The 1,151,725-nt window shown below is 46.1% G+C and overlaps 16 protein-coding genes, 1 long non-coding RNA gene and 10 other non-coding genes across 58 annotated transcripts; 18 read left to right on the top strand and 9 right to left on the bottom strand.

Moving 5' to 3' along the window:
• The first annotated feature begins 148,910 nt into the window (after nt 1–148,910).
• TNR (tenascin R) lies at nt 148,911–282,475 on the top strand. The gene is made up of 22 exons (XM_075002332.1): nt 148,911–148,993; nt 213,464–214,031; nt 219,139–219,615; nt 223,303–223,566; nt 226,970–227,085; nt 231,597–231,747; nt 238,280–238,549; nt 242,253–242,438; nt 256,055–256,144; nt 257,073–257,336; nt 258,681–258,947; nt 259,962–260,081; nt 264,309–264,452; nt 265,566–265,685; nt 267,155–267,298; nt 268,969–269,099; nt 270,539–270,671; nt 274,391–274,542; nt 276,686–276,782; nt 277,874–278,035; nt 281,146–281,309; nt 282,356–282,475. The coding sequence occupies exons 2-22, from the start codon at nt 213,533–213,535 to the stop codon at nt 282,473–282,475; spliced, it is 4,071 nt and encodes a 1,356-aa protein (XP_074858433.1). The 5' UTR covers nt 148,911–148,993; nt 213,464–213,532.
• A 25,588-nt stretch (nt 282,476–308,063) lies between these two features.
• KIAA0040 (KIAA0040 ortholog) lies at nt 308,064–324,867 on the top strand. Of its 5 annotated transcripts, none has more exons than XM_075002602.1 (3): nt 308,212–308,240; nt 319,189–319,367; nt 321,196–324,867. In XM_075002602.1, exon 3 carries the CDS (start codon nt 321,306–321,308, stop codon nt 321,618–321,620), a length of 315 nt encoding a protein of 104 aa, XP_074858703.1. In that variant the 5' UTR covers nt 308,212–308,240; nt 319,189–319,367; nt 321,196–321,305; the 3' UTR covers nt 321,621–324,867. The 5 variants fall into 5 exon arrangements, with proteins under 5 accessions (XP_074858702.1, XP_074858703.1, XP_074858705.1 ...); XM_075002603.1 differs by lacking the exon at nt 308,212–308,240 and adding an exon at nt 318,573–318,657; XM_075002601.1 differs by lacking the exon at nt 319,189–319,367 and having other exon boundaries at nt 308,064–308,240.
• A 9,729-nt stretch (nt 324,868–334,596) lies between these two features.
• On the bottom strand, nt 334,597–365,818 carry TNN (tenascin N). Its single transcript, XM_075002820.1, has 17 exons — nt 365,766–365,818; nt 359,586–360,058; nt 358,233–358,604; nt 355,793–356,056; nt 352,717–352,899; nt 351,344–351,433; nt 348,658–348,921; nt 346,521–346,784; nt 345,594–345,857; nt 344,633–344,896; nt 342,305–342,435; nt 341,583–341,715; nt 340,524–340,675; nt 338,535–338,631; nt 337,564–337,731; nt 336,665–336,828; nt 334,597–334,743 (listed from the first exon to the last, which is right to left on the bottom strand). The coding sequence occupies exons 2-17, from the start codon at nt 360,010–360,012 to the stop codon at nt 334,597–334,599; spliced, it is 3,384 nt and encodes a 1,127-aa protein (XP_074858921.1). The 5' UTR covers nt 360,013–360,058; nt 365,766–365,818.
• A 5,693-nt stretch (nt 365,819–371,511) lies between these two features.
• MRPS14 (mitochondrial ribosomal protein S14) lies at nt 371,512–377,175 on the top strand. Its single transcript, XM_075003142.1, has 3 exons — nt 371,512–371,632; nt 372,269–372,427; nt 376,885–377,175. The coding sequence occupies exons 1-3, from the start codon at nt 371,570–371,572 to the stop codon at nt 377,065–377,067; spliced, it is 405 nt and encodes a 134-aa protein (XP_074859243.1). The 5' UTR covers nt 371,512–371,569; the 3' UTR covers nt 377,068–377,175.
• A 1,644-nt stretch (nt 377,176–378,819) lies between these two features.
• CACYBP (calcyclin binding protein) lies at nt 378,820–387,506 on the bottom strand. 2 transcript variants are annotated; one of them, XM_075003139.1, is made up of 6 exons: nt 387,327–387,506; nt 385,186–385,381; nt 383,680–383,776; nt 383,021–383,120; nt 380,356–380,450; nt 378,820–379,150 (listed from the first exon to the last, which is right to left on the bottom strand). In XM_075003139.1, exons 1-6 carry the CDS (start codon nt 387,345–387,347, stop codon nt 378,991–378,993), a joined length of 669 nt encoding a protein of 222 aa, XP_074859240.1. In that variant the 5' UTR covers nt 387,348–387,506; the 3' UTR covers nt 378,820–378,990. The 2 variants fall into 2 exon arrangements, with proteins under 2 accessions (XP_074859240.1, XP_074859242.1); XM_075003141.1 differs by lacking the exon at nt 387,327–387,506 and adding an exon at nt 386,849–386,964.
• Nucleotides 387,507–392,646: 5,140 nt separating this feature from the next.
• RABGAP1L (RAB GTPase activating protein 1 like) lies at nt 392,647–761,213 on the bottom strand. Of its 10 annotated transcripts, none has more exons than XM_075003254.1 (26): nt 761,099–761,213; nt 730,413–730,580; nt 726,006–726,198; nt 724,810–725,020; nt 721,939–722,113; nt 720,565–720,725; nt 718,423–718,533; nt 708,290–708,356; nt 702,995–703,097; nt 699,883–700,049; nt 696,512–696,656; nt 675,439–675,532; nt 666,517–666,667; nt 544,882–544,995; nt 530,050–530,124; nt 524,044–524,169; nt 521,822–521,965; nt 502,066–502,107; nt 472,901–473,029; nt 415,715–415,807; nt 407,136–407,246; nt 405,064–405,168; nt 403,800–403,883; nt 402,995–403,066; nt 400,835–401,032; nt 392,650–399,452 (listed from the first exon to the last, which is right to left on the bottom strand). In XM_075003254.1, the coding sequence occupies exons 2-26, from the start codon at nt 730,545–730,547 to the stop codon at nt 399,297–399,299; spliced, it is 3,162 nt and encodes a 1,053-aa protein (XP_074859355.1). In that variant the 5' UTR covers nt 730,548–730,580; nt 761,099–761,213; the 3' UTR covers nt 392,650–399,296. The 10 variants fall into 10 exon arrangements, with proteins under 10 accessions (XP_074859363.1, XP_074859364.1, XP_074859365.1 ...); XM_075003256.1 differs by lacking the exon at nt 761,099–761,213 and adding an exon at nt 741,674–741,750; XM_075003257.1 differs by lacking the exons at nt 392,650–399,452; nt 400,835–401,032; nt 402,995–403,066; ... (1 more) ...; nt 405,064–405,168; nt 407,136–407,246 and adding an exon at nt 414,960–415,421.
• GPR52 (G protein-coupled receptor 52) lies at nt 629,152–630,265 on the bottom strand. The gene has a single exon (XM_075003265.1). The coding sequence runs from the start codon at nt 630,235–630,237 to the stop codon at nt 629,152–629,154; it is 1,086 nt and encodes a 361-aa protein (XP_074859366.1). The 5' UTR covers nt 630,238–630,265.
• Nucleotides 761,214–771,334: 10,121 nt separating the features above from the next.
• On the top strand, nt 771,335–858,806 carry RC3H1 (ring finger and CCCH-type domains 1). Of its 4 annotated transcripts, none has more exons than XM_075002706.1 (20): nt 771,335–771,495; nt 806,021–806,383; nt 815,762–815,882; nt 817,463–817,702; nt 819,254–819,429; nt 822,316–822,516; nt 823,155–823,281; nt 827,053–827,171; nt 829,889–830,001; nt 835,630–835,911; nt 836,195–836,412; nt 838,527–838,915; nt 840,263–840,427; nt 841,445–841,597; nt 844,891–845,104; nt 845,874–845,964; nt 846,066–846,201; nt 848,157–848,327; nt 848,808–848,923; nt 851,058–858,806. In XM_075002706.1, the coding sequence occupies exons 2-20, from the start codon at nt 806,153–806,155 to the stop codon at nt 851,206–851,208; spliced, it is 3,414 nt and encodes a 1,137-aa protein (XP_074858807.1). In that variant the 5' UTR covers nt 771,335–771,495; nt 806,021–806,152; the 3' UTR covers nt 851,209–858,806. The 4 variants fall into 4 exon arrangements, with proteins under 4 accessions (XP_074858807.1, XP_074858808.1, XP_074858806.1 ...); XM_075002707.1 differs by having other exon boundaries at nt 823,149–823,281; nt 848,184–848,327; XM_075002705.1 differs by having other exon boundaries at nt 823,149–823,281.
• On the bottom strand, nt 848,392–912,855 carry ZBTB37 (zinc finger and BTB domain containing 37). Of its 5 annotated transcripts, none has more exons than XM_075002712.1 (5): nt 912,791–912,852; nt 906,003–906,152; nt 903,472–904,430; nt 901,660–901,759; nt 848,392–848,840 (listed from the first exon to the last, which is right to left on the bottom strand). In XM_075002712.1, the coding sequence occupies exons 3-5, from the start codon at nt 904,398–904,400 to the stop codon at nt 848,802–848,804; spliced, it is 1,068 nt and encodes a 355-aa protein (XP_074858813.1). In that variant the 5' UTR covers nt 904,401–904,430; nt 906,003–906,152; nt 912,791–912,852; the 3' UTR covers nt 848,392–848,801. The 5 variants fall into 5 exon arrangements, with proteins under 5 accessions (XP_074858813.1, XP_074858811.1, XP_074858812.1 ...); XM_075002710.1 differs by lacking the exon at nt 848,392–848,840 and adding an exon at nt 879,955–899,215; XM_075002711.1 differs by lacking the exons at nt 848,392–848,840; nt 912,791–912,852 and adding exons at nt 879,955–899,215; nt 911,621–911,742.
• On the top strand, nt 859,847–876,313 carry SERPINC1 (serpin family C member 1). Its single transcript, XM_075002721.1, has 8 exons — nt 859,847–859,896; nt 865,286–865,352; nt 869,185–869,560; nt 872,467–872,682; nt 872,956–873,093; nt 874,135–874,528; nt 875,043–875,107; nt 875,783–876,313. The coding sequence occupies exons 3-8, from the start codon at nt 869,189–869,191 to the stop codon at nt 875,954–875,956; spliced, it is 1,359 nt and encodes a 452-aa protein (XP_074858822.1). The 5' UTR covers nt 859,847–859,896; nt 865,286–865,352; nt 869,185–869,188; the 3' UTR covers nt 875,957–876,313.
• Nucleotides 912,856–913,125: 270 nt separating the features above from the next.
• LOC142018028 (uncharacterized) lies at nt 913,126–925,787 on the top strand. Of its 6 annotated transcripts, XR_012646661.1 has the most exons (17): nt 913,141–913,158; nt 914,262–914,422; nt 914,763–914,810; nt 915,370–915,402; nt 916,006–916,072; nt 916,465–916,494; nt 916,608–916,722; nt 917,158–917,265; nt 918,256–918,281; nt 919,957–919,998; nt 920,530–920,557; nt 921,100–921,146; nt 922,395–922,430; nt 922,711–922,750; nt 923,417–923,468; nt 925,043–925,084; nt 925,277–925,787. It is a non-coding gene; the product is annotated as an uncharacterized LOC142018028 (long non-coding RNA). The 6 variants fall into 6 exon arrangements; XR_012646662.1 differs by lacking the exon at nt 916,608–916,722 and having other exon boundaries at nt 922,399–922,430; XR_012646658.1 differs by lacking the exon at nt 916,608–916,722.
• Nucleotides 914,330–914,409, top strand: LOC142018086 (small nucleolar RNA SNORD74). Its single transcript, XR_012646686.1, has one exon. It is a non-coding gene; the product is annotated as a small nucleolar RNA SNORD74 (small nucleolar RNA).
• Nucleotides 915,225–915,291, top strand: LOC142018096 (small nucleolar RNA SNORD75). Its single transcript, XR_012646696.1, has one exon. It is a non-coding gene; the product is annotated as a small nucleolar RNA SNORD75 (small nucleolar RNA).
• On the top strand, nt 915,855–915,936 carry LOC142018139 (small nucleolar RNA SNORD24). The gene has a single exon (XR_012646737.1). It is a non-coding gene; the product is annotated as a small nucleolar RNA SNORD24 (small nucleolar RNA).
• Nucleotides 916,298–916,381, top strand: LOC142018090 (small nucleolar RNA snR60/Z15/Z230/Z193/J17). Its single transcript, XR_012646690.1, has one exon. It is a non-coding gene; the product is annotated as a small nucleolar RNA snR60/Z15/Z230/Z193/J17 (small nucleolar RNA).
• On the top strand, nt 916,628–916,712 carry LOC142018089 (small nucleolar RNA snR60/Z15/Z230/Z193/J17). Its single transcript, XR_012646689.1, has one exon. It is a non-coding gene; the product is annotated as a small nucleolar RNA snR60/Z15/Z230/Z193/J17 (small nucleolar RNA).
• Nucleotides 919,816–919,880, top strand: LOC142018087 (small nucleolar RNA SNORD44). Its single transcript, XR_012646687.1, has one exon. It is a non-coding gene; the product is annotated as a small nucleolar RNA SNORD44 (small nucleolar RNA).
• On the top strand, nt 920,376–920,439 carry LOC142018095 (small nucleolar RNA SNORD78). The gene has a single exon (XR_012646695.1). It is a non-coding gene; the product is annotated as a small nucleolar RNA SNORD78 (small nucleolar RNA).
• LOC142018085 (small nucleolar RNA SNORD47) lies at nt 920,612–920,688 on the top strand. The gene has a single exon (XR_012646685.1). It is a non-coding gene; the product is annotated as a small nucleolar RNA SNORD47 (small nucleolar RNA).
• Nucleotides 923,235–923,316, top strand: LOC142018140 (small nucleolar RNA SNORD79). The gene has a single exon (XR_012646738.1). It is a non-coding gene; the product is annotated as a small nucleolar RNA SNORD79 (small nucleolar RNA).
• Nucleotides 924,812–924,891, top strand: LOC142018091 (small nucleolar RNA snR60/Z15/Z230/Z193/J17). The gene has a single exon (XR_012646691.1). It is a non-coding gene; the product is annotated as a small nucleolar RNA snR60/Z15/Z230/Z193/J17 (small nucleolar RNA).
• Nucleotides 925,788–925,902: 115 nt separating the features above from the next.
• Nucleotides 925,903–931,532, bottom strand: LOC142018027 (heme-binding protein 2-like). Of its 4 annotated transcripts, XM_075003468.1 has the most exons (6): nt 931,297–931,481; nt 930,488–930,809; nt 929,129–929,213; nt 928,453–928,588; nt 927,530–927,695; nt 925,903–927,007 (listed from the first exon to the last, which is right to left on the bottom strand). In XM_075003468.1, exons 3-6 carry the CDS (start codon nt 929,201–929,203, stop codon nt 926,818–926,820), a joined length of 567 nt encoding a protein of 188 aa, XP_074859569.1. In that variant the 5' UTR covers nt 929,204–929,213; nt 930,488–930,809; nt 931,297–931,481; the 3' UTR covers nt 925,903–926,817. The 4 variants fall into 4 exon arrangements, with proteins under 4 accessions (XP_074859569.1, XP_074859570.1, XP_074859568.1 ...); XM_075003469.1 differs by lacking the exons at nt 930,488–930,809; nt 931,297–931,481 and adding an exon at nt 931,501–931,532; XM_075003467.1 differs by lacking the exon at nt 930,488–930,809.
• A 132-nt stretch (nt 931,533–931,664) lies between these two features.
• On the bottom strand, nt 931,665–962,922 carry DARS2 (aspartyl-tRNA synthetase 2, mitochondrial). Of its 3 annotated transcripts, none has more exons than XM_075003464.1 (18): nt 962,789–962,922; nt 959,491–959,675; nt 957,089–957,188; nt 955,231–955,297; nt 954,602–954,703; nt 953,531–953,626; nt 952,482–952,605; nt 951,704–951,750; nt 950,476–950,582; nt 948,221–948,290; nt 947,361–947,540; nt 945,562–945,666; nt 943,498–943,560; nt 941,909–942,061; nt 941,277–941,495; nt 940,028–940,138; nt 938,880–938,955; nt 931,665–936,858 (listed from the first exon to the last, which is right to left on the bottom strand). In XM_075003464.1, exons 2-18 carry the CDS (start codon nt 959,615–959,617, stop codon nt 936,671–936,673), a joined length of 1,935 nt encoding a protein of 644 aa, XP_074859565.1. In that variant the 5' UTR covers nt 959,618–959,675; nt 962,789–962,922; the 3' UTR covers nt 931,665–936,670. The 3 variants fall into 3 exon arrangements, with proteins under 3 accessions (XP_074859565.1, XP_074859564.1, XP_074859566.1); XM_075003463.1 differs by lacking the exon at nt 962,789–962,922 and adding an exon at nt 960,811–961,381; XM_075003465.1 differs by lacking the exons at nt 955,231–955,297; nt 962,789–962,922 and having other exon boundaries at nt 959,491–959,627.
• A 5,233-nt stretch (nt 962,923–968,155) lies between these two features.
• Nucleotides 968,156–973,764, top strand: CENPL (centromere protein L). Its single transcript, XM_075003320.1, has 3 exons — nt 968,156–968,305; nt 969,256–969,507; nt 973,453–973,764. Exons 1-3 carry the CDS (start codon nt 968,156–968,158, stop codon nt 973,522–973,524), a joined length of 474 nt encoding a protein of 157 aa, XP_074859421.1. The 3' UTR covers nt 973,525–973,764.
• Nucleotides 973,765–975,842: 2,078 nt separating this feature from the next.
• On the bottom strand, nt 975,843–1,006,004 carry KLHL20 (kelch like family member 20). The gene is made up of 12 exons (XM_075002812.1): nt 1,005,948–1,006,004; nt 1,003,054–1,003,119; nt 994,232–994,805; nt 988,932–989,090; nt 987,655–987,749; nt 984,686–984,801; nt 984,029–984,212; nt 983,110–983,253; nt 982,608–982,741; nt 981,744–981,952; nt 979,680–979,786; nt 975,843–977,695 (listed from the first exon to the last, which is right to left on the bottom strand). Exons 2-12 carry the CDS (start codon nt 1,003,074–1,003,076, stop codon nt 977,611–977,613), a joined length of 1,830 nt encoding a protein of 609 aa, XP_074858913.1. The 5' UTR covers nt 1,003,077–1,003,119; nt 1,005,948–1,006,004; the 3' UTR covers nt 975,843–977,610.
• Nucleotides 1,006,005–1,011,930: 5,926 nt separating this feature from the next.
• Nucleotides 1,011,931–1,023,827, bottom strand: NPHS2 (NPHS2 stomatin family member, podocin). Its single transcript, XM_075002551.1, has 8 exons — nt 1,023,527–1,023,827; nt 1,020,503–1,020,606; nt 1,019,208–1,019,280; nt 1,018,063–1,018,145; nt 1,015,463–1,015,666; nt 1,014,664–1,014,719; nt 1,013,893–1,013,971; nt 1,011,931–1,013,065 (listed from the first exon to the last, which is right to left on the bottom strand). Exons 1-8 carry the CDS (start codon nt 1,023,795–1,023,797, stop codon nt 1,012,790–1,012,792), a joined length of 1,146 nt encoding a protein of 381 aa, XP_074858652.1. The 5' UTR covers nt 1,023,798–1,023,827; the 3' UTR covers nt 1,011,931–1,012,789.
• Nucleotides 1,023,828–1,030,972: 7,145 nt separating this feature from the next.
• Nucleotides 1,030,973–1,065,877, top strand: TDRD5 (tudor domain containing 5). Its single transcript, XM_075002874.1, has 17 exons — nt 1,030,973–1,031,204; nt 1,033,953–1,034,348; nt 1,034,837–1,035,015; nt 1,036,476–1,036,559; nt 1,039,510–1,039,566; nt 1,040,825–1,040,981; nt 1,042,249–1,042,358; nt 1,043,798–1,044,018; nt 1,045,229–1,045,441; nt 1,046,017–1,046,083; nt 1,047,855–1,048,055; nt 1,053,763–1,053,927; nt 1,058,732–1,058,905; nt 1,060,159–1,060,362; nt 1,061,773–1,061,922; nt 1,064,598–1,064,814; nt 1,065,332–1,065,877. The coding sequence occupies exons 1-17, from the start codon at nt 1,030,973–1,030,975 to the stop codon at nt 1,065,586–1,065,588; spliced, it is 3,084 nt and encodes a 1,027-aa protein (XP_074858975.1). The 3' UTR covers nt 1,065,589–1,065,877.
• The last annotated feature ends 85,848 nt before the right edge of the window (nt 1,065,878–1,151,725 follow it).

Raw genomic sequence — 1,151,725 nt, 5'->3', positions numbered from 1 at the left:
GCCTGCAGTATTCAAGATGGTGTATATATATGAATTTTTCTGTCTTACTACCTATTCCCTTTCTTAATAATTCCTAACATGGTTGCCTTTTCTGACTGCTGCTGTACAGAGTGGGTGTTTTAGACACCTGCCCACAATGATTCCAAGAGCCCTCTGGAGTAGTAACAGCTCATTTAGGCCCCGTCATTTTAGATGTGTAGTTGGAACTATGTTTTCTGGTGGGCAGCACTTTGCATTGTTCAGGACTGAGTTTCGTCTGCCATTTCGTTCCCCAGTCACCCAGTTCTGAGAGATCCTTTTGTAGCTCTGCACAGGCTGCAGGGGGCGTGGCTGTCGGTTAGTTGTGTATCGTCTGCCAGGTTTGCCCCTTCACTGTTTTGTCCCTTTATCCAGATCACTTGTGTTGAATAGGATTGGTCCCAGCACAGACGCGTGGGAGACCCCACTATTCACCTCTCTTCATTCTGAAAACAGGCCCTTTATTCCTATCCTTTGTTTCCTGTCTTTCAACCAGATACCAGTGCTTGAGCGTCCCATGACAGCTTACTCTAAGAGCCTTGTTAAAGGCTTTCTGAAAATTGATGAGCGTGACATCCACTGGATCACATGCTAATTGAACCCACCACCCCCCCACTCCCCAACCTCCCAGAATTGTAGTAGATTCTGTCTAGTGCAGACACACCTGATAACTTTGGTCTAGCAAGTAGTATAGGCAGGGCTCTGGCATAAAACCAGTGTGTCATGAAATCCTGTTAGGAAGCTACAGCATGGAGACAAACATGCCTGAAGGCTGTCCGTTCTAGCACGTGCATATGCTGCTAGCGAACAGGTATGCTGTGTGTGCATATATGAGTGCGTGCAAGGGATGGACTCGGCGTATAAGCACACCTGCGTAGCTTATACTCCCCGGGGGGCAGGAAGTGGTTTACCCCCACGTGCTCCAAACTAGGCTGTGGACCATCTAAAATGTGAAAAGGGCTACGAAAGGCTAATGAGATGTTACGAATGCCGTGTGACACCTGGCAATCTGTTTGCTTTGTCCTTCCACTTCTATTTGTTTAAGCAATCGGTTGGAACAGCCCACGGTATTACTTTGACTGTGAACTAAACTCGGGTGTTTCCCCTAGTAAATGCTCTCTCAGCACAAGCAACAAACTTCAACGTCCTGTGCTGCAAACCTGTCTCCTTGATTTGTGTCAGTCAAAAGGAGGCATCTGTTCCAAGAGACGTTCATTACTAGAGGGAGGGTGAAGTGATGGTCGAGAGGAAGTGTCCATTAGTTACATTGTGTGCAGACTCTTAGACCATGAGTGTGGACGAGATGTTAATGCTGGCATTTTGCCCCAGAGTCTGAGGTCCATGTTTTTCACAGTAATTCTATTTAACGGCGGAAGATCCATAGACTGCAGTGAATTATGGGAAAATAAGTTCTCTTACTTTTCTATCACATTTCTGTGTGTGCAACCATTCTTCCCTTCCTCCTCCCCTGCAGCCTCATCTCCTTCCACTGCCCTAGCAGATGCCCACCAGGACCGCCAGTGGCCAGAGGGCAACATAGTGGCTGTATTCTATCGGGGCGGGGGGCTTGAGCAATCCTTTTTCTTGTTTTGACAGCTTCTGCATGCACACAGGGGCATCAGTGCTGGTGTCGTGGCTGATTGCCAACTTGGGTAGTCAAGGCCTGCCGACCTAAACTCCCCCGGCGGTTTTAAATGAAGAACTTTGTTGTTTGAAGGCGCGTTTGGTCTTGCTAGAATGGAAGAGCAGCTGTGTTCCACTCTGCTGCTGACTGCTTCAGTGGGGAGTAAATGATTCCTGTAATGCAGTCTAGAAAGAGGTTTGTTGTCCTTCAGGATCGCAGCGTCGTAGGGTTGGGATTGACCTCAGAAGGTTAAGTCCAGCCCCCTGCTCAAAACAGGACCAATTCAGCCCAGCCAGGGCTTTGTAAAGCTGGGACTTGTAATCTCCATCCCTAGAGGTTTTTACCACCTCCCTTGATAACCTATTGCAGTGCTTCCCCACCCTCCTAGTGAAACAGCTTTTCCTAATATCCAACCTAGACCTCTCCCAGTGCAGCTTGAGCCCCGGGTTCCTCATTCCACCATCAGTCACCCCTGAAAACGGCTTTTCTCCATCCTCTTTGGAACATTATCACAGAAGGGTGAGGCGGGACTGCCTGTGTGTGACTTGTATAGTGCGTTAAAGGATTCACTTCCTCTGCTTTTTGCATTTTTACTTTCCACTGTGTTTCTACCTTAGACGCATCAGGCATACGGCCTTCTCTTTGCTGGAGAACTGATTGGAGGTACAGAGGCACTTATGAGGCGTCCTTGACATCTTAATTGAAGGGGCGAAGCTGTTCAATCTTTAACAAAGGCTTTGTTCAGAATGCTAATTAAGCATTGGAGTGAAGTAAGTTAGGCCAAAACCAAGATTTTGAAACAAACAAAACATCCCTTCCCCACTTGAGAGCTCAGCTTTCACTTAGAAAGTCCTTGGGATGTTGTGTATCTGTACATTACTATAGTTCTCCCAGTCTCAACAGTACCTGAATTTCCACAGTAACAAGCATTCAGGAGAAAAACTTTGGGAGTCAGAGGAACTTTTCAGGCTTTTTCTTATGCATCATAAAAAGGCACAACCCTGATGCCTTTCCCCTTGCTGGGCTTGTTTAAAAGGTGCTGATGGAAGGCGTGTAGGCTGAAGGCCAGTTACATTCAAGCTTTTCCAAAATTGTCATCAGACTGCAGAATATTTTATTTCCCGAATTCCCTTGTAGTCCATGAGACCATTGCCACCCTCTAGTTCTGCTGTCCATGTGTACGCTTTGAATTGTGGCTGATCCGCTTTAGCCAGCAGCCCTTTCTCCCGCACATAGTTATCATCTTCCTTAGGCAAGCCTGACTCGAGTCGCTAGTTGTTTAATAACTCGGCCATACCAGGCTCAGTGAGCAACTCCTCTTGTCCCATAGTCTGCTCAGTGGAGGTGTTGTTGGGGGGAAAGGGGAAATAATTTGTCAAGATCATAGACAGATAATCTCCATGGACACTGAGATGCACAAGATGCGATGTGGCTGTATCGGTCTCTCAGGTTGTGCTTCTCTTCTGTTAGCCACAAGGCAGAATGGTCTAACCCCTGGTGTGCCAATTTTCGGTGACAAGCAGAATGTCGGGGGGTGTTATTTAATGTAACAGGTTTGTGAGGATGTAGAATTTTGAATCTCAGATTAATCCATCGGTTCAGATGAGAATTTTTTTCCCCTTAATTCTCCTTTTTAAAAGGCTCGCAAGTGTTTCTGCCCTGCAGCCACTTTCAGGGAAGTAATTAACCATTGTGATGCTCTGGTAGTTTTATTTCTCACAGTTGGGCTTGAATTTGCATCCCGCCCTTAAAACCTGGCTAACTTCAGCGGTGGATGGGCCATGCCGTAAGCATTTCCATCCCCCAGCTCTCTCTGGGATCCTTTTTCTCTTCTGCGTCTCCAGCCTCACCTCTCAACCTTCAAAGAGGGGCTGAATTCATCTGGCTTTTCGTGATGGCCGGAAAAGGGCTGGGGAGCCAGCAGTCAGGTCAGGCCTCAGAAAGGAAAATAAGGCAGAGATTTTATGAAAGGGTAAAGCCCATCCTGTGTAAACAGCAGCATGTGACCGCTCCTATTAACCCCATTCTGCAGGTGCGTAAGTACCTGCTGGCTTGTACAAAGCTCCGCTACATTATGCGCCGGCCTTGTCTTCTCCATTGCTCTGACACAGAGCTTTGTACACCCCTGCCATGTGCTTGGAGCTCCCACACCCAGAGGCGAGGGGTCACACGAATGCCAGTCACCGGTGATCAGAGTGCCAACAAGGCATTTTCCATCTATCCCTTGGTCCCTCAGGCGCAAGGACTCCCACCACTTCTCCCGGGAAGACTCTTCTGTCCTCTCTCCCCCGCCTCCCATGTAAAAGGGGCAAATGGGGCAGAAAGGTTTTGCAAATCAACCTCTTCGGACCAATGAAAATAGTCAAACGGTGCCACCGAGGAGCAGGGGCAGGGCTTGTCCCTGGAAAGCCTGGGGGCCAGCGCCAGGCCTCGCCGGAGGCTGCTCTAGAACTTGTGGAGGTGGGCAGAGTGACTTGGGGCAGAGCTCTGCTCGTCACCTCCCGCCCCTTTTCCTGGGAGTTTGTGCACAGTGCGTGCCTTGAGCCACCTCCTGCCCCCTGAACCTGGGCATTGCACCCTGCAAGGCCCAGCGGTTACAGATCTCTGATGGCCTCCTGGGGTCACCTTCCCCGTTTTGTTACCCACCCTCCCATACCACTACTGCCTCTGCTGACTGCAGGTTACTAATAATCTCTTAGGGTCTTGCCAGCTGGGCAGCCCGAGAAAGAAATGGCCTAGGAACGATATAGCGCCCACCTGGAGGGGGAATGCCTCTCGTCTCTCCTCACTGGGGAGTTGTAGGAAAGCTACAGCCTGGGCCAGCTTTTCCGGTGCTCTTCTGGAGCAAACCAGGGTCATGCCACAACAGGGCCTGGGCCCTGAGCAGCCTGAAAGTTCCCCAGTCCCACCCGCTCACCCACCTGGATTCAGCGCAAAGCCACATCTCTGTCTCTCTCTCCCCTCCCCTTTCCCCCACAACCCCTTGGAGTTCCCACAGCTGCTGCCTGACCAGGCCGAGGCTGGAGCTCTGCTTCTGTAGCCCACCTACCTGCTGGCTGTGGGGTTCTGTCCCATCGAGTGAAACTCAGACCAAGCCACAAAATTAATGAGTCTCCGCTGCAGCCTGAGCAAAGGGCCATGTGGCTAGAGGCTCAAGCGCCAAAGGCCTGTCCGGTGCTACCAGTGGCCTCTGTGCCACTAAATGGGACAGAACACGACATTGGCCTCTGCTCCGGGCTGTGCCTGGGCTTTCAGGACCTTGTGGTGGCATCCTGGGGTGGCCCCTTTCCTTGCACTGCTGCCAAAATGGCCGGATGCAGGGACATCCCCCCCAGGCGTAGAAGCTGCCCTTTGTGGCCTGGAGAGGGGGGCCCCGTTCCAAAGTGCTTTGGCTAGGAAAAGTGCCCCGCGGGCTGACTGTCCTGTTCCCATGCCCTGCAGGGTCAGGGTGTGTGCAGTGCTGGGATTCTTCCAGCCAGCAGCCCAGATCAAAGCCTTCCTCCCCACACCGGGCCGGGAGCTGCAGGTTGGGGCCAGAGCAGAGGCAGGGCTTGTGAATAATTCCTGCCCTGCAGGAGGTGGTAAGCGCTGCTCCTTCCTACACGCCAGGCCTGGGAAGGGTGTTGCCCTTTACAGCTGGGCCTTGTTTGCAGGGCTGCGGGAGAGAAGTTAACTGCTCCTGGCAATCTGCCACTGCAGAGCAGCAGCCCTCGCCCCTCTGGGGGAAGCCTGACATGAACGCAGCAGAGCTGCCTTCCAGCAGCTTCCCATGATCCCAGGCACCCGTGTCCCCACTAATCAGGCCAAGATCTGCCGGGCAGTCTGGCTGAACTCTGCTTTCCGCTGGCTCGCTCCATCTCTGCTGGCACGTAGTTCTCCCCGGCCTGTTAGAGTAGGGGCCAAGCAGTGTTGGCCTCGCCCCAGTTTAGCTGTTCAGCCTGGGATGCTGGATCCCCCCACCAATGTGCTGCAGGCCCTCACACAGCTGCTGCAGCTTTGCCTGCTCACCAGACGAGATCTTTCCCTGCCATCCCCTTTCCCTCTAACCTGCCTCTCAGCCCCACTGGGAACCCAGTGCTTGTAAACCCAGACTTCCAGTTGCTGTCCCCCTGGGCTCTCAGCCCTGCTGAACACGGCAGTGCAGCTCTGCAGACCTGCAATGACCAGGCTCGGACCTGCACCTCAGCTAACCCAAGTCCAGCTGGTCCGTGCAGGGGCACGAGAGGTCTGGTTCACGCCTAACTCCGAGCCTGGGTGGAGTGCGCCATGCAGACGTACGCCGAGTGGCCCACCCCAGGCGAGGGCCCGTTCTGCATGTCGATCGGGGCGTACGTGTTATAACAAGTACTGTGCCCCTGAGGGCCGTTCACCGAAGGCCCTTCCCTGTTCACGGGCAGGAAGGCTGGTTATTTGTGGTGGAAGGAAGTAATTCTCTGGCAAGTCTTAATTGGCCAGCCGTGGGCAGAGCAAGGCACAGACGAGACAGCTGCTATGCTGACCATGGGCCCTACTCATGTCCTGCCCTGTCCCCTCCAGGGCCAGTCCCTGGCCCCTTCTAACGCACCTTTCCCGGAGCTTGCTCTGCCCTCTGCGTGGCTAGCGCAGGCCTTGCCCCAACGGCTCAGACCCTGCCTGTCCAGTTTGCGCATACGTCTGCTATCCCAGGCTCAGATCTGCTGCTGCAGCTGCATCTCGGTGCCAATCCGCAGCTCCCTGGTTCGTTCCCATCCTGGGTCTCTGTCGCGCTTCCCACGCCCCACCATCCCTCATATTCTTGTGTGGCCTTCACCTGACCCAAGTGAGCCATGATCCAATCGCATAGGACGAGCACAGCCTACGAAGCGCCTCCTATTTGCAATGTTTTGTACGGGTCTGGGATGCACCATTACCGGGTTAGGCCCCTAACCCCACAGCTTCCCACTCGTTCTGTGCCCTTTGTTTCTGTGCCGCCAAAGGAGGAGTCAGCTCCTGGAGAGGGGGGAATAAGTGCAGTGGGTCCAGAGAGGCCCCTGAAGAATGCGGTGTCAGGAAACATTAAAAATGGATGAGCCAGGCACCACAGCTGACAAGCTGGAGAGGTGTGTATTAAAAACCCCACAGCCATTCCCAGGAAGCCCCAGCTGAGGAATGCCTGCCAGCAAGCACAGGTGTGGGAGCCTGCCTGTGTCCACAGAGGCTGCCTTTAAATAACTAGTTTATCTTGATTACCACATCTAATTCAATGTGTCAAAAAACCCAACAAACGAAGTAGGTGTTGGAGGAAAGGAGGAAAACAGTAACCTTGCAGCAGGCAGCTGGGGGCGTGTGCATGAGCTGTAGAAATCAGCTCTCAGGCTCTGGCCATTAGCAGGACAGATGTCACGTAAAAGTAACCCCAGGGACTTGAGTCAGAGCCCCCAAAGTGGAGAAGCTGCCCCACAGCAACTCGTGTGCTCTGCCCTCAATTGGCTCACTGGTGAAAAGTCTCTGGGCTCTAGCAGACGGATGCCACTTGCCTGCTAGGTGAGCTTTGGGCACGTTGCTGCCCTCTCTGTGCCTCAGTTTTTCCCATCTGTAGAATGGGGATAAAAGATACGCTGATCTTTGCCAAGTACTTTGAGACCAACTGAGGAAACGCACCACAAAGGAGTTGGTCATTTCTTTATGGTGATTATTGTTCTTATTGGAACAAGTCCCTCAATGTGTTGTGTTTTTTCAGGGGGTCTGATCATTCTGTTCTCTACCAGGGTACTGAAGTTAGGAAGACTGGCCTGTAATTGCTGGAATGGCTTCTGTAGCCTTTTAAAACTACTACTGTTACATAACTCTCCCTCCTGTCAGCTGGGCCAGAGGCTGGTTTAAATAACAGCATACACATCGCAGTTAGGAGCAATCTCTTCCACATCCTCTGCCATGAAGACTTATGCCAGAAATGCATTCAGCTTCTTTGCTCCAGGCTTTTTTTTTCCTCGAGTGCTCATTTAGCGCTGCAGATGCCCAATGGCCCCACTGTTATTTGGGGCTCGTATCGTGTGTCCCTGGATGACCTCCGCATGTCCTCTCCAACGTGACCCCCTTTCAGCTCATGGAGGTGGAGGTAGCAGAAAATATGAGGCAGATTAGCCCCATAGGATCCCCTTATCCCACCCCTGGAATGGTTCTGCCCAAGATAGTTCGGACCTGCAGCGCCTCTTGTCTGACCCAGTTTGGAGCTGCCTCACGGGGGTTTAGCCAAAGCTGGAATATTTAGTGTTCTCGTCTTCTGGCTTCAGGATCCCCATCTCCTCACTTTGCACTGGGTTGTTGAACTGGGGCAAGCTTAGGCAAGGGGAATTTGTGTCCACAGACATTCTTGAAATTTGACCCACTGTTTTTCCATGTCATTTCCACGTCCCCATTGCTCCGGGCAAGTTCGACAGCGTGAGCAGTGCATTGTGGGTGCCTCTCCCACTGTGCCTCAGCCCTGGTTGCTTGTGGGTGTTTCATGTTAGAATCCCAGAATGCAAAGCACTGTCCCAGAATTCAGAGCACTCAGTAGGAGAATTCAGACCTCCCCCAAACCCGCCCGGGTTCCTGTACTGCGTGTCCTCTGTGGGCGTTGGTGTAGCGGCGGGCAGCTGTGCCCATCAGTCCTCTCCAACCCCACCCGGTTCCATTAGCCACATGTCCAAACCTTTATATTTGCAGGCCTGGGTGCTGCAGAATTCCATTTCTAATTCTGATTCAATCGCATAATTTCAGGCTTCCTGTGACCTTCTTCCTGCACACCTGGATGGAGAGGAGTGGAGAAGGAAGCAGCCATACATGGAGGGTCACCTCATAGCTTTGTGGGATACATACTGGACACTCCTAGAGGCTAATTAATTTGAATTAAGGACGTGGCACTTCCACACTGGTCTTTTATTTGAAATTTGAAGTTCAAAATTGATGCTATACCCGTCTGGCAATCTCGACTTTTTGTTATCATTATTTGGGCTTACTAATTTGAGCTAATGGTGTTTACAGTGAAGACGGGGACATTTTAATATCGAGGTAGCTCCTTTAAATTCCATTTTGTCTCGTAGTGTAGATGGAGCCAGAGTCAGGATTTCACTCACAGAGATTGGGGTCCAATTCCCATGCAGTTCTAGGTTCCTCCTCCTTCAGTCCCAGGCCAACCAGCTCCTTCCTGGGCCTTCCCTTGAGGGTCCAGCTCCCCCAGCAGTAACCTGGAACCCCTCCGGGCAGGTGTTTTATCTCCCTTTGATTCGTAAGCCAAGTTTTCACCTTTGTTTTGCTGGTTACTTAGTGCAGCTGGCCACAGACTTGGCGTTTTAATGAAGTTGGTGACAAGGGACATCCAAGATGCTTTGTTCTCCATACAGACGTTCCCAGACTTACAGGGGTTGCATAAGAAGGATGATCCCCATTAAACCCACCAGCCCCAAAGGGTGGGTAGGCACAACACTATTTACCAGTAAGGATAACTGACATTTCTCATTCTCCCAACATCCTCCACCTGGAAATGCTCCCAGCTGGCTAACTATGCGCCTGGAGCATTTCTGATCTGACAGGGAAGTGCTGTTACATTCTGCATTGATGTGTTGACTTTAACTCTCTGGCCTGCATGATTTGCATGAGATGGAGGGCCACTGGTGTGACCCACTCCCTAACCTAAGTTGCCCATCTCTGCCCTAAGAGATCTTACCGCCAGTTCAGCCCTTTCCTTTTGTGGCATAAACCTGGTCCAAGTAGGAGTATGACATCATGAGCTGAACCCTTCCAGATGCAGCGTTGCCTGCCTGCGTCCGCTCAGCCCTGCGGCAGGCAGCAGAAGGGAGATGAGCTTTCAGAAGGGACCAGCCCAATGCACAGCGCTGGAACAGAGCATAGGATGTGCCAGAAGGGGAAGAACAATGGAGAAAATAGCTGGCAAAGAATCCAAAAGATCAAAGACGGGGAAAGAAGATGGACTGGTAAATCCCCCTCTGCGTTTTGAGACTTGGCAGTGCGCTCCTGGAGCGCTTTGAGTGAACTGGGCTCAGAACAGGGTTGCGTCGTTCACCTTTACGGTAGCCAATGCACGATCATTTTCTGATGGAGATTCTCCAGTCGAGAACTCCAATAGCAAAGTTTTTTCCACCTCTTTCTTTCTAGCATCAAGGAGCTGGGTGCCTTCTCTTGCTGTCCCACGCGCCACAGAAATCCACAGAGCAGGCCATTTGATATAAAAAATAATGTGATGCTGGTTAATGCGGAGAGTCGTGGCTACAGAGAGAGAGAGCTTTCCCCGGTCATCGGGGCTTGGAAATTATTCAGGAATAACAAATACGCAGAGATTATTTGCATAAACAAGCAGTGAGAACAATGCCTGTTATTTACACAATTGTTCCCTGCCAAAAGGCGCAAACAGCAGCTGAGATAAATCTGCAATGCAAATCAAGCTTATTTGGAGCAAGTGCGACTTGTTTATGAGCTTGCCCAGTGAGACCAGGGGGACATCTATTACATTCCTCCGCTCTTCCCCTTTACTGTTTTCCTTAAGAGATTAATGGTAACGCTTTGTCTACTAATGTGACGGCAGCTTATTAATTCTCTGCCTCACCCACATCCTTTAAATTACCCACATAATAAAATATGTAGTCAGTGATTTCAGGTCATAATTTGATCTGCTTAGGAAAGAAGGAGCATGATGGAGACGATATGTGGCACACTTGACTGTCCTTCATTTGTCTTTATCATCTTTTCCTAATAACCCATGTGTGTGGCGCAACGGAATTTGCAAGTAGCTGGCGGATGTGTTTTTCATGCACAAGCCGAAGTCCCTGATTCAGTTCATTTCCGATTGAAGAAGTGGTGTCACTGAAGTTTGTATCAAACCAGGATGACTCTCTTCCCTCTTTCCCCACCCCTGCCAGGACATAAACACTGTCACTCTCCCCACTTAGAGAACTGCGCGCTCCCTCTGCATCCAATACAAGGGCTGCTACGGATCAAGGGCCACACCCCATGAATTCTAGGAACGTGAGTGCAGCGACCAAAACTATCCTATCCCTGAAGAGCGTCTTGGTTATGACGATCTTGCAGCCAACTGAGAAGAAAGAGAGCCATTGATGCAGCCCCCTCCCTAGCCTCGCTACCCTGAGGCCAGGTCTACACTAGACATTAAAGTCGATTGTAGATACACAAGTCTAGCTGTGTCAACTGTGTAGCTAGAATCAACTTATCCACAGTAGACTTACCTGGCCCTCATCCCAGAGGGAGGCCAACGGGAGAAACTGTGCCATTGACCTCCCTTAGTCCTCCCAATACGGAAGAGTATAGGGGTCTACTGTTGACCACTGATAGTTTGATTTCACGTGTCCGTACTAGGAGCACAAAATAGAACCCCCCAAAGACTGACCCTGACCGGGTTGATCTTCCATGTAGTGATGACGCACCCTAAGAGATCTCACCAGATTGAGGCATTAATAACCATATGTCATTACTAAGCACCACAGAGTGATTCTCAACAGAAACTAAAAATCCAGTTCTGGTCAGTTGAAACGTGTTGTTTTAATTTTGACTATTTTTAACTTTTTTTTTTTTTTACTAGAAGTACCTTACGTTAGTAGACAAAAGGGTTTTGAACCCAAAATTGGAATTGTTTCGAAAATGTTGAAACAGTTGTTTAAAAATTCCAAAGCTTTTTTTAACTTTATAATCCAACAGTTCATCAAAACTGACCCTTGTGGAAAGTTGTGGGTTTGGTAAAGCAGAATTTTCCAACAAAAAGAAGACTTTTGCTGGGGAGGCAAAAAATTCCAACCCACTCTGCTTGTAGTCCTTCCTTTGTCCACCTTGTCTAGTCAGATTGTAAGCTGTTTAAAATAAGTCCCAGTCACACAATGCTAGGCCCACTGGGGCTACGGTCTCAGTTGGATCCACTAACATTACTATAATAACCCTGATTTTATTAAACCACCCCATCTTTCTTCTGCCAAATGTCTGTGTCTCCCTGCCCAGAGGAAGGCTCATCATCAATGGAACTCCCAGAGCCATCCAATTTTAATACCGGCTTCTAGATTTGAACACAGGTTTTAATTGCTTTAATATCCTCTTTAATATGCTGTAACATTTGAATGGATTGCACTTGACAATAGCAGCAATAAAGGGTGCTTTGCATTTTTAAAAACGGAATTGATAATACCCTGCTGAATATTGATGTCTCTCCAGGATATTTCCAGTCTCCTGAATTTTGAAGCTGCATTTTCCCTCAATATTGAAAACTCCCCAAAACTTCTGTAAATTCAGGATTCTGTCACCAGGGAATGTTATGTTCTGATCTACATGTAGATGCCCTAATAGCGATGCTGATACAGAATTTGTCTCACAACGTTATTACTAGGTCTGTGTTACCGAACCATGACCATTAATACCATCTCCCCGAACGAAGAGTAAATACATTTCAAAGTGCAACCTTGGGTCCATCCTGGTATTTCTTTCTGTACTTTCTTTCCTTTGGGTTCTGTCATTTTTTTCAAGTCATTGCTTGGGGTTTTTGGGGTTTTGCTTTTTTGTTTTTTGGCCTTTGAAGTCCGTTACTATGGAAACGATATCATTAATACCAATGGCGTTTGGTGCAATCCGAAAGTGCAGATTCACATCACTTGAAATAATTACCTGAACTTTATTTTGTGGACTGGGAAGTGAACACGGGGAGGGAATGTTTTGTGTCACGGCAGTGGGGTCATGAGAAGGGTGGTCGAGGAGTGGTTGAGTTTGAGACAGAGTTGGGTGGGGGCTGACATGAAGAGGGGCAGGGCTGAAGGCTGAAAACCATCTTCCCATCCATGGATGCTGTCCCTTTCAGAGCACAAATCCATCAGCACTCCTTGGACTTGCATCACAAGAGACGTCCAATGCGTGAGAGCCACCGCCATCAAAACCTGTGTTTTGTGGAGATCCCCCTATGCATTATCCATGGGCCTGTCAGTGCAAGTCACACATCTCCATAGCGTAGCATAACGCAAGAGTGTGATTTTGAATGACGCCTGCAAATAGCTATAAAAAATAATTTTACTTGATGCTTTTTAGAGATCGACATCTCTAGTAAAAACCAATTACAGGAGCCGAGAGGGAGGATCGTGGGTGTTGAAGGGTGTAAATATATAGACATGAATCACATGAGTTAGAGGTGGAATAAACTTAGTAAAACCTCCCAGCCCATCTCCCTACCAGTGAAGGACCATTTCCCATTGCACGTTTACCGAGCGCTGTGGCCAGACTGGTGTTTAAAAGACCCGACTTCTGGGTGTTCCCCAGCAGATCACCCCCATTTTCAGAATCGCCATTAGGAAGTTCTTCCAGGCTGACCAAATGTAGCTGTAGCTGTGAGGCCTAAATCTATAGCTACTGGTCCTCCTCCCCAATTTCCATCTGGTAAACCCTGTTAACAGAAGCTAATCTATACTCCATCCCTTTCGAATGGCATTGTCTGCTTGTGAGGTGTGCTCAGGAATGTGACTGGCTTGGTTTATCGCAAGAGGTATGTGGGAGAGAGGTGAGCATGCTCTGGTCTAACTGCTTCTCGCAACTCCATCTCATTCTCCCCAGTTTTAACCCCCTTCTCTGGCCCCCTCTGGAGTAGTCGCACGCTGGGAAGTATTTCCAAGCTGTCATCACGTTTCACCTGCCTCTGAGCTCTCCCCCAGGCCGTGCTTTCGCTCACGGACTCTGAGGGGGGCTGCTTGGAGCTAGTCATATTCTTAAGAACATGGCTCAACTGAAGCCTTCAGCCTACCTCAGGAATCCATCTCTGATTGTTTGGGTAGTTCAGCTCCAGTCCTTCTCCGACTTGCCTGCCTCGAACACCTCTTGACAGCATCTCTTGAACTGGCCGTGCTATGATTCTGGCCCTTTGAAGCCCTCCCATCTCTTCCCATGGTCGCTCCCGCCTCCCTCCCAGCGCTGCTGCGTGATCCTCACAAAGTTCAGTTGATCCCTTGGTGATCGTGGTGAGGGCTCTCTTCTGCCTCCCCTTCTCCCTTCCAGCCAGTCAAACTCTGGTTTATTGACAGGGCCGAGGCAGCCCCTGGTCTTTTCCAGCAAGCCGACCAAAGCGCGCAGCAAAATAATTAGTTGCTGAGGTGTCAGGAGCAGCTGGTGAGCTGACATCTCTCGTATGTGGGTGTCAGCTTCAGCCGGTCTCTGCCTCCCGCTACGTTATCAGCAGCTTGCTTGATGCTGTGATCGTCTGCCATGAAACCTGGCGTTTCTCCCATGGAGGAGCAGCAGAAACCTTCTGCCATCGCCCTTTGCCTTCAAAGTGGTTTTTATTCCCTTCCCTCCTTTCTTTTGTGGAAAGAGGTGTGGAGGATTTTCAAATCAGAACTCCTAAGCCTTGGAATCAAAACTCCCTCCGTTACCCCCAGGCTGGGACCCAGGTAACCAGCCTCAGCTCTGGGGAGTTAACCGCTTGGTGTGGGGTTGCCCTGTTGCTCTCCCTCATGCATCAAGCTGGGCTTGGAGAAGAGAAGGAATTCTGAGGCAGTGCTACTGAGCAGGGAACGGAGGGTTCCTTGTTCCTCTGCCAGCTGTTGTATTATCAGACAGCTTTTTTTGTTGGACCCCCATACTTGTCACTTCTTCAGTTACGCACATCTTGGGCTGAGAGCTCCGCCTTCTTCTATGTCTCTGCCCCACCACGTGCAGGGTGGTGGTGCGCTTAGAGCCGGAGACGGCTCTCTCAGGCAGAGGGTGCTGCAGAGAGACGTTCTGCAGCCAGGAGAATGATTTCCCTCGCAGGACATCTCTTCCAAAGCTGGAGCAATGTTTGTCCTGGAGGTGGTTGGAGCTCTGTGGAGGGGCTGATATTGGGAGCATCCAATTATACGGCTGCATTACAACTGCATGCTTCCCCCGTGGCTTTCTCCTAATGGCCTCCGAGATCTTTCCTCTGTGTAATGGGCACAACTCCCTGCCACGGCGCCTCCTGCTGGTCACCGGAGAATTAGCTCTTCTGGCCTCTGAAGCGCCCTCTTCTGGACAGGGTCTCACCTGCTGTGGCCTATCAGTTTGTTCTCCACCTTATAGCTGAACCCACATCCCTCCCTGACCACGGAGCCCTTCTCTCAGGGTACCAGCCTGCCGCAGTGCCCCACACTCTGGGGTCCTCCCCTCCTGGGGAACCCCACGCCCCCCTGTACCCACCTCGCCTCTGTGACCTAGTGCCAGTCTTCAGCTAGCCCTTTACCATGGGCAAACTGCAGTCAGAAATGGCCACTCATCGCTGGGCGGGTGTTGGACCTGCTGTTCTTGCTGCCTCTCTGCCACCCTCGAGCCCCTCAGGCCTTGTTTCAGGCCCTGCAGCCTGGGGCTTGCTTGACCAGAGCTCTCCTGGCTCACCTTGCCTGTCCCCAGCATCGCTCTGGCTGTGGTACCCAGCACCAGCAGGCAGCTACATCCCTCTCCCGCCAGTGCTGAAGCAAGAGTGTCCTCAGCCTGGCCAGCCATCTCTTTTATACAGCCCTCCTGAGCTCTGATTGGCTACCACAAGTCCTACCCCGATTGGTTCCCAGGACAGACCTCTCCCAGGGCTATTTTTAACTTTTTCTCTACCAGTGGAGGACAAGAGCCCCATCACACTGGCCTTGGATCAGTTCCTTGCTCTGCAGATTTACTTCACCAAAGCACCAGAATGTCTCCTTAGTGGGTTCTCTCTAGGGGGAGTAGGAAAGATTTAAACCCCACAGTTGTGAGTGGATCTCTCCCCTTCTCCATGGGGTGCTTTATCCCTGTGAGGGAACTGCCTCTGGGTGCCGTTTGCTGTAGGAGTCCTCAGGGCACTGGGATGGCCAGGTACCCGATGCAGAGACTGGCTCTGTGCTTTCAGTGGCGACCAGAGAGTGTGGCCTGCCTGTGCGTATTTCTCAAAGCGTCCTGTTGTGAACTCTGCCAGGCCAGATCCTCAGGTCAGCTCCTGTGAGCCCAAGAGCCTGGTTCAGACTCTCTGTTCTCCTCCCAGTTATGACCCCATCCCATTAGCCTCTATGACTCTTGTCTCTCCAGTCTGGTGTCCTGGCACCAGCAAATCGCCCAAACTTGCTGAAGGGAGGGTGTAAGAGCGCTCCGGACGCAACACCGTGAATATTCCCCCCATCCCCTCCTCCTCCTCACCAGACTGCCCTCCTGGCTGGTCAGCCTTCGGAGGGGCTGGGTGCAGTTCACGTGAGCCATCTGAGCTCCAGGAGTTCTCCAAGTCCCTGAGCAGCCATGCAGGGCAGATGATGGACAAGTGCAAACAGCCCCAGAGCCCCGGGACTGCTTGTTGCTTCTTCATGCTGAATGTGGCAGTGGGGCTGAGGCTCTGACTCCACCACCCCATCCCCACCAAAGGCTGCAGAAGAGGGCCAGCATGCTGGGGAGTAATCCCCATTGCGCCTACAGGGGCACGCTAGGATATAGAGGAACCCAAGGGAGACTGTCAGCTTGAGGGGACCCCAGAGAGCAGGACATAAATGGGGCTGTGACTTGCCAGCTGCAGGGGAGCCCTCTCTCTCTCTCTCCTCCGTCCCTGCAGCTCGCCTTCTGAAGGGCAGAGCAGGAGAAGGCAGACAAATCTCACTGCCACGGACAGAGTAACATTCCATCCGTCTTCCCCACCCCAGGACGTGCTGCCAGCACCTGGGGGAGGAGTATTTATTTTTCTCCTGCAGCCCATGCTGCTTCAGACAGCACAAGGGGAATGAGGAAGTGCCACAGCGGCCAGAAAGCAAACCCAGGAGTGTGCTCAGCTGCCAGCCTGCAAAACCACCACGATTTTGTCTGTTTGCGATCTGACTCGGCTTCTGTCTTCTCTCCTAGCCCACGTTTCAGGCCCCCGAGGAGATTTTTATGAGCACCTACGTAGGGCGGTGCTGTGACGGGTGTCTGGGAACAGGGTGAGCCAGGAGTTCTCTTCCGGGATCTAGCAGGCGGCTCAGAGGATGTCCATTGCCTGGAGGAATCTAGGACAGGCATGCCTAGCATAGGAGATGGGAGGTTCGGTGGGTTACTTACATTCACAGTCTGCCAGGCCACAAGGCTGCTTTATCAGGTGGGATGATAGCTGCCATGCTGGAGTCAGTGGAACCAAAGCCTGAGTCAGAGGGACCTGCACTGGGCTTCTCCAGGACAGCCACGATGGGAGCAGAGTTCCCCGCCCCAGGCCATGCAGCACCCCTGAAGCCACCTCAGGACTGCCCTCCAGCCCTCTTACACGGGACGTGCGGCCATCGGACCTGCCTCGCTGTGCAGCTATGGCTGTGCCACAGCCCAAGATCTCAGGGACGGGCTCTGCAATTCTGGGCCCCTCTCTGTCCTCAGCATAACTGCAGCCGTTTATTTGCCTTTGGGGGTCCGTTCCTGGCTACCGAATGCAGCTGTGGTCGGTTGCCTTCCATGCTGATGGCTCTCTGGTCATTTTCTGTGGCATCGTTGCCACAAACAGGACACCTGTCGAGCCTGAGAAAAACCCAACCCGTAACATCCTTTGAACCCAGGAGGAGGAGCCTATACCACGCCTGCCCCCTCATATCTGATTGGCTGATAACTGTAACCATGAGCAGAATGGTGAGGAAAAGATTTGACCTCCAAGCCCCACACCAATGGTCTGCAAAGTGCACCGGATCAGAGTTTTTTTTCATCACATCACCAGAATTGTGGAAATCCCTACCAACAATCTGCACCAGCCCTGGCTCCTTAAGCATTCGAGCATTCAGGAAAGCAAATCCGAAATTGCCCCTTTTGTGACAGGGTCAGCTGGCTCGTGGCCAGGGGAAGTTCTGCAAGACGGTGTTCCCTGTAAACTGGGCCCTTCTGTGGAGAGATTCAAATGCTGCCCAGGTGATTAGCAGAGTGCCCAGGGCTAGGTGTTTTTGTTTCTACTGGTGGTGCACAAACACACACGTCTCAGTGCGCATGAACAAATTTATTCTGCAGCTGGGTGGAAAAGATTACGCCCCTCCCTCCATCTCCCTTTTCAGGGCTCCTTAATAACCCCGCACATTTTTTCTCATGGCTAACACTGCCCCTCCCTGGTTTAACAACAGAATCAGCTAAAAGCCATTCTCAAGGTTCCCAAAGAACATCCATGGCCACCATGCAAACGTTCACACACCGCTCTGGCATCATCTACCCCAGCCGGAGCTCATCTTCTGTCCCAGTCTGCTCTTCACAAAGCCACCACTCTGGCTGGACTAAACCAACCTTTATTGCCAGCCACCGTCTGCGGCAAGAGCCTCCAACTTCTCTGCAACTGCACTCTGCCACGTCTTCTTCCCCCTGTTCCCTATAACGAGCCAGAGATCTGCTCTCGGTCCCATCTGCTCATAAGGCCCAGGTTGCCTGGAGCATTCTGTCCTGTGTCAAACATCCCCTGGGCTTTACTCTGGTTCATCCTCAAATTGTTAACTGCTCTTAGCTGGATTCTTGTGGCATCTGCATCGGTATACCCAGATCATTAGAATACCTTGGATCTCAGCCAAGAATGAGTTGTTGCCTTGAAATCAAACTAGGTTTAAAAAAAAAAATTATTCTACTCTTTGCATTCCTGTCCCTTGCAAACAGAACAACTTTGCAGATAGGCTCAGGTCCAGGAGCTGGGCTGTGCAGGTGCTGCTAAGAGATGTAGATCAACTGACCTGATAGAACATTGTGCTCTCCATCCAAGGAGAAGAAGTCAGTGAATAAAGCCGCCACCACCACACCCTGCTCAGGGTTCACACAGTGGTGCAAAGGGATCAAGCCCCACCCTTCGTTGGAGAAAGGGTGTTCTCATGGCTCAAATGCTTCACTATGAGTTGGGAGCTTTGGATGTTAACTTCTAGCTCTGCCACAAACTCCTTGAGGGACCTTGGCAAAGTCACTTAGTCTCTCTTGGCCTCAGTTTCCCATCTGGGGACTTGGGGATGATAATACTGTCACCGCCTCCCCCATGCTTTATGAAAATTGGTGCATGAATGTGCATATCTCAATAATGCTTTATGCAAAATGACACCATGTGACATTATTTTAAGAGTTGTAATCTGCTGAATGTGTATATCCTAATTGTGCACCTGTATCTTTCTTGTATGTAACGTTAGAAATATGAAGTGGCAACCAGTTTTATTAGTCCATGTGGTCCAGTAAAAGCCATTAGTGATATTTTAGGAGCTTAATGACTGAGTGACCAAATCAACAACCTGTGAATGGGTTTATTTTTTCCATAAGCCCAAACTGTGGTTGGTCCTACAAAGACGAATGGCCAGGCCCCCAATGCTGGAATCATTTTGGATCTGGTACATTCAAGCTGAGAACAATTTGGACTGAACACAAAGGGGGCAAAAGGGAATATAAAGGGGGAAAACAACAAGAGGGAGTAGCCAGATGCCAGGAGACCCTACTTACGACCCAAGATGCCTGCTGGGAAAAATCTGACTGATCGGGAAGGACTGAGAAGAGAGAGATGAGTTAAAACAGCTGTTAGGGTAAGACTTTGCATATAACCGGTTCCTTAGTGTATTAGGATTTGCTGATATTTTTGTTTATTTTGTCTTAATAACCAACTTTGATCTGTCTGTTTTCACTTGCAATCACTAGAATCCTACTTGTTATACTAACTAAAACACTTTTGCTTATTATTGAGCCTGGTGTAAATAATTGTTATCTGTGGAAAGCAACCAATGTGCATATCTTGCTTTCATTGATGAAGAGAGCAATCTTGTGAGCTTCTGCTGTGTAAAATCCTTAGACAAATAAGATGGATTTATGTGGGGTTTTGGTCCTCTTTGGGGGCTGTGTGCCTAGGGGCTGAAAATGTCCTTATAGCTGAGCTGGTTCAGTTGCTCTGCTGAGGGGGCTAATATCCCAACTCTGTGCCTTGGCTGGGGGCGACCAGAACTTCTGGCCCAGCAGAACAGGTTGGCGGGTGCTGTAGCATGACCAGCACACTGGGTGACAATCAGAAAAGTGACCCCTGTGAGCCAACCCCTCACAAATACTAGTTAGATGGTAATTTTTGTGGCAGGAGCACCAAGTCCAATTGGGACGTTTTAGTTCCATGGACCCTTGGATTGCTCACCAGATGGAAATTGCCATCTTTTTGATGATTGTATCACCACGACCCTGTTGTGGGAGGGACTGTCTGGCTACACAGCCAATCATCTCGCCACCTGTGCTGCAGCCTGAAATTCCGCAGCAGCCCGATTGTCATCTACTGCACATCAGAAATGTTGCTTTGAAGTCAGCGCTGGCTCACACCAGCCAGGGACTTGGCCTTTCCTCGGCGCTGCGGTATGTGGAACGAGTGAACAATTCTCTATTATTCAGCTGCCCCTAAGGCTTGCGAAAGTGGATATTAAAATGCGAGAGACCACGAAACTGGATTACAGTATATTAAATCTCTAGCTCCGCACAGCTTAGATTTGCCGGTAATAAAATCAGTGTTGTTTTAAATTTCTTGCTCTTAATATGCTTTTGGAAAGCCACCCCATCCCCCCACTTCCCCCTCGGTGACTCTTATTAGTTGTTTGCATAACTGTGTGCCTGCACCATCTCTCAGTTGTTTTGGTACAACTCCGTTGATTGCAATGGAGAGGCGATGGATGGCAAGGGAGGTGGCTCTTTGGCAAGCTGACTCGCCCTTTGGCAAAGGGATGGGGATGCGATCTGACCACCCTCCCCACTCAGTATGAGCCTGGATGTGCCCTCTCCAGGAATCCTCCCTTCTCTTCTGACACACACCTGGCTGCCCCCATCATAGCACTGGCTCAAACACTCAGGTGAATGGTGAGGAACCATGGGACTCCAGCTCTGACTCCATTAGTCAGGCTAAGAGGCTCCCAGGCTAAGAGGGTGGAGCCTGGCCAGAGCGTGGCCTCTGTCTTTCTGAATGGTCCCTCCTACACGAAAGACCCTGTCCTCATTCGTCATTCAAGCTGTGGCTGCTCTTGCATTCCTCTTTCGAAAGAGGCATGCGAATGAAGGAAATCAAACATGCAAATGAGGCACTGATTTACATATCTGGAGCCACATTTGCGTAATCTCTCTTCAGAAGAGCTTCTTTGGAAGGAAGAAAATCAGTGTAGATGGGGCTCTTTGGAAAATGAACCCCATCTGCGTAAGGAGCCTTCGTCCTGAAACAAAATAGGAAGGAGGGTTCTTTCGAAGATGGGGTTTATTTTCCAAAGAGCCCTGTCTAGACTGCTTTTCTTCTTTCAAAAGACGCTCTTTCGAAAATAGATTGTGCAAATGGAATGCCAGATATGTAAATCAGTGCCTCATTTGCATGTTCAGTTTCCTTCATTTGCATGCCTCTTTCGAAAGACGAATGCAAGCATAGCCACAGCTTCAGAGACTCCAGAGGAACTGCTGTGAATGTCCCTTCTCTGGGAACAAAACCACCCCACCTGTGAGTCCTCTCAGGAGAGGTCAGCCGAGTCCACTCATCCTTCTCTTGGTCCCACAGCAGCAGAGACCTTCTCGAGAAGAGGGAAGACAGCTGGCTACTTGCCCTACCTCAGCCTTAATTATGACTTTCTAGAAAATGCGAGGAGGTGGGGAGGGGGGTCGTGAACATTTTTGACATTGAATATGGGGTCACCAATATGCACGCACTGAGGAACACTGCTCTCGGGGCTAGGGTGTTAGCCTGGGGGCCAGGGGACTTGGAGTGGAGTCCTGGCTCTGCCACTGACCTACTAGGTGGCCTTTGCCATGTCACTTCCCGTATCTGTGCCTGTTTCCATTCCCAGCACTTCAAACTCTTCTTAGTGCTCACCTCTGTGCAGGGTCCCCTAAGGAAACCGCATCCCCAGCTCATGTAAATTGGGGTGGCTCCAATATGGGCCAAGGCCTGATTTATGATTCTTGTTTTGTGCTGCTGCCGGGGAGGGGTGCCGAGAGGGCAATTTAACCATCACAGCCTCCAATGGGAAACAAAGAAAGAAAAGGAGGCTGGGGCAGCAGAAGTCTGGGGTAACTCCCTACCCCCAGCTCGTTAGCTCCAGGAAGCCACATCTGGGCCTGCCAAGAAACACAGTCACTGCCTCTCAGCCGGTGCAGGCTCCAGTGTCCCTCCTTCAGGCTGTTTTCCCTCTGCAGCATCCAGTCCCTGATCCATTGGGTGCTCACAGCATTGCTGCTGGACCCCAATAAAGAGAACACCTCAAATTCCTATCTACACCTTGGTGCTGCACGTAGACATGGCTATGGAGAGAGCAAGGTGAAGTTTAGTGGGCACTGGAAAAAGATTCCCGTGACAGCACTGGAAACATCAGAAACAAAAGGGTTAAGTGGAAGTAACATCCTCCCAGGTCTTCTAGCATCTCAGGGTAACTGATAAGACACCTCTTGTCTATCATAGGTCCTGCCCCGCCCCCTGCCAACAGCTCTTCTGGCTGGGGTTTTCCACTCAGATGGGCATCTGGTCTCCCCCGACGTAGAATGCCAGGGCTCTCAGCACCTCTACCTACATTGCACCAGTCTGTTGTGCTCCACCTGAAAAGTAGCTTAGAAAAAAGACAACGGAGCTGGGATGTGATAGAGATGCATAAAAGCCTGACTGGCGCAGGGAAAGTAGATCAGGAATTGTTGGTTGCTCCTTCTCATGCTACCAGAAGTGAAGTCACCAAATGAAAAGGTTTAAAAACAAGCATTTCTTTTGGTTTGTGTATTTCTTCACACGGCACACTGCAGGCCTGGGAAACTCCTTGCTGGAGAATGCTGTGAAGACAAGGACTTCAACAGGGTTCACAAAACAACCGAAGAACGTAGATTAACAGAGGTTAGGTTCATCGCTGGCTGTTAGCCAGGATGGTAGGGGTGGTGTCCCCACCCTCTGTTTGTCAGAGGTTGGAAATGGATGACAGGAGAGGGATCATTTTAATCACTGTTTACTCCTTCTGGGGCATCTGGCGTTGGCCACTGTCAGAAGACCAGATACTGGGCTTGATTGAACCTTTGGTCTGACCCAATATGGTTGTTCTTGTGTTTGTAGGGGCTCCCTCACTGCTCACCTCTCTCCCTGTTAATTTTCCCTTGCCAGCTCTCCATTAGCATCTCACTCCATATGCTACTTGACATCAATTGTATGACCCATACACAATGCTCAGCTAGAAAAGTAAGTGCCTCCCTTCTCTGACCGCCTCGGTGGTGGAACCTGTCTGAGGGCAGCTTACGTTGGGGTGACCTGCCTTTAAGAACAAAATCTCCCACGTGCAGACCTACCGTACCCCCCGGCTGCTGGCCGGTGGGGGCCAGACTTTCAGTACAGACCACACATGACACTTTCATCTGCGAACTCCACACCCTGTAATTCCAATGCAGCAGGTGTCCTCTGCCAGTTGGCAGCCGGAGGCTCTTGGGGGCCAGTTCCCAGCCTTATCTTTATGGAGCTGCACTCAGTTCTGCTTACGAACAGCATGGCCTGACTTGTAGCATGTGAGTAGGTGTCAGTGGTCTGAAGGCAGTGGGATTAAAATTAGACTGGGGCGGAAATACGTTACTGAACCAGATCCTGAATTCCCCCAAAATGTGGCTGTCAATAATTTGCTGGAGCTCCGAATGTGCCCCGACTACCCGCCTCATATGCACATAATAAGAGTCAGTGAGATGGTGGGGCGGGGATGGCTGTGATCCTCTATCTAGAAAGAGGAGCACGTCGGTTATTTCATAACACGGCCCTAGATGTCTCCACTATCTCACCCTGGAGAGGCCGCCGCCGTCGCGCTGAATGGAGAGATACGCCAACATAGCGGCAGATGCCATTTGAAGTCTGTGTTTTGTCTATAGCCTGCAGCCATGTGCTGCTCCTAACTGAGAACACATTAGTGGTTTGCATTCCAAATCTGATTGTCTGAGACAGACGGGAGCCCTCGGAGAACAACGGTGAAAAACAAAAACAGAAGAGAGAGAGACTTCAGGAGTTTAGGCTGCACAGAGCCTTGCTGCCAACGTTTCCTTTCAGCATCACAGAGCAACTCTTTCTTTAAAGGTTTTGCATCATAGGCCTAGAAAACGCCCCCCCACGGTACTGTACCAGAGCCGAATGAAGGTCACCTACTGCAGCGCTTCCAAGTTAGGAAGCACGCAAATTAAGGTCGCCAGTGTAACCTAAGTCTGCCCCCATGTGTGTACGCAGCATCGGCCAGGCTTGAATTGCGTGGTCAGAGTTTTCCAAGGTACCCTCACCTAGCCCGGGGGGAACAATGAGCAATGAATGAGCACCTGGCCTGTATCCTGCTTTTGTGTTCAGTGAGTAGCCCCCGAGCCTTATTTACTACATGTTGTTCCAGTCCTGCTCTGATAAAAGAATTGTTTTCTTCCTGATTTTTCTCAAGTCCACATCACTGCACTTGCCTCACAGATATTAATGAATTGATCTTCTCAGCAGCCCTGGCAGACGTATGGGGTCTTATCCCCATTTCACAGATGGGGAACTGGACTTGATGACCTCCCAAGGCCCCTTCCAGCTCTATGGGGTGTGTGTGTGTGTGTGGCACCTTATAGACTAACAGAAATGTATGAGCATAAGCGTTCGTGGGCAAAGACCCACTTTGTCAGATGCAGGTGACCCCCGACCCTTTTGTTGGTTCTTGGGCATTTTTTCCCCAGTAACTTAGGTGACCTGCCTCAGACGAAGTGGGTCTTTGCCCACGAACGCTTATGCTCATACATTTCTGTTAGTCTATAAGGTGCCCTCATTGCTTTTGCAGATCCAGACTAACACAGCTACCCCTCTGATCTATACAAAACAGGGAGATTTTGCTGCACCATCACAGCTCCCCACTGACTCTGGATGTAGCTGTGAGCCCGGGGCGTTTGCAGATCACAGGCTCAAGTTGGGCAGACAGATGATGGAGATTGCACCCTTCATGACCCGGTGGGAAAACCTGGGTGGAACTGGCTTGCCCTGTGTCACGCAGGAACTCTGCAACAAGGGCAATGGGATCGCGTTGTGCAGGGCAGCATTCGACGATCCCTGGTCCCAGAGCAGGCCCGCCCTGTTTCGTTAGCAAGGAACGAAACTAAGTGCAAATGAAGTTGAAGCTGTGAGACTGAGACGCTTCCAGCCACCACAGAAGTTCAGCTGGTTCCCCTGCTGGTCTATCAATAACCATTTCTTCTGGGACCATGGCCCTCTGACTCCATTTCCACTGGTGATGGTACATGGCTTGGACAGAACCCCTCTGGCTCCTTGTCTGATCTCAGTCTCTCCCTGCCTGCTACCTCTGTCTTCTCACCCATAGAGGGCACCCGCCAGTCGGAGCGACTGCCGCGAAAGTTGGCTCAGTTGCTCCGGCGGGATGGTGCAGCCTCCGTTCTAGCAGCTGCAATGGGCTGGAACATGGTCAGTGCAGGTGGACTTGTCAGAGAGTTAATTGTCAGATGCTAACGAGTCTCTGCGGAGTGTGTGCAAAGCCACGCCCACCTTCCCCCCAAGGTGCATAACCCAGCCACATCTGGGTGTGTTTTCAGCTGCAGCCAACTAACTTCATCTGCCACTCTTACAGCTGGAGGTTTCCCCCCAGGTCCCTGCTCAGCTCCAGCGTGGCACTGCCAGTCCACCAGCTGTGGCCTTCTTGGACAATGGCTCCCCACCTCTCTGGAACACCCAACTCTAGCTCCTCCTGCTGGGCTGGAAGTACAGATCAGATCCAGATGCAAAATTTCCATCTGGGTCCGAACTTACCAAGTGCAGGGGTGCCCCGATCCAGTGGTTTTTGTTCTGGTGCTTGTGTGTATAGTCAAGGGCAGCTGGTGCTCAGAATAATTGGTGGAATGGCAGGTAGGAAACTGCATGGAGAAGGCATGTGCAGACAGCCACAATGTCAATATTTCACTGCCAGCTCCCTGAGAATCCCCTGGTGGCAGGAAGACACCCTGTGGGAGTGAAGTCACTGGGTTTATCCCCAGAAGTCCCCTCCTCTGGATACAAAGGAGAAAGCCCCAAGTAGGAGCTGCAGGAAGAGAAGCAGCTGGTGGGAAATGAAAAGGTGGGAGGGGGAAGGAACAATGGGAAGAAATTCACCAGGGTTTCAAGGTCACCAAGCCACTGGTTCATGGAAAGCAAAAAGAAATGGGAAAAAAAACAGCTCAGGATCTTTCCTAGAATTCAGGGATCTTCAGAGCTGGGATCCTACAGGTCACACACATCCTAGAACTGGAAGGGACCTTGGGAGGTCATCTAGTCCATTCCCAGGCCCTCTTGGAAGAGCCAAGCACCATCCCTGACATATATTTGCCCCAGATGGCCTACCGCAAGGATTGAGCTCACAATCCTGGGTTTAGCAGGCTAATGTTGAAACCACTGAGCTATCCCTCTCCCACCCAGAAGAGGGGCTTCTCTGGGACATGAACCCAGGACCTCTCCCACCTTTGGCATCGGTTTAGTCTGACTCCAGACCCAAACGTCGCCCCTGTTTGGGGTTGCCAGAGGATGGAGTATTGCTTTGGATCCATCTTTAGCTGTGGGCTCTCTAAGTGTGAGGTGAACAGGCTGCAGAGTTACAGCCCTGCTGGGTAGCATCTGCTTGTGTCACGACCCTGGGGAAAGTCTCCTTCCTGCTACAGCTGTTAGATGGAGCTTTTTTCCCCCGCTTGTGCCGCCACAAGCTGTGAAGTCCCCACTCTGCAGATAAACGCGTTGTGACTCTCCTTCCTGCTGCATCAAACCCGCTGAGTCTTAGGATAAGACATAAAACCAAGGCTCTGCAGCCTCACGCGTAGTAGAGATCCAGGGGCATATTTTGCAAGAGGAAGAAGTGTAAGGACCACTCCCTGGAGGAATGCTGGCTGGGTAATTGCAGTCTGCTGGCCTGAATCAACCCTGCAACGTCAGCTGAATTCTTCTCCACTCCCTCTCCGAAATGGCTGTGTAGTATTGCTGTGCGCTGGGAACCAGCTGCTGTATTCCAGCTCAGACGTGGTCATGTTCTGGGGTGGAAGAAGCGATCCTTTGTCTTTGCCTTGGGACCATGGGAGGGGAAGGGTCAATGAGAGAAGAAGGCGCTAACCCCTTTATGAGTGCCCTTCTTCGGTTGGTCGCCTCTGCGTTCTTTAGTACCCCGACCCCTTTTGTTGGTTCTCACGCATTTTTTTCCCAGTAACTTAGGGCTCAGGCCAAGTCACACCCGGTGTGTTAACCACAACCGACCCTTTCTGGGAAATGCAATTCCCCAGGGCCTGACTCTCTCTCTAGCCTTCCCTGGGCTTTGGTCTAAGTAGCCCAGCCCTGGTATGGGTCTGTATCATCAAGGCTCCTCCCCGCAGACACTGTTTTCCTCCAACCTCCCCCCAGGCTTCGCAGCTGCAGCCAGCCACCAGCGTCTCCCTCCCCCAATCCCTGCAAGCAGAGTCTCTTTGGCTCATTCCCAGCAGCCAGCCAAGAAAATCTCATTCCCTGGATCTCTGCCCACAGCCTGGCTGTTCTTCCAGGCAGCCAGGCCTGATTTCCTTTCTTCTCCAGCTCCAAGCAGCCACTAACTACTGCTCCCTTCTGCAGCTCCTTTTATATGGCCCTCCTAGGGGAAGATTGGCGGTTTCCCTCTGCAGCCACTCTAGCCGGCTGGAAGGACCTCTCCACTGTTTCTTTCCTGGGATGTGTGTGGCAGAACCCGGAGGCCTTCAGCAGGGGGCCTTTGGGTCTCGTCCACCCCATCCCAGCCAAGTCTAAACTTCACTGCCGAGCCTGAATGTGCACGAACGTGGGGTCGTCATTCTGATGGCGGCGAGAGCTAGGAACTCCGTCTTGGTTCCGATAGCTTTCTCCCCGACCCGAGGGAGGCAGGTCCCTTTGAACAGGCTGGTTCCAGGCTCTTTCAACGTGTCTAAACATGGCCAAGTGAGGAAGGGAGGGTGCTGGGGAGGCGCACAGGGGCAGCAGGAGGGGTTGAGGGAGAGCCTCAGCCCTAACACTGGTGGAGCCAGGCCTTGGGCCCTCAGGTCAGTGAAGCCCAGGCCCCACGGACCCATCCATCTCTCCACCTCGGCTGGGCCCTGCCTCCGCGGAAGGGCGGCCCGTTAGCTCTCAGAGGAGGGGGATCTCAATCGGCACACTGTGGGCAATGCCCCCTGCACCCCTCTGCGCTCAACCCTGCCTCACGCTCGGGCACCTTGTGCTGCGCTAGCTGCTGGCACCTGGACCACTGCAGAGGAGCAGCGGCTGAGAAGAGGAGCGTCGAGCTACGAAGCATCACACCCTCCTCTGTCTGGCTTCTGCAGCTCTGCATAGGGCAACGTCGGACCACAGGAGTAGAACCAGCTGAACCGTCACCCTCCTTCCTTCAGCCTCCCATAGATGGGCCCTGCTGGTCTTCTCACTCCTCAGAGACTCCACTCTCCTTGGCCTGAGAGATGCAGCCTGCCTTTCCGGGGCTCCCTTTGGCCCTCCACCCCCAACCTGGCCGTGAGCCCCAGGGCAGCTGGGCCCTCCATTTTTTCCTACCCTCAAGCAGAATGGATTCCTCTGGTGGGAGGGGGCTCAGGCCTGGGGCAGAGCGTTGGGGTGCACGGATCTGAGGGCTTTGGCTTGGGGTGTGCGGGCTCTGGGGTGTGGCCAGGTTGAGGGATTGGGGGTGCAGGAGGGTGCTATGGTGAAGAGAAGCCCCCAGTTTTCCTCACAGCAGCACCTGGGCTGGGGGCAGGGCGGAAAGCATCTCTTCCTGCCCTGGCAGATGTGGGACTGGGGTGCAGAATCAGCACCCCAGCCCCAGAAGGGTTCCACCAGGGCTGGGGTGGAGCTCAAGGAGGGCCGCCTTGGCTGCAGCACATCCTAGTGCCAACGCCGTCAGGTACGTCAGTCCTCCAGGGACTACAGCCCTTAGCTGTGCCGTGCCTCAGCTTCCCATTTATAAAAGGAGGATAATGATGCTGCTTCTGTCTCCTCTGTGTCGAGTGTAAGCTGCTGAGGGCCGGGGCACCTCTTACTGTGAGTACATACGTCACCCCGCATGATGGGGCTTCACTCTCTCTTGGGGTGCTCGGTGCCACCACGAGATAAATAACGGCAGCTTACATGTGGCTGGCACCACAGCCCAGCGTGCCCTCCTGACTTTACCCAACCCCCTGTGCGCCCCCAACCCCGCCCCCCAAAGGCAGCTAGCTCTGGGTGAGCGCAGCAGCTGTCTACCAGCGCAGAGCAACGGGCTGTGATTGGCCCATTGACCACACAGTGAAAATGTGAAGGAGGAAAAATATCACACGATCAGGGTGTATCCTCCCCACCCTGATTAACCAGGACAGGCACCTGAGCACCAATAGGCCCGTCGAGGGCACCTGGAGGGATATTAGGCATAAGTGGTGCTCAGACCCAGCTGGGGAGGAGCTGGGCCTTTACAGAGGGTAAGGAGAGGCCCTCAGTGTGGCCTGAAGTTAGAAGCAGACAGTCCTAAGCCAGTCAGCAGGAACTGTGGTACCTCTTGGAGCTGTAGGGAACTGCACAGAGAGAGCAAATAACTCTTACTCTCTTGGCAGGAAAGAGGAGAGAAGAAGCCCGCGGGGAGCAGGGGAGCTCAGGTGAGGAGACAGCCCGGGGTGGGGTTTGGTGGGAGGAAAACCTGGCCGGGGGCAGCCCAGAGTGAACTGGGGTCCTTGTACTAAAATTGAGTGCCTGGATCTGGGCTGGGCTGCCCTGCCAGCCACTGGCAAGGGGGCAGGAAGCCCTGGAGGTAGTGAGGGCCTATGGGTTATGTTTTAACCAGGCTATTACTCCTGGAGGAGTGACACCCAGTGTAACCTGGGCTGCCCCCAGGCTGTCAGGAGAAGGTGTTGGAGGAGAACAGCCTGCCCCTTCATGCCCAGACTTGGCAGGGGTGGCCGCCAGCGAGTCCACCCTGCTGCAGGAACGAGCCCACAGCCATAGCAGGAAGCGTGGCCGTGATGCTAAGGCTCCTTGTTGGGGAGTGACCCTGGCACCTGAAACACAAGACAAATGACAGCCGCATCCCCCCCAGGAGTGAATTATGCGGAGTACAACTGGACAGGTCCGCAGCAGAGCCAGGGAGTAGGAAGATGCCACCTGTATGGAGACAAGCCCAGCAAACTTGTAAGTGCGAAAGGTAATCACACCCTAAACACTTGGGGCGGGGGGGATGTTTCCAAAGCTGCCTAGGGCATTTGGGGGATTCCTTCATGATTATTGGGCCCGGGCGGCCAGTCCCTTCCAAAGGATCCATAGCAACTTTATATTGGTTGGCGTGTGTGACAAACCAGCCGTGCTAGGTCCATGCAGCGAGTGAGAGTCCCAGCGGGTCCACCTTTTGAAATCAGCAGTGTCTGCTGTCGTTAAGGCTTCCCATCTTTAGAGGTCTCCGTTTTGTGGCCAACGGGGTGACTGACAATTGCATTAGAACATGGACTGTTCCCATCCCTCCAGTTACCGTCCCTGATGGTTAACTCCCAGATACTGGGAAGCAGGTGTTGTGGTCAGAGCAGGAGAGTGGGGATCAGGGCCGTGTGATTTCTCTCCTAATTCTGAAACCGAATTGCTTTGTGGATGTGAGCAGATTATATTGAGCTCTTGGGCCTCAGTTTACCACAGACAGATGGCTAGAACAGCCTTAGTTACACACTGGCCTTCTGATGAGGGCTTCCAAAGCACGTTGAGAATTGCACGTGGTCTCTGTCATGTATGTGGCAGTATCCTCCTGCAGGTAACTGACTTTGATAACATTTGCCCATGGCCACAAAGGCTGGATGCAAAAGTGAGCAGTTAGATGCCTAACTGGGCTTCTCTTTTATGGGCTGTTCTGCTAGACAGGAAGTAGTGACCATCTCTGTGGTCTTCCCTGGTCACTGTGGAAAAAGGTCTAGAAGCAATCAAAAACCAGAGAGACCTGGTTGTGGGGAATCTGAGAACCAAACCGCCCAAGCTTGCAGGGCTTCAAAAAGTCAACACTGCTAGTGATCTTCCTGCTGGTCCCTGTGGCAGGACCCTCCCTCTGACATGGTTCTCTATCACAGCTGGGGCCAGTGGCAGACAGTGGCTTGTGGGAGGTGTTTCTTGTTCCTTCTCCCAGGAATCCTAATGCATCTGGAGTCACTTCCCCACCTGCTTACGCTGAGAAGGGGAAGAAGAGACATATCTGCTCCTTAAGACCCAAAGCCTCGCTAATGTCAATGGAGCAGAGGCAGCATGCGTTGGTTAAGGGGCTTCCCTGTGTGCCCAAACTCCACGTTCTTCCCAGAGTGCTATGGAATTATCAGCTATCCAACCAACAGCTTACCCTCTGGGCAATGTCTTGCTACACCCTGAGTGCCAAAATCCTGCAGTGCTTTGAAAATCAGGGTTTGATACAAGCTGAACCTAAAGAGTATCACTCAAGCCTCTCCAGTGCATTGATTTCTACCCGAGATAACCGGTGAAGGAACCGCAGCGCATGGATTTACTCGGCTGCCGTGCAAAATCTAGCTGGCTCCAGGAATGATGGCCCTGTGTGGCAGGGTTTTGGTCCGGTTTGCTTCAGTGTGCGTGGCGTTCTCGTTGGCAGTTTTGCAGCGCTGCTTTCACCTTGTGAGAAACCTGACCTGCACAAAGAATAATGTAGGTTGTGGGTTTTTTTGTCCTCACCATTCACAAATTGGCCTATCATTCTAGTGCAGCAGTTGGCAACCTTTCTGAAGCGGAGTGCCAAACTCTGACCTTTTGATGTCTATGTACGGTCCAAGTGCCAGTGAGACTTTTTAAAGTCACTCGCAGTCCTACTTACACTAGCTTCATTAGTAAATCAATGAGATGCAGAGCTTTAGTGCTGATGTGGTGGTTGGTGGCATTAGCTGCTCTTTTGTTAATCCACAGGCAGCCTGACTCTGAGCAAGCTCCTGGCTGTATGGGGAGGAGGAGCAGGGCTGAGCTCCCATGTAGTGTGCCGGTGAAAATAGGCTCACATGCCATTGGGTTGCTGACCCCTGTTCTTGTGGGTGTGTGGCTGTCTGCCTGAACCTACACTAAATCTGCCCTGTTTATGTTCTGTGATGTTAATGGTGGTCATGATTTGTGTCACTTATGTAAGACACAATCAAGCTGGAACTTGTACACCGTGGACCCTTTCCAGACTGGGAACAGAGAGGACCCTTGTTTAGTCTGTGTTCTAACAAAGCAAACCAGCACCATGTAGCACTTTAAAGACTAACAGAATAACATATTAGGTGATGAGTTTTCGTGGGACAGACCCACTGCTTCGGATTTGGAGGTTGTTATTAAACCATCCGGCCATTTCCAGTACAGCACTATCTCCGGATCTGAAGCAGTGGGTCTGCCCCACGAAAGCCCATCACTTAATATGTTATTTTGTTAGTCTTTCTGGAGGGTTTCACAATGGGCCAGGAAACCTGGGTTTGAGTTAGACATGAGGATGCATTGCCCCTCGCATGTCTCAGGACCTCCTAGGAACATAAGGATTCCGGCCTCATCAACAGGTCTAAACAAATCTGGAGTTGGAAGTGAATGATCCTTTAACAATGCTCCTGTATTAGACATTCTTTGAGACATCTCAGACATTACCCAGATAAGTAACGTTCGACTAAAAGTCTCTTTCGGGCTAGTTTTAAGGCAGACACGGAAAAATAGAAACCAGCCTAGCATGGCAGCAAAGCTGTGTTCGTTTTGCATTGGGGGGCGGTAGTTCTTATTTCAGTACAAAGACAGCTGCTGTTCTGTGACCACTGCCTGCCTTGCTGACCACATAGTGCACCCAGAAACAATGAGATTCCCATTTGCCTGCAGCCACATATGATATCTTTTAGGGAGGAACCAACTTTCTTCTTCTGTTGATCCAGGGCCTAGCACAATGGACGCCTGATATGTGTTTAAGGTGCCTTGTCTTCACTGCCACAGGAATGATCATACTAGACTGACCTGTTCTTATCAGGTTGGTGGGGGTAGGGGGCCGCTTTGTGCATTATGGCCCTTTAAAGCTAATGCAAGTTCTGTAGTGCCCAGCCGGGGCGATATTCACCGCTGTGAATGGTGGTACCTGTCTTGCGTCTCTGCATGCTTGAAACATCTGTAAATAAATGCAAGCTGCCTTTTCCTCCCCCCCCACCCAAAAAAAGAGAACAAACCCTACCTCCCCATCTGCAATGATGTGTTTCAATCAGTGGTGACATTTAATGATTTAAAATGCAACCGATGAAAATTCAACACGTTATCACATGCTTCCCTAAGTGCAAACTCACTCGTGTTGGTTAAATTTTCCCGACATCTGGTGGAATAGTATAGGCATATTAGGCACTGCCACATCCTTCTTCTTAGGTGCAACCTCCACCTGGCTACTTGCCTTTTAAGATAATGCTGTACAATAACCACAATATTTAACACACTATATGTGTATTTCATATGAAAAAGTCACATGTCCTAGAAAGCAACCTCCCTCGATTCCCGCTGCCCCCAGCAAGGCCTCTGGTTTCCCCTGGGTATTGGGAATATAAGAACAGCCACACTGGGTCACACCAAAGGTCCATCCAGCCCAGTATCCTGTCTTCTGACAGGAGCCAGGTGCCCAAGAGGGAATGAACAGAACAGGATATTCAAGAGATTCATCCCCTATTGCCCATTTCCCAGCTTTTGACAAACAGGCTAGGAAAACCATACCTGCCCATCCTGGCTTAGAGCCATGGATGGACCTAACCTCCATGGCTTTATCTAGTTATTTTGTGAACCCTGTTATACTCTGGGACTTCATGCCATCCTCTGGCCAGGAGTTCCACAGGTTGGCTGTGTGAAGAAAAATGTCCCTTGGTTTGTTTTCGACCCACTACCTATTAATGTTGTATGGTGACCCCTAGTTCTTATGCTCAAAGAACTAGGAAGAATTAACGGTCTAGTACAATGGGGAGTGGAGGATGGTAACAACTCTATCTGGAAACTGCAGGTATAACCTGCACGTGAGAGTGACTAGTATAAACAAGCTAAAGCAGTGAATTGTTTGCTTGTATATTGCAACTGGCCTGCAATGCTATGCAAAACTTAGCTCCCTATGTAGGACCTTTGTACATCCATCCAGAGTAAAGAGTCCCAGGTCGGACAGTTCTCCCTGTCCCTAGTTACAGGACTGCTGAAAGCTGCCTAGCACATGGGAGCTAACTGTCCTCACAGCCGAGTTAAAACACCCCCTCAGCCTGAGGGGCTAAAAGCTGGATCAGCCTCGCTGGTAGTACAGCTTTCACCCACATCATAGCCAGCCCCCACCTCAATTGTAGTAGGGGCAGGGTGGAGCCAATAGGGTCAAATTGTGGTCGAAGTGGTCTGGGCCAGGCAGGGACTGGTCTGGTATGGTTCGATGCCATCCACAATGGTTGGACATCCGAAAACTTAGCTGGTCACAGCCCTACTTTTAAAACGGGAATGCTGCGGTCCTGTAGGCAGTCCCGTGCCGGGCTGACTTGTGAAGGTTCTTGTGGCGTTGGACGCTTTCCCATTCCTCTCCTATTGCTGGGCTTGTCAGGTTACCTAGCCCTTTCCCAAATTACCCGCAGCCCGACAGGCCTGCTGTGGAGGAACACTGAATACCAGGGAGAAATGCCGGAAACTCCACAGGCTGTATAGCAAAAGCCTTGGGAGAAATTACTCCCACCTCATTTAGAATTTCCAGCTCAGATCACTTCATCTGTGTTAGTCCTTCACTTTGGGCCACTTGTCCTTGCGGGATTTTCTCTCCCCCTGACACTCAAGGCCATCTCTTCTGGCGACTGAAGGTCTCAAGCCCAGCCACAGAGAGAGGCAGGAGGGAGAAAGGAAGGCTGCTCTGACCTGGATAGAAGGTGGGGCACCGAGCTCAGTAAAGGGCTGCTGGTGACCTTCCACAGATGAAACCTCAAAGGGTTCAGAAAGTCTATCTGCCCCTCATTTATTCCATCCACAGGCAGAATAATTTTTGTTACATGCATCAAAGCCTGTGCAAATGTGCACCACCAGAAGACGCACCCGTGGGCGCTCTGCTAATTGGCTGGCAGCACCTGAATCTGTCCAGGGCAGCCACCCAAGCACTCAGCTTGCGGGGGATGATGCTTACGTCTACAGCACCATCTAGCAGGACAAGCCTGCCTGAGCCTCTCTATACCCAGCATTTATTTCCTGGTTCCATTGGCTGGCTGCCATGGGGTGCTTACTCCCTGGCTGGCTCACTCGCCCTCCCCTCTCTGCACACCTGACGGTGTGGGCTGCTTATTCAGCTGTTATAGGATATCTGATAACATGGTGGTTGATTGTAGGGCATTAGATGGATTTAAAGATTTGAGTTTATTTCTTTCACAATTCTTGTCAAACCTCCTTAATATCACTCCTGGTTTAACACGCTCCCTCTGGTTATCCACAAATCCCAACCCCCTGAGCACTTCCAATGCCACAGGAGGTGACGCTGGTAATTATGAAGTACTCTAGGAATGCTGGTGTGCCTGCAGCCCCCTGCGCGTGATGCTGAAAGGGCCTGACAGCATTAAGCCAACGTACTCTGCAGAGTCTAATAAGCTCTGTCTGTCTTCCATCTCCTCCTCATATATCAACCTTTCCAAAGTGAGTAAACCCTTCCAAAGCTGGCCGCACTCAGGGAACACCTGGCTCCTGGAGGGTTAGAGGGTTGACCATGGGGGGCCTGAGCGAAATGAGTCCATGGTCTCAGCCCGTTTCCGAGGGGGCAGGTTTCGACATCACCATCCCACCAGCGGTGGCGGCGTTGGGCCCTTTGAGGGAGCTTGGCTCAGCTGGAAGGGGCTGCTGCTCCAGAGAAGGGATGAGCACAGCTGAGGGGTGGGAGTAAGTTCGCGGCAGGAAGGGATGCCTGCTGCTGAGACTGAGGAAGCCCCCGGCGTGTTGGAGAAGGGTCCACAGGGAGGCCCTGCAGGGAGTCAGGGCAGTGCTGGGTTTGAGGGTGGGCAGCTCACCGCACAGGGTCCCATCGGAGAAGGATGGCATGGACCCACCAGCCAGGTGACCTAGAGAACGGGGACAGATCCCCCTGTCGGCCCAGGGTAAAGCCATTGTCTGGGGAGGGCTAGGAATGATTCCCACCCTGGAGGGGGCAGCAAAAGGACTGAGCCCTGGGGAAAGACAACGTGGTCCTTTGTCGATAGAAGCTGTGAGCACATCCCAGCAACACCAGAAGGCAAAGCCCTAGAGGACAAAGCAGCTGCTTAGCTAACGGAGGGCAGAAGCCCTCTACCTGCTGGGGGTGGGGCTGTGTTTGGCATGAGGGATGAACCTCAGCTCTGGTCCCTTGCGGGGATACCAGAGGCCACCAATGAGAAGGGAAAGGGAAGCCAGACAAGTGATGGGATGATGGAATGGGTTCTTACTCTTCCCACAGGCCAAGGGCTGGGTGGTCCGTGAAGATCCCATTCTCTTCCTGCTTGTGGGCTTTGTCCCTAACAGGACATGGCTCTGCAGTCAGTGTGGCTGGGAGCTCTTCTGTCCGGCTGTGAGCAAACACTGCTGCAACCATGGGGCATTGCCATTGGAGCCAGCGGGAACCTGGTCATTGGGGCGTGCTAGGAAAGTTCCCATTCTGGCTCTAAGTAGAGGTCTTTGGGCAGGGCGCTGGCCTCGATGGCCTCCTGAGGTCCCTTCTGGCCCGGAGATTGTATGACTTACTGTCTGAACTGTCGGCTTAGCCCTACACTAGCGAGAGAAGGCAGTGAAAAGCCACCTGGGAAGAGGTGACTTTCCTGGTCTGGGACCCCCCTCCCCACCATTCTTGATGCTTAGGATAAACACCCCTTCATGTCTAGGGAGTAAAACTTCACAACTTCGCTAGCCCCAGTGCTTTACTTTTACCTCTTTACAAAACCGTCCAAAGCTGCCCTGTTTCTCCCGTGTTCCTTGTGCAGGTGTGAAATCTCCCCTTTGGGCTCTTCCACTAGGAAAGCCCCTGAGAAGCCACAAGCTGCTGCTGCCCCGCCCTGCCCGGCAGAATACAGTGCTACTTTCTCTTGAGCCATTTAGTTTTCCCACCCTGATCCTTCAGGGTGGCTCACTAGAATACAACCCTTGGTCTCCTCTTCCTCTGTGAAAGGGGATCCTTGTGTCAAGGGCATGATCCCCCAGCCCCTCATTCACCCCTTGCCTGCTGCTGTGATACACTTTGTGCAAAATGTGTCTCGGTATCACCTACCCCACTGATTATTCCTATGCTTGTGTGATGTAAACATGCAGCGTGTACTGGGTTACACTGGAATCACTGCTGAGGCGTGTTTGAACCAGGCATGTCAAGGGGCATGAAGCCGGGTCTGCCCTAGAAAATGGAACTTGTTTTCCTCTGTGACCAGCCCGATCATCCAACAGGGATGATGAAAGTCCATATTCTGAGATCCTGGGTAAACCAAGCTGCCAAGCTGGGGCAGAGACACCCTGGCATCTGTGCCCCAGCAAGAGAGAGGAGATTGCTCTAGGTGTTGCTTTTTAAAGACTACATTACAGATCTGCACTGCTCAGTAAAGCCTGAGGGAAGGGCTGAACCTTAAGTGAGCAACACTCAACTAATCTATGACAGTAACTTTATATGAAGTGTATAGAGAGATGTCTCTCGACAGTGGGATCCTTGTGAAATATATTAGCACAGAGAGAAAGAGGTTCCTCTCCAGACCTGAGTGAAGATGACTGACTACCTCTCTTCTGTGTAAACCAAGTACGGTGTGGCAAAACCATGGAAGCCCTATGTACACACAGGGATGGGAAGCACAGACCAGGGGAAACAGTATGAGGTCATCCTGCCTCTTCGAGAAGGAACATTGGACTTCAGAAGACATCAGCGAGGACAAAGCCACCTGAGTCCATCACAAGACAGACACAAGGGAACAGGTTTCTGCAAGCTAAGAAAGATGGGGGCTTGTCCTTTCTGGAAGCTGAATTTAGGTCAGAAACACTCTTGACCAAAACTGTACTTTGCTGGGATTGTTTGACTTTCAAGTGAACACACTTGGCTAAATTTTTCTCGTAACCTTTTCTCACTTCCTTTTGGCATGGCTGAACCTATGTCCTACGCAGCAATGTGTGTTTGAAGCCTTTTTGGTCCCAAAATATCAGAGCCCAGGTTGGCGAGGTAATTCCTTTTGTTGGCCCAACACGTCTCTCTTGAGCTAGCTAGTTTTGTGGTTTTACTATACAGCATCTCTGTGGTGTGTTTGGGGAAGGGTGGGTTCTCCCCATGAAAGTAAGCTGTGACCTGCTTTTCTTCTTGTAAAGATCCAAAGGAACCTTATTTCTCTGAACTGCCCAGAGCAGGACAGGCTGCTGCGGAGCAGATGGCTTTGGGAAGATGGGACTTATGGTGTGTTGGTTACAACCAAGGCTGGTGGAAGCCAGAGTGGGGCTTCAGACAGGCTGCTGGCCTCTGAGACACTGGCCTGTCTAGCACCTAGGTGCTTCACAGTTGTGACTGGCCTGCTTGGAGGCTGGCTGGCAGGTACAGAAGCAAACTGTGCTGTAAGGCAGGTAGGGTTGCAGGGACGGGCATGCCCAACCCCTCACTGCTTTCCTGCTTTGTCCCACACGGACCCATTGTTCTGCAGAGCCCTCTCCAGGCAAAGCAACTTAGAGCCAAATTCCTTGTTTACCAAGAGATGCAGGAGCCCATCCTGTGATGCCGCCTAATAATAATACCTACAGCTGCAGGGACACGACTAAATATTCACCTCCCCCTGTGAGCAAAGTTCTAACCCCCATTTTGAGATGGTGAAACTGAGGCTCCAAGGACCGTGATCAACGATGATCCACTGTTCAGGGTTGGGATTGGTACTTGGAATATGGTTCCCAACCAGGGCTCCCTCTTTTTCATTTCCATCCACGTGGAATAAATTTTATGCATCCCAAGGCTGTGCAGATGTGAACCACTCTTAGACACACATCCTGCCAGCTGTGGGCGCTCAGCTAATCAGCCAGGCTGCACCTGAATCTCTCCTGGGTGGCTGCCTGAGCGCTCAGCTTACAGGGAACACTGTTTCTAATCCTGGATGCAGTCCCCAAACCCATACAGCACCTCTAATAGCACCTGCTCCCTGTATGGTTTTAAGTACATGTGAGGTAACTCTTCATGACAGCAGGGGGAGCTCTTGTTACTCTAGATAGATAAATCACACCTGATTGCTGGGGTGGGGAGCTTGCAAGTTGCAAGGGGGATCTCCCGGCTTGGTCACACTTAGGTGACGGTTATTACAAGCTGCTTTGATGGGCAGTCCGCTCTCCTAATCCTAGCCCTGCTGAGGCAGGCACAGCCATCCCACCCGGGACACACACACAGCTCAAGGCAGTCTGGATTTCTACAATAGCACAAGGAGATCTTGACCCAAGACACGGGAGGGGCAGGGCTGTGAATTAGCCTGCTCCCCACAGCTGGCAGTGGGGCAAGCACTGGACAAGGCAGAGCCTCCAAGTTCAGGGTCGCACAAATCCCGGTTCTAAGACTAGCCCGGCCTGGAAGCCGGGTGACAAGCGGGATAACCAAGGATAAACCGAGTCTTCAATCCAACTAGATGGAATCCACATCGAGCCACATGAGTCTTTACCTTGGTGAAGGGAGCCCTATCTTCTGCTAACTCAGCTCATTCTCTAGCACACAAGTAACGAACACCCCCAGCAAGAGGCAGCCCTGCTTGGGTTTGTACCTGGGCTTTCTGCAGCAATGGGAAAAAAATCCAGGCCCTGGGTCAGACTCCTCTGCCGACATAGGGTCTGTGACTCTCTGGCTTGTGGGCCCACCCTGAGCGCTGCATTGCTTCCGGCTGAGATACAGCGTCTCTGCTGTGCCGCCTGCCTGCGTGGGTCCGTTCCTCTCATTTACTGGAGGGAGTCGGTGTGTGAGGGGCAACCGATGCCCGGTCTGAGCTGACCGGTGTGTGTGCTTTCATGCAGCTGCTGCTGTGTACGGAACGGCAGCCTTCCGCCCGGACTGACCACTTGGGACCCACAGCTGTCTGGCCGGGACCTTCCGAGCTGGCTGTGTGGCTGCCAGCGGGGCAGAGTGGGCATGAAGCTGGCTTTGTGCACTGTGCTCTGTACCACTGTCCTCGGTGGGGAGCGAGCTCCCTTGAGAACAGCTCTCTGTGCGGCTAGCGAAGCTGTTCATTTCCCTGGCTTTTGTTTAACCCCATATTGTCTAGTCCAGGGGCTGGAGGAACCTGGTGTCCTGCTCCCCATCTTCAAGTTCTAGAGAGGCTGTCACAGATTGTGGGGGTCCCCAGGCCCTGTGCCCTCCATCCGCTGGCGCATGTGACTCCCACTCGGCAGGGAGAACAGACGGGTTATTAGGCGACAGGGACACAGTGTAGAACAGACTCGTCAGCATCGAAACCAGAAGCTGTTGGTACAAGCCATCTTGTGGGTAATGGAGTCCAGAGGGGTCCCTGAACCTGGGCCCTGCCCCTCCTGCCTCCATCCAGAATCAGCTGTGACTGCCCCCAACTCACCTGCCCTGTTGCAATTCAAACCGGCCTGGCCCCTCCTTTGTCCAGAAAAGTGCCACCTGGTTGCCTAGGTTACAAAGGGCATTGGGGCCCATTGTATACCTGTGAGAAGTCACCACACCAAAACTCCCATCGCCACCTGTGCACCGATGCTGCGACTAGGGAAACTGAGGCAGCCACCTGGTCCTACCACAGGCCAGTAGGAAACACATGCAACCGAACCCGGGGAATAAAATCCTCGCACCCCACTTCATGACAGAGGCCTCCACTGCCCTCTCTCCTCTCTGCTGGCAGTACTGCCGGGTGTCATTTGGACGTCCACAGTTGTGACAAGGCAACTGCCAATCAAATGATTTTTTTTCCTGAGTCAGGAAGTGCCTGCCGCTGTGCTGACGGGCGACTCCTCGGTTACTGGAGCCTGTAATTAGCACGCTGAGCCTCCTGGTTGAGCGACAAGAATTAGCAGCTTTGTTTCGCCCCTGGATAGGGACTCCGGGTACAACGCTGCAAGGGGCCTTCCTGGCATGGGTCAATGTGGGGCCGGCTCTGCTTAAGCTATTTAAAAATAGCATCATGGTCCAGCTACCCAAACACAAGTCCACCTCCTCTCCTGGGGACACAGTCAGGGGGCTAGCCTGCCCCTCCGCCTGTGCTGCAGTGGTCACACTCAGCTGGAGAAAAGCTGGCATGTGTCTGTGCGGGGAAGCACCCTCCAAGCGACCTGCCCCAGGAAAATATAGGCTGGACTACGCAGGAGCTGTGAGGGTTGGACACTTCCAAGCGGAGTTCCCTGTAAGCTGAACACTTGGGCGACTGCCCAGGAGAGATTCAGGGGCTGCCCGGCTGATTAGCAGAGCACCCACAGCCGGCAGCATGTTTCTATTCATGCTGCACATCTGCACACGCCTTGGTGCACATAACAAAATTTATTCCACCCAATGATGGAAAATGCTAGCGGGAACCCTGCTTCCAAGTCCTGATTAAGAACGTGAAGAGTATATTTCCCAGTCCATTTAAAACCCAGGCACACTCTTACAAAGAGCGTTAGCGGTAGAATCCTAGCCACGATCAAAGCCCCGCTGTGCTTTGCACAAGGTCAGACACTCTCTGCCCCAAATGTAAGTGTGTATGGGAGGAAAATGTCCAATCCCCGTCTCTCGGGGTGGAGCCAGGACACGCACTCTGAAAGCCAGTAGAATGCTGATCTGCTGAGACCCAGAGTCAGGGCTTTAAGTTCAAGATGATCCATCCTCTCTGAAACTCGTGCAGTCTGGAGAGTTGAGGGTGGTTAATCCCATTTTACAGCTCTGGTCACCGAGACTTACACAAGGTCTTGGAAGAGCTAACACCAGAACCCAGGGATCTTGAGGGCCTGTCCCTACTCTAACTGCTGCACAGAAGTTGCTTGGTGCAAACTGGCTTCCAGTAAGTCATCTCCCCAGCTGGGCCCATACAGCAACAGCTGGCTGCTGTGACTGGAGACTTCTCCCAGCAAACTGCATGAGGAACTGTTACCAGAGCCTCTTGTGCCCTGCTTGTTCCATGCTACCAAAGAAACGACTCACTGTTTAACTCGCTCGCTGGGGTGTTTGCCTACCGAGACCTGCTCTACCTCATTCAGAAGGCTGATGCTGCCTTCAACATGATTTTCCTAATTGCCACAGCGTCGCACTGCTGTTCGGCTGCTGTCTGTTTGTTTACAGGGCCGCGTGCATAAAATCCTCAGGGCCGTGCACACCGGGAGCATTGCAGGGAAATTTTCTGCTGCAATGAGGTGTGAAGATGCACCGCAGGCAGCTCACTCTTCTGCCACCCAGCCCTTATGCAGGTGCTTCACCTTGCTATTGGGCAGCTTCTCCTCTTCTCCAGCAAAGCAGGCTCTGGTGTTGGTCAGAGGAGTGCCAAGGGGCCTCAGTTGAGATCTGGATCCCTTTGGACTTGGTGCTGTGCCTATGCATGGTCCCTGCCTCGAAGAATTTAGTCTGCTGGGTAAAGCACTTGCTTGGGACAGGGGAGAGACACGTTACCTTTGAAAACGCACAGCAGCAAGTTTCCAAGCCCAGGTCTGCAGACTCATGTTGAAAGCCACTACTGGTGCTGCAACATCTTCAGCTCATCTCTTCCCCCCCTTGGCTTTCAGAACCTCAGCCCTGATTAACCAGGACTTAAACCTCTGTTTCCATATCCCAGAGAGGGTGATCTGAGTTTCCTATCAAACTTGGCCCTTTCCCACGGAAAGCTTTGGCTTATACAAAGCAGAACGTTCCAGCGGTCCAGAGTTCCAAACAAGCTCTTCCTGGAGGTGGGTGATGCAGCATTCGACCCAGAGCCAGGCTCTCTGCCTCCCAGCTTCACTGAAACCCCAGCTCCAAGCAGGCTTCAAAGACTCTCTTGATGCAGTTCATGGCCGGGCCTGATCCAAACTCTACCTTCAATGGGCTTTGGATCACCCCCAAGCAGCTTTGGTGGAGGCCCCATCTGACAACAGTGTCTGCTCCGTAGCTGGACTCTGCAGGATTTAAGTCCCAGCTTGCGAAGGTCCTGGCTGGGATGACCTAGTGGGGATTTATCCTGCTGGAGCCAGGGGGCTGGACTAGATGACCTCCTGAGGTCCCTTCCAGCCCTCGGATTCTATGATTCCCAAATGATCTCTAGGTGCAAACCAGTGGGGTTTTTCTTTTCTGGAATCTGTTTCCCTCTTAAAATGCTTTGCCATTGTAGGGCCTGAAAATTACTGTGGTCTGTCAACAGCAGCCTAGGCCAGGGGATCAGCCAGGGTATTGCAGGGGGTCTGCGGAAAAAAATAAATTATCCTAGAAAATAAGTTTGAAATAATTTGCCAAGTTACTATCAATGAAACCACAGCCAGAATCTCACTAGGTGAGCCACATGCGTATTTTTCGTTGCCGCGTAATTTGTTGTGATATGTTCAGTTGAATTGTGATGTCAGAAATGAGTGTGCGTCATTTTGTGTTATTTGTTTCCTTTTTCATTTAATGTAGTGTATGTCACAGCTGGAATTGGCTTTGATGGGGGTCCACAAACAGTTTTGGGGCCGGGGGGAGCAATTGGCAGTCCGTAATCATGAAAAGGTTGGGAACCACTAGTTTAAAGCCTGTCCATGATTTGGTACAAAATGAACTACTAGCCTGAAGGGATCAGGGAGGGTTTATAGTCCAACAGGTTAAAGCACACCCAACTTTGAGGTTGGTTGTACAGCTTATTATTAGCCTGGAGAAGTGGCGGGGGAGGAAATGGAAAACAGCATAATTTAAACTGATCCACTAAACCGAGTTTTCATCGTTGCCCTCCCCAGTTAATTTGGGAACGGGCCTACTCTGAGCAGGGGGCCTGGCCCTCGATAACCTCCTGAGGTCTCCTCCAGCCCTAGGACTCTATGATTCAATGAGAAATAGGTCGGGGCTGTCTGTATTTCAAGTCAATCATCTATATTCCCTATAGCCATGGAGTCTCCTGGCTTTTCAAGGGCACAAGGTGGGGTCCAGCATCTACCTCCATCAATGGTTTTTCCATTGGTTTCAGTGCGGGCTAGCACAGGACTCTGTGAAAGAGCTAGGAGAACAGTGATATATATATATTGTTTCTCTGCCAATGCAGAAAATTACATATAATTTATTTGCCTTTAATGGGGTGGTGTGGGTGTAGATTTTGAGCCTCCTTTATCTTTAGCATTTTGAAAAACCAAATCAAAGGAAATGTGGAACTGCAAAGCCATTTTTGAATTGAACAATGACAACACTTGAGCGTGACAATGTCTTGAAACCTTTAGACTTCATGTTGGTTTAAAACTGCAAGAAAATCAGCACAAATTCCCATGGAGGCAGAGATCAGGTGGGGCCCCTACGGGGGCGGGGGGAGAGCAGCTCAGTCGTTCTCAAGTTGCTTTCAAGTACCTTGGGTCCAAGGCTAGTCAGCTATTAACCCTGTGCCTTTGTGTCCCTTCTGGGGGCTGGCCCAGCCCGAGGGGAAAGAACCTACCTCTATCTCGCTGCCCCTCGTCGGCAGTGTTTGAGTATCTCCTAATGGGTTCTAGCTTCTCCCCACCCCTCGGAGGGGCGCTCCCATTTTACAGATGGGGAACACTGAGGCAGCTGTAGCAGTTGCTCCCGGGGAACGAGCCAGGAGTCGCCCGCGGCAATCTAGAGCCGGGCAGGGCGTTGGCTGCATCATCCCCCGCGAGTCCCTGGGCTAGCAGCCCGGGCACTTACTCTAGGAGAGTCCCAGCTGCTGTTCCCCGCGCCCTGGCCAAAGCCAGGCGGCTCTTTGGCCCTCCTCTGGCTGGCGGCGGGCGGTGCAGGCCCCCCGGTGCCCGCTAGGGGCCGCGAGCCGGGCCGGGCCGGGCCGGGCCGGGCGGGAGGCGGGCGGGCGAGCGGGCGGGGAGGGGAAAGCCATGCTGCTGAAATTTAAGCCAGCGCCAGCCCCAGCCGAGCCATCGCCGCAGCCTGCGCCGGGGCTGAGCGCTGCGCGCCGGCGGGCTGAGCAGGGCCGGCAGCCGGGAGTAGCGCGCCCCCCTGGCCGGCCCCGCTGGCTGCCGCTCCCCGGGAGGCGACGGGCGCCGGAGCCGGGCTGCAGCAGCGGCCGGTAAGTGCGGCGCGTTCAGCACCGCGGAGAGCGCCGGGCGGGGGGCGGGCCGGGCCGGGCCTCCCCGGGGCCTTCCCTTCTTCCAGGGCCGGCGGGGCGCTGGGTGGTGGCTGCTCCCTCCGAGCCTGGGCCCGGCCCCGGCCCGCAGCAGGGAGTCCTGGGAGGCTGGGCTCCGCCCTGGGGGTCGCTACCCCCCCCGGGGACCCCCCATCCCAACTTTCCAACCCCCCCCCCCACGCCCGCTGTGGCGCCCTTCCTCCGCTGCGCTGTTGGGCAATGGTTCTACCCCGCTGCCGCCTCCCACCCCAGAGCTGGCTGCATTCCGGGACCGGCAGAGGGCTTGGTTCGGTGCGGCTTTCCTGGGGCGCCTGGCGTGGGGCCGGATCCTCCGCGGGTGTCAAATCAGTGGAGCCCCATGGGCTGAGGAAAGCAGCTGTCAGACCTCCCTGATTGCGAGGTGGGGAGGCAGCCCCTGGGTGCAGACAGTGGGTGAAGAGTGGGGTGGATGGGGCGGGGAGGAAAGACATGGATGCAAGGGACGAGCCCAGGCAAGAAGCAGCCCAGAATGTGCCCCTTTGTCTCTCTCCATCTGAACTCTGGGCCTTCCAGGGGACACCTGCCTGGCTTGCCCACCCTGGCCGTGAGCCTGGGGCACCTGCAGCTGCCACTCAGGAAACTGAGCTGTTTGGCTGCCCTCCTTCGGCAGGTTTCTCCTGGTGGGGTGGATCTGGGCGTTTCCCAGGCAGGAAGGAGTTAAATGCACTCCCTGGGCAGTTGCCTGTGACGGGGCAGGGACGGGGCCTGATGTAGGGCGATTACTGGAGAAGGGCAGATCTTGATCCGGGCCGGGTGCTGCAGAGGGCAGAGTTCTGGTTTGGTTGGGTTTTCTAATCTCCCTTGTGACAAGTGTGTTCCTGCTTCAGGATCTCGGCCACCCGCCTGCAGTAGGGCTGAGCCAGAGTGTTGGAGGACTTAGGGAGGCACATCCCTTCCCTTCTGGGCCGGGCAGCTGCCCTTAACCTGGCACTCCTTTAGGCAACGATCCCCTCTGCGTTACACAGCTGTCCTCCACCTCTACTCACGGCACAAGCTCAGCTGTCCCCCAGAGAGGCTGTCTGCTTTCGGCTTTCACTGACCAGCTTTTTCGCTGCAAATGCCTCATTTTTACAAAACCGGCTGTTTGGTTTTGACCAGCTTGTTTTCTCCTCCCACGTTTCCGTACCGGACTTTACTGATAGTCAGGTAGATCCAGTAAGTTACAGTGGGCAGCTCTGTTCTGTGAGTGAGTTAGCATAAATAGGAGGCCGGCAGTTAAATTCAGACAATGCCCTGGGAGATCCCAATGCCTGAGCGTACAGACCAAGCCACGGCTTTCAGCTGCTTTTGCATTTCACTGTTTGTTGTTGTGGTATTTTTTTCCTCCTGTCCTCCCCGGTATTTCCAGGTTTCTGGGTCACTATTGGGATAAGTTGCTGGGTTTGGGGGCAGTGGTGGGTAGCTCTGATTTCTGCCCCTTTAACCTTTTAAATAATCACTGATAAATGTCATGGGAGATACGAAACTAAATAAGAATCAGACAGACGGGCCTGCGGAATAACTAAGTGCCTTCTGCCTGTGGCTCAGCCTTTTGGGCTGGGGAGTGCCTGGCTCTGTGAGAACTGGGCAGGCTCCTGTCTGACTTTGCGCTCTGGGGCTGGCATCGCTGAAGGAACGTCTGTTTTCCCCTTGGATTTTTGGACACCTCTCTGATTGCTCACTCCTCGCAGCGCATGGGCGCACCTCTGAGTTACACGGCTGGGCAGGGAAGCTGTAGTCTAATGAACGCACGCAAAGGCTGGGCAAGGACAGACAGCGAATGAAGTGCAAACTCTGGCGATAGACAGCCACTGCAGCTAGCCCCACAGCCTTGGCAGGACGGGGCCTCCAGGCTGTTCACTGAACACGCAGTTGTGTTGCAACCACGTGTCGATTTGGCTGAGACAGGCAAGGGACAGCAGCCTCGGTGTGCATGCTCCTAAACTTCCCCTCCCCCGGGCCCGGGGCTCGGCGCAGGACCTGAATCTCTGGAGCAGATGAGCAGCGGCCCTGAGTGGCCTTCTCCGCACTGCTTGTCCTGTCGAACTGCACACGGCTGTTTGGGAAGAGCTGTCTGCATTGCTTGAGGGCTGCTCCTCCTCCTCGCTGCAGAGCAGCATCTCCCAGGGCCTGCTGCTGTGACCCTGCAGAGCCAGCTGGACCAGAAGAGACCCGGGGGTTGGGCATGCAGGAAGAGACAGTGGATGCTCTAGCCAAAGCTAATGCTGTCATGGAGGCTGATGCTGCCCTGTCGAGCCCTGCAGTGACCTGGGCCAAGCCCATTTTATTTGGCCTTGTGATCTTGGGCCCCTGAATAACGGCTGAGAAATAAGACTTAATCAAAGGCCGGAGACAATGGTGTGAGGAGCTTTTATCTCCCAGGCTCCCAGCTAGATCCTGCTCCGTGGGGGTTGCTGTCTGTGTGTGTGAGCAATGCACTGGGGTGCCTGAGAGCCGTCCCTCGGGGCTGGGTCTCCTCCTTGCATGGACCAGCCTTGCAGCTGGCTCCTTCGGTGGCAATCCGCCGCAACAGGTGCCAGGTCCGGGAGCACCCCTTGAGGAGAGGCCGGTTCACCAAGAGGGGGAAGGCCGCCCTGCTAGCTAGCGGCCACGCTGGCCTGTGGGATCGTGGATGTGAGTGCCGGCCCTGTTTTATGCAGGCAGCACCTCAGCGTCCTGGTCCAGGACCCTGCCAGGTATGGAAAGGCCCAGCTCTGCCGTGCTTCCGACTGGGCTTGGTGAGGAGGGGGTGAGCGTGTGAGTGGCCAGGGCCGGCCTTACCAAGTACGGAGCTCCCTGCAACTGAGGGGCCCCCACCCTGCACAGCTTCCACCTGGAGCGTCCTTCCGCACCACATGCAACTTCTACTGCGGGTCTGGGGCTCAGGGTTTCCCTCCTGCCTCCCCCCACCCCGTGCCGCTCCCCTCACTCCCCCTCCTCACCCTGCACCTTACGAGGGCTTCCTGGGGGCTGGAACAGAGATGCCAGGGACCTCTTCTTAGCCAGCTGCCGCCCCAGAGCAGCAAGAAGGGGAGGGGCCCTGCAGCCACCATGGGGAGAGGCCAGAGAGGAACCGGCGGAGCAGGCTGGTGCTTTCCTCAGGCACATACACAGCTGCCTGGGGGCACCTGACACCTGGGAGCCCTGGGAGGATGCATACCTAGGGCGATCCCTATGAGAGGAGAGATGGGCCCTATGAGAGAGGGAGTCCTGTCTACTCGTCCTCAGCACTGGCTGTCTCAGCGAGGCAGTGATGGCTGGGGCCCCAAGCCTGGAGCGGACGTAGGGTGGGAAGTAAGGTGCTCCTCAGAGCTGTGAGAGCCAGGGCAAAGAAGCCACCTCAGCCCGAAAGCCACTGCAGCTCCAGGCTCTTTGGGGCGCAAAGGATTGTGGGTCAGTGGCTAGAGCACTGCAGGGGGAGGACGTTGTCCTGGGCTCTGGCTCCCTGGGCGATTTTGGGCGGGTCCTAGTAAGGGCCTGATTCTGAGCTCTTCCACCTCTGTCCAGCAGAGCCCAGAACCTCTGAGAATTAGGCACTCGATGTCTCTCTGCCCCAGAAGGGGTGGAAAGAGGGCAGTGATACCGACTACCTGCTGCCCAGGGCGGTCATTGGGGCGCGCACACCGCTTGGTGCTCCTTGGGGGGCAAGTACTGCCGAAAAGGAGCCATCCTAAGCGGTGCTTCCCCAGCTGGCCATACCATGCAGTGTGGGGGTGACTGTGCCAGCCTGGACCACGCTGAGCTTATGCCTTCGGGCAGCGTACTCTTCCACTAGCAGTCACGCCCCTCATCATGGCTCTGTGCCGCCTGACGCCCTTGTCTAGGAGCCTTTCGGCTAGGATGGTTTGTGTTTGGGGGGGAAACGGCACGGTAGAACTCTTGCCGGCATAAACCGTGTCTCCTCCCAGGGGGGTGGGGGGTTACCAGCCTAAACACCCCAGAAAACCCTTTGTAGCATAGATAAGCCCTCGGCTTTGAACCTGGGCTGTGGCCTCTGCACCCAGAGGGAACGCTGGCTTTTTCCAAATGGTCCAATCCACTCTGTACCCAGCGTGAACCAAACAAAGTCACCCGGGGCGGGGAGGTGGGAGTGATGGTTTTAGACCTGCTTGCTGTGGCTTGCCTCTCAGCAGTGCAATATTAGGTAGGCAGTCGCTCAGGTTAGTCCCAAGCTTGCTATTCCCCCAGGTCTATTCCTGAGCCACCATCTCCTCTAAAAGCACAGAGCAGGCTATGGAAAGAACGGCTGAGAAGGTAAGAAAGCTCCCTGTGCGCTCTTCCCACTAGGCCTCATGGCTTTGTCCCCACATCTTGGGCCCTCCAGCTGGGCCCCTTGCAGAGGGAGGGGGATGTGTGTGGATCGCTGTTCAGGGTGAATTTTGGATGGGGGAGAGGAACAGCTGTGAGCCGTGGAGAGCAAAGGTCCCCTGAGACCTCCCCAACAAGTTGCACCACGGGGCTGGCATCATTCGAGCAGAACAGCCTCTCTGGCACGGGTGATGTCTTGGGTTGAAATGCGCCTGCGGTGCACAGCTGTGGGAAGAGGGGTAAGCAATATACTGGTATACGGCGCACCCTTCCTGGGGCAACTGTTCCCACCATGGGCCTGGTGCCAATAACTAGGTCAGTGAACTATCCCACCTCTGAACCCGCTCAACGGCTATGCATGGACCAGGTCTCACCTCAGTCCCCAGACTACCTACAGGGCAGGCAAAGTCAGCACAGGCCTTCCCTCTACTACTGAGTCTTACCCCAGTGATAAGCTGGATCTCGGCGGTCCCCTTTGAGACTGTCACCCGATGGGCTGGTCAGACCACTGAGCGCCCCCCCCATCCTGCAGGGTAGGCAGGCTCAGGGGGACGGCTGTAATGCCATCCATCAACACTCCCCCCACTACCATAGAGCATGCTTTGTCTCTATAGCCCATCAGACCCCAGCATGTTGACTGGGAATGGCCAACGAGGCTGGAATCAGTGTTCCCTGTAAGCTGAGCACGTGGGCGGCTACCCAGGAGAAAGTCAGGTGCTGCCCAGCTGATTAGCCGAGCACCCACCGCCATCAGCAGGTGTTTCTATGGCGGTGCACATCTGCACATGCCTCAGGGCATCTCATAAAATTTATTCTGTCCATGGATGGAAAAAAATAGCGGAAACCCTGGTGTGAATTGGAACCAGCTGGCGCAGAGGACTCAAACTCCCCGCCAAGAGGCCACTGTCGGGTGAGCATTTGCTCGTCGCTGCTCAGGGGCGGGTGGCCCAAAAGGGAGAAGGCTGCATCTCTGAGTCGTTGCCCTGTTGCTGGCAATCTCATTACGGTCAGTGCGTGTAAATAAACAAGCTGTTAGAAACTGAGCTACTGTGTGGTGAGGTGCAGTAGAGGTTCTGTTGCCCAAAAGCGAGGGATGGTCTTTGGTACTGCCTGGGAGGCCCTGAGCTCCAGGACCGTACCTGTGGAGCTTGGCTGCCTTGGGAAGGGGAGTACTTCTCCGGGAAGAGTTTCTCCAAGTGGCGCTGGGCAACAGCCATCCGTTTATTCCCCAGCCTTTTCCTCTCAGCCCTGGAGAGAGGCCTGAGTCTTGGGTTCAGGCCACTTACCATGCGTTGGCTTGAGTCCCAGTCAGAAAGTGCCCATATTGAGGTTCTCCTTTCCCGACTTGGTTTGCCGTAACAAGGGGCAGATTAAGACAAGACGGGCAGTACCTGGGCCCCGGGACCAGCTGTGTCCTGGAGAGAACCGCGAGTGTGAGGTGCTGCAGTCATGGACACTGTTGCCAAACTCCCACCGTCCACCAGGCACTCACGCGGTCGTTGGGAGGAAGAGTTTATCAGCTGAGAGGCTGGAATTTGAGGTGCTACATTGAGCCTCAGGAGGAGCGGTAATTTCCAGGGGCTCCTGGGCCCCAAATTCTAAATGCAAAAAGTGTCTCTAGACGTTATCGGCCACCTTTGCTCCCTGGCAGGCAAAGGGCTGCAAACTTCAGGGCTCAGCTGTTTTCAAAGCTGAGCTGCGCTTTCCCATTGAAGGACCCCAGGCATCCCCTACGTGACCTGCGTGAATCCACAATACTCCTGTCTGCTGCCGAGAGCACGTGGCCAGATTACCACCAAATGCACCAGGTAACTGGGCAAAGTCCCAGCTTGTGACAGCCTTTGACGTATGGCAGCTGACCAGCTGGGTCCGAGCACCGAACCCTGTACTGTGTGCTGCTGGGGCTGCCAGCCAGCCAGGCTTCCCAGCATACCAGGAACAAGGCTGAATCTACCTCTCCATCATTTTAAACCCAGGCAGAGAGGTCGCCAAGTTCCGCGCCATCGCTGGAACTGACACGCCACTCCCCGCGTCAGCGGCTCAACAACAGGATGCTGTGACGTGGTCCTAACCCCGGAGGGGGGCATCGGGCATCCCTGCTTCCCTCTGCAGCTGTACCCTTCGGGGCACGGTTCTGCCAGCCATCACCCGGCCGGACCGCTCGCCTCCGCCACAGCCGCTCCCGCAGAAGGCCGGGGAGTCTGTTGGCAGAGCCAGCTGCTGTTTGGCATCAACAGGAGTGACAGAATCTGGCACTTAGCCATACGCCTGCTTCTTCATTCACGAGCAGTGTCCTTTGCTGCCTTCCCAGCAGCTCCTTCCTGTGCCCTGAGACACTTGCTCATTCAGGTGGCTTGGCTTAATTCTCCTTGGTGTTCATTCACAGCTGGTATCTTATGTCTCGCAGCATTAAGGCTCCAGCTCGGCTCGCATTTTGCATCCCCCTGGCATGAACAGCATGGCTTGGCTGGGGTTCTATAGCCCTGGTCTGCCTGGCTGATATTCTAGGTCTCCTTGGTTCTGGCAGCTTGTGCTGACTGGTCTTTCATACCTTGGGGGCTTTAATAAGCCCAAACCAGTTGCTTTTTCATATCTCATTGGGCGTGCACAGCTTGAGCATGTAGGAGAGTGGAGAAGCTCTGGAATGGGTTCCCTAGGGAGGGGGTAGACTCTCCTTCCCTAGAGGCCTTTAAGTTCTGGCTTGACCAATCCCTTGAGGGTATGATTAGCTGGGATGTGTCCCGCTTTCAGCAGGGGGTTGGACCAGATGGCCTCCTGAGGCTGCTTCCAGCTCCTGTGATTCTGTTTCCTTTATCCTAGTGGCTCTGGTGCTATTTGGCCCCTTGCTAGTGGCCTGGAAATGACATTTTAATACAGTTAACCAGCGTCCTCCCCGATACTAATTTTAACTAGATTTCCCACACTGGGTCTGTATTAGCTGTTGCTCTCTCAACCTGGGGTCAGGCTGGTCTCTCCACTCTTGCATTTAATCTTTTCACGCACACACCCAATTCTACCTCATCTCAGGCTTTTATTTCCAAACCTTCCTCCTTGCTCCACAGTGGTGTTTTCTATTGGAACAGACTCCAGGGAGGAGAGGAGAGCAGGTAATTGTCTGAGCTCTTCTTCAGTGCTTTGTGATGTCAAAGCCTGGAGTTGATCTAGATTACAGTGAATTTCTCTCAAGCAAATGCAGCCAGGGAGGGGGGTGAATGGCTGGAGCCTGCCGTGTAATGCACAATGAATGCTGAGGTGCAGAGAACTGCAGTACTTGGGTATTCTGGGTTCACCGACGTGGATTTCGGTAAAACACACACTTTAATGAGCCCCTTTTGTCAGCCCTGCCTGTTCAAATGGCACTGGGGCTCTCCCTGCCAGCTGGTAAAGATCAAGGTTAGCCTTAGCTGGTGAAATAGTGAAGATTCTAGGATATTGGGCAAGGGGGTGTTACAAGATTTTTCTCTTCCCCCTGTCCCCAATGGGTTCTGCAAATTCAGAGAGAAGGGAGCCCTTGGGGTGAGTGGGCATAAGGACAGCTGCTGGGGACCAAGTGATAATGGCCACCAGAAACCTGCTTGGAGACGTACCTGCCTTATGGAGCTGGATGGGACCTTCAGAGGTCATTGAGTCCAGTCCCCTGCCCTCTCAGCAGGATCTATCACCATCTCTGATAAGCTTTTTTTTTTTTTTTTTTTAATCTGTTTGCCCTAAATCCCTACCTCAAGGATGGAGCTCACCACCCTGGGTTTAGCAGGCCAGTGCTCAAACCACTGGTCCATCACAAGTCCTCTGTAAAAGTCTTGTCTCTTTCACACAGCAGTGTCTCTCTGCGAAGAGGGCTAGAACCTGTGAACTCCGCAAATCAAACCTCCCATTCAAAACCATCCATGTTTATAGACGTAGGAACGAAGTTTAATGTGGCTCAAAGCCATCGTGAAAAGCAAAAGGCTTAGTTTGTATCTCTGCAGCAGGCGAGGCTCAATAGACACCCAGCGTGTCTGCATTTCTCGGCCACAGAACGTGGGCGTGTCCTTTCCACAGCCCAACCCCACGGGGAGGAGAGAGGCCTCGGGGGCGTGATTGGGAAGGATGACGAGGCTGAGAAATCCTCTGCTCTCCCTAAAGACTTGTGATTTAAGAAGCAAATATTTCTCAACTCTGTATTCACAGCTAGAGGTAGTGTAAAGTTGCCTGATCGTGAACGAGCCTCATGCCAACCAAGGCGAAAGTAACAACATTTCTTATAGGTACTGTCCTGCTGCTACCCAGGCCCTGCCAGCTCTTTTGCCATGGCGCAGCCATCTCTTGCTGGAGCTGTGCAACCACTTACTTTCTCCTTTGGTGCTAATATACAAGCCATGATGTATTCTCTTTATCTAGTGAGAGGCAGAAGGTGAAAGCTTGGGCTTAATGGCTCAACGAGGCCACTGGCTGCTTCTGCCACAGCTGCTGAGGTTCAGACTCTGCAGGAATGTGCTCGAGTTTGAAGAAGGATATTTCAATGCTGTGGCCAGATTTAGCCTTTGTAGAAGGCTTATAAAAGTTGTAAAACTTGTATTTCACCAACCCACACAAGGCAGCAGAAATGAAAGCCGGCATGCACTGAAATCTGGGCTTGCACAAGCTGGTCTCTGCTGTACAATCAGCCCTGTTTTATTTGCGTGTCTGCCTTTACAGCTCTCCTCAGTTTAGGTTGGACATTTGGAAAAACGTCCTCACTGCCAGGGTGGTTAAACACTGGAACAAATTGCTCGGGGAAGTCGTGGAATCTCCATTGCTGGAGATATTGGAGAACAGGTTAGATAGACCTCTCTCAGGGATGGTCTAGATGGTGCTTGGTTGTGCTGTGAGGGCAGGGGGCTGGAGTCGAAGAGCTCTCAAGCGCCCTCCCTGTTCTAGTGTTCCATGATTCTAAGACCACCAGGCCTCACTGGGAAGGAACAGCTACGCTGCAGCTCCTGGGGCCACACTGCTGTTCATTGACGCTAGCAGGTGTACATCTACCTGAGCTGGCAATTACATCTCCCCGTTGCAGGGCAGACCTACCCACTGTGTTCAGACTGAAAGCAAAACCCCTGTCTCTGCTTGGCCTTCTGTCGCGCAGACACACATCCTCATTGCCTTCTTTCTCCTGCTGCCTGCGAAGGGAGAAAAGGCAGTAAATGTCTTTAAACAGAAAGCCTTGGGTGGCATTCAGCTCCTGCCGTGATTGCATCCCTGTAGGTTGCTAGCTGGGAGAAGACTCCTTCTGCTGGGCTGCAGGAAATCCCTTCACACTCCAAGCCTGCCTTGGGATGCTTTCGGGGCTCCTTAGGCTGCATTTAGCTTGCTTATCCCATCTCCTGGTCTTTCATTTCTCTCTTTCAGTTGACATTATTAATTGTGTGTGTGCATCATTAATTAGAGCCTCACATTCAACAACTGAGCTGCTCCTTGGAACAATTACTGGGGTTGCTACCTGGAGTCCCTCTAATTTTTCCCCATCCATGGATGGAATAAATTTTATGAGGTGCACCACCTATAGAGAAACAGGCTGCCAGCTGTTGGTGGCTCTGCTAGTCACCTGGGCAGTACCTGACTCTCTCCTGGGTGGCTGTCCAAATGCTCACCTTACCAGGAATGCTGGTTGCTACTGGCTGGTGAGAGCATCAGAGAGAACAAACAAGCTGCATCCCTGTTGCTGTCGCAAGGTGCTTTGCTAACTAATAGGCAGGTTCATTAGTTTGTCAGTGCCTTGCTTCCCCAGTTCCTCTCCAACAGCTCCAGTGTGGAGGAGAGAAGGTTAACAAAGATATTGTCTGACGAGTGTAATGGGGGAAGCGGACGCAGCTTTATTTAAGAAAATTTTCTGCTCTGTTTGTTCAACCTGCTTCCATCTCACAGGCCCGTCTCCACTGCCAGCGCAGGGGGCTAATGATTTCGGTGTCAGCCATTCAAATGGGGACCGTTAGAGTGGAGCTGAGCACCTAATGCACATTCAAATTATTGTTAAGAAAACAAACGAAGGAAAGCAGCCGAGCAAGGCCACAGGCAGTGCAAAATGCCGATCTCCTCCACAAGGCACAGAGGCACCCTCGCTCATCCGATACCTGTCAAACTCCAGAGACAAATTGCCACCCCCTCAAGGGCCAAATCTCTGGCTGGGGTAATGCAGCATTGTCCCACTGGCCTCAGTGCAGAGACGTTGCTTTACACAGGCTGAGGCTCTCCGGTTCGGTCCTAATTCTCCCTTCCAAGTAAGAAGCAGTCCCACGGCCCCTTAGAGACAAACAAATTTATTAGGTCTTGAGCTTTTGTGAGTAAAACCCACTTCCTCCCGTGGAAATGGAGTGGAAAACAGAATCCAGAGATTAGACAGCACAGAAGCTACAGACCACCCTGGCTGACGCTCTGAGACGTCTCTTCGCGCCAACGCGTGCTAGCATTCGACTTCCTTCCACCCGTGGGGCGGTCCCTGCAGGCAAAACCGGAGGAGGTCTGGATTTTACAAGCTGCTGGCTTCTGCAGATGGGCTGTGCCAAGACTGGAGGAGTAGCCAGTGCAGCAGTAAGAGGGTGCGCTGGGGCCCAATACCATCTGGACGAAGTGGTTGTAGCACAGCCACGTGCAAGACAGTGGGGCTTAACAGCCCTGTAGAGCCATTCCGAGGGCAACCAAGACTCTACGGCCATGCTGTTGAATGGTCACAAAATGTTGCCTCATCCGCGTCCGCACAAAGGGCAACACCCTCCTCTCTGTAGTGCGGCTGTTGTGCGAATTCCACCTCTGTGCAGCCACGAGAAGACAGGCACCTTAATTCTGTGTGAGAGACGCAGAGGTCCCTCGTGCTCTTTTACGTGAATAGTCCTCCTGTGCTTTGCTACTTACTCGAACGTCGCTTCACGTCTGTTCCAATCTCCTGCTCTTTCCAGCACACCCCTCATTAAAACCACCCAACACCCGCTTGGCTCAAGGGATGGGCCCTTCCTGGTATTTTTAGGGGCAGCTGGCTCATCTCCCCAAAACACAGGAAGGTAGGAAAACGGTTTGAAAGTGAACTACAGGCACATTTGTGAGCTAGTCTGGCCAGAAAGCCTCTGGGATTTACTTGAATATTTTTGCATGAAACTCTGGACCTGGAGGTGACGTTTCAGGATACTTGGGTTAGGCAGTAGTCCTAAGAGTTGAAAACGGCCCTTAAAATGGGTGCCTGCTTTTTGATCTACACTATGAAGGGAAGGGCACCCATTCATGCTTAGCAGGGATATTGTCCTAGGGACGAAGGATGGCCCACTAGCTGAAGAGCTGGGAAGTTTGTGTTTTAACTGCTGGTTCTGGCTCAGATTTGCTGTGCGACCCTGGGCAAGTCACCTTGGGCTAGACTTCCAAAGAGATCTGTGTGCCAGTCAGCATCCAAATACCCCTGCAAATCTGGCCTCTGTTCCCCATATGTACAATGGGAGGGACTGCCCTGCCCTGCCTCACGGGGGTGTTTGCAGGATGAATCCATTGGCTCGGAGGGGCTCAGACCTCAGGGTAAGGGAGAGCATAGAAAGGCTGTCAAAATGCCGTACAAAGACGGTTAACAATCATCATTATCCCTGTTGTTTCACGTAGGGAGACTGAACCCCAAAGAGGCTAGGTGACATCACAGTGGCACAGTGGCAAGGCCAGGATTAGACACCCCCACCACGCCCCCGAGGCCAGAGTCCCAGGCCTTTGCTCTAACCACTGAGCACTCCACCCTCCTGGACGGTTTTGCTGTCTGCGACGTGTTGTTCTCAGCGATCCATGCAACATTGCCTGCTGCTTTTCTCCTTCGATCTGTAACTAGAAATCAGGGCATGGTGCTCAGTGATTTGGAGGAAAAGGCTGCAGGGAGAGGTACTCGATTGATGTTAACTGGGGCATGCGACCAGGTGACATAATTACTCTTTGTAGGCTGGCTGCCTGGAATTTGAAAATTGATTGCCACATCAATACCAATGCATTTGAACAGGCAGGGCTGGCTGCTGGAAGCCGGGCCGATGCCCCTCCGGTCATGAGAGGCTCTGAGTCAATACGCTGAGATCCAGCAGTAAGGGGGCAGCTTTTTTCAGAGCTCCCAGCTGCCGAGGAGGACAGCACAAGGTGGGGCAAAGGCTCCTCATCGGTCTCGGTTGGCCGGGTCCCATCGAAAACCCGGGGACGGTGATTTGGGAGAGGTCTCTCTTGGTTTTAAAGGCCTGTTTGGGAGCGGGTAAGGGCTCGTTAGTAGGTTCAGCGTGTCAGCCTCCATCTGTCCTGCAGGAGAGCAGCAGGGTGCTCCCAGTGATGTCTGGCTGTTGTGTCTTAGGAAAGTTGCAAAGCAATACGCTGATGAGTTGTGGGGCCCCACGCAACCAAGGACCTCCTACCCTGCGCGGCTTCTGCCGGGGGCCAGGTGTTTCTGCACCCCCTGTGTCATCTGGCCAATGGGTTTGCTTCTACCTCCTCCGTGGCTAGTGCGTTTCCCTAGCCGCTGGCGTCCGTATTCGCTCCGGAATTCTCTGTCGTTCATTGTCTTATCGTGTAATTGACCCGTCGAGCCAGTCAAACCCAAGAGTCACAGCACAGAGTCAGTGGGACGCCTCGGGCACGGGGCCCCCAACCTTTTCGCTGGTATGGACCGCCAATCCCACCATCACCCCAAAACCATTCGCGGGCTGCCATCAAAGCCAACTCTAGCCCCTGCGTGGGCTTCATTGGATGAAAAAGAAAACCTAAACAATTAACCTTTTAAACGATGCACGCTCATTTCCGACGTGTTGCCAATCCCATCGCAGGCCTGGCCTCCGCAATAAATTATCGCAACGACTGGGCCTACACAGCTACAAATAATACGCGTGTGGCTCACCTAGCGAGAAGCCGGCTGTGGTTTCACTGATTGTAACCTGGCACTTTATTTAAAACTTATTTTCAAGGATTGTTTTTATTTATCTTTTCTTTTTTCCACGGACACCCCTGCAATACCCTCATGGACCCCGCAGGGGTCTGCAGACCCCAGGTTGGGAAGCCCTGGTCTAGACTCTTGCATTGCTGTACACCAAGGACTTGGGCTGGGGTCCCTGCACGCATCTGTGGAGTTGCGTAGGGGCTTTCCAGGGGATGACCCTGACTGGGCACTTGGATTGGACAGGCTGGACCTACACCAGTTTGTCTCCTCTGAGGCTGCTCGGCCACCTGAAGCCACAGTCGGGCGAGACCCCAACGTCCGCAGTTCTGAGTGAGGTGTTGCATTGATGAAGGGGATCTCTGGGGAGCAGGTGTGGTGAAGTACTCTGAGCCCTGGGCAGACGTTAATTGCAGAGGCCTCTGGCATTGGTGCCTGTGACATGTAAGAGTTAATCTCCTCCCGGCTGTAATTCCAAAGCCTCACTTTGGCAGGTTGGGATTCGTGTTTGGGTGCTGTGGGTCAGGAGATCAGACCAGACCTGGCGGTCCCTTGTGGACAACTCTGACTGCTCAGGCATGTCTGCCAGGCATGCTCTTTTTTCGAGTCCAGGCACAGGGAACGCCAGTAGAGGGTGGGGAGAGGTGTAAGTGACTTGCTCAGGGTTGTAGAGCGAGGCAATGCCAGAGGAAAAGACTTCAACTCAGATCTTCTAACTCTCACGCTCATCCCTCAACTGCCAGCCCATCCTTCCTCCCCACCCGCGGCCTAGCTGATGAGCTCTCTGATTGAAATAGAGCCTGTTTACAGAGGTGGCAGATGTCCCTGGTGAATAACAAGGGAGGTGAGACAGAAAAGGCCGTGTACATTAGAGCTGTATCGCCTTTAAACGGCTTTGTGTGGCTTCCCAGGAGCTGTCGGCTGATGTTTAATAATGCCGAATCCTCAGCGATGCCTCATCTTTAAGTACGGTTGGGTTTCCTGGCACCTTTCCAGTATCCTGACATGCACAGAATAATTACAGCTGAGGCCCTGATGAATTTGGGGCCAGTAATTAAAGCGCCTATTGATTTTCTGCTTTGGAGTTCCCTGTAGCTACAACCGATGAGGGGGTGGGGCAGGACTAAACAGCCCCGAGAAGGTAATTTCTGGAGAGAGGCTTGTTCCGTTTGCATGGGCCAGGGCTCGCGAATGGCTGAGCCGCCGTCGTTTTTCACAGGGCCTGTCTGCCTGGCATTTGCAAATTGATCGTCCAATCGATATGGGTCTCGCTCCAAGCACCAGCTGGGGAACTGGGTCACCTCGCCAGGTTTGCTCAGCTGGCAACGTGTCTCCTTCCAGGGCTCGGCCATTTGGCTGGTTGTGAGTGTGATACCGCGAGTAATTGGCTCCTTTTTTATCCGCTGGGCAGATCAGGCAACGGTGGCCTAGTCCTTGGGAGTATGGCAGCAGTCAAACCGTCCCTGGACAGCCAAACTTCTGAAACTCAAGGAGGGAAGGGACAGAGGAAAGCGGGGAACTTGCGGAAACGGGTGGGGTGTTGGCGGCACGCAGGCAGTGAGGGTTAGCAGCAAGACTATAAGGAAAGGTTTGTTTTTAACCCTCATTTAAAGACCCTTTAAGTCATTCGGGGACATTCAAGCCTCCGCTTCCTTTCCATGCAGCTGTTGTGTAGCCCTTAAAAGACAGGCTGATCAGTAAAGGATCTATCCGCTTACTTTCCAGGCTACACCCGAGGTCCATTCCCAACCAGAGCCCCCGTCACTCTAGATTTATACACTTTCATTTCCCAAACTCCGCCCATCTCAGTCCTTTTCTCTCCTGTCATTTCTACACGTCAGCTGCTTCGTGGGCTTCCTTGAATGAATGTTACGGGCCGCGTTGTTGATTTATGGACGTGCTGAAACCACACGGGGAAAGAGCGCGGCAGCAGTGTTGACGCTTGGGAGATCCTTGCCCAGGACTGTCCCCAGTGGAGAGCGATAATCCATGAGGGGCTGGTGCGATTTGAGAGGTCCCACCACTGTGCAGACGAGGAGAGGAGGAGGAGGGGGGAAGAGCAGTGAAAACTGCCCAGCACCAGCTACCAAAACGTGTCCCTCTCTGTGATAAGAGCTGCAGCTCCAAAATCAGGCTGACCAGCCATCAATGGACCCACCAATATGAAGACGTCCTACTTGTTATCGAGTGACCGCCAAGACGAGTCGAGGGCTCTCCTAGCCATACAGGACTGCCCTGCCTTGCACAGAACAGCGAGCCAAAGTCTGCAACTGAACGAGGAACGCTTAGAGCATTAGTCTCCTGAGGAACAGCAAATCCCGCAGGCCTGGTTGGGTCTGAGGCTGTTCTTTGTCAGAGTCTCCTCTCTGCATTTGTTCCTTCTGGCAGTGACGGGGCAGGACCAGGGACGTGCTGGACCAAATATTCACAAGTAACCCTGAGTTTGGGTTTCTTTATTTTTTGCATGCCCGACTGGGTGTGCCGCAGGCCTGATTTTCATTGGGGCTGAATGTGGACAATGCCAGGTGGAGTCAATCGGAGCTGCGGGTGCTGAGCACCTCCTGAGACTTTGCCCAAGGTTTTGTAAGTTAGAGAGGCGAAAAAAGAGGCAACCAAAATCTTTAGGCGCTTCTGGATGTGTCGTCTGCTCTGCAGCGTCACCCTGGGCATGCGTCGTAGGCTGGACAGAGCTGGTCTGGGGAGTACCCCATGCTCTCGCTTCTGCGGGGACACAACCTGGTTGCTGAGCAGCTTTTGCTTTCGTTTTTAGCCCCGACGTTCCGGCGTTGTGGCTGTGAATGAAAACCAGGCGGTGCCTCTGTGCCGTCTGCCTGAGTCAGCGTGCACAGAAACAAGGGACTGCACACAGCCCTTGTGTCAGTGAATGCAAGCTCTGGGGATGTTACCCAGCCAGACTGATTGGCTGGTGACGTAAAGGCCCCCGCGTCCCCATGTGCTATCTGTGGGGAGTCCCCTATGCAAGAGAATATTCCCAGGGGGAGCATGTGTCTTTGTGGCATCTTTTGTGCTGGAATCCCACCTGGAGATGCAAACTCAGTGTAAGTCCCACATTAAGAGGCAGTACGGGAGATGAAGCAGGAACAGAATTTGCCCTGGGGTTCTGGGTGTCTGTTCCAGGCTCCGGACAGCTGCCTTTCTAGCAGCAAGTTAGTGAAGGCTCACCAGGAATACAGTGCTGCAGCTGCCACTCAGAACGCAGGATGTGGGGGGCTTGGCTGTGGGAAAACAACTGCGAATTGGGCACACTCTAGTGTCGCCCTCTGCGTTGTAATTGTACAATTGCAGCTGGGCTTTGTTGTGTGCCCGTCTCCTGAGACGTCGCCTGCATTCCCGTCCACCCCAGCAAGCCACTCCTAGAGAGGAAAAGCAGAACCGAGGCTCAGGGAGGGTAAAAAGAGAAGTGTTATCGCTCTGCGCCATGCGCATCCCGGAAGCTAATCGTCCGAGCTGGTCGGGTGCATGCCGGCACTTAGCCCCTGTGATATCAATCTAAGGGCGGCCTGAATCAGGTGCTGGTGTTGAGACCTCCGTTGGCAGCTGCTGTGCTCGGTGCCGCTGGGGGAGCACTCCAGGAGCTGCAGCGTTCCCTTGGGGAAGCCGGGATTGGGATCTGGGGACCAGCAGTGTTTGTTAGTACTGGGGGGAAGACGACGGAGCGCTCAGTGGAACCCGATGGGCCTGCCGGACAGACCGGAGAGCTGCCCTTCCCAGGCACCTTGCCGTGACGCCTGGCACATCCCCTTTCCAGTTGGGCTGGAATTAGCACAAGAACAGGCCGTCTGATGCTACGTGGGTGCTTCTGGTCCCAACCAGAGATGGACAGTGCAGGGGTGAGAGTTACAAAAGGGGGAGAGGGACCCCCATTTTTCTGATTCCCTTTAAAGGAGTTGGGTTGGGGGGAGGCGTCCAGGCATGGATGGGGGGAGATCCTTCAGAGGACAGAGTCACCGAGCCCTAGACTCAGCTAGAGAAATAATAATTAAGGCTACAAGTACATTACCATGGAAGAGTGACACACTCAGGGTCGATCTTACAGGGTTCAATTTGGTGCATCTAGTGTGGACGCACGAAATTGAGCTGTCAGGTCGCAGTCAATCCCGTGCCACTCGCGAGAAGTAAGGGAGGTTGACAGCAGAGTTTCTTCCGTTCACCTTCCCTGATGTAGACAGATGTGTTAGCCGAGCATAGATATGTCAATTTCACCTTCACATGGGGTGTGGCTAGAATTGTGTATCTGCGGTCGACTTTCTTAGTCTAGTGTAGACGTAGCCAAAGAACCGTACCTCTCTTAACCAACTTGGTTGAGGCCTGTCATTTTTGATCAATCTAGTGGTGCTTGGGAGCCTTACATCCGTACAGCATTAAAGATGGCCCTGGGAATGTTGATGTGTCTGAAAAGAAGGGGATTCTCAAAAGTGCAGAACCCAGGAACTGGGCCAGAAGAAGTGTCGCTTTGGGCTACCATTTTATGATGGCTTCTGAGGGACTTGGAGCTGAGGATCTCAGGAGAACTCCGTTCGCTTCCCTGCTCTGCCACAGGTCCTTGGTGTGACCAGGGGCAAATGGCTTTCTCTCTCTGTGCCACACCTGGGGGGGAATAATCCTTCCTTTTCTGTCCGGTCTCTTGAGAGAGTAAGTGCAGGGAGCATGTCTCAACAAACGTACAGCTCCTAGCACGACAGGGACCTGATTTTGCACTAGTCCTCTGATTTTTATTCTAACATAAGTAATGGAGGTCTCTCACTGCTGCAATATTGTAATTTAAAAAGTGGCGTGTGTGTGGACGTGTTTTATTTAACATAAATTATACATGTTATTTTAAAATAGACTTCTACTGGCTTTAAGTTTTTTTTAAAAAAACCCTTTTATGAAGCACTAGCATTAAAGTTATCTCTAATTACACAGTTAATTTATTATGTTGCACAGGTAACAAAGTAAACCTGACAAACAGTGCGACATCTCGGAGACAGCTCCCGAAGAGTTATTTCATTTGGTACAGAATTTTAACCAGACTAATTATTTACTGAAGGGAAGAATTTACTGGAGCCCCTCAGGGGATGGCTGGCCACCTCACAGGCACTCTGTGTAATTCCTGATTAATTACTTTACGTGAACAGCACATTGTTTACTTTGAACGGTAATGAGGATTAAAAGAAAATGCGTAGCACTTAAATTACTTCTTGCCTTCCTGACCTTTCACTCCTGACACGCTCACACCTGTAGTACAGCCTCACATGCAGTAGGGGGTGAGCTTGGCGCAGGCTGCCACCTGCCCCGCCCGAGGCCGACGGTCCAATCCTGCAACGTGCTGACTGCTCTAGGCTCCTAGTTCAGTAATTCCTTGAAATGCGCAATTTCGAGTTGTGCTTAATTCATGTTAATGCCAGTTAAGTGCAACTCAAAATTCGGCTCTCCCCAGCCCTGGCTCAAGCCCCCGGCCTGCACAGCCCTGGTTCAAACACCCCTGGCCCCTGCTCGCTCCTGCATAGCTCCAGCTCAACGTCCCGCAGGGCCACGTGGCCCCAGCTCACCACCCCCCGGTCCCCTCTACAGCCCCTGACCCACCCCAGGCTTAATCCCCCTGACCCCCACCATGGCCCCAACCCGCCTCCAGGCTTAACCCTCCCTGACCCCAGGACTGACTCCTGCTGACTCCTGCTGCTTCCCTGGCTGCAGAATGTGTGGCCCACTGGGGAGAAAGCCATCCACTTCCCGCACTTACATGAAATTCTAGTTATGCAGGGTGCGTGGGAACACAACCCTCACGTAACTCAAGGGACTAATGTAAGCTCAGCGGGTGCAGCAGGTCCTTTTGTGAATAAGAGGAGTGCTGTGCAAAGGAGATGGCGGTGGGCGGGTAAGGTGTTGAGGGGAGCGTTTGAGAACAGGAAGGTGTTGCTCCTATTTTGTCTAAGACCAATCAAAGTTCAGTGGCTTGTTGTGTCCAGCACTTTCCGTGGAGCTTTCAGCAGTGCTCAGGACCGGTGTTCCCTATGGCTGAGCGCTTGGGCGGCTGCCAGCAGCCTGTTTCTGTTGGTGGGGCACAGGCACACAGGCCTTGGTGCATATAACAAAATTTATTCCACCCCCAGGTGGAAAAAAATAGATGGAACTAAGCACCTTGGTGGAGTGAGTCCTGCCTGCCCTGCACTGCCCCCGTTTCCCGCTTGTGTGAGCCCCTCGGGCTTTTCCTGACACAGTTGGCAGAGTAGGCTTTGCAAAGCCCATTGAAGCCAACAGCCAGACTCCCCACCCCCCACATTGTCTTCCCTCAGGATCGGGTATTCTGTGACCCATCCAGCTGATGTGGCAGTGCACCCAGAGCACGACCCATTCCTTGGATGGGATAGCCAGGGGGCGTGGGGAAGACCAAGACTTTCTGGCTTGGAAAGATGGGTCAGGCTTGGCCATTGGCCTCCCGGCTGCCAGCTGAGCTTTGGCAGACCAGATGCTTTGATTATGGAAGGATGTGTTACAAAGAGGAGCTGGCTGGCTCGGGAAGCAGGGAAGGAGACAGGGTGTGTATGCCTAGACAATCCAGGCCAGCTACAACTGGCGGTTCTTACCCTATGTCTGCTGGCCCACACACAGCGCACACTGTGCTTTCCATGCAGTCCCCTGTGGACAGGTGTCCCTGTGATCAAACCATGAAAACTGGCCTTTGCAGCCTGCCCTGGTGGGACAGGAGACAAGCCAAGAACTGGCTGGATATGGAGGCAGACCTCCTTCCCTCTCCTCTTTGGATTGCCCCTCCAAAGTGGACCAGTAGCAAGGCAAACTGCCATGGCTATTACTTGGGCTGTGTTTGCTTGGCCACTATTAGAAATCTTACTCAGGCAGATGACTCAATGACAGGTTACGTGGCCCGCTCTCTCCTGCTCCCCACGCCCTGTTGTGTGCCAGCCTCTAACAGCCAGCACCAGGGGGAAGGATGAATGAGCTCATTCGTTAGTGGTGGGAAAAATCAGCATGTAACACAGGCACTTGTGAAGCACAGTCCCCTGCCCCCAATGATTGGTCAGTGTGTGTGTGTGTGTGTGTGTGTGTGTGTGTGTGTGTAATTGTATTTCAGGACCTCTGGGAGAGACGGGAGATGAATTCTCACAGCCCACGTTTAACAAGTGCATCTGCCCAAACATGTTTGCAGTTGCACTGATTTGCACACTTCCTGTGAGCGTGCACAAACCAAGGGGGTCATGATGCAGGCACTATTAACTGCATAACTGATCATGGCCACGTGCATTTGCCTGCTCCATTCACGTACCAAGTCTCCAATTCAGTGCTCAGCTCTCAGGGGTGGACCTCTCTCCCAGAATGGCATGCAAGGGAAAGTCCACGCAGCTTTGCAAAGGCAGGGGGAGCTGCTTATTTCGGACTAATTGCAGGATCAGGGCTTAGACGCATAGGTGTAGTTCTTCCCCACCTCCAGACCAGCTGTTTTGCAGCTGCCCAAAAAAAGCATCCCCCCCCGGCAGGGTCCCATTCACATCCCCTCCCTTTTCAAATACAAACATCAGTGGTAGCATCTTTGGTGAAGTTAAAGCAAGACCCTGCATGGCCCCCAGGAGCAGGACACAGTGTTCCTCTAATGTTTTCCATATGTGTGTGGAATTAATTTTGTTACATGCACCAAAGCATGGTCAGATGTGCACCACCAATAGAAACACACATTGCCAGCTGTAGGCGCTCTGTTAAACAGCTGGGCAGCACCTGACTCTGGCGGGCAGCCACCCAAGTGCTCAGCTCATAGGGAGCAGAAACTAGCCCAAAAAAGAAGGGAGCTCTTGATAAGTCTCCGTAGGTGGCTGAGCAGGCAAGTCTCCGTCTGAGTGACAGCTTGTCATGCAAACAGCCGTGGCTCATGAAAATAGTTTTTTAATCTATTTGGAAAGCCTGTTCACCGAAGGCAATGGAGGTCCGTCCTGGTGGGGATGGGGCTTTCAAAGAGCAGCTGCCACAGCAATGCAACCTGGTACAGGGAGTCTCCTTGGATTGGCTGAGATTCTCCTCCACACCCCTGCACATGAAACCACCCTTCAAGTTAATTTGGGGAACAGGGGGAGCCAGAGGCAAAAGTCTGGGGGAGAGGAAACCATCTTTTTCTATTTCCAGCTGCACCCAGAGCTGATCGTCCCTCCTCTGTGTGTGTGTGTGTGTGTGTGTGTGTGTGTGTATGAAGGGGGCGGGATTTGTATCAGTAGTTACCAACTCACGTTGCATCAATGTGGTATAGTTCCCGCTAACTTTTTCCATCCATGGGTGGAATAAATTTTATGTGCATCAAGGTGCGTGCAGATGTGCACCACCCAAAGGAAAACCTGCTGCTCAATCTGGGTGGTGGTGGGTGCTCTGCTAATCAGCTGGGCAGCACCAGAACCTCTCTAGGACGGCCACCCAGGTGCTCAGCTTACAGGGAACCCTGCAAGCCGGCACACCGAATGTGCAGAATCCACTGCTGGTGAGGTGGTCTCCAAGCCAGACCTGTCTCGATCCAGGGCTCCGCTTGGAGACCAGCTGCGGATGAAGTTAACGGGGGGGAGAGGTTGCGCGCGACGTAATGTTTCCCACTGAATGCGTGTAAAAGTCCAGGCCACCGCGTCCTGTGCGCTTGGGTGAGTTTATGACCGACTTGCAACAGGTGGCAGGAGGCCGGTCCATTCTACGCGCTCTGTGTACAGCTTGGGATGCAGCATTGTTACTACCCTCCTTCACACTTCCCCCAGAGTCCGGCTCCTGGCATTGCAATGGGTGGGCAGCAGGCAGGGTGCCAGCGATGGGGACGCAAGGGGCTCAGACACTGGAGCCTAGTTGGCAGCAGGTGGTTTGGTTGGAGCAGCCGCCAGGCCACCTCGTCGTGGATGCCTCTGTAATGATTTCCATCCTCTCCGCAGCTTGCCGGGAGATGGAGCCGCAAGGGCAGAGCTGTTGGGAGCTCATGTGGCTCTTGCTTTGGCCCGCAGCAGCCCGGGGGAGAGGGGTAATTCCTTGCAGCCTTTCCGCACGCGCTCTGATTCCGGCTGGTAGGATGCCCGGTGGATGCTCCCCCATCCCTGCTTCTGTAAACGTGCTCCGGATTCCCAGCAGGATCGCTGCAGCAAGGGCTGGGCCCTCTGCGCCCCCTCGGCTCTTGGTGAGTTTGTTCGCAGCATAGCCAGCGAGAGGAGCAGGCAGAGACTGGACGCCTCTGTGTGTCTGCAGCGGGGGAGCAGCGGGAAGCCCATGAAGTCTGTCCAGCTTCTCGTTTACACCTGCACAACAGAGGCGCTTCTCCATTGCTCTGTGCAACCACTGTTCAGCCCCACCGCCACCCTCGCCTCTCTCTCAGGTGTTCACCTGCTGCTGCTCCGAGCCAAGAGCCCTCGGCACGGTCCCTGGCAGTGACCGCAAAGGGGCCTCCTGGCGCCCGGCGTGAGAAGGCAGTTGTGTCCTTGGGGCATGTTCACCCCTTGCTGCGTTTGCGAGGCTGCCGGCAGAGGGGCAGTGGCGGTTCTCGTGTGGACACCTGTGTGCTACAAATCTCCTGAGGCCTGGTCAGCACCTGCCACTGTACGAGCAGCGTCCCTCTGAGCTTTTCCATCCATGTGCAGAATAAATGCACCACCCCATAGCAGCCCCATTTGGCTAGGCTAACAGGGAACATCGTTTATGGGTTTCCAGCCCCTTGCAGGATCCAGCTCTTAGACCTGAACCTTTCATGGCATGTTCTCCGTGGCCTCTCTTGTCCACGCTCTCTCCTGCACCAAGCTTGTGCAGTCAGGTCTTCAAGGGCTTCTAGCAGGGTTCTGTCTAATTTTTAACACCCCCTGGGCAGAATGAATTTTATGTGTGCCAAACCATGGGTGGATGTGCACCACCAGTAGAAATATACCCTGCTGGTTCTGGATGCTGTGGGTGCTCTGCTCATCAGCACCTGAATCTCTCCTGGATGGCCGCCCGAGCGCTCAGCTTACTGGGAACACTGGTTGCTAAGCTACCGGAGGAAGGCAGTGTTACCTAATGGCTGATGCTGAACAGGGACACCGGAGGAGTCCTGGGTACTGCTTTGAGCCCGTGGATATGTCACTCCCGCTCTCTGCCCGCTGACAGCAGGATGGAACTGCTCCTCCTCACGTTTAGGTGTCTTGTCTGCTCAGATTGTCAAGCCCTTGGGTGGAATTGTGAACCCAGGACACAGCCCAGTGGTAAAAGAAGCACAAGCATCCCATAATAAGGGCAGCTGAAGATAAAGACTAAGACTAACGAAGCAGGTTTTGCCTTGTAGTCAAGTGGGTGGTGTGAATGAGCACCACTGCCACCTTCTGGACTGCGCTGGAAGCATTCAGTTGAGTGTCATAGACTCCATACTGCTTATGGCTGAGCATTTCTCAGGGGGCTCAAGCCACAAAGGTCTTTTAGAGCTGAGTTGCAGCCCTGCTGAAGCCTTGGAGTTTCAGATAGCTGGAGAGTGCTGCACTGTGACAGCCATGAAGTTGCTAAGTGGTTGCGGATTTATCATCGCAGTGCTATTTGCTGACATATCCACAGAGCCGTTGCATTATCATTTCTGCCCCATTAGCGGCTGGGTCGTGGTTCTGATTCTTCACTGGGGTCATGAATGAGTCAGAGACAAATCTGGAGAGAATCTTGCTGAAATGCTGGCTTCCTTTTGTTAGTTTTGCCTAATGAAGACTAATCGCAGGGTGGCAAGGATTTACCGGTGTCCTGATTTCTGGCTGGATGAGTGGCCAGGAGAAATGAGAATTCAAGCGCCTGAGTTTGAAAGCAGGTGAAATAAACAGTGTACCAGCAACCAGCCCCGGTGCTAACCAACACAGTCAGAAAGTTGCATCAGTACGTCTCTATCTCTGCATGAGGAAGAAAAAAAAATGTGCTGGTGGAATGGAGTAACCCACTGTAGGCATGATTTAAGTGAAGGGGGAGGTTTCCCATAAGGAAGCTGCAATGTATACTCCAATACTGCAAGAGTATCGTCATTGACAGCTTTCCAGGGATGCGACCGTAACTACAGCAACCGGTTAAAACAGGAAGGTTCTGTTATGCACAGCCCAGAGACTGGGGCAGCTGATAGGATCAGCAGAAGGGAGCAGACAAACAGAGCGTGGAAGAGGAACAGAAAATGGGAAAAGCAGTCCCCGATCCCGGACGAGATTACAACCCGTCACAGCTGAGACAAACCCCAGGCAGAGAGAATCTCAGCTGATTTGTAGGTGAAAACCGCTGCATGAACAGTATTATTCTGGCTGTACTAGTGCATGACTGTTAGCTCTGGGGTGTTGCTCTTTTGTCCTGATGCAAATGTGGGACAGAGCGAAATAGAGGAAAAATGTCAGCCCTGCAGAGCAACGATTTTTCTGAGCCTGCTGTGGTCCAGCTGCAAGAGAGAAGTCGAAGAAAAGAGGTGGGAACATAAGTGGCTTGCACAAATCTTTGCAAAGGGAGAAACTGTGGGACAGGTGCTCCCGTTCTGGGCTCTCTAGTTTGTTTTTCTTTTGGGTGCAGAAAGAGCAAACTTCTTTGTTCAGTCGGAATGAGCTTTACTTGACGCTAGTAAGGCAACCTTGGAGGAGAGGGTTGAAAGTAAAATCTCAGTGAAAGAGCGTAGTGTGTGGGTGTGTCTTCTAACAGTCTGCACTGAATTGAAAACAAAATGGCCGCCTGTCTCTGTCTCAAAATGCAGCATGGCTGTGCACAAAGCAAAGCACAAACCAGAGCAGTTCCTGTGCGTTGCTCCATCCATTGCACATGGCAGTGGGCCACAGGTAGGAAGAAGGGCGGAGGCTGAGGATGGGGCACTCTGGTAATGTCTCTGGCTGGAGGAGACTGAGGAGGTGGCAGTGCGGCTGTCTGCAGTTGTCATAGGACTGGAGAGATGGGGGCATTGTACGCTGAGGCTGATTGGACATCCCCTTCACTGACCCATGTGGCCACGTGACCGCCCCGCTTCTCCAGCAGAATCTCCACAAACTGCACTGGCCTGAGCCCCTTCCGCAGCCCCAGGAAAGGACACGGCAGGGGTGGGGCGGGGCAGGGCTGGGCTGGGAAGCAAGTCGGGATTGGCTGCTGCTTCAAGCCTGGCCCAGCTCACTCCAGAATGCAAATTGTTACTGACTGGGGGCAGTTTCAAGAGTGCTGCTAATTTGGGTTGATCCTGATGTAAGTGAGAAGAGGACAGGGCTGAAGGTCTGTTGCTCTGTGCATGCCAGGCGGGCCTGGGTCCTCTGTACAGGCCTTCAGTAAGTCGTGGCTTCATCCCACTCACATACAACAGTTACCTACTTGCTCTCCACTAGGGATTCCTCTGTCTCCGGGTGAAACTGCAGGGTCGTTTCAGTGAACAGGATGCTGGGCCAGAACCCTTGGGCAAAGGCTTCGGGCTTGCTAGGAAAAGGGCAATGAAATCTTTAATGACCAAGGTCTGCTTTATTGCCCTTACCGCGTCCTAGCACCCCATAGCTGGACCCTGCAGTGTGAGATCTCTACCGACTCTAGAGCAGAGCTCAGCAGCCTTTCCGAGGCGGAGGGCTGAAATTTGACCTTTTGACGTCTACGTATGGGCCGAGCGCCGGTGGCACTTTTCAAAGTCACTCATAGTCCTGCTTACAACAGCTTCGTTAGTAAACGCAGAGGCCGAGCTTTACTGCTCGGGGGTGGTTGGCGGCATTAGCTGCTCTTTTGTTAATCCACAGGCGGCCTGGCTTTGAGCGAGCTCCCGGCTGCATGCGGGGAGAGGGGTGGGGCTGAGCTTCTGCCTCATGGGCTGATGAAAATCGGCACCTGTGCCGGGGAGTGCTGACCCCTGCCGTAGGCTGTCCAAAGTTTCCGCAGCAGATAGATCTTCCCTAGTGCCGCTGCTTAGTTTGGAATTCTTGCCCAGGCTGGTGAGGTCCCAGCCACGCCCCGGCTGCCACCACTTCGAGCGCGGCTGGCTAAGTTGATGAATGCGTCCATCTGCTGGCCCGCGGTTGGGGCCACGTGGGTGGATTTTTCACAGCTGACCTGCAGCTGCTGCATCTGCTTCCGCAAAGACCAGGCATTGGAGAGGACTCTGGATTAGCTCCTTAGCTGGCGTTGAAGCAACACAGCTCCATTGCAATCAGTGGGATGACATCCCTGTGCTGCGGCTGAGCGGCCGACCCTCTGCCTTGGCAGAGGATGGTGGGAAGGCTCTCAGGAGCAGGCTGAATACAGCTGCTTTTATCTCACACCCCTGCTGCATCCGGAGGGTGGAAGGTGGAAATAATTCCTGCCCAGCTGGTGCAAACAGGCAGGGCCTCACTGACTTCAGTGCTGACTCTCACCCCAGCAGGGCCTGGCCCATGGTTTCTCATGTCCTCTCCCTCTCCCCTTCATGCTCTGTTTGCATTTCTCAGGGCCATCTTATGATCTCCAGCAACCGAGCTCTTTCTCCAGGTGGTTTGTGCTGCCTCCGTAGTGTTTCCCACCCGGGTTCTCTGCTTCGCCCTGTTACTGCTGCTGTGTTTTCTGAGGCCAGTTCTGGTCTGTTCTACCTCCTCCCTCTAGAAGAGGGGCTCCCAAACTTTTCTTTAGTGCAGGTTCCCAGCCACCCCCGCCCCCAAACCATTCACAGTCCCCCAATCATCCCCCCGCAGCCATTCCTGGACCCCCCTCAAAGCCAATGCTAGCTGCCACGTGCACTTCCGGAAATGAAAAAGGAAGTGTAAACAGTTAACCTTTAAAACAGCACGCACATGTGTACGCTTCTCACCGTGGCCCTCGTCTTGGCCACGAAGGCGCCGCCGCGTGGTTTTCAGCCAGCCATTCCTAACGTGCTGGGGAGGTGCTGAATGGAAATGTAAGAATTGGTTGTAACTTTGCGATTTATTTAAAACTTATTTTCGATGATCCTTGTTGTTGCTGGTCTGTTTTTTTCACTCACACCCCGGCAATGTCCTCAGGGCCCTGCGGGCCCCAGGTTGAGAACAACTGCTGTAGAGCGTGGGGGCCCTGGGGCGGCAGACACCACCCACCCACCCATGCCCACACCCTCACGCCGTTCCCAGCACCGCTTCTGCGCGGTGTGTCGGGGATCCATGTGCTTCTCCCATGCCCGTTCCCCTCTCCTCCTCCACCGCTTGCTGGTTCTTTCTCTCTCATCCTTCCTCCTGTTCTCTTCTCTCCTGGCTCTGTTCGTTGTCTGTCTCCCCCTCACGTGCTTCTCTTCTCTCCAGCCCCCTCCCGCTGCTGCCTCTCTTGCAGCCTCACCTCTGCTCCCCTGGCTCCCCTCCGCAGAGCTGTGGGCTCCTTTCTCCCTCTGCTTTCGCGGCTGGCTCTCTGCCTCCCAGCCCTGCTCGCTTGCAGCCTGCCTCCCTCCCCTCTTTTGTCTCCCCCTCAGCTTCATTGAAAAGTGCTCTTTATTGCCTTGCGCCCTTACACGAAGCGTCTCTCTCTCTTTCGCCACTGCAGATGGGATCCTCGTTCAATGCAAGGCCTGTTCTCTGCCAGAGAATAACAATGAACTCGGGAGCTGCCGAGAGGCTGAGACAGCCCATCTCTGTGTTTTGAGAGACATCGCTGTCTCCTGGGCCAAAATAACTTCACTTGTTTTATTTATGAACTCACAGGGACCGGGAGTGACTGGCATACAGATGTTGCTGCAGCTGGGACTGCTGATTGTACGTGATTTAGGGGGTGTGGGTGGAGGGGTTGGATTTTCCATTTGGTGCAGTCTTGCAAGCTTTGAAAGAGGGAGGCTCTGCCCAGCCAGGGTTCTGGCAGAGGTGCAAATGCTCGGGGCTGGTGTTCCCTGTAAGCTGAGTGCTTAAGCAGCCACCCAGGAGAGCTTCAGGTGTCGCCCAGCTGATTAGCAGAGTGCCCACAGCCATTCACAACCGGCAGTGGGTGGTTCTGTTGGTGGTGCACCACCGCACGTGTCCCGGTATGCACAAAATTTATTCTGCACATGGATGGAAAAAAATCAGAGAGAATGTTGGTCGGCGACAGCTAGGAGGCAAACTCTGGGAAAGGAGAGGGCTACCCAGGGACTGCCTAGTGGCTCTGATTGTCAAGAGCTAGGGAGGAAGGAGATGGGTTCTGGATACATAAGATCCAGCCCGAACGTTTGGGAAAAAGCATCTTTGGGAGGAAGGCCAGTGATGTGAGTAAAGCCAGGAGTCCAGTCTCAGCTCTGCTCCAGCTCACCTGCCTCCTCTGTTCCTCAGTTTCCCCCTCTGCCAGAGGAGAAGGGTAATGCTCATTGACATCATGGGGAGGCCCTGAGGCTCCCTTAATGGTTGTGAAGCACTTTAAGATCCTCAAAAGGGGAATGCTCTAGTGATGCCAAGTATCTATAAGACAAATCCAAATCAGAACTTCTTTAAAGTCTTACAAAGTTCCAGTAAATCCTTCTCCACCCTAGCCCCTTTCCTGCCCCTCTGCAGGTGGCTCAGGCTCTGATGGAGTCTAGGGCGAGGGTCCTTTTCACCACCGGTAGCGGCACTTAGTCCTATTGGTGTCATCGGTCATGTCTGACAGCCAAGGACCACTGAGGGATCCAGGCCTCGCTGCGTTAGGTGCTGGGCCAACACGGACGGAGGGGCAGCCCTGCCCCACAGAGCTTCTAGGCTAAACAGATGAGACAAAGTGAGGGCGAAAGGAATTATCCTCCCATTGCATCGGGGGGACTCAAACCCAGAGAGGCGAAGGTCTTCAAATCAGCAGAGCTCCCATTTTGGGAGGGAGATTTTCAAAGGGACATAGCCCCCCACCCACCAGAGCTACAGACAGGGCCTCCTGGCATTCTCAAAAGGGCCTAGACACAGTTTCCATTGAGATCACGGGGTATGGCTGGATGGTGATAGACTTCAGGCTCAGAAGCTCTCTACTCGGGTCGCCTGCGTTCTGTACCTCTGTAGGCACCTCGGCATCTCTACAGATCTGGCCCCAAAACCGGAGCCAGGTTCCCGCATGGGTTCAACATGCAGTTGTGCCCCCCTGAGACGTCATTTCCCCTACCCGAGAGCCACCTGCTGTGGTGTGAGGAGCACTTCAAACGACCGGTCCCTTCGTTCCCCTCCCAGGCCAGCTGACGGGAGGGGTGGGGGAAAGGGGGCCCCTTTGACGTGCCAGGAGTGCTGCTCCATGTGGTCCCACCCCTTCTGGGGAGCAGAGCTGGGTCTCGCTTCCACCAGGGCCCATGGCAGCCGCAGTCCCCTCCTGATATAAGAGCTGGGTAGGGTATTTCTTTTTGGCTGGGGGAAGAGATAGGCCTTGAACCTGGAGCTTCAAAACCTCCCCACCGCTGCTATCATTGAAATCTGCAGGAGGTGCAAGTTCCCAGTGATTTCCTGTCCCCTCCTTCCTTGTGTTTCGCGCCCAAGCAGAAGCAGGTGTTTCCGGTTCGGAGTCCCACAAGCAGACCCCCAGCCAGCCGCCACAGATGACCCAAAGCTGCCATTTGCAGAGGATTTTCCAGCAATGGCACGAGTGGTCTCCTCTCGTCGCTAGAGCCCAGATGGACCAGCCCAGCCATAGCATGGTTACTGAGGGGGTGCCTGTTATTCTCTGATAGCTGAGTCGGACCGAAGCTTCTCACGGATCCCTAAGGTAAATATCGGCCCTCGTTTGATGGCCTCGCCCTCTGTTGCTCTATTCCTCCGTCAGTGCCTCTCCCGCTCTCGCTGTCCCCTCCCTAAGAAATAAGCAACCGGAGAATTTTTCGAGCCATTTTGCAGCAGCGGCGGAATGACAGCCGTCTCTTCAAACACCCTCACAATCTGCATGTCACATCCAGGCCTCAGAGCAAGCCAGATCTGATGAGCGCCGGCATTCTCTCCCCTCTGCAGGTGCCTGAGTGGTCGGCACTGCTTCTGAAGTAAAACCAAATATATATAATATGTAAAGGAAAATAAAAAGTGCTCCTGGAAGAAATTAAATAGCCAAGAAGGGCAAAGGAATGGGCAGGGGCTGGAGAGAAAAGACGAGCTTGAGCTCAAAGCGTCTGACCAGGACTCGGTAGAGCTGCATGACATTTCCAGCTGACTCTCTGTGGATTTGGGCAAGTCTCTGAGGCTGGTGCCCTGCACCCACCATCACATGCTGAGTGGTAGGACTGTCAAAGCCTGTTGCCAGGAGGAGCATGTTTGGGAAGCAGCAGACCCGTTTCTCAGACAGGCCTTGCTTCGCCCGCTGCTGAAATGCAACCAGCTCTGGGGCAGGACTCGGCCACTGTTTTAAAGCACGCAGCAACGCCGCATAAGAATTTGGTCCAGACGATTAAGGTATACAGCAAAACTGAAGCCACAAAGTATTGTGTGCAGGAAGAATGTAGGAACAAGCTCTATTCGGAGGCTAATGAAGCAACCCCACACATAGATCGGTTGCCTTAAAGATTGTCCGTGTGCGTGTATGCCCACAAGCACAAGTAAAACTAAAGCCACGTACAACAATAAGCAAACCCTCTTTTGTAGCAGGGCAGGAGAAATTATTGTGCGCTTTATGGTCATAAGATTTAATCTTCTAGCCTTGTTCAGTTGGATGGGAAATCAGAGCTGGTATCTACCATAAAATGTTCATAAAACTCTGCAGGTTTGAATGGGATTACTCTCCCCCACCCCCGGCCTTTTGTATGCTTTTGAGTGCTGGTTGTTTGGGGCAGATGCGAGGTGGGTAGGGCCATTTTATCTGCTAGTGGAATGTTACAGGTTGAACCTCTCATCCAGCTTGACCGGTGGTGGACAAGAGAATTTGCTGGAGCGCAAGAGGTTAATGTTGTCTAGCGCATTACCAACCCTTCCACTGCTTACGGGGCTTTTAGAAGACATTTGGGATAAATTAGAGCTAAATAACAGCACAGAACACCGAGAGCCAGGGCTGGGGGCTGTAAACAAACCTTGTGGGACCTCAGGAACCTTGGCCACAGCTGTGCTAAGCGGTTGTCTGGCGGACTAAAATCATGCCGGATTACAGATGTTGCCGGACAAGAGAGTTCCAAATTACAAAGGTTCAATTTATACTGAGGCTGCATTGGCCAAGAGTGAGATGAAATCAGTGAATTATCTTTCCCGCCTCTAACGTGTGTGAGAAGACAGCTGAGCCCGGGGTGAAAGCCACCCTAGACGGCACCTGAGAGGAAGTAGCATGGCCTGGTGCATTGAGGACCTGGAGTCTGCTCCTAGTTTCCAGTCCTAGTTCCTAGTCTCCTGATTTCTTTGTTCCCCACCCTCTATTTTGTTGGTTTTCATTGTAAGCTCTTGGGGCAGGGGCTGTCTCTGGCTCCATGTTGTACAGCACCAAGCGCAGCGGACCTCCAATCCTGGTGGGGCCTGGGACTGAAATATTAATAAGCATCCACAGAGTTCGCCGCCCAGCTCCCCGCAGGAGGCCGTTCCACACGGCGGCCCTCTGTTACTCACGTCCGGCAGTGGCTCCCGTACAACTCAATTGGTCGCCTCGTGAACCAGCTCAACAATGCTGCCGGTTGGTAACGAGCCAGCCTGACAGGGTGTAGAGAGATTTGGAGCTGAGAGAGCCTTGCTGTGCTTCAATTCAGCCAGGGCTTCCTGGGCTCTGAGGAGGCAGCCCTTCCTCATCATTTATATGCCCTCAGACACGCACGCACAAAAATCAAATTAACTAGAATAGCAATTTACCAGATTCTTCTCCCCAACCCTTGGGTATGTGTCCCCCGCCCCACCACACACAATTCCCTTCTCCTCCTGCTCTCCCACTAGCGAATTGGATTAGTCACATTCTTAATTAACTGTGCCAGCGCGAGCTCTATTAGGTATTAAATGTTTGTCACAATCCAATTAAAAAATCCATCTCAGCAGAGCAGGGTTTGCAGGCGGCTGCTCGCGGGGCCATGTTTACAGCTCTCCCCGCAGGCTGTGGGCCCAGGAGGATAGGCTGCTTGGGTCAGAGGGACAGGTTTCATTTCCTCCCCAGATGATGGGCACAAATGTCTGTCCCTTACCCCCCCCAACACACACACACTCTTCGAAGCACTTGGCTGGCACATAGACAGGCGGCTGCATGGGACATGGGAACATGGCATGGGAATATGGCAATCCCCCACTGATCAGGCATCTACTCCTCCCCGACTTCTGCCATTGCCCCACATGGAAGCCAGCCTCAAAATCCTCCCTTGGACCCTGGCTTGGATGCTGTTACACCCATTGTTTAACAGCGGGAGATGTGTCCGGGCATGTCGAGGGAGCTTGGCAGACAGGAGAATGGGCTAGATGGACCTTTGGTCTGACCTAGTACAGCCCATATGTTCTTATGATCAGCTGCCTTTCGTAACTGGGGCGGCCTACCTTTAAAACGTCCTGGGCCAGAGCGTTAGCTGGTGTAAACAGGTGTAGCTTCACTTAGTGTAAATCGGCATAACTCTCGCGACAGGAGACGATCTGGGCCCTTGTTCCAAGAAAAGGAATAACCCAAGGTTATCCTAAATGTTCAGAATAGCCTTGCCGCTCCATCCTTTAGTGTTCCTTTTCCACCCTCATGTATTCTGCTGACTTGTTCATGGCCAGCTTTACCATATTTACCCACCTGCATAAGACAAACCAGACCCAGTTCCTTTCTTCCTCTGACTCATTAAAGCTGAGCACTTTTAAGCTGCGTCTACACGTGCACGCTACTTCGAAGTAGCGGCACCAGCTTCAAAATAGCGCCCGTCGCGTCTACACGCGTCGGGCGCTATTTCGAAGTTAACTTCGACGTTAGGCGGCGAGACGTCGAAGTCGCTAACCTCATGAGGAGATAGGAATAGCGCCCTACTTCGACGTTCAACGTCGAAGTAGGGACTGTGTAGACGATCCGCGTCCCGCAACGTCGAAATTGCTGGGTCCTCCATGGCGGCCATCAGCTGGGGGGTTGAGAGATGCTCTCTCTCCAGCCCCTGCGGGGCTCTATGGTCACTGTGGGCAGCAGCCCTTAGCCCAGGGCTTCTGGCTGCTTCTGCGGCAGCTGGGGATCTATGCTGCAGGCACAGGGTCTGCAACCAGTTGTCAGCTCTGTGTATCTTGTGTTGTTTAGTGCAGCTGTGTCTGGGAGGGGCCCTTTAAGGGAGCGGCTGGCTGTTGAGTCCGCCCTGTGACCCTGTCTGCAGCTGTGCCTGGCATCCCTATTTCGATGTGTGCTACTTTGACGTGTAGACGTTCCCTCGCTGCGCCTATTTCGATGTTGGGCTGAGCAACGTCGAAGTTGAACATCAACGTTGCTGGCCCTGGAGGACGTGTAGACGTTATTCATTGAAATAGACTATTTCGATGTTGGCTGCACGTGTAGACGTAGCCTTAGTAAATCCAGATGGAGGACAACACTTCCATCTTATAGGAACTTTGGAGGGTTTGAAATTTGGTTTCATTCCATGTGGGAATCAAACCAAAACCTGCCCCAAGAGTTTGCTAGAAAAAAAAATGGAATTATGTCAAAATATTTATATTTCACCTGGGGCCTAAAGTAGAGTCCCCTTACAGAACTGTGGGGAGGCGAGATTAAGGCACTTACCCAAGAGGTAGAAAACCTAGTTTGAGTGCCTTGGGAATCTGACCAAGGCGGAGAGGTTTTTAATCGCAGAATCAGGGGCATTTTTTTTCATGTTTTCATCACTGGAATTTTCAGTAGGAAATTTTCAAGTTCTTTGTGTTGAAGAACCAAACACCTCCAAACCACTTTGTACGTCCAAAGGCAGCTGGAAAGCTTCATTGTGGAGTGCGCTGTTAGAAAGAAACCAGACACGCCCCCACGACCATTTGCACTGGTGTTGTTTTCAACCCAATTTTCCATTGGTGAGTGGGGAGGTTTTTGGGACACAATTTGCAACCAGCTCCAGTGGGTTCCTGGGTGTGTGAGGAGGACACCAGGTCATTCGTTGGACAGGGTGGTGGCCGTGGGTCTGTGTAAGATGTGTGAAATTTAATGGCTCTTCTGACTCGCTTGAGGAGAGACCTGAAAATAATCACAAAGATGTTCCTTCACTTTCTGTGTTTGTCATCCACTTATGATGGAACTGATCTGCTCACATCTCAATATATGGTCATGGTCATAACAGTGACCATATATCCACCCCTGGGGTCCATCTGCTATCCAGTTTCTCTGGGCAAATTTCCTCTTTCTTGTTCTGTTCTTGTTACAAATGGCACAAAGGTACAAGGATCTGGGTGCAAACTTCCTGAAACTGTAGAGCTTTGCACCCAGGTTGGTTTGGGGCCAGTTTCTAGCTCTGCAGGTTATTACAGGTGGAGCTGCTCTGTTTGCACTCTCTAGCTTTAAAATTGAGAGCAAAAAATCTCTTTCGCCTTCATGCGGCTGTTGGTCTGAGAAATTGTAGCATTCTGAGAGTTGGTAGTCTTTGTGGTGGCAGGATTTGAAACATAATATAATAATTGGAGATACACATCTCCCAGAGCTGGATGGGACCTTGGGAGGTCATCTAGTCCAGTCCCCTACCCTTTTGGCAGGCATCCTTCAGTCTACATAGACTATGGATTGCACCCTTTGTAGTTCTATTTGGAATCATCATTTGCAGCATCAGCTGGGACAGTGAAGGCCCCCCTGAGAGTGACGGTCCTTGCTGCATCTGTAATGGGTGTCTGGCAGGTCCTTACTGTAAGCTCACTTTTTCTCTGCTAGCTGTCTGACCTCATCTCACCCTTCTGAAGGCCCTTGTGTAGTTCCTGCCTCTATCTGCTGCAATCATCTGCCAGCTCCTCGGCTACCTCCCTGAGGTCCCTCTTGCAAACATCTTTGTAGTGCAATTGGGGGTGTCCAGGAGGTCTTTTGCAGAGGCTAGTTTGCCATACAGGATGTCTTTTGGGATCCTTCTGTAGCATGCCAAGCACCATCCCTGACATCTATCTGCCCCCCTCCCTAAGTGGTCTTCTCAAGGATTGAACTCATAACACTGGGTTTAGCAGGCCCATGCAGAAACCCTGAGCTATCACTCCTCCACATGCATTTGTGAGCTGAGGAAATGAGTAAGAGAACTACTGAGGGGAAGGCAAGTGAGCACCTAAGGTTGCTCTGGGCTTGGCTTTCATAGAATTATAGAAGAGTAGGACTGGAAGGGACCTCAAGAGGCCATTGAGTCCAGCCCCCTGCCCTCATGGCAGGACCAAGCATTTTCTAGACCATCCCTGAAAGCCATCTAGCTAACCTCTTCTTAAATAGCTCCAATGATGGAGATTCTACCACCTCCCTTGGCAATTCGTTCCAGTGTTTGATCACCCTGACAGTTAGGAACCTTTTCTTAATGTCCAACCTGAACCTCCCCTGCTGCAATTTAAGTCCATTGCCTCTTGTTCTATCCTCAGAGGCAAGGAAGAACAAGTTCCCTCCCTCTGCCTTATGACACCCTTTTAGATACCTGAAAATTGCTATCATGTCACCCCTCAATCTTCTCTTTTCCAAACTAAACAAGCCCAATTCTTTCAGCCTTTCTTCATAGGTCATGTTCTCTAGACCTTTGATCATTCTTGTTGCTCTCCTCTGGACCCTCTCCAATTTCTCCACATCCTTCCTGAAGCGCGGTTCCCAGAACTGGACACAATACTCCAGCTGAGGCCTAACCAGCACAGAGTAGAGCGGAAGAATGACTTCTTGTGTCTTGTTCACAACACACCTGTTAATGCAGCCCAGAATCATGTTTGCCTTTTTCACAACAGCATATGGGGAGAGGCTAGAGAGACTGGGACTTTTCAGTCTGGAAAAGAGGCGATTGAGGGGCGATATGATAGAGGTATATAAAATCATGAATGGTGTGGAGAAAGTGAATATAGAAAATTTATTTACCTTTTCCCATAATACAAAAACTAGGGGACACCAAATGAAATTGATGGGTAGTAGGCTCAAAACTAATAAAAGGAAATTTTTCTTCACACAGCGCACAGTCAACCTGTGGAACTCCTTGCCGGAGGAGGCTGTGAAGGCCAGGACTCTATTAGGGTTTAAAAAAGAGCTCGATAAATTTTGGCAGGTTAGGTCCATAAATGGCTATTAACCAGGGGTAAAGTATGGTGCCCTGGCCTTCAGTACAAGGGCAGGAGATGGATGGCAGGAGATAAATCACTTGATCATTGTCTTCTGTTCTCCTTCTCTGGGGCACCTGGCATTGGCCACTGTCGGCAGACGGGATACTGGGCTGGATGGACCTTTGGTCTGACCCAGTATGGCCGTTCTTATGTTCTTATCACACTGTTGACTCATATTTAGCTTGTGGTCCACTATAACCCCCAGATCCCTTTCTGCTGTACTCATTCCTAGGCGGTCCTTTCCCATTCTGTATGTGTGACACTGATTATTTCTTCCTAAGTGGAGCACTTTGCATTTGTCCTTATTAAACTTCATCCTGTTTACCTCAGCCCATTTTTCCAGTTTATCCAGATCCTTTTGAACTATGACCCTGTCCTCCAAAGAAGTTGCAACCCCTCCCAGCTTGGTATCATCTGCAAACTTAATACGTGTACTTTCTATGTCAATATCTAAATCGTTAATGAAGATATTGAACAGAACCGGTCCTAAAACAGACCCCTGCGGAACCCCACTAGTTATACTTTTCCAGCAGGATTGAAAACCGTTAACTACTCTCTGGGTACGGTTATCCAGCCAGTTGTTCACCCACCTTATAGTAGCCCCATAAGCTTTATCTTCTTGTATTCAAGCTTCTTGGAGAACTGTAGCTGCCCCACCACATGGGCGGGGAGACACACTGAGGACCAAGCCCAGCTAGTACTGAGTCTGTGTATTTTAAAGCACAGCTGTCTCCTTTCCCCCATCTATTCTCAGTGCTGTGACCTGGCCCAAAGGTGGTGGCCGAAGGGCTTGGTGGATGCAGGAGAGCTGGCGTCAGCTAAGTTCACTGTCACCATTTTCTCTTTCCAATTAGCCGTATTTTGGGCAAGTCCTTTCCAAGCCCCTCTGTGGCCAGCAGGACCGCGCCGTCAGTGGAGATGTCCAACATTTTTGCCATCAGCCTCCCCGTCCCCTGACTTAAAAACACCTTCCCAAAGGAAACTCAGCTATGTTAGGGAAAAAAAAATCATTTCCTTCCAGCGCTTTGGGAGGTTTTCATGAAAAATTAGTTTGGGGAATTGGTAAAAATTCTCCATCTTCAAAACAACCCAAACATTTTCAGGGCTTTTTTAAAAGGAAAATCTCTCTCACGCACACAAGACAAGTAAAAGAAGAATTCCCATGAAAAACAAGCGTAAGAGGAGCCTCAAGTCCAGGTGACTTAATTTTAGCTCCCGTCACAAGTGAAATGAGTTTGATAGTCAGTGTCCTAGAGCTCCATATGCAATAGCAGGGACCAGTGGAGCTCAGGGCTGAGGAGCATGAACCGAGCCGTGCAGCTGACCGGCACTGGCGTGGCAGGGAACTCTGAAGTGCCACATTCAGAGCCCTTGACGCAGGCGTGTGCGGGTCGGTTGTGCTGTTTGTTTTTCCTCCACGCAGCCCCAACATCACTTTCCAGGACATGCCGCAGTTGGCCAGCCCACTCGTGGGGCGTATGCCTGTGACAAAGTGGGATGTGTGAGGATTTTATCCCCCTGGTTCGGTGTCTGCGTTTCCTATTGTCCTGTGATAACATCAGGTGGGTGCCTCAGTTTGCCTGCGCACAGCATCAGTGCATAGGTGGGGCGATGGGAGTTTTGGTGTGATACATCTTCAGTGGCCCTCATGCCCTTTGTAACCTAGGCAACCAGGTGACACCTTCTTTCCCTGGGAAACAGGACACAGGAGGGGCCTGACTGGTTTGAATTGGAACTGGGCAGTTGAGTGGGGCCGTCTCATCTGGCTGGAGAGGGAGGAAGGGGGGGCCAGGGCCCCGGTGTGGGAACACTCTCTGGGCCGCCTCTTCCCAGGATGGATTGTACTGACTGCGTCTAGTTTCTGTGCTGACAAGTCTGTTCTACGCTGTGTCCCTGACACCTTATAACCGTTCTGTTCTCCAGGCGGACTGCGAGTCACGTCTGACTGCGGATGGGGTGCAGGGCCCGGTGACACCCATGCTCAGTGACAAGGCCTCACAAGGGCTCTTAAGGAGGGGGAAAAAGCCAGTTAAGGGAAGTTGGAGGCAAGAGAAATCTAGTTCATTGAGTTAGGGACTACGGTGTGGTTACAGCCCTGCCTCATTTTAACTTTCTTCTTTCAAGCTGGGCTCAGTTGCCTTCTCTCCAGCCTGTCCTGGTGACGGGTTCCATCCATACACTGCACCTTTTTCACTTAGCTTTTCCCCACCCGGGGGAGACTGTTTTATTTAACACGTCAGCAGTAATATACCAAACAGGCGTCTGACAGGACAGCCTCTGATGCAAGCTACTCACTAATGTAAGTAGAATCCAGGGAGATGACCCGAAGCCCTGGAAAATGTAACTGCTTAAAATGAAGGTAATTGGGGGTGGTGAAAATTATTTATTTTACCCTGGGTGGAAGAGATCTCCCCACTTGAATTATGCAGCCCAGCTACTGTGAGTGTGGAGATTTGAGCTCTTCAGCCAATGTTCCCTCGAATTCTTTTCCATGCAGGGGTGGAGTAGATATTATGTACACCGCTAATCAGCTGGGCAGCACCTGAATCCCATCCCACCCGCTGGGTTGACCTCTCAAGCATTCAGCTTACAGGGAACACTGTCTCCAACCAATGTCCCTTGTAAGGGTACCGAGAACTCTGTTAGGCACCAGTTGACTGAGCCTAGTATTGGAGATGTTTCCTTTATTTTCACAATGCATCCACAGCCTGATTCACCATCCATTGAAATCAGCGAGTTTTAGCTCAGACCTGCAGGTGCTTGAAGCTTGAGCTCTCCCCATCCTGGCTGTACTTGGGTTGAGCAGATGGAATTAACACCTGTAAAAGGCTCCAGACTCCTGGCCTCTTTTGGCTGTAATGTTATCAGAGCCCTCAAATAAAACAAGAGTTGTCATTCTGGGCCAGTCTGATTGCCCATCAAGTCCAGCATCCTTCCTCTGGCAGGCACCAGTACCAGCAACTTCAGGGGAATGTGGAAAGAGCTGCAATGTGAAAGAATTTCGTAATTGGCTCATGCCCTGAAGCACGACACCGTGGTGATCCATGCCCTATAAATATCTCAGACAGTCAGGCAGATGCATAAAATAAGGATTACTCTCCTTTATACATTTTATTACCCTAGTCTGCACAACTGCGAACATGATTCATAAATTCCTTGACCTGTTTTCCCTTGGCCGAGTTCTTACCCTCCCTAAGATCTCGTGTCAGTGAGTTCAACCGGTCAGTTACGTCTTGGGTAAATGTTTGTTTTAGGTGGTTTGGTTTCCCAGGGAGTTCCCTCATTTCTTGATCATGAGAGATGGCAAATGGGAACTACCGATTTCTCTTCTATACCTCTTTATTGTAAATATCTCAGTCCTGTTACCACCTACGCCTTGCAACTCTCAGATGCTAATACTTTTTGCACACTCTTCATATGGGAACTTTCCTGTCATTCTGCTAAAATTGCTGGTTTCAGAACTTTGCTATTCCTGCCCTTTTGTTTATGGAAAGGGAGGACTGAGATCATACACGCTAGGCACGGTGATGATTTGTGGAATAACATCACTATTTTTCACAATTATTCTGTTTTCCCTTTTTACTTAATGCAGCCAAATATCACGCTTGCTACTGCATGGCATTTCCTGCCCCCCCAAGCAGTTACAGCTCATTTAGAACCCATCAGCGTGTATGAGTAGCTGAAATTGTTCCTTACCTTGCTCTTGCTGGCGCTGAATTCCATCTGCATCATGTCACCCAGTTTTCTAGCTTTATCAAATCCCTCAGCAGTCCCTCACCATTCTGTCTGGACACAACTGCTCTGAATTACGTTCAGACCGACTGCAGATGGGTGGGGTAGCCCACTGTTAGCATAGTTCCCTGCTGGGAACTGATCGTTAACCCTGTTCTTTGTCTCCTGTCTCACAAAGACAAGCTAGGTGAGGTTGTGTCTTTTATCTGCTGTCTTGTAGTCAGTTTCTGATCCAAGATGGAATTTGACCACTCACCTTCATTTTCTCTATAGCCCCCTGAGAAGGTGTCACGGGGTCAATCTGCTTGCAAGCACCCCTCTGTGGCCCAGAGGCATCATAGAAGGTCTTTGCCTGGTCATCTTTAAGGTTCTCAGGCTAGGATCCAATTAGACCTGTCCTCAGTGCTGCTGGTTCTTGTATGAGGATTGTGGCCAGTCTTCAGCCACTAGACCTGGGCCTCATGCAGATCTAGGTTCTGCTTGCACTTGACACTGTGCAAAGTGCTGCTGGTCTCCCAATCAGTACATGGACCTGCCTAAGTTGAACTCCTACAAAGAACTGCCAGCCCCTAGCCTAGCAGCTTCTTTTATACCAGCCTGTGGGGTCCTGATTGGCTGCCACCGCAGCAGCCATTCTATCCTGCCTGGAGGACCTCTTTTCTGCTCCTCTCACTGAGCTGGGAAGTGACAAGGCCTTTGGCCTCCTGTAGGGGGCATCAGGGCTCAATTTGCCCCATCACAGAGGGACTTTGCCAGAGCTTTTAGGAAAGTTCAGCTACCGGGGATCTCTCTGTTTGCCACTAGGCACTCTTCCGCTGATGCCCTCTGTCACGACGTCACAGGGCTCATGCTCTGGAAGGGCATCACCCTTCCCTGGGCACTGCCCCCTGCAAATCTGCCTGGCCAAAACTCCTGGAGAAGCTAAAGTACCCCTCACCCCAGCTCTGTCGTCCACCGGGACGCTCAGCCAGCCTGGGGAACAGGAGGTTTGTTTTTCAACATGGCGCCGTGCAGAACAGATCTCATTAGCACATAAAACAAGGTCAGTCAGTAAAGTCCATCTTGGGGGAGGGGAGGAGAGCCCAGAAGGACCGCTCTCTCCCCCTCCTGCCCCCCAAGCCAGCTCAGACAGGTCCATTTCCAGGGGCCCAACCTCAGAAGTGCCCATTGCATCACCTTCTGGTCTTCGTCTCACTTTCTGGGTCACCGGGTCCCAGCCCTTGCTGTTGCCAAGGGTGCTGGCCATAAGCTATGTGCAGATGGCTGGAGCAGTTTGACATGCCCCCGAGGGTCTCACCCTTATTCCAACCACCAAGGCTGAGGTGGGCAATAATTTTCTCCCAGGATATTAATGGCAGGGGTACAGGTTGGGATTGGGGTGCAGGGGTTCTGACCTAGGACAGAGGTGCAGGGAGGGGTCAGAGAGGGAGTCTGGGTGCAGGAGGGAGTTGTGACCTGGGATGGGGGTTAGGGTGCAAAAAGCAGTGAGGTGCCAGGCACAGGCTCTGGCAGGGAGGTGCTTACCATAGGCAGCTCCCAGCCCAAGTCCGCCTGGGCTCTCAGACAGGCTCCCTGGCAGCTGCGGCTGCACTTGCTGCTCAGAGGGGCCAGTCTGTGTGTTTCCACACAGTGCAACCCTTGGGAGACGGTCTCTGCACCCCATCCCCAGCACTGCCCCTGCAGCGTGGAGTGGTGTGTGCGGCAGTCTGAGGATCCCGCTGGGTGGGATCCGAATGTTTGATGGGCCAGACTTGCCCCATGGGCCAAATTTTGCCAACCACTGCCCTGGGCGTTGTTGCAATACAGAGGGAAACTGAGGCCCGGAGTACTGCTCACATGCAACACAGCAAGGGAAAATTCTCCTTCCGTAACGCTCCCAGCACCCCACTGCCGACAACGTTTGCCTGCTCCTGTGTGGGGCTGCCTTGTCCCTCTCCTCTTCCCCTGGCTGTTATATCACCCTAGTCGTTTTCTCAACTCATTGTAAAGCTCTGGGCTGGGCTGTAACGCCCAGCATCACCCTTGGTGCTTTACTGAAGGCAAAGAGACTCCCCAGCCCAATGAACTGATTTTAATAATCAGCAGCTCATTGTTTTAGCAATGGGGCTCTGGCGTCCTTGTTCTTCAGAACTCTTGGCCAAATCCCATGCGGTCCGTGCATCACGCTTCCCCGGAGCCAGTACCACCTCTGCCATGGGCCTGCTTCTTAGGAGGTGGTTCTGCGCCCATGGGTTGATCTCATTCTCCCTCATTAGATTAAAGGTCCCTGAGCTCTAGTTGGTGGCATGTTAATAGGCAGTGAGGAGGCAGCTGGGAGAAGCCCTGTTCATAGACCAAGGACTGTGGCTCAGGCACTGGCCCCCCGCAGGGACTCTCACACATATTTGAATAAACACCCGATGCACCCAGATGTTGCAGAGAGGCCTGGAGAGCACCAGTAGAACTGAAAGGGTCAAAATTCTGCTGCCCAATGGGGTCTAGAAAAAAAACCCAATGGGAGCAGCTCATTTGCAGCCAAGGCAGAAAGCTTAATCCCTTTAAATTTTTCTGTATTGATTGTGGATTTCCACCTAAATCACTTTCTAGAGAAATGCATTAGCTTCCTTATTCTGAGCGTATTAATAGACCGAGGGAGTACACCACCTGCCTGGCACCAATGCTGCTGGCCGAATTAGGGAGTGGTTGGCACACAGCCGTTGGCAACATCCAGGGGAAATCCCAGAGCGCCTCATCTGACATGGATGGGGCTTAAATGGGCCTTAAAGAACTGCTGAGTCGACCATTGCAAATATTGCTGGGCAGGGAAGGAGGGTTTTTTTGAATGCTGGAGAGCAGAATCAAGTGAGTGTGGAGAGGAAATTATCTGAATACCGCCCCCTGCGTGAGCAAGCTCACATGCATAAGCCCCTTCCAAGTATGTCTACGTTACAGGTCTCAGCAGTTCTCAGAGTTGGGGGTCAGGGTTGCACTGTGGGTCCAAAAATACCTGTGTAGAGTCTCCCACTTGGGCTCTGAAGTCTGGCCAGATGGTGGGGCAGTGGCAGGGTCTCCTGGCATTGGGGCAGCCTTTCCTAGTGTAGTCACAGAGACCAGCTGGGGAGCATAGGTCCAGAGCAGCAATGCAAGCGTCTGGCCAAGGACAGACATGGCAAGCCAAGAGATCGGTGGCGGAAGATGCAGCAAAATCGACCCAGGTGACTTACTGCCAACCCCGAACTCATATAGACCCGTTTTTTCCGTCAGCCTCCTCGCACGGGCCCTTCAGCACCATGGCTAGCAGCACCCATGCAGGGAGGGCGGGCAGGCCTGGTTGGTGCTAAACTCTGAGACCCGGCACAACTGCACACTTCCCAGGCGTTCAGCAAAGGACTCTTGTGGCAGGTGGAAATCCCAAGCAGCTGTCAATCAAGCACCAGATCCGATGCATTTGAGTCCCCAGCTGCAAACACCCCTGCTTCCCACCCTCCTGTAGCATTACCTGTCCTGTTCCTGACTCTGCTGTGAGTGGAAACTTAGGTGTCATCACCATCCCTGGCAGGTGGTGGGTACTGGGCCTCCTGCAACCTGCCACTGTCTAGGAGCCGCTAGGCAGGGGCGGGGTTCCCTCTAATTTTTTTCCATCCATGGGCAGAATAAATTTTATGTGCACCGAGGCCTATGCAGCTGTGCACCACCAACAGAAACACATGCTGCTGGTTGTGGGTGCTCTGCTAATCAGCTGGGCAGCATCTGACGCTCTCCTGGCAGCCGCCCAAGCGCTCAGATAACAGGGAACGCTGGGCGGGGGTGTTTGGGTAGCAATCTGGAGAGCAAGCTCCTTACAAAGGGCCTGACTCACCAGTGCCCGGCCTCTTGTGCAGCCCCATAGATTGTTGAGATGGGTTAAGAACCAGGCAACGAAGCCAGCGTTGGGCTCTGGGGACAGAGTGACCAGCAGCAAGGACAGCCTGAGGGCTGCAGTTGTGAGTTGTTTTGCCCAGGTGGAGGAGACATCAGGATGCAGCGTGATGGGAAATCCATCCCAAAGCTCTGCCAGAGGCTTCCCGCACCTCGGGGATGCCGGCTGTCAGCTGCCCATCGGGTGGGTTTGATTCCATTATAGAAGGTACCAGCTCGAAGCCAGTCTCCAGCTCTGCTGGCCTCTGTCTGTGGTCGTGCCTGGTGTACCTGGCTTGTATCTTTCAGACTGGCACCTTTGGATTGTGTAGGGACACAGCAGGGAGTGAATTTCCTTGAGGCAGGGGCATGGCAGATCCAATTTCCCTTCTAGGTGCAAATCGGCCACTCTTCTTCTGCCTGTCCCACCTCTGGTGGTTGTTTGGGGCTGGGTCGTCCCAACAGGCTGCCTCCAATGCTCTCTCACCTCTCCCAGGCTGATTCCCTGCAAACAGGGGACCAGGAGGAAAAGATCAATGTGGTGTTTATCCTCGGAGCAGAGCATCTGCTACTTTGTGAGGGTTTGCTTTTGAGCGATCAATGAAAAGTGTTTATCAGGAAAGCCATGTTTGCTGAAACACATGGGTATCGGGAAAAACTATTTCCCCAGGCGGGTGGTGAAGCACTGGAATGCGTTACCTACAGAGGTGGTGGGATCTCCATCCCCCTGAGGTTTTTAAGTCCCGGCTTGACAAAGCTCTGGCTGGGATGATTTAGTTGGGGTTGGTCCTACCGCCTGAGGTCCCTTCCAGCCCTAGGATTCTGGGTCAAAGTCTGCCGGCCAGGCAGTAGGGAGGAGGAGACAAGGTGAGGTGAGAGGACAGAACCCCATCAGTACAAAGGAACGTGAGCGGAGGAGGTGGCAGGGGAAGAGCTCCAGATGCTCCGAAGAGAGAGCCAAGCGAACGTTTATACAGTGCCGGAGAAGCATGCAACTCTGTGGTAGCGCTAGGGGTTGCTGTTGCAGTCTGAGATAGAAGAGAGGAGAAAGGAGGGAAAGTGAAAGGGAGGTGGAGGGAAGAATGCAAAGGATGGGAGGGGAGTTTAAAAGGGGAGGTGTGGACCCTGTCCACACGGACGCTTTGTACTGCTCTACCTACCCTGGTAGTGCAGGCACGGTTCTAGCAGTCTAAAGACGGTCACTTCCCACACCGAGCCCACTCCTGTGCCTCTCATCCGTCCCCCTAACTTTTGATCGCGGTTTCCTGTGGGCTGCTGCTGAGAGGTGGAAGGAGCTGAATGGCGGACACCATCCGCTGTGCAGGCAGTTCTCGTAAACCCGAAAACAAGACGCCACTTCGCCGTGTGCCCTCTCCAGGTGCGCTAGCTCCAAACGCTCTCCAGGTACACAGGCCGCTCTGCTGCAGGTCACGTGGGCTCTCCTCCGTAGCCTGGAGGTGAGCTCGGCCAGCGCCTTCCTCTCTGTGCCTCACGGCTCACAGCCTACGTCTGCACGAGAAGATACACTCAAATTGATTGAAACCGATTTTATACCACTGGGTTGTATAAATTCGAATTTGAGTGTCCTCACCTCCCCACAAATCCGACTTGGTGCTGCCACACGCAATCGCCAAACATCAAGTGTTGCAGCAGTGCATTGTGGGAACCTAGCCCACAGTTCCGTCAGCCCTGTAGCATTCTGGGTATTTTTGCTGGTGCAGCATGGGAGAAAAAAATGCCCATTTTTCCGGGAGGAAGGAAGGAAAAGTTGTGTGTGGCTTCAGCAAAGAGCACCAAATTCACTGAAATCTCTTGCTCCTGTAAGTGAATTGCTTTTCTATAACTGGGGGGAGGGATAGCTCAGTGGTTTGCATATTGGCCTGCTAAACCCTGGGTGATGACCTCAGTCCTTGAGGTGGTTGTGTATGGAGCAGAGACAAATAGTTTTTGTTTAGTTTTTTTTCAAATCTGTCTGGGGTGGTGATAGGTCCTGCTGGGAGCACAGGGGACTGGACTCAGTGACCTCTGAAGGTCCCTTCCAGTTCTATGACACAGGCAGATCTCCATGTAAAATTGTTGGTGTAACTGAATTCTCAAAGATTTTACAAAAAGTAGCAGGTGTCTTCAATGGGCAGCAAGGTGTCTGTAGTCTTCTCAACTGGCCTTTCACCCACTGTTCGCTGTGTTTATGGTGGGGAGGGGCAAAGCAAGAAGAAAGAGGATAGGACAGGTTAGGAAAAAGATTTTGGGCTTCCCATTGCGTTATGTCTTTCCAAAAATGTGCTGGCAGTGAAATCCCTTACCCTAAACTTATAATGGACGCAGGAATCTCAACTGGCCCTCCATCCACTGTTCCCTGTGTTTTCAGGGGTCCAAAGCATGAAGAAAGATGATAGGAAATGTGAGGGAAAAGATTTTATAACTGAAATATCATTTTGCAAAAAGGAGCAGGTGTCTGCAATGGGCAGCAAGCCCCCGAAAATATGTCTGGGGGCGGGGTCAGGGTCTGTGGCTGCAGATCCAGTTGAAACATTCCCCCATGCCCTGAAAATCTTAGGTGCTGGGGGAGACTTCTCCCTTGAATATATATTTAGAGCAGGAGGTTCTGGAGTCTGTAACTGCAGAGCTAGGTGAAGAGATCCCCGTGGCATCTGCACAGTATTGCAAGTCTTGACCGCCGGGGGGAGACTTCTTCCACCAGTGGTAGCAAGCCCCCAGATACGTATTTTGGGCAGGTGAGTGAGTGCGGAGCCAGTTGAAGAGATCCCCCAGGTGGCAGCAAGATGCCAAAAATCTTTCCCACCCTTGGAGCCCTCACCTCGTGCAAGCCACGGTCAGTCCTGAACAGCCAGCACATCCTTTTATTGGGTAGCCATGTGATGCAGCTGGATGCAGGAAAGACCCTGACTTTGTGGGCCTGTTCCTGAGGGGGGGGACCCTGCACAAATGTAAAGTGTGAAAAAGAAGTTTCTCAGCCTCTCCTACAAGCATGACCCCCGCACCCAACAGCTAAGCTGCCGTGTGGTGTGGCGGAGCAGGGAACGGCGCCAGTGCAGGAAAAAAAACACCCCCAAAACGCTCAGCTTACAGAGATAGACGTAGAACCAGCGCTGAGCTAATAGCAAAGAAAGAAAGACGTTTCTCAGCCTCTCACACAAGCATGATCCACATCCACCGGCTTCCTGGTGCCAAGCTCAAATTCGTGGGCTTCCTGTGACCTGATTCCTGGGCCCCTGAAGAGCAGCGGAGATGGAAACAGAGAGAGGGGAGCACTGTGGGGCATTGTGGGATACATACAGGCCAGACACCTCTTGAGGCTAATAAATTTGATTCAGACATGGCACTTCCATGCTAGCTTTTATTCGAACTTTCAAATTCGAACATGATGCTACACCCAGCCAGTTCCGACGGTGTTAGGGTGTCAGTATTAGTGGTTCCTAATTGGAGCTAATGGTATTTACAGTGACGACAGTGACGTTTTAATATCGAGCTAACCGCCTTAAATTCAAATTTATCTCGTAGTGGAGACATAGCCACAGTGGTACTCTCCTGTAACCCCTCTGACCCTAAACTTCCCCCTCTCTGCATTTTTGTCTCCCCACTGGATCAGCCCTGATCTGCTTTGGGTCCCTCCTTTTCGTTGTCTCTCTCACGGGCTGATTCTCCCCACCGACGGTTAAATAGCCGGGTGCCTTTTGCAGTGTCTGCAGGTGTGTCCAAGTGTGAGTGGAAGGGTGTGCGTCTGGAGAGAGCAAGAATCGTCTCGTGCACTAGGATCCGTTTCACAAGGAAGTTCCTTTTGGGATCACAGCTGTAGGCTTCCTTGTGCTGGGGAGCACCGTGTCTGAGCCCGCCCCTCTAGCACACTGGGCATTCTCTCTGTTCTCTGAGGCACAGTTTAGGGAAGGCAGGAGTGTGTCCTGAGAGAGGCCTGCGGGGCCCAGTTCATCCCTGCTGAGGTCAGCTGTCCTGATAGCAGGCGTCAGTTTCACCCACTGTGTTGTCAGACTGCAATCTTTTACTCCCTGCCTTCAATTTTGCTCGAGCTAATTTCTCCCCTCTCTTCCCGCGCATGTCTATCAAATCCTCAGCAGAGCGGAATAGGCTATGGCCTCTCTCTGCAGGGACCAGGCCTTGCAGAAGCCCTGTAATCAGTTCTCCCTTGCAAGGTGCAAAGACCTAATGATCCCTTTGTGGTTGTCCTACCCTCTAAGGTTGCTCTGTGATTGTGTCACCTGAAGACTCGTGATCAGCGGACCTGCTTGTCTTCGTGGTGTTAGCTACTTTTTAGGTTATTTCCTGACCTTTTGGGGTAGCTGTTTTCATGCCAGGCACTTTTTAGTTATGGATTTTTTTTTTTTTTTACTGTCTCATATCTGACATCATTTACCGGTAAGGGATCCCACTGAAATTTACAATGAAACATACAGAAATTCTCATTCCACACCGAAAGGCATCCACCGCTCTAAAAGCTCAGAACAACACCACACATCAGCGGAAGGCACAAGGAAGAGAAGTGCTCTCCACCCATTTAAACCACCAAGGGAATTCAGCTAGACTGAGAATGTAGCTCTTCCGACAGGAATGCCATCTGTTCAACAGGCCTGCCCTCTGCAAAAGGAACTTGGAACCTTGCACACTGGTCTAGCATGTTATCCAGAGGACTGAGGGTGAAGTCCCAGCTCAGTTAAAGTCAACTGGAATTAACTAAAGCTTGGCACCCAAATCCAGGTCAAGGCTCTGATCTTTCACAGCTCTTATGAACTCACCTGCCCCTGGCTTCCAGTTAGCCCCCGAAGCATGCAGCCAGCCAGGGTTCATCTGGAGTCCATCTTTCCAGGAGTCAAGGAGATTTGAAGCCAGAATTCCAGTAAGGGCTCCATGGAAAGGAAAGCAACTGATCCACAAAGTTTGGGTCCAGATCCAGACTTTCCCAAAATTTCTGGCAATTTGGCTCAGAAATTAGAACCCTAAATACCTTTGTGCATATGGGCCTTGGCACCTCATTTTTTGGTGAGTTCTTGCTCCCTAAGCAGTTAACCAGCGTAGCAAGATGTACAGCCTGGTGAAACCGGATCTCAGCCACATGAGACGTCTGCAAACCTTTGTCCCTCAACGGCAATAGAAAGCACCTAGGCTGGGTCTACATGGAGTTCTGCTCAGCGCTGCTGCGGGCAGAGCTATGCAAAGGGAGCTTCTCGGGGTTGCAAATGGCTACTTATTTGCATGCTCCCGAAGCTCATTACTGTAGCCCCGCGAGAGTTCAGTGCCTGCAGAAACGGGTGCCGGCACTGCAGGACCCGTGGAGACGTGCGTCTCCTGATTGAACGTTTCAGGCATAAGGGACGGGTGACGGGGAGGCGTTAGCCAGCAGAGGCACATCCACATGTCCTCTGCAGTGCTGACACCCCCTCTGCCAGCACTGAACTCTCACCTGGTTATGGTAATGAGCTTCAGGAGTATGCAAATAAGTAGCCATTTGCAAGCCCGAGAAGCTCACTTTGCATAGCTCAGCCAGCAGCCGGGCTGAGCAGGACTCCATGTAGATACAGCCCTAATGGAGCTGGGGCAAGCCCAAGCAGTAAACCAAACTATGCAGTTAAGCAAACAGGCATTTCAGTAGTGAGCGCACTAGGGGCTATTGGCTTGACTGGAGCTACGTGGATTTTCACTAGCTGAGGATCTGCCTGCATGGCCAACGGGCTTGGGCAAACACAGGGTTTCCTTGCCCCACATAGGTTTGATGTCTGATATGTAGAAGGGCTAATATGATCGGGCTCCAACAGTCCCATAACCAGACAGCCCTGCTTGCCATCTGCACGGCTGTCAGAGCGTTTAATGCCAACAGCTGCTGATTTGTTGAATGACACCAGCGCTGCAGCTTGGAGGTGCCAACAGCTGCCTGGCTAGCACAAAGCCAGGACCAACTAATGCTGTTGCACACATCTGTTCTGCTGAGCTCCTCGCCTGGAGATGCTGTGTGTGTTCTGTCTCCTCCTGGCAGGTGGCCTGAGTCAGCCCAAACTTGGAGGATCCCAACTCTGATGTTGTGACGTCAGGAGTGGTAGAGCTGAGCGGGTCAATGCTGGCGCCTTTCACTTCTGGGCAGCTCGTCTCAAGGTGACTCAAGTTGTAGTTGGCTTGAGTCTGGTTTATTTTGGAGGTTTGTCTGCCTCACAACACGACCAAGCAATTTGATGCAGCTGGTTGGTCTTTATCTAGGAGTGCCCCAGGCTGGGAACAAAATGGGATCCTGCAAACAAGCCCTGGGAGACACAAGCATGGGTGAGTGTGGACTGGGTGTGAAGGAGCTGAGTTTGTTCATGTTTCTCACAGCTCCCTGCTAATGTAAGTCATTCCTGAAGTGGGAGAGCCCCTTGCTGCAGCACATTCATCTTTTAACCAAGATTGCAGAAACTACCAGTGACTTTTGGAGGCCCATCATGACACACCTTGAATGGGCCCGAGGTCCAGCAACCAAAGAGCCTAAGAACTAAAGCACTCAAAAATCACTTTGTTTTGGAACATCTTGGCGTCCTTTCAATCCTTGTCCTCGGTGGTAATCAACCCTAGACCATGGCACAGATTTGATCCAATGATGTAGAGTTAAAGTGTGCTGTATCTCCCAGCTGCTGCTAGTCTTCAGAGTTACCCAGTCTGTAGCTGTCACATGTGTCCTGCTGGGATTGGTGTATCATCTTTGTTTTGTATTGTTGGTGACTGTCTGTTGCTATTTAATGCGTCCTCTATGTCTGCTAAACAATACTAGATTTATTGGAGATGGCGAGTCATTGCAGCGAGAGGTCTCCAGTGTCAATAAGAACTTGTCTTCGATGTGTTCTTCCCAGTGAAATAAAGAGCTCATTATTGGAAGGGTCCATATGTCCAGTGTCTCCCATCAACACAGTTATCTGAGTTGTGGCTGAATCTTAAGGAGTACATGTACACTTGCGATGTAGATGGGGAGACCTGGGGTATGGCTAAGTTATGTGGAAGATCGACCAGGTCAATCTTCCAGAGTTCAATTTCACACGTCTGGTATAGACACATGAAATCAAACTAGGTGGGATTGGCAGTCGACCCCTGTAGTCCTCGATGTCACAAGGAGTAAGGGAGGTCAACAGGAGAGTTTCTCCCATCAACCTCCCTCTGTGAAGATGCCCTGGTAAGTTGATTGCAGATACACACTTCTAGCTATGATAATTGCGTAGCTAGAATTGACTTATCTTCAGTTGACTTACCTGCCTAGCATAGACCAAGCTTTGGTAGACTTCTCAATTCTCAGCCTGCAAAGACCCAAAGGTGGGGCAGAGCTGCATGAAGATCACCATGCGGCAAGATTCCTTTCTTTAATGTAATTGATTCTGTCGATAGCCCCAGCTTCTTGATTCTTTGCTTCTGGAATAAACCATCCTCAACAACTGAAGTGAGGGGGTTGGAGAATTTTAGTAGCAAAAAGGGGGATGCCCCTCAGAACGAGACATTTGAAAGGGGAAGCTTGATGTGTCTTACAGAAATCTGCCACTCACTCCTAATCCAACAGAAATTTTTCCTCCAGCCATGGAGAGATGTGCTTGACTTGCATTTGTTGGCTGTTTCTCATTGCTTTGTGGCTGCAGTGGGATTGACTATGTAGATCACCAGGAAAGGGGAGAGAAGAGGGCCTCCGATTAGTTGGGCCTTAATTCAGTCTGTGACCTTGGGAAAGTCATCACTTTGTTCCTCAGTTTCCTCATACTGCTCGCATGGATGTTGAGACGTAGTTTGCTAATATGTGTAAAGAGTTGTCATCATTTATCATCATTAACCTTGTACTCTGGGCAGAGCGTAGATCATCTACGCATCTCCTCCCCTTAATGCTGTCTCAGGACAAAACTTCTAGCTGGGCCCAGGAGTACCCCACTTGTTCTTCAGTCTCAATAGATCTTCTCCACGTTGTCCGACGTCTTCCTCTTTTGTGTTTTCCTTGGGGGTTCCATGTGAGAGCTTGACGGACTTTGCTGGAAGGTGGTTTTTTAAGAGCGTGGCCTGGCCATCCCCACTTTCTTCTGTTGATTTGAACGCCAAGTGGTTCTTGTCCTGCCCTGTTCTGTAAAGACCTGTGAAGGTGCATAAAGAAAGGGGTAGAAATAATACAGAAAATATCAGAAAGCCATTATGTAACTCAGTGGAATTTCTTGAAATACTGCATGCCAGTCAAAAGATACTTAGCAGAAATGGAGCAGGGCCAGCAACAGATGGTTTGAGATGTGGGTGACTTCCATATGAGGAGAGAGTGAAAAGTTCCAAAGCATTTACTTTGACAAGAGGTTGAAGAAGTGAATGAGAACAGCCATACTGGGTCAGACCAAAGGTCCATCTAGCCCAGTATCCTGTCTGCCGACAGTGGCCAGTGCCAGGTGCCCTCAAGGCAATGAAGAGAACAGAAAACCATTAAGTGATCCCTCACCTATTCCTAGCATCTGGGGAAAAAAAAAAACTAGGGACACCATTCCTTCCCTCCTTGGCTAAGGGCCATAGATGGATCTATCCTCCATGAATTTACCTAGTTCTTTTTTGAACCTTGTTGTGAAGGCCAAGACAATAATTTTCTCCAGCTGGGAGTTCCACAGGTTGATTGTGCACTGTGTGAAGAAAATACGTCCTTTTGTTTCTTTTAAACCCTCTGCCTATCCTAGCTCCTAACACAAGAACGAACTGATGATGAAATTGAAAGGTAGTGCAGGTAAAACTGATACATGGAAACATTTCTTATTTAATATTATCATTTCTTAAACCATTCACTGTTCACCTGGAGAGCATTCTGCCCAGGCCTGCCAATAAGGAGGGAAGGGGGCAGTTGTCCCAGAGCCTAGTGATTCAAAGGGGTCCTGGGCTCCCAGCCACCACCACTGCTACTGTGGTGGCTGAAGCCATGGGCGCTTTTGAATTGCCAGTGGAGATCCAAAAGCAGGTCTTTGCAAGGGTCTGAGGACTGGGGGGAGGGCACGCCGCTATCCAGGTGGCGCTGAGGACTGGCAATCCCCAGCCCCGCCCCTTCCACCTGAGGCCCCACCCCTTCCGGGGTCATAGAGCCTCCCACACACACCTTTCCCCAAAGCGCATGGTGGATGCCAGCCCCACTGACTCTGCCACAAGGTATCTTTTGAGGCCAAGAGAATTCTTCCTGAAGCTAAGAGTAGGATTTGAGAAAGGATTCGTAATTGGTATGATTAATGATGCTGTTCAGAGCTGTAGCCAACAGAATAAAAAAGGAATTAGGAGAGGTTATAAACCTTCATGCCTCAGGGCATAAATGAACCTCTAACTACTTTTAGTTAGGAAGTAACTTTTCCTATGGGGCAACTTACTCCATAATTGTTCAATGTAGGGTTTTCTTCTTCTTCTGAAACACTTAGTAATGCTCACCATTGGAGATACTATATCAGACTAATATTTCCTGTTCTTAAATGGAACGACTGCTCCTGTACTCAGATGTGTGGGAGACCTTCAAAAAACCAGGACTGTACTGAATTCATATGTTTTTATCCAATGCGTCACAAATACATATAATGTACGGTCTGACTCTCTGTCCGTAAATCTGTCCATGCATCTATATTGTAGTCACTTACAGCATCTACTAGTTATGGCTGCTAAAACATTTTTCCAAACCTGTTTTAAATAGCATGCAACATCTTGCATTTGAATGTCCTTGGGTTCCTGCCTGAAACTTTTTTTTTTTTGACAGCCTGAGCAAAATTTCTTCTTCCATTGCTCAGTTCCAGATTGATTTTATTTTTAAAGGCCATTTTTCCTGCTTAAAAACAAATTCTAACCCAGTCATTTTGAATGGGAATACGTACAAAATTGCTGCTGTTAGAAAGTGCAAATTTAGCACGGTAAATTTAACAAGGAATAGATCTCTTGCTAGATTTACAAACTAATGGTTTGATTTTTAGCAAAGTTAGGAAAACCTGAAAACAGCGTATTTTTCGTCTAGGTCCCAATTTAGCAAATCTTTGAGCTCATGCTTAAGTGCGTTCCTATTCAGCACAACATTTCAGCATCTGTTTGACTTCAGCGCGTTCTTGGAGTTAATGTCTCGCTCGGTAGGCACAAGCAGCTCTGTTATCACCTTATGTAGGGGCCTCCATGACCCTTCTCACTGTAATATGTAAGTACCTTTAAATATGATTGGATAAGCCTTGTTTAGAGCCCCGGTGAGGCAGGAGAGTCTGATTTTTGGAAGTGGGGAATGAAGGCTTCTGTGATGGAGCCAACAGATGAACTCAGCTCCTGAACCTGTGCAGCGTCTCACCTACTAGATGGGGGCAAATGACAGATGAAATTGACATGGGGGTGAGACTGGATAACTGCGCTGGATTAACACACCACGCTCTTGGCTTGGGTTCCTGGGCCGTGGCTTGGAAGGCAGCCATCCCAGCCGACAGCAGGGGAGCCTGCCGGGCATTGTCTTTATAGTTTGTTTCTGGCCTGCAGTGTGGAAGCACCTCCTGCAGCGACCTGCTTAGCTCTTGTAAAGCACGGGGGCTGCTCTGGAGGGGTCAGGGCTTCCGTAGGGGGTGGCTGGGCGTGGCTGGTCCTTCAGGAGGCGAAGCCTCTTTCTCCCGGCACAAGGCCCCAGCCTGATGCTAGGGGGTGCTGAGCTGCTGCCTGCACCATGGATCTAATCAACAACATTGCAAGAGTCTTGAGAGCGCAAGGCCCACCTGTGCAGCATTGCCATCTTTTGGCCCGTCCAGAGCCAGTCTTGCATGGACACCAGAAGCTCCAACCTTCAAATGTTGGGCCTGGCCGGGTGAAAACTTCCTCTGTCTGGCTGGGTTCCCCACTCCTCTGCCCCCTGAGGGGAACAGCCCCCCCACAATGGCTGCAGGAGGCAGGCAAAGCTCTCCCTGATCCTTGGGAGCTGTAGATGTTTTTGCATGGAGAAGAGAAAGCAGCTAATACCACTGTCCATAAGAAGGAGCAGAATGGGCCGACAGCCCAGGGCAGCTCTGACCCTTTCTCTTTCACCCCTTCCTGTTCACAGCTCCTTCCCTTCTGTTCTCCTGCTCGCTAAGGCCTGGAAAGCAGGAGAGGAGACCTTTGGAGCTGCCTCACCCGGCCTAGCATGTGGGCAGCAGCAAGAATAGCCTCAGGGGACCAGAGGCAGGTGTGGCGCTGGGGACCAAAGAAGAGAGCAGGGTTGTGGTGAGGTCAGGTGGACGGAATGGATACGGGGCTGAGAGCTGTGAGGATCTGGAGGCACAGAGGGAATTGGTGGAGGGCTGGGAGGCAGAGTTAGTGCGTGGGACATAAGTACCAAATAGGCTGACACAGAAGCACCACATCCAAAAGAGTATTTCTCGCTTTAACCCGGCCGGGCTAATAGTCACACACATTGGCAGGAGGGCAAGGACGGGGTTTAAAAATCAGAAGACTGCTCCGAAAACAGTTGTTGGTTTTGAGCTTTACTCACAATTTTTGGGACAATCTCATTCATTTCGAGGGCACAGGGTGTCGGTCTGACTCCTGGTTTGTGGACGCGCCCTGGCTTCTCCCCTCGAGGCTGGTGTGGTGTGTTGGTGAAATTCTACCTGCATTCTGCCTGCTTGCAACGCTTCCTGTTATTTCAGTCGAATAGGGTGTGCCTCCCTTCCGGGCCCAAATGGGTGTGATGTATTCCTGCTGATTTAAATCACACAATGCCTTTCAGTTCAGAGACGGGCGTATTTCTGAGGTGGGCGGTGTGATCCTTATCTCTCTCTGAACTGAATCTGATGAGGTTGAACAGCTTCACTAATTGACATTCGTAAAGTGCTTTGAGATTCACAAACGTAAGTGCTGGCAAAGGGCACTCTGTTGTATTTGCATCCCTCTCTTTTGCTCGGATGAAATCACTTGCTTCCGTTGCCCTGAAGCTGTCGGGGTTGGTGGGTAAGCAAAATGTAAGTATCACACTAACCAGAGCCTTGCATGTTGAATAATTTCGACACACTAACATGTGGTTTGAACCGGGATGGGAATTTTCTGAGTCACTATAGGGGTTCGTTTGCATACTTGGCTTAATCTAATTCTTGACCTTCCCCCCCCCCCGACCTTCTACCCCTCCACTCTCTGATTTGCTCACCTTGATCATTTTTTTCTGATTTGTCTGCCTTGATTACTGTTTTTGGTTCTCTGTGCCTTAAATATTGAGTCTGTTCTGGTCTGGCTATGGTCTGAAGAAGTGGGTCTGTCCCGCAAAAGCTCATCACCTAATAAATTATTTTGTTAGTCTTTAAAGTGCTACTGGACTGCTTTTTTGTTTTAATACCGACAGCCTTTTTGCAGGCAGGGAGAAACGCTGTATCTAAGGGTGACTTAACGGAGCAGGTGGAAAAAAAATACTTTGAGGCGCTAGGGAGCTCATCATACTGCAGGAGATGTGTAAAGATTCAGAGCAAGGTGTAATTCCACTCACTGAATACCCTTCCCAGACGGGGAGCTCCTTTCTCACCCAGGGCAGTTAGTCCTGGACTTGGGCCCCGACACATAAGGGCTTTTGTTCTTTTTACGTTTTTTTTCCTCCCTTTAACAAAGCTGAGATGTTCTTCTGATCTGCATCCATGTCTCATCCTTCTTGGAGTCCACCGAGCTCCTGCAAGAGATGTTCGCAGCCTCTGATATTGGTACACAGATAACTTCCTATTCGATGCTGAGCGATTCAGAGCTGCTCATAAGCGTCCTGAGTGCTCCGCTGGTCAGATCAGAATGCAGCTGGGCAGGGGCCTCAGAGCGGTAGCGTGGCTGGGTGGAAGGGTTTAATAGCGGGACCCCACCCCGTCCGTTCCCCGCACCCTGTTCCGCCTCCCTGCACCTTTGTCTGGAATCTTGTGCCCCGCGGCTGTCAATGGACGCAGAGAGGGGGCCACAGCCCTTTCCAAAAGAACAGTGCGCAGTGCGGAGGGTGAGTTTGTCTGGCAATATGGACCCGTGAATTCAGCAGGGCCTGTTTTCCGAGGCGTCCTGCAGACAATTACCTCCTCTGGGGATGGCTGGGGATGCAACGTACTTGCGCTAGATTTTCCTCTGTGTCGTTCACATTACACTAGTGCCTAGAGGCCCCAGCTGGGCCGGGGTCCTGTTCTGACACATGGTGTAAGATACAGACAAGAGTGGGGGACCAGAGCTGTTACTCCAGTTTCCAGAGGAGGAACTGAGACATGGAGCAATTAAATCACCTGCCCATAGAATCATAGAACACTAGGACTGGAAGGGACCTCGAGAGGCCATCGAGTCCAGCCTCCTGCCCCAATGGCAGGACCAAGTACTGTCTCTAAACCATCCCTGCTAGACATCTATCTAACCTGTTCTTAAATATCTCCACCGATGGAGATTCCACAACCTCCCTAGGCAATTTACTCCACTGTTTGACCACCCTGACAGTTAGGAACTTTTTCCTAATGTCCAACCTAAACCTCCCTTGCTGCAGTTTAAGTCCATTGACTCTTGTTCTATCCTCAGAGGCCAAGAAGAACAAGTTTTCTCCCTCTTCCTTATGACTCCCTTTTAGATACCTGAAAACCGCTATCATGTCCCCCCTCAATCTTCTCTTTTCCAAACGAAACAAGCCCAATTCTTTCAGCCTTTCTTCATAGGTCACATTCTCTAGCCCTTTGGTCATTCTTGTCACTCTTTTCTGGACCCTCTCTAATTTCTCCACATCTTTCTTGAACTGCGGTGCCCAGAACTGGACACAATACTCCAGCTGAGGCCTAACCAGTGCAGAGTAGAGCGGAAGAATGACTTCTCGTGTCTTGTTCACAACACACCTGTTAATGCATCCCAGAATCATGTTTGCTTTTTTCGCAACAGCATCACACTGTTGACTCATATTTAGCTTGTGGTCCACTATAATCCCTAGATCCCTTTCTGCTGTAATCATTCCTAGACAGTCTCTCCCCATTCTGTATGTGTGACACTGATTGTTCCTTCCCAAGTGGAGCACTTTGCATTTGTCCTCATTAAACTTCATCCTGTTAACCTCAGACCATTTCTCCCATTTATCCAGATCATTTTGAATTATGACCCTGTCCTCCAAAGCAGTTGCAACCCCTCCCCAGGTCACACGGAGTGTGCATGGTCATGCCAGGCACTCATGTCTAGAGCTCCTAAAACTGAACCTCTCCCTTCCAGAATCCACCAGGGCAAAGAGTCTGTCCCCGTCCCAGTCTGCTCAAGTGCTCAGCTTACAGGGCACAGCGCAGCTGAGCAGCCGAGTGCAAACTGCAACACCCGCTTGTTGAAGTTCTGCCCTGGCGCCCAGCTCAGGTCCTGCTGGACTGCGAGTTGGGCTCCACTGTCTCTCCAATCACCTCCAGGAGATCCTGCACCTCCGCATTGCACCAACCAGCGGTAACCAACTGCCGTTCCCCATCTCCAGGCTTTGCACCAACGTGCAGGTAAGTTACTTGCCGCTGTGAGACAGCTGACCCTTACATGGAGGCTTCACTGCTTCTTCCTGGGGGCTGCCCAGTTCTACAGCCAGCCAGGGCAGCAGCTGTTCCTGCCCCTGCCTGCTCCTTTCTTTTCACGCCAGCCAGGTTTGTTCCAAACGTGCAGGGCGAGAAGATCCCCTTTGGAGCGTTTCTCATTTTTATACCCCGCGTGATCAAATCAACTCTGCAACTGCAGGGAAGCCCTGGTAATTAAATGATTTGGGCTACAGAATATTTAATGAATGGTAATTACTCAAGTCACCTGGCAAGCCTCCCATGGAGCGCTGGCTGGATCGCAGCACCCGGGTGCATTTTTCTTCCTCGCGTGGCAGAGATGATGGAGAGCTGCGTTCCCTGCAAGCTGAGTGTTCGGCCCAGGAGAGAGTCAGGCGCTGCCCAGCTGATCAGCCACCATCCGCAGCCTGGGTTTCTGTTGGTGGTGCTCATCCATGCGTACCTTGGTGTGCGTGAAATTTATTCCCCACGCAGGTGGCAAGAATGAGAGGGAACATTGACGGAGAGGGTCGTGATGAAGCCAGCAGCTGAGTTTTGGAAACTGCAGGCAGACCTCGCCAGAAGGAAAGTGATTTTGAATGCAGGGTGGTTCCCCTTAACCTCAAAGGGAAGCAGGGTCAGAGCACAGGTGGCTGGGTGCAGGGTCCTGCCGCGCAGAGACGTGCGGCTACTCAGGGTCTCGTGGGCAGGAATGGGGGAGGGCCTCTCTTTGTTTTCCCAGGACCTAGTACCCGTGTGTGTCACAGCAACCTCTGGCACCTAGGGCCAGGCCCGGGCAGAGCCAGGAGTCTGCCCTGGTGCCTAGCGGGGGACTGGTCTGTGTCTAGCGCCCGCCCTGGCACAGGGCTGCTGCTCATTGTAGTGGTGGTAATGTTCCCTCTGACTTTTCCCATCCAGGGGCAGAATAAATTTTATATGCACAACATGCGCGAAAGTGCAGCACCTCTAGAGACACACCTGCAGCCGTGGGCGCTCTGCTCAGCAGCTGGGCAGCCCCTGAATCTCCTCCCCACCCCGGCTTTCCTTCATCACGCACCACGAGGAGGCCAAGTCCCTACCAAGCCCAGGCCTGCCAGGCGCTCAGTCCCTCCCTGGTGAGCTGGGCCTGGCCTCGCCGGCGTGCCCAGGGTTCGCGCTCCCCCAGCTCAGAAGGCCTCGCAGGTGAGCGCTGCTGCCCGTTGTGGTGCGTACAGCGGGGCATGGAGCTGCCTGTGCATCTTCACAGCACCGGCCCCTCGCTGCCCCCGGGCTGCCAAATGGCTCTGCCAGGCCCCCGGCTGCCTGGTCTCTCGTCCCACCCATTGACGGGGGGTCTGAGCCTCGGCTGCGCCTGCCGGGGCCCCCCACACCGAGGCTGGGTGCTGCTGGGATGTGGGAAGCCCCCGCTGCCAAGGAGCATGTGGTGCGCAGCAGGTGAGGGTGGCAGAGATCAGCCGCGGAGCCAGAGCTGGAGGCGAACCGCACACCCCGAGCCACACGTTCCCCGGCGATCTTTGGCTGACCTTTGGCTGCCTCCTTCCCTGGCACCCTGCGCTTGTAGGGGGAACTCCCACTGGCCGGGAGCCTCCCACAGGCATTGCCTGCTGCATTCCAGGAGGCTCTGGCACGTCCCCCTGCCAGGGGGTTCCGGAGGTCCCCCTCCATTCCCCCCATCCTAGGGCCCCCCCACCGGTGGCTACAGAGCCCCCAGCCCTGGCACCTCAGCCTGCGGCAGCAGCAGGCCCCATGGCTGTATTTGCCATAGGGCAGCGTGGTCGCCCTGCCTCCCATCCCTCCCTTCGGTGGTCCCCAGCTGTGCCCCCGCCGCCCACCAGCTGCGTTGCCACCGGCCGCTCAGCCTAGCGCTCCGGGTAGGTCTCCGGTGAGCGGCCCCTCAGCTGCTGTGGCTCCTCTGCCTTTGCGGCGAATTCTCTTGGGCTCCCCAGGTTCTTCCTCTGAGTTTGGAGCGAGCCCCGGGGCGCGGACAGAGCGCGGCCAGCTGGGGGCGACGCCTCCTCCTTTGTGGGCTGCTGGGGCCGAGGGCTGAGAACCGAGCTTGCTGCGTAATGCGGGGTCGCCTTTCCCTGGCACCAGGCCAGCCAGGAGAAGCGGGGAAACGGCCCCCTGGGACCCGCCCGCCAGAGCAGATCCCACTGCGCATTCTGAAGGGGGCACAATGAACCCCGAGAGGAGCAGAGCTCTCTTCTCCTGCCCTCGTCCGGCGGGATGGATTGGCCTTGACGAAAGCCCGGTGCCGGGCCCAAAGCAGAGCAGCTGCACAAATGAACTTACTGGGCTACCTTGGCTCAGTTCCTGGGCCTCGGGGACTGCTGCGGTGGGGAGCCGGCTAGCTTGGCTAGAGCTTCTTTTTACAGGGCATCTCCGGGGTGCAGTGGGACAGGGCCTCCTAACCTGGGCCCCACAGCGCCTCCTGCTGGCAGAGACTGGGGCTGCAGGCAGCCTGAGCCGCCCCCACCCTTGGTCCCACGGAGGAGCTGATACCCTTGACCTCCTGTAAGGGCATAAGACCGGCCAGAGGGAAGCTCGAGCTAGTCCAGTATCCTGCCATCCCACAGCAGCCCAGGCCAGGTGCCCCAGGAGGAGCAAACAGAACAGGGCAAATATTGAGTGAGCCACTCCATTGCCTGTTCCCCGTGGCCGGCCGTCAGGCACTCGGGACCCCCAGAGCGAGGCTGGGCCTCTGATCGTCATGGCTCTTTGCCATAGATCAGGGCTTCTTAACCTTTTTGCTCTCACCCCTCCCCTGAAAGTGAACTTAAAGTTTACCCCTTCCCCAAATAAATCAACGAACCAATCAAGCCCTAATTAAGATGACAAAGGGATTTTATCTTCAGCCAATGCCTCACATGCACAAAAAATATAAACATGAATAAATTAAAAAGTTCTTCAGGGGCACATTAATGAGATGGCTGTTGCTGCTTTGGGTGAGTGAGGACCGAAATTCGAGCGGCAGTCTTGGACAAGGCAAGGCGCATGTCCAGCCGATTCCTAGCCTTTGTCTTCACAGTGATGGATGTTGAAAATCCAGATTCGCAGAGGTGGGTTGTAGCAAATGGGATCAAGGCTGAAGGAGCTTTCTTGGACCAAACTGGGTAGGCAGCTATTTGAGAGCACCGAAATTCATCAAGATATTGATTGGAGAATCCTTGCTTCAGCAAAGCTTTGCTCTGCAACCCCTTGAGGTCCTCCTGCATGTCAGCCTCATCCACCGAGTTCATCGTTTTAATTCATAATATTAATGATCAAGCATTCTAAACCTTAGAATTGTATACAGTGAGAGAGCAATCGGGATGCATTTTCTGGGAGTCACCTCACCCCGCCCCGTATCCCCTCTGCACCCCCCTGGGGAGGTGCGCCCCACAGGATGAGAACCCCTGCCAGAGATGCTGTGAATAGGCAGAAGTAAAAACAGGTTTCGACCTTCCTCATGAGATGGACGAGCCTGAGACCCAGCAGCCAATGGCGCTGCGCCCCCTTATGACACTTCCCCCAGTCGCCCCCCACTTCGTGCACCCTGCCCTGCAGCTCCCAGCCAAGGACAAGGCTTTCTGGTGCTCCAAGCAGCGAGCTGCAGCCAAGATTTCACCCAGATCAGAAATCCAGCCCACCTGGGCCTGCAATCCCCCTCCAGCGGGGGAGCGCGCTCGGCAGGGGGGCAGGGAGTCACTTCTTTAAACGCACAACCCAGCAGCTCTTTCCCAGCCCTCCCTGGGAAGGAGGTGGCGGGGCACAGCAAGCCAGCTTCCATTAACTGTGTTTCCCTAGGCCTCTCTGCGTATCATCCCTGGGAAGCAGGTACATCTCCCCCCATCTACTGACAGCCTGGCCCCGTGTTCCGCAGCGGTAAATTGAAACGGGAGGAGGGGTGACGCGCTTGGGAGTTCACCGAGATCATTCCCGGGGAAGCTATGGAGGGAACAACCTGATACTTGAGCAAAGTGGAATGTGCCTCTGGGAGGCTTTCTAGGCACCCCGGGGCAGTGCATGGGATGAGACGGGCCCAGTAGTATGCAGGGGCAGGCAGGAGGTCTGCTGGCAGCGTTTGAATAAGGGGAGCTCTGCTCAGACCCCTGCCACACAGGGCTAATTCCCTGGCTTTGCGCTCTACAGCAGACAACGGCTCCGGTATTCGGCACTATGGCCCGTTCCAATAGCAGAGGCAGATCCGCAGAGAATGGGGAGGTCGGTGCGGAGCTGGTCTGCGGGAATGAAGCCACTCCACGCTGGACAGGCAGAGATGGAAGGAAATAGCGAGAGAGGCATCGGACACCGAGGGGCGCTGAGCCCACGGTTATTGATGATGATGCCGCCAAGCTCCCTGAACACCAGGTTGGGGTTGGTGGGAACAAGTTCTGCTAGACAATCCCCTGCCCAGTCCTGGGCGCTCGGCTCAAACCCCTGTATCTGTCCCTGCTTTCATAGGTGCACAGCCTCCCTCGCAAGGGAAGGGGAGGAGAGGCGAGGCACAGCCAGGGCTATTAGCCATGAATAGCTCCCTTCTCCCCCAGTGACAGGTAACTTCCTTTCTTGGCTGCGATAACACAAACTGAGTGCTGTCACTTCCACTCCACCCCATCTGAGGAAGTGGGTTTTACTCCTGGCAGCTCACAACCTACTTAACTTGTTAGTCTCTCTGGGGGGGTGCAGGACTTGTTGTTTTTTACATATCACCGTGTTTTAAGTTCTTGCTTCCCCATGCTGAGCTGGGTTCCTCTCTTGTTTTTCTGAGCGCTAAGAGCCTGTCCGGACAGCTGTGCTCTGTGAGTTGCCAAATGCAGCTGTGTAACACCTGTCTCGTTACTGGAGAAGAGGTTTGGCTGGAGGCGTAGGAAGACTTCCAAGCTCGCCTGTCCTTTCTATCCAGAGAACAGAGCTGGTGAAGCAGGTTGGGTCGAAGTCTGAAAGCACCCTCCCTCCCCGTGCAATGGATACGCTCACTGGGAAGTTAAATTGGCCTCTCCCCATGCTGTGCTGAGTGCTGGGGCTGAGATCCAGGCCGTGGCTCTCCGTTTGAACTGACAGAGGTAATCATCCATTAACTACCCACCCCCAGCGGGCCGTGCGAACCTGCCATCTCGCTCCATCTCTTTGCTCCGTGTGGGAGCAGTGGGAGAGTGGGCGAGCCAAATGCCAGTTAAAGGCCTGATAGAGGCTAAGCAAACGTCTCTGTCCGCACGAGAAGTGGTGCCCCCAGCGAAGGGTGATTTATTTGACAGCAGAGCTCAGCGGCCCTGGTGGAGATGTGGGCTCCCAGGTGTTAGCACTGCCAAGACCGTGAGGGAGAGGCCCTGCTCCCAAGAGGCTCATAGACTAGGCAAAGGACAGTGCACCCAACCCATTTTACAGATGGGGAACTGAGGCACAGGGACACAACACAGCCACGGATGAAGCCATAGTGCCTGAGTCCCATCCAGTGCCTTAACCCACACCCCGGTAGTGCTGGACTTGTCCAGTGCGGCAGGGAGGGGGGCCTCAGCCCACAGGAAGAGTCACTGGGGGAGTGGGGTTGAATTTGCCATTAGCTCCCTGTAGTTTGGCCAGTCTTGGCTGCTCCTCTCTGACCTCTTTTTTCCTGGCCTCTCCCCACAGGAGAGGGGAACACGGAGGTTGGCTTTCTCTTGTTCAGTTTGGAAAAAAGAAGGTTGAGGGGCACATGATAGCGGTTTTCAGGTATCTAAAAGGGAGTCATAAGGAGGAGGGAGAAAACTTGTTCTTCTTGGCCTCTGAGGATAGAACAAGAAGCAACGGGCTTAAACTGCAGCAAGGGAGGTTTAGGTTGGACATTAGGAAAAAGTTCCTAACTGTCAGGGTGGTCAAACAGTGGAATAAATCACCTAGGGAGGCTGTGGAATCTCCATCTCTGGAGATATTTAAGAACAGGTTAGATAAGTGTCTAGCAGGGATGGTCTAGACAGTACTTGGTCCTGCCATGAGGGCAGAGGGCTGGACTCGATGGCCTCTCGAGGTCCCTTCCAGTCCTAGTGTTCTGTGATTCTATGACTCTTCCTGGCCTGCTTTCCCCCGGCATGTGCGTGCGGAATAAATCAAGTTAGATGTGCCTCTCCAGGAGGCGGGGGATGGTACTGAACACTCAGGCTCTGGGACATACTCTGGGGCCTTTCTGCCACAAGGGTAGCATGCAGGAGGGTGGAGAGGGCCCCCTCCCGAGAATGCCCGGGTGCAGGGGCTCTCCTGGGCTGGGGTAAGGTCTCTATCCCAGCCCTGCTCGCGGTCCCTGGCACGCGAGGTGGGGAGAGGATGTGGATAACAGCTCTGCTCTGTGGCTGCTCTGCTGCCCAGAGCCAGCAGGGGGTGTGGGAAAGAGACCAGAACGTAGAGCAGGCCCGAGGCTGCTCTAGCAGCTGCTGGGAACTACGCTGACGGCTGGTTCTCCCTACACATCGGGGGCTCTAAGAGCTGCCCTCGTGCTGTGGCAATAACAGACCGCCCCTCCCCCTGTGTTGGTGGCCTCTGGGCGAGGGGTGCCTCGTGCGGTGTCCCTCCCGTGCCCATCACTCCCTGGGCGGCAACGTGGTGGCAGAAGAGCTGGGAGCGGCATAGCGCGTGCAGTTAGGAACGGAGAGTGGGACCTGAACGTACGTTTCCCCAGAGCGCCGAGCAGTGGCCAAAGCTGACAGGCTAAGCGGACACCTCAGCCGGCGGAGCCCAAGGCTGCTGCACCATTACTTGCTGAGTGACTCTTCTTTAGCGGGGGGCTCCAATGAGCCTTTTAGCAGAGCCACAGCTTGGAGTTTCCTTCCCCTCAGCCTGCCTGTGGCCAGGCTCCCAGTGGGAAATGCTTCTCAGAGGGGCTATAAAAGGAGCAGACGCTCCACCCTGCTGACCTCATGCTCTGCACCTGCACACGCAGGAGGCAGCTGTTGAGTTCAGGGAGAGGACGGGAGTTTGGTGCGTCTACACTTGCATTCCTCTTTTGAAAGAGATATGCAAATGAGGTAAAACAAAAATGCAAATAAGGCATGCATTTGCATATTAGACACCTCATTTACATGTTATAATTTTGAAAGCTCTTCTTTCAAAAGAAGGCGGCCAGTGTAGATGCTGCCTTTTCAAAAGTAAACCCCATCTTCGAAAGAATTCTTCTTCCCATTAAATAAAGGGAAGAAGGAGTCTTTCAAAGATGGGTTTACTTTCAAAAGAGCAGCATCTACACTGGCTTTCTTCTTTCAAAAGAAGCTCTTTTGAAATTAGAATATGAAAATGAGGTGCCACACATGCAAATTTATGCCTCATTTGCATTTTTGATTTACCTCATTTGCATACCTCTTTCGAAAGAGGAATGCAAGTGTAGACACACCCAGAGTGCTGACAGCCTTTGGTGAGAAGCTTCGCTTGAATCTAACAGTTTGCCATTAGTAAACATGTTCTCTTTATTTTCCTAGCAACCATTTTGGACTTTTATGCCTCGTGAAAGGTGAGGGGCAGAGCAGTACAGGACAGCCCATTCTCGGGGAAAGCTAGGTCTAGGAACGTGCTGGGGTCACCCTGTGGGCTCTTGAGGGCTCGGGAGAAGCAAGGTGTGCCTGGCTGGCTGGCTGCAGCTCACGCAGACGTGGCTGGGAGTGACTTGTGAGCATCCCATACTGGAGGCTACAGGAGCAAGACGCTGTAAGGGGCACCTCAGGTTACAGGGTAGGTGCGACTCACCTGCTCATCCATCTGGATTGCACCTTTGTATGTCACACCTGTCCACTCCACATGTGACCCAACCACAGGCATGGAGCACCTGAGTCTGGGGGTCCAGGAGAGGGAAACCTTTTTGGTTCTGACTGGGTGCAGCACTGGGATTAGTGGTTACTCCATGAAGGGGGCAGGTGCAGATACCATCACTTTAAATTGCAGGGTACGAGTTCTAAACAGCCATAGTTACTCTTTAATTACACAGTAACTACAAAGTTCGTGTGCTCAGAACCCCTCCTTGCTGCATGCTGATCACAGGTGCCTCTTGTTATTCAATAACGAGCGCACTTAAAACGAGTCCAAAAACAATTTCCTGTAATTTGCTCTGCGGTAGGGGAGACAGAGCGAAAACCATGCTGGCTTTGTTATTGCAGGGCTAGTTACCCTCTAATTACCCTCTGGTTTCTCCTGTCTGAGGGACCTGCCATCTGATTAGGCAGTAAGCAGTTACCTGGCAAGGAAAGAGCTACCCTGAGACAGCCATGTCCTGCAATTTCCAGGGAAGCCACTGACTGATGTGCTTGGCGAGCAATGCAAAATAAGCCCCCGTCCTGCAGCCTTGGCATCAGCAAAAAGTCCCATCAAATGGCTAATGCTGCAGGATCAAGCCCATCATGTGCTCCCTGGAGGTTTCTCCTCCATTCTGCCGCATCTGTTTAGCTCCCTGCCAGGAACAGGTTTGTGTGTTGCAGAGCCAATAACTGCTGGGGAAGGACACTGAGCTGCATCCTGCGCTCTGAGTCTGGGATAGCGACTGGGCTAATGTGCAAATCTGGGAGGACGTTTGATTTGCAGATACTGGGGTGGAGCCGGCAGGGCTGGAGGGCACAGACAACCCCCTCTTGCTTCCCCCTGCAAGCGGAGCAGCTCTGATGTGGGAGCCAGGTCTGCAGGATGAATGGGGCCTTTGCAATTCCTTATTTATTCAGCAAGAGAAAGTTCGGTGAGGGGTGACCAGCACTAGGTGGAGACAGGCAGCGTGGGCGCCAGTTTCCTTTGTGGTATTCCACCAAGCCCACTTGATCTTCACCTCCAGCGTCCACCGTGCTCCCAGCCTCCCTCCCTGCCCTGCACGTGCTGCGCCAGGGAGTGGTGTTACACCTCAATCATGACAGGCAGCCCCTGGGCTCTTCTGGTCCTCTCGCCTCACGGCACAGACTTGTGCTCCATAGGGAGCAGCACCTGACAACGGGCTCTTTGGTCAAGCAGACAAAGGTGTCACAAGATGCAGGAGCTGGAGGCTAACTCTAAACAAACTCAGCCTGGGCACGGATGCAGCTGTTTAACTGGGAGCAGCATTCGCCATGGGAACGGTGCACCGAGGCTTGTGGGAGATTCCATTTTCCATCCACAGAGGCTGGTTTCTTTGTTTCTCCCCCCCCTCCCCCAAAGACAGCTCTGATTCACACAGGAGATAATCCAGGGAGGGCCTGTGGCCTGTGTTACAGCAGGATTCAGACTAGCTGATCCCAGGGGGGTCTCTTCTATGTTGGTGCCAATGCTCCATGCTCCTGGGCTGGTGCTCTCCTGTGATATGCTCTAGTGCCACCGGAGTCCTTCAAGCCTCTCCTTCCGCTCTCAGGGGCTACTGCCAAGTGTTCTTCACCTCACTTCAGGCCTGGACTCCTCCTACCTTGCCAGCATAGTGCCACCCTAAACCACGAACAGCATGCAGTCCTTGAGCGCAGACTGCCAGCCAGACCCTGGGATCCTAAGGTGGAGGAGCATTTTCCCGGCACCGTTGACTCCAGCGTTGAGCCTGGGCCTCTCGAATCAGCTTGTGAGAATCTTCTTCCCGGGCAGAGCCGCAGCTAGGAAATGCTTCTAATGCCAGGCTGCAGAGGGGCTCTCGTAACTCACACTGGACACGAGGCTTGTGGTTGCAGAGTGAATTTTTTTTTTTTTTTTTTTTTTTGCATTCCCTCTGCGCCTCTGTCTGCGGTAAAATGTCGACGGCAATCAGCAAAGAGTTAGTGGAGTTTCTCTGACGAGGGGATCTGCAGCAGGTGGCTGCACTGATACTGATTGGCACGAATTGCATTTTCAGGCTAGAGCAGAACTGATTCCAGGGCCCACAACCGGACAGCCAAGCCACTAGGGTGATGCCTGCGCTCCCCCACACACACGTGCCGGCTCACCGGTCTAATGCAACTCTGAAGCAGAACAGGCATCTTCTCTTTTGCTTCCCTGTGTCTCTTTAGCCCTCTGGGCCCTATGCTCTGCTGATGCGAATAGATATAGCCCCGCTGAAGTCAGCGGAGCTGCGGGGCCAGCCCAGCTCTGCATCTGTTGCTGTGTTCAACAGCATCCCCAGCAGCTCAGGAAGGTTGTCCCAGGGATGCAGCTTCTGGCTTTTTTCCCTCGCGAGCATTGGAAAAAACACTGGCAGCGCCAGGAGTCTGGGCGTAGGTCGGAGCAGGAAGAAAGCCTTTCAAATACCCGATTAAAAGCGCAAGGCATTAGAGACACTGGCCAGCCAATTGTTACTTAATGAATTTATTAAGGCTGAAAAGGTGCCGCAGACACAGTGCTGAAGACCTCTCCAGAGCCACCGAGACAGGCATTAACAGAAGCAGTGTCAGCTTCTCCTGTACAGCACTTCAGAGCAGATACAGGGGTGGCGGGGGCCGTTCTCAGGCAGTGAGGGGGGAATTTGGTCTTCACGGCCCCTGGCTGGGAGTTAAGTTGGCCTTAGTAGTGGAAACTTGGGGATAGAGATACCTGTCCTCGTGGAACTTGCCTGAGACCCACCAAACTCATTTCACACACCCGCTTCCTGCCTTTCTGCTGGTCCTGCCCTTTTGTAGGGCGAAGGGGCTGGGAGCCGGTCATATCTATGGCCCCATTGTAGCTGTGTCCCTGCCGGCATCCTGCCGTCAGAATGGGGGTGTGCCCCAGGGAAAGTCCCAGATCCAAAGACTCCCAGACTTCGAGCAGACTTAGATCCAGTACTGAATACTTTGGCTCAGGCCTGTCTCGAGATAAGACTCAGACCGGCTGGGCAGCACCTTCTAGCCAAAGGAGGTCACCCACATTAACAGCTGATTAGCTTCATAACCCCACCGTGTGGGAGAGGTGAGTAACGGGCTTCCCATTGTTCTGCTGGGGAAACCAAGGCACGGAGCAACCATGGGCCAGAGTGTGTGATGTACACCGCATCTTCCATCAGGAGACACCGGGCAGCACCACCTGAGAACAGGAGACCTCCCCGGAGCACACGGTGCTCAGACTGCATAGTTCAGATTTTAAAATAAGCTTCCCATTCACTGGGAGGCACAGAGCCATACGAATTCCCTTCTGTCGTGTTGAGGGCTTACCTGCAATCCTCACATGGCGCAGGCGGTCTGGAGGAACATCAGCAAGAGATGGGGCAGCTGCTGATAAACTGGTGCCGTGATGCTCACCCTAACCAGCTCTTCCTAGGCTTGCCAAGTGTGGTTGGATGTATTCCTGGAGGTTTCTTCACAGGATAACCTTTAATTCTTCAACGTTATTCTTTAAGCTCCTGGAAGCTCCAGGACCAGCCTGCAGCGTTGGCAAATCCAGCTGCTCCCTGAGCACAGCCCACAACAAGTTTGTCCCTGGGGGAGAGAAATCGCAGCCACGGTGATATGGAAGTGATGGAAGGTTTAAAAATTTTCACAGGGGTGGTCGGTCTTAAGCTCCCTGTTCTCTCTCAAGAGGAAGACTCTGGAGCCAAAACTGCTGGACCAAGAGCCCAGTGTTAAGATAGGAAGAGCAGTGTGTGTAAAGTGCTGTGTTTGTGAGCAGAATAGTGGCGCTGAGAAGAAGGTGTCTGAATGTGTTTTCCGTGTTGCTGAGGGAGGAGTGCGATTATTTGAAGCTTGGGTCTATTTCTCAATCAGATGGTTTAATGAGATTTATTTTTCTTGTTGGATTTTCCATTCGCTGGTGGTTCCCTCTGAAGGCTGCCTCTGAGCAAGCAGCGTGGCCCTGGGGCAGGGTGGGGTTGAGGGGAGGCAGCAGGACATGGCCTTCACAAATGTTTGCTTCCCCCAGGATGCTAACAGCCCCTGTTCTTCCGCCCACACCCAGGGAGTTTTGATGGTGCCTGCCCCTTGCATGGGGACACGTGGCTTCTTCCCACCCCGCCCTCCAAACTCAGTCCCCCAGGCACTGTCCAGCTCTCAGGGATTTGCACAAGGTTACAGCCTGAGAGAATAACAGCACTGCATTTAGATCCTCCCCCACCTAGCTCTTCCCATTAGGCCACAGGGCTGTAAGTGAAGACCTGAACGTCCAGAAGCCCGGTAATACCGTGCCATGGTTGTCCTTTCTGGCCCTGGAAGTCCCAGGGCTCACGCAGGCCTAAAGGGGCTATCTTTATTGCCTGGCTTGGGGAAAAGCATTTGGACAGGCACAATGAGGCATCGGTGTGTTTCATCCAGAAATACAGAGAGAATGTGTCGTTTCTCCTCCCCACTCATGAGCAATGGGGGATTTTGAGAGACCAGCTAGAGGATTACAGCATGCTGGCGAAGCAGCCAGGTCATCAGGACTCCTAATCCAATTGTAAATGTCAATGTAGTTCTTTGTCTCCCAAAGGTTTCTTTGCAAAGCAGTGTGGAAAGCCCAGGAGCTGCGGAAATCAATGGGACTGACGAGCCTAACGACCTCTGTGTACTAATGAACTATCTACAAAACGGAGATAACGACCCTTCCTTTTGCTCACCCTGCATTGAGGTTCAAAGCTCTTCAGGAGCAGGCTCTTGCCAGGGTTTTGGAAAGCAGCATGTGGCCCGGGATTTGGTTGGCACTTCTAGGCTATTTTTTTTTAAAGATGTCAGTAGCCCCCAGGACCTATCGGCAGACAAGGGAACAGAAGGTTTTTGCTGAAGTTGCTTAGTTATTGAGCAGGACAAACTGAATTGGTGCGACTTGTTCATTTCTAAAATGTAGCTTCATCCCACTGGTCACTTCCAGTGGCATGGAATGTGCAAGCACACAAGGGGCATTCCTGCTGCAGCCTGATGGTCCATCAAGTATTTGCATAGCCTGTGAGGTAGGACGGTGGGCAGGGGACTCCCCTGCTAAGTCTGCGCAGTGCAGCTGAAAGATGAATGCGGCAGGTACCATGAGGCAGAGCAGGAACTCTGGAGATGACACATTTTGACAGATCCTTAGTGCCAAAAGCCTCTCATTTCCTGAGCGATGCAATAAACAGCAACCCCCCTCCAGTGCATTATTGTCTATTCTAGGCCACGTCTACGCTTGGAGACGGGTAGGTGATTCCCTGCTGGTGGAGACAAGCTGCTGCTAGCTCAGTGAGGGCTGGTTCACTCAAAGAGCAGGGTAGGCAGGGTGATGAGGACAAAGATTAGCTGTGTTGAGACAACTGCCCCTGCCCCAGACCAAGTGAGTATGTCTTCAGGGCCCCTAGCGGATGCCCTCACAATCCACTGCCTGTGTTTCATATGCACCTGTTTTTACTGAGAGTGCGCAAAGGTGTCTGCTCGCAGTGGGGTTCACCTCCCGCCCAGCTCCGAGTGTGAACGGAGCCTAAAAAAGTGAAATCAGATCATCAGAAAACAGCAGAGCCTCCCCTCTCTTCTCGCTCACTCCTAGTGCCCGACTCACTGCTGCTGCGGGAGTCAGGCCAGCCGGCACTTGAGGAGAGTGACTTTGAGCAGTACTGAGGGCTTTGGCGGGAAGGAGAGGGGAGCGGGAGGAAATTGACTTGGCATTTAGTAGCAGGAGAAGACTGACTGATGGGGTTACCATAGCAACGTGGAATTATCAGGTGGGATAACCGATCAATCAGTCAAACCAGCTGGTAAATTCCTTCAGGGCCAGGTGCTGTGAACTCTGTTTGCAGTGACTGCCCGGGGGAGTAGAGAAAATCAGATGGCGAGCAGAGAAGGTCAAAGACCGCTCTACTGGAAGCCATCTGGATGTGTTTAATTGGTCGCTTAAGCCAGGGAGGCTGGCGGGGAGGGACAGCTCTCACTCACGGAAAGTCAAGGGCATGAAATGCTACTGCAAAGTTTGCAAGGACCCTTTTAGCATGAGGAGACAGACAGTGCGGGTAACTGCAAACAGGCAGCCTGTCGGAAATAGACCCATCTGGCACAATTAACAAGGGTGTCATGAGCAAGATACCAGAAGTGATTCTTCCTCTGCTCTGCGCTGACGAGGCCTCAGTTGGAGTATTTTGTCCCATTCTGGGCACCACATTTCGAAAAAGAGGTGGGGAAACTGGAGACAGTCCAGAGGAGAACAACAAGAACGATTCAAGGTCTAGAGAACAAGAGCTATGAGGGAAGACTGAAAGAACTGGGCCTGTTTAGTTTAGAAAAGGGAAGACTGAGAGAGCAAGTCACAGTGGTTTACAAGTACCTGAAAGAGTGTTACTAGGAGGAGGGAGAAAAATTGTTCTCCTTGGCCTCTGAGGATAGCACAAGGAGCAATGGGCTTAAACTGCAGCAAGGGAGGTTTAGGTTGGACATTAGGAAAAACTTCCCACCTGTCAGGGTGCTTAGGCACTGGAATAAATTGCCCAGGGAGGTTGTGGAATCTCCACCGCTAGAGATATTTAAGAGCAGGTTAGACAGACAGCGATCAGGGATGGTCAGATAGTGCTTGGTCCTGCCATGAGGCCTTGAGGTCCCTTCCAGTTCTAGTGTTCTAGAATTCAGAAAAACCCAACGTTCCAGGTATCGGAATCAGAGGCTTCATTTGGGCCTGTGTGAGAGCACGGGGCCGGCTGGGAGATGCAACTCTGAGCTCATATTCAAGTCCCAACCCCCACAGCAAGGGAATCTCTGGCTTTGACGCTTGGGCTCAGTCTACGATCAAGACAGGGGCCAGCTGTGAACTTTGGCACCAGCCTTCAAGGTTTTGAGGCTGGTTCTGGGTGTTTGGACCAGGCTCTGACGCTGGTCTGCAGTGATCTGATGACATGTCCTTGTTCTGCCAGAGCCTCCTCGAGTGAGTCGTGGAGGGGCAAAGGTTCGCCGGTGCCCAGTGTTGGCCTGACTTTGCTCTGACTCCCACAGACAGTGGGAGCACAGTCAGGCCAATGCTCAGTGTCCCATTTATAAAAATGATGGTAGGACGCCCTGTCTCCTGGCGGTGGGAGTTACTGGGAGGATGCTGGAAGCGCAGGGGAGCTCTCGTGACAAAACCCAGAGAAGTACATAGGCAGGGTGCAGATTGCTGTATGAACATGTATCTCGGCGTGTGGGGTCCCCAGGCCCTGCACCCCATCCGCAGTCAGATGTGACTCTCACTCAGCAGGGAGAGCGGAAGGTTTATGAGGCGACAGGGACACAGCAGAGAACAGATTTACCAGCACAGAAGCCATCAGCACAATCCATTTTGGGGAGAGGGGCCCGGAGGGGATCCCCTAAGCAGGGCCCAGGCCCCACTTCCTCCCTCCCCAGCCAGATGAGACTGCCCCACTCAACAGCTCAGTTCCCATTCAAACCAGCCAGGCCCCTCCTCCCGCCTCTGTCCTGTTTCCTGGGGAAGAAAGGTGTCACCCGGTTGCCTCGGTTACAAACAGCCTGGAGGGCCATTGCCTGCGTGTGAGAAGTCATCACACCAAAACTCCCATCATGCATTGATGCTGTGCCTAGGGAAACTGAGGCACCCACCTCAGGTTACTGCAGGGCATCAGGAAACACATGCCACTTAACCAGGGGAATAAAATCCTCCCACACTCTACTTCATCACAATGTGCCACAGTGACCACAGACCACCCTGGCACATGCCCATGGGGCTCTGCGTAACTTCTCCGTTAGCCCCAGGTGGGTGGGAAGGTGGCCTACCACCAGCTCCATCCACACCTGTGAGTGAGCCAAGTGGGAACCAGGGGCCTGCACCTGAGCAGCAGGTGTTTGAGGGTTCATCCACCTCCCCTGCTCCCGGGGAGGAGAGGGGCTTTCCCAGCAGCTGGCGCGCCTGTCTGCTGGAGCCACCGCCTCTCCCTGGGTGGGAAGCATGGATGCTGCCCTGATTGTCCCCTGCTGCTGTGGAGAGAGAGAACCACCAGCCCTGTGAATCCAATATTCGCACTCAGTAGGAGTGAGAGAGAATCAGCCAAGGTGCTGGGCTCCTGCTTGCCGGCAAGACAGAGGGAGAGGCGAGTGTTAGCTAATCCCTCCTTAAGCCCCCCGGGTTTCAGTGAGAAAATTCCTCACAGGCTTCACCCTTGCACAGCCCGCAAGGCCTTCATGGGCCAGTAGCGGCTATTTCTGTGCTCTCTCCTCTGCCACCGGTGGAGGCCACGGGTCTGGCCACAGAGTGCTTGGAGGCCAGCCGGCCGTTTAACTCGCTTGATGGCCACACCCACCCACCAACCCCATTCTCTGTCAGGGACGGCGGGCGCCCAGCAGAGTGGGGTGGCTTTCCACTTCCGCGAAGAAACAGGAAAGGAACCCCCATGGCAGCCGCAGGATGGGTGCACGGTGAGAGGAGAAGGACTTTGGTGGGTCCCTGGGCTGAGCGAACCGCAAGCACTCCAGCAGGGGGAGAGGGTTTCACAGCAGCAGTGTGGGGCATAAGGGTCACCTCATAACCCAGTTAGATTGTGAACTCCGTGGGGCAGGGGCTGTTTTTTCATCCTGTGGTACAGCGCCTAGCACAGCGGGGTCCTTCTTTCGCCATACCCCTACTGACTCATTTCCTCTTCAGTAGAGGCATCAATTTGCATGAGGCAAATGAAGCCTATACCCAGTAGGCAAAGTTGGAGATTTTCAAAACTTCCTAAGGGAATTAGGTGCCCAACTCCCATTGGAGTTAGGCTTCTTTGAAAATCCCAGCTGGGAGCCAGTAGATATCCCTAGTTCCATCTTTTAGCACGTCCCTCCCCAGAACCTGCCTAGCCTCAGTTACCCCGAGCCAGAGCTATTACCGTGTTCCCTGCAGAGTAGTAACGGCGAGCTCGCCGTGCTCGTCTGTATTCTAGCAAAACAAACCAGCTGTCAAGCAGCACTTTAAAGACAAACTAGATGATTTATTAGGTGATGAGCTTGAGCTGAAGAAGTGGGTCTGTCCCATGAAAGCTCATTGCCTAATCAATCATTTAGTTCCTCTTTGAAGTGCCACGTGACTGATGTTCCCTGTAAGGAGAGCAGGTGGGCGGCCACCCAGGAGAGATTCACGCGCCACCCAGCCAATTAGCGGAGTGGCCCCAGCCGGCAGCATGTGTGTCTACTGAGGGTGCACATCTGAGCATGTTGGGGTGCACGTAATAAAATTTATTCTGCCCAAGGATGGAAAAAATTAGAGGGAACCTTGCAAGGGACTCTCTCAGCCAACAGGAGGGAGCATCCCTTCCCCTTCCCAGTGTCACGAGATGCTGCAGAGATGCCCGTGTGAGCTGAGAACTCCTCCTTTGGGAATCACAGAAGAAGAAGGAACAGGACCTAGGAAGTCACCTGCCCCATCTTCTGCCAGGGCCGGATTCTACCCTGTAATTTGCCCTCTAGTCTTTTAAACATCCCAGGCAGTGGGGCTTCCGTCACTTCCCCATGGAGGCTGAATATATTTCACCCTGTCGGGAAGGTTTCTCTTATCTTCAGCCTGCTTTGCCTGGCCTTCCCCTCTTCCATACCCCACTTCCCCTCTTGGTGTTCCAGCTGTTCAGACAGTTGTAGGCTGCTAACAAGCTCTCTAGTTTTCCATCATTTTTCCTTCTCCACACCGCCCTCTGATTTGTCAACATCTTCCTGGTCATATGGTGACTGTGGTGTTGACAGAGCACCTATTGGTGCCTCTGGAAATGTCATGCTCAGTCCAAGGCAGCCTGTGGCCAACGGGCTGTGTGTCTTTATTGGCACCCATCACTGTAGTATGCAAATGCTGCAGAGTCCCTTCGAGCAGAGGAGGGAGGGGCCTCTGGAAGGAGTAGAAAGGGGATCCTTGACCGAGGCTGCCCGCTGCAGACAAGCGCGGGTCAATTGTCATTCACGGCACAGCATGTTCTGAACCCTTGTTGGTTGGAAGGAGGGTTTGCATCATCCCTGTCCAGGTGGTGATGGATTCAGGAACTTGTGCCAAGTCTCTGCATGAAGAGGCCTGCGCTTCATGTCATGCACAAAGAGAAAGCACAGGGCCAGGCTGGCACCAGGAGCTGAAAGAAAGACTCTTCTGTGGCTGAGCAACAACCGAGGCCTTTCTCTCCCCTGCAACAAAGGGCTGTGCTACCTTTCTGGTCCACACTTAACTATCTCAGATCCAGGGCCTCTTTGCCCCTTGGATCAGAGTGACGGGATCCATGAAAGGGGATTGGAGCGGGCTTATAACCCCAACCTCTGTCACATGGCAGCGGCCAGGAAATCAAGGTCTCAGCACTCCCATGTCACAGACCTTCACGACATCTTCCTCCTTCCCTCCCTGTGTCCTGAATGACTAGAAAGGCGACAGTCAGTGTTTCCCCTTCAGCTGAACGCTCGGGCAGCTGCCCAGGAGAGATTTAGGTTCCACCCAGCTGATTAGCGGAGCGCCCATCACGGCTCACAATGGGCAGCAGGTGTATCTATGCGCGGTACATCATCAACAGCCGATGATGGGCCTATCTGCCATGCTTTTGTCTCACTCTTTTCTGAACCTGTTAAAGTTCTGGCCTTCGCAACGTCCTGTGGCAAGGAGTTCCGCAGGTTGAATGTACACGGTGTGAAGAAGTAATTCCTCTTGTTGGTTTTAAATATGCTGCTTAGTAATTTCATGTGTGGGCCCCTAGTTCTTGTCTACTGGGAAACAAGTAACTTTTCTTATTTATGATTTTGCCCTCCAGGCCAGCGTCAAACCAAAGGCTGTGAAAATCTTGCTTCAGGGCATGGGAGACAGGTGGAAAAAATCCACTTTACACCCTAGCAGCTCGGAAGAGACCACAAGGGAGGATATGGCCCTGCCAATGACATGCATAGACACTTCATGGTCTGAAAGGGTGGGTGTTGCTTTTATTGTAGCTAATAGGGATTGCTCTCACACAACCCGAATGCCAAAAAACCTCCTAATGACCCTTCCCCCAGCAGCCGCTGTAATTTGGGTGAATTATCCATTATCCTTTGCAATGTCTTATGCCAAGGGCCTGATTCTGTTACTATGGCAACTCTTTGCAATGCTCTGCTGAGCCCTGTACTACCTGAGGAAACCATATGCCGTGGGGCATGTGGGAGGGTTTTTTATTTTTAATTCCAGGTGACTATTTATCCTGCTGAAAATAAGCGACTGTAACAGGTTGACTGTGTTTGCCTGACGCCCCCCCTCCTCCTAAGCAGCTGTCGAGCCATCTGGGAAAGGGTTAAGTGGCTTCTGCTGACTCACAGAGGCAGGTGACTCAGAGCCCCAGTTGGTATGAAAGAAGTGGGAATGGCTCAGCGGGGGAGAAAGGATTGAGGGTGTGGGCTGGACAGTTTGGAAAGAGGAACCTTGGGAACAGCTGAGCCGCTCTCTCTGTAGTAATTGAGTCACACTGGTTGGGTTTGGCCTTTTACACATAGCAGGGGTTGTGTGCTGGGTGTGGCTCCTGCTTGCCTTCTCAGGGCCAGGAGCCAGCCAGAGACCAACACAATCTTCTCTGTCCCCAGTTCCTTGCTCCAGCTGAGCTACGGAAAATGCCCGCTCGGTCCTTCCCAGGCACTGAAGCAAACTGTTTCTGGCACCAACAGCACCCGTGTAAGGGAAACAGATGAAGCAACAGGGATGTCACCAGGGAAGAGGACAGGTCCTCCGGTGTCAGGAAGGGAGCCCTGGGAAGGAGATCACATCCAAACCTGCGCAGGGGCAGCCCCTTCCGAGCTCTGCTCGGCAGCTTTAGGGTGGGTAATTAAGAGTTGGTGTCAGTACAGTTGCTCAACCACCAGTGTGGAATATCCCACCGCTCGAGCGGTCTGCTGGGGTCTGGTTATACACCCCAAAGGAGCCGTTTGTTCTCTTGGTTATGGGATAGCAAATGGCTCTTCCCACCCAGGCCGCCCCTGACAGTCGCCCTCTCGGTCCTGATGCATGAGCTGCGGTTGTTGGTTTTCCTTCCTGGGAAGGGACTGAAGATCAGTAACCCCACCTCCACATCCCGATAGGCTTTCTATCTGCCCCCCCCCCCCCCCCCCGGCCTTCCTGCTCTTTCTTTACACTTCTGTCTCTGTAATGGGGATTGTGAAGAAATTTGTGCAAACAAAGCAGGAAAACTCCGGTGAGCTCTGCACACAAGCTGAAGGAGGCTCAATATAGAAATAGGCACAAACTCACCAGTTACTCGGCAATGCGTTTTAACCCCACTTGCAGAGCCCTGGCTACCTTCCTTCCGTGCAGCCTTCGGTCCTCAGCATCCTGCTGAAATCAATGCAACGCTAAACACCAAGGTCGGGAATCCCACCTGCGTGCACCTGGGCATTCAGAAATAAGGGAAGTGAGCTCCATCTGGGGGTACCTGGAATACACAGAATCAAGGAGGGTGAGCCCCACCTGCTTGCACCCGGAAGCAAGGCAGGAGTGCGCCCTGTGTGTGAACCCAGCGTGTTTAGAAGCAAGGCACGCATGCTCCACCTCAGCTGTAATTAGGATGCTCAGCAGCAGCACCATGCTTAATACGTCCAGCTGTGGATTGCTGCTATTTATCCACGAACCTCTTGCGCTCCCCTTCACCTTGCAATGAGATAATGCTCACAAATCCTGCATGCTAATCCTATGGTGCAAAGTTCATGCACTGCAGATACGCAGGGTCTCAAGCTGCACCCTGAAAGAGGAGAGATTCTCAGGGAAATCTCCAGCAAGATCTCTGGCCCCCTCAGCTCCCTGAACATTTCATCCAACTTGTACTTGGTCAGTGGCACTTTGACAGCAGGGTGTCCGGTGTGCTCCACACTGGGTCTGATAGGAGCAGGGTTTCCTGTAGGATGGGCACTTGGGTGGCCAGCCATGAGATCCAGAGGCTGCCCAGCTGATTAGCAGAGCACCCACAGTGCCCAGCATGTGTTTCTATTGGTGGTGCACAGAATAAAATTTATTCCACACATGACTGCAAAAAAAAAATTAGCACAATGGCTATAACTGCAAGGTGGGAGACACTTAAATCTTCTGCAGTGTATTCCCTGGGGGCAAGAAGATTTCCCGAGCCGCAGCAGAGTCTGATCATCAGAATCCAGTCGAGAAGCAACGCAAACCCAAGGGCTGCGATGGGAGCTAACAGCTGCCCTATTGTAACTGACTAGGGAACATTTGCTGCAAACTGCTCCAGGATTAACCAATGTAAACTTGATCAATGCTAATTAAGGAGACTATATATTACTGCCCATTGATCTGGCAAAGCTCACTGCGGCATACCCCACAGTCTGTGAAGCTGGCAGGGCCCCAGCTCAAGCCCTTGGAAATGGGGATGCTGAAGCCAGCTAAAACCTATTACTGCCTGTCAAGCACAGATGGGGATCTTGGCAAGCAGGTTCGGTGTGGTTCTGTGCTGGCGATGTGACGTGTCCGAGGCAGGTGGTGACGTCCCCGAGACCCAGATCCAGGTGGTGGTACAGAGGATGCACCAGGGTACTGGAAATCAGGCCCAGCAGCAACACAGTGACAGGGAAAGTGGAAGTCTGCCTCAGCCAGCTGTTGCCAGACAGAGGTCTCTGATCCACAGCAAATTTGCCAAGCACTTGCGCAGGACTGTGGTGAACACTTCAAGCAGAGACACGCTCTGCTCTTTACAGCCTAGTGCAGGAGTTTCATCAGGTTTCCACAGGCCTGACTGACCAGCTGAGGCAGAAAAGCCAAGCCCAGCTCTGGCCCAGACTAACCCCCAACCCCAGCCCCACTCCCCCAGGGCCTGCGTCACAGCTCTCTGTCAGGTGAGCAGGGAAGGGGTAGTGATTTAGCATGAAGCATTGGTCTGCTCAATCCCTTGAGGGGGCCATTTAGGGATCTGGGGCAAGCAGGTTTAAAAAAAAATGTGGGGAAATTTCCAGCTGGCACCAAAATAAGAGGGGCCAAGGCTGCAAAAGCCAAACTGCAGAGCAGCCTGGAGATCTCACAGCAGGGGGTGGGGAGGGAAATTTGATACCATTGAATGGAGCTCTGGGCAGCAGGAAGAGGAATAGCAACCCCCAGATCTTTCATGTCTGAGGGTGTATCTGAGCCCCTCTTGCACAGAAGGGTGTTTGTTTCCCTCTGGCTGACAGTGTGCTGATCATTAAGCGTGGCCCACGGCAAGGTGGTGGTTGAAGAGGTCAGGAACACAGCCGTCCGCAGAAGTGCCTTCAGCTTGCGAGCGGCACCGTGGCCTGATCTCAGAGTCACTGACTCTCACCGGATGCCACGATAATCCCCCACCCCATGTGTTGACCCTTGGCAAAGCCCCTCCAAGGCTGTGGAACCCTGGAGCTGCTTTAAAGGAGTCCAGAGCTGCCGCGGAGCCCTGGGCTGCCCCGGCTTCCCAGGGGCTCCTATGGCTTCTGGAGGGCTCCCACGGGTGGGAGGGTGCGTGGGGACTCTGTGGAGTTTGCGCCACGTAAGGCTCCTCCAGGAGACGTTAGTCGGCAGGTGAAGGAGGGTCGGAAGAGGTCGTGTGTGGCAGTCCGTCATGGCCTCATTGTCCCTCTATGGCCGTGAATGGTTAGCGTGCGTGCCCCTGTTGCAAAGAGGGCATTTCTGGCAGGCAGCAAGGCTTCCTGGACAGTAAAACTCTGGTGTTTGCCCTTCATGGGAGCGCCTTTGGGTGTGGCTCCCCTGCTGCCGTTCCATACGGATGCGGGGGGGGGGGCGGGCAAGACCCCTGGGCTCTTCCGACAACATGCTGCCAGGGGGTAGGACAAAGCCTTGGACTCCCCAGCGGTGCCACCTGCCTGAATTCAGGCCAGGTTCACGCCACCCACAGAGCCCTTCCAACGGCCCTCTTCTGAGGTGCCAGGGTGTGCCGCCCCCCGCTGAGCTTTCTCCTCCAGGGCACAGTCCTGGTGCGTTAGTAGCTCTCATGGTTCTGCTCCCCTGGGAGCAGGGCATTGTCCGCCCCAAGACAGCTGCTCCTAAGAAAGAACCCGGACCGCGCCGAACACTAGCCACCTGGCAATCCTGGAAATAGGAGGCTGCTGCAGCCGGGGCCCTCCCCAGTTCTCCTCCACAGCTGTGCACAGCCAGTAGTAATTGCTCCGTGCAATCTGGTTAATGCTCAGCACAGGGGAAGGGAAGTGCGGGGAGGTAGAGATATTCATCAAGAGCAGCAGCCCGCCCCTGCTCCCGGGTTTGTCTGAGCAGCAATGAGCGTTACAAGCCAGGAGCTCCCATGCCTGCAGTCGCTCCTGTGGGGGTAATCGCTCCTGTGCAGCTGTGTAACCGGGCGTGAGTCACCATTGGGGCATCTGCTGCTGGCCACACTGGGCATTGGCTTGGTCCTCAGCAGGGTGCCCTCACTTCCCTGTGAGCCGGTCCTGCACACTCCCAGGTCAGGAGGTCAATACAGTCTGTGCCCAGCTGATGCCCCTTTGCTGAGCAGCTCCTTATATACAGGACTACCCCAGCAAGGTGCCGCTTATAAGCCTTTTCTGGATTGGCCGGGGCTCTGCACAGGCTCCTTCCAGCCTGATTTAACCCCTTTTGCCTCATTCTTCTGGAGTGCACTGGTACGGCTCAGCAAGACAGCTCCGGCCTACCTTTGGTGCTGGCTGCACGGGGTAGATCTCTTAGAAAGCAATAATTTCCCCTTCGGTGCAACATACGTCTGCTCTGGGTCATGGCTACACATGGAGATGAGGGAAGATGAAGCCACCTGAGCTCACTGGATGATGTAAGCAAGGTGATGGAGGGGATAAATGTGATTAACACCTGGACTAATGAGACAGAGCTCAGCAAAGGTTCAGAACAGAGGCAGGACAATCCAGAGAGGTGGGTAGGAAATAGCAGGAAACAGAGGCAGGAAAAACAAAGGGCTGCCGTAGCCGGAGGGTAGGTAGACCTAGCATATGAAAGTGACAGTGTGTGTAGAGAAAATACAAGGTGGATAAATAAGCAGCAAGAGAAATGGAGAACATAACCGGGCAGACAGGACCCTGGAGAGACTTATAGGAAGAGGAGGAAGCAGGGTGAGGACACTAAAGACAGACACTGAACAGGAGAAAAGCATCAGGCTTAGAACTGTTAGTTAACAATTTTTGGCTAGCAGAATCCAGTTCCTAATGGCTCTGGCAATGTGGTTCTAATGATGAGATCCCCAGGGCAGAACTGAACACACATGGAAGCCCTGCTGAGAGCTGGGTACCTTCCCTGGGCTCGTCACTGGGAGGAATTTCAATCAGAAGCCCCGTGGCAATTAGTATTTCATCCTGCGGCTCGCTGACCAGAATCTAGGATTCCCAGTGCTCCCGGCTAGGCCCTGTGAAACATGCACAGAGAAGGAGGGAGCTAAGAGGCAGTCCTGGGGACCCATTGTGTGGGGCAGCAGGGAGCAGGAAATCGGGGGGTAGAGCACTGTGATCCCTCTGATCTCAGGTGTCGCCAATGGGGCAAATCGGCAGACATGGCATTGGAGCTGGTGTTGCCAGGACTGTCGCTCCAGGACCTCAGGCAAGTCATGGCACTGCTTTGTGTGTCAGTTTTCCTATCTGTGAATTGGGAATACTTACTTAAATAAACCCTTGTAGTCCGGGGGGAGCCTAAGTCATCCGTAAGGCTCCTCTGTCTTGAGACGAAACTTCTAGCTGACCCCAGGAGTACCCTTCGGTCTCAATAGACCTTCTCCACGTTGTCTGAGGTCTTCCTCTTCTGCATTTTCCTTGTCGGTTTCATCTGAGAGCTTGATGGACTTTGCCGAATGATGGTTTTTATGAGCGTGTGACCTAGCCACCCCTAGTCTTTCTTCTCTTGATTTGAATGTCAAGTGCTTCTAGTCCTGTTCTGTTCCAAAGCTCCTCATTTATGACCATGTCTGGCCATTTGATGTGCAGGATGCTCCTCAGGCATCTGTTTATGAATGTCTGTAGCTTGTAATAAGAAGACTTTTTAGTACGCCAGGTCTCACATCCATGCAAGAGCACACTCCTCACATGCATAGTACTTGTTCACGGGGAACCCTCTTGAGTGAGTGTAAGGAGGCTGAATTACTCCAGAGGTTTGGCTTGCTGAGCTGAATGGAGCTGTAGATGTGATCTGGGCATTCTCCATCCCTGGGCGACTGAACCTGTGGGATGGCACAATTATGGAGGGAACACGGTTGTGCTCTTCTGATTGTGCCACAACAACGCTCGTTTGGTTCCAAAGAATTAGGGTGACCTCATCACAAAGTGTCTCAACTGGCTTGGGCTACAGGGACCCCTGTGGGTTGAAGATTATCACTGAACATCTCTTCCCCAGAGCCTGGGACTCAGAGCACTCACAAAGACCTGGTGGCCTCTGGAATGGTTCACTGAGGGAAGATTCAGATCCATTGAAATCAAACCCTTTTACAGAGGTGGGTAAGTCAGGGTCTGAGGGAACCCAGCCGTGGCTCCCACTGAGCCTCCCCTGGCTGCTCTGCAGCCCAGCTTTCGGGTTCTTCAGCACCACCCCCAGCAGGGTAACGGGAAGCCAAGAGACTCAGTCCTGGTGCTCCCAGGTCCTCTTCTGCCCACCGGGGAGATTTCTCACTGGGAAATTATCCAAGCAGCACGCTGGGGGCTCGTACTGCATTTCAGGTTGTGTCTGTGGGAGAATTTAGAGGACTTTCACCCCAAAACGGAATCAAACCGCACCTGGCCATTCCAAAGCTCTCCACGAAATGCCCTTCCCCTTCTCTGCTTCCATGCATTCCAGGAGAGGCGCCCGGACTTCTTTCTGTGCCTGGACTGCCCTATCTCCTCTGTCACCGTCCAGATTCACTGCTGTCCCATGTTCTGCACCCACTCCTCACTCATCAGGCCTGTCAGTTCAATCCCACCTGAGCCGATTGGTGCGGCGAGATCTACACATGTCAGCAAAGGATTGGAAAGAGACACCCCCCGACCCCAGCATCCCTCCGTATGGGGCAGCACTGTGCATCTGGGGCTTGATAGCAATATTCCTTGGTCCTGACCCGGGGGCAGGTTGCTAGAGAGAACGACGCCTCTCTCCCAGTGCTAGGGGCAGCTTTTCGCTCTCAGTCTTGGCAGTCGTTGCAGGGAGCAGGGGTGAAAAAAGTCCTATTCCCTGGCCAAGCTCAGAGTTACACCCCGCTGCCTTGAGCTCTGCAGCCCACATGCCAAACTCTCCGCCTCAGAAAAACAAGCTTTGTGTAGGCCCTTGTTTCCCGCAGGGGAAAGACACCATAAACAAATACCAGGAAACTAATGAGGCCTCCCACGGCTCTCTGCGCCTGCAAAGAGGCCTGCCTATTCATTGCACTGCCTTTCAGAGGCCAGGAGTCACTGCCGATTCCCAGGGCCAGCCAGGGCTGCTTTTGCTCAATGGCAGCTGACCAGACGCTCGTTTATGGCTCTCGCCGCAGAGGCTTCGGAGGGGCAAAGCTGCCATCCCTCAGGGAGCTGCTCTTCCCACTTGCAGTGGGAGCAGACGCCTCAACGGATCTGCTAGCTGGGCTCAGGCATAAATAAGGGAAGCGTTAAACCCTCCCACAGCTTCACGGGGGAATACTAAGGCAGAAGTGAGCCCACTAAAGTTGTTAGCCCACAGGAGTCTCGCTGTGCAATTGAACTAGCAGAAAATGCCTCTCTTGCGCTAGTCCTTTATGACCAATCATAGAATATGAGGACTGGAAGGGACCTCAAGAGGCCATCAAGTCCAGCCCCCTGCCCCAATGGCAGGACCAAGTACTGTCTCTAAACAATCGTGCTAGACATCTATCTGACCCGTTCTTAAATATCTCCAGCGATAGAGATTCCACAGCCTCCCTTGGCAATTTATTCCACTGTTCGACCTAACAGTTAAGAACGTCTTCCTAATGTCCAACCTAAACCTCCCTTGCTGCAGTTTAAGCCCATTGCCTCTTGTTCTATCCTCAGAGGCCAAGAAGAACAAGTTTTCTCCCTCCTCCTTATGACACCCTTTCAGATACTTGAAAACCACTATCATGTCCCCCCTCAATCTTCTCTTTTCCAAACTAAACAAGCCCAATTCTTTCAGCCTTTTTTCATAGGTCACATTCTCTAGACCTTTAATCATTCTTGTCGCTCTTTTCTGGACCCTCTCTAGTTTCTCCACATCTTTTTTGAAGTGCGGTGCCCAGAACTGGACACAATACTCCAGCTGAGGCCTAACCAGCGCAGAGTGGAGCGGGAGAATGACTTCTCGTGTCTTGTTCACAACACACCTGTTAATGCAGCCCAGAATCATGTTTGCTTTTTTTGCAGCAGCATAACACTGTTGACTCATATTTAGCTTGTGGTCCACTATAATCCCTAGATCCCTTTCTGCTGTAGTCGTTCCTAGACAGTCTCTCCCCATTCTGTATGTGTGAACCTGATTGTTCCTTCCCAAGTGGAGCACTTTGCATTTGTCCTCATTAAACTTCATCCTGTTAACCTCAGACCATTTCTCCAGTTTATCCAGATCATTCTGAATTATGACCCTGTCCTCCAAAGGATCCTTTAGTGTGTCCCACAGCATGGGGACCAGCTGGGTCTGTAAAGCACCTGGGAGAGTGTATCAGGTACTGAGTGGGCGCTGCTCCACCAGGGGGTCCCCGCCCCAAAAATGCACCTTTCCCCATAGAGGGAGGAGGCCCCAACCAAGGGAGACATTCTCTCTTCTTTCTGCCCCATGGGGAGAGGGAACGTGTGCGTTCCCAGTGAATACAGCAATGCCGGTTTGCCACACGCAGCCCCGTTCTGGCATTGAGAGGTCCTGTTGCCATTATACCAGGGAGCAGCCGGGTTGGGCTAAGGCTGTGAGGCCAGGTGCCAGTCGTGGTAATACTGGGAGACCGGCTGGTGGGATGCAGGGATATCAGAGGCTCTGTCTCCGGCGTACGGCAGTGTTGGGAAGCTAAACCCAGAGCCGGCTGGCCAGCGTGTACCCTGCTTTCCAGGACGCCTGGCGGTGAGCTGTGCTGACTGCATTGTGCCCCAGCTCCTGGGAGCAAAAGCTTTGGGCTGTGGGACGTGGCCCCAGTGTGCTGCATGAAAGGCCAAGTTGTGGTGAGCAGCGGGAGGAGAGCGAAAACATGGGCACCAGCGGGACAGGGGAGTTTGAGGGAGTTGTCTGGGAACCCACAAGGAGGGCAGGAGCAAAAGGCGAGTTTGGCAGCAGAGAGGTGTGTGCTTGGGACAGGGGAAGGTCAGTCATGGTCTGAAGATATTGGGGGGTGTGACCCCAAATTCCAGGCTCAGGTAGAGGTCTGGAGGTGTTGGGGTGCATGACCCCCAAATTCCGGGCTGAGGTAAAGGTCTGGAGGTGTTGGGATGTGTGACCCCCAAATTCCAGGTCTGGAGATGTTGGGGTGTTAGAACCCTCCCCTCACACTCCAGGGCTGAGGTGAATAGTTGGAGGTGTTGGAATCTGAGCCCCCTCCACACCCCACCGACTCCAGAGCTAACAATCCAGAGGTGGTGAGGTGTGAGCCTACCCGCTGTCAGGGAAGGTAAAGACACGGAGGTGCTGACTGTAGAGACAGTGCGGTGCCGTGGTTAAGGAACTGGCCTGCGACGAAGACGACCTTGCTCCCATTCTTGGCTCTGTCACTGATATGCTATGTGACCTTGGGCACGTCTCTTTTCTGGCCCATGCCTCAGTTTCCTCTTCTATCCATTGTCTGACTTGACTAGTTAGTTTGTAATCTGCTCAGGGCAGAGATCAGCCATTAGTATCTGCATGTACAGGGCCTAGGAGAATGAGTCCTCTGTGTGCTGCTCTAAGCATGGACATGTTTGTGTTTCCTTGTGGTTTGGAGATGTCCCCTCCGAAGCCGCTCAGCCGGCTCACTACTGTCCTCAGCTCTGGGGAGGAGGAGCCGAGTGGGGATTTCCTGCCTCCTCTGTGAAGCTTTGAGGGTGTCCCTGTCTCCCCTTCTCTCTCAGCCCAGTGGGCTGCTCTCACAGGCTGTCCCGTTACCTCAGGTGCGTGTGACTTAGGGAGGTAGCAACAGAACCACTTTCTGTCCTGCCCTTCAGGCGAGAGCACCAACCCCCAGGCCAGCCTCAGGCCTCTCCCTCAACAGGCCTTTGAGAATGGCTGTTGACCCAGCTCTGCAGAGGAGCTCCCTGTGGCTTCCAGGCTGTCCCCCCGCCCCCGGATGCCTGGGTCACTTTTCAGTCCCACACTCACCAACCAGGAGATGGGACCCTGCCCCTCTCACAGCATTTCTCAGATATGGCGTTGGAGAGGTATCATTCTGCCCCAGCTGCACATCGAGCTGGCTGCCCCTACACTGTCACCTTCCGGCCTTCCTTCTCCCCAGGCATCACCCGCATTTCTGCTGGGGGAAACAGAGCCAGGTGTGACTTTTGTTCAAAGGGAGTTTGGTGCTGAGGAAACAGGAGGGCGAGGAGATATCCTCTCCCCTCAGGGAAGCAGCCTCGCCCACTGCACTGTATTCACAGGCTTCCTCTGAAGACTGCATTTGGAATGGAGCTCCAGAGAGACGTGGACCACTGGACCATGTCTTGGGCATGGAGACAGTTCTGGGCACCCTGGGAACGTCCTCTGTCAAGCCAGTTCGCTACTTGCTTTACACCACGGAAGCTGCGCAAAGGGGACAAAATCTGCCTCTCAGACTTTGTATCGGAGATTATCACCACTGCCGGGAAGATCTGGCTGCCAAACCCCAGCTGAACGAGGCGGCTCGGAGCCATGTATTTTTTAAAAGTTTCAGGGGTGTCAAAATCCAGCACCACCTACCGAGAACTTCACTGGCAACAGCATTTGCAGCTGCCTGCTGTTCTCCAGCGTTGAAGTGCTGAGTTGCATTTTCAGCATCTTAAAATAGCCTGTCATTAAAGTGTCAAGACGGCTGCTCACCCGTTGACTGTTAATGATTCTTTTTTTATTATGATATTTGAGGCACTAAAAAAAGACAGGGTGATTTACTCCCCTTTGTAATTCGACGTAGTGATTAGAAGCTCTCCCATGTGCCACTGCAGCTTTTCCTTTGGAGAAGCGTTGCCGTAATGAATTTTCCTGGCGGGTACACAGTGCGGCGTGCGAATTTACTGTCGCTCCGGTAGACCTGCAAACAAGCAGATTTTCTTATACAGCAAGGTGCGCTGGCTGCCAGCTGAGCTCTGGTTGAGAGCACAAGGAGGGCGCATCATCTTCTAGCCAGGCAAAAACGGGGGTTCATCTCGGAGAAGCACTTAGTGGGGTTGACAGTCAAGGTGGCAGGGGCAGCTCCATGCCCCAGGAAGGGGCGGAGCCTTAGGTAGAAGGGGTGGGAACAGCAGCCCTTGGCACTGCCCCTACCCAGCCCTCAGGCATCACATGGAGCAGTGAAGTGATGCTCCTGCAGCATTTCAAAGGGGCCCCTATGCAGTTATGCTCCTTATGTCTCCCCAGCCCGGTTGGCAGGCCCAGTAGCACTCAGCCCTTGACTCACAGCTTTTAAGGCTGGAAGAGACCATTATCCTTATCCAGTCTGACCCAAGAAATGCACATTAGAAAACATAATCCCAACTATATGTACAAAATGATGGGGACCAAATTAGCTGCTACCAGTCGAGAGGGCTCTTGAAGTCATTGTGAATAGTTCTCTGAAAACATCCCCTCAGTGTGCAGCAGCTGTAAAAAAACAGACACACAGAATGTCAGGAATCATTTAAAAAGGAGTAGAGTATATAGCGACACTAAGATATTCCCTGTCTTAGTCTCTACTCGGTTGATGCAGAGAAAATAAATATGGAAAAGTTATTTACTTGTTCCCATGACCCAAGAACTAGGGGTCATCAAATGAAATGAATAGGCAGCAGGTTGAAAACAAAGAGAAAGAAGCCTTTCTTCACACACACACACACACACACACACACATACTCTCTACACTGTTAACCTGTGGAACTCCTTGCCAGAGGGTGTTGTGATGTCCAAGACTATAACAGGTTTCAAGAAAGAGCTAGATAAATTCATGGAGGCTAGATCCATCAATGGCTATTAGCCAGGAGGAGAAGGAATGATGCCCCAGCCTCTGCTTGTCAAACGCTGGAAATGGATGACGGCGGATCGATCACTTGGTGTTCACTTGTTCTGTTGGTTCCCTCTGGGGCACCTAGCATGGGCTGCTGTCAGAAGTCAGGCTACTGGGCTAGATGGACCCTTGGTCGGACGCAGTGTGGCTGTTCTTGTAACACAGGGCATAAAACCTCACACACTAATTAATTAAGCTGGGGACCCAGCTAAGGCAGCCAGTTGAGATCAGTGTCCCCATTGGAGCAGGATCCGATGAGCTGGGTGCATGACAAGGTCCCCAGAGTCTTTGCCACATTGTCGCTGGGTAGGGCCCTTTCTTGGAGCAGAGGTATTAGCATCGGGTTATTCTGGAAGCACCGGGAGGTGTCCGTCAAGGTCAGCTTTCTTGCACTGGACTGTTTGTGAACCCACAGGCCTTGTCTACCCAGCCACTTCCCTGTACTGTAACTTTCTCACTCAGGGTTGTGAAAAAACAACCCCCTGGTAAAGCATGGGTGTGAACAGCTCCCTGTTCTGGGAGCTCTGCTCCTGGGGGAGGGAGTTTCCCTAGAGTGCTGCGAGAGCTGTCTCCCAGGGCTTTGGTCATGCTGCCAAGGTAAATTGCCACAGTAAAAAACAGTGCCCGCCACACAGAATTTGCCACCTAAGTGATGATGACAGTCCCTCTGGGACTTAAAATCTCTTGAATGCGTGTGTGATGGGGTGGACTAAGCCCCACTGACCCCTACAGGAGATCTGAGGCCTTGCCACACCCCAGCCCAGGGAAAGAAGCAGAATAGAGGTCCTCCAGGAAAGACAGAGCGGCTGTCTCAGCCGCAGCCCATGAGGACCCAGCAGGGCTGGTATAAAAGAAGCTGCTGGGCTAAGGTCTGGCAGTTCTTCTACCCAGGCAGATCTCAGTGCTGCCTGGGGTGGGGGACCAGCAGCACTTTGGACAGCTCTGAGTGCCAGCTGAACTCAGACCTGGGCAAGGCCCAGGCCCCATGGCGGAACACTGGCTGCAAACCTGACCCAAAGAGCTGAGAGCACCATGGACAGGAGAAGGCAGATCCTCGCCCCAGAGCTTTGGAGATGATCAGGCAAGGACCTTGTGCAGCCCCCCTTGCTACAGAGGGGCGCTCCCAAGTGGTGGCCTTGTTGCACTATGATAAATGAGTGCTGCTGAGGCATCATTAACAATACCAGAGTTGTTATGAGTGGCAAGTATAGGTGTGAGTAGAAGGGGGCCCTCAGAGTGCAAAGTTGCCAGAACACCCAGTGTAGGCACTTTCCAGCCATGTTCATGCAGTTGCCTGAACGCCGCGTGGGGAAACAAGATTTCACAAGCTCTTCTCCCCCTACCCCCGACGTCATTCAGCTGTCAAGGAAAGGGGAAATTTAATACTTCCCGTTCGCTTTAAACCCTTCCAGCACCTCCCAACCCAACATTTCTCTGCTGAGTTGTATCAGTACTTCCAAATTTGGCATTCTGTCTGTCAGGGAGATGAAAATGCCTCCCCTCAAGGAATGGACCAGAAAGCTTCCTGCTTACGGCCCCAACACACCTCCCTTGGTTACTCGTGCGCCCGTGCAATTAGCGAGATAATGGTTAAGAGAATTGGAATCCCCAAAATGTGCCAGAAACCTAAAGGAGAACTTTTCCATTAGACGGGAGCAAAACAGGGAGAAATAAGCATTAACACTGAGCAATTAAGAGGGAACTTGATTGATTTATCGACTTCAACATGCCCCAACTGCCAGGACCGGGTATTACAGCTCAACAGTTGCTGGAGCTGTATAGAGAATGCTGGTTTCATACATATTTTATGGGATTCTCTAAAGCTACTAAGGGGAAATATACGACTACTCAAGCGTGATGAAAGTTCGTCACTGGAACCTGGGCTGGTTCTGCTGGGACTCCCTGGGAAAACGATGAGTTTGCTGCTTCTCCCAAACAGACAGCGCTAGGAGTTCTTTAATTTGGTAGGATTGCATTTATTATGCAGCAGGAGACATCCGCGGGGGCCCCGGTGGGGCAGGAGAGACACCCATACAGATAAAGGACAACAAAAACAAAACCGGAAACTGGTTCCATTCAATGGTCTTTCTTTCCTGGGCTTCCTTTCGGTTCAGTGGCCCTGGCCAATGTCCTGCTCCCACAGCTGGATGCAGGGGCGGTGGGCTGCTGCCTCGGGCTGCAGAAACCTCCAGGGTAGTGGCTGAAGCAGCTACACACGCTCCTCACACGCCCCCCACCCCTGGGTAGAGGACTAGAGAACCGCTGCAGGAGAGGATTCCCTCTCTTCTTTAATCTAGCCCACCTGCCCCGAGCTAGCCCAGAATGGGGTTCGAGCTCCCAGAGAGGCCCAAAGCAAATCCAGGAGAGCAGCTACTAAAAGCCTGGCAGCACAGCAGCGCTAAGGCAGGTTCTCTGCCTGCCCTGGCCCTGTGCTGCTCCCAGAAGCAGCCAGCATCCTTCCCTGCAACCCCTAGGTGAAGCAGGGGGTGTGCTGGAGGTCTGCGTATGCTGCTCCTGCCCTGGAAATGGCAGCCAAGGGCTACGTCTACACGTGCAGCCAACATCGAAATAGCTTATTTCGATGAATAACGTCTACACGTCCTCCAGGGCCGGCAATGTCGATGTTCAACTTCGACGTTGCTCAGCCCAACATCGAAATAGGCGCAGCGAGGGAACGTCTACACGTCAAAGTAGCACACATCGAAATAGGGATGCCAGGCACAGCTGCAGACAGGGTCACAGGGCGGACTCAACAGCAAGCCGCTCCCTTAAAGGGCCCCTCCCAGACACAGTTGCACTAAACAACACAAGATCCACAGAGCTGACAACTGGTTGCAGACCCTGTGCCTGCAGCATAGATCCCCAGCTGCCGCAGAAGCAGCCAGAAGCCCTGGGCTAAGGGCTGCTGCCCACGGTGACCATAGAGCCCCGCAGGGGCTGGAGAGAGAGCATCTCTCAACCCCCTAGCTGATGGCCGCCATGGAGGACCCAGCAATTTCGACGTTGCGGGACGCGGATCGTCTACACGGTCCCTACTTCGACGTTGAACGTCGAAGTAGGGCGCTATTCCTATCTCCTCATGAGGTTAGCGACTTCGACGTCTCGCCGCCTAACGTCGAAGTTAACTTTGAAATAGCGCCCGACGCGTGTAGACGCGACGGGCGCTATTTCGAAGTTGGTGCCGCTACTTCGAAGTAGCGTGCACGTGTAGACGCAGCTAATGAGAGCTGTAAAGGTGGTGTCTGCAGGCAGGTGCAGCATGTGGAGCCACCCAGTCCCACCCCCCGGGGCTGCAGGGACATGCTGGCCACTTCTGGGAGCAGAACAGGGCTCGGGCAGGCAGGGACCCTGCCGTATAGCCCCGCTGCATTGCGGATCAAGGCTCAGAGCCTCTCAGGGTAAGCACTGCCCATGTGGAACCTGCACCCCACATGCCAGCGACCTGCCCCAGCCTCGAGCTCCTTCCCCAGTTGCCTGCCCCAGCCCGGAACCCCCTGCCGCACCCAACTGCCTCCCAGAGACCACCTCCCAAGCACCCTAACCTGCTGCCCCCCTACTCTCCAAACCCACTGCCCCAAGCCAGCGCCGCCTCCCCAGCTGACCTTGACTGCCTGCCCCTTCCTGCTGCAAGTGGACAAAGACGGGGCACCCCCTACCCATGAGCACAGCCAGCCAGCGAGAGCCCCTTGCAGGGGCACGTTCGCCCTGGGCAGCGCTCCCCGATTGCTGCCCTTCCTGCAGAGAGGCGATGCACACATTCCTCTGCCAGGGACCCTCCCTAGGCCTGGACTCGCCCTGTGTTTGTAACAGAGCCTATGACCCACTCTTACAGAGTGATGTTCTCTGATGCCCGCTAGTGGCCGGACAGCATGGGGAGGAGGCATCTTTGGCTAGGGGAGCTGAGCAAGTTCATGGACCTCGATTCCCCCAGCTCTGCCTTCCCTGCCGCTTCGAGTTCAGTGGTAGAGAATCAAAGCAGCAGTGACTGGCACTGAGAATGATCCTTTCCGACTGTGGCGCTTTCATCCCGGCTCCCAGACACAATATGTCAGTGATGCATGCTGGCTAAATAAAATATAATAGATTAGATTAGATGCAACGACCCTTCAGGTATTGCCTTGCTGCTTGCTAAGCAGACTCTGGCTGTTAAACTCTATGCATTTTTCTTTAAGCACTTTTTTAAACTGGCAGTTAAAAAATAGGCTCATAAAGAGGGGGCAGCTCCTAATTGCTCCAAACAGTTCAGCCCAATCTTGTGCAAACTGCCTTGTCCCCTGTGCAGTGAGAGTTAATATCCCCAGGAAACACTACAACCAGCTCAGCGGGGGAAATTAGAAGCGAGTAAACAGGATTCAGATTTGCCCCCGCGGTCCTAGCCAGCCTTCCCTGGAAGCTGAACACTTGGGCGACCATCTAGTAAAGCGTCAGATGCCATCTAGCTGGTTCGCAGAGCACCCACAGCCGGCAGCCTGTGTTTCTATTGGTGGTGCACCTCTGCACATGCCTTGGTGCACATGACAAAATTTATTCTGCACATGGATGGAAAAAAATTAGCAGGAGCATTGATCCTAGCTTGCTTTATCAGGCCACCTGCTTTGCAAGCTCTCTCTCTAGAAGACAGCCCTGCTTTCTGGACTCAGTGGCTCAATACTGTACACGTACTTAATGAATTTCAGTTTGTTTCCATTATCATATCTCACTCCTTCCCATCCATAGTGCCACAGGCCCTGCTTAGTTCTAGGGTCATTGGCTGTGTCTCAGGTTTCAACCCAAGCATGGGAATGTGCCTGAGTTGCAACCATGTGATGGAGTCTGGATCTGGAGCCTAACTCAGAGGTAGTTGAATTCTCGAGGGTATTACAAGGAGGAGGGAATAAAATTGTTCTCCTTGGCCTCTGAGGCTAGGGCAAGGAGCAATGGGCTTAAACTGCAGCAAGGGAGGGTGAAGGTGGCCATTAGGAAAAATTTCTTTAACCATCAGGGTGATTAAACACAGGAATAAATTGCAGAGAGTAGCTGTAGTGTCTCCTTCATTGGAGATATTTAAGGACAGATTGGACAGATACCTATCATGGATGATCCAGACGGTGCTTGGTCCTGCCGTGAGGGCAGGGGGCTGGATTTGATGAACTCTCGAGTTCCTTCCAGTTCTAATATTCAGTGATTCCAGTTCGTACCTGGGACAGTGACGGCCAAACAGGGAAGTCCAGGTGGGCAGCCAAAAGGGTTGACTGCATGACTCTGCTTTCCACCCTGGGCAGACCCCGTGCCTGGCATAGGCAGCCCCTGCTCCAGGGGGTATTCTCAGCGGACAGATCTTACACCTGCCCTGCAGATCTGAGGGGCTGGCTTAGCCACTATGTGCTACTGGAGCAGGGAACTGGTACAAATGAAACCCTACTCTTGAGAAGCTGCATTTCCCTGCCCTCCTCTGGGGGGGAAGTACAGTGGATTCCAGAAGTCCATCAAGGAAAGTGCGTGGACTTATCCTGCTTGTGAAACCCTGACATCTGTACCGAGTCCGTTTGCAGAGGCTGACTCGGCCTAATCTCAGCTGCAGCTTTTTTTTCCTTCAGAGGGAGGTTTCAGCTCCAAACGCCTTCCAAAGAGCTGTGAACTCCAGCTCAGCTTCTGCTTTAATTAATACCGAAACCCTGCTAATTAGAAACAAGGGGAAAGAGTGCTGGGGATTTGTTGGCAGATCAAAGACAGAGCATTATTTTGCATCAGTGGTTAGCAGCAAGTCAGCAACTTGCAGCGGAGGATAAGAAGATCCTGCAGGATTATTACACTTGTACATTTTTGTCGACACTTATCAAAAGGGCTGAAAGGAAATTAGATACCTGGGAGTACAGTTTCTAATAAGATGTCAGAAGGATGCCTGCAGCCACCGTGTCTTGTGCTGTGATCCCTTGCCTAGTGCAGGCAGGCGGGGGTCTCCCAGCAGAACCCAGGGAGGAATAACAGCGTATGATGTGTTCTTTCAGCTCTCAGGCTGGTGCCAGGGGCTTTGAGTCCCTCCCTGTTTATCTGGCGGGGGCCAGGTGCCCCCTGGGAGCAAGGAGTCACTCTGCCCTCTGGAGCTTTGGTGCTACTGAGCCATTTGGCTCTTGTCCAGGCGATGGGAAGGGGGAGAAGGCTCCTTTATGCACTCACTCCCAGCCCTGCTGCACAAATGCAGAAGGGCCAGAGAGACGCCAGCCTTTGTGGCTGATTCGCAGAACCCCAAATGGGTCGTCAAAGAGCTTACGGCATAAGGGAGAGACCCTAAAGCTTCAGGGCCTGATCCTCTGAGACACAGGCACAGAGACGAAAGCTTCAGGGGGAGCTCTGGCACCCCCAGACTGTACAGGGGGCTTTGCTGCTGGTCCCCATGTGGTGTCCCAGCTGCTGGCCCTAAGGTCAGGCTCTGCTCCTAGCTTGGCAAACAGGATACTGGCCCTGTCTTGCGGGGCTGCTTATGGCCCACTATGCAGGCTGCTGGCCCTGCTCCCAGGGCTCTGCTCCTGGACCCAAACAGGAGCTCCCAGAGCAAGACCCGGAGCTCCATTGTCTCCTCTCTGCTCCCAGGTGTGACCCAAGCCTCCCCATTTCAGAGTAGTCCATTTCTCCCCTTTCCCTTTCAATGGGCACTGCCCTGAACCTCTTAATATCAGGTATAGCTCTTGGGGTTTCTGGGCTAGTGACTCTGGAGCGACTGTTACCCCAGCCCTGACGTCAATTTCCCTTACATGCACACGGCATTTCATGGTAGTTCGTTGTGCGTTTCTCCTGTGGCTCCGAGGTGCCCACTCTCGGTATCACTGAGGTCTTCTGGAACGAGGGCCTTTCGACCAGGAGACTGCTGCCAACTACCCTCTCGCTCAGCTTGTTTGTGCAGGTGATGTTCTTTACTGCACGTGTGATGGTGATCGGTCACAGCCTGGGCACTCCTGTTCTGCTTCTTTGCTCCAGGCGCTCTCCAGATCCCTTTGTCAGCGCTGGCCTGAAGGAGAATTGTTTCTGGGGATCACCATCACCACCGCCAATAACCGGGGGCTCAGCGCCCCTTGGTGTCTGATGACTCTCTCTCTAGTTCCTTCCATCTTTGCCTGTCCAGTGCGGAGTGGTTTAGTTTCTGCCGAGTAGCTCCGCACCCATCTGCTATATCATCTACGCATTCTCTGTGGGGTCTGCCTCTGCTATTCGAACCGTCCATTTTGCCGAATACCAGGGTCTTGATTTTCCGTTCGTCGTTCATTCTGCAGATATGTGCAAATCGTTGTAGCTTCCGTTTTATAACCTTCTGCAGCAGGTTCTCTTTCGGCTGTGTCTTCCTATCTAATACCTCATTGGTGACCTTCTGCATCCGTCCTATTCTCAGCGTCTTTCTATAACAACTCCTGTTGAACGCCAGTAGTCTTCTCTTTGAGTCCTTCGTTATCACCCATGTCTCACGTCCGTACAACATGCTGCTGAACACACACGTTTTCAAGACGCCCAGCTTCGTTCTGCAGCTAATCTCTTTGCTTTTCCAGATCTTATCCTTTGCCTTCAAACTCACTCTTGCTTTCGCTATTCTAGTCGCTATTTCCTTCTTACAGTCTAGATCATATGTTACGTTGCTCACCAGATATGTGAACTTCTGGGTATCCCGAGTTATATTTCTCCCTGTATCCATAGTTTCTACACTGGGCCCTCCCTTTCCGTACTCCTGAGGAAGGGCTGTGCTCCTTCACACAGTGGCTATGAAGGCGATCTCTAGAGGGATTATTTTAGCGTCTGTCAAACAGTCAGCAGTTCCCCAGCCCTCCAACACCTGTCTCTGATCAATTCTTCGCTCATATCCCCATGTCTGGACTAGGATGGACAGGGTCACAGGCTCCTCCTCCTGCTTTTGCAGCTAGGAACCACGTGCTCTCAAAAAATCCCATAGCAGCGTGGCATGAAATGCTTGCCCTGTTCTTCTTTAACTGTGTGGAGCTGCTGCATCTGGGTGGCTGTGAGGACTCTGAAAAGGACAATGTCCTCTGCTGAAGGTCCCATTGCGCTGAGCCAGGGATTAACTTGTTTCCTCTGCGTGCTGATCTCAACCAGAAGCTGGACAAAAAATCTCTGGAAGCAGCTTACCCAGAATGGCCATCCCTCAGTGTGCTTAAGAGGGGAAAAAGCAGGTTGGGCTTCTCTTCAATATTTCATATTCTCTTATCACTCCCTGTTACAGCTTTGGGCTCTCTGTGATTTTCAGCATCATCTCGGATTGATTTGCAGCGTGCTAACTCTGCTGCTTTCCTGGCTGGGCTGGAGGATTGCATGGCTTTTCCTCTCTCCCTCCCTCCTTTTTGCAGGGATGCCGCCTGATCTTTCGGGGCCCCATTCTTGCCTGTTCTGACATGAGGTGGATGTTACAGAAACTTAGTGGAAGGGACTGCCTTTGTCTCCCGTTTATGCAGGCTCTGTGCGGCCCAGCAGCTCTGTCTCATTACAGCTAAGCTGCAGGCCTTAGAAAGGGGACGGGCAGATTTTGGAACGCTCGCAGAGGACGCAGGCATGGAGCAGAATGCTAGTGACGGGTATGGAAAGGACACCGGCGCACTGTGGGACAGGGCCAGGCCTGAGGGCTAGCATAGAAGGGGAGAGAGACAGCACCAAACAAGTAGAGATGGCCTGGCTGATTAGCTGAGGGTTACTTGGGGGCAGCGGGGAGCTGCTGACCTGTGGAAGCAGCCGAGCAGGGGGCTGCTATAAATTAGGGCCAGCTGAGCTCACTTAAAGCTGCCAGGGGAGTGTTTAAAAAGCCTCCCCTGTCGGGGAAGGGCAGAGAGCAGAAGTGGGAGTCAGACTGAGGTGCGGGAGAGGAGAACCGAGAAGCTGAGAGCTGGAGAGCTGGGCAGAAGACACCAGCATTGCCAGAGGCAGCAGGAGAGGTGAAGAGTTCCCACAGGAAGCGTCTGGGCTCCCCCAAGGTGAACCCGTGGCGAGCCAGTGGCTGGGGAGGATGCTTACCCCACCCAGGCAGGCCAGGGGGCCCTACCCCAGCCTCCTTCAGCCAAGGGACAGAAGCCCAAACCACCTCTCAGGCACGTGGGGCTGAGACCGCAGCACCCAGATTACCTGCGGGCCCATGAGCCGAGCAAGGGGTTGAGGCCCAGGAGCAAGAGTGACTGCCACAGCGAGTAGAGCTGGTAATGTTGGCAGAGAAAGGAGCAGACAGAGCAGGGTTAGGAGTAAGAGGAGAAGCTGTTTGGGGAAAGCCAAGTCTGAGACGGTGGGACGCCCACTGGAGATGTCTAAGGGCTTAGCTGCACTACAGAAAGAAATCAGGCCAGCCACAGCCACTGCAGTAACTATCCCAGTAAATCCACTGTCCCAGTCCGCACGACGCTGCCTCTGTCGGTGGGGCGCGGCCACACCAGCAGCACTTGCACTGCCTTAAGCAAGGCTCCAGCTGGCGGCCTCGGGGTGATCGCGCACCAGCTGGCGGCCTGGGGTGCCAAGGTCAGCCTGGGCGGTGTCTGCACCAAACTGTGCTGGCCTAATGCAGTGCAGCTCTCGGGGAGGTGGAGTTATTGGGTAGCGGGAACAGCACTGCAGCATGGGCACGTACAAAGTTAGGTCCCCGTAAGCGGACCTTCCCCTGTGACGCCGACCGGGCCTGAGAGAGAGCAGGAGTCATGCAAAGAGATGCAGATTGCAGGACAAAGGTTGGACAGTCGTCTGCAGACGGGTGGCGGAGGGATACTCAGAGCATACACACGGAGACGGAAAGGAGCTAAGGACAGGACCTTGAAGGCTGTCAACCGCTCCGAGGAAGTGGGAGATGAGGACGAATGACCAGTCATCATTACAAAATGGTTTTAGACGTTCTGTGTGCAGCCGGGTGAAACAGACTCAATATTTTATAGTTCATCAGACTAATGGCTCATCTGACCTTTACTACCAAATGGTTCCGGCGTCCCAGATGTGCCTACCAAATGCCACCGCGGCCCGACTGCTTTTTTTATCGCGTTTCCAAGACCTTCGCTTGGGGTCAGAGAAAGACCAGGCACCAAGAAGCCTGTGTTGCCATCATTCTCGTGGGCAGCCCTTGTGTTCCCAGATGGGGCTTTGTCTCTGGCAGCCCGGCAGCTCTTCCTGCTTCATCCTGCAGCAACGTCATAAATTCTGATTCAACATTACCGTCTGCTGCTGCACCACTGCTGTGACTCTCCTGCCTTATGCCTTGGCTTTTAACTGAAGAGGCGCAGCAGACAGAGGGTGGCCTAGGAAGCGGAAAGCTACAAATAATTAGCAAGTGTAGCAAAAAAGGTGGAGGCATGCTTCCTTGGGGTCTCCTGATGCCTAGGGAGGTGAGGTTAGCAATACGCAAGGAGGAAGAGAAAAAGACTTAAGGGGAGAGAAGACGGAGTGTGGTTCCTTTTTGTAGCTGAGCTCCAAGAATCATCATGTGAATTCCAAAGCTGCTTGGATTCCTCTTTATATCTGGCTGCATGGATTCTGCGTTCTGTGAGCTTGCCCGCCCAGGCACTTTGCTTGTGCAAAGCCCAACCCAGCACAAATGACTTTGAATCTTCAGTCATCACCCAACATGAATTGTGCATATGGGCCTGTGAGAGAATGGAAGCCCTGCTGAAGAGAGCCTGGCCGGAGCACAGCTTGACTCTCCCAAACTTTCTCATCTGCTCTCTGATTTGCTCATCTTGATCATTTTTTTTCTGATTTGTCCACCTTGCTTACTGTTTTTGGTTCTCTGTGCCTTAAATATTGAGTCTGTTCTGGTCTGGCTATGGTCTGAAGAAGTGGGTCTTTCTGTCCCATGAAAGCTCATCACCTAATAAATTATTTTGTCAATCTTTAAAGTGCTACTTGACTGCTTTTTTGTTTTCATCCCATGACAGTTTGACAGCTGCAGAGATGTTGCGAACAGCGTATCCCAGAGATACAAGGAAAAAAAATACTCACTGAGGTTATTCTGAAATAACTTTGCGAGCGTCTACGTGACACACAACCACTATTTCAAAATGACTTTGAAATAGCGGATGTCTTATTTCAAAATAGGTAAGCCTCGTTTTAAAAGGAATAGCGCCTATTTTGAACGAGGGGCTGTGTAGATATGGAACAGAGACTTTTTTGAAATCAGCCACAGTGCTTCCAATGGCTCTGTTTTGAAATAGCTCTATTCTGTCTAGACGCACTATTTCAAAGTAGCTGAATCTTGTTTTGAAATGCATGTTGTGCGCATGATTTTGAAATAAGATCTCTTCGGGAATAGCTTATTTCGAAATAACTCAACTGTGGAGCTATACCCTATGGAATCAGACTGGAATTAACGAGATTTGGAGGGATCTATTCTTCAGGCTGCTGCTAGGTGACCTTGAACAAGTCACTTCCCATACCTCAGTTTTCCCATCTGTGAACTGGGTATAATGAAACTGCACTCCTTTGTAAAGAGCTTTGAGATCTCCTGAGCTCTCACCATAGCTGTTTCATTGCTTGTATTCATCTGTGTTCTCATGCACCGGTGAGTTCATTGGGGAATTGTAGGCTTACATTGTGTAGTAACTTGCATTTGTGTGCTCTCTTTAATACTATCGAGGGTTTTTGTGTGCTGAATTTCCCAGACGAGGCAGTGTTCCGAACGAATTAATTCCGTTTTAATCCATTGAGTGCAATGGTGTGTTAAAAACGCTTGCTGAGCAGAGGTTAACTAGCACTGGCACACCCTTTTCGCACCCTGTTATTTAGAGGGGGGATTTTTTTTTTTACAGAAATGCTGTTCAGAGACCTTCTTGCAGCACGTATTTGTTTTCCTTGCACGCACAGTTTTCAATGGGCATCCCAGAAAGTAATGCCAAGGCATTTTATTTATTTGTGGCTGTTTGTGGCAACGTGAGGCCGGCTGAAAGGTACCAGATTGGTAGACTTGGAAGCTGCGGCAATCAGTTCATACCATCTGGGTTCAGTGACAGAGGACTAATGCAGCCCAGTGTAAATTAAAAGGGAGGCGCTGTTGTTCATTCCAGTAGCCTCTGGGCTCCCTCTTCTCAGCAGTCTCAGCATTCTACAGGGTGGCAATTCTACAGTTAGGTGGGGGGTCCAGAAGCTCAGCAGAAGTAAACTGGTATTGCTCCATTGTTTTCCAGCTGAAGCACTGTCTTTTAAACCTGTCCCTGACACAGGGGTGATATGCCCCTAGTTGGCACGTGTGTTTGTAGCACTAGACATACCACTGTACACCCCCTAACTCCTATCAAACTAGCTTGGGTAGGGGGTCAGGGTGCCCTCTAATTTTTAATCATCCATGGGCAGAATAAATTTTGTTATGTGCACCAAGGCATGCATGGCTGTGCACCACCAGTACAAGCACAAAGCCTGCCAGCTGTGGGCGCTCTGCTGCTCAAGTGGGCAACACCTGCCTCTCTCTCCTGGGTGGCCGCCAAGTGAACACTGGCCCCCACCAAGTTCAGAGGTGCCCTGCAAAACCATAGTGAGAGGCAGTCCCTGCAGCAAAGAGCTTAACCCTGAATGTATGTATATTTCGAGCACACCAGGCAATGCAGCCAAAGGCTGCAGCCTCCCCATGTCCTAGGGAAATGGCACAACATGCCCCAACTGTATTCATTTCAGGGGTTTGACTCATTTGAGCGAGCAAAGCATATGTCTCCAGATGCTAAATTACCCCCTCGACTGGTGTGTAACTAATCTAATTAAGCTCCATTTAAGAGCTCTCCGACGTGCGCCCTTTCCAATGCAGCAGTTCACATTTTGGTCTCGCTTAACCATTATCCACCAGAGGTCTTTCTGCAGGAGGAGGCTTCAAAAAATCAGAAGGCATTACAACCAAGTTTCCATTGAAATCCCCGTTGCCAGGCACCCGTGATGGAGCGTGTGGGATTTTTTTTTTGCTGAGGGGTTGTTCCCCCTGGACAACAGATGGACAGCGTAATAGCCTGGTTTAACAGCGGCCCCGGAGCAGCCATCAAGCCAGCAGTGGTCCACTGCTGAAAAGTCAGGGGCCTGTGCCTAGCGGACCAGCAAGGTTTGACAGGTTTGGGCATTTGTAGCCCACTGAACCTCCCCCATAGAAGGGAATGAAGGAATTGCATTCTGCAGGCATTGGTGCGGCATGGAAGTTGTCCACTCATAGCGCAGGCCAACAGGATCCCAGCCAGACACAGAGGAGGGTAGACAGGCATCCAACTCATCCCTGGGTACTGCGTGACCATTCGTTCGCTATTAGTTGTTTGAGTGATGGTGAGGCCTAGAGGCCCCACCCAGCGCGCACGTGGCCCCTTTGTGCTAGAGAGCGCATGCGCATGGGGAAAAGGTGGTGCCTGTCCCCAAGGAGCTTGCTAAGTGTCTGACAAGCAGGTTCAATGCGCGGCCAGGGAGAGTGCGAGGCATGACTGTGTTTGGTCGAGCAAGCAGCCGGGATGTGAGCCCAGACCAGGGTTCTACTTTTTTTTCCTCCCCATCCAGGGGCAGAATAAATTTTGTTATGTGCACCAAGGCACGTGTTCTGTGCACCACCAATGGAAACCCATGTTGCTGCCTGTGGGTACTCTACTGATCAGGTAGGAACCATCTGACTCTCTCCTGGATGCCCATTTAGCTTCAGTGGGGCCAACAGGTGCCGTGGGCCCTGGGGCATGATGGGGGGGGGGGGGCATCTGTCTTGTCATAAGAAGGGGTGGGGCCAAGAGCAGAAGAGGTGGGGCTTAGCACTCCCAGGACCACAGCACTGCCTCCCCTGCCTCACAGCCAGGGCCCAGCGCCCAGCTGTTGTGGCTGCCAAGGTATCAGTGGCAACGGCCAGCGCTCTGGGCCCTTTGAAGTGCCAGGCCCTGAGGTAACTGCCCTCCCCACCCCCATCAGTGGGCTTGGACCTGCCTAAAGTGAGTTAGGACAGGACCCGAAATTGCGAAGGGGCTCCTTGAGGTTAAAGTCCCTTTTGACGTGCAGTACGACAGCTCGGTGCCTAAATCACTTTTGAAAAGGGGACTTGGGCACTTTTGAATAGGCTACCTTTTGGCTCCAGCCCGTTGCATGGTTTCAAAACATCGGTCCAAATGTTACAGCGCTGCCCCGTCTACAACATGGTTTACATCACAGTTCTGAAATGCAGCCGCCTCTGAAGCAGCGCCCAGACTTGTTGCAGCAGCCCTCTAGAACCATCAGCCTACCTCCACGTAGAGACACCCAGGCTGAGAGGCCACCTCAGACAGACAGCCCGTTCCCATCAGTCCCCCGGCGTGAGTCTTTCAGACGGCTTCAACTGTGTTTTATTTTTAAAGCCCATTCCAGGCACCCGTACAGAAAGCCCGACATTAAAATTAATTATCTTTTTAATGGATTGCCAAAGGAGCGCATGAAAGAAATGTGACGGCTGTGAAATGTATTTAGAACTCAGTAAAGCCTCGCACAAGAGCCCTTGAATAATTCATTCCTGAGCGCTGCAGAGGCGTGTGCGCCCCGGCCAGAAAAAGTGGGCTTGGAGGGGAAGGTGGTGTCGGGGGTGGCCGGTGGGTTCCCACCACCGGGCCACATGGGCAGGCCGAGTTGCATTTAACATTGCCGTTAAGGAGCGGGCGGCGGGGTGGTGACTGGAGCGTTTCCAAGGCAGAGTGCCAAAATTTGACCTTTTTGTCCTCTGTGTACAGGTCCAACGTGGTGATACTTTTTAAAGTCACTCAGTCTTACTCACAACAAGTAACTAAAGAGGCAGAAATTTACCGCGTAGGGGGTGGTTGGTAACATTAGCTGCTCTTTTGTTAATCCTCAGGGGTGCTGGATGCTTCTGTTTTTATCTTTGATTTTGTAAGCAAGTTGGTTTCAAGTGAGCTGTAACTTGGGGGTGCCCAAGCCAGATCAGACATCGGAAAGGGGTACAGTAATCAGGGAAGGCTAAGAGCCACCAACCTAGTCCTGTTTTGAGACCAATGGGAGGTGATTAACACAATGAAAATCAGAACCTTACTTTAATGTACTTCCCCCCACCGGAGCGCTGTAGCAGCTGGCTGCAGGCTGACTTTTACAGCCTTCTCTTTGACGCTAAACTGCCATGGGCTGGTGTATCACTGCAGAGGACAATGCACTGACCTCCCACAGGTGGATGGGAGCTGTAAGGGGGGAAACAGGCTTGACAGGTGTGCATCACAGGAAGCTGACCTCTGCCACACGCGCATGTTGCTGAGATGCACCTACCTTTCTCTCTACAGGCGGCTACAGCATCTTTCCTTGGTAAACGGGCTGCTGCCATTTGAGATCTGGATCCAGGAGAGGACACAGAGGAGGGAAGAACCAAACCACCTACTCCAGCAGGTACCAGACCTTCTTTCTTCATGTTTTCCCCTCCTGCTCAAATGGGTGGGGTTCATTGTCCCTCACTGCTTTTGCTGAGCATCCAGACAGAACTTTCATGCCAGCTGCCGCAGCCGTAATGAAATGGCCCCAAAGGGTATTTTTTTTTCTTGGACACCTCACAAGCCAGAGCTCTGAATTGATGGGGCCGGTAGCAGCTAGTACTAACTTTGTTTTTAGTCATGTACTCAGGCAGTGAGTGATTATGTGGCTGGTAATAAAAGCGTGCGACCATGTTCAGCGATGCCAGGGATTTGTTCCTTACTCCTGCAATACCTGAGCGGAGAGCAGCCAGCGCAAATCATTTTTTTTTCTTTTGTAATTATTTACTCACCTAAACAAAAACTTCCAGCGCCTCACAGCCTGTCATAAAACATCTCTATGTCCCTTCAGCATTCACAGTAACTCTTCAAGGAGAATAAGAAAAAGCCTGTTTCCTTTTCATTCCAAAGCTCTCCAGATGGCCTCATTTTTCTGCCACGAAATGCATAAAGAATCAGTCAGTGAAAAACTTCTCAAAGAATGAGTTATTTATGCTGTTATTTCCATTTTCTTGGAATTTCCCGCTTTATGTACTTTCCAAAGGAGAGTCTTTGCTCATGTTTATCAAAGAATAAAGGGTCTGGGCCAGGTACCCAACCAGCAGGCCTGCTGACAGGGGTGGGATAGAGAGGGCGGTTGCCCCAGGGCTTGGCATTTCAAAGGGGCCCAGAGCTCTCTCTGCAGCACCAACAGGCAGAGCTCTTGTGCCCTTTAAAGCGATGCTGCTCCACGCAGCCGTGTGGGGAGGGTGTCCAGTGCCATGGGCCTGGATGCCGCTAAGGGATGATTGACCTAGGCCCGCCCCCTCTGCCTTTGGCCCCGTCCCTTCCAGGGAGCAAAGCCAGCACCCCCACCCCCACATCCCACTTTGCCTCGGGGCCTGTAGTAGCTGTCAGCCCTGCTGGCAACTGGTGTAAAACACTACCATGCTGCAGTGGGTGTAAATTGCTACAGCGCCAATGACTTCCATTCCAAGGCAAGCCACCTGAGCATCCGGGCCTTTGGGTTTTTTGAACGGACGCTGTGGGTCAAAACATTCCCGGAAAAAGCTGGCAAACTATTCCTTTTTTTTTTTTACATTTGTGAAAGAATTATTTTGCCGTTTTTCGTGAACATTTATTCGCTTCTCTAAAACAACAGCCTCAATGAACAGCGAACGGGGGAAAAAAAAAACCATAAAGCAGCACAACACATGCACAGGCTGCAGTAAGAAATGTGTTAAGGTGTGGGTGCAGCTGTCAAACCGATAAGCACAAGTACTGAGTAGCCAGAAGAACTTCTAATGGGGAGGAATCAATACAGCCAACACAGCCTCAGCATCCGAAAGCTGCCGGGGAAGTCAGAGGTATTTTGGTATGTAATCGCTGGTCTCTCTCTGGCATGCGCCATGTTCTGATGAGACGGTAATAGCACACTTCCTGGTTTCGTCGGGAAAGAGCTGTACCCGCTGCTGAAAAAAACATGCCAACTAGTAAGGGCTAAGCAGGTGGTAAACTAAGTTCCCCATAAGCTGAGTGCTTAGGCGGCCACCCAGGAGAGATTCAAATGCTACCTGGCTGTTTAGCAGAGTGCTCACTGCCTCTGTATGTTTCCATGGGTGGTGCACATCTGCATTTGCCTTGGTGCACTCAACAAAATTTATTCTGCCCATGGATGGACAAATTGGAGGGAACCCTGGTGGTATATAGTTTCTAGTACCAATCTGCTCAACTATCGCCATTGGAAAAAAAAAATAGCTTGTGCTTATGTACTGTGCACACAGCTCTTCTGTGCAAAAACCACATGCATGCCCTGCCCGTTGCTGGTTTTATCTTCCTGGTGCATCTTGTCTTAGGATATTGTTTTATTACAAATGAAAGCCACTGCACTGGGGTTGCCGGCTCTCTCCGTTTCACCTGAAGGCTCCTGGCGTTGGGCTCGATCACCCAGAGACACAAGGCTAAGGCAGTTTCCTGCCTGCCCGGGCCCCGAGCTGTTCCTTACTGTGGCTCCTAGGAAGGGGATTGGACCGCTGAGTGCTGCCTGCCTCCAGGCCGGGACGGGCAGTATCGTCAAGCAGGGGAGATGCTCAGAGTCTCTGTCCCGCCCCCCCGCAGGCCACAATGCTGGGCGGCTGCTTCTGGGAGTGGTGCACAGCCAGAACAGGCAGGGAGCCTGCCTTTGATCTGGTGTGTCACTGACAGGGAGCTGGACCGCCTGAGGTAAATGCACATTGGCCAGGGGGCCACACCTCGAACCCATCCTGCCCCACGACCCCCTGCCCCAGCCTGAGCCTGTGCTGCAGGCAAACGCGCTCGCAGCGCTCAGACGCCCTTCTGCACCCTCACCTAGAACCCCTCCTACATGCCAAGCCTCTGGGTCCCAGTGCAGAGGCTGCACCCACGCCCCCACACACCCCCTAACCCAGGGAAAGCAAGTGGCGGGTGGGGGGAGTGCAAGAAACAGAAGGAGGCAGGGGTGTGAGCAGAAGCAAGGCCTCAGGGTAAGGACCAGCAGCCACGCCCCTCCAGTGGAGGTGAGGAGCAGGCCAACATCTCCGCTCTGATACTGTGTACGGGAGGCAAGCCTTCCTCGAGGCTGGCTGATAGCCCTAGTCCTGGTCAGAGGAGGTCTGAGCTGCTGCCCAGCTCTGCCACTGGGAGATACTCTTGGGCAAGCCACATCAATGCCTCACGCTTCCACTTCCCCAGCTGTGAAATGGGCGCACGGCACACGCCGGGGCTAGCTCGTCTGTGGGGCAGGACTGTGCCTGGGTGTAGGCAGAATTTAGTGTCGCAGGCTCTCAGTTGGGGTCCTTAGATGCTACTCTATGACCAAGACATAATCCCATGAAGCTGCGTGCTGGCTTTAGCTTGGCTTTCTTTGGGGTTCGTTAAGCAAATCCAAGCTTAGGAACACCCGCAAAAGAACCACCCTGGTGTTCTGGCCATTGAACTTACAGCCTGGCTTCTATTTATCTTCCATGCGCATCTTGCTGTGCTGAATCGCATCAGTCCTTTGCGCTTTTCTCTCCAAATCTGGCTCATGCTTGCTTAGCTCCTTGGACCCAGCTGCTCACGCAGACACGGGCAAGCAGCTGCGTGTTGGCTGTCGGTGGGACAGGTGTCCCACCCCTTCGGGGGCGGGGCGGGGTGACTTCATGCACAAATGCGTTTGCAGGCAAGCTCTAGTTGCTACCAGTTGTCCCAGTGGCACGGGGAGGGTTAAGCAGGTAGGACTATTCTATGCATGCAGATTAGCACCCCCCTGCTTAAAAGCAGTGAAAGGGTCCATTTTTTTTCCAGCGTGAAACTCTGCAAGTGCTTCAGACAGCCCTTGCAATGGTCTGGCTGTTTTCCAGTACATCATTACGCAGCGCTTCAGGTCTGCAAGATGCCTTCTCTGAAAACAGGGCAGGTACAAGAGTCCCACACAACTGACACAGCGCTAGCTGTGTCTAGCGGCAGCTCAGTGGAGGGTGCCTGGCAGGCAGTGACGAGGGTGTGGAATACGCAGCATTTGCGAAGTGTGTGGCTTAGCTCCTTGTGCCAGGCTAGAGCTTATTGCAGGGTCCCCCCCACCCCCAGCAACAGGCTCCTTTGAATCCCCCCTCCGCCGGTCAATGAATTGTTTGCACAGTGTCAGTGTTGGTCTCCTATTGCTTTGTCTAGCAATCAGTCCGGCTTGGTGTGAAATGAGTCCTGGCCCAAATGGGGGACAGTCCCAGGGCATAGCACAGCTGGCTTGACCACAAACAGGTCTCAAGTATTTTCAGCTACCCTCTCCCCATTCTGACATGTAACAAGGTCTTGCAAACAAAAAAGCAACAGGGACTAGTTCTCCTTGCTCTCTGTGCACGCTGGCCCAGGGATATCTCTCAGCCATCACTTGAGGCATGAACTAGTTCTGTACAGCTGACACTGCAGAAGCAATCTGGTGAAGTAGATGAGGAAATATAAGATACAGGCAAATATTCGTTAGCAATGGGCCAGGCTGGAAAGGAACAGGGAACTTCTCACTTTGGCTGAGCCAATGACTTTCACTCGCAGCCAGAATCAAATTTGCTTTGAAATCCTGAAAAATCGACATAACGTGTCACAAAAGGGAAACGTGGCAAGTCTTCAACTATCTGAAGTATTATAAGAAGCTGGGTGATCAGTTGTTCTCCTTGTCCACCACGGGAATGACAAGGAGCAACTGCCTTAGCTTGCAGCAAAGGGAATTTAGGGTAGATTTTTAGGGAAAATGGTAAGACTGTTACAAGGAGGAGTGAGAAAAAATATTCTCCTTAATCTCTGAGGGTAGGACAATGTGCAATGGGCTTAACCAGCAACAAGGGAGGTTTAGGTTGGACCTCAGGAAAAACTTCCTAACTGTCAGGGTGGGGGGGTTAAACACTGGAATAAATTGCCTAGGGAGGTTGTGGAATCTCCATCATTGGAGATTTTGAAGAGCAGGTTAGACAAGCACCTGTCAGGAATGGTTTCCAGATGGTGCTTGGTCCTGCCAAGGGGCAGGGGACTGGACCTGACCTCTTGAGGTCCTTTCCATCCTATTTGTCTATGATCCTATAGCTGCCCAGTGAGTCAAATGATGTCGTTCTTCAGCCAGTTCACCTAGCGCAGACCACACCTTCTGCCTCAGCTGCCATCCCTTCCTGTATGATGCCTGAGGCAATGAGTACACACCCAGAATTTGCTGCACAAGTTTTCCCCTCCACCCTTCCATCGTGTTAGACCTGTGCCTTTCAGCACCTTCTATGTACACGCTATGGAAAGCAGACAAGGTGTGAACAGTTACAGCAGCACGTTCTACCCACAGGCACGTCCCAAGGGGGGAAGATGGTTCCATGCGATTGTGGTGGTGGTAAAGCATCCCTGCTAATTCCAGCAGTACCGTCAGCAACGACCAATGTGTGATTAGACTGTAATTGAGCCATTCTTGGAGACAACAGAATTATAATGTGTAGGTGAGCCTGTGCAAACTGCCTTAAACAAATTAATCAAAAAAGCAGCGCTGTAATCAAGGAGATAATGACAAGAACGGGGCCATAATGGAGGTCCTGGCTGCAGTAGAAATGACAATTAAGACAATTAAGATTTTAGCAGAGGCGATGCCGTGCTTCTCACCACACTAGAGAAGTGGCTGAGGGGACTGGATGGAACAGCCTTCAAGATGTTGCTAGATGGTGGAGGAGCCGGCCACAATGACTGTAATGTCTGCACTGGAGATAAATCTGAGGATAATGGCAGTGTAATGGAGATAATTACGACGGTAATAGAGGTGGTGACGATAGAATTGTAGTTGAGGGTGTTAGCAAAGATGGTGGCAGTGAACTGGAGAGGATGGGCTCTTTTACAAAGCTACCAGTGAAGGAGGTATCAGGCCAGGTCTTCAGCTAGTGTAAACTGGTACATGTCCATTGGCTTCAGTGTCAACTTACCTTCAGTTAATCATGTGGCCTGTGCCACTGTAGTGGGAAGAGAGGTTGACTGGTGAAGGGCCTGAAAATGACAGGCAATAAACATGTAATGGAAAAAACAAAGCCTGAAAAATGGGATGGAGACAAGTACAACTATCGTAAAAGGTGGTGACAGTGAAGCTGACTAAATTATCTAATGGGGCCAATGAAGATAACTAACTGGTGATGCCCTGCTGCTAACAGAGGTGAAGATGAGATGGCGTTGGATGGGTGGGGATGCAGCTATCAAAACTGGAAAGGGCATAATTATAACGCTAACAGGGGGAGTAATAACGATAATGGAATGGTAATTGAGGAGATGATGATTCTAAAGGGGGAGGTGCAGAGAACTACAATAAAGAAGAGAAGGAAGATAAGCATTTGGAATGGAGTTGTTGTTCAGGCTAATGGGATTCTAATGGAAATGCTACAGAAAGGGAGTGGAGGTGTAATGAGGTAATTGCTCCCATGGTGGAAAAGATTATTGGTGTAATGGAAGGAATAGGGGCTGTGATGCAGGTGGACATTATGCTGAGAAGTGGTGGTAGAGGCGACTGTAGGATAACGAAGAATGGATGCTCTGACACAGTCAGTTTCTGAAATAAAAGTAAAACTGGGCTAAAGACACAGGGAGTTGACTGTATTACTGGAAGCACAACAGAAGTCCAGACCACTGCCATGCTGTTCAGAGCTGTACAAGCAGAAGACGGGGGCATATGGTAGAGGTCTATAAAATCGTGACTAGTGTGGACAGAGTCGCAAAGGAAAAGATATTTAGTTGTTCCTATAACAAAAGAACTAGGGGGTCACCAAATGAAATTAATAGGTAGCAGGTTTAAAAGAAGACAAAAGGGAAGGATTTCCTTCACTCAGCGCAGCGTGGAGCTCCTGGCCAGAGGCTGTTATGAAGTCCAGGACTTTAACAGAGTTCAAAAACAAGCTAGATAAATTCCTGGAGGATAGTTGTTGTGTTCATTCCTCTGGGACCTCTGGCCTGGACCACTGTCAGAAGACAGGGGGCTGGGCTAGTTGAACTTTTCATCTGACCCAGTGTGGCTGTTCTTATGTTCTTGCAATAGGTGTGCAAACAGCTGTGACTGCATATTAAGTGACCCAGGTGGCTGTTGTTAAGCTTTATGCCCTACGGATACACTTCCCATGTGAGCCTGGAGCCCAACAAAGGTACAGTGCCGGGAAGGCTTTGCTAAGGACTGGGGAGGGAATGATGATGATGAGGGCTCTGGTGATGTGGCAGCAGAAATGCAAAGCATGATGGGAGCAGGGTGCAGGTGGCTGCCGTGAAGAGGTGGATACCTGTAACTACTCCATAATGGGGCGCAGATCGTTCCCTTGGAAGCAGCCATGATGTCAGGTGACAGGTTCATAATTTAGCCTTCCCAGAGTTGTTCAGTGACGGAGGGGGATGGGTAAAGACTTCAGGATTTCTGCTCTACGGTGGAAGAATATGTTACTCCGACTCAGTGGGAAACCTCATACCAAAATTAGCCTTCACGGTAGCAGTTGTAGATGTCTGAGTACACCCAGCCCACAGCATGGGGAATGCCACATGGCTCATGCATTGGGAGGCCGCTTCTGGCTTGGTTTACCCAAGGGCCCAGAGGTCACAGACGTACCAATACGAATAGGCTACATTTTTCAATAGCAGTAGTAGTATCTCTCGTGCTTCCTGTTAATGGGGATCTGGGAGAGACCGTCTGGTTCCCCCTGCTGGACAGAGGAAAGCAATACAGAGTTATTTGGGGGTTGAGCCATGAAGGGAAGTTAGGTGGAACAGCAGAATGACGACATCCTTCACAGGGAGAAATGGGTCACAGAACAAACTCGGGGGCCCTGAGTCCCACTGTTGTCAGAATGATTCACCGAGAAAAAAAAAACTAACCTCCAGCAGGGCTCTGCTCTACTCTGTACGACTCCTGATTGTGTCATCAGAACCCTTATTTCACGTGAACAGTAAATACACCCAAGCTATAGAAATGAACTGTTTTGTTGCTAGCTAGAATCGATATTACACTTAAGGAATAAACAGGAAGAGAGATGTGGGTTCCAGCATAGGAAATAAAGTCTTGCCATGATCTCCTGGCCCTTGTCTTTTGCATGGTCCCTAATCCAGCCTGTAACATATGTGTGCTGTGATTCCATAGCTTGCTTGGGAGGCTTTATTTATTCTCCCAGCACCAGCTCACACCACGTGAATTTTACTAAGATAAACGCGCTCTGTGCATAACTATTTCAGGCCAGCTACCTCAGCACCAAGAGTCTGAGGCAGAGCAAGGCTCCTCTTTCCCTTCTGAAGCCACTTCAATGCTTCGAGAGCGCTCCCCTCATCCGTGGGGCTAGTTTGGTGTTCCTCCCACCTGGATTAACTTTTTTCCTTGCTCGCTTGAGACAGCAGAACTGAAGATGCTGCCTCCAGCCCAGCTCTCCCACAACCCCACATGACTCACCATTGCCACTAGACACATTGGCCAACGTCTTCACATGTGAGGGACTTTCCGTTTCAGGCGCTGGATTCAGCTATTTAGCCATTTGACTAAACCGCTTGGTTTTTTTTGGCCAAAGGTGATGAGCACCTGCTTCTTGCACTGAAATCGCCGGTGGGGGGGGCGGGGTCAGAGGTGCCGGACCTCTTTGAGTATCTGAACCCTAGTAACAAACAGCCTTAAGAAGAGTGGGTCCAACACAGCTGTATTCCTCACTGCTCCTCAAGCACCACTGTTCCCTGGTTGAAGGGCGAGCTTGCAGATCATTTTGGCAACAGTAATTCATAGGGGCTTGATGAAGGTCACCAATACCCACCAGAAACCCGCAGGATCAGCTTTAGTTGGCGCTGATGTCCATGGAGGGACTCTCAGTGACTACAGGAGAGGTTGGATCAGGTCCTATGGCCCAATTCTACAAGGCTTCGTCATGTCCAAGGCCCATATGATCCAGCCTCCTACTTGTATAGCTAATCCACTGAAGGGGATGTAACCAGCAGCAGCCGGCTGCAGTCTGGGTTGGATGGTAGGGGTTGATCTGAACACCACTCTGGTCATTTCTCTGGAGCATTTCTATCTGCAGGGAGCTAATATTTGAATAGGCAGAGGTTTAAGGAGCTGGCTACACCTGTCTGAGGAGCAGCTGCATTGGCCTTTAATGCTCAGGCAACTGTGAAATAAAGAATAGGAGATAAGCGCTAACAAAATCAACGAAATGGAGAAAAAGTGGAAAGAGACGAATGCAGTAGATTGAATGTTCCTCTGAGATAACCCAGGAACGTCCTTTATCACCAAAAGCCTATTTGTAGCCACCGAAGGGACTTCGTTATTTTTAATCGGTTTCAAAACCAGAAAAAAAAAAAGGTGAAGTCAAAATAACCCAGCATACCAAAGGCCAAAGCTACTGGAACGTCAACTCTCCCACACACCGGGAAGTTAAACAACTTCAGTTTAGGCCAGGTCTATACTAGGGAAATAAGTCGATTGCATGGATGCAATTCTAGCTTGGCCAACTGCATAGCTAGAATTAACTGAGCTGCAATTGACTTACCTGGATGGCCCCACTGAGGGAAGTAGATGGGAGAAACAGTGGAACACCTGTATGCCCTTGTTTCAGGGTCAGATGGCCAATTCATGAGGAGCCTTGCCTCGGGCCCAGCTAGCTCCTGGCTGGCCTAGAAAAGGAACTAGGTTTTTTTATGCCCCCTGGCCTATACACACAGTGGGAGTATGTGAGATTCTGGCTTGAATCTTAGCTCAGTATAAAAGTTTCCAGCAGCTTGCACAGCAGAAGAGAATTGTGACCCTAGCTGTGCAATCAGAACACAGAAATCACTGCCTACAACATGTCTTGGGGCAGACATAGGTGTCATTCCATGCAGGGGGGGAAAAAGATCACTTTATAGTTCACAAAGCCCTTTAAGAGTCGCCACGGCTAGCGAGCAGAACCACACGGCCCCCCAGTCACATTACGTGGCTCAGCCCCCACCCTGCTGAAAAAGCAGCGGCCAAACTGGTGTAGCCGCCCAGCCCAGAGCTGAGGCTTCCTGTAGGCTCAGCAGCCATTGCCTTGCAAGCTGTGTGGCTCCAGCGTTCCTAAGTGAACCTGGGCAGGACGGATTTGGCTGGAGCGGCTGTGCAGACGGCCCAGCGGCAGGGAGTGACGACTCAGTGGGGCACAGCTGGAAGGGACCTTACCAATGTTGCTGCGCTTTTGTCATGCGGGGGCCAAAAGGCAGCATTCAAAGCCCAGTGGGGATCAGGCCATTGTGCCAATGCCAAGCATCTCTCCACCCCCAGAGGTAGTTATCACTGTCCTGCCTAAGCTGCTGCGTTGCCAAATAGCCACACAGCCCAGTCATGTTTGGTGAGCGCCGCACCACGGGCCAGGCCATCCATATCCACACCCCTGTACGCCAGCTGGAGTAACTCAGGCATGCAATCCATGGCGCCATGCCGACTTGCACCAACGGGGGTGAACCCTGGCCACGGCCCCTGGCTGAAGGGTGCGCTGCAAACGTTGCTATCAGGCATGGACAAGGACCTTCCTGGTGTCGTCATTGTAGACAAGCTCCACCAGGCCAGGCGAGGGTGCCCCACAGGTCAGGGGTTACAGGCCTCTCGTGCGAGGTGGGAAGGTGCCCTGGTCACGCTGTCTCTCCCCCTTGGGAGAGGGTGGACTTGAACCCAGGGTTCCCACACCCTGGGCGAATGCTCTGACCCCTGTGGGCCAGCCTCTAAAGGGAGGAGTTAAGCCAGCACCTCACTCCCTCCCGCCAACAGTGGCACAGGCAGCAAAGCCCCTGCACCAGTTCCTGTTTGGGCATCTCTTAGCACAGACCATAAGAACGGCCACCCTGGGCCAGCCCCCACAAGCCATCCAGCCCGGTGTCCTGTCTTCCAGCAGCGGCCAATGCCAGGTGCCCCAGAGGAAGGGCCCAGAACAGGGACTCATCGGGTGATTCCCTCCCCTGTCAGCCGTTGCCAGCCTCTGACAGCCGGAGACCATGCCCACCCACGCCGCACTGAGCGCCCTCTCCTCCAGGAAGTGAGCCTTCTTTTCTGAACCCTGAGCCAAAGAGTCACAGCAAGGGCTTGGCTGGGATTCGCACCCAGGACTTGGAGGGAGACGCCTACCCACCCCCAACCAACAACCAGGTAGCCACTGAGTGCTGAGGTGAAGGGGGGATGGATGGATGGATAGACAGTGTGTCTGTCTGTCTCTCTCTCCCCCCCCACCCCCACATTGGCGCCTTAGCCCATGAACCACAAAACATAGTCTGTTCGATGCCCCCCACCCCCCGCCCCATTCCCTGCCTCAGCAGCTAAGCCAGGCTATGTGGACTGCAGGGAGCCAGTAACACTTACAGGCATCTAACTGTTCAGGGCCTGTGCTGGAGCCCAGCCTCAGTCTGTCCGCTGCAGCTCTCGGGGCTCACGCTTTCAGAGCCAGAGGTCTGGGATTCAGTCGCTGCAGCACCCCGGGGTGTGTCTCATCAGACACGCACATGCGTGCCCATGCTAACGACTTAGAGGAAACGGCCAGTTCTCTAGGTCACCTGCTGCTGCTGCTGCTGCTGCTGCTGAGCCAACTACTGAATGGAGAAGTGAATGAAAAGCCCTGACACAAATGCCAGTGCAACGTTCCAGAGGCTGCCGGCTCTGCCTTCAGGTGCTGTGCCTAGGCCCCTGGTCCAGCTCCAGGAATGCCCAGACTAAAAATACTTGTGAGCTCCCACCGCCACAGCAGCGTGGCCTGGGAAATCCTGCTGCGTGCTGGCTGGCCTCCTTTGCAACCAGGCCCTGCGTGCTCGCCCCTGTGCACGTCGGCAATGAGAACACACACTTAGCAGCCGCTGTTCCGCTGGCTGGTTTGACAACCCTCATTTGGAAGCGCTTAGCAAGATTAAGGCCAAGCAGCCTCTCAGTCATTCATTCAGTCAGTCCCCCTGCCTGCGGAAGCCTGATAAATCCTTCAGCAGAAAGTTCTGGCGGGGTCAGCCTCCTCCCTGGCACGGAAGGGAAGGCAGGCAGCTGGCTGGCGGGACTGGAGGAATACAGAACGCCAGGCAGTGCAGAAGAAAGGAGAAGGCTGAAAGGACAGGGCCTTAGCTGAAAGATGAGCCCTGTCTGTGGCACTGATAGGGAGCAGGCTGATAAGCAAAGGGTGGCTTGCCATAGCCCCAGGAGGATAGTGAAGGCTCCTTTAATTGTTTCATTGGGCAGCAGAAGTTGGCACATGCTTAGAAATGAGCTGATGCCAGCTGGGCAGCAGGTTTAAACTCAATCAGCTTAATGTGCCGGCCTCCTGGGAGGTCAGCGTCACTTGATTGCTGTTCCTCGAGGCAGCGTCCCACCCCCCGCAGGGTGCTGCTGAGCGTTCTCTGCCCATGATGGGGTTAGGATGGGAACTTCCTGGCTTGGGATAGTCCATGCCTGGTTGGCACATCATGTGGATGTGATCAGCCAGACTCCAGTGATGGCCATGCTGGGGGAGCAGGGTTGGGTGCAGGTCCATGGACGAGCAAACACCAGGGCTCGCTTTTAGCCCAGGAGCAGGATTCTGTTCTCCAGTGCTAGCTTGGCTGCTCCTGTCTCCAAGCCTCCAGGACTGGAGACAGAACGGAGGATGGCTCTGCTCGTCACAGCCTCAGCTCCCTGGCCCCGCACAGCACGGGACTCATGCGTTTCCCAGAACACCGCCACCGAAGGCCGTGTGTGAATGGGGCTGGGCAGTAGGGTGGGGGGACAAGTATTCTCCTGCCATGATGGAGACCATCGTTCCCTCTCTGGAGCAGAGTTAGGCCCAAGCCACAACCCCAGCACCAAACACCTCTGAACGTGGCTGGAGACAAATGTGGATCTGAACGTGTTTCCTAGTGGGTAGAGCATCGCACCAGCTTCTGCTGTCTGCGCTGCCCTTTGCCTGCTGGGGGACCCTGAGCAAGTCATGTCATCTTACTTTGTGCCTCAGTTTCTCCTTCTGGAAGTGGTGGTGGGAGGGTTGGCACTGGGTTTTCTCTAAGTGTTTTAATATCTACCGATGAAAAGCACCGTGTAAGTGTGAGTTAGTACTATATACCAGGGCCAGGCTGACCGCTCCAGGGCCATTCAGATGTGGATGATCTGTCATGGACCTTGATAGCAGATGGGTCAAAGACTCTTCTGAAGAGCAGACTGCTGGCTTTTGGGATGCAGCTGCTCACGGGAGAAGGTGCGTATTTAAGCCCAAGTCTCAAGGAAACATCCACTTGGCCTATGCGTCCATGGTACGCCCCTATGTTGGATTCTGCATGCAGATGTGGGGGCCTTATTTCAAAATGACATGCTGGCATTGGAAAAGGGTCAGAAACAGGCAACAAAAATGATTTGGGGTTTGTTACAGCTGCCATACGAAGAGAGATTAAAAGACTGGGGCTTTCCCGCTGAGGAGAGAGGGGATTAAGGGGGGATATGATAGAGGTCCACAAAATTATGATTGGTATGGAAAGAGTGAAAAAAAGAAAAGTTATTTACTTGTTCACATAACATAAGAAAGAACTAGGAGGTCCCCAAATGAAATTAGTAGGTAGCCGGTTTAAAACAAAGGGAATTTTTTCTTCTCACAGTACACAGCCAACCTGCGGAACTCCTTGCCAGAGGATGTTGTGAAGACCATTTCTTTATCCGTGTTTCAAAAAAGATCTAGATAAATTCATGGATTCCTATTAGTGTTCAATAGTCCTATTAGCAGGATGGGTACAGATGGCATTGCTCACCTCTGTCAGAGGCTGGAAATGGATGACAGGAGAGGGACCCCTCCATGATTACCTGTTCTGGTCATTCCCTCTGAGGCACTGGCCACTGCCTGCAGACAGGACACTGAGATGGATGGACCTTGGGCTGATCCTGTATGGCAGTTCTTATGGTCTTAGGACCTTAACAGGGTGCAGATTTAATTTCATGGTTGGCTCCAAACTCAGTCCTGGACCAAAAGCCCAGAACCCAAAAGACATTTGGATCTGGATTTCACTGTTGTCATTCCCAGGCATCTCTTCACCAACTAGTCATCTACACTAGCTGTGCTCTGCGTTGCAGCGGGTGTGGCTATACACATCTTCTGGGTATACTGGGTGTAGATACATCGACCCATTAAAGAGACAAGCTATTGGCCAGCTGCTCAGGGAAGTGACGTTTCCTAGAGCAGCTCTACTTACCATTCAAACAGCCATCAGAAGAGCACATCAAGAAGGACGAAGGTGCTCTGAATTTCCAGGTAACAGGACACTTAATACTTGTCTTCGGCTGCAAAGTCCCTTTTCCACTACTGTAGCTCTCGGCTCTGATACGCTCTGCTGCTTTCCTGGTAGTCTTGCTTCACTCTGGAGAACAGTAGCTTTGGGTCATTTGTTTTCCCCTGCAAGTCCTCCGGTCACAGGCAGCATCTGGTTCCCTACAAAGGTTGCCTTGCTCTGTAAAATAAAGCCTACAGCAACATTCGGCCAAGCAAAGGCAGGTCTCTTCTGAGGCCTTCGGGGCAGAGAGCAATTAGTTACTCTCTCTTCTGCTCAGTGTGAGGTGTGCCCAGGGTCTTGCTGATTACGTAACACCGACAGGCAGAACTGAACCTGTATCCTCTGGACCTTAGCCGGTATTGCTCGAGCAAAAAGCCAGGTGGCTCTCAGCTAGAAGAGAGTGAATCTAGCTTTCTTTTATTGTGACCCATGAGTGTTCACAGTGTCACTAGGTAGGTTGGTAATTAGTTTAGCTTTCAAGGGTAGGGGGTAGACATCCTGACACAGCCATGCCAGAAGGAAACAGTTGCACAGACAACTACAAACACCCTTCATCCGCACACACCCGCAGGTACAAACACAGCTCCATGTACACCCAGAGACATGACAGACACACACACATCCCAAGCCCCACCAAGAAACAACCAGATGGGTGCATCCAGAGACCAGGCTTGTACACACACACAGTCCCAAGAGTGCAACAGGAGGAAGGGAGATAAAGAGGGCCCTGGAGAGAGAGAATGAATGGGATGGAGAAAAGATGGAGATCTGCAAAGCAGTTGTCTAGGTTCTATTGATTTTTCTTCCCTCTCTCACCCCCACAAAAGCTCCGGGTAACTGATCAAGTCAGTCTCATGAAGCTGTGTCTGGTGCCAGCTGCACTCTCAGAGCCAGGAAGAGATTAGAATGCTTAGCCCCTCGAAGGAGCTGTCGCCTCCTGACCCATTTCGCCCCACACAGGGATCACAGACTTGCCTGGCAGAGAAGCACAGCCCCTGCCAGATCTGAAAGTCAAACGCCAAGTTAAGCATCGTCTCGGCGTCTCCTGCTGGTGGCTGCAGAGGGGGATCAGCCCCGAGCCAGATGAGGGACCAGCTCCCGTCCTGGATCAAAATTCAGACAAAGTCCCTTCCTGCATTCATAAAATCTTGGCTGTTGATGATCAAAAGAACCTGCAGCTGCTGGCGCCACCTGTGTCCAGGAAATTCCAGCCTCAGTCATCTCCTCACCCGAGTTTCCAGCTGCAGAGCATGAAGGGCTGGCGACAGAGAGAGCGGGCGAGAATCCAACAGCAGCTGAGACTTGGAGGCAGCGCTGGGGAGCAGCGTGGATCTGGCGCAAGGTTGTATGTTAGCTCTGCTTTTGGACTGCCCAAAAGAGGGCCAGCAGGACCTGCCTCTGGACAGTTAGGGTTAATACCTACTACAGCTGCACGGGGACCAAGCTTATGTTCTGCTATTAAGCTCCGGAGTCAATCTGAATGAAGAACTTTTTTTCTGTTCACTGAAAAGTTGAAAAAAAGATTAATTTTTGGGTCAAGAAAATATATTTATTCCCCCCTTAAAAAAATCGAAGTAAAATTCAAGGAAAAAATGTTGTTGTAGGTTAAAAAAAAATCCAAACATGTCATTTCAACACTGTCAAAACTCAACTTTTTGCTTTTTTTCCTCCTGAATTTGTTTATGGCGTTTTCCCCAACCAAAACAATTTGGCAAATTTGACACAAACATTTCACGAATTTCAGCCAATTGAATCTACATCCTTGGCAAGAACAGCAGCAACAACAACATCAAAAAATGTCCAAAACCTGCACCCAGCTGTGCTCCAGAGAGCTGGCTCTAGCTCAGCAAATTTCTCTCTCCATCTAAGCCTCAGCATCATAGAACATGGACATGGCCTGTTTGCTCAACCGAGTCATTTCTCAGCCCTCGGAGGCTTGTGCTTTACAGTGGTTTCTTTAATAGAGTTTTAAATAGCCCAAGTTAATCAGAAGTGTTCGTCTTTGCCATTGGAAATCTAGCCCACAGCGTAGCCTGACACTCAGAAATACATTTCAGCCCACATTTCCCTTTAATGTTCACCTGTTTATACCCATTTATTTCCCCCGGGGCCTTCTCTAGAGCGGTTCCTCCTTAGCACAAAGTTTTTCTCCTGGTGAGACTATCCCTGTAAATCCCTGTACGTCACTTAAGATATCCTGCAGCTGTCACTATGTCACACACAGGCTAATTCAGCCTGTTGATACCTTCCTATACGTGTAGCGCAATTCTTTGTAATCAAATTCACTTCATCCACCGTCTTCCATTCTTTTTTCTCTCCTCACACTATTATCAAAATCCCCAGCTATCAAGATCTCGTTTTTCTCCCCCTCAGAAAGTTTGTGACTTGTGTAACTGCAGAATTTTTATGAGTATTTAAGCTTTGATTTATTGCCTTGCTAAGGGATGCAGGTAACAATTGGAGGTGATTTCCCATCACCCTCTCCACAAAAATCATCTTGCCAGCCGACAAGCTCATCATTAAACACCCTTGCCCAGATGTGGGCAGCTGTAGGTGTTTAATACTGCTGATCCAGCTACAGGCTGCCTTACAGGGATGAAAACTCAGTGTACTCAATGGGAATTGAACTATTTTGGTTTGTTGAACTGCCTTCCTTTTTTTTTAGTAGAGTCAGTTCAACATCAAACTGCATTTCACTATAGCGATTCATTGCCTGTTGGAGGCTGTAAGTTTAGGGTGCCTGATGTCTCCCCATTCTGCCCTATGGGCTCGTCTTCCCTGATTGGTGTCATGGGAAATGTAGTCAACACAACTTCCCCACCGCCACATGAGCAAAGTGCACCATGGGAGAGTCAAATGGTTGCAAGACCAAGGGCATTACAGGACTGTGGGGAGGGATAGCTCAGTGGTTTGAGCACTGGCCACCTAGGGCTGTGAGCTCAATCCTGGAGGGGACTGTTTAGGGTTCCAGGGCAAATACATTTTAAAAAAAAAAAAAAAAAGGGGATGCTGCTTGGTCTAGCCAAGGGACTGGACTCAGTGACCTCCTGAGGTCCCTTCCAGCTCTATGAGATGTGTCATCAATGATGTAAACAGCCCATGGCGCTTTACCCTCGGACATCTGAATGCAATATTCCACCACAGAGCAATGCAATTTATTGTTGATCTGACACAAAATAGTTTGGGCCAGATCAGTAAACACAGGTGAAAGATTTCAACTCAGGAGTCACATGCTGTTTTGTTGTGATTGGACATACTAAAATGACATATTTCACCATTTTGCAAGTTGCATTTTTGGGAAACTTTTTGTGCTGTGGAAAAAAAAAATTCAATGTTTTTCTCCTGATTTCGGGAAAGAAAAAAAAATCAGGAAACATCACAATTTCCTGCAAGCTAGAAATTCTGCTTTTTGCTCAGCGCTAAGAATTATGTCCTTTTAAATGAGGTTCTTGATGTGACGCATCACACACCGATCACATTCAAAAGCAACAGGCCAAATAAACTTCAAAGCGTAAACAAAAAATAACCCTTCTTTCTTTCGCCTGCCCTCTTGCCTTGGCTGCGTGAGCAGAAACCCAGAGCTGTTTGTTAAGCGGAATGAGAGCACCGTTGTCTCCCCTTGTTTAGTGCTCTCAAGCAATACTGCGCAAATCCAATAATGACTCTCCTTCGTTTGTCTGCAGAGCCTGCACGCATCCACCAATAAATCAATTTCAAGCTTTTTCAGAGCTGGAGTCATAATATTAAAATTCTATATTATATACAGTCTAGTGTTTTTCATGTCAAAGGTTCCCAAAATGCTTTATAAAAGAAACAATATAAGCTCGCTTGAAAAGCAAGCCCCCCTCTGGGGTGGAATCCATCAGCTGGATGATTGGAATGTTATCAAATGGCTTAATAAAGAAAGCGCCATGCTCTAGCCAATAAGGACCTATAGGGACCTTGTTAAATACGCAAAATGGCATTGCCCAAAAATCAGAGAGGGAGTCGTGTTAGTCTGCAGCTTTGAGAACAACAAAAGGTCTTGTGGCACCTTATAAACTAACAGATATTTTGGAGCATAAGCTTTCGTGGGCAAAGACCCACTTCATCAGATGCATGGCGGGGGCGGTTCAGAGGGGTATTTAAAGAGTGGAGTCCCAGTAAAGCGGGAGGTTCACAGCTGACAAGGTCTATTCAGCAAGGTGGAAATGGCCCAGTATCAACAGTACTTATCGAAAGAGGAAAACACAAGTCAGATCAGACGGGGATGTGAGCCATTGTCAGCGTCTAATTGTCAGCTCCCCATTAGACGCTGACAAAGGCTCACATCCCCTGTCTGATCTGACTTTTTTTTTTTTCCCCTCTTTTGATAAGTACTGTTGCTACTGGGCCATTTCCACCCTGCTGAATAGACCTTGTCAGCTCTGGGCCTCCCCCTTTACTGGGACCCCACTCTTTAAATACTCCTCTGAACCGCACCCACACACACTCATGCGGCTGATGAAGTGGGTCTTTGCCCATGAAAGCTTATGCGGGGTCTGTCCCACGAAAGCTCACCTAATTAAACTATTTTGCTAGTCTTTAAAGTGCTACTTGATGGCTTTTTGTTGCAAAATATCTGTTAGTCTATAAGGTGCCACAGGACTTTTTGTTGTTCTCATTGCCCCAAAAAGGGATTTGGAGAGTGAAAAGCACCACCATCTTTGTAACAGCCACGTCTGACGAAGACCTACGTTTTTGCCGCTTGTCAAAAAGGCAGCCCCTTCAGGAGAACAGTGTGTGCACTGCCCTTCATTTTTAGTGTTAGTGATTTGTTCTGGGGGGAAAAAAAAATCCATATACGCAATAATTTTTGTTCCATGCACCAGTAGAAACATATGTTGCTGGCTGTGGGCTCTGTGGACACTGGCTAATCTCCTGGGCGGCTGCGCAAACACTCAGCTTACAGAGAACACTGGTCAGTATTCCATCTTTTCCTGATGTTCACCTGAATTTGGCTTTTTTGGGGGAACCCAGGAATTTTTTGCAAAGGACGTGGACACAGCCACACTGCAGGGCTGGGACCAGCAAGGGGCTGTGTTGAGCAGGGGAAGGGGAGGCGACTTGGTGCCTTGGAAATCAAAACTGGCAGGGGGCTGGGTGGGGGTGGCCAGAATGCCTAGCAGAGAGCCCCATCCAATTCCCCTGATGTACAGAGCCTTTCCTGCACTCAACTCTTCCTCACAGGGCTGTGCAAAAGGGCTGGCGGGGGGGGGTGCAGAATCTGACCTGCGGGGGGACAGTACTCATGAGATGCGGCCTTCTGCTCCCCTGGGCTACGTCTACACGTGAACGCTACATCGAAATAGCTTATTTCGATGAATAACGTCTACACGTCCTCCAGGGCTGGCAACGTCGACGTTCAACATCGACGTTGCGCGGCACCACATCGAAATAGGCGCTGCGAGGGAACGTCTACATGCCAAAGTAGCACACATCGAAATAAGGGTGCCAGGCACAGCTGCAGACAGGGTCACAGGGCAGACTCAACAGCAAGCCGCTCCCTTAAAGGGCCCCTCCCAGACACAGTTGCACTAAACAACACAAGATCCACAGAGCCGACAACTGGTTGCAGACCCTGTGCCTGCAGCATAGATCCCCAGCTGCAGCAGCAGCAGCCAGAAGCCCTGGGCTAAGGGCTGCTGCACACGGTGACCATAGAGCCCTGCAGGGGCTGGAGAGAGAGCGTCTCTCAACCCCTCAGCTGATGGCCACCATGGCAGACCCCGCAATTTCGAAGATGCGGGATGCGCAACAACTACACGGTCCCTACTTCGACGTTGGTCAGGCTGGTTGGTCAGGATACAGCCTTACTCCGATGGCAGTGAGTTAAAAGACACCAAGCCCAGGTTACTGAAGAGCTGCACTTCAAAGGGAGTTCTACTGGAGATGCAATTACAGCAGGTCTGAGCCATGGCACCTTAAGGATTGGCGGCAGGATAGATACTTGGCAGTGTTTCCGTTGAGGACAGCTGGCCTCCTGTCCAATACCAACCACTGTTTGGAGGTCAGCAGGACGCTAGGTCCTGGCAGCCCAAGCCAGACCGAAGCTCTCCTGCGGGGTTGGTTCTGTTGGCCCTCACTGTTTTTACATGACTAGTCACCCAGCATGGCTATGCCCAGGGGAAAAAAGTCTCAGGGCCTCCTCTGCTTGACCTGATATTTCCAACACACCACACTCCTAACGCCGCACCCTCCTTGGGAACGCAACACTGAGCGCCTGCTGGAACCGGACTCTCCCCCCATCGATAAAAAGGGCAGTGCGGGGAAAGTCACATAGCTTACAGGTACTGCCCTATCACAACCTCCTCTCAGCCCCTGGAGGGATCGGAGGGGCAGGGTGAGGGGTTGTAAGAAATTGGTGTGTGGGGGGATCTCAGAGCAGGGCATGGGGGAGCTGAGGACAGGGGGTGCCATAGTCAGGGGAGCTCGGGGTGCAGCCACCATGCTGCCTGGCAGCTAGGTCCCTGGGGCAGCAGAGATTGTATTGCCTGGCTGCAGCTCAGGGTGCAAGCAGCATCCATAGCCCTGCTCCCAGCCAGCCAGTCTCTTACCAGCGTGCAGCACCAGCGCGCGCCGGTTGACCTGCCCCTTTGAGGGCAGCGCTCTCGTCCAAAATCTCTCCCAGCCTCTCCACTCCCCATGACACAAAGAGGCTTATTTCCCTCACACTCCGAGCCAGTTTTATGAACAGCTCCCCCCAGACCGATACCCCTTCTGGGCCAAGTTCTAACAGTCATTCCTCAGCCACTGAGGAACCTTCTAACTGAATGCTGCACTCGCTCCACCATTCCCGGAAGGGGCTGTGGAAGTATAACAGTTACACTGTAAAAAAAAATCACACTATGATACAATCAAAACAAAAAGCAGTCAAGTAGCACTTTAAAGACTAGCGAAATGTTGCTTCTGAGCTCAAGAAGGGTAAGTTCTGTTGATGTTGTGTGTAGGAATGTAGGGTGGGTTTGGATGGATGAGTGTGCCTGGGAAAGCAGGAACCAGAGCAGTAGGTGCTAGACAGTAATTAATTAAGGTAACCAGAGAGTCATAAACAGGAGACTGCTGAAGGTGATATGGAAATGAAGATACATGACTGGTCTCAGGGCCTATGTGGGGTGTGTGTGTGTGTCTGGTTTTTCTTTGTTTATTAACTTGCCTTCTTTTGTCTGTATAAATTGAGAGACCTGAGCCCTAGGTGGGGGGCTCATCTTTTTCTGAAAGTATTAGCAGAGCAGCTTTGCTAATAAACAGAGTGGTCTGACAAATTGTGAGTCTCGAGTCTAACTTTGACAGGGCGAAGGTCCCCAGAGCCTGGGATACAGATAACAATACCTAAGGGAGCAAGGAGGCCCGCACCAGGGCCAGCCACCTTGAACATGACGGATCAGAAACCTGTTTCTCCCCCTCCATGAGCCATACCGCACCTTGTCATTGAGGCTTGAAGCCTCGGCCTTCATAGTAATAGACAAGCACCTCTTAGTCTCTGCATCTCATTCCCAGCACTGGGGCATCGTTCTTCTGTTCTGCTCACAGAAAAATGTGCCAGATCCCCAGCTGGTGTAAGTCAGTGTTGTCATCAACTGAGCAGCTGATTTACTGCAGCTGAGGAGTCAGTCTGATACTTATGATTGCTGATTGGGTCTCATGCCTGTAAGAGCTAGCTGCATAGTATTTAAAAGAGGTGTCTGTTCCAAAGATGAATTTCAAAACTGTTATTAGAAATGCCTGTCGTTCTCATGGCACATCTCTAACAGTGAATGGCGAAAGGGTATCTAGGAAACTAAACCTCCTGCTGAGCTATCTAGTCGTATATTAGAATGATGATAATACTTTGTACTTAACACAGAGCCTTCCGTCAAAGGACCTCCACGTGCTTTGCAAGTATACATGAATTAAGCCTCATAATGCAGCTTGGAAGGATTCATTTTTTAATGGGTAAATGTTGGCAAACCTTGATTTCACTGCACATGCACAAAGCAACAAAGACATCCATCTATCTGTCATCGACATTTAAAGATGGGCAAAAGGAGAAAAATTCTGCTTGTGAATTTAGAGGCAAAAGCCAATAACGTAGGGCTGTTTCCACTAGGAATGGTCATCAGCTTAATTACATCTCCCAGGGATTTTTCCTGCCCAGAGAGACAGCTATGCCAGTCTAACCCCTAGTGTAGACAATGCTAGGTTGCCAGAAGAATTTCTCCATTCACCTAGCTACCACCTCTCTGGGAGGTGAATTGCTAGACCAATGTGAGACCACCCCCCCTCCGATCAGCACTGGTAGAGTCCACACTGAAGGGCTGTATTACCATAAGGGCCTAAACTTTTGAATTAGGCTTGTTACAAATGCACTAGTGAATTAACAACCAATATGATTTGCCAGTTTAAAGCTACTTACTTCGATATGGGAAATTGACAAGCTGTGCTTTAATGCTTAGAGGACATTAGCTTTTTGAATCTCAATATCTGGCATTAAATAATTTTCTGGCCCTGTCCCATGAATTCACCCAACGGTGAAAATGTAAGTAATAAAACTGCTTAAAATAAACATTGATCTTATCTGCCACCATTATAAAACACGAACATCAAATTCCGTCAAGCCTAGTCATAAACCTCATCAGGGAGGTGCCCCAGCCCAAGTCTTTTGTGGCCAGGGTATCGAGGTACCAAAGTAGTAAATGCCAACACCTTCTCGAGTATCCTTGTTTGGGTATCCAACTTGAGACACCTAGGCTGTGTCAACATGTAATCAGCCTGATCGGAGCATACTAATGAAGGCTAATTCTCTCCGTGGCAACTTGGAAGTGTCAGCGTGCCATGTAGCCATGAGGAATAACACTTGGATGTTGCGCCGGTACTTCGAAGTACCCGCGGCTACACAGCACGCCGGCACTTCGAAGTTGCCGTGGAGAGAGTTAGCCTAATGAAGTGCTGCATATTCATCGCAGCACTTCATTAGTATGCTCCGATCAGGCTAATTACCATGCTCCCTTCGAAGAAGGGGGCGAGTGTGGGGACAGTCCTGGTGGCCTATTTTCAAAGACGCTCAGCACTCACAACTCCATTTGAAGCCAATGGGCCTTGTGTGGGTCTGCACCTCTGAAAATGAGGTCTAGGAGTCCCTAGGGGCTCACAGGGACAACGGCTACTAATGGTAGACATTTTAGAATCAGCAAGCTCAGAGACCTAGCATCCAAGAGTCTTAAAAGAGCTGGTTGAACCATTTATGTTGATATTTCAGTAAGACTTGGAATATGGGTGGTATTCCAGGAAGTTAACATTGTACCACTATTTCAGGACAGTAAATGGGATGATCCAGGTAGTTATAACTTTTAATTAGAACTTAATTATATTTCTGTCGGTCTGACATCACTCCCAGACAAGATAATGGAGTGTTTGATATGATATTTAATATATTTAGAAATGTGCATATGTCTGTCCATCCATGAGTCCACTTGTTAAAGAATTCCTCCGAAATGATAATAGTTCAGACCACCAAATTTAGTATGCAGCATCCTAATGTCCTAACTTAAACCAAGGTCAGGGTTTGGTTGTGCCAGGAAAACAGGATGTGCCTGAACTGAGATTGTTTTCCCTAACTGAGAGGGAGGGGGCTGCTTGGAAGCACAGTTATACCATGTCATGGCCACGGGGGGCAGCAAGGAGCCAGAGATGGAGACCAGGACATCTATAAGGCATTGGGGCAGCAGGCGGGCAGGTAAACTTCCCCCTGCCACTCAAGGAAGTGAGGTCCCCACTGCAGCTAGCCCCATGGAGCCCCCCAGCCCAGCCCTCAGCTGCAGCCAGCCCCAGGGAGTCACCACCCTGGAAGTGCAGGCCCCACCGCAGCCAGACGCCACCTGGGAAGTGTACCCCTCACCTTCTCATTCACCCCCACATCCCAGCCCCCAGCTGTGAGCCCCTTGTCACTTCAGCCCCACTCCCCACACCAATCCCAGGCCCTGAGCCTCTCCTCACCCCCACCCCCCCAACACACACACACAGGCCCTGCCCTGAGCCCCTCCTCACCCCCAACCTGAGTCCTGCAACCCGCACACTCCAACGCCCTGTCCTAAGCCCCTGCTGACCCCTCCATGCTGAATTCTGCTCACCCCCACACCTCCAGCCTGCTGCCCTGAGCCTCTCCTTAACAGCCTGAGCAATGCCAGGTATCTGTGCTACTTAATAACTAATTAAACTAGGATAATACAATCCATGCTGAGCAACATGAATTTAAGAAAGACAAATGCAGCCAAATAAACTTGATATCTTTTTGGATAGGAAAGATGATAGGTTGATGTAATACACATTGACATGGTACTGCGTGACATTTTAATTAAAAAAAGCTAGAACAAGCTAAAATTAATGTGGTACATGTTGAGTGGATTAAAAGCTGGTTGATAGGTCTCCAAATGTGACTGTAGCTGGGGCGTGGGTGTGATCCCAGCAGCGTCTGTCGGGGACAGGTCCTTAGCTCGCTGTAAGTTGATGTTTTTAACCAATAACCCGGAAGACAACACAAAATTGTGAGAGACAAAGGTTGCAGATGACACGGTTTGGTGATAAATTTTGGAGTATTAAATAAATGAAGAGAAGAGGTCATGGACAGAGGGAGGCCTGGATCATACAGTAAGCTGAGCGCAAGCAAAATAATATGTTTTAATACAGCTAACAATAAATATATAGAGCTGGGAACAATAATGGGCTGTTTCCACCCTGACTGGATAGACCTTGTCAGCTCTGGCCCTCCCTTTCACTGGGACCCCCCTCTTTAACTACCCCTCTGAATCAACCGCCAATCAGGCATCTGATGAAGCGGGTCTTTGCCCACTAAAGCTCATGCTTCAAAATATCTGTTAGTCTATAAGATGCCACAGGACTTCTTGTTGTTCTCCTTGATACAGACTGACACGGCTGTATCAGCAGCGAAGGGTCCTGTAACAGCAACGAAGGGTCCTGTGGCACCTTATAGACTAACAGAAAAGTTTTGAGCATGAGCTTCCGTGAGCACAGACTCACTTCAGAGAAAATTCTGAGCTACAATTCATCTGCAAATTCGACTCCCTCAGCTCAGGCTTAAACAAAGACTGAGAATGGCTGGCTAAATACAAAAGCAGCTTTCCCTCCCTTGGTGTTCACACCTCCAGATCAACTGCTGGTAGCAAGGCTCACCCTTGCTGACTGAGCTAACCTTGTTATCCCCACCCTTGCTCTGGCTTATTTATACCTGGCCCTGCAGATTTCCAAGACCAGCATCTGATGAAGTGAGTCTGTGCTCACGAAAGCTCATGCTCAAAACTTTTCTGTTAGTCTATAAGGTGCCACAGGACCCTTCGTTGCTGTTACAGATCCAGACTAACATGGCTACCCCTCCGATACGGCTACCTCTGTGATACTAGTCTCCGGCTGTAACTACCTGAGAACATTTCCTCTGGGTAATGGAATTTAAGGCTCCCAGCTCAGACTTAAAGAAAAGAAATCCTAGAACTTCCTTTCCAGCACTTGGAAAAGCTGAGATTTCCCTGCCCAAGAGGCGGCTGCCAGCTTGAATCACCCGACGATAGGGCTGGCGGCTCTCGCTTTGGTTAGGCTTTTTAAAAATTAATTAAGAGGTGTGTCAAGGTCTTATTTTAAGCTTCCAACACAGCGCGGGGAGATATGATGGGCTACCCCCAGCTGACAGCAGGGCTTCATTGACTTCAAAGGAGCCACCCAGACTCCCAGAAGCTAACCTGGCCTGCTTCACGTCAAATAAGCAGCCGGACCGTCCAGCTCGTGCCCCCATATCACCCAGATAGCGCCTAGTGCTTTGCAGCCACAGGGATGCGTTTGCCTTGACTACACTGACACGCTTCTTCTCCTTGCTGCAACACAGCTATGGCTCTGATAGCGCAGTGGGAGGCAGCCGTGATGAAAGCCGACAACACAGCCAAAGCCTGTCATCCCCATGTACTGCACAAAAAGCCACGTTCTTATGGCAAAGCTCGGCACAACACAGATTAGACAAAAATGCACGTTAAGCTGCTGTTGATCTTCCAGTGGAGATCCTGCATTAAAAGAGCCTTCATGCCCAGTGTCCCTGCTTTGCACATAAAAGGAGGTGAGCTATCAAAGCCGATGTGGTTCAGTCGTATCTCTCAGACAGCAGCCAGACAACCGACTAGAGCTGGGTGGGCCGCTGGAGACATGAGGATCCACCAAAAGTGCAGCAGTGTCTCAGAAATAGTGAGATGGCTCAGATAAAGGACCCCCGCCCTTGGTTTCCCTGTTCAACAGGCTACCTACATCCAATCGGTGTGCCAGGTGGTGTCCTGTCTTCATAGCTCAAGTATTTCATGGGACGGTGCTTTGGGTGACATGCAGCACCCTGGAATAAGGCCTGTGGGCCTTGCAACACTCCCTGAAGCCTCCAAAACAGACTCAGCACAGAGGTGAATTGCACTCTATAAGTATTATTGTTCTGTTTTCCTTAGTAAAGCTGGTACACGATCCCCTGTTTATGCAGCGTTAGGCAATCCCCATTTTCCAGCTGGGCAAACCAAGGCAGGCCACAGAGACACGACTTGTCAAAGGTCACCCAGCAGTCAGCAGTAGAGCTGGTAACAGAATGCCAGTCCCATGCCGGTTTCATAGGGTCCCACTGCCTCAGGAAGGCAGCGGATACCCCAGGGATTTCAACTGCAAGGAAAAAAAAAAGTAATTACTCTGAAATTTGTACAAATAACAGGAGTATGGGCACTCCACCCGGTTTGCCTACCCTGTCTACTGTGGCCAAGTGCAAGCAGAAGCATTGGCTTGTTTTAAGAGAAATCACTGGGGGTATTTTCCCCCTCCACAGTGCCAAATGGCTAGCTGCTCCTTCAACACCTGCACAAAAGCTTGCTGTATGCGACAGTAAGACGCAAGCAGCAATTGTTACAAGCCTGCCCTTCTCTCACCACTGATGAGCGGCACTAAAACAAGGCTACATCCCTGAAAACTAAGAGTGCCCCAGATCGCAGGGTCTGCCTCCATGCTCTGTCAGCTTCAGAGCAAGACTTTTATCCTGGTCTTTATAGACCTTGGTGGGGTCAGCCCTCCTGAAGAGCAGCAGATGAAACCAAAGACAGGCTGGGCTGAGCACAGAGCATACACCTCAAGAAACACTCTTCACTGGGCCTGGCATATGTTATGACAGTTGCATTCTGAGATGCGCTGAAGGGTCTGTTGATTTCAGCTGCTCGGCCCCCTTTAAAGGCTCAGCTGCAGCCGGAGGGCACTGGGGAAAAATCTTGACCATCGTGCTCTAGGGCAGCCGAGGCGAGGAGGGGTGGGGGTGTCAAGTAGCCACTCATCTCATCGATCCATTGCTTACTGCTGCCTATCCAAAAGTCCATTCTCTGCCAATCAGCCCTACCCTCTCTCCCTGTACAACTCTGCTCAGCCTACATATCTTGACCTGCTAGAATCCCCACCGAGAGGGATTCCACCCCCAGCATCCAGCTAGAGGAGCAGAACAACAGGTGGGGCCCTGGAACCCAGTCACAAGGGGCCCCTCACTATATTAACGTCATTATTTATGCTTTAAAATCTATTCCTGCTTATCATTACTCATGATGCATAATAAAATGACACACATTTATTTTAAAAGAAGAATGACATGACACGCTTCTTCTGTTCCATTAACGCAAACTGTTTAAACACAGTGGAGGTATGGAGCCCCTGGGGCAGCTGCCGTTACGTTAATCTGCCTCTGGCTCCAACCCTTGCTGACCAGAACTATGGTTTGGGCTGCCAAGGTCCCAATGCTTCATGCTGGGAAGTACTGGCATCAAAACAGCCCAGGATCTCCAATTGTTTCAAACCTGCAAGGGGAGATTTTCACAGGCCCATATTAGCTGTCGTCCTCCCTCTGACTTTCAGGGAAGACAGCCATCATGTCAGACCATACACCCAATTTCTGATTAGTACTGTGGTATTCAGGAGGTACAGGCTATAGTGGCAGGGCTGCCAGCAGTCAGTAAATGTATGGACAGGCCATAAAAAAATTAGCCAAAATTGGACGTGTCCGTAAAGTCCATGAAAACAATTGAGGTGTCTAAAATTTCATAAAAGTGCAATAAAATTTCAAAAAAACAGCCATTATTCTATAGCAATTAAATTTCTGCTGTGCTGCTTCAGCCATTTTACTGTGGAGCAGGGGAAATTGGACATTTTAGTTGCTTATTTAGCTCAATGGTTGAGGTGACATAACATGAATCACATGATCTGACCATCCTTATCCCACCAAGTTAGTGTCAGCACACTGGCAACATGACTGACTAAATGAAAGTGAGTCAGATAGCATCTTGTTCTTGTGATGTACGAATGACAATGATTACTTTTCACTTTTGCCCATTTATGTCATCTTAATATAGTATAAAAATTATGTCCGTAAAAAAAAAAAAAATGTCCGTCTGTAAATTTTTCCCATTTTGCCCATAAGTGAAATTTCTGTGGGTTGGCAACCCTGAGTGGTGATCAGTTTTGTTTGGAAGATTTCTGCCATTGCTCAAATGTTACCAGGCAATACAAGTATTTTCCCTAGCTTTTAGGACTGTACTCTGCTCCCCTCAAATTCAAGGGGCATTTTCTCATTGATTGTAGTGGCAGCACACTTTTTACTTTCCTGAGCTCCCTGACAGTTACCAAATTTCTCAGTTCAGCAAACCACACATTCCAGGCCAGAATTTATTATTCATCGCTATTTCTCTATCAATAGCTCATATCATGCGCATAGACGAAAATACAGGCACCATCCCCAGTTCCTCACTTGTAAACTGTCCCCTATCCGTCCCTGAGATACTGTCTAGCGTTCTTGAATAAGCAAATAATAGCTGTGCCTAGGAAATAAAGGGGAAACCAATATATTGGCTTCCAAATGCCTTCAAACTTCCCCAGCTCCAGGCTCAGTGAGACCACGGTGCACGTTTCGCTGTGCTACTCAGTTACAGATCTGTGTTTCACCCCAAGGAGATCGTAAGTTCTGCTCTAGAGCGACAGCATAGCTCCACTGACTTTGGTGCTTTACAGCTGCTCAGGAGCTGATCCTCTCTTGCCAATAAAGCACCAGACTTGTTTCTAACGGTTACATAGTGACAGTGGGCCAAGAGCCGCTGTGGGCCCCAGGGCAAGGAGGGCTCCAGCTCTGTGCCCTGGAAGGGGCGGAGCCAACAGCAGAAGGGGCAGGGCCTAGCACCATCAGCCCTTAGCGCTGCTCAGAGTGTGCAGCTGTCCTCATCCCTCCCTTCCCACCCTGCATGCCTCCTCAGACAGGCCTAAAGCTCTGGCTGCTATCCCACGCCTGGGCCAACTGCCCTCCTTGCCCCCTGCACACTGTTGGCAGGCCTGCATAGCCACGTAAAATGTGGCTGGATCAAAGCAGTTTCCCACTTGCTGTGGGCTACAGGGTGACCAAAGTCTATCAGGAACAAACCAATTTTTTTGTAATCCAGTCACTCCAACAAAAGGCTCTACGCCTGCAACACACAACGATTTCAGGGCAGATGCCTTTCCGCATACCTTGATTAGGGTCATTTGACTTCCAATTCCATGCTAGAATTTCTCATTTATTTGCAACTGAATAGCACCTTGGACCCGCTTCGCTGAACAGAACAGACAGAATCTCAGTCCTCTGAGTCGTCTGTGGCAGAGGGTTCCAACAGGTTTTCAGCTGCAAATATGCAAGAAGTGGTTTGTTGGGAAGGCAGAACTCTACTCTTACTTCCAGGGAGATTCAGGGACCCCCCTCCCGGCCTGCTCTAGGATGCCCCTGCACTGTGAAAGAAGAATAAAATATAAAAGGGTGCTTTTTAATTTTTCTTCACTGTGCTGTTTATTTTCAGAGGAACGGTAAATTGTAGAGGCAGGAAAGCTGCCATCATGAATGCCTCTAGGTTCACGCTATTATAATATCAGCATGAGATCAGGGAGAAGGGACTGTGCACTGAATAGTTTATACAAACAAAATAGGAGTTATTTAGGTTGCTTTCCAAAATGGCCTATTTTCCCTCTAGAAGTATGTCACCAGTTTCTTGGCTGCAGTCAGCTTGCGGTCTGCAGGAGGCAGCTAAGGCAGGGAGAATTTCACATGCCCTTTACAGAGAGCCGCATTTCACCTGTGCTTAACAAAGAATGCGTCAGTTTTGAATGGAGGCTTGGAGCTAGATGAAGAGAAGAGAGAAATGCTGCTGTCTCTGGTTACAAAACGGGGCAGGCAGGTCTGCACTGTAGTGAATGAGAAATAATGCTACAGCCGCCTGGGCCATAGCGCTGAGCTCTACTGCCATCTGTTTACAAAGGAGATCTGTTTTACAGCAGGGGAAACTGAGGCACAGAAGTGGGGATGTGATTTGCCCAAGCTGTGGCAGACCCCAGAATAGAGTCCGAGTCCCCTGGGTCCACGTCACTTTTGTCTGGCTTGTTGGGCAGTCTGAGATCCAGGTGGTTTCCCTACATCTACTGGCTAATACAGCCTGTGATCCTGAGGGTCACCCCAGGGCGTTCGTAAACCCTGGCCTGAAACATGCTGCCATGAAATGAGCTAAACCACCTGACAAAGGGGAGAATTAGAGTCACCACGAAAGCTTCTTCAGGCGTCTCTGCACCTTAGAGATGAGCCTGTCTTAGCTGGCTACGATTTCTGCTTGGCCAGTGCTCTATGCGTGTGCGCCCTAACCTCTGGCCCCAGCCAGACTCACCCCAAGGCTACACCTCCCTCCCCACCTTCACCATTCACTCAGGCTGCCTTGATGTCCTGTATTAACCTCACGGCCTTTCCTAACTGCCTAGCGCTCTGCACGCCACACATCCCCATCTTTCCTGCCAGCCAACAAAGCCCTGGCCCCAGCCTCACTGTTTCTGGGAGAACTCCCAATTAACCTACCCACCCCGAGACAGCATGTTAACAGCCTGCATCTTCCCTTCCTAACGCAGGAGCAGGCTCCAATCATTCACTGTCTGCAAGGAGCACATACAGTAGGTGTCAAAACTCACCCAAGCCGGCTGAGTGGGGAAAAAGCACTTATTACTGCAAACGCTCCATACATTATTTATCAAATGAAGTCTCTGCAGCAGAATACAATTCATTTTCACTCTGCCCGCCGTGTGCGTGCTCTCTCCCTCCGTTGTTTCAATCGAAGATGAAAGAACCCATTTATGGGCTCTTTCTGGGCCCAAAGTTTTGCTAAGTTTCTCTTCATCCTTATTAGTTTTCACATTCGCTCCCGCTGCCCCCACGGCACTTCTTGATTCCAGACGTGTCAAAAATAGTCAGTCTCATTTCCCTGGTCAGACGCAAGAAACCAGCGGGGTTTAATCCAGAGTCTTGCTGCGGTCAGGTTGGGGGGGGGGGGGGGGATGGATGATAAAGGGAACCGTAATACAAGCAAAGCCTTAAAAGGATTATAGTTTAACACTGATCCTGTGGTATCCACTTTAGGAACTGTACCAGCGATAGGTGGGTAGCCTTGGGATAGCAGCTATTGTATTAGGGCTGCCTCCCACTGTCCACAGCTGACTGGCAAAGCCCTAATGCCACATTTCTCCTGTGCCAGTGCATTCCCCTCCAGCACTGACACAGCAAAAGTCCCTCTGTGGTGTCTGGACACTGCAGTGTTGAACAGCAAGTGGCCAAGTTCATTGCAGGGATGGGGTAAAATTCTGACTCCTTTTAAAATCAAGAAGGAGTTTTTCCCCCCCGACTTAGACAGGGCCAGGATTTCACCCCAAATGCACACCTGGGAATTACAGCAGTAACATCCCGGCACAGGTCCGCCACCCACCCACGAACACAGTTGGGCAGCTGTGGTGGTTCAGAACCCATGGCAGAAGAATACCCTTGATGGACCCATGCTGTCAGGCAAGAGGGAAGTCCCACAAAGTGGTAGTTGTGGGTCTGATCCAAAGCCTCTGGTCACTTACTGGCTTCAGTGGGTTTTGGATCAGGTTCTTGGCTTCTGCGTGCACGTACCTTCTTTCAGCAGGCGTCCTCAGGTCTCTGGGTTCAGAAGGCAAGAACCACTTGCCAGCCTATCTGGAGGGAAACAGTGGGGCTTACTCCAGCCCCACCTCCAGACAGAAGGAAGATATCTGAAGGGGGGCAGCCAGGGCTCGCCTGCTGGAGGGATCTCATTTTCCTGCTAGATGACAGAGACTGGGAGGGGGCCTACCTGAAATAAAAGGCCTGTGAAAGGTCACCACTAGCTTATCACTCATGTCAAGCTATGATCACTACCTTTACGCAGTTTTAAATTCCAATACAGACTAGTGCGTTCAGCTTCTCCTCCAGATAGAGATCTGCCTTTCCGTCACTTCACCCTAAACAACAACTGGGGTCTCCATAACACTTAGAAACAAGAATGCTGCTTTCCCAGCACTGAATCATTAATCTGTTTAATTCTTAGCAACAGACAGTCCCGGCAGGATTTAAGCTTTGAATAGACAGCAGGCACTTGACCCACTGGGATGCACCATCGCTTGTTACAGACCTCAGTTGAAACACAGCTAAAATAACAAATGGAAAAAGTAACAATAAGCCTCGAAACTAATGACAGTTCTGGGATGTTCAGACTGCCTGATCCCAGCTGGTTTATACCAAAAACGTCTCTGCACACAAATCAACCACAATGCGTATGTTGATAAGAATAAGAATTTCCCACAAGTGGACCACACACAGCTTAAGGAACACGTCTTGTGGCCTGATGCAAGATAGCGAACCTCTCTAATCCAGCACTCTTGGGACTTGACCAGTGCCAAACCAGCCAATTTGCCAGACCACAGGAGGTCAATATTGTCTAGCACCGTTACCAACACTGCCACCACTTGCTGGGCTCTTAGAAGACATTTAGGGGTAGATTACAGCTAGATAACAGCACAGAGCACCAAGAACCAGGCCTGGTGGCTGGAAATAAGTTGTATGGGACCATGCGTGGGGCAGTCTGGCTTTCTGTTACCTATTCTCTGCCTGAGATGTTGGAGAGCTTTCCTCTGCGGGGCTATCAGTCCAGCATCCTTTACCAGCACTGCATTAAAAAAAGAAAAATCACAAGTGATGGCTACGATAGGGAAGCTCTTGTGTTATGGGCTTCACGTGAAAGGAAGAAGAAATGCCACGTTACAGCTCTCAAGGGCAGTGGATTCACATACCACCTCCAATCCCTATTTGGTGCACGTACACACAGTAGTAGGGCGACACTAGCCAGGGGCTCGTGTCCTCTTGTTCCGGTTTCATCGAGCTGCATGGCACAGGGTCAGTGCATCCACTGTTGTTGCTCTTCAACAAGGCTGATGGGCACAAAGATGGCTGAAGGAAGAGTTTAAGGAGCGTGGCAAAGGGGATGACAAGGTCACCGAGTCTGGGTCCATAGGGCACAACGTCAGTAGAGGCATGCTGGATGGAGTAGGTAATGGTAGCAGCAGAGACATTTAGGGTACCATGTGGAGGCTCAGGTGGGTGATGTGAGACACAACTGTGCTGTGGTGTGTACAGAAGAGGAACTGTGCTCTGTGAGATAAAGCTGCCCATGGGCCCATTAGGCGCACGCAGCCACCTTAACATAAGTGTTGTGAGCAAGACACGAGAAGTCCTTTTCCACTCTACTCTGCACTGATTAGGCCTCAGTTGGAGTATTGTGTCCAGTGCTGGGCACCACACATCAAGAGGGATGTGGAGAAATTGGAGAAGGTCCAGAGAAGAGCAACAAGAATGATGAACGGTCTAGAGACCATGAGCTATGAGGGAAGACTGAAGGACCTGGGCTTGTTTAGTTTAGAAGAGAGAAGACAGAGGGGACATGACAGCAATTTTCAAGTACCTGAAGGAGCGCTACGAGGGAGAAAAATTGTTCTCCTTGGCCTCTGACGATAGGACAAGGAGCAATGGGCTTGAACTGCAGTGAGGGAGGTTTAGGTTGGACATTAGGAAAAAACTTGCTTATTGTCAGGGTGGTTAAACGCTGGTATAAATTAGTTAGGGAGGTTGTGGAATCTCCATCCCTGGAGATATTTAAGAGAAAGTTAGACAGACACCTATCAGGGACGGTCTGGGGGATTGGATTCAATGACCTCTTCAGGTCCCTTCCAGTTCTAGGGTTCTATGATTCCATCATACAGTAGTTCCTTACCTATTGCCGACACCAGAGTCCCTCCTCAGGAGATGGTAAAGCATACTCAGAAACCAGAAATTTCAGGGATGAGACAAGCAGATCCACTGAGCATTCCACCCTCTTGATCCCGCAGATCTCCAGCCCTCTGACATTGGACACTACCTGTTGTGGTCATCCAAGAAGTTTTGAGACAGTTCTTTACTGGATTCTTCTCTTCAGCTGCAAGCCCTCAAGCATTGGTCTTCCATCCATAGGGTCTCCTATCGACCCAACGTTGGAGTTCTACCTGCTAACACCCTGTCATTGGGCAATCAGTTTGGGCTTTGCTACAAGGGCAAGTCAGATGAGTCTGAGGATGAAGACGATTAAAAGGCTACTTGTTTTAGCGAACGAAGCAGCAGCAAACAATGCTCTCTGGAACGGGGCAGAATACCACAGACGTCATCTTCCTTTATTGCAAAGGGAGAACCACAGTGGGAGGCCCTCATGAATCCCTACATAGATCAAATAGGCTGGCACCTATCACTGGAATGAAATATATATTTGTTTAATTGTGAAGTTAGACCTCCATGTCGCCAGTATTTAGAACCTTTTTGAGTTCCTAGTGGTGAAGCTGAAGGTGTAAGGGATGAGGGTAAGAAGGCCAATCAAGGGTAACATCAGCCGGCGATGCAGTTCCCTGCTCCGCCACAGACTTCATGGGCAGGTCACTTAGCCCCAGCACACCCCCGTATTCTAATAGTCCTACGCTTCCTCACAGGGGTGTTGTGAGAGCAAATACATAAAAGATTGTGAGGCGCTCAGCTACTATACTAACAGGGGACACAAAAGTGCCATACAGATCTCCAGACATTACAAAAGAGCTCCAAATATGACCTCAGAAGTCAAACCGTTTTGCAAGGCCTCTTCAAGTTTGCTCGTCATTTGTACAGTAGCTACACAATAATTACATGTGTCTGTATTTGACTAGGTCATAACACCTTCCAATTAATTACTCCCTGTCCCCTGGAGAGGATAAAAATAAAATTGTATTTGTTTTTGTTCTTACATTTTACTTGCCATGCAATTAAAGAATCAAGTACTACCACATAATTAAAGAAGATTTGTGGTGTGCTTATGCCCTGTGACTTTACATAATTACTGTGAATTCCTCCTTTATGATTTCAGAGCATTGTTGACTAAGCTATAGTTGGTTAAACAAAGGAATATAGGATTTGTCACTCCAGCTTATGCCATAGGTCCATCAAGACTGTAATCCTAGCTCCAGTACTGACCAATAGCCAAGACTGACTTAGATATGTGGATCGCACAGTTTGAATCTGATAATTAAAGGAGCTCCCATCAGTGATGCTCCCAGGATATCAGTAAGACAAAAATGGGGGAATTACTCTTGCTCATTGGCCTATAAAAATATTACTTCACTCGCTTTGTCTGACTAGGGGAGCTAAGTAAACTCACCTCAGTGGGTTACTGTCACTTCCTGAGTTGACACAGGCTAACCTGATGATTCTATTCCCATTGGCTCAAAGTGCCTCGTAACAATAGGACGTTAGATGCAGTTACAACCAATGTTTTAGCCTGCCTGCGGGTTTAACCTATTAGTAGCCCTGAGCAAAGCAGTGTCATGCTTTTCATGGGATTTCTTATACATATTATCCCCATTTTGGTCTGGCCAGCGATGCAGCTGAAAGCCGATTTTTTTTTCCAGTGACACTGCAGATGAGTTGGAAACACACACGTCAAGTGTAGTATGAAAGTTTGTGCTGACAAAATGTTGGAGTGGAGTAACATAGGCACCTATGTCCAACTTTTAGGCACCACCAAACACCTCAAAGCCATCACTCAGGCTGTTGTCCAGCATCACTATACACCTGACCATCCCCAGTTAATGTCTATGGGACACGTACATTCCTGCCATAGAGTCTGCATACATCCACACAAGTGTAAGTGTAACACCGGCAGGTGGAATCCAACCTAGAATCTCTGGAGCCTTCACAGTTTGAACTAAAAGCCAGGCGGCTTGCAGCTAAGGCTGTAGAGGAGATTTGGGCTTGGTCTATACTAGGCACGTAAGTCAATTGCTGATACGCATAGCTCAAATCAACTTATCCGCAGTTGACTTACCTGGCCGTCCACACAGAGGGAGGTTGATGGAAGAGTTTCTCCCGTGGACCTGCCTTACTCCTCACGATAGCAAGGAATGCAGGGGTCAACTGCAGTTCAATTTTGCATAACTCTGCTAGGCGTGCAAAATCAAACTCTGGGGCCATGTCTACACTAGTCTGCTCATAGGAATAAGGGGACTTCGAAGCAGCCGGGGCCCTTTCGAAAAGGAGCCCTGTCAGGATGAGCCGCGCGGCTGCGAGCCGCATCAATTTCGAAGTGCCGCGGCCGCCCGCATGCTGATGAGGCGCTGTATATGTATTTCAGCGCTTCATTAGTAAACTTCAAAATGGCAGTTTGCATGGCCATTTCGAAGTTTTTGGCTAGTGTAGATGTAGCCTGGAAGATCAACCCTGAACAGGCTGATCTTGCGTGTTGTCTAGACAAGCCCCCATTCTCTCGCTCTAGAAGTGGTCTAGGTGCCACTTCATAGGGCCAGGAACCAAACCCAGTAGGTGTGTGGGTTACATAGGTACCAGTCTCATTCTTAAACACTGTGAGGTTCTCAGCCTAACTCCAAGTGCAGGGGCCCAACTGGGGAGGCGTGCTCGGAGCCTTAAGCCCAATCCTTTGGTGGGGCTAGCTCCACAGTGACCACCACTGGTGTTCTTCACTTGGGCACTGCTAGCAAGAAGGTGGAGATGGAAAGGGAAGAATCCATAATGGTGCTGGTTACAACAAGCTTTCTCCTCTAAAGATCAGCCACTGAGCAGCTGCTCATTTACAGGGACTAGGTAGGCTGGATGTTAGTAAATAGCTAGGTGTGGGATGAATTATCTTATCCATCCAGCTCTCTAGGTCAATGCCAGTCACGCAGGAGCAAAGGTCTTTACTGTCCATGCATTATGGGAGTGAAGCCTAGGTGAGCTGCCTATGATTGGATGTAGGCCACAGCAAGCAGAGATCAGAACAGGCGGCAGCAAACGCAAGCAGCAGGACAACTGAAAAAATAATCTACCGGTCTGCACAACCGCACCGCTGCTACAAGAGCGGCAGGAGCAGCTGATAAGCAGACGTGGCCTCCTGGCCAGCTCCTGTGCTGTACGCAAAGTGATGCTGAGTCTGAGGACGGGTAAACAGCACACAGGCTGTTGTTACGGGAGCAATAACCACAATATACTAAATGTACCATGCAGCCAAGGCAGTTGAGCCGCAGTTACAGATGCGGTTTCCATCACGAGCCTGATTTTACCTGGCCCTCCTAAAATCCACCCAAAAATGTCACATTGGCAGTAACCAGCTGGGCCTCACCGCTGCAGCGCCTCCTGCTGGTCACTTGGGAGAGGCCACTCTAGCAGTTGGATTGACCTATTCCCAAGCAGCACCTCACTCACTGTTCCCCACCACTGGGCAGACCTGCACCCCTCCCAGAGCACAGAGCCCTTCCCTCATTGTACTTCCCTTAGCAGCACCCCAGACTCTGGGGCCCTCTCCTCTTAGGGATCCCCAAGCCCCAATACCCACCTTGCTTCAGTGCTCCACTGCCAGTCCTCATCTCTGCCCGACCTCAAGGGCAAACTGCAGTGTGAAGTGGCTACTCATCACCGGCAAGGAGCGTGGACCTCCTGCCTTCTACCCTGGCTGCCTTAGTACCCTCAGGCCTGGTCTCAAGCCCTGGAACCTGGGAGCTTGCCTGCCTAGAACTCCTCCAGCTCTGCCTGCCTTTCCCCCAGCCCTGCTCCATCTCAGGAAGCCTCTGTAGCTACCCCACAGCAGCCAAGTCCCTCCTGCTTCACAGCTGAGTCCTCTCCTGGAGTGTCTATTTATACAGTCCCAGCTGGGCCCTCATTGGCAGCTAATTGCCTCAGCTGCTGGCTCCTCAATCTCACCCCCTCCCAGGGCTGGGTTTAACCCTTTATCCTCCTGAAGTAGGGTGTCTGCCCCACTACACAGCCTCACAACAGGTAGGTGGGGCACAGGCCAACATGGGATTTTTGCTGTGGTGTTTCTGATTATGAACCCCCTGATTACAGGCTCCTCACTAGAGTCCAGGAAGTATTTTTCCCTTACGACAATAAGGATGAAAAATACAGTCTCACTTTTCCAACAGCCCCGGCTGATGGGGCACCTGAATTTCCCTTAGCTCCCAAATGTGGAGTGTTGCTACCGAACATCTGCTTTAGGAAACCTGCTATAAGAATGGCAGACTCCTTGCAGTACATGGATCTATTCTGGAGCACTTGGAAGAGGGGAAGTGATCAACAATAGTTGACATGGATTCACCAAGGGCAAGTAATGCCTGACCAATCTGATTAGCTTCCATGATGAGGTAACTAGCATTGCGCACATGGGGAACTCCGTGGATATGATATAGCTGGACTTTAGCAAAGCTTTTGACACAGTCTCCTACAATATGGTTGCCCAGAAGTTAAGGAAGGATGGATTGGACAAATGGACTGTAAGGTGGACAGAAAGCTGGCTAGATGGTCGGGCTCAACAAGTAGCGATCAATAGCTCAATGTCTGGTTGGCGGTGGGTTTCAAAGAGGAGGATCCCTGCAATCAGTTCTGGGGCTGGTATTGTTTATTAATGACCTGGATGAGGGGATGGATTGCACCCTCAGCAAATTAGTGGATGGCACTAAGCTAGGAAGAGAGGTAGATACACTGGCAGGTAGGGTTAGGGTCCAGCATGACCAAGATAAATTGGAAGATTGGGCCAAAAGTAAGGTGATGAAGATCAACAAGGACAAGTGCAGAGTCCAGCACTTGGGACTGAAAAATCCCAAGCATTGTTACAGGCTGGGGACCAACTGGTTAAGTAGTAGTACAGCAGAAAAGGACCTGGGGATTACAGTGGATGAGAGGCTGGATATGAGTCACCAGTGTGCCCTTGTAGCCAAGAAGGTGAATGGCATATTGGGGTGCATCTGGAGGAGCATTTCCAGCAGATCTAGAGCAGATGGAGAAGATGGAGAGAGCCTGCTCTCAGAAGTGACAGATGGCAAAACAAGGAGCAGTGTACAGACATGTCCTCTGAAACCAGGTCTACGGTAGCCCTTAGCTCAACATGTTGGTGAGGCTGTGTTGGCTAGCCACATTCTCAGCCTCACCATGAAAGCAAGCCTGTTTGTGCTCAGCCATTAGGGTCACGACTAATGCAAACAGTGGGCACATATATCCCAGGCATGGGTGTAAGAATGCAACCGGCTCCTTTACTTCTTACAGACTCTGAGGAAGCAGATCTGCCCAGCTTCAAAAACCTCTGCCTAAAGGGCCCCGTTTGCAAGCACTCTGCACCCTATAGAAAGTGCGCACGACCACCCCCCGCCATACGGCTGGCTGTGGCTCTCATAAGAGCTCATCAGTCCTAGGTCATCTGGGTTTAGGAGCATCTTCCTTACTTGCTCCTGGCAGGGGGTAGGGAGGGAACACAGGCAGTCCACCCCTGTGAGATCCAGCGTAGGGCCTGTGTTTGGAACAGCCAGAGCCTGTCCTTCTCAACTCCTTCATGCCCTTGGAGCTATGGCCTACCTCTACCTCCATTGTCTTCTCCAGCCTCCTGCCCCGCTTCTCCCTCCTTAAGTGTCAGTTTGTCTGGCAGCTGCTTACCAGTCTGCCAGAAGGATCCGTCTGTCCTTCCACCCATCCATCCATCCATCCATCCCCCTCCCGCTGCCCCTTGCTCCTCAGGAATTCCCCCTCTAAACTAAGCTCCTTAACATTATATCGTACCCAGACAGCCTCCTCTCCAGTTCGCTGCTTCCAGTTACTCAGCGACTTAATTACTCCTGTGCGAAGATGAACTCCCTCATTCTCCCTTGTGGATGGAGCCTGTCAGAGGTAGGGGCTGGGCCCCTGGCCCTCCAGAGGGGCAGCTGCCCTGGGACATGCCCACAACTGGGACTCCATTTTAAAATGAATTCATTTCCCATTAAGCACCTAAATAAGGGACAGATTTTAAAAGCAGCCAGCACCTCCCGCTGGGATGCATGTGCTCAGAGGAGCTCAGCATCCACTCTGGCCTCTTATTTAGGAACTTAAGAGGGTGCTTGAACTCACAGGACATGGGGCTAATCTTGCAAGGGGTGGGGTACCCCCCCACACCCTAAAGTTGTGCTGACTCAGCCTGGATTGGGCCCTACATAGTGCTGGCAGCCTGGTTTTCAGACCCTGGCGCCCAATTTACAGCAGCAGAGTCTGTGTTTAGGGGCTTGAATCCAACTCCTTGGGGCAGGGGCCATCTTTCAGTTCTGTTATAGTTCAGAGCTAGGCACAGCTCAGACATTGCTGCAACCCAAATCAATCGTCGTCGTCGTCATCGCGAATGGGCATGGCAGGCGTTACGTGCTGAACAGATTGGCCAGTCATCACGGTGTTCGGGGGTCCCCGGGCTCTGCACCCCATCCTCAGTCAGATGTGACTCTCACTCGGCAGGGAGCACAGACGGGTTCTTAGGCGACAGGGACACAGAGTAGAACAGACTTGTCAGCACAGAAACCAGAAGCCGTCAGCACAATCCACGCTGGGGAGAGGAAGCCCAGAGGGGGTCCCCGAGCCAGGGCCCTGGCCCCACTTCCTCCCTCTCCAGCCAGCTGAGACTGCCCCACTCAACAGCCCAGTTCCAATTCAAACCAGCCAGGCCCCTCCTCCCTCCTTTGTCCTGTTTCCCAGGGAAGAAAGGTGTCACCTGGCTGTGTAGGTTACAAAGCACATGAGGGCTACTGAGTACGTGTGAGAAGTCATCACACCCAAACTCCCATCATCAACTGTGCACTGATGCCGTGCCAAGGGAAACTGAAGCACACACTTCAGCTTACTACAGGACAGTAAAAAACACATGCAACCCAACCAGGGGAATAAGATCCTCTCACACACACCCCCACCCCCACTTTGTCACATCATTCCATTGTTGCATGAACTAAAGAAAGTGTTGACATCTGAAAAACCAGACTATGGTGCCTCCTCCCTGGACACCAAACCATGGATTTAAGAGTAGCCGTTCTTCTCCAGCAGATGTTCACCACAAGATTACAGAGGGAGACGTCTGAACTGGAAGTTAGTTACAAATTTGACACCTTTTACCTTGGCCAGAACAGAGATTTGAACGCTCTTATGCATTACAAGGCCAATTTCCCCAGCTTTGATATTCACAGGAATGAGACACATCCAGTTTAATTTTTTTCATTAACTGGTCCTCCTAGTGACAGGTAACCCTCTTATTTTCTCCCATCCCCTTTCCCTGAACACCAGCACTCTCCCTGCTGTATAACACCTACATTCTGTTTTCCCTCCCCATTTTTCATCAGAGGAAAGGGGTTTTACCCACCAAAAGCTCATGATCTAATCAATTTGTTAGTCTCTAAGCTACCATGGGACTGCTTGTTATTCGTTAACTCTCCATGTGCTGTTTTCCCAACAGAAAATCAAGCAGGCAGCTCTCAAGCTGCACCAGGAAACGTAACCTTAATTAACAGGGAAGCTAATGGATGTCTGCTTATTCAGCCTGTAGCTCTACTGATGGGGAAGGCAGGAAAACCACAAGTCATTCATTGTAGAGCTGCTAGAATGCCAGGATGGATTTGGATTACAAGCCGCAAAGATCAAAAGGCAATATCCCCTGGGGGGCAAATTTATACATAAGAATATGGCAGCCTGTCTTTGGGCTTCACACAGGAACAAGCTTTAGCTAGCGCTCTGACAAACCATTCTGAATTTCACTGTAAGAAGATTGGAAGGCGAACATGCAGGAGTCGTGCTGTACCTGTTAAGGTGCAAATGAAATGCTACCACACAGAACCTTCGCATTAAGTCACTGACTTCTTTCCTGCGGGAGCTTATAGAGGCCATTGATATATGCTGTGAAAATTCAATAAAAAAAAGAATACATAATGAAAGAAAAAAATGTACTGTAGAGCTGCCATCACAATGACATGCATGAATTATTAAACCTGGAGAATTTACAGTCAATTCTGGGAACTATAGATTTCTGCTTCCATATAGAACTAGAGAACAGCTTTTAAAAGTAGCAAAGTATTTCATCTTTAAACATGCATGTAGTCAGCACATATAAAAATCGTGAACCAGCTAAGGGCTAGTAACAGAGAGTTAGCTGTGTTAGTCTGTACTCCAACAAAACAAAACAGCAGAAATGTAGCACTTTAAAGACTAACACCATGATTTATTCAGTGATGAGCTTTCGTGGGACAGACCCACTTCTTCAGATCAATTTAATTTCAGTACAGACTGACATTTATAAGTACAGAGGACCAAAAAAAAATTGCAATAAAAACTGACAAATCAAGTACATATGACAGAAGAAGGGCGGTAAGGGAGGGGGGATGTTACTTGTCCTGCCTGAGATAATTACGAGCATCAAAGGAAGGGAAGCAGTCCTTGTAACACGTGAGGTAATTGATGTCTCTGTTCATACCACGTATTAATGTGTCGAATTTGAATATGAATTCCAATTCAGAAATTCCTTGCTGTAATCTGTTTCTAAATTCTTTGTTCTAGGACACAAATTCTCAGGTCTTTAACAGAATGGCCCACTCCATTGAAGTGTTCACTTATGTTACCGGCTTACATGTATTGAGATTCCTGATGTCTGCTCTGTTATTCTTTGGCGAAAGTTTTGCCCAGTCTGACCAATGTACATAGTGAAAGGGCATTGTTGGCACATACTGGCATATACAATGTTGCTCGAAGTGCACGAGAATGTGCCTTTGATTGTGTAACTAACATGGCTAGGTCCAGTGATGGGTCTGTTTGGTAGCCTCGAGAAATGCCTTGCTGATCTCAGTCCAGTCCCCATGCTATAAGATAGGTGGCTGAGTCACACCCTTTCTGGGTACAGACCCTCAAAGACAGCCGCCCATTTGAAGTCAACGGGAGTTGTCAGACTTCAGCAGCTTTGAGGATCTGGGCCATAGGTCCTCACCATTACGAAGAGACAACAGGCCCAATTTGCCATTATCTCGATCTGCTTCTAGACCAGGGTGTTTGTCCTTTACACCCACTTACTTTTACTTTGATGTGGGGAGGTGATAGCTGTAGGGGGCAGCATTAAGGTGTATTTTCACATATGTCTATTTCCTATTATTTAAGAGCTGGTCTGAATTGGGAGTATATTTAAAGGTTTCCCTTTCTTCCCATACATGTTCATTTCCTTACCTTTAATTGCTTTGGGATTATCAATGGTACACATACATAGAAGCAGCCTTAATTTAAATTAAACAGAGGTTTTTGACTGCTGCAGACGGGTCTCGCCCTGCCAGGGCTAGACACACTGAACTCTCTTCTAATGGCCTGAGAGGTTCGGTCTGGGTCACTGTGGATGTGCAGTGATAGGACAGTGTAGATGGGGGAAGGATTACACTCATACACCTCATCCTGTAGCTGCTCTCCAGACACAAAAGGGATTCCCATTTCCAGGGCTTTCAGGCTGTCTCGTTTTGCCAGCTCTCCTCTCACTTTCGACTCATATGCAATTTGTATGGGATGCAAAATGTCCCTCTGGGAGCCCTTTTATTCAGGCGTGATTTACAGGCACTGAAAGCAAAGTTTTGTTTGTATATGTGTAACAGCTTTCCACAGCATACACCTTAGAGAGACAGGGTGGGTGAAGTTCATATCTTTAACTGGACTGACCTCTGTTGGTGCAAGAAACAAGCTGTCAAGATACCCTGTGTGCCAGCAGAGTCTGATCCGGTAAAAGACACACACACATCTACAACCCCACTAAAAACAATAATGGCAGGATCTACCTTATGGAATGGCTTTCATTCATGCATATAATTTAATCTTTTAAAAATTATAATATAAAGAAAGTGCTCAATAGATCGCTGGTTGCTTACTGCATTGTTCACAGAAATGAATAATGGGTGAATATGTATCTGTCTTCACGAGCCACTGCACACCTATTACAGCTTTTCAAAAGCAAGCCCATTTTTCACCCACAGAAACATGGGTGTGCATTACACAGAGTGGCTGAAAAGGGGATTGCTCATATAGTCATCCACATGAGTTTTAAGTTAAGTCATTAACATCCTAGCTTCCTTTGAAGGTTCCAGCCATGTCGGTGGCTAGACAGACAATTCGTAACTGTTGGCATCTGACTCAGGTACCTGTCTCCACCCTCTAGTTTTTTGTACATCTCCGTTGGGACTTTTGTTTCCTTTGGATGTCTTGGTTGGGTGATTTTCAGGCTCATTCTAGCAGCAAAGGCTACAATGTGGCAGATTGTTGGCAGGCGCTAACGCAAAACTCTGCCAATATAGCTCCATCCTGGCCTGCACCATCTGTCTGCAATCCCACCTGTGCCACCTCCATGCAGAATTTTCCCAGTGTCCCTCGAGCCTAGTCTGCAGCACACTGCTACTCCTGTCTTCAGGCAATTCTGCCAATGCACCTCCATTTTTACCAGCAATATATACCCTGATATTGAGTCTGCCGCCATCCTGGCCCACATCCTGCCGATCGGGGCTATCCCACCCTTTCTCTCGCATGAATAACTCTTGGCCTATGTGGCTAATCATCTCTTCTGCAGTGTAACTCTACTGCCAAGCCTTAGTCAGTCACACTGATGAACTAGCTTTGCTCTGATTTATTGGCCTGTTTTATGCCTCTCAGTCCCTGGTGTTTCACAAACCAAGTGGACTCTGCTTAAAAAAAAAATGGAGAATGGTGTGAAAAAGTGATGCAGGTTTAAATTTAGTGTCCCATGCATCTCCCATGCTTTATCCAGGGCTCAGAGTAAATGCACTGGCTCCTCAGTGACTCAGAAAAATAGCTCAGGAAGCCGAGGGAATCCACCTTCAAAGCCACAGATGAGAATTGCCCCTGTAAATCCACGTGCGGCTGGCACAAAGGCCATTTGTGATGGCAAAGGGACAGCTGCTTTAGAAAGGGGCCTCGGTTTTGATTCTCCCCACAAGCATCTTTCACAGGGCTGCACATTTTACACCTTCTGACTCAGTCTTCTCTCGGCTCAGAGAAGAAGGGAACATGAGCTCCCCTCCCAAAGCCCAGAACCACCACAAGAAGAGGGTCAGACACCTTCTGCCTCTGGCACTAGGAGTCTCTCAATAAGGCAGGGCACTTACCTTGGGGTGGAGTCTCTGGAGCTTGTTACTCCAGCCAGAGGTCTGCAACCTGCAGCTCCAGAGCTGCAAGTGCTTCTTTAAGGATGTTTTTGTGGTTCCCAACGCTGTAATGGCAAAGTGTAAAAATAAAATTAAATTAAATTAAATTAAATTAAATAAAAAGGTGAACGTTTTAAAGCCCAACAATGAGCAACTCTTATCTAAATAGCAAACTATATGCAATCTCAAAATGTTGGATAACTGTCCCTTTAAGATGTGCAGTGCATTGTGGGATATGATTCTCCTTCTGTTTTTGATCTTGTTGCTGATAACGTCTTGATTTTGAAACGGAAACGGAAGCTTGCGGCGTTCCTGCTGTGAAGGCAACACGCCTTTTAGGAAAGCAAACGGAAATTAAACAGGAAGTAAAACTGACATAATTAAAATAGGTTCAGGAGGGAAAGTCAGGAAGCCAGCAGTACAAACACACACACATAAAGTGTGAGGAAATAGAATGTGTAAAAAGTACTTGAACGTCCTGCAGTAAATATGTATTGCTTGACAATTCGTTGCATGCGCTGTTCTTAAAATAGGGGTTACAAAAAGTACCGTTTGACGTTATTTATTAAGGGCCATCTCGTATTTACATGCATTGCGGCTCTGGAATTATTGAGCTTTTTAGTGAATTTGAAAAAAATGGCTCTTCTTGCTCTTTTGGTTGCTAACCCCTGCTCTAAATGCTGCAGTGGCTGCAAAGGAGTGAAGAGTTAGGACTGCTTGTACCCATTGGGCTGGGGAGCTGTAGAGGGAGGATCATACAACTCTTGACACCATGATCAGCAAATGTCCCCCACCCTGCTACCTTGCCCCAGGAACAGGGTTGCGAACCTCCCAGTTTTGCCAGGAGTCTCACAAAATTTGCCATAGGCTCCTGAAGCCAAACTGGGAGATTGGTGGCTAAAATTCCAGCCGCTCAGCAAAGCTAAGGCAGGCTCCTTGCCTGCCCAGCCTTGCACTACTCACAGAAGTGGCCAGCAGACACCAGTGGCTCTCAGGCGGAGAGGGTCTCTGGGCTCTTCCCCCCATGACTTTGCAGCTCCCATTGGCCACAGTTCCTGGCCACTGGGAGCTGCGGAGGTGGCGTCTTCAGGCAGGGGCAGCTTGCAGCATTTCCTCTTCCCCTCCCTCCCTGGTGTCTAGCAGGCTGGAAAATTTCTCTCTTGGCGTTAGGAAAATAAACTTTCCTCTGGGGATTAATTAACTAGCTATATATACCTCTACAAACCCAGGACACTGTCAGTGCTCTGGCCTAGGAAACAGGGTGACGATAGACTGGAGATAAGGGATTTGTGGGGTGACTCTGCAAGTCATGTAACTTGTGTACCTCATTTTCTCCATCTGTGAAATGGGAATAGTCATAACCACTGTACTTTGTAAAACATTTTGAAATGTATGGATATAAAGAGACAGGGACTGGAAGCTCAACTGTTACCTATGCAGACCATTCTCAGGCCCATAAGAGTAAGATGCAAATTCAAATATATGGTAGTCCACATAGCTGCTGTTGGGTGAGGTTGTTCCACATGTTTCAGGTTCTTTTAAATCTTTTTCAAGCCTTGCTTGGAAGGAGATTGGCTGCTTCAGGTGTGGGACTCACCCACCAAAAACTAACATGACTTGCAAAGCCTTACCCCATTGACAAGAGACTATATCATAACAACCCTTTGCTCCTTGCACCAGTGGAGCTCAAAATGCTTTACAAAGTGCCACAGCAATCATTACCCTCATGTTACCGATGGGGGTAGCTGAGGCACAGAGCAGTTACATGACTTGCCCAAGGTCACTCAGCATGTCACTATCAGGGGGAAGCAATGGAACCCAGGTCTCTCGGTGCATGCCTCAGTTGCCTATATTCTAGGACCATAATGAGAATCAGGCCCATATGCAATGGAGGTGCGAAGGGTGTCAATGCATCAACCCCCATACCCACAGTTTCTCTCCCTGCTGTGCTGTGCAGGAGCAGCCTGCAAGGCATGATAGGAAAACCAAAGGTGCCTTGGGAGCTATAGTTCCTTGGTCAGCTCCCTGCCCAGAGAGCTGGTCCTAAAGCAGGGAAGGGACTACATTTCCCAGCATGTCCTGGGCTGCTAGAAACAGGAACAGGAGTGGGACGAGGAGGAAGCTGTGAGACCCCTGAACAGCACTTACTATGCCTAGAGAAGGCTGCTGCCAAGGGATGGCTGTGAATGGAGAACGTGAAGTAGGCGGCTTTGGCCCAGATCTCACCCTCAGAAGACTGAAATATTTTAGAATATTGCTTTTCACCTGCGCTATTACAGCAGGATCCCAGAAGGCAATTTCTATAAAACCTTTATTATAGTATACATTTTTAGTATGCTGTAACAACATCATTTTACCCATCACCGTTTCTGCTCAGATTTTCATTAATCTCTCATATGCCCACTCATTGCACAATTATTTTGAACTCCTTTATGTTTAAAAAAAAAATTGCGGTCCACCTTTCCCCAGAAAGCAACCCCAACAGAAATTCCTGCACAAGAGCCTGAGAATGGTCTGCACAGGAAATGTCTGAACTGCCAGTCAGGGGTGCTCAAGAACATGGACCATGGTTCCGCAGATTGGGAAGACTCATAATGCGTCGTGCACAGCAAAAGGCTTCCTCTGTGCAGGTCATCTCAACACAGGCTTCCTCCCGTCTACACACTCACAACACTAAAGAGCCAATACAAATATATCTGATAAGGAAAAGAATTAAGTTGCATGCGCTGGATGATTTACTAAGTCTTTTCTATCTCAAACCTCAGTGGTCCATAAGACGCAACCTTGGACAGAGAGGAAGCATGAAGAATGGAGGAGAGGGGAGCCTAATTTTGATATGGGGTTTGCAAGATCTCTTGACTATAGTTTTAAGTTGCACATCATGTGCCTTTTTACAGAGTTTTGTGCAAGTAATTGGAATCCAGATCCATATTTCATTAAAACCGGGGAGTTTGGTTCATGCCCATTTTTCATTTAAAGAATAGGGTCTTTTTTTCTTAGGGAAATGTAATAATAAGTTTGTTTTTTCACAACAAATGAAAGCTTGTGCTTGGTGAGGAATATGGATTCTTGCTGAGCATAATTTTTGCCCAGCTTCTAGGCTATCCGGGGAACAAAATTATAAATCTGAGCAGCTTGCACTTTGCCAGAGGCACTTGAAAATTAAAGCTCAAACGTTTCCCATCCTGTTCTAACTCTGGAAGCCATGATTTCCATGAGGGTTCTCCATGCGACAGAGTGAATTGTCACATCTCGAGCAGTGAAGCTGTCCAAAGCCTTTTACATGTCTTCCTCAGAATAATCTGTTGCTTTCGTGTCAGATCAAACCCAGGTGAAGCGAGCTATCCTCACTTCAGATAGGCAGCAGAGAAAGAATCCCTGTCTCTATGTCTCAAAACAAAGCAAATTTCTTTTGGTGAGATTTAAACCCACCAGAAGATGCCTCAAAATAGCAGGCACGTTTGACTTGCAGTCACCCAGCACTGAGTCAACACAGTATATGTCCTTCCCTTTTCCACTCTTCCATCACCCCATCCTTTCATCTGCCACCTGCTGTCAATGCCCCTCCTCTGCCTCCACCCCTGTCTCCTGTAAGCTGCGGATTTGGGTGGCTGCCCAAGAGACATCTGGGTGCCACTCAGCTGATTGGCAGAGCAACCACAGCAACCAGCCCATGTTTCTATGGGTGGTACACATCCGCACATGCCTTGGGGCACATAAAATTTACTCTACCACAGATGCTAAAAATAGAGGGAAGACTAATCTCCACCCTCGGTACACGTGAAGAACTCAAAGCACTGACTAGAATCTGAGAACCGATGCCAATCATAAGCCTTCCATGGGAATTCACTAATGTACTGTGTACGCCCATCCTCCTTTAAACTGCCAGTACAGCCAAGGTCTACTCTAGTCTATCCTGCTCTAGCTCTACATTAAGGAAGCACCGAGAGAAAGCCACTCCATTTCGCTTCTGCCAATATAGAGCTACTGAGCCGCTCCAATCCGCCTTAACACTTAACTAACCAACTAACCTTAACTAACCATGGGAGGTTTAACACCTCTGTTGTTGAAGGAAGCACATTAGAATAAAATCCGCGTGAGAAAGAATGATAATGCCTATAGCGAACCCTCTGGAAAAATAGTAGGTTTCGAAATCAACACAACTTTGATTTCGCTGCTGGTTCTGTCCCACCTTCCTGTAAGACCTTCAGCTAAGTGTTACTGATACAAGATGTTGGGACAGATCAGCTAAGTACCCCATGATTCCCTGAAATGAGCCAAAACCAAACCTCTGAACCGTAGACAAGTGTGAAACCAGATCCCAGCTTGGTGACTTGCCCCTCTCCACATAACACACCAAACCCAAGTTCCGAACACAATTCCAACTTTGGGTGCGTTTGGAGACAGACGTGAACGAGGAAGTCTGCGTCCATGTTTATTCCATACCTTCTCCTGACCTTCACCCGCCCAAGAGAGGAAACCCTGATATCAGCACAGCCCTTTACCATGACCGCATGGGGCAAAGATCAGTGGAGCTGAGCATCAAAGAAGGATGCAGCAGGAACACCACAAACAGATCTCCCAGCCATTGAAGGCAATAACTGATTGCCAACAGTCCTTATTTCTTCATTTCATCACAAGGCTGGGAGTTGCTGAGCTCTGCAGACAGCAACAAGAAATAACTTTGGTGAGTATAGGCAAGTACTGCTTGTTGTTGTTGTTGTTGTTATTATTATTAACTGATGATGATAATAAGGATAATGATGATGATGATAATGACAACAACAGTAACAATATTAGCAGGAGTGGGACAGGTGCACTCAGAAAACAGCCTCTGATTTTTGAAACATAACCCTACAGAAAGCATTTAGGAACAGCTCTGAACCTCTGGTGGGTAAATTTAGCCAGATGTTACTAATTCTACCCACAAAAGAATGCAGAAACTTACTGCTCATTCCCACAGGGAGTCTGTTGTGGCTCCATTAGCTGAAGCAAGGTTCCAAGTGATGTTGGGAACAGATAAGAACATGCCCTCTGAAAGCCACTGCCAGGGATGGGAGAACATCCCTTGCAGCTCAACAGGACAGAGGGCCAACCCAAAACCACACAGCACCCCACATGCAGGGGGAGGCAGATTGGCCAGACCAGTTCTGGACGCAGGAAGGGTGGAAGAGGATGCTGAAAGGCAGGAAAGGGGAGGTGCCTGGGAAAAGACGAAAGGGGAGCAAAAGAGATGGCCGTACCTCAGAAAGGGCACACATGGACAAAGTCTAGTTACATGGACATGCCAAGCCACCAAGGGGGAGGGCCTAGCCTCTTTCTGCCACACCCCCACTCCTCCCCAGGCTCCGCCTCTTCTCACTTCTGCCCCACCCTTCCTTCAAGCCCCGCCCTGCCTCTTTCTGCCACACCCCCCACTCTTCCCCATGCTCTGCCTCTTCTCACCCCATCCCACCCTTCCTCCAAGCCCCACCCTTGCCCTGCCTCTTCCTGCCACAGTTCCACGCCCTGTTGCCCTTCAACCCTTTCCTCCCAACCCTCCTATGAGTAGGAGGCTCGTAGGCAGCCTGGCGCAGGCTGCAGGGGTCTCTCCCCCAGAGCACAGGCAGCAGTGGGGGCGAAGCAGAATGACCCGGTCCCAGCCTGCCCCACCCCCCACACTGCCAGCCACATCCCAGCACTTCCCACCACCATGAGCGCCGGGGCAGTTCTGCCCCTTCCTCCGAGCAGCACAGCAGGGACAGGGGTGTGGAAGAGAACACATCACCCCCGCGCCTTTCCACACTACAGTCAGCTGTCCCAGCTACACGCTCCTGTCAGACAACAGACAGGCCCACGGAGAAAACAGCCCATGGCGCACTAGCGGTTAGAGAGGAGACGCAACAAAAGGGACTGGACAGGATGGTCCATGATATGACTCCAGCAACAGCTGGCATTTCCTCACCATCAGGAGCCCAGGGAGGGGCAGGACTGCAGAGGGACCCAGGAAGAATTCCAGCTGGCCTAGCCAGAAGTTCCCAGGTACTTGCAGGACTGGCAGTGATGTCACCCTGTGATGGGGTAAATTAATAAATAAAATAAAATAGCGTTTGCTACGCCTCCGGCACCTGGCTGCTCTGGAGGGAAGACAGGCAAGGGTTCTCTGAAGCACTGTCCAGCAGGTATAAATCAATCCTTCTCGTTACTCTGCCCCACTCCCATTTTTGCAGGAGTATAGAGAGCAGTGAGCTGGGGAGAAACGACAGTGGTCTCGGTAGCTTCTTTTTCCTGCTTTGTCCTCTGCCAGCTTCTCCAAACAGGGCAATACTCAGGCCAAGCTGGGAGCAAGTGCCACAGCTGTCCATACGACGACACAGCTGCTTGCAGAAAGCGGGTTCTCGGCCACACTCAGAGAACCTGGCAGAAGGAACTCACCATTAGTGGCTACACATGTTTCTTCAAAACCAAGAGATTTGGAAGAGGTGAGCCAGAGTCTTCCAGCTGAATCAAGGCCAGGCAGGCCTATTAAGAGTAGGTGGCCCCACAGAAGATCAGTTGTGAAGACCGGCCAGAAAATTTTGCTAAAAACCAACCCAGAATGTGATGGGAGTGTGCCACCAGGTGAGCCGCAGAAGAGCATGCTGGTAGCTTTGGACTGCTGTGGGAATGAGTCCTTCAGCTCTTCGCTAATGAAGCAGAGAACAGGACAGCCCGATAAGCCGAGTGCAGATACGTCAATTCTAGCTACGCCGTTGCATCCGCTAGAATTGCATCTCTGCGGCTGACTTACTTTGCCTAGTGTAGACGTAACCTAAGGGAGGTAGCATGCAGAAGGATCTAGATGTATCCATCCTTGATCGTGAGGCTGCAATTGTTCTTGCTGATCATATTGGGTATGCCTTGGAGCACCTTGGCGATCATGCTGGATGCATCTAGCCAAAGAAGTGACAGTGACATTCAGGTTTTCTACCCTAACAGACTTTAACTGGGGATTAAAGCCGAATCCCAAAAGTTAATAGAAAGAGCTTCTTAAATAGCCAGCTAGGAGGAGCTGACGGCCATAATTATTCTCATAATGTCAGAGGCTCCTCCTCGCTGCTCCCCAATGCCCAGCAGCACCTAGCCTTTCCTTCGTCATTGGATGACTTTCTAAAGAAAATGCCTAGTTCCATGCCAAGTTACTGAGCTTGGTGCTGGAATCCGTGGGAGTAATGTGATGCAGGAGAGCCTTCCCCTTCTGGCCTAAACATCTGTGGCTCTCTGAAGCACTGCTATTCTAAAACCAAAAGTCAAAGAGCTCAGAAGTAGGGACGGTTTTTAGAGTCCCCCAGGTTCATTTCATCTCTGCACAGTATGACAGCTCCTTCATCAGTTCCGAGTTTACAGCAGGGATACTAAGCTCTCCACAACGACAGCAGAGAGAGAACACGCACACAGACACAGACCCTTACAGAGTAAAGGAGTCTCTCTCTCCCTTTAGTTGTAATGGATCCAATGGCTGGCAGCGGCACCGACTCAGGCTAGAAATAAGACACAGATTTGTTACTGTTATGGGGATTCCTTGTCACTTACAAATCTTCGACTCCAGATGGGATATCTTCCCAAAAGATTCACCACGGCTCAACCCAAAGTTATGGGCATGGGGCAGAACTTACTGGGTGAGGGTCTATGACCCAGGTTATTCAGCAAATCAGACTAGATGCTCCTGATGGTCCCTTCTGGTCTTAAAATCTGCAAGGCTGGGCGGTTTGAATTCCACTCAGCCCGGGGCAGTGGTGCACTCACCAGTCCCAGCTTGTTGCACAAGAATTTCCGGAGAACAAATGGCTTGTGCAACAGCCAAATCTCCGTCTGGCATCACCAGCCCGCATCCCGGATACATTCACCTTGTCGGATATTTGCAAGTCCCCGTTTTCAGGTGTTGCCATTTTCAGCAATGAGTTAGTAGCTGGCTCCACATTAAGCATGGTTGGACGGCTCTGCTGATCCTCTCTGATGCTCTGCAAACCTTTCTGAAGAAGAACTCCGCAGAAACTCCAACGCTGCTGCTCAAACCAATCAACACTGGTCCAGTCAAAGACACTGTCTCCCTGCCTTCTCTTCCCGATTCTTGTTTCTTTCAATGTGCATGTTAATCCACTGCCCCAGCTGCAGTAACACACTCATTGCTGGCCTGACTCATCACTTCCTCTCTCTCTCTGGCTGCCGTGGGGTGGGATTCCTTGAGGGAACGCTTTTCATTTCAACTCACGGCTCCTTCAGGCCTTCGCAGAGGGCTCTCGGAAAGTGATTTCCTTGTTCTTCTCCTGCCTTTGATCCTTTCTTCTTGGTTGTCTTTGGTTCAGAGAGTTCCACATAACGATGGAGTCTCCTCTTTCAAAGGATGGAGGAACTGGTGCAGAGGTAAAGGAGGGGAGAGCGGTCTGTGGGTGGATATTAAGTCCAGACCTGGAGGTGTCTGATATCCAACCCAATTTAAGGGAAAAGGGCTACCTTGGAGAACTGGTTTCTGGGCTTTGTGGGGAGGGTCTGTGTGTGGGGGGGGTGCTACTGGCAAACCATCCCCTGCGGCCACTCAACGTCTTCACAGGGACGAGGGCTGTTGTTAAAGGCAGACAGCTGAGGAGATGCTTGTCTGGAGGTGGGGCACCAAAGAGAATGTTGACCCAGTTTTTGCAGAAGCACTGGGGAGTTAAAGGGGTGTAAGGTGCCCCCTCCTGCCGGCTACACAGGTTGAAGGTAGCAACGCAGGGGACAGAGCAGACTCTGCAAGGCAGCTATCTGCCTAGCCAGAGCAAGTGGGCAGGAATAAGCAGGATGGGGTGGGAAGCAAACGGATCTTTTGCTCCCCTCAACACAACAACTAGTTTAGCTACACAGGCACACAAGGAGAGGAACCATACCCCAACCATCAGCTCGGCACGGAGTCCAACCCTATCCAGGCGCTCCAGGGTGAGCACAACCAAGGACTGTTTCCTTGCTTGGGGCTGCTCAGAAAGCTACATTAAGCTCACAACTAGGGCTAAGGGAAAATTTTTCACCAAAATATATGTCAAGTGAGAAAGGCCGATTCAGCAACAATGACCTATTTTGCGACTTCAGGTCCGCTTCCGAGGGTGTCAGAAAAAAGCAAATTGAAAAATTCTGAACACGTCAAAACATTTCACAGTTTTTCAGTTCGAGCCACTTTTGGTTCGGAAGTTTCCTTCCGTTTTTATTTCCAAAACCAACAATAAAAATGCTGCAAAAAAAAAAATCATAAAAAAGCTTTTGTTCACTCCCAATTAATTTTTTTTCTGCCAGTTTGATTCGCCCAGCTTAAAATAAATAAATAAATAACTCTCAGGTTTTTTGGCATTTCCCAGCAAGCCAAAAAGCGTCCGTGATTCACCCGGCTGCACTCATAAAACTTCGTGAGGCCAGGTGTGTCCTGGAGATTTGCTGCAGTTATAACCATCAGCAGCCAGTCACCACGGTAGCTGCACCAGTATAAACCTCTGCCCATGGGCAGACACTGCTACTGTTTGCACATTACACCCTCTACAGCTGCTCGAAACCAAGAAAAGCTGCTCAGGGGCAACTTGTGACTTAGAGGGTGTGTCTACACTGTATTTAAAGATCTGCAGCTGACTTCAGCATGGGAGGCAGCAACCTACACTGTAGGGCCCCGTGAGCAGGAGGGTCCTTAAATTGGAGGTGCTGCCTGAGTGCGAAGTCTACATGACAGCCAGCAGGGATGATAGAAGCCACAGGCCCTGGAGCAAGGTGGGAGGGAAAGCCTGGCTCTGCACCCCTGAAGGGGTGGGGCTAAGGATGGAAGGTGGGGCCAAGGATGGAAGGGGCGGGGCCTGGGTCATTCAGCCCTGAGTGCCACCCAGACCGTAGTGCTGGGCCCCACCCCACTCCCTCACAGTCCTGCACAGCCAGAGCTGCACTATACTGGTGCTTCAAAGGTTCCTGGAGCCTTGGCCGTCACCGCTGCCAAAGTAGCGGCTGTGCTGACTGGAGCTCCAGCAGGGATGGTCCTAGCCCATTGGTGGCCCCAGGCAAATTTCAGCGGCCCCTTGAAAATGGCAGCCCCCACAGTAACCCCAAGCCCACGCTCCGCCCCAGCTCTGCACCCAGCAGCCGGCCCATCCTGGAGCGCGCAGCATGGCGGGGGCTGCCTGGAAGCAGAGCACCCGCCCAGGAGCAGAGCGCAGGCAGAGCGGTGGGGGCTGGTCCGGGAGCCAAGTGCCCGCCCAGGAGCGTGCAGTGCGGGGAAAAGCTGCCAACACAGCAGCCGAGCCCAACACGCCAGACCAGCTTTTTGGCGGACCCTTGAAAGTGGCGGCTCCAGGCAACCACCTGGTTTGCCAGCCCCGAAGCCTGGCTCTGAGCTCCCAGCCCCTTTGAAATGCCAGGTCTGGGGGCAACTTCCCTCTTCGTCCACCCTCCCCTCCATCTGTGGGTCCGGTGACAGTTAAACACCTCCTTAGCCTAAGCTCTCTGAGCCCAAGTCAGCTGGCAGAGGCCAGCCCTGGGTTTATACATGCAGTGTGGACAGAGCCCAAAGGCTTTGCCTGCACTAAAGATTTGCCTTAATGCTGCTGCATCACCAGCTGAAAGTGGGGAAATCCTGAACACAAACAGCCCGCTAGAGCCGGTGGGAAACCAGCAGGCGGGATGGAGATCTGGGGGGAATTCCAAAGCATTTGGAGTCCTTGGTGTTCCCCAGCAACCTGCTTGTTCTCGTGCTACCTTTTCAGCTGGTCTTCTTTAATCATAACCGAATTGCAAGTGATTTTTCCGGGCGGGAGGCCGCAGCGTTTCGTGACTAAACTCCCAAAGGGACCGTCGAGAAGGGCTGGAGCGAGACAGCCTTGGATCCCGATTGGAAGCCAGGTGCTAACTCTGTGCTGAAGACACTGGGGTTCCCAGACTTTCGGCAAAGGGTCTTGGGCTCCGGGCTGTAGCAGGGCGGCATCCACAATACCACATTAAGAGTAATGGGATGGAAGCAAGTTCACGCCCTCAGGATCTAATCACTTGGGACCTGTCGTCACTTACAGCACCACAGCAGTGAAGTGCAGGTGCCTGGTGCAAATACCACTGAGGCTGACAGGAGAGCTTCTCCCATTGGGGCCCTTGCTCAAGCTCCCCTAGAGGCACTAGCTGGGACATCTCCCAGCAACCTAATCAGTACCAGTTACCACAACCCTGAGTAACATTCCCCCTAAATTTTGCATCCATGTGCAGAATAAATGTTATCTGCACTGAGCAAGTGCCCCGCCAGTAGAACCATATGTTGCCAGCTCTTGATGGCTGCGGAGCACTCTGCTAATTAGCTGAGTAGCACCAGGGAACTCTGTGTCGATCTGCTCTGGGGTTTTGTCTGGTGCATGCACAAAACGGTACTTTCCTGGGTCAAAGTCGACCCCGGAACTCCTGGCGAGCCGTGAGGATTAAGGAAGGTCGATGGGAGAAACGCTCCCATCGACCTTCTTCCATGTAGCCGGCCACAGCATTCGACTGCTGACCATTTTTAGCTCTGCAACTGGCGCAGCTAAAATTGTGTCTTAACAGTCAGCTGCTACGTTTAGCCTAGCCATAGCCGGAGTGATACAGGTCGGTAGAACCGAGCGAGCTGCACTCTCCACAAACTTGGCTGCTACATTTCTGACTCTTCACGCTCTAGTACTTGCAAAACACGAGCTGAATGAAAGTAAACAGACCTACTGACAGCACTGGCGAGCAATTTCCAAGAACAGGGGCTAGATCAGAGACCGGAGGCACCTTCGATCCGCAGGGCACATCTCTATCATTTCCAACCAGTTTAGACGCAACCGCTGAACCTTTCCCATGGGCAATTTCCTGCCCTCTCCGCATTTTCTGAAATATGACAAGCCCATTCCTTGTCGAGGGAGGAGAGGAGAGACCCGGCTTCTTATGGAAAGCTCTCGGCTGACACAATGGGGCCAGCGCAACCGCATTCCGCCCTCAGCCTCTGCAATTACCAGCTGGCTCAGCCTGACAGGGCGGGCGAGCAAATGAAGAAGCCCATTTTTAAAATGAGTCCATTTAGAGAAATAAACAAATAAATCCCCAGCTAGCGGAAGGTGGCAGCTGCTGCGATGTTTTTACCTGGAAAAGCTAAAAGCCTCCACTGGCCTATTCCTCGGCTGCAGACATGGATCACGCAGTGCAAAGGGGCACAATCCCTGGGCTCAGGACCAGCTGCATGCCCATGGGCTCCCCCGGCCCCAGAACATCTAACAGCTGCTGTCCCTTACGACAGCAGCTAAGGGCCAAATGGGCAGTCAGGGATCAGTACCATTCAGAGCCATCCTGGCTACTCCCAACTTCACTTTGGCCACACCCTGCATGTCAACAGCAGATGGGTAGAGAGGACAGTTGGGACGCTAAACAATCCTTCTTCCGTGGCTGGTTACTCGGCCAGAGTAATACGAACCAGCTGGTTCTGGCATTCCAGCTGACTCTGCCATGTTCTCAATCTCTCATTACCACCATATTAAATTGGAATTACGGGCAATACCATCGTCTGCCACTTGTAAAGGACTACAGGCCACTGACACAGGCCTGCTGAGGTCTGCTGTGATAATTATTCTGATAAAGAGGATGGGATCAATGAGGCTGCACAGATTTCTACAGTATCGGTTCGTCAAATTACTCTGTCGCTTTGTCGAGTTGATACAGGCATTGACTATCTGACCTGCTTATGGTCATTACTTAGTAATCTCTGTCCTGCATCAGTTCTCTCTCTGCTGTGTCTATCCATCTAGCCACTGTATCCTGGTTCTGTTAGTCTAGTTCTTTCATATCGCAGGGTTTCATCAACCTCTCTCTCTCCCGCTCTCATTGCCTTAGCTGGTGGATTTCTGTTTGCTCCTGTAAAACAACTCTTGTGTTCCTACTGAACCAGATTGAATTCTACTCCAGGGAGAAGAGTGGGGAAATTTTATATTCACACATCTAAGCTGTGTCTATAACTCTGCAATAAGGTTTTATTTGACGCTCCAGCCTGGCTGTGTGCAGCTAGCTCAGAGTAACAGCCACCACCCTGACATCTTCTGTCCCCACACACAAGGCAGAGAGGGCCAAAGGGCAGGTAGTTAGTTTCTAAAGAACGCAAGTCCCTCAAAGGCAATGAGTGCTAATTAGTCCCTGGGTTCCTCCCCCTATTTTCAGCCATTGCCAAGGAGAAATTTCCCTCCTGGGGACCATGAAGCCTCTGTACAATCATTAGAGACCACAAAGATACAAGGGGCTACCTAAAAAACGCACCTCAAAGCCACGCCGGCAAACGAAGTCGAGATCAAGTGAAAGAGGAAAGCTGGGTTGTTTCCCTGCTGGGGAGGCCGAAAGCAAGAGCAGTGGTTTGCTTTTGAGATGTCTTCAAGAACTCAGGAAAGGAGGTTAGAGAACCACAACGGGGCAGGTCAAGGTGACGACTGCTCATTCACAGAGTGAGCAGCAGAGTTTCTCCCGTCGACCTCCCTCAGTGAGGACAGCCAGATTAAGTTGACCGTAGATACACTGATTCCAGCTACGTAATTGTCATAGCTGGAATTGCATATCTACAATTGACTTTAAGGTCCAGTGTAGACCTGGCCTCATTCTTGCACTCAGTAAGCGGTCCAGGTGCCACCACGTGGGACCCCACATGCTCTGTAGTCACAGGCGGCGTGGGCCCTGCAAAGAAAGGAAAAGCACAACAGCAATATTTCGATAATACAGGATAACGACCCTGTAGGCTGCAGAGGCAGCTGAACAGTTGTGCTTTCAGGTACGTCACAGAAATGTAAGGGAAACAAAGCAGTAAATGGGCACAGAGGAGGGGGTGCAGGTATGCGCTACCATTCCCACGGGAAACAAAGATACGCTGCAAGGCGCAAAAATAATCATAAATAATATAGGGCAATTTCACATGATTACTGCACCAGCAGTTGCTGGTACAGCTCAGACTTCAGTAACAGTCCCCCGTTTGGATCAGCAAATGAGTTCCCAATTAATTTGTCCTCTGCTTCCTTTCCCCCAGTGGCTTCATGGCGTGACACCCAGGTACAAATCCTGGAAGAGTGGCCTGCTGGTGAGGTCACCGGGTTGCTGCTGGTATGCATTCCAGTACAACAGTTTTGCTACTTCTCATGATTTTCTCATGAGCTTTCCAACATTTGGGGCTTTCCTTGAAGTTGGGGGATTACATGAGAATTTTGCCTTTTATTTGCAAACAATTTCATTTCTAGCTGTCCTGGTGGGGAGGAAAACCTTGGAGACGTGACCTACGTGCACCCAGAAAGCAGAAGACAAATGCAACGAACCCAAAGCGTTTTAAAAAATTCCCTTGTGATTTTTGAGGCTGGGCTCGTGATTTCTGAACAATGCCTGTTGGGGGATATCATGCCCATCTGGACAAGGCTCAAATCTGCTCCTTTTCCGTTCCTCAGCATTGCAAGGCCTTGATCAGGCAATACAAGGAAATTACAGTTGCATTCTTATCCTCAGCTTCCCTGGTTCCCCTTAGGCTGCTCGATCTTGATTGCCTAATAAGACGGGAGGAGTAAGGGAGGTCAACAGGCAGATCTCTCCCGTTGCCCTTCCCCAGTAGAGACAGCCAAGTTAGCCAAGCGTAGATACGTCGATTCTAGCTACGCCATTGCCCTAGCTAGAACCTGTGGTTGACTTACTTTGCCTAGGACAGAGGTAGCCTGGCTGCCGTTGCCTTGAAACACAGGAGGGGCGAATGGTATCCCTGCCACTTCCCCATTGCCTCTTGAGTTGTGCCTGGACTTGCCATCACAACTGTCTGCTTAGCAAGCACATTTGAGCTAGGGTGACCCCCCGCCCCCCAGGAAAGCCTGGTACGTGCAGATCTGATGCCCTTCCATCAGACCATAAAAAACAACAATCCATTAATGCTGTATTCAGCACGAAAGTGAATTTTAACCCCAAAGAGCCAAAATGGATCATGTTGATCACTCTGCCAGTCACCAAGGCAGAATAGGCGGTCAATTGCGGTCTTTTCCAATAGCAACTGGTGAGGAGGGTTCTGGAGGGCACCGGCCATGTGCCCCCACCCACCCCTGCTCTACCCACACCCTGCCCCCGAATGCGCCTGCTCCATCCCAACCTGCCTTTTCCCTGTGCTGCTTTCGGGCCGTGCCACTCCAGGAGAGGGGTGGGACTGCCCCCCTCCCTCCGCTCAGCAGAAGTGGTGCAACCCTGAGGGTGAATGCAGGAAGGCGGATTCTGGGGGGGAGGGTGCATGTGACCCCCTGCATACTGCCTCGCATCACCCCTGTCTCCCCCACCCATGAAGTTCTTCCTCCCAGTTCATCTGCTGATGTCACATTACAGCTCATTTACACCCTGGCAGACCTAAGTAATCAACTAGGGGCACCAACTCAGTGGGCTATTTCCTGCCCTTGGATTTATATGCGCAGTTGCTATGAAATCTATCATCCTTTGTTGCCTCTTCCTTGTGTGGGATGTTGTGCTGACATTTGTAATTGCTTGTTTTTATACTGTATATTTTATGGTGCTTTACAGGAAGTATTTATTACAGTATATCAGATACGTGCCTTGTGCTGGTTATGCCCTAATGATGGAGGGAAAGAGAAAAGATCAGGCTGGAGATAATGTGTAAAATTTTCGAAAGGGCCTGCAGGCTTTTGGTCTTGAGGTCCCCTTGAAACTCAATGGGAGTTTCAATGACACCTCAGTCATTTAAGAATATTTGAAAACATTATCCTTCATATTAAACATTATTAGGCCCCGATCCTGAGCTGAGCTGAACTCCAATTAACCACCCTTATATCCACTGACTTCAGTTCAAATTCACAGTAATTACCACAAGAGACAATGCTTACAATTCAGTAGTACTTTGCATTTCTATTGGACCCTTCAACAAAGAACCACCAGCGTTTTACCAGTGTTAATTAATTCCAGCCCTAGAAGCCCTGGGGGAGGTTAGATGAATAACTACAGCTGATCAGGAAATTTTCAATACACCATTTTTTCAGCTGCAGACACTGATTGAACAACACTGAAAATGGTCACAGGACAGGAGCTTTTTTGAAGAGTTTTAAAATTCCAAAATATTTCTGGGGAAAATAATAAAAAACTTTCATCGCAACATTTTCTAAATGAAAAATTCCATTTTTCCTGTTCACAATGAATCTTCTGTTTTGAATTTTAAGCGAATTACAGTAAAAAATAAAAACAGTCCACATCAAAATGGAACACTTAGAAATTGCTGAAATGAAATGTTGCGATTGACAGGAACTGAGAGCTGGGTTTGGATTTGGTTTGTAAAAACCATTCGAGATTTCTGCTTTCACTCCCAATTCGAGAGAGGAAATTTTTTCAATTTCTCAAATTCTTATGGGATGGGCGGGGGAAGTTTCCCACCCAGCTGCAATAAAAAACACTACAGTGACAGTTGTCCGTAAAGAAGAGGGAGAGGGACACAAAAATGTATTTCCAGCTACCCTTTATTATGATCCCTCTTTTACAGTTGGGTACACTGAGGCACGGGGAGGTGAAAGTGTATTACCCCCATTGTATATGCACACACACACACACACACACACACATAAAGTGAGCGAGACAGACCTGAAAATAAACCGCAGCAATTCAGCTGAACTATCCTTCCTCCAAACAACTGCACTCCAAGTATACAATATAAACCATAAACTAATGATCTCCTGCCTTGCCCCCACCCCCAAAAAAACCCCAAAATGCAAGGCAAATAGATTAGCAGCTGGTAATCAATGTGCAATTAAATTGTCCTTTCTGCTGCACTAGTAGCACTCAGAGCCCTTGGGCTCCCGGTCGCAGCCCTACCCGTCTGCCAGCTTCATCTTCCCTGTCAGGTTACGCTGCATTTCTTTACAGCAGAACAGGTGGAGTTAACTGTTGGTCAACATACAATAGTCCCAGCAAGAGAACTAGAGCCAAATTCATCCCTGAGCCATTCCACCGAAGTCAGTGATTTTTACACCAGGGATAAGGACAACCCTGAGCATCGGGATTACCACCTGGAAACCATAAATCAAAAAGAAAATGAAAAGTTGTCTCGTTCCAAATAAAGACACTTTACCCTATAATCCAGAGCACCGGTGGGGAATGAAATGACTTCAACAGGAGATATTGATTTGCCCAGAGCATAAACCTAAACAAACTTAATATTGTATTGTCTAATTCAACAGTGTTACTACAGTCACTGCATTAAAACCTGGCGATCTAGTGCTCAGTATCTGGGGCACGAAATGCCGTCCTGAGATACTGATGGTGTGAATATGCTTTTAAACCTTATTTGCCCTCCAGTGCAGCGTTTGTCAGGGCACTGGGAATTGAGCCCCCATCTTGGAATTTATGCCCCACCCCTATTAGCATATTAACAATAAGTTGCTACCAAATGAGCAGTTGCACTACCAAAAAAAAATCTGCCAAGCAAGATGCAAAATGTTCATGTCCCTGTGTAAAGGTATGGAGCAAAACCCTGGAAGGGAAGAGCAAAACTCCTATTGACTTCAGTCAGCTCAGATTCCACCCTGGGGTTATGTGACAGCTCACAGAAGCAAGGTGCTGATCCTGGTCACCTGGCTAAATGAGACCAAGTATAAACCATTCTCACCAGCCAGCCTCCCTGTATACCTCTGCCAGGAATGGCCATATTCCTTCTATTCTGGTATATGGAGTTTCTTGCGGGAAAACACTTCCAGTATTGGCAAATTCCACCAGCCTTTGGCCCAGACCTTTGAGGTCCTGAGGGCCACCTCAGAAATGCTAAGCACTTTGCAGGATCTGAGGCCAGGTCGATAAGAGATCTATCAGCAGTTGATTTAGTGGGTCTTTACTAGACCCACTAAATCAATCCCACAGTGCTGATCTTCCAGTAAGTATAGACAAGGCCTGAAGAACCCTTATTGACCTCAGGCAGCATTAGTGCAGGCCCCTGGTGATGAGACATGCAAATCCTAGGGTGCATGACAGGGCAAACTCTGCTTTGATTTATACCCCAGGCAGCCAGAATTTGCTCCCTCAGTTCTGACCTAAGACCTCCAGCTGCGCAAAGCTAGTGCGTGATCAGACTGCACCACCATGACCGCTGATGACCAGGGTTACCTGTTAGCTGAGCACTTGGGCAGCCACCCGGGAGGGATTCAGGTGCTGCCCAGCTGATTAGCGCTGCTGATGGCTCACACTCCAGCTGTCCTTAAAAAAAAACACATAACTATTTCCTTGCCAGCAATGGGTGTGATCCCAGGCTGATTTGCGCTCTGTGCAATCATGCTGAGGCTATTGGGACATCACTGGGTTACCTGTATACAGAATCTAGCCCCTGTGTAGTGGGGCCGACAGCTACCATGGGTCCTGGGGTAAAGGGAGGGGGGCAGCTCTGTGCTCCAGAAGGGGCAGAGCCGAGGAGCTAGGTCAGTCAACCCTTATCACCACTCAGACCATGGTTCTGGCCTACCCCTGCCTGCCCATACGCCACACTGCAAAAGCCCCTTGCTGTGATCTAGAACATAAGAACGGCCACTCTGGGTCAGACCCAAGGTCCATCTAAGCCAGCATCCTGTCTTCTGACAATGGCCAATGCCAGGTGTCCCAGAAGGCATGAGCAGAACAGGCAATCATTGAGTGATCTTTCCCCAGTCATCTAGTGCCAGCCTCTGGCAAACAGAGGTGAGGGGCACCATCCTTGCCCACCCTGGCTAACAGCCATTGATGGCCCTCCATGAAGTCACTTAGCTCTTTTCTGAACCCTGATAAAGTCCTGGCATTCACAACAGCCTCTGGCAAGGAGTTCCACAGGCTGAACACGCCCTGGATGTAGAAAAACTTCTTTTCCTTAGTTTTGAACCTGCTATTCGTTAATTTCATTTGGTGTCCCTCCCCGCCCCCAAGTTCTTATGTTATGGAAACAAGTAAATACATTTTCCTTAGTCACTTTTTCCACATCAATCATGATTTTATAGACCCCTACATATCCCCCTTTAGTCTCCTCTTTTCTATGCTGAAAAGTTCCAGTCTTTTTAATACAACAGGAAGTCCTGGGGCACCTTATAGGCTAACAGATATTTTCGAGCATAAGCTTTTGTGATCAAAGTGGATCCCTACCCACAAAAGCTTATACTGCAAAATATCTGTTAGTCTATAAGGTGCCCCAGGACTTCTCGTTGTTTTTGAAGATACGGGCTAACTTGGCTACCCCGTGAGAATTTTTAAACTCTCTTTATATGGCACCAAGATCTGAACCTGGCAGTCCCAGTTAAAGGCTAATATCATTTCTGTTCTTCTCATTCAGGGTCTCCAGGTTGTCAGACGGCGCTGCTGGCCCAGGCTGCCTTTGAAGCTGCTTTTCCTGATCAAGAAAATGGGGGCTGACAATGACAATTTAGTCTGGAGAAACATGGTTATTGGGCTCAACTTGCTTCTGCTGGGATCAGTCCTCAAGCCCTTTGAGTGCCGGCTAGAGGTGACAACAGAGCGGCTCAGGAGGGAGGTAGTGCACGAGGAAGGCAATTTGGCCAACTACAGCCCTCCCGTCAAGGAACAGTCCATGGTCTTCAACCATGTGTACAACATTAACGTCCCCCTGGACAGCTTCTGCTCCTCAGCGCTCGAGGCCTCATCTGACCAGGAGGTGAGTTCAGAAGACGACAGGATGACGGAATACACGGAGCAGACCTCAGACAGCGAGAGCCAGGTCACCTTCACCCACAGGATAAACCTACCCAAGCAGGCTTGCAAGTGCTTCACCTCCGCCCAGGTCATGCAGGAGCTTCAGAGCAGGATTGAGATGTTGGAGAGGGAGGTGTCCATGCTACGGGATCAATGCAACTCCAATTGCTGCCAAGACAATGCAGCTACAGGTAGTAACTGATGCTGTTAGAACTTTCTGGGGATGCAGGTCTCAACACAGAACGGTGTCTGAGTTCGGGTGAGGTGATGCTGCTCAAACCAGTGATGGAGGCAGTTTTGCATTTGCTAAGGATGCCCTGACAATGTGTATACTCAGCACTGTCCATGCGATTCAGCAGCTTAAACAGAGAGGACCAGCTTCACTGTCTAGAACCCCACCCATGGGTGCTGGGAGGTAGCAAGTCCATTTGGAGCTGGGTACAAAAACACAATTTCCCACGCTGCTGGGGATCCCAAAGCCAGCCTCCGGAGCCCAGAAGGAGGGTGGGACTCACTGGGGAAGAGGCAGAGCCCGAGCCTTCAGGAAATATGCTGATTTAAGGTTCCTATGGAGCCCTTGATGGAATATTAAACTCCTTCCCCCTGCTCAAAGTAAGGGAGCATGGGAGCAGTTCGTCCCCAATAGAAAAAGAGATCCAATCACCAGGATCATTTACCCTTGAGCGTCCCAACCTTTCATATGGGTTTTTCAACATTTAGACACGGGGGAAATTTCTTCCTCTGGACTGACTGTGAAATTCAGTCGCTAGCCCTGGTGCAGCTCGGTGAAAGCAGGCACAATTCCTAGGGAAGTCTGGGGCTCAAATTCAGATACAAAAGGTCCTGGATGTAAGTTACATGTGAGGTACAAGCTGGTCAAAAGGTGGGCGTGAGCAGCAAAGGGGATCCACTTGGTACTCAGCCGACGTGCAAAGTGAGTGTAACCTGCCTGGCAGAGAGGCAGATGGTGAAGGAAGAACAGCTAAGCACAGGGTGTAAAGGATGCAAATCCTGTTGGCTTCTGTGGAATGCCTTCTGATTTGCCCACACGTAACAGACGAGAACTAGGCCCACAGGTTGAGTTCGGTCATCACAGGAAACTGAACTAGTGTAGTATCAGAGAGGTAGCAGTGTTAGTCTGTATCTTCAAGAACAACAAGTCCTGTGGCACCTTATAGACGAACAGATATTTTGGAGCATAAGCTTTTGCGGGCAAAAACCTGCTACATAACTCATGCATCTGATGAAGCTGGTCTTTGCCCATGAACGTTTATGTTCCAAAATATCTGTTAGTCTATAAGGTGCCACAGGACTTCTTGTTGAACTAGGGTAGGTTACGCTTGCCCCTGTTTAGTACACTCACACTGACAGCCAGATGCATGCAAGTTACCCGACTCTCTGCGGTCACTTGAGCCCATCTGCTGACCAGCTTAGACATCACATGCAACTTACACGTACATCACCAGTGAATCCGTAGAGCCCTGAAAATCCACCGAGTTCCACTTTATAGCCGCAGGCATCCACATCCACAGATATCCATGACTCATTGTGGATATGGACATAAATTTTATATCTGCACCGGGCTCTGTGAATCTGGCCCTTTCTCTGTGGTCAAGAAGTGTCAAGCTTTCCCCAGGCTCTTCAGTATATTCACTGGTAACCTGGAGGTATCACTCTGGGCTCAGATGAGAAGGGAGCTGAACTTCATTGCTCTCTGCATCTTGGACTTCTCGCACTGCTCCACCTTAACCAAGATCCACAAACTTCTACCAATGCACCTCTCCATACGGACCTAGGAAGACTTTCCTCTTCTGGGGAGACATGGGAGTCCAGTCCCGCCACTCATTCCATCCCAGGCTTCATCACTAAACCATGCCTGGCCTAAAGAAATTGGCTTCTCTTGGCATAAAAGAGGAAAAATTAAGACCTAGATTTGACTTTTAGGCACAGGAGTGGTGTTAAAGTTTCAGCCATCCTGGAGTAGCCCCGGACGCCTTTGTGACCCCAAGACACACCACTGAGTCACAATTCCTTCTCTGCTTCCTACTTGTTCATAGCAAGGGAGCGGTTTTTGCTACTAGCCTCTACCCAACAGTGGGTGCAACACCCCTTGAACTGACTCTGGAGCTCTGCTCAGCAAGTGGAGGGAAGAGACAAGACCTTCCACCTTCCTCATCTCTCTGTAGCTAACCATGACAATTTACTCCCTTCTTAAAACACTGTGTCCCAGACCCATGGTTTGGGTAGCCATGTTGGGAAGAGAGGTGAGGGGAATGCTTAATGCTCCTTAATCCCCGATATAGGCATACAGACCAAGTCATAATCTAACTCTAACTCTCTGCAGTGACCCACCAGGGGCTTTTCTCTTGTGTCACCTGTGAGGTGCCAGCTTTCTAAAGAGCAAGACGTAAACAAGAACTGAACTGAACACAGAGATTCCCGCCAAGAACAGCCATTTATGATAGAGCAACTCAAGGCCTTTCACCAATATTCACAACCAAAGCTAAGGCCAGGTTAAAAAAAACAATTATACAATGCTAGCAAGGTCATGGTGCATCCAGGCCATCACATACACCCCCAGCTCTTAGTAATTATTAGGGCACTTCTGTAACTTATCATGGGATCTGGGGAAGAGAAATAGCTGATTTCCTAAATAGCCCCTTCACACAACACAGCACTACAGGAGTCAGTAATAAATGAGTTCTCTGTCTTGTCCCTAGACGAGCTGAGTGGATACGAAAATTACAGTTAAAAAAGAAAATCTGTGGGGATAACTTTAGCTGCCATGAAAGACAAACAAACCCTTTTCTAATGAAGGCACAAAACTATCAACTGAGTATTCCATCTGAATAATAATGCACCAGCTTTCTGAGGCTCTCTCTAAACCTGCCATTAGGGTTACGGTTTCAAAAGACAAAGTTCAGTTCATCATCTCTACAAGGCAGTTCTTCAAAACCCAGGAAATAGCAGGTTGCTGTAATGAGATGGGTTATGAAGGGGGTTGTTGATACAATGAATTTCAACAGAATGAGGAACTGGAGCAGAGACAATTTTTTTACATCTGAGGGAGTGTCATAAAAAGAGGAATGTTTTCGCAAAGAGTTTCTGCTTGACTCCTTAACAGCATGTGTCTGAGCCCCTGTGAAGGGTAAAGAGCAGAAAATGAAAGCTGTAATAGGAGTGTATGGCAATGCCTCTTGGAAGGAAATGTCAAGGTATCCAAAGACCTTTCCCAGGTGCAGAAAATTGCTGTCCTTGTGTGGGTGAGAACACAGGAATTAGTGCCCCTATGTCTTCTATTTTTTAACTAGTTATTTTGCAATTGGCATAACACGGACACATCCATCATGCTTTGGACCTCGGAGTCACTCCAGAGTGCACAAAATGAGAGAGCATGAAAACGTTATTGTTGAACTGATGTATGCACATAACACGTAATTACATTGGCCCTGATCTGCCTCTGAGTTACACAGCAAGGAAAATCAGAATTAATACCGCTGAAGCCAATGGAGTTATAACAATAGATAAGAGGAAAACTGAGCTCATGAAATCTGTATGTAGAGGGGGATGATATGTATACACCATCTTCCTACAGCGACAACACAGTAACGCAGACAGAACTGCGTATGGCTCAGCATCTGGTGTAAATTTGCACATCCAAAGCACGAGACAACAGGTTGCACCGAGAATCTAGACCGATATCCTGACACTCAGACATACATGCTAATAATGGCATTAGGTAAAAATAAAATGCAAACTATCCCATTGTTAAATCAAAGGCTGAACAATGACTGTTAAAATCAAGTAGTAAAATTCAAGAAATAAAACATGAAAGGAGTTAGTCGTAAAAACAGTTGACGATCTAGTTGGGTTGTTTATAATGTATGCAAATGATCTTAGTAAATATTTATCACTCTGCAGCAGCTCCAGACCAATCTCAGATACACCACAGTGATCTCAAGTGACTTCATTAAATTCAGTGGAGTCACTCTGAATTAATGCCAGTGTCAATCAGATGAGAATTGGTCAGTCTCCCACTCCCCTCCAACGCAAGTTATTTCCACTTTTTGGCCACTATTCAAGAATCTGCGTCATCTACTGACAACTTAACTAGCCTGGGATCTGACGGTAGCACTCAAAATGGTCTGGTCACAGTTTATAACTAAACACTTGTGTGGTTGTTGATCATATTTATGATAGGTGAAGCTGACAGCACCATCTGTAGTTAAGAATGTTTAACATTTACCATGTAAGACTCTGCGTTCGGGTGTTTATAACTTTGCCAAACTTTATTTGAGCTGAAATTTTCCCCACCAGGTGTCTGTCTCAGCTGAATATTTCAGAAAAGTGTCAGTCAAATAGGTCTGCCGTTTCCACGAATTAATTAAGGGGAAAAAACATTGCTTTGTCCTCCTTAAAATGCATTCCCACAACCATGTCACTGAGAAGCTGTAGCGCCTCCATGGAGGAAAGAACCGAAATTAAGAAACAAGGCTGCCTGGGTGGCAGGGTCGTGCTTTTTGCTGTCTCTGTGAAAATTTGCCCAGATTTAGCCAAACGATAAGCCTCCAAAAAAAAAAAAGAAATCTCATTTTGCATTTACAAAGAGGAGACTTGTTTGGCAGCTAAAGTCTCCAAAAATTCTGTGTGCCCGGTGCGTGCTCCACACCCACTCAGCTCCGACATGCTAGCCAGATTGCACATGTCGAGGGAGGCTCTCTCTCCTGTATACGCCTGGCTGACACTTGGGGGACCTCATGTCCTGCTATTATAGGGCCAGTCTCAGTACTTGGGGCTTGTCTTATATGGGCACCTATTTCCCCCTGAGCAGACCAATGTGGAGTCAGATCATTGAGGAACCTGGAGGAGGTGGCAGCAGGATAGAGGGCCTTGCAGAAGCCAGGGATGGGAAGGAGAAGAGGGGCAGAAGCCACTGGGGAGGTGGATAGGACCAGCGGTGGGGAAGGGGATTAGGGTTGTTTAGGACCCAAGTCTCCTGGCAAAGGGAAGCAATGCATAAATGTTGACGGTGGGCAGGGGAGGCCCAGCCTCAAGGTTCTGGTGGCGTGTGGTGAGAACGATATGCCGAGTGGCCCACAACATCCCGACAGGTCACCTCCGCTGGCAGAGCTCTGCAGGAGAGTAAGGCACGGAGCTCCTCTGACCCTTACAGCCCACCCTGTTAAATGCCACATAAAACTACGGCACTGTTGGGCGGGTATCATCATACTGCGGCTGCTGCTGTTGTAGGATTCCTCTGCCCCCGCCACACTGACCTATGGCTTTTGATCCCTCCAGGGCAGCTGGATTACGTCCCCCACTGCAGCGGGCATGGGAACTTCAGCCTGGAATCCTGCGGCTGCATCTGCAATGAAGGCTGGGCTGGAAAAAACTGCTCAGAGCCCCACTGCCCGATGGGCTGTTCCAGTCAGGGCACCTGCGTAGAAGGCCAGTGCGTCTGCGATGACGACTACGGCGGGGAGGACTGCTCGGAGCTCCGCTGCCCGACAGACTGCAGCGCCCACGGCCTCTGCGTGGACGGGGAGTGTGTCTGTGAGGAAGGTTACGCGGGGGAGGACTGCGGCGAGCTGAGATGCCCCGACAACTGCTCGGGGAAGGGGCGATGCGCCAACGGCACCTGCGTCTGTCAGGAGGGCTACGTGGGGGAAAGCTGCAGTCAGCAGAGGTGCCTGAATGCCTGCAGTGGACGTGGGTTCTGCCAGGAGGGGATGTGCTCTTGTGAGGAAGGTTACCAGGGCCAGGACTGCTCAGCAGGTAGGCGTGCAAGGCGAGGCCCGGCTCTCAGCCTGCTTGTGAAGTGGGCGGATAACGGGCATACCAGGATAGGTTGGTTTGGCGGGAATGCATCACATCACCATTGTTCTCTGCTCCCTGGGGCCCCCAGGGGGCTAGGGGATACAACGCACAAGTTAGAGCAGTCCTGGGGTTGCTCTGACTTACCTCATTACCCCGCCCAAGCCCAGTACATGGGAAGAGCTTTGAGCTCCCCTTGCCCGCCTCGCTCAGTCCTTGCCCTGATGACAGAAACACGGGAACGGACACTGGTGCGGGACCATCGCATGCGAACGGCTTTAGAGCAAAGCTGGTGGGGAGATTTCTGCAGAGCAATTCGTTTTGGGGCTGGAAACAGAAATACCGATCTGCTCGTCGCAGTTCTGTAACTCAGCCAGGGTCGCCCCACAACGCAGGGGGCAGAAGCCCCAGCAGGCTGCACTGCCTGTGGGCTTGGATCCCTGCTGATACCAGGGGAAGGACCACGACAGCTGTTGCAATAGTTCACATGGGGACTGCCTGCCAGTTTCTCGGGGGAAGACCACTGTGTAGCCAAACTCTGTTGCTACAGCAACCATAGCCCACCCAATAAGGCCAGGGGAAGTGTTGCTCCTGCTTGGGCTATTTCCAGCCATCTTCAAACAACCTGCCCTTGGCCTCTTTCCGAGTATCTGTGCCATTATCTAGAGTGCTTTTCTGCTCGCCTTTCCTGAGCAGGGCTCCTGGAGAGCAAGGAGAAAAGCTACGTTCGGCCTAAATAGCAGGCCCAGCCTAGCAGGGCTGAAGGGAGTGGGTGGGATGGGCCGCTGTCTCCAGCCCACCCCAAGAGCTGCCATGTTTGTCTTCAGTAAGTTTCCCATCACCCCGTGGGAAGGCAGCACTCAGGTGCTGGATGGGGGCAGCTGCAGGTTTATAGACAGGTTCCTCTCGGTGCCGCTCTCGCCGTCACGGCTGCCGTCTCCCCAGAACATACAACAGGCCCCAGAGCCACATGGTCCCAGAAAGCCAGGGCGTGCTCACCCGACAGGTGCCCCCACAGCCTGCAGACTTGAGCACGTCCTCTGCCCACCTGCACCATTGCCCTGCTCACTGGCCAGCTGCTGCCCATTTCACCACTCCCTACCACCTTGTTCCAGCTGCTGGGGTACCGGCTCCCCTAGCTCTGCATTCCCTGCAGTTGCCAGTATCCCCCTTTCCCTGAGCCCCGGCACAGCTGCACGGCTGCTTTTCAAATCCAGAAGAATAACACTGCATAATGCGATCAGGTTGAGAAGGACGAGAGGGGGCAAAAGAGAGCTGAGATTGACATTATTAAACTACCGGTCCCCGTCCCAGAGTCCCTCTACTGATGCCTTGGGTGGAAATCTTAACAAGAAGGGTTTTGGATGCAATTGAGGTCTATTTTTGGAAGCTTTATGCAGGCCCAAAGAAGGCACGTTTCCTTCTCAGTCACATATGGCCTCTCTTTTTCTTTCATTTCTTCGAAGGCAATTAAAAGCAAAAAATAATTAGCGGGGAAGGAGAGCTAATAATGGATGACATCAACAAAGCTCAGGTGTTCAATGCCCATTTTGCTAGACACTCAAAGCAATTAAGACGACCAGCAAGGAAGAAGGAATGCAAGCCAAAACAGGAAACGAACATGGGAATGTGTGTTCAAATTGGCAGAGCCTGATAAAATTTATCCTCTGGCGCTTAAGGAACTAGCTAAAACAATCTCAAAAAAGCTACCAATCATCTGTGAGAATTCACAGAGGAGAGGTTTGATCCTGGAGGACTGGACAAAGGAAAACAGTGCCTGTTTTTAAAAAGGGGAACAAAGACGACCCTGGGAATTGTAGCCCAATCAGCCCAATTACTTTAATATCTGGAATACTCTCATCTCAAATTAACTGGAACAAATTATTAGAGAGTTTGGAAGCAACTGGAAAATAGCAGGGTTCCATGGAGCAGTTAGAGTGGAGCTGGCAAGAACAAATCATGCCAAACCAACCTGTTTGCCTTCCCTGACAGTGTTGCTGGCATAGCGCATGGAGGAAGCAGTAGTCATGATATAACTGGATTTTAGTGAGGCTTTTGGCACAGTTTCACTTCACATTCTCATAAGCCAACAGGGAATTGCAGGCTAGATGAAATTACAATAAGGAGAGAGCACAACTGCTTGAAAGCCCATGTTCAAAGAGTAGGTATCAATGGTTAGCTGTCAAACTGGGAGGCCGTGTCTAATGGAGTCCCACAAAGGTCAGTCCCAGGTCTGACAGCATTCAATATTTTCTCTAATAACTTGAATAATGGAGTGGAGAGCAGCTTATGAAATCTGCAGATGACACCAAGCCAGGAGTGGTTGCAGGCACTTTGAAAGACAAGATCAGAATTCAAAATGACCTTGATCTAGTGAAGAATGGTCTGGATTTAACAAGATGAAATTCAAATGCTACTCAGGAAGGGGAAAAAAATCAAATGTGCGCTACAAAATGGGGAATAATTAGTTAGATGAGAGTATTGCTGAAAAGGACCCAGAGGTGATAACAGATCACAAATGGAATATGAGCCAATAACGTGGCTTGATGGATCTGATAACAGTCTTCAATTATTTTATGAGCTGTTACAAAGAGGACTGTGAGCAGTTGTTTTCCCCAGTTACCGATGGTCGGAGAAGAAATAATTGACTTAATCTGCAGCAAGGGAGATTTGGGGGAAACATTCGAACAGTAAGAGTCATTTTACCGTGGAATAGGCAGCAGGGTCACCATGAGCCCAGGGGCAAGGTGAGAGGGGACCCAGTTGCTCGCCCCCGGAATGAGCAGGGCTTAGGGCAGTCAGCCTTGCCCTCTCCCCGCCCCCAAGGTCCCTCAGGGCCGTGCGACAGAGCCGCTGCAGCCCTAGCACTCCGGCAGCTGATATTGCTACTTTGCAGTGGCAGTGGGCACAGCTCCATGCCCCTTTGAAATGCCTGGCCCTGAGGTAACTGCCCCCCTTGTCCCCCTCCATGCCCAGCCCCTGCCATCAGTGGGCCTGGGAATAGGTAACCGAGAGAAGGCTGTGGAATCACCAGTTCTGGAGGTTTTTAAGGACACGTCGCACAAACGCTTCCCAGGGATGGTCTAGGTAGACTTGGTGCAACCTCAGCAGAGGAGGCTAAACTTGTTGCCCACCTGAAGTCCCCTCCAGCCCAGCATTTCTGTAATTTGATGAACGCAACACGTCTCGGTCACCTGTGAGCAAGAAAAGTGCCTGACTGACAAGCAAACGCCCCGTCTCAAAGGCAAACCGAGCCCAAGGTTGGGAGTTTCACCCCCCGAGTAGGGAGTGTCTGAGATCGTACCGAACCTAGCACAGTGGGTCCTGGGCTGTGGGGAGGGCTTCAGGGGTTTCTGTCCCTCCTTCTGGCTCAAGGGGTAGGAGGGGGCCAACCAGAAGTGCTCATGTTCCACCAATCCGGGCCCAAAGGCGGAGCCGTCTCTCTGAGATGGGCTTCAAGGGGACCTAGTTTAGTACCAGTAGCTTGCTGGGGGAAGGACTGGAGCACAATGGCCCAGGTCTGAGAGCCCCAGGTCAAGACACAAAGGAGTGGAAGGACAGAGGCACAGAGAGGTGAAGAAGAACTAGAATTAGACCATGAGCGAAGCCATAACTATGACACTCCATATCTACCACCTCTCCCTTTAGTTGCCCCACCTGAGGATCTGCGAGTGGCTGGCATCACCGACAGGTCCATTGACCTGGAATGGGATGGGCCCATGGCAGTGACAGAATATGTGATCTCCTATCAGCCAGCGGTGCCGGGAGGCCTTCAGCGACAGCAGCGGGTGCCCGGAGACTGGAACGCCATCACCATCAAGGAGCTGGAGCCCAGCCTGATTTATAACATCAGCATCTATGCTGTCATCGGGGACGTCCTTAGCGCGCCTATCACGACCAAGGTGACTACCCGTAAGTATTGCTTCTCCACCACACAAGTCTATCCCCATTGGCCAGAGGCAACTCACCAGCTTAGAAAGAAGAGTGGTCACCTCTATCCCAGCTGAGCCTGATAAACAGATTTCCCCACCTAGCACAGCTTTGGGTACTCGATTGCCATCATTTACCAAACTGTTTTTCAACAGAAAAATGGGGTGTTTTGACTCAATATTTTTAACAAAAAAAGCATCCATTTTCCTCAGAAAAGTTAAACTTTTTTCTCGGAAACTTGAGTTTTCAGGTTTTGGCCAAAATCCCAAATAGTTCTCACAGGAAATACTATCCCAGTCCCTCCTGCCCCGCTGTTCGCCTCTAGGACTGAGTTCCTAGCCACACTGCATCTCTTGTGCCATTCCATGGCTAGCAACTCCCGTGTGCACACGCACGGTGCTTGAGTAAGAAGAGAGGATTGTGGTGCATCTTGGGAGATGGAGTAAAACTGGCAAAGTTGGGAGAGAATAGGGATATGGCACTTCAAATGGAAACCGTATTTCCGGCACCACCAGAGCATTTCTGAATTATGTTTGTCCATTTTAAAATGGAAAGTTAATAGCTGGACATTTTCAGCTCTCGATTTTTTTGAGTAAAAGTTTGTACTTTCCTTGGGGGTGGGGGCAGCAGAGGGAACATTTTTCCAACCAGCTCTACTGCTTCTAAAATAATGTATTTGTGGCACCAGACCCTCTTGGAAATAAAGCTAATCCCATATAGGACACTTCCTAAATTAAAGCTGAATAGCACTCATGTTATGCTCTTGTGGAATGAACGCCAGTGGTGCATTTGCTAAGACAGAACCTGATCCAAAAGCTATCCAGCTTCATGGGCGTCTTTCCATTAATTTCATTGGGGTTTGGCTCAAGCATATAATGCTTTCAAAATGGAGTGAAAGCCTGATCTAAGATTGCCTTAGATGTAGTTTTCCCCTCAGCCTCACAAACACACGGGGCACAAGTCTGTCTCACATGCAAGGCTGAGCCTGATATGTGGATGCCTTTTCTTGTTTATTTTCCTTTAAATCTGTTTTATGAACAAAGATGGACTCAAGCCTCAAAAGTCACACCTACATCCCTCAGGGTTGGGTCATGATATTGCTTCAGTCCAGGGGTTACAAGGAGGAAAGAGAAAAAATGTTCTCCCTGGCCTCTGATGACAGAACAAGAAGCAATGGGCTTAAATTGCAGCAAGGGAGGTTTGGGTTGGATATTAGGAAAAACTTCCTCACCGTCAGGGTGGTTAAAGGCTGGAATAAATTGCCTAGGCAGGTTGTGGAATCTCCATCACTGGAGATTTTTAAGAGCGAGTTAGACAACCACCTGTGAAGGATGGTCTCGACCTTGCTTGGGCCTGCTGTGAACTCCGGGGGACTGGACCTAATGAGCACACAAGGTCTAGTATTCTATGAGTCTCTCTCTACAATTGACTCATGAGATACACGTCAGAAATTGAGATTCGCTTGGAGTACACCCCCACAATTCATGGAGGACAGGTCCGTCTGTGGCTATTAGCCAGGATGGTCACCAGGCGTTCAGTGTCGCTAAACCTCCAGCTTCCAGAAGCTGGGACTGGATGACAGGGGCTGGATCAATCCTTAAATCACCCTGTTCCATTCATTCCCTCTGAAGCACCTGGCATTGGCTGCTGCCAGAAGACAGGATACAGAGCCAGACAAACCATTGCTCGGACTCGTCATGGCTGTTCTGAAGTCTCAAAAGCTTCTCCAAACTTATGCCCAGAAGTACTGTCCCCTCTCAGCCCCCCACATCAGGCTCTTCCTTACATAGCTTTAGTTATCTAAGGTACCTACATGGCCTTTGTTACTGTAATATGTGAGCATCTCATAATCTTCAGCGTATTAGTCCTCCCAGCAGCCCCATGAATTAGGGAAGGATGCCTACTAATAGCTTCATTTTCCTATCACGCAGATGGGGAAGTGAGGAACAGAGCGTGCATCTACACTAGAAACTAACTTTGAAGTTAACTTCGAAGGTAGGCATTACATTGAAGTAGCCAGCAGAGAGTCTACACACATTTACCCTTACTGTGAAGTTAACTTCCATGTCGGGAACCCAACTTCGAAGTCCTTACTCCATTTCGAGGAATGGAGTATTTCCCTACCTGGAAGTTTAACTTCTAAGTAGGATGTGAGTAGATGCTCAACTTCGAAGTTGCTTACTTCAAAGTTATTTTTGTAGTGTAGACACCGCCAGAGAGACTAAGTGACTTGACCAAGGTCACCGCAGGAGTCTGTATCAGAGCAAAGAACAGCATCCAGATTTCTCAAATTTCAGTCTAACACCCTACTCACTGGAATTTTCTTCCTCCCTACCACAGCCATATTAAACATGTGGCTGCGATAATACCCGCAGTGCTATTAGAAATGTGTCTATGTGTGATGGCGACCTGTTAAAAGCATTAAAACTGCCCCTTTTTCTCTACGATCAGTGCTTTCCTCCTCTCATCACTGACTTTCCATTTGACACTGGGAACAGTTTTGGAGCAGGGAGTTTAAGATAATCTAACTTAATTTCTCTCTCTACTAAAATTGATGCCGGAAACAATGCTTCATCCCAATGAGCAACTGTCTCATTCTGTCATCAGGATCACGCACGAGAGCTATCTGGAATATGGAATTTGCAAACACCAAAAAAAAAAATTTTGATTTTGGAAACATTTTCAAGATGAAAAGGAGAAAACTCCAATTTTTTTCACAGTTCAGAAATTCCATCTTGCCAGAATCACAATGGGATTTTTCATTTTCTCATCCACCCGCCTGGATGGCTCATGTCAATTTCACTTTCTGCCTGCAGGCAGAACCTGAAACAGACAAGTGTCTTCCAGCCAGGCTAACGGAGGCCTAGTACCCCAATGCTCCACCTCCCCCAGGGGTCAGACATCCTATCTTCCTCTCAGCCCAGCTACAGCTCTGTAGCCAGACAGTCTCCCCCTTACAAAGAGACTGTGCCCCCCTTACAAAGAGACTGTGCCCCCCCTTACAAAGAGACTCTTTGCCAGGGCAAAGAGGCACTGGCAGAATCCTCCCAGCCAGGTAGACAGGTTGCCAATCTTTCTGATATTCCCCATGCAAAGCTGAAATTTTTCAGCAAAAATTAAAACTTGCCCACCACAATTTTTTTTTTGATTTTGAACCAAAAAGGGGCATTTTCCACAGGAAACACCTTCCAACAGAAAACTCCTGAGCCTCTAGCAGTACCTACTTCACATCACTCCCCTGGACACCCCTAGATGTGGATAGTCAAAGGGGACCTGAGCTGTCAGGGATATAGGGTGCCCTGTGCCTAGTGCTGTGGGAGAACAGCATCATTAAAGCAGGAGCAAAGCCACGGCATAGCTAATGTGACCCATTGCTGCCTTCCAGATCTCTCCACTCCACGAGGGCTGCAGTTCAAGACGATCACAGAGACCACCGTGGAGGTGCAGTGGGAGCCCTTGTCGTTCTCTTTTGACGGGTGGGAGATCAGCTTCATCCCCAAGGTAACAACACTGGGGACCACCACAGCCTCTGCCCTGCCACTGCAGACCACTTAAGTCAGCCCTGTGGGACAAGCTACGCCTCTGAGTCACAACAATAGGTCCTCCTTTGAAGGAGCAGCCACAGACACAGGGCAGGGTCTGGTAGGGGTCTGGGTAAACCCCATCTGAACAATATCCCTACTCTGCCCTCCCACCCCAAAACAATGCACTCAACTATCAGGCTGCAATCTGGCTCAGTTAATATCAGCTCTGCACTGAACAGTATTTTCCAGGGATCTCTGGCGTCTGGACAGCCATCCGTGTAGAGGGGATTCCATGAAAAAAATCCTACGTATACCAATCAGCAGGACCTCCTTCCTTCTCTTTCTCTACTTTGTCTTCCTTTTTTCTCTCCCACCATCTCCTTTCTCAGACCTTTCTCTCGCCCCACAACATTTTAACTGCATCGATAACATGACAATAAAGTTGTTATTGATGCTATAATTAATATTTATTCTCAGCATTGGCATGACTCGGATAAAACTACAGCTCAGATTGTATCTGGCACCTCTCTACAAGAGTATCCTGTATCTCTTACAATAAAAGAAATGTGGATGAATAGCCCAATTTTATCACCTTGTCACAGAAAAAAACTCCTGCTGAAATAGACAAGAGTTCTGTGCAAACTGCAAAACAGGGTCCTTGAGGCATGAAACCTTACAGTCAGAACCAGCACAAAACCAAAATAAAGGCAAGTGGAAACTGACAACAACAAGCTTGTTTTCCAAAAGGGCTGGGGGGGAGGGGATTTTTGTAATTTGTGTGTCTACACACAAACCCCCCTTATGAATCACAGTTTATATATTACATTTATAAGTAGGAATAACAATAAAAAATTTGTGAGCCACCTGAATTTTATAAAACAGTGATTCTCTATAGGATAGGAGAAATAAAAAATACAGCTTTTACTCATGCTGTGGCATGTGATTAATAAAGATAAGCAAGCCCCTCCAGCAACTTTGAAAAATCTCATCCTAAATGCAGTACCTGTAAATTTCACGTTCACTTAGCAGATTAAAATTTACCCCCACTTTAAATTTTGTAAAATTAAATTCTGAAAATCGAAATCCCAACAAAAACATTCCAGACAGCAGTATCTCCCCCCAAAATAACATTGCATTGCACTGCCTTTCTAAGACGCTGAAAGTGACTAGACATTGAACCTTTCTCACCCATCACCCTCAGAACCTGGCTGGTGCTGAGTGAGAGAATTTGCCAGACCACAGGAGGTCAGTATTGTCTAGCACATTACCAACACTGCCACTACTTACTGGGCTCTTAGAAGACATTTAGGGGTAAATTACAGCTAAATAACAGCACAGAAATCTGAGAGCCAGGACTGATGGCTGTAAACAAACTTTATGGGACCACGGGAAACTTGGCCACAGCCATGGTAAGTGGTTGTCTGGCTAATTAAAATCATGCCCGATTATGGAGGCTGCCAGCTGAGAGTTACAGATTACAGAGGTTCAACCTGCACTGCAATGAAACTGGCCAGTCTATGGTCATTTTTTAGTCAGAAGAAATGCATATATTAAATAAACAACATCATGAGTGAAAAGTAAACCAATGCTACAGCATTAATATCCCAATAATATTGAAGCAGTTTTGTACGTAGCTATGAAAGTAGGATACTATTGCTTTCAGGGCTCTATACCATTACATTTCTAAGAAACCCCATGAGAAGCAGCAACCCTTTTGTTCCCGCAATCCCTGCAGACTGCTATAGTGACAGACTCCCCCCTCCCCGTGCTCTCCCAAGAAGACTTTAATTCGGTTCTTTCTTGTTGTGATTGCTCCATAATATTAAAAAAAAAAAGGTGATTTCAGATGGCAAGTATGTGCTGGCTCTGTGTGAAAGGAAAAAACACAATGAGACTTGTGGCAATAATGGAAACGGCTCTGCAAAACAAAAGAGCTCAGAGAAAATGCTAAAGCTACAAAAAAGGTTAAAAAAAAGAAAGTGAGAAAAGGCAACATGACAATGGAGGGGGGAAAGTGGAAGAGTTTTAGTTTCCGGAGAAAAAGGACAAATGTGACTGGAAAGCCATATGCAAAGAGTTGTCTAGTATATCATTAGCAAAGACAATAACAAGGAAACTTTCGTTTGGCGAACGCAGGTGGGAAAGGTGACATTTGCAGTTGCTTAAAGATTTCTGTTTTCCAGAGGAAATACATGGAGTATAAAGACTTAATAGAGATACTGCAAAAGCCCCGGGAGCCAAAAACAAAGACCTCACCAGTTCAGATCTATATATAAACCCCATGATGCGCCTGGCAGCCGAGAAGCGCCGACAGAGAGAAAGAAATGAATCCTGGCCCCGTTTCATTGCCTGTTCTCATGTGGAGCCTCTCCACCAGCTTGCATGCATGTACGCACGCACACCAGGATGGAGAAAAACGCTGCCTGCCCACAAGCCATCTGGAAGCCATCACTGACACGCATCTGACTCTGCTAGGCACTGCTGGCTGCGAGGGCACTGGGACTCTATCCTGTCACAGGAGTCCACCCATCCTGACGGGTTTAATGCCTTTTGGGCAGGCTGTACGGCCCTGGGGCATATTCATGAGCACTTTCCGAGGCCTGTTGAAAACCACCAGAATAATTGAATGCGCAAGATCATTGAATGAGTAAGATCAAGAGGAGGGAGAGAAAGTATTCTCCTTGGCCTCTGAAATAGGGCAAAGAGCAATGGGCTTAAACTGCAGCAAGGGAGGTTTAGGTTGGAGATTAGGACAAGCTTCCTAACTGTCAGGGTGGTTAAACACTGGAATAAATTGGCTGCAGGAGGTTGTGGCATCCCCATTGCTGGAGATATTTAAGAGCAGATTAGATAGACACCTATGAAGGATGGGCTAGCCCAAGGGTCTGCAACCATAGAAGGAAGAAGAGCCATTTTTTCAATTTCAGCTACAAAATCAGTCCAGTAGGGCTGTGACATTCACAAGGGCCGGTGTCGAGAACCCTCACGAATGTTGAATGTCGCAAATATCTGGACGCACCACACGGGTGGCTAGAACACCTCACGGCAGCTCTAAAGGCACCGCATGGGCAGCTTCGGTGTAAGTTACTACGAGCCACTCGCAAATAACTGAACTTGCGAATGTTAAATTTGTCACGACCTCGCTGTACTTCAAGAGCCACACTGCACGTGACTACGAGGTCGTCCTTAGTAAATAAACCAAAACTGACTTTTTGTAAGCCCTATTTTAAGGAGGGCGCATGCAGAGATCTGTGCCAATTGGAAAGGTTAAGTTAGTTTTCTCCCCCGGGTTGGAGAGCAAAAGAGGACAAGGAAAATGCTGTGCCTGGGGACAGGCTCTTAAGCAGGAAGGAGCAACGTTCACATCAACCCTCCGCACTGTCCCCTCCCATTCCCAGGCTCCCCCCCACCCCCGGGCTTGCAAGCCCACCCCCCAGGCTTTTTCTGCCTCAGCTCTCACCCCCCAAATCCACCCTCCGTCCCCAAGCTTTACCCCCATCCTGCAAACCTGCCTCCACATCCTCAGGCTTAACCCCTCTCAGCCCCAAACCAGCCCCTAGGATTAACCCATCCATGGCGCTGGCTGGGGAGCCTATGCCAGGCAGCCACATGCACCCAGTGGAAGGAGGTTGGCGTGCAGTGTTCCACGGGTGGGTGCAAGCCAAGCCATGCCCACTGGAGGGGTGTGGTCGCTTGGGTAGCAGGGCTTCCCCCCCTCGAGGACCTGGCTTCACCAGAGGGGGAGGGAACGGCAGCGTGCCAAGCTGCCTCCCCCTTACCCCCACAGATGGGCTGGCCCAGAACACAGGCGCTGTACCAGCTACAGCCTGGAGCCCCAAAGCCCCTCGCTGAATCTGGGACCAAGGAGAGGTGGAACCGGCCCAGCACAGAGCTGCCAGGGGTGAGGAGCAGAGGCCATGGTAGTGCCATGTGCACCAGCTGTGCAGCTGGGAGGGCCGAGTAGCAGGGCGAGAGGGGGACTCTGTGCGGCTCCCTGCCCTGCCACCACTGGAACAGTCGAACTAAACTTAATTGGCTTAACAGCGGGATCCCTCCCGCCACCCCGCCGGCTGTTAAACTAATTACATTTAGTTTGACTGTTTCAGCGGAAGCAGGGAAGGGAGCCACAGAGGAGTCAGTGGCGGCAATGTCCAGACCCACAACTGACTCCTTAAAAAGCTGCATGCGGCTCTGGAGCTGCAGGTTGCTGACCCCGTTCTACATGGTGCTTGGCCTCAATGGCCTCTCGAAGTCGATCTCATTTCTCATGTTCTATGCTTCCCCCTCAAGGAATAAGAGCTGCTTATGAAACAGACATGCCGGGGTACGTAAGTTTCCTTATCCCCAGTGATCGTTGATGCTCTATATTTTGGGTCACGCTGACCGGCCATCTAACCCCATCACCTTCTCCAACTACTGCACCCTTTAAAAACCTTGCTTGACTCCCCCACCCTCTCTTGGTGCTGATGTATTTTTTCATCTCCCCAGAACAATGAAGGCGGTGTCATTGCACAGCTTCCCAGCAGCGTCACCACCTTTAACCAGACAGGACTGAAACCTGGGGAAGAATACATTGTCAATGTGGTGGCCCTCAAGGACCAGGCCAGGAGCCCCCCAACGTCTGACAGCATCTCCACCTGTGAGTGACTCCACCCTTCCACCTATGGTCACACTCCGTCTATCCAGCCCCAGAACAGGACACGGTCCCAGTATTGTGTAGCTATCTCCTCCAGGTCACAGCCAGTCCAGTTCAGCAGGGACCGAAGGCTGGTATCACCTGACCGTGGAGATCATTTGGTGGCCAAGTGAAATGAGGTGCCGGTTACAATCAGCATCCCGGTGGATGTGTGTTCACATCACAGAAAACACCAACACAACTGGCATTTACAGGTCCCCTTATTGACAGCTCCAGCAGAGAGGTCAGGAATGAAGAGGCCCTGGGGAACTAAGCTGCACTCTCACACTTAGAGACGGGCCCACCAGAACTTGGCCAGAGCAAGTGGATGGGTGTGTGTGGTGTTGTTAACATTTCTGCTGCCAACACTGTAGTAGTTCCCTGAGTAACAAAGAGAATCCAGTCTCCACACTGGGCCAAATCTCCATCAGGTGTAAATCAGATCCATTGGCGTAAAACAAAAATGTTTTTAATCTCGCAACAGGTGGTCTGGGTTTGCTTGACGAGTCTGCTGAGGGTTCTGGTTGTTTTATCCCAATACATCCTATTTAGTAAGGTGAACTTGCTATACCACATTCTCTCTTTGCTGGATAAACTCAGAGGGCAAATTCATCCAAGGGGTAGCACCATTGACTTGTATTGGGGATGACGTTGTTCTACATCTTTTCTGCACAGCAAATAACAACTAGTGACAACTCTGGGCTGAAACACGGGAGCCAAACCCTCCCACTCTGAAGCTGGGGAAAAAGTCAGACATGCACATTCTGTGGCGCAGGCCCAGTTATGCTAATCATACTTGACTGAGCTGTACAATTTCAGTCTCACAAGCGCACAAACAATAGAGGAACATTTAAACTGACGGGGAATTTGGGGGAAGCAAGTTCCTGGCAACGTGGTGGTTTATCTGAAGGATCCAATTCCATCTGGGCAGCAAAGGGGGAGTAGAGAGACACCCCCCCGCCAGTATTTTAACTCTTCTTATGCACCTAAACCCTTCTGGGAAGGCTCAGTGAGCTTGGTATGAGTAAAGGGGAAATTAATTCTCACGGCTTCACAGAGCTCGTGTTCTTCCTTTCCTCCTCTTCTCTCTCCTGTCCTGGGAATTGGAGTTCCTGGGCTCGAGGCCCCAGAACCGACCGGGGTAGTGAATCTCTCCTATCTAGATATACACATCCCACTCCAGGGGTGAGGCACCCGCAGGGGAAGCACGGAGACAGGTTAACTGAGCTCAAACCAGGACCGGGCTGGGTTCTAAGGGAAGGTTCAGATCAATCATTGTTCCGTGCTAGTACATTTCCCCCCTCTACTGATCGCACCTTGGACCCTGATCGTCCCCACTTCCCCAGAAGTGCTTGCACCAACATAGTCCCCCCCGTAGCGCACCCAGGTAATAGGCTGAGGTCCAACCCCTGGGAGGTGCTGAGGGCTCTCAGCTCACATTGATGGATACCGCTCTCTTCAGAACTATGGGTTGTTCTTTTTTTTGAGGCGAGCCACAAGCCCATCATACTAGCGTAGCTTCTCCAGGCATGTACACCAAGAGCTAATCAACCCTTTCATCACTGAGTCAAATAGAATGCCCGGGAAAGCGCATGTGGAAGTTCTCACTCTGAATCCACTCTGATAACACCCTCCAGCCCCACCATTTATCAACAGAAACAGCGATAATGCTGTAATGAGGTTGCTAATTAGGGCTTTAATGGAGCTGGAGACCGAAGGGCTCCCAGGAAATGGATCCTAAAAATCACAGGTGAGTCTTTCTAACATGATAGAATTGATCATCTTAATGCCGATGTTCATCGGCTTGAGCTCTGCAAATAAGCATAAATTATTTCCTGTTGCCTTGCTCGTGGGCTTAGCAGCTGCTCTCACGATGTGGCTTAACAGAGACACCTACTGGTCATGACCAAATGTTTCCATTCTCCCAGCTAGTGAAGCTGTTGCAAGTAGAGCAGCCTCTGGGTACGTCGACACTTACTGGGAGATCAACCCAGTCAGGGTCGATCATCCCCACTTCACTTTCACATCCCTAGTGGGGATGCACAAAATCGAATGATCAGGGCTCCACTGTCAACCCTGGTATTCCTCATTATAGTCGGGAGTGAGAAGCGGCATGAGAAGTCGCTCTTAGACATGTTGATTCCAGCTATGCAATTAGCATCGCTATGATCGACTTTCAGGTCTAGTGTAGACCTGACCTCTAACTCAGTTGGCTTCAGCTCATACGGGATCAGGCACACTAGATGAGTAGACCCATAAATCTTCAGCCCAGAAGGGATCCACATGATTGCCTTGTCCACCTGCCTGAAAAACCCATGCCATAGAAGAGTGGCTCCCAGCCTTTTCAGTAACAGGGCACAGGTCAACGAGACAAACAATTCCACAGCACAGCCACTTTGTTCAGCTGACTGGATTGCTCAGAAAGGTCACATTGAGTCACATTTTCTATGGTTACAGTGTCACTAGAGAGGCTTGCAGTAGAGCAGTGTATACAACAAGCTAAACAAGGACCAAACGGGATGTTGAGTAATCGAATAACCGATGGAATCTTCGATTGTTCGAACATGGTGGGCAGGTGGACCCAGAAAGCCGGCTCCCCTTCCTGCCAGTCTGTTGGAGCTGGGATGCAACATTTAAAGTCAGTCCCAGCTTCAGCCGGCTCCCTCCCTCCCCCGTTGAGAAGCAGGTTGGTGGGGTGGGCTCCCTGCCATTCAGTTTGGGCCAGAACGTATTTCAGCTGCCTCCCAATGTGAACAGGCACCTGCCAGGTTGGCATTTCCCCTTGCAGCGGCTCTGCAAAGAGCTGCCATTGGGGGAAGCTGATGAAATGTCAAGTCACAGCTGGACAGTTCTGGAAGCACACCGGTTGAAAAGCACTGCCATAGAATTTCACCCCCCGAGTCCCACCTCTAATTCAACAGGTGTGGTTCTTGACCGCACAGAGATGGGTTCAGGGTGCTGGATCCCAGCTGTCCCAGCATTTAGCAAGGGGGATAGGGTTTAACTTAGCTTGGCCCATCCCATTATATAGATAGGGATCAGCCAGGGAGTCTGGATCTGGGTAGGACTGCTCCTAAAGCTACAGGACTTTTTGAAGCTGGAGATCTGACTAAACATCTCTAATACAAGCCTTTCTTTTCCGTTTCAGTTCGTGGGAGGGTGGGACCCCATCCATCTGGTTTCAAGAGGCAATGAAGCCAAAGTCCTAGCATGAACCTCAGCTGAAACAGCTGGACTTTTCTTGGTTTGAGCAGTAACAGGATTTCCACCCACAGCCGTTGCATGATCCAGGGTCCCAACCTTTGTGACGCCCCAGCTGGTGTGGCTGGACCCTGGACACCTTGGCCAGTGCAGTTTAAAGCTTTCTGCACTAAAGTTTTTCCCAGGTCTGATCACATAAGCCGTGTCTACACATGCACGCTACTTCGAAGTAGCGGCACCAACTTCGAAATAGCGCCCGTTGCGGCTACACGCGTCGAGCGCTATTTCGAAGTTAACTTCGACGTTAGGCGGCGAGACGTCGAAGTCGCTAACCTCATGAGGGGATCGGAATAGCGCCCTACTTCGACGTTCAACGTCGAAGTAGGGACCGTGTAGACGATCCGCATCCCGCAACATCGAAATTGCCAGGTCCTCCATGGAGGCCATCAGCTGGGGGGTTGAGAGATGCTCTCTCTCCAGCCCCTGCGGGGCTCTATGGTCACCGTGGGCAGCAGCCCTTAGCCCAGGGCTTCTGGCTGCTGCTGCGGCAGCTGGGGATCCATGCTGCAGGTACAGGGTCTGCAACCAGTTGTCGGCTCTGTGTATCTTGTGTTGTTTAGTGCAACTGTGTCTGGGAGGGGCCCTTTAAGGGAGCGGCTTGCTGTTGAGTCCGCCCTGTGACCCTGTCTGCAGCTGTGCCTGGCACCCTTATTTCGATGTGTGCTACTTTGGCGTGTAGACGTACCCTTGCAGCGCCTATTTCGATGTGGTGCCGCGCAACGTCGAAGTTGAACATCGACGTTGCCAGCCCTGGAGGACGTGTAGACGTTATTCATCGAAATAGCCTATTTCGATGTTGCTACATCGAAATAAGCTATTTCGATGTTGGCTTCACGTGTAGACGTAGCCATAGAATTCTCCAGATTGCTGACTAGGTTACAAGCCACTCCCATGTTACATCTTCACGTACAGACGGGGATTTTCAAAGGTGTGTAAGGGAAACTGGTGCCCAAATCCCATTGTATTCTATGGGAGAGTTGGGAACCTAAGTCCCTTAGGCAGCTTTGACAATCCAAACAAAAAATGCAAGTGCCGCGTTTTCTGCAGTTGCAGCCACAGTTTCTGTGGCCAAAACCCCTGGATTATTTTAGCCACTAATTAGTCTATCCACGTGAGGAGCAAAGCGTGCAGGACTTGAAAGCACTGCATGCATGGCCCAGAACAGAAGGCCACGAACCTTAATGCACTAAACTCATTTGGAATAAAATGCTCTATTTTAGAATCAGAACAGCCACACCCGGAACTAATCAGTAAAAGCTACTTTGGAATAAGTATGAGTGTAGAAAAAGTCTTAGTTCAACCCCCAGCCCCCTTTGCCACTCTCTATAGTCAGTATATGTTTATTATCCAATTAAATCTGTTCAACGTACAAAATTCATTATAATAAGTAACATTTTTGACTTTCACTAATTAAACCCTGGCTTACAAGACTAGAACATTTAGTACTAGGTACATAAATACAATGTGTTGTTCTAGTGAAACAAAACAAAATAAAACAAACAAGCCCCAATACAAAATAAGCCTGGATAATAAGTCTCCGATCCCCAGATAGGAAAGAAGTCTCCGAATCGGCTGTGCAGCCTGTACTGCAAGCTAATGCTGCCACGGTATATGAATGTTACACAGATGCTTGGCTCTCGTCGATATCTACAGACCGGCAAAGCAGTCAGAATCAAACAGCATCAACCCCGAATTTGAACCCGAACCTTCCCACCACATAACTCTTTTTCTTTGGATTATTTTTTTATTTCCAGGTGGCCCCTGTATTTCTTCTTAGAGTGGAAGTAGAAAGGTGATTTCCACCCTGAGTAGGCAACAATGAAAATCCCAAAAGGCATTGCTTCTCTCTTAAGAGTTCCAGCCCAATTATGTCAAGTCTAGAGACCTACAATTCCTCTTTCTGTTTTGTAAAGCATGGGGAGAACCTCTGGGATATTGTAACTAAAATCAAGTTTTGAAAAGGTATCTTGAAAGTGCTAGTTGCTTTTTCAACTCTTCTCATATTTTCAACACACTGGAAGTCCACAGATTATTAAAATTTGGCTGAGAGGTCTCAAAGTTTAATTATAAAGGGGGAGTTAGCGATGTTTTTAGAAGAGTCCCACAAGGATCATTTCTTGGCCCAACAAAGACCTGGAAGAAAATTAAAGTATCCCTGGTAAAGGTTACTAGATGACACAAAGATAGGGGAAGCAGTAAATAACAAAGAGGTCGTTGCTATAGAGCGATCTGGATCTCAAACAAGTAGCATTTTAATATGAGCAAATGTCAGGTCACACATCTAGGAATAAAAAACTTAGCTTTACTTACAGGATAGGGGACTCTAGCTTGGGAAGTAGCAACTCTGAAAAGAACTTGGTGGTAATGATGGCTAATCAGCTGAACACAAGATTCTCCTGCAATGCTCTCAGCCAAAAGAACTAATATGATCCTTGGGTGTAGAAGCAGAACTATTGAGTAGGAGGAGGGTGGTGATATCTGTCTAGCACCGGTGTGACTGCTATTAGAAACCTGTGCCCGGTTTTTGAGCTCACAATTCGAGAAGGATGCTATTAAATTGGAGATGGTTCAGAGACAAGACATGAGACTGATCAGAGATTCAGAAAACATGCATTATAATGGAAGATAGCACAGAAGCTGCGCCGGTTTGGTTGAACAAAGAGAAGGTTAAGTGCAGTTTTGATCATACTCTGTAAGAACTGCCACAGGGAATAGAGCTCCTCAGTGTAGAGAAAAAGATAAGGCAAGGTAGTTGCTAGCTGTTGCAAGCAGACAAATTCAGATGAGAAATCAGACACCATTTTTTAACAGTGAGGGCAATTCACAACTGGTACAACTTGCTGAGGGTCACAACATATTCTCCATTAGGAGAAGACAGGATAAAAATATTGAACGGAATTGGACCCCAAAAGATCCCTGTGGAACTCCATTCATTATGCCCTTCCAGCATAACTGCGAACCATGAATAACTCCTCTCTGAGAACGTTTATCCATCCAGTGACACACCCACCTTCTCGTAGCTCCATCTAGGTGGTATTTCCCTAGTTTGTTAATGAGAAGGTCATGCGAGACTGTATCAAAAGCCCATACTAACTTGAACGTGATGATGGGAACACTTCAAAGATGAGATGTAGCAAGACTGAGCTCTCTTGTTCTCCGGGGTTGGATGCCCTGCAATTGACAAGTTTTCTGCCTGTGTTTGACTCCCCTGCTAACATGCTTCTTTGGTGTCCAGTGATTGATGGGCCAACTCAAATCCTGGTGCGAGACGTCTCCGATACAGTGGCCTTCGTAGAGTGGACCCCTCCCCGAGCAAAGGTAGACTACATCCTTCTGAAGTACGGCTTGGTGAATGGGGAAGGTGGGAAGACCACGTTCCGACTGCAGCCCCCCTTGAGCCAGTACTCCATGCAGGCCCTGAGGCCCGGCTCCCAGTACGAAGTCTCCATCTCCGGTGTCCGAGGGACCAACGAAAGTGATCCTGCTGTCACCAAATTCGCAACAGGTACGTCAGTGCCATTTAAAGCCAGCTGGCTAGAATCTAGCTGACAACACAGCCAGCCATGGAGACAGCCCACTCGCTGGAAGACCGACAAACGGGCTGACTCGACTCGGTGACACACAGGCCGAGACCAGCTGCTCTCACAAACAGATTGACTCCCCTTCTGACAGACTTACCAGGGCCTTCTGCCCGACCGACCCCACAAACAGGCCACACATACCCCACTGTCAGGCACCCACAGACAGAGTCACACATACCCCACTGTCTGGCCAGGTGATGGACTGACAGTCTAGGTCGGCAGCCATCTTTGCAAGATGGACTGCCTGACCGACAGACGGACCCTGCCGCACTAAATGCACTTCCTCTACTCCTAGTGGGAGAGGAGCCTCTTTCCGTCAGGGAGTCGCACCCCATGTCTTCTCCGCTCAGTGGAGCGGTGACCAGGCACATCTCACTCCACTTCCAACAGCTGGCTGAGAGCACACCACTGAGATCCAAGAGACGCCATCTTAAACCGAGTGCACCGTGACACTCTGACTCTATGCAGAATCTCTCATTCTGCATCGCCTCAGGGCAAACACCTTTCGGATGAAAGACCTTCTGTCCTGCCAGATCTGTATAATAGCGCTATGTGTTTCCCTCTACCTTATATACCCAACTATCAGTATTTTAGGGCGTGGGCTTGTCTGCCTTTCTAGCTACAGAATCTGTTTGCCTGGCCTATTTGCAATACGTATTTGGCAGGAGAAAAAAATCCGAGATCTGCACTGCAAAACTACAGTACACACAATGAGAAGTCCTGCGGCACTTTACAGACTAACAGGCTTTTTGGAGCATAAGCTTTCGTGGCCACAGTGGGTCTTTGGTCTATAAGGTGCCACAGCACTTGTTGTTTTTGCAGGTACGGACTAACCCTCTGATTACTATGGTACAGATTCTCAGCTGGGATAAATCAGCATAGTGCTACTGAAGTCAATGGAGCTATGTTGATTTTTGCCCAGTAAGTGTTGCATTATGGTCATGCTTTGTAAACCAGAGACCCTGATTTGCTGCAGCATCCCACAAGGCATGGGAACTGATTTCCATGAGCGTGTGTTGTGTAGCTGGGTCTGGAGCGGCCCTTTCCCAGAGATCTGACCTATGTTTTCATACAGCCCACATCCCTGTAGCGTGTATGCACGTCACGGGGACATGGGTTTAGATCAGCATGTTTTGCACGCAGCCACCAGGGGCTTTTCTTGTGGCCACTGCCTCCTGGGATGTGATTTCCAGGGGTGAGCAAATCAGCAGCCTCTCCCTCTCCCTTTTGCTTCTCAATGCACTGTGCCGGGGAGTTGACTGCTAGGGTAGCAAGCAGGGATCAGGCCCTGCCCCTTCTGGGGATAGCTGGGGCACAACGCTGGAGGAGCAGGCAGCTGATGCATTCCCCAACTTCCCGGGGTGGTGGGGCTCAGGCTCTGGGGGGGAAGCAGCCTCGCAGGGTGGGGCTCAGGCCTCCAGCTGTGAGCAGCAGGCCCCAGGCTCTGGCCATGCAGAGAGTCCATCGTCCAGCCACAGGGTTTCAGGCTCTGGTCCCTAAGCGTCTTCTCTGTCGCCACACACCCCTCACCCATGGCTCCTGTTGTCTCCTCCAACACACCCCATTCAGGGCATGATTTGCCCCCAGGTTTGCCAGGGATGAGTAAGCATGCTGTGAAAAGTGAGATGTGTATGCCTCTGAACATCACTCTTCACAACAGTCTTACTCACTAGCAATAAATAAGTTGCAATGATTTGTGCATGTATATCCGCAGGTTGTTTTGTTTCTCATTCAGCTAGTTCAGTATTTTGGGAAGATGCAGGAGACCATCCGCCAGCAAGAGGTGGTGGCCATGCTCTGAGGCCAACAAGAAATTTCTCCTGATAACCTCTGATTTAGATTACTGCAGAAATAGGAGCCAGCCCCTGCAAGTTCAAAGAACGTTCAGATCTTTGGATTAATTTGAGCCCATAGCCAAGATTTGCAAAATGGAAATAAGACTACAAGATCCATACATAAGAGCCTTAATAACGGCTTGTTTCCACGACATAAGGGATCGATGCTGCGGCAATCGATGCACCAGCCATTGATTTATCACGTCTACTTAGACATAATAAATCGATGTCCAAGTGCTCTCCCACAGACGCTGCTACTCCACCAAAACGAGAAGAGTAGCCAGCATCAAGGAAGAGCACTCGCCTCACCGACCTCACTGCGTGCAAGACATTGTGGGATGTCGCCATCAGCCATGCTCTTTGCATAGCTAAAGTAGATCAATGGCAGGGGTTAGTGTAAATAAGGCCACAGTTGCACATTTCAATATCGCTGAGCTGCTGGAAGATCAGTACTTTTAAAAATCAGCACTTCTTCAGTTGCCTAAAGAAGGATTTACAAGCCTAACTTTAGCTACCTTTTAAAAAAATTGCTCGGTCCATCTCTTCAGTTTGAGAGACAGAAGGTAGGGGAAGGTGGTGCCACCTGAGACAATCTGTTATCACGCAGTTGAAAGTGACACAGTTACAAATTTGGTTCCCTTGTTTTTATACTTGATATGAATACTCTACCCGGTCGGTAAAACTTTAATTAACGCTAAGCCTGTGGAGGGCGAATGGGTTTAATTTACCGTGCCATAAAGGAGAAGGTAGAGAGCATATTTCAGTGCTATTTTATGGTTTATAAATTACCTCTCATGTATTATCAGTGGAGACCAGTGCTTCTCTGACACTAAAAGCAGCGTCTACTGTATATTTTTAGAATGAGACATACAGTACTCTCAGGGTGCTGAATTCTCCTTTCCTTGTGTTACCTCTGGGAGATGTTATGATGAAAAAATCCCTCCAAAAACAAAACAAATATGGTTAGACAAGATTTACTGCGTGTGATTTTACCTGTGACCCAAAAGTCGTTCTACCCTGGATATAAAAGGGCCAGATCCTGCACTCAGATATACCTGTGCAATCCTGTTAATCAGAGAAGTGCCATATGAGTGTAAATGAGGGCAGAATTCCATTCAATATGTAGTGGTGTTAAATAACAAGGCAGGCTAGCAAGGCAGGACTTACCGGCGCATGAGTCCACAATGAAGCATGAGATCTTGTGGTTAAAGCATTCTGGACAAATCCTGCATTCAAATCTTGGCTTTGCCATAGACGTCTTGCCTTACTGTGCCTCGGTTTCCCCATCTGCAAAATGGGATAAAATAATAATTCCTGGCCCTGTTGAGGTACCGGGTGGATTCAATTTCAACATGTCTTTTTAAAAAAACAGCGAGGGTAAGTCATCTCTGGAATGACTTCCTGAGGGATGTGGTGTGTTCACCACCACCTGAAATCTTTCCAGCAAGACGGAGAGTCTTTTTACAAAACAGATGCTCTGCTGTCCATCTCCTTTCATGGGTCTCTGCTAGGCCAGAGGTCAGCTGGGATGACCGCAATAGTCCCTTCTGACCCTACAATCTAGGAATAAATGTAAGGGTGCTGAGCTCCCAGAGGGACGGGGATCATATCAATACCTTAATAGCCAGACTGCTCAGCAAAAACCAACTCCAAGCAGGCAGGGATGCATTTTGGCCCAGAGGACACTGTTAGATCAGTGTCCAAGTGGTAGGATTCCATGATCTCCTTGCTCTCAGCTGCAGATGGGGCAATCCTGGAGATGGAGCTGCATTTCTTTCCTTATCTTGTCTAGAGATCGATGCCCCCAAGAACCTCCGGGTGGGCCTGCGGACGTCGGCCAGCCTGGAAGTGGAGTGGGACAACAGTGAGGCCGAGGTGCAGACCTACAAGGTGGTGTACAGCACACTAGCCGGTGAGCAGTACCACGAGGTGCTGGTGCCCCGGAACACAGGCCTGACAACTCGGGCCACCCTGACAGGTAAACCCCTCTGCAAATGTGCCGGGGTACACGGGGAGCCTGGGCGACTTGCTGCTCTCCAGGCACTGGGCCCGTTCAGGAGACCAGGGAGGGTGTCTCCCAAGCCCATGTGACATACACTGTTTTCCATTCCAAGCCCTGAGATGCTCTTGAGATAGCGTGGGCCTAATTCACTCATTTGCTGATTTCACTGCAGCTTCCTGGCTGGCACCGGTCAGATTTAGGGGAACATCTGCACAGCAGGCAGGTGTGTTGCAGCTCCTGCGGACACAGCTGATCTAGTCAGGTTCTAACAGACATAGCTAATTCCTAGGCCTTGCCCCCGCTCACTAGACCATGCACAGTCTGTGCTACACGCCTGCTTCTCTGTCATCTATCTAGCTCAGGGGTTTCCACCCTGGGGTCCTTGGGCCCCTGGGGCCCCACAAAGGCATGACAGGAGGTCCGTGAGAAAAATAAGAGAGAAATAAAATGACCATACAAAATCAGTTTTAAATAAATTGCAAAGATACCAGCAATTCTTATATTTAAATTAAATATCTTCCAATCATGTTATCGACTGCTGTCCAAACATCTGTGCTGTGCTTTCCTTTTTCATTGGATGAAATATACGTAGCAGCTAGAATTGGCTTCGATGCGGGTCCGTGAACGGTTTGGGGAGGCGACCAGGGGACCACACTAGCGAAAAGGTTGGGAGCCACTCGCTGGCTGATACCCAACTGGACTGGCACTGGTCCAGCAGAAGCCCTCAAGTGCCTGTAGCAAACAAGGGATTCTGTGGGAAGGTTCATGTTATATAGTGGTAGGCTGGAAAGTTGCAAACATAACAGCATCCATCACACACACACACACAAAGGAAAATAAAAAGTCTGCAGAGCAATTAGAGCAGTGAATGTGACAATGAGAGTGGGTGAAAATACAATATGAGATGCATTTTATGAAGGAGAACTGCCTTGAGGAGCAGAATTTCATTAGGAGGAGTCATCACAGACTCACGAAACCAGTGGTCTGGCTTAACTCTCTTCAGAGATGTGTATTACCTGTTCAGACAAGCAGGCAAGGACAGCTAAAGAGCCAAATTCTGCTGCCGGGTGTAAATCCCTGACTCCCTGAACCTCATTCACCCCATGGTGTAACGCCGTGTAAATGAGAGCAAAAATCTGTTACGCAAATATTTCACAGAGAGCCGTTGCCATGTAGAGGCAATTAAAGCAAACACAATAAAGGGGTTAAAGAAAACAGGCTGCTGGCATCAAATTGCCTGACACTGAAAACTAGACTGGCCAAAAATCTCAGCTGAGTCTCTTGTAAGGAAAACCCTTCCTTTCTCCCTCTTCAAACTATTTGGTTGGTTAGCTCCTTGGGAGAGGGAACGTCCCCTCAATGCATCTGTCCACAGCATGCACAACAAACCTCTCATCTCAGCTAGGGTTGAGGCTGCTTGTTCCCACAGTGCAAATATTTATAATGGTAAAAATCAAAAGGCACAAGCTGGCATGAGCTGGTGAGTCTGGAAGAAGGAGCTATTTTCTGTCTATGACTCAGAGACAGGCGAGCATGGGCAGCGAAAAGAGGCAAGCACCCAACATCCGTGAGCTCAAACTGAGTCAGCAGTGGAAGAGATTGCAAAAATCGCCTCCACTTGGATGGAAGAGGGATTTCACTGCAGGGCTATTTCTTTTGTAGATTCTTTGTAGGCATTTTCCACATTGGCACGGGGAGTCTACTCCTCATACAAAAGGCATAAGAACATCAGAATGGCTATACTGGGTCAGGCCAAAGGTCCATTTAGCCCAGTATCCTGTCTTCAACAGTGGCCAGTGCCAGATGCCACAGAAGGAGTGAACAGAACAGGTAAAGACAAATGCCAAAGGCATTTGGGACCCTAACTCTACCTAGAGTTCAGCCCTCTTTCAGAGTCCATCAGAGTCAATGGGCATCTTTCTGGGCTTTGGATCAGCCATAATAAGGAAAATGTTGGTGAATGACAGATTTGACCAAAGGGGACCCTCTTTAGTGTGATGCTCTTGAGATAACTTGGGCCTGATTCTTCCATCACTGACTTCAGTGGTGCTTTCTGACTGGCACTGGTAAGACCTAGGGGACGTCTACGCACCAGGCGGGTGTGCCTCAGCACTGGCAGACGGTCACAATCTAGTTGCGATATAACTAGCGTGGCTTAAAATATCAGTGAAGCACACCTTTGCCAGGGCTTGCCCTGCACACTAGACCATATGCTATCTATGGTACCCACCCGCATCTCTGTCAGCTAACTAGCTGGTACCGCTGCGGTCTGGCACTCAGACACGGAGAGAAAAGAGTCTCCCTTTAGTTGCACTATGTAAAGAAATTGGACCAGGAATTCTACAGGGTGTGATGTCTCCCCGGGTTAGCTGGCACCCTTTGTTCTTGCTATGACTAATAAGGCCAGAAGTTTCAGAACGGGGAGGCTTTCTGTCCCCCTCAGAAACGTGGTTCCTTCTACGAGGTCACCTGCTAATCCCCTCTGTCCCACCCCTCCTGACTTAGTGTCTAGCAGAGATGGACCAAAGCTGAAACAACCGGAGCTGCACTCAGATCGCCCTTCACACTCAAAGGGGTTCAGATCCTGATTCCTGGATCAGGGCTCTCTCTAGCCTCTCCCAAGAAGTTGGCAGATCTTTGAAAGGCCCTGGCTAGCATGTCCCCCATATCGATGCTCTCCTTTGCCAAATGCAGAATCCAGAATTAACATCATATTGCAACGGTGTCTCCACCCTCACCCATTTCCTCCCAGGAGATTTCCCTCTGGAGCGTGGTAGGGATGTTCCCGGATACCACAGGTGCAGTAGCCTTGCTGTTCCCAGGCTAGTAGGGGAAGAAGGAGGTTCTGTGGTCAATCAGACCAATTTCTGTTGCTAGAAGAGACCAGCCCCTGAGCTCACACAGAGCACGTCTTCTGGTCTGGGAACCAAAGCTCTGTGCAAGCTTGTCTCTCTCATCAACAGCAGTTGATCCACTCAAAGATATGATCCCCACCTACCCTGTGTCCCTCAGGAATGCTGTCCTGCTGCAGTTTGCATGGCAATTCTTCTCCACTCATGCTCTTCCCTTACATGTCTCAACTCCATAGACTTGGACGCTGCCTCAATGGAAGTGACTCCCTTTTATTTAGAGCCTTTCTTCCACCATCATCATCATCATCATCTTCCCAATCCCACTGGAAGCCTCAGGGCATTGGATAAGGAAAACAAAGTCAGGAAAATTGTAGCACAGTCAACTGCTGCTCTGAAATGAACAAAATCACTGCACTGGACAGAGAGGAATGACTTTGCCTGTCATGGAAGACCGGCAGCTGTTTCACCACACGCCTGTGGAGGAAGGGAAGGGAAGGGAAGGGAAGACAACCAGCAGTATCAAATTAAACTGCAAGAGGAACTGAGGCCAGCAGGAGATAATTAGCCAAGCTGGAACCTAAGCAGGGCTCCACAGCCAACGTCCCTACTTCTGCAACGATTGTCATAACATCTGTAACGATCACAGCTGGGTAGGATGTGCGGGTTACATGCCACCCAAACACTAACACACACCCCAGCACAGAACTCCTAATGCCATGGTAGAATTGCTCTGCCATTGACTCCAGGGGAGGCCTGGCAACCACTGATTACTTAAAAGAACTTCCTCAGCTCCTGAGATGTCCCTGGAAAGCTCCCTGACAAATAGCAGCCCGGGCTAAAGCTGCTTTGGTGCAGGAGTCTGGCTGGACTGGGCTGGAGTCAGAGCAGAGCGAGGAGCAGATGGCCGACATCCTGCCGCAGCAAAGAGCTGGACGTAGGTGACCTTGCGCTCATCTGCTGGAAGGAGAGAACCGAATTTCAAGGAACATCCTGCTGGCCCTGTCCACATGCCACTCTTCCTGGTTTTGTGGGGATGCAACAGGAGAGCCCTTGGTCAGGTTTTGTGCTGCTAGTAACAGCACTGCCCTCCACAGCCCAGCCCTTGGGCTTGACAGCAGTAGCTCTGGCCAGGATTCAGCACAGTAGGATGAGCTCGGGAGTGGCTGCGGAAATGCATTTCCCTGGATGGGGTTCGGATAATGCTGCTGTCAGCTGCCTGGAAAACCAGACCCGTTTATGCCTCCCTGAAAAGAGCTGTGCTGCGGCGTGGGTCCACTACAGCAGTGAAGCAGGAATGGGTACGTCCACACAGGGGGACCTGAACTCGACAGTGGAATCCGCCCTGGAGGGGCTGACACCCAGCTAATGAATATTTTGGGTTCTCCCAGCTCCTTCTCCTCCCCTTCCCAAGTTCCTTTCCCCGTCTCGCGTTTCCTGCAGCCATCTGATTTCCACTTCCTTCCCCCGGGTAATGCAGTCTGCTGCCCATTCAGGCTCTTCCTGCAGCATGTGGTTGTGGGAGGGGAATCACAGCATGGGGAGGGGGCATCTTCTGGACAGGTGGCTTCTTTCTGCAACTGAATCCCAGTCACGTGCCCCCAAAATCCACCCTTCCCAGTCGGCCGCATTTACAGGCAGCCCAAGGATGTCTCCAGTCTGACGACCTTTGGCCTGAATCTTAGCTATTGCCCAGCCCACATCTGGGAGGGATACACCAATGCCGGGTGTGCCAGGGTGCCCAGGGATTGCACAGTCCAGCCCTTTCGGATGGAACAGGGAGAGTCGGCTGTGTGGAATAGCACTGCCACCCAGTGGTCGATGGCGTGAACTGGTGAAGCGGGTCTTTGCCGGCCAGAGCTTGCAGTATAGTAGTAGGCATCCTTCAGTCTGCATAGATTATGGATCGCGCCCTTTAAAGTTTCAATTGAGGACTTCATTTACAGCGTCTATTGTGACTATGAAGACCCACATGAGAGTGACAGTCCTTGCTGCATCTCTTGCAGATGTGGTGGGTGTCTGGCAAGTCCTTAGTGTGCTTTCTGTGCGCTCGCTTCTCCTCTGCTAGCTGTCTGATCCTCATCTCGCCCTTCTGAAGGCCCTTGTGTAACCCCTGCCTCCATCTGCTGCGGTTGTCTGCTAGTTCTTCCCAGTTGCCCAGCTCGATGTCTACCTCTCTGAGGTCTCTCTTGCAGACATCTTCGTAATGCAACTGGGGGTGTCCGGGAGGTCTTTTGCCAGAGGCTAGCTCACCATACAGGATGTCTTTTGGAATCCTTCCATCGTTCATCCTGTGGACGTGGCCAAGCCAGCGGAGCCGACGTTGCCTGATGAGGGTGTGCATGGTTGGGATTCCAGCTTGCTCGAGGACGGCAGTGTTGGTCACTCTGTCCTTCCATGATATTCCAAGGATGCGCCTGAGGCAGCGCAAGTGGAAGACGTTCAGCCTCTTTTCCTGGCGGGCGTACAGGGTCCAAGTCTCGCTGCCATAAAGGAGGGTGCTGAGGATGCAGGCTCTGTAGACTTGCATTTTGGTGTGAGTGTACAGCTTGTTGTTATTCCACACTCTCTTGCTGAGTCTGGACAGAGTTGTGGCCGCTTTTCCGATCCTCCTATTTAGCTCAGTGTCCAACGACAGGGTGTCAGTGATGGTGGACCCGAGGTAAACGAACTCGTGGACAACCTCTAAAATATCTGTTAGTCTATAAGGTGCCACAAGACCTCTTGTTGTTCTCGAAGCTACAGACTAACACAGCTACCTCTCTGATACTAGGTCATCACCTGTTTTTCCACGTGTAACGATGCTGTATAGGCCTTGGCCCAGTGGGGCCCTCCTAAGTGTCTCAGGAAGGCACCTACCAGCTTTGCTCCATGTGAAGCTGAGAGCAGGACTTCTCATCACCTACCCTGTAATCCGAGCCCAGAGTCTGAAAGCCAGGCTGTGTTCTTCCTTTCCAGCACTGCCTCGCGGTAACCGATGATCTCCAAATGGAACGTAGCGAACAATTCTGTTGTCAGCGCACAATCCAGAAAAATACTCCTGCTCCCTCTCCTATAGCTTCATCAGCTGCTGGTGCTAGCAGCAATGAAAATTAGCAGACACTTAAAATAAGACATCCAGCTGGTGTAACTCCAGGTGAGTCTGTTTCCGTCAGCCAAGGATCTGGCCCAGACAGCTGTGGAGTAGAAAAGACTGAAGATCACTTTTGGGACCTGGGAATATGGGCAGGTAGGGATTGGAATTAAACATCTCTGTTGGACGCCTGACTGTCTTCAAAATCAGAAATTGGGAGGGGTGGGATTTAATTGTATTTTTCCAGGGCCTTTCCCTCCTCCACGTTGTTTTTTATTTGGGCCTTCTCTCTTGATCCTTTTGCCATGTTGGCAGTGGCAAAAATGGAAACGGGAGGTGGAAGAGAAAATGAAAAGTTCCAAACCCAAATCTTTTGCCTTCAACCAATGACGGAAACTACCGTTCCTTTTCCAACCTGGCGATGACCGTGCTGATTATTCTTAAGCTTTGGCCCCCTTCCTCTGGTTTATTGGCCCTCTCTAGTGCATCACTCATCCTTAGGAATGGGCCTTGGCGGAGTCCCCATCCTGAGAACAGAAGCAAGGAAGGAGCTGGAGGGGAAGAGTTCTCTCATCTCAGCTGAACCGAGAATAAGCAAGCAGCACATAGCTGCAGCTCAGATTCGGTAGCTGGTTTTTGCAGCATCTCACAACAGTGCTACAGAGAAACGAGCATGAAACGTGGTTCCTTTAATTCCATTGCTAAGGACATTCCGCCCTAAAGAGGGATTTAATCTGAGTGTTTGTTTCTCCTGGCATGAAGCTGGCTGCCTCCGCTGCTTGTCGTCCTGTATACATGCTGCCCGGTGGCAGGGATCCTGCAACCTTTAAAACTTCAGCACAGTTTATGGGGTCTCTGACGCCTCTGCAAAGCTCCAAACACTGGGAGTGCCGTGGTTTCAGCTTATTCTATCACTCTTTACGTAGTTCCGGGTGCATCCGCACCTCCTGGATTAGACCTGGGCTGGAAGAGGCCACCTCTTAGTATTTCCAGCATGACCAGCAGCCGGAAGTACGGAAAATCTCACAAGATGGACAGACTGTGCTAGACCAGTTTTGCAGCCCTTGGTGGTTTGGAGAGGATCGGGGAGAGGCCTGTGAATACTTACCAGCCAGGATGGGAAAGGATGGTGGAAGGGACCTCAGGAGGTCATCTAGTCCAGCCCCCTGCCCAAAGCAGGACCAATCCCAACTAAATCATCCCAGCCAGGGCTTTGTCAAGCCGGGACTTAAAAACCTCTAGGGATGGAGATTCCACCACCTCTCGGTAACACATTGCAGTGCATCACCCCCTCCTGGTGAAATAGTTTTTCCCAATATCCAACCTAGAGCTCCCCCACTGCAGCTTGAGACCATTGCTCCTCGTTACGTCATCTTTCACCACGAAAACAGCCTCTCTCCATCCTCTTCGTAATCCCCCTTCGGGTAGCTGAAGGCTGCTAGCAAATTCCCCCCTCGCTCTTCTGTTCTGCGGACTAAATAACCCTAAATCCCTCAGCCTCTCCTCATAGGTCACGTGCTCCAGCCCCTTAATCATTTTTGTTGCCCTCCACTAGACTCTCTCCAATGTGTCCACATCCTTTTTGTAATCAGGGAGCCCAGAATTGGACATGATATTCCAGCATCCCTAGCCTCTCTTTGCCAGAAGCTGGAAATGGCTGACGGGAAGGATCGCTTGATGATTCCCTGGTCTGTTCACTCACTCTAGAGCACCTGGCATTGGCTGCTGTTGGAAGACAAGACACTGGGCTGGATGGACCTTTGGTCTGACCCAGGCGAGTGTTTATCCAAACTTCTGACCCTTCTGCACAACTGGCCCCAGTACTTGCATGGTCCTGTGCAAAGAATGACTAGAAGCAGTGTTTCCTGTAAGCTGAGCACTCAGGTGGCTGCCCAGGAGACAGTCAGATGCCACCCAGCTGATTAGCAGAGCGCCCACAGCCGGCAGAGTATGCTTCTATCGATGGTGCACAGCTGCACCTGCCTGGGTGCACAAAAAATTTATTCCACCCATGGATGGAAAAAAAATTAGCAGGAGCATTGGCTAGGGGCTCCCTTTTCTGTATACTCAGATGGGAAAAAGGGGAGGAACATTTTGGCAGCTGTTAAAGGGGAGGTAAGGGTTGGGAATCCCCTGTCCATAATTATGCTGAGAGGGAGCATGTGCAGAACGAGACCTCTGGTGGCGCCCCATGCCCTGCTCATAGCTCACTAATCATGCAGCGCCTAATTGGAGCTAGGGAAGCTTTAGCAGCTCAGCTTCACTCTCCCGGTGCTGCTGGCTGGTGCAAAGAATGGGCCATTCTCTAATCGGATTACATGTGCCACCAGGAGAACTCAGCACTTCCTGAGAATACCAGCCCACCAGCCCTGCCTGCCCTCTGTCCCAAGGCCAGCATGATGACCTGCCCGTACTCTGATTCCTGATCAGGGTGGGACCAGATAGCAATAGAACCGATTCCTATGAAAGCTCAGGGCCAGCTCTTCCAAGCAGCCCCATTTGCAAGAGCTCAGCATCCACAGGAGGGGCCAGGTTTTCCACAGAGCTCCCACTATGACGCTAATGTTGGTACCAAAATGCGTCCTCACTTGTTCTTATAGTCGCATTTACAATCCCCAGCTGAGACCAGAGCTCCACTCTGCTCAGGGCTCTGCAAACAGGCTGTGAGAGAGGCAGAGGGTACGATTCAGCCAAAGGGCAGCAGGGAAAACAGAGGCACAGAGAAATGATGTGACTTGAAGGCCCACCTAGCAATTCAGTGGCAATGGACACAACCTATGGTCCCTGCCTCTTGCTCCACAGAAGAGAGGGTCAGAGGATGTCCCAAGACAGACACTCTTCCATGCGGCAGTATCCCATTTTAGCACCATCACCGTCTGCAAATGTGAGTCTTGTCTGGCTGCTGTTTTTAACAGCTTTATCTCAGCTTAATGGGCAAGATCAATAATAGCCAGGCAGGAAGAAAATAAACCGATCAGAAACCAAAGGGAAGTGACAGAGAAACCCAGGAGATGCACTACCGAGATGAAACAGTGACCTGCGATCGGTGCCCAGGAAATTAGCTCCACTTCAGTCTCCTGAGTCAGAAATCACAGGCGTGCCCTACCGCAGAGCACGACCTCGTTCCCGCTCACAGAACACAAGCCTGCCCCTCCATTAATTACTGACCGCATCATTTACACCCAGCAAAATAAGAAATGCAGATGACAACATTGGATATCAGATCATTGTAATAACAACTAAAGCTTGTTCGTGGTTTCCATCTGTCTGGCTGAGCCTCTTGTTCTGAATTTGTGTCTTTTACTCAAACAACCAGACATCCTGTGGCACCATAAAGTCTTACAACTTTATTTGGGCATCAGGTTTCATGAGTCAAAACCCCTTGGTCAGAGGCAAGCGTTTGACCCATGAAAACCTATGCCAAAAATAAAGCTACTCGTCTTTAAGGTGCCACAAATCTCCTTGTAGTTTTTACACATACAGACTAACTAACCCCTCTGAGACTTATCTTTTAACAACCACAGCAGGTGCCAGTAGCTGTGTTTAAAACATTGCTTTGTCTTCCTTAGAATGATCCCTTTTCCTCAGCTGCAGATTTACTCCTAGACGAGACAACCACTGCAGCTCAAATCAAGATGACCTGCCCGGGCCTCTGTTGAGCTATCAGATGACTTAGCTCTGCTGTCGTGCTCTCTGTTTTCAAAACAGGGTCTAAAATATCAACTTAGGCTGCTCTGCTCAAACATTTAGTCCTCGGCAAGCTTGGGTGTGAGTCTCCCTCACAATCACTGATCACAAGGACCCTTGAAGTGTTCCCTCGTGTGAGGTGAACCAGGCTTTGAACCAGGAGTAGATAAAAACTCCTTGGCTCATCTGTCACCGCTGTTTTTCGGCATCTAAAAGCCAGAGTCAGCATTAGGAGGTACTAGGAAGGGCCACCACCCATGGGCCCTACCATGGGGACCCCACCACCATCCCTAAAGCCCCATGGCTCAGGCTTTGGTTTCCACACCGAATGGCAGGGCTCATGGCCTTGTGCTTCAGGCCCCTAGAGTGGGGCTTTGGCTTTCTGCCCTCAGCCCCAAGGGGTGTTGTGCTGCATGACAGGATCCCTGAGACCTGGTTGAGAACCACCACACTCAGGAACCATGTGCGCCATCAAGGTCCTTGTGGCTGCTAAGTATGTGGCAAGCTAGGGCTGAGCAGTTTCACCCCACCACCCTGCCTGCTGCACGCCCTCATTCACGCTCACAGAGCTCTTGTGACATAGCAAGCGTTACCGCCCCATTTTACAGGATCACAGAATCATAGAACACTAGGACTGGAAGGCACCTCAAGAGGCCATCGAGTCCAGCCCCCTGCCCCAATGGCAGGACCAAGTACTGTCTAAACCATCCCTGATAGACATCTATCTAACCTGTTCTTAAATATCTCCACCGATGGAGATTCCACAACCTCCCTAGGCAATTTATTCCACTGTTTGTCCGCCCTGACAGTTAGGAACTTTTTCCTAATGTCCAACCTAAACCTCCTTTGCTGCAGTTTAAGCCCGTTGCTCCTTGTTCTATCCTCAGAGGCCAAGAAGAACAAGTTTTCTCCTTCCTCCATATGACTCCCTTTCAGATACCTGAAAACCGCTATCATGTCCGCCCTCAGTCTTCTCTTTTCCAAGCTAAACAAGTCCAATTCTTTCAGCCTTTTTTCATAGGTCACATTCTCTAGACCTTTAATCATTCTTGTCGCTCTTCTCTGGACCCTCTCTAGTTTCTCCACATCTTTTTTGAACTGCGGTCCCCAGAACTGGACACAATACTCCAGCTGAGGCCTAACCAGCACAGAGTAGAGCGGAAGAATGACTTCTTGTGTTTTGCTCACAACACACCTGTTAATGCAGCCCAGAATCATGTTTGCTCTTTTTGCAACAGCATCACACTGTTGACTCATATTTAACTCGTGGTCCACTATAACCCCTAGATCCCTTTCTTCTGTAGTCATTCCTAGACAGTCTCTCCCCATTCTGTATGTGTGAAACAGATTGTTCCTTCCCAAGTGGAGCACTTTGCATTTGTCTTTATTAAACTTCATCCTGTTAACCTCAGACCATTTCTCCAATTTATCCAGATCATTTTGAATTATGACCTTATCCTCCAAAGTAGTCACAACCCCTCCCAACTTCGTATCATCTGCAAACTTAATAAGCGTACTTTCTATGCCAATATCTAAATCATTGATTAAGACATTGAACAGAACCGGTCCTAACACAGACCCCTGCAGAACCCCACTTTTTATACTTTTCCAGCAGGATTGAGAACCATTAAGAACTACTCTCTGGGTACGGTTATCCAGCCAGTTATGCAGCCACCTTATAGTAGCCTCATCTAAATTGTATTTGCCTAGTTTTTTGATAAGAATATCATGAGAGACCGTATCAAATACCTTACTAAAGTCTAGGTAGACCACATCTACCACTTCTCACCTATCCACAAGGCTCGTTATCCTATCAAAGAAAGCTATCAGATTAGTTTGACAAGATTTATTCTTTACAAATCCATGCTGGCTGTTTCCTATTACCTTACCACCTTCCAAGTGCTTGCAGATAATTTCTTTAACTACCTGCTCCATTATCTTTCCTGGCACTGAAGTTAAGCTGACTGGCCTGTAGTTTCCTGGGTTGTTCTTATTCCCTTTTTATAGATGGGCACTATATTTGCCCTTTTCCAGTCTTCTGGAAACTCTCCTGTCTCCCATGATTTTCCAAAGATTTTCCAAAGAGCTAAAGGCTCAGATACCTCCTCTATCAACTCCTTGAGTATTCTAGGATGCATTTCATCAGGCCCTGGTGACTTGCAGACATCTAACTTTCCTAAGTGATTTTTAACTTGTTCTTTTTTTATTTCAACTTCTAACCCTACCCCTTTCCCACTAGCATTCACTACGTTGGGCATTCTTTCATCAGACTTTTCAGTGAAGACCGAAACAAAGAAGTCATTGAGCATCTCTGCCATTTCCAAGTTCCCTGTTACTGTTTCTCCCTCCTCACTGAGCAATGTCCCTACCCTGTCCCTGGTCTTCCTCTTGTTTCTAATATATTTATAAAAAGCCTTCTTGTTTCCCTTTATGCCTGTAGCTAGTTTGAGCTCATTTTGTGCCTTAGCCTTTCTAATCTTTCTCCTGCATTCTTGTGTTGTTTGCCTATATTCATCCTTTGTAATTTTTCCTTGTTTCCATTTTTTATACAATTCCTTTTTTATTTTGAGATGGTGCCAGATCTCCTGGTTAAGCCAAGGGGGTCTTTTTCCATATTTTCTATCTTTCCTACACAGCAGGATAGCTTGCTTTTGGGTCCTTAATAATGTCCCTTTGAAAAACTGCCAACTCTCCTCAGCTGGTTTTCCCCTTGGCTTTGCTTCCCATGGGACCTTACCTACCAGCTCTCTGAGTTTACCAAAATCTGCCCTCCTGAAATCTATTATCTGTATTTTGCTGTTTTCTGTTCTACCCTTCCTTCGGATTGTGAACCCTATGATTTCATAATCACTTTCACCCAAGCTGCCTTCCACCTTCAAGTTCTCTACCAATTCCTCCCTATTTGTTAAAATCAGATCTAAAACAGCTTCCCCCTCAGTACGTTTTTCAACCTGTTGGAATAAAAAATTGTCTCCAAAACAATCCAAGAATTTACTGGATAATCTGTGCCCCGCTGTATTAGTTTCCCACCATATATCTGGGTAGTTGAAGTCCCCCATCACCACCAAATCTGGGGCCCTGCTTGACTTTGTTAGTTGTAAATAGCAACTATTTGTTAGTTGTAAATAGCAAAGTTGCCTCTGCACAAGTGTGTGGAGACCTTTGCACACACACAACCTGGGGGGTGCAAGCCAGGTGCTGCAGGCAACCCTAGGTGCCTTATCACTCAGCCAGCTGGATTCAAGTGCAAACAGCTGATTGACTTTATATACGCGCCTAACTGAAAGACAGCCACTAACGTTGGGTGCCCAGTTTGGGGCAAGTAAGGTCTGATCTGCAGAGATGCAAAAGCCCACCACTCCCCATGTAGTCAGTGAAACTCAGGCTGCGTCTACACTACGAGATAAATTTGATATTTAATGAAGTTGAATATTTAACCTTGCTATTACGAATTTGAATAACTAAATAGCTAACAGATAAAGCGACAGAAGGGGATGATGAGGAATAAGTAAATTGGCTCCACTTCCCAGGTCTGGGAGGAGCAACAGAAATCCTAATGCACGGCCACCAGCTTCCTCAGCTAGCCAGTCCCACGCACTCTCACAATAGGAAGTTGTTTTCCGAAGTCCTGCGCAATTTCTCCTAAGATTCGCCCAAGTTGGTTCATTTGAGCCACATCTGGGAGGAGGGCACTTGCCACCCCAGGAAAGAATTCAATGCTGCCAAATTGTTTTATTGGGAAAATTTTCAGCAGCAACTTTGGCACCCACCTACCGTAAAGACGGTGCTTTTTGGAGGCACCTCGACAGCAACACAAGAACGTGGAGTTACCGTGACAAGGATGATAGTGGAGAGAGAGTGGCGGGGGGAACAGCCGAGGCACAACCCCCTGCCCCCGAGATCCAATCACGTGATTACCAATACACACACACACACACACACACAGAAGCATAATGTGTCTTGGGGTGTGTGTCTGCTGGCAGATCTGGTCCCGGGAACAGAGTACGGAGTCGGGATCTCAGCCGTCATGGATAGCAAGCAGAGCGTCCCAGCCACCATGAACGCGAGGACTCGTGAGTTACACGTACCATCCTATAGTAGACTTGTACACAGGCAAAATAACATGCAGGGCAGAGAACACGCTGGCATTGTTCTTAAAGCACAGCAGTGTTTTCTTTCACCCATGGCCAGCCTTAGCCTGTGCTGTGCCAGTGAGCGCCAGGGCTTGCTGCCACAGCCTCTGTCGTAGCATTCTGCCAGCCAGCCCATGGTGGGATATGCCAGCGTCACACTTATGTTGGCCTCATTGATGCTGCTCAGGGCAGTGTTCTCTGGAAGCTGTGTGCTTGGGGGGCTGCTCAGGAGAGATTCAGGTGCCGCTCAGCTGATTCGCTGAGCACCCACAACCGGCAGCCTGTGTTTCTCTTGGTGGTGCCCATCCACACATGCCTTGGTGCATATAACAAAATTTATTCTGCACCTGGGTGGAAAAAAATTAGAGCGACCATTGCTCAGAGGTATGAATAAACCACCCCCCACTTCCCTGACAGATATAAATTACACTGACCTAAGTGCCAGTGTGGACAGCACCATGTCCTAAGGAGCTTCTCCCCATGACATAGCTGCTGCTGCTGCCCACAGGGGCAGAAGGAGTTCAGACAATGGAGAGCTCTCTGCTGCCCACACAGAGTGGCCACATTCGGGAGCAGACAGGTGCCGTCGGCTCTCTGTACAGCCCACAGCCACAGGCTTCCGACGCACGCTCAGGTCTTGTGATTCGGTGCGGGGGGGGGTCTCTTCGTGCACCAAAAGCACCAGCCAGCCCCCGTGCCCTCCCAGCTGAGTCACACTCCGGCGACTACGATAAAGTCCTCTCTGGGCACACCCATTCGGCGATGCCCAGCTGCTTTTCCCACGCAGCCGCCACAATCCAAACAATTCAGCCATGTGCCGAGCCCTGTGGCTGGCGTTGTAATTCACCTGCACCCTCTCCTCCCACAGAGCTCGACAGTCCTCGGGACCTCATGGTGACGGCCTCCACAGAAACATCCATCTCCCTGGCCTGGACCCCAGCTAAGGGGCCCATTGACCATTACCGCATCACTTTCACCCCAGCCTCCGGGATGGCCTCCGAGGTGACTGCTCCCAAGGACAAGGCTGAGCTGACGCTCTCCGATCTAGATCCCGGTACAGAATACACCATCTCCGTCATCGCTGAGAGAGGCCGCCAGCAGAGCCTGGAGTGCACAGTGGATGCGTTCACAGGTAGGGAGGGGCCAGGACAACCTCCGCCAGGGCTCCGATCCGTGCAGTGCGCTGGTGTAGCCGCCCGCAGGCGGACTCGAACCTGGGACCTCTGGAGCTTAGTGTTGGAGGTAAAAGCCAGCTGGCTCTCAGCTGGGGCCGCAGCAGAGACTCATCCTTTCTCTCTGTAAGTGGTTAAGGTGCCACTACAAAGGACAGTGACCCATACCGAGGCATCACAAAACACCCAAGCAGTCCTGTGTCACCTTAAGGGCGAACAGGTTTATTTATTAGGTAACGAGCTTTTGTGGGTAAGACTGATGGAGCTTTTTTTTTTTTTGGGTGAAGCTGCAAACTCACACCGCTACCTCTCTGAGCCTCCACGAACGTGGTAGGTACGTGGGGGAGATATACCAGGTAACCACCCGCCAGCTTGTGCTCCCGAATCAAAAAGTTTGGAAAAAATATACCCACAAGTCTCTGGCTGCTAAAGCTGCAAAGGAAACCTGGAAAATATGAACTCGGGAAAGCCTGTGAGAAGCAGGGTGTGGGAATTCCAGCTGGTGTAAGCTACGGTCAGGGACATCGCATGCGAGCACCATCGGGGGGTGGTATCACCACTTCTATTTTTTCCCTCCGTCAATGGGGCCAGGTGCTAGGAGCTTCCAGGGCCCAAGAGGGTGTGCAAAGCCCTGCACCTCCCCACACCCCAGGAGCAGAAAACATGGTCCAGGAGCACATGCGGGCAGATTTTGAACGTCCACCCAATGCACTGTGAGTGTGCAGTATCTCTTGCAGTCAGGCCAAAGGCAATGTGTGACAAGGGACATGCACGGTCATAACCCCCCACCCAATTTCTGCCGGGATGTGCTAGCCAGGCCACCTCCCTACATGGCAGCACCTGGACTTGATGAGCTGCAAGCTGTGGCTGCAGGGAGAGGCAGCGGCAAACAGCTGGGAGCTGCAGGAAAGGGCCGCCTTAGGGTAAGGGGGTGTACCTGGGACGGGCATGACTCAAGTTGTAGCAGGGGGTGAACCTTTAAATTGCATCCCTCTCCGCACATCGCAATCATCTCTGAGAGGAGCGTATTTTGTGAGCTTTTTGGCTCCGGTTCAAGTTAATGGAGAGACTGGCACTGGCCTCTCCCTCTCTGGCACTGCTGGGAAGCAAAGCCCAGTGTTTCACAGTAGCATCAGCGAGATGTGTTCCAGCCTGGAGCCGCTCCTCTGCCTGGGACACTTCCCTTGAATGGAAAACTTTTCTTATTCATTCTACACGCTAAGGATGTCTTGTCATATGCAAAGCTCCTCCCTGGAGCCTAACCAATCAGCGACAGCCATGCAACACCTCTCTTTGGTTTCCAGGGTTCCGACCAATCACACAGCTGCACTTCTCTCAGGTGACTTCCTCCAGCCTGAACATCACCTGGAGTGACCCCTCCCCTCCGGCCGACGGGTTTCTCTTGAGCTACAGCCCCAGAGATAAGGAACAGATCCAGAAGATCCCACTAGATGCTGGCAAGAGACACGCCACCTTGTCCGGCTTGCAGCCATCTACAGAGTATACTGTATCCCTGGTGGCTGTGCATGGCTTGGTCAGCTCCGAGCCCATTGTGGGCTCCATCACAACAGGTAAAGAAGGCAGCCAGCTGATGGAGATCCCAAGAGACACACGGGAGAAAAGTGCTCCCTGTAAGCTGAGCTCTTGGGTGGCCAAGCTGGTCCCAGTTGATTAGCAGAGCGCCCACAGCCGCCAGCGTGTGTTTCAATTGGTGGTGCACCAAATTTATTCTGCACAAAATTAGAGGGAACACTGAAGGAGACTCCTGGCTCAAAACTGTCCTCCGGAGTCAGCCCTGGGAGAATAACTTGTCTTTACAAAAGAAAGTCGCTGGCCCTAGGAATTATTATTTTAAGGGGATTATTCCTCTCGGGCACCAATGACACATTCCCCAGAGCGAAACCATTTGTCTCAAGCCTCCTGTTCTGCATGCTCCAAAGCCAAATGACCCATCTTGGGCCCCCCATTGCAGGGCTCTGCGTCTCTGGTTTCACATTGTTGTCGTCTTTGCTGTGGCAACAGACCCAAAACAATACCAGGGGATAGAAGACTGAGCCTCCCTCGATGGTGGAACCTCCACCTTGGCCAAAGAAGTGAATCCATTTAGCCTGTGGTCTGAAATCCCTTTAAAGTTGGCATTATCCTTCTAGGATAGGATAAAGAAGGAACAAACAAACAGGCTTAGAGAGATGGGAGTTGTAGGCCGGGGGGGGGCAGTGAGGGGGGGTTAATCCCTTTCCAGAGAGGGGCTGAGTCAGTCACTGGGTCTTTCCTTTCCTCTGCTCCCATCCAGAGTCCAGGTTGGGGGTTGACCCCTAGAATGGGATTCGACCTCAGCGTTCCTTGTTGAGTTTGGCTGTTCAAACAGCTCCCCCCGGTGGCCTGTCTTGCTGTCATTCCTTTGCATGCACCCATACTGGCCTCAGAACCCAGCTTTTCTTACGGGCGAGGAGCCCATCAGACACGGAGTTCCCCTCCGGTAGTTGGGGTGACCATCCCATGGAGTGCCTGCCCTGGCATGTTTGGCCACCGGGCCAGCTGGCCTCAGCATTCTGTGATTGCTTCCCATTCTTTTTTACCCGTAGGGATTGACTCCCCGAAGAACCTCACCGTGGGCAATGTAACCAAGGACTCGCTCATGGTCTTCTGGGCCCCTCCCATGGCGCCTTTTGACCACTACCGCCTGTCCTATCGGTCAGCACAAGGTAACCCCGCTGCTACAAGCTGCTCCAAAGTGGGCTTTCCTGGGTCACTTATGGCATAGCATAACAGCCAGCCACCTTGCGGACCATGACTGCAGGAGGAGGTGCAGCCCAGGGAGAAGCCAGCACTGCAGAGAGCATGGTAGAGATGGGAGGAGGCTGGGGGTAGCTCCCATCCTAGTGAGGCCAATGGAGGAGAAAGATGCGGGAAGGTGGGGAGAGAAGGGAGATGAAGTGGTGGTCTAGGAAACCAGAGGGAAAGAGCTGGGGGATCTGCTGGGGGTGACGCCCAAGGTGGGGGAGATCCTGCCTCCCCCAGGAGAGAGGAAGAATTGAAGCCTGAATTTCTCCTGGTGAAAGCTCTCAAGCCAGTGCTCCTGTCCCTGGAGCAAAGGGACCATTTCTTGGAGCAGACATTTCCCATCCACTGATCGACACATTCAAGGTCCAGGCATTAGTGCTGACTTATCTGCAGTGGGCACAGCCACAGTCACCAAGTCCCTCTGCCCAGCCCATGGGGGTCGGTTCAGGCCCAGCTTAATAAATTAAAGGCACCCAAGGACGCACCTTGAGATGGCTGGTAATAACTTCCACGCCTGCTGGGAACACACCTCCCGGCGTGGGTAGGCAGACGCTCGCTAGCTAGCGCACTGAACAAGCAGCTTGGCACAGGTGATGGCTCCAGCCGGCCTCCCAGGACAAGTACTCTGTTGACCAAGGTAGCCCCAGCAGGGCTAGAGCAGCCGTCTCCCCATAGGATCATAGAATCGTAGAATGCAAGGACTGGAAGGGACCTTGAGAGCTCATCGAGTCCAGCCCCCTGCCCTCATGGCAGGACCAAGTACTGTCTAGAACATCCCTGACAGACACTTATCTAACCTGTTCTTAAATATCTCCAGAGATGGAGATTCCACAACCTCCCTTGGCAATTTATTCCAGTGTTTGACCACCCTGACAACTAGGAACTTTTTCCTAATGTCCAACCTAAACCTCCCTTGCTGCAGTTTAAGCCCGTTGCTTCTTGTTCTATCCTCAGAGGCCAAGAAGAACGAGTTTTTTCCCTCCTCCTTATGACACCCTTTTAGATACCTGAAAACCACTATCATGTCCCCCCTCAACCTTCTTTTTTCCAAACTGAACAAGAGAAGGCCAACCTCTGTGTTCCCCTCTTGTGGGGAGAGGCCAGGAAAAAAGAGGTCAGAGAGGAGCAGCCAAGACTGGCCAAACTACAGGGTTTGTAGGAGCTAATAGCAAATTCAACCCCACTCCCCCAGTGACTCTTCCTGTGGGCTGAGGCCCCCCCACACACACACACTGGACAGGTCAAGCACTACTGGGGTGTGGGTTAAGGCACTGGATGGGACTCAGGCACTATGGCTTCATCCGTGGCTGTGTTGTGTCCCTGTGCCTCAGTTCCCCATCTGTAAAATGGGTTGGGTGCACTGTCCTTTGCCTAATCTATTAGCCTCTTGGGAGCAGCGCCTCTCCCTCGCAGTCTTGGCAGCGTCTCACGCATGGGAGCCCAGATCTCCGCCAGGGCTGCTAAGCTCTGCTGTCATACAAATCAAGGAGCAATGGAATTAAACTAAACCTAAACCTCGCTTGCTGCAATTTAAGCCCATTGCTCCTTGTTCTATCCTCAGAGGCCAAGAAGAACAAGTTTGCTCCCTCCTCCTAATGACACCCTTTTAGATACCTGAAAAATGCTATCATGTCTCCCCTCGATTTTCTTTTTTCCAAACTAAACAAGCCCAATTCTTTCAGCCTTTCTTCATAGGTCACATTCTCTAGACCTTTGATCATTCTTGTTGCTGTTTGCTGGACCCTTTCCAATTTTTCCACATCTTTCTTGAACTGCAGTGCCCAGAACTGGACACAATACTCCAGCTGAGGCCTAACCAGCGCAGAGTAGAGCGGAAGAATGACTTCTCGTGTCTTGCTCACAACACACCTGTTAATGCAGCCCAGAATCATGTTTGCTTGTTTTGCAACAGCATCACACTGTTGACTCATATTTAACTCGTGGTCCACTATAACCCCTAGATCCCTTTCTTCTGTACTCATTCCTAGACAGTCTCTTCCCATTCTGTATGTGTGAAACAGATTGTTCCTTCCTAAGTGGAGCACTTTGCATTTGTCTTTATTAAACTTCATCCTGTTTACTTCAGATCCTTTCTCCAATTTATCCAGATCATTTTGAATTATGACCTTATCCTCCAAAGCAGTTGCAACCCCTCCTAGCTTGGTATCATCTGCAAACTTAATAAGCGTATGGTCTATGCCAATATCTAAATCGTTGATGAAGATATTGAACAGAGCCAGTCCCAGTACAGACCCCTGCAGAACCCCACTTGTTATACCTTTCCAGCAGGATTGAGAACCATTAATAACTACTCTCAGAGTATGGTTATCCAGCCAGTTTTGCACCCACCTGATAGTAGCCCCAGCTAAGTTGTATTTGCCTAGTTTATTGATAAGAATATCATGTGAGACCGTATCAAATACCTTACTAAAATCTAGGTATACCACATTCACTGCTTCTCCCTTATCCACAAGGCTCGTTATCCTATCAAAGAAAGCTATCAGATTGGTTTGACATGATTTGTTCTTTGCAAATCCATGCTGGCTCTTCCCTATCGGCTTACCGCCTTCCAAGTGTTTGCAGATGATTCCATGAATTTCTTGTTCCATATCTTTCCTGGCACAGAAGGTAAACTGACCAGTCTGTGGTTTTGTGCGTTGTTCTTATTCCCCTTTTTATAGATGGGCACTATATTTGCCTTTTTCCAGTCTTCTGGAATCTCTCCTGTCTCCCATGATTTTCCAAAGATAATAGCTAATGGCTCAGATACCTCCTCCATCAGCTCCTTGAATATTCTAGGATGCGTTTCATCAGGCCCTGGTGACTTGCAGACATCTAACTTTCCTAAGTGATTTTTAACTTGTTCTTTTTTTATTTTATCTTCTAAACCTATCCCTTTCCCACTAGCATTCACTGTGTTAGGCATTCCTTCTTCAGACTTCTCAGTGAAGACCGAAAAAAAGAAGTCATTAAGCATCTCTGCCACTTCCAAGTTTCCCGTTACTGTTTTTCCCTCCTCACTGGGAGCAATGGGCCTACACAATCCTTGGTCTTCCTCTTGCTTTTAGTGTACTTATAAAAAAGCCTTCTTGTTTCCCTTTGTGCCAGAAGCTAATTTGATCTCATTTTGTGCCTTTGCCTTTCTAATCTTGCCCCTGCATTCCTGTGTCGTTTGCCTATATTCATCCTTCATAATTTGTCCTCATTTCCATTTTTATATGATTCCTTTTTTATTTTGAGATCATGCAAGATCTCCTGGTTAAGCCAAGGCAGTTTTTTGCCGTATTTTCTATCTTTCCTACGCAGCAGAATAGCTTGATTTTGGGCCCTTAATAATGTCCATTGGAAAACGGCCAACTCTCCTCCATTGTTTTTCCCCTCAGTCTTGCTTCCCACGGGACCCTTCCTACCAGCTCTCTGAATTTACCAAAATCCACCTTCCTGAAATCCATTGTCTCTATTTTGCTGTTCTCCCTTCCACCCTTCCTTAAAATTGTGAACTCTATGATTTCATGATCGCTTCCACCCAAGCTGCCTTCCACTTTCAGATTCTCAATCAGTTCCTCCCTATTTGTTAAAATCAAATCTAGGACAGCTTCCCCCCAGTGGGTTTTTCAACCTTCTGAAATAAAAAGTTGTCTCCAATGCAGTCCGAGAACTTATTGGATAGTCTGTGTGTCGCTGTGTTAGTTTCGCAACATATATCTGAGCAGCACGCTGTATGCATCCTGCATGCATCCTGAGCAACACACTGCCAGCTGCAGTGCAGGCCCAGTTCACAGCTACATCCACCCTGTTAGCAGCCAGCGCCGGAACCCAAGGGTGAAACAGCCCCTGGCATCAGGTAGAGCAGCCCCATAAGGCTGTTCCGACCCACAGAAGCCCCAAAGGCCCAACACTCACATTGCCATTAACCCCCCTTGTCCCTCTAGGCTGGGGTTTGCCAGCTGAGCAGCTAGTAACTGCTCACATTGCTGTCCGCATGTCTCCTCCCAATACATTCCATATCTTCTAACCCGCCTGTACCTCAGAGCCACGCCAGCATCTCTGCTCCATGCATGGCTGCCCAAGTTTCTCCATGCTCCCGCTCAGAGCAGGCTGACCTGCAGAGAGTCTGCCAAGCTGTTTGCTATGCCCGTGTCTTGCAGGAAGAGCAGACAGCCTGGCAATCGCCAGCGATGTCACCGGCTACACCCTCCGCCGCCTGCAGCCAGCCACCAAGTACGAGATCAGCCTGAGCAGTGTGCAGGGCCGGGAGGAGAGCGAGCGCATCTCCAGCGTTACGTATACGGGTGAGGGGGTGCTGCCATTGCCGGCGCAACGAGCTCGGGGGTTTTGCTCTGCAGGGTGCGACATGCGGAGAGACAAGAGGAGAGGGAGCCAGGACTGCACCACCCACTTGCAGGGCAGCATCACTGTCTGGATGGCCAGAGCTTAAAAGGCGTTGGGACTGGAAACCACCCCCTCTGTTCCCAGCCATTTGTGGGGGCTGTTAGTGGAGCAGGGAGAGGGGTGATGTGACATCAGCTGCGCACTGAAACTACTTCAAAATGCTGTAAATCCCACAGGCCAGCCTGGGTTCCCTGTAGGCTGAGCGCTTGGGCAGCTGCCCAGGAGAGATGCAGGTGCTGTCCAGCTGATTAGCAGAGCCGGCAGTGTGTGTTTTTACTGGTGGTGCCCATCCGCACATCCTCAGGACATGTAAAATTTATTCTGCACACAGATGGAAGAAAATAGTGGGAACCCAGATGCCAGCCAGATTCAAACTCCACGCAGCAAACCAGACTCCTGTGGGCCCAAGCTGGACATCTTAAATATGTCCAACCAATGTCTGCCTTCCTTGGTGCAGAGGGGACCAGAGGGCAGGTTGTGATAGAGAGTACTTGGAGGAAATGTCATAGCATTAGCCAAGAAAGGATCAACCGCCAGAACCAGCTGTTCTGGGAAGAATCCACCCTTGCCACAGGCACATAGGGAGCTGCAGATTGTCTGCAGGCAATAACAGCAGGAATTTCACCTCCTTCAAGTGTTTTCTACCCACAGAGTTAGCCACAGCATTAAAAAACTGCCCTGTGGATTAAAAAGTAACTTCCCTAGCAGGAACAGAAGCTACTGAACCCATATGGAATGGTTTTAGACTCATAGCATGAGTGGGTTGGAAGGGACTGCCAGGGTCATTGAATCTAACCCCCTGCCAAGAAGCAGGCTTTGTTGTGTCTGCAACCTCCAAGACAGATGGCTAGCGCGCCTCCTTTGGCAAAGCAGCCTTCCCCAGGCAGTCTGCTCCACCGTCCTACTGTTCCTGAGTTTTTCCTGGGATTTAAACTGACGTTCACCCCACTCCCTTGCCCCCCAAGAAAGACTCTTCACTCCCTTCACCTGATGAATTTCTGGTTCCTTCTCAGCCATGGAGCACCCTCTGGATCTGACAGCCACCAACGTCACCCCAACAGACGCTCTGCTTCAGTGGACCCCACCTCTTTCCGAAGTTGAGAACTACGTCATCGTGCTAACGCACTACACGCGTATGTTGGGGGAGCCAGGAAGCTGATTGGGTTTGTCTCCAGGCTGTAAAGCGGCAAGATCCGTGTGTAGCTTTAGTGCCATTAGCTTAATTGCTTTAGCTGGACCAGAAAGGCATTAGTTCATATACCCTCCCCCCCCCGACCAACATGGGTAGCTAGTTTAAAAGGGGGAAATTACAGGAAATGGGAAGGTGGATGATGCTCTCTGAACTGGTGGGCAAAGCCCAGAACAGCTGGGGCGGGATGGCAGAGGGGCCAGCCATGCCCTGATTTCATATCAATGGCCATTCCTGCTTAACTACGATCAGGGTCACTCTTTCACACGAGCTTCACACCAGACACGGCTGCCTGAGTGTCCCCTCAAGCCAGACAGAGGTGCCCCAACAGCGTACCAGCAGGGACTGTCCCCTCCACCACGGTCCCAGCCCTCTAAGAAGAAGGAATCCAGAGGCTGAGCCAGAAATATGAGCCCTGGACAACCTCACAGCTGGTCCAGCTCCCCAAAGCTAGACTGAAAAGGGAAAAACATGTCTGCAGAAGAGGAAGTTGATGGGCAAAGCAGGAGTCCCTTACGATTAGGGCTGGCAGACATCTATTTTCTTTTCCAATCTCAACAATATGGATTTTTATTGTTAATTTCCCCTCCCGCAATTTTTAAATATTGTTATTGTTGCAGTGGAGGGAAATAAAGGGGAAGCTGCAGGGGGACCCAGGGTTGACAGCTGGGCTCCAAGGGGCTCCCCACATAGCCATAACACAAGGTGCTGGGGAGACAGAGATCCTGGCCCAATGCAGCAGAGGCCTCAGCCAGGACAAGCCATGGGCCATGCAGGTGGTGGCCACTCCACTGCCCATTGGTTCCCTCCTGAGGCAGGGAATCAGGTGTCACCGGCCCCCGCAGGGCTCCCTGCACTGCTGCAGGACTGATGACCCCACCAACGTCAGTGCAGCTCCCTGCCCAGCTGCCAAACTGACATTTCTTCCCAGCGCTTGCTTTGAGCCCCCTCCCGCCCACGCCGGCTCCCGCACCAGGCAGAACTGCTCTGCTTCAGGGGTGCAGGGCAGCGAGGTCACAAGTTAGCAGCAAGTAAGACGGCTGCCTGGCCTGGCGGGGAGGGAGCTGGGTTCTCACCCTCACGACTTGCTTTGTGACCTTGTGCAGGTCACTCTCCAAGCCCGTCTCCCTGTCTGTGAAACGGGGAGCGTTACTCATGCACTCTTTGTAAGTTGCTGTGAGACCTGGGGCTAAGAGCCATGCAGAGACCAGGGGCTAGCCTGGGGCATGGGCACAGTCCATCCTCACTGCTCTGCAGTCGGAGGGAAGGAGACATGCCAGTGGCATGGTAAAATCCCACCTGCTGCAATCCCCCACAATAGGCTTTTGCTTCCAAGGGGTCTTTCCTAGTCCTGTTTTCGCAGCAGAAGGGCTCCCTCCGTATTCACTCCAAGCCGGCTCCATCTGATTTCAGTTGCAGGGGAGACCATTCTAGTGGATGGGGCCAACCGAGAGTACCAGCTGATGAACCTGCTGCCCAGTACCAGCTACATGGTCACCATGTATGCCACCAACGGGCCTCTGACGAGCAGTACCATCAGCACCAACTTTACAACGCGTACGTAGGGTAACTCCTCCCCTTCTCCAACCAGGTGTCCTTCGCGGGGTTTGTTCTGTGCAGCAGGGGAACTCAAACCAAGTAGGTTGCTGAACAACTTGCTGGATGTGCCCAGGGAGCGCGTAAGTGCCCAGAAACCAGGTGCAGCAGGACCAACAGCCACCGAGGTCCTGGAGCAAAGTGGGAGGGGGGGCCCTATTCCACATCACCAGAAGGGGAGGGGCCAAGGAAGAAAGGGGCTGGGCCAAAGAAGAAAGCTAGCGTCATATAAAAATTGGTCACCAATAATGAATTCTCACCCTACTTATTATTTCAGATAAACTCCTTCATAAGCCAGGTGCCTCTTGGCCTAGATCCATCAGTCCCTCCCCACCTCCCCAGCCCCTTCAATTGCAGTCCTTTTGTCTCCAGGCATTTTCAAGTATCATGTGACATGGTCACATGTCTCAGTAGGGCCCCTGGCACCATTTTTCACAGGCTGATCCCCTTGCCCTCATTCGCAGGAAGATTAAGCTCTTCCAGGCTATGTGTACACTACAGAGTTACTTTGAAATACGACATTCCAAAACAGCTATTTTGAAATAGCTTATTTCAGCATAACAGAGCTATACACAAAAAAAGCATATTGAAATAGCACCCACCTATTTTGAAAATGGCACGTACGGCTGCATCGTGCTATTTCGATACAGCGCCATTGGACACGATTATGGCTTATTTTGAAACAGCACTATTCTGTGTCTTAACAGTGCCTATTTCAAAATAGGTGCCATTACCCCTGCAATGAGGTTTGCTGGTTTTGAAATAACGCACCCTCTATTTCAAATTTATTTTGAAAGAGTGTGTGCATAGCGTGTCCAAATCTATAAAGTTAATCTATAAGGTGCCACAAGACTTTTTTTTGTTCTCAAAGCTACAGACTAACATGGCTACCTCTCTGATTGTTGTGTACATAGTGTAGACGCTTGCTAAGTTATTTTGAAATAACGTCTGTTATTTTGAAGTAACTCTGCAGTGCGAGACATATGTTCCCGACTGCAGAAACAGAAGTGATGCCTACACACCAACGGGATAAGCATATTCAGTAAATCAAAACCTTGCCAGGGATATCTCACATGAGCCGTCTTACATTAAGCATACTCCAGTTCCGGCATGCATATCATGAGGACATATGCCTAAAGCACTTGGAATGGCATGTCACATGAAGACGACAGGCTTGGTATAGGAACCAGAATATAACAATACACGTGAACCGTCAGGTGCAGCCAGACACTCTTCAAACACGCAGCAGTTCCTGTCTGCTGATCCCCCTAGATTAGATGTCCTGATGGCTTCAAGAGGAGAGCGTTATCAGACCGGGTTCTTGTAAGGCTGTATATCCAGAGTTTATTCTGGGAGAACTGAATCCATCACAATACTAAATAGCTACTTGACAGATACTATGCTTCACGCAGTTTAGAGCAATCGCATTACAAAATGAGAACATGTTGAGAATGTTTATGTGGTTCCAAGTGCCCTGTAAAGTGGCACTCCCAGCTAGGAATGGGCAATCTGGTCTGGAGAGCTTCTGGGGTTCATGCAGCACTCCTGTCAACTTGCTGTGTCACTCAGCTGGTACAGTTATGCTAGGGTGTCCGGCTCCCCATTCCCTGGGTTCCTCTCTTCCTTTGCAGTTCTGGATCCCCCGACTAACCTGACTGCCAGCGAGGTCACCCGCCGGAGTGCCCTCCTTTCCTGGCAACCGCCAATGGCAAAGATCGAGAACTACATCATGACCTACAGATCGACCGATGGAAGCCGAAAGGTGAGTTTTCACTGATAATGGGGATCGTGCTATCCCAGGAATCAGTGATGGGAGTGGTGGGTGGAAACTCATACATGAGGCCTTCCAAGTCACCGGGGGAAGGACAACGTTTCCAAGGGTTTTTCAGAAACAATGGGGCTCAGGCTGACCCAGAGGACAGACACAAGTTTGTTCAGAGACACTGCTATTCGACAATGCTTGGAGAGACCCCAGTCCAGGTGGGAAGCCTGGAGATGGAGCGAAAAAAACTCAGTGCCCACATCTGCAGGTCAAAAGGGGCAAGATGCACCTGTGAGGTTTGGCAGAATTAAAGAACGTTTCAGAACCTCTGACCATGAGTCACTGGAGCCAGGAGAAAGATGCCTGAGCAATGAAGGGAAGTTAATGTGGCAAAAGAAAGAGAGATGCAGGTACAGTTACTAATTCACCCTACAGCACAGTGCATCTGAACATTAAGTGAGCGTGCCGCTATCTGACTATGGGGGAGAAACCTGCCGATGAACATTAGTTTATCCAAAATAGGTCATTGCAAACAGGCCCAGTAGTTTCCCTTGCCAGGAGTGCTGGTTTGCACAGGACATGAGATATTGGCATTTCAGCAAGGGATTCAATAACAGCCATGTGATCTGGCTGAAGACCAGCTAGATTAAAACAACAGAGAATATGTGCAAGGAGTTAGCTAACAAAAGGAGGAACCAGCTCCACTCTTCAGGCTGCTTCGGATGCCAGGGCTGCCCTGTTTCAATGGAAAGACATCTTCCTGATTCAGGTCCTATCAGGTACAGTAAAGAGTGTACAGTTGTGGGTTTTGGATCAGCAGGCAGGAGTGAAATACACCACTGTGCAGAGGAATGGGAAATGACCTATGTACCACTTAACTCCATCACCACTGCCGGTAGGATAAGTGGTACCCAGATCTCTGCCAAGGGCTGAATTTCACACAACATGATTAGGGATCCAAAGGTTTTTTTGAACATAACCAATTTTCCACAAAACACCTCAGTCACCTTCTAATAAGGTTCCACAGCCTGTTCCCGGAGCCTAGGGGAATCAGTTATGCATGTCCATCAGGCCCATAAATTGCATCTGCACATGAGACCCTGTTCTCGAGAAGTTGCTCTGGCTAGTCAGCCTAAGCCAAACTTGGAAGAGGCCACATGGAGGAATGGCTCAAGCTGGTGGGTCAGGCAATGTGGAGTCTAAGCTCTGACACGCTGTTTTAGATAAGTCTCTTTCCCTGTTTGCTCCTTGGGAAGAGGGGGGTGGTGATACTTAGCTAGCGACCAGGAGTGCTGAGCGCTTACTGGCAGAATCAGCTTCCAGATCGCCAGTCAGACAGCTTCTGGCTTCTGCTCCCTCTTTACTTGCTGCCTGGGTTCCCTGTAGCTTGCTTAGTCGCTTGCTCTTAGCTTCCACTTCCTTTTATGACCCGCATCTAGGAGCTGATAGTAGATGCCGAGGACACGTGGATCCGCCTGGAAGGGCTTTTGGAGACCACGGAGTACACCGTACGCTTGCAGGCAGCCCAGGACTCAATGAGAAGTGGATTCACCTCCACCAGCTTCACGACAGGTCAGGAGGTCATCCCCTCTCCTCATCCGACATTGCACCCATCACAACCTCCCCTGAGTCTCTCAAGGAGATTGTCTGTCACCACTTAGCACTCAAGAAGACAACTCCTGCCCTCACCCCAAGCTTGCTCATGTTCCAGGGGTGTGGCCCCGCTGCCCCTCAGCTCACCCAAATACAAGACTCGTGTGCTGCTTCAGTGTTCACTCCCTCAGGAATTACCTTCTCTTCTCCCTATGTAGGGCATAGAGCAGAGATGGGATCCAGGTTTGGACCCTACCATGGATAGAGGGTATTTGAATCCAGGCCCCATGTCTCATACAGAGGTTGCCCATTTCAAACTGGTCCTTTTACCTCATTCTTGCCTCTGCTTCAAAGAACGAGGAAAGTCAGGGCAGAGAATAGTTTCGTGATAAGCTGGGGATGGACTACATGATGGTCTTGAAATGCAGTGCACCTGCTTCTGATCTCCTCCTGCCTGAGCTCAGGAACAACTCTGCCGATTTTGATAGAATGATCATGATATACAACCCATGTGAGGCCAGAATCCGTCCCCAGGATATTGTGACCACCAGAAAGTCCTGCGTGCCTCTTCTGTAGAGCAGTCAGATGCAATAAATATTCTCCCCTAACAGAATGGTTGTTCCATTAAGTGGATGGAAAGACGCACAGTCCCCGCGGCCCTATTGCCAGAGCCCTCACAAGGAGCAGCCTGTGCTGAAACACCGCATGTCCTAAACACTCCTGTTAAAAACGTGGTCCAAGTACAGCAGCCAGAGGTGGACAGCTTATTCAGAGAGCAGCACTCAAGGGGCACGAAGCGCGTTGTGCCGAGCTGAATCCAATTACAGCTGCACCTCGGCTCTTCAAGAAAGATGACAAAAAAAAACCGTTTGAAGATGCTGTCCACTCCACAGTGCTGAAATCTCTTCCTCTGTACTCATGGTTAGATTAAAAGGGCTCCTTTTAAATCCGCAGCAGACATACACACCAGTCAAGGCACACGGAAAGGCCTTGTCGCCTGCTTTTATGTGATAACAGAAGCTAGCAACAACAACAACAAAAAACCTACTTTTCTGATGTATCTATACATCAGGGCTGGCTATGCTACTCCTGCATATGCTGTAGGGGATAGAAAAAAATAGTTACACTTACTGGGGATGAACTTGAGTTCAGGATGAAAACAAATAGGGCCAAATCCCCAGGTGGTGTAAATTAGCCAGGCTCCACTGACATGGGAGATTATGGTGAGGGTGACAGCAGGTGAGGATCTGGCCCTATAGAGAGTTAGAGAGTGTGTACTGGAGATGACTTCTCCCCCGAGCGACATGTTAGAAGCAGGTATAAGTGAAAATAGACGTGTGTAACAAGCACAATAAACCCATTTCTTTTCTAATATAGCTATGAAACAGAAGCCTCTGGAGCCGAACAATGAGATCTGTAGACTAGGTTGCTTCCACCATTCACTTGTCTAAGACCCAGGGCATGGCAGTCCATTTATTCTAGCAATACATCTGGGCGCTTACCAGAGAATAATAGATTGTTTTAAAAAAACACCTTTATTCAAGATGTTTTGCTTCTTTGTGTTCATAACACATAACAGGGCTCTTTCATTCATTCTGGCACACTAATAGCAGTCTGGTCCATTGTCTCTCATGTTTCCACACAGGGGAATTGTGCACAAATTGTACAGAGAAAAAAGGTCGATACGCTATTTATCATTTGTAGTTTCAAATTTCTTTCAAAGTCAGCTTCGATTTTAAAGATCTGAACATAAAGTATTGGTCTTTGAAGCAGATTTCATTTCATTTTTAGTGGTATCAGAGACAAACCTCTCACTAGGTCTCGTGTTCAAAAGCACAGAGAGAGTAAAATAAGGGCCCTTCAACCAAATGAAATCCTGTGGCTATTTATGCAGCAAGAACGGGTTGGGAAGAGTTGGAAGAAAAATAACAAAACCAGGGGTTTGTGAATGCCTTCCCACTTTTTAATCCAACCCCTTTAATGTTAAATTTACAAAGGCATTGCACGCCCAGTAGGTGCATCTTACTCCCGTTTCTTGTGTAAACGACCCTGTCATGTAAGCCATTGCTGAAACTGAGCCAAAGATTTCCCCGCAAGTCTGTGCTGTGGTCCAGCTTCTCCTCCCAGACACACTGGTGTAAACTAGCATAAGTCTGCTGATTTTCAGGGAGTTACTCTGTATTTACACCTGGCATGAATGAAAACTGAATTTGGCCTTCACTCTGCATATGAACAGTGCCACTATAATCACTATTTTTCACTGAAGATGATGACAGCTGTGGCCAACGAGCCTTGTTCTTCTTGCAGCTGATCACTAGATCACAAATAACTCCACTGGACAGGGAAAATTCCTCCTCTTATATAAAAAATGTAAATCCATGCAACTCTAAGCTACTGCTGAGTCAGTGTGCAGTTCTTGGGAGCTCAACCTCAGACGCATGTTCCTGAGACTGCAGGCCTGTTGCTATCATACAGAACAGGTTACCTATGACCTCAAGCCAATCACTGTGAGCACTGTCTTCATTAGAAAATTGCATCAAGCTACAATGACCATGAAGAACCTTGTTACCTGCTGTACTGCTGACCATGACTGCACCCTGCATAGATGCACAGATGAAAGACCGATGAGTAATGGTCTCAAGTTACAGTGGGGGAGGTCTAGATGGGATATTAAGAAAAACTATCTCACCAGGACAGTAGTGAAGAACTGGAGTGCGTTAGCAGGATAGGTGGTAGAATCTCCATCCCGAGTGGTTCTTAAGTCCCATCTTGACAAAGCCCTGGCTGGGATAGTTTAATTAGTGTTGGTTCTGCTTTGAGTAGGGAGTGTGACTGGATGACCTCCTGAGGTTTCTTCCAATCTTCTGATTCTAGACATGGACCAGTTGTGTTCAATACCCTGCCTGCCCAGTCACGAGCACACCCTGCCAAATTTCTAATGAAGATAAGCCCTGCGTAGACTGGATTGTCCTGTCACTTACATGGGTGTAGTAACTCCACTGAAGTCAGTCTGGCTACACGTTTGTAGAACTCATCTTGAAGAAAACATGAGCATTCCCCAAACAATCTGTGCATATTAGGAACAATTAATTTCACAAAATACGTGGAAAACTATCACAAGGTGTGGCACTCCCATTCATTGTACCCAGTAGAGTTACTTGAGTGTCATGCCATTACACCTTGTGGTTTATGATGAGTTAATTAGTACAGGTTGAACCTCTCTAGTTCAGTACCCTCAGGATCTGACCAGTCCTGAATGAGAGAATTTGCCAGGCCACAGGAGGTCAATATTGTCTAGCACATTACCAACACTTCCACTGCTTACTGGGCTCTTAGGTGACATTTAGGGGTAAATTACAGCTAAATAACAACACAGAACCCTGAGAGCCAGGACTGGTGGCTGTAAACAAACTTTATGGGACCACAGAAAACTTGGCCACATCCATGATAAGTGGTCGTCCAGGTAACTAACATTATGCCGGATTACAGATGTTGCCAGACCAGAGTGTGCCGAACTAGAGAGGTTCAGCCTGTACAAGCAGTGAGTTTATTATGGCATGATGTAGGAAGACTTCTTGACATAAGCCACATGATAGCTTATGCACTGGATGAAGTTACCCCAATTTATTAGGCTGATTCATGATAGGTATCAGGAGGTGCTGTGCCCGCTTTGAAGCTTTGCCTCTCTAATTTCCCAGGAGGCCGTGTGTTCGTTAATCCTCAGGACTGTGCCCAGCATTTGATGAACGGCGACACCATGAGTGGAATCTACACCATCTCCATCAACGGGGACCTCAGCCAGCGAGTGCAGGTGTACTGTGACATGACCACGGACGGGGGAGGATGGATTGTAAGCCTCCGTGTATAATTCACCAGAACAACTACAGCTGGGGCATAATTTTAGGACAAAAACATTTCCCCCTCCCTTGAAAAATTACAGGTTTGGATTGACTGAAATAGGGTGCAAATTTTTGTTGGAATGGGCAAAATAGTTCATTTGGCCTGAATTCAAAAGATTTAGACTTTTTTAACATTCAAATTTTATTTAATGGAACTGAAATAAAATTCAAGGGAGAAGCATTTTGAAAGGGTAAAAAAACCAGCACATGGAAACATCACTACTATGCACAGCTCTTCTGATGGTGTTCTATTTCCCAGCACCATCCTTCTATTCCCAAGGATCTGCACACAGTGCTTAGACACCGGATGGGGAGATGAGGCTACATCATTCACAAAAGCCAGGCAGCCACCTCTGGGGCAGAACGCAGCAGCTGTTAGGCAGCGCACAGCAACAGTTCCAGGGAGGAAGGAAAGATTTACCCTAAACAAAGTCAAGGGATGAACCAGCTAGGCAGCCTGCAATTTCGGTGGGACGCCAGTGGTTCAAAATCACTATCTCAGGGTTAGACAGCAGCTGGCCTTCGAGTGCTTGTGCGAAGTGGGGCAATGGGGCAAGAATCCGCCCTATTCCTTGAAGTCTGGCCATCATCTAAGTCCCCATGCTCTTCTGATTGCAGGGAGAGTTCCCAGCTCACAGCCACCCCCAAGAAGCACAGGATGGGGCACGTCAACAATATAAAGCATGCCACACGCCTTCTCGGTGCTTGGCCTCCTTTGAGCCACAATGCGCCCAAGCCCCAGGTACTGCAGCCCTACGCCACCCCCGTCGGAGGTGCTGGAATTAAGGGTGCTGAGCTGAAGTGATTTCCATCATAGATAAAATTTACAGTGTGGTTCAGGGGCCCCCAGCACCCCCACTATAAGAACTGCTCCAGCCCTCCCTCCTTCTGTGCAAGGACAGGGCTTAAAAAAAAGCCAGGCCAAAACATGCCATAGGACCTGTAGCACCTCCAGCAGCACAGTGGTTCCAGCTGTCTGCTAGAGCACGGTACAATGGACACCGTAATAGTGCCCGAAAAACCAGTACAACTGCCTGTAGCAATGGGGTTTATCCCTCACATCTCCCACGGAAGAACAAACCAAGCCTAATGCTGCTGCGTTTTGAGTTCTCATGAGACCACAACCCCGGAACACGTAGCCATAAGGCAGAACAGAGAAACGCTGCAGGTTCGTACTAAATGAGTTCTGGCCAACACCGCTATGAAAGGCAGCAAAGCAATGCACCAAAAGAGGCTCTGTAGCATCTACTTCATTTTTCCCTTCTTAAAGTCCTGAGCTATTAATAGCAGCTGCACTCGGAGAAATTCCCTTTGACCGATTGGAAACGTTTGCCACTCCTTCTGGAGGCAAAGTGTAGCCTGAAGCTGAAACTGATACATTGTCCTATACATGAAAATAAATAGACCCCAGCTTTCAAAGGAACTGCTTTGCATTCGCAGGGCTCACCAGACGGTGGTGTCAGCCATCAGCTAGAGTGACTTCGTAAAGTGCTTTTGGCCACTTAGCTGAATTACATAAATACAGCTTCATTTTTCCAGTGGGCTGGCACAAAAACCAGGGAATGCTTTGCTGTCCCAAATGAACTGTGTGGTCACACTCTCTCTTTCACACATCATGATGTACAGACAGACGCTATCACAAAAAGGATGTCCTAGAACAACGAACAAATTCCTAACACTGCTGGTGTGGGTTCTTTCACCAAAGCCTTTTACCTGCTTTCTCATTCTACTTCCAAGCCTCACAGCTGATTTCATGCTGCAGGGATTACGGATACAACAGTTTAAAACCCAACATCGCATGCTGAAAAGGGGTAGTGTTGTCCATCGGTTAGAGCAGGGGCCTGGAAAACAGGATTCTGTTCCCAGCTCTGTGACTGATTTGTTGTGAGCATCTGTCAATCTCCAACTTCCAGGACTGTAGTGAGAATTCGTATATTAACTAGTCAGGCACTTCACTTGACGGGTGGTATAGAAAAGGACAAGCACTATCTTTTAATTTCACATATAACAAAGCCCATTTGGCTATGATCTGTCATCATTTCTGCAGAAAGCAAATATTCTTCCATGTAGCTTTCATGGCTTCTCCCTTTGTAGGTGTTCCAGAGACGGCAGAATGGGCTGACCGACTTCTTTCGAAAGTGGGCAGATTACCGCGCTGGCTTTGGAAACCTAGAGGATGAGTTTTGGCTGGGTAATGCCCTCACCTCTTTGTCTGTCACCAACACTGTCAGCCTGGCTGTGATCATTGGACGCTTTGCATCTTTGAATTCGGCTTTTATCTCTGCAAGTTTAATTTCCATCTCTCTGTGTCTGCGTATCATTAGCAAGGTTCTCTGTCCGTCTCTCCCCTGCCGATCTGTCTTTCCTCACCATGGTGTCTCCTCCTTTGTTCTGTCTGTGCTCATGTCATTAATGAGGTGTCACGTGGGAGGAAACGTGACATAAAAGGAAAACCACAAAGGTGTAGCAGTTTTGATTTTTTAGGCAGCACAACAGCCTTTTTTTCCACCAGCCTTTCACCTGCAGAGACCAGGTTTCAAATCTCCTTAGGTCACAAAAGGAATGGGGCTCAGCATTTTGTCCAGTTCCCCGGAAGGTTTTGGCCACATGATAAATACACTTTGCAACTTAACATGATAGGCAATTTCTTCTCAGAAGAGACACAGGCATAGAACAATGAAAGCTGAGGAATGAGCGGACAAGGCGTCGGCAAACCTCTGCGTGAATGGAGTGCGCGCAACAATCCCCTCCATGGATGGCTGTTGCTACCCTTGCTCCTCCCTGACTTTAATGACTGAGAATATTCACCTGAGGAAATGTATTGATGATTTAGCATTATTCACACTCAGAATGCTGTCACACAGGGGCAGGACTAGTATGTATACACACTGGAGCTGGGACCAGCTTGTAAATGCCCTCCATATTTAAGATGCTTGGCATCAGAAGCCAGGTTTGGATTTTGCAAATGGCCCCTAATTACAAACTCTAGAGCCAAAGTTCCAGACTTAGTGATGCTAGAAATCGGGGCCAGACCCGATTTCAATGGCTGGAGCCCATCTCTAATAAGCACATGACAATGTTCTGTTCTGTACGTAAGCGTAGAGTCCAGATTCAGTCCCGAAGGGCTGAGATATGAATGGAGAGAGTGTGGCTTTTCTTCAAAGCACTTGATTCTCCTCCTCTGCATTTGCTTTCCGGGGATTTTCACCGAGCCCCGAATCTCTTTCCATTTTGCTCCCAGATTTGCCGTGTCTCTCCTAAACCCAGCGTTTTTCTCTGCAGGGCTGGACAACATTCACAAGATCACATCACAGGGACGCTATGAGCTACGGATAGACATGCGAGATGGCCAAGAGGCGACTTACGCCTATTACGACAAGTTCTCCCTTAGTGATGCCAGGAGCCTGTACAAGCTCAGGATAGGAGACTACAATGGCACTTCCGGTACACACTCTTACTAACAAACACTTCAGGACTGGTGGGTCTCAAATGCTTGCAGGGCCTAAGCTTGAGCAATGTAAGGAAATCCCAGTACCCAAAGGATTAATTCCCTTCCTGGATGCTACTGTCCAAAGAGAGGCCCTCAGTTGTCTCTGCTTCCTTGTGGGTTATCTGATAAATCAGCATAAAAATCACCAGGGCTGTGTCTACACGTGCACGCTACTTCGAAGTAGCGGCACTAACTTCGAAATAGCACCCGTCGCGGCTACACGCGTCGGGCGCTATTTCGAAGTTAACTTCGACGTTAGGCGGCGAGACGTCGAAGTCGCTAACCTCATGAGGGGATCGGAATAGCGCCCTACTTCCACGTTCAACGTCGAAGTAGGGACCGTGTAGACGATCCGTGTCCCGCAACGTCGAAATTGTGGGGTCCTCCATGGCAGCCATCAGCTGGGGGGTTGAGAGATGCTCTCTCTCCAGCCCCTGCGGGGCTCTATGGTCACCGTGTGCAGCAGCCTTTAGCCCAGGGCTTCTGGCTGCTGCTGCGGCAGCTGGGCATCCATGCTGCAGGCAGAGGGTCTGCAACCAGTTGTCGGCTCTGTGTATCTTGTGTTGTTTAGTGCAACTGTGTCTGGGAGGGGCCCTTTAAGGGAGCGGCTTGCTGTTGAGTCCGCCCTGTGACCCTGTCTGCAGCTGTGCCTGGCATCCTTATTTCGATGTGTGCGACTGTGGCGTGTAGACGTTCCCTCGCAGCGCCTATTTCGATGTGGTGCTGCGCAACGTCGATGTTGAACATCGACGTTGCCGGCCCTGGAGGACGTGTAGACGTTATTCATCGAAATAGCCTATTTCGATGTCGCCACATCGAAATAGGCTACTTCGATGTAGGCTTCACGTGTAGACGTACTGCAGGAGGCACATATGTAGTACCCAGAGACTTCACTCACCCCAGATGAGGTCTCAGTGCCTCTGGGTACTACCTAGGTCTGCCGGCGTTACACATATTTAATGAGCCCATGGAATTTTCCATTGGGAACGAGCCATACTATAAAACACCCATTGCTGGTCAGCTAATTGGATCCATTATGAGAGCTAGTGCCTTGCACCACAATAACAGCACATCAGCCTGTGAAGGTCACGCTTCCATATGAACTGAAAAGCTGAAGTCACCCATACAGCACTGTGGTAGACATGCCAAACACTTGCTGCTTTTGCTGGAGCGTTACCACGGCCCCTGTTCTTTCATGAGACAGAAATGCTCATCTGCCCCCAGCACAGTGTTGGCAGGGCAATGTTCCAACTTTGCAATACCTGCCAGAGGGAGAGAGAATTCGCTTCCACAACTAACGCTCGACATTCCAGTGACCAACTAGCCACGGTTGTCAGGCACAGACTGAGGCAGCCAGGTTTAGTGGTTAACAACCTATTTCCAGAAGGTCATGTTTGGGTTACCAGGAACCAGGCAGGAGCCAGATACACCAATCCAGACGGGTCAGGCATGACCCTGGTCACCAGGAAGCAAGCAGCTCAACTGCTACAGCACTGGGCAAGAGATCCCAGAAGCAGCCGCTTAAGGCCTAGTTGTGCAGACAGTTTCCTGCGCCTCTCCTTGGCTTTAAATAACATGCCTTGACCAATCTGAGCTTCCGGTATTCCTCCAAACAGCAGTCAGGGCAGGCCTCTGTGATCTAGCATCAGGTTTTGTGGCTTCTCCACTCAATCAACTGCTGGGTGAAAGCTGTGAGGGGTTACAGGAATGGGAACCCTGTGGTCCTGGGCCCAAGATTGGGCAAGGGGGGCAGGATGTAGCTATGCTAGCTTGGGTAAAAACATCTAATGACCATTAAACACCCAGCCACGCTCTGCTTGGGCCTAGCAAAAAATCCCTCCACCATAGCTGTGATGCATAATTGTCCATGCCTCCAAGACATTAAATCCTAGGAAAGGAAAGACAGTGGACGAGACGAACCATTATTTTTGACACTGCACAGCAATTCTGATGGCTCAGAGGCAATGCGGCACCTAATTCCCATTGAAATCAAGGGGAATTAGGCACATCAGTATCTTTGAGGATCCTGGCCTTTGTATCACAGTCTGATGCTCCCTCTCCTGTCCCTGAACCAGCTGAATGATAACACAATAATCCCTTTGTGCTTCAAACCCTTATCTGCAGTTAATTATGACACCAAGAGGAACCCCCTCTTTGCCCCCAGAAAGAAGAATAAAGATTTCCTCGGCAATATATTTCCCTGGGTTTTCCTATGTCTACCTGGGTGTGTGCACATACACGCTTCTGTGTGATCTTTTTTCAGTACTGTGCACAATGAATATTTTCTGGTCTCTCTGGCCTTCTTTTGGGTGTATTTCACAGACTTCATTCACTTCTTATTGCCCATCATGTATTTAGGTTTACTTTGGAAACACAGAGGTGAGGCAGAAGATGGGCCCAACCCCAAATCTCTGGATTAGAAACTCTCCCAAGTACAAGAAAGTTCACATCAGGATGCAAAGTCTGCAGCCGACACCTGCTTACAACAAGCCAAACCACCTCCCTGTGTTTGAACAGCCCAAAAACTTTCCATCCCAGGATTATCTCGAATTACCGTATTAATTTATTGAGCCAGTCAGGCCCCGGGTTGAAAAAGACCCATGTTTAGGGAGAGCAAATGATCTCTTTGGCCAAAGAGAGGAAACAAATGCTCCATCAGAGCAGATGGGCTCTCCCTACACATCCATATCTAGATTTCCAGGTCCAGGGTCTCTAGATCCAGGAATTTGCCTTATTTAAAGCCACAACATTGAGAGCCTGGGCCTGGCAGAGTGTTTTTACCGTCCCCAAAGCCCAGAGGGGTTGAGATCCAAGGATCTAGATTTTGATACAGCCATCTCTGCCCCATAGTGTCAGCAGAAGACCTTGTGAATCTAGTGGTAAGGGGCGAGGAAATCTGACTAATCTGATTCCTATAGCATTCTGCCAAGTCCTTGAGCAGGAGAGCTAAAGAATAGCAGGATGAACAAATGCTCTTGCATGACTGTAATTTACTTATTGTAGAGGGACTAGCCAGGCCTAACACAGAGTCAAGCTTGTCCTTACAGCATCTCTCCTTCTGCAGGGGATTCGCTCACCTATCACCAGGGACGTCCGTTCTCCACCAAGGACAGAGACAACGATGTTGCCGTTACCAACTGCGCCATGTCATACAAAGGGGCCTGGTGGTACAAGAACTGCCACCGGACCAACCTCAATGGCAAGTACGGCGAGTCCAGGCACAGCCAGGTAAGTACAGAAACGTGCAACAGAGAGACGGCATGTCTAGCCAAGAGCCCCACATCGCCTTTCCTGAACTCCTCTGTGTTGTTACACTGGGTGAATGTGATCTGGTTTCAGGAGGGAAATTTTGAAGCAACATCTCTTCCCTTACGATCAGGAGAGGGGCGGCCAACCTGAGCATGAGAAGGAGCCAGAATTTGCCAGTGTACCTTGCCAAGACCCACAGTAATATCTCAGCAGCCCCCATCAGCTCCCACCTCCTGCTGACCAGCATTTCCCTCTCCCTCCCTGTGTCTCCTCCCCACTGCGGTCAGCTGTTTCACTGCATGCAGGAGGTCCTAGAGCAGCAGGAAGGACAGAGGATGTGGCAGACTCAGAGGTGGGGGCAGGAAGGGGCGGGACTTGCGGAATTACAGAATCATAGAACTGGAGGGAACCTCACGATGTCGTCAGGTCCAGTCCCGTCCACTGCAAGACAAAGCACCCTCTAGACCTGTGGTGTCCAACTAGTTCTGAAGAGAACTAGCCACATTATTCTGATGATACATTTATTGTTCAAGTCAACTACCTGCACTCAGGCAGCCACACAGCCGCATGTGGCTAGTGGTTAGCGTGTTGGACACCATGGATCTAGAGCATAAGAGGTGGAGTGAGGGCAGAGCTGGGGGTTGAGCAGCGAGCACCCCTAGCACATTGGAAAGGTCGTGCCTGTAGCTCCAGCCCAGAGGTGACACCTACGCAAGGAGCCACGTATTAACTTCTGAAGAGCCACAGGCTGGCCTCCCCTAGAGTAGGAGATGGAGGGAAATGAATGAGGTAGCACACTTGTGAGTGTAGCGGGGGAGTAACAAGCCAGAGGAACCTCACGCATTCCTTGCCCACAGAGAAGTAACAGAAGCTGCTTCATTAAACAAGCTCTTTTCTTGCTTCCCACTTTTCTTCTGAGTTCAAACTTGTTTCCTTCTTTTCTTCTGCCACCCCCCCACCCCCTCCTGTTTTGCTTTATTTTGTTTATTGTTTGCCTTGTGCCTTGCTTTCTTTTCTGCCTTCAGGGAATTAACTGGTTCCACTGGAAAGGCCACGAATTCTCCATACCCTTTGTGGAAATGAAGATGCGACCCTACAACCACCGTAACGTCTCGGGAAGGAAACGACGGTCCCTATGGCTGTGAGCCAGCAGGAAACCTGCCCCTCCCCACCCCAGCCACCCGACCTTTTCTGTCATGCATTTATATTTTATAATATGAAAAGGGGAAGACAAAGATACTACTACTCTGAGCTAGCAACCGGTCCATAGGAGTCCCTGGAAGGAGTGACTGAATAGCTGGTAGGCTTTGGGAAGGGAAGGACCTCAGTGCCTTCCCTGTGAAACGCCCAGTGCCTGTTCCCCTTGCCCACAATGTGAAAAGAGGGAGGTGGATTTTTAGTATTTTTTAAAGACTTATAAATCCCAGGTCAACCCCATCGGACATGCTTTGGTTGAAGCAGCTCCCTTGCCACCATCTCCACTGCAGCAGGACCTCCTTCATGCAGCAGATCCTGTCAGCCAGGGGAATCAATGGAAGCAGGCCCAGCCACACTGAGGGAGAGGCTCACTTTTTGGCCTAGCAGCTGGACTAGGGCCTGCCTCTGAGGCAACAAGAAGCACCAGCCACACCTGGACAAGAAGAACCAGACATACTGTCCTGTCATTGGACTGTACTCCGAGGCAGCAGGTCTGATGGCCCTTCGTCCCAGGGACTGAGACCTCACCTCCTCCCTCTGTCATTAGTAACAACGAGATCCTGCCTGCCCCACCTGAATGCCCAGCTCCTCTGTTAGCCAGTGTGGTGCAGCTGTCCCTCTCCCTCTGACCGAGGACACCCAGTGTTCCTGTGCCCCATGAGCTTGGAACGTGTGCGCGCGCGCACGCACAGAGGAGAGAAGTGAATTTCATGCTTGTACGGGATTAGTGCAAGTAATAGGTCTCACACGGAGTGCGAGATGCTTGTCTCCCTCTCTCCTTCCCTTAGAGCATCTCTCATGACCCACCGTCACCATCACATGCCCAAGGTCACCTCGCATTTATGGCAGTAAGGGAATGGGTGGAGCACATCTGCCTGTAGGCATCAGCTGCTCTAGCATTTTCTGGGGTACAAGAGTGGCCCATTTTCTTTGAACGTTGACTTCGTGATATGCCCTTTGGAGGGCCTTTTCTGTTACAAGGCCTAGGTTGGCAGGAGTGGAGAGGAGGAATCAGCTAAAATAGCTACCAAGGATCTGTAATGTCATTCTGCAGTAAGTTCGTTGAGGATCCCCTTTCACTGTTATTTTCGCACACGGTACCATTGCACCTCCTAGTGGTTATTGGTCCGAAACCAAAGAGTACTGGAGGAAGAGCAGAGAGCAGAATTGCTGGCAAGCTGCTGCAGTTCATCTTGAAGTTTGCAGAGTAAATCACAGCCACGTACTGTGATATCAAGTCCTCCTGTTCATCTTCCCTGGCGTTATGTGGAGGAAGGATAGTTTGGTCTATGAGGCAAAAGGAACGTTCTCTTCTCACCCGTTTCCTCTGTGATCTTGGATGAGTTGCAACTTCCCTGAGGTTGTCCCACCAGCACCAAACTGGGAACTGAGCTCTTCTCACTCTCATGGTGTTATCACAGGGCTTAAATCATTAATATTTGTAATGCACTTTCTGGTCCTTGGATGAAAGGTCCCACACACATTCCAAACATTACGTTTTCCCTCCTTATGAAGGGCCTGGGTAAACACCGGCTACTTAGAGGCTCTATCTCATCCCTACTTGTTGTTACTAACAACACTTTTAATTATTAAAAGTGATTTTTCCAACACTGAATTTACTCCTTACCATTGCTGCTGCTTGTGTTTTGCACTTTATTCAGATTGGCCAATGAGGCCAAACCAGGCCCTCTCCTGAGCTGCGCCCAATGCATTAGCACGAGGCTGTTTTGTTTGGGTTCACTGTGCTGCAGTGGAGAGGTCACCAGGGAGTATCGCTGTTTGACAACAGGCCTCTCCTTCACACCAAAGCTGCTTAAATGCAGTTTACACCCACTTTCACAGAGCTTCTGAAGGTCCTGAATAGAACTGAGAACTCAGGACAGAGTCTCTTTAACTCAATGAAGGCGGGAGACTGACTCCCATATGCTCCCTGCAGCCTGTGTCCAGTGCAGAGACAGGAGGCTGAGAAGGAGACGATCTCCTACTCCTACCCATGTGCCCCAGGCCATGCACACCTAACTAATCCTGGGTTCTGGGTTCAGTACAACCCTCAGCCCCCTGCCTGGGAGGTCACTGGGAAAGAGCTCAAGTTTACTAGCCTCAGCTGGTAGAAAAAGCCTGCAGCTGCCCTGGCTTTCAAATATTCACTTGCCTCTCCTGGGTACACCTTGGCAACTGATCAGCATCTGACAAAATCTGGGCCTTTGCCGAGTGGCCCAGGAACACACTGGCATTTTTCAAAACATGCCAGCTTCTCGGTTTTGTTCAGTTCACATTTTGGACAAAGACACCTTCCGCTAGCGGTCATCTGCAAATTGTGTTCTGCGCTGGTGCTCTGGGATTGGCCACCAGATTAAACATGGCCTCCTTTCTTTCTGCCTCATTGTATGAGTCGACCTTTATAGAACCTACTTCTCTGGCCAAACATTTGGTTTTGTTACCCAATTAGTTCTGCTTCAGAATGGAACTAATCTTGGCTTGAAAATGCATAAGAGGCAAACCTGGCTCCTACAAGCATTTATAAGACACAAACACAAGAAGGAACAATCTCAACCAAAGGTAAATTCCATACAGATGTTACTGAGTTAGTCATGGAGTCAACCATCTCCTCAGGACTAGAACTTACCGTCTCTCTATTTATCCAGCTATAGTCCTGGGGAGATGGTTGACCTCAGGACTGGACCTCTCTCTAGGTCTGGTATCCCCCAGCCCACGAAGTCAATGGAAAGATTGGCTGATTTCAGTGAGCTCAAGCTTTTAACTCACAGCAAGGCAGGAGTCTCTATGAAGCCAAGAGGAGCTATTCCGTGCATGCGGCTTGCAAGACCAGACCCAGAACTTGATTGGAAATTAATCTGAAATAGTAGTCCAGACTGAGTGCAGTGCAAAGAGGAAAACTCTCTGCATCAGTGAAGGGAATTGGGCTTTGACCTGGAAAGGGCTGAGTAGGCCCTATAGCTATTGACTGGAATGGGAGCAGATGTCCCCTGGCATGGGGCTAGATTTTAATAGTCCTTTCAGAGGTGCTGTAAGAAAGATAGGGAGGGAATATTGTTTGTAGACACTTCTTTAAGCCTGGGCACTGAAGTCTCACCTCCCATCGGCCCGTTCTGGCAACCAAGTACCTGGCAGCTTTAGACAATGGGCCTGCATGTGATGGTAGCTCTTTAAAAACATTAAAAGAAACATCAGCACCTGCTCAGCAGTGCTAGGCAGGAGAAAGAAGAGGGTTTCTGAGGGGACTGACCAGTTGCTCTGGCTTAGCCGCTGTATCCTTTCAGGTAGTCGTTGGACCTCCATAAGGACCGCCGGTTGGGTTTGGCTGAGAAGCAGGGGGTTGGACCAGATGACCTCCTAAGGTCTCTTCCAACCTTAATCTTCTATGATGAGGTCAGATGTTTCCCCAAACCATGAGCCAGCAAAAACAAGCTGGGACTCCCTTGAGAACAAGCTGTCTTTGGGCTGCCTGCTCCTAACCAGGCCAGAAATGGTATTTTGCCTGTGTGTTTCTAGAGGCCACCACCAAGATCAAGACCCCAATGGTTCAATAGTAACAAAGAGGAAGCCGTGCTAGTCTATACACTATCAAAAGAAAAAGCAGTCAAGTAGCACTTTAAAGACTAGCAAAGTGGTTTATTAGGTGATGAGCTTTCGTGGGACAGACCCACTTCTTGTGTTCTGGTCTGGCTCTGGTCTGAAGAAGTGGGTCTGCCCCACGAAAGCTCATCACCTAATAAACTATTTTGCTAGTCTTTAAAGTGCTACTTGACTGCTTTTTCCAATGGTTCAAGAATCTGTCTCAAGGGTAGGTCAGCATTTCTGCTTCTGTCTCATGTGCAAATGCAGAGGGGCTGAGAGGGGAGGGCTCTGCTTCTTACACACATGCTGTTGGGGTCAGCTTTAAAGCACGTAAAAGTGGGAAATCTGGTGACAAAGTGAGGCTGGGTCCTTTCCCGCAGGCATGAAAATATTTGTAGGAAGAGCTCTGATAGTTTGTCAGAGTGAATTGCTACCCAAGGAGTTTCAAGAAACCATTGTCTTTGTGCTACTTTATAACAGCAATACCCCAAGGGCCTCAAACCACATTGCAAATATAAATGAACTGACCTTTCCCTCCCCCCTCAAGCTTTATTTGTCCCCAGTTTAGAGCAGAGAGAACTGAGTCCCAGGAGATAAGGGGAGGGTGGAGGCTGAAGTATCTTGATAACAGTTGCACAAGGAGGCAGCTGCTCACCTACTGTAAACTGGCACATCTGTGAGCTCCCTGGAGCTAGGCAGAGCAACATCAGCTGTGGCCGCGGCCTGGAAAGTCTGGTTTGTATTGCCTTCGTATAGGTAAATCTGATCTCACCAGGCTGGGGAGTCCATGTCCAAAAAGGTCTTCTCCGTTGAAGGGGCCCACAGCCCTGGGTGGGTAAATGTCATTATCTAGAGCAGCCTGTACAGGTCTGCAGTCAAGGCATCTCCCAGTGCTCATACCCATGAGTCTCATCTATCAGTGCTTGGTTCCCCAACACTAATGATGTCTCCGATGTCACATCGTCACAAGAGCAGTACTAGGGCTGAAATGCCAGTTGCTAAGATACACACCAGGTCCAGAGGACTGGGGATAAAAATATCAAGGAACAGGAACTGCAGCTGGACTCACCGAAGGGCGAGACCACCTTTTCCAGTTATCCATGAAGACACCCCAGGATAACCTGCCGTTCCCTTCAGCATCTCTGGCTTACTGATCTCCCGTCCTCTCACCCTGCAGTGGCCCTACCAGGCTGTGACAGATACCAGCCAGAAAGCAACGTGGCCAGCACACCCGTTATCTCACCCCTCGTGCTAGAGAAATGCAGCTGGCTCAGGGGAGCACAGCACAGGGGAAGTGGCCTCTGTGGGGAGACAGGAGAAGTACAACTTATTCAATCCGAGTGGGAGCTCTCATCCTTTTCTTTGTTGCCTCTTCATTCCTCCTGTGGGTCGGGTAAAGTCACGATTTGGCAATGGTCACTAGTTCCAACTTTATCCTTTCCCTCCTGACAATTTTCTGGAGCGCTAACAGAGCGTGGGAAGACAGTGAGAGAAAGGGGGCAGGCGTAATGGCTTCACTGCTTAGCACGTTTTCCTGGGCTCTGTACATGAAGAAATGCGTATATATACACACATATTCCTACAGGCAAACAAGCTCACCGACTGCAGGGCAGAGCAACATGTTCGTCGGAGGAGTAACTGACATCGGACACTGCCAACAAAGCGCTCATCTGTTCAGCTCTCTCACTACACACACACACCACCCCAGCCCCGCTTGGGAATGTGGTCAGAGGCACTGATTCTCTGCAAGACACAGAGGATCGCATGCCACACGCCAGGAGGCTCTCCTTTCCCAGGCAAAGGCAGCGCTCCTAGAAACACCCCCAGCAACCCGCATGATCTCTGTGTTCCTACAACCGAGGCAGTGGATAAGGGCTGGTACGGAAAGAAATATTTCCCCTTGTTTATCCTGGCCCTGCCTGGCAGCGCTTACTTCCTGCTCTGTCCAGGCATTAGATAAGGCACTTGAGAGAATTTGGCACCCTGTAAGTCCACAAAATCTGCCAGCCCCTTATCTGAAACCTGGCTGCAGCCAGTACTCTGCAAGCACAGCAGTTTCAGAGGGGGCAGAGGAGGTGCAAGGAACCAGCCTCTTTCAGTGCGAGTCCCAGGAGTAGGCCCACCTCACTCCCCACCCAGGGAGACCAACTCTAAACCCTCCAGACTTTGACCACTGTTGCTTTTTCAGTAGGCTGGTGACCAAAACAAGAAAAAGCCCTGGCCCCTGCCCCGTTTTGCATGTACGTTGCCCTGGAATGGTGTCTGTTGTTTAAGAAAAGGAAGAAAGGGCACAGAAAGCTCCCTCGGACAAACCAAACTAAATCTACACCAATGAAGGGGGAAGGAAAACGTAAGAACCCTCCCAAGCCCATCATAGAAGTGGGATCTACGCTTGTTGACCATTGGTAACTAGTATTTTTAGTCCCAACTGCTCTTAGCCTATCATAGAATCATAGAATCATAGAACACTAGGACCGGAAGGGGCCTCGAGAGGCCATCGAGTCCAGTCCCCTGCCCCGACGGCAGGACCGACCACTATCTACACCATCCCTGATAGACATCTATCTAATCTGTTCTTAAATATCTCCAGCGAGGGAGATTCCACAACCTCCCTTGGCAACTTTTTTTTTTAAATGCATTTTCTATACGTTAATAAAAGATTCCAAAGGAGCAACTCGTGCGTCTGCTCGGTGTCATGGGGAGCGCTTGAGAGGACAGAGGCTTGGTTTACACTAGGCCGGTAAGTCGATGGCAGGTACACAATGCTAGCTCTGGCAATTGCACAGCTAGAATCGACTTATCTGCCGTCGGCTTACCTGGCTGTCTGCAGAGAGGGAGGTTGATGGGTGAAACTCGCCCGTTGACCTCCCTTGCTTCTCGCGATACTGAGGACTACAGGAGTCGACGGCTGGGCCCCAATAGTTCTATTTCGTGCGTCTCTACCAGGGAGGAGAATTCGAACTCTGGGAGATTGGCCCAGACCACATCGATCTTCCCCATAGTACAGACGTACCCAGAGACTGACAACTCCTTTCCATTTGGCCCTAACCCATGTTCCTGATCTCTCCCACTGCCACCACCACCCCGACCAGCCCCCGGGTCTGGCAGAGATTTTCTGTGCCGCCTTCTCTCACGCTCCTTGATCTGTCACCCGCTCCTTCGGTTTCCCAGGAGGCTCTTTCTGAGGCCCCATCTCTGCATGCGTGCACAGGCAGCATCAGTGTGACTAGCCTGGCCTGCCACCAAATTGATCTTAGCCGCTCAAGCCAGTTTAAGAGCGTCCACACCAGGGACGTGCGGTGACTCAGCTCAAGCAGCAGAGAACCCTCATGTAGGTCATTGGGTGCCTTTCCTGGGCAGACCCGCTCCGAGTCGCTCCCTCTCTGCCGCAGCCGATTGGCAGTGGGAGCGAGCAGGCTCCAAACGGATACTGTATTGATCCCAGCCAGAATGTTCAGCCCACTGTCCAGTCCTCTGCTCACTCCAGCGTGCTCTAAAAAGCTGTGCGCCCGCTGGCGCTGCTCTCACTTCTTCCCCTGCTTTTAACCCTCTTCGCTTTTTTGTCCGCGCTCGCTCACCTCTTCTACTCCCTCGTGCTTTCTGCCTTTGCCTCCCCCTCATTCTGTCTCTTTCCCTCTTTCTCCCCCCGCCCACCTTGTTTACACAGACGTGTTTTGTTTCAAGGAGCATCAAGCCCCCTGCATGCGAAGCCCTTGACGCTGCTCAGCACTGGCAGCAAATTTTTCTTCTGCAAACTGTGTGGCTGAATCACCCCGTTTGGCTCTCTGGGGCCAACTCCCCCACCCAGGGCAGTCTCCCCATCTTCTCTTCCCCCGTCCCAGTCTGTGGTCACCCAGGCTGGGCCTCGCAGTACACCCTGCAGGTGTGGGCAGCTGCCAAACAAATGCAATGCTGGGAAGGTGGGGGCAGATACCAAGGAATCCAGGAGCGCACGCACACAGAAAGCTCCATGGCTGTACGTGTCAGGCAGTGCCGATGCTGAGGGCTGGGTCAAAATCTTTCCTCAGGGCAGGGGCGGAACAGGGCAGCTCTTCTGAGCCAATACGCGAAGGAAATGGACTCCCAGCCAGGCCGATGGTTTCTTTCAAAGCTCAGCAGGACAGGTCCCAGCCCCTGTTGGCCACGGGGAGATTTCTGCAAGAGGAAGACAGCCCCTGTGGTGCTAATCAGCCACCGCTCCTCCCTGCGTGGTGCAGACCAGAGGCATAGGCTTGGGGTTGCTTTGTTTAGGGCCTAGGAACATCACAACACGGTGGGTAGGTGGGCAGCTACCAACGCAGCCCTCCCTGGCAGGGATTGCACATGCAATCCTCCCCCAAACTCACCCTGCTGGGATGAGGCACTCCCCATTCCTCATGGCTGATGGCCTGTGTAGGAACAGCAAATGGAGGCGGAAAGGTCCTGTTCTAATGCCCAGGCTGTGTAGCCCCTTGGGCAGAGAAAATGACCGATAAAAGCACTCCCCTTCCCAGGGCCCACACTGCAGGAGCCGCGCAATTTGCAGCCACGCTGTCCTTCTAGGAGAAACCCCATCACATCGCAAAGCTAACACCCCTCCCCTTCAAAGCCTGCTGGGCCAGGGAAAGCCCCCTGCAGCTGCAGACAAAGTGCCCTGAGCCAGTACATAGCATGCCCTTGGCACATACAGCTGCTGCAGCTGCTAGGGCCATCACTTCCTGCCAGGCTACGAAGTGTTTACTTCACTTCATTGTCTCAAAACCACATCTCCAAAGCAGGGCCTCAGGCGTAGAGATAGAGCATGCTACAGACAGCAGTTTTAGACCGTGTCTTTCTAAACGTGTCCTTGACAAGAGGAAGCGGCAGCTCAGGGTAACCACCCAGCCAGGTGAACTCACCCTTTGCATCCTCCAAGCAACGAAAGGGAAGAGAGGACAGACCAGGCCTGAAAGTAGCTATCTTTGGGGAACAGATGCTGGAGGGGGAGGGAAGGGCGCTGATCATTCGAATAGGGCTGCTGATTAATCACAGTTCGCTCTGGATGAACGCAAACAAAATTAATCGTGATTCATTGATGTTTTAATCACCCTGCTAAACAACAGAATACCGGTGGAAATGTATTACATATTTTGGATGTTTTCTACTTTTTTGGTTACAAACAGAACGCAGCATGCACTGTGCTCGTGTTATGTTACATTTATTACAAATATTTGAAGGGTAAAAATGAAAACCAAAAGAAATAATACTTTTCTATTTATCTCACACAAGCACTGTAGTGCAAACTCTGCATTGTTAAGGGACAACTTATAAACGTAGATTATTACGTAAGTGCACTCAAAACCAAAAAACAATATATAAACCTTCAGAGCTTAGAAGTCCACTCAGTCCTACTGCTTGGTAATATATGGAGATATGTGTATCTCATAGAGATGGAAGGGACTTTGAGAGGTCACCAAGGCCAGTCCCCTGCCCTCTTGGCAGGACCAAGCACTATCCTGGACAGAATTTTTTTTTTTAATTAATTTGCCCCAGACGCTTAAATAGCCTCTTCAAGTACTAAACTCATCAGCAGCCCACTAGCATTTTGAAGACTAACAAAATAATTTATTAGGTGATGAGCTTTCGTGGGACAGACCCACTTCTTCAGACCATAGCCAGACTCTGTTACTATTGAACTCATCAGCCTGGGTTTAGCAGACCAATGCTCCGACCACTGAGCTATCCCTCCCCTGCTCTGCCAAGAGAAACCAGTTTGTTCCCATTTGCAAAGATGCTGCTGCCTGCTGCTTGTTCACAGTGGCACCTAAAAGTGAGAAGAGACATTCGTTCTGATGGCACTTTTCAAGCAGGCATTGCAAGGTTTTATGTGCCAGACACGTTAAACATTCACATGTCCTCTTTGCTTCAGCCACCACCACAGGGGACATGCCTCCATGCTGCTGATGCTCATTAAAGAGTAATGCATTAATTAAATTTGTGGCTCAGCTCCTCAGCTCTGTGCTTTACCCGCATTCTGCCACATATTTCATGTTATTGCAATTTCGAATGATGACCTTGCACATATTCGTTTTAAGAACACCTTTAATGGCCGATTTTGACACAACACAATCTGAGATTTCTATCGATAGTGACAACACTTGACTCAAGATTCAATCTGAAATGCATTCCAAAAATCTACGGGACAAGGTGCAGAACATGCTCTCAGAAGTCTTAAAAGAGGAACACTCTGAGGCAGAAACTACAGAACCTGAATCCCTGAAATCAACCTTCCGTTGGTGACATCTGACATTGAAAAAGAACGTGCATCTTCCCACACTGCTGGTATCGTTATTGAGCAGAACCCGTTAGCAGCATGGACATGTCTCCTCTGGAATGGTGATTGAAGTATAAAGGGACATGTAATTCTTTAGCACATTTGGCAGATAAATATTTTGCTATGCCGGCTACAACAATGCCCTGTGAACACCTGTTTCCACTTTCAGATGACATTGTAAACCAGAAGCGGGCAGCATTACTTCCTGCAAATATAAACAAATTTGCTTCTTGTCTGAGTGGGTCAGAAGTAAGACTGTGTGGACTGATAGGCTCTAAAATTTTTGAAAGCAGATAGATTTTTTTTGTAAATAATTGTACATTTATGAGTTCAACTTTCATAATAAAGCAACTGCACTAGAGTATTTGCAATGGGAGAAATTGAAAAAAAATGCTTTTTTTACAGTGCAAATATTTGTAATCTAAAATAAATATAAATTTCAGCCCTGAACACTCCCTAGTCAGCATTGTAATGGAAATAACCTTTGAAAAGGTAGAAAACATTTTAACAAATTAAATAAATGGTATTCTATTATTGTTCAAAAGCACAGTTAACCATGCTTAATTTTTTAATCATGCAATTAATCACAGATATCAATTGCTTGACCGTCCTACACGTTAGATATTTATTTTAGCTTCCCAACCCAGCAGAGCAGAAACTGCATGGGGCATCAGCCAATATAAGTCAGTGCAAGAGACAGGGCTTGTCTCAGCACACCTGATGCCTGGTGACTAATTTTGGGACCTAGCTCAGATCATGGGAACACCCACTGTCACCCTTCAGCCCCTCTGGGAACTGAACGATTATCTGCCTGTTTACTTTTTCTAGCTTGGTTTCTCACTCATGACAGAACCCTACTTTTCACCCCTGGATCTGCTACTTTCCTTAACAGCCTCCTGAGAGGGGGCCTTGCTAGCCCAGATGAGGTACACCAAACAGTTCTCCCTCAGCGAGGTGCTCAGTGGAGCTGAAAACCCACCACAGAAGCCCTTTCGCTCCCTCACGAGTTGTTTCTTCCCTTCAACTGCCTCAATTTGCATTTCACTTTCTTTCCCACCCAGGGTGAGTTCCCTGACAGCGCTAACGATTGGCAGAAGCCACTTGAGTGAGTCTCTGAACCACAGCTGCATCCGCCCCAGGAAATTTGCGGGGAAAACCTGTTAACAAATCAGCCGGAAAGGAGGGACGCTAAGCAGCACATTTCACCTGTGAAGCCCAAAAGTTCAATGATCACTAGTACATAGAGGAACCTAGAGGTCTCAGCCTGGTTCCTAAGACACCCCCTCTCCCTCCTAGTCTCTGTCACCAAGTCACTACCTAATATTGCCCTCATTAGTAATAAATACACTGCACTGGGGGGTATTGGTCAAGGGGTAGAAAGATAAGAATTAGGGCTGGTGTAGCAGTGGATGCAGCAAATGAAGCTACATTAGCAGAGCACCGGTACATAAGAAAGTTTGGTATCTCACTGGCACACCTACCAGCTATTCCATGCCACAAACCACCTCCTTTAAAAACATTACACAGCATCCTTCACCCAACTACGAGGCCAGAAGAGGAACACGAGCGACCTGTGCAGGGCAGACCAGGACAAAAGAAGGGGTCATAGGCTGTCTCCTCTCCCCAAAAAGTTCACCCACCAGCCTTACTCCAAACCAACCCCTCCTGCCTCTCCCTCAGAAATGGCTTATGCCTGAGCCTCAGGGAGGCCTGGATGAGGTAAACAATTAGGATGATTTCTTGATCAGGAATGTAGGAGCTTTCCCCAGCTCCAGGGAGAGTTAAAGGCCACCAGGGGAGAGCTCAGTCAGAAGAGTCCCGTGTCCTGCCCAAAGAGTAACTCCCATTTCTACCTAAAAGCAGTGTGGGGAGCTCTCCAGGAGGCTGTAATTCAGAAACCAGCTGTGCAGTGCAGCAAAAGGAAACAAACCGACCCTAATTTGGAGGGGGGGAGTGAATTAAACCCCTGGGGAGCTGAAGCAAAGAGCGTAGGCTCAGTGGAACTGGGGAACCACTGATCACTCCATATGGAACGTGCCAGATGGGGTAAAATGGCGCTGAGGGACAAGCCCCCTAGAAGGGGCTCTCAAACAGCTCCAAGGTACAGACCTGTAGCCACGTCAGCCTCCCCTCCCAGCCACGCTCTGGCTGGCAATCCCATTGCCCTCCTCCGGCAGCTATAAGAACATGTCTAATACATGGGCCAGCGCAGGCGAGGGGTCCCTCTCGGCAGAGAGCCACGTCGCCTCATCCGGCTGTGCAGAGCTACAGTTCGTCCTCATCAGAGAGTGAACGCTGCTGTCTCTGCACCTGCTTTTGGGGAGAAGCCACCCTCATCACCTCTCCCTCTGTCCCTGGCCTGTACCCAGCCTTTCTGGAGCTATTGCAGATGTGCTGCCTCGCTTGTTGTGAAGCTGGGCCCCAGTGGAAGAGCTTTAGAGACGGGCTAGCTTACAGGAGAGGGGCGAGGGCCATGCCGTCTATCCCTCCTTATCTGGAGGATGGTTAGAGCATCACCACCCATGTGAACATGGGACAACCAGTAGAGCAGTCTGCAGCTGGCCAGCAACATCTGAAAAGCACATAGAGAACCCCAGAGAGCCGGGGAGGGGAAGATGCAAAGTAGCTGTGCCATCTGTCTCATCAGTTATACTCCCATCCCCCTCTTAGTCACAGGGGGTGGGGCAGGGTGAGAGAGAAAGGAGTAGTAAAAATTATCCCCGCTCCGTCTCCAGCCCCAAACCACCCCAGTTTCATCCGTCAGCATTCAAGAGGCTGACGGTTGGGCAATTCCAAAATTAAACACATGGCATCATCCTACCTGGGCTTGCTCCCTCCCTCAAGCTGCCCCACTCTCTCAGCCCCTCCAGCCAGCCCCTCGCCTCCGGAGAGCTTTGCTCTCAGGATTTCCGCAGGACGAAATTCCTGCTCGTAGCCAAAAAAAAAAAGGCAAAACACATGGGTCTTGTCAGAAAACAAACCAGCACCACCCTGGCCGTCTTCGCAGGTGCTGCAGCACACACAGCCATTCACCGACTCAGAGTCACTGTGAAGGGCTGTTCTGACCACGCCCGACCCAGGAGACTGCAAATTTCTGCTTCCCTTGGCCCCAAAAGCATTAAATTTCCCTGACAGCCCTGTGGAAGAATTCTGCTTTCTTTGGAACCTCAGGCTGTGGCCCAGGAACAGACCATACCATGGTGCGATCTAAGCATTTGCTAGAGCAGGGGTTGCAGTCAAGTAGAATGGGTATCATCCAGCTGAGGCATGGCCCTGTGAAGGCTGTTCCCCACTTTGAGACTCCGAGTGCAGAAGGTGGGGGCCTGCAAAGCACCTGACAAGTACGTCACCTCTATAGGCTTCTGCGTAAAGCTTCCAAGATCACAGATTCTCTGACCTTGGGCGTTAGCTGCCACCCACCAAGTAAGGAAACCCCTATTGAGGCTACCATCAAGCTCTTGACCCTCTCTTAGGAACAAACTGCAATCTCTGACAGCTGACCTCTCCGGCTTAGGAGTGCATACACAGACCTCCCATTACTTTCCAGGATCCAAAAAGCAAGCCATCGCCTTGAAAGAGGTGATGTTACTAACAACACAAAGACGACATACCTGATAAAGCATATGCGGTTGCTAGCAGTTACAGAGCAGCTAAAACAAAAACCCAAAAAATGGATTGCAACACAGATTTTTCATTCCCAAGGATTCAGTTTAAAAGTTACCGTGTAGATCAGCCAGCCTGAGAAGTCCCTCAACAAACCCCAAAATAAAAATAACCTGACTGTGTCTGACGAAACATTTCCTTTCTACTCACGAATCCGTTAAATCAAGATTCTTCTCACGGCCTGGCTGGCTATTAGTGAAAACATCCAAGCCTGGTTCCATACTTACTCCAGCTCTGTGTCTTGCCTCTTGCCACACAAAAGACTCACCCAGCAGGTAACTGCTCCAGTTCAGAAATCCCCGTCTCCCTTCCCATTGGCTCACCTGGTTGCTTGCCAACACCGGACCCGATAGCTCTGGGTTCAACCCTTTCCAGGAAATGTAGTTAACCGAAGAGTGGGACGTCTAGAAAAGGAGTAGTAACTCTCCCATCCGTCAAAGGCCCCCATCCAATTAGTCTCGGAGTAGCTCCTTGAGTTTTTAAGGCATTTAGCCTCACTGTATCACAGAGCCATTGGACTGATGGGAAGCTGAGGCACAGAGACCGGGATAAGGACCAGATTTGCAAAGGGTGTTCAGGTGCCTAGGTGAATTTTCAAAAGAATTTAGCACCTCCCTCCCTCTGAAATCCCACTGAGCACCCAAATTCCTGTAGGAATCTGACCCTAGGCAGCTTGCCCCTGGCCACTAAGGAAGTTGGAGGAGAATTCCACCTGAGTTCCCCAGATATCAGACTAGGGCGCTAAACAGTCAGTCCTAACCCTCACTCTGCCAGTGCCTGGCTATATGGCTATGGGAAAGTCAGGCTGCCCCTCTAACACAGAACGATTGCTCACCCCGCAGGGCTGGCTGAGGCCTAATACGGGCAAAGTGCTCTGAGAGATTTGGCTGAACGGCGACCGGAGTGCCTTGGAAAAACGGAGAGTTTGTCACAACCATTCTCCTGAAAAACGTGTCCCTAGCTTCCCTGGGAAACCCCCAAATCTGGGAGCTTTCCAGCAAGCTTCACAAGTGACCTCCCCCCGCAGCTAGCCTCCTACATCCTTCACCTCACAACGTTGCTCCCACCACGAGCGCCACTGAGGCGGCAGCGCACGCACCTGCTGGGCATTGAGAGCCGCGGCAAGAGAGAAGTAGGCCTGGCGGGCGCAGAGTATTGTTATTAGCAGAGGGGGAGCTTGAGACGAATGTAAGAAACCCTTAAAGTGACTGGTCCCTTTGTACCACCAGAATGATACCAGACAGCCTCAGCATAAATGAGGACCAGGCCCGAAGACATTACTTGCTATTTCTGCCGGGTAAGTCCTGCATTGCCCTGGCAGGTGGAGAAGAGCCAGGAGGCAGGAGAACAGATGTAGGTTATGTGAACTGCCACTGTCAAGCATCTACATATGCTTCTGTGCGAGCTGTAAAAGAAGAGAGCTCAGGGGAAACTGTGGAGCTGGCCTAGGAGTTCAGGCAGGAAACAACACAATCCCCATGAGAAGACAGGAGGCGGCAGAATGGCCGATGTGGAGCCTGCCTCTTGGTCCTGTGCTCCGTGGCTCTCAGCCAAGGCAGAGCTCTGTTTACTCTTTCAGAGGCTGAACAGCTCTCAGAGGGCTCATCCATCCTACCCCACTCCCCACTTCAGAGTTCTGCTCCAGAGCAGTGGCAGGAAGGGCCTTTGGCTGATGCAATAAATAAATAAATAAACAGAGGGGCTCTATTTTTAGCTGGCCTATGGCGAGATTTATTTTTAGCCTTTAACATGAAGCCCCCAGAGGCGGGGGCAGAGAAGATGGGAAGGAGGAGGCACCCTGGAAAAAAATGAGAGGCATTCAACACCATGAGCTGAATTTTCCATTGCTTACTTTAATCCCAGCCAGCCGGTGCTAAGAGAACTCACAGCTATCCAGACAGCCAACTGAGCCGGCTGGCCAGGCAAATAAGGTGTGTTCCTGCCTACAGTTTAGCCTGTGGTTGGGCCACATTTCCCCCACTCTGATTTCTACACAGACATGAAAATAAAAAGAGCATTATATTTGCTCTTATGTTTTGAACACTTTTATGTGCTACCAAGGAGAAGGGGCACAATTCTCAGCCGTAGAAATTAACAAAACTCCACTGGAGCCAAATCTGTTTATAATCAGAAGTAGCTTTGGCCCATGGACATTGTGAGCGTGGTTCTGCTTTCATACTGGTGTAAATCAGGAGTGTCTCCCTCTCACGTAAAACCAGGGGAAGAGAGGAAATTCAGACCTTGTGTAAGATACTAGGTGGTAAAAACGTTACACTAGTGAGAGACGCAATGAATCCTGGAAAGGAGTCTGAAACAACATACAAAGTTCAGACCTACACCTAAATATTCCCAACAGATAGGAAAGAGGAGCTGATCTGGGATTACGGGTTGGCCCACTACAGGGACGGGAAAGTGCACTTATGTATGAAACTCAGACTCAAGAATTCAGAAATAGACTGATATGCAGTTATTGCGATCGACTACGCAAATCTCATATTGGACGGACTATCCATGAGAGACGCTGCAGACTCAAACATTGCCCATAGATCCTCACTGCCTCTGCTAACCACCGTATCTCAAGACGAAAAGGGGCCGTAGCAGTAGTATGAAACCGAATCTGAAGTCTGAGGATTTTCAGACCTGTGGTTCTGGGCGAAGGTCCAGGGCTCATCTCCATTCTTAACTAACTTCTTCTACCTCACAGTCAGAGCCACTACTAACATTTTGTTCCAAAATCCCCAACCAAGCCATACGCAGGCCAAAAACCAAGGTGCATCAACCTCCTGAGTGAACTGGGGCAGAAGGAAGACAGAAGAACACAAAAAATATGTTTCTACTTAAACCTTGTTTCAGGATGTCAAATTTAAACATGGAATTCCAACTCAGCAGTTTCTCCTTCCATTCTGTTTTTGAAGGTTCCCTTCCCCTTCCCGCCCCCCAAGAAAATGGCAACTTGCAAGTCAGCAACTGTGTCTGTGTCTATGTCTACACCGCAGGGTTCTTCCTTGTAACGTCAAAATAAGTTATTTCAGAAAAGAGGGCTCGCGCGGCAAGAGCGTTTTGAAATCGAACATTCACACGCTAGAGACACCAATTTCAAAATAAGAGCAATGACGGAATGCCCCCCCAGAGGCCAATTAAGTCCTAATTAGCTCTGCTTAATACAGACTGAGTCAAGTTCAAAATTGAAAGTGAAGGGGTCAGCAAAAGTTATTAATTTTGGTGAAGTTACTCTTTCCCATTAAATGCCTTGTTATTCCAGAACAACAGGCTTTGCAGTGTGGATACAAGAGAGTTGGTTTGTTTCTTTGTTTGTTTGATGGTTTGTTTGATTATAGAAAATAGGTTTCTTCAAGAAAAAACCCCAGGGTAGACAAGCTCTGAGCGTCCAGTGAGGTCCAGTTTCTAACTTGCAAGTTAAGAGATTTGGTTCTGACGCTCGTCTCATGGGCTGTAATGAAGTGATGCTGGATATGGGTTCTGAGGCTTCATCCCCATTGCACCCTTTCAAGCTAAGGTACTTACATGACCCCCATTACTACAGTATCTGAGGGCTTCCCAGTCTTTAGCCTGTTTACCTCACTTTGCCCTATAACACAGGGCTGTTATCCCCACTGTGCAGATGGGGAACTGAGGCACAGGGAGACCAGACTTGTCTGATCACACACAAAGGCTGCGGTGAGGCAAGGAATGGAGGCCAGGCCCCAGGCTAGCACCTACTCTGATCATAATCTCTCCTCTCCCTGCTTTATCTTTGGATTGTCAGGGGCTGTTTGCCAGCACCTGCTGCTCTGCATTCTGTACTGAGCACGGTGAGGTGCTGAATGGTTCTCCTCTCCTTGGAGCTCCTGCACACCGCTGACTAAGCCAGAATGACTTCCCTATCTGGAAAGAGCCCTATTTGATTTAGGCGTAAGACCCTGCAATGGCTGAAGAGTGGACAGTTTGCACGCACATCCCAAGGGGAATTCAGCAACATGCTGTTAGGAGCAGACACCAGATATTGCCCTGGTGGAACCACACAGAGATGTGCCCCTCCCAAACCACCAGCTCGTACGTGACATTAGCCCTGCTAGGAGACACGCACCCAGGATTGCTCAGAATGGAGAAGTCCTACGTGATGGTCCTCTGCATTCTGAACTAGCCAGCCAATAAGCTGAGGAAGGAGAGACTGGCTTCCAGCCATGGTCAACAGCCTCCTGCTGCACCTGAAAACACTTGTCCTGACTGTAATAGAACTTGCGGTTCCAGGACAGGCCTTACCAGCCACCTGAGGATCCGCAACTCCCATGGAAAATGACCATACTGAGCAATCTCGGCTACAGGGAACATGGCCCTGTGATGTTAAGTGCTGTACAGATACTTGCTCAGAGCCATAGAATCCTAGGGCTGGAAGGGACCTCAGGAGGCCGTCTAGTCCAGCCCCCTGCCTAAAGCAGGATCAACCCCATCCAAGTCATCCCAGCCAGTCTAAATAAGCAAAGGAGAAAGGAACTATTTTTATCCACCATTCGCAGAGGGGACTAAATGACCCGCCCAAAGCCCCATAGGCTGTCCTGATGCTGGGACCTGAACCTACATCTCCTAATGCCCAGAACAATGTCTCTTTCAAGGTACGCCCAGAAAAAAATAAGCCAACTGGGCCAGAGTGGGGCTTGCCGCATGTGTCCATCAGCAGCAAAGATATCACAGTTAATCCGTGGCAAGGGCCTCCAACAGAATGACTCTGTCAGAAGTCAGGCAATTTCTCATATGATTTCAGAGACCCCCAAACTCACGTGGAGTTCTTAGCAGCAGACTGGCAATAGGAGGAGGCGGCTCATAGATTTTAAGTCCAGAAAGAGCCTTTCTAGAACCATAGCACACTAGAACCGGAAGGGACCTCGAGAAGTCATTGAGTTCAGTCCGCTGCCCTCATAGCAGGACCAAGCATCATCTAGATCATCCTTGATGAATGCCTATCCAACCTGCCATTAAAGATGGCCAGTGACGGAGATTCCATAACATCCCGAGGCAATTTATTCCAGTGTTTAACCACCCTGACAGTTAGGAAGTTCTTCCTAATGTCCAACCTAAAGCCAATTATTTGTATTACAGTAGCACTTGGGCACGAACCAGGACTCAGTTCTGCTGGGTGCTGCACCAACCCAGAACAAAAATGATCACATAGTCTGACCTGCATTTCGCAGACTATAGACTTCCCCCCACCCCAGGATTCCTGCATCCGTCCCTATAACTTGCAGTTGGACTGCGGCATCTGTTTGAGAGAGACATTCACTCTTCTGACTCAGGGATTCCCGGGGGCTGAATGTGATGAGTGCATCCAGACTGTGACAAAGGCTACTTGACTACTCCTAAATAGGCCTCTGAGAGCCACAGAGCTTCAAGCCTTTTGCAGTGCTGCTGTGAAACACAATCCCTACAAGGGAGCAGAGCGGATGACTTAACTCAACAGGCGATCATTGAGGCAAATAGCTGGGGAAGTTTCAAAAGCTGTGAATCAGGACAGTCTCCCAGCAGGGGCTTTCAGTATAAAGAGCTGGACTGCTGATCTCCACGAGGGGCCCCTCACCTTTGGAATTCACCTCCTCCTCCTTCCCTCACTCTCAGGTATGCCAAATCTGCACAGCAGGGCAAGCTGCGAAGCCCATCTTTTGTAGGGAAGGGCTGATCAGGGTGTGGCTTTTGCAGGATATTTTCCGTGGAGGGGTGGCCAATTGCTGGGTTTTATAGCTCAAAAAACACCAAGAATCCAGAACAGAGGCTTTTTACTTCTCATAAATCTAAAATCTATCCATCAGTCTGCACTAGGACTCATGAGCTGCGTCTACACGTGCACGCTACTTCAAAGTAGCGGCACTAACTTCGAAATAGCGCCCGTCACGTCTACACGCGTCGGGCGCTATTTCGAAGTTGAAATCGACGTTAGGCGGCGAGACGTCGAAGTCGCTAACCCCATGAGGGGATGGGAATAGCGCCCTACTTCGACGTTCAACATCGAAGTAGGGACGTGTAGACAATCCGCGTCCCGCAACATCGAAATAGCGGGGTCCTCCATGGCGGCCATCAGCTGGGGGGTTGAGAGATACTCTCTCTCCAGCCCTTGCGGGGCTCTGTGGTCACCGTGGGCAGCAGCCCTTAGCCCAGGGCTTCTGGCTGCTGCTGCTGCAGCTGGGGGTCCGTGCTGCATATACAGGGTCTGCAACTAGTTGTTGGCTCTGTGTATCTTGCACTGTTTAATGAAAGTGTGTCTGGGAGGGGCCCTTTAAGGGAGCGACTTGCTGTTGAGTCCACCCCGTGACCCTGTCTGCAGCTGTGCCTGGCTCCCTTATTTCGATGTGTGCTACTTTGGCGTGTAGACGTTCCCTCGCTGTGCCTATTTCGATGTTGGGCTGAGCAACGTCGAAGTTGAACATCGACGTTGCTGGCCCTGGAGGACGTGTAGACGTTATTCATCGAAATAGCCTATTTCGATGTCGCAACATCGAAATAAGCTATTTCGAAGTTGGGTGCACGTGTAGACGTAGCCATGGTGGGGTAAAACCAACTCAGCAGGTGTCAATCCTCCTGGAGCAGAAGCCAAGCCAGAAGAAATGTGGAAGAAACACACTGGGACTGGATTGAATGGGCAGCGGGCAGGGAGATTGCATCAAGAGATCAGCCACTGTCAGAACACTGACCAAGATCCACCCTGTGCCACTCCTGTGATTCTAGTTACCATCCACAAGCCAATACCGACTATTAAATTCCTTTTGGAGCGTTCACTGATTACCACACAGTTTCTTCATGTGTCTAAATATCAGCATGAACCATTCTGCTTATGCCACAAGTGTCCGGCAGCTATTTTAAGAGCAGCACGCATGCACCCTAAAGTAACTGACATTCTCTGCAAACCAGCTGCCAGAAACTTTTTCCCCAGGTGACCTCCAGGGGCAAGCCATTGGCTTCATCTGAAAGGCAGGTACCCCCCTGGCTTTGGCAGTGACAGCTTTCCTCTGGCTCGAGGCTGGTTCAAGTTGTCATGTCCTGGAATTGCCAGCTGAGATATGCAGTGTGCCAGCTTGCAAAGCAAAGAACTCTCTCCAGCCAGAGACAGAAGCAGCCATTGTCACGCCAGATGACTACGTGGGCTAGGTCAGGCATGCAGTGACCAGATTCAACTATGAAGGATGAATTCTCTGTCTCCTGCCTCAATGGGGGGTTATCCTCCCTGGGACACACTATCCTACTTACTACACAACTGTCTGCCTGTTCCTCTGCTGGTGCTGTTTTCACCATGCAGACCAGTGTTTCTCGACCAGGGTATGTGTACCCTGGGAGGTACACCAAGGTCTTCCAGGGGGTACATCAACTCACCTAGATATTTCCCTAGCTTTACAACATGCTATGTAAAAAACACTAGTAAAGTCAGTTCAATCTGACCTATTTCTACTGCTTCATATGCCTTACGATGAAATGTAAGTGCAACATTTCTATTCCAATTCATTTATCTCATGATAAGATGGTGGAAATTCAGCAAGTTTTCAGTAGGAGTCTTCTGTGATGGTTTTGTAAGTAAATAGCTTTAAAGTGGGGTGTAACTTGGTGGTATGTAAAACAAAACTGACTCCTGAAAAGGACAGTAACTCAAAAGGTTGAACAAAACTTGTTTCAAGACTTTAGATTACCTTAGGACCATGTTTCTCAACTGGTTGTAGAAGTAGCCTTACAGATATGCGAGAGAAGTATTGGGGTAGTTATAATTTTTTAAGGGGGGAGTTTATAAAAAAAAAAAAAAAAGGAGAAGTTGTGAAACACTGCTATAGACTATGGGCTTTGCTATTAAATGACCACTCTATGTCATTCATCTGCTTCGACAGGCAAAAGTGAAAAGGTCCCATGCCAGGTTCGCAAACACCAGCCTCCACTTTAGGGACCTGCAAACTCCAGATGTCAGTAACTGCCAGTATAATTTTGCACCCGTGACAAATTGCAGCCACTCAGACAGGCCCAGCCTTATAGCAAGGCGAGCAAGGAGATGGCCTAGGGCCTACCACATTCAGGGCTCTGCTGGCCGGGCCCCACCTTCAGCATGCTGTCTTGGGACCCACAAACTCTTTGACTGGGCCTACATTCAGAAATGTCGGCCCCAACTTCACCCACAAACCAGGCGCCTGCTGGACCTAAAGCACCGAAACTGTGGGATAAAATTCCACCTGTGTGTATTTGTACCCACAAGATTGCAGCTACAAAAACAGGGGTCTGACAAAAGCCAGGCTAAAAGATATGCATCCTGGGTACGTTCCAGCCATGCCAGCTATTTAGACCAGGGTTCCTCCTCTCTCTCAAACTAGCACCACTCAAGAGTCAAGGATGGGTGAGAGCCATTTGCACTGGCTGCCAAATTTCCTAATGTACAGCCACTCATTGCCGGACGGGCTGAGCTCAGATGCTCCAAGATTAAGCCAGGGCCAGGTGGTTTGAAATGCTTGCATAATATCCCTGAGCCAGCTGATAAGGCTGGTCACACCCATCAGTCCCATTCCACCTATCACCTACCTGACTCCTTCACCCTCAGTGGTGTTTGACACAGTACCTAACTCGGGGACAGCGACCAGCTCCCTCTCCACATAAGTTAGCGTGCATGCACATCTTTGTGAGAGAGTATCTGTATGTACGGGCATAGGCGTGTCTCTGCCTGTAGCACGTATCAGAGAAATAGCCATGATAGCCTGTATCTGCAAAAATGGGAAGTGCTGTGGCACCTTATAGACAAACAGATTCATTGGAGCTTAAGCTTTTGTGGGCAAAGACCCGCTTTCGACCTGTATCTGAGGAAAGCCCATGAAAGCCGATGCTCCGATAAATCTGTTGTCTACAAGGTGCCACAGGACTTCTCACTTTTTCCTGGAGAGCATGCCTGTGTTGTGTATGTCTGTGTGTATAGCCCATTGCCCTGCATGTATTACGTCTCTGCCTGTTAGTACGCGTGCCTGTGGACAGCATACCTGTGTACGTGTGTTGTGTACGCCTGCGGGCGTAGCGCTCAGCTGCGGTTGCAGTGGTGCCTCCTCCTGTAGCTCCTGTGTCCGTGCGCATGTGTGGTGCAGGCCTGTGGGTGTAGTGGGTGGCTGTGTGTGTGTACCTGTGAATGGGGGTGTGCTTTCTCAAGAGCACGTGGGTGAGTGGCTAGGAGGTGTGTGTCACCACGCTGGAGGGCGGGGAGGTGTATGTCACCTGGGTGGAAGCAGTGGTTGTGTAGCCAGGTGAGGGGTGCTTGGCCAGTGTGTGTAGCCAGGAGGTGTGTGGTGCCCGGCTGGGGGCTAATGGGTGTGTGTGTGTGTGTAGCTAGGTGGTGTGTGGTGCTCAGCCAGGGGGTATGTGTGTAGCCAGGAGGTGTGCAGCGCCTGGCCAGAGGGGGTGTGTGTAGCCGAGAGGTGAGTGGCGCCAGGCCGGGGGGGAGCGTGTGTGTGTGTGTGTGTGTGTGTGTGTGTGTGTGTGTGTGTAGCCAGGAGGTGTGTAGCACCAGGCGGGATGGGGGTGTGTAGCCGGGAAGGGGTTCGTGGGGGTGTGGGTGTGTGTAGCCGGGAGGTGTGTGGTGCCAGGAGGGGGTGTGTGTAGCCGGGAAGGGGGGGGGGGGGGTGTGTGTAGCCAGGAGGTGTGTGGCGCCGGGCGGGAGGGGGGGGTGTAGCTGGGAAGGGGGTGTGTGTGTAGCCGGGAGGTGCGTGACGCGGGGCAGGAGAGGGGGGTGTAGCCGGGAAGGGGTGTGTGTGTGTGGGAGTATGTGTGTGGGAAGCCGGGAGGCGGGTGTGTAGCCAGGAAGGGCAGGTGGGTGTGTGTGTGTGTGTAGCCGGGAGGTGCGTGATGCCGGTCGGGGGGCGGGGTGTAGCCGGGACGAGCGGGTGGGTGTGGGGGGGAGTGTAGCCGGGAGGTGCGTGGCGCTGGGCGGGAGAGGGGTGTGTAGCTGGGAAGGGTGTGTGTGTGTAGCCGGGAGGTGCGTGACGCCAGGCGGGAGGGGGGTGTGTGGGTGGGGCGGGGGTGTGGGAAGCCGGGATGGGGGGGTGTAGCCGGGAAGGGTGTGTGTGTGTGTGTGTAGCCGGGAGGTGCGTGGCGCCGGGCGGGAGCGGGGGTGTGTAGCTGGGAAGGGTGTGTGTGGGTGGGTGGGTGTGTAGCTGGGAAGGGTGTGTGTGGGTGTGTGTGTGTATAGCCGGGAGGTGCGTGGCGCCGGAGGGGAGCGGGGGTGTGTAGCTGGGAAGGGTGTGGGTGGGTGGGGGGGTGTGTAGCCGGGAGGTGCGTGGCGCCGGGCGGGAGCGGGGGTGTGTAGCTGGGAAGGGTGTGTGTGGGTGGGTGGGTGTGTAGCCGGGAGGTGCGTGGCGCCGGGCGGGAGCGGGGATGTGTAGCTGGGAAGGGTGTGTGTGGGTGGGTGGGTGTGTAGCCGGGAGGTGCGTGGCGCCGGTCGTGGGGGGTGTAGCCGGGAAGAGCGGGTGTGTGTGTGTGTGTGTGTATAGCCGGGAGGTGCGTGGCGCCGGGCGGGAGCGGGGGTGTGTAGCTGGGAAGGGTGTGTGTGGGTGGGTGGGTGTGTAGCCGGGAGGTGCGTGGCGCCGGTCGTGGGGGGTGTAGCCGGGAAGAGCGGGTGTGTGTGTGTATAGCCGGGAGGTGCGTGGCGCCGGGCGGGAGCGGGGTGTGTAGCTGGGAAGGGTGTGTGTGGGTGGGTGGGTGTGTAGCTGGGAAGGGTGTGTGTGTGTGTGTGTGTGTGTGTGTGTATAGCCGGGAGGTGCGTGGCGCCGGGCGGGAGCGGGGGTGTGTAGCTGGGAAGGGTGTGTGTGGGTGGGTGGGTGTGTAGCTGGGAAGGGTGTGTGTGTGTGTGTGTATAGCCGGGAGGTGCGTGGCGCCGGGCGGGAGCGGGGGTGTGTAGCTGGGAAGGGTGTGTGTGGGTGGGTGGGTGTGTAGCCGGGAGGTGCGTGGCGCCGGTCGGGGGGGGGTGTAGCCGGGAAGAGCGGGTGTGTGTGTGTGTGTGTGTAGCCGGGAGGTGCGTGGCGCCGGGCGGGAGGGGAGGTGTGTAGCTGGGAAGGGTGTGTGTGGGTGCGTGGGTGTGTAGCCGGGGGGTGCGTGGCGCCGGGCGGGAGCGGGGGTGTGTAGCTGGGAAGGGTGTGTGTGGGTGGGTGGGTGTGTAGCCGGGAGGTGCGTGGCGCCGGGCGGGAGCGGGGGTGTGTAGCTGGGAAGGGTGTGTGTGGGTGGGTGGGTGTGTAGCCGGGAGGTGCGTGGCGCCGGTCGGGGGGGGTGTAGCCGGGAAGAGCGGGTGTGTGTGTGTGTGTGTGTGTATAGCCGGGAGGTGCGTGGCGCCGGGCGGGAGCGGGGGTGTGTAGCTGGGAAGGGTGTGTGTGTGTGGGTGGGTGGGTGTGTAGCCGGGAGGTGCGTGGCGCCGGTCGGGGGGGGGGGTGTAGCCGGGAAGAGCGGGTGTGTGTGTGTGTGTGTGTAGCCGGGAGGTGCGTGGCGCCGGGCGGGAGCGGGGGTGTGTAGCTGGGAAGGGTGTGTGTGTGTGGGTGGGTGGGTGTGTAGCCGGGAGGTGCGTGGCGCCGGTCGGGGGGGGGGTGTAGCCGGGAAGAGCGGGTGTGTGTGTGTGTGTGTGTAGCCGGGAGGTGCGTGGCGCCGGGCGGGAGCGGGGGTGTGTAGCTGGGAAGGGTGTGTGTGTGTGTGTGTGTGTGTGTGTAGCCGGGAGGTGCGTGGCGCCGGGCGGGAGCGGGGGTGTGTAGCTGGGAAGGGTGTGTGTGTGTGTGTGTGTGTGTGTGTGTGTGGGTGGGTGGGTGGGTGTGTAGCCGGGAGGTGCGTGGCGCAGGGCGGGAGCGGGGGTGTGTGTGTGTGTAGCCGGGAGGTGCGTGGCGCAGGGCGGGAGCGGGTGTGTGTGTGTGTGTAGCCGGGAGGTGCGTGGCGCCGGGCGGTTCCCCCGGGGCTCTGGGCGCGGCCCGCTCTCGCGGAGCCCGTGGGGAGGACGCCGGGCTGCGCAGCGGGTCCCGCGGCGGCGGGCGGGCGCGCCCCGCGTGGGGCTCAGGCGGACAGGGCCAGGGGCCGCCGCCCCGGGTAGGGGCGGAGCGCGACGCGGCCGCTGACAGCCCCGCCCCGCCCCGGAGCCGTCAGCGCTGCACTTCCTCCGGCCGCTGCGAAACTGCGCCGGCGGCGGGGCAGCGCCCGGGGAGCTGCAGGTAAGCGGCGCTGCCGGGCCGGGGCGGCTCCAGGGAAACTGAGGCACGTGCGCGTGCGCCGCCGGGCCGGGCGCTGTGATGCAGGCGGGGGAGTAGGTGCGTGTTGCTGGATCAGTCTTTACCCCTCCCCCGCCCCCAGGAGAGCCGGGGCGCGTCACTCCCCCCCCTACTGTGCCTCAGTTTCCCCACCCCTTCCACGGGTCTGGCCTCTTCCCCTCTGAACGCTTCCGCCTGCGGGTGATGCCCCCAAGGATGGGGCCGGGGCACCGTGAGGCTGCTCCTGGACTCCCCGTCAGTGGCACGGCCCTGGGTTTCACAGTGGTGAGCTGTGAACCTGTAAGCAGCCCAGAAAGGGGGGAAGCTGCCAAGTCCTCGGCCCTAGGGTGCTTCAGGTTCATTCGTTGTTAAGCTGCTGCAGCCAGCATTAGCCACTCTTAGCAGGTGTCCTTGCTGATCAGGAACACCTCTAGGGCTCTCAGCTTGGGACTGGCACCGGGTCAGAGTGGGAGCAGCACCTCCTCCAGCTGGCCCTGAGATCCCCCTTCTTTCCCCACCAGCATGAACCTGTGTCCCCCATAACCCCCATGGACTGGGACCTTCTCCCCTTCCAGCAGCAGGGGCCCAGGGTGGGTTAGAAATGGAGATGAGTTGTGAAGAACAGTTTCTTGCTGGAGTTCTTTGCATTTTCAAATGCAAGGGGCACCTCACCCAGACCAGCCTCCTCTCTCTCAGCCCCTCGGCACCAGGAATCTTTGGCCCACAATTGTTTCATTCTTCTGGAGCAGCTGGGCCACTCAGGAGAGGTACTGGGCTCAGTTCACTTAAAAGGCACCAGCGTGCTGGCATGCAGGGCTGGGAGTTCAAGATTTGACTCAGATACTCAGGCTTCCTTTATCTTAGATCTTGACTTCAGTGAGACTTTTCGTACTGTTTCCTGTGACTGTCCTATAGAACAAGCTGCGGGAATACAACCTAGATGGAAGTAGTATAAAAGGGACAGGCCTAACTGATTGGAAAATAGCTAGTAGTTTATTAGTAGCACACAGTAAAGCCGGAAGAGCAAATCAAGTAGGGTCCCATATGGACCAATTCTATTCAGTATTTTCCTCTGTGATTTAGATAGTGGCATAGAGAGTATGCTAGAAGTTGGGGATTGATCCCCCTCAACTTGCAAGTACTTGAACAGGTAGGATTAAAGTTAAAAATGATCTGGAGAAACTGCAGAAGGGGTCTGAAGTAAATAGGAATGAAATTCAATAAGAATGAAAAGCAAAAGGACTCTACTAAAGTACATGGTAATTTCCACTTTGGACAAGAGCAGACCTCCTCCCTACCCCCCAGTGTTAACTACATCCACCCAGTTACACAAGGTCAACAATTTTCTTAACACATAGACAGGATCTTAGATTCACTAATTCCAAGGCTGTAAGAGACCATTGTGAACATTTAGACTGATCTCCTTCATAGGGGGGCTTCCCCCCTCCCCCTGCCTTCTAGAGCAGAGGCTTTGGAGAAACAGCCCATTTTGATTTTAGAAGTGACTGTGAAGGAGAAGGCTTTGGTGAACTGGCCCAGTGCAGGGCAAGGAATAGCTCAAGCCAATATTCTCCTGATGTTAAGTTTTTTATTTTCCACCCATTTCCCTTCCTTAAAAACAGCCACCCACCTCTACGGCATTAACTATACAAAGTGTCAGAGTTGTGAGAACAAGCACTCAGAAAAGTCACTTTAGTCCACAAGTTAAAACCCCAATTCCACACAGGAATCCAGAAGAGCCTGAAAGGAGTCCCAGTGAAGTCCGAAGGGCCCTACACAGACATCAGGGCACATCTGTGTGGATCAGTTTGTAGGACTAGGGCTTGACATTGTGCAATATAATTTACTCGGCCACATTACACAGCTGGAGTGATTTCCAGTCCTTTCCCCTTTGTGCAGTGTAAACCTTAACCTTTTTAAAAAAAACAGGTAGTTGCTGCTACAAAATACACAGGATGTGGCCAACTCATGTTAACAGAGTAACTTATATTTTAAATTTCCTGACACTTTCAGTGCCTGCTCCTTCGACTTTTAGTGCTGCATCAGTGCTAACTACCTGAGTTTTATAGGTCCAAGCTGTCAAACAAAGAGCTCCAAAATTAGGTGCCTAAATTCACTTTTGGGTCCAGGGAGTCCTTGTTGTAAGCCAGGTTATGTTCCTAAATAATGCAGCTTATAGTGAAATGACTTATAAAGGGCAATTAATATCCATAAGGAATAATGTAATTGGCTTGAGCTATGTTCCCAACACATACAGTTCACACACACTACATAATGTACCTATAACCCACAAAACACAAATAGAATAGAAACAAGTAAATAGATGAAAAAATAAAAAAGAAAGAAAAGACAGCTCTCCATGAGTTCCTAGTGCTTCCTGCAGCTCCCCCAGCTACCTGTCAGTTCCCCCGACTTGTCCTGGCTCTCTGCAGTGCCCCACCGGTCCCCCATAATTTCAGGGCTCCACTTCCAGGGCCTTTGCACTACAGCGCCTGCTGCCTGGCCACCACAAAACTCTGCCATGTTCCTGACTTTTGGTCCCTTGGCCCCTAAACAACATAAATGCAGATCCATGCGACTCATAATGAATCTGCTTTCCTGAATTAATTAATGACTTATATGCTCAATGACTTATAACGAAGTGACTGATAATGAGGACCCCCTGTACTTATTAAGTGACTTGACTTTCAGAAGTTCTGAGCACCTGCTGCTGACAGATTTTAATAGGAGCTACATGTGCTCACCATCAGGGGAGGAGGAGGGGGGTGTCACATTATTTAGGCACCTAACTTCATACGCCTAACTTTGACAGTAACAGACAAAAACCACAAACATATCCTATTTGATCAGAGAGGTGCCTAAAGCTCTAGTAGCAGCAAATTCTTCAAGACCAACACAAAACTTTCTCTGACTGGTTCCTACTCCATGCCCAATGCCAGGAAGGGGTTGTTATGGGGCACTTGTTTCCCTCTTCCAGAACAGCTTTCCAAGTGAACTAAGCATCTTTCCTGAAAGCACAGGTCTGATTGCATTTGCTCAGTGCCTGCTTGTACCATCCCTGGCTCTAATCAGTTCTTACCCCCATCCTCCCCAAAAAAGATTCTTTGGCTATCCTTCTGAAGCAGACTAACTCCACTTCCTTTTCTATCCCCGAGTACTCCAAATACAGCTCCTGCCAAGGCACCTCAGTCCTGGCTTACACCACCTCCTGCTTCTCCAGACATGGGCCTGGAGCATCAGACAAGTCAGTCAGTTATGTCAAAGTGCCCTGCTTGTTTGGAAGGTGCACAGGCAGGGATCTGTGTAACAACCCCCTTCTGGCTACAGAGGGATTAAACTAGTGCGGGGGACCCTTCAGCAACCGGGAGGGGGGGCAGGGGAGGAATAGAACTTCTGTTCCACCTCTCAGTGAAGCCCCAACACAACTGAACCAGCACAGACGCAGAGGAGGGCGAGGCTGGAAATTAGGAAAAAGTGTTTCACCAGGAGGGTGGTGAAGCACTGGAACGTGTTACCGAGAGAGGTGTTAGAATCTCGGTCCCTAGAGTTTTCTAAGTCCCAGCTTGACAAAGTCCTGGCTGGGATGATTTAGGTTGGATTGGTCCTGCTTTAGGCAGGGGGCTGGATTTGATAACCTCCTGAGGTTTCTTCCAGACCTAGGATTCTATGATAGGTGCAGGGCTGGGATGGAGTAATTTACACCTCACCGGATCCAGGGCTGATACAGGTTACTTCCACCTCCAGTCAGGGGAAGACCCACATTCTGCTCTGTGGTCTGCTCCTCTGGCAACACAGCTGAACGTTACCCCTTACTCAGGCCTGGTGGCAAAGCAATTAGGGTCCCCTGGGGCCAGACACATTAAGAGCCACATTCAGTTGATTCAGTTATGGTTTCAAGGGGAAAGGCAGCTGTGGCAACATTTTAAACAGCTCTGCTTTTCTGTACCCAGTAATTACACATTTAAATTGAAATTACATATTTAAAAAATTCCATTCACCTCTCCCTTTGAACTCTCAAGGCAGTAAGTATAAAAGCAGGCATCAAAATATACATCCTGTTTTGTCCAAAATTACTTTTTCTTATGGAGGAGTAGAGCGTTATGGGAGTTTGACTTCCCGTTTATGGAAAAGCAGCTTCATGCACACACCAGCCAGACAAAAACAAGGTATTTTGTTTGTTTGCTTTGCAGGCTGAAAAAAGAAGAAAAAAAAAAAAGTAAATCAGTTCCACAAAGGCAATAGGGAAATACAATCAGATCTAAAAATTACTTTATTTACAGGAGGCACCAGGCAGTGAGGAGGATGAGTGTGGGGTTCAAATATGTTAAGTGAGAGGCTGTCACATTTCCTTGCCGTGACAGCCACATACAGGAGGGCACAGGAAATCCAAGCACTGCAGGAAGATAGTGTTGTCTAGTCGGGCAGCGTTCTAAGACTTGGGTGTTCTTTGGGCAAGTCATATACCTTCTCTGTGCCTCCATTTCCCTATCTGTAAAATGGGGATGATGATAGCGACCCCATCGATAAAGCACTTTCGGATCTGCTGGCGAGAAGCTCTATGTTCAAGCGAGGTATCCTTACTCATTGATTTTCCTGTTAATTACCAAGGCTCTTTAAACAAAAGGTTTCAAGGCACGAGGCATCAAACGTGGCTGACACGACATTGTGCTGCAAGCGTTTGTTCCCTTTTGTAACTAGTTAAGCTTATTTATCATCTCCATTTCAGCAGACCTGCAGTTCCCTGTTCTGCCTGCGCACCTCTACCTTCACAGCACTGACAGTCTCTCTTCCTCTAGAGTTTGGCCCTGCTGCATTAAATCCCACTTAGGCCTTCACCCTGAAGGACAGATTTTCAGGTGCTGCCCTCCTGCGAAGCCTGTAAAGGGGGCACCAGAATCCACAGATGTACGCTGGATCTGTGCCGGACAGGTACATAAATCCAGAGCTGGCTTTTCCATAACCAGGGGGCCGCTCCCACAGTCCATCCGCAGGAGCACGGAAATCTAGGGTGGGGATCTTCGCCTGGTTCCAGATGAGCGAACAGACAGACTGCAGGTTCATCTATAACTGCCCAAGGGAAGTTGCCAGCTGGATAGTTTTGCTGTCCCTGCCTCAGCAGCCCCTAGGTGGTATTTTTTTCCCCTTTCTTTCTTCAGCCGAGAGGCGGGTTGTGATGGTGTGTAGCGGTGTACATGCCTCTATCTGCTGGTATGTGTGGCACACACCATGCCTTGTGTGCGCGGGGAGGCAGGCAATGTGCCAGTTTGGGCCAGGCTGGTCTCTTCCTTACAGGCCGGCAACTGGAGTTGTCAAAAGCCACCTGGACGGCAACAGGGCAATAACCCGTAGGCATTAGGGGGCAAGCAGGACACATGGACAGATCGAGGCACCTGGCTTCTCTCAGCTTTACCAGCCAACATGATATTCTGCCATGGGGCTGGAGGGAAACCTGCTCCAAAGCTCTTGGGGCTGAGGTGGCACCATTTTTCAGCCCCCTAAAACAAAAAGCAAGCAGTCCCATAGCACTTTAAAGACTAGCAAATGCCTGTTGTGAGGCACTGAGCTGAAGTGGGTCATAAATTTGTTAGTCTTTAAGGACTGCTTGTTTTTTGTGAAGCTGCAGCTGAACACGGCCACCCCTCGGTGACTATTTACAGCACCCTGCTTGGCCAGGCTGGGACTCTTTCCTTGCAGTGAGTCAAAGGCAAACATCAGGGCATGACAGGTTTGTCCCAGAGGCTGCCCCCAGCAGGATTATGTCGGAGTAAAAGCTCTGCCCGCTGGAATGCAGGAAGGAGGAGGAGGAGCGGTGGCTGACGGCATAATTTGTCTGTTGCTAAGGAGGTTATAGTCATTCTACTTGGCAACCCTTGAGGCTGGAAAGGGGGGAGTTGGACATGGGCCCGGATGGCATTCTTAAGTCCCACTTTACCCCTTGCATGCTGTTTAACCCCTCACCGATGTTCTGTCTAGATACCCACGGCATAAAGGATCCAGCCCCTCTGTGACCAGGGGCTAGGGCCATGCGTGTGTTCATCAGCTAGGTCAGTCAGCCCAGCCAGAGGTGCCCACAGACCCTCGGCCTGCTTGGGTGGGATACACCGGGCCACTTGTTGATTCAAGAAAGGCCACTCCTAAAAGCTCATGGAAGTGACGTTGCTACGGCAGCCAATCCAAGTGCATCGCTGCCCTGCGCACGCTCCTGGAGAAAATAGCAGCTTGCCATGTGCCAAGGCGTGGGCCCAGAGGAGGTGGCCTTCTGCTATCTCCAGAGCCTAAAGTTTTCCAGTGTTACCCATCTTAAAACTTCAGTGAATTAAACCTCACAATCCCCTTGTGAGGTAGAGAAGCAGCACTATCCCCATGTGATGGGGAAACTGAGGCACAGAGCAAGTAAGTGACTTGCCCCCAAAGTCACAGAGCTCTGTGTGGCAGAGGAGGGGACCAAACGCAGATCTCCTGGCTACTAGGGCCTGTGCCCTTACCACCGGATCACTCCCTCCAAAAGTCCTCTCCTGGAGCGTTCTGGCACTTGTGCCTCTGACTCCTACCCCATCCAGGCCTTGCAGAGTCACACGCAGCTAAAGCCACACAGTGCACACATGAACGTGTGTAGCAAAGGTATGACATATTCGGCTCGCCAGACGCGGATCGGGGGTGGCCTGTCACCAAGTAATGCTTCTGCACTCAGGGACCACTCAAAAGGCAAGCAAGCAGGGTCAGGAGAGCACAGACACCTGACCATCCATGCTGTCTCATGGCACGGGTCTCCCAGGCCTGCCGACGAAATACGCTGCCAGACGGCACCACCCCAAAGAGACCAGTCTGCACCAGCCACGGGTCAGGATTCAGTGTGAATGATGTTCAGTCAGGGCCAAAGCGTCACAGGTTTCTATGAACAAGAAGTTAGCCCAGAAGAATAGCGGTCCATTGCAGATTGTAGCCTGCCACTGATACACACTATAACCACAACAAAAAAAAGCAGTCAAGTAGCACTTTAAAGACTAACAAAATAATGTATTCGATGATGTGCTTTTGTGGGACAGACCCACTTAAAGTTCATCACCTAATAAACTATTTTGTTAGTCTTTAAAGTGCTACTTGACTGCTTTTTTGTTTTGATAGAATACAGACTAACACGGCTCTCTCTCTGTCACATTACAACCACCTACTCTAGGAGGGCACTTTGTTTCTTCTTTCAGTTCTTAGGCATTGTACTCTTTGAGATGGGGACAGATCATCAGAAGAGCAGCCTAGCCACCTGCTGAGTCAAGCTGGCTGCACTTTTTACTTTCAGATTTCACACACACACACACACACACACACTTTTCAATAAAAAAATTAGTGTTTTTAATCAAGGCAGAAATGTTTGTTGGAACTGTCCATTCCAGATTAAATGGAGTTTTTTTGCTGTCAAAATACTGTAAATGTTTCAATTTTTTGGCAACTAAACCGCAACTATATTTCTGTTTACAGTTCTCAGAAACTGAAGTTTTCAGTTATCTGGGCAAATTTGTTTATTTACTGAAAAAGGCCCCATATTTTTCCAGTTTTCAAAAGCCAAAAAAAAAAAAAAAAAAAAAAGTTAAAGGATTCTGTTTTGGCTGCTAAAAACTGATTTTAAAAAACACCTCCCAAAAAACTGGTAGAAAATTTAGGTTAAAAGAATAAGGGTCGTCCCCTCACCCCATCATAAAGTATTTATTTGGATATTTTTTAAAATGAAAACATCTCCCATGCAGCTGTAACACTGCAGTCTTTTGAACAACCAGCTGTAAGCATCCCAGTGGGAGCAGCTGAGCTCTTTGGAAAAATCTCTCCCTTGTTCCGATGTTTAAATAAGACCCGAGCTCTTTTGAAAATCTGTCTTCCTCTGTGGGGACTCAGCCCTTGAAAATTTGACTCTTGGGTCTCTCTGTTTCAGCACAAAAGATGCAGTGGGGAGGAGGTATCATTGATATGGGTACAATGTTTAATTTCCTGGGGGCAGAATTCTTCATTTTCTTTCAGGCCACGTAATGCAGCTCTGAGTTAGAGAGCAGAATGCCACTGCAGGCTGAGGGTAGCCAGAGACTGGGTGCACACATGGCCCAAGCTGCAGTGAACATGTTCTGTGACAGAGTAACACATGCTGTATGGGTATCATATCCTTCCTGCAGCCAGGCAGGTCCGTGAAAGAGTGGGAAGGGAGACGATACGTGTTGAGATGCTGTTTCACATGAACAAGAGCCCAGTTTTGCTATTCATTAAAACAGAGTATGTGACTGCAAGCCCTGGGCACATAAGTAGCATCCACATACTAACCAGATGCACTAGCCACAGATACAAGAGGGTAAAAACTTGTGTATCTTTACTTGTGACATACAAAAAGGATGAGACAGCAGTAAATGCAGCCCACAACAGCAATCCAGTTTATTGGTCCTTCAATAAACTAGGCTCCCTGGGGAGCCCTCTGCCACACACAAGAAAAAAAGAGAAAAAAAAAGCAACACAGCAGGGATCTCCCATAGTTTAGTAATTGTAGAACCCAAGTGGGAGTCCAGATAACTGGGTTTTATTTCTGTCTCTGCCACAGACCTCGATCTCACACAGTCTGATTGGTAGTGGAGGAAAGCAAGTCCAACCCCCACTGAATCTCCAGAGTTACACGTGGGTGTGTGTAGGCATCCAATGTGAAAGATGCAGACCTGCCCCTGCTCTGCCTCAGTTTCCCCTCTGTAAAATTGGTGCTCTGATACTCGCTCTGCCTCTGAGGGAGGCTGTGGGGCTTGCGTTGTTAATGGAGGCCAAGCCCTTTAATAAATAACAATACTTGGCTCTCAAGTAGCGCTCTTCAGCCAGAGATCTCAAAGCACTTGCAGATCCTTGAGTGGAAAACACTAGGTGAGAGTAATGCTCAGTATGTTAGCCCCTCAGTCACCTACCAGTTCTCCTAGCAGCTGTCTGACCACCATTCCCGCATCCTCCCCATCGTGGTTGCTTTTGTGGGGAATCTAAGTCCCCAGAGGCCTCAGCGCCCCAGAAGAGCACTACCTTGTAGAGGCCATCAAAGGGCTTTGTTAGGTCCCTGGGCAGGCTGAAAGTGAACCCAGCCCTCTGGCCAGGAAAAGGTAGGTTTCTTGGTGGAACCTACAGGTGAACAGCACCTCACCCTCAGGGAAGGAAACCTTACACACAGCCACAAAAATGCTGCTGTCATCACACTCTCCCCCCGCCTGCCTCTTGAGAGGCTTTCTAGGTGAGTCACAGCAGTTGTGTCATCTGTCAGGCTCTGCCCTGGATCAAAGAGACACACTCTTCCCCACCGCACTTTCGGCCTCACTTCTTTAAGTGACTTGAACCGTGGGTGAAAGGTGCCTCTCATACCTTTGTAGCTACATTAAACAGGACCTCCGTCTCCAGGGGGTATGTCCCACTGTCACACGCTCTCCAATACCCACTTCAGAGCTCAGAAGGACTCTCACTGGTTTCCCTGGGCATCAGATCAGACCATGGCCTACTGTGATCACCTCGAGTTAGGAAGAGAGTTGAGTCTACAGCTCATCTGTGGACCTCTCACCAGAGCAGGTCTGCCACAGCCAGTTGTAGGAGCTGTGACCCAGACACCTAACCCCTGGGCAGATGTTGCTGTCCTCCTGCAGACAGTCAAACAGAAATCGGTCAGTAGCTGTGTTCCGTCACCACCAAGCTATGCATGTACCAGTGACCTGGTGATGAAAGGTTCTGTGTTCATCCAAGCCCACCAGGAGCGCAGGTGCTATCTGTCAGCTGCTGTCTGAGCAGTCTTCCTTAGGAGGTGGCTATCTGCCAAGTTAAACCGAACAAGACAGCACTCACCCAGCAGCAGGGTAAGGGGCAACAAGATATAAAATAACCTCCACCACTCTCTCGGCATGCCGGGGGGCTGGGAACATGTCTGTCCTCTATCTCACAGACATAGTCACACATTCTGAGCAAATCTACCCTTGATTGCAAAATACGGGTCTATGTACCCTGCGGGGGGGGGACACAATCCATCTAGATATTTGCCTTGTTTTACAACAGGCTACATAAAAACCATAAGAACGACCACACTGGGTCAGACCAAAGGTTAATCTAGCCCAATATCCTGTCTTCCGACAGGGGCCAGTGCCGCAGAGGAAGTGAACAGTGATCAAAGTAGTTCCTCTCCTGTCATCCAGTTCCAACCTCTAACAAAAACAGAGGCTAGGGACACCATCCCTACCCATCCTGGCTGATGGCCATTTATGGGCCTAACCTCCATAATTTTTCTAGGTCTTTTTGGAACCCTGCAGTGCTTTTCTGAAGCACTGGTGAAGCCAATACAAACTAAAATTTCATACCAGGACTTTATACATCTATGCATACTATGTACTGAAATGTAAGTACAATATTTATACTCCAGTTGATTTTATAATTCGAAAAAAAATGAAGAAAAAGTAAGGAATTTTTCCAGTAATAATGTGCGAGACACTTGTATTTTATGTCTGATTTTGTAAGCAAGTAGTTTTTAAGTGAGGTGTAGCTTGGGGATGCACAAGACAAAAAAATCAGACCTCAGAAAGGCATACAGCAGTCAGGAAAGCTTGAGAGGCGCTAAAAAGACAGTAGTTTGGTTTGGTGGCCAAAGTAGAAAATCCACACACAAAACTTTGGTTACTTTTGAACCAAAACTGAATTTTTTTGGTTTCTCTCATTGAAATGAAAAACCAACAATATTTTGTTCAGCTCAAATGAAACATCTGAAATACAATATTCATTCCAACTGACATTTTCTGAACAAAAATGTTGAAATGCTTCATAAAGATAAATGTGGAAATTAAGTGTTTTGACATTTCCCCCTGAAAACATTTGACATGTTTTGTCAGCCAAAACCATTTGCTGAATTCAGCTCAAATTTTAATTTTTCCAGGAAACCAAAACTCATTCTTCAGTGAACAGAAAATTCACCGCCAAAATACTTACTCCAGTTTAACTGCTGGCACTTCAGGGTAAACACTTGATGCTTGTGGGATCGCTGGAAAGCAGGCTTTGTGAATTAATTGACAGCTTAGCCATCATCCATACAAACCAGGCTGGTAATCACTAAAGGTAAGAGTTGTACCAGGAGAGACAAGAACCAGGCAGCATGCCAGCAAGGGGAAGTGGCGTGAGACGTTGCCAAGAATGCTGTGTTTGGCTGGTTATGTGCACCGCTAGGGGAATGCCATTGTTATGTCAGCTTTTGTTCTGAGAAGCTACTTGGAGGGGAGTCATTATCCAGCATGCAAGAAACCTTGGATTACAAGAAACACTCAGTTAAAAAGTAAAATGCTAAGGGCTGCAGGGAGTGGGTGACTGGGGATGAACCTTTGAAGTTAAAGGTTCTGTAACAAGTTAGTCAGACATTCAAATCTAGAGCTGGTTTAGAGCCCAGACTGAGCATTGTTATCACCTGAATGCTGTACATATGCCTGTGTTGCAGTAAGTGTGTAATGTGTGCATGCCTGCGATTACAGCTCAGAGGCAAATCGCTCAGTGCAGCTTGTAAACTGCATGCAGAGGTCACCAGAAGCAGCGGTCTTGCCTAACCAAGACTGAGGCACTGTGGTGAGGCGCTCTTCCTGCGAGAAGACTGGAGACTCCCAGCTAGCGCCTCACCAAGTTCCACCCCAAGTACAAGGTGCACTTCCTCAGCCTGCCTTTTCCAGCCTCCCAAAACCCTACCAAAATAAACACTGCATCACGTACAGTTCTCTGCTGAAAAGGAAGAGCGCGACAGAGAATGTGACCGAAACATGAGTCGTGTTGCGTACCACATGACTGGAAGGTGCTCAGACGCTATCATGATGAGGGCAGTATAGAAACCAGAACAGAACTTTTGACCTCACCTTTAATTTGCTTTGCAGGAGATCATTTCAAAAGCAAGTGAACAGTCAGTCTGAAAGCCTCCTTGCCCGTCTGCACTGTCTACAATCCCCCCATCATTCCCATTTATTTTTTCCAGCCATGGCCATGTGCTGCCCCTTTCCTTAAAGGGCAGTGGCCCATACAGACATCCAGCCCTGTAGTCACGGTAAGGATGAGCAAACCTCAGAAAGTTTCAGGAGTCAGTCCAGATCAAGCATCCACCTCTGGAGAACTCTCATCTCTGCTCCAGGTGGGACATCTCAGGAGACCAGCCTCCCTCACATATGTCACTGCTTCTGGTCTCAGGGGAACCCAGCAGCACAGAGCTGTGTGACCAGGAAAACTGGGCTGAAAAGCATTATTCAGAACCCTTTGAACTCATTAGAGGGTCTGATTCTCATTGGAACTGAGCCCAGAACAAAAGCCCAGACCTAGATGCTCCACAGACTCTAGAAATCCCCATGCACAAGCAGAGCATCTCTGGTGCTTATTGCATTCAAACCAGTACGTCGTCCTGCTGCCTTGCCAGAGGCAGGAGTTTGATGCCCCTCACTGGTCCTATTTGTTGTGGCCCAGAGGAGATGTGGGAACACAGTGTAAGGAGCACTTCCCCCATAAACTGGGGAGGGGAGTCTATGGACATTGTTAAGCAGAAGCAGCAAGAATGGCCTGGGAAATATTAACCAGCCCTCTCAGAACTCAAGCTCAGCAGCTTCAGAAGGTCAGCCCCAGTGTTGGGTTCGCCCCATTGCTCCAGCCAGGTGGGAATTCTTGGGGAACCTGGAAGCAGTAGGTTTGCAGGGGGCTCTTCAGCTTAGCTGGGCAGAAGGTTGTCTGCGTGATTCGGCCTGCAGACCAGGCTCCTGAATTGTTGCCCTTTTGGGCGCTGTGGTCCCACTGCTGCGGCTGGCTGGGCTGAGCTGAGCACTCACCAGGCTGGCAGGCCCGAGGGGGAACTTTGCAAGCTCCACTGAGCAAAGGCACATTCCAGGGCAGTCTCGATTTCCTGTTGTCTCCTCTGTCTTCCCAGGTGCTGACCAGAGCTGCTTCAGGGACCCCTTTTGCCTGCCCTCAAGGCTGAATGATTAGTAGAGCAGCCCCAGGTGGGAGACCAGCCACCCAGCCAGCCACCCACCCACCATGGAGCAGGTCAGCTCGTTCTTCGACTCGCTCCGGAATTTCATTCACACCAAGCACCAGGAGGGAGTCTTCAACACCGTCTGCCTGGCGGTGCTGACCGGGCTGCCCTTCCTCATCCTCCTGTTCCTCCTCTTCATCTGCTGCCACTGCTGCTTCTGTAGCCGGCGGCGGAACAAAGGTGGCAGCGGCGGCAGTAACAGGCACATCCAAGCCGAGAGGAACAAAAAAAGGAAAAAGAAGGACGAGGAGGACCTGTGGATCTCGGCTCAGCCCAAGCTGCTCCTGCTGGACAAGATGCCATCGCTGCCTGTCTAGTTGAAGGCAGAGGGCAGAGATCCTCCTCCCAGCAAGCCCTCCTGGCTAGACACCCAAAGGAGCCACGGTGACAACTCGGTCTCCTTTGCTGAGGGCTTCACAAATTTCAGGACAAGCCAGGCCATGAGTGGGAGCATGGAGATGTCACTCGAGGACACCTAAGCCAGCAAATCTTTACACGCGCGCCCATCATTGCACTAGGCAGCATGCTGCGGGACACCCACCTGCATCTGTGTGCAGGAGGACAGGTGCGTGCTCACACGCCGTTAAGCACCAGGTAAGCACACCATCACGTGCACGAAGACCTGCGTGCCCCGGGGCATCCACTGACACGTGTGCACTTAAAGTTCACGCCCCCTCACGCTCCTCTGCACGCACGCACACGCCTGCTCCTGTGCGGAGACAAGCATGAGGTGACAGCACCACGCAAAGGGTTTCCCTTCCCACTCTGGCAAGCTGCTGCTTTGCAGCCCCTGGTGAGCCCAGTACTTAGCCCATCCCCAGAGCTTTCCAGGAGACTGAGACCAAACAACGCTCCCTTGAAGCACCAGAGCAGCCCCATGTGCTGCCAGCAGCCACCTGCAGAACAATGATCAGGAAGAACAGCTCAAAGGCGGCGCCCTAAAGGACTGAAACCTTTGCACTGGGACTGCAGAGCTGGTTTGGGACTGGCTTCCAAGCACACAGGGCCGTTCGGCAGCTCGCTCTGCAGCAGGGAAAAGTGGCTCTGTTTCTCCACTACAGAGAGAGAGGAGAGTCCAGCAGATACCAAACAGAGGCTTAGCTCCAGCATTACAGCTGGTTATTTAAGGACTGTGAGAAAGGGTTCATCTGCGGACAAAAGGTCCTTGTACACTGCTCAGGTCTTGGAACACTGACTCCATATGTATCAGACAGGGAGCCGTGTTAGTCTGTAGCTTTGAGAACAACAAGAAGTCTTGTGGCACCTTATAGACTAACAGATATTTTGGAGCATGAGCTTTAGTGGGTGAAGACCCGCTTCATCAGATGCATCGTCTTTGCCCACAAAAGCTTATGCTCCAAAATATCTGTTAGTGAACAACAAGAAGTCTTGTGGCACCTTATAGACTGACTCCATATGACCACTCAGACCACACACACACACCAGCATGCTAGACACATGCTCCCACGGACCCACAGGCAGGCACGCACCCTGGTGGGGAGTAACTCCTGCCATCCAACTCCACCACTGTTCCAGGGAGCACTTTCTGGCGTGTTCCCACAAGGGCAGCTGGCCTTGGGATTCAAAGCCCCCATGCTGTGAGGGGCCTGAAATCCAGATACATTTCAGACCCACGAAAATTTCCTTCCCTCTCCACCCAGCCCGAAGAGAGATTGTCCCAGATAAATGCCACATGCTTCAGACGTGTCTTCTTCCCACTCCTGAGACCTTCCTTGTCTCAAGCAAGGCAGCCTGTCCCATCCTAGCAGGCAGCAGGCCACCACCATCTGTGCCTCCTACGCCGCTTCTGACCCCACCCAAACCCTCTCGGACTGCAAAGGGTCTTTCCCAGGGGCCTTGCGTGACTCCACCCCCGCCGTGCACTGTTGCAATGATCCTTCAGGCTTATTTAAGTCTCATTTATCAGGTTTGCAAACAAACTGAGTGGGTGGATCCCTCGTCTCATCTGTGCTTTCCAACAAGCCAGGGCAAGAGACAAATATTTCCACTCGCAGGGCTCTGCTGGGAACATTCCAGTTTACTTTATTTTTAGCCTCCAGAGCAGACTGCCCAGAGGGCTCCAAGAAACATTTAAAACCCCATCTGGGCCAGCCCTGGTGGAGCAGGTCAAACAGCACAGCCTCCAGCATGGCAGACTCCGGGCTGAGTCCTCATCTGCGTCAGGGTGTCTCGCCCAATCTCCACCAGAAGAGATCTACCTCTAGGGCACCCTTCCCCTGGGGCACGTGGGTAGCAAATAGAGCCGGCCAGGGGCTTACAGACTCAGCCACTTCTTGCGTGCCTTCAAAGTGAAGCTGATTGACATCACATCACTGGGTCTTGCCCTCACTCAGCTACTTTGTTCAGAGCCCCCCCCGGTGCCTCCACACCGCAGGACCTGATACTGGATACAGTTCAGCTCCTTCATTAACTTCATCTCCATTAAAATACAGGGACCCCCTGCAATTTCAAGGGGAAAGGGCAACAAATAAGTCAGATTTGAGCCTGGAAGCTTGATCCTAGATACAAACTTTTCCTGAGCATCTCTGGCACCCCGGCTGGTGTGCCACTCTCCCAGCACCTGCTCCAAGGTACTCTGTTATTTGTCTCCCTTTCCAAAATGGTGTAACTTTATAATCTCTCCCCCTACAGCACCACCCCCCGCCCCCCCCCCCACACAAAATGTGCTGTTAAACAAGCTTTTCTTGTCACAGGGTCCCCACCCCCAGAGATACGGTGTTTCTGATGAGCCCAAGCTGATAGAATGAGGCCCTGTGAAAAGAACCACTCAGGAGTAAGTAGTGCAAATCCAGGGGAAAAACATAGCATTCTAGGGTGGGAAGGGACCTCAGGAGGTCATCAAGTCCAGCCCCTCGCCCCTAACAGGTGCGGTTGTTTCACTCTGCCATTGTTAAAGGCCCCAGAAAGGCATGCTGGGAAACTGTTTCCTGTAAGGGTCCTCAAAGCTGTACTGGCAAGAGTCAGCAGGGTCTGAAAGTCAAGGGAAGGGGCTGTGTCTGCATATGTGCACTCCACCATGGTCCAAACATGTCCAGACTTCAGACAAGTTCAAATTTACAGTCAAACTCTCCAGTCCTGTACCACCTGTTTAATGGACTGAACCCGCAGCCCAGAACTCCATCTCTTCAGGACGTGGCCCCATCTCTACCCAGTGTGCAGAGCCAAAGGAGCAAAGCTGAGGTGACTGCTTCAAGAGAGCCACCACCTTGACCAATACCAGGGACCAAACCAGCCCTTCCAGAGCTGAAAGCAAGAACTTCTGTAGTTTGAACTGCAAAAAAGACCCACATCTGCTATAGATCAGTGTGACGCGTGCTAACCACAGGCTTCATCTGCAGTGTCTGACACATAGGACAAGGCAGTGTCTGACGCATGTTCAGTACACACCGATAAGACCCACTATGGCTCAGGTTCCTACCCCTGGCTTTGCCCCTGCCTTGCAGGGAGTTTTCTGTGCACTGATCTGGATTTCAGTTTTGGCCTCTCTTCACAGTTCATGCTCAAGAAAAATTAAATTAAAATTAAAAGTTTTTCAAAACTCCACTGAGTGGTTCTGTCTCCAGGTCTCAGTCATTTATTTGTTGGGGAAAATATTTTTGCACCTTCTCACTGGCCTCAGATGAGATCTTTGATGACTTCAGTCAAGAGGAATGCGGAATGACCCCTCTTTTGAGAGGCTCATGGATAAATTATTCTTAAAAGGGCAGGTTAAGATTAGCAGTGTTTAATGTATCTCCTTGTTAAAAACCTCTTCTGGCGGGAAAAAAAAAGGGGGGGAAAGGAGGTTAAATTATGCTTCTGTTCTATAGAAATTGGGAAGCACACAATATTTTTCTTGGGGTTCATTGAGCCTTAGTTCTAGTGTGGTTTAGGTCACAAGCTTAATTATGCTAATCCAGTCCCTCATAGCTGTTTGCACTGGAGACATCACAAAAAACGATCCTTATCTTCACTTCTGCCCAGAATTTCAGAAGAGTTTAGCATGTTGGACATATGTGAGGTGCTAATTCCTGCCCCCCCGCAAAAAAAAAAAAATCAGGCCTTATTTACATGCAGCTTATTTAGGGGTCATTAGAGAATGTTTTGGGGTTAAACCGAATAGTAATAGGTCATCATGATCAAAGTTGTGAAGGAACTCACATATGTACCTGCAGAACTGGTAACTTAGCCAGCTTCTGTACCACATCTGTACCAGAGAATTGTTAATGTGACACCAGTTTTTATAAAAGGCTTTTGAGGTGATCCCACCAATCCCAGTCAGCCAAGCTTCAATATCAAACTGGTTAAAGCTACAGTAAGGTACAAAATTATCAGGCACACAGATGAACACAGTTTGTTGGGGAAGAGGCAGCGCAGTTTGTGAAAAGAGAAATCATACCTCACCAATCTACTAGAATATTTGAGAGGGGTCAACAATCAGGCAGACAAGGGTGATCTAGTGTAGCTGAATTTTCAGAAAGTCCATGACAAAGTCCCTTCCCCATGGCTCTTAAGCCAAGTAAGCTGTCCTGGGGATGAAAGGAGATCCTCTCATGGATCAGTAACAGGTTAAAAGAGAGGAAACAAAGAGGAGGGATAAGTGGTCACAGGGAGTAAGGTTGCCAACTTTCTAATCAAATGAAACCAAACACCCTAACCCCAACCCTTCCCAAGGCCCTGCTCACTGTGTTCCCCTCCAGGGATGAGGGGTGTAGGGTGCAGGAGCAGGCTTCAGATCTGTGGCAGGGAGTCAGGGCTCAGGTTCACCCTTGGCAGCTCCTGGTCAGAGTCATGGCAGGGCTAGGGCACTCTAGCCTCTGCCCGTCCTCAAAAGCAGCCAGCAGTCCAGCACCTACATGGTGTTTGAGGGGTGTCAGGATTCAGGACACCTGCACAGCTCTCATCCACAGGCACCACCACAACCCAACTCTTATTGGCCAGTTCCTGGAGGGAATGTGGAGTCAGGGGGACAAGCACCAGGCAGAGCCCCTTAGCCCCTCTGCTTATGAGCCAGATATGCTGGCTGCTCCCAGGACACAGACTGGTGCCAGCACAGGTAGCAACAAGATTGCCTGAGCCCTGTGGCACTGCTAACTGGATTTTCAACTGCCCAGCTGGTGATGCCGACCGGATCCTCCATGCTCAACTAAGTGGTCCAGTGGAAAACGAGACACCTGGTCCCCCTACTCTGGTGAGGGGTGAATAATCCCACAGTGTTCCTAAGCTTCCAGAAGCAGGAACTGGACAACAGGGGGTGGATCCTTCAATAATCAGCTTGTTCTGCTCATTCCCTCTGAAGCCCCTGGAACTGGCCACCACCAGAAGACAGGATACTGAGCAAGATGGATTATTAGTGTGACACAGCATGGCCGCTCCTCTGTTCTCGTGCATTAAAGGGTGCTGCATTCCCTGGTTACGGATAATGAGCACATCTGAAAATAAGGCCGTGAGTTCTTTTGAAAAACTTCACAGAGAGCCAGGACTGAAAGGGGCCAGGCTTGGGGTGCACTGGAAGAACTGCGAGCCTTTTGGGAGTTGAGTGACAGAGTGAGCTGCACATTCAGAGTGACGGGCGTAGGCAGAGCTGGTAGGAGTGTGGAATGGAACAGCTGGGAGTGTCCGTAGAGGCAAAGCCGGGGATATGAGGGGACATGAAGCTTTCGCAACACTGATGCCAGGCTGAGTCTAAGCAAAAACAACAACTACTCCCTCCCTTGTGTGAGCTGACTTCATTAACTCCCTGGCAACAGAGCAAAACATCTGCACCGTCTGAGCTAGGCAGCAAAGCATCAAAGATTTCTTCATGGACAGGATTTAACATTGAAAAATATTTTCCTGGGAGTCTGATAATTTCATGGCCAGATTCCCCACCATGAAATGGGCCTACAGTGCCATCTTGTGGCCATTTATAATTATTTCCATGTATGGGACTAGGGCATGGCCTTTCCAGGGGATTAAAAAACACAGAATCCAAGGGCTGGAAGAGACCTCAGGAGGTCATCTGGTCCAGCCCCCTGCTTCAAGCAGGATCAACTCCCACTAAGTCATCCCAGCCAGGACCTTGTCCAGCCGGGACTTAAAAACCTCAAGGGATGGAGAATCCACCACCTCTCTAGGCAACGCATTCCAGTGCTTCACCACCAGCCTGGGGAAGTAGTTTTTCCTAATATCCAACCTACACCTCTCCCTCTTTAACTTCAGACCATTGCTCCTCGTTCTGCCATCCATCACCACTGAGAACAGTCTCTATCCATCCTCTGTAGAGCTCCCCTTCAGAAAGTTGAAGGCTGCTACTAAATCACCTCTCAGTCTTCTCTTCTATAAACTAAACAAGCCCAAATTCCTCAGCCTCTCCTCATAGGTCATGTGCTCCAGCTCGTTAATCATTTTTGTTGCCCTCCACTGAACCTGCTCCAGCCCATCCTATGGGTCTTACCTGGAAAAGCTCATTACCTCATAAATAAAACTACTAGTCTTTAAGGTGCTACAGGTCTCCATGTTGATTGCCATTCCTGGTGAAAGATAGGATTTACAACCCACTTTAACCAACTCAGTACCTAGATGTGGCCTTTTTGTTTTGCTCTAGAGCCAGTGAGGGCTGAAATTATACCACTGAGGCTGGGTAAGTGACAGCTGTGTATGGCACCTATTCCTCTCTATATAACTGGATGAGTTAACCATCACCCACAGGCCAGCATGGGCTCATCACCTCACAATGGTAGAAGTGCTTACCTGGAACCTTCTGACACACCTTCTGTTCACCAGACACTTCCAGTATTCCTGGTTGTGGAGCCAGCAGCTGGGACAGCCAGGTAAAGACTTCCAGGCTTCTCCAGCTAAAGATACCTGTTGAGTCCCTAGTTCCAGCAGCCATTAGGAGCACCAACCTGGTAACTAGAGAAGCAATGAGGAGATGCCTACATCCCCAGCTGGTGTGAATCAGCACTGAAGCTAATAGAACAGGGCTGATTTGCAGCACCTGGGAGGTCTTTCGTCCCCAAAAGCACCCAGTTCAGTGCTGTCCCAGAGCCACAAGGAGCAATTTAAGCCAGTCTTATAGTATTTGGCCCTCTGGGGACAAAGTAGGTATGAAGATCTGCTTTAGCCTTTTCTCTTAGTGAGGCGCTGCAGCTGTTGTGAATGCTGTTGTCTCCATCCCATGGCCTGCTTCAGCTGTGCTGTGGCACGGAGAGAGAACTCTGCATTAGGAGGAAGATGAGGGAGTTTTGGCTGCCTGCTCCGAAGCCCTGAGAGCAGCCGGCAGCGGCAACAAAGCTAGCACTGTGGCTTATTCCAGCCTGTGGCTCTACTTAGATGTGACATTTCTGCAGGGGTGCCTCAAAGCAACAGCAGAGGCGAATGTCTCTCCGGCTGAGCCTTGCCAGGCCTGAGGGAGGGGGACAGTGGGAATCCTGGAGGCCCCTTTTTTCCAAACTAACTCCTGGCAGGGGCTCCCTATAGCCAGGAGCCTCTGTAACTGCCTGGCCCCTGAAGCGCTGGAGGGAATTTCACGCAGAATAACCCACCATGCCCATTGCATGCATCCTGAGATTACTTCCTTCCCTGACAGAAGTGGGCCTATAAGGTTCTTGCTCACGCTGCCTGTAAATAGCAGGCCCCGAAACCAAGGCCCTGATGAGCTCTTGGAGTTACCCAGCTCAGCCTCCTCCTGAAAGCTGCCTCGAGTATCTCATTTGGAGGGGATGTAGGAATTATATCATGCCTGTGCCGGTCATTTCCAGCTCCGGCCTCGCACGCCCTGACAGCAGGGGCTGAGGAAACTTCCTCCGCTGGTAATAGATGGCTTTCTGACCCTGGACTTGCAGGCTGAACGCCATTTTCTGGAGCTTGTGGCTTTGCTGGCTTCCCCCAGCAGGGGCTGTGGTAATCACCACGCCTGGCTCCATGCACACCTGAAAGGCAAAACTGCATGTTTCCATGGCAATAACAGTGTGCAGAGTGCAGTTTTGAAGCACTTTGTACAGGCCTGGGGGAAAGCTGTCTGTGGTGCATAAAGCAGCCACTCTGGAACTGCCCAGAAGCAAAAAGCAACAGCTGAGAAATGACACTAGTGGGGGCTTATTTCCAGGGATCATCTCTATTCAAATGGCTCCTCCTGGGGCCCAGAGAGCTCACAAAGGCTGGTGAGAAGGAGGCGGGCGGGGGGTCATCAGCATTATCACTGAGGGAGAGGAAGGGGATTTTCTACCACCGTTAAGCGTGTGAGATCCTGTGGGGAAAACATGCACCTGGCTGGCAAGGGCTGGACCATGCTGCCTGAGCAGGGAAAGGGCATGCTGAATGGAAACATGCCTGCCTTTGGCCATTGCTGCCTCCCTTCCACAAAGGCCAGAGGTGTAGCCAGCACTTCTGGACAAGCTGGCGCACCAGCAAGACATCCCATGGTGATTTGTAGACTCCCAGAGAATTCACCCCCCCCACTGCCGGAAGCTGTTCCAATGACCCTCAGCAAGACCCCAAGGGTATGGCTAAAGTGTGGCGAAATTCTTTTGGTTGGCCTGGGTCAGCTGGCACAGGCCATGAAACTATAACATGGCAGTGTAGATTTTGGGGCTCAGGGTGGGGTGAGGTCTGGGATCCAGCCATAACATCTACACTGTATTTTTTAGCCCTGTGAACCCAAGTCAGCTGATCCAGGCCCTGAGACTTGGTGCTATGAGGCTTCGCTGGTACCTGACAAGTCTTGGTTCAGTCCGTAGCCTTCCTGCCTTGAGCCAGTGATCAACTCTCAGGTATTCCTTGCCCCTTTCGAGGAGCAGACACCAGGCCCCAGCCAACGACAACAATTTTAAAATTGTGACTCAGCCCTCCCTGAAGTTCTACGTTTATTTTAATTATTGTGTGGCTTTGACCGGGCTTTTGATATTTGAACCCTTCCTGCCTATCTCCAGGGTTTGAGGCAATGATGCCCACATTGACTGAGGTCAGTTGTCTCTTGCTGGATGTGCTATCACCCCTCACATCTGGCCATCTCCCTGCCCAGCAGTTAATTCTGCCTCCAAATCCCATCCACACATCACTTGCGCCTCCCTCACCAGTTCTGGCCCCAGCCTCAGTGCTGCCCCTTAGACTGACTGAGGGTTCTCCACCCCATCTCAGACCGAACGTGGGGCTCCCCACAGGATCGCCTCTCCTCCTTCCCAGACTGGAGGTTGCAAGGAAGGGCAGAAGAACTATCCTCATTGCTTGGGGGTAGGTACAGGGGAGGAAAGGGAGACCAAAAATGAGTTTGTCATGGCCCATGCAGTGTAATGAGAGCAAGGTTAAGCGTGAAAGGCTCCCACCAGGGCAAGATTTCAGTATAGAAGTATCTTTATTTGTAATAGTGAAGACTCCCCACTCCCCGCCCCCCTGCATTCTGTTAATTGACTGGTGCTTCTTAGGCATTCTTTCTACTTAAAGACCATTTCAGTTCAGCACTATGAACTAGAAGGATACCCAGGAATTCCCACTGGCACAGCTGATTAACCCCTTGGGATAGTGATTGAATGTGACTGGCTCACAGTTGTCTGGGGAGCTGGTGACTTCCTCTGTTGTTTACATCTTGTGCTCCAAGATCTGAGCTTTTCTTCACAAGCCAGTGATGTCTCACCCTTAAAGAAAATCATCACCTTGTAAACTGGCTGTAAACCCATGCAGGCTGCTGGTCTGAATCCACAGACTGCTGGAAACATCAGGTCAAAGAGTAGTGGGAACTTGTTAATGCCATGGTGATAATTTCAGGGTGCAATGATGACCATTTAAATGTATGTGAAGAGAAGCCTCATACTATGAAAAGCTTTCACCTTCATCTGTAAGTGGCATCTTATATAATCAGGCGGTTTAGGACACCACTATAGTAAGACAAGGGCCTGAAACATAAGGCCCCATATCCTGGCCTGCTATGAGGCTAAGCCCTGAACCACAATGGTCAAGACTGTGCTAACGCTAAGCTGTGAGCAAGAGCCAGGCTTGGCTAACGGAATCTGGCTCAAACAGGGTTAACGGTACAAAGCTTTAAGAGGTACTAAGCACAGGTGGTAAACACATTCCAGAGGAATGGTAACAGGACACTTAGTTAAAACATATCTCCATACCAATACCCACCCCGCAGATACCAGGAACATACCAACCCAGGTTCAGCAGAGGGTCTAAACTGATGGAATGATAGTTAATGACCAAGCCCTCACGTACAAGGTAATGGGTAGTAACTAGGTAACGTCAGAGGGTGGCAACCTAGTATGTCAGAAGTGATGTGTAACTTGTTTGTACCTGTGTATAGAAGTGCACCCCAAAGAGCTGTCCTTGTCCAGCTGAGGGGGCAGTCACTGACTGAGCCCAGTCCATTTTCATGAGAATACATCTGTTAGCCTAACTATAGACCTTTGGTCAGGGGACGCTAAAACTGTGAGTCATTTCCAAAACCTGGCCTGGTGCCTTGGATCCTTATCTGATTTTCACAGAATCATAGAACACTAGAACTAGAAGGGCCCTCAAGAGGTCATCAAGTCCAGTCCCCCGCTCTCATGGCAGGACCAAGCACTGGCTAGACCATCCCCAGTAGAGGTCTATCTAACCTGCTCTTAAATATCTCCAATCATGGAGATTCCACAACATCTCTAGGTAGTTTATTCCAGTGTTTAACCACCCTAACAGTTAGGAAGTTTTTCCTAATGTCCAACTTAAACCTCCCGTTGCTCCTTGTCCTATCCTCAGAGGCCAAGGAGAACAATTCTTCTCCCTCCTCCTTATAAGCCTCTTTTAGGTACTTGAAAACTGCTATCGTGTCACTTCTAAGTCTTCTCTTTTCTAAACTGAACAAGCCCAATTCTTTCAGTCAGTCTTCCCTCATAGCTCATATTCTCTAGCCCTTTAATCATTCTTGTTGCTCTTCTCTGGACCTTCTCCAATTTCTCCACATCTTTCCTGAAATGTGAAGCCCAGAACTGGACACAGTACTCCAATTTTGTGGCCTTTGGGGGCTCTCTTGGCATCTCCCTGCACAGGGCTAATGTGATAAAGAGCAGGAGCATATCCACCAGGCCAAATGAGTATCATTGCCGATGGACCAGAAGACCCTGTCCATGACTTCTGACCATTAGAACTACAACCCCTTTATCCTGCCCCCTGCCTCTTTATGAAGCCTGCCTAGGATTTTGTGTAAAGGAATATACTGTACATCCTCCTAGGCAAGTCTTGTGGCCGCTAGACACCAGCCTTGTGAAAGTTACAATTAAAGTACATTTTAGCATGAAGAGAGAGGGAGCTGGAGTTAGGGGCCCTAGGACAAGAGTTTAAATCAGGGTGGATGAACTTTAACAGAAGTTTAACAGAAAGCATTTCATGATGCTGAATGCCTGGACAGGGGAGTCGGGGGGACACGGCCCGACTGCACCTGAAAGATAGAGAATGTTCTGCACTCAGCCCTGAGAGGTGAAGGAAGAGGATGCTGGCACTGCAGGGACCTAGGAGAGAAGCAACATTTCTCTCCTGTGGAGAATTAGCTGTCGTATTCAAAATAATATTTAGTCTTAATTATCTTCAGAATGCTTTGCCAGCATTAACTGCCACACCAAACCCCTCTGAGGCAGGTTAGTGACCGTTATCCTTCCCATCTCGTAGATAAGGACACTGAGGCAGAGGGATTAAATGAGTTGTCCAAGGTCACCAGGAGAATCCTTTTCCAAGAACTCAGTATCAGAGGGGGAGCCATGTTAGTCAGTACCTGCAAAAAAAATGAGAAGTCCTGTGGCACCTTATAAAATTAACAGATTTATTGGAGCATAAACTTTCATGGGCAATCTGTTTGTCTATAAGGTTCCACAGGACAGCTCGTTGTTTTTTCAGAGGCCCACTCAGCTATTCTAATAGTGATGCCATCTGCCGACAAATCTCCTGTTGGTACATATTCCTCATTCGAGTCCTTGTTTTCCTTTCCAATCAACTAGAGGGTGAGCAATTCCCCTTGTCACAGCAGAATCCACATCAGCAGAGGCAGCATTACATGGGGAACCTGGCTTTTTAATAAGACCAAGGAGCTGGCATGAAGATGCCCAAGCTGTGGACAAAGAAAATTATCAAACTGCTCAGGGAAGAACTAAAAATAAACCCAAACTCAGGGGCTTTAAAGTGACAGGTTTAATTTAGATGGAAAAAGCACACATTTATAAAAAGCAGCTGATACAAAAAAAACTAGGTGATTCCGTGTTGTTTTTAAAATTCCAAAAAGGAGCGGTGTTTAAAAACCTCATCCTGCCCCATATTGAATGCAGCCCAAACACTGTGGTACACGTTCGGGCATGAGGCTCTGAGAGAGAAAGTGCTGAGAGGCTGATTGTTAAAGAAAGTGAAGTGCCATGGCCTTTTCTTCGTAGAAACGGGGGAGCAAGGAAGGAAGCAGCAGAAATAGAAGTAAACTAGACTTCCGCAAATATCAACCCACAGGGTTATTTCCAACGTAGATAAGGGTTGTGTTTTACCTTGCTGCATTTAACTTGACAATGCTCCCTGAGGCGTGAGAGGTTACAGTGGTGGCTGGCAGCAATAACTAGTGGTGAAGGGCATTGGCATAGACAGGGAAGCTACTTGGGTTGTGGGAGGCAGCAGCTGGAGCTAAAGTTCGCTTGTAAGTTCATAACCGTCAGGAAAAATAGATCACCTGTGTGCATCGCACCAGGCAGATCCTCATCAAGCTGAGCCAATCAGGATAGCAGTGAATGCTAATATTCCTCATCACCCCCCGTCTACTCTGTGACTAGTGATTTTTTGTCAATAGACTCCAAATGCTCCAAGCAGGCTGAGGTGTCCACCCAGACTGGGTTCTGAGCAGGGGCGGAAGCAGGGTGAGCACTGACCACCAGTGGCACCGACAGCCACCACAGGCCTGAGGGTAAGGTGGGAGGAGGCCCCAGCTGCCTGTGCCTAGAAGGGGCAGGGCCAAGGACAGAAGAGGCGGAGCTTAGTGCAGTCTGCCATTCTCCCCCATACCCTCTCAGAGCCCCACACCGAGCAGCAGCACAGCATTGTGAAGCATTTCAAAGAGGCCTGGAGCTCCCACTGTCACATCTGGGGACCGACACCATCCAGAAATAACTTCAGCAATGGTGGTGGCTGGAGCTCCAGCCCCTTTGAAACACCAGGCCCGGGGGCAATGACCCTCTTTGTCCTCGCCTCCCAGCCCCTGGCAGCGGGCCTGTTGATAAACAAGCACTGCAGCAAGCTGTCCCTGTAGTTACAAAACGATAGCTTTCCATTGCCAGGCATTGCTGGGCTTGGCCACGCTTCAAGGCCATTTTAAGCCCTGATCATCTTCCTCTTCCCTGCCTGAGACCTCTTTTTCCTCCCCAGGATCGGTTCACTGCTGTACGACCGAGGACGGATCTTCATTTCGGTGTAAGGGATGGAGAACAAATGGCCCTTCCATGGTTCCCAGTTGACCCCCTGGAAGGAAAACAAGGCACTCCCTTTATTTTGCATGTGCGCCAGGACTTGGCAAAATACAACCCATGGGCCGGATCTGGGCCACCAACCTGCTGGATCTGGCTCGCAAGAGCCTCAGCCAGCCCCCTGCCTCACCCACCCCTCCTCTCAATGCTCAGAAAAGCCAGCTGTGGGGCTCTATAAAGGCTGTGACCCTGCACATCCTTCTCCAGGTCAGAGTCCTTTCCTGCACCCATGACCCCATATGGACTCTGCCCCAGTTCACAACACCCTCCTTCATCCACTCTTCCCCCCCCGACCCCACAGCATGCCTACACCCTGGTCCTTTACCCCAAGCTTCCTTCTGCACTGAAACTCCATCCCAGACCCCGCACCCCCTCCATTAATATCACAGAAGAGTGCAGCTGTTGACCACTGTCCAAATTCTTGGAATGCCCCCCCAAAAAAATTATTGCCCACCCCTGACATAAGCTATGGGTGGGGTTCTGGAATACTACAGTACACAACTCAGACATTGGGAGGGTTGTTGTTTATTTGGATTTCTATCATAATAAGAAGAGGGAATCCCCACCAGCTCTCTAGACATCCCTACCAGCAGCTAATATACATACAGTTGGGCGCCCAATTGGACTGAACCCCCTACAAGCATCACACACACAGAAGGCTGTGTAAACAGATGCATTTTGTGTCATGTGCTGACACTGACAGCCCAGAACTATTTCAGACAGGTATCTGGGCAGGGAGCCCGTTTCTGAGCTGAAGTTCCCCTGGCAGAGAGGGATGTACTGCCAACCACCCCTCACCGCTTTGAAACAAGGAGGCTCCTGTTCAAACACTCCTGCCTATTTGCAGCTATGGCACAAGGAGAGTGGTGGTTGTATCTATCTATGCTGGAGCTGGGATGGGAAGTCTGATTTGCAGCCCAGGCAGACAGACACATGCTAGTTCTGCCTGCGTTAGCAAGCTAAAAACATCAGTGAGAGCTAAAGAGCACCAGGGGAAGCTGAGGCAGCCCACCTGATCCCTGGGATCCCATCTCAGGTGCCTAGCCCAAGCCACTGTCCATCTCACAAAGCCAACACTGCTTCAGTGCAGCTGTGCCCTCGAATCGCAAGGACAAGCACCGCCTGCTGCTTTAGATGTCCAAAACACCACTCTGAATTGAATCCAGAGACCAAGGAGCAGCCAGTGCAGAACAAGGCAGTGACGTGCTGCCCTCAGCTAACAGACAGGAATTGCAGTGAGCATCGTGTACACAGCACTTTTCAGATGGACAGCGGCAAAGAAGGGCAGGTAGCAATATTTCCATTTTACAGATGGGTCGACTGAGGCACAGAGCGATGAAGTGACTTGTCCTAGCCTTTTCACTTCTTGATACTAGGGCTCAAATCCTGGCTTACAGCCCCTGAGAGGCGCCACTACCCATGCCGTCCTTGCTCTTTGGATAAACAAAGGAGTCCAGTCTCCCATGGCTGCCAATCCAGCACCTTTCAGCACCACTAAATTCATTGTTCACACCTGTGATCAGTGGGTCTGCAGCTGTGTTGCAAAGGATGCAATGGGAACGACTCCATGTGTGTCTGTCTGTGTCTCAGAGGCCTGACACCGAATGGTTTAAATGACCACTCGTTTAGCTCAAACAGTAGGCTCTGTGCTAGCGCACCAGGATGCTGCACCTCCCACCCCGTGCAGTCACAATGAAGTGACAGGTGACCATATGGGGCACCATAGTAATGACTGTGAGGTTTCTGGCCTGCTGTGGACTGGTCACACTACACCTTCTTTAAAGGGAAAAAGAATTCCTGATCTGTACCATTGGATGCACCTTCCCAGCTGAGCTACCCTCTGCACTGTGGAGCATCCTCTGCATTCCAAAAGCTGGTGAGAAGCAGCACGCAAGCAGCAGCACCCTGACACTCACCTCACTGTGCTTGTTTTCTCCATATTTGCCATTGAGGTTAGCCAGGTGGCAGTTCTTGTACCACCAGGCACCATGGTGTGACCTCGCACAGTTGCTGAGAGCCACATCATTGTCCCTGTCCCAGGTGGTGAACTTCCAGCCGTTGTGGTAAGTCAGAGCATCCCCTACAAGAGGGGAGAGGGAGACGTTAGGCACAGCAAGCTGGGGGTGCCACTATCACACTGCTGGAGGGGGATGCTAAGAAGGTGCAGTTTGGGGGACTGGGAGATCCCCAGAGATTGGAAGGGATGGAGAGGTAGGTGATAAATGGGGCAGGTGAGGGCTGGAAGTCAAGGACACAGCTATCATCATCATCATAGCAGAGAATACCTGGAGTACAGATGGCAAAAGACCATTGTATCAACAAGATAAACTCCTTGGCGAACTCCCAAGGAGTCTGAATTCCAGTTCAGTGCAGGTTGCCCCCGCATGACCCTCCTCTTCCTGCCGCGTGTTGCCTTCTTTCATTAGAGAAGCCCAATGTCTTCAGAGGCTCATCTGCAGGAACCACTCCCTATTCTGGCACCTTCAGCAGGTGGCCTGCTCCACCCAATCCAGTCCCAGGATAGCTCCCTCCTCCCTCTTCTCTGCCTCCTTCTCCAGTGGCAGATGAGCCACACCTAGTCCCCAACCTCCTTTGGAGGAGATGGCCCAGCAAACCCTCTCCCCCAGGTCCAGCCAGGAATATCACTGTCTATTTCTCTCCTGACAGACCCACCAGGAAGCAACCTGGCTTGGGGTCTTCTAACAGCTCCCCAGTCTATTCCAGCCCATATGCTGATGGGGAAGCAAGTGTCCCTGATTCTAGTGCTTGCTTCCATTGTGTGAGACAGAAACAGCAAAGGTATGGTAATCCTCACCGGCGGTGCCTCTGTAATTCCCCACAGAGAGCCTGTACTTATCCCTGCTTGAAGCCACCTGGAAGAAGTCATAGATAGCATAGGCAGAGTCATTGGAAGTCTGCAAATCCACCCGGATCTCATATTGAATGGCAGTGCTGCTCGTGAGGTTGTGCAGCTTGTCAAGACCTGGGGGGAGAAACCAATTATTCTCTAGAGGGAAAACTGCAGTCAAAATTCATTCATCTTTTCGGTTCTGAGGTTTCTTCTTGCCACATTTGTGGTTAAATCGGTGGTTTGCCCTTTCTCATCCTACTATCTTCCCACTGCTTGATCCCAAAGTTTTACAGTGTACGAAGCAGCATGAATTTTCACCATTACACCTGGTTCCATGGCAGCAAGGAGTGGCAAAAGGAACACAGGCACCTGATGTCACTGCTAGATAAAGGAGAACAATACAGACTGTGAAAGAATATTCTCTATCCCAAAGCAAATCTAAAGACCCCAAGCTACTGGTGTATCTAGGATTTGAATTTGCCAGTCTAAGCAGCCAGCTGAAACAGCAGAAAAGGAGACACAGAAAATGACTTGCTAAATACAGTCCTTTTTGTTCCTGTTCCTCATGCCTGAGTGAATGCTGTATTCTCCTTTAAACTGGGGTGCTAGTATCTCCAAACTCTTCTCCTGGTACAGGATCACACAACCCCTGAAAGGAACCTGTTCTGAGGTATGGAAAATTTTAGTTCACGCTGAATAAAAGCCTAATGAAGTTAGGAAAAAGGTCCTCATCGACTTCTGTGGACCTTGGGTTTGCTTCACTGGCCTATGTGCTTCCAAGCAAGAGCTGAAATAGACAAGCCCAGGGTTGCTCCCACGGTATTCCCAACCCGACTGCAGACCTGAGAGGTTTGCATATTTCAGATAAGCATCAAAATGCTGGCTTAACAAAGCCTGTCTCTTAATGGTTCACCCTTAACATACAAATACAGTACCAAGCCAGAATTCCTCCAGGGGGTCTCCAAAGCCTTCAACATAATACTTCCAGCGCTTGTAGAAATCCAGCTGCCCTGTGTTCCGCCGCTGAAACACCTGCAAAACCAGCACAGCTGTCTGAGTCATGCACAATTAAGTATATTTTCCTTGTTTTCTGCATATGGAATACTCACCAGCAGCCTGCACTTTCCTCTCACTTATTCATTACAGGAAGCCCCAACTTACAAATCGCTTGTGTTCAAAAAATTTACTTGTAATTCAGGTGTTTGGAAATCAGACTGTATTTTCCCAAAGAAACAAACCATGTTATAAAGGGCAGCCAGGTTCCCAGGCTAGCCAGGTTCCCAGACTAGCCCATAAAAGCTTATTTAACCCTTAATGTAGCAGAAATACTGTATATCTGCAATGAAAATTAATAGAAATAGCATTTTATTTAACCTTGAATGCTGGTGCTTGAGGAAAGGCAGGTTCAATTAGAGGGGGATGAGGAGGAGGTGGTGATTCAAAAAGAGTGTTCATAATTCAAGCTATTGGTCAATTGTGACTGGCCAGGAGATTTCACATGCTTTTTGGTAATGTTTCCCTGTTCAGACAAGCATGCAAGCTCTTCCAGTCTGGGAATTTAAAATTTGTTTTCCACAAATGTTTGCCCTAATATAACTCAAATCACACTCCTCTTCGTGGACAGTAAGGACCAATCTCCCAGATGTGGTTAAAACACCTAAACAAACAGGTACTAGATCTATAACTGGGCCAACAAGAACTTTTTTTAACCACAGGAATGAATATTCATGGGAAATTGTTCACATTATTCAGCCCTTACTAAAATAAAAACACTTAAAAAACAGAGATGAAGATCATTTTCCTGCGGTGAAGTATGGGGTCACTGCCCAGAGAGAGGCACACACGATAGGAGTCACAGTTTTACGTTCCTGCCCTGTTGTACAATGCCCTTAGGTCATGGTTTCTGTGCTGTGACCAGTGGTGCTTGTTCATGTCATGAGTCCCACTGCAGTGATCAGGTGGGAAGGACATTCAGCCACCAAAAGCCTGACTGGAATATGGGACCAACCCACGAAATGCTTTGCATGTCAACGACCCACCCCAACCACTGCACCCGTGATTGGCATTCACCTCACATCAGTACCAAAAAGGTTAATGAAGCTGAAAAAGGGCCCAATAGTGAGAAAGGAATTAGGCTGGAGAGAAGCAGCTCCTGATTGGAAGATGGAGTTCAGCTGAGCAGATGGAGGATTGGGCTAGTACAAAGACAGCAAGCTGGTGAGAGATGGCTGCAGCAAGGATGCCTGCAGCCACCCTCATGCGTATTTGAAAGGGAAGCCACAGAAAGAGTGACCCTGGCCCTGAGGGAAGGGCATACCCGGGAGGCAAAATGGGGGAGAGCAAAGCCTGCAGTAGCAGTCAAGGGAGAAAGCATCAAGGTTGAACACTGAACTGATCTTGGCTATGCTGCAGGGTCCCTGGGCTGGAACCTGAAGTGGTGGGCAGCCCTTGTGGGCTCCATATCCCAGGCCTAGTGAGGCTCCATATCCCAAAAGGGGAAACCACACAATGAGCTGTCTGGAGAGATAAGCTCATTGTCAAAGCTGAAGCAAGAGCCGGGCCACAGAGCAGGGGAGAGACCACAAAAGGAGTTGGACTTGGAAGAGCGCTAATCCCCAGAACAGCCAGGAGGGGGAACCATCTGCAGCACGTACAGCTCCCCATGACACCACCACAACTGGCATATTCAACAGTAGCCTCAGCAGAGGCCTAGGATGGAACAGGCACAAAGGCAACTACCCCTTGTCCCTACAGGTCACTATGTCCCAGGCCAGAGGTGAGAAACATGAACATGGCGCTACAGAGTAAGAAGAGGCATTTTTCCAGTGCGGCTGCCAGTGCAGACTTCAGTCTCCAGGGATGTCAGTGCAGCATTAGAGTCACTTGATTTTTTTTTTTAAACGCAAAGCCCCACCACTACTCACTATCCAGCCGCCTCCATCGGTGGTCATGTCACAGTACACCTGCAGGGGCCTGCCAGCATCACCGTTCAGGTAGATGGTGTACATGCCGCTGGCAGCATTGCCGTTTTGCTGGGTCTGGCTGCAGTCAGCGGGGTAGGGGTAGAGAAAGGCAACTGTAGGAATAAGAGAGGGAAAAACTCACGTCAGCTAGTCCAAAAAGGAAGCTGGAGGCGGCATTCCCAGTTGAGGCTCCCAAAGAGGATGTGGTTTGAACAGGGGCCCAGGAACAATTACAGCCTGAGGCTATTAGGATCATACAGAGTCTCTGCACCATCTCTGCCCCACAGGCCCTCATCAGCTAGAGCTCACACCCTGATGCCAGGGGCCTCCTATGCTCCAATAAAGGCCACCCTCAACCTAAGCTATGTATTAGCATTTCCAGCTGTCTACCTGGCCCAGAAATGAGATCCCTCAGCTGGTCCTCAAGAGGGTCCCAGGCAAAGTAGAATATGTCTGGGGATGGTGATGTCATGGATGCCTAGAGAAGTACGGGTTATGGATGGAGGGGGAGCTTGCTATGCCCTCCCCACTTGCACCATTCGTCCACAGTGAGTGACCTCCCCAGTAGGGCAAACGACAGCATCACACTGGCATGAAAAGCACCTTTGCAGGATGCCATATTGATACCAGCTACCTGGGCCCTGTCAGTGAATGTGGACAGTTCTTGAATGCCACAAGCTGTGCTTGCAAAGTATCAGCTGCCCCCATGCTACTGGAATGATGCAAGACATCCAGAGCTGGTGATCACCTTCCCTACCTCCAATCAGCTTTTCACAACCAGTCAGTCAATCTGCTGCACTCTACAGGCTCTACATCAGCCAGATCAGAGTCACTTTGTGTTCTTCCCCCATTGCATCCCCAGCCTGGTCAGGGCAACGGACTGGGAACCAAGAGATCTGTGTTCTATTTCCCACTGACTGGATGACCTTTGATGAGTTGTTTAATATCCCTGGGCCTCTGTAGGATGCAGCCACCACCATTAACCCTTAAGTGTGACAGTGTTGTTAGTGCCAACCCTACCTGTTGAGAAGACGTTGTCTGCCTTTCTGCTCCGGCGGTCTCCCCTAAAGGCCACCAAGTAGACCGTGTACCTCACTCCTTGTCTCAGATCTTCCAATATGAACCGTTGCTTATTCGGGCCCAGTTGCACTTCCTGACAAACAAGACAAGCTAGACTAAAGATCTGCCCAGCTGCTCCAGAGCCCGGCTTCCATTGGTAGCAGGGCACACCCCATAAATACAGAGCCCGACTGCATACTAGAGGGCAGGATTCCCTGTCCCTTGAGCAACAATATGGGGAAAACGTGAACTTGAACTGAACCTACAGACAATTGCATCCACAGGGGTGGGACTGTAGCCCCATCTGCGAGTGAGACACCTCTTGTGCACGGCGTCCTCTGCCATTGATAAGCACACTGGAAAAGCAAAGATAGAAGCACATCCCTGCCCCTCCCCCTCAGATCAAGGCTATTAACAGTGGAACTCCCCTGCTCCGTGAAGGATCTGCCCACTCCACAACACCCAGCAGCAGCCCACAGTGGTGTACACCATCCAGCTGGGGCTCCTCCCAGCAAGGCTAAGTAAGATGGAACGTTCCACTCCCAGAGGCCTCTCCCCATTGACATTCTGAGGCTGTGCATGCAGTCTCACTAACGGGATCTTATTGGCTAAACCCACCATCTCAAGAGCACTTCAAACAGAGGGCTGTTTGCATCAAGCAGGAATTGAAGACCTCACAGTACCTTGCTGGTGCCATCTGGAGCCTGGTAAGTCAGAGTATAACCACTGATCTGTGCTGCAGGTGGTGTCCAAGTAATCACACCACTGGACTGTGTCACATCTGATATACGGAGGTTCTTGGGAGGGTCAATTTCTATTTCAAACAAAAAGCAGAGAACATAATCCAGCTCTCTGCTTGTACAAGTACCTCTGAGAAGAAGCAACACAAACTACAGAAACTGAATTTCATGGTTCACATGGAGGAATGCCTGAGGTGCATTAGCAGGGTGTGGGGGCCCAGAACAGAGATAGCAAAGATTGCCACAGATCAGGCTTCAGAAGCCCTGACACTGGAACTGAAATAACACAGGATGTTGTAAGATATGAGGTGGCACCTTGGACTGAAAGAGCACAGACCGCTGTGGAGTGAAGACGACTGAGCTGCACTTGCTGAGCTGTGAGGGCATCCGAATAGCTTATGGTCAGAATTTGGGTTCTCTGGCAGAACTACGTAGGAAATTCTGAGCCTGTGTCTGCACCAAGCTCATTTTCAGCCAGTGTCACCTACCCCAGGTTAACGGTCTCCAAAATTCACAGGCATATGCCCATCTTTCCTTAAGAAAAGCAAACTGGCCTGACAGCAAATGTTAATTCCTCACATCTAAGGATGAGGTGTTGATGGTTGGCATAAAGGTCAGGGCATTGGTGCTCTGGCCTAGCTGGAATCAGGAGGTCAGAAACAGGGTTGGATCCAGGCAGGAGTCAGAGATTTGAGAGCAGACAATGACGTGAGGTCTGCAGTCACAGCAGGCCAGAGGTCTGTGTAGTAGGGTTCAAGGATGAGCATGAACCAATTCCAAGGCTGCAGGATGCTGTTACTCAGGACCTCTGGGTGGTGCTTCCCGCAGCGCCTAATCCACACAGTGCCTTTTGGATACGGCTGTGTATGGCTATTATGTTCTGGAAGTTATGCCTACTGTTACCCAGGTGTGGGTCCAGCCCAGAGCAGCAGGGGCAACACAGGCCTCCCATTGGCTTCTCCTTAGGGCTAGCCCAGGGCAGGACCACACAGGCCAAGAAGTCAAGGCAAAGCAAGGTGTGCGTGGGGGGAGGGGCACTCAGGGGAGGAGGGGCAGGGATGCAGGATTCATGGCAACGTTCAGTGTCCCTTCCCAAGCTGGCCACTGTTTTACTGGTGAAGCTGTTCCCTGTGGTCACTCTGCAGTATAACTGTGCCCCCTAGCAGCCTCCTCCTTTTCCATGTTATGGAAGACAGTCCCATTCCAGTCACATGCCATTTTCCTAGTACATCCAAACCCTGGTCATGCTTTAAGTTAGGGTAAGAGGAACCTGCATAGCAAATTTGGTAGTCCTCATTCTAACTGCTGAGGAGGAGTTTTTGAACAGACTCAGAGATGGATGGATGCACAAACTCTCTCAAATGTGGAAGCAATAAAGCCTCTCAGATTAGTATTGTGGATGCACAACCATTGGACAGCAGAGGGAGCTATAGGGTATTGGAATCCACTGTCCTGCTCCAGAGATAGGACAGTCAGCATTAGCTGGGCTCTCCCTATGAACAGAACCCTACAGAGAGATAAAATTGGTATCCACATCCACTCTGAGGTGTGGATTTTTCACATCCCTGAGAAACGCAGCTGTGTCAACCTAAATTCTAATCGTATCCGAAGCCTTAGGGTCTTCCTTTGGCTTCGGCAAATGGACAGGACTTGTGATCCGAAGGTGGACCCACTCCTTGCAGAAGGATTGGAAAGTCTTACACGTATTAGGATCCTATAGGACTGATGACAAATCTCTGGTAGAGTTTGTGTGTATTTTGATTCTAGTTTGTTTTACCTTTTCTTCGTGATGCTTTTATCTTTGAATAAATGGAAGAGTTGTGTGGTCACTGGTAAAACCATGTATGCTGAAAAGAAACTATGGAATGGGGATTGAACATTTGTCAGGCCTGCAAAGGATAATCACAGCAAAGAGCCAGGGGCTGCAGCCTACAATTCCCAATTGAAGGAGAATAGGACATCAGGCCCTATCCAGAGAAGGGGAAGTCCAGTATTTCTAGACTGTACCACAGAGAGGAGTGGGTTAAAAGTGCAGTTACCATTGAAACTGCTGGCTCTCAGGGCGTATAGCTCATCTACTTCTGCTCTCTGTGCCATTTCTAATAGCTCATAGTTATCTTCATGATGGTTTGGCCAGCGCAGAATTGCTAAGCAGAGGCAAAGTTACCTTCAGACGCAATGATGCAAAGAGAGATCATGAAACACCAGTTAAGAAAGCCAAAGCAATGTCTCCATCTAACTTCCCTTCTGCCCCACCCACACACACATTACCTGTTAAAGCCTCTGTATTTGCCCTCCTGCTCTGCTGGCTTCCCTTCTCAGCCCAGATGTAGATGATGTATTGCAGTCCTGGCACCAAATTTGTCAGGGTGGTGATGCTTTTGTCTTTCCCCACAGCTATCTCTCTGGTGTCCCCATTAGCTGAGGTGTAGCTCAACATGTATCTGTCTATAGGAGCCTGGACCCTATTCCAAGAGATGGTGGCTGTGTCCTCTGTCACGCGGTCGGTCACCAGGTTAGTTGGGCTGTCAATCTCTGTGAATAGAAGTGGGAGTTATCCAAATGTTGTAAATAGATTCTGAAGTGTCTCCTTGAAGCTTGTATCTTTTGGTCTTGAAATTTCATTTTCATACTCTTAGAACTTTTGTGAGGGGAAGGACTATATGTCTGTCGGTTCCAGCGTTCACATCTCAGTGGCTAAGCAATACTCTTGCTACTGAGATATTGAGCCAATTGAAGGTCAAGACTGAGATGCATTGGCAGATGTCCCATCATGGTATAGCAAGTGATGCTGCAGGTACGGTGCAATGGCCAGGACTGGGATATTTGGCTGGAGGCTACAGCTCAAAACCGAGCTGTGAAAGAATTCAGCACTAGAATAACAGGGGCGCTGCAGGAATGTAGTCAACAGCGGCGCTGTTGGGAGAAGGGGCAGAACTAGATTAGCAGGGGTGCCACAGACCACACTTGGGATACATAGGCAGAGGTGAGGGGGGAAGTGCACATCCCATTTTCACCCGTACTACATCTCACTTCTACCAGTGCTATTACCTCTCACAGGAGCACCAGATTTCAAGAGACGTGAGATGCCTGCAGGGGCACACTCCCACAGCGCACAGCTGTGCCGCAAGAAGTCCTAGGTTTTGCATTGTGTGCAACAAACTAGGGGAAGGGGACACTCACAGCTAATCCAGTGTGAAGCCAGTCACATCCCAGAGATTCCCCTGGTTACCTGTCACAGCTTCAGTGTTTGCCCTCTTGCTCTGCTGGCTTCTCTTCTCAGCCCAGACGTAAATCACGTACTCTGTGCCTGGCTTCAGGCCCATCAGCATACTGGTGCTCTGGTCTTTCCCCACTACTCTCTCTCTGGTGTCTCCATCAGCAGAAGTGTAGCTCACCACATATCTGTCTATAGGAGCCTGGACCCTGTTCCAGGAGATGGTGGCTGTGTCCTCTGTCACTCGGTCAGTCACCAGGTTAGTTGGGGCGTCAATCTCTGTGCGTCAAAGCCTTGATTAATACCATGTCATTGACTGAATCTCAAGTGACTCTCCTAGAGCATCATGTCTTCTGGACCTTTCCACATATTAAATATTGTGTGAGGTGAAGGAAAACACAAGGCTGCTTACTTGTCAGTCCTACCGTTCACACTTTCCTGAGCAAATACCCCTCTTAGCTATGAGTGCTTCAGGAGTCACGCCTGGAGGACTCAGAACTTACCAGAACTTTCAGGGGGACCCAGCCTGGAGCAGTAAGATTGTTGTGAGTCAGGATTTAGATAGATGGGTAGAGTTGTGTATACTGCAGGGCTAAAATAGCAGGAGATTCCTAGGGGAAGACTACAGTGCATTGACAGAACCCTACAGCGGCAGAGTGCACAGAACCTATATGCATTATGGAACCGGTCACTCATCCCATTAAAGTCAATGAAATTTTGCAACTGAGTAAATGGGGGCGGACAAGTCCTAAATCCCAATCCTGGAGTGGACTGCAGCATCTATGTACCTATGCTATGTCTGGCCACATGACAAACTGTCCTGTAATGGGCACTGTACAACCCTAAACTGGAAGAAAACAGAACAAAACACAATTCACCTTCATGGAGCAGTTTGTGGTATGCAGTTAGTGAATATCACATCCCGAAGAGGCCCCTGCTTACCTGTCACAGCTTTAGTGTTTGCCCTCCTGCTTTGCCGGCCTCCCTTCTCAGCCCAGATGTGGATGACATACTCTGTGCCTGGCTTCAAACCAGTCAGAGTGGTGGTACTGTGGCCTTTCCCCACAACCTTCTCTCTGCTGTCACCATCAGCTGAGGTGTAGCTCACCACATATCTGTCTACAGGAGCCTGGACCTCATTCCAAGAGATGGTGGCCGTGTCCTCTGTCACTCGGTTGGTCACCAGGTTTGTTGGGCTGTCCATTTCTTTAAGAGAAGATTTAAGCGTGAAGAGCTACAGTGAGGACTCTCCCCAGTACTACATTAGGGGAGAACTGAGTCCTTCCTTACTTTTCTTGGTCCTTTAGCCCTACCCAGCTGCACACTTACAGTTCCTTAGGCCAACAGCAAAACTGCTACATGAAGCACACATGGAAAACACCCTTTCGGGGAGTGGTTGTTACCCTCCATCTACTCCGAGTGCAACTATGTTGGTTCTGTTTTTAAGAAAAACAAAACAAAACACATCTATCCCACCAGCACCAGGGTTGAAAGAACACACAGGTGCTGAGCCCCAGCACAATGGCAGCAGCCCTTACCCTAGTTATCCTTCCATGTCTCACTGTCAATGTACTTCTGGAAAGGTCAGAATGGTGACCTAGGGAAGGTTTCTGACATTGTCTATGGCAGTGATTCCCACACTTTTCATTACCACAGCACACTTCAACGAGACAAACAGCCCTACAGCACCCCCACTTTTCAGCTGAATGCATTGATCATAAACGTCACATTTACTTACATTTACTATGGTGACAGTCTTACTAGAGAGGTTTGCAACACAGTAGTGCACACAACAAGCTAAACAAGGACCAAATACATTAATGTTTCCAATACACCACAGAATACACCATCTTAGACAGCGAGCACAGACACATTTTCAAAGTCTGCTCGATGCCATGCTAGGGATGCTGAGAAGAGTCAGCACTGAAATCAGGTTCCCCTCCCTGCCAGCCAGATGGAGACAGGGCGTGATACAGTAGAACCCCAACTTACATGGACGTTGCGTTCCTGCGCAACCCCGTGTAAGTCCAATTTTTTGTTACTTGGGACAGCGAGGAAATTGACCAGCGCAGCAGCACTGGTCAGTTTCTTGTCTCCTGTGAGCAGTGAGGAGCTGGCAGCACCTGAGTCACATTAAACCAAGGTATGTACACTCAAGTTGCATGTATCTAGGGGTTCTACTGTATTTAAACTGCATCCCAGCTCCAACTGCCTCCTGCCCTCCTTCCCCAATGGAGGTGGGCTCCCTGCCAGCTCGTTTGGGCCAGGAAGCAGCATGTCAGCTGTCTCCTGGCATGAACAGGGTCCTACAGGATCAGCATATCTCTTCACGGTGGCTCTGCAACGAGCCACAGAGAGAGGAAATTGACAAAATTTCATGGCACACTTGGACAGTTCTCATGGCGCACCAGTGTGCCACAGCACAGTGGCTGAAAACCACTAGTCTATGGCGTTCTTAAGGCATGCCATTAACTCCACTTTCAGCTAAGAGGCTTTGATATTTTACCAGTCAAATGACTTCCACTGTAGTAATATTAATGACCTGTGTCTATGAACAAGGATCCTTCCCAGACTATTTCTAAAGCCCAGTTCAGCCTACCAGTGAGAATTACAGTGTACAGGCCAGATTCTTGTCTCCCTAGTGCCAGTGTACATAAGAACAGCCATACTGGGTCAGAACAAAGATCCATCTAGTCCAGTATCCTGTCTGCCAACAGTAGCCAATGCCAGGTGCCCCATAGGGAGAGAACCAAACAGGTAATGATGTCTGTAGTGCCATCCATCTCTAGCTTCTGACAAACAGAGGCTAGGGACACCATCCTTCCCCATCCTGGTTAATAGTCATTTATAGACCTAAACTCCAAGAGTTTATATAGCTCTTTTTTAAACCCTCCTATAGTCCCAGCCTTCACAGCCTCCTCTGGCAAGGAGTTCTACAGGTTGACTGTGCACTGTGTGAAGAATAATTCCCTTTTATTTGTTTTAAACCTGTAGATCAAGAGTAACTTGATCCATGGCACTGACAAACTGGTGTAAAGCAATGATCAAAATCCACATTTCTTCTCCTGCCACCAGTTACCTGTCACAGCTTTTGTGTTTGTCCTCTTGCTCTGCAGGCCTTCCTGCTCAGCCCAGATGTAGATCATGTACTCTGTGCCTGGCTTCAGACTCCTCAGGGTGGTGGTGCTCTGGTCTTTCCCCACCACTATCTCTCTGGTATCCCCATCAGCTGAAGTGTACCTCACCACGTATCGGTCTATCGGAGCCTGGACCCTGTTCCAGGAGATGGTGGCTGTGTCTTCAGTCACTCGGTCAGTCTGCAGGCTAGTTGGACTGTCTATTCCTTCAAGAGAGAGTTTGAAAGAACAGTGGTAAACAACACCTGAGCAATATTGCACCGGATCCCAACCATCATGTTCCTTGTCATATGTAGCATTTGTTTTACCCTGGAGTGCTCAGTAAATTCCTTCAAGAGTTTGAAAATATTTTTCCACCATCCAATTTTGTTTGTCTTCTACTTGGCAAATGTCAATTGTCTTCCAGACAAAGCAGAGACAAACCTAGCTTCCTTTGGTTTACTTTCTGGTCTGGGCACCAGTGCCACTGTTGAGATAGTAGGAGGGCAAATAGCTTTGAAAAGACAACTAGTGAGTTAAGTCCTGATGCAAAGCCAGAGAGAGAGGCTCAAAGTGTATTACTGGTGGATCCTACAAAAATGGTGGCTTTTAAAAACTTAAAATACGTTATGTCTGGCCAAAATGGCAGAATTATCTTTTAAACAGCTGTTTTGAATCCCGAAGGCAGGCCTTACTAGACTGATACCATTTGAAAAACAACTAAAACCTGAGAATAATAACACTTAGTACATTTCATTTTCAAATTACTTTAGCAGCAATAACTAATCCACCCTCACAATAGCAGCCCAGTGGTGAGCATTGTTATCTGCAGATGGGAACAGGAAGAGAGAAGGGCTAAGTGATTTTCCAAGGATACAGGAGTCAGTAACAGGAGTTCCTGGTTCCCAGCTTTACTCTCAGAGGAACAGACTAGTCCACTGACTAAGGGTTTGACATAGGACATCTTTAAAGAAGAAATTAATATTCTCCATGAAAGCGCTGCAGTAGCCCCTGGACCTCTCCATGCCCTACCGTGAGGAAAGAAGGACAGAGAATGATCCAAAGATGACAAGAGAACCACCTCAGAGGGAAAAAGGAAAGCTCTGAATGTTGAATAATTCATACATATTAAGGTCAGAAGTGACCTTTTTCTAGTCTGATCTTCTGAACCACACTGGCCAAGAAACTTCACCCAGTAACTTCTGGTTAAGCTACAGCATCTCCTTTAGAAAAAGATAATCTCGTCTTCATACAAAAAGTTCAGTAATGGAGATTCCACCACCTCCCTATGCGAGTTCTTCCAATGATTATGCTCAATAGACCTTTTGCACCTTCATTCCAGTCTCCATTCGTCTAACTTCGACTTCCAGTCACTGGCTTTCATTATGCCTTTTGTTAACACTTTTGGAGATGTAGTTCAGGGTCATTTTAATGTCTGAGATGTCCTCATTTGGGGAACTGTACCCAGCGCTGGCAATGGAGGATGGTCTTCCACATCCCTGGCTTCTCTTGTACTAACTCTGGAGTGTTGGGAGAGGCTATGCAAACAACTCAGGCGCATCTGTGCAGCCAGGCAACCTCGGTGGGTCTCTCCTAATGGAGTTGTGGTTCTACAAAACTGTGATGCAGCTAGCAGGGAGCACACACTGTGCAGCTTTGTTGCACTTATGGTCTACAGATTCCCTTAGACTTCTATGAGCTGGCTGACTTGCTCACACTGAAAGGGATGAGGGAAACATATTAAAGGAATTAATGTGTTCATGAAAAGCCTTGGAGCTGGGCAGCACTAACGGGGTCTTATACAAAGCAGAACACACCCAAGTAATAACTATGAAAAAGGAGAAGGAATCTACATGTTCACAATGTTTGAAAGCACATAGGACAGTTGGAGCCATCGTGTTCCAAAGGCAGCAGTGCTTCCCAAGCCGACTTCCTTTCAAGGGTAACTGGAATCACATGTCAAGTGTACATAAGGGATCCAATCCAAAGAAAAGTCCAGCAGACCTTGGCCAGGCAAAAAGAGACGTTGGCAGTGCCAAACCCACCCAACCATACCGTTCACAGGCTAGAGCGGGAGGGACAGGCTGGGATTCCATCTGGGGATCTGCAGATGTCTAGTAGGAAGGAATACTGGCCAACTTACATATGAGAAACAGTTGGAGTCAAGAGTGAAAACAAGGTGGAATTACCCTGCTGTTTGCATGCAGCTTTTGATTACTGGCTGTCAGAGGACCTGGCCAGCCATGTGTCATCCACAGTGCAGTGACTAGAGCAACATCCCTTCCATATACCTCCCTGACTCCTCCGAGGAGAAAGCCCAACCCTCTCGCCACCTTCCATGCAGCCTAGTTGCTTCCCCTTGCTGCTGGTCTTCACCTCCCTCCTATACCCCATGTGCTCATTGGTCAGGCACAATGCAGAGTTGCTGCGTCTTGTGATATTCGGCGTTTGTCTTAAAGCCCCAGCTCCCACAGTCAGGTGATTGCCTGAGAATTTCAGATTGTTTTGTTTTGTATTTTGTAGCCCTCACGATTGAGGCAGGAAGTCTGAATACATGAATCAACTCAAAACAAGCCTCACCACCTAAGGACCTTGCATCCACTTGTGTCTGTACAGCAAGGGAGCTTTGAGCCGCCTTGGGGTACATACCTGTCCAGCCAGTCACTAGAGATGGTCTTCCTTCTATCTCATCCTTCACGGATACAACAGTGATATTATACTCTGTCCTAGGCTTTAGGCCTATAAGAGAACAAAAAGAGTATCCCCAACACTTAGGGAATAAAAGTACGTTGACATTTTCTTAGTGTGTCTTCTGCTCTCAGAATTTACAGTACAGGAATTTGAGCTGTGGGACTGGGATTTGTACTTTTTGTTTGAGGAACGTGTGGCTTTCTGGTTCAGGCTCATCTCTATCGGCGGTATTCATCATAAATTGTGCGGGTTTCCATTTTACCCCTTTTTAGTGTTCCCAGGTCTTAAGTAAAAGAGTAAACTGTATTCCTGGTATGAGGGTAGAATTATGAACTTGCATTGGAATTTACTACCCGTACCACATGTGATGTTGGGTATCACCCTCCTATTCACCAACACACAGAAGAGCCTCATGAGGACCATCTGCTGAAGATGTGCTGGACTTGTGCAAAGCAGCAAGTAAAGCTGCAGAGACAGATTCACAGCTGGTATAAATCTCTGAATCTACTGAATTCAGCGGCGCCATGCCAGTGTACATCAGCCACGAATCTGCCCCATATGGCTGGGGACACTGAAAGTGAGACTCCCACCGGACAAAAAGTGAGTCACACCACCTATTTTGCTTCAAGGGCCAGCTAAAGGAAGAGTGCTCTGACCATTCAAAAAGGAGTCTCAGAATCTCTCGTGATTTGAAATCAGATTGACTGGAAATGGATCCTATCCTGGGGTTCTGCCTGTTACATTCCAGCCCCAATTACTCATCAGTGAACAGATGTTCTGAAGAGAACCCAGAAGAGTTTCAAACTAATGTGACAGCGAGATATATTGTAAGAGAAACTGGTGGCTCTCCCTCCTAGCTTGCCCAGTGGGTGCTAGGGATGGTTAACCTGGCAGGCTTTCATCTATTACTACCAGGCTCATGGATGAAGGCTCATCTGGATGCAGGGCAGGAGGGTGCATAGTAGGTCTCAGAGCAGCAACTGGGGCATGAAGCAGAAGAGTTCTAACTGAGTCTGCTCGGAGCATCAGCTACACAGAGACAAGAGAGCTTCATCTCGGGTTGCGGTTCAAGAGTTTATTCTCTCTCGTGTCTGTCTCTCCCCATTTTCCCTCCAACCTGCCCAGGGTTTCCTCTGATTTTCTCCATCTGGGGCAGTATAAATTTTGTTATATACACCAAGCCATGTGCGGATGTGCTCCACCGACAGAAACACCTGCTGCTCGCTGTGGGTGCTCACTAATCAGGTGGGTGGCACCTGAATCTCCCCTGGGTAGCTGCCCAAGAATTCAGCTTACAGGGAACACTATCCGGGGTGCAACCAATCACCTACCGCTGATGATGTATCGGCTCTTGGGGTCATGGCTTTTAGGCACCACCACTTCCTTCTCCTGTCCAAGCAGTGAGCTGACCCTCAGCTTAAAATAGTCCGGCTCTGTTGTGGGGTTCTCCCACTCCACTTCCAGAGAGTCCTCCATCTCCTCTGTCACCCAGGCAGCACTAACTGTGGACAGGGCTAAGAATGACAGGGGAGAAAGGTGATGAGGAAGCAACACATTCTCATTTCCGCAGTACCAAAGCCTCCTCCCCTCCATGTGGGCACACAAGACAGGAAAAAGCCAAACTGCCCCCACCACAGTGTCTCAGGCCTCAAAACCAGGTACAATTTCTCAGAGGAACTGAAGGTTGTTAATTAGGGAGGGTGCAATTAGTCTTTCAACAGGCCTGACTCACTCTTAAGCTGTATCCCAGCCCTAGAAGACACTGGCTCCTATGTATTCTGTTCCAGATAAACATACACTGACCATAAGCCCACCTTTTAACTAGCTTTACCAAGGGCCTGAAGGGTGCACAGTGTGAACTGTTAATCGTGCACTCATCAGGTCATGGGCATTTCACTTCAAATCTGCAACCTTTCTACCCTCAGCAGGTAAGGAAGGTCAGATTAGTTCAGCTGTGAACCAGAGATGCCCGAGGCAAACAAAGCTACTGCCAAGAGGGGTGCTGACAAGGCAAAACTAGCACTCCGCCCTCTGAGTCCATAATGCTACGACACTCCAGCATGATGTTAAGAAGTGCTCTCACGGGGCACTGCCATGTGTGCAAGTAAAGTTCTGACTATTTGCACTCTTTAAGGCTCTTCATAGCATGATGAACAGACTAGACCAGTGTTTCTCAACCTTTTTTATACAGTACCCCTTCTTAAAATATATATATGTACCCCCAGACTTCTCTTGCATACCTCGAAGGGTATGTGTACCACCCATTGGGCCTAAATTAATCTGAGGTCTTGATACAAGTGTCATTCAACCTTTCCAGATTACCCTACCCTTTGCAGGTGTCAGGTTTGTTTTGCATACCACCAAGTTTCACCTCACTTAAAAACTACTTACAAAAGCATGCAAAAATAGAACAGACAACTACGCATGAAAACTTGCTGACTTTCTACCATCTTACCAATAGATTAATTGGAATAGAAATGTTGTACTTACCTTTCAATGTAACACATATGAAGCAGCAGAAACAAGTCATTGTCTGAGAACTTCTAGATTGTATTGACTTTACTAGTGATTTCTATGTAGCCTGTTGTAAAATTAGTCAAATATGTAGATGAGTTGATGTGCTCTGTGGAAGACCTCGATATAACCCCAGGGGTACACGAACCCTGATTTAGAGACACTGGCCTAGACAGTACCTCTCATCCTCTAGTTAAACCCTACCTAGGTAATTACATTCTCCTTCTCCGCAACTCTTCTGCATCCAGAGAATAAGGAGCTGCAATTTCTTAGCGAGAGGGTGGCACAACTAAAAAAGTAAATTCCTCTACCACCAACCACAGAGAAGGAGCAGAGAGAAGACTAAGAGCAAAAGACTAGAGTGAAGAAGCAAATATGGACAAGAGAGCTCAGGCAAAAACAGGTGGAGTGGGGAGAGCAGGCAGAGGTTCTAGGTCAACGTGAGTTCAGAAGCCTCAGGTGGAAAGTGTCCCTCAAGAACTCTGAAGGCCACCAGGTATCTGAGATTGACAGGAAGACGATGAAGATGACAGAAGATGGATAGTATGGGGTGGATGACTGTGGTACAGTAAGTGTGAGATTTAGCCAACACCACTAAGAGCTGACAAACTCACATCTGGAAGCCAAAGCAGCTCACCTGTATGTTAGTTTTGTTCAAAACAGACAGTAGTCTTATGAGAATGTGTCGAGTGCTTAGACTCTGTAGAAAGTTTGCAAATTGCTGCATGCCTTAATCACACTTGTACTGTTGGTATTTCATGCTGGAAAAAGTATGTAAGTTTTGTCTTAATAACTGTGAACATGTTTGCTCTGAACTTGTGAGCCCAGGCACGGGAATCATCCCTTCCCCCATTAAGGAAGCCTTTCAAGTTTTAACAGGGTCAGGGTTAGGAAGGATTGTTGAATGATCAGATCTGGGAAACGTTACGTGCCATGGAGCACATCTCATGGACGAGTAGGTGAAATGTACAATATAAAGCAAGGACACAATAAAAAAAATATTCATTTCTTTGTTGTTTGAATGCTCACAGGGCAAAAGACACTACACTGAAGCAGAGACCCCTCAGGAGTTACCCTGGGACCACTCTGGAAGACATTTTGAATTGACAGACTCCTACATCTCTGTCCTCTTCAGGAACCAGACATAGGAACTCATTTGTGCACATATTCTTGCTCACTTTAAGCTAGTATCTCTCTTTTTCCTAGTAAATAAATGTTTAGTTAGTTTTTAACAAGATTGATTATGGGTATTTTATTTGCTGCGAGACCTAAGGTACAACTTGATCTGGGGTAACTGACTGATCTCTTGGGACTGGGAGCAATCTGAACGTTCTGTGATTTTTGGTGTAACTAAAGTTTATAACCAAGCCCAGATCTCCTGTGTGGCAAGATGGAGAGTCTAGGGGACTTTCAGTAAGTCCATGACAAGACAGCTATATGATCCAGAAGTTCACATTTGTTCTGGAGTCAGTGAAATCCAATTATAGAGCACTCCACCAGTTTGGGGTGTCTTCCTTGGTTTTGACTTTCTGTCCTGAGGCCTGCATTCATGGTCATGAGCCTTTCCAGACAGTGTGACAGTGAAACATTCCTGCTTCATAGAATCAGAGAGCAGACTGGCCCCTGCACTGTGAACACCCTTGGATTTAGAAGCAGGAAACAAAGACTGGGACTCTTTTGGGGGATGGGACATTCACTCCAAAAAAAAACTTTAAGGAAAAGCACCTTTAAATGGGAGAAGAAAGGCAGAGAGAATGGGCCTTTCCAAGAGCTTGGACATGAAGTCCTGTGAAATGTCACACACCTCTAAACCTCGGCAGTTTGCTGCCCCTGTGGTCTGGTCCTGACTTGGAAGACTTTTGTTGGAAAAAAGGGATTTTCTAGTGCGCCCACCTGTCCTTGCTTGTAGGTGTTCTGGGTCACTGGAAATCCCCTTCTTCACATAACGAAGCGTGACCTGATACTTTGTGCTAGGGTGAAGGCCCAGGATCTCGTAGCTGAGCTGTCCTTTGGGCACTCGGACTTGTACTGCAGAGGCCTCATGCCCTATTGGGTAATAGCTGAGGAGGTAGTAATCCACATCATGCATCTGATCCCAGCTGAAGGTCAAAGAATCTTCCGTGGTCTTCAGCAGCTGCAAATTCTGAGGAGCAACCACTATAGCAAAAAAAAAAAAAAAAAAAAAAATAAGACTGACTGTTGGGGCATGGTCCAAAATCCACCAAAGTCAATGGCTACGTCTACACGTGAAGCCAACATCGAAATAGCTTATTTCGATGTAGCAACATCGAAATAGGCTATTTCGATGAATAACATCTACACGTCCTCCAGGGCTGGCAACGTCGACGTTCAACTTCGACGTTGCGCAGCACCACATCGAAATAGGCGCTGCGAGGGTACGTCTACATGCCAAAGTAGCACACATCGAAATAAGGGTGCCAGGCACAGCTGCAGACAGGGTCACAGGGCGGACTCAACAGCAAGCCACTCCCTTAAAGGGCCCCTCCCAGACACAGTTGCACTAAACAACACAAGATCCACAGAGCCGACAACTGGTTGCAGACCCTGTGCCTGCAGCATGGATCCCCAGCTGCTGCAGCAGCAGCCAGAAGCCCTGGGCTAAGGGCTGCTGCCCACGGTGACCATAGAGCCCCGCAGGGGCTGGAGAGAGAGCATCTCTCAACCCCTCAGCTGATGGCCGCCATGGAGGACCCAGCAATTTCGATGTTGCAGGACGCAGATCGTCTACATTGTCCCTACTTTGACGTTGAACGTCGAAGTAGGGCGCTATTCCGATCCCCTCATGAGGTTAGCGACTTCGACGTCTCACTGCCTAACGTCGAAGTTAACTTCGAAATAGTGCCCGACGTGTGTAGCCGCGACGGGCGCTATTTCGAAGTTAGTGCCGCTACTTCGAAGTAGCGTGCACGTGTAGACACAGCTAATGAGAGTCTTCCTATGGACATCAGTGGGCTTTGCACCAATGCAAACTATGGGCCTGATCCAGTGAATGAACTGCTGGTGAACAGGACTACACTGGGCAGTCCTAGGGGCTGAAGTCCTCCGCTTACCCACAAAGAGGTATAGTTGCAGTGGCCAATAGGAACAGAGAACACTGAGCACTGCAATAAACCAGGCCTGCTTAGTGTGGCTTCATAGCTGGCTACCTCAAACCACAAAAGAACGCCGAGAAACCACCTCCTTAACACTCTCAACGTCACCCACTGGACCAGGTGCATCTGTCGGGGATACACACAACTCCTTGGTGGCCCAGATGAATATAGCTGCCATTTCATCGCTCTTGTTCCACGGCACTACATAATTCTGTACTGATGTTACAACATCTTCAGCAAGAGCAGGACCTTCTAGCTGCCTAGATATTGTATTGACACAGGTTTGAAGGGCAGGAGCTGCGGGAGGAAAACCTGCTGAGGCAAAGACTGTAACTTGCTACAATTAAGTTTTATCACTAGAAAGCCCGCTTTGTTTGGCTTGATTTGTAACCAGATCCATCTCTTTTTTAGTATCATTTAAACCATTGTGTGTTTTTTTCTTTTTTTACTGCTACAAAAGGGGAATTACGTGTGAACCCTCAATTAAACTAACAGGCTGGCATGTGCTCTGTCTCTCTGGAGCCAGTGAACTTCACAATTTCTGTGAGTGACTAGTGAGAGGGATTGGCCAGTGCAGAGGTGTCTCTATTTGGTTGCCATGGCTCCTCTGTCACGTACTTTGGACAAAATGGACCGTCCCTGCACCCAAGGGTGAACGGGCATATATCAGACATCAGGAATTGGAATACACACAAAAATGTAGGGGAACACTTTAACTTCCCTGGACATACAACAATGGACCTTAAAGTGTCCATCTTGTTACAAAAAGACTTGACCACTAGATTAAAAAAGGGAGACGCCTGAACCGGAATTAATTTGAAAGTTTGACACATTTAGCCTGGGGCTTAACAGAGATCTCAATTATCTCAGGCACTACAAAGGCAATTTCCCCACCTTTGATATTCGCAGGAATGGCAGCCATCCCACTTAACTCCATTTATTTCTTCCACAGGTCCTATTAATGACAGGCGACCCTTCTCATCCCCTCTTTTTTATTCCCAGGAGTGAGCTAAGGGCTCAGTTGACCTCCTTGCTTTGTAATAGACTTCCACATCCAACCCTTGGCTATGGGCTGGTGATAGCAACCTCTGCAGCTAATGGATATGGGGTGGGGTTAGAGACGGAAGGAATCCAACATATACCCCAGCGGGCAGGAAGGAAAGGGGATACGGGAGTCACTCTGGCACAGACAGAAGGAATGAAAGGAAGGTGCTTCTGACCTTGGGAGCAGTCGAGCCCAAAGAAGCCATCATGGCAGTAGCACTCGCCACTGTCACAGAAACCATTGCTGCTGCAGTCGTTGGGGCATCTCTTCTCGCTGCAGTCATCTCCAATGAATTCCTCGTAGCACTGACACACGCCGTTGCTGCAGATCCCATTGCCGCTGCAGTTTGCGGGGCACAGACGCTGACTGCAGTCCTCGCCAATGTAGGGTTTGCTGCAGATGCATTTGCCATCAATGCAGCGTCCATGGCCATTGCAGTTATTGAGGCAGCTGGGGTGGGAGCAGTCACTGCCTTCCCAGCCTTCCTCACAGTCGCATCCACAGATCTCTTGGAGGAAAGTTCCATGGCCACTGCAATTTGAGACTCCTGTCCAATGGGGGACCCAGAGCCGACATTGGCAGGTAGCATGTAGGAGAGAAAGAGGCAGACAAACAGAATTAGAAATAGATCTGTAGACAGAGCTAGAGGTTCACTCAAGACCACAAGTAGAAAAGGGAAACTAAGTGGACTGATTACCATGCCATACAAGACCACACCTGGGCATTCTTCTTTGTTCAGGACAAAGAATCCAAACAAATTCTCAACACTTTCTTTTAAAATGGAAAGTTCTGGGACTGGACACCAAACTAAAAACCTAGGAATTCTACAACCATGCCTCCCGCTGGTGTCGAGTTCAAGAACTCCATGCTTCTGACTACTCAGAAGCTCCAGAATTCCTCTCAGTGCTTAGAGACAAGTGTAAGCACATTTGGGGAATTTCAGATTTCCCCTCTGCATTCAGGAACCTCAGTCCCACTCCACCTTGATGATTCCAGAGTCCTACTCCTTCAAGAGCAGGAAATTAAGTTACCTTGACTCTGCAGGAATCTGACCCAAGCCAAGCCCTTCCCAAAACCCCAGGACACCACACCACACCTCACTGACAAGTCTGAGCTCCTTGCCACTGTGAGGACACTTGAAATCAACCCTTCACAACTGGGGAGCACAGAAAACCAAGCACCTCATCATCTCAAACACTAGAATTCCAGCCAAAGCTCTGGAACCTGAGCTCCCTACAGAGCCCAGTCAAATCAATGGGGGGTCTTTCTGCTGGCTTCACTGGACTTTGGATGTCTGTGTTACGCACTCCAGGACTCCCCACCTCAGCAAATTAACCAACCAATTGCTCCCAGTTGCTTTCTCCTCCATATGCCTCAGTCTTCTACACCCCAGTGTAAGACACCTGGGCTCCAGCCTGCCCAGGGCTTTCCCAGCAGGGAATAGCACAGCGCAGAGAAGGACGTAAAATTAAAGTTACCAGAATTAGAGAGAACACAATACAAAAATAAATCACTGTGTGATGCACACCTTGGCCTCCTCCACAGCACCTCTGTATACTGCAGGCTTCCTTGAGCATCATCATTTCTTTCTCCATTTTTTCCATCCTTTCTAGCACGTCTTTGATGTGTCCCAAAGCTTCACAGTCGCCTCTTGGTGTCTGAACTCGGATGTTGTGCCTAAATATGATATTTTCCTCCTCCTCCTCCTCTTCCTCTTTGTGTGCACCCCCACCAGCAATCAGCACATGACTGTCATCTTTAAGTGCCAACGGATCTGCCTCCACCTTGATCTGCGATGATTTGGGTAGGTCAATCTTGTATGAGTGGCTGAAGGAGATTTTCTGGCCATTGCTGGTGCAGTTCTGAGGTTCAGGGGACAGCTGAACAGCAACTGTTTGGAAAGCAAGGTATAGTAACATCCCCTGAGCGAAAGCAAGCCAACTCCTGAAACTCATCTTCTACTTCTTCAGTGGGAAGGCTGATCCTATGACAGTGAAGCTGCTTCAGTGGAGAGGGAAAAAAAAAAAAGATGAGAAAATTCTCCTTCAAAACCATTTTTCAGTGAACTCCCAGAAACCAGCTAGTGCTGTGAGTTCATAAGCTCATCAGCAACAACTTGGAAAGTACATTTGCAAAGAACTCTTAGGGTGATGCAGAAAATGGTGATGGTGTTGACTCGGTTGGCGACACTCTTCCTTATGAGTCAGTACTGAATTAAATACAGTGAAATATACTTGAAGGCAGCCACTCAAGAGACTGACAAAAATCATCTCCTTAACAAAGGTGAAGACTAACAAAATAATTAATTAGGTGAGCTTTCGTGGGACAGACCACTTCTTCAGTGCTACTTGACTGCTTCTTTGTTTTGATAGTATATAGACTAGCACGGCTCCCTCTCTGTTACTATTTAACAAAGGTGATTTTCCAATACAGTGTGTAACAGAATTGGTCTCAGTCCATTAAGGATAATATTTTGAGCTGGCCTCTTAAGAAAAGAGGTTGGCTAATACAGTTAGTCTCCTGTACATGGTGTGGAGATATGTTCATTAACTGGCAAAACTGGGATCTTTTGGAAGAACTGCACTGTACAAATGCACAATATTTGTGTGTGTTGTACATTGAATTTAGTGCTGCTGTAAGGTACCAGACTCTCAACCTGGGAGGCTGATAGTCCTCCACACACAAAGAGGTCAGTGCAGGTAGTACCAAGACAAGGCCTTCACACTTTGCCCTGCCAGTGTGCCTCTGCCCTGACCTGGAAGTCCCCCTCCAAAAAGAAAGAGGAAGGACAGCACGCTGTGATGGGGACAGTTGTACATTGATTGAGACATCAGCTCATTACACAGGGGTCCCTGAATAACTATTAACTGGCGGTGGTTTTGGTTACCATCAACATAGGTGCTATATGAATCAGTATCTAAAAGTTCAGGGCCTTGTATCACCAGTTCTTTAGCCATCCAGTCTACTATACCAAAGCCTCCTTTCCAGTCTAAATCACCTGTTATTACCACCGCAATACTAAGAACAGGGCTCAGTTTGTCTGTGCCTTTGGAAAATTAAGTCTGCTTCTTCTATGGTGTTGCACATTTTGACCTCTGTTGTCCTGAGCCTGGGGAAGTCAAGGTGTTATGCTGCATTGTATTTTAAACTAGCGTGTGACAACATGGTGCCATCCAGAGTTTTGATGTCTCCTTAAGCATATAAAGTGCTTGCTCTAACTGGATGTCAGATTTGCTTTATAGTCACTGCAAAAGTTAATCCAGGAGCTGCTCCAGGTAACCTTATTATTAGATTGAGTGACAATAAGCAGAGCCGTCCTGTCCATAGAATGAGGTGGAGTGCCTGCCCCAGCCCTGTGTTTTTGGGGGCCCTGCAGCTGCAGGGAATTGCCACCCGAGCACTCACCAAGTGGCGCTCTGCTGCGAGCTCCTGGCCCAATGAGTCTCGCTTCTATGTGAGTGGCTGGAAGGCCACCAGTTCAGCAGAGTGAGAGGCTGTGGTGGAGCGTCGCCTGCTGAGTTGGAGGACAGAGGCTCTGGGGAAGAGATGTCCTGTGGCTGCTGCTGACATCCACTGGTCAGGGAGGGGTCCGGGAGTCAGGGTAGGGCAGAGAGTGGAAGGGGTGGGGCCTATGACATGCAGGGGGGTTCCCCCTCCCCCAGTATAGCCCTGACAATAAGCCTGACTAACTCATGCCAATGGGAAAGATGATATCTGGCTGGTTTAATCATGATGTTACTTGTAGTTAAGAATGAAGACCGGTATAGAAATACCCACATAACAGGCACAAAGCCACTTTTTGTTTTCCAAATCCTGGCTAGGAAAATTAATGAGCTCTTCCCATGACACTGCAGATCCTTACTTTGCCCACCCAGAGCCTGAAATCATGGCATGTGGGGTTGTCCTTTAAAGCCCCCTTGGCTCATAACCCAAGCAGGGTTTGGGAAAAGAACCCTATCTACTTGAAAGCTTGTTGCTCTGGCTCTTAAAAAATAAATAAATAAAACTCCAATACAAATGTATGCAGGGCCAAATGCTGAACTCCCTACTCAGTACACACGCAGGCAGAACATTCACTGGAGTTAACAGGAGTTTTGCCAGGGGAAAGAGTGAGTGAAATAGCACAAGGACTTCAGTATTCAATCCAGGAGACTTTCTTATGCATAAAGTTAAAAAAGAGAAAACCTGTAGCTTTTTTCCTTTGAGCATTTGCAAGGACACCATCCAATCTATTTTTTGTCTCTCAGCAAATTATTCTGCTGATGCAAGACTTCTTCATCCATGGGCTGAGGTTTTGCGACCACCTGTTAGCCAAGGACGATGTGGCTTTTGATCCTCTCTTTCCCATCCCCAATCATCTGCTGTTCCATTTCCTAACTATTTCCAAACCTCCCCTTTCTTAGGCAAAGAGCCACAGCAACAAACTACCTTAATCCTCTTTAGCCCTCTGAAGCAAATCAAGTAATAATGGTTATCCTTGTTTCAAGGCTTTGAGCCAACATAGGACTTGAGATTCACAGGCCTTCATCATAGACCACAGCCCATGTTCAGAACCTTGTTTCGCAGGGTTTATTTTCAAAGCCCTGGAGATGAAAAACCCACACATTACACACCAGCATAAACAGAGAAACCCCTTCTCTCAGCTCTGGGTATCACATGCCATTCTGTGTCGTAACATGATGTCGCTACTAATTAGGATCTTGAGTACCGCAAATTGATCTCAGATTTTCCTGGGCAAGCAGATCACTCAAGAGAAAAACTCCTGAACATAGCACTTCTGTCAAGCGTAATGAGAGAGGACAACAATACTCCTGGCTTCAAAATCATGTAATAAAGAGATTTCCCCTCCGCTGTTTAAAAAGAAGAGGGTGGATGTAACCAATCCTTCATTTAGAACATTATGTCATATGTAAGATCATGTAACTGGAAGTCATAGAGTGAAACTAAGCAAAGGAAAGGCTTAGGAAAAAGACAATCCCAATATTCAGTCCACCAGTCAGACCTATTAGATAATGGAATTGCATTTTACGGGAAGTGGTAGAAGATACATTGCTTTTGACATTTAAACCTCGGCTTACACTAGATAATAAGACACTGTTGAGAAAAGACCCTGTTCTCTTGGAATGGAGAAGATGACCTAATCCTATGTCTTTTCCATTCCTAATGTCTATGCCTGTGTATTTTAGTGTACTCAGTTTTACAATTTGCTGTTCTGGACCACTGTATTTCTTCAAGTTAACTGGGTGGCTTAAATATATTATTTGTTCTGCAGTGCCACTTAATTGTCCCAGCTCCTGGCGCTAGACATTGTATGAGCATAAAACAAAACAGGTACTTGACCCAAGGAGTATACTATCTAAGCAGACATCTGAAAGGTGCCATAGTGCTAACCTCTACAATGAGTACGTTCCTAGGAGTTGAACCCATAACCACTTATGCAAGGCTGTGTGCCTAAACCACAAAGTCACTTGATCAGTTGTTATGCAAGTAGCTGTACACTCCTAGTCACTTTAGACTGTAAGCTCTTCAGGGAAGGGAATTTACATTATACTTATATGGTGCCGATCACAATGAGTCCTGAATAGCTTCAGGCCTGTAACTGCTAGCACAACACAAGCATTAAATAAAAGTCACTGATCCAACTGGATGGTTCCCAACACTGACCTAATGGCTGTATTTTCTCCAAAGGTAGTAATTGTCTAGAACTAGAACATTTTGGGGTTTTAATTAATTAGTTAATTTTTTAAAAAGAATTTGGTAACTTTCAGTGCCCCAAGAGTAACAGTTTACTAACTGAGATCTGAAGAAGTGGGCCTGTCCCACGAAAGCTCATCACCTAATAAATTACTTTGTTAGTCTTTAAAGTGCTACAGGTCTACTGCTTTATTTTGTGAGAATACAGACTAACTCGGCTACCTCTCTTTTACTATTTAACTGAGCCAGATATACTGTCAGTATATGCTAGATAAACTGTCTCCCCAGCTCCCATCCTGCTCTGCCAACCCAAGTGAAATGATAGAATAATTTAAGCCTCATTAAACTAATTCTTAAACCACACCAATAAGGATCAGTACTCCTGGGTTCTATTCCTATTTCTGTCACTGACTTGCTTTATGACCTGAAAGGAAGTTATATAAGTTCTCTGTAAAATATAACACAGCTTTATCTTGAAATAGTGCCTGACATACTAATTGTTCCCCCGAACACTCCATAAATTAAATACTAGATTTACAGAGTTAAAAAAATTGTGGTGGAAAAGGGAAGTTAAGAGAGGCCACAGACAAAGAATTAATTTTCAGATGAATATAGATGCACAGAGGCAGTTCCAGATGGTAGGAGAAGCAAAGGAGAGGGTTCTTGGACCAACAATGGTTAGATTGCAGTATGACACAGGGAGGATGCTGGTGGTAGGCACCTGGGATGGATAAAAAGAGAAATGGAGAGACAAGAAGCCAGTTTGTTGGCTGGTGCAAACTGTCATGGCTTAATTGACTTTGCTGTAACTATAATGATCTACACCAGTACAGGAGCTAAAATACGAGCTGACCACATTCTGCTTTGAATACAATGAATCCATCTTGGTGAGACTGTTTCTTTGCCTGGGCATCATTGCCTTTTTCAAGAACACTGCAGGCAGCCTGACTCTTTACGTCTATCTGCAGAAGTACGAGATAATTTTACTTATTAGAAAGCAGAATGGAAACTAGTAAGATAAAGCTCTGGCTTTTGGTATTATCTAACTTTTTCTTCTCATATGTTTTCTCTTGCACAAGTCCACGTTTCTGTATGTACCTGGTTTCCTAATCAATTAGCTTGAATGAAGGACTCCTGTCTAAATTCCCTAAACTACTTTGAAAATCTCTATTTACTTTCCAGCTGAGTTCTTTATAAGATTTTTGTAGCAAGGGTATAACATTAGCTATAAGGCTTCTTCTAAATGCTGAATAATTCACAATTTTTGTAATTATTATTATTATTATTACTGATTACTTCTATTACCTTTAATTTTGTTTTGCTAGTGAGTGTCATCTTTTTGACATAGCTAATAGTATAATAAAATAATTATTATGGAAAAGAAATGTGTGTTTAATATGACCTAATGATAAAGAGCTTCAGGCAGTTGGGTCCCGTGGAGTCTGTGAAATGCATGAGAGGTTGTTGAACAGGTAGATAATTTATGTACCAAATATTTTGTTGTGAGCTTGCATCACAATCATGACAAGCAAATATGAATAAACAACCTCAGTATGACCCCATGGCACAGAACGAACCTTTTAAAACAATAAAAAACCATTGAAAATAGAAACTGTAAATAACATGACCAATCCTGATATACCCATCCCAGGAACAAAATCTTGACTCTTCTGAAGTCAATAGCAAAACTCCCACTGATTTCAGTGGAGACAACATTTCACTAGATATTTTTTAAGAAAAAAACTCTGAATTAATTTAAACCTTCGAACTTGGAGCATGTACTATATATATTAACAGGAACGCTATTTTCTGTGAAATCTGTATTCTAATAGCACTTACCTGCCACACAGATGTGTTGTGAGACTTATTTCATTAGAGTTTGTAAAATGCTTTGAAGTCTTTAGGTGAAGGCAGTATAAAAAGAGGGAAAAAAGGATTATTCATGCTTCATTAAGACCTAATCATATTCCCATTTCTTGTCTCAAAGAAAACTGTATAAAGATGTTCCCCTTACCTCTGGGATAGTCTTCAGCTGTCTGGTTAGAGATAGGGTCCTTCTGATTTGGCTGCCACCTGCAATGGGAAACTCAGGCAGACACAAGTTCAGCAACAGCTCTTCTCTTTCCAGTTCAGTTTCTGATGTCTCTTTTCCCCTTTCGGAGTTTAAATCTCCTCCAGACTAGATGAAAGGAACCAATAGAGACACTTGGGTGTTTCCCTTCTGAGCTTTCCATAAGGAATGAAGAACCTGTGAGAGATGGTGAAAAATTCTTAACTATATCTCAGTCTCTGATTCTATGAGAACCTATCACTATGTCTAGATTTTGACTAAAAAACAGCACATTTATGTTTTTACAAAAACAGGAGCAAAGATCTCAAAATTGTTGAAGTCCCATATAGCAATAAGCAGGTTTAAAACATTATTTTGCTGAGGTTCAAGAAAGAAAAAATAAAGGTTAAAAAAAAAGAAAAAGTGAAGGTTAAATCACAACACTATGGATTCAAAGACTTGTCTCTTTCACAAACAGAAGCTGATTCAACAGAGATATTACCTCGTGCACTTTATCACATCATTTGCAAAAAGCAAGTACTTAAAATAAAGTGATTTAAAAGTTAAGATTACCACTTATTTTATCTCCCCCACATAATAAAATTACATACCTATCTACACCAGCGCAAATCCTAAACTAGAGTAGATTGGCATATTTCCATAGAATCTGAGCTATTACTCTTATGAAGTACCAGAACCGACTGAAATATAAAAATCACTTCATGAACATTTTCAGAAGGCTGAAGCTGTTTTCATTGCAGAAGATTTGAAATGGATCTTTCCAAAAGATTTTTAAAAAATATAGCAAACATTAAAAATAAATTTTAGATTAAAAATATACCAAACATTTGTTTGTCTCCTCCCATTTTAATGTTTTCTAACATTTTTACTGTATCAAGAACAGACAATTTTTTCCACAGCACAGGTCAACAATGCTGAAATTATTTTGTAAAATACAAAGATTTTTTTAAAGTATCAACATAACTATTGAAAATGTTATTGAAATTGTTCTCAGATGAAGTCTGCAGTCCGCACAGATTTTGCCAGAAGAACAACCCAGCTTCCAAGCCTTTGCCATTTTCTTAGGTGGAGTTTGGCAACTGTTGGTTTGTGGGTTTTCTCTAGTGCCTAATGACAAGCTTGATAATGGCAGAGACCTTTGAATTCATGATATTACAGGACTGAAGGAGTGCGGGGGGTGGTCCATAAGAGGGAGAGAAAGCAGGCTCTAACACAAGCATGACAGACGATACCTGCCGTAAACATGTGGGGCCAATTTTGGGGGAACAGGGAAACTTTTACCGATTTCTTTCTAGCGTTCCAAACCAGAGTCTATTGTAACCAGAAACTGCCTTGAGAACTTTTATTTTTAGGGCTTGAGACTCTGGGTTTACTTTTTGCTTCCTTATTCATTATCACTTGATCTTTTTGCCTACTTGGAACTGAATCAGAGGAGGCAACACGGTCTAATAGTCTAAGCCTAGGACTCCAAACAAGGAGCAATTACATGCTAGCCCATCTTTGATTCTGACACACCACGTGTCCTTGTGCAAGTTGATTAATCTTCATCATTATCCATTTCCCAGTCTGTGATAGGGGGATGGTGGCCCAGGTCCTCCCCACAGTATTATGCAGCACTTTATGCCTCCCTAGTAGGCCAGCCCCAGTGATAACAGAGCTTAGCTCTGAATCTATCCTCTTGAATTGCTGTGTAACTTTTATCTGGCATCAACCTCCTTGTACATACTCCCCACCTGCAAGATCATCCTTATACTCAGCACCTCCTGCACTCACCTCTGCCATTTTCCAGCTGAACTTGCTGGCTCTCCCTGCAGCTACTCAAGGACAAAAACAGCACAAATGCTGCCAAAAACAATGCAGAACTATTACTTTGATTAAACAAAATCTCTTTGGCTGCGCTCTGTGTCCCTTTTGCATTTGTATCCCACTAATTCTAGCAAAGGCGCTCATTGTCCAGCCTGTTTTCACGAACAGAGAATTCAAGCAACTACTAAAGAATATCTATGAAAAGCAAGTTTTTCATTCTTTCTCCAAGCACCAGAAATTTGATTCTAATTAGCATTCCCTTCAGTCAATGGCCTGACCCACCATGTAAGTTAGGTGAGTCAGATACATGTAGCTTGAGTTTTTAGTATCACAACAAACTGCTCAGAAATGAATTACGCACCAAGAGCCTGGTTATCCTGTATTTCCAGAGCTATGTGCTCCTCAGGTACTGGGAAATTCCCTCAGTGTAGAGGAATCTTCATTTGATAAGAACAGCTGTACCGGCTCCTATACCAGACTTCAATTACATTCTTTGGTTGCCTTTCTTGCTGCTTTACTCTGCAAGAATGGCAAAGGGTGCAGGGACACGATTTAGTCCAGAGACTTGCTCCTCTGGTTGCTGGTCCTAAGTCATCTCAAGTAAGTTGAGACTGAACATTGCCACCGTATTATGGCACTTTGGTAGCCTGTCACATGAGTTAGTGGTCTCAGTCCAGTGCCTAGAGAACAGATGTCCACAGAATGGAAACCATCCACCACCACAAGTAGCACCCAAGTTGTCAGGGAGGCCAAGGCTAGACTAGACTCAGGAGATTGAACTATCCTCTCAACATTAAAATAATTCCTTTCACGCCATGGACAAGGTTGATATTCCTTGGCCGAGGTTAGGGATCATCAAGCTACTGATTCTGCAGTGCATAAGTAGATGTCAATTCCCAGGACTCAGATTACGCACTGCAAGGAACAGTGCTTCAGCTGTAACACCCTATAACTCCTCTGCCTCTGTTTAGACATCTCAGTACGAAACCTGTCACATGGACCAAAGGAAGCATGTTAGGCCTGTGAAAAGAGCTAATTCCAAAGGTGAAACTTTCTGGATGCTGCAGCCTGTAGATATGAATTGTTAATTTCACCAAGAGATTGAGTTCAAAATGAAGAGCCCAACATATGTTCCAGCTGAAGTCCCCAGCCTGTTTACTGCAGTAGAAAGTTATTTTGATCCAGCTTGACTGAGATCCCACATAGTGCAAAAGGGCAACTACTCTTCTGAGGCAATATTATACACGACAAAACATACCACCCAGCCACAATTTCCCAGTCATTTTTTCCTTAGTGAGGCTCATAATTGCTTTTTTATGTCCATAAGCTACATATACTGTATCTAAATTCACGAGCTGAGAAGATGTGAATTTTGCCTCTGTAAAGTAACTACTAAAAAACCAAGAACGAGACTTATGAATAGTCAGGCAGACAAAGAGGCAGCTTGAGTGAGAAAGAAAGAGAGAGGCTGATAGATGAAACAAATATGTATAAAGTCTGGACATGCAGCACAGACATACTTCAATGGAAAGTGACCACATTGAGCAATATACCACACAATCCCATTACATCACATTTTCCTGTTGGAACTCCATCCTCATGATTTTTACAAGCTCTCTCCTCTCAACATCAGATCCGTGCGGTCTGCACAAAGGCTTAGCCTGAGGTTTTGCAAAGGCTACCAGTTTAATGTAATGAGGGAAGTATTTATTCAGTATGACATCACCACTCTGGGGGGGGGCGCATTCCTACATGGTGTAATCCTCAAAAGTGGTTTGGGTTCCTCTCCTCCACCCCTCCACCCAAAGCACTTTAAAGTTGAGTTTCACTATAAAAGACATCCAGGGCAAAAAACCCACACGCTTTACTCCGAAAATGGTTGCAAGAGTTCTCACCAGCCCTGCAGTGACAGGAGTGCTACAGGAGGCACTCACAGTGATGGACTCTGAAAGTTGTATTTCCACTTGCATCAGGAAGCAGCTGTAGCAGGTCGAGGCCAGCTCGTCTTTAATCCCTGCATATGGAAGCAAGTGCATAAGAGTAGGAACTAGGGATTCCTCTCCTTCTCCCAGCACAGTGATAATTTTCCTCTCCTTTGCTCTTGTCTACACTGGAAATTTGCCCCAAGTCCAGAAACCAATGGACAACCAGCAATATAGATGCTCTGGTAGAAAGCGCTTGTGTAGTCACAGACAGCTGGGGTTTGCACTATAGGAATTTACCCAAGTTTCAAGCAAATTATGCACTGAACCAGAGGAGCTTTGGAAGATCCCCAGCTATGCCAAAGGAAGAGTAGTTTGCTATCTTCTTAAGGAGTGCAGTACATCTTCCTTCCTGCAGTCGGCCAGGTCGGCTGACCACTGTTAGATGAGAGGGGGAAAGGAAGCAGAGCCAGAGGAACTTCCCACACCACAGTGGGTTCATTCCTCTCAGAAAAAAAACAACTCAATAGAAGCCAAGATGCTGTGCAGTTCTGGCCAGGAGTCACCCAAACCCTGCAAGATGAATGAGTTTAATGTACTGAGTGACTCTCTCTCTCTACCACGTGGCCCTCAGGAAGTGTGTTCATTGGCGTCTATGTAGCAGATACAGTATTGCTGTGCCAGAATATAGCTCATCATCAACTCTCACAATTATCACACTCAAGTAGATTCAATCTCCAGCTATCCAGCCCACAACTAACGCACTCCTTGATCAGGCTGACAAAAGGTAGCTACTCTTTTAAGTTACAGTTATAGCTTGAAATCTTGTTTTTACCTTCTTTATACAGAAACAAGATTGCTAGGTGATCCCAAAGGTCCAGCCAGTCTGCTACTTTGTCCCAAACATTAACTGATGCTGAATTCTTCAGTGCAAGGGGTAGTACCCCTCAGCACCCCGACTAAGCAATGCTACGTGCTGGAGAAATTATCCATTCCCTCACAGACAATCTGTGCTATCCATAAACCTTTCCCTTTATAACTGCTGCCCTTGTGTGGGTCTCTTCATAAATCTGTCACAGGCACCTCTGGGTCATAGCACAAAACCAGTGTTATCTCTTTAGCTGAGCCTGTTGTGTAGGTGTCAGCCACGGGCCAGGGCCTGTGTCCTCCTCTGGCGTGCTCAGCACTGGGCACACTGCCACAGACTGGACCACGCAAGGGGCACGCGGCACTGTGAACTCCAGCTTTCAAGGGGAGACAGGACACGGTTTCTTGCTCCCAGCCAGGAGCTTTCACCTCCTGTGGATTTCGCTGTTACTCAGCCCAGCAGCTTCATCCTGTGGGCCTGAAATAGGGCTGGTGCCAGAGGTTGAGCTGCGGAAGGGAAACACTCTGTGTTCCAAACCCAATGGCTCTGCTTCGTTCCACCACAATGCTTTTCCCAACCCCTCAGCCCCTCCAAGACCCATCCTCCCCCCACTAGATCCCTCGTCCTCCCTTCCTACCACAACCCACCCAAAGACTTCTCCTCACCTCCTGTTCCTCCCAACACCCCCAATCCCTCCCCGGCCCCAGCCACCCTCCCCCACTCCCCTTCCTCCCCAACACCCCCAATCCCAGCCCAGCCACCCCTCCCCCAACACCCCAATCCCTCCCCCACTCCCCTTCCTCCCCACAACCCTAATCCCTCTCCTGCCCCCATCCACCCCTCCCCCACTCTTCCTCCCCAACACCCCCAATCCCACCCCAGCCACCCCTCCCCCAACACCCCAATCCCTCCCCCACTCCCCTTCCTCCCCAACACCCTCAGTCCCTCCCCTGCCCCAGCCACCCCTCCCCCAACTCCCCTTCCTCCCTCAACATCCCCAACCCCTCCTCCCTCCCCAGGCCCCTCACTCCCTCAGCCACCCCTCCCCCGTTCCTATTCCTTCCCGCCCCGCCCCTCCCCCCACCAGCCCGCCCCGCCCCCTCCCGCAGGCCCGGCCCTGGCGGCTGGAGGGGGCGGGGGGCGGTGAGCGCATGCGCCAGGCGGAGAAGATGGCGGCGTCCATGCTGGGCTGGACGCTGCGGGCCGCTCGGCAGGTCAGTCCCCTCGGGCGGCAGCGCCCCGCTCGCCGGGGCCCTCTGTGCTGTGCCGGGGAGCTGCGGCCCGGCCCGGTTATTTCTCGTCCACTAGCGCCTCCGCCGCGACCAAAGCTGCCTTGGGCGGGGGGGGCGCTTTGTGGAGACCGCGAACCGTGTGTTTAAATCTCGGGGGCCCTGAGAGACTCCCTGGTGCGCTGCGTGAGGCGCCCCCCTGCAGCCCGGTTACCCTGCGTCCGCGCTGCACAGTTGCGTGTCCGGCCATGGCTGCCCGCAGCCCGGCCGCTCCTTGCCACAATTCCCCCTTTGTCCCGATCGGCGCCGGGCGCTGCATCTGGCGGGTCACAGCGGACAACCGTTGTGCCCTCGGACGTGACCGTTCTGCTGAGTTCCCTGGCCTAGGGCGGGCCAGCAACACTGGTCTCTGGGGGGACTGATTCCGTAGGTGAGTGAAATTCTCTGGGTGGATGAAGAGGGTGAGCCCGGCCAGGCCTGAAGACCAAGAGTTCTCAGCGAAGGAAGTGATCATTGAATCCAGAAGGAATGAGTTGGAAAAAGCAATACTGGGAGCTGGGTGAGTGAGTGATTAAATCTGCAACTCCTAGTATTTTACCTTTCTATTTTCCATCTTATTAGCTATTGCCCTTGCCATGGACAGGGCAAGTGCGGGGTTACTACGTGAATTGGAGGATGCTGCGCGACGTAAAGAGACGGAAAATGGCTTATGAATATGCAGATGAGAGGCTGCGGATCAATGCTCTCCGAAAAAACAATATCCTACCAAAAGAATTACAGGTAAAGTCGCATTCATCTCTACTTTCCTGTGGGACCATAACCATTTAAGGCAGGGTTGGGGAACCTGTGGCCGCAGGTGGGATGTGGCCTGTGAGGCTCCTCCCTTTGCTGTGCAACAAGCTGGTGCTCCAGCCATGCAAGGAGGCACCAAGCCTCACTGGCCACTTCAAGGCAAGCCACGGGCCAGATCTGGCTTAGGGACTCTGCCTGATGGAGAGGAAGGGCTCTGCAGGGAATGGCAATGCAAGGGAGCAATGAGGCAGTGCAGGGGAACTCTGTCGTTATAGCTTCCACTGAGAGCTGAGCCAGGTAGGCACACTAATCTCCTGCCCCGACTCCCCCGAGCCTGCTGCTGCTGCACCCTACATCTGCACAGACCACTTATCCCCAGCCCACTCCCTGGCAGCCTCGTCCCACACACTGAACTCCTCATTTTTGGTACCAACCCAGAGCTTAGAAAAACTCTACAAAATCTACTAACCCTGCGTCCCAGCAGAGTTAATCCAGCCCTAGGGGTAAGCCCTGAGCCTTGCTCTGCCTCTCCTCCCACCCGTCCCCAGCCCATTAGGGCTGCCGCTCAGAGAAAGCGAGGTGAGTGTGTGTGTGTGTGTGTGTGTGTGTGTCACTTTTTTCTGCTTCTCAGTTGGGGGTCACATCTCTGAAAGGTTGTTGTTTTTTTTTTTTGTTTTTTTTTTGTCCCTCCTCACTTGGGGGCCAACTCAGTGTGTTGTTTTTGTTTGTTGTGCATGTGTGGCCCTGACTTACTTTTCTGTTGATTGGTGGCCCCCGAGCCACACCAGGTTCGCCAATTCTGCTGTAGGGAAAAGGTCTGAACACCCACTTCTGCTACAAGAGCATTCGCTGAGCAACACGAGTTGCTTTGTATTCATCTACTTGCACAGCCTATGCCAGGTTTCAGATTCTGGGGCTCAGAATACCTGCATCCATCTTGCTTACAAACTTAGCAACAGTTCACATCATTTAGCTATTTTCTTAGATTTGATACTTTGCTCCAGAGCTTTGTCCATTTTGGGTCATTCTCAATAGGAATAAAATCTTTTGGGTGGCACTCCTTTGCCACTGCTAATGTCAGAAGTGATCGGGGGTATTAGAACAGGAAGTTAGAATGGCTATGTTCTGCAGGGTTACATTGAACAACTTCATAGTTACCATGGCTGTTCCTGAAGTCTCCTCATTTCTCCTGTAACTGTCAGTAATGGATGCATTTGAGGTCCATTTCCTTTTTGGGTCTGGGATGTTCACGGCATACTTTTCTACTCACCTCTTACCATGAACTGAACCTGTGCCTTCCCCTTCCATTACTGTGCAGCCAGTTCTTCCTTAGCAATGGGCTGCTTCTGCCTTGCAGATAAGCTGCGCTGGTTGGACAGGGCCAGTATCTGTCTCTCTGCCCTCTCCAGATGGGGGAATGCTCAAGCTTTCTGGGGCAGAGCCAGTGCAGAGGATGCTGGGAGTGGAAATTGGTAGGGCACACACCCACAGGCTCAATGGCTTACTGAGGTGACACTTGGGTGAAATGCTTCCTCCCTGCTATGTAGGGAGGCTGGCACAAGCTGCCTGGCATTGCCACTTACACCCTGCACACTCATTTGTGCCCTCTGTGGCAGGGACTGTGTGTGCACCCGATAGTTTACTAACCATTGGTCTAATCTACTAGTTCCTAAACAAACTCTACATCCATGCTGATTTCTGCTTCCACACTACTTTAAAATCTTGGGGCATGATCTTTAATCTCAAATAAGTAGCCCTGCTAATTTCTGCTGGGCTATGCACACTTTCAGAATTAATGTTTACAAGTCTTTCAAGAGCAGGGCCTTGAGGTATAAATTTGTGGATTTTTATTATTTAACTACTACAGTGGCATCAGGGTTCTATGGGTGGCCCAAGAAACATCTTGTTAATCATTGTCCATGCATGCGGTTGCCAGATTCTGCTGGGTTTTGTCTTCATACTTACAAAAGTGACATGCATGTAAAGCAAGGGCACATTAAATGAAGTGCATGCTGACAGCATGTAACATTGAGAGAGCCATGTACTCCCTCTGAATCCGAAGTGTTGTAACCAAGACACTCCCAGGGTGCAGTAGTTTTGCTAACTAGCAAAGCTAAAATTTGTGGCATGTGCCAATTGAACCGGAGCAACAATCTTGCTGCCCACTGAGATGGAGGGCCACTCATGGCCTTCTCACTAGCCTAAATTGCCCCTCACTGCAGCACAATCTCAACTGACCCATCTGAAAACCCTAATGCAGGCAGCCGCTGTCACCAGAGCTATAGAAATTGCATAGCAGGAAGGAAGAAGATAGATAAGTGCTGCTGATCTGTCTTTCTGGTAAAACATGCTCTATCCCCTTGATAGGCCATCAGTTTCCTTATTTTCCAGTGCTAGCATTTAAAAGAGATGATGCTGATTCAAATCACTGAGGGACTGAAACTAGAAAGCGAGACTTCCCATCGGAAATCCATCTTCAGCAGCTGTTGCCTGGTAGCTTTATTTATAGGTTCATAACCTTATTTTACAGGCTTAACACTGAATAATACACCCTTACTGCTTCTGTAAGGCGTGATCATGGGAGTAAGTTAAAAGGGTACAGAAAGAGTGGGTGTAGCAGAGAATGTTCTGATTCTTGGCATGAGTGTTCACATGACTGGAATATAAACTCATTTCTTTAGCTAATGCAGACCTTCCCTCTCTGTTTGTATGTACATTTTTCATGGAGCTGGCTTTACCTACCTGCTGGAGCATGAGTTGGACTGCTGTGAACTGGCTTATAAGCCCTATTCACCTATCCGTACTGAGGTAGCACTAGCTTGCAGTGTTAATTTCATATAAGAACAAGGATTACTATTGTTTTATCTGTTCATGCTGTCCTCCAAGTATAGTGCTCATCTTTCAGTCACAGCTAGCTACTGAAGTAGTGAATGTTACTTTAGGTGAGGAATTACTGTCCACTATCAAATCCCACTGGCCTTTTAGTGCCCCCATAGTGTTAAGAGCTAGGGAAGAAGAAAACAGAAAAACAAGATCTTTGCTGTTGCTTTCCATGCTGTGATACTTGACTTCTAAAGGAACACTTATTAAGCAAGGGTCACCAGATAGGAACATGTGCCTAAGTAGCATCAAAAGGTGCCAATTAATTCTGAGTAACTCTACTATACAGGTCAGACTTGTCTTATTGAATATTTAGAAAATAAAAGCCCTCAAAAGCTTGTGCTACAAACTCACTGTTGAAAACTGGGCAGTTTACAATTAGTTTGTTAAAGGACCCCAGTTGCTTTCCCAAATTGGATTTTTTGCTAGCTGTAACAAACTGAGGCTTGATCTATTTCCTTAAAGACTTGTTTCCCTAACTACCATCACTCCCCAATGCGGTTGCACTGGCTTGCTCTTGTAGGGTTATTTGAAAGTATTAGGACTTTGTATATGAAGTCCTAAAGCATCTTGTTTGAAGGTTTTAAAAAAAAAACAACCCAAAACCAAACAAACTTACAGCTGAACTGATTTTGGGAAGATAAACAGCAGTAGGTCACCTGTATGATTTGTTTCTTTTATTGCTTTTGAGATCACAGGCACTTTTTAGCCAAAGAAAGTTTTGCAGGAGTGAGGGGTAAACAAATTAAATGCAACACCAATTTACCTGATCCAGCATTAGGGCTTCCCTTGCCTCAGTTGCCCCCTTCTGGGTAGAGTCACATCAGGAATCCCAATTTTTCTCAGTCAAACAAATTTAAGATATAAAACCATTAGTTAAAATGCCAACTTACTTCAAGACAAGCCTCTCTCCAACTATCAGTTTCACAGACCATTGCAGAGCTTAACAGTTCTTTGTCAAAAACTAGCTCCTGCTGCTTTTTTAAGCTTCTTCTTACAGCTTCTACTCCTGTTCCTCCCTTCTGGCTGAAGTTGAGAGCTTCTTCCCTAGTCTCTTGTAGGGAATCCTGTATGAGAATTGTCCCACTTGCTGTAGGGGTGTCTGTCTCTCCTCAACTGAGCAGATGCTTATCTGCCTGGAAGCCTCTCAGATGGTGAGGCAGCTAACAAGAAACAGGTGAGGCTGAACCCAACTTCCTTAAAGGACCAGCCCACCCTCTGATACTATTTACTAGTTGTAATTGTCCAACTAGACTGTTCACTGACTTGTGTAAAAAGCATTAGAACAAACTTCAGGTCCTAAAGGAGCCAGCTCCTCATCCAAGAAATAGGAACGTTAAATCCAGTGGAAAGTCAAAGGAGAAAACGTAGACGAGCATGGAGCACAAACTGCCCTCTTTAGTGGAGGGGTGATGGCTCCAGGATAGGAAGGAAGCACTCCTATACACTTAAGGGAGCCTTCAGGCCTTTCCATTGCTATCCTCTTCAATGAACTGCCTTAAACAACCCTGGGCAAAATACAGCATATTAATTTCAGTGTGCAATTGCTCTTCTTTTTGCTCCAGGAAATAGCTGATAAAGAGATTGCTGCCCTGCCCCGTGACAGCTGCCCTGTAAGGATCCGAAATAGATGTGTCCTGACATCCCGTCCACGAGGTGTCAAACGGCGCTGGAGGCTTAGTCGAATTGTTTTCCGCCACCTGGCTGACCATGGTCAGATGTCTGGGATACAGAGAGCAATGTGGTAGATCAAAAAAAACCAGAACTTGTTTGGTCAGTCAATAAGAGGTAGACTGGGCCTAGCTCTTGCATTCCTGGAACTGACAAATCAAGACAATACTTTTTGTTTAAAATCAAGCACAGATGTACCAGAAACAAGTAGGGGAGGGGTTTAGACAGGGATGCAAACAGCAGTCATTGCAGTTCTGTCACTGCAGTACCACTGAGAGACTGCTGCAAATCTAATGGCAAAGAGATTAAGTAGGAATGCATGATACCAGGCTGTGCTAGAGAGTTTTATTTTGACATAAGCAGCTCCCTGTTAGAAGACCAAGCTGGGATTTGTAATTAAAAGGAACATCTACATTAAAAACAAATTACTGCACAAGACTCGTAATTGTGATTCACTCTTTACAGCAGGTTGTAATGACCTCTTTTGCAGTTATTTGGTCAAAAGCATCACTAAGAACAAGTAATCACATTATATGAAGGAGGAATGCAGCAGCAAATAAGATAAGCTCCAGCTACTGGACAAAATAGCTGAAAGTATGCCACCCCCAGTATGTACACGCACTCTGTTCAGTTTATCTATATGTTAAGTGGCAGGCCAGGCACTACAGTGCTCAAAGAGCCCATTAAGCTGCTCAACATCTTTGCCTTGATTTTTTTTTCCTTCATCTGCAAAATAAGAACAATAGCACCATTATGCCCTCTGAGTTAGGTGAGCCAACACCAAATACTTCCTCTGCTTTGGAGTGAAGGAACCAGAACTACTGCCTCCTACCAGCAGACGGATAATGTTACAGCGTGTACTCAGACCCAGTCTCTTGCTGCAGCAGACTGTGGAGAAGGACTGTAGCAGTGGGAGGTCTTCACTAGGGAGCTAGCCACAGCCTGTGGCTTCTATACTTTCACACTCAAAAGGGATACCCTGCCATAGGCAGTCTGTGTAGAGCTAGTCCTCACTGCTATGGTGATGCAGCAGTGGTAAGTCTGGCAGTAGCCCCCCTTGTTCAGGGATACGGTTCAGGCTGTAGAGGACCCCTGCCTTCTTCCTATGCTGTGATGCCTTTTTCATCCCTTACTAGGAGGCGGGTGCTTGATCCTTTCTCCTCCTTTACATACATTCTGCCAGTTGCCAGGATTCCTGCAAAGGCTCGTGTTCTACAGCAACAGTTGTGCAGCTTCCCTCTGCTAATATGGAAGCTACAATGAGTTGCACATTAAACAACATGGGGCCTGAGGCTTAATTCTGTTAACCTCTGAGCACCTCGCTACCACAAAATGGGGTGGGAGGAAGTCAACGGTTATACTGGCAGATGCCACCACCTTTTGTAAGGAAAGAGGGTCATGGTTATAGCAACTTAATTCATTAGTTTGGTAGAGAACCCTTCCATGAAAGATGGAGAATTTTACAAAGAGAGAGTAGTTATGCTTCTGCCTTGTTAGTCCAGACCTTCTTGCATATTCTCTTTCTATGGCTACTTTGTCTCCTGCATTTTCAACATTCCTCTCCTTTTGAAATCTGACAATTTTTCCTGCTTCCTGCATGTAGAAAGTCACTTAGGTTGAGTTAATACATTAGGGCTAGGAATCAAATAGCAACAGCCATCCAAATAACATTAACACACATCTTAAGATTTTTGTCTCTTTTACAACATTTGCATAATTGTCAATTCCACAAATCTCAGCTGAGCAGACCAAAAAAGCTTGGAAGGGGATGGAAGAGAGAAATACTTCCTACTCTTCAGGGAAGAGGAGGAGACCACTTGACAGAAATAAATGCTTTATAATTATTTATTTAAATATTTTCCCCAACCTGAAATGGAAAGCAGGTGAGTGTCTTTGCTTGGAAGAAGGTTGTGTAAACAATGCACTTGTAGAACTGATCTCTGCAGCCCAGCAAAAGTCCCATATGCAAGGTCCATGTCAAGGCAGCCTTTGGAGTAGTCTCAGATATCTAATGGTATGTCCCCTTTGCCTTGTTTCTCTCTGCTTTCAACCCAGGCCTTATTAATGGTTCTTTTCATCTCATCATCTCCCTCTGCATACATCTTTTTCAGAAGGTTCATCAGCCCCTCACCAGGGTCTGAGGTGTCATACGAAGCCTTCCTGTAAGAGAAATTTACATGCATGAAACAAGCTTATTGTATTACTTATATATGTGGTGTCCAGCCACTTCTGAAGCAGTAACCACTATACTGGCTTCCATACTGACTTCACTCTAGTGGCTGCTGCTATAGTGAACTAGCCACATTATTCATTGGAACGACCATACTGGATCAGACCAAAGGTTCATCTAGCTCAATATCTTGTCTTCCAATAGTGGCCAATGCTAGATGCCCCAGAAGGAATAAACAGAACAGGTAATCAACAAGAAGTCCTGTGGCACCTTATAGATTGGCAGATATTTTTGAACATACGCTTTTGTGGGCAAAGACCCGCTTTATCTGTTAGTCAATAAGGTGCCACAGAACTTCTTGTTTTTGCAGATGCAAACCAACACAGCTACTCCTCTCACGCTCGTCAACAGATAATCAAGTGATCTCTCCCCCATCATCTATTACCAGCCTCCGTCACACACACCATTCCTACCCATCCTGGCTAACAGCCATTGATGGACCGAACCTCTATGAATTTTTTTTTTTTAACCCTGTTAGTCAGGGTTTTCACAAACATCCTCTGGCAAGGAGTTCCACAGGCCTACCATGTGCTGCATGAAGAAAAAAACCTCCTTTTGTTAGTTTTAAACCTGTTAACTGAAAGTGTATATATTGTTCAAGCCAACTAGCCACAGAACCAGCAGCTAATGTGTTGGACACAATGGATTTAATCATAACGCTTAGGTGCCTCAGTCATTTGTAACAATTCTCTGCCAGACTTTTGATGCTTTAATAAATTCTTTTGCAAAGAACTTGTACTATGCAAATTTAGTCTTGGGTTTTAGAAACAGGTGTTATGGAGCTGCAAGGTGAGTCCCCCGAGTTTGACCAGCAGGGGGTGCAAGTTTTTCAGCTGCACGACTCAATGTTGAGAGCCAGCTTCCAAAAGTTGAGCCAATGGGCTTGTCTCCAGTACAGCCAGGATCCACCATGTGGTGGGGATGGAGTCACTGGGGATCAATTTAGCAGGTATAGTGAAGACCTAATAAATCGAACACTGGTTGCTTGGATATTGCCTCTAGTACTTCACCAGAACAAGATGCATAAAGGAGGTGACGGGAGAGTCTCATTTTACAGACTGGAAATGTTGAAGTACACATTTTCCTTAGTGACACCAATGCAAATTTGTTGGGGATGGAGAAAAGGGACACTCACTCTTTCTCCTTGCTCTCTTTCTCCACCTGAGTCAGACAATCCCATTTTTGCTCCTGTTTCTTCTTACATAACACAAGGATCATGTCCGTCTTGATCTGTGTGGAGAGGCAAAAAAAGACGATAAGAGGTGAATCAAATATACTTATAGAAGATACTCATTACATCACCGATAATTAAAATAACAAAACAGTTTCTGGTACTATTCTATTGCTGAATCCTTATAACTTTCTCAGAGTTCCTGTATGGGCTAGTTTTTCCATGTTCTTAACTCAATATTAAATATTTAACTCTGAGGCATGAAGGACTACTTTGTTTTGAACATAAGACCCATTTTGGGTCAGACCAAACATCCATCTAGTGGAGTATCATCTGACAGTGACCAACGCCAGATGCCCCAAAGGGAACAAACAAAACAGGTAATAAGTGATCCAATTCCTCATCTCTCATTCCCAGCTTTGAAAGAGGCCAAAGACACCATCTGCCCATCCTAACTAACAGTCATTGATGGACCTATCCTCCATGAATTTTAGTTCTTTTTTGAACCCAGTTAAAGTCCTGACCTTCAGAACATCCTCCTAAAAAGAGTTCCGCAGTTGACCATGTGTTGTGTAAAGAAATAGTTTGTTTTAAAGCTATTGCCTATTAGTTTAATTTGGTGACACTCTGGTCAAGAAGCACCAGAGACCAATCAACGTTCAAGAGTCTATCATTTCTGCAGTAGCTCACAAATATTACACCCTAGTGGAAAAAGGGAGAAAAGGATTAGTATGAGCACTAACTCAGAATCAATGATCAGATAAAACATTTTCAATCCCTGAAACTCAAGCATGCCACCTACCTAACCTCCAGCACTACCATGGCCTGCAATATTACTTGTGCGTCTCTGTTCAAGGCAGAAAATGTAATCTGCTCTGGCCTGTTAGTAGAATAGGTTCCCAGTTGATGACTCTACCCAGTTCACTTCTACACTCAAACATGAGGATGCAGCTGGCATTTTTCAGCTTATTTTAATTTAAAGGCTCAGAAAACCTTGCAGAGGTAAACAATGCCTCTCCACCTAGACCCCCTACAACCTGTTTTTCTATTTTATACCCTAATCCACTTCTGATCAGACCTTCCCTTTGTTATGGCAGTATTTTGTGATGAGGCTAAATGGCCTAAGAGTCCAATAACAATACCATTTACATCAGGGACAACCCTATTTGAACCTGTATGTCCTAGTCTGAAGCTAGTCTGAAGACACCACCAAGCTTCAGTGCAGCACCCAAGAGAATTACAAGCAAGTCCCCATGTACTCAGCTGTAACTTTGACGTGAAGTCTGACCTCTGCATTCTTCAGCAAATGGAGATTTGGCTGCTGCTTCAGATCAATAAAAACCTGTTGTTTAGTTGACTACAATATTAACCTGAGTATCTCCTCATTTAAGCCGATGTTAAATTTGATTTATTTTACACTGTCCTACAGAACTGTGCACCACACCCACAGTGTGATATATATGTCAAGGATGACAATATGTACAGATTTTGCAGTCCCCAGTGCCCCCACCCTTCATCCTGATTTTTCACATTTGCTACCTGGTCACCCTCTATATGTAACTGGTAGAAGATGCAAATGTTGACAGTCAAGCATGATACATGTAGCTTTTGGCGCACAGGAATGTGTTGAGAGGTAGTTTGGGTTTACAGATAGGCACATAAGCTGGAATGTGAGAAATCAACAGTGGAGTAGTTACTGACATTCTCCATCATTCAGTTTCAATGCCAACATCCCACTGAGACAAGCAGAATAGCTCAGCTTTTGTTTCAGGCTGTGTACAGATTCAAGCATCTGTTTACTCTCTGGGCTTGTCTACCCAAATATTTTTTTTCATGGCAAAGCAAGCTGGGGGATGAATCTTCTTTGCACTTTCCTGCAGCACACTCTGTGTCTATCTGGACCCTGATGAGGTACACTCAGTGTTTGTTCAGGATCTACCAAAGCACAGGTAGTGCGTAGATTTGCCTTCCCAATTGCCACAAAGTGAATGTTGTGCAGACAAACTCCTTTTTGCATTTAGTATATTCAGTGTTTTTTTGTGCCCATAGTGAGCACCAGCACCTCAGTGACCAAGCTGTGGGACTGGCTGGGAGGGGAAGGGGAGCCAGCTGAATACCAGCTCTTTAAAAAGGCACAGAGTATTATATATATGTTTGCAGCCATAAAGGGCTAGACACTGTGGACAATTTTTGAGATATATAGGAGCCTAGAGATACACACAGACACTTAAAAGCATTTTCAAAAGCCCCTAAAGCGATTGTGCTTAACTCCTACTGATTTCAGTAGAACACCAGGCCCAGACCCTCAAAGGTATTTAAGTGCTTTTGAAAACCCTGCTAACCATCTTTGTGATCTTTAGGCACTTAAATACCTTTGAAAATCTAGCACTTAGGGTTTTAAAATAAAAACATGGATCCTGGCATGCAAATCTGCAGCATGGAGTGGATTTTGCAGCCACAGAATAAGTGAAGCCATGATCACAGTTTCCCTTTACAGGCTTAAGAGAGAAGGTTTAAGGTTAGAGGAATGCTACAAGGCTAAATTGAAGGATTCTGCTGCATCAAGCTAGGATGACTCAGATGGCGAGAGGGTGGTGTATAAGTACCTACATATGCAAGATATACAGACCTTCTTTGAGCTGCCTTCCACAGAGATGGGTTTCAGAAGGTTATTGAATGTCATAGAGTAATTCTTCCCATTCAGATTCTTCACTAGCAGATCAAATGACCTGGAATGGAGAAAGAAAATATGGGTGTAATGAATGCAGACTGTTTACTTCCCTATCATATACAAAGTGCAAACTGACACTTAACAAGAGAAAGAAACACACCATTCCTTGGGAAACTGATCCCATAAACTTTGGTTTTTTGTCCAGGACTTTCTGACTCCCTGCTTGTTGCAACATTGGAAGATTCCTTGGAGGAATTATTATCTAACGATTACAAGGAATTACAGGCCAGAAGTCCTATTTAGGATTCTTTTCATGGCTCTGTCTGCGACTTGTTCCCTATGGGACCTGGGCAAATCACTTAACCTCTCTGTTTCAGTTCTGTAACTCACAAATGGGACAAACAAGGGACCCCCTACAAGTACTGTACAACTTAATTAACATTAGCAAAATGCTTTGAGATCCTCTGAAGATAGCTACATGTGCATATGCCAAAATATTACTGGACAATTTAAGTTTTAACCTAGAAGAGAACTCAGTGCAAAAGACCTCTGAATGTCAGGTAAAGCTCCTCCAATATGCTCTTCTGGGTATGGTACAGCAGGAATTCTGGACTCACCTCTCTGTAAAACGGACCTGCACATTCTCAGCTGGAAGCTGCTGCACTCCATTCAAAGTGATATAAATCTTCACAAACTTATCTGACTGATCCCAACCTGAAAGGGAGAAAATCAGACAGGTTTCCTCCAGCCTTCTGCTGAGTGATGTGTCTCTGGAACAACCACAGCTCCCCCAAGAGACAACATGCATTCCACCACAGGCCATATACTAATGCAACTGCCTTGAGAAGGCAGAGGGAAGACCTTAGTTGTTTAGCAAATGGTGGAATGAAAGAGGGGAAGCCAGGCACACCCTTTGGGGCTCTGTTCCTCTGGTCCGTGTAGCGCATCACAGAGCAACTCCACCAAAGCTGGAAGAAAGAAGCAAGGCGCCTCTGCCAGATTTAGCAAAGGAGTGGGGAGGATCGGTGCTGGGTGGCAGGTTTGGCTGCAGCTCTCCTGGCCTTCTCCTTTGATGCCCACTTTCACGCAGTACAGTAAACCCCCGATTTACATGTAGGTTGCATTCCTGAGCAATCATGTGTAAGTCAAAATTCGTGTTAATTTGGGACTAGTCCCCTCTCTGAGCTTGCTGGTGCCATGAGAAACAGGGAGCACAAAGCTAAGTGCAGCCCTGCTTGCCAGTTTCCCTCCAGCTGCCCACCACTCCTAGGAGCCAGGAAACTGACCACTGCAGCAGAGGTGGTCAGTTTCCTGGCTCTTGGCAGGGTGGACAAGGGCAGGGGGCAGCGGTGCGCAGACCGGACATGCGGGGCAGTGCAGCTGCTTCATGGCTTCCCCCAGCTGAGTGAGCCAGGGGCTGGAGCCAGCAGGTGGAGCGTTGCACTGTCTGGCTGACTCCGCTTGCTGATTTCAACTCGCATTAATCCAAGTAACACGTAAGTCGAAATTGCATGAATCGGGGTTTTACTATACTCTGTTCAAGTGGGGGCAGGGTACTGGACTGTCTCCCCAGCTCAGCATATTAGACACTCCCTGCATCTCCTTTTGCCTCAACTGTAACAGAAGAATAGCCACTTTTTCCCTCATGCTTATCAGTTATTATCCAACGTTGGGTGTGAGCAAGACAGGGACCAGCAACCCGCTCTCCACTAACGCTGGAATATTGGAGCTGCTTAAATCTGCCACCTTCCCCAACACAACAGCTGCAGATAAATCTGAAGAGGCTCTCAATGCCTCACAGTGGCAACTGCTAGGTTGCCTGGCCTACCCCATTGCCAGGTGGTACCAAGGAAACAGTACTAGAGGACCGCTCCCAAGACAGAGCAGGGCTGGTAGCTTATATTTGCTTTGGAGACAGAGTTATCGGGATCCCTTAACCCTCCCACCTTTAAAACAAAAATGCCCATATTGGGCAATTATCACGACTGTAGTTTAAAAAGACACACAAGGTGAGTACAAGTGACCGAGTTAGCCAGTTAACTACCAGTTGACACTAATGCTGCTCTGTTTTGTTTACATCAATTTTAGCTCTGCAAGAGATGACCATGGAAGAACACTCCTACCATAACTGTTGATTTTCACGGTGTATCCCCCAGTTGGTGGTTTCTCTTCCTCCATACTCTCGTCCTTTAGCTTGGGCGGTGGCTGATTCTTGATTTCCATCTCTAGCTTGTGTTTTTCTGCCATCAAGACATCATTAGTTCTTTTCCTTGTGGCTTTTTTCAGGAGCTCTTTCACCTCTTCCAAGTCTTTTTCCAGCTGGGTTTAAGAACAAAATGTATGTACATGAGAAATATACCTCTTCATCTGAGGTTTACTGCTGAGCCTGTTCATCTCAGTAACAGAAACTGGAGATGGATTAGATGACTGAACAAATCTTGTTCATCCCAGGGTTGCCCCAAACATAGGTTTACATCCCTGATCATCTTAGCTAATAGCCATAGAGGGAACTATCCTCCACAAACTTATCCAATTTTTTTTTTAACCCAGTTATACTTTTGGCCTTCACAGAGTTCTATAGCAACTCATTCCACAGGTTAACTGTATGTTTGTATAAAAAAGTATTTCCTCACGTTTATATAAAAAATGCTGCCTATAATTTCATTGCCTGATATGCTGGACTTTTGTTTTGTATAAAAAAAGTAAATAGCACTCCTCTATTCACTTTTTCCACATAATTCATGAATTGCCATACCTCTATCATAGCAAGTGTTCCCTGACAGCTGATGCTTGGGCTGCTGCCCCAGAGAGATTACGGTGCCACCCAGTTGGTTGCACAGCTCCCACAGCCAGCACCACTTGTTGCAACTGGTGGTGCACATCCACACATACATCAGTGCATGTAACAAAATTTATTCCACCAATGAATGGAAAAAAATTAGAACAATGATAATATCCCCGACTTAATTGTCTCTTTGCTAAGTTGAAAAGCCTTCATCCTCTTAGTCTGTGACTGTATGGAAAATATTCCACAGCCTTGATCATTTTGATTGTTCCAATATATCCTTTTTGAGATGGGAGAATTAGACACAGTATTCAAGGCTTCGATACATCATGGATTTATATAGTAGCATTATGATAACTTCCGTTTTATTTTTTATCCTTTTCCTAATAGTTCCTGGCATTTTTGACTGCTGCTGCACATTCTCGGAAAACTTCAGCTCAATGAGCCACAATGATTCTAAAGTCCCTTTCTTAAATAACAACAGACAATTTAGACCCTATCATTTGGGAGGCAAGACCCATCCCTTCCATGTCCACCAGAGCGCAGCATCCATTGTGGCCATTGGTCCCAATCCTGCTCCTTTTTGAGTTTGAGAATAGGTTGAGATCGTTTCAGCCCCAAGACCTCTAATCATTCGCTTTACCAGATAAAACTGCTTTGCCAGCGACGGCCGGGTATGGACCTGACGCTCCAGCACCATCCTGTTACCCCTTCCCCCCCACTATCACATCCCTCCTCTACCCCAGCACCTGGCAACCCTAGTTTCCCCCCCGGCCCCTGCAGCCTCAGCCAGGCTACCATGCAGCCCCAGCCAAGCAGCCACAAGGCCCTGGCCCACACCAGCCCCAGAAGGGGGCTGCCCAGTCTTGCCTCTATTACCCGCTCCCCATGGTTGGAATTATTCTTTCCAACAAGCACAACGGTGTTGAATGTCGTCTGCCATTTTGCTGCCTTGTCAACCAAGTTTTCTGCAACTCTTCGCAGTCAATTTTGGACTTTACCTGCCTGTTACCCTAAGAAATCCGCACCGGCTACTTTCACCTCAAATTTAAAAATTTTACGCAGCTGATTAAAAACGTACAGCCGCCTGCCCTGGCAGAAAGGGCCGCGGCAGCCAGAGGGGGGGGACCAGTTCCAGGTCTGGAAGGATTGTCCCTATAAAGGTCATCCGGTCACCCCGGACAGAGGTACTTTGTTCTCCGCCCCCTGTGAGGGAGGAGCAGCCGAAGCGGCCACAGCGAGGCAGGAGCAGCAGCCGCAGGGGCGGGAAGCACGTGGAGGGGGGGGGGGGGCTCACCACAAGGGGCAACACAGCCCAGCCTGCCTTATCCCGGGTTGGGCACTGCGCCCCTCCCCCCGCATCCCTCAGGGCTATGCGCCCCTCCCCCACACCTCACAGGAGCCACCCACCCCGGACATTGCGCCCCACACACCCCGCCACAGCCGCCCCCCGGGCACCGCGCCCTGCCTCGCCCTCACCTCCTCCCGCGCCGACGCCATGTCGGGGACGTTCTACCGACACGGCGCCCGCCCCGCGCTGCACCCGATCGAAGCGGGGAGGGGCAGCCTGCCGCTGACTCCGCCGCAGCGGCTGCTCCGCCCCTTCCCCCTCTGGAACTTTCCGGAGCGCCCCCGTCCGCCGCGCCCCCTAGCGCCGCTCCCAGGCTTCAGCCGCCGAGCGGGAAGCCGAACCACGCCCCTCAGCGGCCGGAGCCGCGTAAACCACCCCCCGGAAGAAGCATAGAGGTGGCTTGTCCTAGAAGGGCCGACTGCGGAGCTGGTGGGCGGGCTCGGCGGCCATTTTGCCGCCGCGCGGGAAGGGCGGGGGCGGGAGCGAGGCGCGCGGCCGTTTCCAGGGAGACCTCCCAGCTGAGGCGGTGCCCGTTGGGGGTGTCTCGGCTCCATCGCCGCGCTAGGGGAGCGCTGGGCCTGCCCCAGAAGGGTATGGGGGGGGGGCGAGTTAGTCCGTGGCACCTTACAGCCTAACAGGTATTTTGGAGCATGTGGGCAAAGACCCGCTTGGTCAGAAATGGAGGGGGCGGGGTGAGCGGGCACACAGGCTGCCCGGGGGCGGGGGCAGGTGCCCCTGGGGTGGGTGTTTCCAAGGGGCTGGAGCCCTAGTTCGCTGCCCCTATGAATTTGGAAGGGGCGGGTAGTTCTGCTGTCTTTACGCCCCGCCCCTTCTGCCCTTGGCCACGCCCCTTTGGGGGAGAGCTGGCGGGACTCTCCCACCTTGCGCTCGGTCTACAGTGCCTCGTGGCAGCGCTACCAGCGCCCGTTCAGCCCGAGGTGGGGTTTGGCAGCACCCGTAAATGCTGCCCTCTGAGCAGGAAGGGTGGTACAGGGCAGGGACTGGGCTTCAGCCAGGAGCTTGCTGAGAGCGGCTTCAGCACCACAGCAGCTGAGATCCAGCAGCTTCCTTTCAAGCAGCTTCTTTCCACGGTTTGGATGGAATTTGCAAGCTTGCCTCCACTCCCAGCCAGGGTGCGGCGGATAGAGCGCGCGCCTGCGTGTGTGTGAACAGTGTGCCCTTTCCTGGGTGAGGCGGCAGGGATGCAGAGTGAAAGTGGTGGAAACCGCTGTTCCTTCTAATCTCTTTCCATCTGTGTGCAGAATAAATTTTTATGTGCACTGAGATGTGTGTATGTGCACCACCAGTAGACACACATGTTGCTGGCGGTGGGTGCTGTGAGCATTTTGCTAATCAGTTGGTTGGCATTTGGCTCTCTCCTGGGTGGCTACCTACATGCTCAGCTTTCAGGGAACACTGGTGGAAACCCTAGCACTGCTCCTGTTCTGTTAGCTCTGGCTGCTTTAGCCTAGCAGCCTGAGTATCTTCACCTGCTAATTGTAAGTGGCTGTCTGGGGTGTGGGGGTGGGGACAGGCAGCCCAGATGTGCCTACCTTTAAGATGCAATCAGGCACAGTGTAGTACTTGTTTTGGGGGGTTTCATCTCTACTGTTGTGTGATAGATTGCTTCTGTTTTCACATTACATTTGATTTATTGGTCAGTCTGAAATTTGCAGATGTTTCATAGAATTCTAGGGCTGGAAGGGACCTCAGGAGGTCATATAGTCTAGCCCCCTGTCCAAAGCAGGATCAACCCCAACTAAATCATCCCAGCCAGGACCATGCCAAGCTGGGACTTAAAAACCTCTAGGGATGGAGATTTGCCACCTCTCAGTAACGCATTCCAGTACTTAACCACCCTCCTGGTGAAATAGTTTTTCCTAATATCCAACCTACATCTCTCCCTCTGTAACTTCAGACCATTGCTCCTTGTTGTGCCATCTGTCACCCATGTGAACAGTCTCTCCCCATCCTCTTTAGAGCCCCCTTTCACAAAGTTGAGTCTGCTATCAAATTGCCCCATTGTCTTCTCTTCTGCAAACTAAATAAACCCAAATCTCTCAGCCTCTCATTGGTCATGTGCTTGAACCCCTTAATCATATTCATTGCCCTCTGTTGAACCCACTCCAGTGCAGCCAGCTCCTTTCTATACTGGGGCATGCAGAACTGGATGCAATACTCTAGATATAGCCTCACCAGTGCCAAGTAGAGGGGAATAATAACTTCTCTAGGTCTGCTGGAAATGCTTCTCCTAATGCACTCCAATATGGTGTTAGCCTTCTTGACTACAAAGGTACACTGTTGACTCATATCCAGCTTCTCGTCCACTGTAATCCCTAGGTCCTTTTCTGCTGCACTGCTATTTAGCCAGTCAATACCCAGCCTGCAACAATGTTTGTGATTCTTCCATCCAAAGTGCACAACTCAGCACTTTTTGTTGAATCTCATCAGATTTCTTTTGGCCCAATCCTCCAGTTTGTCTAGGTCACTCTGGACTCTTTCCCTACCCTCCAATGTGTCTGCCTGACCCCCTAGCTTAATGTCATCTGCAAATTTGCTGAGAGTGCAATCCATCCCCTCGACCAGGTTATTAATAAAGATATTGAACAATACTGGCTCTAGAACCACAGATAGGAATAAGGGGATTTCAGAGTTGCCAGGGTCCTTTCGAAAAGGAGCCCTGTCTGGATGAGATGCGCCAATTTTGAAGTACTGCAGCTGCCGGCAATCTAATGAAACGCTGAATATGTATTTCAACGCTTCATTTGTAAACTTCAAAATGGCCATTTGCATGGCCATTCCGAAGTTTTGGGCTAGTGTAGACACGGCCCTAGGGCTACCCCACTTCCTCCCCTACTGCCTTGCTGAGTGCCATAGTTTGGGAACTGATCTTGTCCATGAAGACTGGGGAAAAAAAGCGTACAAAACTACTCAAGATAGTTCAATCCAAAGAAGTATTACAAAGGCATGTCACAAAACTGGGTGAGTGGGCAAAAAAATGGCAGATGATATTAAACGTTGATAAATTCAAGTAATTCACATGGGACAACATAATTTCAACTGTGTGTGTTAAAATGATGGGGTCTAAATTGTCAGTTACCATTCAAGAAAGAGATTTGATAGTTGTGTATAGTTTTCTACAAACATCTACACAATACAGCTGCAGTAAAATAAGCTAACAATGTTGGGAATTATTAGAAAAGAAATTGAAAATAAAATATATTCCTTGTATCTAAATCCATGGTATGCTCACATCTTGAATATTATGTGCAGCTTCAGTCTCCTTATGTCAAAAATGTATCTATTGGACAAGGTACAGAAAAAGGCAATAAAATGTTTAGGAGTGGAACAGATTGGGAGTTTGCAGCTTGGGAAAAAACTGAGGGCTATGATATAGTTCTATGAAATCATAACTGGATAAAATAAATGAGGAAGTGTTATTTACTCCTCATAACATAAGAACTAGGGAGTCACCAAATGAAATTAATAGGTAGCAGGTTTAAAACATACAGACAATATTTCATACAATGTTCAGTTACCCTCTGGAACTCTGCCAGGAGATGTGAATGGGAAAAGTACAACAGCGTTCAGAAAGAACTAGATAAATGTCTGAAGGATGTATTGATAGCATTAGCGGAGATGTGCAGGAAAGGTGTCCCTAGCAAATGTTTGTCATAAGCTGGGAATTGGCAGCAGGGAATGGATCACTTCATGATTACCTATCCTGTTAATTTTCTCTGAAGCACCTGACATTGGCCACTATCAGAAGACAGGATACTGGGCTAGATGGACTTTTTGTTTGACCTTGTATGGCTGCTTTTCCCTCCCCCCACCCCCTTAGGAAAACTGTAATCTTTTATTCTGTGCCTTTCCTTCCTTCCTTCCTTCCCTAACTTCTAAGCCTTGCTTCCCAACTGTCTGGACCTCTTCTTCCCTGCTCCTCTCCCCTGCACAAACCTCCATACCTGAATTAATCTGCTCCCCTGGACTTACTGCACAGCCATCTATTCCTTTTCTCCTTGGTTATCCCATTGCTTGTGTGTATTCTCCTAGAGAGATACACTGGGCTTTGAGGCCAGCCTCTCTATTCCTCACGTGGTATCAGCCTGTAGTAATGAGGTACATGGTATGTAGATGAACTGGCACTTTTAACTTCCAGCAGCTTTCATAAGCCTGCAAAACAGAATACATCCAGCCATCTTAAGAGACAATTTGAAAAAAGGAGCTATGTAACCTATCAGCTCTCCACTGACTACCAGTAATTGAGCGGTGGACCATAGATACAAGTGTGGTATGGCATTACCTAATCCACAGGTAGTCAAGGTCCAAATGTGTTTGGTCAGTGTATTTTCAAGGTCCAAATTCCAAAGAGAATAATTTAAAAAAAAGACAACGATAATAAGTAAATAAAAAGGTTTTGGAGTCTATTCAAAAGCACTGATTTGGCTTGCAGTCTATCTGTTGACTACTCCTGTCCCAGACTCTTGAAATTAATTGGTTGCTATGTAACATCCACCAGTGGACTTCATAAGTGTGAATTCAGTGACAGGTGAGGATACAATTTAGTCACAGGTCAGGGATTCCGTAACTTTAAAATACATCTCCATGATTTCTTTGGCGTCAGTCCTGCACCCCTCTACTTGGGCTGTCAGTGTGTTTGTCTGTCCTCTCTTTTGTACACATACACACACCCTTGTGCACCCATTCCTGGCACTCAGGCTTCAGTTCCCCCTTGGTGCGTAGCGCCCAATCCCTCTTATACCCTCCCCCTAGTTATTTTTAGTACAAAACAGGGACAGGTTACAGACTTCCGTGATTTTTTGTTTGTTGCCTTTGACCTGTCTCTGACTTTTACGAAAAATAACTTATGACAAAATCTTAAGCTTAGTGGTAGGACTTGATACACTAATGCTGCATGCCTGAAAGTGCCCACATGGAGTTGCTATAAGCATGTAAAAATGCAACTGTTAATAAGACCTATTATTGTAAAGGGGATCAAGAACGAAAAGTCATCTTTATGAAAAGTCACCTCATTCTTGTTTGTATTTGTTTATTTTACAAGGTATCATTCACACAATGAAAACAAGATACCGTTCTAAACATGTATATAACAATTAAAAAGTAAACATTTGTGACAATGCACATTAAATTGCACTTTTAACAACAAGCATTCCTTTTTTTTTATATAATACATGGATTTGTTTCATAACGGCCATGTCTACACTAGCCCCAAACTTCGAAATGGCCACGCAAATGGCCATTTCGAAGTTTACTAATGAAGTGCTGAAATGCATATTCAGCGCTTCATTAGCAAGCGGGCGGCTGCGGCACTTCGAAATAGACACGCCTCGCCGCTGCGCGGCTTGTCCCAACGGGGCTCCTTTTCGAAAGGACCCCCCTACTTCGAAGTCCCTTTATTCCCATCAGCTCATGGGAATAAGGGGACTTCGAAGTAGGTGGGGTCCTTTCGAAAAGGAGCCCCATCGGGACGAGCCGTGAGGCACGTCAATTTCGAAGTGTCGCGGTCACCCACATGCTAATGAAGCGCTGAATATGCATTTCAGCGCTTCATTAGTAAACTTCGAAATGGCCATTTGCGTGGCCATTTCGAAGTTGGGGCTAGTGTAGACGTAGCCAACAACTGGGTGACAGTATAGAAATGTTCCCAAATCATATGTCTAACGCAACAAAGCTCCTGGATCTCCCTCATCTACTAGCAAAGTATTTATTTTATAATTAAGGATGGAACCAAATCAGGACTGCACAGCTGAATAATCCCAACAGGGAGGACATCTTCACTTTGGATCCAAACTTTGCAACTACTCCGTTTAAAGAGGTCAAATGAATCACCTGCAACTGAAACCCTTTTGAATTTTGGAAAACTAGGGTTCTTAATAGGGCCCATTTTGGCTTGCGGTTCACATAGTTTTATTTTCTATTTAAACTGTAAAGAAGATTCTCTCCAGAGTTGTGTTTTCTTAGAGATAGTTCTAAGTGAAATGGCTTCCAATACAATTCTTGAAAACATCATCCACATTAGTTTCCTCCAGGGGGACTGCTGAAGAGAGCGAAGGAGGAAACAAGGCAAACAGTCAAGAACATTTTCTCTTATTCATATGAATTGGTAGTAGGATCCATGTATTATATAAAATACAAAAATAAGAGAAACCTAAAAGGAAATTAGTACAGCCCAGGATTGTGGTGGTAATCAAATTGTGATGGAAATTTCCTTTCTGGTATTTTATCTCCTAATTCAGTTTCCTATATATTATTTCCTGTATAATATTTAGTTTTCCAAAAATGCATGTATGCTTTTTGCAGGTTAAATGAAAAGAAGTCTTACTGAATGACCATGTCTACACTGGCCCCTCCCTTTTGAAAGGGGCATGCAAATGTGGCAGATCAAAATGCAAATGAAGCACTAATTTGCATATTTGATGCCTCATTTGCTTAATGATGGCCATTCCCCATTCTGGAACAGCTGCTTTCAAAATGCAAAATACAAAAATCTATGATTCTAAAGCAGCCATGCAGATACAGTTCCTTCGAAAGGAAGCCCCATTTCGAAAGCACGTCTTCCTGAAAAAAATTAGGAAGATGGGTGCTTTTGAAGGTGGTGCTTCCTTTCTAAGGAACCCAATCTACACATCTGTTCTACATTTCACCAGCTGCTCTTCCAGAATAGCGAGTGGCCAATATCATGCAAATTATATGCAAATTAGAGCATCATTTGCATTTTGATCCACCACATTTGCATGTCCCTTTTGAAACAGAGGGGCCATTGTAGACTTAGCCAATGATAAAATAAGGGAAAGAAGAAAAGTTGTACTTTTGGAGCCATAAATTTTACAGGTAAAACTAGGCATAGAATACATTCAGTAGCAAACTAGTGGGAGTCTAGAAGAAATTAATGACAGCTCTGTATTCCTGAAGGGCAGACTGCTACATGGCAAATAATCATTGCAAAATGTTTTGCAGGCCTCTGAACTGGGAAAGGTAGGGTTGTAATTAGTGCCTTTTATGCTCCATTTTCTAGTTCCCATTGTGGATCTCTTTCAAACTGGATATATTATAGCCAAATTCTAAGAGTGTATTAGGTGTTTTCAGAAGACAACTTGCTACATTTAACAGCCCAAAGTGAAAGGGGTGTGTGTGAGCATCTCTGTGGATGCACATGCCATTTTTCAGTGGGACAGCTGTCCAGGGGATGGGACATTTAGAACAAAACTATATTTTTAAGAAGAAAATGTGTAGTGCTGTGTTATATCTATGGATATGTGTCTACTACAGCCAGCTGTTGAACAACAGACAACTTTATAAGGTATCCATGGATGGCTGCTGTGTATTCAAGAGAACAACATTCAGCTCTTAGTTAAAGGCCCGACCTAGCTCTTGAAAATGTAAAGCATACTAAAGGGCTTCTACAGGGATGAAAAAATCACACAGTATTACGATAGAAGTTTGATGTTCATTGGTAATAGCATTAAGGGTTATTGAATTATGTAAGTGTGTACAGATTATCCTAGAGTGTCTCCTTAGTGATCAAATCAAGGGGAAAATGCTGCTAGTCTTATTCATATGAGTCATTCCATGGATTTCAGTGGGACTACATATGTCCAGTAAGATATTACTCAGTATAAGAATGTCAGAATTCAGCCCTGGATATGTCCTAGCAAGAGGTTGTGGCACTACAAAAGAAAGATTTCATGCTTAATTTGTAAATCATGATACTGTAGCAACTAGTACAGGCAGTTCTACTCTGTTAAAGAATACTATCCTTAAGTAGAGTCAGCATATCACAAACTCACTTCCATGGGTGAAATCCTAGCCCCACTGAAGTCAGTAGGACTAGGATTTCATACCAAATGTTTCAACAAAACAATGCTGTAATGCAGCATTTTCCAAAAAGTGTGGTCTGGGGCCCAGTACTAGTCCTTGGAAAAAAAAATACCCATCCTTAGAAAATATACTAACTACTGGTATGTACTGTTATTATTGTGAATTAATAAAGTGACAATTTATTCATTTTTTTAAATATGCATTTATATTTTTGGGCTGCAAAACAAAAAAAAAAACTGGGTCCCAACTATATAAAGTTTGGGAAACCATGCTCTAAGGTATCTCTCCTTGGACAAGAGTCTTCTATGACTACTACTGTCACGTCAAGGGATGGGTTTCTGCTTTGCCTGAAGAAATCTCTCTCATTCTAGTCAATGTAGAAACCTCCTTCCTTTTTGTTTCAAAGCAGCTTTTTAATTAAACAGAATATGCTAGCATAAAACAGAAAATCCAATGGCTAAACAAAAAGTCCTGCAACACAGATTAATACAAAAAGATTCTTCTGCTTGTCCTAAATATAATTTAATTGTAGCAAATGGGAAGATGTACATTCTAATGAGCAGGGCAGAGGCTGGGATGTGTGTGTCAGCTGGCTATACCGAGTACCTGCTTGACTCTTCCCTTCTATAGAGCACAGATGCATATGAACTTGCAAATCATTGCTTCAAATTTTAAGTCATATGAAGTAAACACTAGCATTGTACATTAATTCAATTTTGATCCACAAAAATATAAATGGTTAGTTTGAATTGATGATCTACATAACCCATCAATCCAACTTGTTTTATTTATCCTGTGAAATATTTCACTCAAACTTCAAATATAAAGTGGAAAAAAAAAAGTACTCATTGTTTCTTCATTGTGCACTCCAGCAAGGCATTAGTATCCACAAGATTAATAACTGCACCAAAATATATATATTAGAGGCTTGTTCCTTTATATGAACCTAAGGCCATAGTTCAGAATTTTTGTTCTGAAAGAAAGGCTGTGGCCATACTTGGCCAAAACTTTGAAATGGCCATTTCAAAGATTACTATTGAGGTGCTGAACTAAATATTCACCACCTCATTAGCATTAGGGAGCTTCTGGCCGTGGCGCTTCGAAAGTGCCGCTTCACAGGGGGCCTTTTCAAAAGAACCCTGCACAATTTGAAATCCCCTCCGCTGAGAGGAATAAGGGGATTTTGAAATGTGCAGGGTCCTTTCAGAAAGGCCCCATGTAGCAAAGCTGCGCACATTCAAAGGCAGCGCTTTCAAAGCGCCCTAATGCTAATGAGGCACTGAATATTCAATCCAGCACCTCATTAGTAATCTTCAAAATGGCCATTTGCATGGCCATTTCGAAATTTTGGCCAAGTGTGGCCACAGCCAAAGCAAAAAAAAGTTCCCAATAATGCTTGCTGTTTACACATGAACAAGCACAAAGTTACCTTTAGTACAACTATTGAAATGAATGCCCAGTTCCCATATTGAAAACTTCAAAAATTGCTTCCACACTTTGTTCCAACAGCAGTGAAACAGTTAATACAACTCAGATACATACTAATTTCAGTGAGGAAAATAGTTCAGCATGTTTTCCACTGAAAAAATAAATATACAAACACCAGGCTTTGCCACTTGTGTCAGCCAGCCCTGAAGGTGCACTTTCCCATCATGTAGCTGGTTGTCTTTTACCACTGAAAAAGCCAACTAAAACTCTTACTCCTTATTAAAGTGTTAGGTTATTTCTTTATATAGCCTGGAAGCGTGACTTTACCCTCCTATCTTACAACCTTACAGTCGTCTTAACTTCCCATGTTATTCAATAAGACTATCATTACAGTCAGTGATTTTGAAATTATATTGAGCTATTGTGTTGGTTCTTTCACTGATTCTAAACAAAATCTGTGGTCTTAAGATTATTTATTCATTAATTATAGGTGACAGATACTCAACCTCAGATGGTGGGAGGAGGGGGAGAAAAGATCAACCTTCTTGTATGATTATCAGGATTTAAGATTCTGGCACCAGCACTTGATTGGTAATTTTTTGTTGCTTTCATGTGAAAGCAAAATGGAAGCCCTATTCCTCTCCTATAAGTGTGAGGGCTTAGCATGGCTATCCAGTAGCAACCATATTTTTATGAGTTGTGACGTTGCCAGAAGGTGTCATTTTGAAGACACTTTTCTCTTTTCACTTTTATTACTGACATGAAGACCTTGTTTGGTAAACAGTACAAATCAAGCTGTAGGCATGATTTAAGTTAAAGAAGTGGAATGTAAATGAGAAGTTTGGCCACAACTGGTGGCTTGATACAAGTAACAATGTTGGCTGCAAGCACAGTACTCCAGATATTGGAAAATGGTAATTAACCTAATGTTTAGCCATGGGTACTTAATTGTCATCTCCAGTTTTACATAATTTCAGATTTGTTAATTCACTTGCCAGTGACATCTCAATGTTGGAATCACTAATTCTCCAGGACAGGAACACTGGTCTCCATTCAGATAAGTATTTATAGTAGTATGCTTATTGTGGAAAGCATGCCAAATTTCTGTTTAATTGAACTCTTATTTTGGTTCCATCCTGTAACAACAGAGACAAAACACTGTTCTTACATGTAAGTTTGAGCTGTTCTAAAAAGAGAGAAGATTAACTGTTTATTCATTCTCTATTTAGGAAAGCAAGAGAACCTATATCTCCAAATTGCGAGGCTTGTACTGTATGAAGTTAATGACTACATTTTGATTTCTATCTTAAACAGCTGGCGGCTCTTCGGAATTTCTCATTTGGCACAGGTTAAATATTAAGTGTGTACTACAACTCTTAAAATTTTCTGCAAATATGCCTGAAAGTGAAGCGCGGTGTATCATTAAACTTTACTGTACAGAGCTGATAAGACACTGTATTATTTAGAAGACAAAAAAAAAAACAAAAACAAACCAAGAACAGGGCTAACGGCCCTGGGAAAAATTTTATAACACGAGGAAACTTAATACATAACCACCCTCTTATCCAGAAGTGATAATTATCTGCAAGACTCTTATAAACATGTTAAATATAATTAAAAATATTTCCATCAGTTTAAGCAATAGTTTAATTTTTCATGAAATATGTATTTCTATAAACATTTATGTTCAGTCAAAAATGTCACAACTGTTTTTGTACTTCAGCTTAGAGGTATAAAACAAGACAATCATGTTTGCAGACAGACTCAAATAATCAACAAAAAGTTTACCTCAGGTAAAATCTATTGTCTTGCATTTTAAATATACTGACTTTTTTTAAAAAAGAAAGTTACAGCAACTTAGGTTCCTCTAATAAATGTCAAAAACAAGACAAAAACCCTTTTCCATTCTGTTTGTTTCTCCTATGCAAAGAGCTTTCTGATTTGATGCTTCCAGGTTTCTACCAAGAGCAATGCTTAAACCATGTCCCAGGGTTTCATGTGAAAGTATTTCCACCAACTTTACACCGAAAAAAAATAGCTTTTATTGCAAAAGTTTAATAGACTGTCAAAACCAGTTTGGAAAATAAACCATGTAATAAGATAGGAACCAGAAGGTTTTACTTTAATTCCAGTTCAGGTGTGACACACACAAATTACAGTGCTGCCACTCAGCACCTGGAAGACCTGCACTGCTTGAATTTGTGCAGGAAACTAATTGCCAAAAAATCAACCATAGAATATTCACAGGGAAGATTAAACATTTGTGCTATTCCAGGAAGAGCACAAAATTATGGTGGCTGTGACTTAAGACTTACAATAAATGGGAAATGCTTCTTTGAAGGATGCAATAACCACTGTAAATTTGAGAAGATTCCCTGGCATGAGTAAAGAGCCAGGCATTATACTGTGCTTTCTTTAACAAGAGAGTTATGTTTCAGTACTTTATGCTGCCCTCTCCTTCCCGAAAAGGATAATCTGTTTTATGCAAGATAAAAATAACTGTAGTTATTAGTTCCCATACTAAACACTTAGTTCTGAATTATTTATCTTCACATCTAAGCATAGAAAATAAAGTGTAAAATGATGACAGTACTGGAATGTGGCTTTCAGGAAGGCAGTTGGGAAGTAAGTATTCAGCATGAACTTTGATTCTTTAAATAACTTCCCTTTAGAAAGGGACACACCAGAATGAGTAAAGACACTGAAGGAGCTCACTTCAGCCTGCACTCCTGCCTTTTGTCCTTTCCCCAAGAAGAGAGACCCCTGGGAAAATCCACCAGGGTTTCAATTGCTTTGTTCTTTGTGCTCTTGTGCTAGCAGTCTGGCTGGAGCTATGTACTGCTCTCTTTGGATGGTTGGGATGGTGGAGGCTGCTGTGGTGGCTGGGTGCCAGTGGCCGTCTTGATGGAGTTCAGAGTTTTGCTAAACCAAGAGTTTTTAGCAGCTTGGATTTCATTCATAAGGGTTCCTCTCTGGTGCTCCAGCTCCTAAGGAAGTAGAACATTCAGTTGATTGAAAATTCTTGGTTAGAGAGAGGCACCTTCAAAGTCAATCCCTTTATCTCAGTTTTCTTTCTTTCTACAGTTACGGGGGCAGGGAGGGGAAGGGGAGAGGCAGTAGAGCTACATAAAATACCACAAATGAGAGCCCCATTTCTTTGGGGGCCGGCAGGGACAGTGAAAAGTAAAATCCCATTTCCTGAAAATAAACGAGTCAGGTAAGTCCAATTAGACTGGCATAAAATAAACCCTCTAAGTTGATGTATGGGTGTATCAATAGTGCAGACAAGCATACACATGCAGAAAGAGTAGGTGCATAAGTTTTAAAGCTATATTAGGATAAAATACCAGGGTATGGTGTCTGGGTGACAAGGCAGCTGTATATAGATGTCCAAAAGTAGAATTATGGTCTAAAAGGAAGGGTGTATCTTGAGCTACTCCTGAATTAACAGAGTCTGAGGAGTGGAGGGCTGCCTTGCTTGGATGAAACTCTTTGGGATAGGTACTGACAAATGCCACAAGGGATACTAATATCCGTGATGGAAGTAGTCACTTATGGTGACAGTGACTCTAGTGGAACAGGAGAAGGCACTTCAAGTAAGTATGCGCCAGACAGGGCTGGGGTAAACGACAACCACAGATGAGTGCTATTTTTTAGGTATACCGCTAGGCTACTGAATGTCTGGATTGGAGTCAGATAGTCATTGCTGTGGACTGGGAATGGTGTATAATTACATTTACCTCCAGCAGATCTACAGGAGGCACTGAATTTCATATCCTTCCCAGGGCTCCCTACCATGCAGGTAAAATGGGGCCATTGTGCCACATCTTTAAAAGAGTACAATGTGCATTGTTTCTGCAGAAGGCTTACCCTCCTTTGACTTGAGTGCATGTGTGTGTCCAGCTTCAGTGCAAGAATGACAGGAAGAGGAGATGCCTTATAGTTTTGCTATGTCTGCTGCCTTACAGTGGCACAGCTGTGTTGCTACAACCATGCTGCTGCAACTTCTCCTCTGTAGCCACTCTTTGCCAGCATGAGAGAGTTGTTCTGCTAGGAAATAAGGCTAGCCCCCACAAACAGCAGTAGCTTTTTTTTTGTCGTCAGGAGATCTCCTCCGAAGGGCAGAGCACTGTTCACAAGGGTGTTTGGCCTATTGGGGTGTATGTTTTTCACTCCCCTGACCAACAGAAGTACCAGTATACACATCACCTTAGCATCTCCTTATAAAAACACGATGGCATTCTAGTGCCATCTACACTACATAACAGAACCAGCTCAATGAGACGGTCACAATGCAACTAGATTCCATATAGGGTTGATAGGGCTTAAGACAACCAGTGTTTTCTACAGAAAGAATCTATACGTATACCTGAATTTTGCACTTTGCTTCCACAAGCTGCAGTTTGGTCTGTGCCAGTTCCAGCTCCATCTCCCTCAGCTGCTTCTTGAGCGCATCCTTCTCATCATCTATTTCTTTTCCCTGGGTCTCTCTGCTTACAGCAGGCAGCTTCAATGCTCCTTCCTTACTGAATATCTCACTGCAGCGTTTGCAAGCCATCACTTTATCCTGGGAACAGCCAGAGAATCCATTTTAGCCATGTTACAGGACAGGTCTTGTTTCCTGGCAGATCTGCTTTTATGTTAGATTTGCTTTTCGGCAGTAATGGTAGCGCCACTAAGCAAGTGAGATAGTCACACATGTTCTTATCTCAAATAATTTTAGAGGTTCATCAGCAATAGAAATGGATGCATGTACTTTTAGTATTTCCCCCCCCCCCCAACATATCTATAATTTAGAAATCACACTTATGCACTTTTTTGTCAAGCCTTGTGAATTTTTTTTAGCACTGCATTAATGTTAGCATATTTGTTGATGAAGTAGATTGCAGCATTTTTCTTCTGGCTAAAGAAAAAGTAGAATGCCTCTAATCAGATATTAAGGTCGATATGGCTTTTAACAAATGAAGCATTACCCCATGGTGTTGCTTAGAAACCCACTTCCACTAAGGTTTTCCCTGCTTGTCACTTCATGCTGGATACAATGGTCACTACTTTGCCATCAATATTGGCCTGTAATAGTGACATTATCATCTTACAGAATGCTCCTAGCATCAACAAGTCTTGAGAACCACAAGTTTCATATTGGATTGGCCTGAAAAGGTTCTTACAAATTACAACAATTTGTTCCCATAACTATGGCTCCCCAAAAGATCTGCACAACTTTTGCATTTTTTCTCCCATGTTCAGGGGTGTCATTTGTCCTCCAAGAGCTCTTGAACATAGTTGCTTCAGCTGTTGCCTTAACTACCCTAAAATAAACTTCATTAAGCCCAGCTCCCACAAATATGTCTAATTTATCTAAATATTCTTTAAACTTTCCTTTCCCTGTTTTGGCTTGCATCCCTTCCCCATTGTTGTTAATAATGGGTTAAATACTTGGTTACCATAAACAATAGCCAGTGTCTGGTAAGGTAATTCTACTGATGTGGCTCTCATATCACTTGGCAATACTTAACACACATTTACTAAAGTACTTTAAGAAACTAGTTGAATGTCATACTTTATTCTTGTGAAACTGTAATTTTAGAATGGTGGCAGAAGGAAGAGAGTCTGGCACTCTTATTTAGGAGATTTTTTAAAATAAGATGGAAGACGTGTTGTTGTTGTACTGCCACCTACTTGTAAAGCACATGTAAAATGCTTAGCGTAACGTATCAGAAATAGTTGGCAGATGCTTGCCACTGGATAACAATGATCACAGGAATGTTCTAGAAAGTTTGAGAACTACAGAATACACATCTCCTGGAGCTGGAAGGGACCTCAGGAGGTCATCTAGTCCAGTCCCCTGCTCTCTTGGCAGGACCAAGCACCATCCCTGACATCTATTTGCCCCAATCCCTAAATGGCCTCCTCAAGGATTGAACTCACAACCCTGTGTTTAGCAGGCCAATGCTCAAGCCAAAATGGAGGGATTCAATGTATGTTGCTGTGGCAGGATACAAGGACTGTGGAAATCCCTTATTGGGAAAATTCCCCTAGTGGGGAGGCTGTAGAGTAGAGATAGCTCTGCAGATTTACTTACATGCCCTTGGTGTTCAGAACAGGAGGGAGATTCTTATGGACAGTGTGGGGCAGACAATGCCAGGCCACCATAAAGAAGAACAGCTTCCTGGCCTGCCCAGAATCTGTCAGGTCCAAAGCCACCCACCCTCTATCTGCCCTGAGCTGTGCCTCTGTGCCCCATGAAAAATGAAGGTGCAGTTCAAAAGCTCCCCCAAAGGGCAAAAAATACACTCTGTGCACACCAAATTGGAAACTCTAACATAACCGGATACCTACTAGAATATGGTGACATGTATTCCACTATTGTTTCTATCCCATGAAACATCCGAGAGGGTATGTTAGACCATCTTCCTGGCTCTCAAAGCTGCTACTATAAGGCTGCAGTTCACATTTGTTTCCAGTATTTACTTGCAGTATCTATGAATATTTGCGCTAATGACATGACACACAGAAGCCTCAGTCTCACCTTCAAAACTTCTAGTTCCTCCTTACTTGCTGCCTGTTGTTTCTCCAGCCTGGTACTTAGTTGGGAACAAATCTGGAAGAGAAAAAACAATCCCTTTTGATAAAGTATATTTAAATAAAGTCTAGTGGTACATTTCAGTACTGCCTTACTACAGCTTCTTATAGTTTTAGGTAGTCATATGCACTCATTTCTTCTGAGTGAATCCATCTGTGGTAGCAAGGCTGACAGAGAAGGGCTAAATAGAAATTCAGATGTACCCTTAATATTGAGATTAAATTAGTCAAATCAATCAGGAGCTGGCCAATGTCCCCCCCACAGTCTTTTTCATGAATATGCAGATATTTCCACCCATGTACAGAATAAATTGTTTTATCTGCACAGAGGCATGTGTGGATGTTTACCACCAACAGAAACCCAAAACCCCACTGTGGGTGCTTTGTAAATCAGCTGCATAGCACATGACTCTCTCCTGAGCAGCCACACATGTGCGCAGCTTACAGGGAACACTGGAGCTGGCCTACTTCCTTAGCCAGGAGTAGGGCAAAAGAGGCCACTGCATTGTAGTGGGTTGGGCTGGCTTGGTACGGTGTTAATTTTCTCCAGAGAAATAGGCAGATTTCACTTGGAAAACTCCAGAAAGAACATAACTGACTACAATCATGCTCTCAGAAAGCCTGAAATGAAACATGTCCTGGTCAAAAGTTATACACCTAGAACTCTGAACAGTCAGACTGTCTGGGAGGGGAAGTAGGAGGAATGATTTGTAAATAAGTATATGAAACAAGAGTTTCTCTGTCAACATTACTTGTTTATATTCCGCAATAATGGCTGTGGTTTTCTTTATTTCAGATTCTGCCTTCTCTAGCTGCTTCCTGAAGACTTCCTTCAGCTGGAAAGTTCAAGGAAAGAAATTAAATTAGTGGGTGGGCTTTGAAGAACTTGCCCAACATGTGAATGATCAGATCACTATTGAACACATTCTGCATCTATAATAGGGACATATACTACACATCGTTGGTTGAGAAATTCTGCTCTACAGTATGGGGATCATTTTTGATTATGGTGGATTACAGACAAGTCCACTAGACTGCCAAATGTTGTTTAGTGTTTGCATTCCCCAGGTCCATCCTCAAATATAAATTTTCTCCTGGGTGAAAAGGAAGAAGGCGCACGCCAGGATCATCACAATGACCTCTCAAGACCAAGTATCTCAGAATAGCAATACTGACGGCCTATAATCATATTTTAATGCACTGCCACAAACCCCACCCTGCCATTCAGTACCATGAAGAACATAAAGAGTTCTCCACACAAGTGAAGTATCTCGCTTGCCAGAGGTACCACAAGTCTAGTGACATACAGAGCACGTGGCACTGTCAAGAAACAGAACCATGAAGGATTTTTCTTTGTGGGAGATTGATAACCTTTTGTTAATGCAATGAAGCAATAAGACTTGGGTGCTCCTGACAGTCAAGTAGCAAAGAAAACCTCAAGGATGATGTGTGTGGGGAGGCTTGCTACTAAAAACACACTTATATGTAGACAACTGTTCAGGATTAAAAATAGTTCAACAATTTTTTAAGACACCTATAAACCCAGTATCAGGTGAGACCCAACAGGGAAAAACCTAACCTCCATTCTGTCCTTGGGCTAAGGGCCTGGAAGCACTGACTAGACAGCCCATAGCTTCAACTTGCTGACCCAGCATGGCAATTTTTATGCAAAACCTAAACCCCCAGCTACTTCTGTGGGTTCTAAAGAAGGTCTGATTAGGTCTCGTTGGATGTGGGTGTTTTACAGTGGAAGCAAGAAGTATGGTCACTAATGTTGGGACGGGATTAAAGTTGGGAAATAAGAACCTCAGAGCTCCATCTGGAACACAAAAGATGCTCAGAAATAAATAAATAGTTTTACATTTTTCCTTATCTGGATTATTTACTTTCACTCTGATTTAGAGAAAGGCTCCTGTGTGGGGCATTGACAAATGCTTGCTCCTGTTCAATATATACCCTCAAACTGTGAGGGGGTGTGTGCGCGTGGCTAGGTGGGAATGCTCAAACAAATCTTACCTGGGCAGTTTCTTCTTCTTGCTTCCGCTTTTCTTCCTCAGTTTCCACTAATTTCTGTTTAGTCAGCAGAAGCTCCTTGTTCAAGACATCTGCCTTGTCTTCAGCCTGGCAATCAGAAGGGACAAGCTAAAACAACCTGACAACTCTTCCTCCTACGTTCTCGCACTTTTTGCGGCGGAAGTACTTTCTAGTAACTGCTTGCTTGCTTATTGCCTTACTACTCCTAAGAGCATTTTGTGCAAACAATTAAAATATTGTCTGTGGAATTTTTATTTCCGTGAAATTCTGCAAGTTTTATTTGTCAGATAAATGTGACGGTTCCCAGCATGGCAGTAGGGAACACTGGACATTGGCTGCACAGACTGAGGAGATCACTGCACTGACTCAATGGTGAGGCTGCACCCAACCTTGACACTGTACAAGAACTGGGCCTGCTCCAGAAACACCCCATGGGACCAGCCCCTCCATCCCAGGTGCACCAGAGGTAGCAGGGAGCTTCAACAAGTCAGGATCCAGGATCTTTAGACGAGGGAGCAAATTCACATATCCTGACCATTGTCTGGTTGCTCTGGAAAAGATTTTTGCAGTGTTTTTTCAATGGTAAATAATGCTTATCTGCCTCTTATGCTGGGGTACGCGCCAAGTATTGTAATACAGACAACACTTGAAAGAATGGTGTGCCAGACAAACTCAGAACCCTCCTGTGATGTAGGTATCTTCCCCATTTCACAGATATGATAGCAAAAGGGCAGAAAGAAAGACTGAACCACCTCCTAAGGTTGCACAGGAGCTTGGTTCAGAACCTAGCCAACTATAGCATACTGCCTCCTTTCTGATTCACGTTTTCCCTTTATTTACTTCAGAAGCCAAGATGAGAGCCATGTCCTAATGTAAACCAGGAGTGTCACCAGGATCCTTAATCACTCTTAACATACTCCAGCACTTTTTCTGGTAGAATGCCAAATAGTCACATGTGGCCTTTGCATAGCCCCTGAAATATGATAGACTCCTGTGCAGTCACAGACTTCATGTCCCCCTCAGATGTTTTTGCTTCCCGGCAGAAAAATGACTCTCTGATGGGAAAGCAAAGCCACAAAACATGTGACCCACCCCTGCAGCACATTTTGGGTGCCCCACCCTCTTCCTTTTAGGGATGTAACTGAGCCAAAAACAGCAGATGCAGACACTCAAAGCTGTGCAGGGTTGTGGCATGGTTGATACTTCTGTATGTAAGTTGGGAACCATAAGTGGTACAAGCAGAGTCCTGCAGAGCCAGATTTAAATACTCTTACTCATGCCTAGGAGCACTTGACTCCACAAGCAGCTCCTGCTGGAATAAAGTGCTACTCACTGAAGAAAGAATGCAGAATCTGTCCTGTTTATTGTTTAATACGGTCATGATTACTAACATTTCACCTCTACAGACTGTAGCAGAAACCATGGTGAAACTCTGAAGTGCTTGCAAAGAAATAAACACCCCAATTGTGTGTATAACCATCGGAAAGTCAAACTACTTATGTAAACAGTTCCCAGGCATTTGTCCACCCTTCTATTGCTTAGGTTTGGTAGGAAGAAGATTACTGATGGAAATTCTAACTTCTGGTGCCAGCGCCTCTCCACTCTTTTGCGAGTGCTGTCTGCTACCTCGGTAACTGGAGGTAGGACTGGGTGGTCTTGGAAGAGTAATGTGTAAGGTGAGACATACTGGAGGTCACTGATGCAGATCAAAAAGTTTGGAGAGTATGGCACACACTTTTCAAGTTAGTAGCCACAGTCTGATATTTACAGGGGAGATTACCACCTATAGACTGCAATAGCACAGGTACTTTGCCTTAAGTACCACTATTTGCACATAAGTGCGTCCAGGTAGATACTCAACTTCCTACTGCAGTTACAAATCAGATAGATAGAGATCTCACTGAGTTTAGATAAAGCCACTAGCAATAATGCCTTCCATTCTGCACTTGTATTCGGTTGTGAATGCAGGTTAATGTATGATCTCTTTAATGTATGCACTGATGCCACCTCCACCACTACTCAATGGCCTGGCTACATTTCAGTGCCTGCGTTACCTGGTCCAAGTCATTTCGCAGGGCAATTTTGCTTGTTACAAGCTCATGGGCAAGGTCGTCATTCTCCTGTTCCAATCGCATGCTGGCTTCCTGGAGCCTGCGGTTCTCCCTCTGCAAAAAGAGAGGAACAAACAGGAGCATAAATTAATCATCAATTTTAAAGGAAACAACAAGGAGGCGGCAAGCAACTAGCACGTGAGAGAGTGAGAAAAAGTGTAAAAAAACACCAAAAAAAAACCAAGAAGATACAAGTGCACAGTTAAGGCAAGATTGCTGCTTTGGGAAACAACATTGAATTAAGCCAGCAGTGCAAGATGCAGTGTCCTGTTTGACAAGGCCTGTTTAGATAAACAAAACAAACAGTGCTATGGAAGTGTAACTCAAAGGGCAGCGATTCCAATTCCATCCTTGTGATGTTCTTTATAAAGATTTATTTACATTTCACACCCAAAAAACACACGGATTGTAGGTTTCTTGGAGCACAGAACTATAATTCTTGACAAGACTATTTTGCTCCTACATGGTGATCATGAAGAAAAATTGGATCGATGATAAAATCTGACACAAAACACAATGTAAATGAACAAGAGCCATTTTTAGAAGATGCTCTTAATTGTCTATTCAGGTCTAAAGTAGAATCTGTCCTGACCATTTTACCCAATATTGATTTCAAATCTTCAGCTGGAATATTATGTTCAGAAAATGATGTAACATCAACTGTCCTTCCTCTACTGGGTCTCAAAAGAGGGTAAGCTAGTAAAGAACATTTATACATTTCAGCTGATTTGCTTTCTCCAAAATCTGTGCCAGTGGATTCTAGTGTGTTCAAAGGACATCTGCCAAAGAAGATTAGAAATGGAGAGAAAGCCTCTCCTTTCGAAATATACACAAATACTGGAAAAATGACTATGACCATGATTCTTCCCTGCCTTGTGCCTTGGTATCATCTCCTAGGAATGGAAGAGAACTTGCGAGGTCATCAAGTCCAGTCCCCTGCCCTCACCACAGGAACTACCACCATCAAGGACAGATTTTTTTTCTTAAAATCTATTTGCCACACACCCCTCAAGGGTCTCACAACCCTAGGTCTACAAAACCAGTACTCTAACCACTGACCTATTCCTCCCCTTCCCAAAGTGGTTATAAAACACTATTGTACCAACATAAGTAAATTGGGGGAGAAGTGAGAGAAACATCTAACACTCATATCATCACTGGAATTATGTTTCTTGCCCATGGGCCATCTGTTACAGATGTCTCAGGGACAGCAGAGCTGGGCAGCCAAATAGGCAGCCGTAAGGGACTCTGAGACTCCCTATCAAGTAGTTGGCTTGAGAAGAATAGGCTAAAGACAGGGATCTTAATCAAATGAATTTGCACAGAGCAGCAGATTGACATCCCTCAGCCCAGTTTAATGACCTCAAGTCTTTCATACCAAAGAAGGGCTGGGGAAAATCTATGAACTGTGCAAAATGAAGAATTTCCTTCTGCCCAAAGAAAGGTAATCTCTAGATGGCAACCAGTTAGAAAGATCAGATCGGGTCTTTGAGGACAGATTTTCTGAAGAAAAACAAAAAGGAACACTTTACAGAGTCTAGGAGAGCAAGATACTGCCCCTGTAATAAACTTTCATGAACTACTCAACCAATACTTTGCTTCAAAACATAAAGAACTCTTGAAGCTGCTGGATAAACGTTAGTCAGCTTTCTTGATTGTCCTACTTGCAATGACCAAGCCTTATGTAAGACATGATAAAACATTTCTCTTTTTAAATCCAACACAGATACAGTCCTGTTTTTGCTCCTGCTGAAAGAGTGTTTCATGTGCTTGCTTAATAGAAACAATGACTACTACTCAAATAGATTTTTTTCTCCTTTAAAAACAATCTTCATGTTGTTAAACAGCTTCCTCTGCGCCAGGAAGTGGAGCCTTTGCAAATAACCTAGTCTTAGCATGACCTTATTTTGCAACAGTGCCTGAAATACTGCACAGGAAGGTACTGTAGATTTGTTTCCTTTTAGAGAAATCATATATTAAACAACTGCTACATGGTTACTGAAGCCTTAAATAAAAGATATTGTTTCTTGTGATTTGACACAAGTCAAGTAAATATCTTTTAAACAAAGCTCTGCTAAGATTTTATTTAAGTTACAGTGTACTTGACAATAAATACAAAATTGTTAAACCTATACTTCTTCAGATAAAGATTGTACTATCTTTGATGTAAAACTAAATCACAGTCTTCATTAGAAAGCTATCAAGTGTCATTAGAGTCCTTTGCTCACATTGTCAAAGGACAGCCAATTTTATTGGTGAACATAGGTGCCTAACAGCAGATATTACTGAGAGTGCAACTTAAGTTCTCCCTAGCTAGAAATTACTGACATAGCTGTTGTAACACTAATTATAGGAATACTGCTTAAGGTAAGGAAGACATCAGTGAGACTCTTTACAGACCTGTGTGAAATAACCCTAAACGTTAGTCTTAGCCGTCTTTGCTATGCATTTGCCAAAAGCTTCAGTTCTGCAAAGCAAGCAGCATAATGTAAAGTTTCAAACTCCTGCCCTGGACTCGCAGGCAAGTGGGAAAGCAAGCTATGTGGTTGGAAATGCACTATCCTCCTTGTAAATGAGTCTGCATGACAAATTTTAAAATGTGTGTCCTGTTTATTATACCAGTCTCTGTGATCCTACCTGTATTTGTTTTCTATCTGAGGAGAGTTTATCAAGCTGCCTTTACTCTTCCTTTCCACCAGGACAAGGATGCAAAGTAAGTACCATCAGCTGTAACTAGTCTTCTCCAGCCCCTGGCAATGAAGAACTGCACCTACCTCAGCAGCAAGTTCTCAAATCTTTTTAAAAACCAAAGGAAAAAAATATATTAACAAAAAAAAGAGGACGACACTAAGTAAACTTTGCCTCTCAAAAAAGGAAGAGGGCTACTTTTCTCAGGTCTCAAGTGTTTTGCAGTTTTACACAGCCTCGCTTGCAGAAGAAGCTATCTTCAGATTCAATTTAAATGCAGGTTGTTAGTTTCACCCAGGCTCACATCAGAACAGCATTTTGTAACCTTGCATGGGCTGACTAGTCAGACCTGCTAGATGTTCCACAGATATAAAGAGAGACTCCCAGTCTCTTCTTGCCTTGTCTCTACATACACTGCATTTATAAAAGGTTACTGTCTATATTAAATATTCCTCTCTCTGTGGCATCTTTCAGTTTTCACAAGCAGTAAAATAAAAGATGCAGCTTTCCAAATAAAACTTCCTTTGGCCACAAGAGACAGCTGGTTATGTTTGGTTAATATCTGTAAAAGGAGGATACTGCATTTCCAAGAGAGACAAACACTTACATTACATACACGCAAATAAACTTACCTCCTGCAAAGTCACAGACCAACTACTGCTTTCAATCATTGGTGCCAACACAGTGAAAAAAGGATATCCAGTGACTTTTAAACACCAAACAAAATAATTAGGAAATTTAAAAAAAAAAACAAAAAAAACCCAAAAAACCTACCCTGATTTGCTAATCCTATACCATGTTTTTTACACTTTGAGTTTTTAGAGGCATGGTCTGCTCCAGCTTCCACTTATTAAAACAAACCCTTGATTTAAAGAAGAAAGCTGATTTGAAACTAGTAGGCAAGTCCCAGCTCAGAAAGACTAAATAGCTAACTCCACCCTCTGCTATCCTCAAGCTAGCATGAAGGATGAATATACATGATTACCAATGATGATGCAAATTGGTTTCATTGCTGCTGTTTCTAAAGCTGGGTGTGACTGTGTGTCACAAACCTTGCTGAAATCTTCTTTTTCACAGTTTTTGTACCACAAAGCAGATCTTAAAACATGGTCAGATTGTTATGGACAGAAATGAAAAGAGTGATTAGACTTCACATGGGTGGCAGCAGGTTGAAGTCTAAAGAGTCAATCCAAAACAGCAGTTAATTAGGTTAATTCCAAAATGGAAAAATTAAGAAATGTCAGGTGGCTAAAATACCACAACGCTTTAAAGGAACAATTATACAGAACAAAAGAGGTTTTATGAAGGCATTACAAATTTTTTCATTGTGCTCCCTGTTACTATGATGAATTCTTGGCTCTGGTTTTAAAGACACATTCCTTCAACTGCCATAGCGGGGAGCATTAAAAAAAAGAAAAAAAGAAAAAGAAAACCACTCTAACAGTTATTGAATATTTCTTCTCCTGCATTCAGGAATGTTGCTACAACAATTAGCACCAAACAACAATTACTGGAATATTAATTTGTACTTATTAACACTCCAGGCAAACCAAAAGGCTAATGCATCTGGATTATATATTCATACAGATTAAAAACTATTCCTATATGTCCGTGGTTTCCATATAGGTGTAACTATCCCCCTCTCAGATTCTGTTGCAGGATCAGGGCTCTTGCATGTAAAATTAGGACATCAAATCAAATTTGGATGTGAACTACTTTTGTTAAGGGTCATATTCTAGCAGTAAAAGCTGAAGTGAATACCTTATTGCAGCAAGGACCTGTTGTAGGAATAGCAAACTTTTCTAGTTAATTTAATTATTTTTAGTCCTAATCTGTTAGCTCTGTGTGACCAGACATTCTGTGCATGTAGAACCATCACTAAAGTCAGTGGGATTCTGGACAGATGCAGAGTCTACCCGCAGGATTCTAGCTCTTGTTTGCATACATGCACGCAACATTCTTTACTGTCTCTAACCATTTTCATCACTGATACTACAGCCCACAAAGTCCTATTATATACCAGAGTTCTGAGAGACTGGGAAGATCACCCAGAGTCTGGAGAAAATATCTGAATTATTTAGATAGTTAAAGAAACTCTAAAGTGAATTTCAGAGCACTGTTTCTGATTTATGTATGTGGCGAATGAAATCTGCCACAATTCTCTCGCAGAAAATAAGTATGCCCAATAACTAATTCTTGCAGCATACTGTCTTACATTGCTTTCACTCAGTCCGCGTAGGGTCTGGCTGGCTCATGACTAATCAGACAATGTGAAGACCTCAATTTTAAATGACCTCAGAATTTGCAGCTGGTTTGGGTTTGGACTGTTCTTAGAATGGACTGATCAGAAATGTACAACTCTGTCAGTCTGTATGGACATGCCACACTACTGGGTGAAGAATCACCTGTGGACTGTTTATATCTGTTTTAAAAACAATTTTTCTGAAGACAAATTAATGTCCGTGTCCAGGCTTATTCCTCCGGAGAGCTGCACTGAGGGAGGTGAGAGAGAGAGAGAGAGAGAGAGTTCTTCCTCTGCAGACCTTTTCCCCTTACCAGAACACCCAGATGCCCCTGTGTAGGTGTACTGCACAGGAGAGATGCCACTGAGTGTTGAGTAGGGTGGGCAGAAGGGGACTGGCCATCATGTTCAGTGCCATCACTAGGTGTTCAATGGATTGCTTATAAATGTGGCTAGGAGTTAATACACCTCAGAGCTGTATGGCTCTCCCAGGTCTGCTCCATAACTCCCACTGAGCAGCCACAACACGACCATGCCAAGAGCAACAGGGTTTCTACTAGAACCATATTGCCTGAAGAGAAGGCCAACTGGACAGACAGCTCCAGGTTCTGCCAGTCTAAGAGACAGTTCCCTGCGGATTCACATGCTCTGTAAGGTTGGGAAGCTCCAACCCTTCCTCACTCCAGAGTCCCTTAAGCCCTGCTCCCCCACTTGGGTTGGGGCAATTCATGGGAAGTTTTATATTTTAAGAAAGAATGTCCCTGAGCCTGAATTACCAAGACTGAACAAAGTGACACACAACAAGGCTGTCATCATACAGCTTAATGATCACCCCAAAGTTTCACAGGTCGTGAAACGCATGCTGAAAATGAGAGAATAAATGTGTTCTGCATCTAGAAGACTAACACACTGCACAGATCCCTGTTCCACAGAGTGAGGAAGAAACCATTAAACAAAAGCTATCCCTGCTACTGAATGCTGAAATGAAAATATTTGTTTTCTTCTTGGAAAACTGAATCTTTAAGGTACAATTCCCCTGGAGAGCATCGTCCCAGTGGGAGCTGCTGGAGGCATAACGCAAGGACAGCCTGGGCACTCTGACAGGGTGCAAAGTTCTATCCTTCAGTTCTAGGTAGCCTAGCCCTGGCAGCGGTGTGAATATAGTCCTTGTACTTCTGAACGCAAGGGTGCAGAGGTGTCTTTTAGGGGTGAGTAGGGCTTTCTCCTCCTTATCCATCCATGCAAACTTAGACTTACAACTGACCGACCTCTATATGCATAACCTTCTAGTGTTGTTTCCCACCATGCTCATCAAGGAAGACTAATAAAATTAAACATACAAAACTGGAGTTAATGCACTTAACAGACATGTTCTCCCATTAAGAGAGAGAACCTTTTTTCCATGTATGAAACCTATCAGACAAGAAGCTTGAACTAAATGTGGCACAGCTGGTTGTGAGGGATAAGTGCATGAACGAAAGGTTGACCTGATCCAAACCAGATAAAAATCACACAAGGAGTTGCACTCTTATAAGCCAGAATCCTGCATTCTAGTCCTGGCTCTGACAGTAATGCACACAGGCTGTGGCCAAGCCAGTTACCTGAATTGTTTCATAGCTGCAAAATGGGACTCCATCTCCCACAAGTGCAATAACATTATCTATCCGATATGCTTGCACAGTGGTTTTGAAGATGAAAAGCACCCTCTATTTTCTAAGTATTATTGTAGTTCTGTGTTAGCATAAGGAAAGTGAAGAATGAAACCAATCAAGTTAATGAACAGTAACTATGGTTATAGCTAAATAGGGAAATTGACTTACATTCTCTTGGCCACCAAAGAAGTTCTAGTTCTTACAGAAAATCAGACCTATGTTTCGTGCCGTAAAGAAGGACTTACGTTAAAGTTGCACAGTTTAGCCTCAGAAACCAAGACATGCCAGTTAGGCTTTCACACACAGTCTTAACTCTCCTGCTTGGTGTGTTTGCATTAGAATGACAGTCTGGCACTACAGAACTGTACACAATTCTTGTGGGGAAATGTCAACAGTTTGATCACAGTGTGCTTTTTAGGCCCAGATCCTGCCCTGAGAATTGCATGAGCAGATCCCATCCGGTGCACAGAGCCCCTCTGAATTCAATGGGACCCTGTGAAGGGGTCTGCATGCCTAGCTTTCAATGCAATCATGTTTGCCTTTTCCCCACCTCCTCCCTCCCATACATAAGTAGATCACAGAACTGCCAAACTTATTCCTTGTTTGAAATTTTTTACAAATTGCTTCATTGAATGATTCCTGGTCTGCCTGGGCTTGCAGCATCAGAAAACAAACAACAGAAAAGATAGCATCATGCATACGTAAACTGCTTGTACGTAAGGGCAGGGTCTATACTAGACCATAAAGGCAGTTCTAGATATGCAATTCCAGCTATGGCAATTGCATAGCTGGAATCGATGTATCTATGATCGACTTATCTGGCCATCCTCACTCAGGGAGGTCAATGGGAAGAACCCTCCTGTCGACCTCCCTTACTCCTGGAGAGAATGTGCACACAGGGGTCAACTGTCGACCCCAGATAATTTGATTTTGTGCATCCCCATTAGGCACATGAAATTGAACCCCAGAAGATCAACCCGGTCCGGTAAGTGGATGCACCCTAACAAAATCCTGGCAATAAATTGGACAGTTGCAGGGTCAGGCCCCACCCCAGCAAGCTGCTTTGTGCTTCATGCCTGGAGACAGCAGCTTTCAGCACTGGAGGCCACTTACCCTGGAAATCAGAAATTCAGATACATTGTTGAGTTAATTCTTTTTTCTGAGCCATCAATCAACCTCTCAGACTAATAACTTGACTGTTCCATAGAACCCAAACATTGGACTTTGAACCTGTGGCCACGTGCTGTTGATTCCATCAACCTGTAATTGATGTGAATTCAAGTAAATGTAATAATTACCAACATTATTCTGCTTCACACATCACTGGGGCTTTATTTTAATCCTGTTTATTATTTTTTCTATTGCAGTAGCACCCAGGGACCCCCATCCAGGACCCTCTTGCTCTAAACAAAAATTATGAAACTTTGCTACAAACAAAGATTAAGGACAAGGACCTTATGTCAGTTTTGCAAGAGTTCACATTCCTACAGTCTTTGTGGATGTGACCATGCACAGCTTTTGCTAAACAACAAGTATTATTTCCTCCTTTTTGTGTCAGTAGTTGAGAATCACCCTCAGTCTCTCAGCGTCTCATGCAGATTTCCAGTAAAAGCGCAACAGCAGGAGAGTTACCTACAAACATATAAACTGAAAGAAGAAAAATATTATATGTGGCTATTTGAGGGCTTCATAAACGTTCAGTTTTTTGACTGAAATATTCCTGGAAAATCAGAATGACTAAGTAGCCAAAGTGACCATTAAAAATTACATGCGTTTGACTCACTGCTTTATTTCCCCATATAGTTTTCTGTTCAGTATCGGCATACCCCAATATATACGAAATACTGACATGAGTGTTTCTTTCTGATTTGTGAGATCTGATCACACAAGTGGATGTAATTTAGCCAATCGAGTAGATTTCTATAGAGTGTCCCTTGTACCTTGTATCTGTCCATTGGATCTTCCTGCTGTAGCTGGCTCTCGCGCATTGTCTGATACTCTCGCTCATACTTCTTCAGCTTCTTTGTGGGTACCTGTGGAACACATTCAGAAAAACATGCTATGAGAGATAGCAGCAGCACAGGAAACGCCTGCCGGAATCTTTACTAGCAAACAGGAAGAAGAGGAAGCTCTGCATATTCCCTACTGAGTAATTAATTCCTCGTCCCACCATGGCTAGAGAGCTGGGATGAAAGCTTGGGGAAAAGTGACATTTTTGTACTCTATTTTTGTGGACTGTAAACAAGGCTCGCCAAGCAGTTATCAGCACGGTACATGTGGACCCTTAACTAAGCTTACCATCAATTATTTTTAAATTCTTCAAAAGGAAATCAAAATTCTGAAATAGAAACCTTTTACATAAGAATACGGAGGAGGAGAACACACTTACATGTGGGGACTAAAAGAAAAGTGGCATGGAGAGCATGCTTCTTTTAGTCTCTCTGATCCACCGGCAATGTAACAGGTGGAGTTTGAGAACAGTGATGACAAAGTGCAATATTAACCTGTCTGTGTCCAACAGGAGGACGTAGGGGAATGGATATGGGGAAAATCAAGTGATGTTTTTGTCTAGAGGGAGGTTCAATTTTTCCATAAAACAGGAACAGATCATGTAACACCCACTTCACTCATTGCTTGTTTAGACAGTCAGACCCAACCTAGTATGTGTGAAGTCTCACAAGGGTCACGACTGGTCCTTTTGTGGTAGAACATTTCCAGTAGCTCTGCTCTGAGTCTCTTGCCCACTCACTGTACCGCAAGCCTGGGCCTCACTGTCTCTGAGTTAAGGGATGCCCTATGATACCGATAAAGCTGCACTGCTTACTTCCAGCCACAGCAGGGAAACAGTGAGTCAGCTGCAGGTGAAAATCACAGGCAGATTGGTAAACAACTGAGCAGACAGGTCAAATCACAGGCACCTGGATTTACATGAAAGTATTCATGGACTTAAAAAAAAATTAGCCAAGATATAGAAACAGCACCTGTGCTTTTCTTGGGTTTAGCATTTCTGAGGTATAGAGCTTTACATTTATTTTTAACTGGCTACACTGTAGCATTGTGTATTATCTCATTGCCTTCTCCCCTGACAGACCTTTACCAGCACGTAAAGTCCCCACACAACCCACAACAGGCAAGAACAAAGCTGCCTGCTGCACAGCATAGATTGGCATCAGGCAAGGATGCCTGCGGAAAAATGTCACTAATTTATCCCAAGAGCTAGGATTTTCCTTGATCTGTTCCTGTGATATTTTTGTCAGTTTCCTAGGTCCCTCCTCCCCCTGCCTCATTAAGCAATTGATTAAAATCAGGTACCAGCCAGGTAGCCGAGTTAGTCTGTATCTTCAAAAACAAGAAGTCCTGTGGCACCTTATAGACTAAGTTGGCGCACAAGTTTTCGTGGGCAAAGACCCGCTTCATCAGATGCATGAGTGAGGGGGTTTCAGAGGAGGGTATAAAGAGGGAGTCTCAGGCAAGGGGAGGGCCAAAGTTGACAAGGTCTTTTCAGTCCACATCCTCCGTGACTGAACAGACCTGCCCTAGGAAAGGGCAGAGGCAGTTCCCAAAGTTGCAGCAGAGAGGGTCAGAGAAGTGACAGCTGGAAGATGTGGAAGCCGATCCTGCTCGCAAGGTACAGTACGTGCTTCAACGGAGTTCTGTGCTAAGAAAGGCTAATATAGTGCAGGGGAACAAGCTCTTGACGATTGTTAAACAAGAAGCTGCAGCCCTAAAAGAGAGACTTTGAAGAAAGAAGGAGAAGAGGGGAGAGCATAAGCAATTCAATAATTCTGGATAAATGTTCAGGAAAATTCTCCTCTAAAAGAAAGAGCTATGAAAAGTGCTACATGAGAGGGAGATGGTAGCATTACTACCTGAAAACATATTTGAATAAAAATAGCTCAATAGAAAATGCTCATTCCTATGTCAATGACCCCCATTGGCTATACAAAAACCACAAACGGTTTCTTCCTTCCTACCATGTTATGGCTACCTTCACATTCAGGGCTCAATGTATGTTTCACATTAAGACTTTTTAAGCAAATGAACCAATCACACTCTGTGCCCAGTCTATCCCCACCCTGAGGTTTTCTTTGATCTTGCTCAGAGAAACAGAGGAGGTTCCCAGAATGATGTGTCGCTAGGATACCTTCCGAACTGATTTCTCTTGTGCTCCTGTGTGATGTTTTCCATTTACCAGCTACTGGCACAAAATAGAGAGAGAGACAAAAATAAGGGAATGACAGAGGAAGCACATAGCCATATAAAAAGCACAAGTATTTATGAGGCAAAAGGCGAAAGAGACAAACGGTTGCACCTTGAAGTGCTGTGCTGCAAGGCAAACAATTCTTTTAGGCAGTGTTGAAAATGTCAGGTATGTATTGAAAATTCCACGTCAGTGACAGGACTATGCAACCAGACTCCAGCTCAAAGAAAGGGACACAGGGAGGGAGGAAAATATAAATGAATTACCATACCTGCCTGTTGATTTTTTTTTGCCAGAGTGGATCAGATCTTTAAGGTGAACATGCAAAAATGTGTGCATTAAATCTCATTACACAGACAAGGTCTGAGTTTTCATACACGTACAGTCATTCGCTTACATACCTTAGTGATGGGCACACATTCTAGGTACACAGGAAGGATACAAATAGATTAGACTGCCTACCCAGGAAGATAAGCAGAAGCAGCCAGAGAAGGATTTAATGGTCACCTGCACGCCTTCCTTTCAGGTATTGGTGAATTTAAGTCAAAGATTAACAATATAAAAGAATGTTTGATTTGTATTTCATGTTCAACAGAACTACCAATTAAGCAGGCCCTGATGGTTAAAGCCCGGCCTCATGCAGGCCTACCAGTTCCTCAGAAGTCCAAACGTTTCAAAGGGCTGGTGGAGTTTCCGCACAGCTAGCACCAAAAGCATGAGTCCCAAGTTCCTAGATTTTACATCTTGATATTTGATTAAGTCCTGACATGGCTGCCACCCCTATAGCATCTGAGGGCCTCACAGCTGTTCATTACTTCTCCACTTCTCAGGCATATAGATTACTGCCCCCGGTACAGATGGTACCTGAAGCACAAAAAGCTAATGGTCACACACAAGAAGTTTGTGGCAGAGCTGGGAATTGAACAGGGTCCAGTCCAATGCAAGACCAACCTTATCGGAGGGAGCTAGGCAGAAGAAAGACGCTGCAAAGATATGGGGGGGGTAAGCAACACCTTATATGAGGATGCTGGGAGGAGGGCTACAGACATTACCATGAAACCAACAATTGTGCAGTGAAGCTTTACGGCACCAGTCCAGTGATCTGCAAGTGAATCAGGTGACTATTAGTTCTCTTTACTAGGACTGTGTTAGGGGCCCTTAACAGACACTTAAACACACTTGCCAGCAGTATACAGAATTTTACAATGTATTTGGCCAGCCCCTTTACTTGTCCAGTTTAGAGTATTGTTGCTATGGGCTGCATTCAAATCATATTGAGAAGTGCGAACACATCTTTCAATTAAAATGAGACGACCCCGCCTGGGATAAAAGTGACGTACTCCTGGGCCAATGGGTCACCAGGCTGACATGGTCAAGGCATGACAGTTTCAGAGCCTCTGGCACACGTGGGAGCGAGGCGGCCAGCATCACCTCCAGGTGCCTTTGCTTGCCCTAACAGGATGCAGCAGGTAACCTTTTGCAGCTGTGTGAACTGCAAGAGACCTTTCAGCATATGATCCCCCGACACTGACCCCCACCACCTTCAGTACTCTAGCTCAGTAGCTCAGTCACTCAGCCCCTGCGAACCCACCCAGGGCTTTTTTGCTGAGTACTGTAGTGTTTTAGGCAGGCCGTGGGAGGGGTAAAAGCAGAGCACACCGAAACAGAACAAACAGAACAGAGAGGGAGCCAAACAGTAACTTGTGGGCATGGCACAACCCTGAGAAAGCTAGAGAGAGAAACTTTCTGTTGGCCACAGAGGCTTGGGGGCTGTAGAAACCACTCCATTTTGTTCTAGATTTTTAGAACAAATCTAGAACCAAAAGCAGGATTCTGTGCACATCTTGTGGGACACACTGAACCTAAGAAAAAGCACCTTCTCTCCATGCACTGCTTGGATATGCTTACCATATTAGTCACAAAAAATGCATTGTAACGGATCCTGTGAAAAGTCACAGAACTCATTCTGTCGAAATATGCCTATCATCATTGTGTACAGAGTCACGAGGTTTTGCTCTATGGTAATTTACTGAAACATGTGATGAGCCTGGGACACTCCCACTGTAAGCTCTCTGGGGGCAACAAAATGGGTGACCCACCCTTAGACAGGCATTCAGCGATCTTCAGCCCAGGGGAACTGTGAACAAGACATGTACAATTCAGTAAGAGACAGCAACTTAAGCTCTATGCAATGGGGACTGCTTATCTATGAGACTCAGCAAGGTATCAGACATGCGATGTTTGTCTCCATGTCTGAGCTAGTATTTTTCCAGGTATATGAACTGAGAGTATATAAAATAAGGGACAGAGGCGTCATGAGATTGCTCTTGGGAGCCTGGTCCCAGGAGGAGCAGGGAATTCAGCCTGTGTATTAGAAACAGTGAACTGCTCACAATACTCTTAGTGAACTTTAAAGACTAACAGAATAATTTATGATCTGAAGAAGTGGGTCTGTCCCACAAAAGCTCATCACCTAATAAATTATTCTGTTAGTCTTTAAAGTGCTACTGGACTGCTTTTTTGTTTTGATAGTATGTAGACTAGCACGGCTTCCTCTTTGTTAATACCCTTAGTAGGGTGAAAAAAACTATTGGTTTCAAATCTTGCTCACTCTGATAAACTTTAGGAATTAAACTGTGATTTTACCTTTCACGTCTTACATAATGAACGCTGAACACTGTGCCGAACACACTTACAATTTATCCTTCTGATCTGAATGTTTTATCCTTACCAGTAAATTTGTGCTTGGGGAATCTGCTCAGTTTCGAAAGGCTTGTGCAAGCCCTCTTTCCTTTGATGAAGTGCTGGACTGATTACTGAGCTTGCATTGCTCAAGAGAAAGTCTTGAGCAATATAAAATGGTACATTTCTGGGGTACAAGGCTGGGAATGGGAGATTTGCTATCGTCTCCCTGTGTAAAGTCAATGAGAGGCTGAGAGAGCCCGTATGTAACTTAGGGTGTGTGCTGTGCTCACAGGTTAACGACCATGTGAAAGCAAAGCCTGAAGACACTGCTCGCCACTAGCATTGTGAACACACCCTGATCCACGGAGTCAAAGGTGACACAGCAGTCCCACCATCCAGGCAGTATCCAAGGGTCTGTCACACCTTGTAAATAAACAAAACAGGCTCAAAGACAATCGCCTCAAAGACGATCTCAGACTCTATCAATCTCCACTTCTATTTGGAGCATCCCCGCTGCTCTGAACTTTGACTATCTACTCAGGTCGAAAGGCATCATCTCTACAACACTCTGAGTTTTCTTTATAGGCTAGTGTTACGGGCCATTAACAGGAGACTAAACACTAGCCAGTAACATGCAGCTTGCCTGAGAGCAGCCTTACTTATCTGGTTTAGGAAATCATTCTCTAGCTGGAGAGGAAGTGGAATTCGACTTGTTTGGGTTCTGCTTGGTGCTTTAACCACCTGCCCCAGGGGCAGCAGCAATCAGTCCAAACCTGAATGTTAAACCGTGAGTGTTTATTGAGCACAAGTCAGACACAGAGAGCTCTAGAAACAAGATGTCTTCTGCCTCTCTTGATCCTGCTTTATTTAGCTCTCTCACTTTTCCACTCACTGAAGTTCCGTGGTGAGTTCTGGTTAGTTTACAGCCTTCCATACATTTTCTTTTCTTTGTTTAATCTCTCCTCTGATTTTCTAATGGCAGGATGGTGCCTTGATCCATGTGTCTGTACAAAGGAAGATGGCCCTCTCTCCTTCTGCTTAGGATCAGGCCCATTTGCAGTAGGAGTGTGGGAAGGGCTGATCACCTGATACAGCATTCTAAGAGCAAATGTTACACCTATATTCTCTTACCAGTGCAAAAGGTGAGTGCTGTAATACCATCTTCTTAATACCACAACTAGAAGGGACAGAATTATAAACTTGGAAGATCCTGGAGTAATACAGTTAGAATATGCTTCAATGCGCAAAGACAGAAATCCACATTCAAAGAAATATCTCCCCACTTATGCCACAGTCATATAATCACTGGGAAAGAACATCCAATTACAGTGAAATGGTGTTCCAACAATTTGAGAGAAAGCTTCCACTAGGAAAACATTCCTCTCCGGGACAATAATTTCATATATTATAACATTACATATGAATAACAACTGGCATGTGGTCTCTGCTCCAGTCCAGTAGTAGCATTCTCCAAGGAGTCTGACAAATCGTTACAGCACTTTCTTGTCCTGGATCTGTGCTCTTTTGAATATTTCCACATATTCCTCCAATTTAACTCTTTGATATGGTTTTCCCTACACATGAACTCAACCTGTTATCTATTCATTTCCAAACAACTGACATATGTCTAGGCCCTTTCATAAAAAAATCGCCTTTATGTTAGCTATGTTTCACTCCTCATTGATTGCAGCTGAACTGAGTATGCTAATAAATATGTCCATAAAAGCTTCTGCACTATTGATTTCTTCTTTCTTTAGCACCTTGGGCTGTTTGCTGGCTGGATGTGGTGCTGTATCAACTTTATCTCAGTATCGCTTATTCTATTCCTGTGCATTTGTACTGCACTACGGCATAGGATACTGTCACAGCCAGACACACAAAGGACCGGCCAAGCAGTGGATCTCAATAACACACTCAAACAAGAGCAACTGACAAACAAAACTTCTTTCTGGCAACTTTCACTAGGGCAAAACAATGCCTCTATCAAGTGGAGTGAACATTCGAAGGATTTTTACAATAAGCTGTCAGATGGCAGGTTCAGAAAAACAACACTTTGCATCTTTAGCTTGTTCCCCAGTAGAGGGGAACAAGAAGATTTACAACTATTGTAAGATCGCCCCCTTGGAAGAAGAGTCCAAGGTCTGGCAGCAAACTGCTCTCACCCAACCCTGGATGGCCAGGACAAGAGGAATCAGTATCCACACAACTCCTGGAGAGTTTTCTTTCATCCAACACTAGTTTTAGTAACTTATGGACAATTCAAATTAACCCTGCTTTATCACAGCACTGCACATCTACAGCCCCTTTCTCCAAGGTCCTCAGAATGTTTTACAAACAGTATTTTAGCCCCAGTTCCACATGTGAGTATCAGGCTCATTTTATAGATCTGGAAACTGAGGCAAAAAGCTGTTATGTGTCCTGCTGTAGCTTCAATGAGAACCAGTGGCTGAGCCAGAGCCAGACTTCCCAATCTGCAGCACTAACCATTAGACTACATTAAGCAGAGTACTTTCGTTCTCCATGTTGTTAATTAAAGATCTTCCTTTAACCATAGACACGCGGCGCCTGATAACCTTTCTCTATATACTGCATCACATACACCAATAACTGAATAGCCAACTCTACTTCCTAACTGAACTAATAATCAGTTAGATTGATTTCTGTACTCTTCTACTACTCTATCTGGTTTCTAGATGGAAAAATAAATAAATGACCCAAATATTTACCATTTTCCTCTCACTTTCTTTTAAGTAGATGACCTAAGTTTTTGGCTCCACTTATTACTTTCTCCAGGGATTTCATGACTGCAGGAGAAATTAAATTATTTCCAAGTCAGGATGCCACCACAGTCTAATGATTTTTTAGACCAAAGAGCACTTCATCGTCTCTCAATTTACAGTCTAAAAATACCTAATTTTAAAGCCATTTTATAATGGTGTTTGGCTTGTAGAAATGTGTCAGGTGAGGACCAGAAGGTTTAGACCAGGGGCGGAGAACTCCCAGCCCGCAGCCCAGATCCAGACTATGGCTAGCCTGCATGCAGGCCCTGAGGCTAGGGCTCCCTTCCCATGCATGCAGCACGTGGCAGGGTTGGGGGTGCAGACCCTCATGCCTCACCGGCCGGGTCAGGCAAGCGAGGGCCAGATCTGCACCATGAGCTTTGCTGGGAGTCGGGGATAGGGTGCAGGGAAGCAGGAAGCAGCTCTGCATGATGCCACTGCTACTCGCTGCTGTTTCCCCAGCTGGGGAAAGGGGAGGGGGAGCAGCAGCTGCCATGCTTCCTGGAGGCTTTAGCCCACTGCTTTTATTGGCCAGAATTCCAGCCAATCAGAGCAACAGAGGGTGGTGCCTGGGAGTGGGAGTGGGGTGCAGAGCCATGTGCATCTGGGGGTATGGCCCCTATAAGCTGCACCCTAGTTGTCCAGATCCCATGCCCCTAGACTGCTCATTCACCCTTCCACTCAGACCCCCTCCTGTAGCCTCCCCCCCACCCAGACTCCCCATGTCCACCCTGCTCCTCCACCGTCCTTCCCAGACCCCACACCCCAAAACTTCCTGCACACCCCCAGCCTACTCCTGTGCTCCCCTCCTGCCCAGAACCCTCCACCGTACCCCACTCCTGTCCAGATCACCCACCCCAAGCCAGCCCCTGCACCCTCCCTCCCACCAGGCTCCCCAGTTCCCAGCCCACTCCTGCACCCTCCTTCTTGCCTAGACCCCACACCCACTTCCTGGCAGCCCTCTGCAACACTTAACCACTGAGTTTTGGCCCCAACCCAGAGCCTGGGGGAGGGCAGGAGCACAAAATGTACTAGCCTGGACCCCTACATCAGTGGGGTTAGTTTGTTTTTTTTTTCCACTTGTGTGGCCTCCAACCCATAAAAGGACCCCACCGCGATTTAAACCAATTTCCAAACAAATAATCAGAATACAGACTAGTGAAAATGAATTAATATCATACATAATATCTTGGCTTGTATTAGAAGTAATTTAACCAGCTTCTTCCAGTTACTATCTTCTACCAAAAAGAATGTATCAAGCTAAACTAAGGTCAAGGATGGAAAACACTGCTCTATTCAAACACTTTATTATGCTTATTTAAGACTTGAATGTAATAGTTCAGCTTACAATGAAACTGCCTTAAAGCTTCACTGCTTTGTATAATCATTGATGCAGATCACTGAATTTTCCTTTCAATAAGAATCAGATTGCTGAGACAACTCGGGAAGTACCTTGAAATATTTGTCACAGTCGATGAGATTCAAGATAAGATAAATGGGTAGCCTCTGTACGCACACGCACACGCACACGCACACGCACACGCACACGCACACAAGCCACAGCTGACTTTTGCCAGAACACAACAGACTTCATTCATCCCTCTCGTAATCTGCAAGAAATCCAATCCAGGGGACTAATATACCAGATATGATACTATGCAAGGCAATCCAAGGAATTTATTAACGTCTACGCTAGCAAGCTTACAGCAGCATAGCTGTACTGATGCAGCTGTGCTGCTCTCAGGTAACTTGTGCAGCCGCTCTGCTGAGAGGAGATAGCTCACCTGTTGACATAATTAAACCATTTGCAAAGAGCAGAGGTAGCTGTAGTGGCAGGAGCGCGTCTCCTATCATGGTGCTGCTGACACTGGTGTTTCTATCGGTGTAACTTACGTCGCTCAGCAGGGTATTTTTTCCACACCCTCGAGCCAGGCAAGTTAGACTGACAAAAGTGCCGATGGAGATGTTAGAATCTACTTCCCGTGCGCCCTGGTCACTGGAAAGTCCTGTGGAATGTAATGGCTGAGGCGTGGCTGCTCCTCAAGTGAGTTCACAAGGCTCACAAAGGAGTGGAATTGCTGGAGATCTGCTACACTCTGCGTGAGGAGAAAACCACGGAGACACTGCAGTGGGAGGCTCTCACACTGTTATGTTACAGAGCCCTGCTGTGTGGTAGTTGGGCCTACTGTAATGCAGGCATAGTGAGGGGAGTTGTCAGGAGGTCCCACCAACACTGCAGGTTTACTGGCTTAACATACAAAAGGCACGTCATATTGAAGGCAGTGGTCAAGCACTCCAACTTTGCAACTGCCACAGTGGCCATGTCATGGTCACAACTACCACCCTACGGCTCCAAGCGGGCTTGATCAGGCTCTGCAATGCACTCTGTAATTTACCCTCTACGTCTTCTAGGAGCCCAGGGAGCAGTGGCAGTGTTGGTAATGCTGAGAGACAATACAAACCTCCTGTGGTCTTCAAATCACAAGCTACTGACATTCATAAACAGATGCCTGAGATACCTCCTTCACATCAAACGGCCAGACTTCATCACACATGAGGAGCTTTGGAACAGAGCAGGACAAGAACCAACTGACATTGAAATCAAGAGGAGGAAGTGGGGGGATGGCTAGACCACATCTCAGAAAACCATCATCCAGCAAAGTCCGTCAAGCTCTCCCATGGAACCCACAAGGAAAACGCAAAAGAGGAAGACCTCGGACAACGTGAAGAAGATCTATTGAGACTGAAGGACAGCTATTGGGATACTCCTGGAACCAGCTAGAAGTTTTGTCCCAAGACAGAGTGAAGAACACTTGTAGTTGACCTATGCTCCGCACCAAGTACAAGGGCTTAATAGTAGCAGTGGTCCACCAAATTCTCTCACTTGGCACCTGTCAGGTCTGGAAGGTGCCAGACTAGAGAGGTTTATTGAAGGAGAGCAGTGAGGAGGATAGGGAGGACGGAGAGATGACTAGGAAAAGACAGCAGAACAGTGTTACGGTAACAAGGGAGAGATGACACTAGTACTAAGGAGTCTGTCCCAAGGACCTCTAACTTACAGCAGCTTCCCAAAGAATAGCCAGAATTCCCCAGTAATCTCTTTTCCTCCCCAGAGAGACACACCCCACATCACAAATTGCACAGGGCCAGCCCACTCTGCTCAATGAAAATCCCATGTTAGGTATTCCTAAGTAACCAGTTAAACTGGCTTTCCAGTCCCCTTTACAACAGCTCAGACTCCCAAAGAGATTACAGGGGAGTGTAAAACTGAGGCCAGTGGTGCTGCAGCTAATAAACCTGATAGGAACTGTGTGACTCAGCAAATCACAGATCCTGCTTACTTTATAAGTGTGGAGTGGGTGTGCCTGTCAACTTGTCAGTCACAGGGTGAAAGGACTGGTTTGGAAAGCAAAAGTTGATTTCGCAACTGGTAGCCAGAGCAAATACAGAAGAGAGAAAGAATGCTAAACCCTCTCCACCATTTTCCTGAATCATACTGGGAAATTAAAAAAAAAACAAAAAAAAAAAACAAAAACTCTGTAACCCAGAGACCAGTACTAAACTGATCAAGGGCTAACTTCCCACCCTCTTACTTACAGCACCTTTAAACTACAGCCAATTAATTTTACCATCTTACAACTTGTAGATACAGTGTGTAAGCAGCCACTCCCCTATTAACAATGAACCCTTAACCAGCTTCAGCAACATCTAGATTGCAAAGCCATGAACACTGCACATTAAACGCACTTAGCAGAACCAACAGCTTTCAGCTAACAAGCAATCAACCGTGTCATCTTGTGAAACCTACAATTAAACTAGTGAAAACCATCTGCCAAGCAAACTGGATAAGCAGATGCCTTGAATGACACCAGCCATAATGCAGAACCAGACTGTACAGGAAAGGTTACTAAAAAACCACAGTTCTTAGCATGAGGGATGATTTAGTAGTCCTGGCCGTAAATCAGGACTTGGGAAACGCAGGTTAAAGTCCCTGCTCTACCATAGACTTCTTGTGTGACCATGGGCAAGTCACACACAGTCTCTCTGAGCCTCAGTTCCCTCTCTGTAACATGGCAGTAATATCATAGTGGTTGTGAGCACACAAACATTGAAGGACAGGGAGGTGCTCTCTCGGGCCATGGAGGCTATAAGCCTCACAGACAGATTGTGAACGGAGTTCCTTGAGGAAGAGCAGGCTTTGTGGTTAGCAGATGCACAGGAGAATTCACAGTGATGTTCTCCATGGAAGATACCATCTGTTTCCCTTTGTTCATCTTCTGGCCTAAGGTCTGGTTTACACATGGGCAGAAAGTCAATTCCAGATATGCAATTTTGGCTACACCATTAGCATAGCTAGAATTGACATATCAGGATCAATTTCCTGCCCCCTGTAGATCGGGGCTTTGCAGGGTCACGCCAACATCCCTCTCTCCACGCAATAGCGTGGAGTACCAGGGTCGATAGCCGAGCCCAGAGAGATTGATTTTGCCACATCTTAACCCATGTGGCAAAATCGAACTACAGAAGATCACAATCAGCCAGCAAGTACAGATTCACATAGGCCACGTCTACACTAGCAAATCCTTCTAGAAAATCAGGCCTTTCTCTGAAAGTACAAGCAGTGCGTCCACACACAAAATGCGCTCTTTTGAATTCCTTTCAAAAGAACACGGCGCTTCTTCTAGAGGACATCTTCCTCTGCCGGATGAGAAAGAGCACCTTCTTCCTAAAGATTCTTTCAGAAAATAGCATTTGTAGATCCTCCGAGGGCCCTTTGTTTGGAAGAGCAGTGCTCTTGACACCAGATTTTTCAATCTCTGGTCTTTTCTTTCAAAAGAGCAGGGGGCTGGGTGGATGCTCTTTTTTGAAAGAGCAGACTGAAAGAGCAGATTCAATTTGTGTGTGTGGACGTGCTTTTTCGAATGATCACTGTGTGTAGCCATGGCCTGAGGGCATGGAGCACATAAATACAGATTGGATGGTGTGCAGTGAATGAGAAAGGAGAGCACAAATTGAACAGCCAGGATAAAAAGTACTGAAGCACTGTCCTACCTCTGTACGGATTAGCAATACAATTTTTTTGCAACACATGGGCAAACACAGGGCAGCTCCAGCCAGTAAATAAAATATTACACATGGGCCGTGTCTACACTAGTCCATATTCAACGCCTCACTAGCATGCTGCTGGCCGCGGTTCTTTGAAATTGCCGCTTTTCGCTGCCGCACGGTGCGTCCAAACAGGAGTCCTTTTTGAAAGGACCCCACCAACTTCGAAATCCCCTTATTCCTGTCATTATATATATATAAACAGTTCTGGCAATTTTACTGGACAGGAACTTGGTGAGGACCCTGGGCAGAGGCAGAGGGGCTAGCAGCTGGGAACCTGGGGCTGGCATTGGAGCCACTGGGCTGAAGCTGACCTCTCATGATCCAGCAAATTCTCTAGCTCTGCATTCGTCAGGCCCTGAGGGTGCCAGACTAGAAAGGTTCAACTTGTAACCGTTGCTCATGAAAGGAACCGTACTGAGAGTCTGGTGGCTGCATCACAATTATTCCTCTAACTCGGCTACCCCGCTGATAATTATTTCTTTTGTTATCTGTCCCCGGAGAGAGGCCAAGAACTGACTTGTTGTTGAATAATGAACTGCCCCATCTGGCCCCTAGAGATCTTCACACCAGTGCTGAGACCTTGGCAGCGCACCTGGGTGATCCGCACTGCCACTGGGTGTGCTGTACCTGTTTCTCTAGATTAAAGTGGAAATCAGAAAATATGTAAATATGACTAATTTGACAGAGGACTGGAATTGTGTTTAGAATTTTTAATCTTTGAGGCTTTCCGTGCAGTACCTTTCATGAGAAAGTATTACAAGTGGGACATCTCTAGTCTGGCATCCTCTGGACCCGGCTGGTGCCAAATTAGAGAATTTGCCAAACCGCAAAATATCAACCATGGCCCAGAGGCTCCAGTGGCCATCCCAGCTGCCAGCCCCTCTGCCAGCCCCTCTGGCCTAGGAGCCTGGCCACTGGTCCCAGAGCTCTGTTCCTGCCACTGGACTCCACAGCTGGCCCCAGGGTAAAGGGGGATGCAGAGGAAATTCAGCCCTACACACTCTAAGAGGACATCCAGGTAACTAAAATCATGCCAGACCATGGCTGTTGCTGGAGCAGAGTGTGCTGGACTACAGTGGTTCAACCTGTACTCAATTTTATTTAAAAAAACAAAAAACAAAACTTGAACAGTAACAGAAAATATTTTTAAAGACTCTGAAGTAAAGAGTTAAGCTACCGAACACGTACTTAAGCTGAAGTCCGTCTATAACATCCAGAGACTTTGGTTAGAATCCTTTAATTAGCTCCATACAGGCACATCCGTACACTCCGACAGAACCCTACTGAAGTAAACTGATTTATGAGTGGCGGTGTTCGTTACAGGGCTCGAGGCCTGGGTACATAACAAAAGGGAGTACTTTTCACAGGCCCTCTCTGTGCACAGCTGACGTTTGTGATACACTTCTTTAACACTGGTGTCACAATGAAAGCAAAATGCTCTATGCAAAGACAATGTCAGTACTTTACCAGGCTTGACTGCATACCTCAAACCAAACCCTGTCACCAGCCTGCAGTGGAAAGATGATTCACTCCCTTGAAATCTGTCCAACAAATACAAGGTTTCCATTGTTACAGGTGGATTCAGAGTATGCAAGTAACCTGTGACAATATTTGTGAATGTTTAACAGAATCTGTCAGATGAAGTATCTACCTATCCTACACATCACCCTTACCTCTCCAAGAGTAAAATACTGAGAAAGAACAGACAGAGAACAGAGAAAACCCAAGGCCTTTGCTTCCTTTAGACTTTGGCTATGTCTGCACTACACTGTGCTGTTGTTAGGTACAGGGTTTGGCCACTCAGAGAGCTCTCCTGGTAACAAAATAAAACAAAACCACCCCACATGAGGGGAGGCAGCTTTGTCAGTGGGAACATAGCTCTTGCTGATGGGATGTATATAGTATTTACCTCATCTGTAACAGGCTAACATGACTTGGTATGGCTATGCTCAGAACTTGATGTGCAATAGATACCACCAACACGTTGGTTACAACTCAATTAGTGTAAGTTTTGTTTTTGCTTAGGTTGCTGGACACACAAAATATACCATCAGAAAAAGCTGAGCCATAGCAACACTACTAATACATTCTGTATAGTAAAGCCTGAGGGTTAAAAAGAGCATTTGCAGCAACTTTTTTGAAAACAGCTTTTCATGCTGCGCTGTTTGCTGTTTGCTTGGATGAAACGCAGCATCCATGAAAAAAATTAGGATGGTGTTCGCTAGTGTCTAACAGCAAATGAGTTCTATAAATTGAATCAAAGTCTGCCTCAGAAGAAGCACAAAGCAATAGGACAGATAGTCAAATGAAAATGCAAGTAAGCACACGTGAACTCTGTATTACAATGGACTATACCAGTGAAACCTCTTTGATGCAAGCTCTCTCCAGCAAAACTGAGAATTAAAATTCCTTTAAGTAAAACCACTCAGTTCTGATACAAACTGCACAATGGCCAACTCTAAGCTGCTTCTGTCAAGTTCAGAACATTAAGTGCACAGTAGTTTCAGTCATCTTTCCCCTTTAACGACACACCGACTTAAAAGATATATGATGCATTCCAGCCTTGTGCTTGCAGTTTGCTGAAAAATGCTTGCTCTTTTTCCTCATTTTTATTTAGAAATCTATGCAATTGATTTCCTACTGCTTTGTACCTTTCATAGGTATTTGCACTAGAGCAAAACAGGTGTCAAATATTACTACAGGTTGACCCTCTCTTGTCCAGCATGCTTGGTGCTGAACGAGAGAATTTTCCAGACCATGGGAGGTCAATATTGTCTAGCGGCATTACCAACATCCCCACTGCTCACTGGGCTCTTAGACGTTTAGGGGTAAATTACAGCTAAATAACATAACAGAACACTGAGAGCCAGGACTGGAGGCTGTAAACAAACTTTATGGGACCATGGGAAACTTGGCTACAGTCATGATAACTAAAATCATGCTCACCTAATAAATTATTTTGTTAATCTTTAAAGTGCTACTTGACTGCTTTTTTGTTTTGACAAAATCATGCCAGATTACAGATGTTGCCAGATGATACAGTGCCAGATTAGAACGGCTTAACCTCTACATATTAATGATAGCATTTGACACTCTGCACAAGTGCAACTGACAGCATCAGTGGAAACTCAGGTCCATAAACCTCTTTCTAATTTACTACTTAGTAATAGTGTTAGGTATGTAGCTGCAGTACAGTAAATTATGTTATTTACAATGTATGATAACCTTTCAGCATGGAAAGCATACAGAAGCATTGCTCTCATGCAATGATGGTTTTGGAATGTAATTTAATAAGACTTTATCCAAGATCTTCCACATATCTGGCACTTTGTGTTTTCATTTATTTATGATTTGTACGTATTGTGGGACTGGCCAATAGTCCCCGTTAGAAACTGGATCTGAGTGTGTTAGGTGCTGTAAAAACACAAAGTAAGAAATTTTGTCCTGGAAAGATTTCTTTATAGTGTAAATACTGTAGTCCACTTAACCCACTGGTACTTATCTAATGCAAAAGAAAGATGCAAAAAAGTTGGTCCATTTCCTGTGGAAACTATGGCTGAAATGAACATGAGCTGGGAAACAGCGAAAACTGAATTCCATCACAGGGAGTGGGGGAGTGGTTTCCCTTCTTGCTGAGAGCTCATGCAGGTCCGTACTGCTACAGTGTGATCAGAATTCAACAGCATCAGCAAGTTGAGTAAGGCTGGCCTTAGAAATAAGCAACAGCCTGTGGGTCCCATAGTCTTATGTTAATTTGACAACTTAAAAGCTTGGCTGATCGCTTCCTGTACTTCGTGGCACTGAGACTTCTAGCAAAAGTCACATGCTTATTGGAGAACTTCTTGGACAGGAGGAATTATGATGGAAGTAGCACTGCCAACCCTATGCACCCAAAGGCTACAGCTACACAACAGCAATCTTTTGAAAGAAGTTCTTCTGGAACATCTCTTCCAAAAATACTTTCGAAAGAGCACGTCCACACACAAAAAAGTGGATCAAGAAAATCGATCTGCTCTGTTGATGGAGAGAGTCCACACAGACTCCCCGCCTCCTCCCACCCCGTCCCCGGCTCTTTTGAAAGAACGGGCCGGGGATAAAAAAAAATCAGAAGCCATGAGGGCTGCTATTTTGAAAATAGGGCCCCCAGGGCATCTAAACATGTTTTTTTTCCCTGAAACAATCTTTCGGGGGAAAAAGGTGCTCTTCCTCACCCGGGAGAGAGAGAGGGCCGCCAGAAGAAGTGCGGCGATCTTTCGATTTCTGATAGAAATGCTAGTGCAGACACAGCCAAATTTTCAGCCCTCCATCCTTTCCCAATCATGTGATTATTTTAAAATGTCATGAGAATCTTGTTATTTGCTTTCCAATACCGGAGTCTTTACAGTTTATGTTTTCAAGCTTTTTTTCTGCAACTGTGAGGGCTAGAAACAGGTTTTTGTTTTTTGGTTTTTTAAAAAGGAAGGAAGCTGAATTTCTCATGTAATCCCAGGAATCCAGAAGCCAGAGCTCTAAGAAAATCTCCTAATATCACTAGTCTTGTGATAAAGTCATGCAAGATGCCAGCATAGAAACTCATGAGCTGATGTATTACCCCAGGCCAAAAATGAGCTTGGAAAGGGGAAGGAACTCACAGGTTTTGCTGGAAACTCTGGGGTATTGAAAACTGTGAAGGCAGTGGAGGTAAACCACACAAGGTTAGTTTGTAACTGGGATTCCTCCTTCCATAGACCTTCCCTTTTTCCATATGGAATGGTTTATAACCCCTTCACAGGAGCACTCGTCTTTCCCTGAAGAGGGCTCATAGAGGTCCAGGGATTTGCACCGAGGGACAGGCTTAAGTGGCAGGAGTGGACAAGCAGCGAACTGAGTCAGAACACAAGGTTACTTCCGTGGAAAGGCAAAGTCAGGCACTAGAGAGGGAGTATGGGGATCATTCTTCCCACAGAGGAGTACAGTTAACTCCACAAGTTAAACTGTTACTTCTGGCAATGGAAAAACTTAACACTGCTTCTAACGTAACTTATCATTTAAAAGACAGCAAACAAACTTGGAACCATTTCAAAAGTCAAATCCCTACAAACTATTCTGCAGAATCTCATTCAGTGTAGCAAAGCCATGTCACAGGGCGATCTGGGATAAGTGAACAAAGCAGACTCAACAGGACTTACTATTTAATTTAATCCCAAAATCATATGCTGGTTTGTCCAATATGAGGCAGTTCAATGTACAGTACTTCAAGACGGGAATCATTAGCAGGAATGTATTTGCCTTACAGTAGAAAAATGGAGCCTGCAATGACTAAAAATTAACCAACTTCAGAAGTGTCATGTACCTGCATTTTTCTGTCCCTCCCAACTAACAGATGTAGATTTTCATCTTTGCTAAGGATCAGACCAGCGCGCCGAAACAACCTGTGCTTCAGAACCAAACCTTGATAAGCATGTACGTTTTGTTACGTTTAAGTAAATAATATAATAATTATAATTATTTTGCCCTTCCGCAGTGTATTTCATTCAGAGATCGCAATGTTCTGTGGAGGTTCTATTTCCTTTTCACAGGTGGAGGGGTTGGGGGGGAAAACCAACCACAGTGTTGATTCATCATGCAAACAGAAAGTGCTGGGATCAGTCAAGGCCTGTAACTCAGAATTTCTGACAGCAACTCCGCTAACCACTGAGCATAAGTGACTCACATCTGGTCCTGGGAACAAATGTAGAAAGTTCCAACTGTACTAGGCATAAGGGTCTTGTTGTTTCTGCCTTTTTTTCAATCTTTATAAAGCACAGGTGCAAATGCTAGATGCTTGGAAACGGAACTTCTCACCTAACTAAACTGTAGGCTTAGGCTCAGGGGCAGTGTTTTTTACCACAACAATTTTATCTAAATGGTTCACGAAAAATAGCCCTGTAGCACGGCAGCAATTCAGCGTGGGAGATGCTCAGGAAAATATTCTTGGTTCTGGGCTGGTGAAAAGCACCATTATGACAGAGTCTGAAAATCCAAGTACAGCTATGCATGTAGCTAGTGCTCTAGTGCTTAAGAGAGCCAGTGCACAGCAGTGCTAGCTGTCCTAGAAAAAGATCTTCCTCTGTGTTCTTGGCCTGGAAGACAGTTTCGACCTAAGACAGGGAAAAGGGCTGGGTCTAGACTAAGATTTAATGGTGTTCAGTTAGAACGTGTTAGCTAAAACATTTTAAAAGCCCAGTGTAGATAAGGCACACAGCCTTTAATGACTACTAAACAGGTCATTTGAAAACTGAACCAAGTTCAGTACATACCTAGGACAATGTTTCTCAAACATGGATACATGCATCGCTAGAGATGCACAGAGGTCTTTCAGAGAGTACATCAAGTCATCTAGATATTCATGTAGTTTTACAACAGGCTACGTAAAAGACATTAGTGAGGTCAATACAAACTAAAACTTCATACAATGACTTCTTTATATAATGCTGTATAATACTCTACACTGAAATGTAAGTACCACTAGGTATATTCTAATTGTTTTATTTATAGTGGTATGTTTAAAACGAGGAAGTGAGCAATTTTTCAGTAACGGTGTGCTCTGACACCTATGTCTGATTTTGTACACGTATAGTTAAGTGACGTGAAACTTGAGGTACAGAAGAAACTCTTGACTCTTGAGAGGGATACAGTAGTGTGGAAATGCTGAGAGCCTCTGAGTTAGGAAGCACGGCCAGACTGTAAGTGTGAAAAATTGAGACAGAAGGTGAGAGGTAATAAGCACCTATATAATACCCTGAATACAGTAGGATCTTGACATTCGCCAGTGCCACATTTGCAAATTCAATTATTTGCAAGTGGCCTCACTTTCCTGGGACTCCGGGGCTGGAAGTGCTGGCGGCTGCCGCTTCCTGGAGCTCTGAGCCCCGCTTCACGAACATCAACTTTTGCAACAGACTGAACACAGAATGCTCGCAAATGTTGAGACCCTGCTGTATCTGAATTGCCTGATGAAATCAGGATATCTGGTCACCCTAAAGTTAGTTAATATGTTTCAATAGAAGTTAAATCTTACCCTAGACAAGACCTAAGTGCAAGGAAGAAAAATGGTACCAGGGTGAATGTGATTAGACAAAATCTCAGGAAATAACTCAGCTTTAGAGCTTTAATCAGGTGTAATGAAGAAGAGGTCAGGCACACATAAATTATGATTTCTTCTGGTGGGAAAGAGAAGCTAAACTAGTTCTGAATTTAATGTATTTTTAAATTACATGGATATGGCACATTTTTCTCTTGTGACAATTACAGATCTGCTACATATAGAGGAAGTCAAACACTCTTACCTAAATAAATTCTCTCCCTCTGATAGTTAGTTACACAGAGGTTGCATCCATACTAGCAAGTTCTTTCGAAAAATATTTCAAAAGAAGGGGGCTCTTTTGAAAGATCCAGCGGAGAGTCTACATACAAAAATCATTCTTTCTAAAGTAAATTGAAAGAATTACAGAATTCTAGGGCTGGAAGGGACCTCAGGAGGTCATTTAGTCCAGTCCCCTGCCTGTAGCAGGATCTGCCCCAACTAAATCACCGCAGCCATGATTATACCAAGCTGGAATTTAAAAACCTCTAGGAATGGAAATTCCACCACCTCTCTTGGTAATGCAGTCCAGTGCTTTACCACCCTCCTCACGAAATAGTTTCTCCTAATATGCAACCTACCCCCTTCCCTCTGTAACTTCAGGCCATTACTCCTTGTTCTGCCATCTGTCACCACTGAGAACAATCTCTCTCCATCCTCTTTAGAGCTCCCTTTCAGGAAGCTGAAGGAAAGAAAGAATGAGGAAACCTTTTGAAACCATTCTTCCTTTCCCATTTTAGGAAGAACACCCCCTTTTGAAAGCTTCTTTCAGCAGACAACGTGTGTAGATGATCTGCAGGCCCTTTTATTTGAAAGAGCAGTCCTCATGGGGCCTGATTTTTTGATCCCTGGTCTGTTCTTTCAAAAGTGTGGGGACTGTATGGATGCTCTCTTTCAAAAGAGTAGATCACTCTTTTGATCCACTTTTTTATGGGTGGACAAACTCTTTTGAAAGAAGTTCTTTTGGAAGAGATTTTCCAGAAGGGCTTCCTTTGAAAGATCTGTGTAGTGTAGACATAGCCAGAGAGGCATATCTCCAGAGCTGAAGAAGAGGGTCTGCCCCATAAAAGCTCATCACCTAATAAATTATTTTGTTAGTCTTTAAAGTGATGCATGGCTGCTGGCTTGTTTTGTTAGAACACAGACTAACATGGTTACCCCTCTGTTACTATTACACACAGAGGATACATAAAAATTGCAAAAAGGGCACCTAAACACAGGCTCTTAGATAAGAAACCTGATTTTAGTGACGCGTAGCATATGTACCTGTCAATAAAAAATTAAGTTCAACCCCTCTGAAAAAATCAAGCTTAAATTTTGCACATCTTCAATCACCGGCAGACCAGTGCATGAAGTCACTCGCAGAAACTGACCCTAAAAATGTGGAATTAGGAGCACAACTCTTGGGACTCTGAAAATCCTAGAGGAGACAAGGTGCAGGGAAGCTTCTACGTCAACACAGGAAAGCCAACCCTGTATCTCCAACCAGAGGTTGAGCTCACGTAATTACGTCACAGTAAACATTATCTGTACCTTATCTTGACTAACATTTTACAGCAGGATATCTAATGCATGAGTCGTTTTGCTATAAAACAAATTAATTTATTTTTGGCATTGAAGACAAAGCTGATAACTTCAGTGGCAACTCAGGGATCTGCTTTAACAGATCTCAATGTGGGATCATGGCTATACTGTTCAAGTAGCATATACAGGAGTACACTTGTCCCTAAAACACTTTAGAATAGCAATTTGGTGTTGTATTTGAATTTAAAAGTGTACATAAATGCTTATTATGATTTTAAACTAAAATATACAAGAACAGCTTCTATAATATGAGTGTGAAATCTATGAACCATCTGGTGGGCTGGAGCCACAGCTCAGATTCACAGGAACTATGCTGATTTACACCATCTGAGAATATGACTTGAGTCTTTCACTCTAAGACACAGAAGTATTGAGGTCACTTAGCCCTTGCTATGTTTTTAGGAGAAAAACACTTTAGAATTTATTCATCTCAGTTTTACTTCTTTCAGCAAACTCAAAACACTTCAAATCAAAATTATATGAAGAAGCCTATATACACACACAAACCACAAAACTAGTTCTACTCAGCCTTTGCTCCTCTCTTCACCTCAGTTTCTCATGTTAACTCAAGAATAGTTGAAGTTATTACTGCAAATTATATTATGTATGTTGTTTCTCAGTACATATAAACAAATCTCAGAGAGATGTATATATGTTTTTAGAAGCACTGTGCTGCTTTCAAGTAAAGGGCTCCTCTCCTGCAGGAGTATAACCTTTATATGTTGTTACAGACAAAGGACCAAACAGCCTGTGAACAATAGCTCACAATCACAATAGCAACACCTACCACAGACTTGGGTTTGCTGATTGCCACCATGCTGGTCAGAAAATCTTCATCATAGAGCTGGCTAAAAACATGAGCATCGTAAGCCACCACTATCGAGACTTCTTCCATCATTTTGTCAGCAAACTCCTTGTTAGCAGCAGCAGCAGCAGCAGGTTCACTATCCAACAAGGAGCCTTATCTCAGTTCTGAATGAGTGACAGTCATCCACACCCACCTGAAGAGGCTAGAGTAGGTGGAGTGTCAAAAGCAAAAAAAAAAACCCTAACAAACCAAAGCAGCTCCTGTACCTGTAGTTTGCCTCTTGAGGTTGGGTGTGTGTGTGTCTGATCTTTCCCGGAACTGTGTATTATAAACACCTGCTCACGTTGTTAGAGAACTTGGAAAAGTAACTGACTGACGTTTTCTCAAATCCTGGGAAACTATTTTCACCCAAAGTTCTTTGTAAGGAGTCACTCTTTAAATCCACTATTTATCCAGTATTCTTCTTGCTGGGGGAGTCTGGCTTTCTACTGAATTCTTGCTTTATGCTTATTCTGCAGATTCAAAGAAAGGGAGTGTATAAATGACCTCTCGTATGCCCTCTATGGAATTTTTCACAAGTTTATAAATCTATCCTCAGAAATTCTTGAAAAAGTAGTTGCTTTCTTTTTCCTCAGTTTTAGGTTGTTGTTTGTGTCATTTAGGGTTTTTGAAAAACTTGCACTAAAATTAAAACACAAGTAGGGCTTCTACGGCAATGATTCCAAATTACTGTTAGGAAGGAGTCCCACTTGTAGTGGAGATTTAACGGATCTTAGTTTCTTCTTGTAACACAGAAAATAAAACAGTTATCTCAAAAAGTGCAGAATATGATGAAAAAAATTGAGAATCTTTTATCTAAACTATCTGTATGCTAAAAAGAAATATATATTTTTCAAGCAAAAGAAAACCAATAGAAATCCACGTGATTTTTTTCCAGGCTTGATTGTCCTTAGTGTAAAATATTCAGTACTTTTGTTCCTTTTAATTACATTGATATGCCTCACATAGACAGCCTACAGTAGCCCTATTGGTTGCTTCCCAAAGAATCAGTCTTGTCAAATAATTTTTCCTAAACATCCATATGACAAAGAAAAACTGTTAAAACTAAAAAAAAATGTGTTTGGAAAATGATAAAGAAATTGAAAGTTATCAGACTACAAATGAAAGTATAGTTCTACAGAAAAGTGTGAATTGATATAAGGAAATAAATCCTTTATGCTCAGTAAGAAGATACAGCCTGTGTGCCACTGGTTAACACCACATCTATTACATTTTTACCCCCTCTGGTAGCATTTTGTTCCAGCGATGAAAACTTCAACCTGTGTAAGAAATGTAAATTGATTCAGTTGGGTGCTCGTCTCAAATCAGAATGAATCCCCGACACTGGTGACCTTACAGCGATTTCCAGACCAAACTGCCAGTAGCATGTTGTCACATACTTGCTTTCCAAAACAAACAGGATAAGCTCAACCTTGCTCTTCTCTTTTTCCTGTTTTTCCTGAAGTATCCCTCAAAGATTACATGCGTATTCAAAGAGCACCAGGTGCTTTCTGCATTTGAATAGGAAACTTGAGCAACAGCTGTAGCATTCAGGATTAAAAACCAACATCTCTTTTGCTTAAATAGGGTAGGAAAAAAAAATTACACGTTATTGCTAGGAAACAGAAGAGTGTTCTAATAGGCTTACAGCAAACAAAAATGCAGCACTTGAGGTGAAATCCTCAAGTTTAAGGCGGTTTCTGATCAAATCTAACCCTTACAAGAGAAAGAAAAAATATTTTTGCTTGACATTTGTGATGTCTATTTCTGCATTGCTTATAGGAGGTTGCTTGATGGTATGTCTTGTACTTGTTTCCTTTAGTAGTTAGTTCGGATTCAAAAATTAGACTGATATCCAGTAAATGCTTTGTTTGCCAAGGAGACCAGCAGACAGACCATACTCCATATTCTACAATCTTCTTTATGTTTCCAGACGTGCTGTACTTCGTACTGGGAACTCGTTCAGGTATGATCTCTTCTGTTTCATGATTTCACGTTTCTCTTATAGCAACATACGCTGGCACAGAAAGCAGCTCTTCCCGCATTCACATTTCTCTCAGTCATGGTGACTCAGTGTATGCATCTAGTATCTGTTATGAGGTGTGCTGACGACAACACCTGTTGTAGGAGGTGAAGAAAAGGAAACTTCCCATAATTCCACACTGCTTGCTGGCAGCTGTTCAGAGGCTGCACACACGGCTGAAATTACATTTGACTAATCATATAGGCAAACAGGGAGCCAGCACACGGTATAACAATAAGCGTTCCTGGGTTAGTGAGAGCACAACTTAATTCTACAATAAGGGAAGTGGGGAGGGAACGTAGGTGTACAACATAACACCCACCTCAAAGAATTAAATCCTTCTAATCAACTTCTTGCTGGTCAGAGATTACGGGCTCGATTTTCCCTCATTTTATAGCAGACTAGTTCACCGATGTAAAAAGTACTTTTCAGTCATGTGAGCTCAGCCTGAGATGACTGAAAAGCCACATTAGAATGCAAGCTATGTTCTAATGCTGTATTGACTGATGGGGCTGTAGCCCACAAAGACCGCAACATGCCCAGTACCTGCATCTTAAGAGGGCTTTTCAGTTAAGATACCCTGATTGAGCGAAGACAATTAAATATGTAACCTGTCTGCCCATCAAGACATGACCCAGAGTATCAGCTTATTGAAATTGGGAAAGGGGATACGCCTTTTCTACAGAAACAGCTCACAGTTTCTTCAAGTCTGCCCCATGTGTATTCTGATCTTCAATACTCAGCCCCTCAGCAACAAAGATTTTTAATCTCAGAGGGGCAGCCCTGGTAGTCTGTAACTTCACAAAATACCGAGCAACCCTGTAGCATCTTAAGGGCTAACAAATTTAGATTTTTCAGATTTTACCCATGAAAACTCATTACCTAATAAATAAATTTGTTAGCCTTTAAGGTGCTACAGGACTGCTTGTTTTGGTGAAGATTTTTAAGCACTCCTTTGATGAATAACGTATCAGACACATGATGTAAAATCTATGTGCAGTCTAGAGCTGCCTCATGTTCGTCTCCCTCCTTTGTATCAAATGTTGCTGCTTTGCATAACACCACACAGGTACTGCAGCAGCAGCCATTAAGGAAGTGGTAAAGCCCTCTTCCTGTGCAATTTGTATTTCAACCAAGTGGTCATGGGGAGGGAATCTCAGCCAGACAGCAGATGGCTAGTACGGCAGCACAAGACTGCACTGTTTAATATATCTGACTTGAATCACGTTTGCTTGGATTTTACACATTTAGAAGAAAAGAAAATATGAATGGAATTTTACTGAACTTTGCATAACCTTTGTCTTTATGCAGAAAATTCTGCTTATTCACTGGATAAAATTATTCTGACCTTACTTCCAGCAATGTCTTATTGCCATGGTATGTGACAAGGGACCTTTCCCCTGACTGACTGAAAAGAGTCAGCATGCGTTCCATCTGATGAAGTCAGTTTTACCCACAAAAGCTACCCTAATAAACTTGTTAGTCTCTAACCTGCCATAGGACTGCTTGTTATTTGTGAAGCTACAGACTAACACAGCCCCTCTTCTGAAAAGAGTTATTAATTAGAGAGACAAGGTGGGTGAGGTAATGTGTGTCATTGGATCAATTTCTGTTGGTCAAAGAGATGTGAGAGTGTAGCTGGAAAGCCTGACTCTGCTACCACCCACCTCAACCACTCTGAGGCTTACATCCTGGGGCCAACATGGTCCGACCACCCCCAGTAAGTGTTGTGTATGCTGAACAAGGGCCCCCTCTAGATTCTCGCTAAGCATTCACTGCAGCCACTCTTTTTATGAAGCAGAATTTGGAGTTTCCTTCAATCACCACAAGTTGGATTTCATGAACTTCCCAGATTCATTAACATAACAAACCACACAATTAAATTCAAACTTGTTTGTATGGCACTTGAAGAGCTGCTTGGCAGCATTTAAGAGATTTTTGCATAGTTTTTTCAACCGATACAGGATGAACAATGGTACTATCATACCTCTTTCATAACTTCCCCACCATGAAACAAATCTTACATTTCATTACAAATGGAGTCATTAAAGTGGAAAACAGATGACTAGAACAGAAAGCTTGTTTACCCCACATTAAAGGTGTACCTTCTCCTCACCCCAGGGGATTACCAGTAATTAAGAGGCCAGAGGACCAAAAAATATACATATTCTAGCTCTTAATTTGCTTAGGGAGTAAAATTACTCACACAGAGAGCTAAATATCACAGAAAAATCCCTTAGGATTTTAAAATGGCTGATCAAACCTGGGCAATCACAGACAACACTGCCGCCTTCCAGTAAAAAATTTAATCCCTTTCTCTTCATTAGGCTGATTCCTTCCGTAAAATAAATTTTAGTAGCCTGGAAAATACCAGAGCAGCCTTGACTTAGAAGTTAGTGACGACAAGTTAAAGTGATAATCAATACAGTCCTACACAGACACACCTTTGAGAAGGAATATTAACCATTAAAAAAGTAACTGGAAACAAGGACCATAGTAAAGGTTCATTTCTAATAATTAATTAGTTGAAGTTTTATGAGAAACATACTGAAATAGGAACCTCGAGGATTTTTTTTGTTTTTACGCCACCATTCAGTATTAAAGGATTATTCATGGAGACTGTCATACGTAACTTTATAGCAATAGTTGATGCAGCATCTGCTGCTTATTGCTGGACAAATGTTTTTCAGGTTTAAGTGTCAGATAACACGGCATAAATTTTTAAAAATGCGTGGCTGTAACACCTGAGATGTTCCTGCAAAAATTCCATCTGCCTGTCTACAAGTCAGGCATGTATATGTAGTGAATACCTGTGCCACTTTTGCAAATGCACTGCCTTCCCTGTAACTTGGATAGAGGCAAAACTGTACACCAAATCTTACAAATTTAAGCCATCATTTCAGTATACTTTACAGAGTTACCATTATTCTTCTGGTAGTTGCAAAGGCCAGTAGAATTAGAATTGCTGGGACAGCACTTTGTCCAGCAAGTTGGTAACTAGGATTCTCTCCTCTCATCAATGTAAATCTGTAGCAAGTTCTAGAGAAAAGGTCCAGACTTTTGCTTCTTCTTGTTTAGTTTTATGGCTGTTCCCTGGCTGCGTCTGAATTACTCACCGTATGCGTGGGTGAAGAGAGGGGAGATGAGATTTATTCCCCAGGCTTTGCTTCACTCCTATTTTAAAGTTAAATCTCTGGAGGACCATTGGCGGGCACACCTGCAGTGGCACTTCCACAGGGACATCTCTTGAAGAAGTACCCTGATTTCTGAACATATGAAGTTGGCAGTACTGCTAAAATGGTGGAAGGTGGTCCTCCCCCTGCTGCAGTTAACTCATCTACCTGAGGCAGTAGCTAGGTCAATGGAAAAACTCTTCAGTCAGCCAAACCCTGTCAACCAAGGGAGTTAAGTCAGATTAACTACATCGCTTCTGGCATGGATTTTTGGCATCATGGAGTGATGTAAATGGGTCAACCCAACTTTTTTAGAGTAAACCTGGCCTAAGTAAGCACAGATCCCACTGAAAGTCAATTAGACCTATGTTCCTCTGTGACTTGGGATACATCTATGCTGCAAAGACAGCTTGGGCAGGCATACTCACACTAGCGTTACTCTAGCTAGCACAACTAAAAACAGCAGTGAGGCTGCAGTGGCATGGACCTTACAAGCCCACCCTGTATCCTGGGTACGTTCTCACATTCCTAGCCTATGAGCACAAGAAGAAGTCCTCTGGCACCTTATAGACTAACAGATATTTTAATATATCTAATATATTTAAAATATCTGTTAGTCTATAAGGTGCCACAGGACTTCTTGTTCTCGAAGTTACAGACTAACACAGCTACCTCTCTGATTCTTAGCCTATGCTACTGCAGCTTCATTGAGGCTTTGAGACATGCTAGCTAGATTAAAACAAAAAGCAGTCAAGTAGCACTTTAAAGACTAGCAAAATAGTTTATTAGGTGAGCTTTCGTGGGACAGACCCACTTCTTCAGACCATAGCCAGACCAGAACAGACTCAATATTTAAGGCGCAGAGAACCAAAAACAGTAAGCAAGGAGGACAAATCAGAAAAAGATAATCAAGGTGAGCAAATCAGAGAGTGGAGGGGTGGGGGGGAGGTCAAGAATTAGATTAAGCCAAGTATGCAAATGAGCCCCTATAGTGACTCAGAAAGTTCCCGTCCCAATTTAAACCATGTGTTAATGTGCCGAATTTGAATATAAAAGCCAGCTCGGCTGCTTCCCTTTGAAGAAGGGTGCGAAAATTCTTTTTCAGTAACACACATACCTTTAGGTCATAAATAGAATGCCCCATTCCATTAAAATGCTGACTAACTGGTTTACGGATCTGCAGCGTTTTGATGTCTGTTTTGTGCCCATTAACCCTTTGTCTAAGGAAGTTAGAAGTCTGTCCAATATACAAAGCATCTGGGCGTTGTTGGCACATGATGGCATATAAAAGAGTTCTGAGACTTACATATATTAGACAAATATAACATTGCAGTGTCTTGCGATTTAAGTTTTTAAATTTATGCTGGTTTGGCCCAGGTAGCTGGCAGCACAGTTTGATTCAGGGACTAAATGTACTTTCTGAATGGGGCTCTTCAGAAATGTGAATGAGCAAAACATAGCTGTATCAAACAGAAGTCTTATCAGGACAAAGTGAACCTGCAGTTGGTACGGACAAACACTCGTCAGCACATATCTATGTTATCATCTTTGTCCTTGCATTACAATGACTGCTGTTATATGCTTTATTTGAACAGCAAATGAGAACAGATATTAACATTAAGCGATACATTATAATGAGAGATTTGCAAATACAAAGAAACAACGTGAGCATGGTACTGAGGGCCAGGAGAGCTTGGGTCTTTACCCAAAGTCTGCACCCGACTTGCTGTGATGCCTTCGGCTAGCTGGGCTGCTCTTATTCTGCCTTCCTGTCTACAAATTGGAGATTAGATGCCCGCCCATCTCATTGTGGAAATCGATTAATATTTGCACTGAAAGTACAAAATGCCAAGTACAATTATTTGGAGGGTGCCTGTCACGTTCTCTCCAGACTGCTGTCAAAACCACTTATTATCTGATAGACTGCCATGGTACACAGGGTGAATGGGACACAGAAAAGGAATACAATGAAATATTTATTAGGGTGACTTGTCTGAGGTGCCTACAACTAATTTCAATTTCAATTTGGTAATTTAGGTCATGTCCTCAAGGCAGCTGGAAGACACAATTCACAGCACAGGTGCGTGTATACATGCTTGCTCTGGATGAACTAGCATCAAAACCAGTGTGACTGGAATGACATTAGCACAATCCTACCCAGCCCTCTGGATACATGCCAAGCCCACTGCTATTGTAGGGGCTCTGTTGAGCAGAGCTAGCAAGCCCATATCTACACACACTGGGAATTACATCTCCAAGCTGCTGTACAGTGTGCTCTGAGTGTCAGATGATGGTGCACAAGGGGAGGAAAGGGAGCACAAGGGGACCATGGGGGACCATGCACACAGGACATCTCTTTCGCTCACAGGACTTGTCTTAATTGCAATAATTAGGTCATGTCTGCACTACTGGTTAGACCTCCCAAGTCCAGCACCCTCAAGAGCTGAGCAGCCCTGAACCATGGAGTTTGCTGGACCAAGGTAGGTCACTGCTCCCCTGCTGGCCATCGGCTTCCACTCCCTGAATCCCCTCTGGGCTGCTGGCCTGACTTCCAGAAGCCAGACCTGGCTACTAGAGTCTGCTCCCGGCCCAGCAGGACTCCCAGCCACCAGCCACCCTCACTTCCCAAATGGGGCTCTCTGCCATCAGTCCAGCTACACTTATGGCCTCAACCAGGGTTCCCTGCTGGTCCAGCTGTGCTTCTCAGTCCTGGTCAGGCTCCCAGCTATTGGTACTTCTGCTGCCAGCTCAGCAGTACTCCTGACTCTGGCCAGACCCTGCTCCCAGCCGCTGGGGCTCTCTGGTCCAGCAACAGCTATGATCCTGTTGCCAGACCTGAGTGTCCCAGATTTCAGAGGTTCAGACTGTACAACTTATGTTGGCAACACTTACGTTACTCAGGAGCGTGAAAAAACCACCTCCCTGAGTTACATGAGTTTCACCAGCGTAAATTCCTGCTGCCATGTTGGTGGTGGATGCTCACCTGCTGATACAGTCACCACGGTGTGCTGAGGCAGTTTTATGATATCAGTGGTAAAGCGACAGTACCGCTGTAAACTTGCTAGTGCAGGCACAGCCTTCGATTGACTTAGCACGTTACGGCACTTGAGCTAGCCGAGCTTGAGAGTGAGCCCACTGCAAATGGCATGTTACCCCATGTGACTGCATTAGCTGACTGGCTGTAACGTGACCTGTGTATCCCCACTGCATCACTAGCTCTGGCATTAGCAGCACTCCACCTTCATCCCACCCCGCTGCTGACAGCACAGCTAGAATGAGTTTCAGAGGTCACTAAACTCAAGCTAGAGATTTGTTGTGTGTCAGGTTAAGGGCAAAATTCAAGTTCTAACATGACTTGTGCTGTGAGACACTCCCGCAGAGGAAAAGAGTTCTGCAATGCTTGCAAAGCTGGTGTCACTACAATCTCCTAAGAGAGTCAAGCAAGTGATTCCTATTCCCACCATTCCAGCCAAAAGACCTCACCAGTACAGAGGAGAGGAGACAGCAACCTCTGCAGTGAGGAGGCAGCAGCTGTGACATCCCTGGACATCCAAAAAGCACCCTACCAACTCCATGCAGAGCTCTGGCCATATATTCCATAATGGAATGTTTAGTTTGATGACGGTGATGTGGATGCTAGGAAGTGAATGCGGAGAAACACACTCCTTTGGGGACAACAAGAAGTCCTGTGGCACCTTATAGACTAACAGGTATTTTGGAGCATAAGCTTTCGTGGGCAATGAAGCAGGTCTGTGCTCACAAATGCTTATGCTCCAAAATATCTGTTAGTCTGTAAGGTACCACAGGACTTCTTGCTGTTCTCAAAGATACAGACTGACACGGCCACCTCTCTGACACTCCTCTGAGGAGGTTTTTTCATTTGTTTATTTTTAAGTGACTATTTTATTCTAATTAAAAAAATCTTCCCTTGGAAACTCTTTCTCTGTCATGTTCCACAATATGGTAAACGTTATACACAATGACCAGCAACACCAGACTCTAAGCCAGTGGTGTCCAATGGGAACTGACAGATCGCCACACTTGTGGTTGGCGTCCTTCCATATTCGCCACAGGCCCCTCCCAAGCCAGGGTCCTCCAGCCCATCCCCAGCCCACCTCCCCTGAAATGCCAGCAACTGACCAGAGCCAACCACTGTGCCTGGGACCGCCAGGGCTGGAGGAGCAGCTGGGGCTGGAGAAGCCACTGGAGTGGCCAGAGCTGGAGGAGTGACTGTGCCCACTCAGGCTGGAGGAGTGGCTTGAAAGATTTATTTTGTTCAATGGCCTGTATGCAACTTTACTCAGTCTTGGGTTGTGTTGTGTTGCTTCAGATGCCTGATGTGGAAGCTATCTACTACCCAATTGTTCAATAACATGTAGTACAATTAGAAAAGCTATGCTTCTTTTCAAGATACATTTTTCTTGATTTGACACTATAATCTTATCTTTGACTTGGAGTGGTATGTGAAGGCAAAGGGAAGGGAGCGCCTTATGCAATTTATTGGAGCAATTCTTTGCACGCTAATGAAATATTTCTTTTCTCAAGAGTCCAATACCAAGGAAACCCAGGCATTTCAAACATTTGCATAGTCCGTTGCCATCTCCTCAGATTTTCTTCTCCAACTCCAATTTGGCTTGTATCCAAGTCAGATACAATCTGCATCATGACATCAATATAATGGCTGCTGCTAAGTCCACGTAGCTCAAGGAAATGTGCCACACCCTAAAGAAATACAAAGGAATATACCCAGCTCAAGGCAGGTGCCCACAGGAGAAGAGACAGAAGTGTAGGGGGCCTTTTCTCCTTCCATCCATGTGCAAGGGTTGGACGAAATGCACTATACAAATGTACCAATTGCACTATTAAAAAATAGAGGCAGAACTGGCTGGAAGCAGAAAGAGGACACTGCACTTCCATCAATACTGCTGTAATGGCTGTACTCCTGCATACTCATTGGAGACTCAATGATTCCTAAAGATCTTGCTGGTTTGGGGTCTTCCCACAGCGCCCCAAAAAAGGGCTATGTCTTAAAGGCAAAATAAAGTGATACAGTCTAATCCTGCTTTGCATTTTCAGCATGCCTTTCACAAGCAGGAAAACTCTTTAAGACAAATTCTTTCCACACAGATTACCATGGCATTATCAGATATAATGGAGGGCAGATTTTGCCTCACACACATATCCTCCCTTGGGATTATTGTAACGACATAGTAATATCTACAAATTCCCCATGAGAAAAATAAATAAAATACAAATATGTTCTATGGAGAGTCTGTTTCTTTTCTGAGTCAGACAACACTTTGTTCATGATCAGTGGCACTATTTTCCCATTGTTCGTTTGCGTCTTTCAGACAACTTTAGAAAATATTTTTAAAAGAACAAAAATATTTTTAATGCGTTTGTGAAACCATAATAATGTGCAGGGAGACCCTGGGGCAGATGTACACCTGACATGACTTTTAACACACTTGTTTTAAAATTAGCTGTGTATCAAGTTGACGGTCTTCCCTTTAACCTTGATTCGCTTTTGCTTCTATCCTTCAGCTTATGGGTGGGGTAAGAACTGTAAACATGTGGCAGCCCCTGCCTAACATCCATTTGTACGCAGAAGGTTCAGGTTTGAATAGATTCCAAGGCTGTGTTTACCACTCAGATTAAAAAGGGAAAAAAAATCAGTTTGTGTCTTCTCTCATTTACACAAGGCTCTATTTGGGATCACGGGGAAAAAACACGGAGAATTCTGTCTCTCCTCTCTAACACGCAGTTTTAAACTAACGCATGAAGTTGATGAAAAATGAGGTACTTTCAAGTAAATGTTAAAATTAATGTGAAAAAGAGACAGTACTGTCTCCCGTATGTCTGACAACAAAATGTAAATCTAGTGCTGTGGATGCCTGTAATATTTAGAAAGGTTGCAAATGTTGGTCGTCTCTCAAGAATTGTTTCTGCTCTGTTTGTGGGAGAACAGCTCAATTTCTAATTATGCTGAGACATGGGTGAGAGATCTGATCGGCACTGTCAGACATGTCATGGCTACTTCATGGGAATGCTAGATCCACATTTCTTCTGTTGAAGTAGTTGTCCTACAGTGCCTAACTGCAGCTCTCTGTAAAGGTGTGGAGGACTACAAATAGACTCAGCAACAACACAGGCATTTGAGGGAGTCCCCTGAAGGACAGGTGATTGATTCAGCAGATATTGTAACCAGGGTTACCATAAGTCTTACAGACAGATGCTCCGTTGTGTTACAACTCTTTATGCTGCTCTGTTGCTATATAGTGACCATAAGGTCAGTGAACCTCAAAACCAAGGGAATACCTCTGGCAAACGGGGAGTCTTGTATAGTGTTATGGCCAGGGAGAAAGAGGTATGGCAAACACCACTCCCCTTATTGTCTGATGGAACAGCACCACCTATTACTGAGCAAACATGACAGCAGCCAGGGAATAAAGGAAGCACAAATGTGGCTTAAAGCCATCTTTGTTTCCATTCCCTCTTTTCTCATACCAAGAATTGCTGAGACTGAACAGATTCAGGGCTGCTGTCTCTTGTCACTCGATCAGGCTATGCTCCTAAAATTCACATTCAGCATCTTTGGAGGAAATCTCCTGCTCAGCAAATCTGACAAGAAGTTTGATGGACAAGAACTACAAGATAAAAATGTGGTCAATAATGCTGTTAGAAAGAAGACAAACAGATATCCAAATAAAGTTAACTTGTTTAAACACAGAGGCTTAGTGCCTTCTATGCAAGATAAGGACAAATCTGTTCAGCTCTGGTGGCCAAGAACTATAAACAAATAAATAAAAAGCTCCAAGCATGTAGCTAGATATTGGCCAATTTGTTATTTTGGCAGTTGCTAAGTAACAGGCTCTGTGCTGCAGGACTAAAGCAGCATGAAATTAGTAGCTTTTCAGAAAAAAACAAATTTAATATACAGGGGATGTATCATTTCAATAGCTAAAGGGAGAAAAGCATCAACCTGTTAATCAGGTAAGGTAGGCGTCTCCGGTGTGTTCAGGGACCTTAAATGATATGGCAGAAAGTTTTCCTCTGGACATATACTGATAAATTTCAAGGCGTGAGGTGTGAGTAAATAATGTAATCATTATTAAAATGATGTCCATTATTGTCACCTAACGTGCTTATTATTTATTAACGACCTGGAATGGCAAACTCCATCACCTTAGACCACCCCCTGCTGGTATTAATGACAGTTGACTATACACCACATGTAGTAGAAATACACCAATGACATTTTCATCCTCTGAGCAAAGGACCTGAACACCCCCATGCATTTCCTCCACAACTTCAACAACCATTACCTGTCCATCATACTCTTTTGAACACACCTGTACCAGCATCAATTTCCTTGACGCCACAGATCAGCTTTATCATGGAACACAATAGGCAAGTGTTTACCTCAAACAGAGGGATCACCGCACCCATCTGTGCAGGTTCAGTAACCATCCCAAACATACTAAGGAATTGGCTATCTCTAGCCAAGCACTCAGATACCACAGAATACGTTCCTAGGGGAAAGTCTACAACATATACCCTAGCGTAGCGGTTTGCAGGCAGAGCTGAGGATGAGGGCTTTGGGGTACAGGAGGAAGTCCTGGGTTTGCGGGGGCTCAGGGCTGGGGCAGGGGATTAGGACATGGGCTTACCTCTGGCAGCCGCCTGTCAGCAGTGCAGCAAGGATGCAGAGGCAAGCTACCCACAGGACTCTGCTGCACCTCGCAAGTGGCCATCAGCAGGTCCATGTCCTAAGCAGAGGCATGAGCATGACTCTCGCTCACAGGTATCATGCCCTGCAGTTCCTATTGGCCAGGAACTGGCCAATGGGTATGCAAATGCCCAAGGTGGGGGAAGCTCACAAAGCTTTCTGGATGGGACTTGCTGGCTGCTTCTGGGGAACACCATGTCAGAACATGTAGGCAGTAGCAGTCGTTTTCAAAGCATGGGTCATGACCTAGGTTTAGCCAGCTGCCAGGGTCCTTGGGTGATAAGAACTGTGATCCAGAGCCTTACATTCCGCAACTGAGCGCAGGGTCGCAATCTGAAGTTTGAAAACTACTGCCATAGCACACCTTAAAAACACCTTCACCAACCAAGGACACACTGCCAGAGGAGTAGTTTGAATCATGGAACGAGCCACTCAAATACCGTAAGAGAACCTGCTTCCACACCGAAAAAGAAAAAAAATCACCTCTGACTGGGCATCCCTGGTTGTCAGATGCCACCGCACTCTGAAAGCCATACATGGTATCATTAAACCATTATACCCCACTTATAATGGTGATCACATCCTGAAAGAAATCTCTCCCAAACCGTCTCTTCCAGCCTTCAAACAACTCTCCAGCCTTGCTAAGCTCATCGTCAGAAACTAGTCTGCCACAGACCAGGACCTGTCAGTCAAACAGATGAAAAACCCACAGACATATCTCCCCAGCTACAGTAATCAACACTGCCCATGACACTCCTTTCATGATCTATCATCCCATATGTGCCTATTACAACTTGTGATGTGCCTCATTCAGTGCACTAAATGACCTAGTAACAGCGATGGGACTGAAACCAGACAATCCTGCACTCTCAAATGAGCTCACAGAGAGGCCTCGTCTACATGGCTGTGCAACACGGATCTAAGTTATGCCACTTTAGCTACGTAGCTGAAGTCGACATGCTCAGATTTATTTCCTGGGAGAGCTCCTCCCATTGAGAAGGTTCTGCCCCTTGGGAGGTGGATTAGCTGTTGGCACAAGGATGTCTCGCTTCAGAACTGCAGTTGTGCTGTTTTATGCGTATACGACTCTGTATTTAGCTGTCACATTCTGAACAGCTTTCCTGCGCCTGAGATCTGCGCTGTTTGAAAGCTTGTCTCTTTCACCTACAGAAGGTTATCCAATAAAGGTATTTCCTCACCCACTTTACCTCTCTATTCTTCCCCTTTGTAGGGTACTCCTACCCCACCATGGTCGATCTTCTGGAGATCGATTTATGTGTGCCTAGTGGGGACGTGTTAAATCGATTTGACAGGGTGCACCTGCTGACTGCAATACTCCTGTCCCCTCTAAGGTGTAAAGGAAGTTAACAGGAGCATAGGCTCCCATCGACATCCCTCAGTGGAGACGGCACGGAAGCCCAAATTAAGGTACATCAACTTTAGGTGTGTAACCAACGTAGCTGAAATCACGTACCTTAATTCGATCTTCCTCTGTACTGCAGACCTGCCTTGAGTTACAGATCATCTCTCTTTAATGTAATTCCCCAGCACTTCAGCTCTAGGTTGGCATGATGCCGTCCTTGCATTTACCTAAGCATTCCTCTCTCTTTATGTCATTAAAATTGCATAAACTCAGCCTCACAGGTCTGCCCCTCCCTCTACCCCCCATGCTGCTTTCTTTCCATGTCTGAAGTACTCGCTAGCTTTTGAGGGCACCAAAATACCCATCTCTGTGTATGCTGAGAAATCATTACACAAGGAATGGCTAAGATAACTGAACAGCAAGAAGGACAGCCTATGTACTTGTTTCCAAAAAAGAATTAAACAAATATTTGAAAGGAAGATTATTCTGGGGATTCAACTATTAGTTATGGTCAGGTCCTGGCAGTTGATTGCTGCCAAGTGTTATGAAGCTATCCTGCCCCAGGAGGTCACAGTAGCAGGTCACTGACTGGTGAAGATCAGGTCAAGCCAGGGAGTGGAGAAAACTTGCTCCCTTTCACACCCACAAAGAGTCAGTGATAATTTAGCCCATTATTGTTAAGCTTCATTTATGCATGGTCTTTAAATACTGTGGCTATCCAGAAACAGGAAAAAAAACAAAAACAAAAACAAACCCACACACATATTTTATGCAGCAAGAACTTTTCACCTATAGGCCAAATTCTGCTCTTGTGTACAGAAACAGCCCCACTGACTTCATTTAAACTACTCGTATAAGTAAAGCCAAAAACACTCACCCATGTGTGGGGATGACAGGGCACACAAGATGTTCACAACCCAATCAGGGGAACTTAGCTGGGAGATTCTTGGCCTGATTTGATGCATAAGAGCTATACCCCCAACATCCCTATGAATGGTGCTCAAATAAAAGCCACCAGCAGCTGAGCAGGCAGTCAATTACTGCTCCCAGAGAACTGGACCATCAGCTGTTTTGAATCCTTCCGATTATAGGACAGGTTAGTGGCTCCTTGAGAGCTGAAATCCTGACACCTGAATGGCATTACAGGAGAACCTCAGAGGGAATGGAGGCTGTTTGTAACTCTGAAATGTTTATAACACTGAACAAAATACTCTGGTTGCTCTTTCAAAGGGTTACAACTTAATACAGCTCTGAAACTTCAGTACGCAGAAGAATAATGTTGTTTTTAACTATTGTAATATAAATGAAACAAGCACAGCCAGAACAGTTTCCTTACCTCGTCAATTTTTCAAAACTTATCCTTTATTTTTCTAGCAGTTTAATGTTTAACACAGCACTGTACTGTATTTGCCTTTTGATTTGTTTGTTTTGGTTTGTTTCTACAGCTGCGTGACTGAATACTTCTGGTCCCAAAAGAGGTGTGTAGTTGAATGATCAGCTCATTAAGTCTGGTCTTCATAATTCTCTGCATTTCTCCTGCATTTCAAGTTCTAATTTGGCTGGGACCTGATGGAAAACAGCTGAGGCTCACTGGTGAGGCAGACAGGACAGATGACAACCATTTCCTTAATGAGCCAATATCAAAGAGGTCTATCTGATCTCACAGGAAAGAAACAGAGATGGGGAGTGGAAAAAGAGATGGAGACTGCAAAATCTGTCAGGAGAGGGTGGTAGGGCATACAAGCCAGAGAAGTGAGTTATGCAATACAGTAGTTAATTGGCAATCAGGTGGTTAGAGCAGAGGATTATGCCAAGATACCTGTATTCTGCTTGCAACAGCACTAGTGACTGATCTACTGCGACTTGAAACAGGTCACTTCCTCTCTTCAGGGCTGCACCTACACTAGCAAGTTTTGTAGAAAAAAACCAGCCTTTCCCAAAAGAATCCACAGAGCTCCTACACACTAAATGAGCGCCTTTGATCAGCAACTGAAAAAATGCAGCACTTTCTCCGGAAGCCCTCTTCCTCTCCCAGATGAGGAACAGCACCTTCTTCTGAAAGATTCTTTCGGTAAAAACGTGTGTAGACGCCCCAGGGATCCAATTTTCAAAAGAGCAGTCCTCATGGCAACGGATTTTTTGATCCCCAGCCTATTCTTTTGAAAGACCAGGGGCTGTGTGGATGCTCGCTATGGAAAGAGCAGATGGATTTTTGATCTGCTTTTTTGTGTGTGGATGCACTCTTTCAAAAAACTTTTTTTTTTTTTTTTTTTTTTTGGAAGAGCTCTTCCAGAAGAACTTCCCTTAAAAGACTGTTTTAGTGTACATGCAGCCCAGGAATGTTCTGAGGCTGAATTCATTAATATTTGTAATGTATATTGTTACAGTGAAACGGCTGGCAAAACTGCCAAGTACTGTCCGGTCTATGTATGTGGACAATTGTGGGACAAGCAATGGCTCTGATCAGGACTGCTGGTCACAGAGCAAAGAAGAGATGTGCCATTCGATTTAGAAGATGAGCAACACATGAAAGGTAAAGAAGGAGGAAACCGTCAACTATATACAATTCTGATATTCCCATTACATTTTTCGGCTATCACATACAATATGTGTCTGATCTATGGCAAGGGCAAACCCCATTGAAACCAGTGGGCTTGTTAGCCACCTTTCAGGCAGGCCAAGTGGAAAACACAATTAAGATGCTTTATGAAAGCCGGTGAAACAATAAAAATTCCTATGCAAGGTACTATACTGCACAAAAAAGTCTGAAGAATACTAATTAAAATTCCCTTGGCTCTGACTGCAAACTCAGGGGCTAGGACATTGATCAGGGGACCTGTGTGTGTACATGAAAGGAACCAGAAGGCCAGCGGACAGAGAAGCAGTGAGAGCATGGCCTGGAAGGAAACCAAGACAAAAAAAAGAGGTAGGTTGTTGGTTGGTTGGTTTGTTTGTTCTGGGCAGAGTGCTGGCAGCAAAGGCAGGCTTGGAAATAGTGAGCTAGGAAAATGCCTGGTATTGTTTACTGCTGCTGTGTTCAGGGAAACATTTTGTGTGCATTCTTTGAAAAGAAAAGGCATTGGTCCAAAACAAAAATAAAAACCCAACTCTATGGTAAGTTTCAGCTGCTAATGGGAACAACATGCAAGACTCCAAGTACCAGCGGATAGCTCAGGCCAAAGAGTAATTGTTACGCACATGCGTTCCTAACATCACATATTGAGTTTATGTAGCTCTGAACCCTGCAAGCCTCCCCACTGCTTTCTTGCAGAAGTGGATAATGAAGAGGTGAGGGTAGTTGCTTTACATTTCAGTTTAGGGAAGACAGAAATCTGTGGCAGGAACAGACGAACTGGTGATCGTGGCAGTTTAACAGCAAGAGCGGAGGCAGCTGGGGAAGTGAGATGAGAGAAGGAAAATATGGGCGCTTGTGTATCACGAGTAAATCACTTTATGAATTGCTAAAGCCCCTTATGGCTGCCCCTCCGTTGTTATTTATACTCCTCCATGCTCCCATCTCTCCCCACTCTCCCACTCAGTCCTTCTGTTTGCCAATTTCAGTCTCCCCATCCCCAGCTGCCTTCTCCACTGGAAGATGCTGTGTCACTCGGGCATAGTGTTGCAGGCAGGTAGGGCGGAGTAGCTGCTTGCAGTGAGCAGACGGGCAGTGCCTTCGGAGGGAGCACAGCCCTGGAGCAGGGCACTACAGCAGAGGTCATGCCCTGTGAGCTTGGCAGCAGCACTGTCTCTCCACAACAATGGAGGCAGCGGAAATTAATGCATGTGGGAACCAAGGGTGAAGCCCCCACTCTGCAGGCTGAAGCCTGCCTGGGGAGCTGGGGTGTATGCAGGAGCTCCTGGTGGGGAGTCAGGGGGATTCTGGGCAGCGTATTGGATACAGGAGGGCTGTGGTACGGGGGAGCCAGGGCCTGAAGTTGTGTGTGTGCATACAGTAAACCCTCGACATTACGGACTTTGGGGACAATGGACATCTGCCAGACCCCCATGGCTCCTGAAGCCCACTTAATCAAAGCCCATAAAATCCTGAATCTCTCCCCTCCACCTCCCCAAAAAAGTAAAGGACTTACCAGCCACCAGAGCCATCATTGCCTGGACAGTCACTGCTGCCGGAGCTGCCATGCACTCCTCCCACCAGAGGTGGGGTGCACACGTGGGCAGAGGGTGCTCACATAAGTGTGGGGCAGCTCTGGTGGTGGCAGTGACTCTTGCAGTCACACGGAGGGCTCTGGAAACTCCAGCCATGCAGCAAGAGGGCAGCTCCAGCCATGCTGCCCAGGGCTCACTGCAGCCGCACAGCACAGGGGCGGCTCCAGCTACACAGTCCAGGGCTCCCTGCAGCCGCATGGTACAGGGGCAGCTCCAGCCGCGCAGCATGGCGATTCCTGCAGCCACACGGCACAGGACTCCCTGCAGCTGCATGCCGTAGGGGCAGCCCCAGGACAAGTGGCTCTTGGCTCCGGCTCCTCTAGCAGCAGGTGAGTAGAGGCATTGTTTTGTTTGTTAGGGGGCAGGGACTGGAGGAGCCTGGCAGGGGTAGGCGTCAGTAAACCCTCAGATTTAATGGACTTTTGGGTTTAAGGGACACCCCTTCCCCCAATTAGTCTCTTAAATTGAGGGTTTACTGTATTTAAGAACTCTGAGGTGCAAAAAATCCAGGACAACCCAGAGGATGTTGAGCCACTAAAAGTGGAGAGTGGGAACCCTTACAGATTTCTCAGGGCAGCTACTGCAAAAAGGGTCAGTCCTAGGCAAGCCTGGACAGCAGTGTTCTCTCTAATTTTTTCCATCCGCGTGTGAAATACATTTCTATGTGCACTGAGACATGTGCGCCTGTGCACCACCGGTAGAACAAACAGCCTAGCTGTGGGAGCTCTGCTAATCAGCTGGGCGGCATGTTAATCTCCCCTGTGTGGCTGCACAAGCGCTCAACTTACAGGGGACACTGCTGTTCAGGCGCCAACCTTAATGCTGCATATGTACTGACAGTCAATGTTCCCTCTAATCTTTTCCATCCATGTCCGGATTTTCTTCCATCCAAGTGCAGAATAATTTTTTTATGTGCACCAAGGCATGTGCAAACAAGCACCATCAGCAGAAACAAAAACCCTAGCAGTTCGCACTCTGTTAATCAGCAGGGTGGCATTTGAATCTCTCCTAAGTGGCACACTTTACAGGAAACACTGACCATTGCATTTTCAACCTGTAATTGTTACACACATTGAAGCAGCTAGGGAAGTTCAAAACCAGAAAATATACACAACCATGATTTTTTCCCCTTCTTTTTAACCCTAAATCTCACTTTACGCTGATCTCATGATTTCTGAACTCCTGGGAGTGAACAATACTGACACATTTACATGCATTTGTGAAACTATGTTGTATTGTAAATAACTTTGTACAATGCCAACAGTCACACAAATGAAACCAATGTATCCAATTTTTTCCTATTGCATATCCTATATAAATTATTTACACTTTCGTAACAGCCACAAACCTACTCTCTTCCAGAGTAAACAAATGGGTCTTTATGGTCTCAGACTGACTTTTGCAACTGGAAGGGTTTTTAAGTCTCTGTGTGCTAGCACAAGGAACTTTAAATTGTTTAGTAGTACCCTTAGTACGGACATTTCTGAGCACCTAGAAGTTATCTCCCTTTTTTACTTCCCTAAGCACATAATCATTCACAGTCCCTCTAACCCTTCACTATTTGTTTTTCATCAGTAAAGGGAAACAGAGGGAAACCCAGCACTAAAACCTGTGTGTATGATCTGACTTGTGCTTACCTTGTTCTGAACATCACATCATTCTTGAAAGTTGTTTCGGATCCCTTAAGTAAATAAAACAGCTGCTAAAAACCAAGGTATCCTAACCAATGCTATTAGCTATATTCAACTGAATCCTTTGAATGCAGTATTATTCGTATTAAAAATTCTATATGTGAAAATCACAGAAGCATAGGAACCACCGGAACATCAAGGGGGCTTTAAGGAATAAAAATATGAGAAGAGACCCTCTATTCTCTCCAATGGAGCCAGGACTCCTAACTGGCAGATAAATGAGGTTTCAATCCAGCAATAAATCTATAAATACGTTATTTGTTTCCTGCTTGCATAGGCCATTAGGGCCTTAATCTACTTCCTGAGAAAAAGAAACGGCTAATGGAGAGAGAGAATATTAAGCAGAACACAAGATGGACTCGACATTTAGTCACCCACATCCCATCCATCCTTATACTTCATCTCAGCAATTAATATTGTTTCTGTAAAGAATCCTTTTGTTGTTCGTTACCAAAGAGAGAGGAAGAAAACAAAGAAGATTTTCAATGGTTTGTAAGTGTCAAAAATGCAAAATTTTTCTTGTTTCCATCATGCCACTTCTCTGGACAAACGACTGAAAGAAATTAACTAAGAAGAGCTCTGTATAGCTCAAAAGCTTCTCTTCTTCACCAAGGGCTAGTGTACACTTGCCCCCAACTTCAAAGGGGGCACGGTAATCAGGATGATGGGAGATGACTAATGAAGTGCTGCAGTGACTATGTAGCACTTCATTAGGCTAATTCTCCCCCGCGGCAACTTCCAAGTGTCAAACTTCGAGGTGCTGGCATGTGTGCAGCCGTGGGCACTCCGAAGTGCCTGCTCTACTTCAAAGTGCTTTTACTCCACAAAAAGCACTTCCTTAGTAATCTCCCATCACTCTGATTACCACGCCCCCTTTGAAGTGGGGGGCAACGGTAGACCCAGCCTTAGGAAAGTTGGTCCAACAAATGGTATTATTTCATGCACCTGTCTTTGCAATTTATCTGGCCCCAGAAGCACTTGGGTGTGTCACACCTGTCTGGGGGAATGGTTCTGGGTCATCTCACAATATGGCACAAAAAAGTTAATTAAATATATTGTATCCGGATTAGATGGCACCTGCCTCTGTGTCTGCACATCAGAACATGCTGATCTCACAATGGTGAGCTAAAAAGCCACAAAGGGAGAAATAAAGACAGCCTGATTGGCGTAGCAGCTCTCTGGGTCACCGTCACAGGCACTGGGCTAAGAGAGAACTTTCTGTGCTCGGTCCTTCACTTTAAGGGTTATGCATACGATCTATTCCAAACTGCACTTACATATGGAACAAGAGTAAACCTGTTTATTTGGGGGGGATTACTATCAGTAAACTCAAATATCATTTTATATTACAAGGCAATGAGGGGCCAAATTCTAGCCTTGCATGTACTTAGGCAATGGGAACAGCAAATTTGGATCTAAGGATGGAAATGGACAGAAGAGAAATTGGAGGGAGAAGATATTAGCCCACTTAATTTTAAAAAAGAGCCTCCTCCCTCAATAGTCCAAGTATCACACCAAAGCCGTGTCTACACGTGCACGCTACTTCGAAGTAGCGGCACTAACTTCGAAATAGTGCCCGTCACGGCTACACGCGCCGGGCGCTATTTCGAAGTTAACTTCGACGTTAGGCGGCGAGACGTCAAAGTCGCTAACCCCATGAGGGGATAGGAATAGCGCCCTACTTCCACGTTCAAAGTCAAAGTAGGGACCGTGTAGTCGTTGTGCGTCCCGCAACTTCGAAATAGCGGGGTCCGCCATGGCGACCATCAGCTGAGGGGTTGAGAGACGCTCTCTCTCGAGCCCCTGCGGGGCTCTATGGTCACCGTGGGCAGCAGCCCTTAGCCCAGGGCTTCTGGCTGCTGCTGCGGCAGCTGGGGATCCATGCTGCAGGCACAGGGTCTGCAACCAGTTGTCAGCTCTGTGGATCTTGTGTTGTTTAGTGCAACTGTGTCTGGGAGGGGCCCTTTAAGGGAGCGGCTTGCTGTTGAGTCCGCCCTGTGACCCTGTCTGCAGCTGTGCCTGGCACCCTTATTTCGATGTGTGCTACTTTGGCATGTAGACGTTCCCTCGCAGCGCCTATTTCGATGTGGTGCCACGCAACGTCGAAGTTGAACATCGACGTTGCCAGCCCTGGAGGACATGTAGACGACTATTTCGATGTTGCTACATCGAAATAAGCTATTTCGATGTAGGCTTCACGTGTAGACGTAGCCCAACAGACCTCTTGCAAAAGCATATCATGTTATTATCATCATAAGGGCTATTGTGGACAATGAGTTTGCCAGGATCTATTTTCTTCAGAGACCAAACTATTTAATTTCCTTCAATACAAAGGTCACTTTTCTTTTCAACTTCAGGAATGACAAAGTCACATGGAATCATGGTAGAAACTGTATGGTATTGTAAAATAACTCAGGCAGTGGTAAGAAGTGGCTTTTTCCCCCGTCTGCCAGCCAAGCCAGACTGCTAGGTCATCAAAGCTAGCAACTTGATAATATATCTTCCCTTATGGTGCCAATGTGCGTTTAACAAGATAGCGAGAGGCAGACTGGAAAATACTCTATTAGGTACTGCATGCAGTGTTTATTCATATCTAGGAACCAATTACTTGATAAAGAGAGAAGAGCAAGTCTAAGGCCAGTTCTATACTATAAACTGACATCAATATAACTAGGTCGCTTCGGGATATGAATAAATCCTCAGCTGTCTCCCAGCCAGGCGATGCACTTATACCGAGCTGCGCCTTGGTGTTTTCAGCACTATGTCGACAGCAGGTCTTCTCCCATCAACTTAGTTACCACCCTTGACGGAGATGGACTAAGAATGCAGCTTTGCCACTGCAACATTTTCAGTGTAGACCTGCCCTAAGAGACTAATGTTCTGATTGGGAATGAAAGCTCTGCTTAGTTTCAATTTCCTGAAGTTACAGCCAAGTGGTATCTCTGCTCTAGTTAATAGAGAGTTTTGTTTACTGTTTAAAGGGCAACTATTCTAGGTTTTCAAAAATGTACATGCTTGTTTCGATTGTCCTGAAATTTGTTGTGTTTCACGGGGGTCAAGGGCAGTGTTCCCTCTAACTTTTTCCATGTACATGTGGAATAATTTTATGTGCATTGAGGCACGTGCAGATGTATACCACCTATAGAAACACAAGCTGCCCACTGTGAGTAGCTGAGAGCACTCTGCTAATCAGTAAAGCAGCATCTGAATCTCTCCTGGGCAGCTGCCCAAGCACTCAGCTTACAGAGAACACTGGTCAATCGCAGGGTTAGTAGTCCAAATTTGGGGTTATTGTTGAAAAAGTTCCCTAGACACAGCACCTTCTAAAAACAGACTGTGTACAAGACCACCGAGTTCTTCATACCCCTTCTTGTGCCCATCTGGGGCTAAAATAATAGCTCTCACTTTCCCCAAAACCAAGATTTTACCTCAGCTAGTGCACAACACTCACGGCCCCCCATGGGGAAACAACACTGAAGGGTTAGGAAGGGTGAAACGTAGAAACCAGGACAGCGTGAGGTATGCTAAGGACCTAAAAGAGTGAAATGTGCATGTGTAGGAAGACCCAGGTTCTCCAGGAGGTCTGTTTTCACAGTAACTGGGAGGCTTGAGGTGACATGCTATGGTCATTGAACCTGACCTGCACTTTGCCCTGCGAAGTTAAGGGGTGCGTTCAGAGGGTTCATATCGTACACTTTGTTCTCTGCCTCCATTCTGCTGGGCTCCAGAGACCAAAAATTCAGGTTGAAGAGCTATGTCTTAAAGTTTTTCAGTAAAATTTTGGACAAATACTGTCAAGGAAATTCGCATTAATAAAAGAGGATGAAAAACTCTATACGGTTAGAGGACCACATTTCTTGAACAAAAGGAACTGACTGCTATCAAAGGAAAGCAAATCACTGGGTCATCTTGTCAATGGATTTCTGCTGTATATGAGCTTCTCATATATATTTAGAATTACATAGATTTTGCTGTTGCAAGCCCTATAGAGAATTTCAGGGGTTGGAGCAGAGACATGGAATGTGAAGGTTGTGGAGCAGTGTTGGCGGTCTGTGACTTCAGAGACTGCAAGGTGATCATTCTGTGCCTTCAACCATCCTCCCCCTTTATGACTGTCTTGTGACTAACAGGACAGCACACCCTTATGAGTGAAGGATTCATTTATACACTGCCTTTGAAAACCTTCTTTGATGACTTTGGCAAAGAACTGAATTTCCAAAAACCAGCCCATTCCTCCTGGAGAAGCTGCAGGAGTGGGTGTGAAGCACGCAACCTTGGGGGAAGACGGAGAAATTTCCTACTAAATAAGTGGATTCTCCCTGCCTAGGTGCTTAAGGTACTATACAGAAAGTCAAAATATAATTATAAATGCAAATAATGATAAGATAAATATTTCAGTTTTAAACAATGCCAGAAATCTGACACCAATGAAAAGAGGGGGAAGGAAGCCTCTCAATTAAAATTAAACACCTCTGTAAAAAGTGAAAAAATACTGTGAATTTTCCAGCTAGCTGGTTCCTTAAACAATTTATTTTCTGACTATTTCGACACCTCAGCTGTTAGACACATTTTGTCCCAGTTCAACAGTTCCGCCTTCCTCTTCTTGCACTTGCATTCCAGCACGTCACAAATTTTAATGAACGGGTTATAAAGAAGGCCAATTTAACCCTATCGTATTTGTCTCATTTGCTACCCCACAAGAATACAAGGCTGTTAGAAAGCAAAGTGGTCGCGCAGAGCTGGAGAAAGCCACAGCTGTGATACAAGGGGAATCTGAAAATATTTATATCACTACCACTATGACAAAACTTCCAGCCAGACTTTTTAGCCAGTGTTAACAAATTATTTTTGAAGCCTCCCAAAACTTGTACCAATAATAACTGAAATAGTATATTAGGAATGTAAAGTTACTCACTTGGAACAGATGTTCACAGACTACACTGTTGCTGCAATCCCTACCACACTTGCAATGTGTATTTCCTCATCGTTCTATGTTCAGAATTATTTGGAAAGCAATAAACTTCAATTTCATGCACAAGCCCTTACAGCCAAACATTCAAAAAAAGGGGTATGTAATAAAGACAATGGCCCCAGTGACTCCTCAGCATCTTTCCTAACTCACCAGCAATGGTGTTGAAAAAACAATGGATGAGTCTCTTATTAGTCTTTTTTGACTTCCTTTTAGGTTTCTTATCTTGGCATTCAGTCATCAGAAGAAATTGGTTCATTTCATTGTCCACACCATTGCACATGCCTGGTGAGCTTTCTCCTCTCTATTGGAACGTGAGACTGTTATTGGGTGGCATCAGTGTTTGGTTCTAATTACCACAGCTTCTGCATTTAGGGACTGTGTCTGAAGCTGACAGGTCATAGGTTTCACATGCTACGTGGCCTATAGCAATAAAATATTGATGAACAAATGACGATTTGGAGGGCTTAAAATATATGGACAAGGAACATACATCAAAGGGCTGCTCAGTCTTTACAGAGCAGGAGATTTCATATTCTCATTTGAATTCAATCAGTTCCAGGATTCAGTTCCACTTAATGCTGTGGTGAGCAGGAAGAGCCTGGGTCAGAAAAAGAGCTCAAAAGCCTGTGGAGTCTGAACTCCCAGGACTGCTGCTATGAGGGGGAAGGAGTGGCAGAGCTAACCATGTTGATGGGATTCCCTGAACCAGTAGGGGCACGGGTTGTGCAGGTCACTTAGCAGGAAGACCCAAAGGCAGGCAAGACAGGAAAGGTTTGATGCTTGAGAACAAGTCACCTGGTCGTAAGGGAAATAAAGGAGGTAGAGGGCTCTTCACTAACTAACTACTACTTTAAAGGCACTAAGAAAAAGAGTAAAATAACAAAACTCTGTATGATATTTACAGATAATGGATCAAGTCGAAGTTGGTAGACTAATGGACATAGGGGCGTTCCAATCCCAAATGGCCAGTGACAGACAGGTACTGGAGAGAGGTTCAGTCCATGGCAACTTTTATACACTCAGGTCGCAAAATGACAAGATGTAGGGCGAAGGTGCAGACCAACAAGAATTTCTGGTCCCAGGCCTACAGAGATCATGCACAGAGACCTCAAATCCCCTTAGGGGAAACTCACTGAAAAAAGACTTGAAGCTCGGAAATAATTTTGTAAATGGAAGACTCTTAGTAACAAATTTCTATCCCATTTGAAATTGAGACTACTTCAAAACTGTTAAACAACAGCTCTGGTGAGGACCAGTCCTGTCTTGTTTCTAAAAGATGACATCACACCGATCAAAGAAAAACACCAAATCTGTATGACAAATATAGACAAATATAGGAAACAAATGCATAGCACCCCGACAGCACTGACCCACCTTGGCTGAGTTAAGGGAAATAAGGAAGCTAGACTGCCTTGTGCCAGAAGAATATAGTTATTTGTAGAGCTTCAGTGTGACACTCTGAGGAGCCTGTTCACTGCACTGTGCTAAAGCAGGAATCAGAGATGTAGTACGAGTACAAAATCAAGTGTGCAGTAAAAAACACGACCATCCTTATTATGACGACAGGACTGCAGTTCTGCTAACTGGCGATAACAGCAGCTGGGTAATAAGTGAAATTAAACATCAGCTTTTAATGAGAAATCCTCTATGACATGGAGGTGTTTTCTATAGGCCCGAAAACAATTCCCTACAGTTTGATTTGACTTCTGCAGAAATTGATAAATGAGAAATTTTTTTCTGCCCCTTATGTTGGAAAATTAAATTAATGCAGGAGAGTGAACAGCCCTTGCAACCTGGGAGCCTTACCACAAGCATCTCCTTCCCTTTGCTGCTGGGTTGTGGGTGGATTTTTTCCCTTCGTGGGGCAAAACCACAATTCCTACCTGATCCCATTGCAATGACAGATTCCCTTACACACAGATCAGTGCACTGTTATCACTTATTCACCTCAGAAAGGTGTTAGCATCAAGATTTAATTGGAACAATTTAAATACCAGCATTATTAATTAGTGTTGTTTTAAGTGATGTAAAGGACAATTTCCAATTGAGGCAAGTTTAGCATAACTCCTATTAGCTTAGGGTTCTTTTTTTACCCTTACGGTTCAACTAACGAAACTATTCTCTGTGTACCACAGAGGGCCTCCCTGCCTGAAGGCACAGCTGAGGTTATGCCTACAATGCACAGCTCACCTAATTAACATGCACCCACGACAAAAGAGTGGGCAACTGTGTCATATAGAAAAAGTCACAATTTTGTCAAACACATCAGCTGCTGTTCATGTGTGGTGGTGACACGAGTGCCCTGTTCTGTTACATTACCAACCCAACAGGAGAACCCTACTTGCTCTGTAGCGTGGATGGAAAACCCACAGTTACAAGACTGGATGTGGCTGCTCTCATCAAGGCCTTAATGTGCTGCTATTACCAATTCTTTCCTCCCACTGAAAAGAGGGTGAGGAAGGATTAGAAGAGAGGCCAGATGGTATGTGTGACTGCGAAGGCAGAAGAGCCACCATTAACCAATATGTGTAGGCTGCAGGGAAATAAGCTCCTCATACTCACTAAAAATCTGCTCTTGTCTTTCCTGCAATCTCTTTCTAACTGGATACACACAATGCTGGGGGGTTCCTCATTGTAGCTGGGTCTGAGGATTAGTTCCGGCACCCCTGCAGCTCCTGACCCACTGTTGCGTTTACTAGCCTGTGTCTCCTCCACTTGCAGCGTCAACTCCCCACACTGGGCTTCTTGCCAGACTTTGTAATCCAGGATGGGACCCCACAGCTCACTGTCCCACAGGACAGTCCCTGCTCTCTCTAGTGAGTGACTACTGAGGTTCCTCCTAACATGTCCTCTCTCTCTCACCATGCTGACTTTATATAAGCCCATGTCCAGCTGGGCTTCATCTTCAGTTATGTTTCATCCAGCCCTCGCTCATCTTCAGGCATAGTCCTATAAGATGAATTGGCCCTTTTTAACCTGCTCAGGCCTTGTGACCCATTACACCCTCTAACTGGTTCTCACAGTAACAGGAAAAAGCAGAGGCCTATTCGAGTGGCAATGCTGCACAGACACTGTGAATAAAGGAGCTGGTAGAGAAAGACAGGTAGAGTAATTGAAGGGGAGAGCTTACCTAAAGTCTAAAGAGGAAGCGGGGAAAGAACAGTAGTGGGGCAGTGGGGAGCAGAAAGGATAGAAACAGTGGAGTCCCTCTTCAAGAGGCTTTAAAACACCCATCACCACCATGACTGTGCGCATCAATCTGAAAAACAACTAACTCCAAGTGTGGCAGTGGGATGAGGCTTAGTGAGAACTAACTTGGATTCAAAGAATTTTATCCTTCACTCTTCAGGCATGTATCTCTCTCTGCAATGGCTTCCACTAGCGTGTGAAGTTGCCGACTTGGCCCTGCGTCAGACAAGGCCAGGTCCAACAGTGGCCTGAGAACCATCTCCACTAGCGGGGATTTCAGCCTAGCTTTTCTGTCCTCCCCTGTTGTACTCCTCCTCTGAACTCTGAAAATCGGCACCAGCCCTTTACCTGTGCTTTCCCCAGGAGCTATTGTGCAGATTGCTCACTCGCATTGCTCTCGAGCAAGAAGTGTATGACACGGAGCCGGGGGAAAGTGGGCACAACTCTGCTTCGTGACTAAGAACCACATGAGGAAAACAACAAATCTAAGACTTTTTTGGTTGAACATGTCTATCCTACTGATACTGAAGAACAGACAAGCTATATATAGACCCTATAATTACACACAGCGGGAACACACCATTCTGGTGTTGAACAGAGTTCCAATGACTGTCACAGGTGCTGAAAAGGAGCTGAGGAAAGTTAGAGGTGGCTGTGCCACAGTGGTACAGTAAACCCTCAGTTTAACGGACCCCAGTGTACCAGACTTTGGAAATAACGGATGCCGTGTGCCAGCTCCCCACCCCACCAAATAAATGCCGGAGACTTAACAGAGCCGCCGCTTGGTCTGGAGGGGCCAGAGAAGCTGGGTGGGGCACAGGAAATCTCCTCTCACAGCCCTGTGTATGTAGAGCATGTTGGCGCCTGGCTGCCACTGCCTGCAATGACACTGAGCAGAAGTCATGGTGTCGGAGGGTGCTTCCCGCTGGCAGGTTGGGGGAGTCACGCTCTACCTCCGTGCTTGGAGCAGGGAGCTGGCGGAGGCACAGCACTGAGAGCTGCAGGAGGTGGAAGGAGCCAGGCCGGCATTCAGCTCCTCTGCTGGAAATTGGCAGAGGGAGCTGGAGGTGTGGTGGGAAGAATGGGGCAGGAGCGGGGAAGGGAAGAGGGGCAGAGGACAGGAGCGAGTGATGGGCTGGGATGATCAGTGCATCGCCATACAGTATCACCACATGGATATAATGGACTTTCAGCATTAACAGACACTGCTTCCCCACTGTTAGTCCGTTAAATCGAGGGTTTACTGTATGTATCAGTGAGGGGAAGCTCAAGTGTCCCAATGGGCACTGCTAGGAGGATGTTTCTGACAACCCTCCACTGGGTATCCCAACTCCAAGAGGGGCACGCACATGTGCAATCTCTCAAACAAGAAATGAATTATAAGATAGTTAAGTTCAGATGAAACCTTTTCATCAGGCTTGACTAATCCTAGGCTTTCTATAACAAGACTGCTAGATCCCCTCCCACCTGTCTTATGCTTGAGCAAACTAATGAGCCAATTGCTTCAGTGAGTCAGCAAAGCCCACTTAACATTCCTTTGCAGGAATAATACCTTGTAACAGAGTGCTGTGGGGTGTTTCAGACACAGGCTGCCAGCCTGTAACACTAAATCTACATTTACGTTTTTCTTTTAATTTAATTCCATTTCCCTCCTATTTGCCTCCATTGTCAATGAAGTTGGTATCATTCCTAACATTGAGCTCTCCTTCCCCTCCCTCCAGACCTACGTATCGGACGTGCATACCTCTACAAGGTAGCATATGTCTGACAGTGCCTTGATTCCACCTCTACTGAATCCAGTTGTACTGCTGTCTCAGCCTTCTACACCAATATGTGCAAAATTCTGCTTCCTGCTTTCCTAGCCACAGAAACTACTCAGTTGACTTCCAATTCATTTTGGGGTTTAGTTCAGCGTTCCCTGCCCTGTTCTTGTTAGAGTCGACCTTGCAGATTCGGTTTCCTCTTCCCTTGCTAAAACACAATGTGGCTACCTTTCATTAAAGAACACTCCTTTCTACAGCTCTGGCTATCTAGAAGAGCCATTTCTCAGGAGTCTGCTTCATTTGATCTCCTTCATCTTTTCACAGGTCATATTTGTTCTCTATGGCTTAGCCTTTCTAATTCCTGTCTCCCTCCGTTATTGGTCTTTTGGCAGACTGCTTTCATCTATTCACCATACACCATTATTTCTTGCAATGAATGCCATAATATTATCTTGTGCTAATTAATGTTGTGAATCATTTAAAAATACAGTATGCTAATCCAACAGATATAAAAGATGTTCTTATGTATAGAAAATAAAATTACACTCAACTGAAATTTATTTTTACAATCTAGGATTAATTCTAAGAACAATTAGCATGAGGACATATTATTTTTTGGTAATTTCTACTAATCTGAGGCATGCATTCATATGTGATTCAAAATTTGTAACAATTTTTAACCTCAAAATAGTTTAACAGTTTTGGCTGCATACCAGCAAACACGCACTCAGCTAGAAAAGCTGAAGGAGAACAAAAACAATGAACGACAAAAGATTTTAATGCAAGTCCTTGAAAAGAATAATGAACTAACTTGAAGAAAAAATGACACAGCATGTCAGTGAGCGTGACAAGAAGTCCATACTCTGCACAGATTTAGTTTACCAATGACAGTGAAAGCCATTCTAAGTCTGAAAAAAATATGACTCTTATTCAGCATATGTAGCCAAAATCACAGTAGCCATCAGATTGGACGGTAAAAAAAAACTGTATCTGAAACTGTAAATTAATATAATATTTACTATGCTACTTCCTACATTGAATGAGTCCAAAATAATTCACAAACCAGGCATATACACAAAAATCACTGAAATCCTACCAGCTGACAAAAAATGAATTGCCCAACAGGAAGGTGAGGGAAATGTGGGCCTAAGACAATAGACAAACACCTTCTCTTACAAAAAGTGTCATGCAGTGTCAACCCTGAAGCACTTCTGTATTTAAGTTCTCTAAAAAACTGAACAGGAAACCAGGCCTGAAATTATTAAAATCAGCATTTGAACCATGGTCTGACTGAACACAGGTATGCCAAACATGAAGCTTAACCTCTTCATCCTTTCCCTCTCATACTTACATTTCTGAAGGGAAGAATTCAAGACCTGGCTTAGATCCCAAGTACCAGGAATTTTAGTCTGATCCTTATATTCACCTCACAAACCTTGTCTTTGCACTTCACCAAATTGTCAACCAAAATAACGTAGAAATGGTCACCTACCTTTTGTCACTGTTGTTTTTCAAGATGCATTGCACATGCCCAGACCCAGCGTGTGGTTGTCAAACATTTTCTCTTGCAGTAGTACTTACTGGGTTGGTTCAAGACTCCTCTGCTGCCATGCACCACTGCACTCAAATCTAAAAGGCAGAGACACCCTGGACTCCTCTCAGTTCCTTGTTACTGGATAGACCCCAACAGAAAGGGGAAGGAGGGTGGGTCATGGAATGGAATTGCACAACACATCTCAAAGAACAACAGTTATGGATGAGCAGACAACTGTTTCTTCATCTTTAAGTGACTGCACAGGTCCATTCCTTTATAGGTGATGCACAAGCAGATCAATCTGCAGGTGGGCCGGGAGTCTACCTAAAGAACATGCCCCAATCTGACTTTGTTCCTGGACTGAATGGCTCTAGTGTGATAGCAAGAAAGCATGGGCACTGAAGATCATGTCCAGAGGAGAAACCGTGTCATGAAAGCCATTGAGCTGCATGTGTCCTTGCTGAATGGGCTAGCATGCTAGCCGGTAGAGTACACTAGCTAACTGGCAATATAAACAAAGGTACAAAGAAATCCAGGAGGAAATCCTCTGAGAGGATATCACGTTGTTCATCACTGTGGCGAATAAACGTAACATAAGAATGTGCCTTCTGGGTCAGACCTTCTAACCCAGTATCCTGTCTTCTGACAGTTGTCAGTACCAGATGCCCCACAGGGAGTGAACAGAACACATAACTATCATGCGATCCCTCCCTTGTCACACATTTCCAACCTCTAAAGAGAGGCTAGGGACACTATTCCTATTCATCCTGACTAATATTCATTTGCAAGACCCACTAAACTGAAATGATGTGGGACTAAACATGTAGAAAGAGGGGTAAGCAGTTTAGAAATGGATGATGGGGTAGGAGCAAATGGCAGTCTAGGGACAGGTAGTCTGTCCTTGGCCAACATCTCAAAACACTTGTTTGGACTTAGCCACTAGATGAAGAGAAGCTGAGTCTGCAGAAGAGGAGGGTTGCAGTGGTCACCTCCCATAACTTCTGGTCTGAGATATAAAGCTTGGAAATCTGTGGGTCTGCTCTGGGAGTAACTGCTTCCTTTACATTACTGTTATGTAACTTCCAAGAAACTTCAGAGTCTAGAATCTTTTAGACTATGGAGCTTATCTGATAAATGGAAGGACCTGCAACTGGGGGGTCATGGATGGTCTCCTGAACCTCTGAAAGGAGAACAAAACACTTCAGCCACAAGCACCATGACTTCAGATGCTGAATGAGATGCATCCAAGCTGACCTGAAAAGTTGTTCTAGTCACCAGCTTGCCAGTGTCCACCATCCATTTTAAGTCCTGCCTCCAGAAATCTCTTAACCTATCCTTAAACTTCAACATTTTATTCCACAAAGTGAAATTATACCAACCAAGCAGCATCTGTTGATTTGCAATCCTAATCTGCAGAACCTCACAGTAGTGGTACCAAAATTTAAACTGACTAAAGACCGAAAACTGAAACTTATGAGTAATGCCAAATAACTACTATTTCTACAAAAATGGGTGTAACTGACAATGGTATGAGGGAAGAACCTGCACTAGCAATACTGAATTCACACCAACAATTGTCATGGACAGACAGAAGGAACTCACAAAAGTCATGGGCAGCTCCACAATTTCTCCTTGGCGGTCACTCAAGAACGAATAGCACGTCTTCATGTCACTCTCCTATTTGTGAGTCTGTCGATGGCTGATCAGCCCAATTCTGCAGCCGCAGGCCTCATCACAGCAGAGGCAGGTGTTAGTAGCTGTTGGAGGTGCACAGGGCAGTTTCTGACACTCTTTTCTTCTTCTCCACCTCTCCTCATCTGCACTGTGGCGGGACCTCTCAAACTGCACCACCCCCTTACAGATTACCATTCTCCTCTGGAGACGGTCTTGGGCAAGGTTCTTGCAAGTGTCAACACACATGCCCCGCTTTTTCTTCTGTGCCCTCAGCATGTCCTTATATCGCTTCTGCTGGCCCTCAACACTTCTCTGTCCTAACTCACAAAGGTAATAGGCAGCTCCACATTTTATATCTACACACAGCGGCACATAGCAGCAGGTACCACCTGATCTGTCCGGACTGGTTTGGTCGAGTAAAAAAAACGTCTGACAAACATTCACTGAGTGCACACTCACCTGCAGTGGAATGGACATGTGCAATCACTTTGAAGAACAACTGACAATCTTTGTTCAAATGCAGAAGTAAATTGGGGTTGGCAGATGAAGGCTTAGATGCATTGGAATGTATGGAAAAAATTGCACAGCATTTGCCTTCTACAGGCTGGACTCAAGCTGGTGCTGCGAGTTTCTCACTTGCATGAGCTAAGTATTTCAATATTAACACATACAAAGTACTAGCCTTATAAGGTATTAAACTAGAAAACAGAAGAAAAACCCTAGTTCTTAGTAGAGTACCATGATTAAATAAAAGCTCTGTTTTCTAGTTTTATTCCCCCTCTGGGAAGATCACCTTTCCAGTGATACACTCTCAGCCCATTTGCCGAGCATTACTTACACAATTCCAGTTAACAAAAAAGCCTGAAGTTCTGAGTTAAGAATACCCCTTTGTGCTCAGGGCCCTCATGTGCTATCAAATGTTTATGCTCTACCTCTACAATCGTTCCAACAGAAATGGAAAAAGCAAACCCCCAACACGCCACGTGTACATCCTCTTGCATTTTACTCAGTTGAAGTCAATATTTCCTTTAGCAAAGACTTATAGAAGAACTGTGAAAGTTCTCCCAGGTTCACCATCTTTCACTATCAGAATGCTACCCTACTACGGAGCTGCTAAAAAGCCCATTGTTGCAGATAAGGCTTTGGGTAGGGTACCAGTGGATTGAGCACCACTGTCTTGGTAAGAGTAAACTGAAAGAGAGATTGTCTTCAACTCAAAATATTACAGCATTAAACAATATCTAACAGATGAATAGCCCCACAGGCAAGATAGCTGGCAGCCCAAACTAACAAATGGTTGCGTGATCCAGGTTTTCAGTCCTTTGTCTATTTACAAATTAACTAATTAACAGACATCTCTACTTTTAGTTTCCAACATCCTATATCCTATTCTAATTAGCTGCTCTATTCAAAGAAGATTTTGAGAAATTATTTTGCTTAAATTTAGAAAGAGTACAACTTTTACCTTTATTTCCATATTCTGCTGCTCCCTTCTTGTATATGCTTTGGCTGAAACATAGATAGTGAAGATCATTCTTACCTTAATGTTGCAGGCCTGTTCCATCAGTCGTCTAGCGTTCTCCTCTGCTCTGTACCTCTTTGGCAGCTGCACTCTGAAGAATTTTAAAGCCCCTTCAAAATCTGCCTGTAAAAGGTCCTCCTTTGAAGTCTGCAATGAAACATAGATAAGAATTATTATAAACACACATAACATCCATACTTGCTCTATTACTGGTTTTATCATCTGCTAAATTTATTTCAAACTACCACAATAGCTCCAAACATTCTCCAGAGAGCAGCAGGTCTCTCTAACCTATACCTCATACAATGAAATAAAAGTCAAACACGCCTCCAGAAAAATCCCAGGCAAAGCGACATGATAGCAGCACTTTAAACAAGCTAGAATACTTTTTTCTGTATCTGGAGACTGAGACAGTGCATCTGCCAAAAAGCTCAAGATGGGCGCGAGGGGCAGAAAATGCTAGGAGGAGAATTACAGTGTTTTTGAGATGGTTTGTGCTTTTTAGATTGTTGCTGATTTTAGCAACTCCAGGCTAGAAAGACACTACATAGAGATTGCAGACATGATCAACAGAAGTAAAAGTGCTTCTGAGTTAGAACATGTACCAGCAAATAATTAATGTGTAGGAGCCTGTGACACCAAATTCATACGCAGCACAGTGCCAGAAAAAGCATTACAGCCCACCTCTATATTTGTCAATTTAATGACTATCACACAAGTATTGAGCCACAACCATAGTCAGTATTTGGAAAAGGGAGATTAAGAATCAACAGAAATCTAGCAGTGAACCACAGGACCGGAAAAGACACATTCATCCTCCCATTTAATACCTTCATAAATGTACAAATACATTAGCGGACCATGAAAATGCACCTTTTTAACAACTTCATTAAACATTCTGGATCCATGTGCTTAGTCAAGCTATGTAAGCTGCAAGGCCAAAATTTGTGTTCCAAGAGTGTTTAACATGTAATTGTTGATAAAAAGGTACAGAAATAAGAAACGTTATCACAGAGATTAGTATTTGTTTGTGTTACTCACATTTTACTAAAAATGAAAATAAAATTGAATAAGGTTAAGTGCTGCATTTGAGGAACTACAAAGGACTAGAAGTAAAACTTTCAGGTGTGAACACCCAACTTCCACATGCACAATGCACTGTTTGCACGCAGGTCAGGGTTGTATGTATGCAATAAGTATGTGTGTGCACAAATCCCCAAAGTCAACAACTCAGTTTCCCAAATGTAGTCTCACCACTTCAAAATCTCTTGAAGGCTTCAAACGAAGACTGGATACCTTTCTGGAATACATGCCTTACTCATGCACAAATGACTGGGCCCAATACAGGCATAACCAGATCAAGTTACACAGCCTGTACTGCTCAGGAGATCAGAGCACATGTTCTAATGATCCCCTTTCTAGCCTTAAAATCGATGGTAATCTAACCAGAGAAAATCATCCTGATACAGGTTGAACCTCTACAGTCCAGGACTCTCTGGTCTGGCAACATCATGGATCAGAGAGGCCCAGTGTCTGGAAGTCCAGGAGCTGGGAGGAGAGTGGGGGTGTCACCAGCTGGGAAGTGGGCTGGGGTGCTGATGATCGGGAGAACAGCCAGCATCTGGAGCCGGCAGCAGAGCCAGGCTGAAGGCACAGAGCTCGGTGGCTAGGACTGTGGCTGGCAGTGGAGTGCCGTCGCCAGGGCGAGATCAGCAGCAGAGTCCAGTCAGAGCTGTGGCTTGGGGGCAAGGAGACCAGCCACCAGCAGCCAGGAAGGGAGACAGACCAGTGGCCGGGTCTGGCAGTGGAGCAGGGCCAGAGGCCTGGAGCCTGGAAGGGAGCTCCGCCCAGTTTGCTGATGGGCCCTGGGAGAGCCTGGAGTCCATCAGCACAGAGGCTGGAATTGACCCTGACCAGGCAAACCCCCTCCTTTGATACCAGTCAGGCCCCGAGGGCAGGGGACCAGGGAGGTTCAACCCTCACTTTCATTTAAGAATCAGTGCTACATGCTCTGTGAATCCATCCTTATTGCAGGATTAGTTCATTTACTCACAAATAATTGAACCAACTATATAAAAACACTTTTTTAAAAAAGAGCAAATATATTTTTTTCTCAAATGCTTTGAATTATATTTCAATAAAAAGTTTCAGGCTTCAAAAGCATGTACAAGAAACAGTCCGCATAGGAAGTGACCCAGCTAGCAACGAACAATAGTCTTGAAAAGGCAGTAGCAGCTGGGCCTGGAATAGATGGGAGGAGGAGCCTGAAAGGAACAAATCTAGTTGATCTTAACACAATTTTTAAATGGTACTCGAGACTGTGCAGATGTTTACATTTTCCTTCCAGTTTCTATTATGCACCGTTTTTCATAGTGAGAGAATACAGTACATAAATCAGAAAAAAAAAACCCTTAAAATTACTTAAAATTGTGTATCTAATTTGTTAAAATGGCAGGAAGAGCCAGGGTGCATTTTCATGGGCCACACATTTCATGAGTAGTTGAACACATGCAGGTGGCATTTGAACTATTCCACTTGAACATTGACAATGGTGCCAGTCATTGACTTGTATTTGTTTCAATTTTGGGGAAATATCATGGAGAACGTTGGAGTAGGAGAACTGTTATAGCTTTTGGAGTCCTCAGATTTCTTCCGTCAGGCTGCAGATCCACGTATGGTATATAAACTACACTGGGTGTGTTGACTAAGGATATCCTCATGACAGCAGAAGACAAAATCTCCACGTGGATTCTTTTAACAGGGTTTTTAAATTTAAAATGCTTGGTGAAATAGAAGAAAAATCCAATGAAAGCATCAGCTAAACACTGTGAACCTGCTCTAAGACTTCATATTTTGTACTTTTCAATGGCTGTCACTTCAATCCAGCAAACTCTTACTTGTATGAGTAGTTCTGATTCCTCTGACTGACCACCCATGTGAGTCAGGGTTTCATATGCTATGAAAAGAGGAGTAACCAAACAGATCCCTGTGGAACCCTGTAACAGAGTTTTGGGACAGAACACTTGCTCGCTGGAATTACACACAGAGAAGAACAGTGCAAATTTTGTCACCACTGGACTTGCACTGTTCCTCTCTGTGTGTAATTCCAGTGACCAAGTGTGCTGTCCCCAAGACTTTCTTACAAGGTTCCACAGGGATCTGTCTGGTTACTCCTCTGTTCACAGCATATGACGCCACAGGGATCATCAATGAAGGAACATGAGAAAAGGTGCCTTCACAGCATGCTGATGACATGCAACTCTGCAAACGATCACATCTGAGTCTGTCCACAAGAAAACAGCATTAGGATTCGATCCAGACAGGAATAAGGCAATGCTGATGGAAAGCTGATGCATTTAGGAGCTTTAATGGACTGACAAAACTTACTCCCAAGCAGGGTTCTGACCCATAAAGGGGGATGTACCAGAGACTCCAGAAATTTCATTAAGGCCTTTTCTGTTGCTACTGATTTGATGGAAAAGGAGCTCAGACCCTACCTGATGTAGCTGTGATGGGAGAGGCTGCTGACCGAATGCTTTCTATCAGGTTCTAGACTGCAAAATTTCATGCCAGAGTCTTTCTTTCTTAGCCTTCCAGGAACTCTGGAAATCACATTTTTGGCAGGCTGTGTTAAGGAAGGGCAGGTCTGCCAATGGAGCGAATGGGTGGGGCAATTGCCCCTGGGGCCCAGCTGGCCCTGGCCTATGCCAGTGCCATCAACAGTACTGCAGGGCTAACGCCAGCTTCCTGCCTCTCCTCACTGCACACCACTCCCAAAAGCAACTGGCAGCATGGAACGTTCTTGCAGTCCCGGGGAAGTCTCTGCACACTAACCCTGCCCTGAGCACCGACTCGACAGCTTCCATTGACTGTTCTGCCCTGGGGCCCCGAATCACTGTCAGGAGGCCAGAAGAAAGGGGTTAAGTGCTGGAATTAGATTATTATATTTTAGGTGATTTTTTTTTTTTTTTTTTTTAGTTTGGATTAGCCTTGGTTAGTCTGTTTACTTGTATTCTCTATAAATCTATTTGTATTGTTTTCGTATATTGCACCGAGAGCTCCCGATAGGTCCCCTCTAAATCATTTCCATCAACTCAATCAAATATACATTACAATTGCTCCAGTATGTCTTAATACAATATAGGGGAAGCCAAGAAGAGAATATGCTATTTGAAAACAGACACCAAAATATCAGTCTTCAAATACGCTGTGAGGCCACTTTCCCCACCCAGCAATGGGAGTCTTCAAATGTATTCCCAATACTTTCCTTGGGTTTGGCACGTTGTTGGGACCATTTTGAATGCAGTTGTCCTAGGAGTCTAGAAAGGCAAGCCCTTGGACTTGCAGAAGCACCATACACAGCTCCTTATGAAAAACACTCAGAGCACTGAACCAAACTTTGATGCTGGCCACTTGTTTGGAGAACCAAATTCTGTTTTGCCTAGTTTACATGTATCATTTTGTTGTTATCCAAAGCTATTGCTTGACTCCCTGATACAATGATGTCTTCCCATTTAATTCCTAGCAACCCTATGACAATCTACTTTGGAGTTCTCCTGTGATGGTGTAAACGGCAAGAGTGTTCAGATATTATAGGGCTCAACCCAGAAAACCCTTACTTACATGAGTAGTCAGTGAGTGAAATGAGAACTACTTATACAAGTAAGAGTTTGCTGAATTGAAGTGATAGCCATTGAAAAGTACAAAATATGAAGTTTTTGAGCAGGTTCAGCATATTTAGCTGATGCTCTAATTGGACTTTTTTCTATTTCACTGTGCATTTTTAATTTAAAAACTCTGTTAATCAAAATGTTAAAGTTGCACCATGAGAAATCACATGAAGTCAAAAAATACCCAAGTGAAGACTTCAAGAATACCGTTCACTTATTCTGTATGTGTGTGTCTTCTGTACTAAACTGTTCAACCAACAGAAATATCTAGCTATTCATTTGAACAGGAAAAAAAAAACCAATATAAACTGTACATGTGCATGTGATGGTGTGTGCTCCCCACAGAAGATCAGAGAGCATTAAGGTGGCCAGGTGGGCCAATTTATTGCCCAGGGTGCATCTGGAAAGGAGCCAGGGAGCAGGGATTGATTAACTGAGGCACAGCTGGGCAGGAATAGGAAGTGTCTGTCTGTATGAAAGTCCAGGAGCTGAGCACAGAGGTGGCTGCGTGGGAGTAATCTCCATAATTGGCCTCTGGGAGTGTGTCTTTGGAGCTAGAGAGAGTAGCCCTGCGAGGAAGAAGTTTGGGCTGGCACACCCAGAGAGAGGGAAGAGCCAGCAAACTAGGAAAGGCTCAGGAGACACCAGCAAGGAATAGGACAGCAGATCTTGGGTTCTGACTAGAAGCCCACAAACCCAGGTTCCCTTACTAGCCACAGAGGAAAAAGCAACAGCTCAGGTAGTCTTCTCACTCACTGCCCAGATGGTGCCACTTCCTTAAGTCATGGTGTTACTAAACCTCCTGTACTGTGGCACCTTATAGACTAAAAGATATCTTGAAGCATAAGCTTTCATGGGCAAAGACCTGCTTCATCAGAGGCATGAGTGGTGGTGGGGAAGGTGGTTTCAGAGGGGTATTTAAAGAGTGGTGTCCCAGTAAAAGGGAGGGCCAGAGCTGACAAGGTCTATTCAGTCAGGGTGAAAAAGGCCCATTATCAGTAGTATTTATGAAGAGAGGCAAGATTGAATGATGAAGCGGGTCTAAGCCCACGAAAGCTTAGGCTCCAAAATGTCTATAAGGTGCCACAGGACTTCTTGTTGTTTGCGAAGATACAGATTACACGGCTACCTCTTGGATACTTGTCACCATGCAAGGCACTGTAGTTAGCCGTATTGAGTAGAAATCCATCAACCTCATAAGCCATTCAACATGTAAATATCTGTAAACTTCTTGATCTGCAGTCAGTCAGATTGTGGAGCCAATAAACTCAGCTCATTTTTACCAAAAAAGTACGTAAGCTTGACAAACCAACAAGTCTAGTTTAATAACTTGTTTTTAAGGGCATTTTCTAGTATTCAAACTTCTTTCAAAAGGTTTTGTTTTTATCCAACTGATTTTTCTTTCAATCTAAACAAACATATTAGGTATCAAAGATCTCCATAGCCATAACAAGTTGCAACTTCAGTCTAGTTCATCCTAACTGTGTCTTCAAAAGACTGGGTAATTTTTTTAAAAAGATAAATTATATTTTTGTAGATATGTAAAGCTCTGCAAGGGATTTTGCTGAAACTTAAAAGGCACTTTCCACTGCAAAGCTGCAGTTTATGAAAATCATAAACATGAAACAGGAGGAAAGAAAGTACGCTGGTTTGAAATTATGGGCCGTATAACATAAGTACCTTGATTCCTTTTTTTCTGAATGCACAATATCACAATGACGTTTCTCAAAACAGAAACATGCAAAGTGGAAAATGTAACTCAACTTGGTTTTTTTTTTAATTATTCTGTCCTGCTTTGCAGAAATTTCCAGCCTACTTCAGTAACATCAACCATGACTTTAATTACCACCTAAGAAGCAATAAGGCATATGAGATTCAGGGTCATCTACACTATACTCTCTGGACTTGATCTTCACTATTTTGCATCTTGTATAATCATTTATATCAATATGCACACTGTATAGAACATTACCAAATCAAATGGGCAGTATTTCACACCCTTTGGTGAGAGATCAATATCTTTCCAAAGGGCCAGACAGTGGAGAGTTAGACCCTACCCTCTCTAATTCATTACTAAGTTCCCTACCATTCTTTTTGTTTGCTAAACAAAACACCCTTATCCTAATACAGTTTTCCCGTCTGCTAAATAAGGATAATATTTACCTCTTTCTGAAAGATGTTTTAATATTTTTATGGTTCTTGCACAATATAAAATGTACTCTTCTAAGACAAACAGGTCAGACTGTATGTCTCCTCTTTACCCTCTCACATATTCTAAATCTCATACTCTAAAATCAAGGATTATCTACTTATTTTTGAAAGCTTTTCCTCCATTCCTTTTCCAGTGGCAGCAGCAAGCCTGCAATGCAATATGTGACCTGGTTCTCCATTATGGTTTCCCATCATGGATTCCACTACAATACAGTAAAGTTGATATACTGTACTTTCTACCAGTGTAGTGAGTAAACTCCTTGAGAACTGAGGTCTTGTCTATGTTAGAAAATGATTTGCCAGTATATTCTGCTATTATACATGCGGTTTATGCTGGCAAAAGAATGCATTTGCCAGTATAGCTTACACTGTTTCCTGGAACAAAACAAGTATGAAAATATCTTTAAAAAAATCATAGTGCTAACCAAGAGTACCAGCAAAAGTTTTGCGTAGATCTAGCCTAAATCTTACACACAATGGTTTGACATCTACATATGCACTGCTACCAACACAAAATCTCTTGTCAGAGCTCTCCAGGGCAGCTGTGTGTACATACAGTCTTCCACAAGGCACTGGAAGTCAGGCTTGCAAAATAATCCTGAAAACATTTACACTCAAACACAATATCAGTCTAACCATAACAAGAAAAATCCAAACTAAAATCATGGTATTTCAACAGGTGTACTTGACTCAGGCAAGTGGCAAGTAGAACTGTATAAGGCTGATGTAGTTGCTGTAGATCATATTTTTCCGTAACTCCTTAATGGAATACATTGTGCACGTAGCTGAGAATTTAGGTGCAATAGAAGTGTTACAAAGGAAGCTTGGATAATGCTGATAGTCTGATTTAAACCTGCTATTATCTCCTCTGAATGATAAGCACTGAATCCATACCACACCAAATGATTTCAAAATAAAAAGCAGTCAAGTAGCACTTTAAAGACTAGCAAAATGGTTTATTAGGTGAGCTTTCGTGGGACAGACCCACTTCTTCAGACCATAGCCAGACCAGAACAGACTCAATATTTAAGACACACAGAGCCAAAAACAGTGAGCAAGGAGGACAAATCAGAAAAAGATAATCAAGGTGAGCAAATCAGAGAGTGGAGGGGTGGGGGGGAAGGTCAAGAATTAGATTGAGCCAAGTATTAGATTTATCACTATTCATGTAACTGAAACTACCTGGGTTTTGATGTAATGTCTCATGATACAAATGGAAGAGAGTATACTGGTGAACTTCTTACACCTTAAACATTTTATAAAGAAAAGACTGCTACTTGTCTGGGTCTACTGCAGAACATGAAGATCAAGAATAGGCTTCTAAAGAACTGTAAAAAAAACAAACAAGCAGTCCTGTAGCACGTTAGAGACTAACACACTTATAGGTCATCAGCTTTCAGGGGTAAGGCTCACTTCTTCAGATGTAAAAGCTCATGACCTAATAAAATTGTTAGTGTGTAAGGCACTACAGAACTGCTTATTTGTGAAGCTACAGACTAACACGGCTACCTCATTGTAAAAAAAAAAAAAAGTTTAGGTCAATCTAGGAACAGAACAGGATTAGCTAGAATATGGCAATAAAGCATCTATTCTCTCCCCCTGAAAACCAATTCCCCAGTATAACATTGTCTGGGTCCAGCTAAAGAAATCTCCCCAAAACACAATAACCAAATCTGTTAGAATATTTATGCTCAGCTATGCAACAACGAGTATTAGATAACAGAACAGCTTTGGATCAGTTATCCTACAGAACTGTAGCCTAGGTTAGTTACAGAACCAAGGAAGAGAACTGGACATGACTGGATACTGATTTTCAGAGACTTTTTACCTCAACTATTGTGGGTTTGCCTTTGTTCTTGTGCTGCTGTACAAATGATAAGCAGGTCAGACGTCTCTGTATCATAACAAGCCACACTAGCTTCAGGCCATTTCACAGACACACAGCTCAGGTGCCTGAGCAGATAAGAGCATCTTTAACTGTTTCCTTCTCAGAGATCATTTAGACATTTTACATCTTGCCAGATGGATTTTCACAGTCAAACACAGAAATGCTAGAAGTCAGCAAATATACAGCATTACTGCTCCAAAAGATGGGTGAAATTGTCTGCATGTCTGAGATTAACCTTTGGCATCAGCTGTTAGGAATTCTGAACGCTACGCATCAATGCATTTCACATTAGTATGTGGGAAGGAGTAAGACATACTGCATTAGCAATCACCAGAAAATTGAGAACAAAAACATCCACACCTCTCTGATGCAGCCCCAACTATTGCCCCTCAAACCAGTTAAGGAGTGGCACTGATGTGATCAGAAGGGAGTTCCCATCCAGTCTACCTTGACTAGAACAGCAGTGAGCAGGATTCAGTGCTGCTTAAGTGGCTGTGTAAAGCAGGGGAAAATGGGGGAATCCTCATGTATCGAACAGCTGCAGAGAATTGGTAGAGGCAGAGGAAGGGGAAAGGAGGACGGCAAATAAGATATGAATTAATTTAAAATAAGGTGATCTCACCGCGAGCAGCCGAGGCACAAACAGGCGATGCCCCATCCCCAGAAGTTCCAGCACACGACATGCATACTCATTCACCAGCTTGCTTCTCTCGTCATGCATGTCCTGTGACTTTTTGACAGGTGGCGTGAGCTTGGCAGCTGGGGTTGTGCACGGTACCCCTTCTTCCATGAGCAATAAGCAGTACGTATCCAGAGTGAGAAGTCCAGTCTCTTAGCCACAATCTGAAAAACTGCTGTATTACAGGTCTCCCAAATAGACTGGCACTTCTGCCTACAGCAAGGAACGTCAGCTAACGTCTTAGAAAGAGCACATCTTGCTATGAATCCAAGAAGAATATGATCCCCAATGCAGGCTCAGTAGGAGTCCAAAGCAGATTAAAAAAAAAACAAACCAAAGAACACATGCATCTAAATCTATCCGGAAAAGCAGAAAAATGGCAGAGAATGAGAGCAGGAAAGCTTTGATGGGAGAAAGGCAAAGGACCACTAGCAGGGCCCAGTGTGCCTGTGAATGTGTGTGTGCAGCAATAAGAGCAATAAAACCAGGGCAGTTATGAAGCTGCAAAGAGAAAAGGATGAGCTCATTGCAATCCCTGATTCGTGACAGCCCTGGCTGCTGCTGCTGCTGCTGCTGCCGCCTCTTGCTGTGAATCAGTAATGAAGGGGTAGGAAAGGAGCGGGAGAGGGAGAAGGAGGTAGGTGAATGAGCATGCAGCGTGTGTCTCAGGGGAGAATGCTGTAATAAGAAGCCAATAGTGAGCTGCTGAACCAATGAGCTCCCCCCTCCCAGTCTTTCTTAGATCAATGTTAGTCAATCAGTTTCTGCTGCTGAATCCTGAACTCACGGATTATATGAACTCAGAAGGGTGGTGGTGTGAGTCTGTAGCTTCACAAGTAACAAGCAGTCCTGGGACATCTTCGAGACTAACAAAATTTATTACTTTGTGAGCTTTCAAGGGTGAAAGCACTTCCTCAGCTTGTATGAACTACATGCTCTTGCCATTTGATGCTCAGAGGAAATCAGCAGACTGCCAAAAAATATACACACCTTATTCAGAGCTGCTTTTGAAAAACACAAACAGATTCAACGCTGCACACACACATATGTGGGAAGGGCAAGACACTCCAGTCCTTCCTGGATGATTGCATGGAACAGTGAGCGATACCAGGGTGTACTGATGGACAGCACAGCACCCGGCTTCTAACAAGCTGGACTGACATGGCGGCCTCTGTTTGTACAGTCTGTGCAGCGCTAATTACAGCTTCAGGCAGTATGATTTCAGGTGTATCTGAACATGGAGATGATTTGCACAGGTGGGACGAAATGTCTACAAACCTATAAAATATGACACAAAAGAACTGCAATTCCTGGTGGAGAAATGCTGTGATATCACACACACACACACACACACACACACACACACACAGAGAGGTGCCTCTGCCATATGGCTAGATGTATTGTACCAGGTTCTGCTTCATCTCACTGGGAGTGTGCTTAAGATAGCATACCTTTAGAAAATGGACTACGCAACAGAGCGCATCTTTAGAGCAGTTCACACACTAACCTGAAAACTAAAATAATAACCCTACCTAAGCGGAGAGTTAGAATTTTACATATTTTTATTTCACAGAAAAGTGGCCATTTTAGAGCTTTTCAGTATCTACAAACAGAGATGATCCTTAACAGTTACACATATGTCTGCACATATAAATGCACTTGCTAAAAGAATTTGTCTCTGGGCTTCCTATGTTCAGGACAACCACTCTTACAGCAGAGTTGCTAGGCAGAATAGCATTTAATAAAATAATGCAGGACCACCCTATTTAAATCTGACTCAGAATGCTTTCATATGTGTAGCCTAAATGTGAAGAAGATTTGACTTATTAAGACAAGTCTGGAAAAATACTTCAACAGCAGTGAAAAATACTTAACTGAATTTGAAGTAACTCAGCCCAGTATGCCATCTGAATGAACACATTTTCTTGGACTGACAAAGGCCATCTTGGCTTATTATGACAGATGAAGGGCACAGGACAATGGCTGGAGGAGCAGTGGCAATTGGCTTAGGATGGCTGGCTGTGTCTAAGATTCCTTAAACTCTTATGTGTGGCTATGCAGCAGGCAAATAAGAAATTCATCATCTCACCCACAGCACCTACATATTTGCTCTGGAAATGGATAGCCTATTTAATTCAAGCAATTTTCCCCTGGCGGATGATCTTAGTACATCCTACTGCAAGGAAATGCCTTATTTTACAGCACACATTATTCACAAATGGATTGGGCTATCAGAATTTTGAAGAAGTGGAGGGTCAATCATCTCTGACTTTAGTTAAAATTAGTGATGTTCATTAAGAGTAACTGTATATGACCTTGCACAAAAAAATCTTTACTTGTAACAGGAAATTTTACCAACTATAATCTTCCATTCCAGGTTAAGATGATGGAGGAAGCTGTGCGGAGAACTCTCTGATTTTCCAGAATCCTCAGATCTTTGGTCCTTGTCGATCTGGCTCCTGACCAGCTATGGAATTCAGATTGCACTGAAGTACTAGCTGAGGACTAAATGTCAGGGGTCCACATTAAGAGATTAGCTGACTTCAGCATGTTCTTCATGACACAGTCCTGACTCTCTTCAGGCCCCAGCAGCAAGACATAAGACTGCCTTGTAATGCAGTTCCAATGAGTGCTCATGTGTCCTTATTTCAGTCAATTGAAGATCTTATTGTGGGGTTACCCAAAGTTCTACCATCTCACATCTATACAATACGGGTAAGTCCATTGTGGGGGCTAGTAAGGAATAATTCATTAACTGGATTGGGGGGAAAAAAAGCAGAGGGGCTCCACTCAGGAAAACAAAACAATGGTGGGGGAGTTTGCAATTTTGTATCTGCATTTTTTAAATATTTACATGAAGATAATGTATGTTGGAGAGTCTCAATCTGTGAAGAGGTTCCTGGATGCCAAGGCAAGAAGGGTAATCGTGGAGTGTGCCTTCCTGTATACCACAGGTCACAAGACTTCACTGAAAAAACTCCAGGTTTCAGCTGAAGCTGATCGTTTAGTAAAATATCCCATCTTGGTTTAAAAATTGCCCTGATGAAGAATCCACCATGACCCTTAGTAAGAGGCTCCAAGGGTTAATTCTCCTCACTTTTAAAAATAAATTAGAATAAGGTTCCAGTGAAACCATGTGACCAGTTTCATTCTTATTGGAACTTGTCAGACGTGTGTAAACTTCTCTCTATAGTGTGATTCAAACCCAGGATGCCTTCATCATCATCAAGGACAATACCATATCTCCACAGCATCAACTGTGGGAAAGGAGTATATGTAGGTCAGTTGGACTGATCGCTTTCCCAGACAATTGGACCAACATCTGTTGACCACGTGTGCTATGTTTACAAGCGAGTGAACTGTAAGCGTGCCCCAACCAGGGTTGACTATATTTATTGGAATAAGGTATGTATTTCCAATCTGAATTGCCAAGTCGTTTTAGAACTTTGTTTGGCAGGTTAATGAAAACTTGATTCAAAAAACATTAAAAAGGAAATAATGAGAATACAAAGGCTCTTGTTATGCCTACTGGGACACAAAAATGAACTTACAGAACTGTCTAAAAGCACAGAGGATGGAGTGACCCATGAGAGAAGCCTGCCTAGTGGGTGGAATCAACAGGGGGCAGAATGGTCGCATTCAGCATTTGTCAATTTTGGAATGACCTGATTCAAATACCTCAAGGTAATTTTAGTAGACCAGGAACTCAGCTATTGTGTTCTTTTGTTTCACTTATAGAAGACTTTTCATTATGGATAAGGTTTGTTTCTTTTTATGTATGAAGAACGAATATGCTTGTGAAGTGAACACAAAGAAGTGCTTTACTGCAGCAGACAAAGAAATAATGAGAGCCAACTACTGAGAGCTGAAGTGAGACCATTTCAGACTGGGAACAAGGTGAGATTTTTAGCAGTGAGGATAATTAACCACTACCACAGCTTCCAAAGGGATGTGGCACATTCCTCATTCCTTGAAATGTTTAAATCAAGGCTGACAGTCCTGCTAAAAAGAGTCATGCTTTAAGACTAACTCAACTCACAAGTTATAGGTTTGATGTAGGGAGTAAAATCTATGGCCAGTGTTCTGTGGGAGGTCAGACCTGATCATCATAATGGTCCCTTTTTGGCTTTAATATGTGTGAGTGGCTGACACACAGTGTCTTTGGCATTTCATTTTACAAAAGTGTTTTTGGTTTTGTTTCTCAGTGTGTGCCCCCTCCCAGTTATTTTCCTGGGCAAAAAAATCTCCCTTTTTTTTTCTTCTGGAGGGGTGCACGTATTTTTAATAAGCTGATGATATTATGTTGTTGCCACTGAAAATGAACCAGAAGGTACAGCTGAATGACTCCCTCTGTGGCTGGTGTACAGTATATTCAGATTGTTAGCAACCTCACAGCAGACAGACAAAAGTCACCATTAACCAGCAGTTGTCAGCAAGAGAAAGGCAGATTTGCAAGGTTGCAGTTAGGGAAGGAAATGCTGGGATGTCCCAAGCCCTGGACACAGACAGGTTCATGTGGGCTGCAGCCAGCGAAGGAAGCGCTGGGACCTTCCAAGCCCTGGAGGAAGGCAGATGTGCAAAGGCAGTCAGGGAAGGAAGTGCTGGGATGTCCTCACTCTTGGACACAAGGAGGTTTGTGTGGGCTGCAGCCAGAGAAGTACCTGTCCTTGTGGTCTCCAGGCTACATCCTGGCCTGGCACTAGGGGGCAGCTCGGGTCTTGTCTTAGGTCAGCTCCTCCTTTTTTGGGCTGTAGCCTCACAATCCTGTCTGCAGCTGGGGCTTTCCATGGGGAGCAGGGGTGATGGCATGAGTAGAGTTCATGTCTTGGTACCAGGAGAGGATGCAACCTGGTGAATGCAGGGAGAGGTAACTGTGTGGGAGCTCACAGGCCCTCAGTGCCCCTACTCCCTATGGAAAGCCGCAGGATCTGGCCATCTGCATACAACCTACCCTGGGCCCTGGGCCCTGCATGTCCCAGGACTTCCATCCCTGGTGGCAGCCTTGCAAACCTGCCAGGGACTGAGGTTTTCCACATAAAAGGCGTCAACAGATGGCTTCCCTGTTGTCAGTATCCAGACCAAATAACATTGGAGTTTATTGCACGGTATCAGTTCCAGGCAGAATGGTTCTGTTCACAGAAAACTGTTATCAACTAGAGGACCACGAAGCACTACCTTGTGCACTTGGCACGCAAATGAGAACCCGTATGGAGGGACCTGGGGCCACTAAAGGGTGAATTATGCTGAAGAGGAGGTTTCTCACCTGTCCAGTAACTGATGTTTTTTGAGAGGAAGTGTTTTCTAAGCCCTCCTCATTCTCCGTATCATCACCTTGTCATGGCGAGTGGGTCTTGTGTGTTCCCATGAATCCAAGAGCAATAAAGGGTCATCCATAGTAGCAAGGTCAAGTGGGAGAGTCCAGATGAACAATGACCCTAAAAGTCCCCAACGGCAGAACAGACAGAGGATAACAAACCTACAATGGCTTTGAAGGCGGATGAAGGCCGCAGCAGACAGGAGACTCCCAGTAGTTGTGGATCTCATGCTATTGGACTTGAGCTTTCTGTCCATCAAGAACTGTATAATGGCTGTAGTGCAACAATCCTCCCATGTTAAAAGAACATGCACAAGCATCGTCCTCTCTGTACTACTCTCCTCAACTTAAGCCCCATGGCAACTGGTGAATGGGGACAAGAGCAGGATTGTGAAATCTGGAAGCTTTTATCATGAACCAGCATGACTGAGGACTGAGGTGATAGAACAGTCCAGCTGCTGCATCCACATCTGAGCAGCCCTACTGAGGATCTGCTCTGCTTACCCCACAAGGAGAGGAGGTTAGAAAAGGTGCCCTCCCACTCTCCACGCCCCCTCCACCAAAAAATGTTTAAGCCATTGACCAAGGTTCTTTGAGATGAGTGTCCCTGTGGGATCTCCATTTATGGTCAAGATGCATCCCAGCACCTCTGATAGGAGATTTTACAGCATAGCGCCCTGAGTTCTAGCAGGTTTATGTGGAGTGAGGTCTTGACAGTAGACCAAAGACTTTGTGCTGTGGTGTGCTCCCTGTCTCATGTGGGATGCATCTGTGGTGATGATAACTGAAGGGGGTTCCCATTGAAATGAGACCCCTGGGCATATGTTGTTTGTAGTGTTCCATCACAGTAAAGAAGTCTTGATCAAGGAAGACATGATAAGGTGTTTGTGTCTGTCTGACACAGACAAAGTCTGTGTCACTTTGGTTTGTATGAAAGCCAGCCAATTCTAGAGGTATCTTATGTGTAATAAGGCATTGGGGATGACAAATGTGTAGACAGTCACATCATCTAGCAGTTGCAGGCAATCTTGCTCCTTATTGTGTTAACAAGGATGCAGATTGTATGGAACCTGTCTGTTAGTAGGGAGGCATGGCCCATAGTGGAGACGAGATGGGTTTCAGTGAAGTCAATTTGTTGGGTGGGATTTAAGCTGAATTTGTTCTTATTTATTTGCAGGCCTAGGTCACTGAAGCAGTGAATGGTTTTTGAAGTCAACCAGATGGTGGGCTTCAGGAGGTAATTGTCTAGGTAAGGGAAGATGATGATATTGTGTTGCCTGAGATGTGAAGTTACGGCTGCGAGAATCTTGGAAAAAAAGCGTGGCAATGTAGAAAGGCCAAAAAGAAGGACAGTACCTTGGTAATTTTCTGACCCCAGCATAAATCTTATGAATCACCTGCAAACAGGGTGTATAGTGACATAGAACTATGAATCCTGGAGGTTGTGGGCTGAAAACCAATCTCCCCTCTCCAGCACCAGGGCTAGTGTTGAAAGAGTAACCATCCTGAATTTTTGCTTCAGGATGTGGGTGTTTAGTCCCTGAAGATCTAGAATGGGTTACCATCCCCATTTGTTTGTTCCTTTGTTTGTCAAGAAGTATTGTCAACAAAAACCTTTCCCACGTGTGGATCAGATACTTGTTCTTTCACTCCAAGGTATATGAGGCGTTGTACCTCGTTATGGAGTAAATGTATGTGAGAAGAGGGAAGGAAGGGGTGGATGGGTATTGGGCATGGATATGAAGAGAATGGTGTATCTGGAGTGGATAATTTCCAAGACCCATTGGTCTGTGGTAGTGGCTTCCTATTTGTTAAGGAATGGTCTTAACCATTGTGCAAAAAAAGTGAGATGAGTATACTAGACACTGGGAGGGTTGAAGTGATTTCTGATTTCCCAACCAAGGTTTTAAATCTGCTTACTTCTGGAGGTCAGAGGTTGTGTTGACACTGATGATGGAGGTAGGAGGGGAACATGATGTTGGTGCACTGTAGGCCTTGGGCATTGACGGTACATATCATACCTGATGTTGCTAATGCTGTATGTAATAGTTATGTCATGGGTGTTGTATGCTTGATATTTGTATTGCCTCTTTTTCATGTTAAGTATCTAAATGCCCAACTACCTCAATGTGGCAAAGGAATACTTCAGTGTTTGCTCTGAAGAATTTATTTCCTTCAAATAGCAGGTCTTCAGCTGTGGCTTGGATCTCGCACGGGAAGGCAGAAGAAAAGAACCAAGAAGTGTGGTGCATGACAATTACTGTGGCTGTGAATCTGGCCCATGCATCACAAATGATGTGGTTTGAAGAGCTGTACAAGAGATCTGGTTAGGCCTGGCTAAGGACTACACCTTTTTCTGGCAGGGTAAAGCCCAAGAAGAACCCAGAGAGCATGGTGTTGGCTTTGCTGTCAGAAACACCCTTCTACAAATGGTGGAATTAGTCATGGGTGGATCAGAAAGACTTCTTCGGATCACGCTTCAAACTTGTGCCGGTCCCGTCCACCTGATCAGCGCTTATGCCCCAACCCTGTACGCCACACCAGAAGTAAAAGACAAGTTCTATGACGTGCTTAGTGCTGCTGTAGCACAAATACCTGCTTGTGAACAACTGTATATCTTGGGTGACTTCCATGCAAGAGCTGGAGCTGACTGGGCCTCATGGCCTTCCTGCTTAGGACACTTCGGTGTGGGAAAAATGAATGACAATGGACAGCGTCTCCTTGAACTGTGCATGTACCACAATCTGTGCATCACAGGCACATTCTTCCAAACGAAGCCACAGCACAGAGTGTCGTGGAGACACCCACGCTCGAAGCACTGGCATCAACTAGACGTGGTCATCGCTAGGCATAATAACCTCAAAAATGTCCTTCTGACACGCAGCTATCATAGTGCTGACTGTGATACAGATCACTCGCTAGTTTGCTCCAAGCTCAAGCTGAGACCCAAGAAGCTGTACCGCTCTAAACCTGCTGGAAGGCCCCGCATTGACGCCAGAAAGACGGCAAACTCGGAGAAAGCTGAAAAGTTCAGAGAGACCCTCCAGGAAAATCTGCGCAGAGGCCCTGGGGGCACCGAGATGACATCCAAATGGCAACATCTGAGGGATACAGTTTACAACACGGCCTTGTTGGTGTTTGGAAGAAGAGCTAGAAACACGAACGACTGGTTCGAAGCTAACTCTGATGAGATGATTCCAGTCATTGAAAAGAAGCGCGCTGCACTCCTGGAGTACAAACGCTCACCGAGCCAGAGTACCCAGCAAGCACTTAGAGCGGCCAGAAGAACAGTACAGCAGACAGCCAGGCGCTGCGCCAACAACCACTGGCTCCAGCTATGCAGCAGCATCCAGACCTGTGCTGACTTTGGTAATCTCAGAGGAATGTACGAGGGTATGAAGAAGGCTTTAGGACCCACCCAGAACAAGATGGCACCTCTGAAATCCAAATCTGGTGAAGTCATCGCTGACAAAGCCAAACAGATGGAGCGCTGGGTTGAGCACTACTCCGAGCTGTACTCATGCGAGAACGTTGTGGTTGACGCAGCCCTCAATGCTGTCGAGCTCCTAACAGTAATGAACAAACTGGATCAGGAACCGACTGTGGATGAACTGAAGAGAGCCATCAACAGCATTGCAGCAGGAAAGGCCCCTGGCCAGGATGGTATACCACCAGAGGTAATCAAGTGCACCGCGGACACACTCCTGGAACCCCTACATGAGCTACTGTGCCTGTGCTGGAAAGAGGGTGAGGTTCCACAGGATATGCGTGACGCTAACATTGTAACGTTGTATAAGAACAAAGGAGACAGAAGCGACTGCAACAACTACCGTGGAATCTCCCTCCTAAGCGTCACTGGTAAACTGTTCGCTTGCGTCATCCTTGGCAGACTCCAGAAGATTGCCGAGAGGGTGTACCCCGAATCGCAGTGTGGATTCCGCGCAGAGAGGTCTACCGTTGACATGGTCTTTTCTCTAAGGCAGCTGCAGGAGAAGTGCAGGGAGCAGAGGAAGCCACTCTACATAGCCTTCATCGACCTGACCAAGGCCTTTGACCTGGTCAGCAGGGATGGTCTGCTCAAACTGCTCCACAAGATAGGCTGTCCTCCACGGTTACTCAAGATGATCCAGTCGTTCCACGAAGACATGAGAGGAACCATCCAATATGACGGCACATTATCAGATGCTTTCAGAATCAGGAGCGGCGTCAAACAAGGATGCGTGCTTGCTCCGACATTGTTCGGGATCTTCTTCGCTCTCCTCCTGAAGCATGCCTTTGGATCTTCAACAGAAGGCATCTTGCTGCACACAAGATCTGATGGGAAACTGTTTAATCCTGCAAGGCTGAAAGCTAAGTCTAAGGTGCGGGAAGTCCTCATCAGAGACATGCTGTTTGCAGACGATGCTGCTGTAGTGTCTCACACAGAAGACCAGCTTCAAAAACTGCTGGATCAGTTCTCCAAAGCATGCAAGGACTTTGGGCTTACCATCAGCCTAAAGAAGACAAATGTACTCGGTCAGGATGTTGCTGAATCCCCATCAATCAGCATTGACAACTATACGTTAGAGGTCGTCCACGAGTTCGTTTACCTCGGGTCCACCATCACTGACATCCTGTCGTTGGACACTGAGCTAAATAGAAGGATCGGAATAGCAGCCACAACTCTGTCCAGACTCAGCAAGAGAGTGTGGAATAACAACAAGCTGTATACTCACACCAAAATGCAAGTCTACAGAGCCTGCATCCTCAGCACCCTCCTTTATGGCAGCAAGACTTGGACCCTGTATGCCCGCCAGGAAAAGAGGCTGAACGTCTTCCACTTGCGCTGCCTCAGGCACATCCTTGGAATATCGTGGAAGGACAGAGTGACCAACACTGCCGTCCTTGAGCAAGCTGGAATCCCAACCATGCACACCCTCCTCAGGCAGCGTCGGCTCCGCTGTCTTTGCCATGTCCACAGGATGAATAATGGAAGGATTCCAAAAGACATCCTGTATGGTGAGCTAGCCTCTGGCAAAAGACTTCCCAGATGCCCCCAGTTGCGCTACAAAGATGTCTGCAAGAGAGACCTCAGAGAGGTAGACATTGAGCTGGACAACTGGGAAGAACTAGCAGACGACCGCGGCAGACGGAGGCAGGGGTTACACAAGGGCCTTCAGAAGGGTGAGATGAGGATCAGACAGCTAGCAGAGGAGAAGCGAGCACACAGAAAGCACACTAAGGACTTGCCAGACACCCACCACATCTGCAAGAGATGTAGCAAGGACTGTCACTCTCGTGTGGGTCTTCATAGTCACAGTAGACGCTGTAAATGAAGTCCTCAATTGAAACTATAAAGGGCGCGATCCATAGTCTATGCAGACTGAAGGATGCCTACTACTACTACTACTACTGCTACAAGAGATCTGTTGCCCCTCAGAAACTGGAGCCTTGTATATTATCTCTTTTCAGCCAGAATGTGTTCAGTAAAGGAATTTAATTTCAGATAGTTTTGTGATTGTATTTCACCTGGAATGCTGCAAAATTTGCCACTCTGGACTGTAGGGTGGATGAGGAATATGCTATAACAATGCTTGGGATTCTTCTGTCCCCAGTACAGGACTCTACACTTCTCCTTGCTGAACTGCATCAGATTTCTTTTGGCCCAATCCAGATCACTCTGGATCCTATCTCTACCCTCCAACATATCTACCTCTCCCTATAGCTTGGTGTCATCCGGAAACTTGCTGAGGGTGCAATCCATCCCCTCATCAAAGTAATTAATAAAGATGTTGACCAACATTGTCCCCAGAACTGAGCCTTGGGGCACTCCACTTGAAACTGACCAGATCCAGATATTGAGCCATTAACCACTACCCCTTGGGCTCTACCCTCAAGCCAGCTTTCTATCCATCTTATAGTCCATGGATCCAATTCATACTTCCTTAACTTATGGGCAAGAATATTGTGGGAGACTGTATCAAAAGCTTTGCTGAAGTCAAGGTATATCACATCCACTGACTTCCCCATGTCCATAGAGCCTGTTACCTCATCATAGAAGCTAATCAGATTGGTCAGGCACAACTTGCCCTCAGTGACTACTTTTGATTACTCTCCCCACTTGCAAGTGCTCCAAAATAGATTCCTTGAGAATCCCTTCCATTATTTTCCCAGGTACTGAGGTAAGACTGACCGTTCGATAGTTCCCTGTTTTGTCTTTCTTTCCTTTCTTAAAGATGGGCACTGCATTTCCTTGTTGTCTTCTTGCCTGAGGTGGATGCTGAATCTTTGCCAGGATCAGAAGCTGGTCCGAGGGAGTCCTTCAGAAGCAGGAGTAAGTTCCGGCTTTAAGAATGTTGCATTGTCACTTTTTTGGGGTACACGGGACTCCCCCAAACAACATATATTGGGGTCAGCAACCTTTCCGAGGAGGAGTACTGACCCCTTTTGACCTCCATGTGTGGTCCAAGTGCTGTTGATACTTTTTAAAGTCACTCATAATCCTGCTTCAACAGCTTCATTAATAAATAAATTAAGATGCAAAGATTTACCGTTTAAGTGTTGGTTAGTAGCCTTAGCTGGTCTTTTGTTAATCCACTGGTGGCATGCCTTTAAGCAAGCTCCCAGCTGCATGTGGGGGAAGGGGCAGGGTTGCGCCAGTGAAAATCGACTCATGTGCCACTCTTGGCACCTGTGCAGAGGGTTGCTGACCCCTGGTGTATATGTTACAAGTGGCTACCTGAAAGAGGGATGGGTTCACTGCATGAGAAGCACCACTTGAATCCTGGGGTTTGCCCTATTCCACACCCATCTGGTGCTCCAGCAGGGGAGCAAGATCAGGGCTTGTCCCTATCTACCTGCCAGATGCCCCTGCTGGGGAGTGCGATTGGGATGTGGGGGTTTGCAAGCCCCTGACTCTGCTCCCTGCCAGGAGCACTGGGGGAGTGGAGTAGGGCAAACTCTCAACCCAGCTCGAGCACTGGGTGGAGAGAGGTGAACCCCCACACCTCAGTAGGAACATAGCCATGATTGGGTGCTAAGTGTCCAATCCCACTCCCAACCTGAAATCACATGATTATTTGAGAATCTTGCTTCTCATTAAAAAAAGGCTCTAGCCCACCTCCCCACACTCCTTTCTGTACTTGCAATTTCTAGGCCACACATGTCCCAAGCTAAACGTATCAACTGGCAAATGATGGGATCTTGCAAAAAACAATGGTTGAGATTCCACCAGAAATCATTGTTGAAAACAATAGAAAAGAAAAATACATAACTCTTGTAAATGACTAGCAGATCTGAGAATCTGTAATAACTTGATTGGTAGTAAGTCGTTAAGGGCCTTAAGACCACTGGATCCAACTTGGTGAGTTTTCCCCCTAGCGCAGGCTTTGTGCAAGACAATTGACGTTGTCCTGAGAGGCCTCCACTGCAAACTGTGGCATAGGAGGAGTGGCTGACAATGAAATGGACATGAACGCAGCAGATGCCAATATGGCCATTCTGTCTTGCACTGCAATGCTATGTTGAAGTTGGTTGCTCTCACTCAAAGAATGCAGTCTCAAATGCAGTAATTTGAGAGGATGGCATTAAACTGACCATTGCAGTGAACACAAGACTTGAGAGGCAGAGAACAAAATTTTTCCTTTGATTTTTAAAGTCCTAGTGCTGCCCAGGGGATGAGAGATGACCAAAATTTGTGACTGGGTAGATATAGAGATGACTTGGTGGCATGTGGGCAGAAAGAAAAAGGCTCCCCACTCTAATGGCAAGATGTTTGCTACCGATAAACTCTACCCCTACACAGAGAAACAGCATGATCCATATGTATCACTTGTCTCCCACATAAACCCTGGCTTTAAGAGGTGTACCAATTGTGATGGCCCTCTGCACAATGATAAATGTCATAGCATGAGAGCAAGGTGCCCCAACACGCTGGTTTGTTGAGTGAAGTTAGCAAAAGATAGAGAAAGGAATGAGGAGCTATATTGGCATAATGATGTCAGATAATCCACTCTTTACATTCTACTCTTCCTTTATTTTTGGAAACTGGGAGCCCCAGTGCCTTCCCATCCCCATCAGCTAGCTGTCTGAAGTACTCCCTGTTACTAACTTTTAAGACACTTTAGATAACCTATATTAAAAAGATTGCCAACCCATGCACATTTGAACATAGTGTCTTTTTATAGACTAAAGAATGAGCCATGATCTGTTTGCAGCCAACAAATATTTCCTTAGTGGTTGCCTAGATCACTGCACTTGTTCAATAGGCAGAGTTTGGGGACTTTTAGGAACTGTGAATAAAAGCATGCATGTCCACATAGTCATGGTGTTTGTTACACTTTTAGTTATTGCCCACTATTTTCTTTGTATTTCAGATACTTGCATTTCAGCTTTTACTAGAGTGATTAGTTTTTTTTTAATTGACTCATTTTGCTAGCCCCAAAACAGAGTTGAAAAGCATTCATTTAATTTTCCAGATAACAGAAGAAGAGTGGGAAGAATAGAGTAAGGAAACAATACATAATATGTAGAACCTACAAATCTGATAAAAAACAAGAACTGACTATCCTGAGAATATTACTTTGATGTTTTCTAAAGCTAAACCATAAAAAAGACCACTTGCTTAGATGTCAAATTTTCTGACATAGCTACATAAATTTGGAAGCAATTAACTGAAAATGTAAATTCCAGAGTAAATCTTACTTTTCATTTGCAGCTTGTTCAATTAACAGCTCCTGAATGGAATAAAAAGGCTTGTCTCTGTTTGTCTAAAATGGGGTGTCAATGACACTTTTTAATGGAGCAGGTTTCCTAACAGATGCAAATATTTTAACATTTACTTTGCAATCCACAACAAGGGAGTTGGATGTCTAGGTGATAAAAGTCACTTGAATGTGAGACATGTTCTGGAAGCAGAAATCATTTTCCTTTTACCATTCTAACAACGAGAGCCCTTTTTATGAAAATGTCAAGATTGTAAACTGCTTATGAAAATACTCTAAATTGTCCTTCATTAACAGTGTATCTGCCATTTAAATATAAATGGTCATACTATGTTAATGTGCTGTAATCTGTTTTCCACTGAGGAAATGGAGGGAGAGAGCATGGAAATTTATTTAAATCAATGAGCTCAAATTATTAGCAATGCATCCATAACAATAAGCAATTGTACAATACTGCCACCAGCAGGACAAAATTATAATTGAGTACGCTTTGCGGATGTTATATATCAGGCTGGCCAAACCATGGCCCATGAGGCACTTTACAACTAAGGGTATGTCTCACATACCCTCATATGCCCCCCATGTCCCTGTCCCCTTCTTTCTTCACATACCAGAGTTGGCCAGGGTGGGGGTTAGCAACTGTTGGAGGAAGATGTAATGAAATGGAACACTTACAACTTGGACACAGTAGGGAATGTTTATTTTCTTCAACGTTCTATTTTCTATACCAGATCAGATTAATACTCCATCCAGGCTAGGAGTCTATGGCAGTGGCCAATGCCTATTGTTCAGAGGAAGGCAATCAAGATACCCTATGATCTGCCTAATCAGCTGTGCATTGCCGTGAATGTGTTAGTCCAAGTATGTCAAACATGTGGCCCGATTGATATTTTTTGCGTCCTGCAACTACATGCCTATAAATTATCTAAGTGTGGCCTGTGTGCATGGGATGTGAAGTGGGGATGGAAGCAGATTCCTCTCTGTGATGTGTGATTTCCTACACTAATAGAAGCAGAGTTATAATTCGGTTGGTAATTAGAGAAGGTTTGCCCTAAACATTCCTCATGGATGCCAAGAAGAAATTACATTTACTGGGTAAAGGCTCTTCAACACCCTTTTGGTAAATGATTCCTAAATTTAAAAATCGCTCAAAAGATCTTGCGGGACAAAACACCTAAACCAAGCCCCCACAGCTGTTGGGCAAGGTGCAGTATCCAACTCCAGCTCTGGTAACGAACAAGCTCTTCACAGGTACCTGATTTCATAAATATGTTGCTCCGAAGCTCTTGGGTTTGGTTCGCTGTAATTTCAATGACAGATAAACTAAGAACACTCTGTTTCCAAGCTATAAAATCGGAGATAAATATATTTAAGTGGCAAATTCATTCCCGAACTCAGAGGACAAAAACCCCCTCCTCTCTAATAGGAAAGCAATTAGAACAAACCATACTCTAATTTAGGTCACCATTTCCATATTGCTGCAGCTATGGAAATGGGGTCTTTTGTAACAAAGAAAGGTACATCCTTTTTAACTCGTAAGTGATTTCTAATTCAGAACCTGATCTCATTTGACTGTATTCTTTTTGTGGTCAGGTTCTGCTTTCCAATGGTGAAATATTTTAGCAAGATAAGTTTTCTATTACTGTCTAGTGTCTATTACTGCCAAAACATAAGGATGGATACAACATACTGTATTATCTTAAGGGTTGCTAAGAGCAGGGTAAGTAACAAACCAAAATGCAGACAGTTACAAACTTGAAAAGTGCTTATAATAAAGTGATTCCAGAATAACTTCAAAAAAGTTTTCCCTTCTAATCTTCTGGAGTAGTCAATACAGATAGGTTGTTTTATGTTATACATAATTAGGGTTAATTATTTAAAAGAACTCTCCTTAATAATAACAAGGCCTTTCTACAGGTAGATGTTTAGGGGTTCAATCCTCTTCCTAACATGGCAACAAGGCCCTCATATTAACTTTGAGAACTTTTCTAGAAACCTGCTACTGGTTGAATCTCTTGTCTGGCACTCTCTCATCTGGTAACATCCATAATCAGGCCTCATTTCAATTAGCTGGATGACCACTTATCATGGGTATGGCCAAGTTTCCCACAGTCCCATAAAGTTTGTTTACAGCCACCAGTTCTGGCTGTCAGTGTTCTGTGCTATTATTTAGCTGTAATTTATCCCTAAAGGTCTTCTAAGAGCCAAGTGAGCAGTGAAAGTGTTGTAATGCTGCTAAACAATACTGACTTCTCGTGGTCCAGCAAATTCTCACATTCAGCACTGGTCAGGTCCCCAGGGTGCTAGACTAGAGAGGTTCAATCTGTACCGTCACTAACGTCAGCTCTGCTGCACACTTGACAGCCCTGGTGCAAGCACTGCTGGAGACAGATGTCAGCAAATGTTTTTAAAAATCTGTCACATGACCCTGATCAGAGCAAGTCTGACCAACATGGTGTTAAAATGCTGCCTGCAGCTGCCCATACGTCTATGATAGAAATTACATGAAGGGATGCAGCTGGAACAACTTTGGATGTAGCAGAGTATGTTCTAGTACTCCGACTAGTGAAACATCTCTCAGATCACAGCACATGTATACATGCAGTCTAATCTATTTAGAGAGACACTGTGCTAAGCCAAACAGGCCCCTAGCTTTAGACCCACAAATTAGGAGAAGTCTAAAATTTAATTAATTGTCTTTGTCTTGTCAAGGAGATAAATAAGAGCTCTCAAAATTCAAGATATATAATCTAATTTCTCTCAGAATCACATAGGATTTAGGAAACGAGACAGGTAAATTACTGAGCTGATTACCTAGGAACTGAAAGGCTACTCTGGAAAAATAAATCTTGTGTGATGATACAGGGACCAGCTGTCAGGATTTGGAACTTACTAACTCTGGGAAATCCATGTAGAAAACCTATTCTATTTCAGAATTAGCAGTTGTATATGTAAAAGGTTTTCTGCTTCCAGAAACGAACCGCATAATTTCTGAAGAATGGTCAGAGCTGAAACCTCCTGACAGGCTGGTAATACTGTCCATTAGACATAACAAAGTCAAACAAGCAGCAACAAAAACAAAAACAACCAAAAGAAGCAATTCATTTCTCTGAATAAACATCACTTTCCCCATTGTAGTGCTTAACTTTACGGGAACCTGACTCATGTTATAGCTCAAGAAACCCTGTTCATTTGACTTCCATTAACACTCAAAAACTCCTGTCTTGTGTACTACTGTACAAATAACTCAATTTGGCTTGCAAGACTAAAGACATAGGCAAAACCTAAGAGACCAACTCACAGCTGCTGATAGGACCATTCTGTTCTGTGGAAGCAAGATAGCCAGCTCAATACTCCTAATCCTCCTGCATTCTCCAACATTCCCGCTTTACTATTTGAAACTCAATTTTCACAGGGTATGTGTCATGCCAAACTGCTAGGTCTCCAGCAGCCACAGAATCTTCCAGGGAAAAGAAAACTAACCAACAGGTATTCAAGTTCTCAGTTTGTAATACAGCAAACCCTCGAAATACAAGGCTTCTAGTTGAGCATAACTTGCTTTAACATGAGTTAAGTACTACCTGAAGCTGCTCTGCAGCTGCAGGCAGCTAAGCAGGCTAAGAGCCCCTTCTCCTTGTCTTCCCACAGCAGTGCAGCTGGCTCCTGGCTGCCCTCTGCTTGCAGAGCTGGGAGGCTGACCAGGGCAGCAGCCCTGGTCAGTTTCCTGGCTCCAAGGCCTGGAAATGAGCTGGGAGTCAGGCTGCCCCTGGTTCCTGGCTCACCTCCGCTGGCTAGAGCCAGGAAACTGACCAAGACTGCTACCCTGGTCTGACTGCTACCCTGGTCTATTTCCTGGCTCTGCAGGGGCAGGGGAGCCAGGGAGCCAGGCTCTATGCCACTCTCTGCCCTTCTCTGCCACTCTTGGAGGCAGGAAACTGACCAGCCCTGGAGGGATGGTCAGTTTCCTATCTCCTGCAAGCCCAGGGGAGCCAGGCAACAGCCTGGTGCCTTTCTTTCCCGCCCCTACCCCCCACAACTTACATGAAAATTAGAGTTAAGTAGGAACACAACCCCCATGTAACTCAAGGGTTTACTGTATAAGAAACAAGCAGCAAACATTTGAGGTTTTGTTATTTTTTAAACCCTTCAGGTCTTTCTCTCTCTCACACACACACATACACACCCAAGAACTATAATAGAGCACATATATTTTTTTCAATTTTGTAGATAGTCACCTTAAAGTGGAAGTTGGTGGGGTAACACACTGATACGTCTCTAGAAAAGCATGTGAAATTAATCACCTTGTTCCAGGCAAGTTCCTTGAAGATGTGTGTCCATATAATAAAATAATCACACAAACTGGCTATCTGCCACAGAGAACTTCCGGTCATTGAGTTTATGCCTTTACGACAAGGCTAATGTGAATGGTCTTCATCTGACTCACACTTCTTGAATTAGCATAGCTTATGTCAGGAGTGAGCAAACTTTTTATGTCAGGCCTCACTTTTCATCCCTGCAGCTATTAGCAGTTCCCCCTCCCCTTGGCAGGCAACCTCTTTAATGCAATCCAAACCAATGGAAATTCTGGTTATGCTCATATTAAAAAAAAGAAAACCTTTTTGACTTGTGTAAGAAAATAAGTATGTAGAATGTAAAAACGTTATTAATTGGTATATAAATGTGAGTACACATACATAAAACAGTAACATATTTCAACGTTTTTAATGAGGTGGATGAGCTTGAGACCTAGCTGCCAATCATGCTGTGATCACCTTTTGAAGTGTTATGGCCCCCACTCAGCTCACCCCTGGCTTATGTGACAGTGGCCACCATGTGAAATAACCCTCAAGCTGGTTTGTGCATACAGGTGCTGTACTAACTCATGTAAGCCAAACTGCTCTAGGAATTATTTCCTACTGAATTGCAGGAGAATTTGTCTGTCCTTTTCTGGACACAAAGTGGGGACTGAGGGAAGACACTGGAGGACTACTGACAACTGAGTCACACTAGCATGCATCCATGTTACAAGCATAGTTATTATATCAGCTGATGAACTGTGCTAATTTGAGCTGTTGTCTCTACTCCTTGAGGGACCAGCAACTTTGAGATCAAAGCATCATCACACATGAATGAAGGGTTTTTGTGCATGGACAGGATTTGAATCAGGGTAACTGAGTCAGGATGTAAGTTATAACTTGAGGGACCCGCAGTGAAGAACAGCAGAACGTTGGGCAATTTGGCACCAGGGTTTTTGGCCCAGAGTGTTGGCAATATTGTAGAGCACTTGTCCAATTCCAGCTCCACTTCCAAACAAAAGCAAAGGTGGAATCCTGCCATTATATACTTCCTGGAGGTAATGATAATTGAGTAACTTCACAAAGTACCTCAGCAAGGAACTATGGAACTGTGAAGTGAAGCAAAGTTGTTGTTGTTTTTCTTTTTCTGAGCAGGTACATGTAAGAGACATTACACATATCCTCATCTCCAGGAACTTTACTGCATGACGAAGCAATTTAATACAAACATCAAAGCTCTCCCAACCTGGCCCTTTACAAATATATTTGTTTTCCTCCAGGATAACGCTGAGAAAACAGCTACTGTTGCCTTTCAGTGTGGTGTTACCAGAAGGTGCGGCATATTCACGTAAGCATACCCTGTGAGTCTGGGACTATCTCATCCTGCTTTATAATAAACAAAAGGGTTAAAATAAATGACTTACCTTTAGGAGTGCCAAGGCTACATGAAAGATTATGTTCAGACCCTGAAAAGGGGAAGAAGAAGGAAAAAAGAGTGAGCTGAATCAGTCCCACTGTACCAGTTCTTAGTTCTCCCTTAGGTCCCATCCTTTATTACTAGGGAGATTTGTAGTGTTTGTGTCAGTATTTTCAGGTATTCCCAGTACCCACACTTCAAATCTCATACTCATCATAGAATCATAAAATACTAGAGCTGGAAGGGATCTCAAGAAGCCTTCAAGTCCAGGCCCCAGCCCTCGCAGCAGGACCAAGCACCACCTAGATCATCCCTCTTAGATATTTATCCATCCCATTCTTAAATATCTCCAATGATGGAGATTCTGCAACCACCCCAGGTAATTTATTTCAGAACTTAGCCACCCTGGCAGCTAGGAAATTTTTCCTAATGTCTTAAGGACTCATGATGCAGCTTCCAAACTTCTGGCTGAGGGAAAAGCAAGGCTTTTTGGATTCCAGACATTTGATCAGACTGGTGCTTTTGCCTCTATCTTTTGGCTGAGTATAGTTAAACTTGGTCTCTCATGGAGCAGCTCTTAAATGGAACCACATGTAACAGCAGCTGACCACTGGGACAGTCTGTTTCTTCAAAGCCACCAGAACCAAATCTCCAAGGCTGTGGCTACACTAGCCCATGCCTTTCGAAAGAGGTATGCTAATAAGCCACTTTGGCAGATGTTAATGAGGCACTGGTTTTGGGAAGAAGGGGCTTTTGAAGTCCGGGAGGGGGTCCTTCCGAAAGGCCCCTGGTCTATATGAGCAGTGTGCTTTTCGAAAGTGGCACTCTCGAAACATGCACGGCTGCCATTATGCTAATGAGGCGCTGCCATGAAGGTGCTGCATATTCATGGCAGCGCTTCATTACCATCTGCCCAAGTGGCTCATTAGCATACCCCTTTCGAAAAGCAGGGACTAGTGTAGCCACAGCCCTAGTGAATACGATTTTTGCCAGTCCAAAGCAAGCAACTTGCATCTAAAAATCTTTTGAATTCGACACCCACAAAGATCCCAGGTATTAAACACACACGTTTTCTGATATTAACTCAAATGCAATGTAGTTCAGAAATCAGGTTGGATGTATTCCTGGAGGTTTGCTCACAGGACATAATCTTTAATTAAAGAGTAATCTTCGATTCCTGGAAACTGCAGGACAATCCTGGAGGGCTGGTGTCCTTGAACAATTAAAGGTATAGATCAGCCCTGTTGTGCTTGCCATTTTCACTAGATCGCAAACATATGGCTCTATATACACAAATACATAGAATAAAGGGTATAATGATAAAATAACGATGCTCCACTGATTTCAGTTCCCCTGAGAGGAGACAGTATTGCAACTGTTAGACTCAGTGTAGCTAAATTAAAGCTACCAATGCTCCCACCTATCCTTTCTAACAGACCTTAAACAGGCCATCTCTGCTTTCACTTGATGCTGTACCAGAATAAGGATAAAGATCTCGTGCCTCTTTCTGATGACAAATAAAAGTTGTACTCATACATTTAAAGCGCCACAACCATGCTCCTGTGGACCCAGCTATGTCAGTATAGAAGTGCTTATACTAGTAAAGCTATACCTGTATACCAGTATAACTGCCGACACATGAAAGCTTGTATATCAGTAAAAAAAATTACACCCTTCACTTATCTAGTTATACCACTACAACTTGCAAATATACACCAGACCGAAGAGCGCAGTACAACGGAATTGTGCAGGATCAAATATTCCTTATGTCAGTAAAACAGGTTCTATCATCCATGATCACTTTGCCAAATGTGGTTCCATTTAACCATGTAGAGCTGGGTATGGTAGGTGCTGTATTATCTAAAACCCACATTTATTGTATTATTTTGACTTTACTTTGTATTTATCACTTGCGACTTTATGTGTTTTAACAAACAGAGAGGGCTCAATTGCAGGATTACCTACTATACTGCCTGGCTCAGATTTAACATATGAAAGCATTCCAACAGACTTGCCAAGAGTAATGCTGCCATTATAATACACTTTGTTAAGGGATTATCACAGGATTTCCTTAGTAGCTCCCATTTTACAATAACAAGATTCCTTGCTAATCACACACAGATTTATTTTAACAATCTCATAAGAGTGTCTGAGGTAATCTCACGTTACACAAAAAAGGTTCCCTGTCCCTGCCATAAATTAAGAATGTTGAAACCTTTTGTTTCATTTTATTTAAAAGGAAGATTTAAAATACATAACTCCTTATGTTATAAAAACAAGAGCTAAATATATGCTGCCTTATGTAATAGCTGTGTATTTAGTTTTTAAGATCCAGTAGCCCCATATGAATGGGGATTAAGTACATACTTAAGGCATTTAGAGATAAGCAAATACATTTTGTCATTATGGGTGATTGGCCCATACCATCTGTGTTGAGCGCAGTGGGCCTTCGGCCAAAACTTTTGAGAACTACTCGTTATATAGATGAGCACATGGTCTACAAAGAAAGGCTGAGAGATTTGGTCTTATTTATTTTGCAGAAGAGAAGAGTGAGGGGCAATTTGATAGCAGCCTGAGCGGGGGCTCTAAAGAGGATGGAGAGAGGCTTTTCTCAGCAGTGAGAGATGGCAAAACAAGGTGCAATGGTCTCAAATTACAGAGCGGGAGGAGTAGGCTGGATATTAGGAAAAACTCTTTCACCAGGCGGGTTGTGAAGTGCTGGAATGCGTTGCCTAGAGAGGTAGTGGAATCTCCATCCCTAGAGGTATTTAAGTCCCAGCTTGACAAAGTCCTGGCTGGTATGGTTTAGTTGGTGTTGTTCCTGCTTTGGGCAGAGGGCTGGACTTGATGACCTCCTGAGGCCCCTTTCCAGCTCTATGATTCAATGATTTTATAAATGACAGATGAATGAATTGATTTTGCAAGAATATGAGTCCTTAACCTTTTGCCCATCCCTTGAACCAAGCCTTCTCCAAGGTTCAGAAATATTGAGGTAAATTCCTTTCATCACATTTAACTTCCAACAATTTGCTATCAAACTCTATCATGCTGTTTAATGCTTCCTTGTTAACGACATATCAAATTGCCTAGCACTCCTGGGAAATCAATTCACATGCAGTCAGAGGTATGCTGTGTCAGTTATTGGGAGTGGGGGATTTCTGTTAAGAAAACCTAGAGACAAAATTCAAAAGAGGCAGCATGTAACTGTTATGGCCCTATATCATAGGGAGGGTGAACAGAGTCAATTGCTCTGCTCCTTAGAAAAGTACTTCTAGTTGGTGGAGGTAGAACGAACCTCCTCCTGGAGAATTTGGCTGAATCTGAGATGAGAAACCCACCAAGCCTCTCCCCAAATGGATGCTTACATATTCATGCAAAACTGTGGAATTTGCCATGTCTTGTGCAAGCTAGACTTCACTAAGAGCTGCAGAACCTTAACTTAGCCCAAAACTAAGTTTTCTTAGACTGTAAGCTCTGTGAGGCAAAGATTTGTGAGGTGGAGGTCTAGCTGTTTGGTCATATCTATACAGTGGTGAGCATGATGGGTTAAATGCAGTGTGACTGGGAATCCTGGGGGCTACCACAATAAAACTAAAAGAAATAATGGCAAGTTGTCTGGTAATTCAGCATTTGATCCCTATGGGAACAGATCTCACATCCTTCACCACAGCACAGCGTTGTAGCATCACTGAAACCAGAAGAACTTTTGTTCAAACAATTCCTCTTTCCAAGGGTAACAGCAGCAGCTTCAGCATATCCCCCAAAAAATTGTTTATTTTTACTAAAAAAGTGATGGATTGTCAAGCATGTTAACTGAAAATCATACAACAGATAAAGTGCTAATAGCAACACTCAAAGATTACATTACTCCTTTATGTTTTATTTCATGGCTTAATTTAGGATTTGAGCTTTACTTAATGAAATCCTATAAAAAATAAACATGTCCAAATTAACTATATACAAAGGTCAACAGGCTGGTGCCAAGCTGCTGTTTTGGCAACCTTCAGTAACCCAATGTGCCTTTGGCTTGTGCAGTCGGGAAGTGGGTGGGATCAGAAACAGAGAACTTGTAAGGCTAGAATGGATCTCAAAAAGTCAACTCACCCATCCCCATGTGCTGAGATAATAATTTGCATTTACACATCACTTTTCATAGTCTGATAAGCACATCTATGCCTGGGTAGGCTCCTCAGTTCAATAGGGATACGAAGGTTAAATCAAACTCTGAAAAGTGACTATGTAAAAAGGGCATTTCTTGCTCAAAAGATCTACCTGCTCCTATTAAGTATTCAGAGCCATCGCCGCATGCTTTACTGATTAAAACAAACTGTTAGCATTGTGTTCGGGAGAAGTCAGGGAGAAAGAGCTGTGTTCTATTTTGGCTCATCTATCATTAACAGAATTGTTCTTACTATGGGCTGCAAAATATTTGTCATTCTGATAATCAACAAGAATCCTACTTGACTCTCACATCTCGCCTGTGGCCACTAGATGGCAGTACACACACACTTTTCTATTCTCTGTTTTATCTGAAATTTGGATAATCCAATTTTGCCCCCAGTCCCAATTACATCAGATAAACAGGGTTTTGCTGTATTGGCTATACATTCAACTAGCCCAGTGATGACAGCAGTATCAGAATCTAAATTAGATTCAGTTTACTGGATTAAAAAGACAAATAAATTGGATCTCTTGGCAGATAACAAGAGATTGCAAAAACAGTGTTAAGGGAGTCAGTAATCTTTCGGAACAAAACCATGCCTTAGGGCCCAGATTTTCAAGTGCCCAACATACCCAACTGTGGATGTATTTTCAAAAGTGCTCAGCTCCCCCAGTACTATGGCACTATCAGTCAAAACAAACAAAAAATACCCCACCACCCCACATGCAAAAGCAACAACAAAACAAAAAATCCCCAAATCACTGGTATACTGTTATCAGAGAAGCTGGCAGTACTTCCCCATATTTCGAGTAACGAATACAGCACATGCTTTGATAGCATCATCCTTGAAAAAGGAAAGCAGCTGATCCTTTTGGATTGGTTAATATAATAGAAACAAGGTGTGCATGTGTGCATGGTAATATATTTTATTGAATCAGTTTTGGGTGGTGAGAGAAACCAGCTTTTAACTTTACAGTCTTAGGCCGCGTCTACATTAGCAAGTTCTTTCTCTAGCAAGTTCTTTCTAAATTGTTTTTGAAAGTGAAGATCCTGCGGAACGTCCACATGCAAAAAGCGCTTTCGAAAATAATTTCAAAAGATCGCAGTGCACCTTTCGAAATCTCTCTTCCCTTCCTGTTTCAGTAAGAGCCCCTTCTTTCAAAAGAAGGCACGTGTAGATGCTCTGCAGGCTGCTCTTTCAAAAGAGCAGTCCTCCGAGACACTGGCCAGCTGATGTGTGGAGACGCCCTGCCAGCACAAGCAGGGCTCTATGGTCGGCGCATCTGGCCGTATTTAAAGATGCAGGGATGCAGAAACCCTGTGACAGGAAGCTGAGAGCATGCTGGATGCAGTAATCCCACAAGCCTCCAGCAGCATACTTGTCTGGCGATGCCAGGGCAGGGGAAGGCATTCCACAGCCCCATGGCCAGGTCGCAGGACAGACCAGCCGGGAGCCACAGCCAGGACCCAGGACCAGGAGCCAGAGACATCCTTGAATGAGGAGGGAGCACTGGTGATCATGATCCCCTCTGGCTCCTCAAGCAAGGACCCCTCCACCTGGGCCACCCACGGAATACTCAAGAGACCCTCGGGTAGGTAACCGGCGATTCAGACACCCCGGGTTGGGGGTGGCCCCCCCCCAGCTGGCAGCAGGCTGGCCACAAGGCTGCCAGCCCCACCCTGTAGTATCCTGGCCTGCCACCAGCCGCGGGCCACGGAATGGCCTGTGCATGACACTCAGAACCCCCTGCTGTGGACAGCACCACAACCCACAAGCCTAGGGGCTGATGGATTGCCCCTCTGTCTCCACAGCACCAGGTGAGCCCTGTTCAGGGCCCGGGGGGCACCCTCCATGAGTGTTGAGGGGGCTGAGCCATCGCAACCCCCGCCGCCCATGTGAGCCCATGCCCAGAGGCTATGCCATCGCTGCCGGAGGGAGGAGGAGGCCACCTCGGGAGCAGGCTGCCATGCTCTGGCGGTGGCTGGAGCTTGAAGAGGCAGACATGGTCTGGCAGCGAGAGACCTGGGGCGAGGTCACTGTGGCCCTACACACCCGCACCCAACCTGTCGCCCAGCACCCATCCCCCGTCGCCCTCCCTTCTGCCTCCCCCACCAACTCCCCCGCCACTACCCTTTCCACCCCTGACCTTGCTGCCCGCCACCCACCTACATCCCGCCAGCTGCCCTGCTGGAACTGGCACAGCTGCTCACTGCCAGGGCGGGCCATGCTGAGCTGCCCCTCTTCACCTCTCCAGCCCCTGATGCTGAGCCTGTGGCTGCAACACCCCTGCCATGCCCCTACCCTCCCATGGTCCCGCCCCGGTTCCAGCCTTGCCGGGGGCCCTGGACCTGTGGTGACAGGGCTGGTCACAGCCATCGTGGGTCGTGGCTCCCGACCCCTGTGGAAGACTGAGGGCCCCCCAACCCCTCCCAGCTCCAAGTTCAAGTTCCCTCACTGCACTGTACATAGTTCCCCCCATTCACCCCTGTATATAGCCTCCCCTCGTTTGTGGTGGTGTTTAAAGACGGCTCATTTTGAAAGTTAAGAAGTTTATTTACAACACACTCATGATCCTTGTGATAGGTGAGGGAGTGGGGAGGTGTGTGGGGGGGGCAGTGTGGGGAGGATCGTGGGGGAGGTTCCCTGGGGGAGGGTCATTGGGGCACCCCAGCAAAGGCTGCCCAGAGGACCTCCCTGATCCACATCCCATCCCAGTGTGCCTGACGGGACAGGACATGGGCCGACTGCTCATATGTGGCCACAGCCTCGGCAGACTGCCCCTGCACGAATTGCACATGCCTGCTCTCCACAATTTTGTGGAAAGCGCAGCATGCACCCACCACCGCAGGCAGATTCTGGAGGCTGACCTCCAGCCACGAGAGCAGGAACCAAAATGCTGTTTCAAGCGAACAAAGGCCTGCTCTACTGTGCCCCAGGCCCAGTTCAGGCGCTTGTCAAACTGTTCCTGGATGGGGTTGGTTTGTCCTGTGTAGGGCTTCATGAGCCACAGGTACAGGGGAGCATGGTGGTGTCCCCAATGGGGAGGTCGTGCGGGGAGACACAGGTCCCCTCCTGCATTCCGTGGCCCAGCCAAGACTTGCAGAAAATCTGGGCATGGTGGGCTCGCGAGGACCATCCCATGCAGACATCCATGAAGCATCCATGAGGAGGACTGGAGGACCACACAGTGATACCCCTTTCTATTGCTATATTGCTCCATGCCATGGTCCGGGGCCTGGATGGGGATATGGATCCCATCCAGGGCCCCAAAGCAGTTGGGGAAGCCCAGTCCAGCAAATCCCCACATGATGGCATCGAAGTCCCAACTTGGATGACCCTCTGGAGGAGGATGGCATTGATTGCTCAGACGACCTGCATAGAATGGAGAGCATGCACACTGTGAGTGTGTGTCTGGGTGCCCCAGAATCCCCTATCCCAGGCACCCACCCCATGCCCCTCCCCTGCCCCCTCTCCTGTCCCCTCAAGAGCCCCTGTCACCGACAGACCCCCTTGCCCAAGAGCCCCCACACACACACCCATGGTGGGTGTGTGACCCAAGCATCACTTACCTCCAAGAGGACAGCCGCGGCAGTGGCCTTGCTCATCCCAAACCGGTAGCCAACTGAGTGGTGGCTGGCCGGGATGACCAGCTTCCATGTGACAATCGCTACCCTTTTCTCCAGAGGGAATGCGGGCTGCATGTGTGTGTCCTGGTGCAGAAGGGTGGGGGCCAGCCAGTGGCATAGCTCCAGAAAAGTCACCTTCCTCATCCAGAACTTGTGGAGCCATCACTCGTTGTCCCTCTGACACATCACCACCCAGTCCCACCACTCGGCACTGATGGGGTAGCACCACAAGCGCAGATGGCACAAGGGTTGGGGCATGGATGGTGCCCCCTGGCAAGGGCCTGTAGGACCGGGGAAGCAGGGATTGTCCTCTGGAGGAGGTAGAGGACAGTGATGATGACCATGACCAGCAGTATGACCAGGTTGTTGGTGGCCTCCCCGTTGGGGAGCTGGATGGGATCCGGGGGGGTCAGCGTGATCCTGGCTTAGCTCTGGGCACGTGGTCTGTGGCACTGTGTCTTGCAGAACAGTTCTCAGTGTGTGGAGGGCGGGGGTGTTTGGGAGGGGCCCTTTAAGGCAGCAGCTGGCTGCAGGGCCCAGAAGGGCTTGTACACCATCAGACGCCATCTGTGGTGTTTCCCGGCTTGCTCTTTCGAAAGGGCTCCCAAGCACGAGATGGCGATCTGCACCATGAGGTTCCAACCAAAACACCTCGCTCTTTCGAAAGGACATATCGTAAGGTCGATCCGTTTTTGGGTGTATGCGTGGTCATTCGAAACCTGAGCTTTCAAAAGATGCCTTCCAGAAGATCGCCTTTCGAAAGCGCGCTCTAGAGTAAATGCAGCCCTAGGGCCTTGGAAACTAACTTGGGGTGTAAATCAGTTTCTCAGACCTGAAGAAGAGCTCAAGGCAAGTCCCTCTGTCTAGGAAGACAGAATTTGGGCCAATAACAGCAATTAACTCACTTCACTCATCTAACTCACATCTGGGACATATCCAGCTACGACAACGTTGCATACAACAATGGTTAATAAAACGTCATCACATCTATATTTGTAATATTTTCCCAAATTCTTAATGAAACTGTGGTTTTCCTTTTTATACAGGCTGAAATGACTACAATCTGCTCCTAAACACAAGCAGTAGATGGCAGTCAATATTAGGTAGCAACAATAGAAATGTACCGTACTTCTAGAAAAATTCTCAACAGAGAGACTAGGAAGAAAGTGGCTCAAAATCCCTTGGCATAAAAGTATGGAGACTACGAATGTAGAAGCATGCTCTAATAATGCATTACATGTTTTAAAACGGGTGCTGAAGAAAATGAAGGAAAAACTGAACCGTGTTCTACAAAAATAAAGAGAAAATATTTATGCGCTCTCTCTCTCTCTCTCTGCTTGCATATAACAAATAGTATCCACCACAGGACAACAAACTCTGCCATGAAGCCCCTAGGAGTTCCATTCCAGTCCCAAGCCTGGATAAAGGAGGGCAGTTGGTCAGATGAGTGTCAATGCACTGCTTGTGAAACAACAATACGAATGAAATCTGATACCAGTACGACTAACTGATAAAAGATGCCAGCTCCGATGTGGCCCAGTTCAACAAGGTCCGCGGCACCAATCAAGTGATTGGGGTTGGGTCGTTAAGTTGCCTACTGAAAGAAAATTACAACTAACACATATAAGATCAGTTGGAATGTGGAATGTCCGCACACTGTGGGTGACTGGAAAGTCAGAGCTGCTTCGAAAGGAGATGGAGAGATACCAACGTGATACGCTTGGACTCGCAGAGATGCATTGAACAACATCAGGAGAGATGTGTGGTTGTGAAGTCATTTGGTCGGGGAAGGAAATGAAGAATGAGGTAGGAGTCAGATTCCTTATTAGCAAAGAGCTAGAGGAGCATTATTAGGATACAAATCAGAGAGTGCAAGAATGATGGTAGCGAAATTCGAAACAAAGCCATTCAACATCTCAGTCGTTCAGGTGTATGCACCCTCGTCAGACAGTACAGAGGAAGAGACTGAGCTATACTATAAAGACTTGACAAAGATGCTGGAGGAGATACCAAAGAGAGATGTGTTGATCATCAGAGGAGATAGGAACGCTAAGGTCAGAACAGATAACAAAGGTTGGGAGAGAGTCATGTGAAGGTTTGGATAAGGAGAAAGGAACAAACAAGGTGAGTAACTACTGGAGTTTTCCATGGAGCACAAGATGTTGATCTGCAACATGAGATTCCAGTAGGACTGTAGAAAATGGACATGGTGATCAGATGACAGAAAGTCCAAGAATATGATAGATATGATCTCGATAAGAAGATGGGTAACATCAGTACAGCAGTGCCAAACTTTCCAAGGAGCAGAGATAGCCCTGGACCACAGTATAGTGATCGCAAACATCAAGATGAAACTCAAGAGAAACTATAAGACATAGTTTAGAGAAAAGAAGAGATATGGCAAGGCTAGGCAAGGAAGAAATAGGGAAATGCATACAGAGCAGCACTCTGAGAGAAGATTAGGAATGTGGTCACAGAGATAGACCTAGATAAGAGAGTTGAAGGGATAGCCATGGTGATTGAAGAGGCAACTGAGCAGACTGTCCTGGAAGAAGAGAAGATCAACAAGAAGTGGATTATGCAGGTGACACTGAAGTTGGTCCAATAGAAGAGAGTGTTGAAGATCAGAAAGGATGTTTCTGAGAGAGCAGAACAGCAATATAGAGTGAAATGCAACAAGGTAAGGAAAGCGGCCAGAAAGGATAAGGTGACTTGGTTAGAGGAGCAGTGTGACGATATAGTGAGGTATAAGGGCGAGTTTAAGACTTGGGAGGTGTATAATATGATTAGGAATATTAATAGAAAGTGGCAGCCAACGCAGATGGCATTCAAGGATGAGAACAACAATTAAAGAGGAAAAATAAAACTTAAAAATATGCTACATGGAACTAAAATGAGGGAAATGTTTCCAATATCCCATGAGACTGCTCCACGCTTCAGCAAAGATTTCCAGCAGTATAGCATCGAAGCCAGAAAAAGATGAATTCTGGAACATCATCAAAGAACTGAGAGCCACCCAGTTGATTTAGACTCAGAGAATTTTTAAAAGTTACTTTTTAAATTGGGTGCTGGATGTCTTTCTCCTCTCCTCCATGATCAGGGCATGCAGCACAGTGCACTGAAATTTGCTAAGATTTCCACCTCATTGTGATGGTGTCCCACTTTGGTTCAGAAGCGGTGGCCCACAGTCTGTGGGATGAGGAAATCACACCCTCTAACTCCTGCTGGATGTGCTGCAGCTGGAATCAGAGCATAAAAGGGAGAAGTTCCACTCAATCTGGGCTGGCCGCTCACAAGAACCTAAATTGCAGCTGGACACAGTATTAGCTGGGTGGCAACAGCTGGGGTTACGTCGAAGCTTGTCTCTTCTTGTGGCCACCTGATGCCCTCCTTTTTTTAGACCCAAGCTTTTGAGTTTTTCTCTATATGGCTTTAGTGGTGGATAACTATGGTCTGTTTTTTTGATGATACAGTGGCAATGAAAGAGCCTGCAGCTCCACTGCTGATGTGTGACTGCAGTTTTACATTCACTTACTTAAGCAACTTATTCTTCCTTTGTTTTTTTGCATCCCACGCCTTACCCATAATGGAAACTGTCCACGCACATCCCATCAGTGGGAACTACAGCCAGGAGTGGGGCTGGAGCGGTGGCTGTGGTAAGGGCTGCAATCCAAGGCCACAGCCAGGACTGGTGATAGGGCTACAGCCCAGGCCTCCCTATGCCTCCCTGAATCTGAGGAGCTACATCACACAGTTTGGAGAGTACTGATCTATATCCTTCTTACTTAAAGCAAGTAAGGTTGCTTTTGAGTTACAGGACTGAAGAAAGCAGAACCTAACACATCTGGGCAATGGGATACCTTCCTGATGAACAGTATGCAAGGTTCCAATGGTATATTTTCCAGCTGAAACTTTCTGCACTGAATTTTGATCAAAAGCTAGTTTTTTAAGATTGAGCAGTTACAGCTCTAAAATAGGGTTTATTTTTAGAGAACCACATCTACCATTTAACAAGCTTTAGTAAAACATGCATAATGGAAATGCTGACAGATACATAATTACAGGTTTGATAGACAATGTAGCTAATTCTGAAAAGTTCCAGCTTTTTTGTCATCGGAACCTTGGTAAGATTAAAATATAGCGTACAATATTTTAAGTTCACATTTTACCCCACTGCAGATCTGGGGAGGAAGCAGGTTTGTTACAGATCCAGTTCCCAAGGAAGTTTAACAGGTTAGAATATTAATCTGTTCTTTTTCAACATTGCTCTGTTGATGAAATCACAGCTGAGTTTGACTATAACAGATAAAAAATAGCCTAGTATGACTTCTAGGACTAGAGGCAGAACTAATGTGCTGAGCCAACCAGTCTCATGGTCTGGGGTATACTATTCTGCTTAGCACTTCCCAGCAAGACATTGCACCAGAAAAATCAAACTTTCCATGCCAATATGTGTAAACCCTATGAGGCTTTAACTATTTCATTATGAAACACGGTGCTCCTCAGGAACCGTAACTACACAATGCAGCTCCACAGTTTAACTCTGAATCCATATGCTCTCCCTGTTTTTTAATAACATTTTCTAAGATTTATTTATGAGCAAATTTCACAAGTCTTTAGTATTTTATACAAATAACCTACCCAGGCTGATTCTGAACATTATGTTCTAGGCGTTCTGGGCTGAGTATTTATGGAAGGAGAACACACTAGGGGTTACAATACAGGGTAAGGAGTCATGAGATCTTGGTTCTGCTCTCAGTTCTGCCACTCTGTCCCTCTGTGACCTCGGGAAAGTTAGCTTCAGCTCTCTGTGACTCACATTGTGGTGATTTTCCAGTCTCTGACTACTATAATTATAATAATCAATATATATAATTTACAAATAACAGGTTGAATTGCCCGTAATTCATTTCTGCATAGTCGTCAGAAATCTTGATCCCAAAATGGCAGCTCAACTTCCAGACCATTCATTTTTGTGTCTCTTTGTGGTATGACTAATACTACACAACATGCCCCACACCCCACCAGATGTGCACTAATATTCCACATATATCTTTATGCACTTCAGCACAAAAATGGCCATCTGTAATCAAAAAATAAACATGACATTTCAAGTTATCAATAAAATTGTGACACAAACCAACAAGTGGCAGGAAATTCAAAATTAATAGTGGAATGACAGTGTTAGCTTCAAAATTCTTGGCTTTGGACAATACTGCATTTATCACAATTCTTTGTATTGAACATTTTCCTTTAAAAGAAAAAATTTCATGAAAGGCAAAAAAATGCATATAATTTATGTCAGGATTTTTCTTTTTGGCTCTCTGATAAATACCTATTTAAGACTTCTGTAAATGTGTTTTTAAAATATGCATATTTATGAAAAAATCTGTAAAATGTCAACCCACTGGAATCCAACACAATTATATATATATAAATTGACCAACACTTCAGAGTTGGGAAAATACTGAGTGTGTGGCACAAGATACTTTGAAAGATCATTCACAAAAAAGCAGTTTGTCATACAGAAACAAAAAGAATAACATAAGAGGACCTGAGCCTATTAAACATGATCTTTAGTATTTCTGAACCAATTTAGGTACATCAGTATAAGAAAGTCCTACATAGCAGATATAAAAGCATTTTTTAAAAAAAGATATACCAGTTCTCCTGGATTCTACACAATGATCTATCAGGGATGGAAAGTTTGACATATCAACAACAGAGAAACGCAATGGTAGCTTACCTACTCTTATGAGACCTGCATTGAAAGGAGACCATTTCTCATTTGGGGATGGTGTGATGTACCCAAAAAGTAAGCTACTTCAGAACATTAGTTAAGAACAGATGGGTGAAATTTTTAGTTCTCTTAACAATCTGTTCCATTATGTAGAACTCTACATTCTTTAAATCTAAGTTTTGTTTAACCTCAATTTAATTTTCTGATGATAACCTTCCAACTATCAATCTCCTGAAGGCTCTGATCAAGAGAGTCCCGATTTAATGATGGTCTGGTTACGCACAAAAGCCATTTACTTCACAGAGTTTGTGGGGAAGGTTAAAGATATGGACACGTCCCTTTTTTCCTAAGCATGATAGCCTGTTGCTCTGGGATGAGGACAGGTTAAATTGCTGTGGGTTTTGATGGTTTAATGCCACTGACAGGCTACAGTTGCAAGGCATATTTGATTTTTTTTTAAATACTGCTGTGTAGTCACCATTGCCTACAGCATTTTCTATGGCTTATTTTTTTACTGCTGCTAAAATCTAAATAAATAAATAATCATCAATGACAAGCATACCCCGCAACCCTAACTCTCTCCAGTCATCAGTAGCAATAGCCTCTGTTCAAATCCCACTGCGATGAAACCCACTCTGTTCCAGACAGGGGCCGGTGAAGAAGAGAAATTCATTATCTATCGCTATATAACTGGTTTGCCATTTAGCTTTTTCTCTTTCCTATCCCCCCATTCTCCCCAAATGTTGAGGCTCATTAGTGACCTCTCAGATGGGACTTTCAGTGGATAGAAATATACTTGCTCATTATGATATGCTGCTCTAACCAATAAATGCTTTTCCTTTCTGAAATGAGGGTGTAAAAAACCCATTTCAATTATCAGTGTTCCTTCCTCTCCCAGCACAGAGAAAATAAAAAAAAAAAAAGACAAACCTTGTGACTGGTAGATCATAGAGGTCCCCTTGTCACCCGGTATGCTGACCAAGCCACTGATACCTGCCTTCCTGCCCTCTGGGGTTCCCCTCCATCCTGTCCTGTGAGGCCAGAAGCTTTTGTTTCCTCCAGCCAAGACACAGAGTTGGGGTTACCACCCTACTGCAAAACTCATAAAGATGTCCGCCCTCTTTGTCAATGAAAGAAAGAGATGCACCTGGGTTGCTCCCCACCAGGTAACAATTATTTCCCTGTGCTTGGTCATAAACTAAAGTCTTTTTATTAACTATTTCTGAAGCCAGCTGAAGACAAAAGACTGGTTTCTTTCTATTCCTTAAACCGACTTTCCCCCAGGGCAGAAATACTTTGCTCAGTCTCCCCATCCACGTAGAGAAGTACCAGATTTAAGAGGAATTCCAGCACCCAGTGGCATGGTCGCACGTCCTGTGAGCCCAAACTGCCTGAACAGTTTGGGCTCACTGGAAAAACAAAACCATTCACCAGTTGTTGGTTTGAGTACAGAGCCATTAAGATCCTAACATATCACTAACTGCCCTCATCGGCACATTTAGAAATAAAAACAGAGTCACACTTCATATTTCTAATTTCACATACAAGAATGATGCAGGCACAAAAGTAGGATATACAGATTCAGTGAAAACCAGAGAACTGCACTGTGAGTGACTGCCTTGGTCCATGCATTCAGCACTTAGCCATTTTTCTTCCCTCGGACATTTTTTTCCTGTATGAATGAGTTACAGCCTTAGGATGTAAATATTTTGTCAACTACAGTCAGGATAGAGACACAGAGAAACCTCAGCCAGGAAGTTAAGTTAAAAGCTATTCCCAATTCATCTGTATTTCTGACAAAGACAAATTAAAGAAAAGACTGGAAACCCATAAAAAGCCATAACACAGCTCTCTTCAGTGGCTTGGGTTTTGTTTTGGGTTTTTTTTGTGATTTTTAGATGAACACTTTCCACTGTTAACTGCTGTACCTATTTTTCCCCTTCCAGTTGCTGGAATTACAAATATGTTATATTCTCAGAAATAAAGGGAAGAGATATTTAATGCAGACACAATGCTGTTCCAAATAGCTTTTCCTGAAGACTTGTTGGACACATAGTTTTACAGCATGCATGCCATCCTAGTCCTCTTCTTTTCTCCCAAACTCCATATGCCCTGAGGTTTTCTTTCCCTTCTCCGCTGAGGGCCACAAACGTTTCTGATTCAACCTAAAACAACTCTAATACCAGTTTTGACCATTGTCTCCTCCAACAAATTCTCAGGATCCCAAGTATCTTAAGGCTGGATTCTTTCTGGAAGTCAGAGTTTTTCACTGGGGCTGTGTCTACACTAGCTCCCAACTTTGAAGGGAGCATGGTAAGTAGGGTCTCAGGAGATTATTAATGAAGTGTTGTGGTGCATATACAGCACTTCATTAAGCTAACTCTTCCCCGCGGCAACTTCGAAGTGCTGGCTTGCGTGTAGCCACAGCTAACTTGCGGGTACTTTGAAGTCCTTCAGTAATTAAGTTAGCATGTGTGTTTGAGGAGGAAAGGGACTTCAAAGTAGCCCGGGCACTTCGAAGTACTGAAGGGTTAGCCGTGGCTACACGCAAGCCAGCACTTCGAAGTTTAACACTTCAAAGTTGCCGCAGGGAAGAATTAGCTTAATGAAGTGCTGCATATGCATCACAGCACTTCATTAATAATCTCCCAACACCCTACTTACCATGCTCCCTTCGAAGTTGGGAGCTAGTGTAGACACAGCCTGGCTAGTCTCTACAGTTGTTTGTTTTCTTGTCTGTTGAGATGTTTCCCTATTGGCATTTGAGATGTCTACACATGACTTCCTTCTAGTCCCCCATTTCCTTAACATGTCCGATTATCGTTCAGCTATTATAAATTCAGCAGCTTAGCTTTAAAGGACTTTTCTCTCTGAAATGCTAGCAAGGTTCCTTTTTTCTAGCAGGTTGATTTTTGTTTTAAACTTCTATGCCCCAAAAGGATAAAAAAAGTTCATCTTTTTTACTGTGTTTTCTTCAAATAAGATGAGACAGAGGCTACTAGATATGACACGGATTTATATGTTCTTGGAATTTAAGAACAATCTACATTTTCCTCAGCATTTGTGCTTTCTTATGGGGTTTAACAATAAAGTTCAAGTGTGGGTCTGATGTCAGATGGACAATGACTCAAAATCTAGTCTTTGCATTAACCCCCTTCCTAAGTCAGTGAGCTACTGGATGGGACAAGAAAACTGCTTCTACTTTATGTATGAATTTGATCACTTGCATGGTCTTAAGTTAAACCCACAAGCTATGGCTACACTAGTGAGGTTTTTTGACAAAACCAGAGTTTTGTCAACAAAACTTGCCGCATGTCCACACACAAAATGAGTTTTGCCAGCAGCCTGTTGACAAAACTCGGCACCTCTGCCGACCACTGTCTGCCTCTCCCAGATAAGGAAAAGTGACGATTCTGTCAACAAAAAAACGGTGTGAATGCTCTGGCGGGGCCTTCTGTCAAAAGATAGGGCTTCCAGGACACTGGGAGGCCCTGACTGCTGTGGTTACAACAGTTGGCTGTCGACAGAGTGGATAGCTCTTTTGATCTGCTTTAGTGCATGGCCGCACTCTCAACAGACATTGTGTCAGCAAATCTCTTCCAATAGAAACGTCTGTCAACAGATGCTTCTAGTGTAGCCGCACCCAAACTGACCCAAGCGGCTGTCTTGTGATTTCATTCCCTTTGCTTTTTCACAAGGTAATTAAATTAGAAAGTAAAAGAGACAAAACTGTGGATTTTTGTTTTCTGCAAAGTTCCTTACAATGACTGTGGCTGAAAGAGGATGGAGTGAACAGATGTGATGTGTTCTTCGAGAACTGGAATGTAACGATACACTAGATTAATAGAGACTGAGCACACCCTCATGTGCTGTTCTGTTTTGAAAACACACGTGCTAACTTAATTCCGAAGAGATCAAAATGCCGACTTCAGCATATGATTTACTCTGCAAAGAACAGGGCGTGTGCAAGTTAAATAGATGGTACTAATTTTCTCTTCCCCTCTGTTTGTTTTACTAAACCAATTAAGAAATGGTGAGATGATGAAATGGCTTGAGCCCTAACTGGAGTACATTGTTTTGCTGAGCCATAAAATTGACAAGAGAGTCAGTTCTCCAGTCAGGCTGCTTCCTGTTCCCCACTCCAAGCCAGCTGTCATCCAGGCTCCCAGTTTCAGTGCTGCCCAGGGCCCTGCTATACCCTGTCCTAGCTAGAGTTACCAGGTGTCTGGTTTTCAACCAGAATGGCTGGTTGAAAAGGGACCTTGGTGGCTTGGGCTGTTAAAAGTCCAGTTGGCGGTTCTGTTGGGGTACAGTAGACACCCTACATGCCACGGATTCAAGCATGTCCTGGAAGCAGAGGCATGTCCCCGCTGCGGTTCCTACGTATAGGGGCAGCCAGAGGGCTCCACGCGCTGCTTCTACCCCAGGTGCCAGTTCTGCTGCTCCCATTGGCTGGGAACTACAGTGAATAGAAACTGTGGGGGAGTACCCTTCTTGCACCCCAAATTCCTCTTCTTCAGCCCTGCACCCCACCTAGAGCCCTGACCCCTCTGCACACCAACCCTCAGCTCCAGCCCCCTCCTTCACCCTTAATCTCTCATTTCTGGCTCTATCTTTGGATCAACAACCCAACACATAACCCATGCCCCTTCTCACACCCCAACCCCCTGCCTCTACCCAGAGCATCCTCTCATATTTCAAAACTCAGAGCTCCATCCCCTCCAGTCCTCGCTGCCTCTTGCATCCCAATCCACTGCCTCAGCCTAGAGCATGGGTGTCCAACCTTTTGGCTTGCCTGGGCCGCACTGAGTGAAGAGGAATTGTCTTGGGCCACATATAAAATATATAATATAGTTAATGTATATAAATCACATAATAACGTTAAAAGTTTACGATCTTGCGGGGCCGCATTACTAGCTGTCCAGGGCTGCATGCAGCCTCCCACTGGCCAAACCTCAGCTCCTAATTTCCGGCTCCACCTGGAACCAACACCTCATCTGCTCCTGGACATTAACTTCCAAGCCAACCCGGTCACAATGAGTGAACATGTGAGGGTGGAGCGACTGAGTGACAAAGTGTGGGGGCGGACTGAGCAGAGGGCTGGGTTTGGGAGGAGGGGTGGGGCAGGGCAGTGCCTCGCAGGAGGGGCAGGGCAGGCGATGGAGTACAGCTGTTTGGTTTTGTGCAAGTAGAAGGCTGGCATGCCTGCTTCCAACTGGGCTGCTGCCCAGTCTCTGCTCCAAGCCAGGCTACACCCCCCAACACCAGGCTCCCCGTCCCTGGCCGACCTGCCACCAGGCTTTTGGCTCCCTGCTCAATGCCAGGAGCACAAGAGCCAACCACACTCTGGGTGCAGATCTCACTTCCAGGAGCCCAGCTGCCCCCGCAGGCTTTCCGCTCACAGAAGTCCACTCTGGCTGGATCATTCTTGGTGAGGAGCCAAGAAGGTAGGTACAGCTGCCCTGTTCCCAGTGGGGAAGGGGCTGCTGGGCTCCAGGCAGGGAGTAGGCTAGCAATGGGGAGATGCACACAGTGCAGACAGTCCTCACTGTCAGCCCCCCGGCTGCCATTCTTAAGTGAGTAGAAGAGGTCCTGGTGAGGATACCCACCACCAACAGAAGAGGAGTGTGGACATGAGCTACTGTTATAACAACTGCGGGGACTATCAACGGACACACCACAGCTCAACTTAAGCTTATAGTGTATACGCTCCACCAAGAAACTGCAGTCATGTTCTCTGAAGTAAGGCAGGGCTTAATTATGTTCTACCTGTCGGACCTAAGAGTTTAACTCATTGGTAATCCTCCACTATCTGCAAAATAGCAGGCTAACGGAAACAACAGATAGCATTCAGCCTCTTTGGATGCTCTGATCTGGGCAAACAATGTAAAGTTCTACCACAGAACTCTTTTCCGACCAACTGGTTGGTTGCCAGAAGACAGACTTATGAAACTGAACGAACTATCAATTTTAAAAAGGAAATTGCTAATTAACTGAACTTACCCGTATTTGAAAGTCCATCCTGAAAAAATTAAACACTTGCCTCTAGCACAAAACTAATTTTATAAAGAGCAAGGTCCCTTGTCAGTGTTTTTGGCTTAACACATCCAGCATTCATTTACATGACAGAAACTGAGCAACACATGACTATATCTTCCAATAAAATGAGGTCAAAATTATTAACTTTTTTGGCAAAAAAACATTTCCTCTGATTCAAGGGTAGTTTTATTTTACCTCACAGAGCAGTAAATCAATGATGTGGAAGACCATGCAGAGTGGGAACTTGGCAGTAAAGAGGGTGAGAAACCACTGGGATGCATACATATGAGCTTCCAGGTTCACGTTTGAGAAATGGTTATATAAATCAGGGAGCTGCTCCTAGAGTAAGAAAATAAAAAAGGGAAATGCTTAAATGTCACTGTACAACCTCTGGCTTTAGAAACACTGCCAGCGAGATCATTGGATGTTAGAGAAAAGAGCAAAGTGAAATCCTGATTACATTAGAACCCATGGAAGTTTTGCCGGAAACTTCAGTGGGGAAAGGCTTTCACCCTCATTTTTGGTGGACGCTTCTCTGTCTTATGCAACACAAATTCTATCAAACTGGCTATTTAAAAGCAAAAGTAAACCCATAATCTGCTACAGGATTAAAGAGAAAAACTAGAGGACATTAATGACAAAATGGTAGACTACCATGTATGCCATGTGTGGAACTACATTAAAAAACAGAAATGCTTTTGTTCTCTGGGGAAACAATTAAATTATGGATGTTGAAGGAGGCAGCTTAAATCTGTCTCAGGGACCACAACTGGATAATAAGACATGTTGCACAGACCAGGAATAAAACATACAGCACCACCAAGTATGCAATCCTGCCAATTCTAGACTGTATACACTGGTCATTAAAAATACACTTACACAATAAAAGAACAAGAAGTCCTGTGGCATTTTATAGACTAACAGATATTTTGGAGCATAAACTTTGTCGGCAAAGACCCATTTCATCAGATGCATCTTCGCGGGTCTTTGCCTACGAAAGCTCATGCTTCAAAATATCTGTTAAGTCTATAAGGTGCCACAGGACTTCTTGCTGTTCTTGAAGATACAGACTAACACGGCGACCTCTCTGCTACTTACTCAGTAAAGGTCATTGAAGCTATCTGGTATAAATATTTAAAGAAACTTATGGAGGACAAATTAACGTTTATGTAGCATCACTGAAAAGCATCAGTAAATAGTAGACACGCACATCCTAGATAGTGAATTGAAAGGGGTTGTATGCCCAAGTTTATATTTTAGTTTATAAATATCAGAAAGGGAACAGTTGTATTTTTATTTTTATTCTGGCTAACTGATTCAAATAGCAAGCTTCTATTATTGTTATCACACCACAGGTTAAATCTGAATAATGGCTTATTAAACAGGAAACAGCATATAGTACACTCTTTCATATCCAGCAGCCCCAGGACCAGAAGGTTGACAGATATCAAATATTCTGGATAATAGAGAGGTATACCTAACAATGCCTAACATTAAAGAAAAACAAGGTTAGCTATTCAGAAACTCTTTCGTATCTGGCAGCCCCGGGACCTGGAGGTTGCCAGATATTCAAATATTCTGGATAATAGAGAGGTATACCTAGCAATACGTAACAATACAAAAAAAATCAAGATTAGCTATTAAGAAACAAACAAACATGTATGCAGAATACTTTATTTACCAACAACAGTAGTACTGTACACTCTAAACTTATACTGTATTCACTATATATATTTGTATTTACTTTCACTATATTGTACTTACGGAAAACATAACTAAAATTGACTTATGGTTAAAATGCTGGTTATCTGAGAGTTCCAGATGATAGAATGCCAGATATGAAAGAGTTTACTGTATAAACCTTGTAATGGTTTATTCAGTTAAATTGTTTTTAATATTAAAAATTAAAATGTGAGAAAAACTAGATGCATGTCAAGTCACAGTCATATGACCCTTGACATGCAAAATGACCTGTGTTAGATTTATTTTTTGCAGTCATAGAATTGTCCCTACTTGTATAACATCTTAAATCATAATATAAGTTATGCAAAAAAAGGGTAACCCTATGGTATATTAAAAATATGCTTAGGTAGAACTCAGCCATTTTACTGTTGTCACATGAATTTAAAAAAAAGAAGGGGATAGAGAACCATAAATATCCTCTTGTTGCATCTAAAAAGTTAGCAAGATTAAGTATATGGAAGCCAAAAGAAAACAGAGACAAGCAGAACTATAAAGTTTGGCTTCAGACTTTAAATATCCCTCGCGTTGGGGCTCTGAGGACCCAAGAATATTTCCCAATACATGTCTGAAATGAGAGATTTGTATTTTTCTAAAGCTATAGGAGGAGAAGTTACCTTTTTCCGACACAACATTACCCCACAAGAAAGGACAAGTGTTTTTGATCCTAGTCCTACCTGCATTAGTTTCTCCAGCTGGTAAAATTTACAGTGAAGATCTTCAAAGTTATTTTTGTAGAGATCTCGCAAACCGTAGTCATACATGATCTTCACCAGCACACAAAAGGCCTGCTCCTCTGGCATCTGCAGGAAGAAATAAACAAAGACACTTTGAATGATGATGCAGAGATTTGAAATTCCGTATCTATAAAATTTTAATATTCTCTTAGCCCAAGGCTAGCAAGAGCTTCTGAAAAAGCCCAAATGTTTATTTTTTTTAAATTCCAAAACATTTTTATTTTTAAAATGTCCTTAATTTTGTGTGCAAAATATTAAAAAGCTTGAAATAAAATCATATGTTTTGTTTCAAGTCAATTGAAATGTTTTGTTTGATCTGAAACTATTTTATCCTGCTTTTCAATCATTACAACTTTTGTAAAAGTTTTGCTTTGAGTCAACCTGAAAGAATAATAAATGAATAACAACAGCAACAACAAAAGCAATAATAATCATCGTCCTGAACTGTCAGAACCCAGAAAAAAATGTTTTTCACACAGTTCTATGAGGTACCATTAATCTTAGGGAAACAATTTTTTCTCCCCAAGGATGACATTAGTAAGTCCTTATATGTACTGATTTGAAACAATATTAGTATATTTTTTCAGCACCTTGTTTAAACACGGTATTGTAATCTCATTTGAAAGCCTGGGGCTGTAGCTGCACAACTCCTGCACAACTGTACGATAAACGAGAACATTTAGTTTAGCAGGTACACAGTTCTCATCTGGAAAACCACAGTAAAAACCTAAATTGTTACCAAAACAGTCTGTATCAACTGGCAATTAGAAAAATGTTTCTCAAAAATTCTAGGCTGTACCAGGCCATATGGGGTGGGAGGGGGGAATGCAGAAAGGGCACATTTACAGCCAAGTTCCAGGTTTGTGAAGCAGTCTTGGGTGAGGTTCTCCGTGACTAATGATGCCACAATGAGCTTGGTCCTCCAAATGTGATCATTCTGAGACCCCCCCTCCAGAACCCCTGCTACACCTTGGCCATACCTCCTTATCCAAATGATATTGAAAACTTTAATCCCTGCTGGGGCTCTACTCAAGACTCATATAGCACCTGCTCTGAATCAGTCCCCCTCATTTTTGTAGTTGTGCTGTCCCTATAGGATAAGAGGTTGTGGGAAGTCTTGTTTCGTCATCACCTCCCTTCAGAGGATACCACGACAGGTTACTTGGGAGGGGGAGCCATTGCAGACTCATATCAGGACTTGAATCAAAAGAAAGTCTTACTTCTGAAGATACCATGTAAGTGCCAATGAGAAGAAACTGTTTCTGAACATCTGAGTGACAACTCTTGACCTTCACAAAAAAAATAAGCAGTCCTCTAGTACCTTAAAGACTAACAATTTTATTTATTAGCTAATGAGCTTCCGTGGATAAGACCCACTTGATCTTATTTTACCTTTTACTATTTAGACTCTTGACCTTTTACTATTTCTGCTTATGTGCAGAATCTCACTCTAGACAAGTTCTGCAGTGAATACAAGCTGAATAGTTTTCTTCAAAGAAAATTTCGATCCCTTCTTATTGACTTCAAAGTTTTTACTTTTTGCTGCCCAAGCTAAGATTTTGCCCTGCCTCTAGGCCTAAAATGGTGCTGAGTCCTTTCTCTTTGGACAGTTTACAGAAAAGTAGCTGTTAAACCTCAACAAATGCCAGCCCAGTGGATGGGTGTCTGTGCAGATTGAAATCAGATATCACAAGCTGTTGTGGGCTCTCAGGTCTCTTGCCACAATTTTATCTGAAAAGGTGAACTCTCTAAGGAGGACAAATAAAGGCTGCAGTCCAAATTAAGATGACAGATGAGTAGTTTCACCTGCATGAATGGCTTGGGAACCAGGGTCTGCTCTTTATAAAACATTTAAACATGTAAATTTCTTTCACGTGTTCATATACTGACAAGGAAATTATGCTCACAAACACAGACTCAGACCACCCAGACATGTGCATGTATATACACATTCATCCCCCTCCAACACATAGACTATGTTTACACCTGCATTCCTCTTTTTCAGTGAAAACACTATGTGGCTGTCTCTACACTTGCATTCCTCTTTCAAAAGGGGAATGCAGATGAGAGAAATCAAAAATGCAAATGAGGCACTGGTTTACATCTCTCATGCTTCATTTGTATAACCTCTTTTTGGAAGAGATTCTTTCAAAAGGAAAAAAAGCAGTGTAGACAGAGCTCTTTAGAAAATAATCCCCATCTTCAAAAGAACCCTTCTTCCTATTTTGTTTCAGGTACTGGCTGGGATGACGTAGTGGGGGTTGATCCTGCTTGAAGCAGGGGGCTGGACTAGATGACCTCCTGAGGTCCCTTCCAGCCTTATGATTCTATGAGTCTATGATTCTATGAAGATGGGGCTTATTTTTGAAAAAGTCCTGTCTATGTTGCTTTTTTTCCTTTTGAAAGAATCTCTTCCTAAAAGAGATTATGAAAATGAAGCATGAGACATGTAAATCAGTGCCTCATCTGCATTTTTGATTTCTCTCATCTGCATTCCCCTTTTGAAAGAGGAATGCAAGTGTAGAGACAGCCACATAGTGTTTTCACTGAAAAAAAAGAAAAAAAGGTATGCCCTTAACCCAGATTAAAATTGCTTTAAAGACACAGTCACCCAGATTTTAACTTGAATTAGCAAGTGAACTTTAAACTCATGTGGAATCCTGGTGTTGAACACAAGCAGCTAGCCCAGGTTAAGTGGTAGGTTGCTGTGTCTTCACTGGTATTTTAACCTAAGTTAAGAATTTACCTTTTTTTGCACTGAAGACATACCTTTAAGGACTAGGGAGGGATTGGGAGTTTGGTGTGACACAAGTCTTTACAGGCAGAGGCCATGGAGACTCCATCCTCAGTGGACAGGAATTTCCCCCCTATTACCAATCCCAAGAGCCTAAAATCTTGAGTCAGACCCCAGCATTATGAGATAGGTTTAAAAATAATGAGACTTTTAAAAATCATAAATTTTGGGTTATTTTAATTTGCTTTGGTTTTGAGTATCTATGCCAGCCATGATTGCTAGAAACTTGCCAATTTGTTAATATTGAGAGCCAAGAGTCTCACAAAGTCACATGACTGCAAGAGCTAGGCTTCAACAACCACATCAAATATTGAGAGTCCTGTTGTAAAATCATGACAACCATAGGCAAATGGCAAATAGGAAGTATGAAGACTCAATATAAAGGTTCAGACTATTCATCCACCCCTAAAAGACAACTGCAGGGGAGAGAAAAAGCACCTCCTACCCCAGAAGGATACAAACGGCCTGGGGATGATGGAGCCTGATAGAGATTATCAAGTCCTAGGGAGGTTCAGGATCAAGCCGAGTCAGAAAACATTCAGGACAACGGACTCGTTGGGCATGGAGAATCTGCGGCAGCTTGGGACTTGTAGGATGTGATCTTCCTTCCACCCACCCCCACCCCCCCACCAGAGCTCCTATGCTACAGCAGAAGAAAATTTGCTTCCTCCCTTTCTCTGATCATTTCATCTTAACTTCTGATTACGAATGTATATATTATAAAGGCATCTTAACTCGGATGTAATTGTCATTTGATGGTCCCCACAAATATCTTTCAAATTTCATCACAAACTCTAAAAAGACTCAAAGGCAATTCTCCAGTGCCAATGTAACATCACTCATTTGGAGATAAAGGGAGCCAAATGAAAATTAAACACATTTAGAATTTGGCAGCTTATTCATTTTTTGAACACATGAGTCTCTAGAAATAACTTATCTGAACCAAACTTAAAAATACCGTATACCGTTGGGTAAAAAAAGCCATGTAAAATATCTGATGGGATGTTTGCTTTCAGAATATATGGGGAGGGGGAAGGGTGATAATGTGGTTCTACTTTCGACTGCATCTGTGAAAAGACTATCATCACTCCACAATACTCTTACTGGGTATCAGCGGCTTACATCTTCAAGACGTCATAGCTGCCTTTTAAGGAGATAATACTTTTGCCTATAACAGTCTAATTTTTTTCTTTCAGACATCTTACTTTGTAACCCCTTTCCTTGTGGGCTCTACATGTGAGGGATAAATCTTTAGGGGTCTGGTAAAGAACCATACTGTAAATGGAACTAAATTCTGATAGTGATTAATGTGATATTATCAACAAAAGCCTGGCACTGAAAATAAGCAACAGCCTGCATAACTGATATTTTAAAATGCTGTTTACAATATATCCATTTTTTCAACTCCATAGATGTATCGATAAATTAGTTTTGCAGCCAAAAAGATCTCATTTTTTAAACTGTTCTGTTATCTTGGAAATGAAACATGGGAATAAAAACTAACAGTCAAGCATGCCAAGTGTATTTTTCAATGAATGGGTCAAATCTTTTATTCAATTTTTGCTCTCGAGGGGGTTTCAAAAATGCTCAAGTGACTTGGGAGCACAAGACCTATTGAAAGACAGTGGCATATATGCTCCATTGGGGTGAGACTCCAACCCTCAGATAAACTCCCAGGGACATCAATATGGCTATGGTTCCAATACAGCATTCTGTCAACAGAAGTCACTGTCGGAAGAGATTTCCTGGCAAAACTTCTGTTGACAGGGTGCAGCCACACACAAAAGCAAATCGAGAGAGCACTCCGCTCTGTTGACAGAGTGGCCAGACTGCCCAGCTGCCCTCTTGATAAAATACAACCCCAGAAGCACAGCAGACAGATCTACCCATTGTTGAGGATGCCCCGTCTGTCCAGAGAGGCCTCCTGGGGGTATTTACACAGCTTTTTTGTTAACAGAATTTGTCAACAGCAGCGTTCTGCCTCAAAGCCTCGAGGCAGAATGCTGCCGGCAAAAGTGCTGCGTTTTGTTGAGATACTGTCAATAAATCCCATTTTGCGTGTGCACGCTCCATGAGTTTTGTTGACAAAACTGGGGTTTTGCTGGCAAAACTTGCTAGTGTAACCGTAGCCTATGAGTTTGCTGGATGAGGACTAGGTTAACAATGAAACAAAAATCCATTAAAAACTTCAGGATTTGCAACATAACACCGATTTTTCCAAAGAGATGCCCTTTGCCATCAAATAAAAATGAATTGCTACAAAATACATAATAGCTTCCATTTAACAAAACCTAATTATTCCTGACCTAATGGACTCTTAAGAACATAAGAAAAGCTATACTGGGTCAGACCAAGGGGTCCACCTATCTAGCCCAGTATCCTGTTCTCTGACAGTGCCTGGTGTCAGAATCTTCAGAGGGGAATGAAGAGAAGAGAATTATCAAATGCTCCATCCCTTGTCATCAAAGTCCCAGCTTCTGCCAGTCAGAGATTTAGGGATGCGGAGAGCATAGGGTTGTACCCCTGACTACCTTGACTAATATCCACTGATGAACCAAGAATCTACCTAACACTTTTCTGAACTAATTGTTATAATTTCGGCCTTCACAACTTTCCCTGAAAAAAGGTTCCACAGATCAACTGTGTGTTGTGAGAAGAAGTACCTGTAGAATCGTAAAAAATAGAACTAGAAGGGACTTCTAGAGGTCTTTAAGACCAGCCCCCTGCCATTATGGCAGGACCAAGCACCATCTATACCATCCCTTTGCATGTTACTGAAGTTAGGCTTATTGGTCTTTAATTACTGGCATAGCTCCTGAAGCCTGTTTTAAAAATGGATTTACATTAGCTATACCCCAATCATCTAGTACAGAGGCTTATTTAAGCAACAGGTTACCTACTACAGTTAGTAGCTTTGCAATTTCATATTTGCTCAAGTCATATTCTTACTCGCAGATGGACCACAAAGATGTAAACATATAAGCCACCTGTACTCTCTCTTGGCACCAGGCAAAAAGGATTCCACAGGGAAGGAAAAACAGACAGAAAAACTAGCACAGTGAATGTCAGACAGACACTAAAGTGCAGAACAACCATTTTTAAAACTGTTTCAGTGTCATCACGTCAGATTTTTCATTTTGTCATTTACTCACATGCAGCAGCAACACTGCAGCAAGGAAGGACTGTCCTTGACAATAGCCAATGTCTTCATCATAGACAGAGTATGCCTGGAAAAAAAATTAAGGAAAATTTAGTTTCTTCACTGAATATTTAAAATCCATGTACCTCATAGTGCAGTATTCAGATCATGTGATATTCTGGAGCCAGAGGCACTGAAGTGCACGGAAGTGTAACCACTTAGGTGAAGGCTTAAGGTGCATTAAATAACATATGTATCCTTTAGACTGTTGTTTGCCCTCTTTCCATGCTGGATATTTGCAAAGGTGCTGCCTTAACTGCATGAAAATGTTGGTTCTTATTCTCCTCCCACTTAAACCAGTGTGAATCAGCAGTAATTCCATTGAAATCAACAGCATTACATCAGTGTAAAACTGATATGTAAGGAGAATTACAACAACAACAACAACAACAACAGAATTAAAAAAAGCCAAACTGTTACATGATAGAATTCTGGGACTCGAGCGTGTTTAGAAGAAAACCGCCATCCGCCATGGGTAATTTTAACCTGACGTTTTCTCCATAAGACAGTTTCTCTTGTCTTATTAACATATTAAAAAGAAATAATAAGACTCAACTGCCTCTAAGAAGGCTGTAATTCCAAGGAGGATTTCTAGTGAGATCATAGGAATGAGGCTTAAGACGAAGTTTTTCAACATTTGAAAGCTTCCCTTCAAGAAATGAAACCTACTGCACCTTCTCCCAAAGTGTACAAATATTTTAGAATTTTAATTAAATGCTTTTAAAATACAATTTGATATAAGTCCTTATATTTTTATTTTGTAAATCTTAATTACACCTTTCTTCCTTTCCTACTTTCTTTGAAAAGCGGTAAAAATTGTTAACACAGACTAGGAAAGAAAGTATCATAGACATCTGAATTGGAACTCACTGAAATTAATGACTCCACTCAGGCTTCAAAGCTTTCATTCAAGGCTCTCTGAAAGCTCAGGCAGACATTACATCAGTTGCATTTTAGCTCATGTTTTAAGGAATTCCTTCACAAGCACAACAGCTAGAAACTACTTTAAAAAAAAAAAGAAAAGGCTTCACCTTCTCCTCTGCTTGTGCAAGGTTCCTGAGAGATCATATGCTAACTGCACCTGTGGAGCTCTAACTTGTGCTAGAGCTGAGCACACCTGAATCAGCGAGTGGCAAACAGCTTCCTGGATAGCCATCACAATCTCTGTGAAGACTCAAGCTTTTCAGCCACAAACTTTACAAATATGTTATGAACAACTGGGTATCATGAGTAACCTAGTGATATCATTCACATGAAAGTTTCATGTTGCCTGTATTCCTGAGGGTACATTCAATGACTCATAACAATAGTTTTACCATAGCACTATTCAACCAGATGATCCAAATATATGACTAATGCACCAAATGTTGCTTTGACTGAGTTGCTGCATCTCCCAAACAAGTAAAATATGTCTGTCTTGTAATTTTAAAACAAATCCACACACATACTCATTAAACCATCAGTATTAGCAATGCATTGCTTCTGTACACAAAAAATCTGCTATAAACGCAAATGCAGGATAAACATGAGGCTAATAAAAAAAAGAAATTTTCACTATCTGTGCCTGATTTCCTGATAACTTTTTGCACTTTGCCTCAGCTGAAAGTGCTTTTAAAGGAAGGTATTATTTTCCTTTAGGAGACCTTTCATTTTGAACACCCAGAAATGTGATAGTACTTCACAAAATACAACAGACAAAACCTCATTTCAAAAAGTACATTTAATTTTCAGTATGGCATAAAAAGCAGGAGCCATAGACATTGGCTATGTCTCCACTCCCACAAGTGTGAATCACAAAATGGTCTTCATGCCCTACCAAATATCTGGTCCTGTACGATAATGGTTTGAATTGGGACCCTATGTAAGCGCTTTATTTCTAAATCTCAGGTGAGATGGCTGCAAATTCTACTCAGCTGGGGATACACTGGATAGAGTGGGAAAAGACAGCGTGGAACAAAAAGGATAGTCAGAGCGCTGGGATAATTACTATTATAACCCATGATGTTTCTGATCACAGAAACAAAATTCTTTATTGTCTGTTCTTCTGGAGGCCTTCTAAACTCAAAAGTACAAAACATGGTGTTTGTGAAGCTGCCATCATCAGATGAGTCAGTGGCAATGAACCATTCTCTCAGACTTTGGGAGGGAAGCCACTTCCACTTTATTTCAAGTTCCTTTGGCAGATTTTTAATGCAAGACCACTGCTAAAAAACTTCCAGGTTTTGCATTGTTGTTGGGGTCTTGTTACAGGGCTGATGGCGGAGAAGCTAAAGTACATTAAAATACATATACAAACAACAAGAAGTCCTGTGACACCTTATAGACTAACACATATTTTCGAGCATAAGCCTTCATGGGCAAAGACCCGCTTCCTCAGATGTGTGAGTGGGGGTTCCAGAGGAGGGTCTAAATTTATAGGCTCATGAAAAGAAGGGAGTCCCAATTAACAGGAAGGCCAGAGTTGACAACGTCAGTTCAGTCATGGAGGATGTGGCCCATTATCAGCAGCTAATGTGGAGCTGTGAACATCAAGAGAGGAGAAATCAGGTCAATTCAGTTAGGGAGGATGTGGCTCATTATCAGTAGCTAATGCGGAGGTTTGAACATCAAGAGAGGAGAAACTGCTTTCATAATTGGCCAGCCACACCCAGTCTCTGTTCAATCCTTGGTAGATGGTGTCAAATTGCAGCTCTGAAGTTTCTCTTTGAAGTCTGTTTTGGAAGGTTTCTTTTGTTTTTGTTTGTTTGTTTTTTCCCCAGGATGGCTACTTTCAAATCTGTTACTGAGTGTCCAGGGAGACTGAAGTGTTCTCCTACAGGTTTTTGCATGTAACCATTCCTGATATCTGATGTGTCCGTTTATTCTTTTGTGTAGATACTGGCCAGTCTGGCCAATGTATATTGCAGTAGGGCATTGCTGGCACATGATGGCATATATTATATTAGTAGACGTGCAGGTGAAAGAGCCTCTAATATTGTGGTTGATGTGGTTAGGTCCTGTGATGATGTCACTGGTGTAGATATGTGAGCAAAGTTGGCACCAAGATTTGTTGCAGGGACTGGTTCCAGGTTCAGAGTTACTGTGGTGTGGTCTATAGTTGCTGAGGAGAATTTGTTTCAGGTTGGCAGGCTGTCTGTAGGTGAGGACTGGCCTGCCTCCTTAAGTGAGAGTAACAGATTTCTAACAATCTTCCAGCAAAATATTTATTGAATCAACTGCCCCCATTTTGGCACTGGGGTGGGCAAATATTGTAGCACAATTTGAGGTGGGATCTGTGTACTAACAACATGCGCAGCAGCAAATAAAGGAGCTGTGTTGGTAACAAAGGCACAACTAATATAGTATTCCTCATTTCAGAAATGTCATCACTGTTGCCCACAATGTCATGTGTCACATTCACTAGCACATTTCTCACTGTTGTAGCTTCAGGCTGCATGACAGGTTCTTAAAATATCAGTGTGGTCTGAAAAACAACCGTGCTTGTTCTTACTCATCTCAAGCAAGCAGCCACAAAGAAGGGAAATAACCGCCTTTAAACATCATGTACAGATCTTCCAGATCAGGGGTTTCCAAGCTCAATTACAGATTTTGGCATATGAAATCAAAATCATCTGGCTCTCTCATACAGTATCTCAGTGGAGGAGTTATTTACCTCTCTCAAAAGCTGAGACAAACTTGCCCTAGCTGACAGTTAACTTATTTGGCCAATAGCACTAACACAATTATCAAATATTTTGGCCAGAAAAGACTAAGACTGATATAAACGGGAGCTGCAAAATAAGCAGTGCCTCTAAATGATCTCTTTTTTGCCCTTGATTGCCAGGTACTAAGGAAGAAGTAGCTCTGAAGTCCTCTGTTTCTATCAACAGCCTCAGAAGGATAGCCATGTTAATCTGTAGCTTCACAAATAACAAGCAGTCCTGTGGCATGTTAGAGACTAACAAATGTATGAGGTCATGAGCTGTTGTGGGTAAAACCCACTTCCTCTCCATTTTTTTTTCTTTCATCTGAGGAAGTGGGCTTTACCATCAACAGCTTATGACCTAATAAATGTGTTAGTTTCTAAGGTGCCCCAGGACTGCTTGTTATCTCTAAACAGCATTCATTAAATGTCTGTCTTAAAAGGAGCTCACAGGTAACTTGTACAGAGAATCTCATGCATTCCTATTTCCTATTGCATTTGTAGTCTCACTTGCTGGAAACTAGCCATGATCTACAGATACTATCTTTTTATCTTAATAATCTACTGGTTGTATTAAACATGAAGTAACGGGAACAGAGACAACAACCCAGATCCACTCTTTTTATCATCTGCTCAAATGTGAAAAGATTAACATTCTCAATCAGCTAAGGAAACAGATTCACATAAACAGCTTAATTCTAAAGCCTGATTACTAATTCAGACCAATTTAGCTACAGAGATAACTAGGAAGGAGACTTCCATAGTGCTTAATAACTGGCATGAACTGTCATTCTTGTAAATGGATGCAGGTTTTGTTAAGTGTTTAATTAAAATTGGTCTCCTGGTCTACACACCACAAACAGTGGATCAACATAAAATGTTTTTAATTGAGAGTTAAAATGCAATAGATTCTGGACATGTCATAACCAGTGCCATGACTGGTTTAAAAATACAGTGTTAATTTAAGAAAAAGCAATAAGAGAATTTTTTTTTCATCTGGAGTTCCCACATGTTTATGAGTTTGTGGGTACTAAATAAATAAAGGATTAAGTATTTTCAAAAGTTGAGGTCAGTTCCTTTAGTAGCAAATAACCAAAGAAACAATCAATCATTTATTTTCTGCATTCACTATTTTTTCACACTTTGAAGAAAAAACATTGCTGTTATTGTTTTGCTTTATTTTAAAAAAAGCTATCTAAATAGAAACACAAATCTCACAAGTGATAGACAATACGCAGGATTCTATATGTGGTGGGCAACAGTTATATAATAGTTAATTGATCTGAAAATAGCAACAACTAATGAATTCAAAGCCACTTTAAAACAGGTATGTTCTATGTCAATTAATTTATAGTTAGAATACCCTGGTAGATAAAACAGTAAGTATTCTTGACGTACATGTTCCTTTTTCATCATAAAAAGATTCATTTCACGGTACAGAACTTGTAGATAGAAACACAGAAACTGTGGTAACAGATGAGACTAATGTTTCCTCTATTTCAGTATCTCACCAGATGCTGCAGGGGAAGGTGCAAAAAACCACAAAAAGGATAATTATGGAGTAACATGCCCATCGGGGGAGTTTCTGCCTAACCTCAGGAAGTCAGAGGTTAGCTTATGCTCTGAAGCATAAGGATTTGCATCCTTTGTAATATTTTAAATCTTATCTGATGTAACCATGTATGTTCTTATTCACATAACTATCACCTTTAAAATTTTGATACACTCTTGAAACTCACTGCTACAAGATATCAAGACCACAAGTTCATGGCACTCAGTATCGAAAAGGTTTAAAACTTTTATAGTGCCTAGTGATTAATTAAAGAAATGACAGGCAGTGATATTTCATCAGGACTTGGGGAATTTCCCTAGTCTTCTAGTCAGGGTGAAAGAGATTTGTGCTGCCAGGTCCTAAGGCCACAATCATGAGAGTCAGAGATGGTTTTAAAAATATTTGATTTCTAAGAAATTAATAGCATTCACCCAGGAAAGTTTCATAACTGACCCAGGCGAGTGGATATTTTGAGGCTCGTGTTTGAGATATTTCAAAATACAAGGTTTTGTTTTGGGCGGCTTTATTTTGTTCTTTTGTTTCAGTTGTTATTTATTTCTTTTGTTCAGTCACCTGCAATTTTTCATTCCAGAGCATCACTACAAGCTTTACTTCATCAATTTATCTTCAACAAAATGGGTGCTACATACAGAGAGTGTCATAATACTATGCAACTAACTTGACCTTCCACACTAGCTTTTCAAGGCAACTTCCTTTTAGAAGCACCTAGGTTATTTTTGCATACCACTTAAACCACGCTCTCACTGAAGTCAATGGGACTTTTACCATTTGTTTGACTAGGAACAGGATATGTCCTCTAATGACCTGGAAAAATTTAGCAATCTTTTATGCTAGTATTCTTCTCTGACTGCTACTCAGAAATCTATACTTACTCTCCACAGTGAAGAGTGAGATTCCTACACTTTCCCTTCCTCCCTCCAGTGATACAAGATCTTTTTAAATTAAAACAACTGACTTCTGAACAGACTGTCCAATAAAGACTTACAGCCTATCTTGTTCAACTCATTAATAACTAACAGAAACCAAGTCACATCTACACAGTTAATAGCTTCTTTATAACAGCTATCTGTCTTCTAGAACTTGCAAGGGATTTTCAAGCTATCACAACATCAATAGTTCCTTTTCGGATTAACACAGCCTCCTAAAATAACACTATTGATATGAAATAGTCTGGTAGCCCAAACAGAAGAGTGCTGATGTCTGGGGCCAATAGAAAGGCTCTTGAAAAGCAGTTATAGAAAACTGATTGAGATCCTAATCATTAGCGGAATCAAGCAGATTTTAAAATTAGGAATATACACATTTCAAAGGTGAACAGAAAAACTTCTGCCCTGACCTTCGCCTTTCAGTTTTCTGTGATTTTGCTGCTACCAATGGATGATGCCACTAACACAGTGGGGCAAGGAATTAATCTCCAAGCTCCAGAACGAGATGGATATTGATCATTTTGCCATTCAATCAAGACTTTTTTTTCAGATATGCAGGTCAGTTCCCCCAAGGTTTCATTTTACTCAGAATCATAAAACTTCAATATAATAACCAGGAAATGTGAGTTTACAGCTACATTACCAATTTGCCTTGAACTCAGTAAGTAATACTAAAGTACAATAGATGACATTCAAATATCCTTCTGTAGCTTCTGTTCCAGGAAGAACTTCTGATGTTTTTTCCTGAGTTCTCATTCCCTCCCCGCCCCACACCTTTACACCAATGTAGGCACACACAACAGAGCTATTCTCTTTCTGGCAAAAGTCACGGATGATTGTTTCTTGGAACCAGGTAACAGCATCTTTCTGTTTGCAAGGGTCATTGGTGAGAAACACAGCAAGCTCCCTTTCCCGCTAGTAAATACCAAGCACACTGGAAGCAGAGGATACCAGCTCCTAGTGACCCAGAGAGTGGGAAATAACTCAGACACTGGAAGTCAAGTGTAGTTTTTCCGGACTACTACATCCCAGCTTGCTTTTTATTATTTACTCTCATTTCCAAATTTCTAAGGCTGGTCTGAGGGATATACCAACAATGTTGATGAAGGAATCAAGCCTTTATATTACGAGAGTTTTACTGTGATAGAACTGCCTTTAGATTATACTTGTGTTAACGGAATCGCACTGCATGTCAATGACACCTTCCTTCCAGGAGCTGATTTTGAATTAAGCTTCTTTTCAATGTGCAGCGGGAAGAATCTGAGCTCTTTGTCATTTTCTCATACACAGGCAGACTCCCACCTAATGCTGTGTCAAAGTGGGAGCTGTAGGGTTTTCAACTCTCTTTGCTCTGATTTGTCTTTTCTGAATCTCACATAAATCACCTCTCTTCTTTCTTTTGCTCTGCCCACAGCAAGAATCTGACTGTTGCTCTCATAACTGGGTTGGCAAGAGAAAGTGTATTAGACAGGGGGAAAAAAGCAACACTTCTGCATCACCCATAGCTAGGGTATTCAAGCAGATGGCGCTTGCTGTAACAGAGACTGTCAAAGTCTTGGAATATCACCTCTGGAATTGTCTTCAGCCTCTGGGCAGTGGCACTGTGACGTTCCCTTATCCGTACCTGAGCTTGGAGCTAGGTCTTTTATTTCACACCATGTGACACTAAGAGGCCAGGCTGTTGTTTACTTCCTATTTGGTCTCAATTTTTGTTGCAGTTATTTACAAGTCTGCCCACAACTCAGCTGAACAGCGAATTGCATGTCTGTGTTGCAGAGTAACGGTATTATTCCTACTGTTTCATCTAACAAGCTGGGAGGTCTTGGCTAGATCATGTAATGCTCCCTCCTGCACCTCTGTGTTCACATAGAGTAATGATTATTGAATTATTTAATCCATTTATGAAGTATCCACTGCACAGCATTTCAGTTTCACACAATAAGCCTCATGCAGAGCTATAACCATAACTGGAGAGCAGAAGAGTGACAAAATATTTACAATCTCTTTGGCCAGGCCTCCTAGCCCAATAAATCATTTATTTTCTTTCCAGCACTGTAGCTTCAGAAACCTGACCTTTTAACTGGTGCAGTCTCAGCAGCAAGTTCAGATGTGAGAGCAGCATTACTCCTTCCTACCTGATGCACAGCAGGATAGCCATATTAATACCCACACTGAAGAGGACAAGATAATGTTACAAAAATGTTTTGCTTGAAACAAGAAAATGTTTACAAAATTGCTTCTCAACCCGTAGTAAATACCCTAAAATTACACTGAAAAGAATCCTTAAACTGATACTGTTTATGCTTTAAGCTCCCCCAAGGGCTGGCACAACAGGCTGTTGCAGGAGTCAGGTCTGCCCACTGACTGGCAACAGAAAGATTGTAGACAACTTTTCATACTGTAACTTATGGGGAACAATTAAAAAAGTTGCCAATGTGATGTTTAGGAGTCCATGGATGCCAACAGGTGGGCAAACACCTGTGGCACCATGGCAGGCAGGGTGGGAGTGGGGTGACACCATCCAAGTGCCGCAAGCTTGCAGGCCTGGGCTGTTGGAGCAGGGGCGAGTGCAGCCGAGCCCAGACTGAAGCTCACGGGCAACCAGGCAAGACAGTGAGTGATGCCGACCAGAGACAGCAGCCAGGCAGGAACATGCAGGCAGCAAGGCTTGCCACTACACAGCCAATGGGGCCAGTGCTGGTCACTATCTCCCCATTCCACCCACACCTGCAGTATGTGGGGAGATGCAGGCAGCAGGGCTCACCCCACTGGAGCCAGCCTCTGCGTCACCCTTCCCATGGACACAGTGAAAGGGTATATGGGTGGGCTCAGAAGCTTCCCCTCTGCAGGCTATGGCAGGGAGAGGAAGCCCAGAGAGTTGTGGTGGTCAGGGGCAAAAGGGATGCCAAAATAAAGTTTACCCAAAGCACTATTTTCCCTAAGATCAGTCCCAAGGTCACCAACTGCCTTGCAGCCCCTGGCTGTCTTGTGGCAGTGAGGATTTGGTCCAGAGCTCTGACCCCAAAAGCCTGCCAGCAGGACACAAGTCTCTTGTGGGCTCTTCCCAACCTGGTTACTCCTCCTGGTAGGTGGACCTTAGTACCCCTTTAGCTTTGACTTGGCCCCCAAATCATCCCAGTGCAGGGACCAGCTGTTCTGTCTTGACCATTACAGAGAAAATATTAGGTTTCATGCCTTTACTGACACAATAAAGCTGCCACTTGTTAGCTTTCTGGAAGTACGCCCTTTACAGAATTTACACAGCACTGACGATTCATAATGAAAGTAGAATAGGATTGTTAACATAAGAGCATGGATTAAGTGATATCAGGTAAAGAAGAAAAAAGAGAGAGATGATTACAAGCAAATATCTAAAAATGAATCTAAAATAATAGTCTTTGTTTAAGATAGTTTCTGTCACCCAGTCTCCTTTCCAGTTTTTGATGGCCAGGGCCTATCACAGAGATTACTTTTGTTACTTTGTCACTTAAGGGCTACGTCTACACGTGCACGCTACATCGAAATAGCTTATTTCGATGCAGCGACATCAAAATAGTCATTTCGATGAATAATGTCTACACGTCCTCCAGGGCTGGCAACATCGACGTTCAACTTCGACGTTGGGCAGCACCACATCGAAATAGGCGCTGCGAGGGAACGTCTACATGCCAAAGTAGCACACGTCGAAATAAAGGTGCCAGGAACAGCTGCAGACAGGGTCACAGGGCGGACTCAACAGCAAGCTGCTCCCTTAAAGGGCCCCTCCCAGACACAGTTGCACTAAACAACACAAGATCCACAGAGCTGACAACTGGTTGCAGACCCTGTGCATGCAGCATGGATTCCCCAGCTGCAGCAGCAGCAGCCAGAAGCCCTGGGCTAAGGGCTGCTGCACACGGTGACCATAGAGCCCCGCAGGGGCTGGAGAGAAAGCGTCTCTCAACCCCTCAGCTGATGGCCGCCACGGCGGACCCCGCTATTTCGATGTTGCGGGATGCGGATCGGCTACACGTGCCCTACTTCGACGTTCAACTTCGAAGAAGGGCGCTATTCCCATCCCCTCATGGGGTTAGCGACTTTGACGTCTCGCCACCTAACATCGATTTCAACTTCGAAATAGCGCCCAACACGTGTAGCCGTGACGGGCGCTATTTCGAAGTTGGCGCCGCTACTTCGAAGTAGCGTGCACGTGTAGATGCGGCCAAGGTGATGGAAAAAAGACACTCTCTCTCCCTTACATCCCCCAAAAGACTGTCTTTAATTAAAAACAAGAAGTCCTGTGGCACCTTATAGACCAACAGATATTTTGGAGAATAAGCTTTTGTGGACAAAGGCCCGCTTTGTCAGATGCAATGTAGTGGAGATTGTCTTTGACTTATACATCAGAAAGGCCTCCTGGGGATTCAGTTTCCTGCCTCTCTCTGGGGTACAGAATCCATGTTAATTCTCTTTCAAGTTCATGATCAGGATAACCCTTAGCAATTTAGCTTGATGGCTTTTCTCATGGCTAATAAATATACTGAGATAAACCCAGATAAAATGACAGAACACTAGAACTGGAAGGGACCTTGAGTCCAGTGCCTGCCCTCACAGCAGGCTCAAGCACCATTTAGACCAGTATTTCTTAAACTTTCTCAGACCATGGCACACCAACCAACAAAACTTTTTATGCAGAGCACCTATGAAAATTTTCTTTAAAAAAAAAATTGTTGTCAGACCAAAATGGGGGAAAAAAACAGCAACATATATAGCAAAAACGAAATGAAGTAATTTAATCAGGTATCATAGCAATGAAGAAGTACCATTGTATCTGGTTTTAAAAACAGAAATTGTGTAGCATCAGTGTATGATATCAAAAAAGTGTCAGATTCTCATGAAACAACTGCGAGTTGTTCATGGAACACCAATGTTCCATGGAACATAGTTTAAGAAACACTGGTCTAGACCATCCCTGACAGATACTTGTCTAACCTGCTCTTAAATATCTCCAGTGAGGGAGATTCCACAACTTTCCAAGGCAATTGATTCCAGTGCTTCACGTAACTTTGTTATCACCTTTACCTAGGCTAGGCTTCTGGTCTTAAACATGTTCTGGCGACACCATAGAAAGGGAACTCATAACGTCATACATAATATTCAGCTGTGCATTTTCCCTGATATTAATAGCCAGCATGTTATTTGCCTTCACATGATACCTCCCAAGCCATATTTTGTACAAATATTATCACAGCAGGGTGTGAATGTAAACAGGTTTAGGGTCACAAGAAGAAACGCTGCCCACATATGTGCGGTCTGCAGACTACAGCTGTGAAAAATCTCTGAGCTGTGGCACCAGGGCAAGCCTGATACCTGATGTGGAGCACCCATACGGACCACTCAAAGACAAACACATGACACGTGTCACAATGGTAGCATGAATCAATAAAGCATTCTCATCCCATTATCTCCTGCAGCTAAGAAAGTCCACAGGAAAGTCAAATGGTCGTGGTCAATACTAGCTGCTCCAGCAAAAGAGCTTATCATTCTCTGTCTGAGGACCAAACACACAGAGATTCAGACAACTCCTGCGGTAGGCTTATGTTATTTCATTGTAAACCAACTGCTGTACTGAATAATTCATCCCCATTTCCACACGGTTGGTTTGGATTAAGAATGAACTACACACTTGATGAGCAAAAGAAGAGTATCCAGTAGTGAAAGGCCCCATGTCACATATGATGCGGGATCTTCTCCAGTGTCCCAGTTCTCACTGGAAACCTTTGAGCCTCTGAAATAAAGCACAACCATGTTTCCAGAAACAAGTGCATGCTGCATTTATTTGTGTCTTGTTATTTGTCCAATGCGATTATAATCCTAGACAAACTAGGATATTGATTTCTCTGCAACGTATGTGATTCTTCCTATTAACGTCACAGCAGTTGTTTCTGCATCAAACAGAAGCTGCTTTAATCATGAAAAAATGCCTCAAATTAAATTCTGCACTGCAGATGCTCCAAACCTAAACAGCTGAGAAGACTATTTCTGCCTGTTGCTCTGGATCTCGAGAGCATAGTGTCTTTAACTAGGTGTGTAGACACAGAAGTAGGTCACCAGCACTATTCCTTTACTCACAGTGACAGAGGGAATGAGTGCTTCAGAAATAACTTTTCTTTTAATAAAATTTACACAAGTGCAAGAAATAAAAACCCTTTACCCTTTAGAAAACGTTTGATCTATAAAAAAACTAGCCAATCTGAACCCCCCAAATCTTCTACCACTAGCCACTGATGATTCTTTTCTCATCACTCATCACCATCTTCAGCAGTACAATTTCACTTTTAGAGTCTTAATTTCATCACACATATGTGCTGCTACAGAAAAAAGCTTCAAGTTTTCCTGATTCCTTTCTGTTCTGAAGAGATTAAGAGAAGAAACAAGAACTGACAGACCCATTAAAACATGGCAGTGAGCTTTTAAGTCTTCCTTCTTATCTGACGGCTCAAATCATTTCTCATTTCACAGGGGCACAGAGAAAACTTCTCTTGTCTCCAGCTTTCTTCTCTCCTACTGCAGAAAACAGAGACCTTTCCTGGCCCTATTAAACAGCAGTGTTCTTCAAATAGCTCATGTTTTCACATTAGGAGAGCAGTAGAAGCACACAGCATCTGTTAAAAAACTCTCTCCAATACTAAGCTGCCAAGCTACTGCTCTCAGCACTGAAGGTTTTCATGAAATCATCTCTCTTATAAGCAAGTTCATTAACTTTTAAAAATAATTCTTTCCAAACATTACAAAGCTCTTATATTAGGTAGCTAACTAAGGACAAGATTAGATACAGGCACAATAGGCACATTTCCAAGGCCCTGGCTTGCAGAGACATGTGATGCTATCAGACTGAGTTCTGGCATTTGAGATATATTTCAAATTACATTTCTATCCCTAATAATACTATCATCAAACTGCTGCTTTCTGGGTGCCACTCTATAGCCTCAACAGCACACAGCTGCAATTTTCCTCCTCAGGCACTGAATGCCTGCCCATATTCTCCACCATATCTGAGAAAGTGACCATACCTGGCAGGCGCACCTGAAGCTGGCCATGGCACAACCAGTACACTAGCCTTAGTTCCCATTTCTTCCAGAATCCTCAGTAACTCCCCACAAGCTTTCCAAATATACATAGCTATTACTGAGGTTAATTCAGAGCAAAACATCCCACCAAAATGTAATTCAGATTTCCCCAGCACAGTCTGAACAGCACATTTATTCTTTCAAATCCCAACACACCATGAACATGCCAAGTACAGCTCCGAACATCTCTCACCACGTGCTAGCTTGTCTCTGTAGACACTCAGGTATGGCCCTGGCATCTCTTGCCACACCTCCCCTAGGTATGGCTCTAGGATTTCACCCCACGCCTCTCCCCAGCCCAACTAACCGTGGAGCTTCTCTGCCCAGCGCCATTCTCAGGTCTGGCTCTAGCTCTCAAACAGAAACATCAGAAAGTTCATCGCTTGCTAACATTCAGCTCAATCTGGCCCTTTGGCTTCAGCTCTTTGGTTCAGAGAACCAACAGGCATACAGCATAACTTCTCCAGGTCAGAGAGCTTGGAGGTGACTCCTAATTTACCTCCTGACTTCTGCTTTTACTGGTGAATTCACCCTCCTTCAGCAACATTCCCACTCCGAAGCTCTCAACCCAGGCCTCCTGCTCTCCTTCTGAGCTTTGCCTCTGGACTTGCTCCTTTACTCAACTCTGGGTTCTGAGCTGTCTCTGGCCTTTCAGGAAAGACACAGACAAAGTGGGGAAAGAAGAGAGCAGCAAAAATGAATGGAGCTTTAGAAATATTACCTAGAAGGAAAGATTAGAGGGAAAAAAGGGAAGGGGGAAGGGGTTGCTTAGTATGGAAAAGAGAAAACACCACACTCCTTTAAAACAAGAAGTCTTGTGGCACCTTATAGACTAACAGATATTTTGGAGCATGAGCTTTCGTGGCAAAGACCCGCTTCGTCAGATGCATGAGTGGGGGTGTGGTTTCAGAGGGGTATTTAAAGAGTGGGGTCCCAGTAAATGGGGAGGGCCAGAGCTGACAAGGTCTGTTCAGCAAGGTGGAAATGGGCTGAATAGACCTTGTCAGCTCTGGCCCTCCCTTTTACTGCGACCCCACTCTTTAAATACCCCTCTGAAAACACCCCCCCCTCACTCATGCATCTGACGAAGCGGATCTTTGCCCACGAAAGCTTATGCTCCAAAATATCTGTTAGTCTATAAGGTGCCACAAGACTTCTTGCTGTTCTCGAAGCTACAGACTAACACAGCTACCTCTCTGATACTTGTCACACTCCTTTAAGAAATTCTTAACTTTTTCTTTTCCTGTTTTATCCTCTAATCCTACCTCATGTACACTGTTAGCCTTTATGTTAGTCATCTGATCACTTCAAAATTTAATTCAAGGAGATAGAGAATATGAAGTGACAAGAACTGCTTTGGGAGGTCTGAAATTACATCTGTAATTCAACTGAAGTTTTAAGGTCTTACCAAGCACTTATTTGAACTAGACCAAATTAAAAAAAGACTAACATCACCACAAAATCTCAAACTATGTGTTTTTTAAACTGACCATACCTTACATATCTTGTACAATGATTCCTGCCCGTCTCCGCCTGTGTCTTTGAAATAGTCGTGTGCTGGAAATGTTCGATGAATGTCTCGGGTAATGACACTCTCCTGGGCAGAGTCCTGTGGAAAAAAATACCATTAGTACAATTACAGCATAATGAAATATGCAGAATATAGGTCAACCTGGATACATCGGATAACTGCTTTTTTGACTCATTCTCCCAAAAATGCACTTAGAAAAGCCTCAACTCCCATGACCAGTTGACGGCTGCTTCAGAATGAGCAACGTGGCAAGTTTTTCCTCCTCCAAGCATAGGATCCAAAAAGTTTAAACTCTGGTAGTACTTTAAGGAAACTATTAGTCATGTAATTGTAGTTGATTTTCCCCAGAAATGTCTTTCACTGTGTCCTTCTAAGTATCAAGTAAGCAGAATCAGCCTGCCTCGAGCCACCTTGGAGACGTATTTCTTCAAAACACATCAACCAATGGCAAAAAAAGGGCTACATGAAAATACTTAAAATTGACCATTTAATGCTCTGAAGGGGGAAAAAAGACAGAAAAAGTTATTGTACTAGAATAAATAATGACCATGCACGGATACTTATCCTGCCTCTGTTTCTCAAAGCAGGAAAAGGAAGGATTAACTGATTATCAGGAAAGTCCATACTTTCCTTTGCTATCCATGCCTCTTTAATTCAGCTACATTTTCATACAGACTAGCAATTACATCTACTTGTGTGCAAAAGGACGCAGACTACTTGGAAAGCTGGGTGCCTCTCAAAAAACATCTAAATTATCGCCATTCAATCCTGAACAAAATCTACTACTGGTTGAACCTGTAAATCTGGTAATCCCTTCTTCAGGAGGAGCACAAATTTTGCAGGACCACAGTCCCTGGGTTGGGGCCGACTGGCATCTGCGGGGTAGGGGCAGGGGCAGGGGATGAAGCCGGAGCTGCATTGCCGGGGGTGCAGCTTGAGCCCTTGCCTGACCTGCAGCAGCATGAGACTCAGAACCCTGGCTTGCCTTGCAGCAGTGGGGGGCTGAAGCCAGAGGCCCTGCAGCAGTGTGGGGGCTGAAGCCGGAGGCCCTACCAGCCCTGTCACAGCATGGGGGCTGAGGCCAGAGCCCCTGCCTGCTGGGGGCCTGTGGCAGCCCTGGGAGCATGGGGACAGAGCTCTGTGGCAGCCCAGGAAGCCCAGAGTCTCAGGGGAGCAAGACACTGGGTCTGCCTGTGGCAGGAACCCTGGACTATGGGAATTGTCTGGTCCCAACCACAGAAGGAGCAACCTGTAGCACGTACTAAACAGAGATGCTCATCTGGTTCTGAGACATTTAGGAATGCACACCAAAAATGAGGGCGGAATGAGGGTGCATGCTTGGACCTTTCTTTCCCCCTCTTCCTGCAGAAACTGGGACCTTTCCCCTCTTCTTCCTGTGTGTGCCAAGGAGCTAGGGGGATACCATGACCCCAAACAGGGAGACAGAGAAAAACATCCCTAGCTAAGCTGCCCTCCAGTGCCAGTCGGGCTCTGAACTACCATCATCAGTCCAAGGCCTGGCCCCCTCCCTGGGATGATCCTCCTTGTCTTCTCACTCTTCTGTTATGTCCTCCTCTTTCCTCTGCCACTGCCACCTCCTCCCCTTGGCCCCTATGGCTTCTCCTTTCCTGCAGACTGCACTGTGAGTTGTCTCATAGGAGGCAAGTTGTGGTGACTACAGCGCCTCTGTATTGATCACTCAAGCCACAGGCTGCGAGTTGTGCTCTGCTTGCCCTGCGTGACCTTGCTGGCATCCTCCAGGTGCCCGAGGGTATTAACATACATAGGCCAAACAGGTAGAATGCAACACATAGCCTGGGGCCTTTTTGGTGAGTCCAGCAGCATCAAACCCTTTCAAAATCACTGTCGCTTGCCTCCTGCGCCATCTGCACTTTGCCAGAGAGGCAGTGGAGGAGAATGCCCTCCCTGGAGCCACAGCACTGGTTGTTGGATTCCAGTGGTGGGGAGTAAGATGCACATGCTTGCAAAACAGACTTACACCTGAATGAGAGATTTCATAATGATATGTAACAATCCGAGGGACTGTGGAAAATTAGGGAAGGTTGGAATCTTTGTACCAAGGAGAGCTATGCAAACACTGATGTTACAGTTTCCATCTATCAATCACCTTAGTGTTAACCTGCATCTGGATACAGGGGATGGGGTGGGATGCCCTGATCTAGGACAGAAATTGCACTTCTCTGTATTTTGCAACCCTGCACATAAAAATCGCATGGAACCATGGCATGTTACACAAAACAAAATGGAAGAAGGTTCCTTTGAACTACATTTACTATGAAAATAAAATTCTTGCATTCACTTTACAGAGGCCTCTAAATCTGTCTAAACAGGACTAGGAATTGAATTCATGACCCTGGGCCATCAGCAAAGCACATCCCTAAATTCAGCAGATCCAGTTGCCAGAAAAATCTACTCTTATCGGGGAATCCTTGATTATCAGAGCTCAGTAAGAGGCCTATGCCATCCCACCATACACAGCTGCCAATGTAAAGGTACATCCAGATCTCTCCAGCAATTCCTTGACAAAATAATGGTCTGTTAGGACCAGCTGGTACATGCTAGAACATCTTTCAGATGGCTATACTCTGCACTTGGGGACTGGAAAAGTGCCCAACTCTTTTGCAGGATTAGAACACAAAAGGAGCCCTCTATGCAGCCATGCTGAGCACTCTTCAGCTGCAGCTGAAAAGACAGCCGCAGGTGTAACTTTGTCTAAACACCGTCTAACTTTAAACTAGCTTCTGGCACTATTGCAGTGAATAGCACCGACCAGGCCAAAATTCCTTTAAAGGCATGTTCTAGTTTAGTTCCCTAGTCATCTCTGCTCTCATTTCCTTTTCATGATCCTCCAAATCCCCATTCCAACTGCTCCACCTCCTCTGAGATTCACTCTTTCCTCCAAGCTTCATCTTCCCTACTGAATACTCTTCCATCTCCTAAGTACCCACCTCTCTCTCTCCTCTTCAAAATCCCTTCTTAAAACCTACTTCTTCCACCATTCCATCCCACAGTAGACTCCCCAGAAATGATTCCTAACCATCAGTTGTCTCAGCAGCTGTTTTGCCTTTGTTTAACTGTAAACTGCTCAGTGCAGGGACTCTGATCTAATCCATATTTTATGAAAAAGCATCTTGTTTGCTAACCTCTGTTAAGTATTCCTTGTGTACCTCTACTACTGTGCTAACTACGCAACATGAAACAATTAAAGAGAGCAACTGACACCATGCTACGTAAAGAATTGCAACAAAACCATAGTTAATAAACACAATTAATAAGAGTTCTTAGTCTGGTGTGGACATTTAGCTAAATGTCTAGTCACCTTTTTTAAATGAGTATTTTCCTAGTTATAGCCCTCAAGCCATGCAAGCAAATAAACTCTTAAGCCTGACTGAGTAAGGTGAGGAGATAGCAAGTGTGAAAAACCAGGACACTTTTGGGGGTGAGGGTTAGGTGGGGGTGTACCTAAAATAAAGCCTCAAATATCAAGTCATCTAGTCACCCTAGATTCAGTTGGGACAAACTCTCTAAACAAACATCAGTCCTTCTCTTCTCCTTCATTCAATTGTGTTCATCATTTTTGTTACACAGTTGTACCATCCTTTTAATGGAAGTTTAGGTCAAGAGGTAGAACATTTTCTCTAAGATAGCTCATTGATAAGAGCTGCTTATACTTTTCTAGCTAGTGAATTAACAATAGGTCCAGTAAGTAGTCAAAGGATAACAGGTCAAATAGCAATTTAGTTCGACAATTACTGTAGCAATTGAACCTCATATTTGTATAGTCAGGATGAAATTTAATGAGTGCATTTCAACGTTTTAAAAGTTGCCCCTGAAAATATCTTTTATTTTCTTATACTCAAGAACATGTCTTACATCGTATGCGTGCATCAAACAACACGGTGAAGCCTTGGTCTAACAACAGAATGCAAATGTTGAAAGAAAATGCCAGAATAGCCCACTAGGTATTCTAAGCTCTCTGGCCACTTACAAAAACGACAGTACCTCTGATTTAAAAAACAAAAACAAAACAAAACAAAAACCCCAACCCTTCAAAAGCATGTCAAATATTTTGCCAAATTATGGCTTTGCTAGCACAGGGACATTGAGGGAGGCTGGGGTTAAGGTAGCACACAGCATGCCCCGGTGACCAGGTGCTGCTAACTCATATGGAAGGGAAGGAGGCTCTGCAGGTGTTCCGTTCCCTCCCAGAACTCAAGGGAGGGAAGGACAGTGCCAAGGCCCCACCTACCCTAACACAAGCAGAAGCTAAATCAGCACATGAGGGAGCACATGCTGCATTAGTTATAGACCTAATTCAATTCATTCCCTCCTCAGAGCAGCTGGAAGGCAAGGAGGAAGACTGACTGGGAGCCAAGCCCCAAAACCTGTACTCTGAGCACAGTGTAAGCTCAAGACCTATCCCATAATAAAGAAAAAACTGTTCAAAACAAACTGGAAACCACTTTGCTGACTCTGTGATGATGTAGGTTAACTGGGAGCCATTCACCAGCAGAACTCATGAGAAAGGAAGAGACTTTCAGAGTGGATGAAAGACATCACTACTTTTCTACTTTGTGAAATCTAAATTAACACACTTTCAAATACAGGTTGAACTTCTCTAATCTGGAACACTCTCATCCAGCAACATCCCTCACACAGAATGATTTTAAGTAGCCAGATAACCACTTATCATGGTCCCATACTTTGTTACCAGCCTCCAGTCCTGGCTCTCAGTGCTCCGTGCTGTTATTTAGCTCTAATTTACCCCTAAATGTCTTCTAAGAGCCCAGTGAGCAGTGGAAGTGTTGGCAATGCTGCTAGACAATATTGACCTCCTGTGGTCCAGCAAATTCCCAAGGGCACTGGACAAGGGACGTTCAACCTGCACTATAATTCACAGCAGCAGTTTTACTCAGACATTCTAATGCTGAAGTAAAGGAATTTTTTATGATCACTTATTTCTCAAGCAGGGTGGCCAGCATCATGGTCTTCTCCCACCGAGACATACTAATGTACAGAGAAGAAGAGTGAAGAGTTTTGCATGGTCAGAGGGGGACAAGTCACAAACAGTTATCAGGAAAAGCTAATCCAGCATCAGCTGGTATTATGTTTCCTGCTAAGCCTCCTCCATGCTGGGATCCTTCCACCAAGAAGAGTCATAAGAAACTGCTGCACCTAGAGAACTCCCACACCGTGTACTTCCAGTGAGCTCAGGCTGGTACAGATGAGGGACGGTGTTAAGTGCCACAGCTAAAACAGAAGAGGCATGTATACGTCAAGATCCTACAGAACCCCTGGGGCATCTAGGCCATCCCCACATTCAGTTCCACAGAGCTCACTGACCTGCATTCCCTGTAGAGCAATGTGAGGGAATCTCTGCAAGATTTCTGTGGCATTTTTGTCCACTTCTATTGTTTCTACTCCAGAGAGGCCAATCCAGACCACTATAATTAAGGTACAGAAAACTTGCAAGGTCACAGTCTTCCCATGTGGCACAATACTGAACCTTGCAATATACTTCTACTGCCTCTTTCACTTTAGCTACTCTCTTTTCTAGTGCCTTTCCAAATGGAAGTACAACCCAAATTTGTCTCAAGATGCTCTCATGGAATCTATTTTTCTTTTCTTTATTGGTTCAGACATAGGCCTTGTCTACACTAGCCCCAAACTTCGAAATGGCCACGCAAATGGCCATTTCGAAGTTTACTAATGAAGAGCTGAAATGCATATTCAGCGCTTCATTAGCACGTGGGTGGCCGTGGCACTTTGAAATTGACGCACCTCGTCGCTGCGCAGCTCGTCCAGACGGGGCTCCTTTTCGAAAGGACCCCGCCTACTTCGAAGTCCCCTTATTCCCATCTGCTCATGGGAATAAGGGGACTTCGAAGTAGGCAGTGTCCTTTTGAAAAGGAGCCCCATTGGGACAAGCCGCGCAGCAGCAAGCCGCGTCAATTTCGAAGTGCCGCGGCCACCCGCAAGCTAATGAAGCGCTGAATATGCATTTCAGCGCTTCATTAGTAAACTTCGAAATGGCCATTTGTGTGGCCATTTCGAAGTTTGGGGCTAGTGTAGACGTAGCCATAGTGACACTTCTAGTGCATAACCAAAATACTTAAACATCACGTAAACAGTCAACCAGACAGAAAAGAAGATATTGCCTAACAATATGATAGTGTGATTAAATATCCAGAATATGCCTAGATTGTTATAACTTCCCTTTCAGCTCCCTTTCCCACACACCCACCTAAATAAACACCCACCCACACCCATACACATTTCATACGAGTATCTTCCGAAAGAACATTAATACACCAAGTTCCCCCATTCATTCTTCAGCACATACTTAGAGAAGAAAAGCACAGGGACATTTTAAAGTAAGTTACAGGAAAGCTGCTAGACCTAGTTTTTTGATGCTCTTCTATCTGGAAGAGTTTTCTACCTCTCCCTCTCTCTCCCCACCACTCCACCTCCCTCTGACCCTGGCCACCATTTTATCGAGAACAGAACATTTAATTAGGTACATGAGATGTAACATCAAAGCTTTTCGGTGGAAGGAGGGGCAAATTTTCTAGCTGTAAAATGTTCAAAATCAAATCCTTTTTTACTCGGAGAGAACTGACAGGATTCAAAATGGGATCATCCAGAAAACTTAGGAGTGAGTGTTTCTAATGATTACAGGGAAGCAATCAGATAGTCTTAAAATAACTGGGGCCAAACAACATAAATGAGCTTATTCTCAAAACACACCAGGAGTCTGAAATGTGATAAAAACCCATGCTCCAACAAAAGCCATTACAGAGTCTCCAACAAAGGCGAGCGTAGACTACACTGTAAACTGTATGAAAAGCACCTCATTAAACTTTCCAGTTCACATGAGTTCACTTTTCAATTCGGTATCATACTAAGTATTTTACAAAGTTCTGGAATACAACACAATCTATGGTTATCTTAAGTTATACTTAGAGGGGTTCTTTAAAATTTTGAAAACAGTTACCTTCTTGTGAGAAAAGAAAGAAAAAATTCAGGTGCCACAGCACAAAGAAGAGTTCTGATTATCTTCATAATATTTCATACAATGGTTACTGTGCTGCCCGTTCAGAAGAATGACTGAGGGAAGGACTATTTTCACACATCTGATGCAACTAATATTAATTTGTGAAATTATCCCAGCACTGTTTTCTTCATTCTGGCCCTCAAAATCACAACTTCTGGAGCTCCATGAAAAGCCACATTCAGTCTTTGATCAGATTGTTATATATAAAAACATAATGCATTTGAATTCTCATATTTCACATTCCAGTAGGGTAAATATGGAAGCTTTAAATTTCTGAAAAGGGAATTCTCAGATTTTCATTGGTTCTTATCACTTGCTTCCAGTTCTGGAAGGTCCAGAGATATTGGTCTTTGAAGTAGACATTTTTAGACATTAGAAAGATACTTTAGGACAACTCTGAGCCCCTGAGTTGAGCAAGATTAGCTTACAGATCTATCTTTACAGGGACAGGAATACGAAAAATAATCTTAACATATTTGCTTAAAAATCCTTAAAATATATTTAAAAGGTGCCACATACACAATACATGAAGTATACCTCCTTCCCATAAATAGACAATCTCTCAATTATCATCAGCTTTGATTCATCCTTGAATATAATATGCACTGATCAACCACTACTAATTAAAAGAGAGACAAGAACTGAGAAAAAGCAAAAGAGGATATTCCTGGGAGGCTTTCTAACAGAGCTAGACATCAGAATACTTAAATGAAGAGAAAGGTACATTTATCTCAATAAATGTATTGGTCAATTCAATTCTGTAGAATACTATCTTAGTCTCAAACATACTACCGGCTGCTACAGCAAAAATAGCTGTAAACAAATATACTGGCAAAAATACAGGCATTAGAATTTAATAGTCTTGCTAAAAAAAAACAGCCCAAACCCTAAGCTCACATCTGAACAGAGAATTCAAACCCAACTGACTACATGTATCTTAGGCCCATCTCTGACCATTACAGTATTATGGATTATTAATTCATCTTTTCTCAAGACAGTAGAAATCTTATTTCAGCCAACTGCCTTATATTGTCCACAGCCTATTTTCTGTCCACAATTTTCAAAATCAACAAGGGATTTTTCATGCCTGAATCTGTGGAACTCCAAGTTTGTAGAATAAAAATGGATCCAATACTCAGAAAGTGATGAGCACCTCTCCTGTGAAACGTGACTCCTTAGAAGAGGATCAGTTTGGAACCCAAAGTTACCAATCATTTAAAAAATCTTGTCTTCTAGTTCTTATAACAGTTAGTCATTAAAGAGATTAATAATTTATAAAGGAAGGGAGTTTGGATTTGGTTTGGTTCTGAATAAAACTGACAAATTCAAATTAGATCAATTATTTTAAACAGTGCAAGAATGATTAATCAATCAGAAAACTACCAAGAAAAGTGGTTGATATTCATTTCTTGATGTCTTCAGATCAACAGCAGATGCTGTTGTGGAAAATATGCCTTAAGCAAATATAAATTATGCTTTAGCTAAACAAAAGTGAGCTGGTATGGGGTAACTGGGTAAAATGTAACAGTCTTAATATACAGATCAGACTAAATGACCCAATGGGCTCTTCTGACCTTAAACTTGATGACTGTATCAAGAAACTACAGTATTGCCAAGGTACTATACACAGTTACTCTTTTACTATGTATCTGAAAGCACATTCTTCTTCTACAGGAGGTGAAATGATTCTTAGACCAGTAGACACAAATTCAGAGATGGAGTTTGAACAAGTCAGTTGAGGTTGTCAATCTAATTTGCTCTAAATTATGTCTTTCTTTAGCTCTTCAGTCTGTATAATCAGTTCTCTCAAGGCTCTCTTATAGATACTTTTACTCATGCCCACCCATAGGTGCTGGAACCGGAAGTGCTGCCCTGGCCTGAAGTAATTTCCATTATATAGAAGGTTAATAGTTTGGTTCAATGGCTCTCAGCTCACCGCCACACAAATTGTTCCAGCCCCCCTGAACCCACCCATCATCTTGTAAGTTACATCCCTCACCGCACATCATCCCTGAATTCGACCCAGTGGAATCTAGTTAAATTTAAGTGCAATTTAAGGACTTTTGGCTGGTATAACACACATTGAGGAGCTAGAAGTGGAGGAGGGAGTTAGAAAAGAAAACAGAAGAGAACAGAAAACACAGTCCGGATGTGAAAGCAGACATCATCTTAATTTAATCCATATAGTCTCACTACTGTTTCCTGCTACTCAGCACATATTTACACCAGCCCTTCCTTAAAGATTAATAAATTGGTGTGAGAAAGTAATCTATACCACCTTATAAATCATGTCTGACCTTCTCCTGCGGTACAAAAGGCATCACAAGAAATGTTGTGAAAATAAACACTTTGTCCACATATCTATTCTGGAGATACCATCACTGGACCTAAACAGGATACTCACAGAATCAGGGGCACATTCTCATGTTCCTCAACTAACATCATATATGCCATCATGTGCCAACAATGCCCAGATGCTTTGTATATCGGACAGACTTCCAACTCTCTTAGACAAAGAATTAATGGGCATAAAACAGACGTAAAAATACTCCTGATTCACAAACCTGTCAGCCAGCACTTTAATGGAGTGGGCCATTCTGTTAATGACCTGCAAGTCTACGTTTTACTGAAGAGGAATTTTCACAACAGTTTGGAAAGAGAGGCTGCCAAACTCTCTTTTATATTCAAATTTGACACATTAACACGTGGTTTGAAGGGGATGGGAATTTTCTAGCTCATTATAGGAGCTCTTTTGCTTACTTGGCTTTATCTAGTTCTTGACTCCCCGCCACCCTTCTGCCCCTCTGTTCTCTGATTTGCTCACCTTGATAATATTTTTCTGATTTGTCAACCTTGATTACTATTTTTGGTTCTCAGTGCCTTAAATATTGAGTCTGTTCTGGTCTGGCTATGGTCTGAAGAAGTGGATCTGTCGCACAAAAACTCATCACCTAATAAATTATTTTGTTAGTCTTTAAAGTGCTACTGGAGTGCTTTTTTGTTTTGATAGTGTATAGACTAGCACTGCTATGTCTCTGTTACTATGGCCTCATATGGACTAACATACACGTACTGGTCACTTACTCTCAAAAGAATTTTGCAGTGTTACAAGGGATGCAGAGAGGAGTGACAAGAATGATCAAGAGTATGTGAAAAAAGAGCAGTTGTAAAGATTAGGATTGTTTATCTTTGTGAAGAACTGAAGAAGAGGAGACATGGTTGAATTATATAAAATAAGAAATAGACCAGGAAAAATTGAATGAAAACTTCTGTTCTCCCTGTCTCATAACACAAGAACAAAAGGGTATTTAAGGAAATTCAAAGATAAGAAATTCATAACAGATGCATTAAAATATGTTTTCACACAATGCATAATTAGACAGTGGAATTCATTGTCACAGGAAGTTACTGAGGCAAGAAACTTAGCAAGATTCAAAGACATTTGAATATTTATATGGAAACAAAGGAGAGTTATAATTAATAACAGACATTTTGAAAGGGATATAAAGACAATCACTAATTATCAGAACTCAGAATTGGTATTTATTGTCCCACATGATAGCTCCAATCTCCTTACAGTTGGGATTCTTCAACTTTTCTCTGCTGCATTTGGAGCTCACTTCTGGCAGAGACAGGGTAGCAGACCAGGTAGACTTTGGGTCTGAGCTAGTCTGAGAAGTCATATGTTCCAAAGAACTTTGGAAAATGAAAAATAATACTAGTTGTTCAAAAGAGCTAAACACAGTAGGGTCTTAACATTCGCGAACCTAAGGTTTGTGAATTCAAGTATTCACAAGCGGCCACTTCCCTGGGTAGGAATGCTGGCAGCTGCCGCTTTCTCCGGGCTCTGGGCAGCAGCAGCTGAGTTCCAGGTGGGAATGACTGCCATACAGTACAGTATTCATGAAATTCAACACTCACGAGGGTTTTCAACATGGAACCCTTGCGAATGTTGAAACCCTACTGTACATATGTTGATACAGTTTCATGCTTGTCCATTTTTCAGAACAAAAAAAGGTGATTGCAGAGTTCAAATGGCTCAGGTAAGACGCGTTCAGACTCAGAGAATGGGTACCATCCAGCTAAAGGCTGAAAGGTCACCTTTCTGCTAAAATAAAACAATTTTTCCTTATAAACACTTAGGCTACGTCTACACGTGAAGCCTACATCGAAATAGCTTATTTCGATGTAGCAACATCGAAATAGTCTATTTCGATGAATAACGTCTACACGTCCTCCAGGGCTGGCAACGTCAATGTTCAACTTCGACGTTGCACAGCACAACATCGAAATAGGCGCTGCGAGGGAACGTCTACACACCAAAGTAGCACACATTGACATAGGGATGCCAGGCACAGCTGCAGACAGGGTCACAGGGCGGACTAGCGCTTCCGGGGCAACAGCTAGCCGCTCCCTTAAAGGGCCCCTCCCAGACACACACAGCCTGCACAGCACGCGGTCTGAGGAGCCATAGGCACACAGACCCTGGGCAACGCAGGCATGGACTCCCAGCAGCAGCAGCAGCAGCAGCCACCAGAGGTCCACCCAGCCCTCCCGGCAGGAGCAGGGCTTGCCCTGATCCATGCCATGCGGGAGGCAGCTGAGCACCTCCTTGCTACACCAGAGGAGGAGCTGCCCCCAGGGCAGCAGGGCTCAACCCCCAACCCTGCAGCACCCCGCACCCCGCCCCACATCACACGCCGGCGGCTGTGGAGCTACCCCACCAGCACCGACTGGTGGGAGCAGCTGGTGCTTGAGGAGTGGGACGACGACCGCTGGCTCAGGAACTTCAGGATGAGCCAGCAGACATTTATGGAGCTGTGCCAGTGGCTCACCCCCGCACTCAGGCACCAAGGACACTGCCATGTGGCGTGCCCTCCCTGTGGAGAAACAGGTCGGCATCGCTGTCTGGAAGCTGGCCACTCCAGACAGCTACCGATCCGTGGGACAGCAGTTTGGTGTCGACAAGGCCACCGTCGGGGCTGTCCTCATGGAGGTAAGAGAACCCACGGGGGGAGGGCAGGGCAGGGGAGAGGGCCCGGGCAGAGGAGGGCAGGGCGGGGGAGGGCAGGGCAGGGCCACGCACACCCTGCTCACCCCTCATTGGTGCTCTCCCATGCACTTTCCCTGCAGGTTGTGCATGCCATCAATGCCATGCTCCTGCACAGGCTCGTGAGGCTGGGGGACCCAGATGCCACCATCGCGGCCTTTGCCACCCTGGGCTTCCCCAGTTGCTTCGGGGCTCTGGATGGGACTCACATCCCCATCCGCGCCCCGCATCACAGTGGAGGACGCTACATCAATCACAAGGGCTACCATTCTGTGGTCCTCCAGGCCTTGGTGGACAGCCGGGGACGTTTCCAGGACATTTATGTGGGCTGGCCTGGCAGCACCCACGACGCCCGGGTTTTCCGGAACTCGGGCCTGTGCCGCCGGCTGGAGGTGGGGACCTACATCCCCCAGTGGGAGATCCCTCTGGGGGACACCACCATGCACCTCTGCGTCATCGCAGATGCGGCATACCCCCTCCGGCCCTGGCTCATGCACCCATACACGGGCCATCTCTCCGCTAGCCAGGAGCGCTTCAACCAGCGCCTGAACCACGCGCGCCAGGTGGTGGAGCGCTCATTTGGCTGCCTGAAAGGACGCTGGAGATGTCTCCTGACCCGCCTGGATGCGGGCCCCAACAACATCCCCCAGATTGTGGGTGCCTGCTGCGCCCTCCACAATTTGGTGGAGAGCAAGGGGGAGGCCTTTTTCCAGGGCTGGGCTGTGGAGGCCGGCAGGGCCGACATGCAGCCACCCGCTGCCCCCAGTCGGCAGGTGGACCCCGAAGGGACCCGGGTCCGGGAGGCCCTGCGGGCCCACTTCAATGATGAGGCCATGGGGTGAACTCTGCCAGGCCCCCCACTGCCCACCCCTTCCTCCACAACACTCCCTGCCCCAACGCCCACACCATGGAGCACGCAACCGCACCCCCCCCCACACACTTTTCCTGGACAAATGACAGCACGCACTTGTGGCTGAACTTAAACTGCTTTTTCTTTTAGAACTTTTTTTTTTAAACTATAAATAAAACAAGAACAAACTATATACAACATGTGTGGAACAAAAGCTCCTTCACCTTACTCCTGACGTGATCAGGAGTGCGGGCAGGGTGACCCTGGGCAGCCAGGCCGTCGGCCAGCCGAGCAAACGCATCCGCGTTCAGCCTCTTGCTCCCCATTACCTGGAGCACCTCCTCCTCGCTCCAGAGCCCCAGCAGGTCCCGCAGCTCGGCCTCCATCCAGGAGGGGCCCCGCTGCCGCTTGCCAGCCTGACTGCCCGCCTGGCTGGGCTGGCTGCCCTGGCTCCCCTTGTGGGGGGGTCCCCTGGGGGCGCTGGGGGGGCTGCTGGGCGGCCATTGAGGGTCCTGTGGCTGCTGAGGGACGTGCAGGCTGGCCGCGTGTCTGAACTGCTGCCTGCACGTTCCCTCAGCTTCCTGCACAGGAAAGGAAGGGGAGGGGATCTTTAAGGGGCCGCTCCACGCGGCCACCATTGAGCTGAGGGGCTGGAGAGAGCGTCTCTCAACCCCTCAGCTGATGGTCGCCATGGAGGACCCCGCAATTTCGAAGTTGCGGGACACGCAATGACTACACGGTCCCTACTTCGACGTTGAACGTCGAAGTAGGGCGCTATCCCCATCTCCTGATGAGGATAGCGACTTCGACGTCTCGCCGCCTAACGTCGAAGTTAACTTCGAAATAGCGCCCGACGCGTGTAGCCGTGACGGGCGCTATTTCGAAGTTAGTGCCGCTACTTCGAAGTAGCGTGCACGTGTAGACGCGGCTTTAGTATGTTATTGGAGCCAATAAAACAATTAATGTGGTGAGATTTCTTTTAAAAACCCCACAACTCTTTGGCTGAGTCTACACTATCAAGTCCTTTGAGAAAATCAGGCCCTCTTCCAAAGAACACATGGAGCATCTACACATAAAATGCACTCTTATGATTAGAAATCAAAAAAATGTGGCTCTTTTTCCGAAAACCATCTTCCACTCCCGGATCAGGAAGAGCATCATTTTCTGAAAGATTCTTTTGGAAAAAAGCGTGTGTAGATGCTCTGGGGGCCCTTCTCTCAAAAGAGAAGTCGTCATGGCACCAGATTTTTCTAGTCCTGTCCTGTTCTTTTGAAAGAGTGGGGGCTGTGTGGATGCTCTCTTTCAAAGCAGATTGCTCTTTCGATCCAGTTTTTTCTGCATAGATGCAACCTTCCAGAAGATCGTCTTTCAGAAGATCACTGTAGTGCACATGCAGCTTTTGAGGTTTCTTTCTTTCTCTCCCTTTTCTCCCTCTGTTCTGAACTCCCTCTTTTTTCTGCTACATAGGCTATGTATACACTACAAGATAAAGTCAAATTTAAGGCAGTTAGTTCAATTTTACATCACTGTCTTCACTGTAAATACCATTAGCTGAATTTTAGGGAGCACTAAGATCGAGATCATAACACCAAAAACGGCTGGGTGTAGTGTCAAGTTCAAATTTAAAAGTTTGAATAAAAGCTAGTGTGGAAGCACCATGTCTTTAAAATCAAGTTATTAGCCTGCAGAGGCATCTCATATGTATCCCACAATCATAGAATCATAGAACCATAGAACACTAGGACTGGAAGGGACCTCGAGAGGCCATCAATTCCAGCCCCCTGCCCCAATGGCAGGACCAAGTACTATCTAAACCATCCCTGATAGACATCTATCTAACCTGTTCTTATATATCTCCACTGATGGAGATTCCACAACCTCCCTTGGCAATTTATTCCACTGTTTGACCGCCCTGACAGTTAGGAACTTTTTCCTAATGTCCAACCTAAACCTCCCTTGCTGCAGTTTAAGCCCGTTGCCTCTTGTTCTACCCTCAGAGGCCAAGAAGAACGAGCTTTCTCCTTCCTCCTTATGACTCCCTTTTAGATACCTGAAAACCGCTATCATGTCCCCCCTCCACTCTGGCCGCTTCCATCTCCGCTGCTCTCCAGGTGCAAAAGAATTAGGTAAAAGTAAGCCCGTGAATTTGAATCATGTACTAGGAAGCCTGTGGCTGTGGGGTCACACTTGTATGTGAAGCCAAGAAACTTCTTTATTTCTTTGCTATCAGTGAAATGAGTGGATTGACCATTAAAAATAGCCACAACACAAGAGTTCATGGTTCTGTCTCTACCTTTGCAAGCTGAGCACGTGGATATTCTTTTTTTCCCAGTGCTGGCACCAGCCCCACCACAGCATGTGGCAGCTCGGCTGTTGGGGGTGTCACGCTTGTATGAGAGGCCAAGAAACTTCTTTTCGGCAGTTTACATCTGTGCAGCCACTCCTCCCTCCCTCACAGGTGCCATGGACTCGAGGTCTTCCCTACACACAACCACATCACGTGGCTAATCCCCAACCCAAAAAAAGGACAGGCCAGCTGCACAGTGCGTACCATCCTGCCAGGCAGCACCATTTCCTGGCTTGCACGTGGTGAGGTCTCCAAAGGCGGGAAAGATTTTCAGGAGCTTGCAGCTGCTGGAGTTGACCATTTCAACTGGCCACAGACCTTACACCTCCCAGCCCAAAAAGATTTTCAGGGGCTTGCAGCCATTAGGGGGACCAATTCAACTGGCCATGCAGACACGGACCCCACATCCCCCCGTCTGAGCAACACTGAAGAGACCTTTTCAACTGGCCCTTCCTTCATCCTCCAATCTGCCCAAGTCCCCATGGAATGAGGGGATCCAACCCCCTAACAGTCAGTCAGGGCTTTCCCCCCCCACCTAAGCAACACTGCATGTTGAAATTTGGCGAACCCCATCCCCCATGTTGGACAACTCTGTGTAGTGAACTGGGAAGCCAAAATCTTGTTCCTAACCTTTTCTAGTCTTCTCTTTCTTCAAGCTTTGGCCCCCTTAACACAGGGAAAAGTGGAGTAGAGGGCCAGTTAAGACGACACAGACTCCTGGGTGATTGCCAGGCACAGAAGCATTCATGCATGTGTAAATATGGTGAGCCCCATCCCCCATGTTGGGCACCTGTGTGTAATGATTTGGGAAGCCAAAAATCCTGCTTCACAAAATCTCTTTTTTTCCAAACCTCTACTATCCTACTCTTTCTTCAATCTTTGCATTGTTCCTGTATTATTTTCAGGGATCATGTTGCTATAATCAAGAAAGAGGGGACAGTGGCTGGAGGGCTAGTTGAGAAGACTCAGACACCTGCTGATTTTTGTAAAATCTTTGATAATTCAGTTATAAAAAGCAGTTCAGTTATAGAAGCGAGAGATTTCAGTTAATTTGGCGATCTTTGTTGAGACAGAGAGGGGAATGAGGGCAATACAGTGTGGAAAGATGACATCACATATCCACAACCGCTTGCGGGGCATTTTTTTTCCCATGCTGCATCAGCAAAATACCCAGAAAGCTACAGGGATGAGAGAACTGTGGGATAGGTTCCCACAGTGCACTGCTGCAACACTCAATGCTTGGTGACTGAGTGCAGTAGCAATACGTCAACTTTGTGGAGAATCTGGGGGGAAATGAGGATACTCAAATTCGAATTTACAAAACCCAGCACTACAAAATCAATTTTAATAAATTTTAATTTATCTTGTACAATGGATGTACACATACTCATATTTGTCATCTTGTTCATCTGTCTCAATCTGCTCACTCTTTCAGAAAAAAGAAAATTAACCCACAGGACTCTTTCACTTCAAGACATTAGGTTAAACCCTTGAGTGCCAATGACCAACTTGTTCCACTGTGATGGAGAATTGTGGTCCTTAAAATCTTATCAAAGAGCCTCCAGAGGTTGCATGCTGTTCTTCTGGAAGGCTCTTTTCTGCTTCTGCTCTCCTTGTGTTTATATGTGGCAGTGAGATCCTGAATGCCTGCTACTGGGGACCATTAAGAAATCTGATTATAAAAACTAAACAGATGACAATCCTGCACTTAGTATTTATTTGTATTACTGTAGTGCCTCTTGATAAATATTTTATATTTTGCTCTCATGCTGGTTCCATTAGCTGGGAGTTGGAATTGCTTCATTCCATGAAAAGGTACTGATTTAATTTACAAGCTGACGATTTTACTTAACAAAGAATCTGCAAATACTACTAAAAAGTTTAAGGGACTATAGAGGAGACAGAGTTACAAAGGCTTGGTTTAATACTGCAAAATGGCATGGAGGTAAATAGCTGCATGTACCACTCTCATTTTTAATTAGAACACCAGGTCCATAAACCAATGGTGGGCAACCTGCAGCCAACTGAGGTTCCACCTGAGACCAACAGACCGCCCCCGCCCCCGCCCCCGCCCCCGGTTGTGCCTCCCCACATGCCTCTCACACATTGTGGCACAGAAGCCCTACGCTTTCTTGTTCCTCCTTCTCCCTTCCAGCACCTTCAGAGAATATGAACTGCCTGATTCATTTCCGTCCCCGCTCCCTTCCCCCCTGTCCCAGAGCTGAAACACCATGAATCAGTTATGCTGGGAGGGACAGATGGATGAAGCAGGTATGTGTGTGCTCTGGTGCTCAGGTGCATGAGAGGTGTGTGGGGGAGGCAGGGGCACAGGGCGGCATGTGGAACCCCAAAGGGCGTGGAATGCTATAGCCCACTGAGGTGAAAGAAGGCCATTCCTGTGGCTCCCTCTTGCTTGGTGGTTGCCCATCGTTGCTGTAAACCATGGAGAAACTGAATAGATGATCTGGAACTTAAGACCAAATTCTGAAACAGCAAGTCTGTTTGAGGTTTTTAAAGACATGAAGACATGACATACTGATATCACCCTTCTGAACTCAAGCAGTTAACCAAGGTATAGAAGGGAAGGTATCTTTTTAAACTCCTTTACAGAGTGTGACACCTCAAATTCCAAGACAAGCAGATCAGCCAGTACCCGAATGGTAGCTGTTCTTTAGGAAGGGCAGTTTTGGTATTAATTTCAAAACTGCCCCCATGGCCTACAGTGAATATACGTGATAAATTAAAAAATAAATAAATACATAAATAAAAACCCCACACTTGCAAAATTATAAACAACCCTCCCTGCTTTAGCAAATGCCAGAGATAGTCTGCAAGAGACACTGGTGACGTGGGGGCGAGGGACAGAGGGGCCACGTGACCTCTCAAACACTGTGAGGGGCAAACGGTTAGATTCTCTGTGTGGTCTAGGGGTTTGTGGCAGGGTCCTGGCACCTGAAGCACAAACTAGGCACCTACACACTCAAAAGTAGCAGTGGCGGGACCAAACCCCCTACTCCCGCTCACTGGCAGAAAGGGTTGTGATGTGGTCAGGAGCCAGAGGAAAAACCGTTGTTCTGGTTCCCCTTATCACTTCTGGTGAGGGTGTGAGGCCTGAATACTGTTGCTGGCGCCAGGACCCACAGCTAGTCTGCCAGACCACATCACTTGGGGAAGGCACTGAGGGAGCAGGGACAGGGCTTAGGGCGAAGGCGGGGGTTATCCCACCATGCCCCCACTTGGCACAGGGTGGAATCACATGGGGGGGGGCCAGTTATGTCACTGGTGGGGCTTGCCCCTGCCCCTACATCCTTCCTCACTAGTCAACCTTAGTGAGAAACAAGTTGGGTGACATCATATATTCTATTCAACCAACTTCCACTGGTAAAAGAGAAGCTTCCAAGCTTCAGAGAGTTCTTCATAGATAATGTGTGTTCTCCAAGCCCATATTGGTTTCTTTTTTAATTGCACATGACCTTCATGTAATCACTGTACATGGGGAAGAGATGACAGAAATGTATTTTCCTTTTTTCCTGCCCCGTGTTTTATTTGGGTCACAGTGAAATTTGGTAAATACCTCTTTCAATCTTCTTTAATTAAAGTGAGGAGATGCTTTTGAGAAGCTGTGAATATGGAAAAAAATAGCCTGGTTATTAACTACAAAGGTCTGAGTCAGTATATGGAAGACCTTTAAGGCCCCAAGAACGGCCATATGATGCAACGTCTGCTTTCACTTTTTACACTGTTTTTAATTCCACCAGTTCTCAGTTCCATCCCCTCTCCAGTCCAGAAACAAATCTAAGCTGTTGCTTCTCAACAAGCAACCGAAACCTTATTCCAGAGATTTAATAGTGTTTGCATAACATTAATTTTTTTTCAAGTTCCTGGTTTTTCTTTTGTCTACTAATTTTTCTGTTATGTCCTTGTTTTGGGATTCTTCATTAGACTAAACAATATAGAGGAAAACGAGATTCAAGGAATGTAACTGAGGGAGGCTCTTGCGGTTAACGCACTGGGTTGAGTAAAAATATTCCTGACTGTGCCACTGACTCCTTCTGTCATTCTGGGCAAGTCACTTCACATCCGACTAGTCACCTAAGGTACCTTATTCCACTATATCAGATTATTGCAGAGTACTGATTTCTGATTAATTGCAGAGTATGGCAAAGGTGACAAATTTAGGCTCTTACTCCCTATCCCCTCAATTTCTAGATCTATAAATTGGTGGTGTTGCAAGGCTTACCAAGTTTTATAAGATATTTTGAGAGCTCCACTGGACGACACCTGACTTAGACAACTGTTTTGTTTTTTAAAACAAAAAGCAGTCAAGTAGCACTTTAAAGACTAGCAAAATGGTTTATTAGGTGAGCTTTCGTGGGACAGACCCACTTCTTCAGACCTGCTTCCGACCTTGACTGCTTTTTGTTTTGATAGTGTATAGACTAGCACGGCTTCCTCTTTGTTACTGTTTTGTTTTTTGTTTTCTTTTTTGCTTAAAGACACCTTCAGTCAAATTAGGGAGAGGTTAAAGTCAAATTTTTATTAAAGTGAGGGGTTTTCTTTAAACACATTCATCAAAGAACTGAGAGCCATTCAATAAGGCTGTGTCTCTGGGAGCTTTTCTGTAATCAAACCTAGTTTTGAAGGTGAGAAGACCAGTGTAAATGGTTAAGATTTCCAGGAATTGCTGCACTGAAGAGTTGACTGATTTTTCACTTAAAGTCTAAGTGATCCAGCTTTGAGAAATGGTTCAAATGAAATTCAGTGTAATAGGCCTTTAAATGCATGGCAGCAGCAGACATTTGTAGTGCCTGCAAAATATTAATATTTGATGTTACAGCATTTCAGTTTTATAAGTCTATTAAGCTTGTCTCTGCAGTGTTTCTGGGTTTTGTCACAGAACAGCTTTGTTAAAGCTTTACACGGACTGAAAGAGTTGATGATAGATTGATTTTAACCCTTGCCCTAAATATATCCTAAACTTCCAGGTGTTCATCTGCACGTAGAGATCCTTACCAAAAGGAGACATGCACATATTTTGCAGGGGGAGGGCTGGACTATATTTTTTTTCTGAAACATAGTCTAGTCTCTTCAATCCATCCTTCTCCACAATGGTTAAGGAACAAAATCTTCATCATAAAAACAACAGGGAGTCCTGTATCACCTTAGAAACTAACAGATTTATTAGGGCAGAAGCTTTCGTGGGTGAAACCCCCTTCATTAGATGGGATGAAGAGGAAATAAAAAGGCAGGTACATATGTAGGAAAATTGCTCGGGGGGAAAAAGTTACTATCCTTTGTAAATTAGCACGATCACTTAGAGTGATTGTGGCCATTCACTGTAGCTGATGGGGAGATGTGAACATTCCCCTCGATGAATTTATCTGAATCATCCCCTGCCACAAGAAGAATACAAGTAATTAAAGAATCCTTATATTCATTCAACAGACTGAATATTTTGGAGCTGAAAGTGTCACATAAACAGACCCTGAAGGCACAATGGCAATGGAAAAGGAGACAACAACCAACTACAAGTCTAACAAGAGTGAAAGTGATGCTTTTTCACATAATTTCACAAAAACATAAACCTGGGTATAAAAATTTTGAAGTGAACAGCCCTCACACACACCGGCTACTCAGCTCAAATACAGGTCTCCAAAAGCAAGCTGCCTAAAACAATTAAGAAAAACAGAGAAGACTCAAGAAGAGACCAACACAAGGAAAATCTTCCCAAGAATTCAGCATGGACTGGTGAGAGAAAATTAACTAAAACACAGTCTAGGGATTAGATTTAAAATGATTTGTTTGAATACTGAAATGCTGCTGTAATTAAAATTAAAAAAGTAAGTTTATTTTTTAAGCACCAATCAGTTTGACAATGTAATCTTGGGGAGGAGATGGGGGCTAACCATTGGTAAACATGAGAAATAGTGAAATGTAACTCAATTTAACATTCATGTCACCCCAGCCCATGTTATTAAATGGCTTCTCTGAATAATTTCTTTGAACATCTTTGATTTATTAGGATTCAGCTAAGATTCCTTACTTTGCCCAGCTACAAACTGTTTAGAATATTAACAGCTAAATAGGCTTCATGTTCCTTTACATTAATTTTACCTATACATTAACAGTTTTAAGTATCTAATTAGATATCAAAACCGAAGTCACAATAATTTTGGAAAATAACGTACTTTGATCTTAACTTCTCAAGAGAAGTGCGTCCCGAAAGGCAGTTCACTGTCCTAGATTTAATCTCTGTTAAAAGTTCTCCACACAGAAGAGATTGTACCAGAAGTAACCTGTTTTTGTTTGTGTTAGGTCATTTGTGAGGTTTTTGCCTAATGTTCTCTATTGGATATTAGGAAAAGCTATTTCACCAGGAGGGTAGCGAAGCACTGGAATGCGTTACCCGGAGAGGTGGTGGAATCTTCATCCATAGAGGTTTTTAAGACCTGGCTTGACATAGTCATGGCTGGGATGATTTAGTTGGAGTTGTTCCTGCTTTAGGCAGGGGGTTGGACTAGATGACCTCCTGAGGTCCCTTCCAGCCCTAGAATTCTATGATTCTCTTTTCCTTTTTCAAATAACATAGGTATGGTTAATGGCTGCGATTGTTTTACTTGGACTGGATCTTAGCATTCCCTGAGACGTGTAAAAGAATGTCTGTGATTTAAATAGTGAAAAAACCAAAATCCTCAGCTGATTGTCTGAGAAACAGTAAGTAGAGTCAGCCTACCATTTCTTGCTTGACTAAGTTTAATATTTTTAGTAATTTTGAAAATAAAATGATTTGGCATCCAACAATTTGAAACTATGACTTTTGACCCCCACATTCATGATTTGAGTCAAGCTGTATTTGGATGGAAATTGAAATGTAATTACAAAAGCATAAATCAGCATTTTAAATGGTTTTTATCAGTTTTAAAATACCTAATTTAATTGGTACAGAAGAAAAAAGTTTATCAAAACATGTAAACACTGAAACTGATTACTTAAACAAAAGAAGTATCTATAGGTTGTGAAATGTGGCCATTGTGTCTTTCACGATTTTAGAAGATTCAACATTTCAGAACCTCTCATACTTCATTTGTATTCACAGATCAAAAGATGAAAACAATGTTTTCCCAAGTCTTCAATATCCAACTGGTTTCTCAGTTTTGAATGGTCTAGTCATAGAACTAAAATGGTTCAATGCACTGAACAGAAACCATTAGCTCTATTCCTACAGAGAAGAGGATACAGCTTATCAAAACCTGGTTGTCCACTTCAACAAAGTATTAACTGAATTTTAATGTAATTTAAAGGATTTTAGTATTTTAAAATAATTTTATAAAAATAAGGAAAAAGAGTCCAAGCCAAGAAAAGTGGTGAGACATCATAAAAGAAAATATGAGTTCTGAGAGAGGCTATGGCACTGAAGAGCACTTTGGAGGGAGAATAGTGATACAGTAGACTCCAGCTGATGGGATAAATGCAAGTAAAGAGAAGAGTAAATGTATGCCTTAGCATGGGTTGCTGTAACTTTAATATAAACGTCTGTTTTTAAAATGTATGCACTTGAACTTAAAATATTCTGTTTTAATCACTGATTTTAATCCACCTACTTCTATAGCACACATCATCATATCTAAGCACTTCCCACACAAATGAAATGGACACAGCAGCGAGATTTTTAATGGACTTCAGGAAGCTTTTTGCTCTTCTTCTTTCCTTGGTTGTAGGTTCTTCTTTTCTGTTTCCCTGCCTGCTATTTTATTTATTAACTCAATTTATTCTAATTGCTCTAGTTATGTGGGAAGGCTCCCTCATTAAACAGACAATACTGTCACTTCACAGTTGCCTCTCACTGAATGACATTTTCAAAATAATAATACATAGCACATAAACATACTCCCTGAAAACGTGAATGTTCTGCCATGACTAAAATAACCCACAATCTGTTTAAATATTCAAAATTTATAAATTTACATACAATAGCCTTTTTCTTAATGCCCTTGAACATTCATGTCAATCAGTAGCACAGATATAAAACTGCTGATCTCGTGCCTCATCAGCAGCAAAGAACAACCATGAGATGTATTAAAGCTGCTATTTTCATTATGAGAAGATACAGAGAATTACATTCAGTATGTGCCCTCAGGCATGGAGGAATGAAAAAGTTACGCTCTAAAATAAAAACAAACTTCAAAATAAAAAAAGATGCTAATGCCTTCACATAAAGGATACTGTTGGAAAAATAATGAAAGACAAGGCCTGCTTTCAAAGCTACAGAACCACCTTTTCTTAATTTAATAACATGATACCGCTCAGTCACACATTTTCTTCCATCCCAGATTAACAAATACACAACATTGTCAGAGTAAAGCTATATTAGTAAACACATTAAAAACAGAGATCCAGAGTTAAAGAGTTCATTTTCCTGAAACATGTGTTAAAGGTCATTATCAATTAAACCATTTTTTCTAATTTATTTTTAACTTAAATTGTTACTAGAACACTATGACTGTAAGACAACGTCCTTCATGTTTTTATAATTTTTATTTACTTTGTGCATGTCATTTTTCCACAGTCAGTTTGACTCTTTCCTTTAGGCAGTGCTCTTTTTGGGGATGGAGGGGAGGCAGTTCCCATGAATGGGGCTGCCAGTGGAGCTCAGAGCCCCAGACAGCTCCCTGCCACAGAGCTGCTGAGTTCCCCTTTCACCCAGCCAGGGATCCTGTATCTGGGGCTGCCGAGGTGCCGGTAACTCAGTACCACCAAGTACTGGCAAGAGAAAAGCACTACCTGTAGGTAGATAGATAGATCACTATTTCTTTGGGTCTTTCAAACACCAGAAAATAGCTTGCTTTGTTTTGTTTTTCAAACAGGAAAATGTGCTTATATGGGTAAGTCTAGCATCTGAGACTATTTTTAATGCAATTGGTTTTACTGCTTAGGTTTCAAGATGTTGTCCCTTTTATCATCAGTATTTCACTCCTTTCCAACCCAGTCAATACAGTATAAATCACACCAAACAAAATGCTTCTAGGAGGGGTGAGCAACACAATGCTTATTTCACAGATAGCCATTGAACTAAAAACAACCCCTCTCTCTGCTTGTTCTGGCCAACCAGTTGCCATATTACTTTTCTGCCTCAATGTCCTTTTTAACGTCAGCAATACAAGTGCTCAAGAAAGATTTTTGGGGCAACACAGTGCTAACCAGAAACAGGCTTTGTAATCACATCTGACAAACCAAAAAGGCAACCAGGCACATCGTGCATGGCTCAGCAAATCTAGATGGGAAAAAGAAATGACTGACAATGCTGATACTCTCACGCAAACAATAAATAAATAATAAAATGCCAACAACAAAATTTTCATACAGCAGAATCAATTAATCCTGTGTTACAAGTACTGTAATCGCATCCTTAAGGATTGCTATACAGCAGCACATACTGTGTTGTTTAACAAATAACAACACCTCGGCATATGGTGATAGAATTATGGTGATGTGGTATCATTGCCTTAACTTTTTGTTTTATTCCTATACTTCTATGGTTTTGTTTGTGAAATTTTTTACCATGTCAGTTTTGTTCCTTTATATAAATATATCTGCATTGCAGCTAAAAGAGTCTAACCTGTGGTTAAGTCTTGACACTGAATACTGTGTATGTGTGATGATGATAGTCAGAACAGTATGAACACAGAAAAGGAATTCTGCAAGATTGTTAGCAAGATATGGAACAGACAAAAATATAGATGAGAGGAAAATGAGGGCAGATAGAGAGAGAAGAACAAAAGATAGACGAGAAGGAAAAAGGAATAGCATAAAAAGACAGGAATGAACCAACAGGAGCTGGTGGAAAAAATGACAGAGGAAAGAAGATGTACAGGGGAAACGGAACAAGATAAATCATAGCAACGGGAAAAAAAATACAGAAGAGAGATACCAGACTGATTATATTTTGCTCTCATTCACTCACAAAAAAAGACTATAAATCAAGCATCCTACCTTCACTTGAACCAAGATAAACCAGATTGCAAGATAACTAAGATTGGTTACTCTGTTACTCTGATCAGACTAGAGACCCCTAAAAGAGCCACAAAGAGTTTTGAAATGGAAGAATTGCTTTTATAAAATCCTTATAAAGTCCTACTCTCCCCAAACCCTAAAATATAAATCACTAGATGCTGAGGTATGTAAGTTTCAACTTTTTTCCTCCGAGAGTTGCTTTGGGCAGTGAACGCTCCTGTCCTGGATACTCTTGCTCACTATTTGTATTTAACTGGTATAAGTGAGTGGAAAATTAGATTGTGAGCAATATCACTCATCTTGGTGACATGTTTCCTTTTTGAATCTTGCGTATTTAACTTTTATTGCTGGAAAATGGATCCAGACTACAAGTGCTTTGGCTCATTTTCAATCTCTTTGTCTTTCTGATAAGTGTTACGTGTGTCCTACATTTTTATATGAGTACTACACTTCTAAATGGCTTTTTCTTGTTTTGGTCTGGTTATTAAGTGTGATGGGCTGCCCAATGTTCATCTTGAATTTATTATACAGTATTTTACAATCACATGTTTTATATCTTTGCCTCTAGGTGCTACAGCTTATATTGTAAAAATCAAAGAAATAAACATTTAACAATTAATTTAAAAAAAATTAGAAGGATATCGAAGAATGTTGCAATCCAAAGATAAATTAGCTTTAGCTACTGTGGTGTCTGAACTTCTTTTGAATTATATTTGCACGTAGAAATTATTTGACTCACATCAAATAGTTGCATTTTTCTGGCTTTTAGGATACTGAAGAACACTGCTATCTAGGCTTGCCTGAGGCTTTTTGCCAGGGGTGAGCAAACTTTTTGGCCTGAAGACCACGTCTCAATATACAAATTGCATGGAGGATCATGAATGGCCAAGAAAAAAGGGGCCAGTGTGCAGGAGGTAGTGAGGAATTCAGCTGGGAGTGCAGGTTCTGGGGTGAAGCCAGAAATGAAGAGTTGAGGGTGTGGGAGACTGTTCTGGGCTGGGATTACGGGGTTCGGAGGATGAGAGAGATCAGGACTATGGCAGAAGGTTGAGACATGGGTGGGAGACCCTCAAGGTGTAGAATCTGGGTGGTGCTTTCAGAAGCTGCTTTTAGAAGCAGCAGCCACCCCCCTCCACTCTGACATGGCCATGGAACCAAGCAGTTCTGTGTGCTGCCCCATTCACAGGCATTGCCCCCACAGCTCCCACTGGCTGTGGTTCCCAGCCAATGAGAGCTGTAGAGCCAGAGCTTGGGGCGGGGGGCAGCATGCAGAGCCCTCTGCCCCTGCGAGCCACGCAGAGCAGGGCAAGGCAAGCCCGAGACCCTGATTTCAGTCTGGAGCACTAGAGTGCACCTAATCCCACACCCTGGTGGGAATTTAAGGACCGGCTAAAAAGGCCTGACAGGCCAGATGCAGTTTACAGGCCATAGTCTGCCCACCCCTGCTTTACACCCTAGCTTATGTCAAATGAAGTTCCATGCAAGATTATATCTGTCCAAGTTTGGGATCTTTCAAGATGAGACACTTACATGGGAAAGGTTAAACAGTTTATTAGGATTCCTATTATTTACCAATACTGAAACCCAATACTGTATAAATTATTCAGAGTATGATTTTGTGTATCAGACATAACTGTCAAAGATGCACAGAGTATGGTCTAAGGACTAAATGAGGCCCACATAATGCTACCCCAGGGTACGCTCTCCATGCAATCATGGCAAAACTAACTTACTGCTGATACAAGCAATTCACCTATCAAGGAAAAATGAAAGACTCTGGTTGTGTGCAAATACTATAGCTGTGTGGATTTTTTCTTAAAAATTTGAAATGCATATAAATTTATATGGTAGTAACACCTCCCATCACTGCAAGTTACTAGAGCAGCCCTCAGTATCACAAAGTGTGGTTTTATCTGTACCACATAAAACTTTGCCATCCCTTGTTAACCTAATACGTATCTTCTGCTCATATCAGGGAAAGCCTGCAGAGCATTGCTTGACCCTGTAGAGCTCATCAGCTTTCATGTTGCTAAATTGGCTTATTGAAAACTATATTTCTTGATATTTTAGGTGTTCTTTGCCCCATGACTCACTAGATATATGCATAAGAGAAATAAGTAATAGAAAATCAACGTCCAATTTGGGTAAGTAATTATACATTTTACTTCCTAAGAACATTAACAAACTATACTATTACAATATTATGGTACTAAAATTATTTAAGTGTTACTCTCTCGGCTTGTCTACACTTGCCCCCAACTTCGAAGGGGGCCTGGTAATCAGGGCCAAGGGAGATTACTAATGAAGTGCTGCAGTGAATTTTGAGAAATAAAGGGACGTCGAAGTAGCACGGGCACTTCAAAGTGCTCGAGGCTACTCGCAAACCAGCACTTCAAAGTTGCTGTGGTGTGAGAATTAGGCTAGTGAAGTGCTACATATTCATCGCAGCACTTCATCAGTAATCTCCCATCAGCCTGATTACCATGCCCCCTTCGAAGTTGGGGGCAAGTGTAGACCCAGCCTATGAGATGTCTGCAACCAGCATTTTAAGTCAAAGTACTTATTTCTTGGAAACAGAACTGTGATTTATCAAAGCACTGCAATGGCTGGAGAATCAGGACCTAGATGCCAGGATAAGAGACTTTTTCCATAGTTCTAAGAGACTACTGATATCTCTATTCTCAACACGCAGAGCAGCACCTGCATCAGAGACAACACTAATACACATACAGCACTGAACTATATCATTCTGAAAAGCGCTGAGGGATTTTAAAAGTACCAAGTGATTTTCAAGTGCCAGCCAAACCTACAGTAACAGTTTCTTTGTCTATCCAGGCTGATCTCCTGCTAGAATTAATGAGGCAACCTGCAGGTCAAATAGATGGCTTCCTATAGGTCTCTGTATTGCTAATACCAGTCTAAGCAGAAAATCAGTCATACTCAGAGATTGCTGCTTTGTTTCACAGAAGGCATTAGTAAATTCTAATACTTGTTATAAATGTAAAACAATAAAATTAAAGGGTAATAGCACAAAAAATCTGTTTCAACATCACAGTTGTGGTCTGAAAGTATTATTTTTCAGAGGACCACACTGAGGAGTGTGCACAAGGTTGGGGAGGTGCAATGCTCAAGCCTCTAGGAATCACAGAAAAGCTCTCAAGTATCAGGTCTGTTTGGACCAAAGAGCAAAACCAGCTTCCACCTCCACATGGCAAAGACAGTTAGGGAGGACAGACCCACTTTCCTCAGAATAAACTCTTCAGAGAAGAGTCACGTTTACTAATTTCACTTTCGTAACACCTTGTGTAACTACAGCCATGACTATTCAAGATGAAATAAAGAAACAAGACCTGATTCCTTAGCAATCCATAATCTCCACCCCACAGTTTACTGTGAGAAAATTCCTGCCTTTCCCACTATGGATGTGGTGAATGGTCTAGCAACGTAACCGATGAAGTTCTACCACACAACACAGAAGTGCAGGAGTAAAGTGGATGGGTGGAGACTGAAGACCAAACACATGGTTCTTAGAATGGGACCGAGCCATGCTATGTAAGGACTCTCACAACCTGGCATAACACCAGGAATTCAAGGGCCCAGGGCAGAACAGTCAATGGGCTTACATGCACGCACAAGTTGTGTTTGTACAGATGTGGACCACTTGACTTTAGGATGCTATTGTACCTACACTGGCTCTAATCATGCAAACCCAAGGAACCTTGCCCGATCCCATGTTCCACCCCTCCCCAGCGGCCACGCTCTGTCCCACCCCTTCTCCGAGGCCCCATCGCTCGTCCATTCCATCCCTCACTCTCCCACACCTTTGATCATTTTTGCCAGGCTGGGCCAGGAGACTGAGATGTGGGAGAAGTAAGGGGTTGGACTCTGGCGATGTAGACTGGGTACAGGAATGGTTGAGGGGTAGGTCTCTAGGAATAACTTTGCATGTGGGAGGGACTCCAAGCTCAGCCTACAGCAAGGGATTGGGGTCCAGAAGCAGGCTCTAAGAGTGAGCTTGGTTGTGGGCTCTAGGCTGAAGCAGAAGGTTGGGATGCAGGGGGGATCAGAGGTCAGAGTTTACTTTGGCTGGCTCCAGAAATCAACCAGCCCGCCACTCTGGCATCATCTCCTAGCTGGGGGACAAAGAGGTTTCTGCACACTGTTGCCCACAGGCACCAGTCAATGGGAGTTGTAGTGTTGGCATCTGGAGTAAGGGCAATGTGCACAGACACTCCCAAGCCACAGGGATCAGCCATTTCCAGGATCAGTGCAACAGGAGGGCAGGCAGGAAGCCTTCCTTAGTCCTACTGTGCTGCTTCTGAAAGCAGCTGGGGATGGCGATTGTCGCCTTAGCTCTCCCCATCCTCTGCGGCAGCCAGGCTGAACACAGCACGAGGGAGGAGGCAGATGGAATGTAGGGCAAGAAGCTCTTCTACTGTGCTGATCATCTGGTGTCCACTCCTGCAGGAGAGCAACCATAGGGCACCACTGGCCTGAAACTGCCTTTGCAACCTGGGAAGAGGGTTAATTCTCATTACTCTATTACACCTGCCCATTGGCCAGGCCAACTACTAGGGGTGAGAATGCTGCTGAGATTTTGACTTTGGGTGTCCTACGTCTTCAAAGGGAACATGATACATACAAAGAGCGGAAACACTACTGCAGTAAACCCTCAATGTAATGGACCCTCAGTTACTGGACTTCAGAAATAACAGATGCCATCCACCAGCCCCCACCTCTTCCCCACCAAATGAATGCCAGCGACTCACCAGAGAAGCTGGAGCCGCCACCAGGGCCAGAGGAGCTGTCGAAGAGGCTGTGACTGCCGGGGCCAGAGGGCTGCAGGGAGAGGAGCTGGAAGGACCCAGGCCAGTGTGCACCTCCTCTCCCAGTAATTGGGAAAGGGAGATAGAGGTGTGAGAGGAAGAACTGGGCAGGAGGGAGAAAGGGTGGGGTGGGGGCAGAGGACAGGAGTCAGTGGTGGGCTGGGCAGGTCAGTGACTCGTCATACAGTATAACTATTTGGATTTAACAGACTTCCAGCAGTAATGACCACCCTTACCCCCATTAGTGTGTTAAATGGAGGGTTTACTGCATAGGGATATTATCAAGACAAAACCATATTCTACCTCTATGCAAGAAAATTTCATATTATGAAAACAAAGTTTTAAAAATCTTATTCAAATTTGTGCATTTGAATGAAGCTAAACATAACTCTTCAAAAATAAGGAAAGAAAATGACCTGATTTGAAATATCTCAGCTCCTTCAATGATAAAGGAGAGAAATATTTGCCCAAAAATTTATCATTGTGGTAAATGTGATGCTGTCCAGTTCACCGGACACGCTGAAATAAATATAAACCCAGCTACATGATTGATCAAAAAACATAGGATTTAAAATTCTCTAATACATGACTTATACATTTTTAAATGACAAGATCATAGACATAAAGTTTTGTACATAGCTTAAGTCCTTAGCCATTCACTATACTTCACTAATAGAGTAAATGGTTAAAAAGTCACCCACTTAAAAAAATTAAACTCAGACTACAGTAGTTCAGGAGATTACTGAGATGACAAAATATTTGACCAAAATCTGTGTAATTTTTACATGATTCAAGACCTATTCTTCTGAAAGGCAGCAAGAATTATTTGAAATGAATGGCCTGTGATTGTCACATGAATTCTGGTAATTTGGAGACCATCAATCAGCGAGCACCGGCAATGAATAACAGCTTTCTAAAGAAAGTTTTCCACAGTAAGACAAGCTCTAATGTAGAAACATTCAATTACTACTATATACCCTTAGATACCTTCTCTCCATAGCCCTACTTTTTATAATACACCTTAGTAAAATACTGTATCATATTCAGCACTACCAGGTCTACAAATAGTTAAAGCTTCCCAACACTTCACATTGTAACACCTTGTTTTCAGTAGTTTATAACTCCGCCAACCTTCAACTGCTCAAGCCGAAATTTCCAGTGCCAGGTACCTGACTGCCTCAGGCTAAATTATTATCTGGAAAGCTTTGGCAAAACTGTTTCAGTCATTTTGAAAACGAATTAAAGAAACAATAAATTGGTTTGTTCATGTTAAAAATGTTCTTACACCTTGTGATATTATGCCCCCCATATTTTTTTATGAATTGTAATATGAATATGCATAACTCAAACATGCATTTATGCAAAATGGGACAAGTGACCTGTGATTCAAAAATCTGTAACATCCTGAATGTGTATATTCTATTTTAGTGCATATATCATTCTTTTATGTAAAAATAGATATATACACAGTAAACCTATTTATTAACCTAGGTCTTCTAGTGAAAGCAAATAGTAGTATTTCAGGAACTTAATGGACCAGTGCTCAAGACAAGGATCTGAGAATAGTCTTGTTTTAACTGTAAGACTCAACTGTGCTGGAATCTATCTTGAATTTGGTATTTTCCTCAGAAGTGGGGGAAATGGGACAAACACTTCCCATCCAGGAGAAATTCTATCTAAGGAATGGGAAGCAAACAATGATTGTCTTCAGCTGGCTTCAGACTGCTCCCTATCACAAGAGGGCACATGAAGAGACTTGGAAACGAAGAATTCTGAAAAAAGGCAGGGGGAGAAGCAGCTCGACCTTGGTCAGAAAAGAGATTGGAGAACTTATTTACTCCCGTGTAATGAGTTATTAAATACTTTGTTTTAAATATGTACATGTTCCATTGCTGAGATTTAGTTTAAGTTTACATTTTCACAAGAAGAACAGTTAATTTTGGGAATTACTTGCCTTATTGCTAACTTCCCACTTAAATGTACCCAGCAGCATACAAACAACAGAAAACATGATGTTAAATTATGCTTAGTATACTTCTCCAAGACCTTAAAAGTCTAAAGACTGATACAATCTGTTTTAATAGTTGAAGCCCACATTTTGAAATCATGACATTTGGGACAAATACATACTGCTGAATGTGAGAAAATTGCTAAATGAATACAAGTTACGCCTCTCAAATCTGGAATTCTCTCATCCAGCAACATCGATCATCCGGCTGAGAGTCTGCAATGAGAAGAGTGGGCAGGAGCCCACTGACAAGGGGACTGGCAGCTCTGTCCAGGGGAAGCCAGGGGGCTGCTTGTATTCCTGGTGCCAGCTCCCCAGTGGGGGCATCTGCCTGCTCCCAAGCCAGCTCTCTAGGACTAGAACTGGTTGCCTGGCTCCTTGTGCTGGTTCCCTGCGTGTGGTTGGAGCTGAGTCCCCACCTTGAGCTGGCTGGCTGCCTGTCTCCCTGTCCTGGCTAGGGCTGGACCCTGGCAGCCTGGCTATGGCCAAAGCCAGATCCCCGGATCCCTGTGCAGGCTGCTCCCCATCCGGGGCTGAAGCCAGCAGCCTGCCTAGGGTTGGAGCTGACTCCCTGGCTGGAGCTTCTCAGAGGCCTTTTTAACTACAGCATGCAGCAGGGGAACCATTGCTGCTCTCCTGCACGGGATGCGGGACAAAATGCCAACTTCCTGGCTCTTGTGTACTATTGCCTTTAGATCTGGCTCTATCCCAATTCATTCAAACCAAGCTGTTTCCTCCTCCTCACTGCTGGGTCCCAGCAGGGTAAGAACTGAGAGCAGAGGAAAGAATCACACCCATTAGACCCTAAGGTACTAGATGAATTCAGAAAGATAACCCTCTAGTGTCATCTGATCCCAAGGAATCTCACCTATATTACAAAAACCCTGCACTCACTTGCCACAGGACTGAATTGATATTTAACCCATTTTTACTAAGTATTCAGGAGCACCTCTGGGGGTATGGAGTAAAATGGGGCCTACCAGGGCACATACCTCTCACCTCAGACTTCTAAAGCTATGTCTATATTAGACTCAGCAGTTGATCGCTAATATGTGATTTTAGCTATGCCAATTGTGTAGCTAAAATCGATTTATCTGCACACAACTTAAGTGGCTGCCTATATGGAAGAAGCACTTGTCCCATCAACCTTCCTTAATCCTCGCCACTCGCAAGGCCTTCCAGGGTTGACTTTGACCCCAGAAAGCACTGTTTCATGCATGCGCAAAACAATTCCCTGGAAGATCGAACCTGAGTGAATCGATCTTCCAGGGCAGTATAGGCATAGGCCAAGACTCAGAATTACGCAGGTAAACTCCTTCCTTGAGGGCACTAGGACCCACACATCTTCGCCCTTCCTACATCAAAGTGCTCTTGGGGGAAAAGGAACAGCCAGCCAGAGACTCGATCTGTCTCCTCTACTTGCTCTGTAACTTCTTTGAAGCCGGGACTGTCTTTTACTTTGTGATTGCACAGTGCCTTCCACGACAGAGTCCTGATGTTCACTGCACCATAGGCAGTGCCACAGCGAACACAGATTGATGATATATAATAATTTATATAAAGATACCCCGAAGTAGTGATTGTCAGCTACATGTGTTGTCATATCATTCACAACAAATGTGAACATGAGGTCATATACTATCCACATAGCCAACTTCTTACAATAAATGGTTGGACTGCAGAAAGCATTTGTTCAGCAAGCAATAAATAGTAATCCACTCTTTCACAGCCCAAGCACATGAACTCAGATACACAACTGAGCTCTAACAATCTGGGATCCAAACCTCTGAACCGGGATCCCCCACTTTGAAGCGCACTGATGCGTTCATTCAACTATCAGGTTGCTTCTGACCCTGGTTCTCCCACTCTGAAGTGCGCTGATTCTTTCATCCAGCTACCAGGCTAGCACACAATAAAGGCTGGATAAACAATTTAAAGTGTCCTTTCTAACATGGTCTGTGCTAAATCAGAGTTTATGTAATCTGAGCAATGATGTTTAAGGAACTAGAGGGTAGATGGTACTGAATGAAATGCAGAAGCATCCAGGTTGGTATAAAAAGACATGTTGCCATAGAGACCATCTTTGAGCCGAGAGTTGCAATTACAATTGTGCTGGGTGACTAGATATATCATCCCAAAGCCAAATTAAATGTAACCTTGCTCACAAAAGGCAAAAAAGGATTACTTCCCCAGCACAACATAACAGAACTAAACATTCTGTGCTAGGTTAGATACTAATGCTGAAAATACATATTTATATTTCAAGGAATTGTTCTATGCCTCAACTAGAGCTCAGCAGAATTTACTCAAGGACACATCATACAGTATGGAAAATAATGGTCCCTTTCCAGTAAATGTGATTGTTTCAACAGATTGTGAATATACATTCACAAGAATTCTCAGCACTGATGTGATGAGTCCCTCAGAGTCTTGTCTTCAAATTCTACCATCAATTTGAGAGAAGATGGGAATGACTATACTCTTCTCCTGGACTCACTGTCTCTGGATACTGCTAAATTTTCACTTCCATAGATATCGCACACTGGATCCATAATCATAAAATCATAGAATTTTAGAGCTGGAAGGGACCTCAAGAGGTCATCTAGTCCAGACCCCTGCCCAAAGCAGGATCAACCCCAACTAAATCTCTCCAGCCATGACTATGTCAAGCCAGGACTTAAAAACCTCTCGGGATAGAGATTCCACTCTCTCTCTCGGTAATGCTTTCCAGTGCTTCACCACCCTCCTGGGTGAATTAGGTTTTCCTGATATGCAACCTACACTTCTTCCTCTGTAACTTCAGACCATTACTTCTTGTTCTGCCATCTTTCAGGAAGTTGAAGTCTACTATGAAATTGCCCCTCAATCTTCTCTTCTGCAAACTAAGTAAGCCCAAATTTCTCAGCCTCTCCTCAAAGGTCATGTGCTCGAGACCCTTAATAATTTTCATTGCCCTCCACTGAACCCTCTCCAATGTGTCCACATCCGTTCTATAGTGGGGGGTCCAGAACTTGACGCAATACTCTAGATGTGGCCTAACCGGTGCTGAGTAGAAGGGAATAAACTTCTCTAGATCTGCTGAATATGCTTGTCCTAATGCACCCCAATGGGCCATTAGCCTTCTTGGCTACAAGGGCACACCGTTGACTCATATCCAGCCTCTCATCCACGGTAATTCCCCAGGTCCTTTTCTGCTGCACTGCTGCTTAACCAGTCAGTCCCCAGCCTGTAACAGTGCTTGGGATTCTTTCATCCCAAGTGCAGGACTCTGCACTTCTCCTTTTTGAACCTCATCAAATTTTTTTTGGCCCAATCCTTCAATTTTTCTAGGTCACTCTGCACCCTATCCCTACCCTCCAATGTATCTACCTGACCCCCTAGTTTAATGTCATCTGCAAATTTGCTGAAGGTGCAATCTATCCCCTCATCCAGGTCATTTATAAAGATGTTGAACAACACTGGCCCTAGAAACGATCCTTGGGGCTCTCCACTCAAAATCGACTGCCAACCAGAGATTGAGCCATTGACCACTACCCGTTACGTAGCTTGCTATCCATCTTACAGTCCATGTATCCAATCCATACTTCCTTAACTGATGGGCAAGAATGTTGTGGGGGGGATCTGTACCAAAAGCTTTCCTAAAATCAAGGTATATTACATACATTGACTTCCCCATGTCTACAGAGCCAGTTACCTCATCATTGAAGCTTATCAGATTGGTCATGCACGACTTACCCTTTGTGAATCCATGCTGACTACTCTTGATCACTTTCCCCTCTTCCAAGTGTTCCAAAATTGATTCCTTGAGGATCCCCTAAATGATTTGTCTGGGGACTGAGGTAAGGCTGACCGGTTTATAGTTCCCTGGATTGTCCTCCTTAAAAGATGGGCACTACATTTGCCTTTTTCCATAAGGTACAATAACTTTGAAGAGTAACCAGAGTACACTTCTTAGTGATGCATTTAGAGAAATCTCTGTAAAACTAGGATGCTTAGAGCTCCCTACCAGGTCTTCATCAGCACTAGTTCCAAACAGTTTTATACTGTGCCATGTTATCAATAAATTCAATATGTTCTTTCAGGAACAGAACAAAACAAATATCACCAGCAAATTTCAGTCAATTTCCTTGCTACTCTTGGTTACGGTTATAATTTTGTTATTTAAAAAGAAGATTTGCCAATACCTTAACTCTCCTCCCCGACCCATTCTGCAAGTATTAGAATCTCTGGAAAACGAAAGTTTTTACTTGCACACTGTTACCTGCTGGCAAAACTACCCCAGTATAGGCATCTTCAGGTTACTGCTATAAAACTTGTGGTGGATCTCTCTATTTTTTTATAATTCTTTATGGCAATTAGATGTACACTGGTGGAACTTACTTGGTGGTATACTTCCAAGCCTTGTTTCCAGGTTCGCCCGCCTCTCCTCGCTCACACTGATCTGTGCATAAAGACTTCCTGCCTCCCTGTCTATAGAGATAGTCAGCCTTATTTTAGGTGGAGCTCACTAGATTAAAGCGAATGGTATTTTCTTGTGCTCATTACTTGTTCTTCCTCTCTCACATACCCAGTTGTGTTCACCACTAGACTTGTGAATGTGAGGCCCAGCCTAGTATGACGGAGATTCAGGTTTCAAGCAGGATTACTGAGTTAGAGAAGACAGAGCCAGCAAAGGAAAGGGACATTATGGGAGCTAATCACCAGTCTCCAGCAAAGGCAGTGGAGTCTACATCACTTGCACATAACACCTGTTGTCAGACTCAGAGAACAGCATTACAACTTGTTTCAAACAGAAATGGCAGCCTGGAATTAAAGGGAAATAAAATTACCATTTTGGGTCAGGCCTATTAGCATGAGCCATGATCTTCAGGAGGTGGGTGGGAACTTCTTCCCTACCTACACAGCATTTGAGGCAGATCTCTTGCAGAAGAGAAATATTTACATGTCCATGGTCCAAAGGGCAAGCTTTTGAATAACTGGCCTGCCAGTCTACATCAGAACTGTACTCCTATCAAAGACTAGACTAGTTATTTCAGTGGGCAGCAACAATGCAGATTTATTTAGGAAGTGTTTTTGGGAACTCTGCTCGAGCCTCATCAGTATCTTTGACTTCTCTAGCTGAAGAGAAGCAGCTAAGTATGGTGGCCCAGATCAGCGTTTCTCAAGATGTGGCAAAGGGGTACACGAGAAAATTCCAGGGGGGTACGTGTGCTGTGCGGCTCTTTGAGCAATAAAATGCTCGGAGCTGCGAGAGCACTGTGTGCCGCTCTGCGCATGTCCCTCCCTTGGCCTCTGACAGAGGTGCATGTGGCAGCGGTGATGGTGGCGGCTGTTAAAGCAGGGAGCTGGGGGTACCTGGCTGTGGAGGAGGGGAGAGGGAACTGGGTGAAAGCAGGAAGCTGGCGGTGTCTGGCTTTCGGGGAGAGGTGGGGGATTAGGTTAAAGTGGGGAGCTGGGGGTGTCTAGCTCTGGAGTTGTGGCAGAAAATGAAAAGTGAATATAAAAAATTGAGTAACATGGCTCTCACAGAACTCCTCCCATTCGCATATTTATATGAGACAAGGTTTTTGGCTATGACTGAATTAAAAACCAAACTGAGAAATCGTATGTCTCCAGACAATGATTTAATTGTGGCTCTCAGTAGTTTGAAACTTGGGCTTGAGCATTTGATTTCATCCAAACGAACTCAAATTTCACATTAAATTAATTATAATTTTTCTTGTAATTTCATTGATCACTGTTAATTGATGTTTGAATAAAATATATGCATATATATGAGTAAAAATTGCATTTATTTTATGTTCATCTAATTTTTTTTATTTATCCTCTTTGCACAATCATAGAATGGCAAATTTATTGCCTATAGGCTATTTCTTCCAACCATCAATTACAATTAAGTTGTTTAAAAAAATGTGTTGCAATGGTAGAAAAAAATTACGTGTCTGAAAATTGGGGGTACTTATTTCTAAAGGGGTACTTTAGAACAAAAAAAAAAAAAGGTTGAGAAGCACTGGCCTAGATTAATGACTTCCAGTGAGAAGAAAAAGCAGCAGAGACAGATGAATATTTTTGCACACAAATATCCTTCATGCTGTGGAATAAAGGAAGGAAAACTTTGAAAATATTATATACAGACAGAATTGATTTTAAATAGAACATGGAACAAAGTTTTCCATTAAATATTAGCAGCTCTGTCTGGGAAGAATCAGTAAATATAAACATGGATTGCTATTTATAGTCAACACAAAAACATGCATCAAGAATACACCTGGGATCGCTCATTCTCAGAGGCTGCGTCATTCATCTCTACATGACAAATATCAGAAGGGAAAAAAGGCTTTCCGATCCAATATATTCACAGCTCCTTTTCTTGGAAATATGAAAAACCTTTTTTTTTAAATAACTGATTTATGTGTATCCAAGAGAACTTTATAAATCACCCTTTCATAATGAATACTATGTAGTTGTATACAGTTATAGTTAACAGTAGGCCCTTTTATGCCACCTTCCATATAAAAATCTCAAAGGCTGAGTCTACACTTGCCCTCAATCTCAAAGGGGGAATGTTAATCAGGGTGAAGGGAGATTACCAATGAAGTGCTGTGGTGAATATGCAGCACTTCATCATAGGCTAATTCTCCCCCACGGCAACTTTGAAGCGTCAAACCTTGAAGTGCCGGCATGCATGTAGCTACAAGCTACATGTGCTACAAGCTTGCCAGCACATCAAAGTTTGACACTTTGAAGCTGCCATGGGGGAGAATTAGCCTAATGAAGTGCTGCATATTCACCGCAGCACTTCAATGGTAATCTCCCATCACCCTGATTAACATGCCCCCTTTGAAGTTGGAGACAAGTGTAGACAAGTCCAAAGAGTTTCATAAATAGCGATTAAGCCAAACAATACCCCTGAAAGATCAGTATGCTATCTTCATTTTACAGGCAGGAAAACTTAGGCATACAGCACTGAAGTGACTTGTCCAAGGCCAAAAAGTCAATCAGCAGTAAATATGAGACTAAAACACAGGAGAATACACCCAGCTTGTGCTATACTCTAACCACAAGACCATACTTATAAGTTAATAGAGAATTGCATCCTTTTTTCCCTACAAACTCCTTTTATCATAATCTACTGACACCTTCTTTAACCTCTCCATATTGCTGCCATATAGCAAATGCCACTCAAGGGTGCGATATGTCTGATATCACTTTATAGTCAATACAAATGATACACGCTGGATAAATTAACCAATACTCTTTTTTCTAAATGGTAAAGATTATTATAACCTAAACAGGGTGAAAGAGTATTCTCACCTTTATATGATCCTGGATTCCTTCAGAATACCATATTATGAAACACCACATCTTCCAGGGGTTATCCCTTTCTTAATGACACTTAAAAAAATAAGTGAATAGAACCAAAAAACAACAATAAATATGTACACCATATTTCAGTACAGGGAGCTGTTACTTAGGGAAGGCGTTACCTAATTCATCAACGCCTGTTAAGTGACTGTGTATTTTGGTTTTCTTAAAAATATTCACTGTGACAGCAGCTCATTCAACAGTCACCCACACTTTGGTCTATTTTTAGTTCAATTTGCTTTTTATCATATTAAAAACTGACAGACCATAAAAGTTCAGCTTGAAAGAAGAGTTTAAAATTACTTTCACGGTTTTCTTGGAACAAAATTCAGAGCTTCCAAGCAAGCAGTAACAAAGGGAGATACAAGTGTTGGCTAACCTAGGGAGCTATGCTGACTATCAGGAAATTTCAAATGCTTGGCCATTTACTCCAAGAAAAAATGCTCCTAGAAGGAAATTCCAGATAGCACTAGAAATATCAGATATGGTATAAAATTCATGCACATTGTAAATTATTGGAGAACGATGCATACATGCTGCTGTTTCTTCAATTGATTCACAAGAAGAGCAGAGGAAAGGGGGGAAAAGATCACACCTCTAGCCTCAGTGATTTGTTCCCTAAGGGTGATTTCTCCCCAAGAGAGGGTTAGCATTGTTTGCATTAAAGACCATCCCTCTTAGGTTTTATTACCATCTCTTTCCGAGGGCAAAAGAAATGGTAATAAAACCCTAAGAAGATCCTGACTCTACCACCTTCCTCACCAAGGAAGGCAGTTGTTAGTTGTGGCTGATGTTTCACACATGCACACAAAATTACAGGTGACAATGCCCAGGAGACATGTTAGCTCAAGTACATTGCCCAGCTGCCCTAAGCACACTCTTTCCCATATCAAGTACTGTTCATTTTTGGGCCTGAAGGAGCAGCAGAATTTAGTTCCACGCAGTCATGATAGAAGCCATCTATCTATAAAGAAAAGATAGGTAATTGGATAGTCTAGTCTCTAATCCCAGGCCTGCCATATAATTAGTCAGCGTTCCAGATTTTAATTAAACTCTCCAGGGGGTTACAGTGGCCCTTGCACTGAAAGTAAATAGCAAATCTTCGTTTAAAAGGCAGAGAAGCCAGGCTGTCATAAAAATTGATTCTGTGTACTTGGTTTTCATAGAAGTATGATTTCTGGAAGATGATTATCATCCCTAACCAAACACTCAATTTACATTTTGCTGATCCATCCTCTGCTACTCACATAACACTGCTTGTTTGATTGAAAGCGGTACAAAAGAAAATGAAATAAAATGCCCGAGTGACAATATTTTTCTACTTGGGAATCACACGAGAATTTTTTTCCCATCATAGGTATCAATCATTCCTTACAGTTTCGTAGAAGAAACATACAGTATATATTACATTCCAAACAAAACAAATGGCATCTGCTTTGGAATTTTTCGTTCCCAACCCATCGTGCTAAGAAAAGGTAATAAAAAACATTACAAAATTAAAATACATCACATTTGAAGAGCTTTTTTTTCTGCCTTTGGAATTATTCACTATGAACAAATGGTCCAAGCGCACACCATATCAATTATTGATAAACTGATAGAAGAAGACTGGAAACAGAAAAAAAAATAAACAAAACAGTAGTTGCAGGTCTGGAGTGAAGTAAGGACACAAAATGCTTATGGAAACTATAGGACCACAGTGCAAGCTAATATTCTCTGATGTTATTATCACTTCAGTGGTCACATGGTAAAGCTGTGAGCTAGATGCATCCTTTCTGGGTCATAAAGAAGTCTGTGTTCATGAAACTATACAAAGTCTGATAATTGATTAAAAAACGCAAATACCACATTCTGAGTTCACTGAAAAAATTGCTCACGCTCAACACAGATGATGTTGAAAGAATCAAAAGGTACTGACAAAGTAATTTAAACAATATCCTCACTATATTTTAATCATTTTAGGATGTAGTTTTCACACTGTATTATTATCCAATTTATTCCAAATGCTGGGCTTGTGATGTGGGTTTATTTTTTATAGAGGTAATTTATTTTGGAAAATACAAAATCTGGTTCTTTGAGAACAAAAGTCGCAAATGCTGAACATTGTTAGCCTTTCCACAGTTAGCCCTTTAACACACACATTTCTTTAATGCTTTGCATTATGCTTATGTTTTATATTACTGCTGGCACCTGCGTGATCCCACAAGGTGAAACGGGCAACCGTCCATACCAAAGCAAGCCACATTTGCAGTTCTTGCACTTCTGAGACAGCTCAGCCTTGATGTTCAGAATTGCTGAGTACCCACAATCTCAACTGAAGTCAATAGTAGAAGCAGGCGCTCAGGATTTCTGTACGTCAACTCAAGGTTTACCAAAGTTGAGCTCCAAAAAACCCAAAAGTCATCAGCCACTTCTGAAAATTTAGTTGCTTAACTAGTCATAAAGTTCACATTCTACAAAACAAGTTCTCAACCTGGGGTCTATCGTCCACCAGAGGTCTGTAAGCCATTACAGGGATTCCATGAGCCTTCCAACTCTTCAGCACTAAAGCCAGGTGTCCCAAGCTCCAGCACCACATATGGACAAAGCCAAGAACTGTAGCCACAGAGCTCTGTGAGGCTTAAGCTGAGAGCCCACAACCCTGAACCTCTGTGGGGCTAAAGCTGAGAGCCCAGAGACCTGGAATTCTGTGAGGCTAAATTTGAGAGTCAACGGTCCCAGTGTCGAAAGGCAAAAAGCTCAGCACCCTGTGGGAAGAGAAGAGTCTGCGAGCTCATCTAGTCAATATGGGAAAAATATATACCCAAAGAGACAGCCTAAGGCAATGCCTATATTAGTAAACCTACAGCAGCACAGCTGTCCAAGTATTCTGTGACACTGTATGGTCACTCACGTAGTCACTCATGTAGTGAGCAGGAAAACAGCACTGTGTGCTGTACTGCTTCTGCCAGCAAAACTTGCATCACTCAGGGGCATAGGCTTTTTCATGACTCTGAGCGACATAAGTTGTGCTAACGTGGCCTAAGGGTATCACAGCTAAATACAAGATTGAATAGATAGTTTAGCATATGCAGCATTGCTGGCACATGATGGCATATATTATATTTGTAGATGTGCAGGTGAAAGAGCCCCTGAAGGTGTGGTTGATGTGGGTAGGTCCTGTGATGATATCGCTGGTGTAGATATGTGAGCAGAGTTGGCACCGAGGTTTGTTGCAGGGATTGGTTCCAGGTTTAGAGTTACTGTGGTGGGGTCTATAGCTGCTGGTGAGAATTTGTTTAAGGTTGGCAGGCTGTCTATAGGCGAGCACTGGCCTACTAAATCAGACATCAGGAACGGTAACGGACAAAAACCTGTAGAACACTTCAATCTCCCTGGACACTCAGTAACAGATTTTAAAGTAGCAGTCCTACAACAAAAAACTTCAAAAATAAAATCCAAAGAGAAACTTCAGAGGGGCAATTCATTTGCAAATTTGACACCATCTACCAAGGACTGAAAAGAGACTGGGAGTGGTTGGCCTATTACAAAAGCAGTTTCTCCACTCTTGATGTTCACACCTCCTCCATGTTAGCTACTGATAAGGGGCCACATCCTCCCTGACTGAACTGACTTGATGTCCTCAACTCCACATTAACTGCTGATAATGGGTCACGTCCTCCATGACTGAACTGACTTGTCAACTCTGGCCCTCCCCTTGACTGAGACTCCCTCTTTAAATCCTCCTATGAAACCCCCCTCCCCGACTTATGCATCTGACAAAGCAGGTCTTTGCCCACAAAAGCTTATGCTCTAAAATATCTGTTAGTCTATAAGGTGCCACAGGACTTTGTGTTGTTTTTGAGGGATAAAGTCGTGGCAGAATAATGAAGTATGATAATTTTTAAATTATATTAGTAATTGCTTTTTCTGCTTAATAATGAAGTTATGGAGAGGCATTTATAAAGCATAAACTCTTACAAGCAGCAGATAAAAAAGAACAGAAGCAACAATTTAGCAAGTCCACATACTTTCAAAAAATCAGCAGAGAATTAAACTCATCCACCCATTACCATGGTTGCCATTCTGGATAATCCACTTAATTTACATATATAACATTCAAGAAGGCAAAAAAGCAGTCCAGTAGCACTTTAAAGACTAACAAAATAATTTATTAGGTGATGAGCTTTTGTCGGACAGACCCACTTTTTCAGATCATAGCCTTATCAGAACAGACTCAATATTTAAGGCACAGAGAACCAAAAATAGTAATCAAGGTTGACATATCAGAAAAATATTATCAAGGTGAGCAAATCTGAGAGTAGAGGGGCAGAAGCGGGGGTGTGTGTCAAGAATTAGGTAAGCCAAGTATGTAGGAGAGAACAAGCCTGTCACCTAGGGCCTTCTAGAGTGTGGCATCCTGATTAAGGATAGGTTGTAGGTCTTTAATAATGAGAAAGGGGCTTTAGGGGATGCAGCTCAGAGCTCTGAACTAAGGGGAGACCCTCTTCATCCAAGGCTCTAGGCTATAGCCACTGGGAAGCTGTGTCTCAGTGCTGCCTAGCATAAAGGCTCCACCTCCCTGAGCTCCCATTGGTCACTAATCACAGCCCTCCCACATACCAAACAAGAACAGCTCCAAGTAAGTGCATGTGCCCCAAAATGCCTGCCTCTGCCCTATGCCTCTCCCATACCCTAACTCCCACCCAGATCCTGCACCTTCCACCCCATCCCACATCCTAAATCCCTAACTCCCTTCCACACTGCACATCCTCTTCCCCAACCCTCAAGCCCTCTCCCAAACCCAAACTCCAGCCTAAACCTCCCGCCCCCACCCCAACCTCCTGCCCTGAGCCCTCCCCCACACTCCACATCCCTTGACCACATCCTGGAGCTCCCTGCACATCAAACACCTCATTCCTAGCCCCATCCAAGAGCCCGCACCCCCAGTCAAAGCCCTCATCCCCTCCTGCACCACACACCCAGCCTCCTGCCTCAATCTGCAGCCCCCTCCTGCACGCTTATCCCCTAATTCTGGGTCCTAACCCGGAGCCTAGGAGACCCACAAAATCTAGTAGCCCCAGGCCCCCAGAAGACTTAATCCAGCCTTGCCTTCAATAAAATTTTGGTTTTTTCTTAAAGTAAAACAACAAATACACAAGAACAAAATAATTTAAATTACTAACAAGACAGGTGCAAGAAAACTGTTACTCACCTTTCTCTAACTGTTCTTCAGGAGATGTTACCCATATCCATTCCATTGTATGTGTACACACCTGAATTTTTATCTCTCAGTAGTTCCCACTGGTGCCTTTCACCACTGCACACATGTAGAAGGAGCTGTACTGTCCCAGCCAATGTTCCCTCTATTTTTAGTATCCATATGCAGAACAAATTTTGTTATGTGTAGCAAGGCACCAAATGTTGTTAAATGCATCACCAGTAGAAACATATGCTGCCGACTGTGGGTGGTGTGGGTGTGTTGTTAATCAGCCAAGTGGCATTTAAATCTCTCCTGGGTGGCTGCCCAAGTGTTCAGCTTATAGGGAACACAGCCCTAACTCCCCTCAGTTCCTTCCTATTAGAAAGATTCCAAAAGGGACAAGTGCTGGTGTGTCATGGAATGGACATGTGCAATGCGTCTCAAAGAACAACAGGTATGGTGAAGTAGTTGGCCTCTTTTTTTTTTTTTTTAATTGAGTGATTGAACATGTCCATTCCACTGCAGGCTTGAACTGGAGTGGGGTTCGACATTTACTTGAACAGGGATTGTAGGCTCACTCATCCATATGCAACATTGTCTCTATAATGATGAGAGACGGCATAGTGAAAGGGAATCACATGAACTGACAACCCCACAACTGTGGAAAAATTGATTTGACAAAAAAAAAAAAAAGACTGATTATCCATAGGAGGATGGAAAGCTGAGTCAAACAATAGCTGTCTTGCATACTGGACTGGTGGCAGGAACGGGGCAAGAGAAAACAGGGAGTTTCTTCTATATTTCTTACTGCACAGAAGGAGACTAGGAAATGGACTGACAATAGATGGGAAGCATGGGTAATCCACTTGGTATTGCTCCACAGTCTCACTGGGAAGCAGAATGGTGAGACAGAATAGGGATGTGGACATATGAATGGCTCCCTCTCATATGATACTACTGACATCACATATTGAAAGGGAACACGCACACATCCTTTCCAGGGAAGTAAGAAGTGCTTGTGAATCAGTTCTGCTTTCTTTCTTCTCCTTCCCAAGTTATTCTCCCAGGTGCACACACACAAAGGCGTGTAGATACTCCATTTAGCTCTTATTGCTCCATTTCCTTCCCTAGGTAAAGTTACATGCAGAAGCAGATTTTGCCCATACTTTCATAGGAATCTGTACTTTCAACAAGACAAATGTTTATATGAAACAAAAATATAGGGGGAAAATGAAGATAATGTACATGTGTTGGTATAATACCTAGATAATTAAAAAAATAATGATATCTGCTCTTTTTCACACAACTTATTGGCCCAGATTTTTAGAAATATATGCATCTGATAGCACATGTGCAACACCAGATGTGCATTACAACCAATTATTTCTGAGGGTGGTTCACCAACACAGTACTAGTTAGCCTTGAGACAGCATGAGGAGAGGAGAGCACATGTACAGATGGAAGCAACACAGCTATCAAAGTTCTCCCATCAGCAGCTCAGGGGGACACATATACCTGAAGTGGAGTGACCATGGGGATGCTTCTCAAACAAGACCTTAACTTGCACGTGCAAGCCAGAATTTGCACACTAAGAAAACTGTGTTCCAGATTTACATGGGTTTGAAAATCTAGGCCTAAGTTTTTATACGGAAACAACGTGTAGCAAGGTGGATATATGGATGACTCTTTACAACAGAACAATTAAAACTAAGAATGAAAAAATCTTGTCCCTCCAAACAAACAGGAGAGAAATATAGCCCAATGAAATCATCCTCAATACTATTTTTATTAGTTATTCTCATAAACCTACACAGTGCCTTGCAATTAAAATGCCATGTGCCTAAGTTGCTATGGCAGCTATACTTCTCCAGAACAATAAATTCCTCAAGCTCAGTCATAAATAGTGGTACAAAGCTGAAATGAAGTCTGCATTTGAAAGGTTTGTGGAGAACTGACAGGTGGAGGAACAAAGGGGAAAAAACATTGATTTTTCCAATTATGAAATGCATTATCAGTACTTTGAATTGCTTTCCCAATCTCCAGCAAAACTCCTGGGTTTCAGGATCCTTGGATTTTTATCTGTTTTCTTTTGCTTATCTCTTTAGTAGCTGAAAATATTCCTGATAACAGTTTCAGCATCACTCACCTCAGGCAGATTGGCTCAAGCTATAAATAGAACATTCTGCCTTCTGCCTTTCTATTCCTGTGCTGAATGCAGTGCTGGCATTGTGTTCACACTTCATTGATGCCAGGCCTGATACTGTATAGCCAGGAGCAACAGAAAAATAATCGCGCAAGACACAGCTAATGAGGTGAGGAACAGAAATGGTAATACTATAATTAACTGTGTTTTGATATTCGCTACTGTAAAGAATTCATACTGGTGCTAAGAGAACCTTAAAAACATAGTAATATTGTGTCTATCCTGTCAGTAAAACAGAGTGAAGAATTATTCTTTAGTGTAACAGTATTCATTCAAGCATTTTGGCTTTCATTATCACATAATCAGAAATAACTACAATAATGCAAACCTGAGCACAGATATAAACATTGCAATTTTATAGTCTTGCTAGCTTACATTAGCTGACATTGGCCAACTGCGGCTGTTTTACTACATAACCTGAGTTATGTAGACAAAACCTGAGTGCTTGCTTTCTAACACTATCTGAAGTTCAACACAGAGGATAGTCGATCAGGTAGCGTTAAAACCACAAAATATGCTACATAAACATAACAAAATTGGAAAATGTTTTGTTCAAAAGCAAAAAGAGTACCATCAGTTAAGTACAATGCTAAACTAATATGACCAAAACGAATTCGGTGAGAGAGACTTCCAGCAGCTAAATTCTAACATTGATAGACATCCCAGAAAGCTCCCAAACAGGGACCCACTGTGGTAGGCAGCGTGCAGTCATGAAGTAAGAAGATCGTCTCTGCCACAAAGAATCACACAACTCTAGCTGCTGACAATATGCAGCAGGTGGACAAAACAAACACCAGAGGAAATAAAAGGGAAAGATGAGAAAAGCGTAAAATGGGGATAAATTTTGCACGGTAGGTAGTAATCAGAGTTTGCCATCTGCCCAGCCATGGCTAGCCACCAGGGTTTTGTAGGCAACACAAAGGAACAAAAACTGGAGCACACTGGTCAATGTCAACAATAATTAAGTTGTTGTGTAATCATCAATATAGAAAATTACATAGAAACGACAGCAGGTTAAAAGTGAACAAACTTTTCATATACCTTGGTCATAACAACACTACATTATGTTTGCATCATACACAGTCACAGAAATACTTGAAAATCAATTTTGTATATCTCAGTTTTCTAAGTGGATTGCATGTATAAAGAACCACATAAAAAGACCAATTCTGTGGTCTCTTTATATGCTTAACTTTAGCTGGACACAAAGGAAATTCTGTACAAGTAGACTGGGATCAGGCTCACAGAATAAACATTACATTCCAGTTTTGGGGCTTGATTCTTTTATTATAGCAGGGGTAATCCCAACTGAAGTCAACAGAGTTATACTAATGTCGCACTGGTGAGAAAGGAGAATAAGGCTCCCTGTGAGATACACACCAACATGAGCAACACAAGTAGCACTAACAGATATCATACACATCCATCACAGTTCTGCAAATAACTGTGAATATGGACTGTTGCCCTGAGTGAAACTTCACTGGTTTAAATGGGACTCTGTACCAAGCCAGAGGTGGTCCTCATTAAGTCGCTTGTAGGACTGAGGCTTTATTACTCTATGTTTGGCACAGTAAATTTATCATCAAGTCTGCCATCTGCACAACACATATTTTGGGACTTCAATTACTATACCAATTAAAAACAGAGAGAAGAAAGAAGGGGATCTGTGCAGGAATAGAGTGCAAGGAATGAGCTGTTCCAGAACGGATCGCCTGGGCTCCTCAGAAAGTGCGAGTAGGGAAAAATGTAAGTACAGTAAACTCATATCTGACAAGTATCAGAGACGGAGTCGTGTTAGTTTGTAGCTTTGAGAACAACAAGAAGTCTTGTGGCACATTATAGACTAACAGATATTTTGGAGCATAAGCTTTTGTGGGCAAAGACCCACTTCATCAGATGCATGGGTGGGGGGGTGGTTTCAGAGGGGTATTTAAAGAGTGGGGTCCCAGTAAAGGGGGAGGGCCAGAGCTGACAAGGTCTATTCAGCAAGGTGGAAATGGCCCAATATCAACAGTACTTATCAAAAGAAGAAAAAAGTCAGCTCAGTCAGGGGGATGTGAGCCATTGTCAGCATCTAATGGGGAGCTATCAACACCCAAAGCAGAGAAACTGTCTTTGTAAACTGTGAGCCACTCCCAGTCTCTGTTTAATCCATGGTTAATGGAGTCAAATTTGCAAATAAATTGCAGCTCAGAGATTTCTCTCTCCATTTGACTTCTGAAATTTTTTTGTTTCAGAACTGTCACCCTTAAATCTGCCATTGAGCGTCCAGGGAAATTGAAATGTTCTCCCACAGGCTTCTGTACATTACCGTTCCTGATGTCTGATTTATGTCCATTTATTCGTTTACGGAGAGACTGTCCAGTTTGGCCAATGTAAATTGCAGTGGGGCATTGCTGGCACGTGATGGCATATATTATATTAGTACTAATATAGACTTACTATGACCCATATGAGAGTGTTTACTGCACAATGCTTGCAAAGATAGTCTTGTTTTAAAAATAAAAGTGTTTTTTCTTTGTTAGCAAGTATTGTGTGATCCTTTGTGTCCTACAGGGGCCTAAAACTACATGTCTGGTCGCAGAAACATTACCAGAGGGCCCAGAGGTTCCCTTCGTGGTCTTTTTTTTTGGCTTGTTATTTCTTTCCAGCTCCTTGCTTTCAAGAGAGAGATTCCAAGTGATTTCTTTTCTAAACAGGGGATTTTGTACATTTGGTAGTGGCAGCTTCCGACGGACCTGAAATCAAGGAAACTGTTCTGCCCCTGCAAACTATAAAGACAGTGTCTAGCAGTGTTTTACTTGACAAGCCAGCCCCATTACCTGAACTCAAAGCTTAAAGGTAAATTTAAAAGTTATTTTTTTGCTTTAAAAAAAAAAAAGAACATCAATACTTTCACAAAGCACAAGGAATAACAGCATATGTTTTGAGCTTGTCTCTTCTCTCATTAAATTACTTGACTCTGAGTCCTCTGGGTAATTTCTCTCCCAAGTGGTCCAATAAACAGCACTGTACTTTTCTTCACTTCTAATAATACTGCAACAATAACGCATCCAGATTTTTCTACTGCACAATAAGTTAACTTTAAATAGAATGTAAGGGGGGAAAAAACGAGATCAGTTTATAAAAAATCACGCAGAAATTTATCTCAAGAGCACTTTTATGAGAACCCAGAATTTGTCATATCAGGTCCACTTAGTCCAGCAGTACACATATGGCAGTGAACACCAAAGGCACCAACCAACCCCCAGCAGACAGCCCCAATATAATGCACCTATACAAATACAAGGTGTTTTGTTCAGCATGAGAGAAAAACAAATTTCTTAAAAACAATGAGAAGTCCTTTGGCACCTTATAGACTAACAGATTTATTGGAGCATAAACCTTCACGGGCAAAGACCCCCTTCGTCAGATGTATGTCATGTGCATACATACCTTTTTCAAGTAACACCAGTAAATTGCTCATGACATTCTAGCCAGGATGCTCGATCATGATTCTAATTATTTTAATTTGAATAACTACAAATGTTAACAGTCATTAAATTATGCAGTCTTTGGGACTTTTGTTCACTGATTTTTTTTTAAACCCAGTCACTCTATTTGTCTTGACTTCCTGGAGCTTACACTGGTACAGGCTGAGTTCGCTATATGCTGCCAGAAAAAGCATTCATTTCCCTTTACTTATTCGAAAGGTATTGCACTTTAATTTCATTTTTCTCAGTAAGCAACAGGGCAAAAAGCTATATCCTGATCCTGAAAAACACTTGTGCATTTTGATAACTTTACTCTATCAGCAAACCCACTGTAGTTAGTGTGACTACTCATGTGAATACTCTTAAGCAAGGTCATAAATATTTGCAGGGTCACAGCCTTTTAAATTACTTCTCACTTTACCTTTCATCAATTTGAACATCTCAGCCAAGACTCTCAAGTCCTTTATGTCCCAATATTATGATCTCAGTTTTTTGCAATACCCCTGCACAACATAGCTCAAAGATTTTTACCACTTCTCCTTCTTAATCTCTGCTACAGCTTTCTGGAGAGTGACAGAGAGATAGCCATGTTTGTCTGTATTCTGTCAAAACTAAAAAGCAGTCATGTAGCACTTTAAAGACTAACAAAATAATTTTTAGGTGATGAGCTTTCACCACACTCCAGAAGGCATGAGGTGATGGAAATTTTGGGAGTAAAGGGACTTTGAAGTAGCGTGGGCACTTCAAAGTACCCGTGGCTACACAGCAAGCTGGCACTTCGAAGTTTGACACTTCGAAGTTGCCGCAGGGAGAATTAGCCTAATAAAGTGCTGCATATTCATTGCAGCACTTCATAAGTATTCTCCGATCAGGATGATTACCATGCCCCCCTTGAAGAAGGGGGCTAGTATAGACACAGACATAGTGATGCTTCCAGGGCTAAAAGCTAATTTTGATTGTAAAACACTATGCCTGAAGAAGTAAAGTAGAGCAGCAGTGCAAAAAGGTACATATCATTAGTCTTTATGCTTTAATTACCTTTCTCAGCCACCTGAGACTGCCTATTTTTAAAAGATTGCTTCTCAATGGTGAAGCTGTAATTACCTTCCCTTGAAATAAATTTGCTCAGGCCTACTTATAGTTCTCTGCATATTTAAAAAATTACAAATACTTTTCAGTAGAGAGTTCATTATGATTTTTATCCCACTGAATTTAATTGAAAACACCATTTTTTTTTCAATTTCAGAAACAATGTTGGGGGCCAGAATAACAGACACACAAGAAGAGTAAAAAGAAAATATATGTTAGTAAAATGATTTAGCATTACAGCACAGCAAATGATATTCATTTATAAAGCTTACTCAGTATCATTAAAGACATATGGTCAACTTAAAAATCTTATTTTTACAATAGCATTACATATGCTACAAATAAACCTTGGTATTACAATTAGATGTCATTAAAACTAATGTAACAGTACACTGCTCATATTAGGGGATAGCTTAGTGGTTTGAGCATTGGCCTACTAAACAGAGGGCTGTGGGTTCAGCCCTTGGAGAGGCTATTTTGGAATTGGGGCAAATAGACATCAGGGATGGAGCCTGGTCCTGCCAAGAGGGCAGGGGACTGGACTAGATGACCTCCTGAAGTCACATCCAGCTCCAGGAGATGTGTTTTTAAAAAAAAGTCTCACTCTATACAGTGAAAACTTCTGTTTAGTTTTTTATTTTAATTTGTTTTTAAAAGCAGGATTTTTTTTTGTTTAAACAAAATCTAAATTTTTGCACAGAGTTAATCTTTAATAAATTATTTCAAGACAACATAATAAAAAGGCATCCTGCATTTTAGTTAAGTTTAATGATGAATTTTTACATTAGTTTATACTTATGATGTACCTAAAAAGGAAAATATCTTTATGAAGAACTGTATTTTAATAATTATACTCATCTAATATTTCTGATATAGGAATAACCACTTTGTATAAAGCTGGATACAATTCTCCACAGTAGAAACCAAGGCCAAAATATAAGAGCATTTATCGGACAAGTTACACAATTCAAATAATGTGTTAATTTATCGTGTACCATCAGATTTTAAAAAATCCCGTGGCACCTTATAGACTAACAGATAAGGTGCCACGGGACTTCTTGTTGTTTTTGAAGACACAGACTAACATGGCTACCTCTCTGACACTCATCAGATTTTAAGCAATTTTTCCTTGTGTGTAGGTCCCTTTAATTACAATGGTCAAAAACATCAAGAAAAGTAGCAGGAAGAAATTATGAGGGCTATATGGCAAGATGAAAAACTAATCAAGTAGATGGAACAAAGTAATTGGTTAATTGAGACAGAAGAGTGGAAATAGGATGCCAGAAAAACATAGGACAGTAAATTCTACAACAGAGAATGAATACCCAACTGAGAGGCAAGTACAGGGCCCACTCTGCATAGAAGATGAACACTAAGGGCAGCAAAAGCTGACAAGCACAATTTTAATTTACAACAAATAGTTTGCTAAATTAGATCATAACAGACTGGGTAACAACACTTTGTGCTTCCTTCTGCCCATGCATGCACAAGTCATGCTCATTCCAGTGGAGCTGAGTACTTGTAAATGAGGGCAGGAAGGATGGGTCAGCAGTTCGCCTGGGATTCTGGGAACTCGGGCTCATTTCTCTGCTGTCACAGACTTCCTATATAACCTTGGGTAAGACTCTTTGTGTCTCCATTTGCCATCTTTAAAGTGGGAACAATCACATTTCCTGCCTCATACAGGTGTTGTGACAGAAAGGCTGTGTCTACACTAAGAGATAATATAAATTTTAAGTAATTTAGCCTGATTTTACCAAATGCCTGTCTTCACTATAAATTTCATTAGCTTGATTTATGGTGCACTAAAATTGACATACTATTGATATAATATCGTGGTAACCTGAGAGGTGTAGCGTTCCAATCAAATTTCAAATTCCAAATGAATGGTAGAGAGGAAGCATCATGTCTTTAAATTGAATTCATTAGCCTCCAGCGATGTCCTGTACATGCCCCACAGTTCTCTGCTCTGGCCTCTTCCATCTCCACTGCTCTCAGGTTTAGAGGAATTAGGCAACAGGAATACCATTTCAATTCGGCACCTGGGAGTCCATGGCTGTAGGATTATGAGAGGTTGAAAAATCTTTCTTCTTTCTTTTCTATTAGAATGGCTCTAGGGTCTGTGGTTCTGTGTCTACCTCTGCTAGCTGTCTTTTTTTAATGCACTGCCTGGTACCAGCCACTGCCCCCCAACCCTCCCTGCACCACATAGCAACTAGGCTGTGGGTGGGGGCCGTGCTTGTATGACAGGATGAGAAACTTCTTTTCAGTTGTTTACATGTTGTCCTGCCCCCCATGTCCTCTCCGTTCCCTCCCCGAGAGGCGCCATGCACTCTGGAACTTTCCCTCGCCCACATCATGTGGCAGCTAGTCAGTGGGTGGTGGCCATGCTTGGATGAGAAACTTCTTTTCAGCCATTTACCTTTTGTCCTGATCCCGACATCCCCTCCTTTCCCTCCCCACAGAGGCACCACACAGTCTGGAACTTTCTTGCACCCAGCTGTACCACACAGCTTGACTTCAAACCAACAAAAGGACATGCTGCAAAGGGTGCCAGGCAGCTTGCATGTGGTGAGGGTCCTGTAGCCAGCCAGGGGAAGTCTCCCTCAGTGGCTAGGATATTGGGGGTTGCCTGCTATTTGGGGGTCTTTTATCTGTCTTGGGGAAATCTCCCTCTGCAGAAACTATTTTTGGGGCTGGCTATAGTTGGGGGTCTTTTAGCTGCCTGGGTGAAGTCTCCCTGAGAGGATACAATTTTCAGAGCTGGCTATTGTCAAGGGTCTTTTACTTAAACATACATTTCAGTTGCAAATTCTTGATCTGAGGGTCTTCTCTGCCAGATCTAAACCTAGATCCAAGCGTGGGCCTGCTGGTAATAGGAGCAGGTGTAGGTCCTGCCCCAGAGTATCAGACATCATACTGGGCCCAGATGTAACCCTGCTGGAGCTCCTTCCCACCTTCAACTGGACTTCCTCCATGCTACAGCAGGGTGTGACCATCCAGCACAGACTTGGGCATTACAGCGCTTCACCTTGGGGTCTTGGAGGCCCTGCAGGTCCAGGAGAGACCCACCTCTTGGTGCTCCGCACTGGCTCTTGGGCCTTCAAGACAAAATTATTGATCTGAGGGTCGTCTTTGCCAGGAGGTCTAAATCCAGATCCAAGCCTCCAAAGATCCAGTGCTTTTGCATCCTGTTTTGAAAACCCTTCAGCTGGAAACCAAAAATCTTTTTCTAAACTTTCCTTAGCACATTACTACCCCTTCCCTTCCTTCCCCTGAATTATAGAAAGCACATCTCTTCTCCAGGCAAGCCAAATCCCACCTGGAAACAGGAAACTTGGTTAACACGGTAGGGGAATGAGGGAAATGGAATGTGGGAAGATGTCTTCAGATACCCACAGCCACTTGCGGGGCATTTTTTCTTCCATGCTACATCAGTCAAAATAGCCAGAATGCTACGGGGCTCCAGGAACAATGGGTCAGGTTCCCACAATATGCTGGTGCAACAGTCAATTTCGGCGACTCGTGTGTGACAGCAATAAGTTGATTTTGTGGGGAGTATGTAGGAAGGTGAGGATGCTCAAAATTGAGCTGATAAAACCCAGCATTAATAAATCTATTTTAATAAAATTGATTTTAGTTCATAGTGTAGATGCAGCCAAAGACATTTAAAAATGTGAGGTACTCAAATTCTTCAGAAAGAGGGAGCATATGATTGATAGATTAGAAAGCATCTGACCATCTCTATGAATTAACATGAAGAAAATATATACCTTGGAAACCAGTAGAGGACATTACTCCCTGGAATTAATTGTTAGTCTTCAGAAGTGAACTCTTACCAAAGACAAGAATATATTATACAATCTGAACTGCCTTTCAAATTTTGCTAATTATTGTGCTTACGTAGAGCAAGACAAGGTGAGTGAGATAATATCTTTTATGGAACCAACTTCTGTGGGTGGAAGGGACAAGCTTTTATCTTGGAGCTTGTTTCAAGCTTGGGGAAAATAATCAGAGTGGCTGAGCTAAATAAAAGTTAGCACAGATTCTTAGGAATAAGGGGTTCCCACATGGTTAAGAAGACCAGTTAAAATGCAGTGGGAAATTGTAATCAGAGAGAAGGGAATGTTACAAATTGTTGTAGTCTCCTGCATGTATCCTCCTTATGTTTAACAATCTGTCCCAGAACAAGAAGTCCTGTGGCACGTACCTCTCTAATCTGTCCCACACTGTATTTAGCTGAGACACTTGTGTTACCTTCCCCACATCTGAAGAGCAGCTCTGTGAACCTTGAAAGCTTGTCCGTTCCATCAATACACACTTGTCCAATAAAATATATTATCTTCTCTCTTTCATATCCTGAGATCAGTGTGGCCAGGCCAACACTGCAAACTTACTAGAATGTAATATTAGACTAAATAAATCTTATATACTTGAAAAAGTTAAAGATTCATGACTGTGCCTTCTAAACTGTGTAAGTAAGAGTAGAATTTATGTCTATTTCAGCTGCTTACATTTGTTCCCCTCTGAATATTTTAATCTATTGTTTAGTTTAGCTCATAGTAAACACAAAAACTAAGTTAAAAACATTATGGCTGCGTCTACACGTGCACGCTACTTCGAAGTAGCGGCAGTAACTTCGAAATAGCGCCCGTCACGTCTACACGTGTTGGGCGCTATTTCGAAGTTGAAATCGACGTTAGGCGGCGAGACGTCGAAGTCGCTAACCCCATGAGCGGATGGGAATAGCGCCCTACTTCGACGTTCAACATCGAAGTAGGGACGTGTAGACGATCCGCGTCCCGCAACATCGAAATAGCGGGGTCCTCCATGGCGGCCATCAGCTGGGGGGTTGAGAGATACTCTCTCTCCAGCCCTTGCGGGGCTCTGTGGTCACCGTGGGCAGCAGCCCTTAGCCCAGGGCTTCTGGCTGCTGCTGCTGCAGCTGGGGGTCCGTGCTGCATATACAGGGTCTGCAACTAGTTGTTGGCTCTGTGTATCTTGCACTGTTTAATGAAAGTGTGTCTGGGAGGGGCCCTTTAAGGGAGCGACTTGCTGTTGAGTCCGCCCCGTGACCCTGTCTGCAGCTGTGCCTGGCTCCCTTATTTCGATGTGTGCTACTTTGGCGTGTAGACGTTCCCTCGCTGTGCCTATTTCGATGTTGGGCTGAGCAACGTCGAAGTTGAACATCGACGTTGCCGGCCCTGGAGGACGTGTAGACGTTATTCATCGAAATAGACTATTTCGATGTCGCAACATCGAAATAAGCTATTTCGAAGTTGGGTGCACGTGTAGACGTAGCCTATGGGTGCAGTTTCAAGCTTTCAAAAGTTAGCAAATACCAAAATTAAGATTGCCTGCACAACTTTAATTTGATTACTTTGTGCTTACGCATTGTGACAATCTTCAATTGCACCGCTTTTCCCCTATAGTGGCCATAGGAGAGACAGTTCTAATACCTAACCCTATCCTGACCTGAATCAGCCAGCCCTGGAAAAGTCCAGCTTTACCCGTTTACCCTTAGACTGGGGAGAGCATGCTAAGCCACTCTGTGAAGATGGAACATGTGCAATCTGGTGAGCCTGAGGCAAATCCTTGACATGGAAGACTTTAGCCTAAACAGCTAAATTTTGCAAAATTAAAGGTAACTTAAAACAGAGTTTTATAATGTGAAGTGTTGGGCATCTTAAATTGGGCCCTACCTTAAGATAGCTATAAATCAGTAGCTCCAAATCCAATTAATGAGACCTAATAAAACACTACGTGAAGTTTGTATCTAACCTGAAAACGTGTAAATTTAATGGAAAGCAATGAAATAAAAAATAACTGTAATGAGGTTGAGTCCATGAAACTAAAACGACCAGGAACAAATCAAGTTGTTAAGGTAATGACTTTGCAGACCTTTTGTCTTCCCTTCTGGGAGAGACTGCTGTAATTACTGTATTGTCATGGTTTTCAAGAGGAGAATAAGACAGGATTGAATTAATTTCTAAGTAATCAATGTCAGGGTAGCTAATATCACAGCATTCATCTCCCTGACATTAATGGAGACTCACAGCCACAAATAATGTGGACATGGCTGCTAAACAGCTTATATTTTCAGTGAAGAATATAGTTTGTGAAACAGAAGGCTTCTTGGGACCTTTATTCCGGATGCAACCCTTTGTTTTTTGACAATTACAATGAAAATAAAAATAAAACAGACAACAGTGTCTGATTATTTCTCCAGTGAAAATAAGGACAGTATCTGTCCTTTTAAGGAAGGATCCCCACAGCTAAACATCAAATCCCATTTAGGCTATACACTTATTGGTAAAGCAGCCAAATAACTGTTCACTCTTTTGAATTCCAGTAATGTAAATCCAGCAATATCAAAGCCTTGTAAATAAAAGAATTCCAAAGGCTGATCACATCCTGGGAGTGAAAGCCCTCAGCTATATAATCTGAATCTTATTTTTTAAATTTCCAGGACTGGCCTTTCATGCACCTGGGGCAGATGAATTAAATTTACGTTGGTATCTAAGTTAATTTAACCCACTTGGTTAGCCCTTAAAGAAATTTCTAATTTTCCCCTTTTCTAGCAAGAAGGTTCCTATCATATGCCAGAAGCTGTCACCTGTTCATACATCATCACCAGACACAGTGTCAGGAAGAGCACCCAAGGCAGCCACAGCTCCGACAAAAGTAGATTGCAGCTGCTATTGTGGCTTTAAAGAAAGCAGCAAGAAAAAAGAACACCTCCAAAAAAGGAGGGCTCCTCACAGCGAACTCGGGTTGGGGAAAGGAAAAGCAATCTCGTTCACAAGCTGCACAAAACAAGGAACAGGTAAGAATGGCAAGAGAGGCTCTCATGAGAAAAGAGAGGTGTGGTGAACTGTACCAGAAGAAACCACAGATAGTAAGTAGACTACAGATGGATTCTAGAGTATCAGAGTAACAGGCCGTGAAGTTGGACCAGTTATTTAGCTTTACTCCAGCAGTAGGTACAGAGTAATTATTGCCCGCTATAATCCTCTCCGGTGATCTTTCTACGTAGTAGTAGACCTTGTTTCTCCACCCACTCCCATGGAGTTCTGAGACCCATGCTCTGAGAGTGGACACAAGGAAAAAAGACAAGATAGAGGGTCCTCTCCAGAGATCAAAGGGCCACCAAGTGGGGGATAAGAGGAGGATGGACCTGGGACTACTCTGCAAAAAGATCCTTGAGAGCTCAGTGACCTTGCTAGTCTCACTCATGGCTAGGCTTCCAAAAATCAATACTCTAAGCACCCTCTATAAAGCAGCTTCCACCACTGCCACTTTACTGCAGAGCTGTTCTCTAAACAGCTCCCACTTTTCCTCCACATGTATTGAAGGGGCAGTAGTGCTTTTTTCCAAACCCCCAACAATGGAAAGTGTTCACCTTCCCTTAGAGCAGGAACAGCCACCTGAGCTGTCTGTGGTGCTGCTGGCTGTAACCCGAGATAACTATTAGCAAATCCCTGCAAGAAGTGTGGTTTTCTCTAGAAATGGGGAACTGACCTTTGGGGCATCACATGTAGGTTAAAAGATTGATTTAGGGTGGTCTGCTACTTCTCCACAAACTTCACTTTGCTAAAGTGTATAAACAGCCAAACCATTAGTCTTTCACTATCAAAACAAAAAGCAGTCAAGTAGCACTTTAAAGACTAGCAAAATAGTTTATTAGGTGAGCTTTCGTGGGACAGACCAACTTCTTCAGTCTGAAGAATACTGCAATATTAATTACTTGAAATAATTACTTCTTCAGTCTGAAGAAGTTGGTCTGTCCCACGAAAGCTCACCTAATAAACTATTTTGCTAGTCTTTAAAGTGCTACTTGACTGCTTTTTGTTTTGATAGTGTATAGACTAGCACAGCTTCCTCTCTGTTACTATTCATTAGTCTTTCACTATTAGTAAGTCTGTGAAATCTTTGTTCAATTGAAAGCAGTCACTAAAATAATTCTATGGTTATTCTTTTCAAGTAATTAATATTGCCACCATATTCTCACTATTTCCTGTTAATATCATAGATATATTAATAAGGAAAAAGGCAAAATTATAAAGATTCACGTCATGAACACTATTAGCTTTCTTCTGGATTTCTTTAGAATTCACACCTGCTGTTGGAATAGGGGATAAAAAAATAAACACAGCAGCAGCAGCAGCAGCAGCAACCTCACCATGTCATTGCACAATGACATATGTCCCTGCCCTTGCTGGTCATTCTCATTTTGACACAGCTCGGAATCCTGTAGGCCTTTTTTGCAGCAATTCAAAAGTTAATGTTTCTCTTATCTTTCTTCTAATGTAAATCCTTATATATTTTCAGTTACTTTTTAGAACGAGTATGCTTTAATAAAAGTAATAGTAGCAAGAAACACATAATTACTTTTATTGTCTTTTACAACTGCCTGATGGGAAAAAAAACTAATTTGCAGAGTCCTAGATACAGGAACCACAACCATCTCTGTCTTCTGAAGCTCCTTTTTCTAACCTGGTAAAGTTGTGAGCAATTTTAAAATTCTAAATCTTAAGGAATCCCTACCTGCTCTTTGCCAGAAAGTAAACAGCAAGTGGGAGGGCTGGTAAAAAAATTCACTAATTACAGTTTATTAATCATCTAACAAAACCCAACTTCGAATCCAAGCAGGCAGGAAAAACAGTAAATGTATCACCACCTCTCAGAGCTTATATATACAATGACTCCTGAGCACCAATTCAATTCAACTTTAATTTTAAAAATTACAAAATGGTTGAGACTGTCTAACAAATCTTAGGACTTGAAAAGTAATGTTGTGGCCCATGAGAGGGAAACAATCCAGCAGCTGGGATTCGCCTTCCAGACAATGTCATAGTAAAAACAGGTACCAATGGCATACAACAAGGTAGGAAGGAAGCCCTAGAGGCCAAATTTAGGCTATAAGGTAAGAAATTGAAGTCCACTATTGAAATGCTCCCAGTTCCACCTATGGAGTCAGAAAGATTGGTAGAACTTAAAGTCTGAATTAATGGTGCAGGGAAGAGGGCTTTAGGTTTACTAGGAACTGGGAAACCTTTTAGAAAAGGAGGCAGCTACAATGGAAGGATGGGCTTCACCTAAATCAAAACAGAACCAGACTGCTGCTATGTAAATAAACAATCCTCCACAATATTATTAGTAAGTAATATCTGGGAGAAAGCCGCAAGTGTGTAGAAGCAGACAGCTCAGGCGGAGTCCTTGGTTAGAGATTAATTCATGAAATGGGGAACTCTATATTCTAAGTAAAGAGGACAGGAAACAATTTACTAAAGTACAGATAGAGAGGAACAGTGTCCCACTTAAATACAGCAGGTAAAGTCACAGGAGTATTGAGGAATGGTGCCTTCTATGAAAATACTGAAGTCTGAATACTAAGATTACTGAATTAGATTGCTAGCATTAGATGCAGACAACGATACAACAGGTACTATGGAAATCTGATAGAATGAAAATAATCAATAAAGCATGACATTATCAATATACAAAATACATAGGAATGACAGAGAAATTTGGCACTATATGTGAAAACAAGCACAGAGTCAAATAAACTAAAAATCTTCATGAAATAAACTGTACCATAAAACCTTTATGGGTAGAAATTCCATACACAGTCAGAGTATAGCAACTGGAATCTACTGTTGACCACCTGACCAGGATAGCGATGGAGACAGTGAAATACTTGAGGAGATTAATGAGGCTACAGAGGCAGAAAACACAATTTCAATTATCTTCATATTGACTGGGTTTACATCGTCTCAGCATTGGATACAGAGATAAGTTTATGGAGACTAGTCTTAGAGCAGCTTATCCTGAAATCCAGAAAGGAAAAGGCAATTCCTGATTTGGTCCTAAATGTACTACAGGATCTGGTTCTGAGGGTGCAGAAAGCCAAACCACTTGCTACCAGTGATGATGATGTAATTAAATTTAATTTCCTTGTAGGGTGGAATATACCAAAAGCAATCTACCACGCTAGTATTTAACTTCAGAAATATGAACACCACAAAAATATGGAAGCTAATTAAATGGATATTAAAAGGAAGAGGCATCAGGGTGAAGAGCCTGCAAACTACATAGAAGCAATTGAAAAACACACGAAGTACATTAGAAGCAGGAAGCCTGCCAAAAAGTTACTGGGACCAAGGTGCTAAAGGAGCACTTAAGGAAGCCAAAGCCATTGCAGAGAAACTAAATGAATTCTTGGCACTGCAGAACATGACAAGCAATCTCTACAATGCAGCCATCTTTTTAAGGAAAAAAATCTGAAGAACTATGTTAGTCTATAAGGTGCCACAAGACTTCTTGTTGTTCTTGAAGCTACAGACTAACACGGCTACCTCTCTGATACTTGTCTCACATTGAGGTATCAGTAAAGGAGATTTTGGAACAAATGGATCAATTAAACAGTAGTCACCACAGCTACATGGTATTCACTCAAAAGCGCAGAAGGAATTCAAATATGAAAGTGTGGAACTACTAACTACGGTATTTAAACCATCCTATAAATTAGCCTCTCTACCAGATGACTGGAGGGCAGTTAATGTAACAATTTTTAAAGAGCTTTCAGAGGTAAAAATAAATCATGCCTCCCCATTAAATTCTTGAGGATGTCAACAAGGATGTGACCAAGGTTGTTGAAAACATCTGCTCAATGGGCAGCTCCATTCAAAAAAATCTTAACAATGTTACGCACCATTATGAAAGGGATAGATAAGACAGGAAGTACCATAATGCCTCTATATAAATCCACAATGCAACCACGTCTTGCATAATGCATGCAGTTCTGGTTGTTCCATGTGAAAAAACATATATTAGAATTGGTAAAGATAAAGAGAAAGGCAAGGAAAATGTTTAGGGGATCTGGAAAAGCTTCTGCATAAGCAAAAATTAAAAAGACTAGAAATTTTGAGGTTTGAAAATAGATGGCTAAAGGGTTGGAGATGCGACAGACGTCTATAAAATCTTGACAGGTGTGGAGAAAGTGAATAAGGAAATGTTATTTACTCTTCATATAACAAAACAACTAAGGGTCACCACATGAAACTATTAGTCAGCAGATTTAAAACAAACAAAAGGAAGTATTTCTTCATAACTTGCGTAGGCAATCTGTATAACTCACTGCCTTGGGATGTTGCAAAGGACGAACCTGTAACAGGGTTAAAAGAAGAACTAGATAAGTTCATGGAGGATAGGTCTATCAATGGCTCTTAACCAAGGTAAAAAGTTAGAAAGACACAAAGATAGAAAAATATAGTATAAGACTGCATTGGTTCAGCCAGATCTTGCATGATCTCAAAATCAAAAAGGAGTCATATAAAAAGAGGAAATTAGGAGAAATTACAAAGGATGAATGTAAGCAAACAATACATGCCTGCAGGGGCAAGATTAGAAAGACAAAGGCACAAAACAAGCTCAAACTAGCTAGAGGCATAATGGGTAACAAAGAAGACATTCTATAAATATATCAAAAGCAAGAGGAAGACCAACGTATAGTGTAAGTCCACTACTCAGTGAGGAGGGAGAAATAATATCAGGAAACTTGGAAATGACAGAGGTGCTTAGTGACTTCTTCTTCACCAAGAAGTCTGATGCAGAAATGCCTAACGTGGTGAATGCTAATGGAAAGGCGGTTGATTTAGGGGATAAAATAAAAAATAAAGAACAAGTTCAAAATTAGTCAGAAAAAATAGATGTCTTCAAGTCACCAGGGCCTGATGAAATGCATCCTAGAATACTCAAGTAGCTGATAGAAGAGGAATCAGAACCTTTAGCTACCATCTTTGAAAAGTCCTGGAATTCAGGAGAGATTCCAGAGGGCTGGAAAAGGGCAAATATAGTGCCCACCTATAAAAAGGGAAAAAAGAACAACCCAGGAAACTACAGACTAGTCAGTTTAACTTTTGTGCCGGGAAAGATAATGGGGCAAGTAATTAAGGAATTCATCTGCAAACATCTGGAAGAAAATAAGGTGATAGGTAACAGCATGAATTTCTGAAGAACAAATCATACCAGACCAATCTGATAGCTTTCTTTGACAGGATAGCAAGTCTTGTGGATAAGAGAGAAGCGGTGGATGTAGTAACCTAGATTTTAGTAAGGCCTTTGATATGGTCACTCATGATCTTCTCATTAATAAACTAGGCAAATGCAATTTTGATGGGTCTACTATAAGGTGGATGCATAACTGGCTGGATAACTGTTCTCACAGAGTAGTTATTAATGGTTCACAGTTACATTGGAAGGGCATACCAAGTGGGAATCCACAGAGGTCTGTTTTGGGACCAGTTCTATTCTGGGAGGGGTCGCTACTGCTTTGGAGGCTAAGGTCAGAATTCAAAATGATCTGGACAAACTGAAGAAATGGTCTGAGGTAAACAGTATGAAGTTTAATAAGGAGAAATGCAAAGTGCTCCACTTGGGAAGGAACAATCAGCTTCATACATACAAAATGGGAAGCAACTGTCTAGGAAGGAGCTCCGCAGAAAGGGATTTAGATGGTCATAGTGGGCCACACAAGCTAAACACGAGCCAACAGTGCAATGCTGCTGCAAAAAAAAAACAAACAAACCATGATTCTGGGATGCATTAACAGGAGTGCTGAGAGTAAGACATCGGAAGTCATTCTCACACTCTAGTCAGTACTCATTAGGCCTCAGTTGAAGTACTGTGTCCAGTTCTGGGCACCACATTTCAAGAAAGATGTGGAGAAATTGGAGAAGGTCCAGAGAAGAGCAACAAGAATGATTAAAGGTCTAGAGAACATGAGCTATGAGGGCAGACCGAAAGAACTGGGTTTGTTTTGTTTAGAAAAGAGAAGATTTAAAGGGGACTTGACAGCGGTTTTCAAGTACTTCAAAAAGGGTTACAAGGAGGGAGGGAAAAAAAAATTGCTCTCCTTGGCCTCTGAGGATAGGACAAGCAGCAATGTGCTTAACCTGGAGCAAGGGAGGTTTAGATTGGACATTGGGAAAAGCTTCCTGTCAGGATGGTTAAACACTGGAATAAACTACCTAGGGAGCTTGTGGAACCTCCATCACTGGAGATATTTAAGAGCAGTTTAGACAGACATCTATGGGGATGGGCTAGCCAGTGCTTGGTCCAGCCGTGAGGGCAAGAGACTGGACTCAATGACCTCTCGAGATCCCTTCCATTTCTAGTGTTCTATGAGTCTATGACGATTAGGGATACAACTTCATTGTCCTACTTCTCTAAACTTCCACCTACCAGAAGCAGGGACTGGACAACATGGGTAAGATCACTCAATAATTGTTCATTCCCTCTGAAGCCCCTGGAATTGACCACTGTCAGATGTAGGAGTACGTGAACCACTGATCTGACCCACTATGGCTGTGCTTAGTTTCTTACGCTATGTCCACACAAGAAGCCTCTGTTGACAGAAGTCACTGTCCAAAGGGATTTCCCAGAAAAGCTTCTGTCAACAGATTGCATCTACCCATAAAAGCAGATTGAAGGAGCAATTTGCTGTTGACAGAAAGCAACTAGACTGACTGGCCCTCTCTCAACAGAACGGCTGACTGGGAAGCTCTGCAAACAAGACTGTCCAGTGAACCAGAAGCCCTGTCTGTCAACAAAAGGGCCACAGAGCATCTACATGGCTGCTCTGTCACCAGAACGCTGTCGAGAGAGGCCTTATACCTGAACGGGCAGAGATACAAAACTGCCAGCAGATGTGCCAGGTTTTGTCGACAAACTGTTGACAAAGCACATTTTGCTTGTAGAAACGCCACAGTGACAGAAGCCCAGTTTTGCAGAGTAAAGCCTCTCATGTAGACATAGCCTTACAGTTCTTATGCTAAATCTATACACAAACAGTTGTGTGAGTATATTAGTCTACTCTTGAAATTTTTTACTCCATTTAAATATGATGTTTGATTGTGAAATAACGTTAATTCTAAAAAAGCTCACTTATTCTGATATATTGTAATATCCAATACAATGTTTGAGCTAAGTCATTACGGTCAGCAAGTAGATGCATTTTTAAAATTTCTCTTGGTCCAGGGATTTAGGTATCCAAATCCCACTGAAATTCAATAGAGGCTGGATGCCAATTCCTTCTTTTGCCACTTTGAAAACAATTATTACTAAATTCCATGGAGAGTGACAATGCAGTGTTTGCACTGAAATATTAAAATACAGATAAACCCTCAAGCCAAACATGTATTTCACTAAAGAGTAATGTGGGTGTCTTCTCATCATACTAACTAATACAACATACTCTATGCCCCAAACCATGATTGAACTTGTACAGTATTACGAAAAGGCCAAGAGACACGTCAGTCTTCTTTGACTCAACTCTGGTTAGCAAAAGCTTAGTTATGATCCTGGGCTATTGCAATGCAACTTATAACTGATAGGAGACAGTAGGACAGGCAAAGATGCTGAGAAAGATGTGAACTGGTCCTTCACAAACACAAAACTTAGAAGGGGTAAACGCAATAGAGGTTGTGAATGTCCCAATATGAGTAACACTGTGAACAACCTTAACACCTTGGTTATATGTTTTGGAAATTCCTTAGAGCTTTCACAGAAGCCAGGCTGCAGTGTGATTGCAAATGTGATTCTTTGGTACGGAGATAAATGTCAGCCTCTCAGTGGTGACCACTTGCATTTGAACTTCTTAATCTGTCTCTCTGCTTCCACAGGAGATCATCTGAAATGATGACAGAAGGGGCAAGCAAGTATGGTAGCACCAAATATTCTGACAGCATCACTGGGAGCAGCAACTTCCAAAATCTGCCATTAAAACACCAGCGTTTACCAACAATTGCAACATCTTCTTGACATTTAAATTTACAGGAAACATTGCCATTTCATAATGGTTAATAAATGCTGTTTTTAATGATAACCACTGTGCTAGTGGAGATAATAGCTGGAAGAGGACTGATAAAGTAGCAATAACTAGACTGACGCCCTGTTTTTTTGATATATGAAGCATAACAGACCACAGAGTAAGGAAGGCAGGCGTGAGAAAAACAGAACTATTTCTTTTTCTATCACATCTTTTATGTATGCAGTATCCCCAAATGATTTCCAGCCTTTGATGTGTCTAAATACCAAAATAATGAGACCACATCCTATATATTACTATCTATGAAACTCAATCAGTAAATCTGACCTCTACATGGCCATCTGTGAAGTGGATGCACAGTAAAGACAGCCATGTTACATCATCATCATCATCATCATCATCATAGAAAGGGGATTTGGAAAAGTTAATAGATAAAAAAGAAATTGTGAATATGAAAGATTTGACTAAGATCCTAAAATAAGTTTGTACAGCATAAAAATAATAAAACACTTAGAAATCAAATGCCATTCATCCTTTAGAGAAGAATGACTTTTTACTTATAATTATAGCAATTGACTTCAATTTATACTACACATTAGATAACGTATTCAGAATATTAGAAAGTGTTACAGGATTTTCAACATTTAAAATGAATAATCCTTCTTAATAGCAGATCAATGTCATTTCCAGTTGACTGCTACTAATTCTCTTTTTGAAACAACCTGAAAACATTAATGATGATAGATATTCCTTGGAGCATACATTTTTTTAAAAAAAGATAGATGCAGATGTAGGCAAGTAACTTCTTTTATTCCACTTTTATCTGCTAGAGATCTGCATTGCTAAAGACTACAAAGTTAAAGCAATGTCTTCGCAACATAACAGCACGTCAGGGAAGATGCACTTATTCCTGCAACAAAACAAATTACTAAAACAGCAGCAAGTTCAAAAGGAATTTGTGAGCCAGCTACTGGAGACCTCCATCCATCCCTGCTGTGGGACAAAAGAATATGCCCACAAACTTTCTATGAAAAAAATAAGATTAGATGAGATACAAAAAAAATTTGTAAAAACCAAGGGAAATATTTACAACTTTATGTATTCAAGATGGCAGTTGCAGTGCTGCTCAAGCCCTCAGATGGGATGAATATCAGCATAACCCACTGGAGAAAATTCAGTCCTACTATAAACTGGTACAACTCCACTGATTACAATAGAATTGCATCTACTCACATTAGAGCTTAATTTGACTCACTGAAACAAAAGCATCAGAAGGTAACCAGTGGCAGCATACATAAAAGCAAGGAACATTTTATAAGGAAATAAGAAAAATTCCTTATGTAGACTGGAGTTTAAGCTTACAGAGAAAATTACTGTCCTACAGTCAAGAAAGTGACCACCAGTATGGAATAATACCCTAACCCTGTGGCTTTACACTTACCTACCAGGTACATATTTTTACTATAAACACCAAATCCATTCTTTACACTACATTTTTACTTGCATTCTGACATTTTCATTCTTTTTATTTTCCTAAGTATTATTTTCTTGACTCAGAATACAGCCAAATGTTTCTTGAATACTTTAGAAATATATTTCATTTCCATAATTTTAATATTCTTCGCTAAGTTTTAGCTCTTTTGACGTCCATATACAGTACAAGCTTTATTAGCTGGCATCCCCAGTTCCCTAGAAGGGCCCCCAAAGTCAACTATCCCCATGTCCACCCAAAGAGTTTAATCTGGCCCTGGGGGAAAGCTTTGAGCCTCAGTACCCCCACCCTCATGGGGCTGGAGTGCAAGGGGAGTGAGGTGAAAGTCTCTCTCTCTCTCTTTTTTTTTTGCTTCTGAGCTGGAGCTGGGGGGGCATATTTTCATCCTCACTTAGGGGCCAGGTCAGTATAGTGGGTATTTTGGTTGTTTTTTGGTGTTGCATCTCACTAATATTTGGCCCCCAAATGATTTTTCTGTTGGTCGATGACCATGACTCAAAGAAGGATCCCCACCCCTACTCTAAATGCTGCCGTTAGTGTAAACCTGTCCTGCGTGGAGAACTTCTCATGCACATTTCCTCACCCATTTTCACTTTCTCCTCCCTTCCCAGGGCCACCTGCCCTTTAAAGAGTTTTCATAACATGCTTACTTTTAGGAAAGCACCTTCTGCTTTTTAAAGCTTTTAATGTGATTTTGCAACTAGAGACAATGCAACCAAAACCATGTGACCAGTCAGCTCTACTCAAGATCATCATCAAATTCCCTGCAGAGAAATTCAGAAATTACTATTCACAACAAGTAATTTTTACCTTTCTTTCTGGGTAAAATTTACAGAGAGATAGCTTTAATGAGTTCCACCTAACCGAAATGAGAGCAAGGTCATTAATGATAGGACAAACCAGATAGTTTAGAACTATTCTCATTCAGGGCTTTGATAAAGCAACAGCTACACTATTCTGTCCATTAGAGTGCATGCAGGGAAGTTACTGCAACTACAGAAAATCAGCACCACAAATTTTTAGACTTCCTATACTCTCCTATACTATATTTCACTGCCCTACAATGCCTTGTCGCCAAACACTAAGCTCATACTTTCAACCCACATTCAAAAGTTATTTCACATCTCTGCTCATCTCCAATCCCTGCCCGTTCACCTAGGTAGAAGAGTTTACTTTTAATTTTGATCACTGGAGATAAAGACTCATCTCATTTTGGTGTCACAATTTATATGCTGGCATGTTGTGAGACGGATAAAATTTTTTCTAGACAGTCGGGATCTCATTATAAAGTTTGGAAGCCATCCAAGAAGTCCAGCTACTCTGACCCCATTTCACATTTTTTTCTTCTTCTATAAACAGTGAACAGTGAAGCCAAGGCACTTCAGCTCAGGGTGCACGTTGAACAGTAGGATCGGCAGATGGGCAGATAACAGACAACAGTTAGAAACCCTTGCATGATTACTTAGCACAGATATCATCTGACAATTTGAGAGACAGGAGGAGAGACATAGTAAAGGAGAAAAGCAAGGTAGGAAGAATTTAGAAAAAGTAAAAAGGGGAGAGTGGGGGAGAAACAAGTTAGAAAACAAAAAAGTTTACCAACAAGAACAGAAATCCATCCTTCCACAAACAGAACCTCTTAGAAATCAAAGACAGAAAAGCAATGGATTCAGAAAAACCATTTCACTCATCAGGAAGTAGCAAGGAATTATACTAAAAGCGCCAGTAACCTGGCTTAGGTATGAATTAATTTACAATAAAAGACGGAAGGCTAGAAGAAAAAAGTCTCACATTACTATGCCATCAAGCTGTTCACAGATTGCATTTTCCCCCAAATATGTAACAGGGTGGATCCTCGGTTGCTGAGTGCTTACACCTCTCTCGACTTCAGTGGGAAACTGGGTTGCTCAGCAACAGTGAAAAATCAGGCCACCTCTACCTAGATGCCTAAATACAGAATTAGTATGTTAACTTTAGGTACCAAAGTTTGAAAATGTTGCCCTTCAAAATTAACACCACACCAATTACAACCACAGAGAACCTTCTGATGTCATTTCTTTTCCCTAAAACTCCCTGATCATGCACAGAAGTGTCCACACCAAAGAGCAGGAAGCCTGTGGCTCTCTATTTCCTATACCTCCTAACTTTTTTGAGCACTGGAAAGGGAAACTCTGACCAATTTGCATTTGAAGGAAAGCTGTGTTATGGCTTCTGTGAATAAGCTCCCAGCTGCTAACAGGGTGCTTGCAAGCAAGTGTGCTCTTCTTCTGAACATGAACACAGTATCGGGGGCTTAAAAGGTCAACATAACTGAGGCTCCTAGAAGGGCAAAGGGAATAAAATTGATTGGACACTACCTATTTCCTCCCCACTAAAACAGTATTGGTTAAGTTCTTGCTCTTATCTGAATAATAATAAAACTAGCATTTCAGAGAATATACAATATCTTCATAGGACAGTCAAAATTAAATATTGGCATACAACCTATTCCTAGCCACTAAAAGAATGAAAAATATGCAAAATAAAGAGATATCTTAGAAAAGCTTTTATTTTCAATATAAGCCAGACAACCAAATGGTAAACCCCATAAAGATTTCTTAAAAAGCCAATACCAAATTACAATTACATCAACTGTCAGTTTAAAGCCATCCAAGATACTAATAAGAAAAACACTTTGGCTCTTATGAGTAACCTTTCAGTTAACAAAGCCAAGAGAATGATTTTTTTCCTAAAAAAACACAGTATTGAGAGATGATCGGATGGAGAGAGACAGGAAATGCAAGGCTGGTTGTGTAAATCACTCTCCTGTTTCATGTTGAGCTCTGCTGTGAGAAATCAATTAATCAGCCAAAAGCATAAAAAGAGCAACGCTGCACAAGAACAGCTGACAACAACTCCCAAAGACATGTTCTCAAAAATAAGGCACAAGCTTTTAGCTGACATGCTGCTTATGTATCATAACTGAAACCTCCCTATATAACAATCCACAACTGAGAGACGCTTAGTCTGAGGACTTGATACTTTACATCACATAAATCATGGACATGGAAAAGAACCATTAAGTCATTTAGTGTGTCTTTCTGCCAGTGAAAGATTTCCTGTGGCCAGGGGGGCTCACAGCCACGACAAGTCCCAAGGCAAGGTGTGGGGGGCAGCTCTGCACTCCAGAAGGGGCAGGGCCAAGCACAGAAGGGGAGGGGCCTATGACAGTCAACCTTCAATGCCACCCAGACAGTGGCCCTGCCCACTCAGTTCCTCACAGTAGCACGCAGCCGTGGAGCAGCACTACCTTGGCACTTCAAAGAGTCCCAGAGCTCTGGTCGCTACTGTTGCCAAAGTAGTGTTGGCAGGCCTGCCTCTGGTACATTCCCTTGTAATTTGTCCTGCCTGCCTCAAGGATTTGTGAACTTTACTGGATTAGCACGTAATCCAGTCTGCAGCACACCCTGGCTACCCCAGAAAGTACCTGTGCTTGGGAGAGTGGAGAGGAAAACTGCTTACTCCACCAACTAGAGAGGTGCTGAAGTAGTCAGCAAGGCCCTTATCATGACAGGACTATGAGGCCAGGAAGCTCAACAATAGAGTAGTGCCAGAAAATTCACTCAACTGCTCCACTTGTCAGCCAACCAGAACCCCAGATTTTTGAACTACAGAGCTCTTTGTCCAGTTATTTAAAGTGCAGTTAACAACAATTTCATTGCTAGCCCCAGTTCATTCGTTCTTCAAATGCCAAAGGAGTTTTTTAAATATCTTAAACTTGCCACATAGTACATTTTTGAAAACTTATATTTAAGGCAGCAAAAATTGATTGATCGATAGATATAAGATTCACCGTGAATAAATTTTTTCTAAGACAGGACAAGCTCCTTTTGGTTTCAAAAGAATTCATTTTATGAAGAATGAAAAATAGTTTACAAGTTCCCAGGATATTGCTCGTACCTGTCTAATCATGTGAATCATTCCTACAAGAAAAGGAACAGGATGTTTTAAGTCATAGGATAAGTTAAACATGGAAGCTTAACTGTTTTAAGCAGTGATTTCTTCTGACATTTTTCCATCATTTCAACATCTTGAATTCATAAACAACAGCAAAAGTTTGGCAAGCCAGAAGGTCCAAGGGCACTCTAAACTGGAACACAGGAAATAAGAATTCAGAGGAGATCTTCATGATTTAACCATTTATGGAGTGGACACTGAGCAGGTCAGACAATCTAGAGAAGAAAAGACTGAATGCAGGCCTTTTAAACACTCCATCCTATCAGCAGTTACACTGCAGACAGAAAGAGAATGATACAAAGACAAAGCCACCTCCCAGCCATGGCTAATCCAATTATTTATAACAACCAATCAAATCAATGTCAAACAACAGATTACCACCCCTCCCTTGAGCCCCTGAAAAGAGAAGATTACTGTGGAAGTCACTTTTTAACCTCAAGGATAGAAGTTCAAAGAGATATGCCAAGTATGTTAAATATGGTACAAAAGGAAAACTTAATTTCCAAATACTAACCGAATTGGAGCCTGACTTCTGAATACTACAAGATTATTGACAATAAAGAGAAAAAGAGGTGGAAAATTTCCAGCTGCTTTAAAAAAAAATAGAAGAAGGGTAAATAATTGGCTGGGAAATCCCAAAATACAAGGTAATAAACTCTCTATGAAATCATTGATTAGAAATTAAAGAGAAAAGAGGGGAGAATTCAAAATTACAATTCACAGGAGAGATTTTTAAAACTTGAGAATTCATTAACTGCAATAAAAAGAACAGAGAACTATTCATATTTATTAAACTTCATGTTTCTGTGTGTCATTTCCAGGAGCTCCCACATGGCTACCACTATGAATGGAACAGACGTGAGCAGAGATCTCATAACCACAACTGAGACAGAAATATCCTAGGACATGCATCTATTATTCTGTGGGAAGGGCATTTATTTTAATTATACAGCATATATTATAAACATTACTTCAATGGTCTTACAAAATGGCTCCTGAAGCTCACAGTAAACAAAAAACTACTGCTGAAAATTTAGCCATTATAATGCTATCTTGATTTCTCCAAGACATATTAAATATTGATTATACAAAAAACTCTGAATATATAAAGCACACCTGATTATACATTCCTTTATGAAGGTAAAAAAATAGTGCAATCTTAATGATTCATCAATTAAAGACAGAATCATTCAGTTCAAGAGTAGTCCCCATTTCATTTAATTTAACTAATAATCAATTCAGTAATTCCAGTAAGAAGACTTGCATTGGGATCATATTTATACATTTCTAGATTTTATAAATTGCTCTGGGAATTCATCTGACTGAAACACAGAAGAGAACCAAACCAAAGATATGATACTGTCAACTATATTAACACAAAATAAAAAATTATACGATTTTCCTGCCCCAGAGGGTTTGGTCAGAAGAAGCCAATAATTGGTCCAACACCTTATTCCACTGAATTCTTTCAAATACAAAAACTGTTTGATGAAATAAATTAATGGGAGAGATTAAGAGCAGCTCAGCTGTAGACTTGTTACTTTTTTGCCTTAATACACAAATTCTATTACTTATTCTCTTACAATAAAATAGCTAACAGGAAAATTAAAAATTTAATTGGTTAATAAAAGCATTCCAAGCCCAGTGGGTAAGCTACAGGCCTTTCACGGGTCAGAACAAATCTGCCTAACCATTGAAAATATCATTTGTCCATTTAAAAGTCTAAACTTAGACGTCAAGCCAGGAGAACTGCCAGGAGCAACATCTGAAAAAACACCATCAAATTAAATATAAATACACAAATGAGATAATACTCAAAGAGGTCACGCACACACATGTATAACAAATAACTCTCATAGCTGGGTGTAGGCAGTGCTTTTTTTGTGCCAGTACTTGCTGGTACTGAGTACCAGCACTTTGGCAGTTCTAGCCATGGGACTGGTTAGGGGTGAGGGGCGGGCTAAGCACCAGCTCCTCTTTTATTTTATTTTTTTAAACAAATAAAGCTCTGGGTGCAGGCATCTGAAGAGGTTCATGTCTGCAGTGTATGAGAATTCAAGACAGTTACAGATCTAGGAATCAATGTGCCGTCCCTTTTTCAATTCAATATCCAACACACGGAACATAATACTCCACTTCTTTAAATGTCTCCTGAAAACTTACCTCTTCCATGATGCCCATGATAATTCATTAGTTATTTGTACCATTTCAGTAATGCTCACTCATCTCTACCTTCCTTTTCAAATTAAGTGTTCATAGAAGGGAACACAAATAAAGGGGAGAAAAGAAAAATAACTACAATCAAAATGTGGACATGTCTTTACTTGTAACCATATCAGCATCACATTCTTCCCAAGTGGATGAGACTTGGTACTGCAGAGAGAGGCCCATTTCTCCTGAGATCCGAAAAAACCCACACTGATCTCATGGCATCCATAAAGGCCGGGGCATTTGTTGCCCCTGAAAACCTTCTGCCTACCCTCCATGCCAACCTGGATGAAAAACCTGCATTGTCCTTACATCCCAACTTGGCAACAAACCACGCTTTGAGGCAAGTTTGAAGTTCTAGAGCGCCTATGGGAATAAACTGTGAAATAGTCAGCATTAATTCATGCCTGAATTTTCCCATGGCATTGCCAAAGAATAAGGCTATGTTGCGTACAGTGCTTTTGTCCCTTTTTTCCTCAACACCCAAAAATGCCAGAAGCCTTGATCACAACCTGCAGAAAGATGTCTGCAGTGTCAGAGGACAGGAAGGGAGGATGTGATGTTACTTAAACCACAACACACTTCTAACCCTCTGCCCCACTAATGATTTGAGAGAACCTTCTACTCCACTTGCCTCTGAGGCTCAAATTTGAGGGGATGAGCTGACCTTTAATTATCAAAATGTTTTTAAGGGCTGGAAAGTCTATAGCATTTACAATGTAAATAAAATACTGAATCCAAATATTTTTCATTGAAGGAACCTTTTCGTAAAGATCCAAAGTGAAATAGAAATGTGCTGCTTGTCCTTTGGCTGAACACAGTTTATGATTACGCACCCATTAATACATGAAATATCACCTTTAAGAAATGCTCCTGGAGATACTGTGCATTACAACAGAATCCAGTCTCAACACTGATGTTGTTCCTGATCTTTTCTTTCCTGAAGAAACTGACCAAAAATGAATCATAACGCCTTGTTAAACATTTAGTAGTTTAATGTCTAATTTCTCTTTGCAAACTCACAAGAATAATAAGAAATACAAAAAAGCCATAGTGATTTTTAAATAACTAACTTTGTTTCCAAAACCACCTTCCCACAGAAAACCCCTGGAAGGTAGAAAGTGGTAATGGGATTTTTTAATTTATCATCCTGTTGATGGTATTGGGGTGGCAGGCTTTGTCACTGCCTCATCTCCCAAGGTTAGGAAGACAAACTTCATATATCTTCAGTAGGATCCAGCATCTTCATGGAAGTTTTGTCTCCACAGCATCTTTGGCTCCATAGGTCACTGGTGCTTCTCCTCAGTAGATCAGCTCCAATGGTGTCAAATTACTAGGCATTCTGCAAGTGTTATAGGCCTGGGTGGCCAATGACCTGGCCCTTGGGGGGACCCAGCCCCTGGCTCCTCCTCTTGTGCCAGGTGCCCTACACCTCCCTTTCTGCCCCCTCTTCCTCTAGATCCCAGAGCACCCCCACTGTATTTCCCTGTCAAGGCTATTCCCCACTCTGACACTCTGAGTGGAGAAGATGAAGGCTTTACAAATACCTTGCCTCTATAGGCTGCTGCTTAAAGCTTCCCAAGGTCACAGATTCCCTGGATTTGGCGGGTAGCTGCCACCAGCCAAGTGAGAAACCCTCTATTTAGAATCTAAGAAGACACAGTCAGGATGTCTTCTGCGGGATAACCCCAAGCTCTTAACTGTCCCTTAGGAGAGAGCTTGAAAACAACAAGTTTAACAAACCAAAACACCCACTGCAGTCTTTGATAGGTGACCTTTCAGTTTTAGGCACACATACAGATAAAACCTTCTCTAGGACACAAGAATCAAATCATTCCCTTGAAAAGGTGATTTATTAATAAAACTAAAATAGATACTTGATAAAGCATGCTTGGTTGCTAGCTGTTACAGAGCAACTAAAGAAAATGGGTATATTAAAACAGATAATTACTTCCCTGGGATTCAGTTTAAAAGTTACAGTGTACAGGAAAATATATCAATCAGCCTGAGAAGTCCTGCACCAAACCCAAAATAAAAAAAAGGAATCTGATCACATCCCACTAAACATTTTCCCTCTGCTTATATATTTATTATTCCAAGACTGTTCTTGATATTACTGAAAATTCCAAGCCTGGTTCAGACAATCCATTTCTGCCTCTCTCCTCTGGCCACACAAGGGACTCTTTCAGCAGGTAACTGCTTCAATTAAAAATCTCTCTCTCTCTCTCTCTCTCTCTCCCTTGCCATTGGCTCACCTGGCTGCTTGCCAACACAGAACCTACTCCTTTTGGGTTTAACCCTTTATAGGTATTTATTCGTAATACCCCCCACCCCAGGCCCAGTATGCTGCAGCCAGGAAGCATAGTTGCAGCACCCCCTAGCACCAAAATATAATGTGGCACAATCCAAGTGCCAGGCAGGCAGGCCAGCCCCAGCCCAGCTGCCATAAATCCCTATTCCTGAATTCTTGGGAACAGCAGCAAAGGGCCCGGGGTCAAACCGTAGATGAAACCACACCAGGGTGTTGGGCAAGGCACTGCCTCCCCCAGTCTATGATACCCACCGACCACAGCTATAGGACCCATGAGACAGTCATTCCCATTGTGGCTGGGAACATGGATCCTGGGTACAGCAAGGCCCTCATACACTTAGTAGTCTAATAAAACCATACACTTTTATTTGCTTGCCTACAACTTCAATAATAAGAAAAGAGAATACAGTAATTTCACACTGGAGAAAGTACACTGAAATAATGTAATATCTGATGTGTTGCCAGGCAATCCTGATGTACTGTTATAACCACTATAATTTGTTTATACATAAACTGCATTCGTTGTACCGATGATAATAGACTGGAGCAATATCTAATCAACACAATAATGTATTTCCCTCCGTAGCTACTCTGTGATATTAAGCAGTTTGATGGGTGTTTACTTTTAAAAGTTATTCTAATTAGATTTTTGCTTAGAGTGAAATCTGAAAGTGATCAAGGGAAATTCAGTAGGGAAATACCACCGGACATTAAAGTTATTCACCGAAACAGACCAGCAAATACAATTTTAAAATGATCTTTAATGGACGTCACAGAGAAAAAAAATAAATTAAAAAAAAACTAGATATGTAAAGGGGAAAAAAATCACCTTGTTTTGGGAGTCGGGATGAGGAGAGCATGGACTTGGTACAAAAGCTAAGAAGGGTATGTCATTCTTCCCACACTACTGCCACATAACAGCATTCTAGCTTTTTCAGGAAACTTGAAAGCTCTTCCTACAAGAAAGCACATTTAAATGTGGCATTGGGTCTCTCACTGTTTATAGTTTTCTCTGAGAGACCTGTTAGAAAGAGATTAAATTTGGCAATTCAAGAAAGTTAAGAAAGCACATTTCTCTGAAAAAACTGCTTTACGGATAACGCATTTACCATTACAAAATGTCTGCTAATTTTTTTCCATTACAAAAGTATTCAGTCCTTTTCACCCTCAAAGGCATGCAATTACACCTAAGTAGAACCATTCATATATTATATTCACATAGCCTCTGCTAAATATAATGCCATGTTCAAGGTACCAAGACTAATAGCCAAGAGAAACAAAACAGCAAACACCATAGCACAATATATGCAATCTACACATATTTGCACAAGGGGACTCTCAGACATAAATGTAAGCAAATTCGCTTTGCTTGACCTACAGTAAAGGACATATCCTCATTTCAACATTTTCAGTCTAATTTTTTGCTTTCGCAGCTAATTTTTTATTAGTGTCAGCCATTTCCTAAAATGTTGTTTTATTAACCACATTGATTTGATGACTTGGTTGGAGATGTTGATTCATTTGGTTAATATCTGTACTGTTATCTCCTGCATTTTGTTTTTATTTTAAAAGGTTTATAGGCACATAGAAGTAAGGAAGATGCCATTAACAGCATATTATGTAACTTATGATTACCAAAGAAATAAAAAATCGCAACAATGGAATAAGTTTGTGAAGCAAAAAATATCAGAGCATTCTCCTTCATCTGGTTTTCATACACAAGAACTCAGAGATCATCACACTTCACGGAAAATTAGGACACGAAAAATTGGGCAATTTATAATGACAAGAAATATCCACTGTACATTCTTTGACCAGCAAAAGGAGTTAAGCCTCCTATGGAATTCTCTAATGCATGTTAAGGAAATGAAAAACATATATGCAAATCTTACAGAGAACTTTTCTGTGTTGGACACTCCCTTTTTCAGAGGAGTGAACTTAAAAAAAATGAATAAAAAGTATAGGTAGTCATGCTTGCTTTACAGGCCAGATCCAAATCAATATTCAATAATCAATATCAACACACAGCAGTAAGGGACACGTTGTTTTTTAACTCAGGAGTTAGAAGGTTTAGCAACCAGTCTGACCACGACCTAGTGGATGAGAAAATATCTTCAGCCACTGATCAAGGACGCTCATAAGCAAATGAATGCCCCCCTGCCATCCAGAATTCAGAATATTCACCCCTTTCCACTCCAGCGCAACTTGGACATTCCTAGAGCCTAGGACTGTAGTTAACTCATGCAACTGTTACAGGAGAGAAAGAGCAGGGACCAGAAAACAGGAAACAATGTGGTCTGTTGAGTAGGTGCATGCATGGATTCAGAAGGCATCCTGATCTTCCCCTCCCCTCCAAATGCCTTGAGGCTGAGGAGAATCTTTCCCACATACGATCTCTCCAACGGCCGAGAAGCAGATAGGGAGGTAAGTATCTTAGATTCTACGCACTGGACAAGACAGGTCACACTCTTCTTCAGCATCTATAAGGTGGAGCACCATCTCAGAATTCTAACTATCAGTGTTCCAGCCAGCTCTCCAAATACAATATAGCCAGGTTTTTCCTTTATATGATAGAAGACTAGCTTCATACACAAAAGAACTTCTCCACTGCTAATCATTTGAACTGATGTGGCCTGCTGCCAGCAGAAATGAAGTAGTCCCTAGGTCGGAAAACCACCATATACACCAATGGTAATACAATAAAAATGTATTATATAATTATTATTTTTGAAAAATAAAAGATTTGTTCAATTTCAGGATATTTTTGGGTCTTGCTGAATAATTGTTAACTTTTACTACCTTCTTAAATATACCCACATCTATTTATCAGATGTACAGAGTCAATTAAACACCTTTTATCAGTTAATGTGTAATTCCTCACAGATCACATATAAGGTTTTTTGACTCAGTTGACCAGGAAGGTCAGAGAGGTGTATGAAGGAGAAGGATATCCAACTGAAGAGCTGCTACGGGTGACATAAAGTAGCTTTTTTTTTTTTTTTTTCCTTGGCTGCCTATATAACTGACCATTTCTTGCAGGTCTAGGATATGCTGGGCAGGCTCCAGGAATCCCCTACCTTTATTTTTATATAGAATAATTAGGCTGCATTGGGTCCAGGTTCTCTTCCGGGGCTAGGGTATGATGAGGCAGCCATAACAAGCTGAAATCAGCTAGAAGAAATTCTCGGAACTAAAAGAAGCTATTGCGGCTGCGATACCCTAGAGGCTCATAGAACATATGCAGGCTACTCACCCATGGAAATAATTATAAAGAGCTGGATAAGCATTATAATCAAACCCCCAAAGCCTCAAATGCATGATTCACATTGCTAGCACACTTTGCATACTAAAATGCTGGCAGATAGAAGGCAAAGTAGTAGTAAATCTGAAGCAGAACCTTACTTTGGTCCTAATCTAGAAAGCCATATATAGTTGTCCTATGGATTAGGCACTTCTCCCATAGCAATGACTCATAAAAATAGATATAGTGAAAATCAAAAGGATATTAAAAATGCTAGGAAGCATTCTGAGCCAAACTAGTGACTTAGAAGTTTGTTAAGTTGTTACAGGTGACTTATTAAGGAAAGCAGGTTCATCTTTGATATTCTTACATCTTTATGTTGCAATAAAAAATGCCAGAAAGGACTTTTTTCCTATTTATTTAAATTTTACATTCAGGTTGTCTATCATTTTTCATTTAGCAAACTTTGCAAATGAATCAAAACATAACTTGCTTTTCATGTCAAAAAATACAAAACCAGTAACATCTTTTCAATCCAAAGGGAGTGATTTTTACTCATACTGCTTTCTTGTTTGTTCTTCTTAGCACCTATTGAACTCAGACACTTAGCAAAAGAGGGTGAGGAGAAAGCTTTTTTGCCACACATTTACCCCTCCTTTTCAAGTAGGTGCCACAAAATCTCCAACCACAACTTTGGGTCCCCAAAAGGAAGACTGATATCTGAAAGGTTGGAAACCCGAAAATATTCTTTTATTGCAGAAATGAAACCCTTCCGAACTATCTTTATACCCTGCTGCAAGTGAATAAGAACAAAGAGGCACAAGCCTTATTTTCCTCCCTTCACATAGCCTTTAAGACTTGAACCACTGTGGTATATATCAAAAGGAGTAACTTGAGACTTTGATGAACGGTACTCTAGTTTTTCCTCTTCTTACCTCAAAAATTCACTTCTTCCATTCGAGATTGGCATACTGTTATTTCACCATTCAACAGGCAACTTTCACTACAAACTGAATTAGGAATATATGGGCACAGACTGGTTTTAGGCAAAAAAAAGGTAACGCTTGTCCACAAAAATCAAAGAATCGCTATGCAGAGTTTTGCAAAACCAGCTAACACCTACAGGCTTCAGCTTGATTCCCTGCACTACAGAACAGTTGGGGATATCTATGAAGTATCCATTGGGTAAAATTTTCAAAAGGACTTTACTCCCATTTTCAAATACAATTCAGGCATTTACAAGGCAGATTGATTTAAATCACCAATTGAATCATTATTTACACTAGCAAGATTTATATTCATATTTTTAATTATTACGTTTTTAGAAAATGGTTGAAGATACTTTTTTTATTTATTAAATTATAATTTTTATACCAGATGTGTGTTGAGTTACATTTGGGTGGCAATTAATTGAAAATTCCCAAGAAAAACATTTAAAAATTGTTCTGCAATAAAATAAAATTACCTTAATGTGATGGTACCTAAGTTTATCAACTGGTTTTGCATTTAAAACTAACATATTTATTGAACCAAAAAAGTATAAATTGTAGTTTGTAAACAGACAGATTGGATATCTGGCCTAAGATGATCAAGAAATAAAAATGGTTTTTGGGGGTCCCACAGTGCTGATATGCCCTTAAAATACTATGGTACTTTTTAATATCCCATTAGGAGTCTCTCTGTATATATAGGCACCGAGCCAAAAAAAAGTAGTCCTGTAGCACCATAAAGACTAATGATATTTTTTATTAGGCGATGAGCTTTCACAAACCGACCACTTCTTCAGATCTGGAGAAGTGGGTCTGTCCCACGAAAGCTCATCATCTAATGAACAATATTGTTAGTCTGTAAGATGCTACAGGACTGCTTTTTTGTTTTGTGAAGATACGACTAACATAGCTACCTCTCTGGGACTATTTAGATGCCATTATACCTTTGGAAATCTGGCCTCAAGACCTCCTACTTTCAAATGTCAAAATCCAGGTTTTATTCACAGATTGGATGAAAACGTGGTTTCCTGCTTTTTCACCGCATGGTTGGTTTCTCAATTTTGAACAAATTAGTTCAAATAAAGAATGTATTTTCTCTTCGTGGGCTAGCTAAACTGAAAACAAAACTAATTAAAGAAAAAGCTTTTTTCTAGCATTAACTCAATTGCACAGATTAAAAACGTAGATACTTAATGAGGTATTGTGACATTTATAAAGCTTAAACTGACTGCAAAAGTTAGAGATTTTTTAGATTTAGAGATGACTCTCTGTATCATTAAAAAGAAGAACCCACTAACTCATTAAAATTTGAGGAGAGCTAATTAAAGCAGCTTTTTTCTTTTATTTAAATTATTTGAATAAATTATAGTAAATTTAGGTCTTAACATAGGCCATTTTTAAAGTTTATTTTTAGAAAGGAAAAAATAATAAAAATCAATCCTTATTTTGACTTTTTTTAAATAGATCTGTAGGAGCCTGAATTTCACTCTTTCAATGAGATGTAGGCACCAAAATGCCTAGAACTTTTTTTTAAAATGGAACTGAATCAGTTACGCACTTTTGAAAATTACATCCTTTGTCTTCAGAACAGAAGGAATAGGTTCAAATGTCTAGAAAGGAACAACTGAACAACTATGAGATATGGGCTGAAGACACAGGTAGCCAGGAATTCCTCACAATCTGCGCCTGGAGTATCAATTTGATGTAATTATCAACACCAAAAGCTTAGCTAGAGGAAAGTTCCAAATAGCACTTAAATCTTCCTCAGCAATGCACTGTGTATTAGAAACAATTACACAGACACAAGATGTAGGTAAAGCAAAAACAAGAATTAAAGATTTTTTAAAAACATTCTAAATCCTTAGTTATCACCCATTTGGACTTTCAGAGCGTGTAGAACAACATCAGGGAACTAAAACCAACTCTTGTTTTGATACACATAATACTACTTTATTCTTTTTATTCTTTCTTACCTTTCTTACAGTTTTAAAAATGTACAGGGGTTCAGAACCACCTCAATAAAACAACACGTACATTTTTATTTTTAAAGGGACTACCATAGTCAAACCACTGATGTGCAAAAAGGGTTGACTTCCATTATGAAAAGTCATAGGCACAATTTCATTATATGCATTTTGGTAAAATAAGAAACTACAGCGCAGCAATAATTAGGCCTTTTTAAAAAAAAAACAAAACAACAAAGCACCATCTGTGAAAATGATACTTTGGGTCAAAAATAATATTTAAAATATTTCACTACTTGCCATACTACATCTGAACCCCAGACAATTTATTACATATATAGTGCCCTTGCAAAATATTTTATGTAAGCAGTGAACCTGAAAGGTAGTTGATTATAAAAGGCAATACTGAGGCTCTTATCTATACTTTATACTAAATTGTCTCCTCACTACCTCCTCTAATAAATATCCATATAACAACGGCACAAAAGTATTTCTCATAGAGCAAGTAATTGTTTTTTAAAATCCTGTAGACTTAAAATTAACCTACTCCATGTGCTATGAAAACATTAGGCACAGACCACATACTTTACGTTTTCTTTTTAAAAAATACAATATGTGCAAGCTAGATTCACACGAAGGAATGGCAGCTACAACAGTAAACTATTCAGACCTCACAAAAAAGTTATTTTTCATTAAAAATTGTTTCTAAATTCACTGAGCAGTGAAATTACACTGCTGTGTGGTTATCATATTTGCATTAGAATTATTTATGTAACTGTTAAAGGAAAAGCTTTAGTATACCCTAAAGGACATTACATCAATACTGTTTGCTAATTCAGCAGGATCCAGAGAACAGAAGTTCGTAAAAGTCATTAAAATATGGTGAATACAATCATCCAACTAGTCGAAAATAGCCGCTATTTTCTGAAGGAAGAAGTTAGTTGAAATTAAGTTTATTTGACAAGCTCCTTCATTTTACAAAGTCCCATCTGACTGATGGAATCCAGAGTGCAGGGCATGAAAAAAACAGAAATGTGGGGGAAAGGGGGAAGCAGGCTTTACTGAAGATGCACCAAAAATGCAAAAAAACAAAAATTTAATTTGATCCAAAAAGTGTACCCGTTTTGTAATTTGTATGGATATTTTTGGAGAGAAGAAAGAGTTAGCAGACGTTTGTACAACAGAAAATGGTACAAGATGCAAGCAAAGACTATGTGCAGCTGATTGTTAAATTGCAATATTTAGCATGCATCCTCCATCGATTCTGTTTATGGACAGCCACTTGCTGTTTTTTTAAAAGTGTATTTTAATGCTAGAGGCTGCTGTATATCCTGCCACATTTGTAATATATGACAATTTCTCTACAAGGAAAAATGTTAGTGTGTCACAAATTTATCCTAATGGGTGGACCTGCTTTGAAGTGACAGTTATTTCATGCCCTGTGGAAGATACGACATACTGATATATTTCATCTTCTGTTAAATTTCTGTCATAACCCCCCCGCACCTTCCTGTTTCATAAAACCCACATTCACAATAATCTGTATACCCTTTCAGTACCCTTTAATAGCAACTTTTTCCTTTACTACAAATGACTTTCAAACCCACATCTCATGTCAGAGGAACTATTCAAGTAAATAATTCTGTTGTGGCAAATTTCCAGGTGTATTAAATGCTACCCAAACCCAATGTCAGACTGTATTTCCTTAGTTGTCCCAGTTGTCTTTAAATGGAGCAGGAATTAGCCCGTTTTCTAGGTTTGGGATCCCGCACATCCTTGTCTTTCAAACACATACAAGATGAACATATTGTCTCTGACAGTCTCCGGAGTCCCAGCCTGAAAACACTGTTGGAGAGGCTATATATCACACAGTTGCAGAAACTATTGCTTATAGCAAGCCATGTTGTTAGGAAAGAAAGTGCTGGACTTTCCAGCACCCTAGAGCTCTCCAGGAGAAAGTATATGATGTAGGGGAGCCAAAGCATGTAAAACACACTGGTTATCCGAAATAAAACAGTGGCGTAGCGGCGGTCAGGGCCATGCCCTGTCTCTCCAGCAGCATCCACTTCATGGCTAGGAAAACGAGCTCTCCGGTCATTTATCTCTTTGGTGTGCTGCCGGCAAATTTTGAAGATGTGGAAATAAGTGAAGCAGATTACCAGGGCAGCTGGAGCATACAATAAGCAAACAATAAAGCCAGTAAAATAGGCTTTGGTGAGCCAGGAAGTAGCACACCATTCAAAAATATCACCATGATAACCAGGTTTCCCCCAACCAAAAAAGGAAGGCAAGAAGATCAAACAAGAGTATATCCAGATCAAAATGATACAGAGTCTCAAGCGACAAGGCGTGACCAATTGATTATAGGAGAGTGGTTTTGTTATAGCAAGATATCGGTCGACACTGATGCAAGCAAGACATGCCATGGATACACTCTTCAGCACAGAGATGATATATCCAAAAACCTGACAAGTCAAGGACTCATGGACACCTGTAGAGTAGTGAAGCAAAGATAATGTAGGAACCAGGCAGCTAACTCCAACAAAAAGATCAGCATATGCCATGGTCTGAATAAAATAGCTGGTGGTATAATGATGTAACAGTGGAGCACAGTGAAAGACAAATATTACAGTTAAATTACCAGCAATAATTAAAAACGTTAGCAAAACAATAATGGCCATCTCGAGGATGCAGATGTCGACAGCATTGTAGTGGCCAAATCCTAGTGGGCAGGAGAGATGCCCAGACACATTCACAATGCTACTGCTCATGTTCAGAGTCCTCCATTCAATCCATCTGGAGTGGTTCATGGTTTGGGGTTAGAGAACACTGCAGTCAGAGCTACAGTGAGCAGGTGACCTGCCCGACATCAGCTAACCTCTGCTTCAGAGTCTCATGATCTCTCTTGGTAGACAACGCCAGTGCTCCTATCAGGGAGATTAAAGTCTCACGTCAGCATCAGTGCAAAACTCTGACACACCTTAGTTTTGAGGAAAGGGGGAAAAAAAGCCATAAAGAAGAAAAAAGGCCACTGACCAGTTTCCTCCTGTGCTCTTGATCCATCTTTATCAAACACAAGGCACTTCTAAAGAAAACAGGTACTTTTTACTATATTTGTGGAAGATGAAAATTTTAAAAAGGGAACAGGAAAAAGTCAACTGCCTCAAAAAAAAATCCTACGGATTTTTTTTTTCCTGAGAAAGGTAGTTTCTTTGGAATTAGCTAAAAAAATACAAATAAAAAAAGGGGAAGATGTCTCAATACATTACAGGTTTCCTGAATCAGATAGCAATAGAAACAATTTAATGTTTCATGTTCGTTTAAATAATTAAACCACAGACTGTCTGGAAAACCAAATAAAAGTTCACTGTTTCATGCTGTGTCTCTGGGCTCCATTCTGGAGATATTTGCCTCATCTATCCTATTCGTCAAAGAGGTAAGAAAAACATTTTTATCAAGGTTAACTCCAATAGACTCACCACAGTTTGTATATGAATAATTAATTTTATTTGGAGGGAGAAGGGTATGGGGAGAGCCAGGTTTGTCCTCTGAGTTCCAAGAAGGACAGCATACATCTACTTGTACAGTGAGGAAGATCATGTGTAATCACTTAAAAATCAGAAAAAATGTACGAATATATTTTGGAGCTTTTAGTCAGTATTCAAAACTCTTCTAAACAGTCACTGTCCACTACAACTATCAATGTGAGCAGCACAATCCAAGGTCCTCACGGATAAAATAAATCCTCCTTGCATTTAATTTCACCAGTGATAATCAAAAATAATTTTCTTCCGAAATAATGTCATCTCTGCTACAGTGGATCAGTACACTGAAGTTCTTAAGTATATCCATGATATTTCTCACCTCTGTAGCAACACCTGAATCCTTTCATAAGCTCCATACAAAAAGAACAGAAACTTCCATCTGCATTCTGCTGTGAAGCTAATGAAATGCTGATCTGACTAGAAAAGCTGCCATTGTTTACTCCATTATTCTGTCACTCAGCTTCATCTTCTAGGCTGCCACAGACATTCTGTTTTTACTACATGATTAGCATGAGAAATCACAGCTTCAAAAAAACAGATTTTCTATTAGCTGGACATTACCTGTTAATTGCATTTGCAGTTATGGAGCAGTCATACATTTAAAAAAAGCCACTTCTGCATTCATTTTGAGTAAACGCTTGATTAGTGCAAGGACCATTGGCTGGGTTTCTAAACGTGCAGAGTCTTGTTTTTAAAAGCCCCCAGAAATACTAAAAATATCTTTAATCCTAGAATTCCTGAGATTAGGAACAGGCAGACAAGAATGGAACAATCCAAATAAAAAGAATTCCAAGGTCATTCAGCTATTATATTAGCATTCGCTTTAAGTCCCTTTAAAAGTACAGACATTTCACTGATGCTTGTGATAGTCTTCACTGCTCCTTCTGAAGGAATTTCATTCACTAGAAAAGAAGCATCTTCTCCACTTGTGATGCAGTAGTTTGATAGAAAGCATTCTTTTGAAGTTAATTTTCCAAGGTGCATAATCATGCTGTATAGAAGGTTGTTTTTCATTTCATACATTCCCAAGACACTTGCCAGTTGTCCATTCTCTTTGTCTATAAAGTAATTTAATCTGTTATAAAATTACTACTTTTTAAAAAAAAATCTCTTGCTACAGCAATAAACTAATGTTTCTCACCTATATTCATTCTTATCAGCTGCCACAGTGAACTGCTTGATACAGAAGTCCTATTTACTGTGAGGCAGTTACAAGGATGCTGTCACTATTTCTCACTTTCTCTCTCGAAATTATTGCTTGCACCTGAGCCCGCTCCTCCTCTTTATCCTTAGCTGATGCAGAAGAACTCACCATCAGAAAGGTGACTCGGTCCTTCTGCCCCAATCAACAGCACAGCCAATGGCTAAAGCAGCTGAAATTGTCACTAGGTAACAGTTGCCAGGCACAATGCAGGCTTACACAGCAAGCAGCAAATAAGAATGACAAATGAAGACAATGGAACTGACCATTCCCTATATTAATGGCATTTGGAAACTCCTGAAAGAGGCTTCCTTTCCAGGACTTCCATAGGATTATATCCCAAAGATTAGCAAAACATGAAATTATTCATAGATGTACCTTCGTACATCATATACAAGCTACCATAATATTAGTACAACAATCACCAGCTAAAGCATGTCAGCAGTAATTTAATCCTTATTGGCAGGAAAGATCTATTAATTATTAAACAAATAAGTACTAACCTTCATAAAGCCAATCTGTTTTAAAATCAAAAGCATGGTGTTCTATTTTGATCTGTAAAAATTTGAAATCATCTTCTACTGCCTTGTCAAATGAAATGACTAAATTGTTTAAGTAAGACAAATGTAGACAGGTTAATGTAACTTTAAAATCATAAAAAAACATGTAAAGCAATGTTTAAAAACCCAAATAAACACACAAATACAAAAACATTTAAAATTAAGCTGAAAATACCTGATCAACTCATTCTATTATGTCCAGATATGGAATACCTATATACAATGGGGAGAAAGTTACTCTTACAATATTTCTTGGGAATGCATCTAACATTTGTTGCTTCTAAAAGTTTAAGTGATTTAACATTGAACAATTATTTGTTTTAATTTAATCTAAAAATAAGATGAGTTACCAATAGATTTTAAAGGGGTAAATTAAAATAAGTCCCTAAAACAATTCAAAATTTCTAATTGTACATTTAGGAAGCTATTAAAAAGATTTTTTTTGTCAGAACAATTTTCTTCTAGTAGGTCAGTCTGAGACAATATAATAGACCATTGTAGTGTTAAAGTCTAGTAGCTTTTTTAAAAACTTAACTGACTTCTGCAATACCAATACATAGTCATGATATTATTCCTTTTCTGATTATGGATCCATTACATCTACGTTTTGTGATTCCATGATATGGAGTATAAAATATGATTACCTGCATGCTGTACACTTTTTAGCACAAAATTGAAACATTTAGTACATTCCAAAACTACCCAGTCATGCACTAATATATATGTTGGGCTAAGGACCAGCAAAATGCATTCATCACCAGGTTTGGTTTTATAGAGTGAATAAACCAGATAAGTGTCTAATTACTGATTCTTATAGTTCTGTTACATCAAACCACAGACCAAATTTGGCAAAAGTTGCTCCTCAGTTAACACCCTGTATTTCACATTTAGCCCGGAGCAGATTTTTAAGGCTGACTGACAAATCTCTGAAACCACATAACTGCATCACTACGGATATACTGGTAGTAATTTGACAGTGATACTGTATTCTTCCAGTCCAGAGACTTAAGAAAAAAATAAAGCAATACTTTCCTATTACACTGAAGATATTCTAATCCCTTGCTATTGTAAACTGCTGCAACAAAATGCTTTAGAACTAGATGGAGCCTTTAGGCTCAGCTTTGAGGAACACCTAGATGCATCACAAGGAGAGGAAAAGAAAGGAATTTTGACCCTGCTTCTTTATTACTTGCTTGCAGCCAAACATGTGAGTGAAGAGAAAGCTTTGGAGAGGAAAAGTGGATGAGGCCCCTCCCTTACTTCTGCAGGATTCCAGACATGATCCAAGCAAAAAGTGAATTTTTTTTAACCTTTTAAAACGCTGAAAATTAGATACTTCATATTTAACAGCTGTTAAGCCTAGCATTAAGGGCAACAAAAATAAAGCTTACATGATAAGTTTTGAAACTTCCTGATTTCTAAATAACAACTGCCATAATGAAGGAGATCGATGGTCCATCTAGTCCCATATTCTAACTCTGATAGGGGCCAGCGCCATATGCTTTAGAGGGTCCGAACAGAAAAAGGCAATAATTAAGGGTACAACTGATTAATAAAAATCATGGAAGTCACAGATTCTGTGACTTTACCCAACCTCCATGACTTCTTCAGATGTCAGTGACTGCAGCCGGGGCCAGAGCTGTATGCCCTCCTACCTGCCCTGGGCAGCTAGGTCAGAGAAGGGGTATTGTGCTCCATGTTCCATGGCAGTGACTAAGATGTCCAAGAGTCTCGTTTTCAGCTGGAAAGCTTGGTCATAAGGTTACCCAGTAACTCTGCTTGGCACAGCTGTCAGAGACATTAAAAGTCTGGTCAGTGGAGCAGTGGGGGCCCAGAACTAACGCAGACTCCCTACCTGCCCTAGCTCCGAGCCAATCCCAGAAGTGGCCACCAGATCCCTTCACCGCTAGGAACATTGACCAGCAAGAGACTGTCAGGTACTAAGTGCCGGGTCTGCTCCAAGTGCCAGCTCTGCAGCTACCAGTGGCAGGGAATAGCAACCAATAGGAACTGTGGTGGGTGGTGATTGTGGGTATTATACAGCACTCCCTGGCCACCCATGCACCTTGGGGGTGCAGGGACCAGAGGAATGCAAGGACCTGGGGTCGCTTCCTGGGAGCCATGGTAAGTGCTGCCAGGACCCTGCATCCCAGTCCACCCCAGAGTCCCCTCCCCTACCACAAATCCTTTATTCCCAACTCATCCCAGAGTCCTCAACCACCCACTTTTCCCCCACCATAAGCCATTGCTCTGGTCTCTCCTGAACCCTTCATTTGTGGCCTGACCAGGAGCACATTCCCCCCCAACCCAGGGCCCATATCCCTGCCTGCATCCCAACCTCCTGCCCTAGACCAGTGAAAGGGGGTGAGGTGGGGAAGAGTGATCAATGGAGAGAGACAGGGGATGGCATGATGACAGGACAGGGCCTCAGAGAAGAAATGGGACACTGATGGGACCTCCAATCGGGGCAGGCCAGGGGAGTTTGGTTTTGTGGAGTGGGGCTCAGGCTGTCAGTGTTTCTTGCATGAGGGTCCACCTTTGTCCATGTGCACTTCCCCCCATCTTATTTTTAGTAAAAGTCACAGGCAGGTCACAGGCTCACTCCAATTTTTTTCTGTTGCCCGCAGCCTGTCCATGACTTTTACTCAAAATAGCTGCAACAAACTCTTAGCTTTAGCAATTATCAAGTGATCTATCCCCTCTCCAGTCCCAGCTTGTGGTACTCTAGGCTTAGGGACACCCAAAGCAGAGAAACTCTCAGAGGCACAGAGAGGCCTGGGCCAATTGCAGTTTTTGAGCTCCCAGACATAATAAAAATAAAATATGATGACCCATGAAAACAAAATAAGGCATCCCCCACCCCCACCCCCCAAAAAAAAGAGAGAGACATAATTCGATTTTTTTTTAAACAAATTCTTTTCTGGCCTTTTTCTAGGCAAATGTACTAACTAATGAAGGATCTGATTAAAAACAAGTAGCAAAATTTATCAAATGCCAAAAAATTACCATGTGTCTAAATCTGAGTCCCCCTTTGTGCTTCGGGCCAAGGCCAAATGGCCTGGCTGGCCCCCTCTCTGATTGTCCCTGGCATAGGGTTATGTGACTGCAAATACTGGTAAATAGTCATTGATGGACCTATCTTTACTGGACTTTTCTAATTTTCTCTTCTTGTGTGAAGAAATACAAATTGTTTTAAATGTGTGGCCTATTAATATCATTAGGGGACCTCTAGTCCCCCTTTTAGAAGCTGGGGTGAGTAACTCTTCTCCTGTTCACTTTCTACACATCAGTCATGATTTTATAGATCTCTATCACAGCCCTCTTTTGTTGGCTCTCTTCTTGATGAAGATTCCATCTTTTTAATAGCTCTTCATACAGAAGTGCTTCCATACTCTAATCTATTTCCTTGCCCTCCTTTGCACCTTTTCCAATTCTAATCTATCTTTTTTGAGATGGTGCAACCGGACCTGCATGCAGTATTCAAGATGCGGGCATAACATGGATTCATATAGTAGGATTATGATATTTTCAGATTTATTTATAATTTCTCAGACCCTGACCTTTTTTGACTGCCACTACACAATGAGTTAATGGCTGTGTCTACACTGGCACAAATATCGAAATAGCCACTGAAAAATCTTTGTAATGCATGTTGAAAAACATTCCCAACTATACACACATATAATGAGGCCTAACTTAACTATTCCCACTCAAGAAAGCAATGTTTGAGTAGTTGTGAAATGTTCTTTGGCAACATTGGCTGTGTCTACATGGGCACATATCTTCAAAATAGCCATGCTAACAGCTATTTCGATGATTACTAATGAGGCACTGAACTGAATATTCAGCACCTCATTAGCATTAGGATGCTTCTGGCCACAGCACTTCAAAAGCGCTGCTTTTGAATGCCCGTGGCTTGGCACGGCTACACAAGGGTCCTTTTTGAAAAGACCCCGCCCATTTCGAAATCCCCTTATTCCGTTCAGCTGAGCGGAATAAGGGGATATCGAAATGCGTGGGGTCCTTTCGAAAAGGACCCCTGTGTAGCCGCGGGCGTTCAAAACCCGTGCCTTTGAAGTCTTGAGGCCGAAAGTGTCCTAATGCTAATTAGGCACTGAACATTCAATTCAGCGCCTCATTAGTAATCTTCGAAAGGGCTACTAGCATGGCTATTTTGAAGATTTGTGCCCACGTAGACACAGCCAATGTTGCCAAAGAACTTCCCACAACCACTCTAACGTTGCTTTCTTGAGTGGTAATAGCTAATTTAGGTCTCATTATAAATATATATAGTTGGTTTTTCAATGCGCATTACTTTACAACTGATACTGAATTTCACCTACCATCACACAGTTTTAAAAGGTCCCTTGTAACTCTTCAGAGTCAGCCTGGGAATTAACAATAGCAAGTAATCTTGCCTCATTTCCAAATTTTAACACCTCTGTATTCACCTATTTTCCAGCTCATGTATTCATATGTTGTACAACACAGGTCCCAGTACAGATCCCTGGGAACCCCACTCTTTACTTCCCTCCATAGTGAAAACTGATTATTTATTCCTGCCCTTTGTTTTCTGTCTTTACTCCATGAAAGGACCTTCCTTCTTATCCCAGGATTGCTTAGGTTGCTTAAAAGCCTTTGGTAGGGATTTTGTCAAAGGCTTTCTGGATGTCCAAGTACACTATATGCATTGGACCATCCTCTTCTACATGCTTGACAACATCCTTAAAAGAATTCTAATGGATTGGTGATGCACGATTTCCCTTTGAGAAAGCCATGTTGATTCTTCTCCCCCCAGCATATTTTATTTCTCTTTGGCTACGTCTACACGAGCCCCAAACTTCGAAATGGCCACGCAAATGGCCATTTCGAAGTTTACTAATGAAGCGCTGAAATGCATATTCAGCGCTTCATTAGCATGCGGGTGGCCGCGGCACTTCGAAATTGACGCGGCTTGCTGCCACGCGTCTCGTCCAGATGGGGCTCCTTTTCGAAAGGACCCCGCCTACTTCGAAGTCCCCTAATTCGCGTCTCGTCCAGATGGGGCTCCTTTTCGAAAGGACCCCGCCTACTTCGAAGTCCCCTAATTCCCCATGTATTAGGTGGCTCAATCATCTGAAGAAGTGGGTTTTACCCACAAAAGCTCAAGACCTAATAAATATGTTGGTCTCTAAGGTGCCACAGGACTGCTTGTTATTTACACTAAAGTAAGGGAATTTGAATTCTTCTATTCAGAGAGTGAAGTCAGACTTTACTCCCCTTCCTGTAACAAGAAGCAAAGTGGCAAGTTGCCAGTGGCTCCGCAGACTTCTGCTGCTCCTAGAATCCAACTTGTTATGGATTTTCTCAAACAGCTGAGGGGGAAATAGTGCAAGTTACAAAAAACTGTCTCCAGTAATATATACTGTCTTCTTACATGCCGGGGGATGGGCATGAAAATTAAGCAGAAACCAGCTAATCCTGCCAAACCTAGGGAGTCTGCAACACCTTGTAGGCAGTATTACCCCATTTCTGCATGGGCACGGAAAAAATCCTCCACATCCACCACAGGGAGATCATAAGGAGATAATCTATCCCATAATTATATTTTTAAACAAAATTTGTCCTTTTTTATTGCTTCATTATGTCTCCTTTGTATACAGTGATATGCTAGAAGGTGTCAGTTACCACCATCAAGCAATTATTTGATCTACAACCCCAGACCGGGTTCAAACTATAGCATGTGCTAAATAGCCTTCTTTCATATGCTACATGGACAGAACAATTAAAAGTCCCTTACGTAGAGAAGTAGCTGGAAACAACAGAAACTACCACCCAAGGCAAGAGGTCACCTGTCAAGGTCTCAGCAAAACTATCCCAAGAAGGGCTTCCCCACACACAGGTTCTTGGATGCAAAAATCAGGAGAGAGGTAGACTTGGAAATTGTGAGCAAGGAAGTACGCTGCTGTTTGTGTGTGTGTTTGCTTGCTTTTTTAATGTCCTGGGAAATGTAAGTTTGTATACATTCACTGTACGTAAAGAGAACTGCACCAAAGAAATACGTAACTCACAACATCAGTTTCTCCTAATGGAAACAACTCTGTAAGGCCCACAATAGTGGATACTATCTCAAGCCAATGGGGCAAAAATATTGTATATTTTTCTAAAATATTTAGCTTTTTAATAATTTAGTTCATTTCCACCTATCTCTAGCCTTTTTTTAAATCTTTTCTTTGTTTCTTACTCTAGTTCCCCTCCTGAGTTTGTTTACCCTGGTTCCCCTTTCATCCCAGATGTCTATTTCCCTTTCAGATCTATTTTTTCTGAACATATATTTTTGTATTTTTATTTCATGTCCCCTCCTCCTGAGTTCACTGTTCTCCATCCCTTCCACTGCAGCTGTGGCCTGATCCCCTAATGCCTCTCCCTTCTGCTCTCCTCGATCCTGTCTCTGTCATCTTTCCTGTTCTGCAAAAGTCCCGCTGCCTCCTTCGTTTTCCTCCACCTCTACATTTAAATAAATACGTATGGTGTGTCCCTCTTCTCACTTATATTGCAAATCCAGCTATGAGTCCCTTCCCTACTTCCAGGTTGCACCCAAGTTACTTCACCTGTCAGCTGCTAGCAGAAAATCATTTCATCATGTCAAATACTTCCCACCCACTGCTGTTCATCCTGTTTTTATTCCACACACTAGTGCTAAAAAAAATTGGCATTAAAAAGCTACTTCTACCATGGTGGTGGTCATAATCAGACCTGCAGGGATCTATGCAGAATTCGTCACCCAGACTGAATCAGCTAGGCAGATAGAGCTAACCATTTGCTGGACGCTCATATCTTTGCTGAGCAGTTTTCGAGAATTTGGGAAGCAACAAGAAAACAAATTCCAGGGTGTGCTATGAAATCATACAGATGTAAACTACAGGTTTGAACTCATAAGATTCCCTTCCTGGGATGTAAACCCTCCTCCCAGACCCACCCACAGGAAAAACCCTGTAATTATATATTTAGGAGCCTGCTTTAAATAACTCTAGGGTGCCTAACTTATATGGGGACCTAAACCTGAGAGTTCAGTTCCTTAAATTGTGAGATATAACATACTTGTGTACATTGTACAAATGCATTACATCTCCCCAAAAGACTTATCTGGAGTAAATGCATGCAGGCATGTGGTAAAGAAACCAGTGAATTATCAAACCACTAAATTATCTTTTATGGAATCTAGCTTGTGAAATATCCCCATGTGAGATCCAATTCGCCTTACACCCTTCTTCCTCTGCCTTAGACCAGTGATTGTCAATCTTTTTTTCCCCATGATCTTAACAGCTCTCTCTCAATGCACCTTCCCCCACAATCTTCTGAGGCTCCAGTGAATTGTGGGATTTGGGTCACAGGACAATTTGTCAGTTATTCATGGAGAAGAAAGTGCACTAGTGCTGCTGGAGAGGTGCTTATGGAAGGGGGACATTTACCCAGTTGATTCTTGGGGCAGAGGTTACAGGTTGGGGGCTTATATAGTAATAAGCATGGGATGGGCAGGAGGTAAGCCACTGCTGCACATGCTGCAGTACGCTGTACGCACCCTGGCAATGCCGTGCAAGTTCTCTACTACAGGGAATGCACAAGGAGTAGCTCTGCTTATCCCAAGTAATGGAAGTAATGAAATAGCAACTGTTTTGAAGAGTTGCTGCGATAGACAATTAACTCTATAATTTTTTGTATCTTAAAGGCCAGAAAAAATAATTTATTCACATTAAGAACATAAGGACATAACAACAGCCACACTGGGTCTGAACAAAGGTCCATCTAGCCCAGTATCCTGTCTGCTGACAGTAGCCAGTACCAGGTGCCCCAGAGGAGGTGAACCGAAGACAATGATCAAGCGCTTTGTCTCCTGCCATCCATCTCCCGCCTTCGACAAAAGGCTGGTCACCATACCTTACCCCTTGCTAATAGCCATCTATGGACCTAACCTCCAAATATTTATCGAGCTCTTTTTTAAATTCTTTTAGAATCCTGGCCTTCACAGCATCCTCTGGCAAGGAGTTCCACAGGTTGACTGTGCGCTGTGTAAGAAAAACTTTGTTTTATTAGTTTTGAACCAGCTACCTATTAATTTCATTTGGTGTCCTCTAGTTCTTATATTATGGGAACAAGTAAATAACTTTTCTGTATTTACTTTCTCCACACCATTCATGATTTTATATACCTCTATCATATTGCCCCTCAGTCTCCTCTTTTCTAAACTGAAAAGTCCCAGTCTCTCTAGCCTTTCTTTATATGGGACCCGTTCCAAACCCTTTATCATATTAGTTGCCCTTTTCTGAACCTTTTCTAACGCCAATATATCTTTTTTGAGGTGAGGAGACCACATCTGCACTCAGTACTCAAGATGTGGGCGTACCATAGTTTTATATAGGGGAAGTAAGATATTCTTTGTCTTCTTTTCTATCCCTTTTTTAATTATTCCTAACATCCTATTTGCTTTACTGACTGCTGCTGCACACTGCGTGGATGTTTTCAGAGAACTATAATTCCAAGATCCCTTTCCTGATCTGTTGTAGCTAAATTTGCCCCTATCATATTATATGTATAATTAGGCTTATTTTTCCCAATGTGCATTACCTTACACTTACCCACATTAGATTTCATTTGCCATTTTGCTGCCCAATCACTCAGTTTGCCGAGAACTTTTTGAAGTTCTTCACAGTCTGCTTTGGTTTTGACTATCCTGAACAGTTTGGTGTCATCTGCAAACTTTGCCACCTCACTGCTTACCCATTAACTCAGCTTCATATTAGCCCCTCTCAACTGGCCACATCTTGCTGAATGCATTGTCAGCCCCTACAGTCCATCTCAGCTGCGCAACATTCCACTGCAATCAAATTAGGGCAGCCAAAAGAGACGCTGTTACTTGTTGTTTCTAATGTGAATACCGTTACCTAACAATTTAATTTGTAAATTGTTAGTGATATGGTTTATTTGCCTGCTTCTAGTTTACCTTACTGTGCATAACTGGATCAGTGAAGGGAATTGGCCTGCATAATGTTCAAGTTCTCTGGTTGTTTTATACCCATGTGTATTATACAATCACCTTTTACAATTAATAAAACCATGGTGTAAATGGTCAACACAGAAATTGCACTTATACATATTTTTATTAGTAGACAACAAGCTAGGTTCTTAAAACTCATCAATATAGTTTTCCTTTAAAATGTTTGGAAGCTCAAGGGTTAAGTGGCTGCACTTTTGAATTTTATGTTGACAAAAGTACTTGAGGGGAGCAGTATTACAATTTTATTTGAGATTACGCTGGTAACAAATGGAATTCAAACTTCAAACTCAAATTAGAGCTGTAAATACACCTGACTCCAAAACTCTGGACATTTGTGCAATGTTTTCACTCCTCAAGTAAATTAAAATGAAAAGACCTACGGAAAAATAGCTCCCAGACAATTTGTACAAAGAGAGTGCTGTGGAAAACGTAAAGGATACTGTCCTCTTCCATCACTTTCTAAGCAGCTATAATACCTGGCAGCAAAAGTGGCTCTACAAGTGTCAGGTTAGATAAGCACACTTTCTTTGAGCACCTAGTGAGCGGAAAGAGCATATAAAGCAAGAAAATAGGTGACCTAGAATGAACGAAAGAATGGTCTGGGACTCAGTTTAGTTGGGTAACCATCTCAAAGAAGGGGAAAACAGCAACAATAGTGTATATGCCCTCAGGCGGGGTCATGTTCCTGCAGACATGGCCACTAAAAATGACCACTGGCCTCTGAGAAGGATACTAAAATTATATGCTAGTAAATAGAGACAATGGCACTAAACTGCCTCTGTCCCAGGCATCTTGGTCAAGGGCACTGTTATTCACAGTGCCTTCTCCTTTAACCTCTGCTTCTGGTTATGTGACTAACATTAATTTAATGGGCTGTGAAAGTATATTTACGGTCTATAAACATGCATTACATTTGACACTGCCTTGTTTCCATTCAAAATACCACAACATATCCATCCACTGTACAGCTACCTGAATGTCAATACATAGACTCAGCACATGAAAATTATACTCCAGTTAACTGAAATAAATTAGCTATTAAAATGCTCTAAATACTTTCAAAGTGCTACATAAAAGCTTTAATTGCTACATACGTTACTGTACAAATGAGCAGCAAAAAGCACGCAAAATATTTAGCATCCTGCTAGTACCTCGTGCATTGCCTGCATGTCACATATCTCCTGCACTTGTTGACAAGATCCAAGCAGAAATATAGCTCATGAAAGCTAATGGTATCATCTGGGCAGAGAAGGACTTATAGACAGCAGAGAAGAAGAATGGTGATATTCAACTGAACACCAATTTTAGGGCACTTGAAACATATGAGATGAGATGCAAGCAGTTTCAACTGTCATCTGCTGCAAAAGTGACTCGCTGGGTATGTGGATCCCTGATTTTCTCTGTAGGATTACTGAGCCAGTTATTGGAAAATACCATGTCTTCCAATTATTTATTTTCAGCATGTCAATTCAGAGGCACAGCTATCAGTGATTCCCCTTTGGCTTTGTCTCTGCTCCTGGATATTTCAGAGAGTGGTCTCACCACTCCTTCATAAAATCCAGGGTGCATATTGCTATTTGAATGATATTCTCCTCTTTGCTATTGCCTTTCCTGAGCATAATGCTCTTCTAACCCAACTCCAACAAGTTGGCATTCAGTTAAATGCAGTTTTGCTAAAGATGCTTCAGAGTTTTAGTGTGGTATCTGTCAGTCAGGCGTGCACAGCCAATGCTACAAATGCTACAAATTTTCACTTCGCTACCATAACCCACTGATTTGGGGTTTACCTGAATACATAAGCCTGATTTTAGTACCCTTCCTGGGCCGCTGATGGATTTAATCAAGGGCCAGCAAAAGTTTGAACTAAAGAAACAAAGCAGACATTTGAAACTGTGAATCAGGCCTTCTGATGGATCAAAAAGTCCACAGTGATTCAAAATGATGCTTGTAATTGGAGTGTGAGTGAAGTTCTCCAGGAGCAACGGTTACATTTGTATCCTTTACTCTCATCCTGACAGAAGCCAAGTATTTTGGGATTGAGTTAGAGATCCTGTTATTGTATGCTTCAAGGTCCATTTAGTGGGAAGACATTCACTTTAGAAACCAACCATCTGCATGTTCTGGAACTTTATCATGAGGCCATTGAACTGCTGAATGTGAGGCTGCAATGATGGATTATTCAGTTGCAGCAATAGGACTTTGATTTCATAGAATCCTAGTTTTGGTACATAAAGGAAGACAATTTGCCAACAATCTTTCAAGAAATTCTTCAGAGTTGGCAACCGCATCCTCAGAAACAGCAGAGTACACTATGCTTTTTATTGAACATATGCAGTGGACTACTGATGCCACATTTCAAGATGTAGAGCTGTGAAAGGATGTATGTGCTGCAGAACTGTTTTGGATGGATTACTTCTTTAGCAAACTTTATGTACAGTCTACAAAATTCATTCCAACATCACAGTGAAGACGTGTTATTTCTTAAGAGGAGGAGCTTGGATGGCTGTCCCAGAAACGTTGTGACATGCTGTCCTGGATGTGTAACATTTAGAAGTTACAAAGGAACATCTGCTTAGTTATGCTTGATAGCCAAGGCTGCACTCAAACATGGAGCATAAAGAGAAGCAGGGCCACATTAAGAAAGGGTCTTAGAGGTTGCAGCCCAGGACCTCTGGCTAAGGGAAGTCCCCAGGCTGCATCCATTAAAACCCCTGCGTGCTACATTCCAGGTCAGCTCTGCCTGGGGGTTGGGTGGGGGTGTGTGCTCCCCAAGGAGTTGCACTGCCATGATGAGCAGTCCATTGGACAGGCCACGCTTGGAGGCTCAGTCCTCCACAGCTCCTATTGGTCATGATACCCCACCAATGGCAGTTTCTAGGGATGGCGCCTGCAAATGAATGTAGGTGTGCAGAGCTACCTGTTCCCTCCTCCCCTCCCCACACCAAACAGGAGCTGCCCCAGCTGCATCTCAATCTCTTGCACCAGTTGCATCCTGCACCCCCTATCTCCTGCCCCAGTAGTCTCCCATACGCTAACCCCCTCCCAAAACCTGCACTCTGGCCCGTCCCACATCTTAAGTCCTTACATCCCTTCCAGACTCCACACCTCACCTCTAAGTCCCCCTCCTGCACTTAAACTCCTGCCATGACCCAGCATCCCCACCCCACCTTCCTGCCCTAAGTCCTCTTGGTGCCAGCCTGGAGTTTCTTGCACCCCAAATGCCTCATTCCAAGTTCAATCCCAGATCTGGAGCCCCCCGGTTGGAGCCTCCACTCCCTCTCGCACCACACCCACACTCCTGCTTTAACCCACAGCCCCCCTCCCACACACTGATTACTTAATTTGTGGCCCCACAGCAGAGTCTAAATTGGCCAACAAAATCTAATAGCCCCAGTACCCAGGAGAGTTAATCTGGTCCAGAGGAAAAGGCATGCTCAGCCACACAATGCACAAAGCTACTGTTCCTCTTGCCCTTTTGAAACTGGGAGTCAGACAGATCACAGAAGAGAATTATGGTAAATGTTTGGCTCTCAACTTATTGCATCCAGTCAAGCTCAGAGTACACCTCATGAAAGTACTGGAGAAACCCAAATTTATCAGTTTTTCAGCCAACTCATGAGACTCATATTGTCTATGCTGACAGAAAAGGTTCATCCCATCCTAGAAGCCAAGTGATGCAATTAAGAAATACATGATTTTCAACAAGCACACCTGATGGAAGACACCCTGAACTCAACATTCTGGACCTGCTCTTGGGTGGGGGAAAACCTGTGTGCATAGTGTTAGTAGGTGCAGTTACTCAGGGCTTGCCCCTACATGTTTGTTATTTGCACTGTACTGTTAAACTGTCCTGTTCAAATTGTTGCTGACAACTTACCTGTGCGTCTTGCTTTTCCATTTAAGTTTTGTGATTGATGTTATGGTGTACATTTGTAAATATTATATCAGGGTTTGATTCAAATAATTCAAGCAATTCAGAACACAGCACACCCTAAGTACAAACACATGGCACAAGGCAGCCAGTAAGTGGCTAATACAGTGATCCAACCCACAACCTTCGTGTTAGCACTTCATTCTAAACAAATGAACAAGACACAGTAATCAGTGGTCACAAAGCACAGGCAAACACAAGTGTTCAAAAATCTTGAGTCAGAGTCTGAGAATCATAATATGGACTGAAAACTCATTAGGTTTCAAATACTAAAAGGTCTGAAATTCTTTGTATGCCTTCCACTTTTGAGCTGTTAGGGTTCACATTTCTAAGCCTTTTTTCTGCCTACATGAAGGGTAGAAATTGACTTTTTAAAAAACAAGTGTCTCACAGTCACATGACCATTAGGTAAGCAGTCTTCCAAGAAACGCAAAGATTTGCAAGTATTTATTAAAAGAAAAAAGTTTACAAGAGCCACTGATAAAAAGCTTGGTTAAATGTAGAGTTAAGGTAGCCAAGTGACATCTTGTGCCCTTTCCAGAATATCAAGTTCAACATAACTCATACCTCTGAAAATCAGGAATTACAGGAGTAAGGTACACATCTGCTCAAATTTAACTGTGCATGCTGCAGCTGTCGGTACTTTCGAAGAATTTTGTGCATGCACTGCTGCTGCACTGATTGTGTTAGATGTAGCTGTATTGAATGGTGAAGAAACAAGCTGCAGAAATTTGGAAGACCCATAAGTATGCTATGAGGCCATCTGGGGTTCTGAGCACTTTTCCCTGCCCCTTACCCTGTGTGTATGATGAAAGGAAATGGGTGTATGTGTACCCAGTGGAATACAGTTTGACTCATTCCAGCAGCAAGCTGTGTACAGAGCATTAGCAGCAGTGCCCAGGTGCCTTCTTCCCCTCAGGTTCATCACAAGCTCCATCAGACTCCTCTCACAAATTTCCCAGATTCCTCTACCAGTTCTCTGGCTGCTCCAACATTCATTCCATCATGCCCCACTGCTAAGAGCCCTCCCCTGCAGACCAAATGACGATGGGAATTTAGGGAAGATGATGCATCCAAATATTAAAACTATTAAACTGAGATGTGCACAAGCCCAGTTGGTTCCCTAAGGCTAATTTAGGCCCCATGTTACCTGTGCCTGCTTTTCCTCTAAAAAAGTATCAGAGAGACAGGCCTAGGAAGAGATATAAGAGGCATCAGTCCCCAACCTAAGGAAAAAGATACCTGGAGCGCTAGCAGGCTGGGCAACACCAGCATCTTGGGGAAGGGTCAACAGTAGGTTTCTGCTGAGAAGCAGCTATGGTTAGATTTAGGGAAACACAGCAGATCTCCAAGGGGATTTCAGTGATGGTTTTCAATGAAGAAGGAGCCAAGGTTTGAGCTTGGATGTATCTCAGAAGATGACCCTTCAAACAAAGTGCTTCCAATTTGCACACAAGAATCAAAATGGAACATTAAGCTAAAATGCAGAAAGATCAATTGTAACACTCTGCAACTATTTTGATTGTTTTTACTTTTTTTAACATTTGCTCTTTAATTATCTTTAACTTCCAATAATTAATTTTTTTTGGTCTCAACTTCAGTATGGCCTTACTGCTCAATGAGGAAAATTCTCTGTTCATAGAACTAAAGTGACATGTGCTATAAATATCGTGTGGGCTAATGAACAAGTTTAAGCTTTTCCTTGGTACTCAGAAACTGCCACTTTTCCCATAAAGATCCTCCCACCTATCCAGGAAAAAAAATGTATCTTATTGGCATACAAGAACAGGTTAAATATCTGCTTGTTAAAAATAAATTTCCTTAGCACTGTTACCAACATGAACTTAGTTAATTAAAGCAGAATTGTAAGAATTTACTTTCCAGTATTCATACTCGTTGCTTACAGATTTCACTTGTCACTACTGGATCAAACAAACTAAATGCTCAGTTTTCCTTTTGAATATACTACATTTCATGATAGAAATCTTACACACTGGTAGAATGCAGTCATAAATCCTACTGGGAAAATAAGCACCCTGGAGGTCAAGGGCTGAGAATCACTCCCCCTTGTCTAGTGCTGGAATGATACTTCATAATGAATTTTGTGTTGAGAATGAAACTGTTCAATTCCCTGAGATCTAAGACAGGCCTCCATCCCTGATTTCTTGGTTGTTAGGAAATAGTTGGAATAGAACCCCTTGCCATGGTGTTTGTCAGGGACAGGTTCTATTGCCCCTAAGGTAAGAAGCTTCCGTACTTCTGTCCATAGGAGGGGTTCATGAGATAGGTCCCTGAAGAGGGATGGGTAAGGGGGATGTTTGTGACAGGAATTGTGTAGCCTTCTCTAATAATCTTTGAGACCCATTTGTCAGATGTAATCTGGGTCCACTGATGGTAAAAGAGCCTCAGCCAACTGTGGAATGTGAGCCCAGGATGCACTAGACTTAAAGGGGGGTCACTCAGACCCTTGATGAAGCCATCAAATTTGATGCTTTTGGGAGATAGGGCAGGCTGCAGATGACTGGCCCTGTTGTGCCCTCCTCCTGTTAGATCTATTTTTAGGCAATATTTTTAGGCTTATTATCATATTGCCTATGCTGTTGTCTCCAGCAGGAATAGTTATGCTCTCTAGATCCCAGCGTGCACAATGGTGCCCTGGAGTCTTTCATGGAATGCAAAATATCATCAGTGGTGCTGGAGAACAGCTACTTCCCATCAAAGGGGAGGTCTTCCACTTTTGACTGGATTTCATGTGGAATTCCTGAAGACAAAAGCCATGCCACCCTATGCATGACTATCTCAGCGGTCAGGGCTGTGGCCCTAGCAGCTGTGTCAGCCACGCCCATTGATTCCTGAATGGCAGTTTTAGCAACTGAGAAGCCCTCTTTAATGATAGATTGTGAGACAGGGTGTTTGGTGGCCAGCAAGTCTTGTACCAGGTCTTGTAACTTATTATAGTTTGTATGGTCATAGTTGGGTAAAGGGCAGAATAGTTTGCAATTCAGTACTGTAGTGTAGCTGAGGAGTATACCTTACAACCAAAGGAATCTAATTGCTTATGTGCTCCATCAGTGGGAGTAGATCTGAACTGAAGATTCTTGGATTTCTGGTTTATGGAATCCACAAAGAAGGAATCGGGTTGTGAATGTGAAAAAAGAAAATCCATGTCCTCAGGTGGAACTTCCTATCTGCCCTGCAATTAGTGGGCAAGACAGAAGCTGGAGTTTCCCAAAGGGCTTTGGAAGGTTCGAGGATTGCCTCATTAACAGGTAGGGCTATTTTGGCGGAAGCAGATGGCCGCAGAACTGTGAGCAGCCTATACCGTTATCTTGCACCTCCTGCAGGGTCATGCCCTTTCTTGTCCGCACCATGCCTCCACTTTGTACTGCAAGTGTAAAGAAAGCCCAGAATTTTCCACCATCCTTGGGGGGGTGCGGGGAGGCATAGTTCAGTGGTTTGAGCACTGGCCTGCTAAACCCAGGGTTGCGAGCTCAGTCCTTGAGAAGGTTAAGAGTTTGGGGCAAATAAATGAAAAAAATATATATGTATGTATCTCTAAGGGATGGTGCTTGGCCTTGCCAAGAGGGCAGGGGACTGGACTCAATGACCTCCCAAGGCCCCTTCCAGCTCTATGAGAGGTGTATCTTATAATGAAAACAAAATGGCCAGCTATTTTGGAACACTCAGGGTGCATCTACACTAGGAACTAACTTCAAAGTTAGGCACTATTTCAAAGTAGCCAGCAAAGAGTCTGCACACATTTTCCCTCACTCCAAAGTTAACTTCAAAGTAGGAAGCCCAACTTCAAATTCCTTACTCCATTCCTGGAAATGGAGTAGTGCCCTGCTTCGAAGTACGGTGTGTGTAGATGCTCAACTTTGAAGTTATTTTTGTTGCGCAGACACAGCCTAAGTTTAAAAGATTTAGATGGAAGATCTCCGACTCCATCAAAATGTCCTCCTTGGGACATCTACTAGCAACCGAAAATTTAATTACTGTATTGGTTTTAATATGGACTAATACAGTGTCAAAAATTATTGTGTATTCTTTCTGTATGCATGTTATTTCTAACCTTCTGTAGTTTACAGAAACAGATGAATGTTAAACGTCAGGTCTATGCAGTCAACAGCAAAAATCTTTGCATCCAACTCTCTAAGGCAACCTTTAGAGAATTTAAAAACAAAACAAAAAAAATCAGGTTTCTTTCTATGGTAGATATCTATTATTGCTTAAAGATAACCACTCAATAAAAACAAGCACGATTTGTGGAGGGCTAGATTTTGTTTGAATCTAGAAGAATTAAACTCTTTGCAAGAACATTGTGTGTCAGATTTGAAACAAATCCATCATTAATTTACTATCTAACTGACGATTTGACACTTGTATTGCTTTTGATTTTCCTAAGACACCCTGTGCACAAACTCTATTCAAATTCATGGAAATAAAAGATCAGCCTTCGAAGACCTCACGTGAAAACCTATTAAAATTGAATGAAAACATTTACTTTGGCAACATGCATATTCTAGCTAAAGTATTCATATTATAAGGGAAATTTTGGTATGCATTTCACCACCACCACCCCCATCCTACCCCACCCTGCTCACAGAAAAAGTTTATCTATAAAACAAAAAGGACAAAAAAGTTGGGGTGGGGGAGGGGAAGGTTACATTCAAAAACCTGTATTTTATTGTTATGGCAACTGTTGTGCTAAAAATAAAGAAATATCAAAGTTGTTATAGCAACTGGAAATTTAAAAGCAGTCAAGAGTAGAATTAATCAAACCTTCAGCTGCCTTAAAATGTAACATCTATGACTCAATTTTCAGAAGAGCTTTCAGATACAAGTTCTTTTGCTTTTGTGAATCTCCTTTAGAAATGAGAATTACAGTATAACTTATTAAAAAACCTACAGGGTAATAGAAAAATAAAAGTGATAAAAATATTCTTATTTTGTTATCTCACTTGTATCCTTGAAGCCTTATTTAGGCCAGGAACTAAACCAGTGCAAGTCAGGCATAAGTGACAATTATGGCATTCATTCAAGTGGTGGGAAAAAAATTTATAAAATTCACATTAAGAAACTCTTAAAAGCTAACAAAACAAAACAGCAGTCATGTAGCACTTTAAGACTAACAAAATAGTTTATTAGTCTTTAAATTGCCACATGACTGCTGTTTGGTTTTGTTAGAATACAGACTAACATGTCTACCTCTCTGTTACTCTTTAAAAGTATGCAGCCAAGTCAGGCAATACCTGAATAAAGGTTGACTTCCCAAAGTTAACTCTTTATGTGTATGAATCAGAAAACAAACTATATAATGGATTATAATTTTTCTCAAATACCACAGTATATTTACATTCTAACATAATACAATTTTAGAAATGCTAGCTGGATGTGCACTTTTACTATGAAATGCCTTCTTCCCTAAGTACTAGCAGATGATTGTTATCACTTTTTTAAAAATTTAACAGATATGTTGAAAGTGCACTTTCAAAGCCTTACTACTGAGCCAAATGCTAACCAAGCTCTGACCAAAACCTTTCAAGTCTCTTCTTAGTACAAGCTCATTTAAAAAACAAAAATCAAATTTCTAATTAGTTTGGATCTATTAAAGTTCTTTTTTTAATTTTTTATTTAAATGGAGGAACCAATGTTGCATAAATTGAAAACCTGACTTGAAGCAGAATCAAAGAACAGAAAATTTCAGCTGAATGGATGAAACAAAGTTATGTATAACTGAAAATAGTTTCAGGGAGTTAGCCATGTTAGTCTGTATCTTAACAAAACAAAAAAGCAAGTCATGTAGCACTTTAAAGACTAACAGAATAATGTATTAGGTGATGAGCTTTTGTGGGGCAGATCCACTTCTTCAGATCTGGAGATAGTGCTGTAACAAACAACAATATGGAACCTCCTTCTGAACAAAATTCCATGCTCCATCCTGTCATTTGGAAGAAATTTCATCTAGGGGCAGCCCTCAAGAAATACATTTCAAACAAACCGTGAAGGGATGAATTGACTATAAACGTGAGGGATTAAAATATTGCAAGAGTGAGTTTCTTTCACTCTCTTCTCTGTTTTTCATGTAAGATGAAAAAGGAACTAGCCCTCTGACATTTTGTGCGGGGGAGGGAGGGAGATTTGAGAATGATCAGCCCTGTCATGGGGAACATGTAAGGACTGAACCAAGCCTACTTAAGTTTTAGCTACTAGGGAGTGTTTTATATTTACTTCTCTTATAACCATTTCTGATTTTAATACCTGATACTTGCACTCATTTGAAGTCTCTTCTCTTTGTAGTTAAATAAACTTGTTTTATTCTTTAATCAAAACTTAATTAGTGTTGTGTTTAACCGTGAACTGTTTGGCAACTCCCATTAAAAAGCAGAGTTGAAAACTGACCCTTTACAAGGACAACCAACCTCTAATACCTGAACTCTCCAAGGAAAGGTCTGGACTGTGCATAATCCAAGTTGTTGGGAAAATTTGAGACTAGGAGTGTGTTGGGGTCACCCAGCAAGGGGCAACCAAGGCTGGTGGAAACAAGAGTGTGCTTGGCGTGTTGCTTTCAGTCTGTAACTATACACAGGCACTCAGGATGTGACCTGCATGCTGCTTGACTACACTTGAACAGGACAAGTTGGGAGCTACTGCAGCAAAGCATTATGAGGTATGCAAAGTTAAGAGACATAACACCCCTCACTGGTGGAATGGAATCTCCACTGGCTGGAAGATAGATATCCCCAGCCTGGAAAGTTCGAGCAAAAGGAAACATCAGATAAGTCAAAGCATGAATGCCTACTGCAGCTAGTAAAGTGGCAGACTCTGCTTTACTTAAAAATAAAGCAAAAAATAAAATGGGAGTATACTTCCCCTGCTTATTTCTTTATTCAGCTTGTTGCAAAAGGTCATCATGTCTTTATTCAAAAAGAGAAAGACCACAAATGTTGCACATTTCAAGAGAAAAAGAACATTTATTTATTTATTTGTTTATTTTGTGGACATGAATGGGAAGCCATGTGCCTGGATTTGTACAATCCAGTCATCATTGGGCACCTGTCCACCCGGTCACAGAGGCATCAATACTTTTTTGGACATCACCAAAATTCTTTGAGAAAAAATACTAAAGGTAAAGTACAAAGGTTTGTGTATTTATTGACTCAGTTTTACAATTTTGCTGTCTTCTTGTTTTAGTATTTAAGTGTCTGTATGCCAGGCAGAGCTTTGCTACAAAGCTACTTTATGGCACCTGGATGAACATATTTTACAAATTCATAGAATTGGAACTAGAAGAAAGTTGCTGTACAGCTTTGCTTCACTCACAAGACAATTTTGAAAATGAATAAACACATGATAGGCAGAACTACAGGAGATTAAGTTAAAAAAGTAAACAGAACAAGTTTTTGTTTTTGTTTTAACTGTCACAGTCTAATTTTGCATACAATCACTGTACTTGGGCATACAAATTTGCATTGTCACATGCAAATGTGGTAATTCAGCTTTCAACCACCTGATCTACATTACCAAATATGTTTGCCATTCTAGAAAGCAGGTGCAGGCTAGCTGAAGTTTTCCCCAATGAGAAACGTTGACATTTCCATTACAATCAGCATGTAATAGGAAGAAATTAATTAGTGCTAAAACCAAAAGTACATGTTAACTTTTAATTCTCTGAATTTCAGTGGTGCCAGATATAAGATTTCAAGAATGGAAAAATATTAAAATACAGAAGTTGATCTTACCCATGAAAGACCATGACTTCTCTAAGGTGCTACAAGATTGCTTGTTATTTTTGAAGCTACAGACTAAGGACATTGCTACGCTAGCCCCTCCTTTTGGAAGGGGCATAGTAATGAGCCACTTTGGCAGGTAGTAATGAGGCGCTACCATGAATACGCAGCACCTCATTAGCATAATGGGGGCAGCACGCATTTCGAAAGCGCTGTTTTCAAAATGCACGCCACCCATGTAAACAGGGGCTTTTCAAAAGGACCCCCGCACTTCAAAAGCCCCTTCTTCCCAAAACTAAATGGGAAGAAGCTTTCGAAGTCCAGGGGGTCCTTTCGAAAGGCCCCTGTCTACATGCGTAGTATGCATGTTGAAAGCGGCACTTTCAAAATGCATACAGCTGCCATTAAGCTAATGAGACGCTGCATATTCATGGCAGCGCCTCATTACCATGCCCCTTCTGAAAGGAGGGGACTAGTGTAGCTACGGCCTAAAGCTATGTCTACACTAGAGAGTTTTGTCAACAAGAAACCCCACAGACCATCTCCATTCCCAAGGTGTTCTGTTGACAGTAAATCAACAGAACGTGGCATTTATGTTGACAGAGTTCTGCCTCTCCCCCATGATGCAGAATACCTCTGTCAACAGATTCTGTTGACAGAAATGTAGTCTGGACGTTTGGGGGGGCCCTCTGTCGACAGACAGGGCATCCAAGTCATGGGCAGACATGCCTGCTGTGCTTCCAGTTGGTCGTTTTGCTGAGAGAGCAGCTGGGCAGTCTGGACATGATCTGTCAACAGAAGCGTGTTGGAAAACATATTCCGACAAACTTCTGTCAACAGATCGCTATAGTGTAGATATAGCCTAACAGGGCTATCCCTCTGAGACTAATATAGAAAGGTTAGTGCTTGCTTTTTCACTCTCTCTCGCCTTCAAACAAACCTAGTGCTTCAGTAATGCAGAGTTCTGAATGGCAGGTATGTAACCCTTTGCAGATGGGGGACCGTTAGGAAGCAGGCAACATGCATTCAATTCCAAATGAGTCTGTAGTAGTCACAAGACCTTATTTTTAATGGTATTTTTCTCAGAAGTTACAGTGATGTCGATAGTCTACATACGCAATAATTCTTTACAGAGTTCACTTGGTTGTGGCAGCTAGTTGCTGATATACAAAGAGAACACAAATTACATACAACAGCTCACAATGGGGAGGTGCCTAAGAACAATTATTCTTGCCTTCTGAAAAGTTAGCAAATACTTTTACAATATGGTATAGAACAGCAGTTCTCAAACTGAGGGTCAGGTCATGAAAGTGAGTCATGGCCCTGCTGTAATGGGGCTGGCATAGACTTCCTTGGGCCCAGGAGCGATGCTGGAACCCAAGCCCCACAACCTGCAGCAAGGATGAAAACTGAGGCTAGGTCTGTAGTAGGATATAAAATTGTTTTTTTACGTACAAATTCAGCTATTAGAATTGTGCAGCTGGAGTCGATTTTTCTAAAATCAATTTATACCACCATCCACACAGTGGGCAGTCGACAAGAGAAACTCTCCCATTGATTTCCCTTACTCTTCATGACTGCCAGGAATACCAGAGTTGATGCTATGACAGTTCGATTTAGCACATCTCCATTAGACATGTTAAATCGAACTCCAGAAATCAACAGCCAACGCATCAATCTTCCCATAAGTGAAGATATACCCTAAGTCCCATCACTCAGCTTCAGCCCTAGATAGCAGGGCTTGGATTACAGGCCTTGCACCTAGAACTGAAGCCCTTGGGCTTTGACTTTGGCCCACCCTCCACCTCAGGCAGACGGGGCTCAGGCAGGCTCAGGCTTTGGTCCCCTCACTCAGCCCTGGAGCAGTATAATATGTTAATTTTTTACATCAGAAGGGATTTGCAACACAATGAACACTATAGAAAACACCTACTTGTAATTGTTTTCATTCTGATTGCTGTATGAACAATGATGTGGCCATGCCAGGACACAAAACATACCACTAAATATTTAGTGGTAAGGAAGAAACCAATATATTCTGTATTATTCTTCTTGCTAATTGTCCCAGTTTAGCCTAGATTTTTAAATAGACCTGATGAGTGTCAAGCATCTGACAGATCTATCATTCAAAAATGTTTATGGGAAGAGGAAGGAGACCTTCCACTACAAAATTCCCTGAAACCTAGAGGAATGCGTACAGAACTGCAAAAACCAAGAGAGAATAAATTTTACCCCCTTCCAATCAATGCTATTAATACAGCTGCACATTTCAAAGTCCTTAGTATTTAAGACTTCACCTCCATACCTTACAAGTGAGGCAATCATCATTCACTTTTTAGGTATACGAATGGAGTCCAGGGCTCTCAAATGACAGATCCAAGTCTCATTCACTAACCTTCAAAGAAAATATCTCAAACATGTACTTCGATATGCTGTCTTTAGCTAATAAGCCAGATAACGCTCCCAGAACCAGGAATTGTATACTAACAACAATACAATGATGTCTCAAGTCACAAATGAAGGAATTAAATATACAGAATTATTTATTATTACTGGGTACTCACCAAGTGCAGTTGTTGACATGATTTTATATTGCAAAATATTGTACAGTAAACCCTCAAAATGCATGATTTCAAGTTACGCTTAACACACATTAAGGCAAGTTAAGCGCAACTCAAAATCCTGCTCCCCACCAGCCCTGGTTCACCCCACCCTGCTCACAGTTCTGGCTCAACCCCGCCGGCTCACCTCCACCCACCCGCCCTGATTCAAATCCCTAATGCACAGCTCCGGATCAGCCCCTCTGCCCTGGTTCAAACTCCACGCAGCGCGGCTCACCACCCCTTGCATGGCTCTAGCTCAATCCTCCCAGCCTCAGTTCAACACCCCCCACCCCCCCACGCACACGCAGCTCCAGCTCAACTCCACCCACCTGCAGCCCTAACCCACTCCAGGCTTAACCCCCCTTCCCCCACTCCCATGGCGCCAACCCACTGCCAGGCTTAACCCTCCCCAACTGCCCCCCCAAATCTTAAGACTTATCTTTCTGCTGCCTCCCCAGCTGCAGAACGTGCATTCCACCGGGGAAAAAAGCCGCCCCCGACTTTTGTGAAATTCAAGTTACGCAAAAGTGCAATACAATACAACCCTCACATAAATCAAGGCACTACTGTACTTCGAATGAATGTGGACATCTTAATATTTGTTTTATTGCTCTATTACTGTTTGTATTTTGCTAAGTGGAAGCTGTTCCTTTAATTGTAGGCTGTGTAGGAAGATGACAAAGAGATATGAGGAAAATTTTGCCTCTGTTTCCAGACACAGAGCAAAGGCAAAGTGACAACTCATAAAATGTCAGAACTTGATTTATTAAACTTATTTTCCAGAAAGTTTGCCCAGTATTTATTGTGGGACTGGATACTTCAGAGAATTATTAAAAACTACATGAACTTCTATCTATAGGTCTCTGGCTAGAATCTTTGCCTATATCAGTAAAGATCTAAAGCTTGGGGCACTGAAAGGATGTTTGGTTGGCCCCAAACAGGAGATAGTTTGGTCGGTCTCAGTTCCAGATCCTCCATCACAAATTCATAATATTTTACATTAGTTGGTAGACGCAGCAGAGACTCCAAAACTGAATGAGTCATGGACACTGAACTACCTCTAGAGAAAGCTTCCTTTGCCCTTGTATCTGAGCTGACACATATTGGATAAACTGAGCCAATACCCTTCATCCGCTTTAGAGACACACAGTAGTTTGAATCTGAGATTTGTGGCTATTTGCAAATTTTTAAATTAAATAATCTGCCTGTCACGCATGAAGTTCCACAAAACTTGACAGCTATTTTTAAGCCTTTTCCTGGGCGCTTTAAATCCAAGCCAAAATCCCAAAGTATATGTTGTAGTCAGTAGGATGCAATGGGGAGCTAAACCCTATCCCGGAGTCTGCAGCAAGTAGATGCTGAGCAGCAGAGACTGGGAGAGGTCAGAAAGGCAGCACTGCCAACCTGCTAGTTTGGTGCCTTAAAGATGGTGAGACACCATTCTCTACATACATAGTCTGTTCTCTCCCACACAGACTCCTACTTTAGAGCTGACAGAGAAAGAAATTGGAAAAATGATAGGAGACTTGCAGGAAGCTTCAAATACCATCCCACTACCAAAAGACTGCAAATGAGAAAGCTCCCTTTAGGTTCTCTTATTCATTGAAGGGAAAAGTCCTACACTCCTCCATTTCCCAGAGTGGTGGGTACAGGGAAGAAAACACCAGAAGTGGGTAGGCAGGAACAGCTGTTCTCCATTAGACGTATCAGAGATATGAAGGTCTGCTCATGTCCATACATCCTCAAGACAACTGCAGGCAGAGAGTGCCCATTGCAAGAAGAGGCTCACGTGGAGAACAAAGAATGAGGTATTAGTTTGGGCCCCCACTGATGTGAATAAGCATCTAAATTTTGGGATGTTATTTGATCCGCAAATTCCTAAAACTTAAATAAAACTAAAGCTCACCAAAATATACACACAACTGTCAAGACATAGCTGCTTTTGATCCCAGATCCCTGGGTTATTTAAAAAAAAATTGCTCCTGGAAAAATGCATCAGTTATCAGCAACTACTTCTACTGCACAATTTTACATTAAGGTGAAAAAGTGTCCTATGTAGGTCTGTTACTGGCCACTCATACAAGATAATGCACTAGATATACATTGCATTTCAATTCCTACTTCTCTTACAAAGCTGCTAATAGAAGCAATGTGAGCATTTATGAGAGCATTGTTTTTGGCCACATTTTGCTTAATCTCACTGGAGACAGTAGACAGCTGCCTTTCCCCCTGTATCAGGGTGGGAACCTTTTTCTCTCCATTTGACCACATACTTTGAAGCACAATATCATTCAGTATCCATACTTCCATACAGAGCGCTGAAACACAGATTTCACAACAATATTAATCACCTGTGTATTATCAGCTTTCAGAAAAACCATACTCTATACCAGGAGTGGCCAACCCGACGCTCTCAAGCCACCTGTGGCTCTTTGAACCTTTAAATGCGGCTCCTCCTCAGAGCCGTGCGCAGTGAGTGCTGCCCACCATTCTGGACATGCACCCCACCACTTGGTGTAAGAAGCACGTGGTAGCGGTAGTGGTGGGGGGCTGGGAGTGCCTGGCTCTGGGGGAGGGTTATATATTTATTTTTATCTGTCTATATAGTATAGAGGAATGGGTAAAAATAAGTATATAATGTGGCTCTTTGCACTCTACACACATGGCTCCCTGCAGTCCACCTGGCTCTTCATCCCTAACTGGTTGGCCATCCAAGCTCTATGCTATATAAAACAGTACTATTTACAAAGTTGCTTGATTCAATTGCTGGTCACTTGAACTTTAGGCCCCCAGCACTGCCTCTGTTTTTAGAGACCAGTACATCTTTGTAATGTATTCTTTGAAAACTAAAACCCAGGCCAACTTTCTTTCTACTGATGGTGCAGAAATGCCAGGCTGTCTCCTCCCCAACGTGTTGGCTGGATACTTCTCTTTACCTAATATATGAAAATGGAGCTTGTCGTTCCCTGACGACCAGGCTAGTCAGAGAATAAGGCCTTTGGCTACGGTAGACAGTGCTTGTGCATTGCTTGCCAAACACATTTCTGCTGCTCGGTCAGAATTTTTCTTCCATTTTCTATATTCAAGCAGGCCAAACAAAAGGCAGCAGCATAGAAATGATGATAATTACCAAACAAAAATGGTAAGCATATTAGAAACCCCATGATATCGGAGCAGCTGACCTTGCAATATACTGCATCTCCACGCCAAGGTGCCAAGTAACCTCAATTTTTAGAAAAGTCAAAGAAAGTTAAGGGAAGAACAAGTCACATGATCAAGCTCGAAGCATAAAAAAGGTTTTAAAGCTGAATAAAACTAATTTCTTGCAGGAGCACACTTTAGGGAAAGTATTCTAATAAATACACATCACTGATTTTAAATATGATCTTTCCCCATCATTGCTGTTCCTTAGTTTCGTTAGATAATTGCATTCAAATCTGATAGCAAAGGACCTCACTATATTTAACAATTTTATTAACTGGATATTCATTTATTGTATAATATCAAAGTCATCACACACTATAATTCAAAGGGTTAATTGTGAGCCAATCTCCCACTTCACAACAACAAAGCAGGTTTGAAATCACAGTTTGAACAAGTTGTGGTCTCCAAAGATCCCAAGACAAACTTCAAAAAAGTCAGGTTGTTAACTCTCACGTCCGAGCCATAAACATTTGTTCTATGAAAACAAAAGAAAGCAGTCTATTTAGAAACAATAGCACCTCACTGCAAAAACCAATTACTAAGTTGCTGGATTTGAATATGAATAAAATGGTGGCTACTACTAGTGCTTTCATATAGGTTAATATTAAAGACAAGTGACTAAGCAGCAAGTTTAATGGCCAATGACGCTGCCCAGGATACTGCAGCATCGTAAAACCCTGACTTAGGTGCAAGTTGCGTCCCTGGGCAGCCATGTGCAAGTCAAATTACACACAAGTTGATGTTGGCACAGGGATGGAGATGGGGAAAGGCCAGGGACACAGCTGAGTGGCCTGGGCACACTGCAGGTGGCCATGGGTGCAGCAGCCTGGGGGAGGAGGGGGAAGGGAACCACAGAGAGAGATACCACTCTGCTCCCCGTTTCCCTGCAGCACTGCAGTCTCTCCCCCTGGCTGGGCGGCAGTGTTGCTGCACGTCTTGTGTGCCGCCACAGGAGCCCCTAGCTTTGGTGTGCGCAGTGCAGGCAGTGGCTCAGCACTCGCAGCTCCCTCACCCCCCTGCCCCAAGAACCAGCAGAGCCGGAGGCAGGCGAGGAGGGAGCTGGCCGAGTGCGGGGAGGCAGCAACCTAGGCCAAGTGGCAGGGGGTGATGGCAGAGTGGGCCGCTGGGCGGCACTGCAGACTTGCCATCTGTGGCTGTGCACGGGGCAGGACTTCAGTGCTGCGACCAGGGGAGCTCTTGTGATTGTGATTTCACCCAAGAAACGTGCAAGTCGAAATCATGTAAGTCAGGAGTCTACTGTAAGCTCTTTCGTATCCAGCATTCTACCATCCGGAACTCTCAAATACGCAGCAGTTTAGCCATAAGTAAATTTTAGTGACATTTTCCATAAGTACAGTACAGTGAAAACAAACAAACGAACAAATACAGCGAATACAGTATAAGTTTACACTGTACAACAGTTTATTGTTGTTAGCAAATACAGAATTTTTGTACGTTTTTGTTTCTGAATATCTAGTCTTGTTTTTCTTTAGTGGTCTGCATTGCTAGGTATACCCCTCTGTTATCCAGAATATTGAAATATCCAGCAACCTCCTGCTCCCAGGCCTGCCTGATATGAAAATGTTTACTGTATACAGGAGAAACAGAAGATGCTCTACTCTAAATGGAAGGATTAACTCACTCACCCTCAGTTAAGACAAACAGATGAAATGTCCTCTACAGAAGAAATTTGCCAGAAAGTTGCTATGCAGATATTCATTTCTATAGTTTCCTTCTTTAAAACAGCCTGCGCAGGCAGCTGGTGCACAATCCTGTTTTTAATTAGAGTCCTTTGTTGATTAATTAGTCCCAGAACATTTAATGATGTAAGCCTACATTGTGCATTGGGATAAAAGATGTTTCTCCCTCTTGGTTCTAACTTAATATTCTCTGTTGCCATGAGAAATAACAAGCTTGATCTATTTTCTGTCCAAATCAGTGGGATCTTTCCATGTTAGAAGTAATCCTCAAATCTACAAGTGAACATATCAAGGCTATATTTGCAGTCAGAAGTTAAGATGGGGGCTTCCTAATAGAAACAGAAATTATAAAGCTTTCAAAGGACTTCAAAGTAGTCTGGATTTACTCACATTTATGTAAACTTTGGCTCACTTCCAATTTCCTTCTCTTTCTATCTGCTAGCTGCATTAGATAACTTAGAACCACGAAGGTTAACTAAGTATTAAAGCAAAGTATATTAAATCCATAGGAAAGTTTTTCCCCACTATACAAACACAGTTATTACAATCTGAAATGTTGAAAAAAAATAAATGTTTACACAAGTACTCAACAGATGTACGTGGATTGTCTGAAGGCTAGTCTTTTACTTCAAGCTTTTAGTACTCATGCACAGAATTCTCAGAAAATTCATAGAAATAGCTTTATTAAAACTTGGTTAGTATAAAAGTAGTTCAGCTTTGTAGAATGCCCTTCACTAGAAGAGGAGCACAAACTAATATGCACTTTTTAAAATCCCAGGGTTGATCAGAATACTAGGAAAGACGACACAATAGACAAATTCTTATCCTGATTCCTACCTAAATCCTGGGTTGTTTGGAATACAAAATCTGCTTGTTAGCTCTATCTGATTTTGGACCAGAGACTACTGGTAAAGGGGAATGTCTATCACAGAAAAGGATTAAACACAAACAAAAATACAAGCTTCATATTTTTTCCAGTATCTGCTTGTTCCTGGTTTGTAAACATGCTCCTTAAGTTCAGATATCCCTCATAAAAAAATTCAAACCAATTTTCCCTCTTCCATATTAGTAATTTCCCTTTCTTCATGTAACATATCTTTTGTATCTTTCTTTATTCTGCCATTTCATAAAATGTGCATATATTACAAATTAATCCTCTATTATCCCCATTTGGATACTACTGTCTAAAACAGGAAGAGGTCTAATTAATCTTTGTAGCTCGGTCTAACTGTTCACCACAGAGTACTGCATAGCACATACTGAAAAAAGGTATACATTTTATTTTGACCTTATCCTAAAACAAGGAGATTTCAGCTCCACACAGTTGACTGAGTCACCTAATTTTGCCCATTTGCCCCTTGCAACTCTTTCCCAAAAACATACCAACATTGTTTGGATTTTGATCTGGGCTATCTACAAATGGGAATATTGGTTATAGAAATAAAGAAGCTTATTCAAAACGATAGCTCAGAATTCCTGAGTCAATTTTATAAATGAGTAGTTGCAAATACTGACAGATCTATACTCTTTTGGTATCAAGGGGATTACATTCAGTTCTACATCAGTGCATTCTGTTCTATTTGCTGTCAAGTCTTATCTTGATTTTGCTGCAAGAAATTCTTTTCAGAGGACATTCATGCATATTTATATTTACATTAGACACCATGTAACCTCCTTATTTGCAGAATCTATGACGGCCCCTAACGCCTTAAATCTGGGCCTTTACTCTTCCCATTTAAATAGAGGTAATATGAAACAAAGTATGAAGCTTGTATCAAAATAATATGCCTACTGCTCACAACAGAAAAAATAAACTAGGCAACACATTTGTTTTAATCAATGAGATTTTAACCAAGCCAAGGAATAGTATATTTATTCTATGTTTCCATAACTCCCCTGATCTTTCGTTAACAAACAGGATTTATAGTCTTAGAAGGGTAGCCATGCTAGTCTGTAACAAATATCAAGCAGTCCCACGGCACCTTAGAGACTAATAAATTTATTAGGTCAAGAGCAATGTTCTCTCTAATTTTTTTCATCCCTGGACAAAATAAATTTTGTTATATGCACCTAGGCATGTGCAGCTGTGCACCCCCAACAGAAACAGATGCTGTCCACTGTGGGTGCCTCTGGGCACTCTGCTAATCAGCTGTGTGGCACCTGCATCTCCCCTGGGAGACCACCCAAGTGCTCAGCTTACAGGGAATGCTTCATCTGAGGAAACATGATTTACAGTTACTTTCATTCACCTGTTCCCTAACCAGATGGCAATCACTTCCCTATGTCCATTTATGTTTTCAAAGAGATTTATTTTCCTGATTTGTAATTTAATCTCAAAATCAAACACCCCATAGTTTGAAACCCAGAAGAATTTCCAGAAAGGTTGCTTTCCAACCGAATGGCCTGCAATTATGTTCTTGGCCCTGACACAAGCATTACACAGTGAGCAAACAGAGCTAATTTTTGGCTGATTTTTTCCCCACTTCTATTCCTTTAATTAGTTGATTATATCTAATTTTCTGGGCAAAGGCTTATATTTCTGTAGCAAATAATAATGACAATCATGGACAGCCTTCTCTGATTCCCCTTTACGTGTCAAACCCTTCGGAAATAAAGCTTCTAACTCTTGCCTAAGGTTTTTCATGTAAATCTCAGTCCATTTCAGGAAATTTGCATTGTATCCACATCCAAATTTATCATCCCATATAACCCCGAACACATCTTATAATTACAATAATTTAGTTCTTTTTCTCAGCATACTAAATAAATCACTTTCAGTGCTCTTTTCATATTGTCTGCTAATTGCCTGTCCTTGATCACTTGTTCCTATGTATGCAGTCAGGAAATATATTTAATATTTTATCTACCACCTTGCCAAACAGAGAAATATGATTTTAAACTGACAGCATCCCATTAAGCAATCACAGAGAACTTCAAAGAACAATAATTCTGTAGCTGATTCAATTCTGGCATCACTAATAATAGAACAAGGCAAACTATTATAATTTTGTTTTTTCTTAAGAATTGAGCCACAAAATTTAAGGTATTATGAAACATTAATAACGAGGAGCCCCGTGGCACCTTAAAGACTTACAAATTTATTAAGGCATAAGATTCTGTGGACTGGAACCCACTTCATCAAATGTGCATTGGGTTCCAGCCTACAAATCTTATGCCCAAATAGATCTGTTAGTCTTGAAGGTGCCATGGGACTCCTCACTGTTTTTGCTGAAACAGACTAACATGGCTAGCCCTCTGCAGTTGAAACATTCCCGAGCTGCAGCTAGGGTAGGAAAAATTTTGATTTTATTTTCAAATCCATCAAGTCTCCTGTAGTGAGATGTCTTTATTGTTTCCAAGTGACAGGCCACTTTTGCCCCTTTAAATAATAATTTTCATTTATATAGAGTCATTTAAAATAGTTGCAGTTGTGCAGGTCTGCAAATTGATTTATGGAAAGGACCTTACGGGCAGGACAGTGCTTATGAACTGAACAAAAGCTGACAAATTTTAAAATGTGGTTGATACCTATGCACAAGGCTGGCTGGAGGGAAGCAGAGGGCTCAGGACAATGCAACCTACGTGTGCTCCTCTAACATTGTTTATACAGGTGAAATCTAGTTACAGTGAACTTAAAGGGCAGCTGTAGGCTACAGGTTAAATAATGATACCACCCAGCTGTATATATTATATCATATAATGTACTTATATGATACTGTAGTTCTGATGCATAATTATAATGAAGTTCATATAATTTAAAAAAACAAAAAAAAAAACAACTCACCATGACTTGAGACAGCACCGTCCCAAAAGTGCACTGTACATATGGACACAACCTTGTCCTTACAGAAGATCATATATGGAGCCCTGAAGTGAGTGACCTGATCTCAGACACCCTATGGGCAGAAATTACAGAGACCAGAAAGGAGACATCCCAGAATAAAAACAGAAGGGAGCAGGAAGCCAGTGGCTCTATGAGGGCCCCATGACCCTGCAGAGGATGAGTTTAAGTCCTAAGGAAAGACCAGGTCTCTGACACATATGTAAAAGAGCTCCAAAGCTTTCAGAAACTTTACTATTATTGGGATGGGAGAAGACTAGCCTGCCCTGCAACCAAGAGTGGAAAACCAAAATGGCAACCAGTAGCAACCAGACTGAGGACAGCAATAGGCCTTGGAGTTTCAGATGCAGCAAGCAGACCAGGACATCCTACAGGGGAGGGCCCCTTCACCCTGTATATAATGATCGGTGGCCCAACACTTGAACTACTTTCATTTCGCTACGTAGGTAGCTCTGACAGATGGCTTCCAACTGCCCAACAAGACGTGATGGACACTGGTGGAACACTGCTGCTCCTCTCTGTTCAGCCACATAGAAGAGCAGACGCCACACTCCCTTTGAATCCATGGATAGAAGTTCTGGCGAATACAACAGCACTCTTTTGTATAGGTTTTTGCAATGCACTGCAAACTACTCTCATGTGAGTTACTCACAACCACAGGCCTGTTACACAACAAGCAGGGCTTAAAACCTAGAGATCAGGGCACGGCCTGTCAGAGCAAAGTCGCCACTGAGACACTAACTAAACACTTAAAGAGTATTTAATAGTGTTTAAAACTATTTACGGAGAAGCATAAAACTAAATGGATGAGGAAAAATGTTGACCACTTGCAAAGCAAGGGACAGAGGTACTCCAACTGAACGCTATGGGTGATAAGAAGGAACTGAGAGGGTGTAGGGCTGGTGGCACCTGATATACCACAGCATCCACACAGCACTACAAAGAGTGCCACAACCAACCCTACAATTACTGCTAAGACAGAAGTCTTCAACAGCTGTGCACGAGGACCATTGACACCGACAATGGAATTGACATGAGCAAGCACCAGAAGAAGAATGACTGGTCTTTGAAAATGCATAGAAGCTTTGTAACTTTGCACCAGTCATTCTAGTCCTGCACTCTATATCCATCAGAATCTGTGAAGTCATTCCTGATAATCTGCAAAAACTACTAGGTGACCCAAGCACAAGAAACATTGTGATATTCAGAGGGTACGTGATCCGTGCAAGAATGCTCCACTCACAGGGCAGTCCACAAAATGAAAAGTTTGCAGAATCACTGCTCCAGATTACTAAGCATGCTATACACTGGAAACCATGTGACGACAACAGGAGCCAAATCTCTTAATGCATAAACATAGTTTTAAACATTTTATTTAAAAAAAGCCTTTGCCAAGATCATATTCTTTCAATAAAGAGCAAAAATTAAAATACACAGCAATTGGAGGCTGATGCTAACAAACAAGAAATCATAAGTAAAAGCCAACACTTTAAAAACAGGGCTATGTACTGGCTGTTATCAAGGCAAGCAGAAAGTTAAATGTCAACCATTACTATGGATATAGGTCATTGACTTCTGTTGTTAATTAATGTCATCCAGCAGCTACCCACAGCAGGGGGTAAAGTGCATTAATCACAATTTCAATATTTTGAAACAGTTTTGCATGTGTTACTTTGCAGCTCCATGAAACAGAAGCTCCCTATAGTTTCTTGAGAAAACAAAAGCATAAATAATTTTTACCTTTGTGATGAGAATTTTGTATTTGTCCAACATAGCCTGGTTGTCATGGCATCCAGCTAGCAACTGCCAAACCTCTGCCCTTAGTGCCTCTGGTACTCCCCTCTTCACCAATGTAGACAGTCCTTTTGGTCGCATAGCGAGGTTATTGTGCCTGAGAAAACAAATAAGTGTTTACCTTTCCTATGTAAGGAATCGTGCAGTTTTCTAAGTATGGGTGCTGTTCTGAAAAGTACAGTCACTAGTAATTTAAACCATTATAAATATTTGTTTCATTGCTCGTATTTGCAAATACTTCTCAAATTACTAGCAAAACTGTCACAAGAATTCCTATCAGGAGATGTGACAAAATTTGATGAGTACCCCATACCAAAATTTGCTCATTGCCTAAAAGGTCATGATTAGAGAGGTTTAATCAAAACTAGAAAAGTGAAGAACTGAAGAGGCAGCAAAGCTACTCAGTGATAAATGAAATTCATTGCTGGCAATTTCAACAATCTCCAGTGCACAGAACAATTTGAATATTCATATAGAAAGGTGAGCTCAAAATTAACTATTAAGAAAAAAGATGTAGTCATCTTGGAAGTTCAAGTAAAACATCTGCTCAATGGGTTTCATTAAAAAAGGCATTGAGAATATTTAAATACCTGTATTACAGAGGCACTAGTTACAGCTCCACAGTTAAGGCTGAACTGAGGTTTGCATGTATAACAGGGATTCAGCCTTTTGTTTTATAAGAAGAGTACACTGTGTTTCCAACAAATTACAGCACTTCCTCCAAGGCCCAAAGTAATTTTCTAAGAATTTACAAGTAAACCCATTCATAATGGAATTAAAATGTATTTAAAACATGACAAATGCAAAGTACTCCACTTGGGAAGAAACAATCAGCTTCATACATACAAAATGGGAAGTGACGGTCTAGGAAGCAGTACTGCGGAAAGAGACACCACACTTCAAGAAAGACGTGGAGAAGGTCCAGAGAAGAGCAACAAGAATGATTAAAGGTCAGAGAACATGAGCTATGAGGGAAGTCTGAAAGAACTGGGCTTGTTCAGTTTAGAAGAGAGAAGACTTAGAGGGAACACGATAGCAGTTTTCAAGTACCTAAAAGAGGGTTAACAAGGAGGAGGGAGAAAAATTGTTCTCCTTGGCCTCTGAGGATAGGACAAGGAGCAATGGGCTCAAACAGCAGAAAAGGAGGTTTAGGTCAGACATTAGGAAAACATCCTAACTGTCTGGGTGGGTAACCACTGGAATAAATTGCCTAGGGAGGCTGTAGAATCTCCATCACTGGAGATATTTAAGAGCAGGTTAGACAGACAACTATCGTTGATGGTCTGGCCCTGTCGTGAGAGCAGAGGACTGGACTTGATGACCTCTTGAGGTCCCTTCCAGTCTAGTGTTCTATCATAGAATCATAGAAGAGTAGGACTGGAAGGGACCTCGAGAAGCCATCGAGTCCAGCCCCCTGCCCTCATGGCAGGACCAAGCATTTTCTAGACCATCCCTGAAAGCCATCTAGCTAACCTCTTCTTAAATAGCTCCAATGATGGAGATTCTACCACCTCCCTTGGCAATTCGTTCCAGTGTTTGATCACCCTGACAGTTAGGAACTTTTTCCTAATGTCCAACCTGAACCTCCCCTGCTGCAATTTAAGTCCATTGCCTCTTTTTCTACCCTCAGAGGCAAGGAAGAACAAGTTCCCTCCCTCTGCTTTATGACACCCTTTTAGATACCTGAAAACTGCTATCATGTCCCCCCTCAATCCTTTTTTTTCCAAACTAAACAAGCCCAATTCTTTCAGCCTTTCTTCATAGGTCATGTTCTCTAGACCTTTGATCATTCTCATTGTTCTCCTCTGGACCCTCTCCAATTTCTCCACATCCTTCCTGAACTGCGGTGCCCAGAACTGGACACAATACTCCAGCAGAGGCCTAACCAGTGCAGAGTAGAGCGGGAGAATGACTTCTCATGTCTTGTTCACAACACACCTGTTAATGCATCCTAGAATCATGTTTGCTTTTTTTGCAACAGCGTCACACTGTTGACTCATATTTAGCTTGTGGTCCACTATAACCCCTAGATCCCTTTCTGCTGTACTCATTCCTAGGCGGTCCTTTCCCATTCTGTAAGTGTGACACTGATTGTTCCTTCCTAAGTGGAGCACTTTGCATTTGTCCTTATTAAACTTCATCCTGTTTACCTCAGCCCATTTCTCCAGTTTATCCAGATCCTTTTGAATTATGACCCTACCCTCCACAGAAGTTGCAACCCCTCCCAGCTTGGTATCATCTGCAAACTTAATAAGTGTACTTTCAATGTCAATATCTAAATCGTTAATGAAGATATTGAACAGAACCGGTCCTAAAACAGACCCCTGCGGAACCCCACTAGTTATACTTTTCCAGCAGGATTGAAAACCATTAATAACTACTCTCTGGGTACAGTTATCCAGCCAGTTGTTCACCCACCTTATAGTAGCCCCATCTAAGTTGTATTTGCGTAGTTTATTGATAAGTATATTATGTGAGACCATGTCAAATGCTTTACTGAAGTCTAGGTATACCACATCCACCGCTTCTCTCTTATCCACAAGGCTCGTTATTCTATCAAAGAAAGCTATTAGATTGGTTTGACATGATGATTTAAAAAAAAAACTGAACTTCTATATCAGACTTCTTGTCCACTGTTTTTCCACCCAGTCCTACTCCCTACCTAGAAGGTAGGAGCAGTACATGTGATTCAAAAAAAAAAAAAAAAATTAACACATACTTTAACCTATGGAACTAACTTAAAAATGGAGGGAAAGGGCTTCATGGAATTTTAAATGGATTAAATGAACAACAGCAGCATCACTTACATTACACAGATTGATCGATTACGACGTATCAAACCTATTTCACAGAAAAATCTCACCCACTAATCACCTAAGGTAGGATGAAGTTTCCTCATTAGGATATTGCATAATTTTCAATTACAGAGGTTTCACAATTCTTTCTAAAACATCAGCTAATGTCCACTGTCAGAGACAAGACACTGAACTAGGTGACCCATTGCTTTGCTCTACCAGAGGAGTGTGCAAAGTGGGAGTGGGGCCTCAGAGGAGGTCATGAAATTTCGTAAATGGGGGGGGAGTGCAGTGTGATTGGCTGCTGGGTCTCAGGCTCATTTATCATTAAAAAAGTATAAATATGTTACTGTTTTTATGTCTGTGTATTTATATTTATATACCAATTAATAAATTTTTGAAATTCTACACACGTATTTTCTTACATGTGCCAGAAGGGGTTTTTTTTCTTCATAGGAATACAACCGAAATGTCCATCATTTTGTATTGCATAAGAGAGTTGGGGGGGCCTGCTAATTTGCAGGGATAGAAAAGTGGGGCCTCACGTAAAAAGTTCTCTCACCCCTAATCTAGCATGCTAACTTCCAAAACTACAGTAGGAGGTCACTGTTTGAATTGATTCTTTTTGCCTTGTGCACACTAGGCAGTGTGCCTACACCACACTTTTCTTTTAGCCATGTGTAGTACACACACTCTCCCTTCCCCCCAGCACATTTATAAATGGCAGCATAGATGCCGAGGCACAGTTTAGGTGCATAAAGAAACCCCTGGGGAATGGGTACATACTTGAATATATAACGTACATAGCTCACTACTCACAAAAACTATGCCTCCCAGTTCCTGTCTACACTGCCATTGTTAGCAATGTAATGTCTGCGGCTGGAGCCTTTCCCTCAACGTGGGGAAGCTCTGTCTAGCCTTTAAAATATTACTATTGGATAATACTTTAAAGCCACTGCTGAACCTCTCCCTTCACAACCGGGGAAGATTCCAACAGCAATAGAAGACTGCAGCAGCGCAGAAAGGTTTTGGCAATTTCTCTCTGCTGGAGCCTCCTACCACAGCAGAAGACTTTGGCAGTGGAGAAATGTATGCAGCAGGAGCTGCCAAAGGCTTTTACCACAGCCTTCCTCCTGCTAGAGCCCTCTACTAATCCATGTACACACTGCAGTGTGGATTCAGCCTGTGGATACATGTAGATGGAGACATAGGCACATTAATACACCACCTCCAGGAGCATATAGTGAAGACACAGCCCAAAAAAAAAAAAAACTTGCAACAATTTTTCATCGTAGCTACCACCATTTCAGCTTCACTGATGGTAGTAAGAGTAGCAATGTCAATTTAGAAAACACACTAGCAGACTGCCGGAGTGTTAAGTTCTGTGTTGTCCCAACAAACTTTTTATCAATGTTTAAAATAATAATCACAGTTTTCAGTAATTAATTAAAATAGGAAGACAGACTCCATCTCAAACTTAACTGATTTGAGATATTCTCCAAAGAAGCCTTTCTTTCTTGCAATCAGTTAGAAAACCAGCTTATTTTCAATGACTAATCATAAGCATGAACATTTTCTGTTTTGTTGAAAATAAAAAGTCTTAATGCAGGACAGGCCATTCAAACTCTACCACTGCAGTCAGTCAAATAAAAGACATAACTGTCCCCATCCTACTTTGTATCATATTTTACAGTGTGTGGCCTGTGATGAATGGATTTCTCATAAAAGAAGCAGCTATTATCCAACAGTAATATTTTAAAGGTTAGATATTTAAAGCCTGTTCAATTAAAGACATTTCTATTCAAGAGCAAATACATGGGTATGAATTGAATCTCACACGCAAGTTAGACACACTGAGCATGAACTGGTAAGTGAGATAACTCTTGCCTTATGAAGTATCAACAAATAATAAAGTCCTTGCCCCCACAGACTTTACAATCAAATTTAAACTGCAAAAAAGGAAACAACAAGCAACTACGGAGGGTGGGAAGGAAGAAAAGAAAAAAGAATTGAAAGCTACTGTCATAAAGCCAAACCAGTAAGTGTGGTCCCACAGTATAAAAAGTTCAAAGAGTCTGAAATGAGGAGATGAAGCACATAAATTCTGAAGCAATAATCATGCTTTACTTTGTACAGCTGCACATTTAACTACAGTTAACTTGCTTTTTCCTTTTGAGGTTCTTTACAGCAACCACAGACAGTTTTTCTTTGTAAGTGTACATAAATGCTTATTTAATTCTGACCTTTTAACATGCAGATAAATCTAACAAAGAGCTAAGATGGTAAGTTCTGGCATGCACATGAAGGACAGTAAGCAGTTCTTCATTACTATCACGAAGAGCACACAGTAATAGCCAATACAGCTGAATACTTCACGTACTACTACCAACCTATGTTTCCAAGCATTTTCACACTAGATCACTAAATGCACAGGATCAATATGGATTTGTTACATAAATACTCAAGCACATTAAACTTTACAGCATGGGTAGCGCTTCATTTGATAGTATTAGATATTTCACTTTATGTTATTAAATAACCATGCAGTGAAGCAAAACTGTACCTTTACAATAAGTAACTCTTCATGAATCCAAGTCTATCTGGGAAATAGTTTAAATTATTAATATTCCTTGCTGTCCATTTTACTGTAGAAAACACATTGATATGGTTTTTATTCTATTGCCAGATGACCCTCTGCCATCCGTTTGGCTGTAAAAACAGCTTTTATTATTTAAAAATAAAAAGAAGCATTAGCTTTATTTATCTTCATCACATACATAGTTTGGCACCTGGAAAGAACCAGGTTTCTCCTGCCTACTACTGGAGTCATGTCTAATTTCTTACAAAGTGCATTATTATCTTGGCTACATTTCAGTAGCCATTATTTAAAAGGTTGAAGAACAAATATATGATCAGAGATAACAAGACCATATGATTATGGCCTTGGAAGACATAACAAAAGACCAGCACAAATTACATTTGCCATAAATATTTCTGGTAATAGACTACTATGTATGATCAATATCTTTGTACACCTCAGAAGCTATTGTTCCCATCTTTTTGACCATTAAGCTGCTTACAACAGAAGTTCAACTCAGAAAATAAACAAAATTCTAAAGATGACCTGCATATTTATTAAATAAATGAGAAGACAGTTCTCTATCTTCACTGATGTTTGTTATATCTTATCTTAAAGTTAGATTTTACTGCTTATCTTTAGACTTCCAGTTAAATTACCTTTTGGGGGGGGGGTAGGGGGGAAATCTCTTACAGACTACACCTATGTAATTTTTCTGTCATGTCAGTCCACTAGTTTACAGTAACAAATTGAAAGGTAGCAATTAACAACAAGAAGTTTCTACCTACAACATAATGAGTGCACCATCTCTCAAAACAGAAATGTCAATTTCTTACAAAGGCATGTATCTTCTTTCAGCATATGCTGTAGTGTTTGGCATGCTGGAGGAGCTTATTTTATTTGATCTATTTTTAATTTTCAAACTGTTACATTACTGATAATGCTATCCTTTTCAAAAAATCCTGGAAAGACTAAACTAACTATTCCTCAAAAGTTCAAGTTTATCTCTGATGCAAGTAACATTACCGGAATTGCACTAAAGATGAATTTTGCCAATGATGTTTTAGGCTTTTATCCATTTCCACCTTTAAGGCAAGCCTGTATTAAAGTAGTCTGGGGCTCCAGGCTCCCCTCCAAGCTCCCTCCCTGTGTCCAAGGTGGTAGTAGAGAAGACCAGCCACACAAGAATCATCTCCTACGGCAGTGGACTGTCTACCTATTCTCCTCTTTGGGTGAATTAACACAGCATACCAATTTATACTCCTACTCAGTGTTCCCCAAACTTAAAATATTTGCATACACTTTTCAGGACTTGGCGTACCCCCGCTCCGAGTGCCATCCCAGTGCTTATCTCCTGATTTTCAGTAATTTATTATCTGCCACGCACCCCTTGAAATCCTTTTGCTTACTGCCAGTGGTACACGTACCACACGTTGGAAAACTCTGTCCTACAGTACACCCAAACCCATCTCTCTACATTTGAGCATGTCAGCACAAGACCAGGAATGCCCCACTTCACCCAACCCCACAGAGATCTTGATGTGCAGGGGTTCCATTTATCTTCATAATGGAAGGACCTATAGAGCAGTGGTTCTCAACCAGAGGCCCACGCATCAATCTCAAGTGGTACTCTACACATCCAGATCAGTTTCTCAACCAGGAAGCAGGGGTGCAAACTTGAGGGCAGTTGAAGGACAGATTTAAGTGGGTCACAAGTGAGGGGCCAGTGTTAGGGGTTGGCAGGCAGGGAAATTTCTTGTGGCCCTTCTAAGCTAAGTTACATGTTTCAATCTTGGACAACTGAGCATTGGCTTCAGCCTTGTCACACTGGGCTCTGGCTTCAGACAAGGCCTACAGTGAAAAACAGGCTCATATAGCCCACTGAAATGCAAGTACAACATTAATATCTCAGTCGATATATTTCAAAGTGATTCGGGGAAAATGAACAAGTAAGCAATTTTCAGTAATGATGTGCTGTGACACTTGTGTATTTTTATGCCTGATTTTGCAAGCAACTGGTTTTTGAGTGCAACAAAACTAGGTTTGCAAGACAAATTAGACTCCTGAAAGGGGTACACTGCTCTGGAAAGGTTGAGAGCCACTGCTATTGAGCAGAGGTGTGCAAAGTCAGTGGCAGGCCCCCTCAGGGTGCGTGTGTGAAATTTCAGAAGTGGGGGGCACAGCACAATTGGCTGCTGGGTCTCAGATTCATCCATCTCATTACAATTTTGAAATATATTACTGTTTTCATATCTGTGTATTCACATTTATATGCTGATTAATAAAATTTTTACGTTCTACATAGTTATTTTCTTACACGTGCCGAAAGTTTTTTGTTTTTTGCCATGTGAACATAAGTAACATTTCTGTCGATTTGGATAACATTAAACAGGTTGCGGGGACCTTGCTAATTGCAGGGATAAAAAGTGGGGCCTGATGTTACAAATTTGCTCACCTCTGCTGCAAAAGAAGGCTCCTTCACCCACCACCAAAACAAAGAGGTCTGCTGTGTTAATAGGAACAGAAGGTGCCCAAAGAAAAATTCCTCAAGATAAGCTAGCACACAGTGGGCCTGCAGCTGCTGCCCTTCAACTGGATGAGGTCCTTCCCCTTCTAGGTTTCATCTACACTTTCATCTTTAAAGTGTTGCCACGGCAGCGCTTTAACATGGCAATGTGGTCCTGGCACATCGTCTACAAGGGCAGTAGCTAACAGCTCTGGGATCCTATTTATACTTGCACTTTACAGTAGGGAAGAGGTGTTTTTACACACCTGAGTGACAAAGTTACAGCACAGTAATTTGCCAGTGTAGACAAGCCCTTGGGCACACCATTTATAGGTTAGGTATTTTTCAGGAGACTGTGCAAATGGACTCCGGGGAAGGAAAAGCGCTGTGCATTCCAATCTGATCTTATTTACCGAATACATGTTGCAGCTAGATCCCACTGCAGATCCATTCCATCCCCCATTTCTTCAATTATTGTTTTCTAAAATTTTAAACCATTAAATGAAAGTTGGCTATAATTCTGCAGTGGAACAATTTAGCAGAAACCATTATAATCTTATTATTGAGCTACCCTTATTATCACATTAGCATTCTCAGAGTGGAAGGTACTTTACAGAAAAATGAAACACCTCATAGCACCCTAATGATCCTTCATTTTAATAGCAGACGTCATTGAGTGGGTGAAAGCAACAAACACGAGACGCAAGATAAGAAACAGAGTCAAAATGAGGTAATGAAGATAATCTGGTTTGGTGCATACATATCTTGCTGATTCCATAATACACATAGACTTGATTTTTCATATATCAGTTGGGAAGCCCCAAAACTAACAGTCCACCCATGCTGGCACTCTCCATGTAGTTACTTGACTAAAATGTAAGCATAGAGAATTGTACGCCTTGTATTGTTTTATGAGTCATTATTTTCTCTTTTGAAGGGTGAAAAGCTTCAGTATTTAAAAATCTAAATGAAAAAAAAATTATTTTTACCATCTCCCCAGTAATTCTCCCCAGGAATACAAGACTTTCTCAGGACAATCCTTAGACACATCACCCGTACCACTTGACAGTTCATTATCGCTCTCTGCAAAGAAACAAAAACATGCACAGATTTACCAAATAGATAGAAGATTTGAAAAAAAAAAAAATGATAAAAACAGTTACATGAGACAATACATAAAAGAGAAAAAGTACAAATAAACATGGAAAGCTTGAGGATTTGGGCAGATAACTAAGGGATGAAAGTTAAGATGCATAAAACAATACAAGTAGGGCATGTCTTCAAAGGGGCAGTGATTGGTATAGCAGGGGTCGATTTATCACCTCTAATATAGAGGCAATAAATTAACTGCTAATTGCTCTGCCCCCGCCCCGTCCCGAGTCAACTCTGGAATTCCACCGGAAAGAAAAGTGTAAGGCAAGGTGATAGGAGAGGTCCTTCTGTTGATTTAGCATTTGTGGACCCTGTGATAAGTAGATCTAAGCTATGTTTGAGGGAGTCTACTAATGTAATTCAAATGGCACAGCTTAGATAGACCTATCCCTGTAATGTTGACCTTCCCATAGGAAAGAATACTTAACAGAGAGATTAGAGAACTATTATGCAGAAGGGCATTATGTGAAGAAAGACCAAACAGAGCTACAAAGTACACAGTGCTATACTACAATACTGCCAAATAAAAGTCATTTCTATTTCCAGGTTTTATACAAAGAGAATTTTCCCCACCAACTAGAAAAGAGTATACTAGTCCTTTACATTGCAGCATAGCTAGGATGCCATGCATGATTCTTGCCTCAAGAACTCTAATCATATCTCACAGTGGTGAAATGGCATCTTACTAAAAGAGTTCTACAGAAGAGCAAGAACAGCATGATTTGGAAGTCAAACTAAATGGGGAATTAGACATGAAGATCCAATAAACTCAGGACTGTTAGGGAGAAGTGCCTTTAACGGAGAATTTAAAAACAGCAGTAAAATGGATGGTATGAGCCTGTGACTTGGAAATTATGTTGACGATAAGGTTACAGGTAACATCGTCTCAACAGTTAAAGTTAGTTAGGAGTCTAAGTTCCATTTTCAAAAGTCAAAGGGGAAATTGAGATATTTGAGATATAATTTAGATATAACAATAACTCCCCCCAAATAGATACCATTCTGGAATTATGTCACTTTTCTTTGGGAACAGATCAGACATGAAGGGACCAATTCCAAAATAGCCATTGCCAAACAGTTATTTCAGAATAGCTAGGCTGGTCAGTTTCCCTGTGGAAAAAAACCCCAAGTCTCACTGGCTTCAGATTCTTAAGTCACTTCTGAAAAAGGGGTTTTATTGCACTCTAAATGATTACATGTTTTGTTCACTGTAATGTATAGCTACTTCCAGGGGTTGTTTCTGAAGCTTTATCCCCCATATCCAAGCATTTGCCCTGAACTGATAAGCTTAGTAGTCCCGCCCCCGCCACCTCTTTGCTACAATAGTTCCTGAAATAAATGAGAACCAAGTTTGAATGAATCCCCCTTGCACCATTTTTTAAAAATCTCAGTACAATCCTACACGCAAAATTTTGATTTGATACATTCATAGCCTTTTGTGAAATTCACTGCAACCAGAAGCGGAAGGACTGAGCTCAGGAAAATCAATTTTCCCTTATAAAGTTAGGAAATAATTAGGAGTACCAAAATATAAAATGCCCATGGAACTGTACTGTAGTTTGAATCCCAGATCTGCAAAGCACATTATTAAATGTTAACACAAACAATAGAAAATAATGTGGAACCTTCCTCATTTGCCTCATAATCTGAGCAGTAATTAAAAAATTAGGAGTAATTTAAAAAATAAAAAGTATAAATGCAACTTAAGAAAGTCTTCCCATCTGATTTTTCCAGCTGAAAGCCTGTCAGATAGCTTACATACAAAACTGACCTTTTTCTCTCTGAGACACTGTATAAAAATGGATTCACATGGTGTAATTCAGTCAATCACAAAATATCTCTCACCGATCTCCCACAGCAAACTTAGCCCAAAGTTGCAGCTCATTACAAATAACTTCAAAAAGGTCTTTACACAATCAGAGAAGAACAAAGAGAAATTAATCTGAAAAATTTTACAAAAAAGCCTAAAACAAAACCTGAAAGAATGAGAAGTAACATACTTTCACAAGTGAAAAGGGTTTACCAAATCACTGCCAAAAATAAATGCACAAGAAACTGGCCTTGTACTTTCAGAAACATATGATTACAGTCTGCAGATCATATTCCATCCTGGTCAGCCTGCTAGTAGCAGTGCCATTATGAGCACTCACACACACTCCCTTGGTACTCCTCTCCACAACATTTGAACACTTTCAGAGGGCAGAGCTGCAAAAGGTGAGCACTGCAGTGATTGCCACTATATTTCCTTCCACCACTAATGCAGAGCCCCAAATAGTTAGAAATTTGCAGAAAGTGGGGTTGGGGTGTGGGGGGAACGGAGATGAAGTCCATCTCAAAGAACACTGGTTACAAGCAAATAACACGTCTTTTTCTTCAAGTGTCCTCTGCATATTCCCACACTGGGTAAAGAGTCCAAGCTAAACAAGGACAGCAGAGCCAGTCTACAAAACAGAGCATCCATCTTGCAATATCTAGAGCGTTATGTTCAGGACAAGAAAGCATTGAACTCTATGTGGCTTCTCTAAAAATTTCACTCTAGTAGTACAGTTGCTCATTGCAGCAGGTGGAGATCATAAGGTAGTCTTAAGATTCCACCAGGAGCAGCTTGATCCATCTAGGTAATGTTTATGATAGAATGGAATTTCTATTAGTTATTTGGTGGATCAAGAAACCTAGTGATTAGTGTCATCATTGCCAACCACTTGTGGGTAGGGTTTGCAAATCCAGTACCTTGTAAGCAAGGGGCCCTCCTGTAATAGGGGAGGCTGGGCCTCCCTGATCAACCATGCCTGACCCTCCCCCCTCCTCCTCCCCACTCCCAAAGAAGAGCTATCTCATTTATCCTCCCTGGATCACTTATCTGTTTTTCTCCTCCAGCCCGATATATAGCAAAAAGGCAACTGAAGCAGTCAGTCCCAAACATTCTCAACACACAAGCTTCTTTCCTGAGGAAGGCTCCTCCTGTGCCCTTGTCAGGAGACAGGTATGTCTTCTTCCCCAGAGTTGGATTATTCCCTTTTCAATCCTTTCCACGGTTCGGCCTTGCTCTGCAGGTCTGAAGACAGGAGTCACTGCCTTTTAACTGCTTTAGGCCCAGTGTGAGGTATGTGCATCCCGCCACACAAAACAAATATCTGAAATCCCTGATCTTAACTAAATAGAACCATAACACTCTTTGCATCTCACCATAACTTTGCTATGCCCTTATATGAATATGACTGGGGGGACCCCCAGTAGAGTGAACAGATGTTGGTATAAAATTTGAATGAGGAAGAACTATTCTCTTTAAAAACAAAATTATAAATGAAAGATCATCCAGCAAAGCATGGAGTTCAGTAATTATCCTAGCTAATGTATATTGTTGTAGTAAATGCAGTTTTAACTGAAAAAATTAAAGAGAACAAGCAGGTAACAGTTCAAACATGAGGGTACTTAAGCTGTGATGGTGCTAAATTTAAATTCCAAGCTGGAACAGGCTTTTTGAAGATTTAGTAAACCTTTTAGAAACTTAACAATATAAGGAGTATAGGTTTAGTAAAGCTTTTAGAAACATCTTAACAATATTAGGAGTATAGATTTTCCTTCTAGCAGTGTATGAAATGCTGCAATTGCAGCTAAATGTACCCTAAGTGACACAAAAGATAAACCCTTGCTTTTTAGAAACAATACTCTAAATATGGATTGAACAGGGACTACCCACAGTGAAAATCTTTTCTATTGCAATCTTAACATTTTCTGGACGACTGTCTTCTAGCATTTAGTAATACATGCTGTACATCTTCAGAGAAAGAGTACTGTCATCCTGTCACACGCACATTGCTCATGCTGTCAAATAGAACACAAATGGATTCAGTTTATAACCTGGCTGCTATGACAAAAAGTCCCATGACAATGGTGACATCCTGAAGTTTCATTTGGAAGAAGGAGCTAGACCAAGTACCATTGTTGTCTTAACCATTCTGGAGCAATAAGTATAATCCTGACTAAGTCCTGGCTGATCTCTGCTTAGCTGGCTTAACGCTACCATATAAATCTCATGAAGAAAACTCTTAGAGATACCATAAAAATTTCATGAAAAAAGCTCTGAGTCCCAGGGCTTTACTGTGTCCTAGCAAAGCAGTAAGGAGAAGGCTCCACCAGGTTTCTTTAGATAATATATTGCTGCTGTAACTGTCCCTGGTTACTTGAAACACACATCTTTTCACCTAATGGAGGAAACATCTAGGTCACAGACACATTGCTCTTGATTCCAGAACAGATATGAAGGTGACGCTCTTGCTGGTTTCAGCGTTCTGTTATAACAGTGTTGACATGTGTACACTAGCCTGTTTTTGAAGAATTATGACCGTGAAGAAGGGTTGAATGCTCCCTGCATTAGACTATCCTCCATCCACAAGAGAACTTCCTGGATTTTGTTTGCACTAGTACAGTAAACGCTTTCATAGCCAGCATTCTATCATCCAGAACTCTCACATAACTGGCATTTTAACAAGTAAATTTTAGTTATGTTCTTCATACATACAGTACAGTGAAAGTAAACACATATACAGCAAACAGTATAAGTTTACTGTGTACAATACTACTGTTGCTGGTAAATGAAGTACTCTGCATACATTTTTGTTTTTTAATATCTAATGTTGTTTTTCTTCAGTGTTATGCATTGCTAGGTATACCTCTCTATCATCCAGAATATTCGACTATCCGGCAAACTCCTGCTCCCAGGGATGCCAGATATGGAAGTTCATTGTAATGACTAATTTCCTATTACATACTGCAGAACTGAAGTATATTGCCCACCAGGGGCGGAGGTATCATCTTTCATCTCAAATATGGTTTATGCCATGAAACTTAGTTGGAAGAGGAAGAACTTCACTTTCTGAAATGGATTCTGAAGTAGAATGGGAACATAACTTCTTTAGGAACTTCCTCCAGAAACCCAGGAGTCCATAAGTGCTCCTATGAGAGGGGCACTTTCTGAAAGTATTTAGAGTAATTTGTTTTTGTTAATGCACAAACTCAACCTCCGGAACAGAGACCATGTGACTCAAGTATATTTCCAGCTCCTGTTTGGAATCTGCTTTTAAAGAGCCAATCATCTAATCACAAAAATCCCATCTTCTCAGAAAAGCTGCCACTACGGATAGGCATTTCATAAAGACTCTGAGTGCCCTGGACTGTCCTATGGGAAGAACCCTATACTGGAAATGGTCCTATCGTGTAGTAAAATCTGGAGATACTTCCTGTGTGATGGTCTTAAAGAAATATGCAGTTAACTGGCTCTTATTCAACTACAATAAACCAAATGAAAAAGGAAATCAACAATGGAACCCACAATTAACACTCTGAAGCAAAGCCTTCAAATGTACCTGTTTAGTTTCCTCAGAGACAGAATTGGGCAAAGACCTCCACCTTTCTCTGGAATTAGAAAACAAGGAATAGAAACCCCAGTCTGAGTCTGAACCATGGGAACTTTCAAGGGCATCTCAAACTGTTTTAAAGTTTTCTTGCTGGAGATTGGCAGGGAAATTTTAGAGAATTGTATTAGGACAGCTACAAATATTGCTGCCAAGCAGATTTGAACAACTGACTGCCTTCATGAGAGCAATCCTCCCTTTTTATAAAGCCAATGGATGGCTCCTCCTCTTGGTCATCCCACCTATAACTTGCGGGGGGGGGAGGGGAAGAGACACAAAAACCAAGTCCAAGCATACAATATGCACACTCGGTTGATGTACTCTAACATTAAAGTGACAAGCTGTTACTGTATCTCCCCAGAAAAACTGCTAACATTGTGACTGATACAAGATGGGAAGTACAGAACCCAGTCCAGGACTCCTGTTTTGTCAGGATTTATTGGTGTTCAAATGTAGTCCTTAATGATTTAATGTTGCTGACCACTGCAGGTACTTTTAGTCATTGGGCATCTTTACACCAAGTACAGCATGCAGTGCACCAGGCAGTCATATTTCCCTTGATTTATTTATATCTGCTATAGTTCATCCCGTACAGAGATTAATCATTTGCTTCAGTGAGGGATAAACTGGGAGGAAACCATTTCTGAGTTACAAAAGCTATAAACCAACCAACTGCTTTTAAAAAACTAATTAGCTGATTGGCTATTAGACTAGATACTTTTTCTTAGAACTGGTACAAAAAATTGTCAAACTGAAAATTCCACAGCATGCTAAATTTCAATTGCAGATAGCACCAGATCTTTAAATAGAGTTTAATTCTTAGCATTAAACTGTTTGCAGAAATGCTTTTAAGAATCTTAATGAGAACAGAACAGGAACAGGTCTTTACAGGTAGTATTTTGAGATGAGCGCTATGTAATGCTCATGCATGTCCTCTCCCCAGCACTCAGCAGCATTCACAACTGTTGCAAGAGAAAAATCACAGCGTCTTCCAAGAGGTAACACATGGAGAACCCCAGAAAACACATCTTCCCTTCAGTGACAAGCTACATAGCAGGCTTTTGCACACACTAACCAACAATTGTATTTTGATTGTCTGCTTTAGAATGAGGAAACAGATTCTGATTCACATTGTAATCCTAACAAATGTAAGTACTTCAAATGTTTTGTATAGCTGTATTTATAATTATAAAACTAATGGCTCCATTTTGTGTGGGCCTTTTGTTGAATTCTACTTAAACATTCATTTAATGGATTTATTATTCTCATACAAGTATTTAAAACCAATTACATTTATAGAATACTTAGCACTACGTTTTCAAGAACACCTGCTGTTTTAAAAAAGCAAAGTACAGAAGATCTCATTCACGAGTATGATTAATTCATACTGTAACAATTATTCTAAGAGACATCTACAGCACATGCAAATAATAATATATCCTTGGCCCCAAAAATTGGAGTTTAACACATAAATAAGTGCATTATATGTAAGAAACAATGAGCAGCAGTGCAAGAATATTAAAGCAGATTAGTTTGGCTAAGGCTATGAAGGAGAGAAAAAGTTGATGATGAGTTTTAACTGAGAACCTGTTACAAACAAAAGAAACTTTGGAGTGGGTGAGGGTGACAAAAAAGTAGTGAGAAAAGAAGCCTGAGCAGAGCATAGGGGAGTGGGAAGGGAGGCAAAGGAGAAGGAAATTAGGTCAGATGTAGGTGGGAATGTCACTGGAGTGTTTTGAAAGTGAGAAGTTTAAATTAAAAGTTGGAGAATAGGGTAAGTCAATAGAAAGACAAATGGTGATAAGATCTGATCACAAGAACAATAGGAAGGTGCTAGTGACAGCAGCATTTTGAACATGTTAAATAAAATAGATGACATTGAGGAACACCAGAGAGAAGGTTACAGTAGGTAAGTGCAGATAAGACCCAGAACATGGATCAGCATGTGTTCTGGCAGTCAGGACAGAGAAAAGGGGACGAATTATCAGAACTAGCCAGGAAACATTTGTCATTTCCCACGAAAAACTGCACAAAAATCATTTGTGTAAAATATAGAATTTGCAACAACAATTTTTGTTTCAATATAAATGCAAAAAATATGAAAAAAAACCTCTCAATCTGTTACTGAAAGGGCACTTGTTTAAAAAAAACACCACACACAATTCTACAAATGATACACTGATTTTGGCAGTCCAGAAAAATAAGTTAGTAACAATAAATTAGAAGTACATTACATTTACATTAAAGTAAAAAAGTTATAGGGAGACACGAGTAGTTAGTAGGTAGAAGCAATAGCTTTGCAGAGGCAGCTACAAATCTGGACCTGACTGTGAAGTAAACAAGCCATGTTGGCTTTTGCCCATTGAGGGAAAAAGGCCTTGAAATTTGAAAGTTACATACTGAGCTGGTAAGGGGAAATTCCCTAGTAGCTACTGGGAAGATCTAAAAAGTGTAACACACACCAAAAATGGGGAGAGGAGACTTTAAAAAGCTATGTGATAGTGTGTTGCCAGCTCTGTGAACAGCCTCAGTAAAAAAGTTTTTCCATTCACTATCACCTTATTCCTGTTTGCAAATTGTTTCAACAGATTTCAATTTTTACAGAATTTGTTTGCCATTCAAAATTCTTCGACAACTGTATCATGCTGACAAATTCCAAAATGTTGATTATTTGCAAATTATTTGCTGAATGCTTACTATTTTTTTTTATTACTGCTGTGTGATTAGTCACCTTCATCACATGGCATTTGCTTTTGTTTTCTTATTTGGAAGAGCAATTAAAACCATGGCATGGGGAAGACTGAATCACATTATGGTGATAGAGGCTGATGGCAGATACAGAATTATCTCATCACATTAATAGAAACTAATTGGGCAGGGCATGTGTGGTTCCCTGCCCATCCACGAAAGGCTGTGTTGTATTCTAGCTTAATTATATTAAAAAACAAAACGTACATTTTGAAACAGTTATGGTTCTATAAGGACTCATCCCACACCCTCAACACTTTAAAACACAGAAATAAGAGGAAAGTCTCCTGCATTCCATGCTACTTTCACATTGCCTACAACACAACATAAGCTTTCAAGCTCTCGCATTCCTCTCCAACAGATGCCAGAAAGGAATACACAGTGAACCTTCAAACTCCTGCTGTTTCACAAAGCCTTAATGGTGACCTCACATGTCCATGTCATTTATATGAGCTGACTGTCAAACAAACCATTCATGGGGGAAGTTAATCTACCTTTACATGGCTAAGGACATCAAAGTTTGCATGAAAGCTCTAGGACGGAGTGCCCATTCAGCTGGGGAAAATGAGCCATCGATACAGTGCAAAGAGCCATATGGATAGAGTTTAAAGAGCTGTGTATTATAGACAGCTAACCTTATGCCTCCCCCACCCCCACTCTAACTCGATGCTGGCAACTCACCAGAGCTATCACTGTCACTGATGCCCCAGAGCCGCTGCCGCCACGCACTTCTCACACCAAGCGGTGGCATGTGTGCAGAGCACCAGACGGCACTTCTGGAACATGCCTCTGAGGAGAAACCACGTTTACTAGCTCAGAGAGCTGCATCCAGATGGAGAGCTTCAGGCTTGGCCACCCCTGCTCTAGAAAAAAGCTCTTTGGTTATGAAACACTGACAGATAATTACCCCCTGAAAGTAGTAGAAGCAAAGGACAATTACATTGTGGCTATTCTTCAAAATATTTGCCGTATATTATATCTGTTTCCTCCTTTCTGAGGGGGCAACGGGCAAAGAACTGGTAGCAAACACTAACAGATTGACAACATGCCTTCAAACTCCGCCATGAAGCATGTAGGGCTTCCATGCCAGTCCCAAACCTGGATAAAGGAGGAGGGTTGGTCAGATAAGTGTCAATGCGCTGACCATGAAACAACAATAGAAATGGAATCTCATGCCAGTATGACTGACTGATAAAAGATGCCAGCTCAAACGCTGCCTGGATAAACAAGGTCTGCGGCACCAATCAAGCACAAGATAGGTGATACACAGGTAATGTGAAGAGATTTATTTTAATCAAAATGAACATGCAATTAGTAAAAAATGAGCAACTACCAAATAGCAGTGGGGACAAACAGAAAATGGAGGTAAATGTGAATTAGGAAAGCATTCAATGTCTGTGTATTTAGCCCTTAGTGAAAATCTGCAAATGACTGCCTGATCTTCAAAAAGAACTTTTTGTTTTGTTTTGTTTTTTGTTTTTGGGGCGGGTGGGAGGGGCAGATGGTTTGGCTTTTGTTGTCTAATACTGCCTGGGAATGGGTAAGGGCAATCACTGAAATACTATCATCAGTATTCAATGGCTGGCATTCTGCAGGAAACCAGCATCCATGAGAGCATGCAGTAGTGCAAGTCAAGACATGAAAACTTTTAGTCTAACCATGTTTTTATTATTGCATCTGACTGCACTATCTTTGCATTCATCTGCATCTTTGTATACATATGAAATCTAAACATTTAAAGGAGGGAATAGTCTATTCATGTCTATTCTTAGTTCAGCATTACTGTATATTTGTATGACTTTCAAAGGCAAAGTGTTGTGTACTCTCTTGAACATCTGCTATCTTTTGTGGGAAATGGCAGTATATTGGACTAGCAAAACAGGCTAGCTACACTAACACTACTGCTAAAATACAGCCTGCTCAGAAAGCCTGGGGGATGTGACACCTCCTACATTTACAGAGGGTGTTACTACTGCTAGTGTTCTGCAATTTAATTTTTAAACTTGTTTAAAACAATTTTTCTATTCTATTAATATCAACACATGATGTTTGTGTGACACTTTAAAAAATATAGAAGGTCTGTCAGTAAACCAACTGGCAAAATAAAATTGAAGGCTCAGCTATGAGTTTTAATGTTTAAACAGCTCACCATTGTAGTCAATGATTTTAGCTTATTCTTGTATTGTGCAGTTATGATTAACACATGGTTACATAGAATGATTATATGCTGAATAGAATTAAAATCTATGATTATAGAGACATAATATAGATCTTTATTAGGTATCTAAACAAGTAGGGTTGCAGTGCAAAACCTCTGCCTACAAAGCACTGTGACAGTTCAATCAGCACACCCCGCACATTCTGGTGCACAAGTTCAGTTAGCAAAACTACCCTGTCCTAGGAGATCAACTTGCTTTTGACAATCTTGCAGCCCACAGAGATGAAGGAGGACCACTCATGTGGCCTATTCACTAGCTTTGGCTGCCAAACACTGATCTAGATTGTGATTTGGATGTGGCTGGAAACGACAGCAAAAAGCTTCTGGCATGGGGACTGAAATCTCAAGTGGGAGCAGCTGAGGCAGCGTTCTACATGCAACCTCAGTTAACTTCATAATGTGGGGACTGCTTCTCTCTCTCCTCCCTCCTCATACTGCAGGTGATGGGGCAGTGAGAGGGTAACACATGGCATCCAGACCTGACCTACCACTGGCCAACGTGAGTGATGCTGAGGCCACATGGTTGGCTCTCATTCAGTGGCGGAGCACAAAAAGGGTTGATTCAGTTTTCTGCCTGGACAGGGTAACCATTGTGGAGATCCCTATTTCAGCACTGCTCTTCTCATCTGATCTAGTTGGTGGGTCTACAATGACAATGGGATCTAGGCTGATCACCAGATTTAGCATGTGGAAAGGATTTTCATCTTCCACCTAGTACTCAAGAGGTCAGACTTTAGAATTTATTTATTTCAGCTCCAGAAGATTCCAGTGTAGTTGGCAGATTAGAAAGGATTCTACTGAGAACCCTATATTCTAGTGGACCACTTGGGCACTGACCTTGGCCACAACCTACTATGGTAAGGGGCATGCCAATTTGTCTCACGCCGTTTGCAATTCTACATGTTCCCTCTCCTTTTCCACATTAGAAATAGGAGACTTGGGTTTCCAGTGTGTGCCTCTTAGGATACAAAAGGATAAAGATGAGGCATACGACCTTCACCCCCACACTCAGGTTTATAATACATTAAAGCATGCCACTTAGGAGATCTGCAGTGCAACCACCTTACTGGGTAGTCTGAGGTATTTAACACAGTTAAGTACTATAATATTTTAAATAATGTTATGCGCTATGCATTTAAACCGGTGTTCCCAAACTTTTTGGCATCAAGCCCCGCTTTTGATTTTTGAGAAACCCTCACCCCCCCGCTTTTTTTTTATACTGTGGCCACCCCAGCGGCCTGAGCCCCTCCCCCCGCCAAAGCCACGCACGGCCAGCACCTCATCTATCTAACTCCATCCTGCTCCTCTCCCCCCGAACCCAACACACTCACCTTTGCAGGAGGCAGCTAGCTCCACGTGGGCCTTCACTGGCTGTCTGCTTTTTATAGTGGCAGTGTTGGGTCACTCATGTGAAATGGCAGGGGCTGAGAGCCAGAAGCAAAGGCCAGCTCTTTCTTGGAGTGAAGGGAATGACCTGGGCGGAGGATTGGGTCACCACGTGCCCCCCTGGAATTTCTTCATGGTCCCCCAGGGGGCACACCCCCCAGTTTTGGAAGCCATGATTTAAACCATATTATGGTGCACACTGCACTGTTTCCACACCCACAGCAAATACAGTTTTCATAACCATCAAGTTCTCGTCTTCTCTCCTCTCCTCTTCCCCCTTTCCAAAATCTATTGTTTGGGAGAATGGCGGCACAGACCCTAACAAAAAGGAGAACTAGCACTTCAACATCACAGATGAGGAATCCTCTGGATAAATCTTTGCCAGCAGATCTCCTCCCTGTGCCTGCTCCTCTTCATGGGGTGATGTGATGGTAGATCACAATTATGTTATTGTGGACCCAGTGGCTCATCAGACTTGCAGATAGAAACAGTTTTTCTCCCTGAAGCCTCTGAAGCAAACACAGTCCAGAGGACATTTCCAGCCCTGTCTGCCTTGATCCCTAGTGTCCTCCTCACTTTCAGGTAAAATCCTATAGCGGTCTTGCTTTATTTTTACTGAAAACAAGTTTTGTTTACTCATTGTCTGTTATGGCACAAAAATTTGTTTGTAAAGAGGTTGGTATAAAAACACAAGACTCCACTCATGAATATTCACGAATAACACATAGTAAAAGGTAATGAGCATGGAAAATGAAAAGTTGATGTATACCTCACTTAAATCTTAATAGATAATTTCCCCCGCTCTTCATTCAGCATCACTCTCTTTACAGTTCACTAGTTTTACACCCACATTTATGACAAAGCCAATTAAATACTGCACAATAGATAAGTGTTCCTATAAATGTAAATTCCTTCAAATGTACTGTACCATCTGAGTTTGACATCTCTATGAAAATGCAACAAAAAGAAGTTTGGAGTTTTTTTTTCTTTTTTTAAAATAGTGGGATGAAAGATACGTGGATGTCTAGTGGGAGCAATACATAATCCTCAAGACCAGAACAGTAAAGGGTTCAAGTCAGTCAACTTAAGGTACAAAAGTGAAACCCTAAAATGAATTTTGCATCAGAAGCCAGACACTCATCAGAAAAAGAGGTCACAGAGAGGTTATTGAGAACATAGATAACTCCTTCCCCCTTGGAGACTTTATAAACCAACAGGGACACCTGAAAAAAATCAATATGCCATTTTATAGGTAAAGAAGGTAAAGAACGCAGGGCATGCGTAATATGATCACAGCTTCAATCTCATGAACAGGCTTGTTTCTGCATTCTGCACAAGCTACATCAATTTATTGTCATCTATTATTTAAAAGGCAAGATGTCAATTTTATGGATCACAAATTGAGTGACTGCATTTTAGTCTTTGATTAGATTAGCAAATCAAACTGTTATCAAAACCACATTTTTAAGCATTCCTGAAAGACAGATGAGTTGAATCAGAGTTAATAGACCAGAGTTTCAAAAGTATCCATGCAGATTCCAAAATTATTTCAGTAAGAGTCAGTATATTTATGCATTTAACCCATTTGCCCTCAATTTGCACTACGGGGTGCATGAATTAGGTCTGCCGTGTAAGTTGCATGGTTTACATACACACTGTGCAAAAGCATACAAAATATTTGCCCACAAAAAACTAACTGCAAAGAAATCAGGATTTTACAAATTTAGCCTAAAACAAAATTGATGCTCCTGAAAAGAGCATCTGAGGTCTGTTTCATACACAGTAATGGGATTTCCCCCTCAAGCAAAAGCAGTGAGGGGAACTGGAAAGAAATGGCCCTAAGTTCTTTTCATTGTGCCTTGTGAAGGTGTGTAAGCTCCTCCAGATCCACATATTTCTAGTAAGAATACATTTTGAAAAGATGTCCCAACAATCGTTTATGCTCTGGTGGCATGAATTCTCTCTCTCTCTCTCTCTCTCTCTCACTCACACACACATACACCCACCATGAATTTTCTCTCTCTTTCTCTCTCACAGACAGAGACAGAGAGAGAGAAAAGAAGCTGAGGAGGGGGTTTGTGGTGGAAATGAAAAGAACAACTTGATTATGTAGCTTTGATGGATGACATCTAGTACCCAACTCTCCGTAGTTACTGGTGCCAAGCTGAAGCCAGAGTGGATGGGGCTGGAAAGAAGTAGCCAAAAACCTGGATATTTGAGCTCTTTGCTTCTTGCACGGGAGTTCATATGGATGTTGACAATAAAATGCCTCCAAAGGTGGTCTGAGTCGATAGGGTTGTTTGTGAGGTTTCCCATGTGGGGCCAGGGTGTAAGTGCCAGGGAGTGGAGGGTAGTTCTACAACCATTTAGAGCTGGGGTTCTTAACTTTTTTCTTCCTGATCCCTCTTCACCCCCACCCAACACTCTGTAAAAACTTCAGGGCCTAGGCAAGGGGTGGGGGAAGGGAGGAAACATCTGGGGCTCTGAGCCTTCAAACACAGGTATAATTTGACATATTAGTGGGTGCAGGGGTCGGGCCAGAGCCACACAGTGCAACGTGGAAAGGGCACACTACCTTCCTCTGCTCAATCATCTCAGGAAGCCACCCAGCCTGTACAGGTTGTAAGGGCACAACCAAATATCATAATTCAAATGACTGTACCCAGCAATTTTCATTATGAAATAATTCTGGAAGAGGAACAGCCACAAATTTCAAATTTCGCCATCTGACAGGAAACATTTACGTCATTACAGCTCTAGGTCTGCTTCCATCCCATGGAAGTGTTTTGCACAGAAATATTAACTTTTTTGTAAACTGAGAATTCACACTTGAATCACTAACTTCATAATATGAATGTAAATCAAATTAAACCACCAAGTGTATATTACATCATTCAGGGCAAGAAAAAAAAAACACACTATACTCAATTTTTCACTAGTTAACAAAGGGTTTAGAAACTATCCTACATCACAGCACCATTGATGCATGAGCTGATTAAATGTATTTTAATAAGTGAAGGGTTAAACTGTAGTGCGATAAGAATGGTCTAATGTTAGGGAACAGAATGTACAACCTGTAAAAATAAGACGTTGACTCATCTCAAAAAAATTTTTAAGTGGGATGCTATGCATTCCCATTAATTAGAAGCTGCCATATAAAAAGTTAAACATTGTAGGCCTGCAACGAAGATTTGTGTGTCGTTGAACATAGGATGAGGTTACTCCCTAACAGACAGTCCTAATGAATTTAACAGGGGAAGTATGCTGAAGTTATCACTTGAAATGAAGTGGCCAGTTGAGGGATAGACTTCTGCATAGTTTGAAGTGGGCAGTTAAGGCTATGGCGTCTTTATATCACATTAGAATGAACCGAGTCCCTACTAAGTTCATTGTTTTGGTGGCTAGCAGAGTTTGGTTTTAGTTTCCAGACTTGCTTTTTGAAGGAGTTCACAAGATGGGCACTGAAAAATTAGACTGGAATAATAATTTTATGAAACTGTTCCTACACAGCTGATGTGTGGTTTTTGTCTTCTGCTACATGCTGAGATGATGATCAGATCATTTAACATTGCTCACTCTGTCCTTCCTTACTCTCTCTTTCTGGGCCCTCCCATACATGAGAGATTTCTCCACAGCTTTCATGCCCTCCCATCCTTCTGAGCTCCTCTTTTCTTATAATTTCATGGTGACTACATGCACCACACCTCCCTCTCCTCCACTTCTCAACCCTCACATACAATTTCTTTGTTCTTGTTTCAGGAGAGTAGAGCCATCTCAAGAGAGTCCAAGGACCAGGAAACTTCTCCTATACATTTGTTCTTCCCTCCTGCAGTTCTACCTCTGCCCTACCAAAAAATGACACACTAGTAAAGTTTCATGTATATTTCATCACATTCCAATATGGGTCCTACAGCACAATCTTTCCTTCTGCATTAGCAGAGACACTCATGTTACCATGTCCTGGGGACTCTGAGTTCAATTCCTAGTGTGTCAGCCATGGTGGAGACCTAATCATCCTTAAGAAATCTGTTGCAAAAGCAGAAGTCTGACTGTTCCTTAGTTTTCCAATCAACACTGCATTCAAGAAATCATAAGACTGTTTTGCAAGATGCCTGACCTTTGGGTAGATGCCTCTTCCTTGTCAACCGACTGTTTCAAGAAGTGGTATCTGACTAATAAAGCATTATGTTAAGAAAAAAAAAAAGGCATGCTTTTTGAAGGCTATCATTTGCCAATTTAGAAAAATAAGAAGGTTTACTTAGGAAAACTGTCATTTAAACTATCTTATAGTTTCTATACACTAAATAAATTCAATTCTGCGTAATTTAAACGTATTTGTAAAGAAAGCATATTATTTATCACTAATTTCCTATTTCAGAACTATTTTCTGAAAGCAGTGAATATTAAACATGACTTTAGGTGGGCAACAGCAAGTAGCCCTAGTTTTTGAGATCACACAAAAGTGCATCAAGAGAACTCAGAAGCTATCATTCCAATAAAAGTTTAATGACTGTGGGAGATACAAAAATGACAAGTTAACTGTGAAATAATTTACATCTAGTTGCTATATATCACCTGTATTCAAAAGAGCAGTGAGCTGGTGGACTGATTCAGCAGAAACAAAAAGCAGACTTACTCATCTAGGATTGTCTTCAAAGAGCAGCAAATATTAGGAATCAAAACAAACTATCTGAAAAATATCAAAACAGAAAGCAGTCAAGTAGCACTTTAAAGACTAGCAAAAACCACACTAAAAAAGACTAGTGTGTCATTTTGCTAGTCTTTAAAGTGCTACTTGACTGCTTTTTGTTTTGATAGTGTATAGACTAGCACGGCTTCCTCTTTGTTACTATCTCAAAAATAACATCTTTTCTCCCCTCTCCTAACCAATAAAGTCTTAGGATCTCAAGCATGGTAACCCTGCTTTCCCATGAGCAGTCTCCAGCTCTGTCTCCTAAGGAACCAACTTACACCCTTTCACCCAAGTAGCTGTGCAAAGGAAACTGAGGCTAATGCCTTTTACAATTCAGTGACCTTACACCAGGACTAATTCTGGCAGCCTGCAGAACACACAGTGAAAGGAAAAAACAAGGAGAAAGTTCAGATCCAACTTACTGCAACAGTATTGATCAACTGCTTCATTTTTTGCCTTTGTTCAGAGCCTACTTATTCTTCATTCCTCCATCACACACTATAAGCAGTGAAGATGAAAAAAACCTGTGCTGTATTTTTTAGGACTGAAAACTGCTTCCCTCCCCAGCCACCTCCCAGCCTTTCAAAAAGCAGATCTGCCTGGTTCTGAGAAGCAGTTCTCAGGAGGTTTGGCCAGGCATGTGAAGCAGCATGTGAGGGGAAGACTTGAACGTCAGGGTTTGGTCTTAGTTGACCTGGAGAGGTAAGAGAAAAATGTCTTTTCCTCACTAGCTACTGGCTGAGTAACTTTATTTCATGTTGCCCCCTCATGGAGGTCTTCCAAGGCTACATCTATACTACAAGATAAATTCAATTTTCATAATATCAATTTTGTAATTCTGGAATTAATAAGTTCAAATTTGACCATCATCACCTCCCACATGCTCCTCAAAGTCAACTCATTACTGCCACACTCAAATCAGCAAGCATTGACTGTTGCAGTAGTGCATTGTGGGAACCTCTCTCTCAGTTCCCTCATCCCCATAGCACTGTGGATATGCTCGCTGGTCTTTGACATCATCTTCCCACATTGCATTTTCCTCATTCCCATGTGGTGCTTAGTAAACATCCATTTTTCCTATTGAAAGGAAGGAACCGTAGGGCATCCACACAGACAGAAAAAAAGTTTACAGAAATGTCTTTCTTCTGTAGCTGAATTCTCAACTGGCCACCCACTGGGTGTCCCCCCGCCCATGATTGCATCCTATCCTGGAAAATAATACAGGGGCCCCGACTATTCTCAAAGGTAGAACAAAGAAGATGGATATGGCTAGGAAAAAAAGATTTTTGACTTTATTGAAAATAATACAGGGACCCCAAAAAGCACAAAGTGAAGATAGGAAAGCTTTTCAGAAAAGAGAGTTGCTGATGGGGTGTCTTTGGCTTTCTGGTGCACTATAAGGCTTCTGTGCAATGACTGTGCTCTTAACTGGCCATCCACTGAGCGTCCTGGACTGTATTCTCAAAGTTAGAAGAAAGAGGATAGAAAAGTCTAGGAACAAAGAATTTTTGACTTTCCCCTTCAGTACATAGATATTGTCAACATGGGTGATGGCAGGGAAATATCATACACTGAACTTATAATACCAACAGGAATCTCAACTAGAAGATGGACAGGAGATGTTAGTTAAAAAGACGTCAGCTGCAGAGCCATTTGGAATGTTGAAGTCGCTGCAGCAGTCCCCCCAGATATCTTGGCCACCAGGGGAGACTCTCTCCCCATTATCTTAGGCACTGGGGGAGACTCCTCCCCGGTGGCTGCAAGCCCCAGTGGTCCGATGCTGTGGGATGGAGGAGGAGTTCAGTGGGAGGCCAGTTGAAGTGGTCCTCCCTGAGTATCTTAGCCATGGGGGGAACTTCCCCCTGGCAGCACCAAGCCTCAACGGTCCCATACTATGGGCATGGGGGTGTTTGGGGGGGGGCCAGTTGAGGTGGTCCTCCCCGAGTATCTTAGCTGCTCCCTAAACTGAGTGAATAGTATTTACATTGAAGACAGTCACGTGGTAATATCGAGCTAACTGCCTTAAATTTGAATTTATCTCATAGTGCAGACACAGCCCAAATCTCCATCCTTCTTGCTATTTTATTTTGCTCCTTTTCAAGCGGATGCCTCCAGACTCCCACTTTCACGTACTTCTTTCCTCCCCGCAACTAGGTGCACCCTCTGGAGTTGTTTCCTGGCTTCTGAAGGCTCTTTGGGAACATCTTTCAGGGTAGTTTTAAAAGGAAGAAGAAATGAAAAAAAAATTACCAACGGGGCCCTTATGCGAGTGTACTGGCACCATCTCAAAATTACACATTAATATTTACTCTCCCACTATTTCGCCGTGCATTATGAACATGTGCACAGATACCCTAATTCATTTTACTTGAGACCTCTTCAAACAACATATAAGAGCAAGTTTAGTCAATATACACCTGGATATCTTTTTAGTTAAATTATAGCTTGAATTAAGCAACCTTATTAGCATAGTAAGGCAATTTAGTGTGGAGGTTTAATGCATTCTTCTGCTTTGACAAGCAAAATTGTTAATATTAATTAAATAAAACTATAGTGTTCCCCTAAGCAGGGGAAAATTTCTATGCCACCTCCAGCTCTCAGGTTTGATGACTGAGCTGACAGCAGTATGAGCTGCACTGCTAGTGATATAATTAAAGAAAATGTATGTGGGATTGATCTGAAAAATTCCTAAATGGCCACTTTCTAATTTTGCAGAGATCTTCAAAAATGACAAACTGGAAGTCAGTGTGATGTAACCATGGTGCTAGTAAGAACAAATATGTGATTTATGGACTAGAAAAATATTATCCCAGGTCTCTATAAGCTCTTGCTCTTACGACGCAGTGAAATATATTTCCCATTCACATGAAAATGCTAATGACCTTAAAACCAGGGTGGGAAGAAAAGCCACACATGGTCTGCCAATAGAACAGCAGCACAGAAGTCCTACTGAGACACTGTCTACATATATGAGCCCATTCTTAGAGTGCCACTTCCACTCTCAATGATAGAATGAGTCATTTAGCTCACAAAGGACTGTTGAATGCTTAGTCCTGGGGTTGGCAGAAATTGAGAGAGCTGCAAAGGGTAAGAAAGCAGGCTCAGGATGTGTCATATTTTTATGACACTATATAGACAAACAATATCGAAGTCTTTAGACATCATGCAATAGATCATGAGGAAAATGATGGAGCTAATGGAAAAGAGAACTGAACTTCATAAAGAATAAAGAACAACCTCCCAAATCCATACATGGAACACTGGAGCAACTAACTGTAACTCTATGACATGGGAAGGTCCCTACAACATATATGAGCCACTGTCAAGGCCCAGTTAAAAAAAAAATTGAAGACAGGTCCTCAACCCTAAAGAGAAATTAAACAAACAAACAAACAAACAAATAAATAGCCTTAATTCAAGACCTAAAATTTAAAAACCTGTACAAATTGGAAAATATTATTTTTCCCACGATAATAGTTAATAATCTGAGAAAAAGTACCTAAGAATGGAAACATTTTTGGAACAACTGGCAGTGACTCATTTAATCTGCACATCTAGCAGGATGGATAAACTTCATGTACTCTAAATGCAGTTTCCATGAGAACACTATTACATCGTGATGACATTTTTAAGAGGATTACTCCTTTTGCAAGTATTATGAATTTAACATATGGAAACTAACAGTAAGCTTAACTCACCATTTTCTTTTTCAAGGATGCACACCTCTTTACTGTTATTTACCCTATTTTTAAATAAAGCTGTTTTACAAGGTATCAAGAGGATAATATCTAGACAATATTTACAACGTTCATTAAATCCTGGAAGAATAACTTATTATTCTCAATAATAAGTACTGAAAAAAAGGAATAAGTAGTTCAGTAGTAATTATTCAAGCCTGCTGCATCAAACAAACTGCAGAAAGGACACTTAGCAAACATTTTAAATATATACAGGATAGACTGCCAGTACAAAGGAAAAAAATCCATAAAAAAATTTTAAGTTACATAAAAATGGTGGATAGGCACCGAAGACCGTCAGAAATCATTACTGCTATGTACAGCAAAGAGCTTGTGGCATCGCTGTTAATTCTGAAAGCTTTTCTAGTGAATAATGGACTCTGATTGGGGAGCAAGAGTCAGGGCAGGGGCAGAGGGTGACGAAGGGCTCATGGCAGGGGGTTGGATTAGCAGGGGAGGGCAAGAGACTGAGGGTCTTGGGGGTGCAGAAGTCAGAGTTGGAGGGGGAGGAGGGGTTCAGGTCAGGGGTTTGTGGGTGTCTGCGATACAGGTTTTGTCATTTAAATAAGCACGTACTTTTTTTTTCATTTAAAATAACTTCACACTATTATTGACTTAAGAACCTGGGTAAATTTGGTACATGGGAATAAAAGGCAGAAAAACTACGACCATAGCAGCATATATGGGAATTGTACATGCTCCTTCTATTTTTACCTTCTTCTGCCTCATCCTCCTGTGGTGATAGTGGACCCCCTCCACTTGTAGGAGTAAGTGATTCATCATCTCTCTCAGACTTCCGCTGGAGACTTACAACTTCATAAATTGCATCTCCAGCATTTGTGTTGCTTTTCCCTTCAGACTAAAAGAAAGGACATAATGTAAGTTTTAATGTTACGTTATTCCTATGTTTCCACTTAGTTGTTGAAAATAGGCTTACACCAAAAATGGATACAGTAGCTTGGGAGCAAGACTCCATCAAATTTCAAGGGAAGCTACACTTGTGGGATGAGATTAGTATATGACACTGCTGAATGTAATTTGAGGAAGAAGCAAAGGATACCAATGAAAAGACATAACCATTATTCTCTCTAAAGGGGAAAATACTGTGGTGATAAAACCAAGTACCAAACATTTCTAAGATACCAAGTTTTTAAGGCATTCCGCAGGAGACAGCACATTCCACATTATAAAGGAAATGAAAGGATCCTTAAAGTCAGATTGTGTTTAATGCAGACATTCACCTGCACCCCAGGAACTAGAATGTTTTCCATTTCATTCCACAAAGAAAACCAATGTGCTGGCATTTAGCTTTAAATACGGTGACCACCCATCCCATTTTTCCCAGCACAGTCCTGTACTTCAACTGTCTCACAGGCATCCCAATGTTTTTAAAGAAAACTGGCAAATTGTCTCGTATTTTGTGGGGCTCCTGTTCTCTGGTACCCTGTGTCTTGGAGTGGCAGCCTCTCCTGCCTCCACTGGGTGGCTGCCCTGTTCCCCAGAGCTCTACACCTTGTCACAGCAGCTCCTGCTTCAGGGGAGCTCCTCTTTGAGGCAGCTGCCCCATTCCCTGGAACTTCATGGTGGCAGCCCCTACTGCCAGCAAACTCCACACCAGGGAGGCTGCCTTGTTCACTGGTGCCCTACATTTAAGGGAGGCACATCCCCCTGCAAGAGAGCCCCTCCATGGGTCAATTGCCTCCTTCCCCAATCTCCCAGGCCTCCTGCTTCATTCCCCCCACCCGCCAGGAGGCTTTGGAACACTCCCCCACCACAGGGTTCTGCACCCCACATCCTTTACTCCCCTTCATCCCTGGTGCCTCCTGATTGGAAGCTGCAGAGCCCCCATCCCTGGTTTCTCACCCTGGAGCAGCAGCCCCCATCATCAAGGAGCCCTGACATGGGACAGCAGCCTGCCCCCATCCCCAGAGGCCGGTGTCCTGTATTTGCCATTGGGCAACGTGGCTACCCCATCTGTAAAGCCCTCTATGATTTCTATCTGGTGTATTTATATTTTACCCAGTAGCTGAAATTAGCTGGGATGCTTTAGCTCAATATCCCAAGTTAAAATGGTTTGGAGGACAAAGTACTTGATACTTGATGACACCTGACTTCAAAAGCAGCTTTATACCTGACCTTGTCTGAGTTTGGTAACTTCTAAGACACACAGCAATGGCTACATTTTCTCATTTTTTTTTAAAACATAGATGAGGTGCGAAAAAAGATCCATCAAATTCTTCTGCTGATTGAAACAACTTATACTTCGTGTGTTTTAAAATGTAATGTACTTAAACCTGAAGAGCTGGAAAGAGGAATTTTATAAGGCAAGAAGAAGAAAAATAAAATAGCTCTTTAGTATGTCCACATTAAATCTTGGATCAAGAGAAAACCAGACATCAGGACTGTTCCTAGCTGTCTCCTGGCCAACTTGTGCCAAAGCTGTTTTGCTGTCCAGAAATTTCGGAACAATCTATTCTCCTTCCTGCCCATTCCTGCATGTTAAAAGGTTTCTTCTCTCGTGTACTCAATATTATCATTTGAAAATTTCTGTGAATCACGTGTTTTATATGTTTGTACAAAAAAAAAAAAAAAGCCAAATAGTGGTATTGAATGAACTGGGGATAAAATAAAGCCAAAAACTGTATTTTAAGACTCATTTTACATCAGTTTTTTTTTCAGGCTCTTTCATTCTTTGAAAACTTTACATAATCCCAGTTAAAATAAAGTCATTTTTCAAACAAGCTAATAACGTCAGTCAGCCTCAAAAAGCAAATGAAAGTAGTTTTAGGTGGGCAGTGTTAAGTTTGTCTTAGAAACATAGTGTAAAACCACATGAAAAAAGTGAATAGCCTAGGAAGGATAAGTGAAAAGGGAAAAAAAGTTACTAAGCATTAAAATAAAATACTGCTGTTTTTTCTACCAGCAAAAATACAGGAGTGATGGATGAGAAGCTGCCATGTAAATCCAAGGCACTGACTACTAGTCATTGAAGAGTCCCTGTCACCTTTCATTAATAAAACAGGATTACTAATTCCAGTTTGCTGGCTAATTTCCACCCTCATAATTAACATCTTCCACTCTAAATACCTCCTGTAATGTTAATTTCAGTTGGCAAAACTGTTCTGTGACGTAGTCTAAACCTGGACCGCCTATGGTTGGACAAAATTGAGTGTTTCCCCTACTCTGAAGTTATCAACTCACTCTGTGGATATCAGTCCATCACACCAGATTCTAGAATAACTATTCCCTGCTGGGAAAGCACAGGACATGGGTCCTCTTCTCTCTTTGAGTAACAGACAGTTTTCCATCAAGTTCTCAGAGTGCAGAATGAAATCTGGCCTACAGTTTAGGCTGTGAATTCGATGGGGCCCTTCACAAAAACAGCACTATATAAAATAATCTGAAGAATAAATGATGTAATAAGTAAATACAGTGATATTTAAACATATAAGCATGCCTGAATTGTTTTTGTTAGAGCTAAATTACTGTAAGTATATACAGGAATTTACCACTGCATCAGCGAGAAATTTAGAACTAAACAGAAAGATTCCAATTTAAGCGTTTTTAAAAAGTGTGTAATGCCAGGGAATACAAACTCAAACTACTAGAGGTGAATAATAGCCCTTTCACTGACTAGCATGAAAAGGAATATTTGAGATTAAGTAACATGCAAGAGTTATGAACTCCAGCAGATTTCAACAAAACCAGTTAAACCACATACTTTTATTTTTGGTACACTAGATAAATAATAACATAATAAAATTACAACAAAGGATTGACTTTTTCCTCATTTTTAAATGCTATCCTCTTCCTCTGTTACAGAGGTAGTGCTAGCCCACTGGGGACCATAAACAGGAATACTTCCTACCCCCACCTCCATACAAAAGCACAAAAAAGGAATGGGGGGGTTCCTTTGAGGCCCCAAACACTGGTTAGTTTATTTCTGCCTACAGCCAGCTCTGTTTCATTAGCAGGTGCCTTGCAAACATCTAAAGAAACAAATAATAAAAGGTAGACCTAAGGCTCAGAAAGTCCATTTTTCTCAAAGAAAGCAACTTTATTTTTATTAAAAAGCATTGCTGTACCTGTTTTAGCTTCATGTAGAAAGGTTCTGTGAAAGTTTTTCTGCTGAAATACCAGAAACGCTCATTAGCTGGGTACACACGCACAAGAGTCTCCAGCAAAAAGCGAACTGGCTCTACCACTTCAGTGACAACCAAATCCACTGCCACAGTCATGTACACACGTTTATCTGGAGTACAAAAATAAATTCACAAAAGCAAAAGAGAGTCAAAAAGAGTCAATTTCTCAAAGTGTTAAGTAGTTTAAAAAAAATTGCAGGATTAAGTGGTTATTTAGGTTCAAATCCCTTCCTAGTAAACATCTATCTGTTGATTCTGCAGTGCACATTTTATTTCCATCTACCATTTAAATCTTGCATATCCACATAGAATGAAAAGCACAATAGACACTAGGACATTCTCCTGTAATACCAAATAATTTTAGTAGCTTTTTGCGCAAGGAATGATTTGCAAGAATGGAGACAAAATGTCCCATGTGGAGTGAGAAGGCAGGAGGGAATGAAGACACATCAGGACGAGATGCAGAAATAAGATTTCTCGATGCTGCTAATGACTGCTTCTTGGAGCAGCTGGTAGGGAAACCCACAAGGGGAGAGGCAATTCTCGATTTAGTACTGAGTGGAGCACAGGATCTGGTCCACGAGGTCACTATTACAGGACCACTTGGGAATAGTGACCATAATGTAATAACATTTAATATTCCTGTGGTGGGAAGAACACCTCAGCAATCCAACACTCTGGCATTTAATGTCAAAAGGAGAAATTATGCAAAAATGAGGAGGTTAGTTAAACAGAAATTAAAGACAGAGTGACTAGAACAAAAACCCTGCAAGCTGCATGGAAGCTTCTCAAAGACACTATAATAGAGGCCCAACTTAAATGTATACCCCAAATTAAAAAAACATATTAAGAGACCAAAAAAAGAGTCACCATGGGTTAACACCCATAACAAGCAGCGAGAGATAAAAAGGCATCTTTCAAATGGTGAAAGGCGAATCCTAGGGAGGAAAATAAAAAGGAGCATAAACACTACCAAATTAAGCGTAAAACTGTAATGAGGAAAGCCAAAAGCTCAAAAAGTAATAATAAAATATTTTTAATTACATTAGAAGCAGGAAGCCTGCTAAAGAACCAGTAGGTCCCCTAGACAATACAAATATAAAAGGAGCTATCAAGGACAATAAACCCATTGCAGAGACACTAAATGATTTCTTTGCTTCAGTCTTCATGGCTGAGCATGTTGGGGAGATTCTTAAACCTGCATCGTTTTTTGTAGGAAATGAAACTGAGGAACTGTCCCAGATTGAAGTGTCAGAGGAGGTTTTGGAACAAACACATAAACTTAATGTTAACAAATCACTGGAACCGGATGGCTTTCATCCCAGGGTTCTGAAAGAACTCAAAGGGGAAATTGCAGAGTTATCAATACTAGTTTGTAACCTGTCCTTTGGATCAGTTTCCATACCTAATGACTGGAAGATGGCTACTGTGACACCAATATTTAAAAAGGGCTCTAGAGGTGACCTTGGCAATTACAGACCGTTAAGTTTAACATCAGTTCCGGGCAAACTAGTTGAAATAATAATAAAGAATAAAATTGTCAGGCACATAGAAGAACATAATTTGATGGGCAAAAGTCAGCATGGTTTCTGCAGAGGGAAATCATGTCTTACTAATCTGTTAGAGTTCTTTGAAGGGGTTAACAAATATGCAGACAGGGGAGATGCAGTGGATATAGTATACTTAGATTTCCAGAAAGCCTCTGACAAGGTACCTCATCAAAGGCTCTTATGTAAATTAAGTTGTCATGGGATAAGAGGGAAGGTCGTTTCATGGATTGAGAACTGGTTAAAAGACAGGAAACAGAGGGTAGGCATAAATGGTAAATTTTCCAAATGAAGAGGGGTAATTAGTGGTGTCTCCCAAGGGTCAGTCCTAGGACCAATTCTGTTCAATTTATTCATAAATGATCTGGAGAAGAGGGTGAGCAGTGAGGTAGCAAGAGTAGGAATGGTGTCCCTGGCCTCTGATTGTCAGAGGCTGGAGATGGATGGCAAGAGACAAATCGCTTGATCATTGTCTTCAGTCCACCTCCTCTGGGGCACCTGGCACTGGCCACTGTCGGCAGACAGGCTACTGGGCTGGATGGACCTTTGGTCTGACCCAGTATGGCCATTCTTATGTTCGCAACTGTGGACCACAGCCACAATCTGAGGTTGAATTAATGGAAAATTACACTGGATCAAGTTACAAATCTGAAAGTGTAATCTAATACTGACAGAGTGAGCTGTATTAGAAGCCAGATATTCAGTGTCAAGGTATCCACATTATCTTCCATTTGTCTCAAGTCTTGTTGACGTTTTGGTACAAAACATAGGAATGATACGCTGTGTCTTGTAAGTTACGAAGAAGACCCCTTAAGTATGCATTTCTACTACTGCAGGAAACACAGCTTTTAAAATAAGTGTTAGGCTTTTTTGTCTTCGGGGATCTGACACAGAACCTCAACCAATAATAGATGCATTCAACTGGGACAGTTATCGATCAGACCCTAAAATGGAAAGAATGCTGTTATGAACTGGAAATTGGGTCAAGCTGCACAGCAAGAGCTAAGTCTACACAATGCGAGAAGTAACATACCTTATCACATTTTAAAAGATACTGAAGATGTCCAACATAAAAAATTTGTTATGTTAACGTAGTCAGTACTAAATTAAAGGACAAATCTAGGTTAAAAAAAGAATGCTACAAGTTCCAGATTCAATCAAGCAGCAAAACAGGAACTATGCACAGGGAGGAAATGGCTCCTGAGTACCCTTGTGATTGGAAATTCTGATCTCCCAAGGGAACATGCCTGTGACCTCACACACTGGTGTTCTAAAGGGGTTCTGATCTGCTGTAGGTGTTTGTGCAGTTACTCACAATAGTGATGCTGTGATACTCATTGAGAACTTCAGGGTTACCATGACGTTAACATTAAAATGAAGTATACAACATCGTCACTTGGAGGTTATTAAATGATTTATTAAATGAGGTTACTTATTCTTTATCATATTAGTAATTACTAAGCAAGCTAGCAAGCAAGCAAACAACCTTGTTAAAAACAATCAGTTACCTTTAGGTGTCTCCTCATTAAGAGCAAGAAAAGTAGGTGCATTGGGATTCCACGTTCCAGTAATAACATAAGCCCGCCCATCACCGCTCTTTCCCATGGACTCCTAAGGATAAACACATGTATTATTTACATTACAGTGCTAGCTACATACCAACCAATATCAGAGGCCAGTTGTGTTAGAAATTCTACAGAGAGACAATCATCTACCCTGAAGAATTTAAAAACCTAAACAAGTAAGATTCACAAGGTGGAGGAGAGATATAATATACGAAGAAAGTAAAAGTACTTTAGCTTGGAAACATTTGATTTATTTTCATTTCATTCAGTTATTTTGGTTTTGGGAGAGGGTGTTTCTGGCTTCCTATTTTATTGTTTCAGAGTGGTGGGGAATTAGAAAAATGAAAGGAGGAGAGACAATGAAGAGAATAAGGAAGTGAAGGGAGAAAAAGCGATATGGAGGACAGGGTCAGGGGACTAAACTCCTGCAATGTGGTAGACAAGTTTAAATTCCCTTCTCCACTTCAGGCCGCAGGGAGAACTGAACTCTGGTCTGCTAAATCCTGAAATTACTCTAACCACTGGACTCAAAGTTAAAAGGAAATAATAAACACCCACTCATCTTCACCCCTTTCTCCAGCAGTTTTGTGAATATAGACATCCTCTGTTCTTGCTAAAATACCCCATATTGAAATGGAAGAATTGAGTTGGATTGAATGAAATGCTTTGCTTGACCCAGCTTGAATTTTTGATTGTTGCATATTTTTAAAAAGTGTATTTTCAATTCTGTCTGAATTAAAATGGCTTTTTTAAAAAAATATTCAGAGAACTGAAAAACCCACCCTTCATCAGTTCTAGTGCTGAATTCTTCAAATCAACAGGGAGAAACCACTTTTCAGAATATTTGTCATACCTAAGCAAATGAACTAAGCAATTATTTGATGCAGCAGTTTATTACAAAGGGTTTTTATTTCTGGAGACCTGGAGTCAAATCCTACTTAAGATGACAAATTAAAATGTTTCATGGACTCGTTCCCATCAATGACTGCCTACATTACAAAGGAGTCACGCATTTTGCTACAATTTATTGTTCGATTTCCTAATCAAAGGACAGAACCAGAAAAGCAGAACTGTTTGTCAATACTGAGGTACACTAGCAGAAATATGTAGATAAGTGGAGAAGATTGAGAGGGCATGTTATAAGCAATCAAATATATAAAAGGATGGTGTAAAATGGATGGGAAAAAGTTGTTCTTTATGTCCACCAACAGTTTGGAGCACGAGAATTTACACTGGGTATTGGGACAAGAATTCTAACTGCAACAAGTTTACCTCAGGAGGTTGTGGAATCCCAGTACTGGAGATTAAGAAAAGTTCATCTAAACACCTGTCAGCGACAATCTAGGTATACTTAATTGTGTCTCAAAGCAGGCAGACTCCTCGAGATCCCTTCCAACCGTATAAATTCCTATAAGCGTGACCAATATTTGCGTATGCTGTGTTTGACTCACATTTGTATCAGTCAGTCACTTTCCACTACCGTTAGGAATTTTTTTTAAAGAAAAAAAGGTAATCTCAGGAATCTCATTAGGGAAAAAAAAATGTTGCAACAGGCCAGGAAGAAGAATCCTTTAAACTGACTGAGGGATTTGGATGTCAGTGAAGACAACAGGTGGTAGAGATCACATCAGGGTGCATTACTCTGATCTTCACAGGGAGTAAAATACATCCTCAACATCTGAGCCAAAGCTATCCCCTTGAGACATGCCAACGTTCTGAAGTGTCTTTCCCTGCTCTGAAGTGTCTTTTTGACTTGCTGGCATGGGACAATATAGAACTCTTTGAACATGTAAAAGCATCACTTCAAATGTTCAACTTCAGGTCAGATCTTATTTGAGGAAGATTACTTTCCCCAAGAAAAAGAAACAGTGTCTTCCTGACTCCTAAAACTACTTGACTATGAAGTCTTCAGGAATTATCTTTCATGCTAACAACTCATGCTTTTAAATATTTAATCAGGATCTAGGACTCTTGTGCTTTGACTGCTAGAGGAGACATTGTAAAGCAATACCATCAACATTTATTGCCTGCAATGAAACAAACCAGGACCAACTTGTCCTTATCATCCATTTTCTAATCTTAAATGGTAAACCAGAGGGACATGAAAGGACTGGAAGTACACCTAGGGTATTGCATTGATGTGGGAAACCCAACCAGTTCAAGTTAAAAACTTCTTGAAAAGGTTGAAATTTTAATACAGGTTGAACACCTCTTCTCCGGCACCCTCAGGACCTGACTGACCCATGCTGGAGCGGAGAATTTGCTGGACTATGGAATATTAATATTTTCTAGAACATTGCCAATGCTTCCACTGCTCACTGGGCTCTTAGAAGACATTTAGCGGTACATTAAAATAAACCCTCGATTTAACAGACTTCGGAAAGAACAGATACTGGCCGCCACCCCTCACCCTTCCCAAAAAATGCTGGTGACTCACCAGGGCTGCCGAAGCCAGCACCACTGCTGGGGCCACCAGGGCTGGAGGAGGCACTGGGGCCACTGCAGCGGCTGGAGCTGCCAGGACTGGAGGAGCCACCATGCGCTCCTCCCAGCCAGGTGGGTGCTCAGATTGGACAGCTGGCAGGTGTCTTGCCAGCCAGCACCCTGGGCAGAGGCACACCTGGCCCAGGGAAACTTAGCTTACGTGGGAGTACTCAGCCTTGGGTGGGTGATGAGCAGCTCGTGGCAGACAAGTCCAGAGACTCTGCTCTGTAAACAGCACAGAGTCTGCTGCCGAGCTCTCTCCCCTGAGCCCGCTACGTTCCTCCGAAGTCTTGGACAGAGCATTCCCCAGTGTGCCTTGCAAGGTGCCTCCAGTCTTGCAGATTCAGATTTATCTGACTTTCAGCATTAGCAGACACCCTTTCCCCACTATTAGTGTGTGAAATTGAGGGTCTATTGTACAGTTAAATAACATCACAGATCACTCAGAGCCAGCACTGATAGCTGTATAACTTTATGGGACCACAGAAAACTTGGCCACACCCATCATAAATGTTCGCCTGGCTAACTAATATCATGCCTGATTATGGAGTATGCCAGAGGAGAGAGTTCCAGATTAGAGAGGTTCAACCTGTGTTGTGGAACACTAATCAAAACTCGAATTAAAAAAAAAATTGTTACAGAAACTATTAACCTGTGATTTGTATTTAAGCTAACCAAATCACTATGGAGCGTGCAATGGAAAACTTAAAAGTGGAAAAAGCAGTTAAGAACAATGGACAAAATTTCTGGTTGCAATGAATGGTGTCCAACTTCTTTTGCATCTGGCCAAGGGGTCATATTTCAGTCCCATGGTCACAATACTGGCCATTGTATATCCTCAGCTCCATCCCTTTACTTGCATCATGGTGTCTGGCATTCATTCTGAATGAAACAGTATTCCACTACTGAGGTCATTTCTGTTCGTTTTTAATACCAACCAGGTTATCTACAACATAGTCAAGATAGGCGATAGTCCAGCTCAGCAACAGTGACTGAACAGTGGTTACCCAATAAGACAGTAATGTCCAGGCCACATTCAACGTCACAGCTGAAATAATTTTGATTTTATTTTGATTAATTTTCAAGCCAACTTCTGCTGCTGAACTTTCCAGGCTGCAAGTGCCACAAGCAACTTTTCTACTAATTTGGCAATTAGCGAATGTGACAAAATTGAGACTTTTCTGAAGCACAGCTATTTCTGCCTCAGTTTCTTCTGCGTGTTGCATTGATAGCCAGCCAGGGAAAAAGGATTACATTTGCTCTCCATGCAGAATAAGGCATCTGTGTGAGTGTTACCTCCCTGTCTGGATGCAATGAACAGACCTCAAGAAATTGTTTGAAAACAACCCAGATTAACAAGAGGGCTGGAGAGAGAATGCAAGCTCTAATGATTCAAGGATTTCACTGCCTCTCAGCAGAGAAGCTGAGCAAAGACCCATGCTGAAGAACAAAAAGACAGATGGGTGGCGAAGGGGTAGAAGATTGGTTTCTGGACATAGCTGAGAGCTCTCTCATTTCAGAATGGAGTAATGAACCAAGAGTGAGTGAACACACATAAGCACAAGTCTGATAATTGAGTTTGTTACAGGCTGGCTGGAATTCTGGGGTAACCAGAATGGACTACATTTTAACCTTAATTTCTCTATGGTAAACTATGCACTTTTTATTCTGTGTCCACTTGACTAACACGCAACTTTTTTGAAAAACCTGTTTAGATGCTACTACAACTCCTGGGTGAGCTGCATTAGACCCTGAAGAGTACACAAGTCTTTACCAGGAATCTATCTCAGTTGGATTTATTGAACAGAGCTCAAAACATGAAACAGGAGAACTGAAGCCACAGAGGTTCAGTCTTAGGAGGCAGTTAGGCATCCATGACCTATCCAATCAAGACCCCGAGGCATCAGGCACATAGAGAGATTTGCTTCTAGAAATGGTTCCAAAGTTGGAGATTTAGCCCGATACTGCACATTTGAGACAGCTGTGATCCTATATGGGGAACAAAGAGTGCTATGCCATTGGCCAAACTGATGGCACTGAAGTGCTTATCATCCAGGTATATCATTAAAATAATGGTTCTTAAATGCTTAAGGACATAGTCTCATCACACTGAAGACTTCTAGGGCAGCATGACATCCTTGCTGAACATCTGACCTAATTCACAGAAGATAGTTCGTTTCTCATTTATTAGAATAAAGCTTGAAGAGTCTTCTTGTAAGAGATTTAACGCTATACAGAATTTGTCAGAGATTAACATTTGATAGACTGAATATACAATCTGAACACACAATGCATGTTACTTCTAATAGGAGGTTCCAAACGCTTCTAAAAACGTGAGGCGTAGGCACTGGATAAGACCAAATAATTGGAAAATAAGAAGGAACAGAGTAGGGAGTCTAAACAGAAGTGCCAGTCACTTATGATAGGTTAATGTCATGCTTTAAATAAGCGACAACAAAACTCCTGATGATTGAAATAGTCAGACTTTTAACAGATTTAGGTAATCAGGTCAGACAAACATAGAAAGTTCTGCTTCAGTTGCTAATTTGAGTGACCATTTTCTTTAGGTATAGATTTTCCTTCCACAAAGAAACACATTCAAGGTTGGCATTTGAATTTTTTTTTTTTTTTTTAATGTGGGATGGTCACTTAACTCTTTTAGAAGGCTTAGTTTCCCAAGACATTTCAAATGTTCTGAAAGGAATAGAAAACTGCACCATGCAGCTCTATCTTATTAGAGAAGATGATTATTACCATATCAAGTAGATGCATGTCACTGTTCTTCACATTTCGACCTGGACTTAACAGCATACCAAAGCATCTGCAGAAATTTTTAAAAATTAGAGATATTAGAAAGTAACTGAAAAGTACAGCAATATCATCTTGAGTACGCACCTGACAACAGATCACCTGCTATGTTCCCTTTAAGAAGGAGAATAATTTTCACAGTAGACTGATGCTGGTGCTATGTTATAAGACATTCAGAAAATGTCACCATATACACTAACCATGGCAAGAAATGGTCTACTGAAAAGATAACAGCAAAATCAAGTATCAATTTCTCTTACGAACAGCCAACCTTTCTTGAATAAGTACAAAGGTTAACATATACAGTTTAAATACTAGAACAGTCCTAGTACACAGGAAGAATTTGAGACAAAGCAACATATTGGCCATGTCTACACTTGCCAAAAACTTCGAAATGGCCATTTCGAAGTTTACTAATGAAGCGCTGAAATACATATTCAGCGCCTCATTAGCATGCGGGCGGCCGCGGCACTTCGAAATTGACACGGCTCACCGCTGCGCGGCTCGTTCAGACGGGGCTCCTTTTCGAAAAGACTCATAGGAATAAGGGAATTTCGAAGCAGCCGGGATCCTTTCGAAAAAGAGCCCCATCTGGATGAACCACGCGGTGACGAGCCACGTCAATTTCGAAGTGCCGCGGCCGCCCGCATGCTAATGAGGTGCTGAATATGTATTTCAGCACTTTATTAGTAAACTTTGAAATGGCCATTTGCATGGCCATTTCGAAGTTTTTGGCTAGTGTAGACGTAGCTATTAAATATTTCAGCACATCAAAGAATATATATCAAAAATTTAACCTACTTTTTTGGTACAGAAGGACTAAATTTTGTTTCTAATGTGCCCTTCCACCATTTATAAGGACATTATCAGTGTTCCTAAAAATGAAAATGCTTTTCCATTCATTCTCTGTTTCAGTGTTGTGTTCATTGCTAACCTTAAATAGGAACTGTAAAGGAGAAAACTCACGGGGATTGTGTTCTTATTCTGTACTACTTCATGTATACCTCAAACTGAAGAGTTGTTCAAATTTGAGAACTTGAGAGAAGAAGGATTAAGTTATAACATGTATAAACCTCTAAATATTATACACCTATATGCACACCCATTCATCGACCATTTGGGAGAAAGTATATCCCTTTTTCTGTGTTTGGTACTGCAGCCCCCTTCAATTAAGGTACTGGAGCTTAACAAATACATTATACTAGGCTACAGTGGTTCAAGTTGAGATCAGGACCCCATTGTTTTAACTGTTTATAGACATACAAAAGACAGCAACATGTCTTGGAAACCCTGAAATTTAACAGGAAAACAAAGGAAGTATCTACCACCCCCATTTTATAGCACACAATCACAAATAGAATGGTTAGCTGTAGATATATTTATAATGGATATGTTTTCAGTCAATTTTACATAGACTATTTCTTAAGGAACAATCTCACAAGAAAGTATCTGAGCAGCAATAGTAACAGACTGAATTATAAAAAGCACAGACAATATTTTAGGTTTTTTTGACAGTTTCTTTAAGCTATACCCTAATTTTGTCTAATGGAAGAAAAGTTTGAGAATCTCACAATAAAAATTTGGGTTTGACAACAAATACGGATTATAAGGAAGACAGTTTAGACATATATAAAGTCACAGGATACCAAAAAGCAGTTTCTTAGGTTTCAGATGACTGACAGCTAATTAATACTGTGGTGAGCATGGTGTGTTATGAATGGAGATGTAATAAATAATGCAATTACATTAGCAGAGCGAATATCATTACATTAAAAACTGTTACAAATACAAATTTTTCTTCATAAGCAATTACTATACTATTATCTAGGTTTGTTCGTGTTCTTTATATCCATGTGATACTCTTTTTCTGCTTCATTATATAAATAAGTCATGATAGGAATTCATATAAAAATGATATTTCTCTTTTTATTGTTATAGAGCATAAAAAATATTAATAGCTATACAGGCCTCAAAAGCAAAGGAATACATAAAAGCAGTAAGGAGGATTACCAAGGAGGAGAGCATTGGCACGGGAAGACAAGCACACAAATTAAAACTGCCCAGTTGCTTCTTTAAGCTCCAAACCCACACTTGTTGACGGTGGGCCATCAAATATCTCTGCACAAAATCCCACTGAAGACAATGGAGCTACACTGAAGTGCACCACTCTGCTTCCATACAACATGTGGTAGCACCAGGACCACTCTGAAAATAAACTGAGATCATCTTCAAATGAATATAAATTTCCATTTACGCAACAACCCTTATCCATGGGTGAGCCCAGCAGCTTTAATATAATATACAGAAGATCAGAGTGGAGTCCTTCGACCGGGGAGCCCAGCTGATGTTGTGCACCTATGAGCTAATGATAGGTGTCAAGATTCTAACCTCAGTTAGACCCTCTCTGCAGAAGTGAATGGAATTACTATATGCTTGGAACTGAGGTCAAATCAAGCTTTCTGCTTCTAGAAGTGAAAGTATTTCACCCTTCATACAGATTCTCTTGCCTCTCTTCTGGGACTGTTAAACTGTGTTTTGTTAATCTTTAAAGGGCTACATGACTGCTGTATTGTTTTGTTAAAATGTGTCTTTAGATGCAACTATCTACACAGGAAAAAGTTTATCCAAAGGCCAGGGATCTTTTAGCCGTGTGGGGGAAGTCTCCCTCGGCGGTCACGATTTTCGGGGCTGGCTATAGTCATGGTCTTTTTACAAAGACCACTGAAGGAAATGTAGCAGCTCTATAATTACCACAGTTCTCAAAGTCATGCTTGCAGTGATGAATATTGTTGTTCTGAGGGTCTTCTTTGCCAGGTCCAAACCTAGATCCAAGCCTGAGCATGCTAACAACAGGGGCAGGCAGTGTCAGGATTTTTGGGTGCTGGCTATTGTCTGAGGTCTTTTAGCCATCCGGGGGGAGTCTCCATGGGTGGCCACAATTTTCAGGGGCTGGCAGGTGCCTGGGGAAAGTCTCCAGCAGCTGAGATGGTAGGGGGCAGCAGTGTGTCAAGCACCCAAAGGCAGGAGCTGGGACCACACATGCCCTCCAATGGATTGTCATTAAAGGATTATAACTGTACTTATTCCAATGTGGCAGCCGTTTCTCAGGCTCCCCCTCTGTAATTAACCCCTGGCTCCTCATAGGCACAGGAAGTACTATCAAAAGTTGAGCAGGTGAACATTCAGTGTAACTCCCATGGGTACTTAGATGTACACTTCTAGATTATGGATTGGGTGCAAGGGTAGAAATTATTGCTCTGATGATCTTCTTTGCCAGGAGGTCTAAATACAGATCCAAACTTTCCGCTGGGAACACTGGGCAGAGGGGCAGGTGGTAGGTCCTGCCACCAGGTTTCATGGGCTTCCAGTGGCTTTCAGAAGGGCCAGAGGCAGGCACCATACAGCATTGATTACTGTGGCCAGGGAGTCCCCTGGGGAACCAGAGCAATTTTTTGTATGGGCTTGATCCAAAGGCCATTGAATGCAATGTAGTTGATCTAAAATTAACACAGTTCTCCAAGTAAGGCTTGCAGCGACCAACAAGCCACAACTGATTTTATAATACATTGCATTTTCAGAGTTGTGCTCATGTCTACTACTCACACTGCTGAACCTCCTTCACCTTCACCTGGACTTCCTCCATGCTGCAGAGGGGGGTGGCATCATTCATCCAGGGGGGTGGCCATCCAACGTAGGCTTGGGTATTACGACGCTTCACCACAGGGTCTTGAGAGTAGGTCCTCCTTACCCCGCAAATCCAGAAAGGTCAGCACCTTTCGCCCAGTCCAGGAAGGCCCTGCCTCTTGGTGCCCCAGGCTAGCTCTTGGGCCTTCGAGACAAAATTATTGATCTGAGGACCTTTTGCCAGCCAGTCTAAAACCAGATCCAAGTCTCCAAAGATCCAGTACCTTTGCATCCTGTTTTGGAAACCTGTTGGTTGGGAAACCCAAAACCTTTTTTCTAACCATTCCTAAGCACTTTGCTACCCCTTCTCTCCCCTTAACCATAAAAAGCACATGTCTCATACAAGCAAGCCAGATCCCACCTGGAAAAAGGGAAATTTAGTTAACAGAGCAGGGGACTTAGGCAAATGAAATGTAAGAAATGAAATGTGGGAAGATGTCATCACATACCCACATCCACTTGTGGGGCATTTTTAATATAGGCTGCACCAGTGGAATAGCCAGAATGCTATGGGGCTCAGGGAACTGTGGGATGGATTCCTATAATACATTGCTACAGTAGTCGATTTAAGCTACTTGTGTGTTGCAGAAATACGTTGATTTTGTGGGGAGCACGTCGGAATGTGAGGATGCTCATAATCAAACTGATAAAAACCAGTGTTAATAAATCAATTTTAATAAAACCAATTTTAGCCGTAGTGTAGACGTAACCTGTGTCTCATCTGCAAATATTACCAGAAGTAATACATTTTCTTCTAGACCTTTGGCAAAGATAATAAGTACTCCAGGACCAAGAACAGATCCCTCTGAGACCCGACTGGAAACTCCCCTTTTGTATTATAAGTCCCAATTTAAAATGACTGAGATCACTTAGCCAGTTTAAGATGGGTTGCTTTGATTTTGTATAGGGTTATATTTTAGACAGCTTATGCAGTACTAAGTCACAAGACTTACTTAGACTTCTGTATATGATATTGATTTAGTTATATTTGACAACCAAACTTATAATCACAAAAAAAAATAGTATCTACGAGGTCTACTTGAATTACTTCAAACCTATAATATTTAGGGGAGAATTCTAATACATTTTTACTAGTGGCAGCATGAGACCTCCAACACATGACCCCAAATTGAAATCTTCCACAATACTGCAATTTCTCTTTGTACATATTATAAATGGATGTTCACAGGAGCTCTCTGTCCTGATTTCTAGCCTGATTTGGTGGTCCATCACATACTCTCACCAACAACCCATCTCGTAATTTGTCAGTGAGCATGCTGATCCAGCTGAAGAATTCCAGGTACTATGCTTCTGAATTGTCGATTATTCTAAAGGTGGTGAACCTTTCTATAACACAGGCTACTTACTGCACTTGCTGAAAGTACTTAAAATATATCCCTCAATTATAATTTAAAATTACCAAAGACCTAAATTTTTTTTTACAAAACTTGACATTTGCATAAAACTACAAAAAATTGTAGGAAATGTTTTGATGCCCTATCCAGTAACAAAGAAATTAGAAATTAATTCCTCTCTACTAAAACTTGGAAGACCATCTGAATGACACTAAAATGAAGTACAGTAGTCATGTAGCACTTTAAAGACTAACAAAAAAATCTTTAAAGTGATACATGACTGCTTTGTTAGGATACAGACTAACATGGCTACCTCCTTGTTACTAAAAAGAAGTGTGTATCTTTACAGGAAAAGTTTGAATTAATGTTTTTGAAGTCTAGAATGAAACAAGTAATTCCTAGTGTTTCCCCAAGAATACAATTTGAAGAAAAGAGTAATTAGCTAGAGGCAACTTAATTCACTTTTGTAAAAACTAAATAATTAAGCATTAATGCAACAACTATTCCCAAACTATCACTGGTTGCTAGGAGCTGCTAGGACTCTGAGGATCGTACATGAGCCAGTTATTAATTAACCCAAAATCACTTTCTTCCACTACCCCCAAGAGGAAACCATTAACACATGCAGACTTAGAGAACCCAAACCACACTTCATCAAACTGGAATAAAGGAAGACAAAAACAAGACACAATTGTCTGGTTTTGCTAGTCTTTAAAGTGCTACTTGACTGCTCTTTGTTTTGATAGCGTATAGACTAGCACGGCTTCCTCTCTGTTACAATTGTCTGGGTATGAGGAAACTTAGCTTTGCTGATCAGGACAGCCTGCTATAGGAGATTTTGCTGCATAAATTTCCACAACATATTATTCCTATGCACCTCACCAGGAGCATAAATTCTCAGCTTTCCAAAAAAGCTGAGTTTCCATCTAAGAAGGATAAAATGGATTATTTGTCTTCCAAAACAAGCCTCTGAAATTCAGGAAAATGAAGAACTGACCACCTACGCATGTGCAAGGCTTCATACACAAAACCAGGACCGTAATTTCTGTCTCACAAAACCTTTGTACTGTATTGTGCTCCCAACTCCAACTTTAGAACTGCAATTTTACATGGCTTGCTTCAAACAGTATGTGCGTGAAGCGTGAACAAAATCTGTTTAACTGTTTCTGAGTTATGAGGTTAGAAACAATCTTGTTTAAATCCTAAAATTAGACTTCAGCTTTAGTATTTCATGATTTGGTATTTTTATACATACATTCCATATAAAAACTAAGTTTTTAAAGGCTGCAAATTCAAACCCTCAAAAAGTAGGAAATATCAGTTTCACCATTGCCCATAAAACCTTAATACTACCCTCTTATATTCCTCCTCCATGGAATCTGTATAATGAGTAAGGCAGGGAGGGGTCCTTTGGACAATTAGTGTGTGATTATGCAATTACATACCATATTATACAGTCCCCACTCCCTCAACAAAGAAAGGGTTATATAATCTCTATCCCTGTATTTTAAGGCCGTATTTGATACAGCATTTATGGAAAGTTACTGGGTACAGATATGAAGTTGTATCATGACACAGGAGTGGATTTACGGGTCAAAATAATCTACACCTTGATTTTCAATTCTATTCTTAGTTATTTTTTTCAAAAAGCTCTCAAAGACCACAAATGCAGTTTTAGGCTACAGGGGGGGGGGAAAAAAACAGACAAAGACAGTAAAAATTTAAAAAAAAATCTAAAAAATGTTTAATTTTCATTGTCCTACAAATCTAGAAGAAAATGAGAGATGTCTTTTTCACCCTTTTTTTAATATTCTGTGCTGAGACTCTCTTGATCACATCAAGAGACTTTCTCCAGATAATCTCTAATTAGTATAGTAACAGAAAGGGAGCCGTGCGAGTCTATACACTATCAAAACAAAAAGCAGTCAAGTAGCACTTTAAAGCAAAATAGCTTATTAGGTGAGCTGTCGTGGGACAGACCCACTTCGTCAGACCATACCCATACCAGAACAGACTCAATATTTAAGGCACAGATTTAATTCAATATTTAAACCCGCTGCCAGCTTTGTCCACATATCTTCTCTGGAAATACCACCACTGGACCCAACCATGTTACTCACAGAATCACGGGCACTTTCTCATGCTCCTCTATTAACATCATATATGCCATCATGTGCCAACAATGCCCAGATGCTTTGTATATTGGACAGACTTCTAACTCCCTTAGACAAAGAATTAATGGGCACAAACCAGACATGGAAACACTCCAGATCCACAAACCAGTTAGTCAACATTTTAATGGAATGGGGCATTCTATTAATGACCTAAAGGTATGCGTGTTACTGAAAAAAAACTTTCGCACTGCTCTTCAAAGAGAAACAGCCGAGCTGGCTTTTATATTCAAAATCGGCACATTAAGACGTGGTTTAAACTGTGATGGGAACTTTCTAAGTCACTATACAGGCTCATCTGCATACTTGGCTTAATCTAATTCTTGACCTTCCTCCCCACCCCTCCACTCTCTGATTTGGTCACTTTGATCATGTTGTTCTGATTTGTCCTCCTTGACTACTGTTTTCGGTTCTCTGTGCCTTAAATATTGAGTCTGTTCTGGTCTGGCTACGGTCTGAAGAAGTGGGTCTGTCCCACAAAAGCTCACCTAATAAACTATTTTGCTAGTCTTTAAAGTGCTACTTGACTGCTTTTTGTTCTAATTAGTATAGTTCTCTCAACTTTTTCACTATATTTAAGACTTGGACATGTATTTGAATACTTTTGGAAAGACTGCCACCTGGTGGAGTTTTTTTTTTTAATGCTAGTATTCAGCACAAAGTTCCCAATTATACTATTAAACAACCCTCTCACCATTGTAGTTAAATGCAGTTAGTATTAGTTACTTACCTTAGAGTAACTGGTTCTTTCATAAAATTCCAAGGATGTGAGGAGGAACTGAGCGGACAACCATAGTTGAGCTACATTCTTCCTCTTAGTGTCCACAGTTGGGTGTTGATAGAACTCCAGGAGCAATAACTTTATGTTACCCTTTATGTTTATGAGTCCATTTAGAGAAGGAGAAATACATTGACCACTCAGAAAGATGTCATTCTCATAAACAAAAGAGGACCTGGTATATCTACACAACAAAATAAATAAATAAAAACCCTGCAGCAGCAAGTCTCAAAGCCTGAGTTGACTGACTCAGACTTGCAAGGGTCATGCTTTAGAGCAGGCGTGTCCAACCCACGGCCCACGGGCCGCATGCAGCCCTGGACAGCTAGTAATACAGCCCCACAAGATCGTAAACTTTTAACATTATTATGTGATTTATATACATTAATTATATTATATATTTTATATGCGGCCCACGACAATTCCTCTTCACTCAATGCGGCCCAGGCAAGCCAAAAGGTTGGACACCCATGCTTTAGAGCTAAGAACAGCAGTGTAGACATTTCAGCTCAGACTGGTACTCAAACTCGGAAACCCAGCAAGGGTGAGTCTCAGAGCCTGCATGGAAACATCTACACAGCTACTTTTAGCCCTAGAGCACAACCTCCCAGAAAGAGTCAGTGAACAGAGGCTGTAAGACTTGCTGCTGTGGGGAAGGGGAGGGTTCTGTTACGTCTTTTGCAATATACAGGCACCTATTGATACTTTGAACAAAGGGGACATGTTTGAAGTCCAGCGATTTTGTTTCTATCATATTGTCAGAGACCCAGCATATGGTGGTCCTCACTGTAATCTGAATTTCTGACTAAAAGGTTGGAGCTTGTGGCACCTGACAAAAAGACTAACACTAGTAGCTAATAAACAATACTGGTACTTACTAACACTAGTGTATAGGGGAGCAAACAGACCACTCCATTCTTTACACCTTGAAGCAAAAGAAGAAAAATGCAAGAAAATGTAGCATGCAGGCACAGAGCTACTAGACACTGGTGGCCAAAAGAATCCATTCTTGCACACAGGGCAAAAGCACACCAACAGTGAACCAATCACACAAAAACCTTCAGTTTCCAAGAAAGAGTCCTGGTGCCTACGTGCATGGTCAAATATAGTTAAACAATTCTTATACTTATTTCTATATCTTACTAATTATAGCATTATTTCAACATATTCAATGAATATTTCATAAATAATTTTATTCATTTCACATATGAAGAGTAGGAAATGTCCATGGGAAACCTATGGATTAAAGAATTCCAATTAACGGACAACAGGGCATTAATGCCAACTCACAATTTGCTGGACCTCAAATGAAGGTATCACAGAAGAATTAATAGTCCACTGTCAATCCATTGAGACACCAACTCCACACCATTTCTATTTTTAAGATGGCAGTATAGCAAATGTGTTTAGCAGATACGACTGCTAGAATTTCAATAGGTACTAGCCAAAAACTGCTGTGACTGATATACAGTACTACATTTTGTGCCACTTACTTGACATGTAAGAAACTTCAAAAACCATCTAAGTGCACAAAATACAAAAACTGTAGGCAAACTTAAAAATACAATCAAGAAGTAAAGCAGAAGGAGAAGCCTGAGTACAATCCATGACGTTTTCAAAAATATCTGCCCTCCTTTCCTCCCAACACCTGCCACACCTTAGGTATCGAAGTAAGTGGCCAAATCAAAACCCAGCACATAGATTTAAATAAAATAGGCCTCAATCAACTGTCGCTCCAAGTATTTGGTCCTATGCTTAGCCAACACCTGCTGGATTCATCCCATAGTAGAGAATACTGGTCATAACACTGAAATAATTCCAGAACTGATAGATTAGCTAGAAGGTGTTTGACCCCTAGTAATTATTTCACCTACATTTTTCTATTCCTCTGGATATTTAAGAAGAAACACTCAACCATACACAAAAGTTAGCTCATTCGAGTGCCAAATCTAAATTTGTACCAATGCATTATTAAATTAGTACATAACATATTAAGTTCCAACGAATTACAGGTACTTTGGGAGAGTAATGTCAAGCACATTAAAGACCATTCTCTTACACCTAGTGTGTTTTACTTTATATCATGCTTACCTTTCAATGGCCAATTCTTTATTTGAGAGTTGCTGGACTGTGATCACAACCTTCTTCTCAATTCCCTGTTTGAGTTTGAAATAAAATTTCTCTCTGTCCTTTGGCACAGGGCTAAAAGAAAGAATTAGTTCCATTAGCACAGATCTAGCATAATATGGAAGCATAATTGTTAAATATAATGTCGTGATAGCTAGGGCCCCACAGAATTATTTCTTTGTATATATATTGCATTTTATATTTTGGGCATTTCATTTTATTGTGGCAAGCCTGGGGAAGTATGTCTCAGCTTCCTCCCACCTTAGAGCAGCAGGCCTTGAGGGGGATATTGCAAAGTGAGGACACCCTTCATTAGCCCCACAGAACTGGGCATGGTGCTGCAATCAAGGGGTTGTGACCTGGTGCACAGGGTTGCAGAGCTGTGGGGCTTGGCCTGGTTAACCCATGGAAGAGAAGCTGCGAGAGTTACCAGCATGGGGCAGGTGTTTTATTTCATCTTGCATTGGCTACATCTACACTTGCATTCCTATTTCGAAAGAGGAATGCAAATGAGGCACTGATTTACATAACCTCTTTTCAGAAGATATTCTGTAATTATGTAAATGAAACAAGGTATGTAAATTAGTGCCTCATTTGCATTTCTCCTTCAAAAGAGGAATGCAAGCATAGATGTCGCCATTGTATTATTTCTTATTTGTGAAAAACCACGACTAATAACAATCCCCACCTAGTTCCTCCAGTACCAAACCATATCTGCAATCATTTGATATCCCCTCTTTCCAGTTAATGAATAGATTTCTCTTGTTCAGTATCAATCGTTGCCCCACCCTCAGGGGCCTAATTTTCTGTATGTTTCATTTTCATGCCTACAGTAATATCTGCAAACATATTTATTTACTACTGTTTAAGACTGCTTCTCAATCAATGGTTATCTTAAGATATACCATAAGAATATTAGATGTCCCATAGCTGGACACCATGAAAAATGTAAAAGCAAAAATAAGTAAGAGAGAACAAAAATTAATTCCAGTTACTGTTCCTTACCATCCAAATTTCCACATATGTGACTTAAATTATTTGCAAAGAGGACCTGTGTGGTAAGAGAAGCTTGCCTGTGCTTAGTGAAATTTGCTTACTTTCTCACCTCAACAATGCTTCAAGGCATTGTTCCAAGATTTTCTTCTGTACCTTCATTATTTACTGATTTATGAAAACTCAATTAAAAGAGTAAGTAACTATACTACCCCCACCAAAAAAACTAGTAAAAATTTTCAGCAAGCTAGATCTCAACTACCTTTCCAAATTTCAGCTGTACATTTGAGGGTGTCTAACAAGTATTAGGATTTTAAACAGCTCCAAAATTTCACTGGTATTATTTTTCTACACTACCTTTTATTTTTGAATCAGGTTGGGCTTCTATAAAAATGTATATAAAACAGATGAAGCAGTAACCCTATAAAGAAAAAAAATGACCATACAGCAAAAACTTAACTGAAACTAGTTTCTTTGCTACATGCTGGTTAGGCACAACCTCAAAACAGCTGTGCATGTTTTCAAAAACGGCAACAAAAATGATAAGGGGTTTGGAATGGGTATGATATGAAGAGAAATTAAAAAGACTGGGACTTTTCAGCTTAGAAAAGAGGAGACTCAGGGGGCATATGATGGAGGTCTATAAAATCATGACTCGTGTGAAGAAAGGGAATAGGGAAAAGTTATTTACTTGTTCCCATAACACAAGAACTAGGGGGTATGGGGGGGTGTTACAGAATGAAATTAAAAGGTAGCAGGTTTCAAACAAACAAAAGGAACTATTTCTTCACTCAACACACAGTTAACTTGTAGAACTCCTTGCCAAAGGATGTTGTGAAAACCAGGACTTGAACAGACTTCAAAAATGAACTGGGTAAATTAACAGATGATACGTCCATCAATGGCTATTAGCCTGGACATGCAGAAATGATGTCCCTAGGCTCTGTTTGTCAGAAGCTAGAAATGGGTGACAGGGGAGGGTTCACTTGTTGATAACCTGTTCTGTTCACTCCCTCTGGGACACATAGCATTGGCCACTGTCAGAAGACAGAATATTAAGCTAGATGGACCTTTGGTCTGAGCCAGTATGGCTATTCTCCACTTTTAAATTACCTAAAATTTCCTTTACCATCATCTTCTTTAACCTCTAAGGAAACACTGAAAGTGAATACATCACTATCTGGGGTAGGCAGAACAGAGTCCTTTACGTGATCTGAAGCTTGTTTGGAAGACCGCCTGAATGCTGTGGAGAAACTATATAAAATTCTGCTGACCTGAAAAAGGGAGGACAAAAAAGGAATAAGAGCACTGAAGCTATCCATTCATCCTCCTATAGACAACATGCATAGTTGTGATGATTTCACAAGAGATCTTTGCTCAGCAATCATATTTTTGAAATTCTTTGAAGGATACAATAAAGAACAAAATCAAAATCAAAAGAGAGAAGGAACCTTTCTTCTCCCTTGCCCCATCACCTCCCTCGCTCAATTTAAATGCTTGATAAAAAGTATGTGTTGAGATAGCATGATCTTAGTGTAACAAATCTCTGTGTCTGATGCAATATCTCAAAATTATTATTAAGTGAGCAACTTTTTCCTATACCAGTGGTTTCCAGCCTGTGGTATGCAGAGTATGTTTTAAAAGTCCATGAAAGGTGACTGAAAATGAAGTTTCAGATCTCAAGAAAGCAATTCCGTTTTTTTAAAATCAAAAGTATGTGAATACCCCCATCTACAGGTCACAACCTGAAAATTTTACTGTTACCACAAAAAACAAAAACAAAAAACAGTTTAGCCCCCTTTCTCATGATGCATCAAATGCTGCGCTGAGTATGTGAAACATTCACAGTTGAATTCTGTTCAGTCTGTGTTTAGTTTAAGACTATTGTAGTAGAAAACCGTGGACCACAGGATGAATTTTCAAACAGCTCTATGCCTTAATTCAAAACCTGTCTTTACTTTTTTTCCTCTTTACTTTCTGCACCCTCCAGACCTAATACTGTGCTGATCATCATTAACTCAAGGAATGCAGTAATCTTCTCTCTCAAATATCCAGATGTTCTTTAACCATCAAAAGGAATCACTACTCAGGGATTTAAGATTTTCCTTTACAGTTCCTGGGCCCATGCACACCATCTCCTGACCTAGGCAATCTTAACCCAAACTCAAAGAGGAGTGTGTGATTACCTCCCAAATCTCCCCATTACATTGTAGTACAATACACTCACTCTAAGATAGGACTATATTTGGGCAGAACACACTGAAAGGTATAAATTTTGGTAAAAGTTATTAAAGTAACTTCCTGTGTTATTTTAATACTCGAACACTTAATCAGCACTTCTTGTGAAATCTACTGCATACATGTCTAAGTACTGAGAATGATTTTACATTGTAGTATGTGACAGCATATATTTAAAGAACAGAAAATCACAGAAAGGGCCTTTATTATGGTCAGTAACAAGTAACTGTGGTAGTATGTTATACTTACTGCCTCTTTAATCTCACAGGAGAAAACATGAATCTGAAACTCCTCTGTTCCACAGTAACTTTCAGTAAATGCAAAACAGTCACTCTCTGCCGTTCCGTTTTGTCCACGTGCACAAAACAATACCTTATAGATTGGGAAAGAGGCTATCTCCATATTGCTGGTTTGGTTTATTATTCTGTAAGAGGAAGTGACAAACATGAAATTCATCAAATAAACTGGAACCTAATAAAGTTGTCCACCAGGTTCTTCCTGTAACTGAAGGAGCTATCATCATAATCATAACTACTATTCAATGCAAGCACCCAACATTAAAATACAATTAGAAAGAGTAAAAAAAAATAAAAACAATTTATACAAAAATATAGGAAGCATATAGTACCCCAAATTGTACAGAACCAATATTTGTCACAAAAAATTATTGCTCTGCAGTTCTTCACTAGAATAGAATGGCTTGGTTAACTAGAAACCACAGTTGTGAGAATACAGTCTGTATACCTACAGGCTCAGAAATCCAGCAAATGGAGATCCCCTGTCAAATCACGATGAAGTGGCATCTCCTTTTAAAATGTGAATCTAGATGCCACACTCAAAGGTATGTGGTCAAAAATTACTGGAAACTAATTTCACCTGTAACAGAGAGGAAGCCGTGCTAGTCTATACACTATCAAAAAAAAAAAGCAGTCAAGTAGCACTTTAAAGACTAGCAAAATGGTTTATTAGGTGAGCTTTCGTGGGACAGACCCACTTCTTCAGACCATAGCCAGACGTGGTCTGGCTCTGGTCTGAAGAAGTGGGTCTGTCCCACGAAAGCTCACCTAATAAACCATTTTGCTAGTCTTTAAAGTGCTACTTGACTGCTTTTTTTTTCTTTTCTTTTGATAATTTCACCTGGAATGTGTAAAAAGCTTCCTTTCCAGAATTTGGCAAAAGGCACCCATACTGTAGGTATATTACTCCAAATGGTTTCTTTACATCTTATAAATGGGATTATGCCAAATACGAACCTATGCTGGCTCCTTAAATGTTCAGACTTGGCTAATATAATTTGCCGTCTCAGAGTACAATTAAATTAATCCTTTATTCCCTAAATCAAAAAAGCCACCTCCAGTATAATCTGCTACAATATGCACTGCTTCAATACATATTTTTATTTAAACAGAAAAAAAGAACACAAGTGGCAATGAGCAGCATATTTTTTCCTGTAAGAAGTGAACACTTTCTGGCTTCAGTTTTCTCTCTTCCATGACACCTGGGCTGGGTCTACACAGAGTGGAAGTGCCAGCAGCTTCATGCTAATGAGCAGTCTCACAATTGCAAGCGGATGGTCATTAGCATAATCGCATGGCTAATTAGCATAGCCGCACAAGATCTCGCTGCTGACAGAAGCAGCTGCTGACAGTATACAAAAACCACCTCTGTTGCCAGAAAAAATGCAGGTAAAAGTGGCTGACGACGGGAGTTTTTTGTCAGCAGAGGAATGTTTACATGGCCCGTTGACTGCCAACAGCGTCTTCTGTTAGCAGCAAGATCTTGCGCGGCTGTGCCAATTAGCCAGGAGATTATGCTAATGAGTGGCCATTTGCAATTGCGAGACTGCTCATTAGCAGGAAGCTGTCAGCAATACGTCACTGTATAGACCCAGCCCTGGAGTCTGACTGTTGAACAAGGTCACACATCATTTCCAGTAATACATTATCCTGAAAATATTTCCAAGCGCCACCTTGTGGTTTCAACCAAGAACAGGAACAAATATTTTCTGGAAAACCAGAAAATTTGAAGACTTTGCTTACTCAGAACCTACGTAATGAAGATAATTTTATTTGTTTTTGCTTAAAAGAATGGGTACCAGGGAAACTCACTAAGGTAACAATGAAAAGCAGAGCCAGAAAGGAAAAGCTACCAAAAAGGTGGGTCTTTTCTAAAGGAGGCAAGTATCCCCCATAAACAAAGATTCTTGACATTTTCCCATAATGAAATAATTTATGCAATATCTGTACATATATCTCCTAATGTATTTACAGGATCAAATTCAAGCACAGTATGTATAAAGCAGACACATTTTTTATTGAAATCAGTTGGATCTATGTCCACTGACTTCAGTTCTGAATTTAGTTCACAATACCAAAATCTCATTGAAAATGTATGATTGAACTTTTAAAAGATTATTGGCATAGATGAGTGCCATTGTTTTGGTTTGTAATTTCTGTTATAGCCCTACACAACGGTCAGCAATATAATCTTTGCAACTCTCCTTTTGCAAGTACATATTACTTTTTGCAATCTTAAAAAATACTGCATTTAGTGACTTTCCAGGAATATTATTGCCAGACTCATTGATTGCCAGACCTTTATAAAATCTGCAATTACAATCATTTTATACAGGAAAATGCTAATAATTTGAGCATGCTTCCAGTTACAGAAATACAGCATGCTCACGAAATTCTCAGGAGTGAGGTTTGCTAATTTCATCTTTAGGTACAGACAGGTTGACTGTTTTTCATTATACAATGTGATCTGTTAATCTAGAGTATTTAAAATTTGCGTACAAATTAACGGAAGCTACAGATTTTGTCTCATTTTCCCTCACCAGGGAAACAGAGTTTATGTGACTGCCACCCTCATGCAATAAATCTAGTTTAATATTAAAGCATTCAAGAACATAAATTCAACTTGTACATTTTTCCCACTGGGATATTTTACCTATTGGTTTAAATAACCTTGATTTTTATTCATTTTATCATATTCCTTAGCAAACAGAATTTGTAAGAAATTATGGTTTTGGACAATTCAGACTTGATGGAAGCCTGGTATTTGCAACCTAAAATCATAACCCTTTTGCCCACATAAGTATGAAGTACCATTGCAGTTCACCTTACAGAGCCTTCTGGGATATTCGGAACATAGAGAGTCACAGGAAAAGAGGACTGGCATGAAGATTTCAAAGCTGTCATAGCCTGTAGAGCTTCTGATTCATTGCGAGGAGCAGAAACCTTCATGGACCCTAGGTATGTCAGTTTGTTAAATAATACACTGTCTTCTTCTGGTGGCTCACTAGGAGAACATGGTCTAGGTGCAGAGATTTCTGAAAATGGAGGAAGTATAATTTAACAATAAAACTCTCACCCTCTGCATTAAATTAGTGAAAGTTACATGCTACAAGTCTACATTTATAAACCTAAAAAGCTATCACAGTATCTAAACAGGCTCCCCTCATATGTTACCCTGGATGCCCCCAGTTGCGCTACAAAGATGTCTGCAAGAGAGACCTCAGAGAGGTAGACATCGAGCTGGACAACTGGGAAAAACTAGCAGATGACCGCAGCAGACGGAGGCAGGGGTTACACAAGGGTCTTCAGAAGGGCGAGATGAAGATCAGACAGCTAGCAGAGGAGAAGCAAGCGCACAGAAAGCACAATAAGGACTTGCCAGACACCCACTACATCTGCAAGAGATGCAGCAAGGACTGTCACTCTCGTGTGGGTCTTCATAGTCACAACAGACGCTGTAAATGAAGTCCTCAATTGAAACTTTAAAGGGCGCGATCCATAGTCTATGCAGACTGAAGGATGCCTACTACTACTACCCTGGACATTAATCACAAAGACCTGAATCACAGCCATTTCACATTTGTGCAGGTTTTGCAATCATAAATGAGTGTGGGATGGTCAGTTGACCAAAAGCAAGAAGACAATTTAAGAATATCTCCATATTTAGCATCCATCTCTCCCTACTGATTACCAGTACAGCTTGCTGAATGAGTAACCTAAGGTTAACTCACCAAACCGAGCATTTTCCAGGCATCCCCATATGGGCCATGATGAGGAATTAAGATAGGTCAGCTCACCAACCAAGGACAGTTAAAGGGAAGAAAGGAGGCAGAAAAGGAGGCCGGAGGTGGAGGGGTGGGCGGCAGAGAAAGCCAGAATCTCAGAAAGGTCAGATCTTCTTTCCCAGAACTGTCTGGAGATTCTTGGGAATAACAGAGCTCTAAATAATCATCTAAATTTTTCTTTGGTTGCTTTCAGCCCACAATTTAATTACATACTCAAAAGTATCTTAACCAGTACCTGTAGTGGAAGGGTCCAGAATAAGATGTAAAGAAGGACGGTCTGCCTGACTGTCTGACACATCTTCAGATGACTTTCTGTAAGGATCATGGGCATCTTTACCTTCAGTGGTATAACTTAAATGGCCTTTTTCAGAATCTCTCAGTATCTCTTCCATGGCTTTCTCCAGCTGTTCATCTCCATTTGAAAATATCTATACAAAGGGAAAGACAAAAAAAGATTTAAAAACTGTCTTATTTTTGGTAAAATATTTAGTATACAAATATTTTACCATTTGTTTTGCCTCCCCCACCTTTTTTTTTTAAAGAGACTTTAGCCAAACACCTCTTCAGTTAATTAAACCATATACCTAGTTATTCATGTGGTTAAAACCCTTACAGCATCTGAGAGGTACATAAACAAAAGGTGCATATCTAAAACTATATCTGACTGTTAAAGGTTCCAACATCCAGTATGTCAATGCAACATACAGAGTAACTGCTCAGATAATGACAATTTACATTTTCTCAAACCTTTGACTACATAGTAGGAATAAAGTGCACCAAAGAAGCGATACTAAAAATGTCTGCCTGTTTCAATGTATTTTTCAGACACACTATATTACAGATTTCAACTTTCCCATACTTTACAGAAAAGTAGAAGTTTTACCCAATGTTGCTTGGGTCCCAAGTGGACAGGTGCAGGCTCAACTGCCCCCTGAACTCCTCAGCTAGAGTGTGGAATGCAGAAAACTGCATTTTTCCCTTTCTCCCTGCAGAAGTAGAACTGACAGCAATATTCCCATATGAATTGAGGGTGGAGGGAGGAGCTTCAGCCATCCTCCCACACATGCCCAAGAGGGTAGAAGGCTAGGGGCTCTGATAGTCCTAGGTGGCAGGGTGTGGGAGGGGTCACCACCAGCCAGTCTTTTACCTGCCTGGAGGCCGCTTCTCAAAAAAGCACACATAAAAGAGACAATCTCATACTAGGAACATTCCCCTTTTCTGGCACAAGCAAACCCTCCCATTGATTTAAGTTATGATAAGAGGAAGCTGTACACTGAATTTGGTGGTCCTAACTCTTACCATTTAGGGTTAGTCTCTGAACAGATAGACAAATTTTTCAAATATACAGTAGATTAAAATGGAATACCTGAGTCATGAGTGTTTGTTATACTCAGACAATTTACTAAGAGGCACAAATAATGAAGTGTAATTAGGTCCTTCTCCCCTCATTTTTACTATGCATCTGTAATGAATGGCAAAATTAATTTGGAGGCTTTGTTTCTTATTCTATTATCAGTTACCTTGATTTCTAAAAATACCTGAGAATTAGAAAAAGAGCTCTCTACAGGTATCCAGACAATAATGCAAATTTTGCCTGGAAACTGATTTATACATAGAAAAAAAGAGAAACTACAAAACACAAGGGGTGCATCTACACTAGGAACTAACTTGGAAGTTAACTTTAAAGTTAGGCACTACTTCGAAGTGGCCACCAGAGAGTCTACACACATTTCCCCTTACTCTGAAGTTAACTTCGAAGTAGGAAGCCCAACTTCAAAGTCCTTATTCCATTCCCAGGAATGGGGTAGTGCCCTACTTCAAAGACGCTCAACCTCAAAAGTTGCTTACTTCGAAGTTATACTTTGAAGTAAGCAATTTCAAAGTTATTTTTGGAGTGTAGAGAGACAGCCAAAGAGAAACACACACTTCTGGATCACTTGAGCTAACTACCTGGAAGCAACATTTTCATACATGCCATCGCCTCAACTACAGTTCAACTATGAGCCTCAATGACAGTAAAAATTAAGGCTGTCAACAACTTAAAAATTTAATCGCAGTTTACCACACAATTAAAAAAATTAATCATTATTAATTGCACTGTTAAATAATAATACAATACAATTTATTTTAATATTTTGGAGGTTTTTCTACATTTTCAAAATAGTGATTTCAATTACAACACAGAACATAAAGCACATAATGATCACTTCATATTTATTTTTATTAGAAGTATTTGTGCTTTAAAAATTAAACAAAAAAAAACAAAACAAAACAAAACAAAGTCCTGAAATCCAGGACACTCTGATCTGGCACCACCTGCGATGCTGAGGGTGCTGGACCAAGGAGGTCCAACCTGTAGTATTTTTTCACTTTTCCTAATACAAATACTGTAGTGAAATCTTTTTTTTTTATACAAGTGGAACTTACGAATGTAGAATTATGAACAAATAACTGCATTCAAAAATAAAACGTAAAACTTTACAGTCTACAAGTCCACCCCACCCTACGTCTTGTTCACCCAGTAACTCTGCAAACAAGTTTGTTTACATTTGCAGGAGATAATGCTGCCCACTCCCTGTTTACGTCACCTAAATATGAGAACAGACATTAGCATGACACAGTTGTAGCCAGCACTGCAAGGTATTGAAGCGCCATACGTGCTAGAAATTCATATGTCCCTTCATGCCTTAACCACCATTCCAAAGAATATGTATCCCTGCCAAGGACAGGTGATGTCTGATAACAACCCAAAGCAGAGCATGTTCACTTTCTTCATCTGAATCAGATGCCACCAGCAGAAAGCTATTTTTCCTCTCAGTGTTTCAGATTCTGTAGTTTCCACATGGGAATGTTACTTTTCTGAGACTTCTGAAAACAAACTCCACTGCTCACACTCTCAGATGTTGGAAGGCACTTCAGATTCTGAAAATCTGGATCAAGTGTTGTAGCTATTTTTTTAAATGTCACACTGGTACCTATGCATTTTGCCAGATCTGCAGCAAAAGTGTTCTTAAACCAAACAACGTACCCACTCGGTCGTAAACCAAGGTTGCTATTACATGAAATATATAGCAGAATGAGGGTTAAACAGGGTAAAAGACCTATTATTTTCCCCATTTTCAGCCACAAATTTAATTTAAGCATTTGTTTTTAAAGAAGCATCTTGAGCATGGAAGCTTGTCATCTGAAATAGTGGCTGAAGCATGAAGGGGTATACAAATATTCAGGGTACCTTGCAACACAAGCAACAAAAGTGACATGAAAACCACCTTGTCTCACTTTCAAATGACATTGTAAATCAAAAACCGGCAGCATTATCTACTGCAAATGTAGACAATTTTGTCTTAGTGATTGACTGAACAAGCAGGAAGACTGAATGAACTTGCAGGCTATAAAGTTTTAAATTGTTTTGGTTTTGAGTGCAGTTATATTACTGCATTATGGCACTTGCATGAAATTATCTGAAAAATACTATTTCTTTTGTTCACTATTTTTACAGTTCAAATACTTTTAATAAAGTATTATAAAGTGAGCATTGTACCTTTTGTATTTCTGTGTTGTAACTGAAACTGATATATTTGAAAATGTAGAAAAAACAAACATTTATTAAATTTTAATTGGCATTTCATTGTTTAACAGTATGATTAAAACTGTAATTAATTTTTGAGTTAACTGCATGAGTTAACTGCAATTAACTGAGAGCGCTAGTTAAAATTCATTTTCTTACTTAATTTTCTCTCTTCCCTGAGTGGGAGCACAGTACTCTGTCAGTTAAGTATTGACAAGTTTTCTATGATGTCATACACTTTGGGCTAAGAAAATATTCCTACCCAGCTTTTCTGCCCCCTTCATCTGTCAGTTACTTGCCAACTAGATTGAAGAGTAATTCACCTTCAGATAAACTCTTAGAAGGGAGATGCTTCTGACAAAGCAATAAAGATAATAAAATTGCAGTAAGGAAACTAATCTTGCCTTTCTCCCAAATAAACATCTGCTGCCCCCATGAGAAAAGTACATACAGTAGTCCCTCTAGCTATGCGAAGGTTGCATTCCCATGCACCCTTGCATAACTTAAATTTCACATAAGTAGGGGGCAGCTTTTTCCCTGGCAGAAGGCATGTTCTGCAGCCAGGGAAAAAGCAAGAGCACCTGGAGCTCCTTTTGAAAGGTAAGTCCTAGGGTTGGGGTGGGGGGGCAGTTAGGGAGGGTTGAGCCTGGTGGTGGGTTGGGGTGTGGGAGCGGGGCAGGAGGTTAAGCCTGGGATATATTAGGGCTGCAAGAGGTGGGGGGGGGAGGTAGAGTTGGGCTGGAGCTGGGCCACTGGGGGTTGGGGGGGAGATAAGCCCGAGCCATGAGCAGGGGTGGTGAGCTTGCAGTTTTTAAACTGGTTTCTTTTTGATTGCATAAATCTGAAGGACGCTCCGTTGGCTAATAACCTACAGTGTCAAGACTTAGATAGTGACTGAACTGAAACCTTCATTAGACATATTTACTCATTCAGGCTTGTTCATTTTGCATATACATACAGCAAGAACACAAAAATTAAGGATTTTAAGAATCTGCCAAAACACAAAAATAAGTCATCTAAATCCAGGCATAAGAGATTCTTAATATGCATATAAAACACAAAAAATAAGTGTACTTTTAGTTGAGGTTTCTCATCTTTTGCGTGTGGAACCTCAGGTTGCTGATGAACCAAGACAAACTCTTCACTGTTTAATGTGGACACAGATTCAGATGGCAGGCTAAATTTATCAAATGAAGACTGGACTTCCATTTCAGAAATTCAATCTCCTCCTGATGCATTAACCTAATAAAAAATATAGAAACATGGATTCAGTTCTGAAACTGTACATAACTATCCTTTTCTAAATGATAAATATATCTAATAACATTTGCACAGGTTGAACCTCTCTAATCCGGCACCCTCAGGGCCTGACTGGTGCCAGACAAATTTGCCAACCACAGGAGATCAATATTGTCTTGCACGTTACCAACACTTCCACTACTCACTGAGCTCTTAGAAGACATTTAGCTTTAATTTGCCCCTAAATAACAGCACAGAACACTGAGAGCCAAGCCTGGTGACTAAACAAACTTTATGGGACCGTGAAAATTTGTTTGCACCCATGATAAGTGGTCATCTAGCTAACTAAAATCAAGCCAGATTATGGATGTTGCTGGATGAGAGAGTTCCAGATCAGAAAGCTTCAACCTATAGAAGAATAATGCTTAACAAGAAAATAAAATTATTTTAAATTCTATGAACATAATGCTTAATGGCACCTCAGTTTTATTTTTATTTTTGTTTCCAAACATTATTTAAGATATCAAGACCCTATAAAAGACATGAATTTCCCTTCTCTTCCCAACCATTTAAACGGAGGGTGAAAAACAAACAAGCAATCTATGACTTGTATTAAGTATGCCTAATTCAATCTTGGACAGGGCAGAGGATGCTGTGGGAGTCTGGAAGGCTGTGGGGAGAGGTTGGTGCGGGATGGGGGAGAAGCATGCAGTTCCTAGGACTCCCATTACTGATGGAGGTGTTGGCAGAGCTGGCAGGATCCCAACCTGGCTCCTCACAGCTCCCCAGAAGCAGCAATATACCCCTACCTCTTCTTCTGTGCAGAGGCATGGCCAGATGGCTGTGTGTGCTGCCTCTACTCCAAGAACCATGGCCAATGAGCTGCGGGGTTGGGGCCTACAGGCAGCGGCAGTGCACAGAACCATCTGGCTGTCTCAAGCCAAGGAGTTGGACATGCTAGTGGATTCTGGGAGCTACCTGAGGCAAGCACTACCCACCCAGACCCCACATCCCTCTTCCACAACCTCACCCTCTTCCTCAGCCAAGCCCCCTCCCATACCCAAAATTCCTACAACAGTCTGCATTCCACATTCCCCTCATGCACATCAACCCCCTGCCACAATCCAAACCCCTCAGCTCCACCCCCAGCCCAGAGTTTGCAATCCCATCCATGCCTCAACCCCCTGACCCAGCCTGGTAAAAGCAGTGAGGATGGGGACCAGTGAGCCACGAGGGGGCCATGGAGTGAGCTTGGGGACAGGGCCTCAAAGAAGGAGACAGGCAGGCCATAGGGGTATTTATGGTTTTGTGATTAGGTAGGGAGAAACCCTAATTCTGGTCAGAAGCCTGTGCTTCCTGCAAAGCCACTCACCTGTGGTTGCACATACTGCATTAAAAGATCACCATCTGGGTCTAAAATTTTAACTATACCTGTATTCTTCCAGACATCATCTCACCATTTCACAAACACTCACACAGTTAAGAAATATATTCACAAAAATGATGCAATATGAGCTCCGCCCAGTCTTAGGCTGCGTCTACACTACAAGATAAATTTGAATTTAAGGCAGTTAGCTTGATATCACAATGTGCCTGTCTTCACTGCGAAGACCATTAGCTCGATTTAGGGAGCGCTAATATCGATATAACACTGTTGAAACTAGCTGGGTGTAGCGCCAAGTTCAAATTTAGAAGTTTGAATAAAAGGCCAGTGTGGAAATGCCATTACTTAAAATCAAATTTATTAGCCTCCAGAGGTGTCCCATATGCACCCCACAATGCCCTGCTCTGGCCGCTTCCATCCCCTCTGCTGTACAGGTGAGCAGGACGTAGGTAACAGGAAGACCATGAATTTCAATTTGGGACCAGGAAGCCCATGGCTCTGGGGTCATGTTTGTATGAGAGGCTGAAAATTGTCCGTCTTTCTTTACTATTAGCACTGCGAGCGCATCTACCCATTACAATAGCCCCAACATGGAGTTCACGGTTCTGTCTCTACCTCTACTAACTGAGCACTTGGTATTTTTTTCTGAGCTGCCTGGCACCAGCCACTGCCCTGCTGCACCACATGGCAGCAAGGAGCGGGGGTTGTTGTGCTTGTTTGAGAGGCAAAGAAACTTCTCCTCAATGGTTTACATTTGTGCAGGCCTCTCCCCTCAGTCCCCACAGGCACCATGCAGTTGAGGTCTTTCCCACACCCAACTACATCATGTGGCTAGCCCCCCGACCCAATAAAAGGACGTGCCTGCTGTTCAGTGCCTATCATGCTGTTAGGCAGCACCATGTCCTGGCTTGTGCACGGTGAGGGCTCCAAGAGCAGGAAAGATTTTCAGGAGCTTGCAGCCACCAGGAGAAAGTCTACCCCAGCTGCTAAGAATTTCGGCGGCTTGCTGCTGTTGGGGGAACTGCTTCAACTGGCCCCCCACCGCCACCAAAAATATTTTAGGGGGTTTCCTGCTGCCTAGGAGAAGTCTCCCCCAGCAGCTAATATTTTCAGGGGCTTGAAGCAACCTGGGGTCGAACACCTCCACTGACCTTCCACCCAACCACCCACAGACCCCACCCCCCAACACAATGACAACACTGGAGACTAGCTGTTGCCGGGGGTGAAGTCTCCCTCCCAGTGGCTACAAACTGCAGGTCCTATCTACCTCCCGGGGGAACAGTTCAAGAGGCCCTCAAGCCACAGACCCCACACCCTACTGCCAAAAAAAGATTTTTGGGGATGGATGTCAAAAGGTCATTCAACCTCCCAAATACCAACCCCCCTCCCACCGCCTCCGCAAAGGCAATGAAATTTGGCGAGCCCCATCCCCCGTGTTGCCAATGTCTGTGTGGTGAAGAGGGAAGCCTAACAAAAATTTTTCCTAGCCTTTCTATCTTCTTTTGTCTAACTTTGGAACCCTTCACACAGGGAAGTGTGTGTGGAGGGCCAGTTGAAAAGACAGAGTGTGCACAGAAGCTGTATAATGAACTGGGCAGCCAAAAACCCTTCCTCACCAAAGCTCTTTTTTCCAAAACCTTTACTATCTACTCTTTCTTCAAGCTTTGCATTGTCCGTGTATTATTTTCAGGGCTCAGATGTAATCAAGGGAGTGGAGACAGTGGATGGAAGGCCAGTTGAGAAGACACATACCTGATTATTTTTACAAAAATCTTTCATAATTCAGTTACAACTACAGTTTTAAAAAACAATTCAGTTATAGAAGAAAAAGATGTCTTAATTTGGCAATCTTTGTTGATGTCCTACTTTTCCCTCCCTTCGCCTGGAAAAATAGACATTTGCTTACCCCGGAAGGGGAATGAGGGTAATGCAGTGTGGGATGATAAAGTTTAAACACCACTTGCAGGGCATTTTTTCCCCCATGCTGCACCAGCAAAAATACCCAGAATGCTACAAGGATGAGGGAACTGTGGGATAGGTTCCCACAATGCATTACTGCAACAGTCGGTATTTGCCAGTTGAGTGTGGCAGCAATAAGTTGACTTTGTGGGGAGCATGCAGAGAGGTGAGGATACTCAAATTTGAATTTATAAAACCCAAAGTTACAAAATTGATATTAATAAATTCTAATTTATCTGGTAGTGTAGACGTAGCTTTAGTTTAGAGAGTCATTGTTGAAATAAAACTTTGTTCCAGAGTTTATAAAAATGTGCTAAAAGTTCTCTCTAACTGAATGGCAAAAAGGAATATTCCCTTCCAACACCACAGAAATGCAGGTGGATAAAGACACAAGGGGAAGATTCAATGAACAACAACTAACCAGGTCTGTTCAGTGTTGAAAATTTAACATGCTTGAGAAGCGCTTCCAGCTCAGTTACTATACTACAGTAGACCCCGATTTACATGGAGGTTGCAGAGGACAAATTTTGCATTACTGGGGGTGGGGGCAGGAAACTGACCAGCACAGCCTGGCTCTCAGCCCCTCACAGGAGACAGGAAACTGATCAGCACTATTGCACTAGTCAGTTTCCCAGGTCCAGTCAGGGGCAGCAGCCTGACTCTCACTGCCCCCCTGACAAGAGCTGGGTGGCAGCCTGACTCTCTACGCCCCGACAGGAGCAGGGAAACCGCTCCTGTCAGGGACAGCAAGAGTCAGGCTGCCACTCCTGTCAGCAGCAGAAGCTGAGAGTCAGTTTCCCACACTGGCCAGTTTAGTGGTTCCCCTGAGTGGCAGACAGCCCAGAGCCAAGCACCAGCTCCCTGCCACTCAGAGGCACATTAACCTGAGATTCATGGACCTTTAGTGCATGTATTTTGGGCTTTTATTGTACTCTACTATAGAGAAATTCCTGTTATTATGAAATGGAGTCAAAACACTGATGTACTTCAGGGGGTTTGAACTACTCCAATTTTCACTGAAGATTCGCTTCAGAATAAATTTAGTTATCCTCTTCTTCAGATGCGACAATTACTCATCATAACAAATGTGCTTAACCCCTTTTTGCATTAGAAGGCCTTTTGTTGCTAGCACGCATACATATGCAACATTGCTGCAAGACAATATATTTTAAGATGGAAAAGATTTGGCTGAAATGCTGGGTGAAGTAAATCCAACCATGGTGAGGACCTGTAAGAATTTTTCTTAATATTATTGATGCTGCTAGCTTAGGAAGCAGACCTGGGTTTTTTAAAGGGATCAGTGAAAAAAAACTGCTGAAAAAGGCCCCAAATTTCAGGAAATAAGAAGTGGTCTTACCACTACTCCAAATATATTTGGTGGGGAAAAAGGTGGATATTTTGCCAAGCACTCCTTTTTTCATTATAGTGAAACTCTACTTAATGAATTTTTGCATACGTTTAGCAAAGGGAAATGGGGGGAGGAAGGACAGGACTATATTATATATGAGGATCATGCTACATTGATTATTTTGCTAATTATTAAGTAACTAGAGTGCTACCAGCAAATTACAAGACAAAAATCCTACCAAATCCTACCAAAACAAATGTAAAAATAACTTGCCTCCACAAGAAGTAGTATTATTCTGTAAGATTGTTTTCCTTTGTCAATCTTTATTATTATTTTCTTTTTGAAGAACCATGTGGAAGCCCCAGTCAAGCACCAAGATCCTGAAGGACTAGGTGCTGTACAAAACAGAGCTACTCCATCCCCATAAAACATGCATCTAAAGTATAAGAAAAGAGACAAGAGGGGAGCACAAGGAATACTGATCATCAGGGATCCTAGAAATCTGTTTGCCATGGAAAAATGGGGAATTTGCATCATTGTAGAGCTTTTTTTTTTCCATTCTATGAAAAAACTAACTCTGAAAGTATTAGCATCACTTATTCAATGTGTACAACCTCCCCGTCTTGTAATTGACTTTTGAAGGCATTTTAAATTTGTATAGCAAAACATACTCTAACAAACTGCTTCCAGCACAGAGATGCTTTTCAACTTGATTTAAGGGTTTATATGCATTTGTATCTTAATGATATTCCTGCTCTATCACAAGACTACCTTCAGCAGTTTCATCTCAGAGAGAGATGGCAATCTCTTCAGCACCTTTTTGCACCAAAATATAGAACAGAAATTGATGTTCATACTTCTGGTTTGTGCTGCAAGAACAGATAGGACTGAGATACAAGAGTAAGAATGGCTTTTCTAGAGTACCAGCAGCAGAATGAACATACTACTCAGTACCTTTTTGATGCTGAAATGCATCAACGAACCACAAAAGTTATTTGACTTTTCATCTTAATCTATTCTAGTCACGTGCTATTTTGATAGCAAAGGTCTTGTATGCCAAAGCTAGTATGATACCTTCTATGAACCAAGTTAGCTTCCCACGCCATGTACAAATTAGCCACCGGGTACTTACAATTATCAACCTGAGAAGTAGCCCAAAACAAATAGCATGAGAATTAGAATGCCAGCATCAAGCCAATAAGATATACATTCCTAAAATCCACAGAATCAGCAAAAACTACACCAAATTTAAGTTACATTGTTTTTAAATATCAACTGCCTGGATGAAAAAAAAAATTCCCATATACCAATATACATCAAACAGCTGCAATAATCTAGTAAAACCTGTCAAGCGATTCACACAGATTATGAAATATCTGTGAAGCACCTGCTTGTCTTTTGAGGCAGGAAGAGAAGTTGCACCAGCGATGAGCAACCTAGGCTAGTGAAGGACTGAATGAGTGGCCCTCCAGCTCAGTGGGCTGCAAGATTACCATAACCAAGATGATCTCTGGGGACAGCATAGTTTTATTAACTGTGCTTACTTAGATTTTGCAGGATGTGCCCATTGGGCCGTAGCAGCACTTTGATGGGATGGCAAGGGACCACACCTCTCCCACAGTGAATGTTGCATGTTATCAGCACACACCTCATTTCATCTGCCCTTGTTCTACATGTGTGTCACTTTAGCAATACCCACAGGGAAAAAAAAAACAACCAAACACATGTACAGACACCAGCAGCATCTGGCAACTCCGTACACAAGCAATGGTAAACAAAATGTCTTGTGGGCCACACATAGAATCCTTATGGGCTGCATGGGGCCTTCGAGCCACAGGCTGCTGACCATGGGGCTGCACACAGTAATGTAACGAGGTAATATCTTTTTTAATTACCCCGCCCAAAAAAAAAACCCACCAAGCATTTCCTTATTGACTTTTTGATTGCTTCTAGACAACAGAAGTTAATGAAGATTTCCTCTTTGCTAGCTAGTTTTACTCTTGTATATTAACACTTCCTATCTTTCCCAGTGTCAGTGGTTTTTAATTTAAATTTTTTCCTTCCTAAATCGTAGTAATTTAAAATGTCAGAAACATTAATGTGTTTGGTTTCATAGAACAAGGTCAAAGTTATGAGGTGGCATGCAGACAGGTTTATATCTTCTGTTGTAAACATCAAGTTCAAGTTTGGCAGGTTACGATCTACAATACAACCACAATACACCTCAAGAACAGCTTTTCCCTGGTACACGTATACTTGCACTAATAATGGGGAAGCGGCTTTCTAGGAAAGAGGCAGTCCCAGTGCAGACAAAGTAATGGATTCCACTTTTGGTTAATGGAAGATGATGAATGCCAGCAACTGTATTCTACATCTAAGAGAAGAACCATTATTTCATGCCGCCCCCACCCTCCACTTCCCATATGAATCACCATGAATTATGCCTATGGATGAAGACAATTCTTTTTGACTGACATTCCACTTGCTAAAATCTAAATAAGAGCATTTATATTGGCCACAGTCAGGTAAGGTCATTGCAGCTGCTATCAAAGTTACTGACAGCAGCAGAGGCACAGGAGCAGTCTGGCTGCAGACGCAGAAAGGTAAGAGTATAATGCTTTACATTTGGAAAGTTCCCTCCACATCTGTACAGATTAGAGCTTTATATAGACTGTAAAAATGTAAATTATACACAAGATAATGGTGCGGGCAGCCATCCTCACTCCCACAGCACATTTATTTTATCATGTCTTGATCTGAGATACAATACAAGTGAGGGTGCAGAAAACCCTAGAAAGACACAGCACATTTTTTGCCTGAACTATTTAGTATTACATAAACTAGTAATACACCTCGTAGGAATGCCGAAAAAATTGCCAAAATGGACTTTTTGCCAAATAGGTCACATTTTGAATGCCAAATGGAGTTCTGATTTTAAATTTGAAGAAGATTAATTAATTTGGATATTAGGAAAATTAAATCTGTCCCATTTTATCTAGTTTTAAAATAGAAAGGCTACATGAAACAATCTATACTGGCAAAATTTTTTAAGAACTGTGCTGACACTGTAGAAGGTTGCATGGTTAGAGTCCCAAGGGTCTCAGGAGACTGGAATTATATTGTTGTTTGTCTTCTATATGTATTGTCCTATGAGATTTTGTGCCAGTCACTTTCTGTGCCTCAGTTTCCATCTTTTGCTTATATGTGGCTTCCAATTCTCCAGTACTTTGTGCTGTATATGTAGATTATAAACTCTTTGGGAACTCTTTCCTACTATGCATATGCAAAATGAGGCCCTTATGTTGACTATATAACAGTAGTGTCCTATGGCTCCAAACAGTATTTCATGTTTAGTGCTATGAACTAAAAAGAAAGTCATAGCAGAATGAAATTAAATTAACCTCATTGCTCCTTCCTGAAATAGAAGTGACTCAGTATAAAACACTCAAGAGTTTCTAAAAGGAAGTAAGTTTCCTGTGTTCTCAGAGCAACCAAAAGCAGGCTCTTAACGTGCACATTTCTTACCATACCTAACTACGGTAAGACAGGCAAACTCTTGCTTAGTAAAGCGGACCTACTCTGTATTCAAGTAGAACATGTAAATTCAGAAATTTTGCCAAAATGATCACAAAACGTTTGTGTAATAAAGCAAAAAGAAAAATTTCATACCAGTAAATGTGATTCTTGAAGAGTTGTCTTGTACTTACATGTATTCTAGGGAAAGGTGCACGCCGGTATTTGAAGTCCTGGAATTTTCTGAAAAGCCATGTCTGGTGTGACTACATGAATTCCACCTTCAGCTGCTGAACAATCAGCACCCAACATCATAAGAGAAGGGCAGTCCTTAAGTGCTGGAGGCAGCTTCTACAGTCTCACTCTCCCATCAGAGATGGTATTGTAATGAAGCAACTGGCAGCAGGCTAATGAGGCACTAACATGCATATTCAGCTCCTCATTAGCATAATGGCAGCCACATGAATTTCAAAGTGCAGAAGACTGACAGTGTAGATGGAGGCAGCTTTGAAATAAGCCCCCCACTTTGACTCTCTCTTACTCCCGCAAAACTAGATCAGAGTGAGAGAATGTCGAAGTGGGTGGCTTATTTTCGACACTGCTGGGTCTCAGCGTGCAGTGGATCAGCCAGTACTGGATAAGGAGGGGTGTGTGCTAATGAATGCAGGAGAGCAGCTCAGTAGACAGAAGGAACACCTGAAGAGCTACTGAACCACCCTGTCCACATGAAACCTCCAGAATTACCACCCACAAATAAACCTCCGAAAATTAACGGTAGCAGACCTACAAAAGAAGAAATCAGAAAAGCCATTGTCCATCTGAAAAGCAGAAAAGCGCCTGGTCCAGACAACATCCATGAAGAAGAAACCAAGGGACATAGTGATGTCAGTCAACATGATATATAATATATTTAGGAAAATGTGGGACACTGAGAAGATCCCACAAGACTGGAAACATGGCTACGTTATCAAGCTTCCAAAGAAAGGCAACCTGCAGGAATGCAAGAACTGCAAGGGCACCACGTTATTGTCAATCCCAGGAAAAGTGTTCAATAGGATTCTCTTGAAGAGAATGAAGACAGAAATTGATGAACAGCTCAGGGAACAACAGGCCAGCTTCTGAAGGGGGAGATCTTGTACTGTCCAAATAGCAAACCTCAGAGCAACCATAGAACAGTTGCTTGAGTGGAACTCCCCTTGTACATAACCTTCATAAACTTTGAAAAAGCTTTCTACAGTGCTGATAGACACACTTTGTGGAAATTGCTGCAACACCAGGGCATCTCATCCAAAATTATTAATCTAATTCATTCAACATATAACCCCTTAAACATGCCAAGTTGCTCACAATGGTGTCTTGACAGAATCATTCAGCATACCGTCAGGAATGCGAGAAGGGTGCTTGCTGTCAACTTTCCTGTTCTTGATCACAACAGACTGGATTATGAGCAGGACACCAGATGATCATCAACAGGGCATTCAGCAGACACTTTTCAAACAACAACACTACAAGGTACATAATAACGCTATCCTACCACACCCACTATTTTGCAGCAGCTCGACTTTGTGATAGCTCAGAAAATAATGACATCTAGAGGACACTGATTTTGCTGATGATGTTGCTCCTCTCACACTAACATGAAGCATGGAAGAAAAGGTTGCAACACTAGAGAAAACTGCCTCAGTGACTGAACTGAGCATTAACAAGGGAGAGACCACGACAATGAGAATTAACCAGCCCAACAACACCACCATCACAATGGGAGGTGATGACCTAGAAGATGTAGACCAGTTCACCTACATGGAAGTATTATGGACAGAAACGGAGGAACAGACAAGGATATCTATGCCAGAATAGGGAAAGCAATAGCTGCATCGCTAAAGACAACTAGAAGTTTTGTCTCAAGACACAGTGAAGTGGAGACTTGTAGATGACTTATCTCCACTCAGAGTACAAGGGTTTAAGTCAAGCCTTCTCTCTTTGTCCAAGAAACAAGAAATATTTCCCTAGTACTGTAAATCCTCGAGTTAAGCGGGGCTGGTCAGTTTCCTAGCTCCCAGAGTGGCTGATGTGGTCAGTTTCCTAGGTTCCCTAAGAAGCGGGGAGTCAGGAACCAAGCAGCAGCCTGGTTCCAGTCTCCCTGTGGCTTGCAGGACCCCCATGGCTTGCGCGACCAGGAAACTGACCAGCTCACGGTTGGTCAGCTTCCCATTCCCACAAATGGAGAGCCAGGAACCAGGCTAAAGAGCCTTCTCCCTCCCTCCAGCTGCAGGTCTCCCTACCCCCCAGATGGAGACCCCATGGCTGGCTCTAGGGGGTCTCCCCACTCCACATACTCCCCCACACACCTGTCTTGCATAAAAGCAAGATACATGTATTCAACATGCACGTATCTCAAGGCATTACTGTAACCTTTTAAAGCTATAGACACATATACTGTTGTAGCTGAAGCTTGTAATTCGTAGTACAAAATACCACTCAAACACACCAATATTTTTCCAATGTCCTTTTACAACCATCCCTCCTCATACCCATATTCAACATACAAAGAGCACAACAAATGGCATTTAAGAAAAAGAATTCTATTTTATGAGAGAGTTAAACTCGCCACCAAAAAGGCTCAGCCAGCCAATTTAACTCTAGCTTTTAGTATTTTCTTGATTTGTTAATACTGTTGTATGGGATAGACTACAATCTTTTCCTGACCAGAGAGAACAAAGATCTATATTATCAATACACTTACATATTCATGAAATCTTCTCTCTCTCTAGTTTCCAAGAAAGCAGTGTTTTGGATGAAGTCCTTTTTTTTTAAAAAAAAAAACCTACCACACATGTCACTTGACTTATTTTGAAAAAAAATGGACATTTCTGTGAAAGTAATACTACCAACCTTAGCAAGAGCACAGTTACTGAGTCTGTAATGGACAGCAAAGAATGGCTGTTTTTGGTTAACTTGTTGTATCAGGTACCTAAATAAAAAAAAAAGTGACAGGACACATTACAAACGCCACCCACCTACTTTAAATACCTTGCAACTTGTGGCCCAGGATCATCAGCTCAAAGAAAATGGCATTAATACAAAGTCATATAAGCCAAGATTTATTCTCCCTCTGAAACACATCTGATTCCTAATATATGCTACATTTTGCAACTAGTGCTCTGCACAAGATCATGTTATTAGTACACTCATCTCTCGCTAGATGAGCACAATTGGTTCCCAACTTTCTGCTCGTAGGCAAAAACTTGTAAGAGGGATACTAAATTACTATTAAATACATGTTAAAGTCTGTGATTGGCTCTTAATGCTCCTAACTCAGTGAAGGAGTGGCAGCATGTGGTGCTGCTTTTGAAAGGTAAGTGAACTTTAGGTTGGGAGGGAGGGGGTTGGAGAGGTTTAAAGGCTGGAGGCAGTTTGGGGCCATGAGCAGGAGGGAGGGTTAAAACCCGGCGGCAGCTCCAGTGGAAGAGGTGGCAGCTTGTCTCTCCGGGCTGCAGCAGCGGTACCTGTTGGGGGTACAGTGGGCCTGGGGGCTTCAGCGACCAGGATGGGGTGGGTGTTGGGAGCGGGTCAGTCCAGGGGGGTGCGCAGGGAGCTTCAGGCCGGGGGAGTGTTGGGAGCAGGCTGGTCCAGGGCGTGCTGCAGGCCAGGCTGGGGCTGCGGATCTCTTTGCCCCCTAGCCAGGGACCCCATGGCTGGCTCCACTCCAGCCGCAGGGCTGCAGGTCTCCCTGCCCCCCAGCCATAGACCCCGCAGCTGAAGCGGCGCCAGCTGCAGAGCTGGGGATCTCCCCGCCTCTGGGCCAGGGACCCCACAGCTGGCTCATATAAGTGGGGGAAGTTTACTCATTTCGTGAGCAAAGGTAAGTATGTATGTCCCTCATTTTAGCGAGTAAGTAAAGTACTCATTAAACGAGGGATGAGTATACCGATGCATTTATAAAAACACAGAGAAAACCAATGTTTTGCTAACTTGGGCTTCATTTTTTTTTTGTTTGAGTCCCTGAAGTATCAGGATAAAATGAGAATTCATATTCTAGAGTCATGGAAAACTACTGTTACAACTTGCTGTAATCAATTAAGCTGGAGAAAGAAGAATCCCAGAGCAATGCCAGTCACATGACTGGCAAAAGGACAGCCTGCCAGCTCACTGCAACATGGCTCAAGATGACAAGGAGCATGTACATGTGTGCACACACAATCACACAGAAAAGAGTAACATCCCCAGTCTCCTCTTGGCATATAGTCCATTTTAGTAGGGGATGAAGAGGCAGTTAAGAAACCCTAAACGCAAAGCCAGTGTGCCAACCGGGACAAGTAACTGAAAGAATAGTATGTTTTTTTTCAGTGAAATCAGTTCATAAGTAAACCCCCTCTATGTTTTTAACTGCAAAGATTGTATTCAGCCTTCATTTAGAAAACCAAGGTGGATCCTTTCCTTTTCATATATCCTCAATAATAAAGATTACATAAGCAAGACTCTGCCCTTTGCATTACTTGTGCAACCCCACTGTCTTCAACAGGTTGCACAGGCATTGCAGCTAGTTTGTAACTGGAACATAGCAGTCAATTCTACTGATGTTGCAAAAGTTACCCAATCCAAGCTCATACTCATCTGCTTGTGCAGTGTTAGGTATTTAAAACAGAGTGGAAAAATAATGTTTACTTTTGACGATGTGCAGAGGCCTGCATCTATTCAGAAACTGACAGTGTTTGTCTGTACCAGTGTTTCCCAAATGGTGTTCCGTGGAACCCCGAGGTTCCGCAGTGTGAAAATAAGGGTTCCACAAGAATATTCCATTGCAATAGCTGACTCCCCTGTGGCTCCCTGCCCTGCCACTGCTGAAACAGGAGAACTAAGTTTAATTGGTTTAATGGCCAGCGGGGTGGTAGGAGGGATCCGACTGTTAAACCAAGTGAATTTAGTTTCATTATTTCAGTGGTGGCTGGGCTGGGAGTGAGAGAGCGCCTTTCACTCGCCCTGCTACCCAAGAGGCCATACACCTCCAGTGGGAGAGGCTCAGCTCACTCCCACCAGCAGAATACCTCTATACCAGCCTTTCTTCTGCTGTGCTCATGTGGATGTGCAGCCAGCGCCATGGATGGGTTAGTCCCAGCGGCTGGTTTGTGGCTGAAGTGGGTTAAATCTGGGGATAGTGGGGGGGATAGTGGTGAGTTGTGGATGAGGAGGCAGGATTTGAGGGATGACGGGGGGAAAGCTTGGACATGGGGTGCGGTTTGAGGGCTTAGGGGGCAGAGCCTGGGAATGGGGTTCCACAAAATTCTTTTGCATCTAAAAGGGTTCCATGGCCAAATAAAATCTGGAAACACTTGTCTACAAGATGACACTCAAGAGAATTAAATTGAGACCCTTATTATTTAGTTGGGATAAAAGTGGATTAGTTTAATAACAATAAATGCATATCATATGTTCCATGTTCAGAGGTAAAATGTGCTTCACTGGGTTTCTTTTCATTCACTTTAAAAATGTATTAAAGTAAACAAACTGAGGGCCACTTTAAATCTAAATACATAGATCCTCAAGGAATGTACTAGTCCATTTTACATTCATACCATTAGTCAATTCAGACACATTTTCCTGAGGTTTCCATGTGTAAATAAGTCATTGCTTACCCTGGTGCATATCTGCATGTGGTGTCATCAGATTACAACTAGTTGTATTACTTAAGTTTATGTCTGTAAATTTATCAATGTAGACTAAACTGATGTAACCTAAGATTAAGTTGATTGAAGAACATTCATCCATAATTTTCCTACCATTTTACATCTTTTTCTAAAACTTACTCATTTTGTTAAACCAGTGTATGAGGGGGAGTGTGGCAGGATTGTCCTCATCACCAGGAAGTTATGACTAATTATGCAAATCTTCATGCTAACAAAAGCACAAAGAAAACTGATAACATATTTGTATGTTAAGTATTAGAAAAGTAATACTGAAAGCGTTTACCATGTATTTAGGCTATTCTCCTTCATGAGATCCAGTTGTTGAGTAAGCAATTTTGAGTCAAGGGTACCCCAGTGCAAGTGCTACAAATTAAACAGTTCTGCAATATTTCTTCATTTTATTTTCTTGTCACCAACTAAGCACACTCAGGAAAGTTGAGTGATTTATGGAAAATATGGCTATCCAACCGTTTGTTTTTGACTTTGGAAAGTATGAGGTAGTGCTGAAGAGAAAATAGATGTTTCTACTTGAGTCTACGTGTCTTGCTAGGCAAAATAAAATCAAAATCAAACCACATTACTGTGACACAGAACTTGCTGTTTTCAAGAGTTCAGTCTAGCTCAATCCTGGTGTTACTAACGGTTTTACTAAACGTTATAGTCACACATTTTAGAGAGACTGATTGTATAAAAGTGGAGAGCAACAGCATTAACAGCTCATTTTTTGAATAAGTATTTAAGATATTTTACTTCAGAAAATAGTGTGAACAGTGGTGATGTGTTAATTTAGCCACCAACACACACTCTTTGTTAAGCACTGTTGAGTGTTCCAGGCATCTACCATCTCTGAAGGGTATCTCCAATAGTAGGAGACCATGTGATAAAGTTGTCTGAGATAATGTAATAGTAATATTTTACAACAGCAAAGCTCTTTTCTTGTTGAAGTCCTTTATGAACAGGAGTCACTTCAACCACCTCTGAAATGCATCTACCTCTGAAAAGAAAGCACTGTTGCTGAGCAAATAATACGCACACAATCCAGTCAGCAGAGAGGATAATTTGGGGGAGGTTGGAAATGGCGGGGGGGGGGGGGGGGGGGGAAGAATCAGAAAAGCTTCTACTCTCACAGAACTCCATAGGATCTTTGCTCTCCACACTGAGCATACCTGACTTCAGTTTAAGGTCTCCTTTGGAAAACTACAGGCATGGTGCCCAAACTTTTCCTGTCCCGGCCCCAATTAACAGTGAAGCAATCTGTTTGCATTCTCCCTCCATTACTGCCCAGCCAAGGCTTCCTCAGCAGAGTTCAGACTGAAGGAACAACAGAACAGAACTGGGGAGGGAGTGACAGGGAAAGAGGGCAGAGCACAGCAGCCCCTTGAGCCTGTCTGGGGGTGGACTGAACCTGGTCCAGTGACAGAGTGGGAGTGGGACTGGTGAGAACTCCCATCCCATCCCCATGGGGACTGACCCAGACCTGCTGCATGCCCTCCAAAATGTTTGTCCAAGCCTCATATTTGAGGGCCACTAACTATAGACTGCTGACCTGTCTTTCAGCCTAGGAAGTACTAGCAGCCACACCCAAGTTTCTTTCAGGGTTTCCTGTCGGGGAGCAGTTTATTAATTCAAATGCAAAACTTGCAGAACACCACAATATGTTATTCCCATTGCCAACGCAGGCTGCAGAAGCCTTTAACTCTGCACCTCTGCCTCTGATCCATGACCTACCACAGGTGCCAAGTGACAGTCTCCCCCCAAAAAACTCCCCCAGCACGATGGTTTATTAAAACTGGATTATGAATAAATATGCATAACTTGGAGATGCCTGGGACAAAACATTTCTTGCAACCTATCATTTTTAATGTTATAATCTGCTGAATATATGTGGTTCAGGGTCCTCACTCCCCTCCCTGCAACAGCACAAGCGAGTCAGTGCAGGTGCTCCAGCTATGGTGCCCCGCACCTGGATTAAAATCTATGACAGGTTCAGTCACAGAGATTCCTTTGAGACTGTCAGCTGATGGGCTGATCATACGCTGAGCCTGCCTGCTTGCCCTCTGGGGCTCCCCACCCTTGCCCTGATGAGCCAGAAGCTCTGATCTCCCCCAGCAAAGGCAAAGAATGGCATTAACAGCCCATACAGCAACACAGATGCCGAGCGGCAGCACAGCTGTGGGAAGACTGCATCACAGGGAACAACACAGCACCCCAGAGCACAGCCCCAGTGAGATCAAAACCCCAGAAAAATCCATTTGACTCAGCATAAAAGTTTTACACAGAGCAAGCTCATATGTTGTTTACTCCCATTTACCAATGAAAGAGATATGTACAACTGTTGCCATCTCCAGGCAACAATTATTTACACTGGATTAGTAATCAATAAATAATTATTTTATTTAATATAAAAATAGGATTTAAGTGACGACTGCTCAAAATTACTAAACTAACTAAAACAAAACATGACAGCTAAGATTACTTTTCTAACAAACTTGTTACATGTAATTTCTTACCCTACCATTAATCTTTTTCACAAGCTAGGCAGCCTCCTGATTTGGGCCCAATACTTCCTCCTGTTCAGTCTCAGATGTCTCATCTTGGTGATGAGCAAGGGGTGTGTTGTAACTGCCAACTATCCACACTGTTTGGTTCCCTGACTGTAAATAGGTTTTGCCCAAGCCGGGAATCCTTTGTGTTTGGATTCAGCCCTTTTACACCCGCACAGAAAGGTACCACATTCAAAACAGGTTCCAGCATTAGGTGACCTGGCCACATGTCTTAGCAGGACCAAAACTAGTCTAGGCTTACAAGAAGCACAAGACTATTCACAGATCATTGCCCTGAGCATCAGGCCCTTAAGCTCCTTAAATATCACTAATGTCTTCCAGTAGCAGACCTAGATCAATAAAAAAAGCTTACACTTCATATTTCTAACTTTAAATACAGTAATGATATGGGCACACAAACAGAATATATACTTTCAGGGGATTACAAGTTTCCCTGCCCCCCTCTGCATAAAGGCTTTTTAAGTTATATATCTTCATATTCAAAAACCTATTTCTATAAAAATATAGGGGAGTGCAATGTCACAAAATCATCCAGTAAGAAATTCTGGATGTGAATGAAAACTAACTTGGGCATTATAAAAGCCATAAAGGAGGATCAGCCATCAAAGCCTGAAGTTCTGCTACCTTTATGCATAAAGTAATAGCCACCAGGAAAGGAAGAAGAGAAAAAAAGAGCATGTAAAATTCAAAAGCAGTACATTCAGATCCCATAATGATGTGAGGTCCCTGTAACAGGGTAATACCTCTCACAAGCATTGGTAGAGTGCATGCGCTGTACTTTCTCTCTGCTAAGGGTGAGACTTCAGCAATGCAGCCCTCTGGCTGAGCATCTCACTATATGAAAAATAAAAAGGAAATCAGGTTACAAGTCCAAGGGTGGCATCTCTCAGCGACCTCAGCAACATATCTTTAACTACTGCCCTAACTTTTGGCTTGCCCCTCAGTCAGTTCAGTGGGGCCTATCACAGTAGTCTGGTTCTAACTGCCTCCCAGCATCCTCTATGCTCTCTCAAATTGTCCTTGTTCTGCTATGGAACAGTGCTCCTGGGCTCCCTTCCTGGAGGCAATGTCTTCACCCTCTTGGGGCCTTTCTGTCTCCAGCTTGGCCACAAGAAGAGTTCAGTTCCCCTTTCTGGGGTCCATTAAAAGTCCAGGACACTTTCCCAACGACTAATTGTATTGGGGAGAAGTCCAGGTCTACCCAAATACTCCAAATCCCAGCGCAAGGAACCTATTGATTACAGCTATTCACCATGTCCCTTTAAATACGCTGCATTGCTGCTACAATTTCGTGGTCCACTTCCTCACAGCCACAGCATATTCTTCATCTTTACCTGAGGGCTTTGTCCTGGTCAAGTCCCAGAAGCGAGCCTAGACCTTCTTACTCCCCAGGTCTCTGCCAGAACTGCTCTGTCCATGGTCCTGTACCACTCAACATTCCTCCCACTCTGCCCCTGCAGCAATTTTTATACTAGCCTTCTGGACCCTGATTGCCTAGAGTGGCTGCGTGGGATGAAACTAATCTCGAGAACCGCCTTCACTACCTCTTCTGGATCAGGGTGTGGCAGGGCTTTGAAGCCTCCAGCAGGAGCTTCAGGCCTAGACCACACTATCACAGTCACTAAAACTGGGAAGAGCCTCTCTGAACCTTTCAAGAATCTAAGAGAGCAATACAGTTGGGGAAAATACAAGGGATCTTCGCTTATAAAGAAGGATGGAATGTTGAGAGAGCTGTCACATGAACTCTCAGGGAAATGACAATAAATCCTTCATTCTTTAGCTGCAGCTGGTAATCCTTACTAAACTGAAGAGAAGCCCATGTTGGAGAGGCATCCTTCTGCTGAGATTACAGAGAACCTGTTCCATTCCTTAAAGTAAGTATAACTAAAAGGCTTTCTGCTACTTAGAGCAGAGCTCAACAACCTTTATCACCTCGTGGCACATTTCAGCACTCATTATAATTTCACAGACACACCCAATATATATAACTCAATGCCCTTCCCCAGAGCCAAGCTCCCCCAGCCCCACTCTAACTCAATGTGTTCCCACAGAGCCAGGCACTCCCAGCCCACCACTCTAACCCAACTCCTTCCCTTCCTCCAGAGCCAGGCACCCCCAGCTCCTCAATATAACCAAGTCCCCCATCCCGCTCCCATGGCCAGGCACCACCAGCACGCACACACACACCCCCACTCTAACTTGGTGCCAGCAACTCACCAGAACCGCCATGCACTTCTCTCACCAACCAGTGGGGCACATTCACAGAGCAGAAGACAGCACTCACAGCTCTGAGGCACACCAAGTGTCACTTTGTGGCACACCAAGTGCAGAGCGCTGACTTAGAGCACATACAGGTGACACAATAGTGAGAACACCTGATACGCACCACTGTTACCCCCAACAGAACTGCATCAGTGGTAGCAAATGGTGGGAGATTGGCTAAAAAAAATACACAGGTTGAACCTCTGTAGTCCAGCTCCCTCAAGACCTGACTGGTGCCAAACAAGAGAATTTGCTGGACCATGTGAGGTCAATATTGTCTAGCAGCATTACCAACATTTCCACTGTTTACTGTACTCTAAGAAGACATTTAGGGGTGAATTAGAGATAAAAGTAGCACAGAACACCAAGACCCATGACCAGGAGCCATAAAGAAACTTTATGGGACCACAGGAAAGTTGGCCACACACATAAGTAGTTGCCCACCTAACTAAAATCATTCCAGATTGCAGATGTTACCAGCTAAGAGTGTGCTATATTAGAGAGGTTCAACCAGTAGCTTGACGAAGCCTAAAGAAGTCTTTATGGTCTAATCCACCTCTGTCATGGGCTATATTTATTTATTTTACAATTTGCATTAAATTAAGGAGAGTGGAATCACTGGAAAATAGATTCCCTGATGGACTGTAGCCAGGTAGGGTCAAACGCCTCTCCATTTAAAAAAAAACTCTGTCCAGTTTTGGTCTTAAATGGCCTGGCCTGCAAATAGACAGGGTCAACTAGGTAAATAGTCCTAACTAGAGGGCAATCCAAATATTCAGGAATGTGGCTGATCAAAGGTGAAAACCAATTACCTCATGGAAGTGTGCAATCATCAAGGGCAAAAGGGGAATGTCAGAATTTATTTCTGACTCATGTATGCTAAGTAAAGCTCTTGCAATTCCCTGCTCAGCATATAACCACCCAGGTGAAGGTTACATTTAAGACAGATAATTTTTGTATAATTCATAGAATCATAGAACACTAGGACTGGAAGGGACCTCGAAAGGCCATCGAGTCCAGCCCCCTGCCCCAATGGCAGGACCCAGTACTATCTAAACCATCCCTGATAGATGTCTGTCTAACCTTTTCTCAAATATCTCCAGCGATGGAGATTCCACAACCTCCCTTGGCAATTTATTCCACGTTTGACCGTTTGACAGTTAGGAACTTTTTCCTAATGTCCAACCTAAACCTCCCTTGCTGCAGTTTAAGCCCGTTGCTCCTTGTTCTACCCCCAGAGGCCAAGAAGAACAAGTTTTCTCCTTCCTCCTTATGACTCCCTTTCAGATACCTGAAAACCGCTATCATGTCTCCCCTCAATCTTCTCTTTTCCAAATTAAACAAGCCCAATTCTTTCAGCCTTTTTTCATAGGTCACATTCTCTAGACCTTTAATCAATCTTGTCGCTCTTTTCTGGACCCTCTCTAGTTTCTCCACATCTTTTTTGAAGTGCGGTGCCAGAACTGGACACAATACTCCAGCTGAGGCCTAACCAGTGCAGAGTAGAGCGGAAGAATGACTTCTCGTGTCTTGTTCACAACACACCTGTTAATGCACCCCAGAATCATGTTTGCTTTTTTTGCAACAGCATCACACTGTTGACTCATATTTAGCTTGTGGGCCACTATAATCCCTAGATCCCTTTCTGCTGTAGTCATTCCTAGACAGTCTCTCCCCATTCTGTATGTGTGAACCACCACTTTAAACCAGTACTTTCTCCTGGAAGATTTGCCTGGCTGGCTTATATAAATTTAGATCTCTGCCATAAGGTCTGTGGTAAATATTTCACACAAGTTTCACCTCCAGAATACTTACTTTATCAAGATGAGGAACTTACACATAATAATAAAACTTTCTTCTATGCGAAAGAAAACAAAGAACGTATGGTTATGTATGAATTGCTTATTTCAAATTATTCCTACATACAGATATTTAATACTCTATAAGTCTACTTAACTTATTTTGCAACTGAAAGATGACCCGCATCTATAGTAAGTGGTTACATAAGTGACCTAAACACAGAAGCAACATGGATCAAATGCACTTCGAAGTTTCACACTTCAACGTTGCCGCAGGGAAGATTTTTGACTAATGAAGTGCTGCATATGTACCACAGCACTTCATCAGTAATCTCCCGACACCCTAATTACCATGCCCCCTTCGAAGTTTGGGGCTAGTCCAGACACAACCTTATTGACCCATCAGACTTCCTGTGTAATCTTGGTTAGATTCGCAGTTTGCAGAGTTAATTTTTATTTTAAGATGAATTCTGAACCTGACAACAGAAGGGCTGACAACATTTTTGTAAAGGAAGAGAAAGTAAGAAGCTGGGAATGGGTGAGAAGGGATGCATTACAATTATTACCTGTTCTGTTCATTCCCTCTGGGGCACCTGGAATCAGTACTATCAGAAAACAATATAGTGGGCTTGACAGAACTTGGGTGTGGCCCAATATGGCTGCTGTCAAGTTTCAACCTCAGTGAGGCAGGTAGGATCCTATTCTCTACCTTCCTCATATGCTGAGAGCAAGATACAAGAAAAGGGAGAACCTAGCATGACCCTCAGTCTGTGTTAAGTTTTCAGGGCTGGCAGTTTTATTTTTTTTTAAATATTTCATACAGAAATTATGGGGGGAAATATATGGACCCTGGGTCCATTGCTGGCAAAGACATTTCTGTACAGTCACATTGCAAAGAAAAAAAAAACAAGGAACATTTTATGCACAGTATTAAAAAAAACCCTTGCTTTCTTGATTGCTGCTAATGCTGCAGTAACCAAGCTAAATTTACACTAAACCCTTTGAAGTCCAATATTCAGGATGAAACATTTAATCTGAATAGCATCCAGGAGAGAAGGAAGGGCTAAATTATGGCTTTTTCAAGATTAACTGTTATTAATTTTGTATATGTACATGGAATTCAAATTATGCATTCATGATTCTTCACTGTAAGGGTTATCATTTATATGTTTATTTTCTGCTCAATAAAATTACGTATTCAGCTAGTAACACTGACATATTGCCTTTCAACTACACTGTTTTCAATATTTCTAATTTCTTTAAATTAAAAGCAAAGCCACAAGTGACAAACAGTCCACCACAAAAATATTTTTCATGTTACTGAGACATTGAAGAAGTTTTGAGACATAACTAGACACCTAATTCCCATCAAAACTCAATCTTTAAATAAGATATTTTCCTCTAGAAGTCAAATCCCCAGAGGAAAAGCTAAAATTCTTACTTAACTGCAAAATTATCATTTTGTTAGTCTTTAAAGTGCTACATTTCTGTTGCTTCGTTTTGTTTGAGTACACGCTAACGTGGTGACCTCTCTCTTACTATGCCAAATTATCAGTCTACAGTTGCTTGATAGTCATCTGCCCTATATAAATTAGGCATTATGTCCTTAAAACACACAGAATTAATATATTGTATGTACGATCGGTCTTACCATGCTTGAATTAAAACTGCAACCTGTTATCCTAGCTCAACAGCCCAAAGGTCTAGAAATTAAGAATAAAATATTTGAGTAGGATCTTTTTACTTCAAACCTATTTAATACTCTCAAGGTGTGTCTACACTAGGAACTTTGAAGTTAGGCACTGCATTGAAGTAGCCAGCAGAGAGCCTACACACATTTTCCCTTACTTCAACATTAACTTCGAAGTAGGGAGCCCAACTTCGAAGTCCTTACTCCATTCCTGGGAATGGAGTAGTGCCCTACTTCGAAGTTTAACCTCGAAATTGAGCGTCTACACACACACCCTATTTCAAAGTTGTTTACTCTGAAGTCATTTTTGTAGTGTAGACACAGCCTCAGGGTGCATCTACACTAGGAACCAGCTTTGAAGTTAACTTCTAAGTTAGGCACTACTTCGAAGTAGCCAGCGGAGAGTCTACACACATTTTCCCTTACTTCGAAGTTGACGTCAATGTACGGAGCCCAAATTTGAAGTCCTTACTCCATTCCCGGGAATGGAGTAGTGCCCAGCTTCGAAGCAGGGTGTGTGTAGATGCTCAACTTCGAAGTTTCTTACTTCAAAGTTGTACTTCGAAGTAAGCAACTTGAAAGTTATTTTTCTAGTGTAGAGACAGCCTCAGGGATCCAAGGGCAGCTCACATCCTCTTGAAAAGTTAACATTTCACTAGTTTTTGTTGTTGGGTTTTCTTTCTGCAAAAGGTTACCTATCTCCATGGCACAGGGTGGACTGATTTAAATCAAGGTGATATAAATTTAACTCACCAAAGAAAATTGATTTAAATCAAGTTTACCAAAAAAGCTAAGATTGTGCTTGGGGTGCCCTTGATTTTGGAGTAAGTCTCACTGAATTCACTGGCACTTCTGTTTTGTGAGAAAACAAGTATAGACTGGGAGCTCCCTTGGAAAAGCTGAGCTATGCTGAGATAAAATAGGGAGCAGACTTATGGCATCGCCATTATGGTCTGTGGCAAATGATGTTCCAAAATAAGGGGCAAGTTTTATGCAGCCTAAAGTAAGAAAATGACACCCTGGGGCAACTGGCAACTCTAGATTTCTCTTACTGAAGCTTTCTATATTGTATATTTGAGTGGTGTATTCTAAATCTATTTAACTAAATTAAACAAACCATAAGGATTAGCTAAACTAAACTTTTGTTTTGTTTTGTTTTGTTTTGTTTTAGCAACATCCAACACAGCAAACAGCTTGGGAATTTACTTGTCAAAACACACAAACTAAAAAGGCAGAGAAAAAGTGAATTATTTAAGTTACTAACCAGTCAGCCATATCCACACCATTTTCCCCCAAATAAACAGTTTTCCTTATGATGTTTCATTCTTGCAACTAAGTCCTGCATCTTTTTGCACAGCTTATATTTGACGTTTTGCCTTTTTTAAACCCAGGGAAAGCATTTCTTTAAAATAGTCCCAAAAAAGATGTCTCTTACTTCCAAAAGCCAGGACAGTTTTCCTATTGCAAAAGTGTGGGGGACTATAGGAAGATCTGTGTGTGCTGAATAAAGGTCTTTTTTTCTTTCTAGTACACTCTCTGTTCCCTTTTATGCTGTCTGTCCTATATATTGTTTCTTTGTCTTAACACAATACCTTAATTTCTGTGCCATGCTTAGGCAAGTTCTACCACAGAACAGAAACAACCCCTAGTAGCTAGGCTGAATATACTAGGGCCATTGATTCATTTTCATGAGACTAAGTGTACATGAAGCATGTTTGTGATGTAACTAACTTATTTTAAATGAGAAATTTAGCATTTTACTAACAATTTTTAAAAATAATTGTATATTTTTAAAACCATTGATTTTTATCCATACTGCCACGATATCTGAAAACCTCCAAGAAAAGTAAAGACCTGTTTACCAACCCATCCCAAGAAGTCCAAAAAGGCTCAATATTCTACTTTTATTGATAAAGATTGCACTCCTTCTGATCCAAAGCAGCCCTGGGTCCCTGGCACGAGTTTATGTTTTCAGCTAAAACAGGTACAGGTCAGGGTGGTTTTAAACTGGATTTTTAAACACATGACCTATGAGGAGAGGCGAAGGGATCTGGGATTATTTAGTTTGCAGAAGAAAAGAGTGAGGAGCAAATTGACAGCATCCTTCAAATTCCTGAAAGGGGGCTCTAAAGAGGATGGAGAAAGGCTGTTCTCAGTAGTGATGGATGGCAGAACAAGGAGCAATGCTCTGAGGTCACAGAATGAGAGGTATAGGTTGGACTTTAGGAAAAACTATTTCACCAGGACCATGGTAAAGGACTGGAATGCGTTACCAAGAGAGGTAGTCCATGCAAACAGAAGTAACAACAGTTCATGCTTGTGAGACCTACCCCAATTATCTCAATGGGGTAGAACCCTGAAACATAAAGATAAGTTAAATTCTGAGTGGGCTCATCACGCATTACCAAAATGTCTCCCATAATCTGCCCTTCCCCCGATACTAAAGTCTTCAGCTTCACCTCTAGCAAATTCTGCAATACTGTCATGCACCTGTTTAAATATAGAGCAACGAAGGGTCCTGTGGCACCTTATAGACTAACAGAAAAGTTTAAAGCATGAGCTTTCGTGAGTTAACTCACTTCTTCAGATGCTTCAGATGCTTCTCCAGCATCTGAAGAAGTGAGTTAACTCACGAAAGCTCATGCTCTAAACTTTTCTGTTAGTCTATAAGGTGCCACAGGACCCTTCGTTGCTCTACAGATCCAGACTAACACGGCTACCCCTCTGATACTGTTTAAATATACAAAACAAAAAACTTCTAGCATGCTGAAAATGTGGAGGAAAATAGCAGGATAAAGGGCTACTGTGTGCACTGTATTATGCAGTTTCACATTTAAGTTATTAAAGACCAGATTGCTACAGAGTACTTGAGGTCTTGATTATATGTATAACATACCAAAGGTATTAGTGTGGACAGCAAACTGGTAACAAAGTTTCTAGCTGAAATTGTTCCTTTCGCTGGTAGGAAAATAGTTAACACTTTGGTTCATATCACCTACTGGTGGTACAGGTTGAACCTTTCTAGTCCAGCACCCTTGAGACCTGACTGGCACCGAATGAGAGAATTTGGCGAACCATAGGAGGTGAAGATTGTCTAGCAACATTAACAACACTTCCACTACTTACTGGGCTCTTAGACATTATGGGTAAATTAGAGCTAAATAGCAGCACAGAACAGAGACCCGAGATTGGGGTCATGAACAAATTTTATCCAGCCACAGGGAACTTGGCGATACCCACAATAAGTAGAAAGTCATTTAACTAAATCATGCCATTCAACAGATGTTGACAGACAAGACAGAGCCAGACTAGAGAGGTTCATCCTGTATTATCTGTATCTCCTAAGATATGTCACTTGTTTTAGACCAAAATTATTGCTTTATCCACCGAACATGGTGATTAACTGTTTCTTCCTTACACCTTTAATTCCAAAATATTTTAAATAGAGGTTAGAGAAAAATCTCAACAGTAAAAACCACTCTTTCAGTTTTCCACCTTTAATAGATTCACAGATTTTAAGGCCTCCAGGAACCATCATGATCCTCAAATTTAATCCCATGCATAAAGATTTCACCCAGTAATTTCTGAATCATGACCATTACTCTAGTTTAACTAAAGCAAGTATTTTATTGCATACCTCATTCTAGGTCTAAATCATACCTAGCTAATTTGGACATATTTATACCAACTAATGAGTATGTCTACACTTACGCAGCTTCCTCGTTTGTGGGCTCACAGGAATCTTTCTCTTATTAGGGAACAGCTACATTATGAGGAGGTATTTAGTATCTTATTTATGGCCACCATATGCCTAAAAACATGATAGGGTTACTCAAGTCCAAACCCTTCTCACATTCTTCTCACCCCATTTGCTCTAAAATATCCCCTCAATTTCTTTATTTCTGGGAGAGCACTTCCAAGGTGATCTACACAGGAAAAATGGAAGTTTGTAACCAGTTTTGCTTAATAAAGGAGGTGGGATAGATTTATTTAAATCAAAGCAATTCAAATCACTAATGTGAATAATAATTACAAGTACAAAGCAGGAAACCTTCATTAAAATCAAGGATTTAAATTATGCCTTGCATTTCATTCTTAGTTATTTTTCTAAAGGAAGGCTGATAAGAATTAAAACATGGCCTTTACACTAAATTTGGTACTTCTTGATAACCAGAAAGATACATTGTATCTGCATACATTTATTTAAGCATTATAAAGCTTATCATACATTTATTCAGATTCTTAATTTCTATTTTATTTTAGAAACTCATGAATTATTTATTTCTTATTTCTAGATTACAAGTAATTTCCTTCAGAAGCAAACTAGGTGAGTTATCTTTCATTGAACCAATTTCTGCTAGTGAATGTTGGGCCAATACAAGATATTACATCATCCTCTTTGCCTCTCCAGTACCTTTGGACCAGCTACAATATTGCATACAATTAATTTACAGAAAGGTCTTGCCATTCCAGGGGGTTTCATAGAAAGCCATGAATGGCAAAAGCTGCACATACCAGGAGGCAGAGATGGAGGAGAGGTGTTGGTGACACAGAAAAACAGTATATCGTCTGCAAAGAATGTTTTCTTGCCTGCCATTTCAACAAGCACATTTAACTTAAAAAGAGTATACTGACAGCTAAACTGGAACAAAAAGATAATGCAATAAACTTCAATGTTAATTACACAAAACGGCTCTTTGAACTCTGCCTGGGAATCTTATTTTTCTGTAAGAGGAGAGGGTTAATGAGGTGAGGTTTGTAAACATCGGGATGGGAAGCTGTTTAGTCTTGCCATACAGTCTAGTTACTGAGGCTGAAGTGTGATCACTTGCCACCTTATCCAGTAATTCAACTATTTGGCTTTTTCCCTTCTCAGCCTGTTGACCACTGTCCACACTCACTCACTTTTCTTTTTTGTGCCATAATTAAGGCTGGGTGTTCCATTAGCGGCCTTAATGTGGTTGTGAGAGAGCTCTGAGAAAGCGGGAACATGGTGAATCGTGCTCGGGACAGTGCGGCATGGCACAGCTGAGTATAACATGACAAACAGCAGCACGGCGAACCGCAAATACGTGAAACTGCAAAGCCCTGGATAGCAAGGCTTTCTTGTATTTGCGAGGCTCATGGATACTTCTGTGTACACTATTCTAGTCAACCTTATTACAAGAGCCTCTACTAACAGAAGTTTGAGAGGGCACTCCAGATCCTTTCTGTAGAGAAGAGAAAAAAAGAAAGAGAGAGAACTGGCTGCGACCAGGCCCTTCACAATACTTAAACAATGAACATAGTCATCCATGAATCTTACAAGGCCAGACTTACCACTAAGTCAAAAGCTAGCTTTCTTACCAATACCAGCCATAAGCCCCCTGGATACCAATAGGCCTAACAGCTGCAAAGGAGTACACAATGGGAATGAATTCAAAATTATGTCTGTATTTGTGGAAACAAGACTGAGAACAGAAGAACCACGAGAGTTAAGGGTACAGCACCTGCATCAACAGGAAACATAATTTTTAAATTTAAAGAAGAGTTAGCTAAGAATAAGCATCCTAGGAGATGGAGGAAAGCACAGATATTGCCACCAAGAATTAAGAGTGGCATTTGGGAGACACCTTTTTGACTATGTCTACACTGGAATAAAAGACCCCCAGTGTGGGCATGACCGTCCAAGCTAAGCTGACTTGAGCTGAAGGGGTTTAGGATCAAAGGTTGAAAACTGCTGTGTAGAGGTTTGGGCTCAAGCTGGAGCCTGGGCACTAGGATCCTCACCACTTACAAGTATTTGGGTTCAAGTGTGTAATATTCAAAAGCAAGTATACATGATTCAGGGGGTGCTACCAGCTAAATTACTTAGAGCTTGCAAATATCTTTCAAGAACAAGGACCTACACAGGCAAAAGAGGGAATAAAAAAAAAAGTGAATGCACACAGATTCACAAGTGATGTGTTACTAAACAAATGCCAATGAGGCACAAGTTCACTACAGAAAAGAAAGAAAACTAATGATGTTTGGATAGTCAATGGACATGTTTCAAATGTTATAACGTGTCATGAACATCAAGCAAACAAGACAAGGGCTGGATCTATTCCACTTTTTATATTTATGTGGCCCACAGAGCATTTTCAAATTCTGCAAAATCTGAGTTTTCAGTAAAACAAAGGTTCTAATCTTGCCCTATCAGTTTCAGAAACAATCTTTCGATCATGGACTATGAGTTAGCTAAGGTACTGTTCTATTCCTAAATTTGAAGACAGGATGAGAAAAGGACTGAGAATTCCCCTGCCCTATTAATCTCATTAGAATGATAACACTTTATATGTCAACATTACTCATTAACCTAAGAAATGGAATACTAGAAAGAGTGAGGGTGAAACCCAAAGGGAGGCAATTGGAGTTGCTGCAGGGAAAAAAATTCACAGGGAAGAAAGACAAAAGCAAAAACACAGGAAAGTGAGAGCAAAATGTAGTATAGGGAAGAAAGAGTAACAAGAGGCAGAACTGCAGGTGACTGTAAGGGCAAAGTACATGCTCCCACTCACTGATGATGAAAATACAAATAAGGAACTAATAGTGATGGTAAGTGAAATTTGGTAATACGAAGTACACTGTACCCTTGATCTTTATGAAAACCTCTTTATTAACATAATTGGAAATCTCTGTGCAGAAACGGGTAGCATGTGGCCCTAAATGTACACCTTAGCACATAAACATTTAAAATTGAATTTAGCCCTCTAAACGAACAAAGGCTCAATGTTTCATTTCTAAAGACCACTCACAATGCATAGAGTTAAGTATTTGTAACAGGAAGTCTGCATAATTGGCACATTAACCTTTAAATCACCAATAGCAAATTTCAGAATGTGCAAATGTTTTAAATAAAGCAAAGAGTTACATTTTGAAAATCCATTTGTACACAGGCACTTTGTTACAATAATTTGCAGATAGCTTTACACAGAGGATAAAGGTAATTTTAAGTCTCCAAAGCATACAGAGCATTGACATGCAGGACTTGAGAGTTTGCTTAAGTCAAGTAAACACTTCAGTGGGGTAACACAGGTTTGCAGAGAACATCACTTGTTGCTTTCAATCCTAACAGGCAGGAAGTTTGTGAAGGCAGTAGGAGGTGCCGCTGCCCTTTACTAATGTCGGATTTTGCATCACGTCATCCACATCTTCATGAGACGAAAGCTTGATAATGAAAACATGAGAAATGTTCCTACACATGCTTCTTCTACACAGAAGTGGGTTTTTTTCTGGCTGTTGCTATTTTTTAAGCAGCTGGTACTTTACATCTTTTCTACAGCTCAAAACAGACCACACATTCAGAATCCCTCGCTAAAAAAAAGTGATACGTGTGAGATATAATTAACGTACAAGAGAATCGAATTCAAATGGCCCAGCCTTGAACCCTTAACACTGAGAATAAAATAACTGCCACAGCTTAGAAAGTTAGATCAGAGCAGACCTGCCAAGTCTCAGTCCTTCAGACAACGACTGCCTCATTTGGGATTAAGTTTTAAGGAGTTTTTAAAGTGTTGCCATGTGGGAATGAATGCTGTTGTTGTGTGTGTCAATGAAGTGTTTGTACTCCTCATGGTAGCAGACAGATGCAGGCTGCTGCTTTGCTAGCTCTGGGCTTGGGAAGTGACTTCACTTTTCCAACCGGGGAGGGGAGAAAAGGAACCCTTACACCTAACGCCCCCCGCCCCATCCCAGCTCAAAAGTAGAGCAACTTTACCCTGAGACAGCCCGGAGTCCCCAACACGTCCGCACCCCACGCTGCACTCACCCAGGGACCACTGGAGTGCAGAGCAGCACCTCCCACCCCCCCCCCAAAGCACCTGAAGACTGAGCAGGGCGGCACAGCAACTCCCGCTCCGAAACACACACACACACCCCTCGCTTCTCCCCCGCCTCCCCAGCGCACGGGGGAGCGAACACCGAGGCGGCAGCAATGTCAGCGGGTCGCAGCCGGTGCCCGCTCCCCACCTCGCAGAAGCAGCCCCCCGCCCCGCCGCCCGAGGTCACGGGGACCTGACACAGGCGCCACCCAGTCCCCCCCCCCCCGCCAACGGGGCAAGGCGAGGCGCTAACCCAGCGGACCCGAAAGAAAGCAGCTCCCTCCCCGTTTCCTGGCACCGGCGGACCCAAAAGGGAACGGCCCGGGCCGCCCGGGTGAGTACCGCCCCCCCCCTGCGCGCCCGTCGGCACAAAGCGGGGCGCGCGGCAGCCCGAACACTGCCCGCGGCGGCTCCAGACGTCGCCCCGCTTCCCCTCTCTCCCCAGCCGGAGACGTCGGCTCGCTCCAGCCCGCTTACCCCCGACCCGTCCCGGCTTCGCTCCGCCGCCGGCGCCCCGAGAGGTGGGAGGGGGAGGCGAAGGCGGGGGAGGGGAGGGAGAGTCGCGCAGCCGCGCTGAGGTCGGAGAAGACGGCAAACATTCCGACAGCGGGCGAGCGCGTGCGCCTGCGGGGGGGGGGGCGAGCGGCTTTCGGAAAGGGCGGCGCGAGCGCGCGGCCGTTGCCGCTCCCTCCAGTTGGGCGCGCGGGGCCTTGTGTGGGGGCTCGCCGCGCGCGCGAGGCAGTCAGCGGGCGGTCGGGGTCGTCGCGCGGCCGTGCTCCGGCGCGCCGAGTGGGGGCGGGTGGCGCTAGGCCCGGGTTTTCCAGCGTTCTGCTTCGGCGCCCCAAGCCTTGCGCTTCGCTAGCGAGCGCGCGCGTCGCCTGAGGAGTGGCTCGGGCGGCCTAGCTCTTTGCCCACAGGCGCCTGGATGGGAGAGGGCTGGCTGGCTGGCTTGTGTGGGAGGGGGGGCTGCTTGGGGGCTGAACTTCAGGCAGTTGAAAGCGTTGGCGGCTGCCCCATGCCCCCACACGTGGCTGTGGCCTGTCTGTAGCTTGGAGGAAGTAATGCCAGCTCCAGAGGCCAGAAAATCCTCAGGATAACCCCCCCACCACCACACACGCAAATACACAGTGCTTGTTAGGGTTGATGACTCTGATACAGGCATTAGGCAAAATGGGAAAGCCAGTCTTGGAGTTCTCTGGCATCACCTAGCAGTCTAGCACTTCTGGTCTTGGCTCATTTTGAGCCTTAGTGCTTCTAGGATGGGGTCAAATTTGGCTACGACAGATCAGGAAAGGGATCTTGGAGTTATAGTGGATAGTTCTCTGAAGACATCCACGCAGTGTTCAGCGGCAGTTAGTAAAGCAAATAGGATGTTAGGAATTATTAAAAAAGGGATAGATAATAAGACAAAAGATATCATACTTCCCCTATATAAAACTATGGTACGCCCACATCTTGAGTACTGTGTGCAGATGTGGTCTCCTCACCTCAAAAAAGATATATTGGCATTAGAAAAGGTTCAGAAAAGGGTGACTAAGATGATTACTGGTTTGGAAAGGGTCCCATATGGGGAGAGGCTAGAGAGACTGGGACTTTTCAGTGTGGAAAAGAGGTGATTGAGGGGCGATATGATAGAGGTATATAAAATCATGAATGGTGTGGAGAAAGTGAATATAGAAAAATTATTTACCTTTTCCCATAATACAAGAACTAGGGGACACCAAATGAAATTGATGGGTAGTAGGTTCAAAACTAATACAAGGAAATTTTTCTTCACACAGCGCACAGTCAACCTGTGGAACTCCTTGCCGGAGGAGGCTGTGAAGGCCAGGACTCTATTAGGGTTTAAAAAAGAGCTTGATAAATTTTTGCAGGTTAGGTCCATAAATGGCTATTAGCATTGGCCCCTGTCGGCAGACGGGATACTGGGCTGGATGGACCTTTGGTCTGACCCAGTATGGCCATTCTTATGTTCTTATGATGAGTTATGAATGGGGAAAAAAATGAGTTATGTTATCTCTCATTACAAATTAAGCATTGCTGTCAGAGCAGTGTTTCCCAAAGTGTGGTCCACAGCCAGTACCACTCCTTGGAAAAAAAAACACCGGTTCTTAGAAAATATACAGATTATCACACAGGATCATATTAATTTGGTGTATTTCATATTTTCCTATGTAATTAAGGTAATAACAATAAGTTAGGCACTTAAATATTTATATCAAGATTTATATCGTGTACTATTACTACTGCGAATACAAAAAATTAAAATGTATTCATTTTTCATTTTTATATGCGTTTATATTTCTGAGACATAAAAAACAGGTTCCAAATATATAAAGTTTGGGAAACCCTGCTGTCAGAGGATTGGCAGGATCCCCTTGCAAAGAAGCAGAGTGAATGCCAATCACCCTACTTCCAGTCCTTACAAATTAGAGTGCTCTCAGCTACAGTGCCATTTATGGTGCAGGTGCCAGATGGTCTCATAACCTCACTTGATTTTTGGTGACCCTGGCAACCACTTGTTCCCAGAGCTGCTAAAGCTTGTGCAGTTGCCCATGTAACATTTCTGACAAGTTGAAGGTTCTTATTATTTTGCATAGCATCTCAGTTTAACTTTCTTAGGCAGTAGTCATACAGTTTGAACCTCTCTAATCCAGCACCCTCGGGAGCTGACCGGTGTCAGATGAGAGAATTTGATGGATCACAAGAGGTCAAATTGTCTAGCAATACTTCTTACTGGACGTTTAGAAGACATTTAGGGGTAAATTGCAACTAAATACCAGCAGAGAACACTGAGACAGGGCTGGTGGCAGGAAAGAGTTTTATGGGACTACAGGAAACTTGGTAAGGTAACCATGATAAGCGGTCATCCAGCTAACTAAAATCATGATGGATTTATGGTTGTTGCTGATGAGAGAGTTCCAGAGTAAGAGGTTCAACCTGTATTTACTTCTGTGTGTTTGATCTGCTTCTTCTAGCCTAGCTACCCTGATCCATCCTGGCTTTTGTCTTTTAGAATGCTACTTTCTCTTGCTGAAAATGCTTTTCTTATTAAAGTGTAGAAGTCCTTCCCACTCATTGGAATTTATCACTAGAGTTGACGCATGAGTGTTTAGGGTACAATCCAAAATCCAGTTAAGGCTCTCCTTTACATGAGCGGTTACCAGGTCAAGGATCTGGAGACTGATAATTCTAGCCTTGGCTTTTCTTTTCTTCATTAGTCTCTAGTCCTAGGCCACTTGCATATCCCCCCATTTAAAGTGTGCTTTAGTGAAGCAGCATCATATTTGTTTTAAGTATAAGGACTAGATTTGGAGCAGCTGATGCTCCTTTCAATAGTGTATAATTAAGAGCTGGTCCAGTGCCTACTTAAGTCAATGGGAATCTTTGAATTGGTATCAATGGGCATTGATCAGTCCTTTTTCAGGAAACTGCAGGAATTTTCTGGTACAGTCACGGGCTTTTAATCTAGTAATGATGTAGGAACAAAAACAATTCTTGGCAATTTTCCTGGACTTTCCTCTACTAAAAAAAATTATAATAATTAACTTTGTTACTTAGGGTTATTAGTACCTTTTTTTCCTAAACAAAAGCCTTTACAGACTTCCATGTGTTTCCTTTTGTTGAAATTATGTCTAGTTGCTCTTTAGTTTTCTCTGAAGCATTATCCATGCTATTCTGGAAATAAGGCAATAGAAGTTAGCCTACATCAGTGGCGTCAGAAAGGAAGAGACCCGACTGCCACACCCCCCAGCCAGGCACTGCCCCACCTCAGCTAGGCACCTGGCCTCCACACCTCCACTGCCAGGCACCCTCCCCGCCACCCCTGCAGCCAGGCACCCTATGCCCTCTGCCGCTGGTGACTCACCAGAGACACACAGCCTCGAGAGCTGATGTGGCAGCTCGGGAGCTCAGGCACCACATGGCTGATTCGTGGGGCAGTGCAGTGGGGCATCTCCTTAGGCACCAAGCTACTACGCTGCCGCTTGAGCCACCACACCAGCTGACTGATCTGCTTTCACCACAATATGCTTCCCCATTCACCATATGTGGCAAACAGGGAGCGTATTGGACACCGCAGGCCTACATCTTTCATGTTTGTGAAAGATCAAGAGCATCATTTGTACAGTACATGGTCTGCAGAACTATTGAGTACAGGTTTCCTGTAGTTACTTCTAAATTTCTTGACACGGCAGAGCACAGTAGTCCCTAATAATCCCCTCATAGAATCATATTAAACATGTTTTCTTCTCTTTACATTAATCACATATGGATGCCACTGTGGTATTTATCTTACACGAGGGACACAAAATTTTACATAATATAATGAGTCTGTATGTTTGAACAATCAACATTGAATATGTCCCAAACTTGTAGGCATCCACTTTCTCACCATATGGCAGTAGAAAATTATATTTTCCTACATGTGGAAAGTCTCAAACATAGACTTTTGCTTTCATGTCATAGTAAGATGGCCGTTCTTAATATGTCTAGCACCCTTGTGACCTGAGCAGTGCCAAACCACAGATTTTGATGAACCACTGGAGGTCAATATTGTCCATCAGCATTACCAACATTTCTACTGCTTAATGGGATCTTAGGAGACACTTAGAGGTAAATTAGAGATAAATAACAACACAGAGAGCCAGGGCTTGTGGCTGAAAACAAACTTTACAGGACTGCGGGAAACTTGTCCACAACCATGATAAGTGGACATCCAGATAACTAAAACCTTGCTGGACCACAGATGTTGCCAGACCAGACAGTGCTGCACTAGAGAGGTTCAATCTTTATCCAGATCCTCAAGCAGATAATTTCATTGCTAGTTCAAATAAACTTATTGTGAGATTTTAAAATCCAGTAATTTAACGTATGTTTCTAAAGGCATGTACATTTTTTGAATATAGAAAAACATATCTAACAGAATGTCTTTATTCATCAGAATTGTTTATATTATTTATTTTACAAGCCAGCGCTACAACTATCAGGTGAATAAGGGATACAGTTTTCATACTAAGGTAATTTTTTCATAGTTTAATCAAAGTCCATCCATCCATCAACCTCACTCAATGTGTATGTCCTGATAAATTGATCTTAGATATTACAGCTATGTAATCATTCTAGCCAGAACTGCATATCTAAGACTGACTTTCAGGTCTAGTGTAGACCTGCCCTTAGTTGGCAGAAGAGATGAGTGAGGAGGTGGGATTTGAGAGCAGCCTTCAACTTGAAGAGGGGTCCCACAGAGGATAGAGCAAAATTGTTTGGTGGTAGCAGGTGATAAAACAAGAAGTAATGATGTCAAGTTACAGTGGGGGAGGTTTCGGCTGAATATTAAGGAAAATCTATTGTGACAGTTCATGACCCCCATCGGACTATTATCTGATGTGCTGAGACATCACTGAGGCAGCTTCCCCTGACAGCCTCAGCACCCTGTAGCCCTGTTTTGTTTAGCTCAGTTCTCCATCCTGCTTCAACTGAGACACAGGTACAGCGCCACACCTCCAAGGCTGCAGACACAGACTAAAAGCAGTGTAGTGTGAAGTACACAGCCTTTCTGGGAGCTGAACTCAACATAACTCTGTCTTACTCTGCATGGAGATCTGTACAGTATAATTTAATTAAATCTGCCTTCTTTCTCAATGTACTTACTCCCCATGTAGTAATTACTTAAACTGGGGTTATTACTAAACAGAAGTCACTTTTTTAAGTATAAAAATATAGGATTTAAGTCATCATAAGAGGTGGTAGACAGAACAAAGTAGATAACTGAGCAAAATAAACAAACATGCAAGCTAAGCTTAAGACACTAAATAAATTAGTTACATGGAAAATCTCACCCTAAACGTGGTTCTAAATATGAAAATTACAGATACCTACAGCCTAACTTCACCTACAAAAACAATATATGCATACATACAGTATATTCATGTTCAGTAAACCACATCGTCTCCAATCATATAAGCCATCTCGCGTAAAGCATGTCTCTGTTATGACATAGTCATATGATAAGTATATTTTCATAAAGTATATGGTATGCCCTGTTACAACTATTTAATGAGGTGGGTCTTGAAGCACTGGAATGAGTTACTTAGGGAGGTTGTGAAATCTCCATCTTTAGAGGTTTTTAATGCCAGGCTTGAAAATGCCTTAGCTGGAATGACTTAGTTGGGGTTGGTCCTGCTTTGAGGAAAGGGTTAGACTAAATTAACTTCTGAGGTCTCTTCCAATCCTAATCTGGTTTGATTCCAGATCTCACTTACATATGCTTCTGTTGTTGACAAAACAAAACAGATCACCCATCAGGGATCAGAACTCATTTGACAAAATCAGTGGATACTGCAATAGCCTTCCTGAATAATATGCCAATCATAGACCTCTGAAGAGCCACCACTTGGGCCTCAAAACATATTTTCATAGATCATTTTGCAGTAACTCAGTACTCAAATTCAGACACAATGCTAAGACTTAGCAGTACTAACCTCATCTCTCCACAGAACTCGGAACACCCTTTAATCCACAGGGGGGCACTGCTCTACAGTGACCTGAAGTGGAGCACCCATTTGGACCTCACTCAAAGAAGCAAAGTTTATTCACCTGGTGCAGTAATGGGAGGTTCTTCCAGATGTGTGTCCTTGTGGGTTCTTCACTGCTAACCTCCACCCCCATCCCATTCTATTTCAGAGTTCACAATATGGACTTCAAGGTAGAGAAAGACCTGAGGGGATTGGTGTCAGAGAGGTAGCCATGTTAGTCTGTAGCTTCGAGAACAACAAGAAGTCTTGTGGCACCTTATAGTCTAACAGATGTTTTGGAGCATAAGCTTTTGTGGGCAAAGACCCACTTCATCAGATCTGTCTTGAGGTCAGATCTGATGAAGTGGGTCTTTGCCCACGAAAGTTTATGCTCCAAAATATCTGTTAGTCTATAAGGTGCCACAAGACTTCTTCTTGTTCTCTGAGAGGACTGGGTTGCTGGTGCACTTGATGAGATGCCAATGGCACGGCCATACAACCATTATGCATGTGTGAGCCAGACAAACACTGCTAACTTCTGCATTTACCTCATTTTCTACAGTATTCACTATGCAAAGCATCCAATCACCACCAACCTTCTTTGTGAAAACCAAAACGAACTCATTAAGCACCTCTGCTATTTCCAAATTTTCTATATTATTTTCTCCGCTTCATAAAGTAAGGGTCCTTGGTCCTCTTCGTTGCTTCTAATATATTTGGAGAATATTTTCTTGATACCATTTATGTCCCTTGCTAGTCTGAGCTCATTTTGTGCCTTTTCCTTTCTAATTTTCCTCCTACATACTTGTGTTGTTTATATTCATCCTGTGTAAATAGATCTATTTTCCACTTTTTGGAGGACTTCTTTTTGATTTTTAAATCACTCAAGATCTCCTGGTTAAGCCAGGGTGGTCTCTTGTCATACTTACTATCTTTTGTCTTCAATGGAATAGTTTGCTCTTGTACCCTTAATAACGTTTCTTTGAAAAACTGTCAATGATCTTCAATTATTTTTCCTCTCAGACTATCTTCCCATGGGACCTTTCCTGCAAACTCCTTGAATTTGCTAAAGTCTACCTTCTTAAAATCCATTGTCTTTATTTTGCTGTTCTTCCTCCTCCTACTCCTTAGAATAATTAATTCTATGATTTCATGATCACTTTCACCCAAGCTGCTGTGTCTTCTTTCAAATTCTCAAATAGTCCCTCCCTATTTGCTAAAATCAAATTTACCATGATATCACCCTTATTTTAACCCCTTATATCTTTACCCAGAGGCTACATTAGTATATAGACAACTAAGATACTGATTTGATTCCCCTCTCCCCAGTTCTATCTTGTCTCTCCTTTGTCTCAGCTATGAAAACCCATGCTCCCGCAATTTCTGACCCATCTTCCAGGTTTCTGACTTGGGCCTTGGTCACCTGCCCCCATTTAATCTAGTTTAAAGCTCTCTTTACTAGATTAGCTAATCTGAGTCCAAATGCTTTCTTCCCCTTCCTTGATAGATGGACTCCATCTCTGCTTACTTACCAGTCCCTCTTCCTATAACAGCATCTAATGGTCAAGGAAGCCAAACACCTCCTGGTGACACCATCTTTGCAGCCAGGCAGTCATCTCTAGCATGCATCTGTCTGTCCTGGGCCCCTACCTGTGACCAGAAGGATCGAGGAGAATATCACCTGCACTTCAAACTCCCTCACCCATATTCCCAGAGCCCTCTAGTCACTTTTGATCTGCTCAGGGTCATACCTCCCAGTATCATTAGCACTCACATTGATGCTGTAGTAGTAGCATGGCATAGTAATCAGAGGGCTGGATGTTCCACAATGATACCTCTATAAAGTCTTGAATACAGGACCCTATCAGGCAGCATGCCTCCTGGGATGTCATGGCTGGGCAACAAATGGGTGCCTCCGTTTCCCTCAGAAGAGAGTCTCCAACCACCATCTTTCCTCCTGGGAGTAGTGGCTGTAGACTTCCTAGCCTTGGGAATTATGTGGCTTTTCCTCCTCTGCCTTTGGGGGTGATTGTTCATCCCTTGTAGCCAGGGCAGCGTAACTGTTCTCCAGAACCATGGTGCATGGGTTGGGAGCAGGAGTGGAGCACTGCCTTCTGCCAGCATTAACCAGCTTCCAACGTCCTCCCTGAAACATAGGCATCTCCTCCTCCCCTCATTAATGTGCCAGCACTTATAGTGCATTTGACAAAATTATTTTTAATAACTGACGCTTAATATTTTGTAAGCATTTTATTGATTCAAATTTTCATAGTTTTACAAAATTATGGTTTTTAAATGCGTATCAATTTAACCTCAGTTGTAAGAAATTATAAGGGGTTCATATAATTATTTAATTACAGTAGATAGTAACAAAGCTTTATAGCCATTAAAAACAATATGTCAAATTTATGTGTCAAAATATACAATGTAATTCTCCTTCAATGAAATGGTAAGTTCTCAACATTTACTAACCTTACCTATCTGCAAATTCTGAATATTTTTGATGGAAATATTTCTTTGTCAGTATCTAAAACTGCTATTTACTATTAGCACCTGAACTGTGTCCATATCTTATCTCTTGTCTTAGGGTGTACATCTACACTTACCAGACTGACCCAGTCAGTGTCCATCTTCCAGGTTTCAGTTTCACATGCCTAGTGGTGATGCACAAAATTGAACTATCCAGGCTTGACATGCAACCACTGTATTCCTTGTTATTAGGAGGAGTAAGGGAGGTAGACGGGAGACTTTCCTGCATCAACCACCCTCAGTGAGAATGGCCAGATAAGTTGAACCTAGATAAGTTGATTCCAGCTATGCAATTGTTGTAGCTTGAATTGCGTCTCTAGGATTGTCTTTCAGGTCTAATGTAGACCTATCCTTATAGTTAAGATTCTAAGCACTTTAGGGCAAAGAGTGGCTTTTTGTTTTGTTTATACAGTGCCTAGCACAAGCAGGTCCTGGTTCATGAGTGGTAGAATATAAATAATACTACATCTCTAAAACACCAGTGTAAAAAGGCAGCTTGTAAAAGATGAGCGATAAAGTTGTGTATTAAATCCACTTTTAAAATACAGGGTGAGTCATTTAACCTTTTGAAAAGACAGAGTGACACGATATAGTACGAGGACCTTATCCTGCAACTGGCTCTGGAGACCCCCAGTGAAGGCAGTGGGACTCGTGGGCGCTGATCACACAGAGCCAGTTACAGGACTGAAGCCTAGAACTGTCCAGTATTCATAGCACAAGACTGGGCAGCCAGGACTGTTGGTTTCTATTTCTAGTATGTCCTTGAACAAGCACAACCTCTGCATCTGTTTATGTATCTGTAAAACAGAGGTGTTGTTAACTACAATATTTAGCTTTCACAGAGCACTTCCAATCATGTGAGCTCTGGACATACTAATTAATGCATTGAGGTTTCTATAATGCTTGGAATGTAATGTAAAATCCTCAGTAGTCACAGGCTTGTTGTGCTAGGTATTATAAGACAAAGGAATCCTTTGGTGGGACAGGAGGACCCTGAAAGATCTTACCACTGTCCTACATTATTTTAACAGCTGTATTTAAGTGTTACAGCTTTGCCTGTCTAAGCAAACCAAGGATTGGCCTCTCCCAAACTGGGACACTTGGCATGCACAACACCAGCAACTGAAGCCTCCAATTATGGAAGGCAGGAGGGGGGAACCATTAATCTTTCTCCACCCCCTGCTCAGAAACATGGGTGACGTTTGGGAGGGGAGGAAGGAAGAAAGCCTGAGGGGGAGGGAAGGACACCCATTAATCTCCTTCGGAACGACAGGGTTGGGGTGTTGCAGGAGGAGGAGCCGCCAGGCGGTGTCACCTGCTTCTCCCCTTCCCAGAAAGGGCTAGAGCAGGGCAGGGCCTGGTTACTGGGGGGGGCAGCCGGGGGAGGCGACAGGCTACAACTTGCCCCCTGAAGCTTTCCTCCAGCTGACGGAGCAGCCCAGCAGCTGGGTGGGGGCACAGGAGCGTTTCTCCCCCCCGCCAGGAATCCTGCTTCTCTCCTCCTCCTCCTCCTCCTCCTCCTCCCGGCCGAGCCCAGCCTCCCGCGGCAGGAAGGGGAGGAAGAAGAAAGGGGAAGAGGGTCGGGGCAGGGCCGGGGAAGGGGGGAGGAAAGGAAGGAAGGAGGAGCAGCAGTGCGGGGGGTTGGGGGGAGGCGGCAGACGCACAAGATGGCCCCTGCTGCAGAGGCAGCAGTAGCAGCCGGGCGCGGGGAGGAGGCGGCGGTGGCCGGGCGGCCCCTGCTGCGGCTGCCGGTGCTGGAGGCGGTGGGTGCTGCGGCCAGCCCCGTGGCCCGGAGCTGAAATTAGCTGCTGCTGGGAGCCCAGCCGTGCGGTGAGTCCGGGTGCGGGGAACAATGGGGCCTCTCTCCGGCCTGCTCCCGCGGGAGCCGGGGGCTCGCCCGGCCTTGCTTGGGGCTTTCGGGGCGGCGGCTCTAGCCCGCGCCCCCGCCTGCCTCGCTAGGCCTCAGGCTTCGGCCGGGCTCCATTTCCGAGCTGCCCTGTCGTGGCGGAGGCCGAGGAGGCTGGTTGTGAAGCGGGGGGCCGGAAGGGGGAGAGGGCCTGGGTGTGGGGGGGGCGTGTGTGAGGCTGGCCTCGTGTCACTGGGGGGTTTGGATCGAGGGCACTTTGTGGTTGGGGGGAGGGGGAGAGAGTATAGCCAGCCCCCCCCCAACCCCCGAAGTGTTTTACACAACAGATGGGACGTTGGGGTCGCTGCTCTCCAAGGGGTTCAGCCCTCACCGTGGGTTTGCAGACCTGATGTGGCACACGTTGTATTTAATATACACACACGTAAGTCCCCCCCTCTTTCTGAGTGTGCCCCCCCCCGGGTCCATTGGTCATCCTGGGACTGTTTTGGGTGTCGATCAGAGTTGTAGGGAACATGCAGGTCGAGTTGGCCAGTGTCTCCTGTCTGGGCCTGGAAACTGAGAGGCCTTTGGGAGATGTAAATCTAAAAAGAGCAAAAGGGTTTGAAATCGTTTTTGTCTCTTTTTTTTTTTCTTTTTTTTTTGGTTTTGTTTTGTTTAACGTTAGACACTGAGTTAAATGATGGGGCAGGGATTTCCTGGGAGGAAACAAGAGCACTGAGTAGCTACCCTTAAGTATCTGGGCAGGGGAAAGATGGGGGGGAATGCCCAGAAATGATGTTTTGTCTTCAGGGGCCATGTTGAGTGAGATCTATGCCATTTTAAGAGTCCACAAGTCAGGAAACTGACATTTCTTGTACAAAGTGGTGTTTAATTAAATTATGTCCACAAACACCTGTGTGTCTTGAGCAGTTGTTTTAAAACTGGATTTGTTTGTCCATAATGGGGGGGGAAAATGTCATCGTGACCCGTTGCCATTGAGGAATGAGCTTTAATTATTTTAATATAATTTTGGTATGTTGAAAAGAGCCAAACTGTTAAATTGCAAAAATGAGTTAATGTTAAAACAGCTAGTTCACCTTTGTCAGTGGCAATGCTACTTTTTCACACTAATTCTTTTAGTGACATAGTGTTCTTTGATCACTCTTGTGACATGACAGTTGGACTATTTCTACACTTACATACTGTTGTGATGCCCAGTTATTGTGGCATATGTAAGTGTGCTACCTTTTACACTAAACTATTTTTTCCTTTTCAGACATTTATCAATCTTATTTTAGACCCTTCTTCTAATTATTAAGCATATGGACAACAACTTGTGTTAATGGTCTCAGTGAAGTCAATGAGACTACACACGAGTAAAGTTTTGCACATACTTGTGTGCTGGTAAGACTGGGGTTCACATCTTTATCAGGTAGCAAATTTGGCATTGAAATTGTCAATCCGTTGTTGTGAACATATAGTTTCCATTAATGTTAATAACAGCTGGTTCTGCCAAAGTGAGATTTTCATTCATCCCACTTTCTTGAAATTGATTCAACCTATTATTCCTGTTCTGCAAAAAGATCCTCCAAAGCAAATGATTTAAGCAGATTATTTTGAGGGACATTGGCACTGATGCTACAGATATTCTGTTTGTTTGATGGTCTCTGATTTCCATGGCAGTTAGTAAAAGATCTTTAACATTCATGGGGTAGGAAGGAAAATGCTTTTTGTTTTGTGCGCGTGTGTTTTTGGGGGGAGGGTATTTACCAAAACCACTTAATTTAAAACAACCAAAAAAAAAACCTAGAATTTTTGATTTGAAGTTGTACTAGACTGGTAATAACAGCAAGGTCTGATCTGATATCTGCTTGTGTTTCATGACAAAGGGCATATCTACATGTAAAATATTGCATTGGTACAGCTGCACTGGTATAGTATAGTTATGCTAGTGGAAGAAGAGATTACATGAAAGGTTAGGTCAATGTAACTGTTGCTCAGGGCTGTGGGCTTTTTTTTTTTTTTTTTTTTTTTTTTTTACATACTTGAGTGATGTAGGTACGGAATATTGGTTTTAGGTCTGTAGTATAGACCTGGCCTTCATAACGGCTTTAGCCCACTTCCCAAAGTATGTGTCTGCATAACACAGACCAGCACCAGTTTTGCTAACTGAAAGGTTTAACATATTGAAGTGGTAGAGACATAAATTATTTGAAGTCGGCATTCCAAAGCAATTTTGAACCAATGTTCATGAGACTGTTTGGATAAACTTGAACTCATGTTACCTATGACCTACCAGCTATCTGACAGCATTTGTGATAGATGGTCTCTATCCAATCTGACACTCTACAGTAGTGCTGATTTGAGAAAATATATACACCCAAGATTTTTTAGAATTGCTTTCTTATGTATCTGATTATTGGGAAAGAATCTTAAAATGGTGTCAAGGATTAAAAATTTCATCAGTCTGGGTCTCAGTGTATGTACACAAGCTTGACAATTTTATTCTGATTTTTTTCCTAATGTAATTATTTTGTTTTTGAGCATTTTCTAATTTTAATCATTTATTTTTTCATAGGTGAAAGACACTCAGGGTGGTTCATGTTAGGTTAGCATTGACTGCTGGTCTGTGGTCCAGATCCCATGAGGAGGAGGAGGGTGGGTTTTCAGCCATAGGGGGGTGAACATCATACACCATAGATGAATGACTTCTGCCTGGGTGTGGCTCCTGTACAGCTAGCGGTGAATGAGTGAAGAAAATGCAATGGCGGAGATGCAGAGTGCTCCCTGCATGGCCATCAGGCTGGTGATACCAGATCTTTGCAGTTGTTAGCTGTGGGGGAATCTGCACTTGCTGGATGTTATAGATAAATATTATTTTTGATTTTTGTGGCAGATGAAATTGATATTTAACGGTGACTAATGCTTTAAATTAAATTCTGCTAATCCTACATATGATACTGGACAAGTGCTCAAGAGAAGCATTGCTAGATTAATAAATTGATGGTCATGATCTTATGACTTACCATCATGGGAAAAGGTGTGCTCTATGGCATTAGAAAACTGCAAATTATTTTTTTGTGGTTTGTTAGCTCTGCATGTTGTTGTGATTACCAGATTTTTCCATGTGAGTTCCAGAATTATTACGGTGTCTGATTTTCTACAAAATTGACTGCACACCAATGTTTTATATATCTTAAGTGAATAGTGGAGATAATTATATCTCACTTTCCATCAGTAAATGGCATAAGACCTAGGTATTTAATAAAAAATATTATTACTATTTAGTCTCTCTGAAAGTCCTGGAAATCTGAGCTTTCAAGTACTATGAAGAAAGAAGAATGAAATTTTAAGGAGTGCCTAAAGTTAGGCTTCCCAATATGTAGCCTGTCTTTACAAAAGTGATAAGCACCCAGAAGCTCCCATGTCTGATTTAACTAAACTTATTGTTAAATCTTGACCTGTCTCCTCTCACCATCGCTGACATCAATTACAGCATGATTTTAAGCTAGCTGCAAAGTAGCAGGATAAATAAGAACACCGTGTTGTTTTTCCCCTAGCCCACAAGGCCTGATGCACTGCTTCAATTTGATGGACTAGTGTTTAGAACCAAAAAAATTTTCTCAACGTTGCCATTGATCACACAAGCATGTTCAAATTCTGAATGAAGATGCATACCTTTGGAAGAAAATTAATTTTTACAGAAACTATTTTGAGTGCTAGGTGCGTGTAGTTACGCCATGTATGGAAATTCAGCCTGTGAACTTATGCCAATGAACTTACGCCAATAATGCTTCTGCAAAAATATATATATATTTTTTTTTGGTCATGTACCCTTTCAAAATAAGTCTGAAAAAATATATAGGCCTTGCAATCTTTCCCTCTCAATGGGGATGCACAAGGAGGGAACCAAATTCCATTTGTGGCTGGAATGCCACAGATAACTTTTTCTTCATATGTACAAATCAAATGATTGCTGGTCTTTTAACAGTTGAGATCAACTGGGATGCCTGATCCATCTCTCTCTTTGTGCTTTAATTTGAAATACACAGGATCCAAATCATAAAGAAACTTGTTTATCAAAACACTGAGATGCATCTAACAATATACTGAGAGTTACTATAAAAACAACAGGCAGTCCTGTGGCACCTTAGTGACTAACAAACTTATTAGGTCATGAGCTTTTGTGGGTAATGAGGTGGGTTTTATCTATGCAAGCTCATGACCTCCTAAATTTGTTAGTCTCTAGGGTGCCACAGGACTGCTTCTTGTTTTTAAAGATACAGACTAACATGGCTACCCCTCTAAGAAGCTGATATAGTGCAACATAATGTGCTCCTAAGTGAAATGGCAATAAACAAGTAGATACATTCTGCCCTACTTGACATTTCAGTCTGACCTTTAAGGTTAACCATGTGGAGGGCATGCTGCGTGGAGTATGTTGGCTAACTATCATGACATATACACAAATAGCTACTTATCATGCATAATATTTTTACTGTACACAAATACATGTAGAGTTGTAAGCTATGTTCTTTTCAGTTGGTCCAAGTGTAGCTCCTAGTAATATCAGTTTGGTCATGAACATGTTTTGAGAAATACTGTAGTTCAAACTACCTTTTTGTACACAATCCCATTGGTTTCTTAATAGATGATGATAGAGAGGATATTAATACAACTTTTTCAGCCTGAAGTAGCAGGGCAGGCTTGTTCATAGAAATGTATTTCAGTTGCATATTGTCTTTGAGCTAACCATTCAAATTTAGGCAATATTGACTTCCCTGCTACTTTGTTTTAATTATTCTGGTGTAGACAAGGCCTAAAAAACCCCTAATTTTTCATATTTTAACCTCGTCGTTAACCGTCAATAGATTAGGGTGAGAACTTCATTTGCATAAATATATATCACATCTGACTACTGTGATTCTTGCACCTTCCTGTTAATTACCTGGTAGTGCTACTGTCAGACAGGATGCAGTTTTAGGTGGAGCACAGAGTTTGGTAATGTATGACCCTTCCTATGTTTTCTGTATAGAACATAAATTGGGGTAGGATAAAATGAAAGCCAGAAAAGGAAAAGCAGTATTTAAAAAGGACTCCAGAGGTGATTCTGGCAATTATAGACCAGTAAGTCTAACGCCCATAGTGGGCAAATTAGTCAAAGTACTAGTGAAGAATAAAACTGTCAAATACATGGAAGAACATAATTTGTTGGGCAAAAGTCAACATGGTTTCTGTAAAGGGAAATCATGTTTTAGTAATCTGTTAGAATTCTTTGAAGGGGTTAACAAACATGCAGACAAGAGTGATCCAGTAGGTATAGTATACTTAGATTTCCAGAAAGCCTTTTGACAAACTCCCTTACCAAAGGCTCTTGTGTAAATTAGGATGTCATGGGATAAGAGCAAAGATCCTTTCATGGATTGAGAACTGGTTAAAAGACAGGAAACAAAGGGTAGGAATAAATGGTAACGCGTGGTGTTCCCTAAGGGTTAGTCCTAGGACTCATCCTGTTCAACTTATTCATAAATGATCTAGAGAAAGGGGTAAGTAGTGAAGTGGTAAAGTTCGTGGACGATACTAAACTGTTCAAAATAGTCAAGATGAAAGCAGACTGTGAAGAACTCCAAAAAGATCTCACCAAACTGAATGATTGGGCAACAAAATGGCAAATGAAATATTAATGTGGATAAGCATAAAGTAATGCACCTTAGAAAAATAACCCCAAGTATACAGTCAATATGATGGGGGCTAATTTAGCTACAACTAGTCAAGCAAGGAATCTTGGGGTTATCGTGGGTAGTTCTCTGAAAATATCCACACGGTGTGCAGCAGCACTCAAAAAAGCAAATAGGATTTTAGGAATTATTAAAAAAGGGATAGAAAATAAGACAAAAATATTTTACTGCCCCTTTATATAACTATGGTACATCCACATCTTGAATACTGTGTTCAGATGTGGTCTCCTCACCTCAAAAAAGATATTTTGGCATTCGAAAAGGTTCAGAAAAGAGCAACAAAATGATTAGGGGTTTGTAACAGGTCCCATATGAGAAGAAGTTAAAGAGACTGGGACTTTTCTGTTTAGAAAAGAGGAGATTGAGGGCGGGTATGATTTCAGGTATATAAAATCATGAGTGGTGTGGAGAGAGTGAATAAAGAAAAGTTATTTACTTGTTTCCATAATATAAGAACTAGAGAACACCAAATGAAATTAATGGGTAGCAGGTTTAAAACTAATAAAAGAACGGTCTTTTTCACACAGCACACAGTCAGCCTGTGGAACTCCTTGCCAGAGGAGGCTGTGAAGGCTGGGACTATAAGAGAGTTCAAAGAAGAGCTAGATAAATTCATGGAGGTTAGGTCCATAAAAGGCAATTAACCAGGCGGTAGGAATGGTGTCCCTGGCCCCTGTTTGTCAGAGGCTGGAGATGGATGGCGGGAGACAGGTCGCTTGATCGTTGTCTTGGGTCCACCCCGTCTGGGGCACCTGGCATTGGCCACTGTTGGCAGAAAGGATGCTGGGCTAGATGGACTTTTGGTCTGACCCAGTAATGGCTGTTCTTATGTTCTTATTAAATGTTAATAGGACAATAGAGACATCTTTATAAATATTCACACACAGGTGTTGCATTCATATTGGCTCTTGTACGGCTCTTGAATTGTACCAGTGTTTGCATAATGTTTCTTATCTTTACACTTAAGTTACACGTACACTTTAGCTCACATCATGCCATTTTTCCAACTTCATTTAAAATACAGCCCATGCAATCAGAACTATTCTTTTCCTAGGTTTTATTTTTGTTGTTATATTGTTAATGATGTTCACCCCCGGCCTTCCCTCTGTGTTTAGCTGCTACTCGAGTTTGTCACAGGACTGCTAAACCAGTTTACTGAATGCCGTATTTTGCAGGTCCAATGTAGAGAGCCACTTGTACCATCGTTATATCAATGGTGCAAATTATTGGACTTCATGGGTACTAGTGAGTCTGCTGTAGCTATGTTTTCTCCCAGCAAATTCAATAATATCTGCAGTTGCTCTGGGTCCACAGGATCGTTAGCTTATTATACAGAGTATTATACAAAAAGATAGACAGTTACGTGTTTGCGTGGACAAGCTGTTCTCCTTCAAGGGGTCCAGCAAGATTTTTTTTTCTATCAGTGGTATGTGGAACATTGATGGTTGTTGGATGATCTTACACTTCCCACTCAACTATCAAGTGCTGGCTACATCCAGAATGTGATGGGTAAAGGTCTAATGTAATGTATTGCAGGATTTTGCTACATGCTTTTAAGACTTGTTGAACAGTAGTGCAGTTTGTGAATTGTGGAGAGTAATTTTCTAGGTTACCGTTTCCAGGAGTAGTGGGGGCAACACTGAAGTTGTAGAAAGGGCTATTGGAGATTACAGACATCAGCAGAGGTACTATATATACTCATATGAGCTAATTCTACAAGACCAGGTAATTCCTGTGCAGCTGAAAACTACCTCTTACCCAGATTCTGTATGCAAAGCATGTTGCCTGGAGAAATTCATCACAGTGGTTTGGAAATTCCAAGATGGCATGCTAGCTTTACTTGCATTATGTATGACAGTGAGTCACCTGAACTATTCCCAGTCACTAATGGAATCAGGAAAGCTGTGGGTTGGCCTCACCTGTCTTTAATACAATGATCTCTGCATGCTTATAATGCTTTTTGTGACTGTCAGACCATAATTGTCATCAGCTACTGGACTGATGGCAAGCTTTTCAATTTGAGGAGACTACGTATTGAGTTGGCATTGGTCCTGCTTTGAGGAGAGGGTTGGGCTAGATGACCTCTGAAGGTCTCTTCCATCCTTGATCTTTTTTGATTGTGCAGGCAACATGAAGGTTCAGAAAACCATGGTTCATGACCTTTTCTGTTTGCTAATCACTGTTTCCTGAATGCCAAGCCTGAGTCTGAAATGTAACAGAGCATGAGCTATTTTTCTTCAGCTTGTGAGAAGTTTGGTCTCGCAACTTGAAGGAGACGGAAGCAATGTGCCAGTCTGCACCAGGAAAACCTGTTGTAGAACCTAGTATCACAGTGAATGGCCAAATCCTCCAAGCTGTGGAAAAACTGTCACGTTGACATTACTGATGAATTAATGCCAGAATTGCAAAAGTGCTCATGGCCTTTGGTGGGTTTTGCACAAATGTGTGGGAGCATAGAAGCATTAGTCAACAAATAAAACTGGACAACTACAAAGTCGTCATGTTGCCATCTTGGTATGCCTGCGAAACAGACAGTGTACAAACGCCTGCAATGAAACTGAATCACTTCCAGATGGGCTGTCAGAGGAAACAGATCAGGATAAGATGGCAAGACAATGTTCAAGATATTTAGGTTCTCATATGAACAGGCTGTCCATGCATCCATACTCTGATATCACAGATGAGACGGGTAAGCCATGTCACAAGAACGTCAGGTGAATGAATGCCAAAGAGTTATGGTGAGCTAAAGAAAGGAAATTACTTTCATAGACACTGGAAGAAATGTTTCAAGGATTTCAAGTTGTCTTTGAGGTGTTTCAACATTGGCTCAGACTTCTGTGAAGATCTCGCTAATAATTGTCCTGCCTGGTGATGCATTTCATCCAAATGAGAGCTACACAGACTAAGCAGAAGAAACCTGGTAAGGGAGTATCAGCCAGTCCTGTCTGCCTCCAGTTGAACTCTGGCCCCAGACACTGATGTTAGAGTCCAGTTATCTGCGGTAGCCAGTTTCCGCCTCTAAGGGGTGGGAACAGTAGTAGCAGCTGCTGCTGGTGCCTGGAGGAGCACTCAGGGCTGGCATCAGCAGCTCCTGTCCCTGTCACAGCTGCTCTTTCTCACAAGCTGCCCCAGTCATCCTCCGGCCTCAGCTTCCAGGGGATCTGGACTGTATAAATGGGGCATGATTGAAAAAGTGGTGGGGCCACCTCTGCTCCATTGCTCTGTTCCTGCTATCTGCCATTCTCTTCCTACCTGCTGCTCCCTCTGCTACTTTCTGCTAGGTTTAGCCAGTAATGGATTCTAGTATCTAACACAGGCAAAAAAGATGGCATGTTGTCTGTTAATCATATCACATTGCTTGTTTCCAATAATAGAACTAAAATACATTGCGGAAGACCATTATGGTCTTAGGAACAACTCTGGGACACAGAGCTGCTGTGCTCTCTTGAGTGTCATTAACTTCTGACCCTCTCCAGAGAGGAAGTCAATGAGTATTGTTCATGGCAGACTCCCTGGCTTGCTGCTTTGGTCATAGTTGTTAATCTGAAAGGTGAAAGACAAAATTAGACTATGTTGAACTGGCTTTGGAGAATGGATTGATAGCTTAAACCAGAGGCCATTACTCTGGCCACCTTCCTGCATATGACTCATTTTCCTACTTAATAGCTTAAAGTTGCCTTCTGTAAAACTAATTAAAAGAAAGGAACTAGTGCAGTAAAAAGCTCAGACCGGAGGCTTTACTGTCAGTGGAAAGCCTCAATGTTGACCTCACTTGCAAAACACTCAAGCTTTAGGGATTGGCATTTAGGTTCTGTCCTCAGAACAGGTTATAAGCTGTAAAATGTTTTTATTTCTTAAAAAAGCTTAATTCAATGAAGTGTATTATTAGAACTAGGCTTAGAAAACTCTTTTGATCTGTATATTGTTCTTTAATACCTGTTTTACCACACCATGTTGACAATCCTCCATTGTTCTCAACATCTTCACTGTATTGCAAGGTTCATGAGGAATATACCTGCCAAACTTGGCTATTTGCAAAAAGATTAACAAGAACAATATTTTTAGAAGAGATGTTATCTGTAGTATGACTTCTGTATTATTTCTTAAATATTTAATGTAAGGGGTCTCATGGACAAGATAGGAATTTAACTTACTAATATTTGCACTTAAATAGCACTTCTTACTTTTAGGGGTTCTAAGGCATTATCTTAATTTTTAAGCGACTCTGTGTAAGGGGTCATGATTGACATTCTTGTCCACAGGTATGGCATCACTTCTGACTTTCAGATATCATTCAACCAAAGCCTCACATTTCCTTTGAGAACCCTCATGTAGATGTGACAGGAAAAATACAGTGAGTTGTTACCTTCTTTTGGGGAAATGCCATAACAGACACAAACTTTGGTAGCATATTTTTACTAGAAACTGAAGAGAGATGAGCTATTTGTGTCGCATATATCTTTGAACAGCTTTTAGTCACTAAGGCTACGTCTACACTAGCCCAAAACTTTGAAATGGACATGCAGATTGCCATTTCGAAGTTTACTAATGAAGTGCTGAAATACATATTCAGCGCCTCATTAGAATGCTGGCAGCCGCGGCACTTTGAAATTGACGTGGCTCGTCCAGACGGGACTTCTTTTCAAAAGGACCCCAGCAACTTCGAAATCTCCTTACTCCTATCTGCTGTTAGGAATAAGGGGATTTCGAAGTTGCTGGGGTCCTTTTGAAAAGAAGTCCCGTCTGGACGAGCCACGTCAATTTCGAAGTGCCGCGGCTGCCAGCATTCTAATGAGGCGCTGATTATGTATTTCAGCACTTCATTAGTAAACGTTGAAATGGCCATTTTCAAGTTTTGGGCTAGTGTAGACATGGCCCAATAGCGTAGTTTGAATTTTTACCATTGAGCAAATGTGGAAAGAATCCATATTCCACCTGGAGTCTCTCACAACTATCCGGACTTTTGAATTCTCTGTTTAATACCATGATGCTGCCTGATGTGGTGGTAAAAGTATGGAACTGGAAATCAGGGCTCCTAAGTGTTTTTTTTTCTCCTTGATTATATTGCAACTGTGGGCAAGGTACATAATCTTTCACCTCCATTTTCTCTTTAGTAAAATGATGATACTTCTCTGTGCTTTGTAAATAGGTTTGGGAGCAGGGATGGAAGGAGCTGTTCAGACCCCAAGTATTAATGCTATAAAATAAGCTTGTAGGTGAAGCACCACTGAAAGTTGCACTGATGCTGGCAGAGCAGTTGAAAGCCTGAAGGCTCAGTAATTCAAATTGGTACTGCACTCTTCTGGATTAGTGTTTACATGAAACAGTGGCTACTCTTGGATATTCATTTTTTAGCTTAAGAAAAACCGGCACTTTAGCTATTTCCCATATGAGTTTAGTGAACCAGGTTTCCTGTCCAGCCTCTTCCAAAAGGTCTGAGAATGAAGCGAAATCAATTCCACAATGTACTTTTATAAAACCCAGTATATTGTACTAGAGAAAGAAGTGGAAGAACAACTTGTTCTCGTCCTTTCTTGGTGTAAAGTGGTAAGGGAAGTTCCTTTGGAAAATAAAAATTTATTTTCATTTACATGATGCTCTTTCTCCTCCTTGTAATTGTTGTACAAGAAAATTAATAAAAGTAGTATTGTTTGAATTACACAATTTATAACAAGTCAGTCTTTGAAAGCAATTTTAAATAAACTTTTAGATTTCCTATTTTGAGGCACTTGATACAGGTGGTTCACAGTATGGTTCGCTTTAAGGGTTGCGGATCTTTGCTGCATTTACAATAGGAATTTATTTGCTGTTTCTGAGACATTTCAAGCTATAACAAGTTTTTACACAAATAAGACATGTACAGGTTGAACCTCTCTAGTCTGTCACCGTTGGGACCTGACTGGTGCAGAATGAGAGAATTTGCTGAACCGTGGGAGGGTAGTATTATCTAGCATCACCACCAGTCTTTCCACTACGTACAGGTCTCTGTAGACATTTGGGGTAAATTAGAACCAAAGAACAGCACAAAACACTGAAAGCCAGGACTGGTGGCTGTAAACAAATTTTATGGGACCACAGAAGACTCGGCCACACCCATGATAACTGAACATCCAGCTAACTAAAATCGTGCTGGACCACAGGTGAGGGTGGAGTACAGAATTTCGACTATACTGATTTGCAACTCGGTTCTTTTGATCACTCCTCTTGCACTGGACTATTTCACGTCTTTGTTTTACACTGAACTTGCGTTGGCCTAACTGCATCTCAGGGTGTGAAAAATCCACCTCATTGTGGGATGTAGCTGTGCCAGCCTAACCCCTAGTGTGAACAGTGGTAGGTTGATGGAAGAATATTTCTGTTGATGTAAGCTACCTCCTCAGGGAGTGGGTCATTTTACATCAATAGGAGAGCCCTGATATGCTGCAGTAGTTTAAACGTAGACATACCCTCAGTATAATATTTGAACCAAACTAATTGCAGAGCAGGGATGGGAACTCCCTGTGAAGGTGTTTCTGAAGAGGACTGATAGGATTGTAGCCACTTCCATATGTGAAAACAACAAGAAAGTCCTGTGGCACCTTACAGACTAACATATGATGAAGTGGGTCTTTGCCCACGAAAGCTTACGCTCCAAAGACTCTGTTAGTCTATAAGGTGCTGCAGGACTTCTTGTTGTTTTTGAAGATACAGACCAACGTGTCTCTCTCTCTCTCTAATTTTTGTATGTGAGTAGTTATATAGTGTCAGTGGGTTAGTTTAGACTGTATATAGTCTGTCATGTCCAACAATTACATAGTTTAGACTAGTATAATTTTAATCTGTATGCTCAGCTGCAAGTCTTGGTAAACTGTTTCAGGACACATTAGGCAGAAAAGATTTTTTTTCAAAAAGAAAAAGCTGTGGGTCAGATGAAAGTACCTGAGGGGGTGATGGTTTTGCTGATTCATGAGCCAGGCGAGTATTAGAATGATCATGTTCTGGGTTTCTCAGAAACGTGTCTCTCTCACACAATCTGAAAAGCTTTGATTCTGTGTGTTTTTTCCCTGTGAGCATGGGGTGAAGTCAAGTTTTAAGTAAAAATGATGTTGCTCCTTGGGAATGCAAAAAATTGGGATGGTTTATCTAGCCATTCAGGTGGTAATCATAGAGTCCTAGGAATGTAGGGACTGTAAGGTACCTTGATAAGTCAATTAGTCTGCTCTTCTTCAGTGAGACAGGACTGTTAGTTACATAGTCAGTCCCCACCGTAATGGTATGGGGAGCCTCTGATTCATCAGAAGGAGGGGCTCACCAGCAGACCTCTTGACTGCGTCTGACAGATCTTGAAACTACATTGCATGAATCACTGTCTTAAAAATGGGAGTGCAGTCATAGTCATGCTGGTGTGACATGCTGGCACGTGAGCTCTCAAACCTTGATGAAAGCTGGCAGTGAGCCTGTTATGGGACAGTGTCTGCAACATCCCGCAAAATGTCCTTCAAGAAGTTTGTTGCAAATCATCTCCTACGCAGTAGACAAATTTTTCATCCTGATTGAACTTTACAGATTCCAGTGGAGTTACATGAGCTATGAAATTCATTCAGAGTTTTTGAAAGGTAGCCCTCTTCAGGCGGATTGCCTCATTTAGTTTCTCTTTCTGTCACTGCTTTGGCTGCAACAGCAGTGTTTGGCTGAATACAGGAATGTGTAAAGGGACACTGGTGTGGGTGGAAGGGTGGCTTCAGTCTCCAGAGTTCCCCTCTTGTTCCGTCATCTGTCTAAACAACTGTTTTAAAAGGGGGTTTGAACAATGGAAGACAGATGGGGAATTTAACTAACTACTAAGAGTGAAAGAGTTATTTATGACCTGCATTGGCTCTGTCTGCAGTGATGAAATGCATTTGCAGTTATGCACACCCCCTCCATCCTTGCTACTTCATTTTAATCTTTTGAGATTTGAGAGCTCAGTAGTGAATATTCTGTGTATATCACTTGTGGAGAAAGAAATAGCTCAATATTACAGTGTTCAGCTTGTGAAATGTATGCCATATTCACATGCAGTTCTTCATTTAGATGCTTGTAACAACACACAAACGCATCAAAAAGCTTTGGGGAGACTTAAATTCTATTTACACTTACAAGTGCCCTGTTGAACTTCCAAGCATTTGGGTGCCTGACTCCCCCAGGCTCTTTGGAAGGCCTTATCCTAAAAATATATACAGAAGTGTATGATAGAATAAAACAGCTTCCTCAGCCGTAGCTCTCACAAGATCTAGGTGGAATTTTAAAAGCTCAGCAAGTTAACCCAGGTGTCCTCAGACCCTGGTGCCTGCATCCTCTCCAGAAATCATGTGGGCTTTGCTGCATGCCCTTAAAATTAATCACTTAACTTTGGCTCAAAGGGAGAGGGGATTCCATTGTTGAGCCTTTACAGAGAATGCCTGCCAGCAGTTGCTGGGTATACCATGTATTTTTTTTATTCCTATTAGTGTAGCTAACACTGTCACAAACACCTGATTTAGTTGTTTCTCAAAGAAGTGGTTTTCCTCTGTGTCAAACCAGAATTTTCCATGTGTGTAAATTACTTTTGGGACCTGGATAATGGCTTGGGGATCTCCAAATGTCACTAGCATCAGAGAGAGACAGTTCAAAAATCAAGTAGAATAGAATGTGTATTTATTCCCCCAAGATATTGCTATTTTATCGTAAAGAGGGATCGTTTTGCCTGAGGCCATGTCTACATTACCTACAAACGGTCTTGCTGACATAAGTACAGTAACTGCGTTATTCGGTCCTGTACCAACCAGAAAGCTCTGTGCCAGAATTTCTAATCTTCATAATCCAGTTTACTTTCTGGTGGGCATGAGGTCAGCAGACCCCCAACCCCCCCAGGGCTCTCTTGAAAAGGTGAGATGTCCCTGCTGCTCCTAAGCAGAGGAACAGCCGTGAAGAGTGCAGGTGGGGGTTTAGGGTGTGGAAGAGGGTGCAGGTACAGGCTCTGGGAGGGAGTTCATGGGTGGGGGGTTGGCACGTTAGGGGGGCAGTGTGTCCCACCTGGGGAGTGCTCACCTTGGGCAATGAGCTGTCCTTGCAGCTCTTAGGCAGAGGCATGGCTTTCTGGGCTGCCTTTGATCCTCCCTAAGCACTGGCTCCTCTGCTCCCATTGCATGAGTCACTGTAATGTTTCAGTCATAGCCAATGGGAGCTGCTGGGCAAAGGAAGCACACGCTCACCTGACGTGCCTCCACTTAGCAGCCAGGAGAGGTCACCATTCACGGGGAGCTGCTGGAGGTGGGCTCCCTCTTTTATCCCAACTCCCTGCCCCAAGCCCTCCTTCCCCCCTCCCGCTAGCCATACTCCCTCTCTTAGTTAACTGACATTTTTCCCTAACCTGCACTCCTCATTCTTCCAAAACACCAGATAAAGCAGCTTTTACTGTACTAGCATAGAGGTGGCCATAATCCTGAGAAACTTCTCCCACATATAATGTAGAGATTTCCCTCACAGTGGGAGAGACTTCAATTGGCAGTTAAGCACAGGACTGCTGACCCACATTTTTTTTTCATATTTAGTAGTGGAGACAAAAACTTCTTTTTCGGAATAGTTACGGCATAAAACTTGTAAATAAATAAGAAAAAGCCCAAACCATTGATGTAGTGTGAGTCTGAATCATTAGGTTAATTTTTTTTAATTACAAATGAATAATCAAATGCCCTTGTTTTAGAGGGAATGCTTTAATTCTTCATGCTCTGCTGATCGTACCCATGAACGCAATTCTGCTGTATGACAAATTAATTCTCTTTCTTTTTTTAATGTTTTCCAGTCTTCACTTTCAGAAGTAAGCTCAAGGCCGGGGATTTTGTTTTGGTGGTGCTCATAAGATGAAATTCTGCAACTCTTCTGAGTTCATCACTCCCCGCCTCCCTTCAGTTTATTATGGTGAATTCCCAGTATCACCTTTCTTTTGGCAAAGTTTCGACTTGGCTTATCCTCAGTCATTTTTGGAATGCCTTGAGGGGACTTCATTGATTTAAGAACCAGAAAACAGGAGCTTGGTAAAGCTAATTCACTTCCCAAAGTATTGTGTTGAGAAGATAGTGTAGATGTGTTGAGTAGACAGTATAGACCTGCTGAGAGAACTTATTTCCTAATCCACAAAATCGTTTATCACTAACGAAACAATTTTTAAACAAGTTAAAAACAACAAGCAGAATATTTAAATAACATGTTGCCAGTATATTTTAAATAAATTATCACCTGTTCACCTTGGTTGTTTTCAAGGTCTGCAATTTGAATCCTAATACGTATTGCTTAAAACTAGGGTTGTCAATGAATCGCAGTTAACTGACATGATTAACTCAAAATTAATCACGATTGGTTATGCTTTTAATCACCCTGCTAAGCAATAAAAGAACAATTGAAATCTTTCAAGTATTTTTCAATTACAACACAGGATACCAAGTGTAGAGTGCTCATTTTACATTTTTATTTTAAATATTTGAACTGTAAAAATAGGCTATAGTGTTTTTTTTAGTTTACTTCATGTTGTACTATAACGTGATCTCCTTGTAAAATTGCAGCTTACAAATTGTAAATTGTTATATGATTGCGCTCAAATTTAAAAAAAAAACAAACAAAAAAAACTTTAGAACTTGCTTTCTGAAAAGAGCAACACACTGCAGAGCATGGATCACCAAAAAAAAGCCTTATGCTGGTGGGCATCTGAGAATGAAAAGGAACACGTGTCAGGTCACCACTGATTTGGTTCGTTATTGAGTACAGTAAACCCTTGAGAAGCCTGATTTCCATTTGTGCTTAACTCACATTAATGCGAGTTCAATGCAAATGGAAACTGCCCCGGCTCCCCCAGCTGGGGAACCCAGCGCGCAGGCAGCTGCTTGCTAGGTGGCTTCTCCCAGCTGGGAGAAACTGCAGCGCAAGCAGCGGTGTGCCCCCCCCTCAGCTGGGAGAAGCTGGGGACTACGTGGCTGCCCCCCATTTCTCCCAGCTACTTGCTTCCCCCCAACCAGGGGAATTCCAGGGATGATTCCCCACCCCCTGTATTTACACGAAATTTGATTTATGCAGAGGTAGACCGGGACACAACCTTTGTGTAAATCAAGGGATTACTGTAGAACTTTTTAGCAGCATGGACATGTATCCTCTGGATGGTGGTTAAAGTGTGACGAGACATACAAATAAAATATATTACCATGCATGGCATTGTTGTAGCTAACAAACATCTGTGTTCGCTTCCAGCTGACATTCTAAACAGGAAGGAGGCAGCATTATTTTCTGCAAATGTAAACAATTGAATGGACAAAAATTAAGGTTGAGTGGATTGGTAGTTCTAAAATTCTCCTTTTTTATTTTTGCATGTACTTTTGTACATAATTCTACACTTGTAAAGTCAACTTCAATGATTAAAGAGATTGCTCTGTAGTGTTTGGAATGGGTGAATTGAAAAATACTACTGGTTTTGGGTTTTACAGTTGAAATATTCGTAATCAAAACTAAAGTGAACACTGGTACCATTTGTATTCTGTGGTGTAAATGAAATGAAAACACTTAAATATTTTTGATGCTTTCTACCTTTTCGAAGTAAATGGTATTCTGTTATTGTTTAATAGCATGATTAATCAGAATGTTTATAATTGCTTCACAGTCCTACTTAAAATTCATGTCCTTTACTCCTGCTCCATTAATTGCTTTAAATCCAATTGAAAGGCCTGTGTTTGGAAACAGGTAACTTCTTTTAATCCAATGTGCAAGTTTCAGTCTACTGATTTTAATTTGATGGATTTACTCGTACCTGTGCTGATAGATTATTGCCTGTTCTAAAGGAAAAGAATCAAATTTTGTTTTGCATTTTAAAAAAATCAGAGGCAAGATTCTTTCTCTTGCGGTTAAATTCTAAAATTCCTGTTGTCAGATATTTAGTGTGTGGGTGACTGGAAACCCTGAAACGAAAGGCTTTTGTTTCCATTTATGCAAACCACATGAACAATTGCATATGTAGTTTTATAAACCCATAGAGAGAGAGAAAATATATGTATCCTGTGGAGATCGGGTGGGTAAATGGGTCTAATGCCAAAGTATCACTCCTTGGTTGTTGCCACACTTGGCCAAAACTTCAAAATGGACATGCTGATGGCCAAATCAGAGAATATTAATGAGGCACTGAAATGAATAAGGGGATAGAAATTAGGGCATTTTGAAGTGTGCGGGGTCCTTTTGAAAAGGACCCCCATGTAGCTGAGCCATGCGTGAGTGAAACGCAGCACTTTCAAAGTGCCGCGGCTGGCAGCATGCTAATGAGGCACTGGATGCTGAATATTCATTTTGGCGCCTCATTAGTATCCTCCATTTGGCTATTAGCATGGCCATTTTGAAGTTTTGACCAAGTGTGGCCACAGCCCTTGTATTTTTTTTTTTTTTTTTTTAAAAGAAAAATCTCTCCAAACTAGTGCTCTGCTGCAAGTTTTGTTCTGGTCCAGGACCTGCTCTCTAGCATTGCTACAAATTAAATCATCACATGCTAGTAGCATTTAAAACAAATGAAGTTCAGTTACATGTAATCAGAAGTGCCTGAATTAACCTGATATACAGCAGGAATTTTATGACCTTGCCTACTGGATGACTGAAGAATTAAATTCCAACACAGACTGGGCTTAACCCTGCTGAAGAGGGACTAGCAAGCTTATCCATGCTATTCACGCTTTGCATATTAGTTCAAAACCATGTTAAAGGGCATGGGGACATTCTTGAGCACAGCACGGGCTAATTTATGTTCCCATTTATGCTACCTTTAGAGCATAGACAGGAGAGCCAATTATGCATTGTTCTAATTGGTCTTTCATGTCAGTGGTACTATAATTGTGTACCCTGTCTGTGCAAAAGCCTTGGACCTGTCAGAGCTTTCACTGGTTACATAATTATTACTTGTATTATAAGCCTAAAGGTATTTTAGATGACGATAGCTACTTCTGAGGGAATTCTGTGCCAAAAATACCAATTATGCATATATTTTATTTTATGAGAGTTTTATTTGTTAATGAATAAATGTGGCTGTGGCAACGGGGAGCACAGTTCACTGACTGCACTAAGATGAGATCATCCTGAAGTCCTCACCTACCCTGGTACAGGGATGTGGCAGAGAGGCTGCCCCTGACACATTGCACAGGCTGACCCTGCCCCAGAAACATCCTGGGTCTCTGAGCCAGGAGCATCAGGTGTGTGTGGACAGGCTCATTCCAGCAGGATTCAGATATGGGGGAACCCCTGTGGGATGAGCAGTTTCTGTCCAGGGGCAATCTGGGTGCATGTGGCTCAGTAAGAGATCTGAACGCAAGGGGGCTCATGGAGGGATTCAGAGTGGGAGAGATTCAGATGGTAGTTGGAACTGAGTGAGGGAGAATGGGGGTGGGGGGCCGGATGTGAAGAGATGGGTCTGGACATGGGAGTCTGGGTTGGATGTCTCAGCAGGGGAAGTGCGCTTGAGTGTAAAGGGGTAGGGCTTGTCAGGGTGAGGGGTCAATAGGCCACCTTAAGGGGAAATCCCCAGCCATTGCCAAGGGGATGCTGCATAAGCTGGGCTTCCGCTACCCCCCCCCCCCCCCAGTTTTTCGTGTCTTATCTTCCTTCCTTCACTCCCACATTCTCTCTTCCCTGCCCTGTTCACCCCCTTTCTTCCACATTGTCTCGTCCATCAGCCCCCTGAGCTCTCTTCTCCTCTCCTTATTGTCCCTCTTACCTCTCCATCTTGCCCAGCCCCACATTAGGTACTCACTGTTGCACAGAAAATAGGAAGGCTGTAGGCACACAGGAAGGAGGGGAGGACAAGTGCCATTAGGACCCACAGGACGCTACTCAGATGCAGAATCAACAGTGTGGAGATACAGCCTCCTTCGGATGGGCAGCTCTGCACATTCAGAAATAGTCCACGACAGTGGCATGTTAGCCTTTGTGGTCCTGTGCCTCCCTTCCATCCTTCCCCCAGCCATTGCCTTGCCTCTGCTCCCAAAACTGCACCCATGATCATCTGTGCTACCCCTGCATTGCTTCTCTGCTGTTTTCTGCTGGGCAGCACAGAAATTCTGCAGGAGTAGAGGCAGTGTATTTTCTGCAGGCAGACAGTCCTGCAGAATTCCCCAACCAGCAGTCTTCTAATTAGGTCACCTAATAAGGTAGAACCAATAGGATAACTTTTTGTCTAGAGTGTTCTGTAAAAAGTACTTGCAATAAAAATATATGAACGTATTTTTTTCTGTAACAGTCTCACTGTTGCATCTGGGGTAGCTGCTGAGTAAAGAGTGATGGTAGAAGTGGTAGCCTAGACTGGCTCCTGGCATTTTAGCTGTTCTTGGGTAATTGTGGTCCGAGCTGGTGTAGACAACAGTGATTTAAAAATCTGGAAGCTGCCTGCATATCTTTGCTAGTATTACTTTCTTGGATTGGCACCAATGCAAGGCAAGCCATGATGAATTCCTAGACAGATTTTCTTTTTTGTCGCCATATGACAGAAGATCAAGCTTGTAACCATGTTAGACTAAAATACCGTTTGAGAACACGGTTATAGAATTCTCTTCTGTTCACTCGGGCAAGAAGGAGATATGCCTCATGGTTGGTTAACTTTACAAAAATAAATAGGTATAATTACTACATTTGGGGGGTGGAAGGAATTTCTTCTGCTCTAATGCTTGCGTCTGAATTACTAACCATTTGGAGGGATTCTGTTTTGTAAAATTCTCTAGTGTAGACACAGTGTTTACCTTTACTAAGATTTACATCAGAATAAGAATTTATGCGTGCCTTGCCTCAACTAGAATTTTACAGCAAAAGATCTAATTTATGTTAGTTCTCACCAGCTAAAATGGGTTAAAACTATAACTGCCTCATCTTCTTCACTAGGCTTGTAACACAGGTAACATTAATTAAAATGAGTTAAAAGTACCCTGTTATCTGATGCAGAGAGAGTTTTTAAATCCAGGTGAGGGTGGATGAATGGAAGCCATTGCCTGTATTCAAGGGTCACCGTTTGTTTGCTACCACTGTCTAACAAGACTCACTTAGAGCCTAGACAAACTCAGCAAGGACCTCACTGAGGCCCTTGAACTGTCGTCCACACTGGAGATGCAAACTTCAATTGCTGAGCATCTTGAAAATAACTTTTGAAACTTGGCCACCTGGTCCTGGCCACACTTCTGGGACTGGCTGTGCTCCCAGCAGCCAGCCACTCTGCTTCTAGAATCCCGGCTGGCGCTGGCTCCCAGTCACTGGAGAGCTCTTTGGTCTCGCCAGACCACAAATGCAGCCATACCAGAGAGGTCCTACCTGTACTACTTGTGGCCGATTATAAGCTCTCCGGATAAGGCACCATCTTTTTGTTCTGCACTTCTACAGCATCCAGCACAACGGGGTTCTGATCCTTGACAAAGGCCTGATCTACACAATGGCTCAAAAGCTATCCCAGATACACAGGTCTAGTCACACCACTCGCGCAGCTAGAGTCAATGTATCAGGATCAACTTTCTTCCTTGCTGTAGATTGGGCCTCTTTGGGCGCGTGTTGGTGTCCCTTACTCTGTGCATAATCATGGAGTACCAGGGTCAGCATCCAAGCCCAGAGAATGATTTTGCTGTGTCTTCACACATGGCAAACTCAATGTCGGAAGATGGATCGGGCTGCAGCAACCCCCCCTGCCCACCCCACCCCTCGTTAAGTATAGACATAGCCTTAGACTCTTAAGCATTCTGGTAATACAAACAAAATAATCTGAATGCTTCCCTGTTGGTGTCAGGGGCAGTGTTCCTTATAACAGACTTGTCATGCACATTCCACCAGCATAAGTAATTAAGTTCAGAACAATGGATCCATAAACCGAATTTGCTCTTAATTGGATTTTGACTCAAAACTTAGTTTCTGGGATAGGAAGGGCTATAGTGGTGTAATGGGTTTTTTTTTAATGTTGTTAGAAATCAGGAAGTTTCGGGTGAAGGCCGATGTCTTGTCCTTCACAGCACTTTGCTTTTGCTAAATTATTTTATTGGCTACCAAACAAGTGACTTACAGGATGTGGAAGTACATGCTTTGAAAAGGGGTGCTTTCTGACCTTCCCATTCCTGCTATAGGGGTTTGGCCTGCAGCGGGGAGGAAGCCTTTTTCTTACACTTCAACCTTGACATGTAATTGAAGGTAAAGAAACTTCAGCACAAACTTTGGTTGGATTGCACGGGTTGGAGTTAGCATTCTGATTTCATACATGATTTTATTGTTTTGTTTTTAGCTTAAGAATGAAACAAGAAGCATGCACAAAAGACTGTGCAGCGAATGAGTTTATGTAATACTCTGCCGATTTGCATGTCACGTGACTTACGGTGCAGTATCTTTTTAAGGTAGGGAGAAGGTTTTTTTTAGGCACAGCCCTCCTGGATTTTTCTGCTTTTTCAAAACTTGATTTTTGTCACAGAAGACTGCAGCTCTGAGGTCAGCTCTGTGTGTGTGTAAGAAATAAGAATGAGGAAGTGAAGCTCTCTTAACTGCAGTCATTTGACTTTGTGTACGACTAGTCCGGAGAGCTTTTTTCCTTCCTTTCATTCTGAAAATACAGTAACCACACAGTAATATGCGAAGCATATTTGTGATGGTTATGGACCAAAGGTAAGGATCCATCTCTTGGTATCTTCTCTTCATGCTCTTTTTTTTTTTCACCTCCCCCAGGTCCAAGAATTGTTTGTGATCTGAAGTAAGCTTTCATTTTCAGATGCGATTCTGCTGAGCTGGGTGTGGAAACATTGTATAACATAACTTTTCCTTTTCATGGATGCTGCAGTTGGCTGGGTTGCCTGCTCTTGAAGAGAGAGAGGCTGCACAGTGTTGAGCTTTAAATAATCATTTTTTGTCTGGCTGGTAAAGGAGTCAGGTAAATAGTTGTAATGTTACTTTTTATTTTAATAGAAATGTAAAGTTTTGATAAGGCTTCTCAAAATGATCGTGAAGGGGAAGTGAAAGAAAGAGAGAATTTCAGTGTTTCCTAATGCTTTTTGCTAGCTAGACCAAACTCAAAACTGAGTTCTGGAAACATTTGATTTAATGTGAAGTGCCATTGAGAGTCTTCTCTTTTTTTAAACAATATTTTGGAAATTGCTGAATGTCACTAGATTAATTTTTTTTGTTTAAATCAAACCATTTTTCATATGCTGGATAGGTAAGAAATGTTTTATCAAAATACTTCTCCATCTGCTCTATATTTGAGAGTTTGTGTCTCTCTGTCTTCCAGCTTGGGGACATGCACTCCCGTCCCCCAGCTGTGCCTGCGACAGCTGCACTAGCCATGGAGAGTCCATTCTCATCTGGCCCCAAGATGCCTCATTGAAGGGGTGGGTAGTCCTCTCTCTTGGGGAAGCTTGCCTAGTAACCCCTCCCCAGGCCCAGGCCCAGGCCCACCCCCACAACAATGATTTAAATGAAGAAAAACAAAAATTGAGTTAAGGAACTGAGTAATGTTGGTAAATCTTCCAGTGTAAAAATAATTATTAATCAAGCATCCTGTGTAGTGGTTAAATTGAACAGCTTGTTCTGAGGTCACCATGTCCTTCAAGATTTTAGAATTAGATCTTCTCTTCAGAGCCTGGTGCAGATATAAATATATATCCGTGGATGCAAATTTCTGCAGACCAACTATGCTCTCCAGGAACTGCAGAGGCCAAAGGAGCAGAAGGTCAAGCTGCTACTGTCCCCCAATCCCTATCCCTTCCATGCAGCTGTCTGCATCTCCTGTCCAAGGATGTGCTGGTGAGCCTGATACCCACCCCATTGGGCAGGGCTGGGAGAGTGAGGGCATACAGCTGTCAGTGCAGGGAGCTCCACATTCTGCTCCTTTTGACATCTGCAGTTCCTGGAAGAGCCCTCCCGTTTGGCAGATACCACTTCATATACACATCTGCCAAAATAAATTGGTATCCATGCAGGGCTGTAGACATCCTTGCCTAGTTCTTATTCGTAGCATGGAAAAGGATAGTCTTTTCTGCCCTTTCTTTTTTTCCTCTCCCAATTGGTTTTTAACTTTGAACGACCTAGTAGCTGAATAAACTGAGATGAAAATAGTCTTTCTCCACCTCCAGAACCAACTACTGCTGACAAAAGCTGATTTAGAACTTCAAACTCTGGTTCTTGGTGCTTTGCCAGTGATTTACGCAAGTTCAATGGTGTCACTTTCTTTAACAATGGCAGCATGAGTTAATTTAAATTCATTAAAAAATATCTTAATGGATTATAATTTTAGGCCTTAGTAGAGGTTGTCATAATTTTAATTTTTTTAAACATAAGCCATATTTTAGATCAAATTGTTTTTTAAAGTCAGATTTGAAGATTTTCCTCCACTCTGTTGCTTTGGAATAACTGGATGGATACTGTCTCTGACTCATGTTGCCTTTGGGAGTTTCTGTCTAGTCTTGACATATCATTTGGTTGATATTCCTCATCAGCTTCAGGCCTTGCTTCTAATTAACTCAGATACTCTGAGACCTTACTGTATGCACCGTATGCGAGGGTTCCGTTCCACGCACCCTCTTGTAACCCGGATTTTGTGCAAGTTGGGGTCCGGCTTTTTCCCAGGCAGAACACATGGTCTACAGCCAGGGAAGCAGCAGAAAGGTAAGTCCTGGGCTGGGATGGCAGTTGGGGAGCGTTAAGCCTGGGGTGGGTTAGGGCTGCAGTGGGGTTGGGGGTGGAGTTGAGTGCGGGTGGTGAACTGAGCTGCAGGGGGGCAGGGAGTTGAGCCGGAGCTAGAGCCGTGTGTGGGTAGTGAACTGGCAGGGGGTTGCACCGGAGCCGTGTGGGGCAGGCAGGCTGGGCGGGCGGGCAGCTTGTGAGCAGAGGGGTTGCACTGGAGTCGTGGGGGTGTGGAGGCAGGTGGGTGGCTTGTGAGCTGGTAGGGGGGTTGGAGCAGCCCTGCGTGGGGGGTGGAGAGGGAGAGGCGAGCGAGTGGCCTGTGAGCCAGGGGGATTTTCAGCAGAGCCGTGCAGGGCACAGGAGGACAAGCGAGTGGCTTGTGAGCTGCAGGGTTTCACTGGAGCCTCGGGGAGGGAGGCAAGCAGGTGGCTTGTGAGCTGGCAGGCGGGTTGCACTGGAGCTACGTGGTGCAGGGGGACGAGCGGGAGCTTGTGAGCCAAGGGGGTTGCACCAGAACGGCAGGTGGAGGCAGGCAGGTGCCTTGTACCGGATGTGCAGCGGGGTGGGCGGTGTCTTGAATCAGAGCCACTTGCGGGCAGTTTAAACTGGGCCGGGGACTGGGGAGTGAGCTGGAGCCATGTGAGAGTGGTGGTAAGCCAGAGCCAGGCATGGGCGTCTGGATGGTGAGTGGAGCTTGGGGGGAGCTGCTCTGGGGCCATGTGGAGCTGAGGGAAGTTGAGCCAGGGCAAGGGGAGTGACTTAAGCAGAACTGGGAATCACGGTACACAGTTTACAATAGGAATCGGGGTCGGACGCGTAAGAGCGAGGTCGCATACTCTGAGACCTTACTGTAGACTGTCAGCCTCCTCACTATCCCCTTTCTTGACCCAGGGACCAGTTCAGAGCTTTTAGACTATATATCTGCTGTTTGATGCTGCGCAGCAGCACTTTGTCACAGGTCTTGATGTGAAATACCCGCAAGGAAGAGGCCTTTTCAGCTGAATTTAGTAAGAGGTATAGGACCAGCATTTCAAAACCAGTAAGGAAACTTCACAAGCAAAGGCATTGTCTGCTTCTCCACCCGTTACCATGATGATGAAAAACAAGTATATGTTTTACCATCTTGTTTATTCTAGACAAGTGAAAGTTGATAGGATTGCAGCCTTGTTTCCAGGGCTGTGGTTAGACAACTTTGTTTTTCATATTTCCTCTTTTGCCATACATGAAGTCAGTACTTTCTTTGTGGGCATTCTACCAATGCAGTGTCTGTTTGCTGAGGTAGATTAGGAGCCACCCAGTCATTTTCCTTTACTAACAGATGAGTGCAGGTTAAACTTTCCACAACCTATACTGGTCTGGCCAGACTACTGGTGCTCCTGGAGGCAGGGGTGGGGGCAGCACATGGCCGCATCCAGAGTCCCACTCACCCTCAGCAGGAGCTGAGCAAACAAGCCCAGTGGAAGGTGCGCAGGGCAGTGTGGCTGCTCCGGGCTTGGGGGCCCATGGCAGGGGACCTTCCCTGGTGTGGCAATCTTGTTCAGGACTAGTCAGGTCTTGACCATGCTGCACCAGGGAGATGCAACCTTTTACTTCATGCTTCAAAACTCTGCAGTCTGGTCATGTATTGGAATGATTTCATGGCTTTATTCTTTGTTTTATGAGAGTCTTGTACTATTTATTAGTAGTTCTGACCTGTCAGTCCAGTTGTCTTGACATGGCCAGTGTCTTTAAAAAACTACAGGAATCATTAAATGTAAAAAGTAGAATAATGAATAGGTAATTAATGCAAAATATCCTATTGTTTCAAATGTGAATTTTAATATTGTTCTGGATTGCTTTATGGAGTGGTTAAATCCCTTGGTAGAAAAGCCATGGTTAAATTAACATTACCCCATTCCGTTAAAAATCTTTTTTTTTAAAAAAATCTCACCTTTGGAATAACTATTTTGATCTTGAAATTTCTCATGTTTAGTTAAAGGCCATTCATTTTCTCTTTTAAAATATGCTTTAGAATTACTTGCCCATGCTGTTGTTGAATTATATACATTACTTCAGGAACTGAATTTTTTTGGCTTCTTAAATGTCACCTTTTTGATGGAAAGGAGCTTCAAACAGCAGGCACTTAAACTTTAATACTTCATATTATTTTATGGAAAATGGTGTATAATTTACATAATTTTTGTCTTGCTACCTGCTTCTTCCAGAATCATAAAACATAATAATACTCTACAAAAGTTAATTTGTTTAAGGAAGAGTGGTGCTACTTCCTGTGTTTAAGATAGATGTACAAACAAATGATAGTAAGCAAATTCCGTGTGATGTGTATGCTTGGCTTGTGTGGTTCACATGTATCATAATTATTTCCCCTAGTTTTGTTTAATGAGGAGATATCCTTAAATAGAACTGTTTGCTTTTTTTCCCCTTTCCAGGGACTGATCGATGAAATGTATACACAGTTCTTCCAGGTTATGGAAGTTGTTTTAAAAAAGATGAGTTTTTAAATTTTCTGTCTTCATATGTTGTCAAGGTTTAGGAGTTTGCCACAAGCAAAATCTCCAGCTAGTGCCTTGTGGTGGTTAATAACAGCCTTATTAACAGATCTTGTGTTGATTCCTATTTACTCCTCCTTGACTGATAAGATAGTGACCACACAAATGAAGAAAAATGTGGGATGTACAAAGTTGTTAAACTTTTTTTTTTTGGTCTGTGTTGAGGGGAACAGGGACAAGTATTTGCAGTAGTATGACACTTGACTGATCCAGTCTTCATATGGGTTACTGGTAAAGTCTTGGCCATAGTTTAGCTGGTAACTTTCTTTTAACGGGTAGGATAATTGTGAATAACAGTCGCAGTAAACTCTGACACACAAATTTAACCAGGTTTTTCAGGCAAAATATTTTGATAAATTACAGGTACATTTAGAGTGCCTTTGATTAAAACATGTTCTAACCTGGAGGATGTTAGTCATGTCTCCTGCTTAAAACGATGTACTACTTAAATAAAAATGCCTAGCGTTGATAAGTGGTTTCTCCTTGGTGTGCATACTAACTATTTGAATATATTTTAACCAAGAAGTACATTCCTTCCTGACTGAAGGGTAAACTAGTCCCATTTAAGAAATGATTTTCAAGGTTCCAAGGAGCAATTCTAAAGGAGAAGAGGAAGAGGGGAAAATGTTCTTATAAAAATCACAAATATGTTGTGTATAATAGACACAAAGTTCTTACTGAAAATTCTGTTTAGAATAGAACTAAATCCATGCGGTCAGACTGACCTTGCTAATCTTAGGTAGCAAGTAAATTTCAGATTGAAAATGTGTAGTAGCTCATGTACAGTGCTTTTTTCCCATGAAATATTACTCTAATTTATTCTTACACAAGTTTAGTCTGTTACCTCGTTTCTCATGGTGCACTTTTTTTAATATGTTAAACAAGAGGATGTTTCTATCTTGTACTTCCTTAGGCTTATCAGTGTTCATTTCCTCTTTTTGGCATTCAGATTATGGTCTGATGACACAGAACCTAATAATAAAGACTTCGCAGGTTATAGTCCTCTGAAATATTTCAGTGGAATCTGTCATAGCAGTAGGAAGTATCTCTGCTGCATTTCTTAAAATACAGAAAGGCCTGTTTGTTGTAATGGTTCTTTCAATCAAGAAGGGCTAGATGTCTTGGAACTAATGGTTGTCACTTGGAACAAAAATCTTCTGCTCAGTGCTTCTTAGGGATTTAGTTGATTTTGTTCCCAAAACAAGAGACGCAAAATGAGGCTGCCCTTATTTACAGCACCTTGTCTCCCTCAGCCAGTAGAATGATCATGCTTAATTATCTTCCAGGCCAAGGGTTACATAAGAACAGCCATACTGGGTCAGACCAAAGGTCCGTCTAGCCCAGTATCCTGTCTGCTGGCAGTGGCCAATACCAGGTGCCCCAGAGGGAGTGGACAGGTAATGATCTCTCTCCTGCCATCCATCTCCAGCTTCTGACAAACAAAGGCTATGTACACCATTCCTTGCCCATCCTGGCTTATAACCATTAATGGACCTAACTTTCATGAATTTATATAGCTCTTTTTTAAAATCCTGCTATAATCTTAGCCTTCACAGCCTCCTCTGGGAAGGAGTTTCAGTTTTTGACTGTGTGCTGTGTGAAGAATTTCCTTTTATTTGTTTTATACGTGCTGCCCTTTAATTTCGTTTGGTTTCCCTTAGTTCTTACATTATATAAACAAGTACATTTTTCCTTGTTCACTTTCTCTGCACCTCATAATTTTATATGCCTCTATCATATCCCCCCTTAGTCCCCTCTTTTCTAAACTGAAAAGTCCTGGTCTCTTTAATTTCTCTTCCTATGGGACCTGTTCCAAACCCCTAATCATTTTAGTTGCCCTTTTCTGAACCTTTTCTAATGCCAGTGTATCTTTAATGAGACCACATCTGTACACAGTATTCAAGATGTGAGCGTACCATGGTTTTACATGAGGGCAGTAACATATTCTCCGTTTTATTCCCTTTTTTAATGATTCCTAACATCCTGTATGCTTTTTGGAGTGCTGCTGCGCACTGCATGGATGTTTTCAGAGAACTATCCACAGGGACTCTGAAATCTCTTTCCTGATGAGTTATAGCTGAATTAGCCCCCATCATATTGTAAGCATAGTTGATGTTATTTTTTGCCAATGTGTATTTATCCATATTAAATTTCCTTTGCCATTTTGTTGCCCAGTCACTCAATTTTGTGAGGTCCTTTTGAAGTTCTTCACAGTCTGCTTTGGTCTTCACTGTCTTGAGCAGTTTAGTATCATCTGCAGACTTTGCCACCTCACAGTTTACCCCTTTCTCCAGATCACTTATGAATAAATTGAATAGGATTTGTCCTAGGACTTACACTTGGGCAATGCCACTAGTTACCCCTCTCCATTCTGAAAATGTACCATTTTATTTATACCCTTTGTATGGCAACAAGAATCAGAGGGGTATCTGTGTTAGTCTGTATCCACAAAAACAACAAGTCTTGTGGCACCTTATAGACTAACATATATTGGAGCAAAAGCTTTCGTGGGCAAAGACCTGCTTAAACATATGCAATGATTGATTAAATATCTGTTAGTCTATAAGGTGCCACAGTGCTTCTCCTTTTTTTCCTACTCTTTGTTTCCTGTTTTTTTTGTTTTGTTTTTTTTAAAAACCCATTCACAATCCGTGAAAGTATCTTCCCTCTTATCCCATGACAGCTTACTTTATGAAAGAGTCTTTAGTGAGGGACCTTGTCAAAGACTCCTGGAAATTAGTCAGCTTAAATTCAAAAAGGATGCATACAAGAAATGGAAACGTGGACAGTTGACTAAGGAGGAGTATAAACATATGGCTGGAGAAAGCTGGGCAGTAATCAGGAAAGCGAAAGCACAATAGGAACTTCAGCTGGCAAGGGGTGTGAAGAGTAACAAGAAGGGTTTCTACAGGCATGTGAACAATAAACAGGTTATCAGAGAAGGTGTGGGGCCATTACTGGCTGAGGGAGGTAACCTAGTGACAGATGATGCAGGAAAAGCTGAAGTACTCAATGCTTTTTTTGCCTTAGTCTTCATGGACAAAGTCAACTTCCCCAGGAAGGTCCTAGATGATGCGGTATGGGAAGGTGGAGGGCAGCCATCTGTGGGGAAGGAACAAGTTCTGAGCTATCTAGAAAAACTAGATGTGCACAAGTCCATGGGTCTGGATTTAATGCACCCCAGGGTACTGAGGGAATTGGCAGAGGTCATTGCTGAACCTTTGGCCATTATCCTTGAAGACTCTTGGAGATTGGGGGAGATACCGGATGACTGGAAGAAGGCAAACATAGTGCTCATCTTTAAAAAAGGAAAGAAGGACAATCCAGGGAACTACAGATCCGTCAGCCTTACCTCAATCCCTGGGAAAATGATGGAGGGAATCCTCAAGGAATCCGTTTTGAAGCACTTGGAAGAGGGGAAAGTGATCAAAAGTAGCCAACATGGATTCACCAGGGGCAAGTCCTTCCTGACCGATCTGATTGGTTTCTATGATGAGGTAACAAGCTCTATGGACATGGGGAAGTCGGTGGATGTGATATACCTTGACTTCAGCAAGGCTTTTGGTACGGTCTCCCACAACATTCTTGTCCATAAGTTAAGGAAATCTGGATTGGATCCTTGGACTATAAGATGGATAGAAAGCTGGCTTGATGGTCGGGCCCAACAGGTAGTGGTCAATGACTCAATATCTGGATGGTGGTCTGTTTCAAGCGGAGTACTGCAAGGCTGAGTTCCGGGGCTGGTGTTATTCAACATCTTTATTAATGACCTGGATGAGGGACTGGGTTGCACCCTCAGCAAGTTTGCAGATGGCGCAAAACTAGGAGGAGAGGTAGATACGTTGGAGGGTAGAGAGAGAATCCAGAGGGACCTGCATAAATTGGAGGACTGGGCCAAAAGAAATCTGATGTGGTTCAATAAGGAGAAGTGTAGAGTCCTGCACATGGGGCGGAAGAATCCCAAACATTGTTACAGGCTGGGGACCGACTGGGTCAGCAGCAGTACAATGGAAAGGGACCTAGGGGTTATGGTGGATGAAAGGCTGGGTATGAGTAAACAGTGTGCCCTTGTAGCCAAGAAAGCTAACGGCATACTGGGGTGCATTAGGAGGAACATTTCGAGCAGATCTAGAGAAGTAGTTATTCCTCTTTATTCGGCACTGTTAAGGCCACATCTGGAATATTGTGTCCAGTTTTGGGCCCCCCAGTATAAAAAGGATGTGGATTTGCTGGAGCGGGTTCAGCGGAGGGCAACAAAAATGATTAAGGGTCTGGAGTACAAGACCTATGAGGAGAGGCTGAGGGATTTGGGCTTGCTTAGTTTACAGAAGACTTAGAGGTGATTTAATAGCAGCCTTCAACTTCCTGAAGGGGAGCTCTAAAAAGGAGGGTGAGAAGCTGTTCTCAGTGGTGTTAGATGGCAGAACAAGGAGTAATGGTCAGAAGTTGAAGCGGGAAAGGTGTAGGTTAGATATTAGGAGAAACTACTTCACCAGGCAGGTGCTGAAGCATTGGAATGCGTTGCCTGGAGAGGTAGTGGATTCTCCATCCCTTGAGGTTTTTAAGTCCCGGCTGGACAAGGTCCTGTCTGGGATGACTTAGTAGAGGTTGATCCTGCTTGAAGCAGGGGACTGGACTAGATGACCTCCTGAGGTCCCTTCCAGCCTTGTGATTCTGTGAAATGTAAGTATACTGGATCCCACTTGTCCATCTTTGTTGACCCCTTCAAAGAGCTCTAGTAAGACATGATTTCCCTTTACAGAAACCATGTTGACTTTGCCCAACAAATTATGGTCTTCTATGTGTCTGACAATTTTATTCTTTACTATGGTTTCAACTAGTTTTCCTGGTACCCAATGTTAGGCTTGCTGGTCTGTAATTGCCAGGATCACTTCTAGAGCCCTTTTTAAATACTGGCTTTCTGTTAGCTATCTTCCAGTCATTGGGTACAGAAGCTGATTTAAAGGTTAATAGTTCCACAATTTTACATTTGACTTTTGTTTTTTCTCCAAATGCATGCAGTAGGGTATTGTATATCCATTAAACAACTAATTTAGGCAGCAATGTTCCCCTTTTTCTGCCTGCACAACTTTGTCCAGAGAAAACCACATTGTTTGGAAGTGGAAGCATTTCAGTGTATGAGGATGATCTTGTAGCAAAAAGCAAAATAAGTTTAACAGAGATTTCTATTCTGACATTCCTGCTGATAAGACTATGGATAAGAGGAATGATGGACATGCATTTGAACTTGCTTCTTAAAATTCTTCTTGCTTTCTTTGGTCACTGAAGTGCTCTCAAGTGACATCTTACATACCTGAAGTCTTAACTTGCAATTACTTCAGTCTACAATATTTGTAATGTCACTGAACTACACAAGAATGTGAAACATGCCCTGATTGAATTTTTTTACGGCCTGCAACTACATGTTTATGAAGTATCCAAGTGCGGACCTGTGGCTCCCAGTGCCTTCTGGGACTTGTAGTTCCCAGGCTTGTTTGCTGGTGGTTGGCTTCATAGGATTGCAGGGAGGGGTTATTTTTATCCAGGTACTCGGCTTCTTCCTGCCTCTACCTGCAGTATGTCCAATCAAAGCAGGTCGCCGTTGCAGTCTAACACACAGATTGATGGGTTTGGACTGGGGACTGCTGTTCAAAACCATTAGTGGCGGCACTCTGTACTGGAGGGGCTGTTGGGTGAGGAGATTGAAGCCACAGTTGGTGTTAAGTGGGATTTAGCCTGTCTGGTTCATGAGCAGGGGGTCCTTTCACATCATGTGAGCTCGCCTCTCTCCTGCCATCATGAGCAGTGGTGGGGAGGCCCCAGGCCACTTCTGCTGGGGCAAGGTCCTACCCTGGGATGGGGAATATCCGCCTCAGCAAAGGGGTCTGGCATGTGGCTGGAGGGGTGGGAGCCCCTGCTTGGGGGCTCTGGGTTGTGTATGGGGGGAGTGGTGTGCCGCTGGGACAAGCTTGGCTCCTGGGAGTCTTGGTGAGGAGTTTGCAGGGGTTTTGACCAGATAAAAATGGTGGGTGGGGGTAAGTGGAAGCGTAGGGGGAAGTTGTGGTTGACAGTCACAGCAGTGGAAAAGGGCCAGCAGGTTTTGCATCTCTACCAGCAGGAGCTGGTGCCACTTGGAATTGTCATGGCCTTCTGTCCGAGGAGCTTATCTCTGGGGCAGTTTGGGGGTGGGGTCATTTGAAGGCCAGAAGAAGGATCTGGGGAAGGATTTCTTGTTGGGGGATGTGCTTCCTGGATTTCCTGCAAGGTAGTGGGTGACGCCTGAGTGGGTGATCAATGGAGTTTTGTTATATTGAAGCAGGTTCTTTCAGGGAATCCTGGTGGCCTGGTCTAGAGTTCTGTCTGCTTCTTTGGTGGAATGTTTTGTTTGGTGAAAGCAAGGTGTATATCCCAGATTTTTTTCTCAGAATGTATTCTGTGACTCAGGTGCCACTGTTAACAAAACATATATGCATAAACACCTCCAGTTAAGCAAACTTTGGACAATGTATTAGTGCAAGAAGTTCAAAAATAACTGGAATGTCAAATTTTGCATCAGATAAATGAATTTCTTTGACAACCAAGAAATAACAATTTTACACATCAAATTTTGTTAGCTATTCATAAAATTATAAAACAATAGAATTCATATTATTAAATTTTCAATTAAAATTATTGTATTACATTCTAATAACTTGAAAAAATTACAAAATATATCTGAAACAATCTATAATTATGAATTTCTGATAGCTTTCAGGGCCACCAAAGGAAGTGTACTTCTGTCAGTTTTTGTTTGTGTGGCCCTCAGTAGGCTTTGAGTTTGACATGCTTGTGTAGGGTATCATCAGTGAATCAGTAAGCATCTACCTAACTTGGTGGAGGGGAAGGGATAATTTTTGTTTCCTTCTCAATTTCTGGGCTGAATGCTGCTTGGAAAACTGATTTAGCGTTTCTGCTTTTGCCTTATAACTCATTTTTTAAAGGAAAATTCTTTTTGAAAACGAGATTCATATCAGCCTGGGAATATCTGCTATTCAGGTCACATCATTAGTTTAGTTTGTGTTCTCATTTCGTAGACTGTGGAATTAGTTTGATATGATGAGTGCTGGTTTCCATTTTACACTGTTATTTTTTACTTGCATTTTGTGCCTGATTGCAAGCAAGTTAAACTCCATGAGAACTCTTCTACTGACTTTGAAAGGGTTTGGATCAAGCCCTACTACGTCAGTTTAATTAAAGGTGTGTTTTTAAATCTGTGACCAGTAGAAAACATTGTTGGCATGTATTTGATTGCTGAATTTGTTTTTCATGATGTTGTCTTTCTTTGCAAATATCCAGCTTGTAACATCTTCATATAATAAATATTACCATTTTCTCAATTAGAGGTTTATGTGACTTGTCCAGGATCAAGGCCAAGACAGAATAGAGATCCTTACTCCGTCCCATTCTAAATATTGGATTGCACTACCACTTCAATTAGGCCAGTCCGTCTTCAAGAATTAGGTTAATAATCTTAAAGAGCTTAAAATACTTGTGATACAGAAAACTGACTTAATTTTTCTTCTTTGTTCCAGGTTATGTTTCATACTCTGTTCTGGCTGTCTGTACGTACAGAAGATATTTAAAAACAAACACTTTTGTCAAAGATTTTGATTCCAGTGGAATCTGTGCTTTAGATTTTGTTGTGTGAATTCACTTCTGAAGCAATGCCTGTACAAGCTCCACAATGGACGGATTTTCTCTCCTGCCCAATTTGCACACAGACTTTTGATGAAACGATCCGGAAGCCCATCAGCTTGGGCTGCGGCCACACTGTTTGCAAGATGTGCCTCAACAAGCTCCACCGTAAGGCATGTCCCTTTGACCAGACCACTATCAGTACAGATATTGATCTTCTCCCCGTGAACTCAGCCTTGCTGCAGCTAGTCGGTGCTCAGGTAACAATGCACTTTTTCTTTTCTTTGTTCTTTTGGAATTTTCTTCTTTTTGTAAAGTGAGAACAAATGAAATCTGCGGGATGACTGAAAATGAATGAAATCTATGAGACTGGTGGTGGGACTGGAGGGCTGTAGAGCAGACTCATGTCCGTGTGACTTTACCACTTACACCTTTTGGTCCTTCAATGGGCTGAGGTTGTATTCCTTATTCCACCAGGGTTTGTCATTCATGTTTTATTTATTTTTTTTTCCCACGGCTAACACAAACTTACTGGACTCTGTGGTCATACAGCATTGTGGGAAGAGCCTGAATGCCAAGGATAGTCAGGAAATGCTTCCTTTTCATCTCCTGTTCACCCATTTCTTCTTTGTGTTAATCAGACAGTATAAAAATGCTCCTGCACCCTAAGGCTACATCAGCACTACAGCAATCTGCTAACAGAAGTTACTGTAGGAAAATACCTTCCGACAAAACTTCTGTCGACAGATCGTGGCCACGCACAAAAGTGGATCGCTCTGTTGACAGAGAGAAGCCAGACTACTCAGCCGTGAGCTCGACAGAATAGCCAGCTGTAAGCACAGCACGCAGATGTCCCAGAAGCCGTCTGTTGACAGAGCCCTCCAGAGCAATAGACTCTTTTGTCTACAGATTTTTGAGAGGCAGAAGGCTGTTGACGAAAGTGTCGAGTTCTTGACAGTATGTCATACTTTGGCACATCTCCACAAAACTGAGCTGGGATCAACAACACATGATTATGAAGTCAACAGAAGGCATTTTTAGTGTGGATGCTGCAAGTTTTGGCAACAAAACTGGGGTTTTGTTGACAAAATTCTCTAGCGTAGACATTGTTTAAGGCAAAATGACAGGAGCTGCAGTAGTGATTTTAGAGTGTTTTGTTTTATAGTGCGGATGAGCTGCCTTGCAATTACATAGGAGTTGCCAGGGATGCAGCTAGAATAGGATGGTGAAGAGAGCACTTTGCATCTTTTCACTGGCTCCTGCTGTGTACGAGAGTCCATGGGCTTTTGCTACATTTTTTTCTTACAGCTTCTTAATTGGTGTATCCACTTGTGGGTTTTCTGTTAGAAAGTAGAACCCTGTTAGTTATATAAGAAGGCTAAAAATCAAGTTCTCTGAACCACTGGCAGAGTTAGGGAGCCTGGGATGCTGGACAAGTTTTTTACTCTGTAGCTGGTCTTTCCCTTTCTGTAACACGTATGCTGTTGCATCAGAAAAGTTGTTGTTAGGCCTCATTAATGTTTGCAAAGCACACTGAAATCCTTCAGTATCTTCATTTAAGTATTGTGAAATATTTCCTAGGCGCTTCCTGAAAAAAATATACCAGTTGTGGCCAAATATCTGGGTTTACGATAAGCATAAATGTCCACCATGATGATTCTTGTATGGAGTACAGTAATGCGTGATTTTGTGTTGCAGTTAACTCGCATTAATGTGACTTAAGCACAACTCAAAATCCTATTTTTCTCCCCACCCCCCCACGTGGCCCCGGGCCTAACCCCTCCCCCCTGCGTGTGGCTCTGGCTCCCCTGCAGCCCTAACCCACCTCCAGCTTGACCCCCAGCCCACTGCCAGGGTTAAACCTCCCCAACTGCCCCACCCAATCCCAGGACTTAACTTTCAAAGGGAGCTCCAGATGCTCCTGCTGCTTCCCCAGCTGCAGAATGTGCCTTCTGCCAAGAAAAAAGCCCACTCCCCCAACTTATGCAAAATTCATGTTATGCGAGGATGCACGGGAATGCAACCCTTGCATAACTCGGGACTACTGTACTGTGCAAGACTGGAAAATACAGTGAATGGTATGGAGCACTGTTGCACAGATCAAGGCTGGTGTGCAGGACTGGAAAATACAGTGCATAATAAACCTTCAAGTTTTTTCATTTTTCCATTGACCTAGAACTTTTTGGTCCGTGGCCCACCCTGAACAACACAAACCTTTCTGTGGACCACCAGCCAACCACCCATGATGACAATGTGTTTATCCTCTCAAAATACCTGAAATAGTAAACTATTCATATTAGTTGACTGGAGTATAAAAACATAGATGCGCAGTTGTAACATGGGTGGCGGGGCAGGTCTGAAGAGGAAAGGGGAGCTCCCCTGCAGGGTGAGGGGCGTGTCCAGAGCCCATGGCCTACATGCAAGATGGTTGTGGACCAAGAATGATCCATGGACCTCACTTTGAGATTTCATGACCTTGAAGAAGTAGATTTGCCACGGTAGAGTTTTAACATGATTGCTGTTTCTGAGTATTGCTAAGTGTGGTGGGTGGCTTTTAGGGGAATTGATCAGAGTAAAAGAACAGACTCTGATGTTTGTTTTTTGTAAGAGGAAACTTTACAGTGACTTTTGCTTGTGCTTTATTTCAAATCCCTTCCACCAAATTAAAATCCTCTTTGATGAGATGGAAAATCAGTATCCTGGCCACTTATTTATTAAAAATTCCATGGCAATCTTTGCTGGATTAAGGGAATCTTAGCTCCATTCTAATGGACTATTGCTGTATAATTTCAATTGAATGAGGTATTTTAAAAGGAGGGACAGCCTTATTGTTTAGGCACTGAATTGGATTTCAGGAAATTGGGGTAAAATTTCTGTCTCTGCATCAGGTTTGTGGTGTGACTTTGGGCAACTGGCTTAGTTTCTCTGAGCTCCTATTGCCTAGGTTGCTTGTGCGCATGTGAGAGAGATCGATCTCTTTAGGTTGTGAGCTCTTCTGAGCAAGGACTCGCTCAACATAACATTTTCAGTGCCTGGCCTAGAAATACAGAGGTTGTGATCTTCACTGGGGCTCCTAATCATTACTGTAGAAAAGATGCTCTTAAGTTTGTTGTCCTGAACATCAAGGAGGGCTACTACTTGGCCCTGGCATGTTGCCAATTCAGGGGGGGAAAAAGGCATTGAAGGTGGCTATGACCACTTTGAGCTCTGTCATACTTTGGCACATCTCCACAAAACTGAGTTGGGATCAACAAAACATGATTATGAAGTCTGTCATTCAGGAGTAGTATCGCCGGCCTTCACTGCCCTGTTCTGGCAGGTAACTCTAGAGAGCGGGTGAGCTAAGTTAGCAGAGCATGGCATTTTATAAAGGGGGTATAGCTGCTGGGTCTCAGGCTCATCCACCTCACTGAACATGTTGCTGTTTTTCTGTATGTGTATTCACATGTATCTGCCGATTAAGTGTTCATATTCTACATAGTTATTTTTTTACGCAGGCTGAAAGGTTTTTTGTTTTGTTTTCATTTGAACGTAACTGAAATTTCCATCTGTTTTGGATTCCATTAAACAGGTTGGGGGGCTGCTAATTGCAGGGGGTGAAAATAGGGGCTTGAATTTGTTTGCTCACCCCTGCTCAAGCTTTGCTTGGCCCTCCTCCCACCTCTTGTAAATATCCTGAGTTTCAGTCCCCATACATTTAATAGCTTTAACCTTAAAGAAGCATGGAATCCAGAAAGGTAGTTTAATCGTAGACAGAAATGGTGATTCAGTATATGTTTAAAACTTGTATTTTGGGGGAAAGAAGCTCCTTCCTAGAGTTTAGTGCTTTTTGTAAGGAATTACCCTTATAAAACTTATAACTGACATCATTGGCAAAATAAACAACTGTGTGTGTTTTGGGTATAGTGTGCTAACTGGTACAACTATAGGCTGTTGTTAAAGAGTACACTCTTTTGTGATAGTTGTCCTGTACAGCAGTGGTCTCCAAACTTTACATGGTTACACCCCCATTTACTGCTGTTCGTGCCCCCAGCGAACTCTTTTGTGGTTACAGAGTATAGATTTTTGTTTTAAAAGCTTAAAATAGAGAGGAAATTGGTAAGATGGTCAGTCGTTTATTTAACTCTCCCTTCAGTGCTTACTCTGATGAGGCATTTGAAATATTTATCTGGTAGGTCTTTTGAGGTGGTATAGTCACTGCTTTGACATCCAATCTCGCTTCTCTCCTGCCTTTTTTGACACATGAAACTGCAGCATGCACATTCCAAACAGGTGACATCAATGGTAAAAGTAAACTAGTATCCACATGTTAAGCTTTAATTTTATTCAGTCCTGTTCCAGAGGAACTAAATGTATTTCTAGGCAGTAGAAATAGCAGGAATGAAGATGACAATGTAGCAGGTGGGATACTTGTAGTGGATAGTTTTCTCTTCCAAATAAACACCGTTTCTCCAAAGCTGGATTATTTAAGTGTCTGTCATTTAAATTGGAGGTAGAGCAGGGTGTGTCAGAAAAATGAAATGCTCTGTGTGAATGTAAATATTTGTTTTCATAAGCCTTGAGGAAGATAATAAATGGGCAAATTCCTTGTTCCAAATAAAGCATTATAAGAGCTTTAATGCATGCAGTTCTGTCCTTATTTGTGTTTAAAAGAACTCACAAACAAAATCAAATTATGGAAATGTTTAAAGAGGGGAAAGATGTGCTACTGGAGAGCTCATAATGTCATTTGGAGGCATTGCACTGAAATTCCTCTTTAAGTCAATCTCCATTTAAGATGGAATTCTGTCCTGAGGAACACTGCTTGGTATATTTCAGGAGCTTCAAAGCACTGAGCAGTGTTTTTCTTGACAGGAAGGAAAATGGGTCTCTCTCTAAAAGAAGAGAGGAGTTAGGAGACAAAGGGTGGCTGACAGCTGGAATTGGTTAAAACTGGTTTATCTGCGCCTTTGCTTAGCGTTTCATTGCACAGAATAAAGATGATATTTTAGTATGACAGTTACTGGCTCTTTCAGGGGGACAACAGGTCCAAGCAAGCCCCTGTAGAAGACTGGGAAGGAGTGTTGCCCAACTATTGGCCTTTGGCTGCAGCTCCATTCCCGATACCAGACATGATGCCAGTCTTACCCACCTTGCCCTTGTCTGTTCACTCTCTACAGTCGGAGCAGGAGCATGTGTCCAGGGGGTGGGGTGTGGGTGGGTGGGGAATCTAGACAGGGATAAAAGGGCTGAGGCTTCTGGGAGCCCACCTGAAACCAGGAGGTGCTGCAGTACCCCTAACACTCCTATTTCGTGGGGGGGCATGGATAGCGGTGTACGGGGGTGTGACCACGAAATGTTTGGAGACCACTGCTGTGAAGGCTGAGGCTGGCGCCAGTCCTCCTCTGAAACAAAATTTTAATTACCCATTCAGAATCTTGTAATTGCCTTGAAATGTATCTTCAGCATTCCTTTTCTGTCCCCATCCCATATATTTCATCATAATCCCCATCTGCTTGCAACTGCAGTTTTTTATGCTGATGGACTACATTCCAGTGTCGTTCTCAGTATTATTTGTTGTAGGGGAAGATGCATGGAAAATAAAGGCACGGTTCAGTCACCAAAATATGCTTGAGATTTTTTGCTTGCCTTTCCTCACGCTAACTAGCTGCCTTGTAGGACTAGAATATTACGCAAGACTAGTTGTCACTGTGAGCCCTGGTGGGTTTGTGGAGAGGGATGAGGAAATGAGGTGATAGTTGTGATAAAGATGAAAATAAAAAAAAAATGCTTCAGTGCTATCTGTTTTGAAGATCTCACAGTGCTTTGTCAGCACTGACGACTATAGGATGTCACTCACTTTGTGAGCAAAGTGGTGAAGTGCTGATGTTGCTGATAGGGAACTTGAGGCACTCTGAGCATAAGTGACTTACTAATGTCACACAGCAGATGCCTGCCAGAGCCAAAAATAAGACCCAGATCTGTCTTGTGCAGAGTGAACCACCAGACCCTTCCATCTCTTGCTGTTCTTTACCCGTTAAAAGTACAATAAGTAAGAAACAAGCAAACCTAGAATCACTATAATTGGCATGGCTGTGTGTCTCAGGAGTGTGAAAAATCCACATCTTTTGGGAGACGTAGCTAAACCAATTTAAACCACAGGTTAAGACAGAGCTGGGTGTACAGAAGAATTCTTCCATTGATCTAGCTGCCATCTCTTTGTGAGGTAGTTTAAACTACAGAGATGGTTGCTTGTAGTGAATGTGTACACTGAAGCAAGCTGTATGGTTATAGCTTTGTAAGCATAGACTTCCTCAAAATCAAGTTTCCCCTCAGTGTAGGACATTACACTATGTGCCAGGTTTTCTCTCCCATTTAGCCGTTACTTCACGAAAGGTAAAACTTAAAAACCAGAGTCTTTAAATTTCAAGGTGAACATACCAAGAGGAAGGGGAGAAACAGAGAGCTTGAACTTCTGGGTGTCACTTAAAATATCTTGAATTTAGAATTGTTCATTGTGCAGCTTGATATTTTTATTATTTTTGTGTTTTATTTTTGGCTGGGATGGGATAAAATTTACTAACTGATTTGCCTAGACAGTCCTGATCTCTCTGACTTGACTAGTTCTGCTGTGTTTAGCATTTCTCACCAATGCTATGAATGCATGCTAAATCTTCCCTGATTCAGGATATAAATCCAGTGCTGACCTCTGTGTTCTTTTCTCATGTTTAGTCCAAGCCACCTCTTTCTGCTAAACATAATAATGTGATTGTGTGATATTCCCCAGACTGAGTGAAGTAGAGTTAGATGGCATACAATAATCCTACTGCAGAGATTTTGCAAGAGTGCTTGCTTCTGCACAAATGTAGGTAGATGCACATGATTAGACCTCGATATATTGTTTGTCTGCTTTTCCAGACAGAAGCAGATGATAACAATGACCGGAGGCTTTGTTTGGATAGTGTAGTATTAGAATGACAGCTAACATAGTAAACCCTCAAAATGCGTAGCTTCAAGTTGCGCATAACTCGCTTTAAGACATGCTAAGCACAACTTGAGGCTGCTCTGCAGCCCCTTCCCCATGCCTTCCCCAGCTGCAGGGCTGTCAGCCTAACCTGTAGCTGGGGGAAGTTAGGGGGAAGGGGCTTTTAGCTTGCCTAGCTTCCCACAGCTGCGTGCAGCTGGGCAAGCTAAAAGCCTTTTCCCTGCCTTCCCTCAGTGACAGCCATGCTGCTGGAGGAAGACATGGAGAAGCAGCCAGGAAACTCACCAACCCTGGTGGTGGGCTGTTCAGTTTCCCAGTCCTGCAAGCGGAGGGGAGCTGGCAACCAAGCAGCAGCCTGGTTCCCAGCTGCCCTGCGCTGACAGAACCAGGAAACCAACCACCCGTGAGCTACTCGGTTCCCAGGTCCTGCAAAGAGTGGGAAGATGAGAACCAGGCTGCTCCCCAGTTCCTGGCTCCCCACCACTCTGCGAGCCAGGAGACTGACCAGCCCTGGTGGTCTGGTTAGTTTTCCCAGTTCCTGCAAGCGGGGAACCAGGCTGCTCTCTCCCCCCTCCACCCGACTTCTATGAAAATTTGAGTTACGTGGAGGTTGCAAAAATGCAACCCCTGCGTCACTTGAGGGTTTACTGTACTGAAGGTATTGATGGTGTCTACAGATCAGGGAGGGAGTCTGTGTTAGCTCTTACTGTAGCATTTATGATAGTGACCACTGACTAAACTAGTGAAACATTTAATCCTAAAGCTCTCTTTCACTCAGATATAAAGAAGATTCTATGAGAAAGTTATGACCTGAGTTTCTTTCTGGGAGATGTGGAGGTAGATTGCAGTTCCTCAGCGTATTACTGTTATACTGGAAGTTTAGAGGCTGCCCTTGATCTTCTGCCATGATTTGACTTGTCTTCCGGAGTATGCGCACATGCATGTTACGGTGCGGAAATGTGAATCTTTACCTTATATGAAGGAGATGGCACAGTTCAGCATAAGCCAGGTTCAGCTAGTAGTACTTAAGTTTTTGATTTTAACTGACAACAACAAATTAACATGCCATGAACATTGTGTAACTAAATATTTCAAACATTTAAATATTTATATATTAATATTAAATATTTGAATATTTTAAATGCAAATTTTTAAATTGAGAAGACACCTCAGAGTGTATGAAATATTTGGGGGACATGAGTAAGGTTGTATGCTAAAATCTCATTCGTATTTCAGTATCTTCCCCAATAAAGAAACAGTATAGAATCTAGGCTGAAGTTTGCGTCCCTTTGAAAGTTTTAATTTCTGACCAATTAGTTGAGAAAATGACATGAATGCCTCCTCTTAATGCTTAAAAGAAAAAGAAAAAACTTAACTACTAACCTAATGTAGGTATTAGACTAATAACTTCTGCTGCTGCTGGGTGTGTGTGTGTGTGTGTGTGTGTGTGTGCGTGTGCGCGCTCCTGTGTGCACACAGAACACATAATGACTAGTTGTTTACATGGTCTGGGCCATTTTCCAGGCTGTGCTGTTATCAGTTTTAGTGTTCTGCGATCATTGTCTTCCTAAACTAAAAATGGCGTTAGCCTTAAGTCATTTGTTCTCAACCAGGGATATATGTAGCTGTAGCGATACGCAGAGAACTTCAAAAGGGGGGGCATCATTTTGTCTAGATATTTGCCTAGTTTTACAAGAGCTGCATAAGAAGCACTAGACAGAGAAGTTTTTTCATACAGACAGTAACTTATTTCAGTTTATAAGCAGTTCTATATGCTTTGCGCTGGGATGTAAGTATAATATTTATATTTCACTTGCTTTATTTTATAATTATTTGGTAAAATGAGAGTATGCAATTTTTCACTGTGTGCCGTTAACACTTGTAGTTTTATGTCTGTTGTAAACAAGTAGTTTTTAAGTGAGGTGAAACTTGGGGCAGACGAGAAATCAGATTCTTATAAGGGCTATAGTAGTCTGAAAAGGAAGAAAGTCACATCTTAAGTGATCCAGCTTAGGGGATGAAATAAAGCAGTTACGTGTATCGGTTTCTGTGCTTCATCCTAGGCACAAGTCGAATGTGCCATCTAGCAGTTTGACTGTTTGCTTTTCTATAGAAAATATTAGCACAGCCAAGTCCTCAATGTGGATCAGCACATACCTGCAAACCAAAAACCCCACTGGTAGGCCTAATTTTAGGCTTAGTAGCTTTGTGTCTCCCTGTCTAAATATCTTGCTTTAGCATCAAAGACTGACCATCTGGGTATATGAAATTACTAGTGTTTCTTTAATGTCTGAATTCCTGGAACACCACCCAGTATATTATGTATTCTGCTTTTTATTATTTCAACTACTAAATCAAAATGTTTGTGTTGCCACACATTCCAACTAAACTTATACAGCTAACTATGTAAAGAGAAACTATTAAACTTGTTAATTAAACACACAATGTGATGATGCTATCAAACAATTTTTTTAAAAACATCAAGCTTAAAAAGTGTGTTTTTTGGGTGTTATGAATACTGTCAATGAAATGTTATGACTTTTAAATGTGCCCCAGTTTACCACACTGATGTTTTGGAAAGTTTGAGTGAGTGGGTGTGGGAGCGAATGTCTGACATTAAAGAGCTTGGGATGGTGTTTTTGAGTGTGTATGTTTACCTTTCTTCTGATTTCAGGTTCCTGAGCAGCAGCCAATTACTTTGTGCAGTGGAGCAGAAGACACCAAGCATTATGAGGAGGCCAAGAAATGTGTAGAAGAGCTAGCATTGTACCTCAAACCACTCAGCAGTGCGAGAGGTAAATCCCACGCTGCCCTACTTCCCTAACTTGTAAGAGGTGATAGTTCATCACTACTTCTGAAAAGCCCATCAAAATAATTCCAGTGAAACCTGCTTGAAACAAGCTCGTCTCATTAAAGAAATGGATTTTCTAACCACTAAAGCTTATTTCTTCACTACAAAAAGAATGGGGTTTGTTTAGCACTAGAGGGTGTGTTATCTTATTGTAAAATCATATCAATTCCAGTTTCTGGTAGTGTTTACCTTGATAAGGATTACTAGACTTTTGACCTGTGGTTTAACTCCACTGGGTACCTCACGGTAAAAGTTACAGTGAGATAGTTAAGACAAGACATTGGTACAAACACCATTATGTAGTGAACATATATAGCCTGAAACAGTTAAAATAACATCTTGTTTCTCATGGGCTGGTCCCAGAAAGTTGAAGTTGTATTGTTCAACTTGCAACGGGAACAGAGAGTTAAAGAACTTCCATGACATGTTATAACAGAGTGGCTTACTTTTAATGGCCGGAGGGCTGAGGCTAGCTAACACTGATATCTCCATCATTGGAGATATTTGCAAACAGGTTGGATAAACAGGGATGATATAGATGGTGCTTGGCCCTGCTGTGAGGGCAGAGCACTGGACTTGGTGACCTCGTGAGGTTCTTTCCAGTTCTACTATTTCATGATTCGGTGATTGCACATCTGCTTGTGTAAGAACTGGGTACATCTCAGTAATTCTGTGTTAACAATTGTAATGAGGTTATTTTTATTTAAATATGTTTGTTGGTCTAGATCAGGGTTTCTCAACTTATGGGTCATGATTACATTTGAAAGGGGTCCCTGGCTGGGCTGGGTGGCTGTTAAGAAGCCATTCACGTTGAAATGGTACTCAACTTCTTAATTGGCTTAACAGCCATCAGGCAATTAAGCCAATCAGTTAAATTGAGTATCATTTCAGCCCTGCAAGGCAGGGAACTACCCACCTGCATGTGGAGAACGGTACAAGGCAGAGAGCTAGGGAGCCAAAGGAGCAGTCCCCAGCTCAGATGAGGTTGGGGGAGGGAGAGTTTGGCAGTTGGGAGGCTTAAGCCTGGGACTGGGGGCTGAGAGCTGGTCAGGGGTCTGCACCCCAGACAGTTCTTTAGACTAAACCAGTTTTACACAATTTTACCCTATATTTGTAGCCGGGTGCTTTCTTTAGACCCACTCAAGGGTTTCATCTTTCATACATGCTTCTGGTAAAAAGGTTTTTGACACTTTTATCTTCACCCACATTCTGAGTCTCTTGGTAACGATATGAGCAACACTAAAGCTGTCTAGTGAAGAGGGGTTTGTTTTTTTTTAAACTCCTCCTTTCAAGCACTGCCTGAAATTAACCTTTTAAACTTCACAATGAAGTTTTGACAGGTTTGAATGTCTTGTTCCATGCACTAAAATGAAATTCAGCTGGAGCTGGTTTGAACGTCAAACATCTCTAACCATAGAATTTAAAAGTTGTTATGGCCAGTAGGGATGATGCACCTATAGTGCTTTTAGATAATCCTGTTTGTTGCAGGAGAAATTTGTCTCACTGTATGCTTTTGTTCTGAAGGTGTGGGTCTGAACAGTACCACTCAGAGTGTGCTGAGTCGCCCCATGCAGAGAAAGCTTGTGACATTAGTTCACTGCCAGCTAGTAGAGGAAGAAGGGCGGATCAGAGCCATGCGTGCAGCACGGTCGTTGGGTGAACGAACAGTCACTGAGCTCATTCTTCAACATCAAAATCCCCAGCAACTCTCTTCCAACCTCTGGGCTGCAGTGAGGGCCAGGGGCTGCCAGTTCCTTGGGCCAGGTACGTACCTGGGACGTCACTAGTTCTGCTGCAGTGATGTGATTCAAGGTTTGGAGAACGAAAGATGGCTAGAAACTGCCTTGCAGTATTATTGAGCAGTGGCTTCTCTTTGGATATTCTGTAGTACGTCTTCTGATTTAGTTTTGAATTATCATTATTTTTAGTGCTGCTTGTGTCTTGTTCTGTAAAGCTCAAAACATCTGATGTCTTTATTTACTGACATGAGCAAAGAAGACTGGGTAGTTTGCCGCAAAGCAGATAGGTTTTGAATCAGTGACTTTTAAAGTCACTAACTTTAATCAGGGTTTAAATCAGCAAGCAGGAAGCCTTCATTCAAGTGGTTGATTCTGCATTGTGCTTAACCAAAGAGAAAAGATGTGCTAACCATTAAAGCATGTTGATTTGCAACTAAATAAAGTGTCTACACTAAATTTGGTACTTTTTGCTAGTTAGGAAAGTACACAGACCTGTACGTAGCTACATAAGGAATTACAGCTAATGTTAAGATTTTGTCATGATTATTTGTAGTAAAAGTCACAGGTTGTGGGCAGTAAACAAAATGTCATTAGCCCGTCTGACTTTAAAAATAACAGGGAGGTGCTATTTTTCAACTTCTAATGAACTAGTCAGTGAACTGAACTAGTTGAAATAAATTAAAATATTCTCTCTACTGGCAGAGAAAGCTGTTGCTGTCAAAAGCTGGTCTAGCACTTCATCTATCCTCGCAGACATATAACTTAGTCAGTGCACCCTGGGCACTTAGCCAGGGAAAGTTCAAAGTTTTGACATTCTTTAAAAAGTTGGCAGCAAGCATGTAGTGAGGATGTAATTAAGTTTAAATTTAATGTAAATTGATTTTTATGGATTAGAGTGTGTTTAAGCCTTAATGTGGCCTCTCATTATTAAAATATTATTTTCAATAAGTTTATTTTTAAAGGAAAAATTATTTAATTTTAAACTTTAAAAATCAATTTTTATCTATCCTGCTTTCTCTTCTGGAAGAGCATAGCCTTAGTTAGAGTGTGGTATTAGAGATGAATATATAGGAATTGGGTGTGCTCAGCCCTCCCCTAAAAATGGGAGATTATGTTTCCTCCACAGCTCCCAAAAAAGAGAGGATTGGGCGCACTCCATCTGCTGCTCCGTTACATGGAACAGAAGAGCTGGGGGCACTGACTCCTTGCGGGTGGGAAGTTTGGAGCTCAGGCAAAGGGTTTGCTTGTTGTTGTTCCTGCTTCTCTACCACATTATGGTGACAACTTCTCCCCACCTCTGTGAATGTGGTTTCTCTGCCAACACGTGCTCTCTCCTGTGTTTCGTTTCGATATCTTGCTCAAGGAGAGGAGGATTGCTGGTTCCTATCTTTGCCCCCTCCTGCTGTTATTAATGCAAGCGTGTTTAAAGTGCCCTACAACCTTTTGGGAGCTTTGGAGTGCCTTTGCCTTCCCCATTTGGTTACATACTGCATCCGTTTGTATGGAAAGCACAGCATTAACACAAGGTCACTTTTGGTGAGTGACACTGTTTTTGTTGTGGCTTTGTATTTTCCAGCAATGCAGGAGGAAGCACTGAAGCTGGTTCTGCTGGCTTTGGAAGATGGATCTGCTTTGTCACGAAAAGTCTTGGTTCTCTTTGTGGTGCAAAGGTTGGAACCACGATTTCCTCAGGCTTCTAAAACCAGCATTGGGCATGTTGTCCAGCTTCTTTACAGAGCCTCTTGCTTCAAGGTATGACATAAACCCTGCTTGGAGGTTCCAAAATGCAAGAAAGAGTTACTTGCTATACAGCAGAAAAATGCTAAATTACTTTACAGTAGAGCCTCAACATTCGCATGGGTTTGGTGTTAACAACCCTTGCGAATCTTGAATTTTGCAAATAGCATTTTACTCCCTTGTGGAGACAGGGAACTTGATGGGGATTGCCCGCACCACCATGGCACCAGCAGCTGGGGGCTCCCTTCCCTCCCCCTTAACAGGGGGATTGCCTAAGCACCATTGCTGGAACTGAGGGCTCCGTTCTCTCCCTGATAGCAGGGGGATTGCCTAAATGCCGTGGCAGCAGCTGAAGCTGAGGTCTGCCTTCTCTTCTTCACGTCAATGGGGGAGAGAAGGGAGCCCTCAGCCGCTGCTGCGTTTACGCGGTCCCCCTACTAACAGGGAGAGAAAGGAGCCCTCAGCTCCAGCTGCTACTGCGGCATTTAGGCAATCACCCTGTCAAGGGGGAGGGAAGGGAGCCCTCAGCTCCAGCTGCCGCTACCATGGTGGGTCAGGCAACTCCCCTGCTCATGAATAATTGAATTTGCGAATGTTAAAGTTGCGAATGATAAGACTCCACTGTATTACATTTGGACCCAGACACCAATCTCTCCTGCAAATAAAGGCTTTTGTTTGCATGCACCTTTGAATTTATAGTTAGCTATAATAGCATAGGATCTCAGTGGTTCTTCATTGGTAGTTGTTCAGTCAAGCTGGATAGGCGTATCAAATAATGCCCCATAGGGATCAGTCTTGGCTCAGATTCTGTTCAATGTATTCATAAATGGTATAGATTATGGCAGAGAGAGTGTATCTTATTAAAATGTGCAGACCATACCAAGCTCTGAAGGATTGCAAGGGCTTTGGAGGATAGGATGAAATTCAACAAGGACAAATGTAGAGTACTCCACTGAGGAAGGAGTCGTCATTTGCACACGTACAAATTGGGAAATGATTGCCTGGGAAGGAGTACCGTGGAAGGGGATTTAGGGGTTATAGCGGATCACACTAAATATGACTCAACAATGTAACTGTGTGCACAAAAATTTCCTACCAGCAAACATCACTCTGGGATATTATTAACAGGAGTGTTGTAAGCAAGACATAGAAAGGAGTCGTCCCATTTTTCTCCACGCTGAGAAGGTCTCAGTTGGAGTATTGTATCCACTCTGGGTGCTACATTTGAGGAAATATGTGGATGAATTGGAGAAAGTCCAAGAGGAAAGCAGCAAAAATGATTAAAGGTCTGTGAAACATGACCTACATGAGAAGATTTAAAAGATTGGGTGTGTTTAGTCTGGAGAAGACAGGACTTGCCCATGTAGACACAGTTCTCAACAGAACAGGGCTTCTGTCGACAGAACAGCAGAGTGTCCACACGGGTAAATTGCTCTGTCAAGAGTTTGATGACCGAAGTCAGCTGTTCTGCCGGCAGCGTTAGCTCTGCTTCTGAACAGGGAGTGCGTGTGTAGACATTTCTGTCAGCAGAAAGGGATTCCTGTTGCTGGGCAGCTGTTTGCAGAGCTGCCATTCTGGTGCTCTTTCGCCAGAGGGCAGTGCAGCTTGGCAGCTCTCTGTTGACAGAGCAAGCTGTGTGTAGCAGCTGTCTGTCACCAGAGGTTCTGTCAAGATTTCCCAGTTGACAGAGCCTTCCTGTGTAGATGTGGCAGAGAAGACTGAGTGGCAGGAGTGGGGGGACATCCATTTTCAAGAGCATAAAAGGTTGTTACAAGTAGGAGGGTGAAAAATTATCCTCTTCTCTTTGAGGGTAAGGCAAGAAGTTGTAGGCTTAAATAGCAGCAAGTGTAGTTTAGATTGGATGCTGGGGGAAGAGGTTCCTAACTTTCAGGATGGTGAAGCATGAGAACAAATTATGTAGGTAAATTTAAAGGAATGTCTGTCATTGGAGGTTTTTAAGAATAGGATAGGCAAATGGTGTTAAGAATTATTAGTTAGTACATAGTTATGACTGGACTTGATAAGTGATTAAGTTCTCTTTCACTTCATTTCAAATCATAATATATACTTTTTGGTTTTAAGAGTTGATCTTGTGTTAAGTCCCATATGTTCAGGGAGTTCATGGAGAGGGACTTTGGCTGAAACTTGGTTTTAAGTTGCAAGTGAAATGCAAGTTGGGGGCTCAGAATTGGCCATAAGGGATGCATAGTATTAAAACCCCTGTATAGATTAGCATATTTTTGTCTGCTTAGGAGAGCCTTGAAAGAATAGTCCTAAGATATGTTGGCTGTACGGTGGTTAGGATTACCGTAGCATGTGGTGCTCCTGTACATCATAGATGAGATTCACTTGCAGAGCTAGATGAGGGAAGCCTACAGCAGTGCTGACTCTCACCGTTTTTTTTTATATCAGTTACATTCTTGTTTGCACAGAAATTCACAAAATGTGAAGTAACAGTGGAAAGAGGCTATGCTGAATTTCAAGTGCATTGCTGTTAGTGAAAGGGTCCCACGGTTAAGTGAAGGAACTCCGGCAGCATGGTAATGGGTACCCAGTGTTTTTAAAAAAAAAAAAAAAAAAAAAACCACAGCAAACAAACAAAAAAAACTTTGTCTCATGAGCATCTGGAATCAGGCTTCAAGTCACTGGTGTTCTAAACATCTGGGTTAATACATTCAATAGTATTTCACTATATGAATATAAGAAAGCTTATCCCTTACTATGGTCAGGAGAAGCCATTCTCATTTGATGGTATTTATTATGTAGCATTGTGATAGCAATTCATACCCTCTTGTGAGGAGGGAACTTTGGTACTAGTCTAAGAATTTATGTGCTTGGAGCTTGGCACTGCCATCTGATTTATCCCTGGCTTACATTGATAGGCGACTTTCTCCCCATCAGGTGACAAAACGTGATGAGGACTCCTCCCTGATGCAATTAAAGGAGGAGTTCCGTACTTACGAAGCTCTGCGAAGGGAACATGATTCCCAGATTGTGCAGATTGCCATGGAAGCAGGTTTGCGCATTGCTCCAGATCAGTGGTCCTCGCTGCTCTATGGAGACCAGTCCCACAAATCCCACATGCAGTCCATCATTGACAAGGTAAAGCCACCTCAAATCAGACCAACCTTCAGTTCTTTTCTCCAGCTTTTTTGTACCCTGATACTCGTCATGAGGTGATACAGAGGTAGTCTGCTTTTGAAACACGACATTGGTACAACTGGAGCGTTCCAATGTTCCTGCTCGCTACAGTGATAGGAGTTCACTCATCATAATTAACCCACTTCCCCTAGAGGTGGTAGCTAAGAAGAATTCTTACTTCTGTTACCTCCTCATCCATCCTTCACTGTTCTTTCTTTTGTCTCTTAAACTTGTGTTAAATTATGTTGCAAACTTCTTGGCCAAAAAAGGCTTTGGCTGTTTAGTAGAAGTCTGGTACAATGGGGAGGCAATTTTTGTTGATGTCTCTGGATGCTACTGGAATACAAATGCTTTAGAATATCCAAGGAGAACCCAAGGTTCTGGTTTGTCTGTGGCTGAGTTATAGTCTTGCGTGCTGAAAAAGCGGACCCTTTTGAAACTAGGAAAAAGTGAGCACATGGTAGAGGAATTCTTACGTGAAAATGAAATGAAACAATTGGAAGGATGACCTTCAGTGACCTTGTGGTGCATCCTGTAGAAGCAGCGAGGGCTGTCTTGTCTGTAAAAGAAGTTAATTGTTCTAATTTTTTAAGTTGCAGACCCCAGCCTCATTTGCTCAGAGTGTCCAAGAACTAACCATTGCTCTCCAAAGGACTGGAGATCCTGCTAACCTGAACCGGCTTCGCCCTCATCTGGAGCTTTTGGCAAATATTGACCCTAGTCCAGGTAAACCCATGAGCATCCTGTAAGGTCATAGTAGTGTCTACTTAAATAGAATTGCCTTACTGTATTAGCTGCTTAATCAACAACTACATGTGTCTTGAATTTTTCCCCAGCAGTTTTTTTCTTTTGTCTTCACTATTCTACATTGGTACATTCTCAGAATTTTCAGCTTCACGAATTCTTTTTTTTTTTTTTTTAACAGAAATCATTTTCCAGGAAAGAATTATTTAGGAATCTTACCAGATACTTTGGAACTACATAGAATAGCAAAAGGCAGGCAAGACAGACAAGCCAGTATAATTATTGTGGGAAGTGTCATGCCATTTTGCTGGCTACTCTGAAACTTTAAATGGTTACAAAGTCCTCTAAGGTCACAGAATGAGAGATGGAACCCTGTGGAGGGAAGAAAGTGGAGAGAGAGGAAAATAGAGACTGGGGACAGGAATCTAAGTTTGGTACAGGAAAAAAAAGGAGATTGGGGAGGCTGGGGAGCAAGTAAGGATTGGAGAGGAGAAAATAGATGGTAGAAGAATGGTGAATACCTTAGAGGGGATTCTAGGCTTATGCAGCTGAAGACTACTCTTTAAAAATGATAGTCTTAAATCGACATGTCATCGGTGAGTGGGAAGCTTTCCCTTTTGAGTGTGGAGGCCTAAGCTATTGATTACTGCAGGAAGCAATAAGGAGTTTTGGGAACAACAAGAAATCTTGTGGCACCTTGAAGACTAGCAGATATTTTGGAGCATAAGCATAATGGTACCTACCATCTATTTTCTCCTCTCCAATTCTTACTTGCTCTCTAGCCTCCCAAGTTGCCTCTCCAATCTACTTTTTCTTCCTTTACTCTAAGGAGTTTTGGGTGGTATCAAAGTTGAGGTTTATGGTTGCAAAGAGAACCATTAAAATGTGGAGCAGGAAATGCAGCCCAAAAATGCAGTGTTTTCTTTCTGAATCTGCCAAAGAGCTCTGCTACTGCTGTTTATACCTGGGGGAAGGAGGAATGAATGGAGTGAATCTGACAGTATTTCTACTCTTCAGTCACTGGCAGCGCTAGAACTCAAGTATTCTGCCAGTGTTCTGGCCAGTGGCAGATGTTGCTGCTGCTTGAGAAAACTAAAAAGCAGAGGAGAGAGAATTTGGGAGAGAATAACAAAATAACGCAAAGTAGCTGCAGGAATGTTGTTCATGGAAATTCTCCCCTTTAAAAGCACCCCGTTGAGGCACAGAAAAAAATATAAGAAATCTTCCTTCTGCCTGCTTCCTACTGTGGGGCAGGAAGAAAGGACCAAAATATCCTCTCTTTCTGGACCTCTGGGAGGGCAGAACTTCAAATGTATTAGGTACCCATTTAGAGGCTGATGATAGAAGATGGAGACATCAGTGCCCTTCCATTCTCCCAGAAGGTGTATCTTCAGTGATTCTATACTTACATCTTGACAATATTCTGGATCCCGCTTAGATTTTTTATCTTAGATCCCACTTAGACACACTAGCTAGAAGGCGTCTGATAAATTACAGGTCTGATGGATATAATGGCACATTATGTTACAAGATGTTACAAGATTTTGAGACACAGAGTATGTAGAACACTTTGAGATCAACTGATTCAAGTCAGTGTCTGTGCACCTGCTGATGGTATCCTCTGCTGGATTAGGTTAGACAGCTGGGAGAGAAATCAACTCGATAAAAGAATAAACCTCTGTCCTGGCTGATGGCCCCTATAGTTACTGATTGTGTCCTGTATTAAATAGTGGTTGATTTGTGGGGTTGTACTCTTTCACATCCGAGGTAAAGACAGAGCAAACTGTGGTAAGTGCAGTGCTTTTATTTTTTGTGCCAGTACTTGTACCAGCACCTCAGCAGCCATAGGCTTGGCTGGGGGTGGAGGGCAGGGAGCTGGCTGAGTACCAGCTCTGTTTTAATTATTTGTTTGTTTTTTAAACAAAATATAAAAAGCAGTGGGCAAGTGTATTCTTAGTGGTACGCAAGACATATTGGTGGGATAAGGGGTATGCAAGAAACATTGTGTAATGCTGGATTTTAATTTGTTGAACTTGCGACGTTTTTCATCATAGGCCATTCGGGCAAAGCTCATAAACTGTGGGAATTGTCTATAAAATACAGTACAGTAGAACCTCAAAGCCATGAGCACCTTGGGAATGGAGACAGTGTATCTCTGAAATGTTCATGACTAAACAAAATTATTTCAAAAGTTGACAGCTGAACATTGACCTAATACAGATTTGAAAATTTCCTATGCAAAAGAAGAAGGGCTGCTTTGAACTCTCTTGAGGGAATCAAGCACAAAAACAGTTTCCTTACTGTGTCCATATTTTGAAAGCTTCCCCCCAGCTATTTTTTTAGTAGTTTACATTTAACACAGTGATGTGTTTGTTGCATTTGCTTTTTGTCTCTGCTGCTGCCTGACTCTGTACTTCCAGTTCTAAATGAGGTGTGTGTTGACTATTCAGTTCATAACTCCCGTGTGCCTATGTGTGAGGTTCTACGGTAGTTAATTCATTTCAAGATGTACCAGTAAAAACGCAGATATGAGATGGTGATGTACACTCGCCTCCATTCACAGTGTAGGTTCAGTTGCCCAGAAACTGTCCAGTCTATCTGAAATCAGAACTTAAATGGTGTTTGTTTTTTCCTGATTGTATAGATTGGATTATAATTATAGTTGTAAAAAACAGACGGCTCTTGAAAGGGGTACACAAAAAAGAAAAAACTTGGGAACCTCAGATCTAGGGCAGCGGTTCCCAATATTTTCACTTGTGCAGACCCACATCAAAGTCAATTCTATTTTGTATGATCATTTTTATTTCTTTCCATCCCGTACCAGACCCCCCTGCAATATTCTCACTGACCCTTGGGGTCTGCGGACCCCAAGTTGGGAACCACTGGTCTAGGGTAACATTGATGGCATTTGTAGATAATATTGCCTATAGTAATGTTGCTGTAGTAAAGGGCTTCCAAGAGGCATCACGCACCTGGAGGACAAGGCCTGTCGTGAAGAAAAAACCCTACATCCAATACACCAAATGCTAGTGTGTGTCAGAGCTGTTGTTTTAAATATATTAAGCCAATATCAAAACAAAAAAGCAGTCATGTAGCACTTCAAAGACTAACAAAATTATTTATTAGGTGATGAGCTTTCGTCGGACAGAAACCTCATCACCTGATAAGTTATTCTGTTAGTCTTTAAAGTGCTACATGACTGCTTTTTTGTTTTGATAGAATACAGACTAACACGGCTACCTCTCTGTTACTATTAAACCAATATGTTTTAATGTAATATTTGAAAATGAGTTGTGCAAAAAAGGGGTATGAAAACAAAGGATTTGCTGACAGAAGATTTTCTGTTCAGAAGACTTGTATGTTTGTCAGGTTTCTATAATAATGTTAACAGCAGTATATGTGCAGTGATTTTGCTTGTCAGTCTCTCAAAGTTGAACTAGGAGCGAACGCCACCTGTGTTTTTGATGAATTTTTTTCAGACTTGCTGATTTGTCTTGTTGCGTATCTCAGTTCTCTGACGTTGTATGTTTCATTCTTTAAATGATCAATACTGAAACCATGAGGGGCTTTTTTTATTGGTTTCCAGTAAGTTGGTCCTTGAGGCTTGCTACTTAGGTTTTTATGTACTTTGGGTATTTTTAACAATGAATATTCTTGATAAGCAGTAATAGAAACTTACAACCATTAAAATTTCTGGGTGTTTTTTTGTGTTTTTTTTTTTGTTTGTTTGTTTGTTTGTTGTGAATCCTGCAGATGCCCCACCCCCAACATGGGAACAACTAGAAAATGGACTAGTTGCTGTGAGGACAGTAGTACATGGATTAGTTGATTACATCCAAAATCACAGCAAGAAAGGAACAGACCAGCAGCAGGTAACGACTGGAGCATTTGGAATCTGGGAAACCATGAGCCTCTAAATGTTGGTTGGAACAAGGGTCTGCAACCTGCAGCTCCGGAGCCATATGTGGCTCTTTAAGGACTACTTTGTGGCTCTCAACACTATAATTGCTAAGTGTGTGTTTTTTAAAAACAAAAAACAAAAAAAAACCTCTCCTGATTATTTTCAATAAATGGTGAACGTCTAAAAGCCCAACACTCAACAGCTTGTATCTAAATAGTATATGATGTGATCTCACAACGTTGGAGAACTCCCCCTTTAATATATGCTGTGCATCATGGGGTATGATGTTCTCTGTTTTTGATCACGTCACTAATGAACTCTTCCTTTTGAAAAGAAAATGGAAGCTTGCAGCCTTCCTGCTGTGAAGTACAACCTGTATTTTAAGAAAGGAAACTGAAATTAAATGTGAAGTAATTTACACAGTGTGTTCTGGAGAGAAACCTAGGAATAGAGTGGTACCAAACACACACACAAAGTGTGAAGAAATTGAATATGTAAAAAGTTGATGAATGTTCTGCAGAAAGCATGCATCACATTACAAATCATTGCGTGTGCGCTGCTCTTAAAATAGGGGTTACAAAAGGTATGGTTTAATGTTATTTATTAAGGACCTTCTCGTAGTCACATGCATTGCTGCTCTTGAATTACTCAATTTACCAAATTTGCAAAAAATGGCTTTTCATGCTCTTTTGGTTGCCAGCCCCTGTGTTGGAACAGGTGGCACGCATTTATTTCTATGTCCCTTTTGGGGACCTGGCATCAAGCATAAGTCAATAAAATTTGTTTGGGAGTCTCATTTTGTGTCCAGTGAGCATTATCAGTCATAGGCAATCATCTCACGCATTTTGCACAGTAGACCAGGATGAAAAGAGAAGAAAATCTAATCTGTCTGAAGCTATAGGGAAATCCATAGGCTTCCAAAAAGAAGTCACTATGCTAATGTTGCTTTAAAAAAAAAAAAAAAAGCATATTTTACACAATGGCTACGTCTACACTAGGCAAAAACTTCAAAATGGCCATGCAAATGGCCATTTCGAAGTTTACTAATGAAGTGCTGAAATACATATTCAGAGCCTCATTAGCATGTGGGCGGCCGCAGCACTTGGAAATTGGTGCGGCTCGCCGCCGCGCGGCTCATCCAGACAGGGCTCCTTTTCAAAAGGACCCCGCCTACTTCGAAGTCCCCTTATTCCCATCTGCTCATAGGAATAAGGAGACTTCGAAGGAGGCGGGGTCCTTTTGAAAAGGAGCTCCATCTGGATGAGCTGCGCGGCGGCGAGCCGCGTCAATTTCGAAGTGCCTCAGCCGCCCACATGCTAATGAGGCGCTGAATATGTTTTTCAGCACTTCATTAGTAAACTTCGAAATGGCCGTTTTGAAGTTTTTGGCTAGTGTAGACGTAGCCAATGTATGATATCTTTAAGAGGGAAGCAATACCTGTACTTACTGCTCATAATGGTTCTGTAAAGCTTAAACACTTGAAACTTCAGTGAAGTGCTATTACAAATCCCCAAGCTGGGAAATCTTTGTTTCAAGAACTAGTTGAGGGGTCTAAACAAAGTTACCTTATCACATAATTTACCCAACCTAGTCACCTTGAAATCAAGGAACAGCAGCGAGTATCAAAATTTAACATTGGAATGGGATTGTAACTGCAGCCTTAGTGTGGGGAGGCCGTCATCTGTCCGTAGTTTTCATGAATAGGGACAAGAAACCAAAACCTCTTGCCTTCTTAAAAAATAGGTCTATGCCATTGAGCAAAAGGAGCTCTGCTAGCTCTCTGTCATAAAAAGTTCCTTCCATTTAGTCTTGTACACAACTGGCCAGCAGAGGGTAACGTGCTCACATACACAATGTACCATTTGGTTCTCATGGAGTAAACAATGTGGAGCTGCAAAATCCCTCTAACCTCCATGAGAGCAGGATTGGCTCCCCAAAATTATTTATTTTATTTATCAATTACTATGTTCACATACAGGTAGCACATGAGTTTTCAATGAGAGATAACTAGAATGTCACATTCAAAGGTGGTAGATATATGCCATTTTAAGCTAGAAGGAGACTTAAGCCCTTAACTGGCAAAATTTCAAGTAGAGGATAATTGAATCTGTAATTCAAAAACAGCTTGATTTTTTTTGCAGGCTTTACAGACCACTTGTCCTTTGCCAACTGAATAAAAATGGCCATTTTCAATGAGTAATATTAAAATCAGTTAGGTATTTTGGGATGTGTATTAATGTATCACTTTTTTTGCCCCAAGAAGTTATGGCTTGTTTCAGTTAAGGTATCTTCCAAGGTACTTGGTGGTGGTGGTGGTGGTGGTTTAGCCTTGCCACTCAATCTGTGGTTAGCAAGTCGGGTTTTTTTTCCCCCAATAATGTGAAAAGAGACACCAAATTTTGCTTTAGAACTGCCCATAATACTTTGTCCGTGCTTGCTTGTTATCTGAACCCATAGGCTGTTCCAACAACCTCAATAAACAGTCTTGCTTTATGTCATCACTGATATGGATGACTGTTGTTTTAAATCTATCACTGGATCTGCTGACATAGTACCTAATCCTGCATCTAGTGTGCAGTTGTATCAAATTATCATAGATGCAACTCCTTCTGTTGCTCATCTTGCTCCGTGATCCTCTCTAAAGAGTGTTTCTCTATTATTCACTCTGAACATTTTTACTCTTCTTAGCCTCCTCAACATAGCAAGTATAAGACCTACATGTGCCGAGACATGAAGCAGAGAGGCGGGTGTCCCCGTGGAGCCAGCTGCACCTTTGCACACTCACAGGAGGAATTGGAAAAGTAAGAGTATCTCCTATGGTGAAAACCTTCCCTTGCCTTTTTCCCCTGCCATTAACAACAGTAGCCATCAAAACTGGGGGTGGGGAGGCATGTATGTTTTACCAGTTAAGACGTTTTTGTGATGAAGTTTTCTTAAACTCCATGAACAGGCTTTCTTTCAAGATTTTGAGCTTGCGTTATACTTAGGCCTGCATGTAGAATTCAGGTTTTTCCTTGTTTGGCAGTAATACGGCTATGAATAGAAAGAAACATATAGCAAGCATACATAGTGCATTACTGTATTCCCCTGATCTTTAAGCATACTTCCATGTGTGGTGTGTTGACTTTTCTCAAGTGCTTTTCTCGTTACCCCAGTTTTATGATCAGGTGAGAGAGGTAGGTTGGAGCTGGTAATCCTTCATATCTTTAGCGTTTTTCTTGGTGTTGTACATCAAGCCTTCACACCACTTTGAAGAGCTTGAAACTCAGGGTGAACCTTGCTCAGAGCTCTCTTCTTGCAACAGTAACTCTTTTGAACTTTTTAACTTGTCATTTTAAGCAACTCCTTATGCACAGGAAAGCTAATGTTACAGCATAATACCATCTGTGCCAGTGACTCCAGGGATAAGTACATTACAGAAGCTGAAGTTTTAGAGACAGCTGACTATTTGAAAGAGCGGAGTTGTGTTGGTCTAAATGTCTCTGGTTTTTTGACTTTGTATAAGGCTAAGCAATGATAGTGTTTTCAAAGAGAAGTTCATTCTGTAGTTCAAAATTTATATTTTATAAGGTTTATAATTTCTCAAGTTTTGCATATTGTGGTGAGATTACTGCTGGGTGTTCTCAACCCCAAGGTTACCTTTTTAACGTTGAAGACTACCAGTTCAGATATGTGTGATCATGTTTTAATTTTTCTCTCTAAAATTAAAAGTGGGAGGGAGGAACCAATGCCACATTCTGAATGTACAGAATTGATGAACCACAAATGTATCCTCTTATAGTTTGGAATAAGATCTCTTTAGGAGGGAATGTTTTATAGCTTAGCAGAATACAGTACTCATATTTTGGAACATAATTATCTTTTTGTTTTCAACTGTCAGTTCTACTCTAGTCTTAACTATAGCACTGTCTTTGTCAGGGTTTCCCAACCTATGTGAACATTTGAAAAGGGTCCCAAGCTGGTCTGGGTGGCTCCCCAGGTGGCTCTTAGGAAGGCATTCAGGTAGAAATGGTTGGGCAGTTTAATCAATCAATCAAGTACCATTTCAGCTACGCAGGGCAGGGAACTGCCCACCTGCATGTGAAAAAGGTACAGGGCAGAGAGCTAGGCAGCCAAAGGAGCAGCGCCCAGTTCAGGTAAGGTGGGTGTGGAGAGAGGGGGTGGGGGTTGGCAGGCTTAAGCCTGGGACTGGGGACTGAGAGCAGGTCAGGGATTTGCACTCCTGCCAGCTTTCAGCCAGCAGTCCCCCTCCACCCAGCTGGGGTTTCCTGTCTGGGGCTCTATGGGTCAGGCTTCCCCCCAGCACCTAGCAGGGATTTCTGTGGCTGGCATTACAGGCCAGGGCTCCACACCCCAGCCGGCTTCCAGCTGCAGGGTTGGGATTCATCCCCACACCTGGCCAGGGTTCCCATGACTGGCGCTGCTGGGTGGGCTCTGCCCCAACCAGCTTCCAGCTGCGGTGGGTAGGCGCCCCCCCAATATCTGGCTGAGGGTTCCTGTGGCTGTCACTGCCGGCCCAGGGCTCCATGTCCCCTGTTTGGGGGGCTAAAGTGGGGGGGGGAGGTTTGGGGAAGAGTGTCATTCCACCATCACAACTCTAATAAAATATTAGCACTACATTTACTATAGTTAATGTATTTCCCCTTTTCTATGAGAGAACTATTATGAATATATATACACAAGCGGCACAATTTTATATTCTTGCCTCAGGTGCAAAATTAGCTAGTTACATAACTAAATAACAACACTATACTTACTATAGTTAATCTGAGTGGTGGTGGTGGGAAGACACTCATCCCCAAACCACCCCATGCTAAGGGTCTAGGGGCATCACAATCAGGGGCTAGGAGTCACTCAAGGGCTGGAGGGAGCTAGGGGCAGCCCCTGACCCCTGCAACTGTAAACCAGCTGGGGTGTGGAGCCCTGTGCTGGTAGTGCCAGGCATGGGACCCCCAGCTGCGTGTGGGTTGAGGGGGGACAGCCAGACCCCCATGCTAGAAGCCGGCTGGGGCACAGAGCCCTGGGCCAGCAGCACCAGTTGTGGGATCCCCGGTCAGGTGGGGGGGGGCCCCCACCCCTGCAGCTGGAAGCTGGCTAGAGCAGAGCCCAAGCTGGCAGCCCCATCCTCAGGAACCCCGGTTGGGTCTGGGGAGACAGGTGACCCCACGCCCCTGCAGTTGGAAGCTGGCTGGGGCAGCGCCAGTCACAGGAACCCTGGCTGTTTGCAGGAGGGAACTCCAACCTCTGCAACTGGAAGCCTGCTGGGGCATGGAGCCCTGGCCTGCAATGCCAGCCACAGGAATTGCTGCCAGGTGCTGGGGAGACCCCTGGTCCATGGAGCCCTGGACCGGCAGCGCCAGCTGGGGAATACCAGCTGGGTGGAGGGGGACCCCCAGCTGGAAGCTGGTGGGCGCATGGAACCCTGACTGGCTCTCAGCCCCCAGTCCCAGGCTTAATCCTACTAACCCCCACCTCGCACACACGTACCTCACCTGAGCTGGGCGCTGCTCCTTTGGCTCCCTAGCTCTCTGCCCTGTACCTTTTTCACATGCAGGTGGGCAGTTCCCTACCCTGCTTGACTGAAATGGTACTTAATTTACTAGCTGCCTGGCAGCTGTTAAGCCAGCTAAGAAGTTGAGTACCATCTCAAAGTGAATGGCTTCTTACCACCTGGGGAGCCGCCCAGTCCAGCCTGGGACCCTTTTCGTAGGTGGGGAAACCCTCTGTTAGGGTTGTTGTCTTCCTAAAAGAGAAGAAAGCTGCCCGGATACCTTAAATGAACTCTCTCTTAAGACCTCAAGAAACTTTGCTGACTGTTTCCTGTGTAACCTTCCTTTTTAAAGGAAAATTCTTGAGAAAGGTGTAGTGAAGCAGCTCCAGTAATGCCTGTAGTCCTCCAGTTTCTGTGGGCCCATTCCAAGCTTGGTTTCACGGTAGCTTGTAAGATAGTCAGTGCCCTGGTTTCACTGGTGGCTTATCCCCTCTTCAAATAGGCGAAGACCACTTTTCAAGTATATTATCAGCCTTTGAGACATGGTATATTTGCAGGCTACAATAGGGATTGCTGGTACTGCCTGAATGGCTTTTTTCTCTGGTGCAACTGCTATTCTTCTTGAAGGCTTTCTCATGTGAAACACTGCAAGGATCTATTGTGTCACTTTTTGTTGACTATGGGAGAGTCTGTTGGCTACGTGACAGATACAGCCTGTAGTGCTGTGTGCACTAATGCAACTTTTCTGCAGCTCCCTCTCATCACCTCCAAGTGATGTGCACTCTACACTCCCTGTCTAGATGAAATTGGGGCTGTCTGGCTGAAGTTTAATCCAGAGGAGATATAATGCTGGCTGGCAGAGAGTTGAGTTACAGTCAGAGGAGATGGAAAAATTAAGATGTGCTCCCTTGATTAGATGAATTTGGACCTGCCTCCTGTTAGTGATCTGTGCGTTCTTTTGGTCCTGATAGAAAGTATTGGTTGTAACAACAAAAACAGAGCTTCATTTTTTCTTTCCTAATCTAAGTATGGCAAAACTACAACTGTTCCTCTCAATGCAAAATGCAAATCTGTAGATTGGATTGTTCTGTGTTTGTATCTACATCTGAAGACCTCTCAGAACACTCACTAGTGCAGAATGCAGCTATTCACTTTCCAGTGGCATTTCTTACAATCTTGGCTGTAGCGTGAACTCTGCATCAGCTTCTGATTTTGCTTTTGGGTGCAATTCAGCATGTTGATTTTGCTTTATAAAGTCTTTTTAATTTTTGGAATCTGCCTTTATAGAAAATTCTTATTTGTTCAGTCCCAATAGTAGAAACCAGTTAACACTGGTTAAACAGTTAAGCTAACACACCTCCAATTTTTAATAACTGAACAGATGCCAGAACAGTTTTAGCAGAGGGCATTCAACTCTGGAATTCGCTCTCTGTACGGCTCCAACAGAGCCCCAGTTTGCTGTTTTTCCGGCATATTTTAAAGTTCATATTTACACACAGGATTTTTTTGAGAGAAGAGGTTAGATTAATTTGAGGGTAGGAAAGTTTGAATCTTGAAAAATAAATAAATAAATTTTTTGCAGTGCAAATTGTGTTAAATATTGTGCCTGCCCTTAGGTCTCTAAGGCTACGTCTACACGTGCAGCCAACATCGAAATAGCTTATTTCGATGTTGCGACATCGAAATAGGCTATTTCGATGAATAACGTCTACACGTCCTCCAGGGCCGGCAACGTCGATGTTCAACTTCGACGTTGCTCAGCCCAACATCGAAATAGGCGCAGCGAGGGAACGTCTACACGTCAAAGTAGCACACATCGAAATAGGGATGCCAGGCACAGCTGCAGACAGGGTCACAGGGCGGACTCAACAGCAAGCCGCTCCCTTAAAGGGCCCCTCCCAGACACAGTTGCACTAAACAACACAAGATACACAGAGCTGACAACTGGTTGCAGACCCTGTGCCTGCAGCATAGATCCCCAGCTGCCGCAGAAGCAGCCAGAAGCCCTGGGCTAAGGGCTGCTGCCCACGGTGACCATAGAGCCCCGCAGGGGCTGGAGAGAGAGCATCTCTCAACCCCCCAGCTGATGGCCGCCATGGAGGACCCAGCAATTTCGACGTTGCGGGACGCGGATCGTCTACACGGTCCCTACCTCGACGTTGAACGTCGAAGTAGGGCGCTATTCCTATCTCCTCATGGGGTTAGCGACTTCGACGTCTCGCCGCCTAACGTCGAAGTTAACTTCGAAATAGCGCCCGACGCGTGTAGACGCGATGGGCGCTATTTCGAAGTTGGTGCCGCTACTTCGAAGTAGCGTGCACGTGTAGACGCAGCTTAATTGTATTTTGCAAGCCTCCTAAAATAATATGTCATCACCCAACGCTGAATGAAGAAGTGTTTTCTTCCACTTTGTTCTTCATTCAGTAATGCTGTGTAAATAAACTAGATTATACACTGCTGTGACCTTTTTCCTAAAACTCTACCTGTATAGATGTAGTATTTTGACCACTTGAGTTTGTTGTTTCCATGTAAATGAAGACCACATTCTTGTAATAAATAGATGCAAGGGGAACAAAGTTAATTTTATTGTGGGACCCTTAACTCTAAATTCCTTGAAATACCTTTGCATTAATTTTTTTTTAATATTGCTTTACATTTTTCCCCCCCACATCTGAATGCAGGCATGTAATCTTTGCTGAATAGGTAGTATACGTACTCTTTTTTTCTGAAGGAAAACATTGTGCTAACGTTTGTCCAAATAACACCAAGACATTCTAGTCCGCCCAATACTAGCAATAAATTTCTGGCAAAAAACTTCAGGAAGCTTGAGTTAAAAGTTGAAACTCTTTCTGTAGCACCTCTGTGTGAAAAATCTTGCAACCCAACTCCTTCTAGTTTCCTGTTTTCATTTTTTGGTGTGTCATTTCTTTTTCTGAAGATTTCGTAAAATGAACAAACGCCTGGTTCCCAGAAGACCCCTGAGTGCCTCTTTGGGCCAGCTAAATGAGGTGGGCCTGCCTTCAGCAACTATGCTCTCAGATGAAGGGGCAGTGGACTTGCCCAGTAGAAAATCCTCTGCCTTGCCGAATGGAATTGCGCCACCGAGCAGCGCAGTCACACAGCTTATCTCCCGAGGGACCGACTCCGGCTATGATTCTACTCTGAAGCCAGGGAAGATTGACCACCTGAGCAGCAGTGCCCCTGGATCCCCTCCTGACTTGTACGGACCTTCCTAACTATTGTTCGAAGTGTGGTTTGTGTTAATGTGTGATGGAGGAAATACAAGGGCCAGTAAATCCATTCTAGAAAAGAACAGTTTTTCCTGCATTGCACCTTTAGTGGTTAAATGGCCGAACAAAAAACATGCTTTTATAAGAGAAAGTGGTGAGAGACCTCTAAAGATGGAGCTTTGAACTCAGTCGTTGTTGAGAGATGCTCAGTATTGAAATTCTGACAAGTTCTGTGCGGTCAGCTAATCCTTGATTGTCTTCCTTCTACCTTAGGCTGGAGTCTGTCCCCAAGAACTCTGTTTCTGCCTTACCAGTGAACCCTCACCCTGTGCCACCGAGAGGTCCTTCGGATCTGCCTCCAATTTCCGTCTCTAAGCAGCTCCAAATGGTACCACGTGGGTCACAGTTGCTTGCTGGTCAGCAAGCCGACGTCTTTTATCAGGACCCTAGAGGAGCTGCCCCACCATTTGAGCCATCGCCTTACCTACCAGGTAAGAGGTTCTGGAGTACATTTTGCACTTTTTTTCTTCCGTGCTTATGCTCCCCCACCAGCCAGTGTTTTATTTAACCCCTTGATTTTGGGTTCTCCTCTGGAACCCTGAAGGATATATTCTTAATGTGCCAAGAGCTTAGCAAGATGGAAGTCAAGCATGGAGAAAAGGTGTGCTTTAGTGGTAGAGTTTTCTTTTGGCCTAAGTGATACATTGCTTATGTGATAACATTCAGCCAGTGGCAGGGATTTTGGTGCCCTTAACCAAGAACTTGCCTTTCTGATTTTTGGCAAAGGATTTTGCTCATCCAGCATAATAAAAAAGTCTGTTTTACCACAGTAGAAAGTGATGAGATGAAGTGACAATCACAAGACGCCATGGAAAATGGGAACAATAGTAACTTACTAGGAGGTATTTACAAGGCTTCATTCACAGATTCTCATTGCTTGAGCATGAACCTGGTGGAGGAGAAATTAGTGTGAGTGGAAAGAGATGGGGTGGGATACAGTTCTAGAAAGGCAGGAGGAGGAAGAATAAAATCAAGATACCCAGAGCTACGAGTTAAAATGTGTAATATTTGACTTTAGGTGCAAATGGGAGCCTGAGCAGTTCCCAACATTGGACCGTGAACCCTTTGTTTACATACAGGTGCTCTGGCATCAGGTCCCAGCATTCACCTGCTTCATTGCTCTGAGAAGTGCAGCAGAGTTTTCTTCAGGCCGGTGCTAGTCCCTAAATGGCTCCACCTCCATTTTACCCCCAGATATTCCAACTCTTCTACCATTGTCAATTGCCAGAAGAAGGGAGAATTAATGCTAAGAATTGTTCCTTGGTTGTGGAAAGGCTCTCTACCGCTGGGGTGCTCCTATTGAGTTATGGACCCTCAACTGAGTTCAAAGAATCCCCATGAAAGGACAATCTGTTTTGGGTCACCCCTTCCTTCAGAGAGAGGCTACTGGGCAGCAGCTGCCTGAAGAGCTCCTGTATTCAGTCAGCCCTTCTTCCAGCCACAGGGGGCTGGAGGTTTGTTTTCCTTGGCATGTACTAGCTGTGCTGTATTTCCCAGTTTTAAGCTCCTCCTTTCAGGTCTGACAGCTGGCCCCCAAATTTTTGCTTCAGCCCTGGCAATCATTGATGTTCTGCAGGGCTGAAGTCAGCTCCTGCCATCAATGGGGTATAACCAGTATTTAGTTAACCCGGAGTTTCAGCTGATCAAGGTTCACCCAGTTACACAAATGGCTCTGGTAAACTGAGGGGAGTTACGTTCTACTTTTCATGGTCTTCTCAAAAAATGTGCCCCTGAGAGTAGTCACTGACTGGCAGGCTCACTCATGTCATCTTGGAGGGACACCTACGAGCCATCTATTGACAGAAGTTTCTGTTGGATGATGACTTCTGACAAAATTTCTGTCAATAGATTGCGGCTATACGCAAAAGTGGATCGAAAAAGCGATCCGCTCTGTTGACAGAGAGTGGCCAGACTGCCCAGCCACTTTCTTGACAGAACAGCCAGCCGGAAGCACAGCAAACAGGGCTTCCTGGAGAACCAGAAGCCCTGTCTGTCAAGAGACGTCCCCCTGAGCATCCACATGGCTTTTTTGTCAACAGAATCTGTCAACACAAGTACTGAGCTTTGTTGACACGCTCTTGACAAAATACATTTTGTGTGCGGACGCTCCGTGAGTTTTGTGAAGAAAACTCTCTAGTGTAGCCATAGCCCTAGTGAGTTCCTACAAGTATATAGTATAGTCTTTAGACCCAATAATGGTCTAGACTGAAAAGAGCAGACCACACCTTCTCACCTGTGCTTTGCTCTGTCTCTGGCTGCTGTGGCTTGTTTCCAGCAATAACAACTGGTTTGGTTAATTTAAACTTTTTTTTCTCCTGGAGCTCTAGGTCAACCCTTGCTTTCTCAAATGTCTTGCGATAGATTTTTAGGAAGACTTTCTTGTACGAAAATAAAGTATTTATAGCAGTAGGATGACAGCTGTGTGGTCAACAAATTACTTACTGGTGCCTCTCTTCAACACTGCTGTAGGCTGGAATCTCTAAGAATAAATGATGGTGAATGTGTCCAATCATGTATTGACTTTTCGTTTATCTTTAAAATTCAGGTGTGTACTATCCTACTCAGTCTTCACAGTGTGTGTCTCGTTTTGCCCGACCTCTACCATCTGCTTCTGACCCTGGTGGTCCTTACTTAGACCATTACCCACCCTACCTTCAGGATCGTGTGGTGAACTCACAGTACGGCACACAACCACAGCAGTATCCTCCCATGGGACAACCTATGTATCAACCACACTATGACAACCGGCGTGTATACCCCTCTGCCCAACCATACCAACGGGAAGATATTGTCCGAGGAAGCCCTGTGCCCATTGAAATTCCACAGCAAACTGTACCACCCTATGTACCTGAATCCAGAGACAGATACCAGCAAGTGGAGGGCTATTATCCAGTGGGTCCACATCTCAATCAAATCAGACCTTCATACCACAGAGTAAGGCTTTCTCTATATTTTTATCCTTTGGTCAGTGAGGTAACGTTAAGTGGCCATTAACTTTGGGGAACTGGACACTTCTTGAAGGAGGGGAGGTGAAGCATTCTTTAGGAGACTTAAACCCCAAATGCAAGCCTTAATTAGTGGCTTAGGCATCTGCTTTTTTTCTCCCCCTCGCCCTCCCTTACCTTATACCAAGTTTTAAAATTAATAATGGCTACCGATGGAAATTGAGCACTGGCGCTGGTCACGTTTGAAAGAACATAGTGACACACAAATGATTTCAAGTAATGAAATGTCATATGAAACCCTTTGACTCCAACTTCAATGGCAATATAAAATTTCAAAGTAGGGTTTTAAATCTTTACTTGTTTGTTTAAATGTAAGTGTAGTGACATGATTGTGACATGATGGGAAATGGATATCTTCTCATTATGCACAGTGCAAGTAACAGCATGGGCACATGGTAATGTGAGATTTCATGCACTGCCCGTTCTTAACATTGTGACTACCTCTGGAATGGGCGAGGAGATCTTCTTTCGTGACCATTCTATACTTAGCCCCTTGACTGGGCTTGCCAACTGCAATATCAGTGTATTTTGGTTTTAAGTGGTCATCAGTCCAGTGGAAACTGGAAGGAGACCAAACTTGCTGTGTCCATAAACCACTAGATGAAAATGTTCTGTCCATGACACAGCTAGATTCAAATGAGCAACGTGGAGATTAAGGGCACTATATCCCACTTCTTGATCCATGACTGAGCATAAACATTTTAATTTAGCCAGTTTATAGCTTCATGAAGTCTGAGAGATGATCGATCTGCTTGTGGTATAAGCCTATTCATTATATAACATCCCCAGATATTCTAACTCAAGTAAGATTATATCCTGCAGCGTTGTCCAGTTACTGTGCCCCAGGCTGAGTGACAGGTTTGGCATCTCCCTGCTTGGCATGCACAAGCACTTTAAAGCTAAATACAACCAGAAAGGACTGTAGTTTGCAAAAGGGACGTTTGGCCATTTTGTGGGTTGAATATCAAAAAAAGCTAGGTCTCTCTGAACTAATAGAGGTCTAATCAATTTTGGCTGTTTATGTATGTTCCATATTGATTGATGGGGTAGCTCGCACTATCACCCATGTGAACTCTTTCTTTGACTAATAAGCTGCAGCTTCCAGGACAACATTAATGAACAAGTAGGATTGTCTTTCATTCTTCCATCCAAAACTATGTTCTAATTTTAGATATTGTTTTTTCTGCACATTTTTCTTGTAGGGTGATCTTGCTTTACTTTGTGTGTTTAACAACTTGTTGACTAATACACAACTTTTTGTAAATTAAAACTCTAGGAGCCTTATAACCGACTTCCACCTCCACCTCAACCCCATCCCAGCCTGGATGAGCTTCATCGCCGAAGGAAGGAAATCATGGCCCAGTTAGAAGAGAGGAAGGTGATCTCTCCACCTCCCTTTGCACCTTCACCAACTTTGCCTCACCCCTTCCACCAAGAGGAGGTAAGCATATTTTAATAATGGTTTTGGATTTCTGGTATGATCAGAAATTAGTTTAGAGGTATGCAGTGTTGGGGAGTGAGTTTCTGTCACTGATCCTGATCTTCTGAAAGGCTGACATAGCTTATAATGTAAGAAAGGGTAGACTTTTAAGTTAGCATTATGTTGAACAATGATAATCTCCTAGGATCTTAGACAGGTTGAACCTCTCTAGCCCAGCACCCTGGGGACCTTCCCGGAGCCAGTCCAGAGAATTTGCCAAACCACAGGAGATCAGTGTTGTCTAGCAGCATTATCAATGTTTCCACTGCTTATTGGACTCTTGAAAGACATTTAGGCATAAATTAGAGCTAAGTAACAGAATGGAACACTGAGAACTAGGACTTGTGGCTGTAACCAAACTTTATGGGACCACAGGAAGCTTGGCACACCCATGGCAAGTGGTTGTCTAGCTAACTAAAATCATGCTGGATTATGGGTGGTGTCGGACAGGAGTGTGCCAGATTAGAGAGATTCAACCTGTATTATACATTTTAGAGCGCTTTTTTATGCTCCAGTTACGGAGGTCTGTATTGCAACATTGGAGGAGACTCTTAGTTCTCCATTAGACTTTTGATCTGTCGGGGTTCTTAGTTACCTTTTTATATAGCCATGAGCACAGTCTTGCTGCTTTAATGTGTAAAGGCACTATTAGATTGCTTTGAATGTCTCCGTTAATGACCAGAACACCATTGCTAGACTAGGTGTAATTTATGCTTGCTATGGATAGAATTAAGTAATAAGACAAATCTTCAGCCTAATCAAGGTCAATATCACTGCTTTTTTGCTGTGCACTGAACGTTCAGTACTGGGCACTCAGCCAGGTGATTTTGAAATTTCACAAATAATATTAAATATAAGTTGGCAGATTCCTATGGAACATCCGGTGAAAGTCCATTCTGCATCTTTCAGGAGTCAAAAATGCCTGCAAGTAAACTTCTTACCTTTAACTGACAGAACCAGGTTTTTGTTTTTGTACAGTATTCGGATGAAGACCTGAAGGTAGCTGGGAAATACAAAGGAAACGATTATAGCCAGTACTCTCCTTGGTCGTGTGACACCATTGGCTCCTACATTGGAACCAAAGATCCAAAACCCAAAGACGTAGTGGCAGCGGGGAGCGTAGAGATGGCGGTAAGTTGAGGTGCAAGAATGGAGAAAAAGTTAAATTGCAAGCAACCTCCTTGGTTTACTAAGTTAGATGGATTACAGTATATGCCTTTGTTTCAGAGCCATTGTATCTGACAGTCAAAGGGATAGCTTTACAGTTGCAACAGGATGCTCAGTTTTCCAAATGAAAAATTGTTCCACTGTCACGTGTTTGTTTCTGTTCATCTGTTTGTTTTGTTCTCTTGGTTCTGATTATAAATATGAATGTGACTCCTTCCTGGCTTGAACCCACTCAGGGAGAGAGAGACTATGATGTTTGTCATCTGTTTCTCAATACTAATTTGGAGTCCAAAAATTATCTGTTGTAAGGCTTAATTGGTTGGAGCGGCACATCTTTTGTTTTGTTTGTTCATGGAGTTAGGAGAAGACCTGAGGTTTTTAACCTCTTTTGGGTCCCTTGATGGTCATGGTTAAAATTAAGTTTTCTTTTATTTTATGGGGTGGCTCAATGATATTTGTATCTGTTGGGATCCATAACCAAGAAAACACCCCAGATATTTCTCAGGAGGGCTGCAAATATAACATGATTGTTCAGTCTGGTACTATCTGAGTGCCTTCCCAACTTTTTTATTTATTTCCTATCTCTCTTGCACACAGAATCCAAAGCTGAGACTATATTGATCCATGAGAACTATATTGTTTGACGTGCCCTCCTTGAAAATTATTCCATGAGTTATTAAAATTTTTATTAAAACAAGAAATAAGAGTGGAAGGGAACAGGCATCAACTGTCCCTAATAGGAGTGCTGCCTCAGTGCTTCTGTTTTCCTGTAGGATCGATTTTTCCAGGAAAATGCCTGCTGAGGTATCGTGTTTATTCAGGGCCAGTGATTGCAAGGGAAGGAATAAGGCATGGGTCTTGCAATAATACCAAAATTATCTTGCTCCCTAGCTAGGAAAACATGAAAAAATGCTGAAATTTGTCCTTAGTGACCTTGAAGCGGTCATACCTAGCCTTCCTTTAACTTTGTCACTTTTTTAAAATTGTTTATATAACTCATCTTCACTGCAATTTGTCTTCAGATGAAGCAGGAGCTTGGTCTCTTTTTTTTGATGAGGGCTGGAGGGTGGGTATGCGGAGAAGGAGGAGGATTGTTATGAAGAATTTCCTGTTTCCTCTCCTCTCCTTTTATCATGCTTCCCACCTCATTCCTTCACCGTCATATGTTCAGGTGAACCGTCTTGGGACAAAGACAACTGGTGGAGACTATTTTTCAGAACTCCTCCTCATTTTGTGATATGCTGGTACCAGTACGAACACGTACTTGTCTGGCTATAGCTAGCTGACTAGCAAGATTTTCTCCTCAGCTCGTCTTCCTCTGCCTGCAGGCAAGTTTCCCCATTAGTTCTCCAGACTTATCGGAAGCAGCTGGTGCTGCACAACTGAGTTGACCTCCATCTTGCTGACCTCATTGGAGCCACATGGAACAAGGAATGGCAAAATTGGCTTACTCTGAGGGGGAGAGGAGGAAACAGGATAAAAGGCATCAACACAGCCTGTCTCCTGCAGCTTTGGGCAACTGGTCTATTTTGTTCTGCCCCTACCAGTCCTGTACAGTCTCACCATGCAGGACTGATGCAGCTACTCTGGGAAGTGGCAGGAGATACTCTAGGTGAAGCAAGTGCTTTCTATGTCAGAAGCCCTCTGTCGACTTGGGAGCTGTGCTGCAGGTCCTCCTAAGTTTCTCCCATCCACTGGCCAGAAAAAGGAGACCTCTCAGAGGGGGCCAACACTATATCTTTCACCTTCAGCATGTCATCCAGTCTTGCGGGTGGGAGGAAGGGATTTACTTTTCATTACCACAAAGGAAATTTCTCCATCTGAGCCGTATCCTGAATAAGTAGGGTCTTTGTTGTCTCACTGCTTTCATCCTTCCTCTGAAAAAGCTTTGCATGAAACTTCACCATTGGGCTTCACTTGCCCTCAGGATTCTGACCTTCTGTTCAAGATGCTTGTTTCCAAGGGCCAGGAAAAGCCTCATCCATCTCTTCTATAGTCTCAAGGAGAATGAGCCAGAAACAGATCTAAACCATCTTTCTGTACTGTGAGGCTTTCTTCTTCCTGGATAACCATGGGAGGGTCATGCCAGAGAAATGAAACATATATCCTAAAACTGGAAGGCACGTCGGAGGTCATCTAGTCCAGTGCCACTGCACTCAAAGCAGGTCCTATCACCATCCCTGACAGATTATTTTTTAAACCTGCCCCAGAATTAAGCTTACAACCCGACATTTACAAGGCCAATGCACTAACCACTGAGCTATCCTTCCCCTCCTTACTTAGGGATTACTTAGTCACCCCAGCAGCCAGATCTTCACCTACTCAGAACAGAAAACCTACAGGGAAGAAGCTGCACTCACCTTTTTCCTCCAAGAGCAGCTTGGACTTCCAAGACTTATAGCTGCTCCACTCCAAGGTGAACTTTAACTTGCCATTCTGAGTCATGGGAGATGTTTTGACACCTGGATGAGAAGGTGAAAAGGACTGTTAAACATTCCCTCCGACTGGATGCTGTTCAAATTCTGACTGTGACTCCAGCCTCTAAGACAGCAACCCAGTGGCTCCCAAAGATAACCACGGGACAAAACATTTGGCTCCAGACATCCCTCCTGGATAGGCAGACACGTTCCCAAGTGACTTATTTTTAATTTCCTGAATGGCGTGATTCAAAACTGTGTGTTTTAGACACGAGCACCACAGCTACCCCTGCCCAGTAGTGATTCCTGAGGCAGCACACCTTTGTTTCCTCACCGTGACCTCAGTGACATTCACAGAGGCCTAACTGATGTGGGGGGCAGGGGGAGAGGGCTTCAGCTGCCATGTTCCAAAATGGCTGCCATTGAGCTTTGGAAGAAGAGCCACTCGCTGCAGTAGGTTGCGCCGGCTCTTGCCCTTGCCACCCTCCAGCTTAGTTTCTTTGTAGTTCTTCATTATCTGGGTGTGGGCGCTGCTTTTCAGACCCATTTACGGAGGTAGCAGCCACATCAGAGTCAGTCAGTTCAGGTCAGTGTAGCTCCATCTGTGTAAGTTCTGAACTGAAAAAACAGGAAGACTGTCCAGATGCTGAGAGAGCAAGGATGAAACCAGGTGCAGAAATCCAGTAAAGGAGACGCTACTGCCTGACAGACACCCTGAGCAAGACTTTTCCATACTGGCATTGGTACATTCTGGAAGACAAACGGTCAGGAAAGAAACATTTTATATATTCCCCATCACTGCTGGGGTCAACTTCCTTTTTTTCTTTACCTCTTGTGCAGAACATAGACAGTAAAGGCATGCGTGACCAGCGGTTGGACCTGCAGAGAAGGGCAGCAGAAGCAGGGGACGATGACCTCATCCCATTTGGAGACCGGCCTACTGTATCGAGGTTTGGGGCCATCTCGCGTACTTCCAAAACGATGTACCCAAGTTCTGGCCCCATGCAGGCCATGGCCGTTCAGGGAGCTTCCACCAAATCTATCAACATTGCAGGTATAACTGACACACATGGCTATTTTTCTTTTTAGCACAGTTTTGCTTCGGTGTGCTAGTATAGTGGAGGTTGAAAATGTTTGTCAGAATCTTAAATGGTATTTAATACTGTCAGATTCTAATTCGTAAATTATGGAGTTAGAGGTGGAAAAGATCTGTTGACTCCCTGTTAGTACAGGGCTATTCTGTACAGTTCATGGTATTAATCCCTATGCCAAGAGGCTCCCACCACTTTCCTTAGACTGTTCCAAAGCCAAAAGGATTTCACTGTCAAGAATTTTTTTCCTGGTAGTCTTCCTTTATCAGTTTCATCTCATTGCTACTAGCAGCTTCCCCATGTACATCAATAAGGTTGTCTTCCTATTTAGTGTTTACATCCTTCAGATATTTATAAGCTGTCATTGGAGGGGGATTATGAACTCCCCTTTCCCATTGTCAGTACTTAATATATTTTGGATTAAAGGAGGATGTGAATTTAAAATGCAATCACTATTGTGTAGTTCTTCTTCTCGGTAGTTTCAGATTTTGAGACTTCCTTTCCTAAGAAGTTTAATGAATAACACATCTGAAAGCACTTAATCAGGGTATAAATAATTACCATTGCAAGCTTAACATAAACATTATTTTGTATCATCCTCAGAATGGTCACTAACCTACACACTAAGAAATTAAACATTGTTCTTTTGGGTTATATCTGTTGTAGTTCTGTCATTCAAAGCACTGTGAGGTAGCATGTGTTACCTGGGTAACGCCTTTTATTTTTTTGCAGAGTACAGTCCATATGGAACTCATGGTGGCTGGGGAGCGTCTCCATATTCACCCCACCAAAACATACCTTCTCAGGGACGCTTCAGTGACCGGTAATCTCTCTCTCTTTGTCTGTACTTACTACTTTACCAAACATAGTAAAACTATTGTCTGAAATGTATTTTCTTTCCATTCCCTTTCCTGCCCCTCAAAGGGAGAGATTGTCCATGTCAGATGTAGCCGGCCACGGGAAACCCTTAGCCTCAGCTGAGAGAGAGAAGCAGCTCCGGCTGGAACTGCAACAACTAAATCATCAGATCAGCCAGCAAACGCAGTTACGAGGAATAGAGGTTCGTACCTTTGTCTCAGAAGGGACAGGAGAGAGCTGGGGTTGGCAGACTTACTTATCATAAACCAAAGATTCTTCTCGCATCACATAGTACAGAAATTTAAATCCTTGGCACCAGGACATGTCAGCACAAAAGAAAAACCCTTCACTCTTTAGCAGCAGGAACTAAGGACTTACACTTAGAAAGCATACCATGTGTGTTTTTATTTATTCACACCCGCTTGCTTTTTTCTCTCTCACTTGCTTCTGAGCCCATTGATCTGTAGGCAAATGAAGCTGTTGGCTTTTCAGATTCTGAGATAATCATTGCCTGTTGAAAGTTAAACCCTTTTGTGTGGCGTTTTGGCTTTGTGCAGTGGCCCTTTTCTTCCTAAACAGTGAAAGCCACAAAATAGGTGTGGAAGATGTTTTAACTTGAGTGAAAAAAAGCTCAATGTCAAGGTCTATTTACGACGAGTGTAATTCATGCACATGTGGGATGATATGAGAGGTTATATTAGTAAAAGGAATGATGAGCAGTAGCTGTAGCGCTACTCCATTTTATGGGATTTTGTGGTGGTAGGGAGCTGCAAAACAAAAATAAGGAATTCTTCCTGTAGGAAAGCTGGGATAGGGAAAGCTGCCTTTTCCTACAGAAAGCAATAGAGAACTACTTTGATGCCTCCCATCTAGTCAGATTGAGGTTTCTCTCCACAAGCTTCATGGTTGGGGTATGGTCAGAAGTCTTTCCTCTGGCCTAGTAAAAGGTTGGGTCCGAAAGCAGTAGTTCTTCATTGTGTATCTGTTAAGTGCTTATGGCATTCTTAATGACTGTGGGTGGCAGTGACTCTTTCAAGAAGTACACATTTCCCAGTTACTTGAGAAGTGTTTTTTCTTGTGCTCTTATTCAGGAGCAAGAAAGAAATGGTATTTAAATTGTGTGTGCTTGCCTCACTGTTGCCTTAGTGCAGGAGTATTGGAAAGTTTCGAAACCTCTGTCTGACCTCCCTCCCCTATATACCTTTAGAATTCACCTTAATTGATCAGATTTTGAACATTGGCTTTCAGAATTTTAAAACCTTGAGAGTAAACTTATTGCTCAGGTCACAGGACCTTGAGCTATCACCTTTGTTTCTAGATGCAACCAGCTATTTATAATCCAGGAGACATTTTCCATTTAAATACTGCAGGGATAAGTCAAAGCTTTGAGTGTAAACCAACTGTAGCCATATACTTTTGCTGTAGTGGATACGTGTCTGTCTGTGTTCACTGCAGACCAGTAATCTGTGATTACTATAAGGAAAGATGGCCTTGCAGTTTAAGTACAGAACAGAGACTCAGTCCGATGCACTTTTGGAGGTATTCATTGAATTATTGTATGACCTTGAATAAGTTACTTGGTCTCTCTCTGCTTCTTTTCTCTGTGCTTCCTTGTGTATGTTGGGGAAGAGCCCTTAATTAGTTGTGCTTTATAGCACCTCTGCTCTTAGGATGGTCAAACAGTTACATAAAAACAGTAATGTTGTATCTGTCTTGTAGGGGTTCAGTGATCTCTACCATAGTAAAATCCAATGACATGGGTTTGTTTATCCTCCAGGAACTGTTGTTGAGCAAATAGTTCACAAAAGAACATTTCCACATGGGTCTGCATTGTGGCTTCATTTGCAAATACAAAAGAAAACGCAGGGCAGAACAACCCTTATTAGGAGTAACGATTCATCGCAATAATAAAATAACTGCCTGTTAAATACTGACATTTTACAAAGCAGGAACAGACACACACCTTTAACTGGATGTAGGAGACGCCTTGAAATATTGCTGGAAGTGCTTTCATAGTCATGGCGTTGCAGCCCATGTGAGGGGAGGGAAGGCTTGATTTATACAGCTAGGCAACACTCCTGAATTACAGCCTGATCCTTCTCTGTGCATGGTTTGTTTTGTCCTTAGTTGTGTATGTGCTTGGCTTTATGCATTTAGGCTGCTAATAACAGGCTGCTGTTGCAGAGGGAGACGACCACCCTGCCAGGCCAGCCCCAGCCTCCACCACCACCTCCTAAATGGCCTGGAATGATCTCAAGTGAACAGCTGAGCATGGAACTGCACCAGGTGGAGAGGGAAATTGGGAAGAGAACCCGTGAGCTGAGCATGGTGAGTGTGTGGGCATGGGAAGTGGCAAGGTGGAAGGTGGTGCTGCTTCGTTGGCTGCAGCACTTTGACCCTTGCCGTAAGGCGCTCTTCTGGATGACTGTGACCCCTTGTGGGACTCATTTTGCAATGAGGCAGTTAACTACAAAATCTTAGTCTCAAATTGTTGTCCAAATATTCTTACAGTTATAAATGTAGAAACCTGAAAGGCTACAACACGCATAAGAATGCTGCTGCGTGATCAGCCTGTGGTGTTAAAATCCTCGTTCCTTGTTTTGCCAAGTAGGAATTGCTCCTCTTTTTCGGGAAATTCTGTTAACTGTGAGGATGGAGAATATCCCTCTGAATCCGTGTTTTCTTGACTCGTGGCTTTTGTTAGGTGCTTTGTGTGAGATTGACAGCCGTTCTTTTCTGTCCCCATGGAATCAAAGTCACAGAATCTTTGTATGATGTGAACCAATACTTTGTCATCTTCTTTCAAAGGAGAGGCAGTCTTCCTTGGACATGAAAAGCAACCTGGGCACCAATAAACAGACAGAAAACGGACAACTAGAACCATCAACCAAGGTTTCAGCTGAGGACCTCACACTGACCTTCAGGTAACAGATGGGAGTTTTCATTGGTCCTTGGAGAAGAAGTTAATCAGGGCTGTCTCTCTGGAATACAGAGAGACCTGTTGTGTTTGTATCATTTTTATACTGAGTAGAGTACATTAGCACAGAATGGAATTACTCAGTTTATATTATCACCCTGTATTTGCATTGCCCTGAAGCTGCTCATGAGTAAGTACTTAGTCCCACATGAAACAAACTATTCCAATTTTAGGAGCAGAAATATTTTGGGGGATTATCTGAGTTGAGGTATTCATGTCAATCATGCAAAATCAGGGAAAAATTCTATAGGACTTCAGCTACGCTAAATTAAAAGCATTACAATATGTGGTTCACTGGAATGTTGTAGGTCCACACAGCAGCCATCTCAGGAGCACTGGTTACAACAGTTGTTCAGGTCACTGCTTCAAATGTAGTGGAGCTAGAAAAGACTACAGTGGCTTCTCTCCGCTATAAGAAGGGCACAGGCTTTGCAGTGGTCAGAACTAGTCTGTATCGTTTCAGTTAGATGATTGTCAATAATTGATATTTGCTCAGTATTTGGAAATCAGTGAAGGATTTTTAGTTGGAACTTAGTCCTCAAGCCATTACTGAATACTGTGATGTGATGGTGCTTTAGTCATACTTAAATTTTATCTTTCTAGTGTAACTTAGAAGTTACAGTGAAAATTCTATTATCCGGCACCCCACAGAGATTCAGGGCCGGTCAGCTGGGCCTGTGGCATGCCAGTTAACTCAATATGCCAGTTATCCAGGTATTGATTTACCGAGCTTTTACTGTGTAGTAGTCTCTAACCGCAAAGAATAATAAATCACTACAGTACTAGCATTTACCATCCTCACAGCTAATCAAGTTGAAGACTGTAGTGTTCGCAATTTTTGGTAATAGCATCACTGTGGTAGGAGTCTTAATGAAGGGAACGTAGCGATCGTTCAGTCAGAGAAATTAGGAACTTAGCGTTATTCACTACCATAAATTAAATCCAATATGATTACTTAAAAAGTAGCCAAACATTTTGTAACTTAGTTAGTTAAAATATACATAGGCTACGTCTACACTATTTGGTTTTAGGAATAAGGGGCTTTCGAAGACGGGAGGGCTCCTTTCGAAAGGCTCCTGTCTCCACAGGAGGCACGCGATTTGCCATTATGCTAATGAGGCACTGTGTATTCATGGCAACGCCTCATTAGCATCTTCTGACCTCACTCGTTATCCTGCAAGGCAAGTGTAGACGTGGCTCTAGAGTCCTCACATTTCCCTTTCTCAGTCCCGCAAACATTTTGCCTACACTACCTCATGGAACAAAAGCTGATTGAGGAAACTCTTAATACAATGGCAGTTTTCATCTGTACTGTGGAAATAGTGAAACAGTGACAGGTATACCGAAAAATGTTGGCTCTCTTAAATACTGTTTATGTAGATAATAATGGGAATGGTAGTTATCCATTTTATGACATACATATATAAATAATTACTATCTGGTGCTGTTATAGGAACTTACAATTCTTCCTTTTATAGTGTTGTTTGTTTTCCACCACCCTTCATGCAGTGTTTCTCAAACTGTGCTGCAGAACACTGGCATTCTGTGAACTCGGGGGTGTGCCTGTAGTGTTTGAAAAAATACACTGATGGTCTATATTTTCTGCTATTAAAACCAGATAAAATATGACTACTTCTTTGCTACCATACCTGATTAAATTGTATTGTTTGGCGTTCTGTGGTCTCAAAAAGTTTAAGAAACACAGCCATAACGAACAACAGGAAGTCCTGTGGCACCTTATAGACTTAATAGATATTTTGGAGCATAAGCTTTTGTGGGCAAAGACCTTTGCCCACGAAAGCTCGTGCTCCAAAATATCTGTTAGTCTGTAAGGTGCCACAGGACTTCTTTGAAGATACGGACTAACTCGGCTACCTCTCTGACACTGCCTTAATGTATATTTTTCTCATCTGGTGAGTATTAGTGAAAAGTAAATTAACATAGATACAGTGCACAAGGCAAGCTTGTGCCTGTCTCATGAAGTAGTCAGATGGTCGTTGTGACACCACAGCAACAGTAGTCAGGGCCCTGTTTTTTACTTTTAAAATCTGGTGGATCATACCCCTTTTCTCCTTCCACAGTGATGTTCCAAATGGATCAGTCTTGACACAAGAGAACATCAGCCTCCTGTCAAACAAGACCTCCTCTCTGAGCTTGTCAGAAGACCCTGAGGGGGGAGGAGACAACCAGGACTCCCAGAGAACAGGAGTTGCACCCACGTCTTCTCCATGAAGTGAGGGAATCGTCCCCTCAGAGTTTCTGTTGCAGGAGGGAGTTGGTAGCTTCCTCTATAGGTGGTCAGAGAAACACAGGAGCAGCGGTAGCAGGAGGCCCAGAGGCAATGTGCACAAACACCACTACTAGAAACAAACCCTGCACATAGTTCACATTTAATGCGTTTTTTAATTAAAAAAAAAATTAGCAGTATCTGCAAGCAATTCAGATTAAATTTGTTTTTGTTCTGTGAATGAACTTTATTTTAATAACTTTGGACGCCTTGGTTCCCAGGGCTTTAAAAAAAAGATATTATATATATATACTCTGTTTGATTAATTGTATGATCTTAATGAAGTAGGTTTTTTTCTTTTACTTTGGTATTATTACATACCCAGTGTATAATTACCACCTCTGCTCCCTTTCACCTCTGAACAACATCGGCTGCCTCCTTGTATGAATTTTAAGGTGAATGAGGGACATGGGATGGAGGGAGGCTATGAATTGCAGAGTCGAAAAACATGCAGCAAATCAGTATTTTTTTTAATAATCAGCTTGTTATTAGGAGTTTACTTCAATGCCCACAGTACTTTTCTCCTTACACTTGTTGGTTTTTAGCCACAGTTGATTGAATTTTCACAACTCAGTGAAAGCATTCCAAAATATCCACCCAACTGCACCGTGTACCCCAAAGCTATGATTTAAGTAGAGCAGAAAGAGACCAGTGCATGCACCAGACTCTATTTTTGTGAACTAGGAGCTGATATGGCATTGTGTTTTTTGTGGATGGGATGAAAGGTTAGCAAAGGACACAGGGCCTCAACTAGTTGAAGCTCTCTGTCCTGTTTCAGACTTCCAAGAGAGATTGGAGAAGTTGGTTGTCTGGATCCTGAGCTACTTCAGCAACCAGCATTTGTCATTGGGCAACATGATAGAGGCACCAGAAAGGTTCAGTCCCAAGCAGTAGCAAGCTACAAAGACAGCACAGATTTTTAAAGATGGGAAATAACAGAAAACTAGCTTATGAAGACACTTTTCTCATCAACCATCAATTAGAAAGACGGACATTTCCTTTGTTAGGGTGAATTGTCTTTTATAAATGGCTTTTTTTGTAGCCCAGCCTCTTGTAATCATGATAGCATACAGTGTTGCCTCCGAAAGGGTGTGGAATACCTGTTATGGATCTGATCCAAAGCCACGGAAGTCAGTTCGTGAAGAGACCTCCGTTGACTTCTGTGAGCTTTGGAATAGGTCTTCCATTCGCCTGGTTTTTAAAACACTATTTCAATTACAGCTTGCCCCCACTTCTCACTGCTAATTACTAAGCTGCTCGTACATAAATAGAAGTCATCTTTTTGTATAATCTGCCACCACTGGCCTGAAATTTGTTTATTTGTGATGTCAGTAAAGGCTTCTCATGGGAAGAAGAAGAGAACTTTTGGTTTACAGCATGCGCAGCACTTGGTAACTGGCAAAAGTAAAGAAGGGCAAGTGTAGTAATTGCTTGCCAAGATCCATGTATCCCAGGACTGCAAGGCCTGGAATCTAGCTGCTGCTCTCAAGCCTTGCCTGTCATTGCTGCATGGAATCCTTTCAGAAACCAGCATTTCTTCTGCGCAGGAGAAAAGTTGCCTCCAGACATGCCACTTCAGGTGTCACCATGATCCTGCCTGGAGCATTTACAATGCTTGAAAGCCAGGATTTTTTGTGAGCTTTGCCATTTGGTCAGTTTTTTCAAACAGGTACAAAATGAGCGAGGATTTGCTATTGCTGCATGAGTTTTGATACTGCATTGCCCTTCTGAATAGAAGGCTCAGTGGAGAAGAATCCGTGTCGTGTTGCTCCCTCCATGTCCCTGTGGCTTGCTTTTTGTTTTTCTTTCTGGATTAGACTACTAAATCAGAAAGCACTGGTTATGTAATAAATTATTGCATTGCTTTGGTTGGGTAAAAGCAAGAGTTAATACTTTCTTGTTTAGTTGTTTCGTAACCTTTAACTTCTGCTAAGGTCATAGGAACCTTGGACTGAGCTTTGCATCTATCATACCATTAATTTAAACAAAGTGGCAGGGGAGAGGGGAATACAGTCCCACTATTGCCTACCAGTAGAGAGTCCAAACAGAAGACTCTTTTGAGTAGCAATTATTTAATTTGCCCAGTCAAGGCACCGCATTTATATACTATTTCACATTGAATTTGATTATGCCCTACAGACCTGGCTGGTCAAGGATTTGATACACATATTGGCTTGGGATTCGAGCTTTCTTTTTTATTTAAATAAAAATTTATATATATAAATGTATATATACAGATATACATAGTTATATCTGTATATATATTGGGTATGTTTTAAGAATTTTTTCGCATGAGTGCAGCTGTTCTGATCAAAAGTCTGATTGGGAGGTAGAAGCACTGAATGAAGATAAAGCATTTTCCACTCTCAGCCACACTTGCTGTGCATGTTTATTTCACTCTTGGCTGAACCTTGGGCTCAGAATTGCCTAGGAAAGCAGTTTTGTGGCTTGTTTGGTTTTTTTTTCCCCCTTGATCAGTGGAGAAGAATCTTCTCTGCCCTAGATTCTCACCAGCTGCACTATTGCTCCTGCTCACACATTTATACCCTTCACCTTCATTGGCCATGGCCTCCATCCTTCCAGCTCAGGAAGACTGGGCTGATTTTCATTTATGTCCCATCCTTCCTCTTGTTAGGGTGAGCTCAGTGCATTGTGTGACAGAATGCTGATGAGTGAGCTGATTCAGGGACTCATGGTCTGGTCTCTACTCCTGCCATGCAGAGTACCATCACCTGGTCAGCCTTTAAGAAACTTTTTTTTCTGCTGTTTGTATGACAACAAGCTCATTTTCGTTAAGATAATTTAGTGCTGTATTCTAATCTAGGATGGCAAGTGCAGAATGCCAGGGTTTTTTTTTCTACTTCTGTCTTGAAGAGCCTTCTTTACGTAATGAAAATTGCCAAAAGGAAGTATGCTGTGGCACGTTCTCCTCCACTGCACGAAGAAAATCTGGAGGGAGCAGAAAACCAAGTCCATTATCTCTTGTGCCAGTTAGCTTTGTTCCCAGTTCAGAACAGACCCATTTCTCTGTAGCCCTAGGGAGAGTGTGAGACCAGCTCAGATCATTACATGGAGATCAGCAGCTGTAGATGATCCAAAAGTGACAAATTCAAAAGGGTCCTGCACTGTTGGTTTTTCCCCTGTTCTTTGTGTTGCACCATTTGCACATAGTGTCCTTGTTGTGATCAGTCTCTCCGGGTGAATGCCCTGTTTGCTCAACGTTGTAGTTTTTGGCTTCTTAACTAGTCAGTTTAATATGTGCAGATCTTATTGATTTTTGGCTTTGTTTCCTTTTTCTCCCGCTCTTGCTCTTTCGTTGTGTTTCTTTAAAGAGGTTTCAGGTGATAAAACCAGTGAAATAGGGAACCAGAAAAAGGCCTTCAATCTTAATGAAGACAGTACCTAAAATTCACTTGCTATGGAAAAATCCTGCTAGCAGAGCTGAGGGGGAACCCATTACTCTTCAGGTGCAAGGATTGATTGTTAAAGCAGACCGGCTAAATTCTCATGGACCAGCTATGTGTTTTCTGCTTCGCTCCTTTCAGTGTCCTGTCCCTGTCCCTATTACAACAGGGCACTGCCCAGTTTGGTTCAGTGAAACTACTCGCTTGGTCCCAGCTACTTCAGCAAGAGCTATGCTTGTGTAGGGCAAATGAGGTAGGTTATCTGGAGAAGATGGACCCTTTTGAGTGCTTTTACAAGCAAAGTTTCAATTGTCATGTGCACAGAGCCCTAAGAATGAGATGCTTCAAATCGTAGGCTAGGCCTTACAATGCCAGAGACAGTTAACCCATTAGAAGGATAAACAAAATTTTATTTTTCCTGTAGTGTCCTGGGTTTGTTCCTTCTTACATGTGCTCCTATTCCCTATCTAAATGGTAGAATTCTATATGCTTATCTTCTTGCTGTTCATAAGCTGCCCCATTTCAAAATAGAAATCTTGTGGATCTGAGCACCTTTCATACATATAGTGCTGTTATCACTTACTTAAACCTCAGATTCTTCTTCAGTTGTCTGTTTTCTGCTGACCCTTGCTATCTCCCTCTGGTCCAGCCCTCTTTCTCCTCTGGCTTGCCCATCATCCTCCCTGATTGTGCAACAGTGACAGCTTGCTGCCTCAAAACAGAGCATTCAAATGAATTCGCTTAGCCAATAACTTCTGTGAAGTTGCCTTTTCTAATGGTGTTATTACTCAGTGATGCACAAATGTGATATTGCCCCTACTGGTAGGCAAACAGGGGGTCTGTATAAACATGGCAAACTGCTGGGTTTTTTTTCCAAGGAGAGCCAAAGACTTGTGCTTCACTCTTTTCACTTCCCTCCCCAGAGTAGCTGTTTTGATTGTCCAATCTTTGTAGAATTTTGTGAGTAGACTGTATTCTCCTGGTAGCAGTTTGCACAGTTAATGATTGTCAAGCCTTAAACCTATGTTACATAGTGGAAAGTCATCAGTTCATCTAGTTACACAATTTGAAAAGGGTGTGTTTAAGCACCTAATATATTTGGGGTCTTCTAACTTTCATACTTGTACTTTCATCCACTCCCATGCACTCTCTCAGCTAATTTACAGGTAGCAGAGGAGAGACTTTAAAAGTTTACATCATTAAAAAAGCCATGTTTGTAAAAATTAATCCTTGATTAACCTGTTGGATTTTGCTGATTTTAAAATTAAAATGTCTACACTAGTTTGCTGCAAATGTGAATCTTCGCTGACTTCTAAGGAAGTCCAGTGAGACTGGCAGGTCTCCCATCGAGCTTGTATGATTGCTTTAAACTAAATACCGTACGAATACTTTGTGCAAGGATATTGTGGCCTACTGAAAACAAGAATTTAACATCTGTGACAAACTCACTGAACTGCAAAGAAGTAGAATTGGGCTTTTGAGTTTGATATGTCTTTTTTAAATACTTCCCGTGAGCTCACTTAAATTTCATGTAGATTTTGCTTCTGAATTTGAGAGGGGAATCCATAAATAGTAAAATTAATCAGAGAAGCTTAAACTTCTTGCTGTTGCCATTTCCAAAGTGTGGAGATTTCTGACAGCTGGAGGTCAATACCAAACCTCAGGGCAGCTTTCTGAAGAGGGAGCATTGTGGCAAGAAGCTATCTTCAGTCAAATACTAACTTCAAGTGTAAGGAAGAAGCCCAAGAAATTCAGTGCTAAAAAGGAGGACATTGAAAGGCAGTGCTGCCCGCTGGCCTTCTCTGTGTGTAATAAAGGGGACGGAAATATCAGTGGAAAAACCATGTGGAGAAGTACATAGAGTAGTTTAAATGAGCAGGCAGAATAACTGTGGCATTATACTGATTTCCTTCTCTTCCCCTCGTCTCCAACATACGTACGCTTTCTGCCACACCACCGAATGGTGGTGGTGGTGGTAACAGTGAGACGGAGGCTGTTATCCACAAGCTGCTTCTTCTCTCTAACACAGCAAAGTGCTTCCCCTGTCTTGTTCAGAACAGTGGTTCAGACGTGGGGCTGGTGACGAGCCTGCCATCCTAACTGTAACCATTGAACTTATGTTTAAAATTAATCAACACACATGAGCCACATATGCCTTGATGTTGAGAAGTGCTATTTCTGCCCTTTGCAGTGTGTGAGTATGTGGCCAAGCTTGTCCATATGACATTGAAACTAACTTGCGCTCTCATGAGATGTAAACATTAAATACAGCAACCAGTCTGCCCCTGTCATCAGCTACTTGCTTTCTGACAACATACTGGAAAGAGGCTTAAGTGCTAGTTCCACTACAGGACACAACTCGAGTGCTCTTGGGGGGCCTTATTTCAACAGTGGCTCCTGACTCAGGTTCTACATCGTAGTCGGGGCCGAGTTTTAACTGTCTCTCTGATCATCCTTAGAAGCAGTTGATTGTTGTAATGTAGATGGGACGTTAATTGGAGGGGAAAGAAACATTCATGCGTGTTTTGGTTTTGTTTTTTTAAATGATTGGATAAGTAGTGAGAGCTGTTTCATGCCATGGAAACACTGAACAAGATTTCGAAGAAAGCACGACTTTCGTTGCTTATATCCTAATGAAGGAGTGCGTGAATAACTTGACTCTTCCCATGTGTACACTGGAATTCCTCCTCAATAGACTCCTGTTGCATCTGGGATGTTATACCACTGTGGCCAAAGTGTCCAGACTTGGGTATCTACAGTTCAGCCACCTGAATGAGTGATCTGACCTGCAGAGAAACTGAACCCCTGCCACTCCTGGGAAGTTAACCTATAATTCTAGTGGGAGCTGCAGATGTTCAGCATCTGAGATTCAGGCATCTTATAGTCAAGTGCTGAGCTCTAGCCACCAAATTCTGGACACTTTTGCCTGATAGATCTGGAGTTATGTAAGTTTCACCTGTTCCTCCTGATTCTGAAAGATTAGGCCCCAAGGAAAACACAGCAGTATCAATTAAAACTTTTTTCTTTTCCGGTGTTGGGGAAAGTTATAGTCAAAGGGAGATGCGGCCCCTAAAAAGGGGGGGAAAAAAGTGTTAGATATACTGACATATGTATATGTATCTGTAACTTTAAAAAGAACAACCAAAATCCTCTGGTGTATTTGATGTTTATGGTATAAACTAAAAATCATTTGCTTCTCTGTAACATTAAAGTGGTTAATAATTTGTGGCAGATAATACAAGTCTTTGGCATCCAAATTGGATTGTGTACTGGAAGGATCCCACACCTGGACCTGTGCAGTGAGCTCCTTACTAGCTTTTATCCGAGGTGGCAGAAGCTTTCTGCGCATCCAGAAAAAAACTTGGTCAGGAGGGGAGAAATACACCCCACCCCACCCCACCCACTCCCCAGCAGTAAAGCTGCTCCATTGTTCCTAATCTTTATGCTGTTCCTTTGCAGCCTCTACTAAGCAGGCAGCTGCAATGCAGATAAAATAGCCAATAACGTGACTCTTAGCTTTCTAGTGTAAGGAATTTCTGCCTTCCCTGTGGCTTCTGCTTGCCAGGTAAGCAACCTCTGTCCCAAGAGGCGCTTTCCTTGAAGGTCAACATATCTGCTTGACTGTAGCTTCGCTTTTCTTTTCTCCCCCACCCCCCCACCCACCCCGTGCTTTTGATTACTGGTGATAGTAATGTGAAGAGCTCTGCCTCCATTTCGTTCCACTCTGTGAGGACGTGGAGTTAGGCACGTGTGGGAGAATGGGCAGTTATGGGACAGAACAGACAGCCACTTTAGAAGCCACCTAACTGTTTCCAGTTGTGGGATTTCTCTATAGAAATACTTTTTCTTTATTTGTACGCCTAGCTTTCTCTGGTTGCTTAGGTTCATACCGGTCTCCCCGAGACATTCTGCAGTCATTATCACCTTTTTGGGTGGAGTTTATTTTATTTTTTTGGTTTGTTTGTTTGTTTTTTTTAATAACTTTTTAACATTTGGTGCATATATGCTTGGGATAGAGCTCATGTAATTTACCAATCGTATTGATTGTATGTGATTGTGCCCTGCAGAGGTATATTTAACAAAAATTAAAATAAAATTAAAAAAAATAGTCTAGGATAATAAAGGAGACCATGAGATTTGAGCTGAGTCATGAATGACTTCTTCGCCTTACTTAGGATTTTGGATAAGTAAGGATCCCCGTGTGTTGTTCCTATAAGTCTGTGCTGAAAAAAGGTCATTGTTTCTCTCTCTAAGTGGCCCCATATTGCTTTTCCCTTTTTATTCCTCACCATCAGAAAACAGCATTCCTAGACTTGAAAGGGCAGCATACGCCACCCTGGCTGAATATTTGTATTCTTCATGCTCTCAAAACACTCTGAAGAGTAGAAATTAAGCAGGATGTGTGTAGAATTCTATAGATTGTGAATTCTGCATGTGCATAGGGAAACCGAACTCTGGTACATTGAGGTATGCTTGAGGGAGATACTCAAGGCAGTGAGGTGTCTTTCAGTGAAAGTTTGGCACCTACAGGCCATTTTGGAGAGAGAGCACCATTTGCCTTTCCTTCCGTCCCCTGGATTTCAATCCTCCAAGTAGTTGCAATAAAAATTAAAAGTAAAAGCCTATTGTGTTGAAAGGAGGAAGAGGGTTACCTGATACTAAATGCAGGAGGTTTGCTGGTCTGAAAGTGACTGTCCTTCCTCATGATTTAAATTTAGAAGTGCAATGCAAACAATTTTACTTTTGTATGAAAAACAAACTTCTTGTGCGTGCACGGTAATGACAATGAAAATGCTGTTCCCTCCCTCCCTCCCTCTCTCTTGAAACTGAGTCAGCCTTGTGTTGCTCCTGCGTACTTTTTAAGGCCCCCGGGGAGGATTTCTTTGACCAGGTAGAATGGGAGTGATTCACCTTTTGGTTTGTAAACAGATGGAAGTGTCTCTGTCTACGAGGTCGAACCTGCTTTTCTGTTGCGTTTCTATTAAATGATAAATGAACGGAGAACGCATTTGGGCTATCTTTCATTTTCTCTCTGGGTTCAAGTGTGTGGTCATCTGAGTTCGTGTGATGTCACCTGGTAATCCATGTCGCTCTGTCTCCTGTGCAGCCTCTAGAATCCTGCAGAGCAGGGAGCTGCCTGGTACCAAAGCAGAGAAGCTTGAGCACCTTTTGAAGACGTCTTTCTTTCCCTCTCCAGTCATGGAGTCATTTGCAGGCTCAGGCACAGTGGTAATGTTCCCCTCAAACCCTTCCTTTGGGCGTGGTAACCTTGCTGCATAGCGTAGCCACCAGACATGAGCAAAGAAAGGACAAGCCTGTCATAAAGGCTGTAGAAGTGCTGGCTTCACAGTCTGCAGTTTGAAATGCAAGTCGCTCACCTCACTGAATATTGTATGTGCTTCAGTACATGTTCTTCAGAATGAGTGAGTGCCTGCCTGGCCTTCAACCTGTTGCATGTTCATATGTTCACCTCGACACACCCTCATCCGCTGCTTGTTGTTAGTGGTGGATTTCAGACTGCTTGAGCACCAGAGGGGACAGGGTGCTGCAACTGGTCCTTCAATAAAAATTCTTCCTTGCCTTCCCTGTTCCCATTCAGGAGAAACCAAGGGCAGCCTCTGTAACTGGAAATTCCACCAGCCGTTTGCGCATGCTACATTCCTCTTCAGCACTGAACCCAGGGCATCTTTCGTCCCATCTCGTGCATACTTCATTGTGTGGCTGGTGGTGGTTCTGACTGCATGTAAGGCCCCTTCCCAGGTCCATTTTTGTTCTCAGCCTGTTGTAATGCACAGACTGCATAAGCTGCTGTGAGTAATGAGCAGAGTGCTGTAAGCTGCATCTCTTTCTAAGGAGTCTGGGCTCCAGGAGGTTGTGGAGCCCTCCCCAAGTGCGAAAACACTTGGTGTCAGAAAGGAAGTCCTAAATCAAATGAGGAATCAGTTTGGTCCCTCGGGAAGGGATGAGTAGCTGCTCTGAGGATTAACAGTTTTCATGTTCATAGTGCTTTACAGATACTGATTAACCCCCTGCCTCGTTTCTTTGGAGAGAACACTCATTCTCCCCACTGTATGGATGAGATAACTGAGGCAGGGGTTGTGTCTATGCCAAAGCAACTGAGAGAATCTGTCACAATGGACTGAATCATGTGGCTGCTTGAATCCCAGTCCTCGGCTGCAAGCGCTGAATTCCTCTGCAGTTGGTCTCCCTGTCTGCAGGTGAAAGCCTTACTAGTGTGCTAAGAAACATCCTGCACACACTTTGTCTCCTGAACCATAAGCCAACCAAAATAGGTTCATGGCCCTGCCAAGAGTAAAAGTGTTTATATGGGGAAACTGAGGCATTCACCCCCCACCCTTCTGGATGTCATGGTGCTAACACAGCATTCTGCATTTCCCAAGTGCGAGCACACCCAGAGGCTTGTAGCGTTCTGGCCAGGTGAGTGACACATACTGGAGGCCTGTTTCTTCTTCCCGGCTGCAGTGGGGGGAGAGTTTCTGCAAAGCCTCTTATTTTCTCTGTTGTCACCAGTGCTCCCTGTGAGCTAAGTGCTTGGGTGGCCACCCAGCAGAGATTCAGGTGTCACTAGTTAGCAGAGGGCCCACAGTGGGCACCAGGTATTTCTATGGGTGGTGCATGGCTGCACATGCCTTGGTGCACATAACAAAATTTATTCCACCCCAGAGGGGAGAAAAATAGAGGGAACCTTGGTTGTGAATTGTGACTTTTCTTCCCTGAGCTGAAGGTGCTGAACTTCAGCCACTAAGCAAGCATGTCAGTGGGTCGCTGTCCCCATCTCTCACTTAAGGAATCTGGGACGCTGATGCCTGCCCTGGGTCCCGAGCGTGGCGCCATCAGGACAAAAACTGCTTCCCAGAACCAGACAAAAAGGGGAACTTGGTTATTTAATGCATTTTCCATGTTGGACACAGCAGTCCACCTGATGCAGTCTGGTACACATTCTATGCGGAGAGGCACAGCGTCTGTGATGCAACAAGGTGTGTGAAGAGTTCTGCACAGCTCAAAAGCTTCTCTGAACAATACCACCTCATCTGTTTTGTGTCTCCACTATCTTGGGGCAGGCGTTGCCCCAAGAACGCCGCACACTGTAAAACCTGTCCCCTTTTGGATCGTTTAAATTCTGGTTTCCCAAACTGGGGGGTTTGAAGAAATTCCAAGGGGCGGGGTGCAAGGTGACCCAGCATCATTCCCCCCACCCAAAGAAAGCCAGCCTTTGATTCTGGCTCTCAGCCCCTGCCATTTTACATGGGTGACCCAGTGCAGCTGCTGTAAAAAGCTGGCAGCCGGTGAAGACCCATGTAGGGCTAGCTGCCATCTATAAGGGTGAGTGAGTTTGGGTTGCGGGGGGGAGGAGGCAGATAGGGTTGGATGGGAGCTGGGGTTTCCTGGCTTGGGTGAAGGGGATGGAGTAAGAGTGGGGGCTGGTGGTGGGGAGGGGCTCGAGTGGGTGGCTTGTGGGGCTCGGCCAGCCAGCTTGAGGGACTTGTGGGGCTTGGGGACTGGCCCTGGCATCACAGGGCTCAAGCAACTCAGGCTGGCGGCTGGCCCCAGCAGAGCGGGGGTAGGGTGGCTCAGGCTGGCACTGGCAGCTCTGGTGGCTGGCACAGGGCTCAGGCCCCTGGCCAGCTGGGGCTGCACCAGGCACCCGCAAGGGGCCAAGAAAAACTATTTGTGCTTATTTTTAATTTTAAATAATCTTTTATATCAATTTTTTGTGTTTATTTTAAATTACAATCTGAATCTTTTGTTCAAAGGGGGGTTGGATGATGGTAAAGAAGAGGTGGGGGGTGTGAGGGTTTCTCAAAAATCAAAACAGAGGGTGTGATGCCAAAAAGTTTGGGAACCACTGGTTTAAATCAAATAGCAACAGAGAAGTCGCTGTGTTAGTCTGCACTCCAGCAAAACAAAGCAGCAGAAACGTAGCACTTTAAAGGCTAATAAAATCATCACCAAATAAATAATTTTGTTAGTCTGTCAAGTGCAACATTTCTGCTGCTTTGCTTTGATTTAACTCAAATCACTTTTGGAGCAGAGACAGACTCGTGTTTTGGCTCCTTGGCCTCATCTGCGCTGTATTTTACCTTCTGCCAACTATAAGTTTCTCTAGGTATGCGGATTTTTTTTTTTTTTTAAACAACATCACAGTTCTGCTGCAACCTGAACTTGGTAGTTGGTGCCATTCTAACGCCCACCACAATGGGTGGGGAATCTGAACTTCAGGGTGCCTCAGGCCCCAGTCAGTCCTGTGCTGCAGGACAGGATGATAATTCCTCAGTACTACAAATGTACGCGTCCTGTTCTGGTAGAAAATATATATTTCCAATGAGTTAAGGGGTGGGGGCCATAACAACAGGCTTCCTCAGTAGAAAGGACAACAAATGATACTTGGTGAATGAAAACCAATTAGCTGATTTTTTTTTTTTTCTTTTCTCTCTTCCCCTCCCCCAACCCCATGCCATTCAGTGGTTCTGAGAACCCCAAACTAAGTCCCTGAGTTATGTCAGGGCTCAGCACTTTGGAAACCCAGCCCAATAACCCTTTAGGGGGAGCCTTTCCCAAACTGATCTGTGGCACGCTGCTGTCCCATGTGATGCGAATGAGTGTTCCGTGAAAAAAATTTGATGCTAGGGATATTTATCCTTTTAAAACATTAAACACAAAATGTGTGTATTAAAAATACTAAAGTATTTGACCAGTATTTAGATTGTAGGTATACTCATATTTACAATACTTTCATAACAGTACAGTTACTAAGCGACTTGTGCAGAAACAGAGTCGGCTCAGACTGTTTTGGCATGAATTGGAAAAAATCATGTGATGCTGCACCTGATATGAGGATCCAACTTTCCAGCTTCATTCCTAATATTAAGCAGATTTGTGATCAAAAGATGCAAAGACACTCTTTCCATTAAAAAAATAAAATTCTCAAACATTACTTATTTTCCAGTAGTTTTCTGTAAAAACAACAAAGTTATAAAAGCACAAATTTAGAAATATTTTTCAATACCTAATTTGTTTCTCTTTCATAAAAATATTTATTAAGTTTTAAGGAAGGACAGTCCTTTTTTTTTTTAACAATATTGTCCTTTTATTTTTGTACAAAAGAATGACACTAACATCCTTTTGTTGACTGTTACAATGATGTTTTGTTTTGGGTTTGTAATTATCTTTTAATTTATATACTTAATTATAGGGTTGCTAAGCCACCTCCTATCAGAAGGACATTAGTTGTTCATTCAGTTGATTTTTCTCTTACTTTTTTTTGTTCTTTGTAAAATAAGATGTCTTTTTTTTCTGCTGGAACACACCAGAATGGCTTTCCAGCACCCTTTTTTCCCCCCGGTGGGGATCCCATGGCTGGTGCGCTGACAGGGCTACACACCACAGCTGGTTCCCAGCCACGGAGCTGCAGGTCCCCTCCACCACTCCCTGCTGGGGATCCCGAGGCTGGCACTGCTGGCAGGGCTCTGCGTCCCAGCCCCAAGGCTGCAGGGTCATCCCCACCCCTGGCCGGGAATCCCACAGCTGCGGCTGCGGGCAGGACTTGAGTTCCAGCACCCTTTTTTCTAAGGGAAAAAGCACTGCTTTTTCCATCGACTTCTGAGCATTATGTGAAGCAATTTTTCAGTATGAACCGGCCCTGCCCCGGACCAGGATGTATGTGTTCCATCAATATATTCCAATCCCAAAAGTTAGTTTGGGAAACACTGCTTTCAGGCTCTCTGTCTCTCTCTTTAATTTAATTTACCTGCGCTAAACCCCCCTAGCTTTATGGTTAATCTCCCATGGAGAGGCATTTCAAACAATTCCTTCCACAGGCTAATCAGTGTTACTCAGTAACTTGCATTGCAATTCTGGCTGATGATCCTGTTCTGCCAAAACCTGCTCGGGAAGGAAAACAGAACAGTGCTCACAAAAACTTGGGTTTTTTTAATGCAGAATCATTGGCATCTTGCTAGCAGTGTCTAGGGGTAGCAGCTGCAGGTTTCCTGGGTGGTTTTTGCACTGGCCTCTATTGTGAAGATGTTTATTACCTAATAACAGATGTGATTTGGCTTTTTTAGTTGAACTATACTATGTTTATAGAGCAAACGGCATTGAATTAGATAAGCGCCCAGCGCCTATCCCTGCCATTTGTGAAGAAGGAGCATGACCTCCCAGTTTACCAAGAGGAAAACGAAAAGATGCAAGTGCGTGATTCAGCCAAAGCTGCTGCAGAAGGGGAACATTTGCATATTTTCCAAACTCTTTTTCGGGCTTGCGGCACAGAGGGTTGGCCTGAGCTAACTTTCTAACGCTACAATCATTTTGAATTCTGGGAAACGTCAGTGTGGTTTGTCAGCGAGGACTGCCGGGGCGGGGAGCCTTGGAGTCCTGTGGAGAAGGTGACCAAACTTTCTCCCACCAGTCTGAACTTTAAAACTTTTTTTTCAGATCAAACATTGCTTTATTCCACTCTTTGCTTAACCTTCCACTGGTGGGTCATCAACCATTGACCTGAACACTCCCCATCTTCCCTCCCTCTCTCCTGACTTGCCGGAGCTCTGGTGCAGTGCAGCAGCTGGTATTGACTGGCTTTGTGTCTGATTTTTACTAGTCTAAAGCAAGCCTGCCTGTCGTCATTCACCGTCCTGCAGGCAAGGACCCTGGGACAACACCTTGAGGTAAGAGGAACTGGTTCCACCGGTCCTTTCTTCCAATGAGATTTTCATGTTTGTTAACATGGTTTCTCATTGATTCATCCGACTCTGTAGAAAACTATGACTTCCAGCCACTGCTGGGCTGCTTGTCTGTCTGATGTGGGGGGTCTGTGACTCATGTGTAGTGTTTGGTCAGGGTTCCTCAAAGATTCTGGTTAGACCATGTGCTGGTGTAACCCACATACCTAGGTGTGGGTCCCAGTCCCATGTAGTGGCACTTAGAATGAGTCTCTGCTACAGCCTTAACTGGAAGGTAGTTGGCTTCTAGCTCAAACTGTAGAGGCCCTTGCACTAAGTTTCAGAGGCCCCAGGTTTGAGACGACCTGACGGTGTTTATGCTGATTATTAAACTGCCTGCAGATGCTTAACTATTTTGATTGCTCCCTTCTCTACAGTTCCTATTCCAGGGAAAGTTGGAAAGTTCCAACTTCCTATAAAATATTATTTCTGTCAGGTTGGGACATTTGCTTTTCCTAGGAATTAAAAAATCCCTGGTGGAGCAATGGTTTTAGCTCCTTGATATTAGTTAGGTTTTAAAGCGTGTGGAGCAAATATTGCATCTTTCCCGGTGCTACTTCTAGCACTGTGTGGTGGGAGCCTATTTGCTAGAGAGTTAGCCACAGGTTTATAACACTCGTGAAACCCTTTGTCAGAAGAGAAACCCTTTGTCAGAAGGCAATGTTGTTGAGCAAAAGTGGCTAGTGCTGGAGGGTAAAATGACTGGGAAGCTCTGACCCTGACTCTGCTGCCAGAGAAGGAGGTTCAAATGCATTCTGGGTTTTGACTCCTGAATTGCCAAGAGCAATGCAAGACGCTCCTTGGAGCCTTGCAGATTTTGAGCCAATTCAATAATTCTCTACCTGACCCTCCCACTCCAGCATTAGGGTAGAAGGGAGGAAAATAAAGCTTAGCTGCTCCTCTCTGTTGCCAGCACTGCTCTACATTAGCATTGTATGTTTCTGTAGCACCTCTCCTGCTGGAAGGATCTCAAAGCACTTCATAGATTATGTATGTGCACCTGGATTGTCCACCAAACAGTGAAGGAAGGAAGGAAGCATTTTAGCCAAGATCACCAAGACAAATTGCTGCCTTGTCCCTGGCAGATGCCATCTCTGAGTTGGGGAGATGGAGGGAGGTTACTTTGTTTTCTATGTGTGTAATGTTTTACCTGAATCGCTTCCTCAAGGTAAACTGCATGGTACACAATTCATCTCTTTCTCATGCGTGCTGGCTGGAGATGATTCTGCTAGGAGTTGAAAATTGGTTTTCTATGGAATCCTGGCCTAGTTTTGCCACTGACAGCAGCCAGACGAGAATTCCACTCCCCATGTTTGAAACAGGACCACTTTCAGTGCTCTTGCGGAATAACGCAGGATCAGTCAATCCCGAGCACCTTTCAGTAAGGCTTTGGTTGCCGGCGGCAGCCCCACGTCTCTGGAACGCATCAGAGTATTAACCTCATCATGCACAAAAGCAGCGCCTCTTAGACACTCTGACGACAGGCCTGAAGGTACGCAAGCCTTTTCCTTTGAAAATAGGGACGCCAGGCTGTCAGTACGTGTCAGGCTGTACAGGGTCCAGGCCTGTACATAACCCAGTCCTTGCATTTGAGACTCAGAGCTGAGTTGGGGCCTGCGGCTTCCTGCTGCTCCTCCTGAAACGGGAGATGTGAGGCAGACTCCACCACTGGGGCAACGTTCTTGGAGCAGTTAGAATAACTTTCTGCAGGGAAGAGTGTCAGGCTAAAAGGGAGGAAAGCAATGGCAATTCTGGCTACTCATGCCTGCAGCAGAGACCCCTGTGTGCAGATCTCGGTCTTGCCTGGACGCTTTGCTCAGTTGCGCCCAATGGGAAAGAGATGTTCTGAAGATAGCGCTGCAGGTAGTGGTCTGCAGCTGTTCTTTCCGTTTTCAGGTAGTGCCATATTGCTAGTTGCCTCTGCAATGTTTGTTATTATGTAACGAAAAAGCAGCTCCCTGCTCCTGCAAGATCAGTTCCTCAGGGCATGTCTTCACTACCTACTGTATCTAGGGGCAACAATCGATCCAGCGGGGTCAATTTATCATGCCTATCACAGACACTGTAAATCAACCACCGAGTGCTTTCCCATTGGCTTCAGTACTCCACAAGTAGGAGGCGTCAACAGGACAGCGTCAGCTGATGTATACCTACCTCTGGAATTTCCACTCGCCACATCTGCCACAGCGGGTCTTTGCCCATGAAAGTTAATACTCCAATAAATCCCTTAGTCTATAAGGAGCCATAGTTCTTCTAGCTGTCAGCTTATCGCTGCAAACATGCTGTGGTCAGCCGACCTAAGCTCGTCGGTGTCCGCTACGTTATTGAGCTGAAGTTGTGCAGCTCACATCAACAGCCTGCAGTAATATAAACAAGGCCTCTCTGTGCTAGCATTGCCATGGACACATAACAAGGTAATTTCTGCACAGGAGTTCTTGCAGTCTGAAAAGACAGGACAGCAAAGAGTGAGAGGAAGGCTATTCGCTCCATTTGAGAGGGGGAAGTGATGCACAAATTAAGTGATTTTACGCAAGGTGTCACACAGCATTTTGTGACCAAGCCAGGAATTGAACCAGTTCATCTGCATCAGAAGCCACTGTATTAATTGCAGGGTCCCACTGCCTTTTCAACAACTGTGTGTCCAAATGACTGTGAATAAAAATGGTACTGCCAGGGGCTGGGCTCTTCTGGTGGTGGGACCGTGTCTCTGGAATTCCCTTGAGATAACTGCATGTCAGTGAGAACCTAGACTGGCAGGGTGACTATAATATACTGGGCTTGGTTACTGTACTGAGGGGCACTATGGGAAAACCAGAGATGGACCCATCTGTTTGCAAAGTCTCAGGGCGTAGCCTTGTTAGTCTGTTTCTGGAAAAACAACAAGTCCTGTGGTGCCTTTTAGACTAACAGAAGTTTTGGAGCGTAAGCTTTCGTGGGCAAAGACCCGCTTCATCAGATGCAATGACGCAATCTTTTTTTTGCAAAGGGTCCCCATGGAGTGCTGAGTCCTGGATGAGTAGCCAAGTTTGCATTCCTTATCTTTCCAAGCTATAGGGGAGCATAGTCTCTCTGCTTCAGTGCATGGGAGATCTGAACAGATCCAATGTTAGCCTGTGCAAAATGCATGGAGAAACTATAGTGACGCGAGGCTCACAAATGGGTCTACTAAATACTGCACATTCCTCCGTGCCTACCCTAGGCTGGGCTGCTATGCTATTTATTGCTGATCAAAGCCATATACGAGGCTGTGGAAGTTATATTGCCTGCCCCAACTGCGGGGTGACCGTCGGCCCATGATCGTGATCTGGCTAACCCATGCCCTGCGTGGGATGTTCTGATGGCCTCTTTCCTCTGCTTGGCCGGCTTTCCCTATCAGTAATGCTAACTCACCTTGCAGGGGCATGGTGCCTGTTAACAGATGTTAAGTGCTTCTGAGCTTCTCAAACAGCAACAGTGTTGGGCTGGCACCTCCGCTCGGCACCTTGTAGGACTGCTCCTTTAAAAGGCCATTTTATTGTCCCCCCGCTTTTCTGAACTGGTATTTCTCATGTCAACAACATTCAGTAACATAAAGTAGGTTGGGACTGAGCATGGAGCTCTTCTCTTGCTAAGGACGAGGAAAATATTGAGAGACATGGCACGCTTTCCATATGAAGATTACAGTAGGACTAGTGAATTTGGGGAGGAGCCAGGTGGAGTGGCTGTTGTCTGTGAGTCCAGATGGGGATGGTTCATGCACCGCTTCTAGCTGCATCGTAACTTCTCTTTCTGGTTTCAGGAGGATGCATCTGTTCATGTGGTTGATAATATGCCTGTGGGGCACAGTCACTGCTCAGCACCACACCGTGGAAGATATCTGCATTGCAAAACCAAGGGACATCCCAGTGAATCCCATGTGCATTTACCGTAACCCTGAGAAGAAGGAGAGCGAGGGGCTTGGGCCAGAGCAAGAGAAGAAGATCCCAGAACTCACTAACCCTCGTGTTTGGGAGTTATCCAAGGCGAACACCCGCTTTGCCACCTTGTTCTACAAGTACCTGGCAGACTCCAAGGATGACCATGACAACATCTTCATGTCGCCACTCAGCATCTCCACGGCTTTTGCTATGACCAAACTCGGCGCTTGTGAAAACACCCTCAAGCAGCTGATGGAGGTGAGTGGCACCATCTCAGCCTCTTCTAGCTGCTGTCCTGCCCACTGAAGTTAGGGCAAAGTTGCTAAAGGCTGGTTGACAGCCATAGGTCAGGGATAGAGCTCTCTGATAGCTCTGGGGAGAGCACAGCAGGGAACTCCAGGCTGGTTTTCTCCTGGTCTCGTGGAAATCCCCAGCTCCTCTAGCTCCAATGGTCAGAGTAAATTCTTCTGGCCCACACTGGGTTCAGGCCTTTTGGCTCCATGTGGAGGAGAGGGAAAATCTTTGGTAGGGCAGAGAGGAGAAAGCAAGTACGTGGCTCCGAGGGGCCCTGACCGTGTAGCTAGGCAAGGTTTAGATTTTCCTTGTGCTGAAACCTGAGGGAAATCCAATAAGACCTGGGCATGGTGTTAGTGTTAGAGCTCCTCCCTTCTTTCACCCAAGCTCAGGAGGCCCCTATCCACATAGGACAGAAGAAAGCCTCGCTTATTCTGTGGGAATGCTGCCAGATGAATATTCCCTCCTGGCCTGAATAGGGGATAGAAGTCCTTCTGTGGTCTCCATCCTATATGCACAACCAATAAATTCACAGCATCCCCCACCATCCAGGATCCTAAGTCTCTTGCTGATCACAAGGCACTCAGGAGACGCAGCGTGTCACTGGCACAGTCGTTGCCTCGCCTCGAGAAATGTATGGGACTGACCACCTGGGCTCCCACCAGGGTGGCTCTAATGAACTGTAAGCCAATCCAGCTCTCAGGGATCTCAATGCCATATGCACAACTGCTTCCAAAGGGGCATGGTGAAGTCAGCACCCTTTGTAATGGACTTGCAGTTCAGGCTCACAGGCCTCGCTTTGATGGAGGTCCCTTTAGCAAAAATCGGAATAAAGGAAAAGGCACCAGAGGCATCTCCCTGGCTCAAGGGTCATCTCTAGCTCCACTTCCATATTGAATGGTTGCAGGAGGGTGACTGTCTGGGGGCCTGACTGAAGCAAGCTGGGTCTCTATCCAGCACCCAGGTGTCTGCGTGACCCACATATCAAGGGGTGTGGGTCACAGTCCCCTATAGAGGCACCTAGACCACTCACACAGAGAGAGAATGAGTCTCCTCTACAGTCTTAGTCAAGAGCCAGCTGGCTTTCGGCTCAAACTGTAGGGGCTCCTGCACAGAGGTCCCAGGTTCAAGTCCACCTGTGAGCAGTTACAGCAGCATAGTGGATACCTTCTGCCAGGTGTCCCAGCCCAGGGGCCAAACGTGGAAGGAGCTGCAAGCTGGGTGCACCTAGCTGTGGTCCTCCTAGATCAGCACTGAGGCATGTTGGCAGGATGCTGCGGAGGTTTTCCCTGCTGCGTCCTGTTCTAGGGCTACAAGGGGTTTCAGTTTGCCCAGATGTGACTGCAATAGCTTCCCCCAGCACAAGCGTCTCTGTGGCATGACAGGTAATAAATCCAATGGAGCTGAAGCAGAGCGCAGCCCAAGTGAGGAACTGGCTTTCACAAACACCAGCCAAGGGCGGTTTAGGCAAGTGAGACTAGGTTGTAGCCCATGTGGTTATCAAGGTCTGTAGCATCCTGCTGTGGCCACGGCAGTGTGTGTTTGCAGGAACTTGTCCAGGGTGTGTACGAAAGCTCCTGGGAGAGAAGCCAACAGAGAGGGATGCAGCTGAGATTATAAATGTTTGTCCCCATGTCTCTTTGGGAGGTGCCAGCCCAATACTGTTGCTGGTTGAGGACCTCAAAGCACTTAACATTCATTAACAGACAGAGGGCTCCTGCTTTAGCTAAGCAACAGCTCCAGAAATAAGATCCATCTGTTGCCCGAACGGCAGATTGTTTGAGCCCCAATTGTAACAAGCACCATTCGTTTGGCTGGTACCACTCCACTTTGACTAGCCAGGCGAGCAGTGTGCTCTGGGCGCAGGACTGTGAGCCAGGTGTGCTGGTCCTTCTGCAGGCACCGGTTTCCTGTGTAGCAAACTGTCTGTCTCAGGGGCCTGTTCCTGAGCCGCTCAGAGCCTTAATGTATTTATCTTCCCAACACCCCTGGGAGGTGGGGAAATGCTCCCCTCCCTTTCAGAAGGGGCAGCAAGGCCAAGGGAGGCTAGGGCTTTGCCTGGGAACATTATACTGGTGTAGAGTAAGGAGTTGTAAAGCTTTACACTGGTGTAACACTTCACGTGGAGGCTTGTTTCTGAATGCACATGTCCACATGGATAATTACACTGGTGGTATTATAGTGGTGTAACTATACTGGTATTAAACTAGACTCCTTTCCTGGGTAAACAAGTCCTTAGGGGTTTGTCCAAGGTCACTCGGGAATCCTGCAGCAGAGCTGGGGGGTGAGTCTACACTAGACATTAAAGTCCATTGTAGATACGTGATTCTAGCTATGGCAACTGCATTGCTAGAATCGACTTATCTACAATTGACTTACCTGCCCCTCCTCACAGAGGGAAGTCGACGGGAGACCTCCCTTCCTCCTCACAGTGTTGACCAGCCGAGGCATTGACTGCCAACCCCAGTTTGATTTCGTACGTCCCCATGAGGCACGTGGAATTGAACCCCTGAAAAGGAGCAGTGCTATGGGTTTTTCGCTATGAAATGGTGTTTGTATTTTGGATAGTTCAAAGCTTCATCTTCTCAGCTGCACTCAGCTTTCGTGCGGTGGGGGATTCAGCTGCGAAGTTTGTAGCTGAAGTTTGTGGCTAAACATCGCGGCTTTCTAGGCATGAGCTCAGAGGTCTGGATCAGACCTATCTGCTTCTATGCGAATAAAGCCAAACAAACCGAGCGGTCTCACCAAGTTGGGAGTGTGTGATCCAGCATTCCTGTGTGGTGTTAACCAGTCCATGCCCTCAGCCGGTAGCACTAGGAAATAGGGTGCCTGGTCTGGGATTCCTTCTCTCTCCTCCTTTGATTCCCTAGGTTTTCCAGTTTGACACCATTTCAGAGAAGACATCTGATCAGATCCACTTCTTCTTCGCCAAGCTGAACTGCCGGCTCTATAGGAAGGCCAACAAATCCTCAGAGCTGGTGTCAGCCAATCGCCTCTTTGGGGACAAATCTCTCACTTTCAATGAGACCTACCAGAACATCAGTGAGGTGGTTTATGGAGCCAAACTCTGGCCCTTGAACTTCAAAGTGAGTCCAAGGCACTTTGATTTCTATCCCTTTCCTATTCCTTTTGCTATTGGCAAATCCTCTCCCTTACCTTGCTTGACGGGTGTTGCTGTGACCCAGGACCAAGGGGCTGCATGTGCTTAAATGCAACACAGCTTTGTTACTGCAGCATGGGGCTCAGACCACCAGATCTATGCTAGTAACATATCCCCCCACTTGTCCGCCTACAGAGAGGGAGACAAAGGAGTCTCAAAAATCCCTGGGTAACTTTTCATTTGGGGTCTATTCTTCCAGGAAAAGCCGGAGCCTTCCAGGCTTCTAATTAACGAGTGGGTCGCTAATAAAACCGAGAACCGCATTACTGACGTCATCCCTGAAGGAGCCATTGATGGACTTACTGTCCTGGTGCTGGTCAACACCATTTACTTTAAGGTACAGCGACACCCCTAGGAAAATCAGTTCCCTGCGGATCAGGCAATGTCTCTAGTTGGGCTTTGGCCGGATGTGATGGGAAATCAGATTGTTCTCCTAACCCAGACACACTGAAGTTTTAAGAAAGGCAGATGCTGGCTCAGAACCTGGCAGCCTGTGGTGACATATGGGAGAGTCAAATAGGAGACAGCAGTGATAACCCAAACATACCAGCACTGGGACAAAGAACTCAAAAGAGAAACTCACTATAAGCTAGAGAGTGGTGGACACTGAACTAAAAACCTGCCCCTTCCCATGCCTGAGGGAGGAGTCCTGGAATCCCAACCAGATTTCCTTCCCAGACCTCAATTTGGGTTGTATCCAAACCCTACATCCATGCACCCCTGAGATAGGGCAGAGGTCTGAAATTTGAATTCAGCTCCAAATTCTGCAGCTCAGGAAGTACCTGATTTCATTGCTTGAGGGGGTGAGCTACACTGTCCACAAATAGCAAAACTGGAGGCGAGCCAGTGGGTTTGGTACATCAGCCCTCATTATGCCCCCGCAATGGGATTTAAGAGCATTTTTTTGGGCTTGGGAAGTTGTCCGTTCCCTAACCAGCTCTACCATTATGTTGTCTCTAAATCACTTAGCTCGGTCTCTCTATCTGTAGGCCCTGTAGGTTGTGAGGCTAACCCCTTGTTGCTCACAACAGAAATGCAAAGTGCTATTAAATGCTGCAGTGGTGAGCCAACACCTTCCCTCTCTCAACTTTGAGGGATTCAGGTTCAGGTGTTGCTCCTGTGAAAAATTAAATCCTTGCTGAAGTTTTGCACAAGCCAAACTGCCCCATTTCCATCCAGCCCCTGCATAGATCATGGGAGGCGCTGCTGGCAAGAGATGGGAAGCCAGCAATGATCCAGAGAGTGGCCTTTTTGGAAAGGGGAGAGAAATGCACTGACACCCCTCCACCCTGCAGCTCAGCATGCGGCTGGCCGATGAGCTCAGATTCTCTGCTTGAGCTCTGGCTCATTACTGTCTGTCTTGACCACCATCCACCAGGGGCACTGGAAGTCAGAGTTCCCAGTTCAGAACACAAAAATGGAAAAGTTCCACAGAAGCAAGGACGAGGTCTGTATGACCCCCATGATGTACCAGGAGGCCAAGTTCCATCATGTCTCCGTGCCCCGAGACCATGTGCAGGTGCTGGAGCTACCTTACAAAGGCGATGATATCACCATGGTCCTCATCCTGCCCACCAGGGGCACGTTACTGGCAAATGTGGAGCGGGACCTGAACCTGGAGCGGCTGCAGGGCTGGCTGGGTTCTATGAAGGAGACCTCACTCTCGGTCTACCTCCCTCGCTTCCGCATTGAGGACAACTTTAGCCTGAAGAAGCAGCTGAGTCAAATGGGGTTGGTGGATCTCTTCAACCCCGAAACCGCCAAGCTGCCAGGTCAGTCCTGCTGGGTCCCCATACTGAGTCTGGGCAAGGGAAGGGGGAATAAACACTTTAAAACAGCACTAGAATTGTAGCGGCCTGCGTGCTGATCAGTGGAGAGACCAGAGTTCTGGTCACAAAATCAACTATTACCATTAGGGCAAAGTCTGCTCCAATCCTGGGTCTGGCCTGTTGGAGTTGGGGTTGAATTTACAGAGAGAGGTTTGTCAGACAGGAATCTTCCACGAGCGCTAAACTTACCCACAAATTGTTCAGTGCTAAGGGCCAAAATACAAACCCTTAGGATTTCTTCTGAAATCACCATGGGCTCCATATGACTGCAGAAAGGCAGAATGTGGTTCTTGTTCTCATCTCATTTGCCCTTCCCCCATCAGCATTGTCTGCCTCACACTCCCTGCGGTGTGAGAGTAAAATGTTCTGGTGCAGCGGGTGTTGTCTTCTCAAAAGGCTGTCCCAGAAGTTCCTGTTCGTTTATGGCTTGTGTTGTTTTTTTTCTTTTTTCTTTCAGGTATCATTGCAGGTGGCCGTACAGACCTATATGTGTCTGACGCTTTCCACAAAGCCTTCCTTGAGGTAAGTTGGGCTCTCCTGTGATTTTTTTTTTTAAGTAAGATTTTGTTTAGTCTTTTGAACAACAATGAAAACCTTTCCCTTCCCCTGGTGAACTTAACATTGCGGCACCCATCTCTGACAGAAGCCTGCAACTTCTTTGGGTTCCAGTTTTTGGCAGGTGAAGATCTGGCCCAGGGACCATCAATGCTGTAGGGTATCAACATTCATGAGGGTTTCGTGTTGAGGACCCTGGCGAATGTTGAATTTTGCGAATATAGCAGCTGCTCTGGCTGCCAGCACTCCTGCCCGGGGCCCTGGGGAAGCGGTGGCTGCTGGCGCTCCCTGCCTGGGACCTCGGGGAAGTGGCTGCTTGGGCCGCTTGTGAATAATTGAATTTGGGAACCGTAAGTTTGTGAATATTGAGACCCCATTGTAATTGAATTAAAAGCCCCACAGCACCAACTAGAACATTTGTAAAGAACTCCCACTGAAACTGTTAGGTGTCCTGTGCCCTAGAACCCTTGAGCATCTGGACACTCATCCCTACCCCTGTTGATGCAGGATTGTCAGCGTATTGACGACAATAGCAAAGTTCATTTGTGTCAGACTCCCCCACTGACTGGAGCCAGGGGCTGCTCCTCTGCCCTGTGTACATGAGGATTGTATGTTAACCCTGTCTCCCTTCTGATTGGGCAGGTGAACGAGGAAGGCAGTGAGGCAGCTGCTTCTACCGCCATCATCATCTCGGGGCGTTCGTTTCCCATGAACAAAATGGTCTTCAATGCTAACAGGCCCTTCCTGCTGCTCATCAGGGAAGTAGCCATTAATGCCATCATCTTCATGGGCCGAATATCCAACCCCTGCCCTTAAGGAGCCATGGCCCGGTCCCAGCCTCTCCATCCACTTGGGTATCCAGGCAATAAAATGTCTCCTCCTGTGGCTTGCCTCTTTGCTGTGTAGCATTTTCTGCCATAGTGCTGGTTGTCCATTTGGAAAGCCCAGCTTTCTCTCAAGGGCAGCTGCTCTCCTTGTTTGACACAGCCCTTTCTTAGGGACCATGACCTCCTAAACTGCTCAGCCCTTCGCTGTCATAGTTGGGCGAAGGAGGGTAGGGCTGATGTGTCTCTCGGCAGTGGAGAAGGTCCAATCCTGTATTCTCTCTATTAAAAGCAGGCTGGATCATCCCAGTATTCTGCAATTAGATTTGTTGTGTATCATTGTCCTCATCTGGGCCTCACCTGTAACATCTTCAATTAAAAACAAAAAATCCAGCAAGCTGAAACACGAATGGTGTTTCTCCCCTGCCCACTCTTACTCTAGCAGAGCAGTTTGCAAAAGGCAGGGAGGAACATGTCAAACCTCTTGCTGGGGCATGGTGAATAGTCCCAGTTACTCATGGGGTCACAGTGCTGCTCCCTGAAACTTAGCATGCCTTTGCCCACTGATGTCACCTGTGAAGCTGGCCTGCCACGCCAATGCAGAACTGGAGATATACTGCTTTGCGAGCTTGGGCTATTAAGAGATGTGCTTTTAAGTTTTCCTAGGTTATGCAACATTAGGCAGCAAGTTGAAGGGACTGACGTACTTAACGCAGAATCCCGTTGACTGGAATCAATGTATTGATGGTTCTTGTTCCATCTAGATTACATAGGTAAGTCCCATTTTTGAAAGCGGGGGGTGGGGGCTTGAAAATAATTAAATTGAGCATTAAAGCAACACTAAATTAAGACCTAACCCTGCTCCGTGGAACTCACCCTGACAGCTTTGCTGCTATGACCACACTTTAGTGTAAGACGGATTTAAACTCAGCTTCAAGTCTCTTCCATCCACGGCAAATCATGCTAACCCCAGGGTCTGAGCAAGGCTTCCAGAACCCCCAAGCATGGAGGATTCAAACCAGGACTCAACAGCTACTACCTCTGGCCTTACCTTGCAATGTAGGTATACCCTCAGAGAGCAGTTGCCCAATACGCTACCCCATTAGCCTTCAGGGAGTTCTGGGCTCTAGGCAGGACCCCAATACATATGAAAGAATTGCAATAATTTAACTGTGCAATTTTGTCCCAGGCTTCGTGGTAGAAGTAGCTCTGACCACTGGTGCATGAAGCACCTAACCAGCAGAAGAGTTACATGCCCCTCCCCCCCCCGTGTGCTGCTTTGAAATGGGATTGTCAGACATACCTGTCTTGAAGTCTGTTCATTCATCAGTAAAATGTTGTTGGTTACTAAGAGGGTTTTCCCCATAAGCAAATGGGGTTTTCCCATCAACTCTGCAAATGAGTCCTGAAAGCTCTGGGTTAGTCATATTTCCATTCAGAATAATGGAAAACCATAATTAAAGTAAACCCAATAGGTGTGGAGGCTGGGGGAGAGAAGTCAGAGACATGGAGGAGCCAGCCCTATCGCCTGTTACTTGTGCTTTGTCCCTGACGTGCAGAGGAGAGGCAGGTCTGGAAAGAGCTGTCTGGGGGAAGAGGTGTCTGGCAACCAATGTGAGCATTGTTCAATCTAGGGGCATACTGCACCTACAGAAAACAGTCTGCAGCTAGCAGATGGAGAAACCCTACTCCCAGCAAGGGCCTCGTGGCTTGCACAGAGAAGTTAGAAGCACCTCTGCAGCCAGGGAGAGCTGGCTGGTGTGTATTTTGAAGAAAAACTGTAAAGAGCACAGGTGTCTTAAAGTGCTCGGACATAAATACTCTGGAGCCAAAAATGCCTGAACTTCCTCCAAAGCTGAGCAGCTGAGAACGCTGCAGAGGGCCAGCAGACGTTTATGAAGGTGGAGACGGAGCATTGCAAGGTGTCATACCACCACAACCGGACCCTATTTACTTGCTCACAGCTGTTGCTCGGTCTATTCACAACTTGCCGATAGCTAGCATCCAGAATCACTGCAGTTTGCCTGCCACCTCGGCTCACAGAAAGTTACAGGAGTAAGTCAGGGAGACAGTACTTGCCAGGGTCATGGAAAAAACAATAAGTGGAGGATGGAGGGTTCTCTAGTGGCGGTGATGGGTTATATAATGGCAGTGTGTTTGAATAGTAGCTCTTCATTTCATTACTCATCTGTTTTCTATTGTCTGGCTCTCCCCTTACTGGCAAACCAACTTCTGCTGCTTCACTTCCACAGCTTGGTCCCTGGCTTGACGTGCACTCTCAGGGCAGGTTACAAGTGGTTAACTCCACTTCTTGATGCTCAGTGCTGCTCTGCTGGCCTTCCCGCTATGGTGCAGATGTTATTTTATAACAGGGAAAACCTGAGACGATGGTTTACGTTTTCTCACTGATATGTGGGCGCACAGCTGGAGAACTTCGTAGTCCAGGTTTTTAGAAGTGCTGGGCCCACATGCTCCACGGTAAGATGAGGTTGTGTAGCGCCTTTAAAAAAAAAAAAATCAGCCCTAAGCTGAAGTTCAGCACCCAAATGCGCAGCCACTGTTGAACGTGTTGGCTGTAACTTCCCCAATGGCAGTGGCTGAGCTAAGATTAGAAGTCAGATCTCCTCAGTCTTATACCCAGGCCTGAGCCCTTTGCTGGATAAGGAGGGTACAAGAACAAGCATCATACTGGGTCTGGTGTTCAGTGCATAGCTGCAGCCAGTTTCCCAGAGAGCAGATCGATGTGGGCAGAGGCCCTAGTCTCGCAGGGGGCTGTCTCCAGGTGAGGGCTTGGGGAAGTTGACTTCCATCTCACTTGACAGCTGTGAGGAAGAATTGATAATCCAGCCTAGGCCTCTGGGGCCAGCTGTGCTGGCCACATCTCAGGTAAAATGTCTCGTGCTGGTGAAAGGCTGTTTGCCTCTGATTTGGTGTTTTCTAGGAGGCTCTCTGCAATTGAGCACGTCCCCCTTTTGGTTAGGGGGGCAGGGGGCTTGACAGAACCCCCCAGCTATGCTGCCCCATCATTTTAGCCTGCAGCAAACCAGTTGGTGACGCTCCTCCCAGGCTTGGGAGGGGACGGTGATGCCCCAGCAGGACTGTTGTATTCTCTGCAGCCACTGACAGGCTGCACAAGTAACAGAGGAATCCTGGTTCAGAATGGCCTGTTCAGGCTCGATGCCTATAAAACTTGGGGGGGGACCCAAAACAGCCATGAAAAGGTCATCACTCCTGCCTCTGAATCCCTCAGACAGGGGTCTGCAACCTGAGGCTCCGGAGCCACATGCAACTCTTTTAGGACTACTTGGTGGCTTCCCACACTAATTGCTAAGCTTTTTAAAAAAACAAACAAAAAATGATTATTTTTGATAAACAGAGAATGTCTAAAAGCCCAACATTGAACAAGTCATCTAAATAGCAAATATGTGATCTCGAAACATTGGATTGCTCCCCCTTTAATATGTGCAGTTCATTCGGGGATATGATACTGTATGTGTGTTTTGATCGTGTTGCTAACAAAGTCTGTTGATTTTGAAAAAGAAAACGAAGCTTGTGGCGTTCCTGCTGCGAAGGACAACACGCTTTTTAAGGAAGAAAACAAATTAAATGTGAAGTAAAAGTAGCATCATTAAAGCGTGTTCTGGAGTGAAAGTGTGAGGAAATAGAATTTGAGAATGTTCTGCAGCAAACAAGCACCGTATTACAAATCATTGCGTGCACACTGTTCTTAAAATAGGAGTTACAAAAAGTAACGTTTGACGTTATTAAGACTATCTCATATTCTTCTGCGCTGAGGCTCTTGACTTATTGTTTTTTACCAAATATGAAAAAAAGTCTCTTCTTGCCATTTGGGTTGCTGACCCCAGCGCTAGGAGAAATAAATGACACAGAGCAACTTGGACAGACCAAAAATATTAGCGGCTGAGTGAGCGGTCCGTCCCACTCTGTGACTGAGGATGGTGGGGAGAAACCAAGTGGGTCGTCTGAGCTTAGGTGGGCCCAGAAAGAAGTGAGCTTGTGTTTGAATGGTGCATTACTTAACGTGCAAAAAACAGACCGAGTGAACTATAGTACAAGAACAGATCAGTCAGCTCTGAAAATGACAGAAACTGAGTATTAAACCATTTAATTTTCAAACCACTCACATGCATAATGTTCTTTTACAGTGTTAAAAGAAAGAAGAAAATGCAATTGGTTTTAATACAAACGGAATTTCAAGTATACATTTATAGAATTTTCAAAGGCTCCTAACCAAGTTGCTATGTTTTCATTCACATTGTTCTTAAAGCTGTTTGCTGAGAGCTTTTGCTAAACTGGTTTAAATGTTTTCACACTTTATCTTTACCCTTATGCCTCAGACCCTGGTCCTCTGGTTTCCCTCCCCTGTCAGCAACTCCAGGAAATAATGTGGACTACCAGCCAGACACTGTTAGCCCTCACTAAGTGCCAGGGTGTGCCTGGGTCACAGAGAGGAAAAGAAGGTTAGAAGACCAGCTTGGCAGCAGCTTGTAAAATCATTTAAGACCAGCTCTGATCTCCACAAATTACACAGAGCAGAGCCTTGCTTCAACCTACTGCAGACTCAGCGGGCACACTGCCTATTTAAAATAAGGACTCCAGCAATGCTCCACCCCAAAATAATTAGCGCAGTTAGTACAGCATGAAACTTCCTACCTGTGGGAAAAGTCTCCAAGGTTAGGACAGGTGTCCTATCCCAGTTTCAGATTTATAGGTCAGCATTGTAAGGGGATATCCCAATTGTTGTATTTTTGGTTCCTCTAAACACCAGGCAAAAGCAGGGTCCATGAGAGGCCAAGGGGGGGCGGGGGGAAAGACCTGATAAGGGTCATAGTGACACTAAAAAAAAAACCCAAGCACAGTCCAGTTGGTTGTAACAGAGCTCTGCCTGGTGGTGCTGATTTGCTGTACCATACTATAACCAGATGTAACTTTTGACCTACTGCTGATGGGTGTCCAAAGTGCTCTGCTGCTGTGGGCGCTTAGGCCTCACTGTAAAAGCATTCTGACGGATCAACACTCAGCAAATGCTACCACTGTGCAGAGCTCCAGCCACCATTACAGTAGTGGCTTCTTGCCTGTTTTGTTTTTAGTGTAAACTGGGTCACAATCTTGCACGAGGAGGGGATGCTGAGGTAGGAGGTAGAGCTGTGTTTGCTTAGGAGGCTGCAGCAGGCAATGGCAGCAGCCAAAGGTTTTCCTTCCCTCCAAAACTCTCTTGCAAAAACAATCCAGCTGCATGTACAAGCAGCTACAAAGCCAGGACCAGCCACACCCATTTCAGGATTTAAAGTGCATTTCTTCAGTAATGGGTTTATTTTTTCCTTAAAGTTACCTAGTTAAAGTGCTGTTCTAATTTGAAAAGGGACTTTGTGAAAAATTGCACCTTTTTACGTAAGGGCTCTGGTCTTCCACTGCGTAGTCACATTGAGATCTGCTGCCGGCTAGTGACTCGAATAAGGTATTTATTGCTTTTCACTCCTGACACCTCTCCACAGACAACTCTGCTGGAGAGGGGAGGGAGTTGGATTCTGACCCCTCCTCTAATAAGATTAAGTGCTAACTGGGGGAAGTTAAGCCTGCCTCCCCCTCATAACAGGTCCAACACTAGCCTTTGTCATGTAAAATTTTCATTTTTGGAGCATGCACAAGTGGGAAAGAACCCAGCTTGACTTTCGTAGCCCAAAGATCGTTGGTAAGGCTGGCTGTTACAAAAAAGGATCTTGCTTGTAAACCAAAGCTACAGTCAGTGAGAATGAAGACAGAAACCTTGATGCCATTTTCACAGTCACTTAACAGAGCAGATCTGCATTTTAAAAAAGCAGTTGGGGCAAGATTTAATCCCTATGCTACATCAGTGGTTCTCAACCTGTAGTCTGGGGACCCCTGAAGCACTCGCAGACTTTTTAGGAGGTCTATAGGGGACTGACAGACCAGCATTAAATTATGTGTACAGATAAGAGATTTCCAAATGAGTCTGCCCCTCCTTTTGAAATTTTTAGGAGTCTGCCACTGAAATAAGGTTGAGAACCAATGTTCTACATAAAAGCTTTGTAAATAGCAGTGTCTGTAGCATGGTAACCTCAGCACTCAGACAGAGGGAGGTAGTTAACTCTCCTATACGTCTTTCTGCAGCTTGATGCAACTCGGTGGATGGAGTGATTGCTCCAGAAAACAACCACCACAAAAACTGTTTCCTGTGTTATTTTTCTAAGGACAGAGTTATACCGGTTATTTTCTATTGAAAACATGTTCAATCTTCCCCCTATAAGGGGTTTATGTATTTTAGAACTTGATTGTCAGTTTAGTAAATTAGGAATCAAATTTGATTAGTAAATTGCAATAAAAAGCCACTTATAATAAGTTTAAATGTCCTTTTGTTACTATTACTCTCTTTCCATTCTCTGTGGCAACACAACCATTCATTGCTATGCATGATTGGAGACTTCTCAGTTAGACCAATTCTTCAATGTTACCATGTGACTGCAGAGGAGAATATTTGATGCAACAGGCAGTGTTACTAGACACACTTACAAAGGGAATAAAAGAGCCACAGTTCTGGAGGCTGAGGGGCACATTCACAGCCTTGTGTAGAAAAGATGGGGACGAAGGTGGGCAAGGGGAGAGGTGGGCCAGAGTAGATGTGGGAGAGGAACCGGGGTGGTGGTGGGGGTCCAGAAAAAATACAGACTCAAGTGGCGAAAGTGGGGTGGGGATGGGAGGAACCAGGCATTGCTTCCCCCCCTTGCTGCCCCACTCCCCCAAAAAGCACTGCTTAAAATAACTTGTTTTCAATTGCAAGGCTAAAAAATCACTTCCACCTTGTTTCCTTCTCTCGCCACTCCTCTGCGCGTCCCTCAAGCACAACCCAAGGTGCAGAATCACAGTACAACTGGACTACCCTGTGGCAGAGCCATCACATTCTGTTCTTGCCAACTTGTGCTTTAAAAAAAGGCTGTGAGCAAGTCCATTTCCCTCCAAAAGAGAGGCTGATTCTTACATCGCACTGACCTGGCCTGACACTCAGCCAGCAATTTTACACACACAACCACTTAGAGGAGAAAACTGACTTCCCTGACTCAGTTGTCTTGCTGAAGCTGTAGCCTCATAATCCTTTGCAAGGCATGTGGTGCCAAGGAAGGGCACACAGGGAGTTACCCAGGAAAGCCCAAGAGACTTCTGCTTAGGTAAATGGCATTACATGATTAGTGCAAACTCTGCTCCGCTCGGCCACGCAGCAAGCTCAGCTCCAACATGCCACCAGATGGATGGACCCAATGCTTCGGAAACATAGCCGTGTATCACACCAAAAATCTAGCTCCACTGGGGCAGATCTGAGATGCAACATTTGCCTGATGCCTGTATTCTATGTGTAACCAGTCATCGTGCTACGTCCACTGAGTCCTACCCCAGCGTTTCACCAGCGTCACCGTCCTCTTGTGGGAGCCTCATCTTTATACTGCAGCAGATTTGAAAGGGCTCTCAGGAGGGGAGCGGGAGGGAAGAGCAGAGCATTCCTCAGCAGAACGAGAGATCTGTACCATGGTTCGACCCTTCTCATAAAATCCGAGCTGTTAAGCTCCACTAGCATTTCACTGGCAACGCTTCGGTAGTGTGAAGCACAGATAATGTCTGGCTTTGAATACAAACTGGCTCTGTCTCCCGCCTTTCACTCCTGACCCCTCTTAAGTCAGCGTGGTAGGTGTGTTCACATAAGGAACTGGAAGAGATAAAGCTATTAAATGAAAGCTTTACTGTAGTCCAGAGAGCTTCCATATACACAAAAACCCTAACGGGTACAGTCTCACAGGAAGTACAAATTTCCATTTGTACTGAATGCCCTAGACAGCCAGATAAATGAACAGGCTCCTTAACGCCTACTGCTTTGCTAGCTTTACACGTCGCACACTGTGCAGCTTTTACTAAGTAGAGCAAAAATTTAGGAACTATTAAAGTGACATGATAAGATTAAAAAAAAAAGTCTTTGTCTAAATGAGGTTTATAATCTGTTGGAGCATTAAAATTAACTTTTTTTCCATTTACACCCTTGCGTATTTCACATCAATCTCCAGAAACTAGCCTAGTCAGGTTCACTTTTTTTTAAAGCCATTTCACAGTTTCTCATGCCCTGTCCCATGGTGCCTATTTGAAACCCAAAGCCAACAGGGCAGGTTTAAATAAATACATTTCACTACAATATAAAAATAATTAACACACTTAGTCATAGGAGCATGGGGGACTGAGTTTTTAAAGATGGGCTTATACAAACCAAGCTAAATATGGGGCTTAATAAACCTGTCATTGCCCATGGAAAAATAATGCAGCAGCTTGTGTTTTTATTACTGCCTTATATGACTATTCCTGTAATCAGAATATGTACAATTGAACAAAGAAGTTACATAGCGCTATTTAAAGGTACCTGAATATGTTTTGAAAGCTTTACTTTGTACGAACGGGACCATCTCCCGGGAGCCATCAGTTAAATGATATTGCTAATGGGAAACACAGCTAGTTTTAGTTATATCAATCTAAGAAAAAAAAAGTGCTGCAATTTGACAGAGCAGATTTCTATGGCACGTTTTTTAGGTAAGAAATGTAATTTCCATCATAACCATCACTGATCATTCAAAAGTTAATGAGCTAAGTCAAGATTTTCAAAAGTACATATACCACTAGCCCCTAGTGACTTAGTCACATTTTTAAAGCAGGGCACTTGTCTGAAAATGCCTGGCTAGTCCGCTTCACTGCAGTGTTGACACAAGCCTTTCTGGCCGCCTGCCATTTAAACTCAAATCCGAACTGCTTGTAAACAGAGCCTCTGGATTTGCCGTTTCAGAGAAAGGGCTTTTTACAGCCACTGTGGGGGGCTTCACAGCCATTCATTCTAATGCCATGGGCAGAGCTCAAAATTGAAGCCAGTGACCGAAATGCCTCTGAGCACACGGCCTGGTGGTGTCCCACACAGCACAAATTTTAATAAGTTTGTCTTCAGAGCCTCACCTTGGCCAGAAAGAACCTCGCTAACTGCACTATGACAGCAACTCCCTGCAGCTGTATGATGGCAGCAAGCCTAGCAGCAGGAGTAGAGAGAGAATTCAGACACCTTGCCCATCATGCATGATGCAGTGGTCAAGAGACCAGAAATGCTTGTGCTGGGGGTGTATCCCTGCTGCAGCTGCACAATGCTGGTGGTTGCTGAAAACAACAGAGATGTTATTGGGGTAGAGGCACTCACTAAAAACCTAATGAACCGAGGTTTCTAATTTGCTACTTCCCCCGAACAGCAGCTGAACCATGACAGCAACACAGAGTTGTTTCCTATCAAGCTTTGCAGGGGCATTTCAGTCCCCCTTCACCTCAGCTCTTCTTGCTGGCCACCACCAGAGACTGGCAAAGCCACCAGGGGGTTGTGTCTACAGTTGTATGTTTACAACACAGCTGCTTTGACAGGAGGGCGTGGTTTACAGCTCTCCCAGTGCTGTAGGTAAACCTCTCCTAGACACATAGCTAACAGTGCTGGAAGACTGTTCACATTGACGCTGTACAGTGCTGTTACTTGCTGCACTTGGTGGGGGGATGTTTTATCACAGCCCTGAGCAAGAAAGTGTCAGCGCAGTAAAGTGGTTGTGCGGAGAAGCCCTTAACACTAAAACTCAACAGTGGAACTAACAACTCTGTCCTCTCCCAGTATTTTGTCATTATCATGCTAATGACACCAAGCCAACCTCAGAGTCTGCTTTATTTCTGTTTACACCACACAGCCATCCTCCCATTGCTTACTAAAGGGCTCTCCTCCGCTGGAACCAAAACAGGCTCTGCAGGCAGCTAGCATCAGTGCACACAGCTCTTAACATGATCCCGTTTTCCCCTTTGAAGGCCATGCGCACGTACATCCAGCCACCCACCCACCAACCATTTAAAACACTCAACTTTAAAACTGGGGACCCAGACGAGTCCTGCTCTGGTTTGTAACTGCCAGACTGTAACCAACGACAGGCCAAGTCCTATGTGCACAAGGTGATAGGCCTTTGCCAGGCGAGAATTTGCTCCTGCTTCTAGGATTTGTGACTGCTTAAAAAAGGAAGACAAACTGCAAGAGCAAACTGAGCCGTGCACTGTGTATGCAAAATGACAGTGTGGTCAGACACAGTGACTTTTTTCCCTAATACTGTTCTAGTAACACATGCTTCCCTTCCTAGCAAGGATTGTACTAGGTAGGCACAACCTGACACTCCAGTAGACGGTGCTGGTCTGAGCCCAATACATTTTCTTCCCTCTAATCTGCATCCATTCTCTGGCTTAATCTACTATTCCCCACCACCTAACACACAGCCTCTTGCAGATACTGGGAAGCTGCGGCTTGAAATACAGTCCAGCTGCCTCCACCCCGTTCAGTGTTTTTTTATTTAATAACTGATTTATCAAAGCAGGACTAGGTGCCCATCACAAATGCTGGGCTCCCTAGCCTCATTTAAGCTCATAAGAAAGTTTAAAGACTCCTCTTCCCAATGCAAACTACTTGTCTATTGGCAGCTAAACCCCAGCAAACCACAAAACAGCTCCAAACGCAACTCCCCCACAAACACAGTTGGGTAAGATGGGATCTTGTACTATTCCCGGAAGGTTAACAGAGCTGGACTCTTGCAGGCAGTGCGGAGTGTGCATTTTGAATTTGGCCTCCTTCCACAGAACACCCTACTAGCAAGTCCCTGCCCATCTATAGGACGGAGGTTAGGCTCACCGTGCTCTTAGCTGGGGTGTGAAGAGAGGGGTGGTCTTTCCAGCAAGAGTCCACTGTGCTGGCTCTCCAATCTAGACCTAAACGATCATCTTTAGTGAACAACTGGCCAGCTCTGCCCTGAGTGTTTTACAACAAGAGTTGCCACCCCAGCAGCTCTGCTTCAATGACTTTTCTGATCTTGAGGTGGATGAGTTCAATATTTATTATTTCTTTAGATGCCGCAAAAGGGGACATACATGGATTCAAGGACGATACGTAGCTTAGTGGCTGCTGTAAGTGCTCATAGTGCATGGGCCCCTGAAATACCAGTGTCATTTCCTACTTATTTGATTCTCTGTGACCATCACCGCAAACACTCATAGGCAAGAGGACTTAAGGAGGAATTATTTTTCGTCTCTCCTTAGTGTCAGAAACATACAAATTGGTGTGTTACAAAAGGGCTTTAGCCCTCTCTACAGAGAGACACATAGCCCCTGCACTGAAAGTGCATACACAGGACTATATTTTCACCACCAGCCCCAAAAAGGCCCTAAAGCTATACCAATAAAACGTACGTGGACGTGCAATGTATGTGGATGAGGCACAGGCATACATACTGGGGCATTTAAAATGGGTAACTGTGCAGTTAGTTGTGTGTGCAAAAGCCAATTTAAGTGGCCTACCATAAGGGCTTTAGGAACATTTAGCCTTAAAAATGGATTTAGACACTTAAAATAGAACAACAAGACCTTAAGGATTTATGAATGGAACTGTCCAGTCACTTTCTCCTTCACAGATGTCTAAAATAGTAGTGGGTAGAGAGAGCAGCCCATTTCACCAGGTGGAAACAGAACCATTTGACTATACATAACATAGTGACTGGCACTGGCGGCCAATGCTGAATGACCATTGTGTCTTGCTAAAACTGGATTTTTCCCCACATTTGCCTTGATCACTAGAAAACACAAATGACAATGTCTTTTTCTAGGGTTGAATTCTATGACCCTGCTCTGATCTCAGCTCAGTTTGTAGGTACATGCCTCCCAATTAAGCTGAACACATACAAGGGCTTTAACTTCAACCACTACGCCGGAGCCATTAACTCTCTTGGCCCTGCTAGAGCAATGAAACCCTCCTAAAAAGCTTTCAAAGGGCTTTAATAGTTATAGACACAGTTTAATCTCTGCCCATGGTGATAAGTGCTTGTCTACTCTGAGGCTTTCAAACAACTTTCTCTTTGAAAGGCAGCAATATTCTGGTCAGTGAGGGACTCTGTGGAAGAAAAACCCACACAGAGGGCTTCACCAAGCTCCATGAAATGCTTGCCGGTTTCCAAATAATTCAACCATACGCTTCCCTGTGGAACCAACCAACTAAAACACGTTTACTTCTGACCATCCATCCAAGTAGGCAGAATCTGCCGTCAGTACTCATGCAACAGGGGGCAAATCACAGTGACTTCATTAGAGGAAATGGTAATTGCCATGTTAAGTGTTAGACCACAGTCAGCATGCCTTAGTACGTAACATCCCCACACCTTCTCTGGTATATGCCAGCTCTCTTCACACATGGGTGGAGTGCCTTAACTTCTCCCACCGCATAGTATAACACCCCCCCAATTTATAATAGTGGCATCAGCCTGCCCCAGAGGCCTACCTAGAGAAGGGTATTAAACAATATTAACCAGAAACAAAAAGTGCAAAAAAGCTGTGCTGGAAAAAAGCCCGTGGGTTTTGCAGTCAAATTTCCAGGTCAAGAATTAGAGCATTACAACTACATGGCATATTCATACAAAGTGCTTTTCGGCAATCAAGATGGTCACAGCAGAGGTGAAAACAGTGCCACAAACATGTATTTACAAAAATAAAATTGCCAGACCGCCCACTAAAACCCTTTGCGTGGAATATCGTGAACTAAGCCATTGTGCAATCACGATGGTGTTTCATAACTAATTTAGATGAGTGTAATTTTTAATTTATTCTGTCCATTCCCAAGGAAAAAAGGGCTATTTTCTGCTACTAGAAGTGGCATGATTTAAAACTATTTTAGAACAAGTACAAATAGAAGTACTGTGGGCATCCAGGAAGCTGCCCATTTGTTTGATGATTCTTCTCTTCCTCCCTGATTAGCTCTGGATGTTTGCTCTTAGGAAGTGTCCTCCCATAATTAGGTACTCCTTTCCTTTAGCTGCTTTATTACAGCCATTTCTGCTAATGACAACTGCACTTAAAAGGTCTGCTAGCGCAGCAGTTCTGAAACAGTGCTCTGTGGACTACATCTCAGGGCTCAGGAGAAGAGTGGGACTGAAATCCAACTAAGCAGAATTCAATTATATGTAGATGTAATGCTGACAGACCCAGGTTACTGGCACCAGGGATAGAACCTGTGAGCATACAGTCTAAAACCCTGCACTCTACCATGTGAGCTAAAGGCCAACTGGCTCTCAGCCAAGGCTGTACAGCAGAGACTTCACTCACCCCAGGTGAGGTCTCAGTGCCTCAGAGTACTACATAGAGACAACAGATTTCCAAAGGGGGTCTGCAAATGAAAAAAACGTTGAGGATCCCTGCCCTATTCTATGCATTACCACCTCCCACAGGTCAGAAACTGAGATTTACTACAGGGAGACTTGGCCTAGAAAGGCATTTTTTCCTCACAAAACTGAAGTATGCCCAAGCTCCTTGGGGCAGGGACTGCATCTTCCCATGTTTTGGTACAAGGCCTAGTGCAGCGGAACACACAGTCCTTACAGGGTACTACCCAGCAATCACAATTAGAAACTAACAAAGAGGAAGCTGTGCTAGTCTATACACTATCAAAACAAAAAGCAGTCAAGTAGCACTTTAAAGACTCGCAAAATGGTTTATTAGGTGAGCTTTCGTGGGACAGACCCACTTTAGAAACTAGTTAACTTAACCCTGTATTTGCAGATATAAACAGGAGAGCTTTCCTCTCCTGTGCACTAGATAGAGTCTCTTCAATCCATAGCGTCAAACTGGACTGTACCTAGCTGCCAGGGATTGTCTGAAACAAGGCCCCGCTGACCTGCACTCCAAGTACCCTAATCCACCCTAACATTTCATCTCTTGTAATTATATATAATTATTTCCTTTCATGGTGGCGCACTTTAGAATTAACTCTCCTCTTCTGTGCATGGCTGCACTGTGTAAACCAGCCCTTAATTTTGTCAGGGAACTTGATACACGTCGCAATAGTTCTCACAGGACTCATCTGCAACACAGATGGAATAGTAGGGGAAACAGTCACTTTACAGAGGAGATAATGCATTACTTCTCCTTCCTTACCAGGTTCAAACCCTGACTCAGAGTTTATTGGTGACATAGGTGGTCTCTTAAGGGGTGTTACAAGGTGAGTATGTCCCTGTTGTTTTATACTCCACGTAAGTTAATAACTTCTCTGCTATCTAACAGCCATTTCATTATGACCCAATTGCAGCAGCAGTTACTAAAATTGTACTGTGGCTGCAAGAGAATCACAGTGTATTCACAGAAGCTATTTGCTATCCTTGCTTATCAGTTCTCCCTTCTCCATCATGCCAAACAGGGATTTGTCAGCAGTCAGTAGACCTAACTGGTGCTGCTGTCAGATGCAAAAGAAAAGCAACTCATTCCAATATACAAAAGAGCTAGCAAATAGGCAAAGTCCCAATGGCTAATTCTAAAGTCCTGATGGCTCTCTGATCTCACCTGGAGAGCTCTCTGGTCAGCCCCCACTGTAAGATATGTGCCTCCTCTGAAGTGATTGTGAAACTCTCATTAAGGACTGCTAGCTGCCAGGGATGTGGACTGTAATGCGATCCCTATAATTTAATTTAAAACTGTCCCAACTAATTTGACACTAACTGTACAATGCACACTTTGGAAAAACTGAGACATTTGGGAGGATACCAGAGAAACCAGTAAGAGATCCAAAAGGAAAAGGATGGTTTCTCCAAAAATTTAAATACTGAACCATTTTGGAAGAGAAAATATAATTTAGAAATTTCTTTTCCTAATCCACAATCTGTTCCCTTCCCAACCCAGTCACAAAGGTTTCAAGCTTAAAATTCTGCAGAGATTCTTAAGTCAGAAATATGGATGTAAATAAGACATTTAAGAACTGCTCAGAATTATCCCTTACAAGTACTTTTCCGCCGTCACGATGTATTATATAGTTTGCGACCAGATTCAAATTCCAGTTAATTAGAATACTGCAGGCTATCCTAAAATTGCAAGGCTTACAGCCTCCAAATGATAACAAAAGTTAGAAAATTTCTGCTTTCTTCATCGAGGCATCGTTTCTCCCCACAACAGTATCATAACATATATTTTCTATTGCAGCTATTCCTGGGGCATACAAGATACCAGAACTCTGGATAGTGAGACTGATGATACAGTTGAAGCAAAGACCGACTGATATTTATGAACAAGAACAGAATAAATTAAAGGAAACAGTAGTAACTTTTTCACAGTTCGGAGGAACGGAACTCAGCAAGAAACCTGAAATCTTAGAATCCTCGGCCATTGGAAGTAAAATAGAGCAATGGAGATTCCAGCTAGTGATAGCCTGAGCCTACCACAGAAGGCTGAAGATTCGCACCAGAAGCAGAGATCCTACTTGACACAGAGAAATTGCACAAACTACATCAAAATCTTTGCTCTCAACCAGATGAATTCTGGTGCCACCAAAGTCAACGGCAAGATTTCGGTGACTTCAGCAGGCCCGGATTCAGCCCAATGACACTAAAACAATAGATCCCAGCCATCCTCCCTCAGAAATATTCAGGGATAAGACGACTCCGGTGAAGGCAACTCCACCCTCCGTATGGAAGACCGACATTTCCACTCAGACTCCCACTCAACCATGCAAATTTCACTGCCTCGGTTTCTAGATCCCAAGTGTTTTGCTGAGCCCCCTTTCGTATTAACATGTCCTATGCTCACCCCCCCCCCCGTAACTGTGGGGAGGGAGAGGATCAGGGAGGAGGGGAGCTCAGTAGTCACAGGGGAACTGAGGAGATCAGCATTCATGTGGGAGCTGCAGGAGGCCTACAGATGCTGGGGCACAGAGAGGGTATTGTTAGTGCCAGGGCGCGGCCTTTCTCTGCCTGCTCATAGAATCCCTGCCAGCAGAGGAAGGTCATTGCCAGTTGCTGCAGTGGAGAAGCAAAATGGGCAGGGAGCCTGGTTTTGGCTGCACAGAGTCCTGAATGCATTCTCTGCTGAACAGATTCCTCCCGACTTTTGGCCCTGCCATTCAGCACAGATCCATCATGTTCTCGTACCTGCAAAAACCTGCAGGACATGCCCTACAGTTTGGAAACCTCTGCTCTAGATCTTCTGTCCTTTTCCAGCTAGTGTCCCAACTACTTCACATCCCCCTTCCCAAACCCCAAGTTCTGTGCTCCCCATTATGCTTGCCAAAAAGCTACATTTTCAAAGGCAGCCTCATTTAGCATGCACGTCACGGCTCATTCATGGGCACCAAGGTAACCAGAGACGGAAGGACTCTTCTGGCCAAATTGCATCACGCACTTGAACTGGGGTTGCTGCTGCTCTTTTATTTTTTTCCCTAGCTTTACAACAATTTGAGGTTCCAGTTTCCCTGGCTGATGCACAACAGGAACAGATGCAGGAGTGCTGCCTGTTTCAAAGCCAACGTCCTCTTTTCTCCAAACAGCCTTAAAAGGCCTGACATGGATGCACTGCATTCAAACCATGGCCTGTAGTGTTTGCATAGCACTAGCCTCCATTTGGTTAAAAAGATATATATTTTATATACAAATTCCCCTTGAATAACTACGGCTTAAACAATAAACACTTTCTGCTAGCTCTACAGCCATCCCTTGAGGATCTTAAAGCACTTTACAACCATCAATGAATTGGGCCTCATTACATATATTCCACTCCAATGAGTATCACTATCTCCATATCGGTGAAGGCAAACCCAGACGTTGAGACTCGCTCAGTGACGCTAGCAAAGCTGTTCAAAGATCCCAGATTTTCTGACACCAGATCTCTAGCATTAGCCATCAACTCATCCTTTCACAAAAGAGAGAATTAAGGGAAAAATTTTCACTCACAAACTTGAACTACACCACACCCCAAACTAAAAGGACAAACAAGCCAAAGCCACATTCCTCTGACTTCCCCTACCCCTAAAATATTTCCGTAAGAGCAAGCAAAGCAGTTAGCAGCCCTGAAAAGAGCAACCATCTACATGCTTTAATTGCACCTCAAAATACACAAGCACCATTGTGTGCAAACTAGCAGATTTTTATAAAATGTAACTAATCGGTCTTCTGGGTGCTAATTTTTGCTGCTAATTAAAATGCAGGAGCCAACATATCCATTTTACAGGCTAATTTTCACTGACGTAAACTATACCTTCCAGATCATTTTTCATTTGTTTATCAGCTTCTGCAGTAGCACACAACAGTTAAGGCCTCACATCCTCCAAACCAATCTGCATGGACAGATCCACATATGATTCAAAGGGTTTCCACACAAGTGCAAGGCTCTGTTCTCTTAGCTCATTTGCAGGCTGTGGGGGGACCACATTTTCAAGTGAATTTATTACTGACAAAAGTTGTGGCACTGGAAAATGAAGTCATGTGGGCAGAAGGGGCAGTCACAGAGAGAGATTTTTCCCAATACTGCTGTCAATTTGTTTCAACCCTGGTTTGGAAGGACCACGTGTGGGGTTACACGTGTCCTGGCTCTGCTCATTCAATCCACAGCCTCTCCACTGAGCCTTTTGGCAAGATGGACAATTAGTTCTTAACATATTTCCTGCACTAAATAACTGCCAGATGGTAATAAAGTTTAGTCACTACACAGCTCAACAGGATTTAAACCAGCGATTTAGAAGTAAAATCATCCCTATTCCATTTCTGTTTAGTTATCCAGGACTTTGAAAGCTGAATTTTACAAATGGTATCTAGAAAAATTTACCAATGACCTGACTAGCCAGAGGACTAACCATATGGACCAGAGTATGGAAGATGCATAGTGGCTGCCCACCATGAAACTCCATGAGCAATAACCTGAGGGGAAGCCCAGAAACTGCTATGAAAGATAAGTAGTGGCTGCCCCCAGCTCAACTGCTTAGATTCGCATCAGGTTGCTAGCTTCGGATTCTTGTAGGAGATTCCATATTTTCAACTGGCCTGTCTAAAGATACAAATACATATTGTAGAGCCATCCTCCCCGCTGCTCCCATTGGCTACAAGAAAAGAGAAGCAGCTGTCTTTTCCCTTCCTACAACCCCAGAGCCTGATGGCTGCTGCAAGAATGAGATCAAGAATTTGTCCTTCCCTGGCCTTCTTTTGGTCCTTCCTGGCATGAGGAGCCTTTGCTTTCCTGAAAAGCAGCAGCATGGTACTGACACAATTCTTCGTTTGTTTGTTTTTTCACAGCTATTCATAGAAAACCCTTCGGCAGCAGCAATTAAACTGTCCAGAGCGGCATTAATTTCACTTTGCTGCTGTTTGGCAAAGCTATGGCCAGCAGTGAAGGGACCAGAGCTTTCTGCAGACTCAGGGAAAAGCCTGCATCCATTCACATTTGGAAGGTTACCTTTGCAGCGACCAAGAACTGAGATCTTATTTGTTTCCTACTTCAGAAATTGATAATTCATGTTCCTCTCTTGCCTGGGGCATCTAGTCAAGTGAGCTTCAAGCCCTAGTTCTGAACTTCTGACAGAAATGTGAATTAGAGAAGTATTAAAATACAACAGAGCTCTTCTCTACACACACTCCTTTAAATGAAGGTTCAAATCACAGTTTGGCAAAGGCGAAAAGCTGCAGTTGCATACTGAAATGCAAAGCTAATCCTCCAGCCAATCCACGATATGTCTATACTGGAAAAATATTTACTTTTTTTTTCCCCCAACATCAGTGGAGCTGCAACAAAAATAAAATTGCCATGTATGCTGGCATAGGGTATTTATCATTGCGGCATGAAAAGCAGCTCAAAGCAGCTGCACCCTTGCTGAAAAAATGAGTATTTGTTTTTCTGTTATAAGGGAAGGCATTTCTATTTCCCCAGCCTGACCTTGTTTGCACTAGAAGACAGAATGATGATCCTTTCAGAAACTGCCTCTTCTGACCTGGTTCTCAAATTGCTAGTGTAGATCGCTTTCAGCATTGTTACAGAAAGCACAAGAGATACCAGGATCTCCACACACACAATATACACACATACACATTAAGTAAATTTACAGAAAGCATATTAATGATCCCCCATTCCCATACTTTAGGCTTACCCTAGCTACAAGCTATAAACTTCAAATCAATGAGGCCTGGGCAAGAAAATTGGCTCGTTCACATGCAATCAGAAATGGTTGTTTGTACAATGGCAAGTACTGCACAAAAAATTCTTTCACAAGCTTTATTGTTTATTTCTTAGACTGACCTAGGCTAATAGTAAAGAACAATTTCATGGCTCTTGCCAGGCCAACTAAGAGGAGTGAGTCAGCAAGCAAGGAGGTGCTGATACAATCCTTGATTACCAGGATCTCCTCTATTCACAGTATCAATACAGTAAAAACCTCTTCAGGAAACCTGCAGCCATGCCATACGAACAAGGCATTCGCTATTTATCCCAGCCCTTCATTGTTTAATCTCGATGGATTTGTTGCCATCAGCTTCAGAGAAATTTTGCTTGTGTAACGATACTGCATCTTTACCCTTCTCTTCACAGCAAGCTTAGCAGGGAAACTTTCCCACTATATATATAATTTTATATATATATATATAGATAGATAGATAGATAGATATATGTATATAAATAATTTTATGTTTTACAGTTGGTAGTATTTTAAAAGTTCTATGTTACACGCAATTTCGTAGGTATCTAAAAGTATTTTCTGATGTTCTCTAGTGGGGTTTTTGGTAAGTTCAAAATCTATGACAAAAGCAGCATATTCTGTGCATCCCCTTTTCTAGAGACCTACGTATCCACCGATATGTGCTTTACATCCACGGTATCTGCACCCACAGATAGGGATGCAGATATCCACAGCTCATTTTTGCAAATATGGATGCAGATACACATTTTGTTTCTAGAACTCTGCAAATCTGCAGGCATCCATGGGTACCTGCATCCATGGATATGGATGTAGCCATCCGTGCCTTATTTTGGCGGATACAGATGTGGTTGTGGATAGAAATTTTGTATCCACCCATTTCCCTCTTGGCATGATTCTGGAGAAATTTGCACTACCAGTTACCTCTCTCCTTTCTTCTGCAACCACCTTCAAACACTCTTGAGGTCCAGGGGGTGATGACTTAGAACAGATTTTGCTGTCTTAGGCTGCCACATGACAGGTGGTACACCATCAGCATCTAAGTTTTGAATGCAGTAGAACCTCAGGTTCTGCACACCTCAAGAATGGAGGTTGGTGTAACTCTGAAATGTTTGTAACTTTGAATGTTATGCTTGTTCTTACAAAAGTTTACAACTGAACATTGACTTTGAAACTTTACTAGGCAGAAGAAAATTGCTGCTTTCCCTTTTTTAATTTAGTACATGTTAAACCTCTCTAATCCAACACTCTCTGGTCTGGCAACATCTGTGATCCAGCCTAATTTTAGTTAGCTGGATGTCCACTTATCATAGGTGTGGTCAAGTTTCTCAGGGTTCCATAAAGTTTGTTCACAGACATGAGTCTTGGCTCTCAGTGTCCTGTGCTGTAAATTAGCTGTAATTTAACTCCTAAATGTCTTCTAAGAGCCCAGTAAGCAGTGGAAGTGTTGGTAATGCTGCTAGATAGACAATATTGACCTCCCGTGGCTCGGCAGATTCTCTGGTTTGGCATCGGTCAGGTCCTGAGGGTGCCAGACTAGAAAGGTTCAACCAGTAGTTTGCTGTTTCTTTCCTTTTCTTTGTCTCTGTTGCTGCCTGATTGCATACTGCTGGCTCCATGTGAGGTTTGCGGTTAGTTGATGTATTTGTAACTCTGAGGTTCTACTGTTATCAACAGAACTGTACTTTGCAAGTATCCCACCTCACAACATCCACAAAGCTTCCCCCTGAGAGAGCATCCTCATCGCACTCTATCATGGCACCACTGTATTCAAACTGCCCATTCCAACTCCCCTCCCTGACACTGCACACACAGAACCACACTACCGCAGCCTTTGTTAACTGGGAAAGAGGTGGGGGAAGCAGGCTGACCCACAGATTACACAGAAGGAGCGTGGATAATAATACTTGGCCCTTCTTAGAGTTTCTTCCATCCAAGCCTATTGTGAGGTAGGGAAGTCTTATTATCCCCATTTTACAGACAGGGTAAGTGGCACAGGAAGGTTTGGTTTGCTCACAGTTACACTGCAAAGTACAGCTACGCAGCAAAATACAAGACGCTGTGGCAACAAAGTTTCAGAGTCTGAGTCAACTGATACTACTGGCACAAGGCTTTTCTTTTTTTTTTGCTATGTAGATGTACCCCAAGTCACTAGAATTGAGGTCTCCTGTTCTGCCAATTCTGCGCTAAAGTTTACACTGGTTTTTGAATATCTCCTTCTTCATCCCACCAGATGTTCATCCTCCTGCAGCACACACTGTGCTTCCTCTGAAGATCGGGTCCCTTCAGACACACAGCCTCTCCTAATTCTAAGCTCCAACAACAGTAGGCCCAGCAATTCCTTCCTATCTGCGCTTACACACAACCCAGCACCAAAGCCAAAGCAAAGTCCCAAACTATTGCATATTTGTAAAGACTTTTAACAAGGGGTATCAGGACATTTGATCTTTTGAATTTGCACCTATGCACCTGCACTACATTTTTTATAAACACACACATGTGCAAACGTCTGAAACGTCATGGAGGCATGTCTGTCTGGGCTTCGTACACTTATCCTTAACTTCAGAGCTACATGGAATATAATATGTGCAAGAGACAGAGTTACAATTACTGTAGGAACAGTAACTTTGAATTTCCTGAACGATTATGAGGCATTACTGTCTTTTTTTTTTTTTTGCATTTGATTTATATAAACTTATCAAAGTCATACACAGAGACATAGTTAAAAACAACAGCCCATGATAATTTCACTGGGATTGGACTGCTTTGATATACAGTATTGCTCTTATGCAAGATCAAGTGCAGGGAAGCCAAAGATGACTTTGGTAGTCAGCCTCTCGCTCATCTATTCATTTGGATGAGAAACCTCTTCCTAACTCCTGGCAACATGTGAAGCACTGCAGTGTACAGAAACCAGTCAGGAAGCTGGAATGCTCTGTGCTATTAATACTAGCACCAATAAGCGCACCCTGTCCCAGATCCCCTCCCCCGCAAAATGTACTCCAGTCTAATGCAAACCTCACAGCTGCTAATTTTTCACTTTCAGTAGCCTAAGCGCTTCAGATTTTGCTGACCTCTAGAATACTGCTCAAAGGCTGCTGCCTGCTATCCACAAGCAGGCAGATCGCCACACGCCTGGAAAGGGCAAGCAAAACGCCCTAAAATAATGGGTTAATTAAAATTTTAAAAGACACACCATCAAAATAAGACAGGATAAATACACTCAGGAAGGGCAAGATCCACCAGGAGAGTGATATTTCTTTACCGTGACAACTACCTGGGAAAAGGGGAGGGTAGGTGTTCCTTGCCCCTGCTATCCCATGTGACGGACCAGAAGCTGTTGCGAAGACAGGCACCTCGTGCCCTGCACGCACAGGCCTGGGGCCATTACAGCCAACACCACCACAGAGACCGAGGCGCTGAGCCAAAACGTTGTGAAGAAATAAAACTGCTGCTCCTGGATCGCTGCTGAATATATTAAAAATATTAAAAAATCCCGTCGATCCCTGAATCGGATGTCAATTGACCCAGTTGTTTTGTTTTTTCCCAAGGAGGTGAGGAAATGGGGAAAGCTTTTAGCACTTGGTTTATGTTAATCTTCTGTTTTGGCAACATCCTGTCCTGTGGTTGCATCACACTGATTACAGTACCAGCTCGCCGTCTCGGTGCTGACTGCTTACAGCCCAGTGAGAAGGGGGTCCTCCCCCACAGCCTGTTTCAGTCTGGCCCAGTGGTGGACACAGATCCCTGTGCCGTCTCCCCAGCCGCCCCAACTTCCTCCTGTGGGGGGGACTCTTCCTCGGCCTGCCCCCGGGAAGTGACGGTGGTCTCAGGAGAAATGCTGTGCGGCCCCTCCAGAGGCACACAGCCAGGGTGGTTTTTGCGAAAGTGCTGGTTGAGGATGGCCTGGAAAGGGAAACTCTTGCCACAAACGTGGCAGTGAAAGGGCTTGTTGCCTGTATGCTTGCGAATGTGATACTCCAGCTGATCCTTGCGGGTGTACTTTTTACCGCACATGCGGCAGACGAAAGGCGTGATGCCCATGTGGAGACGCATGTGCCGGTCCAGACTGCCTTTCTGGTTGAAGGATTTGGCGCAGTAGATGCAGGTGAGCCGGGGGTTGTACCGGAACCACCGCTCCGACACTTCCTGCTCACGGAGATACTCAACATAACCACTCACTCCGATCATGGCTGACTCCTCCACCTGGCGCAGACACATTGAAGACAGCAAAAGGAAGACAGTCAGCAAGCAGCACTGTCAGAAACACTCTTAAATCCTCTTTTGGGCTCCAGTCCAGTCATACACTTAAGTAAGTGCCAAACATTGAAGTCAATAGAACTACTCACATGCTCAATCTTAAGGACACAGTGAAGTGCTTAGCTCAGTGGGGCTTTAGGTCCGATTTCCAGCTAAAAGACACTGCTATAGGTCCCCCTTTCCTAACTTCTTAACTTGCTCCCTGAGATCTGGGAAGATAAATATGGCTATCATCAGCAGGGCGCTTAGCTGAATCGACTTCTGAATGAAACGTACCAATGCTGCGTTCACGGTCCAAGAGCAACAGTATGCGGGTCCCCTAATTCCCCCATTATTTTGCTAAACTAGATAAAAGAGTAACCAAAAGTGGCTCTTTGACTGTAAGCTTGGAAGCTAGGATCACCATTCAAATTGCTAATCCTGGTCAACTACCACACGCTGACCACACTGAGGCAAGTGCACGGTTCTCCTGGATATCGGCACTCTTGTCTGTAGGTGGGGAGGACACAGCACTTGCATCTGAAACGTTATTCCAGTTTCGTAAAATGCCAAACGCAGACAGATAGCCAAGGTAACCCAAGGGGGGCCATACCTTCAGTGGGGAAGCACTGAGCACGTGACAAGAGTGCCAGATGCCTCCCCATTAAATCACACACTAGAAAGCTACTGGGGACAAAATGAAAGGAATGCCATACAGCTGCCACCATACCAAGCCCAGGGGAGCAGGGTGATGTGACACTTGACCATTGGTGTGGCTAGAAGTACACATCTTCAATCAGTACTTTTAACTGGAGTTTGAGGCTACTTCTGTATGCAAGTAGGAGTAACCGTTTCATACTTAAGGCAGCAAGTGTTTTACACAATAAAGTCCTGTCTGCACTGCTGTATATGTTTAGCCTACCCTGAGCATTTCTGGATGTCTGCTGAAGGCATAGTAGGATGGTTTTGCAAACGCTGTTGAAAATTCAAGGTCTCTTTGTCTAGGTCTACACTAACTGTAGAAGAGCGACCGCTTAGGTTTGATCTCCTGGGGCACGGTTTCACACGTGCGAAATGACGCTCTTCGGGATCAAGGTCGAACCTGGAACTCCTTGTGAGCTGCAAGGATTAGGGAGTGTCAGTGGGAGGAAAGCTCCCATTGACATTCTGCAGCGAGGACAGGGACCAATGTCAACAGCTGCAAAATTGATTTTAGGTACGGAATTGGCATACCTAAAATTGCATAGCAGCCGTTGCCATTCCCATTCCCGGTAAGCATAGACGTAGTCTTTACCTAATGGCACGCTGCAAACCCACCCATCTGAATTTCTGACTTTTGTCTAACTTTCCTCTGTCTACTCTCCAACTCAAAACCACCAGATACCAAACCTCAAACTTCCCATAAAACTAAGCCTCTTTGAAAACTCATGCATCGTCTTACAGCTGGAAAAAATAGTTTGTCATAAAGCTATTCACAATGGACAGTTTGGGGCCCAATCCTTCTCCCACTGAGGTTTCTGGGCCCAATCCTGCACTATTAACCTCAAAAGGTATTTTCTGTTGTTGACTTAACAGAATCAGGGACAGTCACATTGGGCCTGAATTTCAGACCCCACAGCTGGACTTCAGCTGGAGTTCTGGGTCCTATGTCTATGGGGGGGAGGAGCAATTCTGCTGGCCAACTGCAGCTTAGTAAGAACACATGGGTCCTTCTACAGATGGCAGCTAACAGTCTCTTCCTTTGGTTCAAGCACTAGATGAAAAGTTTTTTAAACTGTATTCCTGGCTCTGTAGCTGTACCTGGTTTACTGTAGAGAAGTGGTAGCCTCCCATTGTCAAGGTTGGTTTTAGTCTCCTGTTTTAACTAACAAACCCTTTATTCTTTCCAAGTTAATGGACCAGTGACAGGCGAAGTGTGCTCTAAACAATCTATACATTGAGTACATACATTCAAAAAATAAGAGCCTGTAATAGGGCTGTTTTTGACAGCTAAGCAAAATGTCTTTTTCCTCATATCTCTCTACCCGTCAAAGACATATTTTAAATTACAGTAGAAGGCTCAATTTTAACCACCCCATTAAGGGCATCAGTGAAGACAGAACCCAGAAACATCACCACAAACTCCTAAACAATTAAGTTAGCTAAGACCCAATATCTAGCTACCTGAGGATGGGGGAATCACCCCTGAAATTATTATTTTACATCACTTATAAAACCCAAGCACTTAAACATCAAGGGAATAAATAGCAAAAGTCATCCTAAGTCCTATGTTGCCACAGATACATACAGTATTTCTACAAAATAAAACAACATGCATATTTGGCCACAATACAGTACTCATGACTTTCCAACATCGTCCCTCACTGGTTATCCAAACAGGCAAACCCAAACTCGTGTGCTAGGTTGCGTACCTGGGAATTAGGCTGCTTTGGCTCATCCATCCGCCCAGGAGACTCACTTTTTGATCGGTATCGCTCAGTTACAGTAACCATGCTGCCAGAAGGGCTAAATCTGTAGGGAGAAGAGCGTAAATAGAGATATTAACAACTGTTGGTGCCACACAGTCAGTACATGTCCAGGGGGCAAGGGGAGCACCTGCAGAGAATCTCTTCTTATTCTTTCCCATCAGGAGACAGAATGTGTAGCAGTGCAAAAGTAACAGAAACACCAGGCCAGACTGGACTGTGCTTTCAGTTTTAAGATAATCAACTTGATTTGGGAACAGGCAGATTTCTGGTTGCTACTAAAATAAAAAGGGAAGTGGGGTAGCCCATTGACTCAGGAAGCACTACAAGAGAAGAAACCTCTACTTAAAAGGCACCTCCGGTCTTCCAACTCCCTGGGCAAGTGCAGCTGAGAAATGTCCCATAGGTAATGCAGATGGCTCCAGGGAAGAGGTGGTGGATGTTATGTGTGGTGAAAAACAATGGATACCCAAGTGTCTAAAGCCATCTGATCTAAGGAGACGAATGAACAGAACTGCAGAAATTAGATACGAGACCTGTCCAGAGCTGGTCTGTTCCCCTGAGGGCTAGCCCAGGACTGTTACCTCCCATTGTAGTTTATGAGCTTTTACGGTTTTAAATGATGAGGCATCCTCCACTTCCAGAAAGCTGCTCTCTGAGGTCTGGAGGATTGGGATGGGTGAAAAGAGGGGGAATGGTGACAGAAAGCATCACAAACACACACACAGCCTTCTACTTTAATCAGAACAAGTGAGGCAGAGGGACAGAGTGTCAACACAACCCGAAGCCTAACCCAAATCTCTCTCATCCAATCGCCTCTTATAAATGAAGGGCTTGTGTTCTTACCAGAGAAACTGTCATACTGGGACAGAACAGCGGTTCAGCCAATCCTCCTTCTCTTTCTCATAGTGTTCTCTTTCTCATAGTGGTCTGATGAAGGTTGCTTCAGAGGAAGATTTAGCAACCCCCACAAGACATTCTAAAATCCTATACCATGATGAGACAGATTTCCTCCTGACTCACAGCTGATGACTAGCTTGTTTCTGAAAGAGGGCAGTTGGTAACCCTATGGCTGCATCTATACTGGCCCCTCCCTTTCGAAAGGAGCACGTTAATGAGGGAGTTTGGAAGATGCTAATGATGTGCTGACGTGAATATGCAGCACCTCGTTAGCATAATGGTGGACACACTATTTGAAAGTGCCTCTTTCGTAACACATGCCACCCTTGTAAACAGGAGTCTTTCGAAAGGACCCCTCGACTTTGAAAGCCCCTTCTTCCAAAAGCCCCTTCTTCCTATTAGGTTTTAGGAAGAAGGGGCTTTCAAAGTGGTGGGGTCCTTTCGAACGGCCCCCATCTACATAGGCAGCATGCATTCTGAAAGCGGCCCTTTCAAGCAGCACGCTGCAGCCATTATGCTAATGAGGCGCTGCATATTCATACCAGCACCTCATTAGCACCTTCCAAACTCCCTTATTAACTTGCCCCTTTCGAAAGCGGGGGACCAGTGTAGATGCAGCCTATGATATTACCCAGTGTAACCCATAACTGGAGATGCTGTTCTTATTCACCACACAGCAAATGCCTGAGGACTAGTAACAAATGGTTTTTAAGAAAACCTCTCAGCACATATGCCTAAGAACAGGGTGTGAAATGAACACAGTAGATGATCAGGGAAGACACGTGGTCAAGCCAGATACAAATATAATGGACTCTGCTCTTCCAATCATACTCATTAAATGGGTGAAAGGAACCTCACCTGTCAATCTCACTGCTGGTTGGCCTAACCACTTTGGCTCCTGATGACCCTAACGTGTAAGTCTCCTGGCCCATTGATCCGTGGCCTGTTGTGTCAATTACCATGGCTGTGACCTCCTCAGCGCTGCTCCCATCTTCTCCCGATGGCTGATTCTCAGTTCCCAGCCACTCCTCCAGGTTCTCTGTTTTAATGTGCACTCCTCCAAGCACCCTAACATCATCATCGTTCTGTCCCCCACGGTCTGCCACTCCCGTCTCAACATACCATTGTCCTGCTCGGTTAATCCGCAATATGGGCTCCCTGCTCTCCACATCTGAACTCTGCTCAATGATCTGAGGGCTGGTGGACTCTTCAGGGGGGCTCAGCTCCCGAATATCCAGCACCGTGCTGACCTGGCCTAAACGACTCCCTTTTGGAGTGTTGTGCCGTGGGCTCAGAGAGCGGTTTAGATTTGGGGTAACCCGGTGAGACTCCGGGGGTCTCTCCCTCTCTTGATGCTTCACCCTAGTCTGGCTCAGTTCAGCTTCAACCTCTGCCACGTTAATTTTAAAGTGAATCCCCTCGAGGATCTGTGTGCATTTGTCTATAATGTGCTGCATCTGCAGGAAGCTGGCTGCCGTTAGATAACTGATGATGTCAGCCAGCTGCAGGCATATCCGCCCAGTATAACAAAAAGAAAGGAGCTGCTCAAAAACCGTGGGGTTCTTGATGACCGAAATGGAAACCGTGCTCATCTCGTTCAACGACATGTGGTCACGGAAGTAGGGCGAGCTAGCGGCCAGCACCACTTTGTGAGCACGGAAAGCCTGTCCTTGCACATTGACCACGATGTCACACAGGCGGCCCTGCATGCGCAGCTGGTTGAGGTGGCTCAGGACAGAGTTGCTGAAGTCAGGGATCTCCAGTTGAATGTTCCCACTTTTCTCCATGGCTGCCCCAGTTGCGGGCGTATAACCCAGCTAGAAAGAAAAACAGGATTAATAGGACTAGTGATAATTTGCACTGGAAACACCTTCCTCTCATGGATCTTGGGGGCGACTTGATTACCGTGTATAAATACCGACATGGAGAACAAATACAGTAAACACTTGTTTAGCTGGTATTTGACTAACCGGCACTCTCAAATAACCAGCATAACTCCTGTGCTCTCTCCATCCCCACTGGCGGCAGCTGCAAGATACATTGTAATAAACTAGCAGCAATAAAATCTCATTGGTTTAGTTGGAAGTGGCACTCCTAGAGAGACATTTAGATGGTAACCAACAAACCTCGCATCTTGGCATCCTATTCCTTAAAGAAACTAAAAAGACATGCTTAATTTAGCCCCATTAATCATGTTGTTAGCTAACAATTTAAATAGATAACAGGCACTACCTCTCCTCCTCTCCCCTCTGCCGGTGTGAGCTTCGCAGGGAGCTGCCTGTTCTTAAAGGGAAAAGCTGGCAGTTGGGAAAGGGGCCCACTCCGGAGCCTGCTGCAGCTCCCCTTGTTGTGGGGCTCCACCCTGGAGGGCTTTGCAGAGCCCTGGGTTGGGAGATGGCAGCTGCAAACCTGCCTCCTCCTGCCCAGGCCCATGGCCGTCCTACAACGGAGCACAGAGCCAGGAAGAAAAGTACAGGGAGCTGGAGCTGGGGTTTGTGTACAGCCCTGCCCCTTGGGGGTGGGGAAGGGTGGTGTGTGCCCTGCACTGCCCTGCGTCCCTCTGTGCTGCATATGAGTGCAGATAACAGACTCCTCTGGACTCCTACCCAGCGTGAGTAGTGAACTCTCTATTACCCAGACTATTTGATTATCTGGCAACCTCCCAGTCCCGTGGATGCTCGATATCAAAGAGCTTACTGTGTTTAATAATGGGCTCTTCAGCCCGCCAGAGAAACGCATAATGTGAACCAACATCCTGGAGGTGAAGACATGCAAATTCAAACTGGAAATAAGGTGTATATGTTTAACAGTGAGGGTAATTACCAAGACTCAGGATGGATTCTCCGTCACTGGCAATTTGTAAATCAAGATTGGATACTTTTGTAAAAGCTCTGCTCGGGAATCTATGTTGGGTAAATTCTCTGGCTAGGATTATGCAGGTGGTCAGATTAGATCATCAGACCAGATCAGTTGTTCTCAAACTGCAGGTCTGGACCACAAAGCGTGTCACGGCCCTTGTTAAATGGGGTCACCAAGGCTGGCATTACACTTGTGGGAGCTTAGGACCAAAGCCTGATCCTTGCAGCCCAGGGCCCAACCTGATCTTTTCTGAGGGGCTCAACCCATAAAACTTCATTTGGACTAAATGAAAACATGGCCGTAGGTGTCCCAGGTAGGGCACTCACAACAGAGGCTCTCAATATTAGTACAGGTTGAACCTCTCTAATCTGGAACTCTCTTGTTTGGCAACATCCATAATCCAGCAATTTAGTTAGTCAGATAACCACTTATCATGGGTATGGCCAAGTTTCCCGTGGTCCCATAAAGTTAGTTTACAGCCACCAGTCCTGACTCTCATTGTTCTGTGCTGTTACTTAGTTCTAATTTACCCTTAAAGGTCTTCTAAGAGCTCAATAAGCTGTGGAAGCATTGGTAAGGCTGTTATACGATATTGGCTTCCTGTAGTCCAGAAAATTCTCGTCTGACATCGGTGAGCTCCCAAGGGTGCTAGACTAGAGAAGTTCAACCTGTAGACATTTCTGAAACATGAAAAAAGAAAAAATCACACACTAAATCAGTGACAGAGGCTAGAAGAGAATCCAGTTCTCAACTGCTAGTCCTGTGCTCAATAAACAGGGCCTATCTGCTGCCATGAAAATGTAAAATACAGTAGCTAAATTTTTGTTCCTTTGGGGAAAGAGATAGAAAACAGCAAAATATTAAGTGTGGATCAGAGTGGCTAATAACAAGAAGTCAATTAGTTTTCCTTCCTTCTTTTTTCTACGATCCTTTTGTATCTTATTGGCAAACTTTGAAATGAGCCATGGCCCTATATGGCAAAAAGTCCAAATGAGCCAAATGTAGATGTAAACAGAAGTAAGAATGAGTAAAACTGAGATTATACATGCAAACCAAGACAAAGTTATGGAACTCAATAAAGACCACAAGTGGCATAAACAGGCTCCAGCTTGGATGGCATCTGAAGTGTCGATTAGACAGACTGCAGCAGACATTAAAACAATTCTGGAGAATTCAGGAACATCCCGTTCCAGATTGTACCTACTCTTGAGAAATCATGAAGGCAGTGGGACTAGTAGTATGCATGAAGCTGAGCATGTGTGTCTTTCTAGGCTCACAGACTCAGGGTTTAAAGCACTTCAGCAGGATTTTCTATGCAGAGGAAAGCAAGATACCAGGCTTTAAGATACATAACCGTTTGTCATATCACAGAGCTGTACAAGAAAACTGCAGTGCTGCAGGTAGAAATTTTGTGTATCTACGGGTGGTAAAGATTAAAACCCACAAGTTGCACAAAGCAATTGGGAAACTTCACAGTGCCCCATCTAAAGTTTCATCCTTATTTCCTGTCTTTCAAAAAACAAGCAAGAAAATGGAGTGCAAAGGTCTTTAAGTTCATGCAATGCTAAGATTAGAATTTTAAATACACAAACAGGAGGAAATGTAAAAGCCAGGCTCTTGACTTTACTGTTACCATATATACTGTTAACATAACATATACTTTCATATAGTAGGAAGGCCAAAAGATGGGTGGTTGTTTGTTTTATATAAGTATTTTTTTCTGGCTTTTAAAAAATTTTCCTTAGAAGTACCGGAAATGTCAAGCCTTGTCTTCCCTGGTTTGTTGGAAGTCTCAGATATGGATTATGAATTCTCTCACTCCTTAACTGAAGTGACAATGCTGAATCTTTAACAAAGAGATATGATAAAAAGGTTTTGTACCATCTAAATAAAATAAATTTCCCTCTTACTTAATCTGGTGTCACTTGTCTGATATCTTCATCCTTCATCCTGCAAACATGTAAACACACACATAACTTCACTCATGTGAGTGGTCCCATTGACATCAAGTTATATGTACATGCCCAAATGTTTTCAGGATCAGAAATAAGAGATCACATAATCTGAGTAAATTCACCACTTGGACATTTCTAACGTAAAAATAAATGCTAACTTTTCTCTCTTTTTTTTTTTAAATCATTTGGGTCTTCTTTCTGATCACAAACATGAAGGGCATTCATTGCATTAGGGTATACTACAGATCTGGGTCTGGAAGTCCCAGGGTTCCAGCCAGTACTATGTTGGGAGACCAGGGTTAATGGATAAAGTTCAGAAGCCACTGGAGCTGATTAACTTTCCAGGAAGCCAGCCTGAGATACATTAGAAGAGAAGTCAGACGGGGTTAAATGTGGGCTGCTAGCAGTAGTCTACACTCGCAGTAGAAGTCAGATGTTCTTGGGGGAGCCTCTTAAACTCAATCTATGAGTTTGCTTGCCTTAACCTTGATGGCAGAAGGAATTCAGAACATGTATTTATGCCCTCTTAAGGCAAAGGGATTCGAAGACCTTTGTTTTCATTACCTATGAAGAGACGATACTTCACGATGTGGGTAAGTCTGAATGAGAAGTTTTGGTTGTCTCTGGTCCACACACAAATTCTGTATTTGCCCCCTGAAAAAAATCACCTTTAACTCCCACCACGCCCTGTTTAGAAGGTAAATCCCAAGCAATAAAATGCTTATAATGCATATAAATGCTGTTGTGAGATAATTTTTGCAGTTTCTTATATTAATTGCTACCTATAGTGTTACAAAAAACCTGTGTAACGAACCTAGAATAATGGAATTGTAGGACATGAAGGGATCTTGAAAGGTCTTCTAGATCAATCCCCTTCAATCAAGGCACCATGAAAGTCTAGATCATTCCTGACAGGTGTTCGTTTTTCAAAAATCTCCAATGAGGGAAATTCCACAATCTCGCTAAGCAATTTGTTCCAGAGCTTAGTTACCCTAATAGTTGGAAAGTTTTCCCTGATGTCCAACCCAAATTGCTGCAATTTAAGCCCAATGCTTCTTGCCCCACCCTCAGAGGTTAGTGAGAATAATTTTTCTCCCTTCACCCTGTCAGAACCCTTCAAGTACTTGAAAACTGTTATGTCCCCTCTCAGTCATCTCTTGTCCAGACTAAACAAACTTTTTTTTTGTTTAAACCCTTCCTTATTTGTAATGTTTTCTAGTCCTTTCATTGCTTATGTTCTTCTCTGGACTTTCTGCAGTCTATCCACACCTTTCCTGACCTGTGTTTCCCAGAACTGGACGCAATACTTCAGCTGGAGCCTAATCAGCACAAGTAGGCCAGAAGAATTACTTATCTTATCGTGCTTAAAAAGCCCTGCTAATATAGCCCAAAATTGCTTGCTTTTATGCAACAGTGTTACAGTGGCTCATATTTAACTTGTGGTCCACTACAACTTCCAACCTACTTTCCATACTGTGTCCTCAGCAGTCATTTTCCAATTTGGGTGTGTGCAACTGATTGCACCCTCCTAAGTGGAGTACTTTGCATTTGCCTTTATTTCTATTTACTTCAGATCAATTTTGACGTTCAAGCATCTCCTTCAAACCACATGCAACTCCTGCCAGCTTGGTATTGTCAGCAAACTTTAAGTGTACGCTCTGTGCCATTATCTAAATCGCTACTGAGAATATTGAATAGAACTGGACCCAGAACTGACATGTGGGACCCACCTCCCCTTCATACGCCCTTCCAGCCTGACTGCAAACCACATGTGCACTCCAGGTCTGCACATGGAAGCATTAATTGGACAATACTACTTGTATGGCTCATATTATCTGAATACCCCAGATGCTACAAAGGCTTAATGCTATTTTTCTGCTTATTTGAAAATGCCTCACTCTGGTGGCCTGAACTGTTATGGTACCACAATCTTTGCCTAAAGTTTGGGGAATATCTTTTCAGTGAAGGACTCTCAACTTGAACTTAACCCCTGTAGCACAGAGGCACCCTTAGTTATAAGGGGCTGGCTTGATGACTCACAGGGACAGAGACAAACCCTCTTTGTAGAGGCTGAGTTGAACAGAAGCTTAGTGCTTGGGGAATTGCAGCATCGGCATTGGTCAACTTGAAGAGCTTTTGAACTGTAAAATGGAACTTGGACTGAGAACTGGTCACTTTAAATCACCAACATTTTCCATTAACAGACAGTGCTGGCCAGCTCTTGTTTTTTAGTGAGAGTTTGTAATTGGTGCCTCAAAGCCTCCGCTCATGAGTTAGGATGATAACTGTGCTTTTGGGTTTTTTTTTCCCAAGGCTTCTAGCCCTCATGGTTGCAGAGAAGCTTGGATTCATGAACTTTAAAGGCTCAAACAAGGCAAAAAAAACCCTAATATTTATTCAGTTAAAATTTCAGGCTGTGCTCTCCCCAGGCCAACCATAACATAAGTAAAGCTGTTACTCTTACAGAGAAGTTAAAATGTTCAGAATTAGCAACAGTAGGGCTCTTGTATTAGGCTTTATCAAAACATCAAGTCTGATGATATCTGGAGACTAAAGGACATTTTGCTCCTGAATCTCTTTGGATACTCCCCTCACAGGAATAGATGACAAGTGTAAAGTCTCTGGTAGCTACTGAAGCCTGCCTAATAGGGGTGCAGAATGTGTTCGGGCAGAAGGCTGTTTCCAAACCACTGCCACCAACAGCCAGAGCATAAGACAGCAGGGAGCACAAATGCCCAACATAACCAGCAGGCATCACCTGAACTGCACTAATAGCATTTCACACCTTAGGGTACTAGTGCTCAAGCCAAAATTCGGGAAACAGCCTCTAAAAGGTTACAGTTTTGCTGGAATTCCACAGATGCCAGCAACCTGAAAATGCCTCGAGTTACTGGTCTCTGCTTTCCTGATACTGAAATGGGAAAAATAATAATAAAGTCTCAGGCAAGTCACATACTTCTGCTCCAGGACAAACTCTAAGGGCAGGTCTACTCTCAAGGAGAAAGTTGGCTTAAGATGCACAACTCCAGCTACGTGATCCTGTAGCTGGGGTCAATGCACTTTAAATGGAATTTCTGCAGCATCCCTACAGCAGGAGGTCGAGGGGAGAAACTCTGTCGACTTCCTTTAGTCCTTGTGACCCACGTGGAGCACGGGGATGGCAGGAGAGCAACAAGCGGTCAGTTAAACACATGCCAACTGGACGCACTACATCGACCCCCTGGAACATCAATCACCAGTCAAGTGCAGACAAATCTAAGGGAGGAGATCTGCACAAGAAATACTTCATGTAACTGGACTACAGAAGCTGCCTCTCCACAGCAGCACCACTCTGAGTTGCCAGCTCCCTGGGGAAACAGTTTCAGGGTCTTTCACTACAAACTAATTTAACCATGGTCTTTAACTACTTTCTCTCTGGAAACCAGAATTCAGTCACCACTCTTCTGATGCCTGACACTGATTATCCCTCCCTATTGCACTTTCCTCCCCACAACCACTTTCCTCCTCGGAGTCTTCCTAACAATTTCTCATGCTCACACTCTCCCAAGCCGCCTTCACTCCAATTTCCTCAGAACAACTGATCTCAAAGTAAAAGCTTAAAGTTAAAATGCAGAACCATCATCTGTGTGTGTGTGCATATAACACACTGAAGCAACTACATGATCTTATTGTAATCTTTGTCTTAGCTTCTACCTCCCCCTACACATTGTTGCCCTTGCACTTTGAGTAAATTCATCAAGGAATGGACTGTCTCTCACGTTTGCAAGGCAACTGCAGGACTGTATAAATATTTGGGGAGGATGGGGTTCCCAAAATCAACCAGGTTGAGCTCTGCTTCTCACAGGGAAGAGACTAGAACAGAAGGTGAGAGGACTTGGGCCAAGGTAGGGGTAGTTAGCTGGCACTGATGTTGCTGTACCACCCATACAGGCATTTGTTTTGGGGCAGCGGTGGGGGCAAGAGTCAGGGCATCCTACTCAGAGCAGGTCTAGAGAACACAGTAACTAAAAAAAAACAGGTGGCACACTGGGTCTTGCAAGTACAAGCAAGCACAGAAGTACTGGCTCTGCCTGGTTGCTGTGCACCTAAGGGAGAATTCCCCCAAAAGTTTGGTGTGCACAAGACCACAGAGAGGAGGTTGTTGCTAAAGAGAGAGGGGTGGCTAAAGAGTGTGCTGGCTGGGGATGTCCTACCTTTTGCTATGAAAAGAGCAGAAGTGTTGCTCCTGATGGGAGGATGGAGGGAGATTACCTCTGTGGGACATGGTTGTGGGCTCCAGGACAGCCCTGGGAGATGGCACGTAGCGGGAAGTTTCAGTGAACAGAGCTGTGGGTACTGGTGGTGGGACAGCCCCTGGGTGGGGATGCAGGGCACATACTCTTGGCGGGGCTGGGACACATGTGCAGAGAAGGAATGAGGAAGCTGCCCTGGTGGGATGGGCCGTGGGTAGAGCAACTGCTAGGAGAGGGATGTGGCAGGAGGGGGACTGGGGGTGCTGAGGCAGTGACGGGATGAAGGGGAGGCAGCCCCTGGGGTGGTTGAGGGATATGGTAAAGCTGCCCCATGGAAAGGAGCAGGGGGTGGAGCAGCAGCTGGGAGTGGAATGTGGTAGGAGATTGCTGGGGTAGCTCTGAGGCAGTGATGGAATGAGGGAAGGCAGCCCCAGGCAGAAGGGAGCCCTGGTGGAAGACGCTAGGGCTGTCCTGAGACAGGGATGGCACCAGGGGGAGGCAGCCCCGGGGGAGGGTGAGCTGCCACCATGGGACGGACCTGAGGCTGGAGCAGCACCTGGGAGGGGATGTGGTGGCACAGAGCCTGGGACAGGCCTGAGGCAGTGAAGGAACGAGGGGGGAGGCAGCCCCTGGGTAGGGCAGATCTGAGGTGATGAAGCGGGGGTGGGGGACAAGCAGCCTCAGGCAGAAGGGAGGCGGGGCGGGGGCCGGGGGGGGGGCTAGGGCAGCCCTGAAGCAGCGATGGGGTGAGGGGGAGGCAGCCCGAGAGGAACGTGGCAGGCAGCTACCCTCGCAGGACGGGGCTGGCGGTGGAGCAGCGCCTGGGAGGGGGACGTGGCTGGAGGGGGCTGGGGCTGCCCTGAGGCGGTGAGGGGGAGGCAGCCGCTGGTGGGGGGACGTGGCAGCCCTAAGGCACTGACGGGAGGGGGGAGGGAGAGGCAGCCCCAGAGGTGCCCGCCGGCAGGGCAATGCCCCGCGCCCCTCAGAGGGCTGGGAGGGCCAGGGAGGGGGCCCCCCTGCGCCGGCCCGGCGGGGGGCGGGAGTGACAGCGCCGCGGGAGCTGGGCGGATCCAGGCCTCGCCTCGCCCCACCCTGGGGGGCTGCCGGACCCTGAATAGAGCAGGTACCTACCTCCCGGGGGTGGGAACGGGCCAGAATACCGTCCCGGAAGCGAAACCCCCCGAGCGGGCTGCACCCCGGAAGAAAATCCCCCCCCCTTCCCAGTTCGTATCTCCCCCGCCCCCCACCTCCTCCGGTGCCCCGGTGAGGAGCGGCTGCACGTCATGTGACCACGCCCATTGGAATGCGACCGCCATAGCTCTTGGGGGGGGCGGAGCCTAACGTCTTGTCATCGGCCATTGCTCTGTGGGTGGTTCCGTGGGGACCGTGATCGCCGCTGCACTGTCACGTGACCGAGCTCCGGCGCGGACATATATACCGGTGGCACCGCCTCGTTTACTTCCTTTTCCCCTTTCCGCTGGCTGAGAGCGGGTGGGTAGGTGCGTGTCGGTGGCCTACGGGCCTGGTCGGCGGCTCGATGCTGATGCATCGCGGGCCCGGGGCGTTGTGGAGTCTGTGTCGGAGGCGCTTTGCCACCGATGGGCGCGGGCTGAGGAGGATGGAGGTGGATTGTCGTCCCCCCCCCCCCCCCCCCATCGTGCGGGCGCTGTGACTCGGCCGGCTTCACGGGTGTTAACTAGACGGGGTAGGCTCGCGCTCGTGAGGCTGGGTTAGGGCCCTACATGCGGTGGTCTACACCCCCCCCCCCGCCTGGTCAAGCTTTGGGGCCTCGCCTAAAGAGGAGTGTTGCATGCTGGGATTTTAATTGCCTCGTGCTTTAGCTTTGGTGGGCTGTTACTCGTAAGCTGCGAAGTGGATGGTGGGGAGTATGTAGGAACCTAGGATGGCATCGGAGAATGTTGAGTTGGGCTCTAGGGCTACACGTGGTGCAGTGGTAGGTGAGTTGGATTCTGCCTTTACTTTTACCCAGCCAGGAGGGTTTTCATTACAGACTAAGGTGACTCTAGAGCTGTATTTTCCAGCTTGTGTTCCCTAGGCGATACTGGAGATTTTAACTAAAAATGTGTAGGGGCCTACAAATGAGAGAGCCTGAAAACTGTTGCTTTAGAGAAACATCTGCTTGGTAACTGGTAAAAACAAGTCTTTTGTGACCTTGTCGTGCAAAAGGCCTCCCACTGACTTGAGTAGATCTGTTCAGACATCGCCTTTCTGGGGCTGAGCTCCACCAGCCAATACCTTTGTAGGAATAGATTGAAAAATACAGTGGTGGTCCCATGCCTCTGTTTTTATAATGGATAGAGTCTTCTGCAGGGTCATAGCAGATCATCAGATTTGCTTGGAGAGGGGCTGGTCTTCCAGCCCCTATTGTGGAGGCCGGATTGGAAAGCGGTCATTAGTGTAGGTGGAAGGTGGGAGGTAGCTGTGTAGTAAATTGGATCATCTTGTTGTAAAAAATCTGAACTTTTGCATTAGAGTATGTGGTCTGGAGGAAAGTGGTGAAGCTCATTTAATGAAATGCTGTTTGCAGTTAGAGGCAAGCAGGCATGTCTCTGAACAAGTGCGTGTGTTTTTTTTGTCATAGTTAACAGGCCTCCAGGTTTCTGTATTTTGTTACTGGGATAATGCCCTGTCTCAGCTGAACTTGAACCCATGTACCTGCACATGATGAAAATCATGTTGGTAGGGACATCTGAGAGTGTGATGAATACCAACACCTCTGAGCTCGACATGGGTGTATTACTGGTCAGTGGCATGGTGGATGTTTTTTACCTGTGAGACTAAATGTCTGTAAAGTTGTTGTAATTATGTTCTAAAAGTAATGGGGAGAAATTCTTAATGGTTCACTAAGGCCTGGATTTTCTTATGCCAAAGTCCAAACTGAGTTAGCATTAATTGATAGTTTGTGACCTAACAGTGCCTACAGAACAGGGTTAGGTGAATTAAGAGCACAATGTGCTGTAGCTGTTTCGGAATCCTGTTAACCATACACCTTTCATCAACATGACAATCTGAAAACTTTATCTGGGTAGGCTTTCTTCTGAAACTAGGAAATTATGTAACTTGTATATCTCTTTGGTTTTAGCTGTGATGCATCAAGCAAGCTTTTCCTTCTGTGTTAACTCCAAAACGGGTAGGAACTGACTTTTTTTCTAAATGTAGGGTTTAATAGGGAGGTGAAGGGGATGGGATCTGGCTTAGTTCCTGGCTGGCTTCTCAAAAGTGCTGAACTGTTCTTGCTAGATAAACAGCTACTGGAAGATTGAGGGCAAGTGGCTCTTAATTGCCAGTACAGCTGCAGGAGGTCTGCGGTGGGTGAAGAACACTCTTCCTGGTGCTTATGTATCTTTGAGAGCAACTGTATGATGCAATATCTTTCTGTTCCCTTCATTAGTAATACTTTTGGCATCTTTGGAGACCATCTGAAGGGACTAAATGATGGCTTGTGATTTTTGGTGGGGTGTGGGAGGCCTGAGAGGGACAGTCACTGATGCACGTCCTTCAGCTAGAACTATAACAAAAGTGAATGACTAGTATTAAACTGAACAGCCAATGATGCTTTAAAGATAAGAGTAGTGGACAGAAGTGATTTCTGAAAACTCTGTTCTGAGGCTTTATTCAGTGTATGTTATTGTTAATATCAAACTTTGTATGACCAATGCCTGAGTGGTTTTTTTTTTGGTTTTTTTTAGTCACCAGTTCAGGACCTCATGCCATGTGCCAAGGTAAAAATGTTTAATTTTTTGGATCATGAGTGAGGGAAAGTTTTTATTTTAAAGAGAATTACAGATTGAACTACTTTAGTCTGGCACCCTTGGGTCCTGCCCAGTATCAAATGAATTTGCCAGTCTGCGAACAATCAGTGTTCTGTAGCAGCATCACCAACACTTCCACAGCCTACTGGGCTCTTAGAAGATATTTAGGTGTAAATTACAGTTAAGTAACAGTACAGAACACAGACAGGACTGGTGGATGCAAACAAACAATGGGACTACAGGAAACTTGGTCACACAATAAGTGGTCATCTTGCCTATCTAAAATGCCAGATAGATGTTGCCAGACTGTAGAGGTTCTGACCTGTACGTGTAAGTTTGGTCTAGAAGCCTTATTTTTTTTTTAAATCTGGTCAGTGTGGTAGCTGAACAGTCCAGCAGCTAAATACCAGAGTTTTGTCTTGTGCCACAATGATGACATTTATTTGCTACTCTTGACTCAAGAGAATGATGAGCTCTCAACCACCTATATTTCAAACTGAGGCACAACACTTGTCAAGAAATACTTAATTTATTGATTTTTGAACCTGCTTCATAACTCTCCTCCCTTTTTAGGATTTAATGAAGCACATTGGAAGCCCCATAAGGAAGATTCTCTGGCAGGGAACAAATCTTTGGAAAAGTAGGTTTATTCATGTATTACTCCTTCCCTCAGACTTGAGGCAGTACAGTGACAAGCATGGGTATTGAACATGTTTGGGGTTCTGTGTTAAGCCTGCCTCTCGCTTAGAAGCTTCTAGATTTTCTGGTCAGCAGTTTTCTCTACAATGTCTTGTATTTTTCTGCACCACTCCCTCTTTTGTTAGATCACACTAAAGCAGGTAGCTTGGAGCCAATGCCCCCAAAGCCGATACACTGATGATAACATAGTTCAGCAGAACACACAATGACGAACACAAGTTTTGTCTTTCGCTCCTATCTGATGTATCAGGCTGTCATGTGACCCTCCCCAGTGCATTTTAGAAATATGAAAATGGTAATGGTGCCTAACTTTTTTCTCTTTTCTTTATGTAGGCCTTAGAAGATAAAACCTGATGATGAAAGGTAAATCATTCAGGCTGGGCTGTGCAGGTTGTATTTTGGACAACCAGTGTCTCATGCATCTCAAATTTATATGTAAACTAGGAAGAAACTGACTTGGCGCTCTGTATTTTCAGTTGCCATTCGTCTCTACTGGAGGCTGTATATGATGATAACATAGTTCAGCAGATAATTTGTGAAGAACATGCTATATTGTCTTTCGCTCCTATCTGATGCATCCTCCAGTTGCTTGTGAGTTACTCTAGCAGCCAGTTCATGTACAACATTCTCATGTCTACCAAAAAGTGCTCAGAAGACTGATTGGCATAGTGGCAAAATTTCCCCTTAATTAGTCTTCTCTCCTAACCAGAGTAGACTCAGTGGGGAGTGGCACGGGGAGTAAATTCTGATCTAGAAAATTTGAAGCGCAGCTTTAGATAGAGACTTGTCCTCAGGGTCTAGTATGGTGGTTTCATGCTGGCTGTTGTTGCTCTTTGTGTTGTGTACCTTCCATTTTTCTCCTGTGTGGGGGGGTTTTTAATTCTTGCACTGTCATCTCAGTCATCGTTCTGTCTGTACAGTGCATTGCAGAATTAGGCACATCAGTCATGGATGAGGGTCCATGTGCTGCACCAGTAAGGCAGACAATAGTGAACTGGGTTTTGTAAATGTGTGTCGTCTTTACAGGCTCTTTTAAATAGATTGGCTTTGGATGACCACCTGCCTCATGCACAGAAGGAAACAAAATCCAACTTGAACACAGCTATGTATTTGTGGGGAAAAAACATACAGAAGGTAATTTTGTTGGGAGGGGATGCTTGTATAAATCAGTTCTCTATTAGATCTGCTTTACTTTTGCTGTGGTGTTACTGAGTGTTTGTAAGAGGCACCTGTTGTAGAAACAAGAACTGCAGAGGGAGAAGCTCATGTGCAGCTGCCATTATGGTAATGGAGTGCTGCATATTCATGTCAGTGCCTCATTAGCATCCTCCCAAATCCCTCCTTAACATGCCCCTTCTGAAAGGGGTGGGCTTGTGTGGCCACAGCCTGAGTTAATCAGGGTTTGCTGCAGGGGAGTCTTGTCCCTTGGTGGGCTGGGGGGGCAGTAGGCAGGTGTGACCTCAGACTTGGGTTGTTTTTTGACCTGCAGAATTAACTTTAGAGGGTCACACTTGAGTCAAGACCCTCACTTAGCATCTGTTCAGATACAACTCTCTCTGGTCTAAGTGATGGTACTTTGCACTCAGGCTAGCTGGCCTGTCCCAGGGCATACCCTAAAGCCTCAGTGCAGCTTATCTGCTTGCTTTGCAGTTAAAATTGAGGCTGAACCAGCTGAATGCTGAGTGCTTTCTTGTAACTTCCACCCTGTGTGGTCAGGACAGACAAGTTCTTACAGCTCACTGTGAATGAATGATAGAGCCAGTAGACATGTACCCAGAAGTCCCAGAAATACACACAGGTGAATGCAGAAGCATGTGGGCCAGTAACTCAAATGGCTTTGCAATCGGGTCTGGGATAAGCTAGCCTAGGTGCTGATGACCTGAGTTAAAGTCTCAGTCATGAGATAAACTGGAAGTAAGCAGTAAAACACTGCTCATCTTCTAGGTCAGAGAGGAGGATGTCCTGTAATTAAAAGCAGGCTGTTTACTGTAGATGATGTTGAATCAGGTCTCTGATCCTAATGAGGATAAAATTGATTTAGCACTGATACAGTTGTATATTAAGAATTAAATACTGTGGACTTACTATTTACAGGCTGCATATAATACCAGCTTTCTCTTTCAGGCTCCCTTGGTGTGTTTCAGTGTCATGTAAGTATTTAACTAATTAATGGGAATCCTGCAGTAAGGAAGGGGGGTGGGTCTAGACCCAGGAGTTCCCAGACCTTTTCCAGACAGGGACCCATTTTGACAATTCACAAAGACTTGGTGACCCAAAGTAATTCAAAAGGGGCGGGGGGGGCCGGCAGTGCTATAATGAGCTAAATTTGTGCCTGAGGCAAGAATATAAAATTGTGCTGCTTTGTGTATATATTCATAATAGTTATTTCATAGAAAAGGGGAAATATGCAAATAACACTACATTTATCTGTCCCATGAAAGCTCACCTAATTTGTTAGACTTTAAAGTGCTACTTGACTGCTTTTTGTTTTGATAGTGTATAGACTAGCATGGCTTTCTCTGTTACATTTACTATAGTTATTTATAGTTGTGGTGGGAAGACACTCATCCCCAAACTGCCCCCCCCCCTCCAGCTTAAAACCCACAGTCAGGGGCTAGGGGATTCACTCTGGTGCTAGGAGTCAGTCCAAAGGCTGGAGGGAGCTAGGGAAAGCACAGGGACCCCTGAAGCTGGATGGGGTACAGGGCCCTGGTTGCCAGAACTAGCCTAGTCAGGAGGAACTCCTGACACCCTCCCCCCCAATGGCTGGAAGCTGGCTGCAGGACCCCCACCTCCTGCAGAGGCTGGAAGCCAGGGAGCTGATCAGCTCTGCCCTTCCTCCCAACTTTGGGCTGAGCCCCACTTCTCACCCTGAGCTGGATGCTGCTCCTCAAGTATGCAGTTCTCTTCCCTGCAGCTGAAATGGTTCTCGATCTCACTGATTGGCTTAACTGCCTGACAGCTGTTAATCCAGTTAAGAAGTTGAGAACCACTGCAAGTGTCTGAATGGCTTCTTAATAATCACCTCTGGAGCTGCGCAGCCCAGCCTGACCCTTTTGAAATGCAATCTTGACCTGTGTTTGGGTCCTGACCCATAGGTTGGGAAACCATGGTCTAGAGCATGGGTGTCCAACCTTCTGGCTCGCCTGGGCTGCATTGAGTGAAGAGGAATTGCCTTGGGCCACATATATAAAATATAGTATCAGGGGGTAGCCATGTTAGTCTGGATCTGTAGCAGCAACGAAGGGTCCTGTGGCACCTTATAGACTAACAGAAAAGTTTAGAGCATGAGCTTTCATGAGTTAGGGCATCTGAAGAAGTGAGTTAACTCACGAAAGCTCATATAAAATATGTGTATAAATAACATAATAATGTTAAAAGTTTACAATCTTGTGGGGCTGCATTACTAGCTGTCCAGGGCCACATGCAGCCCGCAGGTTGGACACGACTGGTCTAGAGTCTCCAAAATGAGATTGCAACTATAACTGGAGAATGTTATTTAAGCATGAAAAAGATGCTCATTGCTTATTGCACATGGCATTCCTAAGATAAAAGGATGGGGGAGAACTGGCAGAGTCCAACTGTAACATTCCTGCGTCAGTGTTAGCTGGACTTTCCCCACAAACATGGGTTTTAGTTTATATAAAAAAAAAATGCTGTCCATAGTCTAGTGCATAGAAGCAGCCTGTGTGATGAGATGCAAATGGACTGACTCAGACATGGAGGTCTGTAATTAGCTCTATCTGACTTCAGGCATGTGGCTTGGATTTTCCTGTTTCAGGGTTGGTTATCTCTGGGCTGTCCTGACACTTTGCTTCATTCCAGGAGTGGGGTAATAAGATGTGCAATGTGCTGCTATTAGCATTGGTAAGTAGTCAGCAAAACTAGCTCATGCTCTAGTTTTAACTTGGCTATTGATAAGTGTACCAAAAACCTCTGCGGATGGGGTTAGCTGCTACAGCCTGGTGACCAGGTGCTGACTTTGAAGGGCCTTTGGCAGTATGGTGAAATCCTGAATTCAGGATTCCTGTGGGATTTCCTGGCTTGTCCTTTACCTCTCCTGCCACAAGATTTCAGGCATTAATAGTCTGCAGGGTTTACTTAAGGATAATCCAAGGCCATGTTTCACCGAGGTAGTGTTTTGAGATCTGTACATGCGCAACTACCTCTTTTGAAGGACTTTTGTTCGAGGGAATTGTGGACAGTTGCAGGCTAATCTACATACTAGCTGTCCCCTTCAGGGTTTTTAATGATGTTGACAAATGTCTGACCTGAAATCAGTATGTGGACCATTTCTTTACTGAAAGACCCTGCAAATGAAGATGCCCACTAGCTTTAAGCAGAATTGCTTCCTATTGATACTCAGAGCTAAAAACTAATGCTCACTTTTTTTTGTAGGTACTATCCCTGGCTTGAATAAACTTAGGTGAGTATGTATTTGTTTGGCTTAATGAGTAGTTGTGGCTATTAGGAACATTGTAACCAGTGATGAAATTTAGATTCTGCCAAATGAATGTCTGTGATATTACTCCTTTCCGTTCCATTTACTCTGAGGTTACATTCTTCTGGCTCTACCAAGTTACAAATGAGTGGCAGTGTGTCTTCTAAACGTAGACTGGCCCATTTGAAGCTTGGAGTGGAAGAGGTTTTAAACATGTACTGAACTGATGGAGTGCTGTGGGTTGTCCTTTTTGTGCTAATGGTTAGTAATTTAAATACCATGTGGATGAATATCTCCAATGAAAGGGTCTGAGATCTGCTGTCTATGGATGGTCCAAAAATGCATTCATACCCTTAAATGATTTACATACAGCTTTTAAAAAGCTGATGCTTCTCTTGGTCACTTCTGTGACACTTGCCGTGTAGACCGAGGGGAAATCTCTAGTTGAGCATGTATTCAACTAATTTGGATTAGTAATTCATGTTCTTGCACACTTGAAACAATTTTCTTTTATTCCCCCCATTAAGCATTAATTTTGGAAGACGATGGATCAGGACAGCATTTCAAATGACAGGTTTGTATCCTACTGTTTTTCCTTTATGGGTTTGTGGCAAAACTAGCTGGGTTTTAATTGTGTGTAAAAAAAAAAAAAAAAAAAAAAAAAAAAAAAACTATTGTATAATAGAAGCCAACCTTTCATTGTACTGTGTGAGATTTGGTGGCTGCACTTAAAATACTGACATTTTTAACTGGTTTTAGAAACAGACCTGTACTATTGTGAAGTCGTAATACTTGATTACAAATTTTAAAGCCAGTGAGGAGGTATCAGGTGCATCTCTAAACAATTAAGGAGCAAGCTCTTGGTCCAGCTGTAAGATAGTGTTTTTGAAAGCCCCACGTAAGTTTTTGGCCCAATATTGTTCCTGCTGCAATCGGTGGAAGGGAAAAGCTCCCTTAACCTAAATGTGAGCACAGTTGGGCCAGCAGAGAGCGTGCGTGCGCGCGCGCGCACACACACACACACACACACTCTCTACAAGTTGAACCTCTCTAATCTGGACTTGGCTCATGTGGCACCATTGGTGATCCTGTGCTCTGAAGTTGTAGCACTCAGTGGGGAAAAACCAGTGAGCTGGGGCCAGGAATGTTGGTATACTGGGGAAGAACCAGAGCCCTAGACTGTGGAGGAACAGGGGCTGTCATTGGCCTTCCCTGGTTGTAAACATCTTGATGCTCTTAAACTTTTCTGTTTTTGAATATGCCTCCTGCACCTGCAACATGGGGATAACAGATCCAAAAAGCTTAACTTCATACCATAGCATTTTGGGTGGCCCAGTGTGCAGAATGATGGCAGAGTAGTTCATGCTGCTTTTGGATGCAATGAATGTTGACTACTGTCCCCACTTACAGGGATAAAATGGCACAGTAAATCTGGTACATCTATGCAGAATCAAAATGACCTGGGTCCTAGCCCCACTGTACCACAGGAGTCAGATACAGGTGCAAATTCACCAACATTGACACTGGTTTCACAGCCAGAATCACTCCCATGAATCAGACACCAAACCATTCAGTTGAAGCACAGCATTCAGATGTGTGGTTGGTAGGTTTTAATCTGGATTCCTGGTTTCCATCTTTATTTATAATGTGAACAACCAGTGCCTCCTGCCTTGGGCTAGCATTGAAGCCCTGTCAGGACATTAATTATAAGAGTAGTGGACGGAACAGGTTTCTGAGCCTGACACTGGGGCTTTGAAACTAGTAGTATGTGTGCAGGTGGAGAAGAGAATGACATGTAACATCTGAACTTTTTCTCCCCAAGCTAGGGCACTCCTGGAAAAAGGATCACTGAGCTGAGGTAACTCACATTTGGACAAGTGTCTTTTTTGATATTTTTCTGGCTGTGGGTGGAAGCAGGCACTAAACACATGCATTGAAGAATTTGCAACAATTGTGAGCTGTTCCACATTGTAGCGTTAGCTCGAGACTTACAAACCCAAAGCCTGGGATGACTTAGATTATAAGAGTAGTGGACAGGAGATGTTTCTGAGAATCCAGTGCTGAGGCTTTGTTGCTTGTAGATGTCTCTAATATGAGCAAATAAAGGTGAAACTTACTTAATTATGTGGCTTTTTTAGTTAACAAGAATGGAAGACTTACCAGGCCTGACATGATATGGTAAGTTGGTTGCCATAGTGTATATATCTGACATTGCTAATTACAAAAGTAATATTCCTTTTCCATTCTGTTTATGGAACAACCATTTACAATTCACCAACCTCACTGTTAGGTTATCACCAATTCTAAAAAGCAGAGATGTCCCAGAATAAGTCATCCTATCCCCACAGCATTCTCCATTTCCTGGCTAGTTTGACCTAATATTTGTGCTAGCTGTCCCAGTGCCAGGTTAAAATTAGGGTTGCGTACAGACATGACTTTTCAGCTGACTATGTGTTGCAGTATCAGAGAGGTAGCTGTTAGTCTGCTTCAAGAACAAGTCTTGTGGCACCTTATAGACTGACAGGTAACTTGAGCATAAGCTTTCGTGGAGAAAGACGTGCTTCATCAGATATATTGTAGGGTGGTGCAACTGTTTAATTCCAGTGTCAGTGTATAAGAACTGTTTCACTGCACATACATTGGAGACATGATTTCCTGTCTGTACTGTTGATGATGATTTTTTGGTTGTAAACAATGGGAATCTCTCTGAAAGAGAATGAGGAGACTTTTGTGCTGAAACAGTACAGAACTTCAAGCTGTTGCTACTAAAAATCTGATTCTAGCAGCCAGAACACATTTTGTTTAAAAAAAAAAAAAAAAAATTCCTGTACTTTTTTTCCCCAGAGTGAAGCAAGTAAAGGTCAAATGTTCTGGGAAGCAAATCTATCCCTCAGAGGTAAGGACAAAGGAGTCATGGGAGGCTACTTTGAAGATCAAAGTGAATTGTCCTGGCTTGTATTTTTTTGGAACTGCTTTTCCTAGAGGGTCCATTGGCCTTGACTGTCTTCAGGACAGCTTAGTAAGGAGTGATTTCAAACCTAGACCCTTGACAGATGTGCTTCTTGTATATTTGACCAGATCTCCTGGCTAGTGTTTTTTCTTAATTTCTCAGTTATGTGCAGAATGACTTGTTCTGTAATGCATCACCCTCAATTAGTGCACAGTGGTTCTGCAGACCTTCAGTAGGGGATTGAGGTTGGTGTGAGGGCTCTAACTGGGGACTTCTGGTTTGGGGAGCAACTGGGCTGTGGGAGCTGGAGTGCAGAAGGGGGGTACAGGCTCTGAAATTTCGGGTAGGTGTGAGGAGTTTACTTAAATTACATGGTTTTGGAGGTGGGAGAAGGCAGATGCTTGGGTGGGAGAAGGTGGTGCTTGAGCTTACCTGGGTGGCTTCTTCACAGAAGTGCTAAGGCAGTCTTCCTGGTGCCTGCCTGTCCTAGGGCATTGCACTGTACCTGGGAACAGGAGCCAGACCCTGCTGGCTACTGTTCCCTAGTGTCATGCACCACCTCTCAGGTCCCATTGAGTGTTCAGCATGAGAATAACAGCCTGCTGCTGCAAATCACCCTGTGGTGACAGCTCCCTGCTAGAGCTGGTGGGCATGGACAGTGATGGGTGGGCATCTCCAGTGATGACAGCTTTGAGGCAAAGTGTCTCCTGGCTGCAATCTCTGCCTGCACACTTGGTACTAACAGGAGTGGCACATTTTTGGAGCGATCTTAGTGGCTGGCTCCCATGACCCACAAGTTTATGGTCCAAAAAAACTTAGTCTGTAAGGTGCCACAGGACTTCTTTTTTTGAAGATGTAGATTAACTTGGCTACCTTTCTGAGATTCTTCCTTGTGTTAACCCACATTTTGAGCAGTGGGGATAGCAGGTGAGTTGACTCTCCATACCAGTGGAATTATTCACCTAGTTCTCTTCTGTGGATGATCTTTAGGACAGGGCTGAATCTTACTTGTTTCCATTGAAACTAAGGGGAGCAGGATTGGGCTACTACAATGTAATTGCTTCCATTTTCCTGTGGTGACCATTGCTAAAACCATGATTATTGCAGTCAGTCAAAGCCAGAAGCCTCTTAGTCATCTTAAGGTAGAAGTTGACTCAGTCATGATTACACTACTAGGTAGCTTAAAGATGCACATTTTAGTTGGTTGCTAGCTCTGTGCTCTCTGTTGTAGGAGAAATAGGATGATGGCCTGTAATTCAATACCCCATTGAATGAAAGTGCTATTACAGCCAATACCATGATAACATAGTTCAGCAGAACCTGCAGTGATGAACACAGCTTTGTCTTTTGCTCATATCTGATGTATCTGGCTACAGCATGACCTTTATTCCACATTATCTGCTCCTTGGTGCACTTGCATTTTTTTTACAGCACAGTGAGCCATTTCTGTCTCTTGTCTGAAGTTGATGTACTGATGGCAGAACACTTAATTCTGTGTTCTCTCTTCCTTCCCCCCCTAGGGAGCAAGATTGATTTGACTGAACATTTGAGGAAACAGGAAGGTGGGTGGTATTTTATTAGCATTGTTTCATCAGTTAAGATGTCTGGAATGACTAGATGATGATTACAAGTCAGTTTGAACTCTCTCTCTGATGGATGATGGAAAATCTAAAGTCTGATCTATTCCTGTCACTAAACATCTTGTATTTCAGTACTCAGTGCCTCATGCTAAACAGTTTTTTGTCTTTTTGCAGTGAGTTGCAAGATTTGGTGGATCCTTCCTGTTGCTGGAGCAACACAAAAGCAGCAGCAATCAGGCACTAGCCTAACTTTTTTGTCTGATGGACATGTACTCAGCAGCTTTTCAAATCCTGGCATGTGTGGTGCATATAGGGGTCTTGAGCTCTTCACCTAACATGGTATCAACACTTGGTCAGTTGCCTTAAACCAGCTCCATAAAAATCATTCCTTCTCCATAATGGGAGGGTGAGCCCAAGACACAGGGCTATGTTGGAATGAAACTAATTGCTCAAAGGCAAAGGGTTGCTTTCTAGGGGGGAAAAACCTCTATGCTTAAAGTAGTAGAGATTAAAAATGCAATTTTATTAAAACACAGCACTAATTTTGAGAATCTCCTTTCTTATGCTGAAGTATTACCTCCTAATATGCCCTTGGGGATAAAATTGTGCTGCACAGTTCTAAGACTTCATTTTGTCACAATGTCTTAAGAATGGAAAGGTGTTAAAATAAACTCTGCAGAAGTGACCAGACTGGAGTCTTGTGTATTATGTATCAATTCAAACTCTTCTGTGCAGGTTTTCTGTGAAAGACTGAACTTAAAGTGGTTCTGGGTCTAACACAGTGGAGTCCCTGTTGTCAATTTACACTTGACATGACTGTAAACAATCCATAGAAGCTAGTACTGTGCCTGACTATTGAAAGGAAGAAGTCAAGAGGAATGGGCTTAAGTGCTGGTTGAAAGTGATCCTGTACTAAAGCTCGTGGAAGAGTCTTAGCATAGACCCTTCTCATCCAGCTGAACTCCAAACTAAATGCTCATGGACATTCAAAATGCCCTGGAAGAGATGCAGGACATCTAGGTAGCTGCCTCCCTAGCTTGAAGTGCAGTGTGCTTTTGCACCCTGTAGCAAAAGAGTGAGATTAAAGAACACCCCCCACCCCCTGGATAAATAATTGTACGAAAGGCATCCTTGGTAGAGTACACCTGTCTATAAAAATACCATTATCAAGTATAGGTCTAAGTGAATGACTTGGTGGGGGGAAACTGACTAGTATTAATACCATACTGTAAGTGTATCTGGTTAGTTTGGGTTCAGGCTGGAAGATAACTTAAGGGGACAAGCTGGTGCACTTAATGCTAGCACCTGTAGCTTTTACACATACCTGACAACTTCCTCTAATACTTGCTCCTTACCCCCCTATTCCACTTCCCCTGTTACAAATAGGTGTCCCACTTGATAAAACAAGCCTTGGCAAAATCAGCATCCAACACTGCACTTGAATGCCATTGTCAAACCTTAGCCTTTGCTCTCCACCCTTGGCCTACCCCCCTCCCCCCATAGTGGAGACAACTGCTTCCTCTGATAAATTCTGGAGTCTACTCAAACCTAATGCAGGCAGTCTTCATTTTGTACTTAGGCTAAGGAGCACAGAAATTTCAAGTGTTCTAGCTGTAGTCCTTTATGCAAGATAGCCAAGGCCCATTCTATCACACAAGAGTGAAGTTTCTTCTGTACATGCAAAGTCAGAAGCAAAAGGCACAAGCAAGATGTCTTCATCCAAACACTACCCTCTTCTTGAAATACCACACTTCATTGTGCCTGTTGAAGAGCTTGAAGGGACTGTCATAGCCAGCAGTGTAATAGAAGTCTTCATGGAATGACTGACCTGTGTTCTTCAGGATTCTGGCCAGCAGCTGGGCTTCCTCTGCATACTTCTCTGGGGATGCAAACCCACCAAAGGACCTGGGGGAGAAGAGCAGGAAGAGTGGCACCAGTTTGAGACAAGTTTTAACAAGGCAGTTCTTGAAGGTTTGGTTTGGGCTCATAAGCCCCCCATATCCAAATACCCCACAGTTTAAAGGGGAAGGATCTGGATGCTGAAGTGTTCACCTGACTTATGAGCCTATACCAGAACTCCAGCCCCCTATCTGAGGCAGGTCTGAAAATAGGGCTAAGCTTGATTTTTTTTTTTTGGGGGGGTAGGGGCAGGGATCCATATTTAAAATGGGCTGAACCAGCAGCTGCAGCCCCAACATTCCCAAACCAGAGCCCTGGCTGCACATTTTGCAGAAAAGGCCCTGTGTGAGACTTGCTAGGGAATCTTGCTGCATGTAATGGTGTGACCATGTGCATACATGACTTCTGTTGGTGGAAGAAGCCATGGAGCTTCACAAAACAACAAAAGGATGGCACTGCTGCCAGCAGTCAACCCAAACTTCATGCTTGTATCCATCTCTGCCCAAGAGGGAGCAGGGGTAGTGCTACCTGACAAATATGGCCCCTCTTTTCTGCTCCTCAATGAAGACATCTGGGTCTGTGGGCTGCAGGGGGGAGTGTTGATGCTTAAATGGCACAAAGAATGAGACCTTGAAGTCTGGGCAGCCGGATTTCACCAAGCACGTTACTGGCACGGTCATCCCGATCTTCATCTCTGAAAGAATGAGGACAAGAAAGCTCCAGTCTCCCACAAGCAGAAGTAGAGGATGAAAGCTTACTGCAGGATCTGCTCTCGGGCAATAATGTAGGGTGACCATAGCTCCCTGTCCCTCAAAGCCCCACAGAAGTGGCAGCTTCCAGTGCTCCCCCCACCCCCAGAGGGCCCAAATATGGGACAATTAGTCCCTTTTAAAAAGGGAGAAAAGATGCCAAATACAGGACTGTCCTGTGAGGATAATGCCAATGAGGGGGCAGGGGCAGCTGTGTTCCTATGGCATCGCTTCCCCAAGGCACCATGGACAACTCCCCACACAAACCTTTTTGCTAGGTTTATCACAGAGATCCAGGTGGCCACACATCATCTTGGTATGTGAATGGCCATCATGATGCTTTCACTGGTCAGTGATTCTCTTTGCTGTTTGTGAATGCTTGCTTCCCTAGTCAGCACCTCCATTTCCTTGTGAAACCCCTGGTCCTCCACACCCCGCAATGAGGGACAGACTCCTCTACTCCATCTCACCCTGCATGAGGGACAACAGCCCCAAAGGAGACCCCTTTGTAGATAACAAAAATACCGATTCATTAGCTCACCTGGACCAGGCAAACACCTCTGGCATTTCTAGTGTGCTTCCCCTTTCCCAGAACTCCCCAAACTACTGCTGTTCTGGGAATGGTCTCCTTTGTGTCCTGTCCACACTCAGCTGGCTCCATGTGTTTCCCTATGACCATTCCAAACCTGGGTGACTTCCTACCTCTTTCATTCTTTCCCTGAATGTAATGGAAGAGTTTCCAGAAGCCTTGGCGCAGCACCTCCTTCTGTGTCTCTCCCTTAATCACTGTGCTAGCCCATTTGGCTGTCTCATAGTGACGCAGGTCATAATCCTGCACCTGAAACAGATGATATACAAAAACATGGTTTTTATTTCCAGGTCACAAACATCCCAGCCAGCCTGTTTCCACACCATGGAAGCATGCCCCTTGCAGCCCCACCTAAGGTGCCACATACTCCCAATCCCTTTTCTCAGTAAGTCACATGCGCCTAATAAGGCATCACCCAGTTGCCATACGCTGCCCCCTGTGGCATTTGTCCCAGTTCAATCCACCAGCCCTCACCCCATCCAGTTGACAGGAACAAAAGCTGTACTGGCAAAAGCACTCTCTTGCCTGTGTGAGATGCATTTACATTGGAGGGTTCCATCAGGGTAGCTGCACCCATGAACTCTTTCTACTGTAGACAAGGCCAAAGAGAAACTTAGCCACTGTGCTACAGCTGCAGCTGTTCAAGGGAAGTTTCTTTCTTGCATGGCTTCTTCATTGACAGCAGTCATGATCCTTATTTCTGCACGGACCTACCCATTAGATGCATTACCATTCAGCTTCTCATTCAGAGACACCACCCTCTCCTTCAACCCCCTAAATGGCTTTTACCTCAGTCTCTCCTGCACTCCATTTGGGTGACTGGAGCTCCAATGACAAAAACGTCTGTTTGAAAGACTTGATCATCCCTCCTGGGCTGAAAGGCAGAAGAGGTTTCCTTAGGACTGAGTATCACAGGAAAAGGGATCAAGGCTTTTTGCCTAATCTCAGATGCGAACAAAATCTCTCACCTTTTAGCAATGCCACTAAAGTGAGCGCTTGCACCAAGAGTGGAGGAGGAATGGAGGAATGCTATCCATTTAGACTGCCAAAAGCATAACTGGCCTTGAAATCTGGGGATGGCTAGCCCACTGGGTTAGTACACAGTGTTTTGCCTTTGAAAGCTATTCAACACAGAAGGAACAACTGGGCAGGGAAGCTACACTGGCACCCCAGGGATCACCCCATCCACGCCACCTTCCCTTATCTATGAAACTAAGGAAAGCCACAGATTGAATGTGGGGTGGTTTAAATGTGTATTTACTGTATGTACAGATCATTGGCAAGCTTCCTCTGCCACCGGAGTTTTGGTGCCCATGTGATCACCTGATGTGCTGAGGGTTTATTTTCAAGAGCCCAAGCAATCAAGAGGTGTAAAGTCCACCCTAGAAGGTTGCAAACTTGTTTTTTCTTAGAGGTCCAACTCCTGGAGTCATGTGAGCACCTCAACAATATTTTAAAGTGTTTCTATCTCTCAAGAAGGCTGAACAAAGCTTCAAAACATGAACTCTAGGGTCTCACAAAAAGCACACCCCGAAAAGTCAAGTTGAAGGCCAGAAGGTGCCACTGGTTCATGGTAGACTGACCTCCTGTGTATCATAGGCCACCAACATCATCCATCACCTTAACCCCAAAGCCAGTAACTGCAATGAGACCAAAATATCATCCACCCACCTACTCCCTCAGGAGACTACAATGTTGCATGCCACAGGGGGAGCATGGGAAAGACCAAGATGCACCAGTGCCCAAGACTTCACAAATGGCAGAGAAATTAAGTGAGCTATGCCCAGGAAATACTGAGAAACGACCTCCACGCACACTGCAGTGGAAGGCAAAACTCTCCATCCCTAAGCTTTCCCTCTAACTGAAAACAGACTAATTTAATTTATACTTCTTATCCAAAACTATTCTGAAGCATTGTTCTCCGTGTGGATAATCAACTCTCTGGGATCCTTCAGGGTGAAAGATGCTGTAGGAAAGTAAATTATTCACAGAGCACTCAAACATTTAAAAAGTTTCTACTAAATTAAGAGCAGCTGTGTTAGCAGTCCCAACAGTGCAGGGAACTACCACACAGGCAGCAGAGAGCCACACTCGAAAACACAGATGCCAGTAAACCTCAAAATGCATCTGTAAACTTCTGTGACTTACTGTGCTGGGTGTTCCCTGAAGCTATCTCCGTCCCGCCAGCAAACAGATGCAGCAGGATCATCTCTGTTCTGCCAGCAGGCTGCTCATCAAAAGGGGCCATTCAAGAAGGTCCAATTCATACACACTCATATGGGATGATACAGTTACCAAGGCGTGAGAAAGGAATGACAAACTGCACAGTATGTGCGAGAAGACAATAAAAATCTATCCAGGATCAGACTTGACAGTGTATTTGGGGGTTTAACTCCTGTGTATTCCTGATTTGATGGCAGTGATGCTGTGTCTCTGCCAGCTCTCCCAGGTTTCAGCCCTGCTTTTCTTGCTGCTCATGGATGAAAAAAGTACTTAGTCATTTCTGATTGGGAATTCTCCTATTTCCTCTTCTCCTGGACACTGGAGTAGAAAGGGTTTCTCTCTGTCTCTCACCCTCCCTCCCTCATCAGATGGTTTGTAACTTTCTGGCCAACGCCGTTAATTCCCGAATATAAAGGGAGTCTGCGTGTGCTAGTTACAGTCAACATTGCTTATGAAACGCAATGAACAGACCGCCACTAAACATAATACATGATACAAGAATATGTTCCAGCATGCAACAATACCCCCTGGCGTTCACAGGCCCTTCTCCAAACAGGAACAATTAACAACAGCATTTATAGTTAGAGCCAGCATTAGAGTTACATCAACAAAGCTTAGCCGGGCTTCCCTCTGTTAGTGATGTATAGGACTTTTGCTTTGCCCATGAGACGGAGATTAGGAACTTTTTCCTTCCCCCAAGAATTCCACTTCACCCCCAGCTTTCAGGACCCCACCTGTGTACTCCAGCCTGCTGCTACATCACATGGGCTGGCAGTTCTCTTGGAGCACTCATTGTGGGGAGAAGGAAAACACTGGAGTTTTGTACATGACGGGTGGGAGAGAGCAGCTGGGCCATGCCTTTCCACAGACACCTGCTCTTATAAAGTGGATGAAGAAAACAAAAGAAAAAAAACCAAAACATCAGACAAGGCACTTACATTTTGAAGGATAAGCCCTATCGTCCTCCTCCTCCTCCAGCAGATACACTCCTGTTCCTTTCTGCAAGCCACACACGCCCCCAGTGCTGCGTTTCAGTGTTTATTTCTTTGCTTTATCAGCAAACTCCACCCCACCATGTTCCCACTGGTGAGAATCACTGTTATGAAAAACCTAACATTCTAGTCATGCACTCATTGGTTGTCTCCACTGCCAGCCCAAATAACCCCACCTCTTGCTCACATGCCACAGCATGCCTGGTAGGGGCCTGGCACTAGTTTCAAGGCTGTAGGTCAAATTCAGCCCTTGAGTAACTTGACTGTGCCTGCTTATGCTAGTAATTTGGCTCTATGTTCTCTCTGACAAAGATGGAATTAAATACAAATTTCTTGCTGGAACAGATTTGATTAAAGGAGTTTGCTGCTAGAGCTTAGTAAGACCAGAATCTGGCTGTACGAGTACCACAGTGCATCTTCAAATACCTCTTGTGTACCTTTCACTGATGCATTCACTGAATTTATAGACATGAGCTGAGAAAGGTAAGATGTTTTTTATTCACTTATGTTGGTGAGAGGGACAAGCTCTTGAGCTTACAGAGATCTTTTCCTCAGGTGTGGGAAATAATGTCACAGCTAAAGGGGAGGAGGGAGAATTATTTAGGACACGTATTTCAAAAGGACCACTCAAGGTGCAGAGGCACATTAACACCTCTCCAGTCACAGGGGGAAAAACAGGGAGCAAGGGGTAGTTTAAGTGGGCTATAGATTGTTGTAATAAGCCATGGTTTCAATGTTTCCATACAGTCTGTAATTTTCAGTATCTATCATAGTTATAAACTGCAGCTTAAGTTTGTTAATTTTTTTCCCCAACGATGTTTGTTTTTCAAAACTAGACTCTGCAGCTAATGGACTCCCTTAGCTCTCAGCTGATGGTGTGACAGGTTACATAAATCTGTTATGAGATCCTGTTGAAGCTATCCAGCACAAATGGTTAAACCAGAGCCTTGTGTAATGAAATCTGTTTCAAGATACACCCAGAACCAAATATGCCAGGGATGATCTGAATTTTGCAAATGTCTCCTACCTTTGCAGTACTCTAAACAAAACTCCTTGAGCTGAACACAGTTGAACTTTTTAGTGTCGAAATCCAAACTTGGATCTCATTTTTGGGCCAATTTCTAACATATTTAGCCACTTCTGGAAGGTGTCTGTTGCCTGCTGAGACTCCTACCATGAATACAGCGACAAAGTCCTATGTTGGAATGAAACATCAGACCGAGATATCAGCTGTTCTCTTCACTACAGCAATGTGTGTTTCTTTTTTATAAGCTCCTTTTACAGAGGTTCATTAAACAGGCCTATTAAAAGTATGTTAAGAACTGAAACTCAGGGCCAAATTGTTGTAGGTATAACGCCATTATTTCAATGATATTACATCAGCAGAAAATTTGCAACCTATTGTGGGATGAGCATATAGACTGAGGTGAGGAGTGGGAAAAGAAAAAAATTAGTGATAAACATGGCTTTGAAAATAGAAGCTGATGGCCAGCAGCCAGATTCCTAGGGGGCAAATATTCAGAGCCTGAACTCCCACTCCCACGCTCTTCATCAGAAGTGTTCTCTCTTGCTGCTAATGACCGCTTGGCCTGGAGCATAAACACTATTCTCAGCCCTGGGGACGGTCTTCCAGATCTAGTCTGCAGCGCAACAAGGCATTCGGGGAAGCTTCTCTAGTTGCTGAACATGCTTTGCCTTTTCTGTGGCTCGAGAGCACTTGGAAACAGAGAATGGAGGCTGGTGACCTTTCAAGAGGGTAAAAGCTGCATTAGTATTGAAAGCTTTTCCACAAAATACTAAGCCTTTTAACTGGCTTCGGGGTTGCATAAGCAAGCTTGAGGAAGGTGCACCACTTGTCTCAGCACTTGGCTCTCTGGAATTGCTACTGTAACATCTTCACACAAGGCCAGCTTGCTGCTGCTTCCCCAATACTGGATCCAGGTGCTCTCTGCTGCACCAGGAGCCAGAGCAGAGCGTTCACTTCGCCCCAATGTTGAGAGAAGCACTAGGAAACAGTACCAGTAACCTCAGAATTAGGAAGGTCTTCCCCTTGAAATTATGGCAGTAAGGGAGTTTGACCCATCTCTAAGGAAACCAGATTTCCAAGGTGTGCATATGTAAGCCTATTTGTCACACCTGCTCCGTGGGGAACCTGTTCTTTGCATTCTTCCCAACTCACCCCAACCCCTGCTCCACCTGGTCCAGGCCCTATGCTAACTGGAAGCCCAGCTACCCTCTGGGACTGTGGAAAATGGTTTCCCAGAGCACACAGCGCCCCCTCATCCCTTCTACGGAAGAGTCGCCACTGAGCATATCACAGGGGCCAGTTTTAAGGCTTCCAATTTGCAAGACAGCTGAAAACCAAGATCATCCTGAAAAAAAGAGCACGACATCTAGGCACGCCACTCATCTTTCCACAATTCCACTAGGCTCCCCAGAGGCACGTCACTGCTTCAGAGAACTCAGGAAGCTGAGAACTATGAGGCAACTATCCAGAGGGCAATGCACCTGCAAGGATAGGAAACAATGCTAGTGTGGGGCAAAGCTACAAGTGACCCTCACCAAAACCAGCATGGCTCATACATGCCCACAGTACTGTCAGGACTTACAGCAGTGCTATTCCACTAGATTGGCTACTGTTCTATTCTACTAAGGCTCTTGGGTCACTCCTTCACTATCGTATCAGTATGCATGATCAACCGGGGTTCTCTTCTCTAACACAGATGAACCCATGAAAGAGCTATATCAACCTTCTGTTGGTCCACCCCAGCCGTGCCCGGTCGTTAGCAGTAATCTGGTGTCACAAATGGGCCCCAGACATTGCTTTTTAAAGGGAGTGGGAAATTCTAGGAGAAATGCAAACCACTTGTGAATTCCCATCCTTTCTAAAGCACAGCAAAAATCTTCATCCATGACCTGCTCAGCTGACATTTGTATCCCCAACAAAGAGCGATTGTGCTTACCGTAGGGGCCATGGTGTGGACAACCACCACCACTGTTCTCCAGAGATGATGTTTTTGCATCATTGTTTGTTTTTCACATGCATGGAAAGGACACAGCAGCAGCTGGGTTGTAGTGGGGAGAGGCATAGTGTCTGTAAAATCTTTAGCCACTCAGATTATTGTTTTACATGATTTATATACTATAAAACAGATGCATATGTATGTACACAAACAACACTTTTTGGTTTCCAATTTAAATTATGTACAGACTGAAAGGTACTTTCAAAAAGGAAGAGGCACTGACCAGAAAAGGCCTGTAACTAACCTTGCATAATTCTTCTTCCATCTGAACCAATGCCTTCAAGACATGTTACTCATGTGCATTCCAAACCCCTTCCCCATTCCCCCAGTGATTGTCAGTTATCCCTTTCTGACCTGCCACCTCCTCAGTTCTTTCTTGCCAGCTAAGTCTGACAATCACCGGGGCATGGGGAAGGGGCTTGGAATGCACTGAGTAACATCCTGAAGGCATTGGTTCAGATGGAAGAACGTGGTCCATTGACTGTTGTGATCTTCCAGTCAGACCTTCTGCTTATTGCAAGCTACAGAACTTCATCTTCCCACCTCTATAAGACCCATCACCTGCTGGCTGAGCTACTGAAGTCCTCAAATCATGATTTAAAGACTTTCACCTACAGAAAATCCATTTACTCTAGTTCAAACCAGCAAGTGAGCCAGGACCCACACTGGAAGTGTTTTGTCCCTCTTGACCCCAAATATGACGACTGGTTAGACTCTGAGCATTTCAGCAAGACTCACCAGTCAGACACCTGGGGAAGCCTCCCTCCACTTGTGTGGAAGGCCCCAGCGCTACGTCCTACTGCACCAAATCACAACACAAGTGCTCCATTTTCTCTTGTGGGTCTATTTGTGTAGCCTTTTCAGTCAATCATTTCATTGTCTTCTTTCCATCCACTTGAACCTACATGTTCCACTGATGTCTACTGGTGGTTCTGTGTGGCAGGGCCCGCCGTGCTCTGAGCTGAGAAGCTTGGAAGCAGAGCAGACACACGTGGGTGGGCAGGCTGCTGCCTGACCTTGCATTCCTACGCTGCACAGCTAGTGACTGGCTGCACTAGTAGTGGTAAGAGGGCCAATGGATGTCTGACAGCTTTCAATTCAAGGAGCCACATGCAGCTTTATCACAACTACAGGAGAATCACTGTAGTGGGCTGTGGAATGAATCTAGAGTTGTTCACTTTTGCTATGATCACAGCTTTTCTTGCCTGCTCTCCGAGACCTTTGGACTCATCTGTAGGTAAACTCCATTTTAAGTGTTCCTTTTCATATGTTTCTTGAAGTTAAAAGAGAAAAGCCCTGTTCAAAGCAATGCTCCATTAAGAAGATTAAAATTTTGTTTCCTAGACGTAATTTTATTTACAAACATTGAAAGGATAGAATGAAAAAAATCTCCTAAAAGCATCAGGACCACAGGCCCCACGAGAGATCTACTTTCCATCTAGGGCTATTACAAGGACAATCAAAAGTGCAAGACTCAAGAGCATTTGTAACCTGTCAAGATCCCTAGGGCTGCATACATGATTTTTTAACAGATAAATGCACAATCTACATGTGCGCTTATATTGCTCACCAAATAAGTGAGCTGATACCGGTATTGTTGAGTTCATCAGCAGTAAATTGTAGCTGATCTGTTTTATCCTCAACCCGCAGATGCAGAAAGAGGACAGCCCCAGGCTATATTCAGGACACTCAGTCCACAGGCTCTCAACTCATAATAGTTCTGTTCTAGTCCTTAGCTAACCATGAATCTCATGGTCCAAGTCACCTGAAAAAGAAGCTAAGATGTGACCTTTTTCAAGATGCAAGTGTTCCTACTCCACTGGGTACCTTTCAAAATGAAAGGAAATGCCAAACCCACTATCATATACCAGCCAGTGGATCCAGTATTTCCCTCAGTACTGCAGGAGAGAAAAGTAACCTGAGATTTTTCCTTGAGCATCAATTCATCCTCTGCCCCTGAGTCACTGTTGTCTTCTGGAAGTTCAGTGAGGTGACCCATAGTACATGCCCTAGACAGCTGATTTCTTCTGCCCCCAGAAGGTAGAGCGGGAACGATGCTGACAGTAGGAGCAACTTTAATCATTTGCTTGTCGTCAGTTCTTGTTTGCTTCTGCTTCTGCAGCAGGCCATGCAATCTGGATGTGGTAAGGTTCTAACTCCTCAGGGGTGACGTAATCTGGAGCATTGCTCATAAGGTCCCGTCCCTTGAAGGATTTGGGGAAGGCAATGACATCTCGAATGCTTGGAGCGCCAACCATGAGACAAATCAGTCTGTCAAGTCCTAGAAGCAGACACTAAATTAGTTAAAATACTTGTGTTACAGCCTCACACTACTTTTCTTTGACTCTATAATGCTTTAGGTAAGGCAGTAAACAACATTACTGGGAACCAGGACACAAATACAAGGTTGCACATCTGGGGAAAATGAATCAGAAACTGGGATTGAATGGACAGAACTTGATGAACTGGGCCTAAAGCTGAGAGTGAATAGCAAATTAAACAACAGTTTGCATGTTGCAGAGAAAAGCCAATGCAATTGTGCTGAAAAGGCAGTCTTCAATTACAGACCAGGAAGGTGGCAGTCACTCATTATGGCTTCGCTGAGACTGTATCCAGAACACTGGTGTCAGGTTACAATAGACTTGAATCACAGAACTGGAAGGGACCTTGAGAGGTCATCATGTCCAATTCCCTACACTCACAGTAAGACTTAGCAACATCTACATCATCCCTGACCAACGTTTATATAACCTACCCCTACATACTCAAAAGCTGTTATCATGAAATCCATTCGAGGCCCCAACAAGGATCAAACTCACTGTCTCTGGTTTACAAGGCTAGTGCCCTAACCACTGAATTACTAGGGGTAAGATACACCCCTATTGGCCAGGAATTGAACCCAGATCAACTGCTCAGAAAGCAGGTATGCTCACCACCATTGCCACTAAAGTTCTCTTCTTTCGTCTGGTCCTGCTTGGGTCAGTCAAACCACACCACTTAGGCCCCAGTGAATTCTAACCCCCTGATCTACGGAAGGAGGCTGTCACTGAAAAGAGCTCTGTGGGAAGGAGGGGAGAAAACTATGAACATCCAATGAAGATGTGATTTGAACCCTTGCAAATGTAGGCAAATGGGGGTGGGGTAGAGCTCTCAGGGAAGAGCAAGAGCAAGTAGATGATTGAAGAGGATTGTATTATATGGGAAGACTGAAGGTGAAATGCAAACTTTAATTGAAAAATGTGCATGGTACTAAGAGGAAAACACTAGACAGCCATTGCTGTAAAGCTGCGTAAACAGGACTGGTGTCTAATCACTTCTGAGATGGATCACCACATACTTAAGGGCCTAAGCAATCTCAAAGGTAGGCATCCTGGTTTGTCTGCCAGAAGGAGTGACACCACAGGCACCTTAGAGAAAGCAGGAAGCCAGCAGCTCAGATTTTCAGGTAGCTTTTTTACACCATAGCACTTGTATAAACACATCAACTACATGTTCCTTACTATGCTTGGAGATTTAAAACATGCTCCTAAAGTTTTAACAATGCATTTGAGGAGCAAAATGTGCACTGTCAGGCTTCAGCGGCAACCAAGAAGATGCTATGACAGGGGAAAGGCATCCCAAGCTGCAGATATTTGAACAGCAGAAATACCAAGGAGGGAGAGGAATTAAAGGAGATATGAAGATGCAATAGGATGAAATAAAGAAAAGGGTTTCTGGGTAAGTCCTGTAATGGGAAGATCTCTCAGGCTACAGAACAGTTTCCTTTGGGAAAGGATAGATGACCCATTGCTGGTTGTGTTTAGGATTACGTGCACCGAAGGGAAACAATCCCTAGAGGCCAAGGGACAAGATAGCACTATCTCTAAGGCTGTGGACGTGGATTGTTCTCATGACCCAGATTCCTGCAACCAAGTCTGTGTGTAAGAACTGAAAGCACAATACAGTGGGAACCTATCCCCTCCCCTCACACTCGGTGCACTCCTATGAGCACCGTGTATGCCCCTTTGTGAAGTCAGGTGAAGCGCTGCCTGGGATCCATGTTCCTCTCTGCATGTTCGAGGCAGAATGAAGAGACCTGGATAGTGTAGGATCAGAAGGGGGCAGACAAGGCGAGCAGGAACAGTGAGATCACCGCTGCTGTCCCAGTTAGAAGGAAGAGGGGTTTTTACTAACAGGCACAAGCCCCCTTCTTGATATTGAGTTTGTTGCTGTGATTGGAGTCCTGAGATGCCTATCAAAAGTCACCAACACAGCTGTGTCCCGAGGAAGCATCTCCCACCGGGAATGCTACAATCCACTTACCTAAAGCGATTCCTCCATGAGGGGGTGCTCCACACTCCAATGCCTCAAGCAGGTGGGAAAGCAGCTCAGGATCCTCCTGGAACATTACACACAAATTGCCACGTTGAGCAACAGATACTTGTATAGAATACAGAGGGAAACTGAGTCACTTTTTATTACCTGTATTATCACAATGGTGGTCACCTGGCACTGTTCCCTGTCCCCCCCACCTCTGGTCATGATGGCTAACAAAGAACATCAACCACCTGAAGTAACTTGCCCTAGGCAAGCCAGGTGTCATCTTTTAACAAATGTGAAACTATTACAGAAGGTAGCACTGCTTGTAAGTTAAGTTTTGCATCCAAAGCCAATAAATATTTGCTTAATGTTTTAAATATAAATTTAATAACTGCTAGTTTGGAAAAGTTCCCAACTTCCTGAGGGAGACACCAGGAATTACATAAAAGAGGGTTCACCAACCCAGTAGCACAGGGTTTTTGAACTGAAACAGAAGTCACAGTATGCCGGTGCTAGGGACACATGATTCTTCACCTCTTGTATGAGTTATGGTCCTTTCCTCAGGCATCACACAAGACACAACTGGCATTCCACCTCCAGCCCCGTTGAGCTTTGGGAGACAGTGTTGTCTAGTGGATAAAGCACTGGACTGATTTCAGGGAACCCAGGTTGTACTCCCAGCTTTGCCACTGACCTCCTGGGTAACCTCGGACAAGGCACTTTACAGATCCATGACTCAGTTTCCCCACCTGTAAAATGACACTGCTGTCATTTGTAAAGAGCTTTAAGATCTAAAGGTGAAAATGACTACAAAAGAGCATTAGCATTCTCAGGGAGCAAGGGGGGGAAGAAATTTTACATGTGTAACTCCCAAGAGCATGCAGAGAGAGAGAGAGAGAGAGAGATACCAATCTCACCAGAATAACACATCAATGAGACTGGTCACGTACACAAACACTTGTTTGTGGGACTGAGGTTTACAATTTTTACTTTCAAGTGTTCCTTTAGTGTTCTTCCAAGAAGGTCCCTTGTGTGTCCATGAGACGTTCCTGCACTACACCTAATTCCGCTGAATTTTTATTACCAATAACTGTACTATTTGCAAACTGGTGGTTTGATGTCAGAGGCTGAAAACTTTTGCGGGCTGTTACCTTCAGCACTGTCTGAAGAACAAACCGTTGCTGCTCTGCGTTATGAATTCGAATGGAGCCACCTCCAATCTCACTGCCATTCAGCACAAGATCATAGTGCTGGCTACGGACCTGGAGAATGGGAGACAGACAAGGACATTGGCATGCTTGGGATGCAGTTCATTGTGCTCGGATTGCCAGCGGTTTGATGGAAAGAGAGACTCGTTATGATTTTGCTTCATCAGCGGAATCTCAGACATCTGGAGGGGTCCAGTGGGACACTTATGGCATTAAAGGAGGAATCTTTCCAACCAATTCCATTATGGGTTTCAAATTTCCTGCTCTGGTGAGTGAGGGATACTCGGCATGGACCTGATTCAAAGCCCACTGAAGCCAACAGAAAGAGGCATGTCTGCAGGCTTTGGTGCAGCACTGTACAATGCCAGTAAGACTGGAAGAAGCTGTGCAGTAATCCCCACAGCCTACACACACATCCACTGCAGCTCTCCCAGCATCTCACTCACGTTACTGCTCCCCCTCCTGCTGGTCCAGCCCTGGGAACCAGATGGAGCCATGGCAGTACCTCACCAATCCCGATGCGAGCCACAATCAGCAAGCCAAATGCAAGGCTTCTCCCTCAGAAGGTCCTCTATGGATCGCAGGAACCCTCGCTGTCTTGGTTGTGTCTATTGTCATTGCAAATGGGTTCTTCTGGAAGTTGTAAAACCGAACCACACCCACAAAACCCGTCCGTAGGCACTGCTGTTATTCCAGCACATCTTTGCAGACTGGCAGAACTGACAGTGGATCAAATCCCTCCCGTCCTGTTTTGCAATACTGAAGCCCTTTAGGCTGCTCCTGTTAAATGATGCCTTTACATCTGACAGCTCCATCAAGACTGTGCTACTGAAGAGGAAAAGGCTAGACAGCAACTGCCTCAGTCCTTACAGCTCTACAGATAAGCACCCATCCTCAGAGGCTTCTAGGGAAGACATCTTACTCAGCTTTGCCTTCCAGAGCAACACTCTTTTCTAACTGTTTCCCATAAGCCTGCAGGAAGACAGCTTGTCATCTGTGGACAGGCTTAGGTATTTGCTAGTTCTAGGTAACCTGGAGTCCACCCTTCCCCAGCAGATATGTAAAATGCCTGTGTGTCTGCATTCGTTTATGTCCCTTAATATAGCAGCGAAGATGGCGCCTCCCCCGCCTTTTCCAGTTAAGTGCAAATGAAAAACTAAGCCAGAAAGAAAGGCATGAAAGTGTCAGTCACCTTTACAGGCTCAGAATAGAGGAGGCTGGTGTCTGAAGGGTGAGGGGCTGTGAAGGGATGATGAGCAGATTCCAGTTCCGCAGGGTTTTTTTCCTTGGGAAGGAAAAGCGGGAAATCCACCACCCACAGAAAGTGGAAAGCAGTGGGATCACGGAGCACCAGGCCTTTCGACTCCAGCAGGTTCGCACTCTCTAAGCGCAGATGTCCTAACATGGAGCACTGCAAAAGGGTGTGGGGGATGGGGGAGAGGGAATAACAAGAAAACAATGAAACCCAGTTTAATCTCATGAACACAAAGAGCTCTGGGAAGGTCTCATGTACTCTGTAGTGGGAGGGGGGGGCTTTTAAAATGTTCTCCAGAGGCAGCATCACATGCAGATGAACCACCATGTCAGTATCACTGCATCTGTGCAATAGAAGGCATCAGTCTTTTGCTGAGACAGGATATCAGCATTCCAGCCTCTGTGCCTTCTCGGTCCCCATCTGTGAAAAGGCGTTCATAGCATCTCTCTCACAGGGGGGCATTGCAGGACTTCATTAATCTTTACAGGGTGATCCGAGAGACAGATGTGCGAGGTATTATTAACAGACAGCGACGTTTGGCCCTATAAAGCAGCCATGGTTTTCCCTACCACTTTCTTATGCTCTCCAGCTGCCAGCAGCACCACATCATCTGCCTGGACCTGCAGTACACGGATGAGTTCCATCTGCTGCTGCTCACTCAGAAACCTATGGAGTGGAGGCTTCAAGCTCTCACCAGGCTTCAGGATGAAGTGTAAAACTTCCTATTGCAAAAGACAGACACAGATATGAAGTGTGTTCAGGTTCTGCAGTACATCCACCCATTTGATGAATGTCTTTGTTTTGCTTGTCTCGTTCACTCAGCAGAGGATGCTTTACTAAAGCCCTCCTGCACTCTGAAGTTCTTATATCCCATAAAGCCTCCTACTATATTTACCATCTTATTTACTAGAATACTTGAGGGGATTGTAGGAAAATGCAGAACCATTATTCAGCACACGATGCAATACATATAGCAGCCAGCTATTTACCTCGAACAGCCAAGAAGCTGCCACCACCTATACTAATAGCATTTTATCTCAAGACAAGGTGATTACAGAAAACCTTCAATTTAACAGACTAACGGGGGAAGGGATGTCTGCTAATGCTGAAAGTCCATTATATCTGCAAGGCTACACTGTATAATGATGCACTGATCTTCCCAGCCCAACCACTCACTCCTGTCCTCTGCCCGCCATCTTCCCTTCCTCCCTCCTGCCCCATTCTTCCCCTCGCAGCCCCAGCTCCCTCTCTCAATTACCGGGAGAGGAGCTGCATGCTGGCCTGGCTCCTTCTACCTCCCATGGCTCTCAGCGCACACAGCACTGCAGCTCCTCCAGCCCCCAGCTGCCCGCATGAAGACAAAGCGCAGCTGCCACCCCCAGCCTACCGGTGGGCAGCACCCTCTGACACCATGGTTGCTGCCCAATGCTATTGCAGGCAGTGGCAGCTGGGTGCTGACACGGTCCACGTATATGGGCTGGGGGAGGAGAGGTCCCGCGCCCCACTGCAGGCCCCCTCACTTCGTGAGTGTGTGGAATGGCTGCCCCATGGGGGTGTGCTGCCAAGTACGGCTGCCAGTAACAGGTGCCTCACCTCCGCGGTAAGCTGCTGATTTGTTCCGCTGGGGAGGGGGTGAGCCACGCTGCTGCTGCAGGCTGGGTGAGGCAGGGCGAGCACCAGCCCTGACCCTGCCGCAGCCCCCTGGGTGCCGCCGCTAGCTCACCCGGCTGCACCATGTTGGACGAGGGGAAGAAGAGCACCTTGCACTGTGCCTGCCCACCCAGCACCCCATGGTCCACGCACGCCAGGGTGACGTAAGGGCAGCTGGTGCAGGGGTGAGGTTTTTCAAGCTCACAGGTAATGCGCCAGGACAGGTGAGAAGCCGAGTGGTATGCACATGCCAGACCCACTGCCAATCCCGTCCTTACTCCTCAGCCTGACAGAGCCCTCAGCACTGCCACCCGCAGACAGCAGCCGTTACTTCTGAAGTCCAGTTATACAATGTTAAATCGAGGGTTTGCTGTATATGTACAACAAGGTAGAAAACAACTTACTTTTCCCATCTAGTATCTGCTTGCAAATTCCATGCAACACTTTACACACTTGATCTGCCCCTTTCAGATGAACTCTCCACCGGGTAGAAGTGTTTGTGCCTCACCTGATTAAACTGGGAGTTTGCTGATTCCTTTAAAGACTCAAAATCTTTATCCTGAAGATATCTCTGGGTGGGAAAAAAACGGGAAACAATACAGACATTAAATAGTTAAAATCCCTGTGTGGCTAGTCAGAAGCCAAATCTAATGCTTCAGTTCACATTGCCGCATGGACACCTTGATTGCAGAATGACTTGTTTTGTGGCAGGCACCATCAACGTTTCATTTTTTTTTTTAAATACACACCACAGCATCCGCTAAGGGGATGACACAGACTACACCTTTCACGGCCAAACTAATAATGACTAACCAGAAACTGTGGTTGGAGAGCCCCAGACAGTCTGTGCAGAAAGAGCGCAAAAGAGATAAAACCAGCATCTACCACCCTCCCAACTCAACACATGATTTACCATGATAATATTATTGGCCACTGCTCTCCTATGCAAAATGCTTTGAAATCACTGGATGCAAAGCACTAGTTAAGATCTAGGTATTGCTGTACTTGTGTAAGATGAATCTCCCTGTTCACAACCTTTTGTTCTTTTTGCACAACCACTGATCAAGCCCATAAATTACAAAAGAATCAGGTATAATTTATAGATTCACAATCCACCAACAGTTAGATACTAACTCATAGGAGCTGAAAGTCATGCCCATGTATCTGTGAGGTAGACTGGACTTTACCCTGACTTAAGGAACACCTTAGCCAGACTTTGCTCAAACAAAAACAAGGAACAACCCGAGCAGCAAACTAGATGCTTCCAACTGGGGAGCCAATGAACAGTCACTAAAGGTATGTCTACACTTACTGGAAGATTCACTAGTTCAGGGTCGATCTTCTGGGGTTTGATTTAGCGTGTCTAGTGGGGACATGCTAAATTGAACCATCAGGGCTCTACAATCGGCCCTGATAGTCCTTGCTGTCATGAGGAGGGCAATGGGAGAGTTTCTCTCATTGACCTACTACTGTGGGGATGGCCAGAAAAAAAAGATCTAGGATAGGTTGATTCCAGCTATGCAATTGTTATAACTGGAATTGTGTTATCTTAGATCGACTTTTTGGTCTCGTGTAGACCTGACCTAAGGAAGACTGGGCTTATCTTTGGCTATTCTGCAGCAGGATATTTCTGGACTCTTCTCACATAGGACTAGAAGGGTCTCAGCAGAATGAAACCATGCACGTATTGCCTCTCCTGGCATCAGGCAACAAGTTGCCTTGCACAATCTGCTCTTCAAAATCCAAAACCTGCCAGATCTACCCCTGTGTACAGATGCATTTAATTCACCGAAGCCATGTGTCAGTTTAAGAGATCCTGTTAGGATAATTCCCTTAAAGAACCCCCTCCAGATGGTAAGAAAAAGCCTCACACATAGCTAACGCCTATCTCATGACAAATCCAAGAATCCAGCCCCCTTATTTTGATCTCCTCTAGCATCTCTGGCTAAAACTAAATGGCTTCAGATGTGACGTGATCAGATGTGTTGCTAATGACTACACATGTGGCCTTCATGACTTTTAGATTTATTGTCATTCTTGGATTTGATCTTTGATCTTATTGTTATGAAGTACTGTACTAATGATCTCCACACAGGTAAAAACGTCACATGGGAGGACATTATCTGTGGGTCTGTTTCTCCAGCCTTACCCAAATCTCTTGCAGATCCTTGCCGCGGTGCACAGTTTATTATTCAAGCCCAAAACAAAGCTCATCCTCTAACCAAAGCAGACCCCAGACACCTTTCCACACAACCCATCTCGGCTCCCTCCGGGCTCTTGCCCTAACCCAGAGACACTGCAGTTGCTCTAAAGCGGAGTTATTTCTCGGCTTTACAAGGACCAGATGCTCTTCACATTATAACCCTATGCCTTAACAACACAACCTCAGCTAGGCAACATCAGTCACAAGCTGGGATGGAGCCCATATCCCCATAAAGAGGCCAGTCACACTGTGACAGTGAAACTATTATTAATAAAGCATCAACGTAAACCAATGGAATTTATTAATTTCTAAAATTTACCTTCTTTATACTGTGCTTTGCCATGAACAATATAGAATCACACCACTCACCGCTCCCTCAGCAACACAAATGGCTTTGACAGTGCCTTGGGACTTGACAGACTTCTGCTCAAATCCGATTTCCTCACTCCTAAACACATCGCTGACATCAATTATCTGAGAGAGGAAAACAGCACATTAAAAAAATGTCAAAAACATGCAGGAGGGAAACTGTTCTTGTGTCTGCCAACTGTGAATCATACTTTAAGAAACAACACAGCGTTTATAAAGAAACAAAGGGAGCAGAGGGTTTAGAAGTCACAGGCTTCAGGAAGAGAAAATCTAAGTATAACACTGAGGGTGCATCTACACTAGCCAGCTACTTTGAAGTAGCTGGCACAACGTTGCAATAGTACGCGTTGCGCCTACACGTGCTGTGAGCTATTTCGACATTGAAATCGATGTTAGGCGGCGAGACGTCGAAATCGCTATTCCTATCCGAAGATGGGAACAGCGCCCTACTTTGACGTTCAACGTCGAAGTAGGGTGTGTGTAGATGATCCGCGTCCTGCTATGTCGAAATAGCAGGGTCCTCCACGGCAGCCATCAGCTGAGGGGTTGAGACACGCTCTGTCTAGCCCCTGTGGGGCTCTATGGTCACCATGTGCAGCAGCCCTTAGCCCAGGGCTTCTGGCTGCTGCAGCTGGGGGTCCATGCTGCATGCATGGGGTCTGCAACCGGTTGTCGGCTCTGTGGATCTCGTGCTGTGCAGGCTGAGTGTGTCTGGGAAGGGCCCTTTAAGGGAGCGGCTTGGGGCTTTGCTGGCCCCTTATTTTGACGGGGCGTGCTTGTGTGTGTGGACGCTCCGCATTTCCTTCTAGGGCGGCTCCTTTCGACGTTCTCCGTCGCTACTTCAACATTGAACGTCAATGGCACCACCCTTGGAGGATGTTTAGACGATATGCGTCAAAGTAGCCTATTTCGATGTTCTTACATCGAAACAGACTACTTCGATGTAGTGTGCTATTGTAGACGTAGCCTGAGTGAGAAAATGATTGGATGGCTTAAAGAAACTAATGGAGTCCAAAACGTTTCACCTCTAGGGCTCCAGGCTGAATGTGGCCAAGGACTTTCAGCATATAGCATCGATGGGAGTCCTATCCTGAACGAGTTTGGTGATTTCAGCCCAAGTTCACACTACACATACCCACACTGGGGTAACGTCAGCTCAGACCAGACATGATGCAGTCCTTTCAAATCTTCACATAGCAGCAAGTATAAAATGCTGTGCAACATTCTTCAGTGCAGCTGTCCTCATGAGATTTATGAACAGTTATTTTCTGTACCATAAAAAATTATTGAAGAAAAAACTAAAATCACAACTGGCATTTTTCGGGGACAGCCTCAGAGAGCAACAACTGTACAGCATTGGGGAGACTGAACTAGCCTATCCCTTGAGCTCCTGCCATGTCAGGAGTGAGATACCAATCTTGTGGTTTCTATGGATGATTTGAGGGCTTCCATTCACAGCACCGTCACTCCCTCCTGCCCTACAAGGCATGTCCTTGGTGCTACTGTACCCTTGTTAGAATGAAAAGAGGACGACAGGGCACCTTTGGAGCACCCAAAGGAACAGATTGGTTGGAAGATCCCAAACCCTTCTTGTATCATTGCTGTAATACCCCACTAGTACAGCATCCAGTGACACGCGGGACAGCTACAACGGCAGGGCTTTGGAAACCTGTAAATGTTATGACCCCACAGCTCTCCCCCTTGCCTCATAGTGGAGAAGTGGGTGTACAGGAGGTGATCAGGTAACATTGAAAAAAGAGAAAGAGAAAAGATAGATAATCCAGGGGGAGACAGCGCACCTTCATATCAAAGCGAGTGTCTGGCTTATCAGTCCCATACACTGCCAATGCCTCAGCATAGCTCATGGAAGGAAAAGGGGTGGTAATGATGCCTCTCTCACTAGGCCAGGAATACTGGAGAAGGCCCTCAATCAGTCTCCGAATCCCAGCTTGGTCTACAAATGACATCTCAATATCGATCTTAAAGACATAAACAAGAGGGTCGTTACATGTTAGGCTCAAGGAAAGCTGCATCTGATTTCCCCCTTATAGCTCTTGGCATCCAAAGGCTTTGCATATAAAGTGATCATAAAGATGATTAGATGCAATATAGGGCATATACCAGAACTGCCTTACACAAAGGGCACATTGTTACCCACACAAAGTTACATACACAATCACAGAGCACACTGCCCAAGGCATCAGCAATAAACCCCTGTTCACAAACTTAGTAACTGTTAGTGAAGTCAGGTCACAAGGAGAAGATCTGGAATGAGCTGGGCCAAAAGATCCTGTTCAGGAGCCAAAAAGTCCTGAAACACACAGCCTTGGAAGCCCCCATGGAAGAGGAACAGGCCAACTCTGCTGAACAGAACATATTTCTCTACCAAGGTGCCAAAATAACCACACTAGCTGAAACTGGTCACTGTAGTGGTTGAAACCATCCTTCATCCGAGAACTCATCAACACCCAACAGCGCACTGGAGGGGCAGAAGTTCCCAAACACAAGGCCAAATAATATTTTCAAGATGAACAATAAGTCTCACAACAGACTGATTATACCAATATTACTTGCAACAAACATTGCTGTTTGAGATCTCCTAAGAGGCTTGAGACCTTGCCAGAGTTAAGTAGCTAAAGCCTGTTTGGGAATATATTACCTGGGTGAATTCAGGCTGCCTGTCTGGCTTTGAACCTTCATCTCGATAGCAGCGGGCAACCTGAAAGTACCTGCAATTGAAATTAAAGGCGCCTTAAATTAAACTGTGGTTACAGCATGGATTGTAAGGTTCATTACTTTGTCCTGCTGTGAGTCCAGGGGGTTGGACTAGATGACTTCTCAAGGTCCCTTCAAGTCCTAGGATTCCTTCTGATGATTCATATAGGAGATGACAACCAGGTTGACCCAGCTTGCACTAGTGACCTGGCAGTAAAGCTGGCCATTCTCAAATGGAAGGAGTGGTGCTTGCACAGTGCTATCGAGGACTCCAGGTAAAAAATTCCAATCAAACCTCCTTTCCCCCCGACCCCCAGGTCTCTATGTTGTACAGGGCTAGGCAACACATCAAGGGCATGTGGACAATTCTTAAAGGGTTGTCCTCTCAACCTGTCTGATGCTGCCAGGACCAGAAGTTCCTCTAGAATGTTTTCCTACCACTTGGGCATTTCACGAAACGTACATGTCATGAACTTTGTGATCAGGTAATGTATTCCCTTTCCAAGTCTCAGTCACAACAGGAATTCATTATATTGGTCAATTCCACGTGAGGGGTTGCACCATACTTTCACTGTCTGCTCTTCACGAACTCCCCTTTCCTGAAAAGCCTTCTCCCAAGTTTTAGTTTAGAATCAGACGAAAATGGAAAATTTCAAATCTGTGACTAGGTGATTAAGCCACTTGCCTCCCATTCATTTCAATGGGAGTCACATGGCAAAACCCACTTCAGCTGTTCTCAGCCAGGGACTCTCCAGGAGGCCGTGAGAAGGTTTTAGGGGTCCTCCAGCAGCAGAAAGCTGAAGCTTCAACATGCAGAACTGATGGCCAGAAGAACCCTGAGTCCCACCACACATGGCTGAAGCTGAAGCTCGAACAACTTAGTTTCACGGGTCCCCCAAGATGGGTCCCTCTGCAGTTGCACTGCTTGCTGCCCTCTAATGCCCCCTCTGACTTTGCTATATAGAAAAGCAGTTATTGTGGAACAGGTGGCCCATGGAGTTTGTATAGCATGTTGGAGGGTGTAGGTGGGGGGTACTGCAGAATTGAGAACATCTGAATTAATTGACTGTGAGAGTCACAATGTGTGCTGTTACTCCTGGGAGCATTCTGCACCAAAAATTGAAGACATTGGCACACACTATTTTAAGATTCTGTAAATTCTGTCAAAATTCCACAATATAATCATGCCAATTTCAATTATTTTGGCAATTCATTTCAAAATATCTGTCAGCAAGTATGTCTGTAAAAATATCAAACCAAAAATACTCTGGTATTTTTTTTTTTTTTTTAAACAAACAGATTCCTTGCTCTGGATAATAATAAAAAACCCAAAACATTACACAATTATTTACATTACTATACAGAACTGTCTTTCCTGTTCCTGCCAAAAACAGTGCAACGGCTTGCAGGGAGTTGGGGTACCAGAGGAGCTGAGGGAGAGGGAAGGTGCCTGGAGCAAACCTGGAGAGTTGTGGGGTGCAGGAAGTGGGACTGTTCGAGTACTGGGAATAAGACTCTGGGTGACCTCAAGCCTCTGCCATTCAGCCAGAGATAACTGCCCCTGTCCCTGCACTACCCATCTCTGTGGGTCTCTCCAACACACTCCCCGCACCCCTGGTCCCCATGTGGCCTTGCAAAACCACTTCCATTCAGCCCCCGCTCAGTGTTGTCATGTCACTAGCTCCTGAGCCCACTCCCTAGTCTATTCCCTCTGCCACTAGCCATTTTGATTTGTGACTGCCCTCTACTCCCAGCAGCTCTGCGTGCTCCACGTTGTCACTGTTAACCTGGGACACCCGCCTCTCAAACCCCAAGAAAATACCTTCTAACCCAAAAATGCTGCAGTTGCATCTTTTGCCCAGCCTTCTGGTGCCACAGTGGCCTCCGCTGAGCATAAGGTGGAATTGCAGCACTTCTTGCGCATCATGTATTTCCTGCTGAAAAATAAATTCTGCACCAGACATCCCACATGTGATGCTTCACAGTTTCTAAGCTTCTCACACTTCTGGTTATTTAGCTCATCCATTTAAGGCCGTCTTATCCACAAAAGACAGAGCTCTAAGGCTCATATCTTCAAAAGTATTCAGGTGCTTACCTTCTAAACCAGTTCCCCAGGGAGTCTTTAAATTCTCCCAAGCCAAACAGAATGGTCCCTATAACACTAATATTTCACAGAAAAGACGACAAAGGAATGCTCACCTGTCCAGGCCTCCAACCATGAGGAGCTGCTTAAACTGCTGAGGACTTTGCGGCAGACAGTAAAACTTTCCAGGCTCTCTGGAAGGTACCACAAATTCCTTTGCACCCTTGTACAAGGGGAGAGAGACTTTTTAATGGAATGTACAGCTGCCACAAGACCTTACTGAGGCAAATGGTGCAGTAAGTTTCAGAAGAGAACTAAACCAGTATGAACCTGATTAAAAGCCAACTGAAGTCAACAGCAGACTTTCCATGGACTTCAGAGAGCTTTTTCTCTGGTTACCTATGAGCAAGAACAGTACCTGTGGCTTTACACTAATTAGGATCAAATTAGAAAAGTTTGTGCCTGCTCAACAGCTTGATTTAGGATAAAATCTTCCAGGGTACAGCAGTGAAGAATTAGGTACAATATGTGAAGGTAGGGTGTGAGGGGATAGGACAGGGTCAGAGGGATTCGCAGCTACAGTTTGATCAGCCTCAAAAGGGAAGAAATGCCTGGTGTTTTCCCATACTGACACTTCTTGTCACAAAGTGTTGCATCAGAAGGCTCTGAAAAGATCCCTGATCTGTGACATAAGGCTAGCAACTGGAGTACACGCTTTGATGGGAGGTTAACAATGGAGCATGGATACTTACACTCCTAGGCTAGTGCTACCATCACGTTATTAATTAATGAAAAAAAAATTCCAGAATAAAAAAACTGAAAAATAAATACCCTTAAATGGGAATACCGTTATACTACACAAGAGCTACATGCCAATTGAATGCAGTGATTGGGGGGGGCGTATTTTCTGGAATATGCACCTCAAAAATAGGATCCACTAGTCGTCATATGCATTGTACTTCAAGAACACTGTTTCATTCTTTCATGATGCTGAAAGAATGAGTCAAAACATGGGTTATCACCTTGTCCTATCCAGCCTCTCAGACCTCAGAAGGACCTATCTGACATATTAGTAACTAGCATCAGGAACAAGATTTGCCGAGGGGCCAGGGAGGCAGCTCCCCGCATTGTTTTGTGTGCCATCTCTTGATTTTTCAGGATAAAATATAATTACGTGTAATGTTCTATATGCCACTCTCCCCTGAAATTTTCTGAAATGATGCTCGTAACTGTCACAAACGGTTAAGTAGCAACATATGGACAGACAGGGAGGCAGGGGACACATGAGAAAACAAGTCTATATGATTGCATGAGACTAAGATGAATGACTAAGAGTGTACATACCCCTGGAGTTCTCTTAAAGAGCGTTGGAGTTTCTACATCCACAAACCCTGAAAAATAAAACACACTTCAGACACCGAATACGCCGAGAACATTGGTTTGAGACAAGATGACTGGAGACTGTGTTTAGTCAGCTCAAGGTATTCTAGCAGAGGATACAGGTGGTAGGTCATATAAAGACTCAGGTGATTATTTTTCAGGACAACTAAGGATTACTTAAGCAGGCACTGCCGGATCCCAAGGAGTCCTGAGCATCCACAATTCCTATCATGACTTCAATTCCTAGCTTCCCCTGTAAAAACTGCACAGTGGTTGGGTTTGCAATGGCTACTCCAAACAATTAGGCAAAATATTATCCAAAAGTGAGCAGTAATATTGAAGGTGAACATGTACCCACTGGAAAAAAAAAAAAAAAATCAGGCTCTCATAAAGACATCTAAAGTTAGGTACCCAAAATCTGAGATGCGCAAAAAAAAAAAATCACATGCCGTTTTTCAAAATTTTGACCTTAATATTTATTTTACAACTACTGTTCATTCTGAAACCATCATTAGTGGAATGATAAGGGACTTATGGCTGCTGTGCTGTTAAGACACCGGAACATCCCACTGGAAAGCTGGTATGTTCCTGAGGTATGGAAGCCACATCAGGGCAGCACCTTGCCCGGCAACTCTCACCTAGCACGTGAAGCAGTAAGAGACCAGACAGGAAGAACAAGAAGAAAAGAAAAAAGATGATCAAGTGCTAAAAACCAGATACTCACTAGGTATGTGTTTCTTACCATGCAGATTACATAAGTACTCCCGCATTCTCATTACCATTTCCGATCGAAGACGCAGATTATGTTGCATTTGGAAGCTGCGCAAGTCCAAGTAGCGATACTGCATGCGCAAGGCCTCGGATTTCTAAAGAGAAAAGGACTGTGACTAAAAAGCAAAGCCAAACTTGATACCCGTAATAGCCTCTTAAAAGACCAGAATGGAAAGCAGACAGCATACATATGACCCGTATTATTGGAATTCACTCACAACCTCTGGGGAAAAGCATTAGTTGCCTAGGTCACACTTTGACTCTAACTGTAGGTTTCGTGATAGAAAATTCTCACACTAAGAGCTATACTCTGGAGCGCTCCCTTTTCACTTGGCAGCAACAGATCATAATAATCCCACTTTTGGGACCTGCAGCACGTTATAAATCGTAGCTCTCAAAGCACTTTGCAAAGGATGGAGAAAACTGAGGCACAAGAGATTGTGCGAGTTGCCCAGGGTCTAAGAGTGAACTAGTAGCACAGAGAATACAGAGCCCTGGTCTCTTGAATATTGGTTCCTACCCCTATCTACTGGTCCACAAAAGGAAGAGAAAGGACTCAGTCAGTCATGCAAAACCTATCTAATTGCCAGTCTGATTGATCGGGGTATTCTGGAGATACAGTCTCTTGCTATCTGGCTGCACGCCTGAGTGAGGGGACACACCTTAACCTTCAAATGCACTGGTGCTTCCTGACACCTTTTGCTTCAAAAAAGATGGACACGATTCCCAAATTTTCCTTGTTCCTATACTATCACCAATTCTTATGGTCTTACTTTTTAAAAATAAAGCACAGGGCTGATTTAGGTCTTACATTCTATTTTGCTATTACAGTATTAGAATTTCACCCTGAGCTCTCACTAGCCACATTCCAGCGTAAATAGCTCTTTCTTGCAGAGCACAGTAGGCAGGAGTAAGAAAGAGTGCCCTACAACAGTGCAAAAACACTGCTCTACCAGTCAGCCTGGCAATTTATAACTCTTCTAAAGAGCCAATGCTTAATGCCAAGAGACAGGCAGCCACCTTTATAAAGTCTTTAATCTCAAAGGGCAGCTTCTTGCATGAATTCAGGACCTCTGCTGTCTTCGCCTTCACTTCAATGTCACCTGTTTGCATTCTCTGAAACAGAGAAAAATAGATTTGAACATTAGGCAAAGTACAAAAGTAGTTTCACCAGCTTCACAGATGTATAAATGGGGGAACCGCAAACAAGGGTGGGGAGGCACTTGATTTTGGTGCAACCCACTACTCGAATCTGGTGTAAAGATTTCCAGAAGGATATCGATAAAGTGGGTAATGTTCAGCAAAGAGCCACTGGAATGATCAGACAATTGGTTAACCGGTTAAAGGGCAGGTAAACCTACTGTTTAGCTGGCTAACTAATTAAGAGTTGGGAGCCGGGGAGGCTGCTGCAAGTGGGAAACACTTCAGCAAAGCCTCAGTTCCTGGCATGCCACAGTCAGGATGGGAGGGTGGCTGGGGAGGCCCTACCCCAGGCCGCAGCAGATGGGAACAGCTCCGGCCACCCTAAAGCGCCCCGCCCCCACTGCCCACCTGCAGCAGCCCCCACAGGGCTGGGACAACGCCTTGCCCACACTGGGCACAGGGGCTGTTCCTCACCTGTTTAGGATGAAGCTTACAAGTTAACCTATAATGGCCCTACTTCAGCTTCTCTATCACATTTACCAACAGCAGGCCTCATTAAAAATGGTCAACAATTACCACAGCACATGCTATAGCATATATTATATTTAAACTGGAAAACCAAAATTATGGAGGGTTAAGTCTGGATTTTTAATGGCAACCAGTGCCTTTCAAAGGAGTATTGTGGGACTTAATTCATTAGTGTTTGCGAAGTACTCTGAAGTTCCTGGAAGGTGACGCCACAGCAGCTATTTCTATTTTTCTGTATTCACAATTCTTTCACATCACTCCAAGATGGATTACCACACCCTGGAAAAAACAACCTTGCTAATGGAAAAGCAATGACACACCATGGGCAGCATGAAACCGCCTGCCAAATTTGTGCTAAATTCAGAGCACTTTCCCAGAGTACCAGACTGGAGAAAATACCAGCAAGATTTCAAAGATTACCGGATTTTTCTGCTCTGGTGGCCGAGAGGCAACTGTCCCAGTTACCCTCACAACAGATTCCACGGGGGCATGACACAAAACCTTTTTCACATGGGAATGCGCCTACAAGAAGAAGAAAATACCAAGATGTCACAGAAACTGAAGTCACACTGCAGTAGGTGCCAAGCTTGGGGGCTTTTCTACTTACTTTATGATTGTAATGAATGTAATTCTATTACTTGTATTGCTGAAGCCTCTTGGACTCCTAGTCACGAACCAGAACTTCACTGAGCTTGATACAGTACAAAGATGGAACAAAAAGATGGACCCTTTCCCAAAGGGTTTACAGTATAAGAAATCTCACATTCTGAACACAACTCTCTCTGATGTAGGACCCTAGCACAGTCAAGAGCTTTAGCAACGACAGTTCTTTTGCTTTACTTCAGAAGTGCTCAATTTTTGCCCAACTGGGGACTGCACTAGCAATCTGCCAGGAGACTGAGGGCCACAGAGGATGTACATAAGTCAGAGCAGGCTGCAACACGACAAATAAATTCAGTTGGCCAATGCCGGACAGCTCATTTTGGCCAAGGGGATGACAAACTGTTGAAGCAAAAACATCTAGAGACTCGTCCCTTGGCAGCCCTTACCTCATCCTGGGGAATGATGATTTGTGTCTGCCCCTGGAAGTCCCTCAGGACCAAGAACAGCCCCTGCCTGAACCAGAATGAAAACAAAAAACAGGAAGAGTTGTTTCTCTTGGTGATCAATCTGTCATGCTTTCTAAGCCAAAACCTATGCTAATATCTTGTCTCCCCAAAATACTGTGACTTTTGTCTCAACACGCTTCAGAAACAATGTGAATACAAGATTCACTTTACTCACTTTCGAAATCATGAGAGAAACAAATCTTTAATTTGGATGAGATTCAGTTTTTTATATCTGGTTTAGTACCTAACAGTGGCATTTGAGTCTGAACATCCATCCGTGAAGAATAAGGGTTTTGAATACAAAGTACAACATTTGCAGACTCTTCGTTCTGAACATTATAATCTAGCTGAAACAAATCTAGCTAATAAACTCAGGGGGGTAGCTGTGTTAAGATGCTTCAGGACTGTATGTTATTTGTAAATCTAGCTAATGAAACTAAAGCTCTGAGAGAGATGGTTAAAAAATGAAAACAGCTTCCTATCAGAAAACTCCATGGGGACAATCCAAGTCTCTAGAGTTGTGATAAGATCTGCTTCCTAAGGCTATGTCTAAATTGCAGGCTTCTATCAGCAGTCTCTCGACAGAAGTCTGGAACATTCTGCCAACATCCTAGTTTTCCTCATTCCATGTGGAAAACGGGATGTGTAGGCAGACAGAGTTTGCCATCATTTGGCCCTGTGTGGATGGGCCAAATATTGGGAATGCCTCTCCCGACAGAACTGTTGGCAGGAGATATACAACTTCATTGCACAATTTGCATATCTTTCGCTGACAATTCTCTGCAATCTGGACATAGCCCGAGAGACAAACAGACTCGTCTTAATTAGCAAAACCATGCACTGCCTGCTGTGATCCATTACTGAGTTTGTAGAAAGGTGAGAGCACAACATAATCTTGTAAGAAACATAAAGCCTTTTCTTGAAGCTCTGCCCAGGACTGTTCCAAGCAAATGTATTTACTACTGTTGATAAAATCGAAACCAACCATTAGTGTTGTTTTTTATCTGTTAAAATACTAACTCTTTACTTTACAAATTACAAAGTACCAGGCTCTGATCTCTGTTACACTCATCACTAAACTCTCAAGAGTAACTCCTAATTTACATGCATGTAACCAAGGTTAGAGCCTCAGCATTGCCTGATGTGTCCATAATTAAGTCAGAGTACTAAGAATATTGTATCTACATTACATAAAGATTAACGTGTTTTACCAAATAGTTGCAAAAAAATTTAATCACTGTAGGTGCAATGCTAATACACACTGAAGTATGTGAAGCAGGTGGTGTCGTGTATACTGAATTAGCACTGCAACTAGTTAGCTCAACTTATTTTTTTATACTTGAAAATACACATGGATTATTCATAAATATGTATAATTAAGTCCTGTTGTCAAAAAAGCACACTCAAACTTCATGCTATTGATTAGAATAGAATATTTTAAATCTTTGTTTCTGCACCTGTAAGGTGGAAATCATAACGTTTACCTATTTCCAGGGTTGTTGCAAGGAGTAGTAAATGTTTGAAGCAGAACTTTATACTTCTTTAAAGAGCCCTAGTGCAGTGCTCGTGACCTACTGCCCTACCATGTCCCTACAACCAAGTCTGGACACTTAGAACTAGTGCTCTACACTGGCCAGGAATACACTCCACAAACTCTGAGGAAAGTATTTCCTCCATTGTTAATCCCCTTTAGACCGCCAGCATAGGGTCAAGACTGTTAACATAATCAAGACTTGCGCCCCAGCTGTCTGGACTTCAGCAACGTGACTTCTCCTCAGTCCACATGGTTTGCATTTACCTTTGATACTGAATCCATCCACACAAGGTGACTTCTTGGCCTACATGAGCTGAACGCAACTCTCCACAAGTGTTGGTCCGACCCACAAAGCTATTAAAATCTTGAAAAAAGCAGAGAAAAACAGTTTCAATGGGAGCACAAATGCTAATGTGGCTATACAAATGAGAGCTGTCTAGGTCCCCTAGTGATTCAAAGATCACTGAACAAACAGAACAAAAAAGACAGTTCCTGCTTTACCGAATTTTTGTGTTGTATTTGTACAGTGCTTAGGACAATGGGATACAGTAAACCCTCCAGTTACATGGGGTTGCATTCGTGCAACACCCACGTAACAAATTTTAACACAAGCTGGGGAGAGATGGGAACCAGGCTGCTGGCTAGTCCCTGGCTCACATGGTCTTACAGGAGCCAGGAACTAGTGGGTAGCCTGATTCCCATCTCCCTGCTGCTTGCGGAACCCAGGAAACTGACCAGCACATGGCTGGTCATTTCCCCAGTTCCTGCCAGTGCAGGGCAGCCGGAAAACAGGCTACTGCATGGTTCCCAGCTCCCCACCACTTGTGGACCTGGGAAACTGAACAGTCCACCAGAGCTGGTCAGTTTCCTGGCAGCTTCTCCATGCCTTCCCCTAGCTGTGCAGCCACATGGCTGAGGGAAAATAGGGAGAAGGAGCTCTTAGCCTGTTTAGCTGGCTGCAGCTGGAGGCAGCTAGGCAGGCTAGAAGCCTTCACCCTGTCGTCCTCTAGAAGCACTGCTGTCAGGCTGACAGCCGCATGGCTGCGGGAAGGCAGGCTGACAACCACAGAGCAACTTCAAGTTGTGCTTAACTCACGTTAAAGAGAGTTAAGCACAACTTGAAGCTTGGTATTTTGAGGGTTTACTGTACTGCTCCAGGACTGGTGCCCCTCAGCACTACGGTGATACAAAGAAATACAAAAATAATAATCCAAATGCATTTTTTGGCTATATATAAACAGATGAAATCTCCCATCCTAAAGCGACATCCTGGGAGGAAACCAATAGCTTTTAAAGATGGCCTAGAAACACTACATTTTTATTGAAAATTATTTGTAAAGAATACCTTATATCCAAATGAAATTACAGGGGCAACCTTAGAGAGGCATATTTGGAACATTGCCGTATGTGAACATCATCAGCTTTCTAAGAATCTGAACAGTTATTTTTTGTCACACATTGTGTCAAACAACCTACATATACCAATTCTGGCACCCTGGATTGATGATTTTATGCAGCAAGTAAAAGCAGGTTTGCTAATCTCTCATCCTAATTCCACATGGTGCACTTTGATGTTTAAGCATAATCTACCCCATTTGTCAATGTCTTCTCAAGGAAGACCCAGGACAAAATGAGAGAATGCTGCATATGTGGACTAAGTCATGTTGGCAGAACTGCGTTGGGGGTTGAGGAATGGCGTAGTGCTATATCAAGATCTAAATGTATTGCTAAAACCACATAAGGGAAAACTGCAAATCAATGCCTGCTTAATACAAGACTAACAAAAGGCTTGATCCAAAGCCCACATAAGTTAATAAGAGACTTCTGATTGATTTCAATGAACTTTCATGAGGATCCTAGCTAGTAAAAACAGATTGGCTGATTTCATGCTCTGGTTCTTGAACATTCACACAGTGCTCTTGGGGTTTAAAGTTTATGATATTTTAGAAGAAAGTTAGAGAGAGACTGTCAGTTTCAGCAGCTCCCTACCTGAAAATATTTCACCTCCTATTGTTATAGCCCTTAAAATTACTTGAAGGGAAAAATCTACCTCACTTTTACATCAGGAACAATCAATTTTCTGTGTTTGTTTGGGTGCTTCACACTACTGTAGAGGAAAGGGAAAAATCAGTTTTCAGACAGGAAAATGTGATCTGAAAGCCACAAAAATTGGCTTTAGAACAGGTGTGTCCAACCTGCGGCCTGCAGGCCGCATGCGGCCCTGGACAGCTAGTAATGCAGCCCTACAAGATCGTAAACTTTTAACATTATTATGTGATTTATATACATTAACTATATTATATATTTTGTACGCGACCCAAGACTATCTTCACTCAATGCGGCCCAAGCAAGCCAAAAGGTTGGACACCCATGCTTTAGAACGTCCTTCACCTTGAAGTGATGAGCAAAAACGCAACAGCATAAATGGGTTTTGGTCTTTTTAATAAAACACATGTTAAAAATATCAAAGGAAATCACTAACATCTCATTTTATTTTATCTCATATAATCATTTAATTTTCTGTCTAGATTACCATGAGGCTCTGTCACATAGAATAAGAGCGAAGTTGAGGATAAGAGAAATAAGGATAGAATTTTTTTTTTACAAAATCAGTAAGTGAAAATAAAAATTTTATTCAAGAGACTTTTCTCCCTGCCCCAACTCACCTGATGCTCTCTTCTCAGAGTTAAGTGCCAAACCGTTGGACACATATCTGCACCGAGGTCCGGTTAGTTCTCTATAGAAAAGAGGCAGCTGACTGTTCAGCAGTCGCAGCCCAGGGCGGAAGGACATCTTATAGGTCACAACAGCTGGATCAGAACAAGGAAGGCAGTCCTGGGTCTTTGGCTTTCTGGACAGTTTTGTGAAAGAGCAAAATGGAACGTAATTTGAGTTTGTAACCCTCAGTCTTTGTTCTTCAATCAGTACGTGTGTCAGATTTTCCCTGGATTGGCCAGCTGCCTATATTGCCTGGAAGCACTGACATGGTCTAAGGCAGTGGTAGGCAACCTGCATCCTGCGTGCAGCCCTCTGGAGGTCCACCAGTGGCTCGTGGACCCCGGGTTGCCTCCCACCCCCACGCACTTTTCATTCACTGGGGTGCTGCAGCAGTGCTCCCTCTAATTTTCATCCATCCATGGGCAAAATAAAATTTGTTATGTGCACCACCAAAACAAACACATGCTGCCAGCTGTGGACACTCTAATCAGCTGGGTGGAACCTGGATCTTTACTAGGTGGCCACCCAAGCGCTCAGCTTACAGGAGCACTGCTCTGCAGCTGTGTATTTCCTACTCCTACCCACTCCCTCCCAGTACTTTCAGAGGAGCTGTTCCTCCCCTTCCCTCCTAGAGCTGGAATCAGCTGTTTGCAGCGTTCCAGCTCTGGAGACAGAAGGGAAAGAGTGGGGACAGAGTGGAGAATCAGGCGATTTGCATGCTCTGAAAGAGCTGGGAGGGAGGGGAAGGTGCACATAAGTGAAGGGCTCTGGTTCCATAGCGTGCATGTGCAGTGAGGGGAGATGTAGGTGGAACCCAGCCCATCAAGGTGAAGGAGGCCACTCGTGCGGCCCATCCACTATTGGTGATTTTGCCCATCCCTGATCTAATAGCTAGGGTACTCGAGTGAGAATTACGAGATCTGAGACTTCTATTCCCTGCCCTACCGGTAATCAGCTGTGTGATCTTGGACAAGACATTTCACCTCTCCCTACCTCTGCCTCTCCTACCAACTTTTTTCAGCCTTGTCTAGTTAGAATATGATTTCTGGAATAGGCACCATACCTCACTAACTACTCATACAATTATTAGCACAACAGGCCTCAATATTTTGATATAAATAATAATCATGTACAAAATAAACCATTATTCCCCATCTGTCATCCATATTAGTTCCCACCTGCCTTAGGTCAGCAAAATATTAATATATTATCTGTATATAGTGTATTCCATCATAGAAGAGAATCTCAAACAGAGGTCTACAAATCACCTGGTGGTGATGACCTGCCTTCTTTCCACACAGGTCACATGGCCGTGGTTCCACCTTCTTGCTTCAAACTGCTTCTGTGTACTGGGATACAGTTTCCAAAGCCATACAATTCAACCAGTACAAAACCTGTGTCTATACGTGCCCTAGAGATGAGAAAACTCTTCATGGCAACGAGTCAACCCTTGCCTACATACAACTTGTAACATTTTATCTCAGGGGTAGGCAAGGTACTGCCCACAGGTCACCAAGCCTTTTGATTCAGGCCATAGCCTGCCTCAAATGCTGTGGAGGTGGAAGAGCTTTGGTATTGTTGCTGCCCTCAAAAAAAAGAAGTGACCAATGGGAGCTGAGAGATTTTGCTGGAGATGGGAGCAGCACACACCACCAGCCAACGGGAGATAAGAAATTCTGCTAGGGAGTGGGAGCAGTGCAGCACAATTTCTCAGCTTGCATGGGCTAGAGCTTGTTTCTGGTGCTGCACCCCAACTCCCTTCTAGACCCTTCATCTGCTATTAAATCCTTCCCCCAGATCAGAATCCTCCCCTGCACCCATACCTCCTCCTGGACCCTGCGATCCAATACCCACTCCAACTCACAAACTCCTCCTTCAACCATGTTCCCTCTCAGAGCCCACACCCTACCCTACACCCCACTCCCCTACCCAGAACTTCCTTCTGTACCCAACCTCCACCCCAGGCACCACACCTCCTCCACAGAAAACAGCGGCCCTTGGCCACTTATCAAAATCTTGGTGTGCCCCACCCTCCGCCTCAAAAAAATCATTGCCCAGCCCTGATTTAACTAAAGGTGTGTGTATATGAACGTGTTGAGCCTAGTGCAAGCTTGCTTATACATAGTCTTATTTCAGTTAAAGTCTCCTATTTTGATATAACCCAATTTTTTAAATCACAGCAAAATAGAACACTCATTCCAAAACACAACCACCTACCCACAGACGGGATATAAAACAGATTTAAGCTGATATACAGCTTAAAAAGTTTCCAGGAGGACTATATCAATAAGGAATCCTGTGGCACCTTAAAGGATAACAAAATTATTGGGGGACAAGCTTTCATGGGCTGCAGCTCATGTCTTCAGATGCATGACATGGAAGACACAGAATCCGAAGAAGTAGGCCTTTCCCAGGAAAGCGCCTTAGCTAATAGATAAAAATGTTAAGCCTTTAAGGTGCCATCAGACCACTTGCTTTGTTTTGCGGTACAAAACCTACCTACAAGGATGGGCATGTCCCATCAGTCTTAAGGAGGCTAATTCAGGAAGGGGTGGGGGGTTATTTTTTTGCAACCCACGTAGTCACACCGGTAAAAGTCTGAATGCAGATGCAGCCGGCGCTGTATGGGGCACCTATCTACACACGGTGCGTGTCACCCGGGGGATGTGAGACAAGCTGTGTAAACGCTCACAGAAGCGCGCCTACACCCGGGAGAGGACTCGCCACTTTCTTCCTGGCCTCCAGGTCACAAAACCAACGAGGAGTCCTACGGCACCTGATGGACGAACAGGTACTTCGGAGCAGAAGCTTCGGCCGAAGCGGGTCTTTGCCCACGGAAGCTCGTGCCCCAAAACATCTGATCGTCTGTAAGGTGACCCAGGACCGCCCCCCCTTGGTTTCGCAGATAAAGACGAACACGGCCACCCCTTGTGCCCGTGCAGCCTGGCCTGCGGCAGGGCACGGGCCACACACAGCCCCCACCGCAATCCCGCCGGCGGCAACAGTTACGCAGCGCCAGGCCCACCGGGAACTGGGAGCCACCGCTCCGGGGCCACCTGCGCTCCCGGTAACGGGAGGAAGGGAGGCCGCCCTCTCTCCAGCCCTGCGCATGCGCCGATAGCCAGCCGGGAAAGAACCCAGGTGTCCGGGCTCCCGAGCCCAGCATAGCCCGCACGTCACACCGTTCGTTACCCCGGCGCTCGGCGGCCCTAGGCTGCCCCGCAGACGGCCGCTCTCCCTGCCCACCTCACAGCCTCCTTCCCTGTCGCAGCCTCGGGTTCACTTCAGAGCTCGCGAGAGCGCGAATCTCACCAATTGCCCCTGCCCGGCCCCCGTAGCACCCCGCTGCCACGTTTGAGTGGGGCGGAAGCAACACGTCCCTGCCCCCACCATAGCGGGTCTCTTTGTCATGTGATCGGCTCGAGCTCACGGGCTGGGCGGGAGCCGCGCTCACCGCAAGGGCTGCCGGGAAGCGGATTCAAACCCTCTTTGGCGCCCTTGGCGCGAGGCGAGTCGGCGATGAGGCGATCGGGGCGGCCTAGCCTGCGGCGGCGGCAGGTGAGCGCGCGGGGCCGGTGGGCGGGTGAGCTGCTGCCCAGGGGGGCCGCTGAGCTGATCCTGTCCCTGGGGCGCCGCCTGCGGCCCTGCTCCCCGCCCGGCCCCGGCCTGCGGCATCCCTCAGCGAGCCGCTGCGGGACATCTGCCCCTGCCCGCCTTCCTAGCCGCTGCCACCAGCCGGCTGGGTCTGGCCCTGACAGGAGGGGCGAGCCCCTAGCGAGCGCAGGGACCTCGCCTTTGACAACGGCCCAGGGCGAGGAAATGGCGTCCCACTCGCTGGCCCCCCGCAGCGTGGCTGGTGGGCTTGAACAGTACCTACGTTTTTAGCCTAGCGTGGCTAGTTGGCTGCCGCTTCAGAACAGGGTGGGCACCCGGCTGCAGCGCCTGGCGGGTCTGGAGGCAGCTTCCCCTAGCGGCGTGATAGTCTGTCCTACACTGGGGTTGGGGACCGACCCCCCGCCTTCTGAGTGTAACTTTCAGTGTGGCTTTGAGCGCTTCTCCTTGTAACGGGAACAGGTTGAACTTCTCGAGTCTGGTACGCTCTGGATCTGACCCGTGACAAGAGGTCAATATTGTCTAGCTGTATCAACTCGCAGGGTGACAAGTACCAGAGAGGGAGCCCTTTAAAGATTAACAAAATAAATTATGAGGTGATGAGCTTTCGTGGGACGGGCCCTGGTCTTCAGACCGTAGCCGTACCAGAACAGACTCAATATCTGGTATGGTTATGGTCTGAAGAAGTGGGTCTGTCTCACGAAAGCTCATCACCTAATAAATTATTTTGTAAGTCTGTAAAGTGCCACTTGATTGCTTTTTTGTTTTGATAGAGGTGGCCATGTTAGTCTGTATCTTCAAAAACAACAAGAAGTCCTGTGGTACCTTATAGACTAACAGATATTTTGGAGCATAAGCTTTCTTGGGCAAAGACCCGCTTCATCAGATGCATCTAACAAAGCGGGTCTTTGCACACGAAAGTTTATGCTCCAAAATATCTGTTAGTCTATAAGGTGCCACAGGACTTCTTGTAAAAGCTGTATCACTAACCCTTCCACTGCTTACTGGCCTCTTAGAACATAAATGAACTCAAAGTAGACATTAGGAATCTGAATACCCATAAACCTGTTAGTGAGTTTTTCAATGGAGTGGGCCTTTCTTTTAAAGACCTGAGAATATACTTCTTAAAACAAAGAGACATTAACAGCAGAGTACAAAGGGAAATGTGTGAACTGCAGTTTATGCTCAAATTCCATACTTGAGGCTTGGTCTTAATAGAGACAGCAATTACCTCATGCATTACAAAGACAGATTCTCTATTTTTGATATTGGTAGTGATCTCAGGCAGGATACTTAATATTTTGCTTCCTCCTCCTCCTCCTCCCTGCCATCCCCCTTCAATTTTACGTATCTGATTTGTCAGTTTTTTTTTTTTTTCTTTTTTTTTTTTTTTTGGATCTCTGGCTACATCTACACTAGTCCAAATCTTCGAAATGGCCATGCAAGTGACCATTTTGAAGATTACTAATGAGGTGCTGAAAAACATATTCAGCGCCTCATTAGCATGCCGCTGGCTGTGGCACTTCGAAATTGCTGTGGCTTGCTGCAGTGTGGCTCGTCCAGACAGGACTCCTTTTTGAAAGGACCGGGCCAACTTCAAAATCCCCTTATTCTAGGAATAAGGGAATTTTGAAGTTGGGACCGAGGGTGGGGGTGGAGGTCCTTTTGAAAAGGAGTCCGGTCTGAAAGAGCCATGCTGCAGCAAGCCACAGCAATTTCAAAGTGCTGTGGCTGGGGGCATGCTAATGAGGTGCTGAATATGTATTTCAGCTCCTCACTAGTAATCTTCAAAATGGCTATTTGCATGGCCATTTAGAAGGTTTGGGCTAGTGTAGCCTCTATGTTATAAAACCATTGGTGCTGTGTTGGAAATGGCATATCTCCAGATCTGAAGAAGTGGGTCTGCCCCATGAAAGCTTTTCACCTAATAAATTATTTTGTTAGTCTTTAAACTGCTACATGACTGCTGGTTTCCTTTGTTAGAACACAGACTAACATGGCTACCTTTCTGTTTCTGTGGGCTATCAGAAGACATTTAGGGGTAAATTAAAGCTAAATAACAACAAAGAACCCCGAGAGTCAGAACTGGTAGCCGTAAAGAAGCATTATGGGACCTTGGGAAACTTGTCCACACCCATGATAAATGGATATCCAGCTAACTAAATTCATGCCAGATCACGGATGTTGCTGGATTACAGAGCACCAGGACAAGTACAGTAAACACTTTTTCATATGTGGCAACCCCAGAACCAGGAGGTTGCCAGATATTCAAATATGCTGGGTAAGGGAGAGCTATACCTAGCATTGCATAACACTAAAGAAAAACAAGCTGCAGGGGGTGGAGTTGAGTGGGGGGAAGTTGAGTCTGAGCCATGTGCAGGAGGGAGTTGAACCAGAGCCTTGCTTTGGTGGTGAGCCATGCATGGGGGGGTGGGTTTGAACCAGGGCCAGGGGGTGGGGCTGAACCAAGACAGTGTGTGGAGTGACAGATGGAGCCAGAGCCATGACTGGGTGGTGAGCTGGTGGGGGGGTTTGAACCAGGGTGGGGGTAGGTGAGCTGGAGCTGTGCAAGGTGTGGGGCAAGTGGGACTGGGGAGTCGGGTGTTGAGTCAGGGCCACACCAGGTCAGGGAGTTGAGCTGGGACCCCGGGGGAGCGGGATTTTGAGTTGCACTTGCGCATTTCGAGGGCTTATTGTATACTAAAGACCTATGCTGCTAAGGGGTGTGAAAAGTTCATACTGAGTGATATAGTTATACATACTTTAACTCTGCCTCCAACCCTCTGTGTGGACACTGCTATGTCAGTAGGAGAGCGTCGCCTAGCCACATAGCCATCCCTTCTCGGGGAGGTGGATTAACTACGCCTATGGGAGAGTTCCCTCCTGTCAGCATAGGAGCATCTTCGCTTTGGTAGTACGCTGATGCAGGCTTTTAAATGCAGACCTGCCATACGTTTTGAATGCTATGGCAGAGTAGTCAAGGGCCATCAATGTTGAACTCCTCTACTCCAGTAGAACAATGAATTCGGTACCAGGAGGACCATTGATCTTGAACCTCCGTGAACAGAAGCCCTGGAAGAAGGGGTTTATTGCCTGGAAATTCTCCAGTGGGAGATAGGAATCTGGGATAGGATGAACTTGTGACAAAAGGCACTTAGGCTGTGTTCCTCGTGTTTGATCTGATCTGTGAGGGTATCCTACAATTTTGTGTCTTGGTGTATTTTATTAAGCTAAATCTTGTTGAGGTGGTTGTTCTCACGTGCTATTTGTGGAGAAAGCATGGATTTCTAGACTGAACAGCTTTAACAGTCTCTTAATTGTGCCTAGTACTTAAAATCCTGGGAGGAGCTCTTACCTTAAAATAAACTACCAATCTTTGGTCACGGTGAATAAAATTGTGTTTTTAAACTTTTAAATAGTTACTTTTAAAAACAAATCAGTTATCAACTTAAATCAAATATTTGCAAGTGCATATTGCCAGTTCTTTAGTACATTTCTATTTTCTTTTCTTAAATAGCAAAGGTGAACATTTTGCATTTGTTTTGTTAGTTCCCTAATACTTCAGTTTTATGCACATTTCTTTATACGTTAAACTCTTGTATGCAGTATTCTTTCATTTGGAACTCTCAGATGACCAGCACAAATCATACCGCTTGTTCTGAGAGCAAAACTGACTGGAAGTCACTCCTGGAAATCGCTGCCAGAGTTTCCCTGGCGAGATCCCGGGCCCTGGAGTTGCTGACACTCCTCCAGCCACAGTGGGGTTCTCGGCACTCCCCTGGCCCTTGCACTCCCTCAGTCTCAGCCCCAGCCAGTACTCTCCTATTCTCAGGCGTCTTAGGGTCCCTGGCCCCAGAGTTGCCAGTACTCCCTTGGTGGGGTTCCTAGCCCTGGTACTGCCCATGCTCCTCTAGCCCCTGCCAGCTTCCCAGTCCCAGTGCTGCCTGTGCTCCCCCAGCACCGGTGGGGTCCCTGGCACTGGAGCTGCCAGCACTTCCTCTGGCTTCCGCCAGATTCCTGGCCCCCTAGCTGCCAGCTTTCCCTGCCCCAGGGATCACATGTCTTTGTCTCTGCCTACTGCACTCTGTTAACTGGCATATTTTCATGTCTGGCAGCCTCCTGGTTCCAGGGTTGCTGGATATGAAAACAGTTTACTGTACTAAAAATTCTCTTATTTAAAAATCATCTTTATGCTGAACAAAGCCCAGGGACTTGTTACTATAGTTACCATGAAAACAGCACTCAAAGAAAAACAGCCTTGATAAGCAAATTAATCAAAACCACCTTCCCATGTGCTAAAGACTTAAAGCTGAATTCTTCAGCTAAGCTAAAAACCTTCATCAGGATTTTCAGTTTGAAGTCACTTGGGTACATCTCAAAATTCTACCCATAAGTATAGGTTTAGAAGCTTAATTTTCTAGACATTGATTAAAAAAAAAAGTTTTGATCTGTTTATAAAACAATTTATAGTGACTCTGTTAATCAATTGTAAATCTAAATTTCTCATGGTATGCAGTCTCTCTAATAAACTTTTCACTGTCAGTTCAAAACAAAATTCCTTTAGTGTTCGATTTAATGCTTTTAAAATATTTTTAAAAATAAAACTACAACTCTAGCTCAGGCACTTGTGCACATACTCATCTTTAAGTATATTATTTCCTTTCATATGAATAAAGTTATAGTCAGTTGCGCAAGAGTCTGCAGGAACAATACTGTACCTTAATTTTCAATACCTGTCTCTTGCCTAAAGCATTTCTATAAAATTCAAATAAGAGACCTTACCATTCGTGGCATATGAATTTGAAGGGGACATAAATTTATAATTTAGTTTGTCAGTTTGAATTAGTTTTACAAAGATGCAGTGTGATCAGAATCAATTATTTATAAATAATTTAAGTGATTTAAAGTAAGAATTTAAATCACTCCAGCCTAACTATAGCAAGTTTTCAGTCTTTGGGATCTTTCCACACACAGGAAATGGACACCACTGAACCCGGAGGTATGACCCCTTTAGGAAGAAAAACTGCAGAGACTGGAATCAACTTGACCAGTGCTACTCGTTTTTCAAGAGGTTTGACATTCATCAGGTCACATGCTTTGTTTGGTCAGAGCCCAAGTAGGCGAATAATTCCACAAACTTCTTTATTGCAGGTGGGCTTTTAATAGTTGAATATAATTAAAAAAACATGTCTCTCTATATATATCTTAAATGAACCATCATGTCTTATTTGACTTTATCTAACCATTATATTGTTGAATAAAACTGTCTCATTGTAATTTCTATTTTTGATTGGCTATTCTCCTAAATTGCAATTGCTTAGATATTCATTGTGCTTTTCCTGAAAGGAACGGGCTTCAAAATTTTTAGAGCATTCTGCTAATTGTTGTGGGAGTCAGCAACCAGACTGAAAGGGTAGAATAATGCAATGAGATGAATTTAAAGGGGGAAAAATACTCCTGGAATTCATCCTCTTTGTGAAAAGGCTTTATACATATGGTTAAATAATGTAAAAAGGGATGTTAAACAGTTAACTGGTAAACATACTGGTGCGTACCAGGCTTTCTGGTATACTTGCCACTGAACTCCAGAGGCAGCCAGCCTTCCTTGCCAAGCTTACTGGGAAAAGGAAAGGGTGTTGGGATAGCTAATAAGTTGCTATTACTAGACCTTGTTTGAGGATGCTCCTTGAGCATCTTCACTGTTGGCCCTGTTTATTGATCACTGCTTGTGCACACTGCAGTGAATGAAATTAACCTCGTATTTGTCAGTTCCACTCCTGTCCCCTAGCATCTGAACATGAGCAACAAAAACTGACAACTCTGGTCCAGTTTAACTGTGCTTTAGTTTGGCAAAGCTATGAATTGCAGCAGAGGCACTTAAATGGTCTTTGGCACAAAGGCAGTACTGTATGTGTCTTTATCAGCTTCCAAACCTGAACTGGAGTCTTTTTATAACCCTACGGGCTAGAAGCTTGCTTTTTCTGAAATAAACCCTGAGCTTTTGTTCATCTTGCTAAGACTCACTATGCATCTATTTGGAAACTTAGACTGGATTGTATTCTGGAGAACAGCCACTCTGAATATTGTTTTCTTGATTCCAGGAAAATGCTGATCCTCAGAAGATAGCATTCCTTCTACGCAAACAATGGACTTTATATAGTGTGACCCCCATGTACAAATTTTCTTATGGAAGTCTGAAGGAGTATGCTAGACTTCTGAGTGCCTTTGTTGTGGCTGAAAAGCAGAAGGGACTTGCTGTAGAAGTGGGCAATGATCTTGGTATCAAAGTGACTATGTCCACCCTTTTAGGACTGAAAGGTACAGATCGGGACCAGGTTGCAATCCTCGTTCAGGTAAGAGCTGCAGCTACCACTGTTGATAGCAACAGCGTGTCTTAACACTTCTGAATTGCCTCACTGTAACATCTTAATATATTTCTGGCTGCTACTGACTTCAGTGGGAAAAGGACCTAAGCGTAATATTGCAAATGTTGTCTTTAAATAATGACTAAAGTGGCACCTACCCTTTAAGGCCCTACCAATTTCACAGCCATGCAAAATATTTAATGGGCTGTTAAGTCTGGCCTTTTGAATGCTTTTACCCTACACTATGCAGATTTCATAGGGGAGACCAGTGTTTCTCAAACTGGGGTGGGGCCCTTACCCAAAAGGGAGTTGCAGAGGGATCACAGGGTTATTTTAGGAGGGTCATAGCACTGCCACTCTTTTGGCTGCCTTCAGAGCTGAGCAACTGTACAGCGGTAATTGTAATGCTGACCAGGTACCCAGCTCTCAAGTCGACACCCCACCAGCAGTAGTGCAGAAGGAAGAATGGTGCAGTACTCTTTCATATCTGGCATTCTCTCTTCTGGAACTCTCAAATAACCAGCATTTTAACCACAAGTAAATTTTAGTTATGTTTTCTGTAAGTACAGTATAATGAAAGTAAATACAAATAAATAGAGCAAATACAATATAAGTTTACTGTGTACAATACTACTGTTGCTGGTAAATGAAGTACTCTGCATAAATTTTTGTTTTTTCCTTAGTGTTATGCATAGCTAGGTATACCTCTCTATTATCCAGAATATTTGAACATCCAGCAATCTCCCGGTCCCAGGGCTGCTGGATATGAAAGAGTTTACTGTAATATCATATTCATGTCACCCTTACTTCTGTACTACTGCTTTCAGATCTGTGTGACCATGGAGTGGCGGCTGCTAAGATTCCAGCTCTGCAGCCAGCAGCGCAGAATTAAGGTTGGTAATCCCATAACATGCCATCCTTACTTCTGTGCTGCTATTGGTGGATCAGTTCCTGGTCAGCAGATGCCACTCTCCAGCTGTTCAGCTCTGAAGGCAATGCTGCTGCCAGCAGCTGTGCAAAAATAAAGGCAACAATACTGCAACCCCTATACAATAACCTTGTGACAACCCCACCCCCTTTTTGGATCAGGACCCTACAATTATGGCACCGTGAAATCTTAAATGTCTGAAATAATTTTACAGCTTTTAAAATCCTATGACTGTGAAATTGACCAAAATAGACCACAAACTTGGTAGGGTCCAATGTCATAGAAACTGGTGCAATGCAGTGTTAAAACTTGTGATCCTGAGCCAAAAATCTTTAAATTAGGAGTCAAACCCCGAGAGCAACTTCAGCATTTCTGAAAATTAAACCATCAATTTGAGTGGAACTGACTCCTGTGGTTCTCTTGCTATTAAAATGGGATATTGGGGAACATGCTTGTGCTTTAGCAAACCTTACTAGGATCAGTTTCAATTTGGCTAGGAACTGTCAAATGCACTATAGAATTTGAGAGATGCAATACAGACATCTTTTCTTTCAGATTGCGTCAAGATCTCAGCTCCTACCTGAAAATGCAGAAGACAAAGTGGTATGGTCAGGTTGGTTCTGCTGTATATCTGGAGATGATCTTTTGGAGAATGTACCAGAGGACTTTACCTGTTTATCTTTGTTCCTTGCAAATGGGGCAGAGAGTTACACAGCCATAATTGGCAGTTGGTTTCAGAAGACCTTTGACTGTTATTTCAGTCGTTTAACCATCAGCCCACTCAATCTTGCGTGGATGGCTGCTATGTGGACTGGGTGCAAAGTTGACAGTCATATGGCTGCAACAGAACTTGTTTTCTCCGTACCATGCAGTCCCCAGTGTCTGGACATTTCATATGCCATACACCCCGAGGATGCAAAAGCCTTATGGGATACGGTCCAAAAAACTCCAGGGGAGGTTACTCAAGAAGAAGTGAATTTATTTATGGACTGCCTTTACTCTCACTTCCATAGACACTTTAAGATCCACTTGTCAGCCACAAGACTGGTGAAAGTCTCCACTTCTATAGCCTCAGCACACTGTGATGGGAATATAAAGGTATTAAATTGAAATTCAACTATGAGCTTTTAATTAACACTGTTTTACGTAATATTACTAAAATAGACTTTCTTGACCAGAAAGAGATCTGTCCCTAAAATTGAAGGCTACTTGGTTCTCATAATTAATTTTCCCCCTTTTAAAAAAAAATCAATTAAAAATGTCAGTTTCTATCAGACGTAACTAATTTCTAGTGGGTTCCACAACACATCTGGCAGTTGTGCAGTCAATATTTTGTATTGTGGTGGAGCCCCCGTCATTGTGTTGGGTTCTGTACAAGCAGAAAACAGAGAGCCCTGGCCTCCTTTTGGCTAAAATTTGGATTTAATAATCCCAAACTTCTACAAAAATCTGTGGCCAGTAGAAACTACAATCTACTTTTTTTTTGTTAAAACTTTTAAAAAAGATAATCCCCTTGTATTTGTGTATGTATGTATTTTTTAAAGTGACACTGTGGGAGTAATGAATCAGTGTCTTCCAGAGATCTGACTTCCTGCCCAGGGGCAGGAAGCTCTAGGGTCCTGCTGCCATGGGCAACTCCCAGAGCTGGCCAGCCACTGCAAATGGTGTGGGGACTTGGTGGCAAAGCTGCCTATTTTGTTACAGATATTTTTAGTAAAAGTTAGAGTTCCATGAATGTTTCTGTATTGCCTGAAACTTAGAAGTGACTCTTATTAAAAATATCCCTGACAAAAATCTTAGCTTTATTTATGTGCTATTACAGTATTGGGATTGAGATTAACATTGAAATGACTGGTATATTTGCACTGTCCAAGAGGGGAGATAAACAAACACAGTTTTAGTATTTTTTAAACTAAATGATCCAGTGTATTAGCAACATAACTAAAGAAATAAGTTTTAAACTTGGCAGCACCCTTGTTTGTTAGCTTCCAGTCTTAAATATTTTTCTCATTTCTTGGCTGCTTTCCCTATTTTACAATTGTCTCCAGGAGTCTTGCCTCAGTTAGTGGGTAGGAAAATGTGCCATGGACCACCTTTTATAATGTGAGCTCTTCAGGGCAGGTTCTGCTCATTTCCACAGTGTTCAACACAATGTGGCCCAGTCTGTGTGTGATCCTTAGGCATTTCAGCAATACGAATGTTCAGTTAATAACTTGTCAGGTCTAGCTAGAGTGATGGAAAGTGCAGCGGGATCATAACATGTATCACTACAAAAGTGAGTTGACAAGAGGGTGGAGGAACAGAGTGTCCCATTGTTGTTGCTTTTTCCAAGGAGGTGAGGGCATAGGCACTGACTCTGGGGGTGCTCCAGGGCTGAAGAACCCCTTGGAAAAAATCAGTGAGCACCCACTAGCAGTCATGAATTTTTTTTATTGGTCCCTTTCCCTCCAGCAACTCTCTGTGCTGGCACCCCCTCTGCTCAATTCCTCTGCTTCCCTCTGCAGCTGTTTCCTGGTGGAAAAAATTGTTGAGGCTCTGGAAGGGAGATGTGAAGATGCTCTAGGGGGAAGTTGTTGACAGAGTCAGGACTGGGGGGAAGGGATGGGGTGGGCCTGTGGTGGAGGTGGGGAGTCAAGCACTCCTGTCTAGAGCAGAAGTTCAGCACCTATGAGTTGAGGGGACACAATGGCTGGGACGTCTCTTGCCATTTTTCAGAGGAGGTGGGAACAGTGTCACTTGAGCTGCTGATCTTCTCCTAAGATGGGACTGAAGATCAGAATGGCCCACATGAAGAGGAAGAGCTATGATGCTAGCCCTCATGTATACTCAGCAGGAGGTATCCTATAAACAGATAGGGAAATTGCTTGATTAGGAGTTTAATCTACACTGCAAATACTTCAGTGCTCTGCTTTTATTTAAATTTGTAGAAGATAGACAACAGCTATCAGTGATTTAAATAGCTTATTGTGTTTCTGTTCTGACTACAACTAATGATTTTCTTGCAGATACTACATAGCAAGCACTTAATGGGAGTGTTGATGCTGCTGACAGAGCTGGCGATATCACAGATTCAGTGAAACCTTTTACTGTACAGCTGCTGTCCTCAAGAACTTATTACAGATGCTCTGCTTGGATTACATTAATTTCATCTGTAGTAATCTCATGTTTGTGAGACATTGACTGCAGAAAGCTGGCTTTCCTGCAGATTTTTTAAGCCTCCACACAAAATGTCAGTTTACAAAGTGAAAACCTAGTAGTTTCATTTGACCTCATTGGTTCCTGGACTGAAATCCACAAGGGGTAATGAAGCAAAGAGGACCAGAAGAAGATCCACGCACATTTTTGTTATAATAAAAAGGTCATATCAATAAAGTAACATTTTGTAATGGCTTTTAAATATTACTCAGCGGGTCAGGCATAAGAGGGAATGCTGCTCCTGCACAGTTCAGGATCAGTGAGTCTCAATCAACACACCACTGTGGCCCCCATGACTGCCTGAGCTATACATGTAGTATATTATGTAGAGGTGGCCCACATAACACACACAGCTGATCAGTGGTCTTCAATGATAACAGCTTGAGAACCATTGGCTTAACTGGTGGGTGGTGTATGTAATGCAGGGCAGATAAGTCTGGGTAAGGGATTAATTTCCGCAAGGTTCAGAAATGTGTCCATGTTTGTGGAGTGAACAGTGAGTATTCAGAAAAAACAATCAGTATAGCCTTGGAATCAAAGCACTTGAAGGAGACCTGTCTCCAGTTCTGCTACTAGTGACCTGAAGCAAATCACTTCTATGCCTCAGTTTACTCATCTACAATAAAGGCTACCTGCTACATTTCATAAAGCAGTTTGAAATGTCCAAAAGACTATGGTAAGGTGAGAATTTTCCCCACATTGCAAGTAGTGTGTTTTTTTCCTCCATCAGTGAAACCAAAGTCCTGATTATTTCTCTCACCTAAGTGCAGCTGTTTGTGTAATACTTGAATTAATTTTGGGTTTATGTTTGAAGAGACTGGGAGCTTAGTGGCAGCAGGAGCAACCTTGTACTTTTCAGGGTGGCTGTGGTGAAACCAATAGAGGAATGTGTATGTTTTAAAGGAAGCTATACCAATCCTTCTTCATGTATAGAATTGTTGCATCACAGCAATTAGGGACAGCTTAAAAACTTGGATGACAAATGTCAACCTCTTACTCATCATTTGTTGTTGCTGAATGTACCGGTTTCTGAATCAACATAAAACCAGAGTTCTGCTCACGCTCTGTTACCTGTCTAAATTCACGCTCCTTTAGTTAAATATTCTTTACATAAGAACTGGTAAATAGCAGCACAGGTGTTACTTAAGTACAGTGCTACCAACTCAGGTACCCTGGTGCTCTTGAATTTGTCTATATTTAAATACTTTGTGGTACAGACCATTTTGTTGTTTGTACAGCACCTGGCACAATAGGTATGACTATGGCTCCTAGGTGCTACTATAGTACAACTACAGACAGGTGCTCATAAGGCTTGATTTGCAGGAGTGCTGGGCCCTTGTCCATTCCCACTGATCCACAGCTGCTTTTGGATGAAAGGCACCTCATCTTTTTTTTTTCCAAAGCCTAGTTTCATAGTCCCATTTTTGAAAATTTTGGTTTTCATTTTAAGTAGTATAGGTTAAACCTCTTTAGTCTGGAACCCTCATGACCGGATGGGTGCCAAACAAGGCAATTTGCTGGACCATGGGAAGTCAATATTGTCTACAACATTACCAACACTTCCACTGCTTACTGGGCTCTTAGACATTTGGGGTAAATTAGAGCGAAATAACAGTTCAAAACACTGAGAACCAGGACTTGTGCCTACGCAAATTTTATGGGACCACAGGAAACTTGGCAACATGCACGATAAGTGGTTGTCCAGATAACTAAAACCATGCTGGATTATGGCTGTTGCTGGACAAGAGAGGTTCAACCTGTAGACTCTAGCCCTTGTTTGCAAGAGACCAAAAATGAATACAAAGTTTGGCTGCTTCATATACTCCTGTTTATGCTGAGTTTGATTGTGAAATCCAATGACAACTTGCCCTGCTGATCAGTTTAGAAGAAAAGTATAACTACTACATTTACTCCACACCTGCTGTCCTTATGAACACTCCCCAACTATGCTTGGTGTGGTAAGTAGAGAGTTCTTCCTGACTCCAATTTGCAAATCAGTTTAGCCCCTAACATTGGAGAAGTGATTAGCCCCTGTAATTTTAATGGAGTGTGCTAATAGCTTGTTATGTGTCCTGCTGTTATCAGAGATGGTGAAATGTACCTGATCTTTTTCTTGTGAAGTCAAAGGAAACAATCAGGCCCTAAAATTAAACAGTTAAATTCATCCTTCTACTGCTTTACACAAAAAACAAGCAATTAATAACAGCATAAAAGAAATTTATTAAGGTAACACTACTATTTATACAAGTTACTCATGCTAGAAAAAAAGCATAAATGATACATGTAAACAATTGTTTACAGAATACTTTGTTTTTCCTTGTAAAGGTGCAAATGATCTTCAAATGTAAACACACAAGAATGCCAACCTTTGAGGGGCTTTTGTTTAAAAAATCTGGTTTAATGATCTATTTTTATTAGGAGGGCGTTCTTTTCTATATTGTCAAGCACATTAAAGTGCTGAGTTAACAAGAATCACACTGTACTGAGATGTTACCACTGCTCTTTTAATATCAAGGATGTACATTCCTACCACCCTTTAAAATTTCTTTAGTAGTTTAGTAGGTATGTCTGAAGGTTACCTCAGTTAGATCATATTCTTTCAGTCTGGAGCTTAACAATACGAAAAACTTGTCTTGCTTACTCAAGCCGGATGGCAGAGTGCACCATCGCTCTATGCACTCACTAAAATAGACCCCATTACTCACAATGCAATTGCACACCACCTTCTCCAAGAGTCTATCAAGCAGGCCTCATACCTCTCCAGCTCTAAAGCCAACATAAGGTAGTGCATAAAAATTCACTGAAGGGAGGTACCAGCTGATTTTTATCCAAATGTTTCCCTACTGGGAATTACAAAGAAACAGGAGAGAGAGGAAACATCTGATTCTGATCAAAGCATTTTTCAGCAGGAACTGTCTCCATAGCAGTGAGTGCCAGGAAATTGCAGCTGTATCTTTCTAGATTCTCCAGAAAGAGCATTAGACAAGAATTTGTAATTCTAGAGACAGCATGGTACAGAAATATTTTTAAATGACAGCAAGAAGTGCTCTCAAAAGGGTCATACAGGGAAACCGTAGATCCTGAACCTTTGTACCACACATTGGAAAAATGCATAATTTTGGAGTCAAGTTATTTTTCCTCTTTCAACCCCAACCTCATTCTTATGTATCAGTAAATCAGCAAAGAGGGGAATTCCAGTCCTGTTCCTTATCTCCCCAAAAAAATGACCACATACTCAGGACACCGATGTTCACAGCTCCCACACTTTAAGGCCCAAGAGGTTTGGCACTACAGCATCCCAAGTATGAAAGGATGTTGCCCTGCTCCAACTATCAGCCTATCAGAGCCCTCATATATATGTATACAGATATAAATTAAAAGAGATGGAGTCTTTTACTGTGAGTGATACAAAGAAAATACACAATACAAATTAAATGAAAAAATAAATATACTCTGCACTCAGAAAAGCTTCTGTGCAAAGGTGGCACCTTTCAGGTCAAGTACTTTTTTTTTCTTTTTAAATGAAGCTCTCTGTAAGTAAGGCAAAAGCACTATCTTCAGTATCGCTTTCCTCTTTCGCCCAGTGCACGCACGGATGCCCCTTCTACTGCTCACGGAGGAAACATCCTCTTTACCAGACTCCTGGCATGGCTTGCAGTTCCAGGTCATCATTTATACTAAAGTAACTTTTACAGTTCAGTTCATTCAAAAAATTGAGAAACTTTAGGAAAAAAAATATGGACATAAGCAAAGCTTCTAGTTGTGGTTCCCTGGAGTCTGACAAGATGGTCTCCCATGGGGCGTGTGTGCTCAAAAAAGTCATTTTATGTATAATTCCATAGAAAGAGGCACCGGCAAAGAATTAAGGTGGAGCTATATTTCACTAGAGCTACACAGAGCTCCAGAGTCAGGAAGTTTCTTCAGTTTGTATAGGATTGAGAACCAAGGGCTTGCGCTCCATTAGACGCTTACCATATATGAGATTCACAATGTGTCATTTTGATAACGCCTACACCGCCTCCCAGTCGACGATAATTCATTCCACCATACAACCTGCAAAGAAAAGATGCTGCTGGTCATACTGCTTAGGCTCTTAATTCATTGTCTTCTCTGGTAAAAGAATGACCACAGCCTCTGCAGGCAGCATGTGCACTTCAGCACAAGTGCTGCTCTCCAGTCAAGGTGATGCCTGTGATTAAGCCATAGGATGAGTAAGGCAGGGGCCCCCAACCTACACAAACATATCTTAAATAAATACCGTATTTACTTATATATGTATCACCCTTGATGTAGACACAGCAAATGTGTTTTGGCAGCGATTCTATGGGCTGCATTTGGCACTCTGGCTATACTTTGGGCAAGCTTGGAGCAAGGGTAAATCTAGATGGGGCACAGCTAATTTCAGATTCATAACTGCTTTATACTACACACAGTTGAACAGACCAGTGTCTAATGCATTGCTAACAATCTGTTCTCTCCACGCTGTGATACTGAAATGGTGCCCACATTTCACATGGAAATCTGAGCCCTACTGGCTCCCACTTCCTACTTCAGCTGCATGCTCCTCTATGTGCTGATGCAATTACAATCTCCTGGAAGAAACAGGACAGTCAGTGGCTGTCTCCAGTGCCTCCCAGTAACCCCAGATGACATGTCAAGGATTTCGCAGTGGTGCAGTGCAGACAGGAGAAAACTTCACATAGCAAGAAGTCCAGCAGCCAATAAAAAGAGGGAAGATTACAGGAGACATCACCAGCTTGTAACAAACAAGCTAGTATCTTTAACAACGACCCATATTAGCTACAGACATGCTTTGGCTAGCACACCATACTGTACGTCCTGTCACTACTGCCAGGGAGAGTGGCTGTCACCAACCAGTGACTCCTGGGAGAATTCTGCACCACTGCATGAAGCATAGCAGCTTGAGTCTATGAAGTTTTGTTAAATCTGCAGGGCCAGTAGTTAGAAAAATCTTGTTTTGACACGTGGATTGAGCAGGTCTGGTATGAAACCACTAGTGGAAAATATGCATTGAAAAGAGAGAAGCTGTTTTTCCAGAACCACTTTTCTGACTATAACTGTGCTTGAAACCATCATTTGAATAGTAATCTAATCAGTCTAGAGTTTCTGATCCCTATTAATATCTTTAAAAGAGATTTGCTGCTTTAAAAATCTATCAGAGTGCATGAGATAGGAAGAAACTAATCTCTTTGTCGCATTGAGTTGACATTCCAGTACAGTGTGTTCCAATGGCTCACCATGCAACTAAGTCACATCTCTGGGCCTCAGTTTCCCCAACCATATGATGGCAAATCAACACTTCCCTACTTCCTAATGGCACTGAGGTTTAATTCACTACAGTGGTAAAGATCTTTGGGATCATTGGGTGCAAGGCACTATAGTAGGATCACATCTATTATATTCAAAATGAAGATGGTAGAGGGGACTTCGAGCACAGAGAGTGTAGTTTCAAGAAAGGACAGCTGCAGGCTTCTCCCTCACGCCACTATTTCCAAAATGGCTGTTACTTCTCTGGTCAGACACGCTGGGGAGCAATGGACAATACACAAACTGGATCACAGTGATGCTAAAGACCGGTCAAATATGGACTGTTTTAACACTGTGGAGGTTTGCTAGCTCCCTTTGGGAAATGGCTGCACCATGAGACTTCCCTGCTACTGCTACAGTCAATCAGCACTGAAAAGCGACAGCATTGTCAGTGGCAGCTATTCCTGTCTCCTTTCTATCAGAAATACATTCCAGGTGCATATGGGTGGCAAAGAAACAATTTCTCCACCTCTGTTATTCAAAAAGTGATCCTCTCGCTCATACGGGAAAGCGGGGAGTGGCCTCGTTATTGGACATGCTTGCTGCCTGCTTCAAAATAAGCCAGTTAAGTCAGTCAAGTCAACCAGACTTCAAGTAAGATGAGGCACAACACATTGCTACTCTGCTGGGAAGACTCTAATCATAGGTGTAAGTTAAGCAGGCGTGCCTCAGGTTTGCAATTTCACAGTTTCATGAATTGAAAGGTTACCTCCATGTGTTGGCATCAGGATCAAACACTTCAATGGTCTTCAAGTATGTTGTGCCATCGAAGCCTCCCACTGCCATTAGCTGGCCGTTCACAACTGCAAGGCCAACCTGGAAAACCACCACCACAGATTTTATTCATGCTTTATTGCAGCTCTTGAAGGCTTGTTTCACAAGAAAAACACTTCAACAAAAGTTCATTCAATCATTCTGCTGGGTCAAGCATTGGGAAGATGTCAGTACATGGCACACACTTTCCTGGAGGCAATATGGGTAGAGAGAATGGACAATTGTATTTCAGTATTTTTTTTATAATCCAAATTTAAAAACCCAGCATAAAATTGTATTAAACTAGAACATTTCAGTACAGATTCCCCCACAATACCTGGCTACTTCCCTGAGATGCTGAATAGCATCAGCCAAAAGGAAAAGAAAATTAGACCTCTCCCACTGTGTTGGAGAAGATGAAAGATGTGTTCTGCTGCTTGGGGCATTGACAACTGTGTCACACTCTTGTTAGTAGAACGTTGATTTTACAAGTGATTTAAATATCACCACTCACAATGATACATTTACCATCATGCCCCACGGACTGGGAGGGTAAAAGCAGCCTGGGTTAGATAGAATGAACAAGACCCTCATCATACTCAGTACAGTTTGAGTTGTACTGACACTGATTCCAGAGCCAGGAGCAGGATCCCTTTGCCATTTGCTTGGAGGACCTCAGTGTGATGCTAGCAGCCCAGACACCTGCTCCTGCCCAAGTTGGAAGCATTAGTTTAAGAGCGGACAGCCTCACAGCTGGGGATCAGACCAGATATATGTTAATTTTGCTCAAAATAGACATTAGTCTTATAAGAATTTATTTTGTGTTTAGAGTCTATTAAATGCTTGTACGTTACTGTATGCATTATTCATCACATTTATGTCAGTATTCCATGCTAAGAAAGTATGTACATTTTACTTTGTAACTTTGAAAACGTTTATACCAAACTTGTAAACTCAGACATGGGAATCCCCGACCACCCGAAAGGATTACCAAAATCAGACAGGCCATCAAGGATCATTGTGATACAAAGGGTTGTTTAATTGGCCCAATCAACCCTGGAAAAGCAGCATCCAAGGAAGCTCAACCTGTAACCTTAAAAGATGAATGAAGGAAAGAAAACAAGTCACAGGAAAATGTTCCTTCCTTGTTTTTTTTTTTTTTTTGGTTGTGTGAATTCTGAAGGGACAGAGACTCTAAACTGAAGACAGAGATTCCTAGGGGCTGCCTCTTGGGTCTTCCTGAAAGTCACTTTGAATTGAGAGATCATGACAATTCTGTCACTCTTAGGATTTAGACGGTAACTAAATTTGTGTGTTTATATTTGGTTGCTTAAACCTGTAAATAACTTGCATTCCTTTTTCCTAAACAATAAACTTTCAGATAGCTCATTGCAGGAGTGGCTGTAGGTGTTGTCTTTGATGTAAGACCTAGGGTACCAAGTGATCTGAGAAGACCTGTTTCCTGGGACTGGAAGCAACCTGCACGTAGTGTGACTTTTGATGTAAGTGACCACTTTTCACTAAGTCCTATTTGTCTGGATGACAAGAGAGACTGAAGAGCTATCAGATTCATTTGCTAATTCTTCCAAGCGCATGCTAGGACATGGCCTGTGCATTTAATGGCATATTCTTTCCTTGAATGGTTTCTGATGTTATTGGGAGGGAGGTTGTGGCTACTTACCAAAGTAGTACATTCAAGAATGCCCCTGCTTTTGAATTAAGTGCTTGTGACTCAGTGCTAGTGCTCAAAACTCCTGTGGCAAGAAGGGGCCTAAAAACAATTCCTCCTTCCCAGTTGAATTAAAAAGTTATCATCACTGACTCACCCCTTGCAGTATAGGAAGCTACTACGGCTACATCTTGTATGTCCTTCTGGGCAACGTGCTTTGCCTTTTTAAAAAAAAGATTTCCCTCTTTGGTGAAGGAAATGTGAAAGAAGCAAGAGATGAGCAGAGCCCTTCCTTATGCTCCAGCTAAGTACCTATGCACAGCACAAGCTGGCAAATGAAGCAGAACTCACGCCGCTCCGCCGTGATGTCATGGCCACCACAGGAGACCACTGGTTGGTTCTGGGGTTGTATCTCTCAGCACTGCTGAGCTCTGTGGTGTCATCTCGGCCTCCCACAGCATAGATCATGTCCTGGTATACTGCACAACCCAGATGCTTCCGTCTGGTTCCCATGGGAGCTATCGTGTGCCAGCGGTTCTCCTGGGGATTGTAGCGCTCCACTGCGGAGAAAGTCACATAACAAACCTTCAGACACCATCTAATACCCTTCTATTAGTGGCTTTATGCTTCTCTCCTTGCCATGGCTCAGACTGTAATGACACAACATTCCCTCACGCACCCCAGAAACTTACTGTGTCAGTGTGTCACAATCCACTCTGCTTCTCCCTGCTTTCTCTGGTAGGCTTGCTATTCCCTCCTCCTCTCCCCAAACCCAGTTTGAAAAAGACAGGAAATCCACATGCCCAGTCATGAAATGCACCTCATCTGAAGAGTGACCACCTGGAGAAGCAACAGCTGGTCTGTACTTCCATCTACTCTGGTGATAGTGACCTTCAATAAGCATCTTACTGCTCAAGCCAATGAAGACAAGAGATATTGCAGAGATGACACACTGGCTCTTTGTAGGCAAGTGCTAAGCAAATGCACAAAGTAAGTGCCTACTATAACTTCCTACTAGACACACAACCTACAACATACAACCAGCTAGCAGTGATTAGGAGGATGGGTACTAATGTATAGCAAAATCAGCTTCAGGTGAATAGTCTGTTCAGAAAACAGGTCATATATCGGCTAGTGATCTGGGGAAGGCTGACGAGGAAAAGAACAGGAGAACGGAAGATACTGGTTGAAGAGCAGCATGGATAAGTGACATACCTGTATTGAGAGGGGATGTCCCATCAGAGCCTCCCACAGCATAGAGAAAGCCCCCTAACACAGCCACTGCCACTCCCAAGCGGCGCGTGCTCATGGAAGCCACCCGAGTCCACTTGTTTTCTTTTGGATCATACCTGCCACAAGATAAAGCAAAAACCTGTTGAGCTTTCAAATATACGCATCAGGCCCCATTCCCTTGGGAGCTGCATCAAGCAACCAAAGGAACCCAGGGAACCATATTTCTGACAGGTCCACGTTCAGGCAGCGTACTACTAATATGTCTGTTCTGGTTGGAACCTCTAAAAGCGGTTCAGCATATGCATTTGGTGGCAGTTAGCTGTTGTTGGCTGGAATTCAGGTTAAACTAAAAACACCCATCTTCAAATGGAATAGTTAAAATATCCACTCAGCATGTCACCTCCTTTTCAACTCACCTGCACCAACTGAATCTTGTTATGAGATCTTTCCTTCCCCTCCCCTCCCACTTTCTTATTGTTAATACCTTTCCACAATGTTGAGACAGGAGACACCATCCTGGCCGCCAACAGCGTACAGATATCCCCCAAGAACTGCCACTCCAACACTGGTCCTGCAGGTACTGGTGGGAGCCACATCGCTGCTCCACTGATTCGTCTTCGGGTCATACCTAGGAAGTGTGTCAAATACTTCAAGTCTGCAATGCTTATCTATAGAAATCTCCAGTTCCCTTGTGGTTTGGGATTAGTGGTGCAAATGACTGAAGCTATAAAGGTAGAAGGATGAAAGTCCTTAGTATTTCCAATGCAAACCTCAATTTCAGTTACAGTAAAATCTCACCTTAGTAAGAAGTCATTCTTGGAAAAGTTATGGACCACGAAAAACTGATTCCGCTGTATTTTACTTTAAATCACTGGAGTTTTCAAATGCCTAAATTTGATCTCCATTCCTCCTCCCTTGTAGGTATTTTGAGGGTTCACATAATTCTTTATGCACCAAACCCAGAAAAAATATGTCTGAATAGTCTTCCCCACCTTACAAACAAATATAAGCCTGTAGTCTCACTTTCATGAGCAACATTAAACCAAGAACCAAGACGTGCATCAGGAAGTTACAAAGATAGCCATAACCAACATAAACTACAGGCAGGCCCACTCTTACAATTCATTTCTCTACTCACTGAGCACTCAGAGCAGAAGTCTGATTAAGATTACCATTAAATTAGGCATATAAATCTGAATGGTGCTATAACTGACGTCCCAGTTCAGTATGTGGCTAAAGAAGCTCAAAAAGGCTTGTAAGCACGCCCACGTATGAGGTGGTTCACTGAAGTTCATGCAACGTAGATAGGGTAGATATAGGATTTCAGCCTTTCAGCATATCTGTATCACAGGCACCATGTTTTGCATGCAAGTTAATCCTGCAGTGTTTGGCTGGAGACCCACCTCTCTACACTGTTGAGGTAAGAAGAGCCATCATGGCCTCCCACAGCATACAGGAGGTCATCCAGAACACTGACTCCAACTCCACAGCGCCTTTTGCTCATGGAAGCCACCATCCGCCACTCATTGGTTTGCGGGTCATAGCGCTCCACACTGGAAATTGCATCCCCACTGCACCAGCCTCCCACTGCGGGAATCAATGGAAGAAACAGTGTTAGGGCCATCCACCAACCTCTCATACTGTGTGCGCGTCTCCAACAAGTTATCCATATCTAGCTCTTCTGCCCACAGGTGCTTCTTACATGCTACTCCAAGCCAGTCCCTCAGAATTATTCACTCAAAGACTGTCAGTAAGAAAAGAGGATGGGATTTAACAAGTGCCTAAGTGAGCTGAAGAGCAACAAATCCCCGTGAAAGTCAAGTTGTCTCAGCATATGTATTATCTTAGCGTTACCTAAGTGCCTGGGGAGTTCCAGTCACGGGCCAGTAACCCACTTTGCAAGATGATGCAAGACAGGAAGAAAATGTAGTTAACTGAAAGAGTGGGGTAGGTAATACTTCTGAAGATCTGACAGTCAGGGCTGGCCATATGGGCTAACCTTGAAACAAAGAGCATATAGATTTGGATCTCACAGCCAAAGCTTCAGGCACTGTCCACACCTGCAAAGAGCACTTCTCCACAGCGTATGGGTTTGCGTGGTCGAGTTCTTGGACCCTGCATCAGTGGCCGCTCTTGGGGCAATAGCAGGTAGTTCTTAGCTTCATCCACCAGGTCCCTGGGCAAGAGAAAACATTTATTCTAAAGGCCTGTGGGACAGTGGCATTTTTGAGGAAAAAGCACTATTTGGGACATGCTGTCCTTAAAAGCAGCCAGCACCAATCACATTACAGTTCTTGTCACACTAAATGGAACATGTGTAAGTTTTATTGTACAAGGCACGCAAAAGATTTACCCAGCATTGCTTAGGTCCTTCAGGACAAGGAGTGTAGGAGTAAGGATTTGGGGGTAAGAGGGGCTCCGGTGATTCAGGAATGAGGGTTGGGGGGTGAGGGGGGCTCAGGGCAGGGTCTGTTGTGTTGGGGAGGTGCTATAGTCAGGGATGGGGGGTAGGAGGTACAGGGGCCAGCAGGGGCTGCGGTGACCAGGTGGCAGCTCCCCAGGGCTGACCACCGTGAAGGACATGCCAGCTGGGTGGTGGGTGGGAAGTTTACCTCCACCCATGTTCCAAAGGTGTTATAGCTGTCCTGGCCCCCATTTCTGTCCCCCTGCCGCCCCCGTGTAGTTACTACACAGTATAAGTGTCCTTGCTAGCAACCCCCTCTCTTCCTGTGTTGTGAAAAATAAGTCACGTTCCAGACACATCCCATTGTCCTGACACAATCAAATGCTGACCTTGCTTTAGTTATTATAAGAGGAAGCTGCATACCAAATTTGGTGGTCCTGGCTCTTACCATTTAGGAAAAGTTCTTGAACAAATGGAGAGACAAGACTCACTCACTCATTCACAAAGTCTCGCAAATATATAGTAGATGATTTCTCTTCAATACTCATAAAACAGCAATTGTCTTGCTAACCAAAGGCCTAATGCAAAGCCCATTCAAGTCAATGGAAAGACTGCTATTCATTTATTTCTCGGTGGAATAAATTGGAATAAATCCTAGCTGACAACATTAGATAGGCACCAACATTTCATCAGTGTCAACACTAGATATGACTAAGAATGCAAGACACTGTGGTTAACATAAGGATTCTGCTATTTTAACCATGCCAACAATAAGCAGTTAAAAAAAAAATCAATCTGCTGTAAGATCACACTTTCTAAGAAATTATTTTGTTTAGGTTCAAAATATGGGTAAAAAACCCTATGCACACAACATCTACAGATGGAGACAGTATCAAGGTGATAAACATTTAATAATTCAGCTTTATCCACCTCACCCAGCCCCCGACCCACTATCTATCACCCTGCAAATAATTCTAACCCCGACCAACTTCAAATCAGCATTCTAAAAGTTTTACTCAAACAAACTGCCACAAAAAAGTCTCCACCTTCTCCCCACAAAAACTTAGCCCCTTCCAAAGTATTATACCCAGACAAAACAGAGGAAGGGAACAATTAAATTCTCCAAGAGCAACAATTTTGTGTATATAAAAACACTTGGGCTTCAAAGTCCGATTTCATAAGCCTGCAGCATTAGAAGAGGGGAGCTTTATGTCACTGGAAAGGGGATTTGCAGCTTCCCCATAATCCTAGTCACAGGTTCCAAAACTGTGGGTTGCATCCCAAGGATGGGCCACAACAAAGTCTCAAGTGGTCCATCAGCACAACTGCATTGTGCAATCAAGCTCTTAGTAAATATTTAACTCTGTGTGACTCTTGTAATTTAAGAAAAAAGCTATATAAATGTACTGTTTTGAGCTGTATATGTTGGACACAGTATAGGAAAAAAATACTTTTTATTTATAAAATAAACAAGCTGCAATACGTCAAGTTTAATTTTCATGAGTACAATGGTGATTTCACTTCACGGTAATCTAGTAATGTACACACTGTCCAACATTTAAAATTGTTAAAAAAGGCAAGCAATATTTCAATCTGATGTACAGCTTTTTTTTTTTTTTTTTTTTTAATAAAGAAAATGAGAAGGATGTCTGAGTTCTCCTTTACCAGATCGACTGAGTATCATAGTATAATTGTTATTTTATATTTTTATTCAGCATATTTAAATTATTTTCCAGTCAGTAGAGAGCAGAATTGGATCTTTACTTACACTGCACAGAAATTCACATTTTACGTTAAAAAATTAAAACAATATAGTGTTCAAAGTTGGACAACTGCTTTGTTTTAAAATCAACAACTTTTTCCACAACATTGTGGACATTATAACATTGAACAATAAGCAATGAAACAAACTGTACATTTATACATTGCGTTTTCCCTGCTTGAATGCCACATCTTGCTCTCCACATTTTTTAAAATAAAGTATCGTTTCAATAAAATAGTTTGGTTTCAAAGATCTTGTAGCATTTTTTGGAGTGCATATTGCCAGGGATTTCTGTCAATGCAACTTTTACATTAAAATGGAAAGGAAACATACACATTATTTATAGGCCTATAGTTTATACATATGTAATAATTAAATTTAATATCTTTTCCTCAAGAAGTGTGAACAGTGGGTCACAGTGCCTATCAAGGCTGCACATTTGGGCTCCAGCGGAAAAAGTTTGGGAACTCCTGGCTATGCTAGTCATTACAAACATGAAATTTTCAGATAAAGAAAAGCTGTTTAGGTTGTTTAGATTACGGCTTCAGTTGATTTTGTGAAGGGCGATTTATCAAAAGGGTAAATTGCCTACCCAAACTTTTCTCTCCCACCAAAATAATGATTAAAAAAGCTCCTTTGAGGGCATACTGTAACTTTTATACAAATAAATACTTCTTTGCAATATAGTGCTCTTCTATTTCCCCTCTACCCAACCCCAGAAAAGGTCGCTGGTAAGTGTCACTCTAGTCTTGCCACTGATAAATCACAACATTTTTGGACTGCAAATATAGCTAAGGCACCCGTGGGAAGTGAAATTCATATAAGTGCACTGTTCAAATTTTGCTCTTTCCAGCAGGACTTACCTGCATTCTTCATCACTCTTAATAAGTGGATCTGAGCCAACTGTACCCACCAGGAACTTGGGACTGAGCAGTGGCAGACGGACATGTTGCAGCACCTATGAGATAAAATAAAACATCATTATAGACAACACACGTGTCTTACAGATGGAGGGAGCAGTCAAAGAGAGAGCAATGTTGGCTAATTTGTTCCCACTTGCTTTGTGATCCAGTTAAGTTATAATGCCGTCACCAGGGCAGAAAGATTAGCAACAGGAGAGTAATAACAGTTCCAACAGCAATTCAGATCATGGCATTCTAACATAGTGTAGCTTTTTGTTTACAGCACCTTTGCAGTTTCAGTAAGGCAACTTAGGTATTCAGGAAGATAACATCAGATTTTTAAGAGAGTTGATCTAATGGGACTGCTAATGGATGAAACCAACAACCTGACTGAAAATCCTTAGCAGACTGCAGATGTCTACATATGTTGTCCTAAGCACTTATTTTATTATTTATTTACCCCTTAGAGTGTACACTGTATGGTACTGTACATGAACTACAAACATCCTAAATAGCTAACACTTTAAATGCACACGTGGGTATATCAGAATTCAGAATTAAAAACAGATGAATATATGGTCCTACAAGGGCCCAAGGAGGTATTAACTAGAGCTGACAGGAGAATGCCAATTTTGTTTCATGTCAACTTTTGAGAGTTTTCAATAAATGCACTTGTGCTGAAATGTTAATTTTTGGATCAAAAATGCAAAGTAGGGCAGCAAGGGCCTCTCTTCATTGTATATTATTTCTTATCAGAAAATCCTGGAACTTAGAAACCTTCCTCTCAAACAGTTTGTTAAAATTGGTAACACCTCTGCAAAAATTTCAGCTTTGACAAGAGAGTACATTTCATCAAGACTGTCCTGAGCAGTTCTTGAATAAACACTTGAACATCAAGGTATAAATCAGCTGCTGGGTGTTAAGAAACTTCCCTGAGGGCAGGCTAGTCCATTCACTGTTCTCTGAAGAGTCTGCTACTGATCACTGTGGGAAATACAACTGACCAGAGGACCCTGGGGTTTGATTTAGAAAAGTAAATCTTATATTTCTATCTGTAGGCATTTCTAAAGGGCTCATTACAAATGTAACTGGACACTGGACATACAGGTCTAGCTGACCGGAAAATATAAATGTTCTAACACATCAGGAGGGAAATTATTTCCACTGCTTACACTGACAAAATCCAATCTCCCTCTCCTTGTACAATGCAGATGCATGTGAACCACACTCAAGGTTACCTGCGGTAGCTGGGGTCGCCTCTCCTGAATGCTGTACTTTACCCAGGCCATCACTGCGTTGAACACCTGCTCCTCGCTGCGAACATTCAACTCATCACTGGATATGATATCTATGAGCTGATTGGCTGGAAGAAGCATGAATTCCTCACTTTCCATTACCTGTTCAAAGAGATGAAGATAAAGAAAAAAGGTAAGGAGAGTGATCCAAAACATTCTCTGCAATTGGACTCTTCCTCAAGGTTAAAGGAGAAAACCTTCCCTTCAGATAGGATCAAATAGTCTGAGCAGTAAGGTGCTGACCACCTTCCATTTCTGCTGGTGGAAGTGGAGAATCCTCAGTGCCTCACAAAATGGGGCCCCATCGGTGCAGTTCATACAACTTTTCGACTGCAATGCACATAAATGGGTAATATAGAGGTTCTGTAAAGTGATAAATCACGGAATTCACTAATCAAGTTTTAATATTCAGAAAAGCAAAGCCAGCCTCTTCATTGGCCATGAGGAACCCATTAAACAAAAGAAAAATGTTCTGCAGCAGGTAGACATTTGAAAGGCAAGCTGCAGCAAAACAAAGACTTTTTACATGTAGTGAAATAGTAATCCAAATTAGAACTCAAGGTAAAAGAGTCTCAAAAACAAATTACCAGAGACATTGTAGATATGTAGGAAAAAAATCTTCCTCATGTTGATTTGTAGCAGAATGGAAACTGTCTCAGGACAGCAGATGGACTCATATAATCCTACCTCTGTCTCTTTCACTGTCTCTAAATATATACACTGAGTGAGAGAGTGCAAATGGACGTAAGAGGGAATCAGAGACTTTGGAAAACCCCAAGGTCTGATCTCCTATGAAACATAAGCTCCTGACGAGCTGCAAACATGTTAATAACTTCTTCTGTAGCCAAGATAAAAAGAAAGTTTCTCTGAAGACTCTGGCTGCCACTAAAAGATCTAGGAGTTTCTTCTCCTTCCTATGCACAGACCCGATAATAGCACAGTGAAAGCAATGCACTGCACAGCCATGCTGCAGACTGGAGACCTTTCTGGGTGCTTATGGAGCTATGACACATTGAATATCATGCTCAGACACTCAGATAAAAGGGCAATGGGAGAGGCATCACAAGCTAAATAAAACATAATTATGGACACGCCACAATTGCTGACACACAACCCATCTTGCACACAAGTGGGCCCACTTTCTACCATGGCAGCTGGGAGTGAGGCTCAGCAGCATGAAAGTGCTTGAACACTGGCCTTTCCCAATAAGTAATGTGCATGCAAGAGCTCTGCTTCCTTGCTGCAAGATTTTAAGCACAACATAAATACATTCTCTGGGCAAAGATTTCCACTCTTCTTGTGATCAGCTGCAGGGTCCATTTAGTTACTTCAAGAACTGATTGAAAAACTTGTGTGCACTAGAAAATACCCACGATGCTCACGGGAGAATGTGTCTAAAAGCGACTCAAGCAGGCAGCAAAGTCACAGTTGTCAGACTAGCTTCCAAAAGTCACAGAAGAAGATGAGATTAAGTTGGTTCACAATCTACCTGAGCCCTGCAATTCCACTGCTGGAAGAGGAGGCGGAAAGTAGGCTGCCAGCATCTCTGTTGAGTATGCCTCCCAACTCCACAAAGAGTCACTTGTGCTTAGGGCTGGCCCTGACCGTTGCAAAGTGTCTGTCTGAAAAGTAGCAGAATACTACATGCAGCAAAATCGCATAACTCTCCAGTGTATTTCATAATGGGAGATCTTGTGAGTAGGGATGCTATCAATTAACCAATTAACTGGCAGGTGTTGGAGCAGCCCCCTGCTCAGCACTGGCAAGGGGTTGCTCCAGCCCCAGGGGCAACCGCAGGTGGCGGGGGAGTGCTCCAGTGAGGCTGAAACAGTCCACTTCTGTGGCAGGTGCGGGGTTGCTGCTCTGGCACAGCCAGGCTGGAGCAACCCCCCTTGCCAAAAGCAGGGGCTGTTCTGGCCGGGCTGGAGTGCTCCTATCTGTGGCGTCCCCGGGCTGGGCCGCTGTAGACAGGGGCTGCTCTGACTGTGCTGGAGAGCTTCTCACCTCCGGCAGCGCCACAGGCAGGGATGCTCCAGCCAGGCTAGAACAAATCCAGTTCTCAGATCACTGCAGGAAGGGGCTCTCCTGCCCATCCACAGCAGCCCCTGTCCATGGGAGGGAGGGGACTCGGGTCCACTAGGACTGAAGCAGCCTCCCGCACTCATTTAATGGTTAACTGGTTAAACCTAGTGTTTAACTGGTCAATTCATAAAATGGGATTTTACATCCCTACTTGTAAAATCCTGACAGTAATGCCAGTGCTTCTGACAACTGAGTCGCTGCCTCTGTGTACTTGGCGAGCATACATAATTTAACAACTGCATCATTAAAAAATTCTAATCACCACCTTTGCCCCAGTGTTCCAGACTATTATGTGGCTAAAATGAATAGACTATTTGGCTACTTCCTTACTGAAAGCTTATAAGCCTACACAAGGTCTTGAATGGGCAACACTACTGTTTTCATGCTGAGCGTAATCCGGAGAATTTATCTGACAGTATGGGCTGTGATTATTTTATTTATATACCAGACAACATGGCTCATCATCACAGAACAAGTGTCTGAAAGTAAAATATATGTAAGAGTTTTTCCTACTGACACAAAGGCATGAGCCCTCCATGCCACAAATTGGATTTTTTCCTCCCTTGTACACGTTAGGGAGAGAACAACAAATTATGCAGGAACAAACTTTCACAGAACAGAGGTGCTAATAGATTCATTTCCACAGTATATGCATGAGATTCACTAGGGCAAATTAAACTGGCTAGGTCTACACTACCAGGGACCATCACTCCACGTTACACAATTTCAGCTCCATAAATCCTCATTCTGGTGGAATACTGGAGTTGACTGGAGAGCACTTGGTGGTCAATTTATCACGTCTATACCAGATGTAATAAATCAACTCCCACCGGAACGACTGCTGCCCCTCAATCCGGAGAGCAGTGTAGACAAGCCCCGAGAGGAATGGAAAACTCAGAGAAATACTCTACCATGTAATTTATGATGTAATGTAGCAATCTACACAAAAGTTAACAGAACCAGAAAGATAGCATAGTAGAGGACATGGACTAATTTAAAGACTATACACAAACTAATTGTCTGGCTTTGCCTGGCTGTGTAGTCCTCTGCATTGCCAAGCAGGAGATTCCATACTTTGTTTCATTGTCAGTTTTACAGAAGTATGTTCATCCAATCCCTGTAGAGGAAAAAATGTCTTGCATTACTTATCAGTCTCTATTATGGCTTACTGATAAGCCACGTAACTGCATTCAACAGGGGATTCGGATCCATTCTTCAGGTGGAAAGAGGATGGTTGCAAAGATGGTGGCCCCAGTAAGACGGGGAAAAAGATGAAGGAGAAAGAATAAAAGAGGAGAGAGTTCTTAGGGCTCTCATCAAGACATGAAGAGGCAAAAAATAATAGCATCTGCCCCTTCCAAGTTTATGTGAACAGTTTGAGTGAAGGGGGGGAAAAAAAAACCCTCCTACAATCATGGCAGCAGCTTTCTAAAGGCCACACTTCAGTTTAGTAATTTATACACTAATACATTTGAAGAGGAAGCTTTTCTTTTATTTTTTGGAGGCCGAAGCTTTTGTGCAGAATGTAATCTGACCTGAGAAGGGAGAAAAAAGACTATGAAGACAGGGAGTTGGCTGTAGTAGGAACATAAAGGAGAAAAGATTCCAATGGTAAGAAGTTTCATAACAGTGTCAAATTTCAGCTGCAAGTATCAATGCTTGAATATTTCAACACAAAAATACTGGACTTAAAAAAAAAACAAACGGGTTTTAGAGGCTTGTAGTCATACTTTATGCAAAATAACGCAGCGCTGGTAACTGAAAATGCCAAGCATTAATAATAAACTGGCTGACTACCATCCCTCTTCAAGAAAACAGCAGAAATAATGCAGTCCAGAGAAAATGTGGAGTACAACAGCTAACCAGAAGCTTGGATCTGAAAAATTCTCTCACTGTTGGTAAATCATGAAGTTCTATAGGATGTAGTCTCCTTTTTAAAAAAAAAAAAAAATCTCAGTTTCTAGCCCTTATATCTGAGAACAAAGCCTTCCAAATGCATCTGAGCATAATAAATTGATGCAGGGTCTTCAGTAAGCCTGTCTGCCCCTGCTCTTAACTTACTAAGTGGCAAAAGACTGAAATGAATACAACTCTGGTCAGTTTCACATGCGCCCTTCAGAAAAACCTGTGCCTCACAACCAATCTGTCAATTACATAGTGCTGTGGTTTGGGAAAGTATTAAGGTGATGGCGCAGGCACTGAAGTTATTCACAAGGGAAAGGGATCCAAAAATTGTATCAGAGAAACCAATAGAGTAGGAGTAACTCCTCTCAAACTTCCTGGCTGCTCTGAGGGGTGTAAAGGAGTGCAGTAAGCAGAATAGGTACCAAAGCTCCTTCTCCCATAACGGCAGTACAAATTCAAGTTCAGAAATCACCTTGCCAGAGGCTGACATAAAATATATAGCCCCCATACCACCAAGCAGTGATCAGGAAAATTATCCTGATAGTAAATGCAGCCTTATTACTCCCAAAGGAGAGGCTATGCTTCTCACCAGAGCATTGCCCATGGAATTCCTTGGTGGGACCCCGCCTCTTCCCTCATATTTAGTTCTGAAAATAACTGAAAAAGTTAAAAAAAAAAAAAAAAAAAATATGACCTGAATTTTAAAAGGTCACATCTGCAGCTACACATGTAAATTACTTTGAGATAACTGTTGGTGAATGATAGATGTGAAAGCCAGGTTCTGATGAGGGAAAGGAGTTGAGGGCTTCCCTGAGGCCTCGGCAATTTTTCTCCCAGCTTCTTCAGTTCTCCCCAATCTCTTTATTACAATTATATATTTAGCTTTCGGACTGATGTTGCTGTGTTTGACTTCCAGGTTGTGTGTGGGTTTTCTAAGCCGTGCAGTTCACTTTTGAAAGTGAACAAACTATTGTTCAGGAACAGTGTGCCACAGACAATCAACCACATTGCCGGTGACCAATTATCTTCCTACTTTCATTGTTTATAATGTGTGTAGTATTTACGGCAGAACAGTAAGTTAAGAAGTAACTACTATGTGATATAGACCAGGTATCATGCAACTTAGTACTACTGGTGCATGTATATCCTCTTCCTAAGCTATTGAACACTGATCAAGAGACATTGAAGGTAGCAGGGCACAATTTATAATGAGACACTAAACAAGAAATGCCCACAACCCACGTCCTGCAGCTTACCTCTTGAAAGTTATGTTGCGTAAACTTGTCAGCAATCCTCAGCAGCTCACGGCAGGAGTGTGTGTCAGCAAAAGCCCGGATACCCAGGCAGTTGGAAGGATCCAACTGTCTTTTTAGGAACTCACAGCAGGCTTCCTGGATTTCTGCCAACTGGAGAAGGCAAGCAGCTGGCAGTAGGGTCTGGACATTGCCTTCTTCCACTGTAATCTGGGAGGTGTATGCAAAGTCAATCAGCAGCTCCATGGCCCTTTCATCTATGTCTCGAATCACTACCTCTGTCTGCCGACTTTCTGCTAGTTCCCCAGTGAACATGGCTCGGAAATAAGGACTGCAGGCTGAAAGTATTACGCGATGGGCATAGATCTTCTTGGCACCGACGACTAGTACAACATCACACAACTCCCGGTGCTTCCGTAGAAGATTGATAACCTCCAAGGTTTGTCGAGGGTGCTTGTCTGAGATGTAGGGCATGCGAGCAGGTTGTGGTACTCCCTCCGGCAATTTGTTGGGATCTCCAAGGGTGCACCGGCTTGTCACATCCATTCCGGTCTCTCCTGGGCGAGTACTGGTACACCTGGAAAGGAGAAAGCAATGAACAGAATTATCATTGACTCAGCTTTCCCCAGATCTCATTGGTGGCTCTGTGTCCATAACTGTCTGGTCTGAGCTGGACACAGAAATACCACCACCTCTAGCTTCCTCAGACATCTAAAGATACAAGCACTTCTGATCAAATAGCTAGAGAAAAAAATTAGTCTAAGTCAAAGCATCTGACTTAACAAAAGCAAGCTTGCAAAAAGCTCACAATGACATTACTTTACAGATTTCTCTGGTATTCCTCACCATAGTAGCTGAGCATACCATATACATTTAACTGAACCTCATAATAGCCCTGTGAGGTAGGGAAGTACTACCCCCATTTTACTCCTTAATTCACTGCCTGTAAGAGACTGACTTGCCCAAGGTCACACAAGAAGTCTGACAGAGTTGGAACTAAATCCCAGACCTCCAGAGTTCGAGTCAAATGTCTTAACTACAAGATCAATTTTTGTCTCTTCTTCATGCTTCCTTAACATAGACTTTTATAGATTCACCCATCACGGTAGTATGTGAGCACATGATGACCCCACACACTTTATGTCATAAAATAAGATCATTGGCTACCCTTTTAGTTATGTCCCAGGTTCCTGGAGCATCCACTAATTAATTTATTATCTCAGTGATTATGTATGATTATTGTATCTGGACTCTTCAGGCAGAATACACCTCCTGGTGTTTCTGGTGGATTCCAAGAAGTTGTTAATTTCTCCAAGGAATGGCCAGCTAGTGTGACTGGATCCTAAACCATCAAAATATCTTCAACAATACTTAAAAAATTCAACTCCCCTCCCCAAAAGGAAAAAAAAATCAAAGTCAAGATGGAAACCTTAAAAATGAGAAGGCATTCAACAAGATATATGAAGAGTAACTAGGTTTTCAGATCACAAATACCCTTCCTGTATTCAGTAAGCCCTTGAGTTACGCAGGGGTTGCGTTTCTGCAACTTGGGCATAACTAGAACTTTTGTGCAAGTTGAGGGGAGACAGGAACCAGGCGCCCCGGGCTTGCAGGATTGGGGAAACTGACCAGCCCAGCATACTTGCTGCTTGCATGACCCGAGAAACTGACCAGCTCTCCTCCACTCCTTGGAACCAGGAAACTAACCAGGGCTGCTGCCCTGTTCAGTTTCCTGGCTCTGCAAGTGGTGGGGAGCCAGGGGGCAGCCTGCCACATGATTCCCAGCTCCCCGCCACTCCAGGGATCAGGAAACTGCTCCTGTCAGGGACAGCAGCCTGACTCAAGGCTACTGCCCGAATGGGAAACTGCTCCTGTCAGGAGCAGCAGCTGCAAGTCAGACTGCCATCCCTGACAAGAGTGGGAGAACCGCTCCGGTGAGGGGTTGCAAGAGTCAGGCTGCTGCCCCGATCGGAGCGGTTTCCCACTCCTGTCAGGGATGGTAGTCACGTTAACCTGAAACACACGCAACTTGACAGCGCGTATCTTGAGGGTTTACTGTACACTCTTGTCCCTGGATGAGTATCAGCCATAAGATGTCTTGGGAATAGAGCCACTGCTTTATTCTATCACCACCAGCCGCACAAGCAGGTAGGAACTGCACTGTGCCCCCCCCCCCCCCCACCCCAAATTGGCTATAAATAGGGAGAACACAGTTGCTAAAAACACTAATATAATTTTGTGGTGTTTTAATGCATGTTGTATGTCAGATTTGGGTCATCCTTGTCCTGCTCTATGCAGCAGTGGTGAGGCCTCAGCCAGTACTATTTCCAGTTCTGGGCACTGCACTGTAAGAAAGCTGTGGACAAACCAGAGAGAGTCCAGATGAGAGAAGTATAAATGATAAATGGTTTAGAAAACTGATCTGTAAGAACAGATTTAAAAACTGAATGTGTTTAGTCTTCAGAAAAGTTTGAGGAGGTACTAATAGCAGTTTTCAAGTATGATAAGGGGTGTTATAGAGAGGGCGGTGATCGACTGTTCCCCATGTTCACTGAAGGTTAATCTACAGAAAGAAAGATTTAGATTAGATGTTAAGAAAAACTTTCTAACTACAAGGAGAGCTAAACAATGAACTACTCTTCCAAGAGAGACTGTGGAATTCCCATCAGTGGAGGTTTCTAAGAATAGGCCAGATAAACCCTGGTCAGAAACGGTCAGCTCTAGGGTTACTTGGTTTAGTACAATACAATAGGGTCTCAACATTTGCGAGGGTTCTGTGTTGAGAACCCTCATGAATGCTGAATTTCGTGAATATGGCAGCCTGCCCCAGAGCCCCAGGAAGTGGCAGCTGCTGGCCCTCCTGCCTGGGGCCACAGGGGAAGTGGCCACTCGCAAAAAATTGAATTCGTGAATATTAAGTTCACGAATCTTGACAGCCTATTCGATTCTCACTCAATCTGCACCTGTTGGAGAGAGGGAAAGGGGGAAAAGCCTGATCCTCCTGGCGAGGACAGAAGCTGAGCCTTTTAAATGCAGAACAGCAGGGGTTTGACGGAGGGACAGAAGCTGAGCCAGCCTGTGTGCCAGCTCAGCCTTTTAAATGCAGAGTGGCAGTGAGGGAAACTGCCTCAAGCTGTGTCTACACGTGCACGCTACTTCGAAGTAGCGGCACTAACTTCGAAATAGCGCCCGCCGCAGCTACACGCGTCGGGCGCTATTTCGAAGTTAACTTCGACGTTAGGCGGCGAGACGTCGAAGTTGCTAACCTCATGAGGGGATCGGAATAGCGCCCTACTTCGACGTTCAACGTCGAAGTAGGGACCGTGTAGATGATCCGCGTCCCGCAACGTCGAAATTGCCGGGTCCTCCATGGCGGCCATCAGCTGGGGGGTTGAGAGATGCTCTCTCTCCAGCCCCTGCGGGGCTCTATGGTCACCGTGGGCAGCAGCCCTTAGCCCAGGGCTTCTGGCTGCTGCTGCGGCAGCTGGGGATCCATGCTGCAGGCACAGGGTCTGCAACCAGTTGTCGGCTCTGTGTATCTTGTGTTGTTTAGTGCAACTGTGTCTGGGAGGGGCCCTTTAAGGGAGCGGCTTGCTGTTGAGTCCGCCCTGTGCCTCTGTCTGCAGCTGTGCCTGGCACCCTTATTTCGATGTGTGCTACTTTGGTGTGTAGACGTACCCTCGCAGCGCCTATTTCGATGTGGTGCCGCGCAACGTCGAAGTTGAACATCGACGTTGCCAGCCCTGGAGGACGTGTAGACGTTATTCATCGAGTTGCTACATCGAAATAAGCTATTTCGATGTTGGCTTCACGTGTAGACGTAGCCTCAATGAGCGCAAGCAGGGATAAAGGCTAAGCCAGCCACTCGCTATTTACTTGGGGAAGAGACTGTGAGTAACCATGAGCACTAACCGATAAGCAGAGGCCCATCAAGATATTCTAGTAGCTCCAAGGTATCTGGTATATTCCCTAATGGAAAGAGTGTTACTTAATGATTAAAGCATACTGAACAGATGCAAGAAAATTTGAAAATCTCCCAATTCTCCCACAACTTATCTCTGGATACTGCTGGAAATCTGAAGACTTGGGAATTTTCACACTGGATCAGACCAGATGCTTGATGTTATGTACTGCGGGCTGCTGCTATACAGAGGCACAGAAGAATGAATTAAAACGACCCTTATGTTTGAACCAGGATAATAATTTAACTGTATTATGCGTGTATTATGCATAAATATGTGCAGGGAATGAAATGGTGAGCTGGTGGCTTAGAGGTGTGAAAGACAGAAGGTGGCACTTGATTCTCACATGCTAAGTTGTCTGCCTTCCTCCACACAAAGGGCTGGGAGGGAGATGCTCCTTTACACTCGAGTTGATTAGAACACAGAGGGGCAGACTGAAGAAGAAATGTGTATGCAAGAACCAAAGATTCACACTTAGCCATGCAGATATTCAGGGATTAGCTTCCATCAGCATGCAGAGCTAGGGAAATCAGTAAATACAAAGGGTTTAAGGAAGAGCTGACCAGATCACTTTGCAGCATACGGTGCTGAGAAGCACAATAGGAGCACAGCCAGCCTGCAGCCCAAGTCAGCTAAATAAATGGTCTGTTCTATCTCCTCACTGAATTTGGCTAAGCTGGCTCCCAGAGTTTATTCATTGTCACAAGCATCAATAGACCATTCATTCCTGCAGTACACAAAGAACTCCTACAAGGTACCAGACATCTATGACTATGTTTCTGAGTGAAATACAGAGTGTAGTTCCTCCCACACCCACCTCACCGCTCTGGGGTAGAAAGCAGGCAGCTATTTAACAGTACTCCGTAACCTTCATGAGGGGAAAAAAGTGAAGATTATATTCTCCATCTTAAGCAGCAAGGGGACCACATTTTATTTTGCAGAATGTAAATATCAGAGTTGGAATGTGGTTTGTGCACCAAGCTGCCAATCCATAAATCTGTCAAGGGATTTTCAGAACCTGGGGAACTTGATTTTATGTCTTAGCCAGAATAAATTACCACCAGTAGCAGAGTGTCCACTAGCACCATTTGCTCAGTATGGACCATGACTGCCACCCATTAAATCCTTAACACAACTCACTGCATCAACTAGATACTGAGTGGAGGCTTCTGGGAGCAGAGAACTAACACAAGTAACCAACAGTGTGAACAAAACAAGTCTCCTCGCTTTTCAGAGGGTGGAGTTTAAAGGAACTTTCTCAATTTACAGTTGAGTATTATGAACAAGCACCAATACTAATAGCTTAGATTATTAAAAATTACATTGTAACAATCCAGGTATCTGTCTCTACTGACTTCTACTATGACAAGTCTCTCAATTCAGTTAAAATCAGTTTCACTAATTTTGAGATAATCTATAACCAAAAAGAAACAACAGAGAGGTAGCCATGTTAGTCTGTATCCTAGCAAAACAAAACAGCAGTTAGTTAACACTTTAAAGGCTCACAAAATAGTGTATTAGCTGATGAGCTTTCATGGGGCACACCCACTTCTCCAGATACGGAGATAGCACTGTACTGCAAATGTTGCTGCAAGTGGATTGGCATGATGTGTATAAAACACACAGATACAAAAAACACCCTGAAATGAAAACTGACGAATCAGAAACGTAGGACAGAAGCGGGGGACCATGAGGCTTGGGCTCTTCCCTTTTTCCCTCTCCCCAACAGATGCAGATTGAGTGAGAATATTGTACAAGACCTTCCTGTCCTATATATCTGATTTGTCAGTTTTTATTTCAATTTCTTTTGTACCTCTGTGTTATATAATCATTATGGCAATTCACTTTCAGCAACATTTCCAGTACAGCGCTATCTCCAGGTCTGGAGAAGTAGGTCTGCCCCACAAAAATTCACCACTTAGTAAGTTATTTTGTTAGTCTTTAAAGTGCCACATGACTGCTGTTTTGTTCTGTCAAAAAGGAGGAGCCAATGAATCTCTGCAGCCTGAATCTTCTAATAAGGGTTCTGCTTTCTGCAACTAGTTCCACTCAGATGTGATCCAGATCAGTGCAGCTGGAGGATTTCCCCAGTGACAGGAAACAGCCTTCTCCAAACTATAGTTTCATCTTTAATTACTTGTCTTAATTCTTCCAGGAAAAGCACATACCTGCTTCGGTCAAGGAAAACAGTTTTAACTTGTATCCTCTAAAGCCTGGATACTTTCTATACAGTTTGACCATAATCATACATCCAAATAGTGACACAGCCTGAATTCCCTCTAAGTTGTGTGCACAGCGGTCTATAAAGCACTGTGCAGGCAGTCTCCTCCAACTCGGGACTCAAACCAGCCCAGCAACAGATCTGCCATGGCCGGGGAAGAAGTGCCTCTTCTGCAGTCACAACACTGCTCTGGCCCGGACCTGCTGTGGCCAAGGGAGAGGCACCTATCCCATTGCCCCATCCCCAGAGCTGTTGCTACAGGGAGAGGTGCCTCTCTTCCCTACAGCCCAGGTGCTGCTGCAGGGAGAGAGAGCTGTGGGAGTCCTCTCTCCCCATCACAGCCTGAGGGCACCCTGCACCCCAGATCCCTCATTCCATCCCCATTCCAGAGTCCGCACCTGCAACCAGAGCCCTCAGACAACACCACCCGTGCTCCAACCCTCTGCTCCAGCCCTGAGCCCCCGCCACACTCCAAACCTCGACTCCACCACCGCCACACGAATTTGGTGGTGTGTGACACATCACCTCCATATTGGTGTGCATAAAATTCATTCTGCACGAGTGGGAAAAATTAGAGGGAATGCTGGACACGGGCCAACCCCACTTTGTTTGTGAGATCTGACAAGACTGCTGTGTTATGTCTGCAGGACTTTGGACTAAGGATAAATAGAAAAGTGTCCTCAACAGTACAACTTTATTTCCGAGCAAGATTTGTTGGATTACACTTTGGAAATACAGTCTGTTAACATCAGCAATAAGATAATAAGCAAAAACTGGAAGCTAACGGCCCACACGGAGTTCCCTGAAGTACACAAGCTCATCCCTCAAAAGTTCTGGGGCTGCTGTCTCTAAAAGATCCACGTCACTGTTAGCTCCTGCATGGACTACAGCAATGAAATATACATGAACATGAAGCCCTCAGCTCTTTGGAAAACCCAGTTAGTATACCACACAACACCTCAAAAACACAAGTTAGCATGAGCATATTATAATTGTCATACACTCTCTCCGCTACCTGCCTACAGAACACAGAGTTAAACCTGAGATCTCTGTCCTTCTCTGCAAAGTGCTAAGGAGTCTGGACACAGTATATCTATAAAATTTGCCTGATGTTCCAGAACAAGAACCGTGACAGACAAATCTGCTGCTCAGGCACAATGGAGCTGTTCACTGCCACAGTAAACTTGCCTGTGCAGGAGACATAGCAAAGGCTGAGAAATGAATTCCCACAGCATCTAAAAACAACTTCAACACTTTCCATTCCTTGTCACACTGCACAGGAGCCAAAATAAACACTGAAACAATTTAAAAGTCTGACCTATTTTTTTTCCATTGCACAAAAAGGGGCAGAGGAAAGAAAGAGAGAACGCTGCATATCAAATATCGCACTGCTTTATGCACTTAAAACGTTCGAGTACAGTAACTCCTCACTTAACATTGCAGTTGTGTTCCTGAAAAATGCTACTTTAAGTAAAATGAGGAAGGGAGAAAGCAGTGGAACTCCAGTTACATACTTTACAGGGAACTAATGGGGGTCTGTCTGTCTACCCTGGTTCCAAGTCCCCTGATTGAGAACCACTGCTCTAACAGATAAGCAACATAACAATGAAACAAAACATTAACAGGACAACAGTAAGTGAGGAATTAATATACTACAGTGATGAGGACAGTACAAGAACCTGAATTAAACAGATGTGGCCTCATGACTGCTAAAAACTGTTTAAACAGTATTCGCTGTAGAAGACTGAGACAGAAATATGTGGTAGTTTATTCAATCCATCCTCTGAGAGAAAAAAAACTCACTGTAGAATGCCTTCTGTGTCCCCTCATGGCCTAAATCAGTCTCCTTGTCTCAGCAAAATGCTGAATGATACTTTACTCCAATGATGCTTGCGTCACATTCCAGGATGTGTTTATTAGCTTCAGTGAAGCAGTGGCATAGATGATCCTTTTCTGGTTATTGAGGGGTTCATTTAACTCAATAAGAAGTTGTAGAATGACATTACTACGCTAATATACAATGGAATTCCTACCACACCATTATGGAATCAGGTTTGGGTTCGTACTCATTTCGACAAATGCAGTCATTAATATCCCTCTCATACAGCATCTTATATTAAAATCCCACCTCTCTTCCAATGGTAATGTTTATGTGATGGTTATTGCATCTCTAATAAGTTTCCCCACTTCCACTTCCAATGTGGATTTAACAGTCACAAGCAGCATATTAAGTTAGGTGATTTCTAGTTTGGCTTTCCAGCCTCTTTTAAAAGTATTTCTTAACCATGCAAACACAAACAGGCCTTTCATACTTAGCCTGTTTCAAAATACAGAAATGTATCTGCTACAAAGCATAACAGCAGCACACCCCATATTAAAATCATCAAAAGGGGCAGTTACAATTCATGTCAAACAGGCTGGTCAGCGTCCCTTTTTAACAACACCATTCTTCTTCGCTTTACGGGACCAAGAATGTTTCTGATACAGCTGAAGTCAGCATTACACAGGATGAGATTGCAGATGTGTCCTAACCCACTCCAGTGGATGAGTTAGTAGCCACAATTAAGAGAGAAATCCCCCTCAGTTTGTAGATAAATGGCACCTACACTAACACACGTCAGGAGCATAAATAGGTTACTTACCTGCGCATTGGCTTTCCGTCCATGCACCGTGAAGAGAAGCCTGCACCTTACACTTTAAGGTCTATCCTAAGGGAAAAATAAGGATGACAAAATTTGAAAGTATGTCTTATCTCACCTCTTCACCATGCAAATAACAACTGACCATACCCAAAGAGTATGATTGCAAGCCCTTATCCAGCTGCAAAATTCACAGTTTAGCTAAACAATGATTGGGTTGCAGAGAGTAAGACAGAAGAAAATTTAGCACCTTAGAAATAATGAGTTTAATACACTTAACACAGTAATGGTGTAGCCAAATGTGAAACCCATCATGCACCCAGTGGACACCAAGCAATTTTACTCAGGAAAGGAAAAGTTATTTAGGACATGGGGGAAGGTGTCTTTCTCTATGCTTCCAAAAAAGTGTCAGGAATTATTTATATTTCACACACTTATGAAAAAAGGATGGCACCCATTAAAAACCACAGCACTGATCTAGGGTTAGTATTTTAGTTTTAGACCAAATTTGGGTTTGGACACCTGTCCCCCAGAGGTAACAGGAGTGCTAACAAAGCCACATATCCACAGAATAAATAGATTAAGTTGCATGACACTGTAACTCACTTTCCAATCCTATTAACTGTATATTTAATTTATATATTTTATATATATATATATATATTTATATATATATTTATATATTTTGTATTCCTCAGATGCAGGTCTAATGCTGAGCACACCCTCTTTTTATACTTTACAGGAACATGCATCAATGAGATTATTTTTAAAAATTATTAATATAATGAAACTTTACTCTTTGATGCAGTATCCCTTAAACAATATGTGAAGTTTCTTTTTATTACTCTCTCCCACTCTCTCTTTTTTCCCACTCCTCTGTTAATAATCATTAAAGGTTTTTTCAGCAAGAAAAAAAGCTGACAGGGAACACAACAACACTGAGTATGAAAAAGCACTGACAAATATGCAAATGACAGAAAAAAACCTATGAAAATACTCCACAACTTTTTAATCTTAGTCAGTAAAATAAACAGGTAGCAGGTAAAAAAAAAGTGCAATATTCATGGTTCCTTTAAAATAGCAATATCAAGCTAATATGGAAACTAAACTTTATAGAAACATCAAATAGCTCCTCCTCTGCTGTGGAACTTCATTACAGCCTTTAACATTTGAACTCAAAAATACAAGAGCAGTATAACAATATTTTTTAATTCCATAGCACTTTCTATCCACGTATCACAGTGTACTCTGCAAACAAAATTGCTAGCAGACTGGAGAGCAATAAATTATATAATCTACAAGAATAGACATCTTCAACGTATGGAATCAAGCTTCAAAAGAACTGCTTTGTGGTTAAAGCACAACCAGACAGGAACTCAGGGGATCTGCACTCAGTGCTCCATTCTGTCACAGACTTCCTTTATAACCAGTCTCTGTGCCTCAGCATTTTATATGTAAAATGGGCACAATAATAATACTTTACTTCCTGTATATATGAAAGGTTTAAATTTACATATTGTTTTTTCAGTCTAATTTATAAAAATCTTATATGGTTAGATTAAGAAACAATCAGATACATTCCATCAATGTGCTGTTATGAGAATGCACAAAGAAAATGTAATATTTTGTGCTAATGAGTTTACTTATTAATCAAGATGATGTTTAGATTTGCTATTTGAAGGCTTCTCAAATTATAATACCTATTTATTATTTGCTCATAAATGTGACCACTAAATAATTTGGAACCTATTCCTGAGGTGTTTTGAGCACACACAACTCCCATGCAATACTTTTCATAGGCATCACAGGGCTTCAGGAAATTATAAAGATTATTCCACTAGAAGGTTAATGGTATTGGATGTCACGACTCTCTGATATACATTTCGATAAATAGGCATGTCCACACCTGTCCCTTTTACAGAAATGTGAATAAAAGATGTTCACAACATGCTGCAGGCATTTTGTACAGTGAGGGGAGTGAGGCTGTGTTCTTCACAATCCTTCTGTGTTTGTGTCAGAATTAATCCCTCCTAAATACTGTTAAAATAAAACAGAAAAAAATTCTTTACAATTTTCCTAAAATATCCCTGATTTAATGTCCTCACAGACAAGGATCCAGCACGACATGCTATCCTGGCTGGGGTGGGGGGAACGGAATAGGTGCATGGGGAACTTTAAACTATACAGTTGAAGGTAGAAAGGCCCTCCTGTCCCCCCAGACCTGATCCCAGGCCCCCAGCTCCTCCCCATTATCCTTCCTCCTCCTCCCCAACCCCACTCTTCTGACCCATCTTTGCACCTGCTTCTCCTCCCTTCATCTTCTCCCTACTCCTTCCCCCAGCCGTGACCCTGCACCCCAGGCCCCCTGCCCCTCCCCATTCCTCACTCCACCCACACCCCCTGCTTTTTTCTCATCATCACCCTACTGCCCCTTCCTCCCCGATCCTCCCTTAGCCCCAACTGCTTACTTCCTGTTCCCATCTTCATCTCCCTGCCTCCCACACGCCTCTCTCCAGCCACGACCCTGCACCCAGACCAACTGCTTCTCCCCGTGCCCCACCAAGCCTCAACCCCACACCCTCCTCCCCCACCTTCCAGTCCCAGTCCTGCACCACCCATCTTCCCCCCACTCCTCCTTCCAGCACCGACCCGCATCGCCCCTGGCTCCAACCCTGCACCCCTCCCCCATCACCCCCGGTCCCCTCACCATCCCGCCCCCAACCCCACGGGCCCCATCACCCCCCGACCCCGACCCCGACCCCCCAACACCCCCCGGCCCCTCGCTCAGAGGGGGGCGGGAACCTGCCCCGAAAAAGACGCTGCCTGGGAGGCTGCAGCCGGCCGCGGAAGGCCCCGAGCCTGGGCCCGGCCCGCCCCGCCCCCGCTCTGTCACTCACGAGCGCCGGCTCTGTGCCTGCTGCTGCCGCCGCGGGTCCCGGAACAGCGAGTAACCAGCCCCTCAGCGGTCCGGCTCCCAAGCGTTCCCCCCCCGCCCCCCAGGAACCGCAGCCGCACACAAACGTTCCGGGTGCAAACCGGCCCGCCCCGGGAGTGGGGCCCGGGGGCGCCGCAGGCTGAAGGCGGGCTCCTGGCTCTCTGTCACGGCAGCCCACGGCCTGCTGTCGCCCGGCGGTCGGGCGGAGTCCCCACCCCACCGTGAAGCCTCCCTCATGCCAGCCCCCATGGCAGCGCCTGGCTCCTGGGCTCCAGTGCCCGGGTACAAGGCTCATCCCTGGGTTTGCCATCTCTGTAGGCTCAGGGGTGGCTTTGAGAGCTGCAAAAGGCTGCCAGAAATGCCCCCTCCCGTGCCAATGCGGGTGAGGCCTGCGCATGGCTGGTGTCAATAAGGAAGCCAGTAATACCTGGAGGAGGAGTGGGGCGGGGTGCTCAGAAAACCAGCTCTTATGGTTTGAAATGTTGGCGCCCTACTGCTAAGCAGAGTCATCTCATCGCCCCCCCCCCCCACACTCCCTGTGGGAGCTGGAGTGGCCTGTCAGCTGCTCTGCTGCTGTCTTCCAGCTTACTGCTCTTGGCTTCTCCACTAGGGCAGCAGGAAAGAGTGCCCCGGCCCCAGGGAGCTCCACGTCCCATTGCTGAGGAAGTGAGGCGTCTCGGAGTGGAAGGGCATGGCGGCGGAGCGGAGCAGGTGAGTGCCACCCCTGCTGCCCCCCCAAACCTCCAGTAATCCCAGCTCACTACACAAGGCAGGGAGTTAGGGAGCAGGGCAGGGCTATGACTTGGGGAAGTGGTGGAGTGGGGATGAGGCTGGCGTGGAGCAGAGGCAGGGTAGGGGGGGTCTGTGAGGGGTTGCCCTGGACCCTCCCCTTGGGCACTGCAGCGTAGGGGGTTGCCCTGGGCCTGGTCCCTCCCCAGGAGCAGCCCTGCTACCAAGTGTTGTTGTGTGACTGCAACAGTCACCACAGACTGGCATGGTAACAGGTCACTGTTAGTTTTAACAGTGTCATGTCAACAGTCCAGCGCCACACTCTATGATAATGGATCATCATGAAGTGTTAAGATAACAGGTCACCAGTAGAGTGGCACTGTGTCATGGGACAGTATCATGGCAGCAGCCACCCCCAAGTGGAATGGTAAGAGGTCACTGCCAAGTGTCATGGCAAAGCATCATGGCAGTAGTCACCGTGAAGTGTGATGGTAACAGGTCACTGTAAAGTGTCACTGTGTCATGGCAAAGGGTCACCACCAGGTGTCATAGTGTCCAGAAGACGCCTTCACCTCACAACAATGCATCCCTCCATCACAGCAGCGTGACTTAGGGCAGGTCTACGCTACAGGGGAAGGTCACAGAATCATAGGGCTGGAAGGGACCTCAGGAGGTCATCTAGTCCAGCCCCCTGCTTCAAGCAGGATCAACCCCCACTAAGTCATCCCAGCCAGGACCTTGTCCAGCTGGGACTTAAAAACCTCAAGGGATGGAGAATCCACCACCTCTCTAGGCAACGCATTCCAGTGCTTCACCACCCGCCTGGTGAAGAAGTTTTTCCTAATATCTAACCTACACCTTTCCCGCTTCAACTTCCGACCGTTACTCCTTATTCTGACACCTGACACCAAATTAAGGTACCCAATTTCAGCTAAGTTAATTACATAGCTCAAGTTGACGTACCTTAATTCAGGCTTCTGTGCCACTTCCACTAAGGCACGTCGATGGGAGCCTGTGCAAGGGGCAGGAGTATTGTGGTGGACAGGGGCACCTTGTCAATTCGATTTAGTGTGTCCCCACCAGGCATGCTAAAATGAACTCGGGAAGATTGGCCATTGCAGGGTCAATCTTCCCTGTAGTGTAGATGTACCTACAGAGACACATGTCACTCCAAAGTCCTAATGCTACAATGGCGTATCCCTGAGCCATAGGAAAGGGGCACCACAGCATGGTGGAGCATCACAAAGCCTCGCAGCGACCTGGTGTGAAGGAACATCCCAATCTAACATCACCACATGGGGCAAAGCATAGCCATATCACGGAGCAATGTCGCCAGCCCACAGAGCAAAATGTCACCCAAGGTGGCTTAATGACTCAGCACTCCTGATGACAACAATTCAGAATAATAAAATTCAGGGTCACAGATTTCTAGGTGTGATTTAGATACATTAGCAACCATAATTACAGGGCTTGGCACATTTTCACTTATTTATAGTGAAATCTAGAAATTTTGGGGACTGGTGAGATTTCTTCCTGTTTTCTAAATAAGTATTATTTCCACTCTGCAGTTGAGGAAAGGGATGCATGGAGCAGAAGTATAACTGGCCCATGTTCACACAGAGAATTAGTGACAGTGCCAGGTGTAGAATTAAAAAAATTAGTTCAACATTCAGCAAAATCCAGCGGCCTAAATAAACCTGAACTCATAATATTTTACACCTTGAGCACCATTCCACCCAAACAATATCAAAGTAACCTGCAAACTTCAACTTCTTCAGCAAGTATGTTTTGTTTTTTATTCTTTGCCTATCAGAATAACTCAAGATGCTCAGAAGGACTCAGCATAATTCCCTCTTCCACACTAAGCAGTAAGACTGGTGAGAGACTAGCAGGTTTGTGCTGGCTCTAAAATGAAAGAACAGTTGCAAGGCCTCGTCTCAGTGTTCTTCAGCTAGATTCTGATTCTGCAAAGGCTTACGCCCCTCCTTAAGCATGAAAACTTATTTCAAAACAATTGTGGTGCAGATCACTCAGTCCTTGTCAGCTCAACTAGTAATTATCAATTATATCAGTTTTGCTAGGCTCTGGGAATTCACTGTACACTGATGTGAATAAACAAAAGCATTTCCTAGTGATTAGAGCATGAAACCGGGACTCAGGATGCTTGGATTTTGTTCCTGGTTCATACCCCTGATTTTCTGCATGGCCTTGGGCAAGTCATGAAATTGCTTTGTGCCTCAGTTTTCCCACCCTGTAAAATAGAGATAGTATAACACCTATTTCACAGGAAACATTGTCGCCCTATTATTGTCAAGATTATACAGTGTTTCAAAAGGCGTCTTGCAATTACAGATGCTTATGGGTCTTGACCTCACTTTTGGGATCTGTGAAACATTATTCCTTTGCATCTCCAGGTGCTAAGGTATCATCACAATTTATGAGGCAGCTTCAGTGTAGCAATTTTGTCTTGGAAGCAGGGTGGTTGTGAGGCTTAATCAATGATTGCATAGCATTTTGTGATTCCCCCAAAGAGGCAACCTAAGAATGCAAAGTGCTATCTTGTTAGAATCGCATAGCAAGCTCACCATCTACTTAATTTCTTAAATAAGTGGAGTGGATTCTACTTCCTTTCTTTCTGAGTTTTGTTTTCTCAGGGAGGTTTGATTGTTAAGTCTGAGGCCACTTGCACTTAGAAGAAAGACTTTGCGGGTAGGTGTGTGAGGGGCTGGGGGCTCTAAAATCTGTGCAAGTCATGACTGTTATTAGCTGCCTGCTTTCACTGCTGTAGGGGAAGTACAGCAGGGTCTGTAATTTCTCTTTCTGTCTTTAGTTCCCTAGTGAGATCCCAGCTCTAGGATCACCTCTCTCAGATACAGAGGACAAGAGCTCTGCCTCTGGCTAGTCCTAGGGTGCCCTCTAGTAGCAACAAGCAGCAATACAGCTTGCTTACCCCACAGATAGCTGGGGTGTCTATTTCAGGAGCAAGTATCAGAGGGGTAGCCGTGTTAGTCTGGATCTGTAACAGCAACGAAGGGTCCTGTGGCACCTTATAGACTAACAGAAAAGTTTTGAGCATGAGCTTTCGTGAGCACAGACTCACTTCATCAGATGCTGGTCTTGGAAATCTGCAGGGCCAGGTATAAATAAGCCAGAGCAAGGGTGGGGCAAATTCGATGCCCTCAGCTCAGGCTTAAACAAAGACTGCGAGTGGCTGGCTAAATACAAAAGCAGCTTCCCCTCCCTTGGTGTTCACACCTCCAGATCAACTGCTGGTAGTAAGCCTCACCCTTGCTGCCTGAGCTAACCTCATTATCCCCACCCTTGCTCTGGCTTATTTATACCTGGCCCTGCAGATTTCCGAGACCAGCATCTGATGAAGTGAGTCTGTGCTCACGAAAGCTCATGCTCAAAACTTTTCTGTTAGTCAAAAAGGTGCCACAGGACCCTTCGTTGCTATTTCAGGAGCAGGCTCCCAGGCCAGCACAGTTTGGCTTTCACCCAACCAGAGTCATCCATGGATTTGACTGGTCTGGATGGGGGCTGCTATGCTTTTTGGGCTGTCGCCAACTTAGGAAGCCAGGAGGGCCAGTCCACTCACTCGTCTAGGGCAGAAGGCAGGAGCCCCCCATGCATGGGGTGTTGTTAGGAGCCAGTGTGCGGCTGGTATGTGTCAGCCTGGCTGCAGGCTGTGCCCTTTCCCGCTCCGCTGCCAGGAGAATGCCAGCTTGTCCTTCTGTTGCTCCCACTCAAACCTTGGGCAGCACCAACCCACAGGGTTGCTCCCAGAGCTCAGTGACAATTGCCACAAACACACAGTAAGAAGCTGGAACAGGAAGGGCCCCCTTCGCTTTCCAGTGTGTGGTCAGTGCGCTCTCCCTGGCCCACCTACACCACGTGTTTGGCCACATCGGCCTAGCATCCAGCAGCTGGTGAGTGACAGAGATCTTGGGGGACACTGTTTGCAGTCAGTGCTGCTTCGGCTGGTCGGGTGGAGAGTGCAGGCACTAGCTGTATTAGCTGTCATGAACACCCTGGGTGCCTCAGTTTACCTGCCTGGCATTAGCCTGCCCATCTCTCTGGGGTACAAAGGAGCCTGTAGTGGGAAACAAGCAGGAAATGAACCAGTGGGTTGGGTTAAGCCACTGGGGTAGACGGCTTCAGGGGAGTTAAGATGAAGCTAGTTAGGACCATTATAGGGTAAGATGCTATTGTCCAGGTGCCAAGCAGAGCAGGACACTAAGGCTACGTCTACACGTGCACCCAACTTCGAAATAGCTTATTTCGATGTTGCGACATCGAAATAGGCTATTTCGATGAATAACGTCTACACGTCCTCCAGGGCTGGCAACGTCGATGTTCAACTTCGACGTTGCTCAGCCCAACATCGAAATAGGCACAGCGAGGGAACGTCTACACGGCAAAGTAGCACACATCGAAATAAGGGAGCCAGGCACAGCTGCAGACAGGGTCACGGGGCGGACTCAACAGCAAGTCGCTCCCTTAAAGGGCCCCTCCCAGACACACTTTCATTAAACAGTGCAAGATACACAGAGCCAACAACTAGTTGCAGACCCTGTATATGCAGCACGGACCCCCAGCTGCAGCAGCAGCAGCCAGAAGCCCTGGGCTAAGGGCTGCTGCCCACGGTGACCACAGAGCCCCGCAAGGGCTGGAGAGAGAGTATCTCTCAACCCCCCAGCTGATGGCCGCCATGGAGGACCCCGCTATTTCGATGTTGCGGGACGCGGATCGTCTACACGTCCCTACTTCGATGTTGAACGTCGAAGTAGGGCGCTATTCCCATCCCCTCATGGGGTTAGCGACTTCGACGTCTCGCCGCCTAACGTCGATTTCAACTTCGAAATAGCGCCCAACACGTGTAGACGTGACGGGCGCTATTTCGAAGTTACTGCCGCTACTTCGAAGTAGCGTGCACGTGTAGACGCAGCCTAAGGGCGATAAGCCTAGAACTTTGAAAGGCCATGAACACCTGGTATGGGCAGGGGAGGACCATCAATGACTGCTTGGGTGGGGGACACTGCCAGTGCCCCTGCGGTAGGCAGACTCTTCCAGCCAGAGATGGAGGTAACAGGATCTTCCCAAGGAAGGATGAAGGGGTAAGTGGGAAGGACAGTGAGTCTAGACCTCTATTGGGTGACCCCTTGGCTCTGACTGGCAGGGCCCTTTGGGTGAGTGATTAACATGGAAATCTGAAGCAGTTTTTTCACTCACTTTATTTAGCTGATGTCCCAGGCTATTGTTGGCAAAGCATTTACAGGAGCCCAGCCCAGCTGGGCTAGTTGCATTCACACAGTTGCGAGGCAGGGGACTGCAGCTCGAAAACCTAATTGTGGGATCAGACCAAGACCATGCGGGTTCCCCCCACGGAGGAGTGAAGGTGGTGAAACCTGTCCCTGGAGAGGTTCACTCATGAAAGACTAAAACAGCCCGTGTGTTGCTCACCTTGTACCTGGTACATTATGTAAGGAAATGCTTTGCATTGAAAGTTCTCAAGCACTGCCTGAACCTGGGGAGCCCTGGAGAATCCCCAGCCTCTGATGGATACGTGACAGAGGGGTGTCCCTTTGGGTCTTCCTGCTTCTCCTGGGCACTGGGCTTTTGCAATGGGAATGACTCCAGCCAGAGTGTGTTATGAGGGTTGGGAAGGGAGAGCTCCATATTTTGGGTCCTTAGTAAAAAACCCTACTCGTCTATCCAGGTAGCCTAAGTGGGAAGCTAGAGGCCAACTCGAGGGCTCCGGTTCTGGGGTCGGGGAAGCAGTTCTGTCACCCCCTCAGCTCCTCAGCACAGCTGGGTGAAAGCAGCAATGAAATGGGGAGATGAAGAGCGAGCTCCGGTCCCCACCCCCAGCTGCAGTCCTGTGCCCCACACACTGGATATTTTTCCAGCTAAGATCTTTGTCTCCAGCCCTCTTTACATCAGAGGCTCCTGCTCGCTTTCCAGCCCAGCCCCTCCATGGTTCACGCTGGGGCATGGTGCAGATGCTTGTTGGAAGGTAAGAGACCTGGGAGAAGTGTCCATCAGCGTGGCAGCCCTGTCGGAATGCCAGCTCCCCTAGAGCATGGGGGAGTCCTTCTCGACCTTTGGAGCCTCGGCGTGATTGGGTGCACTAGCAGGAGGGCTGCTGCCCATGGAGTTGTGGCTCGCCGGGGATACAAGAGTCATTAGGTCAAAAGGCCAAGGGAGGAGAACGGTGGAAGGTTTCTCTGCGGACAGGCACTGCAGCATGTGCAGGTAGCGGAGCTGGACAGCAGCTGGGGAGCTGGCCAAGATCTCGGCTGCCATCTTCAGGGATTCAGAGGCAGCCTTCTCCCCTTCGGCAGCGATCACCTGCGGCACAAGGGAGCAAACGGCTCTTTCCACACCAACCCACTGGCGCTGGCAGAGCAGAGGGGGCCTGGCTGCTGGCAGTGGGCGTTGTTTCTTACAGTGAGTCTTTAGTGAAGATGCTGAGCTGGTAGCTCCCCTGTGGCCAGTGCTCCTGCCTTGCACGGCCTGCTGCTGAGCAAAGGAGGGAGCTGAATAGGCCCTGCAGCCAGAGCTCCTCTGTCACCTCTCTGCCGAAGAGGCCGGGACAGCAGCAGGGAGCCCACACTGAAGGACTTAGCCCCTGGGCGGCTCTTTAAAGCCTGTGGGGGATGTATCTCTAGGGCTGGTCAGAGGAGCCTCTCTGGGGATCACGACTGCAAGGAAGCAAAGGAGGGAGCAGCCAGGCCAGCGTTTGGGAGAGGGGCACTGAGCACCAGCATTTACCCTGCCCTCTCCTGGAAGGATGCCTGTCTGCTCAGGGTGGCCCTGGACTCAGCCACCTGGAGCACCAGCTGGGAAGAGTTTAATAAAGGGACTGCTGGATACTGCAAAAACGGCGGGGCTCCCCAAAGGGGCATTGGCCTCGCAATGCAGAGTGTGGAGGGGCTCTGGGCAGTGCTCTCGGGGGAGCTGAGCCTCACTGGGCAGGAGGAGGGAGGAGAACCTTTCCCATTGCAGGGTCTGGAGGGACAGTGCTGTCGCAGGAAATGTGTCTAGGATGGGGAGCACAGCCAGTAGAAGTGGAGACAGTTGGGCCCTCAGGGGAATCCTCTCTTCTGGTGGTGTATAGGAGCTCTGTCCCAATGGCTGGGAAAAGCTGGGAGTTAGGACCCTCACTGCTTTCCTACCCGCATTTTGGCCTGTCTCTGGGCCTCTGCTTCCACCGCAAGGGACTTCTGCAGTTCAGCTGGCAGCTGCACGTGATTGCTGCAGGAGGAAGAAGCGGAATTACCCTACGGGCCCTGGAATTCCACACCCACAGGCAGCGCTAGGCTGGGGGGTGCCAGGCGGCTAGTCTGTCTGACACAGTGCCCCAGTGTCTCCTGTCTTGGGCTGAGGCAGGTTACAAAAGCCCCTGTCATTCAGATTTCAGCCTTCTCCTCCCATCTCATCTCCCATCCAGCTGGGCCTGACCCTCCTAGCACTAGAATCAATGGGGACCTTCCCAGGGATTCTCTGATTCCTGGACCAGGGCCTCCTATTACCTGAGCTGTGGTTTTGTCCTTTGGCACCAGGCCAGGAAATCTGACTTACAACAAATGGGCCAGATCCCCGGGGTGGTCAATGTGTGTAACTGGGTGTAATTCTGAGAACATCCCTGGGTGTAAATGGGTGTAACTCTGAGAACATCAGTGGCACTCTGCTGAGTTATCCCACTGCAGAGCTGGCCCCAGCTGGAATCCACAATTGTGTCTTGTGCCATTAGATTTTTTTTGCAGCCCAGCGAGTGGAGGTGCTGAGTACTTGAGCAAAAGAGAAGGGCTGAAGAGGTGATACCTGGATGGATCTTCAGGCACAAAGACAGATAAGGCACAGACATTGGCAAGCAATGTTTGCAAAGGGGCAAGGGGCTGTTTGTGTACCCTGCCGGGTCTTCACTTCATACGTCTCCTACCTACATTTCTGTTCTCTCCACCTTGATTCCCCAGCGACATGTGACTGCGTCCAACGCGACCTGTGGAGATGGAGATATACTGACCATCAGCAGGGCATGTGTTACTTACAAACCAGACAGTTCAGGCCCATCTGGCACTTGTTGAAGGGATGTGCCTCATATGAACACTTGTGCATCCTACAGAAAAGAACTCCCATTTAACTGGCTTAATTGTCTCTGGACACCAAGAGAAATCCCTGGAGACGGCAGGGAAAGGAGGCTGGCTGGCATGTGTCTCCATTGCTTTTGGTTCCTGGGTGTTACGTAGGTCTCAGAAAGATCAACCCCCAGTCTCAGAAAACCTTTCTGACTCAAAAGCACAGTGACTGCCTTAAAAAATCCGCTCTGGTGTAACCTCACTGAAATCCATGGGCTGAGGTGGGGCTTACGTCAGGGCTGTATTTGGCGCTGGATATGTCCTTTGAATCTAGATGGGTGATAATTTCTCACAGTGGATTGTTTCCCCCCACCATATCCCTCTCAAACCCACTGATTTCCTGCTCTCTTTGTGGCTGCAGCCCCTCCTGGATGCATTTCACCGAAGCACTTTCTTAGTCAAGGCACTCAAAGTATAACCACCATATTGTTGCCTCCCATTGGGTGCAGCAAGTCACCCGATGCGGTGACCGATCCCTGTGGCTGATCACATGGGCTTCTTATAGGCCTTTCCAGGAGGCCCCCTATACACAATAGGCTGAAAGACTGATGTAATCCACTACCCCAGCGCCCTGGCCCTACAGCCGTCCACCTCTGTACGTAGATACCTTCATCTCCTGGCCAATGCTCTTCCTCTCCAGGAGGATTTCGTTGAAGGATCGATGGGCCAACAGGCGCTTCATGGTTGTCTGCACCAACAGCTGGACCGCGCTGGAGAGGTTGGCCACACTGGTTAGAAGGAGAGAGGCATTTTCCATCCGGTAGTAGCAGACGGCGTCTATTTCCATGGTAACCATGTCTTTGGTCACCACCTAGACAGAGGAGTTGAGGGTGATGGAGTGGATTCTGATAACTCTAGGATGGGATGGAGGAGCTGGGAATACAGTGGGAGAAGAAGAATGGCTTTGTGGGTAAGGTACTGGGCTGGGACTGAGGAGATCTGAGGGGTCCAGGTCCTCGCTCTGCCCCAGACCAGCTGTGTGAGCCTGGACAAGTCACTTTCTTTTCTCCCCTGTTCTTGGCCTGTCTTATCTATTTCACACGTAAGCAGTTTGTCTCTTACTCTGTGTGCATTGCCTAGCACAACGTGATCATCACTGACTGTTTATGGCAGCATCCACTGCTTACTAGAAGACATGTAGGGTGGTCCCTGGTCCAGTCTGCTCCCAGGCTAAGGATCTTGGGCGGAGGCTCTAGAAGCCACTACAGGTTGTACCTCCCTTGTCCAGCACCTTTGGGACCTGAGTGGGCCCAAACAAGAGGATTTGCCGTGTGAGGGGAGGTCAGGCTAGGCTTTCTGCCATGGGGCTGCTGGGCTCCCCCATCCTGGTCATGTTCCCCTTGGCTGCAGGGCTGCTGGCACAGTCCATGCCCCAGCTGGCTCCCTGCCTTGGGCTGCCAGGATCCGCAGCCTCGGCTGGGCTACCCACTGCCATGGTGCTGCTGACAGGGCTCCTGGCTCCCTGCGGTCTCCCCACAGCCAGGCTCCTGCCGTGGGGCTCTCTGACCCAGGCTTGGCTCCTCACAGTGGGGCTCCCTGAACTGGCTCCCTGACCTAGAGCTGCTCCTGAGACTCCCCACAGCTGTCTGCCAGCAGGGCTCCTCGAGCAGCTGGAGCTCTCTGGTCCAGGTGCTCTCTGGTCCAGCAGATGAGGGATGTTGCCAGACAAGGGCATTTCAAGCTGTATTGACTATCAGTGCAGCTGGATAGAATGCCTGGCAGGAGAGCAAGCCAAGGACAGAAGTTAGATTAATGGGGTTGGCGTAGGGAGGGCTCCTTTCCCTGTTAGACCCTGGAAATGACAGACTAATCCCAGCAGGCTGCTCTTCCAAAGCTGCTACCTACTCTGCGGATGGGGTCCCTTCAGGTGAGACCTTAGGAACTATGCACAGGACCCTATGAATCTGTCCCAGGATCTTCCTCCCTCCTCCTTGCCATTCCGTGCTGTGCCATACTGTATTGGCCAGTGGTGGGTTGGGTGGGCGTACTGGTTTGTGTTGTGCTGGGCATTAGTGTGATGTTACCCCTTTTACTTGTTCAAAACTGGTGAGCTTGGATTAAAAGTGCTGAGATTTTAAAGGACAAAGCACCCCGCAAGCATGAGTTTTGCCTTCCGGTTTCTGCGCCTTGAGGGTTCATTTTGGTCATTTTTGCAAGCCTTTCTGCCCAGCTGCAATGCCTAGAGATTCAGCTTTGATGAAGAAAACACATGAGATTCTTACCCAATGTGCTGTGTTGCTGGTCGGCAAGTGTCCTTTGCCCAGAGCTAGCTGCATCTCAGCTGTGCTGGCTGTGTACAGCTTGTAAAGCATGTTGGGTCCTGTGTCTACGCTGCAGCGTTATTTTGGGATAACGTTTTGAAATACTGTGCCGCACACCACAGAGCCTCTGAAAGCACTATCGCTTTATTTCCAAAGTGCCCCTGTTCCTTGTCTACACAGCACCTATTCTGAAATGTGTATTTTGAAATAGGTGCTATTCCTTGTCGAATGAGGTTTACAGAATTCAAAATCAGCCATCCGCTATTGCGAAATTATTTCCAAATAGCGGCTTTGCTGTGTCAATGCTCGCAAAGTTATTTTGGAATCGCGGCCCTTATTCTGAAGTAACTTTGCTGTGTAGACGCACCCTCAGGATCCAGGGTGCAATCTAAGCATGAGATACTTGTACTGCTTCATGGCAGAATGACCAACACCAGCCACTGGCTGCAGTTAACTTCAGGTTTAAGCCACTTTCCTACGAGGGGCAAATAAGTCTAACCAGCCAGAAAAAAAGGCTAATGTAATTGCCAGCAGGCATACTTGAACTTGAGTCCTCTGGAGCTTAGTGTATGAGCCATTACAATTTGAGCTAGAAGCCATCCAGTTCTCAGCTAAGATTGTAGCGGAGACTCCTTCTTTCTCTGTGTGAGTGGTTTAGGTGCCACTATGTGGGACAGTGAACCACTCCCCGTAGGTGTGTGGGTTATGCTAACACAAGGGAATAAATGGGCAGAGGTGGAAAAAGTACCTAGAAAGTTACTGGAGTAAAAGTGCTGCTGCTTTCACTTCTGAATACTTGAGTATTATCTAGATATGTGTGTGTGTGTGTTCACACATTTACTGAAATAGTTTTCCAGAGGGACGCTGGTAACTTGTACTTAAGTGTACTCAAGTAACTTTGGGGGGGATCTTCCCCACCTCTGTAAATGGGAGGGAGTTGGCTTACCTCATGGAAGGGGATCTCTAGAGTTTTGAGGCGACGGTCTACCTTGTGGTATGTATCCAGACAGGGAAGGAAGAAGAAGAGGCCTTGGGGAGAAAAAGACAAAGCAGTGGCATGTGACTGGCTGCTAGGGAAGACGGTCCCACTGCTGACCCAACGGAAGCAAAGTTGGGGAGATGCAGGACAATACAAAGACCAGGAGAAGGGACCAAAGCTACGGCATCTCCAGCACTAGAACACGTGTCCAGAAATGGGCGGGAGTCGGGGGAGGAGGGAAATAAACACTCCCCAAGAGATGACATCAGACCCTCAGGGGTTCTCTTGGCCACCCCGGCTGTTTAGAGTCCTCACAGTGGTGGCTTTGAGGAAGGGGGTGCCGGAGTCATGGGGTCTTAAAATGTGGGGAGTGTGGATGGAGCAAGCAGATTGTGGATTGGAGAAGCTGATCCTGGGCCCTGTGGGAGGAGATGGGTACAGGGAGGAGGCCTGAACCTGCAGTGGGGGTGGGGAAAGAGCTGTTCTTCTGCTTCCTCATGGTTGGGAGGGAGCAGGGACCCAAGGGGCATGAATCTTGACCTCACCCCTGTTTGGAGACCTACAGGTGTTGGGAGCCCCACAGGAGCTGCTGTTGCCAGGAGAGGAGCCCAAACAAGGTTCCTGAGAATGCCTTCTCCTTCCATGGTTCAGTCTGCCTGGCAAGTGAGAGGGCTCATGGAGCCAGGTACTGGAACCAGGATTTCCAGGGGGCCCTCATCCCACTCATCTCCTGTGGCTGGGGCACCATGAGGAGCAGCCAGCATGTGAGCAGCCATTCACCTGCCTGGGGCAGTAGTAGAGAGCAATGCCTTGTTGCCAGGCATTAGCAGATCTTGTAAGCAAGGGAGAGTGCCAGAGCCCATGGGTGGGGTGTTAGGAGGCCATCAGGCAGTGCGGAGGAAAGGGCAGATCCACCCCACTGCAGCCTCTTGGGCAAAGCACTAAGAGAGTGGCGTGGTCAGGATGTACATATGTGGTGGTGAGTGGGGAGGCGAGAAGGGCAGGGCATGCAGAGGGGGGTGTTGGGCATGGGATCCCCTGGGAACAGTGAGGGTGGAGTGGCTGGCTCGGAATTTCAAGCAGCCCCTCAGAGCAAGGTGTGAACTGCTTACCAGGCCCTCGGGGCCTTCCAGGAAGGAGGCGCCCAAGTCGGAACACGATGGCTCTCTCGTACTCCCGCACAATCTGCAGGGGGAGACAGAGAGGCTGGAATTGGAGCTGGTGGGGCTGCAAGGGACGAGCCGCGGCTTTAGAAGAGGTGCTGGAGAACTCGCATCGGGAAAACCACCAACAGGCAAACTGTGCAGATGCAGCCAGATGCCGTAGGCCAACGTGGCTCTGTTCACCCCAGGGCCTCCAGCTGGCCCAGACACTGTATAGCAATTGCAACTCTGGCCTGCTCCAAACTGCGGGAACTGAGAGAAGGGAGCAGGTTTCTCCAGTGCTCGCAGTGACTGGGGCCCAGTTGGCAGAGAGGAGGAAGCCACTTAAATCCAACGCAGAGCACATGAGAGCCAGATGTGAGGTGGGGCGAGTACAGTGGGATGAAGGACTTGGCAGGTGTTGATAGAGGGAGTGTTTGAGACGATGAGTGGTGGTCAGGGGAGACTGGGATTGGCTGTGTAAGGAGGCCAGGGCAAGGCGCTGAGGGAGAGAAAAGCAATGAGACCAAGAGCCACTGAGATCAGCTGGGGAATGGGGGAAGGCTAGGCTTGGAAGCAGTGTCGTGGTGAGGAGGAACAGAGCTAAGGGGAACCTGTACGTAAGGAGAGAACTGAGACTGGCTGGGCAAAGAGCCTGGGGCACGGAGTGAGACTGGCGAGGGAGACTGGGATTGTACCAGGAGGTTGAGGAGCGAAACTGTGGACCAGAGGGGAGTTAAGGCTTATGGACACAGGAGGCTGAGTTGGAGACAGAGGCAGAGGGGATGAGGAATTGGGAGCAGGAACTGGGCAAAAGAGATAGGGACTGGGATGAAAAGTCCGAGGTGTGGGGACTGGGACTGGCTTGGGGAGAAGGATGGGATGGGGAGAAGGATGAGGCGGGACCTGGTTGGAGGGCAATGGGCAGAAAAGTCTACACACTAGAGCACACTCCCCTCCACAGCTGGGAATGGAGCAAATATCTGGGAAACCACCTGAGTATGTGTCTCTGCCCCATCTAGGGCTGGGCCATATAGAGGATAACAATCTACTACAGCTGTCAGTTCCTCCACTAGCTCAAGTGGCAGAGGGCTGAGTGCTGGAGCTCACTGCTGAGGTCCAATGTGGGTGTCAGTATGATGCCACAAGATGGCATCTCTGGGTTTTCAATTTACTTTTCAAAAATTCAAGAAAATTACACACAAAAACAACGCTAAAATACTACAAAAAGGTTGCAAAGTCAAGGGCTCTGTGCACAGCCTCACCTTCATGCAGAACCAGATGGAAATGGGGAAGGTCCCTAGGATGAAGAGAAGGGACAAGATGGTAAGAAGCCATTCACAGATGCCTCGACTGGGAGATGGGAGACCTAAAGAAAAAAAAAAAGGAACAATGTCTTAGCAGGTGGCTGTTTCCATGTCACTGATGGATTGACCTCTGCTTGCATGCTGGGAAATCCAGCTTCCACCAGGTCATTGAAACTTGCTCAGAGATCAACAGTGTAATCACCAGGGCAAGATGCTGGAGTCAGCATTCAGGGCCTGGCTTAAAGGGGTTAAATCATGGTTAAGTGTGATCTCTTTGGGGCAGAGCCTCCACCATGGGGAACCAGTGTTGACCAGGTACCACTGCTGGTGCTATACTTTAAATATTCATTAGAAATACTTTGGCAGTCCTAGCAAGGAAGAGGCATTCAGCGTGGTCCATTTCCCCCCGGCCGTCTGTTCCAGCTGCTCTCCTGTCGGGGTGTGTAGCTGATTGGTGGGCTGGGTATGAAGCTTGTACTGATCTCTTCAGGAGGATTCCATTGCCCATGAACCTGAGAGCCCCATGGCAGACTCCCAACTGGATGCAAGAACCAGACAAAGCCAGAGCTCATTCCAGCAGGGCCGCAGCATGGGGTAATAGCTATTCTCTCAGCCATTCTAAGCCCAGCTTGTGATACTCACCTGCAACCAGAACACGGGGATCTCAGGCTGAGGGTGGGAGTCCCTTTGAAAAGGACTCCAGCCGTGACCTCGACCCTACCAAGTGTAGCACTGTGTATCAGTGTATCAGTTACACCTGGAAATCCACAGCCCTCGGAGGGAGCAGAGGCTGCAGACCAACCCCCAAGCCTGTGGCTCCCTGCGTGGGGAGAAGGCTGAGGCCAGCAGCTTCTCCATGGTTGGTCTAAGTCTTAGACTCTAAGAGTTCTGAGCTCAAGGAGCCAACCGAAGACCCTTGGTGGGACAGCAGCTGAGTCTAGGTCTGCCCATTTACTGACCCGACTGCAGCGTCTGATTCACTCCTGAGGAGGCTGTTCCAGGGCAGACCTTGACTAGATGCTGCATGTTGCAAGGGGGGGTTACGCAGCTTCCTCCTTTGTGCCAGCTTTACGGGCTGGGGATCCACAGCAGGAGCAGGAACAAGGGGTGCTGCTCCACCCCACTGGGCTTCAACCCTGACCAGTGTTCCCTGTAAGCTGAGCGCTCGGGCGGCCACCCAGGAGAGATTCAGGTGCTGCCCAGCTGATTAGCAGAGCACCCACAGTGGACAGCGTGTGTGTCTATCAGTGGTGTCTGCACAGCTGCACACGCCTCAGTGTGCACAACAAAATTTATCCTGCCCCTAGATGGAAAAAAAATGGGGGGAACACTTCCTCTGACCCACTCATAGAAGGTGGCACTTATCCCCATTTGGTAGCAGCATTGCTTGAAGCCTAGCTCCACAGTTCTAGGGTTACTCACAGTACACTAGGCAAAGGCAGCATGGCTATCCCCATTTTACAGAGGGGGCCTGAGCGGCAGAGACACTAAGGCTCCAGTCACATGAGAAGCATCTGTCGACAGACGTGCCCATCGGAAGAGATTTTCCGACAAAATCTCTGTCGACAGCGTGCAGCCATATACTAAAGCAGGTCGAAAGAGCGATCCGCTCTGTCGACAGAGAACAGCTGGACTGCCCGGCCCTCTCGACAGAATGGGGGACGGGAACCTCAGGGTGTGTCTATCCTTACAAGGAGTTCGACATGCTGCAATCGATCTTGTAGCATCAGCGAAGACGCGGCAAAATCAATCTCTCTGGGCTCAGCTGTAAATCCTTGTACTCCACACAGGTGCCGAGTTAGGGATGTCGGCGTGAGCTGTAAGAGGCCCAATCTACACCAGAAAACAAAGTCGATCCTGATACATTGATCCTAGGTAGGCTAATGGCATGGCTAGAATTGTGTATTTGGGATCAACTTTCATCCCTAGTGTAGACCAGGCCCCAGCAACCAGGGCTGCCCAGGGAGCTGGAAGCCCTGTCTGTCGACCGAAGGCCTCCCAGAGCGTCCACACAGCTCTTTTGTTGACAGAAAGGCTCTCTTCCTCATCTGGGAGAGGCAGAAGGTTGTCAGCAAAAGTGCCGACTTTTGTCGACGTACTGTCAACACAACGCATTACGTGTGTGGACACTTCACCGGTTTTGTCAACAGACCTCTCTAGTGTAGCCATAGCTGAAGTGACTTGCTTAGGGAGAATCTTTAGCAGAACTGGGACCTGAACTCTACTCTCACACCACCTGGGTTAACGCTTTAGCTAGCAGACAATCCTGCTGCTTGGAAGTCAGTCAGTCTTTGCCCTTTATGTGGCTGGTGCCACTGGAGCTGAAGCCTATAGTGAGTTCTGTGATGCCTCGGTGCATATTAACAAAATTTATTCCGCCCCAACGTAAAATATGAGAGGGAACCCTGGTAAAGACCTTTGCTGATCACATCACGGCACACTCTGCCCCACACCCCAGTGCCAAACCCCTGCCCCTGCAAATGGCCATCTTGGTCTGTTTTCTGTGGTAATAGGTTGATTCAGGTACGTTCTAGGCTCAGTGAGGTGTCCAAGCCCCCTGGGGTAATTCCAGCTAGGAAGCCCTTCCACGTAAGGGTGGTAAATAATCCCCTGTGCATATCAGGGTTAAGGGGCAATAGAGCCAGCAAAGTTGTGGCCTAATGAAGCTCATGAGCAGCCCTCTAAGGCCTGGAGGGACACAGGGAGGGTGTCACTTGCTTCTAAATTAGTTGCTTTGCTAGAAAGGAAAGAGAGCCAGGTGTCTGCGAGCAGCCTGGCTAGCCCCAGGGCTTGGTGCTGAGCCCTTCTGAAAATCTGATCCCAGAGTGTGATCGCTTGTGTGTGCACCTCGCTGCACTTGCTTTGCTTTCTCTGTGTGCTGGTGTGAGTGATGACCCAGGGATCAGAGCAGAATTGGACCCCAGTGCCCTGCAGGCTTGTAGCCTCTGTGCCCCCAGCTCTCCTGCCCTTTCCAAATCTTACCTTCCTCTTGCTTCTCGCTTTCCAGCAGTGCCATCACCTCTGTTTCCTCATCAAAAGACACCACGTCGTCCACATCCACCACTGTGGAACTCAGCACCTGATCTGTTGCCGGGGGGCTCTTGCTCTCCTTGGCTTTCCCCCTCTTGAGCCCCTCTTGGTCCTTGCTGGGTCCTCGTCTGCTTTCTGCCTTCTGTCTCCTGCCCTGCGAGTCTGTAGGCTCTCTGTTTCTCCGGTGGGACTCCCTGGAGGAGCTGCGAGACCGCTTGTCCATCCTCAGTGGGGGAGCAGAGGAGCATGCGGCTGTGGGGAAGGAGCTTGCTGCAGCAGCAGGATGCCTGGGCTTGGCAATTTATCAGGGAGGGGAGGAGATGGCAGGCGTGGGAGGCACAGGAGTTTTCCAGCACACGCTGGGAATATTTGACTTGTTGGACAATGAGGCAAGCAAGCTGTTTCCCAGACACTGTCTGTTACTCACCTGCCTGACGCTGGTTTCAGGAAGGCTTTTCAGATGCTAAGAGGCTGGATCGGCGACGAAGGCCTGCATGCTCTTGCATGATTTCGGCATAAAATGCATTCACGCTCACATAAAGGCGGCTGTCTTCCACCTCTGTGAAGCCATCTTCCCCCAAAAGCAGCCCTCTGGCTGCGAGGCCTCCCTAGCACCACAACATGTGGGGAGTATCCCAAGATTTAGCTGTGGAAAGCAACTGCCCAAGTCAAATCCTGAACATTACTATGTCCCTTAGGGTTGGGGATTAAGGGGATTGGTCACCACAGGCTCTGCTCCCTGGAACGTTGAGGTTGGGTCTCTGATGCAGCCGGGGCAGGTTAATGATCTGCTGTTCTTTTGACTGTAACAACTACATTGCTTTTCAAATTCAAGTGAAGCAATTCAGCTCCAATCCAGCAATGTGCTCCTGTGAGCCGAACTCAGTGGAGGTTAATGCAGCACTACTGGGACTCAGGGCACAGAGGTCATTGCAGGGTTAACAATACCTAGCTCATTCCTAGAGATTCGCATCAGTAGATCTCCAAGTGCTTTATAAAGGAGGCCTGTGTCATTGTTCCCATTTTACAGCAGGGACTACTAAGGTATGGAGTCTTTAAGACTCCTGTTTAAGTTACAGAAGCTTAACTTTGTGCCTAAAATAGCTCCTTTGGGTCTCAGGATGAAGTGTTGTGGGGATGCAATAATCTCTTGTAACACATGCTCAGCAGCAGTGTGAAGGATGCCCTGTTGCTTGCATGCTAGTTCAGAGGGTCCCGTTCAGTTGCCAGCACATGCCTGTTAGCAGGGAGGAGGTTGATTCTTACAGGGTAAATTGCATGAAGCTTCTCACTCAAGGCTGTGGGAGAGGAAAATTCTGTTTCGTTGTGGCTTAAACTTGGGGCCCACAGAAACAGGTTGGAATGGATTGTTCACTTGATAAGGAGGAAAACACCAAAGGTGCAGGGTGTGTTTAAAACTAGGCACCCACTCAGAGTGATGGCAAGTTCGGGGTTATGTTCGTTTAGCTCCAGCCTCTGAAGCTAGAATGCTGCTTCCATTCCTTTCTCTCTCTCCCCTGCCTTTGGCTCTCATTGGTATCTGCTGTTTGCCAGGAACTGCTCCTTGCTGCAGTTCTAGGTGCTACCCTTCACTCCCTGCCCCAAACTATGGCCAGACATTGAGAACTCACAGCAGGGCTACATGTCACTGGGAGCCAAAGTGAAAGCTGCTGTGGTATCTGATAGGTATGGGGCCAGAAGTGTGGCTGGCCCTTTGTAGTTCTGTGTGAAGGACACAACTCATGTATGTGTAATCCCCACATCTAGGTGTGGTTCATTGTCCCATGTAATGGCACCTAGACCACTTACAGAGAGAAAGTACTAGTCTTCTCTGTAGCCTTAGCTGAGAGCCAGCTACTCTTAGCTCAAAGTGTAGCAGTGCCTGCAGTAAGCTCCAGAGGTCCCAGATTCACGTCTTTCTGTGGGTAGTTACGTGTGCATATTTAAATGGTTAAGACTCATCTGAGAATGACCACATGTCCTGTTTTGGCCAGGACAGTCTCTTTTTGAAGCCCTGTCCTGTCACGGCAAGAGACAATGGGACAAATGCCCATCTTCACCAAACCAGTAGGGTGTGACCCCTGCTGGCATGCAGAGGAACATGCAATATGGGGGAGAGTGAACAGTGCTGGGGGGCTTGGGGCAGGTGGCAGAGATGGGTTGGTCTGGCAGTGGAAGGGGGTGGCTGTGGGCAGTGGGGGGGATGTTGGGCTCTAAATGGGGGTCGGGGGAGAGGGGAACCTCAGACTGGTGCTGTGCAATGTCTCATTTGGTTTTCCCTTAGGGGGACCATAGTTTCCCAAACTCTTGCCTTCTCCCTCTTCAAAGGGAATGGAGAATGAGTTTGTCTTTTAGGGCCATGCTGTGTACAGCTCCTGTCAGCCTCTTGTCTCTGTACGTGTTCTTCCACGTGGGGGAGCTGCTTGCCAATGCAGCAGAGGTTAGTGCTTGCTCAGGCTGGCCAGCCTCCCAGGAAAGTTAAGCCATGCTAGGCAATGTGGGATAGGGGCCTGGTTGTACTGCAGATACAACTGTGGTAGCAGGGAACCAGCTGCAACACAGCTGTCTCCCCAAAGCTAGTTCTTGTAACAGCATAGCCAGTGCTGAACTGTGGTCTCGGACCTTGCTACAGCAGTGGTTTTGTGGGGGGCTTTAGCTCGGTCTGGAAATTGTTGAGGTACCCACTGTGTTCAAAGTGGAACTGAACTGGAAGGTGCTGTGCAGCAGACACTTCAGCCGGGGCCTCCCTCCCTGTCTCAGCTTGCTGCGCAGCTCCATTCGCAACATGTGGTGATGGGCAACCACTTACTGCTCCCTCCTTGCAAGGCAAGTTCCTCCCTGACTCTGGGGAGGCTATCCCAGCTGGCTGCTGGTCTCTGCAGCAGCAGGGTGGGAGATTGATTGTCCTAAGGAGGCTGGTAGCCAGCAAATTGTCCCTTTGGGAAAATAAAAATGTAACAGTCAGTGTAATTACCTCTGGTCAACCATTCCAGTGGTTAATGGTGGAGTCTCCATAGCTGGCAACTTTTAACTCACAGTTGGGTGTGTTTCTTTTAAAATTTACCCTAAGAATTGTTTTCTGGTCTGTGCTACCCAGGAGGTCAGACTAGGTCCATGGTGTCCAACCAATTCTGAAGCAATAGCCACTATAGCGAACTAGCCATGTTATTCAGAAAATGTGTTTATCACTCAAGCCAAATAGCCCCACTCCACCAGCCAATAGCCCATGTGGCTAGTGTGATGGACACCACAGGACTAGGTGATCACAGTGGTCCCTTCAGACTGTGAAATCTATGAAACTGGCTGTGGGATGTTGTTTGCTGGGGGTACAGTGGTAAGCAGGAAGCACTGGAGGGAGTGTGGGTGCCCTGTAGCCTATGTGGGTGGTGGTCAGGTGGAGGTTCTGTACTCTGACTTGTAGCATAAGGGGACCTGAGGATCCAAATTGTCTTGGCTGGCTGGGCTTGCAGGTGGGGAGAGAGAAGGCAGTGTTTGCGCTAAGTAGGGTGCCAGGAGTTTAGATCAGTCCCTGGCTCCAGATGCTGGCAGGTGACTGAGTCAGCAATACGGTGCTTCTCTGTGCAGTTAAAACAATGCTGATGGGGCAGAGAAGAGGCATTCGTTCCCCTCAGAGCGATTGCTGCAGCAATGGCAGCTGAGCTGCTCACAGCCCCAAGAGGAACAGAGGAATAGATATTTTGAACAAAGGCTCATGAGAGTCAGACTCTGAGCCTCAGAGATAATACTGTTGTAACTGAGTTTGCTAGTGTGATTAGGCCCGATGCTATAAGAAATCAGAGTTCAGCAGCAAAGCACTGCTAGTCCTCAATACACAGTAGCAGCAACCTCCCTTCCAAGAAGCAGGTGTTGACTTAATGCTGACTCCAGAGTTTATCTAGGCTGAAGCACAGCTGTGCATTTGTCCAGCAGGCGTGTGTGCTAAAGGAGGAGGGTAAAGAGGAAGGGAGTAGAGTAAGGGTGGTGACAGTCTTGTTTTCTCTTGGATTCCTGTTTTATTGGAAATCTTTGCAGACCTCTAAGTCAGGATATTCTAGGAATGCTTGAACTCTGAACTGTCTACTCCCTGATCTAGTTTGTAGTGGTAGGTTCTTGAAACATGTTCTTTATTGGCAGATTATTGATCCCAAAAGAATGTTGAACAAACTGTCTAGCAATCAGAGTTTGGTAGGTATCAGGAGAAAACAGTGATACATAATTCATACAGTGCCCTCAACTGTCCCCAAATACCTTATAAACTATATACATACAAAAGGTGCATGTTTAACCAAGTGTGTCAACACTGTAGAACCATGTGGAACAAGAAGACAGCAGGGAAGGGTATTGTATCCAACAGGAACTGCGAGTGGGATTTTAGGTCTGCAGTAAGTGACTCTGAAAGTAGGTCAGGCTGATCCGTTAGCATAGAATGAAGACAGGAATAGTTTAGTCAAATGTAGGCATTTCTTTTCATGTTTTCCCCAAGCTCCTTAATCTGTACCCTGAGACCTTGATAATTGTACTGAAATATATAACTTTTGGTAATAAACAAAATAACTGAACAAGCATCACAGACTAAGGAAGAGGCATAGACCACTGGTCTGAACACAGGACTAGGAGTCAGGAATTCTAATTCAGATTATGACATTGCCTCCCCTTTTGCCCTTGGGCAAGTCACTTAACTTTTCATTCTATGGTTTCATGTTCATAAACTAGGAATTCTAAACTGAGTTTTGCAAAAAAAAATTCCAAAAATGATCAAAAAATGTAAAATGTATGTTTTAATATTGTTGCTAATAATTGGCTCCTTTGCTCATTTTGTGTGTATGTAAATTAGACTAATACCAAAGTATTTTGAAAAGGTAAAGTACCAGCTAGTATTCTATTGTGTTAGTGTTAAGGGACAGGATCCGTGTCTCCATTAGCCCCCTTCTTTGAAGGGGGCATGGAAATGACACGGACCGGGGAATATCAATGAGGCGCTACCATGCATATGCAGCACCTCATTAGCATAATAGCGGCCGTGCGAATTTCAAAGCTGTTAACTTTGAAGTACTGACAGGCAGTCTAGCAACAGGTGCTTCGAAATATGCTCCCAACTTCGAAATTCCCTTCCTCCCAAATTGTTTTGGGAGTAAGGGGATTTCGAAGCTGGGCACGTATTTCGAAGCACCCTCACTAGCCTGGCTGTCAGCACTTTGTAGGTAACAGCTTCAAAATCTGTGTGACTGCCATTATGCTAATGAGGCACTACATATGCATAGCAGTGCCTCATTAATATTTCTTGGTCCATGTTATTTCCATGCCCTCTTTGAAGAAGAAGGCTAGGGTGGACACAGCCAGGGTCACCATGATGCAAGATGACTGATTAATAAAAAAAAGAGGGAGAAATGTGGCTTGATTGCATGGGATATAAAAGGCATAAATCAATATTCCTCTTCTAAATTCACTCTAATTTTTCCATCAGCGGGCAAAATAAATGGTATGTGCATCAAGGCATGTGCAGATGTGCAACCATCAGCATAAACACATGGTGCTGGTTGTGGGCAGGTGCAGGCACTCTGCTAATCTGCTGGGCAGCACCTGAACCTCTCCTCAATAGCTGCCCATATGCTCTTGTACCCAGAAAAATATTTGGTGACACCAGCTGGGATTGATTAGCGCCTCTTAGTTTCTTCCCAAATGCTAATTATTTGTCTGCTACTTTTCAATGACTGCATAATTTTGTGCAAGCCTGCGGTTTGGTGTCATCATGTATGCACCGAGCCATTACATTGTGCTGATGTGTTAAAACATTACAGAGCTGTTCTTTGTGGGAATTTTCCTAATCTTCAATGGGGTAGGACTGTGTAAGTTTGATTGTAATTGGAGGTCATGGGTTCATATAGGGTTACCATGTCTGAAGTTTCAAAAAAGAGGTTGCCTCTGAGAGGGAGTGTATCTGAATCAGTATCTAACACCTCACATTGTATTCATGTACTGTAGAACATATAAGTACATTATTATACTAGTACTGGTATACATAGTACATTAAGATATAAGTTGGCAGATACTGATACAGATACGCTGCCTCTCAGGGGTGTACTTTTTTGTGTAAGTTCAGATATGGTAACCCTAGTTCATGACATAGTGCTGAGCTGCAGATTTAAGTTGAGGTGAGTCGCTATTTTTTCCCCATTCTTTCTCTCCATCTCTTGGCTTTTTGAACCTGTAAGGGCAGGGTTCCATCCTGATTCCATGGCAAGGACTGGGGCTTGCTTTCAAGGCCCAGTTGCCCTCCTTGCACCAAGCCCTGACTGTGTCTAGCTGGCTGTACTGCCAGGTGTGTCTGTAAGGCCCACCAGACTCTCACGTTTGCTTTGTGCCCTGCGTGGCAATGGGTTACTGCGCTGGGACTGCCTAGCATGGTAGGTAGCAGCCATGGCCCCTGAGGGACAGGATGAGACAGGAGCTCAGTCCCTGTCTCTCTGTGCAGACCCCCACAAAGAGGATGGCGCTCAGCTCTGAACACTGTACTCCTGCCACAGGACCCCTCTCTCAATTCCAGGCGTCACTGTGTAAAGGCCCCCTCCCCTGGGCAGCTCCTGACCAACAGGAGGCTGGGCTGGCATCACCCCCATTAGGGGGCGGGCTTCCTGAGCGCAGTACCTCACTCGCCTCATAGGGGGGCGGAAGTAATATATGACGCTCTAGCGTCCGTCCGCCACTCTATGGTTGGTTGTGGAAGGCCCCTCCCGACTGGGGGGTGGGGGTGGGGTGCGCTAGTTGTGCGCAGGCGCACAGGAGTGAGCACGTGAGGGAGCGATCCGGCGGGGAGAGTCGACGCGAGGATCCAGCACGTGGGCAGGTGCGGCGGGGCGGGGCTGCGGTTGCGGTTCCGGTTCGCGGGGGAGGGGAGGAGGGTTTGAGGCACTACTCGCCCTGCGGGAGAGGCGGTGACAGCAAAAGAGGCGCGAGTGGTGGGGCAGGGGAGCTGGAGGGGCGGGGGTCACTTCTGAGGGGGCAGTAGCGGCAGGGGCAGGAATTTCGGCGGGGGAGGGGTAGCTAATTCTGAGGGGGCAATAACTGGAGGGGGCAGTGACTGATTTGGGAGGGGGAGGGGCAGTAGCTGCAGGGGCAGGAAATTCGGGGGGAGGGGCAACTAATTCTGAGGGGGCAGGAATTGATTTGAGGGGGGAGGGGCAGTTGATTCTGAGGGAAAGGCTGATTTGGGCCAGTAACTGTAAGGCAAGAGCTGTTGTGCTGCACTCTTGGTGCTGGCTGTGATTCCCCCCCGCCCTCGCCCTCCTGCTTCCCCGTGCCCTTTCTCACCCATCTGTCCAGCCTGCTGGGGTTCTGGTGCCTCTCCTCCCTCTGGTATCTGCACTCTCTGCTCACTGTGTTTCTCCCCTCAGCCCAACCATGTCCGACCAAGAGCTTCTCATGGATTTGCTGAGGAAAGAGGTGAGGTCACTGCTGATGGCTGCCAAAGAGGGCCTGACCCCAGTGCAGCTGGAGAGCGAGTACCTCTATATGATCGGCAAGCCTCTCCCATTGCGCACCCTGGGTTACCAGTCCACCATGGAGTTGGTGAAGGACATGCCTGATGTCATCAATATCTGCCCCTGTAGAGATGGCTCTGTTTTTCTGAAAGGTGGGTGTGTGTCTCCCTTGGCAAGTGGGGAGTAAATGGCTCGGTAACCCTCCCCCAAGCTTGAAAAGGCATTGTGCCAAATAGTGTTATGCTGTGCTGGTAATCTGTATGTGAATGATACAGGGCTGGTGCAGGGTGTGAACCTTGAATGTGGAGTACTTGAATGGGGAGGAAGATGACTATTCAGTTAATTTTCATGGTCACATATTTAATTCATCCTAGCTTTTAAAGAAAGCCTGAGATAAATGTCATAAAGGTGCAGATAATAGAGGATGAGATCTAGGGAGTATTTTGGCCATTTACCATGCAATCATAGCTCACCTTTTATGATCTGTAGCTTAATGTTAATGATTAAAAACACTGATCGCTTTATGGCATTCAAGTGGGCTACTGATATTAGACTGGTATATTTTTAAATTTGGAAAACCCACATGAGAGGTATGTCTGCAGGATTCCATAAGTCATGTTTCATTTTTTCCATTCTGTTATTGTCTCTTTTGCCTTCTGTCCAGGTTCTTGTTCTCTTCACCCGCCGACCCCACTTGCCACCATGTTCATTCCTCACCTTTTGTGTTTCTCCCTGTCCTGGTCTGCTTTATATTTGCTTTCTCTCTTCTCCTCTGAGCATCTCACAGACCTCTTCTCTCCTATGTGCTTCATTTCACATGTTCGGGCTCAGCCTATGATCTGTAAGGACAGCTACCCCAGCTTATACCGTAGCACTTAGCCTCCCTCTTCAATTGAAGTAAAGATTGTGGCAGAAGGCAAAGCCAGGAAAAAAGCACTGGAGAAGCAAGTGCTGCTGGCCCTTTGCTGAGTGGCTAATTATTATTTTTATTTCTTGATAGAAGAACCTTTGTGTGTTGATCCTACTTTCTTGTTTCCCCACCTTTGGGAGCAGAGTCTTTGAAATGATCAGCAGCATTGTTTTGGGAAGAGTGAGCTTTGTAAAGTGGAAGTGTCAGTCGCAGAGAGAGGATGAACTGACATCTTAAAATCCTCTTTAAGAAATAAGAGGGGCCATGTGGAAGTACTGGGAGAGCACTAGCTCAGTTTTCAAAAATACACTTATCTTCTGCGAGCTCCATACCAACCCCTCAGTCCAGAGAGATCTTGCAAAGCTAGCTATGCTCCTCCTGTCAGTGAGGGTATTCAGGGCTGCTTGTTAATAACTTCTTTTTCTTCCTGGTGGTGCTGGCTTGTTTCAACCACATTTAGATTGTGCTTTTTAATTAGAGGCCTCCCAAGCACTGTGTGGGCTGTGACAGATATGGCACTTTCCTGCAGTGTCTTTTGGAGATATTGAATTAAAGTTAAATAACATTGGAGTCCAGTGTATTATTAATGCAGTGTTTGTGTATGATTGTGGGATTTTATGTAACATCTCTAAGAAGTAGAGACTTGACCAACATATATCTTGAGGAATGTTAGTTTCAAAGGATTATTTTAAATAAGGCTGTCAAGTGATTAAAAAAAATACGTGATTAATCCTACTGTTAAAAACACACTTTTAGATGTTTTCTACATTTCAGTTAATTGGTTTCTGTTACAACACAGAATACAAATTATACTGTGCTCACTTCATATTTATTTTTGATTATACGTGTTTACACTGCAAACAATAAATAGTATTTTTTTTCAGTTCACCTAATACAAGTACTGTAGTGCAATCACTTAAACAGGAAAGTCAAACTTACAAATGTAGAATGTTTGTTTTTATTTTTGAATGTATTTTTCAGTGTAAAACTTGGAGCACTTACAAGTCCACTCAGTCCTCCTTCTTGTCCAGCCAGTTGCCCAGATTAACGAATTTAGTTACAATTTTCATGGGATAATGCTGTCTGTTTCTTGTTTAGTGTCAGCTGAAAGTGAGAACATGTATTTGCATGGCAGTGTTGTAGCAGGGGTCTCAAGATAGTTATGTGAGAGAAGCACACTAAAAATTCATGTGTCTCTTCCTGCTTCAATCACCACTCCAGAGGACATGCCCATGCTGATGACTCATTCTGCTTTATAATGATTCAAAGCAGAGTAAATTGGTGCATATTCATTTTCATCAGTCAGATGCTACCAGCACTCGGTTGATCTTTCTTTTATTTGGTGGTTCAGGTTTTGTAATTTAAGCATCAGAATGTTGCTCTTTAAGATTTTTTTTTGGAAGTATGCACCGCACCTCATGCCATTCAGATTTTAGATGGCATTTCAGATTCTTATCTTGAGTTGAGTCCTGGGTAGCTATCTTTAGAAATGTCACATTGTTACCTTCTTTGCATTTTGTCAAATCTTTTGACAAATGACAGGTGTTAGGGTGTTGCTTTTACATCTTGTTCAAATGGCTGCAGCTCCCCAAAATACACAGTGCTCCAGCACAGTCAAAAGGTCCACTATAGTTTTGTTGCAATACTGAACCAGAGGGAAGGGTGCTATCCATTCAGCTGCCATCCATGATATCTCGGCTTTCTTGTGTGATCGCCTGTTTAAGCACTTGTAGGCTCAGCAGCCCTCTCTGGTTGAATTATGATTTGCTGAGATCATGGTGCTGACCCACGGCCCTATGTGGGATGTTAAAGCTGTTCCAGACAGGTTAATAAGGGGAGGATGCAGTTCTAAGTTACTTTCTTCTCCATCATTAATGGTAGACTTCAGCAATAACTGATCAATGAAACTTGCTTTTGAAGAGGAGTGTTCCCTCAGAAGGGAAAGGGGAGGGAAGAAGACCATTACCTGACACTATTTCTCCTTCTTTAGTCATTGCAGATGAGGCCACCAGAGGGATGGCAAACTTAGTTGCCAGACAGAGGACCAGTAATGTTAAGGCGCGAAATACCATGCGAAGAACAAATGCCTTCTTTCGCCCCAGCCTCCCCCGGAGGGGCCGGAACCCTCCTATCCTGCCAGCTGTGGTGAAGAGTGAGCTGAAGGAACTGCTGAGTCTGTCCCCAGTCTTGCTCTCTGATTTTGATAAGGCCTTCACCAGGCACTTTGGCCGGCCATTCCAATATATGCGCTATGGATTCTTCTCCATGGTTGAAGTCCTGAGTGCAGTCTCTGATATCATTGCCATTGAGCAGACGAGGGCGGGCTCTCGACTGACCCTGAAGAAAAAACCCTCAGTTAAGCAACAGAAGGAAAAGCTGTCACAGGGTGAGGCTGTATATGTATTTAACTTGGGGCAGGTGGTCCTGATTAGCACACATTGTCAGTTTTTCTCCCAGCTGTCTGTCGGGTGAAAGAGGCTAGGTCTCCATTGGCTGCAGTAGCACCCCGGCTTTAGGATTCAGCATAGGAGGGTTTTGGTGGTGGTGGTGGTGGTGGTGCTTTAACAGCTGTGTTCCCAGCCCAGTGCCAAAGGGTTCTGGCTTTGTATGACTTGGGGCTTTATTAAATGATTCGTCGTCTGTTCTCAGGGGTCAGTGGGTGGAGAGGAGTTAATTTAGCTAAGCTGAAGTCTAGGTTCTGTTAATAGTTTTTATTAATAGGACAAAGGTTTCCTCTTTAGTGCAGAATTGTATAAATATTGGTGTGAGCCCAACATTGCCTGCCTGGGAAACTGTAGGGGAAAAAATGGGAAACTGACCTGCATGTTCAAGTAGTCTGATAAATTCTGTGTGTGAACCTCTTCTCTGCTTAAGGTGAAAAGGTGATTCAGCCAGAGAAAGCAGAGCAGGCCAAGTCTGATTCTCTGCCAGCACCTGCAATTAAGACAGATCATGGTGGGGTTGTCCTGTGTACAGAGAGCCTTGAAACACCAAAACAGAAACCAGAGCCTGTGGAAGCAGCAGTAGGGAGCTGTGGTGAGCGACTGAAACAAGTGAGTAACTGAAGAAGCAAGCTAGGGTTGTGTGTCTGATCCTTATGAAGAATCACTAAATAATACGATTGTCTCTGGGATGTAGTGTGTCAGTACAAGGCTAGAGTTCTCTAAATTGTTTTCAGATTAGTTCAGCAGCAAACAAATTGATATCGCTATGGGGGTTCAGTGGCAATCCAGTCCAATCAAAATTCTGTTTCAGGTGTGCAAAGTCTGTGGAACAGATCACCCAGTGACCAGCTCCTGGAACAACCATCAGCTTGTTACCTTATGATCAAGTGCCTTTGCTCAAAGATCTCAGAGCACTTAACATCAAGCCTCATAACCCTCTTATGAGGGTTATGCCATGATATTGCATGGTATGATAGTTCCTGTGGGAACTGAGGTACATAGTGGTTAAGTTGTTTCTCTTAGGTCACATAACAAATCTTAGAGAAAAGAATAGAAGCCAGGAGCCTTGAGTCTGTGTACTTGCTCAGACTACTAGATACACTTCCTCCCAAGGACAAAAAATGGAGACTTTTCCAGGTCATGCCATAACTGAAAAACACCATTTCCTTTGTATTTTATGAGGCACAATGTAACTTGACCATTTATTAGCACCAGGGAAGGGGTTGATCGCAAAGGCCAGTCATTTTTGTTGAGTTCTGAGTGATAGGCAATGTTCACACAACGAAAGGTGCTTAGTTGCTTCACCCCAGTATGCTTACGTAGGTGGTCAGGCACAGACAATCCAATACTGATCCATGATTCTAATACAAATCCATACCCTATCCCTTTTGTATCATTGTTGAAATACTAATGCAGAAGCATGTATGAAGAGGGATTTGAAATGCAGAATACTTCACACCTACAAAGAGAGGGTCAGTTAGCAAATGAGGGAGAAAAGAGTTCTGTATATAGAGGTGGCATGGGGGATAGGTGCATAGATGTGAGTTGGGGGGGAATACAAGGGATAGGTTTAGCAGGAAGGTTTGGATGGAGGGTAGGCTGTGGGAGTACTAATCAGAACTGAAATAGGCTGCAGCACAGTTAGTCTGTGCTGGAAGGCCTATGTGCCATGGGATGGTAGGTGAGAGCCTGAGAGTCAAAAGAAGTGTGTGAGGAGCTCTGGAAAGCTTACCTATGGTAGCATGTAGGCTGCATTGTAAAGAGGTGTGCAGCGCCACTGGTATAATGGCAAATGTAAGCAGTAATTAATTGGTGATCAGAGATTATAGAGAGCAAGAACTGTGTTTCAAGTGTCTATAGCTAAACAGTTATAAAGTTAACAGTTCTGCATGCAGTGAATTTTAAAATTCCTTTGCTAGATGCTGACATTCATTGAAATCCTAATCACTTTATGTAATTTCCACCAAAACCAAATCTTCTACTGTAATTTGCCCCCTTGACTGCACAATTTGATATGAGTTTTCTTTACCTTTTTGTTCTTGGTATGATTTTTGCCTTTTTCCTTTCAGTTGGAGAAGAATATTAAGATGGCGATTGCACAGAAAGGAGCTGGAGGGACAGTCAGCTCAGAACTCAAAGAAAAGATCCGACTTGTAAGTGTTCTTCATATCTGGGAATGTCTAGGCTTTGTGCAGGAACAAGCATTTAAACAATAGTGTGTCTAAAGCGGGGGTTCCCCAGACAAATTATTTATTGGCCTCACACTGCAACCTCCAATTCTTGCTGGTAATTGCTCTCATACTTCTCCCTAAAACACTTAAATAACTTTAGGAAAAATAAATATGGGCAATAAATGTTAAAATCATTGTCATGAATTTATTGCAAAGTAATAAGTCTGTAATGAAAAGTGATACTAACGGACATACAAGTATCCCTTTTTCAGGGTAGGCTGAAACTCGCAGCTTGGGGTTGGAGGCCAAGATAAGGATAATTAAGGAAGATGTGGAGTCAGCCTTCGTATTCTGCCCCTCTTCCCACAAGCTTGAAATGTTTTTTCCTTTGTGTTTGACATCAGCTAGGCTGGAAAAACCCAGCAGAGAATACAGATTGTCCTGTGTGATCTCCCTCCCTCCCTCCCTCCCAAATACACACATTTAAAGGATCTGTAGGTTTCGTCACTTTTCAGAGGTTGATTCTGCACAATCTACCACTGTCTCTCTTATTGTTAGTGTTTAGCTGCTATGCAGGGGGATTGTTAAAGTTTTATAGCTAATCGGTGTCAAAGAGCTCATCTTCCTCTGTGTACAGCAATGAGAACATTATGGGTGTATTTAAGTGGTAGACTGCTACGTGGGGCTTCTTACCCTAGATGGTAGAGTCAAGAATTCTGAAACTGGGGTCGGTGAACTGGTAGATGCATGAGACATTATTACTTTGTCCTCATATTGCTAAGTGATAGAGGTGGGGTCTTGGCTGGACTGGAGTTGGTTGTTAGGAAAGCGTGTGTATGGAAAAGAAGGTAGGGAGATAAAAAGGTTTTTAAAAATACTGGCCTAGATTATTTAGTTGAGAAAGACGACATCTGATCCCTGCAGGTATTTTGCAGTTTGGAATTTTCATGAGTCTTGTGTAAACCCTGAGATGTGTAGGCTTGCTAATTGGGACAGATGAATATTTCTGAAGATATTTTTATGATGGATTTATTTTAAAGCAAGGCAGTTTAGATCATTGATTTAAATCAAGTTTCCTATTGATATTACTTTGCATGTTTCATAAACCGTGGTGCAGATCTGATCACTAAAATGTATTAATTTAAACTCAGTACTGCATTTTACAATATCTAAGAGCAATGTCTTTGTGTAATATTTTAGATAACTTGAATTTTTATTAATGTAGGAAATAGTACGTAATACCCATAAATTACTTGTGTTAAGTTGCAAATGCAGCAATAGTACGTTACTAATGATAAGAACTACATCAGACACACAAACACAGTAGCACTTATATTTTATTAAACTAAATTTTAAATGTTACATGAATATTTCACATTTGCTATTGCAGCAGTCTCCTGAGTTGCTGACTGACAACTATCCTTAAATGCTTTTCATTAATTTTCAAATTTTATTAACTCTGGCAGACAAGTCCTCAGAACACTAAATGTACAGTGGCCTTAAAATTTCTATAACAAGCTCTCATCTTCCCCACTCCTTCTGGCATTTTGATTCACAGATTGAAAGAGAAATACAAGTTTTCCTGCTTTTTCACCTCCCAGTTGACTATTTTTTTTTAATTTGTGTGAATACAGTGAGGCCTCAACATTCACGGGGGTTCTGTGTTGAGAAACCTTGTGAGTGTTGAATTTCGTGAATATAGTATCGTATGGCTGCCACTCCCGCCTGGACCATGGCTGCCGGGGCTTCTACCTGGAGCCCTGGGGAAAGTGGAAACTGCTGGTGCTCCCTGCTGGGGCCATGGGGGATGCAGCAGCTGTCAGCGCCCTCCACCCTGGAGCACCGGGAAAGCGGCCACTCACAAATAATTGAATTCGCGAACGTTAGTGACCTGGCTGCTCTGTCCTTGCTGCTTCCCTGAGGCTCACGGAAGGGAGCGGGGGTGGGAGCACCACAGCTGCTCCATCCTGGCAACTTCTCTGAGGCTCGGGAGAGGGGGGGCACCCCCCTGTCCCATATGTGGCCATGGGAGATAGGGTCACCCTAATGTTTGGCCCAGGTCCACCACAATATCAGCACGGTACAAAAACCATCCTATCCAGCTGGTGTCTTTCTTTACATGTTACTTGAGTCTGCTGAGAAACAGAAACTGAAAGTCCAGAACTTTCAAGAAGCAAGAGCTAGTAGTTAGGCTGGACAGAATAGAGCCGCAGTGTCCGATACGCTTCCAGTTCTCAACATGTGCTGTGGCGATCCAGTGAGTTACTCTTGGACACGATTGGACTAGAGCCATTAATCCATTTTTATGAGCTTGTAAGAGGAGGTTGAATTGTATGTTTTATTTTTAAGTGAAAAATTGAGTATTGATTTAAAAAAAATCCAATTTAAATAAATCTGCCTTTATTTAAAAAAACATTGTGCCCAGTCTGGATATTTGCCATTTAAATTCTTATCTAGCTGAGACAATCTTTTGGCGAACTTTCTGTATCTTCTAGCAGGGCCATGGTCTTAGGTGAGGCGAATGGGTCAAAAGCAGAGATGGAGATCTTTTAAAGGGCTCTTTCACTTGCTCCTCCAGGTTCTTTCACTATGCGGGGTCATGAACTTCCAACATGCACATACTATTTGTAGTCTGTCCATGTATATGACTCCTTAGAAATGGTTATGCAAGCCTGAGTTTCTGGATGCATGCCAGATCATTGTTCATTCGGGGCAGTGGTAGGTCCAACACGTCCAGCCACAGGAGCTAGTAATGAAATGCATGTCATTAAAAAGTATAGGGCCGTTGGCTTTCTAAAAGTATTTATTTTGCACACACATAACATGCTGTTTAGCTGTCTGTGCCACAGCAAAGCCTGTTCTTACTTTCCCTTTCACCTACAGTCCAGGTACACAATTATCTCGTTATGATTTGTCCTTTCCTATCATGTAGGTTGCAGCCCAGTATCCTGAGGGTTTGCTTGCTTCTAAGCTGCCTGGTGAGTTTGAGGTAAGTTCTGTCTCTAGCAGGGCCTCATCAGTTTAGTAAAGTTAAACATGCTACATGTAGTTCTCTACAAGCTTCGCTCTCAGCTCTTGCTCTTTGCAGTGCAGCTCCTCTCCAGAAGAGAGACTGCCAACTCTGTGCTGGCTTTACAGCAAAGATAAATGCCCAGCAGGAGCTAAGTTAATGTGTCCTACTTCATGTCCATTCACATGCTGACAATGAGGAAATAAGGGGTATGAATTTTTAGTAATTCTTTTAAACACTCTTAAAGTGATATTTTATTTAACTAATATTGGCGCAGGCTAGAGGAGCAGAAATATTTTTTCACATCCTAGTGGAATCCTTTAAGTAAGAGAAGTACTTTAAGAGAACTGAATACATGTATTTTGATAAGTCTATTTTTTTGCTCTTGAGGAGCAGCTCCACTAATATTAGGGAACTAGTGTTCAAGCTAGGTCTGTCTGTTTGCCAGTGCCTATCTATAGTCCTAGTGTTCCAGGTAAACACATTTTTGGGTCATTTAACAAGGTAAAGGTAAATCTACATCCTGTTTCCAGTTTTAGGGAGCAGACGTGTATCTAACACAGTGATGCACCTTTTAATTGATGTCCTGCGAATTGCTGCATTCTGTATCCAGCACAAAGAATGAGATGGTTGCAAGTCATTTGGATAAGATTTGTACCAGCATACAGCCCTGACTGTGAAACAGTGCTGTTTAAAAGATACACGTTCAACTGTTTTTATAGCTTTGGCATTTTTATGTTTGATACAAAATTCATTTCTCTTGTGATCTTGGACCGCTTCCATTTGGTAGCCACTCTTGCCTTCCCATGTTTTCAAAGGAGCTTAAAGTTCATGCAACTGAGTTGCTTGTAACTATTGTTAAATCTTTTTAGAAACAGACAGTGAAGATCAGCAAAGACTGATGTCTCCAGGTATGATCTCCTTACCTCCCTCGAACAGTGGCTCGAGTGGATTGTGTGAGATGCTGTCATCTTATCCCAGTGGATGACAACCCATTCAATGTACAGGGCTATTTAATTCCCTACTCAGTGCGCTGTAGGGAACATTCCTTCCCAGTTCTAAGTTTTGCAATCATCTCAATCCTCTGTGCATGTAAGCAAGAGCCACCATAGTAAAGCTCTGCCTCTAATGAGTATGAAATACACTTGCCAAGTTCTCTAAGTTCTGACTGTCGTGTGCTCTGCAGATATGGTTGCAGTTGAATATATCATGTAAAACTGTTCTTTTCTGGCAACAGGTACAATTTAAAGAGAAGCTGTCTGTGAAGGAGCTGGGTTTCTTAAATGTAATGGAGTTTGTTGGGGCCCTTAACGATATTCTTCATGTTGAGCCCAAGGAAGGCGAACAGGACTGGCTGATCTTTGATCTTGAATCCAAGTGCTTAGTAAATCATGGTAAGTAGGGCTCTTTGCATGTGAATTTTTCACTCTAAGGTGGGAGTGACCAAAATGCTGGTGGAGGAGCAGATGTTCTCCGTGAGGACCTGCACCAGGATCCATTAAAAATGAAATCTGTACAAGAAGCAGCATCTACAAGTCTCATCATGCAGTTCACCTTGATGAAAATAGGGTAGTGTTTGGAGCGCAAAGCAGCATTATACAGTGGGAGCCTTGGTGATTTCTTACCCCCAGGTGAGTGGATTTGTTGAGCCTGAATGAATCTGGCCTGCTAAACCCAGGGTTGTGAGTTCAGTCCTTGAGGGGGCCATTTAGGAATCTGGGGCAAATAGATTTAAAAGCATTGTCAGGGATGGTGGTAGGCCCTGTTGTGAGTGCAGGGGACTGGACTTGACCTCTGACGGTTCCTTCCAGTTCTGTGAGAGAGGTATAGGAATTCTAAAAACCTATTGAGATGCATGGGGGGGACTTCGTATCTGTTTTACTGTTTCAGGCTGCCAAGAAGACAGAATAGCTTAGGTTTGTTGCCAAAGGGTATTGGCACAGGAAAGGCTAGCTCATTTTTTTTTCAGTGACAAATTACATGCTGCTGCAAGTGTTGGAATCTGACCAGCATCACAGTAGTAGAAAAAGTGTGGCATGCTGAGTGAAAGTCCATCCATTTGAATTGTGATGTTAAATCATCTGCTTCTCCCTCCCTTCTCTATGTAGAGACTCTTGCTCTGTCCGCATCTTGCAGGTCATACCTTTATGCCAATATTTTTGAATCCATTTTTGATGAGTTGAGGAGGAGAGTGTTTCATCAGTTTTGATGCATGTACCACTAGGTGAGGAAGTGTTTCTGCCATTGTATCTCTATGTACATCAGTTCTTTTCCTCATGGCTCTCTGAAGCCCAACTTGGTTTATTCCTCTTTCTTGCTTATGGCACCTGGTGTGCAAAAGAAGTTTGCATCAGGGTGGTGTGGCTTAGCAGCATAAGCTATGGTATTATAAATCCCATTTAAAGCAGTGTGGTGTGTCTACATTGGGAATTTGTGTGGGTGCAATTATTAATTGGTTTGTCACACTCATGTAAAGCCCTGTTTTGTTTGCACTAGAGCTAGTGCAAAGGTAAATTTCCTGAATGTAGACAGAGCCTTAGAAAGTAGCATTTCTGGCTTAAGACAAATGAGTTTCACCCTCAAGCAGAGCATGTTTGGTTCCGTTAGAGGAGCAAGCGAAGGATGAGATCTGACAGTGTAATTCTTTGACTTCTTCACTAGGTGCTGCTGAGCTCAAGGTCTCCAGCTGGGATTTCCATTCTGAGACCTCTGAGAATCAGGACCAGAAAAAAAGGCGAGCATTCACTGTGGTAAAAAAGATGGTGAAACCAGTGAGTGTCCTTCATAATCTAATGACCACAGGGGTGCTTTTCAGGTTTGAAAGCTGTGGCTAGTGCTGGATGGATGCTGTAGCCAGACTCAGCCTTGTAGAGCCAATGGAGTCTCTCAGCATATGTATCTACCCTGTCCAAAGTCAACTTACTTCTGGACATTGTAGATTCTCTGTCACTTGCAGTTTTCACATTGAGGTGAGATACTTCCATAAAAGATATGCTGTGACTCTTCATCAAGCCCATACCTTCCTACTGAGAGAGCTGGCTGAGGTTCTCTGCTCTGTTATGCAGGATGTCACGTTGGCTTGTCATAAATGGCCCCTTCTAGTCTTAACATTTATTAATCTGTTCAGTTCTGTTAGGTACCTGACCCCCATAATGCAGTTTCTGCCTGTGGTGGTTGATCAGGCAATCATTTGAGCTCATGTATTGCCTCTAGTCCATTAGGAATGGTTACCCCCTGAGGTAGGAGGTTTTTCTCCTCTTTTTTTCCCCTTGCTTCAACTGTCATTGTCCTATAGTTATTTCAATGGCACATGGTCTTCCTGCTGGCATAAGAAGCAGTGTACACAGATGGAACCTAAATCTCTGTAAGGCAGCAGAAAATACTGCCCCATGGCCCCTGCAGACACCCAAATAAATGAAGGAAAAAAACAAAAAAAATCCACTAGTTTGCCTTATTTAGTCAAGTCCTCTCCTGGAAGGTAGTGGCTTTGTCTCTTCTGGTGTTGCCTTTTTTGTTTTTTAAGAACTAGTTTTTGAGTTTAATAGCTTAATTTCTAGGTTCCCAGATGGGAATTCTTCAGAGGTCACTCTCAAATCTGCTGTGAGATTCCAGTTTGTATCTCTCCCATTTTTGTCCTTGTTGGGTTAGTATATCCCAGGGAAAATGCATAGAATTCTCCCATTCCTATAGAACCCTTCTGCTGGCAGATTCTGTCTTCTGCCACACCAGTCAGACTCCCTGTTTAATTGGAATATTTGCAGTGGGTAAATCAGGCATTCCTTCCCCTTTATTGTGGGGCTGAAACACTCCCAGTTACATCTACCAACCCTGGTGGTTTGAAGAACATGAGGCAGGGCGTTGGAATAGGGTTTAGGCTGTGCTTAATTTGTGCCAGGGTTGAGCTGCAGCACCTCTAGGCTTTGTAGTTCTTGCTCTGGCACTGCTGGGCTGGCTGCATCAATCATGAAAGTAAAACTATTGCTTGAGCACGAATATCGGCACCCTTTTTGTTACAAATGAAGCATTAGACTTAGGGTTCTAAATGGTACTGGACAGCCTTTCTATTAGGCGCTAGGACAAGCCACATCAGCACTGAGTTTTATCTTAATGGGGCAGTTGCTTATCATTGTTCAGTTCTGCAACTTTAGGTCCAGCATTTAACCGTTTATCTGAGTACCACGTCCTTTTTCACCTTTCCGTGTCTTTGCAGTATTTGGATGTGGAGGAGCTACAGCTAGCCCTGGAGATAGCAGAGCCAGAGATCCCGCCTGATGCTGTTCAGGACAGAAGACTTTGTTGTCTCCCAGCACTGGACAGTAGCACGCTGGTGGGTGTCTTTGTGGAGTACATCATCTCGCCTAACCAGTTCTACATCCGGATCTATAGCAAGGAAACATCTGAGGTCCTGGAGGACATGATGATTGAGATGAGGTGAGAAAGTACTGCATCAGCTTTGTGCTGTGACCTGCTGTGCAGATTCTCCATGCATACGTGTGCATGCTTTATCCTGAGGAGAGAGCAGGGCACCCAGCTTGTTCTTGTGGTTGGTGTTGGCTTGGATGTTTCCACGCAGGCAAGGAGGAAGTCCTGGCTTCCCCAAGCCAGCAGAGTCCGGCAGCTGAGACCAGTGAAGGATTAAGGAGCTACCAGCTAGTTCAGCAGTCGGCTGTTTAGGCTGCTGAGTGGGCTGTGTGAATGGCCCTCCTTCTCAGTGGGCTACAAGATTGTCATGACCAAGACAGGCTCCCAGGACAGGCTAGTTTTGCTAACTGCACTTGCATACCCAGAATTTGCGGGGTGTGCCGATTGAACAGTAGTTCTTGTTGCTTTCAGCATAGGTGAGGGATGAGAGAGGGAGGGTCTCATGATGCCAATCTCCCTTATGTTATACTCTCAATCTGTGTCCCTGGAAAGGTACTGGCCAATGCTCTGTCAGAGTTGAGCAATCGCTATTGTGTGGTAGTTGTACAACTCTTACTGAACTGTAAATCTTGTTTGCAATTCCCCTGGAGATCAGTGGTCATTTAATGCCCATCTGGGTCACTCTCCTTGTTGTCACTGGAAGGCTAGTGGTATACAGCTTCCAAATGCATTTCAATTCAGTGTCATATAGCAAAGTCTTATCATACATAATATACGTATTTTGACAGAAGAATGAGTTTCAGAAGAGTATGACCTTTATATGATACTTGTCTGATATGAAATGTCACAACTATATACCAACAATGAATATGGGGATTTCAGGGTGCTACTTTGTGGTACAGTGTATCATAACTGCCCCTACGGTGTTTGCAGGAAGATTAGTAAAATGACATTGTAATTTGGATTCAGCGTTTGCATTTGACTGTTTTGTTCATTGTAAATGTTTAAAGTACATGTAAGACTCTGTCCAAGTGGTATAAGAGTATGAGATGGGGGTCGCCTTCACTCTTAAGGAAGATCTTCACTTGCATTTCCTTTCCTAAGTCTGAAAATCTCAAACTCTGAAAATTGTTCTTGGCTCTGATGCTTTACTGTAAGGCCCCTTGAAAGTTTTTGTCAAAGGTTTAAAGGAAAACAAGGAAGCAATGCTGTAATAAAGCACCCATGCATTTCTCTGTTCTTCCTACAAGGCACTATCTTTTTCTGTGCTGTCTTGCAGACAATGCTATTCAAATAAAAGCGTTTCTGACCGTTACATCATGCCAGAGCCCTTGGTCCAGCCTGGCCATCTTTGCTGTGTTAAGATTTCTGAGGATAAATGGTGGTACCGGGTCATCATCCACCGGGTACTTAGTGAAGAGGAGGTGGAGGTGTTCTGCGCAGACTTTGGAAATCTGAGGATTGTTCAGAAGTCTTGCCTAAGATTCCTCAAGTAAGTCAATTGGGTATGCTGGCTAAGTCCTGCCAACTCTTGCCTTCTCTCTTGGTGCTCACCCCATCTTCATGCGCTTTGGGGAACACTGCATAAACATTGTCAGTAGACTTTGGTATTTTCTAGACGTGTTCTCTGGAGTTGTCATTTTATTCTGGGGTAAACATAAAGCATCAGTTCTTGAGCTGGTGGGAGTGGAGGGAAGAGAGATTTATTCATCTTTTTTCCCAGCCTCCACGCTGTTTGTTCCGTTCTCCTGTCCAACCTGCCTCTGTGCGGGGGAGACTCTGGGACTGATTGAACCAAGAGTCATAACTATCAGTTTTTGTGTAATGAGTTGCAGGGGGTGAAATGATTGTGTTCTTTGGATGTATGATGCTGTGCTATGGATGCAGGATGTTGGTTGCGAAGACATCAGGCATCTTTTGCAAGCATATAACATTAATAAAAAAAATAGAACTACGAAGTGCCTGGTGAAGTTGAAAATAAAAACGCTAAAAGGCTCACAGAAGCTTTTTTCATTAGCATGTCAGACTTGATGTATGATGAAATGATGGATTTGATTCCTGTTGCAGGTGCTGCTATTCAAAACTTCCTGCCCAGGCTATCCCTTGTTCCTTGGCAAGGGTGAAGCCCATAAAGGTATATCCCCATGGTTTTTCACCTGTGTGTGTGTGTAAAATATATAAATAAAAGGACTGTGGTGTAGACATTGGCCTCTTGCCTACTGAAATAAGCAGCGTAATATTGATATTGACAGTCTCTGAGTTTGGTACAATTCACTGGTTCGGAGTCCATGAGAGTTTTGCCATTGTCTATTAACCTCTCATTGTTTTCTTTCTGAAAATTTACAACACGCTTGTTTCACTCTGTCTACAAATGGACAGCTCTTGCAGAGATACGCATTGTGCCAAGGAATAAGTTTTCTACTCTGCGCTCAGTACTGTGTCCCTTCTGGAGCCTTAGAGAAAACTCTGCTGGATTTCCTGTTTCAATTACTCCCTTTTTCTGAGCGACTATATTAGTCAAAACTTCCTTCAAAAGCTAGGGACAGGCCAGGACTTCCTTTAGAGTCAGCCTATCAATTCTATAAGAGGATCCCTAATTCCTTTCCACACTGATTACTTCAAAAGAAATTATTGGATTTCCATCACCTTCTCAGAACAAAAACAACAACAAAAAAAATCTGTCTGAAGTAAGAATATGAAAGAAATGTTAGAAAGCCTTTCTTTTCATAACACTGTTACATTTTGGGTTCTTTTATTTCCTTCAGATTGCAAGCTTTTAGGTTCACATTTTCAGGCTTTTCCTAAGAACCAGTAGTGCTAGAAACTTCTTTTAAAAAAAAAAAAGGAAATTTTCAGCTTTCATTACATGAATCTTAGAGCTGAGGCTCGAGCTAAACAGTGACTACAGCAAATCCTCAAGTTATGTAGGGTTTGCATTTCTCCAACACCCATGTAACTCGAATTTTCGTGCAAGTCGAGGGGAGAAGGGAAGCAGGCTGCAGCCTGGTTCCCAGCTCTCCTAGGCTTGCAGGAGTCAGGAAACTGACCAGCCCAGGAGGATGTGTCTGCTTCCTGGCTCCCAGAGTGGCAGAGAGCTGGAAACCAGGGACAGTCTGGTTTCCATCTCACAGTTGATCAGTTTCTCAGGTACCGTATATGGCAGGGAGCTGGGAATCAGGCAGCCTGTTTCCTCTCCACTTGCAGAGAAGGGAAACTGAGCAGTTCTCTGGCTGTTGGCCGCCTCCTGCTCCTTGGAGCCAGGAAACTAACCAGAGCTGCTACTCTGCTCAGTTTCCTGGCTCTGCAAGTGGAGGGGAGCAGGGAGCCAGGCTGCTGCCTGGTTCTCAGCTCCCTGCCACTCCGGAGACTGGGAAACCACTCCTGTCAGGGACAGCAACCTGATTTGTGGCTGCCGCCCTTGACAGCTGTCTGCTGCCCCTGACAGGAGCAGGAAATGCTCCTGTTGGGTGGGGGTGGGGGAAGAGTCAAGCTGCTGCCCCTGACAGCAGGAGCAGAGGGCAGGCGCATTAACCTGAGACATGCACAGCTTGATTTGCTCGTATCTTGAGGGTTTACTGTATTGAAGACTCGTGGTAAAACTGCAGGGTCTGGCCACACAGTTTCAGTCATTGAAAATAAGAGCTCAGAGTGAAAGTGGCTCCCCAGTGATAACTTTAACTCTGCAGCCTTTTAAGTTTTGAATAGTTTAACTTAATTGAGTGTTGGTAACTTGTTGGGTTCCATTTGGCTCACCCTTATTACTCTTACTTCAGCTCAGCCTCTCCCAGTTATGTCACAGCCCTGAATGTAGCTTGCCTTCAGGCTTTGCATCTGCACTAGGAATGAGAATAATCATGGCTGCCGAGGGGCTAATCTGTAGTAACTTGTTTGTTTCGTTATTCCAGGGGCATTGGACCGCCAATGCCATTCTCCGATTCTGGAAGCTGTGCGCCCTGAAGCCGCAGGTGGGAGTGGTGGATGAATATGTGAACGGTATTCTTCATCTCTTCCTGTGTGACACAACCTCGGAGGAAGATGTCTACGTCCATCAGGTCTTGAGAGCAGAGGGACATGCTGTCATTTGCAGAGAAAATATTCCCTCCAAGGTGAAGATGGGCAAAGGTGGCGAGTTTGAGCAACACTGTTCAAGGAAGGGGCTGCAATATGAGAATTTGGATTGTGAGACACAGAAAATTTACTCTTAAAGGAAATGCGACAGAAACTTCCAGTGCACCTTAGTTTCCATACAGCTCTTCCTACTCGTCCTAGAGAGGGAAGTCAGTTGGTGCCAGTGGTGCCAACAGCCACGGGGGCAAGGTGGGAGGGAGGCCTGGCTCCAGGCCCTGGAAGGGGTAGGGCCAAGGGCAAAAGGCATGGGGATTTTAGGGCAGTCGGATGTGCCCCTACCAGTCCCTTAAAACCTTAGGTGGAGTGGTGGCACAGCGCTCCACAGTGTGTCAAAGGAGCCTGGAGCTTAGGTGCCCATCACTGCTACTTTGGTGGCAGCTGGAGCTCCGGGCCCCTTTGAAATGCTGGGCTTGGGGGCAGCTGCCCCCTTTGCCCTCCCCTGTTGGTATATAAATGCAGCAGTCCTTTACCTCACAGATTACCTTCACGGTTGTCCTAGGAGACAGGTTTTAGAGCCTGAGTACAAGCACCTATTTCAGCTTCATCATATAACCGCTAGCGTGTAATGCTTCAGGATACATTGTGCACTTCCATTTCTGCTGTGAAGTTGCTTGAAAAGCTGCCATTGCACTAAGGATTCTCTTAGTTACATTTGCTAACATAGGTTTGGGCGATTCTTAACCTAAATATTTGATTACAATTTATTGTGTATTCGTCTAGTTGTGATAGAAACTTTATGGAGAAACAGATTGAGAATGTAGACATGTTCCGCACCAGCCCAGAACTGGGATAGCAATGGAGATACTGTTGCAGGGCAGGGTTAAGGTATAAAGGTACAGCTGCCTATGACACTTGCCTTTCTATACCTGGCTCCTGTCAGTCCCATCGCTCCACAATTTTTAATAGCACAGGATTCACTCAGAAAATTAACTAAAATATTTAATTCTTCATCTTTGATGTTGATGAGGTTTTATTCTCTAATTTTAATTTTCAATTTTTGTCTAGTTTTTGTTATGAAAACTCAAACTGTGCACTCCTGGAGATTTCCAGAGCAAAAGTGCCATCCCAAATGATTAGCTGTAATTAATGATTTGAAGCACAAGTAGAGGTAGTTCTCCAACCTTGTGTGCACACCTCACTCAAGCCCGTTTACAGCAACTGAATTTATATACAGTTCTAGACATAAAGATGCCAGTGTGTTTTGCTTTTGGTTTTTTTTTAAATCTGATTAGCTGCCTAACTGCAGTAGGCTATGCTGCAGTTCCACATTAAATTGCTTCTGTTCCACCACCACATTATAGTTTAGTAAGGAGCCTAGGCTGCTAAATTTTGTAAAAATGTATAAAATACTATAACTGAGATTAGCCAACACCGTGATTTAAAAACAAGTCAGCACTTGTTCTTCAAAGGATTGCTCATGTGCATTGCAATACCTGTTTGCATGCACTGTCGCCGGAAAGCTTTTCCCTAGTGGCATTCGTAAGGTTAGCTGTGGAGCCCTCTGGCATGGTGCTGTTGTGGTGGCGTATATAAAGCACAGCTGATCTCTCCCCATCCCCTCTCAGTTCCTTTTTACCCTTGTGGTGATTGCTGGAACAGCTCATTCTCTTGTTCTTGCAACTGTTTGTCTGCCCTAGTGTACGTAGTTTGACAATAGTTGTTTAATAGCTCATAGTTCACTGATTTTTGGGGTGTCTCCCCTCCCACTTCAGCCCCTGGTTCAGGAATACTTCATTCCCAGGGCTTAAGAGCCTGCAAGAGATCTGGCAAGCGTCTACCCAAGAGTCACCCTTATGCTGACTGCTGTAGGTATCTGGGTGGGGCTCACCAAGCTGACGTGCCCCGTCTGTTGGCGCTTTTTTCCGTGAACTGAGAAGGAGCAGGGCCATCAGCATAAGCTCCTCTTAATGGACCAGCCCATGGCACTGGTAGTGAGAAATGCCCCAGCATCGGTGCTGGACCATGCACAGAGGAAGCACTCTGCCCACAAGCACCACTCCCCCCCACCACACAGGGTTGAATGTGCTGCAATGTTCTCAGTCTCCAGTGTTGGCCAAGAGGAAGAAGATGGACAGGGGCAGATCTCTGTTGAAAGCATTGCTTAAAGACTTCCGTAGGGCACACCCAGCTCAGAGGCACCTATGTGCAATGCTGAGGCATGAGATGCTGTCAGCTCCAGCACTGCCGTTGAGCCTGGTAATTATTGTCTCCATAGGTGGAGCCCACCTGGAGGAGGCATTTGATTTTTCTGTCCATGTCAGACACCTTTGAGGCCTCAGGGGATCTCATTAAGATGACCTCCTGATTGTTGCTGCCAAATGGACATGCCACGACCCGTTGCAAGATACAGCACCAGAAAAGTATCAGAGGGGTAGCCGTGTTAGTCTGGATCTGTAGCAGCAACGAAGGGTCCTGTGACACCTTATAGACTAACAGAAAAGTTTAGAGCATGAGCTTTCGTGAGTTAACTCACTTCTTCAGATGCTGGTCCTGGAAATCTGCAAGGCCAGGTATAAACAGGCCAGAGCAAGGCTGGGGATAACGAGGTTAGCTCAGTCAGGCAGGCTGAGTCGTATTGTCATCAGTAGATCTGGAGGTGTGAACTCCAAGAGAGGGGAAGCTGCTTTTGTATTTAGCCAGCCATTCACAGTCTTTGTTTAATCCTGCGCTGAGGGTATTGAATTTGCAGATGAATTGTAGCTCAGCAATTTCTCTTTGGAGTCTGTTCTTGAAATTTCTTTGCTGCAGGATAGCTACTTTTAAATCTGCTACTGTGTGTCCTGGGAGATTGAAGTGCTCTCCTATGGGTTTTTGTATATTGCCATTTCTGATGTCTGATTTGTGTGCATTTATTCTTTTACGTAGGGACTGTCCAGTTTGTCCGATGTATATGGCAGAGGGGCATTGCTGGCACATGATGGCATAAATTACATTGGTAGATGTGCAGCTGAATGAACCCACGATGGTGTGGCTGATCCGGTTAGGTCCTGTAATGATGTTGCTGGTGTGTATATGTGGGCAGAGCTGGCAACGAGGTTTGTTGCATGGATGGGTCCCTGAGATAGAGTGAGTGTGGTGTGTCCTAACAAGCAACTATACACCGCACCACACTCACTCTATCTCAGGGAGTTCACACCTCCAGATCTTCTGATGACAATACAGCTCAGCCTGCCTGACTGAGCTAACCTCGTTATCCCCAGCCTTGCTCTGGCCTACTTATACCTGGCCTTGCAGATTTCCAGGACCAGCATCTGAAGAAGTGAGTTAACTCACGAAAGCTCATGCTCTAAACTTTTCTGTTAGTCTATAAGGTGCCACAGGACCCTTCGTTGCAGCACCAGAAAAGATACTGCACGCCTTGCACATAGTGGCACCGGTGGCAGGCACTTCCTCCTCTTCCATCCCTAGCCCTGTGGCGACATCTCATGTGGGGACATCACTGATGGCGTTTGGCCCATATTCTCCAGCACTGACAACTGCAGGAGTGCTGATGTGTGCAAGGCTATCAAGCGCAGCATCAACCCCTGCTGCACTGATGCCTGCGGCATCAACAGTGATGTCCCCAGCTATGGCAGCCTCAGTGCTGGCACTGATTGCCAAGGCACGCTGGCCACACTGGCTCGACAATTAGTACCAAAGAGGAGTACCCGGGAGACAGCATCAGGCTCAGCACCCCCAGGTCCAGCATAAAGCACTTTGGAAGCAGGGGAGGAGTAGCCAGTACTGCCCATCATCCCAGTGCCATTCAGGCCCCACCACCATCAGGAGGTGCTAGTATATCAGTCCTAGCCTCCACAGTGGCAGGCACCTGTGAACTGGCCACTTTTGGACCCTGTTGTCGTATCAACAAAGCCAAGGTCCGGCATTGATGGTGTCCAGTGCCCCGTAAGGGAAGGTGGAACAGTGCCTTCCAGTGACACCTGCCTCAGGGGGGCCTGGCTGCTCTCTCATCTCCAAGGGTGGTGATGACAAAGCCTCCTTCCACGCAGGTGGGGGATACAGAAAGTGCAGTCCTGGTGGCTTCCTCTTCCTTGAATGAAACTGTGACATGCTCATCCTCCTCTTCTCTTCCAGCCTTGGACTTTAAAGACCCCCAGGACCCTCCCACTGAGGGTAGCACAGACCCTCCAGTTAGTTTTGGAGGAGATGGTGCAGGACTGGAATCCCATGATGGATATCCTCCTGGCCGAGGGACGTTCAAAGGTGGCATTGTCCCTTATTAAGTCCAGCACTACAACCACCAAAGCATTGGCAGATTCCAACTCCCGTCCCCCACCGCACAGCAGACAGCAGGGTGATCCTTGCTTCAGCCCCTAGATGACTTCAAACTCCTTCTCCAACTGGTAAGTCACATATTTGAGTGCACGTGAGCAATCACTCAAAGAAGGGACACTTACTTACCTTTTGCAGCTACTGCTGTTCTCTGAGACATGTTGCTCACGTCAGTTCCAAATCCAGTCCTTATCGCCTCTGTCATAACGAACCAACAAGGAAGAACTGAAATAGTGGGTCTTTGGTTTATATAAACCACTGCAGTGGTTCTACAGCTAAACCAATGAATGAAGGCAGGGGTCTTTAACCTGCAGCTCCAGAGTCACATTCATCTGTTTAAGGACTTATTTGTGGTTCCTGACACTATAACTGCAAATTAAAACAAACCCCTCCTGATTATTTTCAATAAACAGTGAACATCTAAAAGCCCAACAACAAACAACTTACATCTAAATAGCAAACAATATATGATCTCAAAACGTTGGATAACTCCCCCCTCCCTTTAATATGCGCAGTGCATTGTGGGATGTGATACCGTATCTGTGTGTTGATCGTGTTGTATAGTCCTGATTTTGAAGAGAAAAAGGAAGCTTGCAGCATTCTTACTGTGAAGAGCAACATGCATTTTAAGAAAAATGGAAATTAAAGGTGAAGTAAAATTGGCATTGTTGAAGTGAGTTCAGGAGTGAAAGTCAGAAAGTTAGTAGTATAAATTCACACACATAAAGTGTAAGGAAAAAGAATAGGTAAGAAGTTTGTAAATGTCCTACAGTAAACATGTATCCCATTACACATCGTGTGCGTGCTCTCCTTAAAATAGGAGTTAAAGTGTGGCTTAACGTTATTTACTAAGGACCATCTCATATTCACAGACATTGTGGATCTTGAAGTATTGAGTTCTTACCAAATTTGAAAAAAATGGCTGCTCTTGCTGTTTTGGTTGCCAACCCCTGCACTAGGGTAAAAGCTTTCTGAGGCCATATACCCATGTACACATGTTAGAATGGACATGAGTAACACATCTTGAAGAACAACAGTCATGAAAGATAAGTAACCAGCTTTTTTAGCAAGTTATGAACAGGTTTCTTGTTTCAAATGTCCGTGACAGGCAGAACCCAGGGCCCTATGTCCTTTGCTTTAATCAACAGTCTGCACAATAAATCTTGTGGCAAGAGGGCTTTCCATTTCAGCATGTGATGTGTTGATGTATCCTTTGGTGAGTAGTTTTCACTGTGGAAAATGACTTTAACTTTGGCAACCAGGCATACACTGCCAGCGTGCAGATGGCTGTCAAGTGCCAACTCATTTGGGTAGCAGGTTGCTGTAGTTTGAAAACCATTTCAAAATCCTACTTTTTTTTTCTTTTTTTCTGTTAATTACAATGCTACGTACTGTATTATTACTTTTTAATAGGGCTTCATGGAACTGAACCCTTCAGCTTTGTACTTACAGCCCGGTCTGAAGAAGGAGAATGATGGATCAGCAGGGCCAGACATTCCCTCCCAGGATTTGGAGTCTTTCTGTGAAATCAGCTGGACAGAGAATCCAGAGCTGAAAGAGAGTGAACCACATACCCAGGTGGGAGGTTTTTGGCTCTTCTGTGTCTAAGACATGAACAGTGGGTAATAAAGCTGCCTACACTACTCACCCACTGGGGCTGCCTTGTGGCAGACCCAGCCCTCAAGGTGGTTAGGAGGGGGAATGGGCAGGGCCTGAAGGCAGAAGAGGTGGAGTTGGGGCTTGCCTTCCCAAGCTGGGCCTTCATCCACTGCCTGTGGTCTGAGGCAAGATGGAAAAACAGCTGTTACGTTATGAGACTCTGGTAGGTTTTTACACCATGACATCATAAACCCAATGAGTGCCATAAAAATGTTTCAGGTAGAACACACACATTTCTCATTCATACCCTTATTTCTTAACGTTGCTGCCAGCTTGTCTGGTCTCTTGACAGTTCTTGGGTGCTCCATAAACTTCTAGGTGTAGACTCCTCTTTGCTCTGTGACTGCTGTTCTGCTCACTCTGTCCTGTCAGAGTTTGCTTGGATCCTGAGATCAGATATTGGAATCAGACTTGGCTTCATACTCTTCCCTTTCCCATTTCCTGTGCCTTCACTTGTTTTCCTCTGATCTGTTTATGAGCCATTGCTGTGGGGAAGCATAAGTGCATTTTGGGGAGTATAGCATTCAACCATCACAGATGTACACCATAAGCCATTCAATAAACACCCTCACATGGCCTACTGCTGTTAGAATTTGGCTTTTTTCCCCTCAGTTTTGTTTATTTAGGCAAGAAAAAAACATGAAAACCAGTTTTTGGGCATGGAGAAGAGCTGATCTTACAACTAGCCGTTGTTGAGTTGGTCTAGGAGTTCGTCTTACAACTTAGCTATTGTTCCACTCCAAAAAAACTTTATCATAATATTTAACTCTTTCATATAGTACTTTTTTGTACGTGACCTCAAAGTAGTTTACAGAGAAGAAAGCGTCATTGTCCCATTTTTCAAAGAGAGAAACTGAGGCATGGTGGGACAGCAACTTCTCTGTTGGCCAGAAGGCCAGTGGCAGAACCAGAAACAGAACCTGTGTCCTCAGTCCCAGTCCAGAGCTCTTCGTGCAGTAGGCCGCACAGTGGTGAAAGATTTATAAAACCAGTTTTGCCTGCTCTTCATTTCTTTCTTAACAGGCTTTTCTGTGGTACACTTTACATTGGCAGAACACCTTTCTGAGTAGATCACAGAATCATGGGACTGGAAGGTAGCTCAAGAGGTCATCTAGTTTAGTCCCCTGAACTCATGGCTGGCTAAATATTATCTAGGCTGAGGCGGGTAAAGTATGGCCTTCAGGCTGGATCTGGCTCGCCAAACATTTGCACCTGGCCTGCAGCCCAGTGGGATCTTCAGGCAGGTTCCCTGCCTGCCATGGCCCTACACACCACTCAAAGCGGCTCACTGCCGGAACCAGCATGTGTCTGTCTCCTCAGCATGTGCTACTTTGTGGGTTGTTCACCCCTGCACCCAGCACTATCCTTGCATGCAGCACATGGAGACGTGCTGCTCCCCTGTGCAGCTCCTGGGACACATTACGACTGTGCCACTTTGAGCAGCATGTGCATTTGTGGCAGCTGGGGAACTCCATCTCAGACATTGCACCTTGTGCATTAATGTCGTAGAAAAATGCGGCTCTGACCACTTAGTAAATGCTTGGAGTGCCCCCTGCATTGGAAATTATCACCCTCTTCTGATCTACACCATTCCTGATAGGTGCTTATCTAATCTGCTCTGAGACACCAGTAGTGCTTTAAAGATTCACAATTTTATTATGGCATAAGGTTTTGTAAGTTGTAACTCCATCAGATTCCACAGCCTCCCGAGACAATTTATTTCAGAGCTTAACCACGCTAATAAGGTTTTTTTCTGAACTCCGACCTAAACAGCCCTTGCTGAAATTTAAGCCCATTGCTTTTTGTTCTGTTCTCAGAAGTTAAGAGCAGTTTCTCTCCTTCCTCTTTGTAACAGCCTGTTATGCACTGGAAAACTCTTATGTCTCCTCTGTATTCTATTCTTTAGCCCAAACAATGTTTTCAATCTCTCATTTCCCCTTAAGTCAGGTTTTCTAGACAGTCACTTTTGTTGCTTGACTCTCTAATTTGTGTACATCTTTCCTGAAATGGGGCACCCAGATGTTACATCCATTTGCTTTGTTCTTTGACCTGATTCTTGTAGGAGGCATTTTTGATCTCTCTCATAATATACCTAATTTAAAACTACTGTAACAAATACAAAATCTAAGTATATTTTAAACATCACTTTTTAGATACAGGTTGAACCTCTCTAGTTTGACAGTCTTGGGATCTGACTGGTGTTGAACCACAGGAGGTCAATATTGTCTAGCAGAATTGCCAACACTTCCACTGCTTAGTGGGCTCTTAGAAGACGTTTGGGGTAAATTACGGCTAAATAACAGCACAGAACACTGAGAACCAGGCCTGGTGGCTGGAAACAAGCTTTATGGGATTACAGGAAACTGGGCCACACCCAGGAAGAGTGGACATATGGCTAATTAAAATCACCTGGACCACAGATGCTGCTGGACCAGAGAGTGCCAGGCTAGAGTAGTTCAATCTGTACTGTCTGGGTTGTTGGTTTGGCAGACTGGGTTTTCTTTGAGAAAACCATTAAACAAACTGTTAACCTTGATTAATGATTCATTGTTGGACAGGCAGTGTTCTCTGCAACTTCATATGTGGCATAAGTCAAGATGATGATACAGTGGTTGAGGCTAAAGTATTGGACCCTCGGGAGATCAAGATTTGATTCCTGGCACTTCCAGCCTATGTGACTTTGCCAGTCACTTAACCTCTGGCCTGACTTCTCTCATCAGTGAAATGGGGAGAATAATCCTTCCTTTCTCATTCTGCCTGTTTAGAGTATCTATTTAAATGAGGAGTGGACTTCTGCTATGTCGGTACAATAGCCTCTGTCTTTATTGGGGCCTATGTGTTGCCATAATGCAAATAACAAATGGTTCTCTGCTCTCAGACTTGAGTTTTGTCAGCATTTGGAATCTTAGAACCTAATTATTTTGAACTATATACATATCCTGTGAGCACTGTACAGAACTATACTTTGTAACTTTTGCTTAATGCTCTTTTGAAATAATGTATATTCTGGTGAGGCCTTGGTTCATTGGGCAGATGTTTCTGTATATATTTTTGTACAGTAGCTTATGTCAGATATGTTACCCTTCTGGGAGGTGGAGCCAGAAGCAGCCAGGGCTGGGTTCTATGTCTAGAAGTGTCTCTCCATCCATCCAACACAGAAATGGATCAAGTAACCACCCACCAGTAACCTGGGAAATTCACACTCAGACGCAATGCTTCCTCACTTACACCCAGAGCCTTAGTGTAGAAAAGGAGCTTTTATTAAAGTGAGGGAAGTAAGTTGGCATTCATTTGGGAAAACGCCACAAGAAGCAGGGGTGATGCATGGGGGCCACATGGGGCGGGTCTCGTGCACCCTCAGCATCTGCTCACCTCACTCACTGTCAACATTGCACTGCTTCTGGTGAGTGTGGGGGCAGTCTCACCCCTCCCCCAGAGAGGCATTCCCCAAAAGCTTCACAAGCTTCCTAGCTGCTGTCAGGCTGTGCCATTCTGGGGAGGGGGGATTGCCCTCACGTTCACCAGAAAGCAGTGTGGTGCTTCTGCAGGAAGAGATGGGTGGGGGAGGAGCTCGGGCATGGGCCCTGCAGAGGTGGGGCAGGAGCATGTGACCTGTGTCGAGTACTCTTCTCCGCCCCCTGGGAATCCCTGCAGCAGTGCCCATTAACAGAGTTCATACACACAACCCGTAAGTAAAAGTCACTCACCCAGTAGGTTGGGTTAATAGCCTTTTCTTCTCAGGTTCTTAAGGCCAGCAATCTAAATGTCCCCGTCCCATGCCCAGCCCTTCTTGCACTCTACACACAGTTGCTGCCATTGGTCAGAGCAACCCAGACTTCATAGGTGCGTCTGCATAGTTCACCTCCCATCCTGAGCAGGGGGGCAGGTTAAGAGGCATCTTACTTCACTGGTCACTTGCTATCCGCCTGCTCACTTCTCTCTGTCACTGTCCTGTTGGCCACTCCATTACGCCTCTGCACTGCCACCCTGCTAGCTACCGGTCGTGCTGCCACTGCTCTGCTGGACTCATCATATCTCTCCACCTCTACCTGTTGTCTGTCAATCACCATCTACATCTTGGCTGTGTCTTCTGCCCATCCGTCTCCAATGATGTCAGCTCCCAGTGATTTCAGCTCTGATAGAAGGGTAGAAGAAACTCAGTTCCACTACAGCTAACAAAAATAGGCATCATGAATAGCTTTTCAGCTTTGTTCTTTGCAGTGCATGTGGGAGGAGAACACATTATACCAGTCCAGGCAAAGCTGTGCAGCCTCCTGAGGAGAATAATGTTCTTTCATCCCCTAGAGTTCTGGAAGTCCAGCGCCTGTTTCGCAAGGTTCTTTGTGCTGACCGTGCGCCCTCTCCTTTGGGACAATTTGGATAGTCGTGCTTTTCTGTATTCTGACAAAATTACAAACCTTGGTACCCACATTACAGCTGTCACTGCATTTAATACCAACATAGTTGATGTAGGGTCACGAATTAAGTCTATTTACAATGAGCAAAATAGCACGCCGTCTACTGAATATTTAATAACAAATCTAAGAAAACCAAGAGCAACCTGTATTTACGTAGGTGCATGCAGGGGTTCTCTCCCTTTCTAGCTAGGGAGAATGGTAGCATTCCTTCAAATCCTGCTTATGTATAAATGTTTTAAAACGGGGATAAAAAAACAAACCAAGCACGTGCAGGTGAGCTGAAAGAAAGTTGCTGTTCTTTCTAGAGATCTCAGGCTGACCAAAAAGATCCAGTGTGCTTAGAACCTGAAGAAAAGGTACAGGGACATACCTGTGTTGTGAATTCTTCTCTCACTTCATCGGGATCCCAAGGGAGAGAGCACCAAAATTACCAGAAATGTCCAAATCTACAGCCGAGTGAGCCAAAACAGGAAATGCAGGTATTTTTCCAATACCGAATAACTTTATATGAGGTTGAGATGGTAAGACTGTTTCTTAATGTGCTTTTCTCTGAAAGGGCAAGTCAAAAAGCATGTTGCCAACTTATTTACTTGTAAAGAAGGATAGGGAAGAATAAGACCTGGACCGGAGCTTCTCTGTAGGAGTCACTTGACTGGAGCTGCTCTGAGGAGTCACTTGTACTGTAGCAAAACTACAAATTTTAAATGTTTAAGATGTTGGCAAAGATTGTTGATCTTCATATTTATAGTTAAAGTACGAGGATAGGAACAGTTTTTCTGGCTGTGAAATTTTGCAGACTTCTGGATGAAAAGGAAAAGAAGCGTTAGTGAGAGAGAATACTCTAAGGCAAATAAATACTAGCTTATCAGCATTTTGTTTAAATGTAAAGAAAAGAACACGAGAGAATTGAACCTCTCAAGAAACCGGATACTACACTTCAGAATATTTAGCTCATCCACAGAAAGGGGATTCTAATATGTGGGCTGTTTGTTCCTATCTTTAAGACAAAGGATGGTATTGCCGCAGTGCTGCTAGTGTGTACTGCTAAAGGCTTCCCAGCGTAGATGTGTCGTGACTTTCTGTTCCTTTTGAAGCACAGTAGAGTCCATTTTAATAACTACTTGGTTCCCAGTTAAAAGTTGCCATTTATCGGAAGGTTGCTAGTAAGTAGAGGAGTGGTAGTAAGGTTGCTAGAAGGTATGTTTGTGGAGCCGGAGCCAGGAAAGGGTGTAATGGGGTATGCTGAGACTGGACTCCCATTGCCAGACCAGGGTGCAGCCCGAGAGGTAGCATTCAGCCCCGGTGCTGCTGCTCCCTGTGGAAAACCTTGCATCCAGACTGCAGTGGCCTTCCTAGCTGCTATCCTGTTTGCAGCCTCCTCTACCTATTTCAGGCAGATTTGTAGGGCTGTAGCCAGGGAAGGCATGTCAATAGGTTGTCGTAAGCACTGTGCCAGTTGCTAAATCTTGGTCCCATTAACGTCTGTTTCCTAGCCAAATGTTGCTATACACTGGAAATTCTTAATATTAAGCAATATCCACTGTGACTATCCTAAGACTCGGCCTTCTAAGAGGGGGCTGCAGATATTTAGAAAACGGAAAGCTGGACAAGGATAAGGGAAGATGAATTCCACTCTGCCCTGGGTTTCATGATTCTTCAGTCTTCTGGAATTTTAACTTCAGTTAATTGCTTTGTTTAATGAAGGTCTTGTTTCTTTTTGATTACTTTACAGGATGTGGGAAAGCCTCTTATGGAGATGCCATACCTAGAGCCAGCGTCTGGGGTCTCAGACATCTGGGATGAAAACTGGTTATCTCTGCAAACCTTAAAGAAGCAGACTGATGTCAACCAAGATGCCTCACACTTAGATACCACAGTATCCTCCAGCCATGAAGGAGGGAATCAGAACCTGCAAAGCAAAGAGCAGCTGCAACAGGTTACTTGTAATCGTTTTGTGGCTGGAAGGAGGGAAACAGGCAAATGGGATAATTTCACAAGGGAGGCCCAGGGATTTTAACGTTTGTATGGATCATGCACAGTAGGCTGCATAGGCTGACTTAGAGCGAAATCTGGCCAACACGCTAAAGCAGAAGTGTGTGGGGTGGGATATGCCACAGGTCTAGACCAAATGATGTCAGGGCTCTTTTTCTGCTGACCTCCTAGACCACGGTAGGGTTGGGGACCACTAACCCACAGAAAAATCACTCAGGCCACACAAAAGTGAGAAGTGAGGGGGGAAAAAGCCCTTCACTGATGTGGCCCCTGAATGAGAAGCAGAAAAAAGACTTCTTTTCTTCCCCTCACATAGCAGCCCCACTGCCTATGTGCAAGATTTTGTGGGCTCTCCTAGGCTCTGGAATGGAGGGGTTCGGGGTATCTGGGCAGCAGGGGGCTGCAGGAATGGACTGGGTCTGGGAGGGTGCAGGAGCAAGCTTTGGGGTTGGGTGGTATGGGCGGGAGGGGCATGTAGAAGTGGGCTTGGGCGTGTATGGTTGTGTTATGGGCATTGAGGAATGCAGGAGTGGGCTGGGGGCGTGGGGTCTGGTTAGGAAGGTTTGCAGAAGCTCCTCTCCCCAGTGAGCTTCCCCTTACATTAGCAAGTGTCTCCAGGCTCTCTGCTGCAGCTTTCCCAGGTGGGGAAGGACTCCTGCCTTTACCCACTTCCTGCCACCTGTGGTGGCTCTGGGCAATGAACTCTCCTGCCTTTCCCCTCTGCCTTTTGGGCAGTGAGTGCTCAAGCCATTGCTGCCCAGCAGGGAGCACAGAAGTGGCTCTAGCACTTGTGATGGTGTCATCACCTGCCTGTGGGCACCTCACCTTCCTTGGTGCAGGATGAGGAGCTGGAAGTGTCTGTGCTGCAGGCGAGTGGGGTGGAGGTGAAATGGGGAGCAATGGGGTTGGCAGCCTCCCCATTGGTCTGGACTCAGTTGTTTGGGGGTCAGATCTGAACTGTGAACAGGAAATTCTCATCCCTGTCCTATACTAATACAATTTCAACTAGGAACGTAAAATCCCATTTAACTGGTTAACTGCTTAAAGGGTAGGTTTAAGCTGCTATGGCCCGTACCAGTTAACAGTAACCAATAAACCTCATCTATTTTAGGATGAGGCTTACTGGTTAACCATTAACATCCCTAATTTCAACTTCTCGTGTGTCATACAGGTTCTTTGTTTGTTTGGAAATAGACAAAACAAGAGAGGTTTAAATCGTCTCTCAGTTAAGGATTGCAGAACTGACCCATTAATGCGATTTCTTTCCTGGTTGCAGTTTGTGCGTGGTTTTCCATGTTTCTGGCTCTACCACTTTCTTTCCTCTTCTCGCCTACTGTACTGGGTGTTTTCTTAGGTCTGGCACTTTGCTGCTGCTGAAGAGACCTGGGATGATGCCTGGCCACTTTTAGATCATGTCGGCTTGACACAAACAGCAGTGGAAAAGTCAGAATTCCCAATCCAGGAGACACAGGGAGATGTCTCGGAGCTTACTGCGGGCTTGAAGGTACACATGTTTTCTGGTCTGGTGTGGTCGTGTGTTTTAAGTTATTTTAATCCTGGAAACTTGTCCTGACTGATCTGAAATACTCATCAAATTGGACGCAACTGTTTTAAGGTAATCTAACTTCCTCTCACATTGGTGCCCATTGCCAGTTTGAGTGCCTCGCAAATTAATCCAGTTACAGCAAAAAACGGGGGGGGTGGGGAATCTCATCCTAATTCAGCACCCTCGTATTAGAGAATCACCACATGCTTTGGTATGATTTACTGTCTCTGCTAATAGAGGGTTGTGTGTGATCTGCAGGAAGGGGTTGAACAGTAAACATAGATACCCCCAGAGACCTCTGTGGGGAAGCGTACATACCTTCTGTCTGCGCTACATCTCTCTAGTTAACAGTATTGATCCTTTCCACGTATGCCAGCGAGGACAGTGAAGGATAAGGAGCAAGGAAAGAACCCAGAAAAGAATCTTTGTAATGTATTACTAGTTCTTAGTCCAAACTCGACAGCCTTATTTTATTGTAATCATTCAGCCTGATAGCAGCGTGTGCTTGTCAGCTTCCACAGAATGACTCCCTGGGTGAGGTGGTGGTTTTTTATTTTTTTGGACTGGCATACTCTTTGTGTGACCTAGCTCTATTGTAGATGGGAAATCTGTTAGCTCTATTCAAAGTGGTTTCGCACTGAGCCAGATCTTGCATCGGTAAACTCAGCAGGAATTTTGTAGTTAACTGCAGTTGGAGAAGGAGCAGGTCCTATGTGAATCTATGGCTGAATTTATTAGAAGCTGCTCAGTCAATACTGCTTGATGAGTTAGGGGGGTTGAGGCCAGAGCCCTTAACAGTAAGGTTAGAGAGGATCATTTGGTGGGACCTTTGGAACCACAGTGTGAGTGCTGGTACATAGGTAGTCTTTTACTATCTAATAGTGTAAGTTAACCTGACCCTTTATGAATGCGGAGTTTGGGACACACAAGAGGAGAGAATGGTAGAGGTTGTTCTAGTGTTTGAAGGGAGCAGAGAGATCAGGAATGATCAAATACCTACACATTTTTGTACATTCCTTGTGCTCATTAGTCACTATGATGTAGTTAGTGATCGTGATAGCAATTCTTGTGGGGTATGAGAAACCATATTGGAGGATCAAGGGAAGAGGTGGAAGAAATGAGGAGTAAGGAAGGTGGGCCTGACTCAAGTAGAGATGGGCTGAGGCTTTGTGACAGCAAAGGGAGATTGGGGTGAGGAACCTGGAACTAAGATGATAAGAGCAGAGCTTGTGCAAGCAGCAGGGAAGGAGAGATGACAGTGAAAGATGTGAGAATGCAGGATTAATTATGTACTGATTCAGACATAACTACACAATTATTAGACAAAACAAAAAAGCAGTCCCATAGCACTTTAAAGACTAACAAAATGATTTATTAGTCTTTAAAGTGCTACAGGACTGCTTTTTTGTTTGTGAAGCTACAGTCTAACACGGTTACCTCTTTGTGACAGTTATTAGGCAGTTGATCATCTGGTTTTAGGAACACAGGAATCTGAGCTGTACCTACTCCGATATCTTGTCTGACCGTAATCACTATCACTTTCTTAAGAAGGTATAAATTCTGTAAAGGACAATTACGGGGAGATCAGTTCTTGTTCCCAACAATTAGTAATTGGCTTGTGTCTAGAACCTGAGGGATTTTGTCCTTTGTGGTTTATCTCAGTTCACTGTGCATTGTTTTCATGCTTTGACTACTGCTTTGAGAAATGGTTTTCATTGAGGTGTTGACATCAATGGCGTTGTCTTTCCCACGTGGTTGGTTTATTTGCAGTCCAGCGCTCTCAGCTCAAATTGTTCTTTGCAAATGTGCATGACCTTGTATTTATCAACACTGAATGTCATTTATTTATATACTGCCCATTTGTCAGGTTGGTTTGGTATTTCAGGAATTTCCTACGGTCCTGTCTAATCTTGACTGTCTTAAATAATTTTGTGTTTACTGCAAATGTTGACGTTTTACAGTTCATAGAAATATAAGGTTGCTAGGGACCTTGAGATCCTTTAGTCCATCCTGACATGCTGAGGAAGGATTAAGTATACCTGGACTGTCCCTGACAGCTTGTCTAATCTGTTCTTACCAGCCTGTGAGGATGGGAATTCTGCAGCTTCCTAGATAACCTGGTCAGTGCATTAATTGATCTTACTAGTTAAAAAGCTTTTTCCTGAAGATTTTTCCTAATTTCACCCCTTTCCAGTAAATTAATAAGTACAGACATCAACCCTAATACAGATCTGTGACTAGGGTATTAAGTGAACCTTTAAACTATAAGCTAAGGTTTTATTAACTAAAAAATTAAACAGCCCACTGTACTCACTCCATCACTGCCCATCTCCCTGTGCCTGGGGCCACTCCCAGGTCAGGAATTTAGTGGGTTTTTTTTTTTTTTTTACAGCAGGCCATTAATAAAACATGAGCAGACATGGAAGTTTGTATGTTTCAGTAAGCAGCCAGCTCTGAAGAATGTGGAGGAGGTGCTGATCTTTAGCCCTGATTTTGTGCACTTAAGATTTTTTTTTTAGCAGTTGCTAGAATTCCAGCTGTGCCTGGATGCTTAACTGTATGGTGACCAGGACAACTGATGAACTGTGGGTGCTCTAATCTTGCACTCTGCTCTGTTTTATGTTTGGCTGCAGGCAACAGCCTCTCTTGGAGATTCATCAGAGTCCGCTCTTTTGTCCAAGTCACTAGAAGAGTTCTCTGTCTCCCTAAGCTGTTCCCAGGCCCTAGCAGAGCCGAGCTGGTTGGATCCTGATCAGAACAAAATCCCTTCTAACAAGGCCCAACTTACTGCAGCACCATCTGTCTCCACCGCACTTACACCAGCACCTGTATCTTTGAACAAGCAGAATGGTACTGTGGATTTCTCTGAGTGGATTTCAGGACATCTGAAGACTGAAGGTGTATTACTTAGTACATTCTACTGCCCATTTTGAATGCGGGCCCTAGTGCACTGTGATCCTGGTACTATATTTAATGGCACTGGTGTGTGGCTCCCTTATCCTAAATACTTTCCTCATCTTTTTCAAGTGTTAGGGCTTCCCAGTATTGCATGGACTCATAATCTCCTGTCATTTAAGGGATTCCCTGTAAGACCATGGAGAATGCGAGAGATTGAAGCCCCTTATTTCCTAAAGCCTTCCTAGGTCCCATGTGTCTGTCCTTTCTCTGAATCAAATTTGATTTTAGATTCGCATCATCTCTTTGAGGTAATGCAATATTTATCCACATTTTGCGGGATAAAATAAGTGACTTGCCAAAGATTACATAGTGGAACTGGATTCTCAGTGCTACCACAAACATTCTGAGTCCCAGTGCAGTCCCCTAATCATTAGACCGTCCTTCCACCCTTGTATCATTTCCTATGCAGGGGAAGTCATCCCAGAAAAGGAGAAGAATGAAGACCTCTCCGGGACCCAAGTTCCCACACTGAGTAGCAGTAACAGCTGCAGTAACCGAGGGATGGAAGAGCAGAATTCCCTGGTCCTCGCTGCTGAGCTCCAGGGGCCTTGGAGGCCCTACATGCATCGCAGCTCACCTTCTGCAGCATTGGGAGCTGCAGCACGCTTAGCCACCTCCAGTGGCCTTTTTCACTGGTTCAGTGTCTTGAGGAAACTGGAGCTATGAGGAGAAAGAGGGGCCCAGCTGTCTGGTTTCCCAAGAATGGATTTTCATCCACTTGGACTGCATCAGAGAAGACTGAGAAACAAGGCAGGTACTCTTTGAAGGGTTAGTGCTCTTCTGCCACTTTTCTCTGGCCATGAGAGAGTCGTCCTTGTGATAATCAGAGGCTAAGGTCTCCTTGGGCATGCTTTTGTGTATGGGATAAATGTTGCTTTTATTTTCAGTGAAGATGGTTCTATTCCTTCTATTGTACTGCTGTGTAATGACTGTTCTTTTTAATACAGTGGTTTGAACTGTTTCAATGTTGTATTATAGTTTGTGTGTGTGAGAGAGAGAGAGAGAACAATCATTGGGGTTAAAATTGGCAAATCATGTTAAAAATAGACCCTCTAAAATCCCCATCCCTTTCCACTCAACCCCTAAACTATGGCCCCTCAAAAAACAGGTGTTGCCTTGACTCTGACTTATGACTTACTGTGAGTGCTGGAGTGACAAACTAAAGTGGTGACCCTACTGATTTCTGACAGCTATGTATATATTGGGGGTGACTTGTGTGGATATGGTGGCAGAATGTTTGAGGTATTGGCATTGGATTTCCTGTAGTGCTGCATCCTGTGTGCAGTCTTGCATTAGATGTCTCTGCAGAGACATCCAGGCAGTATCATTTCTTGAGAATGAGTCAGTTTAGCACAAAATGAAGGAAGAGTGCTGTCTGGTGAAACTACTTTAGATGGGGGTCTTAGGAAGACAAGACATTCATACTCACTAGTTGTTCTGATCACGGTGATAGCAATGCAACCCTTTGCTTCAGTAGGTTAGTCCAGAAAGATGTTCTGTAAATCTTGAAAGTAGGGACCTTGTTGGGAAGATTTGGTGGCTGCTTTCTGGAAACTGACATAAGAATCAGATGCAAGCCTGTTTCCTAGGTGAGTCCCTTACAGCTCTCAGTACAACAACTCTACGTATAAAAGGTTCAGTCCTTTTTGTGTTCATCAAACAAAGGGAGTCTGACTCTGGTGTTCATATTGGGGAGGGCTTTCCAGCCCCTCAAAGTCTTCCATATTCAATAATAAACCCCAGCAATTGACTCTTTTCTGAATTTAGGATGGACATCCACCATGACATTGGAATGTGCAAGGTCTTGGAGATGTTCTGTCATGAATTCCTAGCCTTCAGCTGGTATTTACTTGACTCTCAAGAGATGTGGCTCCCAAAACGCGCAGAGACCTCTCCTGCAGTCAAGAGCCTATATGGCTAATAGGGTTCTGTCTAAACAGCGCTGGCCTTGACCAAGCTGATCTTTCTAATGCTCTGGCTAGAGAGGGCAGAGGAGGGGGAGCATATATCATGTGTTGGACCAGCTGAATGGTAAGGCATTGGCCTCCAGGCCTGTTGTATGTCTCCAGGCCTGGAGCAAAAGAAATCCAATAATTTGTTCTTGCTGGAGGCAAATACGTCTACTTGAGGAGTGCTGCATTTGAGTAATGGTGGTTTAGGAAGCAGCACAGTTTGTAAAGGAGAAGCTATAAATCATGTCAGTGCATTAGTGCACACAAAAGGAACAGAAACAGAGCCCCCAAAGATTTGCAGTTGGAAGCTGGTTCACAGAGCGGACCACAGTCTTAAAGTCTCTTAGATAGAGTCATGCCTATAAAAAGGAGCCCAGTGACCCAGGGTTTCACCCTGCGGCATAAAGAAGTCCTTGTACAGACATTTAGTATATCACTAGAGGTAAAGTATCATCAAAGGGCTCAGTGTGGGTTTGGGGAGGAGGCCTTTTCTGTTGTGATAGTGGCCGCAGATTCTGACACTATTCTTTGAAACAGTCCACACCAGACATAAAGGCAGACTAAGGGAACGGGGCAGTATCTTCCCAAGAGGGGATTTGAGCCATGGAATGCTGACTTGGAGAGGTGGGAATACAGGCTCCTTTGGAGGTTCCTGAAGGCTTGGAGGAGATATAGAAGTAACATTGTATTAGAGGGAACTGGACTATTAAGAGCCCAGGCTACGACTTAAGCGCAGAAGAGTAAGCGTAGTGTTGGGAGACAAGTGGTCTCACCTCTTAAAAGGAGAAGTTGTTCTTCATACTTGAACAGGATGTACCTCCCAAGAGATTTGGGCCCTGCGGGGGCGGGGGTGGGGGGGCGGTGACTGGAAATGGAAGAGACGTTCTAGGCTGGAAAGGCAAAAATTAAGGCACCACCCACAGGCACAGGATGAGGCAAAGGGGCTTGAAGCCACCATTCAGTTTGGATTCCCGGAACCAATGTGACTGGTGGTAAGCAAGGCCCTCTCTCGCTTCAGAGTAGCCTCCCCAGAGCTGACTGTGGGCTGCTGCCAGCCTCCTCCAAGCCCACCTCTGCCAATGTCCCCTCTGAGAGGAGGTGACCACAGGCATCTCCGTGCTTCTGTTGCACTGAGTTCAGCCACCCAGCTCTGTCTACCTCTTAGACCAGGGTGGGGAACCTCTGGGTCACACCCAGCCCCTTGCTTAGCTCATCCAGCCCATGGCAAGTCTCTGCCCACAGGCCAGAAGCCTTGAGCCTTCTTTTCTTCTCCTCTGTCCCGCTGCGCTGGAGCTGCAAGTGCCACTTCCAGCTCCCAGTGCTGAGGGAAGCTCAGCTCTCTGCTTGCAGGTGCCATCCTCACAGCTCCCATTGGCCAGGAATCCCTGCCATTGAGAACTGTTGGGGCCAATGCCGACAGGTGAGGGCAGCGCACGTAGCCACCTGTCCACCTCCCCCGCAGTGTTCTTGGTAATCTGAGCTCTTGGGCAGCCATCCAGGAGGGGTTCAGGCACTGCCCAGCTGAGTCGCGGCCTCTGTTTCTACTGATGGTGCGCAAGCTCTTATGCCTTGGTGCACATAACAAAACTTATTCCACTCATGAATGAAAAAAATTAGAGGGCATCCTGCTCCCTCCCACCCAAGACAGCAGGGCCATACCAGCTGCTTCTAAGAGTGGCAGCCACACGAGGCCAATACAGGCAGGGAGCCTGCCATAGCCCACTGGGCCACCAAACAGGAACTGCCTGAGATAAGCACCCTGTACCCCCTCCTGCATCCCAGCCCGGAGCCCCCTCCTGGCCCCAAACACCTCAGCCTACTCCGGCTCCTTATTTCTCATCCAGACCCTGCCCTCCCATCACAGCCCACACCCAGAGCTCTCTCCTGCACCCCCAGTCGGACCCCCTCACCCCTTTCCACACCCTAATCCTCTGCCCCAGCCTGGAGCCCCCTCTTATACCCCACCCCCCTCATTTTTTGTTCCAAGCCATGGTGCTACTCCCTCCCCCACAGGGATGTATATGGCCTGTGACTTGACTTTTTCTGGGAGCAGTGGCCCTAAATAGGCTGCTCGCCCCTCTCCAAGGTCGGTCTTTGCTCCTAGGCCCCGCTGCTGCCTCTCACCTTTGCTTAGGTGGAAATGACTTGCCACTAGAAGGAAGTAGGTGGGATAGTGCTTGCAGAAGAAGGGAAGAATTAAGACTGGAGCCTGAGACTCTGAGCCATTAAGCGCAGTAGAGGAGAGAGAAGCTGCTTTTTCTCAGGTTTCCAGTGGAAACCTCCCTTCTGCTTTTCCTGGGGCGGGGGTTTCATTAGCCGTCCACTCTTTGTAATTGAGCGGCCGACCTGCCTGTTCAGCAGGTTTCCCATAAGTACAGGCTGTTCGGCTCAGCTTTGCGTGGGCTGTCCCTTGGCATGGTGGGAGGTGGCGTGGGGTGGGGCACTCATTAGCGTAAGGGGCTCTGTACCTCTTGACATATAGCTTGTGGCTCTGTTAGCCTATTAACCAGCACGTGACATTGTCCTCTGCCCCACCTGCATTGCTGGTATTTCTCAGCAAATCCCTTCACCTAGCACCTTCCCAGCTGGGGAAGCCATTACTGCCTTCCTGCCCGGTGATCTGTCCAACCTGTCAACTGCCCGACCTTGCTGTCACCCACCGTGTTCTGTGAGGGGACTCCTCCAGCTGCCTAAACCTCCCTGCCACCGCATAGGTAATATGATACCCTTCGCAGCGCCTCTCCACCTGCCAAGCAGCACAGCAGTCCCATGGGGCTGTCAGATTTCTTCCTCTCCCGGCTTGCCTAGTCCCCATGCTGCCTCTTGACAAGTGCCTGGACTCCCTCTTCCAGCTGCTGAACGTCACTGTCCATCCACTCGGCAGTTCTAATGGCCAAGCTCTATCGGTCAGTGGTTCTCAAACTTCATTGCTGCGCAGCCCCCTTCTGACAACAACAATTACTGCCTGACCCTGGGGAGGGGGTGGAGAACCAAAGCCAGAGTCCCGTCACCCTGGATGGGAGGGCCTGTAGTGTGAGCCCTGCTACCTAGGTGTGAAGCTGTTGGGCTTCAAACCTGGGTGGTGAGGCTTTGATCCTGCATCCTAGCAAACACAGGCCATCCCTAGTGCCCCTATTAGCATAGGGTCTCATCCTCCTTTGGGGTCTTGACCCACACTTTGGGAGCTGTTCAACTTGGTACTGTTGTCAGACCTTTCTCTTGCCACTGAAGTTGGGTGCCCTGAACCCCAGCAAATTCTGCAGGGCTGGAGTCGGGAGCAGCACAGGACTAAAACCCCAAACTTCTCTGACGCCTTGAAGCCAGGCGTGGCAGGACTGAAACGTCAACATGGGCAGAAACCCTGAGCCTATGGGTTCAGTGAATGGGCACCAGGGAGTTACACCCCCAGACTGCATTGTCTTACCCTTAGTGGGACAGTCCTGGGGGCAGATCTGTCCCTTGCCCCCCTCCAGGCCTGGTCTTAGGCGGGAAGCCAGAACCAAGCAGTGCAGGGTGTTTGCTGCTGTGGCTGGTGTTGCCTGGCAGGGGCCAGCCATGGTATTCCCTGACTACTGCTGGTGCCCAGGGTTGTGGCTGCTCTTCAGCACCCAGCCCCCTTTGACTTCTTACGCAGCCCCTCAGAGCTGCCTGGCCAGCTCCAGGCCCAGCAGAGCCCTTGGGGAGTAGCCACCGGCACACAGCCCCAGACACCTGCTGGGCTGAGTTGGGACAGGGAGAGCACACTGGCCCCATAGCAGAAAGCGAGGGGGACCCTTCATGTTCCAGTTCCTGTCTGTTGTTAAGCTCTGGGAGCAGCCCCAGGGCTCGGTGCTGCTGAGGTTTGAGTGGGAGCAGCGGAAGGACAAGCTGGCATTCACCTGACACCACGGAGTGCTGCCATGGAGGGGCTCAGCCTGGGGGAGCTGCTACCCAGAGGAGCTGGTGGGAACTCTGTCTTCACTGTGGGATGGGTCGAGTGATCTTGCAGACTCGTACGAAAACTTCCAAGGTCTATATTCTGCCTGGCGTAAACCTGCACCATGGCCCCAACCTGGGACTTTCCGTTCCTGTAACTTGTGGCTTTGCTCTAGCAGGTGGGCAGTAAAAGAATCTCTTAGTCGGGGTAAGTGAGCTGTATTGCTGCTTCTCGCTGCTAGATGGCATTGTAGGACAAGATGCAGACGCCCTTCAGGTTCTGTGTGTGTGTCTAAGATTTGTTCCAGTAAGAGAGATGGGAGCTGAACTCTGAGGGATACACCAGGAATCCTGGTGTATTTAGAATCCTAGAACCCTAGGGCTGGAAGAGACCTCAGGGGGTCATAGAGTCCAGACAGGACCAAAGCAGGACCAACCCTAACTTAATCATCCCAGCCAGGACTTTGTCAAGCTGGGACTTAAAAACCTCTAGGGATGGAGATTCCACCACCTCTCAGTAACACATTCCAGTGCTTCACTGCCCTCTTGGTGAAATAATTTTTCCTAATATCCAACCTAGACCTCCCCTACTGTAACCTGAGTGACTTTGTTCTGGGCATTTCTCCATGTATGACAATGACTGAGGAGCTGGTTGCACAAGATGGCAGCGTCCCAGTTTCCAAGGCTAATGTGTATTCTGCCTGACTCCCTGCTTGCTTTGGTGAGGGCCCTGCCCTCTCCCCCTTTTATCTGACCAACTACATCTGTCTTTGCCCTGCTGCCAGCCTCAGCTGTACAGAAACTCCCGATCTGATCAAACTGAAAGAGATGAAGGCTGGACAGGATCATGAAGAGGCTTTAGCAGCTACAAAGACAGCAGGTGCTGAGGAAGGGAGTTGAGGCCTCATGGAACAGTGCCCATTGCTCTAAGATCTGTGTCATTATTCACTTCCCTGGAAAGGGCTAACCTTCTGCTTAGTACTCTGAGGAGTCTGTGATGTTCTGTTATCGCCAGGAACTTGTCAGTGTTCTAGGGCTAAAGAAACTACCAACACAATGTCTCCATGGAGAGGTGGTGTGCTGGAAGTTCCTGCCTGTGAATCTGTACTTGCAACTTGGGCCGTACTGTGGGAACTCACCAGACCGGAGATCAGCTGAGACTTCCTGAGGAGTCAGTCCCAGCTCACCAACATGCTCAACCAAGGTAACACCACCTAAGTGCTTCTCCTAGCCTAGAACAAACAGGAAGGGCTCACAAGGCCATGTTTTAGGATAATTAGCTTGGCTCTCCGCTGGGTAGCGCTAGGAGAGTTGGCTAAGGGTGAGTCTACACTGTAAAAACAGTCTTGGTGCAGTTAATCTCAGAGTCTGGGTCTATTCGTTGGGGCCTGGTGTGGCTTAAGTGTAGCTATAGAGATGTTTGGGCTCAGCACAGAGACCTGTGAAGCCTAGGGTTGGGGAGGGTATCAAAGCCTGAGCTCCAGACTGACCCAAAGGGCTACGTAGAATTGTAGAATTCTAGGGCCGGAAGGGGCCTCAGGAGGTCATCTAGTCCAGCCCCCTGCCAAAAGCAGGGTCCACCCCAACTAAATCATCCCAGCTAGGACTTAAAAAAAATCTCTAGGGATGGAGATTCTACCACTTCTCTTGGTAACACATTCCAGTGCTTCACCACCCTCCTGGTGAAATAGTTTTTCCTAATATCCAACCTACACCTCTCCCTCTGTAACTTCAGACCATTGCTCCTTGTTCTGCCATCTGTCAGCACTGAGAACAGTGTCTCTCCATTCTCTTTAGAACCCCCTTTCAGGAAGTTGAAGGTTGCTATCAAATCGCTGCTCACTCTTCTTTTCTGCAAACTAAATAAACCCAAATCTCTGTCCAGACCCTTAATCATTTTTGTTGCCTTCTGCTGAACCGTCTGTAATGTTTCCACTTCCTTTCTATAATGGTGGACCCAGAACTGGATGCAGTAGTGCAGATGTGGCCTGACTCATGCCAAGTAGAGGGGGAATAATAACTTCTCGAGATCTGCTGGAAATGCTTCTCCTAATGCACCTTAATATGCCATTAGCCTTTCTGGCTACAAGGGCACAGTGTTGACTCATATCCAGCCTCTCTTCCACTGTAATCCCCAGGTCCTTTTCTGCTGCACTGCTACTTAGCCAGTCTGTCCCCAGCCTGTGACCATGCTTACAATTCTTCTGTCCCAAATGCAGAACTCTGCACTTCTCCTTGTTGAAGCTCATCAAATATCTTTTGGCCCAATCCAATTTGTCTAGGTCACTCTTCACTTATCCCTACCCTCCAACGTATCTATTTGACCCCTTAGCTTAGTGTTATCTGCAAATTTGCTGAGAGTGCAATCCATCCCCTCATCCAGGTCATTAATAAAGATGTTGAACAGTACTGGCCCTAGAACTGATCCTTGGGGCACGCCACTTGCAACTGTCTGTCACCTAGACATTGTCATTGACCACTACCCATTGGGCCCAACTATCAAGCCAGCTTTCTATCAATTTTATAGTCCATGTATCCAATCCATACTTCCTTAAGTTATGGGCAAGAATGTTGTAGGAGACTGTATCAAAAGCTTTTCTAAAGTCAGGGCGTATCATATCCATTGACTTCCCCATGTCCACAGAGCCAGTTACCTCATCATAGAAGCTGATCAGATTGGTCAGGCATGACTTGCCCTTGGTGAATCCATGTTAACTACTCTGGATCACTTTCCCCTCTTCCAAGTGCTCCAAAGTGGATTCCTTGAGGATCCCCTCTGTGATTTTTCTGGGGACTGAGGTAAGGCTGACCAGTCCATAGTTCCCTGATTGTCCTTCTTTCCTTTTTTTTAAAGATGGGCACTGCATTTGCCTTTTTCTAATCATCTGGGATCTCTCCTGATCTCCATGAGCTTTCAAAGATAATGGTCTATATTGTGAGTCGTCTTAGCCCTGCAATATGCATTAGTTGACCCACGCTCAGCTGTGGGATATGACTTGTTTTTGGTTTTTCAGTGTAGGTACGCCCCAAATTATTTAGACTAGAGCAAGAAGTCTAAAGTCAGGAGATCTGGATGCTGTTTACAGTTCTGGCACACACCAGCTGTTGGCCTTGGGTAAACCACTTTTATGTCTCAGTTTTCCCGTATGTGAAGTATAGCTAATTAGAGCTGAGTGAATGATTTGGAGAATAACTTATTTAGGAAACTTCAAATCTGTTTCCATATTGTTCAACAAACTGTGCTTGTATTACAAGGTCAAACTTGTTCCCCTCTACTTCTTGGCGTGTAGATGATTGCTGAGCTCTGTTTGTGGGGTGTTTTGACTGCAAGCAACCCATAAAAGAAGGGGGCATTAGTTTTTGTGCCTGAACACGCAGATCATATGATACTGTTTAATTCCTTGATCTGAGGGGTTATAACTAACTGTCAGCTGACTGGTGCATAAGTTCACATTTATCCATTTGAGGTGCAGGCTTATGTGAATATTGTGTAATGTCCATTTGAATATCATTGTTCCCACAAGTGTGCTTGTTAGAATTATTGCAGAACATGACTTGAGTGCAGATCAGGTGTTATTTGTAGTAGTAATTGTAGCGAGCAAAAGCTAGTGACTGGTTTCAGGTATTAACTCAGCTGTAACAGCACATCCATAGGGAGGTTACAAAGCTCAATGTGTTGTTTCAAATACATAGCTTTGAGATTTCCCGTGAAAGGGGCCTTAGGTTGGTAGTGAGAAACCTGGATTTGTCTAAGCTGAGAGGCTGGGAGTACCCATCCCACCCAGTGCTGGCATGCTGATGTGAGCTTCTGGCTGCCCTCACGGCTTCACAGGGCAAATGCAGTCAGATGATGATAGTGTGGATGGCTAGGCCACACTATCAGAAAACCATCATCCAGCATAGTGCGTCAAGCTCACAAATGAAACCCACAAGGAAAACACAAAAGACCTCGGAAAACCTAGAGAAGATCTACTGGGATTGAAGGACAACTCCTGGGGCCAGCTAGAAATTTTGTCCCCAGACAGTGTGAAATGGAGGAAACTTGTAGATGACCTATGCTCCACCCAGACTACAAGGGTTTAAGTGAAGTGAAATGCTTCAGAGTCCCAGTCCAGGCTGAGGTCTCCACTGGGCTAAGACAGCTCCCCTGCCTGCCCAGAAAGCACAGGGCGGACTGTGCAGTTAACCAGCTCAGCTGTTTACAGAGCTGCACAGCTGAATATTGGCACCGGCCGGTTGTAATGGAGTAGCTTGGGCTTTCGCAAAGCAACGTCTGTGGCTGACGACTGCACTGTGCGCTTCTCACCAAGCCCTTCTCTCTTGTTTTACTGTCGTAAACAGGAAGACTATGAAATGGTAGACGTTGGTTGTGACCTTTCTGCGACCCTAAGCCACCTTTTAGACATGAATCAGTTGAAAGTGAAGGAACGCCTGTTTTCTGTCCAGATCAACGGAGAGCGAGTGAATAGCTCCCACAGCAGGGGCCTGACAAGAGGCACTATACATATGCATAGGCAGCACAATCACACCTACCATTGTTTGCCTGACACTTCCCAGTGTAAGACCCTCATTTTTTTTGGCTGAGTTGGGCCCCCCCACCACGCTGTAGAGCACAAAAAGGACACGCCCCTCAAGCCATGGGGGTTGTGGGGAGCCATCAAGCTCAGGGCTGACTCCTAGGGCTGGATTAACTCTCTTGGGGGTCAGGGCTAAGGGGTGGGGCCAAAAATGAGGGGTTCGATGTGGAAGAGGGAGCTGCCAGGGAGTAGGCTGGGGGGTGTAGGGGTGCAGGGTCTGGATGGAAGGCAGAGTGCAGAAGTGGGCTGGGGTGAGGGTGTGGGGTCTGGGTGGGATGGGGCGGGGCAGAGGATCGCAGCACTTACCTGGTGGAGCTCCTGGGGCACTGCAGGGAAGCGCTCCCTGCAAGCACCGCCCCTTGCTGCTCCCATTGGTCAGATTGCCAGCTAATGGAAGTGGAGGGAGGCATTGCCTGCACAGACTGCGTTCTTGCAACAGCAGAACCACTTCCTCTCCCTGCCAGGCACAGCCCATGGGCTAAATCCAGCCCATGGCTGTAGGTTCCCCTCCCTGGCTTATAACATCACTAAACCCACGTTCTGGGGCTGGAATATTTCAGATGCCTTCTTTTGGCTGACCTCTTATGATGTCACCGAAACTGGATCAGCTGCTCCCCAGAATGAGGCTAGTGGAAATACACATTGTTTTGCCATGTTGGTGGTGGTCTACAACCATTTCCCCGAGGCTCAGTAGCACCTGTGCTTTGGAGCCTGGGCTTGAAATTCGGCAGCTGGCTCACCCCTGAGTCAGAGAAGTACCTTTTGCACTCCCCATGAAAACCTACTTCAGTCTGGCCAGTCTGTCTGCATGAGCTCAACAGGGGATGTGTTAGAGATTGGCCCCTAGGTTCCATGCTGCAGGCCAGGACTGAGCAATGATTCCCCCAGGCAGCAAGGGGCACTGTGGGTCAGTCACAGGAACGGAGAGCCTAGGCAGGGTGGTCTGTAGTGGGAACAGCAGCTGGGTTGCAATGCAGATGTGTGAGGAACCAGACCTGGGTGGGATGAAGATGCAGGAGCTGCTGTGAAAATCCCGGTTTTAGCTAAGTTGTTACCACTCTTTTTACGTCTCTTCTCCATACAGCTGTGGAGATGAGCTGGGTTATTCACACTCGCATATCATCTTCGGCATGAGAAACCATTCTGCCATGCCATGCTTGTAATTCAATGGGAGCGGCTCTGGTGTGACAGAACGAGAATGATGCATAACATAGTTGTTACTGCTGATGAGGCATGAGCCAGAAAGGGTCCGGCTTGATTCTTGGATCCCAGCAGGAAAGGGACAGTGGTCAGCCCAATATTGTAGAAATGAATCCCTTCTGCTCCCTGGAATGTAGTTCTCTAGCTTCAGCCAAACCAAGCCTGAATGGTCAGAGAACAGACAGGCTGTGGTTTCCAAATATTAGACAGCTGTCTTGTAACCACAGTGCCAAGAGCTGGCCGCTTAAGCGCAAGGGCTGTGCTGTGGTCTCGTGCTCGGCTGTCTGAGGTGGTTCCACAAACTGCAGCTAGTGTTGTGGATTGTCTGGGTTAACCTTCCAGTGGTGCTGTAAAACCCCCAGCTTGCTGGCAAGAAACGGGCTGTGTTTGAATGCTGCACGGTGGTTCCCTCTTTGTACACTGTTGCTGAAGGCACTGGAGCAAGACTAATGAGAATAACATTTATGTCTGTGTTACTGAGGACATGTCCCTGTGGCCATGCCATGGAAGGCTGGGGGAGGTAGAGAGGGTTGTTCATTTATTGCTGAGGTCCTTGATTGGAGCCCTGGGTTCTCACTCTCTGGGGAGAATTGCACTGTATCTGTGGGCTCAGAGCTCTCTGACTCGCCCTTCAGCTACTGTCAGGAAGCCCAGAGATCATGAGCATCCCCTGGCACCTGAGAAGAGGGGAGAGAGTGGATGGCCCCTCTGGCAAGAGGCAGGAAAAGCACTGCACGGAGCATATATTGTCCCTTCCCTTGGTCCTTTCCCCTGTGGATCCCCAGGCCCTTTGGTGAGGTGAGTGAATTAAGCATCTCAGCCCCCTCTGGAAGGGAGTTAAGTACCACTAGCCTCCTTTGTTGTACAGAGGAAAGGCCAAGGCCCACAGCTGGTGCAGGTAATGGAGGTCAGCTAGCTAAATAACACTGCTAGACCTTGTCTCTGCAGTTCCTGGAGACAGAAAACTTTTTCTGACTTTAGTCTTCCCTCAAATCAATCAGTATCTGCCACCACCAAGTGTACGAAATTCCACTTTTCCAGGAAAAAAATCACTTGTGATCTCTTCCCTTAGGGCAAACCCCCCAATTTTCTTTTCCCAAGGAGCTGCTAAGACATAACAAGAGCACAAAAATCATGCAGGGAGCTGTGACCGCTCTGGTAATATGTCTGCATCCTGGCACATAGTTTTAAGCCTCTGCAGGACGCACAGAATCAACCAGTATTTGTTAAAAAGGAAATAAAAAAAGCACTTTCATTATTAAAATGAGACTATCTTTGCAAATATTGTAAATGGCTTGGTGTTTTAAAAAAAAACATGAATTGAAGTAAGACACTGGGATTTTTCCCTGGGTTAGATTTTTGGTTAGAGGAGAGAACAAACAGAACAAACTAGCTCAGGCCTAATTTCCAAACCCACAAACAAAGAAATCAATAAACCAAACGCGGTGACCAAAATTTTTCCCTACTCCCACATTCTGATGAGCCCGTGGGATCTGTTCTGGATGAGCTCATTTCTTCCCCTCCATTCCTGGAGAGCTCCCCTTCTTTCCTCAGGTTTTTTGTCTTGTTTTTGTTTCTAACAAAGGAGAGATGCTGCTGTGATTCAGTTTCAGATCTGAATTTTTCCACTAACACCTCTTGGTTCTTTGCCACTTTCCCCCCCAACCAGTCCCACCTCAGAGGCAGGTTAGTTTAGTCCTTTCCTAGCTCTCCAGGTAAGTTTAGGCTTTCCTTTGCCGCTCCCATTCATAAGAGTTACGGGGGCCGGGGGTGGTGCTGGAGTGGAAATGGGAAAATAATCTAGGTCCCTGACTTTCAATTCTGTGCCTTAGCACAGCTGCATCCTGTCTTGTGCCCCTTAAGGCAAGTAATGGCTCTGGAAGGGAAGACCAATGTCCTTGCATGGGCTGGAGCGTGATCAGGAAGGTCTGTGGTGCCTCACTCGACTCTCCTGGGACCCCATGCCTTCTAGCACTCACTTCTGTGTTAAATTGGGTCAGGCGGCTGCTAGCACTCAGAATCAATCTGCTTTTGAATGCACATCGCCCAGGGCAGGCAGGCCAGCCATCTCTTGATCTGGGATTTAGAGATAATTCTGCAGCTTGCTGGAGTCACTGTTCTGGTTGTAGCCTTCAGAATGCCTGGACCTCTTAACTGGGTCAAGTCCCACCTTTTGCTTTGGCTGCAACGGGAATGGGTTTCTGCCTGTAGCATTGCTGGGCTGTGACAAGGCAAGAGTCCTGCTGAACACATCTAGGCATGGTAATCCAAGTCACTTCCCAAAAGGTCCCCATGCCACAGGCTGGGGGGTGATGCTGCAGAGGCTAGGTTATAGGTCATATCCTCACTGGTGCAGCTGGGACTGCTCCTGCACGCAGAGGAGCTATGCCTGTTTACCCCTGTGGAGCACTGGATCTAGGGTGATGCTGGCAGCTGATGTGCTGAGGGCCTTAGGACTGCACTGCATGGTGGACCTTGGTTGCCACCTGGGCACGTCCATCTGTCTCTGTCTTGGCAGGCACTCTGAGTAGGATGGCTTCAAGTCACCCTCCTATTTGTGAGTGTCTAGATGGCTGATCAGCCGGATTCTGGAGCTGCAGGACTTATCACAGAAGGGGCAGGTGTTGGTAGCTGTTGGAGGGATAGAAGGCAGTTTTTGCTGATCTTTTCTTCTTCTCAACCTCTCTTCATCTGCACTGCGGCGGGACCTCTCCAATTGTGCTACCCTCTCACAGATTACTGCTCTCCACCAGGTGTGGTCCTGGGCAGAGTTCTCCCAAACGTTGACACCAATGCTGCACCTGTTCATGTGTACCTTCAGCACATCCTTATATCTCTTCTGCTGGCCCCCAACACTCCTCTGTCCTTCCTTCAGCTCTAAAGACAGAATCTGTTTTGGGAGGTGCTGATCAGACATCTGAACCACGCGACCAGTCCAACAGAGTTGTTGGTGAATGATAATGGCGTCAATGCTCGTCATGGTTGACTCTTCCATGGCGCTAGTATTTGTGTGCCTATCCTCCCAAGAGATGTTTAGGACTCTCATGAGACAGCGTTGATGATATTGGTCAAGTGCCTTCAAACGAAGCTTGTATGTTGACCAGTTTTCACATGTGCACAATAGTGTTGGAATAACCACGGCGTAGTATACAAGAAACTCGGTCTTGGCATGGATGTCCTGGTTTTCATTGTCTCAGGAGGGCAAAAGCAGAGCTTTCACAGCTCAGACAATGCTGGATTTCTGCATCAATGATGACTGTAGCCAAAAAATGACTTCCAAGGTATGGGAAATGCTCCACATTTTCCAGCAGCTGTCCATTGACTGCAGTAGAAGCTACATGAGATTGGCCCACTGGCAACGGTTGGGTGAGCACCTTGGTCTTTTTGACATTCAGTGCGAGGCTGAGATTCTCATATGCTTTGGTAAAGGTGCCTAAGATGGTCTGAAGGGCTCCAGAAGAACGAGCAGCAACCTTGTTGTCATCCACATATTACGACTGAGGTCATGGAGTGCTTGTTTGTAGCCTTTAGTCTCCTGAGATTGAAAAGCTTCCCAGCCATTCTACAGATGATCATCATGCCATCTGGAAGCTTGCCATCAATGAAGTGAAGGGTCATGGTGATGAAGGTGCAGAACAGTGATGGGGCAATGACACAGCCTTGTTCGACTCCTGTTTTGACCTCAAAGAGGTCACTTTGTGATCTGTTGTTGCTGGATACTGTGGCCGTCATGTTGTTGTGAAGCACCCTCAAGGTGCTAAACAATTTTTGGGGGCAGCCAATGTTTCAGAGGCTGGTCCACAGGGTGTTACCGTTGACTGAGCCAAAAGCTTTGGTCAGGTCGGTCAAACTCATGTATAAGGCTTGTTCTTGTTCACAACATTTTTCTTGCAGTTGCCAGGTGGGGAAGATCACTTCCGCTGTTCCTCGGGGTGGTTGGAAGCCACACTGGGATTCTGGGAGAATTTCTTCTGAGAGGGGCAGGAGTCGGTCTGTGAGGATTCGAGCCAAGATTTTCCCTGCCATTGCCGGGAGGGAGATGCCAGGATAGTTTCCACAGTCCGACTTGTCACCCTTCTTGAAGATAACCAAAGTGTGTCTGAACTCACTCAGCATCTGCTCCCTATCCCAGGTCTTGCAAATCAGGAGGTGAAGTTGTTTGTGGAAGTCTGACCCACCTTCTTTCATGTCCCTCATCTGCCTGTTGAATAGCTGGATATTGCAAGTAGTGCTTAACTGGGCCCAGTGTGCCAGGAGCTGAGGTGCGGCACTGGCTGAGTGCCTGCTGCAGAGCAGAGGGCCTTCCTGCTGGTACTGGAGCGAAGAGGGGAACAAATTGTTTTGCATTCAACTCTGTCCCGGGAGATCCACTAGAGATTGTAGTAACACGTCAGGCGAACTTCTCAGGGGGCACACCCCAGGCTGGGCAAGAGCCCTGGTCCCTAACAGGTGCGGCTGTGGCAAATGGGGATTATTGAACCAGGGCTCACAGGCGGAAGAGCAAAAATGTTTACAGTGAATTAAAAATTGAACTGCAGCGTAGCATTCCCTCTCGCTCCGGCTTTCCCTAAAAGCCAGGGCTAGGCGGTTGCCAGCGAGCGGTGTGCTCCAAGGGAGCTGCTAATGGATTGCAGAGATGGGTGCGTCACGGTTCACTGCGGCTGTGTTGATGAGGCCTTTCCACTCCTCAGCCTGCTGGCACATGGCCTGGAACAGGAGAGGGTGAGGGTCGCTGCGTTGTCCGGCGCCATGCCAATTGTTACAGAGGTCCGGTTGTGCTGGGTGCTGTGCAGACACAGACGCCCTGGCAGGCAGGAGCCTTGTCTACACCCACATGCCATAGTACTCTAATCCTCCTGAAGCATTTAAAATAGTGCAGCCCCTAGCGCGGATAGAGAGGGAGGGAGGGAAAAAACTATACAGCTAGAGAGCACCTTTTGGAGTGGGTGTGACTGTCCCCACACTAGGGCTTGTCCTGGTATTTGGGTAACTAACTCCTGCTTGGAGTAGACGTAACAGTGCAAAAGCTACATGTAGACCAGGCTGGAGGGACACAGAGGCACAGAACTGAAGTGCCCGGCCAAGCATAGCTGGAGCAAACCTTGTCATAGACCCCGCTCAGTCGGTGCTCTACCCACTGGGTCACAGTGCCTGCTCATCAGGTGTCCTGGGCCCGTATGTATGTAGGTGTCTGAGAGAGGGGGAGCCAGTAGTCCTGTCCATCCGGTGCTGGGCATTGGATAGGAAAATCTTGAACTGGTGCTGTTAGGTGGCCTAATTACCCTACTGGCTAATTACCCTGCCCTAGAGGGAGTCCGGGATGGCAGCTGAGGGCACTGAGCTCTCCCTGTCTTGCTCTCCAGTTGGTCGATGACAAGCAGCAGTGCTGTCATGGGTGGGGGAATGCCTGGTGCCCTCTGCAGAGACAGCTGGGCCCACGAACCTGCCCTGATTGGAAGCTCTGCTGTGAACAGTGCATGTAGGCTCTGCCCGTGTCACAGCAATAACTGAGGATAACTAATGTTGATGGGACTTGACACGTAAGGGAGACAGGCTGAGTGCATCCAAACACAAAGGCCTTGCAAGAGAACGCGGTGATGGGGCAGAAATCCATACCTGGTAGACAAGACCTGTGGGTCAGAAATCAACAGACACAAATTGGCGTGTGGAGCATTAGGCCTGTGGGGCTGACATACCAATGTTCTACCCCACGCTCCTCTTCGGGTGCCTTAAACATAGGCTGTGAGAGGAGAGAGAGCCCAGGCCGAAATCAGGTGCCCAGTCAGCTGAAAGAGGAGAGAGAAGGAAGGAGTGAGCTTCACCGGGATGGCTGCCACCCTCACCCCTTCCTGGGACCCTAGGCTGTACCTTTGTCACCCTGAGCCTGGGAGATGTCCGAGCCTGGAATGAGGGCAGAGAAAGGGGCCCAGATAACTTTTCCTTCCACCAGCCCCAGCTGAATCCCAATCAAGTCTAAACCATAAGACTTCATCTCTCCTCCCCGACCCGTCTTTTTCCTCCTTTACCTCATTTCTTCCCTTTCCTGCCGTCCTCTTTTCTGTGGAATAAGAGGCCGGCTTAGCCAGACCAGGCTATGTTTTGCAGTATTGCTGTAAGCCTGTCAGCAGAGGACAGCGAAAAAAATTACCCCAAACAGCCTGGTGCTGGTACATGTTTACCAGGTCTGATCGGCAGAAGAGACCCTGTGTGTTGCCAGTAGGAAGAAGACGTTATTAACAGCCATTGTTGGAGCCCAATGCAACTTAGTGCTGCTCCCTTCCACAGCAGGGCTGTTACCACCATCTTTTCTACCTCCAAAAGACTGTCAGGCAAGGAGGGTTTCTCTCCAGCCAAAGGGCCACAAGAAGGTATTAAAAGAATAGCCCCTCTGAGTAATTTCATTTCTGATGCTTCCATTGTTGTGCTTCCTTCTCTGTACCTTTTCATCAGAGGTTAAATGATTTTTAAGGAGACGTTTACTACAGCACAAAGCCAACCGGACCAAACCGTGTTTGACGCTGTTGAAGTTGGACAGTTTGAGCCATATTAACGGCTGGGACTCTGTGTGTCTACGCAGCAAAGTGACTTCAGAATAACGGCCCCTATTCCGAAATAACTCTGCAAGCGTCTCCTCAGCAAAACCGCTGTTTGGAAATAATTTCGCACTAGTGGGCGGCTTATTTCGAATGCTGTAAACCTCATTCTGCGAGGAATAGCTCCTGGTCTGAAACAGAGACTTCGGAGTAGGGGCCGTGTAGACAGGGAATAGGGGCTTATTCCAAAATAACACTGTGGTGTGGACGTAGGCACTTTCAACCAGTGTTCCATCTCTTGCATGCTTCCGGGGGCTCTAATCTGAAACAGGCTCTATTGGGTGTGGGGACACTATTTCGGAAGAGGTTTTGCTTGTTTTGGGGCTTCCCTGCAGTGTGGGCGTGTTATTCTGGAATAGCTTATTTTGGAATAAGAACTCTGGAACGCGCTATTCTGGAATAACTCTGTAGTGTAGACATGCTCTATAGGCCCACAGATTCCATCTGCATTAGTGCAGCACAGCCCTTGCCTGTACGTGGAATAGGCGAGGGCTAATACATGGGGCATAGGAAGGCATCATGCTGGGTATGCTGTGAGCTGGTGGGGCAGTGGCTGTGCCAGGGCTCGGGGCAGGGGAAGGGTGGGGGAGGTGCTGCTTTGTACACAGGCTGGGGCCTGGGGTCTGGGCAGCCAGCAGTTCCACAGCCGAGCCTGTAAATGGAAGCACTTTGGGTTTTAAATGGACTGTCAGAAAGCATTTGGCACGGGCAGGACGAGGCTGGGAAATGACAGCTCATTTCAGCTGAACAAAGAGCTGACTGTTCATGGCCTGGCAGGAGCCGAACAAAGGAGAGGGAGATGGGCTTGGCAGGGAGTCATGTGTCCCCCCACTCCCGTTCATGGGGCGGGAGCATAGCTGCTGGAAGGTGCCTGGATTGAGGGGCCAGAGCCTGTTGTGAGCTGGCACACGGCCAGCAGAAGGAGTCTGTGCTTCTGGTGGGTGGGCTTGCTCTGCGAGGGTGTGGGTTACGGAGGGCCGCAAAGCTCAGCAACTTAGTGGTCAACCTGAAAAGCCTAAAGGAGCTTTTGTGCAGGTCACCTGGGGCCCTGGGGCTCCCAGCTCGGGCAGTGTCAGACCGACAGCCAGGGCAGGAGCGCTGAGCTATGCTGAGCTCGGGGGTGGAGGGGTGTCCCTGGCCATCCAGCATACTGTGTATCCCAGAGCTGGGGCTGCGTGCTGGGGCTCCGAGGGCGTGGAGCTGGCTCTCAGCGAGGGGCCGTGCCGTGCTGAGCTCTCTGCTCCACCAGACCAGTCTTTCTTCCCCTAACGTAGGGAGCAGGTGGCGACAAGCAGAGGCGGCTCAGGGCCATCCTACGTGCAGGGCTGGGAGTGCAGCTCTAAACTTCCAGAGAGCTATTGCCAAACGCTTCTGAGCAAGTCGTCTGTAGTTGTGAGTTTCTCCAGTGCCTCCAGGCCTAGACTGACTCCGAATGGGCCGGGCCGGGCTGGGCCTACAATGGCACTGCTCTTCTCCCTTTCTAGCACATCTGTTAAGGTGGGACTGCATGCCACCGCCAGCACTGTTCCCTGCAGCAACTCCTGCTGGGCGAGGCTGGGACAGCAGCAGTGGTGAATTCCCACACAAAGGGGCTGGTGCTGCAGTGACTCCGTAGGCAACATAAAAGCGTCGGTGTTCCTGCCCTGCTGGCATGTGAGTTCTAATCTCGGCAGCTGCAGAAGCCCTTCGATTTCCATGGGAGTTAGGGGCCTAAATTGTCTTGAGGCGTTGGGCCTAGAAGGATAGTTACTGGAGGAGGAAGTTATTCCTTGGTTCGGACAGTCAGGTAAGTTGCTTTCCAATACGTCAATTTGAGCTATGCAATTGCCATGTAGACTAGCCCTTAGTGACTTTAAAAAGTATCACCGGCCCTTGGATCGTACATAGGGTGAAAAGGTCCAATTTCGGCCCTCTGCCTCGAAAAGGGGGCTGATCCCTGCTTTAGAATGAGGAAGGTGTCGTGGGCATGTGGAATGAAGTGGATTGAGTGTAAACGCAAAATGAACTGGAACAGGTGTAGAAAGGTGGCACTTGGAGACGAACGAAATGATTTATTCACGGATGAGCTTTCGTGGGACAGACCCACTTCATCAGATCAATCTCATTTCCAATACATTGGTGTGAAGAAGTGGGTCTGTCCCACGAAAGCTCATGGCCGAATAAACCATTTGTTGGTCTTTAAAGTGCTATTTTTGTGCTGCTTCATTGTTTTGGAGTACAGACTAACGCAGCCACCTCTCTGATACTATGGAATAGGGGTGTGAAAGATAAATAAGGAGTGGTGGGACTGGAGTAAAAAGGCAGTAGCCTATGGTTCTGTGTGTGTGTGTACACAATTCCAATGGGAATACACACTCGCCCCTTTCACACAGGCCCCTAACAGCAAGGTCCTTCACACTTCCAGTTCCCCAGATTCCTTGTTTCATCCCCACCCTCCTCCTCCAGCCGGCTCCTCTGCTCTCTCCAGTATTTCTCTCCCTTGCTTTCCCTGCCGAAGGTTTGTTTTCTGGTTCAGCTCTTTAATAGAAGCAGCTGATTGCAGGGGCAGAGGTAGATCTCATTTGCTGCTTTCTGGGTGCCGCACTTGTGTCTTTAATCCCTGGGCTGTCAAACTCCATTAGCAGGTCTGCGCATCCTTCTGCTACTTCTGGGGCCCAGCCTCCCTCTAGCCCAGCCTGAAATGAGGACAGTGCTTTGGCTCTAGGAGAGTGATGGACGGGGAACGATGTCCTAAGCAGACAATACCTCCCGCCTCCAGACCCTGCACGCCAGCATGCTCTCTTGCATCTATTGTTGGAGCCTTTGGCAAGAGATGGGGCCTGGCTAGCTGTGTTGGCAATCCGACAGCATGGGTTGCGAGCAGCAGGGCCTGTATGTACAGCATAGCATCTGATGCTAATGGGTCTCCAGGGCACCTAGGGAGGTGGTGGGCATGGGAGCTGTAGCCGTGGTGTGGAGGGTCAGAGCTGCGCTCGCATCCCCTGGGCTGGGACTGTCAGATACTCTGAGGGTTTGGCCCTTCTATTCCCCATTAACAGGCCTAGCAATTAGCAGCCAGCTTCTGTCAGCAAATCTCGGCCTCTTGGCCAAGAGGGCAGCCGCCTTTTCACCCCCCTGCCTCTTTAACATCTCCTCTGCGCTCCGACCTTTTTCCAGCAGCCACAGCTGGGTTGTGTGCACCCAGCACCTTATCACTGCATAGCCACCTGTCCTATCGCCAGCCATGCGACCTGGTTGTCCTAGTGCATCCTGGGAAAAGCCTATCCCAGAATACCTCCGCAGGGACAAAGGCACAAGGGGACATGCACGCAGGAGGGATGCATAGTGTTCTTGCTGCAAAGCAGGGCTGGGGCAGGCAGGCTACGGCAGACTGGGTAGGGGGGCCTATATACAGAGCCAAAGGAAGCATGAGACCTAGGTGCAAGCCTTGGCCATGGGCAAGGGCCACATGGGCTCAGCTGGCTCGGTTACTACCTGTACATTGGCCACAATTTGGGTGTGCATCGCAAGTCACAGTCTATACAGTCAGGACTCTGGTTACCGTGTGATGAGTCAGCTCCTCAGGTGCTCTGAGTCCTCCTCTCAGCTGAAGTCCAAGGAGAGGTGCTCATTTATCCCACCTGAGCAGCTGGGCCAGAATGTGCACCCGGCAACGTTAGTGATCTGTTCTCTCCCACTGCTGGTGATCTTCACCCTTGCATGTGGAACGGGCAACCAAACCCTAAGGTGGGACAGGTAACCTGCAACCAAACCAGGACACAGATGCTGTCCACACAGTGGCCTGAAGTCCCAGAAAGGTCATAGCTGCTCACCCCAGCAGTGCTCTGGTGACTTCAAAATTTGTTGTTTCACTGCCGGCTCCTCTTGGCAAGGGGCAGCAACACTGCGGCTTGTCCTCCACTCGGCCCCCTGATGCTATGTTCTCAGGCCCACCCCCGTCCAGGGGGCCTGCTCCTGCAATCCTTCCAGGGGCCCAGTCCTCCCCCTTGCCCCAGTGCAAATCGAGTCTGGCTGTTCCCAGAAGCCAGAGGCTGGAGAGCAGTCCTGGCAGGGAAGGGTGAGCGCATTGAAGCCAGGTGGGAGGGAGGTTGCTAGGGGGAGGGGAAAGCGGGAGCTGTTTCGGTTTGAATTCTACTGACCAAAGGAGCTGCTCCTTAGAGCCGCGTCCTCTTTCATGGAGCTCCAGAGGCAGGTGCCTGAGCTTCTAGGCAGCACCGCTGGGGGGGCCTTGCCTGTGCACTGACCTCTGTGCGCTTTCTGCCCAATATACCACCCTTTGCTTGCCACTGAGGGGCCTTGTTCTGCTCTCATGCGGGGCAATTCCAAGGCAGCTCCATTGACCTGCCTGGGGCTGCTGCCAGTTCTCACACAGTGGCCGGCCCTGAGAGGAGCTGCCTGGGCTGGAAGTGGTTTCCATCCTAGACAGGGAGCGGGTCAGTGGCTCTCTGCACCCCCACTCTGCAGAGCGGTCGGCTGGCAGCTCTAAGTGATGTAGGTCCTCACTCAAACCCGCCCCACCATCCCCTGAGCCAGCACAGCTGCACCCCACGTGGAGCTGGTGAAGAGGCTGGAGTTGCCACCAGGGCTAATGAATGAGGGGAGCCAGCTGGGATGAGGAGTTGTAGGAGGTCCCTGGGGGAGCACAGAGAGCAGAAGGGCGGCAGTGGGGTAGCTGGTGGAGGCAGACTGCCTGAGGGGAGTTGCTTAGAGGAGGGGCGGTCTGCTGATGGTCCCCACGCAGAGGCTGGGGCCTGGGGAAGACGCCAGCTGGCTAGAAGAACCAGTGAGGAGCCAAGGAAGAACCCCCTAAGCTGGGTTAGGAGGTGAGCTGTGGTTGAGGGAGGCACTTGCAGGGTAAGCGCATTGTGTGTGAGGTAAACTGGTTGTGTGTGGGGCCAGGGCTCTTAAAATTTGTGTGGGATAATGACTACCTCCAGGTCTGGGTGCCTTAAGGGAGAGGGAAAGTGAGGTGTAAGCCTGGTGTTCTGGTGCCCAGCTGCAAGGGGGGACTTCGAGGTGAAACTGGAAAGTGGCCCAGGCCTGCAAACTGGTTTCTCTTCCTGCCCCTGGGCCAGATCCGGCTTGTCTCAGGCTGCTGGCAGACTCAGGCAGGCATCACCGCCACGGGTGTACTCGAGCCACGTTCTCAGGCCCTTCTGTGCAGCCCTGAGAGCTAGACACTTAGTGCCAGTTGAAAACCACCTGATTCTGACATCCAGTAAAGGCGCCAGGCCTGGGCCTGGAACCCTGCTGCCTTATCTTACCCCAGTGTTCTGATTCATGGGGCCTTCCCACCTCCTCCTGGGCAGGACTCTCCAGGGTAATTGCTGGTCTGGTGCCTGCCTAGAGGTGCAGTTAAGGGGCTGGGGCCTTTTGTGGTCAGGAGCTGCCGGTGCTTCCCAGCTCCCCTGCCAATGAAGCAGGGTGGAGAAGCTGGCAGGGACCAGCTGTGGTAGGGGAGGGGAGTGACTTTTAGAAGCTCAGCAGAGGGTGGTTGATGACAGCACAAGCCCTGCAGAGTTGGGGCGCGTGGGACCCCATGGGTGTTAATTCTCATTGCTTTCCTCCCCCCTTGTGGCTGTTGCTTTGACTTCTCCCCTTGGGCTTAGATCCATTTCCCGCCCCCCCCCGCCCAGAGGAAAGCCGAATGTCAGAGCCGAGCTGTCATGCGTCACGTTGTGCCCAGGCACAGCTCGTGTGAGACCTACCTCCCCCACGCAGCTAGAGCTGCGGCTTGTAGGTTGTTCCCAGATGCTGCAGCCAAGCGAACCGCAGGTCCCACAGGGCGCGTTTTCTCGACTCAGTGAATTAAGCCACTTTCCCCCTGCTTTCCCAGTGGGAGGTGGGGAGAGACTGCTGAGCTGAGCCCAGCTGTGGTTTGGCAGGCAAAGGGAAGGAGGAAAATGGCCCTGGAGTAAAATATCAAAGTGTCTTCCCTGTCCAATGGAGCCCATTGCTCAGCCTTGCTTTGCTGTGTGGCCTGCAAGCCCGGGCTGGCCTAGGCCCATGGTCTTGGAACTGTTCCCAACATCTCTGGTCTGCTGGGTGGCAAGAGCTCTGGCCATGCAAGCTTTGTGTGTGGGTGTGGGTGTGTCTTGTGTTGAGGGGGGTGTGTGTGTGTGTGTGCACGCATGCGCAAGTGGGTGTATAACAAGGAGAGCAGTGTTCTCTTTCTTGCAACTCTGCCTCTGAACAGCTCTGGGATCTCCCTGCTTTCTCGGGCCCGGTCCTTAGCTGGTGTACTTTGGCTAAACTCTGTTGAACTTAAGGGAGTGAAGTTCTTTTAAATGGCCTGAACACCCTGAGTTATCCTCCCTGCTGAGATAAGAGCCCTGACTTCTCTTGGGCTCGTACACACCAGTGAGGTGACTCCTGGCTAGAAGCGGGTGGATTGGGTTCAGCCGCATTGCCAGGATTTCTCTAGGGCAATTAGCAAAATGGGCGTCCCTAAGAGTGGCTGCACTGGGTCAGACCAGATGTCCATCTAGTCCAGTGTCCTGTCTTCTGGCAGTGACCAGTGCTCCAGTGGGAATGAACAGGTCAAGCAATCAACTCTCACCTGTTCTAGGCTTCTGACAAACAGAGGCTAGGGATGCCATCTGCATCCCTCTTGGCCAATGGCCATTGTTAGCACATGGAAAATCGGCCCAAGCCAATGACTGATCCAGCTCCCCGTACTACAGGTCATCTTGGGAGGGGGTTGTCCTGTCTCCATGAGCCTTTTCCATCGGGAAATTTCCAGATACCAGGCCTGAGTGGTGATTGGCGGGGCTGGGAGACCTGGGATTTTTACAATGGGGCTGCGGGTGCCCTCTCTGGCTGGGCAGGGGGACAGGAGTGGGGTGATCGCATTGGGGACAGTGGCCATGTGCCAAGCACATGGGTGGGGGTGGGGGGGGCCAAATGGTGTAGCCGGAGGGCTGGGGAGTGAGGAGAGCTAGGGAGGGGCTGGGAGGAGGGAATCGCTACGAATGAAAGCAGTGGAGCCCGTTGGCAATGAGAGAGAGCATCTGATTCAGCCCTGCATCTCTCCTCCCTGCTCACACAGGGCTGCCCTCCCTCTGGTGAGCTGCTCATGCTGTGGAGCCTCATCCTGCTCTGCACTGGAGATATTCATCAAATATTTAGACTTGTGCTCAGCAGCAGGAGGAACATAACCTACCTCCTGCTGCTCCCACCTGTGTATTGATCATCAGCCCCTCCCTGCACAGCAGGGTTCTGGTCGGTTTGGAGCTGCCAGGACTAACAAGTGGGGAGTCTGCCCTCTGCAGCCCCCTTGTGCAGGGATGTCCCTGGCTCAGCTGCAGCCCGCCTGGGAGCTGGGACTGCAGCTCAGCTTCACCTGTCTCATGAGAGCATGAAGCTTGCATGAGGCTGTGTGTGAGGCTCTTGCTGAGCTCCCTCTCTGCTTGGCTACAGGCACGCAAGTGGCATTTTTCAAAGCTCCATCAGAAATCTGGATACCCAAGGCCCAGTCTCCCCAGCAGGGCCCCTTTGACAGTCTCGGCCTAAGCATTGTCTGTGTTTTCCCCTCTGCTCTTGCTTAACTGAAGTGCTTTGGCTGCTGGCGGAAAACACAGCCCTGGGGAGCCAGACACAGGCCACAGCAGTGCCAGCTTTCATCCACGCCAAGCCCTATTTCTCTGTTGCAGCTCAGGCTGGCTGCCAGCCCCGAAGGCAACGTCGGCCTCCCACAGCTAGGCAGAAGGTGGGCCTTGAATCCCTTGGTGGACATTGTCAGGGCAGGGAGGTGGGAACATGGACACCCCTTGGCCAGCCACAGACCTGAGCCCTGCCACACTCATTACATGCACCCCCACTATCCTGCTGCAGGACCAGCCTGCAGTGACTTCCAAGCACTAGTCCCTCTCTTTATTTCCATCTGTGGGTGGAATAAAGTTTGTTCTATGCACCCAGGCATGTGCAAATGTGCAGCACCAATAGATACACACAGTGGGCGCTCTGCCAGTCAGTAGCAGGTGGCATTTGAATCTCTGCTGGGTGGCTGCCCATGTGCTCACTTCACAGGGAATTCACATCCTGTGGCTCACCTGTCTTTGTGACATTTGTACAATTACCCACCAGTTCCCAAGCAGAGCATGTGGACAATAGCCCTGTCTTGATTGGCTTCTTGTGAACGGTCATGGGAGCTGTGTGAGCGCTGTCCAATCAGATGGCTGTTTGCAATTCAGGTCAATACACTATTATTTTTGCTAATCTTCTTCTGTCCCTCCCTCGATGAGGGGAGAGACCTAGATCCTAGGGCCTCGTGCAAATGAGTTGGAAATTGCTTGGTATTGAATGGCACCAGTGCAGGCTCAGCTGTTATTCTCTTGGTGATGATAATACAGCAAATGAAAGGTAATCTCTCTATTCTCTGCCCTCCCCTCTAGCAGTCCCCAGGTGCGAACTCAAGCTTTCAGCCCAGCCAGACTGTTCATTGCAGGGCTAGATGTAAATACCTAAGGGCTGATCTTGTGTGACATTACAGAAGGGGACATAACTCACTTGTGACACCACCGCATAAGCCTCCTCTCTCCCCTCCCACAGATAAATGCTGTGGCTGACCTCTGCCTGGCTGATCTGCCTCCTGCACAGCTGCATGCGTACCCAAGTGCCCATCTTCCCTTTGGAACTGGGATCTATGCTAGCATGGTGCTAACAAACATTTCCTTAGGAAGACGCTCCTAGACAGCTGGACATGATGGAATAATTCTTTCTGGAATCAGCAGTCAGCAAGGCTCAGCTGCGTCCACTGTCTTGCCAGCTCTTGTCTCCCTCTGTGGCTGACCGCTCCCCCCCAGCACTCAATCAGATGTGTATTTAGCCCTCTGTGTGATGCACTTTGTGCAATAAGTACTGCTTGCATTGTATTCCTGGCTGGCCGTCCTCACATCAATCTGTCTTTCCCCAGTTGGAGCGAGGAGGCAAAGTGCCCTGAACAGGGATAGAAGGCGGGGCGGGGGGGAGATGTTTACCTTGGGACACCTTAATTTATTAGGTGATGAGCTTTTGTGGGACAGACCCACTTCTTCAGATCAATAGCATTTGCAGTACAGACTGGTCAGTCTCTACTGGAAATGCTTTTGATCTGAAGAAGTGGGTCTGTCCCAAGAAAGCTCATCACCTAGTAAATTATTTCGTTAGTCTTTAAAGTACTACGTGACTGCCGGATTCATAGAATCATAGAATGCGAGGACTGGAAGGGACCTTGAGAGGTCATTGTGTCCAGCCCCCTGCCCTCATGGCAGGACCAAGTGCTATCTAGACCATCCCTGATAGATACTTATCTAACCTGTTCTTAAATATCTCCAGCGATGGATATTCCACAGCCTCCCTAGGTGATTTATTCCAGCGTTTGACCACTCTGACAGTTAGGAACTTTTTCCTAATGTCCAACCTAAACCTCCCTTGCTGCAGTTGAAGCCCGTTGCTTCTTGTTCTATCCTCAGAGGCCAAGAAGAACAAGTTTTCTCCTTCCTCCTTATGACACCCTTTTAGATACCTGAAAACTGCTATCATGTGCCCCCTTAATCTTTTTTCCAAACTAAACAAGCCCAATTCTTTCAGCCTTTCCTCATAGGTCATGTTCTCTAGACCTTTGGTCATTCTTGTTGCTCTTTTCTGGACACTCTCTAATTTCTCCACATCTTTCTTGAACTGTGGCACCCAGAACTGGACACAATACTCCAGCTGGGGACTAACCAGTGCAGAGTAGAGCGGAAGAATGACTTATCGTGTCTTGCTAACAATACACTTGTTAATGCAGCCCAGAATCATGTTTGCTTTTTTTGCAACAGCATCACACTGTTGACTCATATTTAACCTGTGGTCCACTATAACCCCTAGATCCCTTTCTGCTGTACTCCTTCCTAGACAGTCTCTCCCCATTCTGTATGTGTGAAACTGATTGTTCCTTCCTAAGTGGAGCACTTTGCATTTGTCTTTGTTAAACTTCATCCTGTTCACTTCAGACCATTTCTCCAAGTTGTCCAGATCATTTTGTTTTGTTAGAATGTGACTACATCTCTCTTACTATTGGGGCATCTTGAAATATACATGGGAACCTTTCCACAGCCCAGCAAAGGCCTCTGCTCTTTTAGTATCTCACCTCTGGCCTGACTCCTGCCATGTTTCATGTTTGTGAGTCCATCTCAGGAGTGAATTTGGGGCTTGTGCAAGAGAGCCTTAACCCCACCCCTCCAGAGTCCATCCAGTGCCACCCGCCGCCCTCCCAGTTCATCTGCAGGGCCAAGGCGTGTCACCACATGCACTGTGCTGTGCCTATGTGGCACAGGGAGTGGAGACGTACAGCCGTTTGGTCTATGAGGGTCATTTTAAAGGGAAGCACGAGAGTTCATCTCCTTACTTGCAGCTGTAATTCTAACTGTTCCCCTCATCAAAATCAGTCTCTTGCTGAAGCCCTGGCAGTAACAAGTATCAGAGGGGTGGTTGGGTTAGTCTGTATCTGCAAAAATGATGAGAAGTCCTGGGGCACCTTATAGACAGATATGTGGAGCATAAACTGATGAAGTGGGTCTTTGCCCACGAAAGCTGGCGCTCCAAAAAAGTCTGCTAGTCTATAAGGTGCCACAGGACTTCTCGTTTTCGTGGAAGTAATAAAACATTTAAGCTTAGGCACACTTAGCTTCAGTGGAACTGCCCGGGTGCAATCTGAATTGGGGCCAACGCTCTCCCTGTCTGAAGTAAACACCAGGGTTCCCTCTCTCTTTTTTTTTTTTCATCCAAGGGCAGAACAAATTTTATGTGCACCCAGGCATATGGGAATGTGCACCACCAGTATAACACACGCCAAAGCTGTGGCTGCTGTGGGCACTCTGCTAATCAGCTGGGCAGCACCAGAATCTCTCATGGGCAGATACCCAAGTGCTCAGCTACAGGGAGCTATTCTTGTTCTAGGCACTGGAGATCTTGCAATGGGGCAGATCACCCGCAGCTGAAGCAGGTCCAGAGTCAGGTCCTGAGCCTTGGTGGGGAATGGGTGAGGTGCCCGTAGGTAGTGTTGGTGGTGGGAAGGAACTGAGTGTCTCGGACCACTTGGAGTAGCTGTACAGTATTGAGTAGATCAAGCGTTGCTGTTATCATCAGAATGCATCTGCGGTTGGAGCTGGTGGTGCATATCTGGGAAACAAATCAGCTCCTCCGTGTTTTGTGTGGAGTTGGCATGTTAGTGACGGGAATAAATGAGCGACCGGCTATTTGCATTCCTTGTGCTTTCAAGCTTTAGATCCAATCACGGCTGCTTTTTGTTAACCCAAGAATCAGGCTGCCTCTTCCCAAGGGTGTCCCCTCAGATCTGAATGTTAGCTTTCTTTCCAGTCTGCCAGACAGACCCTCTGCTGCAGTAAGACAGCGCTGCTCGACAGCAGCCAGTGGAGCGCCTCTGGTGTACACCCACCGAGGCGCTAGCCCTGTGCTGGCCTTCCCTAGCAGTTGTTTCCCCATGGGCCTGTTTCACAGAATGACGACAAAGCTTGTTGCATGTTTCTTGCATGAACAACTGGGCTCAGTTTCCGCCTGGATGAGCTTCAGAAAAGGAGAATCGCTGCTCTGACTGATGCTTGAGCCAAATCCCACGAGGCGGAGCCTGGGAGGTTAACTCTGAGGCTTCCCTTGGCCAAGAGCTGGAAGGTTTGGAGCGAGCCCAGACTATGATGGCGGTGAGGAGACGAGTGATAAGCATGCACAAAAATGGGCCGCGTATGGATGGCTGTGCTCATTTCATTCCCTACGGGTGAGGTAAGGAGCAACAGGCAGGCCCTGCCCTTTGTAACTCCCATGCTCAGTGCGCTAGGTGGCAGGATTAATTTGCACACAGGCAATCAAGTAACGTCATTAAATAGAGCCTTGGATGCATGAACCTGCTCCAGTGAAGTTGCCTCGAGGCTTTTCCGTGGACTCGTAAATTACAAGGCCAGCATGGACCACTGTGCTCACACTCCCAAAGCAGTGCAGAGTGGCTTCAGGGCATGTATACGTGACAGGGACTATGCCAGCATAACCGTGATGCTGGAGCTGGGCTAACATAACCCCCCTAGTGTAAACATAGCTTTTGCCAAAAGAGGGAGTTTGTCCTTCACTGTGTGACCATCTCCCCAAGCTGTGGTAGCTAGGCCTGCAGAAGCATTGCTCAGGGGTGTGGATTTGTCATACCTGTGAGTGCTGTAACTATGTGGACCTCCATTTGAAGTGTAGACCTGCTCCCCATGCAAACGGCCCCCAGTGTTTTCACGTGAAACTGGCTAACAGGGTGGACAGACTGTGCTGCGTAGTGGCAATAGAAGACCTAGTAGGAAAGTTTTTTTCCTAACGTATGGGAATGCGCCCTCAGGAGTATGCAGCATGGTCACCCCTTTATCCGCAAACGTGGGAGTGTTTGCACGCGGTACGAAAGGAGTCTAGCGCGAAGAGTTACAGTGCTGCAGGGTTGGCTTCTGTGTCCCCAGTTACATTTTCCTTCATGGATGTTACGATCCAGTGATCAGTGCCATTGAAGGGCTCTGGTGAAGCGAGGGGAGCTCAGTGTAAGCTTGTGTTTTCCTATAGGGCCCAAACCTGCAGTTGGATCCACAGATGCAGGTTCTTGTACCCAGGTGGAGTCCCATAGGTGCATGGATCTGTGCTAGCTGCGGTGTGTGAGACAGGGAGCAAAGGAACACTGAGCTCTCTCTTTCTCGCTGAGTCTCTTAGGCCACATCTGCACTAGAGGGTTCTTTCAAAAAAGTTGGGCCTGTTTTGAAAGAAAAAACACTGGAGCAGCTACACACACAGTGGCTATGTCTACATGTGCATGCTACATCGAAATAGCTTATTTCGATGTAGCGACATTGAAATAGGCTATTTCGATGAATAACGTCTACACGTCCTCCAGGGCTGGCAACGTCGACGTTCAACGTCAACGTTGCACAGCACCACATCGAAATAGGCGCTGCGAGGGAACGTCTACACGCCAAAGTAGCACACATCGAAATAAGGGTGCCAGGAACAGCTGCAGACAGGGTCACAGGGTGGGCTAGCACTTCCTGGGCAACAGCAAGCTGCTCCCTTAAAGGGCCCCTTCCAGACACACTTGCACTAAACAGCACAAGATCCACAGAGCTGGCAACTGGTTGCAGACCCTGTGCATGCAGCATGGATCCCCAGCTGCAGCAGCAGCAGCCAGAAGCCCTGGGCTAAGGACTGCTGCACACGGTGACCATGGATCCCCTTAGGGGCTGGAGAGAGCGTCTCTCAATCCCTCAGCTGATGGCCGCCATGGAGGACCCCGCAATTTCGATGTTGCGGGACGCACAATGACTACACGTTCCCTACTTCGATGTTGAATGTCGAAGTAGGGCGCTATTCCCATCCCCTTTTGGGGTTAGCGACTTCGACGTGTCGCCGCCTAACGTCGATGTTAACTTCGAAATAGCGCCCAACACGTGTAGCCGTGACGGGCGCTATTTCGAAGTTGGCGCCGCTACTTCGAAGTAGTGTGCACGTGTAGACACGGCTAATGTGTTCTTTCAATATTAAATCAAAAGAATGAGGCAGTTTTTCCAGCGGTCCCCTTCCTCTCTGAGATGAGGAAGAGGGCCTTTTTTGGAAGAATCTTTTAAAAAAAAAAAAAATGCCAGTGTGTAAACGCTCTGGAGGGCCTCTTTTCGAAAGGCAGGGCTTCTGGTTCAGTGAGCAGCCCTGTTTGCTGAGCTTCCGGTGGGCTGCTCTCTTGACAAAGCGGATTGCTCTTTCAATCCACTTATTGTGTGTGGTCGCAGTCTTTTGAAATAAGTTTTTTTGGAAGAGATCTTCCAGAATAATTTCTTTCGAAGGACTCTGTAGTGTAGTCATAGTGTATATCAGACAGTCCTCAATCAAATCTCATTGTTACAGGATAAGAATGCCTCTCAGCTGTTTTCTTAGAGAGTTTCCTTATTTTATAGTTCCATGTAAACCTTGTGTGCTCTCCTTTTTCTTGATGCAACTTATTGAAGTTTGGTGCAATTTGTTGAAGCTATCTGTATTCAGTGAAAGCCTTTAACTAGGGCTTAACCATTCTTAAGTGCTCTGGAGATCCCGGGCTTAAATGAGGACTTGCTAGGAGATTTTTTTTTTTCCCAGATAGTGAGTGCAGCTGCTGAATTTCCAACCAAAGGAATAACTGCCTGGCAATGACGTGACTTACTTGACTTAAACCCTTGTACTCTGGGTGTAGCATAAGTAATCTACAAGTCTCCTCCACTTCACTCTGTCTTGGGACGAAACTTCTAGCTGACCCCAGGAATACCTCAGTTGTTGTCCTTCAGTCTTAGTAGATCTTCTCCACGTTGTCCAAGATCTTCCTCTTTTTTGTGTTTCCCTTGCGAGTAGCGTTTGAGAACTTGATGGCCAGTGCCGGAGGATGGTTTTCTGAGAGTGTGGCCTGGTAGTAAAGCCCCCAAATTTAACTTTTGTGAGGAACAACTTCTACAAACCAGAAATGGAATAGAAATATTTCAATCTTCTGAAACTATTTTCCTTTTTCAATCTAATTGTTCGCGTTCAGTGCTGGCTGTCCAGATACAAGCATTGTGGGCTCAGTCCTGCAACAAGAAGGAAATCAGGGCTTCTTGTGTGCTTATGATGTGTCTTGCTGAAATGGGACCTGTGCTCAGCCTGGGACACAGGGAGACCCTTAAAGTAAGAGAACCAGGAAGAGGAAATGATTTAACACACATGAAACTGATCGATCTATTCTCGACAGTGAAGTTGAATGAAATTTTCAGAAAGCGAACAAGGCATAAGTGCTGAAAAGTCGATTCGATCTTTAAAATGAATTGTTTCAGTAGCCAATGGTGAATCTAGTAGAGTACTGAATAAAAAGTTGTTTTTCAAGGGACTCTCCCAAGACAGAAAGCAGCACAAATTGTAGAAGGAAATTAATATCCTGGGTTTTAGAAATACTTTGGATCAAGTTTTGTGTTACTTGGTACTACTGTTTGCAGCGGGGCCACACTTGGAAAAATCGTGAGGTCTTTTTAATGGCATAAAAGCTGGGGTTCTCTGAAGCTGATCCCAACAGTTGGAGCTCTAGGAAAAATGCCAGTTCTCGTGAGGCTCGGGCTAAAATCCCAAGCAGGGAGAATTGACCCACCATAGTACAAAGTGAGCATAGAATGTGGCCATTCTAATTTAGTGGCATCCTCCAACCTGTTTACACTGACTTTGTGCTGGTGTTAATGGCCGCACGAAGCATGGGGTGACCTAGACCCATGTCCCAAGAAAGAGATGGGAGAAACCATGTCTTCGATCTTTATTTTTCCTGGCAAGAGAGAAGATCACATCCAATGGTGCAGCTAGCAGGAGAGGAGGGTAGAGAATGCGAACGCAAGGAAGTGTTGTACTGGAATTCATTAAACATGCCAGGTGAGGCCCGCTAGAGACAGAAGGCAGATGTGTGCACCAGCCTGGGTATTAAAAATAGGTGAAGCAGGTGCCTGTTAATTATGCTTGGGTAACAGTACATGGAGGGGGATATAGATTAGGGTTTGTTTTTTTTCACTTTTGAAGATGTGATGGGGAGCACATGCTCTGGCCAGCAAAGACAATGGTAGCTTAGCACAGCCACAGCCTGGCTCTCAGATACGCACAGTCCATCCAGTTTGCTGTGCTGAGTTTCTACCTAGCTCTGCCCAGAATCTGCCCAGGGAGGCTCTGATTCTGTAGTTGTGCAGATATTTCTAGCTGCAACAAGTGGGTGTCAGAGTTACAGATGCCCCTCTTCTTCTTATCTCACAGTGACAGTACTGCTCCAATTAATCCCTCTGCCACTCGGTGCAGCTTCACTGAACAGCATGAATGGCAGCTGGAGTGCATGCAGAGAAACACCGGGATTCAAATCTGCAGAACACAACCCAAGCCGTGGTATGTTCTGTTAGATGTTCCTCTGAGCTGCTTGCAGAGCTCTGCTTACAGGGCAGAGTTACGGTTGTATTGCAGACTGTCATGTAGCTTAACGCCGTATTTGCTGGTTCTTAGTGGTTTGCATTTAGCTACTCTGTGTGTTCTGGAAGGACACAGGGCACCCATTAGTGAGTACTACTGCAGTTTTATGGCAATTAATTTAGCCCGGTGTTACCGCCTTCCTGGACTTTGACTTGATTAGTGGCAGCAACAAATACATGTGAAACTCAACTGGAAGTGTTCCTGGAGCTTCCATCCAAAGATCTCAGCCCCCATGCTGCTTACCGCTTCTATGTCCGGGCTGAAGCTCATGAGCCACAGCTGTCACAGCCAATCATGCCCAGCAGGATTTCAGCTCTTGCTGAGAGGCTAGGCCCACAGATGCACGCTGTTGCTCTGCCAGGTTGTATACCTTTCCCACTCAGATAGAAAAGAAACCTCTTCCACCTCGAGATGGGGTTAGCTTGTGAAATCTAAGACAAGGCAGAATCAGGGTGAAGCCTACTCAGCACTTGTCTGGGAGACCAGCTTAGGTGAGTGCTTGTTTGGCTGATGGCTTTCTTCTTTCAGTGTTGCAGTTTCGCCTGTGCTCCAGCACAATGCTAAGTTAATCAAGGAAGATCCCAATGGCTCTTTCCCCAAGAAGCTGGGTGGAACCCTTCCACCCTGACTGGAGTGTAGTCATTCCATTCGGCTGGTCTCAATCCCCTCTGCATTGCCACGTGGGTACACTAGCATTCTTCCTGTCCTGTTCAGAGCTGCACAGGGGCAGGCTTTTTCAGGCCCCAGTCAGTCTCCGTAGAACTGAGGTTGGTGTTAACCTTCAAGTCTTTCCACTGGTAACATGAAAGCAGCCTAATAGGCTGTGTCTCTCTACCATGATCTATAGTTGCATCCTGCACATCCATTTTCCTTTCTTGAAGCCTTATTAAATTTACTAGCCCTTGCTGCACCGGATTTTATAGACTGGATTGGCCTGTTTAATTGGAGTAATTCCTCCACACCTGTGTGTGTGATGTTTGTTAGGTGTTTAAATACTACCGTGCATTTTGTATTTTAGGGGCATTTCTATTTTATTTCCCTTGGCCTGTTGTAGGTTTGCATTCAAACAAAGACTTATTCCTTAATCAGTGCTGTTCATCTGTATGTTACAAGAGGCGTCAGTATCACTCTCACCTTTCCTCATCCCTAAAATGTGAACACAACACACTCTAGTTCAGGGGTGGCCAACCTGAGCATGACAAGAAGCCAGCTTTACCAGCATACCTTGCCAAAGAGCCCCAGTAATATCTCAGCAGCCCCCCATCAGCTCCCACCTCCTGCCAAGTGTGCTTTGGTCTCCCTCCCTGTGCCTCCTCCCCACTGCGGTCAGCTGTTTCACTGCATGCAGGTGGGGGGGTCCTAGAGAAGGAGGGAGGACAGAGGATGTGGCAGACTCAAAGGTGGAGTCAGGAAGGGGCGGGACTTGAGGAATTACAGAATGATGGAACTGGGAGATGTCGTCGTGCCCAGTTCCTGGCACTCATGACCAGACCAAATGCCATCTAGAACTGTGGGCTCCAACTAGTTCTGAAGCAGTGACCGCTGGAGTGCTACTGTTATAGAGAACTAGCTACATTATTCTGAAAATATTTCACTAACCACACCCAACTAACCAGCCCACCAGCCACATGTGGGTAGTGTGTTAGACACCACAGATCTAGATCAGAACAGTGAGCACCCCTAGCACAGTGGAAAGTTGGCACCTAAGCAAGAAGCCCCATGTGCCTCCACAGCCAGAGGTTGGCCCCCTGCTCTAGGTCACGCAGCAGAATTGGGACTAGAATGCTGGTTCCCTATCTGGCGCCTATTGACTAGACCAGATTGACTCTTACCAGACTAGTTGGTCTGTTGGGTCCAGCAAGCTACCTTTGTCAGCTTCCAAAATTGCAGGAAAGCCAAAAAGAATACTCCTAAAGCTGTGAGATAATTCTTCAATAACAGACATAGGTGGAACACCTCCTTCCTGATCACTAGGGTGATTGGCTTCTGGCCCGAAGCATGAGAAATGATCCTCTCCCTCCTGGTTACCCTACACAGGAAATCTTGTGGGTTAAATGCTGCCCCATCCTTGGGAACACTTTGTAACTAACATTTACGTGCAGGAGCATCTGTTGGGGGTGGAGGGGAGGGAACAACTAGGTGAGAGAGGGACAACGCTGACAGAAATAGTGGGTTGTTACAGGCCCTGTTGTGCAGGACTGAATGAGCCAAAGACAGGAGCTTTTGGCAGAGGGTCATAGACCAGGGGGTGATCTTGTCTGAACAATTCTACCTAGCCCGACCTCCTCCCTTTGGGAGTCCTGCCCGGGATTCTGAGTTGCGGAAACTCCCTCCCCGAGGCATAGGGGAGATGGGTGTAGCGGAGTGACGGCGGAGGGACGAAGGTTTTACCAGCAGCTCTCGGGGGTGTGGTTGGCGGGGCAGACCCATGGATTGGAGCAGGCAGGGAGGTTGGCTGCTGACGTTGGAAGAGTTTCAGCACCATGGACAGGGCAGAGCGGGGCGGGGCGCGGCGGGGGCAAGCTGCGGCCGGCGCCCTGCCTGGCCAGGCTGGGACCTGTGGGTCGAACGTCCGCGCCTGCTCGCTGCCGCCTGGGCTCTCCCGCCCGGCCGGGGCACCTCGGCTCTGCGGTCAGCGTTGGGGCTCCAGCTGCGGGGGGGGGAAGCCCGGCGCCCGCCCGCGCGCTGCTGCCACTGCCCCGGGAAGGGCGGGGGCCGGGCGGGGCAGCTCCCCCGCCGAGGGGCGCTCAGCGCAGGCGGGGCCGAAGTCCACGAGGAGCCGGGAGCTGCCGGCGCTTCTCCAGCGCCTCCGCCGCGGCCGCAGCCGCTCAGCCCCCGCTCGCAGCCGGCCCCCGGGGGGCGCGTGTCGGGCGGGCGCCCGCGGCAGAGGCTTGCAAGGTACGCGGCTCCCCGGGGGGGGTTGTGGTTGTGTTGGGGGGCGCAGTGGCTGTTAGAGGGGCTGTTGTGTTGTGTTGGGGGGTTTGCGGATATGATGGGCGCTGTGGTTGTATTGGGGTGTAGTTGTGTTCGGGGGCTTGTGGCTATGATGGGCGCTGTGGTTGTGTTGTATTGGGGCTGCTGTGGTTGTGTTGGGGGTGTGGTTGTGTTGGGGGGCGCAGTGGCTGTTAGAGGGGCTGTTGTGTTGTGTTGTGTTGGGGGGTTTGCGGATATGATGGGCACTGTGGTTGTGTTGTATTGGGGGCGCTGTGGTTGTGTTTAGGGGCTGTGGCTATGATGGGTGCTGTGGTGTGTTGGGGGGCACGTGGTTGTTTTGTGTTGGGGCGCTGTGTTGTGTTGGGGGTGTAGTTGTGTTGGGGCATGCTGTGGCTGTTAGAGGGGCTGTTGTGTTGTGTTGGGGAGTTTGTGGCTATGATGGGTGCTGTGGCTGTGTTGTGTTGGGGGTGTAGTCGTGTTGAGAGGGGCTGTGGGGCTAGAGGGGAGTAGATCGGGAGAACCAGCCGGTGCTAAAGGGGAGCTGTGTCCTGGAGGCAGCGGGACATGTTCCTCTGCAGACTTCTCCCCAGGCCCTTCGGGAAAAGTGCTTGGCTGTTCTGGGGGGCTGGCTCCCCTGTGGCAGTGGTGGCCCAGCAGGGGCTGTAACCCACCCCCTCGCTATCCCCCGGCCCCGAAAGGGACAAAAGGACCTAGAGGGGGCACATGCTGGAGGTAGCTCTGCCCATTGGTGGATGCTGCTGCACTCACCTGGCTTTGCAGGGAACACCTGGAGGAGGGTATGTGTGTGTGTGTGTGTGTGTGTGTCCAGCCAGCCAGCAGCACACTCCTTGGTGCTCTGCCTGGGTTAAGTTAGAAAAGTCCCAGGTGGGGGTTCCCCCCCATGACCTTCCCCGCTCTGCAGGTGCACTGACCAGCAGGGACAATGGTAACTTAGGGGAGCCCCAGATCCAGAGTCACTCCCATTTGCTGGAGCGAAGGCAGCCAAATCCCTTTGTGCCGAGGGAGCTCTGGGTTGTGTCTGGCTGCAGGGCGGTGACTGTCTCTGCCTGCACCCCGGGTGCCCCTTCCCCCATTGCTGGGACTCCATCAGAGCTGAGGCTGGGGCTGAATTTCCCTCCCCCGCACCAGGGCCTCTAGTAACATCCAGCCAGGAGCTGGAGTGCCTTCGTCTCCTTGATTCTATCAGTGGAGTGCAGAGACTTTCACTTATACTGTGGAATAGTCCATCAGTACACACACAGTTCTCATAACGGCCCCCCCGCTTCCCTCAGTGGTCTGCCCCAGTAGCAGAGATTTACACCTGTTCGTCTTTATCACTTGTCAGCCTTTGAGCCTGGTCTTTAGTTCATTAGTGTTCCTGGGGTCTCACATGGGTCAGGGGATGTGCGAAGATGGGCAGTTTTGCTGGTGGTCTAGGAAGTGCAGTAGACTCACTAGGTGACTAAGAAAGGTTTTCTCCGGGTGATAAATCAGAAGTTATGAAAATGAGAGATTAGCATTCAGCCCCCTCTTGGCAATTAATGAGACACAGGGCCCGATTGTCCTGGTGCCAGGGATTTTTACAGTGGTGGCCCCTGAGTGGGGTTACTGCGGGCGTAGCAGGATCAGGCTGTAGCTACATAGTGCTGATGAAGGGCTGTGAGCCAACAATTCAGCAGCTCTTGTCCAGTTGCAGTGTGGGTTACTGATAGTCCCTGCAGGTGGATCTGCAATGGGGTGTCCACATCGGCTTTTGCAACCAGACTTCTCACACGGCTCCAAGGAGAAGGTCCACTCCAAAGCCGTCCAAGAAGACCCTTACCCTGGTGGAACAAACTTTCCTTCGTTGTTTTGTTTTCTAATGGTTTGGGGGGGTATGAACAAAAGTCTAGGAAGATTCATCAGATTCATGTCTGAGTTGCTCTGACCAGGGAAGAAAGGGAATCCAAGCATACAAGGCTATTGAATGAGTTAGTGACAGAAGTTTCCATGGACAAAAATCAGATTCATAGATTCTGAGGCCAGGGGGACATAGCCCAGGCCAGGGGATTTCCCTGACTGAATGACTGAGGATCCTCACTAAACAGGTCTTTTCTCCCTTTGGGATTTCTTTCGGGCATCCCTGACAGCTGAATTCTGGTCATGAAACAGCCCCTGTGCTCCTCACTGGATATCAGGCTGGGCAAGGATGTCCTGGGCTGGTTACCAACCTGCTCCTTAACCAGGGAAGGAGCCATAAATATCAACATGATCCAAATGTTGCTTGTGGTCTGAGCAAAATCCATTAATTTAACAATAGGCATAAAGAGAAAAGAATCACCATGGCCCCTGCTGTATTCCCCCCGGGGATAAACCCAGGACGCCAGTCACAGGGCTGCCAGTCACGCCCACTAAATGAAGGTAGATAAGCTTAGACAGACAACAACAGGCACATGATCTTGTCTGCTCTTCCCCTCACCCTCTGATTTCCTCTCCTGCACATCTGCTACTAGAGCAGAAACTGAGACCCTTGCCGAGCTGCTCACGGTTCGAGGTGCTGACTTTCATGTGGCTGTTTTGCTAAGCTCCATTGCTGCCTTTTCCTTGAAAGCGTGTTTCAGGCTTCATCTGCTGGAAATGTTAGGGATTTCATGCCAGTTTTTCATTCTACTAGGTCAAAAACCATAAGGTATATGGGTATTATGTCTGTGGGTGGTTTCACTGCAAACTGCATTATCCCAGAATAAATACATATCTCCTAGGTGTCTTCTTGCACAGTTCTGCATTGGGAACCCAACTTTCATTTACTCTGGAATTAGGACCCTGTCCATGGTGTTCAGAAAGCCGGTTGTGTCCCCTAACCTCTTTGCTGGCCATGGTGAGCATGAGTTAGGATTAAAGCCCATTGTCTTAACTGGCGTTCTACCTCCTATACCCAGCATAAAGGAGCTCAGAATCAAGCCTCATGGAGTTCCACCAGTGCAATACTGTACTGATAGGAGGTAAAGGCAAACTGGTCCCAAGAGGGTTTTCCTTGCAACAGAGACAGCTGAGAGGGACAGCTGCATACAGTAGCCTGCAGGAGAGTTTAGTACAGTTCACAAGGTCAAAGGTCATGATGGCATTACAGCTGCCCACCCTGAAATACATGATAACACTTTATAAAGTAGGAGGATCTATTGAAGAATGAGTAAAGAGTGCTAGCTGGTAAACCAGGCCTCAGGTGTGAGAGCCCCATTGCCTCTCATTTATACCAGTTGAAAACCGCGGTCATTCCAGTGGAATTGAAGGCATTGGACCTGAAGGGAAGTGATGTGAGAGTTCCTCGGGGAGGTAGGGATGGGAATCAAAGGGTGTGGTCTGTGTAAGGCCATGTCTACACTGCTGGGAAGATCGACCTAGGTCAGGAGTTCGATTTCGCATGTCGGGTAGAGATGCCTGAAATCAATCTGTCTGCAGCTGACCAGTGTATGCTTCGATATTGTGAGGAGTAAGGAAGGTCAACGGGAGGTACTCTGAGGTGCAGGGGTGCAGTCTGGGCAGTGCTGAGGGATGGCTGCTTCTAGTCCTGCCTCTTCCACCTGAGGTCCTGCTCCTTCTGAAAGCACAGAGCCGCCATCCACCTGCTTTGCCCAGGGGCCTGGCAGTTCTGTCACCCACCCCGCTCCTTGTGTCGTGCGTCTGGAACCATTCAATATTTCCATCCATGACTTGGATAATGGAGTGGAGAGTGTGCTTATCAAATGTGGAGATGCCACCAAGGTGGGAGGGCTTCCTAACTTTTGGAGGACAGGCTGAGAACCCAAAATGAGCTCAGCAAATTGGAAAATGGGTCCTAAATCAACCAGAGGAAATTCAGCCAAGGGAAGTGCAAAGTTCTCCGCTCTGCTACTACTACTTAACCCTGGTGCTCCGTGTGGAGCATAGGTCATCTGCAAGTCTCCTCCACTTCACTCTGTCTTGAGACAAAACTTCTAGCTGGCTCCAGGTGTACCCCAGTTGTTATCCTTCAGTCTCAGTAGACCTTCTCCAAGTTGTCCGAGGTCTTCCTCTTTTGCTTTTCTCTTGTGGGTTCCATGTGAGAAATCGACGGGCTATGCTGGATGATGGTTTTCTGAGAGTGTGGCCAAGCCATGCCCCCACTTTCTTCTCTTGATTTCAGTGTCAGTTGGTTCCTGTCCTGCTCTGTTCCAAAGCTCCTCATGCGTGATGAAGTCTTGCCATTTGAAGTGAAGGATGTACCTCAGGCATCTGTTTATGAATGTCTGTAGCCTGTGATTTGAAGACTTTCTAGTACATCAGGTCTCGCATCCATACAGGAGCACACTCTCCACTTTTGTGTTGAAAATCCACAGTTCTGTCTTCACGGATGTTATTTGTGAACTCCATATGGGACGGAGAGTCTTGAATGCAGCTGTTGCTTTCTCTAGTGTGGTATTGATATACTTATCTGTTCCTCCCTCTACGTCCATAATACTCCACAAATGGGAGAACTGCTCCACATCTTCCAGGTCATCCCCCTCCCGATGTGATGGTGGTGGTGTTGGACTGCTTGATCCTCGTTGTCTTGGTCTTTCCCTTGTTAATGCTCAGTCCATTAATTGAGGCAGTTTTGTGTAGTGTTGTGACCTTTTCTGCCACGCTTTCATGTTGATGTGAAAGGACGGCGACATCAGCAAAATTAATGTCCTCTAGCTGTTTGAAAAGTGTCCACTAACTGCTTTGTTGATGGCCATCTGTTGTCCTGTTCATAATCCAGTCCATTGCGGTCAAAACCAGGAAAGTCGAGAATAGGCACCCTTGTTGCGCTCCTGACAGTACGCTGAAGGATTCTGTCAAGACACCGTTGTGAACAACTTGGCCTGTCAAGGGTTCATACGTTGAATGAATCAAGTTAATAATTTTGGATGGGATGCCATGGTGTTGCAGCAATTGCCACAAAGTTTCTCTATTCAGGCTTTACTCTAGGGAGTAAAGAAACCAAAGCGATAACTACACAACATGGACTAACGAGGCCAATGATGACACTGCTGTATAGCATTGGTGAGCCAGAGTGGATCACACATTGGATATGAGTCAACAATATGCTGCAGCTGTAAAACAGGCTAATACGCTGGGGCGTATTACCAGGAGCATCCTATGTCAGACCTGGAGGTTACTATCCTGCTCTACTTGGAACTGCTAAGGTCTCAGCCAAAGTACTGTGTTCACAGGTTTAGAAAATCTGATTTGTGAGGGAAGGTTTAACCCCCACCGCCACCCCAAGAAACATCTTGAGGAAGAAAAAAAAGGACAGGAGGATCTTAGAAATCTTCAGTTGTGGTAAATCCTGTTAGACGGTGGATGGTAATCAATTGTTTTCCATGTCTACTTTAGACAGGACAAGAAGTAATAAACTTAATTAGCAGCAAGGGAGATCTAGGTTACCTATTAGGAAGAAGATCCTGATGATAAGAACAATGAAGCTCTGGAAGAGGCTTTGAAGAGACATTGTGGAAGACCCATCAGTAGAGGTTCTAAAGAACATGCTGGATAATCACCTGTCGGGGGTGGTCTGGAGTTACTTGGTCCTTCCTTAGCACAGGCACAGGACTTGATGACCTCTCATGGTCCATTCCAGCCCTACCATTCTATGACTGTGGGTCTATTCCAAAGTGCCAATATAGTGGACAGAGCCAGGATACATTTGGCTAGTCCTGACCCTGGGGTAGAGATGGAACTAGTTGACTGGTCCTGGGCAACAGGGTGATGGGGAGATTTAGATGGTGTTATGCCTCAGCAGCCTCGGATGATCTTTTGTTGGGTTACCTGAAAAGAATTTGTGGTTCTGACACCTGCTCAATAGGTTTGCAATGGCATTTCATTTTGCAAAGCTCCTCTTGTAAGAAGGACCAAGTAAAACAACTCCCTCTGTTTTTGCCTCCTCTCTGAGGCTAGACAGGAGCATTGCATGACCAATGTGTCAAACGCTGCGAGGTGATACCGTACATCCACCCCTTACCCATGTCTCAGATGGTTATCTCCAAGAGCCCTCAAAGCTGTCTTGTTGCTTTGTCCAGATCTAAATGCAATAGTGAAGGATAGCAGCAGAGGTCAGGTATTTTTGGAGGCAGCTTTTACTTATGTTCTCAGTCATTTTGTGCATCTAATATCCAGTTTCCTGACCCCCCAAATCATTTGTCTGACTATCTAATTTTGATTCCATGGAGTAAAACTGACCCTACTGCAGCCACCAGTGATGTAGCATCTTCAGAGTTAAAAGCCTCCATTGTTTGAACTAAAACAAGAAGGATGTTTCAGCTATTATGGAACTAGAGACCTCTCTATTCAATCTCTTGATGCCCCTACGGGTTTTCAGTGTGACGCTAACTTTTCTGTGTCTCAGTTTTCCCCATCTGTACAATGGGGATAATAGCACTGCGCTGCCTCATGAGGGTGTTGGAAGAACAAAATACGCAGGACTGTGAAGTGCACATATTCCCAATGGGAGGCCAGAGAAATGCCACTGCTAGAGAGAAATAAGTTGGTAATGAACAGTCCATTGGCTGAAAGCAGTAAGGGATTCCTCTGTGAATCAGGCACTAGATGGTCACCAAAGCCTATGACTCTCCTAGTCACACAGAGGCAGGCCATGCCTGTCAGCATTAGCTACCTTGTTGGTGTGTCTGCTGTGCCCAGCTGCAGGACTCCCACAGATGTTAATGAGGCTTTTAGGAAAGAGAACCATGCTGCTTGTGTTTTGATACCTGGATCCTGGTGTAAATCACTGCAAGTCCTTGGAAGCTAGCTAAGGATCTAGAGATATGCAACTCTCCAGACCTTCAACAGGCATTGGACACTGGCCCGAGGACCGAAACGAGCCCTGGGCTTTGTTTCCATGTGCATGTCTGAAGAAGTGGCCAGAAGAAGGCGCCCTGCTGAAGAGCAAAAACTAATTCCAGATGAGCCAGCAGGAAGTGCCGTGGCGGTAAGTTCAGCCAATGACAAGGTGCTACAGGACTGCTTGTATTTTGTAGACAAACCTGGCTACCCCCTGTGATCCCTGTAGTGTATAAGCATGTGGCGTGCACTTGGAGTAGGGCTTGGTGAATGCAATTACACCTAATGAGCCATTAAACTAAGCGTCTGTTTATGCTCCAAGATAATGTTGACAGTCCCAGCTGTATGTCTTGTATCATCCTCAGGAGAAGAGTCTTTGCTTCCCTGCAGCTGCTGGGCATCTTTGCCCCCACCCCCACCATCTCGCTAAATCCCATTGCTGCAAGAAAAGGGCACGGGGGGGGGGGCGGGGAGGTGATAGCTTTGTCTGGACCAGCTTTGGCTGGCGAGAGACACGAGCTTTCCTGTCACACGGCGGGCAGTTTATCATCTGACAGCTGCATCCTCCATCCCTATTCAATGAAAAAGAGACTTTAATGGATCATGGGACAGAGCGACAAGGAGGTACGGTGACAAAGTAGCCGAGGGGCTTTTGGTGACCTTTTTTCACAGGATGAGACAGACCTGGTTCATGGAGTCAAATGGAGCCCTGCGAGAAGGAAGCAGAGTTCCTCTGAAGCCAAGGAAGCTGCTGCTGCTTACAGCAGGGATAGATTTGGCCCAGAAGCTTTGGACCTCTGACAGGTTTCTGGACATGTGTTAAGTGCATGGGGATTGGGTGCACAAATCTGCTAGGCAGCTGGTTAAGTTCCCAGCCTCAGAGGCTCCCCTTTGGAAAGAGGTGACTATCCAGAGTGCCTTAGAATAGTAATGGGAAAGGTCCTTCGAGGCTATGGTGTCCAACCAGTTCTGAAGCTGCAATAGCAAACTAGCCACATGAATCTGAAAATATATTTATTGTTCAAGCCAAGTAGGTACACTCAACCGGCCAAATAGCCACATGTGGCTATTGGCTAGAGTGTTGGACACCACGGTTGTAAGGCATTGCTTGACAGCCACGGAAGTCTTTATACCTGTCAACTGAAACAAAAAAATAGCAGTGCTTGAGGGGGAGGCTGATTAAACAGAGAATCAGCTAGATGGATCCTCAGCTGATGTAAGTCAGCAGAGCTCCATGGAAATCAATGGACGAGGGGTTAAGCCCTCCACTAACTTCAATGGAACCTCATTAACCTCCCTTATTCCTCGCAGCTCACAAAGAGTACAGGGGTCGATGCTGACCCTGATAGGTCGAATTCATGCATCTCAACTAGACAAGCAAAATCATACCCTGGAAGGTTGACCCTTAGTGGGTCGGTCCTCTGGGCTAGTGTAGACATAGCCTCCAAGTTCTTAACTACCAGGGTAGCAGCGCTGGGACACAAGTGGCCTCTGTGTGTGATGAACAACTGTACTGGGAAACAGTTTATCACTTTGCATTTAGCGTTTGAGGCTATTTTTAAGGGGTCTATAGGACCAAATTTCTGAACTAGGGCAAATAACATCTCCATTCTGTCCACCTACGTCTCATTCGTTATCTATAACCGCATCAAACAGAACGTCACGTCTGTTGTCCAGCTCAGTGGTACAGATCTTTTACTTTCCTCTCTCCCTGATTCCGCTGTGAAAGTGTTTTTTGAAAAGTCAGAAGGATTTTGGCACAAGTTTTGAGATTCTTGGTGACAGTTCTGAATCATGAGTAACCTGCATGTGAACTCAGAAACTTGGAGTCTGATGCAGCAGATGTGTCCAAATCCCGCAGGTTTTATAATAGACGTTGCTCGTCAGTGAGAGTTCGCCCGGGGCATGTCTTTTGTGAGGAATGAGGTTTGCCATTTCCACAAAAGATTTTGCAGGGCTCATGAGTCATGCATCAGACAGGCAGACACAGGGCAAAAGTGCCCAGAGCGAAGCTTTCTGTGGGGCAGTCAGTGTGCTGTTAGACAAAGCTGAAGAGGTTTGAGGGGGGTAACTGCTGGGCAGTGGGCTGGCAGATCTGGCACTTCTGCATGGATGTGAAAAAGTTGTACTTGCCTGGCTTGTTTGCAGCCCTGGCCAGCATTCCTAAGTGTTATTCCAGGGACAGTCAGAGAGAAATGCTTATTAAGGCCCAGATCCTCAATGGGAGCTGGGCACCCAAGTGCCTTTGAGAATCTATATCTGATAGGCGTTTGTTCTTCTTAAAAACCTCCAGTGATGGGGATTCCAGTCTCCCTGGGTAACTGATTCCTGTGCTGATACTTTCTAACTATTTCTTAATATCTCCCCTCAATTCCTCTTGCTACACATGAAGCCCATTACTTCTTGGCCTGCCCTTGGTGGACATGGAGAACAGCTGGTCAGCATCTTCTTTGTGACAACCCTCTCCATATTTGAAGACTGTTATCAGAACTTCTCTCGGACAATTTTTTTTGTCAAGACCAACAGTGCCTTGTTTTTTAATTGTTCCTCATGGGTCCTGTGTCTAATTTTTTTTCTTTTTCTTTTTTTACTCTTCTCCATGTCCTTCTTAAAGTGTGGCCCCCTGGCACTGGACACAGAAGTCCAGCTGAGGTCTCACCCGTGTGGAGTAGAGCCAACAATAACCTCGTGTGCCTTACATACAGCATTTCTGTTGATGCATTCCAAAATATTAACGTCTTTTGCAGCAGCAGCATGATATTGTTGACTCATATTCAGTTTGTGATCTGCTGTAACTCCCATATCCTTTTAATCAGTACTGCTGACTTGCCAGTTACTCCCTACTTTGTAGTTTGTGCATTTGATTTTTCCTTTCCAAGTGTATAACTTTGAACTTCATTGCTGAAATGTATCTTGTTTATTTCAGACCAATTCTCCAATTTATGCAAGGTCTTTTTAAATCTAATCATGACCTCCAAAATGCTATCAACCCCTCCTAGCAGGGTGTCACCTAGGCATTTTGTCCATGTGTTGACCAGTCCTTCATCCAAGAAATTCATGAAGATGCTGAATAGTATTGGACTCCATGTTGATCCCCCTATGGGGCCCCACCTGAGTCCTTTGGTTTAGTAATAAAATCTCTGTGTACAGTTTTTGAACCAGTTGTACGTGCCTGGCTTTTAGGAATTTCATGTGGACCACATTTCTCTACTTTGTTTTTGAGACTGTCGTGTGGGACTGTGTCAAAAACCTGACTAATAAGGCCAGGTCTGCACTAGACCTGCAATTTGATCATAGAAAAGCGATTCCAGTTATGTCAATTGCACGGCAAGAATAGACTTATCTGTAATCGACTTACTTGGCTGTCCTCACACTGGGAGGTTGATGGGATAAGCTCTTCCATTGACTTCCCTTACTCCTTGAGGTAATGAGGAGTTCAGGGGTCAACTGTTGACCCCTATAGGTCAATTTCATGCTTCCCCACGAAACCCCGGAAGATCTACTCTAACCAGGTCGATCATCTGACAAATATAGAGGTACTCTAAGGTCAGCTATATTATGTCTGCTGATTACCCCTACTCTCCATTAGGCCAATAACCATGTCAAAGAAGGAAATTAGGTTGGTTTGGCATGATTTGTTCTGGAAAAAATCCCCATTGACTATTACTTCTCCTCTAAGTGTTTTCAAATGGATTGTTTAATAATTTGTTCTGGTATCTTTCCAGTTGTCAAAGACAGGCTGATTTGTCTTTCATTCGCCTGTTCCTCCTTGTTCCGCCTTTTTAAAGGTTTTATCTTTGCTTTTCTCCAGTCCTCTGAGACACACCTGTCCTCCAGGCATTCTTAAAGACAATGGCTAATTATTACGTGAATGCTTCAGTTAGTTTCTTAAGAACCGTAGAGTGAATTTCATCTGGCCCTATCAGCTTGAACACATTATCGAAAAGAGGAGTCCAAAACCCCTACAGGGCCACCAGAGAGCCAGCGGGCCACTTGTCTTTCATCTAATGGGCATGAATTAGCAGTTGACTTATTGGACATTAAGGCCCACAGAAGATGGGGGGGCCTTACTGGCTTTGTGTCAAGCCTGAGACCAGGAGCATGAGAGAGGGCACAGGAAAAAGACCCAGAGGCAGGTTAGATGGCTGCCATCCATGCCTGTTCCATGGGCTGCTCCCCATTGTTATTAAACTGTGTGACTGGGCATTCTGCAGGGCAGTCCCAAGCCTTTCAAAGAAAGACCTCTCCCTTTGCTGTGGGCTCCCGTTGACAGGGCAGAGCGTGGGGAGGGGCCAGGGTTGTGTTTGTGTCTGTCTGACCTTGGGCAAGTTTCTGAGCCTGTTTCCTCTGCTCCTATTTGTCTGTGTAGATAATAAGTGTTATTAGAGGCAGCACCTGGGCCCTCAGGCAAGGTCCGTCTCTTGATGTGTGCCAGTTCAGAGCCTAGAACAATGGGGCCGTACTACTATAGTCGGTGCCTTCCTGCCACTCCCTGGCCCTCCAGGCTGTGTACTGCAGGCGCCTGTAATGTTCCCTGGGCTCTGTGCAGGACGTAGTTCCTGAGGGAAATCCCAAACTCCTGGGTGATGGGGAGTTAAGAATGTGGGAGGAGTGAATAAGCAGAGCCCGTCTCACCCTTTCCCAGCTGCGGCAGTGGCTGCAGGGTGGATGGCCGAGGCTGGTTCTGCACCCACTGGAAGACCCCCAGGTTAGTCTGATCTCCAGGTGGGGCGTCCTGCACTGAGGCGAGGATGCTGCAGTGGTGAAATCGGGAAAAGCTTTGCATTGATTTCAATGGCCCCGGGGGGAGTGTGGATCTGGGTGCACCTCTCTACCCCTTCGCTTCGGCTCTGAGTCCCTTCTCCTCTCTCTCCGCTGCCACTCGCTGCATCCTTCTGGCGAGCTGCATCCCCTCCTGGACTGCCTGGCTGGCCAGCCGTTGGCCGTGGTCATTCCCAGGGTCGGTTTGTAATGGTCAGATGAGACTCAGCTTCTCTGAGGGATCCTGTGTATGGCGCAAGGGTAACAAGGTACCAAATGGTTTCTGGCAGCGATCAGATGCTGAACGGCAGTTGCCTCCCCTGCCTGATAATCTCCAAAGCCCTTTACTGAGCAGATCCCCTTTAGGCCATGAATATCCATCCTGTCTCGGACACGTTTAAAGTCACTTGAATCTCAGGGGTATGTTGCAGAGTTCCCTGTAAGCTGAGAACTTGGGTGGCCATCCAGGAGAGAGTCAGGTGCCACCCAGCTGATCAGCAGAGCGCCCCCTGCCAGCAGTGTGTGTGTCTATCGGTGGTGCACCTTCGCACAGGCCTTGGTGCATGTAACAACATTTATTCCACCCCAGATGGAAAAATGAGAGGGAACCCAGCCTCCGGCCAGCACCTAGAAATGGGCTGGGGGGAATCATACAGGAGGGGAACTGGAGGTTCAGGGCCGACTTAAGCTTTTAAATTGCTTGGCTCACTGAGAATGGGAGTGTCCTGGTGAAATAGCTTTTCCCTCATATCCAATCTAGACACCCCCCACTGTAAATTGTTCTGTGATTTGTCACCACTGAAAACAGCTTCTCTCCACCCTCTCTGTGACCCGCCTGCCTTTGGGTAGTCGAAGCTGCTATCAGCAGCGCTGGCAGCCACCGTGAAGCCTTGTGGGAGGGGACCCCTGGAAGGGATGGGGCCAAGGTTGACAGTGTGGAGCGAAGGGTAAGAGGGTGGGGCCAGAGGCGGAAGTGGTGGAGGTTAGGTCAGGGAGCCTAGAGCACTGCTCAGATCATGATGCTGTCCACCTCCCCCCTCCGAGGTGAACAGCTCTTCAAAGGGGCCCAGGGCAGCTGCCCTCTTTGTCTCCCCTGCCGGTGGCCTGCTGCAAATTGAATTTTCAGAGCAACAATTGGCTGGTTCGGGCCAAATTCAGCTCTCCTGCCTCAGGCAAAATTTCTACTGAAATTAACCGTGGCTTTGCCAGGCAAAAGGATGACTAAAGGCAATAGGGTTCGGTCCCTTGGGCCCAGAGTAGGAGGGAAGACGCGTTAGCCGGCGTTTCAAGCAAGACAGTGGGATAGACGAAGCAGGATTCCTGGCTTTTATTCTGGTATCTGCCACTGCCACACTTGGGGCAAGTCACTTAATTTCTCTGTGCTGCAGCTTCCCCATGCAGAACGGGGAGCTCACGATGCCTACACCACCAGGGAGCCTTCATTAATGGAGCCTGTAACGTGTTGGGAGCGCTCTCTATGAATGCTACTGGACGAGAGCCGACTGTTGGTTTTTGCCACATGCAGTGTATTTTAATGCACAGTTGGCTTTTTTGGGGCTCATGGGAGTTCCTGTCTCCAAACTGCAGAAGCAATAAAGTGCAGAGGGAAAGTTTAATTTCAAAACATCTTCCTCCTTTGCATTCTTCTTCCCTCTCCGCCGCACCCATCTGCCTGCAGGCCGCTGGTGGGGCCGGCCAGGACAGGAGGTGTTCTAGGGATCTGCCACATCAGGGAGAATTCAGTTAGTGGGCCTAGGTAAGCGCCTCCCAGCCAGAGCCTGCAGCTGGCACCCCAGTCCTCCCGCACCCCAAATCCCTGCCTCAGGTCACAAACCAAACTCTCTGCACCTCCACTCTTGTACCTACACCCCCCTCCAGACTCTGCATCCCCCTCTCCTGCCCTAGGTCACAACCCCCTCCCAGACTCTGCACCCTCCCCTACTCCCCCTTTTCAGGTCGGAATCCTCTTCTGCTCCCAGACCCGTCCCAGGTCACAACCTACTTCTTCACCCAAGTCCATCCCAGACCTTGCACCTCCTCCAATAACATCACTGAAGAGTGCAGGCCTTGACCGTTTTCCAAATTCTTGGAACAGCCCCATCAAATTAGGGGAAGGGGTAGCTCAGTTGTTTGAGCACTCGCCTGCTAAACCCAGGGTTGGGAGCTCAATCCTTGAGGGGGCCATCTAGAGATCTGGGGCAACTAGATTGAAAAAAGGGAGGGTGCTTGGCCCTGCTAAGAGAGCAGGGGACTGGACTTGATGACCTCCCAAGGTCCCTTCCAGCTCTGTGAGATGTGAATCTCAATTTATTATATTTTTATATTGCCCATCCCAGCCTACCACATTCATTGCTGCTTGTGATCATTGTGCTGTCCGAGGCCTCCATGTTAGATCCAGCAGACACATATAATAGAAAAGAAACCTTGGCTCCGACAGGCTTACAATCAGAATTACACACCCATGCCCAGAGCGGGAATTCTGCCCTTGACACAACTGAAAGAAGGATTGGTCCCCAGAATTAGAAATCAGCTCACTTTGCCATGGGTAAGGGTGATGAGGGAGCTGAGATGCCAGCTTTCCACACCGAGTTCTCAGACCTGCTGGTTCCAAAAGGTTTTTACTTCCAGCTGGTTCCAACTGAGGATGAGGACAGGGTAAGAGAAAGAGACAAAAAGCACCAGTCTTGGTAGAGCAACCCTGATGTGAAAGCTCTCCAGGCTATACAGAAACCCAAACTGATCGAAGAACCTTTCCTGAGGCTCGGAAGAAACAGGATGCACAGAACAAGCTGGCAGCATTGCAGAAAATAGAACCGTTGGAGAGCCCCAACCGGATGGTGGCTGATCTTGATTATGTGCCAGTCAGTTGCCATGAGGGGGGAACAGCAGCAGCCTTTGGGGCTTTCAACTTTTCTGTCTGTCTTCTGACTGACCAAGCCAGGATCTGCCCAGTGACCGGTGGGGTAGCGATAGAAGGGCCAACTTTCGAGAGCTGTGTTTTGTGTTTTCATGGTGACACTTTTACTGGCTTCAGTTGAGCTCCTTGGCAGATAGGGGCGGATTAGACCTCAGGGCTGTTGAATTTCATTGTGCCTTTTGCATAAAGGCCAGATGGAGCAAGAAGTAGCAGAATGCTGACACACAACCCATGGAAACAGCTTGGAGACAATGGCGTCTCACTGATTTACAGCCACTGGGAGTCTAGCTCTAAGTGTCCCAGATTCCCTGATCTATTTTATTCCTTTATTGCCTAGATCAGGGGTCCGCAACCTGCAACTCCGGAGCTGCATGCAGCTCTTTAAGGGCTTATTTGTGGCTCCCAAGGCTATAATTGCAAAGTTAAAACAGCCTGATTTTTCAATAAATGGTGAACGTCTAAAAGCCCAGCGAGGAACAACTCATATCTAAAGAGCAAACGATATGTGAGCTGGAAACGTTGGATAGCTCCCGCTTTAGTTTGCATAGTGCATTGTGGGATATGATGCCCTATCTGTGTTTTAATGGTGTTGCGAACAAAAGTCTTGATGTTTAAAGGAAAAGGAAGCCTGCGGCATTCTGGCTGTGAAGGGCGACGGGCATTTTAAGGAAGCAAACGGAAACTAAAGGTGAAGTAAAATGGGCAGCGTTCAAGTGGGTTCGGGAGTGAGAGTCAGGAAGACGGTGGAACAAACACACACGTGTAAAGTGTGAGGACACCGAATAAGTAAAAAGTTTGTGAATGTGCTGCAGTGAGCATGCATCGCGTTACGAATCATTGCGCGCGCGCTGTTCTTACAAGAGGGGTTACAAAAAGTACGGTTTGACCTTATTTAGTGAGGACCGTCTCGTATTCACACGCACCGCGGCTCTGGAATTATTGAGTTTGTTACTGAATTTGGAATATGTCCCTTCTTGCTATTTTGGTTGCCAGCCCCTGGCCTAGTTCTCCCTTTCAGGTTCTGGTTTGCCAGTGTTTTCCGTTCTCCCTGACTTCCTGGAACACTCGTGCGTGCACCAGAGTGTGGCTCTGACTTCGTTTGTGCTGGTGTACGGGCTGGGTTGTGCACCTGCCGATGAGCCGTTGACTCCAGTGGGACAGGCTCAGGCTTTAAAAGGCGCTTCATTGAAGTGGATGAAGCCCTGTAATAAGGGAGATCACAATCAGGTCACTGCCTGGTGGTGACGTGACTTGATGCAGGGCGACAGAGTGCTGAGGCAAGGGGGCATTACCCAAAATTTAAGAGGTTGTTAGTATTATAGTAACAGCTGGGAACTGGGATCAGGGCCCCCTTGAGCCAGATGTGGAATTAACTCTTACAAACACACAGCCTGTGTCCAGTGTTCCCTGCACACTGAGCTCTTGGGCAGCCACACAGGAGAGGTTCAAGTGCCACCCAGCTGATTAGCTCACAGCTGCCCGTGTGTGTTTCTGTGGCTGGTGCACCTCTGCATCTCCCTTGGCGCACATAACAAAATTTATTCTGCCCACAGATGGAAAACGTTAGTGGGTCCCCTGCCTGGGCCCTGGAGAAATATGATGTGGCTTGAGTTTTGCAAAGTGCATGTTGGCTGGATTAGTAGCTTTTGTGGGCAGGGTCTGTCTCTTTTGGTTTGTGTTTGTACAGTGCCTTGCACAAGGGAGTTTGTGATGCCCCTCCCTCCCTATTGTTAGTCATATAAATCTGAGCTCAGGTGCCCAACCTATCTGTGCTGGAGCCCTACTAATGTCTCCCTCCAAGCTACGGTGTAAAATCCCCCAGCACCTGTGTTTCACCCTGCCTTGTCAAAGTGGACTGTAAGCTGTTTGGAGCAGGGACTCTCTTGTGCAAGGTGTACGTACAGCCCCTAGCGCAGCGGGGCACTGCTCCTGGTCACACTCTACATGCTGCCATCCTACAAGTAACAAACACGATGGGGGCGGAGAGGGTGACTTGGACTCGGAAGAAAAGCCCACGCTGCTGGCCCTTTAAGAAAAGCTTTGCTAGTTGCAGGGGGGAAAAAGTAAATCCTGGGCCATTGACCCAAGCAAATGAGGTCTGCATAAAAGAAGAGCCAATAGTTCTGAGCATCCTTCTGAGTGAGCACTGGCATTAATCCCCTGCCGCCCCCGGCAGAGGCAACACCTCCTCTGAGAATCCATCACGCCTCGTGGCCCTGCATCTCCAGAGAGCGTAGTTCACATTTGTATCTGTCACATCCGATCCTTCCACACCGCCGCTCCCTCCGCCGGCTCCCTGCCCCGACTCCTCTCTGGGGACAGGCCATCACTTATTCATGCCTCTTCTTCCTTGCCGCCTCTGCTGCCTTTCGCTGACTCCCTGCCCTCTACCTGTCAGGGCGGCCGGCTGGAATAAAGGCAGAGGAGAGCATCAAATATTGACGAGGCTCAGCCGGGCGACGTTGTGCTAGTTCAGAGGAGATGCCCGCGTTAGCTCAGTCACCGGGGCCCCTGATCCACTCCTTGCACCACGTGCTCAGGTCTGCAGGAAATCATGCACTCTTCACTCTGAGACATGGCCTTTTGCTACTCCGGCCGCGAAACTGCATAATCCTGAGCACGTCCAGAGATGGCCTGGCAGTCTGAGCATCGCCACAGGCTACCAGCTGCAGCCCCCGACCGCCCATCCCTTCGCACCCTTTGGATGGCAGTTGTAGCACTGGTCAGCAGATCTGTGGTCCTGGACCAGAGGTTGTTGCTGGTCCTGTAAGCCTCAGGTCACATGCCCGAGATAACCAGCTGGGATTAAACTTCCACCTGACACTGGGGTTTGCCCACTGGATTTCCAGTGGGATTTGTCCACTGCCCTGCAGGGTCCCCTCTCATTTGTTGCATTCATGGGCAGAATAAATTTTGTTATGTGCACCAAGGCAGGTGCGGATGGGCACCACCAGTAGAAACACAGGCTGCCGGCTGTGGGCGCTCTGCTAATTGGTTGGGTGGCACGTGAGTCTCTCCTGGGCAGCTGCCCAAGCGGGCTCAGCTTCCAGGGAACCCTGCTGCCTGAGGTACTTAGCAGGTCTGAGAGCAGCCCCATGAAACAGTCTGTATTTCCCCTTCTCGCTGTACATATGCCTGCTTGTGTCTCTGCTTCAGAGCTGCTGTAACCGGTCCCTCTCCCATGGCAGGGCTTGCAGGGGCAGTGGGAACTCTCCCCTTGGAGCAGTATGGGCCGGCCATGATGTTCCCTCTCATTTTTTCCATCCACGTGTGGGATGCATTTTGTTTTGTGCACCGGGCAGGCCCACTGATGGGGGCGCAAAGGGGCAGTTGCCCCTTGGCCCCTTTGAAACACTGCAGAGCGCTGTGCCCAGGGCTGACTGCCCTGAGCCAGGTTCCCCTCTCATCTTGCCCTGGGCCGGCAGCTGCTGTCAGCACCACTGGCACCCAGCACAACCAGTTAAAGTGCATGCTGCCAGCTGCAGACAGCTGCAGCTGCTCTGCTACTCAGCTGGGCAGCAGCTGAATGTCTCCTGGGCAGCCACCCAAGCACTCAGCTTACAGGGAACACAGGAGGGCTGATTCCCTCCCTGACACCCGGCCTATTCGCCAGGGCTGGCCATTGTACGACGAACCACCTGTGAATGCTGCTGTTTCTTTGTAATTTCATCCTCTGCAATCTCAAGGTCTGCTTGTAACAACAGCAGGGACAACATTTTTCAAATGAAAATGTGACTTCCCTCCCCAGTGTTCTTTTAAGGCCCTGCTGCTGGCAAGGACCTAGGGAGATTGTGCAAAGTGGAGGGACAGGAGAGACTGGGTTGGAGAAAGGCATCAAGGAGCAAAGCAAGATGAGCTGGAGAGAAGAGGGTGGGATAGAGAGATGCACGAAGAGCAGGCGGATAAGGTCTGGGCTGGGCAGCCATTGAGATTAAGTTAAGCAGGGTAAGTGATAAATATCCTGCCAGCTGCTGGACTCAGAATGTCTGGCTGCCATCTGGCAGCTCTCACTGCTCAGCCAGGGCTGGGTGAAATCTGCTGCCCAGGAAAGGTCTCCAGCCCCTTCCAGCACAGACCTTCCCGTTCAGCGTGAGCTTTGTGCCGACTGGGGAGGGAGGGCAAGAGGGTGTGGAAGCAGGTTCCTAGCCAGGCATGCTCTCTGTGCAGATAGACTCCTCTCCCTGCCAGCTGGGAGGAGGCCCAGCATCTGGGGGAGGCTGGTGGCAGAAGGGTTGGGGAGAGGCTGTTGCTCACTATGTTCTGAAAGGCAGTGGGGAAGGCTGGCCAGAGATGTTCCCTGGTTTGAGTGCTGACCAGTTGCAGCCTCTGAGCTCAGCATTATTCTTGGATGCCACAAAACATCAGCTTGGATGCTGTCATCTTTCTCTAACTCACTGCCACCCAGGCTCTGGCTGTGCTGGGTGTAACCTGCCCCCGCAGCAGGGCAGAGCTGTGGCAAAGCTTGAAGGGATGGCAATGAAACAAAATGAATCCAGGACTCTTGAGCCAAAGCTGTCAGTAGAGCACTCACCTTTTGAGTGAGGTTTCCAGGCACTTTTCCACACACACGTTTACCAGCCTGGGAAAATCCATTTCAATGCTGCGCTCCCCAGTGTGAGCAAAAAAACACTGCCCAGACTTTACTTTTCAACCTTGCAAGTGTTTGCACCTGCTTGTGGTAGGCTCCTCCAATCCAATCACAGAAAACAGTGCTGGGTGATGCTTCTGACCAATCACAGCTGAAAGAGTGAATATCCCTTACTGAGTGAAAAACAACAAGAAGTCCCATGGCACCTTATAGACGAACCGATATTTTGGAGCATAAGCATCTGACCAAGCGGGTCTTTGCCCACGAAAGCTTACGCTCCAAAATATCGGTTTGTCTGTAAGGTCCCATGGGACTTCCTGTTGTTTTTGAAGATACAGACTAACACGGCCACCCCTCTGATCCTTGTTGAGTGATTCTTACCAAACTCTGTATGGCCTTAGCCTCAGAGGCCCCAGTCGCTCAGTCAAACAGCCAGTCCCTGTCCCCTGCAGTTGACAATTGAAATGTAACTGCAGCGAATCATTTGTAAGCAAGCCGGAGCATGAAGCATTTGCGGAAAAGTGCTTCGGAAAATAATGCAGAGGCTGTAGTTGAGGGAAGCCGGTGGAGATTCTGTGAGCAGAAAAAAAGGGGACTGAGTCTATTGTCTGAATTATTCAGTACAAATTATTCACTCAGTGTTACAGCTGTAGCATCAGCCTGTTTGTTTCACACCTGCATCCTAGTACTGCCAGCTAAGCCTTCTGTAATGAGAGCATCTGGCTCCCTTAAGAGGAGAGACCACAGCCTGCCTTTTGTTGGGACCTGGCACTTTAAGAAAGAAGAATTCTAGGAGATGTAGTTTCCCAGAGGGGAAGGACCTGGGAAGACTAGTCTCCAAACATGTGGCCAGGAGAGGGCCCATGTGACTGACAGGCGCTATATAAGCCCTGTTACTCAGCTTGGGGAGGGAACTGAGGTGTTGGAAGAGGAGCTTTCTGAGAAGAGACCTAATGAAGTTTTGGGTCCAGGAAGAGAGCAGTAGGATAAAGCCAGCCCTGAGGCTGGGGAGGGTCAAAGTGAGAAGCCAAGGTGGGAGGTAGAAGAGCAGTGGTACTGGCTAGTGGTCCAGTGATGTTACTAGCCTATGTCTGGAGCCCGAGGGCTTCTGGAAGGACTCTGCTCTTCACACCTGGTGAGGGCAGAAGGGCTCTTGATTGAACCTGAGGACTGTTGCTGATGGTAGTGAGGCTTCTGGGGAGCTTAAGACGGGAGATACACCCCCATGTCACTGGGGTAGCTAGAGGGGCAGTGCGCTCTGAGGAGGACAACCCTCTGCTGTTACACCTGAGAGAGGCTGGAGGATGACTGACTTGGACTCAACTGATGCCTGGAAGACCCCCAGCGAGGTTTGGTTGGAGGGCTGAACCTAATTCACCCGTCTGCTGCCGGAGACGACACTCTAGCAGGGAACAGGGAAACCGAGTGGCGGGACTGTGATTTGATGCTGTAGAGGTAAGGATTGGTTGCGCTTCCTTGCATGAGCTCCACAAAGGCCGCCCGGGGCTAGGAAGTTTTCTCTGGGGCACTAGCCAATGCTGCTAGGGAGGTAGACTCCCCATAGCACTGCCTTGCCAAGGTCAGGCAGAGCTCAGCCACGAATCGCCCCTATAAAAGGTACTGGTGCTAAGCTGTTAGCGGCTCTGTCTGCAAGTAAGGCTCTTGTGGCTGTGAGTTTCTCCACAGCAGTGCTCTGTCTGCCTCTGGGTGGGAGAGAGGAGCCACCCCCAGAAGGGACTGTACCATGCAGTCGAAAGAAGAACACGCTCCTGCAAGCTGCTCTTGGTTTCAGACCTTGCATAATAAGCTGCAGCCAAAGCCCTTTGCGTAACTCCTGCCTCGGTGCAGCCAGCGTGTTCTGCCATGCCGGGAGCCCGCGGCTCAGTGACCCTTGGCATTCATCAGTTCACAGTGCTGGCCATGGCCGCAGGACGTGGGCTGGGCAGATGCTGCCCTCTGTCTCTATGCAGTGGCTCACCAAATGCAGTGTGCCTGCTTGTCACCGTAACCGAAAGACTTGCATGCAATGTTCCCTCTAGCTTTTTCCCATCCATGTGTGGAATACATTTTATGTGCACCGAGGCCCGTGCGGATGTGCACCATCCAGAGAAACACACGCTGCTGGCTGTGGAAGGCTGTGGCTGCTCTGCTAATCAGCTGGGCAGGACTTGAATCTCTCCTGCACAGCTCAGCTTCTGCGTGCATGTAATGTTGCTGTTCTAGCAGGAGAAGCCGTGCTCCTGGGTGGATGAAATCAGAGCACCTCCCCTGTGCCCATAGCAGTGACTCTCTCGGCTGGAGTGATCAGAGCGGGTCACGATTTACTGGCTTCATCCCACCTGGAAGTTGCAGACTGTCCTCCGTGACCATTGCCTTCAGTGGGGCTTCAAGATGCTTCTCTGCTGGCAGGGTCAAGCCATGGCTCTGCAGGAACCTCCCGCTGGTTGGGGCTGCAGAAGGGACCAACGGAGGACAGGGAGAGGATTGAAAATCTCTTGAGGAGGGAGGTTCAAGCTCCGGGGCTGGTGAATTTGGTCATGCTATGCTGTGTGGCTGGGAGGGAGATAAGCAGCAATGATAGCATGTGCTGAGAGCTGGAGGGGAGAGGATGCTTCATGGGCTGTGTCATGTTGTAAGCCTGTGCAGATCCTGGCTAGAAGCCTTGAGTTCGGCTAGCTTGACACACGAGTGCTTCTGAACGGAGACTTCGTTATTCCAGCCAGCACCAAGCACATGCAGAAGCCTGGCTCTCTGAACTGCCTTCGTAGAGCGCTAGAACTGGAAGGGACCTCAAGAGGTCACCGAGTCCAGTTCCCTGCACTCACTGCAGGACCCAGCACCATCTAGGGCATCCCTGTTAGATATTTATCCAGCCTGTTACTGTCGAATCTCCATCATTGGAGATATTTAACCACCCTACGGAATTTATTCCAGTAATTAACCACTCTGATGGGGAAGTTTTCCTAATGTCCAACCTAAACCTCCCTTGCTGCAGTCAAAGCCCATTGTTCCTTGTCCTATCCTCAGAGGTGGAGGAGAATTAACTTTCTTCATCGAGTGTCCCCGTGGGTGCTCCTCAATAGGTGTCGGGCTCGCCTGGCGCCGCAGATCAGAATTCTTCCAGCAGTTTCTCCTGGATTGCGCATGTGCCGGCGCGCGCCACTCCCTTGCGCGTCCCCGGCCACATGCACGATCCGGTCCCTGCCAGTTCCTTCTCAACCGCCATTGGCTGCAGACGGAATCTGCTCAGGCTACGGCCAGAGTCAGATTAGCTAGAGTTTTACGTGTAAATTGTTGTTCTTTTTTCTTTCAAAAAAAAAAAAAAAAAAAGAAGAAAGAGAGAGAGAAAGCAAAAAAAATATATATATATAATAAAAAGAGAGAGAGGAGCAGAGAAGACGCGTGGACGTGAAGGCCAGTAGGCCTTCTGCTGCTGCAGGCCGGTATCCGCGACGGGTAAACAGGCACGAATTGAGTGCTAAGTGCCCTATCAACAACAAAAAGACTCATCGCGATGTCCTCTTCAGGTTTTAAAAAGTGTGAGTCCTGCCGCAAAGCTCTGCTGGCCTCCGATGGGCATAGCGAATGCATTCGGTGCCTGGGGGAATCACACGTTACCCAGAAGTGTTCCCACTGTGCTAAGCTCACAGCCAGGGCCAGGAAAGACAGAGAAATGCGGCTGAAAATGCTCCTGTTTGATAAGGCTCTCCAGCCCGACTTGCCGGAGAGGCCTCAACCAGAGGGGCCCTCAGGGCTCCACAAAAGGAAGGCGGCTTCCCTCACCCCCTCAGTGCAGAAACAGAGGAAGTTCTCCCCAGCCCGATCCCTGCCGGAGGTCTCAGCGAGCGGGACGGGCGGAGCACACAGCCCCCAGCCGCATACTCAAACAAGCGGCAGCGCAGCAGCGCACATGGCAGAGGATGAGCTTCCGATTACTAAACAGCTGGCACGCGCGGCACCTAGAGCGGCGGCCAGGCAAGCGCCGGAACCGGCAGCACCGCCACAGGCGGCACCGACCCCTCCGGCGCCAGCAGTGCAGGGCCAACAGGCACGGAGCCTGCAGGCACCGGAGGACGTCATCCGCGCGGCACCGCAGCTGAGCGGGCTGAGCGCGGCGCCGACAGGGGGGCCGAGATCCCCGGCATGGGAGGGGGCGGTGCCAGCCCCGCAGGGGAGGGCGAAGGCAAGAGCAAAAACCTGGCACCACAGCCCTTCTCCGGACAGGGCTGCAAAGCTGCTATCAACAAGCCCTCCCCTTATGCTGCACACGCCACCCAGAAGATCTGGGTCTCCACCGGCCTATCCAGAGCCTCCTTCTCTGTTCCTCCAACCTACATCACCATGGCTTGGGCCACCTTCGCCCTTTCTGGGACTGGATCCCCTGGAGTACTATCACAAACCAGTTGCACCGTTATCTGTATTGTCGCAGAGATCTCGCTCTCCCAGACATCGGGGGTACGCACCCCGGGAGTGGTCCAGGTCTCCATCCCCGGACCCGTGCCCCTGCTGCCATGGTCGTTCTTATCATGCTGGACACAGACACCCCAGGCCTACACCTAGGGGCAGGTCCCCCCCGGCTGTCCAATACCCCTGTGGACACTCCCGGCCGGAGACGGAAACACAGCTATCTCAAGGGGAGTTAATTTTAGAACCCCAAGACTTTCCTTCGCAACCCTCCAGCGAGCGGGTGTACCATCGGCCGCAGGAACCTGAGAGTTCGAGGGAGGTTTACCCTAGTGGTTCCTCCTCGTCCTCCCCTGATGAGGCCACGGCCCCCGGGGACGTTGCTCCCTCGGACGACCTCAAACAGTTTCAGGAGCTGTTTAAAAGGGTGGATTTTACGCAAGGCATCCAAACGGCAGAAGTGCAGGAGAAACGTCACAAACTCCTGAAAAATTTGAGACCCCCGGCTTCATCCAAAATCACTATCCCGCTCAACGAAGCCATTATGGAGTCAGCCACTACCATATGGCAGACTCCAGCCTCCGCTCTGCCTATGAACAAGAGAGCAGATAAGAAGTACTTCGTCCCAGCGAAGGGCATGGAGTTCCTTTTTAGTCACCCACAACCAAACTCATTGGTGGTAGAATCGTCTCAGCACAGATCAAAGACTTCTCAGTACAAATTGGGGGGTTCAGACAAAGATGCCAAGAAGCTAGAGCTATTTGGTAGGAAGGTATATTCCTCCTCCACCCTGCTATTGAGAATGGCGAACTATGCAGCACATCTAGCGAACCATAATTTTGATAATTACTCCAGGCTTACTTCTCTCATGGATTCGCTTCCAGAAGATAAGAAGCCGGTGCTAAAGGCAATTGTGCAAGAGGGCTACGCGGCTTCGAGGACGGGAGTCCAGATCGCCCTGGATGTGGCGGACACGGCGGCACACTCAACGGCTACAGCGGTGGTCATGCGTAGAGAATCCTGGCTCTAGACATCGGGTAAGCCGAGGGATCTGCAGGTGAAGATTGTGGATCTTCCCTTTGACACGCAGAAATTGTTTGCAGACTCAACCGACTTGGTCCTCCACTCCAGTAAGGACTCCAGAGCTACACTTAGAACTCTGGGTATTTATACCCCTCCATATAGGAAGAAAAAGTATTACCCTCAGCAAAGACGATACCCGTACCAACCGCAGCGTGCTCAGTACCAATGGGGCTACGACCAAGGGCGACATCAACAGCAGCAACAGTACAGAACTCCCAGGCAACGTTCTCAACAAAGCCATGCATCCTCCGGGCAGGCCCAAAGGCAACAAGTTTGATGGGCATGTCAAGGGCTGCACTATCACTACCATCGCGCAATGCCATTCCCAGCTCATGTTCCATCATCGCCTCCGACCGTTTCACTCCCAATGGCAAAAGATCACCGCAGACAAATGGGTACTGGAGATCATAGCCACGGGTTACGCGATCCCCTTCCAGTCACTCCCACCGCCGAAACCTCCTCCCAGGCCCCACCTCAGGGACGCTTCCCACGAGGCGAGACTCAAACAGGAGGTGGACCATCTTATGTTCATAGGTGTGATGGAGTGGGGGGGGTGCATGTGTGAGTCAGGCTGGATGTCTGAGGCAAGCAGCAGCTCCCAGTGGCTAAGGATGACCCTGGGGCTACAACTGGCAGATAACACCTCTGCCTGAACAAAGAGCAGGGAGGAGCTGAGCTGGGTTTTTGAATCGGGGGCGGCAGTTAGAGGCTAGGAAAAGGGAGAGCTGGAAGGCAGCCAGCCTGAGGAGGGGGAAGCTACACCCCAGAGGGGCACCCCTCGGGGTCTTCTCCCCAGGACAGGTTGGAAGGGCTGTCTCTGGCTGCTATGCTGTTGCTTCTGTGAGAAACTGGACATCTGTTGCCTAATAAACCTGCTGTTGTACCTGCTGAGTGAGAGTCTGTCCTGCCAGCGGACGGGGTGCAGTGCAGGGGGACCCCTGAACCCCATCACAATAGGGGCGGTGGAAAGAGTGCCAGAGCAATTTCAGGGGAAAGGCTTTTATTCACGCTACTTCCTCACAGAGAAGAAAACAGGAGGCTGGAGGCCCATCTTAGATCTTCGGGGCCTCAACCGGTACTTGCACAAACAACGTTTTCGGATGATCACAGTCGCCTCCATACTCACGGCACTGGACGATGGAGATTGGTTTGCAGCCCTCGACTTACAAGATGCTGACTTTCATATAACAATCCACCCGGCACACAGGCACTTCCTCGGTTTTATGGTCGGCAAGGAGCATTTCCAGTACAAGGTTCTCCCGTTCGGCCTCTCCTCGGCCCCCAGAGTCTTTATCAAAACCCTGGCAGTGGTGTCAGCCTACCTGCACAGACAGCGGGTATTTATATTCCCATACCTGGACGACTGCCTGTTGAAAGGGGCCTCGAAGGTAGAGGTCCTACGCATGATACGCATAACAGCAGACACGTTTTCTTCGCTGGGCCTGGTCATCAACCTTGCGAAGTCAAAGACCGACCCCACACAAGACATAGAGTTTATAGGGGCACGTATAAACTCTATCACAGCAAGGGTGTATCTACCCAACGCCCGCTTTCGCGCCATCAGTTCGCTGGTGCAAGTCATTACATACAGCCCCACGGTGCTGGTCTTAACGTGCTTGCAGCTGCTGGGCCATATGGCGGCGGCAACGTTTGTGGTGCAGAATGCCAGATTGCACATGCTCAGCCTACAACATTGGCTGGCGAGCGTCAACAAACCAGCATCCCACACCGTCCGCAGGGTGGTATCACCCATGACGGAGGTGCGTGGATCCCTGCAGTGGTGGGTAAACCCCAAGAACCTGCTAACAGGGGTACCCTTTCACCAACCACAAATCTCTATTTTTCTTACTACCGACGCTTCCCACATAGGATGGGGAGCACACATTGGCGACAAGGTGACGCAAGGACTGTGGTCCCCTACGGAACAGTCGCTGCACATAAATATACTGGAGCTCAGAGCAGTGTTCAACGCCTGCAAACATTTTCGAGACCACATACAGGGTAAAGTAGTCGGGATCAGTACAGGCAGTACCTCCACCATGTTTTATATAAATCGACAAGGAAGAGCCCGATCCCGTGCCCTATGTGCGGAAGCAGTTCGGCTGTGGAACTGGTGCATCGCCAACAATATAACGTTGAAAGCCTCGTATTTGCCAGGAGCTCACAATGTGAAGGCAGACCAGCTGAGCAGGCGCTTCGCACTCACGCACGAATGGCAGGTCCGCTCCGATCTGCTACGACCGATTTTTCACACATGGGGGTTTCCCCAGGTCGACCTGTTTGCCACTCAGCACAACAAGAAGTGCCCCCAGTACTGCTCCAGGGCAGGATTGGGGCGGGGGTCCCTGGGGGACGCATTCACGATTTCATGGAAGGGCCCCCTACTTTATGCGTTTTCCCCCCACGGTGTTCATCCACAAGGTCTTGCAGAAAGCCAGAAGGGAGAGAGCCTGCATGATTTTAGTAGTCCCAACGTGGGATCGACAGCAATGGTTCCCCTTGCTTCTGCGCATGTCGGACTGCCCACCGCTCCCTCTTCCGGTGGCGCCGGACCTACTCACGCAGGCCCAGGGATCCATAGTGCAACCACACCCTCAAGGTCTGCGCCTACAAGCATGGCTAATCCATGGCTCAGCTCCCTAGAAAGCACATGTACGGAGGGAGTACAACAAGTCCTGGAAAGTAGCCGAAGGATCTCCACCAGAAATGGACTCGATTCACTGCCTGGCGTTCCGCCAAGCAGTTAGCTCCCCTTGACGTTCCTATACGTGTAATACTAGAATACTTATTGGACCTCAAGAGGGGCGGGCTTTCCCTATCCTCGCTAAAAGTCCACCTCGCCGCTATATCTGCTTTTCGGCACGCAGAGGAGGGGCCCACGGTATTTGCCCGTCCGATTGTTACCAGGTTCCTAAAGGGGCTGGTAAACCTGTACCCCCCTCGCAAACTGCTTTCACCATCGTGGAGCTTGGACTTGGTGCTCAGCACGCTAACGGGTCCACCATTTGAACCCTGAGCCACAGTTCCCCTACATCTCCTTACGATAAAAACAACCTTCCTCCTTGCAATTACGTCAGCTCGCAGGGTGAGTGAGCTCACAGCAGTGATGGCAACGCCGCACTGCACAGTATTCTCAAAGGAGGCAGTAACTTTACAGCTGCACCCAGCCTTTGTTCCGAAAGTTTCTTCAGAGTTCCACCTTAACGAACCAATAGTTTTACCCTCGTTTTACCCGAAGCCTCACAGCTCCAGCAAGGACGCGCGCCTCCATCTCCTAGACATGAGAAGGGCGTTGGCCTTCTACATAGACAGAACTAAGTCCTTCCGGAAAACGGACAGACTTCTAGTCTCTCTCGCTCCCAGGTCAAAAGGAGAAGGTCTCTCTTCGCAGAGAATCTCAAAGCACATTGTGTCCTGTATAAAAATGTGCTACGAACTTCGAAAGACTCCTTTGCTAGCCCCGCCTAGGGCTCACTCCACCAGGGCGGTGGTGGTGTCAACAGCCTTCTTCAAGGGCATCGCATTAAAAGACATATGTAGAGTGGCGACCTGGTCATCCTATGACACCTTCGCCAAACATTATGCACTACATCGGGTATACCAACAGAACACCCGTCTGTCGACAGCAGTCCTTTTGGGGGCAAGCTGCACATAAACCGATTACCCACCTCCTTACTTGGGTTACTGCTGGGTAGTCACCTATTGTGGAGCACCCATGGGGACACTCGATGAAGAAAGAGAAGTTACTCACCGCAGTAACGATGGTTCTTCGAGATGTGTCCCCGTGGGTGCTCCACCACCCGCCCATCCTCCCCGCTTCGGATCTCTGTTTAGTGTTTTTCAGGAGCATCCGAGGCGGTTGGTCAAGGAACTGGCGGGGACCGGATCGCGCACGTGGCCGGGGACGCGCAAGGGAGCGGCGCGCGCCGGCACATGCGCGATCCAGGAGAAACTGCTGGAAGAATTCTGATCTGCGGCGCCGGGCGAGCCCGACACCTATTGTGGAGCACCCACGGGGACACATCTCGAAGAACCATCGTTACTACGGTGAGTAACTTCTCTTTTCCTCCACTTCCTTGTAACACCCTTTTAGATACTTGAAAGCTAATATCATGTCCCCTCTCAACGGTCTCTTTTCCAGGCTCAACAAACCCAATTCTTTTCACCTTGTCTCCTAGGTCATGTTTTCTAGACTTTAAATCACTTTAGTTTAAACTACTTCTATGCACTCTAGCAAAGCTCTAAGGCCAGCTCGACGCTACCAGGAAAAAGCAATATAAGACCCACAGCTCTAGTGATGTGAATTGCGTAGCTGGAGTCGACGTATCCAAAATCAATTTCAAATCGCGAGTAACATGTTCACCTTCCTCCAGCCAAAACAAGGGTCCAGCTTCTACTCGGATGAGTGTGTTTACCCACCAAAGCCAATGCCCCAGTTCAGGCTCGTTCTTTCTTAACGGCTGGGGCAGCAGACCCATTAACACCCCCCGGCCCTGTCGTCTGAGCCCAGAGGTGACCTCATTGTGGTCTAAGCCTGCTGGATCCGCGAAGAGCAGTCCATCTCCATTGTCTGCTGCTGTAATCTGTTTTGAAGAGGCAGCCCCAATGTTGTGTTTTCCCAATTAGGCCAGTTAGACGATTCTGGTAAGACAGGGATGGGGCTAATTTAGCAGGCAGACATTTCATTGAATTAGTGACCGCATCGGGGAGTGAGCCTGGTACTGCGTTAAATGTGCTGGGGCGGAGTTCACCAGTGAAGGAATTGAGGGGTGGAGGGTTTGGCTGAAGTCGGTGTGAGCTGATTTAATATTGTGATTAGTGGCTGTCTGCAACCAAGGAAAATACGTGAGCTGAAAACAGACAACAGGCCCCTGCTGTCCCCAGCCTGGTGTAAACCCACAGGAGGCTTTCCTGAATAAAGACGGGGCCTCTGGTCTGTGCTGTGGAACTGGAGAGCTGACCACTCCTCGTTCCTCCTGAGGGGAAGGATGGCCTAGTGGTTTGGCGCTGGTCTGGGACTCAAAGTCTGGGTTCAGTTTCTGGCTGTCCCCCAGATTGTGTGGGTGACCTTGGGGACATCCTACAGGACAAGGATTTCAAGTGCTCAGCTCTCACGTGATATGTGGGGGCGGGGGTTGGAGATCTGTAAGAGTGCAGAGCTGCTCTCACATGGGACTCTGCTCTGCCGGTTCTCTCTCCAAGTGGGGATCTGGCGTCCTTTGTCTCTCTGGTTTGCAAGGTTTTAAGGAGCCTGTGTTCAGCTCCAGGTAATCTAACCCTGTGTAGTTGCGCTCATCTGGGAATGCCTTCCTGAACCCGTACCACCCACTGCAACCTCCACAGTGTATGGCTGTAGCATGTCTTCCTTTCCCCAAACCATTGTCATTTGTGGCCCTGATCTGCTTTGTGTTTCATTTAGCACCAACCCAGGTTCATTTTTCATCGTGGTTTTAATGGGACTGCTGGTGAGAGTCTGGTGGCTGGACTGGGTTCATTGCCTGTAGGTATTCTGAAATGGGGAAGTGTCTTCCATTAGTGTACTAAGTGCTGGGAGCTATTTGTAATACACTCTTATGAATATTTCTACATTGGCTTCATGACACTCATTAAATGGGTAAATATTACTGTTCTTATTTTATGGATGGGGAAACTGAGGGACCAGAGAGGTTATTAGGGAAGTTTCTGTAGTGCTGGGAGTAGATGGCAGCTCCTTCTTGATGCAGATGCAAATTGTAGTCAGGAGGCTCTTCTTCCAGGATAGCAGAGTTAGATTTTGTTTGTTTGTTTGTAGAGACAAGCAGGGCTTATTAAAGTAGCTTGGTTGTTACAGATGGCCGGGCCAGAATCAGATCTTGGTTTCACTTGTGTGTAACAGATCAAAATCCAGTCTGTTGTGAGTTTGGGGGGCCATTTTTGTCATGACTTTCTTCCAAATTTTGCACCTGTCTAGGCCTTAGTGGATTTTCCTGTCCTGGCATCTCTTAGGGTGAGAGCTGCTCTGGGTTAACGTAGGCTGGGGTGAGCTGGTTGGAAATGGAAATGGAGGGAAATCCCTTTATCTGTTGGTTGCAAAATGAGATCTGAGTACAACTGTTGGCAGCATGAGCTTGAGACAAAACCCGCCTGTGGATGGGCTCTCATGAATGTCAATGTGCTCTTGATTTGAGCCCCAGTCAAAAACTCCATTGCTGTTCATCAAAGCCCTTTAGAACAGTTACCAAACTCTCATTGACTTCAGTGGGGCTCATGCATTTGACTGGTGTGCTTTGCCAAACGTGGGCTTGTGTCTCTCTGGCGTGGCGCATATGGCCACAACAGCACTTCAGCCCCAGGTAGCATCATCACTTGGAGATAAGCAAAGCCCTGGTCCCAACCAACGTTCCCTGTAAGCTGAGTGCTTGGGAAGTTGCCTGGGAGAGAGTCAGCTGATTAACAGAGAGTTGCCGCCCAGCTGATTACCAGAGTGCTACAGCCAGCAGCCTGTGTTTTCTACTGGGTGGTGCACATCCGCACATGCCCTGGTGCACAGAACAAAATTTATTCTGCCTATAAAGGGGAAAAATTAGAGGGAACAGTGGGAAGGGCCACTGCTAAAATAAAACAACCAAGTAAAGGAGTGGGTGGTTTGATGGCAAAACACGCAAGGTTAGCTCCTGGTCTTGCAGAGTGCTGCAGAATATGAAGGAGAGAGAATTCAGCTTGACTTCCCCCCCTCACCCATCACTGCTGCTGGTGGTGCTGACAGTGCTGACGGCAGGCAAAACCTTGTATCGACTTGCAAACTGTGCAAATGTGATATGGGTGTCATTGAAGGGGAATAAATATAGAACATTGGAGATGGTTTTTAATTTACAGAGTTGCTTTCCAGGCCATAACTTCACCTCGAGCCGCAGCATCTATTAAAGCAAATGTATCTCTGCACCAGAGTGGCTTTACACGTCTGCCTGGAAGAGTTTAATACAGTGCCTATCCTTCACCAAGGATTTTGGGTCTGCCTCTGTCTCCTCCTTCCTCGCCTCCCTGAAAAACATTGCATTGTTGTAGCATCTGTTTAATTGCTTCCCAAAAGCCAATGGAAGCTCAATGACCTGCAAAGAAACTCTGCGAGTCCCAATGTTTCTAACAATCTGTAGCAGTAATTTGAATCAATGCTTCTATTTATACTGCAGCTCATGTTTTTGAAAGACCCTTTCACCTGCTCTTGAAATGGAGCCTCCTCTGGAGTGGAATGTGACACAGAAAGGTGACGAGACAGTTCGCAAGAGGAATTTTTAGAAGACGACTAGGGTACGGTGTGTTGCAATAAAAGAGGACCGTGTTGCTGCTCCCACCTACAACTGGGCCAGGACAGCTGTTCCTTTGGAAGAAGTGCATAACTGTATGTCCTAAGATCAGCCTGGCCCCGCTCTGAGGGGAGGTGGGAGGCAAAGACAACTGTATGAGTTTGTGGCTGCTTGATTCTAGGGCTGACGAGACACGGGTCTAATCTCTGTCATGAGTTAGAGCAGCCTGAAGGCTGCTCCGATTTAAAGGCCCCCATGGGACTGTTCCAGCAGCTGGAAATAGCCAGCCTTGTGGTGGGGTGGGTGATAACATACTGCTGCTACTCTGGTTCTAGGTCACCAGGAGTTTTCCCTTATGCAAGAGGAATCCCCAGGTGCCCTGTTTAAGCTGCCTTTTCTGAAGCAGAAAGCAGGTGGAACAAAGTGCAGAATCTGGCCCTTAAAGTCTTTTCTTTCCACTAGCTTAGTTGGTGACCACTAATCAAATCCCTTAGATCTTTTTGCCTCAGCTTCCCTATTTGTAAATTGACACAGTGGTGCCACCAACCTTTGCCAGCTTCTCTGAGGTTGATGGCTTGAATGCATCTGTAGATGTGCAGAGGAGCTCGGTGTCTTCCATCTATACTGACCTCTGGGACAAAGGGACCTACTGTAAGCTTAGCGTTAATTTTATATGAACCTTAGGTGAAGGGGTCTTCTGGAGAGGTGGTGGGATCTCCAACCCTTGAGGTTTTTAAGGCCCGTCTTGACAAAGTCCTGTCTGGGATGATTTAGTTGGGACTGGCCCTGCTTTGAGCAGTGGCTTGGACTTGACCTCCTGAGGTCTCTTCTAGCCCTATGATTCTGTAAGCTGCTGAGCAAGCAAGTCCAGAGGTGTTTTTTCGTTCGGTAATGCAGTCAGTCTCTTCTACTTTAAGACTGTCTTTAAATCGCTGGACCTAAAGCAATTCAACAAGAGTTAGTTAGTTTTTCCCTTCCCAGAGTTTCAACCAAGCCGAACCCAGTCTGCTAAAGGCTTTTTCTTCTGTCGAGTCTTTGTTCAAGTTGAAAAATGTTCAGCCACAGCTACATTCTCTCAAATCAAAAGAGCATCCCAAGCGCACCGAGACTCTGTATTGATTGACCTACACACTAAAGCTGCGTCTACACGTGCACGCTACTTCGAAGTAGCGGCACCAACTTCGAAATAGCGCCCGTCGCGTCTACACGCGTCGGGCGCTATTTCAAAGTTAACTTCAACGTTAGGCGGCGAGACGTCGAAGTCGCTAACCTCATGAGGAGATAGGAATAGCGCCCTACTTCGACGTTCAACGTCGAAGTAGGGACCGTGTAGAAGATCCGCGTCCCGCAACGTCGAAATTGCTGGGTCCTCCATGGCGGCCATCAGCTGGGGGGTTGAGAGATGCTCTCTCTCCAGCCCCTGTGGGGCTCTATGGTCACCGTGGGCAGCAGCCCTTAGCCCAGGGCTTCTGGCTGCTGCTGCTGCAGCTGGGAATCTATGCTGCAGGCACAGGGTCTGCAACCAGTTGTCAGCTCTGTGTATCTTGTGTTGTTTAGTGCAACTGTGTCTGGGAGGGGCCCTTTAAGGGAGCGGCTGGCTGTTGAGTCCGCCCTGTGACCCTGTCTGCAGCTGTGCCTGGCATCCCTATTTCGATGTGTGCTACTTTGACGTGTAGACGTTCCCTCGCTGCGCCTATTTCGATGTTGGGCTGAGCAACGTCGAAGTTGAACATCGACGTTGCCGGCCCTGGAGGACGTGTTGACGTTATTCATCGAAATAGACTATTTCGATGTCGCAACATCGAAATACGCTATTTCGATGTTGGCTGCACGTGTAGACGTAGCCTAACTGAATTGAAGGACATGTCCCATTGTGCTAAGGAAAGCAGCGTGTGCAGCGTTGTAGAGTTCTAAAGTAACCATCAGTTTGCAGGCCAAGGGCTGCTTTTCAGTAGCTCATCTCAGAAATATTTCCTCGGTCTGAAACAAAGGCAAGAATGGGCAATTCGCAGCAGAACTGACTGTTTCCGCCTTCCAGTGAGGACCACAACATGTGAGACTTACCTTAAATCCTTGTAGATGACCTGTGCTCCATCCAGAGAACAGGTCTCCTCCACTTCACTCAGTCTGAGGACAAAACTTCTGACCGACCCCAGGAATACACCAGTCGTCGTCCTTCAATCTCAGTAGGTCATCTCCACGTTGTCCGAGGTCTTCCCCTTTTGTGCTTTTTTTCCCTTGCAGGTTCCATTGGCGAGCTTGGTGGACTATGATTTTCTGAGAGTGTGGCTGAGCCGTTCCCACTTTCTTCTCTTCATTTTGAATGTCAAGTGGTTCTTACCCTGCTCTGTTCCAAAGCTCCTCCTTTGTGATCAAGTCTTGTCATTTGATCCAAAGGATGTGCCACAGGCTTCTAGCCCCAAGTTTAATTCAGGAAACCCCACACCCTTTTTTTGGCCATATAGATGTGCCTGTCTGCACCGGGATGTGCCCGGGATCTCCATTTTTCAGTGCTGGAGTAGAGGGGACATGACAGTGCTACTGAAAGGCACTGATATCGCTGAGCAGACCTTTCCCTGCCTGGCCCGTTGGTACATCAAGCTACAGGTGCCCCCTGTAGGAAATGTGAACTCTGCTCTTATTCCTTACCTTCAGCTGCACCAACAGAACTGTGGGCCAATCCATCCATCCTCCGGAGTGTCTGCCACAAAACTGGGAAGGAAGTGTCTCCCGGCGTCGTCTCCTGCATGTGGTGAGCATGATCTGGCGCTGCCTTTCTTATCATCCCTGAGCCAGTAAGTCAATTGCAAATGAGCTGGGTTTAGAATGGGGCCATGTGTCTGCGATCTAATGGGCTGTTTTCAGGTTCACGGGGTCACAGCTAAGTCTCCAGGCTGGCCTGTGCTGGGGCTAGGAGGTGATTTTTTTTTCTACCTTCTCCTAGCAGTAACTGCATCCATGTGGGATTAGATCTTCCAGTGTAGAGGTTTGCTGCTCTTAGGAGAGCTGCTGTGGGGCTCTTTGGTTGGCATGGCGAAGGTCAATATTATTCACTCTCCTGATTGCTGGCTACGCTGCTGTAAAGAAGCCACTAACAGTTGCTCCGAATGTGGATCCTCGTCTTCTTTCATAACTCCGGCACCTGGACGATGACCACATCAGTTCTGCAGGGGAACCTTTGTCCTTTGCTCTGAACTATGCTCTGTAACCACTGCAGAACTTTGGTACCTGGGGCCCTTACTACCTCCACCCTTGTACTGCCTGGGGGTTGCTTGGTGGGTCTAGAGAACTGGGCGTCTGCCAGGATCTGCCTCCTGTCCTCCTGCTTGGTGAGGGACCATGGGGAGCTGGGCAGCACAATAGCACACCTCTAGGATGGATGCCCATTGTCGCGTCCCCTCCCTGGTGCCCCTGCTGGGCGGGAGGCATGACAAGCCTTTGGTTCTCTCGCGGTTGTGATTTAGGCACGCTGTTCTTTTCTCACGGCCTAGGGATGGGCAGGGGAGCGATTCCTCTGCATCCCGGCTAGAGTCAGGAAGGAGGGCGGGGGAGCGCTGCAGCTAACTGGTGTGCCAGAGCCCAGGAAGCTGAAACTGCCTCCGCCATATAATGGCGCATGTGTAGTTTTTGCAGCTGTAAAACGTCCTGTCCCTTCCAGCACGCATGCAACATCCAAGCTGCGTACGCTGTTCTAGAGCACAGTCAGCATAACAGAGAGCCTGTCCCTGCGCCTCATCTCCCTCTTGGGCAGGGGCCTGGCTGAACAGATGAAGCCTACGTCTACACGTGCCCCAAACTTCGAAATGGCCATTTGCATGGCCATTTTGAAGTTTGGGGCACGTGTAGACACGGCCGAAGTGAGGCACTGTTTCCTCAAGAGACTCCCCACCGCTTGTCCAATGCAGGTGGGTTTCCAGGGGTGGGTTCTTGTGGTTGGGATGCAGAGACTGATCTGAATCCAGTCCCCTCTTGCACACTCACTTGCCCGTATCAGAGCACTGTCACAGATTACATCTGCAGCAACCTCCAGGAATTAATCTCTCCATGAAGTGCCCTGACGCCCAAATGCTTTTTCTCCAGCTGCAGAACAGGGGTTTCTGGGATGGCAGGAGAGAACCAGCCGTCCTTACAGCAGCGACAAGCAGCCAGCACCTGTCCAGCCTCTGAAGACAGACCCACATTCTGTTAACTCTGCTTGTGCCACTTCACGGCCAATTTCATTTCTTTCCTGCAGAGTCTCATCCTGAGGTTTGTCAATGGCTCATAGCCAGGATGGAGTCCCTAACCTCTGTTTGCCTGAAGCTGGGACTGGGAGACAGGGAACGGATCACTTGATGATTACCTGTTCTGCTCATTCCCTCTGGGGCACCTGGCATTGGCCACTGTTGGAAGAGAGGAAACTTGGCTAGACAGATCTTTGGTCTGACCCGGTTTGGCCCTTCTTCTGAATTGATGCGTCCGTTGAACTCGACACCTGCAATTAGGTGTTTTACTGTGTCAGAGCTGTTGTGCTGACAAAAAGCACTGGCCCCATGTCAGCCCTGCGCTTGAGCTTGCTCTAGGGGCCAAATCAACATCAGTCGCAAAACCCCAGCTGGTGTCCTCACTGCTGAGCCCACAGGCCTTAGAACAAGAAGTCCTGTGGCACCTTATAGACTGACAGATTTATTGGAGTATAAGCTTTTGTGGGCAAAGACCTGCTTTGTCAGACCATGAAAGCTTATGCTCCAATAAATCTGTTGGTCTGTAAGGTGCCAGGGGACTTCTCGTTGTTTTTGCAGATACAGACTAACACGGCCGTGCCCCAGTACTAGTCCACAGGACAGAGGCAAGCAGCCAGGCAAGAATGAATCTGCCACGGCCCTTTGCCGGTGTACCTCTGCCTCTGCTTGAGGGGAGACAGGAGAGGGCCCCCTCCGGGAGCTGGATGGGGCTACCACTTCTGTGGCCTGATCTGGCCTCACCCTCTTTTCAGTGGCCACCTACAAGGGGGATGGTTCTTGGGAGCTGTAAGTTGGAATCATGGCTGCCCGCCACGCCAGAGTGGTGAGGCCGCTGAGGCATCATTAACCCAGCAGGGCTCAAGAGGGTAAGGGTGGCTGGAATTCTTCCAGTCCAAAGCTCCCTGGTCAGTAGCTCCTCATAGAACCAAAGTCTTGCTCAAGGACTCCTGCTGAGTTGCATCAGGTCCCATCTGCTTTGATTCGGGCCTAGTCACTCCCCTCTCCAGTTCCGGTGCAGAGCCAAGATACCAGAGCGCCCCCCTGGCTCTGCCACATCTTGCTTGTGGCAGGAGAACGTGGTCTGTCTTTCTAGGATATTAGGGCGGGCCTGGAAAGCTGCCCCCACCCCAGTGTAATTCTCTGCAGCCCGCCTGCTTGCTCTAACCCCTGGGATAATTGCATGCTGCTCTCATAGCTCTAAATCAAATCACTGTGCCCAGGAAATGAAGTTTTCTGGATGTAAACAGCTCTCTGCCTGATAAATCATGGCTCATTCAAAAGAGGTCACCAAGGGTCAAGCTCTTTCTTCTTCTAGCCGCTGTCAGTAGTAACAGAGCCCAGTGGGGTTTGATAACTCAGCAGAAAGCTGCTCTGCTTCCATCTCCTTAAAAGTGGGAAGCACAGCTCGGGTATAAGAACACAGAAGCCTAGTGTGTCAGTCTGGTTTCTTCTTTGGGTGGTGTGTCGTGACTGCATGGACATGGACATCCTGGTCTGCACAATGGACGGATGTTGGACTCGGAAGGTATTGGTTCTGGGGGTTTTTGCAGAGTATTTTGTTTGTTAATGTAGGAAGAAATCAAACCCTTAACATCCATCCGCTGTCCTTAGGCATCTCGCTGTAACTTTTCAATCCCCCGTGTGAATGGCCGGATGCTTCAGAGCCTGTTTTGTTCTCTCAACAATCATCTCTGAGAAGACAGTTAATTAATGATATCTGTGCTCCATAAGAGCACTGTGTGGCTGTCTAGACCAATCAGCCCAGCCTATTCCATACCTGCTCTGACTCACTGTTCAGCAGGGCGTGTGCCTGCTGGTTTGATGGCGAACTCCTTTCCTCTGGAGCAGCTGTGAGGTCCTTGGGGGACGTAAATGTGCCTCTGTAATTTATATTAATCTCCTTAGCTTGCTTATATCTCTCCCTCCTGAACTTTGTGCAGCTAGAGAGGCGCATCTGGGGTTCCTTGTAATTGGCAGCTGAATGAATGGTCAGAGAATAGATTTGCTTGCATAATGTGGTTTTCCAGCGTGGTTAAACAAAGCAGTGCAGCTGCTTGATGGGAGTGGGTGTTTGACTTCGGTCAGGTACTGAACATGAATGCTGAGCTAAACTCCTGCTTGTTCTTCCAGTGCCAATTCTTTCCAATCCACCTGCAAGAACGACTTTAACTGAGGGAGCGGAGAGGAAGAACAAGTTTGGATGTTTAAGAAAAATCCCAAAATCCAAGAGAACCTCTTCTGGGTAGTGGACAACATTCGGATAATTCTCCTCCTTCGCTCATTAGTGTCACTAAGGCTTGGTCTGCACTAGGCAGGTAAGTTGATTGCAGATAAGCAATTTGAGCTACTGCAATTGCATGGCTGGAATCAACTTATCTGTAATTGACTTACCTAGCTGTCGTCACAGAGGGCGGTCAATGGGAGAAAATCTCCCTTTGATGTCCCTTACACCTCGTGGTAATGAGTACTGGGGTTGACTGCTCACCCCGCTTGTTAGAGGTGTGTGAAATCAATCAGGCATGTGAAATCAAACTGTGGAAGATTGACCCTGGTCTGGTCACTCTTTCCAGTAGTGTAGACATACCCTTGTTTGGCATTCGTTGTTTCTGGCCAGGGGCAGACCGTCGATATGGTGAACGACTAATTGTTCTTTGTGGCATTTCCATGACTTTGTCGTTGAAAAGCATGCGGATGGGTCAGCTAAGGTTCTCATCAGCATCTGAACTCTCTGGAGTTTATCCAGATTTGAGGTTGGAGCCTTTTGAAAGCCCCTCCCTCCAAATTAATGTGCAATTTGAGCTCCAAAGAGCTTGGAAGATGGTGGAAGTTTCCATGTCAGATTCTACCACAGGCCCACAAAGAAACAAAGACTTTTTGGCCATTCCTGGACCAAGCTTTTCCTTGTCTGCTTTCCCCTTCTAAAGTGGGATTCCACATACTATTTCTGGTGAAGATGTGCCACTCGTTTCAAAGAGATACTTTTCAGTAGTGTTCTCTTCCCTTCTGTCTGTACCACCCAAGCTTGCCTGTTTGGTACCGCTGATGTTGTTGATAGTGGCACCTAGATCTTTCCTCAAATACTTATGAGTCATTCCAAGCTTCTGAGTAATAGAGGCTAGGAACACTTTGTTCCTATTCATCCTGGCTGGTAGCCATTGATGGACCTGTTCTCCATAAATGCATCTGTTTTGTTTTTAGGTTTGTTTTTTTTTGAGCTCTGTTTAAATTTCTGATCTTCAACACATCTTCTGGCAAGGAGTTCCACAGGTTAACGGCGTGTTTTCCCCTTGTTTTAAACCTTGTTGAACCTCGCTAGTCTGGCACCCTTGGGACCTGACCGGTGCTGGACGAGAGAATTTGCTAGGCTATGGGAGGTCAATGTTGTCTATCAGCATTACCAGCCCTTCCACTGCTTACTGGGCTCTTAGACGTTTAGGAGTAAATTACAGCTAAATAACGGCACAGAGCCAGGACTGGTGGCTATAAACAAACTTTATGGGACTGCAGGAAACTTGGCCACACCCATCATAAGTGGCCACCCAGCTAACTAAAAATCATGCCAGGTTATGGATGTTGCAGGATGAGAGTGTTGCGGATTAGAGAGGTTCAACCTGTACCTATTACTTCAGTATCGGTCAGGTAATCTTCAAATCAAAGGTTTGCTTCTGCCATCTCTAGCCCCATGCAGGGTCTCAGCCCACCTCTCGTTTCCTCCTCTTTCTTTTCAGGAGGTGATTGTTGCATAATGACCCCATGGCAACCTGTCGGGGGACCACTACTTTCCTGGTGTGAAGCTATTGTGAACCTGTGCCACACAATGTGACCTAAATGCAGGATCCTTTCCCTTCCGTGGTGTGGAACAATGAAAAAGAACCCCCCTGTAGGAACCAGAGAATGATACCAAGTGCCAGCTGTGCCTAGAAAATGAAATGTATTTTAAATCCAGCCCCCCTAGGGGTCTGAAGTGCAAAATGTCAACAAATAGCATCAATGGTCAAAAGAATATCTGATCTCAGAAAATGGGGCTCAGATTAAAACCTGGGCAGGGGATTTGGACACCCAGTTCCCGAATTAAGGAATGCTGGGGTACTGTTTCCACTTAGTGGATTTAAAAATAAAGCCTGGGTGCGCAGTGAGTTCAGCTTAAATACAATAGTCCATGGACCAGTCAAGCAACCTGACTCTTAACAAAGGCATCTGAGAAAAGCAGCCGAAAAGGGCCAAGGGATGAAAGCCCCACTTCAAGGGCACTTTGTGTCTCGTCTTTTTTATTTGAGCACCACACGCAGGGAGGCATGTGCGCGGAATTCTCCAAACCCGGCTATTATGAGCTTTTATTTTCCTTGGAAGTTTTCAAGGGCGGGATCCTCAGCTAGCTTAAATTGGCGTGAGGGGAGGCAGCTCTCGGAGCAGAGCTGAGAATAAAACCAGCACGCTCTTTATCTCATCCGGGGGCTCTTTTGTTTTCTGCGAGCAGCCCCTTGTGTGGTGCTCTGGCCTGACCCCCTTTCCATTATGAACCTGAACCTGCACTGAATGTATCTCTTAAATAAACGAATCCACGGGGGGATGCCGGTTTGTACCCAGTGTCTCCAGTGAAGAGTGGATTGGCAGGAAATCCATTTGACTCCTTCTTAAATTGTGGGGGAGGTCACCTGCTTTTTCTGAGTCAGAAGGAAAAAGACATTAGTTGCCTTAGATGCTCTTTGTTGGCCTTATGTAAAACAACCAAACCTGCAGAGACCCTGCCAAGAATGAGCTACCCTAAAAGTCTTCACCTCGGTTCCTAACAACATCTTTAGATTATTATCACTAACTCTTTGAGGACTGGAGTTCAATTCAGGGCTCCCTCATTTCAGGCTTCGCTTGCCTCTAAGATAACATAGGCTAGTGTACCAGGGCATTCTGGGAAAAAATCCTAATTGAAAATGGGGTAACTGGGGCTGTTCTCTTAAGATCAGCGGCCACTGTGCAAGCGGGAGTCTTGGGAGAGTCTCTTCTTCGCCAAAAGCTTCTTGTGTGACCTTGGACAAGTCACTTAACCTCAGCCACACCTCTGTACATTGGGAATAATAGCACTGCCCTGTGAAGGCCACCGCATTGCTGACTGGGAGGGGCTCAGGTTGTGCTGAGGGAGGCCAGGTGGGCACCTGAAATAGATTTTTTTATGCTAGTGAGAGTCCAGAATCCATCCAAAGAAGCCAATGGGGTTACTTTAGTCTTCTACCGCTGGAGCGAGGAGTAGAATTAGGCTGACCCATCCATTCCCCTGCCCCAGCATGAAAGTTGCCATCCAGCTGATCCAAGGCTCTGGCTCAGGCAGTGAAGAGCTTTGGGTTGTTGCTGTCTTTACCCAAGAGTGGTGGAGACGGTGTTTTTTTGCCAGGTGTGAATCACTTCTGAGGAATAAGCAGCAGCTGATTCAGCCCTGGGACGGGCCAGCTTCTGCCGGAGCGTGAGGGACTCCTGCAGAGGAAAGTCTTCTGGGATGGGAGTGGGGGAGCAGGTGTAACCCACACACCGAGGTGTGGTTCACTTTCCGATGTAGTGGCACCTAAATCATGTAGACAGAATGATTCTCGTCTGCAGTCTTAGCTGAGAGCCAGCTGGCTTCTAGCTCAAACTGCAGCGGTGCCTGCACTAAGCTCCAGAGGTCCCAGGTTGGAGCCCCCCGGGGGCAGTTACACAGGGGAAGCATAAGCTGTGATGCCCAATTGTGGACACTTCACAGCTGGTCAATGCAATTCCATAAGGAGGCGGCTGGGCATTTAGCATGACTGTTAATGGGTAGCTTCCGCTGGAGAGGCCCACGTTCACCCAGCGTAGCACGCTCCCCATCTGCTGAATTGCCACTGGGGATTTCCAGTGCTTTTGAGTGGTGGTGGACTGGACTGGACTGGACTGGGCAACTTGCCCGAAGTGAATCTACCCTCCATGTGCTGTGTCTCTACAGCAGAGCGCTCGGGTCTGGCTGGCAGGGGGGAAGAATTGGCCTGTGGTGTTGTTTTAAGTGGAGCATTCCAGCTACTTAGCAATGCTTGGCTTGTCGCTGCACTTCAGGAGCTTTTAACTGTGGTGCCGATGGAACGAGGAGCCTCCGACAAAGTAGAAGTAGCCAGTGTTGGGGTGCACCGCACTCTCTGGAGAACCCAGGCAGAAGGCGGCACCATGTGGATCCCAGCCCCACTCTTGCGGTAGGACTTGGGTGTGCTGGGCTCCCGCCAAGGAGGGAATATTCTCTTCGGTGCATGCTCTGCACAGCCCGAATGTGGCAATTCTTCAGTTCTGACTGCCCGTCGCTTGCGGCAGGCTGCCGTAGGGCCGCTCTATCCCACTCGCGCGGGAATTGAAAGGGAGGCGCTCCTAGTTGTGGAACTCGGCCTGTGGGCAGAGGCTCTCCAGCAGGGTATGGTGTTGTGCTGGCTAGCTGCATTATTCAAGCGTTGGCCTATTTCTCATGATGAGGGCAGGATGGTCTTGTGGTTACAGCACTAGGCTGGTAATCAAGAAGTCTGGCTTCAACTCCACCTCCAGCCTAGGCTCTGCCTGTGACGTTGGGCAGGTCATTTAACCTTAATGCATGGCAAGGTCCTATCTATAAATGGACATAGTACCACAGGTTGAACCTCCCTAGGCCTGCACCCTGGGGGACAGGGTGGCTGCGGTGCGACAGTACCTGTAAAACAGAAGTTACTTTCACCACTGCGAGACCACTAGCCGCCCAGCTGGCCACTGAAGTGCTGGCGAAGCAGAGAGCAGGTGCCGAGCTGTGAGCCAGGCAGTAAGTTGCTTCCTGAGGCAGAGTTAAAGCAGGACCTCCTGGCTTCCCTGTGCCAGGCTTGCTCCTTCCCTGGGGACCTGCTTCCTCCAGGGAATGGCTCACAGCTGCCCCTGTAGCCTGCCTGTTCAAGATGGAGGTCCCTGAGCACTATGGCCCCGAATCTGTCTTGCAGCCAAACTCGCCTCCTTTCCCCGGCGGGGAGAAGAGCCAGGGCCGTTCCGATCACAAGTCTGTGAGCGCCGGGGAGATGAAAACGCTGGCTGCAGCCCAAGCCATCAGCCTTCCTGCCAGCCGTGTGCTCGGGGCCAGCCAGCCCTGCGAGCTCGGCAGGGCCAGAAGTAAACCACGAGCGAGGCTGGCACGGCATGTGAACTGGCCAGCTGGGACCCCTGCTCCATCTGCTGCACGTGCCCAGAGCCTGGCTGGGCTGTGCAAGGAGGGAGGCCCATTAGCGGGAGAGTCCCCATGGCCCAGTTTGCAGGAGTGTGGCTGGGCTCCCTGCTGCCTTTGCAGCTTAGCTGCGGCTTCGCTTTTCCTGCCTTCATCTGCCCCCAAGCTGAGCATGATTTAAGCTCAGCGCAGATCCGTCATCCTGTCCTTCCTCAGCCCTCCTCAGGTTCACCTCTTTGCTCTACTGCCTCCATCCCCTTTGCATCTGGCCTGGGCTGGGGCTGCTTCCCTCTTTTCCGCTCTCTCTCTCTCTCTCTCTCTGTGTTTCCTTCCCCATTGCCGTCCCTGGCATGCGCAGTTGCCGGTGGCCCTGGGGAAGAAGCCCAGGGCATCACTCATGCTGCTGCTGCCAGCTTCCTCAGACCCCCTCCAAGCTGCACCACCCCATCCCCAGCTCTGGCCTCCTGCACCTTGCGCACAGGCAGCCAGCCCATTGTCCCTCCTATACTGCCCACCTACCTCTGCCCCGACTCCCACCCCACCCTCACACAGCCTGGCCCTTTGACCTCAGCCCCCGCACGCTCCAATGGGAATACAATTGCATTAATAACAGACAACCAGTTACTGCTTTAATTACAGGGACTCTTAGGGGGAGGGGGCAGAATGGTCTCTGTCTCCAGGGCCTGGGCCCTGTTTCTACACACAAGTCACTAAGAAGACCCTTACTCCACTCCTGCAGCGTGACTCCAAGGCCCCCTCTGCCCCAGACCCCGGAAATCAGACTAGAACTTGGCTGTGTGGTACAGGGGACCCAGGAGCAGCCTCTGGGTGCTGAGAGCTCATTTGGGGGCCGCCTTTCACTCTTGGGAAGCATGGGCCAAGGTTGCCAGGGTAACGGAGTGGAGGGTGGAGAAGCTGGGATGGGTAACACAAGAGGCAAAGGCTCACCGGCAATAGGCTGCTAAACATAACATGGCGATGCTGGCGTGGGAAGTCCAGGGCGGTTTGGAGACTGGAGAAGTTGTCAAACATTGGGCAAGGCCAGTGGTAGGCCCCGGTCTCTAGCCCAGAGTCTGAAGGGGCCGGGGCTCACCATGTGCTCCAGTCTAGAGCGTGTGATTTCTGGACAGGGAAAGTTGTCATGTTTCCCGCACCCCGGGTCTGTGTGCGCCGTAACACACCCGGGGCTCTGGAGCTGCCAACGTCTCACACAACAAGCACGGGGCTCGCATGTCCTGCTTGAGGCAGGGCAGTTCAGACACACCGTCGGGAGACGTTCGGGGTATGGGTGTCTGGGGCAGACACGGTACAAAACACTGAGCCCGCGGCAGCTCTGCCGTCGCACTGGTCGTCTCGGAGAGCTGCTGGAGAAGGGCAGCGAGCGAATGCGCTGACGCTGGTGCTGTACGTTTTTGGGAGATCGTGGTGAATCTGGCTAATCTCTCCGCCAGCCGTCAGTTCATAGTGCAGGTTTGATCTGTGTTGTCGTCGACTCCAGGGCTCCGAAGCGGCTGGTGGACTAGCATGGCTTTGTGGAATGTCCCCTCCACCGTGGACGCTTCCTGTGAACCTCTGTCCTGGCTGAATCTGTTGGGTGCCTGAACTGCAGCGAGGGTTACTTCATGGTGCCCCTTCTGTGGGTTCCGTTCCATCTCTGTAACAGCCTACGGAATAGAGGAGAGCTGAAGCTGCTTTGGCTGTGGGATGTTAAAGCCCTCCCCCTGAGCGTCTGGCACGGAATCCGAACCCCTCGAAATGGAAAGGTCACTGAACAGGTCACAGTGGGTGTGAAACGTCAAAAGAAATTGCCAGCCTCAGCTGGCATCAAAACCTTCAGGATCGGGTCCCTGGACAGGTTTCATGATGGTGGTTTTGGTTTTTTTCAATTTTTGCCTATTTTAGGATTTAAATTGATGAAACATTTGGTGAGCCAAACAATGGAACCTCACCCCTAGACTATTTTAAAACTTTACACGCTCTTCCCCCCCGGCCCGCCACACGGTTTTTCTTGTCCCTCTCTCTGAATTTCCAGTTTGCCCCCATCCGCTGGTTTGCTGAAGTGCTGCATGTGCCCGGTTACAGGGCTAGTGTCTGAGCTGAGGTGTGACGCACAGTGGGAGAACTCCTTGCAGGGGACTGTCTGGCCATCTGCTTCCCCAGGAAAAGGCTGTCATCTGGGATGGTCCAAGGGAAAAGACCAAAGGTCTTTTAGAAAAGTCGCGGCTAGCAGAGTTACCTTAACCGTATCCCGAGAAGCACAGTACGTCTCTTCAGAGGTGGAAAAGGACCCAAAAAGTGACTTGAGTAAAATTTGAAGCTGCTTTCACTGCTGGATACTTGAGTACAATGTAGATGTGGTGTGTGTGCTTTTTATTCAAATCGTTTTCCAGAGTGACACGAGTGACTCGTACTTAAGTACATTCCACTCTCCCCTGCCCCCAAGCAGCTGTGCTTCTACCCCAGTAACTTTCTGGATACCTTTTCCACCTCTGTGTTTCTTTATCCCTCCACCTCCCGGCCCAATTTCAATTCAAACAGTGCATGGGCCAGTCCTTGTGCGTTGTGTATATAGTTACATCTGTGAAACACCTGTTTCATCGGGGACTGGCCATGTAAACCCATCAGGCGTCTGGCAGACAAAGCTGCAGCTGCTTGGTTTCCTCCTCAGGGCAGTGCCCCACAGCTGAGATGCAGACTATAGTTACGTTGCCTGCGCGCGTGTTACCCCAGGGTGGGCCATACAGAGGCATGGTGAGCGAGGAGTTAAAAGGGGAGATAGGCCTTTGGTTTTGCACAACTCTCTGGGCACTGTGGAGAGCCTGGAACGGCCTGATCCGTTTTGGTCCACTTGTACGCGCTGCTTAGCGGTGGAGGGTTAAGCAGCCAATTGGACACCTCACTTGGTCAATTTCACAACTTAGTGAGTTTCTCTTGAGGGCTTAATTAGATGGGATGGGTGGAAGTGGACTGGGGCACGGGCCCCTATCAAGGCGCATTCAAGGGCTACAACAGGGGCTTAATTAAATGTGATCCAGCCAGTTGCAGTCCCTGTTTTCCCAAGTTACTGTATCAGTCCTGCACTGGAGGTGGGGGGAGGGACGAGTGAAACTGACCAGCACCGAGCCAGGTGTCGCAGGCGGACAGGAAACAGGTCCGTTGGCTGCATGGTGAGTAAGTCTTACCCTCTTCCTTTTGAAGTGGGAAGGGCTGGTTCCACAGAGCTATAATGGGAGCTATTGAGAGAGGTGGTAGGGGAGTTTAAGGGGCAGACCTCTGGAGGCCTGGAATATGCTTCTAGCTCTGACACATCTTTAACACCTAACCCTGGGCAAGTCACTTTGCCTCTGTCTCCCCTCCAGCCTTGTCTGTCTTGTCTAGTCAAGAGAGGAGCTTCATGTGTGTGTGTACAGGGCCTAGCACAACGGGGCCCTGATGTCCTTGGTGGCTGACCAGTGCTGCTGGGATGCAAGCAGACGACTGTCCTGCTTCCTACTTTATTTTCTCTCTGATTTCTCCCCCTAAGCGACGATCCCCATGAGGCCACGTGACACCTTCCTTCTCCAGCTGGCTCCTCTCAGGCCCATCTGATGGTGCAACTGTTTCTGCCATTTTCAGTGTAAGTGACCAGCCAAGCTACGTGCTTGTTGGAGGTTAGGCATGGGGGTAGGGGATGAAAAAGCCCCTTCCTTTGTGTGGTGTCTGCAGATCTTCACGATATGGGACAATCTATCAAGTACACAGGAGGCTGATCGGGTAGGCAGGCACTCCACTGAACTGGGTTTGGTTCCTGCCTCTGCTACAGGCTGCCTGTGTGACTTTGCTCGAGTCACTTAAGGCTCACTTTCCCAACAGTGTTAACTCAAGTTACAACTTAAGTGATGCCCCAGTTTCCACCACGCCCTGTACAGACGCTTCACTGGCGTGTGGTGGTGCTTTTAACTCCAGTTTGCCATCTCACCAAGTAGGGTAGGATCACTCAAGTCACCCCCACTCATTAGCTGCTACTATGGTTCAGAAAAGGGCAACAAAAATGACGAGGGGTTTTGAAAAAAGGAAACTAAAGGGGAATACGCTAGAGCTCTCTATATAAATCATGACGACAGGTATGCAGAAGGTGAATAGGGAAATATTGTTTACTTGTTCCTGTAACACAAGAACTAGGGGCCACCAAAAGAAATTAGTAAGCAGTGCGTTTGAGACAAACCAAAGGAAGTATTTCTTCACGCAGTGTAAAGTCAACCTGTGGAACTCCTCGCCAGAGGAGGTTGTGACGACCAGGACTTTAACAGGGTTCACAGAAGAACTGATAAACACATGCAGATTAGGGCCCTCAATGGCTATTAGCCAGGCTGGGGAAGGAATGGTGCCCCTAGTCTCAGTTTGTCAGAAGCTGGAGATGGATGGCAGGAGAGAGAGATGGTCACCTGTTCGGTTCAGTCCCTCTGAGGCACCTGGCTTTGGCCACTGTCAGCAGATGGGATACTGAGCTAAATGACCCTTTGGTCTGACCCAGTCTGGCCGCTCTTATGTTCTTTCGGTTGCTGGAGGCATGGCTGGAACATTGGTGACAGCTTGGCTGCTCTGTCAGCTCTGCAGTGAAGCCAGAGCCTTTGGGTACGAGCTGTCCTCATACAGCAGGTAGCAAAATGGGGACCCTGCCAGTGGCTGGAGCTTTTCAGGGGTGCATCTACTGGTTGTGGAATTAAATCTCCCAGTCCCACTCGAGAGACTTGGGCAAGTGGGCCTTGGGCCAGCACTCTAAAAACAGCTGTGCAGCCTGTGTTCGCAAGTTATGGCTCAGGCGCTAAAGTCCCTTCCTAGGTTTAGTTCAGTCTTTCCACATCCTTATGTAGACCCACTGCATGAACCTGTTAATGCAGAGTAGGAGTCTCACTGCTGCGAGCAGAGTAGACCTACCTGAAGTGGTGCTGTAACTGTAATACCTAAACTGCTCGTGTGGCTGTCCAGTAACACGCAGGGCCATCAGGTGTAAAGAATGAATGACTTAATGATCATGAATGAGCAGTGCCTTGTCCCTGGGAAGCAACTCTGAATTATGGGCAACCTCCGGAGAGCCCCACCCTTCAAAGGTTGCTCTCTTGGGCAGGCAGGTGGGGAGAAGGTAACCTTCTATTGGCACTGCTGACAGTCCAACACCCCTAACGATGCTGAAAGCCCCATACTGTGCCCAGGGCTCCTGCTGACTTCCGCTGGGCCACTTACATGCAGTCTAGGAGGGTGTTGGATTCCAAGACTCCACTCAGCAATTCAAGTCTTAATTGCTGATTTCCTTGTGCTGTTTGATCTTAGGATAACCATCCCTTCTCTGTGCTTCTCATTAGGAAAAGACAACAGAGGCAATGCTAGTAGTAGGCAGGGTAGGGAAAGCCCATCCTGACCGAGTACATACGTACTCGGTCAGGATGTTGTTGAATCCCCATCAATCAGCATTGACAACTATACGTTAGAGGTCGTCCATGAGTTCGTTTACCTCGGGTCCACCATCACTGACACCCTGTCATTGGACACTGAGCTAAATAGGAGGATCGGAAAAGCGGCCACAACTCTGTCCAGACTCAGCAAGAGAGTATGGAGTAACAACAAGCTGTACACTCACACCAAAATGCAAGTCTACAGAGCCTGCATCCTCAGCACCCTCCTTTATGGCAGTGAGACTTGGACCCTGTACGCCCGCCAGGAAAAGAGGCTGAACGTCTTCCACTCGCGCTGCCTCAGGCGCATCCTTGGAATATCATGGAAGGACAGAGTGACCAACACTGCCGTCCTCGAGCAAGCTGGAATCCCAACCATGCACACCCTCCTCAGGCAGCGTCGGCTCCGCTGGCTTGGCCACGTCCACAGGATGAACGATGGAAGGATTCCAAAAGACATCCTGTATGGTGAGCTAGCCTCTGGCAAAAGACCTCCCGGACACCCCCAGTTGCGCTACAAAGATGTCTGCAAGAGAGACCTCAGAGAGGTAGACATCGAGCTGGACAACTGGGAAGAACTAGCAGACGACCCCAGCAGATGGAGGCAGGGGTTACACAAGGGCCTTCAGAAGGGCGAGAAGAAGATCAGACAGCTAACACAGGAGAAGCAAGTGCACAGAAAGCACAATAAGGACTTGCCAGACACCCACCACATCTGCAAGAGATGCAGCAAGGACTGTCACTCTCGTGTGGGTCTTCATAGTCACAGTAGACGCTGTAAATGAAGCCCTCAATTGAAACTTTAAAGGGCGCAATCCATAGTCTATGCAGACTGAAGGATGCCTACCTACTACTACTACTAGGGAAAGCCCACTTTGCTGCTGACTCACTAGGGTAGATTGTCTTAAATCCAGGCAATTTAAATCACAATTTATGTAATAAAAAAAGAAAATTATTGGTTTAAACCAAGTTACCAAAAACACTAAGA

Source organism: Carettochelys insculpta, chromosome 9, assembly GCF_033958435.1.
Source record: "Carettochelys insculpta isolate YL-2023 chromosome 9, ASM3395843v1, whole genome shotgun sequence".
NCBI classification, from domain to species: domain Eukaryota; kingdom Metazoa; phylum Chordata; order Testudines; family Carettochelyidae; genus Carettochelys; species Carettochelys insculpta.
Note: the sequence above shows the minus strand (reverse complement) of the source record. Positions and strands in the feature narration are given on the sequence as shown.

What these genes read in the sequence shown, in the direction of transcription:
- CACYBP (XM_075003139.1), bottom strand. Translation starts at nt 387,347, where the DNA reads ATGGCGTCGGCGCGGGAGGAG. An exon ending in CAGGTCCGTTTTACAGAGAG is followed by an intron (nt 383,121 to 383,679) that starts GTGAGTCCAGAA and finishes TCTCCATTCCAG; the next exon opens with GTCATTTGATCTGCTAGTGA. An exon ending in TGGAAGGCAGCTCAAAGAAG is followed by an intron (nt 380,451 to 383,020) that starts GTCTGTATATCT and finishes CTCTCCACACAG; the next exon opens with ATCAAGACGGACATGATCCT.
- KLHL20 (XM_075002812.1), bottom strand. Translation starts at nt 1,003,076, where the DNA reads ATGGACGGAAAGCCAATGCGCAG. An exon ending in GGCGACCCCAGCTACCGCAG is followed by an intron (nt 987,750 to 988,931) that starts GTAACCTTGAGT and finishes TTTATCTCATAG; the next exon opens with GTGCTGCAACATGTCCGTCT. An exon ending in GACATCCCCTCTCAATACAG is followed by an intron (nt 981,953 to 982,607) that starts GTATGTCACTTA and finishes CTTTCTCCGCAG; the next exon opens with TGGAGCGCTACAATCCCCAG.
- SERPINC1 (XM_075002721.1), top strand. Translation starts at nt 869,189, where the DNA reads ATGCATCTGTTCATGTGGTTGATAATATGCCTGTGGGGCACAGTCACT. An exon ending in TCAACACCATTTACTTTAAG is followed by an intron (nt 873,094 to 874,134) that starts GTACAGCGACAC and finishes ACCATCCACCAG; the next exon opens with GGGCACTGGAAGTCAGAGTT. An exon ending in CGAAACCGCCAAGCTGCCAG is followed by an intron (nt 874,529 to 875,042) that starts GTCAGTCCTGCT and finishes TTTTTCTTTCAG; the next exon opens with GTATCATTGCAGGTGGCCGT.
- NPHS2 (XM_075002551.1), bottom strand. Translation starts at nt 1,023,797, where the DNA reads ATGGACAAGCGGTCTCGCAGCTCCTCCAGGGAGTCCCACCGGAGAAAC. An exon ending in TAGAGATCCCCTTCCATGAG is followed by an intron (nt 1,015,667 to 1,018,062) that starts GTAAGCCAACTC and finishes TCCTCTGTCTAG; the next exon opens with GTGGTGACCAAAGACATGGT. An exon ending in AAGGTGGAGAGAACAGAAAT is followed by an intron (nt 1,013,972 to 1,014,663) that starts GTAGGTAGGAGA and finishes TTCCTCCTGCAG; the next exon opens with CAATCACGTGCAGCTGCCAG.
- RC3H1 (XM_075002705.1), top strand. Translation starts at nt 806,153, where the DNA reads ATGCCTGTACAAGCTCCACAATGGACGGATTTTCTCTCCTGCCCAATT. An exon ending in CAAATCTATCAACATTGCAG is followed by an intron (nt 845,105 to 845,873) that starts GTATAACTGACA and finishes ATTTTTTTGCAG; the next exon opens with AGTACAGTCCATATGGAACT. An exon ending in GAACCCGTGAGCTGAGCATG is followed by an intron (nt 848,328 to 848,807) that starts GTGAGTGTGTGG and finishes CTTCTTTCAAAG; the next exon opens with GAGAGGCAGTCTTCCTTGGA.
- GPR52 (XM_075003265.1), bottom strand. Translation starts at nt 630,237, where the DNA reads ATGAACCACTCCAGATGGATTGAATGGAGGACTCTGAACATGAGCAGT.
- DARS2 (XM_075003464.1), bottom strand. Translation starts at nt 959,617, where the DNA reads ATGTCCTTCCGCCCTGGGCTGCGACTGCTGAACAGTCAGCTGCCTCTT. An exon ending in GGATGGATTCAGTATCAAAG is followed by an intron (nt 955,298 to 957,088) that starts GTAAATGCAAAC and finishes ATTCTGGTTCAG; the next exon opens with GCAGGGGCTGTTCTTGGTCC. An exon ending in ATGGTTGGAGGCCTGGACAG is followed by an intron (nt 948,291 to 950,475) that starts GTGAGCATTCCT and finishes TTTCAATTGCAG; the next exon opens with GTACTTTCAGGTTGCCCGCT.
- LOC142018027 (XM_075003469.1), bottom strand. Translation starts at nt 929,203, where the DNA reads ATGATCAAGTCTTTCAAACAGACGTTTTTGTCATTGGAGCTCCAGTCA. An exon ending in TCAGGGAAAGAATGAAAGAG is followed by an intron (nt 927,696 to 928,452) that starts GTAGGAAGTCAC and finishes TCATTCTTTCAG; the next exon opens with AGATGAAGATCGGGATGACC. An exon ending in AGAGGGGCCATATTTGTCAG is followed by an intron (nt 927,008 to 927,529) that starts GTAGCACTACCC and finishes CTTCTCCCCCAG; the next exon opens with GTCCTTTGGTGGGTTTGCAT.
- KIAA0040 (XM_075002601.1), top strand. Translation starts at nt 321,306, where the DNA reads ATGGAGCAGGTCAGCTCGTTCTTCGACTCGCTCCGGAATTTCATTCAC.
- RABGAP1L (XM_075003254.1), bottom strand. Translation starts at nt 730,547, where the DNA reads ATGGAAGTCCAGTCTTCATTTGATAAATTTAGCCTGCCATCTGAATCT. An exon ending in AAAGAATTGGCCATTGAAAG is followed by an intron (nt 708,357 to 718,422) that starts GTAAGCATGATA and finishes AAATTTCTGCAG; the next exon opens with ATGCTTTGGTATGCTGTTAA. An exon ending in AACAGGCCTGCAACATTAAG is followed by an intron (nt 415,808 to 472,900) that starts GTAAGAATGATC and finishes TGTGTTCCACAG; the next exon opens with GTACCCACAAAGAAGCTGAA.
- MRPS14 (XM_075003142.1), top strand. Translation starts at nt 371,570, where the DNA reads ATGCGCCAGGCGGAGAAGATGGCGGCGTCCATGCTGGGCTGGACGCTG. An exon ending in CGCTGCGGGCCGCTCGGCAG is followed by an intron (nt 371,633 to 372,268) that starts GTCAGTCCCCTC and finishes CCATCTTATTAG; the next exon opens with CTATTGCCCTTGCCATGGAC. An exon ending in TCCTACCAAAAGAATTACAG is followed by an intron (nt 372,428 to 376,884) that starts GTAAAGTCGCAT and finishes TTTTTGCTCCAG; the next exon opens with GAAATAGCTGATAAAGAGAT.
- CENPL (XM_075003320.1), top strand. Translation starts at nt 968,156, where the DNA reads ATGACCCCTTTAGGAAGAAAAACTGCAGAGACTGGAATCAACTTGACC. An exon ending in CACAAACTTCTTTATTGCAG is followed by an intron (nt 968,306 to 969,255) that starts GTGGGCTTTTAA and finishes TCTTGATTCCAG; the next exon opens with GAAAATGCTGATCCTCAGAA. An exon ending in AGGTTGCAATCCTCGTTCAG is followed by an intron (nt 969,508 to 973,452) that starts GTAAGAGCTGCA and finishes ATTTTCTTGCAG; the next exon opens with ATACTACATAGCAAGCACTT.
- TDRD5 (XM_075002874.1), top strand. Translation starts at nt 1,030,973, where the DNA reads ATGTCCGACCAAGAGCTTCTCATGGATTTGCTGAGGAAAGAGGTGAGG. An exon ending in AGCTGCCTGGTGAGTTTGAG is followed by an intron (nt 1,039,567 to 1,040,824) that starts GTAAGTTCTGTC and finishes TTCTGGCAACAG; the next exon opens with GTACAATTTAAAGAGAAGCT. An exon ending in AGCCAAAACAGGAAATGCAG is followed by an intron (nt 1,058,906 to 1,060,158) that starts GTATTTTTCCAA and finishes ATTACTTTACAG; the next exon opens with GATGTGGGAAAGCCTCTTAT.
- ZBTB37 (XM_075002709.1), bottom strand. Translation starts at nt 904,400, where the DNA reads ATGGAGAAAAGTGGGAACATTCAACTGGAGATCCCTGACTTCAGCAAC. An exon ending in ACCAGCAGTGAGATTGACAG is followed by an intron (nt 901,760 to 903,471) that starts GTGAGGTTCCTT and finishes TTCTCCCTACAG; the next exon opens with ATTTAGCCCTTCTGGCAGCA. An exon ending in CAAAGCAGCCTAATTCCCAG is followed by an intron (nt 899,216 to 901,659) that starts GTACGCAACCTA and finishes TGTCTGCGCCAG; the next exon opens with GTGGAGGAGTCAGCCATGAT.
- TNR (XM_075002332.1), top strand. Translation starts at nt 213,533, where the DNA reads ATGGGGGCTGACAATGACAATTTAGTCTGGAGAAACATGGTTATTGGG. An exon ending in CTCCACCAGCTTCACGACAG is followed by an intron (nt 270,672 to 274,390) that starts GTCAGGAGGTCA and finishes CTAATTTCCCAG; the next exon opens with GAGGCCGTGTGTTCGTTAAT. An exon ending in AGACTACAATGGCACTTCCG is followed by an intron (nt 278,036 to 281,145) that starts GTACACACTCTT and finishes CTCCTTCTGCAG; the next exon opens with GGGATTCGCTCACCTATCAC.
- TNN (XM_075002820.1), bottom strand. Translation starts at nt 360,012, where the DNA reads ATGAGTTTCAGGAGTTGGCTTGCTTTCGCTCAGGGGATGTTACTATAC. An exon ending in CCGATGGAGGCGGCTGGATA is followed by an intron (nt 338,632 to 340,523) that starts GTGAGTAGTGGT and finishes CTGGTTTTGCAG; the next exon opens with GTGTTTCAGCGGCGGAACAC. An exon ending in CCTGGAGGAATTCTGGCTTG is followed by an intron (nt 337,732 to 338,534) that starts GTACTGTATTTG and finishes TTCTCCCCCCAG; the next exon opens with GTCTTGACAAGCTGCACAAC.